The sequence below is a fragment of the Falco peregrinus genome, chromosome 6, assembly GCF_023634155.1.
Source record: "Falco peregrinus isolate bFalPer1 chromosome 6, bFalPer1.pri, whole genome shotgun sequence".
NCBI classification, from domain to species: Eukaryota; Metazoa; Chordata; class Aves; order Falconiformes; family Falconidae; genus Falco; species Falco peregrinus.
Window position 1 is genome coordinate 18,230,922 of NC_073726.1, and position 1,153,433 is coordinate 19,384,354.

Sequence of the window (1,153,433 nt, forward strand, 5' to 3'; positions counted from 1 at the left end):
GACTTTGGGCAATACCAGCTTCTTGTAACTGAGCAAATACACTTGCATGTACAACTGCACGCAACTACCGCTTTGAGTTTTCTCGGTGCTTGAGGGAGAAGTAACATCAGCATTATAAACCGGCTGCGGTTACTGCAGGCAGTCCTGCCCCCAAGAAGGGCCCTTCACGTGATCTTGAAATGCCTTTCAAGTCTGAGGTGCTGGAACAGCTTCCACGGGAGGTTATGCTGTGGGGGCTAAAAAGGAGGGCTAAATGCGAAGAGCGCGTTAAACTAAGGAGATGCCGTAGCTGAGGCAAGGCAGTGCAATGCACCGACTGGCCTCTGGGAACCCTCAGCATATTTTAAGCCTGTTAAGACAGTTGGAAAGTCTGCGAAGTGGTTAGCAGCAGTCTTAGTAACACCCAGAAACAGCCCGGCGTGCTCTGGTGTGACTTCTGGTCATTTCAATGCACGCACTGCATCAAAACACGGGTTTCTTGGGGGTTGGGCCATCAACTAGAGCTAGGAAGTACCATGGTATTGCAGCGCAGAAAACAGTATCCCCAAGCACCCTCCAGATCTGCACCAAATGCTGAACTTCATCACCTCTAAGACTGTACGTGGCAAAGGCTTAGTATTCGCCGTCTTAATACAGTGAGTAACTAAAATCTTGTCTGCCTGTGTGCTCAAATCTCACAGTCTGAACTGCTGAGGTAAAATGGTCTTTCCTTGAGGAGACGTAGCTGAAAACACCTTCTGTTTTGATCTATTAAGTTGTTGTTGCTGTAACGGTTGATTTCTTTAAACGCTCAACTCTTGCATCTGAAAATCCAGCATGTCTGTCTGAATTGCTTACTGTGGTGAAGCCAAGGCAAGAAATTAGTTTTGCATTTTGGCTTAAATCCTGCAAACAGTTACGTGGGTAACTTATGCGTGTAAACAGCCGTAGTGAGCTCAATGAGGCCATTCATCTGCAGGGTTAAGCATGCGTGTAAATGTTTGCAGTTGTGGGGCTCTCGGAAGGAGAGTGGTGAGCTCTGTCTTTGGCAGCGCGGCTGAGCTCCACGGGTTGCAGCTAGTGAGGTGGAAGTTGTCTTTCACCTCTACAATTCCCACTTTCATCCACAGAGTTACAGTCCTGAGCGTAAAAGATCACAGGCGTGTCAGAAAATTGATTTTTGGGGCAGGTAAGGCCGGAATCCCATGGAGAGCCTGACTGTCAAGTCAAATGAAGAGCTGGCCTGTATCCTGATGTTCAAACGTGGAATATCAAAGGCTGTGCTGAGCTCTTCTGCTTGCTGGCTCTGCTTGCTTCTCACCAGAAGATGTCTGGTGTGTGGTTCCATTGCAACATGTACTCCACCTGCAGCATCTCTGGCCTAATGTTTAAAGGACAAAAAACCCCACCCAGGTTCATGAATCTGAGTATTTTCAAATCTTTTGCTACATTTGTTCAAATTTTTATTTGCCCTCTTGCTGTTTTCTCTTTAAGCGGTTTATTCGTTGTTCAAGTGAGCCTGGAGAAGTTGGCAGGAGGAAGACACAAATCCCATGAGGAAAGTTGCGAGTTTTCTGGCGTCCGTTGATTTAGCTGCTCTGTTCTTGCTGCATCTCCAAAACAGTCCCATCATTCATGGTATATGGTTTATGCTGAATATTTAACTTTGTAGTATCACTTACACATTTGACTAGCACTGCCCAGTGCGCTTCTCTTTTTAGCATTTCACTCTTACGTGCACTGAACACAATTATTTTGCTGTAAGTGAAGGAAGGTTGGGTCTGGTACAGTCTAATTCCACATTTTACTCCAGTTTCTGAACACAGCCAAACCCACCAGCAAAAGGCTGGCAATTCTGTTAAAAATAGTAATGTAGTTTCTGATCTGCATTTCATTAGACAAAATTAAAATAGCCATCAAAGCTAAAATATCCATTGTGCAACCTGATCTAGGAGAATTTGCTTTAGCAGTGGGGTTGGACTAGGTGGTCTCCAGAGGTCCCTTCCAACCCCAACCATTCTGTGATCACCCTGTACTCCAGTAAGGAATCTAAGATTACGTTTCCTACGGATGTGAACAGTCGGTACCATCAGGCTTTTTTGAAAAAGCATTTGTATGTTGGTTTGTATAAAAGTTAATTAAAAAATTACTCATAACACAGGTCACGAGATCTGTGGGGAGTGATCTGTGAGCCCTCCAAAACTCGAGCAAGTTGCCTGGATAGAGAACCTGACCCACAACACGTTCATAAAATATCCTGGCCTCTGCTTTGGTATGTGTTAAGTGAGTGTGGCAGAGCTGGGGCGAACGAGGAGCACACAGCTCAGGAGGAGAGAGGTGGAAAGACGTGAACTGTAGCAGGTACAAGGAGGAAACTCTCCTTGCCTGTGGGTAATAAAAGGCTGAAGGGAACTTGTTGAGCAGGTTCGCAGATCTGTAAGATCCTCAGAAGGGCAGAAGAGGTGTGGCTGGGTAATAGGAATGCAGTACAAGGAAGACGCTTCTTTAAACAAATTGGTGGTGTGTGAGTTTCTAGAAAAAGCATAGTTGTGTACCAGCCTTTTTGGGTTTGCCTGATACAGCCTTGGGGAAGATTACTCCCCAGGGTGGGAGAAAAAATGGGGGCGGGCCCTAATAAGGGTAAACAGATCTTTGAAATGGCCTGTGGTGGGTGGGAGAGGTGGAGAAACGAAGAATGACAAATTGAGAAAGCGATTTGTTGTCATGTGTAGATTTTGAGACCTCAAAGTGACACCTGAACAGCAGCACTGTATACCTTGCCATTTAATGAATATGTATTTATCTAAATGTCTGTTGATACGTAATCCACTGATAAGAAGGAAGCAATGCAAGTATTTATTTCGATAATGTAAATCAACTTTTAGTGTACTTTACAGCTAGCGAGGCACCTAACAGTTCCAAAAAGTGTTGCTGAGCAGCTCTTTCCTCTTCAGTGTCCTCAGACAGCAGATCAATACCAGTTTGGTGATGCTGGAAAGAAGCTCAAGTGGATATTTTCATTTTTTTTTAAATCCACCCTCTTTGGAAATAAGTTTTGAAATTTCAACCCTACAAAAATATCTCTGTGGATAAATTGGTTCTTTACAGTTTGGATACAGTGTGGCAGTCAAAGTTGTCCTGCATTTATGTCTCCATCGTGTCTGCCCTTCATCTTTTCTGTTTAGAAAAACTGAACTCCTGCTCCGGCAGCTATTCCACAGCAGGGAGGGGACTCTGGGACTCCTTGGTTCATAAGACAAGGGGTTTCTACTCTATCATTAAAAAAATGAAAGAAGTCAGGCCTCTTCTGGACCTCAGGCACCTGCCAGCCTTCTCTAGGCAGCGAAGTCGGAATGGCTGCATAAGCCAAAATGGTCTTTCTCACAGATCTTGCGGACTGGTCCACACGATCCAGCTCAGTCCTGCCCGTGGGAGGGGGCTGGCTCCTAGAGAGACAGCTCTTCTCTCGGGCCTGTCTGCAGCCTCAGGACCACATGGGAAGTGTTTTGGAAGGGACCGGCTTTTGTCACTAAATTGAATGCTTTGTGTTTTGGCAACTCGGGGCTCCTCACCGCTTCTGGAGCATGTGATGTGCTCCAGGGATATCCTCGTAGCTCATAACATGTATAGGGACTTTTACAGACCACGTTATACGCCTATCTAAATTTATATTTGAAATAATGAAACAAACCCCCGCTTTGCTAGGGTCCGAAATATGCATAACGGTGAGATCCAGAGAGGACACCAGGGTCTGTGGCTTCTTGTGAACTGGCTGCACGCTTCAGTTAAATGGCTTAGAAGTCTGGCTGGAGTCAATTTTTATCTCAATAGTACAGTGTAGATGTATCAAGCAAGCACTTTTCAATGTCTCTTCTTCCAGTGACTAAGATCCATGTTATGAGTGAGGTATTTTTCCATCCCTTCCCCTCTCTCCCTCCCCTCCTCCTCCTCCTCCCTCCCCATTGTCTCCAAGCGTCAGAAGCGACCTGCGCAAGGGAGCTCACTCGAAGCAGCCTCTGGGCCAGCCCGTGGTGAGATGACAAATCCTCTCTACATGTTTACTGGAATTTGGAGCTATCCATCACATATGCTTAGCATTCCTGCATCTAAGCCAGGGCAAGCCCATACAAGTAACAACATATGGTACAACTGCAATTTTACATAAACGGGCTGGGAGGAGCCAGGACATCTCCCATGTTTGAGACAGTGATCCGAGGGTGATAGTGATGTGTTAGGTTTACATTAACACTATTCATTCCATTCTGAATGGATCCCAAAACTCCTAACTGCCATCCAATACATATATTTAAACATTTTGGGGTGACTTGTTTAAAGAAAATGGTTCTAATGAGAATTAAGTCCAGTATCTTCCACTTAAACCTCGCCTGCAGTCTCTGTGAGATGCTTTCCTAAACCCATGGTCTAGAAACTTCAGGTACAATTATCTTCCAGTCACGTTGATACATCTGAGATAATCTAAGGATGTTATGGCAAATGTATTTTTACTTGCGGCAGTTTGTCTTGAATTAACTGTTTACCAGAACCACCGAGGCCGCTGATCTGAAGAGCTGCTGCCTCTAATGCAGAATAAAATTTGCAAATAGACAGAAAGCTCTTTATTGTGGATTTTTCTATGTAGATGTTTTTTATATCTGTCAGAAGCTGAGGTGAGCAGTGAAAGATTAGCTGGTACTTATAAGTAGCCATTTATTTTTATATATATACACACAGATGCGTGCGCTTATGAATATAAACTGCTACTTTACAACTAAGTGCCACTGTCTAAGACACAAGACCTCAATTTCCTAGCACTAAATGTATTCCAAAAAACTGTCTCTAAAACAGCTTCTATTGTAAGCATCTAGGGATAGGGGAATAAAACAATCAGGAAACCCATTGGGATTTCAGTTTTTAAAAGAAACTACACCAACTTGCGTGGAAATACCTCACCTCTTCCGTTGCCAAAAGTGGCAGAAATGGAGGAAAGTAGCGTTTAAACCAGTTGTTTCAGGGAGTTGCCTTTATTCCCTTCTAGACACATGAGAATGTCTGGCCAGCTGTGTGTACTAGTCCCCTACTTCTATAGCCCTTCTGAAGGCAGAATGACCCGGTGACCGCACACAGGTCCTCTGTGTCCCTGTGGTTGAGAAGAAAGTCCATGCTCTGTGATTCAGTCCTCCTCTTCTGCCATTGATTTGAAATCTGGCAACAATAAGGGGTATGCGTAACTCACAGGAGCTGCTTGTTAAGGAATAAGTGTTCTTCTAGAGTTTAGTTTGGGAGAATCTATGACTTTCCTTTCATAGAATCATGGAATGGTTTGGGTTGGAAGGGACCTTAAAGCTCACCTAGTTCAAACCCCCCCCGCCATGGGTAGGGACACCCCCCACTGGACCAGGCTGCTCCAAGCCACATCCAACCTGTCCTTGAACACTTCCAGAGCTGGGGCATCCACAGTTTCTCTGGGCAACCTGTGCCAGTGCCTCACCACCCTCACAGTAAGAATTTCTTCTTTATATCTAAACCAAAATCTACCCTCTTTCAGTTTTAAACGATTACCCCTTGTCCTGTCACTGCACTCCCTGATGAAGAGCCCCTCCCCAGATTTCCTGTTGGCCCCTTTAGGTACTGAAGGCTGCTATAAGGTCTCCCCGGAGCCTTCTCTTCTCCAGGTTGAACAACCCCAATTCTCTCAGGCTGTCCTCACGTGTGAGGTGCTCCAGCCCTTTGTTCATCCTCGTGGCCCTCCTCTGGACCTGCTCAAGCAGGTCCATGTCTGTTTTATGCTGGGGGCCCCAGACCATAATTTTTTTCTTTCCTTTGTATTGTCATTAGAGTTGACTCATTTGAAATCATTATTTTTAAGTTTTTCCCTTCTGCAAGGCACCATTCTGTGGTATTGGTTGTTGCTTTGGAGGTATAGGTTGTTGTAAAGGTTTCATAAGCAGCAATTCTGCCACTAATACACTTTTATTTTTTTTTCCTGAAAGGATATTAAAGAACAGAGGTTTGGTTGTGATGCCTCTTTAGACACGATTCTTGTGTTATTAGTTACTGTCTTTTCTCTTGGGAAGATACCCTCATGAACTCCAGCCCTAGAGTCTTCTGAGCTGGAGAACATCTGGCTCCAAATCAGCACCTTCCCTTGGTCCAGCTCGGGCTCTTATTGCATTTCTGTTTGTACTGGGAACAGGGGATGAAGGTTGGAGACTCCCTGAAACTGAAAAGCGATGGAAATGCTGGGCTTGTTGGTGTCATATACCTACCTGTGCGTGGACACCACGTTCCAGCTCTAGAGAACAGTGCAGGGAGTTTGCCGCTGGTGTCTGTCCCTTGCTGCACCAGCCCTGTTAACGTCACTGGGGTTTATTCCTTCTGATCCCACAGATTTGAAACAGTCTTGTTTGGTTCTCCAACAAACATTATGCACAGTTCTAAATATGACCTCAACAGTACTGATAACTGCCATCTGTTTTCTGAACCTGTATTTAGTTTTAGCTTTTGTTGTTTCCAAAGCCGTAGCATCATGGATTAGGGATTACAGACACTCACCAAAGGATTCCTCCCCTGGATTGCATGGGTTGAAAGAATGTTGGATTTAACTTGGACAAAGACAGAGCTCTCAGGATGTTAATACTCTGATAACTTGCTCTGTGGACTTCAGATTACACTCGTGAAGCTTGCCTCATTGCAGTCATCTCCCTCAGTGCTACGTGTCCTAGACGGCAGCTGCCCTTTCCTGTTTGTTCACCTGGTTCACTCAGAGTTGTCTACATAATCTGAAAATTAATCATCCGTTGTCACCACCTGAAATAGTACTTTCTTCACTTTCTAACTTTTCTAAAATCTGCAGTGGAAAGCAAGGGATATTCTAGAATTTAGCCCAGGAACGCCCAGAAATCACTGTATAAATTTGACATTTTAAGTGAGTGTGTTGGTGGTTTTTTTTTGCGTTTACACTATGTAACACGCTACTTTTGTCATTTCCAAAGATCTACATGAGCAAGTTTGTGCTACAGTCTCCGTAAGACAAAATATTCAACATGTCTATATAGCATAGTTTAGCACACATCTGGTGCTTAACCTACTGGGTAGTGCTTCTGCATATAGGAAAAAAAATACTACAATGGCTGAAAAGAAAAAAAAAAAAAAGACACAAAGTGCCTTCATTTATTTAGATAAAATTGCCCATAGCTTTATTCCCAAGAGAAGCAACAACAGCAAAAGAAAAGCCTGAGATAAAGCATTAACATTCTGCAGTGGAAAAGCCTGATCAATTCAGCCCTAGAAAAGGGTTTGAAGGTTTTATGAGAGAGGGGAAGCTAAACAGAGTTCGTGACATGGATGATAGAGAAGGCAGCTGTATGCCAGAATTCTGGGCTTCTCTGTAAAATCTTTGCAAGCAAATAAGAGAAAGTTTCTTATGGTCTAGACATCTTGAATATAAAACTGCAGTTTCCTTTTACTTGCTGACAGCTGCTGGATTGTGCTTTATTTGCTTCGGGGTATACTGAACATATGAAAAGAAAAGATGTTCCTAAGCTTCATGGTACAGGCTCTCAGATGTAACTTGCTTTTCCTTAACACCATCAGAGGCAAAACAAGATGAAGGTGCAGTTTGCCTTAATCACACTATCATTTAAACAGGTTTATTGGGTGTTGTACATAACCAGACAGCAGTTGGATCAACTCTTACCTTTCTGTTTGTGCCACAGCGCACGAAAGTGCTTGAGGTTACGTGTAACCCCATGACCTCAGCTGCTGCAAAGACTCTGCTTCTGAATTTCATATGAGGTATAATCAAAGTACTTCCTCAGAATGGACAATGCATTTTGGAAAAATTCACATTACTGTACCTCTCATCTTCCAAAGAAATCATTATCCTTTTGCTCATCAGGCTCTACCTATGTATATGTTAGAGTTTCACAGATGGCTGAGGTTGGCAGGGACCTCTGGAGGTCAGCTGGTCCAAGCCCCTGCTCAACCAGGGCCACCTAGACCAGGCTGCCCAGGACCATGTCCACACGGCTTTTGAGTGTCTCCAAAGATGGAGACTCCACAGATTCCTTGGGTAATCTGTGCCAGTGCTTGGTCACTCTCACAGTGTGAGGGTGTTCAGAGGGAACCTCCTGTGTTTCAGCATCTGCCCGTTGCCTCTGGTCTTGTCACTGGGCACCACTGGAAAAAGCCTGGCTCCACCTCCTTTGCACCCTCCCTTTAGGTATTTTTATATATTTATGCATACATATATAAATATATATATGTTGATCAGATCCCCCCAAGCCTTCTCCTCTCCAGGCTAGACAGTTCCAGCTCTCTCAGCCTCCCCTCACAGGAGAGATGCTCAGATGCTCCAGACCCTTCATCATCTCTGCGGCCCTTTGTTGGACTCTCTCCAGTTTATCAAGTTTGTCAAGCATGACTTCCTCTTGGTGAATCCGTGCTGACTGCTCCTGATGACACAAACAGGTAGGGTTTGGCCAAGGTTGTTCTGTGGTGTCTGTGTTACAGCTGAACAAAGGACTTGGTTTACATACAAAAAAGGCAGTGTCTGCTATGAATTTTTTACACCTTCATTGCAGCTACAGTGGCCCTTGAAAACACAGGCCCAGTAAAACGATATTCCTTCACCTCCAAGTCACAGCCTGAACCCAGCTGGTTATCTCTGATAGGAGTATCTGCTTGCCTGCAACTTCAATCATTTTTCTTCTTGGTTCTCTAGTACATTCTAACACATACATACTTATAAATCAGCTCAGTTAAAGCATGAATTTTCCTCAGAGTAGCTATTCTCCTTATTGCTTTCCTCGCCAAATTTTAAATTCAGCTGAGCTGTAACAGAGGAGCAGTCAGAAATAGTAAGAAGGGGCAGGAAAATTAATATCCTATAGTATCCAATCAACTAATTTTATGAACCTGTAACTTTGTCACCCCAGTGTTTGTGAAGGGACTGCACTTTAGGAACAAAGAGCTGTTGAGGGTATATGACAAGAGAGACTGGTTAGGTGAGGATGTGTGTCCTATACTGTCTATTAATTTTATCCTTTACACGTGAAGACTTGAAAATCTACATCCACAGTTTAAAGAAGCCTAAGGAAGGGGTGGGTGCTTGTGCAGGCACGTGCAGCTGTTCGGTAACAGGGACTGTAACTGACTGTAGGCTGATTGGGAAGAGGCTGACTAAAATGTGATGTTCAACTTTTTAAAAAAGATCTTGTGAATACATCTTGATTTTAAAAAATATCTTGGTATTTTCACTGTGTCAGTAAAACAACAACTAATTCGATTGAAGGACGTGGTGCTATGAGGACATCTGGTAAAACTAGGATTACTGAATTATTCAGCATTGCTGCAAGAAAGGTTTTGTTAAAACTTAAACCAAGAAAGTCCTTAGTCAGAACCAAACGACACCCACAACCAGTTGTGAAGCCCCCAGATTCTCTTGTTATGAGACTCCTGCAGAATTTCCAAGCTGATATGAAAGAAAGGATGGGCTGATAGAGTTCAGGTTATTTGTTCCTGGAAGCGTGGCCACTGCAACCCCTTGCCATAGCTAATAGATACTGATTCCTGTGCCTGCTTAAGCAAAGGAGATGACTTGCAGGTCCTTCTCTCCATGACATTGGGGGTGGTCCGCAGCTGGAGCCCCAGCCAGAGGAAAAGATGGTGATTTCCAGGTGCAGCCCCGCAGAGCACTGCCTACAGAGAGGGCCCTTCTCCTGCCGCCTCCCGTGCTCGTCCAGGGCCAGTCCCAGCCTTGCTCTAGCAGCTGTGGTATATACACTGCAAGAAGCTGTAGGCTCTGGATTGTGTTTTTAAAGATGCAGATGGGGTATGGTCAATAAACCTTAGTGTGGTCAGACCCTGGAGGAAGTTCCGTGTAGGTAGCTATAATGGTAGTGGATTCTAAGGGAAAGGGGGGTGGGGTGGGGGTGGGGAGACTACTTGTGTAATTCTTTGTACAGATCTGTGCAGACTTGAACAGAAACTGGGTATCTCAAATGGTAGTGACGAGGGTGTTAACCTGTAAAAACTCCAGAGGCATGAATATTTACTGAAATAAGAAAATGAGCAAGACTTTTATCCACTCCTCCCCCTGCCCCTGCAATGAAATAAAGCTTTGCTTGACTTGCATCCTCTGGCTTCCATTCACAAATTTTAGTCATTAATTATGTTACTTTTGAACTGAAAAATCCTAAGTACCTTTCAAATAGTCTAAATGTTTTGCATGCTATGAAGACAACAGCAAAGCAAATTACATTTTTGACTGCAAGAAGACATAATTTGAAAATGTGTATATCAATACCTTCCAGGTTTGCTCCATTGCTGTGGTTATTATTACACTTAAAAAAAGAAATCTAGGAGGTAAGGCATTTCACATGTTAAACACAAGTGAAAAAAAAAGTTTATAAAGACTGAAGAGCTGTTACAACAGTAATATGTAGCTGTTTGAAAAAAAACATGAAATAAGAAACAATTTTTGTAGGTCTTCTCTGAAGTCTAAACTCCCTTTTGTGGTTTTTATGGATTCTACAAGGTGTTGGCAGATGAACAGAGTAATAAAAAACATTACTGTCCCCAGCTGTCTCCTCTGCCCCTCTTCCAAATGTCTAACACGCTACCCCTGAGCAGTTAGAAAAGAGACATCAGCTGCTGCTGTGAAAAAAAAAAAGGCATTTTAGCATAAACCTGGATTTGTCACCTGTTTAATCAAAGATGCTGGGCTGCACATTCACATTGCTTGGGTGTGGGGAGGGTGCCCTTTGCAAAGAGCAACGGAGGATGGAAATCCTTACCACCTGCAGGAAGGCTTGTCAGGCTGTCACCAGCTCCCAATTACAAACCAAGTTAGTCCCAACTGTCTCATTTAGTTCAATTGTTATATTTGGATATGCCACTGGTTGTTCTGAAAACTATGGAAAATGAGGCTTTTCTAAAATCACATTTTCATATGATGAAACTACTTTTGTAAGTATGCATATATGTACTTTTGTAAGTGCACATAAGGAGGCTACTTTTCACCTCCATTTCCAAAGGTGAATAAACGTACTTTTAATGAATTGTAAGAAAAAATGAATAGCGTTAAACATCACATTTAGCTGATTCTGAAGACAAAAACCAGCATAAAGATGTCTAAGTGTCATCAAATGTTTCCAATTTACTCTTGGCACAATTATTTTCATGCTTGAATTGGGAACTGAACAGATGCCAAACCAAGGAAGTAAGCGCATGGAAAGCAAACTGTTGAAACTATAAAGAGATTAAATAGCATTTCTGAAAATTGTATTTCTATTTGGAGACCTGAGTAAGGTTTTGGAGCATCACTTCGGTAGGCAGCTAAGAGCATAAAGCCAAAACAATGTAACTCAATCCATGTATAGCGCTTATATGCAGCTTTCTATTTTATAGGGGATGTCTGAAATTTTACGAAGTTTATTAGAGCATATACACTAACTAGTTTAGCTTCCTTAGCTACCAAAACAAAATAGGTATTTAAACAAATCTTTTGATTAATAACCAGTTATATCAGCATTTAATAATTATTCTAATTAAAATGATAACATGTTTGTAATAAGCAGGCCAAAACTCTAGTAAGCTTATCCTTAATGCATGTTGGATACCAGACCGATATGTGCCTGGCATTTTTACTGTTAGGTTTTGTCTCTTTTGGGTTTTCATGGTCTAGAAAATCTTCACAGATTTCTCTAAGTGCACATAAAATTTTAGAGAAAAGCACATTGATATAATTTCCATAACCAGTTTAAAGTCTTCTACTAAAACTACTAAATTGATATAATTTCTATAACCAGTTTAAAGTCTCCTACTAAAATATAAGCTTCTCTGGTCTCTGTGTTTATGGATTCTGTACCATGCTGCAGTACCCCACCAAGGACCGATCCCCTCAAAGGCTCTCTGACTTCATAAATCTCTGTGCAGTCACTGCAGGGGACTGGAGTTGTGACATGGGATGCTACTGACTGTGTTTCTCTATCATAGTTTGGGTTTGGGGGCAATCTTTGGGATAGTGTTTGTTGAGATTGCATCATTTTATTGTAAGCATATGTTTTCTGCTGTTTCCAATTAATATCAGAACAAATTTGTTATTCTACCTGTATTTTATACAAGGTATATGACTTGTATTTACCCCCTTTTTTCCAAAGACAGTTTTTATTCTGAAGCATTTTTGGTGTTTCTCATTTAGTCTGTATCTCACTCACAAGTGTCTGTGGTGTTTGCACCAGCATTCAGAGATTTAATTAAAGTAAAAAGAAGCGGAAAGGAAGACGCACTAAAATTTGGTTTAAATATTTTGGAGTGCATGCTCACCATAGGTACGGCACAGCACTTTTAACGCACCCATGTGATCTGTGACAAAAAAGTGACAGGGACAACACCTACTCCTCCAGCATGCCCGCCAGGCTGGCCACCGTGTGGCAGCAGGATTGTGGGATTTGAAACACAGAGATGGTTTATGAATTTCAAGCACCCTATCATTTTCCTTGGTAACAAATGGGTATGAGATAGCAGCAGAAGACCTCCAAACATTAATCACACTGCTTTCCAACAAGCAACAATTACACCTAACAGGTACTCTGTCACCTTGCTCCAGTTGAATTTTCTAAAGAATTCACTAATAAAAACTTGGTTTACTGCTTACAAGCACAATACGCTACAAAAAGCAAAGGAAACAACAGCTTGACTGAAGTTTAGTAGCTTATTATCATCTGTCTGTTAAAAGTTTGCTGCACATTTATTACTTTACATGTCAGCTCTTATATCTAGTTTTGGGCAATGACTCCCCCTCCCACCGATTTTATCTTCGTATCTATTTTCACATTAATATGTTGCATTATGATTCACTGCATATATTTTAGACATACAGCATGTCCAATAAGAAGTACAGAAATACAAAGTTCTGTCGTAATTATTAACCATATTAGTGTAAGTGCACATTTGAAGATATTCAGCTATTTATATAGCTATCTAGCCTAATCAGCCTAATAAACCTTGCTAAGCCTGCCACACGAAGAAAAGGGATGTTGTACTCCTAGGCAACTCTGGCATTTCAGAGGCTGTGGTCAGGTTTCTTGGACTGAAAGCACGCTCTAGCATTTACTCTAGTTAAAGATCAAAGCCCTTGGGAATCACTGCTGTTCTGTTTTTCAAAGCCCCCAACAGTGAGAGTATGAAAATATAGTTGTGGCCTATCTGAAGTATAAGTTCACTGAATGAACTTAATATACCATTGATTTGGTATCAATACCAGCATTGAAGTAAAATGAACTGGGCTGTAATGCCTGCGATGTTGAGACAGTGCCATGAGGTGCCTAAAATTTCTCATTCTAGAGGTGTTAAAATACATAGGTTTTTCTCACCTACTGACACAAGTAACAAATTTCTGAGGGAGCTGAAGATACTTCTGTACTCATAGGCCTATTCTGGTTACACCAGCCGACATACATATACGGGTAGATTTGCACCTGGATTTCAGTCTGGGATCGGATGTTAGCTGACTAGTGCTCAAATAATGTGCTGTGAAATGTTCTTCCTGTGGTTTGACGCAGATGCCATTTTCCTCATCATGCCCGGAATACAGTTTGAGGACACACTCTCACAGCAGCGAAACCTGAATCATCTGAGGAAGAACCCTTCAAGCAGAGTTGGCTGGTGTCACAGATGGAGTCACACACTTCACTCACAAGAGAGAAGAAACAACATACTTCGTTGGTATAAAACAGTGATTTAACAAAGTTCAATGGCAAATGTGACAGTGGTTTAACAAGATTTGATGGCAAGGTACACTTGCTTATATACTGCACAGATAAGGTCAGACAAACTGTCAGGGAGACCCTTCTGTTCAGGTTCTGAAAGGACCCCCTTACTTTCTAGACTACTTCCCGGAGAGGAGCCTAAGTGCAGCTGGATCCAGTCCTAGTCCCAGACTTGGTCAATGGTTTACGTCTAAAAGATTCTATGTGCACAATCAATCACTTAGGTGATTTCAAAGCTTAGAATGCTATTAATCACTTATCGAGGATCTGTTGCGGCATGGAATCTCTTGACCTTGAGGAATAACCTTGAGAGGCACCCCTAGTCAAGGGGAGATCCAGGCACACAGCCCGCTGCCATGCAGGAGAGCTCAGTACGCCCTGGGCTGTCCCCTATTTATACTTCTTGTTGTATCTGCACACCAGCAAGACCTCTGTGTCACTGTTCCAGACAGCCCTTGGCTACCATGTTGCCATCTGTCCCCCAAAGTCCAGAGCAAGCTGGACGCAGCCATCACAATCCCCTGCTGGGGGTTATGGCTTAGAGTGGTGGTGGGGGAGAGCACACCACCACAGCTGGGTAAAGAAAATTTATTCTTCACTGCTGTTGAGATGAACACTGAATCAAATACAGCCCGCTTTACAACTTGCAAAAGATGAAACAAAGGAGGAGATAGCCAGAGTGCTAGGAGCAAGCTTATTAAATAGAGGTCAATCTGTTTGCAGCTCAAATGAAAATAGCTTGTGAGGCAAAAAAATCTATCAAAACGTTGTTTGATGATGCATCATACAAAAAAATTCACAGAGCAATTTGATTTGGCAGAAGTCTGCCAGATAAAAGTTTAATGTGATAGCTGCTCCGCTCTTCCCACTGCAACAACGGAGACTTGCAGGTATGACTGAGTGGAGCAGGGGAGCTGCAACGCAAGCACTCTAGGAAACATGGGTGCTTGCCTTCTGTATTTCTGTGACTCCTTCCCACTCTCAGTAGGTCTCGGGAGAATTTCCGTCTGCACCTGAACAGTGGCTATGGCAGCTGTAAATGCCAAAAGGCATGGCTGGGGTGCTGGGGGGGAAGGCAGGCATTTGTGGCAATAAACTCCACGTTATAGGCCACGCTGCCTTTTGCTTTGCAGGAAGCAGCACGCAGTCCCTTTATCTGAAGCACAGTGGCCGGGTGCCAGTGATGTTGCTGATGCAACTGACATCCCACTATGCTGGTGGGGCACCATGTCCCACGGCAGCAAAACTTTGCAGCATTTGCCATCCATCAGGCCCACAAGAGCTTCCAGGCCTTAAGCTGGCTGACTCAGGTGATTTGGGAGAGGGCGGAAAACTCGGGTTCAACCAGAAACGCTGCCACGACCTCAGCCTTGTACACAAGGCGTGGAACTGAAGCAGCGTTCTCGGCTCCAGGACAGGCGGCTTATCCCCACTGCTGCGGCAGCCTCTGCTTAGGAGACCGGCTGCATCACCTCACGGGCTACTGCCAATGCAAGCTCCTGGGAAAGACCCTCTTCCAAACCTTCCGTATTTCCAAACAAAAGCCCTTCTCAGCCAACAGCCCGCGGAGCCACAGGGATCCCCGCAGCCATGCCCGCAGCGAGCAGCGCCAGGGGGGAAGCCCCAAACCTGAAGAATTAACGAAAACCAGCTCCCGGCTCGCCAGCGCCTCCAGGACCCGCCGTAAGGCGCCGCATCCCGACCACCCGCACCCCCCAGAAGCGGCTCCCGGGGGCGCGGCCCCTCAGGCCCGGGGCCTCCCCCGCCGGCTGCGGCCCGGCCCCGCCCGCCATCGCTCGGGTCGGCTGCCTACCCTGCCCCCGCCTGGCGGAGCAGGCCCAGCGCCAGGGGCAGGGCATAGGAGCCGCACCGGCTGAGCACCCTGTCCCCGTCCCCGTCCCCGTCCCCGTCCCCGGGCAGCTGCGCCCGCCCGGACAGCAGCCCGCACCCCCGCCTCGCCTCCGCTCTCCGACTGCGCACTCAGCCGAGCCCACCGCCCCCAATCCCCTGAGAACCCGCCCCCTCTTCGCCACGCGATTGGCCGCTCACGCTGTCTCTCCGGCGCCTCGCCTGCCCATTGGGCGAGGCGGGGGCACCCTCCGCCCCTCCCCGTTCTGTCGGTTGAGACGAGCCGTGAGTAAATAGAAGCAGGAGCTCAAAATGGCGGAGCCGTCGAGCCCGATTCGCGGTGCGGCGTCGCCCGAGCAGGAGCCGTTCAGCACCAGACCAGCCCCAGATGCGAAGGTGTCCCGTGGGTCCCAGCCAGCCGCTAAGAAGATGAAGGGAGCCGATGAGAGGAGCCTGAAGGGTACTAAGCGCGTCAACGGTGAAGGGGGCGGCGGCAACGGCGGGAGCGGCAAGCAGTCGCTGCCGCTGCCAGCGGTCGTGCCGAGCTACAGCAGCCCCGCGGCGTGGGGTTTCCCCGCGCTCCCTTCTGGCCCCTCCGGCAGCGCGGGGGGCTTCGCTTTCCCTTCTCCGCTGCCCCGGAAGCTGCTGTCGCCCGCCGTTTTGCTGCCGTCGTCCGCCTCCCCCTCCTCTTCCTACCAGCAGCACCAGCACCGCCACCACCGGCACCGCCTGGCCCTGGCCGGCGAGGCGGGAGGCTGCAGCGGCGGGGCGGCCGGCGCTAGCGGCGGGAGCGCCAAGGCGAAGAGGCCCAAGGAAAAGCGGGACAAGGAGAGGAGGAAGCACGGAGCCCTGCCCGTGGTCGCGGCGGTGGGAGATGGCGGCGGGGCCTTGAGTGCGGCAGGCCGGGAGGAGAACGGCGAGGTGAAGCTGCTGCTGCCGAAAGGTGAGGGGCGGGCGCTGTGCGCGGCCCGCGGGCGATCGCTCGGCGCCCGCAGCCTGAGGGGCGGGAAGGAAGGGCTGGGAGAAGGGGCGAAGGCCGGAGGGGGTTTGGCAGGGGCAGCGAGCCGCGGCCGGGCCGGCTGGGCTCGGGTGCTGTGCCTGAAGGTGCGGGCAGCTGCGGCAGCTGCCGTGGGGGAGCAGGAAATGGTTGTGATGCGGGGCTCGGGCCGTTAGAATGGCTGCCTGCCCCCGCCCCGCCTCAGCGCGCTGGCCCCGGGGCAGCGCCGCCGCACGGGGCCTTACCTGGCTGCCCCGCCGCCCTGCCCGCTGCAGGGTCGGGGACAGCCCGGGATAGCCGGGGGTAGCCCCTGGTAGGGGACCGCTGGCGTTGTGTAAGTTTGTGAAGAAGGCAGTGGCGGCTTAGTCTGCCGTCAGTCCTGTCAAAAAAGGGGGTGTGGAATTAGCGATGGCGTCAGCTAGAAGCTGCCAGAGGCCTTAGATTTTCTTACCTATTAGGGAAATCAGGGTGCCTGGTAATTTACTAGAGATCTGCCGAGAAAATCGAATTTCTGTTGTTAGGGGTGGGGGAACAGAGAAGACCACGTTACAAAAAACCCTTCCAGTTTTAAAATTAAATCCTGAGTAATCTTGTTTATTAGGCTGTTAATTTTTACAGGCTAAGTCATCAAGTATTAGGGAGCGTGCTGTTAAAATTCAGATACTTAGACTTACAAAATCTCATTTAGTAGCTGCTTCAGGTTTGCTGTCTTTCCTGAAGATCCCTGGGCTAAAATGTTCCAAGAAATGCTGGAGGCCTTCAGAAGAAGGGGAGGAGGGCTGGGTTAGTTATTTAATGGGGCTGGACAAAAATGGCCATACCGGGCAAGACAGGATATTAAAGTAGATTCTTGCTGACTGTGATCAGCAGTAGATGCTTAGTAAGTAAAAGATAATATATCAATACAATACAAGAATATATGCTTTTGTTTCCAGCGTATGCTTTCTCAGTCTCCAGTGACCTTAAACCAGATGTTGATGCTTTTGTGTTTACACTGAAATACGAAGAACTGGAAACATTCACCCCATCACCTAGTTCAAGCAAGTTTCCTTTCTTTCAAAGGAAAGATAAATTACAGCTGTTAATAGGCTTAGGTTACTTTGATTGCGGTCTGCACCTGTACTTGCAGGATGAGCCAAGCTTGTAAAGAAGACACATTAATATTAATTAGCCTTTTTGTCTATTGATCACGTTGTCTTTCTGCCTTACTGCATTTTCCACTAATTTCCACTAGTATCTTAGTCTTGGATTCATTTACCTGTGAGTATTTTCTTTAATTACTTGTTCTTTTTGGTCAGCATGTTGCATGTACCATTTTGTTCTTGGGATCTCAATTGCTGGTGTACAAGTGGGCTTTAAGTTTGTCATTTCAGTCCTTTTAAGTATTTATTTTTTTTTGTTCCTGTCCAAAAAATGACTTAAGAAAAGTCTGCAGAAATGATAACTTGGTGCATGTTTAATGTTGGTGAAGCTGCCATGTCTTCACGTATATCTGCTAAGAAACTCACCCTTTTCTTTCTAGCAAAGCCATGCAGATCGTAACTGTATTCATTCAGATTGTCATACTGTCCTACCACTGTTACGTAATCATGTTAATGAATCTTTGAGAGCAATATTACAATAACAGGGTGAAATGGTTTTTGCACATTGGTAATAGAAATGGTGCCAGCTGGATATAATTAATTGAACTCTCCTGGAAGCAGTGATTCATCTTTAAAAATTCTGCACCTTGTATCTTGAAAAGACATTTTCTTTGAACTTGTATACTGACAGGCACAAGTACTTGACTTTTTAGTTGCTGTTTGCTCAGAACAGATTTTTCTTAGCTTTCATTTAGTTCTTGAAATCCTGAGTACAGGCAACAACATTTTCCAGGGCAAATGATACCTGTGTGGCAGCTGGGTCTCCACGTTTCTGTTTAGAGGAAGTTGTTTCTGTAGCTAAAATTTTGTGGCGTAGTTTCCTTTATTGATGAGAAACTTTATATTCATTAAACTGTATTTATGCATCCTTCACTTTCTTACAGCCTTCTCTGTAAAGAGTCCTGCTGAGAGCAGCCAGCCTTTTTAAAGTGGTTCTGTATTTGCCTGTAGATCAAAGGGCAGATTTGTGCTGTTAATCTTGGGAATAATTTACTTTTCAGAGAGGAAAGGAGAAATACAGTAATGATGCAGGGAGAATGACTTGGGCGGGGCGGGGGGCGGGGGAAGGCATGCAGAGTCCTAAGTATGGAGGAAAACTAAGAATGATACATTAAGGGGAGGGGTGGAATAGGCAGAACTTGTGCATTGGGATTGCTGGGACTATGGCATAGACTAGAAGATGATACCGTAGGAACTCTCATTGCAGCAGTGAGGAATGAGTGAATTTCACATTGATATGAAAGAGGGAGGAAATAGAATGCAAAAGCTGCACAAGAGGGAGGAGATTCTGATCTTGTTTTGTGGCAGAAGACACATGTAGGTACTGTAGAAAAGGCAAGGAAGGTTAGAGGAAGGGTAGTATAAAAGGCAAGTGAAAAATGCAGGCAGCCTACAGATAAGACATCAGGCTGAATTTTGAGAATTTTGTATAATAAAAAAACCTGAGATGTTTGTACACACAGAATATATAGGGGGAAAGTAGGAATAAAATAAGCTTCTTCAGGTGTACTGAGTTGAGTTCACAGAAGCAGTCATATGTGCAGCTGGTAGTACTTCCTAAAAATCAGCCCAATGCAGGCAAGTGCAGTCTCCTTTTCCTGGAGTCTGCAGTTAGATAACCTTTTTGCTTTCGTGCTGTGGAAAATGAGCAGCTGCATGGAATTGACAATATTGACTGTTTTTCTCTCATAGCGTTCAGAACTGATACGCAATCAGTGTTGCACCTGCCAGAAAGGAAATTGTGCAGATGAATAGAGGTGCAGAAGCCTCTAAAAGAGGCAAAAGTCTCTAAAGACAAGCAGTTGGAATGGGTGTGATTTCCTTGACCACTTTCAGGATGGATAAACTCCATCCAGTGGAGATGCATTGCATGTGAGTGCATGGGATGGAGTGGAATTCCCAGTTGAACTTTGTACTGGTAAGGGTGCCAGTGTCCATGAATTGGGAGGAGTCATCTTTCTAATCAGTGAGCTGTGTGCATGCTCTGCTACAAATAGCAGTTATGACACTAGGATAAAAAGTAGTATGCTGGTGTGGGAGAGGGAGGGCCAGCACAGACCATAGTACTAGAGAAAATGAGGATTGAAGCTAGGGGGATTAGGGGGAAGAAAGGCAAAATTTGTCTCATGGGATTGCTGGGACTGTGATGTACACAAGATGATACAAGGAAACGGGGCATGCAGTGACAGAGTAATGGGAGAGCTGGACTTGGAAAACTGTCATCATAGGAGTTGGTATGGTACCAGTAGCATTTACCTAGTTCCAGTTTAATTGCTGTGGTGATGCTAAGGGATATTGACACTGAGGAGGAAACTGTGAGAAGATTTTTTTCAACCAGTCAGAAAAGCTGATTATAGGAGCTTCTGTTTGTCCTTTGTTTGCAATAGTGATTACTAGATAAGAGAGCCTAGTTTTGAAGCACCTTTCTTTCCGAAGTCATAGGAAGATGTTAAGTTTGCTTATAGCCAAGATGGATGATGTGTTTGTAGCTCAACAAAATCTTCCTATTTTCTTCCTTGGATAAGTCTTCATTTATAGATTTCTCTGGTTTTCTAATTCATTGGAAAGACCATTAACTTGCAGAGTCATAACCAGGCCTTACAGTTTGTGTTTCAATTAAATCAATGGAGTAAAGTCAACACTTCTGAGATAATGATCTAGCATGCAGAGAATGTAGAAGAACATTTTGCCACATGCGTGATTTATCCTGCAGATACGAGGCTTACGCTGTTGAAAATCTTAAATTTCACTTGTCAACATCATTCTGGTAGTGGGATTAGAAGATCTGTAACTATTTTTGTTTTAAACCACGGTGTGAGTCTGAGATTGCTGTTCCAGTTTATGACTATACTGATTCAGTTAGTCATTTAACTGGTACTCTGCTTTAGCAGTTGGTAGTTGAAATTGTTTTCTTAACAGTGCAAAGCTCAGCTCAGCCTCTCCCCACTTCATGAGATTCATCAGCATTTTTTGGTTTGGTCCATAGAGTTACTGTAAGGTGTGATCCAGATAGATGAACAATCTTTTCTGTTTTTCTTGGCATTTCTGTGTGCATTTCCCGTTCCCTCCATTTTTTTTTCCTTCAACGATCCATTTGCTGGTAAGATTACCAGAGTGTGCAAGCAATTACAAAACTGGTATTTTTAACTTGGAGATGGGGGTTTCCCTCATGAGCAAGAAAGCTGAACATGGTACTGTAGCTCTTGGTTTTACTTCTAGTTTTGGTTTTGTTTGTTGTGTTTTTTCTGTCCTTTCTCCTGCTGTCTTGGACAGATTAGATCAAATTTCAGGTGGGTGGTTGCCAGTGGTTCTTCTGATAACTTTGTTGCTTTGGGTTGCATGACACTTCTGGGTTTTAAGCTTCCAAGAAACTGCACTTTTCAGGCTGCTGAAGTTTGATTTGTTACCTGGGATGCTCATTTAGTAGTCTGACTTAGCAAAGTAAGTTAGAGAAAGTTTTGGATAATCTTTTCCCACTTCTTCACGGCTGGGACCATGTTTCTTGCTAGTTAGGTTGTCTTTTTTTTTCTTCGTGCTAAACATTCTTTTCTTCTGTTTATTTCTATTTCCTTTGCTTTTTTTTTTTCTGTGTGGCTTGACTCACTTCCGCCTCTCCCCCAGCCAAACTCCTTACATTCAGCAGTCATTTTCATGCTTGTGAGGCTCTTGATCACGGTCTTCTGAATTCCTATTTAGATACCCAACTGTAATCAATAATGTCTAGAAAGTGCTTTGATTTTCAAGTCTGGTACACAAGAGGAAGAAGGAGTTACCAAATGTCTTCGGATATTCAAGATTTATATGCAGTTTAGTTTGGAGAGCTGTTAGTGTAAGCATCAGATGTTGAGATTAATTTGGAGCAGTGGATCTTTCTCCTGAGGGACCCTCTCCCCTTTTTGTTTCCATGAAATAACCATGAAGCTCTGCTAGGCAGAACAAAATCTTTCACTTTCTAAGCTGGAGAACAAAGCAAGCCCCTCCTGTACCCGAGAATCCAGCTGTGTGAAATCTACACAGCAGAAAGTTACTCTGATTACAGAATAATAAATAAATTTTCTTAATTGAAACAAGATCAGTAGGCTGAAACACCAGATCTGAAACCTCTTGCAGAGGTCTTGTTTGCAGCTGTCACGTTCTCCTCTACCGATTTCTGATGCAACTCCCCAGTGCTCGAGCTTAAACTTGGCTCATTCAGTTCTGCACGTAGAAGGTCTCCTTTAGAAGTGCAACGCTTAGAGGAATTGTAAAGGTTAGATTTGAATTTCTTCTAAGTGTTTTGATTCTTAAAGGGGTCTGTCTTCCCTCCTGTTCACTGGAGGGGTTTGGGAAATGTTCTCGCCTGCCAAGGGGATTTCTTTTAATCATGTCTTGGATTTTAAACTTTAATTACTGAAAGGGATGTCAGCCAAATATTCCTCGTTATTGGAATGAAAAAGCTATTGTGAAACTTTTTTTGGGGTGTATGTGGGGGTGTGTGTGTTTGTATCAGAAATACTATATGGGTTTTTTGAATGTTCATTAAGTCACAAAGCCTGCTCTCCAGCATACCTTGTATGACTTAATAGAAGTGCCAGTGTGAAAACTGGTAACATACTGGTGTTAGACATGCTTTGTGTATCTGTGTAACCAGATAAACAGGGCTTCTTGAGGTTTTATTTTTATGGGTATTTGTACAAAGGGAGAAGAGTGGAAGGGAGGGTGACTGATATTCTTGTCCTCCCCTCCTCCTCCCCCTTCCCTTCAGTTACAATACTGTCGGTGTTGTCCCATAGCAGTAGTTTGTAAATATTTTGCCTGATGTGCAGTGACAGCCTTTAAATCAAAGGGAGGAGGGAGAGGCAGAATACTTTGAGCATAATCTGTGGCTGACTACTAATGTGTGTTACCATCTGGAAAACTGATGCAAAGCAGCTGCAGCTTTTGGCATCTGACAAGGTTGTAAACCTCTCCTCTTTCACTTCTGAAACAGACTTGCTTGACCTCCTGCATTGGTTTCAAGGTGTGAATTTCACAGTGTGACAGTGACCACGTTGCACATAATCCGCTACAGGGCATTTCACAATTCACTTGTACTCTGTGCACTCAGTTTACTTTTGTGTCTGTAAAAAGCTTGCAATAGAGGTGAAGATCATCTTAGATTTCTGAAATCTGAATGGTGTGGTCTGTAAACTTGTGTTTCTTTATGTGTTCCTTAGGAAATCACTGTAGTCATTATGAGAAGGTACCTACCTAGTTAGGGAATAAAAAAACCTTTTTCTATGGCTTTTAGCTGTAAATGGCTATTTGCCGTATACATACAGTATGTATTAAATTTCTTTTAATTATGTAATTAACTCAATATCCAGAAAAAGCAGAAGCTTTTGGATTTGAGGAGGAAGTACGCATATGACTCTGAATTAATTCAGTTAGTCATGTGGATTTACTGTAAAGTGAAAACATTCTTCAGATGCCATTTAAGAAGGTGAGGTTGAACACTTCTTCATAATTGGATTATTCCTGTCTGTATATAGCACTTGTTAAATATACTGCTGTTGCTGCGTTTCATTCATGGGTGAACTGTTCTGTGACATTAAAACCAAAGAATGTGGACTTTGTGGTGACGCTCATGTTGTGAACTTGAATGAGACATCTAGAAACCTTTTCATGTCTTGCGGGTTGTATTGTTTCCAAACAGGGATACTTACTCCTACAGAAGTCTGTATTTTAAATAGCATACACGTGGTATTTAGTAGAATTGTAGTGGGTTTGCGTGGCAAGGTTGTGGTGGTGGGGCCGGGGCGGCCGCTGTGCGCAGGTGCCCGCAGCCCCCCCTGCCCGCCAGCCCGTGCCAGCCGGCTCCAAGGCGGCCCCGCCGCTGGGCAAGGCCGAGCCCTCAGCCACGGCGGCGGCGCCCCCGGGGGGGACAGATCGCAGCGGGGGGGACCCCGGGCCGGGGCAGGGGGTGCCCGGAGGGGGCCGTGCCCCCGGGGGCGGGCAGCCCGCGCCGCGCCGCGCCGGAGCAGCTCCCGGCAGCGGGGAGCGGAGCCCCGGCCGGGGCCGGGCTGCGGGCAGGGCCGGTGCCCCCGGGGGCGGGGGGCCCGGGCTGGAGCAGCCTGTGCCTGAGGGGCTGCGCCCCGCGGGAGGGCCCCGCGCAGGAGCGGCCCGGGCAGAGCTGCAGCCCCCCCGCGGGAAGGGCTCCCGCTGGAGAAGGGCCTGGAGGAGCGTCTCCCGCGGGAGGGCCCGGGCTGGAGCCGGGCGGCGTGTGAGGAGCCTCCCCCGGAGGGCGCCGGGGCGGCAGAGAGACCTCAGCCCCCATTCCCAGGCCTCCTGCACTGCTCAGGGGGAGGAGGTGGAGAAAATTGGGAATAAACTTACGCCTGGGAAGAGGGGAGGGGTGGGGGCAGGTGTGTTAAGATTTTATTTTTGTTTCTCATTACCCTACTCTGATTTGATTGGTAATAAATTAAGCTAATGTTTTTACCTCAGTCAAGTCTGTTTTGCCTGTGATGGTAACTGGTGAGTGATCTTTCCCTGTACTTATCGTGACCCATGAGCTTTTCATCATATTTTCTCTCCCTTGCCCAGCTGAGGAGGGGAGTGACAGAGTGGCTTTGAGCACCCAGTGCCCAGCCAGGGCCAACCCACCACAAGAGTAAAAAATGATAGAGACTTCTTTTGCTCAGGCAGTAGAACTTGAAAGCTAAGGCGTGGGCCTGACTCTCCTGGACCTTCTATAGCTGATGCCTACTGTGCTTGGAATTTCTTATTTTTTTTTTTTTTTTTTAACCCTAGTAGGGAGTACTTACAAACTCAGTTTAGTCTGTGACTGGTTATTTCCTGAGCAGTGTGTTTCTCTGTCAGAAGCATATAGAGCAAAAGCACATTTTAATATGGGAAAAACTTCATTAAAAGATACAGAATTCTTCCATCTTTTCTCTGGGATACAAATTACTTCAAAATTTTGGTTTCTAGTGTATTTAGAGGTACATAAAGGAATAGGAAGTTTGTGTGAGCAGGAAGGTCACCTAGTACAATGAACAATTATGTGAGAAGACTCTAAAGGTTACTATGCTATAGTAATGTTTGTATGTATGAGAAATGTGTATGTAATTACTGTGTTTTAGTCATAGTTGTTCCCAATGTAGTTGTTAAGAAAACAGTGGGAAATATGGATTAATGTGGAGAGACCTAAATACATAATTTGCTCTTTAGAGCTAGTCCCTAAAACTCATCAAATGAACAGTAACATAATGTTTTGAGGAACAGTGACTTCTTTGGTGTTGTATGTCACAAGGAAGCTATTACAACAGTAGGAAACATTGGGTTAAGGAGAAATCGTAAATTGGCTGTCTCAGCGCAATATAGCGAGTAGAAACAGAGGCATCAGTCATCCAGCTGTGTTCTGAACAGTTTGAGAATTAGTGCATTTCTTTAGGTTTTAGATGATTTTAAGACTAAGGATTTTGGTATGAGTGATGTGCTGATAAACCAGAAAGTGTTAAATTAAGTTTATAGTAGAGGAACTTGTATTTTCCCAGAGAAGCTTGTTCTGTTGCTGTTTTTGTTTTTTTGTTTTTTTTTTTGTTTGTTTTTTTGGCATCTTACTGGGTATTCTTTTCTGTCACTTGAGAAGTGATTCGTGTCATGATTGACTTTTTCTCCCAGTGGAAGAATGGAAGAACTGCGGTATGAACTTTTAAGATTTGGTGGTTTCTCCCTTTTCAAAGTAGAGTAGGCATAACAGGAATTTTGTATCTGTTTTGATCCAATAATAAATAAAAATTAATCCCCTCTCCCCCAACCAGATGAAATGTTAGACATTAGTAATAGTAGTAACTAAAAGACAATCTTGTGATTATCCCTTACCAGAACAACTTTGTTAAAAGGGAGAGAGACAATAGATCAGCTTCAATAAAACTGAAGTTTGTTGTTTGGCTGCTATTTTTAAATATCTACTGAAATGGAAAAGTAGTTATTGGACTTAAATATATTTGGATGGCTTCACAGAAAAATATGGTATAATTTCGATAAACTTTAAAAGGGTTATTATAAATGTTTTTGTGATTTCCTGCAGAAGGTTTGTTGGGCCTATTAATCTTTTTTTAAATTAACCATTCATTTAGACTAGGACTCTTTTTTTTTTTTTTTTTTTTTTTTCCCCTCTTCCCTAAAAATCCACCAAAACTCCAAACACACGCAGTCCAAAACAAAATACCCTCACCCCTGGGGAAAAAGTTGGACCACAACTGTTTGAGAAGTTGTTCCTTTAACTTGTGCCTTTGTTTACCAAAAAAGAAAAAAAGTACTATGATTGTGGACTAGGAATGTCAGACTTTGGCTTTAGTCGCTAGTACATTGATACATGTTGGCTTTTTAGAAGAAGACCTTTTATTAAAAAAGTTGCCTTCCCTGTTTGAGTCAAACTGCCCCTTCACCTTACTTTGAACTCAGATTATCTTCTTATTAGCATATTAAACTTAAGTTTGTTAATTGCATTTCTGAAGCTTTAGTTTTTTTATAATTTTGAAAATTGAAACTATTTGAGTGGCAGTTGCAGTGCTGTGACATAAGGAGGTAATAGCTGTTGGTACTTAAAGGTCTCTTGTCCTGACAGTGGCCATTTAGGTTATGTTATTTCCCTGGGGACTCATTTCATCCTGTTGTCTCAGCAGCTCACACTTTTTTTTTTTTTTTTCCTCTTAATTTGTTAGGAGTAGTACTGGAGCAATCTAATTGCAGACTATTCTGTGGACATGGCAAGATTAGTATAAACATCCCTACTTTTTACTGCTTTGAAATGCTGTTGTCCTACAAATGAAGCAGACACCTAAGGTTTTGGATCAGTGGTAGCTGCTACTAGTAAACCTCAAAAAAGCAGTATAAGTGTTCCAAGTTTTCTTAACTTGTTCAACAGAACAAGTTTTATCTTGTTTTTTTTCTTGCCAGCCTCACTTGCTGGTTGTTTATTCTATGACACATAGATTGTAAATTGCTTAATGTTGGATGCATTCATTTTAAAGCAGTATTTTCATGAAGAATTTTCACGTTTGTTGGTTGAGAAAGTGGGATTTGGACTGTTATTATGTATGGCTGGAGGGGATTGATACCTTATGTTAGAGAAGATACTCAGAGGAATACTGATCTGTGACACAATGGAAGGTCCTGAAGAGCCCTAGTTTGTATTTATCTGTATGAGCTTTATTGTGCAGCATTATATGGTAGCAGCGGTTAGCATGGAGACTGTAGTTGGAGAATTGCACTTGCCCGCCCTTGTTAGGTATCTGTGCCATATGCATATTTTAATCATGTTTATTGACTACTGACTACTGGGTGCATCTAAATTTACTGACTTTGCAGAGCTAAGTTGCAATAGATTTAGTGGTAGACTAACTCTTAAAATAATTTGGTTGATTTTATCTTTGCATCCCGTTGAAAGCTGTGGAATATCTATCACTGAGGAGAGTAATTTCCCAAATGTTGTTTGAGAATTGTGTTTGGGTTCTGCCAATCCAGACTAGAAGATACTTATTTTCACTCAAAATGAAGACATCTGAACTGAGAATTAAGATCAGATGTTAATCTGTGGAATGACTCTCATTTCAACTTAATTTTATTTTTTATTATGTTCTGTCTTCATGTCAATATTTAATTATGCTTTTGTTAAGGAGAACTCTTACCATCTATTACTTATGTATTCTGTGGGCTTTGAGGGAGGAAGCCTGAGGATTTGTGCATTTAAACTGTGATTCTCAACTGTTCTTTACTTGCCTCAGGCAGTACGCTGGTTTTGTTACAGTACTGTGATTTCTAAAAGGAAGATAGTTAAGTTTAATTTATTTAAAACCTTCCTCAACTGCACTTACATTGTACTTGCAGTCCCTTCGGGGATATGATTTGCTTGTGGCTGTTGCTGGAGGAGGTCACTGGACACTTCCATTGTTACTTTTGTCTGGAACGTTACACCATTGACTCTGTTAATTGCTTTCTAGATGTGAAAATAAACTAGAGGCTCTTTAAAAGGTTTCGGCTTGTTCTCTGTCCTTACTGATGTGTTGCTTCTGACAAAACTGGGAGATTGATTGACCTGTGATGCTATTCATGAGCCTGCAGTAAAGGATTCTTTCAGTGTTTTCTCTCATCCTCTTTCAACAGGGCTTAGCATTTGTATATGCTCTTCAGTTTTTCTTTGATTTGTAAGTGATAGCAGAAGTCAAGTATGCCTCTTTACAGTATGCAAATGTTGAGATAAAATCTAGGTCTTCCCATGATAATTATAATCCTGGCTGAGTTGAACATTCAATGCAGGTTACAAATCAAGCCTGTTGTTACTGCCTACTTGCCTACCGAGCGTCTGTTACTTAAACTCACGTTGTATAATTTATTTCCTACTTCATACTCTTAAATTGCAGGGGACTTAGAATTTGGGGGTTTCTTTTGGGGGAGAAATAGGAGAGGAAAATTAATGTCTGCTTAACCTATTCTTAGAAAGTACAGGTTTCTGTTGCTTGGGAAAACTTGTCTGGATTCCATGGTCTGCTATAAAGATGAATCTGCTTTGTCATACCTTCTTACTAAACTGTTAGAAAGCTGTTCTTGGATGAGGTTCAGTCACTTAGAACTAAGACATCCAGACAATTTTAAGCACAGCTACCTGATTCCTTATAATTTTTTGTGCCAGCATAGTTTCTGTCCTCTCCCCACTGCTTATCTTGATCTGCAGATAGGCAACAGACATACCTCAATTGCTATCTTTTTTAGTTTTTATTTTCTTTCTTAGACTTTTCCCAAAATACTTTCTTCATCCTGACAACTGCTAGGGTTCAAGTTCTGTAGCCTTACCGGAAGACTCCTAAAAGTAAAGATATGAATGCTGTGGACTCATTGTTACAGAATTCATTTATGTGGATTACTGTCAACCCTTTTCACTTTTTTGTCTCTTAGCATGCTTCATAAATAGAGGACAGTATAGAGCGTCCCATAATCAAACTAGAATTGAAGGCTTTCTTTGGCTTGGTTCTGAGGAATATTTCTGATTTGTTAATAGTGAAGGTGCCCGCTGCTTCTATTTTATATGAATGCTTGAGGAAAAGTAATTGGATTCCTCTTTGCTTCCACGGGAGGTTTATAATGCAAGTACCGTAAATAAAACATCAGGATTGTCTCTCAGCTGTATTATTGAGAAAGCGTTCTGAAGCTTAACATTATGTAGAAGCTTGAAATCAGATTTTCTCTTTCCTTGTGGAGGTTAAAAAGCCCAGTAAACTCTTGGGGCAGGTACTTGGCCTCAGACCAAGAAACTAGTCCTATGAAGTGGTGGCTGCAGTGCATCTAAGCCTAGTAAAATCTGACTTGTCTAAATGCTTGGTCTCAAAAGTAAGTCTAAACTTGGCATGAAAAGATTACTCCATGAAATTATGAATTCCTTTGGGTCTAGTGTTTTTCATGTAGAAAGCATGCCTAAAGGTGCTGCTTTTGTATGACAATGATCTAAAAACCTGGAGTGACTTGACAAGAAAGTAAATGAAAAATGAGACTGCTCAGGTAAGCTGTTGCTGATTGTAGGTAAGCAAGGGAAGCACCAGTGCATTAGATCCGCTGTGCAAATACAGCGTTTCATGTGTTTCTAGTAAGTACGCGATTAATTGCTTTTAATGTGTTAGTGTAGCCTGTGAGCTTCATGTAAAAGATTTTGCAGCTGACAGATTGTCATCCTTCCAAGTTACTTGCAAAACCCTTTAAATTTTTAGCCTATGTGAAGGCAGTTGTTACATGAGGTTTCTGGTGTGTCTGTGCACCCAGGAAAATACAAACTGTGCTCCCCCCCTCCCCCATTTCTTATCTAATACATGTAACTTGAATTTCAAGAAATAAAAGCAGACTGCAGATGCAAAATAAGAGCAGACGGTAGTAGGATTAAGGAAAAATTAAGTGTATACAGTTAACATGTTGAGTTGTCGCATACAGTTCTAACATAATAGAAATGAAACTTGTCTGTGTCAAATAAGCTTATGTTGGATTATGCAACAGGTAAATATTAGCTTTTCATATTGTAAGTACTGGGATTTCCTTGTAACTCCTTCTTTTATCCTCTTAATAGAGCTTACATAAGAGTAATATGAAATGTGCATGCAACAATTAGTTTTCCGTTCCTACTTAATTGTAAAATATTTGCTTTTCAGCTCAAATCAAAGACAAAATTAAAGAAAGGGAAAAGAAGCAAAAAGAGAAGAAGAAGCACAAAATAATGAATGAAATCAAGAAAGAAAATGGAGAAGTCAAATTATTGCAAAAAGGTATGTTCAAACTATGTAGTAATATTTCATTTTGGTGTTTGAAAATTTTTGTTGTTAGTTATGATACGGGGTTTTAATACTGTGTTTTTAATTTAAATGCCATTTCCCCCAGTTAGTTGGTATGAGGGTTGTAAATTAAAATTTAGCTATAAATGTTAATTTTTTTGTCGACTGTGTTTGGTAGTGGAGGTAAAAAATACAGCTGTTACCACAATGTTGCTTATACAGTAGTAGTAAAGACTAATACTTTGAGTAATAATACTGGTGATACCTGTATCTTCCCTGCAGTTACTGAAGAAGGTTATAACTTTATGTATTGTGAAGAAGAAAAATGAATCCATGTCACATCTTATATCTGACATTAAATGTACAAAACCGAGTGAGTAAGGAGAATAATTCAGGAACTTTGTCAAATAGTGAAAAACTGTGCAACAGGCAGCCTTAATTCTGGCTGATTTCTTCAACTTCATTTACTGTAATGGGATGTAATTAAGATTGTGCTGTCACACTTGCTCGTACATCCACTGAATCTTGGAATTGCACAGTAGTTTAGGTTGGAAGGGAGCCTGACTGGCAAGCCCAGAACTTGATGTGATATTCTGGATGTCTCAGCAGTGGTGAGCAGCGGGGGAAGAATCATCTCCCTCAACCTGCTGGCAGTGCTCTTCCTAATCCTGTCCGGGAGGCTGCTGGCCTGCTTTACCAGGAAGGCACGCTGGTGGGCTTACGGTCAACCTGTCATCCACCAGGACCCCCAAGGCCACCTCTGTCAGGCTGCTGCCCAGCCAGCTGGGCCCCAGCCTGTGCTGGCACACAGGGCTGTTTCTCTTTGCGCGCCCCTGTGAAGACTTCATGCGTCCACAGAGTTGACCCATTCCTACAGCCTCCCGAGGTCACTCTCGCTGGCAGCACAACCCTGTGGTGCATCAACAGCTCCTTCTGGTTTTGCAACACCTGCAAAGTTGCTGAGGGTGTGCTCCGTCCCATGATGCTGGTCGTTAATGAAGATGATGAACAGCATTGGCACAAGGTATCAATATCTGAGTTACTGCAGTAGCATCTGTCCTCCAGCTGGACTTTGTGCTGCTGATCGCGACCCTTTCAGCAGAGCAGTTAACCCAAGTCTTGAACCACCTCACTCTTCACTTGAGCAGGTCATGCTGCATGGCTTTTTCTGTGAGGATGTCACTTACTTAAGTAGACCAACTATTTATTTTTTAAATGTTATTTTCAGACTCAATGCTTTTGAAGTTAGGAACAAATTCCTTATATGTTTTTCTGTTATCTTGTCTGCTGTAGGATTTAATTTACAAACAAAAACCTGAAACCCCCAAAACAAACCATTGTATTCAAAATACTTATAGGTCAGAGGCATGGAACCCTGTAATTACAGCGTCATGTATTATACTTTAAGCAGAGCTCTGAGTAACTGTATTAACAACTACAACAGCTTAAAACCTGTGGTGAACAATTGGCTTAGACAATGAGGAATGTGTAAGCTGCTGACTTCCTGTGAAAAGAACAGATGTGGCTTTTCTTTGCTGAGCATGAAAGGAAGTTGGTGGTTGTGATACTGGGCAACACACAACTGCCTCAACGGTGAGCTCTTCAGGTTTTGTTTGCCTGTGCCTGCCAGCCTTTTGGGGTTTTTTACACTGTGTCCTCTTTCTATTGTCATTCAGCTGATAAGGTGGAAGCTGCAAAGACAGCAAGTCTTGTTACACAGATCTAATATATGATACCTAATGGGGATATTTGGCCTCAAATGGTGCTTTATTTTCAATTAATATAAAAAAAGCCTATGTAGAGGGGCTCTGTTAGAACTCTTCTGGTGTTCTGAGCTAGTTGAGTAGCAGAATGGGTTCTTCTCACAGAACAGCGTTACAGCTTTGGGTGCCTTATTTCATAGATGTGATGTTATCAGCCAAGTATCATGTTTTAGGTGTTCTTTATGGTGTTGGTGGGAATTGTAGAGGCTATATTTGATTTGCCTGTATCCTGCAAAATTCGCTGCTATTTCAGGGAAAGAAGGGAGTGGTCAGGAGAGCAGTTGTTTAGAGCAGATGATACAAACCCAGTGGAGAGGATCCAATTCAGAACAGCAGCTCTGGATGTCTTCTGTGGGCCTCCAAAATCTGACTGATGTGCTTGTATGTGCTGTGAAGTTTGTGTAACGCTTCCTGATTCCTTCTGCTGATCTAGTTTTACATCCTGGAAGCTGAGGGCAAGGGAACAAAGGCAAAAGTGCTTTAAGATGAGACTTCTTGCATGTATTAGTGGTCAGTGCCTCTGACCTTCTAAAACGTTATTATTTCTTCATCTAATGTTATCTTCTTCCTGGGGAATAACAGTTCAACTCGAAGCCCTTTTATTCTGAGCTCAGAATTCCCTGTGTGGGCTTAGGAACAAAGGTTTCAAACTAATCTACTTTCCTCTTCTTTGGGTTTTAGGTTTTGTGGTTGTTTTTTTGTGCGTGTTAAGAGACTATACTGCTGGTCTCTACATACAGCTTGTTTCTTTGTAGGCATTAGATCTGTATCTTGTGAAATGTTACTCTTGACCATCTGCTGAATGCTTTTCTTCCTATGTTGTAAATCGTTAGTGTTTTGGGCTTTGTCTTTTTTTGGTGTGTGTTTTTTTTTTTTTTTTTTTTTTCCTGGTAGTGACTTTCATTGAGGAGGTGGAGGTAATAGCCTACTTGACTTCAGGCAGTTAAACTAGCTGTCCAAGATAAAAGGTGGCTGTTTATAGAAGATTAGGTCAGTACTGAGGGACTGATCCTTTTTGAGGAAGAGTTGGTGGATAGAACTGATTTTGGTGCCTTGAAATGAGTGTGGAAGATTTGACTTGCACTGGGAAGCCTAGGGATGTAAGCTGTTCATCAGCCCAAACTTGAATTGTGGTTCTATTGAAAGCAGTGATAAAACCTGCTCATGCTGGAGAAGGGCAACCCCCCAAAAAATGGGTATTTTTGCTGTTCCTGAGGCTGTTAAAGGAAATATTTGGCTCTGATGGCTTTTTTATACATGTAGAATAAAAAGAGTTTTTGTCATCCTTTTCTACTTGGAGCTGTGTTCTCTGTAGAATAAGGCTACATAATTGCTCCTTTTTCTCTTAGTTTATGTGGAAGGAAGAGCTCAGTTTTTGGAAAAAAGCTGCTTGGAACGTGCTTATTGTTAAATCACTTAGTTCCTGATTTTGTAAATTTACTTTTCAAAATCTGCATAATGAAAACATTATCTCTTTAAAAAATTGAAAGTTTCATTACAAAAATTCACAGCAGGACATGGCTGAGGGTTACTAGAGGTCCTGCAGAAAGAAAAAGGATTAATAGGCTTACCTGTATACAGTCCCATTTGTGTTTCCCCTTTAAAAAGAAAAAATGGTATTTTTCTCATTATTATATCAGAGCACAGTGATTTCTAAAAAAGCAGTAGGAGAAATGCCTAGTGTGTGTTTCGGCAAGATTGAATGCCTCGGTTTATGGAACGCCAAAATGCAGGGAAGAAGGGAGAACCAACATCTTTATTGTGCTGGTATGAATGTCTGTAAGTATGAATTGTTTTCTAAAGATTTTTTTTATCCTTCTGGGAGAAATTACACTTAATTGTACATTCTTAGGAACCTTTTAAATTTTTTTATAGGTGTGTTTTGCACAGAAGTAATTATAAAACCTGGTATATTTTAAGACGAGACCTACCTCTGAGTCATGCTGCATGCTTTTTTCTATCTGCTCTATTTTGTCTTTGTGTGCCTTTAGAGAAAACACTGAGGGATTTGTATGCAGTGTGTTTTAGTTGATGAGACATTGATAGGATGGGAAAGACTGGTGTAAGGGTGCAGGGGACACAACCCACAACACTGATTTGCCTGTAATACTGACTTTGCTTCACAGCCCTTCAGCAGCAAGTTATCAATTTTTACTAATAAAATACATGAGTAAAACACAGGCGGAATATGTGCTATGAGATCACTAAGAGCAGAGCTGTTCTAAATTCCAGTGGGCCTCCAACATTTGTTCAGGAAGAATGTATTAAATTTCTTTACCTTTTGTGTAGCTGGTGGATCGCTTTTCCACATTTTCTGGAGCTGTTTGCTCTTGGTTCCTTCCCATCCCTTTACACAACTGATTCATTTCTACCCCTGAAGCTACTGCAGCCTCCATTACTCCTTCAGTTCAGCTAGGCCTTTCAGTTGGCTCCATAAATCTTTGAAAGCTAAAATGAACCAGCAGTGTTGGACTTGAGCAGCCTCTGCTGTTGTCTGGGCAGGGTGAGACACTGTCAGTGCCAGCTGTGTTGGGATGGAGCAGGTGGTAGCTGGATGGAGAGCTGTGCTCTAATAGCTTTGAAGTGTGCATTGCTGGAGGTGGGGATCTGGAGCTTGTAGCAAGGACTTCTGGTACTGCAATGAAGAACAAAAGTCAAGTCTTTTTCTACCACTGCCTACAAAATCTATGCAGGTTAAAAGGTTTCCATATGTGTGACTGTTTGGTGTGTGTGTGGTTTTTTTAAGAATCTGAAATACTGATCTGAAGGCTGTGAGTATGAATTATGATAGCCTCTGTGTAGCGTATGCACATGTATTATTTGGTACTTCTCTTTATGGTGAAGACTGTGGAAATAATTGTAGTTTAATTACCTTACTTCAAAGACAAAGAATTAAAGACTCCAGAGAGAATTGCAGTGCTGTCACATTTATAGGAACTCTTTGTTTGAGAATAGTGTTTCTAACTCCAGCTTCTTGCTTAGTATAGGTAGCTAGGCTGGGTGCACAATAAATATTTTTTTTGTCCTGTGCTTGTGTTGTATATGTAAAGTGGGTTTCAGTTCTGACTTCGATGCCACAGATAAAATACTGTCAGTCATTTAAAAAAACCATCTGCTTCTAATGTGGGTTACTCAATAGTCTTTAAAGTTCTTCCATAGCAGGATGAAAAATGCTGGTCAAGGAATGCGTTTACTGCCTTTGCTGCTTGAAGTTGAAGGCTTCATTGAATTGAGATGATTAAGTTAGCATTTTTCACCCCATAGACTATTTTAAGATCCACACATGTGGAATTGCACAAAAAATTTTGCCCTGATTCACCTTATAGATTCTTATTGTTTTACGCAGACTTATTTTGAACAGAAATATGCTGTTACACCTTCCCCCTCCACCAAGTTTCTATCCTTGTTTTCAGTCTGGGTGGGTTTTCTGTTACGGTTTTTAATTTGAATCTTAACTTATTTGGAGAGTAGAGATTTAGCAGTGTGGAAGGAATAATAGTTTGCTGTTTTTTTGTGTACTTTGTAAAAGTATTTTAAAGAGTCAATCTGTAATTTTACATACATGTATTTAATGTGGTAACTCTGGTGACTGGACTCTAGAGACTGCAAAGTTTACAACAAACACTATGAAAGTATAGAATTAACTGAAAGTATTTTAAACTTTAGATTTTTTAATTAATCACTTTATAAATTTCTGCTTATCTTACGACATCCCATTGAAGCTTTCATAAGTGCAGTTGTTGGAAAGAGTATGGGGCAAAGCATATTAGGATTTTCCTGTGTGGCTCTGGGTAAGAGGCAGTTATGTTAATGAGCTAAACATGGTAGGAGTCAATGTGTATCCTTGTAGCAGCTTTTAGGACATCCTGTGTTCTTATGTCTATAGGTGCCACTTTCTGAAAATCATGAATTCTCCAGGTCATTGTGACTATTCAACTTCCAGGAGGGCAGAAACAACATAAAATAGGATTATTTGATGTATTTCAGGCTTGACTCTTCTGATGTTTTATAGTCAAGCTTTCAAGCCTATAAATAGAACAAGATAGCTGTCAGTTCTCGGTGGTACTCCTGCTGTTTGGTTTGTTTCCTGGGCTGTGTAGTGAGACACCTTGAAGTTATGTTTGTTTTCAGCACATGGTATATTATCTTTTCAACCTGTCGTCAGTTGATCTTGCTCATTCTCCTTATTTGCAGAGTGACTGCAGAATTCTGTGTGCATGTTTTAACTCTATTGTTAAAGGTTGTTCTAACCCTTTTGAAAATCACTGAAAAAATTTCATAATACATGATGATATGTTAAAATCAAAATGGAAAATTCTGTCTGTTAATTATCTGGCTGCTACCAGCTTGAGGGCTTTTTAGGATCTAAAGGGCTTCTTGTGGTTTTTCTTGTGCTGGGTGGCTTTTTTTCTTGGTGTGGGTTTTTTTTTCTTTTTTGCTACTGTAAGTGGCAGTGCCTCCAAGAACACTTGCGCTGTCTATGCATATTTTATTTACTGGTTGGTGGATGGTGTCTTGGCTGCTCGTATTCTAAGCTATTTTGTAGTTGTTTGTGGTTATGAACTTTAAACTCATTGGAAGATCCGGGGGGACACTTGTGGTTTGAACTGGGATTTCTGTGTTGGCTATTTAAAGACTTAGCCTGGAGAGCTGTAGCAAAGCTGGGTTGTCATAAATTTCTAATATGTCAGTAGCTTTAGTCTGAATTGCAGTGAGAAAACTAGAAAATGCTTGAGTCGCGTGTCTCACCTTGTGAGCCTATGGGAGGAAGGTGAAGATCATTAGTTGGAAGTTACTTTTTACCTATCCCCTTACTGGAGAGTACTAGGTAGAACTTCTTGTAGTACTACAGTAGGAGATAGTTGGTACAGGACCAAGCTAAAGATTTAAATAATGTCTTGTAGCTGGTGACAAGAATATTCAGGCTGATCTCTCACTGCAGAACAAGTAGGGTAGCTGCAGTTAGTTGATACTTCTGTGACTTTTTGTGTGCCATAGAATGAGTAAGATGCTATGCTCAGTTGAAAAATGTAGGAAATGTGGTCCTGCTTAGGGCTCCTCTGCACTGGTGTTCTTTCCTTTGTGCTCCTACAACCCCCCCCCACCCCACCCCCCGCAGCTGCTGCCCAGCTCTGTTAAACTTGGGTGACAGAGCCCTCCTAAAGTGAGGAAGTAAAAACTGACTGGTTACTGGCTGTGTTTTAAAAAAATGTATATCCCTTCTCCCTTCCTGCTACTAGCTGTTAGCTAGAAAACTGTGGGAACAGAACAATCTAGTGTTGTTGCTAATGTTGGGGTGTGGTGGTTTGTGTTTTAGTGTTTTTTTAAACTTCTAAAGTTCCTAACCATTTTGGGACTGTGACCTTGAAGTTGAGAAACACTGCTGTAGTTGAAACAACTGAAGCTTTGTGGCCCCTGCTTAAGTAAAAGTTCAGATCAAATGATCTCATGGACAAAACACAACATAAAATCAACTTCAGGTAATTTCTGAGTTTTCTTCTTATAAAAACGCACACTTGGAAGGAATCTTTCCAGGGTTTGGGCTGTCTAGCACCAATTTAAATTACAAGTACATACCATCTAGTAACAATGGAACATTGGCTTATTTGCATAAAATTAGAACAGTTCTGAGTCTCAGTCCTTAATGATGAGTCTTGCCCTGTGAGTGACAGGGATATTGTGGCACCACAAGAAATAAATTTACTGTGTCAACCTTGAAACATCTACCCATCATGTAGATGTGTGCAGCAGCAGAACTGTTTGTGGTATATAAGGCCTGACTTGCCTAGAAGGTGGTTAAAAATTGTTTTGAGGTAGTTCTGTTATTGCTGAGTGTGTGCATGCACGAACAGAATGAACACAGGTTTCTATTCTTACGTTTTACGTATAAATCTTGCACTGTATTTTTAACTTCATCTTTGTGCAGATATTGCTAGCCAAATAAAAGAATAAGCAAAATTTTATTTTGCTGTTCTTTGGGCTTTTACACTCGGTGAAGTGTGAGCTCAGTCTGCTTTTTAACATTGGATCAAGGGGAAAGTTCCTGTAGATGTCTATGGGTGCTGAGGGTTTTTCTACCCACCCCTGTTACTCCTCATTCTTGGAGTCCCAAAGCAGTTCTCTCACTCGCCCTAAATAAAAGACTTTTCTAATACAAGTGAAAATTCTTACTGCTCTTCTGTGTTTCTGAATCATGCAGCGAAATAAGGTTTTCATCTTGTTTATGGGTGTTTCCAGTAGCTGTGCTTGTCTAAATGCATCTGAGACACAGGATGTCGTGCATTGCAATATGGCTACTGTCTTGGCTGAAATTTAGATTCTAGCAGTTCTATGTGTGTGTATGTGTGCACCTTTATGATTGCTGGTGATGACTCTGAAACGCCTGTTTTGAAAGTTTTGGGTTGTGAGTGTGTGCCTGAATAGTAACAACTTAACAGGTGGAGCAAGTTATCTTGCATGAAATGCTGCGCTACTGCTGCCAAATCTTGCTTAAAACAAAGCTAGTTTGAGTATCTCAGTCTTTACAGTGTTTGGATTTTTATTTAGCCTTCTGGATTGCTTGCTTAAGTTTTCAACAAATTCTGTATGTCTGCTGGGAGGTAACTTGATTACTGTCCTAGGGAGAAATTGAAGGTGACATTGAAGGCAGCTGGTGTGTGTGGTTTTTTTTTTTTTGGTGTCTGTCAGCCAAGTGTCAAAGCAGCATTACTGGTTTTGGAAGAAGCAGCACATTTTGCTTTAAAGTATTTTGATATATGCAGCAGAGTGGTGACTGAATGAGTGTATTTCTGCTCCTCTCTACAGCTAATGCAAAAGAAGGAATAAGATGAAAGTACTTTATTGGGCATTGCTGATAGCAATCCCAGTATTTCCGCCAATTAATTCCTTTTGCTATTGAAGTCTTTGCAATTTCTGAGCAGCTTGAAACACCTGCTTAAGAGTGGATCTTTGAAATTCAGCAGAGCAGAACCCTTAGGTAGAGATGTGCAGGCATTCTGTGAAATTCTATTAAAGCTTTGCTGGTAAATACTACTAGAAATCAGTTTTCCATTTTGTGTTTGTATTTCTCAGGAAAACTTTGCTGTATGCAAAAATAATTGAACACAAATATTCTATGTTTGGGTATATGTTGATATCAAAGCAGTATTGGGAACAAGCATTGTACACCACCACCCACATGCTCACTGTAATAAGGAAAGAGGGAAGAAATTGCAGTCTGATCTGTATTACAGTTAAATGTACTGGAATGCTATCTTTAAAAAGGTAAATTGTGTAACTTTAACCTTAAATGTGAAAGTTCAAACTTTTGGGTTAGGAAGGTTTCTGTTAAGGTTTGATAGGAACTTGGTCCTACCTCATATACATGCTAAGTTAGTGTGGGGGGTGTGTGTATTTTTATTTTACCCATAAAAAATTCAGCCTTCAATGCTTGGGGTGGGCAGATGAAGGTGTAGTGGGGAATGCTGCTAAGTAGGTAACGGTTTGCTGCCGCTGTTGAGGGGTGGGTTCTGCTGTTCCTCATTGCCTGCTGTCGGTGCTCTCCCTTCTCTAGTTCCTGTCTGACAATACAGGGAACCAATTCTGGTCACTAATCTAGCAGCACGGTGAATAGTTGTCTGCTGAGCCATTAAGTCAGTTTACTGTGCAATCAGATGAGCATCAGTCAGTACCAGGAATGGTACAGGACTGTGTGCCAGGAGCACTGGCAGAGTGGGAAGTTGGACTTTTCCCATCTGTGGCACTGAGCTCTTAGATTGCTCAGCTGTATCATATAGCCACGTTTGAAGGCTGAACAAATAATTATGAGTTTTAACATTTTTCCAGTCTTCCAGTATTCAATTTAATATTGCAATCTAATTTCCTCTGCAATGTACAGCGCCTACAGTATCTAAAAATTTTTTCCTATGTACATCATTTACTGCCAGTGTGAAATGGAGTTCTTGACAGAACTTGTCCTGTGTAGGCAGTAGTGTAAGCTTGTGTAAATGTGAAAAAGTCTCAAAACTACTAATTGGTTTTTGAAGTCATCTTTCAATTTTTGCTTCAAGTGCTTTTAGGGAACTGTCTGACTCTTGTTGGTATATATATTTTTTTAAGTCTTTAATTCTAGTAATTTTTTAAAAGAATCCCATTTGAAATACCTTTTTTCCTGACTTCCATAGTTTAAGGCTTTTTTTCTCTCCAGCGGCATCAGTAACTCAGACCCTTGGAAGAAGAGATTACTTTGTCTCCTAAGGATATACACTCACCACTGGTTTTTCTCTCTTCCCAGTTGCAAGTAGTAGTTCAGGGGTTTCTGCTACTTCCCATCTTAGATCTGGTGATGTAGGTTTTGGGTTGTGTGTTTTTGTTGGTTTTTTTTTTGTTACACAGCCTTTTGTTCTTTCAGTGATTGCTCTCTGGTTTCCAGGTGCTTCAGATTAACAATGGCCTCAGTTCTATCCTTGTTGACATGCAGAGATCCAAAACTTCTGTGGAAAAGAACAGAACTGTGCTAAGAGATGAGAGGCTGCTAGCAGATATTTATTTGGTTCCAAATTGTTGCACTGTTTTTGCAAGTTCTTAGGATTTGGGAAAGTGTGTACTGATCAACTTCAATACTTGATATATGTGTAAATAGCATAACCCTTGTATTCTGTGGTCAAAAGTAAGAAGAGTCTATAGTATTAAAATGTTTTTACTTAAAGCTGAAAAAGAAAATTTCTTCTCAAGCTTGAAGGAGGACTGGGGTGGACACTGGAAAAATAATTTTTTTATCTTGTGGTTACGAGCATTTTTCCCTTTTGGAGGTTTCATGGAGGTGATATGAAAACACAAAATTATAAATGTTTTTCACTTCAAAAATGTCTTAGTGTAATTCCTCCTAAAATATATAATAAACATTTATAAAAAGTTTGTACTCAAAACCAGTTGTAATCATATGTTTTATGTGAACTTCAAATAGTTAGACACAGATTTAAACTCTGTCTGATTTTAATTTGATGTTATATTGGGTGGGTTGTGTTGTTGTTTCTGTCATAGAAGTGCTGCTGCTTTTGAGACCTTGGCTTTCCTCTTTTGAGTGCTGCTTATTGCTAAGCAGAATAAATAACTTTCAGCTGAAAAGTACCTACCACATCTAGTCCAACTGCTTGATCACTTCAAGGCTGACCAAAAGTTAAAGCATGTTAAGGGCATTGTTGAAATGGCTCTTAAATCACAGGTTTGGGGTATCGACCACCTCTCTAGGAAGCCTGTTTTGTAGTTTAGTAGTTTTGTAACCTTAAAAGGGTTTTGTTGTGTTTTTTCTTTTGTTTGTTTGTGGGTGGTTTGGTTTTGTTTTGCTATTTTTTTATTGGCGTAGCTGCATCTGTGAAATACATTAAATGATGGATTAAAAAAATCAGCCACCACATATTACCAGAGTTGTTGAATGAAATTGAATGTTAGTAAAACTTCTTGGAAGATACAATCAAAGGCAGGGAATGGGACAGATTGAAAGGGGAAATCGGATACTCTTCCTTCTTGTAATGTGGAAACAAAGTTGCAGTTTTTGAGGTAGTTTTGCACAGATACAGATTCATACCCATATTGTATTTAAGTACTTTACATTTCAACTAGTAATAATGGAATGTAATAGCTGGATGTTCAGCAAGGGCATATAGATGCTCATCTTCAGTCTCTTTAAGGTTTTCTTCAGTGATTATAGACGTGGTAAACTATGAGAGAACAATTTGGCTCTTGCCATAGCAAATAGCTTCTTGCTTAGAAGCTGTTGTATTTATTGCCAGTTACATTACTACTAATTGTACTCCAGTGAACATAAATCTGCAGCCTTTCCCAGCCATGCAAGAAGTCCCAGATCTGAGTGACCAGTCCCTACAAAAATCTGAACTCCATTTGAGAACAAGTCCAATGGGCTGACAGCCCCCCTGCTTCCCTCTGCCTCACCCTGCTGCAGCATTCAGTGCTATAATTCTGTATTTTCTATATTCAAACTGATAGAATATCTGAGATGTTTGACTTCTTTATGGTATCTATCACTGTAGCAACAAATTTTCATGTGTAGAGTGAAACAATTTTTAAAGGTAAAGCATTTTTAGGAGTTTGAAATGCCTTTAGACTCTTGGATGCTCTCTAGTTGTATGTTTCTGCAGTCAAGAGGTGGAAAGAAATGTCTCTGTATTTTGATGTTTGGGTTGGGATTTATAAGCCCGTAATGCTGAACTCCCTACCATTGTAAACCATTTCTTTGTTTTTGGAACTGGTGCCATAATGACATCATTAGAATACCCCAGAAAGGAAGCAGTAGGTGATTTTCTTTGTTTGTTTTTTATCAGGTGACAACATTGAGGGTGCCAGGGCACTTGAGTGCAATGAACTGTTTTCAGGACTCCTCTAAGGTTGAGGTGGCTGGTTTTGCACGTGTTGCTGCTTTTTCTGGCCTGCCTGTGCCCACTAGATTTAGAGACTCTTGGGGCAGAAGGAAGAGGTTAACCAAGTAGTGAATATTGCATATACCAGATGAAGCAGTCCAGTTGCAGAGGTCCATGCTGGTTTTACATTAAATTGAGCCTAATGAAAGGACGGATTCTCATGAGGATACTCTGCCTTTTGGCAGTTGAACTTGGTCAGCTAAAAGTGAAGTTGTGCTCATAGAGTATGCCAAGACACATCTACTTTAAAGTGAAGGGAGTCTTTGTAGCTCTTAACTGTGTGGATAAGGTTAAGAAATCTTAGAGCCCACTTCCTTGTTTGGGCTAAATAAGAATTGAGTGACCCCAGGGCACACAAACCACCTCTTCCCCCTGCAAGATGAGAAGGTAGAAGCTAGAGAGATAACTAGCTCGACTGCCTCAACTTTAGAAATCCCAGAGGTATGTAGTTGCTGTCGTGAACCTCAAGAGGCTCAGACACAAATGTCTTCGTTGCTTGCTCTGCTTTCTAGTACCTGCACCTTCCATATGTGAACCTCTTAATTATCACTAAGAATATGTGATTCTATGCACCAACAGTTGTGAGTGGTTTGTTTGTTGGTATTTTTTTTAGGACTCTTGTGAATTACTTGGGCTGAAGATTGCAACCTGAAATTGGTCTACTACAGCATAGTAGTAGAGACTGGCTAACTTTTGTGAATTTGTAATTGTGTTTCATTGCAAAACTTAACTTCTAAACAGCATCTGAACTTGCTGATCTTGAATTCCTTGTTGTGAATATAATTTTGCGCTGTAATGTGACCAGTAATTTGATTTATCAAATTGTGAAATTATCTCAACTGCTAGACTTCAGGGCAGTGTAGTGACAGAAGTTTTTCTGGCTACTGCATTTATTACTTGCAAAACAAAACAAAAACCCCCAACCAACCCAAAACCAAGGGAGAATGTTTGCCTTGGGAATTGCTTGAACATGTTACCCCCAAATGAGTACTTTTTGCCTTTAGGCTATTACAGTTTGTTTTCTGTTCAGCTTGTATATTATGTAAACTTGAAGCTGATATCTCTTTTGTGAGGTTTTGGTTTTTGGTGATGGGTTGTTTTTTGTGTGGCTTTGTTTTAAGTTGTTGTTTGGTTTTTGTGGTGTTTTTTTAGTATGGGGTCAGTTTTCAGATGTTTCCGCATACATCTTAAAGTTTATTTAGTTCTGGGAGAATGACCATGTAAAGCCATCTGACAAGGTAAGTTTTGGCAGTGGCATCTTGTGAACAGCTTGCTGATGATGGTTGATATTTGTTGACTGTAAACCCCTTGTTTGGCCACGTTTGACAGCTGTCACATAATGTGTCTCAACTTTCTGGCACAGTGATTGCTGATAATCAGTTAAAGGGTGTGATTAAGGATTGTGACTCATCATGAAAGCAGCCTTGGGAAACTTTTTTTTACACCCCCCCCCCCCCCCCCCCCCCCAGCTTATTTCTCTGGCATAATGTGAATGTGGCAGGTGTCTCTTACTACTCATTTTCAGTAAGATAAATGTTGTGACCCTTGATACTGGTCTCTGGTCTGTGTGCCACAGTGAGGGTATTGGTAACTTTGAATCCTGATCTTTAAGTATGTAGTTTGTATATAAAGATAGTTAGATCTTTTTTTTTTTCCTCTCAACAGGTGGGAAGGAGAAACCAAAAACCAGTGCAGAAGAGCTACAGATTAAAAAAGTTAAGAAGAAAAAGAAAAAGAAACATAAAGAGAATGAGAAGAGGAAGCGTCCAAAAATGTACAGCAAATCCATTCAGACCATCTGCTCAGGATTGGTTTCCGATATTGAGGATCAGGAAGCCAAAGGCATCATAGATGATCATCTTAAGGATTTCAGTGGGAAAAATATGGATCCCAAGAAGGACTGTGAGTCCAAGATACCAGAGAACAGTGAGTTTCCATTTGTCTCGTTAAAGGAGCCACGGGTTCAAAATAAACTCAAAAGGTTGGACACATTGGAGTTCAAACAGCTGATTCATATTGAGCACCAGCCTAACGGAGGTGCATCAGTTATCCATGCCTACAGTAATGAACTCTCCCACTTGTCTCCTGTGGAGATGGAGAGATTTGCAGAAGAGTTTGTGGGTCTGGTTTTTAGTGAAAATGAAAACTGTGCAGCTTACTATGTAATGGGTATTGTTCATGGGGCAGCTACTTATTTACCTGACTTTTTAGACTACTTTTCATTTAATTTTCCCAATTCACCAGTGAAAATGGAGATTTTGGGAAAGAAAGATATAGAGACAACGACTATGTCAAATTTTCATGCTCAGGTAAGAGGTTATACATTTTACTTTCAAACAACTGTGGGTTTTTTTCAGAATACAGTTACTATTAGCTGTGCTGTATGGATGTTGCAGAACACTAGAAACAAGGAAATTCTTGAAGTAATAAGTTCTGTAATATAAAAAGATAGGGACCCTATTAACTGAGATAAAAAATTGCATTTTATGGGGGAGGGGAAGTGTCTGCATGCGTGTGTGTGTAGGTTTCGCTGCATTTGTTTCTTGCAGCTGAAGCTTAACTGAGTTTTGGATGGTTAAAATGATTTAGCTGTGGCTATCTGGGTGTTTAAACTCTAGTTTATCTGTATGAACTTCTTCAGAAAACTGAAATGTTTTAATACATTAGAACTATGTTATCCATAAAGTCTCTGTGGGTCACAGTTAATGAGTTGTTGTATTTGTACCTTGAGGGTTCTAAATTCATCCTTGACCACCATTAAGTTCTCCTTTAATGTAGCTCCTAATTTGATCCTTACCCCTCCACATTTCCCCCAGTTAGTTGTATTCTCCTGACAGCTGTTATGTGGCAAAATGGCAGGCAGCTTTTGAATCTTTTTATTATTTTTGTTGGGTTTATTTTTTATTTACTGGAGAAATGACCGTATACTCTTTTAACAACAGCTGCTAATTAAACATATCTTCCACAGCAAGTTAATAGATAGCAGAAATTAACATTACTGTTTCATATAAATTAGTTCTATTTCAAGCCTTTTAAATTCAGGGGCAAAAAAAGTAGATTGCCACCTTGGTGATGAGGTTGTTGTGTAAAGCCCATACAGATATTCTGAAACCATTTACGAAGGAACTCAATCCTGTTTGGTTTTTTTTTTATTATATCAACTTTTCTCACAATTGTCTCTGTAACTCCCTAGTTGTAAATTTAGAGGTTGTATGAAGCACCTTTAAACTTCTAGTCTTTTAAGGTGATTATGAAGAGTTCAAGTGTAAGTTGTCATCTTTTTGATGAAAAACGTGTTTCTTTTCCTTCAGCTATGTAAACATTTGAATGGAATGCTATTGCATTATTGACAATTTTGAAGTGTGTGCTATCCACAAGGATATGCAGAACTGAAATGTTGCTGCAAGAGAGATCTGCAGTGGTGGTTAAAAATCCATCCATTGCCATGGAATATGAATATTCTGTGAAACATACTCACTTTTTTCTTATTGTTTTCAGTACGAGTCATTACATTAATATTAAATACCACAGAACTTACTATGGGCAGGTACCCAGAGCCACCCTGTCTTAGGTAATTTATATATAAACAGCTGTATCTGTTCTTGTATGTTGTCCAATCTGTTGTCTTGGGCAATATTAATGCAAGTATAGCTGTGTGCTAGTATCTGCCCTAAAAGAACAGTTTAGAAACCCCCAATTGTAATTTTGTGGATTACGGTGGATTTATTTTACAGAAAGGATGGATTAACTTGGTATTGCAATGGTATTGCTGTTATCTGTAGTTAAATCAGTCCTGTGGTCATTTGGGTTGAGATCATAATTTCCCATTTTTCTGTGAGTGATGGAGAAATGGTGGGAGAATGTAGTAGATAAAGAAGCCAAACTGTAGTGTTATGGCATTCAGCTGGTCACCTTCATCATCTGTTTTACAACCTGTATTTTACTTGGCTGGATGCTTAGTTCCTGTATCTTCTTTTCCTTTGTTTTCTTTCAGTTTTCCAGTTAGTTTTCGTAGCATTTTATCACCTGTCAGTTTGGTTGGTTGACAGAAAATGCTTGGCTGCTTGTATTTTTGCTAACGTAAAGTGTAATGTGTATAAATAATGTATGCAGATGTACACCAGACTTACTCTGGCGTAAGATCTTCCGTGCAGCATCACTGTTGCCTGAAATATTTAAGTCAGTATCTTGGTTGCCTAGCTGTTAATTCTGTTTTTCCTTATTTCATTATATTTTTGATTTAGGTGATCTGCTACAGTTGAAAGGCTTTGTTAGCTTAGTATCTCCATTCTGACTGGAGACAGTATCAAAGATGTCTAGGAAGGAGTATGGGAGTCTAATAGTCATAGTGATGCTGTGTCAGAATGCACATCCTCCAGGGATATGACAGGACCATTTCGAATCGGAGTTGTGAATTTTGTGGTTTTAACTTTTCAGCTGTATTTTTTGCCGTGTGTGTAAATTTGTGTCATTAGTATGAGTTACCTCTGTTTTCTGCCTCTACCTTCCTTTATGAAAGGTACTAAATGATTGCATAACTGTTATATTTTGTGCAGATGGACAGTATTCTGTCTCTGTGAGATTCTGCGTGAATCTTTTAAAAGGGATTCTAATGTGCTGTTGCAGGGCATTTCAGTGACATTTTAAATGTAGTTTTCTGTTCCTACATGGCAAAAGCTGTGCTCAGTGTTGTCTCGAGCTGCCTGAGCAATGTCTAGCAGTTGTTATATAGTCTCAGTTGAGATGTGAGTAATTTTCTAATGTCTAAATAGGAGCTCAGTTTTATCGAGTCTGCTTTGAGTATCTATCTCAACCTTCTTTAGCCTTAAGAAACCTGGATATTGCTTCGCTAATTTTAACTAAAACACTGAAATGAGGCTCCCTTCAGTACATGATGTTCTTTGGTTGTTTTTGAGAACTGATTGTAGCACATGTAATGTCTGACAAACATAAGCATTTAAAAAGTATTAAAAAAATAAAAAGGATAGATGAGCTAACCCTGAAATGAAGTATTATGTTTTATCAGGCTTTGTATTTTTCAAGGTGATTCTTTCAGTATTACTCAATCTTTCACCCAGTCTTGTGGCAGATGAGGTTTTTTTTTGGTTTTAAGTAACGCATATTTTCAAATCGGTGAGTTCTGGGATAAGAAGAAAATTCCACAGTGAATTCTATTGGCAAGATTAAACCTGTTGGGGTCCTCCTAAGTCTGCCTGGAAAGTCTGTATCTCTCAAGTAATTTACTTAGTTTTCACAATTGTGGAGTTGAAAATGAGCTCCTTTGAACTTCCTTCCCGATGTACCTGTGCCAGACAGAAGTAATGTAGTTTCACTTGTGAGGAGATCAAAAGTGGGCAGAAGCTTATGAGAATAGTTAACAGCTGGCACAGGAGAGAGGAGTTTGTGTTGGACCTGGTTCTGTCTCATCAGAATTAGCTTTTAAGTTGGGGCAGGGGGAGTGGAGTTTTGCATCACCTAGTTTGGGCCTATGTTTAAGTAGTCCTTAATTCTTTAAATTCTTTAGGTTAATGGAACAGTTCTGTTTCTGTGAACTGCCTACGGTAAGGCTTGGTCAGACTGTTTCAATAATAAGGCAAAATGGAATTGGTCTGAGTATCCTTGTAGCCAGTAGTCACTCTTTCAGGTGATGGAAAACTGTTTGCTCTAGGGACACCTCTGGGCTCCATCATTTTGTAGATGGTAATAGCTGCCTCAGTTACCTGATAGCTATGAATCTTACTTGCCAGTTTCTTACAAGGATTTCAAAGAACATAATCAGCTTTTGCCACCTGCTTGCAGCTTACATCAGTTCAGTTAAGCTAAGCTGTTTGGTGTTGAGGCAAATGCTTCTAATATCTTGAATCCATTACTGTGCCCTCATGCTGGCCAACTGTAAATTTTTATTGCCTCACTGAAACCTCAAAGCACACATTTCATATTTAACTGTAAGTGTGGAGTCGATTGGATTCACTGTGCTTCAGTCTTGTTCCAGAGGCAACTTTTTAGTATATGTGAACAAAAATGCCCAACAGACCCCAAAATTTCTGTGCTTCAAGACAAGATTTGACTATTTTAAAGCTGTATCTGACAAGTGCTTGTCTGACTTGTTTGCTGGAGATCTCTAGGTGGTTTCACACTTGCCAAAGAAATCTGTTGAAAAATCTTTTTTTTTCCTTTGTCCTCTTATCTTAATCCTCCTGCGAGTCTGTTTATTCTGATCTTTAGTGGATAAGGCAAACAGTTTATGCCTTTCTGTCCTGTTCTCTTTATTTGAAGATTGCTTAACAGCTGCCCCGTGCGCGCCGCCCCCCCCCCCCCCCCCCCCCCGCCAGTTTGAGTCATTTGAGTTATTTCAGTCTACCATTGTGTTATATCCTTATCAGTCTTACTGCTCTCCCCTTATGCTCTCTTCATTCAGCCTTATTTTTCTTAAAATGTGCTACTGAAAATGGACAGTGTCTGCCTGATATATTGTCAAGGAGTACGAGAAGATTGCTTCAAGTCTCTTGCAAATTATTGCTCTGTTATCTATTCCTGCCTTTTTCAGAGTGGTTGAGGATCTGCTGTAGCAGCAGATCCTGCTAAGCTGAATCACTCCCTTTTTTGTGTTTATGCAGTTCATTATATATTGCTGGGTGTAGTTCTTTGCTTTTATTCAAATTGAATTATATCTTATGTATTCAGAGCCCTTCTCCGTTTTATCTAAGGTCTTGTTAGTTTTGATCCATTCCTGTAGTGGTCTTGCAGCTTTGTGTTACCTGCAGGTTTCATAAGCATATGTTGTGTTCAAAGGTAAGATCCTTGCTGCGTGCCCCACCGTTGGCCCTCTCATATTGATAGTTACGTGAACACAGACAAATTAAAACTGCCAGGGGTTTGCTGTTACTAGACCATGTTTCTGTAGCAGTTCTGAAGACATAATGCAAATGTCAAATGACAAGGTGTGTACTGGTCTTTTGAAGAAGCCTATCCTGTCATAGAAAGAAAGGTTAGTTTGACTTGATTGGGATACTTTTTTGACATTTCCATACTTATTAGCTTTTACAGTCTTAATTTCTAGGGGGTTAGGATGGGAGTATCTAGCAAACTTTTTTTCTGGAACTTGAAACTAGGCTAAATGGTGTCTGTGTCTTGCTTCTCTTGATACCTGCTTCTTTAAGATGGTACGCTTATCCTCTTTCAGCTTTGAAGAATCTGTTCCGTGTTTTTGAGTTGTCATTGATTTATTAAAGCTTGCTTACTACCTTCGTACTCTGTGAGGATACTTGTCATTAAGCCTCTTCAGTTTAGGAAAAGTCACTTGTATTTTGCACTGCTCATTGTGCAGTTAGACAAATTGTCAGAGCCAGTCTAGCACCTGTTGCTGCTAAAAGAGAATGTCCTTGCTTCTTTCTACCCAGTTGCGTGTTCTTGTGCAAAGCTGTTGTGCTTCTCTAACTGGTGACCCAGTTTGTTTTGTGAATCCAGCAGAAAACTTAAAACCAGTCACTCAGGAGCAGGTTATTACTGAGTTAGAAAATTTTATTTACTATGCTAGAGGTAACTCAAGGATGAGTATGGGACTACACAATCCGCCCCATTCAGTAACAGCAGTTAATTTGTATCTTCAGAGAAACAATTTCTGTCGTTTGTTTCCTCGTCGGAAGTAATTTATTCCATGTTGCCTACGTTAACTGCGGTGAACACTGGATATTCAGATAGCATAAAGAATAAGTGTTTTGGAGGAAGAAATGCAATAGTAGTGATAGTGCATGTTTGTGTTGTGACTTTCAAATGAGTGGTTTTCCTCACTTCTTGAAGTTTGGGGGTAAAACTCTTTATCAGATAATTCATAAGACTATGTGTAAAAGACTTTATTGATAGATAACAGCAGCTTATTGTTTTCCAAGCAAAGAAAGTTTTCAGTTACTGGATACCATTCAACAAGGAATCAATTCACATGGAATGCCATTAGAAATCTACAACACATGCTCATTTGTTTTCCACTTGGAGAATAGTTATCTTTCTAGATTGCTTTTTGACAGTCTCAGCCACTAAATATGAAGTGATAGTTCTATGTTACTTTTTTGGTTGTATAGTTTGTATTAACAAAAAAACAAACCTGAAAAACCTCCTAGAGGTTTGTACTGGCAGCTTGGACAGGATCTGAGACTGAACCCTGTCCTGCTGAGTGAAAAGAGCATGATAGCTACTCCACTTTCACAAGATTATTTCCTGTGAAGGTATCTAATTGATGCTATTTTTTTTTTTAAATTCCTTATAGACTGCTTCACTGTTTGTGTGTCATCAGAATTCAGAATAATAGGTTATCTTGCTTTTAAAAATGTCTGTCCATCCACTGCATTACTCGAGCATTTCATCTGCAAGCTGAAATGTGAAGTGATAAACTACAGTCATAAAAGGGTACTGGTGGAACTATACTGCAGTAAAAACACTAGGGTTGTATTTCCAGAAACTTCCAATTGGGTAATTGTATATTTATTGAAATTGAAGCTTAAATGACAATGAATCACCTTGTCACCTTGTGATTAATGCTGTAACTTTAAAGGCATCTCACTTTGATATGAAAACCCTGACTTAAGCAAAAAAAGAGGAGGAGGGAAGTAGTATGAATTATATGTGGTTTAAAAGTAAATAGTAGCAAGTACATTTGCAAGTATTTTTAGACTCAGAGCCATTTTGATGAATATTTAAGTGAAATTTTGATGTTTCACTATCAGTTCCCATTTGGAACTGAAAATATATGTAAACATTTTAGGATTTGAAAAGAGTTGGCAAGGAACAGAAAACCATTTGGCACTTTTTTCAAAATGTTCCAGATAAGAAAATAATGCTACATTGCTTCTTCATGACTATAGCATTTGAGATACCAGATTTAGAGAAATAACAGTGAATGTGAAGCTGGATTTTTTTGGTTCTATGAAACATTGCTTGTGCACTTGCATAGTGAAATGAAACCTGCTATTTCCTCTGATCTCCCAGCATATTTTTATGGTGATTATGGTGATTTAATGGTTTTGTTTCTTTTGTTGGTCTTTGGGGCTTTCTTTGTGGGTTTCTTGATTTTTATTTTCCTTTCAGTGGGTTTGGATATTTTTTTGGGTTTTTCTGTTAGTTTGTTCTATGAAGGCTGCTTTTCCAGACCTCCTGGTTTTAAAGCTAAAAAACTGAAAGAAATTTAAATTTTAAAATTCTCACAAGAAAATGTTAGAACTTCAACTGAAAAAAACCCACCACCCTACTGTATTAAAAATAGGAATTCAGTTGTAACTTGCCCTAGTTCATGCGTGGGTTTTGGGGTTTTTTTTGGGTTTTTTTTCTGTGTGTGTGGGTTTTTTTTTGTTAAAAAAAAAAATCAGTCTACTGAAATGCTTGCTTTCTCTGGACACTTCCTTCCAGTTTGTTTCTCTTCCAAACAGAAAATGGAAACATCTTTAATATACAGTGTCTAAAATGTTTGCTATTTGTAGAATGATAATGCTAAAATATATTGTTGTCAATATTTTATGTGTATATATTCAGATTTAGTCTTCAGATTCTTTTAGGCACAAAGATGTTTATTGCAAAATATTTGCTTTTTAGCACTCCTTACTTAAAACTGAGCAAGTTCAGTTACACTAAAAAAATCCGTTGATGCAGTACTAGTTGTACAAGCAGGTAATTCTCAAGTTTTACTAATTCTAAATTCAGTGGTGGTTCTACTGTCATAATTTCCCGTTACCTTGATGCAAGAGAATGACAGTCTCCTTTTGTGTGCTTTTAGGTGACATACTTCAAATTTAAGCTATGCAAGAAGAAAGAAGTTAGGCTATGTTGTATTTATTTGGTTATATGTTTCTATTTTACTTGTCTGTTGTATTATACTGGATTTCATTCATGTTTTTTTTGCATATGTGTAGTGATTCTGTTCACAATGCCTGCATGCTAGAAGAACTGCATGCTGTTTATTTGAGCACATTTATAACATTCTAAAAACATAGGCATACAGTAATGTAAAACAACATTGAGGACTATTATTTATAGAAGTTGTATAATATTTGATTTTTGTGGTCAGCACATAATATATAGAATTCAGTGAACAAGTACTGGTTTTGGTACATCAGTATTGTTTTTGTGAGTTCAGAAAAATACAGAGGAAACTTCCCTTCCTATGAACAAAGCAGCCAAAGGATGCTGACAGTAAAAGGAAAGTGTTGCTGTTATCTGATATGCCATAGATTAGACTTAATTTGTTGTTGTCTTTAAGAGGATTAATTTTACTTGTCATGGTCAAACAGTGGAAGGTGTTCAGTGTTTTCACATTATTACTTAGTAGCAGTCTAATTTTTGAGTGAGTGAAAATTAATTTTGTTTGCTAGCTAGTTCTTCCCTCCACAAATGACCTTACCTTTTTATATGTTTTTCTAATTCTTTAAGATAGTGTCATCTAAACAGCAACTCCTGATCTGAGTCTAGAGTTTAGGGTGCTATATTCCATGGAAGATAAGAGATAGGAGTTACTTTTCATTGCCAACAGCTGCCTCCTCTTGCTCTCTCTGGCCAGGCATTAGTCTTTATCAGCTATGTCTTTATTTAATTCTTATTTACATAATGTTCTTAAATTCAAGTAATTGTGGGTTAAAGTCAGATCCATTCCCTAAGATGGCTCCCAGTCTACCTTTTGAAGACAGTGCTAGCAGGAAAGAAGGGAAAGAGAGGGAGCAGACCTTCCCTTTTTTCATCACCAGCATGGATTTATTGTCTGTTTGTACTAGGTCTGCATGGATTAAAATTAATTTTCTTCATAGTAGCCTATTAAGGGACTGTGTTTTGGATTGTGACTAAAACTGTTCATAATACATCGGTGTTTGAGCTATTGCAGAGCAGCACTTGCACAGCATCAAGGCTTTCTCTTTTTCCCCATTCTGGACCCCCTGGTGAGTAGGCTGGGGTGGACAAGAAGTTGGGACAGGACATGCCTGGTACAGCTGACACAAATGGGCTGCAGGAATATTCGATGCCATGTAACGTGCTAAGCAATAAATGGAGAGGGCCAGGGGGTGCATTTGGTTTGGAAAGTGGCTGTTGCTGGGAGACTGGCGGGATGTCAATCTGCTTGTGGGCAGTAGTGGGTGATGAAGAACACCACTTTGTGTTTTTCCTCTCTTATTCGCTTTCCTCTCTTGTTCACTTAGTAATCTGTCTTTATCTGGACCCATGCATTCCCTTGCTTTCCCTGTTGTCTCTCACTGTTGGGAGTGTTGAGTGAGCAAGGGGCTGTATGGTACTTTGCTGCTGCCTGGGGTTAACCCACCACAGAGTTCTTGAAACACTCAAACATTTTATTCTCTTTGCAATGATACAAATCTGAATATGGTCCCAGAAGAAACCATTTGTCCTGTAGCTCTGACATTCTTAGCATTATTTTTGGCATTTCACCTCTCCAAAGCTGGATCTTGAAAAGGAATCTGCTCTGCCTGTTGAATGAGGGGAACATAACTGGTCAGGAGAGCTAGGAGCGAATTGGGATGGACCAATAATGCTTAAAAAAAGTTGAGCTGATCTTTCAGTTTTAACTTTCACTGACATGGTGGGTTTGGGCCTATATAAGAAATTTCTTAATTGATTTACCTTAAGCAAGGATTATGTTGCACTTAAAAAACTCTGCTGATTTCATGCTTCACTGCCAACACCTAGTACATAGGCCAGATGGGTGAGTTGATCAGCTGAAAGCTGCGGAACCTCTCCTAACTTCAGTTCGTAATTTTGGGTGAAGTTGTAGAGTTTTCAGTTGGAGTAGTTCCACAGCTAATTTATCATACGCTGTGTGAATCCTAGAATCATTTAGGTTGGAAAAGATCTTTAAGATTGTAAGAGTCCAACTGTTAACCTAACACTGAAGTCCACCACCACACAAAGATCTACATGTCTTTTAAATACCTTCAGGGTTGGTGACTCAACTGCTTCCCTGGGCAGCCTGTTCTAATAATGCTTAAGAAACCCTGTCAGTGAAGAAACTTCCTAAGACCTGATCTAAACTTCCTCTGGCATAATATGAGGCAGTTTCCTTTTGTCCTGTCACTTGGTACTTGGGAGAATGGTAGTGGTAGCAGAAGAAAGCAACGGAAAAGATAGAAAAATGGTTCCCTCTAATCAGGAGCGTGGATGAAAACAGCAGCTTAACATCCTGGCCTGGAGTGGTGGAATACTTATGCCAGTAGAAGAAGCATCCTTTTGCATCTTAAATTTATCAGTAAACAGTTAACAGATTTATGACTATCTGTAGCTTTAGAAAGTGGGTTTTAGGGTACTTTGGAATTGGTCTATCCAGTAAGCCAATGATGTAATATAAGTCACACAAGTGAGTGTCCCTTCCTTGTCCCAGTGCTTTAGTTGTGTGACCTCCTGATGCTTTGCGCCAGTGCAGATAGAGCTGAGGACTGAGCTAGTGCAGATTTGGCAAAAGTGAATGCTTTCTGATGTTTAATCATAAAATCACCAGATGTCCATGCAAAAACGCTACAAGAATGTATGACTAAGGGTTTGGGGAATACAGGAGTACTGCTCTTTTCAGTATGTCTGTGCTGACTTGCCATTACACTAGCTCAGACATTTTGTGAAATCCTGCTTTTAGCCAGTCCTCACTTCCCTGGGTGTGTATGACAACTGAGATGATCTGAAGAAGAGTATTTAGTTCTGTGTATCTGGAATGAGTCAGGTTACCTCAGTCTAGCTTCTCAGCAGGGCACAGTATTGTTCCATGTTGTACGATTTAGTCCTGTTTTCAGAGGAAAGGATGCTTATTCTCCTCTGTCCTGCCATAATTACTAGGAATTTTAATGGTTTGTTTGGGTGAGGACCATAGCTAAACAGTACTTTGTTAACTGTTTTTCTTCTACCTTTTTTCTTGCTTTGAATGCAGAATGTCTTAGAGATGCAGTACAAGAGCCTTACTTGAGTTGTGCAATAAACTATTTTCTCTTCCCTCTGTTCTGATCTGGTCATGCTTCATCTAATACCACTGTGTCTTTCAGCCTATTAAATAGGAGATTGGAAGCTTAAAGGGAAGTGATCCTCATCAATCTCATGCCTAAGTATTTTGTTGATGTAACACAACAAGATCAGATTATTGAAAAAAAAACCAAAACAAAACCAAAAAACCTGACGAGATGTTTCTGTTTAAGTTAAAAAGAAAAGAGTTTTCATGAGGTGAATTTTATAGCTGTTAAAGTTCTAAGGGAGTGTGAGGTGTGTTAGCACAGCACAGCAAAAATGAAGGAATAAGTGTAATTCTTTTCCTATACTAACTTGTAATGAGCCTTGTTTCCACTGTAATAAATTAGCTCCAGTTAACGTGCTCACACAGAGGTCATACTGGAGAAGATGATTAACAGAGTAAAAGTTCAGATGCTAATTACTTGTAACTCAGGGCTCTGCGTAACTGTTACAGGAAAAAGGTAAAAATTCAGCCAGTAATCAATTCAGTTGAGTAATCCAGGTAAGAATCCTTATTTACTAGTCATTGAGCAGACCATATGTTAATACCTTTTCACAGTTTCTACTTCCAAATGTTATTTTTTTGAAAGGCTATAGTTACTCAATCTTACCTTCAGACTTCAAGTAAAATAGAAGTTGTCTTGTGTCTTTAAGAGGTTTTGTCTTCGGTGATGAACTCATATTAATTGACTTCATAATAATCGGAAGTACACAGAAGACTGTAGGACTAATATCAGTCAGAAAACACAAACATGGAGATTAAGAGTGTTTACTGAACGTAGACTTTGAACAGTAGTGGACTCGGTATAACTTTTGTTGTCATATTCTACTTGTAGGTAAAAAGAACATACTCTCATGGTACGTATAGAGCTGGCCCAATGAGACAGATCAGCCTGGTTGGAGCAGTTGATGAGGAAGTGGGGGATTACTTCCCTGAATTCCTTGATATGTTGGAAGAATCACCCTTCTTAAAAGTAAGGACAGAAGGGAATGGTTGGGAGAAGGGGGACAATATACTGCTGTTCTAATAAAACTGAGAGTATGTGATCTTGCTTAGATAATTGAGTGGTCTAATAAATGTTTCCATTGTGACAGATAGAGGCTGCTTTTAAAATCTTTTTAAAGTAACTCACTTCAAAATTGTGGCTTGTATTTCCCATTAGTGTACACTGCCATGGGGAACACTTTCTAGTTTAAAATTAGAGAGTCGTAAAGACAGTGATGATGGTCCCATTATGTGGGTACGTCCAGGAGAACAGATGATCCCTGTGGCTGACATGCCAAAGTCACCTTTCAAAAGGAAGAGGTATGTTGAATTATTTTGCTTAATAAATGTCTGGTTAGTATTCTTTCTCTAAAAACTAATTTTGTCCCAAACATTTTTACAGGTTGATACTGTATCTAAATATAAATTCCTGTAAATCTTCATCTCAACATATGCTTTTAAGTTACTTTCTTTTGTACGGATGTGGATTTTTTTGAAAATGTGTTTACTATCTAGCCAAGTAAGGTGCTGGATCTCTTTGGAGCTGTAGTAGGAATTTAAGGGGAAAACTGCAGGGAAATATGAACAGGCAAACAACTACTGATGCATGCCATGAGACTGGAATTAATACCCTGGTTCTTAAATGTGAGTGGATGTTTAAAGATCTTAAGGGACAAGGGCTTCTCTCTCATCTGAAAATTAACACCTCCAACATTAAATGACATCATTAAGCATTGCAGTGGTATGGGGTATAAGTACCAGCTTAGGAGTAGGGATGTTCTCTGCAGAGCTTGAATATTATGTCTTCAAAGTTCTCTTGTTCAAACTTCAAACGTAAAATAGGAGCATACAAGCAGTGGAAGCAGTCAAATGCTTCAGAAGAAGTATAGAGACGCTCCCCAGCCACGAAGGCAATACAGTTAAAGCCAAAGACCATCTGGTGCTGAATTTGGCAAGGGATGTGAAGGGCAGCAAGGACTTTTACAGGCATATAGACAGCAAAAGAAAGATTAGGGAAAGTGTAAAATGTCTGCTGAATGGGGCAAAGGGTCTGCAGGCACAAGGCAAAGAAAAGGCAAGATAACTCAATGATTTCTTTGCCCTTTACTCATGGGATATACCTTCAGGAATGCCAGGCCTTGGAGACATAGGAATATATGGGGCAAGGACTACTCGTCTTCAGTGGAGGAGAATCAGGTTAAGGAACATATGAGATGTACAATTTAGACAAAATCCCCATGGGACCTGATGAGATGTATCCACAAGTGCTGTGGGACTTGGCCAGTATCATTGCAAGGCTGCTCCTGATCATCTTTGAAAGGTCATGGCAATGGACAAAGGTTCGTGAGGACCTCAAGAAAGCAAATGTCACTCCAGTTGTTTAGAAGGATATGAAGCAGGATCTGGGGAACTGCAGGTCAGTCGGTCTCACCTTCATCTTCGGAAGGACGCCATTTCAAGCATGAGGGACAAGATGATCATTTGGAGGAACTGTTATTTATTTACAAAGGGGAAATCATACCTTATCCACCTGATAACATTCTACAACAAAATGACTAGTTTAGAGGATGAGTGCCAGGTGTGTGGTTTATCTTGAATTTAGCAAGGCTTTCCACACTGGACACCTATCTCCTGTAAATCGTAACAGACAAACGAATGAAGGACAAACTGGACTGGTGGACAGTGAAGTGGTTCAAGACTTGGGTTAACTGCTCTGCTGAAAGGGTTGCGATCAGCAGCACAAAGTCCAGCTGGAGGACAGATGCTACTGCAGTAACTCAGATATTGATACCTTGTGCCAATGCTGTTCATCATCTTCATTAACGACCAGCATCATGGGACGGAGCACACCCTCAGCAACTTTGCAGGTGTTGCAAAACCAGAAGGAGCTGTTGATGCACCACAGGGTTGTGCTGCCAGCGAGAGTGACCTCGGGAGGCTGTAGGAATGGGTCAACTCTGTGGACGCATGAAGTCTTCACAGGGGCGCGCAAAGAGGAACAGCCCTGTGTGCCAGCACAGGCTGGGGCCCAGCTGGCTGGGCAGCAGCCTGACAGAGGTGGCCTTGGGGGTCCTGGTGGATGACAGGTTGACCGTAAGCCCACCAGCGTGCCTTCCTGGTAAAGCAGGCCAGCAGCCTCCCGGACAGGATTAGGAAGAGCACTGCCAGCAGGTTGAGGGAGATGATTCTTCCCCCGCTGCTCACCACTGCTGAGACATCCAGAATATCACATCAAGTTCTGGGCTTGCCGGTCCAAGACAGACATGGGCATACTGGAGCAAGTCTGGTGGTGTTAAAGGTGGGCATGGGAGATCTGGGATTTACCCTTGAGAAAAGAAGGCTTGGTGGGATCGTATCCATGTTTATAAGCATTTGATGGGAGTTTGTAAGAAGGACTTTTCAGCAGTGCTCAGTGGTGTGACCAGAGGTGATGGGCACAAACTGAATTACAAGAAATTCCATTTAAAATGAGGAAGAAGAGAGTTTACTGTCTGGAAGGTTGAACACTATGACAGGTTGCCTAGAGAGCTTGTGGAGTCTCCATCTTTGGAGTTGCTCAAAACTGGACTGGGCACAGTCCTGAGCAACCCACTTGAGCTGAGTTGGGGCAGCTGGACATGTACCTTCCAATCTTGGCTGTTAGGATTATAAACAGCTCTGGGAAAAGTGTGGCAGACAATGTTGGCTCCAGGCGGCCAAGAAAATTGTCTTGTGGCTCTGTTCCTGCTCTGCAGTGTTTCCTTCACTTCCATTAAACCCTGAAGAAATAATCTTTTTGTGCTTCTCATGCCCCATTCTGTGACAGAATGAAATGCATTTCCCAGCAGCTTGATAGAAACACAAACGATGAAGAAGGACTTTAGGGACAGTAGAAATGTGTATCTAATAGTTGGGAAGTGGGAAATGTTGGCAGTTCCCAGCCAGGGGCTGATCACAGTAGGCCCCAGTTTCACAGTGCCTGGGGTGGGGCGCGGGCAGGTGGGGAAGGCCTGGGGCTGGGGGGCCAGGTTCAGCCCAGACTCCCACGTGTGGTGATGGGCATGTCTGAGTTCAGGCCAGGAAGCTGATCTGACAGTGAGGATCAGGTCCAGTGATTGCCCGGCAGATCCATCGTGACAAAGCTGTCTAGAGGTCAAACTGGGAAGCAAGTCTGTGGCCCAGCACACCTCTGGCTGAGGTCAAGACCAGCGTGGCTCAGGCCAGGACTGAAGGCCCAGGCCTGAGATAAAATGAGTCTCCTGGTCTCTGTGCCTGCATTTGTGGGTGGAGACTGTAGGTGAGGCTGCTCAGTCGTTAGGGCCTTCTAGTGCATTCAGGGCCCTGATGCTGTGCTCTTGTTGGTGTTGCTGGGGTTTTGTTGGTGTGTTTGGTTTTTTTGTTGTATAGGTGTTCTGATTTTTTGCATAGTTCATTAAATTTTTAATTTATACTAAGTGTTACTGCTCATCTCATTTCACTACATGTTCTCGCTGAACAGAGAAAAACCTATTGGCTATGGTGTGGAAATTAGGTAATAAAGAAAAAATTCTGTGTCACTAATACTGTTTTTTGTATACAGAACTACCAATGAAATAAAAAACTTGCAGTACCTACCTCGCACCAGTGAACCCCGTGAAATGCTATTTGAAGATCGGACACGAGCCCATGCAGATCACATCGGACAGGGCTTTGAACGACAGACTACAGCTGCTGTGGGAGTATTGAAGGCTGTGCGCTGTGGAGAGTGGTATGTGTTGATTGACTTACCTAGGTGTTTGAAAAAATTTGCCTGCATTTCATTTATAATAAGCAGAAGGAGCACAGAATAGGTTAATCTAGTATTGGAGGTTTAATGAAGACATAATAGATACTGGACTTTTTTTTTTCTCCTCTCTATCTCTGTGGACTAGATGTGTTTGCCCTCTGCTAGACTGCATACAGGTTTGTTTTGTGGCTGAAACTAGTAAGGTGTTTTGCAATGAGTGTAATAGCTGTAACTGAGTTGCTGTAACAGAGTGAGTTAGATGTAAAAACACTTCACACTTGTTTTGCTTTAAACATTGCAAATGAACTGACCTGAGTTTCTGACTCAGAGGTGCACATGAAGACCTTTTGGCACTTCTTTGTGTTATCTGGAGATGATCAGAGTTTTTATGCTTCTGCTTCAAAGTCATGGCTGTTATAACCCAGATATACTTATGGTGGATCACCTAGAAAGAATCCTGTTGGAGGTTGTGTGATGTTTTTTGGTGTCTGTGTTTGGAATTCTCATATGAGAGTTAGGAAATTAATGTGTCTCATGTGAAGCTTTTTGCATTGTAGCCAAATAAAAAAAGCCCCTAATTATATGGGCTTCCTGGTCCAAATCTAGGAAGTGGTGTTCAGGATGTTCTGACCTTGGTTTGGGGGAATGACCTTAGTTTTGGAGGTTAGTTTTACATATGTATACAGTAAAACCACTTTTTGCTCTTTGTCTAGAAATTAGAAGGGTGAATTCCCTTTGGATGAAATTATGCAAATTTGTGTTACAGTGCAGGAGTTCATTGAGATAGAAAACTGAGTAATTACCGTTGGGGAAGAACTTGATTGTTCACATATTAATGTGTGTGCATTTTGGGCTCTGAGGTTTTGCAGTTTACTTCCTCTTCAGGTTGATGAAATCTGGAGCCTTAAACTTCCTCCTTTTTCTGATTATGAGAAGCTGGAGTGAATTAAGACTGAGCAGTGGTGGCAGTGCAAGAGCCGAGATACTGGGGCGGTGGCAGGAGGGAGAGAGAGAGAGCATGTGCTTTATCAAAGGAAGTAAAAAAAAAAAAAAACCCAACCAAAAAAAACCAAACCCACAAACAAAAAAAAACCCCAACCAACAAACAAAACAACAAAAACAAACCACAAACAACCTACCAAAATAAAACAAAAAACCCCACCAAAACCAAACAACGAACAGACCAAACAAAATTCCACTCCCCAAACCTCTGTGCCACTGGAAATTAGTAAGAATTTAAATTAATAGCAATTTAAATGTCTGTGGGAAATTCCCATTCTCATCCTGTATGTTCATAACAAGATCCTGCTCCCTTGGAAGTCATTACCTGTTCATTTATGTTCTAAAAACAAGTTTCCTTATCAGATCTAAACCCTCATCTTTTCTTGTACATTGGGACTTCTGGAAAAGCGTGTCTCTTCAACTTCAGTTAAAACTCCTATTAAACTTGAAAAAAATGAATGAAATCAGTAAAAATAAAAATTGTGTAGATTAAAGTATGATCTGAAAATAGGCAAAGCTAGGCAAAACTGCCCAGTTGGGGGAGGGGTGGGGGGGAGAGTAACCGTCAGCATTTCACTTCAGTGTAAGGACTGAAAATGTAGCTTTTAATGCAGAATAAAAAATGCTGGACTGACGTATGTGGAAGAGGAAAATATATAACACAACACAATACAAATAGTATTTCAAGTTTGATTTTTCAAAAGTTATTTCACTGTACTTACATGAAGAGAGATTATGATAATGAAGCATTATTAATTAATGTTACACTGTAATAATTTCATTGCTTTACAGTGAAGTTAATGTAAGCTGTGGGTAGGTGTATTTTAAAGGAAACAACATGCATGGAAGTTTTGAAAAAACTGGGTGGTGTTCTAAAAATCTTTAGTCAAACAAAACTGGAAGCTGGAGATATTCCAGGGATGACTACAGCACTATGGCAGTAAAAATGCATATGCTTTAATGATGAGATCATATATAAAAACCATGTTTTCTGTAAGGAGATAAGAAATAAATTCCTAGACTTGCTGAACCGAGTTGCTTCTGTTTACTTAGTATAGAAATGAATTGGATGTGCAAAAAAAAAAGTTTTGTAATCAAGTTGCTGTACGTTTAAAGAAAATGGTATTTATTTAGTAGTTGAGCATAGGATGCTAATGTTAAATAGGATAACTGTTGTCTTTCAGAAATGACAGGAACAGAATTGCTGAAGGGCAAAACGCAATTTTTTGGGATAGAGGACAGACTTGGAAACAAAACATAGTTATTTGGAATAACAAAAAACCTAATTTTTGCATTCCAAATATGACAGGCCCCTGATTTGAGATGTTTTTTAAAATTACGGGTTTATGATCTTTATTTCTGTGAATAGTCACAAATGGTAGAAGAGCTCTGGCTGTTGATAGCAAATGTTTTAAAAGACTGCACTGCATTGAAGTCTGATAAACGCTAGTGTTGTGATTATGCTGATTAATTAGTACCATTTTTGTAGGTGTTACCAGGTGTACTTTAGAACTTAGGAAATGCCAGTGAAATTTTAAATTATGGAAACAGAAGAATTTTATGTGGGAAATTTGGGTGGGTTTTTACAGGGACAGCAAAAGATACTTTATGGCATTGTTGCTGGCAAAATTAAACCCCTCTGTCCTGTGCCTCAGCAAGCACCTTTCGAGTCTGTGTTCCAGAGTGTGAAGTTGTTAATGCTTCTCTATATGATCACAGGAGTTAGTTGTGTTGCCAGACTTTATACGTTAGGTCAGAAACACTTATGGTAAAACCTGTAGTCTTGAATCTGTTATGAAAAGCTAGAGCAAAAAAAGTGCAGTCCTTCTGAAGAATGAAGTTGGAGAAAAATTTTTTTGTCAAAAATAATTGTAGCAGTGCTTTAGTAGGGACTTACAGATTTTTCTGGAATTATCTTATAGTTCTGTTTGCATTTAATGGCCTTTTGGACATCTAACCAAACTATTGTGTTACTATTTTGCTGTGGTGTGTGTGTCTGTAAACTTCAGGTTTTACAAAATACGGTCTCAAAGTTGTGCTAAACATCAAATCTGTGAATGCAGAATGAAAAATTATCTGCCAATATTTTTTCTCTGGTGTGTTTGCAAACAATGCCATGTTTTTTGATAGCAGCACAGAGCTGGTAACGCATACTGTTGCACATATATAGGGACTGAGAAAAGGAACGATCCAGAAATCATCAACTATACTTTGTCCTGCATAATTATAAAATGTAGAGGAGACACTGCTGTGAAAACATTGCTTTGGATTGAATTAGTTTTAGGATGTAAATATTCCTTATATTTTGATTCTTAATTGAATTTAAACATATTGTTAACTCCAGATGCAGGTACGTATTTTTTAAAAAATAAAACAACATACCTGCATTATAAAAATATTAATGCAGCTAATCTTTTTTTATGCTACTGATGAGACGTTTCTGTAAGCTTTTTGCTTTCAGTGTTCAAATCCCTTTCAAGAGTATATAGATCATTACATAGGGAGACACTTTAATCTTTGTAAAATTGAGAGAAAAACATATGGTCTGCAGATTCCCCCCAGCATACTTTCAGTAGTTGAGCTGGGACACTTTTTTTTTTCTTCTCTCTCTCTGGAAATAGCCTCAGACTGGTTATTTTTTGCTTTATTGAGGTCGTGACCTAAATAAACTAAACATGTCTCCTCAGTTTAAAAAGCCCAATAAACAGTACATCATTGCCTGCTTTGTTAATAACACTATATATAAAAAACTGATCTTGCTTTTAAGAGCACGTGAACATCCATTACATAAATTCTGGCATGTACCAAAGCGTTTTGCTGTATCGGTTTCTCCCTTGGGCCCCCGTAGATCTGAACTTGCAGCCTGGTTTGATGCAGGGGTGGTCCAGGAGCCAGCTGGGCCGGGCGGGTGGGAGGCAGGCAGGAGGACACCCGCTTGTTCCTAAGTCCTTTCGGCAGCACTTGGACATGCAGCCTGTGGTGCTGTTACTGCACAGCAGCCAGCTGTGGGGGGTGGTGCGGCACTCCTGTCAGCCCTGGGAAAAGTGCAGAGGATGAAGGAAGAAAGTCATTAACCAGCTCTTCCTGGCTGATAGATTTGCCTTGCAAAACCACTTCAAAGTGAGCTTGATCCTATATAAATTAAACCTTCATATAACATCTTCACATCTTTAAAAAACCAAACATTATCAAAACCAAACACATGGAGCTTAATTTTATGTTTCCATCGAAGAACTGTGTTTGGCTTTTAGATCAGAAAGTAATAAAGGACTGTAGCTGGTTTTACCTTTTGTTAGCTAATTCTAGATGTCTCTAGAGGAATCATATAAATGATGTGCATTTCCTTATGGGAGATGTTGGGGGACAAGAGGTGAATTCTCCTCACACTTTGAATATGGAGGCAAATTAATTCAGATCTTGCTCTTCTGTAGGTCTCTAGTGAGCACAAATAAGGAATGTTTTGTGGAAGATGCCAGTGTTTGCTGCTTACTAGCATTGTGGCAGCTTAATGTCGATTCAGCTTTACTACTAACTGAACAAAGTGTTTGAGGCAAAGATACTAAGCGATATTTGCTATAATAGTAATCAGATTGCTGCATACTTTGAAGTACCTGATGGGCCGATCATGTTGACAGAGGAAGCCCGATGTATCTGGGGCATCTGTCTTTCAGTATCAAGGCAGGCAGAGGTCAAATAAAACTAAAAATTAAAATGGTGACCTTTTACTGCTTTTACTGCCACTTGCAAAGAAATTGTTAAACAGTTTAGTGAGGTTGTATTTGAGAATTAGTCATTTCAGTCAGCCTTTTTTCAAAAGGTAGGTAATGCTAGGATTGTTTTGTTGGCTTTTTTTGTCATTTGCTTTATCTTTACTTGCAGATTTTCTTTATTGTCTGTTGCATGTTAGTTTCAGCCTCTGACTGGGCAATTCTTACTGTTCTGTAGGTCTGAGCAGCCTCGTATAACCAAAGATGTAATTTGTTTTCATGCTGAAGACTTCTTAGAGGTAGTTCAACGAATGCAGTTAGATTTGCATGAACCTCCACTCTCACAGGTAAGCATGCTATGAACTGTTGATCAGGTGTTCTCTGAGCCCTAATTCAGATTTCTCACTCTTTTTCTTTTGCTTCCCTTTTTCCTCCAGTGTGTCCAGTGGGTTGATGATGCAAAACTTAATCAACTGCGAAGGGAAGGCATTCGGTATGCCAGAATTCAGTTATTTGATAATGACATATATTTTATCCCAAGGAATGTTGTACACCAGTTCAAAACAGTTTCAGCTGTGTGCAGTTTGGCTTGGCACATCCGGCTCAAGCTATATCATTCAGAGGAAGAACTTTCTCAAAATGCAAGTACTGTTGAAGCAGAGACTTCTGCAGACACCAAGTCTTCGGTTGTTGGACTTCAGACTGACAGCAGAATTTGTACGATGAGCAAAAATACCTCCGAAGACACCAAATTTTCAGACGCTCTGCAGACGAAGTATCTGCAGCAGGAATTTATGCCGATAAAACACGAACCTATCGCATCTCACAGAATAAAAGAGGAACCCATGAATGTTGATCTTGCTGAAAAGACAGTGGCACCTAAGGACGTCGGGGGCCAGAATGTTCAGACTAGATTGGATCATGTTGAATTGACGGCATTTAAGTTGGAAGTGGATTCTAAATGTGAACCTGGCAGCAAGGACTTACAAGGCAAGTTATGCTCTGGAGGTCACGTACATCCAGATGATGCAAGACAACATAGTGCATCATATCCAAAACTGCATGGACAAAGAGAGGATGATTTTTTGTGCTAAATTTGTATATATGGTTTTAAATTCCTTTTTAAACTTAATGATGTAATAATGTAAAGATTCATAAATTCTGTGAGGCAAGTTTGCGACTTGCCTTCGCATCTGTTACAGAAAATAGTTATGTAGCTTTGTAACATTCCTCAGTGCCTGTCCATAACTGTGAAGTATCAAAGCACTTAGGGCCAGATGCACTGTAAACACTGCAGGTTTAACATAAAGAAGTCTTTAAATAATTTTGAGTTGTAGGTTTTAGAGTAGAGCTGACATTTAACATATATATTTTTTGTAAGATGAGCCAGAATTCTTTTTGACAATTCCAGGCTTTTCCATAGAGCTTATTTATACCAATTTTTTCATTTTAAATGTGTCAGCACTGTAGTGTAAATATCTTTTTTAAAAATCTTTTTAGTGTGATTTATACTGAAATGTGAGCCGCTTAATAAAGGTTCATAATAACAGATCGGTTTTATTTTTGGGTCTGCAAAAAGTAATTCAGTTAAACTGCCTCTCTAAACGGTTATGTTTCTACCTGCACTAGTGCATAGGGTGCCCTTACGCCATTGTGGGGTGAGGAGCTGTAGCAAACTGAGATAGAGCTGAGGCATTCTTTGTAAATCGACTTTGTAAAGTCAGAATGCAAAATCAGTCCTCCTTTCGCAGGATTCCTTATAGCTGCTCATTAAAGGCACTCCCCAAACGCCTGCTGTCAGATGTTAATGTGGGACAGACATACAGACCTTCTTCCCCTGTTGCAGAGGGCCCTGGACACCCAGTGGGCTCCAGGAGTGCTACCAGTAACTGTGTGCATCTCTCTTGATGAGGGGGTGCAAAGAGCAAACTCCTTTCTGTTTGCCTCTTCCCTCAGCTCAAGCCACTATCATTTCACATGAAAAGAAAACCCAACGAAACAACCAACCAACCTCCCGCCTCACCTTAAATCACTTACCTGACTAAAATTAAAGCAAAGAATATTTCAATAGTTACTTAACAAATTATAAAGGCCTCAACTTCAGCAGTGACCTGTAATTCACAGAGACGCATCTGGATCTTGATAGCACCCTAGGGTGGTAGTGCTGGGCAATAAAAAGATACTTGCCAATGTGTCTGGTAGGAAGATTCCACATGAGTCCCAGTTTGAACACAAGAATTGTTTCATTAAGAAAAAAGTGGTGTCCAGGTTAACTGTTCTCCCCTCTCCCAACATACGGAATGCTTGAATTCCCTTAAGCTGTGTTCTGAGGGAAGAGGATTTCAAGGCTAGCTAGCATCTGATATGATAATGGCAAAAATTCTGTCATGTAACTTATTTAATTATTTGTGTAACATTACTGTATAGTTCAAACACCTCTGAATGGTATTTCTTTTTCAGGTAGCTACAAATAGCAGTAAACTGCCCTACAGCCAGTCCTTCAACCAAGTCTTTAAAACTCAAGATCCTAGGCCTGTTGTTATTTCCATAGCCCTCTGTATCTCTGTTTTTTCTATTTTTCCCTGCAACTTTCTGAAAGTTGTACGTCCTTACATACCCAGCTTATAATGTTTGATGCACTTAAGTGATCACTTTGGCTTCCTTTGTAGCAATAGAACAATGTGATTTCCAAGTGATGTCTAATTCAGCTACCTGAGGCCCTTCTGTTGCAAACATATTTTTTTTGGCTTATAGGTTGTTAAAATTCAGACTGTTCCTGTGTACTTATGCCTGGCACTAAAGTTAGCCATTTAACAGATGGATGCCGTGATCTGTTTAAAATGGGTCTGTCAAGGAGTTGCTAATTAAATCAATATTTTAACTGCTAAACATTACTCCTACATAGCCATAATTACATATTAGAGAAGCAATAGAAACACAAATCTCTTGAATGTGGCTAATATGTCCTCAAGTTTTACTGCTATTTTTTTTAATGCTGGCTAAGAGATTACTACCCGTTTTGCAGCCTCAGGGATCTTGCTTTCCCTTCCATGCCATGAGCAAATGATTCATGTATGACGTGGTAAGTTATTACTCTAGCAGATTCTGATTTGAAAAATTAGTTCGTTCGTGTAAGAATTTGAGCCTTTCTGATAGAAGTGTGGTCTCAGCTCCCTTTTGTTTTCTGGATTATCTGGAAACTTCCACCCATAATCTCTTCTGCTTTATGAACATCCATGCACAATCACATAGCCTTCCGTTCCCATTCTGTGCCAGCTGTTGGGAGAACAGGAGCAGAGAAGAGCTGCAGGTTGTTTGCACCAAGCGTGTGGCTTTTCAAGTGCATTAGCAGAAGGCTCCAGCTTTATCCAAGCCAGCCTTGCCAGATACTGCTTTTAAAAAACCAAACCCCAATGTATCTAGTTTTCTTAAAAATAAACACACATACACACATCCCCACCCCCAACAAACAAACAATTTTATTTGTGTGCTGGTGATCCATATGGTGATCGTTCAAGGATTATTTTTTTTAAACATCTATCAGATTTTACTAAAGTTTAGATCCTCCTTAATAGCAAACAGCTTTCTGCACCATAGGCCCTGTCCAAAGTGAAAAAATGGGTCTTTGAAAATGGCTTAGCAAACACAACTTTACATGTAAGAGTAAAACTTTATTTACTTTTGAAGACCTGCTCAGTGGTCTAGGCTGCTACAGCCTCAGGTTTCTGTTCAGGTATGTTTTGGTTCTGAAATTTTGCTTCTAAACTGCCTACACCTTAACCACCATCCCCCCCTTTTTTTTTTAGGTTAAAAAAAGTGGCAGTTTTTACATTTTTTTATGCACCCTTTATTTCTGATTTTTGACACAGACTAGATTCTCATTTTTAGATGGAATTCCTTGCAGATAATATGAACAGTACTGGGATTACCAATGACTATCAGAACTCTTGTATTCAAAGGTGTAAACAGTCTAGGTTGACTGGCTGTGTTAGTGCATGTATCTTATTTTGCTTTTTGCAACTACAAGATGCTTTTGTCTTCTCCCTATGGTGTACTCATTTTGATGCTGTTGCTTTTTAAGAGGGGAGTACCTTTTCTGAGAATTTCAGCTCCCAAATTGTTCTGTAGTCTGATAACGGTCTAGCTTTGGTTTCAAGTGGTCCTATGCGATGTTATATTCCTGCCGCATACAACTTCATATTCAGACTTCTGCTTTAGCAATAAATCTTTCATGCCTTCTGATGTACTGAAACCAGTCTTTGCTTATTGCTTCCTTCCCCCCCCCGCCCCCCTTTCATTTTTTATATATAAGTATTTCTGTTATTTTGGCTGAAATCTCCAGTGTTTTAGTTGTCTCTCTTGGCCCTTGTTCTTCTGCAGATTGGAAAAGTCTGCGTAAGGCCTGTTGCCTGTTCTGCAGTGGTATTGACATCTGTGCGTTTGCAGTGGTGTTCCAGTTAATGACATGCTGTGCAGAAATGTAGACACGTTTTCCTAGATACTGGTACCATATTTGTGGGTAGCAAAGAAATTGCATTGTTACTGTTACTACCAATAGCTTTCAAGCTGGTAGCTACTTTTTTTTTTCCTTTTTAAATTACTGGATCTTTTGCATTTCACTGGCAACTGACTTCATGTGTTACATACAAGTGTTACTCGGTGTTGTGTCATCCCCCAGCCCTTGAAATGCCTGCAAATTGAGTCTGAAACAGCATTTCATTACAGGTACTGCCGGCATGCAGATTTTCCCTTCCTTGTTACTATAGTGAATATTTCAATACTACTTTAACTGAAATATTAATTCTATCTAGTATTAGAAATAAAGATTATTTCAGAGGGTGATGATTTAAGTATTCATCTGTGAAAGAATTCCTTGGTGATAAATAAAATTGATTTTTAAGCAGTTATACATGTGCACAGTAAATAAGTTGGCATTGCGAATGATGTAGGAAATGGAAACAAAATAGCAGAATGCTGTGAAATGGATCTGAACGTTACAGATTTGGAAAATTGAATAAGTCTTCCAAGAAACACAGGACTGGTATTCATTGGTCAAAATGACTGTTTTCCAATATCTGCATGTGAATAAGGATGCTGAATTGATTGAAATAAATCCATGTCTCTTCTATGCTCATTGGCAAAGTAAACTGTTGTGAGATAGTCAACTGCCACGTGATCCTACTAAGATGAAAACTGTACTAGTTGTGCTCAAGAGGTAAAACAAATTTGGAGGCTTCTTGCGTGTAATTTTATTATTTTTTCCTAGTGGTCATATATGCAGAGAAACCTTGTCTTTAGGCAGACTAGCGCCTGTTACCACCTTACTGTGAATGTATAGAAGTTGGATAATGGCAAGGACAGATTTTCACTGATGTTTGCTTTGCTGTGAATGATGCTGTTGGATGTTTTCTTTGATTGTGAGTCACTGTGTTCAACTAATTTTTTTTATTACTTTCTCAAACAGATGAAATGCACTTTAAGAACTGTGTAATAGGCGATACTGATATTTTGTGCAGATCCCACTGAATCCACAGCATCCATGGGAAGATTTGGGAAACTGATTCCCATCTGTCACTCATTTCATTTTTTGTAGAAGTGCAAATTATTTGGTGTTCTGTTCAGAAGCAGTGATTAACTTCACAATATCTAGGTTGCTATTCCTTTTATGATCATCAGGGATACTGACTTTGAAAATTTAGTGTATGATATTCTAACCACTGTTTTTCTCTGTGCTATGACGCTAATATTTCCTCCGCTTTGGAGCCGTGCTGTACTTGAGTGCCAGCTAAACTTTGATCTTATGTTCTGGTCACGCTGATAATGAGCCTACTGATGAGGGCATTAGTCCTAAGTAGTCCTTTAATATTTGGTGTACAGTTATGGTAATCTGATACAAACATTGATTAAAACAGCAGTTTAAACTTCTATTTTTATCAAGTTTGATTTTTCAGTAGCTTTTTTTAGATTTTCTTCTGCCAATTAATTTCCAGTCCAGCTGAACGAAATTGCAGTGTTTGGTAGAGCTTAGGCCTGTGTTTTTAAGGACTGTCCTTCTTAAGGCAGTTTTTTAAACGCTGGTTGTATTGGGATGAAATAGGGCAGTTAGCAAGAAAGCTATTCCCTAAGTGTCTCAAGAAGAATAAGAACCTTAAGAATTATATCTGTGTCTGGATCTTGGGTACTTGTCTAACTGATGCAGTTGAGAGCTTTTGTTAATCTCAGAAATGAAATTTTTAGACTAAAAAACACCTTTGAGCAGTGATTTTTTTTTTTTATAAACTTCAGAGGGGACACAGAGATAAAAGCTAACACAGATAAACTAAGCTTGGGTTCTCTTCCCTGTTTCTTGCTCTTACACTCCTGTGCTGTATGAAGAATTTTCTTACATTTGCCTGCTTGTGACGTTGGTTTTGTTAGAAAAGGCAGAGTGAAGGAAACAGCGATAGAGAGTTGCAGGGTTTTTTTACTCTTCATCCAGCTTCAGTACAAGTAAAAAATGCTGAATTAATATTGAATGGTATCTAGTGGTCCAACTGCAGCGATTCCTTAAACTGCTGTAGTCCACAAAGCCTGAAGCTGCTCAGCGGCAAGTTGATGCTAAGGCTTCTTCAGGTCCTGAAGGCTCATACAGGAGACTACCTCTATCCAGACCTTAAAATAATAAAGGTACAATGAAAAAGGTACAAACACTCTTTTCTCCAACCCAGCATAGTTATTTTTACCTCAATCTTAATTAAATAATTTCTGTGCTAATAAATTCAAAGAAGTTATTTCTGAGCATGCAGTTATTCAGCAGCTTTGTTACTGAAAGGCAATTAGTTGTTCCCAAACCATAGTTTTGTTTCCAAAAAAGAGATAACACCTGATGTTAGAATTCTGAGTTTCTGGGAGTCTCATAAATTTCATCAATACTTTGTGTTACCTAACTTTTATACTGGGCAAATGTGAAAAATTCTGTGAGGTTACTTTTAAGATTATTGGGGTTTTTGTACTACTATGCATATTTGTCAGAAAAATACTGCTTTCATTTCTTAAATCATTGTTTAACTTAGTCCTGTGCTACCTTTTTTTTTAGTAGTCACCTATGCCTAGCAGCGCATTTTGGGTGCGTGTACACGTGCTTAGAACACTTGGGTTACTTTGCTGAAGGTGGGGATGTGTATGTTGCATAATGGTATTGTTCAAGTATAAAAAGAACAGAAAACTGGATGCTAGTCTGAAATGGTGACATACCAAGAAGGCAGTATCAATAGGTAATTGAAAATTTTAGTTTCATGACCTTTCACACTTGCGTGTTGAGGTGTTTTCCTTAATCAGACAGAAGTAGGTACTCATCTACAGTGCATGCTTAAGTGTTCAAGCTTGTATAAATGATTTGAAGAGAAATAATGATGTAGATTATGTATCTCCATATGCAGTATATATTAACTATATATAGCTCATCAATATATGATAAATATTTCCAGTTTCGTTTCAGAACAGCAAGCTTTTGATTTGCATTTTAAACCAAAGCTGGTGAAGGCAAAGCTCTCTGCTCCACATCCCCCATCAGCTTGGGCAGATAACGGAGGTGAGGGGCTCTCCCGTGCACTGGGTGCTTGCAGCGTCATTTCCTTCTCGGCATCAGCTTCCCTTTTTCCCTGCCAACTTCATCATAGCTGCTTTTCACTTCTTTTTGTTCTACGGAGTGAACATCAGTTGATCAGTCTAAACTTAAGAAAAAGTGTAAGGACAACTCATTCCATTTCAAAGCTGTGAGCAGGACTGCTGAGAACAGAGAACAGGCTCATTGCAAGTAGAGGTAGTTCCTGCAGCAGCTTCTGGAGGTCAGTGGGCTACAGCATAATTTGTATCGTAAATCCTTTTGAATGAAGTTCTGATACCACAAAAGAAGTAAGATTGCGTATACAAAGGTGTCAGTGCAGTTAGGTCAGTTAAATCTGATACAAACTATGAAGTCAAAAGGGATATTCTTCTTATCAAAGTATCTCTGTAAGGACTAGGAACTTGCAAACAAGGCTGAGAACTGACAAATGGCTGTGTCCTAGAAATATCTTGTGGTAAAGACAGTCAACTTGTGTGTGACTTCTGTAGGACACCAGAAAGAAACGTCTGCTTCAGCTTTAAAAATCACAGTTCTATATTCCAAGGTTAGTAAGCCCTTAAAAAAAAAAAGTGCCAGAATGCTGAAATTGTTGATCTTTTTCTATTGAATGGGAGGCAGCAATTAAAGGAGATTTGGAACAACTGTGTTTGATTCTAGTTAACGGGTGATGCCAAACTTTCAGATAATTGTTAGATCTGCGGAATGGAAGGGGTTTGTTAAGGGGGCAGTCACCATATGTGGCCCATCTTGCTAATAATACAGCAAGTCCTAATGAGGCTAGTTCTTTTTCCATCATTTGTTAAGTTATAATCTGTTAACATCATCATCTTGACTGAGGAAGGCTGCGGTGCTCTTCGGAGCAGTATAGGGGAAGGTTTTGGCATCAGCTGAACAAGGCTTTTATGCTTTTTATTCTGTGATAAGCATTGCATGGGCAAAGACTATAGGCACCCAGTTTTACATGTGGTGCTGTAACATACCAGAGGTGTGTATGTAAAATATATATGTGTGTATATATATCTGTCTTTTCCACAGTGCTTAAATGCACATTATGTATTTGCATCAGTTTAAGTGGTTCATGGAAGTTTACCTTCATTGGCGGTAGGTCTTCAGAAACTTTTTCCTTCATAAATTTTTTTAAAGCATCCACTAAGAATTCCACAAGGTCTAGCTTGCTTGCTGTGGGACACAGCTGGAACACTGCATCCCCTAGGAAGCTGAGTGACCCTAGTTTCCATGTGGCAGAACTGAAGAACTGCTTGAGACACCTAAATTGGATGTACAAATTAAGCATATTCTGTGCCATACATATATACGTATATGTGTACTTACATACAGCATGTAACTGTGCATGCTTACTCTTGCATTTTCTATATTCAGCAGGCCCAAGAGTGTGCATTGAGATGAACATTCTTTGCCCCTTCCCCACAGCTGACCCCAAGCACAAGCACCATTCTAACTTGAAAAAGCACAAAGACTGTGACAGAAGCCTGTTCTTCACAGGAACCTTGTAGGAGTGGGCAAAAAATTCTGTCAAACAGAGCAAGGTCCTTCCATTAAGGATTTTTCAGAACCAAGCGTATGGTATAGATAAACCTCCCAGAAAGAACTGTTCCATATAGGCACTGAAGGGAAAAAGGATCTCTAAATGGTAGTTTCAGCTCCCCATAAATTATGTGATGTATTTATAATATATTTAATTTATAGGATGTTTATAAACTGGGGCTTAGTATGTGGAATTGCTTATTAAGTTGATGTGTAAATTTTATTGTAATAAAGGGGTTATAAATATTCTGCCTTTTTTTAACAGGTATAGATCAGATATTTTTTTTGTCATTCCTTGCTTTCTTCTTCAGCAAGGCAGAAGTCAACCACAAGCATGACAAACTCTTTGTAAATATTGTTACCTGATGTTCTGAATAGAGAGCCCTTGCCTTAGAATGGAGCAGGTTTTCTTAGATAAAGCCTTTTCAGCAGTCTCTGACTGTATTTATGCCCATGTCTGTGACTGAACAGCAAGCATAAATCCAAACACTTCAGGAAGATTTTTTTTTCAGACAAGTACAGCTAAATGTACATAATTAAAATTTTCTTTGTGAGATGCTTTGATGTAGTCACCTCCTGTTACCTTACACTTTTTTTTCCCCGGGCTCTTGTCAGTCACTAGCCATTCTTTTGTACCTAGGAACTGTAAATGGATCAGTATCTCCAGCATGTTGGTTATGTCTTAGACAGCTTTTACATTTGAATTACTGTAGCTCCTGGAAGAGCATTTTCAGTCCAGAAAAGATGCTCATGGTTCCAGCTCTTTCTCTTTCCAGAAGTCCCATTCATTGAATTTTTCACTTGAAAAAGTTCATTTACTTGCATTTGAGTTTGCCAGTACTTCATAAAGCCACAGCTTCACCTCCAGAGATCTAATATACTGGAGCGTTAAAAACCATCATCTTTGTTATACTGCTTCCTGCAGGTACAAATGCATTACAGAGCTCATCCTGTAGCTTCTGTACTTGGAAAGGTCACCATCACTGTCCCCCCCTTTTCTGGATCCTAGACTGCTGGCACCGTTCAGCTAGTAACTTTTTCCCCCTAGGTAAACACATTGGTTAATATCTGTTTCAGCAGCTTAAAAACAGTGCTTATTTTTTCCAGTTCTTCAGACTGGAAGTGGATTCTCACTGTCAAAAGTCACTTTTTTCCTTTTTTGCTCTTATTTGGCAGCATCAGTTGTTGCTGATTCTTAAAGCACATTTAGCACCTTACCGAAATGACCATTAACTGGTTATTTCTTCAGTGACAGCTTAAGTAGTAGAAAACTTACATGCTCTTTCCAAGGATTGCCCCATATGCCAAATACTCTGGGGTAGAACATCTGTGGCTCCTTTCAGAAGAGCATCTACCTGCCTGTGAAGAGCCTGTATCTTGTTCCATGTAACATAATCGTATTAGAACAGCTTACATTGAACAAGTACTTTTATTTACAAGAGCATATGTGACAATTTTGAAATAAAAAAAATAGAACAAATCTACTTCAGTCTTCAGCCTGGTTTAGATAAGTCTCCATCTTGACTGCTTTCTTATTTGGCCTTCTAAATTAGAGATCAAGTTGGTAGCAAATTCCTGGATTATTACCATTTTGCCACAAATCTGTGTTGAAAACCATGTAGTATGGCTTAGTCTCTTCGTACGTAGAAGATATTATATCCAAGTTCAACCATACCCCCAATAAGCAAGGCCCACAAAGGGATAAATACATAGGCTAGTTTCATCGTAGTAAATCGTTGCAGTTTAGCACAGAGGGCAAGGCAGAAGGCTAATTTAAGTAGCATTGCAATGAGATACCAGGTTTTTTTCTTGATGTTTTGGGAGCCATTACGAGGGTCAAAGCCAGATTTACAGCGTCCAGCCATTTTTACAATTAGCATAACTAGAAGAATAGTATCAAATATCCAGACAGGAATAAAAATGAGGAACCAGTTCCATGGTGCTTTCTCATCCAACTTTAGCACCAGCATGATCAGGAAGAGTAACGTAAAAAGCCATGTCAGTAGTACTCTTTGTGCCAGGGACATTCTCATTTAAACAGCTTTGAGAAGAAGTCTTTCACTGTCAGCAACAACCTAACAAAACAAAAAGGGAGGAAAAGCATCAAAAGATGTCACTACACAATTATTAGGCATATTCCTTACAGGAGACGAATGTCTTGTTCTTGTTTTCCCACCCCTTCTAACCTCACCTACATAATGCTTCCCAGCATTCCTTTATTACTACCATTCCCAAAGCACTCTATAGTCAGCTGTGTAAACTGCCTTCATCTAAATTTTTTCTGTGAAACAAGTTGTGCTTTAATCCTAAACTGGCTGTCAAACTCATTTAGGGATTTTTTTATGCCAAGAATATGTTTAGATCAATTTTCCTCCAGCACTGAGGCACTCATAGTTGAACACTTGAAAATAAACCTAACAATTCTCTCTCTATAACAAAAAAGCCCAAACATAGTGAAGTGTGAACCAACCAACAAGCACAAGTATCAAACCATCTGAAAGATCCTGTACTCTACAGAGCTGCAGCTCAAGTGACCAGACCATAGGCACTACGGCTGCTCTCTGTCAAGCAGCAGTCTTAAAACTACTGAACACTACAGATGATGTTTGCTTTCTGGCAGGTATCTAAAGTATGCAGGCGCTAGCTGACAGGAATGCTATTTAGGTTTGTTGGCTTGGTAGTGTATTTAGATTTCTCTGTAGTCATGACAAAGGAAAAACAAGGATACGTGCATCTGCCACTACAGCCATAAAAGTTTTTATATTCCTAACAGAAAGGCTTTTACCACTGCCTGTGCCAGAAGATTTTCACTGGAAGTATAAAAGGTCACTGGAAGTATAAAAGGCAGGGGTGAGAAGAACTTTGATCTTCCTGAAGATTTCATGCCACAAAGCTAGATAATTAATATATACCAGCAGAACAGTGCTAGAATAGATTTCTTAATTGAGATTTTTATAAGTTTGGTATTTCCCTTTAGAGCACTTATATTCTTTAACTTGAAATAATAAACTGAGTTTTGATTTGTTCCAGATTACAAAAATATTTAAATTACTGAAAGTGAGATGATATGTTCTGAAGCATCTAATTCTCACCATCAGCCACCACAAGAGAAGGACAAGACTTGCTTCCCCTCTCCCCTCTGTGTCCCGGCCACAAAGCTGCTGCTTCTTCTACTCATGCTCACAAGATCACCCGATTAAGCCTGTTAAACTCACTGAACAAGCAGAACTCTATTAGCACCTTTTTCTTTTTAACCGAGTTAGTGGTTTTTTGCCAGGTTTAGCATGTTGAATCAACAGTGTGCTCAGATAAACATCAGAACCAGACAGGGAAGTAAAAGCTGTTGGCTTAACTAGTTAGGAGATGACCTGCTACATTGGAGCCAAGGGATAATAATTTTGTACACAACTAAAATTACCCTGCAATGTAATTCTTATCTTCTGATACACAGCTCAACAGACCTCCTTTTTTGTTCAGTCTGGGTTTGAAGTTTCAATGGATTTGATTTTGTGGATAGCAGTGGGATTTCTCTTAAGGAAGAGATGCAGTTTAGCCTAAAGTAATCTAAACTTGAGTTACTGTCAGCACATCCCCTCCCTTGTGACAGGGCTGACACCTGCATGACCGAGAGCAGGCCAATTACTTGAGCTGAACTTGCCAAAAAAAAGTTTAAAATAGGTTTTCTGTAGTTTGCTTTTTGCTGTCTCAGTTTGGCTCCGATCACCAAAGGGTCTGGTGAAAGCCTGTTGGTGAAACCAGAAGGGTGGAACCCAGGCCGCCTCCTTAGGGAAGGGGTGAAGCTTAGCAGTGATGCTCGATATGAGAGTTAATTACCAAGTAGAAAAAAAAAATATGGAGGAGGTTTAGATAGCATTGCTCTTTCTTTGTTATAAACATACCTAAACCAGCTGGTATGTGCAGAGGATTACAGAAAAATTACTATCACCTGCCTCAAGGATTTCCAGGATTTTGAAAACATTCCCAATATTCTCAAGTACAAGTCTGCAGCTAAAGTGAAGAGTAGTTATCTGAAACAACGTTTCAACATTCCTTTCATGAGAAAGTTTTTGAAAAGTAGTTCTAGAAATCAGTGCTACAGATACGCGATTCTCTTTCTTGTAGTACTGGCAAACTGGAGAAAGTGGAAACCAAAGAAACAGCCTGGGAACTTGGGCCTCAAAGGAAAAAAAAGGAATTCAACACTGTTAGAAGTATTACGTTAGCACCTTCTTTGAGTATCTGATATCAACTGTCTCTGGAAGACATAGAAAGCTACCAAAGACATATTAGATGTGGCTGCTCAATTTGAAGGTTGCTTACTTGATGAAAAAAGATTTTCAGTTTTCCTAAGTGTTCAGAACCACTTTGTAGCAATTTTAAAGAGCACAGGCAGAAAACTCAGCAGGGGACCTTATGCTGCCTTTCTCTGACCTGATTAAGAGCTGTAACTGCAAGACTGGGCAGGACTGGAAGGCTCCATTCAATTTTAGAGGCTTTTCTTCATGAAAACTCAAGAAAACCTAAGTGTACTTTTGAGATTTTATAGTCCACATAAAGGAAGCTAACAATTTTAAAGACTGGCAGCTGGGGATACAGCTGACAATGATGAACGATTTGATTACACAGAGCACTTGACAATGTCTCACTAGAAAAGAAAAGTGATTATGGGCAGATTCTCAGTTAGAGCCCAGCTATCACAACATGATGGTTAACACTGGAAAAAGGATGCATATATGGCACGAGTCTTGAGCTAGCTCTTCCATGAAAACACTTGAAGGAACATCAAATGCAGTGTAAAAATAAAAAAAAAGCACTCTCAATTCCTTATAGAACTCACACAATTAGTAGGAAGTGAAAATTTTCAGTAATGAGAAACGCTAAATAGCATTACTGACCTTGATGGGATGAACTACGTAATTAGAATATGATAGCTAATTATGTCCTTTTTAGGAAGAAAAAAATAAAGAGGACGGAAACTTACACATAACATTCAGCTCAATATTAATAACACAGATCTATACATTTAAATTTAAACCTTGAACATTGCCTAACAGAGTTCAGAAAACTCTATTATACAGAAACCAAATTAAACTCTCTCTTGATTAAATGACATTTTAAAGCTAGTTCAGGAGGTATGAGTAATTTATCACCTAGAAAGAAATATTCCAGAAGCCCCACTTTAAAACTACATTTAAACTAGTGCGATTCGAATACAGGTTAGGTATTCACAAGTTTTCCTTGCAATTGATGCATTCTCAGTTCAGGTTGCCTACGTAGATTTTAAAGTGTAAATAAAGTCAAACTACAACGTCCCCTTCACTTGAGCGGTTGTTTTACCGCTTTTCAGCGAAACGGACTCCCGAGTGCTGAATCTGGCTGAAAAAATACGTATTGGGAGACTCTTCAGAAGAACAGGCCGAGGAAACCGGCAATCCAGCCGAGAGAGCCGGGCTAAGCAAAGCCGCCACAGCGATCTAACAGCCCCCTCCCGTCCTCTGCAACAGCCGGGCGGTTTCCAGCACGGCCCGGGCAGGCCCCGGCCGCGATCCTCCGCCAGGCAGCCCGGGGATGGCCCAGTGCCTACTGCCCCGGGCGGCGACAGCGCCTCCGGGAGCCCGGGCCCAGCCCCGCGGGGCCACGGCTGGAGCGGCTGCCGAACAGCCGGTGCCCCACAGGCCGCCCAGGCCTCTCGCCCTTGCCCAGCCACCAGAGGCCGACCCCGGGCAGCCCGGCCTCCGCCACAGCCCCGCTCCCACCGGCCTCGCCGCCTCGCTCGGTTTCTCCCGTGGCCGAGCCGACCGGCTCCCCCCGGGAAGCCCCCCTTCCCCCACCGTGGCGGAGGCCTACTCGCCTGAGCAAGGCCGGGCGCGGTGCGGCAGCCTGAGGTAGAAGCCCCCTATCCCTTCCCTTCCCCACCCCCCCGCCGCCTACCGCACGGGCCCGGGCCGCCCTGCGCCACCGCCCTCCTCGCACGGACCCGCCGCCGCGTCCCCGCGCAGGGTCTCGGCGCATCCCCCTCCCGCCCTGCTACGCGGGGCCAGCGCGCAGGTGAGGGGGAGACCGGGCTCTGCCCGCTCCCTCTGCCGTAGGAAATCTACCGCCTCCCGCCCCACGGCCCCGCGCCTGGCTATTGGGCGGCGCGGACGCGCGTCCTACCGCGCCCTGCTGCCACTGGGTAGAGGCGACGTCGCTCAAATTCGTCCCCGCCTCCCCCCCTCAGCTACTCGGTCGTGAAGGCGTTCATCAAGGTAAGCCAGCCCCCTCGCGGCCGGCGGCTGTCAGCCTCGAGCCCCGCCCTCCCCGTTCTTTTCGCCGCCAATTCGTGCAGGAGGCTGCCTGTTACACCGGCCCCACCCCTGCCCGGGATCTGCCCGTTAAGCCAGCCCCACCTTCCTCGCTCTCTCATTGGGCAGCGCCGCCGCCAGTCACGCCTGGTTCCCCACCCTCGGGGCGGAACGGGCGCCGTTGGCCACCGGCCCGCTCGCAGCTCCGCCCCCGGCTCGGCGGCGCGCGCCCTCTCGGGTGGCGCGCTGTTGCTGCTGCTCTGGCGCTGCCGTCGCTCGGGCGCGCGCCTCCTCATCCTCCCCCTCCTCCCTCCCCCCCGCCCCCCCCCCTCAGCTGTTGCCTCGCGCGTGCCCGCCGCCTCTCCGCCGTCTCGCGCTCCCCTCGCTGCCGTTGTCTGCGGCGCGCGCTGGCCCGCTCCGCCGCCTCGCCGCGGCACCGGGCGACCGGTAAGGTCGGGATCCCCCTCGGTCAGCGCGGGAGGGGCGGGGGCTGGGGTGGTGCGGGGGCATCGCCGCCCCGGCGGGAGGGGAGAAGCGGGGCGCCGAGTTCCCCGCGCCGCTGGGGAAGGGGCCGACCGGCCCGGCGGGGGCGGGGGGGCGGGTGGCCGGGGCGGCTGCGGAGCCGCGGCCGGGGCGAGGCGGCGGTGCCCGCTGGGTGAGGGGTGACGGGGCGGGGGGCGGCGGTGCGCGCATCACCGAGGGGGCGCGGCGGGGCCGCCTGCCGCGGCTGACCCTGGCCCCGGAGCAGGTCCGCCGGCGGCCCGCCGCCCCCCGCGGGGGAGCCTGCCCGGGGAAAGGGCGGGAGGCCCGCGGCCTCTGCCGCGCCGAGGTTCCCCTCAGGCGGGAGGCGGCGCGGCGCCCCCCGGCCCTTCCCGCCGGGGGTCCGAGGGCGGCCGCGGGGCGGGCCCTTCCCGCCACGCCGTGTCACCGCATCAGGTGCGGGCCGCGCCAGCCGCTGGAGGGGCCGCGCCGCGCCGGGGAGCCGCCGGGAGCCGCCGGGAGCCGGGCGCGTTGGCCTCCGATGGCCAAGTTTACGGGGTGGTAGGCGCTCAGTTACGCCTCCCAGGCTTGAGCTGCCGGCCGTTTCCGTGCGGTTTGTTCCTGCTCGCTGGGTCTGACTCCAGCTAAAACGCACCTTTTCCTTGGGAAGTTCCTGTAATGCATCTTGAGCTGCTTTAATACCCGTGCCAGGTGATAGGACCTTTTTTCTCCTTTCCTTTGGAGGTCCTAAATTTCGGCATCTTCACCTTCATCCCGACCTCCTCTCCCGTTTTCTTGTTTTTCACATGCCACCACCTTCTTCTGGTTCGTTTTTTCTTATTCCTTATCCCATTTTTTTCCCTTTTCCACCCTAACCCAATGACAACCTGTCTACCACTTCTGTGTTGTCCTTGGTTTTCACTTCGGGAATCTAAATGTTAGGCTACTTCCTCTAAGTTAAAATTTCTTCTGTCGTATTCGTTTCTCTGCTGTTTTATCTGCTCTCTTTTCTATGAGAAACCGAGGAGAGGGCTTTGGGAGAAGATGATTATGCTGTAGCAGAACTGTCCAGGTGTTTGCTTCTTTTACTTTTGTTTTTCATACGTGCTTCCTGAGTGTGTGTGACTCAGGCGTATCAGATTCAGTGGTAGGTTTAGTCCACGTTCTCAAACTCTATGCTTTTGGTATTCATGCTTTCACATGTTATTGGTCGCTTGGTAAGTAATGCTGATGAGTCTTGCGTTTTGCTTCAAATTTGCCAGTGTCTTATCCATCAGTCATATAATTAACTGAAAAAAGTAATTAATTGGAAAACCTGACTTGTTGAAAATACTTTAATTAATGTTCTGAAATTCTTTGTGATGAAACATTCCTACAGAAAATACAGCTGGTTTTACAATTCTGACACACGAGTGCTCTAATAGGAATGAGACTAAATACAGTGTGTCATCAGTAATTTACCCGCTTATATCTTCCTGTTGATGCTGTTAAACAGATGGCGGTATCTGTTTTATCAGGGAGAAGCGCATCACTTGAAATAACCTGTTAATCCTAGTAAGTGAATCCTCGTATCTTTAGCTGCACTTAGAGTGGTCCCTAAGTGGCAGAAGGATATATTTCTGTTATATACATTAGCACTTGGCATGAGACGTTTTTGTTTTCCTGGGGTTAGAGGCTAAAAGTGTTGTGTGAATATATCTCTGAGTTATAAATAGCTGTATGTATTTGGCTGTTTCTGTAACTCTGAAGGTTTTGGTGATCATCTTTGACATGTCTCTTTATTTGTGACTCCCTGGAAAGGATAATCCTCTTCTCAGAAGTCTTATTTTGTTCCAATAAGGTGTTTATGAACTGAGGTATGTATGCACATCAGACTTCTGCCAGTTTTGACTTCACCCCCCCCATCTCAGAGCCCTACTTTACAATATTTGCAAGCAATTTTTATTTCTGAAGGTGAAGGTTGAGAGCAATACTTGGAACTGGTGTGTTTAAGATCCTGATCCTTGTTTGAAGTGGAATGTTTGTGCGGTTGAGTTTTCTGTTGCTATGTTTTGCTGCCAATGTATGTTTTTATTCTGGGTATAAATATTAGAAAGGATAAAATACGAGCCTGAGTCATCTGGAAAATAATTTGGAAACCTAGTTAGTTTAATTCAATGCTTGTAGTAGAATTTTTTTCCTCAAGTATTATGTGGAATGTGACATACAAATAAATTGTCAGTAATTGCTGGGAACTCCATGGAGTATTTCAAGTATTCTGGTAGTGCTGGATTTCTCCCAAAGCAGAGTTAGCTCAGCTTGTCTCGTAAAGTTGGTCCCAGCTGTATTCACCATAGCTCCTGAATATTGGTGTGAATTCTGGGAGAACTCAAAATCCTGTAGGCCTTGAAATAGGAAACAGTATTGATGCTTTATTGGAAGGGAAGCATAGGTGCATTAAAAAGGCTTCCAGTCAACTTTGTTTGAGGCAGTTAACCAGGCACCAAGGGTGGAGCAGCTCTTGGAGTTGAACAATGCTGTTCCTTTCACAGCTGGCAGGGGTCACTGGAAAGCAGTGGACATTTACTTCTTTCCCAGTTCTCCCCCAAAGTCACATATACCGTCTTCCCAGGCTTTTTCTAAATAATACAACTTCTACTTGTTTATAGTAGAAATTTTATTAAAGAAATAAAACCATCATTTTTTTTTCCTTTTCTGAGGACCCCTGTGAGTGAGAGTGATGACAGTCACAGGGTTTTGGTTTTTTTTGTTTTTGTTTTTTTTTTTTTTCTCTGAGGAAGTTCTTTTCATAATAAACAGCATGCTCTACAGATTGATCGCTGAGCAGTTTATGTGAATTTTCTTCCTAGGCTTACCAAGGGCACAAAGCTTGTACAGTTACTTTCTTTGTGTTCTCCCATTTGAGTAAATTTAGTCGGTCAGATCACGAAACCGAATATAACGGCAACTGAAAGACATTAAGTACCTACACATTGGCAGATTTTTATAAAACTTGTGACAGGTAGTGACCAAAGTTAATATTCCCACCTGAAGAAAAGCAGTTATAATTGAGTCCTTTCTTCAAAAAGAGAGCAAGGGCTGGCCAGTGTCTGTGCTAAGCTCTTTGAGCCATTGTGGTGTGGTACTGCTACTGGCCCAGCCAAATAGTTGGGGCAGTTGGTAACATGGGTGGGGGGCAGGAAAAAAATGCTGGGTGAGGTGGAAGAGGACAATAGGAAGCCATGGGACACTGGTAAAAGCAGACAGACTTAATTGCTTCTGCCCACGGAACAAGGTAGGCCTGTTTATTCTGTAATGTGTTTTTTTTTTTTTTGGTTTACTAAGGAAACAAAACAAAACTCCTTTAGGATACCTGGGTCAGAGGTACTGCCTCTGACTGTTCAAGGACCGTTGACCACTACTTACTCTAAGATATGTAGTGGTGTGAAAAATAAAAGACTTTGAAAGCTTTAGATACCATGTTTTCTCCCTTGAGTTTACTGTGCTGTTATTTATAAAGGTCCTTCTTGCTGGGTACAGAGGAAACTGTTAAGTACTTGAAGAAATTATATTCAAATTTGTAGGGAGAATACCAAGAGCTTAATAAATTGCCTATAGGGGAAGAAAGAGTTAATAGTAATTAGGGCTGTAATGTCTTACTGTGTAATGTTTGGGTATGCTTTGCATGTAATCATAGAATAATTCAGGTTGAAAAGGGTTGCTGAAAGTCATCTGTCTGGTCCAACCCCATCTCAAAGCAAGGCCAGCTTCAAAGTCAGAGCAAACACATATACAGTATGTAGAGATACCCATTATATTGTTAAGAAATGCAGAAATATAGCTTATGTTTGTGGTGTTGGTTTTTTTTTATTATTTGAGGGGAGCATATTATAGTTCACAGAGCTGTTCTCTTGTTTCTTAATTTACATGTGTAAAGGGGATTTTTTCCAAGTTCATTTCTGCTGGGAATAATCTTTAAGTGAGACATGTAGTGTTCAGTGTTTAATTCTTTGTTCATTTGAGGTGGTCTTGGTAGATGTGCTCCAGAGAGACTAGATGGCTTCCTGGAATGAGTCCAAGCATTGGATTGAACTCCTATTTGCGAATACATTTGTGGTTCTTGTTCTTAAAAAATAAAATACAATTGCAAAGTGGGAGAAGAAATTAAAGCAATATAGCATCAAATATGAAGTCACGCAAGCCCTGTAATTTGGAAGTTGGCCAGCGCCAGATGCTTTTGGGGGTTAGGTGGTTGGCAGATGCCAGCCTGGCAGCTAAATGCTCTTCGTGTTCGGCTGTCTTAAGGGACAGTTTGTTCTGTGCTTGCCGTGTTGCTCATATTCTTTCCTTGGTATTAGCTACTGGCCGTTGTGGGGTGGGGTTGGGTAGGGTATTTGGGTAGGGCCAAATACAGCCCGAATGTCTCTTTGGACATTTTCTTGCATTCTGTGTTATGAAGCTTAAGATTCCCTCAGCCGAGTGTTTATAATTTTTTTTTCTTCTTATTGTGTGTTTAAATAGCTGCTTTCTTTTTGAATCTGAGTAAAATCTTGGCTTCAGTGGCATCCTGTGGTACTGAGTTTAACAGTCTAATTATGTGTTGTAATATAATATTTCTCTGTTAAAAGCTTGGCTTTGCTATCCTCTAAGCGCAGTTATTGAATAAGGTTCGCTGTATTTTCGGAAGCTGTTGTTTTCTTGACTGTGTTTTCTGTATATTTATTAAAGCTGCATTTAATTTATAATTCATTATTTTTGTGTTCATTTGTGCCTGTCTCAACAGGCTCTGTGCTCTTCTGACTGTAGTATATTGAATGGAAGAGCTCACTGACCTGTCAGGTTTCCTGTTTTTAGAGCTTTGTGGGGTGCACACAGTTCACCAGGCCCCCAGTATCATTGAGATTATTGGTACTAAATTCTGTTTATGTTGCCTAGTTACTGTTAAAAGTGATTCAATTCACAGTTAAAGTTGATCCATGTTCTTAAACTTTGCTAATGTAGGATTAGTTGTTACCTGGAAATGTTCCTACTTCAGGTTTTCTTTTCTTCTGTGATATATGAAAGATGAATATAGTGTGCGCTGCTGGACCTATTTACAGAAGCTTGAAGTTTGGAATAATAGGGCAGGGCTCAGTTCACACCGTTTAAGGACTTAATTTAGGCAGTACTTCATAAAAACTCTTAAGATACTGGTCTAAATAGAGGGAGGAGGCAAGGGGACAACAGTGTTAATGGCATTTCAGAAAGCTTGCTGATGGAGATGCAGTGTTCAAGTTGGCTTCTGTCAGAGCTGCCTCACTATAGGTGGTGGCATTAGTACTGTGGCCCATAGATCTGTGGAGCTAATTCAGGTGAAACTGCCCATTTACTTAGTAATGGTAGTCAGTCAGGTGAAGCCGTCTCCTGTGTGATAGGCTCCAATTCTGGTAAAAAGAGCGATGGAAGCTGGTGACTGAGGAGGAGGAGGGTGGTCTGTAGTAATACTGGTTTAGAGTAGTTAAAACAGTTGCAAAGCCTTACTAGGCCACCCTGGTCTTGTCCGTCGACATTGTGTGTCTAGTGAGTGATTTCTGCTGGAAGCTCCCCCTTAAGAGCGCTGGGAACCAGGAGGAATGTGGGGCATCTCTGTTTGTAAGCTAGTGTTAGCTGTCAGCACCTGATGAAGCAGTGGCGTGATGAGTGTCTGTGTTCATCTTTCTCGTAGAGGTCTAATGTTAGTGCGCTTAGGAAGTTGGAAGTTGTAGTCCCAAGTGCTCTCATCCTGAGTAGCTTTAACGTCAAACCTCCAGAAAGAGCTAGCCACTAAGGCTTGTGTATGCTGAATGAGATCCTGAGTGTCGACCTCTGTCACTACAGGGTGGTCAGGTATGTGAAACCTAGTGGAACATAAAAGAGTGCAAATTAGGGAGAGTTGTTTCGAGTTTAGTTTTGGGACTAGGATGCTTCTGTATGCAGAACAGGGTTTTGTGGGCACTTTGCCTTGCACTGACACTGGGTGGAAGAGCTAGCAGGCCAGTGGTGTGCAGTCCAAGGAGCTTTGAGGCACCTGAGCAGACAATAAATAGGCTATTTTATTCAGATGGGATGCTGCTATTAACCCCTATTACCTGATGAGCCTGTTGCAATGAAAGATGTTGGCCTCAAATTTCTTTTTCAATATTCTGGCTGGTTTTTGATCTGTGGCAAGGTTTGCTTTTCACAAACAGCAGTCTATTTAGAAGTCTTTGACGTGTTTCCAAAGGCTTTTTGAAAGTCTGCGTCTTATCACTTGCTTTTGTTTATCAGTTTGATATGTTCAGAAGTATTGATAGACTAAGACGTGATCTTCCTTTGTAGAAACTGATTAGACACTATCAGATAGTCTTTCAGGTGTAATGGCATTCTTTTTTTAATGATTGTTTTGGGGATCTTGCCAGATACCCATGTAAGGCTGCAATTCCTTGCTTGATTCAGTCCAAGCAAGAGAGACTTTTTAAAAAATATAAGCTCAGCATTTGCTACTGTGTTCCCAGAACAGTGGCTGTTTAAAAAGAGACTGCAGCCTTTTCCTGACAGCTCAGCTACTTCATGCCTCAGCTGCTTCTAAAACTTGCTGGATAACTATTTGTAGAACATGATGCAAACTTGGTCATTTAGGAGTGGTTTTCAGCTTCCTGACTGTACTCATCGAGAAGCCACAACTCTGCTGTACATTGCCTGGTGGCAGATAAACACGTCTTCCTAAACACCAAGTCAGTATTTTCAGTGAGCAAGATTTATTGTTGCAGGAAATTACTGTTGTGTTTAGAATCACGAGGAGGAGAAAAGGAGCATAGCATTCTATTTCTAAGTGGCCACTATGTTTGGCATTGGGTTTTTTTATTTTTTTAAGGGTTTGTTAAGAAGAATGTGTATATATAAATGAAAAACATAGTATTTATAGAAATTCTGTTCCTTAATAAAGTTGTTATGGTTCTAAGAGCGGATGTATACATGCCATATTTCAGAGGTTTCTCATTAGAAGGTTGTATATATGTTTAATGAGGTATGTATGTGTGTAGTATTCAGTACAAAACCCCAGGAATTAAAAAGAGCAGAACTTGAGAGCAACCATATATTGTGTTTCCTCTAATTTTTTATTTTTTTTTTTTAAAGTGCAGCATTTTCGGAGGTGTCTTGGCTTGTAGATCTAGCATGCTAACAGCAATTACATTTGGATTGACGGGAATTTTGAAACCAACATCTCTTATAGAAGAGGATTATAGTCCCCTTTAAGGGCTTAAATTTTTTACACTTCATTAAACAGTAGAATATGTGTAAATATTAGGAGCTTTTTGCTAATTAATAAATACTGCAGCAGGCTCAGAAGTAAATTACGAGAGGTGTAGAATCCTGAACTTCTCAGTAGAGTCCTTCCACCCGCCCCCTTTATTTTTGCAAGTAAGGTATCTGTGAAATCGTGTCATGTCACTTCAAATGGAGCCATGAACAGAAACCAGTTATGTAACAAAATTAGGAAATTTGCACAGACCTTAAGGCTGAGGGCATAGATTCCAGAAATGGCTAAGAGCAGTTGCAACAACTGCACACAATGTTCTTTTCCCAGAACTTGAAATAAACCTCAGAAATCTTGGTGCTCAATATTTTGCTACTATTTCAGACAGTTGTGTAATTCACTGGCAAAGCAAGTATTCCTTGGGAGACAGTTATTTTCTGTGGTAGTTCCTTGCTAGTTTGTCCTTCAGATATTGGTGTTTTTACTGTGGAAGTTGAGGCGGTAAAGTCAAGCCTGCATCCCATCAGAACTTGAAAACTGATTCTTGCTGCATGCTCTATGCTGCAGCTGCAACTGTGAGGGCTTCCTGCTTGGGATGGTGAGTGATAAAGGGCATAAGCTTATAAGGAAGAATAAATACACAGCGGCAGAAATAGGATCAGATACCATGGTTTGTGGGCAGAATACAGAGGCCTGAGAAAGTATGTTTGTTATTCAGTAACTGACAGCTTACTGGAGGCAGAGGCAGGTATGGACGTGCTGCCAAATGTCTGTATTTGTCATGATATATCATGTTTGGTACATCTGTGTTTGTAAAGAACAGGGCTTGATACACAGCAGCCAGCATAGGGTCTGGTTTGTATTGTATTGTTGCAGTTGTCTGCCTGATGAACTCCTCAAACAAACAACAAAACTCCCCAAATGTTTATCTAGGGATGTTCAACGTTTTTTTTCCACCAGTTGTTTGAGGGTGATGGGTTTTGGGGTGTTTTTGTGCGTTTGGTTTGTTTGTTTGGGTTTTTTTTGAGATGAAGAACAAAGTTTGAAAATTCATTCTCTTTCATGAGCAGTGTCTTAGGAATGCTGGTATCCAATTTTAGCAGTTGTTGGTGTTCTTTGGGGAAAGCAAGTATGTTAATTCCATTTTATTTACAAATTATCATGCTGTTCCTTTGGGAAAGAAAATATGTTAATTCCTTTTTATTTACAAACTATCATGACCTTGCATTGTAAGGCAACAACTTGGGGGGGCCTTGGCTGGCATGGCAGCAAGAGTACTTCTGCTGGTTGCTGGATGTGATCCTTAGGTTTGCAAGTGTCTGGTTATGTTTTTCTTAAAAATTTATTTTTTTCCCCCTTTCCCTTTGGCTGCTTCAGATTTTCTTAAGGCTAGCTGAAAGGAACGAGATAAAATTTCCACTTAAAGGTGTGAACCTGGGAGTGACAACTTTCTCATTTGCTTGTATACAATTTGCAATTCTGAAATGCTGTTTTGAGAACAGCGATGCATAGATAAAGTACTTAAACAGAACACTGTGTGCATTATATAGTATTTGATGTTCCTCTAAAAAATGAAATGTAGGTTTAATGGTTTATTTGTAACGCACATGAAAAGAATGTGTCTTTTGAAACATTGCTTCAAGGGTTTAATCCTGTTCTTGGTGGCAGAGGAAGAATTCTCATGGATCTGAGCATAGGAAGGGTGACTCGTCTTAAGTTTTAGTGGTGTATCTGCATTACATTGATAGCTGTGTTGGTTTGTTTTGTCATGGCAGAAGCAGCTTTCTAGTCAATAGCAGATGCTTAATATGACTAAGTTGTTTATTTGGCTCATTTAAAATGAACTTAAAGTATCAAACAATATCAATGATTTGATGATAAAGTTAACTTCTATTTTGATCCTAGAAAGTGAGGGTTTTTTTCCTCATTAAAGTTACTTTCTAGCTATGCGTCAGCAGATACAATGTTTTACTTTTAAGTGAGTTTGTGCGATTACAGTTGTTGCTAGAAAATTATTAGTTTAGGCCATAGGCTTTACTCTCTTCTTACTCTTCGTATCAGGAAATCTTAGTGAAATTGTGCAACTGTAGTATGGATGATCTAATGTAATGGTAAAACAGTTCTGTTGTGGAAAGCAGTTGAAACCAAGTTCTAGGATTCTCACGACTTTACGCAGTAACTTTTTGAAAACTGCCTTTAATTTGCTGCTTCTTCTGAAGGTAATAAAAATCAATGGCGTTTTTAAAAACACGTTTGAGACAAACACCACAACTCTGCAATTTTACTCCTAATGGTGTCTAGCAAACATCTCAACTCATTATGATCATGGAGTGATGAAGTTGGCAAGGACGTTCAAGTCTTGACTCAACATCTGGATGGTATCCTGACCATTCAGGTTGGGATTGTTATAAAGGAAACAGGTTCCTTGAAATTCTTAGTGATTCACAGTGTTTACAGGCAAGGAAAGCAACTATCTGCCTATGTTTCCTTGCTTGTGTTGTATTTTTGATTATGCCCTTTTGCTAGTTGACACTGCTTACACTTGTATATTCTTCCAAAAATTGTAAATATTTTTGGCCTTTGTCACTATGAGGAGCACAGTTTTATTCTGAACTTCTGACAGAGTTCAGAATATATTTCATTTTCTGTAGAATGTCATTTGGAAATGTATGTGTTTGTCTTGGATCGCCAATACTCTGTGGAAATGAGTAAAATATTTTAAAATATACTTAGTCTGAATTTATTTAAATCTGTACTGTAGTATTTAATCCTATCTTATGCAATAAGCACTACATTGCTTAAATAAGCATTTAGCTACCTGAAGCCATCTAAATATAGATTTCTGTGGCTTTTGAAAAACTGCTTATTTGATTGCAAGGTGTAGCATGTACTTACTTAAAAAGGAATATGATTATGCTCTGAAATGGGAAAAAACAGCCAAGAAACACCACTTTGGAATAGGGATCACTGAAACTGGGTAGTCATCTATTTTCAGTTTTAAGGAATTAATGAAGTTTTGATCAAAAAATGTTGCTTGTTATTCATAGTATTAACTGTGAGTTTGGTGAAGATGTAGTGAATGGCTCTGTTGAATGTCAGAGATGTTGTGATCAAGCTTTTATATTTGGATGTTCTGTCTGATCTCTGAAGTTGGAAGTATTTTTTTGTGTTGCTTTTAAATCTCCACTAGTTAAGATTAAGTTAATCTTGCTGTGGTTATTCTGCGCAGGAGTGCAAAAGCTGGTGGCTGTCCCAGATGCAGGTGTTCGACACAGAACGTGAAACAAATGGCTAGCTCTGGGCAGGATGGGAGGAGAAACAGGCAGAATAGGCAGTGCTCGCTTATGCTTGTGGATGTGTATCAGCTGTTTTGATTTGTTCACTTTACCCGTTTGCCCTTAGAGCCCAACTTGTACAGTCTGACTTCAGGATCAATATCAATACAAATTGTCAGCTGAATAACATGTTAACTTATAATGAATATGCAGAGTTCTGAAATTGTTGCAATACTTAGTCTCCTGGCTAGGTATTCAGTGAGCTGTGGGCAGATACAGAGTCAGAGCCAGGGCTGCAGCTTAGGTGCCTTGAATTGTTACCATCCATTTCTCATCCAGGTAAGGTAGCTTCAGGCCAAGTGTATCAAATTCATTACGTTGTCTCAAGAAAAACCACCCCAGAAACCCAAAGCACCGACAAATCCCAGCCCCTGCAAGCAAAAAACTGTCCCAAAATAATTAAACCTTTTCCCCTCCTTCCATTTTAGTGCTGTCTTAGAAATTGTTGTGTCTCTTTTGAAGAAAGCATGTTGCTATTTCCTTGTAGAGGTATTTTTGCTTGGTGCACCAAACTCTGTAAAGTCTTTTGAGACATCCATCCTATGATTTTGTCGTAATTACTTTTGTAAGCATCGTCCTTGTATTCGTGTATGCAAACGTGCATGCAAATATACTTTAAACACCACCAAAGTAGACTCTGTGGAGGATTTAATGTAGAGAGTTTCTTAAAAATATGAAAACTCTGGGTAGTCTAAATAACAGGCTTATTGATAGAAATTAAATTAATTAATAATAAACCTACTTCATTATACTTACAGTCTAATTGTTTCTTGAGGCAAAGGGTTTCTGAGTGAATCTGAGAACTACTGCAAAAAAAAAAGTCTGCTGCCTTTAAAATGGCTTGTCCAATTTTAGCTGTATTTGACACAGTTGGAAGTCTTGGATTCATAAGTTAGTGCTGGTTTTCTGAAAAATCATTGACCTTGGGGAGAGAGGGATCAAGTTATTGTAGCTGTTGAGGCAAAGGTTTCTGTGCATGTTCAACAGTTAGTTCTTTACTACTAATGATGAGTTTCTCCAACCTTTTTCTTATCCTGTCATTATGGTGGTAGGGAGCAAGGTACGTTGTATGTGAGAATGGATGTTGGCTTAAGAGAAATAAGGAGTTAAAGATCCTCCAAGATGAGTTCACAAAGGAGAGGATGTTGAGGGGTGCAGGTGTGATCAAAACCTGTACGGCATCCTTCCTACATCGGCCCCGCTGCAAGCACTGGGCCTGCTTTTGTTGTGACTGTGTGATGTAGGTCATATTATGCGTGAAGGCTGTGTATGGCTAAGGGTTTTATGTTGCGTTGAGTCTATTGTCCATGTAGCAAATTATTTTAAATTTACTTAAACAGATTTTCAAATGAGAAAGCGAATGCTATTTTTAGCTTTGTATGGGTGAGAAAGAAGGGTAACCAGTCTGTGTAATATGCCAAGTTATATCAAAGTCTTTGTTGGGCTCCATGCTTTATATGATAGAAATATTTTTATATTTGTTGTGCCAGTGAATTCTTAGTAATTGATAGTTGCTCTTAGGAAAACTGCTACTATTATCAGAAACAAATAGGTCAGAAACAATTACAGATGTTGACACAGTCATGGCTGCTAGCTTTAAAGCTGATTTGGTGTGACTTACACAACGGTATTATCAACAGTGGAAAAATTGCAGTGTTCGTTTGCTCAGTTGTACCAAAAGTCAGTGTCCTAATATTTCTGAAATTTGTTAGTGATTGTCTAAGCTCTTTCAAAGACATTTTTTTCTATTGTGTAGTAGTCTCTGTTTTATCTGAAGTTGTATAAATGATATTGGAGTGACACTTAGAAATCTTAAATAGTATTTCCTTTTGGGTATTTAATTTCTCTTATTTTTTGAAAAAGCTTTTGGAAACATGAAAATGAATGGTATTACGTTTCTTAGAAATCCTCAGGAGCTGGTATAGAAGCAATCTATTTGCTAAATCAGTCTGTATTGCTACATACATATTTGTGTGTGTGATGCATATCCAGACATTAAATACAGTGTCTTTAAAATAATGCAACGCATAAAATATGAGTACATCCTTACACGAGTCAGGGAAGACTGAATAAACAGGTGTCAGTGCAGAACTGAGTCTTCTGGAAGGTCATCTTTTCTTTCCGAGAAATGTCTTGGAAGATGGCAGTGTTGATAAGGCTTTTGTAGAGGGAGTATTTGTGATTTTTGCAACAACAGCTGTTATGATCATGTAATCTAATATCTGCTTTTTTAAAAAAAATCTGAGATATTTGGTGATTAACAGTGTAAAAGTGTCACGAGTTATTCTAATGCTTAGGCATTTCATAAAGACACTTATTTTAATTTATTGTTGTTTCAGTTTCCATCCCATCTGTTGGATGTTGTATTTTTCTTTGCTATTCTTATCTGTGCAAATGCTGTAAACAAATGTCTTTTCTCTTTGTTTTGAAGACAAAGATCAGCTTTTATCTTTCACTATAAAACCTGCCTGCAGATTAATAATTCTTGTTTCCTTTCATGAAGAAATATAGGGTGCAGTATTGTTGTTGATACTGACAATGTTATGATGTGATAATTTTATCAGAAATATACCCCTTAATCATGTTTTTTTTCTGAGATCAGTCAGTCTTGGAAGTGTGCTTGATGCATGGCTTGGTGTTTGGGGGCTAAACTACCACTACTCCTCCTCACCACTGGTGAGGCCGTACCTGGGGTGCTGGGTCCAGTGCTGGGCTCCGCACTACAAGAGAGACACGGACATACTGGAGAGAGTCCACTGAAGGGCCATGAAGATGAAGGGGCTGGGATGTCTCTCCTGTGAGGGGAGGCTGAGAGAGCTGGGACTGTTCAGCCTGGAGAGGAGAAGGCTCATGGGGATCTGACCAATGTATGCAAATACCTGCAGGGAGGGTGCGGAGAGGACAGAGCCAGGCTCTTTCCAGTGGCGCCTGGTGACGGGACCAGAGGCAACGGGCACACGCTGAAACACAGGAGGTGCCATCTGCACATCAGGAAACACTTTCTTACCGTGGGGGTGACCGAGCACTGGTACAGGCTGCCCAGAGGGGCTGTGGAGTCTCCATCCTTGGAGACACTCAAAAGCCGTGTGGACATGGTCCTGGGCAGCCTGGTCTAGGTGGCCCTGGTTGAGCAGGGGGTTGGACCAGGCAACCTCCAGAGGTCCCTGCCAACCTTAGCCATCCGATTCTGTGAAACTGTGTTTACAAAGTTTTGTTTAAGAAGTCTTCTTGTATTGACTTTATCAATTATGCTTGATTCTGGAATTGTTCAGATAGTAAGTCTGGAAAACTTGTTTAATATTTTGAAGTCACTTGTACTCACTTTTTCAAAGCCTTTTGCATAATTTGTTAGGAATTTATAGCTTTAGAGAACAAAATAGGAATTTCCTTGCATGCTGAATATTTGGTGCAGTTATATAAAAATAACATTCTTAAACTTTTTGCAAAAACCCAGGAGGGATGCTGACTCGTAGGTAGAGCTGAAGACTTAAGCTTTTACCAACTGATGTTAAATGTGCACCATTGACTTTTTATTTTTTTTTAATTGGACTTAAGGATGGCATATTTATTTACATACGTATATTTTTAAAGGGAATCAATGACGCAAAAGACTATTAAACACAAAAGTATTCAGATTTTTTGGCAAAGATTTTAACAGGTTTTTTTCATTCTTTCTTTTCTTCCACTGGCTGTGTCCTGCCTTAATTAACTGTTTGAAATGTAGGTACTAAACTAATTTAAATGTTATTAATCAGTTAATAGCTGAAGTAATTTATTTATGAAATATTTGAGGTTTTTAAATGATAATACATTTATATCTGGAAAAACTTGCATATTATAATGAAATATCTGGAAAGGGTTCTGTAATTCTCACCTAAACTTTCCTTTGATTTTACAGAATGTCCAGCATGAGAGAATATACACAATTTTGTATAAAGACAATATTTCTAAATCTGAAGGCGTTTTTATATTTTTTTCTTTATTCTTACATTTTTTTTCCTGAACTAACTCTGTCTGAATGATTACACAAAAGAATACTTTTAAAATTCATTTTCATCATGGGAATGTTTTATGTAGGCTGAAAGGTTTTTCTTTAAATATTTTTTTCTTCCACATTGAAACTAATGATATTGACTTCAAAGATTAACTAGCACTGCTGCTATTTTTTACTGTTAAAATGAAAATACCACTTTTCCTTGGTTTTCCTCCTTTTGTCTTAGTTTTAGTCCATTGTTTTCGTGAGTATATTAACTTTATAAGTATTAGAGTTCTAGCACTGATTTTTTTTTTTTTTCCTCTTGAAATATATCTCATAGTCTGTATGACATTTTCTTGCATTTTATAACACAGTTATTCCAGGACTTCAGAATACTGCACTGTGGTAATAACTGTAGGTTGCTTAATTGTCAGGAAAAAAAAGGCAAGAAAAAAAAACCCTCTCATGTGGTTCTCATGAGACAGTAACAGATCATCTCTGTGGCACCTGTATTTTACTGGGAAGACTGGACAAAACTGAGGCTTCTGATTTCCTGTAGCAGCAGATTTGTAGGTTGTTTGGGTTTTTATTTTTTTATTTAGAGGAGAAAAACCAAACTTGTACTAAAAAAATAATGAGACAAGCTGTAAAGTAAATATAGCTGTTCAATGCTTTGCAGGTAATGGGAGTGTTTATACATTCCCTGTTTTGTCCTTCATAGGGAAAGTGGAAGTAAAGTTCTGTCTTTTTCTGTTAACAGCCTAAAATGACTCTGTGAATTCAGTGGAATAAATGGCGTCCAAAGTAACTGATGCTATAGTTTGGTACCAGAAGAAGGTAAGTTTTCTATTTGTTTTTATGGTGGCTTAAAAAAAAAAGTTGGCTTATTGTGCATTATGTGTGAAGTATGATAAATACTACTGCATTATTGGTTAGCATTGTATGAGAGTGAGTAGCTTGAAACTTTTCTTCCAAAAGTAAATAAATATTTAGTGACTGTATCTAATAAAATAGTTTTTTGTCTATGTTCTGTGTTGAACTCCTCGCTTCCTTGGCTACTTGTGCTGTGGGGAAAAAAAGAAAGAAAATTTCCGTTCTTAGTAGAACGTTAATTAACCTATAGGAGAATGTTGTTTCTATAGCACGTCAAAGAATCCTTGTATTTAAGTAGAAAGTAAGAGCTGAAACATCTTTTCTGTCAGTAACAAGGAACTGTGTAATTGGTATCCAAAAGAAATAGGCTAGGGCTTTTTAGGAGTTAATACAAATAAAAAAATGGGGTGGGAGGGGGGGAGGGGGCGCAGGACCACGGGAGGAACGGGAGAGGAAAAAGGTCTAATTTGGAGATACATAGTTATTATATTACCTGATACCGTATCTGTTGATGCATGTTTGCCCATAGAAGTGCCGATGGCTCGTTCTGATCTATTATTTACACCATTTCAAATCATAACTTCTTGATGTTAGTATGCCAGTTAGCTTATTCAGTTAAATTGCTTTTAAAAAGCTGAAAAATTAGCTAAATTTTGAGATGGATGTTCTTCTTTACTAAGATATAAATAAGGTGTCATGATTCCTCTTCCCCCCCCCCCCCCCCCCCTTCCCCTTGGATTTCCAAGATTCAGTAAATTTCTCTAACTTACTGTTTTCCTTGAGCCTATGGCAGTCTTTTTAAGAGGGTACATCTTGTCCTCAGGAGAATGATGGCAAAGGTCTTCAAAACAGAAATTCTGGTTAACTTCTAGCTAAGTAACAATTAATTTCTAGAAATAAGACAATACTGGTATGCTTTGCTGAGGCCTTTACAACTGTGAATTAAAGGTACAGTTGGAAAAGCAGAAAATGAATTTTGCTGACTTAATTTATACCAAACATTCAATTACATATTAGAAGATTGAAAATAATTCAGAATTTAATGAGGGTTTTTTTTTTTTTGTACTCTGTACTCTGCTTTCTCCTATCCAAGCTTTACAAAAAGTATTTTTGCAGAAGTATCAGTGGAATTACGCTGTGGTTTTGAACTGTGTCTTGTTTGAAGGTCCAATCCCATTTTTTAAAGATTTGGAGAATGACTTGTAGAAGAAAATTCAGCGTAGGATCTTATGGAAGGGGAAAGTGATGCTGATTTTACCTGCTTCCACTCATTCTGTTATAATTTCATTCTCTCACATGTTGTACTGATAATACTTGCAGACACCGAGTTGTGTGCATATTTGTGCTGGCCAGGACCTCTTTTGTGTAATGCAAGAGATGCTGGCTATCAGATCCTCACCACATCCCTGAGGCTTTCTCATTGAGGATGATGAGCTAGTCTTTGGACAGACCTTTTAAGGTATTCAGATTTATATATAAATGGTCCTTTGATGCAAGAGTCTGAAGTCTCCGTAAATCCTAAGTGTCTCAAGTGAAGTTCATGCTTGTTTCTGGGTTGATTTTTTTTGTTTGTTTTTTAAAACTACATGTCTGCTTTCCTGTCAGTCATACAGGAAAATGAATGTCATATGTGATATGCTCCAACTTTCCATCATCCAGATGTTACAGAGGCAGGAGCTTCTGCTGATGAGTCACTGTGCTGTGATCTTACAGAGGGCAGGCCTTCTGGTTTTGGTATAAACAACCCATTCCACGGTTGTACTTCTCTCAGGACACTGGTCCTAACAGGATTGCTCATAATCAGTACAGGTCATTCTTTTAACCCTTGTTCTGTTTTTTCCAGTGATTTCACATGTTTCCATTCATTTAATTCATAGCAACAATATTATTTCTGCTACGAGTCTTTCTGCAGGCTTTTACAGAGGTCTGCTCAGCCAGAGATTGCATGCTGCCTTAATGGCAAGGTGTTGTGATGAGGTGATCCCTGTTACTTCATGAAAGACTGCGCTGTCTTCAGGAAGGGTAAACCAGATCTTGCATAGACCAGTATTTTTCCATGGTGTGAACTAAATTTAATTCAAGTCGACCTGTGGACTGGGGTCTGCCAAATGAGCAGGTTTTGCTTCTTTCTGTATGAGGAAGCGGAGTCTTATTCTGGGACGAATGGCTGCACTGCAGAAATGTTGCATCTCCTGCAAATGTTCATGATAATTAGGTGGCTGTTTCTTAAGTTCCATTTATTTGAACGTTCTTCTGGATCAGGCTGATAACGTAAAGGGGTTTTTATCTTTGTATGACTGCAGTGTGTGATCCTTTCCTGGGAGCATCTAGGCTTTTTCATCCATGTCCTTGAGTTTGTTGCTTATTTATTTATTTATTTACTTATTTATTTATTTATTTAAATCTCTTACATGGCACAGTATTTTTTTCCCCATGAATGTGTCCTTTGCACCAAAGATTTCAATTTGGGGGACAGGAAGAGCTATCATAGTGGTTAGTGGGTATCAGACATTTTTTTGGTCCTTTCTGGACCAATACTATGGACTTGCTTATGATGGCAAAGTACTCTGAACTGGTAGTTGGTTTCAGTTTTAAATCTTTATTTCAGACCTGTCAAAGTTGTCCCACTTACCTTGCTTTTTGGATCTGCTGATTCCTCACAATAGTAACTGAAATTGAAAGTGGGGAGGGATCAAAACAGCACATTCTGGCAGTAAAACATTGTTTCTGGGGCAAGAGAGCCAGTGTCGCAGTCAGTGTTGATCAAATCAGTAAGGCTTGCCTATATGATAGAATGAGGAAAATAAAGTGTTATTTTGGGGCAGTATTTTCAGACTAATGAATTGGAGCATGAATGCCCTAAGAAAGAACATGAAGAACTCCTGATATTTCTAGTCATACATAAAGACGAAAAATAATTTGAGTAGGTGGAGGCTTTGTAAGAAATACTGAACAGATAACTTAGTCCTTGTGTTTCTTTGTTTTCAAATTTAATGTATTTTTTATGTGTTTATTTTGTCTCTACTGAGTTTCAAAGATCTGTTAGGTTTCTCAAAAGTAAGGCATTTTTATATTTCTTTAGTGGAAAGAGTTAAACGATGAAGCTCTTCCAACCCTACTTAGGCAAGTTTTCCAAACACAAGTTTACTCAAATGACTCATACTATTGTCTGAAATTGAGCTCCTCACATGAGGATGATTTAGTAATGCACTTAATAGTTTAAAAGGTCAGACTTTTTATTACGTAAACTTGTTTTTTGTTGTTGCATTAGATTTAATCTGCTTTTAGTGCATCTTGATTACTGTCATGTAAAACACAATAATCTATTCTTAGTTATTTTAAGTTGGATTGTAAGATATCAGGTAGTGTATTATACCAGCTTGAGATATAAGATTGCCTAGACATCAGCTTTACTGCTTCCAGGGATAGTTTGTGTTTCCCAGCTGGTACAAATACTTTTGCAAGGCATGAAATCTGAACAGATAAACCTGGCTAGATACAGGTTGGCTCTGTAGAAAGCAAAATAAATTAAACCTCTGCTGGGTTTCTGGATGCGCTGGGGAGTGCAGTGCTGTGGTATTTGTGTGTCAGATGGGGTTTGTCCAGCTTGTTTTCAACACTTTCAGCTGCACTGGTTCTTGCAATGGAAGGGTGTGGCGAGGGTGTCTGCATTGCTGTCTGGAGTGGCTCATTACTTTGGTCAGAGACAGCTACTGAGCTAATAGTCACATATATGCACTTTGTTAGTTAATATCCTTAGGAGTATGTGCATTTATGAGAATGTTGACCTTGCTTCAGTTTTGGAATTGATGAACTTTATGGAGAAACCAATCATAATGTTTCCTCTGAAGAAATCTGACACCTCCATAATTATTTTAAAAAATTTTGGTATCTGACGACATACCTTTGTGATGCTGATATTTTACACATACTTGAAGCATTGCTTCAGTAACAGTAACTGATGTGAAAAATAATGAAATTGTTGATAATCTAAAATAGTGCTTGAATTGCTTGTAACTTAAGCTTTTCACATTAATTTCTTAAAATACTTTCGAGTTTTACGGATAATAGTAGATGTGCAGTTTTTGGTTTCTAGTTTGGAGACTACATGTAAATTTACCGTAAGAACTTTGTGATTTTTCAGTCCTCACAGAAGCTGCTAAAATGGGGAACTTTATACAAATTTGTTGGTAATATTGCAGAAGAGGATTATGTTGTTCCTTCTCTTGGGAATGATTCTAGGGGAAGGCAGGATGGAACTTAATGAATTGAACCCGAGTCTTGCACCTAATTGCATATCGGTTAATTTTGCCAGTGCAGCATTCTGCTGTTTTGGGTGTCCCTCCGGTATGGCTGTTAAAGGGCACAGTAAAACAAATGAGATGTTTTCTCTCTCATGGCTTTAAAGGGCAACATTAGAGTTCTAATTGCATTGCTTTAAGATCTGTAATATTCAGTGTTTTACAGCTCATTAGTCTAAGATTATACTTGCCAAGTTAATAAAGGAGGAAATAAACCAAAAATCATGTAATACCCTGAAACCACCTGATTTCCTTGTTGGCACTGAATTCATGTGAAGCTTCGATGACCCTGGCATCAAAGCCAGTTTTTGCCAAATGGTCGGGCTGTATGGCTATATTACCTAAACCTTTAGATGCTGTAACTGCATCAGTTTAAAAAGGGTCCACCTTCAAGTGCCAGAACTTGACAAGTGTTGCATCTGGCTCTTTCTGAAAGCACTGAAGAAAAAAACCCTGTATATTTTGAAGAGTTTCCTTCCATATAGTGCTGGGATTTGGTACTCAAGTTGTCATCTGACCAAATAGTGGGGATTGCCTTCAGCACCTCGTTTTGGTGAGACAAAACTCAAGTTTCTGAATCTTGTATGTAAGATCTCTGAAAAATTGGTGCTGTGGCTGAACGAAGCAGGCTTGCGTTTTACTTGCCTGTTGTCTCCCATGCCTGCTTTGCCTTCCCACAGACTTTCATATACTTATCTGGTGAATTTGGTTAAGGGACTATGGTTGAAACTAAGACTGTGAATCTATAAGGAGCTGGTGGGGTAGGGAGAGAAGAGCTGAAATCCCTCTGTCTTGAGAGGGATTCTCTGAGTCTTTGTTTCATTATGCCTTTTGAAACTTTAACCTACCATTTTTTTTTCTCTTCCTAAGGAATCTGATAATCAGTCACCCAGACGAATGCACTGACGCAAGGGAAGTGTGCCATGGGAAGTGGAAAAGATCAGGGGTGCAAAGGCAGTGCTGTTTTAAAATCTTAGTTGCAGTGCTGGTAATTTTCAGTGCTGGATTTTCAATGGTCTTCAGGGAATTACACTAAATAATGGGGCTGTCAGAGTGGTTTTCTTTTCCTAGTTACATTTTGAGGCTGCTTTGTTTTGTGCAAGTACATAATATAAAAAAAAATAATCTGCAGAGGTCTTAAATCCTTAACACTTGGTGAGTAACTGGGCTGTGTTAGCAATAGTGTAGCCAGTGGATCAAGGGAAGGGACTGTTCCCTTCTGTTCAGCACATGCGAGACAGCATCTTGGGTGCTGTGTCCATCTTTGAGCTGTCTGGTATAAGAAAGGCATTGGCATTCCTGGGGAAGCCAAATGGAGGGCCACCAAGATGGTTGTGGGGCTGAAGCATGTGATAGAAAATGACTCTAGGAGATCACGGTTTGCTCAGTCTTGAGAGAGCTTATTGCTATCACGATTACTGCTTTGGAGGCTGTAGAGAGGATGGAGCCAGGCTTGTCTCAGAGGTGCACAAGGATTGCATGAGAGGCAGTAAACACAAGTTGAAATGTGGGAAATTCTGCTGAGATATAAGGATAAACATGTTTAACGTGAGGTCTGGCAAGCACTGAGATAGGACCCCAGAGAGGCTGTGAGATGTCCGGTCTTTGGATACATTTGGAACTCTACTGGATAAGTTCTTGAGCAATCTGCTGTAACTGGACATCCTTTGCACGGGATGTTGGGTTAGATGACCTCCAGAGGTTCCAACCTGTGCAGTTCTGTGATGACTTTAGTTTGAAATTTTAAGATGAGTGAACATTATCATAAGGGATTTTGCTGAATTGTGATTAATGACAGAGGTGGAATCTCATGCAGTTTGTGCTTCTTTTTAGGTTTTGCTCTGTAGTCCACTGAAGCCAAAGAAATGGTGCCTGACGTTATGCATAGTGTCCAGTTCATGTTACTAGGAAATGTCTTAGAGTAGGTGTTGGGTATTCCTGTACTTTCATTTACTTTAACCTGCAAACTGTTTCTAACTGTTCTTATGTATGTAATTTTCCTTTATATTTAATTGTGCAATGAAAAAATATTTTTTGTTTTTAGTAGATGCTAAAATTCATAAACCATTATTCAGGGTAATACGTAGGGCTGACTACTGTTACCAAGAATTAATCTGTAAAGAATGACACAAGAAAACTTAATACATAGTTGATTAATTATGTACTATTGTCCTCTGAAGGGGACGGTATCTTTGAAGTAAGCTTTGATAAAATTACTCTTCAGTGAAATGGCAGCAAGTCCAATGCTGTTGCATTTATTGTCAGAATTTAAGCAGGTCATTAGTTGGTCATTCAAACAGCTAACAATAAATAACTCTTGAAGTTTTGAATTGCTTCATTTTAATCTAAATAGTTTCAGCTCTCCCTTTGGTGCTGAACAGAAGGGAGGGGAATCCCAGAATGTTTTCGTAATCAGAGGTAACAATTCAGCAGTTACAAATCCAGAGCTCCGCACCTTAGGTTATGCAGCTTTTATCCCTTAATTGCCCTTCTCCATTTGAGTAAGTTACTGAACTCTCCACTGTTAGCAGACAGTGTACAACTCTTAGCTAATAAACCATAGACAGAAATCACTAAATAAGTTTTTCTTAGCTTAGCTTGTCTGGTCCACATATCCACCATAAACAAAACTGAAAAAAACCCCATCACCCTTGAAAATGAAAAACATCCTGAAAAAAAAATCAGCCTCCAACAGCGATAATTACACTGCTGATCTACTAGATTATTGCCTTTGCTGCAATAGGGATCAGTTCACGTGATAAATAAAACTGGATTTAAAATTCTTCATAATCCTGTTCTGAGTTTTGAGAAAATGAGAAATGATTTGTCTTAATACCTCAAACTGTATACTTAAACATGAACTAAATACGAAGAATTTTAAAAGATATTTTAAATTAATAATGTTACATGTGTAGAAATTACTTATATGTAATATTAAAATTGATACATAAAATCATACAGTTTTTTGAGGAATGTTGGACTGTAGGAGTTAATAAAGCATATTAGCTGATATTCTACCACTGAATATTTTAATAAGGTGTTACACTCTTAATTTCCTTGATAGGCAGTCCAAGGAAGCAAATTTGTTTTTCATTTACCAAACTCTGTATCTTGTATTATTTGGATTTGTAATACTAATGTGACGTTGCTTGTAAAAGTGTGTAGACGATTTAAAGAGCAAAGCCTAGAATGCAGGTTTCATTATTGATAAACATTAAAGTTTTAAGATCCAACAGGAAATACTATGTATTCTTAGGATTATAGTCTTTGCTAGTCTGCTTGGTCATAAATTATGAATGCCTCCTGAAATATTGATTGATTCCATTAGAATCAGAAGGCCTTGTATTGGGCTACAGGTTGATACCATCACTACATTAGCTTAAAGTGAATATCAGTGTCATTCACAAAGCTCAAATTCAATCTTGATGCACATATGGCTTGTTATGAGAAGACACTGGGAAGAAATATTGTGCAGGGCAGAAACCCTTCGTACTGGGCTTTATTTGAAGTAAAAATAACTGTGTTTCCAATAGCTTAACTTTTTACTTAGACTAATTGCTGTTAATGTTATAAAACCAAGTTGGACAGGTGCCAAACAAATTTTATATATAGAGAGATGTGATCAAATGCTTTCTGAGGTATCTGATTGTGAAGGAGTAAGTGCAATTATTTTAGGTAATTTCAAGGAAAAAAAATACTAGCTGCTTGAAGAATAGTTGTTAATTCTTCTGCAAATACATAAATGAGCAGAACTCCTTTCACCTTCTTTACTTGGTGTTTATTGAGGCATGATGTCTTTGAGAACTGAACATTTTAGAGGTAACTTGTTTGGATAGACTGGATAGAATCTTGGCATTGAGGAAGCCTGGGATGCATGATTTAAACTAAATGTATACAATAACATGCTGCTAGTTTATCTAGTTCCACTACAGGTAGGTTATACTGCAAATTTTTATATCTAACATATTACTGACAAGTTGCCTGCAACAGGGTTGGGTTGCCGTTGGTGCTTGGTGATGAAAGTTACATTTAAAAATGTTAAGATTGACTTGTTTTCTAACTTGAATTAACAAATAATTTAAGAAAGATCAAGGGAGATTTTTTTGTTATTTTCTGCCAAATCTTAATGAATAAATACGTGCTGTAGAATACAAATTTCAGATCTTGTGTGATTACTTTTCTAAATTAAATCAGAATAAATTTCTGTGATAAATGGGATTAAAATTGGGGCATTGTGTTGTATAGTTTGCTAAAAAAACAACTATTGCCAGTTGTAGACTGGACTGATGGATTGAAAGGATCAGTGACAAGCTATTAACCAGTCTTAGCACTAAGTCTCGAAGAGATTTTAAAAGCATTGCTTATTGTTGTGTGCTTAAAAATTGGACAATCTTTGGACACTTGTATCATGGACTTTAAATTGTCTTTGAGGAATACTGCAGAATTTACAGCTATATTGGATAACATTCCAGGTGGAGTTGGGGGGTTCAGAAATATATAGGTACTTGAGTTGACTGGGGCCTTCATGTTGGCCTGACAGTTGCAGGCACAGGAAGCTAGAACACCTGCAAAGGGGCCCTGGGGACAGTTGCATATTGAGGGAAAGCTTGCTTTGATCAAGTTTTGTGTATATTTAAATTCTTCGGATTGGAAGCATGAATGATCTTATCTCTAGAAGGTTATTCCTTCATTTTATTTGCCCTTAGAGCAATTTCTTTGGCATTGCTAGATGCTAGGCTTTTTTCAGTATCCTGCAGGTATGTACAGTTTTAAAGAATTGTATGAATAGCCAAAGGCTAGAGCCTACATGCAAACATTTGACAACTTAATATTTAGATTTAACATAAAACATAATTTAGATGCAAATACTTGTAAATCTTTGAAGATGGAATTGACTGGTGCTCTCAATAATTTAAAACTGGGAAGGTTTGCTAGTATTAACTTACGTTCTTGAATTCATTCAGTAATTACATTCTTGAATTTAATTCATACAGGTGTCTAGCATTTCTAGTAATAGTTATATGTTACAATTTAGCTTGTTGTCAATGAAAAATACCTTTCAATATATTCTGCAAGATACGTTTCACAAACTGTAAATATGTTTTCCTGACATAAGGTAGAGAAGAAAAAACCCCAATGCCTATGGTTTTTACTTGCCTTATTTCAGTAAGGCTCGTTCCACCTACTTTTGTTTAATTTGAGAAATGAAGCATGCCAATATGCTACTTTATAACGATGCCTTTGTTTTCATGTGTTTCCTTCACATTTGCAAGAGAAATGGAGAGGGAAGCTTATGGAAATTGAGTGAAGGGAAATTGAGTATCAGATCTAAATTGATGTGCTAAGCACATGTGCCTGCTCCATAAAGTGCTTCTAAAACTTTCTTAAAACACAAAGAGATGAAATTAGGTAGTTTAGAAAAAAATAATTAAAAATCATGAGAGATTGTAATGATACTTGCTGCCTGTAATTATCCCTTTAATTCTTTTCAGTTTGCAGTAGTATGCCTGTACTTAATAGCCCTGTGTTCAGATTTTAATAATTAAAGTTGATCAGAGGTGACTGGCCAGATCCAATAGTCTAATAAAACAGTTGTAAAAGACCATCTCCCTTAAAGTTGTTTTGGGTCTCTCATTTACCTCCTGCTGGAAGAATTGCTTTATGGGGCAATGTTAAAAGAAAAATGTGAATGGCAAATTCTGTACTTGTCTTTTTGTTGAGACAGAAGCTGCTACCAAGCCTTGAGGGAGAAGAAGTGTTTGTAGGAAAATGTAACTAAGTCAAATTTTGAATCGGTCAACTTCCTTGCCTCCCATGTCTTTTAAGATCTGTGTTTCCCAGAATTCCTTTAACAAACAGTCCGTTATTTGTCTAAAAGAAGGATGCTCTTTTAAAGTCTCTTTCAACTCTACACCAGTTCTGGCTATGAATGGAATTAGAAATACAAAGTTTGCTTTGCAGCTTTATTGGCACAAAGGCTTCCTTCCACACTTGTTTCTTGTGTGATTGAGAGGGAGACAGGCTTGCATCCCGTTTTCTGTCTTTGTAGAAAGAAATCTTTTTTGGAAGTGAGGAGGGGAGGACACAATATTATGCAGCACAAAAACATCGCTTGGGGCTCTTAGTAAATTTCATGAAAACCAGGAAGGCCTGAAATTTCATTTAAACATATTTAGAGAAAACCCCAGAACAATTAGATATAAAAGTCTGGGTGGAGTAGTTATTCAACATACTGACTTCTTAATTGCTGGCTGTTATCCAGGTAGAGTTAGCTCTTGAACTTTGCTTGGTTTAATTACTTTAATTATAGCAAGTGCTTAATTCTGCCCAGTACAGTGCCTGGCTTCCTAATTATTTTCCATAGTCTAATGTTTTGTTTTGTTTTGTTTTTACCAAGTGAGAGGTGCAAAGTATTTATTGTTATTACCAAAAAGCCAATAGATTATTTTATTTTATTTTTTCAGGGGTTTAAGGTAGCAAACTATAGAAATTATTTGGGTGCTTAGCTGTTGTGAATGGGAAATATTATTTAAATTTGAATTCACTGTTCTCATGTTCAGTGTTAGATATGCTTTGGACTTTACTGCTATAAATTAGAATTCCCCCCTGCCTTGATGGGTCAAGTTAAGAGGCACAGAAAATGCCCGTAGATTTTCTGTTCATGGATGTGCTTCCCTGGATATCTTTTTGCATTTATGTTGGCTCCTTGGTTAAAAGATCCTTTTTAACCAAGAAAGACCTTTTTTTTTTTTTTCCTTCTTCTTTTTCTTTTATAATGTCTTCTAATTTAACACTTAAGACTGAAATAGTAAAGGACAAATCAGAACAATGTTTTCCGGTTTCATGCTTGGGCCTGTTAAGTCTGTTGCAGTTTGTGAACTGGAATGAGAAGTCACACTCCCTGCAGTGAGATTGAATTTAGCGGATTCACTGAAATGATGGGGGTTTCTCTTGACTCTGTCTGGTGTCTGGTCTAAGCACCTTATATCACAGCTGGTAAAGGGACTCTGAATCTTGGGAAGTGCGTCTGTGTCTCCCTTGTGACCTAAAAGTGATCTTGCACTTAACTGCTCAGTTTGTGGTATGAATCAAACTCCAGATATCTAGCGGTGTGTGTACATGTCTAGGTAGAACTGATAGCATGGAAAAGTTTTAAAATTGACATAGTAAAAGGGATCATTGCTGAATATTGTATAGAAATACTATTTGTGCAGAATTCAAAGCAATCTGATGATCTTTGATAACTTTGTACAAAACCTTGATATATTGTCTCTTATATTGACTTGTTGTCACTATCTTACATGGAGTTTACTGAAGTTTGTTTGCCCTTCTTCAAAATATCTGACAGTCATAAAATGGCTTTCTTATATAAACAAGTACACAATAATTTCTTAAATTAACTGTAGCTACCCATATTGATGGCTATTTAAAATTACATAAATCATAAAAAATAGTCTTAGTGCTGGGATTTTAATAAGTGCTTGCAGGATCAACCTTTAGTCTTTCCGTGGTTCTGCTCTTATAAATAGACAAAGTTTTCTACAGTGTGGTGGTGAGGTTAGAGCCGGGGAGAAAACAATCCCCTTTTATTCCAATTTTTTAACTAAAAACTTGCTCACATTTAGACAAAACTAAGATCTTTAGAAGAGTTTCATGATTAAGTAGACTAGCAGCTTAATGAGAGTGAACGATTTGGGAATAGGTCTACTAGGAACATTTTTTCGTCAGTGCTTCAGTAGGGAAAGTGCCATTTCCCAATAATCTTTGCATTTTCCCTGGCCTGTAACCTAGCTGATTACCAGCCTGACCGTGTATGTTGCTGTGCATTCTGAAGAGAGAAAGCTAAAGACAATGTAACTGTAAAAGTTGGTGGAATGGAACAGGTAACACAGAGGGAGATCGTTTAAAAAAATAATACATTAATTGAAGGTATGGGTCCAACTAGATGTACGTGGTATTTTCTCTAAAGTTAACCCGAAGACTGTGTCAGTGTTGCTGCTGTAGGTCTGTGCTCTGTCTGTACAGAGACTGGAATCCTGACCTGAGATGGGAGGGAGCGTGGTCTTCCCAGTTCTGTGACTTGCACAAGTCGTGCGATGAGGCTGAGGCTATCTGCTTGCTCACCTCTCCCCTCTATCACAACTCGCTTAAAGATTAGCTAGACCCAGTCCGATCAAGATGGAATGGAGAAGATAAAAGATTTCTTTGTATAGAACTCTACCCAAGGAAATAACCTGCTGTCTTCCTGCTTGTCTTGTTGAAGATTCACTGATTTTGTTTGATCAATGTCTTTTAAAACCTAATGCAGATTTTCTTTTTGTGTTCTTTTTAGATTGGGGCATATGATCAACAAATATGGGAAAAATCAGTAGAGCAAAGAGAAATAAAGGTAATAATACAGCATTTCAACATGCGGGGGGTTTTGGCACTTGCTAGCAGTGCTGTCTGTGGTTGTGTGTGCTGATGTAATATACAGTGTGTGTGGTGGTATTTAATACTGCTAAAGTAAAACTAGACTTCTGGAGCATAACCAGATGTAACCGGCATACAATTCTCTTTTTATTTTACATAATTAATAACTCTGCAGCATTTAGTGTGCTGTATCTTTATGTATCTTAGTACATGTTTTTTCTTTTCAGTTATCTTAAGCCAGGGTTTAGTTGTTCTCCTACCTGTCTTTCACTTTTCTTTGTGATGAATTCTCACGTCAGTTATCTGAGCTCTCTTTACTTTCAGTTAGTTACCTTACACCTGCAGTTTACTTTTCCTCCTTTATGATGCTGTCATTGTTTTGTACAGTTTATTAGACTGGTAAGTACCTTCAGGCTTTGTTTCTCTGAACAAGCAGTTTAACAGTGTTCTTTGCATTTTGGTTTAACTAACGGTGCCATCAATGTCTGCCACATTGCTAAATTGTTCTGGAGAAAAAAAAAATAATCCTATATGTAATAGTTTTATGGATTGTACATTATGTCATACTCCATTATGTTAATTAAATTAAACATTTTCTTGCAATTAACCTTTTTTTCTTCAAATACTGCACACAAGGAGTACGCTAGTGCTGCATGAGTTTGAAGACATTGCTAATTCTTAACATTAGCAGAATGTACCTTGCTTCGGTTTCCTTGTGGGTGTGTTTTTTGGTTTGTTTTTTTTTTTTTCCTCCCCAGTGCTTAAATAGCTAAACAAAATGTGATGGTGGGGCGTGTTTTCATTGCATGGAGACTGTTACGGACCTGCACTACAGTGTTGCCCTATTGCTGTACAAAAATTTACACTTTTAAGTCAGAGCTGACAGTTTTTATGGAAGCGGTTCTGAACCTGATGCCTGAATCTTTGTGCTCCTGCGAATCCCCATCTGGCTGACAGTGCAGCAGGCCCCCCCAGCCGTGGGTGGCTGCCTGTCCCACTCCGCCGAGCCCTGGGTGGTGCAGTTGTGCCAGCCAGCTGGGGTTACTGGGAGATGCCTGGTGGGCCTTCAAGGGAGCACCCTTCCGAGCACGGCACTGGCGGGAGCCGGACGGGTGCTGTTAGTGCCAGCCCACATCTGTTGCGGGAAGATGGTGTCTTGCGGGGCTGTGTGGCTGAAGGTTCCGGCGAGCGCTTTCGGAAGTGTTCTTGACAATCTACAACTAACGTCAGTCTTAGACCCTAGTGTGTTATCCATGAAAACCAGGCGCTGTTACGGCAGAAGTTCTCGTAACTACTGTGTAGCAGGAGATGGTTGAAATAATTTATTGCAAATAATGCCTTGTGCTTATTTGAAATGCATCTCGTTTGGCTTAGGAGTCCAGTAACTAACAAATTAACAGTGGTGTCTATATGTGTTGACTGAGTTCAGTGTAACACTGAAACAGACTGCTAAGATCTAGTATTGCACATCAGTGCTTTAACCTTAAAGCCACTACAGTACTGAACTTTACTAAACATCGAAAAAGTTACTGTTTTTTAGTAAAGAATCATTCTGATACTATAAATTTATAATTTATTTAGAACTATAATAGAATCTATTGAGATTAATTTTAAAGTTTGTGCAAAAGAATTTTTACAATAATAGCAACTATTTTTAAGCATTTTTATTTAATTTTTATTTTTGCTATTAGCTGAAATGTTTGGTGATGAATAGAAATTAGATGAACTAACTGGATGGGCTTGAACAGTATAAAACACTATGAATCATTTTTTAAATTAACCTTAGTTTGAAACATTGCTCTTTTCCACATACAGTACAGATATTTGTGATGCATTAAGGGAGTGGAGAAACTGCATCTTAGTACATTGATTTCTTTCACTGCATGTGGCAAGAATCATTGTAGTCTGTGGACGCTGAAAGTGTTTGAGATTTAACCAATGGAATTTTTAAAGAATATGGCACCACTTCTTTTCCTATGAAAGATGCATCAAGTTATACTGTTGACTTTTTTTTTTCAGAATTCTTTCTTTAAAATGAAAATATTATTTTAGCCACAATGGTAATTTTTTCCTAGGATTGTGCATGTGTTTCCAGTGGATTATTGCTTCTAAGGAGCACATACATCTTTATTCAGACTTTCAAGAAAAATCTTGTGGCCCATTAGCAATAATACATTTGAAAATTATTGTATCATTCAGCATTTTATTTTTAAGCTTTAGATCTTTTTATGAAGTAGAGTGGCTCACTTATGCAAGATTTCACAAGAATCTGTAGCCGGTTCTAGAATTATAATAATTTCCAATTCTAATTATGGGCTTGTTTTCTCATTCCACATGCAATTACTGCAGTTTTAAGACTGCTGTTCTGTACAAATCTTGCACATTAAGCTCTTCACAGTGCTTAAGTCTACGATACAACTGGTTTTCTGTATTTGTTGTTCTCGGAGCACATTTTGTCCTATCTATGTTTCAGTTTTATGTATTTTGTTTCAATCAAACTCATTTTTCTAATAGACAAGTTAGGTGATGACTATATACCTAGTCCATTGTGAACAGTTTGATTGCTTTTTTAAATTTTTATTTCAGCGTGAAAAATAAATCCAGTTGAATTTACATGTGAGGGATATTTTGAGCTGCACTCTACATATTTGAACAATTTGTTTGATATTGTTCTTGTAAAAATGAACATTACCAGATTTCACTGATCTTTCATTGGTAATAATTTAATTTTTATGCTGAATTTAATGCTTCCATTTAAGTAATAAATGTTTTTACATGTGCATGAACTATGACAGTGGTGGAAATCTACAGTTCACCGTGAGTTCAACCGCTTTTTGAATGAAGCCAGTTAAATAATTTTTATCATAATTCCATTTGTACCTGAAATATTTTTTTAAATACTGTGGTTTACTCTTTATGAATCTGTGGAACTCTGTGTGAAATTCTGTGGAATCATCATTGGCTGATGTGACCAAGAGCCTAATCTAAAGGGATCAGAATAAACTCACTGCTGTCTCTGAGGCTTGAGAGTACAGCGTCACACTTTAGCATTAAAAACAAACTTGAAACTGTTGCAAGATAGCTTGGGTCTTCACTGAACGAAGATACTTTTTAAAAAAACAAAATAAGCTTGTTTCTTTCCCTGTTGTGTGGGGTTTTCCTCCCTTCCTTTTAGTAGGCTAATCTATTCACTGTTAAGAAAAATTCAGTACTTTTCTAGAATTTGGATTTTGACAGTGGAACTTCTGATTAGTGGCTCTTGCCTTACAACATGATTTGCTATCTAGGTTTGGAAATAAGGAGTTACAATGTAAGCATTTTGTGAATTTTAATTACACATCTAAGGAGAAAAGAGTTTCAGGAAAGTAATTTGTTCCCAAAGTTCTGAAAACCTAATATAAATATACTACTAATTCTTGCAAGTGTGTGCATATGTTGTGTGTGCAATCCCAAGCCATGGGAGATGAGTGCTCTAGTCCTTAACTATGTTTGAAAAATTACCTAATGGGTCAGTAATTGGCTGGGTTTTGTTTAGATAGTAAAATGTGTAAAAGGCATTTATTATGCCTTGTTCCTTGGAATGTTTACTTTATAGTACTTTAACTCTATGAAGTTGACGTATTTGTCTGAAGTAGTATTTTCAGTATGTATTTTCAGTAGCAGTATAGGTTAAATGCAGTTACTGACCACATCAATATTTTTTCTTTTGTAATGTCTGTTATCTGCATGACTGTATTTTGATAGTATTTGCCTATTGCAGGGTTTGAGAAACAAACCAAAGAAAACAGGACATGTGAAACCAGACCTCATAGATGTTGATCTTGTAAGAGGTAGGTCCTGAGCTAGAAAAAGCAGGATTTCTCAGTATAAAAATAATTGCCATCCTGTGTCTGGTTACAAGAATGTATTAGTAAGTTAAAAAACCCAAACAAACATAAACCCAACCCTACATAACTTTTCTCTAAAGAAGGTGGTCAGGAAATACTGTTAAAAGATATAACCTGTAGATTAAACTGAAGGCTTGATTTAAATTTTGTTCTATAGATTTAGCTTTTTAAAAAAAGAAACACATGGATTATTGTGGATCAGAGTTTTGGAGTTACTAGTTTGGAAGTCTCCTATTGCCATACATTCAGACTTCTTCCAAATCTTCTGACATCTAGAGGGAAGGTTGTGTTGAATTTTCTGGAGAGCAAAAATGGTATAGGTCTTGGAATATTTCTTGCCTGTTTTAAATAATAGAACAGTAACAGAAGGTCAGATGATATGACACTTTACAAAAAGTTTCTATTTAGTCTTAATTTATTTTTATCTTTCCCTCATGCCTCATGAAGGCTAGGGAAAATATTATTTAGCTCTTTTTTTCCATGAGCCCAGCAGCCAGCACAGTCTTCTGAATCCGTTCCAGGTAGTGCTCTTTGAATTCAGCCTTGAATTAACCGAAGCGCCCTGCTGTGCTCTCACCCTCACAGATACATACGCAGGCACCTTCACACCCAGAGCTGGTTAGAGACCCGCTCACCCCCTTGCACCCAGATCGCTTCACCCCTTCACCAGTTAGTCTGGTTTGATCTTCGTTAGCGCTCACGTGCTCACTTTGCACACCTGCTCAGGCTGCTGGCACCACCACTGCCACATAGCCCCTTGACTCATGCTCCAACATCTGACTCCTGCTGCTGGCACTCAGCCCCTGGTACGCATGCGTGCACACAGAGCAGACCGCCCCTTGCCCATGAGAGTGTTAGAGGAATTTAATAAGATAGTACAGACTGCACTGATCAGGAGCGTGGCATGGCCAGACAAGCAGCATACTGAGCAGCAGCTATTTACGCAGGATCAGTCCCTTTTCCGCCCTTCCCTCTCAATTTCCCCACACTAGTTCCTCCCCAAATCACCTAAACCCCTCCTTTCTCCCACCCTTGGTTTCTTCTCTAAATATCCCCTGGTAAGTCCTGTGCAATCTGAGCTTCTTTTCCCCTGCATCCAATAATGAGCCCCCCATTCCTGAGCAGCAATCACCTTTTGTGTGACGGGTGATCTGAAGAGCAGCTTCCCATGGCTTATGGTGATGGTTTCACACCTGGACAAGGGACCTGATGGCAGTGCATGGACAACCCTGGGAAGGGCCTGGTCAGCTTGTTCCTTCCATGATTTGGATTCCCACCTGCCCTTGTGCCTCTGTCCTGCTCTGGGCTTGTGGAGATGGGCCTTCAGTGGGCTGATGGCTCCAGTGAAGGGGCGAGAACAGGGGTCCTCACTCAAACTTTTTAACCAGGGGGCCGGCACGTGGATGCAGTGGCAGGCAGCCATCTGTGGCTGCTTGGTTCCGCGCCCCCCCCCCCCCCCCCCCCAGCCCCCAGCGGGGGGATCTGTAAATACCAGGGGCTGCATTGAGGACCCTGGGGGGCTGGATCCAGCCTGCGGGCCATAGTTTGAGGACCCCTGGTCTAGAAGAACCCTAGCAGGGCATTTTTGGGGCTTCCCCTCCTGCTACTGTGTCTTTGATCTCTGCAAGCGTGCAGATAAACTTTTATCACATCGCCTAACAATCCAACTTTCTAGAAATGAGAATGTGAGAGAATGAAACAAAATCAAATAACATTTGAACTTTAAAGAAACAGAACTGAAAACTAAATGATTGTAGGAATTAGGGAGCAGCGGTAGACCACTTCAATATAGTGTTATATATAAGTAGCATTTAAATGACTGCTCTGCATGGACGCCTAAGTTGGCATTAAAGTAGTTCCAATACAGACTGTTTTACCTGTGCTGGCACAGAGCTCGCTAATGCCAGTTCTGCTTGTAAACAGGATGGAGATGGTGTAGCAGCATGCAGTGGTTGCCCTTTCCAAGCACTAAACTTGCAATAATTTAAGTCACACCCCCGTTAAGTAAATGTTACACAATTTTCTAGCTGCCAGAGAAGTGGGAATTTGCAGGAAGGAAAAGGAAATGGAGAGGTATGAGAGAGAAAGGATATTTGAATGAATGAGGTGAAAAATTGTGTAGGAGGAGAGACAAAGATAAATTATTCTTTGGGTGGCTTCCCTGCTCCTGGAGCTAGTTCTCAGTTGCCAGATGCTCCTCTATACTTCTCAACCTTATTCCATTTTCCTGAATGACATGACTGGAGCAATTTATAGATGTTGATGTTTTAGACACTCTTGCTGTATTGGGAAAGGGCTCTGCCGTGCTTGCCCAGACATGTGGAGTTTTCATATGGCTTTCTGTTGCTTTCTGTCAAGGTTCAGATACCTCAGTGAAACAGAATAGGTTGTAATAACATTTAAAAATAATTTTGACATAGTGAAAAATGGCAATGTTTTGTTATTCACACATTCCAAAATCTAGTTATTTGCCATTTGTCAATGGCACCAACAACGTACACAAATTTTGGATTGAGGAGATAGTGAAATGGTGAAAGTGATTCAAATAATTGTTTAATAATTGCTCCTTTAAATAACTATATTAACTACTCTGCTCTTAAACAACTGAAATTATTAACCATTGCAATGAAATGTATTGGACTTTATTTATTTATTTATTTATTTATTTATTTTTTTTTAAAGGATCTGCTTTTGCTAAAGCAAAACCTGAAAGTCCTTGGACATCTCTGACCCGCAAAGGAATCGTGAGAGTTGTTTTCTTTCCGTTCTTCTACAGGTGGTGGCTACAAGTGACATCAAGGGTCATCTTTTTCTGGCTGCTTGTTCTTTACCTTCTTCAAGGTAGAGTTGGATTACAAGAACAGCTTCAAATGAATGCCTTATTTTAACCATATGGAAGCTGCCTTATGTTACTTGGTTCACTTTATGCTTTTAAGGTTCACTCCAATATTTTCAGAAACTATTGGAATGACACTGTCCCAAGGATGTGTCTTTTGGTTAACGTTTCTTTTTACTTAATAAAGGAGACATACTGAAAAATTAAGGATTTCCTCCCAGGCTTTCTTCAGCATTTAGCACGTGTTAGTTTCTCATGTCTATATATAATTTATGTTTTCAGGACTTTCTAATTTAGTTCAGGACTGAGCAATATCAAAGATGCTTTTGGCCTAGGCATTATGTTTTGTCTTGGGCTTTTGGTCTTTCTGGTACTTGTGCAGATCAAGAGCTCTGATCAAGAAGCAAGCAAAGCCAAACCTGCAAAGGTGTGTGCAGCTCGGTAGGATGATCTGTTTGACCAGTTTCCAGTTGTCCTTCCATGTGTTATTTTGTCACATCAGAGGCAGTGAACTTCTAGCTTATGCTTTAGTCAGACCTCAGCCATGCTCCTGAATGACTGGCAAATGGGAGGGCTACTGTCCTATGTGCCTCTACTATTTTTTCTGTTGCAGCGGGGAGACTATGGATCTTAATTTTATATTTTCTAGTTTATAGAAGGACTTTTGGGCAACTGTTAACAAACAGAAGGCAATTCACAGCTTTCAGGATGCTCAGTCTTGAGTTCTAGTAATCTGACTTTGTGCTTCTCTTAATGTAATATATTATTACATTATGTAATATTTTGTGCTTCTCTCAATTAATGTAATATATTATTACATTTCTTCTTAATATCTAATATATTAGAGGAAAATTAGAAAGGGAAGAATGTAATATACTGTGTCAGTATCTGACAGTTTGGAAGTCATCAAAAAATAAGTGTATTCAAAAGCATGTACAACAGAATGGAACAGAAAGTTAATGAAAGCTGAGAGCAGTTTGAGTACCCTGAAAATCTAAATGACTGATTAGGTTTTCCACTGAAATCCAATTAAAAAACAATATTACTTTTTAAATTTTGCCATCTGTCCTTTGTTGCTGATCACTGTATCCTTTGGAAATTGTATTTAAAGCAAGAAATTGAGTTTAAAAAGAAAAGACAGCAGTGCCTCTTGCGTGGTGGTGTTAGCAGCTATAAAATGAATTTCACGGTACCAGTGCCCTAAAGCTGGAAATGTTGACAAATGTTCACGTGGTGTCCTGTCAAAAACTTGTCCTTAACCACATTTCTGAGATACGTGCTTAAGAAGTATTGTTGCATATGTTAGCATTTGTATAAACTATGGTAAGCGATTCCATAGTGTTAATAATTTTAGTTTCATTTGTAGTAATATAGGTCATAAAATAGACAAGTTACAGTACATTTGTTACCATGTTCATAAGTGGCTTATTCTGCGACACACCATTATAATAATTTTTGATGTTCCCATTCTTTATTTAAAAAACATACCCACACTTCAATTGTGCAGCCTTCTTAAGACTTTAAAAGCAGCAAAATAGTAAGACAATGCGGGTTCTGAGTGCAAGTAGGTTTTTTAGGACATTCATTAGAGAGCTGTCTTGTAATTAACTTTTCCCCCCCTCAGGTTTCTTGTGATCTGTGATTTACTAAAGTTATGGTTGGAATGCATAATTTCCCTAATCTATATAGTATGTAATGTGACAAAATATTTCTGATACTTCTGAGGTTGTGAATTAACAAATAATGGAAAAGAATTAATAATATTCCATATTATACTACAATCCAAACACTTGTCATTTAAATTGTGCTGACTTAACTGCAGAGTTTTTGATGTTTTTTGAAATAAATTGAAAGACAACATACATGTATATGAAATTGACAACATTTTTTATTGGAAACTGTTTATAATAACCCCCCTTAGACCTTTTCCTTTAGCACTTCTACAGAAGTTTTGTTTATATTTTACTCAGAAGGTGTGTTCAGCTATTAATTTCATAGAAAAATGGTAAGGCAACACCAAGACATCAAGGATCTATTATGAAAACTTAACAAAATACTTTGATTCCTGTGGTGATATTTCTGCACTGAATCTGAATTTTGTATTGTAGCTGGGACTTCCTGTCATCATGACAGATTCTTCCTGACACAGTTGTATAATGTTCTGACTTTATTTTGTTTATATATGTTTAGTTAAATGATTTTATTTAATTATGAAAGTATTTTTTATAGCTTCATGAACTGCATTACTTGGAATTATTGCTTTGAAATTGATTAGCTTTAGCAGAATACTTGCTAGCATTTATGTAAGTCTGCAGAAAAGAGTTCTTCCCTTGGCTGTAGATTTAAATTCCAGATTTTATTTGCATTGGTTTCCTTTAGTACGTATGATTACCAAAACGTGTGATAAGAGAACTACAGAGAAATGTTTTTGTTCAAGGTCAAGGAACAGGCCAGTGAATTAAGGTAGAAGTAAACCCTTTTTCTTCTGTCTCCTTATCCATCTAGTTTATAGCATTGCCCCATTTTTACTTTTAAAAATGTTTCTATTCTCTAATAGGAAATTTATGTGTGATATTATAGTGTGTATCTCTATTGTGTATTTCTAAAGTATAAGACAAGAAACTTTAATAGTGATATAATTATTGTTTATTGCGGTGAGATACATATATGTGTATGTGTTTTTAATCTTGGTAATACAAGTATTTCAAAGCTTTAAATGCTATAAAAATAAATGATTGTTGGTCTTTGAAATGTACAGTTGCTTTCTTTGATACAGCTTTTTGCTCTGTGATATAATTTTATTTGTGTCTGTTTCACAAAATAAACCATTGTAATTTTAGAAAAATACAAGTCCAAATACTACAAATAAGTAAAGAAGTAATTAAAAGCAGTGTGAGAAATTATTTTCCAAGACCTAGCTGTTGGTAGGAGCATCTCTAGGATTATCTGAACACGTTGCATGTTGACAAACTTTGCAAAAAGTTCTTGGATTTCCCTTCCATCCTACTGAAAAGATCAGGAGATTGGTAACATTTTCTTAAATCTGTATGAAACTTCATGATGGGAATCTGCAATCTACAGATTTGTATCTTCTGGAAGAAGATGATTTCTTCTAGATCACGCTGCTTTGCTAAATGTTTTTGAAGTAGCAGAAGAAATCTTGTGGTGATGTTTGAAATTATTTTGTGGAGGCCTACTTGTGCAAATCATTTCACTGGATCTGTGGAGCTCTGTGTTCTCAGAAGTGTATGTTTATACAAATTGTATGATAGGAGTCAAAAGTGGCTACCTATTTACACTTTATACCTTATGAAGCTATTTGTATGTGTGAGAAACTCAGATAAGCTCATTTAGAAAGAGGTATTTTTACCTGTACCTTTTACTATCTGTACTTTTTTTGGTTTATTTTTTAAGAAGTTGTATTTCTAATGCAAATTGTCCTTCTGAGAGACCTCATATGGCAAAAAATTAGTCCATGTATAGTAATAAAAGATACCCTATGTGTTTTATGTAAGGCTTCTGTGCTTTAATTTAGGAAAAAGACTGATGGGAAATTAGAAATAGATTACCACATCCAAAAAGAATGCCATTGTTTTATGCATTCATTGTGTTTCTAATACTGGTTACCTTGCTAAGGATGATTACATGAAAAACGCATCTAACCTCTTTTCAGAGGAAAACGTCACATCCAGGTATCTGCTGTGTTAGGCCTGGCTTCATTTTAGCTGTTTGGATGTGGCACATAGATTTGCATGTGGCTGTGTTTTTTTCAATTAATTTCAGCAGAGAACTGCTGAAAGCTCTTGAACTTGTACCACGTATTTCTTGTGCCAGGAGTAGGTCTAAGTTATGGGAGTTTCACTTATTTGTGGCACAAGAATGAAACCAAGTTCTCATGGGATGTGCAAATGTTAGGCATGGAGACGACTTCCCCTGTTCTGTTTCTGAATTGTTTCTTGGAGTTTGTTTTGGTGGTTTTTTTTTTCTTGATATGTTCTCTCAGCTGAGTTAGATATCACAGCAATTCTAACCATAGAGGCAGAGCAACAAGAACATACAGTAAGCAGAGGAGACGGATTGCCTCTTCTGTCTGCTCCCATGCCTGTTGAATGTGTTTAGATTGTCCTGAAGCCTATAAAGACATTTCTGAGTTGTAGAAGTGGTCGGGCTCTGGGAACAGGAGCAAGAAGAGCTCCCTGGATGTTGGCTATATAGGAAAAGGTGGTTATAGGGTGAAAAAATGAACAGTTAACTATGGAATTGGAAGCTGCCCCTTTTCCAGCCACAACTGCTAGTTGGAGTCCTGGTCACTTCAGCTGGACTACCTTGTAATTTACATGGTTTGTCTTTGATCTTTTCTCAATGCTAGAAAACACACTTACAAATATATATTAAACGTCTACAAGATTGCACTTAATGCATGTCTGTCTAGCCGTATGGGCAATTTTGCCCTTTGACTGGAACACGGAGTTTAAAATACATTCTTCTAGAGAATATAGAGTTTCTAGTCTCAAGTCTGTTGGTCCTTGCAGAGAGAAATAGAACTATGGTTTCACAGAATCAGAGGCTACTTGAGGTTGGCAGGGACCTCTGGAGATTGTCTGGTCTGAACCCCTGCTCAAAGCAGGGTCAGCTAGAACAGGCTGCTCAGGGCTGCATCCAGTCAGGGTTTGAATACCTCCAAGGATGGAGAGACTTCAGTCTGGCTGGACAACCTGCGTCTAGTCTGGCTATGCTCACCTAACTTGTTGGATTGTACTGCTTCATTATAGGTGATACAGAATTAAATTTATTTGGGCTGCTTTAAGGATGACTTTTTTTTTTTTTTTTCCTGCTACTGAAGTTTCGCTTTAATTGAAAGTTGTTTCATGACAGATGTAGCTTTCCAAGTGCCTTCCTCCACCTCCCCTTACTTCATTCTGCCACCTTTTTTTGAGCAACAGCTATAAGATCACAAGTGTAAAAGAAGATATGGATATAAAGACAGTAGGCAACTGTTTAAATCTTTATTACTGCCTATTTTGTTACAGTTATGTAATGCCTTCCTTTGAATTACGTGGGTTGGTTTAAAATGCAGGTAAAGGACTATATCTGACTGTTGTTTTTTTAACAAAAGCCGTGTAACAAATTGGCCATTTCAGACATTTGAAACATTGAACTCAACTTCATTTCCCTTCTTTTCCAGTTGCTGCTGTAGTGTTATTCTATACAGCCCAAAGCCCACATAATATACCTCTGACTGAAGTAATTGGGCCAATATGGCTAATGTTGCTACTTGGAACTGTGCATTGTCAGATTGTTTCAACACGAACTCCTAAGCCACCTCCCAGCACAGGGGGTAAAAGAAGAAGGTATAGTCTATGTTAAAGTTTTTATCATTTAGGATTGTTAAACTATTCTGAAGAACACACATGAAAAAATGTAGGGGTTTACAGTCTCTGCTTTGTAAGAGATGAGGAATTTGGTGCTCTGTTTTTATCTGAAACTTCAAAACGGGTGCTTAATTTTATGCGTTGACTAATTTATGCATTGTTTTGTTTGAATTTTGATGCAACGCATCTGACATTTTGTCTCAAAAGTTTGTATCTGAATAGTGGTGGAGTGACAGTATGTATATTACTGCAAATTTAGTCAGTATCGCAGAGTTCTAAAACTATCTCTGTCAGTACCATGCGTTAAGGGGAGGCGCTACTGGAAGCGTAGAACTTAATTCTTCCAGCGCTTCACTGAGTATGGTTTGCCACAGTGAATTGTCCCGTTAAAATGGGAGAACCTGCAACAGTTAATTTTGCGGGTCTAAGCCTCTGATGATGAGATGAAACGTATTTTGGGTTTAAGTGTTATGATAATAAGTGTTATGCTTAGTTTTATCAATTTGAGTTTATTAAATTGACATGATAAAGCTTTAATAAAATATTTTGAAATCTTGCTTGGTTTTGCATGCTTTAATTGCTGAACACATTGTAGAACAAGTAGATTGCACTTATAAAGCTACCTTCCAATTTTAATCTCTTCTGATGAAGGAAATTAAGGAAAGCAGCACATTTGGAAGTACATAGGGAAGGAGATGGCTCTAGTACCACAGATAACACACAGGAGGGAACAGTGCAGAGCTACGGTACAAGCACCTCTTGCAGTATTGGCGCTGTCTTCAGAGATATCTGGCATGCTGCTTTCTTTTTATCAGGGTTTGTATTTATTCAAGGCTACGTATGTGTTTGAGATGCACTATCCCTTTTCTAAATAAGTAAACATTGATGTAATGATTAAGCTTTTGTTGATCTAGGTTTTTTTCTTAATAGTAAACTCATTTCAGTATTTGAACATGTACTAATGTGTTGTTTCTTGACTCTTGCAAATGCTGACGCAATATTTTTTTAATTATTTAAATATTTAATTAGATTTTAGCTAAACTATGTTTTGATGTAGGAGTACTCTGTGTGGGCTATCAGGAACTAACCAACTCAGTTTCTCAATTTTAATGCAGTGAGAAAATTTGACTCTTTAATTTTACTTTATTACATTTTCTGCTTATTACTCTGAGAGAATGCTTATTGAACTCTTATCACTGTCATGAAATCACACACTTTTTCTGAAGAAAAAGCCTTCAGGATTCAAATAGGCATAGCATTTAGTTTAAAAATAAGCATCAAAGATATATTTTCTAATGATTGGAAGAAACTCCTAACCCTGTTATATTCTAGAGCTATTTCGCAAACGTTCGCTCTGCTAATGCAGTACTCTGGGCAATTTAAAAGTGTTTTAAAAAAACAGTCTGTAGCAGTCTGTGTTCAAAATATGCTATACAGACAGCATTGTGAGTTCTATATATCAGCATCTATTAACAAGAGAAAATATGCTTATAAAATAGTATGAAATTAAGGAAAGGGATACTGCAAGTTATTACATTGATGCTTTGTTGTGCATGCTGCATCTTAAATATGGGTAACACTAACATGTCTGTCATACTTGTGGTATGTGCTCTTAACCACTGGTAAAGCTTAACCACTGGTAAAGCTTATCTTATTTATATTCTGGGAATATCTAGTTGAAATCCTGAATCAGTTTTAAAAATGTTTAAAGATATTGCAAGAGGAGAGCTCATTTGACTTTTTCTGCGTAGATTAAGCTACCTTTGACAAACTGTAAGACATAGCAGTAGATACCACTGCTGTTCTTTGCGTCTGTATGCATTACTTTCTGGTATGTTTGGTATGTAATCTTGTAAATTTTTGAATATTTTCCATTCATTGAAGGTACTGATCTGCAATAAGTAGTGTTGGAAGATCATTTTTTTTTCCTTCCCTTCCCTTGTATTGGGCTCAGGGTGTTTTCAGTTGAGAAGGGCTGTGCGGGACTTGCTCTAAGGACTTGTTTAAACCATTTAATGAGATAGTGTATATATATATATAGATGTTAAGCCTTATGATTACTGCTTAGTATATACAGTATCATCAAAGGATGAAGAGCACAGAGTGACTGAGAATGCTGTAAGTAGCCCTTAGTCATTTTGTTACGTCCTCAATTGCAGAGGCACAGTTGTTTGTATGTCTGGAGCTGTACAAACAATATCAGGAACTTGTCCAGCTGAAAAATAACCTTTTTATTCCCAGGAGATCATGCAGATCAGTTTCTTCATGTAATTTTTTTCATGGTAATGCAAACAGTTTTGTCAGCACAGTGGGATGGCAGAGTGGGGCTTGAAATGAGTAAGCAGGAGCACTGACTACTTTACTTAGTGGTGTTGCTGGAGAAAATCTTATGAAAACTCAGTGTGAGGAAGCTGTATGGTGACATCTGACCTGTCTTTTAAGACATATTTTGAAGCTCTTTAGATAAGTACATTAGAATGTCTTGTTAGTGTTTATTTACAGCAGTTTTCCCGCTTATATTAAGCTTTGAGATACCATTTTCTGGAGTCTTAAATACAGGTCTTAAATTCACGGTTTCAAAATTAACCTCAGAAATTATGTTCTTTGCTTCAGGGCAGGACCCTGTGTACCTAGACCATTTGCCTACGCTGGGGTCATTGGTAATCTGGAACTGTGTTTTCGATAAATATCCTTTTGAATGGAAGAACTCAGTCTGACTAATAAAATATAATTCTAAACTTTAATCCAGCACAGAGACAATTTTAAAAATACTAATTATTAATTTCACTGGAAAGGAGGGCAATATCCCAATAGGTAATTTATACAGAATTTAGTACTAATTTTGGACTTTGCTCTGTGTGTGTGTCCTTACTCCAATAATGGAAATCTCACAATTGTAACTTCTTTAAAAGTTTTGCAGTATGAAGAGGGAGAAGATTGTTTTGACCAACCCCAGTGAAAATACATGAGAATAGAATACTTGACAGTGAAAATATAGTCTTGCAGAAACTTGATTTAAATCTTCCTTAGTATTTTCCTTGGCTAATGCATGAATAAGATTGAACGTTATTCCTGACTTATCTTTTGCATTTGTTTGAGCTTTTTAAGACCTTGGATTTATTCATGGTGTTGTCCTGTCTTGCTCTTAAATAGTTCTAATTCTAAAGCATGAAACTTTAAAAGTGGATTAATTGTGTGTGTGTGTGTATATATATATATAGTGATTCTAGGAAACTATACATCTCTGTCATCTAGGGAAATGTTGTTCATGTTTATTCTTCTTTTTTCTTTTATCATGGTGTAGTACACGAAAGCCTAAATTTAAGCCCAAACTTACGCTCTTCTGGCTTGAGGCTTACATTTAAATTTTGGGATTCTTACAAAAAATAACTGATTTCTACATTAAAAACAAATGAAAGACCTCAGTTAAGTTACCTGTTTTCCAAAATGAGCCTTAATTGGTAATCGTACTAGTGTTTGTTTTGCAGTTTTTACACTTCAATATTGCTTCAGTAGTGAAGTCCTATCTGAACAAATTATACGTACATACATACATATGTTCTTTTTCTTCTCTTACCTGTTCCTACTCAAGTGTTTGAGGCTATTTCTTCCTAGTAGCTTGCAAGTTTCATGTGAAATGTGTAAAAGCTTCTCAAATCAAGGAAGAGTTGTCCTGTTGCTTCGCTCATAAAGCTTAGTAACTTGCAGAGTAAGTCTCTCTGACTAGATGTGTGTGTGTATATATGTGATGAGAACTGCATTCTCTTTTTCATTGTTAAAAAGAGATTTTTTAAAAGTGCCAACAGTATATTAAAGCATTAAAAATTGGCCTCTGTGGTTCCTGCTTATTGCAGATAATATTAGTACTAGTTCGTTAGTGCTCACAACTGAACTTACTGAAACTATTTTACAATGAGTTGCCACTGAAAGTTTAGTACTTGCTTTATTGCAGTAGTGAAATGGCAAAATAAGCTTTCTCTTTCTTCAGTTGTCTTATCTTCATTAACTTAGTTAAATAACAACATTATGGAATGGCACAGAAATGGAGGTCTGACAATTTTAGTGTTGATAGTTTGACGTTTTTGATGAAAGCCTCAGTAATGTTTTAATGATCTTCTTAATGGTCCTAGAAAACTAAAAAACTCTGTGATCTAGCATGTTGGTAATCTACAAACAGGGGGCTTACTAACTGCTTCACTGCAAAACAAGTGCTAAAGCATCTTGCTATCACTTTACCTTTGTAAGCTTATAATAAAAAATAATTAAGGCAAATACATAATAATTGCATAAAGTGTTTCTGCCAGTTTTGTGCTCATATAGAAATAAAGTCGGCTAAGAATTTTGGGAATAGGTCAGGGAATAGTAGTTGAGTTCTGTAGCTTCTTACAATTAGAGCAGCAGTTACTTTGTGGGTTTTGTTTTTTTGGTTTTTTTTTTTTTTTTTAAATGCTGTTAGCTTTTTTCCAGGAAGGACTGAGGGAAGGTGGAGTGAAAATAAAGATGGAAAAGGAGGATGAAAGAGTTTAGTAACATTGTCTCTTCTCTTCATTATTTTGTCTGCATTTCAACAGATGAATTGTTCCTTTTTGGATTTTTCCATTTCATGCAGCACAACCTAGCCATTTTTTGTGTTCAGGTCTCCACTATATATGTGGGATACCTTATCTTGGGAGGAATGTGAGGCGACTATTCCAATTCTCCTGATTTGTTCAATGTACATATTAAAGAGGAATTTAATCCTCTGCTGTGTAATCCAAGCTCTCACAGAATACCTTACTCCTTAAAGAGAAAGACAGTGCATATTCCCCCATTAGGAGCACAAGACCAGTTGAACAGATTCTTGATAGTTTTATGAAATATGTCCAGTGTTCTACTTTTATTAAAAATAAAAAAACAAACCTGGAAACTTGATTCATAACACTTACCCACCCTGCCCACCCACCCCCCCCCACCCCCCACCCCGCCAATGTTCTGGGAATCTTAATAAACAAAATATAAAAAACACAAGATATTCATTGCTTTTCTGATTTCCGCCCCCCCCCCCCCCATGTTATTTACTTTGAGAATACAGAAAACTTAAGTGTAGGCTTGAAGGAGCCTCTATGGATAAAGTAGCAAGCTGCCATTTCTTTTCATTCCTTCATCAATTGCACTTTCTAATTTGGAAGTGTAATCTTCCAAATGTTTGCTTTGAAAGAGCCTTTTTCTGGCATTAGATATTCTTGCTGCTACATCTATTGACTGGATAAGGGCCTTGACATCTAGAGACTGTTACAGAAGACTGTTCATCAATATTAAGTCTTAGTGATAATTAGTAATAATACTGAAGCTTCGTTCGTAAACTTATTTTGTGATTTGACGACCGGCTTAATTAGTGTATTTGTAAGGTAATTCAAAATATATTGCTGGGGTGCTATTGGATAATAAAGTAAATCACCTTCTATTTAGCAGAGTGGTCAATAAGCAGAGTGTATTTAAAATGACAACAAAAAAATATCAGTGTACAGCATACTAAACAGCATGTTTGCAGCTTCAGGAGGTGGCATACTTCCTTTGAATTAATAACACTTAAAGAAACTTCTGGCACACCTCTTTTTTTGTTACAGTAGAATACAGAAGTTTCTCATTTAAATTTGAGGCTTGTGTTTCTTCTATTGCCAAAGTAGCTGTAAAGTTTTAGTTTTAAAACATAGGTTTCCTTTTCTTTCAGTAGCTAAGGATGTAACTTTCTTCCAGACACTGTCAGTTTCTTTTGTAACAATTTTAGGAAAGGATAATGGGTGTTATTTAGAAGATGGAATAGTTACAAATACTGTATCAAATGAAAATATTCATAGTTTGTGGTCATCTTAGTAATAAAACTAAAACATGGATTGAGAGGGATAAGCAGGATTTAGACTGGGGGGGAAAATTTGAGAGGCTCATCAATTTAGTCCATATATTTGTTTCAAATACAGATCTAAGAAAGCAAAAAACTCAATAGATAAATCCACTGAGACTGATAATGGCTACGTGTCCCTTGATGGGAAAAAGACAGGTAAAAGCAGTGAAGAATGTGTGCAGGCCCAGGAACGTCGGTGTGAAGTGATTAAGCCAGAAGAGTCAGGGTGGAGCACTGCAACAGTGAGAGATGCCTTCAGCAATTACAGTCATCACAAAGTAAGTGTGCTTCCTTGCTTTCAGAGCAGGGTTGTTAATTTGATATGTGAGGTATAATTTTATGCTGCTTTTCAAGCATTCTTGCCTACCTAAAAATGTTTTTTAAATGAAGCTTTGGCTTGGGGTCCTGGGGCCAAAAATTATGTCAAGTCTTTTCATTTCATCCTCATATTCCTAGCCTTTCCTTTTTCTTGTAGGAGGATCCTTACTGACATCTAAACATTCTTTGCCATTTTGTATTTCAATGCACAAATTTGTGTGCTGTCTTGTATCTGTGGGGTTTTCCAGACAGCTAAACACACTGTACCTTTTCCCCTCTCAGTGATACTTTGGGCACAGGCTGTCTCTATGCTGAAATGGAACAAATTTTGGATTACTGACAGTGTAATTTTGAGGTCACTCTGAGCACTTCCCTGTGAATCATTTTCTTTTCCCTTTTTTTTGATTGGTCTCTGGAGAAGATGTAGAAGCACGATTTCCCTCTCAGCAAAGTAGGCAGGATTCTATAGTGAGGAATAAGGATGAGGTGGAAGCATAGGAAGTGTTCATGAAAGAAAGCAGAACTTTTAATTTGGCTGCGTCTGATTATCTCCTGGGTATTCTATTTTCATCTTATTGTTCTATGGAATAGCTTTTCCAAAATGTTTTTGCTGGCTCTTTTATCATTGGCTTTTGAACATATATTGACTGCTATTACAGCTCTTATACTTGATTCTGTCTCACTAGTATTTGCCATCAATAATCATAGAAAGGAATTTTCCATGATAGTATCAAAGGGAAGGGTTACTTACTGGAAGTCTGCAAGTATACATTTTTATAAAGGAAAGGTATCCTTTGTGGATTTTAGCTAAATTATTTAACAACCCCTTAAAGATCCATATGATTAAGTCAGAATGAAGGTGATGAGGGTTCATCTCAAGGCAAAATCTTAACTCTGTTGCTCTGCAGGAGGTGCTTTCTCAGCAGTGGTTCAGCTATCTTTAGCAATTCCAAGCATTTTGCATTCTTGATGAAAGCAACAAATCAAGCATTTTTAAGAAAAAGTAATTTTAAAGAGTTTTAAATGTCTTTGATAGAACGGATGAGGTTGTCTGTGTTTAGCTTGCTCGGTGAGTACACACCCACATTAAAGAGAAATTGGCAGAGGCTAGAATAGGCTCATCTCTTCCCCCAAAGGCGATCAATACATTTCAGTGCCACTGCAAAAGTCAGTAAATAAGACACCCCAAACTATTCTGCCTGTCCCTCTTTCTCTATGCAACTCAACTGTTGCAAAAGCGAAATGACCTGACCTTGAAGCACCTCAGAAAAGAGCTCAATTGTGGAAGGGAGAATGATGTCTGAGTTACAGAAGGGCAAAAGGTTTTGTTGTATTAACGGAAAACAGCTTTGCTATTTTTGTCCTTCTAGCATTTCATTGATGATAGAAAGACTCCAAAGGAAACATTACAGCATCCTGTCTGGTGATCTCATAACAAATGAGAATCTACAAAAAAAGTTTTTGACAGCTGAATGATCCTTTGCTGCGCTTTTTTCTTTCTGTTACTGTAAGGGCTACTTTAACTTTAGTTTAAAATCAGGGAAACGGAAAGCAGAATATATTAATGATCTCAGTATTCTACGTGCCATCTGCAGCACTTTATTGTTGGAGGACAAAGCAGTTGTACTGTATATGTTGATAATTCAATGCTATAGTGCCTGCTGTCTCAGTTTTGGTGGTGGCTTTTTTTTTGGTTCGTTTGATTTTGGGGTTTTGGGTTATTTTTTTCCCAAGTATTCTGGATATATTGCCTCTAAGACTTTCTTGGTAGGTTAGATTTAAACAAAATCACATTTAAGGTAAGAATGTCAGAACTGTTCTTTAGTGTAGTATGAATTAGCCCTTCATCATGTGAGAAATGTCTATTTTGATATTACAATATCTATTTTATGATCTGTGCTGTACCACTTGTTTTTGACAATTGGAAATGCGTTAATATCTGACTTAAATGAGCATAGATGATAATGTTGCAGCAAGAAATTTGATTTCAGTAGTTGAGAACAAGGCCTTGTAAGCATGAGTGCATGTCTTACTAATACTGTATTTCTTGCACTAGGATACTCACAGGACTGTGACAAATTTATCAGATGAAGTTTCTAGTGAGGAAGGGCCTGAAACTGGATATTCTTTACGTCGCAATGTAGAACGCACTTCCAGTGATTGTACACTTCGAAACAGGAAATCTCACCATTATAAGAAGCACTGTCCTCTGGAGGTATGTTCTTTTCCATTGCTGCTTTTCTGTAAATTGTTAAAACATCTTGGTTTCTTATTGAATAGATAAATTTTTCCTTAAACCCTTTTTCTCTTATAGTGGATTTTAGGAATCTGTTAATTGGAAGTCATGCTAGTGGGGACAGTGTTTGTTTTCTTAATGACAGCGTTTTGAAATTAAGAGTTTCTTATTTAGCTGGTTTGAGCTTCATCATACTTCTCAGTTTTTTGTAAGGAGCCTAAAATATTTTCCGTAGATGTTGCATCAGGTTATGGCCAACTCTGTGGCTGCCTTTTGACACCAGATATCTCCTTTGGTGTTTCTCTCCATTTAGTTAATATTTTGGATTCCCTAGCCTTCTTGTGGAGAAGTCTAATTGATGCTGCCTCTGAGTTTTCATTCTCTTATGTTTATTGAAACAATCCTTTAAAATATTTTCATGAAATCTCAACAGATTTGTTAATGCCTAAAAATACTGAAATCAAGAGACTTGATGATATCATAGCTTAGAAGATGGGAATTTATAGATTTCATGTTACCAGAGTCCTTAATCATCCCTCAGATATTGAAAGAGAAAGGGATACGTTATTGTGTTTTCATTAATTTATTTATCATTGTAAAGAAATTGTGCTGCTCTTTTGCTAATGATATGCAACTTAAAAAAAAAAAAAGTTCAATATATATATGTGTTAACGGCTGTATTGCCATTTTTTCACTAGCACTGAGAAAAGAGTGTAGAGTAATTTCAGTTCTGACAAAAGTCCACTTACAGATGAGTTTAATAATCAGAGCCTTGTGAGTAAACTTTCTACTTGATATAAGAAGCATCTCCTTAGAAGAGTTCTGATATTGCTTTCTCTGATTAACAATTGCAAAGACTTGAAGTTGATGCTTTTGCATAAGAACATTATTAGATAATCTTCTATTCCTTTATTTCTCACAGGCTTCGGTTAAAAAGATCCAGAAGGCTAACTGATTTGAGTGTTTAATGCCTTATGCATGTTTAGTTTAGGAGAAGTGAACAGGTCAATACTTGGAACCCTCTGCTTCATATTACAGAAGATGTCTTTTGACTTGTGCAGCTGGTAGTGCTTGACAAGAGGAAGCAGAAAGAGATGATTACAGTCAATTTTTTTTCAGCTTAAATACATCTTCTCTTGCATAGAATGCTTCAGAGCTAGGGAAGACTGTGTTTAGATAGCTTCAGAAACTGAAGAGACTAAATTTGCTCTGTGTGTAGCTTTGGCAGTAATATTTTACACTTGCTCCCCATTTGCTTATCTGACTGATGCCATGAAAGAGGAAGCCTTTCTTTGTTGTTACCAACTCGCCTCCCCCACATGATTACAAAGGAAATGAAACAATAGTTTTCAAATCTGTGAAAGCTTTCTTTGTATTTAAAACAAAAATAATAGTGAAGTCAGTGGATATACTCTCAACCTCTGTCGTACGTTTTCTTTTATCTTCACGTTTCCTTGTCAACTTAATTGTTGTTTGAGCAAGCTTTTTGAACATTCTTACTTTATTAACTTCAGGACTCAATGGTACCCAGTAGTGACTACCTTCTATAAATACTATTTATTTTTTTTAAGAAAAAAAAAAAATAGTTCAGACTCTTTCTGCATTGATATTATCCCTTACTTTGTAAAAGAAAGGGAAGGTGTTCAGACCAATTTTTTTCTAAATATTTCTTTACAAAATTGCTTACATGAAATACATTAGGCATGATTTTCAGGAAGAACAAAGAGTATGTCTTCAGATAATAATGCATTACAAATCATATTAAATTAGTAGGTCTCCTGAAGCATTGCTTGATTTTTATTTTTGGTTTTTTTAAGTGTAAAAAAAATGTGTATATTCTCAAGAGAAACTAGTAGAAAGAAAGAAATTTTGTGTGAAGAGGGAAAGAAATTGCCAGAGGATGGTGATGAGTAGGATGGTACTGCTTTTAAGACTACCTACCTATCTTGCAGGATTTGGATTCTGCTTACTGTAGAAAGTAGTTTAAAGCTCTGCATTCTTGTTCTGAAGATGTTAGATTGTTTCATATGTATGCATGGGGAGATTTGAATGTCCCAAACTTAATATCTATCTATCTTTCTAAGGTAACAGTAAAAATTGAACATAATAAGGCATGGTTGTTTCTCAAGTTTGTTGGAAATAATGAAAAATGTCATGAATGACTGTGTAGATTACACATACACTTAGCATTAGCTATGTATGCTCTTTGTTATTTTTCTTCTCAATGCCTGCTGCCTAACTCTTCAAACAGGTGGGTGCTCTCTTTGTCTTTGAGAGGGTATGTTAGTAGTAACAGTGGGGGGATGTGATTTGTAGGGGACTTTGAGATTCAGTTCCTCTTTTATTACAGGCTCTTACATTTAGAAATGTCCTGGAACACATCAAACTTTTTTTTCAAAACTAGTTAATTTGTGTCCACACTGCTTGCTTGAAAGGCTATTTGAGTGCTTCAGGTCTTGAATGACTAGAAATGTGTGTCCCTTCCTCCAGGGCCTTGCCCTTTCTAGAGGAAGAATTCCTGATTACATGGGGAAGTTAATAAGTAGCTAAAGTACTTCGGTTCAAACAGATAGAGACAGAAAATTAAAATGTTGAATTAAAATACTTTGTGAACGATGCTTTTTTTCACTCCGACACATTTCTGTATTACAATTTTAGTCCAGTGTATAGCCTTGCTTGTCTTTCATATTTTCACTGAGGTATTGAAGCTGTAAAGTGTTTCGAAAGATGCTTAACTTGTAGCTTATAAAATCAGAAGTTTGAGACACAGTTGGAGTCTGTGGCTTGATAATTGCCGTTAAAGTTCTTTGTGACCCTCTCCCTGACTAACCAGAGACCATGGCCATGGCCTATTAACTTGTTTATACTTTTAAAGTGTAACTTTGAACTTGTTTTGTCTAAAAACCTATGGCCTTTTAGACATTCCTTGATAAACATGTAGTTCTTTCAGATGAGAAATATAATGGATTGGAACATAAAAAGCAGATAAACAGGGATTCACTAATTTGAACTTTATATCCGTTCTGTCAAGAAACAATGTAGAATTAAAAAAGCTGCATTAATTCCAATGCATATTTTAATTTCAGGACACACCTAAATCAGGTACTAGCTGCAGTTCTCGATGTTCAAGCTCCAGACAAGATTCTGAGAGTGCAAGACCAGAATCAGAAACTGAAGATGTGCTGTGGGAGGACCTCTTACACCGTGCGGAGTGCCACTCTTCCTGTACCAGCGAGACAGATGTAGAAAGCCCTCAAGTGAATCCATGTGTGAAGAAAGAATACAGAGATGACCCATTTCATCAGGTTGGTATCCACCATTTTTGATTTTTTTTACACTACACACAAATTCAGTATTATCAGCTTTATCATATGTAAGAAGGCCTGGGAGAAAGAACCGTATATTAAATGAAAGTAACAAAGCCAAAGTGATTTGATAGAATTAAAACAAGTAAAATTTGATTTCTGCTACTCAGTCATTTGTCAAATGAAAAGGATATGACAATATACTGAAATAGCTTACAGAATAGCAGAAAGATAACATACATGGTATCTAATGTTATATATATGGATATGAATTGTTACATGTGTATTATATATGTCTAAATTTTATTTAGATATAATATTTTTGTTTTTACCTTAAAACTAATAATTTTATTTCACTACTTAATGCTATTCCGTAGCAACATATAGGCAGTAATTTCTGAAAATTTTAGTGTTTGTCGTGCAGCACTTCAGTTGCAGGCTGCCTTAGGTTGACATTGGACAGAATCCATTCATTGTTAATACTTTGATAAAATCCATTCAGATGTCACAGTGCCAGTTATATTTGTAGTACAAGTCTTATCTTTATATTGCATGTTAATTGCATTGTTAATTTGAACCATTTAAGTACACAGATTGAGAATGTGAAACATTCTTCTGGGTACACACGTCATATGTGTTGGTAGTGCACCATCAGTATGAGGAATGCCATTGAAGAGACGGTGTTAATACTAGCTGAGGAAAAGAATTTCAAAATTAGGTTTTTCATTCATAACCAGAATTGAAAATTATGTATTTGTTGATTTTAAAAAACACCCCCTTCTCCCAAAAATAAAAAACCAAACACAACAACAAACCCAAAAGTGATAGCAATTTGGATTTCACATGGTCTTTGCTTTTTTATTTTTATTTCTTCTTGCTTACATTCTATGTAAACACAGAAATGGAAGCCTTTCAATAGGGAGTTGAATTGCAGTATATGCACTGACTTTGTTTTTCTGTAGTTGAGTGTTTTTTCTGTTACAGATAGGTTATAGATTGTGAATTTTTGAGTTTCAGCTGCTGGTGTTGACACTCTCTCTAGAGGGAGACCTTGGAAATCTATGACTAAAAAAGTCCTGCAACTGATATTTGTGTTGTTTTAGTAATATAAATCGATGTTTTTCATCCAAGGGGGGGGAAGAAAAAATTGAATACTTAGCAAAACACATAGAATTCAGAAAAATACTGATAAGGTAAATAATAAAATAAAAAGCTTTAGTTTTAATCAGTGATAAATTAGATTTTAAAAATAATATTGTGCCCTACCCCCTGTGGTTTGATGCATGTAGTGCTAGGTGACCAGGCAGAGTTGAGAGCAATTTTAATCACCTGAATCAAAGAGGAGTGAGACAGGGATGGAGGAAGTCAAGAATTGGCCGCAGCAGAACCTGTCTCAGCATTTTTCCAGATCCTTCCGTTCTCACTTGGTGCTCTGTTTAGAGTAAAGGTGCCTCAGCCATAAGTGCATTCAGTAGATTAGGCTGGGATTGCTTGGCTTTTGGAGCAGCATCTATTGAGACTCCTACCACTCACTGAGTCTTGCCAGATACAGTTAGCATAGCGGGGGCTTTATCCATAACAAGGATTGTGAAGTACACAAATATCATTAAAAGCAAATAAAAAAAAATGTTGGCCTTAGGCTTAAGGTGAGAAGAGGACTTTTCAGAATGTTATGGAAAGAATAATAATATTCCGTTAAACATATGGTAAATTAAAGATGGCTTGTAAGTACTTTTTTGTTTTTGTGTATCACTCTTCTTTGATATGTTTGAGCAAAAAAGAAGCCAATTAATCCTCAACCACAATGTCGACACTTCTTAGAAAATGAAGTATGGGGAAGGAGAGATCTCTGTACTCACAGCTGTTCCTTGGAAAAGAATTGGATGATTTTGAGGAATGTGGTTAACATATAGTAGAAGTAAATGCTATATAACAATATTTGTGTTAGTCAAGTGTGGGTTTTTGTCAGCATATTGCTGAAATGGCAATAGATTTTTATCTCCAATGGAATGTATTCCTTGCCTTCCCCAGAGTCATTTGCCTTGGATCCACAGTTTGAATCCAGGACTAGAAAAAATAAGTGCAATTGTATGGGAGGGTAATGACTGCAAGAAAGCAGATATGTCTGTGCTCGAAATCAGTGGTATGATAATGAACAGAGTGAGTATTCTTTTTACTGTATGCAAATATTTTATTTAGGAGTCTAAGAACTACCAAAAATAAGCTTATTATATGTAGGGATTTGTATGTTAGTTTGGGGTTTGGGACTGCTTTTTTTGTTTGTTTTTTGGTGGTTTTTTTTTTAAAGCCTGTTACTGACATTGTTGGTCCATGGCTTACATCACTCTGATTTACTTGTTACTAATAGATAAAAGAGCTACCAGATCTTAAGTGTTGTGGCAATAAAATGTGTTTGCATTGTTAGGTACTTGCTAACATAGCCAACCTCTGTTTTATTGTTCCAAAGTGATGTATGCTGTGAATGTTCTTACTTATCTCCTTGATTTTGATGAACAACCAATGTGTTAGGTTAGGAATATACAGATCTGAGTATTTGAATCCTAATATTAAGACTGGAAAAGAAAGCTTTCCTATTTAGGAAACAAATATCTAAGACGATGAGTGGGATGTCTCACTAGTCCTCCCTTCTTTTTCCTAGTACTCCTCTTCAGGAAATGGTTGGAAAAGCATTTAATTGATGTAATACTTTTTTTCAATACCGACAACATAGGCATTTTGTAGAGTTGAACATAAAATCCTAGCATAGTTGAAGAAAACTATCACTAATTCTGACAAGTTGATACTTACTGTCTCCAACTTGTTAAAAAGCAGTGTATTCACGAACTTGGTTCAGGTCTCTGTACCTGACTCATGAGATGATACAGTTTTCGGTGCAATCCACAGCAGAAGTAAACTTGACAAAGCCATATCCAGGACAGTAGAACTCCAGTCCTGTCTGAACTGTGAATGCTTTGATTCCTTTAAAAAACATATAACCAAAAAGCAAAACACAAATAGGAGCAACATACAGGATGTGAGCAACACAGTCTGATTGATACACTTTGTTAATTCAGCGTTGAATGAATTTTTAATACAAGAACATGCACTGGAGTCTTTTAACTGCAGTATTATATTGTTGGGTTTTTAAATGTGATTTGTCATATTTAGTTCCTGTGCATTAAGTCCTTGTTGAGGAGTTCCTTTTCCTTAATAGTGAATTGTGAAGATGCTTAGTTCAAGTTTTCATATAACTTAGCAGGTTATAAAGTGTTCTTTGTGATGGTAAGACAGGAACATTAATAATTTATTGACTTAATTCAAAACTAATTCCAAAATTTAAAATATCCCTGGTTTTCTTTTGTTTTTAGGTGAACAGCTATATACCAGGAATTGGTTATCAGATTTTTGGAAACATCATATCTTTAATCTTGGGTTTAATGCCATTTGTCTTTCGACTTTCCCAAGCTAAAGACTTGGAACAACTAGCTACACATTCTGCCACTGAACTTTGTATGACTGCATTTGGATCAAATGGAGATATTCTGGTTCTCTCAATGGTGGTTATAAGTTTTGTGGTCCGTGTCTCTCTAGTGTGGATTTTCTTTTTTCTGCTGTGTGTAGCTGAGAGGACGTATAAACAGGTATGAACAGCAAACCAAGAGGTTTCATCCAAAGCAAAACAAGGTTTACTGTTTGTGGGTTTTTGACTTTGTGGCTATTTTAAACTTGTTTTCTTCAGCAGACTACGATTCATAGATCAATGATGACAAGTACTTCAAAGGGCTTACAGTTTAGGAGATGACTCAGTTGCAATGGACTGAAGTCTGTACAGTCTCTGTAGATAACCTCTTTTCTTGGAGAGCATTTCTGAGGGAAAACTTCAATATTTTCTTTCAGATTTCTGGCTCAGTGCATTAACCTGGCTCTTAGTCACATCCAAGAAGAAGTTGTTTCAATAAAAGAACTCTATAAATGTCTAATTTGTTCTATCAGTCTGTTTCATTCAAAACCTTCAATTTAATTCAAAACAGTTCAGTCCAGAGCCTAGCCAAGGGCCCTGCCTGCTTTGCTAGCAGATCGGTCCCATGGCTGGAGTCAGCCAGAGCTGCTATTGAAGTAAGATACTTGTTAATTTATTGTTTGTTATTGCAATTTAAACTTTTAAAAGAATATCAATATCCCTTACTATCAGCAGAGTATAGATACTTACTAGTCTACAAACCAAAAATTTTTAAACTTTCTTTTCTCAAATTGTAGCCAAACTAGGCAATTTAGTACAGTAGAATAGTATTAACCTGCTTCTAATAATCATTTCTGTTGGAATGACCTTCTGTGATACAGGCACTCTCTAATGCAAATGATTGGCAGGTTTGATTTTCTCCCACATTTTAAAAGCATAGTTGATCTGTTGTCTGAAATTTAAAGAAAGGAACTCAAAGTGTAGCTAAATTTTGTTTATCATTTGACTATGAAGACTTCTAAAACTTTTCAGTGTATCTCCTCTTTTCAGTAACATGCTACTCGTATTTCTGCACTGTATTAACATATTTCAGTTTTAAGTGAAGCCTTTTCTCGATTGTCTTTTTAGTGTCCTTGAAAATCAATTAACAGTTAAAGCATTTTTTTTTTCTCTACAGAGGCTACTTTTTGCCAAACTTTTTGGTCACCTAACATCTGCCAGAAGGGCAAGAAAATCCGAGGTTCCTCACTTCCGTTTGAAGAAAGTACAAAATATAAAAATGTGGCTTTCTCTCAGGTCCTATCTAAAGGTAAAATAATGTATATTTTTGCTAACACTTTAAAATACCTTATAGGCTCTTGATGGAAGGTTGGTATCCTAGTCTGAATTTTTCCTCCTGTGCACTTACTGCTGTTGGTGCACATGCCGTATATGCTTCATTTTAGTGACTCTGAGCCAGCAGTGTCTGCAGGCAGCCGGATTGTAAGAAAGTAAATGCTTAGTTTTTAGCTTGGAGTAAAGTATGAGTGTGTTTCAGAGTTGGAGTCTTATGTTACTAATGCTAGCAGAAAAGTCTCTCAGGTGAATATGTTGGGTAAAAATAGTGACTTTTAGTATAACACACATGATACCTTATTGTAAAATACCCACCGCTTAGTGTCATTAACACAGAAGGTATCTATAAAGCAAGACAGTTTATGTGCGTGTTTGTGCTGTGTTTATGTGCCAGTTGAAGCCAGAAATTATGCCCAAGTATTATCTGTAAGACATTCTGATCCCTCTATTGTATGTTCAGCTCACATTTGAGTAATCTCTTTATATCTCTCTAATGATCTTTTCAAGCCAGAGCATTTTGATGATTCTTTGTAAAGGGATACATGTTCTCTAACTCAGGTTTGGTGTTTTTTGTTTGTCCCCCCCCCCACCCCCCACCCCAAGTTTTAGTCCATTTTTCTCCCTACATTAGGTAATTCAACTCAGATGAAGCTAGGGTTTTCCCTGTTTGGTTTCTATAGCAGCAGTTTTTTGGTCAACAGCAACTAAGAATCTCTTGCTAGTGGTGGTAATCCCCTTATTTCCATCTATGCTTTCCAACAGCAATTAAGAAAGGTTAGATGAAATTTGCTATCAATAATTTTTAGAAGTAGGTAAAGGATTATGAAAACATAAAGCAGTTATGGTGTAGAAACTGGGGAACGTGGAAAGCAGGAACTATAAACAGGCAAAATTTTTAATGTAAAGCACAATACTAAATTTGAAAGTGCATCATTTTAAGAGGAATTGAGGCAATTAATTGACAACACCCCTTGTGTTATGGAAGTATCTGTTGGGGCGGCTGTGAAAAAGAGGTACCCTTTACATTTTACATTTGAGAGACTCCTTTTTCCTTGTAGTCTGTAATGTGTTGCTGGCTGGGAGGAAAGGAGGATAGCATCACTTGGACAATAGAATGTAGTTTTGATGCTTTAAAGACTGCATATGGTAGCATTGTTGCAGAGAGAGTGTTGCCTTCTTTTGTCACAACCACAGCTTATATATTCCACTCTTTCTTATGCCACCAGAAACACTTGTATAGTTATGTGACTAAGGAAAAAAGCAATCAGTGGTCAGAGGCAGGGGCGTAGAGAACTAACCCAACTGAAAAATACCAGTCAAGAACACTAACTTTCACCTCTATCTCTTGCTTTACTTGGTTCACTGGGCACATCTGTAATGCCTGTGCAAGCACAAGGAAAGGAATGGAGACAAGCAGCTAAGCAGCAGGGCTGCCTTCTTGCAGCGGTGCTGCTGGCATATACTGCCATAGCATCTGTCCAGAATACACTTGCATGTTACCTGTCTGTATATATGTCCACCTGTGAAGATGTGGGCTGGGGTATATACACATCTCAAGTCTAGCAGAGGCAAAACTCTCTGACTCAATATAGAAGTAGTACGTGTGTACCTGCAGTAGTAATTTGTACTTCTCCCCCATACCCCAACATTTAAACTTCCTGTCTCGTTCTCCAAATTTTAAGGTTATATCTTGCCTATGTACACCTCCCATTCTTGTCGCATTTGTATAGTTAGTCCTATGTTTAGAGAACAAAGTTGAGCAATGAATGTCTGTTACAACTTGTACATGCTTCAATGCAGCACAGGACATATAGTTCTTTAAAAATAAAGAGGGGAAAAAGCTCAGTGGGTAGAAATATTTCATTGTACCAGTAAGCAAGAAAAACATGTCTGAAAACAGTGTGGTTGTACCTTTCAAGACAAGCATGTTTTCCTCCTCCTCCTCCTGGGTGAGAGAATTATATTATTGCACCTACCACAATGGGACAGTGATTTACAGCTACAATTTTTATGTGTCAAAAAGAGGCAAATAATGGAAAATACCAACCATGTGAAATCATATTTTGACATCCTGTTGCAATCTGGTGTCCAAAACACACTTGTTAGTACTGGTTCAATACTTGGGGTTAAAGCCCAGTGCCATATCTGATTTTTTTACATCAGAGAATGCTGCTGAAAGTTGTGTCATATAATGAAGCAGCTGACTGAACGTGTGGTGAATATTTTCTTTCTCATAATTACCTTTAAATCCTTGCATCTGAATTAATCTTGCACGCCTTTAGGGGTATTAAAATGCAGTGATTTTATTAGGATCTAATATTGTGTTCGGAACTTAGATTGCCGAATCGTGAGCCGTGATGAAACATAGGTTCAAGGTGTGATTCTAACTGGATATGCTAAATATCACCGTTGATTGGGTAGGTTTTCACTCACATATATCCATACCCTTTATTTTCAGCGTCGAGGTCCTCAACGCTCAGTTGATGTAATAGTTTCATCTGCTTTCCTACTGACTATCTCAGTTGTGTTTATCTGTTGTGCACAGGTAAGGAAATCTTGTATAGATAAAGCTATTTAAGTCATGGCTGTAAAATAGTTTTGAGTGCCTTTTGCGTGGTGATTCCTATTGAGTTAAAAGACCACGGTGAAAAATCAGTAACAGCTGATACAGCTTTTCAGAAGATTAAGCTGCATTTTGTATTGTTCATTTTATCTACTTCAGAATATTGTTCTCTTAAGAGAGAAACTTATTGATAGCATAATTCCTAACATGATAAGATTTTTTTAAAATCTATGTCCTCTTTCATTTTTCATCGTGTATTTTGGAACACGGTGGGGGGTTCTAACTTTGCATCAAAACACATGTTTGAAAACTATTGACCTTGGTTGATGATTTTTGTGAGAAACAGGATTGCTGGCTATATTAGCTTGCCCTCTAGTGGAATATCTTTTTGTAAGCAAATCTACGTTTAAGGATTTTTACCACTTAGATTTTTCCTTGAGCTTCTGTTTCAGAATACAGGAAAGCTTCTGAATGGCTTCTGGTTGTATTTTCTTTCCACTTTCTTCCCTAGTTAACACTAATGTGTTTCCCTGGTAGCTAACTATAAATATTTTAATCAGAATGTAATGTATCGGTAACTCTGCTTGGATTAAATTTTCTATATAATTCAGTACATTTGAGGGTATGTTTTGGTTTTTTATCCTGTATAGTGTCTTTGCAAGTTTGAACATGGGTTTAAAATTGGCTTAGAGTGGATAGTTTTTTCTATTGCTTTGAAGAGATGAAAAAAAATGTGTCTAAATTCTGAGCCTTTCAAACTTCATATATTTGACACACTGCTGATTTTCAATTATGATTCAAAAATATTTAATGCCTAAAACCGATCCCTGTACTGATTACTGGGGTTTTTTTCTTTGAGTTGGGGAGATAGGTTATTTTCTTATGTCATAATGTAATTATTAGTTTGATTAATTTTTTTCTCTTTCGTTTTCAGCTGCTTCACATGCATGAGATCTTCCTTGAGTGTCACTACAATTGGGAACTCATAATTTGGTGCATTTCACTAACTCTTTTTCTCTTAAGATTTGTTACTCTTGGATCTGAAACCAGTAAAAAGTACAGCAATACCTCAATATTACTTACTGAGCAGGTGAGAATTTCTATAGACCTATATTTTTCTATCTAAAGTATTTGGTAGGTCTCAGGCATGCATTTGAGATGTATTAAAATAGTTTGGATTAGGGAGTTAATTAGGGCGTAGTGGAACAACACTTTACAACATGAAGTTCGGTTTCTGTGAGAAGTGTATGACACTGTTTAAAAGTTGTATGGAAGATTGAGATGGCCATATCTCAATTGAGTGAGTGGACTTGGAGATATCAGTATATGTCGGTTGATATAATTTAAAATCTAACAAACATAAAAAGTAGCTTTTAAATAGGAAAAAGACACCTGAACTCTCAAAGTGTGGGATGGGAGAATAAAAGATTTGAAAACAAACTTGCTCCCTACAAAGTGGGTCACTGTTTCCAGTCTAATAATTTTGACTGCTAGGTTGCATGAATTACATTTAGTCTCCTGTAGACTCCTTGGAGACTTCTTCTTTCAGCCGTCTGTCAAGCTTGGCTTTGGGTCTACCTACTTTTCTTCTCAGGAATGTTCTGGTTGGTGTTTGTACTGCAAATCTCCTTCTCTGCTCTGCCTGGCACTGATGATAGTTTTCCAAGCTAAGCATGTTCAGTTAGCATTAGGCAAGAAGCCATCTTTTCCTGCTCAGGGAGGTTTCACAATGGTGCAAGATACAGCATTCAGGGCAAGGTAAATAGGCCGTTCAAGAAACCTTTACACATTTCCTACAGGAAATATGTTCAAGTTGGAGAACAAAATCTTCCAAACTGTCTCCCAAAGTCAGGATGTGAAACTTAATGACAGATGGTATAAATGACTGCTTACCTATATTGCTCAGTGAGAATTCATTCTGTCTTTACTAAAGATGACACAGCTCGACACTGAGAAGACAGACTGCCTATTTACCTTGCCCTGAATGCTGTGTTTTGCACCAGTGTGATACCTCTCAAGAGTTCCCGAGCCTGGAGAGCTTTGCATTGTTTGGTTGATCCTCAGAGTCCTGGTGAAGTGTATGTCCTCTGTTTCTGGAATGAAAATGAAGGGAAATGTTTCTGATAAGGATTAGAAAAAAATTATGGAGAGCAAGGCGCGCATGAGAGAGAGAGAATGTCAGGCCTTTGTTTTGCTTTCATAGGTTTCTATACTACGGTCTTCATGAGAGTCAGTGTTTAAATATTTTAAGCCAGCATACCCATTGAAAGAAGCACACCCTCTGTGTCCCCATAACTTAAAAAAAAAACCAAACAAACAACAAAATACGCCCAAAAAGAAATGCGGAAAGTACTGTCATCAGACACCTAGCTTTGTATTGAATCTACCTTATCCTGTTACAAGTAATTTCCCTTAAAAATGCCTGAGAGCTTCATGAAGTGAAAACCGGAATAGAATTCACTATTGTTTCTCAGAAAATAAAAAGGATACACGTCACCCTGAGTAGAACTCATTTTGGACTGGTTTCACATACTAGCTGGATACCACAGCATATTTACAGTGTTCTTAGACACTCATGAAAGTCTTAATATTTTGGCCTTTCATGAGAGGTCAAACCCGAACAATTGACTGACACTCACTTGATCTAAAGGAAGCACATATGAACTGGTGTCCTTGAAAATCACATACTAATGTTATTAGGCTTACTGAGAAGAGAATGAAGCTTTAAAACAAAACAAAAAACTACAACAAAAACCCAGAAAGGACAAACAAGCCTCAACCTCCAGATTCAATATAAATGCTTCAGGGATAAGATGAAATTGCAAAATCTACTTTTTGTTAGCCAAGTTGCAGCCACATCTGTGTGCTTTATATTAATCTGTGAATTTCCCTGCCTGAGGACAGACATAAGCCCAGCCTTGGCTTATTGTGAAGGCTAGTGCATGGTAAGGGATGTAATCTAATCAAATTTGCCAGGCCTCCCCATATTTAAATTTCAGCCATTGTTCTCCATACCAGAGCGGCTTTAACGGCTTGGCTTTCTTGATTGTAGTACGTTTCACATTCATGGGTAACCTGTGCAATAGCATCCATGGTCAAGTTGACCTCTCAATGACAAGTGCATCTACATGTTGCATCTCTTCCTTGTTGGCCAGAGGTGTCACGGGCCCAAACAAACAAACAACTACAAGAAAAAACCCAAAAGGACAAACAAACCTCAGTCCCACATTCAATTTAAATGCTTCCCAGAAAAGATGAAATTGCAAAGTCTAGTTCCTGTAGCGAAGTTCCATCCGTTTCTGTGTTCAACCTATGAATTTCATGATTAGGAGTTATGATGGGAAACTAAAAGATCAATCATTTTACATCAAGGGATTTTTTGACTGCGTGCTGTTTGTCTCTACTTTTTCAAGTCCTTCTGAAAGTGTTTCTAATTTGTCTTGTAAATGAAGTGCCTCAGTGGTTCCTTGTTGAGTAAAATATGACGTATGGTCTGATCAAAGTGGTCTTGCCAGTTTTAAACTCTCAGAATGGGTATGGTAGGTGGCTGTGCATATATATACATTCAAACTTCCCTCCTGATTCAAAATTTGTTATTGACTGTTGGGTTTTTTTCATAAATTAATGACAACATAGTAGCTGTTAAGAGATTTGAACCCTCCTAGGGTTTATTGCCTAGCGTTTTTTCAGACTTTCTAAATAGAGCTGTGGTGGTTTGACCCTGGCTGGATGCCCAGTGCCCCCCCAGCCTCTCTGTCACTCCCCTCCTCAGCTGGGCAGGGGAGAAGAAACACAATGAAAGGCCCGTGGGGGGGTAAGGGCAGGGAGAGATCACCGTCACAGCAAAATGGACTAAACTTGGGGAAATCGGTTTATTACCATTCAAATCAGAGCAGAATAATGAGAAATAAAAATCAAAACTTACAAACACCTCCCCCCACGTCTCCCTTCTTTCTGGGTTCAACATCACTCCCAGTTTCTCCACTGCCTCCCCCTGAGCAGCGCAGGGGGACAGGGAATGGGGGTTACGGTCAGTTCATCACATACTGTTCCTGTTGCTCCTTCCTCCTCACACCCTTCCCCTGCTCCAGCCTGGGGCCCTCCCATGGGAGACAGTCCTCCGTGAACTTCTTCAGCATGAGTCTTTCCCACAGGTTGCAGTGCTTCGCAAACTGCTTCAGCGTGGGACCTTCCCGCAGGGTGCAGTCCTTCAGGCATGGACTGCTCCGGCGTGGGTCCCCCACAGGGCCACAGGTTCTGCCAGCCAACCTGCTCCAGCATGGGCTTCCCGCGGGTCACAGCCTCCCCGGGCTGTGGGGGCACAGCCCGCCCCGCCGGGGGCTGCTGGGGAGCCTCTGCCCCGGGGCCTGGAGCCCCCCCAGCCTCCTGCTGCCCAGCCCGGGGGGGCGTCTGCAGAGCTGTTGCTCTCACATACTCTCACTTCTCTCTTCTGCTGTGATCGTGCAGATTTTTTTCCCCCCTTCTTAAATATATTATCACAGATATATTTATCCGGGCTCGGCCTTGCCCCGTGGTGGGCCGCCTTGGGGCCAGCTGGCACGGGCTCTGTCAGACATGGGGGAGCCTCTAGCAGCTACTCAGAGAAGCTGCCCCTGCAGCCCCCCTACTACCAAAACCTTGCAATGCAAATCCAACACAAGAGCCTTTTTTTTTCTTAGTTTATTTCTGTTTATAAACACTTGAATTGTTGAAATCAGTAATTTTATATTAAAAACTGGAATCTCTTTGCCTCTAAAAGCATAATTTAAAATGAGTTTGGTAGTTCAGGAGCTTGATATGCCTTGGAATATATGAGGCATAGTTTTTTGGGTTTAACTTGTATAAGAAACAGTGACCATTTTAGGGAGTTACTTTGTTCAGATGTCCATGGCCCTTATTTCAATAACCATCTTAAACAAGGTGGTTAAATATATCATGGCATCATATAGCATCACTTCCTTTCTGCAACTTCACTTCTGTTGCTTGGTAAGAGTTTCTGTCATCTGAAGGATGCTTCAGCGTATTGCTGAATTGTTAATTTTTTTTGTTGATGAAGGTCATCATCCTAAAATAGTAAGTTCACAGCTTTTCAAGATATTTTTCCTTTGATTTGCTTTTGTTATGCATTACAAAAGAAAAACTAGCCTTCGCCTGGTCTAAGATATCAAAGATAGGTTATTTGAGAATGAAAGCTGATGTTTCAAAATTGCTGGAAGGGCAAAAGAGAGTTAATGTGTACTCTTAACTAAACTTTCTCAGAAACAATGACCTAAAAACATGTGGAACACAGAAGTGTTCAATGATGAATATACTGTTCTTCTACAGCAATGAAGAGTTTAATTAATTTTTCAGATATTTCAAGGCACTAGAAAGATTGATTTTTCTGCACTCAAAAGTGCTCATGAAGTACTCAATTACACTAAAATCTTTTAAAAGAAATTATACTTTAGCAGAATTTTGGTTTAGCATTTCAGTCTATTCAGTATCTTTTGGAGTTGTTAAGCCTTTAAAGTCTACATGCTAGTATAAAGACCTGGAAATGAATTGACAAATCTCGGGTAATTATTGAAGGAGGAAAAAGAAATTATGCAAACCTTAACATATGGGGTTGGTTTTCTTGCCTAATTTGTGGACTGCATTGAGCTTTTAAAGTTGTTGCTGTAGTAGTGTCAAATAGATTTTGTTGTATCATAAAACATTGTATTTTCCTATGGCACTGGACCAGTATTTGCTCTTAAATATTAAAAAGGAAGCAAAAAATTTGCTTCCTTGCAGAAACGTCATCACTGTTCTGTTATATGACTGCTGACTAATCATTTCATTTTATTGTTAAATATTTCCGAATTCCTTTAAATTCTGAGTAAGTGGTGATACTCTTACTTTATTTAAATCAGATAAACTTGTACTTGAAAATGGAGAAAAAGCCTAACAAGAAGGAGGAGCTGACACTAGTGAACAATGTTTTAAAACTTGCTACTAAGTTATTGAAGGTAAGAATTAAAGCACTATTACAATATTATATGTAACTAAGAAGCAGAATAGATTGCTTAATGGGTCGCTTGTGTTAATTTTTGCGGGCAACGCGGTATGTTTTGGTTTAAATCTGCTCTGTAACTCTTTCACAGCAATGCTACTTGTTCACACGCTACAGTCTTGTTATGTTGCTATCATTGTGGATTACAAATTATTACTATATACAATAAATTTTATTCTTTAAACTATATGAGCAGCCCGAGAGAAGGTACTTCAGGATGGACAGGATGATGAATGCTTGAGAAATAAATGATGCAATGTTGTTGGGTTTTTTGGAGTGTAAATATCTGGTTCTAGTAATAAGCTGCTGGGGGATTTGTGCTCTTCCACAAAAGTAATTCCTCTTAAAAACTGTCAGTGGTTACCATTTCAAATTAAAACTAGATTATCCTTGATGTCGTCTTTACTTACTGTGATAGATTAATCTTTTTGGAAGACAGAGAGAAACTGTTACGTAGGTCCATTTATAAGTGAACTAAAGGTACAGATTTCATTTAATGTAATTCAAATGTCAGCTGTGCCCTTGAACTATTTGGCAATTATTTTTTGCATGGAATTTTAGTAGAGAAGTTTTTCGCTTATGCAATAATATCCTGTTTGTCAGGGAACTATATTTGGTGAGTAGAAGGTACTTCTTCATGGTGAGAGAACATGAATTTTTTTATTACTTTCCGTTTCTAGAATTCTGCAGAAGAAAAATCATCTTTCTTTCACTCATCTGGAGCTAGAGCATGGACCTGCTTAGGGCTTTTATAGAACAACTTCTTGTTGTTAACAAAGCAGTGGTTGAGGTTCTCGGGAAGACATTTTTGATCCTAAATTGCCTCTGCTGAGTTTGTCTGTTCTTTCAGACTCACAGATCTGTCATAATTTGGGAAGCAAGTTGTTTTGTTCTTTCATTTGTCTGGGAGCTTAATTCTTGGCCCAGAAATGTCTCATTCTCCTTCAGACTAAACATTTCCTTAGTCCAAAACTTACTTAAGGGTTACTTGAATGCCAAATGAGAGTAATAAACGTAACACTTGAAAAACTTATTTTATTTTAGGTTTGGCTTTTATGAACAAATAAGATCAGTTAGATTTAGTATTCTTAATGTGTTTATACACTAAAATTAACAGTATATAACTTACAGTTGACTAAAGTAGGCTTTCAAAGAGGAAGCCAGTTCTGATACTACAAAAAACAAACTCATGACTTGCCTCCTCACCTCTCTCGGCATGGTGTTTCAGTGCTTAACCACTTTGGCTGTTGTGAAAGCTTCAGCTTTCAGCATTTGGATCTTGTTATACATTCTGCTGTCATGGTAAAGTTCTTAAAGAGGCGCTACTGATTTGTTACTCTTGGACTCAGAAGTGAGGTAACAACAGTATTGTGATTTCTCCTTCAGGGAATCAACTTCCTCCTTTAGTCCAAGATAGAGTGGTCCTGTAGAACAGTTCCCCAGGAATGACTGGCAAATACAGAAGTGTTTTCCTCCCCCTCAGATAAACTTCCTTCAGTTCACACACCCCTCCCACCATGTTCGAGTATAGCACGACTGATACTGATTCCATGTGCAGAGATCCCTGTAAGTAGAGGGAATGGCTGGATTATCGTGCAGTAAACCTGAACCATATCTTTCAATGCCTCCATACCTTTCCGCTGCAGTCTGGAAAATTCAAGCCTCTCAAGAGAAACAATTGGAGGGGTTTGCGTATGGTGGTGCTTTAAGACCTTGCTGCCTTATTCTACCGTATGTAGAATTCTAGCCACTTACCCCATTGATTCCTGTGCAAGAAGGAGCAGTTCTTAAAATGAAGTTTAAACTCTGTTTAAACTAGTCAGTTAGAGGCTGAGATGATGGGGTATTTCTGCTAGTGTGTGTGGTCTCATCTCAAAAAATATGCAGCACTTTCATGAGAGGGCTGACAGAGTCAGGAAGAGTTCAAAGCGGACAAAGCAACAGCTTAGGTTGAGAGTTATGCTATAACGATGTGGAGAGCCTGGCTAAGTCAGTTATGAACTGTTTCTTTTGGTATAAGAATAAGGAATGGCAAAGCTTTTACGACCTGGTTTTGGAACAAACAAAAGGAAGTGTTCTCTGTGTCAGGTAGCAGACTTGTGCAGCTGTTGGTCAAAGGACACTGGATGCAGAAAGGTTATCTGGATTCAAGGAGAGACTGAACAAGTAGACTAGACAGATTCAGGGTATCACATGTGTTGAAATGTTTGTGTGCTGTGAGAATGTAGGTAGGGTAAGAAGCAGCTGCTGTTGGCGGCAGGATGCTGATCAACCCTTGATCTGATTCACTTCAGTCTTTTTCATGCTTTTCTCAGTGTTTGCAAAAAAACTGTTCGTGTTTTACTCTTTTCAGAAATGTGTCAACTGACATGACCTTTCCAAAGGGGACTTGACTTTTGTGGCACAAATCCCAGACCCAGGCCACCACTTAGTTACTGTGAGAATGTGCCCAAAAGTGAGATGGATTTCCAAGCCATCTAGTATGAGCTTTCAATGAGTTTTTGGTAGCTAGTGATCAATGCAATTACGTATTTCATGCCCATTAGCTAAATGGAATTGGTTTTGTTTGTTTGTTTTTTTTTAATTTGGTTTTGGATGTTTTTGATCCTTAAGCTTTTACTGAAGACTATATTATGTTGAATAGTCTTACTGTTTTCTTACTCCCAAAATTGGTAAGATGAATCCAAAATCTAAAAACTTTTTTCTTAATGGATTTCTCTGCTGTTCTCAGAATCATGCCTTTTATAGCTTTTGTATTTGCAGCAGTTTTATACCATGTTACATCTAAATGAAAAGGTTGTTCATTCTTATGTAACCTCTCTTGAAGGAAGAGTCAGAGCTCTGACATTCTTCTTTATTAAAAAAGGGTTTATAAGGCGTTGTGCAAGGCACAGGATGTAGTGCAGGGGAGGGATGAAGATTAATTTAGAGCTAGAAAATATAAATGACCAAAGCAGTGATAGTTGTTATGCTTTATATAATCCACTCATATTTTAAAACTTTTTTTATTCCTTTATTTGACATATTTGTAGGCCAGAAATGTGTGGGTGACTTCATTAACACACCAGTAACTGAAAATTGGTGAAATAGCCGTTTTGTTCAAGTTTTGTTGCAGGTTAATTTTGGCTAATTTATTTGATCTTTCCAATAAAAAAAAAAAAGTAAATTATTAGCAGTTAAATGATTATTAGTACTTTTTCCCTTCATCTTCCTTTTCTGGCTGTGTTCATCAGTAATTATTCTCAAAATTAATGGAAAGGGAAATGCATTAGGAAAGACATTTTTGTTAATTTTCTATAGTAGTGAGGTAGCCTTCTGTCACTGTGGAAAATCTTTTCTTTTTTTTTTTTTTTTTCTGTTTTTTGTGGTTCTGCTGTCTGTCAGCTGTTTTAATACTGAAGGTGATTTCTGGAAAATTATAAGGAATTCTAAAATGATGGCACCTTAGGAAAACTAGTTCTCTATTTTCCTGGCTTCATGAGCAAATTGGTAGATGCTTTAGCTGGGTAGCCTCCAATTTTTTGAAGGGTTATTTAGACATCAGTAGTCAGTTAATGTGATGGGTATTTTCTTGCTCATTGTTTTTCCTGTGCAGAAGAATAGGAGGATGTTTTACTCAACTGTGACTTGAAGACTTCTTAAGCTATCGAATATCACTCAATACATATATGAACAAAAACATCTTTGTGTAATTTTTGCTTTTAATGTCATTGTTTTGCATTACTAGGAACTGGACAGTCCCTTCAGGTTGTATGGGCTTACAATGAATCCACTGCTTTATAATATCACCCAAGTTGTTATCTTGTCAGCTGTTTCTGGTGTCATCAGTGACTTGCTTGGATTTAATCTAAAGGTAACTACTTGTTAAGCATCCTTTTTTTTCACCATGGGGTTCAGAATATTATGATAGATGGATCATACGTTGCAGACTAATGTATTCTCAACTGTATTAACTAGAAGATCTATTGTTTGAAAATGGTTATGGCATTTAAGCTGTATCAGAATAGTGATGTATTTGTTCATATGCGCCAAGAGAAGAATCCAGGAAGACCTTATAGCAGCTTTCCAGTACCTAAAGGGGGCCTAAAAGAAAGCTGCAGAGGGACTTCTTACAAGGGCCTGTAGTGATAGGGCAAAGGGGAATGGCTTTAAACTGCAAGAGGGTAGAGTTAGATTAGATCTAAGGAAGAAATTCTTTACTGTGAGGGTGCTGAGGCACTGGCACAGGCTACCCAGAGAAGCTGTGGCTGCCCCATCTCTGGCAGTGTTTCAGGCCAGGCTGGATGGGGCTTGGAGCAGCCTGGTCCAGTGGAAGGTGTCCCTGCCCATGGCTGGGGGGCAGCTCTTTTAACTCTGGTTTTTTGTTTGTTTGGTTGTGGGGTTTTTTTGCATTTTTGTGGCTTTCTAACTTTATGTAGGACACATAATTACCAGGATTTCTTAGACATACAGACACATTCATACACATAAGTACTATACCTTATTTGACTTTTCTTTGTATCCCAGATCTGATTTCTGCCTTGAATTCCTCACTGTTGACTTTATAGCTCCTTAAGGAATGCAAAAAGATGCAAGCTATCCTTGTCTTGCGCTGCAGTGAAGTATTATGGTAGATAGAGTATTACTGTGACCAATATTACACAGTGTCGTGTCATCGTGGCTGAAGGGCTACCTTGTTAGGCCCTACTCTCTGCCCCGCTCTGAACTGCAAACTCTGGAAGCTATTTCAAGATTCAGGTTAAGAGGCACATTCGTTTTGACAAGCTTGTAGCACAGAGCCCTTAATTCGCCACTGAGTTTGCTTACATCTGTCCGTTTTTTTCCCTGTTAAACAAATGTAAAATTTATTTTGCGTATTATAGAATATGCAGCAAATGCAGTAGGAAAAAAGAAAGTGGTGGTATTGCAGTTCTGGTAAACGGAAGACTGAGTTGAAAAATAATACTGATTTACTGCTTGAACTTTTCCAGCTCTGGAAGATCAAATCTTGACAATACATAAAGAAGACGAGATAACACAGTGTTATAGAAAAGCTCATTGATTGACAAAACTGCCTCAAAGCAGCCACTGAAATCTGTATTTCAGATGCTACAACCTCTTCAAGGATGTCATTTGGAAAATTGAAGTGTTTACATCTGACTGTCTTGTGCAATCTTTGTATTTATTTCAACTTCTCACTGTTTATGTTCATTTTAGTTGACATTTATATTTTCTTTTCAAAATTACTTGTTTAGCTTTGGAAAGAGTCAGCTTTGAGAAGGGTCAAAAATTGTGTGTCTGAGAACTTCTGTTGTTAAAGTTGAAGCCAGTGCTGAACATTTTTAGTTACGGTAACACTATAAGGAAGTCATTTGATTGTTGATAATGTGGTAAAATTGCTTAGAATATTTCATTTGCACCAATCATTTATGAGGACAACATAACATCAATAGATGTTTGGTTGCAATAGAAAAGTGAGACATATACAAAAAATAAAGTACTGACAATACAGTATGACAGGTAGCATAAACATTTTATATTAATATTAGATGCAAATGGGAACTTTTAATATTTTGAGTAATTCCAGGATCTAAACTCGTATAGGCTGCAGTTTAAATATCCTGGGATATTAATCAAGGTATTATATAACAAGTCAACAAGTGCTCTTTGATAACACTTTTATTAGAGCAATAATTGTAAATGGTTACCATGCTGTATGATATTTTGATAAAATTAAATATTGTATTTATTTGAAATACTGGGCTGTTCTGCGCAGCTCTGACTGTGCATGCTCAATATGTGCACTTTTTATTGTTACTTTTAATGAGAAACTTTATATATATACATATAAATGTATATTAATTGGAATATATTATGGTGAACTATGGAGCAGTATATATTGTATGTTGAAGCTGAGTATTTAAAGAAGCCGAAGATTTACTGGTGAAAGGAGTGCTATGAATGACTGAGCATAAGATAGATAGATGCTCTCCTCTTGTACACTATAGTATATGCCATTCATACCACATTGAAGTTTAAGAACAGCTTAATACAGAAAAGTTCCTCTGGTGAGCAGCAGAGCTCATGAAGCCTGGTAGTCAGCAGATTTGTGTCTTCAGATAACCTGCTCTCCTCCTGTTCCTCCCCAGCAGGTGTCATTCCCCAGCGCTTTCCTGGCTGGGGTTTCCCAGCTCTCCCTCTGCCTTCTGTCCCCTGCCTCCCACACGGACCAGTCATATTGACTCATGGTTCTTCAGCGTGACAAAAATTGATGTTCACCCATGTAGACTTAAGTTACCTGGAACAAACTTCCCATCTACAAATTATGTGGGAGGATTAATATCGCCAGGTGCAAGTATTCTTACATTTTGTGGTTCCAAAATAGTGTCTTCATATTGAAAAATGACAAGTAAGTAGATGACAAGAGTCTGGACATTGCACTACGCTTGCTAATCTTCAGAATCTTGAAAGATTTGAAGTAATGTACCTTAAACTTATGTGGTATAAAAATATTTTTATATATAAAGCAACACAAACAAGCATTTTGTATTTTATTTGCCTCTGTACTAACGTTTAATAATGACCAAAGTGCATTCTGGTTTTTGAAAGAATGTATTACTGGAGCTTTAAGAACATACTGTATTTAGTTTCTCATATGAAAACTTCAGCTGCATCTGATCTGTTTCTTCTTTCTCTGTTGTTTGATGTTGGGATTGTTTTTAAAAACCAAGTACATTTTATATACAGTTTTTTCCAAATTATGGTATAGACATACACAGAACTTAATTTTGCACAAAATGTATTTTAAGAAAAAAAAAGTACAGCAGGAGTTCTATGGGTGATAAAAGATAAAGCTATTGCTTTTTACAGCTTGTCACTATTACAGAACCATTCTTTGCTCTAGAATGGAATTACTTTTAGAAATGTAAAATGCTGAATATATGGCTTTTGTTACCTGAAAAAAAAAAAAAAAAAAAGAAGAAAAAAAAAAAGAGGGGGGAGGGAAAACATTGCGGTTTTGGTCAGAGGTGAAATTAGTTTAACCACGTATACCTCAGCAACTAGCACTGTGCTGGATTGTTGCACTAACAAGTGGCAGCTTGGGGAGAGTAAAAGAGTCACAAAATGAAATTAAAAATAATAAACCCCAGTATTTCCTACTATTAGGTATATTCATTATGTTAAAAATGGAAGAGGTTTATTTTCCATCCCTCAGGGTGGAAAACCCAGTATGAGAATAGAGGCAAGTAGAAATATGGCAGATCTTGTGTGTTAACTGTAATTTTTTGCCACCTGTTTTGTAACTGAAAGTGTGATCAGGCTTGGAATAAAGCTTTCTATGGTTGATGGTAAAAAAGAAGAAAAAACAATGGGTCAGATATGTCTTTTAGTAATATCCAGCATATTTCTGAGTCTGCCTGTTTTGATTTAAATCCATATATTCGATTTAGATTAAATTAAAGCATATTTGGTAGACAAATCCTGCACATGGAATGCAAATGATGGTTGTCAAAATTGCACTTCATTGCAAGAACACAAACTTTCAGACACATTTAGTTATGCAAAGTAGTTTAATCTTATTGACTACTGAACATGTGGCTTCTAAATAACTGTTTCTATTGGAAAAATATTGAAACGGAATTTAGTTCTATTTTACCAGGATTTAAGGGATTAATTTCAATCATCATTTTGGCTGTTTCTGTTTTGTTATGTCACAAGAAATACTTCCGTGTAAAAATCAAAATACAAGCAAACTAAAGTACATATTGAAATTAAAGTTAAATGCTTCAATAACATGTTACGGAATATTTGGACAGAATTAATGTGTGATAACATGTATTAGCTATTTGTTTACTGATTAGTGAAATAGTTTCTAACAGAAAACTGTTCCATTAATGGCTTTCAAACACCCTTTTTTATTAGCTTCATTTTGGCTTTCCCACAGCGTATTCTTTGGACTTTATAAACAGGTTTGGCCAGTGTTATCCCCAGGACTGACTTGGCAGTAGGTTACACTCCACACTTGCGTTCATTTGCTCACTTCCTAAACTTACTCTAAATGTAGGCTATTTACAGTTTAAAATTTGTTTTGATGGTCATGGAAGACACTACATGTATTAAGAAATTAATAGCTCCTGAGAGCCATCCATCTCTAGGTGATACCTCAGTGTGCCAGAATTCTTAGACGTTGCCAGAAAATGTTATGCACAGTGCAAGTTTCTGCAGTCCATACCCCATCTGTGTCTGAGTACCTGCCGAAATAGTTATGGAGCTGAAGATGATGGGATCTGACCGATGTGTGGCTGCTTGCTGGCTTGCTTCAGATCATGGGCCATTTTTTCCAGTCCTGATAGTCTCAAACCCATCCCGTCCAACAGAAAAGCGTACCTGGAACTGAAGCGGCTGTGGGTGATCAGGCATGAATTCAGCACGTGCTGAATGTGGCCTCTGTCTTACACCGATGGTTGTGATTGGGAAATCTTGGTACCTCCTACAGAGAGTTGTATTTCTACAGCTCATAGCATGGAGCTAAATTTACATGTATCCTCCCGAGTGCCACGTTTGGAATCTGAAGGGGTGCAAGACCTTTCAGGAAACCGAAGAAGTGAATTTTAAGAGGTTTTGTCGGTGTGCTGCTTGCTTGATATATGATTGCAAACCTATTTGTAAACCTGCTATCTCTGGTAGGCTCCAGTGAGCCATCCAATGTGTAGATTACGTGTATTGAAAAAAAAATAACTTACAGCTCTTTTCATGTTATCTTCTGTGGATAGGATATTTAAAACCCTTTGGGTGGATATAAAATTTAGTAACTTCCAAAAGCTTCCGTGGATTGCGAGCACATTTCATTCTAGGTAGTGCTTATTACTGGTTCAGATTTCAGAGATCGATCTTTGGCATCCAGCAGTATGTACTAGAGAGACATTTTTTCTCTCTTTCTAAAGATGGTGACGGTGGGCTGATGCTGCTGTCTACTGGATACTTCAAGCCCAAAGGCATCCAGCTTACCTGTTGGAGGGGAAGGGAGGAAGGCGGCTGTTGGTAGTGCTGGTATACCCGCTGCTGCCTCCCTAAGTTGACTTTCGTTACCAGTTTCTCAAGCAGTGAATTTGCTGCAACATGAGAGAGAACTGAAGGAAAAGGAATACATGATACTTTTTTCTTGGTCCACAGAGCAATCTCTTTTTTTTTTTATTGCATGACTGCACAAAATATATCTGTATTGGTACAGGAGATGGGAAGCAAATCTTTTAGTCATAAATAGCAACTGACAAACTCTATGGGGAAGGCAGTCTTCTTCCAATGCCATTACTTGCAAGATAGCAGAGGAAATAGTCTTCGGAAGGTACCCATGTTGTTTGGGTGGGTTTTTTGGTTTTTTTGTATTTTGTTTGGTGTGTTTGCGTGTGTGTGTGTGTGTTGTTGGTTTTGGGTGGGTTTTTTTTTTAAAACAACAAAAACCAAAACAGCAATACACAAAGAACCTAAAACAGTCTTCACTTGGTCTTTGCCTTTCTTGTCAAATGCTGTCTTCTTACCTCGTCAGTCTTAAAAAAACTAATCAGGCCTTGCTGGGGTGTTTGGATCCTGCTTTGCTGACACTCTTCCTGAAAATCACCACCTTCTAGTCATCTGTGGTGGATGGAGCCTGGAGATGTCCTCTGAAGTTCCTGTATGAGGTATGCTCAGCCAGGGGGTGATTTTGGCAATTCTGCTGGGCCTTGGGGAATGTCTGGCCCAGGAGTCAAAAAGAGTGCTGCAAAACATCTGGAAGATTTCTGTACCACCCATATTCATGGCTTGGTTGATAGAGGTGTTTGTGGTAATACCTGTCAGCTCCACTCACCGTATCTGCTCGTATTGCCTTGCTAGTTGAGCAGGTAGACCCCACCGGTGACAGCACCCAAACAATTTTTCTGGGAAGGGGGAAATGTCCAAGGCTGCAATGGGGCAGTTTGTGAGGAGGATAACAGGAAAGGAAGGGAGTGTGATTTCTCCGTTATCTGGACCTACTGCACCCTGCCCCACTTCTGGTGACAAGTCTGCTGTCAGAGTTGGATATCTGCATTATGAAATATAAGCTGTGAGCCCAGCATTGCCTGGGGCTTGGCAGGGAGGATTTCCTCCTTATTGCCTCAAGCAGCCAGTCACTGCTAACCTTGAATTTGGCATGTGGTGCGTGTTCTCTAGATGTACAGGCAGCTTTGAGAAGGGCCTTCTCTGTTAGGGACTCCAGGATCTTCCTCGTAGTTTGTTGCTAGTTCTCTTGATTAGGATTGAGGCAGAACTTGCAGTGAGTGGCAATGGGCAGTTCAGTGGCAGTAACACAAAACTACAGAAATCACCGAGGAGGCTGCAGCTGTCGGTCTGATCCTTGTCATTTAGTCTTACTGTGGATTCAAGATGGTTATCTTGCAGGCTGAAGACGCTTGTCAACCTGTGGCTGTGGATCCTGTGGCTTACCCAAGAGGCTGAAGACGCTTGTCAACCTGTGGCTGTGGATCCTGTGGCTTACCCAAGTCATCTTGGGGAGGATAAATCGTGTGGAAAGATCTGTTGTAGTGGTAGAAGATCCCCATGGCCTGCAACCAGTCTCAAAGCTGGTCAGCTACTGCCACCGAGTGTTTGTCCTCTTGGTCATTTTGATCCTCACAAATACTGTACCCCACGGACTTCAATAGGTATGGGCAACTACAGTAGTCTTGAGGATGCTGTAGTCTATTCCTTGGTACAGGGGATGTTCCGGTGAAGGAAAACTTCTCACCCATCTTCTGGCTGTATCAGTAGTTGAATCTGCTTCTCCAGCCTGAGGCCAGCGCCCTGCAGAGAGCTCTGCCTGGGGCCGGTGGGGGAGCACACTGCTACCTCCACAGCAGCCTGGACGCGTGGCCGGCTGTTCTGCGCTTCAGCTGATGCTCCATCAGGTTTAAGGCAGACAGGGCTTTCTGGCCCCTACGGTCTTGCTTAAGGTCTGGCCCTAAGGTCTGGCAGGTCTTGCTTTAGTGCTATCGTACCAAAGATGCGACGGAATTTTATCTAAGCAGGTATGTAAGACCATGGATTTTAATTGTTATATATTAATGTAAAAGCTTGGGTGAGAATCTAAGTCCCATCTTGGTTTCACCAGGTGAAAACTTGCAGCATGGCAACAGGATTAAATGGGAAAGGGCAAAGACAACCATGTGGCTGATGCCGGCTGCATTAACTGTCAGGTTGCCAGTATGAGCTCATCATATCACCTTGAGAACTTCCCACTGTTAACTTTGGTACACGTCCTTACGGAATGGTGTAATTATTGAAGGACAAAATATATGTATAGAGTTAGTTTAGGTTAAATGTTGAAGAGTAAATATGTTACACCAACATGTTAAAAATAACTCTCCCAAAGCATTACTATGAAATAATACAAAATTAATTTTAAAAAAATTATATTGTTACCTTTTTCTTCCCTGTTCTTTTTCACTTTTTAAGCATTTTATGTTTGAGCTGACACTTGCCATCTTTAAACAAAATTTCAGAAATCTGAAATTGCCGCAGATTGGGTTTCATGTTAAAAAGTCAATTCTCTGGGCTGTAAGCAATGCCACGTCTGCTATCAGTAATGGGATTCTCCGGAGAGAGAAATCGTCATTTTCTTTTCGTTTCTAGCTCTTGAGCGAGGAAGCTACAACCTTCAGTATGGACACAAGCACCACTGATAAAATAAACAGCAGTGATTGCTGGGGAGATTCAATTTTTCCAGTACAAGTTTGTCTAAGTTTATTATCTGGAGTAAGAGATGAGGTCATGCTGCAGAAAGATGTATTCTTTTTACTTTTGTTTTGTCCTATGTTTGACTAATGCATTCGAGCAAAAGAAAGCACATGCCGATTAGGGACAGGCTTCCAAAATTATTGCATTTGTTACTCATTTCATTTATTACTTTAGTCTTTATGTTTAAAAATTACAGTACTTCATGTTTAGGCATGCTCGTGTTCTTGAACGCTCACCCACCTGACTTTTTGCTTCTAGCCCTTACTTACAAACAGCTCCTGCCCCCTGAGTATGGTCTTACTGGTAATTAAATTTATCAGGGATTAGGTGGCTGCCTCCTGACCATATCACGATCCAAGCCCAAGCTTCTAGACGTGTGGTTGTAAGTTAAATCTTTTGCTTTTGCTCTATCTCATGCATGTGAATGAATGGGAAGTGAATTACTTGGCTAATTAAAAAATGTCGTTAAACACATGGAACCTAAGTGGTAGATGGCATTAAAACAGTGAATTTTGGGGAAACAGTAGTTTTCCTTTAGCATATTAAGGAGTGCTCTAATATTTCATTAACCCATCTCTACAGTAGTGTTGATTGGGGTCAAAGACCACTAAACCAGCTTAGGGATTAGGGTTTGACCCTGGTGAGGTGGTTCTCCAACAGCTCTGCATGCCCTGCTCACCACACCTGTGGCCATGGTCATATGCTTTGCATAGGGTCCGTTGGTCCGAGCTTCATCTGTCTGTAAGTTAGATGCTGAATTGACCCAGGGCTTCCTTTGCAGTCACTAGAAACACACATTTACCTTCAGAGGAGGGTTCATTCAGCTGATCGTTGACACTAATTTTAGTGATCCTTTGGCATATTTCTCTTGAGTGTAAAAGGGAAATAGTGTGGATAATTCTGAATCAGATGGGAAACTTTTAGCCAACTAAATTAAGGCAGATTAATTGTACTTGGCTGTTTGTTCTGCAGTGAGGCCTTCAGTGTTTGCAGCTGTGTAATTTGTTCAGCTGCCACTTTTTTTTTTATTATTATTTTATTGGTTTGTTCTTAGATAAAAAGATGACCAAACGTGAATTCCAAAATCCTACACCAGCGGTCAGAGCTGCGGTGCTGGGGGTGGTGAGCTGCCCACCTCTGCCCAGCCCCTGCTCCACAGCCTGGAGACAGCACAGCGTGGGCATAGGAACAGCACCAAGCAGACACAGCCAGCACTGGGATAGCACACAGGTGACCCAAAGAGATCTGTTTCTTTATTACTAAAATGCGTAATGTGAAGGTTGGGTAAGATCAGCTCTAAGCTTGACCCACTCATGGGGAAACACTGCTCCAGTTTGCAGGGAGCTGTAGGGGTGACGCTGCTTTCATTCTTGGCCTGTTACACTGAAAATCCTTTATGGCAATGCTGCTGCCAGATGTATAGATGGGATGTCATCGAGCTCTGAAACCTATCCAGAAACACAGAGCCCTCCCTGCTTGGCAAAGCTCCTCTGTGCAGAGCAGACACTGTGATGTGCATCCTCCGAGCAGCTGGAATCGAGGGTACCCTGTGCTCAGAGGAGCAGAGGTGGCAGAGACAAGGCTTTCCGTATGTCTCCTGTGTTATCTTCGGGCTGTAGTTTTTCAGCTAAGTCAAAGATACTCCTAGCAGGCCTCCACTGGCTGGCCAAATGATGTTTGCAGGGCAGATAAAAATAGTACAAAAAAATCTCCAGCTTGCAGAGGGGGAACCACTGACATTTCACCCCTGTACTCCAGCAAGGTGTTCTGGTTCCAGTCTTTTGTAAACCCATGATGTGAAGCTGGGCTGCTTCTAAGTGTATTTGGGAAGTTCTGGCCTATGTGGATGGCAGAAATAACTGCAATGGCCACCGGAGGCTGGCACTGGGGCCCTGTTTCTGCACCAGGCTGTGGCCCTGGCACTTGGTGCTGTTGCTGTGCAGGCACACACACAGCGGGAAGAGCAAAGTACAGTCTTTAACCTGCATTTCTCGCCTCTCCTTTGCTCATCGTCTTTTAGAGTAATAGCTCTTGATAGCAGATATCTGGCACTGAATATAATGAGGTGAACCTATCCCTAGTCTTACGAATGTGATTGCTACCGTGGGGCGAGGTCTCTGGTTGTCTTTTGACTTCTGTGCTGTTGTGGGGTCTGGCGGTTCATGGCTCTTGCTAGTTTGTGCTGTGACTTGTTTTCTCTGCTGATGAAGCTGGCTTAAGCAATCCCTGCCTTCCCTGAGTGCAGCTGCATGTTTTTGCTGCCATGCTGTTTGCTGCTGCAACCCAGTTGTGGTTTTCTTGTAACGTGATTTATTTCAGTGGCGGTTATACCACAAGCGTTGGTACCGATACAGCGGCATGAGCAATGCACTGCGGTAAGGGGGTGGAAACTTGAAGCTGGCTTTTTGGCTGAAGAAAGCTATTGTGTAGCTACAAACAATAGCGATTACTGCCGTCAACCTTGGAATAAATAGGAGCCACTGAAGCTGTTGAAATGGGATTAAATCCCATTGTGTATAGAGTGGAATTAATACAGTGAATGCAAATAAAGTAGATGGCCAACAATTTTGGCCTTGAGGTGACATAATGCTGCAGTTAAAGGCCGCCAGTATTTCCTATTCTTCTTTTCCTGCACATGGGCATATTGTGCATTTCAATTGCACCACAAATCCTGGCTTTCTGGATAAAAAATTAGAAATTCAAATTACACAAAAGAACGATTGTGAAATGATTGTTATAACTTGGAGGAAGCAACAGATGTTTCACTTGTTGCTGGAACTCTCTGAAGAACAACTAATTTTCCAAGCATATCGGGTACAGCTACTGTACATGCTAATCAGAAACATTTTTCTCTGTGCGGCAGTGTAATGGTATTCCTCAAAATGTTCTTTGTGTTAGCTTAATAATGCACAGCCAAAGGATGCACTACTGGGACCAGCATAGCAGGTTTTGCCACTACCTTTATATTTTATTTCTTTCAAATTCTAGTCACTGGGCCAGTAACCTTTCTTGAAATAAAAGGCAAAACAGTTTATTAATGCTTGAAAATAACATTAAAAAACCCCAAGACCTGGCTGTTAAAAAAAAAATAAATTCAAAAATCTATGGTTTTACTGAAGATAAGGTCGATGCCTTGTTAAAGTTACTACTGATAACACAGATGTAACACCAGGAGCTCACAGGTGGGGAATATACTGAGAACCACAATGCTTTTTTCTCCAGATCTGATCTTTTGGACCAACTCCTTCTAACAACATCTGTGACTTTCACTCATCAAGATACCAGCCCTGCTCTACAAAACTAATAGCTATCATTGCAGTACAAGCAAATGATGTAGATTAGATAGCTTGGATTGTAGTTGTGGTACTGAACATTTAAAAATTTCTACTGACCTTAGATGTGGACAGACTGGAGAGGATCCAAAGGAGGGCCAGAAAGATGATCAAACCACTATCTGAACCTGCCCTATGAGGAAAGACTAAAGGAGTTAGGTCTCCTCTCCCTGGAGAAGAGAAGGCTCCAGAGGACCTCATCACAGTATGCCAGTACTTAAATGGCAGCTACGAAGGCGATGGATATTCTCTCTTCACCACGAGCCACATGGAGAAGACAAGGGGTAATGGGTACCAATTGCCTCTTTCAGCCACAGAAGATTTCCTTGCATACACAGATCTATGTTCTAAAAATGCAGACTTTCATTGTATCAGAATACAAAGTAAACCAAACGACAGTTGGGCGGAAAGGGACCTAATGAAGTTACGCAAAGGCAAGTGCAGGGTCCTGCGCCTGGGGAGGAATAACCCCGTGCCACAGGGCTAGAGGCTGACCTGCTGGGAGGCAGCTCTGTGGAGAAGGACCTGGGAGCCCTGGTGGGCAACAAGCTGCCATGAGCCAGCAGTGTGCCCTGGTGGCCAAGGAGGCCAATGGGTCCTGGGGGGCATCAGGAGGAGCGTGGCCAGCAGGGCGAGGGAGGGGATCCTGCCCCTCTGCTCTGCCCTGGTGAGGCTGCACCTGGAGTGCTGTGTCCGGTGCTGGGATCCCCAGTTACAGAGAGACAGGGAGCTGCTGGGGAGGGGCCAGCACAGGGCTGTGAAGAGGACAAAGGGGCTGGAGCATCTCCCTGATGAGGAAAGGCTGAGGGAGCTGGGACTGTTTCGCCTGGAGAAGAGAAGACTGAGAGGGGATCTTATCCATGCATACAAATGCCTTAATGGAGAGTGCCAAGAGGACGGGGCCAGGCTTTTTTCAGCGGTGCCCTGTGACAGGACAAGGGGCAACGGACACAAACTGCAGCACAGGGAGTTCCATGTGAATGTGAGGAAAAGCATCTTTACTGTGACAGAGCACTGGCACAGGCCGCTCAGAGAGGCTGTGGGTCTTCTTCTCTGGAGACATTCAAAACCCACCTGGATGTGACTGTGCAGCCTGCTCTGGGAGGAGCTGCTTTAGCAGGGGCTGGACTAGATGATCTCCAGAGGCCCCTTCCAACCCTGACCATTCTGTGATTCTGTGATAAAAAACAAGTAAGACTACAGGACTGTTAATTCCCTGTGATGATCCTTATCAAATGCAATTATTATTTGAGAAAATATTTCCAGAGCCTTTGGGATGTAGTTGTGAGCATAAGCCCAGACAAGACGCTGCTCTGACTGGGACTGCTACTGGCTGTGTGCAAGGCATTCCGAGGTTATTCAGAGTCTACAGAGTTATCATCCGGGAGCACCATTTCTTCTCATTGTTTAGGATTGTTCTGTGCTGTACTAATATACTTTATTTAATACCAGCAGCAAGATTATCTGGTGAACATGCCTGTGATACCACTGTTTTCTGTTGACGTGGCAGAGGAAAAAATCTTAGAATTACAATCAGGCTGAAGCATTTATAGAAAATTTTTGCTTGAATGTACATTGGAGTCCTGCCTTTTTCACTTAAGATGTCAGTTAGATTTAAGCAGCAGTAAGTTACTGAATCTTTGACTACAGGCAACTACTGTGTCTCTAAACTTTAGTGGCTATGATTTTGCAAATAGTTTAAAAGAGCTTCAATATGATCAAACTGAAAAGATCAGAGATACCCTGTGTGCAAGTGTCCACAGCCTGATTTACATCAGGATGCCCTAATGTTTGACAGCTGTTCAGGTGAGTGTTGTATCAGACAGTGGTAAATATACAAGATTGTACAGGCTATTTAGATGTGCCACTCATTAATATGTGGATTTTTTCCAATATATTTAGAAATTTTGAGAATCCACACTCTCCTTTGAATTAACCATCATCAGCTGACAATTTTCTTTTAAGATTTGCAGGAGATGCTGGCTTTGTGATGGATGTGATGGTATCTTGTTTATGTGTGAATGGACTTGGGAGCAAAGAGAGAGGAATTGTGACCTGGTTGGGAGGAGCAATCAGATTGCTGAGACATGGGGAAGGAGAGCAGTGTGTGCTAGGTGCACAGAGGGAGAGGAAAGACTTGGGACAAGACCAAGCATGACCAGCTAGGATCTTGAGGAGAACATGTTTTCCCTAGAGAAAGATGGCATTGCCTTTTAGTTCAAGGCCGAGTACATGGAAAACTGATGGGTTTTACATGCATGTAGTTTCTGCGTGGTGTAGGGAGGCATAGGAGAGAAAAGATGTCAAGCTGAATGGAGCACAGGTGGTTTCCTTTGAGTCCTGGTGCCCAGGATTTCTTCCTGTGTTTCACAGGTGGTAGGAGGAGAGGGGGATGTCTCTCCCTCAGTCTTTTCTCCATGCAAGGCTGAGGTGGCTGCCGTGCACTCCTGGGCCTGGGTGATAGGAAATCGTAGAACCAGAGAATATCTCAAGTTGGAAGGGACCCATGTGGGTCATCAAATCCGACTCCCTGCTCCTTGCAGCACGATCTAAAACTAAACAATATGACTTCGAGCATTGTCCAGATGCTCCTTGAACTCTGACTTGCTTGGTGCCATGACCGCTTTCCTGGGGAGCCTGTTCCAGTGACCAACCACCCTCTCAGTGAAGAACCTTTTCCTGTTGTCCAAACTGAACTTCCACTGACGCAGCTTCATTCCGTTTCCCTGTGTCCTACCACTGCTCACCAGGGAGAGGACATCAGCACCTCCTCCTCCCCTGCCCGCCTTGAGGAAGGTGCAGACTGCCATGAGGGCACCCCTCAGCCTTCTCTTCTCCGAGCTGAACAGACCAAGTGACCTCAGTCGCCCCTCCTGAGTCTGGCCCTCGAGACCTTTCACCTGGTCGCCCTCCTCTGGACATGCTCTAATAGTTTGATGTCCTTATACTGACACTGGGTGCCCAAAACTGCACCCAGTACTCGAGGCGGGGCCACACCAGTGCAGCAGAGTGGGACAGTCACCCTTGACCAGCCGGCTGTGCTGTGCTTGATGCCGCCCAGGACACAGCTGGCCCTTTTGGCTGCCAGGGCACGCTGCTGACTCATAGTCAACTTGCCACCCACCCAGACCCCTGCATCGCTTTCCCTGGTCCCAGGGCTCTAGCAGTCAGGGAGAGCTCACGTGGCTACAAGCACAGAGAAGGTACCAAGTAGACAGCTGGTATTTGTTTTAAAAACAACCCTGGAATGCTCCGCCCTCTCGTTAGTGTATTAGAGAGATATGGGCAGCATTTCTTGCTTTTTTCTATTTGCAGCGTTAGCAGTAGTACATCTCCGGGTACTTGTGCCATGTACTAAAACATATGGCAAATTACTTGCCCATATGGGTTCGAAGAGCTATGTGTGTTCGGCAAGATTACACCCCAGAACAATCAGAAGACGAGCTTTGCATTCCAAGCTGGAGAGCACAGCAATCATCTCACATTGTCTAGACTTTCCTCTCTCTGTCATTTTTACATATTTTGCAGCGATTACATTCATTTCCTTTGGCTTCCTTTCTGCCAAGATCCATCTGCAACTTAGAATAGGTTAAGATAGCTTTTCATATTCATGGTATTAGTCACTGAGCATATTTGGAGCAAGCACTTCTGATGCTCCCATCCATTTTTGTTATACTAAATTACTCCCATTCTGGGAGGGTAAAGGAAACTGTTGTTTGGGGTTTTTTTATTTTTGGGGGGGTTTATTTATCGATGCAGATATAAATGAAATGAAAAAAAAATCATAAAGCCAATGTTTTAAAATGATTAATCTCATTTTTTCTTAGAAGATATATTATCAGACAGATATGATAGAGAAAACTCATTACTTTGGCTGTAAAAATGTATTAATTAAAGGACTGTGACACAACAAAAAATGAAGACAAACTTATTACAGAGTAATTTTCATTAGAAATTAATGAAAGTGCAGTTCTTAACTAGGGGCTAATATTCCCCATTCTAGTTTGCTGATGTTGATGGGATTTTAAATGGCTTGTGACAAGTTTGAATAATATTGCATACATTAGCAAGCTGTCCATCACCATGCGAGGAAGAGTGCTTAGGTAACGGTGAGACCTCCAAACATGAGGAAAGGCTGGAAGGTAGACCTTAATCAAAACCTCCAGGTTCCTTGTGTTTTCTCAGCTAAAGGGAATATTCTCTTACCTGAATTGAGTTGTACTTTCCTTTAGCCTTGGGCTGAAGCTAAAAACCTTGCTCTCAGTCACTGCTTCCCAAAGTAGGCAGCAAGGAAAATTTGCCTTTAAGGTATTACTGCCTTAGGGTTTGGGTCCCAATTTATCAAGCAGACGGTTTTTGGTGTAGGCAGGAGCTTGGTGGTTATCCATGTTCGAGGGAGCAGTAAGCCACTGCACAGGTGCTACGGAGCATGCAGCTCACCTGTGTGCACCCCTCTCCCCAAATTCTTCATGTGTGTAGCCCTCTCCTTGAGCTGGGAATCTGGAATTCATCTGGTTTTGCTCATGCAGTTAACATAAGTAGCTTTCTGTGCAGGTAGTTTGCTTTCTTCTTTCAGCTGTTGTGAAATTCCAGTCTGGCATGAGACTTGGGAAGCTGCTGTGGTTTGAGGGGTGCTTGGGGTCACCAGAGCACTTGCTGCAGTCCCCCAGTTTCTGCAGGGCTTTGCACTGCCCTTCTCTGTGTCCCTGATGCTGCCCCAAAGTATTACGCACTGCCACCCTCGTGCCTGCTCTGTCCCGTGAACACAAATGTGATACCCATCTGTGTATAGCTTTTTCCTCCTTAATTTTAGAATTACTGTTTTCTGCTATTTTACCAGAATAGGTGTCTATGCATATTGCAAACCTATACTTATGCCCCAGCCTGACTCTGGCAGAACTACAGAATAACTATTTTCTCATTTATAGCCACGTAAGGATGCCAGACCCCTAAAGCGTTGGCTGTTTCAATTGTGATTAAGCGATGAATAGTAGATAAGATTTTTCTCTGCAGATCACTGCCGTAATTTGCACGCAGGGATGGTCTTCATCCTGTACTGTAGTGCCAGGGCTTTGCCCTAGCTCAGCCCAGTGTCCCTCAGCCCAGCTGGGGTGCTGAACTGCTCTGCTCCATCCTGCCTGCAGATGGGGACTGAAAACTACATTTTGAAGGCACAGATACTCTGAGTGCTGCAGCTCGCTTCCAGAAGGCAATTACTCATCCCCTGCAAGCCAGGCTCTGCCTCCTCCTGAGACTTGCATTTCTTGAAGAGGGGTGCACAGTATTTAAAGCGCAGCAGTCCTTCCCCTTCAGTTGACTTCCCAGGTCCCCTGCTGAAAAACAGAAGGAACCTGAAGAACCAACAATGGATATAATTTATCAGTGCAGATGGCCGTAAGAAATTGGTTCAAACCTCTGTGACTGCATACAAATATACACGCACATATATGCATTTAGTATGCCCTCTTTTACAGACAATGCTAAATAGAAATTTTTCAAATAGAAGATGGTAGATAAACAAAACCATGGCCGAAGTGTCTCTCATGTTACCTATGCTGGGGCGCAAAGCAGCAGGGAAAGGCAGCTTGGCAAGCCTGCATTTGATTCTCTGGGAATGGGTTATTTGGACTGCAGATGATCCAGCTTGCCTTTGTTACACTGATAATCAGGAATGGGTGCTGTGCATCGCTCTGCTTAGCTGAGGCATAGTGCTGTGTGACTGTGGTTACACATATTCCCAGACCAGTTTAGCTTTGGGGATAATGTGGCAATGCATGGCCCAGCACCTCGGTGGCTCTGCCTGGAGGTGTCCTGGTTCCACTGTGGCAGGCCAGAGCAGTCCTGAAGCACCCAGCACTCCTGCAGTGCTTGTTTCGCTTTGGATGGAGCAAATCTAGACATTTGCATTCCAGAACATGCTGAAATCTTCCATGATATGTAAGAATTACTTGTCATTTTGGAGAGAACTGAACCAGGGGACTCAGCACCAGCTCTCTGGCTTTTATGTTCCTTGTAAAAGGCTTGAAGTGCTCGAGTAGCCCAGTACTCTGCTGGGGGTGCTTCCCCCTGTGCTAGAATAAACTGGGCATAACAGACAATTTATCTTCCAGGTGTTATATGAAATTCTGTCTACTCTGAAATCAGAGGTGTATGTTTGATTTCAGTGGAGCCAAGCTTTCATTTTTATTTCATGGGGAGTTTGCTCTGATTTATATGATTAAAAGTTTTGTAAAACTTATTATTCTTGTAAGGATACAATTTTTGCCCCTTTAGAAGCTTCCTAAGCATGGAGGGACAGGCATACTCACAAATTGTATCTCTAAGGTGAAGGTGGTTTTGTGGCTGTAAGCAGTATATTGATAAACAGGGAGAAAACCATGACAGGCTGGTGTTGTGTATCGGGTCTGGCTGAGCCCCACAGCAGCCCCCGCAGCGCCGTGCTCTGTACTGGTAGCTGGAACAGTGGTGCTAAAACTCCAGGGTTCTGGCTGCTGCTGAGCAGGGCTCGCACAGCACCGAGGCTGCCTCTCCAGCCTTCCCCCCCTCGGCAGCAGGATGGGGGTGGGAAAGATCTTGGGAGGGGACACAGCCAGGACAGATGGCCCAGAGTGACCACCGGGATATTCCATACCATATAACGTCTGCTTAGATATGAAAGCTAAGAGAAAGGAGGCGGGGGGGCACTCGTTATTTATGATGTTTGTCTTCCAGAGCAACCGCTACGTGTACTGAAGCCCTGCTTCCCGGGAAGTGGCCGAATACAACCTGTTGATGGGAGGTAGGGAAGTAGAAAAATCTTCTGTTTTCCCTTGCTCCCACACGTGCAACTTTTGCTATTGCTTCGTTAAACTGGCTTCATCTTACCCACCAGGTTTTTTTCATCTTAGTTTTGGAGCCGGCTGGCACGTGCTGGCGGGCAGGGGGGGCTGCAGGCACCTGTGCACAACGGCCACACCTGGCCCCCATACCCAAACCTGCTGCACCAACTCAGTACAGTAATTGAATAAAAAATATAAATATATTTATATAAATATAAAATATAAAATCAGATGCATACAAGCCTTTTTTGTGTTCATGCTATAGACAACCCCAGAAGGAGCAATGAACCTTTGCTTCAGCTTCCACAAAGCTGCTGCTGGATGGTGTCGTCAGGGTGCTGCAGCTGCCCTGAGGTTCCTTACGAGCATGGAAACCCCATGTTCATCATCGGTTCTCTAAGGTTTGTGACTCCTGGCTTTATGATACACCGCATGTACTTGTATTGCAGGATGTAGGTCTCTGAACTCTGGTGGTGTCAATAGTTCTTGTTCCAGAGGAATAACATTACGGCAGAGCCCTGCAGGGACACAGAGTGCCACCGCTCATCCCACAGGATGGTGCTCATGAATGTCGATCTTGTGACTCGCCCCAGATTCTCTTCCTTCCCTTTCTGTCTCTTTGGTGTCTGAGTTCCCACCTGCATCACCTGTGCTGGGCTGCACAAGCTTTACAATGTATTTTGTTAAATATTAAAACCTTTTCCATCACTTTGTTAGCTTTGACAGGTTCCTGAGAGACTGAATTTCCAAAGCATTTTTTGTTGAACAGCCCAAACTTTCAGTCCCAGCAGTCCCTCCAATTTGTAGTCTCACTCCACCAGCAGTTACAGCCTTTGATCGTCAAAATTTCTATTATGCTACTTGATTAAAGGTATTCAGAACTCAAGGTGAGAGCAGACAGAGATTTATATTTGAAGTGATTTATTAACCCGCTGTAATTTAAGGTCATGCTAGTTTCAGAATATTGTTAGTCCTTAACTTCTGTCTTTCTTTGTGCTATCCACTAATAGACAACTAACGTTAGTTTAATTCAAAGGGGTTTTGCTTCCTCGGAGGAAATATTAGAAGGAAATAAAAATTCTAGTTCGTAAAAGGGATTAGAAAAAAAAGGTCCTTTTGAATTCCTGTTCTCAAAATCCCTAGGCTACAAACACAACTGATTAAGATACCACCTAGGTAAGAAATAAAAAATTACCTCTGGTGTGTCCCAACTCGTACACCACCCTTCGTGTCACCTGCTTAGTAGCAACAGTTTCAAACTGATCCATGAATGGTGCAAATATATTGTAGCTACAGTCATTGCTTGGTAGTGCTACCATCTCCTTTTTCGTACGATTTGAATAGTCCTGGATGGGTTAATTCTAGAATAGACAAACATAGTTCAGCTACAGTGCTCAGCATATACTGACTGTAATATCCCACTCTTCCAGCAGCGCCACTGTATGGTGCAGGAGAGAGGGAAGTTTTAATTACTTTGTCTGTTAACCATCCCTCAGTCATCCTTCAGAAAACTGAGGAGTATCTTGGGATTCAGGCATGGTACAGACAGTGCTCACTAAGCACTCTCACTTCATTGTTTTCATATGGGTCACCTTTTATTTCCTTGAGAATGGAATAACCGTGTGATATGCATAAATACAAGTACATGATTAACCTAAGAAAAATAGTCGAATGCAAAATTCAGGTTTCATGATGGAAAACCAAAATGATCCCAGTACAAGAGAGCTTCAGGCCTGAATATACCTACGGACTTTACTGGTAAAACTCTCGACTGAGCAGAGCTGCTGGTGCAACTGTTGGGATGTGGTTTTGTGAGTGTGCATGCATGCAAAGACCCTCTTTGTCATCTTCTGTTTGGGCAGGAAAGTTTTGCTTCATTTTCTGTTCCTCACCAATCATACCACATGAGCAATGAGGTAGAAATAATTTCTGCTTCTGCGTCCCAAAAGGAAAAAAGGGAGTACCCTGGTACTGATTTCCTCCATATCCTGCAAGGACCTGGTCCTATTTATTTGAGAGGCCTGGGCTTATATTTTTAGAATATCTGGTATTCTTTTAAAACAGGAAAAAAATTAATAGGGACTTTTTTTTTTTTGGGGGGGGTGGGGGGAGGGAATGCAGACCAACAAATGCAATAATTCAAGACATTTGCAAAAAGGAAAGGTAAACATGTCGGGGGTAGTTAGAGTTGGGACAGTGGACTATGTGTCAGCAACAGACCCATCGACAGGTTCTAGGCAGAAGCACCTGAGAGAAAGGACCTGTGATGACCCGCACGGGAATTGCACTCGGAGGAAATGGTGTGTGTGCTCTGTTGGAAACATGCATTTTTACATCTAACAGCTGTACACCGAACCCTGAACTGCTGTCTCTAGACACTTGAATGCACATCACGGTGCAAAGCAGTGTCATCTTGTTGGGAAAAGGACATGGGGTATGCGATGCAAATGTGAACTTTTGGAAGAGACACTTTAAGTTACCAACATGACACCTTTGCAAACACATTAGTAATTACTTGCTAGTTAGATGCACTGTGAAGTATTTGTTCTTATAAACCTGTGACATCTGCAGTTACTCATTTTTGTGTTACTTTCTGAGCATTGCATGTGTGTTCTGGGGCAGCAGCAGGCAGCGGCTGCACAGGCAGCGCGAGGAGTGCAATAACAGACACTGGGAGTCTCAGCTTCAGCAAGACTATCTGGGTAGGAAGCTCCTGATTGTCAGAAAAGCCTGGTCACCTTCCTGCCTTAGTACCGGTGGCAATAACTGAGATTGCCCTGGATCAGTAGAGCTGCAGCTCAGCTACCTCCACTAACCGCCCATGGGGCTGAGTCGCTTCATAGCTGTGGGCACCTGCGTGGAGACGTTGCACACAGGTAGTATAGCTCAGGCTGAACCCTCAGGGTTTCCCTGCTTATCTCCTTTGTGTAGCCTGATCCTATCGATACACTCAGAATGCGTCTGAAATTGAAGGCACGCGGGAACATCTTAGCAGGGATATATCTATCCTGACTTCAGAAATTGAGACTTCAGACATGGCTCAGAAGTAGTAACCCTACATGTTCTTTCTGTGGAAAGATTTAGATGCTTCTGCAGGACAATTAATTTCATCCTAAAAATGTCAGACAAATCTCTTTGTAAAGGTGCCTATTGGTCTCCTTTGTAAAAAGCCTAGCATGAGTAAGAGTTATATAGATATCTAAACTTGGATGAGATGAATCCTGCGCTACATTTGTATTCCATCAGTCTCTGGAGCAGGGACTGAACTTGAAACACTAACATTCACCTTCCTAACCATTGGGCTATGGAGTACTCTGTCTCACTTGCTTTATATTGTATAAATGTTTACAATGAGTTAGGCAAGCTTTTAATCCATAATGACTAGTTATGCATCTGAGCACTGCAGCATCACTGAGTCATGGCGGAAAGCTGGAGCAGAAAGGACATGTGCACACACATACATTGCTCTTAAAATCCTGATTTCCTTTACCTGGTGACATAGTAAAAGATATCCTTGTACAGATGACTGCTGAGCTGCAGTGGCAGAATGTGGCAGATGGGAAATCTATCAGCAGAGCTCTTTGTCTGCTGGAGGTGATGGAGGAACTGCTGCAGATATGCAACAATGCTGATCATGTGTTCCTCCCAGCTTTTGAGGTCACATTCTTTTTTGGCCCACTAATTGGTAATTTGTGCTTTGTGTTCATGACCTTGGGAGCCCAGTGTCATCCTGCTCCTGTAATGCATCTTTTGAGGAATTCCTCTGCTGCCATCCTACGTTTATGCTTTCAGAGCTCCTTGCTATATAAGAGCAATTAGGAGCTATATTAGTGATTCCCAATATTTATTAAGGCTTGAGTTCTTGACTGTGACCCACTATGCAATGGTTGTCATGCTGGAAGAAACAGGAAAAGTCAAAAAAGTCTGTTTCAGAGTGGTAAACTGATTAAAAAGACATTGTATAATGAACACACAGAGAAGAAATTAGAGATTTTCTTGGCTGAAAAGCCTTATTCTTGTAAAGCTGACCCCAGGTGATGTTAGGCTGACCAGCACCAGGGAGACACCAGCCTGGGGGAGGATATTTCCTCTCTGCCAAAGAGTTGGAGTTTGACTCTTTTTTTTTTTTTTTTTAAAAAAAAAACAAAACAAACAAACCAAAAAAATCCAACAACAACACAAAACAAAAAAAAAACACCCTTGAATTTTTCATACCATCTTTACAAGTTTATGTAGTTGTAATTTTCTTTACTGTTTATGGATGATATCCATTTGGTTACTTAAGCTATAGGTCAGTCTATGTAACTGTGTTGCTGTGATTTGAGTTCTTATGACTTGGTAGTTTCTTCTGTGTCACTTTTATTCCATGTTTTCATGCCCTGATTCTGTTAGACAGCATAAAATATCTGGTAGTTCCCCTAAGGCTACATACTTACAAGATAATTTACAATATTTTTTTAAATGGTGCAATACTAGCTAATTATAAGAATTCTATGACTATGTATGTTATTTATGATTTAAAGGACAAAATTGTTTCCTCCCAAAGTAGTATGTTTTTTATTATGCTGGTGAATCACTTTTCTACTGAAGGACCATAGTAGAAAGTACGATGTTTGCGTTTTCTACTAATGCTTACTGCTGAAGTTCAGAAGATCAGCGCTGGGTTATAGAGTCTATTTTCTCTTGCCTATAAATACTGCACATAGAGTAGAAGACCTTTAGCAGGGCCATGCCAGTATGGCTGGCATACCCTGTATGCCAGTGGCATGGTCCCAAGCAACCCAGTAGCAAACCTGCTGTGGGCTGGAGTGCCATGAAGGTCACATGTCCGAGTTGTCCTTCCCCAGTTGTGAGGCTGCAAGGAAGAGTCGGCACGAGCAACAGAGCTGCCTGCTTCTCTCCGCTTTGGACCCACGTGTGTGAATGTGCACATGTGCTGTGTTCACAGGCCCAGAGCAATGCCAGCAGCAGTCTGTTTTGCCTGACTTTTCCCCTCTTCCCCATAGAGCGGCTCCCACCGTTTCTGTATCCTACGGAGGCTGGCCATGGGTGGCTCTTTGACATACAAAAACTATCTCTAGCTGCAAAAAAATACACTGTCCTGCTACCGGCTGGGATGGAGTTAATTTCCTCCTTAGCAGCTGGTGCAGCGCTGTGCTTTGGATGTGGTGTGAGGACACCGTTGGTGGCACACGGATGGTTTGGTTGTTGCTGGGTGGTGTCTGTACCAAGCCAAGGACTTTTCAGTTTCTGGGGCCCGGCCAGCGAGAGGGCTGGGGGGGCACGGGACACTGGGAGGGGACACAGCCAGGACAGCTGCCCGAACCAGCCAAAGGGATGTTCCATACCATAGCACGTCATGCTCAGTGTATTAACTGGGGGGAGCTGCTCAGGACCTGGGGGTCACTGCCTGGGGACTGGCTGGGCATCGGTCAGCGTGTGGTGAGCAGGTGTATTGTGCATCACTTGTTTGATTTTTTCTTTCATTCGGATTTTATTCCTGTATTCCTCCTTTTTATTACAGCTTTTGTTGTTGTTATATTTTATTTCAATTATTAAACTGTTCTTACCTCAGCCCACAAGTTTTACCTTTTTTGAGATTCTCCTCCCTGTCCTGGTGAGGCAGGTGGAGGAGTGAGCGAGCAGCTGCATGGTACTTACATACTGGCTGGGGTTAAACTATGACAGGGAGTAAGAGATGCCATTAAAATGAGTGGGTCAATTCATACTTCATATTTCACATGCTGCAACTGCCTCTTGGCCTTTTTATCTATTACTTCAATACAATCTTTTATAAAAAAGATGTAAAAGTACCTCACTGTCCCCCAGGCTATGCTGGCCAAGGTTCCTGCACTCGGTAGCTTGATGTGAAAGTAATTGCTGCTGTTGTATAGCGACAGCTTATACCACCCTGCTTTGACTCGTGGGGCCCATTTATTCCATCTGAGCTTGCGATGTTTACGTGGCCAGTCCTGGATCAGAGGTCCCCAACCACTTTTCTATGTTGGACAGGCCACCAGGAGGCAATCCAGACCTGGATGGTGAAAATCAGCATCTGATTTTCCAGGGTGGTTTGCCCCAGGCAAGCCTGCTCTTAGGTTGATGGTGGCAGAGCTGCATGCTGCTGTGCATGTTATTTACTGTGTCCTCCTGGTGTGAGGAAAATGCTTCAAATGAATGGTGAAATCAGGGGGGATTTGTCACTAGGTTGGTCCATCTTTTACTCCAGCTGGACTTCAGCAGCAGCATAAGCCATGGGGAGTGACAGATCCTGCAGAGCAGAGCATGGACACCTAAGTGGGAAGGTCTGACAAGGAGCAGAGAGCTCTGGTGGCATCCACACCCAATGCACTTGGCCTCTTGTCACCTCCAGTCCCATTGCTGGAGTGCTTGCTGGCATTTTGCTGTAGGTAATGAAGCTTAGGGATGCTAGTGCTTATAAGTAGGGATGAAATATGAACAATTTCTACGTAACTTGCAAAACACTTCAACAATCGGCCTTAAAAACATTAGCTATCAAACCTGAATTTATTTCAAAGCCATTTAGTCTGGGAAGGAGCTGCTAATCAAAGAACATAATGGACCTATAAAACTGTGAAGTAGAGACCTATTTGTTAACCTCAGGGGACCTAAGGTATGGAGGGGATCAGTTCAGGCTGCATTTGCATTTGTATGCCAGCATGAAAAACATTCAACATGAAGAGAACAGGATGAGAGAGAAGAGCCGGGAGCTGGGCAGAGGCTGCTTGAGGAGTCTTCCTACAAAGGGTGAGGTTGTTGATCCTCCAGAGATGCTTTATGAGCCCAGCCTGGGGCTGGGCTTTTTCAGCTTTGTTAAATGTGAAGCCTGTCTTGTATTTGGATGTGAAGTCAGGGCAGAAGCATCGCTGAAGCTGCCCTTTCTCAGGAAGAGTGTCTTGCTATAATTCAATATGGCAAATGACTAAGCAGCCAGGTTAAGGAGGCTGTACGCCCCAAAACAGGGTCTCAGGACATTATCTCAGGATAAACTGTTGCAGTTAGGGAAAGAGCTTTTGCTCCTTGACACAGGGCTGGTCTGGGGGCTTGTGCTGCTGGGTGCTAGTTGTTGGCAGGTGTCGCAATGTAGGACTTAGTGCCGTATGCCCAGGGGTGCAGAGCTGTCCGTGCAGCCCCATGGCCCAGGACTGTGACTCCCCTCTCAGCGAGGTGCCACGCAGGGCAGCTTTCTGTGCTCCTGGGTGTCAGGGGGTGGGGTGGGGGATGCTGCAGTGCTGGTGTGGCAGTTGGGTGGGAAGGTGCCTCCAAAGAGCAGTGTGACCTGCTGCAGCTGCCACGGCACTCAGGGCATGTCTCTAGCCACAGCCACCCTGAAAAGCTGTGCAGTGCCAGGGACACCGGAGACAGGAGTCATTCGGGAGGAGGCACATGCTTGCATTCATCTTCCCTGGGGTGATACAAAAGCGTAGTCAATCAGTATTGTTTGTGATGTTCGAGGTTTGAGAGGTACTCTGAGATATTCTGTACTGACACATGACAGTGCTCTGTATTGCCTGCTGGGCTTGTTTTTTAAAACCTTCTGGAGTGAGTGAAGTGCTAATTAGAATAGGTGTTTTGCACATGGTGAGCTTTGTGGACTGTGCAGGGAAAGGTCTGATTTTCTTCCTGAATTAAATAGGTACCTAAATGTAGCTCCTTGTGCTTGCTGGTTTAGAGACAGGGTGAACAATTCTCTAGTTTATGGACTGCAATTCTTTAAGTACTTTAGTTAAAGCTCTTGGCGTAGTTTTAAATCACCTTGCGGAAGTACAAACACTAAAATTCATTACTGTCATACATATATATGAATAGAAACTTCAGAGCCATGGGCAGCCCTGATGCCTGGTGATGGCAGGAGGGGGTGTTTTGGGCTGGTTTGGTTGCCTGTTGCTTTTCACTACTTTTGAGCAAAGGGCAATCCAGGAAGCAAAACCTACATTTTTTGTGCAGTGTTAGAAAAGCAGTGTAAAAATTCAGGTGCCTTCAGTGACAGCAACATCCCAACTTACTGGGTGGGGAAGGACAGGAGCATGCCAGTGCCCTGGTCTCACCCCGGCTGGGTCTCCTGCTGTAGCTGTGGCTCTGCAGTTGCTCAGAGCCTTTCTTCCAACTTAGAGCCACAGCAGGGCTCTCACTGTAAGTCTGGATTTGGCTTTCATGTTTTAGTTACTCCTTCCACTGCTTTCCATACCTACAGCATCTTTGGGTGGGCCACAAGGCTGTTGCTTGATGGTACACAGCAGCCCTGGGGCACAAAGGTAGAGAGGCATCATAGGGGTTGGATTCCCAGCCTTCTTACATTACAGGGAAGTAGCTGCTGCTGCGGGCCTGTTACTGCAATGCCAGCATGCTGCTGAGGCTGCCCAACACGGCTGCAACCTTTGGAGAAACTGGGGGATTAGGCTGTGTTGGAAGAGCCCATCGGCACCCCGGAGTTGCCCCTGCATGGCAGAGGACAGTGTGCATTCCTCCTCTCTGGCACCCTCCCTCTCCTTGTGTTTGACCAGGCCTTTTACCTAAACAAATTATTTTTTTTTCAGACATGTAATCACTAAATATCCTTTCTTGCTATCCCTCAAATTTGCAGTGCTTTGTTGCAGCATTTGTCATGCTTGATAGGTCACCTTTTTTCATTTTTAAGCTTGAAGAAGTTGAAAATAGAGCAGGTCAGCAAGTGGTCACATCACGGAAAGCCCAGTCACTCCTTCTCTTTTTCCCTGCACCCTGTCCAGCCAATTTTTTCAGTTTAAATATCTTCTAACTTGAAAACACTTACAGCAGTTCATCTGTGGAAGAATGATAGGTTTCTGGATCAGTTTGCATGCTTGTTGTTTTTTTCCGAGAGGGACAGCCACCCATCTCAGGCATGGACAGTTGGGAATCTCCTGGGTGCTCCATGCCCCTGCATGTGCAAGTGGGAGTGGGTATTCGTGCACTGGTGTTCCCCCAGCAGTTTAAAAGAGATATATTTGTACCTTGTAAGCAAAACTCTCCTTATCAATTAATTGAACTGGCAAGAGTGACTTACTGCCGTAGAGGCAATAAAAGCAGGAAAGGACTGAACGTTATTTTTAGATTGGCTATAATTCAGAGATATGGCTTATGTTACTGTGTCTTGACAATATATTTTTAAAAAATTTGCTCTAAGCTTAGGTGCCAGCTATGAAGATAGGTGTACAATTATGTCATTGCTGTTATAAATACCGGGAAAATATTCTGGGGACCCTGAAGGCTGGACCGAGCATGCCTGTGCTGGCTCTGGGATAGTGATGTTCTATGCAGAGCCTACGGATACTTATTTGGTGGTAGGGAGGGGCTGTTGCCCCAAGAGAGAGGCCGGTTTTGGGTGCTGAGCAGGGGACCTGTGGGCTGTCCAGCGAGGGGCTTGGGGCACTGGTGATCTTTGAGTCCTGGCCCTTCCTGAAGCACGGCTCTTTCTCTCCAGATGGTGCACTAGATTTTCCTTTGGGAGAAATGGCTAATTAAAAAGGCTCACTGTTTTGATGACAGCTGGGAAGGTAAAGGTGGTGTTTGGCTCTGACGTGATAGATGGAGAAAGAGCCTTGGGGAGCCCTCTAGTCTAATAGACATGGAGGTGGGAGCTCTGCGTGACACAGCCATGGAGATTTTCTTCAAGTCCTCTATTAGTCATGAGAGTAGGCAGCCTGCCTTGCCTGTGCAGCCTTTTTAGCAACAATTACAGAGAATATCCTAGGTGTCGAGGGGACAAAAGAGGGAAAGGACTCTTTTGGAGACTTACAGAAGTGAACTCTGAAGTAAATCCCTAACGAGATCAGTCATTTCTGGACAAGTCCAAAGCCTTCTCTAACTTTGAGCTCCATGGCAGTGTACCAAGAAACTCTTCCCCTTCACAGCAAAGCGTCCCTTCAAGCAAGGAGAAACATGGGGGGTGACATCCTCATTAGCTGAGGTGTGCTCTTCTGCTTACGCCTCTGCAGTTCTGGCCCCAGGTTTGTGCTACAGCAGCGGTATACAAAAAGAGTGTAGCATCTAAGACAGAAATGTGCCTTCAGCTTTGCCTGCCCTTGCCTTTGTAAAATGAATTTGGAGGCTTCCAGTAAAGATCATAGCATCTTGCAGCCACAAAACCTGGCCTGAATGCTTGAATCATTATCAGTACAGACATTTAGCTATAATAGCATTGAAGAAAAAACAGTATTAGTACTTGCAAAGGGAGTTACTGGCTGCATGTAGAGTTAGTATGTCTAATCAGTAACCACTGCCAGCTTCTGAAGGCCAAGGCAGAGGATTTGGGCTGGACTTCAACACAAGGTGTTGGGTATGTCTGTACATTTATATGACACCCAGGAGAATGTTAATGGCTTGTCCAGTCTGAGTAACTGGTCACGATGACTGTCATCAGAGGTGTCTAACGTGGAGCTGCTGAGACATGTAAGGTAGAGATGGAGAGTAGCAAATGATGTCACCTGGTGAGAGGAGGCCAGCAGGAAAGAGCAAAAAAGAGAGAGAGAAAATTCTGAGGGATAGAAATGGAAAACGGAGAATGGAAGATTCAATCCACTGCAAGACAGCAGCACTTAGTGGTAGGACTAAGAACAAGGGCAGTAGGGAGCTGTGAAGGAGAAGAAGAGATTCAGGATAGCTCTGGTGGTGCTGAGGGCACTTGGGCTGTAGAGGAGGCTAAATATGAGATGCTCATATTCAGCAGAGACAGTGCAAATCAGGCTGAAGCTGAACTTTGATGGAGATGAGAAATTCTTGGCCATTCTTGGTGGTTGGCTGCACATTCAGACGGGAGAAAAAACGTATCGGGAAAGAAGTGGGGTTGTGCTTGAACTTCTGCATCAATTCCTAGCAAACAGCTATCCACACTGGCAGTCTTAAGCCACAGAATAGGTAGATATACGGGCTGCAAACGTCCCTCTTGTTTATGGTGGGGTAGTGTAGCAAAACTAGTGCAGCCTGTGCTCTGTTGTACCTAAATGAAGAGTGCTGCTGTCCAGCAGCTTTCTGGGAGAAAGGATGTCATCTTTGGTGAGACCTTGTGGGAGCTGATAAATTTTCCGGCTTTTTATTTAAACTTATTTGAAGATCTGCTCTTCCAGGCTCTGCAGTTTGTGTGGACTTCCTAAAGCTACTGAGCAGAGAAATACCTGGAGAAAGAGAGAGTGAGATTCAGAGCCAGCATTTGCCCCTGATTAAGAAAAGGGCTGCACCAACATCTGCCTGCAAGGTTTTACCATGACTCCTCCCGAAACGTGCATTGCTGGTCACAGGCAGGCAAGTTTATTTACACTGATGCACTGGAGCTTGGAGCAGAGAATCTGCATCAAAATAAACATCCAGATTCCTGTGTTAAGGCATAGGTATGAAAAAGTAGATAACAAGTGGTCATAACAATGGCAATGCATTGCAAATACTGTACTGCTATGTTGAAAAGAGAAAGGACATGTTATTAACAGAAAAAGTTAGATTGGGTAAGGCTATATGGCTTCGGCATGCTTCCCTGGGATACCTCTGGGTCTGAATCAGGCCCATACTCAGATTTCCAACCATGAAAATGTTGGCTATTTAAAAAGCAGCCAATATTTTTTGACTATTAAAGACAATTCAAATTTGTTGTGTGTTTATTGTAATGAAAAATGATGTTATTAGTTCAGCTGGTTGTAATTTTTTATGTGGAAGGTTAATCTTCTGAAAAACAAGGCTTTGCAGAAACTGACTCAGGGTGTATAAAGGCAAATTATTGTACTTTGAAGAAAATGATATTTTAAGGGAAAAGGAAATAGTTACTAAAAAAATCAACATATTTGTGTGAAAAATATAGGTAGTTTTCCAGGCAGCACATCTTACAGTGCCTACAGTTTGTAAACTGGTGATATATTTTGCCTAACCGAAGGTAAGGAGCATTTTTCTGCTTTGTTCAACATGGGATGGATCAGGCCCCAGAAAAGACTGACAGGTTACCATTATTTTTACACCCTTTTGATGTTTTCTGAGACATTGTTTCTGTAAAGTGAACTGGAAATCAAATTATGGCCCCTTCACTAAGCTTGTAAACAAACCTTTCTAGGGCAAGTTGGGCTGCCCAGTTCCTTCTGTATACGTTGTGTGTGCTCAGAAGTTCTCCCTCGGTGCCGGGACATTGGCCATCCTGATCCCGTGTCTCCTGGGATTGGAAGTTCATGCTTCTCTGCCAAGGGAGAGATTTCCCTGAATCTGTGTAGCCTCATACACCTTAACTTGCCTATATTGGTCACCTACATGTATAATCATAAACTGAACCCCTCTTTGGAGTAAGAGGGAAAAACGGAGCACTCCCTTTTTTATAACACAGTAGTTAATTATATATAAGAATATAATTATATATTCTACTTATATGCATGTCAGTGATTAATTCTCAGTGTAAAACTGAAGCCTATGATTCAAAATTAACACAGACTATGTACAATTGGAAAAAAAAAGATTTTTGGATATATATTTTATTTGACAGTGGTTTAGAATATCATACAGTAAACAAGATTTCTGTAAAAGTTAATTTATCCATAGTGGTGCGTTTCATAAAAATAGTTGCTCACTTACAGCCTTTCTGTGACTATTAATACATGGAATTATATTTATAGAGATAGAGCTGTACAGGGTAAATTCACAGCTAACACTACACAGAAATATTATTTGGAATGGGGTTTAGATGATGTGCTGTCTTCACAGGTTATCGATTATAGCTGCATAAAGCAATTACTGCACAAGGAGTAGCTGTGATCTGTGCAAATTAGAGTTTATGCAAGCATAATCTCAACTGTTTTTCAGATTTCATTGTTTGCTTTCTTTATACATAAAAATAAGATACTGGGACATGCATCTACACTACAGAAGCATTGTCCAAAATCAGATTCAAATAAATTAATGGCAAATTATATTGGATTCTAGTTCAGGGGATAAAGATTTTTTTTTTCCCATTAAATAAGTTTTATAAACAGCTACATGGACTTGTGCTTTTTTAGAAATTATAAATGGGGTTTTCTTTCTAAAAAAAATTGTTTGAAAGCTGCAAAATCCTTGACTTGAGGCTTTTCAAATAATTGGACAGGAAGAAACATGCCTATAAATTTCTCAGTCCAGTGCAATGTTTAAGACATACAGTAATGTGCTAATTTCTTGGAAGAAAGCCAATCTCAATCTAATTTTTCAGCAGAGCATGTGAGGAACTAAGATTGTTAGAGAATAATAATTTTTTAAGTACAAATTTTTGACAGTACTTAGCTTTATGATTTTTTTTTAATTACCAATGTATTATTGCCCAGGATTTTGTTTTGATTTTGACAGACAAATAAGCATATGCACACTTACACAGACACACACACATCTTTTTGAAACAAGAAAATGACTGATTGACTGAACTTGGAGTTATTTCCTGTGAAGGCAGACTGGAATGTTTACCTGGCACTTAAGGCTTGAAATTCAAAACAGACAAGCAAGAAAGATAAAACTAAGACAAAAAAAAAAAAAAAAATGGAGGTAGGGAAGAAATGATAAAATGGAAACCATTTAACCATTTAAAAAATGGAAAGATATCGAATTTACTGAATGAGAACACCGACAAGTGTATTTCAGAAACCAGTCTAATTATTGTTAACACGTGCCTGGAAGGCACCTGCTCTGCCAGACTGAAGGGATGAAAGGTGAGAGTGTCCTAACTAAATGCAGATGGGCGTGAAACATAGCACTGTTGATAAGTGAAGCTATCATCTTCTGCAGGAAGGAAAGGCCTTTCCTTAAGGAAACTGCAGCTTTTTCTCTGTAGCACTCTTCCTTTCATTGCAAGGGCCTTGCAGACATCTGGGGTTTGAGCCTGACCAATTGGTTTGTGTGCTACCTCGCAGGATTTGGGGAACCTGTAATAAATCGCTTTTGAGAATAATTTGCAAATACAACTCCACCCTAACTCCTTTCCAATGTACAGAAACATGGTTTGTTCACAAAAATGGCAGTAGAAGTGGTATCGCAGAAACTAATCCACTGGATTCCCCACTCCTCCCGTGTCGCCCAGTGAACTATGCTACAGGGGACCACGTGGACTATCCCAAAGCATTAACAGTGGAGATGTGTCATGGGTGTACAGTTCCAAACGATGCTTCAAAGAAACCCTTTAACCCCTGTCTAGATATGTCGAGAACAATTTATTTACAACATTTTTAGCTCCATGAAACGATGCTTTCTCGGTTTCAGCTTGCTCCGTGCAGTTTTATTTAAGGCGATGTTCCAGTTTGTGATTGCTCTAACTTGTTCCAGTTTCTTGATAGAAAGTTTGAATGAAATCCAGGTCCTTCATGCAGTGGGAAAAAAATGCTAAAGCTACACTGCACTATCCTTCTCTGATGTACTGTCCTTCATATTGTTTTGGTTTCTTCCATAGCTGCCAAAGTCCCTAAAATGGATCTGGGACTTTAGGGTCAATTTTAAATCTCCGTGTTGACTATATGCTTTTGAACTTATTAGATACTGTGCACATTGTCATGGAATTACACACGAATGTTTTCATTCCTCAATGCTTTGTGTATATGTGTGATAGTTAAAATAAATTAAAACAAACCAATGTGAGACAAAAACTAAGAAGAATGTTCTGCGTCAGTTTGAGACAGTTAGAGGGCAACAGTCCCTTGCTTATCTGCTCATGGCAGAAGTACCAGACTTCAGTACGCTAGGTAGCTTATCCGAGCCAGGGATTTTCCACGGCCCTGGGGAGACCGTTGCCTTTCGAACTGTGGTGTTGGTGCTGCGAGTGCTAATGGAGTGGAGATGTCCCTTCCTGGGGAACTCGCTGGGTTTCCCGTCAGGGTCCCTCTGGCTGTGGTCCATATCACTTCCAGGTGAGCTGCAGCGGTTGCTACTGTATGTCTTGGTAGCACCTGTATCGAGCTTGACATGGTCGGGTGCTGCAGCTGACTTCTTCTCACTGGTATTTGCAGATTTGTGATCTTCTCTTTTGCTAAGAGATCCTCCTCTCTTGCTTTCTGGCTTCCTCAGCCTCCCAAACTGTTCATCACTGGTTCCAGCACACACATGCTCTCTTGCACCAGCCTCGATTGTGGGAACACTGTGTCCCACCACTTTGCTTTCTGAGGTGGGCCTGCCACCGTCAGTGGTCTTATTTTTACCTTCTGAATATCCTTTCCAAGAAGCTTCTTCATGCTTTGACCTGTCTACCTTTTTAGGACTTGCCGACCTTTCTCTTTGTTCTCCTAACCTTTTCTTTTTGTGACCATTCACTGAAAGCTCCTTTGGTTTCCTTACATCGTGTTCCCTCTTGATATCCCATGTTGGCTCTGGGCTTATCTGGTGAGAAGGGTCAGAGGGTGGGGCTATGTGTGATGAAGATAATGGTGAGATTATGTCGTCGAGGGAAAGAGCTACTTCCGACAGACCTGGGGAGGTGGCAGAGGGAGCACTCCAGGAGTTTGGTTCGTCTGTTGTAACAACAAAGAGAAGAGAGTTAGGGGTGTATTCAGCAGCACAGGGCGCGCATCACACAGGCATCTGTATTCCGAGCAACGCCAATACCCAAACCACGTATCAGGCTTCAACTCCTCCATCTTAGGTGGGGTGAAACTCCCAGTGGAGTCAAAGGGGAAGAAAACAAAACCAACCAACCACCTCCCTGCCAAAAGAAACCCAAACAAACCAAAAAACACCCGAGTTCAGAGGAAGCAAGAACCGCAGGACTGGTAACCACAAACGCTAGAAACCCCGGTATTTTTTCATACAGATTCTGCTTTCCTCTGCTTGCATTAAATTATTCTTAAAATAATAAAGGCACGTGCTCATGAAATCAAATTGCCTCTTTTGTAGCTGTATAATGTATTTCTGGGCTAGGCAATATCAGCACTGTCTCTGAGGACAAATGAGAAGGACTTTCTGCCATCTATTAAACATGTCCCTACAAGCATATAATAATTGACAAGAATCTGTAGCTCAGATAAGTTCATCATTGAATTTTGTCTCATATTTTTCTAAACAGATATAATATTGCAGTGTTTATGGCCCCACAATTCTTACAGGATACTTAGAAAGCTCTGCCTTTATATCATAGCATCAGCTGCTGAGGAGCTTGGCTGTGCATTTTGAATTTTTCTCCTGGTTACTTGGCCTCAACACAATACGGTTGGATGGTGTAGATCCTGTTTAATTTAGCTAAACAGACATCTCTTTTGCTGAATCATGATGATTTTCCTAATCCATTGGTACAAACCAGAATATTCTGAGATGCCTTTCTCTTGCATACACGATCCTCATTTTTTTTGATTAACGTTCCGGCAGACAATGAATCCATCATGACTAATGACAGCCTGACTCCTATTTTTACCCGTCTGCATTGAGGTTAGAGAAATCACTGAACTTGGCTAATGTCATTCCCTATTTAGCACCACTGCCTGGCTCTGAACGGTATGAGCAATAATCCGTCAGAGATGAAGGACTATCTCAGGAATCCATGGAAACGAGGTGGAACTCATGGTAAGAGCTGCATATTTCATGGGGGAGAAAATGTAACCTCCTAGCTGAAAAACAAGCATGGACTTCTGCAGGTCAGGACCAGTATCTCAGCGACAGCAACTGTCTTTTAAAAGATACATTTATTTTTCTTAGTGCTCTGGCTGCTTTCAAATTATCATGAAGATGTACATCATCTCGAAAAATGGAATGGCTTTTACTGCCCAGCCCGGGATCTGCAGCTTGGTTCACTGAGACGGCACTTTTAAGTTAATAGCTTGATTGAGTGATTGCCGTCTTGCAGATAAAAATAGGGGAGACAATAGTGAGGTGGGTGACGTAAAGGGAGGGAGCAACGTGCTTGGTTGAGGAGCTATTTATTTTCCCAGATGGTGTTTGTCATATGCTTTTGCATAATGAGCATATGTGTGGAGAGGATTAGCATTTGAGAGGGGTAGAAAGTACAAGTTCTGTGTAAGACAAATAAACTTTGAGCTGAGGATCTAAATGGGCTGAGGGTCTCAACTGAATTTATTTTTTTTTTTTAAATCACACTTTCTTACCCTCCAGTTAAGGCTGAGTAATGTACCATCTGCTCCCTGCTTGGCACTTGAGGAAGAAAAAATAAAAGAAAGCCTCATGCATGTAGAGTGATCAGCTTTTAAGAACTTGCCTCCAAAAAGCATCTGCTTCGATGGGCTTGTTCCTTACTTCTGCTCTTCAGTGCCGCCCCCCCAGTACAGGGCCACGGGCTGATGGGGGAGGCTCTTTTGAGATCTGAAATCCAGGGGATCCTATTTTGGTTAACACTTGAATCGGGGACGTTGCATGGGGTCCAAGTCACTTTGTTTCTCTGAAACTGTCCTGGGACTCTGCTGGGCAGCGTGGAGCTGCTTGTGTGCACCAGCAAGGTGCCTGAGCTCACACTAAACAAGCCACCTCGGGCCTTAGAGAATTAAGTTTGTGCTTTCTGCAGCGTTGTTACACCTCCCCAGGACAGGGGTGGTGCTGAGTGTTAGCCTGACCGACTATTTGCCTTAATTATGGTCGTCTTCCCCAGTTGTTCATGAGATGATTGTGTTTCACTGAGTGGCAGTGAGGAGCAGCGGGCCATTACCAGAGCTCTGAGGGCACCTGAAGTTACAGAAATAGCTTGGGAAGTATCAGCTGGACACCAGTGGAAACATCAAATGGCCTGGAGCGGCAAGATGCTTTCCGCTAACAAGATTGCCTCTGTGCAAAATGTGCCACTATGCCCACATCAGCTGTTTCTCCTGCAGGAGGACAAGCCAGGTGGCCACCATTCAACACCAGGGTGACAAACACCTCTTGCGGTTCCTCTGAGGCACTAAGGGCGATATTGTACCGGTTATTTGTGAGACACTCAGGGGAGGACACCTGACGGTGAGTGGCCTGCTGTTTGATTCCCTAGAGAGAACTGATTTGTTAATGGACTGTTCCCCTAGATGATTTTTTTTTTCTTTTTCTATTTTCTTTCTTGGCGGGGAGGGAAAAATCACCAAACGTTGCCATGAGAAATCGTAGTGTGTTAGAATCTACTTCATCAAAAGTGAACCAATGTATTTGTTACATGTGATTATATATAGATATCTGTAAACTAGGACGTGCAATATTATATGCATTACCAGATTTCTGCCTCTCCCCCAGAAAACCCTCAGGAAAAGACAACTTGGCCAACTAAGCCAGAGGACTTGTAGCCATAGCTTAAAGGGAAGGTTGGCTTGGGAGAAGCCCAGCTGGGCTGCAGTTTGCTTGATATGCAGTGCCTGGCTGCCCGGCTGGGGAGGCACCTATATAGGCTGTGTTTCCAGTGGCTGGGGGAAAAAGCTGCCCTGCAATGAAACTGTGTCATTGATATTCTGTGGCCATATAGTACTTGCAAGTAAGAACTTGACAAAATTACTTTCTATAAAGTTTAAGTACCATCAATTTGAGATACCCAAAACCCAACCTAAACCACTTTTGCCTTCAGATGAAATGAGTCATCCTCAGCCTTGGTAGATGTTAATGTCAACAAGCCCTTGCTGCAGTATGTCACCGGCTAGTGAGGAGAATACTGATCTGAGGGCATTGGAACTGACTTTCTTCTAATGTTTGAACATTATGGGAAAAATACCAAAATTACTGGAGTACAGCAAAGTGCAGTAATGTATGTAATTTGTTGCTCAAAAGAAAAACCTTTTAAAGAGCTGTGTTCAAGCCATAAGGGTTCATTTGGACTTGATCAACCAGCAGTAAAATGATTGCTTTTCCATAACAAATATAAACAGGAGGAAAATGCAAAATTTTATTCTGTAGAGCAACTAAACTAATGATTTCTCTTTTTGCTTATTCCGAGCTTGTAGCTGCATTTTGGAGAGAGTTATTAATACTTTCAAATACATTTTTTTCTGTCATTTCTAAGCTTTACATAAAACCTATGTGTTAATTGTGAACATAACCTGCTTTTACTGTCTGTTATTTCAAAGTATCTCAAAACATTTTGCAAACGTACTAAACCAGGCAGAGCATGATTTTACTTTTTTCTCCCCCCACCTCTGGGATGAACGGAAGACAGCATTTGTTTAATAGAGTGTGAACTACTAATGCCCAAACAATTTACAAGCAGAAGTGAAGGACACTGCATTCAGCTGAAACTGCTGGAGACATTTAGTGATGTAGTTTTAAATTTTTTTCTGACTTCATCACTATGGATATCCTTACAGTGGGAGAAATTGTTTTCCAAAGGTATACATCTCACTGAAGGCTACTAGATGCCTTCCTCCCTTCTTTGAAGGGAGAAAATTTCCCTTGACCTACTAATTTAGACAAGATAAATGAGCTGGGAGCAGCACTATAATCTATCACTGTGGTGGCATTTGATTTGTGTAATTTAGTAGGTGTTTTCTGGGTGGCTTTTAGTTTCCACAAGCTACTGTCATGCAGGTTGGCGGCACTTCTCCATGGAATGTGTAAGAGTGACTCACCTACAACCTGTTTTGCATAACTCCCAGGCAAGGAGCAAATTGCTAACTGAGTAAGAGACACCACAGACACTTGAGTGTGTAGGAGGACAAGTAGGAGATGAAAGCCATTTTGGAGGACGAGTGACAAGGGGAAAACATCAGGAGCAGAAGTCCTCTGTCTAAATGTTTTTTTGTTTGAGGTAGAACTGCCATTTACGTGAATTGTTGGCTTTGCTACATCAGCTTACACACGTTCAATGGAGTGGAAATGAGGGTACTACTCTCATGTGTCTACTTGCTCTTACAAAGCCCAGTCTTCCACCTGGATCCAGTGCTTGCTGATGGCTGACACCTGAACCACCAGCAAATGAAACCTGGCTTTACTGCTAATGGAGAAGAAGGATCTGCCTGTCTTTCTGAGCACTGCCTAGGTACTAAGTCAGGGGAAAGAGCTTAGCCTACTGATACATTTAATTTCCTGCAACGCTCGTGTTTTCTTTACAGGTTGCCCTTGTAAGGGTCTGTCAAGTCTAGTCTCGCTGTGCTTATCTGCTCTGCCAAGATCTCAGGTCATGAGAGGTTAGACCTTGGATTTGTGACTAGGTTCTCCTTTCGCATCCAAACATTTTAAATAATAATGTGGGATTTTTCATCAGATAAAATTAACCATAAAGTACTAATATTAACTTAGTTTATATTTAGTAGTAATGTGAAGAGTAAAAAAGGCTTCACATTTTATTACTTAAGTACAATAAAATCTCAATGCCTTTTTAATTTACAAATTATGTGAAAAATGAACATTATATTAAAGCTTTGAGCACTTTCAGTAGTCTGAATTAAACATTTCCTGAAACGTCTAAGCAGCTGTTTTCATATCTTCCGAGAACTATTATCCTAGGGAATCAAAGAGTTTTTGATTAAATAAAAAATATGGTGCTTTATTTCCCCCCCCTACTTTTTTCTGAAATTACGTATTGCCAGAAGGTGGCAAACAGTTCTTACAGATGCTGCTAATAACAAAAATGGGACAAATTGTCCCCTGGTGAGTATTCACTAATGTTGGCAGTGTTACACCAGGAATGCATTTGGCTCTTTCTCATTATAGCTTGACATGTCTGTGATGTTCCTGATTGCATTGGTCTCCTGCAGCTTGTCTTTAATGCTCTCTAAGGAGGGATATTTCAGAATATTTAAAGAATCTTTAATCTTTCATCCTGGAGCCTCCACAACCCAGGCATGCAGCACCCTTTGTCTCCTGAAATAAATGATTCTCTGAGGTTTTGATGGTTAGAAAAGCTCTTGGTACCTTCTGTCCAGCTGTCAGCCTCATGCAAACGTGACATGCTATTGTCACCCTTTTCCCCAGCCTCTCCTGGAAAGTGAGTGGCAAGGGGCTCTGCCTCCACCTTACAGGCTCCTTCTACTTCTGGCTATAAACTTGCACTTCTTGTTAAGTATTCAACAGTGCCATGCAAATACTTTCTCACAAATTACACTTTCTTGGCACAAAATTGCACTTTGATTGGCTCCCCTTCCACTGCATTTATCCACGTTCAGATCCCTAGACACCAACAGCTCTGGAAATAAACGTCAATGGATTTAGGCTCCTTCTGCTGTGATGTGGCCCTTTCTTTGCTCAGTCACCACGGCCACATGCAGGTGGGATAGCCTTTTCATCGTTAGCACTGCCCTTATGATTTTTTTTTTAAGCTATGATAGCAGTGTGCTATAGGTGAAAAATGTTGACCCTGTGTATAGAAATGATATACATGCCATATACATTTACAAAAATAAATCCAGGCTATACTCAGACATTTTGGCATCTGAACTACTTTTCCATTCTTACTCATGCAGTTAAGTGATCTGTTTGGTACTGTGAAGTCTTTTTTCCGATGCAATGAAAAACTAATCTAATTTCTTGCTATCTTAATTTACCCACATTCATTATACTGCTTGCCTGTTTGTACTTGGTATTGTCACGGTGACTCTGACTGTTTAGAGTAGCCTGTAAATGTAACTTTGCTTAAGAGTGGAATTTTCCTGCTTTCTAGTATAATTTGGTTTTTTGGCTTTGCACATTTGTTTTCGCAAAGGTTGAGGATGGTTGGTCAGGGTAACCAGAGTGAGTTAGCAAAGTCATGAAACATTACAGGAAAACAAACACGCATCTGAGAGTCCCTGCATCTTTTACTTCTGAATTTGGTACTTCGCATTTTCAGAAAAGTAGAATGATTAGTTAAGAAGGACTGATGTTTGGAGTGTGAAACAATGGCAAGCCTAGTCTCTCTGTCACCAAAGTCATTGTGCATTTCTATTTTTGTCACTGGTCTAATATTGGAAAAGGGGAGCACTACTGGGAGCTATTGGTGGCAGGCCTTCTGCATGTATCTGCAAGAACTGAAGAGATGTGACTGTAAAGGAGGGTAAGTGAGGAACTTCTCTGTAAACTTCAAACATTTAATTTTCATCCAGAAAATTCAGTCATTGACCTATTCCAATGACCAGGAAGCACAGCTCTGCTTCCTATTTTATTCAGTTCCCAGTGCCATCGATACTCTGATGCTCTCAGAGTACTCTTTTCATGTTACTAATCATTACTGATGAGCTACAATTTAGTTCCTTTGGGTTCATTATATCCATCTTCCATTGCATACTTAACCTAGATATTATGGAAGACTCCTGAAATACTTTTACAGCAGAGATGGTGTCATAGAGTCCTTGCAAGGGCCGTCTGATGAGACTTTGAATGATCTTATGTCAGGTAATGTTCACTTTCATCACCATTTCTCTATTCTGTATGGAGGTTTGTTAGAAAAAGTGCTTTCATGTCCAGAGATCTAATTTGAGAATTATTGAAATGCACTTCAGAAAGAGCAGATTGTTAGTTACGCTTGGAAGACCAAATCTGCAGAAGCGCAGGAGATGATATCGCTTGGTTTTGGAGTTAAGGGAACAGAGAGAAAGGGAAAATTTAAACTTGGGGCAGAGAGGGCAAAACTGTATATTGCAAGGCAAAAAATTAAAAAACCCTTTAGAAAAATGCTGAACGCTTTCTTGAAACAAGAGATTCACACACATTGATTTGTGTTGGCTTTAATCTGTAGAAAGTACTATGGATGAAAGCACTTTTCAATTTTTGATGTAATGTATTCTTTAAAAATGGTTAACAAAGAGACATGGGAAGTGACTGATCTGACTTGAAGAGTTCCTATTCTTATTCTGCATTGTTCCTGATCCTATGCTATACCCAGTGCATCCTCGTAAATCCCTTCCCCTCAGTTAGCTGTTTAATTATGGCACTGCTTCACCACTATTTTACTGTCCTAATCACTTGAGATAATAATTTAATAGCCTTACAGAGTCAGAGAGAGGTGTCTCAGAAGACCTCTGGAAATACATGTCTGCTCTTCTGTTGAATGTGTGCACGACCAGTGCTGGGGACCTCCTTCCAGAAGCCCTTTTGGAGGCTGGGTATCAAAGCTGAACGGGTGGACACAGAGATCTACACTCACCGCCCCACAGCAGGCCCATTTTAGCAAGCACAGGTCACTGCAAGTAGCCTGAGACCTTTCAGGTTAATACGGGAGATAACTAATGAATGCAGAAGCAGTCCGAGTTTCTGCCCTGGAGAGCAGGTGAACTGGATTGTCTCCAGGACTTGGATGTTCTTGGGGTGCTGCTTTAGTCCTCTCCTGGTTACCCTGCCATTGTTCACCCCTTAAATATGAATCACTGGCATAAGCTATTCACTAGGATTTTGTAATAATGCCTAAGCTCTGCATCATTTGGCACTCTCCAGCGTCAGTCACACCTTACAACAGGACTGACAAAATTTTAACACTGCCCTTAAAAGAGCAAGAATAAAAAAGGGTAATTTTTCTATGCAGCAAAAAACTACTTAAAGTCCAGAACGGGAGAGGGGAAAAATAACCAAAATCCACACTTAAAACAGGTTATATTTCAGACCTGGAAAAGGTAAATTGATTTAGTAAATCAGTTTACTAATTTACTGTAATAGTCCTCTGGCTATCTTAAGGTCAGATGATTATGAGTACAAATTTATCACTCATTTTAGCTTATTCAGTAGATATGCATCTAGTAAACAGTCTTATCCATAATATTTAAACCAATTATCATGATCACTAATCTAAGTGAACGTGGTAAATTTGATTTTTCCTTGAATCAAGTTAATGTATCTGCATAAATGTTACAGGATTACTTACTAATAATGTAAACATCTGAAATGTACAGTGCTTTTATCCTCCACAGCGAGCTCCTCACTGCTGCCTCAGTGCTAAGTGTACGGACACCCTAAGCACTGGTCTTGAGTGATGTTGCTCTAACCACACATGAGCTTTCACCAGCTCCTCCAGGCAGTTTGGTACCCTTTTTGAAGTGTTGAGCACCTCGCATTATCTATCAGATCAGAGCTACTTAGGCAAAAGGACCTTCAGTAAAGAAGGTTTTATTTTTCCTGTGTGGTCAGACAGTAAAGTAGAAGCTGCAGAAACCTCAGTTCTCTTCCAGAGCCATGCTGGAGCTGGAAAATCTACACTGCAACTTACTGTATAATGAAAAAAGATAATGACTTTAAAATTAGTTTTTATTAATAGAATTAAACCACATTAAGTCATAAAAGGTGTTCATAAATATGTTAATAGAATGTGTGGTATTAATGAAAAACATTCTGCAGAGACTGAATAATTTAAGAGTTGGATATTACACACTTAATTAAACTTAAATATTAAAATTATTAATTGTCACAGCTAAAATGGGCATTAACAGTCAGCATCACATCCTGTCTGATCAATAAATAGCTGTCATTATTAAAGGTATGTAGATAATATATAAAATGTATTTAATAAGTGAGGAATTCAGAGCATTTTGGCTGCATATGAAATTCCCCTAGAAAGTTGTTTCTGGCAGGCGCCAAGTGTTGGCGGTTCTCACTTAAGATCTCAGCAGGATCTTAAGCAAAACACATAACTTGGTTGGAATGCATCCTTATTTACAAAGCTCATGAATAAGTAATCCCATCCTGCTTAGGGTAGAAGCTGTAGAATTAGTTTAGTCTCTCTTTAGCAAACTCTTTTCAGACTGGAGGCTGCTGGGCACTGAAGGTGCAGCACTGACCCTGGGACCACGCTTACTGTGGGGGATGTTGTGGGTACCCAGTATCTTTTGGCTGCTGAGACAATTTTCTCTAAAATCTGTATAATGAGAAGTGCACGAATGAATGAATGTCACATTGTAATATTCAGCTCCTAATGAGTAAACACAAACTACATGTTGTTAGAAAACCCAGATGTTTAAAATTCAGGGTTGCATATGTGTTGCTGTAGCTCAACAAAATACAACATGCTCTAAGGTCATGTTTGTTAAGCGTTGCCTGGAGAGTGACAGTTACATCATATTGTCAAAGTGAAAAAAATGCATTTCATTTTCTGAGGGATTTTTTTTTTCCAAGCAAGGAGTAACAAGCTGTAAGAAATCTGACAGGGGCCGTGAGCTCTGCTAACCTCTCCCTGTGGTCGGGTCACAAAGCAGCAGCTGGGAATTGCACCAAGGGATGGCAGAGCGAGAAGAGCAGAGGCGGGATCAACTGCAAGTCCCTCTACGGACAACGCTTGCCTTCTCCTCTCTAACGGTTAGAATAACAGCTTTTTTATGTCATTCTCTATGTGATCATTTAGACTTATCGAATTTCTGATGCCAACGATGAGGGTCATAAAAGGCCCTGTTAGTTTAATTTAGTCTTGGGTATCATAGCTCAGGCTGCTGGAAGACTTTTCTGATACAACTTGATTGCTTCTTGTTGTACTTTTGCATCATTTTTTTGTACTTTCATGGCTGTGCTTTTGTCCCTAAAAGAGCTGATGCCTGTTTATGGATTCTTCTAAGCAAGCTAAAAAGCCAGAATTTTTACACCTGAATAATCACAGATCAATTAAAAGATCACATACATAAGTTCAAAGCCATGATATCCGAAGTTCAGCTGATATTCTTGGAGATGGAGCCTTTGCTTGTAGGTGTGCAGATAAAATATTCTTGTTCATGTCACGCCAGAGGAGGACACACAATAGTTTCCACGTCCTTCTAAAGGGTATGAAGCGTGACCTCAAATCACAATTTACTTAGAAATATAAAAGAGTGGCTCTGCTCTCCTATGGAGAAATGCACGCCATTGCAGAAAACCGACTGTGCTGAAGAGATTGTCAAGCACTGGAACAGGCTGCCAAGGGAAGTGGTGGAGTCACTGTCCCTGGAACTATTTAAAAGATGTGTAGATGTGGTGTTTAGGGACATGGTTCAGTGATGGACTTGGCAGTGATAGGTTAATGGTTGGACCGGATGATCTTAAAGATCTTTTTCCAACCTAAATTATTCTACGATTCTACGTGGAACTGGTTTTAGATCCCTTAGAGCCTAGCCATTGAAGCGGTTATTGCACAGCCTTCGTGGTGAGAATTACTGGGACAGGCTACAGGAATAATGGTTTGTGCCTTCATACTGTTCCCTTTGATCTGTAGGTCTATACTGCACGGATACCACCATCACAGATGTGTAGGGAAGCTAACGCTGTTTAAGAACAAGTTGGAGCGATGCAGTCTTGCCATCAACTGGGGAACCATTGCAAATTTGCAGATGAGAAGGACTGCAAAATGAGCGGCAGGAGAGGGATTTTATGGGCCGGTACACTGCAACAGCAGGAGACTGTGCTTAATCCTATGGTTACTGAACTCCCAGATTTCCTATTTATCCGGATTGTATGAAGAAATGAAAAACTGATGCTGTGGAGACAGAGGGATGGCTGCGTTCTTTCAGGCCCTGTCTTTTGGGTGCTCGTCTTCTAATATTGTCAAGTGGATGGAAATACAGGAAGCCACAAAAAAAAGTTAGAAAAAGTTTTGTGGGTGGAACTTTCCCTCCTTGGGCTGGTAAGTCTGCTTGCTGGTTTACGTGAACAAAACCAGGGACAATGTTTGTTCATCTGTTTTATTCACTGTAGTTTAGCTGTAATTATCTACACTTTACACCATATTAGTAAATCTACTCGAGAATATTATATTATGATAATTAAGCCTTAGTAATAAGAGAACTTGCTCAACAGCCTTATTACTAAATATTTGCTCAGATGTGGGAGGACACTGCCAATTTTGGTGTGGATTAGAATGCGTGCGGATTAGTAAGGTTCTGCTTTAATAATAACATTGAGTAGTCGACTAGGAATTTTAATCTTTAAAGTGCTTTTCAAGCATTAAATAATTAATCCCCATAACACTCCCATGAGATATGTAAGTAAATATTACTATCCCTGTTATACAGATGGGGAAAGTGTGGGTTAGGGAATTCAGCTGGACTGGCCAAGGCCACTGGGAGTGTAATTGCCAAGGCAATGTTTAGGACTATGGAAAGGACTCAGTATTTTTGCATTTAAAAAGTAAGGAAAAGGTCTCACTTCCCTGGAAGCTCAAAAACATTGCCACAAACCTGAAAAAGTCTTCTCCTGTGTCCCTCTTTCTTTCAAAACTGCGTTTTCTATTGCTATATCAAAGGATACCTATGTAAAAGGTCTACATATCTTTTAAAATAGAAATTTGCTGTAAGACAGAAATAACTATACATACCCACATATACATACACTTAGACTGTTATTTAACAGAAGGATGTTCTACTTTCCTGCCAGCTGCTACATATTTATTAAATACTAAAGACATGTTTGTAAAACAAATTTTAATATTCAATTTTGTCCTTGAATAGTTTTTACCCATAGCAATAAAACAGCTAGAACCTTTGGGAGCCCATATTCAAATTGCCTGATGGTTTTAGACCAATTTTATTAACCACTATATTGATTCATTTTATCAGGTTTTTTTGTCTGTCTTTTTTTTTTTTTTTTTTTTTTTTTACACACCACAGGTTCCTGAAATTAAGTCGGTATTGCTAGAAATAAGAAAGTGGTGTTAGATATGCAGCAGGAATATGAATGAATGTTTGCTATTCCACCAAGGTGGTCACAAAAAGAAAGGGCACTTTTCCAAAATGACTATTGATTTTTGCACTCACAGCAGATGAATGATACATGGGGTGGTTCAAGTTTCAAATAACACCCAACCTCAGCTCTAGAGAGTTATAAAATAAGCATTAAAAATAGGATGAATTGGATTATCTGATCAGTAGTCTGAACAGGTAGGAGTATCTAGCTTAAATGTACAGGCCAAGATGCTTTAGACATTTATTAGACACACATAAGAACTTCAGACATAGTAACAGAGTTACGAAAAAAGTTTCTGAAGGGTTTAACTGTATTCAGTCAATAAAACCACAGTAAAAGCTCCCAATTTTTCATCTATTACTACAAATATAAATGCAGCGGTCACTAGTAAGGGCTACCAAACCCACGGTGCAAGGAAGCACAGGCACGTATCTCTTGATCTGGATGTACTTTCTAAACCACCTTCTAGCATCTGCACCTCTGTCTATCTTCAAGTTAGCCTGCTGATCATCTTCTGTAAGTGATTATTTATACAAAATGGAACAATTCCTGTGGGAGAAATGCAGACTCATAACAGACTGCACTACAACGCTCTGGTAGGGGTCTCTCCTAAGGCATGCTAGAATGGTCAATATACCTGTTCTACATCAGGAAATTTGACTTATATCCTTGGTTAGTGCTCTAATGAATGGTAGCACAGCCACAATTTTGGTGGGGAAAAGCCCCATTGCAAAAACCGGCTTTTTAGGAAAATCCTTCCCCTCAAAACTCTTTCATTAAAACCACCTGAAATGGAAACGTTGTATAACACATATATTTTCATTTGATGTGATGCTATTTTTTTATCAATCAGGTATTTCAGTTTTGGTGTTGACCCAAACTAAATTGCTTTTGATTTTCTGGATATATTTCACTGGGAAAAAAAAATCTGTCCTAACACTTCCTGCCAAGTAAATAATCAGAACCATTCACAGCTGAGTGACTGTGCAAAACTAACTGTTGCTGTATTTATAGAGAATTTATTTTTCTACTTATTTCAGGAAAAAAGGCTTATTTCCTTTGTCCATTATGCTATAGGAGGGGAAATGAAGATGATGCATAGAAAGCTGTGGTTATAAATATACTAACACTTGTAGTGGAACTGCAGTTCACTGAACTTCCTATGCTTGACAATTGGGACTTCAAAATGGCCCTAATGTCAGCCTGGATTTTTAACCTCATGATCTCTCTGGACTACTATAAGTGAAGAACAAAGCAGAAGAAAGGTGAGAATACAAGGAATGATCAATTCAGATTTCTAGACAATGCAGGAACTCCTTTGTTGCTAGGAGGTCTCCAATGATGACATAAATGCTTGAACCGCACAGGTACTGTTTTTAGCACAGTACTGTTTTTAGCCTCTAGATGGGTCCAGCTCTGCACTTGCAATGTATAGGGACAGGCCTGTGTTCAAAAAGTTCTTATTTATAGACACAAATTGGAAATGAGCTGTAACTGGAAACACATGCAAGCAATTGATTAAACTACCCAGATTTGCACGCAGAAGACTGATAAGTTAAGCATAGCTTAGTGCCTGGGTGCTGGAGGCAGGAATTCTGTGGGCGTCACACTGGAGGAGCTGCTCAAAGCTCAAAGGCTAGCAGGATACCTTTGGGTATAAACTCCCTATTTCCAATTTGTGTACTTCAATAGTGTGAGACTGGCCTTATAATTTTAGCAAATAAACTACATTGTGCAAAGTCAACAGCAGACAGGCTGAATGCATCTGAACGCTTCTTCATTTTCTGTGATGACAGCAATCAATAAAAAAATAGGAAAAATAAGCTTTTCTTTTCCTTTGCTTTCCAGGTATCATTTCTGAGCCATGAATCTGTATTACAAATTTGATGTATCTGAACAATCTGTGCAGTTGGATCTGATTTATGTAGAAAATAGCACTTTGCACTTGATTTCAAGCTATGTGTAAATTCAGGGTAACCGCTGGGTTTAAAAAACGATTATTGCCTTACAGCATGTTCCAAAAAGTCTTCAATTTTACATTAGTTATTTCTTCAAGAGGCTGCATATAAATACTCTTTAAAATCAGCACCTAACTTCCACCTTCACATTACTAATATTTTTGCAAGACAAGTGCCGTAAGAAGGTGGGAAAATACAGCTTTGATTCTCAAAATTTTAAGGTTTTCTAACAGAAAAGTCATATTAAGGGGGTAAACTTTTGTCACGAGGAAAAGCAGATATATAGCAGACCTATGGCTGCGTTTCTTGCACTAGCAGCAGTGTAACATGAAGAACCAGTTATCTGGGATATTAAAAGAGATTTGTAAAATGCATAGCTGCTTTGACAGATATCTAAGACCATCAGTTATGAGAGAAAAGCTGAATACTGCAGAAACTATTAAGTGAGCTAGCATGTAAGAAAAAAAGTTGGAAAAGACTATTAACAGTTGTAAGAAATGAAAGCGTATTAGAAAGATAAACATGCAGAGTTTACAAACCGTGTCTTTAGGGTGGCCCAATAAGTAGAAATATGGGGACCCATGCTTGTCACTTTTCATGCACATGGAGAGACTGGAAGGTACCATTCCTAAAGGAAGGGGAGGAACAGCCTAGGACCAATCATTAGAATTAACAGAACCAGTGACATACAAATATTTTACTATTGTTAGAGCAGAGAATTCTTAGTAAGTTTAGAACAACTGAGTAAAAAGCTTATATGTAAACAGGAAAGAAGTATTTCTGTAAAGCTAAGACAAGTAAGCATGCTGTAAGTCTAAATATTAGTGGATGACTGAAACTACTGGGCATATATATTCAGAACATAGATTCATCTGGACTATGGATGTGGAGTACATCTTGAGGTGCTTTCTGAAGGAGTCATAACAAATCAAAAGCAAAAGGTTTAATGCATTTCAGAACTGTTCTGATTTATTTGTTTGAAAAATCCTTGCATTGGTATCAACTCTGACATTTTCTGGTTTTGTTGGTAAGGTAGTGCTGAAACATGAGCAGAGAGTTTCTTCCAGGCTCTTCAAAAATACCTTACTGCTAAATAACTTGCAGCTTTTATTTGTTAACCAGCAATTATTTTGTGCATACTGAAAGCTTATCTTTTGCATAAAGAACTCTTCCTCCCTTAAATATCAAAAACTGAATCTAAAGTCTCGTTCTGTAACACCACCTGAATGTCATGAACCCACAGGGTGAGTTTTGTATGTAATTTAGCATCATGTGAAGCAACAGAAATTCCAGAAATGCAAAATGCAACCCCAGGACATGTCTTTTAATGAAGTCAAGCAAGATGGGGAAGGGAAGGAAAGATCCACCATTGTGTAAATCCATAAAGCACCAACCAGCCCTGTAACACAGCGTCCTTATTCATCAGACCTCACTGATTCTGGTTCTCATGGCTCTGTGTGTGTTAGCACCACACCGTGACCTAGCACGCTCAGGGCCAGACCCAGGTTTCCAAGACAGGGCAATGGAAAAGTTTTCCATAATCTCAGGACGCATGGGCTGTAGTATCTAAAACTTACAACATTCTACAGGAGCTCTTTAGCAACTTAAAGCTAAGTGAAAGCACTGGAACAGGCTGCCCATGAAGGTGGTGGAATCACCACCCCTGGAGGTGTTTAAAAAACATGTAGATGCGGTGCTTAGGGACATGGTTTAGTGGTGGAGTTGGCAGTGCTGGGTTAACAGTTGGACTTGATGATCTCAGGGATCTTTTCCAACCTGAATGATTCTATGAAAAATTACCGAACTTGATAAAAATGATGATTCTGAAGTCCTGCTGTGGAAGCAGGAAGGGAAACATGTTAGCTTTCTTCTAGATGTTCCTCACAGGTGAAATCCAGTGTTTCCACTCCCTTTGCAGTGCCAGATGGAAAGCATCTGGGGCAGGAGGCTGTGCCTTGCTGGTGGGATGGAGACCATCCACAAGTGTTAACTGTGCCTCTGCCTCCTCCACCTTTATGCCCTCTTTGCAATTATTTGGTTATAAGACCCAGTGCTCTCAGGTCCTTCGAGGAACATACATATTTTAAGGTAGCTTTGAGTAACAGAAGCTCCTGTTGGGAAAGGCTAAGAGTAGTACGCCAGAAGCAAGCCGACAGGACTACTGGGACTGCAAACGGAACATCCCAGGCTTTCCTAGGGACCTTCTTCCACAAATAATTGCAGAAAACTGTGGTTGTTCTCAGAGAAAACTGTAGCTTCCTGGGGCTGATCCATCATTAGAATTTACTTGCCTCATGCAAAACTCCTTGCTAGATGGAGAGGCTGTGATTTGTTAGGTTTACTTCATCTTTAATGTTACTATTTTGCAATTTTGTGAACAGTTTCCCTGTGTTTTGCCTATAGGGATGCTGCTTCATTCCAACGTTCGGCTGTGCAATGTACATGTCTTTCTGGTGGTGTTTATACAGCTATGGCTAAGCCTGAAATACATAAGCATCTGTAATGAGGTTCCCACAGTGTGAGCGACAGATCTTCTGAAGTGCTGTGCACCCAGTAGCTCCTGCTGAAGTCAATAACCTTTTAGGCAGACGCAGCCACTGCAAGAAAAATCTTGGTCTGTCATCTTATTCAAATTGTATTTTATGCCGGTCTGAGGAGTGCTCAGTGCTACAGCGATGACGTGAGTTTTGTGTCCTGTGGCATGTACGGAACCACACAGTCCCCCCAGCCAGGCTCCCCATGCATTAAGTGCACTTCAGGAGCAGGATTCCCAGCAGTACTTCTAGTCTTTTTTGCGCAGTAATATGATTTCTTACTCTGACTTGGTTCTTTGGAGAATGTGGTTGGCAGACTGTTTCCTATGAAACATCACACTGATGTTCTTCGGGTTTGGATGCGCTGTGATAATTCACCTTCAGTGGAAGCACAGCTCCTCTGGCTAGTCTTATCCTCAGCAAACACGTTCTGAGATGCTGAGTGATAGAACTTCTGTTTTCTAAGCTTCTTTTGCTGCACCCTTCCGGGAAATCAGCTATCGTTTTGGAGCATTAATCATATCCATGTGCCTTCCCACGAATTCTGATGCTACCATGCATGCTACAAGGGGATTTCTCCCTATGATGTGCTCTGGGATCTTTGGCATTTGTTTTCAAGCAAAATCAGCAGCTGGAGTTGAGGTAAATGATGCATTTGCAACACACTTCATTTTTTCCCCTCGGTTTGAATAGTGCTTCAGCCCAGCCAGAATTTTCTTAGATGTGCTTGCAGGGACAGATTTCCAGGGAGCATAAACTGACATAACTCATTCATGAGATTTACATCCTCCTAAGGAGCTTGTTCTTTGCTTCTTCATTGAGTGCTTTCTTCTTTTCAATACCCATTCTTTTCTTTTGCAGATCACTTTCTTACCATTGATGGTTTTTCCTTAACACTGCTTTTACTGGTGTCAATCACATCACCATTCAAACACTGATAGTTCTTGCACTTAAATGTACACCACCATATTTTGTACTAACAGAAACATGGCTCTGGAATTTAAAAAGCATTGATTATATTGCACAAGGGAAATAAAAAAGTTGAAGACTGAAAGATGCTGTGTGACAGATTTTGGCTGGTTGGTTGAGTTGTTCTAGGTAATCTTCCTTCTTTTTAACACTATGAGTCTGAATGCCACTGCTGTTGGAAAGGTCTTTTAACACAGCGTTACTACAACTCACTTGGGAAGTCCCTGACCATTTTTCTTGACAGAGAATGAGAGAGAATATCCAGGAGAGGACCCTGGTACACTTGCTCTGTTTTTATATTTCTCCCTAGGCTTCTGCTGCACACCACCGTTGCAATCCAGATACCAGCTCAGTCCTCCAGCCTTGCATTTTTACACTCGACTAAGTCTTACTTCCCACTGATGGTCTCCAGAGCTGAGCCCTGGTGAGAATAAGAAATATTTCTGACAGGTACTTGCAAAAAGAAAAAAAAAAGAGAGAAAAAAAGGCTGATTATTTCAGTAAAAAAAGCTCCAATTACTCTTGCTACATCTCAACTGTGCAATTCTGGTGGGAAGAAGAAGGAACTACTAAATATTGACTAGTTTATCTGCTGTCCTCAGGATCTCTTTGTCCTCAAGCTTACTGTCACAATCTTCTCTGTGTTCAGTTTTCCATTATTCGCAATGGATATTCTTTCTGGCTTCTCTGTTAATACTCTGACCGACGTTCTTTGTGGCACAATGACTTACCCTTGAGATGTGGCCTTCTCAAGACTTGCCCTCTGGTTTTAATAATTTCTGTTAATTTCTGTTTTTAACTTCCTAAGCAGGCTGCTGTTGCTTTTTATGTGCACCTTATATTTGTTCTTAGAGTATTTCTTATTGCTTTGGGAAATGACCTATGAAGGACTTTAATATCTCAGCTAATTTCAACAGGCATCTTACTTTGCTTCCATTCTGCCCACAGACTGGATTCAGCACTAACATTTCTCTGCCTGCATAATGCACATATTAAGAATTGCAGAAATGTGGATGATATCCTTCGCTGTGATGCTTTCTATAGGTTGTGTGTACATTCCAAAGTAACTCCCGAACAGTTTTTCTGCTTTTTCAGTGCAGTAGGATAACACAGCTTTTTCAAGCACAGCTACTTAGTCCTCCTCCTGTACAGAGCAGTAAAGTGGTGATGCAGCTAGAAAAATGATCTGATTAACCAGCACTTCTTTGTAGTAACTTCTATTTTGCAGTAATCTGCATTTTTACAGATCTAATGTAAGCATTTCAAATGCTTCTCCAAATGGTGAGCATGGCTTTAAAGTGTCCTGTGAAGTTGTCTTGTTTCTTTCTGTTAGCACTATAGACTATGTCTGTCTTTTTGGTTGTTTATGTGTATTTTTTACCTATGTTCTTCTTGGGAAGGGGATGCCTGTGCACATTTACACCTTTAAGGAGACTTCCCCCCACCCCCAAAAAATGCTATTTACACTGAACATGTTTTTGCAGCTATTTACATTTTCTTATGATTCTGGAATAAGGTACAGATTTATAGGATTACATAAATATAGAAATCCATTCTGGATCTCCTGTAAACCTAGGTTTAAATGCCACCCAGAACTAGGATCTTAAGAAAGTCAGATTTGGAATGGGTCTGAACTGCAATCGATTCTTTGCTTATAGCAGCCTCCTGTGACCCTCCTGAGATTAAACTGTTTCCTGAAGAACCAGAGAACTGCTGGTATACAATTCTGCTGTTTGAGAGGTATTACTACCACTATACCAGTCCTGGTTGTTTGTTTGTTCTTTCCTTAAAATTGATTCATTTCCTCCTACAAAATAATTTTGGAGCTGATCTGAATCTCTATTGGAGGTCTCTCTGAAAGGATGATACACTGGTTCAAATTGATATTAAATGTCTTGGTACCGATTCATCATAATCCCTGAAAGCCATTTTGGCTTTGTTCCTACTCACCAAAAGACAACTCACTAACTTTATCACCAGATGAGTGGACTATGGCCCATCCTTGCTGCCCTTATTCAGAAGCTCTTGAAAGCTGGAAAAAAAAGCAGCATACGCTATCCCGAGTATTGCCTCAGCCACAGAACTGGCTCCAGTTTAGAGAAGAAAATGGTGCAATTACCATGCATACTGACAGCTGGCAAAGTTCTGACTTTCACTAGAGCTGAAATTTAATGTCTCAAAGAGAGGTAATGAATTTATGTTGCTAACAAAGATTGACCTGAACCTACAGTTAAGACTAAGTCTTACTTCGAATTTTCATAAGCTACAGCAATTTCTGATTCTAATGGGAAATGTTGCTGGAACTTCAAAAGTATCATTACAAAAGTTTAATAGAGTTTTGGACCTCCTAGCATAAAGAAGTCAAGATATTTTCATTAAAAAGAACCCCTTTCCTGTGAGATTTCAGGCCCAGCTGTGCATATCATAGAACTTATGTAAATATATGACATTGTCACATCATACTTTAGAGTAAGCCCTGGTTTCAATTTTCAAAAAGAGCTTTTTGTCTTTGAAATTACCTTTGGATAATTTATTTTAACTTCTTGTCATTTCAGTAGTGAAATAAGGTTTCTATATTGTCTAAATGACTCACACTTTTTGAAATACTTAAAACAGTCTCAGAAGTCCTTCTGAAACAAAACATGTGAAGAATGGATCCTGCTTTCTCACGGCAATGAGCAAAGTCTCCTTTTTTATTCAGAGTGGCTTCTACTTGATCATCCGTGTGTATTGTCAGAGATAATATAAAGGGTGAGGTTGTCAAAGAAAGAAGTACATTGTTGTTAATGCTTTGAGTTTAAACCTGGGCCATTGCATTGCATGGCAACAAGATCATCTGCTGTGATTGAAAATGTGCAGAGAAGTACCAATCGAGGAAGAAAAGGACAGTTTATGGACAAATCAGCAACTCCCAGCACACTCAGAGATGTCCCCTAAAGGGTTCAAAGTGCTTCCTCCAGTGCACATCTTATAAGCCATTGCCTGTGTTGGGAGGGCAGCAGATGACAGTGATGTACACACATATATCGTCTCAAGCCAAGGAAACAAACATGAATAAGTCCACCTCTACTCAGGTAAGCACTTACGCCCATACTTGACATGCCCCAGGACATCACAATATATAAATATCTGCAATTGCTACTTAACTCAAAAGCAATATAATTAATTTATATAGGCTCATGCACATAGAAAAACGTAAAGATGAAAACCCACCATATTCTGGGACCTGGCCTGTTCCACGTTTCAACAACAGTCGCACTCTCCTGCCACCAGACTTGATTAGCTCTATTGCTCTGGCATGTGTCATGTCCCTTGTGCTTTCTCCATTGATTTCAATTATTTGATCTCCTACCTGTCAGGTAAGAAGAATATTGAGTCAGACAGAATTGCAGTAAAATGAGCGTTTCAGAAAGAGACATATTCAATGGATCACAGGTTACTTGAATGACAGACAGACACATCAAGGTAAATTTGTTCCTGTCTGTCTCAGGGATATTACTGGCAGATTAAATAACCTCCAAAGTGGATTCTGCCTGTGGTGTATCAAATGTTGCTCGTCTTCTGCTGAAATCGGTGTAATGCGTTTGGAACTTGCCTCACATCTTCTACACGTAAGAAGTTGATTTTTTAATTGCTTGATATGTTGGAATCACTGGAAACATTGTGCTACACCTTAACTTGTGGTCTTGTGTAGGTGCCAGAAGACCTTTGCTGCTTTTAACTTGCTATTTTCATAGAGAAAAGAGAGGTTTGAAGCACAAATACAAAGACCCAACATTTGCATATCTAAACCTTGGTAGTAAAGTTTCACACCAAATTAAGAGTTGTTATGAAACAATACATTAAACCAAGAAAGGTTAGTGCTATGGCACGGGCCATGTGTGTTTGCTGGAGTTCTTACAAGAGCATGCTTTGCACTATTTATCCACAGAAGGTTTTTTGGTCAGAGTAAGCAGAGCCCCTGGCTGCGCTGTCTAGTTAGAGCAGCCGACCTCACGGCTCTGGTTACAGATTGCTGCCACTCGCCTCCTGGCTGGCTTTCCAGTCAGAGTTAGCTTCATTATGATTTTTTTCTGCCTCTATTTCTACAGCGGTAAAGTGGGGCACTGATATCTGTGTCTCCCACTCACCCCAGCCTCCCTCCCAGCTTTGCCTCCCACTGGGATGCTTTGGTTTTGCTCTTCTCTCCATGGGGAGAGATGGCTTTTGATGCTGGAAACCTTCTCCATGACCAGGGGAGCAGCTGCTTTCTGCTGTGCCCGCTCGGCATGGCATACGGCACGTGTAGGAAGCAGCAGCTGTACAGCTTGGTTGGTGCTGCGATACCGCAGCCGCTCACTTCTTTTGGGAGCGGGCTGAATGAGCAACAGGGTGAGGTGACATGTGAGCCTCATACCAGTGGCACCACAGCCTCTGGAGCTCATGTCTTGCAGGTGCGTCGCAGTAGCCTCCCAGCCCCGTCGGAGGGGTGTCCCAGGTGGAGCCCAGCAGGAGGGTTGATCTCCTGGTGCTGGTAGAAGTGTGGGGCCAGGTGATGGGCAGCCAGGAGGGGTGCACGAGGGTCTCAGTGCAGTGGCTCCAGCAAACTCATTTATCAGTGCTAGAGGAGCACATCTGCACAAAAGGATCACAACTGCCTCAGTCTGCATCGACGGTTTCTTCACTGTGTGTATCCACTGCGCTAAAATAACAATGCCTATACATCCTAGAGAGGCTTTTAAGGGGACTGTACAGATTCCATGATGACGGGCAAATCCTTTTCCTCACACAAGCCTGTCTTGACAAAACCAGCTCTTAGCTGGCCTTGGACATTGAAATGTTTTCTGTTTTGTATGTTTTCTTTGCTACTATTGTATTTCTGTCAACTAAAAGTGTAATCCTTCAGAGGCTTTCCTTCCTTCCTGAGTTTGAAATATAGTATTTAACAAATAAATGTGCATAATATGAAATGTCAACAAGACTCCTAGCATCAAAGAAAGCTGGAAGGGACGTCAAGAAGTTATCTAGTCCCTACTTTTGTTCAGAGACAGAATGCTACTAAAAGGGCTATGGCAGTGCTTGTCAATAAGAATTCATATTCTGGCAATAGGAGCTGCAGTGTATTTTAAGAATTCTCCCAGGATCCTGTATGCAACCTATGCCAGTACTTAACTTAAAAGCCATTGATCCGAATAAAACCTCTCAGTCTTGCTATAGCACTTTGTAAATGCGGCAGACTGAGCAGGGGGGGCAAAAGAACAGCATTACTTTGTGCAAAAAGGCCTTATTTTTGAAGTAAATTTCCCCCTTAGTGGATTTTCTCTGTTAGGAAGAACGCATTTGGTCGTACCATGCAGTACACATTTTTAGACATTTCTGATGACCTGTAGGCCACAGTGACACACAGCGCAGGTGCTCTCTGGGCTGTGGAGAGATGCCCCCAGGTTTGGCCGTGCAAGGCTGTTTGCATCACTCTGACTTTTGGTAGTATGTAGTGGCTGCACACACTCGGAACAAAAATAGAAAATCTCTCTTACCACTTCCGTAACACAGACAGAAGATGGATTTGTAGCATCCCCACAAGGATACTTAGTCAGTCAAACAGACAAAATTCAACCAGTTTGGGAAAACGTGTTTCTAAATGTCATGAAACAATTAAACCCTGGTAGAAATGCTATAAAAGCAAACTCAGAGTTTCCAAAGGCTTAATGACAGTTCTTTCTTGTGTTATGTTGCCTGGATAGAACATGTTTTGCAGAAGGTATTTAAAATGATCTTGTTAGCATGTTTTGAGAGAAGTGCCAGATTAGATCAAATGAAGGAGGTGTTTTTAACACTCCTTGATAAATAGCCTTTAAAATGAGTACGATGAAAGCTGTGCAGAGCATGTACAGTCCTTCAAATAAAATCCTTTGCGCTCCAGAGCAGAAAGACAGGAAGAGATTTTAATACAGTTTAATATGTAAAAAGGTTAAGTTAATGTCACATTTTCCCCTTGCTGTTTGCCTTTCTTCTGTTCTCATTGGTCAACATGCAGGAATTCTCTTGTATTAATGTAACCTTTTCTGTATTTCAGTGGATTAAAATTTTTTTCCTCTAAAGGAAGCACGTAGCTGATTTGATAGTTCCTTTTATTATAAAATCCTATGTGCAAATAAACTGGAACAGCTTAAAAAAGGCCAGCATCTTTGTTATGCGACCAAAGGAAGGGAAAGAAACAAGCCTGCAAAAATTAGGTGTTCTGAAATTTACATCAGAGAGTGTGAGACCAGAGGTAAAACAAATAGTTGCAGGAGCAGTGGGTTAATTGTATTCCATGCATGTGTGTCTTGTGGCTGACTGATGTATAACTGAATTATACTGCCTTTGCAGCCCAAGACCAGCTCTGATTAGATAAGAAAAACAACAAGGAAAAGAAATATTGCTAACACTTTTATCCTGAGAAAAGCTTCATTAGACTTTACACTCGTATCTCGGGAATTCATACAAAAGAGAAAACTTTGTCTGAGGAGTGGTTCCCCATGTGCCTAATAAGGTAAAAATTCCTATTCTTATTTTGTCTGCAGTTAAACATTTATAACCTCCCCTTCTTTCCCCTTGCCAATGTAGATTCTGTTATGTCTGATATGGGAGAAAACCACGCTGTACGCACTGTCTCTGTCCAGGAACTCAAATGTGCTTCCTCTCCCATGTTTGCTATTGTGAAACAGATTTTTAGGTATCGTGAGGCTATTTCTGTCTCTTTTAAATCCAGTGATTGTATAAGAGCAGCTTAAATATACCCACATATTGAAGATACACCAAGGTGAGGCCAAAGGTCATGGTAAGCACAGAAACAGGTCTGAAAAGAAGCCAGTGCTTGTTATATGAAATCATCATTACTCTCTTTTCAGGATCAAAAGTTGATTCCTGCAGTTTTATACCACACATGACATTTCTCTATACTTGTGTTCTGGATCCTTCCAAGTCTGTCCACAGTCTCTAAACTGGAGATATTACTACAAGGTGCGGAGTAGGCAGAACGGATCAAAATGATAACATTCTTCCCATGTGGGAGAAACACTTATTAATAATCTTTCCAGAATGAGACCTTCGACTTTTTTTAACACACGAATAGCTTGGATTCCAAGATTATCCCCAGCAGTATTGTCTAGACTGTTATCCCTCATTCTACATTGTACGCATTGTGATTTCTCTGTCCTAAACCGAGCCTAGTGCACCTCAGTGAATTTTATCAGATTGACTGCTTTAGTATGAAATTTTCATTTTGAAATCTAAGTCAGTTCCTCAAAGTCCTTTTAAATCCTTTAAGAATAGAGACATCTTGGCATCAGCAAATTTTATTTTATTATTTATCAATAGGTCTCCAATTATTAATGAAATCATTGAATTGAGCTGTTTTCATCCTAGACCTCTCAAAACCACACTTGTAATTACTGTTCAGAAAATCATTGAGAGCAGCCTTTAAGAGGCTACATTTTCAGTAACCACATTACAGTGATTCCACGTAGAGTCTGTTTCCTCTTCTTCTGCAAATTTCATACAAGGTAGTATTGAGAGGTGAAAAGAAGATGCCTTATACATTCTACTTCCCCTTTTCCCACAAAAATATAAAAATGTAAGCCCAAAATAAGAAATGAAAATTAGATGGGTATGACAAGGTTTGCTTTCCTAAATTTACATGTTGGTGGACTTTTTCAATTTATTGATAACCTGTCACAGATTATTTCTGGGAATGAAAGTTTAAGGAACTTTTCTCTATTATTTGACTTCAAAAAGAGGGAATATGTTTTCCTTTCTCTAGTCTGCTGCTAACCTTCTTGTCCTTGAATTCTTGGACATAATTACTAATAGTCTAGAAATTACTTTCTCATATTCATTGAGCATACATGAACATCAGCACGTTCAGCAGACCTGAATCCAAGTACACTTTAAGCATTTTTTTCCTTGTTCTGATTTATACTAATTTGTCTTTGTTGAAGTTGATGTAAGTTTATGGTCCTTCTGAACATCTCAGTGAAGACTGATACAAAGAAAGCATTGAATATTTCAGCCTTCTCCACATTCTCAGCAAGCAACGGACCTCTTTTTTCCTGTTCTTCATATTTATTTTAATATATTTGTTACCTTTTCTTGTTACCTTTTATACTTGCAGACTGCTTGGATATCATCCTTACACATTTAATCTTCCCTCTGCATCTAGCAGGACACCAGGCACCTAACAGGTGTTGCAGCATCAAGCTTTGAGTCCCCTTATCTTTTATTGGGTATGACCCTGTGGCATTAGCTCCTGTCATGGACAGTGAGACATTTGAATATCAGACCATTATTTTTGAGGCATTTCGGCAAAGCTGCCTTCTATGGAGATATACAGCTTTTCAGATGAAATACCAGAGTATTGTAACAGATAAACTTCAATATAGCAACATCGTTGTTTTGCATGGCATTTAGGTCCTCTGCTATGTTACATTTTACGGATTTCATTTTTTTCAAGAAATTGACAGAAAAAAGTTCCCCAGATCTGGAGAGCTACCCATCCCTAAAATAACACCTTCAGCTCCCATGCCATTCAGGCACAGTTTTCGCATGACAGCCTGAGAGGATGCATGCATCCTAATCACCAAGTTTTAAATCCACAAACGGCAGGGAAAGCGTTGGAGAGCACAGCCCTTGAAATCCAATATTTTAATCTCACAAAGCCAAAGATTGCCTTCGGCTTTTTGGAATCAACTTTAATTTCAAGGTGTCATTCCGCAGGATCCGTGCACGGGGCTGCAATGAACGCAGCCCTTTGCAAGCCTGGCAGCTGTTTTGGTGGCCAGGCATGCGGAACAAATGGATGGACCCCTTCCCGCTCCCAACAGGCAGGCTCTGCATTGTGGGACACCCCCGAGACTGGCATCACCTCTGATTTGTAACCTTCCTGGCAGTCTTCAGCAAAGACTACAAAGCTGGAGGGATAGACCTCCACACCCTCCAGACGTTCTCACTGGCTTAAGGTTGAAGCGTGTTGGCAAGCCAGCCTGGGAAGCTTGCACGGCTGCTGCCTGAGCTGTATCTGTTTCTGAAGAAACGTGCTCTTCACAGCTATGAATCCGGCAATTTTACACACATTGATTTTGCATTGTGTTTCTTTCTTTCTGCAGAACGTGGCCCTGGCTGAATTTCCATGCTGTTTGGGACAAACGCCTACCCACACCCACTGCTTCTCCTTCTGACCTAGTGGCATGTGGTAAACAGAATGCTCCTCTATTTTATCCTTACAATGTGCAAGCACAAAGTAAACACTGAATGCTTCCCCCCTTCAATGTTTTTAAATTTACATATTAGTGATTTAAGTGTAATTATAAAAAGTAGTTTGTGTGTATGGCAAATGTCTCTGAAAAAGATCTGCTTCAGTTCAAGTTAATTCAGATGCTCCATTCATGCATAAGAACAACTGAGCTATAAAATTGGGCAGCATGTTTTCTGGCAATAATGAGAAGATAATATTCCTAAAGAATGTTTAAGTGACATCACTATTGATAGGTTAATTAGAAATAAAATTGTAAAGCTTCTCCGAAACATTAGAATAAAGTGCCTCTAATAAATGTGAGTTTATCTGCAGAGCCTTTGTTCTGGCTATATTTTATAGTAATTATTACCTGTCTCATTACAAAAACCCAACATACATATAAACAGAATTTCAGAAAAAGGCTAGATCAGAAGGAAATACATATAGCTTTAATGTAGTAAAGAGGCTTTTCCTTTCTCAAATGTACTTTTAAATTACTGATGATAGTCCTGTGTACATTTGCCTCTGACAGCACGTGAGGAACGGTGTCTAAGCAGGTGTCTAGTTCCCAGTTACACAAAATGAAAGTAATTGTGTATGCACATTTTAATTCTATGCTAAATGAGGAAATGTAATGATAAAAGCAGCCTCAAATCATTTGTGCAGAGGGCATTGCTGTCTGTCAGTTTAGAAATGCATTTTATAATTAAACCTCAGGAAAAAGACTAATTACGCTTAATTCCTTTTATATGGGCATCCTATTTTTATAACTGAAACATTTCTTGCATATTATTTGTTGCTGTTTTTATTGCTAATGAGTCCAAAAGGCTGGGAGATTGTCTGTACTTGGAGACTGAATAGCAACTCCAGAATATCTATTTTGGTGAATTTCCAAGTACTGTCAAGTCCTAATATCTTTGCCTGGAGTCAGGCACAGGCTGGATATCTGCTGTGCAAATTTCCTCACAGCAGAGAATCTGTACTGTCTGGGAATCCCAGGTGTAATGCATATCCTGAGCAAAGCCAGGGCATATTTTTAGTCTAAACCAGCTGTTTAAGCAGCTGTGGCTTCTTACCCCTGGCCACCCTGGGCCCTTTGCTCCCACAGAGAGCTGCTCTCGCCCCCTGCCTGAGAGGGGAGGGTGGGCTGCAGGGAAGAGGGGACCCACAGGACATGGGCTGAGGTGGTGCAGAGCAAAAAATGCCTTTCACACCACTCCTCAGCAGGTGCTCTACCTTTTTTTAAAATTTTTTTTCACCTTTTCCTGAAGGAGGGAGAAACATTATAAGTGCTATTACAGAAAGAGAGCTTGGTAAGTAGAAAATGTGTATGACCGAGTGTCTGTAGAGAATGGGGGGTGAAGGAGAAAGAAACGGAGTTTGCAGCGGTGGGTGGCTAACAAGACAGCAAAGCCGACTTCTGGTACTACAGTAGACTTTTTTTTTTTTTTCCCACTGCTGCAAAATATTCTATGTATATATGAATTAAAAGTGTCAAAGATAACGGAAAATTCATTATCTTATTGCAGTTAATTGATGCACCATTACTTTTTTAAAATAGAGATATGATGACTCAGTGCAGCATCATGTAATATTAATAGCATGTCCTTCATCCCTACAATCATGAATGAAAATGAGTAAAGGCTGCTAAAAAGGAAGAAGAAAATTTTCTGGTATCTTCTTGGTGGACTCGGGCAGTTCTCATTAGGCAAAACCAAAGCAAATTCCAGATTTTACAAGCTGATTTTATAGACCCTACATAGAAGCCTGGGCATGCAGACTGCTTCACTCAAAGCTGCATCCAAACAACAAAACAGAAAAGAACATGAACTCTGACAAATTAAAGGTAAAATGACAAAAAGTTTTTGAGGAGGAAAAATGCTAAAATATAAGACCTAAGAATATACTTTCAAAGATACCAGAGGTGTGGAGCCTGTCAGAGAACGAAGATCTCAAAAGATAGTTTGGGAGCAAGGTAGAAAAGACCACAGAAAATAGATTAATTCTTTGCTTCAATGCTCACTAAAGAGGAGGGCAGCAAAACTCCTGCAGAGGGTCTGCTCACCACAGGGTGCGTCTCAGGAGATGGCTCCAGCTGCAGGGTCAGTGGCAAAGATTTTATAACAAACTGATGAAATGGATAGTAAGAAACCATCAGAAGTAGACAGCTTTCATCCTCAGCTCTAAAGGAATTCAGATATGAAGCTGCTGAACTAGTAGCTACAGGATGTAATCTACTGCCTCAATCAGTAAATTGCTGAACAGCAGCAGAATGGGAAGCGGCAAGTGTGACACCAGTCTGTAAGAATGGGGCTGGAAAGTAAGCAAGTGAGCCTCATGTACAGCTGAGCAGATGGAAGGAAGCAAAAAGGATGGTGAGTGTTAGCTGGCACATAGATAGTGACGTATAGCAGGGAAGGGTCAGCGTGGCTATTGTAAAGGGAAGCCATTCCTCACAAATTTACTGCAGGTCACTGGAGCTCCTGATGACTATATAGACAAATGCAAGCTGGTCAGTATACTTATGTTTTCAGAGAGCTTTTAACAGTAAAGGCTTCAGTAAAGGCTCTGCTGTGGGATGAGAAAGAATAGGGTCTTCTAGGTAAGAGATTAAAATCTAGGGAAAACATGCTTTAAATAAGTGCTCAATTTTCACAATCGAAAGACCTTACCGTAGTGACTATTCTGTTCAGCATATTTGTAAATGGCATGGTGAAGAGGTTGAAGGTTGGGGTGATAAGATTTGCAGGCAACACAATAGATTGTCAAATAGATTGTCAAAGCTAAACTTAGAGTTAAAAGCTGTAAAAAAGACAGCACAATACCGTGTGTAAAAGCAGCAGGTGAAATTCAGTGGTGCTAAGTGCTAGGTACGGTACATGTGGCAAATTAAATGCACAATCACTCTAAATTAACCATTACCTTGAAGAGACAGATCTCATAGCCCTTGTGGTTAGTTTGCTGACAATGGCCGCCCAGTCCAAAAAACAAACAGAATGTGAACTGAGAAACCATCATTATGGCATTTAAGAGCACCAATATCTTGAACATTGCAGATAGTTCGGGTGCTTCCACCTCCAAATGAACGTGGTAGATTGAGAAATGGTTCAGAGGAGGTCAGTGAGGCTGGGTGGGGTAAAGGAAAGCTCCCTTATGAAGCAAGATGAAATAGACTGGTAAGCGTCAGTGGGAACAAGGTGGACACGATATAGGTCAATAGAATAAGGAACAACATGGAGAACGAGGAAGAAATCATAAGATTATTATGTTGTAGCTACAAACAAAAAATGAAGCTTTTTTCAAACAATACAAGCATTTAGCTTTGGAATCCATTGACATAATATATCAAGGGTGTCAAAAGCATAAGCATATTCAAATAAATGGTTAAAAAACAGTCCTAGATACAAACTATGAAAATTCTAGCATTAAAAAAAAAAAATAATCTGTAAACTGCTGATTGCCAGGGGCTTGGATGTTGTTATATCCAGTGAAGAATCATTTCGTACTTGTCCTATATTCCTTTCCTAAGCATCCTCTATTTGTCCTTGTTGGAGTGAGGATACTGAGCTGAGTGGGCCATAGGAATGGGTTTAATATCTGTGTTCTTTTACCTTCACAGGTGATCTCTCCCAGTTTCTACTTGTTGCAGTTTGGGAAAACACAGAACAGAGCCTGCCTCTGTCGTTTCTATTGCAGGACAAAGTGTTTCAATTATCCAAGCAGCATCATTTGGTGTGTTTAAAAAAAAAAAAATATTCTAACACTCTTGATTCTTCATTTTTTAAGTTAGGGCTAATTACTTTTTTAGACCTGAAAACTGCTATAAATCTTCCATAAAATACAGGTTTAAATACGGTGTTTGCCTGCCAACTAAGTATTTTAGTCTTAAAATTTCATACTAACGCGTTTTTAGCAAGATTATTAACTCGTTCTTTTTCACAGCTGTCTTGAATAATTTTGCTATTAGGCACAGAGTTACAAAGATGCTTTGAATGTGTCAGATTGAGTACATTTTTGCAAGAATGATGCTAATTACATGTGTGAGGGGAATATTTTTTTCCCCTTACCTTTCTGCAAACAAATTCTAAAAAACACACAGACCTGTTTGGAGAAATGCTGAATAATAGTTCACCTACAGTTAATTCACTCTTGATTTATTAAGCTTTCATACTGTCAAAATACATTCAGGATCCCTGAGGACCTCGGTTTGCAATTCTTTGTTGTGCAGACACAAGAATGTTGATCAGCTTTATGTCTGCATGTGAATATATTCTTCCTTGAGTTCTGCCAATTACACTAACCTGGCATTGAGCTCCTCTTGCCACAGGCTGGCATACAGCTCACACGCTCGAGTATCTCAGCGGAATTCCCAGAGTTCAGATCAATCACACCTAGTCTCACTACAAGTTAGGTTGGACAGTGATGTATGTAGTAGGGAATTGGCGTGTGAATGGGATTAGCCCACTGGGACGTGCAATTGGGTGGGAAAGCATAGATAACATCTTCCCCTACTGTTCAGATGGATCACAAATCACAGAATAAATGGATGGCACTAAGAATATCTTCGGGTTTGTGCCCCACTGTAATGGCAGTGTCGACATTCACTGAATGCTACTATGAAGGTAAGATTTATATTACTGCATAAAGTAAGCCAGGCATGCCGCAGGTTTTAAGAGTAAGTGCTACTTATGTAGAAAAGATTGGCTGCTTAACGGACATGAATCACTCTGTAGGCATTTGTCTTTTAGGTGTGCGCACAAGACCTGAGTCAAACAGAGGCTGGTGGAGCACTGTATGCTCCTGAAGTATACTTCTGTCCCTTATGTATGGGTGTAACATCAATATTTTATATCTAAATATTGACAAGTGTTCAGTGGGGTTTCTGACAGCCTTCTCAAGCCCTCACTCCTGTCAAGTGCTCAGCGGCTGACTCCCTGCTGCTCCCATCTGGAGAAGACCTTTTTGGCTCTTAGGACCTACCACTGCTCCTTGCACCTTTATGTTTGCTGTGACTAGAATAAACTTGCAAGAGGGTTTCCAACAGCAATATCCACTTTTCTCCTATATTCTCAACATAGGTTTCACTGCCTTTTAAGACCTGGAGATTTGCATAAATCATTCAGCAGTATATCTCAAAGTCTTCAGCTTTCTTTCTGATCCAAAATAGGAGTCCAATGTTTGCTGTGGCAAAAAAATAAGTATTATGCTGGTCAATCCTTGGTTTATTTTTGGATACAGTGATTGCCCTAAATGTTTGTAAGAAGGTCATGACTGATCAAGCCATTCTTGCCGCCTTCTCATTGCCTTGCTGCAGCTTTCTTATTGGAAATGTCTGTGTCTGTCATCTACTACCTCTACTGTGTGACAGCTGCTTGCCTCTTATTTTTAATACTTTTTGCTCTAATCACCATCAAGTGGAGATGAACTACTTTTTTTACTGTACTTACTGATTAGAACCTCAGGTGTATTCCACTGAAGACTGTAGGAAAGAACCCTTTAACATTGGGCTAATCAACAATGGAGCACCCCAAACATGCTCCGTTCCTCATTAACAAGAAATCTAGCAGAGGCTCTACACCAGCGAGGAGGCAGTGCAAATTGTGGGGGCTGCATGGCAACATGCTCTTAAACATTTCAATTTACTGTAGAGTAAGTAATCATACATTCTTCCTTTTGAGCTTTTATTGGACGGTCTCTAACAGTAAATCATCAGTCCTGTTGATGATCAGTGCTTTTTCATATTTACACCTTTCCTTTGGCAATAGGTCTACAAAAAGCTGAGAGAACCCTGCAAAGACTCTGTTCTGGAGGGATTGAATATAGTAGTAATGTGTGGAGAGCAGAAACACAAAAATTTGGAGAATGTATCTGTGTGCGAAGCTACAGGAGCTGCATGTGACTTCTGGTCCAAAATTTGGCCATAGAATGGGAATCTCACAAAGAGTATATGTGGCAGTCCAGCCATTTCTGTGTGGATTTTGTCTTCTCTGAGATGCAAGACAACAGCTACTAAAAGTACATTTAAAAAAGAATCCTGATTACACGTGGTGATATGGACTTAAAAGAAGTGCTTGTGGAAGCTATATTATGTTCAAACCTCAGACAGGGAATGATTCCTCAGTTGGTGGAGACAGATGACTTTGATCTTTTAAAAACCTAGAAATCAAGGTCTGCTAAAAACAGATATAGTGATAAAGTGACTAGATGAACACCCAGCTAAACGTGTGCAACAACAAGCAATCAAGAAAGCAGAAATGGAAAAAACCCACGATGAACACAAAAGCCAAAGACTTCTGCTTTGCGTGGTATAAAAGCCTTTCCAAATGCTGTAGGGACATAATTAACTAAAGCTGCTGTAAACTTTGCCTACTCTTCAGCTCTGCCTATCTACCCATTGAAGCCAGAATAGCTCAAGTGATTTCTTGGTGCCTGACTTGAGATATTTGGGAGCGTCCTTCTCCGGGGAGATCGGTTTATATTCCCTTGTTAAACTCCACTGTTTTACAGCATCTACAGAGCCCAAATAGGTAGCTGTCTACACACTGCCTGTTCCTTTGAGAATCCTGAAGAGTTAGTCTTGATCCTAATTAATTTCTTCTGGGAGACACAGTTAGTAAGCCAGCTATTATATGACTGTTCAGAAACCTAGCCTCTATGCTTTCAAAGGGGACTTAGAATTATGTCTCCTATGGCTCAAAAGTGGGATTTAGTATCAGGGTATGAGTTTCACAGGTGCTGTCCCTCTTACTGCAAACATGAATGCACACATATTGTCAGAAGGAAAAAACCAGAAGAAGTTGCCTGACCTTGTGTTTAGGACAGTTAGAAAGAGGGAAATGTCATTTTTGAATGCTGTTGAGTGCTCATACATGGGTTTTGGACAGCAGTTTCAAGAGTATGCTTATGCCTTCCATGATTTGAAACTTCAGTTCTGTTTCCTTCCAGAGACAGACTCCTTTTGTCTGCCTGCCTTTTTTGACCCTTGGCTCTTAAATACTGAATTCTCTCTTTTTTAGCTAGAAATAGTTACTGCTGTAGGTGGATGAAGTTTCCTGAATAACCACAAATAAAGTCGGTGCAAACTGTTATCATGGGAAAGGACAAAATATGCAAATTGTGTGAGTTTGCAGAATGCCGTGAACCTGTCCACAGCATAGGTTGGTTACTGCTGTAGAACTCATCACTCTGCTGCTCACTCCACAAGCTAAAACAGATAAAGCAAGGCCGCACAGATTCCTATGCAACAACACAGGAGCTCATAACTGACCCTGTAGGAGCTTCATGTCCTGTGTGCCTGTTTTTATCTCCAGGTGTGAAACAGAGAGGGGCACAGACCGCAGGAAAAGCAACAGGGAAAAGGACTGAAGAGTCAAAGGAGGACTGCAAAGCATGAAAGATATAAAATTCTGCAGTGCCTGTATTTCAGATGTCTGTTCTGCAAATATGTAAGAAAAAATATACAAGCAAATGAGAAAAAGCATGCAGTATTAAGAGATACGAGGGAGCTAGAGGGAGGACTAACTGGTGTACATGGACTGAGAAAAACACATTGACAAGATAATAAAACTAGAAATGTCAGGGATGAGAAGTATGACCTTCGTGGAAGATGTGAAAAAAGGATGGAACTCACAAAGTGACAAAATGACACAGATGCACATTGTGTATAAAAACGCACATTTCACCCTCATTCTTCATGAGTTTCACATTCACTAAACCCATTTGCACAAGATACTCTGTATCTTTGCAGCCTGCAGCCACAGGCTCTTTGTTTGATGATGGTTTCAATAAACATGCTGGCTACAGGAGATATCATTCAAGGCCGTAAGAAATCTGTTGATCACATCTCACACGTCTTGCAAACCCTACGACCATCCTTAACAATTCTGAGAGCAGTCAGTAGTTCCCCATCTTTAAGACGGGAAGGGATAGAGATCTGCAGGCAGAGCTCTGCTGATCATTGTCCTCAACTTGAGACAAGAATAAAACATGAGTTATCATCAGCCTTATCTAAATAGATCTATAAAATTTTTGCCAGTAGGGTTTGAATCTTCAAAGGCTGTGGGGACTGTGCTCCACATTGACTGTGTTAAGTCCCTCATCTCAGGTGACTGATTTAACTTGGTACTACCATCATGGATAGTGTGTGCACCGTATCCTTGCCCTACTCTGAGACTAGGCCTTGTAGCTGTATTTTTCAATATTGCCATCCCCAACTAGTCTCATCCCCGCCCCCCCCCCCCCCCCCCCCCGATATTAGGATTGCTTGAGAAATGGAGTCCTGATATGCTCAGACCTCTGGCCTGGTTGGGATAAGTTATCAAAGGCATGAATAATTCTCCAAACTTTTCTTGTGGTTCTTCTAACACCTCCTAGTCTTACACAGCACAGGCATGGTCCTATTCAGCCCTTTTTTGCCATGGTGTGGACAGAGTCTTGTATTTCTGGTACTCCCTCATCCTGAGGAAGAAAGAAGGGTGGAGATAAATTTCTAGAACTCAGAGCTCTCAGTGAGTCTGTCTGCCTTTTAGTCTTGTTTTCCCTTGTAGTCTTTTCCTTAGACCTAATGAAACTTTTGTTACTCCCAGTTTGTAAGATGTCTTGCTCTTTGTGAAAATTCATTTAGTTTAAGTATTGAGTCAAACGTTTCAAGTTCTGTAAACCTCTGTGGTGGTAGGCTTTTCAGAATTAATTGTTGCAGCTTGCTCTCTGCTCAAATGTCCAAATTAGGAGGGATCTATATTTACTTCCAGTGTAGCGATGAGGTTCCCCCCTAGAGAAGTCTTCTGTGAGGCATGTCCGTTATGTCTTATCCATGAATTAACAGTAAAATTCTGCTGAAGTTATTTGTGGTATATGACCTGACATATGGTTTTGTATGAAGTTACACACTTAAGGCTGTGGCTACCCAACACTGGTTGAGAACAATTTATCAACCATGCAGGCAGTGGACACATGAGAAGAAACACTTCTTCCTGTAGACTTCTGGGTCCTTTGATGGACATCTCCTTCCCATGTCTAGTGACAAGAATCCAAGTTAAACTAGGATGTATGCTTTGGCTTTCTGCATAGTCTATGAGCCCAAAGAAAATTCTCAATGCATGTAAAAGTGCCACAACTGAGAACAGAGTAATAAGCCTGTGAAAGCTTTAAGGGAAGAAGTTGTTGAACCTGAAGACATAACGCAGTGTCTATATAGGCTGGCAGAAAGGGATCCTTGAGTAGAAAAGCAATATGCTGGTGAGACTGATGAACTCTGTATGACATCAGCTCACTTCTCTTCCACCTTTCTGGTTGCCAGAACAATTCCACAGAAAATCAAAGTAAAAAGCTCCAGCAGTCATGAAGGGCAATTAAAGACTATCTTAGATCTCTTAATCCTGAAATGGAGTGTTCCTCAGTGGATTTGTTTCCAATAAAAACACAAAGTGCCTAGCATGCCATTCCCAGTGGGAAGGAAGATCAGGACTTCTGATTGGAAATGGTGGCGTGGCAACAAACTTCGTGAAAGCTTATTCTCCCTTCCATCAATCTTTTCAAGTTCAGATGTTCTGGCAGAGCCAGTACTTCCAGTATTTGTCTATGAATCTGTTCGCTCATCTGCTCCCAAGCTTCACTGGAGTTCATAAAAGGCTGAAACTCAAACTGAAAGTTTCATATGGATGCCCCAATTTTGGTGTCACTTTCTTCATGTTGTTTCACCATTGCCTTTTTCTAACTTTCTCTTTGCTCCTGCTGTCGGTATATTGTATTCCTTTCACACTTACCTTCCTCAGTAATGGATCTACTCTGCTTTCTTTTACGAGAGAAATTCCATACCGGTTCCTTATTTACATCTGATTTCCTATAATCTTATCTTTTACTTCTTTAAATGTATACTCTGCGTCTGTAATGCATAACACTTCTGCATGTATTTAGATCTCAGAATCTTTTGAACGTGTGCTGATAGACTTTCAGATATTTTAACGTGTATCCAAGTGGAATATAGCTGCTGGGCTCAACCTATCACTACGGTTCTGCAGTGCCCACTAACAGAGTACAACATGCAGACTTCTACTTGCCTGGAGCTGTTTTCAGTTAGAGATTGCATTGCTTCAATTACACAAATTTATAAACTCACTAGCATAGATGTAGCTCTATTACTTTAAAGTACTTTCTATCTTTTTTTATTACTATTTCTGTAAAGTAGGGAGATTTATATCAATGTGAATTTGCATTTAGCAGGGCTTTTGCTGGCTACAACTGCACTGACAGCAAAAACGTTATTTGTGGAATACGTTTACTTATTACATCTAAATGCCTTACAGGTAACATGTTTCATTATATGATCTACTTTTAAAATCTTAACTGCTTTAATTTTTCTCTTCTTGGCTTGGTGAGTGGGATTAATGGTGGAGTTATGTGCATTATTTCTTTCTATAAGCATGATCTGCACATTGTGTTACCTGTTTCATGTTTTCCTGTAAGGCTCCAGTTAAAGAAGGCTGTTCAAGAATGAAGAAACAGGAAGCAAAACAATAACAGAGATAAGCAGATCGTGAGAAGAACTATTAGCTGCAGGTGCTCCTGTTAAGATCCTACCATGGTTTACAATCCCCAGTGCTGAAAGCCTAGGATCAGATAATCTGATCTTTAAAGACCATGTGAAGTGAGAAGCCTTTAACAGATTTTTGCATATTTTGCTATAGAGATGCATCTGTGAAACAGAGATACAGAACTGCAGCAAGCAGACTGGTAGTGCCAGCCAATAAATAGGAATAAACCTGTATTATTAGCAGCAGATCTAAATTTAGGACAGGAGATAGGTGTACAGAGCTCTGCTTCCTTCCCTAGTCTTCCTATATACTCTATTCCTTTCAGCAATTATTATTTTTTATTTTGTTTTTCTATTTTTCTTTTGAAGAAGCTCTTTCTTGGGCTTCTGCTGTCCATCAGTTACAGGTCACTGGAGATAGAAGTCTTGCAAGTTCCAAATCCATCTGTGACTGACAGATTAAAATGGCTGTTAAACCGAATACAATACAAGACTCAGTGACAAGGCTGGAGGGTAAAACTGATTCCAAAGAACACCACTTTTAAAGGGGAGAAAAAACCTAGTTACAACTATCTGGTCAGAATAACACTTGGCTATGTATTGTGGCTACATCAACAAAAAAGTTTTAAAATAAGTTCTTTTGGAAATATTAACATCTTTCATTGTAAAATTTGTAAAAAAAAAAATTTGCACACTTTTTATATTTAGACTATTTACAGAGTGGATAGTGCAACTTTATTTTGTGGTTTAATAGGTTAGTTTTCTGCCTAATACAGGTTATTATTGGAAAAGAACCCTCTCCAAAGGCATTGTTCTTCTGTTGTTCTGTATTCTTAGCCATGTGTTTCCAAATACAAGATTCCAGAGCTTACTGAAAGCACAACTTTTTCTCCAGCTTTAATCACATTACGGTTGCTAATGTACATCTTGCTGACTGTGACAGTGCAGTAATAGAGGAAGGTATGAAACCATTAACTGGAGAAGACATTCTTCAGTTAAAGTTCTAGCTGCAGCATGAATTAATCTCTATTTCAAACAACAAATACTCTGGGAGTATTTCTCAGTTACCAGTTGCCTGTCTGCTTGCCAACCTGGCTACCTGGTCCCAGGGACTGTTTATGCCGTGGCTCCCTTACTCCAGCTCCCAGTGCCAGGGGCTTGCGCTCCATGGTATGCCTGAGGACTAATGGAATGCTACAGCTCTACAAAGCGAGCAAGTTACGAGTGACCTGAAGCAGTCTCTGACTGTATATTTAGATGGGTGGCAATGCTTTTCTGTATTAAGTCAAACTTGATGAGACTCTTAAGATCTTGAAATGGAACCTGAGTAACAACCATGACATTTGCAAGATCTGCCATTACTCCTGTACAGAACACATTTTCTGTTGCCCATCTTTATAATTAAATATTGGTTCAACAAGGCTGCACTGATTAGATACATAAACAATTTTTTATGTTGACTCTTGGCAGTCTCACCTATGTTCTCTCCTTCCTTTTGTGTACTCCGTATTCTGCAAGCTATCACAACCCTTGATGAGTTTTTACCTCCTTTTTAGCACAACTGGAGATATTAAACCCACCTATTTTTTATTAGTTTTTTTTCTACACAGAACACATTTTTTTAATCATGGAATTTCTAAAGTGAATGCTTTTAGATTTAGTATTTGAACATAGTGTTATTATGACTTCTACCAATACAGGACTCAAATGCACTAAGACCTATGCAGACAAATAGTGACAACTGATCCCTACAAACAAGGCTGAATAAATAAAATTAGGAAACAACATGAAGGTAATTTGATTAAATTAGTAAAATAACACAGACCAAGTCTTAGGTTTCATAGTAGTCCAATAAATGTCATATAGCTATCCCTTTGCTTTTGTGATTAGAGACGTAACTGTTAATTATGCTGATGTTATTATCAAAGAAACATCAAAATTTTTGTCAGAGATTTTTAAGTTGCTTAGATATGAGTGAAAGAATAAGGAGAAAAAATGTATAATACAGTAAAAGCTGTTATCAACAAGAAGTAATATATTTATTCTGCAACAAAACTACACAGACCTACTGCTACGTGTTTCGACTACTTGAACTCCTACAGAACAAGTATATATAAAGAGGTATGTGGCATTGGTTCCTTAAAACCTGATTAGAGATGAAAACACTACTTTCCCTTTGACTCCATCACCAAACATATCTGCGAATGTTTAAAAAAATTGTTGCAATGCGTTTTACTTACCCTCATCCTTCCATTTCTTATTGCTGGTCCATCTTCTGCTAACCTCAGCACATACAAATCCATTTTGTACTCCCTTCCTCCTCGAATACTAAACCCAAAACCTTTGGCTCCTTTCTCCAAATCAACGGTGAAATAATCAAAGTCCTGTATAGACAAATACAAAATGAAAGACAATTAACCATATGAATGTCATGGTATAGATTCCAAAAAAATTCATCTGTCCAATTGATATAAGCAATGGGACCTTCAAAGTGCACTTCTGCACTGACAGACTTTGGCAGTTTCTGAAAAGTGACTTTAGCAAAATGTAAATGCCTAAGTCCAAAACCACCCTGGAAAGGGCAACTTCCAGCAGCTGCCTGACACCAAAAGCTCTCTAGATGGTTTCCATATTCACCCTCAATACTTTCACGGCACCCGAGTATAAGTGCTTATGTCTACGCAGAAGTGCTGATTTGGCAAGTGAGGTGACAGGCAGTTCCTGTATAAACATCATCACGATTAAAAATTAGTAAGAGGCACACTTCCTAAATTGCCAGCAGAACTTGATGTGATCAGCATGCTGGACTGCATGGACTCACAAAGTACAGCGACTCTTTTCACTCTGGTTAAAACATGTGCCTTGAGGAGGAGGGAAGAAGTAGATTTGTTTCACCCTTTCTGTGTCCTGCAGAGACTTAGATTTGTCTTTACCATTTTCCCTTGGTGGACCCTAACTGCCACCCCGTAGAGGGGTCTGGGTGGAAACTTGCTCTATTACTTCTGATCCGTTGGCAGCCACGAGCGCAAGAGCCATGCGACCAGGAGAAAAACAAGAGCAAGCCTGGGCTGTGTAGACCAGTGGTTAGAGAATTAAACTGGAGATGGTGAGAAACAAGCAGTCTAAGCATCTCTCCAGATGCTAAAAAGCATCTTATAGGGTATGCACATGGGGATAGGGATTTGCTAGTTAGATGCTAAAATGCATAACATTTTCAGGGTTCTCTGGATCCCACTTAAGAATTTGGATATTTTCATTGATATGGTTTGTGTGTCTGGCTTCAAAAATATGGACATAGAGACCATCTATATATGGTTCCATCATATAGTGTTCAGAATTTTACAGTCTCTTATTTAATATATTTTTGACCTATGTTTTTTTCTGCCTTTATGTAAGGAGAAAGGAAGATTTTTGAAAGTCTGAACTTCGGGCTAATTCTTCAAACCTTCAGAGCTGTCAGTAAATATTTGTCATCAGCCGAGTCTTGTCCAACTTAACGTAACTCTTCATCTGCTGTTTATTTCTTTGAATTTGTAAGATCATGCCTGATGTCAAAGAAACTTGTTGCACAAGCTAGTTTCTCTTCATCCAGGCTATTACCAACAGAAATGTGATTTTATCGGTAAGGATTCACAGTTATTTATCTATTTATTCAGATGAGCTAAAATCTTTGTTTTCAGCTATGCTGTAGAAATGCAGTCTGACTTAAGCACATACAACTGTTTGATGACTGTAATGTGTTCCTAGGAACAAAAAAATTCCTCTGGTGATGCAAAGACAGCTTATTTTAGAACTTTTATTTTAACTCTCTATTTAACTCTATCTCTCTATTGAGAGAGATAGTAACTCAGAGTAAAAAACAAGAAAGGTGCCTTTTTCTTCTATAATGTAGTATTTTTTACTGATATACATGATCTCTCCCTATGGATCCTAACACTTTCTTTTTATGCTCTAAGTATTTCAGTTTGTACCTGGGGCTGCCGGTACTCTGACAGAGGGTACTGCCTAGTGTCAGGTGAATGCTGCCTGTAATCCATCAAGGGCGGCTGCCTGTAGTCCAGAGGAGGTGGCTGCTGGTAGTCCATCACCGGAGGATGCCGGTAGTCCAGCGGAGGCTGTCGGTAGTCTGTTGAGGACTGCCTGTAGTCTGTAAATGGAGGTTGCCGGATATCAGGTTTCACATCCTGCCTGGCTTTTACTTCTGACCTATAACTGAGAAAGGCAAAATGATGTCGTTTCAGAAAGTGGCAGAACATAAAGAATATGTGTTACACACCGTATCGAGGAGTTAAAGCAAACTGCCTGACTACAAAATCGCATAAACCAAATTTTCACAGAGAAGCAAAAACTTTCAAGGGTAAATAGTTGAGGCATCCAAAAACAGTGAGTGCTTTTGAAACCATGAACGTAAGCCATTTTCCCGCAGGTCATACGGTGCAATTTTCCAGGTTGTATCAGTGAGATCAGGATTAGGCTCAAAGGAACAGGAAAAGCATCTTGATTCCCACTTATCTTGCCTACTTGGAATACAAATGTGCATGTGAGAACACCCAAAATACTCGCTATGAAATAATGCGCTGAGTTTATAAAGTGCTTTTTTTCCAGAACTGAGATTGCTAGAGAGTAAATAAAACATCAGTGCAGACATTTAAAGCCCCTCCGTTTCATTGACAAACTATTCTTGTGAACTACTTAAGGTTAAAAAAGGATACATTCTTTGTACTAGTTATCAAAGAAAACCTTTCATTAAAATATCACATCTGTTAATAAAACAAATCCAAAAAAATAACTCCATCTCAGCCAAAATGAGCACAAGAACTGATAACAAGAAAAATATTGCTTTAATTGGTAACTGGTTACAGGAAGATAAGGCCTAATATTTCAAAGAAAAAGTGACTTTCTGTGACACAGTGACTACTTAACTAATTCACTTAGATGGGAATGAGTAGCTTCCTTACCACTAATCAGTGTGTAATGTCATTTCACACTTCAGGGTGAAGTAAGGACTATTTCTTACTGCAAACCTCTGTACCTCAGCTGTGTAACCTGCTGAATGGGCACGAAGGAAGTCCTGAAGCTTTTTAGCAAGGTGATTCTATAATAGTGGTTTGAGTTAGATTTAACAAAAGTTTTCACTTAGCGGACATTTTTACATTCTTGCCTAGGTGCCAAAGGAAATGTTTTTTTCCTATACAGGAAATACACATTTCAAACTCCGCTTTAATAATTGTCTGAAAGTTTTCAGTCGATCAAGTGACCATGTACATGTACATATGCAGGTACACGGACACATACAGACTATGAAAGGGGTTTTGAAATGTACTTTGTATTAAAAAAAATACATTCTGAAAAAAATTAGAGCATTGTTTTTGATCATGCTAATTTATTTTATGAAAAGATAATCTAAACATTTCAAAATATTTCAGACAGGTTTCAAAAATTCATTACTTTATTAGTGCAGTTACAGTAACACTATGGCAAATCTTCCTACACACTAGCTTTAATTAGCTGAATGTCTAACCAGACACAAAAATATCAGAACTATTTCCATTTGACTCTTCTGAGAAAACAGCCTGCTGCCACATGTTCTTTTAAAACCTCTACATGACATCTATAATAAGACCTGCATGTATACATGCAATCCTCTTTCTTTACTCAGTATCATGGTGCTATTAAAAGAAGATGGAGAACAAACAGGCTTACCGTGATACTGAGCCTTATTCATATTTGAAGTAAAAATACTAGCTAGTATGCCTAAGGGTTGTAGATATCTAATAGCATTTTGATTCAGAAACAATGTACATGGCTATATAAACAAGCTGTAATCTGACATAAAATCTATTGAATAATGATACTATATGAACTAGCAATAACGGACCTTTTTCTGGCATAAAAGTCATCCTTAGGCAGGTTCCCAATACACCACCACAGCAGTATCTCAGAAGATGCTTTTATTTACACGTGGAGGCACTATAATTTTTGCTAAATATGTAAGTGGTGACATGACCAATTATAGCTTATGCTTTTCAGTACAACTATTCCAGAATTTCTTTTTGGAACTTTAATTAGTAGTTTACTGGTCCTCTCTGAAAGTTCCCAATTCAACAGACATTTAATACTGACTTACAGCTGCACAGAGAGATTTTTGTCAAAGCTTTGCATTGGATTTTGTCAGAAACATATGTCTTCTAGGAGATGACGACTTTTGGAAAATTTACTCGATGAAATACAAGGCAAAAAAATTTGCCAAGTGTGACTAATTGAGAGAAAATGATTTCGGGCAAGTAGAAGTGGTACATCTGTTAAGCAAGGAGAATTAGAGGGCATAGTGTCTACATCACAACTGAACTCACGTTTATCTCCAGAAGCAAAAAGTTACAATCCTGTAAGGAGCATCTATTATTTGGGGAAAATGTTCTTGATTAAGTATGTTGGTTATTCAAGGTTAGCATAAAGACAGTCAGCGTAATCAGCCTCATTTAACATGCCCAAAATTAATGCAAATACTAAATAGTGTGGATTGGAGATCGCAGAAAGTTGTATCATCCCACAGCCTGAGCATGCTTTTTATATATACAGCTTTTAATACCAGCTGGTCAGATTTCTATCCCCCTACCATTTAATTTCCATTACTGATAAATTTATCAATGCATATGCATAAATTGCATATGAGAAATTGGCTGGGAAATGAGAAAATGACAGACTATAGACAAAACCTTTAATAAAAATATCTTCCTGACCTCAGAACTCTAAAAGGAAAAAAAAAAAAGTAGTAAGATAATGAAAACAAAGGCTATCTCACAATCAGGTACTGATATACCTGTATTTTGTAAGTTGTAGTGATATATGAAAGTAGTATGTTCGCAACGAAACTTAGCAAGGAATACTGCCGTATTTAGTTCCTTGGCAAGCATCCCGATGGATGTTTGAGAAAGGTTGGCTAGACTCTTGTCATAACAACGTGTTTCATACCTGAACAAGACTTGCAGATCACCCTGGCACACACAACTCATGCCCTGCAAGTGTAATCATGGGACCGTGGCCTCTCAAAGCCCCGCAAGTGATGGCTCACAGCTGCCAGAAACAGCATAAAGACCCAGCACAAGGGTGTCCTGTGGTCCTTACAGGAGGCAGAAGCTGGAGGAGCTGCTCTTACCTGTTTTCATGCCCCTGCAGCTGGAGGGGCTGCGGAGGTGGTGGCTGGGTGACGGGGCTGTGCTGGGCGACGGGGCTCTGCTGTGCCAGGGGGCTCTGCTGGGCCAGGGGGCTGTGCTGCTGGGCCATGGGGCTCTGCTTCTCCGAGCTGGGGGCTGAGGCTGGGCTGTTCAGCTCTGTGTAAGGGGAAGCTGGAGATTAAAGACCTGTCACAGCACGGCATTTAATAAAGGGCAAAGGTAGACAATAATAATTTCTGGTCACATACTACCTCTGAATATTTATGCTTTGTCGCTTTTACTCTCTTGGGTTATAATTAGATTTTAAGACATATGAACCTAATGTGCACCTTTTGATAGTCCGTGGTATCTGCAATCTTGGTCACTTCTATAACTCTGGTTGACACCTCCATTATTTAAAACCCAATTGAACAAGGCAAATTGCTTCCATGTTTAATGTTTTCTTTTAAAGCTTAGAAATACTGATCATAGAATAGTTTGGGGTGGAAGGAACCTTTAAAGGTCATCTAGTCAACCCCCTACAGTGAGCAGGGACACTTTCAGCTAGATCAGGTTGCTCAGAGCCCCATCCAGCCTGACCTCAAATGTTTCCAGGGATGGGGCATCTACCACCTCTCTGGGCAACTTGTTCCAGTGTTTCACCACTCTCATTGTAAAACATGTCTTCCTTATATCTAGCATGAATCTACCCTCTTTTCGTTTAAAACCATTACCCCTTGCCCTATCACAACAGGCCCCCCTGAAAAGTTTGTCCCTGTCTTTCTTACAAGCCCCCTTTAAGTACTGAAAGGCTGCAACAAGGTCTCCCTGGAGCCTTCTCTTCTCCAATGCACTCAATCCCACTGACTGTCATTGACGACGGTATTATGTTGCAGCACTCTCAAAGCTAGCCAGCTGCAACAAGGCTTTTACCACCCCATACCAGGTTAACTTCAATAAATAGTTCCCGTGCCTTGCCTCAGCACGGCCACCCATCCCCCACAAGGTTTGAAAAGTTCATCTACTGTCTGTGCTGTTTCTTCAGCCTCTTCAAGCCAGTCCACTCTGCTTCTTGTCTCTCCTACACCCAGGGCACTCTCTCTCCTCCCTCTGCTTCTCCCAGTGCACTCTTCATCCCACACTCCTCTTCCATACCCCTTAGAGCTATTTAACCACTTAGCAGGAACCAGCCACAGCTGCACATTATCCACCTCAGCCAACCCACCGCCCCTGAAGCCAGCCCACAGCTGTATATTATCAATGTGAATTAACCCGCCTTCATTCCTCTGTAATTCCTCTACAGTATCAAACAGCACGGGTCCCAGTATGGACCCCTGCGGGACACCACTTGTCACTGATCTTCATCTGGACACTGAGCTGCTGTCCACTATCTGCTGGATCAACCAATTCCTCATCCACTGAACAGTTCACCCATTAAATTTGTATCTCTCCAATTTACAGGGAAGAATGCTGTGGGGGACTGTGTCAAAGGCCTTACAGTAGTCCAGATATGTGACATCCATAGGTCTTCCCTTGTCTACTGATGTATTCACTCTACCATAGAAGGCCACTAGGTTGGGCTGGCAGGACTTCCTCTTGATGAAGCCATACCGGCTGTCTCAAATCACCTCCCTGTCCTCCATGTGTCTTAGCATAACTTCTAGATACTTGAAATACTTTTCATTTTGAAAAAAAATATTTAAAAAAATTAATATAATTTTTATTGTTTTCACCACTGTTATGGGATGACAGACTGTCATCACAAAAGTTAAAACACTGGTGTGCTTGTGTTAGCTCCTGCTCTCTTGGAGTTCAGCAAGAGTTTCCTATCTTTTTTAAATCTTTGGCAACTGTGAACAGTAAAGCCAATCGCAATAAATTCTGACTAACCAGCTAAACCGATGTTTTATTTCACTGTATTGTGCCAAATGACGAGGGTTTCATATTGAAACACTGCAGAAAACCAGAATCCTTCTTTCCAAACAGCATAAAATTAAAAAAGACAGAGAAGCTGGGGTAGGAAATGTGGCCTTGTTACAAATAAAGGATGCCAATCTTCCTTCAGGCTTCCCACTGCACTTGGGGGAAGACACATTTGGCACTGGGCTCATATTGAATATATTTCTCCTGACACACTGGCAGTTATGTTGCTCATCATTTACCTGTTAGGAAGCGTAAATGAGAAAGACCCACCCACAAGAAGACAGAGCACTGCAGAAGTAATTGCTCACACATTATCAACAGCAAAGGTACACATTATATTTTTTTATTCCTGCTTGCAACAGAATGAGTGAGGCCAGTGTGGCATAGTGCAAAGCATCCAGAATGGACAGGCATATGGCTGAGCATCCCTAACAGCAACAGCGATGTGTGATCCAGATCTTGCCTAGTTTAATATTTGAATCTAGTTTGGATTTTGAATTATTTTATTTTTTAACATGTGAGTTTGTCCCCTATGACTGCACATTTCTAATGGCTCTCTACTTATTTAATTTATGCTCATAATAATTTTAAAAAAATTTGGTTACTTTATTAAAAATCTTTTCAAATTAGGCTTAATTGTCAAAAAACCTTGTATATTTGCACTCAAACCATTCCTCATGTAGACATAAGCAATACTTGTCTGTGTAATTACTATACTTAAGGCTTTAATTGCCCATTTTGCATCTGTGAGTCTCTTTTGTATTGCAAAGTTTCAGAGATGAAGACTGGGAATGTTGTCCCTCATTTCTACATTACTCTCATAACTATGGATGAAATAGTCAAATCCTAAGCTCTTCTAAAACTGCTTTGCATTTATATGGTATTTTTCACCTGAAAGTACATTACAGAGGTATTAGATTTTTTCCTCTAATTTTATAAGCTGGGAACCTAATATCAGAAGGCAAATGAGGTGTCCAGTGTCACATAGTCATGCAGGGAAGCCATGCCTTGGGCACAAATCGTTTCCCACCACTAGCACCCAAGAACATCTTGTAGCACTGCATCTCAACTGCACCTCTGCTTTCCTTGTAACTTAATGTATTCCTCTCTAACACTGAACTACTAGCAATTTGCTAATGAGTTAATCCAGGTTCCAAGGAGACAGAAACAAGCCGCACGGACTGCATGCAGCATCACACTTTGTAGATGCTTGCAAAATGGGCCTCCAGAGATTATAGAGCAGCCAGCTCTTTAGTGTGAATCCTGAACTTGTGTATGCTTGTGTTTTTGCCTTCACTGAATTCATTTAACGGAGTAGTTAAGTTCCCCCAGTGGCAGTCCCTGGCCAGTGTCAGGCTATTTCCTTGTCCTGTCGCTTCCTTGTCCTGTTGCTAGATGCAGCAGCAGCAGGTGAAGGTCATCTAACTGGAGCATGGATCATTAAGTAATTACATTACTTGCTGTGTGACATTCCTAGCTCTATCAGTATTTGTTGCTGAGATATAAAGCCACAGCCTCATTAATATGGCACAATTCATACACCAGCATGGCACATCGCTAACCTAAAAATAAGTCCTGAAATCAACCCTGAAACCCATGAAACCAACATCAAAGGATATTCACTGATTGTCTGTGGAGTAATGATCAGAATAACGAGTCTGTCCCCTTATCCTCACCCTACAAATGAGATAATTTAGCGTTCAGTTCTTTCCTGCCTTGTGCATTTACGGTGATACACGTGGAGGAAATTACCAAATTTGAACTATTCTTTCACATCACTTTTTGTCACAGTTAGCTGGTAGCTCAATGTGCCTGGTGACAGCCTTTGCAGTCTCTCCTTGCAAAACTTTTGGTTGGTTTATAGCAGGATATAAGGGAACAAACTCAACCTGGCTCTCTTGTCAGGTGCTTTTCCATGTAGAAGGCAGTTCTTACAAAAGACATTAACACTGACTCCAGTACTCAGCTTTCTCCGGGTTTGCTTTAAATACCCTTTTCATAACTAGAAACCTTTTCAAGAATTCAGACGTTATTTGAGCTGGTTCTAAGGCTGTAATTTTGGTGTGCTGTACATTACAGCTGAGAAAGCGAAACAAAAGATGTTCTTTCAAGCAGTGACATAATTCAAGCTAATTGGAGGCTACTTAAAATTTTCTTCCTGTTTTTAAGGGCCATTGACTTACCCTCCTGAGGAATGATGCGAAGAGTTACACTGAGACCCGCATCTTTAATTAGCTTCACAATATCTGCATGAGGCATGTTAATAATAGACTGACCATTCACAGCTAAGATCCGGTCTCCAACTTTAAGTTTTGCACAGCGATCCGCAGGACTTCCATCAATTATCCGCCCTATTTTATGGGGTACGGCTAGACAAGGAACAATAGTCACAGTTAACATATGCTGAAACAAGTTGTGATGTTCAAGCAAAAGAAAATGTTTTCATTTTGAAGAAAGTTCTACATGAATTAAAAACAAGTTTGTGTATAAATATAGAAGAAAATAAATTCTTATACAATGTCATTTGCATTAACATAGTACAGATTTCACTAAAAAATTCAGAATCCAGATGTGCATATATACGTGGCATATACATATGAAGTCCAAAATCAGTTTATACTTCAGCTAGTTTGCAAACCTGGCACGTAACTAGATAATAAACAGATCAGGAGAACAATAAGGCATCAAAAGAGTGAAGGGGATAAATTTGCACATGAAGTAGTAGTCATAAATTGTCTCCCACCTCCTGGTTTACAAAATTTCTTTATTTGTATGTTGCAATAGAGGCGCTAGAAACACCATTTATTTTATATACAAATAGGTGTTGTTACTGAAAATGCCCAGGGTTCACTAAATTGTCCTCCTACTCCATTCAGATATGTTAATTGATAAGTAGAAATCATACTGAAGATTTATTGAGATGCTCAGCTTTCTAATTAGATACATACCAGCATGAATTTACAGTTAATTTTGAGTGCATAGACGCATTTATTACATCAAATAGACACACACTCCCTTCTTTACACATTACAGATCAACTTTGCTTCCCCTTTTGCTCTTGTCCGTGGTTCTCCACCTCATCCATTCTCTTGCTCTGTCTTTTCACTCATCTTCCATTGAATTTTCTCAATATTACTTGATCTTTCTCCCAGTGTTTCTTCCCTGTTCTCCTCTGGTTTTTAACTAAATGCATATACCATAGCTAACTCTTCTTTTCTCTGTATCTAGGGTCCCCCAAAAAGCATGTTATTTTTCTTCCTCCTACTCATAAATATGCTTGTCATAATTAAATTTTACTATATATTCTATTAATATCCTAATGGTAGAGTATCCCTCGCCAATCCCACACTTCAGTCTTGGTAAACTTAGCACAAAGCAGCTCAGCCTCACTATCTACCTGCAACTAGTGTTTAACAACAGTTGTGTGTGGGGGGTTTTTTTTGAAAAATAACATATCCTTAAAATTCTAATATCTAAAAAGAACTCAGAAAAGGTGAAAGAAAAGATTAATCAAACTTTTTTTGGCTAAAAAATATGCTATCAATGCTGAAATAAAACAAAGCTCTACTAGGAGATGTGCTCAGAATACATCACTGCAGAACAAAATTCTCAGCCCTCTGGTAAACATTCACTGAAGGTGATGGTGGCAAACACAGATTGCACATCTCAAGCAAAGTCACAATACACATACCTCAAAGTGACTTCTGTTTCTAGTATGGACGCAAGTGTTGTTTACAGTGTTAAAAATTATTTTTTTTAGAACTAAAAATATAAGTAAGTACTCTGAAGAACAAGCCATAATCAAACTGCATGTTTCTTTACCACCATAGTTCAGACAAGAATATGAATTAAATTGTGGCTTTAGTAATACAGACAGAAGGAGCGTACTTCAGAGATGTCTTGCTGCTTAGGAAAAAAGCACCTAATTTATGTCACAATGCCTAAACCTTTCTATGTTTTAAAATACACTAAATATGAATAGCCACACTTTGCACAAAACCTGCATTTATTTTGCCCTCAATGCAGATATATAATTGCTGTGCATGCATTTCAATAAGTAAAGTAAAAGAATAGCTCAACACTGAAACAGTTTACATTCACATAGCGCCCTTCGCATTGAATCAATTCTTAAAGCACCACCAAGAATCATTTATGCTAAGACTAAAACTTGCCTGTTTCTGGTATATGTAATAAAAGATCTGTCTGAAATTACCGTGTCTGTACTACACATCAATGGAGATCTGAAAATGAGACTGTCTTATATGAAAAAGCAAGAAATTTAGTAGGAAGAAAGAAGGGGAAGCATGATGGCCGAGATGCCATAGTTAAAATTCTCATGCTTGCCATTTCTAACTCTAAAGAAGATGTTTTTACTAGCCTAAACAATTAAGTAGAGGCATCCTTTCAGTAGTGAGGGGCGTGGGTGGATGGGTGGGAAATCCTATTAATTTGCCAGAACAATTTTTGTTAGACTTCTTGCACCTGACAAGTGAATACAGCAGATGTCTGCATGTTTGAGATATCTACTAACATCAAAGCTGGAGGTGGGAGAGAGTCTGATTCTGCTCCAAACCCTGAGAAAAGGGAAGGGAGGGAGAAAGAGGAGGAACTCTGTATTTATTTTTCCTTCCATTTAAGCCTAATGGCCTTTACCTTCCTGACAAAGGTATCTAGTCTAAATGTTTTGGTATCACTGCACTCCCTTCATGCTGCCAAGCTAGAAAGGATCAACACTAGGTGACCTTCAGAGCAAACGTTGTGTCTGTCAAGGTACCTACCTTTTCTACCACACTTTGGTTTTCACGGATTTAGTGCTCCTCTTCTGAGGCTCTATTGGTGCAATGTGTTGTCATATGGTCTTGCTGCAGAGTGGGGTGTGGAAAGCTTTTGCAGAAGGAACCTGACTGCAAAGGAGACCACTGGTATGCTGTATCAGGATTTTACGGGCAAGTCCAGTGAGTTGGTAATGGAACTCAGAGCTGTTCAGCAGTAATATCCCAAAGAGTTTATGGTCTCTGCTTGCTTTTCCCAGTGGAGTTCTGCCTGAGTCTCCTCCTAAGCCACAATATCCTGGCCACTGTGGTCCCTGCTGCTGCCTTGGGAGGGGAGGATATATTTAAGGATTTATTTACAAGCATGAGTGCTTCTAAGGGATGCGGGTTATTTGATGTGCGGGTTGTTCACAAAAATATGAACATGTTAGAAAACTTACAATTTATAAGAGCCTTTGGAGGTGAAATACTTACTGTGAAGGGATAAGAAGGAGCTACTCTCATAGGGGATTCATTAGGTAAAAGCTAAGGAACAAGGGTAGGAATGAACTGTGAATTTCTGTAATGGAGAATTTTCATCATTCAGAACGGTCACATCTAAAACTGGTGTGGCAGAGCTGCAAAACTGTCAGTACTGAGTGGGCTGAGTGAAGTGGCAGACAAGACACCATGAAAAGAAATGCAAGATGATGCGCATGGGGAAAAAATAACCCTGCCTAAGCTTAAGCAGAGATAAGCCCTAAATGAATTATTACCGCTCAAGAGATCTTGAAAAATATTAACTCAGTAAAACAGTAAATAGAATTTTAAGAGTTAGAATAAGAACAGCAAATGAAACAAACCGTTGCTAGTTACTATGTGAACCTAAAGTCTGAGTATTGCTGATAGCTTCAGCATTCTCATCTCAAAAATCATAGCGCTGAACAAGCAAAGATTCAGTGAAAGACGGCACGGCAGTCAGAAGCAGAAATCAGCCTCTGCTCCAAGGAGCAGCCCATCAACTTGCTCTTTGCAGCCTGGAAAAGAGAAGGTGGGGCAACGTTCTGGAGGGCCAGAAAAATTAAAGGATTAAAAAAGGGATTAGACAAATTCACAGGGATGGATCCACTGTTGATTAAATCAGAAAGCTGTGGTAGTGAAAGCTGAGGCGATGCCTGGGGAAGGTCCCTGTCTGCTGTAGGTGCCACCAGTCACGGCCACAGACAGCGCGGAGCTGTGTGGCTCTGATCTCTCCCAGCTTCACAGGTCTCTTCTTGGGAAGAAACCTCCTATGTTTGGCATTTAATTAGGGCTTTATTAACACATCACATTTTTTTCTTAAATTGCATCCTCAGTGCTTTATTTTTATCTGAGCAGGTAATTTAATAATGTAAACTTTTAAAGGAAGTCCCACATCACTTGATTGATGGTAAACGATTCCACTCACCCTTAAAAATTTTTACTAATCTGTTCACACCTCTTTTAAGAATTCAGTACAAGCTGTTCTCCAAACATATGTACGTTTTGAACAGTGGCAGCACGTGCCTGCATTAGACTGCAGAGAATTTGATCCATTTATTTGAAAACACTGAGTTACCTGAGCAGCATTAAATATTAGCAAGTATACACAAAGACTTGGATTTTTGGTTTTTTTGTTTGTTTTTTTTTTTTTCAAGAATACTATTATTAATGCTAAGAGTGAGCACAGAAACCAGACTGCCCCTTTGCAGGACAATTCATTTCTCAGTTCCCTCAGACTACACAATGGATGAGACTGTAAGGGAAAAATATTATGGTAAAGAGGGATTTATAAAGATTTTTTTAACTGTTAAAAATATGAGAAATCAGTAAAATACAGTTTCTATATATATAAAACATAGAGTCATAGAATAATAGAATATCTCAAGTTGGAAGGGACCCATAAGGATCACGTCTAGCTCCCTGCTCCTTGCAAGACTACCTAAAACTAAACCATACAGTCCCTCAAAATAGCTATATAGGATTTTTCCCTCTAATACTATCAAGTTATCTAAAAGATGGTACTCGAGAGTGATATATATGAATAGCTGCTTTAAGAAAAAATAAATCTTTCCAGTCTAGCAGAGAACAGCAATGCTGCAGAAGCATTTCCTAATAACAGATCTTATGAGGGGATCTAAATTTTCTGCAGTGTGGTTTGCAAAAAAATCCTGACTTCAGGAAGACTTGAATCCTGAGAGCACCAAAGCTTCTAAGATACTTGAAGCCATCAACATGTCCCTCTAAATCTCTCAGATATTTACAGCATTTGTGTCAGGAACACAAACTGACCTAGCACTGGCACCTAGCAGCTGATGCTTTCCCAGAAGGTAGTTAATTGTGCAATGATCAGCTGTAAGCTCATTATCCAAAGAGAACTTATATTAAATTAAATTAGAAAAAAATGATTCAAATGAAATCTTTGCATTTAGAAAGTGGATAAGGTCTGCTTTCAGAAACTTGCCGATAACATCAAATTCACATTTTTCTCTGTATTATTATTTTTTCTTGATAAAATCATCCACTTTTGCTCTCCATGATCCAAATTAACACACTTCCCATACCTTCATGTCATAGAAAAGAGAGACTAAATCCTGTGGCGTTACATCTGAGGGTTCATATGCTTGGGTCAGCTGTACACAAAGCCAGAGCAGTTACTGAATACAGATACTGCTTTTAATACTGTATAGATCTATCAGCCTCTTGCTTTTTGGAAATAAAAATGATTTCTCCTCACTTGGGAGACCTATATGCTAGAAATAGCTGATTCTAAGAAGATGTTACCAACAAATAATGTTTTTCTGTTTGACATCAAGATTTTTTTTACATCTATTCAGTACTTTTAGACATTAAGTGTTGAGGCTGTATGTTGTAGAAAGCAACTTTCCTGTTTTTTCCCCTTTATAGTAGCTAAATGTCAAAAATGATCAGTTTAGGGAAAAAAACTGAACCTCTACTTTACCTATTAAACCCTCTGGCAGACAAATTCTTGCAATCTTTTCTAATGTTAACGGATATTGGTAGTAAAACAAGCAAATGAACCTTCCTGAGCCAGCTGTCCTTTTCAGTTATACAGCTGATCACATGAATATTTATCATATCCTCAATTCTCAAAATGTACAAGTGCTTTCATTCAACCAGAAGGCTCCAGCATATCAGATTTTAATTGGGAGAATATATTAGATGTAAACATCCGTAATTTCATTGCTACTGAATAATCCAAAATTTGGGAAGCTTGAGCGTGGTGGACTGTCTATCAGGGCTAATATTAGAATCAAGATAAAATATTTTCCTGAAATTGATGGGCAATTTTATGTGACACTCATTTAGAGAATGGAAATCTGTGGCATGCTGCATACTTGCAGATGACAATAATCCCTTTTGTTTATAAGGCTGATGACCCTATGAATTGAAACATCCCACTGTGTGCTGATACAGAGCATACTTACACGAATAACACAGGCATAAGAAGCTAGGTGGGAAGGAGGGCACACACCTTAGAAATCTGAAGATCTAAGAAAAGAATAATGGAATTTAGGCACTTTAATTCGGGATTCTCATGAAAGCAAAATGGGCCTCGTGGAATCATTAGCAAAACCTTGATTCTCTTCCCAGGTTTGTGCTAAGAAAACTCACAGAATCTATCTTTTGAAAACTCAAGAGCAGCACCACTAGGTTAAATGACGTATTCAGGAACGTCTGGAGGGTAGAAGTCATCTAGAGAGGGGAGTGATGTGGTTAAGATGCTCCATGCTCTATTTTCCAAGAAATATCAAGTAGCCAATTGAGTATTTCATGCCTGCAATCTGCAGCTATGTGTTTTCAGTGATATTAAAAATCCCTTCCACTTGTTAAAGTTAGTTCACAATTATTAGTTTGCCTATATTGATTTGAAAAACTAAATCATGTAACAATTTCTTTGAGCTCCAAATTACCCTGTCAGTTAAACAAGGTTAGAAAGTGTGTTTTTGTAGCTGAACAGGCATAAGAACAGCTCAAACCTGAATATCAAAGCTAAGTAGAAATGAGAAACCAGACTCTTTGCCCACAAGTTGCAAGTACCTTCCACAGGGGACTCAGGCTACAGGTGGCTTTTCACTGCTCTGTTCCCAAGATCTCCAAGGTGGGGCAGACAGACATACTCATTTCCTAAGCTCTGTTTTCTTTAGAATTTGCAGATTGGTCACAGAAAATTGTGTCCCCAGGCACCATCTTACCCAGGAAGAAGCACGGGTGAAATCGCAGCACAAATAACTGTCTCAGATCATACAGTTATCATTGATCAATAAGCTGTTTTTTATCTCTAAACTGCAAGGCGTTCAAAGAAACTCTGCGGCTGAATGGGACTTATTTCAGAAAGCTGTTTTCTGCAGTCAGCAGAGGCTTATCAAGGATTTCTGGGTTTTATTTAAGACTGCACATTTTGAGGAATGAGAGAAACTTCTTTCATTAGACTCCCTTTTATCACGTTTCAAATATCCAGTAGTCATTAGTATATGCAGTGCAGGGGCAAATTAAATCTACAACTCCTCCTTAGATAAACAGGAGGAAGATCATAACAAGTACGTACAATCACCTGCCTTTAATTTTTTTTTAAAAAATGTTTATTTATTATGCTTGTATTTTCAGTTTGTTTACACTTCATAACTGTGCTAATTGACAGTACCTGCTACAGTAAAATTGATGGAAATATTGCCACTTTTCCAATTTCACTGGAAGTTGCCAGTTAATGAGATCTGTTTGCAACACATGGTTTCTTTCTACAGAAATTAGGGTGTTAAGAGATTTACAGGGGATCACAAGTTCTTCTAGACGAAGCTACGTCCCAAACACATGAAGTAAAAGCAGCAGGAAGATATAAAGTAGGCAGGAACAAGTATAGTCCATAAACATCTGGGACAAATGCACCCAGCAATCTCCTTTTGGAAATTTCCAGCTGCCTCCAAGTGCTTTTCCATGGGATGCAGATAGTGAACTTATCTTGATACCCTAAAAAGCTCCACAAGAATGGGGTTTTTACCGCAGAGGACACACACTATTGAGTATTATCCTAAATGTAACGTGAAGAGTAGGTTAATTAATTCAGTTTCAGTATTTTGGCTGCAATGTGCACAGTACTGTTGTGTGAGGCAATGCCACCCCGGGCACAGCTGTACTTCCATAGCCTCGCGTGCTGCTGCAGGATGCTGGGGACTCGGAGGGGACAGTCCCAGGAGGAGCCCTTCCTTGCAGAACCACACATGCTGCAAGTATTTTTATTGGGGGAAGCATGAAGGTATTCCTCATGACAGGAGTTCAGAAATGGGCTGCAGTTTGCTCATTTTCATTACTTGACTCTGCAACTGAACCAGGGCGTCTAAAAAGTGTTTGTAATTTGGTGGGCAAAGGCAGTTGCCTGAGAAGATGTCCACAGAGCTGTGAGGTTAAATCAGTCCAGATCCACCCCAAGCTAAAAGTGCAAAACCAGAGTTAGCTTCCAAGCATTCAGCTGGGAACACGACACTGAGTCCTCTGAAGAAATCCCACTGGAGAGGACAAAATTTTGATAAACTATGTGTGGCCTGCATAGAAAAAGAAAGCATGGAGTAAGATCAAATTTAGGTGGCCTTTCTGGAGAAGGGATGAGAGCCAAAGCACCCTTTAATGTTGGGACAGGGTCTGGGGGAAAGTATGATAATATGCTCTAGGGGCAGTGGAAGTTAATCCTTTCATTAGGAACAGGTCAGGAGCCTGGCCAGGTGTTCTCAATCTCTTCGCACTCCAAGTTCCTCTGCACTCTGCACCAGCCAAAATGACTTGCTCCTGGATGTACGACCTCAAACAGTTTTTTATTTATTCACTTTATCTTTTTTTACTGGAACAATTTTGAAGCATGTCTGACCTTGTCTTTGCCCCTGCTTTGCCCTGTGAAATCTCTTCATTCAATCCTTGTCATTCATTTTCCATTCCAGATCTGCCCCACATCTGAACGGTAGTTTGGTGCAAGATAATCCCCTGTGCTGCATTAGAGAACATTCCAAGCAATGCTTTGACAAAGGGGAGACAAAATTTCTACCATTATAGAGCAGAGGAAAAGAAAAGTGTCACAAGAATTGGATGTTTAAGCAAGTACCAGCAAGGAAAAATTGCATCCAGATCTAAAGGCTGGCTCCAAACTACTTAACAGCAATTTATTAAAATGACAGCTACTACAGTGCTGCCTGTATTTCAGAAAATGTGAAAAAAATAGTCTGCCCCCTAATCACGTCTGTAGTCTGCCCTCACTCTGTGCCTGTATCAAGGCTAAAAAAATACACAGTATTTTGAAATTTTCTGCAAGGCAAAGGCTGGTCTGTAAATCAACAGTAACAACAAATTCCTTGCAAAAGCATGTCTACAGAAAAGTTGACCAAGACCTTAAGCCTCTTGATACAGGAATGACATCCTTAATTTTGGGAGTTCCTGAGTCTTTCGTGGCTCTTTTCCCAGTCAGAGGGAGCATGAAGCACTTGTAATAGGCTACGTAGGAGCAGCGCAGCACATCCCCCCTCCAAGTTTGGGAATGGGATACGAGACTCAGCTAGAGCACTGCTACTCTGACTGCATGGGGTGGCCCTACAGCTTCCCAGCCAGAGCAAGTGTGAACTCTCCTGGCAAAACAGAGGGTGTGCTTTTGTGCACCCCCTTGAGCTTTAGACCAACTGCAAAGCAGCAAACCCATGAACCTGTGGCTCTGAGGCTAGCAGCAACTGTTGGAATGATTGCCTCGATTTTAACAGTGCGTGAAGCACAAGTACCCAGTGACACAAGGTTCCTGCTCCTGTACTCAGCAAGAGCAGTTGTAATTTGTTGGATTATAAACCACTGTTTATAAGTGTGATTTCAAGAACAAGGGAAATACTTTCAGCGCTCAATTAATTGCCTTCTTGAATAAAAGCGATGATGATACTTACACTTCTAAGACTTCAAACCTTTTGCTTTTACAAGAAAGTAGAGAAGGGAATAGAATTATCAAAATAAACGTTCTTAAATCAAAGGAACTCTTCTTTGCTTTGCCCTGAGGATACTCCCAGTGAGCTGACTTCTTAGGGTATGCTATTCCTAGTAGTGTCTGGCACTACAAGATATTTCCTTTTCTGTCCTATTTTGCCCATTTTGATTCTTTCAGAATTGCTTTACAATTACAACATCAACATTTAACTATGTATGTTTAGCACAGGTCTGCGCGGCATCATGCTGTGCCACATAGGGATATATGAGCTGGCACCAAGCGCACAGTCTCCAAAACCAGAAACACTGGAACTATAGTACATTTCACCCAATTAACATACTGCTGCTATGAGTGACTACCAAGGTGCTTGACATGGTGCCTTGCAGATCTGTATTTCGATACCGATGTAAGCTAGATTTTGGACATTACACGTCCTACATCCAGTTGATGCTTTCCTACTGTTAATATGCTTTCTACCCCGACTGTGGATTTTAATCAAAATATTTCAGTTTTTTTCAAGATGGAAGGGACCTGAGGAGGTCTCAGTGCCTGCTGCTAAAGTTTTTCTGGTCTGTCTTCTACCAAAGGGCCCCAAACTTGGATGCTGTTTTCAGGTCCTAATGAGTGCTGAGTAAAGTGAGATAATAATTTCCCCTCAATCTACATGCTATGCTCCTGTTAATGCAGACCAAATTACTTCACTCAAATAAATATTAAGTAAAGAAAATGAACCTTCCTTAATCTACAAATAGTCAAGGATTTTTAGACTGTTTTTATTACTGATGACAGATTATGTGACTTTCAGCTTATTTTTTCTACTACAGTTTTGAAACAGAATTCACATACAAAGGGTATTTTCTTCTCCGTTCTGCCACTGTTTAAAGCAAGTGTAATTTTTTTTGGTTCATTGCTGTTCTTCTAAACTTAGGATTTGGGTGCTCTTTGGGATCACTGAAATTCATTGCAGTTATTATTTGAATAAATTCGCTTGTCACTTCCACAGTAGACTGTCATTTTCCTTTACTATTGGAGATGTTCAGCTGAGGTTTAACAGTGGCTACCTGTGTAGTTGCCTGGGGAGAAAGAGAAGTCCCACAAGAACAGGCTGGGGGGGGGGAGGAGACAGAGCAGAATCTTTAACCTGGGTCTGTTGTCTCCATCAGAATACTCCAGTTGCAGAACATTTGGTTGCTTGGGCATTTTGTCTTTCTCTTCCTCTCCTCTTTCCTTCTCTGACTCCCCTAAGCACAAACCCTATCTGTGAAATAATTTTCTTGAAAAATTCATGACTGACTTAACCAATTAATATGTATGTATCCTGATGTCCTCTATGCATTATTTTTTCCCCTGTCTGATCTTTTGCAAAGAACTTCCAGTTGGCTATTACATTCAATAAAGTGAAAACTCACGAGTTCCAAGAGACTAATTATCCATGAGTTTGTTACAATTTTAAATCTGGCAATAATCGAATTTTACAATTCAGCTGAGGTGATATGAAAAGCAACTCTTAATAACTGCATGATCATGAAATACTGCAAAAAGTTTCTGGAGTTGATTTGGTATTGTGATCTATGGCTTTGACAGTACTCTCTTGGTTGCTCTTCTGTTACGAATTTAGAAGTGTGAAGTTTGGCCCTAAAGGTTGAAATTGTGGTTTTATTTCCTCAGGAACCAGTTTTAAGTAAAAGAACAGTTCCATTTAAACATGTTTTGAATGCAGGGAAAGGACTGCATTAGGTTGCAACTTGCAAAATGACGAACGTTCTTGCTTATCTTGGTTTTTCAGCAGTGGTTAGCATTCACAATTGCAGATGGGCTTGGTGGAAGATGTGAATGTCTCACAACATAAAGCCTTTTATGCTTCCTCCTTCCAATGGGCTCAGCTCTCAGCTGGTTAAATGCCATTTGAAACATCCAAGGGTGCCCCTGTGCCTGCAGCTGCCACTACCAAAGGGTCTGAGTCTCCTGTGGGTCCCATGTCACATCTGCCTGACCTCTCCCCAGACAGGACATCTCAAATGGCACCAGATGTCTATATTAAAGCAATAAAGTTGAACCCCAGGAAACATTAGTTTTCTGGACAGAAAGTGAGCTATAATTAAGGGCAGATCCTGCCACTATATACGGCATCTCCCTGTACTCAGTTGCAACTTTTATACTATCTATACTCCAGCCAGTTAAAAAAGATCAACCTCTCTGCACCAGCATTTAATCAGTTTTCCCATTTTCCAGTTGCTCTGCAGTGCCCTACCTGGACAGCTGCTGTCATGGGGTTTGCTGTGATCCAAGTTTTTATTTCAACTTCCTGAACTCCATCTTGATTAAAGTATAATTCAGTTGTGTGTGGGGGAATCATTTATTCATGTAACCCTATTGGTTACCTGCAGAGTGTCTCTTCGGGACACAGGAAAAGAGAAAATCTACTTTATAGGTGAATCCTGTTGTACTCTGACAGCCAAATGAGCATGAAGCACAGAGCCTCAGAGGCCAGAATAACCTTTGGTTTTGTCCAAGACACAACAGACATACAAATAGTGCCCCTGGAAGCAACCTTGAGAGTCTCTTCAATTTTAATCTCTGCAGCAGATGAAATTTTATTAGCAGATGTCATGGTTTAATTAATTAATAATTTTAAAAAATTTGGGGCAAACTTGGAAAAATATAAACCAAAAAATGTGTTTTACTTACTTATGGTGGACCCAGATTCGGGCCTGTTCAGTGAGCTGATGATAACAAAGCCAAAGCCTTCGTTCTCCTTGCGGTGGATCACCACGTCATTGGTTTGCAGGCTGTGAGAAGTGAAGCCCTCGGGGGGTGTAGCATTGCTACTAGATGCAGCGTGATTACTGTTAGCATAAGTAGCATAGTCACTTCTTGGAGAACTGTGGTGCGTAGACACCGAGCCTGGGCTTCTGCCATTCTCTGGGCATGGTTCTCCTACAACATAAATCACACTGGTATTACAGTCTGCCTTGCCCAGTGGCTCTGTGACTTACAGTACATTTGCTAATGCAACATGAATACAGTTGACTGTCCATAGCCCAGACTACTGCAAGTATTCAACTAGGAGCTGTAATAGATGCAGAGAGACAGAAATCTACACAATTATGCAAAACATTCAAGGGCAATCAGATAAAGCGAGCAAGAACACTCACTGCTAAGCTATCTTAGCTTAGAGGAAAGGAAAGTAAGAAACAGTGACTATCTGGATTGCAAAAACATTAGCAAGCGCTATTCCCTTGTCTGCTGGTTGATCTGTCATCAAGAGGAAAATGTGACCGTCTAATCCAATATGAAATTATTTGTGTCTGGATTAAAAGAATTCAAGCAGGCAGCTAACATACAGCAATTAGGATTAGCTGCATAATGTTCTTCTTACAAGTTGATTAGCACACTCAAAAGCTGTTCATGGAACAGAGCAGTGATACAATGAAAAATAATAATCACAAATAGTTCTTCTGTGGGTGTCGTGACAAAAGCAGTGGTCGTTTAAAGGTTTTGAAGATGCTCTTGTATGGTGAGTTTGAAAGGGCAGAAGTGAGAATGGAGTCCATCTACACTTCAGTATCGCTTTGGAATAACAAGAACAGGGAGTAAGTTAAATCCTGTGGGATCACACACTTTTTTAGGAGAATCATTTTGGCAACTGAAAACAGTAAAGTTATTCTTCCAGATGGAAAAAAAAAAAATTATATTCTTCACAGATCTAAGTTATTTACACAAATCAGCATTTATTGATAGTTTTAATACAGAACTTTCTGATGAATGTCAGTAATATGCTTTCTGTTCAGAGCAATGAGAGTGGCAGGGTCATTCTACTGAACATGTGAAGAGTTTATGCATACACACATACATCCTAGGAAGAGAGCTTGCAAATTAGACCTTCAGTGTGTATATATTAATAAAATAAACATCATCCAAGGACAAGCTGTTGTTTTCTCAGTCAGGTGTGTCCTTTAGCAGTCCTTCTGCAACTATGAAATAAAGTGATTAGAGAGAATAAAGAGGAAGAAAAACAATTATTATATTCCTGCATTAGAATTGAAAATCTCCAAGAGTTATTGAACCAAATCTGCAACTAAATGCCATAGTCAGTGACAAGAGAGATCTCATTTTCTGGCTGTCATGTTTCAGAAAGCTGAATAGTGTTTATGTCAGTGTGGCTGCAACAGAAAGGAAATTATCTTACCCTGCAGAATGACCAAGAGCTGGCTTGGCCACAAAAGAAAGCAACTGGATGCTATTAAGTGTAGGAAAAGAAAGATAAAGGAGGGAAAGTTTAAATGGCTATTCAATTGTCAGCTGTGAAATAGGTATTTATCAGGAAAATTCCATTTGGCTTCTGCCTGTGAAAAAATGGCATTTTAATCCTCATTGTTCTGAATACCACATTTTCCTAATCAAATTGTTTTCCAGAGCATGTGAACAGTGATTTTCTGTTCCAGATCTGGGTAAACATCTGTGCAGAAAGGTGATTCCAGGCAAGGGCTAAGATAGGTACAACGGCTGTCAGGCAGGTAAGGAACGCCCCAGATCCCCCTGTTGTATACATTCGCGCTAGCGAGAAATTCATATGAAATCAATTGGCCTGATGTGTTAGTACAACATTTTTCAGTCGTGCCCAACGCCAGAGATTTTAAAATCTTTTTAAGCTTATGTCGTAACATGCTAAATTAAAATCCCGTTCAGCTCCTGAAATGCTTAAACATTAACGAGTTACACACTATACTCTCCGGTGCGGCACTCTCAAGGCCCAAGAATAACTCCAGGTGTTTTACCAGCTTGCCTCATCTTCTGTGCCAGGAGACCAGACTCTCTAATAGACCCTTTTATTTAATATTCAACAAGCAGCAGTGAAGGCTGGCATCCACTCTGTGCTAACCCTCTTGCTAATTTTGCCTGCAGTCTGTACAGCCACCTGACCCGGGAAAGGTGCTAACCGCAAGCACTCGGCGGATTACCTTGGTTATTGGCCATTTTCCTAGTGCTGGGGGAGCTGCGAGGGGGCGTCGCGCCGGACGGAGGGGGACCTTTCTGGCTGGAGGACTCTGGAGTCAGTAACAGAAGAAAGTCAGTCCCGCGAGAGTGCGGCTGGCAGGGAGCTGCGGCGCCGCAGTGGGAGGGGGACTGCGAAGACGAAGGTGAGTGGGAGGGCGGCTTTTTGGCAGGGGAGCGAAGGGGAACGGTGCAGGCAACGACAGCGGATCTAGGGCACGGGGAGGCAGGAGACAGGACAGGCTGGGAACGTGGGGCTTTTTTGCTCATTTCTGGTGCCTCAGTGAAGTGTACTCGCCACAAACATTTTAGAAGTTCTTAAATAAACTTCTTGCCTCGAGTAAGCCAAGGTTGCAACAGAACGGCAGCAAATTCTCCCAGTAAAGCCTCAGTAGATGCTGCCACACGTTTTACCGGGTTCCAGTGTTTTTTGATAATTGAGACCGAGCTAGTTTAAAGGTTTAATTTACTTCAAATTCTTCATATTGTTTTAGGTTTATTTTCTGAATGTAGCTGCTTGAAGGGAGGACCCGGCCCTGCTCCTAGGAGCCACCTGTGCCATACGAAAGGTTTTCAGCTAGCTTGTGCTGCTCTTGGAGGGGGAAACTCCAGGTGACATCAGTGAGACCAGAAATGGGCTTTGAACACATACGAGAGTGAAATGAGGTCCTGCCCTAAACAGTTAACAATCTTTTCAGCCTTTCTCTGATTGCTTATTGACACACTGAGCTTTAACAGCTTTAACTTAGGTGAATGCTTTGTCCCAAAAGAGAACAAGAGGAGAACAAGCACAGACCAAGACAGCATGGAACAAATCCGGAGCACTCATGAACACCACACTGGCATTGGCAGTATTGTTTCCACTTCCAAAGGAAACAACAGTCATCTATAGTGTTTTTGTCACAGAAACAAGGCACACACATACAATTATTCTTGCTTCAGAACAACACAAACATTCACTTTGATTTTAATTTTCTCTATTTTTTTAAAAAGAGCACCTCTTTGTGCTGCCAGCAGCGAGATCTGATTTTCCTTTCACCTTTCCCAGCCTTCACTCACCTGTGGGTAGCACCTTTCTCCTCACAGTAAGATTCACTTGCCCGTTTCGGGCAGCATTATGCATAAGATCAATCACATATCGGTGGGTTTTGCCAGCCACTGGAATCCCATCTACATACACCAGCTCATCACCAGGATGGAGACGCCCATCTCGGTCTGCTGAGCCCATGGCAATTACTGCTCCGATGAGAATCTAGGCAGCAAAGAAACAAAATCCTGTCATATATACACGAAGCTTCCAACTTAGTGCCGTGGATATTGCCATGATTTTCCCTTTCTTTGGAAATTAAGCTAGTGATTCAGTGCAGGTGAAGAGATCTGTGTGTGTCTGAAAGCTGTGCTCCTCCTCTGTAGGCATGGTGGAAGATGCTTCCTTGCCTTTTGTAAGAAGGCGTTTCCTACCTGTGTAGAGCAATACACCTGAGAATCCTGACCTAAGCATGATCTACCTGATACCTTCAAATCAAGACAATCGGTCTATAAAGAGTGTTGAATTTATATAGACTATGCTATGCAGGAGATCAAAACAGATTAATTCCACCTAAGGGTCCTTTTGACTTAAAATTAGTCAGTCTGCATATTTCTTATCAAAGGTTCTTCGCTGCTGTGTGATTTAAGCACCTGGACTAATACACTTGAGGTCAGTAGTGGAAGTGACTGAACTACACAGAGTTTACTTTGGGACTCTTTAGGGGAAAAGAAATACTCTATTAAATGCTGTTACTCATAATTAATAATTGCTCAGGTAGTGGTTGATTAACAATATGGAAAAAGAGGGAAAATGTCAGCTTACTCTGGGCAGATGTTGTTTTCCCAAATCAACATTTAAATGTGATTTGTATGGGACATAAGGTGGTAAAAAAATCTGTTCAAAACCTTTTAATGACTTTCTCCACTTTCTATGCACATAAATTCACATAATTTATTGGAAGAAGACATATATATTTTCCCTGTGGAATAACTGGTAGAAGAGTTGAGATTGATTCAAACAAAACCTGCTTTCTTTGAAAGAATATTAAAGCATTCACAAAGCATGTTCCAAATTTTCCTTTCTCTTGTTCAGAGTGAGAATGAGCACAGAATGATGGATATGACACACCATGTGACAATCTGCTTTAAATAATAAAAGATAAAAGCTATCAAGTATTTCTTTTCATGAGGATCTGCAAAGGCTAGATGTAGTAGTCATGCAGGTGGTCTGGTGGTTTTTTGTGGTCTTAGCTGCAGAGCTGCAAGTATCCCAGCAGCGCGTTTAAATGAAACCCCATGTGAAGCCTGGAGAATTTTGCGCAGTTTCTAGCCTCCCTTTGGCTCACGATTGCTTTCAAAACTTTGCAAAGAGAGAACACGATGCGGTGTTTTCCTGCTTCCTGGTGTTCCTGGGATCCTGTTAAGCAGTGTCAGGCTGAGTTGCCAGAGAGACTTTCAGGTTCTCCATTCTATTCATCAAATAGTGAAAGAATATACCTCAAAGCAAGCTTTGGAAAATACTTTGTGCAAAATCCAACTATGAAATATGTATTTATGCTTCTTTACTGAGCAGGAAAAAAGCTGTCCAAAGCTACATTTAGCTAGAATTGCAAAAGTATTCTCAAAACTTTTACATTTGGGCATCTCATGAGGAAGAATTTTTTCCTAGAAGAGGTGGGTGACAGCCCTCTGCAGCTTGGAAGGTCGTAGGGACTGCCTTCCTCCTTTGGTTTTATTGAGCATTTGAAGTTTCTTGATAACTGGCTGCCAAAGAATTGAACAATTTGTGCATCCTTAACCTTTGGAGAAACACAAATACAGATCACAGCCTGGCAGGTCATCAGTATCTACCGCAAAGTGAAAAAACTCTTTCCAGTTTTGACTAATTAAGTAATTATTGCTGGTACTTCACATGTCCACAGCAGAGTGTGATTGCATTACTCATCTCAGTGGTGGAACTGACTCCTAAAAGAAGCAGCAGAGTCCTACTTCAAACACTTCAGGTAGGTGTCTTTGTCAAGATAATGGCCACCATATCTCTTATTTGGTATATTTGATAGCAAGAATAACTTAATTTTCCTTCTTTTTAATTTTCTCTGTCTGAACTTGTTTCTCATCCTGTATCTGTTCTCATTTTATGGCTGAGTAGTTTCCATCATAGTTATAAATTCTACAAGCAAAACACAATTTGGAAAAATATTTACCAGAATTATATTACCTCTGTAATGGAGTTTCATACTGGCATGAGATTGCTTTGAATGTGTGAGGAAACGGTGACATGGAGCAATATAGACTGTGTTGTAGAGAAAAGGGAAGGTTTCACCTACTGTTTGAGATTAAACATGAGAAATGTTTGGATTAGGAATATTGTGACAGAGGACAATCTGAAGTTGAAGCCTGAGTCTACTAGCTCATACATGTTAATTTGTTCTAATACTGAGTTTCTTTGTGCTTCTTGGTAATTGTTTGACCTTGTGTTTCAGTTTCTCTGGAACTGTTCTCAGTGGCTTCACAGGCACATAGTAAAATTTAAATAATACACATAAAAGGTGTGACTCATCTCACCTAATTTTAAGTGCCTGTGATGTCTAAACCCAGGGCAATCATCTGAACTCTAATCTCTGCTAAAAATAGGAGTTCCTAAGGTGTGGTCTGCATTATCCTGACATTTTGTTCTATGGACATCTCTTATGTCTTAGAAATGTCTGTTTTTTGGCACCAGTCATAAAAGGAATATAGACATACATCTTGCAGGCATTTTTGAGGAGAATCCCAGTCAATCTATGTTGAAAAGGTGAAACTCTTAGTGTAATTATGCATATGTTCCTGTGATTTTGAGTTTGAGCTGCAAAAATGTATCCAAAATACTTCTCTGCTTTGGGACAGCAATTTGCAACTTCAGTAAAGTTCCAATTTACATATATTTGCAACCTTTCAGTGATATTATAATTCACTGTAGTAGCATCAGATTCTCTTTAACTCCTCAAGTTACTGGGAGATGTGATAAATACCTGTGGTGGTATGATCTCATGAGATTTGAGAGGTGATTGGAATTGGCACAACCCATAGTCTTGATATTTGAGATTTCTCAATAAATTTAAGTCTTTCCTTTGGAAAGCATCCTTATGCTTACAAATACGGAAAGTGGAGTAGTCCAGCAGCACTTTCCCCATCTAAGGTGCCAGGTAGCTGATATAACTGGAAAAGGACTAAGCTGCAGTCCCCCTATGGTATTACCCTTCCAAAAAATCTTTGGTCGGATTCCACTTCTTTGCAAAACTCATCGCCTTATGCTGAAGAATCCATACTCCTTTTTAGAAATGAAACCACAAAGACAAAAGGCAAAGAAAGCTTCCTTTTGTTGTGCATTACCTGACTGCACAGCAGGAGAGCTGAAACAAACATTTCAAAGCACCTCAGTTCTTGCTTGATAGGGAATGCAGGGGTTTGGAGGACAGGCAGAGACTGCCTCTCCTTTTCTGGAGGTGAAAGGAATGGGAAGCTGCAGGTGGGCTGTCCATGGGGGAGCAGGGAAGCAGTGGAGAGAAAACAGAATTAAGAAATCTTGCATTTTGAATACAAAACAGATGGAAACTAAAAAAGTGGAGTACATCTGTCATCTTTATCGCTGATGAATTTGACCAATTAAATCAAGTAGATGGGCAACAAAGAGGGACTGAGACTTGAAAAGTTCAGCAACACCTGCTCTAAGGAGGTACCTTTTTGCCTTGTAGGCTCCTCAGCCTCAAGCTAGGATCTTATTAATTCCTGAGGACTTTGAGATGTGGTTTGTGGGGTGACATAAAACCTGTTAGATTGAGATGTCTGGGGGAAAAACGCTTTTGTAGTTGCAAGTCCTGAAATAGATATAGCAACCTTGAGGCTGAGTGCAGGCTGAGAACAATTGTTCAGCAGGACAGTGAAGTGCCTTAGAAGGTGGTTCAGAGGAGGTAGCATTTTTGGTCCTGCTCTCCAAAAATAGCAAGGTGCTTATCTCTGCACTTGGTATCCAGCGATGACTCTTTGACTCTGGACAGCAAAGCCAGGTCAGTCCTTTGCTAAAAAGAAACTAGAAAAAGCTTCTTTTTTTATAACAGCTCAGTGCATAATGCATGTAGCTGGGAGGCAAAAGATGCATTTCCAAATTCCCACTCTACCGGATTGTTAAGCAGAGACATAAATTCAGGTCTCCCACAACTCCAGCATATATTCTTAACCATCAGAATATCAGATATTCTAAACCAGTTTTCTCACAGTCCTTTAGGTTGAAATAATTCCATTTTTTATAAATAATAATCTTTTAGATGAGGCACTTGAGTTGTACTTTGCCCCATGAGAATGTTGTAAACCTCCAAACCGCAGTGCCAATCAGACACTCAGTCTGTGTCTACTTAATTATCCATTTGTAATGAAAAAAGCACTAAAGGAGACACCAAGACAGACTTTCCCAGAATACTGAGCAGCCTTGTAGCCAGGGACACTTTCCTGGGAGGTGGCAAATGCCACTAGACGCTACTATCTGAAGCAGGTAGAGGGATGTTTCCAAATCTTCCACTAGTGCCAATTCTTTGCAGGTTAAAATGATAAAATGGGACATTTCCTCTAGCTCCTAACAGATTTCCTTTTTGGCTTCACCCAGTAGGTGAGCTTTGAGAACCTATACTGGCTGGGTGATCCAGAAAGGACAGGAAAAATGCTTAGTTGGAAAATGTGCAGATGATGGTTCAGTGGCTTCTTTTCACATGTGCTGGGGCATGCTCTGTGGAAGACAGTTAGGTGCCAGAGGCGTTTCAGGCACACTGAAACTGTAGATGATGAAACAGTGTTGTTTTGGACTCCTTCTGTGCAGCTATTTCTTATTTAGCTTTGAAAATCTATTCCAGAACACCCTGAAACAGGGTCTCTGCATTTCAATCAGCACTTCAAGCACCGTTTTTAGAATACAGTGCATTTGTTTGTTTTTGCAGGAGGCATCAATAAACTATTAATATTTATCAGTACTTCAACAGATGTTGACAGTTTTAAAATAGAGGACTCTGTTTCTCAGAGCCATGCATTGGTTAATGTTAATGCTTGAATGACAACTACACTGTTCTGTATAAATCTGAGTATGGAATGTACAAATCTATCAACTAGATATACATTATCTCAGGACTCAAACTCAGATTATGCATAAGGTTGTGATTATAAAATGTTATCATTATTGACTTGGGATTAGTCCTCACTGATAAATCATAGTTAGTTACATCATTAGAGTTATTCTGAAGGTGTACTAGTTCTGACTGCTGTCTCAAAAATTATAGTATTTATATAGATCACTAATTTACAATTACTATTTTTTATAAAATGTGTACGTTTCCTTTAAAAATTGTGTATGTGTTTTATTTTATATTTTATTTCACCTGCAATGTATCTACATTGGTTTTGTTACCTGTTACTTGATTACAGGAATGCCTCCATCCTAATGGTATAAAGCTACCTTCTTTGTGCCTGATGCATCACATGATGTTGTCTTCTAACCTGGAACATGGACTACAGTTCCCTGGTGGGGCCTTCTGTGTTTCTGGAAATACACTGCATTGCCAATGGTATCTTTTAACCTTATGCATATATATAGATATAGATATGGTCTACCTACATTGAACACAGTTATACAGCCTTACATAATCTGGTTTTTAAAATCTGCTATAACTCGGTTTTGAAAAGTCAAGATTAAGAGATGCTAGGTCACACTCTGCAGTAAAGGGCTGAGTGATGCACTGTTTCTAACTTAATTCCTTCTGATTCTCACTTAATGTACTGCAACATCTTTTAGTTGCAGATAACCTGGGAGTTCTGTCTTTTTCTATGGATGAATAAAAAAGACATTTTACTTACAGGCTTAATACGGTGTTCGTTTGGGTCCAGCTAGGTAGCAATATTTATCTGACTTTTACACACATTTTAGAGTTATAAAAAGGAAAGTCAGGAAGAAATAACTCACAGGCTGCCCAGGCTCATCTCCTCCCAGGATCCTGAAGCCAAAACCAGACTCCATTCTCCGAAGGTGAACATCCAGCTCCTTGTAATCGGGACCTGGTTTAAAGAGAAATCCCGCTGAGCAAAGCATTTTGCGTTTGTCTCAAGAGTTTTCACCGTCTTCCCTCCCACCTAATGGCATCCTGGTTAGAGCTGGTGAAAACAAATGGGACAAAATGTGTTGTACACAGACAAGGAGACTTGAAAATGTAGGTATCTCTTGGAGGATGGTTATGTTCAGCAGAACACACTAAACCAAGCTAGAACACATTCACAGGAGAAGAGTACTGGAAAAGTCAGTCCAAAAATAGAGGTTATAAAGGCATCTTCTTCCTACAACTGACTGCTTAATATACTGCTGTTCATCCACCGCTGGTATTTAATTTGTTTCCTTGCAGTTCATTAAAACCTAAAAAGAATGAACTGAAATGGGAGATAGAGACACATAGAAAAATTATCAGTCCAACTTACAAAAGATGAATAATCATTACAGGCCATTTTAGTCCCACATACAGATAGAAAGCAGTATGTCTTTTTTATGTAATGTAGCTTTTAATTACTCCACTTTCAGGTAATACTCTCAATAGTTTTGACGAAAGCTATCATTATAAGCCTCTGAGTCTTAGGGTTTAAATTGAAAGCTAACATCATTAACTTGAACTCCTTAATGCTACTCAATTAAAGTCTCAACAGCTTTGTGAATCATTAAGATTGTGCTTCCATATGCCTGTGTAACTTGCCTCTAAACATATATTCTGCCCTGAAATTTATCAGCTGAGGAACGTAGTGTTTTTTAAAAGTCAGTTTCTTATGAAGGTGTTTTTAGCTTCATTTGAAAATGTCCATTGTTTTGGGTCTCGATGCCATCAAAATACAAAAAAGAAATTTTGAATAAAATTTCAAATAGTATAAAGTGAAACCACAAGCAGTTAGAGGACTAAGAAGTTGCCTGTTTTGACTTTCGCTTTGTCTGATGTTCAGAGCTGCTTTAGGCTCATCACCTATAGCAGGACAGTGATTCACAGGAATGATCTTTTGTACAGATCGCACTCTGGTCTATAAACTGTGACAGCTTTTGGCCCATGTCAGCTTGTTGCCAACCCCATCAGACAAAAAGGGATGAGCAGGTTTCTTTTGGCAAACTGTTCCCAGTGTCTCCAGTTATGCCTCGTTTCCTCAGGAGGGGAGGGACTACAGATGGCTGAAACACAGCACTTCAGTGACTGTCACTTAGAGATTCCCTCCCCAGAGCCAACAGTGGACACCTCACAAACTGCTGAGTGGGGCAGATCCCAGCTTTAGTCCGGGATTAAAGCTGATTCGGTTTCAGTCAGGTTTTGCGAGGGCAGAGACACAGGATGCAGTGGCTCTATACTACGCCTGTGCAATAAACCCCCTCTCTAGACAGCAGCATGGTACATTATTCCAGCAAGGTATGTTGGTATGAGTGAGTCTGAATCACAAATACTTAAATGAGTAAAATAAAAGTATTACCTTTCCCTACCAGCTTGCTTCTCGTATATTTAGAAGTCAAACCCAAACAGATCCTAACAGCTCATTATCCTGACTTTTTTCAAGACATTTGATAAGTGCCTCAACAGTGAATAAAAGAACAAATGAAGTTTGCACAGGTACAGTGTGTTAACTTAAGGCAAAGGTTGTTTCAAAGCTGCGAGAGGCAAAGGAATTTGAAGATGAAAGCAATACCTTATCTTTACCTGATCTGCTGTGCCTAAGTGTAACGAGGATGGGGCTTAGTACTAGGGAGAGGGCTTTGTAGACAGACACAGTAGGATCATCATTTACAGCCCAGGTCTAGCCCTCAAAGGCACTGTTTCCAGCAGTCTGTCCTGAACCAGGCACCACCTTTATTTGCGCACACATGAATGAATATGCACAGTTGGGAATACATTAAGGAAGTGTAAGAATGTCAGGTTGTGAAGAACACATGCTCTGGCACACTGAGATGAAAACGTCCCTCTAACACATACATTGACAAAGCTCATCCAAACTGATTTCGGCATCAGACTCCAAAATAAGAGGTACTATTTTATTTTATTTTTAAGAGGCTGTTTTACTACCCATTTAGAATGGAATAGGCAAGACAGGTTGACCATGAAAAGGTTTAGGCTAAAAATACTGTATATGGGCATACTTTTCTATGAATTCTAACACAGTTTGGAAGCCTTTGGATTAACTGACGATGCCATCACACTTGCTCAGAAGATCCTTCTTTCCTAGATAGCTGGAAGCCCACAGAGCCCATTCTCTGTCAACGTTACCAGGCCCACTGAAAACTGCTTTTCAAAAATAATATTCTTTCCTGTCCCACCAAGCAAACAAAACACGGGACTGGGAAGGATCCCTGGGTCATTCAGTCCAGCTCCCTGTTATCAGAAGACTCTGCAAGCAAACGGCACACAGACCTTGCCAGTAAAGACAGGCAAAGAAGACACTGGTACCTGAGCTTCTTTGTGGCCTTTGTCACTAGGTCACCTGCCTCATTCAGAACTTTCACTGATTGAATGCACCCTGTGATTTTACTTTTTCACAGTAATATCATACTATCTCCAGTAACTGAGCAGTATGCTTTTCTTCCGCTGCTGTTGCTGGTTGTTTCAGCTTTCATGCTTGGTATGATACGCCTCCGTTGGCTGCACTGACCAGCTCCCCATTGCTCTGGGGACAACTGCACCACAGACAGCCGAAGTTACATGTCTGAATGTGGACCTGGCTTCCACCCTTAGTTATTGTGCTGAGGTCATTTATGAAAATAACACAGAAGGCTTATGCAAGGCTCTCCACTGATATTACCCTTCCAGTCCGGAAGCTGTTCTTTTAGTAGAATTGCTTCCCTGCTTTCTAGCCATTCCTTTTTGCATTGTGTGCTAAGTACTGTATTCTGCAGGCTAACGTGAAAGTGCTTCAATTGTAATTGTCATTTTGTACAATGTCTAGTTGAAGTCTATATAGAATTAAGCATGCATCACTTGTTTGGTGTAAAAAATCAGCTACCAGGTGAATCTGACACAATCAGCTGCTGGCAAACTTCACATTAGGTCTCAGTTTACCTCCATATTGGCAGTTAGTCTTAAACTAAAAATACGTTGTAAAGTTTTGCTGCTGCGATCCTTTTTTTCCTGTTTCTGAAAGACTGATAAGTTGTTCACAACTATGTGGGTTTTTTTTTTTTACTGCAGGAGCTCAAGCTCGTTAGATTTACTGAAAGCTCCTACTATTTTGTGGCAGCAGTTTCAATATCCCTGAATGTACATTGATCAAGTATTCTTAACCACATAAGTGATTACATTTCATCTGGTTTTTCTTCAGTGCTTGCTTCTCTAGGATTCTGGTACTCTTTTTTCCTTATGAAGGATTGTTAGATAAACTAAATTTTGCCTTTTCTTTCTAGAGCAGATTTTGAGTTGATCAGACAAAGAAAATTACTTATATTTACAGAAAAATGACACTCCTGTGCCTTGCAATGTATTGCAAACTGTTGGTTAATATAACTTCATTATGGAAAATGTGCCTTTTTTTCTCCTTTGGTAAGCTAGATTACTACCTTTTGGTTTAAGCCATGTGAGAAGAAATGAATTGGTCTGCAGACACGGGAGTTAAGCCAAGACTGAATTAGTGTAGTCTTTTATAGTTTGCTTATCCTGAATGCTGATACACCTGAATGTCCCATCTCCTACCAATTTCACTTAGAGTTCCAGCTTAAAGCCAATATTTCTGACTGTGTAAAATGGGTATCCTGTGCAAGAATGACCATGTTTCCTGTGGTCCCTAGCCTCTCTGTGAATTTATATTAGAAAAAGAACTTTAGATTTTCTTGCTAGTAACTTCATTGTCTTTCTTTTTTTTTTTTTTTTTTTTTAAGTTATACCATTTTGTTTCTTCTTTTTGTGTAAAGGAAAACTTAACTGATAATTTGGCCTAGGAAAGGAAAAAAATAATATTCATGCTAGGTTATAAAACCAGCTTGCTCCCCCATGAATTTGAGAATGGTATTGGACAAGCTGTGATCTGATCATTGCTGCACAGCGAGGACAGTAAAGAGCATTGGGAAATTCTGTTTTCTGGTTCCTGGATGACCAGGAATTTGCTTTAAATGTAAAGGTACTGAAATAAATCGTTACTGAACAATAGTGAGATATCATAGGTGAAGATGTGATTATCAGCTCTCAGCTACATTTCTGTACTGTATTCATTTGAATTGCTAGGTGATTTACACATTGATAGGCGTACATGCAATTGTTTCTTAAGACTATGTAGAGAAAATATATCCTTGAAAATGATTAATTCACCTTCTGTATGAGTCAGGTTGCATAAGTGCTATGTAATTTTTATAGTGATAAACCTGGTATTTGGGATGATGCTGTAAATGTTGAGATGGAATTTTTTTTAATTAAATCTCTTCCATATTGCAATTAAAACAAGGACAAAGAGCTTTGTTGTAATAATTTTACAGTCTTTCTGGGTGTATTCAACTTTCCTGCTAAATATAAAATATAATTTGGATTCCTTTGCTGAAGATGGTGAAGATTTTTGTTCCATATAAATCATTACTATGAATTATGAATGGTGATTGACACAAATCTACAATAACTTTTTATCTGAGTTTCAGATGCTTTTGAAATAGGTGAAAAACTTGAAAACAGTCATGGGTCTGCTGATCTCCAACATGAGTAGCTTTTTAAAACACATACATATTTCTTCTTGATATTTATAGAGAGGAAAAGCTGATAAATAAAGACTGCAGTATAAAAATCAGCAAAGCAAAAAAAAAAAAAAGAATTGGTGTGCTAACAGAATTATTCAATGTATAAACCCTACTGGGGTATGCAAAACTAGTCCAATATCATATTTAATTTACGATGTCTGTCCAACCTGTGTAGGATTAGAACATAATTTAATAGGATTGTCAAAGCAGCCTTTTTTTGTATGGGATGCCTGTTTTAACTGTTCACTTAACATGATCACATTGGGAAACCGAATATTGCTGAGTTTTAAACAAGTCCATTGCCACTTTACAAGACCAATGTTGTTTCAAACACCCAGAAAAGCTTCTATTTTTCAAAAGTTTTTGCTTTTAGATTTCTATGGAACAAAACGTATGTATGGGAGCAAGGAATGGATGCGTCTACATAATACATCAGTTCTAGTCTTTTGCTGATGAAGACAGAATTGATTTCAGTTCTATCCAAAATATTGCTTAAGCTTAAATTTGGCCGTGAGCTACAGGGATACATTCTAAAGTTAAAGAGTGAGCACTGATGTATGAAAGTACACATAAAACATTGTAAAACATACACAAAGACTAGCTGAGGAAAAAGAAATACTTGTCCTAGCTCAAAATGCAAATCTACTATAAAAAGTTTTAGAGTTAGCAGTCTACAGCCCCACAAAAGCTCATACAAAAAAAAAAAAATGGTGACTGGGCAGTCGTGACTGGCCATTATCTAGAGAAATGATTAACAAAAGAAGAATAACTAAAACATAAAATGAATGACAACTAGTTTACAGAATAATGAATGCTGAAGAATACTTGCCAGAGGAATCCGCTCGAAAACCAGTCCTGGGCAGCACTTGTTCTGAATAGGAAAATGGGGAATTAAAGATGAAATACATTTCTCAAGTTACTCAAAGATGCAGCATCAACTTCTCTGATGTGTTTTGAATTACTCAAGTGCAATTTTTACTTTTTACTGCAGTTTGTTTTTTGTTCCTCCCCTGCTTCCTGACCTCTTAGGTAATACATGTACATATTCCTGCTAGACGTAGACCTCCCTGTCCATTTCTATGCCAAGTGAAACAGATGGTAAGATGATAATGTTCCTTTAACATCACATAGGTTATGATGAAGATAAAATTGTTTAAAATTGTGAAAGTTAGTGACAGTATTTGTGCTTATTCAATACAGCAATAAAAGGGAAAGTTTAATGGCTGTGTTTAGATGACTTGACCACTGCTTTAATTCAACCCAATTGTAAAATGTCTTTTATCATAAGAAGAGCAAGATTTTGCTAGATGGATGTATATTGCCAATAACAGCAACTGGTTGTACATGAAAGCAATTGAAGGCAAACTGATTTAATGTACTTTTCATGCAGGTAGTTTCAAATTATTTGCATTTCACTAGGTGAAATGCAGCAAATAACTTGATTTTTTTTCATATACAGCTACTTTGCCAGCATTAGAGGGAACTGGACAAGCCCATAGCTGAATTCACTGTCACACTTCCTTTACTGATTTTGAAATGTTCTGACTGAGAATTTATGTTTTATTATCTCTGCAGCATCCAGAGTGAATTGCAAAACATTCTAAACCAGAGGTGATTTCTAACGGCCTACCAACACAAAAAGGTAAATAAAGCAACAACACATTCATGAGACTCTAAATTAGAATATCGTACCAAGCATATGTCGTGGTATAAATGGGGTAAGGTCTGTCACATCAGCATCTGTAGGGCAGTGATGCAACATATGAATATGTATTATCTTCCTGAGCCAGAAGGAAGACAGAAGTGGATTTAATACTGTAAGTAGGTAGTTTCAGGCAGAAAGAAGGCAGAGAATGCACTGGAGGCCAGTAATTTTGGCTAATCCATCTGAAAATATGTGGATGTGGTGAGAGAAGTGAGAAGACTATTTCCTCTATGAGCAGCTCCTTACCACTTTGGAAGAGTTTGGACTAAAGCTACCTGCCTTCTGGTGGACTCTTCCTAGAGGCAGCATGGACTGTAATGGTAGCAGCTGAGTAATTAGCAGTTCACTTGAGTCAATACTGAACTAATGCTCTAGGGCAAAGATGTTTTCCCAAAAATGGAGATGGAGGCCACTGAGTGACTTATGAATTTTTTTTTGGTAAGAGTATTTATGTAACAGTCATGACCTGCTCAAATTCAGGTGACTGCTACCCTGCTTACCTAAAATACATTCTAGAGATTCCACTGGATGGGACCAGCCCTTTGGATTTGGTGTTCTTCTATTTGTGCTCACCGGCTGTGCTAAGCGTTGTGTCATGTGGGCTATGGTGTTTTATTTACAGGTGGCTGCACATCTTTGGTGGTTAAAGGAGGTAATACAACTTCAGATTTTGTACGGTGATTTGGGATCCTTCAAGATAAGAGGTGCTATCTAAATGTAAATTATTCTGCCGGCACAACTCCTGAAAAACAAAACCTTTGAAACTGATGCTGCTGCACTGCAAACTTGGAGAAATTATTTTTTTGCTCCCATCCTTTCAAGATTTTAATGGAATTCTTAAAAGAGACAGAATGATCTTAATGTACAGAAAGCAATTTCAACTTCATGGTCTCAATAAGATTTTAGGTTTAAAAGGACACAAGGCTTTTCTCTTGGTCATCCAGCCAGAATTACTCTTTGGAGCTGCTGTAAGATTGGTTCATTCTGTGTTTCCATTTCTGTTTGCAGTCACCCAGAACTGGCCTCAAGCAGCAAAATGAAAGAAGCACAACCATGCTCAATCTGTGACAAATTAGGGAGCAACTTGCAATGTTAAGATAGCCATATATTTTAAGTCAGTTAGCAGTATCTTTTTTGTAAACTATTGTTTGTGGTCAAGCAAAAGTGTCTGTCAATGAAGTAGTTTCCTTCAAAGCTAATCTCATTAAGTCTGATCAGAGTTTTGTTCCTGAATGGGTTTCTTTTCTTTGCCTCAAAGAACTTCACATAGAGTCTCATGGTGTTAATTATCATCTTGTAATCAACCATTCCGCATCTAGCATTTGTTTTCTTTGTAGTTTAGGAATTCACATGCATGAAACTTGGAACTGTGCTGTGCTGAAGGTCTTGAGTCACACCTTAAAGTTCTTAAACGGATGATCACCAGGAAGATAAACCCAAGTGCAGACTTGCATTTTTGGTAACTAGAACAAGCAATATTCATTTTAGGAAGAACACTGTCAGCATTCTGGGTCTGTGTGCAGTACAGGGTATTTTTAATTATGTCACTGGCACATTGGAAAATAGAATATAACTTCTAAATATGGGTGCTCATGTGACAGGCAAACTGTTAGCAACTAGTAGAAAACTTCAAAAGAGGAAAGATCTGTGAAGAACATTTAATGTATAAGAACGGACTTTATTAGCAATGTCTCCCTATGTCAAATGCAATGATATCAGTAGTTTTTTTCAAAGCTCACGTAGTTCTGGGCTCAAAGACCCTACAGAACACCAGCTTCCAAGTGAAGATGAAGGAATGCTGGGACTGGTCCTCAGCCAAGCAGAATGCATGTCATTCATGCACATCCTGGTGCCTTGTATCTGCTAAGAACAAACTGATCGAACTGGTAATTAATGAAAAAGAAACAACCGAGAGACTCTAGCAAGATTTGTTTTATCAAATTGTTGATTCATTTTTACTAACCTGTATTCAAATTGCACAAGGCAATTTGAAACTTTCCATTTGCTTACTATTAAATTAATTTTGACATTTTCTAGACTTTTTTTACATAAAACGTCCTGCGTCCACCTCTTAGGAAATGAGGCAGCAGAAGGCATGTTTGGAGAGACCAGGACAAAGAGACCAGACTACGCAACACTGCCACCATGAACAGGCATTCAAAGTGCAGAAAGTTTTGAAAAGTTGACATAAGGTTTCTCTGTTCTCCACATGAAGTCTTTTTGGTTGAACTTCTGCAGCTGCATTGCCATGAGCAGTTGTAGTCTTCTACACAAAATAGGAATGAAATAATTATAAAGTAGAACTTGAATGAATAATCAAATACTTGGCAAATTTGCTGCATTGATTTTTTTAGTTCTGTTAGCCTGTCCTAGAAACAAGAATCGGGAAGGTAAAACTACGAATCCTTCTTCTGAACTACTACTTGTATGTAACTGTCATGGAAATAAATCTCCACAATGGGGATTACTCCATGTGCTCTGCAGAATGAGAATGCGGCTGTGCATTTTGAAGAGTCTTGCCATACATCAAAATTCCTTCGATATCAGATGAACAGAAAGCCAAAGTTAATTTTGCTGTTAGAAGATAGAATAGTAAGAAGCTTGCACATCCAGCTTCATGTTTAATCTAAAATAAATGACATTGATTTGAGTGTTTTGAAACTGAAAGCTGCAAAATACTTGTGAAAACAGATAAATAAAGATCTGGGACACAATCCTGACTTTAACTGAAACCAATGCTGAAAGCACCAGACTTCTTTGCTGTCAAGATACAGCCCTAGGAGCACAGTTCACCTACAACATGACACAACATTATTCTCATTTGCACCGGTGGAGCCACTGGTATTTTCTAGAGGAACAACTATGCTAATGAAAGATAGGAAAGATAATATTTATTGTCCATACCACATTATTTTCTAGATCGTACTTTGTGGAATGCTAAATACATGGAACAAAACTAGGAAACATATTTCAGCATCTCAATCCTAGCCATGCTTTAGGTAGATTGGATTTTTTCAAATGGGCAAAGATCATGCTGCAATGTCCCTTCCAAAGCTGGGCAAGCAGCAGTTTGAAACAGCACATAGGCAATGCAGTTGCCATCAGTCTCATGCACTTGTGACCAATTTCCCAATGCTTACAAGTCAGTTTTCTTAAATTATTACTTTGACTTCTTAAGTACCTCTACCACTTTGCAGATGAAAATCTATTTGTATACCTTTTAGTAAAGTGTAAATCATTCAAGGGGAAGGAACACTGCATCTTTAATATCACCATCAGTTGTAAAACTGACACTTTATATTAGCATAGGTCATTTGGGACCTACTTTGCAATCCAGCAATCAAAATCACTTTACATCCATAGTACTGTGATGACGATATTCTCATAATTCCATTTGAAAATGCTTTTGGTTTCACTGTCAGTTCTTATAACCAACAAATCCATTTTGTCATGGTGAGTAACTCTTTCTGCAGCGATGAACAATACAAAATTATTTGACTTTGGACTGCTAAATTTCCTCTTCTTTTGTTATGTATTGTCTCTTATTAAAAAAAAAAGGGTTACATTCATTTAGTAATATAAGTTCTTAAACTTCTCTATGCTGTTGCTTGGGGTAGCAGTAGACGCAAGGAAAGCAACAACCTGCAATCTTTGGAAATTACTTCGAGAAATTACCGTCCTATAACTTAGTTGCTCATACTCTAGCTCAAAGAATAGTTCGATGATAATACATAATTAGTAATTTCCCAATACTCTTTTATTTACTAATTGAAGGCAGTCTTACTGATATAAGGGGCAGTAACTGGTCAACAGAAATACTGAAAGATATGCCAAACTGAGTTCAAGGAAGACTTGAAACTAGAACATAATTTTCTGTATTTATAGTACCAAACCCTTTGCCCCTACCACCCCCCCCTTTATATTTATATAATACTTCAGAATACTACGTATTTCATGCTATCATAGTGCTGCTTATATATGCATATGCTCACATATGTATCTATCTTTTTAAACTACCATAACAAAAATGTGAATTTTCTTAGACTAGAGATGAGCAAAAATGGGAAAAATTGTTACAGGGTAAATTTTTGTCAGGAAAATGCTGCCTGAAAAAATTGCAATAACAATTATATGAAAAAAATCCTTCAGTTTTTAAGACTGCAACTATGTAGGTCTTCAGCCAACAAGCACTGACAAGAAAATTCTGCTTAGCTGTAGACTGTGCCGTAGACCCCCGCAGGTGATAATAATTCAATTCTGTACACCTAATATTTTTTTTTAATGTTCCATGAGTATTGAATTTAGGAAATCCGGATGGCCTTAGTGTTTTTCTGCAAGAATGACAGTTTCAAAGTTACACATTATGAGTTCGTATAACGCTGTCCGACAAATCTTTCCTGTTGCTGATACTTAACACATATCTGTGCTGAATTCCTGTGGTGACATTCCAGAGGAAATGTAGCCTCTGCATATGTATTTAAATGCTTGCCTGTGACCCTTAGAGAAAGGCATTCATAAGTCTGCATAAGGAAACATCCTTATTTTATGAAGGCTAATAATGCATTATGCTAATACATTTTCTATTTACATATTTCACAGCTGTTGGTGGACTTTACTTTTTGGTTCTTTTCCAATTTGTCTAATTCTCTGTCAGCCAAAAAAAAAATGACAGTGCAAAAGACAGCTGATGGATTTGAAAGGAACTTGGGAAAATCATGATACTGTGGTCAAGGAGAAAATAACATAGGACATTTTGAAGGAAGGAACCTTTGTCCTTCCAATAAAAGGTGGAACTGTAATTGTTCAGTATTCAGTTTTAATGAGAGCTTATCACGAGCTTATCTCATTCTTCCTACTGGCATTTCTGTGTCACATCACCAGCCTTGGACGACCACACTAAGTGAAGGACAAACGTAACCCTAATTGCTGTAAAAAAAAAATGTTTTATTTTACTGCTTTCTTTAGAGCAATATAAAACCAAACTTCTATTATACGTTTTATAACTAGAGAAATATTATAGCATTTTGATTCCCAACAGCTTTTTGTGTTCTGCTTGACTAATGTCTGCCTTACGTAGGCCTCTGGATAAAGTTTGTGATAAACTATTTACAATAAACAGAGTTCAATATAAAATGTTAGAGAATTGATAAAGGCAAAAATGTTAAATTCAGGAGAATGAGTTCTCCCACTGACAGCTGCGGAGCTCTGGTTACAGCTGTAATGACTGGTGCATATCAAGTATTATAATTTTCTTCATTAATAGGAAATTCTTGATCTGATGTTCCATTTCCTAGCTTCTGTACATAACTTCCAAGGTTATCAGCAGAGTCATGCTGTCACTTACACTCCAAGATTTTTCATAAGGAGAAAGGAGTTAAAGGACATGGCTGAAATTAATAGTTGGATGGAAAAATGAAAAAGTATCCAGTTATCTGAGCAGCTCTTCTCCATTTCTGAGTTCTGCTAACAGCAGAAAGCTAGGCAGGTTCTCTTCACTAGGGAGAAGAAATAAGAGGGGTGTGTGTGTGGGTGTGCAGGTGTGGGTGTGTGTGGGTGTGGGTGTGTGTAGGGGAGGAGAAAAAATAGACAGAGAGATGTAGCTTCAGAAAGGAAAGAAAAAGAAAGAAGAAAACAATCTCCCTTCTTTTGCTTTTAGGCAGCTTTTTGGATGATGTGGTGATCTCCATCAGTCTTTGGAAACACTTGCTGCTCCTTTTTGGCTACTCTGAGCTGTCGAGCTCAGTTGATAGGTGACAGCAGAGGCAGCGACAGCTAACAGGTAAGAGCTGACAGGTAACAGCTAACTCATGACAAGCGACTTTCCAAGGAGCTATGCCTTACAAAATCGAGTTGTACTCTGCTTTTGTACTCATGCATCATTTGATTTGCCTCCAAGCCGTATTGGTATAACTGCCTCTATGAAATTGTTCCCAGTGTGGAAGCAGCTGTCCTTTGTAATTTGCATGTGATCGTTAAAAACTGAGATCCCACTATCACACAGCTCATGCAGGTCCTTCACGTTCCTAAGGTTGGGAAAACATTCCTGTATAATGAAAATCATGCTTTTTCATGGAGACTTCCTTCCTGAAGCCCCTTTCTTGCTATCATTAAGTAGGGATAAGCATACCTAACAGCTGGAGCAGAAGCTTGTGAATCAGGCTCCTTGGGTGTAGTTTTTGCTTTGCTTCGAGTCATGTCACTTGTGCTCCTCACAGAACTACGCTGTGATGCATAACTTGCTCAGCTTCCTGGTAGGGAAGCAGGAGGCTTTGATGAGGTCCTGGTGAGTGCTGACTGTGGTAAGATCCTCTGATAAAAGGATCTGTAGAAATTCAGAGCTATAGCGGCACAAAAATGAACTGTTTAGTAACAGAGTCTCGCTGAGAAAGAAACAGAAATCTAGCACTATCTCTTTCTTTTCTGAGTTTTCCAGGTCATGATTGTTCGCTGCTTTGCACTATTTTTAGAAGACGAGTCTCCTTCTTTTGTGGTCTTCCCAGGAGATAAGACAAACTTGCTTTGAGATAGGAAGGACTTAACGAAACCCAAAGTAGCTGAACTTTTCCTGTGCACTTTAAGGGTATGTCTTTACCAAAGATAACCAGCGTGACACAGCCATATGGTAGGAAACTGTGTACCTTGAAACTCTCGTTTCTATATACTCAGACGACAATTTCCTGACCCAGTAATGGATTTCCTGCCTGTTCCTTCTCCCTTCAGGAAACTAGCATGAAGTAGAGAATAAAAGCAATCAAAGAGTTGACAAATTGAATTTGCTAAAATGTGTGCTTATGGCATTCATGAAACAAAAATGTCAGGGAGAACAGAGATGTTTGGAGGAAGTTATTTATGACCAAGGAATATGCATGAATGCAGAAGAAAGACGGTTGGGGAACTGTGGAATCAAGGCTCAGAGGATATATTCAAAGGATACCAGCATCAGAGGAGGAGAAATTAAAGCTTTCAGGATTAGCTGGAAGATCAGGACACTGCTGGAAAACTGGGATGGGTGGTTACTGCAGTCTTGCTTTTCATACCTCACTTTCTTGGTTTGGTACAAGCAGCTTCATGATTTTTAATTCTTATTTTGTCCAGGTAGCTGGCTGAAAAAGGCTTGTATAAAATTTCCAGTTGCCTTTTGGACAGAACTCAAATACAATGAAACCATTTAAACACAGGCTTTAGCGTAACTCTAGCCTACTAATTATCAGCTCTTCCCCTGGTGTAGCATATGCTCTTGAACACAGTAGATTATATCAGTAAAAGACTGGAGTCTGTGTTGGTCAAGAAAGTATGCAGAAAACTCCTAGAAGGCATCCATGAATAACAATGAATCACTTTGTTCTTTTATTGAATGGAGTAATATCTCTTCTGGTGTTAATCTATCATCTTTTGGGGTGCAAGCCAATCTTGGTAGTTGACAACAGATTTATATTCCCACAGTTTTATGAAGGGCAAACATGTATTGAGCCTATTTGCTTTCATTATTATTTAGAGCAATTCTGTAAATATAGAACTCTTCATACTGGGGATCAAGATGAAAGAAGATGCCATATAAATGTGTATCCCATATATGCATATGACATATGTAACTTTTTCTTAATTGCCTTACAAAGATATTTGTTTCAATGCAGGAAGCCTGCACTTACCCTCCCTCTTGGCTTGATGGCTTTAGGCACAGAGGATGGTTCTGACAGCTGAATGGAAAGTGCAGATTTTTTCTAAAATACTTCACCTATAGAAACTACTCATATGGGAAGCAATTATTTGCAAAGAGTTTCCCTTTCCTTAAAGCAGTACATGAAGTCAAGAGTGTTTTCAGTAGAGGTGCTGAACTAGGTAAACTCTTTGTTAACAATGGAATTGTTTCCTTTAATTTCCCTTTATAGTCTCAAATCCCAGCACTTTGGGGAACAACATTTCAGCTCTGGCAAAACTTTTTATTTATTTCTCACTCTAGCTCTTATAGCACAAGGGAAAGAGAAAGAGATAGAGGGAAGTTGTCTGAAAATTATTTCCAAGCTTTGCTCAAAACTAGTCCTACTTCTCTCAAACCTTTTTGCCCTACTCCACACTGTATCCTGATCCATATTTCAAGAGTTCTAAAATTTCAAAAATTATAGCCTCTGTTTGCACATTGTCTTGAGTACCCTGTCCAATCAAGAATAACAACTGGAACAGAGGAAGATGCTACATTAGTAAATAATATTTATTATATTAAAATACCAGCCAGCATGGGCTACATGGTGTTTGTAAATACATTGGAAAGCTTAGTTCCTAGGCCTAAGAGTTTATAATTAAAGATCAAATACTTTTTATAGGGGGTCTAAACTATGTTCTTAAGTCTGTATTTAGGATGAATAAAATACTTGGTACTGTTAAAAATGCCAGCAATTTATTTATGTACTTAGATTTAAACTTGGGATCTGAATTTCAGGCACCTATTAAATAAATAATAATTAAAAAAAAACCCCAAGAAACAACAAAACCAACAAAAACCTCCCCAAAAGATCTGGAACTATTGAAAGTGAGTTTTATGGTGACAATCTCTGCTGAAAGGTGTTCCACTAAATGGACCAGGGTGGCAGAAGACAGTGGCACTGGTCACAGTGGCAAAGAATTGAGGAATCTGAGATGCAGTTTAGAGACAAGATTTCAGTTAACTTAAGAGCTGATGTAAAACAAACCCTGGTGTTCCTCCAGCATATCCATGCTGCTGGGGACTGAAAATAGCAAAGCCACCCAGGAGATGCTGATGCTGTAACTAAATTGTAAGGGCCAAAGCACGTAAGGGCGGCGCCAACCCAGACAGTGTTTGGGACAATAATGTGTTTCCTTTAGACTATCCCTTTGCATGCTGGTGAAATTTATACATTCCCGATCATGGATTGTGATAGTTTAGGTTTATCTCTATGTCTCTGGGCCCAACTAATCTTAATGGGCTAGTCTGGATCTGAAGCAGTGCAATATTTATGTGTAATTTATGAAGAAACTTGATCTATAGTCTAAAGTAATGAGTTGAAAGGTGGCATGTGCAAATAATAACTGCTATGAAAAAGCTTTCAGTAAAAAAATAAACTGTTTTGAATATTTGATCTTAGCAAATGCAAGAGCTCTGGACAATTTAGAATAATATTTTTGGCTAAAATGTTCTTTATAATAAGGAGTAAATAAGTTTGACCCTTATACCCTTGTGAAAAACATGTAGTATATTCCCCCAAAACACAAGAAACAAAATCAAGATGGGAATCCAGATGTCTCGGTACTGTCTTGTACAGCTCTTCAAACAGCACTTAATGCGACGGATTTCTTTCTAACTACCAAGGACAATGTGAAAACTTGTCATTTTTGTAAAAACAAATAAATTTTAAATTTCCTTAATAAATTTCACTTTAAAGTGAAAGTAAGTGAAATTATTTTTTATTGAGAAATTCACATCCTCCTATTAGTTAACTATGAAGCAAAATAGCACAGGAAAATGCAGTGGCACATATACTGTTCTACACTAAGGATTTAACGGTCAAAATGAGGAGAGCAAAAATATCAGGAAAAAATCCATGAAAGTCAAATTTCAGAATCTATGGAAAATCTAGGAGAACATTTAAGTGTAGGATTTTTGAATAATTTATAATGCCCTCTATTAACTGGGATTACAGTTACTTTCTTTAAATTACAAAAGATAATTATGGAAAAATATGTCAGCAATGACACATTCATAGGTAAAAGCTTAAAATATTAACCGGTCATCAGGGTGAACAGGACTTTCACTTACGCCTACTTTCATAAATAGCTCTTGATTTCTCATACAGCTCGTATGGGTCAGGTTTTCGTGGATCAAAGGCCTCTGTTGAATCAGGAAATGAACTCCTGTGGAGAGTGGGTGGATAGGGAATATTCTGTGGCATAGCTGGAGCAGACAGGCTTGTTTGAGGGCTGCCTTGATTCTCCCATCGTTCCATCATCTGGAATAAAAACATACAGAGAATAAAGATGACAATTTCCAAAAACTGTGACTTTCACAATGAGACCAAAGAAAGTGATTTCAGCTGAAGATCTGTTTTGCAAATTCAGCAACCCCCTTTGCTGCCTTTTGAGATGAAAGGTGTGTGTTGTGCTGTTTATAAAATGACTTGCTTGAATTTACTTGTTAGTTTGCTGTTTATGGGAAGATGTGATCTTTCTCACCTAATACAATCTCACATGGATTAGGGACCAGTGTTACCTCTGAAGCATGCTGAGTGCCTTGCACAGAATGTGCTGAGCTATTGGAAGTTATTCTGCTAAAGGTGGAATCTGTGGGTCCATGAAGATACAATTATCAGATTCATCAAAATACATAATCAAACGCAGCACTTAACAAAGAAGCGGCCAGACTGGGTAGCAATTCAGTGATCTTAATGCTGTATCTTTTGAGAATGCATGAAAATAGCTAGTTTCCCAGGGAGAAGCAGATTACTAGAACTGTAAGCAGAATTTACAGCTTCAATTGAAGAAAAAAACCCTCACAAAACAAAGGGAAAATTATTACAGCAGGTATTTGAGTATCTGGTGATAGTCGAATGTTCAATGATAAAATACAGAAAATGGTGAAAGAAAAGTGGGCATTAGTCTGACAGACTCTTTTTCATTCCTTACTGTTTCTTTCTTACATAAAAAAATACATTGGCATCATCCAACCAAACTCCCAAGCACAGGATAAGCTTTTCAGCTCTTCCAGATCACTTACAGGGAAGAAGTACAGAGCAGTGTATTTACTATGCATGAAAGCCACCTCAGTCCATGTTTTCTCCAAGGCTGCCTTTGCTCTCACATCAAGCCAGAAAGTTGATAATATGATAGACCGTGCAAAAGAAGACTTGGAAATCGGCATTTTATTTTTTGAAGGAGTTGGCTACTAATTAAGTTGCATTAGCAGATCTACTTGAAGAAGCGAAGTTAAACAAAACCCAAATGTTTATCCCAGGAAACAAATATTTGGCTTTTCCTGTGACCCCTGAAGCAAAGGGTGGTAAGGGCTCCAGAACAGTGCGTCCTCACACATAACCCAACAATCAGTTAATTACATAAAAAATGACTCTTGGAAACAAACTGCATTGTAATTAAATGCCACTGACTTCTAGTGGTGTACCAGCAGTGCCTTATCAAAGATGATTTCAGGCTCGCTCTACAAATTCTGTGATTATAATTTGCCTTTACTTCCTTGGTTTCAGAAGGTGTTTGGCTCAGCAGGCAGGCTTTGCGCTCTGTTCTGATGATTAACAACATCAGGCTTTTTCCACACTCAGTATGTGGACTACAGGTATTTTAGAGTCCTCCTGGTGAACACGCTAAGTAACTCTCACTCTGCACATCCCAGGTGATCTGACATCCTTAGCTTCATACTTCCAAATAAACAGAATATGGATATTGACCATTTTAAGTTGTTGAGGACCTCATTCTTTGTATAAGTGGTTATAATTCAAGCTGCGCTTCTGTCAGAGTTTCAGCAGCAAGTAGGGCTGGTTCATTAGAATCAATGAAGAAAAGAAAGATCTAGGTCAGGCACAGGTTGACTCTCATGCACTAGTATGCATCGGGTATCATATTTAAGTCGAGAAAGGAAAGTATTAATGCTGTGAAATGCCGATGATGAGGATGTGAAATGCTGTATTGGACATTCACCAATGTTCAAAAAAGAGACATATATTTTGGGTCAGATAAAAAAGACGGCAAAGAGGATGTGACATAAGAAGGCACTATAGGTAGGTAGATCTGCAATACAGTGACATATGGAGATACCTGGGTTGTTCTCAAAATAGCTTAGGTACTGGAAACTATGTAGGGTAGCTTCAGGTACCCTTTATACCAAGACAAATTTATCCTCTGTTTTGGGCAAATTAGCCTACGCGGCAAGTCACATGAAAGTCATAATAATTCATCTGATAGCTCTTTTAGCTCTAAAGGAATAACCTCAGATATATATGAAGTGTATCACTGTATCATGGGAGTGTAAATTCAAAGGTTTCCAGAAACAAATCTGACTATGACCCCTGTGTCTAAATAGGAAAGGAGAACTAGGCTCAATACAAACTCCTTATGATCAAGGAAAGTAATGGAGAATTATGCTTAGGTTTTACTTTCAGTGAGGAATCTAAAAAAGAATACGAGTCAGTGAAAACAAACAATCTGTCTTATCACTATGAAGCAGAAATACATGGGGAGCTCTGTCCATCTAGAAGTGAAAGTTTCCTGATCTCTTGGACAGTGCCAGAGAAACAGAACACTTAACTCTTTCAAAATGCGAAACTGAATAAAATTAAAATATTTATAGAAGGCTTTAAAAAGAGAAAGGAAAATATAATTATCTTTAATGAGCAAATTTCTCCATTGAGAAAGGACAAGAAACTGGAGATCAATTGGCAAAACCCTTACTGGGTGCCATATGTCTACTTCTTGCTTGCTGGTTAGCCCTAAATCTTCAAGTGTGAAGTTAAAACCTGAGCAAAACATTCTTATTGTGGGCAATACGGCGAACATAAATAGCTACATAAACAGATAAAGACAAGGGGAATTATGTCTCCCAAATTCATATCAATTAGTTAAATAGTCACATAGTGGTTTGCTTGTGAGTTACCACAATGCTAGCTCACAGATTAAGGCACTTTTGGAAATGAGTGAGCATAGTATGAGTGCAGTGCATCAAATCTAAGTTGGGATAATGGTTTGGTGACATTGCTAAAGTTCATTTTGCACTAATCAAATTGTATTACGTACAATATATATAATGTATGCACTATATACATAAAAATCAGAAATATCTGTCAGCCCAGGTTACCCTGGGATGTTGAGCACACTGAGATGCAGTGCATGGCATCCCTAAGCCTCTGCCTCAGGGAGAGGAGCTGGTCTCTTCCCTTCCAGCAATGGCCAGCGGTTCCCTTTTTCCTTTAAAGGGTGGTGGGTGCTTCTCCCCTGTGCGGCCAGAGGGGTGAGGGGGCAGCAGTAGTCACCCAAACAGAAAAGAAACATGAGTTTGGGCCATCAACAGTTTTTCTTTCCTGTTAAAAACCTACAGAGCTGTGCTGTGGTGTTGGGAAGGCTTTCTTATTGCTTCAGACTGCCTGCAGACACTCGGCGCTTCAGGGCCACTTGGCTTCAATCTTATCTTCACGTCTTGAGCACTAGAAATTTATGTCTAATTATTACTCTAGTTAAAGTGGTGACAGAATGTACCTTAACCTGGTTGATCATTTGTAAATTCTCTTGCTGGGACTACCCTAACACAGAGTAGCTGTGACAGGTTCGCCTGTACAGTACCTGCCCACAGTGGTGTTACACTCCTCTGTGAGCCCTGGTTTCCTCAAGACTATTGCATGGAAAACTGCATCACTCAGGTTGTTTCTCTATGTTCTAATTATTGGCAAGTGCTACTTGAACACAAACTGCTATACTGTTTATATAACAAAACTGTGCAGGCAATCATCAATAATATGGTGGTATTTATATATTTGGTATGTAAGTTCAGAGGGTGAGCGCTGGCAATGGGAGGTCTTTGAATGTGGATCTTTAACAAGTAAGTTCCGAGTTTTCTATTTCATCCCTTTTTACCTGAGATTAAAAGCAGATTGCCCCAGTCAGACAGAAACCTTAAACTGGGGATAACAAGCTAGCCCTTAATAGACAGATTTATTTTCACAAATGTCCTGCTACTTAGATGAATAAACCATAAACTTATGCAATACTTCATCCAATGAATTGCATCCGTCCTCTAGCCTTTTACATCAAAAACACCCACAAGCTGATGCAGTCTGATGGAGTTGCATCAGCTAATTAATTAATTGCTATTTGTACTTGACAGGCTACAAAAATTATATTGGTATGCATTAAACATGCCAAGATCCAGTATAAGAGGATGTGAAGCTGTCCAGATTCAAGATACAGCCCGTCCGCCCCCCCACCAAAAAAAAAAAAAAAAAAAAAGCTACAAGTCCTTTAAAAAATATCGCTAATTTTATTTCTTTTGCTCTTAGAATCCTTCAGGCAGAGTCAGGGCTTTTTTTTCCTCTACTCACCTTTGATGAGCCATAAGCACTACTTTAAGGTCTTTACAATCTAAATAAAAAAGCCAAATTAAAAAAAAAAAAACAACCTAACAAACAAACCCAAAACAAACCAGACCACCAAAACCAGTAGCCTATAATTTCTTTATATACTGTCAATTCTGTCACAACTTCAAAAAATTATGTAGTGTGGTATCAACAGAATAAATACAGTCATTGCTTACAGTCTTGCAGCAGGAAAGGTCTTCATACCTTGATATTTAATATCAAAATCATAGAAACACAGAAATGTTGGTTAGAAGACACCTCAGTAAGTTATTTAGTCCAAATTCTCACTTGATGTGTGACTATTTCCAGCTCTGCTAGATCTACTAATGCAAGGATGAATAACAATCGCTTTAAGGATGTGAAGCTCAAGCCATTTGTAAACCAGAAAAAGTGCATGTTATCTATTTATTTCAAAGAGATTGCCAGCTAGAAGGCCAACTAGGCTGATCTCTTTGTTGGGATCTTCTGCTGTCTTCTCCTCCAGACCCCTCAGTTTTGAGCTACTGCATTTCTCGTTCTTGACACCTGTCTTAACATTGAGATGTTCGCTTCTCCGGAGTGCTGCTGGCAGACTCCAAGTCAACAGATCTGCATAGCTTATCATTGAGGCCACCCCTGATGCGGTCTCACCTGGCTGGGGCACTGCTGAGAGGTGTCTCATGAGGTGGGAACAGGAGGGTTAGATGCAAATCTATAGAAACTTGCTTTCAGCGATACTCATTAACTCAATGTATATAAATTTGAAAGGGAACTTACAGGCTTTGGAGTTTTCCATGGAGAAAAGAAACCTGAAATAAACAAAAAATAACATTAGCAGGTTTTTCTGATGCGTAAAGAGTGGAGGCTAAGTGGTGTCTACGCTCCCGTTTTCATTCAGGTCTGCAGGTAATACTGATATATATGAAACTTTTCTACACAGAAGGGGTGAAAACACAAACCACAGGGGATAATTTCTAAGAAAAAATATATGCAAAGATATATATATATATATATATGCACATATATCTATCTATCTATATATATATATATATATGCAAGTGGAGCTATTGAGATCATTGCCATACTTTACAAACAGCATGGGATTAGGTTGAAATTAAAAGAACTGAGCAAAAGGACTTCCAAATGTCCTTGTGGACATTGGGAAAGACACCAAATGACCTGGTATTGATATGTCAAATACAGTCGCACCTTTAAGAAGAAGCAATTCAGAACATCCCATCAACAAAACCTAATAATACAAGAGACTTTTTTAGAAGAAAAGCCTGGAGAAAAATAACTGTTTCATCAGTTTAGGGAAGGTAGTCAGGTTTTGGGAGGGTTGCTTGTTTTGAGACTGTCTTTTTTTTTTTGACACAGGTAGCAAGTGGTAGACATGACTACCTATTCTATGCAACTAGTTATTTCCTTTTCCTTGCTCATTGACTGACAGATACCTTGGTTTACTGACGCATGAATTTCAAGTAACGTAGCTTACAAATTTTTAAACCTCCAGATATGTCCTGTTCATAAAAGGAGATAATTTGAAACACCCATTGTAAACACTGTTCATATCTTACGCAGCACAAGGTTAAAAACCTTACAAAATATTAAATAACAAGAAGCATTTCAAAGGATAGAGAGAAACATTTGTTAAAATACCTGCTTTCAGCATAGCTTTCATTAAAAAACTCATTCTCAGTTTAATAGCAGGTAAAAAAAAAGTCTGTGGACCTTCCTCAGTAAGATTAAAAGCTAATAACAAAGAGTTAATTTGTTTTATCAGAAACAGAAATGGGGCTTAAATTGAGACATCTAATAGGAAGGCTGTTCTTTCATTTGAAAAAGGAATTAAGCTGTAAGAGTAGTACTGACTTTATTATATATTTTTCTAAGGTGAGTCTAGAAAAAAATTTAAACCACGAGAACACTAGGGAAAGTACCTTTCTACAGACAAGTCACAGCAGGAATTATATTTGTACATAGCATTTAAGGTTCCTAGAATTCTATGATAATGAGGTTATTTTTTTCTGCCATGGTATCTAATTCATTTAGACTGAAAAAAACTTGAAGTGAAAAAGCTCTTGAGCCATTTCCAGAGAAACACTGGCTGTTTTGTAATGCTGCTATATAAGCTGATAGTGCTTTTAAACAAAAAGTACATGGGGAAAAGTAATCCTCGAAAGGTTTATGTTTACTGACTCCACAGTCTCTGGATAAAAACAACTACATTAACAAGGAGTTTTCTTTCCATCTGCAAATTCAAGCTGAGATTACAGGCATCCTGTCTGGCTTGTACATCACATTCAGTATTAAAAATTCCATAATATAAACGTATTTAATAACTTAGATGGCATATGGCTACCTTTTTATTACCTGCTATTGTTCTGTACAGCTAACAAGAGTGAAAGTTAAAAAGTATTTTTCCCCTCAGAGCTGAAGGTAGGACTTGAAACTTGCAAGGAGGTTTGCTGAAAGGTATCTCAAATCAACTTACTACCCTGATTTAGTGTTCACAAAATATTGGTAGAAGTAACACTCCCTCCCCATAACTTACTGTCAGCAAAAATTACTACAGGTCAAACTGATTGGTAATTTTTTCTTATTTATTTGCTGTCTCCACCTAAAAATATGTTTTGTTGGAGTTATCAGAAAATTTTATCATCAATTAAAAATATAAGTATAGATAAAATCAATACTGACATATACAACAAGTGAGGTTTTAAAAAAACGTATGTGAATTAAAAAAATTCAATTACTTGCCCAAACAAGGAGAACATGGACTTATACTTAGCTTGGAGGCTATGTGCACAGACTGCGACATACAAATGACAACAGCTACACTTAAAACAAATAAAAGGCAGTATTTATTCACACAGTATGAAATTATGTTTAGAAAACTAATGGATATAGGATGCCATGGAAGTAAAAGATCCAAAGCAAGATTTTTAAAAACTATTGGGATATCCATACGTGTACAAAAGCATGTTAGAAGCAAAAATCTCTATAGGTGACAAACATTGGAACTAATATTAAAATCCATTCTTCAGATTTAAATTCAGCTATTAGACCAAGACCTTTTGTAAGATGAGATGGTCTCTCACATATCGAAGTCTAGGTGTTAGACTACAAAGATGTAGTTCCATAAAACAAATCCTATCTTATACCTTTCATGTATTTTATGGCATTTTTGTTGCCTTACATAACATATGTATTCTCAGCTGAACTAAACATCCTTTTTCCCAATCTAAACAAAACTGACCTTTAGAGAATGTACGGTGTTATCAGTTATTCAACATGAGACTGATTATGGATAGTTGTCGTGAACCAAACATCCAGAATTATCACTGGTATTTAAATACACAAAACAATTGCTGTAAATTCAAGAATACAGGAGTATGTGTTTATAGCATATTGTAAGTGTAAAAAAACTTCACATGAAAAAGCACAGAAGCCAAATGCACTTTCCTGTGTATTCTGCATGCTCCCTTCTAACTTCCACCTTTAAATATTGTTCTGCATAAGTACAGGACCAAATCCTATACCCGTATAAATTTGAGGCTCAGAAGCTCACCTGAAGAATATATCTTAATAATGTGTATTTAGTGCATACCCCACAGTATTGGCCTCCTGCATCCATGTCTACAGCTGGCAACGAGAAGCAATGGCCTGTCAATTAGTTTGACCTCACTTCACAACGCCACATTTTCCTTTGAAAATTTTCTTTGACTTTCTGGCACTGGTTCATTACATGCTGTGAGTATTCCCCACCAGAGACAGTGGGACCCCCACCTGGGTAGCAGCTGCCGGCAGACTGGCAGTTCAGTACGATTTAGTCGCAAGGGTGAAATTTGTTCTCCAAATAGTGCAGCTTTCAGCTTTGCTTGAGTATTAATGCAGTACTGACATCGCTCAACCTTCTAATCAACTCACATCTAACTAGGCACACATACCAGATAAACTCTTACAACCTCCTTATCCCACTTCCAGATTTCCAGTTCTCCCTCCCCAAACTCCCAACCCCCTACTGTTCAACTTGTGATGTCTTCTATACAAACCTGAGTAGCTGAGAACAATGCATACATGTAAACACCCCTCAAACCCCATATTCACATACATTTTTAAAATCTGAAATAATACAAGCCAACTCAGAACCACCTAAACATACTTCATGCAGCCTCTTCTTCCCATGAGTGGCTTTCTGCTCACCCATGGGCCTGATAGCCATCCCTTCTTGTGATAGCTTCACCAGATAAGCTGTGGCTCACTTTCTGAAGACTCCCGTATCTTTCTGTTAGTTTTAAATAAGTCTTTATTAACACTCCTCGCAAAGGCAGCAGTACAGGTCTGAATTAATTTCAGAAAGGAGAGCGGGGTTACTGGCTTGTCTCAAAGAGCAACCACCACCACGCACACAGGCATTAGCAGGAAAATGCTACGGTCACCGCCTAGTGTAATGTAATGTAACATGTAAGCATAACAGGATTAAAAACATAACCTCATATGCTTCTCCAAAGCTAGTTTTGAGAATGTAATGATCTGTTTTTCAAAGTTGGCCATTCAACTGTAAAAAGTACAGCAGCAGATGGCCAACACCTTTATTGAAATTGTAATTGATTTATTTTAAATAAATAAGCTGAGGTACAGTAACAACTATATGCTTTTGAAAAATCAGAATTACATTTTCTCATAAATCAGTGTTAGAAAGATTATTTTTGACATTGCTTTTTAAATTATATTTACCACCTTCCAAAATGAGCTTCCCTGGAAATCAGTGTTGTGATGGTTTCTATGTTGTAACTTTACTAAAACACACCAGTAACAGAAAACAGATTTTGGATTCAAATATATTTGTGGGAAACTTTTTTTTCTTTTTTCAGATCAAGGCAAATTCCAGCTTCAGTTTACTGTACTTCCACTTTTCGATGAAGATATCCTACAACAAAAGACAAATCATATCACACTCATTGCAACTATTCCTTCTTATACACAAGTTTAAGTACGCTTTCATCATAAAATATGCTTACAGATTTCACATGCCTTACACTTCAGCCAGTATTTATTGTTGGAAAGTTTAGTTTTCTAAAAGCAGCTTATCAGACGGAACTTAGAGCATTTGCAAGATAGAGTCCTGATTTGGTTTTTTTTGTTTGGGTTTTTTTTTGTTTTGGTTTTTTTTTTTTTCCATAAAAATGCTGAATTTGGCATGCTCTGTAAAGTCAGTAATACAAAACCAGCCTTTGGTTATTAGTCTGTTGCCATGTAGATGCTTCTTGCTGCATTTCCATCTCTATTATTCTCCCTATTTTGTATTGATCCTGGAAAAGTTCTTAAGACCTGCTAAAATCACAAGTAACTAAAGTAGGTATTGCTAAACCACAGGAACTGTAATGATGTTCACCTCTGTGCCAGATGTGTATGTATAATTAAACTGAAACCCGGGAACAGTCTGATTTCTGCAGTGACGATGTGTAGTACTGCTGCAGGGAGGAACTCAACAGGATCAAAGATAAAGCCTTTGAATCCAAAACAATGTTCAGGGCAAGTCAACTTCCCTCCACGTCACTTGTCACATTGATGATACAGCAAGAGTTTTGCTTTTGCTGGGCTTCTTGTTGGTTTGGGTTTTTGGGGTTTTTTTTTTGGTGCTGTAAAAGCCTTGTTGCATATGGCTTCCTGAGCAAAGCTGTCCCAAGCACTGTGCAGAACTTTCTCACGTAGATGCTTGTAAGTCAATGAACAGATGGCTGATGAGCACTCCCAGAGTATGAAATGACTCCATGGGTATCTTATCAATGTCCATGTGACAACATTTCACATCAGCAAAAGTTTTCCTTTCTAGAAAGTCACTGTATATGTTTACTGTAACTAGATTCTGCCCCCCCCCCCCCCCCGCCCCGTGCTTTTCTTTCTCTTACTGGAATCCCTCAGATGTCTAGTAGTTGCCTACACCAGGGCCTCAGTTCCAGAGGCATCAAATACCCCTTAACTTCAAATGGATGTGACAATGGAGAACTTCTCTGAGAGTTCAGTCTCATGTTGCACACCATCAGCAGGATGCAGGGAACTGCTTCTTACCATTCGTGTTACACCTGGATTCTGCTTTTGTATGTTTACCTTTTGCTGAGCTACGCTAGGTGTGGTTGGATCAGGTGCACAGAACACAGGCCACAACTGGGCTCACTCATTAAGATGCAAAACATCCTCCAGTTAAAATTCCAGTAATTTGGTGGGAGAAATCTCTCCCAGAAATGGTGGGAGATATAACAGGTATTTTTTGGAATAGATAGAACAAATATATAACAATTATTCAATTATTCTTCAGATATTTTCCCTTTTTCAGGAAAACAAACTGCATCAATGAGAACAAGTAAATTCAATTCATTTATACACTATACTAAAAAAAACTAAAAGGAAACAATGAATTAAAATAGATGGAAATAATACTTACAAAAACAAGCAAGTGATAAAAATTTGAATTGGTCATGTCATATTTACAATATCAGATGATGTACAGGGAATGACAATTAGTTCTAATAAAACCAATCATTACCATGTAGTAGTATTTTTTCAAAGGTCCATCTTTTTCAAACAGCTTTAAGTATTGAGCTCTTACTCTAGCAACAACAAAAAGTTGAATTACCTTGAAACAAAGAGTAGGTGTGAGAAGACTGGGAGCTCTAGCTCTTCAAGCATAGTTAGCTAGTCCTGTTGTCAGCTTTCCCTCAGAGTGATGGTGCTATGCTGTAGAGGATCCATTTGGTCTTTGGTTGGGATAGCACCTGACACAATGGGTCAAAAATCACTGCATCCCACATCAGAGCAAGATGAATGACCCATCATGTTTGGCCAGGCCCACACCATTACATATGGTTAGACTCAGTGTCTTTTCCCTCGCAGCATGGCCAGTAACTGGTGTAGCACGGTGCTGCACTGAGATGAAGGCTGGTTACAGTCATCAGTTATATCAAATGCAGGTTCAGATAAAAGCCCTATGAAATAGTTCTGTCTTCTTTAGGGCTATATTAAACAGTTTTGCCTGGAAGAGACTCGCAACAGCACAAACCAATCCCCAGCAGTTACTTGTGGTGGCATTTTGTTTTGTGCTCCACTACTCCATTGCTCCTGATCTCAGCCCAAGTGAGGCTGCTACGGCAGCAGTACTCCAGTCCGAATCAGCACTATTTCTCACTTTCTTTGGCCTACCACACCCGTGAAAAATGACTCCAAGGAACAAGCACATTCCTGCCCACAGACCGTCACTCTGTGAAGGTGCAAGGCAAAGAGCAGGCACAGTTCACAGGAAGGCCAGCTGGATCTTTAGATCCCATTGTGGTAGCACCTTCCATGGCTCATCTTTTCTCCAGGTGACTTGGGGGCATCGTGAGTCCAAATCTGTATTTCTTCCCTTCAAACTTTCAGATTTCTTGATGAGTAGCAGAAAGTGCAAGCTGCAGAGGTTTATCAGAAATGATGTGGAAGTAGAGGAGTACCTTGGGAAATTAAACCTGATCTTATCTCACCGAAGTCTATAGAAGTGATGAAGAACCATAATTGACTGTGAGATCAGGTACTAAATAAATATTCAGCTTTTTATACACAGGAGCACTTTTTGTGCAGCTCATGAAGTTTCACTGACCTAGCCTTCTTAAGTAACAATTTCTTGATATTCAGATCTTCACAAATAATTAGAAAAAGGATAGCTATTCAAAGCCATGCATGATAGAAGTACTTGCTGCTCAAGCTGGGACCCTCACTGGCTACCTGTGTCTATGAGAATTTCCTCCAAAATACACCAGGGAATCTCAAGCTACCATTAAGTTTTCACTTTCATGAATAGCAGAGTCTTTGTTAGCAAGAATACAGCTATCAGAAAAGGTCAGAAGCTGGCATAGTAATAAGTTAATTTACATTCTAATGGATATACAGCTATTTATTTTGCTTGGCTGCTACAGCTCTGTGAATTGCTTATCAGTCAGAGGTTTAAAATAATTTATGAAACTAGAAAAAAACAACAAACTAAATGCCATCTCCTCCTGAATAATCTGGATGTGAGGCAGAGAATTTCTGGATCATGGCTAAAATAGTGCACAGGCAAATGCAACACTCTCATGGACAGTTTTGGATGCTTAAAGGTATTAGAGTTGGGAAAAATAATAAAAATCTACACAACAGCTTCTGGAAATGAGAAATACATTTTTGGAAGAAGTAGCTTTGTAGTAAAAAAAAAAAAAAAAAAAAAGGTTATTTTCCACTGGCAAAGTTTGATACTAAACACCTATGGAATGTCTCATTGCGTGACACTTTTATAGGAAGTTTTCTGGCACCTATTACCAGAACAGTGTTACATTACTACAGATTTATTTCCTTGTTGATAGCAAACCACACTAACTGAAGGACAGCCATGTCTCAGAATAGAGAAAACGCTGGTACAGTACAATTCAGAATAGATTTTACCAGGAAAACTTGACCTAAAGAGGAAAAAGATATCTTATGAAACGGAGGAAGACCCTTGTCTCTTGCCTTTTATTAAAAGTTCAAATTTCTTAGGTCCAAATCCTGGTTTATGATTTGCAACACAAATAGTACTGAATGAACTGTTATTTTCTTCACTGAGTCTATAACATATGTATTTTAAGTAAATACTAACCCAATTAGCAGAAATCTGCATGCCCAAGTACTAACACATGGTGAGTGGAGAAAGGGATCTCAGAAGTTTGCTCACAGCTTGTAGACTACCAACACCTTGAAAAGGTCAAAGTTATTCTTCTGTACAGACAAAAAAAAAAAAAAAAAAAAAAAAGAAGAACCTTTTGTCTGGCAGAAGGAAATTTTCCTTGAAGAACCTCCAGTTTTGCTCATGCGTGTTATCCAGTGCTGCTAAAATCAGAGCTGCTGGTTCATGTGTCCAGGCGACAGATTACGCTCTCTACTACACTACTCTAATATTGCAAGAGCTAGTAACGCATGTAAGGCACCATCTTGGGTAAACATACTGTTGCACCTAACTCCCCCTGAGCAGAGCAGACACAGCAAGGTGAAAAGACTGGTATGTGTCACACACACTGAATCAGCAACATAATTTAGAATATAAAGTGAGTCTTCATAGCCCTGACAGCTCGTGACTTGCTTCTGGAAGGGCCTGTGAGTGTTGCCATGCCCATAAAGACTGTGTGCTTGCTAAGAACATGTCTGACAACTCAGCCTGGCTTTACTGAAAGCTAATTTAAGCTTCAAAATTAACTTTTCAGGAATACTGCATTGTATTTTTGGAGCTCTCTGACAGCCAGAAACTCTAACTATGCCAGTGTCTCTGCTCTTTCACGTTTTTAGATTCTGCTTCCATTTAAGCTTTTACACTTTCTAAGCACATTAGAGGAATCTCAGTTTACATTATGGCGTGTCACTTTGATGAATATCAAGGCATGTTCCCAATATTTTCTGTTAAAATGTAGATGGAGCATAAGTTGTTTGTACACAGTGTCCTAAAGTCCTTTTCATGAAAATGCATTCGCAGAAAGTCTTCAGCAAGTGAGTGTGTGTGTGTAAATATTCAAAAATAAATTCAAACCTTTGCTTATATGTAAGCTTCATATTAAGTCATTGATGAAAAGGAGTTACCAGATATTTACTGTTGACATCTATCCTGCTAGTTCCTCCTTTTCCAAATTCATTGATTGCATCCATGTTTTCTCTTTGCTGCCCCCTTCTCTAGAGGCCTGTCCCCAAACTCTCACAGACTTCTCCTTGTCCCCAGGATTTCCCTCTCTGTGTCCTGATCCTGATTTGAAAAACAGCTAATCCTTTCTCTGCAACAATGACCAGAAAAATCTCTAATAAAAGAATAAAAATAGGGAAATGTAGGGAAATGCCCTTTGTGTCTATGACTATTTCTGAGTGGGAGACCTGGCAATGCAATGCTACACTAACGTGGGAGACAGAAAACCAGCACATCACAAGCCATGGTGCCACTGAGGCAGAACAGCTGAAACTGAGTCTGGAAAGATTTCAGCTTAACCAAACAGAGATGGCAACCTCACAGTGCCCTGAAACACTGTCTAGGCTCGGTTCTTTGTACTGAATCTTTTCCAGATATCAGCCCAGTTGCATCACCACCTAGTGTCTTTTGGGCTGGAATATGTATCCTCATGGTGTTGCCAGCTGTGGCAAAGGACCTGTAAGTGGGAGGTGAGGTGGGATACCCAAGGGCATCTCAATCAGTACAGGATGCCTACATTTACGCAGATTACTGAAGCCCCCATCGATTATAATGGACATACAGACACCTGCACCAAATTTAGAAATTGCTATTCAGACAACAAAATTTTGATGTCATAGTCTGTGAATTAGGAACTTAACGCAAATGCAGAACCATAGGTATGATACCAAGGGTGCCACACCTTATGTTAGTTGGAATCTGTGCTGGATTGGCAGCACAGATTGCCTGGATGACACAGAATCTATGGGAGACCTCAGAGCTTCAGCTGTCATCCTGGACAAACTTGAGTTTCTCACTGACTCTGCCATTCCAGTGAAGATTTCTTGATATCCCAGTGCATCTCAGGTGGTCCTGGATGCCTGTTAGTGAGCTCAGGGTCTCACTCCTTCAATTTCCTGCCCCCTTCCTGCTCCAGCACCAGCTTGACAGACCAGTTTATTTTTTGTTATAGGGATTCAGGTAGAACAGAAAGACTGACCAACAGTGGGAGACTGCAAGAAAAGACTAACTAAGGAGAAAAAACCTTATCACAAGATTCAGGTTTTACATGGTTGAGCCTTAGCTGTGAAACTACACCATTTTGTAGGAAAGTGGAATATCTGGCAAGGGATAAGTTAGTGGAAGGCCAGTGTCCAAGGAGTAACAACACTGTGAAGACAGTGAATTTATAAACTCTCGGTTCTCTGGTTGAACCTCCAGGTAATTCACTTCGAGCTGCTGAAGATCTGATACTGTCTACACTGACATGTACCTAGTAGAGATAAACTTCCTTGCTTTGATGTTCACCCAATCACGAGGTAATTATCAATATTCAACTTAATTATCAAGAAGAACAAAGCTGAATTAGTAAAAGCTTTGCAGAGATCTAAATCATAATGGTTAAAATGACATGAAGTTCTGATTTAGTGTAAGACCACAGGAGCCTGAAAGAAAAAAAAATGAGCAAGAAATAATGATTGATGGGCCTGATACTATTGCGGTACAGAACACTAAAGAGTACAATGCATGACAAATCCATCAAGATGACCTGGCTTGCAAAAAGGGTTGAAAAAAGTCACATTGCCCTGAATTCCTGAAGGTTTGGAGATGAGCAATTAACATAAAGAAGACCTGTACCCTGAAGTCTAATGAGAGAGGAACAGTATTGATGTGAATTTTATGATGTTTAGACTGTGTGCTGGTCACACGTAGTCCTGTGCAGTACTTTCAAAGTTAATGAACAGAACACTAAAAAATGATGCTGATAAAGGATCCTGACAAGATAGTTGGGAAGTGAAAAGTATTAAATGAATGTGTTACAAGGAAAAGCAAGAAAAACTGTGAATAGGTAATTTTTTCCCCCTGTGACTGTGCTCTGTCTCTCAGAGGAACATAAATTTATTTCAGACTGTTGAGATTTAGACATGTCTAACATAATGGAAATAACCCCTCAATACTGAGAAAATTGGAACAGTAGATAAACATGACAAGTTAAACAGAGAAGATTATGGTGCTGACAACCGTGAAGCACCTCGTGGACCTCACAGCTGGCCTAAGCTAAAAAATTAGCATTTTTAGAAAGACTTATTAGGGTACCTAGCATGTATGCCCCTCTTTTTTTAAAATCAGAACTTACTGCATAAGACAGCACACTTGGATCTGTAAAATGTCTTCTTCTTCCTCAGTATACCCACACACCTCAGTATGCCTGTATGATCACAGAACAAAACCTACGGATTTGAAGACGATAGCTGGCTGAAGGAAGCTGGATGAACAGGAACAGTACAATTAATCATTGATGGTCATCAAATTGGATGTGATATATGCTTTTTCCTTGGGCTTTCCTGAAGAATAGGTAGTTCAAAAGGCACTAAATGTAGATCTGCATGCTCTTTACCAAGTCACCATACAGTTTTGCTGGTGTAAAATCCTGACCAGCTAGGATAGGAAATAGTTTGCAGTGGAATATGCCCCTGGCTTTTTTTTTCTGTCTGTTTGGGGTTTTTTGCTTGTGGGTTTTTTTAATTGTTTTTAACCCTTATGAGCTAATTTTAAATGTATGATTCATGTCACAGGGATCAACAACAGACTGTCTACTTCAGGGGAAGGGGAAGGAAAAGGTTGATTCAAATTAGAGCTTGTTAGTGCTCTTCTGACAAAGGGAGTGTTCATCGGTGAATGGTGATTCACTAAAGCCATTCTTGTGCATAAAGCTGCATTTCCAAAATGTATTGAACATTTATTCAATTGTACATTGGTAAAAAATAAGTAAGTCAGATGGCAGGTGAAATTTCTAGTTAAGTTATAGAAAAAAATACCTCCTGACTATCTAATATTTAGCAGGACCATCTAATATTTAGTGAGCACTAAATAGTAGATGTTCTCGACATCATGGGGCCTGAAGTAATTTATCCTGTTCTAAGCAGGCCTTTGCTTTTCATGCTGTAAAGTTATTGATCTATCAGGCAACTGATAGTCCTAAACTAAGTTGCTATATTTCTCAGTGGATGTTCTCTTTGGTAAAAAAAAATTAAATATCTAGGACTCAGTCCTGGTGGGAGCTTTTTTAAACTTAATATTTCATAGATGAGGGAAGACCAATTACAATACCATTCTAGTTTCAACAAAATTATATACCGTTATATATAATCAGAAATTATTGTTGCAATTTGAAATGTATAGAACCGAAATCAAACAAAAATATATTCAGATCCTCCACTGAACACAGTTTTTCCATGAACAATGTTCTGAAAGTTGTGTTCTGCTATAGAAAGACCTTACATGGAAGATGTGATGAACATCTACAGTTCTCCTTAAACTGGTAAAGATTATTTACTGGCAATGAGAACTGAGAAAAACAGTGTGCAAGTAGCTATCCCATATTAATGAATAAAAATGGATACTTCCATGCACAAACACAAGTCATAAATTTTTATCCATCCCTTTCCTAGTATGAATGAGTTAGAAATGCAACTCAATGGCAACTACTACACCAGCACTCTGCAATAGATGCATCTTGATTTAATGACATAAACATGTATCTTGTTACGCTGCAGTTCTTTAACTATCAGACAAATTAGGGGAGGGTAAAAAAAAAAAAGCTTTTGAATACTTCAGAATTAATACTCACTCTCTAATTGCTAGGTTTGATCCTCCACCTGGAAAATTTCACAGGCATTAATTTTTCTTTCCTTAATTTGTTTGCTTTAATTTGCAATGTTATTTCCAATACAGAAAATGGATGTTTTCTTACTTATTATATTGCATGCTAAACCACTATTATTTATTTTTATTTCTATTATTCTTTGGCATCTGTGTGTATTTCCAGTTATAATGTTTGTAGTTTTAAATAGCAAAAGGGAAAGTAGTAGCAGTATATTTCCATTTGGGGCTCTTTTTCTGATTTCATAATTACAATGATGCACATTATCTTTGTGTTTTATCACCCCAAATTGTAAAGCTGGTGTAATAGGACTTTTCCCTTTCGTAAAAATCTCTGAAATCCATAGGATTTCTGTGTTAATTTGTTTCTTCATTACTAACTCGCATTTAATAGCCATAGATACTATGTCGGAGTTACAGCTCAGGAGGAGAAGCATCATCAGTCTTCAGTTCCAGCACTCAAGCCTTTGATCTGCAACGTGCAGAATATGTCAGCCTGGGATGCTGGTGAAGAAATTACTTTTTGTTTTGTGGCAATGTAGCTGGTTTTGATTTGGTGCTTTCTTCCCACCTGAGGTGTTATTCTAGGTTAGCCAAAGTTTTAAGCTACATCTACCTAGATTCTTTCTTATAGACAGCTCCAAAGGCTTTCTTATATATATGTGTGTGTATAGATATATCTAAAAAACCTCACCAAGCCCCAAACCACCAGGCTTTATTATAAGTACAATACATAAGTTTTCGTATAGTGAAAATGTAAAATGATTACCTGGAGAATATAGAAGCAAAAGGGGTTTCTGAACAGCCTGCCCCGCTCACTGTCCCTATGTTACAGGTGCTTGATTCCAGTGAAAACAATGGCTTACTGAGTTACTCCCTGCCAGCCCCCAATTTTCATCCCATTCCCTCTGAGGCTCATGTGTCTGCTCCTTGCTCGTCTCAGGAGGTTCCTGGATTAGGCTGCAGATCTTCAGCTCTCTGCCTTGATCCCACAGCCATTGGAAATGTCTCTCCATGAGGAGGACCTCAGGGAGAGGTGATCTGTCTCCACTGCAGGAGGACCTGCCTGACCCCCAGGTGCTTCTCCAAGGAAGGATGGTAGCACACACGTTTGGAAGAAACCAAACAGATGCTCTCCGTCAGACTGCTATTATCTATTTGACACTGAGGATGGCTGTAGCTGTTTTAAGTAAATCAATTCTCATATTACCCATAAATGTCTTTCAAGCACTTTTATAGCTGGTAGACTCTGGTACCCAGAGCGTTGTATATCAGGGACTGTGCTTCCTCTGCTGAAAACAAGGATCATCCCACAACATGATTCCTTAGAGAACTGTTTACATGGACTAAAACATATTTTCTGAATCTCTAATTCTTCAGTACCTGGTTTCAGAGCTTTCAGCTCTGTTTTAGACCACTCTCCCCAAGCCAGGTCCTATTTTTTCCCATTTCTACAAGCTTTTAATGAACAAGTGCTTGCAAGTTCCTCACAGGAAATAAATTCTGAAACAATATGCTTAATTGCTTGTACAAGAAATGAGATAATTTATAGGAGCTGGGTATTAAAGAAACATCTTTCTATCTACCTTGCACATGGACAATTGAATCAGTCATTACTTTTGCTAATGAATAACTGTATGGAAAATCCTAGAGAAATCCTCCATTTCAGGTCATTACTAACAGTAAGAGAAACTTGAGTTAAGACTCCTGCAAGAGGCTTGGCCTTTGCATAGTATATGGAAGTGTCATGTTGTAACTTTGAAGTGCATGTGTAAAAAGCAAAAAAAGATGGGAAAATATGAATTTAAGAAGCAGAGGGAAAACAATCTAGAACAGGATCTCATCGATTTTGTTAAAATTCCTAATAAATGCAATAAAATATCAATGACATCTTACTAAGAAAATCATATAAACCCTAAGTTTTATTTTAAGAAATTGTCCTGATTTTGCCTTTTTCATTGTGATGCTATGCTTAGCTGATTATCCATAATGATTCAAAAGCACTTTGGCAAGTGTGGGCTGCATTCTTTGCTCTGTGTTTCAGGAAACACTTTCACATCAACTGTGTAAAAATGCTTCCTATTTGCTGATGCTTAATTTATTAAGTATTCCACACTGCTCTTTATCAGTAATGTGTCATCTGCCCAATGACGTGGACCAATCTCTCTGCTATCTGCAAACTTTATCAGTATTGCTTTTATGTTTTCTACAGGATCTTCATAAAAAGTGAAATACAGTCAAAAGCCAAGAATTTATCCTAGAGGAAGCTCATTAAATATAAAATCCCTCACTGATTTCCTACTTATAATTATGTTAAAAGATCAATCAGTTAACCAATTCTTCAATTCAAATAAGCCATACTAATTTTACTTGTTTCCATTTTTAAATCGGGATTGAGGATGTTGCATGTAAGGCCTTACAAAAGTCCATTATATAAAACCAACTACATTTTATAACCAAACTTGTAATATTAATAGAGATATTAATATATATTTAATCTGAAACAATCTATTTTCTGCAAGCCCACATTTATCACTTTCCTTTTATAAAGAAACCCGTATTTCATTCTATGGTAGCATAAATGGGATCCCAGATTTAGCTATAGTGCATGAGACAGATTCCAACTTTTGTGATAATACAGTTGGGGTTTTTAATACCTTCAATTCTTCTATGCTTGCCTCTGGTGTGTGGGCTGGACTCATCTCACTCAGCCTTGTCTTGCTGGCTGGTTAACTAAACTATGGTCCTCGGCCAGACTTCTCTGTCACCAGTGGCGCATGATGGGTAAACTCAGAGAACAAGCTGCTTAAGCAATGACTGAACAAAATTACTTAAGTCATCATCTAAAAAAGCTGCCTATTTTCTGCCACTGACTGCAGGGGTAACTCTTTTGACTAATGTCGACTAGAAATCTAACTTTTTTACAGTTAAATTGGGATTCATCTGACCAAATGTGAGTAGAAATTTAAATATGAAACTTCGGTAGGAGAGTTTTTAAAAACATTAATAATCAACAGGGAAGAATAGGCTTTTTTAGAATATTCATTTCAGCTACTTTAGATGTTTACAGTAACTGAATGGCACCACAGAAGTAAGTGCCTGTTCTCCTCACCGTGCAGGGAGCCCTGCTCGCTGCCCAGCTCAGTGAGGAAGGATGCCCTGTAGCTGTCTACACAGGATGCCTGGCAGCAAAAGCTGAGGTGAACGTGGCTGTATGTGTTGCAAGGCAAACCTGGGAAGATAGGCTGAAGTTATGTAGCATGTAAAACAATTCCAGCTTCTTTGCCTTTAGGGACCTCTAAAAATTTACATTCACAATTAATTATCCTGAGATGCCTGTTTAAAAAGGGCCATTTTGACCAAAACTCTATATAGCTGGTTTGTCTTTTAGTACAATGCATCCTAATGTGCTTCTATTACAAGAAAGAACTTGATAAAGTTCAAAGTCTGGTATACAGTGAGTAAGTTGCAAGATAACCTCTTGCTTAATTAAGATTAACCTTGGCAGAAATAATCATTGTAGTTGATGTCCTTGTAGTGAACATTATTAGTTGGATCATACTATCTAGGTGTTCTTTTACAGCCAACCCAACAAGCCACTGACATCTCTCAGGAATGCTACATAATAAACAAATAAACACTGCATTATTTTTCAATTATAGTGTGAAAATAATTTGCTGTGTATATAATCTCAATGAACACATCTGGCAAGCTGAAATCAAACAGCACGTCTTCATTCTTTCTGTTTGCACCAATTTCTAAAGAACTCTCATATATAAAGAAATATATATAGGTTTAATATAAATATATATTTAATATGGTGTAATAAGGAGACAAGATTAAACAACTCCCTTTCTCTCTCTGAGAAGTACTGTGGAAGAAGTTTAAAATTATCCTGATGGTGATTTACTACATTTAGTCACAGACACTCTCTTTTGGAACCTCGGGCCCCCAAACATGAGAAAGATGGAGAAGCATAGAATAATTAAGTGTTTGGATTGGAAGGGACTCATTTAGTCCAACCTCCTGCTCAAACCAAGGCCAAGTTCAATTACTGGGCTGACATTCAAGAACGACAGCTTCTCTGAATTGCTTACATGAAGGAAAATGGAGCTGGAATGACAAACAATAAACATACAGACTGAGGAAGGACCTGGGTAAAGCATGGAAAAAGCTGGTGAAAATGGGCAGAAATTGGATGGAGATGACTGTCTTTGGCTCTGCCACATTTGTGGGCTCTCACTGTCCACAGATGAAAGCCCTGTGGACTTTTCCCCAGACTTCCCTCTGGAATGCTCTAGGACCTCCCATTGATGTAATCATCCTTCATTTTGGTTACACAGTTGAACTACTCTGCCAGAGTCTTTCCATCTTCTTTTAGTAATCCCTGATACTTATTCCTGAGAACGTTACACGTGAAATAGCGTGAGGTTTAAGAGCTATGCAAAAGAGCAGCTGAGTCTTCTGATACACTACCCCACTAGGATCACTTTTATACAACAAAAAGGAACAAGTTTCTCTACTGGCCATTACCTTTTTTTTCCTTAAGGAACAGATTAAAGCATCTTCTGTGCTACTTCAGAGCTATGATAGTGTTTAAACTGCAGTAGAGAGGTACTGCTTGGCCCCAGATGCCTAAAATAATCACATTTATTGAGATCCAATAGTTTAAAATACAGAAATTATTTCACATGGATAGTAAGAAAAAGGTGCTGACTTTGAAATGAAAAATGCATTCAGCTATTAAAATATATGCAGCGAATACTGCAATATTTTCCATAATCAGCAAAACTTTTCTACGATGCTAACTAATCCCTGAAGTATCACTTAATGATTTTTTTTATTCTTTAAGAAAAACTGCATTATTAGTAGTGCTATCATCATCGTCATCATCATTTATCCTTTTAAAATACTAGCAAACTTTCTGCTAGAGAAAAAAACTTAACTCATTGTCAAAATGGAAAATAACTGATAAAATTAATTTAAAGATCTCTAAAGTATTTTCTTATTCAAAGGTTCTGAGTCTGTGTTTTTATTCAGGCATATAGAGTCTTCTTCTAATTATCATAGGATCTTTAGAAGTTCTCTATCTAAAACACAAGAAATGTAATAAAAATGCTTACATTAGAGAAAAATGTTCTAAAAAGTCCATTAAATATCATTTGCACCTAACTGAATTAGATACTAAAAATAAGGTGACCCTAGGAATGTGTGCACAGAAAGCTTGCCTTGTTTTAGCTCCTGGTAATAAAGGTACAAAATAAATAAAAGTCAAGATTTTTCTCATTTACCAAACAGGAAAACTGCACAGTATGTTTCTTATACACTGAAATACTCTTCCAAGTTATGACAAATCTGGCTTTGGAAAGCAATTTATTTCTTTTAGAAATCTGTTTTGACACACTTGGGAGTCAATTTTCAGAGCTTGTGCCTGACAGCTTTGGCTTCCATGTCCTTTTTTATACTGTAATCTGAAGGTCACACAGCAAAAGTGCATGTATCCTGGTGTTGGGTTTTGATTGTGTTTGAATTATGAGTTACCCAAAGGCTCCCTGAGAAGGGCAGTGTTGTATTTAATAAATGTATGCTCCTGGTTTATAAAATAATAATAATAAAAAAGAGCATTACACATAGAGGGCAAGCGTAGCCATTGTTAAAGCCTTCCCTCCCTTTTCAAGAATGTAAAAGGAAATTGCTTAAATAATTGCACAGGGATAAATACCTCATCTAGAAGACTGATTTGGTTTCTGCATTTTTACTGGACAGGCAAACCATAAGAGCCAAGAGAGTTTTGTGGCTCTTGTAAGTGGTTTAGGAAGTGCCTGGAAATCACGCCTTCCCGTCTCCCCAGTGCTGTGCCTCATGTCTGTAGCGCAATAGATAATGTACTCACTGGTTTCATAGTATATTAGCTTACTTTATTGCTACAAATATTGCACTATTATTACAAATCACCACATCACAACGTCTACACAATGTACTTTGACAACAGATTTGGAAACCCAACAGATGTTTAATAGGACATTACATTATACTGAACCAACAGAGACATTGTTCAACACATTTAGACTAAACTTTAGACAGGCCTCGGTACACAAGCACAGGTTGTACGGTACTTTTTCAGAGTCCAGCTCTGTAGTTCTCTTTCCTTAGGCTGAGATCTCCCAGATCTCCTCTGGGGAAGGCTAGATTCACTCAGAGCCTAGACTAGGGGCAATTAAGAAAAAAACCAAATTTCTTAATGCCCTAGTATTGCAGTAGGTTCTCCCATGTGCCATGCTTGGGAGGTATCTGGCTTTAAAAGATGCCATTTTTCACTGACATACACAGTCCAAGATAACCTGGCTGGTTTTCTGATAATACTGCTTGGAAGAACAGAGGAGAAACTTCTCTGGCCTGGCCAGATTCCAACCAAGCAAGCCAAAAAATCTGTTTTCTCAAACAAATTTTTCTTCAATTAGTATTAATCCACTCACTAATACCAGTAAGACTGGAATCAGCCTGCAGTGCTGCCAACAGAGCTCCTGGGCTCTAGCAGTGACGTGGGCTGCAGCCACCAGGCACAAACGTGCCCTGCACTCCTCAGCAGAGAGTTGCCTGTCCTGAAGGCAGAGTTCCTGCAGCCCTGCACCAAGCCTAGGTGCATGGCAAGTCTCTGGGTAGACCTAGTAACAATAATGTCTGACTGCTTACTGTAAGTAGTCTCATTTTGGGCATAAGAAATTAATGGTAAAATAGACATTGGAGCAATGGTAGTTACCTCTTTATGACATGCAATGGTAAGAATCTATGACTACACACTTGTATTTCTTTTTGCTAAAAGGTATTCTAAAGGGGCCTATTTCTCCAGTGTGCAAACTAACTCCTTTTAATATCAACAAGTTAGGCACACGTGTCCCTAGGAGAAGCGTCCCCATCATTTTTGAGAGAAGCACTGTTCAAATTTAATACAGACCATATAAGCCTACATTAGAAAACAGTTTCACCAATAATAAAAGGACTTTTGAAACAAAATGCTTGCAAACAGTCATTAAAAAACTTCTATGCAATATATGTAAAAAAGATTTATCTAATGCTTTGCAAAATTATACACAAATGTACCACACAGTGCACAAACATTAATAAGAAAGAAGCAGCAAAACCATAACACTACCACTTTGAAACACAATGCAATTAATACTACTTCCATTAATACAGTGTAATAGCTACTAACTATTATTGATGTCTGTTTTTTCAGGAATCCATATTCATTAAGGAGGTCTATGGTTTCTTTTTCTTTTATTCAGAAATATGGAAGCAATTGCACACTGTTTCACTGCTAATCAGTTATACAAGAAAAGATATGAAAGTCTCATTAGTGTGAATTTCAGGATAACTGGTCTCCTGCCATGACTCCCTCTGTTCAAATTTGTCATTCCCTCTGCTACTGAGAGGTTACCACTGCTCTTACTAACAAGATTTAGATTGAATCCCTTAATAAACAAGTCTTTATATGTAAGATATTTTTTAGTTTACCTGCTATAACATGTAAAATATTTATTAAAATAGATCTGATACCAGACGATTATAACAAGATACTTAAAAAATGATTTCAAGTCAATCCAAAGTATAAAACAGTCTCAATGGGTAGGACAAAAAGGATGTAAATAATTTGAAGGTTACTAGGAGAGTACATATCTCACGGCTAAAAATACGATACTCTGTAAGGTGAGACATGCTTTGTAAAAATGAATCTGGAATGCAGCGCTTCCAGGAGTTATGCTAATATAACAGCAATATTTCTTGCATGGTAACAGTATTTTCTAAAATACCTTTCAGAGGTTTTATTTCTGCAATTAAGACAACTGCCCCTCTCACAAGGCTGTTATGAAAATATCTTGCACAAAATATTGATTTCTATGTAGGGAAGGTAGGAAGGGAGAAGCGACCAAGGCTGGGGGTGGGGGAAAGGGCAACATGACATCTAACAGCAAAGTCAATGCGGTGGACGATGCAGCATGACTCACAATATTTTTGATCATTAAATATTTCTGGCATTACTAGCTAAGAACAGGAACAAAAATGAGCAAAAAATGAAAACAACCCAAAAGCCAGCTTAATATATTTACAGATAACTCATGCTGAGGAAACTGTTGTATTTATGATGTCATATAAAAGCTCATAATTTTGACATGGAAAGGAAAAAGGTCAGCTACGAACCTTTGTTTTCCATCAGTTTTAAAGCAGACAGGCCCAGGAACAACAGAGCAGTTTAGAGAGATGACAAGGCAAAATGGTGTGGTAAATTGTAAAGAGAAAACTAAAAGAGGGTATTTTAGCAGCATGTTGAACAGAAGAAGTTAATGTCATTGACTCCTAGGTATCAATGGTTCACATGATTCGCTTCAAAAGGGCCAGTGGTTCACAACTAGGTTCGCGTGCACCTTCCCTTTGTAGAATCAAGTGTCCCTTAAACTCACAGATGATAGATATATACGTGCCTTTTAAGAATACAGCAGGGCTAAAAATGCAGATGTTTCCAAATGGATGCAAGTTCCTCTCAACATTAGAATACTCCCAAGAAACAGGAGAAAAGGGATCAGGAGCAAATGTACAGCTGGAGTAGCTGTCTGGAGAGGAGAAAGTATGGCAGAAGCAGGAGAGCTATCAGACCTTGTATCTCCCAACATCTCTTGTCAGAGACAACAAAAAGCATATCTTCACGAACAAATTAATCATGAACAGACCGCTATTAATTCAGAGTACCCATAAGAAGCCATTAAAGCAAGACTGGGGTCCTTTATGAAGCTCCTGGGAGGAAAAACCCCACCACTGACTCAGGGATGTAAAAGAGTAGAGACAGTAGGATGACAGCAAACTTCCCTAAGCCTGAAATCAAAAATCCACACCATCCTCCTAACAACTTCATTACTTCAAACCCTCAGTACTGTTGACTAGGAAGTCCTGAATTGGGGATGAGCAAGACATGAGATACAGGGTCTCCAGTTTGCACCAGGTACTTTTTTTGTATTTTGAAGAACAGCAGAAGCAGAGTCAAAGCTGTAGAGACCTCGGTGCTGGGCTGAGATCGTGGAAGCAGGAGATCAGAGCTGCCTGGGCCAGACTCGTGTTAGCAGGGTGATGGTGCTGCCCACAGCTTTATCTTGTGCGGCTTTCCCAAGAGAGAGGACAACTCGGAGAAAAGGGAGTATGAGCTTTCCTGACTAGAGGAACTGAAAGACACCCTACAGCAAGCTTGGACCAACAAAAAACCCACCAAATCAACCCAACCCAACCCAACCCAACCAAACCAAACTAAACCAATCATCTCTCTGGTAGACAGGTAAATCTGAGGTCAGTCCCTGGAAAGGGCACTGAGGGTATAGTATTCCTTCTATTGAAGTCCACCAATTTTGAGGGGGTAGGCTTATTCACTAGATTATGCAGAGATGTTTTTAGTGAAATTTCTGGCTGTTTTGGAAATTGCTGATGCTTCATGCGATGTGCTGATATCTGTTAAATGTCTTAAGGAGTTATAAACTTCTACTAGGGTTTATACAAAATCTAAGATACTTGGCCTTCCTTTTATTGTCACTGTTTACATCTACATAGTTAAATTCTGCCCCCTCACCCCGACTGTGCATTGTGTGTGCCCCGTGCTATCTCCCACATCGTGTCAGGGTGAAACTGGCTGCTGGCTTATTCTAGTCCCATGCCAGGAATGGGCTAACCATTCACCAGCCAGTATGGACAGTGAGTCAGTACTCTGGCTCCGTTCCATACCAACAGTCTCGGCTTCTCTGAGCCTGTTTGGATTCCACCATTATAAAATAGCCGTCTGATGTAGGAACTCTGTCAGGTTCCCACTTTTTCAGTTTAGTTTTAATGTTTCACTCACAGCACTTGTTTGGGAGTTGCCATAGCTTCATGAATCAGTCCTGGGTTGTCTTCAGATTTCCTTAACAACAATATTTCAGACACAGTCTTGATGGATCTGCATTTGAATGTGTCAGTTCTCTTTTTGACAGGAACACTTCTGGGGCCGGGCTGCCGACTACAGGTTCATATATTTCAAAGATACTTTCCAAAAGAGATGGCATATATCACATACTTGGATAGCTCATTTAGTAGAACATGCCAAACCCAATTTTTGATGTCCTAATGGGTGAATATTTTGCTCTACATAAATTTGGTGCATACTGCTTCAACCACTTAGTGCTGTTTTCCAGTAGTTCTGGGCTAATGCAGAATTTCTGCTCTACCCACCTTCAGAAAGGCTGATTTTTTAGAGTTCTTACACGTTATCTCAGCAGCCTATACTCAGTGCAGGCTGCTGCAGAAGCTGAGGATGAAGTATGAAGGCTGGAAAGGGGTAAATCTGTTTGGGTAACAAACAACAAACACTCCCATACCTTTTTTGTCCTTTCTTTTTTTCTATTCCCTTTTCCTTTTTTTTTTTTTTTTTTTTTTTTTTAGCAACACTTTTCCACTATCTTTTTTTTTTCATTTTATTTTTTTTTTCAGTATGAACTCTTCTGACATATTACAGTAATCAATGGAAACTATATGGCTGGTGAGCAAAAACCAGTGCAAAGAAATCAAACTAAGCAGCACATCTGTGTTTACCAAAGAACCTGACTAAAAAACAGAAAGAAGATTGTAAGATCTCTAGCCATAGACTATCATAGTTGTCACCCAGAAAAGTGCTGCATAGTATTTTCTTAGATGTGCAATGATATTATGTCCACTTAAAAATTTTTTTAGCAACCAGCTAAATTACTACTTCTGCTTTAGAAATTTTAAAATGAGTATGCTACAAATTCAGTGGGACTTCCTCCAGTTAGATGGTACCCCATGACAAGTCTCTGGTGTTGGTTCAGACAGTATTCTTTAGTGGCCTTTTTACATTTGAGTACTGCTACCACCTCCATCTTTTTGAAACATGCAGACCTTTCCTTGCATGTTTCCTTGCACATACTCTGGCTGTTCACCTCCTAAGCTTGAGGGACAATGGCTTCTCAAATGCTGCAGCATGCATACTATATGCATACGAGAGCATTTTGTCCTGTATAAGGAAGTGAGAATGTATCTCAGCCAATCTCGATCTGTTTCTTGTCTGCAATGTAGATAAGATGGCTGGATGAGAAAGAGAAATTAAATCACTTACAAAAATGGATTTGCCACAGTGAACTATACAGTCAGGCCATATTCATAGCAGAGGCAGAATACATCACAAAGCAACACAGAACCTTATGCAAAACAAAGCCTTCCTCTTCCACAGGCAGGAATAGTACTTTGGTCTTAAACTTAAAAACGAGGTTTTAAAGACAGAATGCATAGGGTAATGATGGAACAGGATAGTATCATTCAAGTGTCATTACACATTAGAGATAATAAAATAAGAATTGGATCCATGAGTTACGCAAGAGTATGCCTTGCTTCACCAGTGCCACAGACTAAATATTTTAGAATCATAGCAGGTTTCTTTGAGTACCAGGATTTTGGTTTGTATTCAGATTATCTCACACAACTAAATCTTATAATCTGCTTTTTATTCATAACATATGGGACAGATACGTACATCTGAACCAGTCAACCTTGACTCCCTTTATAGTCAGTCAAGCAGAATATATACTTTTAGGGTACACCTGAGTTATTTGAAACATCTACATTGGAATGACATGAATTGCACCCTAGAAAGGCCTATTTCTGCCCAGGGACTATAAAAGGAGACATGTCGACTAGCACAGATCTACGTGCATTATAGATAGATATTTGGTCACATGGATTCCTTTTCCTGTGAAATCATGAAAAAAAACCCCAGGCTGCCACCTTAACACAGCTCTCCTATTTCTGTTAAGCTATGATTTAGCCATCTCTCATACACTCTATTTTTTCACTTCTTTTGAATCACTCAAATAAGCCTTTTCTTCAGTTTCAAAGTCTAATAGCCTAGCATTAGGGTATACTCCTTACATCTGATGTACAGAAATTTCTGACAGTAAACTTCCATTTGCTCTGTATCATCCCATTAAGTTTAATCGCTCTGTAGTACTTCCAAACCATTGTTTTAGTCTTAGCCATTGTTTTACCATGAACGAAACATGCTCTCTTTCTCTTGTGTTCTCTAAAGCAATCAACCACCCCCTGCCCCAGAACAGAGGGTTAAGGCTCAAGAACACGTTACTGCATTCGGACATAGCATTCTGTCAGCTGAGCCAGGGCAACTATCGGTAGCTCAGTGTTCGACCTGACAAAAGACAAGACTGTGTAAATTTATACTGCTCTTACTGAGCGTTGAGATCAGCACGGTATCTCCTATCTGCCACAGTGATGTGTAGAAAATAACTATAGCTCAGTTAATGCGCCAGAACTTGTTAAACTATCGTGTTGACCAACTTGTTTGGATCATGAATCGATGCTCTAAGAAGGAATTCTCTTGAGAGACAGGAATTATCCTCATGGGCTTGAGTATGTTGCTGCTTCAGGGTTTTTTTGCTACTGTCCTGCACTGATTGCTGAAATATCAATTTTGCTGTCTATTATTACTCAGGCTTGTTCAGCATACTGAATTTCACACTCCACTTCTCTCTGAAGATTGGTGTTCCGAATTGTTTTCCTCTAGAGGGGGATTAGCTTGTGTTTTTCAAAATAAAATCCCATCTTTCGGGGTTACATTAACCCTTCTAATCGCCTTTATACTCTTTTTTTTTCCTATGCAATTCTCCCTAATTTGCCAGCATTTTCAGAAAAAAAATGTTGCTTACTCCACTGTTCCAGATTCTTAATGGATGTTAAATAAAACCATATTTAATAACAATTAATACAGCATCTCTGCAACAATTAACTTTCTCCAAGTTCATATCCTAGAGTGACACCAGTTGGTGTTTACTTATCACTCTTAATTTGGTTTCCTTCCAAAGAAATGTCAGATCTATCTCTTAGAAATTATTCTTTCAAATATAGACATGAAAATACTTTATTGACTGTGAATCTACAGATATTTAAATCACCTTATGTTTATTATTTCCACAATTTCAGAAAATGATATATTGCTTGTTCTAAGGATCTGCAGGTTTTCCGATGACATACATTTGGCATATGCAAACACTAAAGCTTCACTTCCCAACCTCTACTCTTTAGAAGGAAAGTAATTAGTATTTTTGTATAGAACCTTTTTTTTGTTTTCTTTTGAAGCACAGAGTAACGTACATTCAGTGACATATGAATCTCTTTAGAGGAACAAAGATCTTTTAATTAAAGACTTAAATTGTAATTCACTTCAGGTAATAATAAATTGTGATGGATGCTCATTTCAAACCATCAATGAATATTTGTTTGCTCAAATACTAAAAGCTATGAAATTACTTATCACTGTCAAGGTATTAAGACTTCGGTTGGTATCACTTCCTTACAGATGTCTTGAGTCTCCCCTTCCAGTGGTGGACATGCAAGCTTACTGCGTCAGGCTGGTCAGAAAAACTATGTTGCTAGAAGCTGGCTTTTTTTAAAACAGAGAAAAATATACTATGGAACTTTTTTGTCAAGAAAGAAACAAAACAACTGTTGTACAATACTTTTACAATGAAGGAAAAGGAGGCAAAATGGCTCAGCAAAACCAGTAACCTTGTAAAGGGCTAATCGATTGCTCTGATTTTCATCTACCTTAATGAGTAGATACTCAAGGATACACAATTATATCTAAAGCTTGCAGCACTGCTCTGGGACTATAAGAGTTTGCTGCAGACACCATACAAATTATTACAGGGTGAAAGGTCTGGAACTGCTCTAGTTTGACCCTTACAGAGAGGTGGGACCATTGACACTCAGAACACAAAAAGGAATGTACAACAAACTGTTAAATTTGCCTAGGATACTTAACTGCAGACACATTTTTCCAGAACCAATTAGTGTTACCTCCCGCAACATGGAAACTAATTTCCAACCTAGCACACAAGGATGTAGTGAGTATATGTATGTCTTATGGTTTAGAACCTTTTACACACATTTTGGTAATTGTACAGACTTTCCAAACTTACCTCCTCTATGGATAATCAAAGAAGTTTCACTTCCAACAGGACATTCTTTAAGTATATCCACTACTTCTGCATGGCTCAGGTTCTGTACATTCTGCTGGTTGATCTCAACAATGAGGTCACCTTCACACAAACCAGGACATCCCTGAATGTCTAGAATTTGCTTCACCCTCTGTCCTGTAGGACTGTCTGCTATAGTGAAGCCAAAGCCCTGGGCCCCTTTCACAATGGTTAAGGTCATGAGTTCAGCTTGGGTGGCCCCAGAAGAAGCCATTGATACATTATCATCATGGGCAGGTGGTGGGAATGTGCTATCAAGCTGACTATCTGCTGGAATGGAGTGCAAGGAGTGTGGTGGTCGATCTGTTACGTCTGGAACAGACTGAGAAGTCCTAGAAATGTATTCCAAATAAGTTTCATAGTTATGTCTTCCATTTACCACTACCGGAGGCCTCTCCATTACTGCAAGGGGTGGCACCATGCTGTTGGCAGGATCTTCAGGATCAAAGGGCAAAGGGTATCCACGACATAGCACCAAGTTGACACTCTGACCAATAGGAACAGACTGGAAGAGTTTGACTACATCTGCGTGCGTATGTCCAAGGACACAAACTTCATTAATATAGACAATGACATCACCTGGAAAGAGAAGAAAAAGTAGTGAGACTATGAGGCAACTTCAGTTACTATACATGCAGTGCAATTTTTTTTTTTTTAATGAGACACAAGTCTACTACAAAATAAAATAAATTAGATCAACATACTGACTTACATAGTGAAGAAAAAAAAGTAAATTTTCTCTGCCATCAAATGTAATACAAATAGATAGTAACAGTACTATTTCTTTTCTGTGGAAGCTCACAGCTGGAAAATTAAGTTGGACCCAGACATACAACTTTTCTTAACATTTCATCCCTATTTTTTCAACTGCTTTCAGTGCAGTCCACAGATTATTTTTCAGAAGATACAGTGGAAGTTTATTTGGAGGGTTGGTTGTCAAGAAACACCATTGTTTTGTGAAGAGTAAAAGTAAAAAAAAAAGGAAATAGTCAGCACTCATGGACTTAATCAATGGATAGGAATGCAAGACTGCATGCTTGTGCATGAGGAAATACTTTCTGCATTGATCATGATACTGACAGTTTCCTATTAAATGTCATTACTTGCCAACAGACATCCAGAACTACTACAGTAATTTCCTATTCTAGGCATGAATTAAACTGCATCTTGCATATTGTAGAGATGTTTAGTGGCATTTTGTCATGGCCATGATGGTTCAAGGACAAAGACAGGACAAATTTTGTAAGTAGTTATAACAGATTTTTATTTGAAAAAATCTAGGCAAATGTCTGAAAATCAGTTTAATATTTCCAGCTAAACCAGCTGGTCAAATAAAAATAAAGATACCATGTTTACCTCCAAATCTTGTCTCATGTATACTACAGAGCTACCAGTCAGAGTATATATGAAAGCAGAATACTTTGTCAACAGGGTATTTGTGGGTCTCCATATCATTCATGCACCAACCAGCTACTGTTACTGAAAAGTTCAGAAATAAGTTCCAGTTCCTTCTTGTTGTTAGAATGGATCTATATATTTAAATTAATGATTTTTTTATGGCACTGTTAAGGTGCATATTAAAATAAAAATGAGTAATCAGTACAAGCGATATTCAGAACAGTTTGATGAACCACCATCAGTTTCCATTTTAATAAAACAATTCTAACAAACGAGAAGGATGTTTTGTTAAGAGAACTGCACAAGTTAAAGTATTTGTCTAAGTGAAGATCATCTTATTATCCTACCATTAATTAGGAACAAGAAATAATTTACACAGACAACACTGAAGTGTCTACAAGGTACACAGTTCAATAACTGACCTATCATCACATAACGTTTTTTAACGGCACTTGAAAATTCAGCAATAAAATGAGAATGATTTAGGGAGGATCAGGTGGTTTGTGTGGAATTGCTTCAAGTGTATCTATAAAATTATGTCTTTCAAGTACTTCAGTCAAAAGATCTAATCAAGCAAACATCACGTCAGTGGAGGGGCTGTTTCTATGCAACAACAAAATGCAAAGGCTATTTCTATGTGAAAACGAAATGGTCAATTCCTACATGATTAGCTTGTCTAAAAGCCTGACAGTAATTAATTGCACATGTACATTGTGATTCAGAGAAAGATTTCTTCAGAGAGTGTCTGAGGAAAAAACATTAAGAGACTTTGTTTAAATATTTGTGAATATTATTCACAGAAACCTTAGGAGCTACAAATACTGTCTTAAATGTGCATCATAAATAGATTTAAAACCATAAGCAAAAGCAGTAAGGTCACTTCACAGGCAGTGCTGAAAGAACTCCAGTGCTCTATCTCAAGCAGATGAGAGTAAAATAATTTTCCAAAGTCAAGATTTAAAAGACAGAAAGAATGTACTATACTAAATTACTGTGGTGATGGCTGCAATTCATTGTGATTTGCTCATGCCCTGGTATAGAAAGCTCTTACCTGATTTCTCATCCCTGGCTTCCACATCAGCAGTTAGGCTGACATTGCTCATAACAGGACTGGTGCTGTTGAGCTGAGTCCTCTTCAATGCATACTCCTGTTTCAACAGCTTATGCCTTAATAGTTCCCTTGCAACTTTTAAATCCATACAGTATTTATTTCCCTGACTGCTGGCAATGCAGATATGTGGTGGGAGGAGACCAATCTGTTCATTCTCTCTTGCACTACTTAAGCAGGGTGCAAAAAGAATAATGCATTTATTGTGTTGGGCAAGTAAATCACTGCCTGCTTTCACTCCCTCACCTTATGCATTTGTACAGGATTAGCTATGATATAAAACTTACAACAATACGTTTTCATAAATCAGAAAATCAGATAAACTAGTTGATTACATAGGTCTCCAGTGAAATTAGTTTGTGCACAAGGAGTGCAGTCAGGAAATACATAAGCCAAGTAGCCCCTTTCCTGAGTCCCTAAACAGGCAAAACTGAACATCAGAAGACCTTGGGTAAGAACCCCTTCAAATAACAGCCCTGTGTTATCCCCCACAAGACAGCAGAAAATTCTCCAGCATTTTCCTGAATCAACATTTTCAAAGGTCTTTGTGATTTCTGAGGCATAACATGAATAGCATGTCTAGGCACACTCTGAAGTTGTAACTCACTCAAAGATGAACCATTTGGGGCCCATAATGCTGTACTGTCATCTGGAGAACATATGGATGAAGGTTAAGAGGGATGGGGGAAAGAGTATGAGTTACTAAGTTCAACTCAAAGAAACAGCTACAGTGGTGTTAAACTGGGAAAAAAAGAGTTTCAGGTCATGAGACATGAACGAGGAATGAAAGGGTTAAATTTCAGAAATCCTTTAAATAAATCTCTCTCCCAATCCAACTCATTTTCCAGGCTGAGAGTCCCTCACTGCTGACACAGAGAGAAGTACCCGGCATTTGGTGGGAAAATGGAGGTGAGTTAAGAGCATTACAGAGCCAGTGCCATTCTAATGCAAACTTCAAAACCCCTCTACTTTAGGAAAACTCCCTGAAACGTTCCTGTAGCATATTTCTGCCTGTTCTCTCCTGCTGCTGCTAATAATAATGAGTGCATATGGACAAGCATAATAGCGATCCCCTTTATAATTACTGCCTGATTTTCTGAGCAAGCCATAGTCTGCCTCCAGAAATCACAGCTTCACAGTGAGTGGGTATCTCTGAAGTTATGCAGAACATTTATATTAAGCATCAAACTTTGCTTGGTTTTTAGAATTAAACCTACTAAAATGACTGGAGCTTGCTTACAGAATGACTGAGGTTGACAGGGACCTCTGGAGGTCATCTTCTCCAAACCCCTGCTCAAGGAGGGTCACCGAGAGCATGTTGCTCAGGATCACGTCCAGGTGGCTTTTGAGTATTTCCAAGGATGGAGACTCCACAACCTCTCTGAGCAACTTGTTCCAGTGCTCAGTAACCCTCACAGTAAGAAAATATTCTGTGATGTTCAGATGGCACCTCCTGTGTTTCAGTTGGGGCCTGCTGACTTGGTCCTGTCACTGGGCACCACTGGAAAGAGCCTGGCTCCTTCGTCTTTGCATCTTCCCTTCAGGTATAAACACACATTGGTAAGATCCCCCCAAGCCTTCTCTTCCCCAGGATGAACATCTCTGTACTTCAGGACAGTGGGATGCTAAGGTACAGAGATGTTCAGCCTGGAGAAAAGAAGGTGCTCTCCCCAGTTTTGCCTTCCTAAACAGCTTGCACAAACCCTACACACACCCTACCGACTGTATCTTACTTGAGATTGTTCAGGGATGAAGAAGGCTAGACGACGGAGCCACCATCTGAATAAGACTGTTGAGAGATGCCCAGCACAGCAGACAATAAATTATCCTGTCCTACATCTCAAACATCTACACCGTCATAAGAACAGATTCTGCTGTCCAGCAGCCAACGTCCAAATTCAGCAGAGTCAAAGAATGTTAGAGAAAACTGACAGCAACCAAATTTGTCAAACTGTCTTACAATTACTGCTGCTTTACTTAAGGCTTTTGCACTTCACTGACAAATTTAGGAACACAGGTCTGGAGGGGACTTCCTGGATGGCTGAACCTAGTCCCCTGTTGTCCAGGTACAACACCGTATGTTACACTTGATGAAATCTGATGACTTCTTCATAGAAATACCCATGAAGCCCCAGAATATTTCACTTCTTTAACTAGTTTGCTTTGCTGATTAAAGTTTGCTGACCATTATTTATTCTGTCATGTAATGTTAATGGACTCAATGTGTGAATACTTGGTTAAAGGTTACATTTTGTTATCTACATATTTCAAAGCAAAAACTAGATATAAATAATCATTATCTTTTGTTGGTTTAGTGACTAGTGAAGAAATTTTTGAGCTTCAACATCCTCTAATGACAGATTCTTACTTACATTCCTCTTTACAATAATGTTGCAGAGTTAAATCTGACACCCTGGGGATTTTCTGCAAGCATTAATTTTGCAAAAATAACTTTTTTCACGCTTGAAGTGCTCAATCCAAACAGAATCTGTTTTATTGACATAACTCATTTCATCACAAATTATCCTGATGTTTCATGCAATGCTACCAGCTCCATTTCCCTCCCTTCTAAAGAACCTGTATTATTCAGGGACTCCAGTTATTGTTTCTGCTATGTTTTTATTACCTCTAGAATGTCTGTGTACACATCTTGTACTAGGTAAGTAAAGTTCCTCCATTTTCTTACCCATTTTCCCACCATTTCTATACAAACACTTTGCTTATTTCTTATTATTGTTCCCTGTGCACTTGGCTTCCTGGGTGGAATTTTTTATGGTACCTCAGTGAACTGAATTGCCTACTGGATTGTTGTTCTTATTATTTAGCATTCTTTAAACTCTGGACTCTGAACACAGAGGAAAAAATGTAAATCATATCTTAGTTGTTAATTTACAATCACATTCGAAGTTTACTAGAAATGTCTCCATTTTTTCTGAGGGGTTTTGGATCAAATTGTTAGTATGTGTGTCCGTGTGCTTAAAATATGACAGAACACTGGGATGTGGTGGGGGTCAGAAACAGCTTTATTACGCCCCTGCAGCCCGCACAAGCCAACAGCAATGGAGCTAAAAGCAGCCCATGGTTTGGCAAACACCACCTCTGCATGACTCAGGCTGCATTTGTCTTTTTTTTTTTTTTTCCCTTCTTCTGCATTTATAGCCCAGGTAAACTCTACTAACTTCTCCAGCATTATTTAATCCCACTTGCATTTCTCAACCATATACTCTAAATTCTGCACATGCACACTTTGCATGAGCTTCAGAACTAGCAGTACATGATTACTTTATTGTTGAAGCTTTCCCTTCACCTGCCCACCCACATTATCTACTGTCATTACCAGCTCTTTCTGTCACATCTCAGCAGTGACCTTGTTTTCTCTTTCTGCAAAGTGCTGCAAGATTGCTGGTACTGTAGCCTATTAATAATAAATTCAGAGGCATTAGCGTGTTTCCAGTACTGAGATATGAAACATGGGGGTAATTTTAATAAAAATGGCATGTGATTGATGGTCGTGAAAGAGGTGAAGATTTGTTAGAAATAAGCCAGTTTTACATACGCACATACAGTTTCTAGTAGCAGTACAGAGAACCAGTGCATGAGGGATCATTGAGTTAAACAGTAGCAGCCAAATTATATTCTGAAACTTTGAATCTCAACTTCCTTCCATTTGCCACAGGTATTATTCCAGTGTGTGAATAAATATCTTTTTGTTATAAATGAATAGAGGCATTTCTTTGGATGTAAAAGATTTTTAAAGGTTCTGCATAAACAAAAATGCTCTGTTTACTTGTAGTCTGAACTGCCACAGAACCTTATAAAACCAATTTGGCTCTAGCTGCTAACATCTGCACAACATAACTTTTATAGACAAAAATAAAACCTATGATCCTGCAGTTCATGGTAGCCCAATTTATCTTTTTTGAAAAATTCTGCTGTACTTTTTGTTAACAGTAATTACATAATTACCCTTATTTTAAAAATAAAAATTACTTAATTATAACTACTTCTTAAAGGAGACTGCAGTATAAGATGAATATTGCATATTAATACTGAAATGCTTAAAACACCTGCCAAGAAAATTCTAACTTATTTCTTTTAAAAAGTAACATTAAATTAACTGCTAAAACGTATAAAGAATGTAACCTGGGGAGAAGTACATGTATATAGTAACCACAACTACTGACTTGAAGAGCTAAATTTAAAATTGACCACTTCATTATTAGCTTTATGACAACTTTATGTGATAGATAGTACTGTGGCAACCACAGTGAAATGAAAAAAGCTTCTGGGAGACATAATGCTGAACTGCCTCTGCACTCAGAAATAATTTGGGGACCACTTGCTGGTATGTAAAAAGACTGAACAGCCCATTAAAATATCTCTGTTCATACAGGCATGGAAGAACTGGCTCCCACTCTTCACCTGGTACAGAAGGTTTTACCCATGTGCTGACAAACTGCAAAACTGACAGGTAACCATGACCCACAGATCCTCCTTTCACTCACTGGACTCTGGGAACTGAGGTTTAGGGGAAAGAATCAGGGTAACAGAAATTATTATTTACTACATTTGACAAAAAGTGAAATCCCAATGTATTTCTAGGCATTCAGGCATTCAAACTTGCATTAGATAGGCCTAAATATTCCTCTTAATGAAACCTGAGCAACAGATGTAAATCAGCCGCTTGGCACATTTGTAATTCTACAAAGCATCGTTCTAGAAGTGGTTAAGTAGGGGTAAATCTGTTCCCATCACTGGAAGGACTGAGCACGCTGACTTGGATTCCAACTTGGCTTCCTCTACCAGGGCCAACAGAAGGATGTGACACAAAGATTTGTCTGCAACTTTACCCAAGATTCAAATCTGTCAAGTAAGCAGGTGCCATTTTTATACAATCAGTTTTTTAGAACCCATTTTAATTCTACTGTGACCCAATGCACATGCCTAATTAAAAAACTGTCTATTCAAAATTTTGTGCTTAACCAGCATGTATCGTGTAATTACACCCAGGCAGATGTGGATTAGTGTAAGAAACTATTTACATTTTATTTGTATTTTGCATATAGTGGTAAAAGCTATTTAAATAGAGGCATTTAACTTCTTTTTGGGAGAGGAATAAAATACATTTCAAAAAAATCTAAAGACCTTGATTATTTGCTGATCCAGTAAACATGAAACATTGCAGACTAAAAATGTAAGTAAAGCAATAGCAAAAGATTACTTAAATGAATGCTGCTCATAAAGCGCTAAAGAACAGGCAAATTCTTTCCCAGCCAGACAGTTTTTCACTTCTTCAAGCATCTGAAAGCATAGCATGGATGTTATAAATGCCACTTTACAAAAACGTCATTATTTAAAAGATGATAAGTCATTTGAAGGCAAGACCGCATAAAAGAAAAAGGTCCAATATTCAAGGCAGCCTTCTATTTACAAATTATTTAAGCCTGTTCTCTCTAGGTTTTGCTTGCAGGAACTACTTGCACATCCTGAAATGCCTGGTGTGAATGAACCGCGTGACAAAACATCAGTAGATCTGAAGAGCAAGATAAAAAATGTATGTCATGTTTGCATAGCTATTTGGGATCACTTTGAAAGGTGTCACTGTGTGCAGAGGCTCATGTAGAAATGAAATCTTTTTTTTTTTTTTTCCTTCAGAAAAAGGAGGTCAAAATTTACAACACATTTGCTTTTGTACGCATAACATTTCATTTCTGTACGCAGAGCATCACATTTATCTAGGCAATGGCTCCCAGGAGGGGGAAAGTAGCCCAGCCAGCCTCCCAGCAGCCTAAAGGCATAAGGGTATGGCAAAGCATGATGTAAATACCAAGCAGCCCCTGTCCCCGCCTGGGAATCCTGGCAACGTGCCACCTGTCCCCGGTGGAGGACATTTGCAGCAGCATTGTTGACTGCACACCATTGCCACTGCTAATTCTTGACATAAACTGCCGGAAATGAAAGAGGAAGATGAATGAGGCGAGGAACTAGAAGGAGCATTTACAAAGAGGCTGCAGCACAAGGACAAATGTCTTTATATGTTGAAATATATATGGAACTGGGAATTTTTAGTAATAGGCAGTCATGTTTTACTTGTGAACACTGTGAAATGGTTAAAGCTTTTTTCTTTCTTTGAGTAATGCTAGCAACATGAGTATGAGCAATGACTAGTCACATACCAAAGTAGTACTTAGCAAAAATAACAGTTGTTGGACACAAAGAATATGCGCAAGGACAGATGAGTAGAATTAGTCTCCATTTAAAATGTATAGAGGTATAACTTGAAAGTTGATTTTGATTTTAGAGATATTATGGTTTCTGAGGACTTTCCTTATGACTGAAGTGGACATAACTGCCAGAACTGGGGCGGGTTTATAACCCTGTTGTCTATTTACTAAGACCATGATTTCCATCATTGTTTTTCTTGCTCCGCTCACAAAGAGTGCTCATCCAGGTGCCTAACTTTAGCAGCTGACTCTCTTGAGATCCGTGCAAATCTGATTTCATTATTGGTCAGGTTTTAAAGAATTTAAGGTTTTTAAATTAACTTACATGTAAAGTTAGAGATTAAAAGCTTTGATTTGTGGAATTTTTGTGCATTCATTGCTCAGGTCCACGTTCTGCTGACCAAGCTCAATGGAGCTGCCAGCCCTCAGCACCTCTGAACATCATTGTGCTTATTTCAGAGCTAAACCATGGATGGGGAGCCAAACACCAGGCACCAAATCTGAAGGTGTTACTATGATGTATTGTTTAGCAAGTTCAATCTATTACAATAACATGCATCCAAATGCTTCCCATAGGAGATGTTTACAATTACTGTCACCCCAGATGCCGCTGTTAGCATTATAAATTCACTCTCAAACTTTATGCTGAAGAATCTGATTTTGGCTAAATATTTTGAGTCCTTAATCCTGCCAGTTGTAACAAACTTTGTGCTCATTCACTGCTTCATCCTAGTTCTTAGAGCTTCTACTGTCTTGCCAAACCAGAAATTCAGAATATCTATGTGTGCGTTCATATTTGTACATATACAAAAATCCTCAAACCTTGCTGTATCTTCAAAGCAGTCAACTGGATTTACAAGGTCAGCACCTTGTCAGCACCAGAGATAGAAACAGATACTTTGAAAGAAGTCTGGTTTACTACAGGTTAATGGTTTTATGCAAAATTAAAGACGGGAAGCATTAGATTTTTATCAAGTAGAATTTAAACGTATCAAAACAGTGACATGACTTCCAGTTAAATAAGTGGATTTTTACTAATAGTCTACCGTGTATAAATACCTCAGTGCATTTAAAAGGGAGTCATCTTTGATTACCAGTTTATTAACAAATATCACAAACAAATGAATGGCTAGTGTATGAGTAATTCTCTACTTAAGAGTTTTATGAAGGTCACCCAACCTTTAGGTTGATACATGCTTATCTTACGTATTATCTCTATTTTATCTTTTTTGATAGTAAAATCCTCAACACAAAAGCTACCTCTACTTCACAGAGCTTCTCACATAATTTCTATACTAAAAGATCTACTCAACAGCTTTTCAGGCCTGTATAAATACATTACTTGCTTTAAAATTGTATGGCAAAGAGAAAAGTGGAGCTCCTTTTGGTTCTCTCAGGTTTTGCTGTATTTTTCCAGGTTAATAGAGGGTAATGTATTATCAAACTGACCTTCCTTTCCAAGCAAATGTTATCTTAATATCTCTAGAGCCTCTTTCATTGCCAAGCACTTATTTTCAAGGACAATATATTTTTATTCTTTGCAAAAAATTTTAACACCTTCACCACTGATTAATTTAGGCTTTCTTTTCCAGCCTTTTCCTCAATACTACACTGAGTCCAAACTACAAAATTCAGCTTGCATAGTATTTTTTTTGTGAGATGAAGGAGGCAAAACCATTAACAGAAGTCCCACAAAGCCCCATTTTTGAGGCTGTTTTGTAACACAGAGAAAACTCTAGCCTTATAATGGTCAGGAAAAGGTCACTTTTCACCCTTATAGCTGCATGGCTAAGAACCACATTCTCCTTTTATGAGGAATATCCAATCTCCCACTCGCTATTCTGCCTCCCCGTATGTCTCATTCACCTTCTCTATTTTCTGTTCTGGTCTGTAAGCTTTCTGAGAGAGAGAGGAGAATTTGCAGTACAGTTTATAGCACTGAGGAGTCACAATTTCGTTATGACTTCATCTCCACTGCAGTAAATATTTGAACCATAATAACACCACTGCAGGGTAAATACTCTACCATTTTCCAGTGCAATGTAGGGGTCCAGCTTAATGCTTGGATCCTGACACTTGCCACAAACTAAGCTGCATTATGGATACACCAATTACTGCTCAGTAGTCAAACTTCAAATTTCATATATAAAGGGGCATTAATCCTTTGTTGTGTATGAGAACGCACCATATCTTCCCTTTAGAAAATAATTAATTTTCTGGATGCTTAAATTCATTAATTTGTTAATTAGCTAATGCACAAAAGTAAATTAAAATGGGTTATTATGAATGACTGTGATACTGTATCAGACTATTTGTTCAGACCGAAGAAGCAGTTTGCTTGCCATCTCCTAATGTGCTCACTGTGAATCATCCCATGGGTGGCCTGTAGTTAAAAAGCCCCTCCCCAAATGATCACTGTATCTGATTTTTCCTCAGAAGGCTACCATTTATTGTCATTTTCTTCCATACAATATTTCTATCCCGCTCCTGGCAAAGCAGGTGGTACTATCTCTCCTGAGAGCGTATCGCTTCCCTGTCCATCAAAAATTGAGAGTAAGTTGTAGTCTCCTATCCGGTTGGGCATAGTAGCCAGTGACAGAAGGCAATCCATGGAAAATTACTCTCAAGCATATTTTATGCACAACTTACCCTGATTCGGTAAGCCTGTGAAAATGGTGGGCAATGGGACAGTCATTTCACAGGCTGCCTTCTGAGAGCCATCTGCTGCACGAGAAGTGCACAAAGAAGGGTGAAAATACGCAGGGATGCTGCCATCCGAGAGAGGAGATAACTAAGCACGAGCAACGGATGAGCATGCGTGCTGTGGGATACAGGAATGGAAGGAGCAGGAGGAATCTGGGATGTGAATGCCAGCAGCAGAGTGCTAGAGAAAGCGGAAAGGAAACTGCTGTGCACTGGGTGCTTTGTTCTTCCCTGTCTTTAAAAATATCCTAACTGGCTGCGTGCCTGAGAATCCTGTCTTGCTTCAGGCAGGCACAAAAACCCTAGAGTATATTGGTGAATCCTGCTACAAAAATTAATGCTTTAAAAATGGATGGCAATTTGTATTGGAACTGCTTTTGTTCTTTTTGCTTCTTATGACAGCTCCAGTACGAAATTATTAATTTTTCAGGCTTGCGTGCACACAATGCTCACATAAATGCCCCGCCAGAAAGCAATTTCCAGACAAAACCCACAGTAAGGTGTCAACTGTATATATGAGTGTTTTTTAGAAATACAGTGAAATGACAGCCATTCATTCCAATGGGGATTACAATCAGAAGAATTGTACCTAAGGTTAAACTAAAAAACCCAACAACTTTAGGTAGAAAAACGAAAGCAAGGCTCCTTGTCTATTTTAATTCTTTCTGCGTTTACTATAATCAAGAAGATACAAGTTCATTAAAAGAAACCAAAAATTTTCTTTATGAATCACTCAAACCAAATCTGGGGCTGCTGACACTAAAAAGAGAGACATCACTACAAATAATATTGTCCTACCAGCAAAGTTCAGCATGGCTGGGTGAATGAGTTTGGTGTTTGTTTGACTTGGTGTGTTTTGATTTCATGGATTTTACAACAGATATAGCAGGGAGAATGTGCACCTGTTCACAGGACTATAATTTGTAAAGTAGGACAAGCTTTTACAGTAACGGAAAACAATGTACTAAATGTTACAATTACAAAATATATTTATAATATTTTCCCCTAATTATACACTAATGAAATGTATATATTATGTTCCCAGCTAATATTTAGAGAATGAATCACAGCATTTTCAAACTGGCAGCTTTTCTCAGTAAGGAATCCCAAAATTGACAGATTTTACATACATAAAGATGAACCAATCAATCGATATATTTAATGTCTAGTGAACCTGGAATACTGTAAACTACTACTGAAACATTGTCCAGACTGGATCTTCAGGGTTAATAGATAAGCAGAATTATAGTTAAACACTGTAAAGAATCCATTTCTGAAAAGTTCTACCCTTATATTTTCATTGAGAATGAAACTATCCAGTCTTTTCACTATGACTCCAAAAATATGTATACTACTATCCCAGTGAAGGAACAGCACTACTAGCATTCCCATGGCAAGGAGTATTCCGATTGACTGGGGACAGTGAAGGAGGTTCACACAATGCAAAAGTCTGATACCGTGCTGTTAATGTCACTATAGCACAATTAGTAACACCTTTTCTATGAACGATTTAATATGCTAGGGATAACTAATATGACTGTTTCTCAATGTACTTATTTTTCATCCGATGAAGACCATAAAAAGAGAGGAATTTGGTATTTGCACTGATGACATCCATTTTCTTTCTCAGACTTCCAGGATTTATTGCAACGACCTGTGGATTAGAAGCTGAATATCACGAAGCACCTCTAGCAGAACTCATCTAACAGGTACTTTTGGAAAACAGAGGTATGCATATTTTCACACTTATCCATATAGCTTCAGCTAGCTTCAAAGACAGTACTGATTTAGAAAGTGAATCAGTGGTCCCTGTAGTCTGAACACTGAAGAGTGTTTTGGATTCTGAGGCAATCCTGAGTTTATGTAACAGCAAGCACAGATGATTGTCTGATGCAGTGTTGCTGATAACCAGAGGTGGCACATTTTCTTCCAGCTGTGTTCACTTGGGCTTGAAGGCACAGGACAGCTTTTACGCTGATGGAGCTCACACCATCTGCCTCTATGTCCAGCTTTAGGCTGTTGCTATCAGAAAGAGCTCCATAGCACCAGAAACCCCTCGAAGCCAGCCTAATGCAAGAGGGCTGGGAATAGTGGAACTGATAATGTCATTTAAGTGATGTGTAAAAAGAGGAAAAAGCAAATACTAGCAGCAATGGAAGGAGAAACATAATGGTGTGGAGAAAATGTAGGATAAATCCCTCTGGTATCGGTGCCTACTGTTCCACATGCTGGACAAGAAAGCTGAAAGGAATTTCTGTATTTGCACAGTCCTTGCATGTGAGTAGATAATCTTACAAAAAGCATGTTCCCCAAACCTATTAGTGTCTCTGTCCTGGCATGCAAAAAAGTGATACCATCATTAAAATGAGTAATGTCAAAGATGAGGTTTAGTCTTCTGCACCCACTGGGAAGAACTGTTTGCACATAGTAAACCTCCTCTGGAGTCCAGTCAGGTTCCACTTTGGATTATAACTGAATATCTTCCCAAGTTGGTTCTTACCCACTCTCTACATTTCTTCTACTGAAGCATTCTCCCCCTCTCCCCAACCATGAAAAGAAGTAGAACGAGTACTTGTCTGTATAGTTATTTTCATGTCGTTAAAGGGAATGTGCAAAAGCAAGACTGTTTAAGATGACTGATAATATATTCTTCTTCTTCACTTGCACAAACAGAATCCATTTGGGAAGGATGCTCTCGAGGCATAACAAAGATTTTGAATACCTAAGTAAGACCCAGATGTGCTCTGATACCAACAAGACGTGAAAGAGATTAAAAGCTGTTGCCATTAAAAGAAATTAGTTACGTGAGCATTCTGCAATTGCCTCAAATCCCTCACTCTCCTAAATTAAAAACCAGACGCGCTGCCTAATTCAAACAGAAAAATACGAGGTGTGCCTTCATCTAATGGCAAATTAATACTGTTGCATCAAGTTGACTGAAATATAAAGAGGTGAAAGAAAAAGGAATAAAAATTACATGAGCTTAATGTGATTTCTGTCTTTTCCAGCTAAATCGGGATTTAAAAGAACATCTAATTCCATCAGTGATAGCAATATAATAGTAAGGCTACAGTGCATGAGAAATTTAAATTACTCTGAAGGAATTGGTTTGATGTATAGCCTATCCCTAAAAACTGCGATTGCAAGGTGCAAACAGAGGTGACAAAAACGTCATGGTAGCCCATGTTATTTCTAAGATTTAGAAGAACTTGCTGCCATTGCAAGAAAAGAGTAAAAATCTTGCTGAAGGCTGTTGAAACAGATGCATGTTATACTGTACAAGGTTATTATGCATCACTGCTTGCCCACTGGACAGGGCTGCTCTCAGCCACGGGAAGGCTATCAGGCACTGTCTAAATACGCTGACTTTCCCCTTCCAGTCTTGACTCAAAGAGGGATTGTTTCAAGTCTCTTTTATGTTATCTATTATATACCCCGAGAGAAAACTTTCAAATTCAGGATATGACAGATTAAAGGTCTCCTATGTGCATTCAATGTGTTTGCATTGTGCAAACAGATTTTGATACAGTCTTTACTGAGATTACACTTTATATTTTATCCTTTGCTTTAGGGCCCTTGTTCCAGTCCCTCGTTTTTCCTGTACTTGGTCTGGCTCTTCCCCTCAGCTGCATTCCAGCTATGTGTGTGTATGAGAGAGAGAGAGGGGACCTGATGTTGATTTCTATCACCACTGTCACTCCTGCACTTAACTGGCAGAAGACCTAAATCAGGGAAAGCCTGGCTTTTCCGTCAACCCAAGAGCATGTTCAATACAAAATTCATAGTGGAAGAAAACTAGCTCCTAATTCTAACACACACATGCAAAGTGAAGTTAACATCTATATGTGGATATTTTTCTATGTGAGAAAGTCAAAATCCGTATCCCTGGGATCAGGCTGATCACTGTAAAAGTGACTGCTCCATGGCATGGAGCCCCTCAGTGATATACCTGTAAGAATATTTGATATGATGAAATAATATAATATTTCATCTACCTCCCCTAGTTCCTAGAAAGAACTGCATTTGTTTTCTGAAATGGACTGAATTTTATGGGTTATATATATATAAAAACGTATATATAGTGACACCCACACATATGTATTTTTACACAGAGATACACCTTCAGCACACCTACCCACAGACATACACATAGCAAACCGCTTCATCATCCACATTCAACATCTGCTATTCATATTATAACCAATGTTATATTACCATCTATTTAACAGTTTTAGATACATCCAGATACCTGCACGACATATAATATGCATATCTTTGTTTTATAATGGATTATCTCTAAAGATTGTGCTTAGAAAAAGTATTATATATTTGTAAGTGTGACACAGAACTGGATGACTTGGGTCAAACCCTGGGCTTTGGAAATTGTTGTAAAAAGACCTGGGGTGCTGTCACCTTGGGGAGTGCTGCTGCTACCGGTGTCACTGCTGGAGCACCAGTAACGCTGCACCACTATGTCTATGCCTCTACATACACTACAAACATGCATGTTGCTTTACAAGCTTTAAGAAAATTCTTATCACTAGGAGCTTTGGTAAATGGAAAGATAAGACACACCTGGTAAAAAAGAGGTTACACAAAGAATGTGTTTTCTGAGAATTTTTTTCTAGGTTGGGGTTGTCCAAGAAGAAATTACCAGTCTGTGGCAATTTGGCTCAAATAGTTAAATAAAAAACCCTCTAAAAAATAGAAACATTATGGTACAGTTTTTCACTGAATTTTCCTAAGCTCATATTCTTTTCAGTTTTGAACTTTTTTTATTTAAAAAAAAATGCCCACATTTTTTGAAAAATATTACTTCCAGTTGACTTTAAATTGCATATATTATGCTTAGGCAAAGCAGAATTCATTATTCTTGTAGCAAATGAAATGTTTAAAGTATCACAATCCTGCATTCAGAATGGACCAGACTATCGAAGGATAGTATTTACAACACTGTACAGTCTAAAATAAAAATCCATCAGCTCGGCACCTTGCATGGAGTAGCATTTCTGGCATGCACAATCGCTCAAGTGCAATTCTTATGATTAGCCCTATTTCCCAAAACAGTTCAGAACTGTTTTTTTCAATAAGTAGGAACTGCACTAGAAACACTTGAATCTCTTATATAATAGTGAACTGCATTTCCTTTTGATGCAATCAAGTTTGGCCTAAAAAATACACTCTGTCTGATATACAGAAAATAATTGGAATAAGACAAACTAAACAGATTGCTATAAACAATCTACCAAAAACCCAGAAAGCTTTTTTGAACTCCTCAGTAATGATGCTGCTCTTCTAACCTGTCTGGAAAACAACCAGAGGTAGAATGATAGTATTTTTAACTTCACCTGTCTATGTTAGAACGACGCCCCCCCCCAAATAAAGCAACCTCCTAAAACGATATAAAAAGTATACATGCAGAAATGTAGTAAAACTTTTGGTACCATGTGTAGCACAGCAGCATTGCATGAACTTCATGTGGATTTTTAGAGGAATCTATGCCCAAACCCACCTACTAATTAAACAAGGTTAAATACGTGGTTGATTTGTGGTGCCAGTGATGAGGTCTGATGGGAGGCAGTGTCTGTGCTGTGGCTGGATGCTTTCCTCACCAGTTGCCTGAGGACAACCTGCCTGAGCCCACCAGGCTGCCTTGTGGCACATGGAATTTTCTAGAGGTTGCTGTGGAAGAAAAGTCAGCCAGGTTCCAGTGAACAAGATGGGTCCTGAGAGCCCTGGCTGAGGCTCTGGCCAGTATCAGGGCAATAATTCTAGCAACATGATAAGAGACAGTGGTATGATTAATGCTGCCCTGCACATCTAGTACGTCTTCCATTCCCATACAATTGCAATGATGTTTCTATAAAACTATAACCTGTATCTCTCCATCACAAGACTTGAAAGCATTGTCAGGTTCCTATTACTACCTCAATTTCCTCTTTTTCCAGTTTCCCACCTCTTTCTGCTGCCTGCTTTCTCTGAATCACCCCAGCACGAAACCACCATTTTTTCCTGTGCTCTTTCAGTCCTTCACAGTGTTACAGGCACCCCCAGCTCAGCCCTGCCAGCTTCTGCAGAGCTGATGGGTTCACAGGATTCAAAGGGGTGATTTCAGGCCAGTAACCATCAGCCGCTGATAGCCCTTGCTTATTGAGACGTGTTATTTTGTGTACGTACAGGTGGAATAGAAAAGATCACGCATAACAGAGCAGCAGCATAACCCAGCATGTTTCATGACTCACTATTAGCTTATAAATAAATTTTCAAGGAACACACCTATCAAGGAAAGAAGTGTCCAATATTATCTGGCTTTTCCTCAGCAGTACCACAAGTGATGCTCAGTATGGCAAAGAAAGTTTCAGTAAATACTGCGTACAATGATGCTGATTTAAATGCAGAAGAAATTAGTTGAATATAAAGAAATTTAATTTACTTTCATTAGGAGCTGAAGAAGAAAGCAATACATCAAAAGGAGTGAAAGTGCCAGTGTTTAAAAGATCTATACTCACATCCCTGCTCTCAGACCTTTCTCGCAGAGCTCCTTTTCTTCTCTTCTTTAGTACCTTGCCCTCCCCTCTCCTGCCTCCTTCTACACACACACAACGCACATAAACACCCACTCTCCAGCCATCTCTGAGCGTAGCGTTACTGCATTTTCTCCTTCCCTCCCTGCAGAAGAAAAACAAATTGTCTCATCTTCAGCTACAGCAAATCCCAGTCCAGTCAGTTTTCTCCCAGTCCTGCATCCACCCTCTGGTGATGGGACCCTCCTCTCCCACCACCCCCGACCTGGTCACCCCCTGAGATGGATAGATGAGACCTGGCAAAACTCCTGAGCTTCAGTCACCAAGAATTTCTGCAGGTCCTGTACACGGCACTGCTCCCCTGTGGTACCTACTGAACAAGGAGATGAGCAGAAGCAAGTGGGTGCTGCCCAGGCAGCTGCTGCAGCATGCACGGCGCATAGGGTAGCAGCATTGCATCTCGAGCTCCACCTCTGTTCGCTGCCTCAGAACCAGTATGGCACTTGGGTGACTGCTGGAGAGGAGAAGACTTTTGTGGAGCAGAGAGAGAGAAGGCTGGATGAAACTTTCCAGGGGCTTCTCACATCGCATCAGAGTTAACTTCATGCCTGCCTACTGGTTTGCAAAGCACTCCTTATGTTATTGAGAAAATTTCATTATAGGTTTTTAAACAAACAAGCAATTTTTTAAAATGTCAGAATCATCAATTACGAAGAGGCTGCCGCATCAGTGCTGGGATAAACCTTGCTCTTCTTACAAAGGCTATGTGAACAGCTAAACAGGGTCATATGAGAGGTGATCTGTGCTAACATCCAGATTCTGGCAACAGGCAGTGAAAGATGCTTTAGAAGTGAACTGATAAGAAAATTGCCTGAAATGCCTCTGTAACCCCCATTAGTTAAAAGTTCACAAAGCTCCTGGAATATGATTTATATGCCTGGAAATGTTTCTTCACCTATAATGTAATTCTGGATTTTTTCACTTTATGCCATACATCAAATGAGAAACTCAGAGCCCTGACAAAAAAAAATGATGTACATGGGATTGAGCACAGATTTCTGTTTAAAAGTATATTGCACAATTGGACATACACAGTATTCGACCTAAATATCTTAAGCTGAGCTCCATTAAGCTTCTCTTAACTAACATTTGCAATTGTTATGATAGGAGTTGCTAAGGATAATAATTATTGGACTTCACAAAGTTCTAAAATGACTGTTTCTGGTTTTGGATGAGGAATTTCAGGTACAGAGATGTTAAATAATTTGTTCCAGTAAAATATTTGCTAACTGTCAAGAAAGTATTCCCATTCTAAATATACAACAGAAACTGTATCTTAAAAGCCATGACTTAATTTATTCTTAAATTTTCAAAGGGTTTAAAATTCACTTTAAATTTTAGCTTTAAAATTTGTTCTTAAATAATAGCTAAAGGCAAATCAAGAGTTGAATTTCTGAGCTATCAGATTTTAATACAGATACAGATTGCATTTGGTAGCACAAATGTGGAGGCAGAGGTGATTATGCATTTCTTAATCTATATGATTTTGAATAGAAAATGAAAAAATATTTGAAATTCAGCTAAATGTTTACTTTTTGTTTTGATAATCAAATGGTATAAAAAAGACCTATATGCCAAAACAACAAAATTAGAAGAAAATCAAAGGTGGCATGGCTAATGATATTAAAAAGTGCAGTTCTAGATTATTAATTTCATTAGTGCAATATGAAGTTCTCACTTCCCCTGTCATTGCTTTATATAGAAAGAAGCTCCCCCCCCTCCCAGATCATTCTTGTTAAGAAACAAGATGTCATTCTTTATGGAATGAAACAGTACATGAGAAGATGATGACTATTATTTCCAATGTATATTTTTGTCTGTTCATACAAATAGCCAAATCATGCGAGACAGATGTTAATTACATTTGATAGGAAAAAAGTTATTTCTGCAACTGCAGCATTTTTGGCAGACACTGAGTTCATAGCACACTGCTTACTCAACTGGCGATTTGCAAAACTTACAAAAGTTGTCCTAATAAATGTGAAGATTACGACAATATATTTATCATCTCCTGGCCTATTTTAAATATCCTAATAGCAGAATGTGCAGATTTTGTGTGACAGAGTTCAGGTTAAAGAATGAATTTATGGGCTTCCAAGACTTGTCATACACACTTTTTTTGTGTATGACAATATGAACAATAAAACGGGATAAATGTATTAGTATCTGATAGTAGAGAGAAAAAAATCATGTAACATTTCTTCTGCCTTTGTATTTTGCATAGTGCAATATGTATGACTATGTTTTAGTTATAGTATCCGTGTCTATGCCTTTGGCTTCTGTGGCCATATTTTCCATGGAGTCAGGCCTTGGATTAATAGCAATGTGAGGCTGCACATACCTGAATAGTTCATGTTCCAATTACTCTCTCTGCTTTTTCACCTTTACTCATATTTTACTTTTCTGTGTTTCTTGATTTCTCTATGATCTTATTCTCTGCTAAAGACACGGCACATCTGAGCACCAGATCTCCCATTTACTCTTGCTACAGAGAGCTAGACCGGTGGCTTAGGTTCTACAGAGCGTGTATGTCTTGTGTATATGGTTTGTGTTGCATTTGTCCATATGAGACAGGATTGTTTATATTATCATAGATTGCATCTGCATTACGCCCTCTCTTTCCAATTTCTTCACCTTTGGTTTCTGGGTTAAATAAAAACATAACTGCAGCGAAAATCTTGTCAAAGGTGAAACAGTCGGATAAAAAGACAGTAAGTGCTGTACATGTGGAATCTGGCATGGTTGGACACGCTCAGTCCTCAGCCATCTCTAATCAAACATGTTCAACTTTCTACAGCTGCTGCTGGAAGAGTTGTTTTAATGGCTTAACCTTTAGAATCAACTTACTAAATATAAGCAGACCTGCTTATATACTCTCGCTTGCTGAAGACTATGTGGCACACTTACATAACCCAGCACTTCACCTACTTACATGTTCAGTATTTTACTGTTTCAAGTAGGAACCACATATTATCATTCTTAGGACTGAGAAACATAGATCAAAATATAGTGTCAACAAATGTGAATTTCTTTCAAAATTAAATAAGTGCCATAAACCATGCATACCATGAGTTGTCTCCTGTGTGTAAATATGGATTTATCAAAGCAAAATGAAAGATTGCTGTTCTTTCCAGATTCCTGCTGCATTTCTGTGTATTATTTGGACTTAGAAAAAAGTCTTTTGAAGAACAGTCACTATCAGAAAGAAAACAAGTTACACATATTCAGTCCTAATATTGGAATGTACTTTATGGGCACCAATAACATCTGAATCAAAATACTATAAGCACTGGAGACAAAAATGAATTTATAATCACCAGTATATGGCTGAACTTAATCATCAGGCTTCCTATAATGTTGTTTGAATGGTTAAATGAGAGAAAATTAAGCTTATTAAGTTTAAAAAGGTTTTTGCCATTTCTTGTAAGTGTTCACAAAACCACAAGTGTGAGCTCTGAATTAGGCTAGGGAAAAAAAATATCCTTAACACTATCAGAAAAGATTTATTTTTACAGTAATGAATCAATCACTGCTTCCTGCAATAGATGACACAGAACAACGAAGAAGTCTATTTACACACTCCTCTTAAGGCACAGAAGGAGGAATGTTGTTGTTTAAGGCCTCTAATGTAATTTTGAACAGCCTCGGGCATTTGAGATGTTCATAAGGTATCACAGAGGACATACAAGAGACTGCTGCCTGGAAGGGCAGGGGGAGTCTATGTGGGATCTCTGGCATTTTTAATGCCACCAGACACCTAAGTTTATGCAACTGAATCGCACCCCAAATGCTGGCAGTCTCAGCTGTCTGCAGGAGGCAACCTCTTCCTCCCTACAGACACCACACTTGGGGATCTGTGTTCCTTAAAGTGATGTTTTGAACTGCCTTGAATTAAGGTACTAAGCCTAAAGCTTCAGACAGAAGGTTCCTAAAATTTCTAAATGATGGCAAACTTTAGGGCTAAAAACCAGGATATGGAGTCAGAGACCACTGAGTCCTGTTTGGATGAGTAACCAGAATCATCTCATGGAGTGAGACAGCATGTGAGGTGAAGACAGGAAGTTCCTACAAATTTTTTTCTAATTATTCCTGTGATTTAAAGAACATATATTTTCAGAGCATTTTTAAATCCAAGTTAGATGCTCTGCTGTAATTGCTCTTGCTGTTTGTAGAAATAATTTTAATTGAAGACTTCAAGGGAATAGCCCAATGACAGGGCTAAAAAGAATCAATAACTCGCTTCATACCTCCAGGAATGTTTATGCAAAGTGGAATGGTTTTAATAGGAAAGATTTGTATGCAGTTCTTGATGAATGCTCAGTAGCTTCATGGATAGGCAACATGGACTCAAGCTCTAATGCCGTATCAGGCAGAACAGATAGTGACATATGGATTTTCTGCACCTCAGGGAGAACATAAGGCTATTGAACATCACACCAGCCAACCAAAGAAATCTGACAAGATGCACACAAAGACCTCAGATGCAGACAGTAACAGCATGTGGTATACAAAATATAGAGACATTTTTTTCAGTGTAGGCTCATATCTGTGCTGGTTATCATTCAATGAGGATCTAATAATCCAGCAAGTACCAAAAGAATAAAAATATGAGGAAAACACTAGAGCAGGAACCTCACGGAGATTAGAATTCAGTAACTTTGTGACAGAAGCGGACACTCTTCTCAGGTCTTTGGTTGACATAAGAAATTTATAAATGTTACTGTGACTACTGTAGCGAGTTCATTTTATACGAAAGCAAGAAAAACACAAAATATAATGGAAAACTAATGTTAGAAAAAAATAGCATGAGTACTAAAAATTTCTAGCAACCTAAGTACTATCTTCCGGTCTATTTACATGCAGAGTTCAATGAATTATCTACTTTAAAATATGAAAGAAAGGGGGATTGAAAGAGAATATCTTTCTGCTACAAGTTCTTCATTGCTATTAATACTCTTAAAATGCAAATATTATTTTTACTGTCACCATCACGCACTCAAAACCACAAGTCACATCCCTTCCCCCAGCTAAAGTGAGCCTCAATACATGATATCAAATAAATAGTGAAACTGGCATTTTTTTTCTTTGCTTTCTGTTTGAAACATTTTAAATATAATATTGGTTGTACTTCAGAGCTTTCCTCTGCAACTAAGGCAATAGAAACTTTTACTTGTCAAATTTAAACTAAGACTCACATTTAGTCACCTTTAAAAAAAATAAAGAGTTGCACTTTAAAGAATTACAGTTACATAGAGATTCAGGATAAAACTGTGAGGACGAGCACAGGACTGCATCAGTCTACCTTGGGAAGATTCTCAAAAGTCAAGGTTAATTTTATCCATGCATCTCTTGAAGAGTTTTGGCATTAGTTATATGACATATGCAAGCTTTTATAGTGAGAAATATAAAGTGGATTGAATAGAGTAGGGTGCTGTGTACTGCACAAATGAAAAAAAAATGACGTGCAGCCCCTGGATGTCCATTTGTCTCAGCTATGAACTAGCAGGGCATCTGTTAGCTCCATCCTGATGCAGAGTGTTAAAGACCACAGCATTAACATTGCAGTTCCAGTCTCAATGCTCTCTGTCTCTTCTCCTTGAAAAGCCAAATTGTGAAACGTGGGCATACTGGCTTTAGAAAACCAGGATGAGGTTTTACTGAACAGTTACTCCTGGTTTGGCTCACGAAAATGTAACCACTATCACTGGTGAAAGGAACTCTAGGTGTTGTGGCTGAACAGAGAACACAATGATTTCAGTTGTACACGATGCAAATACACTGTTTCTGCTGCATTTTGCACCGTTACTGTGCAGCTGCCTCTGCTGGAGGATTTTCCTTCTCTTAACTCCATGGGATTAATAGCAACATCTGAAGACAGAGATACTTAGCTAGCCTTAGCTAGACTGAAACGGGGAGAAAAAGGCCACTGCTGGTTCAGATGAAACATCCTAGCTTCCAAACAAAGCCAAGGTGCAAAGGGAAGCTGATAACACAGGCTGGTTTTATGTATGCTGCTCTGCTCTCACAGACCTGCCACAAGCTTGCAGCTACAAGACTGACACTTGATGAGGTCTTTGTAGATATGAGAAGAGTGTTTTAGCCTGGAGATGCATAAGGATAATGAAAAGATACTCCTTCTTCAGCAGTCCAGTGAGTAGCACAATGTCTCATGTTCCTAATGCCATGCCTTAATTGTGGGAGGCCAGTCTTCCTGGTGCCACGGGATGAGGCGGTGTCAAGCAGGTGAGCTAACTACATTTCAGCCAGCTGCTGGTATTGTGGAAATGAAGTCCTGCACATGTGTGTGGCAAGCTCTTCACTGAGCTCCTGGTCAGTGAGCCTCTTGAGATGACAACTGTGGTAAACAGTTGGCTACCAGGGGGAGGGAATATTGTCAAGGCGAATATTGTCAGATAGATCTTGACATTCCCAGATGACTGCCAAAACATTTTTTAATTTTTTAATGTATTTACTTCTCTGAATTGAAGGCATCCTTTGTGCATATATAGTTCACCTTTTCTGGTGTTGCTGAAACTGGACAGCTTGCATCTCATCTGATCTGACATTAGGTGAGATCTGAACTGACAACGGACAAACAGGGAACAGAACTAAGGATCTGTTTGAACTTGTAAAAATGCATCCTTTTGCATATGTCCCCAATTCCTTCTACCTTAAGTCCTCTACTTTTTAAAGTTGCTGTGAGATATTAGCCTTCATGTGCAAAAATATGCATGAATAGTGGCTAGATAATTATTCCCCAAGCTTCATGTCACTGTAGGGCAAACCACCTGATAATGGCTTTAGTTTTGCTCTTATTCAAGTGAATAACAAAATTTATAACTTTGTAGATCAACAAGTGTGCAGTCCCTCCAATTTGCTTACATTTAGAGTAACCTCAGCTTCTTGAAAAATTCATCAGGTATAGAAGATTGTTATGGGCATTGATGCTATGCCCACAAATAGCAGCAATGCCACATGTCGGTACTTCCAGGATTTCTAACAGCTGGCTTGGACTGTTTGGAGATCTCTCAGGGGCAGTAGAAATTCTGAGTGGTAGATGTGGGACTGATCTCTAGCCTCTAAATCTCTAGTATTTAGGCTTCATCCTGAAACAGTCATCTAAAAGTGGTAGATGTCTAGTCATATGGTAGGTGTAGACATCTGCCTTGTAGACACCTATACCTGTTAGCTGAACCTTACCTTACATTTATAATTTTTTATCTCTAAAATAGATTTAACTATTAAAGTGAAGCTTCTGTTCCTGAGAGAACAGCATCTAAAAAAGGCCAACTCTGCATTGTTTACAGGTGATCTGGCACCTTGGAGCTGGCCAAATGTATGCTTGGCTGATGAAATCAAAGAACATATTTCCCATTTCTTGATTCACACTGTTGAGATATGACAATTCATCACAGATGTACATACGTTTCGGGAAAATTCAACCTGCAATGATTCTAGCTATTCATCAGTCAGAAGGGTCATCAATAGATGCAATTAACCACTTATGCACTGTGTCTTTGAGCTGTTTCCTGGAAAATTTCACCAAAGGAACTGCAACTTGCCAAAATGCGCAGGTGAGAATCTTTCTCGAGCTTGATTACGTGGGAATGTTTCAGTTTATCTAGTCCACTGAATAACCTTGAAAATTGTAGGGAAATTTTTGTCTTTGCAGCTTGAGCTTTTATCTGACTCAGCCGCAGGCTTAAATCTTTGTTTGCCTTACAACAGCAGTCATTCAGAATCACTCGCTGTATAAAAATCTTTTCATGTAGATGTAGTCTTTTACCAGTGATGTTCACTCAGCATTTTAATGGGATACAGGGGCCTCTTAAACGGAGACAGTTTTCCGTTGGCAGAGTGAGGTTTCAGACAAGACAGAGCAATGTAACTTCTCAGGAAAGAATGTGGTATCAGCTCCTAGGCTGTCCTGAGGTAGGCAGAGACTGCTATGGAGTGTAATGTTCATATCCAGCAGCTTGATTGAGCTCCAAATGCTGAAACATGTCCTAGAAAGGCATTTGCAGTATTATTAACAGCCATTAGCTCACAGACGCTAGATTTACGTGAGGGCATAATAACCCTTAGGAATTCTGAAACATCTGGCAAATGGGATCAGGAATGTAACTTTGGCTGTTTTTGACTCATTCAATGAGATGTGGGTCCTCTGAGTCTGCTTGTGAGGTTTGTTGTGGGTCTGGGACAATTACAGCTATCTCTTAGTGCCCAGCACTGGGCACTGAGCGGTGGTGTTGGATCACCAGGACCTCAGATATCTCTTGTTGCATCTCAGTGCACTCAGTTTGCCTCACTGCTTCAATTGCTTCATAGTATCACAGCAATGCCAAGTCATTGTCAGGAAGCTGCTTTCATGTTCCAGGGGATGAAATCCAAAATTGTTTCATTCTGAAACTGGCTTGTAAAATCACTGTAGTGTGATCGTGTCAAAGGGTGACAACAACATCTTACACAGATTCACTCTTCTCTTGGAATACCATTTGTATCTGACCCCTACATGAGATTTTAGGTGGAGAAGTAAACCAAAATTACAGTATTAGTTTTCTATGAGCTTGTTTCTTTAACAATTAGGATAAAGTACAGTATTGGCGTTTTCAGCCTGTGGCCAGGATCAGCTAAGATTAAATAGATGGAGCCTTTTCTTCCTTTTTTCCCCATATCTGATGCACGTCTGAAACACTAGGACTTTGTTTACCACTTGGCCAAAAACAAGTATCGGCCTTGCAAGGGAAAGGCTCCAGAGATGTATTACAGCTGGGAGCACCAGCACCTGTGGTTATTCCTTACACCCAAGTTACCTCAGTTATAGCACCATTGTCCTCAAGGTTTCTACTGTGATGCCCTACTGCCACAATATGATATTCTGGTAATTTATCAAAGCCTTCTATAACTGTGATCATAGCTACAGTGCACATAAATTGTACAGTAACATGACATGACATGCAGTTCATGTCAAAAGAACAAATAAAATTATTTTCAAATCTCTATTCATCATCCAGTAATGCCTACCTAACAAACAAAGGTACATATCTAATTCCAAACAGTTTTAAAACATAAGTTTAAAAGTTTTATGAACAAAATCTTATTGATGGAACCTGGGAGGTTTTCATATCTCCAGCTGATAAGACTGTAAAATGGCTGAATAGGGAGAGAAAATTCTACTTCAGGAAGTGTAAAAAGGATTGGATATCAGGAAATACAAGCACTTTGTGGAACAGTGCTTTTATAAATACTCTGACCTTAAATATCTTCTTTCAGTTTACCATTATCATATTTAGAAAATCACTTCAAATATTCATAGAAACCATGTTAGACGCCACAATCATTAGCCTGAGATCCTCCAATTACTTTACATCAGAACTCTGTCGCTCTTCTCGAAAATGAAGACATTTGAGGCCAGAATTTATTCTGAGATGTAATTTTGTATATATCAGGCTCACATAATTATAGAGTGATTATATATTTGAATGTACATTTCTGTCTTGCATTCTTAATATAGTTGAATTAATTACCTCAGAAAAAAATCAATGTTATTTCTATGCATTTTAAAGCACCTTTTTCCTATATATTCTCATCAAAATCCATGACTAAAATAATCACCATCAATAGTATTCAATTTCAACATCGAAATTTTATTAAGTTGCAGGACACTCTTTTCTAGAGAAAAGAACTCCAAATGAACAAGTTCACTAGCACCCAGCCCATGCTTCAGATGGATAAGCAAGTAACCATTTTGAGTCCTGGATCTGAGAATGCTAAACAATGACAAACAATGAAAATCTCTCATGCCGTGTATTAGGTAATATGAAAATACTGGGGAAAATGAAGTTCATGTTACTAGAATATCCTGAACTTCAGGCAGCCTGTTGTATCCTTCATTCGCTTAATCAGCTAATTTAATTTTGCCTTTGGGAACCAAACTGCATTAAGTTAAAATGGCAACAAGAATTGAGAATTAAAAAGCTGTTAGACTAATTTTTTTATAAAACCAATGCCAACAATCTATATTCTATTTATTTCTTACATTTTGCTTCTTTATATAAATCACCTTTTATCTATTTGGCATCAGAAACATCGTGCCACCTGTAATGTAAGGCTTGAGGCAAACTGAGTGTTTTTTTAAATAACCTTCATACTTCCTTCTTGCAAAGTCCTGGAGAGTCCTACAGAATAAACTAAAGATCAGGGTGATTTATCCCAACAGATGATAGTCCAGATCATTCCTTTATTACAACAAAAGAAGGATGAAAGGGAATTTCCAGAAGAATCACCTGGGACTGTTCCATCCACATTATTTGTGCCTGTGTGTGTTTATGTGTCTGCCCCCTGTACTGTAACACACTAAAAGGATCCTGCTCTGCTGCTGTGGTCCATCTGCAGAGATCTGTCACAGGCTAGGAAATTCTCTTTATCCTCACAATGACTCTGGACACCGTGAACTCAGTTTTCTGCAGAGGCAACATAAATCCCAAACTAGTATTTCTTTTATAAAGTCTTGGTAAGAAATGGAAGAAATATCATGCACATGTCCCAGTACCCATGTGCAGCCTGACTATTCTCTGAGGAACAAGGACTGCGGGGGAAGGACAGTACACAGCGATGGGGCTGCACCAACAGGACTACAGTCACTGGTTACCAGTTGCACCGGTGGAAATCCCAACTTGATCTAAAGAACAAAAATTTTCACAGTGACAGTGGTTAAGTATTGGGACAGGAGCTGACAGAAGCTGTGGGTTCTCCATCCTATAAAATCTTCTGTAGCCCCATGGATGAAGCTCTGAGAAAACTGATCCAGCCACAAATTTAGCCCTGCATTGAGCAGGAGGTTAGTGACTGGAGATTGCTGCCAACTTAAATGGTTTGATTGTTCTCTGCTTGTCTTCTCCTACAGGAGATGACAGCTGGCTTGGAAACTGAGTTCATCTTTCTCCAAAAATATTTCATCCATACATAGACCTGACATGACCCTGCAAACCCTTAAGACAGTGGTTTGCAATCTTTATCAGTCTGTGGATATGAAAATATTTCCAGTGACAGTCCAGATCATGGAAGCAGCTTTAAATCTCTTCAGAGGAAGTTTGTTTTATTTAGTTAGTTTTCACAGATGCCTATGGTCCATATGCCACACTGAAAATTTTTGCTTTGATGGTTCCAATGAGAACAATGTTGGATCAGATTTGGCTTTGATTATTCTGCAAAAACATCCTTTCTAAAGAAATAAATTTGCACTTAGTAATCTGTGCACTCTCTGCCTGTCTCTTGTCTTTCCATGCACAGACCGCCCTTGAGTAAACTGCCTGTAAACCAAGGAACACCAGATCCCATCTTTATGGAAAGAATGCAGAGATCTTTTCTTTCTTAAAATATTGTGAAATGGGAAAAATTAGCTACTTGGCATTATTAGTAAGGAAAATTAGAAGCAAGTTTTATCTCAGAAGCTTATATTTTCTTACAGAGCAGCTGTTTACACATTAACACAGAAAGTTGTATGGAACAATATACACATTCACAGAAAGAGTGAGACTCAGAAATCTATGTCTCACTCTACATCTCAGATAAAAAGACAGAGGAATCATCTTAATTACCTGTTTCCATTTTCCCATCTTGTGCTGCAGGCCCATCAGGAATTACACTCTTCACCTGAAGAAACTCATCCGGCTCATCCCCACCAATGATGGTAAATCCAAAACCCATGTTGCTTTTCTTAAGAGTTGTGCTGAGGAAAGTCCCCTTCAGCTGTGATGCATCACGGGTGAAGAGTGGTTTTTCTACATCAGTCAACACAAACAAGAAAGACAAAAGTTCTGATCTAGTCACCACACAGGGGGGACAGCAGATAAGGTTACTGGCTGACAGCAGGTGACAGCATATGAAAACCAAGGAAATAAAGAGTGCAGGCATTCCAGGAAAAAAAATATTTGTGAGTCCTTGTATTAATACAAAGCTTAAAATGTATTTCTTATCTATGGCAGATCAGCCGTAAGTACACAGTTATAAATATTCTTTCATATTAGAAATACATTTAGAAGTGGATCTCGTGTATCTAAAATAATTACAACCGTAAAATGATCTGTGAGGTAATTTTAAAACTTCTTTCCTAACCTTTAAATCCAGCTTTGATTGCCAAGTAATACATTCTCCGTAATTTCCCTCGCAATTGCAATAAGGAAAATATCCCTGGAATATCTTATTCCATTTGTTAACAAGCAGTCTAAATATTAGGTGAGTTTTTCTCTCCAAACACGTGGGGTTTTGGCATCCAACAAGTGACACACACAACCGCTGTGCAAGCACCGTGTCCCCTCTCCGCGTGCCTGGGTGTGCAGTGTGCGTGGTGGGGGCTCCCCATGCCTCTCGTCCATGCTGTGCTTGGTGAGGAAGGGTGGGAGGAAGGTGCGAAGGTTGTGACTCCGACTGCTCTTGCTACGCCCGCAGCGGCGGGGCTGGGCTGGCCGGCAGCGCAGGACATACCGTGCAGCCTGCGCGTCCCGGCGAGGTCGCACTGGCACTGGGACAGGTCATTCGCGCTGCGGGACCTCTTGGGAGCAGGGTGCAGGTGGGCAAATTTAGGCCTAGGTAAGGTTGATGAGGAGCTTTCTACTGTTACAAAGGAGAACAAGCCTCATTCTCTGGGTATAACCTTATGTTAAAGTTTATTTGTCTCTACCAATACTGTTTGCTGCTTATACAGCTCAGTTTAAGCGCATTAATTTTTACGTTACCAAGAGGCTGCATTCTTGTGAACTCCTATAACACAGTGCTTGAGGCTTTTAACTTAATTGATGCTTGCTAGATGAGCTAGCTTAGAAACATACCAAACATCCGTTAACGGTAATTTAGAGAAAGTACAATTAATTATTTCAGTGTTGCCAACCTCGGGTGCTCAAAAGAGAGTTGTACATTCCCAAAAATAGAATTTATGATTTTATTTAGAAAATTACTTTGGGGCTCTTATTGCGCTTACTGTTTCTCAGCTTTTAGGAAACACTAGGGTCAACTTTTCTGTCTCTTCTCTGTGCCTCTGAAGGTTAAAGTATTTTAGGTGGCTCACGAGTCCCGCAACTCTGGGAACTCACATATTTAGGGGAGAAAAATGCTAGGAGACAGGTGATAACACTGTGAGCATTGGCAACACCACTCTTTAATCAGACTACGACAAAATCATCGTCACATCAACAGGAGAGCAGGATCTTTCATCTTAACTAAGATAGGTGACACGGTACTGTACCTCGGAAACCTTGGGCCTGCATAGGCTTTGTTCCAAGTTCTGCGTTGGGCATGTTATGCTGCTGTAGCTTCCTTTTTGCTTCTAGGACAGGGTTTTCAAATTGTGTTCTTCTATTTATGTGGCTGGAAAAAATTTGGTTTTGATTAAAAACTGGGTTCAGTTGGGGAAAATGATCATTTTCACAGTAGGATGCTGTATGTGACTTAGGTGTGTGTGGTTAGAGAGTGAAACCGTTATGAATCCCCAATGAGCCTGAGCGTGTCCCTTACACACCACCCAATTCTGTTGGGGCTGGGAAATGCACAATCCAGCGCACTGCATAATGAACAGCGCTGAAAAGTGTTCTGTCATTTCAATATGCTGAACTCTGCTACAGACAAATGGTTTTGATCTACGGGACTACATATTAAACAGCAGTACTGCTGAAGCATCTATAATTACAGTTTTTCATTTTTTTTGCACAAGCATTGTTCTGTGCATGATTCAAAGGATCTGAACCAGTTTTGTGCATTATTATCGATTAGTTGTAAGTGAAATTACTTCATCACTTACAGAAAAGGTAAACCCTAGAATACAGAGTGCTTTTATGATCACAGCTTAGAAATAAATGTAACACAGGAAATAAACTGAAGATGATTTTTTTTAATTCTATGGTATGTATCTGCTCAGCTATACAGAAAAATTGGATGTTGCAGAAACTAAGTCTGATGGTAGATCAGAACTGCGTAGATAAATATATGAAATATAAGAAAAGTTAATGTACACTTTTTTCCATGATGTTTTACATTTCCCACAACAGGTCAGTAAGCACATCTCCATCATGACACCACTAATTTTCTGTATTGTGTTTAGAACAACGATCTTAACTACACACTCTTATCATATCCTTGAATTTAATTCTTTACTTTAAGGCATACATTTTATCAATCAATGAGTAATCCTACAATCCTGTCCTGTGAGATGTTTCACATATTTTCTGAAGAAGGCAAAACAATTTAGTAGGCTGTATTAAACAACTCCACAAGCTAGGATCACAGTAGGATCACAAGGGAGAAAAAAGGCTTGTGCTGCAAGCATTGTTCTGGGGAAATAAATACGTATGTACAGAAGAGCAGGTTTTTAGACATGTCATTCGTTATTTGTTCTCACTGAGCTACTACATATTGAGTTCTGAAAATCCAATCCCAATCTTAGGCTTTAAGTCCATGAACAGGTGACCTGGGAACTTCTGGAACTATGAGATCCTAAAAAGGGTCGAACACCTTCAGTTTATATTTAAATGACGTTTTATGCCACATTAAGCACTTTTCAGGTCCCTTGGGATTCAGATTCTACCACTGGTTCAAAGTAAGTAAGTGGAATTGCCATTAAGAAGTGAGGTAGAGGAAAGGCAGCAAGTCCTATAGGAGTGCAATATACCAGGAAAACCAGGATTTAGCAGCCAGAGCTAATGAAAGTAAAAGATTTCCAGTCATGTGAAAGAGTATTTGATTTAATGAAATGAAGTAAATGTGATAGATCCTGGAGCTGCTACTTTGTTAATATGGCTATAACTCATTCAAGTGGCTGCTAACTTGCTCTTGTACTCCAAAATTTTGATTAATAGTTTTCTTGTAAATTTTAATCTATGTTGCAGACAAAGAAAGTCCCTTTTGTTTCTTTCCTTCTTTAAGACAGGCTGTTTAAGATTGTAGGCTTTCCTTTCCTAGACTTTTGCTTTCTAGTTAGACCATGCTGTAGTTGTCAGAGTCTTCAGCACCTTAGTATACTGCAACCCTGGAAACCTATGATGGAACCACAGAATCACAGAGTGGTTTGGGTTGGAAGGGACCTTAAAGCTCATCTAGTTCCAACCCCCCTGCCACTAGACCAGGTTGCTCAAAGCCACATGCAACCTGTCCTTGAACGCTTCCAGGGATGGGGCATCCACAGCTTCTCTGGGCAACCCGTTGCCAGTGCCTCACCACCCTCACAGTAAAGAATGTCTTCCTTGTATCTAATCTAAATCTATGGTTTTTTCAGTTTAAAACCATTACCCCTTCTCCTATCACTACAGGCCCTAAAAAGCCTGTCCTCATCTTATAAGCCCTCTTCAGGTACTGAAAGGTTGCTATGAGGTCACCCCAGAACCTTCTCCAGGCTGAAGAACCCCAACTCTCTCAGCCTGTCTCCATAGGAGAGGTGCTTCAGCCCTCTGATCATATTTATGGTCCTCCTCTGGACTCATTCCAACAGGTCCATGACGGAAGGGAGACAAACTTCACCAGTTAAAAATGGAGAAAGACAAGACTTACATGCATTATGAACTACTAACATAAGCATGAAAAAGGTAATTTTCATGCTACCAGCTGTCATGTCATGTATTTCAATAGTGTAAAGGAAATACTACTTTTGCCATTACACAAGGCAGATGAAACATCATGTGAAATACTACATAAAGTTCTGATCACACATGACCAAATAAAATGAATCCATAGAAAAGGTTTTACAGGAAGATGGGTGAAAGAAAGAGTCTTCTATGATAGAAGACCAAAGGAGTGTTAGCTTTTTATTCAAGCAGAATTAATTCTGATATTTAATTGCATTCTTTGAATACATTTGAAAATAAATGCTAGAAAGTATTAAAGACACCAGGATTTCAGACTTGATATCTGTAGGCTTCTTACAAGCAGAAGTGTGAAATTATGAAACAGCTTTCAAAAGCAGATATGCTGTAAAATATCTAACTTGTTTTATGTTAGTATTTGATAATGTTAAAAACAGGGTTGCTACACAGTGGGTTGGGTTAGTTGCTTCAAAATAGGAATCATGTCTTATTTTAGAGGCTCTGAAGTATCGTGCCCTGGTCTCCAGCTGCCCTTCCAGAAGGGCATGGGTTTCCCATAGCTTTTGTGCCATATTACACAGATGTAACGGATTCCAGGATCACACATTTAGGACCTTGAACTACGCTCAGTGTCATGCTGTAATTGCAGGGCACATCTGAGTGCTGCAGCAGACCTCTTGCAGACCTAAGTTACAACTTATACGTGGTTCTGTGATATAAAAAAAGATGGGATTTTAGCTAATATAGGATGTGTCCATGGCTTAAGGAACATCAGTTCCTGGGTTATTGACATCACATCTAGAATCAGTTATCCACCGTCTCTCTGCAGTTTCTAGGCAGTTGAAGTTGTGGTTTAGTCCATTTACACAGAAATGTCTTCAGTAATGGTTATCTTGAAAATTACCTTTTTCTCCTAGCAGATCAGACAGAAAGACTAGCAGAGATACTTGAAGCACCTCAAGTTGTTGCTGCAACCTTAAAAATTCTTAGCTCAAATTTATTCCCATATTCTGAATGTTTTAAGGTAGTGTGCAGTCTCAAAAGCACAATGTGAGAATTCCAACAAATTCAAACTGCATTAAATACTGTGTTCAAGTGGAGTCAAAGAAAAGAGAATTATACTGATAATCAGTCATTTTTATCAGTCAGTAACACTGGATTTATATTCCTAGACTGATGAGACATGAAACACCTCCCTTTCATGCAGTTTTAAGTCCTATGCAGCTTCATGGCTAAATCAGAAAAATTGCTACTGGTGAGTTTACCTGAGAAAGAAGTTATTAAGCTAAGTAGTTCCCTTGAAAGGACATTCTAGCCTTTCATCTAGCTACTTCAACTGCATACAAAATAGATATTACTGACCTAAGTCTTAATAAGACAAGCCAAATGCGAGTTTTAGAGATGGTTACAAATAAGTGCTTTGGCGGTTAAAATAGATTTTGGATGTGATCCAAAAATGTATTGCTCATTGGACATAGTATCTAATTCAGTGAGCATTTCTATCTTCACTTTTCTTCCTTTATTTTATACAATACATATTAAATTCAAAAACCTAGTCCAAAGAGGAAAATCCAAATAATTTCTCCTAGTGTCATTGTGGCTGTACAGAAAAATCACACTGCCTTTTGTTTGCTTTATAGTCCTATGAACCTGAATTTCCCTCTGCAGAGAAGAAAGGGTAGTTGGTGCTTGTTGCTGTCCCGTGAGCTCACTGTATGCTACCTGGGGACAACCCCTCAGTGGTAGGATTTGATTTGGGGCTGCATTTAGCTGTGAAGTTGAAATACTGACTCTTGTGTTATGAGCAGGTACTGTCACCAACAGCCAGCCTATGAAACAGAGGCACCATTCTGCCATCTCACCAGTGAACAGGGGCCAGGCTAAGGTGTTTCTGTGACGGAGTTTCATGTTAGATGTGCTTAAGACAACCAAAACTCATTCTTCACAGATTTATGGGTAGTAAAACCTAGTATGCAAATTTTAGTTGATAGCCAAGATACCGAGCCCTGCCAAAAGGGTAGCACGTCTAAGTATGTGCATCAGAAGAAGGAGTTTACCCTATCTCCTTTTCTTAGCTACTTTAACATATAGGGTTTTCTGGTAGTTTGTGACCCTAACTTTTGAAATTGTTGCCTATAACCCAACAAAGTAACTCTGAGGATCAGGATGCCTATAAGACAGACATTCTGACGCATAATTGTTAGTGCCTAACTCCTGTTTACATTCACATTTTTCAGTTACTAAATCTTTATAATGACAAAAAGACCTGAAATAAGTTTTTCTATTCGAGTAGTAACAGAGCGTTGTCAGAAATTGTAAGTCAAGGAGGTATATTTCTTCCAGAATACATACCTGTATGGCTAATTTAGCTGTTCTATTAAGGAGACCATGTCTGGAAATTAGAGCTCTGTGTTGTAGTTAATCATCCTTAAAAGGGGAAATAATCTTTTGGCAATTAGAATGCTGCAAGACCCAGTGCACTCTAACAACCACATTCTTTCCATAGCCCTGCACAGCTAAGTGCTGCTGGTTCTCAGTTTATAAATTAAGAGAAAATTGCATAACACTTAACCCACTTATAGCAAACACTTCTCATTTATGTCAAATGTCTACACCTTACATATAAAGCCTAGACCTGCATAACAACACAAATGAAAATTTTAATAATGTCTCACACCTACATTCATGCATGAATAAGAGAGGAAGTTTTACTGGAGACCTTATTTTTTATCAGAATTTGCAAATATGTGAATAGTCTTTAGTAACTTTGCCAGTAAGGCCTTTGAGGTTTTTCTTTGGGTTTTTTTTTTTTAGCTTTGCCTCTGGTCTCAGATTACATGGCTGGTCCTTGTAAGGTAAACTACAGTTTGCTCATCCTTACAAACTTCCCATGGGGTACAAATATTTCACTGAGCAGAGCAACAGCCCTTCTTTCATTGGCAGTTTTAAAGGTCTGCATGTAAAGTTGGACTGGAACGCATGAAAGTTCATAACCTAACTTTTCATGATTTACTCACATTTATGACATAATTAAGAGAGTTTATTGTAATCTGATCTTAACTAGTTAAAATTGAACTCATCTCTTGAATACTGGTAATAAAGGAGGCATGACTGCCACATTTTAGCATGAAAAATGGAACACAATTTTTGTTTCAAACTTATTGAGTTCAGACAGCAAATTAAAGTACAGCTACATTTTACTGAACATGAAACTCATGAACTTAGCACGGCTGCAGTTTTAATGCCATCCTGTTTACATCCATTCCACTTCTAAAAACCTCTGAGCCTGCAGTAGGTTTGATATATCTTTCCACAAATCTTATCTGTGGTAGGATTAATAAATTTGGCACTAACTGCCTTAAAGTATGTAATTGTATAATAACATCTGGGCCTGGTGCCTTGCGTCTGTTTACCTGCGTTGGACATGAAATGGAGATAAATACTCGTCCTGTTTCTGCCTCCGCAGCGAAGTGTGAGCCTCACTGGTGCCAGAACACCTTGGGCTGCGCTAACAACCAAGCAGGGTCTCAGTAAGAGATTAATGCACAGAAATTGCACAACACCTGTTACTCACCAAAATACTCTTAAAAACCACTGGGGCATAATTGCTTGTGTACACATACTCAGGGAGGATTAAGTAAAGAGAGATACAAGGACTCCAGCCCCTCGCTACTTGGGGACATCATAAAAGAACTCAGGCATAAAGAGAGAGGGCAATTTAATGTCATTACATAGAGACTTCAAAAACTTATCTTTTTGCTGGAATCTGGACTGACTAAGCTGATTTGGGCTGAGAGGAAAAGCAGATGGGGCTGCCGGCTCTTTCAGCTGAGGTCAGGGAACAAGCCGGGGACAAGGAAGCAGAGCTGGTGCTCCTGCATTTGGAGAATGCGACAGAAGGAGTCAGCAGGGCTATGGCCAAACACTGTTTTCATTTGTTTGTTTGCTTTGTAGGAGGGCTAGAGAAGGTGCACGGGCATCCACAAGCTGCTTCTGCTGTTATAAGCAGTAAAGAAAGGGGCATCTTCCATCTTCTAACCCTCCAGAAATGAGGTTGTTTTTTGATCCCCCTGTCCAGCTCTACCCTGTGCACGTTAGCCACAGCACATCCTGAGGTCTGGAAAAGCGGCAGCCTCAGCATCTGCCTAGCGTGACCCTGCAGTCAACGTGCTGGTATGGATTTGAGACACCAAGGGACAAACAAAAAATTTTCTGGTTTGTATGAAACAACTAGAATAAAGTTGTTTCTGCTTAAGTGCCAGGATTTGAAGCAGAGATTTTAGGTAAGGAGCCACCTTCTCTAAAGATCTCTCTTATTTAATAAAAGAAACTAGTAGGTAGATCTTTCTGAACCTTTCAAGCACTGTCTGCACAGTGATGGGGAGAGGCTTTCCGCCTCCTCTGCTATATACTTTGTGTACACAGCCACAATCAGAACTGACCACTCCAAAGAGGTATCACAATGTTGAATTTAGATTCACTTTGCCTAAGTCTCATTCACTGTATTGAGCTAAAAACCAGGTAACATTCTCTGTGATTTACTTATTTTATGCAGGAACTGGCCAGAACAGGTTCTACCTATTACTTCAAATGAAAACTTTCTGTTGCCCTTTGCACAGAGGAACAAGAAGTTTTTTCTTGTTTCATGAACTAAAATAAAATCTGAAAAAATGAAAGCAAGGATTGTGCTACGAAAATAGAAATTTATATTCTTTTATTTTCAGCTGCACTTTTAAGTACAAAATAAAACACGACGTTGCTGAAATTTTATATGCATCATATAAATAACCTCCCTTCTGGTACAAACAGTATAAACATCTGATTTGCAGCAGGAAGGACTACTCAGAAAAGGATCTTAACAGAGCTAAAATGATTATGTTTTTCCCTATTCATTGATTATCAGGATCTCTACCTTGTGGATATCCAAAGCTTACATAAAAAATACAACATTTATTTAATGAATATGATCTTTGTACAAGTATCAGCTGGAATGATACCTTGAAATCAGATCCTGAAGGAAGAGAATGACTGAATGCCTGAGTCACTGGTCTGAGACCCATTGAATGTATTTGGACACATTAGCTGTATTGATGACTGAGAATTCCTGGTATACCCTCAGTTTAACATGTCAAGTAATTGTACCCATGCCTTGCCAGGCTAAGCACTGCAGAGGATATTAATATTAGGTTATGACATATTAACAGCAACTTAATATTGAACTTGGGAACTTACTCAACATAATAAGTGCCATAAATGGGATCATCAATTTTCTCCCAGCCATATGGAAGCTCTGAAAAACAAAGAGTTGTCTCTCTCAGTAAATACAGTACAGAACACTAAGACTTCTAATAACAAAATTGTGGCTCTTTGCTGGTGTTGAGGGAAATTAACTTGACAGTGAAATTAGATACAGTGATCAAAGCAAATGCCAAATCTTGAACACACCCCATGGAAGCCACAAGTAGTATTAACGTGAAAACTGCATGCAAACACAGATCTCAGTTTCTAGAAAAACACATTTTCATTGAACTACTCTATTGTTCCAACAGCTGTACCAGCCAACAACTGCAGCACATCTTGTATGACATCACCACCGGAGGAAGTGAGAGCATTCTGTTTTCCCAAATAGGTACACACACACAAAAAAAGTAATTTGCTTTTTGAGCTTCTTTCTTTGCTAGGAATGCTGGAAAAGTTGTTCTAGACGGAACAAAAAGAGTTTGCTTTCTGCCATGTAAGTACAGTAAGTATACCTAAATGCTCCTGAGAAGTTTGTACTATTCATCTTACTATGATGGCAATTCCACAGCCTCCAAAGGCATCCTGTTCCAAAGCTTAGTTAGACATCAGGGACATCAAAGTACAAAGTAGTACATGGCAGTACAAACCAAAATAAGATATTACAGCATCTTCTGGCCATAAAACTAATTATATTTTGCAGAAATAGAGATCCCTAAAACATTCTGCTATTAACAATTAAAATTTTAACTGGATTAATTTAATGCACTCAGAAATCAATCTTTCATGTACAACCAAACTGTCATATATATATTCATATACATCCATACATATTTTATTATCACTCACAGTGAATGCTTAAAAAATTTTTATACTGCCAACAGAACTTCATCTTGTATTTAAAAGGCACCAGACAGATGTGACAAGTATCTCAGTCAACACGAAGAGAGTAAAAACCTTAGTGCCAGATGTGATGACTTTGATGGAGGAGACTCACAAAAGGATGGGCATTCCCATCACACACAGATACTGATTTCTGTGCCGTTAGACTATGGCACAATATATGGAGAGTGGTATTGAGATGCTGTAAGGAAATTTGATTCTGGAATTCCGTATCTCAGATTTTTTGTCCTTTTTAAACTCAGTTGCACTTTTCAAGTAACTTTTGGGAGACAATGAGTACCAAACTAGACAGAGCAGAACTGATGTAGTGCATACTGAACACAGTCATTAAACTGGCCATAAAGAAGTACTCCTGGATACTCCTGGATGATTTGAGCTTTTTTTTTTTTTTTTTTCTTTCAGTGACAATGTGAATAGACAGTTATTGATGTGCTCTAAAAGGCAAATAGGAAAGTAAAGCCTGACTGGAAATAGGGAGATTAAAGACTTAAAAAAAAATCTTAAGAAATAGAAATTGTTTTATCTCTGCCTTAAGACTGCTGTGGTCTTCATGTAACATTGACCTCAAAGAATGTTCCTGCTCAGCCTATTCCAATACTGCAATGGAAGATACAACCCTCTGCCAGAGACTGGCAGATGAGGAGCTCCCCGTTACTTTTTTTGTAACAAAAAGCTCAAGGACTTCCTTAATGTTGATACTCAATTCTTCCTCTTATTCTTAAAATATTGTTAGCATTGAAATCTTCACAGGTCCAGACTCCAAACTGCTTTTGTCAGGGCTATTTTGTTATTGTCACTTCGTAGCAATAAATGCAGCATAAGGTATTTAAGCAGGTCACAGAATCACAGAATGGTTGAGGTTAGAAGGAACTTTTGGAGATTATCTCACCCAACCCCTCTGCTCAAAGCTGGGTCACCTAGACCAGGCTGCTCAGGAACATCTCCAGCCAGCTTTTTAATGTCTCCAAGGATGGAGACTCCACAACCACAACTCCACAACCTCTCTGGGCAACTTCTTCAAGTGTTTGATCACTTACAAGTGAAGAAGGGTTTTTTTTTCAGAATTTCCCGTATTTCAGTTTGTACCCTTTACCTCTTGTCCTGTCACTGGACACCACTGCAAAGAGCCTGTTTCCATCTTCCTTGCACCTCCCTTCATGTATGTATTTAGACTGATAAAATCTCCTTTGAGGATTCTCTTCTCCAGGCCAAAGAGTCCCAGTTCTCTCAGCCTTTCCTTATAGGAGAGATGCTCCAGTCCCTTAATCATCGTAGTGGCCCTTCGCTGAACTCTCTCCTGTATGCACATGTCTCTCTTGTACTTGGTAGCCCAGAACTGGATCCAGAACTCCAGCTGTGTCTCACCAGTGCTGAGTAGAGGAGATGGATCATCTCCCTTGATCTGCTGGCAATACTTGCCAGCTGCAGCCCAGGAGGCTACTGGCCTGCTTTGTGCAATGGCAGTTGTCACTGGCTCATTGTCAAGTCACCAAGCATTACGAAGCTCTGGTGTTGCTCTTTTCAGACCTGCTCAGAACTTGGGTAAAATCTGTGGGTAACTGACCCTGCAACGGTTCCCATAAAGTCCTGTATATCCTGAGACAAGACTATGTAATGTAATCCATAAATATTCAAAAAGAAAGCAACTGATACGCAAATTCTGTACTGCCCCTACAGTAAGTTTCATTCCCAATGCATGCAAGATAAAGGCAGTCATTTGCTATCAGAAAACTATGTTTTTACTTAACCCTATGACACAGAATGAATACAAAGTACCAATTTAAATACTATAGATACAACTTATTTTCATGTAACCTTACAAGGTTTTCTTCCCCTAATTAACTTACTGTTGCTTTCGTATCTGGCCATCTAAAATTACATTTCCTTAGAGAAAAGTGAGGCAAGTACTGGTCCAATCTGTACATAAAAATACTCACAAACACACATGCATGCATACGCCACACAGAGAGATATATGCGTAGATCCCTTTCCCAAAGTGTATTAGTAGATGGAGTTTTTTACAACTATGAAATAAAAAAAAAGAAAGTAGAGCTTTTGCCCAAAGTTAGAAGTTGGTATTTTTCTACAAATATATACACTTTAAAATATATAGGTGCAGAGGACATTTTTTATTTCATGTATTTATGAAAATCTGAAATAATCTGAGGATTTACTATTACCCTATTGGCCTACTTTTCCTAAAGTAATCACATATAACTGTATTTATGAACTGGCAAACTATTGAGAAGGTAAATGGCAAATCCCACTTTGTAGTGTAAAAGTCTGTAAACACTTAGTTAATTTCACATATTATGGAGAACTCATTTTTAAATGCATGGATTGAACCTCTGATTATCTAACACCATAAAACAGTCATGTGTTCAGAAGAAAGGAAATAAAAAATTACCTTCCTGTACCATAATAGATATAAACTCTATGTAAGGCAATGCTCTAATTTCATTTTCCCATTTGAGATGCAGCCTGTAAGCTATGTTTAATTAAAATTCTGTGTTGACCAGTAAAATGGAATTGCCAGAGCACAAAGTCAAGCCCCTCGCCCACCAACTATGGCAGATAAGGTTAGTGGAGCGTAGTTTACTACAGAGCTTCTGTTAGAAGAATCTTGTGCTACATTTGCTTTCAGGAGCACTGTGATTATTTTTCATTACACTAAATATCTATTCCATTTTGCACTATTGAAATGAAAGATTACAGGACAGAAATACTTTAGTGCTTCATAAAACAGGAAGCTAAGCATTTACCAAATTAGGGGTGAGGGCATTACAGCTTCTCTTTTTCATTTCATTGTACCCAGGGATGATCATTAGGGATGAGAGTGAACCGTAAACATTTATAAAAGAGAATTGTTATAAAACACTTGTGAAGATTACTGTTGGACACCTTGATTTGAAATGGGAAAGGGCTATAAATTATAGCGTTCTCTGATATTCATTTGGTAGCACTAGCATGCTAGTTCATGTCTAATTTCTGCAACCAATTGTTTCATGGGTACTATGCTATATGAAGTCTTCATTTTCATGAGCTCAACACTGCTATCATTCATGCCTTTCATTCTGTTGACTCCAGGAGGCTTTCTCTATAGAAAGAAATCCTTCTTTCTACAGAAGGAAAACCCCCATAAATCTACAATTTATTTTCAGTCTCCAAAATCTTACACTGCATTCCCACAGATCTCCTTTCATCCAGTGGAGGGCCTGTTCAGGAACATTTGTAAAATCACCATTTAAAAATCAGCAATAGTTTGCGCAGCAGCTGGCAATGCTGATAGCATGAGTGGACGGAAAGGTGCTGAAAGATCTGCATAGTATGTTTATACGCTCCGGTTTTCACATCATGCTTTATTCCTTACCACAGAAGCAGCATCTAGGTAACACTGCAGCAGTCATGCAAAATAAAAAAAAGATCAAAAAGGAACAGCTGATACTAAGACACTTTGCTCAGCATGAATCTGGGTAAGATTTCAGATGCAGAAGGAGCTGCATTTCTAAAAATTAAATGACCAATGGTAACAAAAGCCTTTATATTTTCAAAGAAATAAAGAAGGAAAGAAAGAATGAAAAAAAGACAGACTAATATGAATTCAAGCAGGTCACTTCAACAATCAGTGGTAGTGCTTCCCCATCACAGCCTGCTTATGCTAATCATCCAGATGCTCTTCTTCTGCCTTCTGAAAGCTGTTGTGTTTCACAATGATTTTTGATGGTGCCACTTAACCTTCTCTGGGGATGGAGGAAAAGAGTATGTTTTGGATCTCAATGTTCCAAGATGAAAAAGCATATTACCAATACTGAAGATTACTTTTTCTAAAGTTTATGAAGTACTAAATGTGTTAAAGAGAGTCATAAAAACCTCCGAAGGTTTCAGGACAACTAGCATTGTGTCATTACCCTACTGACAGACTGGAAAGACAGACGAGGGCACATTTTTTTAATTGGCTGCAATCAAAATCTTTGTATAGTACAAAAGAATATAGTATGAGAGAGAAAAAGAAAATACAGTGCCTGCTGAAGATGTTGTCAATAAGGATGTGGAAGCTGTGGAAGTCACTGTGAGTTTGGTTCACCTGCCTTGTTAACACCCAGCTACAGGTCAGGAAGCCTTTTCTAACCTATATATGAGACTTTTTCCAAAAACTATTGTATCTTTCCACTCAACAACCTGTGTTTTATCTCTTGCTTTCTCTCTCCCCTTACTCCCTGTTTCAAATCCAGTTTTACCTTTTCAAGTCAGTTACTTACTACAGAGGGTAGGTATCAAAAGAGCTGGGTTAAAAGTTACAAAATACCATGCAGCTCCACAGTCCAATGCAGCTGCACACTCCAGTTTCTTTCAGAGACACGGTCTTTGCAAACATTTAACTGTAAGTCTAAAGCAGTGTTCTTCATTGCATAGTTTACAAAAAAAACTTGCCTGCAATACCCTAAGGCACAGCACACAGATTACCGGGGAGCGGATGCTGCTCAAGGCATGCTATGCTGCTCCCGCAGGAGCAGGGGGCTGGAGATGTCCAGTTTCAATGGTTTCGTTAGTGCACATCCACATTGCCCAGCTGATGATACATGAAAGAGATATAGTAGTTGTGTTGCTGCTCCTGAATCCTTCTGTTACAGCGTGCCATAAGGAAAGAGAGGATAATATTGCTCACCGAAAATCAGTATTTAACCTACTATCTCCATATCTGTGTGAATTCTGCTAGGTCACCTATCTGCACACCATCTGGGAGTTCCAAAAAACAACAACAAAAAATCAACATGTATATGCTATGGTAAAATCCTTCATACTACCTCAACATGTTCTTCCATTGAGCCATGTTTAAAATGTCACTGCCTGAGCTGGAAAATGCAAGTACTAACATGGACTTCTCTATGCAAGTGTACAAATCAAAAGCTGTGGGAGAAAATAAATTAGATAAAAACCATGGAAGTTGAACTCAGTGAAATAACAACAAAGGCAGGGCGGACAACTCCACCTCCACAGCAAAAACAAATTCACTCTTCCTGTCATGGAAGACCTGGAAAACTTACGGAACATACCAACTCAAGCCAAGTCACCTAAGCTCAATTTCAGTTACACTCATGTTCTCCAACTGCCATTCTCATACCAGCAAAATTCACAAAGACATGACTGTTTATATTCTTTCTATAATGACACACCATTCATGTGTAATTTATTCCCATGAATAAAATGACATTATGCATAATTTCTTCTTGCACAATGGAAACAAATGTCTAAGTAACATTCACATCTGATAAACGCGTCTTCTTCCTTCTGTGCAGCCTATTGTGACATGCTACATCCTTAATTGTGCAGAATGCAGATTACTATGTATTACTATCAATTCAATAATATTTTCTCCCAGCACTGTTACCAAGTGAAATATTGCCAACAGTAGGGATATTCTTAACATTAAGTAGAGTTGATCCCTCTGACATGCAGAACTGTGTAATGTCTAATCAAGAATTGCATTAATACAGTGAAAAAGTACCAACTGAAGTAGTGAGTTTAAACTAGCAAAACCAAGTTCATAAGGGGCTTGTCAGCTATTCAAATAAAAACAAAAGAAATGCAATTGAAAAGAAATTAGGGGAAAAAAAGACCTTATATGTTAATAATTTAGTTAGGTTATTGTAGACAGTACCTGAGATGGTTTCCTTAATAAAGCCTTGGTAAAGAATTCAATTCTTAAGTTTAGTGGACAATAGCTTAAGATGGTCAGACTACTCTCCATGGACCTTTCAGAGAGAAACCTTAGGGTTTCTGTTAAAAGATTCTAAACAAACTAAAAACTTCTGTTTTCCACATTTAGAAATAATAGATCGAAGGAAAGCAGTAAGTCACTGAAAAATATTTATTATTAAAACTTTAGATTTTTTCATCAGACCATGTTATCCCTTTGTCTTGTTCTCTGTCCTTACTCCTGAGTTATTTGTGCTGGGTACTTGGTTTGTATTACAGAATATTTGTGGAGAGAGAAGCTTAAATCAGCTCCTTGTTGATCTCACAATTCCCAGCAAAGTGACTAGCGTTTTGCTGGGGAAATAGAGGCTACTAAGAAACAGTGAAAAATCTCCTTTTTTAGCTGTAAGTTCTTGCCCAGGAGACTGGATATGAATGTATCCAGGCTTCCATGGAATTATTAAACAGCTCTGCGCCTTAACTTCCAAGAATAGTTTGGGATAATTTCTGAATGCTGTGTTAATTACATGTTATCTCAGTTTTAATACAACAACGGGTACATCTCAACAGAGTCACTGAAACTCTTATCCTCACAGCTCCCAGCTTTAAACTAGCTAATGCGGGCGCTGCTAGGAGTAAAGTCACTTCAGGACAAATCTCGGTGCAGAGAACTCAGCTCAACCCCAGCCGTTACTCACACGCATGCCGAGGAGCTGCGATGGCACTGCTGGTTCAGAGATCAGCCATGCACACAAAAGGGACTGTCACTAGCACACCCATTTTACCAGCAGAAAAGGAGCCCCAAGTACATCAACTGCGTGCTGCATTATCAATTTGTATTCTGGAAGTTCAGCAGATCAGCTGCACTCCACGTACAACTCTAATGGGGAAGATTCTGCCTTTGAAACTGATTTTATTAACACAGTTTTTTTATGCTATATTCTTTAGACTTTGAAGAAAACAGACTGAAAAGAAGCATTCTTTTTGATCTTTTGGATGTTCAAATCTTTCAGTGCTTGTACCTCATTACTGACTGTATCAATTCAGCCTCGTTACAAACCAGTGTTTTCTATCTAATAACTGCCTGATCTCAGGCAGTCAGGCTTTTCTTCCTCTATTTGCTTTTCAGTCTCTTCATTTATTTATATTATTTCTTTTGCTGTTAAATGTTTAACAACCTACCCTGAGAATTTATGTAGTTATTGAATTTGCTGTTATTATATAACCTAAACCCTTCAGTTTGGCTACTGACCTAAAAAGACCCATAGAAGTATTTAGTTAATAATAGTGCAGGCTAGACCTTATGGGGGGCAGCTAGGTATTCTGTTACTAGCACCTCAAATTCATATATAAGCTTCAACATAAGCTAGCTATTCACCTCTTAACCTCTGGTATAACAAAGGGGAAAAAAGCTTATTTTTCTGTAAGAAACCTAAATGACATATTTTAATGTTATTTTCAGTGCCAAACTTTAATAAAGAGGATCTTGGTGGCTGTCTGCTGAATTCAATCCCCTGTATCAAACTGGATGCGGTATTGCAGACGCGCTCTAACGAGTCAGTTCCCAACCTGTACGGTTGCAAAATTCTCTTCCTGCCCAGGTGCAGGACTTTGCATTTGTCCTTGTTGAATTTTGCAAGGTTTCTGCTGGCCTGTTCCTGCAGCCTGGCTCAGTCCCTCAGTGGCAGCCCTCCCCTTGACCATCTTGACTGGTCCCCTGGGGTCACCTGCGAAGTTGGCTTTGTTACCTCCTTCAGACTGTACGTAAAGATGTCAAACAGGACAGACTCATCTATAAACTGCTGCAGTACTCCTCTTGATAGGCATTCAGGTACAGTATGGTCATTAACCACTACCTTCTGAGCCTCACCACCCAACCAGTTATTTACCTGTACAGCTCTCTATCCATCCTTATTTTTAATGCCCTAAATGTGATACACAAATACTGTATGAGACAAAAAATCTCGCAAAAGTCAAGGTAAATGACATCCACTACTTCTGCTTCATGCACAAACCCAGTCATTTCAGCATAGCAATCAAGTTGGTCAGGCATGATTTGCACTTGGTAAATCCACATTGGCTGTTCCCAGTGTACCAGGTCTGGGTGAGATGTAGTTCACTTTTTCCACAGCAGCCCCCACAGCGCTGTGCTCTGTACTGGTAGCTGGAACAGCGGTGCTAACACACCAGGGTTCTGGCTGCTGCTGAGCAGGGCTCGCACAGCACCAAGGCTGCCTCTCCAGCCTTCCCCCCCTCAGCAGCAGGATGGGGGTGGGAAAGATCTTGGGAGGGGACACAGCCAGGACAGATGGCCCAGAGTGACCACCGGGGTATTCCATACCATATGACATTTGCTCAGATACAAAAGATAAGAGAAAGGAGGACAAAGGGGAATGATATTATTTATGATGTTCGTCTTCCGGAACAACCACTATGTATACTTAAGTCCTTCCTGGGAAATGGCCAGACATTGCCTACTGATGGGAAGTACAGAATAATGGCTTTTGTATTCCTTTGCTTCCACATGTAACCTTTGCTTTTTCTTTATTAAACTGCCTTTATTTTGACTCAGAGGCTTTTTTCCATCTTATTTTCTCCACCTCATCCTGGTGGGGAGGAGAATGATAGAGCAGCCTAAGTGTGCAGCTGGTATCTGCTCAGGGTCAACCCACCACACCCAGTCACCACCCTCTCCTTTCAGTGTCCAGAAATGTGTTCTCAGAGGACTCACTTTCTAATTTCATCAGGCACCTTGTTAGGGCCTGACAGCTGCCAGCATCCTGAGCTCCTCTGCCACAGCATCCTGAACTTCACTGTTCCATGGTCGTTATACCTAAAGCTGCCATTGACTATCACATCTCCTACTAGTTGTTGCTGCTAGTTCATAGCAGGTCCAGCTGTGCATCACCCCTCATTGGCTCATCTGGTACCTGTATCATGAAGTTATTCCTGAAAACTGCCAGATATCTTGTTGACTGCTTGTCTTCTACCTTGTTGCCCATTTAGCAGAAGTCAGGGATGTTAAAGTCTCCCATAAAAGCCAGAATCTGTGATTAGAGACTTCCTTGAGTTGTTTAAAGAAGGCTTCCTTGCCCTGATGAGGGGGTCTGCAACAACCCACCATGGTCTCCATTACTGACCTCTCCTCTGATCCTGATCCACAGTTTATCCACCAGCCAGCTGTCTGGAGAGCTCCATACATCCAAGCTGTTCCTCTGCACAGAGGACAGCCCCTTTTCCTCATCTTTCCTGGTCAGACCGGTTATTTTACTTTGTTTCTGACTGATTTTTAAAATAACAACACTAAGCTTTAATTAAAATTTCAATCAACATTAGAAAACATTTGTTCCATGACTTCATTTGTCTCAAGTCAACGTTTCAAAATAATGCACACAGCATAAGTTTTCTGTTTTTCTGCCTTGTTATTACACCAAATGGCAATTACCTGATTTTATGTGACAGGCCAGTGAGGCAAATGGATAGACATATTATGAAAAGAAATTGGAAAATGTAGCATCTATAGTGATAATGAAAAAAAATCCAGCCAAGAGCTACTTTGTATGCTTGCAATGAACTGATTGTCTGTGGGTGGTCCACAAATAAAAAGCTATCCTGCCCAGACTGTACAATTGCATAGGTACTTTACTTATTTGTGATAGGCTGCAACGGCCTCAGAAGCATCAGATACGGCATGGGATAGACATCTGAGAGCAGATTAGATAAACTAGTGCTCTGATCAAGTACAAGACATCTTACATTTCTATATTTTATTTCCAAGTGGCCAATGAAGTTGTATGCAATCAGATAGAAGAATCCTCCTCAAGGTACTTCCTACATGATCTGTTTCCATGACTACCATGCTTTTTAATAATATGTTTTCGTTGTTCTGAACAGTAGATGGATATACGTAATGGAGATACATTAGCTGTTTAAATACTACTTGATGAAATAGATAAATCAATAGAATTGATGAAGGAGATTACATTGCACTGTGGAAAATTCACATTAACACTGCAGGTGCTGAGGCAGCAATTCTTGATTTATACTGGTGAAATATGATTAGAATCTGGTTTTGTCTCCTCAGTGGCTTAATTGCCTTTCAAGAGTGAGAACTTTACAAGTCCCATCTTTTAATACTTTTTGGCTTGTTGCACAATAGGTAAAAAGCTGCTTTAGTTGTATGCAACTGCTTTCTGAAACTTCTTGTTGTAACTTGTTCATCATTATGCATTAGTTATATTTATGAGGACACTCAAACTGAGTCACTCTGTACTTTAAACATTATGTTAAAAAATCCCTTGGCATTTGAATGACAAGGAAATATGTATGAATTCCGAAGCTTATTTTTCTTTATTTGAATTGTAATGCCATCTGCCAAAACTTTCACTATAGTTCTGTGACAGCATCAGAAAGGAGCTTTGCACGAGAAACAGGTGTGTGGTCCTTTGTTAATCTACCAGACACACTTTGCATTCATAAGGGCACTTTGTAAATGTAGTGTCCAATTATTACACGGATTTGTGACAATGACAAAATAATCAGGTTTCTAAGTCACTTTTCCTTCAAGAGTTTTAACTCTGTGGGATAATAAGACAATTAAGATCTACCCATGTTTTCTTCATGTTTTAATGTTCATTAATGTTGACATGTGCTAACATGTTACAAGAAGGAAGAAAAAAAGGAAGGCAAAGTAGTACTTTCATGTTCATAATCACTAGTTTTTATTTTTATGCACTGCCATGTCATGGAAAGTGACAATACACGTATTTTCCAGTCCCCTTTTCCCTCCTCTCTTCCTTCTTAGTGTAAAACCTTCATAAGGGTGAATAGAGTAGCAACTCAAACACTAAAGAGGGGACTAAGAGGGTGCTGTGTTAGAGGAATAGGATGGAGATGGAGATGGGACAGGGAGATGGAAAAAACCAAAGAGCTGGCTGTGGTTCTTTGTGTGTCTTATTATTAAGCATCTCCCAAAGCCCTTCAGGTTCTTTTCCCAAAGAAAAGAGCCCTTTCTTCCAAGAAGACCCAGATATCCTTCAAAGACAAGCTGCAGTCTGTTCCTACTTCCCCTCTAACCTAGTGGGTTTTTATCAAAATAATTTGTTCCTCCCCCTGCCTCCTCCTTGAGATTCCTTCCTTACAGCCCCACTGGTGATGCAGCCCCCTGAATACTGCTGGGCAGGAGCAACTGCTGCTGTACATAAACCCGAATATTTCCATTCCCAGAACTTCTGAGGAGAATAAGTTTATAAGGATAACTAAAAGACTGCTGTGGCTACCTCAGAAAAAGCATACCTACAACAGTTAATAGGAGAAGAGAGTGTCTGCTCACTTTTTTTCATTCATTTTAGCAATAGCCTGTTCGTGTAAGCCAGGGACCTTGCAGGTTACTCAGTCATATGGCAGCCTTTATCATAAGCATCAACCCAGACAAATGAGGAATCTGACTTTCATGATACTGCTAAATATAATTTTGGAACCAGCAACTGATCTGCTTGAATTATTCCAACAGAAAGTAACTTTTTCCTCAGTGTATGCCCTTGCACAGGTATTATATTAATTATTTAAATTAAATTAATTACTTCTCATTGGTTGAAGGTAGGTCTCCAAACTGAAGCTGTACCAATCCAGCGGCATAATACACAAATCTTCCATTTCAACTCCTCTTTTTCTGTTAATTTCTGCTCTTTACTATTCTCCAGTGTCTTCAGCTCCTTAAATATCAATCAAGGTCACTACAAGTTCTTAAAATAAAAGAGACCCTTCAAACTGCTTCCCTACAATGTATGTCAAAAGATGCATAGTCTACCACAAAGTTACTACAGAACAGACCCTACAGGAACACCAAACACAAAGACTGAACAGATCTCTCACTGCAGTAGCTCATTTCAGCCCAGCTTTGCCTGAGTCTATTTTATACCTTTCTAATTCCTCCCTAAACCAGCTTAGAAGTAATCAGATATAGGCATAGAAAGGCATGCCTTTTACAGACTGACCTAGTGATACTTGACAGAAGTTTTTGAGGATTTCTCCCTCTGGCCCAAGAGAACAATTCAGACTGAACGCTTAGGCTGGGTCACCTCAACATCGGCACACCTTATTCAGAAGGTTCAGTAAGAAGAGCAGCAGCACGACTTCACTGACTGGAGCCTCAGTTACTTCAAAAAATACATGTACTCCAGCCTAAAAGAAATTATAAAAACTACTATTCAGACAAAGCTGTCCCTAAATCAGTAGAAAGGAGTCTGAGGATATCAGACAAGTAAACTGCAGAAACTGCAAGCAGAGAAAGTGAGAAATTAGGCTGAAATGTTTTTTTAAGTCTGGTTTTGTTGTCATTGTCTGTAACTATGCATAGTTGTAATATAAACAGGGAAGAACAAATAAGCACAGTACAGAACAACTTTTTGTGGCTGGTTATATTTCTTTTCATTCATTTGCAGTCTTCATAAAACTTTATAAACTGTAGTGGCCATCTGCAGGCAGAACTCGGAGGATGAGAAATTTATTTGGACTTCTTTACTGGACAGGTGTAGAGACTATATTATCTTAAAGTCAAGCAGAGCTGGAAGGGATGTGATTTTACATCTCTCTTGATAGGCACTCCTGACATTGTAACTGTAATGTTTGGTACATAGTGCTGTAAAATGTGATGTTGGAATTACCATCCATAACTTTCAGATGCAGCCAAATTAAGTTTGTGATTTATGATACATTTGCGGTGTGCAGTAATAGCTAGTTATGTTTTTCCTTGGTGATCTTTAATTATTTTGAGGAAGATGTTATATGCCTACAAAATATGTGTGCTCAATTCCTAAGTTTATCTTTTGTGCTGAGCTACATTCAGGATTTGTAGATTTGAACTACTGCCTATTTTCTTCCTTGATATGTAATTAGGTGCCTGCATTTCACAGGCTTGGTTCACATCTGGTTCACTGGTCTGTTCTCACAGAGAAAGAATATTTCTGTGTCATGGGAAAAAATAAGCCTCCAGTCTTTTATAAAAAGGCTTACAAATGAGAGAACTGAATGTTACATGCATTTTAGGTGCATATTTTTCTCTGCTCCACTGACAAAGTCAGTTGTGCAACTGCCATGTTTGTAAAACAGTTGGGTCTCAGCACTTGCAACACCTGTGGCAGAGGCAGCCTTTGCCAGCCTTTTAGTACAGTGAAATGATAAAAATTTATTAGTTTTCCACTTTGCACTTGCAGTCCTAATTACACAATGCAGCTGGTGCTGAAGGAAAATCCGTGTTGTTCAGCAGTAAAGGAATTTAAGTGGAAGGAGTGAAGATGGTGTTGCTTTGCAACTGTCTCTTTTCTTTTATCTCTTTTTTTCCTTCTACCATTTAAAAAGGACTAGATGATGAGAAAGGACAAAGGGACAAGGAGAGTACAAGAGACAGGTGGAAACAACTGAGAGAAAGCATGAGCGTTACAGTGAGGGGAGGAAGATACATTGCTACGATTGGCACAATGGCTGGGCAAGTATTGCTTGGACTGGCCCTGAATTGCTCGTTTCCCTCCATATACTAATACCTCCTTTATTTGTCAATCTCGTCTCTTTTGCCAGTTCTATTTCCTACATTTTTCCCTTTTTTTTGAAATTTCATTTTTAGATTCCTCCCCCCCCCCTTTTTAAAAAAAAAAAAAAAAAAAAAAAACCACAAACAAAAACCCAAACCACCCTGACCAGTAACAAACAGGATAGCTTTTGGTTTCTTAAAAGTAATGGAAGACAATGGTATCTCCTGAAAGTTAAATAGGAACAAATGGACATGCAGTTTGTACCATACAGCCTAAAGAAGGGAGAATATTTGTGTTCACAATTTCAGAGTTTGCAGAAGCAGAATCTGGATATCTGCACTGAGTCTAAAAGAGAATGGGGATTGTATAATATGGTTCAAAGATCATGAGCTGGTTGCTCCTTTAAAACACAAAGAATTCTATGATACGAATACAGAATCATAGAAGCACAGGATGGTTTGGGTTGGAAGGGACCTTAAATGCCATTAGTTCCACCCCCCCGCCATGGGCAGGGACACCTTTCAGCAGACCAGGTTGTTCCAAGCCCTGTCCAACCTGCCCTTGAACACTGCCAGGGATGGGGCATTCACAGCTGCTCTGGGCAGCCTGTGCCAGTGCCTCACCACCCTCATAGTAAAGAATTTCATCTTTATATCCAGGATGAATCTACCCTCTTTCAGCTTAAAGCCATTCCCTCTTGCTGTATCACTACATGCCCTTGTAAAAAGTCCCTCTCCAGCTTTCCAGTTTTTAACTCACTAGTGAGGGCTTAACACGACAAGGATTTTATAAAATTAAAACTCGTTTCGATGTCAGTCTAAGGTTCTCCTGAGAATATTAGTTTCCTTGTCTTCCTTTAATAAAGGATAATTAATACCACCCAGTTGTTTTAGGACCACAACTGCAAACAGGGTAAGTATGGGCTGTATCACGTCTGTCAATTTTACATTTTTCTAAAGTCTAAAGTTGTTAATCATTATGTGGTGGGTTGGCCCTGGCTGGACACCCAGTGCCCACCAAAGCTGCTGTCCCTGTCCTCCTCAGCCGGGCAGGGGAGCCACCCCCAGCCAGGCCCGCGGGGGCCCGGGCAGGGAGATCGCTCTGGGGGCCGGGGCCGGGGCTGCGGCCGGTCCCTCCCCCGCCGCCTCCGCCGCCCCGGCCCCCTCCGGGGGAGGCTCCTCACACGCCGCCCGGCTCCAGCCCGGGCCCTCCCGCGGGAGACGCTCCTCCAGGCCCTTCTCCAGCGGGAGCCCTTCCCGCGGGGGGGCTGCAGCTCTGCCCGGGCCGCTCCTGCGCGGGGCCCTCCCGCGGGGCGCAGCCCCTCAGGCACAGGCTGCTCCAGCCCGGGCCCCCCGCCCCCGGGGGCACCGGCCCTGCCCGCAGCCCGGCCCCGGCCGGGGCTCCGCTCCCCGCTGCCGGGAGCTGCTCCGGCGCGGCGCGGGTCTCTCCCAGGCTGCGGGGGGGGGGGGAATCTGCTCCCCCGCGCCCCCCCAGGCTGAGGGCACAGCCCGCCCCGCCGGGGCTGCACCGGGGGCTGCCGGGGAGCCTCTGCCCCGGTGCCTGGAGCCCCCCCCCCCCGCCCCCGACCTCCTCCTGCCCAGCCCGGGGGGCTGCAGGGCCGCCGCTACCGCACAGCCGCTCTGCTCTTTTCTCCTGCTGTTGTGCAGCAGGTTTCTTTGCTTTCTTAAACATGTCAGTCCTGAGGCACTACTGCCATCAGTGATGGTCTCGGCCTTGCCCAGTGGCGGGACCACCTTGGAGCCGGCTGGCATGGGCTCTTGTTGGACATGGGGAGCTTCTAGAACCTTCTCACAGAAGCTGCCTCCTCAGCCCTCTGCTACCAAAACCTTGCAATGCAAACCTAATACACATGATTTGCTCAGATTTCCAATACCCTGCACTCTTATTATGACAGTCTCTGCGTGCCTCAAAAAAACCAGGGACCTCCTGAGCATCGGGCGATCTACAAACATCAAGGCCCTTCTCATGGTCCTTCAGAACAGGCCTGTTAAAAGCAATTTGTGTCAGATGGTATCTCGGAGCTAAACTCTGCCCAGTGTTCGATTTGCAGGTCAAACATCTGCTGTTCAGGTGTTAGCAAAGTCCAGAAATAATTTAGTAAAGTGAACCGAGACACTGTCTATTCATAACAATCTATCACCAGCATCCTTGTCCATACTCCGTTACAACAGTGAGCAGAAAAACAATGAAACAGCCAAGGAAATAATGAAGAATCCTGTATTAGTATTAAAGTCCCAGTAATCCTTGATCCTCAATCCTGTCTGTTCACACAACAAAAATCTGGAGTTTGGGGGCCTAAAAATGACAGGCAACAGCACCCTTTGGTGTAGCAAAAGTAATTCACTGCAACCAGACAACAATTAACACCGTTTCACAGCTCCAACTATCCTTGAAGGATGGGAGCTTGTATTCAGGCCTGCTTATGTTTCTGCTCTATTCTCTTGTATTATTCTTACAAAAGTTTTGCCATCTCCTTTCAGGATCTTCCTTTCAGGATCTTCCTTTCAATGTTTACAGAGGTTTATTTATTTTATTCCAACAGGAAAAAAAATCTTTAGAAGACTGGAAATTTTGCTCTATCCATGACTGTGCTATTCTGTGTAATCACACTTGTCCCTCAGGAGGAGAAGCTCTCAATAAAGGGCTCAAACTGTGATGCAGAGTGTTCGACTTCAGTACGGACGCTTAGGTTTCCTGCGTCAAGGTTACAGCACTAAGCCAAAGCCTTTCATGACACTATGCAAACCTGAGGTGATCTGGGTAATTCTGCAGGAATGAAAGAGAAGGGCTATTCAGCAGGGCAGAAGGACTGAGGAAATACAGACGCACATCATGTCGAAGTCACCACACTAGAATGACTTTCGCTCCCGGACACAGGCATTTGCATCTCCCGCTTGCAATAGCTTTCTGGCCCTAGGGGTCTTTGTGCCCGTGGGCTGCCCAGCCCTGGTGGGATTCAGCTCCGCAGTGGCAGCAGGGCAGCCTCTGCCATGCAGCACAGTTTGCTTCTCTCTCAAAGAACCTGGCCAGTTTTGCTACTTCAGGGGAAGCAGCACAGTTTAACCCATGGTGATTGACCATTATCTTCTCATATGACATGATCATATGTCTTAGAAAACAAGAACCCTTTTGACAGAAGGATTTTCCTGTCTTATTTTTGCTAACCTAACGGTCAGAAGGAGATGAATCCTTAAGAGAAAATATTGCTATTACCTCAGAGGTAGGCTTACCCACTTGTATTTTTAACTTTTGATAAATTGATAAGCATTTCTGTTATTAAGGACAATTAAACACTGTGACAATAAAAGGAAAAAATATAATAAAACCCAAAACCAAGGACATCAGCACTCGATCTTGTGAGAATAAAATACTGGATTAAAGAAAGGGAAATTCATTCAATTACTGCAATATGAATGGTCTTGAGATGCCAAATATGAATACAAAATTCAATTTTTCATCTATCTAATAGTGTATGTCTGCAGTCTTTGATTTAGACTTGTGTCTAATGCAAATTTATCAAGTAGAAGAAAATGTTTGGAAGAAAAGAGAACACAATAACATGTATAACCTCCTCTCTTCTTCCCCAGAATAAATCCTTGATCTATTATGAACAGCACACAGAGGCCCTTAATATTTTCCCTAGATCAAATTTTGCCTTGGTATCACTTTTTTTTTTTTTTTAATATCTTAATGGATATTTATGACAACCTTTGAGTTTTCTAGAGGCCAGAAAATAGGAATCTCTGCTGAAGGTTCTACTTCCAGCATTTCAAGTTCCCTTTCAAAGAGATAGAAGCTAATAAAATGAACAATAGAAATGAATCAAATGTGCATAAGCAGACTTTGAAAACAACAGTGTCATTTTCAGTTAGGACAGTCTCTTTTCTGTTGTCCATTCCAAACCATACAGTAGAGTGACAACATCAACAGATTATTTTTCATGTTTGCCAAAGAAAATACCTTGTAACTCCATTTTTATGCAGTTGATGCAAGATGAAAATGATCAAAATAACAAAACCAGACAGTGTTGCCATATGTTCCAGTACAGAAGCGAATTATAGTGCATTAACACCCCATCACTATCATATAAAAAGGCTGCAAAGATAAATGTTTCCTGAAAATATATCTCCTAAAGAATTAAAAGATGGGTGAGGTAATACAAAAAAATACAAAATAAAAAATAAAAAAATACAAAATATTATTTTTTCCCCTTTTTCATTCAATTTTTCTCTTTTTTTTCACTCTTCCTATTATTACAGATTAAGTCATCAGTTCCTTTTACTGTTAGAGATCTTGATGTTATCTTTGACTAGTAGCTCTGAATTTATTTTTCTTACAATTAAGTCTTCCAGAAGCTATAGTTTGAATAGCTCAAGAATATGCAAGCTTTATATATCTGATATATCAAAAAATCCTTGCCCACACATTAGTGGTCCTCAGAGACTCATACTGTAGTGTTATATACGCTGGTCTGTCAAAATGTCTTTTTTTTTTTTTTTATGTCAATAGGAAACATGGAATTTGTATAATTTAGTGTTTTACTAGAAGTCTAGATTTTCTCATTTCTGCCCCATTTCTTTTTACCATCAGATTTCTTCTTGAAAGAAATCTGAGACTAAGGTACGCTGTGCTTTGCTTTTCTATAGTTCTTTCTATGCATGGCTACTATTCTGGAATAAGAGTATCTTTTACTAGGTGAATCTTAGCTGAATACTGAACACTTCACAGAAGGATGGAATGTTAAAAATCAGCTAGAAATACAAAAAGGCTTAGAAGTCCCTGCATTCAAGGTTCTGCTTCCAAGGTATATAGATCCACTGGATCCTTCAGTTTCCCTTTTATCTTCAGAAGAAGGAAGATTAATTACCTATATACTAATAATTACATTACAAACTCCAATGGAATTGGAGGAAGGAGGGCTTTGAGCAACGTGGTCTGGTGAAAGATGTCCGTGCCCACGGAGGGTTGGACTAGATGATCTTTAAAGGTCCCTTCCAAACCAAAATGTTCTATGATCCTATGATTCTAAGAGTAACTGGTAACGTGAATGGTTATAGAATGTAGGTATGTGGACAACTTGTCTCCAGGAATTCCAGTTTTTCTACAGGTGGGATACTTCCCTTCTTTTATTGATCCCCAAGCCCCCTCATTTCTCTCTGCAGTTTCCAACCAGTCGCTGTTAAGAGATACTTTTTCCAGATTCCCAGTTCCATTCTCATACATCTTCCCACAAATGTGCTCCCTCTTTCTTTATAAAAATTATTTATATGCTATAATTTGGATCGATTCACCCAAATTAGTGTGTGAATTGGCATGGGAAATTATCAGAAACCTTAAGAGGTGCTGTGATTTCCACAAAATTTGTCAAAAGGAGGTTTTTCTCAGGACCACTGGTTCTTGATGATGGTGTAGGTGGGCTTTTCAGAGATGCAATTGAGATGCAATTGTCAATACTTTTTTGAAGCAGACATAAGACAAATAATATATTAGTTAGTTGTATAGCATTCCAATTTCCATCAAAGTAATGATGTTAGAGCACCCTGAAGGTCTGTGAACTGATCTAGTGTACAGTATGCAAAACCTGATTGGCCTGACAACAACCGGTTTTCTAGTCAGGAAAGGAGGGCTATTTACAGGCTCCTTAGGAAGGACGGGCTGGGAATACAAGGAGGTAGAGTTGCCCTTTATGTGAGAGCATAGCTTGGATGCACAGACCTCTACCTGGGAATGGATGCGGAGCCAACTGAAAGCTTATGGGTGAGGATTAAAGAGAAAACAGGTAAGGGTGACATTGTAGTCAGTGTCTGCTATAGGCTGCCTGAACAGGAAAAACAAGTAGATGAGATTCTCTACAGAAAGATAAAGAGCAGCCTCACATTTGCAGGGTCTGCTCCTCATAGGGGGCAATCCAACCACTCCGATGTCTGCTGGAGGGACAATACAGCAGAGGTTCCTGGAGTGCATCAGCAACTTTCTCACCCAAGTGATAGTGGAGCCAAAGAGGAGAGGTGGTCTGCTGGATGTCATACCAACAAGGAAGGACATGTTGAGATGTGAAGGTCAAAGGCAGCCTTGGCTGCGGTGACCATGAAATGGTGGAGTTCAGAGGTCCCTTCAACATCAACCGTTCTGTGATTCTGTTAGGGCAGAAGGTACTGGCAGTATCCTTAAGCAGTCTAGATACTTGGATTATGATTCATCAAAAGTATGAAAATAATATGCTTAACGAATTTTACAGAAACAGACACAAGAAAGACAATGGAAGTGTACAAAAAAAGTAAAATACATACACATACAAAAAGTTGAAATAAATTTAGCCTCCTTTTGTCCATTTCAGCTTCAGCCTTTGATCCTGGTTCCAAGATGTGTTTCAAACACACAGCCTCCTCAGGAGGCCCATACCTCCTGAAAACACTTATGCGTTGTTGACTGCCTGCTTTTACTGTCTAGATCTTTTTAATCTACTTACTTCTTACTGAAATTTGTTGCATATTAAAAAGAAATTTTCTTTCCTGTTTCACAAAAATATTTCCTTAATCCTTAATTGTACATGCTATCTCATTCAAATCTAAACTATAGGATTCTTAATGACACTCAAATACTGTTAGGTTCTCTCTAATCATGCAGGTAACATTTTATTGACCTGTTTCAGTTCCAGCTCATTAAACACAGCTGTTTAGATGTTTAAGAGAAGAGCAGAATGTAAAAAACAAATTAAGTTTAAAAGTGTAAAATTAAGACAAGCAAAATGGCCAATTTAAATCCTCTCATCTAACTTCTCTTCTCAGGTCCACCCAAGCCCTCTGTTTTTTCTCATATGAACTGAGGTGCATTTGCAGAATTTCCATTGAACAAATAGGACTAAATATTGCCCGCAGTCTGTAGCGTGTAAGCCCTAAGGTTTGCAGACACATTTACACTACTGGTGTGAATGAGAGAACTTAGGTCCCAGAAACAGTCTGGCCATAGACTTGGCAGCACAAAGCTGCACATGCAAACTAAAATTTATCCTGCTACTTCTGATGCAGAGTAAGACCTTTAAGAGCTATCCAGGCATCCCCTAAACATGTTTTGAAAACCGATTTTATGCTGTTGACTGCATTGGAGTTGTCAAGACATGTCTTAGATGGCAAGTTCTTCTGGGAAGAGATCAGCTAACACTTGTTAGTTTGGTAACTACAAAAAAAGGCTTTCTTTTATTCTCTGTGACAGTAAAAACTGATAATCATACAGCTATAGTAAAAATGGGCAATAGTAACAAAATATTCTGATTGCTAAAAACCCAGAGTAATTGAAAATTATTTATTCTGGAAAACTTGTAAGCAAACACAATAAAGAAACACAGGAAGGATGTTGTAGAAGTTTTTACCTGAGAAATATAATGAAAAGAGTTTCAGCTATGACAAACAGCAAACCAGAAAACAATTCTATATTCTTATCAGCAGGTTGGGATGGAAGCAGATGGAAAAAATGATAAAAAATGGGATGGGTGGCATTTTAGCTTCTGAGCCATACTGCTGAACATTTTTGCTTTTCTGAGATTTCTAGGACATGCAGATTTGTTTCTATTCAATTAAGGCCGAATTTGCCTCTAGTTACAACTCAGCTTTTATTGAATTGCAAGGATCCTTATATTCAAGGTATTATGTGCTGACTTCAGGTAAATCGTACTTTTCTACAGCGCCATCCTCACTACTGAGGTATTTTATGTTTGTTCTTTAAATTACTTGCTCAAAGCAATACTTGTTTTTCAAATGTGTAGTTGAATAACTAATTTCTCCAACAGGTTTGCAGAATATTTTCCATATGAAGTGCCAAAACTGGTTACTGTGCTCAGCTCTCCTCTTCCACATTGTTACTGAGATGTGTTTATAGATTACTCCAAAACATCTACAAAACACAGTAACATTATGTTAAGGAGTATTTAGATATGGTAGCCTAAACTGTGCTTTTGATTCATGATGTTAAAACCAACAGATTAACTGATTAAATCTGAAAGAATAACTGCACCTGCTTTTGAATGTGGAGATGTTATTACTGGTGGCATCATTAAAGTTGCTTTGAGATTGGTAGCTACAGCTTGTACTGAATCCCTTGGATCTTGGCCAACTCACAGTAAAGTCAATGGAAAGGAGATTTGCTTGCACTGAAATTCATCAGAGATGAGCACATGACATTCAGAGCTGGCAAAATTGTATGTATTGGCTACTTAGTTTTCTAAAAGCATGGATGCTTTACCTACAGAAGCAATGATTATCTGACCAACTCTTGGAATGCGAAAATAGGAATACTTTCAAAGGCACAAATGGCATTCATATCCCTTGCTCCTATTAAAATTCTCTTTAAATATTCCTTTTAATAACATGTTTTGCTCATATAGGGGGGCAGCCATGCTCAACCAAAAAAATGGAAATTTTCCCCATTTTATTTAATGGGAAAAGCAGGAGCTTTATAATGCCTTTTCTTCAGAACCCATCAATGTTTTAAAATCTCAAATAAAGTAATAAAATATTATTATGCTTATTTTTGCAGATTGGGATCCTGAAGTGCAAAAAGATGCAATTTCTCATAGTCACATACTAAATCACTCGCACACTAAATCACTGGTAATGCATGGGATGGAGTCCAGGACTCCTGACTCTGTGAACCACAAGACTACACTGTGTCTCAGCATGATTTACAGAGCCACCCTCAGCCTCAGAAGACAGCTTTGTAAAATATAATTTTGCAAAAGATTCTCGGCAGGGTTTCAGATGCAGTAGTTGTGACTTCTGTTTTTTACATTCATCCCATTTCCCAGGTTTTTGACTTAGCATTATGCTCTGGGATTAGCTCTTGAGAACCTTGAGTTTCAGCCAAACATGGATTATGGATCAGATAACGCTAATTACAATTAATAATGTGGACAACAGTATTGTAAATTGAGAACTTACCAGGGAATTTATTTTGTCACTGAAAGTTGGAATGATGCTATAAAAACACAAAATCCATAACCAGGGACCAAAACATGAAAAAGATAGGATTTAAGCTTAACAATATTTGTTCTGAATGAAGTTGGATGAAAAGTAAATTTGCTTAAAGATCATAAATTGGTCACTTGATAACTATTCAGAAATAGAGAATAAGATTCAGGATAGATTTGGCTGCTCACATTTTTTCTTGATGAGATTTACAAGGGATAATATTTGTTTGATTTAAATGCAGAGTGCAAGTACTCCCCATCAATATATGGCTTTTATGTTCAGAGAAGATTTGAAGCAAATTTCCCACCTTCCAGACGTATAGCCTTACCAGTGTGCGCAATCAAAACCCATAGATTTTCATTTGGTTTTGCTCTTCCATTTCGTATTAGTATTTCTTTAACAGAGTAGAACCTGAAGTTTAGTATTTTTCTATAAGGGCAACATTCTCCGTACTAGGCTAAAAAATTACACTTACTGTATATTTCTACTGGTTGACTATGTACAAAATGGCAGAGATTAAGCACAGGAGAGATTTAGAAATCAACTATGTACAAGGGCCTGGCGTTTAAACCTGCAACTGAGTAAACCTCTGCTCACACAAAGACTCTGATGATTGTGACGGACATGATATGACATGATGGACTAAACATAAACCATATTTGGTTTATATTTAGTATCTTACAATACAACATTCAGGCTACATAACAGGTGGATATGTAAATATGTGCCATTTCTATGTTCACATCAGCTTTTTCTTTGCTTTTCCCAGTGTAGGATTTAGCAGTCAGGAACTTCTATGTGAATGATAAGGTTGAATTCGACTGTATAGTGAAAGGTAATTATGACAATTTAGCAATTTGCTGCACTGTTCCTGAAAGTTATTCTTTCCAATCAGAGAGTAGAAAATTTATGTGTAAAATTCTGGAAGATGGGTAAATATTTATTTGATGTCAAAATTTCAAAATTGACCCCTGAAACAGAATGTCAAAACAAACATTCTCGCAGAAAGAATGAGTTTCTAAGTGCTTAACCACAATATTTTAAAAAGTTTTTTTTGGCATATTTAATTTCATGAAAAATTATAAACTGCTTATAGCCATTGTACAAGCAGAAAAGTGTAACTTCTAAATAAGGTGTTCAATTATTTTCTCCAGTATCATTAGATATCCAATGATGATACACTAATATTTTCTCAGCCCTGATTACTGTTGTTTGAAATCATTACTCTTTTGTCCGTATGAAAATTAAAAGCATATGATGAAACCAGAAGTGACCACAATGATACTATTTATAACAGACCTTTCAAACAGTAAGACATATATTGTGCTGATTCTGTCATTAAAAAAGGTGAAAACTTTCAATGTTTATAGACAGACACTTCAGAAAGACAAATTCTGATCTGTATTTTTGAAACAGAAAATGGCAGATAAAATGATTACTGTAGAAATGTTTCAACCAAGCTTTACACTTGGTCACATTTCTTTGACTTTCTTTCTTCATCCTTTCCCCAGCCCATCATGGCAATTATGTTACATTATAAAAATCCCTGTAAAACATAATATGATTCACTTTTTATCATTTACTGTGAAATACTGACTTGCTTATAAATCTTTTATTGATACTATTACATATTTACTGCAGCTGTACTAGAGTGCTTGGTGGAAATAAAACCATTGCATGTGTGCTAGCTATAAAAATTGTAAATTTGAACAAGGGTATCCAGCGTGTTTAATAAAATCTTGCACATCAATATCTGAAAACACTGAATGAGGCAAGAGACTGCAATGCCTTTGTGGCAAAATTTTTAGTTAATCTGGAATCCTTAACTATCAAAATGTTTTATTCCTGGTGCACAAGCATTGTCTGCACATAGTATCACAGAATGCTTAAAATTAGCAGTCCCTGGTGGATGCTTTGAAAGTATAGTATAAATACAGTATTTCACTTCTTTTCGGTATCAGATAGACATAATGAAGCCCTAGTCAAAAAACAGTGGAGAGTTTGGAGAATGGCAGGTGAAATGAAAACTATGAAAACAGTATTACAATAAATTCACCTCTTCAAGGGCTTCTGAAACTGTACTGGCACTTGAATTGTTAGTGTAGCATGCAAAATATGGAAAAAAACTATAACTATTTTCAAACCAAAGTTATGGGGTGTTACGCTGTGCTTACTGCCCCTGTTAATGCAGTTACACACCTCCAGGAGCACAGCTGACTGAAGAGCAGCCAGACAAGTCTGAGCAGAGAAGGCATCCAAATATATATGCATCCGATTTTGTGGATCTAAAGGCACGCATTGCTTTGCAGGTCTCAGTCTTGAACCTTTAGACATATGAGGCCTGATTTCATAACGCAATGGGTCTTTTCACAGTATTACCTCTTATACACTTACATAATTTTCTCCTGTTACTTGCAGAAATACCAAGCTAGCAGCGAACTGCTCTAAAACAAATGGAAAACCAAACTAAAATTAAAAAAAAGAAATCTCAGTAAGGCTGTGACTGAGTGTACTATCTTACTGTAGAATATATTAAAGTTACAACGCAGCACTACCATCTTTAAAATCTTAAATAACCTCAGCTAGGCACTTTGGTTTTTTGCAGTCAGTTTTTTATGCAAAGCTATGCTGGAAAACAACCTTATTTAAAGAGTTTTAACTCAGTAGCTTTAAACTTCTTTGATACAAGAACACAGCATAAGTCAACAAAAGAAATAAAATCCTGTCATGGTATCTGATGCTAACATCTCCATAATAACATTTCTTAGAAGACAGAAATCTACCTGGTTTGTCTCTTTAAACTAAAGTCAAAAGGATTTCCTCAAGTATATCTAAGGCTTGAAGCGTGACTTGCTTCAATTTAGGATCTAGAGGGAAAGGAGAAATAATTGGTCTTGATAACAAAAAAAAAAAGAAAAAAAAGATCAGCATAGGAAAAAGAAACTGCAATGCAGAAAATTATCAGTAATAAAATAGGAGTTTCAACCACTGATACTCTGGAGCGGAGGCAGAGTAAGCATAACATGAATGAAAGCAGGGATGGTTCCTTCTGCTTGCAGCTGGGTCAGGCAGATCTCTCCAGCTCTAACTAACTCCTATGGCATCACTCTCTGATCAAGCAATGGAAAAGAGAAACTTTTCAGGAAACCTGTTGCACAAAGAGATATGTCCATCCTGTCAGGGCCATATTCACCCTCAAACAGATCACAACTGTACTTTAAAGCAACTAGCCCATGATGCTGTGTCAATTGTGATGATTAAAATGTCGGTCATGACCTGGGTGGTTCTCCTGGCAGTGCTGCAGGGTAGGACATCAGCCTGGAAGACAGGTTGCCCATGGAGCTGCTTTGTAGTGGTTTGGGGGCAGTACCCTTATATTATAGGCAGCACTGGTCACACTTACTGCCTGTCACCAGGCTACCAGAAAACTCCCATAATAACCTTCCTTCTACTTGCTTGGAACTTCTGATAGAAAACTGAAATCAAAACCGTCCAGCCATTTCCTAGAAGGAGGTCAGAGAAAAATACTTGGGACAATGATAGAAAAATCAATATATCTTGACTTTGAAATGCTGTAAGAAAGTATCTGTTTAGGACAGAACTTAAACCTATGAAGAGAATGTCTTTGTGTCAAGTAGGGTCTTTTGTAGCCTCAAAAAAAAAAAAATCACTAAACTTTTCAAAACCTGCACTTTGCACACGGCCATTGTCCTGGCCAGGTAAAATTCCTGCAGATTCTGTCCTTGCTGAGCGCATATATATCTGGCATCTGATGAGGTAGCAACGTGAGTCTTATTACCACAGCACAGCCTAACTGTGATACATGTGCACTGTCCCTCAGGCGCGGGGTAACAGAGGGACAAGTGACAAAATCAGACTCTGTAAGTACTTGTTCCTTCCAAGATAACAGAATCCAAGATACTAGAATTTTACCATTCCTTGACTGCTGGGAGCATATGTGTACTGTAGCTATCCTGCCCCCTGCTAACAGAAGCCCCTATAAAGTAGCCTACAATTTACAGCCACAAGTGTTCCATTGTGCTATCTACTCACTTGAAAAAATCTGTTATTGAAGCCACTCCTTGCAAATCTGCAGATGAACCTTGAGGATAGAAATATTTCTATTTTTTTTCCTTTCTTAGCTTTCAATAAAACATACAGAAAGTTATATTAAAATCTTACTATAAAACCTGAAAATTTAAGATGGGTTCCAGAGCCTTGACCTCACCACCCAAACAATGAACGCCAACAAATTGCAGTGTTGGAATGTGGGTCTTCAGAGCTTAACTAGAGCAAGATAAATCAAGGATTAAACTGCCCCGCTTTGCTTTTCTTCCTGCAATTCCTTGCATTAAGCACTTCGCAAAAGAACCAAAAGCGTCCCACAGCCACAAGTCTGATCTTCTACAGAGATGTGACTCACACCAGAGTACACCAAGGCTTGTCCTTTGTACTCAGTGAAATTAAAGTCTAAATGAAAAATACTTACACCCATGTAACAAAGATAGTATCACATCTATATAAATAAAAGACCTAAACTGAAATTGCACAAGGAACCCAAATTTTAACGTGTTCAGATTTTCAGGAGTATGTTTATTCCATCTTAATGGCATTATTTTGACAGTATAGTTTTTTGGTGTGCGTGCGCTGATGTGTTTAATTATATTATCTAGGCCAAAGTTGTGTCCTGTCTCCATGTGTACAATAAGTTTCAGGAAGATAATTATCACATGGCAATTTCTTCATACCTGAAATTTCTCTCAATATACATTTCACATGGATATGCTCACAGAAAAGTCAACCTACTTCTAGAAATCCTGTTTTTCCTAAAAGCTCAAATGGGAGTGAGGTTAACATTGTGGTTTCAATTTTTGATTATTTGGTGGCATAACATTACTAAAATAAATTAATTAATATATACAGCGACATGGAAATAATGTTACCCTGAGGAAGGACACAAATCTTTAAGGTGCTTAGAAGACAGAGCACACACCTCTGAAGGCACCAGAATACAGCTGTGAAAGCTGGAAGAGGCAAGTAATAGCTGTATATTTATGTGCACAGCGACAGAAAAGGGAACTGGACAACCAGACCTCTTGGATATGTAGATTAAAATCAGCAACTGAGTTTTAAACAGGTTTTAACCCATTTAAGACTCCACACCACTACAGAGTAGTTGAAGCAGGTAAATAAAAGTAAAAAGCAGGTAGTGGATTACAACTCTTTAGAGATTCCATATAAAGTTCTACTGATTCTATTACTGGAGTTCCACATAATGTGATCTGACCTCTGAATAGAAATACTGTTAATGAATCTCATTCTGCAACATGCTTAGCAAGTAAGTAGTATCAAGCAACCAACAATATCACATTACAATATAAGTATCCCCAGTCATTAATTATTTTAATGCTTTGTACCATCCCAGCTTCTTTTTTGATAGTGAAGAAATATGTATAGGCTGAAATAGTGATTTCACAGTACAGTTAAGTAATAAAATCGTCTTCTTGATATTGGACATTTACTTCTCAGCTGAACAGGTGTAAAGGTACACAGCTGCTACAGCAATTTCACTAGCACTAATGAGACAGTTTCCCTTGAGCAGCTGCAATAATATGAGTGGTTAATTTGGGTTTAGAACTTTATAGCAATAGTTTTAGCTTATGTCTTTGCAAAGTTTAGGAAAAATCTCTAGAAATAAAATCCTACACCAAATGCTTTGGACAATGAAATGCTTTTTCCTGCCATCTTATCTAGGCACATGGAAATAAGCTACCCCCCCTAGTGCAACAGAACTTGTAGTCATTGGCATATTTACTTGCTTTGGAAGTTGGTCAGAATTTCAGTGAAAGCCTCATAGGATTTTTCTGTAACAAAAACTACTAGGATTATGCAAGATAAAATATTCTGAAACCACACCAGTTGTACTGACAATGTAGTGTAAGAGCATGCTTAAGGCAAGGTTTAAGATTGAATTCACCAGCTACCCATCATTTTGCCTTCAGGAATGTTCTAGATGACTGCTCTGATGCAGCTCAGGTGTTACTGTTCTAAGTAGGAGCTTAAGATGCGTCTTGTGGTTTTGAGTATTGCTGATGTTATAATGCTTATGAACAAGACTTAAGGACAGTCCAGAAGGTTTGTGACTGCTCAGCAGCCTCCAGTCATGCCATTGGCCTGTGAAGTAAAACTAGCTAATTTGAGTAGGCTAGACTGCATATTATCTATCCTAGGAAGACGCTGGCATCACCTGTCACCGGGATGCATACAGCAAAGTCTTCCTCCTTTCATTCCATTACTCCTGCCCTTCTTCTGCACATACGTGAGGGGAGCCCAGCACCATGTCATCCGCTACTGAATTTCATCTGGGAATAAGCTCTCCTGGGAACCACTCACTGCCAGTCGGCTGCTATGTGGCACATTAAGCTACTGCTCATCAGCTATCACAAGTGCAGTTACGCTGGAGGAAGCATCACTGCTGCAGATGCCCGCTTCCAACATTTCTCCCATCAGCACCATTTCCTCCTATCTCCTCCTGTGAGCTTTGGAAATATTTCTAGGAATATCCTGAGAAGCTGGACTGGGATCCACTCTTGGAGTCCTGCCTCTGAAAAACCCAAGCCCGTCAGCAAGGGCTAGATCTGCTGCAAAACCAGCTGGCAGGTAAAGGAGAGAAAAAGCTTTCATAGCTGTCTCTTCCAACTTCTGTGTGCTGAAGGAGATTACACAGGCAAACACTTCTGCCTGCACAATGCAGTGGGTGTAGAGATAGCTTGGGGGACTGCTTGTGGTCCAGAGCTACCTGTGATGCAGGCCACATGTAGACAGGGTCACTGATCCTCAGCATCACACTGGGGAATGTGATTAGTATTACATAAAAAGGTAGAGGCAAATTCATCCTATACAAAGGAAGGTTGAAAAGATTGGAACTGTTTTAAATAGGGGCTGTTTTACAAATGGAAATACAGAAAATTAATTTAATGCGGTTACCTTCCTTCTGCCCATTTAAATAGGAAATTTAAAGGCAGTACATTTAAAAGTGACAGAAATAAATTCTTTTTATAAGACCTGGGGAACTCCCCACCACAGAGTGTCACTGAGACTTAACAGGACTGAAAACAGATTTAGCAATTTATAAGTATAATGAATATTTGTGAAAATAACTGAAGGAAAAACGTCCTTCAGATTGAGGTTGTATCACAAGCTAATGAAGGTTAAGAGGAAGCTTCCTTTAATTCAAATTAATCTTTAATTGCCACTCCTGGGTTTCCTGTGCTTTTCTCTGAAGCATCTGACATTGCTAGTGTTGATCAGCAAGAAGAGTGCCTACGCTCACAGCATAACATTCGGTAAAGCAAGACCACTAACGTAACACCCCCCACCCCCTAAAATTTCTATAAAAATGCCCTAGTTTCTGTTGTAAGAAATCACCAGTAAGAAAACTGCATATGTGTGTGTGTTTTAACTCTGATTTGGCAGCACGTTGTGGATTGTCTATGTCAGTCTTTCACTGATGGACTCTACCTTCTCCAGGCTGCAAAAAGAATATTCACTAGTAACACTCTACCAGTCACAGCAAAATGTGAAACACAGGAAAGGCAGCATGCAGGGATGCAAGATGCAGAGAAAAAAAAAAAAGACCGTATTGTGGGCGTGAGTTTTCTTTGATATGCTTTTGTCAGGCTGTCCCAAATGATTGTTTTTAACAGCAACAGGGCAATGGAAAACATCTCTTCATTTTTAGAATAAATTACATACAAACCAGGACATGCAGTTTGAAGTGTTCTGAGTATTTGTTGCATATTCAGTTTTTAAATAATCATGTTGAAGTTGCTCTGTGATGACTGTCCTTCGTGAGTTACAGAAATTATATTCCAGAATCTTTTTCTTCAAACAAAATTTATATATTGTATTTCAACCAGTGTAGCTTGGCTACTTGTATTCTTATGACAATGTGGATTGTGGATGTTATGACAACTGGATGTGGGTTATTCAGTGAAATTCCTATCTTGGTAAAGGGAAAACAAACCGTCACCCCAAGTTTCTCCTGATTAGCAATATTCTTTTCACTTCCTGTTCTAAAATCTTTCTTTATTAACATTATTTTTCACTAAAATGTTCTAATGTACATCTAGGGGAACTTTCCCTTACAATATTATCCCAGACTGAAAATCTATTCTGTTTTGTTAATCACTAAGAGAATATATAAACCACTCAGATTCCTGGAGAAATGGTAGAACAAACCTACAAAAATAATATTATTAGTACCAGTCAAATGCTTCCAAAGCTACTTTACAGTTATGACAACTAACAAATTCACAGACCATTTACATCAAGAAAACAAATTTGTGTGTGTCCATTTATTTTCTCCTTTACAACGCTTTTCCAAACCCACATTTTTAAAGATTAAAACCACTTCTCCTAAGGACAACTGAAAATTTAAGAAACCCCACTGTAAGTGGGTGTTCATGATTTTTGAAACAGCTCACCAGAAGCTTACATTAGTGGTTCCAGGATGTCATAGTCGGGTTTTTTTTGTTTGGTTGGGTTTTTTTTTTTTTTTGGTTTGGTGTTGGTTTTTTTTTCCTTACTGACAATTTTGCTTCCTAAGAACTAAATAAATTTTATTACTTAAATAAGCGTATTTTGGTTTACTGCAAAACATATATCACATATTGACTTTCACCTAAAAGTTCAAAAAGAACATCACATTGTTGGGAAAGCAGGTCTCATGCATCTTAGGATACTTTTAGCCAAACATTTTACAAGCAAGCCCCCTGAGTTTGATGTATTACATACTGAACTGCTTTATAGGATTTGACTGGAAACTACAGAGACAGCCACGAATCTATTAGTGTACACACACACACACCTTCTCCCACAAACTTTTACACAATCAGGCCAGGCTATAAATTTAAATGTAAGTGCTCATTATCTTAGCTACACAAATCTTTAGTTAATTTTCATATACTATTATGGAATATGGGTCAACCTCATTATTTCCTGTCTAGCGAGGATAATTCCTCCTTCCTGTTCATAAAAGCTGGATGTCATAACCTATGAATTAAAATACTTGCCTTGTATTCTAGCTATTATTATTATTATTACTATGCAGGTTCCTCTAGAAACAGGACTTTTTGTTCTGTGCCTACAAGTTCAAAGCCCAAGGTGAAACTTCACACTAAAAATTATATGTGATTAAACTGGAACCTGGCAGAGACACTAACCCAACACGAAGAGTTCATCTCATTAAAAAAACATCAGGCAGGCAGGTGCTCGGCAGTTTTGGTGTGACCGAGTCACGCAGCAGATGGGGGTGAATACTAAGGGGCAGATCTTAGCTGGTGCATATTGTCCAAGCTCCACTGGCTTCAGCAGAGCTGTCACAGTATACATCAGCAGAGATATGCCCTTGAATACTGAACAGAAAAAAGCAGCTACCCATGTATGTGACTTAGAAGCCATGGTAAGAGGTATAATACTGTAACATGAGTCACAAAACTCCACCTTCAAATCTGAATATGTCACGAGGAAAAGTGTGAACTCAAATTCCAGATTTCTTTTTAATTTCTGCATTTTTCTTTTTTTATGTGTAGATTTTAAATAGTAACCGTCTCTTCTTATTTGAATGTTAAAAGTAAAGACTTTAGCATACAAACTGATTAAAACCATTATAAATCCTCCACTATTAACAAAGTTGTTTTTTATTATTATTATTATTATTAATAATAATAATAATAAACAACTGTGGTGTTTTCTAAACAAAGATGAGCAAGACTGCTTCAAGCTCTGGTGTTTTTTAATGAGGTGTACAGTTGTCTACAGACATTTACAAAATGACCCTCTGAACCCTTTTAAAAAGTAAGACCTAAATTTAAAAGCTTATTTTCTGCAGTTTTAGGTCCAAATTCTTATTTCAAAGAATTTTCCTCCATTTTCATAGAGGTCTGTCAGCTATAATGATCCTATATACCCTCTGAGAGGGCTATTAATTTAAAGCTTTTGCCATCCTGGTAAGAGCATGTATGCTTCATCTTCCCAAAGTCCAAATGCTTGGGATTACAAGTGTCAAATCCTGTGAATTGCCTAGGCTCCTGACATGAGGAACAGCTGGGGGACCTGGGGCTGTTCAGCCTGGAGAGGAGGGGGCTCAGGGGGGACCTTACTGCTCTCTGCAGCTCCCTGACAGGAGGCTGTAGGCAGGTGGGGGTCGGTCTCTTCTCCCAGATAATCGACAGGACAAGAGGAAACGGCCTCAGGCTGTGCCAGGGGAGGTTTAGATCGGATATTAGGAAACGTTTCTTCATGGAAAGGGTGGCCAAGCCCTGGAACAGGCTGCCCAGGGAAGCAGTTGTGTCACCATCCCTGGAGGTGTTTAAAAGACGTGTAGATGTAGCACTTAAGGACATGGTTTAGTGGTAGGCTTGGCAGTCCTGGGTTGACGGTTGGACTTGATGATCTTAAAGGTCTGTTCCAACCTAAATGATTCTATGATTCTACAGCAGGGCATGTGGGTACACAAATACTGTGCATATGAGAGGCATGTCATGTAAAGGGAATGGGATGCAGTTGTAGCTGGTCATCAAGATGTTGCCAAGGAGGATTCATTGCAGCACTGGACTGTGTATGACTGTGAACCCCTGGCTGCAGTGTATCTCCACAGTCTTTCCCTGTGCTGGGATCTTGTCTATCCCAGATCCAGCAGCCAGATCCTACATGGACATCATGAGGCTGTGCTGAGAAAGAAGCTGTGGGGCAATGGGAGGTGAGAGCTAGTAAACATATTGCAAGAACATGTGAGACTCAGCACATCTAAACTGGTTACCAGAGGAGAAATTCATGCTCCATCCCGGGCTGTGCTGTACTAATTGGAGTCGCAGGGTGCCTGACAGCTAGAGCCTCCTGCAGCCAATGGAACTTGTGGCTGAAATGTGACGATTCAACTGTAAAATTTCATCACTGCATATGATCTTGCAACATACCAGTCCAAATGAAAAACTCTGGAAAGCTGGAAAGCGAGTAAAAGTCTTGGAATATGCCAACTTTTCTTCTCAACAGGGTAAATTGGCACTGCTCCTGATCACAGTAAGTCAGCGCTCTGGTCAGTATTATCTAAAAGCAGATACAGCTCCTGGTCACATAATGAGCCTGTGGCTACCGTCAGATTGAACAGACCTGCAGCAATTTTTATTTGTGCAATGATCCTGTCCTACAAATTCTTAATATTACAAGGATGAACACATACCCGATCTAATTGTGAGCACAGTGTTATGCAGGATTGGGCCCACTGTTTGTGCTAACAGAACCTCTTCACACTGACTTACTGTGCTTCTTAATTAACATGACCTTGTAGGTCATCGTTTTCATTTAAGGGAAATGCTTAATGAGCACTCTACTTAGTTGTTCAAAAATAATTGCAGCCACTTAAAAGCACAAGAGTCCTTACAGAAGTACCTGCCCTGCCGTGCCCCCACATGCCTGAGACACTAATACCTTTTTTGCTGGAGCAGGGAGTTTTTTTGCCTCTTACCAGAAAAAGAAAATACTTTCAAGCTTCAGCTATTATCTGAGGGGGCTAATTCCTTCCAGTCCCCCCTCCAACATTAGGGAAGCATCGCTAAATCAGAGAGAGGCTGAGAGATCCAAAGCATCTCTGCCCACTCACCCCACCTTTCCCATGACTTTGCTGGAGTCAGTTTAGGTTATTTTGTTGATGAAGAGCAGAACCGTGATGCCACTAAGTCCAACCCAAGACAGCCTTTGGCATCCTGGTATCCGCAGGCAGTGAGTTTTATTTCACCTACCAAACCTGAGAAAAAGCCACACCAGCCACCCGGGCATGGGGTCTGCGGTGGGGCTGGCCTGACACTGCGGCTGACAACCTGTGATTTCTGGAACTTCAATGGCAACGTCACTCTTCATGCCCAGCTTGATTTACCCATCGTGACTTATGGACTATCTCAGAAATTCTCAGTCTGTATATCTTTGGCTCCATACAGCCTCCAGCCGCTGGCCCTGATTATTGCCCTTCCTGGGAACTGTTGCCCTGATGGGAAAAAGCCCAAACAATTATTAAGAGGGATGCTGCTATGCCTCTCCAATGAATGGAAAGGGTGTGAGGTATCCCAAGGCCAGAAGGTGGTCTACCCCGACTGACTTCTTCCTTGGGAGCTCTTCAAGTCAGGGAGCAGGCCACAAGTGTGTGCAGCCACAGGCAATGCACGCTGCGTACGCAGTAAGGCCAGGTGTGGGGTATGCCCAGCAGGAAAGGCAGCACGGTTTTACACTGTGCAAATTCAGTAGCAGTTAGATAAATCTCATCTTTTCATTCATAAGCACCTTTTTTGTCTATAACGTGCAACCTCATACGGAAGTTCATGTCTCTTTTCTCACCTTTAACCTCAGCAAGTGCCTGTGCATGCACAAGCATGAACACTTGACGTCCCTTCATCACAGCGCAGAGCTGCGAGCACAGCCAGGAGAGCCCTGCTCTGACCGAGGTGGACTTCACATCTTCCCTTTTTCCTGCCCAAGCAGTTTTTTCTGTCACCAAATACACTGTATTCTTTAGGTCCCCCACCAAATCCATCCCATGGTTGTTCCCATTGCTTTGCTTCTGCTACTCCTGCTACTCTTGAGACCAGGGGCCTTACCTTAAACTGTGCCTCACAAGGGAGCAAAGGGGAGGAAAAGACGATACTTGTCAGTCAGTGAGGAACTTTCCCCTTCCCAAAAATGTTCCTGATCAGACAGCCCAACTCAATGGCAAGACCTTTAAATTTCCCAGCCTGCAACAGGGAAACCTGCTGACATCCACCACCACCTCTACCACCACCCCCCTCCTCCACACGCCCATGTTGAACACTCATCTCAGCTACAAGATTTGGACAATGTGTTTTGATCCCTCTTGATTACAGCATCCTACCATAGCCGAGAGATCATGATGTTTCTTTCCGTACATAATGCATTCATTCTTCATATCCCCATGAATCAGAGACAATGTCATGCTAATGGTCTGTGTTACAACTCTTAAGACTGAAATCAGACTGCTGTGGGAGGAAAGGTTGCAGGATCAAGTATATTACTCTCAAATGATTCCAAAATGGCTCCACCAGGTCAATTATTGCAAGCTATTATGGTATCTGTCTCCTGTGTTCATACAGACCAAGTGCAAAGCCTCATCTATATTACAGATTCGAACAGCAGTTACAACCTCTGCATAGAATTAATGACATACCACAATGCTTAAGTATGTGAGTTATTTTACATTTATTTATAAAGAGAAAAGAAGTAAGTTATCACCTAAGAATGAAGGTACTTGGTACTCTTAGCAAACAGATACTCCTTTTCTGGATGTTACATTAGTACGTGCTTTTACCAGTTGAAAACTGGATGGTACACACCAACACTTCAAATTAATTTGAATCCTTAATGAACCTATATTGCAGCCAACCTAACAAAATGAAACAAAACTGATAATTGCTTCCTGATAGTCTGTTAAAAGATAAACAGAAGATTGTAAAGGAACTGTCTGGTACAGCATAAACAACAGCTCTGACCAATTAAAAATGTATATCACTGAGACACAGACTTTCATGTTATGGAATAACTTTAGTGGGTTTCTATCAAAGGCTGTCTCAGTGGAGACCTGATGAGAGGGACAGATCTGATGAAGCTAGACAGATAGATATCATGAACATCCAGTGCCAAGGTAGATGTTATTAACATCAAGAACAACAAATACTATTTAGATGTCCATAATGAAGTTTCAGCATTTCTGCAGCCTTATATTGGTTGAACTCCAATACTGTACATGTCAAATTGCATTTCTCACATCAACTTATTTTTCACTTTCACTCTTCTGATGACATGCCTACCTTCCAAGCATGGTGATTTTCCCCTAATTTCCTTTCCAGCTAGTCAGCGAGGAAGACATCAGATCAGAGAATTTGGGAGATATATTTTAAGGCAGCTGTTGAATTCGCTCTGTGGCTCAGCATTTCCCATCAGTTGACATCTTTCTCTTAAAAAATATTACGAACTTAAATAATTAAAAAAAACCCCAAAAACAAACCATGGCAAAAGAACTAGTTTTGATCTTGTCTTCAGCTTGCCCTTGAGTTCAGGGCAAGGTATCCAGGCTGTCCCTCCCCTCCATGCCCTCCAGCCTCACTCCACCGAGCACCCTGCTCTTGCTGGCAGTATTGCTTTCCTCTGTATTCTTGGCAAGCAATCAGACATGATTCTGCTTTCCTTCCTCACTCAGACACGCTCTCAGAAATGACACAAGCCTCCTGCAGGGTACTGGGTTTCTAGATGGCAGACAATTATTGATGTTTCACTGAGATCTGGGTGTGGAAGGCTACTAATGTGTTAGAGGAGTGATGCGAGGATGCCTGAAGGACAGAGATGAGATCAAACTTTATTGCTATAAAGGGTTACAGACTGTGGAAGAATTTTCCCTTTTCAGGGGTAATTAGAACCACACATTCACTAGCATTACTTTCAAAGCAAACCAGTCCCTTGCTTTTGTTATAAACTAAGGCAAATCTACAATTTTTTAGAGCAATAATGTAACTTTCCCTTAAAATCTAACAGCTCCATGGGATGAACTATGGACCATAGCTAATACATAGCTAATAAATATAGGTTTCCAAATCTGGAATAAAAATACCTGATAGAGAGATTGCTTCCAGTTATACTGGATTCATGGACACAGGTGATAGGTTCTGTAACCAGAAAGAATCTAATTGGTGAGCTTGGAGAGCATGGAAATGGAACAAAGGCTCCCCAAGGGATAGGGGCAGTGAGATAGTGTGGGATATTCCCAAGGGATCTGACGCTTTGATGATAAACCTTTTTCTAACTCTTTCTGCATATGTATAGCACCACCAAAAAAAAAAATATATATATATATATAAAAATAATCAAATAAGTTCCTCTGTCATTTTGGAAGTTTCCTGAGTTTTTGTGGGCTATCTAACCTCAATAGATAAAAGGTTGCATAACTAATTCACTTTCCCTATTTCAGTATCTGGTGTGTTTTACATTAGTGCTTCTGATATGGCTTTGTTAAAGCTGTAAATATGGAGGTGGAAGCACGCTTTCTCAAGCTATATTTATGAAATCTCAACTGACACTTTCTCAAAGGATCAAATGCAACTCTACAGCTTTGGAGACTCGACCCTGCCAGAGCTGGAAGTCAGCAGAGAGACTTGCTGGGGGAAGTCCCAGGTGCACCCAATTAAAATTCATCCACCTCTCTGAAGGGAAAGCTGACATGAACTTATCTCTGAAGGGAATTATCCTCTCTTGGGATCCTGCATCCTCAGTTCTAGGGCTTCTAGGCTGAAGAAATAAATGTTTCCTTCCCAAGAGATTTGCTAAGCACTTTGCAAATGTTTCTAATTTTGCCTTATCAAAATCAGCACTTCAGAATATCATGCCAGTTGTCTACCTGACATCAGTTAAGACTATCAATGATTAATGACAGCCTGGAGGAGAAAAACCTGAAAATTAAGGACCTAACATCACCTGATGATTTTCTTCCATTCTCTTCCAGTTTTAAAATTGACATTGACTCCAAAAGGACAAGGAAAAAAATCCCCTAAACCCAAGCAGAACTGATTGCATTTTATAATTGCATATTTATAGATTAGGTTTTTGTTTTACTCACTTGCAAAATACATTCTCACCTAGGATATTTCGCCTGCTGCCTTATATCACCATTTCTTCCTATGAAAGACTGACAATGGAAGCAATTGGCACACAACGAGAAAATACTAATAAAGCTTCCTCAGTTCTATCACAAACCATAGTAAAGTCTTTTGGAAAACATCATGCCTCCGAATGGCACCAGAAAGAGATGGGACACACAACAGTACCTGAGAAACAGCACCTCAATTGCTAGAACACAATTTTAGTTAGTCGCTGACAGGCTGACTAGAAATTTAAAGAATTTAGTATTATCTTTCAACAAAATTGCAGTCTTGTTAAATGCTAAAGAAAAAATACTTTCCTTTGACCATAACTGAGCTGTCAATTAACTCAAAGTTGATGATCTTTCTTTCAAAATACCTTGCAATATTTAGCCACTGCTCTTCACATTGAGCATTTTTCCTTGTCATTAAAATAAGTGAAACTTGCTAGCACTTTAGAGAAAATGGTAAAACTGTTAGAAACGTCATTTTCTTTCAAAGAACTTGGACATATTAAAATACACTGTCCTGGTACCGGCTGGGATGGAGTTAATTTCCTCCTTAGCAGCTGGTGCAGCGCTGTGCTTTGGATGTGGTGTGAGGACACCGTTGGTGGCACACGGATGGTTTGGTTGTTGCTGGGTGGTGTCTGTACCAAGCCAAGGACTTTTCAGTTTCTGGGGCCCGGCCAGCGAGAGGGCTGGGGGGGCACGGGACACTGGGAGGGGACACAGCCAGGACAGCTGCCCGAACCAGCCGAAGGGATGTTCCATACCATAGCATGTCATGCTCAGTATATAGAAGCTGGTGGAAGAAGAAGGAAGGGGGGAACATTTGACATTATGGCGTTTGGCTTCCCAAGTTACATGTGACAGAGCCCGACTTCCCTGCGGATGGCTGAACCTGCCTGCCCATGGGCAGTGGTGAATGAATTCCTTGCTTTGCTTTGCTTGTGAGCGTGGCTTTTGCTTTACCTATTACACTGTCTTTATCTCAGCCCACGAGTTTTCTCACTTTTACTCTTCTGACCGTCTCCCCATCCCACTGTGGGGCAGTGAGCGAGCGGCTGCCTGGGGCTGGGTTGCCGGTGGGGGTTAAACCATGACATACACATGTAAGGATGTAAAATAATCATTATATTTTAGTGTCGTTTAACATGGCAAATCTCAACTTCAGTGATCAGGTTAAGCTAGCAAGACCGAAACTTGAAGGAAGACCAAGGGTAAAGAGGTGGGATGAACAGATGATAGCACAAAGAAAAGCACAGCTATTGATGGCTTAAGATGGTGAATGCCTTCCATATTAAAATAATCTTTAATTACTTAAAGATTTTGTAAATCTTTAGCCATTTAACCTAACATTTTATATGCTGGGTGTCTGCCATACTAAGTGAGACCAGAATTTCTTTCTAATAAAAACATGCAATTAACACATATCTCAATTCACACAAAAGGGACTGGACTGCAGTTGGTAATGCATCCTGTTCTGGTGTTTCCTCACCCTTGGGTGTTTAATGTTGAAAACCCCATTATTAATTTAATGCATTTATCTATCTCGGACACAGTTTTAAATTTAAGAGCTGCATAAGTTTAGTAAGAGCTTTGAGAGACACATCTTCTCAATAATGTTACAAGGAACTGAAAACTAATACTGGGATCGCTGGTGTGCAGAACCCACACTGGGATTTCCCTGCGAAAAGACAGCACAGGGACCAGGGTGCTGCCTGGAGAACAGAATGAGGCTTAGGGACACATTTAGTTTTGCCAAGGGGTAGAGTCCATTAATTTAAAGAAAACAGACTTATGAAAACTGGCTTCCCACCACAGCAGAGCTTCCCAAGGAGTGCGTGGGGCTGCAGCACACCGCCAGCTGCCTGCCTCCTGCCTGCCTGGGAGCTTCTGGCTCCTCAGCTCTGATGCCCTGATCCTGGGACTGCTCCCAGATCCTTAGGAATAAACAACATGTTCCGTCAATATGAAACTGAAACTGAAATATTTTTCTAAAATTAAAACTTTTGAAAATAGATTCTTAGCCATTTTTTTGAAGGCTTCTAATTTTCTTTAAACTCACCATAAATAATGGACCCACACACAGAGTTGTAGATTATAGGAAAATACAGCACTGTAAGAAGCCCCCAAACATCTGATAATTACAAGGCATGTAAAAAATAAAAAGTACAAAGCATGTAATCTTGCTGAAAAAAGAGTGGAAGGTAAAATAGTGAACGTCCCAAAGCTTCAGCCCTTAAATAATCTCCATTTCTAAACCCTGGCACATGCCATAGACGGTTTTACTGGCCTCAAGGGGCATATGAGAAAGGTCTAAACACACTGAGAATAATTTATGGAAATCTTGGCTCTCTTGTAAAAGCACAAATTTTACATTACTCTCTAACACCTACAGACTGTTTTCCTCCTGGTTTTTGGGTTTACAAAAGTTATTTCTCATTGCTCATACAGGTACAGTTGTACAAAAGGGAAGTTCATCTGGTAAGGAAGATGCAGTTCATACCACAGGTGAGCAGATGCTCAAATTGCATCAGCTGTTTCAAAAAAAAAGAAGAAAAAAAAAAGAGCTTTTTTTTTTAAAAAAAAAGCACACTGTTACAGAGTACCTGGGAACTTGTGCTGACCTTCTACACCTGTGATTCTGTCTTTTGGAAGATGGAAATGGATTTTCTTTTTTAAAACCTATGGAGTACTAGAGTGCTGTTTGTTCTATAGCTTGTAAATTTACTAGAGCAAAAGAAATGAGAGCTTTAGTCAAATGTGAAGGCAGGCGTCCCTCATGAGATTACAGAATCAATCAGCTCTTGTTTACTGTGCATTGACAGAGTCTCCTGCTGTGGCTAAGTTGCAGAGACTGTTAAAACACTAAACAACATTACTAAAAACCTTATCTAGTTGGCTGAGTGAATTCAGTTGTCCCCTGACACACAAGTAGCTTTCTCATTGGCATATAGTTGAGCCAACAATATTTCAGCCTGTGGTGAGAAAGGCGTATAGGGGAGGATGGGAAGGGGTCCAGAAAGGCAAACGTGGATCCTTATGGTAGAGCACTGCTTTCCTCAAGTGCTTCACATTAACTTCTTGGAGTCTGGAGGACTGAGGACCAAGAACAGACAAGGAGCTAGTGGCATCCCTACATCAGGTATCCCACTCTCTTTGCGGAGAGTCCTGAAGAAATCCCGATTGTCAGTGAGGAACTGGAGTACTGAAGACATTATAAGAGATGGAGCTCTTTCACGCTTAGCACTTCAGCCTGTGTGCTGGAACTGATGGGACTGGAGTACACTGGTGTGCCTTTTTCTTTACCATAAATGCTATGGGACTCCTAAGGGCCAGTCTCATGTCTCTGGCAATTTCAGCAGAAAGTATCCCTATTATTAAGCTGTGCAGTTGGGTCAGGAGTGCCTGAAAAAACATGTTCCCTCTAACAAATCATCAGGACCACTTTCTGCACCAAGATTAGCAATCCTCTACTGACTTTACCTATACAGCAAGAGTGGAGACCCCAGCCTGGCATGTAACAGGTTCCTAAGGTTGCACAGACAAACAGCTTTACACCACCTTGATTCAAGGTGTGTGCATTTCATAATATACTTTTATTTTTTACTTCAAATTTGACTAAAAATTCCACAGTGCATTTTTTTTGTTTGTTTAATTTTCACTGTTTGAAAAACTAAATCAGTAATATGTCCTCAAAGGTGAGAGTTAGATGATGCTTCTATGGTCATAGATGTCCACCTAGATTTAAGATTTTTCTATGAAAAGATGGATTTTGTTGCTGTACTTAGTCACTGGATTAACTAATAATGCAGCAACTTTGGCATATATGACTCAGTGTAAATTGTAATTTTTTTTGCTCTCTCATCTGTGGTTTTAATCACCTAAATAACAAGTTCAGACAACATATTACGATTATCCTTTGTGGAGCGTATTAATAAAGACAGCAGGACACGATACAGCAAATTCACTAAAGCAGAAAAGCAAGTTGCTTGTAATGCACTTGCTTAAATGTTGGGGTTTTTTCTCTACTATTGACAGCATGGCATACCACCTATTGTTAACAATAACAGTGAAGAACTACACAGGATTTGTTTTCCATTTCCACTTATTTATTTCTCAAGAAAGATTATACCTCCAGTGTTTCTAACAAATACACAGTTTTCTTAAATATGCGTGTGCTTTAAAATCTATTACTTCAGGCTTATCCAAAGCAAAAGTACAGATGCAACACTTTCTGGTTTTGATGTCTGCATACAACAGAGCTGTTATTAATGCTAGACACAAATGCCAAATGTATTTTGTTTTGTGGTGATGGATAACTAACCTAGCAGCATTGGTTATTAAATGTCCCATATGCCTAGGCATGGGGAGCTAGGTCCACAAAGCAGAATTTAAGAAAACATGTAGTTCAGGGCTACATTATCTAGTATTGCATGTATGGTGCTTGGAGTGGAATGCACAATGTGGTTTAAACACCTGGTATGATCAGTATCTTCTTACTCAGTGTTCACTGAAATTTCCAAGGTGCTCTGCTCCAGAAAGAAAACCCAACCAGCAAGAGCTACAGGCTATCTATCTGCTTTCTCTGTACCGCTCAGGACAGTAGAACTATTATAATAACTGACAAACTGAATTTCCATACAGAATTAGATCAGCTCACCATGAAAGAATTTATTATGCCACTTCCAATTGAACATAAAAATGTTAGAATCAATACTTTCCAATCCCCCAGCAAAAGGCAAATAATGCATTTTGAATAAAATCAGCATTTTTAATGATAAAATCAGGAACAAAAACTAAGCTGATCAGTGTATAGCCTTGGTTTTGCAAACCTAAAATAACGATTTTTAAACTTTTATAACATCCTGAAAAAAACTCAGAAAATGTTTTTTCTGCTTTCTTATCCAAACTAAAACTTCTGCACTCTGCTCTCTTATCCAAACTAAAACTTCTGCACAAATGGACATACAGGTTTATCTTTTGCTTGGTACACATAAACACAAATGTTCTGCACCTGTTTCTGTATGATTTTTAAAGCATTTTTTTCCTTTTACTGCGTTGAAGTTCTTTGCATTGTTGAATTTAAAACAAACCAAAACAAAACCTCAGTGGATTAAAAAAGGCCCAATCAAATTAGTTGTTGAATTACTAGTAATTTCTTGTCATTATATAGAGATATTTTTTTTCTTCTACATCAAACCAATTCTGTAGAAGATGAATATGTTAAGCTGCTAAAAATCCTGAGCATTCATTGTTCAGCCATCAATGCTTGTAGTCCTTTAAAGTCTGAATCACTACATTCTTGAACTGATCTACAGAAAAATTATAAAGTGATTTCTTCTACTTTGCACACTGTGCAGATTTCAAATGTCAAAAACCAGAATGAACACTGCAAGAATCATACTGGAAAGTCTACTTAAATTTTTTTGAACTGAAGTAAGTCCTTCAATGTTTTTGTTCTAAATTTTCCTTTAGAAAGTATTAATGGTTAATACAAAAAAACCACAACCACAAGGCGGCTTTTTAACTAATGAACTGTCGTCTATACAATTCCTATCCATCATCTTTCTTAACACTACTGGATCCTGGCCCTTCCCCTAGGACTCTAGCAACTTGATTAGATTTGGGGTTCTGAGACTGCAGAGGAGAAGTACATGTATCACCTCAGACAGCATGGACAACATGTCTTTTAATGTTAACAAAACTGAAAATGGAAATGCTATCCATAGTTTATGTCTAACAGCAGCTACACAGAGGAATGGATTAATACTTTAGATAGAAGAAACAGAAAAAGCAGTAAACCATAGAAAACTAATTTGAAGAATAATGCTACTTTCCTTATTTTAAAAGTATTGACTGTACTAGCATTTAGAAACACTTTTTGTAATTTTTCGATATAGTCTTTTATTAAGAACTGCATTTTGTTTCACCCAAGTGAAAGAATTCAGAGGAAACCATGAAGGGGTACTTTATCAAGGCTTCCTTGATGAAGACGAAATCTAAAGGAGGAATATAAGAAGCTATGATTCTAAATATTAGAAGTCTTCAAAGAAGCCTAAGGATTACTTAAAAGTTCTGGGAAGTCAAGCGGAAGGAATATGAATACATAATGCATGACTGTAATTTTGTCCTAAATCTAGTAGCAAGAAACTGTATTTACCACATGTAATCATTACGGTGAATGTCTTGACCATTATTAGTTATAGTTTTATAGGGGTGAATGAGACATAAACCATATTCTTCTAATGCCTGTGTTCCTATGGGAAAGGAGATTGTTTCAATCAAATGTGTGTTTCATACAGTGGCAAAAGCTAGTGGAAGCAACCTAGAGCCATTCCAAGTGTGGGGTGACTATGCATTATGAAGTATTTATCGGTCAAGAGGTCATTTAGAACAAGTTGGTGTATATTGACACGACCTTGCCAGATCAAGTGTCTTTGAATAACTCTCAAGAATCAGAGGAAGAAGGTACACATCTCCCTTGAAAAGCCAGCTTTGGTTTGTTCGTACTATTCAGCAGCAGCTGATGGAGGCTAACTCCCTGTAGGGTGCTAGCGGCAGGGTTAGGGGCAAATAGGTGTAGTAACTTTAACAGGTATGTTTTTTTGTGGAGTAGATTGCATATGCATATTAAACAGCCTCATGACATATTCCATACACAAAGTGAGCATTTGGGTATATTGGGGCATTGCTTAAAGAGGACCGAGTTAAAATATATGGCCATGATTTCTTTTCCCAGTTGTTTGGAGATTTGGGGTGAGAGGTACCTCAGCTGAGTTATAAGCCTATTTTTTGTCATTAAAATTCCTAGCATTCATCTGCCACTAAACATCCAGCATTTTACAAGTCATCATAACAACAGCAGCAGCGGAAGGTTCCTTGTCAACAGGTCTTTAAGGGAAAGTTTCATGCCTCCTTGTTTATAGCTGTGTGTCATGGTTTAACCCCAGCTGGTAATTAAGTTCCACACAGCCGCTTGCTCACTCTGCCCTCACCCCGAGGGATGGGGAGGAGAGTTAGAAAGGAATGTAAAACTCAAGGGTTGAGATAAGAGTAATTGAATAATTGAAATAGAATAAAAATGACTATTTAGAATAAATAGATATATTTATATTATGTTTAGATAGGTAGATAATAGATAAATAGAATAAAACCACTGATGACAATAACAGTTGTAATGAAAAGGGGAAGGGAAAGAATAACATCCAGAGGGAAAGGAAGAAAGGAACACGTGGTGCACAACGCAGCTGCCCACCACCCGCCGACTGATGCCCAGCAGTCCTGAGCAATGATCTGCCCGCCCCGGCCAGGCCCCCAGGGTATATACCAGGCATGACATCCCATGGTATGGAATACCTCTTTGGCTAGTTCGGGGCAGCTGACCTGGCTGTGTCCCCTCCCAGTTCCTTGTGCCCCTCCAGCCATTTTGCTAGCCAGGCCTGAGGAACTGAAAAGTCTCACATCAAAGCCAAAACACAGCACCGCACTAGCTCCTAAGAAGATAATTAACTCCATCCCAGCTGAAACCAGGACAATGTGGCTATTTCCCAGACCAAGGCCACAGCTCCCACTACTGCGCTCTGCCTCTCTGGATTCCCTTCCTTCCTTTGGACAGGCCACTCTATGTTTGTTGAGCTATCTCTTCATCCCATTTACCTCCATCCAATTTTCCTTAACAGTAAGGTGAAATTACGTGTTCAAGCGTACTAGAAAATATATGTTAGCTTAGATTTATTCAGTATCAGTTATTTCAGCTGTATTTACCATCGGGATTCCTTGGTGTTTACTGCTGTAAGACCAGGGAGACAAACCTACCATATTACTGATCTTAGGACTTCCTTTGCAGTCCACATACAGAAAGCAGGCAGGATGCATTTAGATTGCCAGAAACTCTCTGGATGCTGTTTCCCATGTAAATGCAACATGTCAATCAACAACAAATACAAGTTCATGGAAGAGAGCAGAGAGATGGGCTTATGCACATCCATCTGGTCCGGCTAGGGTGAAGAGCGAGGTTCATAGCTGCTCTGTCTGCTGCTGACTTAAAATTGCTTTACTAGAGATACTGTGGGTGCCATACAATGGGTGAGGTATATGCTGAGTCTTTTAGACCATTTGGGGCATGCTGTAAGCGTCCAAGGAAAGGACTTATAGACATGTTCTTTCTTGAGAAGTATTAAATTTGCTGGCAATAAATCTATGATACTAATTCCACCTTTTCCCACTAGGAGGAATAGCAAAAGTCTAGCATTAAGGAGAAATGGGTTCTAAATGCAGCTTAGTGAAGCTCATTTTTGTGGCTCATGGGGGAAGAAAATGGATAGAAGGTAAAGGAATATGCTGCATTTGTGGTAAGCAAAAATCTACACCTGAATAAACTCCAGCTGAAGTACACAGGACTTCTGCTGATGATTTCAGCAGGAGCAGAGCAACTTTTTCTCTGGAATGCTGCTAGACCCTAGAAAATATCTGGTGTCTGAAAAAATCCAACAAGGTGAAGGGCAACAGTTCCTAGAGCACAGTTACAGAATCAGAACTAAGTGGGAACAGTCCCCATCTGTGTCACTGAAAGGAATAACCACATTTCAGCAGAAACTTCCTTGCTAGCCTTTGTTCAAAGAATAAAAGCTGTCAGCGCTATGGCATACCAGTAACAGAAAAAAAAAGACAGAAGAATCACAAAGTTGACAGAAATGGTACGTCTATGGTTTCTGCAGACAGCACTTGCCTCTATTTTCAATGAGAACATTGAAGTTTCCATTTCAGTTAGAAAAAGGTCAAAATCATATAAAACAGATAAGAAAGTTCTATTAATCAATGAAACAGGTCTTCCTCCCCAGCATAAGCTTCAGTCCATCTACTCTTCAATGAGCTTGTAACAGAAACCTACTGAATCAGGCTTTTACGTATCTTCCTGGGAATTCCCCCTGCGACCCAGCCACCTCTTGTGTGGGTGTCTGCGTAACTGCCTTCCTCTCATGGATGCCCCTCTCTTGCAGCTGCAGCTTGTGGGGCCTCTCCAGCCGCCAGTGATGGGGAGAGCCTGGCCTTTAGGTTCATAACGTGTCCCCGGATTGCTCATATCTGACCTTTACACCAGGCTGCTTCTGTCGGGGATTTGGGAAAGCAGAGTCACGGGACTATGGAGAGCTGCGATATGTAATTATGAATGCATTTATGTATTGCATTCCAATTTCAATGTCTGGTTCTAGGTTAAACAAAATAGCTGGTTTCATCTTGTTACCAAAATCTCGGAATGAAGAACTTATCAACACCAATGTGATGCAGATAAGCAGACACTTCTCTATTAACGGCCGGGTGCGTCAGTGAGTCCTCTCACGATCAACGCACACCAAGCTTCAGAATCATACACCATCTATAGAACTTATTCATACATATTCACTAAATATTCATGCATAATCATAGTATTTCCCAAAAATCACTAACATACTCTCCTCCCATATCTGATTCTGCAGAGTAAAGGTTAGAAAAGTCTAGAAATGGGTCTGGGGTATGATTTGGGTAGGTGGTATATGAGTCGGTGGTTGCGATCTCCCCCTGCCAGAATTACCTTTTACTAAAGTTCATGGTTTCTTGGCAGGTAACTACAAGTTGTTCCAGTCGACTCTCCCCAGTTCCCATTAATTCTATATTCTGACATTTCAATACACTTTTCTACATACAGAAGACTAGTCAAATACAAAGAAATCTGTAAAATCCCAAATTTGTTACCTGAGTTTTAAACAATGATTCTAGCCCATTCTTCTGGCCTTGGTACAAGTCTGTACAAAGGATTTCATAGCAGTTTTTACTGTACAACTACAAGTTTCATTAAGATATATTTCTTATCCCTCTATATTTCTATTAAAAATTATCTTATAAAATCAAATAAAGTCAATTATTTCTAACTTATTAGCAAATCTGTAACAATCTTGCACATAGCTTATTTTTTACTATCTTAAAAGACCTCTAGACTCTCACTGATTATTTTCCTTTCACTTTGTATAAATGGGAGTGGGTAGAATAATGCCGCATGGCTTTTACTTTCCTGTATTTGAAATGTACAAGTCCTGCCTGACTTAGACTAAATTAAGTGAAAGGCCATGGCACGCATGTTGATGATTTCTGTCATCAGGATTGCCTGTGATTGGCACAGTATAAATGTGCATCAAGGCAATACTAATGACTATTGAGATATAAAAACTCGATTGCTTTTCTTCATTCTAATCCCAAAGGCAAATTGTTCATAAATAATATTTGAGGTTAACACAGCTATGTGAATACCTATACAAATATTTAATCAACCACCAATTCAACTACTGGATAGCGGTAGTTTAACTACCACTTCTTAGGCACTATTGGAGGTTTTCCCTTGGAAGTCATATTTTCATTAGACTTTAATACAGAGATATAATTAATGGATAGCTGTCACAGCTGCTCTATCCGGTAATTCACTAAAAGATGCCTGAAAAATAAAATGTATTGCAAAAGTGCCAGCTGCAAGTGGCAAATTGGAAAAATGACATGTTAAATTATTAAATGAAAAATGATTGACTATGCATTGTAATACGCATTCGGATGAACACTAAGTTATGAATGAGTGTTCATTGTGATGAAGAAGCTGGTACAAAAGACCTGGTCTTCAAAACCCTCTGTACTTCCCTGTCACAAGTTTTAAGGACAGGTCTATACTGCAGGTCTAAGTCAGAGCAGACAAAACATCCACTGCCTTGTCCACTTAATAAAATCCTTCACTTATGCCAGGATACCTTTTTCGATTACCTGATTAAGTCCTTTCTCTCGGGAAGGTGAAACTCCGCCCAACTCAGGGTCTGAGCTGTATTTTTAGATACTCTGTAGGGAATAAAGCACTGGGTACTCCTGGTGAGCTAAGCAGAAACTCAAGGCATAGTCAGATCTTTGCCTGTGCACCAGCTCCAGACAAGATTCTGCTGGGTGATAGCTTCCCCCGTTGAGGTGCAAGGTTTACCAACTTAACTATCATCATCCTTACCAGGGAATAGGACTGATTATGCTGTCAGGAATAGGTGAATAACAACTCAGAAAGCTGTTTATCTCTACCATTCATCCAGTTAAGTAGAATAATGTGGTAGAGACAGAAAAATGGCTGTGCAAGCACTCAAGGTCAAATTTCAGTGCCAAAATATAAAACTAACCTGTCTTTATCTTCAATAAAACTTGCAGATAGCTTTCTCCTCTCAGCAGAGAGGAGGTTACTACAAGCTGATCATTTAAGAAGTGACCCAAGCCTAAGTGACAATTACAAAATGGAAATTGCTAAATAGTGCTATCTGTAGTGCCACAGAGATTCTGGAGCCGCTTTCTACTGCTAAGCCAATCCAAAGTCTATGTCTGACACTAGCCACAAGACTTGTGTGACAATTGCAACTGCAGAAAATTATGTGGGCTAAGGGTTGCGAGGATGTTCATGTAAGAGACTTTTAAACTGCTGATACAAATGAGCTTATGTTAGGACTAGATGGCTAGGACTAGCTAGAGGTTAGAGCTAAATAGCAAAATAAACCTGCCTGGTAAGAGGTGATGGTGCTTACAGATGAAATTGATGCAAAATACAAAGTTTACAAACAAAAGTATCATACTGTAACAACAAATAAAAAATCAACTTTTTTTTTTCTCTTGGACTACACAGCAAACATTCACAAAGATTATGGTATTCATTACCAACAACACAGTAACAGAAAATGTCTACATGAACAGCTTAAGAGCTTTGGACATGTCATTACATAACAGCCAAACAAGTGACTCTTTCGCCAATTGCCAAGCTATACATTTAAATTTATATTATTAATTTTATATAATAATACCTGCTCTGCAGTGGATAGATTTTATTTTGGCCTTCAGTGCCTGAACAGTATTCAGATTCCTGAATTGGTATTTAAAACTTCTAAACTGATCTATGCCTTTTTTATAATTATGATTTTGAACAGGCATTTTAAACAAATAAAAGGAGCTGGGAAGGATTATATTCATGTGCTAGTGCACCAACATATCTCTTGACAGAACAAGAGCAAAAATAGACTGTTGGTTTTCTTTTCTTGGAGAGTGACAATACTGAAATTAGAGCAGTTATCTTGATAAACAATGGTAATGTTTTTGTTAGTTTTAGATAATTTAAACCAAAACAATTTTCTGGAAATGACTGAATCGGAAGCCAGCAGAGATAAAATCACCCTTCAGGTTTTCCTTTGGTCCATTGAGTGGAAGTCAGCTCTACATGCCCAACACTGTAAGCATGCAGCCTCCTCCTTTAGAGAAGGTCTTTATAGCTGCCTGGTAAAGACATCCTGTATCTGAGGAACCGGGTAAGAAAAACAACAAGATCTAGGGGAAAAAGTAATCACTGAGAGAACAGAACTGTTCTTTTGTCTGGATGAGTTAACATCCAGACAAAAGTACAAAAGTCAGCCTAATGACATCCCCAATACCTTGTACCTCACTGGGTACAAGGTCTGTGCCTGGGCAGAGGCACCTGCCTGCAGAAACCAAGGGCAGGCTACAGAATTAGGGGCTTAGATGTCAGATAAACTCCAAAGAAAGAGTGACAATGGGCAAACACCTAAGTAAAAGCCACACTGACAAAAAAGGGGAATTTAATAAATAAAAGAAAAATCAAGAAAGCAAATAGGCAGAAGTTATTAGAAAGGAAAATGCAGGAGAAAATAGGCAGGGTTTCTGATACACAGCCAAATAAAAATATGTAAAGGTTAAGCTGCTAGAAAAAGAGGGGATTAGGGCAGAATTTAATAAATCATGCAAAAAAAAAAAAAAATGTGCACTGTTTCTTTCCCTTCTCATTCTGTCTAGAATTTTTCTAGTTAGCTCAGCATTGGATGCCTTTAGTTTTGCATTTTTAGTGATACACTTATAGTGGGTTTATTAGGGGTAGTATGCTGTACAAATACTAAATAAGCATGATTATAAGTGGTTAACAGTCCAAATGCCAGCAAACAGGGAGCCTCTGACACAATGACATTATGCAGATTAGCATATACCTGTTACATACTAATTCATCATCAGTGGTCAATCTACAAATACTTCAGCCGCCACCATTGAGGAAGATAAAGAACAGGTTGTATAGATTTTCCTTCTCTAAATAGGGGCCTGGGTAAAGTCCGTGACAGATAATCTGTGATCTAGGACTGACACTGCTTACTCCTGAATTACCAACATCTTTAAAGTCTGATAGAGAGCCTGTATCTGCTGAGCTATCAGTCTGATGTCTTGAGCATTTGCTAAGATCACTTAAAGGATGGGGAGGGGAAGAGAGATGGAAAAGGAAATATGATGAATAAAAACGAGGTAAAGGAAGGTTATGAGTCTGATAAACAGTTTAACAGTTCAAGCCACCCTCTAGTCAAGAAGAAGGAAAGTTAGGCTTTTTATGCATGTTAAATTACCTCAAAAACTACAGGTTTAAACCCCATTTCTGAAGATATATCTAGTAAGACTTAAAGAGAAAAAATATCCTAGTAAAACCATGACTAAGAGTGTCTGTAGGCGCATAAAACTGTTAAAGCTGCAAAATCCTATTAGAACAGCCCAAACCCAGATGCATTAATAGCATGATGCAGTGCCCTCGTGGTTCCTGCAACCTTATGATTGCAGTGACATTGCCAGAGCATAAGCAAGGGCAGCTGCAAACTTCTCCATGTTGAATAAGTTTTATGTTCTCAGTTACTATGGGGATTTCCTAGCCTGAAACCTACAGGATACAGGTGACCTGGTTTTTAGAACAGGGCAGCTGAGCCTGCCGAGCTCTGCATGGCTGTGCTGGCAGAACTCAAACCTGGCTGTTCAGAGCTGGGCACAGCATCTCCCTCTTGCACTGCAGTGAGTGTCTAAAATGATAGATGACTCCAGGGAAACCTGGGTCCTTCTCAAGCCAGGCAGCCCACATCTACCATCCCAGCAGGAGCTCCGCTCCTCCATCTCCTCAATACTGGTGTAGTGAAGGTTACAGAAACTGCAGTTTAGACTAATCCTGGTGAAAAGACCCACTGAAAAAGAATTAAGAGGAGAGAGAAAAAGGATGGCTGGGATTAATCAGGAGGTACTTGTCGAAAGACAGCCAGAATGAAATGGGAGCTGTCCCTCATACAGCTCAAGTGGGAATGGAGACCTACTTTTAAGTAAAAAAAATAAATACATAGGTGAGCTATGTCCTTTAGACTTTGAGAACACCAGCCAGTCTGAAACATGGAACATCTATTGCTCTTTCCTATTTTAACTACACCTTCTCTTCAGCAGTCAGTACTTCTGCCTTGGAAGAGCACCAGCACCTCTATGCCAGCTTTCAGTCTGGTATATATTAACCCAATGGCGATAGGCATCTCCAGGAAATTGATTTTATAATGAAAGTAGTGCAGCGCTAACTGTAGTGGAACTCCAGAATGGCATTCCGATTGATAATAAATAACTCAATTTTCAGCCCAGAGGTGATGAAGTATTTAACACTAACAATTCCAGTACCAGAAGAGACTAAATTCTTTGTTTTGCTTTGGCTTGCCAGGTGAGGGAGTGGAAATCAGAGAGTACTTCTTGTCCTCAGAATCCAGTTTAAGGGCAAAAAGGGTAGTACCAGCCAATACATGTGGGATCCAGGAGGAAAACAAAACAGGCAAAGGCTCCTTAAGCAGCAGCCACTGCAGCAGTTCTCTGTAGAATAAATAGCATTTACTAAAAGAGGTGTTGCAGAACAATTTGCCAATCTCATTTTCCACAAAAGGGAAGTATGAAAAGTGCTTTGTGTTTCTCAGGACAGTAAGTTTGAAGCTCCTGTGAAAGTATATTCTCAAAAGGCTTTATTGAGCCTTGGCCCTCTGTGCTAACTAGTAACTTGAGAAATGAACTTGAGGATTTCAGTGAAGGTTTTGGTACCAGAATGCGCTACTCATGGCTAGCAGATATATGTTCTCTTAAAGGGTTAAATGGCCAAGAGTCACAATGCTAAATGAAAGCTGTCTTCTCATCACAGGCTTAGCAATTTAAGTATAATAATTAAAAATGACAGCCTATGAAATTACTATACTGTTGCCTTTGCTACAAATATCTGTGCTCCTGTAATGGTCCAAAATCTGTAGGTCAGATTAAATTTTGTAAAAAGAGATCGGTTTTGTCCTTTCATTTTGGCTTAGTTAACCTACACAACATACAAAGGAAAAAGACAAAAAAGAATAAAATGCTTCATTCAGCCTGTAAATATTGTACATTGCTTTTATGAAATACTGTATATTATTTTAGCTTTCTCCATTAACTTGTAAACAAGCTGACATACTGATGATGCACACCTCTGTACATATATGTGCAATGGACCGTTTCACATTTAAGGTCAGGGAATTTTCTAATATTTATTCCTTTATAAAGGTATTACCTAGCTAAACTCAATAGATGATAAGAACATTCCAATACACATTTCATGTTCATATTACATTCTTAGCAGAGTGAATTTAAATAGGGTAACAGTAGGTCTTTGAATTTGTATAACTAAAGATTCTACTTTGTCCTTCTCAGTGTCTCTCAAAGGGTACTATCAGTTTGAAAAGCATATTTTTATAAAATGTCTTTACATGAAAAGAAACAAAAGCATTGGCTGAATGTACACTATAGTTTTCTGGTTATTTTTAAAATTTAAGAACATCATTACTTTATGTTAGTATAAAATATTAGAGAATTGTGATGCAGCCCTCTACTTTCAAATTCTCATGTGATAGAAATGTGAATATTCCAGCATTATTCATGTACTTTAGTAGAATACTTTTCTTGCTTTACTGCACTACAGAAATGTACCTAAATATGTCAAAGAAATATGTCTGTTGCTCTGAACTGCTACAGAATTTTTTGTTGCTTTTGCATTGTATTTGAATTAGCACACTTCAGATCTGTTAGTGAAAATAAAAACCTTCTGTTTTATTTCCTTCAAACCAGAAGACTTGATTTAAGGTCAACATCACAAGATAATGCATCCTTTAGGAAGTTCCCCACTGCAATGCAGAGTTTTAGTAAGATCAGACAGGCTGTGCCCTTGGCCGTTCGGGAATCCCCAACTGGTAATTTAGCTTACAAGCCATTCTATTCATGCCTCTAATCAATGGCCTCTTTTTTTTCCAGGCCAATGACAACTTTATGAAGCAGTATCTCTCTCATGTCTGTAAGAAAAAAAACAATTAGCCATAGCTACAAAAGACATTGACACAGATGTATCATCAAATTGCTTTTGTGGGCTTAAACTGCGGATCCAAAAGGTGTTGTAAATGACTTCATTGTTAAACCATTCAGATGTTAGATTTTACTAGGAGACAGGCTAGTAAAAGGAGTTATAATGTTTAGAGTAGGACTTGATCCTGAGAGATGCCGACCAGCTGTGGCATCCATTGACTCTGCTGAAAATTCCGCAGGTCTGTCCCTCTTTCTCAGTTCTGCACATCATGGCTCTGTAGTCCTAGTCAGCATTGTGCAGAGTGGGCACAAATGGCACTTTAAATATACCTGCCTCATAAAAGCATCAATCTAATACTTAACAGAGCTGTACATTTTCCCTTAGCAAATGTGTTTCCCCAGCCTCTCCTGGACCTTGTTTTTGAAGCATCTATTTTTACTGAGACTGTAATAAAGCCTTCTGGGAAACTCAACCCAAAAGCTTCTGTTGGTCAGTTAAATGAGTTTGGTTTAGATTCTGAGCAAATAAAAGACTCTATAAATGTTTCATAAAGCTGATATAGAAAAATAAGTACACCTAGTACTCATTTCATACTGTATATATTTGTATGTCCATGTTGTATAAATAGATGTGTGTATGTAGACATGCATTTCTCTTGTAACGCTAGCAAACTTTGTAAATAATGAACTTTCACAGATTTCACACTAATCAAATTACTTCTTGCTAATAGGTATCCATGGAGGCTGCTCCCCAGGTACTATAATTTTGCTCATTATGTTCTGTAATTTTTCCAGAGAGACAACTCAAGCAACTATTTGATATAGAATGGCTGTACCCAGCTGGCTTTCACTCGAGCAGTTGCTTTGATACAGCATCACATGATGATACTCATTACTTCAGATAAATTATTCAGAAACTCCCAGATGCAGTGTCCTGCAGTTTACTAAGCTATAGGAGAGTTTTGCTGAAGTGTGATGCTTTTATATCACAAACAAATCAGAATTTGTGAGTATTACATACTCCTAATAAGCCAAAAGAAACCATGTACTGGGTCACCAAGTTGCAATTAAATATTAGCATTATTTCTCAAAAAGTTCCTTTAATAGAAATTTTTTTTTTTAACCTTTTCTGAGTGCTGTCTAGGTTTACTTGGGAGATATAACACAGTAGGAAAAATTTACAGATCTACAAGTTTTATTTCCTGTAATTCTTAAAATTTTTAAATCTTGAAGAACTGTTTAACATTTTCAAAATTATAACAGTATTCGTGCTTCACATTTCAAAACTTAGCAGAGGATGAAGTTAGCTTAAATTTAACCCCAGATTTGTATGTTTTCATCAAAAGTTCTTCGAAGTTCTTACATGAGCAGATAATATCTGGAAAATTTGTTTTAAGAATGAGAAATTTTATATATCTATATATCTGTCTCACAAAATTTCCCCTTGACCTGCAGTGCTTACAATCGTCAAACACAGTACTGAATCCAGAGCTCTATCCCAGCATAACTGTATTGCCCTGAGGAACAAAACACCCAACAGATTCTAAAAAATATTCTCAAAGTAACAAAGTGAAGCCAGAAGCTTTTTCCCTAACAAATCTGCCTGTTGGCCACCTCCTACAGAGCTCCTCAGTAGCACAGCATCAACAGGAGGTTGCAGGGGAGTGGAGATAAAGACAAGTGTAAAAGGCTTGTCGTGTCCCCTGTAAGAAAAGGAAGGTCATGGCTGTTGCTGCTGTGTCAGGACAATTTTGTGGGAGACCCCACTCTAAACCAGTTTCTCTGGTAATCCTCCACCCCGGTTAGATACTTCAGGACCTTAATGGGAAGGCTTTCCCTGCAGCTTGCCAAGACTGAAGTGGGAAGCATCTCACTTCAAAGACACCTCAGGGTCAATCCCCATTGACTCCCTTTACAGCCGCCTAGGAGGACAGGGGTGTCAGAAGGAAAATCTATTTGATTTAGCATAAAAGGTAAGGGTGAGATGAAACACCCTTTGGAGGTGCCTACAACTACAAAGAACCCATGGTGTCCAGCTCTGGATTTCAACATCCCACTTTTCCATTGCTAAATTGGGCCAGCTGGTTTCATTTCTGTGGAGTAATTAAATTCAGCTAATTAAATTGAGCTGCTGTTACCATGCATTCCTAAAGCCTCTGTTTCAGAAACAAGACGACTGTATTTACTCTCTTTCTGGCTTTTTTTAGCATGGTTTTAGTCCATTTCACTGGTGGATAAAAGTATGCAAATAGTCATCTTAAAGGATCAAACAAAACAAAGGTAAATAAAATTGCCACACATTCCTTCTCAGGATCTTGTGATTCTGAAGTCACCTTCCTGATTCTGAGATATTGATTAAAGACTCTGAAAGCTTATTCTGGATAATCAAATTAAAGCTGCCTGAAGAACAATCTCATAATACTGAGTGATAAAATGACAGATGAATCTTAATCTCCATAAATGCAAAGAAATACACAAAGGGAAAAACAACCCCAACTATGCATGCACATACATTAGTAATGATGGGCTCGAACGTAGTTATTACCACTCAGGAAAAAGATCTTTAAGACACCAGCTTAATCCCAGGGGTATTCAAAAAGCGAACAGAATGTTAGCAATCTCAGGAAAGGAATTGAGGCTAAAACAGAAAACCCTATTATGCCATCAGTAGTGCAATCACATCCCAAGTACTGCATCTAGTTCTGGTCATTCCACATGAAAAGCATGTAGCAGAATGAGCAGGGGTATAGAGGGGAACAGCCACTGTCAACAGAGTTTGGAAGACCTTGTTTGCAAATAGGAGATTTAGCAGACTAGGATTCTCCTGCTGGACAGATATCACGTAAAGGGGTGTGATAATGGTATATGAAATTAGTAATGATATGAATAAAGTGCAAAGAGAATTATTATGTAGCACTTTTCAAAATACACATCCCCATGATTACCTAGTGAAAATATCAGCAAGCAGGTACCCAAGAAATAAAAGGGGTGGTTTTTTTGTTTTGTGTTGTGTTGTTTTTCTCTCCCCAACCTCCCTGCCCCAAGAACTCATAACTGACCTGTGGATATCATTGCCCCAGGAGGCCAGGAGAGAGAAAAGTTTAAATGGCCCTATAAGGGAATTAGACACATTCATCAGGCACAATTCAGCACAGTGATCCACAGGCAACCTCCAGCTCAGAGATTCTTTAAGATACTGAGAGACAGGACACAGGAACACGTGAGAGGGAGAAGATTATGCCTACTTTGTTTCTTGTAGTCTTTTCCCAACATTTTGCTCCAAGTGGTACTTAAAGATAGGACACAGGATAGGCAGAAAGCTATTCTGAGCCAGTAAAGCAGACCTTATGTTCTTACTATGTTTTCCTCACTATGAGTAAATTAGGCATTTACCTTTATTCAGCAGAAGATCCACCTTTCTTTCAGCTATGGAATCACAATAAAATGCCCAGAATTCTAATTCTACCATTCTAATGTAAGCAAACAAATCTGAATCACTTAATAATGTATTATTTTTTAAAACAATGTGGGTAGTTGCTAAAATAGAAAGAAAACCATGTTTCATTTGTCCAGGAATAAAAGCAGCTTTCAGACTATGGATATCTCTAGCTTTTCTGGTCAATATCACGCGTAAGTTTAGACCAAAAAGATACTGCAGCTTGTCGTCCACCTATGTAATAAAACATGTTGTAGGACTATACTTTCCCAGTTCTCACTGAAGTTCATAAAAACTATGAGCACTGAATATGCCTGAAAGAACTGAATGTATAGACTTGCTTTTATACAACCCTAGTGCATTATTCTGGTGCTGAAGGTTCAAGCAAGTCATCTTTCTTTATCTTCCAGGAAAAGATTATTTATAGCAAAGCACTTTACAAAGAAAAATACAACTTCAAACTAGGATAAAGCCCATCACGCAAGCAGCATTCTGTAAAATCCAAGCTGAGCCAAGCATTCCATATTCATTCCAATTGATTGTTAGCCATACATGATTTTAATTTTAACAGCAGCAAGGAATTTCCCATCTCTTGTCAGAGACTCTCATCACAACATGACAAAAACCCACCTTGTATGAGCTATGCAGCCTAGGAACACCTGATCACAGTTATCCTTTTGGTTCAACTCCTTTGATGAGCAATTTCCAAAGGCAATGTTTAAAGTTTGTGAAGAAAATATATCTCTGGCATTAAACTCAAAAATTTACAGTGATAGGAATGCATTACATAGAAGGAGAAGCCCCACATAGACATCCACAATTCTTTCAACCAGTTTAAAGCTTATCTTGCTTTGCTTGGTGTTGCAAAATTCCGTGTGCATGAATATATGCAAAGCTGAACTAGCGTTTGGGTACACATAACGTTTAAAAAATAAGAGCTGGGACTCAGTCCTCCTCAGAAGGATCAATTCCATGGTGGCTCTATTTCAACCCCAAATTCAGTAAAATTTCAGCTGATGGGCACTGACGCATCGGAAAGGCAATGTACAACAGCAGAAGCTGAAGGGCAGTATTCCCAGTTCAAACATCTCCTCTCAGTTGCACATGATAGTAATGAATGTCGATATTCTGCTTTTCTTACATAGCTCCCTGCAGTAACATCAGTGGGAGATCTGCTGCATACATAAGAAGAGCAGAATAGCAAAACAGAGAACCAGCGGCTCAGATGTTACGGTGATTAGAATGGTAGAAACAGCTAGATCAGGTCAACAGGACATGAGATGAGCATGCCTTCGCTATTGCCTGAAGTATAAGCATTAAATTGACCACACTAATAACTGTGAATGCACTCTGAAATACATGCAAATTCATTATCTCTGTATCACATTGTGCACGCAACAGGAACATAAAGCACAATTAACTTTTTAATGCAAGTCGTGTTCTGGGGAACACAGGTATTTGTTTGCAAAGCAGGACATTACGTAAGTATCAGCTCCACCTTTCCCCCTAGACAAATATGTACAAAGTTTTCCGATTGATTTTTCAAAGCCTTCTGTATTTGTAATAACAATGCCTAACTTAATTACTATGGCAATAATGGGGCACATTTGCTGTCCCAGGAAAGGAATAAGAATCTGCCATTATGTCTTTTTCACAGATTAAGAGCTAAGCAACAAAAAATATTCTGAACACCCTAAACATTCTAGCTGAGCTTTTTATTAATCTGGTCATTACTAAAAAAACATTCCAAGGGGAGAAAAAGTTCTTAGAGTTTTGTGAATCTCAAGAACAAATGAAGGAAACGTGAGCAGATTAACTCAGAGATGATGGCTGACAGAGAAATGTATGTGCGGGGGTTGGTTTTGGTTTTTCAAGTGTCCTGGTAACCATGGGAAGAAAGCCAGCACCCATGCAATTTGCCCATCAGCCATTAATTGTCAGTGACCACTGCCACAGTCATTCAAAACCCATTAGAAATGAAAGAAGGAAAACTCATCACAAAGGCACACACAATCCAGAATAAACACTGCTGGCACGCAAATTTTAAATGTAGATTGCTCTGCCACCAGAATACACATTGTTCTCTCCGGAAAGAATATTCATGAAGATGTAATTAAAATATTTGGTGTTGCAAAAACAAAATCTCAAAATGCACACTCCTCATCTGAATAGTGAACCCTTCACGTGAATCAATAATGGGAGCCTACGCTGAGAGAAAGGCAAAACCTCCTCCTTACAGATGACATATCTTTCCTAAGCCAATGCTCTTCAGTGGATTTCAACAGAAGCTATTCAGTGGGGTTTGAAGCAGTCCCCTGACACCTTTCACTAATTGAGAGTTTATTTGGGATTTTAAAAAAATAAAATAGTAAAACTGTATGGTTCTTTCAACATCCTAAAAAAAAATCAGCAACTACAGGATTTGCCAATGTCATCTTTTGTACTAGTGTCACTTATAATCATACTGGTGCTTAGGAGATGAAAGCATGTTTATTACCTTCATTTATCCGTAACAATTCATTCTAATTTTGCTTTTGCCAACCTAGTGATAGTGCAGATAGAATCAGTTCTTTACTAATGCAAACATTCCTTAAAAGTAACAATTTTATTTCTTGCAGGATTAAGATTAGGGGGAAAAGGTTATTTGTTTTTACTTTCTGCTAGACCAAATTCTACTCCCTTTAACCATGTTAAGATTCCATTTCAGTCAGCAAAACAGCAGAGAATTCAAGCTAGGCATAATGAAATTTTAATGCAATACCATTTACTGAAACAGGTAACTAAGACTACATTTTTCTACCTAATATCACGTGTTCAGTTTATTTATAAAAAATTACCTGTTAATAGGTATATTACAGCTACAATCACGATTTTTTTAAACAACAAAAAAAAAAAAGATGTACGAATTCCAGCAGTGTAGCAAGCAGCAAGTAGGCATTATTGTTCTACTCATCATGATCATTTTACTAGGCCAACGAAAGTCCCAAACCACAATTTAACGTCTCAAAAATTAACCCCCACATTTAATGACTAATCTGAAGTACTCAGTGGATGTCAAATATGGCACTATGAGACCAGATATCAAAGCATGAGAACAGAAGGATGGAGAGAAGAAACTAAAGGTGATAAAATCCTTCAAGAATCTGGAAAAGAAAGACATGAAGGGAATAAAACACAGAAAGTTCAAACCAATTTGAAAGTCCCCTTTGACATGAACAGGTAATATATATCATGCCTAATCAGTTGGGAAGCCATACAATTTATGGTCTTTCCATACCATTTTTCAATATTCATCAGAGCAACACTGTACAACCTTGTATATTAATGTACAGCTTGCAAATACTCTTTGAGTTGTGAAGAGACAAAGTAAGTCAAATAGTGGTGGGGACAGAATGCCCAGTCAGAAATATCATGGCAGAGAACGTGCCCACAGAGAACTGAGGCATAGTAAAGAACATGGAACATCTGACTCTGAACTAAGTGAACCACCAGAAAAAAAATGGCAGTTTTAATGCACACTAATGGTGGCTACAACTTGCAATAGCCGAATAACCTTGAAACCTACTGAAAGACTGGTGAGACTGAAAAGCCTACAAACATGCCTGCCCCCAAACCCACCAGTGATAGCAGAGCTTTCCCACTTCCACACCTGAACCAGAAAGAAGTGAAATGATTCTTCCAGTCCAATGGAAGAAACCTGGGAATCAATTCCAGACAGAAACCCTTGAAAGAGGAATGTCTGAGTATACAAAATATACCAGTCCCAAAATAGCTAAAGTCGACTGTATTCACCCAGTTTTTAATGCTGAAAATTTCTAAAAACCTGACATAAATTGAAGATAAATTGGTGGTCAAGCAAAAGGCATATGAAAAGCATGAGCTCCATCTTGTGAGAGCAGTGGCAGATGCTTTCAGATTCAGCAGCTGCACATGACCATGATATATCTATCAGGGGTTGCTGTAGTATCTCTAAAAGTGTTTAATTATGAAAGTGATATACAATTGTTCTGGATCCTTTTTGGATGGAAGGAACAGGACATTCAGATACGGATAGAATGTTTCTATTTTTGTAACAGGAAAATTGGGATCACTGAAGTTTTCTTAAAGGAGTAAAAAAGTGCAGACTTGTGTTTTTCTGCAAGGGAAAACCTTGCTACCACAGGTAAGTGTTCTATTATAAAGAAGGTAAACTATAATCATAAATTCAATATGCAAAAAATTTTCTTGTCCAAAGGTAAATCATGGACTAAAGAGAAAATAGGTAAGAGAAATCCAGCTGGGAGTGAAAGAGGAAAAAGCTATCTGTTTGTTTAAAAAAAAACATAAATCCAACCCTCCCTTACCCCTTTGCTCCTTTGCTCCCTTCCCCCCAAAATAGTGAAATTTCTGGACAGAGCAACTCATGTCTTTTGTGGTAGTGTCAAATCTGAAAGATGAAATCAAAATTTCTAAAACTAAAACAATTCTCACATTTTCAAAGTCCATTTGAGCAAAAATGCACCGAAGCAAAGTCCAATGTCCAGTACATTTAACTATGAAGACAAAAGAAGCTGTGGCTTGCCAGTTATCTCCAGTCAAGCAGTGCAAACAGTGTTATCGCTGCAGAGCCAGTACGGGAAAGGTTAGGTTATCAACAGTGAGATGTTATCTAGACTAAATAATTTCTCAGACAAAATTGCTAGTTTACACTATTGTTAATAGTTTTGACAGTAAGATATGATTTTTCCCCCCCTCCTTCATGCACCAGAAGGAAGAGGATCCAATGGAAGACCTGGACGTTACTGCTCACTGGGCAGCCTCTTGGCCTCAGGAGTTACCAGAACCTGGCCTGCACAGCTACAGAAATACGCATGGATGTAGATATGTAAGTAAGGCTCCTCTGTGTGTGTTTATGGCAGGGGACTACATTTATCTGGAATCCCTCTGCATTTCTTTTATACAGTTGCATAGACAACAAAGATCCAATGCTTCACCAGCATGTGCAATCAGAAATTACTATTTTGATGAAAAGTTAGACTATATTCTGACGAATTTAATTAGATATAAAGATTTGACATGTCAAAGAAAGAAATTCTAACGTTTCCCATCTGGATTCCAGAATCCTCCCTGTTTGCCTCACCAAGTCCTTTGTTCCTATCTTTACCAGGTGCAGGGCTTTCTCACATTCAGAGAGCTTTTTCCCCCATTATCTTTCTATGCCGAAATAATTCCATTGTTTTAAGGCATCACAAATCCAAATCTGTTCTCACATAGCCTGCAACACGTTCTCCACATCTCTGCTTTTTATACTTCCCACCTTTCATAGCCACTTATTGTATTCCAAAGCCTTCTACTATGAATTCTGAGAATGCAGTTCTTCCCAACTGTTCTGCAATAGCCACCACATACTAAATGCCTGTGCATTCCTCCCACTCACGCAAATACACTTCTCAAAAAGCTTGAAATGTTACCACATTTTTTTTTTTCCCTCTCCTACAGACAGCACTTATCTTCCACTGGGTCCTCAAGAGTATTAGTCATGAAAGACAGTGGCTTTTTAAAGTGGTGTGTTATCTGTCAAATCTTAAATACAGGACATCTGTGCTCAGACAGGATTTTCCAGCTCTATTTACCAGGGACTCCAACACCCACTTTGAGGAGTTTAGGCTAGAACCAAAGCCCAGGTCTCACAAAAAGAAAATTACTGAAACCTTTTTTAAAGCATATTACAAAAAAAGGAAGTCGGGAAGCCATAAGTATAAGGAATTCAGTTAATATTAAGGAGCAACCCCGAGGTAACTGTATTTGTGAAGCTCAGCTGCTAAAGGTGCAGAAAAGTTTGGATTCACCTTCACTTATCTATAAATTTGTTGCATTATAAACAAAGACCAATCGAAGAATGTTAAAAAAAAAATAATCTGCCTTTAAAAGTATCTGAAAAATAATGAGCGTTACTAGAGATTTCAGCAAGTCATTATATTCCTTATCCAGTAGCAATGTGCTTTGAACTGATTGCCAGGAAATACCCAACAGGTCTGCACAACAAGGCAAACTTCCATCAAAGAACACCAAATTGTTTTTAACTTCTAAATTCAATGAAATTGCTGACCTTCTGGATGAAATTTAAAATGAGGCCATTATGAAGATTAATTTTTAAAAAGGAGAAGATTGCCATTCCTTTTCATTAATTATCTCTGTCAAAAACAAGAGCTTTCATAAAAAAGCCGAGAGAGGAGGAATAATAAAAACGAAGGTAGCTGGACATACTGTAATGAATATAATCCCACAAGCCCCTCTTTGTTAAATCTATCATGCTTCATTGCCATTTAGAAGTTCCGGATTGAAGGATTTAGACTATAGAGAGAATAGGATTAAAAATCATGTACTCTGATTTCTTCTTATGATTAAATAATATTTCAGGAGGAGTTTCAACCTTTTGTTCTTTATTAGCATCAAGGCCTTGACTATGAACTTTCCTAAATACAGTGTGAATTCTTTTCTCCATGGAAAGATTTTTCTTTCAGAATTTCCCACATTGGAGCATTCCTTTCAATGGTCCTTGTAGGAACATTTCAGGCCACCTCTAGGCTCATACCACACAATGCTTGCATTTTAATGGCAAAAATCAACCTCATGCAGTCAGTGAGAATTTTGCTCGCTTCAGTGGCGAGTGGAATCCAATTTACAGCTCATTAAAGATGTGAATTGTTAAAACTGCGGCCCTGTTTCTTCTGATGAGTTTAAAAAAATTTCTCTCCCTCCCTTTCTAAATTTCATTACACATTCCAGCTGAAAACTACTTAAGCTTAGCCAGTAAACTTGGCAGCAAAATGAAAAAGGGATGCTATCAGAAACTGGATGTGAGGAACTCCACCAGCACCAGCAGAAAATCAAGCTACCATACCCATTTTGTGGTGGTCATGTAGCTTTGGACCATCTTTTAGTTGCAGTGTAGTTTAAACTGTGCTATCATGTTAGCTCCAGTTTACTGGCTCTGTTTTGGGGTACATCACTGCTGAATATATTTATTTTATTCTAAAATCAGATTATAATTTGAAAAAGTTTTACAAAATAACAGTTGAACTTTATTGCCATTTTAAAATGTATTATTTGTTACCTCTTACATTGCTGATGAACACGCTGCATTCCTTACAGTGGGCATTTATGATACATGTTACAATAAAGACTTAAACTGTAAAGGGCCAGATATAAAAAATAATACTCCGTATCTCTCTGATCTTTTTCTTCTGAGAATCTCAGGGCATTTTACAAGCAAATAAGTTTCACAGCCAAATGAAAGGTGTGTTTACATGACCCCCTTTCATAACACACTGAAACTTGGTTTTTTTTCATAACATCATGAACTAATTAGAATGAAAGCCTGTGATCTTTCTCATCAGGGACCATGGGACAAGTTAGTAGCTTCTTCAGCCTGCATTTAGCAACCTTTAAAACCAGCAGGTTGCTGGAAGAGTTACTATGGGGCTGACAACACCTGTAGGGACAGGGATCCTCGCAGCCTGTGCGGTGTCAGCACGCAGCCCCAGGATGCCCCCGGGTCCCTGACATCTCCCCATTTAAACCCAATCTGGGTGAGCAGCAAGAGCAGTGAGCGCAGGACAGCCAAGTGCTAGCTGAACAATCGAGGAAAATAGACATTTTTTTCTGTACTTTCTCATTCATTCTTGCCCTTGCAATTACCAACTCTATTTAAGATTAAGGTTAGTACTCTACAGGGATTTGTATGTCTGAGACTGTGAGAAACCGTAATGGTTCTGAAAGCAAAGTAATACTAATAGTCCATTACAGCTTAAAGGACTTATCTGTCAGGCTGGTAAGTGTGCTTCAAGGAAGCCTCCCTGCACCCCTGAGTTCCCCCAGGGAGATACAGGCAGGTTGCCCAGGGCTGGCCCCAAGGCACAGACAGCCAAGGTATGTACATGTGGACAGCTATTTTGTCCTAAATCTTATCCAAGGATGAAGAAGAATTACTCTTATAAACTGTGTCAAGGTTATCCAGAGAAGGGTCTTCTGAACTCCCAGAAAGAAACACTACTTGAGGTATGCCCTTTCTTATTTTTATGATCATTATTGTGACTTTGGCATTGAAGATTTTTTTTTGTGAATTAATGCCCAGCTGGTGTTGCCAGCACAAAATGCCCTTCCAAGGGTCATGACGGTTCAAGAGATTTTGTTATTGTTTAATTAACCCAAAATTGGAAATGCAAGCTGAAAAAAGCATGTTCAATATGTACTTAAAATGACAGAAACAATTAATTGTGATCAATATTATTACAAGCAATGCCAGCTCCATTACAAAACTGATGGCATTAAATGCTATTTACAAGTGGGGTTAATAATGTGCAAGAGAGAGTTCTAAGTAAAAACTCTGAGGTTTAAAGGTGCAGTATTCTTATCATCTAGAAACACCTGGATTTAGGTCAAAACTGGAAATGAATTTGGTAGTCTGTCAATCCGTTTCCTAATTCCTAGTCATTTGTTCGTATCACAAAGCCACCAGGCAGGAGTGTGTGATGGGCAGTCCCTACTCAGAAATGACTCAGGCCTGGAACAGGAAGGGTTTTGATGTCTGAATTGAAAAGCGTTTGCAGAGCAGTATCAAAAGTTTGCAGCAAAATTACTCATGTGTGCCTGGCGCTCTCAGCTGAACTCTGTAAGCATTGCTTACTTGCCCTTGGGAAAAAACCAAACCAACAGTCCTTGGCACAGCAGCTCAAACCATCCCAGAGGAGATGGTTTAAAATGTCTAGGGACAATACCATGCTCTACATTGCGCTCATATTTTCTCTCTGGACTGATTAATCTACATTATATTCTGCACCCCACCTGGCAGAGGAGCTTACTCAACATGTTTTTCTCAGTTGCAGAATAGTATCTTTTCCAGGCTGTAACAGAGAAACTTGTTGTGTTTTAAAATAAAAGAAATGGGTCCCCACATGCTATTTCAGAAACAGTGTAAGCCATGTCCTCAAGAGAGGATGCAGAGGAGGCCAGAGTCTGGCTCTTAGATGGATGTGCTACTTCAGAGCCTTGGATATTTTGCTAAGCTCTGGAGAGCATCAAGATTCAAGATGCAAGCATGCTGATTAACCTTCCCTCTTTTCAGTTCTCAGCTATCTCCCTCTTCACTGCACAGCTTTCTGCCTTGTCGATTTGTACTGAATTCCCCAGCCACAAACAAATTCCCAACGCGGGATCTGGATTCCCTTTCAGGCACTGGATCACCACCTATCAGATGCTGCAGCAAGTACCTGGTAGGTGCCCACATCAGCTACAATAGGGAATTCTTTGCTTTTCCCTTCACAGAGAGAGCACCTCCTTGGCTATCCCTATCCATCGTGATTGTGCCTGATGCTTCCTCTCCCATTTGTAATCACTTAGCACATCCATATCGACACATAATGGTTCTGTGTTTTTCATGGAAAATATTAACTAGCATTTACAGTCCAGCCTCCAAATGGCTTCAGTGAAGAAGAATAAAACCCACTTTAAGTATTTCTGAAATTTCATGGGAGATGGACAGGTGGATAGACAAAGTTTTTTCAATGTGGTTGGCAGCTGTTTATTATTAACTGAGGCCAACAGGAATAATGGAAGATAACATAGGCTAGCAGAATTTTTATGTCTTGCATTGCTGCTGTGGACCACGGATTGAAATCTGTATTACAGACAGACACTTCTGTGGCCTTTATTTAACTATGATTTAGTCATATGTCATAAATTAACATTAAGCTAAAATTCTCCAAGACAGCTTTCCTGAAAAAATGCCCATATGAAAGGCTAATAAAATAAGCAAAGGTCTCTTTGTATATAGTCAGGTCCCTATACAGAAGCATTATTTTATATGGTGACCTATTTAATAACCAACAACATTCCAGCATTTGAAGAAAAGAATTAAGAAAGAATTAAACTATGCTGATACAAAATCTAAAAAAAAAATTCTCCTCAATGTATTTCCAACAGCAAATATAGTTCCCTGGAAACAAGGTTTAAAATAGTAATGCTAGTAGACCCTTGACTATAGTGGAACAAATGGTACCTTTTAACACACAGTGTAACTACCACTTAGCATTAGATATCAATCATGACTTGTATAACTCTAGGAGTACATGTTTTGATCAAGAAAAAGCCTACTTTTCTGAAGATGATATCTCTTACTGCTTTGGTTTCCCAGGGAAATAAATTTTATGGGTTCATACTGCCCGTCTCTTCATCCTTTCCCTCTGTTAAAATTTGAACTTCTTGTTACTTTTCAACTAAATTTAGCTGAGACACAGGTATCTCAAAGATAAACACATTGCCCCTGCATCAGATAATGTTACACCCCGAGCTCAGCAGGTACTTGTCTGACCTGCACAAGCCAATCTGGTTTGCAGACAACTTGAAAAGGGAAGAAAAAAAACCAAAACATTTCCATGCCACTGAGAGAAAAATTTGTATGAAGCGATGAACAGAATACCATGTTGAGAGACACAGTGCTTGGGGTCACACAGCACTAGACACAACCCAAAAGCCAGCCTTCTTTCCCAGTTCATATTGGGATCCGTTCATTCAGCAGAAACAGGGGTTAGATGTTGAGTTGCAAGATGTCCTGTAAGTGCTTTGTCCACTCAACAGCGTAGGGCTCTTCCTCATCATTCCATGTCCTCCTCTATCCCTGTACGGCACTACTCCATCCAAGTTTCACATGTAAATCTCTGACAAAAATTAACCCAATCAGCCAGAAAGCCGCACACCCCTTTGTACCCTAGACTGCTGAAAGATTTGGTTTCAAACTCTAGGCTACTACTACTTCAATCAAATGTAAACCTATTTTATATGCTACCAGTTGCCACTAGTAGGCATTGACACTCATAAACGGTATCCATATAAGATACAAGTTCACTGCTTGGTTTCCAGGGAAAATACCTGTAAAGGAACTGGGAAGTAATGCTTTACCCATCAAACCAGCATGCCTATGCCCAAATGCATCTACAGAACAGAAATATGAAGGGTTAACATGTCTTACTGCAGCATAGTGAAGAATCAGGTAAATAATGAATTTTTTTTCCTTATTCTGTTTGTGATTTACCTTAAGTTGCAACGTTGGATAGAGTTATGCAAATGTTTAACTATAGAGCAGCTCGCATTTGCTGAAAGGAAGGTGTATACAGAAAGGCATTCCACAGTTTGATCATGACAGAAATGCTCAAAAAATCTCTGTAAATAAAAGTGTGGCTAAAAGTACTGAAAAAACTGCTCATGTCATAAAGCAGTCTGAGTCACATCTATTCTTTTGAGGAAAAAATAATATTGATAGGTATTCAGTATGAATTAAAACAAGAAATCAAGTGGTCCAGTTTTGAGACCATATTTTTATCAATTTATATGTTCAGTTGCATCTTTAGAAGTGAAAGAAAAAAATTTTTAGAAATAAAATTTTTAAATAATAATAAAAAAAATATAAATAATCCAAAACCACTTCAAACACAAACAGATTTTTAAGATGCTCATCATGAAACAGGGATTATGGAAATTAATGACAATGCCAATTATTTATTCTTTCTTTTCATTATTTATTTTTATTCTGCATAAACAATCTTCTCAAAGGAAGAAGGAAAGTATCATTTAGCAAATACAAAAAAGAACAATTAATTTTAGATCTTGTTTTTACGCAGTAGAGTGGGTTGAATTTCATGCTTAATAATAATAATATTACCTCATAAATCTACAGAATCTTTCTTTGTGTAGGATTTATTTGCTGGAAGCTGAAGTTAAAGTGGTTATATGCAATGGTTCATTATGTGGTTTGAACTCTTAATAAGAAACTCAAAATGTATTAAAATGTTAGCAAGATGAGAAAGACAGTCCTACATTTTATTTCTTTCATGCCAACAGACAAATGAAAGGTATTATGAAAAGTTACTAATTTTAACAAAGTCTGGTAAAATCTGAGCAAAAGGTTGGCTTGGATTCCTGTTTACATTTGTGGAAATACGAAAGTAGAGGCACCCATATAAACATTCCTCTGCCGTTGGAAGTCTAACTTCTACCAGTTAGATGGTTTAGAGAGGGGGAATATCTACTGGAGACAAGCAAAATAGTCCAGACTGCAGACTAATTGCCGGGCTCCAGTCCTTTCTAGAGTTAATATAGGAGCATGTAAAAATGGTGAAGCGATAGCTTAGACTAGGAACATGGAGAGTGACTGTATGTTAAATGGTGAGGTTTTGAGAAAGAAGCATTTTTCAGCATTAAAGCGCTCATAAAATGTAAAGCAAAATGGTTTGAGAATATTTTTTTCTTAAATCTCAGCACCACTTAAAGAGGTTTCCAAACTGAAAACACAGTGAACAAAGGTGCTGCTGTGTCTCACAAGAGATGTATCCAGCTACAAATACTCTACATGAAGTTTCAGAAAAACAGTAAGGAAAAGTGGGCCTATTTACTCCCGTGAAAGTTATTGGTTTGCTGGGATAGTTACACCCTTGAGATTACAGCTAGCCTAATCAGTGATTGCCCTTATGATTCTGAATTTAACATTTATCTTCTGTTTTGCTTTTTTGTTTGTTTGTTTGTTTTTTTCTGGCAAGAATCAAACATATAAATACACATGTTTAAAAATTCAGTTATAGCAATAAAACTACAGCTTTTTTTTTTTCCAGACGTTCAGAAATTCTGAAATGTTTAGAGACGATTGATGAAGATGATGATGGAGTTCTGAAAGAAGGGAGCTCAGTTCCTGACTTTGTGACTGCATGCGCACACTGCATGTGCTATGACACATGGCACGTGCCAAGCAAAGCCCTGAGAGGGAGCTCTGCTGTCTGGGTGAAAAAGTAAAAGGCAGAAGTCCCATATGCCATGAAATGGCAGGGCAAGGATCTCTGGAGGTGGAAAGTACTGCTATTAGCAAAAGGGAATTTGCTTGGAGGACTCGGGATGGGAGATGTCCAATGGGAGGCATCATATGTAGCATGAAACAAGGGGTCAGTCAGGAGAGAAAGACGAAGAGGACAAGGGTAGATGTGTGTGTCAATGGCATGAAGAAGAGCACTGAAGCTGTGCGTGGCAGCGAGCTCACCAAAAGGTATCGCCTGTGACTACAGGAATGGCAGAAAGGATAACCCAACAAGAAGTGACAGGACAGTGGGGCTCAGTTCAAGATGAAGACACTTAAATGTAGTATTCTGTCTACATACAGGTGTTTACATTTGAACCAGATATCTGTGCCCTCTAACTGTCAAACTTGAGCTGACATTCACAGTCAATGAGGTTTAAAGGCAACTCAGCTCACCCGAAATAAACATCTACATTTTGCAGTCAAGTTGGTGGGTGTAGAGGAGATGGAAAGACAGATGACGAGATGAATGCTAGGTGAAATCAAAGCTTTATTTATAGCCTTAAGCCTACTTGTATTTGGAAACTAAGAGATAGGAGAAAGGAGGTTGACATAAAAAGAAATGGAGGGTTAAGAGTGATGGAGACTACTGATTGGGATGGGTTAGTAATGAAATAAGTGAAATTTGTATTAATGAAATAAGTGAAATTTGACATATCTAATCCCAGGAAATTTCAACAGCTGTTTAATCTCCAAATTGGATAAAGAAGTAAATGCTCACTTTTCTCCAGAATGGAAAGTTCCCTAAAGTGAATTAAAAAATTTGAAAAATTTAATTACTACGTTTCGTAACCAAAAATGAACTTTCTAAAGCCTGAGCTATTTCATGTCATTAAGGCTGAACTGCCTTTCAATATTAAACTACATTTTTTACTGCCTGATGGGACTTGTCATTCTTTTCCATATTCTCTCCCGAAGAACAGACTCTGTTCATAGACCATTCACACAATGTACTTGCAATCATGCAAATCCTGTGAGTCTGCTATGTAATATGAGTTTACAGAGAATGTAGGAACCAGGGAATCTAGCTCAGAGAAACAAAAGGGGCAGAAGTATAACTTCTGTTGTACTCTACAGATAAAGATTGGTTAACCGATTTTGATGTGGGGGAAAAAAAAAGAAAAAGAAAAGGAATAATTTAAAAGATGTATTCTAATTCAGAAAACCCAAATATTTAATTCATATTTTCAGGAAAGAAAATACAATTATTTCTAACAAAGTCAAGATTTTCTGGAAATCCATAAAAAATTCTAGCTCTTACTGAAGAATTGCCATCTATTTTACTTACTGCTATTATGAAACTCAGATATGCACTATACAAACAGAGAGTAAAAGGCAATTCTTGCTTCAAAGACCTGCCATCTAAGTAGATCTGACAGAGGAAAAGTCAAAGTAATTTGCTGAAACTCGCACAGAAGTTCCATGACAGAGCAGAAATAAATATCAGCTCTTAAAACCTCCTGACCTGCAAAGGGGTTCAGAGCAGTGGGTGTCATTACAGGAAAATAGAAAGAGTCAACAGCACGGAGGCAAGGAAAGCTTGACTTGGTAGAGCTTTTCAATCCTTTGGCAAAGGCATGTGAAAATTTTTCAAGAGGAGGTATGTGCTGGAAGGTTGGTTTGGATTTTGCAAAGAAAAATGAGCAAGCACTGGGATCTGCAGATACAGAAGCCAGAGAAAATGAAGAAATCTTATTTGGCAAAGGAGTATTGAAGAGCTGAAAGTGGAAGAGAGGAAGTGCCTGGAGTGGAGGGGGCCCTCAACATCACTAGCCCAGAACATCAGGACTCAAACACTGTACGCTGCTTGGACATTGTCTGGTGTGGAAACTGCATGCTGGTGGCAGAATGAAGAAGACTGATTTGGCAGGATTTGCACTGAAAGGAGAACACAAAAGTTGGGTTGTTCAGAATGAAAACCTGATAGCAGAATCTGATAGGTGATAAAGACATCATAATGTATCTCAGAGAATCAATGCAAGTTTCAGATGTGACAAAATGAATGTCAATGAAAAATACAAGTTATGCTGATAGCGATAAAGAAGCAAGGTAAGTATCATTTCCTATCTAAAATCTGATGTCTTTCTAAAATTTTGCATCTCCGATTAAAATGTACCAGAATAAATCATAAAGTGCAACAGAAAAAAAAATATTTGGCATTAAAAACCATCTACCAAGCCATAGCTGAAACACATGCGAAATTAATCCTCGATCTGACATTAAATCTAAAAAAAAATAAATTCCAGATCCCCATGTGCTGTAACAAAGTCCCTGGTGTTGGACCTCAATGACAAGGTACAGTCATTTGAAGGCATATTACTGATTTTTAAGAACATTTTCTTCTGCAAGTATTGGATTAAAAAAAAACCAAACCACACTTTTGAGCAACCGAAGAACCTTAGGAAAAGAGAGGATGTTGCAAGAACAATCTCTGTAAGAATAGAAAATCTCTCCCTAAAGTCTTTTATGCTTCAAGTACTTTGCATTAATGAGCTGAGCAACGCTTAAAAGAAGAACATGACCCAGCATACTATAGTAATTCAATAATCCAGCAGTCAAATAACTACAAAATAATGCTGTTTCTTGAATCCACCAATCCGAATTTTTTTCAGATACTTTGGTATTTTTTTTTTTAATATTTCAGTGCTTGCTGTGATTTCTGTATACAACAGCTAACAGGAAAAGAAAAAAAAAAAAAAAGCAACACATATTTATTCCAAGTAACTCTGTGATATGTTACTCCACAGATATCGGTGTATTTTTCTTCTGCTTTTTCCACTAGTATTCCTTAAGGAACAGGCAAAGACAAAGCTTCGTAGAAGTAATGTGAGATATTTAGAATGCAAAACTCCTGTGCCCTTGTTTTGTTTCAGCAACACACTTCTGTTGTATTCACTGTAGAATTTACTCCGGGAGCTAGTGTTGTCAGTACTAGAATAAGCATCACAAAGTCATTCAGACATGTAATTTCTGATGTCAGAAGAGAACGTCAGAATTACTGCCGAAATAAGGAAGGGATATTTGGAATACAGCAATCTTTCAAAATGTAGCCATTTACAAAAAACCCAGGAAAATTCTCTACCAAACCATTGACCCTGCATTTCATAGAGCCAGCAACTCCTCAGTGACCTCTTTATCAGCCCCAAACGGCACTGAGTTTTCTTTCGGTTAATAGTTTGTACATTAACCAGATGAATGTATTTTGGAAAATTTGAAATAAATCAGATACAGTACATGAAAAACTATTAATATATTTAAAGAATTTACAAATGCTTTGAGTTAATGCACATAGCATGCATGCATTTAATCCTCTGTATCTCACAATAATAAAATGAGTAGCAGTCTTTAGAAATCATTACTTAACTGGCTAATTGAACTGACACTGAACTATAAAACACTGGAAAAAACCCTCCTCAGAAAAAGATCTATTACAATGCCTTTTTACTTTGGCTATATTAAATCATTTTGATTCCTGAAACTTTACCAGAGAAAAAACCAGACGTTATACTGAATGCTTATAAGATACTTTGATATGATCTGTATTATTTCATATCTCTGAATCTGTCAACATAGTCGTCTCTCCTGCACAACTACAGCTCCTGTAAGCATCCTCAACAGTATTTAAGCTTTTAAATTTCAAACCATTAACAATGCAGTACCCCCCGAATCCAGCCTTGAACTCTGACAGACACTGATCTGTTTCCTCCCTCCCACACCCTGTTTTATCAGGCACTATTTTGTTTAAATTGGCTACTAAATAGCATAGCACTGTACCTTTAAAAACAAATCAAACAATATTCATATTCCCACGGTGCTGCTAGTTTCCCTTATGCATTGAATCGCCTGTAGATTAAAAGCTCAGAATCTGAAAAGGGATTCTGTTCTGCCGACCAAAGTTCTCTGTAGGAGATGAGGGAGAGGGTCAGTCCCAGAGTCACACACACAACAGGCAGAAAACACACTTGTGATCCTCAGCTTTGGATAGCATCAGAAAGGGGAATAAAAAGCAGAAACACATGGCACACTGAGAACTGGTATCACTTATGGCTTCTAACCAAAGCAGCAATTAAACACCTTTCATCATTCCCCCAAATGCCTGATTTTTGTAAGAACTGAGACACACACACACACACAAAGGCAAATCCCCTCTGAGCAGCAACGAAAACTTAATAACCTACCATTTTCTTTGCACTCTTCTGGAGGTTTAGCCTTTTTCGCAAGTCGTGGATCCAGCCATGATGTTGTCTTTGTGTTATGGCTGAAAAGAAAAGAGATCACTCTGAGCAGACACATACTGAAAGGAATCAAGTTTATTCCTTAAGAAAAAAGGGTTAGTCCAACAAAATTGCAATCGATACACTTAATTTGCTTACTGGTTCTAAGTAGCCCTGAAGGAGGTGTAAGAGTAATTGTGCAAGGCAGCTGTAAATTTGGCAACCTCAGCTCCCTGTCCTCAAAGCAGCTATTTTTATTAAAATCAACTAGAATGTTGCCAAGTTAACCTCATTGAAAATGCAGAACTCATCCAGAGCAAAAGGAATTTATTACAAATACAGTGTTCTCCCGTTGAATGAGTGCAGGCGACAGGATTCTGTACCATTCTCACAGTTTTCAGATAGAATTATTTTCATCTTAAACCTGTCCTTTTCATAAATACAGGTTTGTTATTTCTCACCAGCAGTACTGGCAAGGCATAGCAAAAGTGATGCAAATTACAGCATGCTCCTGCAAAGTCTACATTTCCGGACAGAGTGATTAATGACACTTTGTTTAACAAACCTTTATCTCTCCATATATAATCCTTCCATCGAGATAAAATAGATATGCACAAGCTGAATGAATCATGTGGCTCCTATCTATACTCTGAATAAATCTTTGAGGAATCAGCCATCAAATAGCGTTGAACTGGCACAAACTGTTTTCTGGGAGAATATTATGCCAGATGAATGGATACTTAGCACAGCTAATGAGACTTAAAACCAGATCTTTTCTACTTATACCTTTCCCATAAGCATTTGAATTTGGAGCCAAATATTTAACATATATTAAGAAAGGAAGACTATAAACCAGAAAAGGATGTGATCATTAGTCCTCTATTTTTTTGAGATGCCTTTCCTACAGTACCATCATTCAGAGACACTCCTAACCCATGTTTTATTTATCTGATACATCCTAGGAGGATGCTTGTTCCATACAGTACTGAATTTTTTAGTTTATTATTAATTTGCTGTGTCATTTTAAAGTGTACTTAAGACTTCTTCCATAAACATTAGTATAAAGTGTACAAAATAGGGGACCTGGCAAAAAAAAAATGGATTAGCATGCAATTAGTAGTTGATGAGTTACTGAATAACTGATACAGTCCATGTGGTCCAAACACCACTGTTTCCCCAGGGGAAAAATAAATGCACAGAGCCAGTGCCCTCTCCCACCTTGACTCCCTGTTGAGTCCATGGCAGAGAACTTTTTCTCTGCCTCGATTTCTCTCTCTCTCTAAAACTGGAGGGATGCTACCTACTTCTCAGCATTATTGTCACCATGCTAAAACTTCCTCCACGTTTTGGATGGGAGAAAAGGTAGATGAGAGTTATGTAAGCATAAACTGGCAACTGAAATGAAAATTGAGGCATTTAAATTCCTATTTTAAGCATGCCCTAGTCTAGAACACCATTCACGACAGGTGACGAGGATAAACAAAACCTTCCCTTACTTTTAGAGCAGAGCTGTATTTGCAGAGTATGAAGAATGATAAGCCAAAGGTACGGTAAATTTGAAATCATGCCAGCAGCCCCTGCTAGATTGCAAATGTAACTAAGATGCTTCTCTGAAGCTCTGCCTGCCTGTGGTCTCCTGTAGGATGTATTTTTATACTGCAGTCACAGCCTAACTGCAGCTTGTGCAGACATCGTTGAGGTAGCTTTAAATTAACTAGGGGAGATACTGGCAGCAATGCCACTGCAGCAGCACCCACCCCAGGGTGGGCTCGTCACCCCAGCACCTGCCCAGCTACTTGGGTGCAGCCAACAGCACATGCTGAGCTCCACGCCACCACGGGTGCCCCCTTAGCAGTGCCAGAGCTCAGCGTGAGCTTGGACATACCTGTGTAAGCTTGCAGTCGCATCTCTGGAGCGTGGGCATGTCTGAACGACTGCCACCCTCTCCCAGCTACTAATTCCGAATGATTTTAGGGACCTCCACTGGTTGTAGGGGACTAAGTCAGATTCACAGATAGTTTCCTATGGCTTTAAAAGAGTAATATCTATGACTACTAGTAGTAATGTTTGCTGTGGTATAAAGCAGATCTCAAAGCACTTTACAAAGGAAATAAAAATCAACACCCCTGATTTCAAGGTGGGAAAATGGAGTCACAGAGTCCAGTGACTGCCCACAGCCACCAAACAAACCAGTGGTGGTTGGTACTGGACTCCACGCAACAGGACAGACCAATGCACCAGCTCTAAAAACATCCCTATGGCATTTCTGGAATAGACCCGAGAAACAAGTTTTCAGGCATCTGTAAAGACAGGTGCCAAGCTGAAAATAAGCCCAATTCAGTATTAGTGTTTTAAAAATGTGAATTAGTTGAATTACAGCCTCCAAGGCTTTTGTTGAAACATAACAACAACAACCAAACTGTTATGCTTCCCTTCAGCATAAATGTGGCTTCCATAAACCCAGAAGGACTGATATCTTCCAGTTTTGTGCACTGTGGCCATTCTAAACAAAACCACAAATTAAAAAATAAACAGCTCCTCCAAAAGAAGAGTGATCCTTCAGTCTGCAGCCAAATTTCAGGGAATTAAGATGGTATCTCATCTAGATCAGCTCTTACAACATTCAGTCTCCTCTTCCAGCTACTGTCTCTCAAATCCGTTCATCTACTTAGTAAAAGCAAGACTCATCTACAAGGACTTTATAACAAATGACTGAAGGATCAAAGTACCTTTTGAAAATCATCCCTCTCCTCCTTACCCATCTCCACACCTTCTCCCTTGCCTTGCCTCCCCACCTTATCTTCTGTACTAAACACGCACGTTACCTCTTGCAATGGGACTTTAAATGCTTCTAGACAGGTGCTCCAGTGGGTAAAAAAATCTTTTCCTGCTCTGCAGACAGATCCTACTTGAAAGAAGGCATCATCAACCCCAGCTGCCTTCTAACAAACACCACTGCAGTACCATCAACGTCCTCTTCAGCGGTACATAGTGCTGGCTGCTTGGACCATCTTAGCAACCAGGTACACAGCACACACACACTCCTGCAAGGAGGACAGACATGACTACGTTTGTGCTGCCCTCAATAAAAGAGGGGAAACAAGTAGCCATGGATTACAGCATAGTCTGTTTTATGCACGTCTACTGCTGTCCTGCACAGGAGGTTTATTTGGCAGGGTACTCATCTAGACTCCCTCAGGCCAGCTTTCAAGTTGTGGGTTTTGGAACGATGCTACTTCTGCCATAGTGGATGCAATGCTAGCAGTATCGGCGCTGTTCAGAGTAACTTGTCTTCCAGCAAGGACTAGAACTGGAGTCAGCCAACCGCAGAAACAATAGAGAAGCAGCTTATTCCACACACAGGTAGGACACTTTGGGAACGAGAGGAAGAACCAAAGCCCAGTGATGATGGCATGCTGAATGTCCCAAGGCAGGCTGCAGGGACATCTCGGGAAAGATGCCACATCCCCTGTGTCCCAGGGCTCTACCTATTCCCCCGTAAGCTCTCCAATGGACTAGAATCTGTAAAAGCTAAAGGGAAACAGTATTTCTCTCCTAAACAGTTTTTAATATAATTTGAAAGAAGCCTTGATAGGAAAGCTTTAATTATAGGAAAGAAGACAGAAGGAACAGTAAAATGGCCAAATTAACACCAATGGCAAAAGTAACATCAACACATATCTGCTGCATGAGCTGTGCACGTTAACACTTTTTGAGGACTAAAAACCTTGTAAAATGTACTGTGTATAACCTGCCTGCTTACAAGTACACTAATCACATGCGTCCATTTGGGAAGTCTTATAGACAGACCAGAAGGAAAAGGGGCTGGGGACTTACAGATTAGTTATGAATGAATTGCAGATGAATAGCTGTGGCAGTTGTGGAATAAATGCACAAACAGGGAGTTGGAGCAGTTGTCACTGACTGAATGAGAGTGAAGTGATGCAACAAAAGCATCCTGTGAGAAATACAGCTGTGGCTCCACCAGCATTTTCCACTGGCCACTGCTTCTTCATTACTCAGCAATAACTGTACCTCATCATTAAACTGCAGGTTTAGAAAGTCCATCCTTACACAATTTCAACGACCTTTATTACTAGCTAGGATGATTGAGCTAAGAGACAAGTCGTGGCAAATCAACTATGCATGTCTTAGAAACTGTCTTAAAATCAAGAGCAACTTCTTAATTTTAGAAACTTTGAAATCAGTCAACAAAGGTTCCCCTTGGTTTTGCTTCAAGCAGGTAGAGTGTGGGAATAGCACAACATTTTAAAATTCACCAAATTTGTTACCTCTGCTATATAAAATCTAAACTGCTTATAGGCCTGAAGTGTATTGCAAATTTTAAAAATAATTTTTAAAAAGTCACTCAGTTAAGCAGTGGAGCTTAATATTGTAGCCAAAAGTCAATATAATAATTACTGCTGAGCTAACTTAAATACTCCCTTTTTGCCAAGTATTTTGACCCGGCAGAAATAGTTTATTATACTCAGAGTCCTCTGCTATCAGTTATTGACAATTTTAAACATACGTGGAAAAAATATTCTTCAGCTGGTTTAAACAGAGTGAAAGAAAGCTCAGAATACTTCCCAGAAGCCCTGACTCAACCTCCTGCTCTTCTACAGATTTTCTTTGTAGGCCTGCTTTTAGGACTTCAGAGACTGTTTATGCCCCAGTTCCCTGTTACCACCACTAGAGCTAGATACCAGCATCAGAGCCACTCCAGGAATCTCACCGGATACTCCTCCACACTTTTAGAAGTAAAAAGTGTTAGGAACGTGGCTTTTCTTATTTAACAAGGTACTATCTTTTTATTATAATTATTTTTTAGTGTATTATTTTAATTAAGATGAGTCGAATGGATTTGTGTTAGCAATCTGTCAGTTTAAAGCACTTTGACAGGTAAAGTTTTTGTACTGACAAAGCCCTCAGACGATCTCTTGAAACATTTTTTAAGAGAATATAGAAAGTAGTTACTGACAGTTATAGCCTTAATGCCTTTTGAAAACACTGCAAACCTATTCTAAACTGTGACTCTCGCAAGGCAGGAAATTTGTACATTACTGTGAAAGGCATTTCAGAATGGGTATTTACCAATGTGCTGCTTCAGTGTATTTGGGGACAGCACATATGGGCCTGTTTGGGTTTTTATTGTGAATCCATTAGATTCAAGATGGTCCTCAATATAACAGCTTGAGCAAAAGGGAGTATACGAGACAGAGAAAACCAAAGTGCACTGTAGACTTGCAAATGCTTACTCCTCCCTTCTTTTTGTGTGCCTGAGACGTGTAGATCTGCACAGCTTTTCAGCTAGCAGAATAATGCTTTTCAAGTAATTTGCGTGTAGGGGGACAGTGACAGGAAAACAGAGCATTAAACCAGCGGTTTTGCAATTCATCCTTTGTGGGGTGCTGCCCAAACTTCTTGCACACACGTAGGACAGACACAAAAGGGAGTCGCTCTCCAGCCATGGTTTGAATGGCAGCAGCTGTGACAGCTAGCTTGCACTGCATTTCGTGCTGTCAGTCTGTTAGATGTGCTCAGAGTATGTACGTGGTCCTTAACAGACGACAGGCTCGGGGGTGCCCATCCTATGAACTGCAGATGGCCTTGGGCAGCAGATAAGCAAGGCAGTGGTGGTGCCTTGCAGGAGGCAGGAGCGTAAGATGCTTATGTAAGATTTTTAAAAAAATACATAAACGCCTAAAGTCTCCTATGGTAATTTCTGCCGTTTAAGTCATTTTCTTAGACTTAGGCAGTTAATTTCTGACAAGAATGGGCTTCATCTCATATGACTTCAGCCACCTAGAAATTACACAGCTAATTGTGTAGGATTCCTCTCTATTGAAGGGAGAGGCACCTATACAGAAAAATTGATCTTTCCTATCTTCCAGTTGGTCTGGGGACCTAACCATATGCTCTTAGTGACACACTAGGCTCTACAGCATCTCCCAAAGGCCTATGGCTCCCACTCCAGAAGGGCGCTGGTTTTCACAGGTTCTGTGCCATGTTCACGGAGATGTGTTGGGCTATTAGTATGTGTCTACAGTAGTGCTTTGGCTCAGATCAGGAGGTCACTTTTCAAGTGAATCTCTCAGTTACCTTCTTTTACACACTGAGCATTCTCCCAGCTTGTAAGCTGTTTTCACTTAAATTTAAACCTGATGGTACGCAGCAAGAGCCCACTTAATGCACTACAAGCTATTCACAGGCAGGCAGCCTACGGCCCCTGAAAAGACCTAGTGGCTGTGGATGCTGGGTCATCAGCACCAAGTGCTTCACTCTGCAGTCTACTGATATTGCTGATTTAGATATGGACATGGATTGGATCAGAAGGAATTCAGACTGGTTTTAACTCAGTCTTGTGGACTGAGCTCAGGGGTTCAGGGGTGGAGAGAATTAGAATTAAGTGCACTCCTAGAGATCAGCTTCTTAGAGATAAACTTTCTTTTTAGTTTCATCTGAAAGGAATCCAGTTCATGCACTCTGAAATGTGAACCAAATCACAGTGTGGTGCATGGAGGCAACCAGAAAACTTGCCTCAAAAGTGTTCTTCTGACACAAATTATATGCTACTGCAGACGCACCTTTGGATATCTGAGGGCACCTTTACTGGTAGAAGCACCTACATTTAGGCAAATTAATTCTGCCCTTATCTTTGGACAGGAAGAATCAGCCTCTGGAGGTAATTATCTCTCTCCATTGACCACAGAAGGAGTCTTGGCAACTGGTTTATACTGGATACCTAATGCTACATGGCAAACCAGGTGAGCTGAAGGAGAAAAATTACAAACCCATTGCAAATATCAGAGGAAAGGTTTTGGAAGAGCAAGCCTGCAGAGCAGAGCAGCAGAGACCTTTGGGGGAAAGACAAGAAATAAGAAGGTGAGGAAAGACAACAGGATTTGAGCTGGCAGTTTGACCTGGATGTCAGCATAGATAAAACCAGCAAGTGAGAGCAAGGGACAATACACCACTAGTACAGACTGAGAATGTCTTTATAACACCAAAAGACAAGAGATGAAAGAAATTCAGCATTCCCCAAATTCTTTCAAGTTCTGCCATCTCCCCATTCCTAATTATTTTGTCATGAGGGAAGGAAGCTGTCTCAGGAGAAAGAAACCAAGAGAGATCTTTTCTGTTGCCTGTCCCGCTGTATGTCATGTTGAAGTCCAAAGAGCATTAGAGATCTGATCAGTGTTATGCTGAACAAAACTAATGAAGTCAGTACAACACGTAACCAAGGAAAAAGAATTACAGAAATCTATGATCATATAAGAGACCTGATGATTTAGAACTGTCCACACAATAAAGTCATACTGACACAAAATGGCTTGTTTCCCAAAGATGAAGAATCACATCAGAAGTGAATATTAAAACAGCATATGAAAAAAATTCCTTCATCTTAATTACTATTTAATTAAAGTAGCAGACAACTTCTCTTTAATGTCTTTGTTGGCAACATGGGCAGTGGAATTGAGTGCACCCTTATCACAGCGCTCTCCAAACTAGCCAGCTGCAACAAGGTCTTTTACCATCACATACCAGCATACTCTTCACGCCAGTCCCTCTGCTGCCTTCTCCTTGTCTCTCCTCATCCAGGGCACGCTCTCTCTTCCTCGGCTGCTCTCTCTTCATTAGCTTTCAACCACTTAACAGAACCAGCCACAGCTGCACCTTATCTACATTGGCCAACCCACCACCCCTGAAGCCAGCCCACATCTGTATGTTATCAATATTAATTAACCTGCCTTTATTTCTCTACACACCCTGAGCAAGGCTGCTGATGACACCAAGCTGTGTGGTGCAGCTCCCATGCTGGAGGGAAGGGATGCTATCCAGAAGGACCTTGACAGGCTTGAGAAGTAGGCCTACCTGAACCTCATGAAACCCCATAAGGCCAAGTGCAAGGTCCAGCACCTGGGTAGGGGCAATCCCAAGCACAAATACAGGCTGGGCAGAGAATGGACTCAGATTAGCTCTGAGGAGAAGGACTTGGGAGTGTTCATTGACAAGAACCTCAACATGAGCTGGCAATGTGTGCTCGCAGTCCAGAAAGCCAACTGTACCCTGAGCTGCATCACAAGAAGCATGGCCACCAGGTCAAGGGAGGTGGTTCTGCCCTTCTGCTCCACCCGTGTGAGAGCCCACCTGTGTTCAGCTCTGGGCTCCCCAAAATAAGAAGAGCATGGACATATTGGAGTGAGTCCAGAGGAGGGTCACAAAGATGATCAGAGGCCTGGAGCACCTCCCCTATGAGAGAGTTGGGGTTGTTCAGCCTGGAGGAGAGAAGGCTCCAGGGAGACCTTATAGCAGCCTTCAGTACCTAAAGGGGCCAACAGCAGAGCTGGAGAGGGACTTTTTAAAAGGGCCTGTAGTGATAGGACAAGGGGGAATGGCTTTAATCTAAGAGAGGGTAGAATCAGACTAGATCTAAGGAAGAAATTTTTACGGTGAGGGTGGTGAGGCACTGGCACAGGTTGCCCAGAGAAACTGTGGATGCTCCATCCCTGGCAGTGTTCCAGGCCAGGCTGGATGGGACTTTGAGCAACCTGGTCTAGTCCCTGCCCATGGCTGGGGGGGTGGAACTAGATGAGCTTTAAGGTCCCTTCCAACCCAAACCATTCTATGATTCTATGAAATAACCATACAGCCAAAATGTGGTGAATTTCAGTATTATACAGTGATACACTAATGATGTAACATGCAGAAGTGCCAAGCTGGCTTATAAGAGATCAGGTAATTCCTGCAGAATATGGAAGCGATCTTGAGTGGGTAGGAGGGTGTACTTCCACCTCAGTACTTTTAGTATCTTCTAGTACAAAAGATAAAGTTATCAAATGTAATGGTGTAGCCAGGCTTAACTCATGTATCCTGTTTTCTCGTGGTGAACTGATGTAGCAACCAAGAACAGCTATCATGATTCTTCAGGTAAGCAAGATGTTAGGGTAAACACATTATCCCTGCAAACAAAAGACTTTCCTACATTAAAAACTACTAAGGAGAAACACTGATCCTATCGAAGGCTGTAGCAATATTCTCTAGAAACAAACTAGGTCAGAATTTTACTTTTCTAATTTGTAGCTGCACTTCTTTTCAGGTAACACGTGAAATAGTACCAGCTGTATTTGAAAACTTAGTGGCTGTTTTTTTACTGTGAAGAGTCCTTTGCAGAGGCCTATTTTATAGCTGTTTTGTAGTCTTTTATGGTCCTCATAAAAAAAGCAGCTTTAACAACTAGAAAAGTTATTACAACAGGTCCAAAAAAGCAAAGCTGACTATGCTGCTTGGAGAAGCAGGTGTTGAAGTACAAAGAGACTGAATGTTTGTGAGATGTACTGGAAAGTGGTTCGTTAAACCCCATGTGGCCAAATTCTCCTAAAAATCATCACCACAAGTCAAAGAAGATGATAATTTAAAGATGTGTTACAGAGGTTTCAGTTTATTCTAGACTCTTCTCCACTAACAAAACAATTATTAATATAGTATAAGCAAAGAAAACCATATATGCTTTTGAACATATAAATAGCTTTAGTTATGGGCTCGATAATATCCTTGAGACTACTCGTTAAGGCTTAGTTGTAGCTCAGCTTAATGAACTGCAGATCTTCCTGGTTTAATGTCTTAATCTCCTGCACCCCTTCCAGAGAGCTCTGCTGCCTATAGGTGGAGAAAGGGCGGGAGAGAGAGGCAAAATCAATTCTGACTTTTATAAATAAGTATCACAATGTGTAACCGACTCTACAGAACACTCTGTAATGTAATTGTGCATGTGATGGAGTTGGAGAGTTGGGTGAGGGCCACATTTAAGGCTGACTGCACACGATAGCAGATGCACTGAGAATCTTGGTCCTTTTGTATTCCCTTCAACACTCTACTGGACCAACACAGCAAACATCGATTGCTTGGGATCCAACACAGCCAACGTATGGGGTTTGAAAGCAGTTGGCAAGGTGAGGTCTGAAGGCTATGGGGAATTGCAGCCTTTCCTTAGCCCTGTGAAAGGGAAAAACTAAAAATCAGTGATGCCTACAATTTATTTAAGCACGCTGAAATAGGTCACACTCGTCAGCTGTATTTAAAGTAGGAAAGAAGGAGCAGAACTGGAGGTTTTTTGGTGGTATTTCAATTTATATACGCTGTTTTAATTATTGCATGTTCTCATTAGCATATGTTCTCAATGAAAGCAAATGTATGAGATGGACTCCTGTCTGTGTGGTGTGTGCCTGTATTTGAAAATTCAGAGTCATATGTAAGGGAGACTGGAGACAGCCCAAGAAATGGACTTAAGTAGCTTTTCCTGGAAAACAGTGGTAAGCATTATGCAGTAAGAAGGGATGCTCTTCCTGTTCTGTCTATGAATGCTAATATAGGTAAATATAAGGTCATGCACCTATGTAAAAAAGGGAAAGAAAGGAAGAAGCAGACCAAGCCACGCTCTAAAATACAACCAACACCTGAATCATCTAGTGAATCTAGTATATTTATTTTTTTTCATTTTAGTCCTTGAGGCAGAGGAAATTCCTTCCACTGTGCTTTACAAAATGCTCACTGGGCCATTAATGATGAGCAAATAAATAATACTGTCTACAGACAGTTATCTTTCTTCTTACGAAGTCACTCCCTCTCTCACTGTAAATCCGCCACGTTACTTCTGATGGCAGTTTCGATAACTGAGCTTAGATACAAATTTTAGAGGTTAGTTTGAGGTGAACAAATTAAAATGCGATGATGAAATCTAAGACCTTTGGGTATACCTGGGACAACCTGGAACTTGAGATCACTTGCTGCTTGGAGTCCTTAGGGTTTAAAGGCGCAATTCATATGAGCCTCAAATAAAGCAATAAAAGATGTTGCCTAGTATGACTTTTTTCCCACCCATTGTGATGTACATTTTAAAAATGTTTGGTTTTCATCTATTATTTAATAATCTAGTACAATCTTTACTACTGTTCGGGGAGATGTTGTTAGACAAATAGGTTTTTGTTGTCTTTTTATCTTTCCGTTTTTTGTGAAAGCAAATGGAGTCTCTTCATGCCATTAACCAAAGTGACTTGTAAACAAAGAGGCAATTTAACAGCATCCCCACAGCATTACATTCCTACTTAACCCTGTGAAGACTCTGCAATGTGAAAACTCAAACGATCAAAGAGTTGTTCCTTTGCTAGATTCTAGTAAATAATCTGGTATTTTTACAGATGTGTAATTGCACTTTTTTGCAATTACATTATTCAAGAATATAATCCCAAAGGCAAGGAGCCCTTACAACAGTCTGTCTATCCAGTCTGCACCTCTGATTGATTTCTCTGCTTTACATAACATTCATTTAGTGGAAGTGAATGATGAGCATTGTCAGAACTGCAGTGTAAACCAGAGCATTTCCAGGAAAGGAAGTAAGCTGTAACATCAAAGGGATTTGTGGAGTGGAATGGTTGCTCTGCAGAGCGGCAGGGCTATTTGCATTCACTGTATTTATTACAAAATAGACATTTATTTTCTATTAAATTGCCTGTTGCAGTATTTACCCATGTCACAGTTTCGTGTGTTAGTGGCCTACCCATCATCCTGTCCCCCACCCCCGAAACATATCACAGGTTTTTGTTAGAAGTGATATAAAAGTGCCACATAATTCAGTCTGCTCTCTGTCAGAGCATTAAATATGTGCAGAAAAATTATATTTGGAAGTGAGGTAAAAGGGAAACAAGGGCTTGATCTAGCCTGGAAGTTATTGTAGTTTTTCTCTGCTTGCTTGGGCTAAGTTACTATAATTACTCTTTTTCTACAATGAATATATTTTTGCTCTTTTCAGCAAAGACACTTTTGTTTTCATACTTACTGCTCTTTTCAGCATTGTATGTACCAAAAGCTATGGTTGATCATACCAGTGTTCATGACAAATCACGCGCACAAACTTTATTCTTATAATTTGTTTACATTTCATGTGATAGTAATAAATATTGCATAGAATAAGGGACTTAAAGTAGGAGTGACACCTTCAGATGTTATTTTTACCTACTAATAATTCAAATAATGGCTAACACTCCAAATTGAGGCAGTTCCTTCAAGAAAACATAAATGCCACTGCTGCCTCTGCAGGAATGTTCTGCTCATGGAGGTTTCTGGGTTTTTTTGTGGAACATGATGTTGTAAACTCACTGATTTGCTGTGCTCTTATTCCGGTAATGTGTATTAATGACAGCATGCAGAGATGAAAGAACTTTTATATCCATTTGGTCAATGAGTGGGCTAATTAGCAACACGTATGTACAGTCTACCAAGAGGAAAAGATTTCTACACATAATAAATTCTCCTTATTGTCCACTCATTTGTTTTATTATTTCTAAATATAGCATACCCTCCACCTACTGTTTACTAGCTAGTTTTTAGCCTTCCTATCTTTCTTCCCTTAAACTGGCAAAAAGTCCAAACCTCTCCACCCCTGTCCACAAAAGGAAGAACCCAGCGACTGTACCACATTCCTGAAAGCACCAGAACAGCAGAAAAATCATGCTTTCAGCAGAAGAAACAACAGCTTTAATTGCTTTCATTGAAGTGTTAAGCAGTGCAGTTACCTATCTTGAAAAAGAGCATGCTTCCTCGTAAATCAGTGATGCAGGGATTGCCACCAGCTCTGGGGAGTCTTGACAGCCACAACATTCCTGCTGTTATAATGAGGAGTGCAATGCTCCCCTCCACCACACAAACCATTTCCCCGCCCAGTTAAATATGATACAGCTATTAGAAAGAGAAGAAATAAGACTCACTCAATAAAGTAGACTTCCCCCTTTTCTGTATAAGCCATTTCCCAGTTATCAGGCAGTGGGCCCAAGTCATCATTGTCTTCAGGTTTAGTCTGCTTTGTTACATCCATATCCTCCTTTGCCTCTTCAGGCTGTGTATATCCTGGTGCAGAACAAGGCTGGGTGGAAGACACCTCGCCTGAGACACCTGTACTCTTCTCTTCATGTTCACTTGATTCTGGAAGAGAAGAAAAAATACAGGCTTTGGATATCCAAGTTAATGTTGGAGAATTTACCAGGTGCAAGTCTCCAAGGGATACTCTATGAACTGCAAGTCTTGACATAAAAAGGAAAACTCTGTTTGGTTTACACAAGGGCCCCTCTGATGAAGCATTTTATCTGGAACACAATAAAATAAAGCAATAAAACCAAACTGAAACAAGAAACTAATAAAGAGCCAAAGAGTTCTGGCTCATTGTGTCCCAGGAATCCTTCCAGGCCAGCAGTATGCATCGAGCAGAAGGCAGCTTCACATCCAGCAGCACTACTTTCTTCTGCCTTAACTTTTCAAACTATATGCTATAAAGTAACTACCCTGCTGTTTTACTGCAGACAACAGATCTTTTTCAATTAAAAAAGTATATACACGGATTGCTTTACCTATATCCATACATCAAAGAAATCAATGTGACATCCATCAACTCATAGCAATGTATTAACTCTATAAGAATTGGTTGTTATTTCGTTACTCATTAAAATCTGTGGGAGGCTTAGTTTCCCACAGCCAATGCCAAATGCTTCCTATACCCAGTGTGGTTGTGTCTCACTGTGGCTAAGAACATATTCAGGAAGGATCCCTCCTTTCCCATGTCCTTTTCAGTACTTGATCTTTCATTTTTATTCATTTTACTTTCCACAAAGTCAGATATTAGAAAATGTGGTGTCCAACAGTATCTCTACCACCATCAGTTCCCACCGTCCAGTCTTTTAGCTAAGCAAGTGTGGTAGAACTTAGCGATACTTGGTAAAACATCCACTGAACACAAACATAACACAGAATCACAATGATACCTTAAAAAAATCAGCTAAATGGGGATCAGCTGTGCAACATTAGGATTCTAAGTGTGCCTTACCCACATTGTTGAATACTTATATCCAGGCTTAAGAGTCTACATGTTCACCTGCATGAATGACTGTGACAGAGCAGGGCTTCCTTGCACAGAACTATTGATAGTGGAGGAAACATAATCTTTTCTTGACTATTAATCGTAGTCAAAGTAGTCAAACACAGGACGGTTAAGAGAACTTGTCCTATTAAAGAAAGAGATTCCTTCATCCTTGGAGGTGAATAAATTTGTTTGACTGGTCTACTAGGTATGTAAGCTGTGCTTTATCATATGGTCTGCCTAGGAATTATTTCTTGAAAAAATGTGGCAGGAACCTGTTGCCCCAGTTGAAGAAGCTGTCATCCTTGGATTCTTTTTTCTGTTGCACTTAAACGAAGACCGATCTCATTGAAAAAGTAGACAGACCTCTACTTTTGTCCAGATGAACTGCAACTAAAATAAATGCATGATTTTAATGTATTGACTGAATCTCAACTATGATGGGATCCTAGTCAGATAGCTGAGATGACCCTACATATTAAGTTAGGTAAACCAAATTCAGTCCTGCTTAGGCTAGTTGCTCTGTTTCTAGACAGTTAAAATGGGGCGAGATGAATCTGAGACCTAGTAAGCATGGCTTTACATTAAGTTATGTGAAGGCTAATGACATAAGCTCCCCAACAGACATAAATCATAGGGACACAGACAATGAATATCAGAGAAGAACTGAGAACAAACTGTTAACTTGTACACCAGTATTTAATCAAAACGATACATATTTGGTGTAACAGAGACTAGACTGAGACTACTATAGCTTGTTCATAAACATATGTAAGGAATGAAGGAAGTTGTATGGTTTTGATTCATCAAAAATGTATGTATGCTTGCTCTGAGTAATATTATATGGACTATATTGAAACCTGTGGATAATTATATAAAAAAGAAAGAGTAAAATACGTTTTTAAAACAAGTCAACCATGTAGTTTACAATGAAGTTCAAGAAGATGACAATTTCTCTCATGAACTAACAGTACATCCAGAGCATGGAACTGTGCAGATACTTTTGTGAAACATGTAGGAGTGGAAGACAGCTTGGGTGAAACAATCTGATCTGTAGTGCTCGGGACAGTAAAAAAGAAGAGCAACAAAAAATTAACAATGGTCTTAAAATACCCAGTTTTTAGTAGACTCACAGAATTAAAACATTTGATGCTATGGCAAGCCATAGTAATGGAAAAGGAGTTCAGGAGAACTGGTAAAGATTAAATAAAAAATACTAAGGATACAAGCATGAATTATTCTAATGAAAAACCAAAATAGTAAGTATATATAATCAGAGATCATTTTGACTAAGCCATGATTTTTCAACAGTCTGCTACTTGAGATAGAATTGTACAAAAGGTGAAAACTAGATTAAATTGTTAAGGTTGAAGACAGAAAAAGCAACATAGGCATCTAATAGCAAAGCACAACAGTCAGTCTAGAAAATGGGATACAGTCAGGGATATTAGAGGTGACAAGAAAACTTTCTGTAAGTGCATTAAGAAGACCAAAAGCAGAGTCATTCTAGTACGTGGGAAGGAAGGAAAGCTAATACTGTATGACACACAAAACCCCCAGCACTATTTTTCCCTCAGTCACTACTGCAAAAAGATTACCTGTGATTAAATGACTAACGTAATCAATGTCAGCAGTAGGGCTCAAGAACATGGACTAGAGTGGGCAGAGAACAGGTCAGGTAAAACTTAGATGAAGCTGCCATTCTTAGTTGGCAGAGCCTGATGGAATGAAACCTAGGCTGCGGAGGGAACCACTAAAGCAGTCTCATGGCTAGTAATGGCTACACCACTGAGACTTCATGAAGAAAAGAAACTTAGAAAGGAGACAAAGTCCTGGTTTCAGCAAAGTATCTACGATTTAGGCTTTTACACAGCTTTATATTCCTAATTTCTGACCACCTAAATTCCTGATGAAATAATTTGCTTAATTAGGCCAATATGTCTTCTTGTAAAAAAGGAGGAAGACCCATGAAACTGTAACTGCACATCTTTCTGGTTTGAATTCCTCAAAGTACGTTGGGATCAGCAATCAAACCACCTACATGTAAGCTCTTCAAAGGTGATAAATAATTGTCAAGATTTTTCAGGAAGAAATTGTGCCAAACTAATCTTATTTCTTTTCATGACAGAGTAACAGGTGCTGCTCCTTAGGGAGAAATGGTAGACATAGCTTTCATGATCTTATAAAAAGACTTTTGACACTGACACATGTAAAAAAAAAGAAAAAGATTGGTCTTGAACAGGGTGATGGTCTATAGGTCTACAGCCATATGCTACATCTCAATTCATACTTTAACAACATTGTATTATACTAATTTTATGCTATTTGGAAGTATGAATCTGTCTGTGGGAAGAAACTAGTTAGCAAGAGACTCAGACACAAGTTTTGCTTGGTTGTAACCCACAGCAGAGCAGCAGGGTGCCTCCTGTCTACCAGTCGTAAATCCCTCTCCCCTGCCTTGCCTTTCCAAAATATGTGGTGCTTGTCTGGCGCAAAATGCCACAATCAGCTGTAAAAATACATGGGGGGGGGGGGGGGGGGGGGGTGGCGGGGGGGGCAAATGCCTCGGCAGAATTTCTACTGACAATACAATGGAGGTATGGGGATGTGTGACGGATGTCTAGCCACTATCTTCAGTCAGTAATGATACTATGGCAAAGAGAAACAAGCATCATAATCGGCAGGAAAAGTAAGCATGTGCAATACAGGTCCTTCCACCTTCAGCTACAGTAAGGTTTAATTAGGAGTATTGTGCCCAGTTTCAAAAATTTCACGTCAAGGAAAATGGGAAAGAGTCCAGAGGACAGAAAACAAGAGGAAGAAGAAAAAAAGAAAAAAAGGAAAAAAAAAAAAAAAAAAGGAACAGGAAAAGATTGGAAGTATGGCAAGACTGAAAAACAGGTGTGTCTAGTCTTGAGGAGAAAAAAACTGATGGATGGGGGAAGCATTTTAAAATATGTAAGTTTCCTGCAAAGCAGAGAGAATAATATGTTCTCCACTTCCCCTGAGAATAGGGCAATGTAATTTCTGATAAACTCTTTGTTGTTTTTTTTTCTTATCTCTGCAAAACAAAAGTAAGTTCTCATCTGTGTCAAGCATCATTGACACACCTGTGAGCTCTATTCCTGAGGCTACCTGCAGTCTTGACCACATTTCTACTACAGGAAGGATGCCATACAGACTATAGACGGAAAACAAGACATAAAGCCACGTGGTACATATGACCACAGCAGAAAAATTAAATTTGGAGCACAGGTACATTGCACACAATGGCTAATGATCAACCGGTTGGTCTGATAGAGCACAGATGTGGCCACATTGCTGTGTCTTGGGATTTTACCACGATATCTGCAACAGGCGTTCTTCCTCAAGATCTTACTTTCAACAGGCCTGAAAAGGTCAGATTCTTTATTTTCAACAACATTATCAACAAATACCAGCCATTGTGATGGCAGGAAAAATGCAAAAATTAAGCCTTGAGGATTAGAAGAAATATTCTGAGCTTGTCTAAGACAGAGATTGCTATCAAAATTTAGATGGGAAAAAAAGAAACCTGATGCTTATTTAACAACTTAAAATTATAATTATTTTAAAGCCAATCTCATGAATTATTAATTCCTGGATTGTTATCTTTTAATAGCTTACTTTGATAATGGAGAAGGCATCATGATGACTAAAACCCAGTCAATTAAGGTAGAATTGCCTAATGCCATTTAATAACATTGTTTTACACAATGGACATCCTAGTCACACTTATCTGGAATACTTACGGTGTCATCTTATCTTTTGTTATATTTATCTGTCATTCACATATGCCAGGTAAGGTAGATATTCACCTTTCTGGCTTTCTTTCTGCTAATATATATTCATAGATAATGTTGGATTTAATAAAAACCAGGAGTTCTTGTTAAAAGCTAGCAGTGTCTAAGTGTACAAATAAGGTTTAAAATACTACCATAACACACTGCGAGCACAAATATTTCTCTTCAGACAGTATAAGACATAAAAAAAGATCCTAAAATTGTACCATAATATGAGTCCAAAAGTATTTTTGTCACTAAAAAAACAATCAATTGACTTTACATCAAGTGAAATAGCCTACTAGAGCTGCTGTCTTGCTACAAAACAGATTACATGGTCCAGTTTTCAAAAGCAGTTTAGCGCAGTATCTCAAAAGTGAGTGTCCTGGGAAGTGACAGAATAAACACCAGTAAAGCACCAGCAAGTTATTACGTATGTCGAATACAAAGAACTTTGAGAACAAGATAACGTGTATGTTAAAAATACCAACTTATCATTAAGTAATGTAAGTTCATCTCTGTAGAATTTCAACTCCAAATAACAACAGATAAAATATTACTGGCTGATATAACATATTCTCTATACAGCTCCTCTTAAACAAGATGGTGAACATTTTTTAAAAAGCAACTGGTAATTATGTTGTGATAGACTCAGAATCTGAGCCTTCATCAATTCTGCTGCCTGCATGTTAAATTGTTTGTATTATTTACAGTCGAACTTGAAATCTGCCATCTAAACACGTAAGAAAACATCGCCATTTTATTCCTTTATTTTAATGCTGCGGATTATTCATGCAGTAATTTTTAAAAACTTATTCTTCCAAAAGAAACAACTCAGATGACCTAAGCGATACCAGCAGAGAACAAATTAAAGGAAATATTATTGAATAGTAATTTATGGAGTGGTTTTAGCAGCTCTTAAAGAAAATACTGCAACTCTTTATATCATTATTGTATCTCACTGACTAATTTGTTAAATTCTGCACAGGAACCAATCCATTGACTTGAAGTAACTGTTGGATATAAGAGTAGTTTAACTCCTGTTTGCTGAGCAATGTGCACCTATTTTCTTACAAAATTATCACTGCATCCTTGGAGCTGCTCCCTTTCCCACAGAGCTGTAGCCATCTTTGTGTTTTGGTTCTTTGCATGAAGGCACTGTTCCCCCTGACTACTGACACAGGCACTAGGAGCTGATGGGGAGGAAGCAAAACAGCAGACGTGGAGACTGGGTGAGCATAGGGCATTCTGTAGGTCTGTGACCTAGCTATGATAAATTGACTTTAAAGAACACACCTACAACAGAAATATCAATGGAGACCGACTTATGTATTTTTTAAAATCTCATGGCTCTTGGATGCCGTGTGTGTTCTTTTCATGCATCTGACAGTTTCTGCTGTGTAATAATAGAAGAATGAACTCAACCTGTTTCCTGGGTCTGCTGCACCTTGCATGGTGATTGATGGCATTGGGACCCTAGCCTTTTGCTTCATTATCAACCTAAGGCATGGAATGATAATTCTGAAACTTTATGTCCTATCTGATCCCTCAAATACTTGGAGCCTGCCAGAACTTTCATCTCTGGGTGCAACTTACTGTTGTTCAAGTAATGTCAGAATGACGCACATACATAAGAATTCTTTCAATATTAGAGTGGTTCTTCTGGAGTTTGGATGATAAACAATCAGTCAAAAGTGTGAAGCAAATGTGACATGGCCAACACAGTGTCAAATCATGATCCTGGTGGTGAAGGAGACTGACTTATTTCTCTGCAGACACAAACAGCAACAGCAGTGAGAACTGAATGCCTGGCAAGCAGGTTGTAATTTGACCAAAACACTTTTAACTCTTTTGCCAACGCATCAGTTTTGCAGAAATCGTTCATTTCAATGCAGTGTCTATCAGGAAAGGCTTCTCAGAAGCAAGATGTCTCACCCAACAGAGACACAACCCAGAGCAGCCAGAAGTCCATTAATGTAAGCAATTGCACTAGGTGTGAGAAACCCAATGCTAATTCTAGACTGTGCCATATTAACAGCTAATCTATAGATGGTCTCTCATATACTGCTTGGCAAATAGTAGGATTCTTCATTTAAATATAGCTGTCTAGGCTCCTGTATATCTATAGGCTGATTTAAGCATTCCAGATTGTAAAGGTGATCCCCTAAAATGGGTATCTAAACCAGCTGTATTTTCTTACTCTTTGGAATTGCTTCTTTCTCCTTACTGTAAAAAGAACAGAGACAAGTAGCTCAAACAAAAAGTAAAGCATTTAGGCATATAATTTACTAAAGTTGGATGAGATAAATCCCATATCCCAATTAATACTCTTTCGCCTGAGAGAACTTGATCCAGGATGAGGCACTGAGAGTGCCCTATTCTAAAATGGCCAAAAGCCTCATCCTGAAGAATTGAGAAGGATTCCTGTTGGGTTCTGGGCTGAGAGCTGGTGACAAAAGTCAGAAAGAATAAACACACTGGACAGCACAAATTAACAAGAAGATGGTTACAGATCATGGTTGAAGATCTCCAGCCTGCCAATATACAACTGTCTGAGGGAAATCTGATGGCATATGAAGCAAGGTATGTGGAAGTGAATTAATGAAAAACTCATTCCTACTAACAAAGCTCAACAGATATATGGTTTATCTTAACAGACACTGAAAAGTAATCTGAAAAATCAGACCAAAAGTACAAAGATCTCTGCAACTATAGATGTCACTTATTGGTCTGATAAAGATGTGTTTATTTTCTTCAGATCCATCTTAGATCTGCTACTATTTCGACCTAGCAGTCCTAGGTGTTATAGCAGTCCTCTGAGTTGCCAGACTGATACCTTTGGCAGTTAATAAGCCATTAAGTTGCTGAGCATCTATAAAAATGTATCAATGTTTTAGATGTCCCAGGAGTCCTATGTTTAATAAAATACTCCCGTTAGAAGTGAAGCATTTAAAATAAGAATGCACTTTCTAGAAGAACTGGAAATAACAAATCTTCTACCTATGTTGCTTCTTTATAAAAATTAGATTTCTCCCTCTACCAAGAGTTTAAAACCCCCACAATTCAACATTTCTGGTTTTCCTGACTGTTCAAAGACACAAACCACAAACGTACACACATTTTAGAGGTAGCCAAAGACTCTGTCAGCTCACAGAGAAAATGACTGCAGTAACAGGCTCCGTGGGAGCTACGCTGCCCAACAAAGGCAACACAGCATGTATGTACAGAGCTGCTTTGCTACAATCCCCAAAGTCCTCAATCAGTGTAACTGAACAACAAAACCCTGCTTATGAAACCATGAGAGCCAACACAGGCACTGCTTGTTCTGCTGGCCACACCTACAGGAATTACTTTGTGAGGGGCGAGGAGGGGGGAGGCGGGGGGCTCTTTTACACCGATGCTCATGTAGTTCATTTTGTAACACAGCACATGCCAGTGCTTGTTTCTTGGGTGCTGCCTAGTCATCGTTCACATAGAATTTGCTTGGGAGAAGCAAATTATAGGTGTACGACGTGAGGAGAAAAGCTGGTAAACATTGATCCAGTTCGAGCTGAAACATATTGCTCTGGAAATTGCTCCTCAGCAATGGTCCGTTATGCGACAGATTTCGAATAACTGCAAAGAATGATCTTTTTAATGATTTCTACAATACACATCAAAGACCAAATCCTGCCTTTGCCTCTTTCACTGTGGAAGTATCCTGGCAACGGAGCCAGTGCTGATGTTTTATGTAAGGATTTCTGGGATTCATCCTTCTCTGCTTAGCTGTGTAGGAGAGGCACTAAGCATCAGAGCACTGCTGAAATATGCAGTGTTGTGCGGAACGGATGAGCAAGGCTCGTACAGCATGTGATGACAATGGCCAGGGAGTAATGCCGAGAGGGGAAAACGAGATCCACTCTCACCCCACCACCCCCTGCCATCCCCCTTGCACGCGGGGATAGATTCTGCCCAGGGATTTGCCCTTACATTAATGTTATGTAGCAACAACATAAACACATGTGGCAAATACATCCCTGATGGGAAGATACTCAATTCGATATATTTTCTAATGCAGTAGGAGGAAAAAAATATTATATATAGAATCTGCAGTATGAAAATCCTTCTACAGTGCTTAGATGATTAGGTAATGGATATTTTGTTTCACATTAACATATACATTTAGAGAACTTGCAATATTCCATTTTAGCTTCTCATGCATACGATTGTCACTGTAGGCTTCTACTTCAATAATTTGTTTCTGAATTTCTAGGTTCACCAAAAAGGATTCACAGGGTTATTTGTCAGAGAGGTATAAAAGTCTGAATCCTTTAATTTCCTACCTCAACAACAATGACAAATCATTTCTTTAATGGTATTTCAGAATAAAAATGATTAAGTACTGTAAAATGATGGCTTACTGCAATGTTGAAGGGGAATCTGATTACCTGCTTGGGAAAAGGCTGGAGTGTTTCCACTCAGGATACCAGTCAGTATCTTAAGCCCCTTTTTTTCTGGAGAACTATGATCCAAGGGGTAAAATAAGAGCTGCCTTTCAGGACTAGATGTCTGAAACTTTTATCAACTTTATGCAGGCTCTGGAACATCACTGAAAAGGGTTCTTCCTGATAGCTTTGCCAGCTAAGTTTCGTTGGCACTGCCACAAACTCTTTTATACGATAACTTTACTCTTGCACAATATTGCTAAGATTTCATAACAATTTACAAAACTTCAGTTCATAATGTAGTGAGCAGTCTTGTGAGTATCACTATTTGAGAACAAGGAGACCTGAAATAGAGAGACTAGGTTCATTTGACCAAATTACAGTTCTCCAGACTCCCTCTATATTCAGGGGACAGACAGAGGCACTTGTGACTGATTTCCTAACCTAGAAATCTAAACCAGGTCACATGAACTGTATTCAGAGAGCAGGTATTTTTCTTTTTGGTCTATGGAGAGGGTTCAGAGGGACTAGTTCAGAGACAGGTGTCTTTACAGTAGCTGAGGTGAGATGACTCCCCAAAATGGAGGTTAAAGTGATTTGGTTTAGGCTTCAGAGAAATCCTTTTCTTCAGAGAAGAAAAAATTTCCTTCAGAGAAATGATTCAGGATTCCTGGCTGTCAGTCTTGCCAGAACATCCTTACCTGAACGTGCACATTCTCCCTGCAGAAGGAGGTAAGGGAGGACTCTGTGAATAACAGAAAGGCATGGCAAAGTAAGAAGGAATGACAGACCTGGTGTTACTGTCACATCATTTCCATTCACCACAGGTCTTTCTTCCTCTTCTTCCTCTGGTGGCTCGATACCCGTCTTCTCCATATTGCTCACAGACTTATTCCTTTTACGTTTGCCTTCAGCCCCGGGAGTGGCACCTGGGAGAATCTGATCTGTTACATTTAACAGCAATGGAGCCGGTTCTGCTGGAGGCTTCGGAGTGCCGTAATAGTTGTCTGGGAAGAAAAGAAAAGAAAGAACACATAAATCTGCAGAAATACATATGCTGCTGCTGCTTCTTTTGTTGGGATTATGTGAGGTAGGATCTGGTTCATCAGCTAATATTAAGATTAGTTCTCAATGTTTCCTGTGAAGTTAAATATTCACCTTTCATGAAATGGTAACTAATTTTCTTGGTGATAGCACCAGTGATCAAATGATGTTCACAAGTATATACCACATGAACACTTCCTGAAATGTAACATTCCTGTCATCCAAATACCTGCAAAATAGGCAGCATACCAGAGCTGTTTTCTTATTTCAAACTGTTACTTAGGATAAATCAGTTTTGCAACATTTATGCCAAAAGACAAGAGATCTGAAGGATCAAAAGGACTGTAAAAGTGCTGGCTCTTCACCATGTTATGTCATTTCCACCCCTCCAAACTCTCACATGCTAAGAAAGTAAATTATCAACCAGTGATTCAGAGATCTGCAGTTTTCAGTAATGCTTGCACTATCTAATTTTTCGTATTTGTCAAAATTTTGCTATTCATGAGCCCCACATTTGTAATATTTAATGCTAATGTATTTTCAAAGAAAGTTGAAAACTTATGCTTTAGGGCTTAAAATTATCTCAAAGTACTAAGGTGTTCTGAGAAGACTTAAGGTGGCTGACAGATTACCCTCTATTTGTCTCATGAAATTTCTGGCAGCTTCCTCTGAATCATCTACTGCTGTCAGAAGGATTATTAGATTAGATGGACTATGGTCTCATCTTATCTATCAATATCTGTATGTTTGAATTTCTTGCACAGCTGGACTGAAAATTGGTTTATTACTGATGCCTCAAATTTGTCTTCAAATATATGGTTAAAAATAAAATATTAAAACAATTAAAATAAAAGAACATTAAAAAATAGCAAGTCCTTTCTAGAAGCAAACACAAAGAGTAGTATAAGACATAAAGATAAAAAAATGCTCTTTATGCATGCCTTTTTTTTTCATGTGCAAATTGCATTGAAGGGCAGTGACCAAAATGCTGCACAAGTAGATCTTCAGCAGTTAGTATGGGAAACTAAAAATAATGTCCAGCTCTGAGACAGTTTTCCAAAGAAAAAAGCACCTACGTAAGAATACGTTGAAGATATTTTAGACTGTATGACCATTTTTTAATTCTTATCCCACAATTTAGGGCTTCTATGAGATTATGTAACAGTACGAACTGGCAAACATTATTTTAACCACATATGAGTGTGAAATAAATAAATATGTTACATATGCACAGTAAACCATCATAAGATGCATTTTGCAGGCAGAGTAAAAATTATTACTACTACTATTCTTGGGTGTTTCCCATGAATTACAACGTTCAGACACACAAACACCTCAATACAGCTAAGTAATTGAGCAGCCTTGCAACTACTGAATACTCTATGAATTTTTCACAGTGGTTTAGCAAAATTATATTAATAACAGATGCTTTTGTAATTGTAACACACTAGAAAAATGTCCTGTGTTAAATGGCCCTCATACTGATAGCAGGATCCTCATTGCAGGATTTGGGGTCTAAGGGAGTAAGAGAAATCTGTATTAATCCACTCGCAAAACTGTACCTCCAAAATTTGTCAAAATCAGATTTGTCACAGTCAAAGTTCTACGCTCTGGCAATGAAGGATATTTTGAGAGTACTGGAAAACCAACAGCCTTGAAGGCAGTGCTCAGCTGGAAGTCTACTTTTGTATTTCCTTAGGAGCACGTTACCTTTATTGGTGAGATTGCATGTCTGAAACACTACATATTTTGAAAAAAAGATTCCCCAGTCTAGAAAATTCCTCTCTGACTTAAGCCATTTTACCACTCTGAAAGTTAATCAGTGCCACAGACACCTTTAGCTTCAAAAAACTTGTTAGGTATGCACTAATTTCCACTGATTTCATAAATACCAGCACACAAATCCCAGGGTCACAGGACCAGTGTGATACAAACTGTGAAACTAAAAGTGTAGTACCTTGGCTTTTTTTCCTTTGTTCTTAGTTTTGCCACTGTCATACAAAAGTGAGTGCAGTAGTAATTAGCAGTAATATTCTGAATGGTAGATAAGATGTTTTAAATGAAAGACATGCTCATTCCATTTTTGGATATTAAACAATTTTTCACTTTAACTGATGTATGTATATTGGGAAACAGAGAGAAAAGTCCTAACAAAAAATTTCTATGAATATAACATATATAAAAATACAAGAAACAAAAATGCCCATTCAAGATTAGGAGACAAAGAAGATTGAACTCTTTCCGTTTCAAACTGAACATGCAGTACAATTTCCAACTTCTGTCCTCTAACATAACAAGTTATGTGCCTTATGATCTAGTAACCATTGACTTGATAGTTTTGCATTATTAGTTGCTACCTACCTACCTATCTATCCAAAATCCAAATATATGTATAAGCAGTGCAAATAAAACCAAGAAACTGTTCCACAGATATTGATATAATGACTGCGTTATAAAGGTGTTCCAAAGGAAAAAATATATAGGATGCGATACCCAGCCATGTCAAAGAGGGTGCAATGCTCAATTAAAGAAAAAGCAGAACCAGTGTAAACTGTATCTTCTATCAAAAACTATTTCTCAGTGTCTTGAAATTCCTTGCCTAAGCCTTAGAGCATTAGAGCTAATGGAGAGACTCTAAATAGAGAGACTGTCTCATAAAACCTCAGCAATTGCTGTATCTGGGTATAATGCAGAGACTAAATGTTTTAAACACCACAACTTTTGTTGCAATCGTGTTTGGAAAATCTCTGATAAAACCAGCTTTTTTTCATCTGGCATGAGCAAAGGACAGGGCTGGTTCTAGATGTTGCTGTTGAAACACTAATCATTAGGTACAGAAATTCAACTTTCTGTAGGTACAAAAAGCACACCAAATAAATAATTTAAATTGTGTGCAATTAAAAAAAAAAGGAATAAATAAAACAAAGAAAGATTACTAAAAGAAAATATAAATCCCATGCTCACTTGCAGTCAAAACCCCCAGCAGTTAGGAGCATTATAAAAAGGAACGGAGCACAAAACAGAAAACACCTTTATAGCAGTACACAAAACCACATAGTACCCTCCCTTTTGTATACTGCCTGCTGTTCTGGTACTTGCCTCTCAAAAATTACATGGGGGAACTAAAGAAGGGCAATTAAAGCTTGGAACTGCTTAAATTGATTTGGAGTTTTCAGCTTGGAAATGGGACAACTGAAGGGGGATATGGCAGATATGTATAAAATCAGGAGAACCCTGGGAAAGTGCCTAGAAAACAAATGAATGGATGCTTGGCTTCTCACTACATGAGAACAAGAGGATGGCCAATGAAATTAGCAGGTTTAAAACAAGCAAAAGAAGTGGGTTCTTTTCACACAGCATAAGAGAATAGTGGCATTCACTAGCAGATGCTGCCAGTATCATAAATACAGTCAAAAAGCAATTATACAAAGTCATAGAACAAAAAAAACCAACAAAAAAACCCAACACGAAAGCCACTAAATGTAAAGGTACAAATTCTGACTCAAGAGTTCCATAAAATACAGAACAGTGGAGCACAGAATGTATCTCTGCATGCCTTCCCCGCTCTTATATCTTTTGCCTTAACATCTGCCAAGGGGCAGTAGTAGAGACAGAGTACAGGGCTACAGTTTCCCTTGGTCTGACTCAGTGCAGCTGCTCTCTTGCTCGGGTGCCTCCTCGCTGTACTTCAAAAAGTGTGCATACTCTTCCGCCACCCCAGCACAAAGTCAAGAGGTCAGTTTAAGCCAGCAGAGCTTAAGCTAAGCTCTTTGCACTGGACCTGACTAAAAGCCTTCACGCAGACAGGCAGTGCAGAATAAGTATTTAATTGCAGAAAACCCACCGCGGCTTAATCCATCTTGCTGCTGTGCCTGATTGCCACAGTGCTCCCAGCCTGTTTCCAAGTGCAGCTGAACACCGAAGATGGTCTAACCTAACCTCTTTGACTTTGCTGCCGAAATGGCTTGGAAGCCACGGCACAGTTACAATTACCGAGCGTTCCTTGCTACCCCTAAGCTGCACAAAAAGGTCTGCCTGATTCTGCGGGGAGGGAAGTCAGATAAAATTACTGGGGATGTTCACCCTGACGACAGAGACCAGATCAGGGAGTCAGAAAGTCAGAAGCAGCAGAAAGAGGAGAAAATGAGGAGGACAAAGCAGCTGTTTTTTTTCTTAACCTGAGCTCACCTATGTCAGGAAGTAGTAAGACTTATTTTATCGATAAAGTGTTTGATGATGAAGCAATAGATCCTAACTTGCTTCCTAAGAAAAGGTAAGCCCTTACAGAAGAAAATAAGAGAAAATGTTTGGGTGGTAGTAAAGAAGCATTAGAATCATCATGATGAAATGGTAACAAGACTCAAATCTATTGACAGTCACTACACCGATGTGCTCAACACCCAGTGATCCCAGTCACTGGACACAGTTTTAAATGTGTCTCCCACAACGTGTCCCATTTTGTGCTACATTGAAGAGACTGACCTACACGCACTTTCCTTTGCCTGGCTTTGCCAAGCACCTTCACCACCAGCCCCCCGAGCCCCTCTCCCCTTCTGTGAGGAAAGAACCCGACACGCAGCACAGAAGCACAGAGCAGCAGGAGGGTCCCTGGCTCCTGAAGCTCCACTGTTCTCATCTAAGAAATGTAAAAGTCGAGCGTGAAAATGTAAGTATTGTGAAAAATAAAGTGTGGTGGTGAGGAATTAAGAAATTATAGTAAGAATGAACAATCAGACAGAAAACAAGGTGTGTCAGAGCCAAAAGCTTTTAATACGAATGCTTCCAACTATGGTGTGACTCAGATTCTGAGCCCAGAATAAGATACACATTCCTTTTCACGCTTATTTTTAGAGTGGGATGAAACAATACCCAGCTACAAATACACCCCTGCTTCTGCTTATTCAGCACCCTCATTTAGATTGATCTGTCTGTACTGTTTATGCAGCTTGGAATTGCTGAAGTATCAGTCAAAATTGTGTGAGTCAGCCACAACTCTAGGAAATGAAAGGCAAACCTTATTTTTCAAGTTATTAGAACAATAACTGCAGGTGTTACGCTGAATGTTAAATTTCTACATATTGCTTTTGTGGTCACTCGCTAGTGATAATAAATTAATGGCAAAGTACTCTGAAATTAATTGCTGTCTGGATATGAGAGTTACATTTGATATTTTAACAGCTCTCAAATACATATGGGGAAAAATGGATTGCAATGGTATGCAGAGTTTTAGGTAGGCAGAAATTAGCTTATTTTTAAATTAAAATAATAACGTAAATTAATTTGAATATTTTATTATTTGATGCAAAGATGATAGCTGCAATAGGCCTGACTAGAAGCCTATCGCATATATCAAGAAGCCTCTGTTTATAATCTATGTCTGCTTATAATCAATGTCCAGACGACAATCAGGGACAAGTGGTGTCCCTCAGGGGTCCGTACTGGGACCGGTGCCGTTTAATACCCTCAATCAATGACAGTCAATGGGATCGAGTGCACCCTCAGCCAGTTTGCAGATGACACCGAGCTGAGTGGTGCAGCTGACGCTTCTGAGGGACATGATGCCATCCAGAGGGACCTGGACAAGCTCACGAAGTAGGCCCGCGTGAACCTCATGGGGTTCAACAAGGCCACGTGCAAGGTCCTGCACCAGGGCCAGGGCAACCCCTGGTGTCAACACAGGCTGGGGGATGAAGGGATTGAGAGCAGCCCCAGGGAGAAGGACTTGGGGGCACCGGTGGATGAAAAGCCGGACGTGAGCTGGCAGTGTGCGCTCACAGCCCAGAAAGCCAGTCATATCCTGGGCTGCATCACAAGAAGCGCGGCCAGCAGGTCGAGGGAGGTGACTGTGCCCCTCTGCTCTGCTCTGGTGAGAGCCCCCCTGCAGTGCTGCGTCCAGCTCTGGGGCCCCGGGCACAGGAAAGACACGGACCTGTTGGAGCGGGTCCAGAGGAGGCCTCAAAAACGATCAGAGGGATGGAACAGGTCTCCTATGAGGACAGGCGGAGAGAGTTGGGGTTGTTCAGCCTGGAGAAGAGAAGGCTCCGGGGAGACCTTGTAGCAGCCTTCAGTACCTAAAGGGGGCTTACAAGAAAGATGGGGGCAAACTTTTCAGTGGGGCCTGTTGTGATGGGACAAGGGGTAATGGTTTTAAACTAAAAGAGGGTAGATTCAGACTAGATATAAAGAAGACATTTTTTACAATGAGGGTGGTGAAACACTGGAACAGGTTGCCCATATACCGTGCTAGATGTCCCGTCCCTGGAAACATTCAAGGTCAGGTTGGACAGGGCTCTGAGCAACCTGATCTAGCTGAGGATGGCCCTGCTCACTGCAGGGGAGGTTGGACCAGATAACTTTTAAAGGTCCTTTCCAACCCAAACTATTCTATGGTTCTATTCTATAATGAAGGTGTCAGAATATCACCTAAATGATAGTAAAAAAAAAAAAAATAACACAAACCCCCAGATTTTGGAAGCAACAATGAAAGAAGATCTAAAACCAGTATCTCCATCCGCAGTAGCCACAGTCTGCAAGCCCTGTGACATCAAGCTCAAGTCTGCTGCATTCTGGAGTCCACACATTGAGCATTCTTTGGATATACGTTTACGTGCAGGTTTCTGGCAACCTCCAGAAGACAGCAGGAAAGAAAGCCTGTGTTTTTGGTATTGCTTAGATCAGGCCCAACACACTGGTAGTATAACCAGGAGGGTAAGATCATACATGGTTGGCAGTCTCTCAAACTTTGCATTAAATTTTCATGGCCAACAAAGCCCAGGTGAATGGGTCACAGACACCTTTCAAGGATTTGGTGTCGTGTGCAATGGATGTTGAAGATAGGAAGGATTCCTAAATGCAGGCTCCATGGAGCTCCTAATCGCTGTGTAGACCTTCAGGAGCCAGCCATGGGTGCTCTCACTTCACTGTGCTGTCAGATCCACAAACATCACTTTGTCCGTGGAAGTATGTCCAGTCAATTGGCATGTTCATACAAAATTGTTTTACTGTAACATTTCTGGTCACCTGAACATGTATTTTAGAACATTCTTTTTTATGTCATAAAATGTGTTCTGCAGTACAAATACATAAATATAAAATATTTTAAAATTGAAAAAGCCCCCTCTCAAAATTCTCGCAACCATCTTTTAAAATTCCCAAAGAGGAAAACAGTCCATAGACATTGTTAAAGTAGAATTAGTTATGTATTTTAACAAAGTTCAAGACAATTACCACCTCCTTAAGGAAGCCTAGAAAACTTCTATTCACCCACTCACCCTGAGTAATTTATTTTGACGGGTGACTATACTATAATTAGGGCTTTTCTAATTATTGCTGTAAGGTTGCGTGAGTAGGTTTTGGGTTTGGGTTCATACATTTTCATGATGGTTTCGCAATGCTGCTTGATGGATCAAAGTTGCAGAACTCTTAGTGTGGTGCCAAAATAAGTGGAATTAAAAAATTAAGCTTTCTAAAGCCTTTAGATTTTAGATTTTCGTTGGTATTAGTTTTACTCATGATCTTGTGTCATTAAGATGGCGAAGAGGCTGGGAAAGGCTGTAGTTCAGATCTTAGGATTTAGGGGGAAAAAAGCTATTAGATATAGATTTGTGATTTTACTTCTTAACAACAGTGATTAACTTCTGTTGCGTTCTCTGAAATATTCACAAGCAAAGTTATACTTTGAGATCTTTGCTGCTACTTTTAGTTTCTCTGCTTTCAGCCAGAGACTGAAGATTCTAGAGAAGTCTTTGCTCTTCTTTTTCTAAGCCTTTGATTCCAGATTGCTTAGTTCTCTGAGCCTTGTTGCTACATTAAAGTCTGAATTAAAAATACAAATATATTTACTTTGGGAGTGCTGTCAGAATGAGTTACACATAATATACAGAACCAATTCCATACTTTTGGGATACAGAGATCCTCAGGGCTACGTGTTACAGTCTGATTTTCACCCTTGCTGTTTTCAAACTCTATTGGGCTTTAGCTATGGCTAAAGCCACTCAAAAGGAGTATTTTCCAGAGATCTCACGCTCTGCTAGAACAGAGGGGCCAGAGTTATTGCTCACGCATTCCCAACAAACACTTTGAACATTTTCTGGCGAGAGCTGTCCAGCTGTTTCCCAGAGGCAGGGAGATTTATGATGCCTTGTGCTGCTGCAACTTTCCCCAGGCAGAATTCTCATTTGGGTTGGTCTCTGCAGCTTCTGCTAACAGACATTAAGCAGATACACTAACTTCTGTGTCAACTAATGACATTTTAATAACCGGCTTCAGGATTTTCTATTCATCTACCTTAAAATTAAAACACTAATTATAGCTGTGGATTTTTGCCCAAGAGTGTTCGGGCCCCCAGTGAATGCAACAGCAGAGGAAGTTTCTAAACTCACAAATAGAGGAATGGAGACAGACAGGCTGTTAAACCTTCCAGCACGACAGAGCTGCTCTTCTCTTATTATAAGACCCCAACTGCCCTAGTAAGAATCCGTCTTTTCCAGACAGATTGGGAAAGACTGTAAAAGTAAGGATATATGAGTTTATTTCAATTTCTTATCTGGTATTTTTCAAAAGAAACAGTAGCAGCAAATCAATTTTTGTAACTTTAAGGTTCTGACAGAGTATATCAGATCTGCATAGGGGATGGCCTAAAAAAAAGTCTGATTTTCAGAGATTTTGAAAACCCCAAAATTAAGGCATACAAAGTTAATTCACATTTTAAAAAATGTATTTTCCTCAGAAACATCTGTTCATGGTTTAATGTATTTCAGAGTTCAGACTCCTAAGTTTTCTTTATTTCTGTTTCCATAGTTCCATTTTAGATACCTGTTTTTTCTTTAAAGTATCCTCTTTTTTTCCTTCTTTCTTTTTTTATATACCAGAGTGGTTTTATCCTATAAATATTCTGCACTCCTTAGATTTTGTAAATTAATCTTTTAGCTATTTGCAGTAGCCTATCTACAAATTTAGGCATATATGCAAGACTAATCCCCAAAAATTCTGTGTAAGAGTACAAACAAGAAGTAAGTAGAAAGAACAATTCCACCTTTGAAGAATCAGATACTGCCTGAACTGTTTTCATCATCCCTTTAATTCCTACCAAGACCAAAACATGTGAACAGATACAACTCTCTGGGGCACTAAAATCTTGTATAGTTCAGAAATAATGGTTTGTCCTGGTTTCGGCTGGGATGGAGTTAATTTCCTCCTTAGCAGCTGGTGCAGCGCTGTGCTTTGGATGTGGTGTGAGGACACCGTTGGTGGCACACGGATGGTTTGGCTGTTGCTGGGTGGTGTCTGTACCAAGCCAAGGACTTTTCAGTTTCTGGGGCCCAGCCAGCGAGAGGGCTGGGGGGGCACGGGACACTGGGAGGGGACACAGCCAGGACAGCTGCCCGAACCAGCCAAAGGGATGTTCCATACCGCAGCACGTCATGCTCAGTGTATTAACTGGGGGGGTTCCCTGGGGCTGGCCCATCGCTGCTTGGGGTCTGGCTGGGTGTTGCTCAGCGGGTGGTGATCAACCATATTGTGCATCACTTGTTTTCTTTCCTCCCTTCCCTTTGGATTTCATTCCTCTCCTCCTCTCCCTCCTTTTCATTATAACTGTTATTATTGTTGTTATTATTATTATTATTACTTTTTTACTTTATTTCAATTATTAAATTGTTCTTATCTCAACTCTAGAGTTTTACATTCCTTTCTGATTCTCCTCCCCATCCCTCTGGGTGAGGGGGGAGTGAGTGAGTGGCTGCGTGGAACTTAATTATCAGCTGGGGTTAAACCACGACATGGTTCTCCTGTCAGACCTGGAATCCCCTTGGTTGAAGCTGTAAATACTTTTTACACAATGTAACTATAAACCATCCTGTGTTAAGTCTGGGTGGAGCTGGCTATGGAGAAGGAACTTCCTTGGTTTAAGATTCCTCAAAGATTAATGTCCTGACCTTATTTCTCCCAAATATTCTTCAAGTTGGTATTCCTCTCCAAGAAGCAGAACAAATCAATTTTAGATAATGGCCTAGAAAAGAGATGACTGCTTATCAGATGCAGCAGTGCGCTGCATGCACTGCGCATCATCACAGGTCTCCTCACAACCAACTAATATGAAGTGACCTTTAACTTCCATGTTTTGATCTTACACTGAGCACAGCATACCAGAAGTGAAAAAATGCAGATAGAGCTCTTTAAAGGCTACTCTTACTTATTTAAGGAAAATCATGGACAAAGAGACAGGAATTAATAATACAAAAGGGTATTTCGACTTTGCAAGCAAGAATCACAGAGGTATGAATGCAGGATCTTGGAACAAGTCTGTGCAATAATATAGCTTTATAAATATATTAGTAACTATTTTATAGTATTTTGAAGTTTTTAAAGCAATTATGTCATCTGACTTAATCTTCTAAAGAACAATACTACAATCTGAAACCTCTGCTTTCCAATAAAAAAGTCATGGTTCAATTCCTGAACAGCATATTCTTTACTGCAGCTAAGCAGAGAGAGAGGCTTCTTTCCATAGCACATACATCTCTTTTGTTGTGAACTGGCTCTTGTTTGGATTGAGCCTTTGAGTAGTCGCTTGTCATTGTGTCTCATCCCTAAATTATATGAGACTAGGTTTCTAAATCATTTCACTTTTGCTGCATAGAAGTTAGGTGGTATTTTAAAGTAACCAGCTCTCTCTACCCACCTGACCTGGGTAGTGATCTCAGGTGGGATGAACTGACCTCTGGAAGTGTACATGGTTTTGGTTGCTGACCTTACAAGAAGGTCCAGACACCTTTTAGATGGCTAAGAATAGATGACGTGATTAAGACCTTTAACAACCAAGGTTCCAACGCACTGAATCACGCTACTGCTTTCTGGAATTATTTACATATTTAGGCTTAACAAACTAGAGATTGCCCACTTCCCTTGAACTCTGATTTTGTGTAATTTATACATTATTGCTAAGGTTCTTGTAGAAGTGAAAGTCCTTCGCCATATTAGAGAACAGCTTGCGACAGAGTCCCTCCCTTTTGACAGTATGCCTACATGGTTTTACATCCTTACAAATGATTTGGAAAGGAAATATGAGAAAAGACTAAGAGCATTTCTAGACAATATTTTATCTAGTTTAGCCTGGGCCACAGAACTGAATGTTTCTGAAGCTTCAGAAGGACTAAAAATAATAACTAACTAACTAACTAACTAACTAACTAACTAACTAAATAAATAAATAAATAAATAAATAAATAAATAGTGTATGGGAAGGCATCACATTAAATGGAATTTATTATTGATAAATGCAAATCAGGGAGTCACAGGGTTGTAAAATGACGATCCTTTCTAGAGAGATACTGGCATTACTGTAGACATCTCACTGTACAGTCACAGCTTCCTTCTGCTAAATAATAAGCAAAGATAGATCCATAAACTGGAAGGCAGCTTATGGAAGGAATGGAATTATGTATAATGCATATGTTCAATAATGTGTTTAAAAAATTTATTGCGCATAGTGTTGGCCCAGACTTCTCTAAAGAAAAAAAATAGAAATAAAAGATGTTTTGAGAAAAGCAAAGAAAATTATAAACGTCCTATAATAAAATTAAAATGTATTTCAGTTGTACAAATCAAATGTATTTATGTAATAAGATGGTGAAAAGGAAGGGATCTGATAAAAGTAAATAAATACAAAACTTACATAAAATTAAACACGAGAAATTGAAGGTCAGTGAGAGAAGCACCTGCACTCAAAATTAATTAAACTGTAGAAATTTCGGAAGTTTTTCAGATCAAGTTTTGAATCAAAAATTGGAACGAATTTCTGGAACGTAGTTCCTACACCAGAAATTACCTGCATGTTAAAACCATCCATAGTTGCTACAGATCTATCTGAAAATGCTATGTATACGAGGGGAACAGGACCAGGTGAAGTTTACTCAAAAATGTGTATTGTAGAGGTCTTAAAGTCCTGAGAATTGTCTGATCTGTCTTTTGCCTGAGACAAGGTGCTGGATTAATGCCCCACTCCTGATCTGATCAGTACTGTGTTGTCTTTTTTTCATAGAAATTTAGGCTTATTTTAAAAGCTGCATTTATAGACACCTTATACAATTTCACAGTGGCATTTTCTCTGGGTTATAGTTGGAAGCCTGTCATCTCCAACTTCCCTGACAACCTGAAGAAGGCACTCTGGACTGCTAATTTCATCTGACATTTTATTGAAACTTGTTTTCTGAGAAGAGATCCCTGTAGTCAATCAGGTTTTGCATTCATTTATTCAAGTTGCTACCAGAGAAAGTAATTTTGCCAGTTGGAGAGGTGTGTGGGGAATCCTTGCCTTATGTGCCTAAAAAGGCATCTACAAATTGTCCTGGATAGTCATCTTGCGCAACATGAATAAATCAGATGTTCCCTATTGGTTCTTCACTTAAGGAGTTGTCAGAATAAATAAAAATACTTCTCAGAGATTCCCAGTAATTCCAGATAAAGTAAATAAAAAAACTTCCAAAAAACCCCAGAGAAAAAACTGTATAAATTCTGTTTTTATCAAAAAAAGATTATTCTTTTGCCACATTAATGCAAATCATCAGGGTTTTTTTTTTTAAGGTAAATTGTTATTATAAATCCTAAGTACTAAGCAATAACTGAACATTTAAGGGAGACCCCGTGTTCCCATTTTCCCTTAAAGCCGATAAGATATCTCTTTCTAACATGGTATTTTTTTACTCAATTTGCTGTCTACCCCCTTGGTCCTGATACGACAGAGATATAAAGCTTTTTCTCATGAGAGTTTTAATCCACAACTCTACTACCAATGAGTTCTTTGCTATAACAAGGCAATTTAGGTCTTTCAGAGCTCATTTACTACATAAAGACGCATGGTGAGACAATCTCCAGTCCTAAAATCTGTCTTAACACCCCCACAACCTACCTATGTTGTAATACAACTTTCAGCCAGGAGGAAAAAAGATTTAAAAACTAATTATTTTTTAGTCATTCAGAAAGAAACAGATTAGAAACAAACTAATAGATATTGGGGAATGATGTAATTGATATTTCCTGGGGTGCATTTATCACATGACAGTGGAATAGAGTAGGGAAGGAGACAGTCCTAGAGTCTCTAACAAATAAACGTGGCCACACTTGATGAGTCTTCTTGCTCCTAAACTATATAATAGGCCATTTCTGGCTTGCTCTTCTTCGTGCCCCACAAATTATAGGCTTCACAGTGTCACTCTTCCAAAAGGAGGACTGGAGGGTCACCTTCGTCCAGTAGCTAGGGCACTTTCTGGGAGTGCAAGGTGGGACTTTAAATAAATCCTGACCTTCCACCACCTCTTTTCTTTGGCACGAGGCTACCAGGAAAGTGGCCACGAGGCTATCAAGAAAGTGTCCTCACCACCGTGACAGGCTGGTCATTTTGCCATGCATCCAATTCATATTACACATTCTCTGAGCATGGATAGACTGCTGTGGAAATGTGTGGGATCATTTCTCGACTATCACATATTTTAGGCACAAAAAGACACTTTGGTCCCAAGGCCATGGAAGTCTTTGCATGCACAGAACTGGAGAAATGCAGCAGCTGTCAGTGCTGACTGAATTAGGCGTTATTGGAGCTGATGGCCCAAATTTGGCCCTTAATTTACGCTGGAAGGATACAACACAAATGGAATTTACACCGGTGAAACCTGTATGTTTAGCTGATCAACAGCTGAAATGGTTGTTAGAAGATGGAGAGAGCTTTCACCTTGACTCCCTAAGATGACGCCTAATAATTGCCTGAAGGCAGTTAGGCAAATAACCAGAAACAGAGGTAGAGTAAATGAACTGTTATTCACCAGGTTGACTGTTTAAATAATTTCAACTTACAAAAAAAAAAAGAAGAGCAGTAATAGCTGAAAAATCTGGGCTTTTTTTTTCCTCTGTCAAGGACAGCCAAATGTTTTTGATGTGTGGTCTGCACAGTCATTACAGATTGAAGCCAACATGCACAACTGTCCAAGTGTCTTATCTCTCTCTTTCTCATTGACACACTGTGTTGCTCCAGGCTACTTTTTGTTGGCTGTCCTTGTTTTGCCTTCCTGCTTAATTTCTGATCCTAAAATCCTGTTCTGGGGTAAAGGACTTTTCTACTTTGTCATGGGTACCTCTTGACTCTGCCCTGCAAGCCAGTGGAAGCAAGAGATGGAATTAAATGCACGAACATCTGTCTCCATGTGACTATTCTTTGAGCGCTGCACCTGATAAAAAATTCCCTGGTAATACTAAATGCTGGCCATGTCCTAAGGAAAAGCTAGAGGTTTAGTCCCCAGTCAACACTGTTCTAAGGGGAAAGAAAACAAAATAAAATATCAGTTCAGCATATGTAAATTCTTTAAGTAAAACAGGCATCTCTGAATGCAGGAATCTTCCAGTCTCCAATAATACTGTGCTTTAAACACTGGTACAATATTATGTTCCTCCTGTGAAATAAAGCAGTCATAACCTCAAATTCTAAGTCTTATCAAGTGACACGATGTTTTAATTCTAGTAAAACTTTTACAGAAGAACCTGTATTTTCCAGGACTTTTATTCCAACATGAAACTACCCTCTCACAGCCACAGATATCAAAGATCTGATTCTCTGTTCTCATCAGCATAAATCAGACACTTCCAGTGAAGTTAATAGATTTACTGTGTTATAAAGGGAATGCAAAGTTCAAGCATTTAAAAAGTGCAATTCTGTGAAACAAAGGGGCTTTTCTGGTAATCCTTGAGTGATTACTTATGACAGGATTCACCATATTTACTCTTGTAAATGGCAAATCATTTGTATTTAATTTTCATTCATGAAAGAAAATGGTGGGGAAAAGTCAGAAATTAATAACAACCTTGAACACTTATGCAACACTTCACATTTCAAATTGCTTCAGAAATATAAACCAATTAATCTGTCATTATGATTTATGCTAAGGGAGACAGGAGATACACAAACAAAGTCAAACAGAGATGCAGGGCTCCAAACTACAGTTCTGTGAATTACAAATCACAGAAACAGCTTAGGGACCTAGAGCTGGGCTAACGCTGGAAACTGGAAGATAAACCCACGGAGCAGCAGGCTGAGTAAGGGCTAATACAATTTTACCTAGTTACTGGTGAATGGTCACTTCTTTCCATATGCAACACAGAACACTTAAGTAAACCACTTGGCTAAATAAGCATTATCAGTTGTACTGTTCATCACTGCAAACATCTATCGTTCATTAGCTCATTAATGACTTTCTTGAGATATCTGATTTACAATGCAATTGCCCCTAGTAGATCTGTCTAAATTGATAACCAAAGGGCTACTAAAATCAGTACCCACACCAGACCATTGGATGATTTAAGGAGGAATATCTATGCTACTGGTTCCTTTAAAAGTACATTGTTAACATTAGGAGCATAAATGTTAATTAGAGTAATGACTTCATTCAGCAATTTCTTTTCTACAAGGCCATTTGGAATCTAGCTCCTCTGTTTGAAAGGGCAAGTTCTTTTTAATTAGGACAGCTACTCCACTGGCACTAGAAATAAATGAGAGAAGAGATGAAGGTCTCACCCACCAGGATTTTTCCATTTTTTGTTTCTGTGTAGCATTCAGTGTTTCAGAAAAAAACCCCAGCTTTATTTAGAAAAAAACCAAACAAACAAACAAAAAAAAACCCCAAACAAAAAAATCCTCATTCTTTCAACGTTAATGTACATCTTTTACAAACACTTATTTGCAGCCCAGATATTCTCATATGGTCGTTTTTGAGATAAATTCTCCTCCCCGCATGCTTGAATGGGCATAGCAGTAGCTTTCGGTCATTGCTATTCCACTGGATCATCCCCCTAAGGCAGGGGTCTGTGCCAGGGTGAGACTAGTTAAGAAAAAGCTTCAAAGACTATTTAATTTCAAGCCTTCTCTGTTTTTGTGCATCTCTCACCCTTCAATCACGCTCTGACCCTGTCAACACACAAGCATGCAACTGGGAGAGGACAGGCTGCTCTTAGCAACAGTAATGCCCAATGCCTTGCCTGACCTGAGCTTCAAAGCAAAGGGGTTCTGATCTGAACCTGGAGAAATCAGAGCAAGGACAGAAGTAGCAAAAAATGTGTGGGCTGAGGCAAAAGAGCAAGGAACACACAGCTGCACTGGAAAGGCAGGAAACCTTTTTCCTCATCATTCTTGCCTAGGCTGGAAAAGCCTCATGAACTTTCAAAAGGCTACTGCCACTTTTCCCTCTTAAAAGTTGGGATACAATATTACAGAGGAGGTTGGATTCTTACCAACTCAGTTCCTAGCAATAGTTCTTAATTCTGTCCTTTTAGCTGCTGGGCATCTGTATGCACTGGGCATATGCAGTTGCAGGTATCAGTGCCAAAGGATGGTCCTGAGTCATCGGTAAGACCAAGGCGTCAGACAAGCCGTGGTGGGACAAGAAAGGATGTACCCGCCAAGGCATACCAGGAGTTGCCTATAAAGGTACTGCTTTTACTTCACACCCGTGATTCTGGGGTAAAAGGCAAAGATGACCCTACATTTCATTACAGAGGGCAATGACGAGGGGGCAGTTACACACTTACTCCCCATGCCAGAGCAGCAGGGTGCAAAGGGTGATAACTCTCAGAGGCTCTGAAGTACCATGCTGCTGCAGGTTCTGAGACCCACGGGTCACAGTCCTGTCCCTGAAAAAGCGAAGGATGAGAAGGACTAGACATGACTGGGACTAAACATGAGAGTCAGTCCAGCTAGTTCACAGGTACAAATTCCTTCTGGACTCTCGTGGCGGTCTGTGAGCTTGTGGGCAAATTATGTGTCCAAAAGCATGATGCATAGTCCTCTACAGAAAGTAATACAAGGTAAGAATACTCTATGGAGCAACCTACGTCTCCTCTTAGCATCAGAAAGGATGGCAACTTATGCAGCCAGATGTGTACATGTATATCTATATATCTATCTATCTATGTTTACACACACACATACGGTAGTAATGTCATGCTCAGGCAATATTTCAACAACATGATCTTCAACAATCTTCAATAAGATTGCAAGAAAACGAGAGTTTGGAAAGCACTTCTTAGTTTGTCCCTAACTTGGTCACCATGAGCTGCCACTGGGAGTATGCAGAGGCCCTTAAAGAACTATTTGTTTGGGCAATACTGACAACCCCTTCCTAAGATGAAACACAGCAAGGAACTCTCTGACATAGATCCAGAACAGCATTGCTGAAATCAACGTCTTTGACCCTATAAATGACAATAAAGCTGAGATCCTTATTTCTAAAACGAGTATATTCCTTGTTCATGCCTACAGCCAGTTAACACTTGATCTGACTTGTTTGTACTAAATACAATTATGGCAGGCCAAGATTGCAAAATTAATCATTTAATATGAAGTGTGCCAAATTCTGCTCAGTTCTAAAGAGCTTTCATGGTATTGTGGCCAGTTATTACAGCTGAACTTGACTCAGGATGTCTAAACAGCAAAGTCTACAGAACTACAGATTTACCAGGTTGAAACTACTACAAGCATCAGTGTAATGATGCACTGTAAGTGATGCAGACATTGCCACTGCTAGGGCACTACCTATATTCTAAGGAAAATGTACAGCAAATCAAAGGAATAAGTAGTTACTTCTATGAAATAAGATGATGGTTCCCATGGTTTAACCCCGGCAATGGTGTAAGCCCTGCTATTAATGTTTCACGGCGTCAGAAGATCAAAGGTGGCATAGCCATGGAGAATGCACAAGAATGAGATCCTCAGACAGAAGGCAAGATCAGATGATTACTGAGCAGGCTGCATGGAAAAACTTACAGAGCTACTGTCAGTTCTGATTTTTAAGCTGGATGTCCCATATTAAAAGTGGCATTCAGAATGATCCTAAAAGTTGCTGCTGTGTGCCATTGGTTAAAGTGCTGTGTTAGCATATACTTCATCAGTGCCTCCCTGCTACGAAGTTTTGTGTTTTCTTTGGAAATGCTGAATTTTCTATGCACATTTTCTTTCCTCAAGAGCTAAATTTACTGCTTTTACAGATGTCGCTGTCACTATATTCACTAACCTTGCTGAGCAAGACCTATTTTTGTGTAAAGTTCTCAAAATAGCTTTTGGACTCCAGCAGTGTTGCAAGTTTGGAATAAATCCAAGGTTAGTGGAAATTGTACCTGACCCCCATTCCTCATCATTGCCCCGTCAGGGGATCATCATCTTTACTGATAGTTCAGATGAGTGCTCCTAGCTGGTTTTGTCTGAAGCAGACCAGAAGGCTGTCAAGTACAAACTGCTCTGCTGGCAGATAAATGGAAATTGGGAAAGAGAGGGGTGGGAGAAAGTGACAGTGAGCAGCCAAGGTGGCCGGTTGTCCACGCGGGCAGCTGGTGCTGGGGAGGATGTCTGTCAATGCCCAAACACAGGAGTGAAATCCAGCTGTCATACTGCTGTAATTAATTCAACTCAAACACAGCACAATAAAGGACCCAAATGCCTTTTAACCCATTAGTTATTTTTTGGCTCTAGCACTACCCTAACTTCCAACTCTTTTGTTTACTATCTCTAAATCTCCTTTAGCTTCTTAAAAGCCTGGATTTTCAGGTTAGCAGTCAAAAAAAGGTTTTCTAAATGCAGAACTAAATGTCCTTCAGATGACTGTAAAACCAAGAATGTTGTATTCTGAGTGTATCGGAGAAAATACTAACTGGAAATCCAGAAACCTGAGTGGTAGTAAGTGTATGTGAAGTTGTATTGGGTAGATGAGAAAGCAAAAAACCAGGACTGCTTGATTTTGCCAGTACCTCCTGTAATTAAGAATGAGGTCTGGGACAGGTAAGTTGATCGCTTGTATGTCAGTCTGTCTGTTCACTAAACAGCAAGACTACTTATGGGAGAAAACCCTTTAAAACAGAATTAGCTGGTGAAACAGTGGTTAGAGACCCTTGGACAAAATCCATTCAGAGATTTTATTCATGGATTGCCATGAATATGGATATTTTTCTTACCCAAGTGGCCCGTTTAATAAATTGCCATGCTGATTAATGACTTGACTGTATTTTTTAGGAAAAATGAAGATATCTAATTCCTTTAAAAGATATGTTTTCTTGCATTTACTTTGTTTGCATAAGAACTTTCTTCACGAAGCTTTTGAGCTCAACGTAAATTATCTACTGTCAATGTAGATGTCAGTCACCAGGTGAAATAGCAGACTAAACCCACTAATAGCCACATGTTATTCTTCTTTTCCTTACCTCCCCAGACGTAACATTTCATCAGATGAAACTGAAAAGTTAACATCCAGGACTATCTTCTGTGAGGAAAGCTAGAAGGTATTTGTCACTCAACTGATTACATTTTAATTTAAGTAAGAACTGTTGAACTGAACACTTTCTTTTTGAAGGACTAGAAAAATAGTCAAATGTGAATTGTTTTAGCAAAACTATCCCTAAGATTTCACATACTTGCATCCTGATATTTTGCCTTTCTAACTTGGATTACAGCTTCTTAGCAAAAGTATTCTAAAAGAAGACATTTAGGAATAAGAACCATATTTTTAAAGAACCGTTTTGCCTACGCGTGCTTTGGAACTTACAGTTGTTTCCTACACTGCAAATCTTTATTTTTAAAAACATCGGTACTTATTTAAGCAAACTGAAAATGAAGCAATTTCCTGGCCAATGATGCTCTCTACAGAGTGGAATGGGGCAGGGAGTGCAGGAGGAAAACCAGAGGGAGCTTTTCGCTGGATGAAGAGGTCAATGCATTGGGCAGCTACAGTCTGTCGGACACCTCTGGCACCGCTGCTATGTTGGGAAAGTCCTGCACTGGCAATGCCAAACACCTCTGGCATTATAAAAGCCGAGAGCGCCCCAGTGTTCTTTAGGATCTACTGTGCAGAATTTAAATGGACAGTTTACACTTCTAGACTAAACAGACGGCATGTCCTTCTGGGACAGCCCTATTATGCAGTTGCTAAGCAGCCAAAATCTCACATGCATGTGGCCCATGTGCTGTGCGATACCCAAGCAGAGCGCCTGCATCAGACCCAGGTGTAAACGCACCTGTGCAGGCTCCTGGCACACAGCAGTGCCCCCAAAAAACTGGCTGTGGTGTGGTGGGACATGCCTGCACCTCACAGAGTGCCTTCTGGCAATGCCCATGAACCATACTAGCCCCTAACCATACTCAGCGTAGCTCTTCATGCACAAAACTGCCTGCCCCATAGAGTTACACCGACGGCAGTACACTGGGAATGCCAAAACTATTAGATGGCCCCATCTGCTGTGAATGCAGAGGATGCCAGAAATAGATTCCCTTGTGATGCTATACAACAGCACTGCACCGGGCTAGTCGCAACTTCTGACCTGCTCTGGGAGAGAAAAAGGACTCCTGCCACAGGGTGACTCCAGCTCTGACCTCATCCAGGCTGTTGGCATTTGTCACTGCTGTGTGTGCGTGTACCAACACTACGAAATATTCCTTGTAGCAGGGTTCTGCAGGAGCTAGTGTGATTCCAAAGAAGTCACCTCTCTTCTTCTCTATAGGAATCTTATTAATTGGTAAGAGAGGATCATATCCAGGTTCTCAGACTGTAAAATAGCATGGTACCTTTGTGGACACATCCTTTGGTAAACTCCCCTCAATTAATTGTCATTTGAATTGTTGGCTGCTTTTTTTTGAAAATAATCCAATCTTGGTTTTAAAAATTTAATACACGGTAACCCTGGGTATCTTATTAATTGCCTGCGTTGATAGAAACATGTGCTTTACGTCTGATCTGAACAGGTTCAAGTTACAGCCAGGCGATCGCATTATTCTTTGGCTGTGAGACTTAAGAACTATTACCTGGTATCTGTTTCTACAGACACTGCAGAAGTGCTTGCAAAGTGTGACAAAGTCACCCCTTCAGCTTTGTTTTGCTAAGCCAAACAGATTCACGTCTGAGTATCCCACACAAATCATGTTTTCCAGTCTTTTAATATTTCTCATGAACTCTTCTCCAGCTTGTCATCTTCCTGCTTGGACAGAGACAGGCAGGAGAGCTTCAAGCAGCTTCATCCACAAGGGTGAGGTAACCTCCCAGGTCCTGCTGGCCTTGTCCTTCATTCCACAGTCACATTCTTTGCCCTAACACCAGAATGGGAGCTCACACTCAGTTAATGTGGCTTGCTGTGCTCTTAGACCTTTTAAATGTCAACAATTAAGAGAAAAAAAAAAGTCAGGACCTGTATAAATTTGCCCCAGACTAACCGTTCCTTCATAAAAACCCTTCACGTTTACAGCTCATTAACTTTTACTTAAGATCATCTAATATCTAATGCAGGTGTCTCTGAATCAGTCATCTGTCATTTAGCACCCACCCCTCCACTCCATAAAACATCTGTTCACAGATGTTTGGATTTCAGTTTCTAAGACTGTGTAGTGTATGATTCAGCTAAACACATGTTAAAATCACATTGAAAGCACTGAAAGTTATGGCCTTTGCCTATCAGAAAACCACAATTTTTATGTACTGTTTTATACCTACTGATGCATAAGAAAGATGTCTGTGGGACTGCATTGCACAGAAGGAGTTGTGACAATAAAATCACTTAAGCTTAACAGTGACAAGCTAACACAGACAGAGAAATACCTTTTTGAAATATTTTGCTTCCTAACAAGTCATTATCACCAATAAACCTTCAGAAGGCTGGGTGTACAAAAGTTCAAATAACAAGAAGACCTGTGTCAAAGCCTTAGAAAACAATGAAATGTATAGATATATAAAAGCATGGATTCCACACTGTTATTGACAGCAACTGCATGACAAACTACTGGAGCAAAAATGATACATGAAATGATATTAGCTACCTCTACAGTATTGTGACTGAAGAATAAATGATATACAATATACTGAATGCATCACAGCCACTGGAACACTGTAACTTTGACCATGCAAGCACAAAGTCAAATTTCAATTAATCTGACTTTTAACTGATGTAAATGTAATTCTTTACACTCACTTTAATAACCTATTTTCAAGTGCTCAAGCAAAAGGTATACTATTATCAAGGCTTTCATGAACATTCCACATTACAGAAACTCCCTAGATATCTTGGCTCCTGGTTAGGTACCAAAATAATTAGCTGTTTATCATCCATGATTTACTTAAACAAATAGTTATTTAAACAAAAATTTATAGATTTATAAATTATATAGTAAATTATGCCCAGCATATATATCCAGTTTTGACTCACCTAGTTGTACATCCATCCAGGCCATAACATACTTGGACATTTGGTTATAGCTATAGCAAGTGCTGTACTGGAAGAAAGATTGGTATCACTTCTAATCCTCTTGACCTGCTGCAAGCTACGCTGAGGTACACTTGGTATCTGTTTAATGTGACTTACTAATGAAGGCACCGTCACAGATTATCCTGAGAACACGCTGTGGCAATGACACATTAATAAATGTAGCTGAAAAACTAAATTTTTCACAAAATGACTGAAAAAGCCTTAGCATGTACATTTGTTTCAGACTGTAACCCGAATCTGATACTTGTTCATGAAAAACTGGCTTCCACTTCTCATGTTTATCTTTAGCGGACAACAGAAAGAAGAAATGTAAGAAGAGAAAACCAATGTGAAGACAGCAAACTTTGATGTTAGGAACCTGTTTGGTTTTATTTAGGAATAACTGCAATTCACACACTTTAAAATATTTTATGCTTTTTAGTGTTCCAAAGGATTGCTCAAAAATTATTATTTATTTAGTACCGTGCATCTTCCAGATGCTTTAATGACTAGAACATCACAAATAAGAGAGAGAAAAAACCCAAAGTATTACCTAGTTCAGTCCCTAGCAGCACAAAGTTTTTTTCTTCCACTGCACTTATAGTGCTTTCCTCAGTCTATTTTAAATATAACTATAGTATAAAATCAATCTTAAGTCATCCTTTTTTGCAATCAATTCCCCCAAAAGAAAGAAAATTATATACTTAAGATAAATTGTGCTGAGAAATAAGAAATCAGAATCTAACCAATATCCTAATTTGAAAAGAGCACTTTACACATTATTTATCCAGCCACTGGCCGAATACTCTGTTTCCTCATAGTGAGAGGTAGGGGGATGTTGCAACTTGGAAGTATTACACTGGAAGTGATAAAACCATTCAGGCTGCTTTGCTGCAGTGGTTCTCTGTTGTCACTATTTCCTCCCCTTGAAGAATGAGGAAAAAATATTACTTTTAAAATTAATTTACTGATGCTTCAACTTCCTTTTATGTACAGTTTAATTCTCAAGGAGATCTGATCCAAACAAGAATGGCAAATGAGCTTTAAATGACATAAGGCAATCCAGTGGTGAAATCTCTCATGTGCCATATAGCTTTAGATTTGGATTTGCATTTGTTCTGGTTTTGATTTCTAAACTCATTATTATTGCCCTTCAAAAAATACATATAAAGGTTTTCTTAAGAAATGTGGTGTATAAAGGGCTTTAAAGGACAGAATGGTTGAAGACTGATAAGATTAAGTCAGAAAACCCTTCCAAGCATGCAAGGGTACCAGTGAGGTTGTACAGATATTTCTGAGCAGAAGAGGACAGTTCTAGAGAGAGTGAAATATTCCTTGTCATTCCAGCCAGATCTCCATTCTGCTTAAATGGTGATGCACCACAGCGATGCATGTACAGAAAAAGGCATGGGAGATTATCTAAGACATGTCTGGAGAGACCTACAAGTCTCTCATATCTGTCATCTTTAACATTCCCTTCAAAATTCTAGTCAGAATAAAAATAAATAAATAAATAAAAATCACAGGCCTTTCAGGCTGCTTTTGAAGCACCTTGTACAATTCTTTATCTATTTACAAGGGAAGTTTATGATTTCATTAATTCTGTTTTTCAGCCCTGATACCTTCCTCCAATGCTGTCCTTCTGCAAGTCAGACTCAAAGTGACCCCAGTGTCCCATGCACTGAAATAAAAAGAAAGTGGTTTCCCTAGCAACAATATCGACACAAAAGCTCATGATTTTCCTTCTCGCTCCTGTGTCTTCTTAATGGCTTCAATAATCCAAATAGCAGAGAAAAGCAACATGCATCTGATCTTAATGAACTATAATGGCTAGAGACAGCATGAAAGCAAGCAAAGGTAGATACTGTGCTATTTATAAACTAGTGGATCAGATGACTCAGATTCACCAGCATTTGGAATTATTCATATCATTATCAGTGAGTCATTTAGGGAGATACTTTACTGTGTCAGGCTGTGTGCAAAATATTCTTACACTTCGTTTTTACCGGCAGTTTGATCTGATAGCTGTAATATACAGGAGATTAAGAGAAGCAGGGGTCATACCTTCAATACCATCAAGAGATGGGGAAAAAAACCAGCAGTTAATTAATTAATGGACTGTAGAATGGAGTGGCCATTTGGATCTGATGCTCTGAAGAAGGCTCAGACCAGTTTTTGGTTGGTTGGCCTTCAGCTGAATTCTCCCCAGACCTGTTACCCAGGCATCAGTTTCGACTGTTTTGCATTTCTCTTAACACTTCAGCTCTCCTACCAATAGGCATTCTGTCAGCAGATGGATTTTCCCCATGGCTATGGATGTTGCACAAAATATAAGGGAAACAAAATGAGAAAAACAAATTGTAATTGTTTGGATGGAGCTGTTATCAGTCTGTTTTTGTCATTTAGCCTTCACACCATCTTTTCAGCCTTTACAGGCAAAAATTAGTGTCAGCTTTTATAAGACAGCTCATGCTGTACCGATATACGCATCTTTGATGTAAGTATAGGTGATCAGGACTGATATTACTGTGGGAACACATAACATACAGGGGATGCTAATGGTAGATGTTGTCTTCACAGCTACTTTTACACCAACCTGTTTTTCATAATTGTTTCTGAGAACATCTATGTAAAGAAAAAAGTAATACTATAATTTGTGTAAAGGAAACCTTCTCAGCCTGCAGTCATGACTAACGACCAAAGTTCACTCCAAAGTCTGGCTACTAGGTGCTGGATAAAAAGACAAAAAGATCGCAAGGTTACCAACTATAGAAACTTGAAACATTGGTCTACAATAAAGCAGAAAACAGAGCACTCCCAAATCTTCCGTAGTTTAATTCTACAAGTGCAAGCTAGAGGCATTTGACACACAGCCAAATACTTGTCTGAGATTTTATGTGATAAGCAATGTGTAATTAACAAAATTCTTTGCTGGTTCTGGGACTCAGAGAACATCTAACTATCATTAGCATTCACTGGATGCCAAGACCAAATGTATAAATATTACATTACTCAGACATGAATATAAATGAAAAATGAGGTATGTGAAACTAGAGCATGAAGTGAACAGAAACAATTGGGAATGTCAGAAATGGGGGTGGGGGTGGGGTGGGGAAGGATTCAGTTGCTGCAACAGAAAGTGCATTGTTAACAATAGCAGAGGTTGACACTGAATTTTGTAGCTTCAACCTATTTCATTGGATGGGCTTGGGCAACCAATAACATCTGAACTTAAGTGTCTACCTTTAGTGTATAAACTCCCAGGATACACAGCGGAGATCAGTATTACAACCCAGCTAAGTGCAAGTGCCCTCTGCAGCTTTGGACTCAGAAAGATACCTGGGACCTTCACAGAGGACTGGAAGATTTGTAGCAGCACCTACCGGAGATGTGCCCTCCTGGAACAGCGCTGAAAGATCAGTGGGATACACAAGGTCTGCACACATTAGCGTTTGGGTTTGGATCAGAAGCGCACATATGATGCTACCCCCATTGCTCCATTCACCATGCGTTGCTGTGCATGTGAAGCCATCTCAGAACACACAAATTGTAGCCCTTTCTGATGAAACTAACATTGAAGATGTCCTTTGGCCACTAAAGTGTGTTCAGCCTGCAGGACGAGAATGGATTATGACCCACAGGATGTAGGCACTGGGACCAGAGCACATGGGTGTTTCTCTTTACAGACCTGCTTCTATATTGCTGTACTGCCTACTAGGGCAAAGACTGTCTATGTTTTTCCAAATTATACTAAGAACCTTTGTTGAAGGAACTGAAAGCCCCTGTCCTGACAACTCTCTGTGGAGATGAGGAAATGATTTGATTCAGCCTAAAGTTGACATCTAGTGGCTGATCAGCTGAATCCCTCTCCAGGCTCCCCTTGGCTAATTAACTGGATCTCATTAACTGACAGCAGCGAGACATCAAACTCCTAGACACAAGTGTCTTAGCACTGAACTGACTCCCACTCTTTGTGTCAGCATCACAAAATTTTGTTGGGGCGACAGTTTTGTTACATGCCCAGCAATGATAATGAGAAGCTACAGTCTTCCCAGACACATGCTGTGTTGGCAGCGGTTGAAATAGTGTGGGTGATCTTGGATGTCCACTAGGTAAGTAATCAGAGCCCTTTGATGTTCTTGTCTATACATGCAATAACCTTCAAAAGCTCTACACTGGATATAGGAAGAAAACCGAGACAAAACATCAAGTACTACTGAAATATTTAATTAAGAGAACAAATTGCAGGTAACATACAAACAAGAGACATAGGGGCAGGTTAGTGCCTATGAAAATCAGATATGTGTTATTTGTAGTCGAATGTTAGTTTCCACTGTGATTTTTCATTTTAGCTCAAGACAAAAATTTTCATTCATAACACTAATCAAAAGCTGCTCAAAACTTGTGTAAAATGTAAATACTTATTCACCATATGACACTAAGATGAGTCTTGTAAAATAAACATAAAATCAGCATTTTTAATCAAAATTACAATGGAAAAGATTTATTTTGTTCTTAAAGCTGTGTTCCAGAGACACCTAGGATAAAAATTTCTCAAAATTATTTTCTCAATCTGTGCTTTAGTTTACTTTTGATTTCCTAAATGAGAAATTTTCTGCTGCTGCTTTTCAAAATCATTCTACACTCCAAAGGGTTTTGCTGTCAGAAATTAACCCTAAGAGCTAGATGTCCTTCCTTTTTAAATTCAATCTGGCTTTTCTACTAATATCCTAAGTAACCTCTCTTCCTTGTTGACATTTACACATTTCAAATATTTGAGAGTCTGCTTTGTAATCACATTTTTATCATAGATATATAGACAATTTAATCTTTTCATTATGCTGGACTGTCCGGACTCAATTAAAAATTAAACTGAATAAATACATAAACACTATGAGTCATCAGGCAAAATTCCCAATCTACTTTATCCACACTGCTTTCAGCTTACTCCTTTCTCTGCATTTGTTTCCCAAATAATATTGTAAACCTTAACTTGAACGCAAACTTTAAACAGCGTTCCACAGAAAATCTTTTAACTCACCTTGGCACTTCTTTTTGCCACATTATTTTCAATCATCTTTAGTGCTGGTCATTTTTAACCTAAAGTAACTGGATTCAAAAGTCAGGATAAATCTTCAGAAATTGTATCATTGATTTAGTCAACACTGAGATAACTGTTAACAAAACTGCTTAACACTAGAGATGTGACTCCCAGTACAGGATCCTGAGTTTTGACAGGCTCCTGTAATCATAAAAAACTCTGACAATATGAAAATGTATGAGGAAAATTTATGAGCCCCATTAAGTGTTTGCTGTAGACAGTAAAGACTTTCTGCTAAGCAGTTGTGGAAAGATTTTTTTCACATTTAACTACTTTCTTAGCCTTATGATAGCCATTTCCTACTGGCAATAAGATGCTTCTAGTCATATATTTTTCACATTATTTCATGCAGACTGCATTCAGGTTTATTTCTCAAAACTATAAGAAGTTATCTTATATGATACAAATTTTACACTTATAGTGTCATCACGCATTCACCAAATAGATACTCCATGATCTGATTTCTAAACACTCAATCCATTCCTTGTTGGAATGTGGCATCTTAAGTGTAGGGCACTGTGAAAATGCTAAGTTTTGAATTTGGAATTAATATTTTAAACACATATAGAATAAATTTGAATTATCTCATGATTCTTTTAACTTTTTTTTTTTTTTAATAGAATGCATTGGCTAAATGATGTGTGACAACTTTGCCCCAGCAATAAGATGACTAGAGAAAGACACTTTCCATTAATGACTGTAGCTGCTCCAGTATGAGACACGCTTGGGATGCCTTATTATACTGGCAATGCAATTGCAACTTATGGCTCAAACATTAAACTATGGATATGAATCTCCTGAATGACATTCCTGTGAATCTCCTGAGAACCAAATCCTGCTTGCCCACTCAGTTGTCCAGTTGTGTTCAGTAACACAAGTTAATTTTCTTTGCAGACTTATAAAATGCATTGTTTTTCTAAAAAAGCCTTTGGTTATTTAAATATGGTGTAAGTAATTAATTAGCTAGAACTTTAACAAGTTTATTGGATTAAGAAACAGTGACTATGAAAGGTGATACACATATTTTTCTAGCTTTAGATGTTGTGCTCTAGATTATAAAATATTCAAGAACTATTCTTCTTAATTATCCAAAACACAGCAGATGCTCCTATACCCTCCACAGAACAGGCAGAGTAAGATCACCTAGATTTCTCAGGTTTTTCCTTAATTGTGAAATGACTGAGGACTAATCAGAATTTTTGTCACAGTAACTTGGAGTGTGAAAAAATATCCCTCACAGCCCCCTCAACTAACATGACTGCATTGGCAAAAAGCTGCAGACTGGACATATTTGGACTAGCAAAGAATGCCTTTTGTTGGGATAGCTTATCTTATTCAAGGAAGCAGTGGGAGTTCTGTCCTTATAAAATCTCTCTTGCTAACATAAGGTACATCTTCTCAAGAACATTTTGCTGATTTGAATATATCAGCAAATACATTTTAGTGTGAGGAGTCTTTAATTCAATGAACAATTAATACAATTCAAGCCTTAATGTTTTTACTGTATGAATTAATTACAATTAACTTACAGCACAATTATTATTGTTAGCAAAATATTACAACATATTCAACCAGAGTTCTAATCAAGATCCTGACAGTTTCAGAAGTATTGCACGTATCTCAGAATAGGTTTGTGTCCTTCACATACATTATTTTTTACCTTGTTTCTCCTATATGAAACTTTTTCTAATATTGAAAGCCCCCTCTAGACTTTGTTTGAACCTTCCAGGTTATATATGCACTTCCCTTCTTTATCTTTCCTTTCTTTACTCCCTTATTTGCCTTTCATTCTACTGTTGTCATTTTAGCTATTTAATGAATTGTGCTGTTTGGGTGAAAAAAGGAACCATATTTTTGTACTAGGGCAAGTTTAATTTGCCTGGAACTGAAATGAATTGCCTTGGGTAGCTGGAGACAAAGTGCTCAGATACAGTTCCTTTTCACACATGTGTCTGAAATCTTGTTTTATTGCTGTGCTTCAGAAGCAATATTATCTCAGCCTCATTGGTGTGTGTTTTACTGAACTTATTGCTAGCTTAGTTCATTGCAATTGCAATCCTTGTTCTCCAATTATAGGTAAAAGATACTAATTTTCTCATTGTTCATGTGGGACCGTTCAGGAATGTATCCATTATATAAAAATGTATCTTAAACACAGATATTCAAAAAAGCTCAGAAGTTTTCAAGAGGAAAAGGTAGTGCAAAGTGTACCACACAAGAACTTCAACAGAAAATTGCAGTCTAGAAAGTACAAATAATAACAAAAGCAAGAGAAAATGTGTCTTATTCAAAAGTATGAAATAATCAATAAACTGGTGAAAACTGGAATATTTGGTGAAGGTGACGATGAGCTATTGATTGCATTTATTAAGATATGGTTTCCATGAAAACAAAACCATTAATTTTGGGGAAATAAGTTCTTTGGGTATCTAACATACTTAGTCCTTATGGTTCTTCATAATGCACCATTGAAACCATCTAGCTGGTATAAGGCTGGGGAAGCTTAAAAGTTGCAAAGATAACTTTGTACCATCAAGCATCACACCTGAGGAACTAACACAATAAACAGGTAGAAAAGGTCCTCCAGGAATGATTTCTATTTGCTGCAATGAAAACAAGAACAAGAATGTGTCAAAGAAGGAGCGACAAGTCAATGAAGGTATGCAGGAAAAAGACAGCATCAGCAAAGGACAAATGAACTAATTCCAGCCAAGAGAGAGAAAGGACATATGCTGTACTTGATCTGACTTGCAAATACAATATATCAAGGGAGAATTGCTGGCATAAAGCAAAGTTATTAATAAGTAATGATAGCTGGTATCCAAGCCCCACTGGAGGTACAAGAAGGGCCTGGAGCTGAGTATGAAGCTTCCAGCCTGGCGCTGCGGGCAGGGTGTCCTTTCTCCAGCCTTTTTGGAGGGGAGGACAGGTGGTGTGGCTGCAAGGCCCCACTCCTCTGAGCAGCAGGTCTGGGTAAGGAGGACAGGGGGACCCAAGCAGCATTAATTCCATCTCTCCCTGTGTCACAGAACACAAGGCTTTTCTAAATTAATTCTAATGAAAAAAAAAAAAATAAAGCACAAAGATGTGCTAGCTTTCTGTGCATTTGTTTTCTGGGGAGGAAATCCAAGTTATTTGCTGCTGCAATAAGAACAGTCCAGATTCACTTTTGTCTATCTTATATTTTCCAGTCATCCATAAATTTGCTGTACCTCCAAGTTTTGGCTTCTTCCAGACTAAACACCCTGCAATTTCCCATCACTCCCAAAGGATATTTAATTTTAGTACCACCTTTCTCCCTCTAATTTAATCTGTAAATATTTTTATTTTTTTCAGTCCTTCCATTTATTTTTTCAGCTGGGTTCCTCTGCTCCCTTCCTGTGATGCTTTGCGGTGAAGTCTCAGGTGACATACGGCAAACCCGGCCACATGCTAGCGAGGAGAGTGTTAAAGCAGTGAAGCTGGTGGAGAAAAGACAGCGAGCACTGACTGGAAGAGCTGCAGTGAAGTGACATATTGATAATTTACACCTCGGGTCCAAAATTGGAAGCATCTCGGTGCCAAAAACAAGCACAAAAAAACTCCCAACCCCAACCCCCAAAACTCCAAGCATACTAGGAAAGAATAACTTCAGAATACATGCACTAATTCTAGGAATACTTAGAAAGTATTTAGGAATAGTTTAGCAATAGACTGAACAAAATACAAGTCAGAATGCAGGGTGGGAGAAGTCAGGGAGGAATATATTCATTGCCTCTTTTAGGAAGCTTAAACCTAGATTAAGAAGAAAAATCATTGAAGATGGCCTCAGTGGATACAAATAGAAACAGCGGATTGACACTGTGCAAAAGGGTATCTCCAGCCAAGTATCAGGAAGCATTTTCTCACTGTTAGGATGTTAGATTACAGAGCTGTCTCCCAAGGGAGGTGGTACAAGGAGCTTCACTGCATGAGTCATTTAAAATTAGACTGAAACAAAGCACCTGCATATACCGCAGGCAACATAGCTTCGATGGCAGGCAGACAACCTCAATGACCTGACAAGTCTTAACCAGCTCTCCTTTCTATCATTTGATTTAATTTTAGGAATTTTAGTCTGTTTGTATTAAGGAAAACGAGAAAAAATAGCATTCTGTGAAACACTCATGTATATGTTTCCTCAAGGAACTGATTGCAAACGAAAAATATGTAAATTACCGGAAGTATTCACACATCTGATAGGTAAAACTAGTGATTAACTGAACTATTCTCTGGTTTGTGTTATTATTTAGGATTTTCAAAGCATTCCCCCTCTCTCCCTACTGAAATGATGAATTTTCCCTGCCAGAAGGTGAGCCAGCCAGGGGTAATCAAATACATAAACAAGATTTAGTTATACCTGGAATGACTATGGTTAGAGCATTTATTTCTGGACTCCTACTGCTTGAAATATCTGCCTTTGCAGACACTCCTTGAGCAATGCCAAAGCAAAAATGGTAGCAGCAGAAAGGAAGATAGTGTTGGTAGAAACCATTCATGTCTAAGCAGCAAGACGTCCTAAATTTGCTCCCCTGAGTATTTCAGCTTGTATTTCAGAGGAATAAATACCTCATTTTATTTTCCTTCAATTCCAGCCGTCATGGTCTCAACAGAGGATGGAGAAGATTTAGCATGAAGTTTTGGGGGAGTTTACAGGAAAAGAACAGAGGGACCGAGTTGATAATTGATTCTTAATCCACTTCTGCTATTGAAATTCACTATTCTCTTTATTGTTCTTCACAGTTTTTTCCATGACTCAAAAGGAATTAATGTATCTGTAATTATATGTTGGAGAGTGGGGGGGGGGCAAAAAAGTAGAATGGCAAAGAAGAGTTCAGTGTTCTCAAAACAGGGATAACAGATGACCTCCATTGCAAAAAAAAACAGTACATGACCTCTCGGACTAACAGTGAGAATATTTAATGCATTTATCAAATTACATATTTGAAGAAGAGTAAATAAAATAATCAAGATTAAGGAGAGAGGGGAAAATAGCCAAGAACGCACAGACCCATTATTCTGACCTCAAAACTATGCAGGGCTTTAAAACACACTTCGAAGAAGAAACTTGGTGACTTGATCTCTCTTCAGTATGAGAGTTTTACTTTACATTTGTAAGGCGTTATATAAAAGAAATGAAAAATGAACTGGTACTTAAACATCATTTTTAATGCCACTTCAGACATTGTAGGTGATCTTGTGTAGCCTCTAGAAACTGTTTCAGAAAAGTACAAATCTTACAGGTTATGTGTAATACATGCCAGTCCCACATTGGAACTATGCTGGATAACATTCATACCCAAAGGTATCTCACAAATGCAAAAGACAATTAAGTTTAGGCACCTGATATGCTACCAAAGCAAAGTCATGTAAAAGAAATCCAGTACTGACATAAAACTGAATTACGTAGGCTGATAAGGAACAAAGGCCAGAAATTAGAGACAATTTTCTATGTAGGAGTGATATTCTAGAGCAGTACTTCTGTAGGGGATAAGGAGAAGGTATTTTATGATTGGGAGATAGATCTTGATAACTTTACAACAGCAGAAGTCCAGAATCCATTTCTTACTAAGACCCTAATGATGTAGAATGAGGGAGGAGGCTCTTGGGGCCAAAGCATGCAAGCAGAAGCATGCAATGTGTAGGTGGATGTTCCTCAACAAACAAGACAGCAAGTGGCGGATGGGATAGGCAAGCTAAGAGCCAGGGGAGATAGGAACAGTAGGGACATGGCAATCAACAAAACGATGCTGAAGTGGAATCACTTTAGGCATAGGTGTATAAAGAAGGAACTTCCTGTGGAACAGTTTTGTGGGAAAGGCTTTTGAAACTGTTCTAGTGGATAAGCATGCCTGCCTGGGTGCCTCTCTGAAATACTTTGACACTAATGGACACAGCATGGGGAACCAATAGGAGGAATTAGATGTCTGTGTGCAGTTGCAGTCATTGAGCTAATGTAGACATGATGGGACAATTCACACAACTTGATTTCTGCAATGGTTAGATACAGGCTCTTTTGGAAACACAGGCTGGGAAGGCGAGGGCAGCATGTTGACATTTTTGAGAGAGTACAGCTGGAATGCCTGGAGCTCTGCCTGGGGACAATGTTCTGGTGAATTGGGTTATCCTTCCCCGGTGCAAGGCTTTGCATTTCCTTCTTCTGAACTTCATGAGTTTCCTCTCAGCCTAATTCTCCAGAACGGTAGCGCAACCCTCTGGTGTATCAGTCGCTCCCGATTTTGTATCATCTGTGAACTTGCTGAGGGTTGTCTAGATCATTAATGAAGATGTTTGAGGAGCAGTATTGGCCCTGGGATACACCACTAGTGGCTCACCTCTGATTTGGCTTTGTACTGCTGATCACAGCCCTCCAGACCTGGCTGTTCAGCCAGTTTTCAATCCACCATACTGTCCACTTACCTAATCCATACCTTGTCAGCTTGTCTATGAGGGTGGTGTTGGACACAGTGTCAAAACTCTTACTAGAGCCCAGGTAGAAAACATTTACTACCCTGTCCTCATTCACAAAGCTATTCACCAGATGATGTGAAGAGGCCCTTTCCAACTGAAATAACTCTGCGAGCCTGTGATCTTGAGAATGACTGTTTAATAGTCTGTACCAGACAAGGACAGTAGAAAGACCGTGACAACCTGTCTGTCAGATAGCAGATAGCTACTATAATGTCAAAGTGGTCGGCACTGGATAATATCAGGTTTACTGATACGAGTAAACCTGAAACCTGACCCTTACCTGTCAGGGAATTTTAGAGCTGACTTCCTCTAAATGTGTGCTCGTCAGGGCTGCTGCTGAAAATGGTACCATGTCTCTGTATCTGTGTCCAGTAGACTAAAACACGGATGCATTTCCCTGTCCTCTGATCATCAGCCCTGGAGCACAGTCCCTGTTCTGCTAAGGGCCTCTTCTGGGACCTTAAAAAAGTCTGTAGCTGTGTAAGTGTTGCACGTGCCCTGTAATTTAGTGCACCCAAAGTTAAGAACTGAAATTCGCAATACAGAATATAGAGAACAGAGAGAGTCGAATGCCTCTAGGAGGTGATTAAGAGCATTAAGCTAAACACTTAATGTTACATAGTGTGAATAACCTCTCAATCACATGCTGTTTTTCCTGGTGAATTCCTAATTCCTTCACACAATGAAAATATACAGAAAGAAGTTGTTCAGTAAGAAAGATATGTATTCAATATTTATTTTTGTCTGACTGCTGTATGTCTTCAAAACACGTATCATGCAAACTCTTGCAGTTGATGAAGCAGTGGTGCTGTGAAGAATTTTTTCATTGCTTAATCAAAAAAAACAAAGAAAGCATTGAAAGCAGCTGGTTTGTTTTACCTTCTTTTGCTTTAATGACTTACGTGGAAGGGCACTTATGAAAGTAAATGCTATCTCACAAACCAATGTGTTACTGAGCACTCTCAGAATGAGGAGTGGAAAGAATGAGACAATGCAGCAAAGAAAAGTAATTATTCCATAAATTGCAGTTCAGCTGCATGAAGACCACTATAAAAATATATCACTACACTTTGCCCAACCCTTTCTTACAAATAAAGATTATACTGACAAGCTGAAAAGTTATGGCAGTGCTGAAAACAGTGGAAACTGCAACCCATAATTAAACCAACAAAACAAAATCCCACCCCAGTTTTTATATACATTAACAGCATTCTGTAAGAACAATGCATTTCTAAGGGGAAAAAACAGTCTCAAAAATTTTACTGTCTCTGTAATGTAGGTTTCTCCCTGAATCTGGCTTATCTAATCAGACTACCACATTTCAAGAAAAAGGTCTGTTGAATCATACTAGCTGTCACCACTGGAAGACACTAGATAAAAATTAAGACTTTGTACAAGCCATGTGCCATTAAGGTAAACACTCCAAACACTCTATACAGAAGATGAGGAGCTGATGAAACGTTCAGAAACCAGGGTGGTTTTCCTAAGACATCATCCTTTAATCTTATGCCTGGAGTGACTTACTTTTTTCCCCTGTGTGACTTTCACTGACAAAATCACTAGTACCAAGAGTCAAAAACAGTTTAGGACACATTAAACTACTCATAATTGATAAAAACAAAAAACCCATACAGAATGTAGGTAGAGGCTGCTTAAAGCCCAGTAGGTCACAGATGCAGGATCTGTTCCATCTGGTTCAATCTAAGTCTCAATGTAAAAGATAACGCCAACCTTTCACCTCACAGCCCCTAAAAAAAATATTTCTCCTTGCTTCTCTGGGTTTGCACTAAAGAGTGGAGGCAAGAGGGTTACCAAGCTGTAATCAGCTTAGCCTTCTCGTGACACAAAGCACCTCCTGTTGGCTGTGTTCCTGTTAGAGGTTCCTACCTTACCCTTCAGTATAGTGTCAGTAAGGAAAAGGCAACAGCCTCATCCCACCTATGGATGGCAAAGCAGTATCTTTACCCTAATCAGACAAGCGTAGTCTCTTCATCGCTAGGTTCTTCCATTAGCTAGAAGAACCCACCCTGACACTGACTGTAACTCTTCGATGTGGGGGCTGCAATGAGGCAGCAAAGGCTGGGGGTTGATACTGCAAAGGCGCTGCCAGGTGAGGTTATGAGAGAAATTTGTTAAATAGTGTTACAGGGAGTATTCGGTTCTATCACTTCAATTTGCTTCCTTTCTCTTTCCAGCTAAGCATATAATCATGCACATCTTCATACATCTGCCTCCTTTCATATTTTTTATAGCTGAATCAGTCAGAGTTTTCATTTGAATTTTCATTGATCTCAGGTTTTTTATCCTGTCTCAGACAGAGAAGTAAAGGTTTTCCAAAAATAATAACTATTCCAGCAGCCTACAGGAGATTTTGTTTCTGTTTCTTTTAGCTGCAGAGTTTTGATGCTCGGCAGACCAGCATCCAAATACAGCTGGGAAAAATATGACAGTGGAAGGTGTGCTAGGGATTACCAACAAACACAACTACTTGCAACCGAAATCTCCACAGGGAGATCAGGCAGAATTTTTCTAAACAGACTCTCAATTATGAAGTTACAACAGCCATGGGCTTTGACTAGGTATAACTCGTACAGAAAACTTCTGACTGACATATCCTAAGTGTCAGCTTGGTGAAGGAGGATACTGCTCCCCTTGGCACGTTCTTTGTCTACCCGTAGCTAGTGAAGAGCTCCTCACAACAGTGCTCGTGCAGGGTCTTCTCCACAGCCCGCGTCCTCTGCAGCAGGGTCTAACAGGACTTGCACATAGTGGCCAAGGGAGGAGGAAATACTCGCACCTTCCCCCTTGCCTCTGTATAAAAGTCTTTCAAAACCTTGTCGTAGAAAACTGTTAATGGGATATTTCGTGATAGCATGCAGACTGTGCAGCCTACTGTAATATAGAAAAGGTAAACTAGGTTGCTTTAGAATAATTATTTTGGAGTTATTATGAACCAGGCTGACTATAATTCTTTTCAACGGGATTTGTTAAAAATGCTGACAATAACATTGTTCCATACCAGAAGCTGTGCTTTAAAGTTTTTTAGGTGGGAATTACCTCTCCCAGTGAAGCTTTAAGCTGTGAAACCGTTCAGCTTCTATGTTAAATGGTTAAACTAATCTATTTCTTGTAAGATGGCAAGAAGGCAGCTGTGAGCTACACCATCCCCAGTGATGGGACATTCCACCTCCTTAGAGTAAGAGGACACTGCACTCCTAGTCACAAGAGCCATTCAGTCATCACTGTATTTGCCTACCCTTTAAACATTCATTCTGCCACTTTTGGCTAATTTTGACACCCTTCTATTCATCACAGCACCCACCTCTTCTCTCTTCTTCACTTATTTTCTATGCTAGCTCCACCTTCTCAGCTGCATAACTCCTCACTCAACTCAGTATTTGCTTTCACCGTTCTTGTTACCACCACCTCTTACAAAATCTCTTTGTATCTCCCCCTTGCTCCTGACATTATATCCACACTGATGTCACCAACTTTATGATTTCAAAGAATGACAGAACACCTGAAATTGGAAGGGATCTCCAGAGGTCATCTCATCCAACCTCTCTGCTCAAGGAGGGTCACCTGGAGCACGTTGCCCAGGACCATGTCCACACAGCTTTTGAATATATCCAAAGATGGAGACTCTACAATCTCTCTGGGCAACCTGTTGCAGCTGCTTGGTCACTCTCACAGTAAAGACGTGTTTTCCGATATTCAGATGGTACCCATGTTTCTGTTTGTGCCCACTGGCTCTTCAATACTTCTCTTTCCCCGTTTCACACATCTTAAATCTCTCTCTCTAAGTGTTCCTATGTACAGCTGTGACAGCAATCAAATCACTGGTCTGTGGAGACCCATTGCTTGACATTTAGCTGCTTTCCCTACTGCCTGCTTTCATCTATTGTCCTTCATCTCATGCTGCAATTGTAAATTCCTGAGGGAAAGGGTTCTCTTTTTTACTCTGCTGCTGCAGCACCTAGCCAGTGTTTCCTGGTCTATGCCTGGGGCTCTCTGACACCACGTAAATACAAAGAGGAACAAGAAATAAAATCAGTTTGGTTCTTACATTTCAAGCTCCTGTAACCTCTGTGATTATTAGGGGAGATCATTCACATGCACAGAACAGACAAAAAACATGTACCATTCCCCTACAAGCAACCTTAATGTCTGTGGAGGACCCTGTAAATGTGTCTATCCATGGACAGAAAGGGTATTTGATTCTCAATCACCAGTCTTAAGGTTCATTATTCATATCAGGCACATCGCTGTGCAACTCATAAGGACTTAAAGATTTTTATTTTTATTGTAGATTTTTCTCCTGGAGTCCTGAATTCAGTGATAGAGAATGTAACATAATTTGGGGGTGAACTAAGATCAAAGCAAGATTTTTGTCTTTGCATTCCTCTGATCTTCAGCAGCCTTGAGGATGCTCTAAACTAGGTCAGATATCAACAAGCTGTGGTCATGGCTAAGTCGCATCCTATCTCTTCCTGGTGATGACTGAGGCAGCTTAGACTTACACTTAAACGAATCTAGGAAAGATAAATTTAAATCCTGAAAAGTCACCCAGTTTGCAGATGCTGTGGCACCTCTCCTGCATCACTTTCAGTGCCAGTGCACTGAATATATTGCATTTTCCTTATGCTAGAGTAGGTTTTTTCTGCATCAGTAGGATCTTCTAAAGCTTATTCTATGTCATTGGCTATTTTTTTCCTGTACGCGTGACATAAAATAACTGTAGGTCATCAACCGGGCTACAATATTCCACTCTGTAGCAACATATTTGACCTTGATTTCTGATTGTTTCTCCACTGCTTTTACTGGAAATACAAGGGGAACATTCCATTGGCCAAAAAAACCCTGTAGATCTATTTATTCTTTCATTTATACAAGGTAAAACATAGAGTAATTATTTTTGAAAACGGTGTAAACCCAATATACGGATTTCCCTACACTTGAAAGGTTTTGTTTGTTTGTTTTTAATATCTTTAGGGTTTTTTGCTTTGTTTTGTTTTTAATCAGAAACTGCTTTGCTTTGAAACACAAACACTTCTCTTAGTGCTTGGATTTTGTTGGTCTTTTATCTTGTTTTAATTAGCTCACTGGGGAAGTAATGTAACTCTATTGCAGAACAAGCTGTATCACTAGCTGATTCCATCTTTTCAATTAACCATATGAATCCAGGCCCTCTTCCCACACTTACACTGCATTATTCCATACTTGGCACAACCTACTTCTCTCAATGTCTTTCATTATCCTGAAGGTCACCTTGACAAGAAGCAGCCCGTTCCCTTGTTTCATGCCAGCAGGCAGCAGGATGCACACTTAGTCACATGTCTGGAGCCCACCACAGCAGCCATGACCTGGGTTGCATGAAGCACTGCGAAGTCCTAGAATACTTTGCTATTGAAGCAGAGTAACCCAAGCGAGATTTCAAAAAAACCCCTCAACTCATCCCAAGGCCATAAAAAGGAATTTTTTAACGTCTGGCTGCAAAACAATTTCTGCTGCAAGAACTGGAATACAGAAACAACCCACTCCTTGCTAGTATAGAGAAGCCTTGTTCTGGTTTTATGGAACATTGTGCAAACAAGGGAAGACTCAAAGGCTCAGTTTTGCTCCCAGGGAACTCCTCGCTATAGGTCTGTCAGGAAGGCAGAAGTATGGACAGGCAACCAAGGAGAAACAGAGATGTGTTTCCTGCATACACAGGGCAGAATTAGGAAGGCCAAAGAAAAGCTAGAGTTGAAATTGCTGAAGGACATCAAGGGCAACAGGAAGGGCTTCCACAGCAGCAGCAAAAGGAAGACGCTGGGCCTGCTGCCCGATGGAGTAGTTGGCCAATTGACAGACAGCATGGAGAAGGATAACTTGGTGAAGGACTTGATGTCCTCACTCCCTCAGCCTTTACTGGCAAAGTCAGCTGCTCACTCCCAGGCCTTTCAGGTCTTTGCTTAGTAGTAAAGACAGGCAGAGACAGGTACTACCTACATGGTACAGAACGATCAAGTGAGGTACTACTAATTAGATCAGCTGGACATGTGAAAGTCCATAGAACTGGATAGGATGCACCTGAATGCTGGGAAGCTGGCTTCATGTTATTTTGGGACCATTCTGTATCACATTTGGAAAGCTGTGGTGATTAGGGAGCAAAGACTAGAGAAGGCAGTTTTGTTAAAACTATCTTCAAAAAAGGCAAGGAGGACCTAAGGAACATACTCATAAATGAAAAATCCTTTGATTCATAGGAAAATGTTAACAGGAAGGTATTATGGAAGCTTCAGTATACCTTGTCTTTAGAAAATAAAACTTCAATATTTTTAGAAATTTCTTAAGTGGGCAAAGTGAAAGGACTTGTAGCAATGGGGATTTTCTGCATGTGTCTTAAGAAGAACCTCCCAAACACTTTTTGCACTGCAGTTTATGGTATTTAGCAGAATACTCTTTGCTGCCAGAAGGAAGGTTCAGTTCTCATCTGAAGCCAAATAATAAGGAATATCACAAATATGCATGTGTAGTATCCAAGAGATATAAAATCCAGAGGAGCTTCATAAAGACATAATAATAACTGCATGTAAACTGGATATAACAAATACTGTGTTTTTCCAGCAATGCATTAAAAAGCGGAGATTTCTAACTGAGCAATGTAGCTAAGCGTTTCTCCAGAGCAATGACACATTATTGTGATTTGCAATTTAAGATGTTAAATTCTTTAACAACTTTTGTAATAACTACAGATAAACGTGCCTTATCAGTGTGATAGCCTGATAGCTTGGGCTGTACAGAGTTTGACAGTGTATGTCTAATACAGTCTGCATTTAAACTAAAACAGCGCAACACATACTGCAGTTCAGTTAGAAAATGTATCCAAAATGTGCACATTAACCAGTTGTGATCTGTTTTATAAAAAAAGCCCACAGTCAAAACCTAATGTGTCACATAGACAGCATTAATAAATACTATACTGAAGCAGACAGTACTATACTACAGCCTTTAATTACTCCCTCTACTAGTGCAAGAGTATTTCTACTAATAACAACTTTTAAACTTTATAAGAGATAAAACTTGGATCTCCACCTCTGGAGGTGATTCTAACACTTAAATCACATCAGTATGAGGAAATTTGTTCTCAATATTAAATCCAAATGTTCATCTTTTCCAGATTCATCGCATTAGCCCTGGTTACTTATTTGCCAAACTTTGAATTATCTTTATTCATCCACTGGGTTCACACATTTTAAATTCTCCGAGCTTCTCAATCATTACTCAACAAAGCCCTGTCTGAGGAGTTCTCTAAATTTATTCCCTATGGCTCTCCTGGTAATTTGCATTACTTTTGTCTGGACACTTCAGTTTGTTAATACCTTTCTGGTAGTGACTGCACAGAATTGTAAAGAATAGGGCAGGTTTATGTAGGTCTGGGCTAAGCTGACACACAAGCAACGCAGCTAAGAAAAAAGCATGAAGGCAAAGGCTATTTCTTGATTTTTCTGCAGCTAAGATCCTCTTGGTGGTGATCTAGTTTTGATACAAAAGAAAGTACTCTGGCAGTTGTTTCAGTGAGCCTGTTTGAGCAGAAAGGGTTTCTGGAGCATGCAGACCCATAAAATGTGTGGTCTGTGGCACCTGGACCTGCTCTACATTCTGGGTATGAGCAAAGAAAAGCGTTGTGTGCCTGGGGAACGTAGATCCATCTGATTTCCAATGGAAAATTACCAGCTGATGGAATTTAAAGCAACTTTGAGCTGACAGTAAGTTGCTGCTTGTGGTTGCCACAGAATCTCAACAGAACACAAATCAGATTAATTGAATGTCCATGCACACTTCTGCTGAGGTACGCAGCACAAGTCAGCAGAGTTACGGTTTCCACCAAGCCATATGTGACAGTAGCTAGTCTCTGACCTTATGTCTGACACAACTGGTTGAAAGAAGCACTGCATATTGACAGGGAGCGCACTAGCCAGCCCACTGGGGTAGCCAGAAACACTGCTCTGGCCACCCAGCACCCTCTACTTAGGCAGCAGAGCTGTCTGACAGGACAGTCTGGGAGCTCAGTCTAGCAGCTGACTGCATCACAGCTCAGTCAAGTGCATCCCACTCACAGCCTACTGAACCCACGTACAGGTCTAGTCTATCCATGGCCACCATTGGTACAACCATCCACTGGGCAGGGGATGGAGCAGAAAGAGGTTCCTGGAGACAGAGACAATTGCAGTGGCTGTTGGTTTTCTTTCAGCTGAACTCTGTGAGAAGCCAAGGGGAAGCCAGTGATCTCTTCGATTTCACTGGAAGAGCACAGGATGGAAAAGCCATCACATATTTGCATCAGGGTGCTGTCTGTTTAAAGGCAGAATGGTCTCACCCTTCTGATTTCATGCATAAAACTTGAGTCACATAAGCTTCTATTTCCTGGAAGCCTGTGAGCATGGGTTTGACCTGTACTGACACACATGGCCCAGGTGCCACTTTTTCATGCTACACTATGATGAACATCTGGATGTCATATTTTCTTACTGCTTGCGTCCTTGCAGTAGGCCAAAACTGACCATATCTTCAATAGTATTCGCCTGTCGACATGGCCTGCAGCCTCAGGTATCTGTAAGCTTTCCCCAACCACCAGCTTGGTTGAGTGTCCCCAGTCTGCTGTGGAGAGTGGTGACCTGCTGCAGAACCCACATGGGGCAGGGAAGACTCCGACCATAAGCCTTGTTGCAGAAAAGGGAGAAACGCCCAAGCTGTAGGAAGGACAGGACCACAGCAGTTTGTGTTTTGATGTTACCCATGTCCCTGTCTCTGGATGCTAGCTAACACAGAAGCCTGATTCGTAAGATAGAAGCAACCACACACCAGGAATACCAATTTTTTAAATAATGAGCATGTATGCAGCCTCCAATTCAGAACACAGAGGAAGGCTAAATGTAGCACTAATCCTACATTTCAGGAAGCTTAAAAAGGCACTGTAGAAGTTATGAAAGTCACTTTTTATATTGAAACAGTATAATTTTAAAAAGCAGCTGTTTTTCATACAAAAATGAAATAATATTTGTTAGGTTCTGATTCATTCCTTATTACTTCCCTAAGAAAATGACAAAAAAACCACCTATAAAAAAGAAGTAAATGTGGTATTTCATGCCTTAAAATGCACTAACAAATGTAGACAGGATTCCTTATGTATGTTGATATATCCACTGGCATTACATTTTTGAGCTTCTGAGCATTTACATTTTTTGCATTTCATATTTAATGATGAGACTCAACATCCTCCTCTGCCCCAAGGGTAAGGGAGGGAACACAACAAAGCCCTTATTACAAAACAAACAAAACTTACCAATATAGAACAAGTACAAGAATTCAAAAAGACCATCAAGTCACTGCCTGTATTTAAGGTTTCTTCTCCTGTTTTTTGACCTAAGTGTCAGTATATCCACTTTTACATGCTCTCTGAATAGTGGAGAAGTGGACATCATATTGGTATGGGATCTACCACTTCAAGAGGCACTTTCAACAGGAATGTGATCTTTACTATAAAGTATCTCATTTCATTTGTCTATGCCCTTGAAAACACTTTCCACTGTTAAAAGACATGGCTTTTGAAGGACTACTTTTATTTTTATCTGTATGTACCCACCATCATGATTCCTTTGTTAGCCATTTTAACCCAGAATATGTCATTAACTACTGTCTTAGGAGGGTAGTATTTTATTATCTTTATTTTGATTCATTTCCTTTGTATCCCTCTGCTGTAGAGTGCTCAGGATGTCCTGCTCATAAGGGAATGCTGCATACAGCAAGTGGGTGGAATTTTCAATTCCTTAACAGTTTTTACATGGAAGAATTGAATCAAAACTACAGGAATCAAACACCACCTCTTTATAAAACCATTATCACCACAATCCAGTAATTAAAAACTCCATTGCCTACATGGAGCAGTCCTTAACTCATATTTTAAATTTACAGATAGTAAAATGAAATGTTAATTGAAAACGCATTTGCTGAACAGAAGGGTTGAGATCGTTTAGAAGGTTTTAGGCTAAATTTAGCTTAAGAGATGGAATGAAAGCCTATGTAAAACTTAACGTCTTCTTGGGTATGAGGACTCTCGCCAGATGAATGGAATCAGATCCCCTCCTGGTGTTGCTTACATGCCAGTGTGTGGTAAGAGTCACAGGCAAGTCCTCAGCTCCAGCCCACATCCACTTTCCCATGGGAGCTCATCATAGTGGTGACTCAACTGAGCACATGTAAGCTGACCCCTTAAAACTGTTCCTAAAACAACTGTAAATTTCGTGTCCTCAAATAAACAAGTAATAACACTAAGGTTCTGCCAATGGGATGTATTCAGCCTTTTTTTTTTTTTTTTTTTTTTTAAAGAAAAGAATAATGAAAGAGTTCTGGAATATTAAGGGAATTCCAGCTAATATTCAGCCTTCTGCCAAATAATACTCCATCAGTAAAAAAATACAGGGGTGAAATTCTGTCTGTATTTAAGCCAGCTGGAATTTTACCATGGAGTTCAGCGGGGCTAAGGGAAGTCCATGATCACATAAGTGGTTAAATAGCTTCAGTGAGCTTTGAATTTTTACCAGTGAATAAATTTGAAAGGTAATTCCCAATAATCAAACATACTGTAAAAAGTGGCTTTGGAACAAAATTAATAGCACAATAACGAAAGTAATTGTTTTTTCACGGGATAGATTAAGGACTGTTCTTATATCAATAGAAAATAAGATGTATTCTACAAAACAACTGTTTTGCTGCTCTTCAGAGGTGAACAAATTTTGACAGAAAAAAGAGAGTTCTTCTTACTACATTATTCATAGGTATACCGGCTGAATTAATTTATTTTCATAATTTTGCCACATCTTTAACAGTTGTGAACAAGCTTTTTTTATGTCTGCATTTCTCATAGATTTCCACACTGCTAAAATCCTTCTTGCTTTTCTGTATTTGAAATACATCTATGTCCTTGCAGATCATCAACAAACATGCCTCTTTTTCTTACAGCATTTATACACTGAACAATTCCTGTTATTTCTGGTACCGCTACTACATATGTTACTTTTTAAAGGGCAATTCTGCCCATAGCATGCATTACTCTTACATTAATACTTGATAATGATGTCTATCTTACCATAACCTTCAATTGTGCGCCCTAACATATCTGGGTTTTGGAAATCATATCGAAGCTGCTACATTTCTGCTTATAAGCATTGGCATTCTTAAACAATATACTTTTCAAATACACTTTCGGTCTACTGATATGCTGCACTGGCTAAGAAATTTTGCTGATCTAATAAAGGGATGGGAACAGCCTTTGAATTCAGTGATCCATGAAGTCTCCATACAAGTTTTGACATATCGGAGAGATGACAGTATACCGAGCCAACTCTCCTATTGGAGAAGTTATAAAAGACAGCACACACATATACACAGTTTGTCTGTTCATCACAGCTTGGTTATTCTGCATTTTATAGATTTGTGCATACTGTGCCAATTCAAGGACCACCTATGAACTTCATTCCAGAAACTGGAAAAGCGATGTGTATTATTTTGCTGGGGCACATCCTCCTGTGCTACATGAATCTGCAGAACAGTGGCAGGTGGCTTTCACTCTGCACAGGAACACGTCCTCCTCTGGTGCAGAAGTATGGGTTTATTTTACCTTACCCCAATATCTGTGTTGGAAACAAGTGTTATTGCCAAAGAAGTTATCATTCTGGGCCAAATCAGAATTTCTTTATTCAGTACAGTAAATTGGGATTCTGCTAAAAAGAAACAAAACAAAACCTTTAGTATTTGGCTGCACTATTATACAAAGAACTCCAAATAAATGAGTTTGGTGTGCTTCAGGCAAATACTCCTTGCCTCAAATAGCAATGAGTTGGTGGAATTCACTGAAATTCTATTAGAAATTCAGAACTCACTGACAATTGCACTGAAGTTAACGTGATTTACTGTTAATCTGAGTGAGAGTGGAATTGAGCCCTGTATTCTTCTTTCTCTCATTCTGCATTGAATAGTGCCACCTAGATTGCCATTGACCTTTACCATAGGCAAGATGCAAAAAGTGCATCAACTGCTCATGTATCATTATGTATGTTTAAAATAATTCACATCTATAAACATGGCTTGGTCTTTCCAGCAGTTGCTCAAAAAGGCAGAAATGGAAAAGGTCAAAATACTAACAGATTTGGTCCTACTGAAACCAAATATTTTCATATTTGCAAAACTGGTAAAAAAAAGATTTGTTGAGTTTGTACCATGATCATACTGTTGCTTTTCTAAAGCACTTGGGAATACTATAGTCATTCACAGTTGTCGTAAAAGTGGTAGACAAAGGCAGGAGTATTCAAAACCTAAGCAGTAAGAAGGTCACAGATCCTATTTTTAATTCTCAAGCTTTTATAACTTACAAATCTATTTTAAAACTCAGGAAACAATGTGTGATTTAAAATAAAAGAACTATAGAACTCTACTTTTCTAAGAATATATATACTGGTTTCCCTTTTAGATTATAACCTGTCCAGGTTGGAATCACATCGGTTATTTGCTTGCACCAGAACAAAAAGTTTCTGATTGTTTACACTGGTTTTCTCATCACTGTGAGAAAATCTCTCCCCTTCCAACAATACTGAGTACTTTAATGAACAATACAAAGACTCAGTGTCAGGTAAATCTCCACTTGGCCTCCTCCTCCTGTGGTTTACCTAGATGTTTCTGATTCTCTTTGGAATTGATACAGTAGAAAGTAAATTGACTGAATCAAACTTTCTAGCCAAGAAGTGGTGAAAAACAACACGCATACACAGTCTGTCTTTTTATCTCAACTAAATGAGAAATCCCTTCTTCAAAACATTTTTCTCACAGAGACAAACTGGCAGATAGTGGCTGTCAGCACAGACCAACTCAGCTCAGCTACAGAAACTTAACTAAATACAGAACTATTTTTTCAAGACAAAAAAAGAAAAAAAATAATCTGCAAACCAATCTATTAACATTGAGATTCATTAAAAGAAGGCTGATTTGTTTCAGAGGCCTGAAAACCAGTGTTGATAAGGAGAGAAAATTAATCTCCCAGAACATGCATGCTCACGTAAGGTGCTTGATCTATGAAAGAATTCAAAAATCAACTTCTCTTAGTGGAGGGAATTGAAAATTTCTTTTCTCTGGTTGGTATAATTGTCACCAGTAAACTTAATTACTGCAGACTTAATGTGCTTAGGAAAACTTGTGCTGGAATGATTAGCAAAATCCTTCCCTGAGGAAGGTCCACAGTCATGAGGAATTAATCAGGAAACTGTGGGGGGTGGGGGGGTGGGGTGGGGGGGTGGAGTGTAACTTTGCAAGATTGTGTCCAAAAGTCTTTTTATGAGAACAGGAGAAAAAGTGTGTGTGAACTAGGTATATTTTCTAATGCTTTACCTAGTATTTGCCATAATACACAGACAGATTATATACTACCTATTATGGGTTGGAATGCACATCTGGTGATGAGGAAACCTGGGAATCAAAGTGAGGATTTATACAGAAATTGGTCAGTTGAGGCTATATTGTTTTGCGTTTAGTTTCTGATTTCTTGGTTTAAGTGAACTTGTCATATGCGATCAGCGAAAGACATAACAGACATTGCCTAGTCACGACTTTGGACCTCTCTTCAGCTAGGTCCTCAGCCAGTTTAAGAAGTTACGCAGACTCCTCCAACCAATATTTCACCTTGCTGTCCACTCAGCTCTGGTAGTTGGTGTTACAAGACACCTCTCAGTATCCCTCAAGGGACAGAAGAGCACTGTGAATTAATTTAACCTAGCAGTTCAACCTCTACAAACTTGCTACAAACTAATGAAATTATATGGTCAAGCAATGACAGACTCGCGCTACGCTTAAGCTCCTTTAATGTTAGTTTCAAACACCTAAGGTAACAAAAAGGTACTTCAAGAAAGGCTTGTTATTTAACGAATCTGTGATAAATGTAAAATTGTGGTGGTGTAGTAATGTTTAGGTAACCTCTACCATTAGGTGTCTGACAGTGGGGAAAAAAGTAGAAAAGGAAAAGACAACACATTTTCCTTTATTTGACCTCCTTTAATGGAAATATTTGTTACAAGTTCTGTATTGGTATAACTCTTAATGAAAATTTATTTACTTTCCAATGGGTACTTTGTGCTGATTAGGTGAGAAAGGATTACCTTCTTTCCTGCTATTTATAACACAGCTAATGATTTTCTTTGGGGTGAATAGCTTCTTATTTATCTTCAGATGCTTTCCCTGACAGGGACAAAGTCAGGACAAAAAGGTCTTCATTGCTTCTTTTGCTACAAGGTAAAAATATGGGGCTGCTCCTGTAAATTGTTCTACTCACCCAGGTATTCTCATATGTATGGGTCATATTTTTCATGTAAAGGGTTCCCTGTCATTTTGAAGATCACAGTAAAAAGACCTATCCGTTACTCTTAACTACTAATGTGTCTCTGAGTAGCATCTGGTTTATAGTATACCATTATTATGGTTTTATTAAAATGCTCTGCTACATAACTGCCCTTCCATTTATAGTAGTTTCACTTTCAGGATGGCTGTGTTTTGGAAAAGGTTTAAAATCAGATGAATCATCAGTTCTCCTGGAAAGCACTGTTCTGCATTAAGCTTCTGGCTCTTTGCCCCATATACAGACATTTTCTAATACAGTCATTAGGATAGTTCCTATCCCTCTGTCATACTACAAAATTAATGAGTTCTTTTCAATAACTTCACAAAGCCCATAAGACATGATATAGCAAATTCTTCCTGTTTTACTTAAACAGTGAGGTTTCAACCTCTGATATAGATTGGTAGTTGCAGGATCACACATGCAAAGGAGAAGTGTCAGCCTTACAGCTCATTTCTCTTTTATAGTTTGTTTGTCCTATGTTAGAAAAGCAGTCCTCAAATATTTGGCATAAAGAACTGTTTCTTTCCTGTAAGCGTAGCGTTTTATCCTGTTTCTCTTAACCAGCATTATATACTAAAATTACAATGAACCCATCTGCATTTTGCTTTTACATACAAAAAAAAAAATAATTCATAATTGCCATGTGGCTCTTCACAAATCTCTGGTAACAGTAGCAATGACACATTTGTATTGGGATGTCCCACTGCAATTCCAACAAATTAGAAAAAGGCATAATGGAAACATGAGAGCCATTAGGAGTAAAAGCATGCTTACCTTCATATGTTCCACTTTCTAAGAGAGCACCACTTTTCTCCAATTCCATAAAATCTTCAACAGTGATGAAAATATAGTCCACACCAGGGACTTCCCCCTCCTTATGTGGCCTTGTGGTGCCTATTAATAAGAGAAAAGACACACCATCAAGCACATGACCTAAATGTAGAAGGATCTTTTTGAAACTTTTGGAGACTTTACGAAGTAAACCATTTATACAACATATTCTATAGTACATCCTCCTAATGAGCGGGTCTTTCAAAACCACGTGGCTACATCTGAAACTGACGGAGGTATACAAGATACATGTTTAAGATCATGCCAGATGTTCTTTGGATCCATATTATTTATTCTCACTAATGAAAATGTATCATACTGCTGCTACTCTTTTTCTGTTACTAGAAAGACCCTCAGTGACACCAGGCACATGATATTCAGAGGTAACACAAATCTTCAGTGTGTGTTTTCTATGGCTTTAGACAAAGTCTTGTTCTACAATTGGTCTGCTTCGTGATCTTTTAAACATTTATTTAGCGTATAAAAGAATAAATCTGTAAGTAAATCTGTAAGGGTTATATTCACATTGCTTGTTTCACGGCTATAAGTGGACTTAATAAATGGTTAGGCTTAAGGGACTGAGTGATTCAAATCACCCGCTAACCGTGCTGTCAAACTGCAAAAATGCTTATATTTAGTTATTGCCTCTACTGTCATCTCTGGATGGCGGAACTCCATAAACACCGACAGACAGTATTTCATACATGCTGAGAAGTGACTCGGCTTAGCTAGCAGAAGTTGAGATGTTAGCAGGGAAGCATCTGAATTTGACCTAATTTCTTAATGGTCCAGTTTACTGTAGTCAGGCTATCCCTACTTCGACTGAAACCAGTCAGTCAGTCTCAAAAGTCCATTTGGAAATGGAAGAGTTTTAGGACCTCCTCAGTCTCAGTGTTTGAAACATCCCATGCTGGCCAGTGCTCAGCTTTGCCAAAGCACTGGATGACCTTCAGGGTTGTCCAAACTCCTTGCTGTCAGTGGAGATAAGAGACATAATGGTGTCTTAGGTTATCCAGCCCGCTTGTCACAGACACCTTTCCCTCCACACAGGCTGCCTGAATGTCTATGGCATAGACTGAATGAGCCTGAGAAGCTAATATTTAAGTAGCTAACATCCGGAATAAGTTTTGATAAATCTGTAAGAGATTTTTCCTCGTTTGTCTGATTCCAATTCACTTTTCATCTCAACATTTAAAACAAAAAACTCATCTTATTTGGCTGTTTATTTCTGGGAATTTAATATTTCCATAAACGGGTTTCTTTGGATTATTACTACCGTGTTTCAAGAATGGCATAACACTTGGATGTTGAATTTACTCCCCATGGAATATCTGACTCCTGAGGATGCAGCAGCATTGTCAAAGAACTCCAGCCCTTTGCGAGAACTGTGCAGAAGCATAGGGATTCTGGCAAGCCCTGGAGCTCCTGTGAGCTCTGCTAACAGCACAGGCATCAGATGTTTGATCTGCATGCTCTCTCCTGAGAAATTTTTCACTCCCAAAGTCTATTGATAGGAACTGTATCTTCCTCATAAAACACCTGGGCAAATCAAGGCTATGTAATTCCTACACGTGGCACAGAGAAGAAGCCAGCATATTAGATTAGTACCTCTAGTTTACTGTTGAGTCAGTGTTTTTTTATGTAGCCAAATTAGGATTACCAGAAGTTTATCATTCAAACAAAAATACAAGTTACATAAAATGTGGCAGTAAACCCTGCTTTGAGAGGGAAGTTGGACCAGACAATCCCCCAATGAGCCCCCTCCCAATCTAAATTTTAAATGATTTTATGATATTAAGTATTAATACATGCGTACATTCACCAGTCGTTAACAATCAGGGATGACTGCAACGTCTCACAGGAGGTCCAACACTTTGTTGGAGGTCCAACATTCAGTTATCCCTGTGTTTTCCTACTTTGGTCACAGCCTTTAGCCAAATTGCTTAGAAAAGTGCAATGGACTAAATTTTGGATTCTGAATTCCTATTTTAAAGTGAAAGCTAAAGACCTGATCTTTCTGCCCTTATGTGACCTAGTCACATTCTTTAGGATATAGTACATATATGATAATGTTTGCATATGCCCTGCACTATGAATTGAATATTCTGTCTAATCTGCTTCCCCTATTTCCAATTACACACACGGTCCAATTAGAGACTAATCCTGTATCCTTAACACACAGCTTAACTCTAGCGTGTCTGTTCTCCAGTTGAATTGCCCATCACTTACCCCCACATGTAAGGTAGCCACGAGAGCCCTGTATTCAGAGCTGCAGATGTCATCACTATCTTGTTCTGTAACACTCTGAGATTTCAAATAGTTCCTATTTTGCTTCAAGATGAAACTAATGGATTTTTGTGGCAAAACCAAAATATCCAGAACTCCACTTTAAAATTGCCAGTGTGCTACTGTACACAGCAGCTTCTTATTTTAGTCTGCCTGAACGTCGTTTTCCCACTGATTTTCCTAGGTGACTAAACAGCTACTGGTAATTCTACAGTATGTTTTCCTTTCTCCATTTCTCTTGCAACCCATGGCTCCACTAAGATATTCCAGCATGGAGAAGAGGAATCCTTTGTCCTGAAAGTTGAACTGAAATGGGCAAATTACACAAATGAACATTTCTAAGGAGAAGCAGATTTTGTAGAAATTTTTTTCCCATTTCTGCTTGTAATTGCTGTCTCTGTCCTACAACGCCAGGAGATGGAACTGTCACTGAGATGGTAACACAGAACATTCCACCTTCTTTTCTTATAATCACTCCAAGAGCTCTGCATTGTATTATATATGGAGGGTTTCCTATAAGATGTCAACTACTCACTTCCACTTCCTTCACAAAAAGGAGAAAAGAGCAAATCATGATCACTAGTTGCATGTGTTCAGGGTGACTTTTACCCCAGGTACAGCAGTTTCCACCCCCACCAGAACTTCATTACTCTTGATAAAATCTTACTGAGTCCCATTTCCCTCCTGCATCTGTTCTCAATCCCTCAGCCCAGAGGACCTGAGATCTTGCAAATGGTTAAAGCAATTCCCTGGCTAATGGAATAATCAATAGTTATTGCTTCTTTTACTCCTTCACCCTGGAGAAACGGAGTTGCTGCTATTAATACTCCTGCCATCCTTTATACCTTTCTGTAAGCACCATAGGGTTTGCAATGTGCAGATTTGCAGACTGGGAGGCAGTTAGTGGAGAATCTTAAACACCCATCAAGGGTCTGAACATTGAGGTCTATATATAGGAATCTTGTAGACCAAAGGCATTTTTTTCTTTTTCCTTGCATTTAAATTAATGTAGAGTTACTGTTCTTAAGATATTTTGTCTTTAACTATATTCATATAGACAGATAAGCAGGTCTAAAAGCTATGGTGATTCAAGACTTAAAGGATTAATTCCAAGCCTCATATTTTTACAGAAACACAACACCTTTTGTTATACAGCATCAAGGCTTAATAGGACACACTTGCTACTGCTTATAATATTTAGCTTTTTATTAATGTAAAATGAAAATAGGAACCCAGTTACCATTTTGTTACCATGGTAACATGTGAAAAAATAATCTTTGAATTCCATAATGAAAGAACATGATACTTTTAGATCTTGCAGGATCAAAACCAGCAAGGGATATCTGCACTATGCATATTTATAAGAAACGCAATCTATTGTTACTGTGGAACAGAAGACACAAAAGGAGTAGCTTGCAAGTAAACATGACCAGTCCATAAAAGCGAGTGCTGTCACATAATGTTAGGTACCTTAGAAATTACAGGAGCTTGGTCTACAAAACCTGGGCTGATAGTTACCTTTGATTTCCTGAGCACCGTTTGCATTGTTCATCAATTTGCTCTCAAAAGCAGTATTAAGGTCATTCACTGAGCAACTACTTTGTCTGGATTTACAACTTCAAGATTGATAGTTGCTACAGTTTAGAGATATTTAAGCTATATGGCAGATCTTTAAAAAGAAGAGCCTTTGCCTTTGCAGCTTTTTTCTTCTTCTCTTGTACAGGGGAAACCTGGTGGTTCACCATACCTCATTGCAGGCTTTCCATACTCAATGTTATGTTATATGATGGTGCTACATTTCTGGAGAGGAACTAGGTGCTGTTTACATAAATAGCCTTAAAACACCATTTTTCTTTTAACTGAGTATAAGGCACCTGAGGGTATAAATTTAGACACCTAAGAAATCTTTACAATGAATAAGACCAGGAGTGTGTTAATTTAATAGCAAAAACCTATTTTTGAAATACTGTTTATATGAGCTTGGGGAACAACAAATAACATTTAACATAGAAGCTTTATGATGACTGCTAGTGCAGATTGAAAAAAATGGTCAGTTTATGTAGTGTTCAGTTCAGATTCCCACTATTACTAAAAAACTATAGAACTATTAACTCTGGAAGAACTCCAGGGTTGGAAAGCTCCACACCAGTTTGTACAGGTAGGAGAAAACTAGGAATTGATATATCTCCCTTTAAATCTTAGCATTCAAGTACATAATTAAAATATTATTAGTGCTCACTTGGGAACAAGGTGCTTAGTTTGACTTTGAAAATATTTCTACTTCTTAGAAGCACTGAGTCTTCATAGTCTCTGTCCAGCTCTGCTACTTTCAAAAGTAGGAAAGGTGCTTTCTCAGTATTCCTTTTATTGCTAACTCCATGTATTTACGCATGGTAGGAAAAGAGGGAAATTTATTTACGTGCCAGCATAGGAATAAGAATGTTAGTTAAAAATCCAAAAACTCTGACAGGAAAGACTCAGAAAGGATGTTCTGTGCTTAGTACGATAGACACATTTCCAAGAACACTTCATCTTTGCACAGTAAATAATCTGTATTTTACAGTCTTTGGCAGCATTACAAGAACAATATTGCATGAGTAGTGTTCCTGTAGAGTCTATGTGATAATCAGGAGAGTAGAAGTAAAGGCCTTAGTCTCTCCATGGTCCAATACCTTCTTACAGATTTTGCACACAGGTTTCAATGCTCCAAGCTTATAGGTGTATTATAAGTATTTATATTATACATTTTTTAATTGCAAGTTAAGGGCAAACATGGCACACCACTATCCAAACAACTTCACAGTTATTTACCTGATTTGCATTTGGATTCACAGATTGGTTCCTATTGCACGAGGTATATACAAAAGCAAAGGTGTGTCTTTGCCACAAAGATTTAGTGTAAATGAAAGGCACAGTAATAGCCAAGCCCTTTTTGCGTAACAGTCTACTCCTAGATTTATTTTCTAAAGGTATGGAAGTAAGTAGGGTCTTAGTCTGCTTATTCGTACCAAATATAACAAACATAATGAGAAAAAAAAAATCTTTAATATGTAAAGTCCTTTCATTAGGCATTCTACTGAAAATTTGTTCTGTAATTCTGCTCTGTACAACAGCTTGTTGTGGAAAGCAGTACGCCAGGCTGTCATACATTACAGTAGCTGGAGGGATCCCTCCTGCAGAAACAGACTGCTAATCTTTAATAAACTTCAGCTGAGCCCTTGGTACGACCTTGTATACGCTTTGCCTTAGAAAAATTCAGCAATGTTTAATTAGCTCTTTTGTTTTTTTGCCAAATTACTCTGGGATACTATTACTGTGAGGAACTGAAATGTATGGGAAATTATACCTGTCTTGTCAAATTACTAACTGCATTAAACAGGAAAACACCAAAATTTGTCTTGATCTACTGAATTCCCAGCTGAAGAGAGTAATAATCATGATTTTCAAGTACAGTGATTTTAGATGTACTACAAAGCAGGAAGCTTCTAGTGTTTATGATACTTCCCATAACAACAACATAAACCGCAAGTGCACAAGCCCCTTCTTGCCAAGGGTCATGAAGAGGAAAAGATTTTTCTTTCTAAGTATGCAATACCAGCAATTTCTCTGATGCATCCCTATAAAAATAACTGCAGAAGCAGAAGAATGAATTCTAGATTCCTGAAAATATTTATCAGGGGTAATAGCTTCAAACTGCATTAATAAGCAGGCTGTTGGCAAATGTGATCCTGAAAAAGACCTCCAGGTTAATCAACTCAAACACCACTAGCAAAGGTGCTAAATGATCTACAGTGAGGCAAAGCCAGGGATTTAGCAGTTGCTGAGTTTTGAGACTGCAGCATTATTTGCAATGTTACCCATACACAGAGAGAAAAACCAGACACTATTTGGAAGAAACAGTGTGCTTTTAAGATCTCCAGGATTTTCTGACCAAATTTTAATAGAAAGGGAAAAGCATTAACCCATACTTCATCACAGAATTGATAGTTTCATTTCTGGGTGTTTAATTCATGTGAATTAAAAGGAAGTTTTCCAGTCCCTGTGCATCATCAGTATCCACTGGTATTAGCAGAAATAATGGATTAACTACATGGCTTAATCCAGTGTCCACTGAAATTTGGGTTATATCAAAAGAAACCCTTAAAAAAAAAAACAACAAAAACCAAAAAGCCTGACTCATATTTTTAACAGTTTCTAATATACCTTGGGATTAATGACACTGTTTGTTACATTTTTATTTTTCCTGAAGAAGTAAAATGTAAGATTGTGAAAAGCAGTCTTAAGGGACTGTGTACTAGGTGGCAGTTCCCACGTTCTATAATACCACGATTCTCATGATAATACATTTTATATTTTATAGTGTAAAACAGAGGCAGTGACTTCCCCGACTTGAGATCTACAATGCACATAGTAACAGATAAGCATGTCCTTTATGGAAAGAATATGCATTCAGCCTGTGGTTCTTTAGATTTTCACTTTTTCAGAACTTGAGACATACAAACTAGATAAGCTAGATAAGCTCCTGTCTGGTGCTTAGCAGCATTATTACACTCCAGATGCCTATATCATTTCAAATACTTTTTTTTAGATTCAATATGCATTCAGTAGCTTCTGATTACACACAGCCTGGGTATATTCTATTTGTTCTCTTGCTTTTGTGCAATGTGACCGACACTGTACAATGTGCATAAAAACAGCCCAAAGATAATTTATGCATTTTAAAAATTAAGTCACATTGAAGCTGAACAGCAAAGTAAAATCAGGAGATGGGAATGACAGTAATTCTAGCTGAGGACTGCTGGTAGGAAGGTTATTTGTTTATTTATTTGGTTAATTATGAGAGGACCACTGGAACCAGCAAGACACCCAGAGAAGAAATGCAGCACAAGAGCTTTAGGCTGAGACAGATAGTTGAAGACATTTATTTAAAATAAACTGTGACATATCCAGAGCTACCCAGTATACCATGCAAGGATTTTTCCATGGCACTTTTATGCTGTGACAGGCACTGATACACTGGGTGTTCCCCCCACAGAGGTAAGGGACTCACTGCCTGGTAAGCCCAGCACGAATTGGATCACTTTCCTGCTGCTGGTGAATAAAGTCTGCAGAGTACTTTCTTTTAAGAACAACTCTGACCCAGCATTAAGCCCAGCTATGCAAGTTTCATTGCCAACATGGCATCTGAGCAAATAAAATGTCTTTTTTTCATTACCTTTGCCAAGAGTATCTTTTAACAACAGACTTCAGAGATAAAAGCTAGTAATACAGAAGTGTGAATACTTTGTGTCAAGTTGGGCATGGAATATTGCAGAATATACTTGTAAAAACAATCAGAAAAGCTGTTGCTAATACAGATATCATGAACACTTAAAATATATTCTACATAATTCCTGGAAAATACAAAATTGGGAAATTATGAATATTCTGGCATTTGGAAGCGTAGATAGTACAGGGGTTAGCCAAGTACTGAAGGAATCTGATTTCCAGTGCTCAAAAACTGAGAAGATGAAGAGAAGGAAAACCAGTTATGAAGTTATGAATCATTCTGGATTCCACATTATTGTCTCAAAAGTAAGTTTGTTTGTTTGTTTGTGTGGGTTTTTTTTTCCAATTAAGAATTAGAACCAGCCATGAAGCTCTGAAAGACACTGAGATTTTCTTCATAAAACATGTTAATGTCCTAGCAAACACCCCTGCAGTATATCCCAATATCTTTCATGTTTATTATAAAACTAAAACACTATATCAGCTTTCCAAACATTTAGGAAAGTAAGCAGTAAACTGCTCTAAAGAAACATTTGAGAATGGAAATTTGAAAATCTGGTGATAAATGGATGGTAGGTTGTAGTGGTAGGAAGTAGGGGGTTTGGGGGGGTTAATTAGGAACTTGTAAAGCTAATAAGTAACTAATAAGGTCCAAGATTATTTTCTATACATGCTGTAGACAACCAGTGTTGCTCTTCCATGGATTTCCACTCTTTCAGGTAGAGATATAAAATAAAATATGATAACAAATCTTTACCTCTTTTGGAAGCTTAGACTTTGATTCCCATTGCACGAAGTTGTTTACACTCCCCTAAACCTTTATTCTAACTAGAAACAACAGGTTTTTACCCAAAAGTGAATATATTTGCAGAAGAGAACTTTCTGAAGAATTAGCACATACATTAGGGCATTTTGATGAGATACTCATGTATGAATGAGCATTTATGTTTCCACACATTCTTTCAGATTTATAAAAGTCTTCTGCTAATGAGATCTAGACTTTTGATCTTACTAATAAAATACACCTAATTACAGGCAAAATGTTTTCTACTACTAGAAAAGCTTAACTGGAACATAGTTTCTTAAGGTCCTTGAAAGAAAAAGCCTCTTCTGGGAAATGTCTGATTTTCTGCAGCTCTTCAAGAGGATAGAGAGCTAAAGAACTACTTGCATAGTAGTCTGTTGGCGTGTGTAGGTCTGCCAAACAGTCCGGTATTACAGCTGCATTTCTCCCCAGTGTTACCAATTCTATCATTCCTACTGATGGTCCAACTGATTGGAGTATCAATGGAAATATTAAGTGAGATCTGGGATAGTTTGTTCAGCTGTGATGTCCCAAACCCCTATTTATAATGTACATCATTCAAATGTACCTTCAGAAATCCTGGAAACACATCACATCTGGAATAAGGGAAAACACTTCTGCTATCAGAAACAGAACCTGCTTTTATACCAGTTGATTTTACTAACATTATGGATAAACCATTGTGGATGACTTTTATTAGGCGCCTTGTACATACTACCACAGAGAACTGAAGAACCTGCTTAATTCATACACAGACCCCGGTGTATCTTGAATGACTCTGAAATGCCTGCGATAACAACTTTTAAACTGAAATAATACTAATATTCTCTATATATTTTACTCAAACTTAAGAAGCCAGTCACCCCATATAATGTCTGTTTAATAGTACATTTTAAAAGGATTTGTGAAGTTGTTAGCTGTTGCTACTAAATCTCTGAAAATGTTTATAAATGGATTTTCTAAATCTACAGTCTTACTTTGAAAGGCATTAAAAGCGGGACTGTGGAATAGGCTGCCATAGAAACCATCCAGAGATGTATTCCTAACCAAACTCACTTCAGCTGTTAATGAATCAACAGTATGAAACAATAACAGGATTTTAAGGGTTAGTTACTGATTTGGGCAGATGACATACAGAAAAATGAGAGGAGTTTACGCTTAAAATAGGAAACCTAGTTAATATGTGTGAATTAAAAAATAATAATCTGTAGTTAAAACAGGGCAGTATCTCTCCATAGTATCCACAGTTGTATTCTGCTGTACCTCTGAACAACAGCTATCCGACAAGGCATGGGAGCAAGCGCCAATCCAGAGCACATCACTTCTGAATCAAAAAGTACTTTGGAAAACTACAATGGATGGCGTCTAATTGGTAGAAGAGATTTACAAGTTACTTGGTTTTCTTTGTCTTCCAGTCCATAATTTGAGGGTTTTATTCCTTGGCTTTCACCCCACAAGTTATATACTGCCCAAACTCCACACCATTCACTGGACAGCTGGACCAGACCTTAGTCTGGTGACAAAAAATGCTGGTATGTAACAGCAGATACTGTTACACTCATTTTAATGAGCAGAGTTGAAAGAAACACACGAGTGTCTGTGCAGTACTGTGTGCGACACCTCCAGCAGATTCACAGCTGAAATCCCTGGTGGCCAACTGCTATCCGGGCAGCAGAGCAAATGTTGAACTGAGACACAGGGAACTGTATTCCCACAGTAGGGATTTCATCAGTGCTAGACAGGATTTCTTGTGGGATGCCACCACATGCTGCAGGAAAGCTTTGAGCAAAAGGAGAAGTCATGCTGTGAAACTGCTTCCCACGGCAGCGCTGCTCTGTCCATGTGGAAGTGCATTTCTCATGTGAAGGTTCCAGGCCGTCGATTGCTGTACCTCTCTGGCACACTGGCATAGCAAACACATGTTTTCTTAACTGCTTCTAGAGTGAGAGAAAGTCTCCTGTTCTCTCTTTCCTCCTCTTACTTTTCACTAAAACCAACAGAAGTAGTATATACACAATAATGATATGGACTTCCTGGGGGAAAAAAAAATTTCTATTATTCTTCATCCACTGTTTCTCACAGGGAATAAAGTTTTGATTGAACTATGAATTTATGCAGTAAATTCCAAGGAAACACAGTGTTTCATTTTTCTGTTCCAAAAAGTACAGTTTAAAACAGTGGGAGACAAAATGTATTCTTTCAGAAAAAAATAATGCATCATGGAACAGTTCTATTTTGTTATTCAGAAATGTATTATTTTGAAATCACCTTAGTTTTTATATTACATTATTTTCTGTAAAAACATGACACCCCATAAAAACACAACTATTTGAAACAGATTTATTTCCATCTGTTTTTAGAAAAAAAACCCTATTTGCAGCTTAACTCGTATTGATAATAATGAAAAAAATCATTCCTCAGTAACAAGTTGAATAAATTATTTATACAGGAGTCATTATTTTATTGAATACTCACGAACTTAAAAGTGCATGCTGCAGATTTAGATATTGTCACTATCTTCAAGTTTTTAAAAGAAATTTTAAATGCTTTGTTCATTCTTCTTTTGAAGATAGAAAAAAAGAAAGCTTAGATTTAACTTCAAAGGAGTCAAATACAGTGAAGGTGAGGAAATAAATGTCATTCTGAATATGGGGAAGCCCACTGCTATTCTTATCTCCTACAGGAATTATTTCCGAGGTGTAACTACAGCACTGGTGAAGGTCATTTCATGGGCACTACACACTCCAACTAATGGACAATTTCCTTACTCCAGAAGAACATCTAAAGTTATGTCTGAATAAAGAAAGGCTTGGAACAACCCAAAAGATTTCAGTCCCACGTATGACCTTGATGCTCTTCGTGTATTCAGCAGGGCTGAAGGAAAAGTTGTTGGTGAATAGCAAGTGTTATTCTGGTTGGCTAATTAAAATTGCTGCTTTTCCCATACAGTGAGGCTTCCTTTTCTGATATGATGAGTTGTAATAATCAACCTTTCAACACTTAATTCAGTAGTCACTAGAGATGAGTTAATTCCACTTATTTTAGCTCCAAATGGATAGCAAGAACTGGCATCTGTTGCTACTGATGATAACAGAGCAAATTAAAAGTACCTATATCAAATTGAGATACATCTAATTATACTACTTTTATTTTTATGGATGTAATTAATTGCTAGTTAAGATTTTGTAGATCTAATAATTAGTATCAGAAGAATGAATTCCCTGAAGAGGGTGGGTCAATGATTCCAGCTCGCCAGCTACCAGAGATTGTGAATAGTCCTCATTGTATAATTATGCTCTTTCTTTCCTTTTAAGCATCTTAGTATTTCTGCTTTTTCAAAGTTCATTCCACGAGCTCCATACAGCTCCGTACAGTATTTGACTCGAATCATCTCTCTGATCCTAATCCTACAGCGATGGGCTTTTTTCTGGCAACAGACACCATTAATACAGTGGTCCTTTCATCCCAATATGTAGACGTGGCACTGCATGCAATAGCAGTAAGATCTGAGATGAATTTGTAACTTGTCAATTTACTGAAAGTGGTGTACATGGCATGCACACATTGCCTGATAAATAGCTCATTCTGTTAACTTAAATATGTGCTTGTCATGAAGTATGGCTCATGTTCAGACACTATAGTTCTAGTGGCACTTCATGCCAGCCTAGGAAGAAGCGGTCAGTCTCTCTAGCAGAACAGTTGCTCTCAAAAATAAAATAACTTCATAAATAAACACAGCATAATTGTATTTTTACCATATGTTCTTATTCCCACTATATCTAGTAGCCCTAGGAGACTAAATCACTGTTTTGGAGGTATTATCCTTTTAGTCTCATCCCTTCTCTTGTGATCTCTAAAGACAGTTGGCAGATGCTCAGTTTCTCAGGGTAAGGGAATAACAAACAATTATAATAACTAGCCGTAGGTGTTTAAATTCACCTTTGGTTAAACAAAGTTTCTGACAACTGTTAAAGGTAGTCCCCAGTGCCTTGGCTAACAAAACCATATGTTCTTATGCCCACTCATGACAGAATTTGAATTCTGGTTATATGATGTAATTGTGGCATTATTGTCTAACACAGTGTCATGGAATTTCAGGGGATATTGATATTTACAGTTTGGGAAACCCCCTATTAATTCAACATACACATGTATGTATGACCCTACTTTACACAACTGATTCAGATGAAGCATCATTTGAAAACCAAACACACTGATTTTCTTCCGTGAATTGCCTAAAGCAAAAAAATGGTTTAATTTTCAGTGGTAATGTTTCAGAAGTACTATAGATCCCACATGTCAGAGTGAAAATCCACATTTAGAAGCACAAAAAGGCTAGCAGAGAATCTGGGAGAAGTGTTTATTCCTACAGCCTTGTAAACTGATTCCATAACTTTCAATTAAACTTGTCTGCTTATCTCATTATGTGTACTTTCATCAATGGACTGACAGTAACGTTAGGAAAACTTTCCTTTGTTACTTGCCCTTGAGTTTCTCTAACCATTCTCCCAGCTGCCTTGTACAAGGTCTCTCTCTTTTTCTCTTTTTTTTTTTTTTGTCCAAAAAAGAAGAGGAAAACCTCCAAGAAATAAAGGAAAGAAACAGAAGTTCCATTTTTCCAGTTTTTTTGTGATTTTTCTTTACTGACACAATACTGTTATGCTGCTCCATCCTAATTTTAAACTCCTAAAAGGAACGGCTAACTCCCACCGGTGGCTTCACTAGTGTGCTGATACAATCCCGTGCAGGCCTGTACTATCCAGCCAAACCTCTGAGGCTTCCTATGCGTTCAGCAGAGGGTGATTTTAGTTAGACTGACACTTCTAGCTTCTCCACTGGCTTCAGAAGAAATCTAGGATCAGTAGCCTCCTCTTATTAGCCTCCAATATGTGCTTAAAGTCAGGTGAGGGGAACCCACACTGAAGTGTTTTTCCACTAGGACCCAGCTAAGGAACTTTCACTAGATAAATCCAGCCCAGGCCCTCAAGGGCTGTGGTGTTCTCTCCCAACAGATGACTAATAAGCCCACCAAGAAAACTCTCAAATTATCCAAACGTCACTTTTCTGGAAAGCACTTATCTGAAATACAGGCCCTGCTACTAGGAGGGGACAGTTCATACTTCTGAGCAGTTTAGCTGTTGATGAGTTGGAGTCAAGTGCACCAATGCAGCAGCGAGTCCACTGGCTTAGGAACAGCAACTTCAGTCAGTCATCCTTGTTTCAAATGATCTCTGGAGCTACAAGAAGTGAGAAAGCCTCCCCTGTTCTCCTCTGAAAACCATACCGCCAACAGGCCTGGCAAATTTCCAGCCAGTGCCCAATCCAACAAGTAGACCTTGTTGTCAGGACGCTCAAATAGTAACAGCTCACTACATGTTTTGTCTCTAAACAGAACGTGAATATGAATCAAGGCGTATAAAGACAGGTAGCCAACAATAAGCCACAAGAACATAATTTAGCTTCTAAAATCTGAAAGTATATTCTAACCAGGATAAGAATTGACACAATAAACCAACACGTCCTCAGCAAACATCTCTTTCAAAGTTTACCCGCAAGAAGGGATGCACACTGCCCGTTTGGCCTTGGGTAGAACATAGGACTCTTTTCTCAGTGATACTTCAAGAGCTCTATGTTGGTACATGGTCAATGTTATCGGGTGGGTGCTAAGTCAGCAAAGTGCACCTGAGAAGTTTTAAAGACCAAGAGGACATCAGCTGAATCTGACCACGTATGTGTTCCCAGTGTTCTAGCAGAAAGATTAAAATTCAGCTTAAATAAATTAATAATCAGACTAACTGCATTTCAAACTGCACTAAAAAGGTTGTTATAGAAAATTGAGAGGTGATTTCAGAAGCTGTTCCCTACTGCCTCTTCTCTGTTGCTTTATTCTTATCCACCAAACTGTGGTTTTGCCTCTATAACACATAAGGCATTAGCGACAATATTTCGCAATTGGTAATCTGATAATTTGGAACTGACTTCCCTAAAGTCAACAAGTGAAATAATAATAGGTCTCTCCTTTCTACTCCTGCAGTCAGTAGCAAAACTGCAATTCACTGAAATGAGAGCATGATTTGGCCCAAACATTAATAAATGAGAGCTACATCATAAGCATCAACACAGAATACTGTATCTACCAAATCATGAGCTCTCTGTCATGAAGAGTAAGTCATATAGGCGCGTGTCATTTACATAACAACTCAGCATTTCCTCTCTCCAGTGAAACTGAAGCAGAAACCTTATTTCAGCGTTCATGAAAGTAAGACAGTATGCCTTGAAGATACATCTCCACCAAAACTCAAGGAATGCTTACCCATTACTTAGAAATAAAAGGTTTAGTTTCGGCTGATATCAGTGAAAAATCAAAATTGGGAAATTAAACACATCTCAAATCACTTAAGCCCAAAGATTAATAATGTCCAGACATACAGCATGAATGTAGTAGAAACATTTGCACTCAAAAAAATAACGATGAAAATCCAGCAGAACAAAAGATAAAATTAAAGAAATGTTTTTATCTTGAAGAGTTTTTAGAAGAGAGTTGTCTCCTTTGGGATAACTTTCCAGCATTGTGATCCTTTCTAGGAAAAGGTGATGCCCTTACACTTACACTGCAGAGTTGACTTGCTGCCACTGCTGGTGGTGTGATGGAGAACACGAAGACAGGCAGTTTATTTTAGCTCAGGCTCCTTCCTTTTGTGGCACACATTTGTCACTAAGCTGTTTAAACATGAATACTGCTGTGCTTACTCAGTACAAGTCAGGATATACTGCTGTATGCAAACTTGCCAAACCTCAGCTAATACTGCCGCTACAATTATGTCTCCAGGGTAGAACAACAATGAGCTCTGGAAGCATGAGGCATTGCTACAGTCTGTACTGGAACAGCGAGACATCAACACTACAAGCATCGGCTCTTGGGCCACCATACTCAGCAGAAGCTAGGAGTCATCTACACCTTGAGAAGTGACTTCTCAGTTACCAACAAGCATCAAGGCTTCCATGCAGTAGGCCTTCTTTTATACAGCCGCTGAACCAGCTCACATGGAATGACACTCAAATCCTGTGCCTTCTCTGCCAGGTTACCAGATTAAATTTCAGCTTTAACTCCCTCCAACTCTGTAGTACTTGTTTACCACAGACAGGCCTGGAACTCTAGAAATCCTCCAGATAAAACTATCGACCCATGGACAACACAGGTGTACCACTGTTGGATCATCTTTGTCAATTGTTTAACAAAAATAGCGTATCTTCAATGATTAAGCAACTAGACATCAGTCTGTGACTTCAATGCCTAATCTGCATAGTTTAACATTAAGTTCACTGATTTATTACCTGTGTTTCTTGTTTTTAAGAAGTTAGCTTGGTTTTGTTTATTTGAATTCCAGTACAAAAAGCTCCTTGAATAAAGAAACATTAAATTTAATAACACTTCTTTTTAGGTTTTGAAAACATAGGCAAGAACTAGTTGCTGAATCAGTTGACTTTGAGGAAGATAAATTACTAGAAACAAGGCCTTTGTTGCTTTAGCTATAGCAAATGGCTTCCTTAAAGTAGAATGTAAAACAAAGCTTTGTGTTGACTGAACTTCACATGAAGAAAGTATGAAGAAGCAGAGCTTTCAATACACTGGGTTTGCTTAAGGCATGAAGCTGTCAAAGGCAGAAGCATATTTTTATCAAAGTAGTAGATGCGTGTGTGTATGTAAATTATGCTGGTTGGTTGAATTACATCTAATAAAGATAATAATTATAAATGAAGTTATACTATAATTACTACATAAACCCACCTCTTATATATCAACAGAATCTAATTTTTGCAAATGTATTGCTAGTGCATCATTCGTATAAGGAACATGGAATTTTAATGACACTTTAGGAAGATTTAAGGATGTAAGAATTAAAGCGATAATTAGTCTATTTATTGTTTAACTCACAGTTGCTCTTTTTGTGAATTTATTTTTATCTTATAGAGAAGATTAATCCACCACTGGTATTTTCTGTGATTCAGAGAATCTTCACAGAGAATGGAACTAATGATTGTGATATATGTCCAGAAATCTTGCATTCAAGTACATCTAACAAAACATTTCAACTTCTTGAAATATTACTCAAAATGTGTATTGTGCACCATGTACCACCGGAATGTAAAAGACTGCTTCCAAGTTTTACCAGTCAACAACAAATTCAATGAGTCATTTTATAATATTATGAAGATTTTGGAAATTACCTGCTCATCACTAGAGGGAGTATGTTATAATTGTATCTGAAATGATCTATTAACAACCTAAATTCTGTTTCACTTTCACAATCTTCTGTGATTCATCCAAATTTTAAAATAAATACACACCCATCTCATCTTTTCAAAGGAGTCCCAAACTGTCACTATTTAAGAAGGTAAAGGCCTGTTGGATTTTTGATCAACTACAAGTAAAAAATGACCAAGTTAAATGGGCTTAGCTGTTGCAATTCTCCTATGGGAACCACTTCTATAGTTCTGACTTTCTGAAGGGTGTCTGTGTGGCTTTTCTTCTGAAATAGCTGAAGGAAAGGATACAGCTATGAAGAAACTGAAACTATGTAATCATATCTGCAAGTAGCATAAATAAAAGCATTTTTCTTGATCTATACCAGCCAAGAAGTTAACCTGTGGCTTTAAAAATTTTCAAGTAATTGAAATCAAGCTCATAAATCATGCAGTACAATTTCCTTGTACTTTAATATTCATTTCAGACTAAAATTGTACAATAAATAACACTATCTTAGTGGTACTTTATCTATCTTATAATCTAATAAAGTCAAGGAATTCATTGCAGATGAATTAGTTCACTAATATCACAAAGAACCACTATATCACTTGTTAAACCTTCATGGATTCTTGTATAGAGTTTTGGGTTTTGTTTTTGGTGGGGGTTTTTTTGGTGGGTTTTTTGTTTTTTTTTGGGGGGGGGGGGTGTCTTTCTGTTTTTAAAAAAATCTGTGAACCGTACGAGATCCATAAATGTGCCCTTTACCTGAAATGTAGACAAATCCAAGTGTTTGGCAGAAGCAGCAGACTTCACAGAGAAAATGTTAGGAAGATAGAGCAATTAGTATTGCAAAAGGAATTGGTTTTGTATGGTAGTCATCTCAACAAGAAATACATTTTGCTGAATGAAATAAACCACGCTTCTCCTGAGAGAAAAAAGTAAAAAAATTAATAATAACCTAAGGTAAAGCATAATGGGTCCTAAACTCTTTCAAAAGTGTCCTCAGTATGAAGAAACAAGAATAGAGAACAAATGTACAAGACAACACTGAATTATCCGCCATCACCCCACGCAGCACCACCCCTGAAGGCCCTGTTTTATAGTAATGTGGATGTATCTTCATTCTCTGGTCCTTGGATGTCACTGACTACATAGATGTGTTAATTTTTGATAACAGTTTCACCTGACTTTATACCGTTAGACAACTTAACAGTAATTATAACTGTCCTTCTAACAGAGAAAAACTGAACGGTGCCATAAATGTTCTCTTACTGTTGATCTTTCTTAAAAAAAGTTGAAAGTCAAAACGTTACAAAGGCTGAAACATATCTCCATCTTACTTATATTCACTAACTCTTTTCATAATGGAAATGACAACACAGGCACAGGAAAACCCGATGCATAGTTATACACTACAAAGGAATGCACTACCCATCAGAAAACAGAAGGAAAAATACAAGAATCATATGCTCATTCTTTATCCAGATGATCTCAGAGTCCCTAAAGATGTTGTGCTATTATAAGAACACATTTAAACACATGTAAAGTAAACGAACTCATAATATATTGACTCTGCGACAGCAAGTAGTGTATAAAGAGATTAACAGGAAGATAGGAGACAGATGAGTAAAGATAAGTATAAGGGAAATCAGCTGCAGGTGCAGGGCATGAACGTTCTAAGATCTCACAATGGAAAGATTTAATTATTTCAAATTTTACATTATGGAAAAGTGACTAATGTCTCCTATTATAAAATATTTTTAAAGCAAACATTCACTTTAATGAATAATTATGTGCCTCATAAAATGTCTAGTATCATGATCTATCATCTAGCAGCTAGAAACTGCACATTCACGCACTCTGACAAAAAAAAAGGTGCACATTTTTAATACAGAGGCTAATTAGCTATTTGAATTTTTATCATGTAGTAGAGTCTCTGTATCTTTAAGGTTATTTTCATAGGAATTGGTCTTAATTGTTAAAAATGGTTGAAGGAATCTACTCTTTATGTAACACAGGAGGTCAGACAAGGTGAACATAACAATCCCCTCTGGCTGTAGAACTTCTGACTATGAATTCCGCATGTAGTTAGTGACGTATTTAGCTACAGAAGTATTGGCACACTCATTTTTGTGTAGTCTACCCCTACTCTTCCTCAAATTGCCTCTCAGCAAAGGCAGGTAAATGGTGAGACTGACACAGAAGCAGCAGCTTCCAGTCATACGAATAGCTTACCTCCATCCGCCCATGGAAAAATTATAGTCTACAGAAGATATACGACACTTATCTTGCATACTTACAGTTAGGGTTTTGAAGCCCCAGAGATTAAAACCTTCTCAGTGCTGCTCCAGAATTGGTGACCATTCTCAAATATTTTATTCAAGCAGACTCCTAACTGTCACTCTCTGGTCAGTCTTTTTCTCCATCTAATAAAAATATCTACTGCTTCCAACTGTAAACTGGATCTGCCAATACAGTGGTATTGCCAGAGACATCCAAGAATGACAGAAGAACTGACTTCCTCTGCCTAAAATCTCCCCTAATCATGCCAAATATACAGGGGAAAAAATAGCTGACACTATCAATAAAGATGTTAGAGAGGGGGTTAAAAAAATGACATGGACTGAATACCCTTGTAGGTGCTCAAACTCAGCTTGACAAAGCTTGAGCAACACAATCTACCATCCAAGGTGGATGTAACTTTGACGTTGTTCCTGCTGTGAGTGAAGTGTTGGACCAAATGACCTCCAGAGGTTCTTTCCAGACTAATTATTTGATGAACCTATGATAATGAAGTTTATCAATGCAACAAGTGGCTGCAGCTAGTCAATTACAAATTCCCAGCAGGGTGCTACCTTTCTGCAAGTGAAGTTTAAATGCATCAGCAGCACCAGGGTTTGCTTGACATTTGTTTTCTGCTTTTGAATCTAGAATTAAAACTTGCATTTAGGAGTGACCATTCCTATTCCCTTCCAGTTAGATACTAGAGTGTCTCAAGCAACTTCCAAAACATGTCGCAGACTTCTCACTAACTACACCATGTACACTTAAGCCCATCCTGAATGCTCATTTACACCTACACTTTCTTGCCCCCAGCTGGCTAGCAAACAGGGTGACAGTTAAGAAAATGTTATCTGATGTAAAAATGGAGCCAAGGAATATTTTATAATTTGGTTACAGGGAGCCAATCACTAGGAATGAAAAATAGGAAATTAAATTTATAGAGACTGATCTATTTATGAAAAAAATGCCATTTGCTTTCTGCTGACAGAACATAGTGCTGTAATAAAAAGTGAAATTTGTTACATAAAAGTAACTATAGTAATGTTTATTGAACAAAGAAACCCAAGATCTTTACCACTCCACTTTTCTAAAGCCCTGCAGCAGCCCTGCAGAAACTCATCCTTGTTGATTGGTATTAACAGAAGAGGTATTACCAACGGAACAGGTTGTACACAATTGTATAGGTGTATGTTTTCTGAGGCATGGTCATGTCATGTGACACTCATAAATAGGAACAAGACACAGATGAATCTAAAATCTCAACCTGTAAAGACATATCCCTTGTGCTGTGACATAATGATTCAGTATTGTTGATCAGGGAATACAGAACTAACACAAACAGGTTTACTGGAATACTAGTCTCTCTCTTTATATATATATTTATTTTTTTATATATAAAATTATTTTATGCTGTCAAAGAAAACTAGTGACTGAATTGGCATTTACCTCATATGGCTCCACAACACATTAGCATGAAAAGGCCCTAGAGGACACATAATTCCTCCATTTTCTTTAAGCTGCATGTTGTAAAACCATGATGGTACAGCTGTGAAGGAAACATACATTTTCCCACCAGCACCACAGTTTCTTACTTTTCTTTAATTAACGGGTTGGAAAATAACTTTTCATTCTCCCTGGACTTCTTGATTCTGCAGCTTATTTAACAAGATATTTTGATGCTGAACTTAAGAAGATTTGTAAAATATCATTATGGAGAAGTCTGCATTTCTGTTAAAAATATTTTCAGTGAGCTACCCATTATGATGTTGGTTGTAACACGTTTCTAAAAAGTAGCAGTTTTGGTGTAAAAATGTATCCAATATACAAAGAGATACTTGTCAAGGGCACTTTTGCATTTTTTTTTTTTTTTTACTTTGCTTTTTTATGAAATGCTTATACATGGCAATTTTATTTTGGAAGAGGTAATATTTTTGCTGACATTTTGTATCAAAGTAAAATAAATATAATGTGGCTGATCCTGTAAAACTTACCATCATGTCATATTTATTTATTGAGTGATTTCTACAGATTGGCTACTAGCAAGAGTACTATTTCTCTCCTGCTTGGAAATTAGGTCCTACTTAGAAAAAGGAGCATCTGCTTGTAATTTCATCCTTCTTCCCATTTCATTTACTACACTTTTCAGCTGCATTCCCCAAGGTGCTCCAGAATTATTTTACCTCACATTGTTTTGTCACACAAACATAAACAGTAAGAAAAAATGTAATTAATCATAAGATAGGCTGATGTTTCACCAAAGCTTAGATTAAGATTCTTAATTGTTTCATATAGGCCCTATTTTTAACTGTTGCTGTTAAAACCAGTCATCAGAGAAAAGAAACAATGCAAAGTACACAGCATAAAAATACATAGCATAAATATGACAGAAAGCAGAAAATGGCTTAAAGTTGACAACAGAAGTCCCAGTGCAGACAATAGTTCATATAAAATATGGACAATACAATTAATGTAACTGTATTTAATGTAAGAATGAAGTTATTTTGTTGCCCAAAACATTTAAACTCTAAAGCTCAGAGGAAGTTAAAGTATAAGAAGCTTTTTTAGTCTTGAAAGGGGAAGAAGAAAGCATCACCTTATGTCTGAAGTGCAAACATTTCCTGTACTGTGTTAGAGGTACAAGTGATTACCACCACGGTGTCCTTCTTTGATATACTGGGCTTTTTCGTATCAAGAATTTTTTTTCCCACATCCATTCCTTCAGAAACAAAACCGCTATTCATTGTATGAATTTTCTACACCAGCTGCAATATGACCTTCTGTATTTGGCTCACAGTATGAAGGGAAATCATTTCAACCTCATGTAATAAAATGTACTATTTCACCATTTTATGTTGTGTCATCAGAAATATTCCAGACTTTAGACTGGTTAGCAAGGTACCAAAAGAGGCAAAAATGAAAACCAGCTTGTTAATCTAATTTATTTTAAGAACATTAAGCGCAAAATGAAAACTGAAATTTCACTTTGTCAATTTATTAATATTTTTTTATATTTTTACAATACTTTACCACTATAGTGGTAAAATACCCAGTAAAAATATTGGGATAGCACAAATGCCTTCAGTTAAGTGTTCATAAAAGTATTCGTAGAAATCCATCCTGCAGCGCAGTTTGACATACCAAATCTGGCCTGCAATAAATGCAAGGCAGGGCAGGGATGGACATACCACAACTGTTATGAAACCACTCTCTTTTCTTACAGAACTCCCTTCTTGCAACTCTGCGGATAAGCCTGTTCTGAAAACTTCAAACACAACACTCTTCTACATGTAAGAGAACAACAAAGCTAAGGTGGCAGAAGAAAAATGTCTTGTGACTTCTGCTCACATGCGCCATTGAAAGGACCGACTGACTCTTCACAGATGAAGAGCACGCCATCTCTTCTCACTAACTTCTTGGTGTGCCCTTCCAAATGTGATGTTCTGTGGCCATCTAACAGATAATGGAATGAGGTCACCCATGTATATCCAACCCACGCTCACTGTGTCTCATTCACTCATCAGCCTGAACCACTGACCTGTAGGTGACATCCTCTTAGGACATTTGCATAAGTAAAACAGCTAGAATGTGCCACCTAGAGCCACCACTGCAGATTTCAGCTGGGTTTGAGGAACAGGACAAAAAGTCTGAAACAAAATTGTCAGCAATTCTGATTTTTGTATTTTAAAGTTTTATTTTGAAAATAAATGCTACTAGTCAGCAACAGTTACTGATTCAGGGACTTAATATGTAAATAGAGGGCAAATATAGAAAAACTTCAAGTTTTCCTCAGATCTTGCCCCACACTCTCAATGCATGAAGCTCACAGTTACGTTTTCACTTAAGTTTTAGGCCACAGCCACCCTCACATCTGAAAAAATCATCTGAAAGTCTGTTCTGTTCTGTTCTATTCTATTCTGTTCAAGTTTTGTTCATCAATATACTATGTCACTAACAGTGGCAAAATTACTAAGTATGTACTTATTTCCACAGAATGAAAACGCTAGAATGGATGGAAAAATTATTCAAGCTAAAAATTAATAACAGAAAAGCATGTATTCTTGATACCTTCAGGTTATCCTGCAGTGTTATGGAAACAATGGGTGAGAGGTAGTGAATGCAGTAGCTGATGTTTCGTTATGAGGAAGATCACTGAAAATACCATTTCAACCCCAGAAATATTTTTAACATGATTATATACACTGTGTTGTCCCGCCTGCACCCACCATTTAAGAAATGCATTTTACGTGTGACAGATCAATCAAGGAAGTACAACCTACTGTCTTAACTGTGCAAATAGTCTGGGGCTGACACACTTTTGTTCAGATTATTTTCACCAAGAATATCTGTTGGGAGAGAAAATGAGCTTAGAATCTAGCTAACCATGAGGTTTGAGAGCAGAGAAAAAGACGTATACTGAAGACAAATGCAACATCCACAAAACAGGTTAACAATTCCCTAAATAAAGTGCTACGAGGTAGAAAGGGTGCAACTGTTCTTGTTGGAAAGACTTTTGCAAAACAACCAGAAGAAAACTCCAGGTCATTTTTAGTAAACCTCAACACTTGCACTATTAATTTCATCCCAAGATAGCTCAGCACTGTCTGCTAACTCCATAGCAGCACATTAATTCATTATGGATAATTTAAAGTGAAAGTCTGGAAGAACATTGTCGCTTTTATCACCCTTTGCAAAGATGCATACAGATTTTTTCATTCATTATCATCTGGCTGAACATCCCAAGGGCTGGTGAAATAGCTATTTTTGCATATTACATATTATTGCTGATTTTTATATGACAGATTTGTCTGCAATATAGATATGCACACACACATATATAATAATGTATGTTACAAAAATATGCCTGTAACACGTAATTCCCTTTCCTTATTCTTGATTTGGTTTAGAACACACATCGTGCTGTCCTTTCATGAATTCTTCCACTGTGTACATGATTGTCTGCTTTTATCAGGTTGGATTTAAAATATGGAATCAACTGGAACATACGTAAATCCCCCTTAAGGCAATTCCACTTAAGGACTCTGCATTGGCCATGTAGAAATATTTCTCCTGAGACTTTAAAAGACTTTGATGCTCTGAAAATAATTCCACCTACTCAGAAAGAGAAGGAGGACTAATTTCAGATTCTGTGTCTATGGCCAGCTAGAGGAGCTATAAATACGCCAATTTATAGGCATGAATAACTCACACTCCTGAGGATGGAGGTCTTGAGCCAGTGTAAGGAGGAAGAGGTTTTCTCTCCTGTAGAGCCATTTTGCAGACATTTACTATCACTGCTGTAATTTTTAAAGCAGTGCTACACCACCCTCTACCCATGACCCCTTTCTTCTGAAGGGATCATGTATCTACATGCTTGTACATTCTCCAGCCCACAGAAATGAGAAATTTAAAACACTGACATTTTCGTCTTCTGCTGAAAATGTGCTGAGTCCAAAATCAGAAACATTTCAAGCTATACATGGTAGATGAGCATGATATAGTAAAAATAATAGCAAGACTGGCTGCATGTATTTACAGGGTTCTCATTTTCTGTTATCACTCAGATCACTGACTGACTTCTAGCTAGGAAACTGCTCCAAAGGTGCAACTTTAGCAAAACCCTGACTGATACTACTTTCATCCTGTTTGTTTGCATAAAATAACCTCTAAGATCTTCAGAAGTCTGCATATGTCCATAGACTATTACGATTCCCTTGCTTCTAAATATTTGTGTTACCTGCTCAATATACTTTTGCAAACCTCACTAAAGAAATGGCAAAATACAAAATTTCTCTGTAAATACTGATGGAAAATTAAGTCCCTGCAGATTATGTTGTCTGTTTCAGCAACTCTGACTCATTCAAAACCACAGCTCTTTGCTACTGCTTACCCCATTTCTTCCCAATTCCCCTTCCCTCCTCTTCTTTATTATTTAATTCTTATGGCTTTATTATTTTAAAATATAAAGCATCTAGAGAAAAAGAAAGATTATCAACAACTTTGTTTTAGTTTACCTATGTAAGCACAGTTCTTTTTATAAAAAGTGTACTCTCATTTTAAAACACCCGTCCTGTAATTCTACCTGTACACAGAAACATAACAGTTCATAAACAGTCTTCAGGGGATGAATAATTACAAAACATTGACAAATTACTGTAGAGTAACCACACAGTAAACACCAATATGATACTGCTAAGAGAAATACTTAGAACATTTTACATCAACAAAATTAACTGAGCAGGCACATATTCAACTGCATCATTTCCATCATTGCCTCATCTCCCTTGACAGAGCCTCTAAGAGGTACAAATAGCACCCACACTGGTTCAGATTTCTTGGTAAGCATCAGTTACATCGGCAGTCTTAGTGCCATTTCAGAGACTGGCAGAAGTTCAGATGTTTATCTGTTTTCCTGCCTTCTGATGCTATTTCCATTTATTTATTATTGACTGGGAGAAATTTACAGATCTATTTAATCTATTTGCTGAAAAGAAGAAAACAATGATAATGCCATTCCCCACCAGAAACCAACAGTCAGACATTTTTCTAGTTGTACTAAAGTGCTGACTCGTGCCTCCATATGTTGGCCTTATCCTATATACCAGACTTCAGTTTTTTATTTCCTGCAGAGGCAGGAAATCAAATGCACAGTCTGGCATGGAAGAGATAACTCATTTTATGGGAACCTATTGCTTTGCAAGAAGAATCCAAGAGCTTTGACAGCTCCTAAATGATAACACATAAAGGGCCAAATCAACTCCTAATGTAAATCCATTGGGTTCAAAACAGCAAAAACTATTTAGTCCATGAATCCCGTTTCCCTTAAATATAAATTACATTTCATATTTCAAACAACTGCAGCAAGTCCTTCCTCCTGTGGGTTCTGCTCAGTGCTTTCAAAAGCATGTGCCTCTCACTGAGATTCAGGGCAGGCCTGATTTTCACAGATGGAGATGTATGGTTGCGAACACCTGACAAGATTATGTTATATTAATTACAGACTGCATTTATAGACATACAAGTCAATAAGAAGCTTCAAAACCACTTCTTCTTCCCAAACAGGTGCATGCACATCTTTAGGTTTTACTTTCAAGGAAGTCTAGGGTTCTTCCGTTCAGAAAACCTCACGTATACACCACTGCAGAAGGGGGATATACCAGTAGCACAGATCTGGCCACATACAAGGTGCAAGCTGAGTGTTAAAGAACGGCAGAAAGTAGAAAGCCTCCAGGGAAAGTCTGACTTCTCCTCCATCCTCCATGCACAACTCCTGCCCTAGCCACTGTGGTGACCCAGCCTAGATTCTGTGGTTATGTGGTCTCAAAGGGTTTTACTATCATTGAAAAGGTTTCTGAAAGAGTAAGTACTTTAGTTTGAGCTACGGGGTGACAGCCAATGTTGGAATCACTGTAACTTTCTTAATCGGGTACTTTCACCTTCTCCATTGTCTTAATCAGAAATGTATATTTGGTATTGTTCACTGTGGATCAGCTCCCTGAGGTGCAGACCAGGGAGCATACAAAAAAAAAGCAGGCAGGAGGACTTCCTTCCAGCATGAAACAAACGCCCTTTTGTACCTCAGCACACAGAGTTGTGCCCCAAATGCTGGGACATACATGTTTGTTTCCATGCAGGAAAACTTAAGACCACAACAGTTAAGAAAATTAATGGAGGTGTAAACACCGCCCCACACACACAGACACACCTTTCTTCCCTGTTCTATATTTCTTCTCTTTATCCTACACACTTAAGACACCTTACAGCATCTAGGTGTAACAGCTGGAATGCAGGCAGGAAGAAACATCTCTTGTGCAAAAGAAGATCACTCAACAGCTTGGTGAGACCGCACTGTGAATGAGGACTCCAGACTCTGGGAATGTTGGCTTAGCCCCTGCTAGAGTTTATGGGACTTTTTTACATCTGTTACCTATAGCTAGATTTTTGTTGCTATACTTGTGATTTTCAAAGCTGGCTATATCTGGTCACGATGAAGCTTCTTTTACATATGTATTACAAGTCCTAGCTCTAAATACCTTCTCTATCAGCAATTTTGCAGTTTCCATTGGCAGAATATTCCATTGTGCAATTGTATTCTGTAAATATTATTTCTGCTGTTTAAACTTAAGATCGTATGAAGACTAAGCCCATTACTCCTAGTTGTGTGTTTATTAAGAAAACTAATGGTCACTCATCTCTTTATGGTCTCTTTTATACATTGGTAGATAATTTTGGTGCTTCTTCTCTGTATTTTCTTCTGATGAACATGGCTAGATCTATAACCATCTTTGTTAGTGCCTACTTTTCAAATTTATTCTCTTTATCTAACTGTTTTTTTAATTTATTCTTTAATTCTTCACCCTTTTATTTCTCCTTTATCCCATACAGACTGAAGTCAATGACAAAGTTCCCATGACTTCAGCAGTTCAGGATAAAGACATAGTTCCCAATACTCAGGAGAGTAATTTAAAATAAAATTTGCCATTGCTGATTGCATCATAGGTAACTTATTTTTAATGCACAACTTCTAACATGTCCTTGACATCAGAGAGCTCAGCAACACAAATGTGCAGTTTGTGCACACATTTCTCTTTGATTTAAGACATAATCTACCTTTTGTCCAAAAGCATGTAACAGCAGTTGACATTTTCTACGTATTTGGCTCTTTCTAAAGCAAACAGTAGGACATTTCTATTACTAAATTTTGTATTTTTGGAAGCAAACAACATCATACTATACCACCTGCATACCAGACCATGTTACAAACCATCAAGCACCAAAGACTTTTATTTCAAGTATATGTTAAAAAAAAAAAAAAATCAAATACTATTAGTCAAAGTAGTACTGAAAACAGTTCTACACAAAGTATTATATTATTTTGAACAGGTTACATTATTTTGAACAGCCTACAGAATAAATACCTCTCCATGTTATGTCATGGTCTTCCTTAAATCATCTACTAGGATAGTATTTTCAAAAGTTATCTGCTCCACATGTGTATGTATTTTTACAAATTCTGCAACAAACAGCACAGTCAGAGCTATGTCTAGAGCTCATCAACACCAAAATTGAACCCTTCCTAAAATAAGCAAGAAGAAATAGAGATATTTTGTACAATCATAAAGTAACCTGGCAAAACCAAAGACTTAACTTTTGTTTGGTTTTTAAAGTTTGCAACATACTGGGTGTCCTAAGTGAGCAGACAGGACTCTACTATCCATGCAAGTCTACTGATTTCAGACAAAAGGGGAATTTGAACTCAGGATGCACAAAGACAACTCAAATTATCTCATCTGACCAGATGGGATGTTAGACCATGGCTCAGTCTAGATTACTCAGAGATTCAGACAAAATTCTGAATGTTATTTATTTATCTGGGTTTTGTTAATTATTGTTGCATGATTGAAATACAGGGTCACCCCCCCACTCCTGAGATAACAAGACAACAAAATCCATATACTGTATTACTTGAGCTGCAATGGAGAATTGGCATCAATTCTCTCTCTAAAGAGTAAGGTGTGTTTGCCAAAAACTTGTTTGCCACTAAGAATTCAAGAGATTAAACACATGAGTGTACAATTGTACTGGTACGATTTACTCTTCACTACCCACTTGTAGAGAAAATTGCACAGGTAACACAATATAAACAGGAGAAGCTTGTAAGAAATCTTTACAGACATGCAGAGAGCCCCTGGTATTAACAGTAACAGATTCCTCAAAGACAATTGTACAATGTAGCAGCTAGTTTCAGTTTCTGTAAGATCTTGCACTTGGTATGAACATGTCTTAGGATCAGACTGTAATTAATTTCCCCTCTTTTTTATCTGTTTATGTCTAAATCCCATTTAGACTTGATCATTATTCATAGTAATGTTAAAATAGACCTCAAAATTGTTTCTGTGAGTAGATGGCAAAGAGAAAGAGACTCAAGACCATTCAATTGTAGATGCAGATTCCCTGACTATATGTAAAGTACATACAGGAGGACCTATAATATGGACAAATATATTATTACATAACTATATATGATTACTGCTGAGTATCCATAACATTCAGTACAAGATATGCTCATACTGCATACCTCATTCACAAATCTCCGAGATGGGTTAAGAACTACTCCTATTCACAGAGCTGCTATATAAAGACACAGATGAAATGAGCTGCCCAGTGTTATTCATTATCTGAGTAGCTAGAAATAGTCCGAAGCCTGTGGCAGAAATAAAAAGAGGAGAATTTGTGCTTCTTGATGAGCAGGTTTTGCACCAGACTGAAAGGACAGACTTCAACAGAGATTTCTCAAATACGATGAGCAGGAGGGGAAAGGCAGGAGGTAACAGTTTCTTTGTTGGTGGGTCAAGTCTCCAAGCTAATTTAGAAAATATTGCCATTTGTTGTAGTGGAATATTTCTGAATGCCCTGAACTGGCTGATTTTTTTGAGAGGAAACGTTTCTTACAGCAGGAGGACAAGGCAGGCTCTAATGCATTAGTGAACTCAGCGTGACACGTAAGCCAATTAAAATCACATCACATATTCCTCTTACTCAAACCATGAGCACACAGCCGTAACAAATCTAATTACAATGTGATGATGTAATAGGCAAAGGCTATTGTTTATATAGGAGGCCAGAGTATCTCTTTCTTTTTTTCTTTTACTTTTTTTTTTTTTTTCCTCAATTTCACATAGGCAACTTTCATTTTGATAGCCTTGTTAATAAAACAGAATCTGACTATTTCACCCTGTGGTCTCTTCTCACACAGCATATTTCTTTTGTGGAAGCAAAAATATAATATGAATACAAGAATCTCTTAATTTGTAAGATAGCTCACGCATCTTCCTAGTATGCTCTCCGATAAACTGGTTAGTCTTCTAAAAGCCAAATGATGGTCCTTCAAACAAAACTTCCAATGATGTACATCAAATTTCCCACAAAGGACGAAGATAGCACTGGGACACAGCACTGGCTCTTAATATTGCAGAAAATCATATTCTAATCTCCTTTGTGAGTTTTTTTCAAGAATACCAGAAAGTGAAAAGAATATGTTAGCATTACCTCTTGAATTTTCATTCAGTGAACAAAGAATACGAAATGAGATAAACCAGTGAAGTAACAAGATTTGGTTTCTTCAGTTTAAACAGTGGTAGAGAATTTAATCTGTTTTCAGTATTTCTATTTCTCTGCCATCTAAAAAATATTATTAGACAAGGAACACGGATAAATTTTAAGTCAGGATTTTGCAGTTCACAAATTTTCACAGCTATATCAACCAGCACGTGACTGGCAACTTGCTTTACAGTCAGATGACTGAATAAAGTATAAAAAGGATTTAAGTTGAAGATTGAAGTTTTCTTTAAAAAATACAACCACAAACCAAAATGCCACCAGTCTCACCTTTCTCACCTGCTCCCATAATATTTATGGAAGGATGTCGATAAGGTAAGAACAGTTTCTTGTGTTGTTTTGTGGTTTTGGTTTTTTTGTGGGTTTTTGTTGCTGGTTTTTTTTTTTTATAAGAGACATTAAGATGTGTTCCTGACTACATTAGAGTTACTTATCCCAAGTTATATTTGACAGAAAAACCTTTTTGAAAGAACTGATGATTTTTTTTTGTGTTGAAAAGAAACACTTTGAAAGAATAAGCCATTCTCTAGATACTTTAACTGGAAAACTAAGAGAATCTTAATTACTACAGTAGAAGATTCTTCAACTGGAAAGACAGCTTCATTAAAATCAAAGTACATTGTCAGAACACGTCAATTTAAAAAGTTGTAACAAATGTGTGGAAATAAGGCATTAGGATGTTACTCTTTCGTCCTTATTAATTTTGACTTATGCATTATAGTATTATCTTATTTATTTAATACTGTATATTTACTATTGAAATATTCCCAAATAAAACCTAAAAACCCATCAACTTTTGATGTTTCAGTCCAACTGGAATGAATGAAAATATCAAAACCCTTAGGTCTGCATATGAAAACTTCTGTGACTTGCTGTAATAGATAGCAAATAATTAGCTTTCAATTTTAAGGAATAAGTTTTCATCTCCAACTTTTACACAGTTATGTAAAGTCATGATCCATTGATTTGTTTAATTCATTAAAATGAACACAGAACCCCCTGCAGGTTGCTACCACCAGATGGGGTGCTGCTTTCTGTATGTTTGATGTTTCTTCAAATTTTATTTCAGGCCACTGCTTTGAGTCCAGCTGGACTTCGAGACCTGCTCAGGCTTCCTAAAGCATTTTCAGTTCATTATCGAAGAACCTCTGAGAAGAAAGCAATAAAATACATGACAACAAAGTGGAAACACCATGTCCTGGAAGGAAGCTTTCTGTTGTCTGAATATATGAACTACCATTTCTTTAAAAATTAATAAGGTGCTGAGCACTGTGAAAACTTCTGGCATGGCTTTGGAAGGGTTTATGAAATAAATCTCATTTTTTACATAAAATGTTTTGCTCAGTAGAACTTCTTTACTTTTTCACGTTGTTCTTTATGTACAATTTTGCATTGTGCCCTTATATCACTTAGTCTATAGTACACATAACAATTGCTTTATGATAATAAACATTGTCTAATCTTTCTGTGTCTTCCTCTCCAGGGCTATTTTTCTACATTGTCATCCATCACCGGATACTTGCTTTGATATGTCTAAGATTAATGAAGCATTTATATTCAGTTTAGACGCTACAGAAGTTAACATTGTCTCTCCTGTTATGGAACAACAATAAGCTAACTAGTGACCTTCAGGTTTTGGATTAAAAATATGGGGTTAGGTTTTTGGGGGTTAGGTTTTTGGGTTTTTTTTTGTAATTGGAAACATAACAAAGCCAGCAAAAAAAAAGTTTAACAATAAATTGGCATATAAAAACCTTGTAGCATATTTCTCTGGGAGGAAGGAAAGGAAAGATGGGAAGCAGAGAAAGGAAGTACAGACAGTCAGATTCTGATTACAGCCACACAAAGAATTGACTATTTATGGATGAATTGGAAAAATATACGTAAAAAATCTGTTTTTACATTGTGTGGATCAAGTACTTTTTGATAATCAAAGTGAAATATGTCATAGGCTTATAACAGGTTTAAAAAAAACCACCCTGATTAAAATCTGATATATGTTATTTTCAAATGTAAGCATGATCTTGAAATAGAATCATTCCAATATTTCAGTTAATACTTTTGGATTTTTTCTTCTTTTTAGGCTAAAAGCTTTCCATGTGATTTCATAAATGGCTATGGTTTCAAAGTAAAATTAATGTTTCTATTAATTACTAAGCCACAGCACAGTTAAAAACAAACAAACAAAAAACAGAGAAAGAGAATGAAGGAAAGGAGAGAAGAAGGGATGGAAGAAAAAGAAGAAAAAGGGGAAAGAGGAGGAAAGCAAGGAAGGTAGGAAGGGAAAAAGAAAAATCCATTCCAACCTTTTTTCCAAAGTTCTCTGCACATTTATTCTCCGTGCATGCTAATGTGTGTGAGAACTGCCAAAGTAAGACTTGCAAAGTCCAAAGCAGCTTCAGAAGCAATACTAAAGAATGTGTTTGTTTTCTTTTATATGCGGAATTGTCTATGAGTAAATTTGATGAAATATTGCAGATTTTAAAAAGCTAATTACTGTGTGGTTTTCCATGTTTCTGTGAGTATGCTAACAGCTTTTCCAAGGAGAGCATTCTCCTCCTTTTAGTTACATTGGTTTTTTAGTATGCTTAAAAAATAACTTTTCTTTTTTGTTATATTTGTTTCTAACCAGTTACTTGAAAAAACATTTTTATGTTTTATAAAGTCCCATTTGAAAGAAGTTTTGAATACAAGTTGATTGAAAGTTGCACAGCTCCTATGTGCACTGCAGGGATGAATAATTTCATAACCAACAAGCCAAAGCACAAATCATCATCAAGTATTACTGAGACTAATTGGTTTAGCTTAGATATCTATCTTAGCTGTAGCACTATGCTATCCTGACTTAGCCAGGCTGAAAAACACAGGAAGCAGACACTAAAATCTTCACACCACAAGAATCATAGACTGAAAACAGTGAAACTGTTTGCAAAAGGAAAATTACAGAAGAATCTCTACTGGACCTATTCCCTTCTTACAGTGTCTTGTTCCACTTTATTTTGTGGGCTTTTGGTTCTTTCATTAGTTTGCTCTGGGTGAGGTTGGAGGGGAGCAGGGCTGAAGAAGGGAAGTAGCTGAATTTTTGCTCAACCTGCAGATGTGGGTGTTACTGCCATCTGAAACAGCATCACTCCAGCAGTCTCTTCTGTGGTCACTGAGCAGCCTCAGGGACCACAAGCCAGGCAAATATGCAGTTCTAGTGTGGGAAAAAAGCTCAAAAGAAAAGCTTGAAAGCTCAATCAAGTCCTAAGAAATGGCAACTGCCTAGGCAGGACCAGTCCAGCCTGTGCAGAAAATCAGATTACATATCCCTCACACCCTGCAGGCTTATGAGGTCTTGCTTCAGGACTTCAACTAATAACCGAGAGCTTCATTCAAAGATTTATCCCCTTTATATTGATTTTAGCATACTTGAATGAAAATTTAGTCTGGTATTGCAGGAAAAGAGTCAGCCAGCCTCACCTAACTAATTTCTACATTTTCAATAGGAACAGCTCTTTTCAACATTGCTTCACTAATGGCATTTTGGTGACAAATTTGCTTGGTATATTTATTATAACTGAAATTGGCCAAAATCAGTAAATGTGCAGCATCTGTATAAATGTACTTCAAGGGTGAAGAGTCAAGAAAGCAGGGCAGAGAGCACAAGTTCTGTGTTGGAGGTTTTCCCACTTAGGAAGCCTTTAAAATGAAAGCAGGGTGTAATACAGAAGCTGTAAGGTTCAAGCAAGAACTGTGTCTGTTTGTGAAAGTCTGGGGTTTGTAAGGCACTCAGTTGCAACAGATAATTAAAATCACCACTTCTAGTTTGCGAATCAGTGAAGGGTGGGTCTATGAACATTTGTAGCAAATGGACTTGATCACATGAAAAGATCCAACGGTGGATCCAACAAGTACCGATGACAAGCCATGCTGATGCCTGTCTGAAATGACTTAAGTATCAGATAGGCCAAATATTTCAGATTTTTTAAAAAAACCAAACAACAACATTCTCACCACTTTTCTATGCTTTCAGATTTTTTCCTATTTTCTGGCATTGTTAAGCACTTTTGTTATTTCTGAGCATGTTGAGGCAAAGCAAAAGATAGATCCATTACAAGTTTCAGCAACTGGTTGAGCTCCTTAGTTTTAAAACTGAGTTGATGTTACATGCTCACTTCTGTAACTTATTTCCAAAACACAAGCTTTTCTCCTTGAGTAACAAGGTTACAAACATATACTTGTGTGCAATTTATCAAACAGGTTACGCTTTGATGATTTCAAGCAATGGAGTTAGCTCATCTTAAGAAATCAACAGCTTTCAGCTGAAAACTGCCAGAGCTTGGATGACATGCAATAGCTGAACACGTGTATGTTCCCAGTCTGTTGCAATGCCAAGAAAACGGCTTAGCTTAAGCCATCGTTATTCTCAGTACTGATGAGCGACATCTATTTCTTCCTCTAGAATTCTCAATCATACTCCTGCATCATGATTAAATTCTAATATTAATGCATTTCATTCCCACGAATATGCTTTAAACTAACTTTAATATCCCAGTTCTCTATTATCGCACCAAAGTACAATCTCCTTTCAAGCTAGGCCTGAGAATAATTTTCTGCTTAAAGGTCAACGATTCTAAGTAGTCTAAAACCTGCAAAATTATTAAACTTCATTGTGATTTGGAGAAGGGAGAAAGGGGCAGAATTACTGATCCAGATGCAGTATAATTTAAGAAAGTCAAACTGAACGAATACACTCTAAGAACTGTTGCTCTTATGCCCATCTTCAGTCTGACCTTAGACAGTAAAATAAGAGTTTATATGGGGAAGGAATATCAAAAGTTTTATTAAAAGAAGAGAGAGCTTTTCTGAATTGCTGCAGGAAATGCCCTCCCCACCCCCCAGAAAATGTGTACATGCATTTCCAAAAAAGCTGATTTCATTTAACCTTTGGGAAACTAGGACCTTAAACCTCTGTTACATCCAGTCACACACCAAGTTTGAACGTCAGTCCTGGCAGGTGTCAGAGAAAGCTCTGTGCAGGGGACACAGAAGATAATCCCACTAGGAGGTGTGGAAAGAAAAAGAGATCTACTCTATAGACTTCAACTGAGTTGGTCATTTCAGATGTCAGAATAGCCACATAAATTGGGAGATTGCATAAATAAGAGTGAAATTAGATACATATTTTCATTTCTTGACCTTGCTTAGAAGTTTCTTTCCATATAACCAGCGATTAAAGAGCACTATGCAACTAAGAAAGCAAGTAAAGTAGAAAGTAGGAATCCTAATACAACATTCAGACGAATGTCTCCTCTCTCAAGAGCTATTGAAAGCAACCTGAACAATTATTTCAATTATCCCAGATTGCTTTATTTTTCAAAGAGAGAACATAATAGTTTTGTCTACGTGTGCTATAAATGAATTCTGAAGGTAAAAAATAGAAAGAAATAAAGAGTAAAGAAACTGATTAACAGCAGCGTTTAAAAGCCCACTGTAAGGCTAATCTTCTGTTCTGAACTGCTCACCAGTCGCTCTCAGGGAAGTTTAACTGCAAATAAATCATGTGTGGTCTAAAATAGTCACTTACATCCTTGATGGCAAATATGAATCCATACTCCCATGTATTCCACACTGAAAGACTCACAAAGGTATAAAGGCAAACCTTCCCACTTTTTAAGGATTTAAAATGCATTTATGAGTTCTGCAGAGTGACTAACTCTTGTGACCTACTCTCAGGCACAGTACTCTCTCCCAGGAGCATCAATAACCAGATCAGTCTGTAAGGCGAGGCGTTTGCACACAGAAAGAAAGAACTTTGCTTATCTGGGGACCTGATGCAATAAGATGCTATTTTACCTCTCCTCAGGCTCCACCAATCCCAACTAACAAACCAGTTAAGAGTTCACAAACCATGAAAATGTTTTTTAAAAATGAGATTTTAAAATAAATCCACAGTCTTTCTGCTTGCCTTTTGGACTTTGAAACTTCAAAATCTTCATTTTTGTTATGTAAGGAGAATTAGCAATCTTGACTCATAATCTGTAATTATGAATAGTAATGATCAATAGGATTCATTCATATTTCCCTGACTCACAGGAGCCAGGATTCTGGGGAAGTGTTATTTGGCATATTCATTGACTTTAAGTTTGGAGGAAATATGTATTTGAGCATGGGTTTAATCCTGGAAAGATTCATGTGAAAGAACAGAGTAAAATCCATTTTTCACTGGAGTTCGTGAAATTAATGCTGCAGCATTTTCATAATGATCAGCTTGTATAGATTAGTGGTTTTCTCCAGCCCATCTTTTCAGAAGAACCAGATTCTACATCACTTTTAATTCTTTTGCTGCTGATCATACATCATTCCCCATTTTGAAATTATCCCTTTCTATGTTTAGAACCTGGAAATGATCCAGTATCACTTGTGGATTAACAGAAGAATTCAGGACGCAAAACTCAAAACCAGACAAAGTGTTAGTACTTAATATTCCATTTTTACTGGATAACAACCTTTTATTGAAATACGTTAGGATAGTCTTCTAACACCCATAACCAGAAGAACACCAACTTCCGAAAGCAGCTAGAACAGAAACATTGCTTCAGAAGATGCTACCCAGGCATGGGCCAGCTTCCAAATTAATATCCTCTGGTGTAAATTTCAAGTAGCCCCATTGACTTCTGCTAACTCCACTGGAGTTCCTGCTGGAGCGAAACCAGGGTGAAGTCAGCACCTGGCAGCTCACTATTGAATGCTGTCCATGTCACATGCTGACTGCTTTCTAAAAGTAATCCTACCGTAAGGTTAGCTGTGCTTAGTCCAAAATACACACTGTCTGTCTACTATGGGCTTTGTGATGGAGGTGGTTGGTAACTTCATACCTAAAATTTGAACTGAGGCTTAAAGGTGCTTTTGAACATTTGCCACCCAGAATAGTAATCCCAAATATGCACTGCAACCTTCATTTCTCTCTCCAGCCCCCAAGCAATTACGAAATACGTTCCCAAGCCTTTTTTTTTTTAAATACTCTGTGTGATGTCTCATTATTTTTCACTGCAAAGCAGCTCTCCACCTTCACCTGCCTATTACTAGAACAAGATCAGATTACATGACCAGGGCAAGCTGGTTCACAAAACGTCTATTTGCTCTCATGATTTATAGACTGACTGAAAACCAAACTGACCTTAGTGTAAAGCAATGTAGTTTAAAAGAATAACTTAACATCAATTAATTTCATAGGAATACAGGGATTGTTCTGCTGTTTAGGGACTGCCAGCTGCTCTATTTTGCCCTGTGCCAAATCCCCACAGGAGTCTTCTTTAAAACTGGTAACTGAGGGAAAGAAGTAGCAGAAGGGAAGGAAGCATAAAAAGATTTACACCTGACATTTCTATCCTACATAATAGATTCTTTTTTTTGCTGCAGAAGTGTTATTAAGGGTGATCTCCAGGCCAGGGCTAGCCAATGAGCTTAGAAAACAAAGTCATTTGTGTTGCAATTGCCTTGCAATTGCATTGCAAGCCACTGCAAGAACTCAGACCATTGTAAAAGGCTCAGTTTTTCAGTTAATACTAATAATTGAAAATGAGTGCTAAACACTGTCTCTGCACTGTTAGAAGTCAATACCTTTTCTTGAAAAAAAACCACAATAGAAACAAAGTCTGCTTTCTCCCTTGGAGCACTCCAAAGAATGACAGGATGCACACTACCCAGTGTGTGAGTAACACTTTATAGTGTTTATTTCCTCTTCATCTGATTCTCTGCCTTTGAGAGTGAAGATGCATACACCCTTTTATTGTTTCTTTTGATACAAAGGGTTAAGTTCAAACAATCACCTGGTTGTGCCTTACTGTTACATATGGTCTATATATGACAGAAACTGATTCAGAGGCAAGACTTGCTCCTACAGCAGACATACTAATCCACTTACTCTGTTCTCTAGTAGGCTTTATCAGTCTCCACTGTTTCCAATTCAAGTGTGTTTTCCACAGAAAAGACAACAAAAAAAAAATCCCACCAAGCCTAAATGGACTGTTGGAGGGGGACTATGAACAAGGCTGCAGGGCACAAGCATGACATCTTACGTACAAAACGCAATGACCCGTTTATGGGGAGGGAGGTGCAGGAATTTTTGGCAACGCTGAAACATTCTAATAATGATCCTAACATAATAATTAAGCAAGACCTGTGAGTGACAAAGGAATTTTCAAAGTAGCCAGTTTTTCTAATACTGCAATACTATCTGTACAAGGTCAACAGATGGACCTCTAAAGCCAATGTGATGGCTCTTTCTGCACTTCATTGCCCAGTTTCTGCCCAGATCAAATTCACACCGTTCTGGCACAGTTCCTACTACCAACGCTTGATAGAGACTGATAGAGGAAGAATAATGAATACTGACTAAACAATAAGTCTTGTATTGATCTGTAATTACCCACAAGTTCTTTTAATATTCTATAGATGGACGGTTCAGTGAATATACTTTCACATGCATATACGTACACAGGTACAAGCACTCTGAAAAGCCGCAGATGTGTTAAATGTGAAATTTTGATTCCACGCAGCATACAAAGTTTGACATTTTCCACTGAATCTTTGCACAAAAGGTAACAATTCCATACATATTCATTAATTTGGAAGCATCAAAAGTGTATCTATTTAGAAACTGTGATTTCAATACAAATACTTCAACAGATTGTATTTTATGTATATATCTTTTTATGACATAAGGAACTACATTCAAATGTGGAAAAATTCTGCGCTGGGTAATTTGCATCCTTATGTCCTATTATAGATTTTCCTATTTGGATTTCCATCTGGTCTTCAATATCCTTCTCAGTTTATTACTTTAATGAGATCATCTTGGGTTTACATACCTATAATTTTATTACTATTTGGAATTAGCATTACCTGCTTACCTATCCATAAACCCTTTGGTCTTACCTTCTCAGCATAACAATGAACAATGCTTGGGTAATGCTGCTAAAAATGAACAAAAGGACTAGAGGTGAAATAATCTTATTCTCAAGAACCTCTAATTAGGAAAAGAGAGTTCACGCCAACCTTTTTCTTAACCATTTGCATGCTGTTCTTGAAAAAAAACCCACAAAAAGTAGTTTAGGGTTTATAAACAAAGATCAAGGTCTGATGAGCCTCTATTTTAAACTTTGCCAGTGGCTTGTAATATACCCTTGAACAAGCGAATGTGTTTGTCTTCGGGAAACAAAAAACAATATATGCTCACTTAAAGGGATGTCAGAATGCCAGCCTTAATACAACACTGTGAATACTTAAGCGTTATATAGCTACTATGCATAAACATTGGTAGAAATAATGTAATGCTTCTGCTTTGTGAAGTTCATAGAAATCTGGGATAAAAACCCTGGCAAGGCATACAATCAAGACACATGATGTTTATTTGCATTTATGGTGCAATATAATGCAAGAGAGGTGACTGGAAGAGTTACCGAATTCAGTCCACTCTTCCTGTAGAGACAGGTCCTATTTTCCCTCTCATAATGCTACCAGCTTCACCTAAAACTAAGGTCTTACCCTTATGCTTGCATCTGAAAGACTAGTCTAGCACCTCTGAGTAATAAGGCACATCTTACAATTTCCAGCCAACATCTGTTCATGGCCAATTTATTCCCATTTACTCTTGTGCCAAAATTGCTCTTCTGGTAAAGTATCTTTTTTACCACTTTAGTGTTTACACCTTGGAACATAGCGGTCATTTATCAATACCCATTTTAACTTGTATCAAGCTCTTGCTCTTTCCTGTCATAAAATAGTCCCTCAATACAACTGGTAGAATGACATCTTTCTCTGTTCCTAACACAATTCCAATTTGTCATCTTAAATATTAATTACTAGCACCGTGCATAAAATTGCAGGCATGGTCACACCAGTTTAATTAGTCCATGCTGGTTTATCTCCATCAACATTTTATGTTGATGAGTCTCCAAACTGTAGCAGAAATATTCTCTGCAAAGGTATGTGATATTTTTGTTGGATAATCCCAGGTTTCATTTTATTTGTACTCTTTTATGATATTCCATTCATCCTTTGTACTGAAAATTCATCTTTCTTCTGCATTTTACATTAACACCATTAAAGAAATCATTAGATACAATTTGTCCTAATAACGATTCTTGTTAATTCTATTAATAAAATCCCTTTCAGACCAATAGTGCCCTTTTAGCAAAGCCTGCTATTGTTAGCTAGATCCCTTTATGGTCCACTGCCCTATAATTCTTTTATTAATCCTCATTTTCTGAGGTTTACCTAACAATTTTGTATGTGACACCATATTAAATGCTTTAGTGAAATCCTGACAGATTAAATTTAGCTTTGTTTGTAGAAAGCTATTTATTTCTCTTTTTTTTTACAGAAAATCAGTTATCTTATAAAGAGAGAGACAACCTTAGCATGCTCAGCCTTAGTAAACCCATGATGCATTTCTCATTTATCTACAATATCCCTAACTATTCTTCTTTTCAAAATTTGTTCATAGATTTTGCATGCACTCTAGGTCAGCTTCCTTTACATTCCAGTTCTTGTCTATATTAAAATCCTCTAGCTCTTCATTCCAGTTGACTTCACTAATTAGTTTTCTTAATCTTTCAGTCTTCCCTTTTCAAAATTAAGTGTTTAATTACAGATCTATTTTTGTTTATTCCTCTAATTTACTCATGAACATTCACTTTGTTTTCTATAACAACTTGTATAATATTTTGATGAAAATAAGTTCAAAAGATGATCACCTCTTCTTGGTCTGTTGACTATCTGGTGAAAAAGGAGTTTAACTGGAACTTACTGCAATTAGTAAGGCTAGGCCACAGCTGGATGTTTACAAAATTCCATTGTGAACAAATTTACACAGTTTTTATACCCCCTGTTATATGGCAGAGTTTCTGCTCTGTGTTCCAGTCAGACCAGAAAAGCCTACAGAAGAGTCATAATATAATCCAAACAGGGCCTCTTATCATACTTCCAGTAACAGTTTTTAACAGAATCATATTCTCATATCCTAGTTTTTATCGTTTCTCTGACATATCATCCACAACCCTTGTTCTTTTATGTCTACTGATCTCATTCAGTGTCAGCAATTTCTATTTCCTCATCTTCTGGTATTACTTTTATGCATTAATGCCATTTCTTACATATTACATTAAAATCAGCCCTGAAAATTACATGTTGGGTTTTTTTTCAAACTTATTTTGTGGTATGAAGCAACAAATTCCGATCCCTCCATTTATTTTCATATGCTTATAATGCTTTCAACCTTCTTCCCCAGGAACTTGAGGGATTTAACAGACTCGGAGGGGGGGGGGGGGGGGGGGGGGCGGGGAGGAAAAGTGGTTTCCATTGCTGTTTTTCTAACCCCAGCATGCTAAAGTTGTTTTCTTGTAGTGCAATTACATTGTTACATCATTTATATAGAGACAAATCAGGTACCAGAGAAAATAGCATGATAAAACTAAAGTGTCTATTTGTTAGATTCACAGATCCATTTCTTATTGAACAGTCACGCTTTTATCATCCATTTGTGCCCTTTTGTATCAAAAGTATTGATTTCTTGCAGAATGAGGTGTTCCTTAAATTAAGGCATAGTTAGTAGCTGGCGCTGAAAGATGTCCAACTTAAAAGTTACTCCCTAGGCACAAAGAAGAATCTTGGTAAACAGGAATTATAGCTCATCTCCACAACAGATATTTTTCATCAATAATATAGATAAATACATGGCACAATACGTGGTGTTTATGTCATATGTCTATTATCCTCTACTTAGGATGGAGCTAACTTTGTTTTTTTCTTAGTTTTTGTCTACCTGACTGTGATCACTTTGTCTCCTAAAACAAGGTAGGAATTTTCTCCTCAAATATATGTACCTTTCAGGGAAATTACTATCAATATTATAATACTCTGATATGCGTTGGCATCTCTACACAATACTGACATAGGAAGAAACTATTTCTGAAAGAGATGTATTTTTCAAAGAATATTGTAAAGAAATAAATATTAAATAAATGGTGCAGATTTGACTACAAAGTACCATGGGCTTCACATGAAACCTGACTTTTCTCAAAAAACCCGATTTCTTATTGAACTGCCATTGAAGTCAGTGAAGGCTGCTGTTTGATAAGGGTAACTTCTCCTTGCTGATAACTTCATTTGAACTGAAGGAGTAAGCATGTGACACTTAGACTTTGATCTTATTTTTATTGATAGTGTAGTGTAATTTCACTAGATTCTTCTACAAAATACATTAACATGTGGACTGTTATAACTGGGTGTACTAAATCACTGTTTTGAATCAGTCTTACTCAACCACTTCACTTTCAATTAACGTATTTTTGAAAAAAATAGATAGCCATACAAATCAGCTGCTTGTGTTATCCTCAGAAAGCCTTTGCCTTAAATTTTCAGCAGTCGCACTGACCCATGATGCATCCCACAGTATATCAGCCTGAAAGGGTGCCACCCAGCCAACGTGACCCCAAGATGTCCTTGGTTTCAACAAAAAGCTATCCTGACTCTCTGCAGATGCCCTTCACAGATATTTCAGAAGTTGTTTCTTAACAAAGAAAAACTTGCCTGCATTGGATAGGACTTATTATAGAGTACAGCGAAAAACAAACGCGAGATTATTCTTGTAGTGCTGCTGAACATTACAACTGTACAGAATCTTAAAACTATATTTAACCTTTGGCAGGTGAATAGCTGAGAAAGGAGTTCATGGAGGAGGGAAAGGTGCTTGTGTTTGTACCTCCCTGCCAGCTGGGCTGCTTACATGCTCTAGCAGCAGCAGCTAGTCTCCCCCAGAATAGCCATGAAACATTATATTTCATCTCTGCTCTCCTGACAGGCCCTCAGCATCACCCCCGTGATGGTGGCCGTCTGCAAGGGCACTGGGGTGCGATGTCTGCCCCCCAGTGCAGTGCCAGCGGCAGCCCAGGGAAGGGGCACTGCCAGCTGTGCCCTCCAGCTCCACCTGCGGAGCATCAGGGAGCACCTCCTGAAGGCAGGCAGTGGTCCGCTGCAGCAGCTTGGTGCCATGGATCAGGGTGCTTTTTGGAAAAATGCTTCACAAAAGCTACCCAGGAGGAGGTGCCATTTCAGGCTTTCTCCTAGGGCAACCTGACTGGGAGCCTAGCGCCCTCAGTGCTGTAACCCCCAAGGACCTGTCGTCCTGCCCACCAGCCCAGAGCCACGGAGAATGTTCCAAAATCTACCCTGGCAAATCCTACGGCTTTACTGATCCACAGTGTAGATAAATGAAGGGGAACCTGCAAGGAAGGGGAGGGTCCTGGACAATAATGTGCCTGAACATTTAGTCCATTACTTCTAAATTTTCTCGGAAGAGGTAATACTCCCATACAGGCTTTCACTCCAGTCCTCAACTGCATTAGGAAGATCGTCAGAGATGAAGCTTCCTGTTCCCATTTTTCCCACCTTCAAGAAAGGGCCCAGGGCAGACTTGCACCAGTGCCCATTACTGTATTTAGTACTTCTGCTTTTCCAGAGAGGCTTGGGTACAGTTCCCCAGTTCAACATGCAGTGGGTTTTGTTTTTTATTATTATTATTATTATTATTGATTAAAATAAATTCTAATAGAATATAAATAAAATAATAAAATCAAATAATGAAAATAATAAGCAAAGTACAGAATCTAAATTTCAAGGATGGTAAGGAAGTCCGAGCAATGGCAGGTTTTCGGGAACATTTCCTGAGGCAGCTAAGGTTTATTTTGGGGGACTGTCATACAGCAAACACAGTCATAATGTCTTGCATTGTTTCAGACGGTGCAAACACAGTGTTCTATAGGTTCACATCATTCAGCTTTGGAATGTGACTTGCAAATAGTATGTTATTTGTTACCAGGCACAGGACCAATTAACTGTGTGGACCTGGCAAGGATCTAAAACAGGCATAATACCTACTTTAAACAGACTTCAGAAGGCCTTACTGCATAACATTTAAGAAACAAATCCAAAAACAGCTGAAAAGTACTGCATTAGGATCGCTGCTTTAGAGTGTGTTACAAAGCTGATAACAAATCCTTAGCATGATCTATTTAAATATCTTTGAAAAGTATACCGCTATTATTAAAAACACCAAAGATTTAAAATGCAATATACCTTACAAATAAAAAGTAAATTTATTTTCATCTAGATATGCAACATGGAAGTGCTCAAACATTTCTTCAGAAGGTGCCTACTTACTGAATACAGCTTGCCTTTGAGCAATCTTCTGGAATATTGATAAAAAGCAAATCCTCTTGGTAAAGAGCTGAATGCTAAACTAAGGGGAAAACAATACACAAAACAGTAACCGAAGTAACAGAGTAGTAGATAGCAGAACTGAGCAGAGCACAGTATGAAAACTTGTATAAGTGAGATAAACTTTCATGTATCTACCAAAATGCTGCAATTTAAGATAATTAGATTATTGAAAGTGCAAATTAGTGTTGATAAAGTAGCTAGATACAGGTTAAAGACCTTGTAAAATTTTTCTGAGAATTTACTAAAAACCTGAAACAAGGTCTGAGATACTACTTACACCAAATAAAATACACAGTTGGTATTACCTGGCATATGATAATCTTTATATTTGTACAGAATGTTACTCTTGTCCTGCGTGTACTCCTTTAGACTTTGTAAATGTCACCAAGGACATGAGATTATTCTTACGAGGAAAGCCGGTACTGGTAAGTAATTGATTACTAGTATAACAGTTTCGTAATTGCTAAGCCATTTATCTAAGCAATCAAAACAGATCAGCAAACAATATGCTTCCCCAAGTGGAGTTATTTTATTTTTCCCTGAAAAAAGTTTCCACTCAATTATTACAGCAACTTTGTTTAATCTGTTTTTTGTTGTTTGTGTGTTATCCCAACAAAATTAAGAATTATAAACCATGACTTGAAAACAATTTATAAATTCTCATTTAAGTAAATTAATTTCAGTCTTTTCTTTAGTGATTCATCCTCAGCAGAGGAAAAAGAGGTCAGTAATACAGTAGTCCTGCATTTGAAACCTGCTGCTAACATTATTTCTTTATATCAGGAAAAGAAATATTTTCTATTAAAAAAAAAACAAAAACAAACCAGAAATATCCCCCAGGTAGGTTATTGGTATATTATAACTTCCTCTACACTCCCCCACCCATCCACTCTTTTCCCCTCAAAATCCCAAACACCTAAACCACAACCAAAAAAAACCACCATAATTCAACATTTTGGCTACTTAAAGAATACGTCACTCCCTGCATGACAACTAGGTAAGAATGAGAGCCTCGGGGCAGATTTTGATCTTACTAACACCAGTATAAATGAAGTGATGAAGTGTCACTTTCTTGACCTCAACAGATTTACAGTTAACTAAGATCAGAATAAGATCAGATAATAAGAATAAGAATAAGAATAAGAATAAGAATAAGAATAAGAATAAGAATAAGAATAAGAATAAGAATAAGAATAAGAATAAGAATAAGAATAAGAATAAGAATAAACCACTTCCGGTTTGGGGTGGGATGACAACCAGATGCTGCAATTCTCCACGCAGACAATGTTTGAGCACTGGCACAGGTTTGCCCAGAGAGGTGAGGAGTCTCCATCCTTAGAGATATTCAAAGCCATCTGGACATGGTCCTGGGCAACCTGTGCGACCTTGTTTGAGCAGGGCGGTTGGTCCAGCTGACCTTCAGAGACGCCTTCCAAACCCAACCACTCTGTGATTCTGTAATGACTGCTTATGGATTTTCCACTCGGTATTACCCTGTGATTACAGACAGACATAAAAAGATTCCACCTCTTAGGCCAAATAACTATGGGAATACTACAAAGTGAAAGCCTCATATTGGTTTCCCATCCCCGGGAAAGGAAAGAGATCTCTTCTGCTACCATTCCCATCAAGTCTTTCTTGAGTCACTATTTTAGCTGGCAATGCTGACTCACCAGTCAAAATATGTGCTTCTCCCTTCCAAAGGCAGAAACCCCCACAGGCAAACACTCTGCTTCCGTGTTTCTCTGCTGTAGGGCTGCTGCCTGTGGACGCAAGGTGTTTAGCCTGGTTTCCTAAGGAAGTGAGGCTTGTGCCACCTGCCCGCTATCCCCTCCGCATGCAACAAACAGCTTTTAAAGCTGTTTCTAATTTTAACAATGTTGAATTGAGATAATTAGATGTCAAAACTAATGCTTGTACACTGGCAGCTGTGCAGCGAGACCAAACAGGTAAGGGCTAAAGTGAGAGCTCAACATCTGCAATCCCTTTGGCCTGCTTGCTGGTCCATCAGCTCCGTTCACTGGCGCACAGCTGCCCCCAGACAGCCCCAGCACCAGGCATTCTTCATCCATGGATCTGAGCGACTCCCATCTGGGAGTCACATCCAGGGGTCTGGAAGAACTAATGGCACTGAAAGAGTAAATGTGGAATAAGGAGGAAAAAGGTGACTATGTCTGGGGTAGATAGAGTGGGAATGCAGGACAAACATCCAAAGCAAATCCGACTTTTTATACTCTGTTGCTCAATGGATCAACTTGTTTACTTCTTATCTCCCTGGCAGCCCAGACAGGTACTGATCCATTCTAATTCTCCATAAGGAGCTAATATTTTCTGAATGCTGTGCCTCGAAATGAAGGATAGCTCTTAATGGCAGTCCCAATTAGCCAACAGCCCAGTATAGACTGCTGTATTGAACCAACTGAAGAAAAAGGGAGGCTTTAGAGATCATTCATTCCCTTAACATTTGCTTTCCCTTGCTTACATCGTGCCCTTTAGCCCAGAAACTCTTTGCTGCAGATCAGGTACATTGAAGCATTATGATGAGTTGAGACATTGGGAGTGATGGGAAAAGGTCGAGCAAATCCAGTCCCCCTCCTTCAACATGCAACTCAAATGTGACGTTAGTCACTATTGTCCTTTATCATGGGACCATTATATGATGAAATGTCCAGCTTATGTGGGGGGAGAATGGCAGGAACTAGGGATCTAAACACTATGCTTTTATGTGGTTATGGTATGTTCATAGGTGGATAAAGCAAGATAATACTCAAAAATGTAAATATAAATCCCCGGAAAAAAGACACATGCCAGAAAAGGTTTTAAAAATGCTTTGTCTCCCATACTGAAATGACAGGAAAAGGAGCAATACCTAAGTATTAAAGTTCCCAAGACATATCTGACCCCCACCCCCCACTCCCACTTCCTTTGGTCCAATTCAAATAGCTGTGCAGAGGAGAAAAGAATAACAAAAGAGAATTAATCAGAGAAACTCAGAAAAGTGAGAACATTCCCATCAGCTTCTGCTTTTATCCCTAGAGACACCCTCTCACCCATTCACCAAACCAAGTGTTAAAAGAATTTGCTTTAATTCTTTGTTATCACAATCAGCTTTTCCATCATAACTTTTTTTTTCCTGTTGTTTTCTCAGTGCTAAGCCACAGCAAGGTTTATGCTTAGTTTACAATTGACCTACCCTCTTTGAACATGCCCAGACAACAGGAAACTGGTTTCTCTGGAAACAGGAGCTACATGAAATCTTTTAGTACTCGTATTCATTTAAGGCTGTTCACACACATACAACAATAAAGCACCAGACCTTCAGCACGTGACTCAACTTTACCAGGCGGTAATGAAGGGGATCACTGCCAGTGACACACCAGGCTGGTAAAATGAATTGGTACCATTTAAACATGAACAAAAGAAAAATTCCAGCATCTAAACCACTTAGTCTATGTATAAAATCTCTTCGTGTTCACAATAATTAAGAAAGCAGAAACAGTCTCGGAGATAATTATGCTGTGCATCATGGAGATGTAATGTCATCTTTTTGATGATATGGAGACAGCATGGCCACATATACAGAAAGATCCTTTATGTAGAACAATACATTAGCTCCTGCTAGGACTAATAAAACTAGTTAAAAATATTCAAGACAAACCAAAGGCTTCCTCATTTCCCATTAACTCATTTTTTCAATTTTAAAGAGTGCAGTTGGCGACTGTCTTGGATACAGCAGACATGGGTGAAGGTGACACCAACACTTGCAGTCTACTTTGTGCTCTCAAGGCAGTTAGCAGTCCCAAAATAGGCATGTCCGAAGTAAAACATATACTAGTTTCTCAGGCACTGCCATTCATAGGGTGGTATTAACATAAACCTTCAGGTGCTTTAGGACAAAGCACAGGACTGTGAATAGCAGCGGCTGAGGAATCAGCACGGGAATATTGCTCTTGCAGCCATTGCTCTTGGGACAATAACCTTTAACAAAGTTGTGGGCAGAAAGTGAAGATGGTGACATCTTAATTTATGTCTGCTAAATTGAAAAAATCAAACAACCCACAACAAAACAACCTGTCAGAGCTCAGTTTCCTCACTTCCTCAGCATTTTTCAGCGGACAGCAAGTTTCCTGACTTTACTGACATTCCCCATAGAATTTTAGGTACGTTTGGATGTGCTTAAATCTCATTGTTCCTAAATTGTCTATGATCAAGAATGTTTACAGATCTTTATGGTGCCTTCACACTTAAATTAGAACAGCAGGATAGTGCATGGCAGGGAAGAAAGAGGTAATGAAGCCATCCTTCCCCACACTTTGCCCACAGAGAGATTCCAGGAGGGAAGGAAAGTTACAGATTTTGAGTAGCCCATGCAGAAATAATTGTATTTCAATCAGTGAAGACAAAACTGAAGTATTTAGTAATGAGACATTTTAATTCTGGTGACAGAACTGGATTTTATGTTTTGAGGAGGAAGCAAAGATTAGTTAGGAGCTGGATACAAGGGTGGAGGAAGATGACAACTAAGGACAAAAGAAGAAAACAATCAGAAGTCTATCATCTGACAGAGACATAGAAGAAAACCATATTATTCACACACGCACATGATACCAACACACACGCACACATTCATTCAGATATTTACATATGAAATGGTAAATAAATATGGTTCCGAAGTCTCAGGTGAACACTGCTTAAGAAGAAAGATCTTTTTCTAGTAATAATGGCTGGGTTTATATTTCAGGGGGGAAACTATTACAACAGGACCATGAAAACTTCAGACAAATAGATCCATGTTAAGGGACACCAAAAGCACAATGTCTGTAAGAGGAAACAGCCAGTCATCCCAACTTTTGCAGAATCAATCTGAGAAGACAGAACAGTATGCACTCAATTTAGTTTCGTTTGCCAGATCCTATAAACATATTAACAACATCCCTCGATGAATTCAGTTGAATCCTGCTGATAGACCTAAGAGCATGTATATTTGTCCTTAGTAGATATAAGAACATGAATCAGTCTTAACTAAAATATTTTCCAAAGGTTCTCGGGTTTTTGGGGTAAAAGTAAGGCAATTACCTTACTTAAGTAGAAAAAGATTAGCAATAGGATAGCTGTTGGCAAGACTGCTAGTTTAGAGTGATATTTTCTTGAGCCAAGGCCAGATTATAGACTGTTTTAGCATTGCTAGTAGATTGCCAGCACTGAGGGAGGTGTTGACAATCACAGCTGATTGGAGTTTCAGTTACTTTTCACCATTTTTTCACTAAGGAAGCTGTGTAATTACTAGTGGTTTCTCCAGTTTTCAGGGCATATGTTTGCAAGATGGCCTCAATATAGTCAAAGCACAGGTGCAACTCTGAAATGATGTAGTGGCTTGGGAACTCAAAAAAGCCAGTGTCAGTTTTTCTTCCATCCTGTGGGCAGGAAAGTCATGTGGGCTTCCCAGGTATGTCCACCAAAAAAATGTGCTGCTCTGCAAAACCGCCTGAGTTCTCACATGAGCTATTGTAGTAGCAGCTACGACAGAGCAGACAGCCCTGCCGCTCTGCTTGGCTGTTCTGAGAGTTTACTTGTTCGTCCCGAAATCCTTTCTTACTAGGACAAACGGCAGCGCATGGAATTCTACAGAAAAATGTCTTTGCCACTGCAGAACACTAAAAATCTTACTACCACAAAGGCGAGAAGTAGGAAAGATTTTGAGGTGCCCAAACCCAGTCATGGTACATGTTTGAGAGAGAGGTAAACCACAGTCACTAACGGGGCTCCTTGATGGTTTGGTGACAGAAATGTAACTGCAGGTGGGATGCAGGATTTTTATACTGAAATGTGCCTTTAGCCTGAGGCTTTATGTTGCCAGTGTGACTACATCTAGGGAGGCTTTCTTAGGCAGCCACAGGGAAAAGGATCCTAACAGCATTGTTTTTCTGGATCTTCCCTGATGCAAGGACTCCAGAGTTTGTTCAGCAGAAAAGGATCTTCAGGCAGACTACCAGAAAAGAAAGAAGACTAGGAGGAATTGCTTAGCTCCTCAAATCCAGTTGCCTCCTGCTGGAGTTCACCACGTCAAATAACCCTAAACATCAATGGATTAAGCCTTCAGATGGAAGCTAGCAAGTTCTTGACCCTTATATTGGAAGTTCATTTCAGATCCTCATTCTCTGAATAATTACAAAAATCCTTCTGATCTTTCTAATCGTCTGACTAAATAAGCGTCTGCAGCAATTCCTGCTCAGTCCTTAGATTAGCCAAGAATTCAAGGAGTATGATGCCTTCTAACACAATTACCTGGAAAAAAACTCTCAATGAGAGCAAAGCTGTATTATTTCCTTGCTTTAAAGACATACTCATTAGTTTGGGATAACCTATGCTGTAAGTGTTTACAGAATAATATTTTATACTATGTATCTAATTCCCTTTAGAATTTAGGTCCATTCTCTGCCACTTCTAAGACCTATCTTCCCTAAATCACTCAGTCTACTCCTTTATGGCCTGTTAGTCATGGAATCATAGAATAGTTTTGGTTGGAAAGGACCTTTAAAGGTCATCTGGTCCAACCTCCCCTGCAATGAGCAGGGGAATTTTCAAGCAGATCAGGTTGCTCAGAGCCCCATCCAACCTGACCTTGAATGTTTCCAGGGATGGGGCACCCACCACCTCTCTGGACAACCTGTACCAGTGTCTCACCACCCTCATCGTAAAAAATGCCTTCCTTATACCTAGTCTGAATCTACCATCTTTTAGCTTAACACTGTTACTCCTTGTCCTATTGCAACAGGCCCTGTTAAAATGTTTGTCCTCATCTTACTTACAAGCCCTCATTAAGTACTGAAGGCTGCTATAAGGCTTCCCTGGAGCCTTCTCTTCTCCAGGCTGAACTACCTCAACTCTCTCAGCGCGATTCGTAGGAAAGGTGCTCCAGCCCTCTGATTATCTCCACAGCTCTCCTCTGCACTTGTTCCAACAGATCCATATCCTTTTTATGTTGGGAGCTGAAAGCATGACTTTTTAAATATACTCCTGTCAATGAACACAGAAGTTGACTTGTCTTTGAATAACGGTTACTTGACATTAATAACATTATGTACTCTTTTGTTTTGGTTTGGTTTTTTTTTTGTTGTTGTTGGTGGTGGGGTTTTTTTGTTGCTGTTGTTGTTGGTTTTTTGTTTGTTTTTTTTTCCTGATGGCACCATAGTTTACCATCATGGTCCAGGCAATTCTGAAGATTATGCCTTGCACACCTATTATTAACAAATTCTCACTTTCTCAGCAGAATTTAGGAGCTAAATCCAGGGAGACAAGTAACCTGAGACAAAGCCAAAGAAGGGCAGGGGAAGAAAAGCTCACAATTGCCTAGCTGCTTTCATGGGAGAAGCATATGGCAAAGGTGATCAGGATCTTGAATTATGGTGGACTACAATCAGTAGAAGATCACTGTCATTGTTCAAGACAAACAATGATAAGATAATAAAGGGAACTGAAAAGATCTTGATTGAGTTACATTTACAAAGAAATGTAATCTTTAAGTTTTCAACCTCTGGGTGACTTTATCCACATTAAATCAAATAAAAAAAATCTTCAAAAACTAATGAAGAAGAAGAAATAATTAGTTTTTAATAATGCATTCAGCAGTTAAATAAGGTGTGATGGCAATACCTCTTGTGTAAAAGTCTACATCACAGCATGGAGACATTCTGCTCATCCAAGAAGTTTTATGAATAGAACTTAAAAAAAAGGTCACTGGTAAAATCATAGAGCTCTGAAGAAAGCAGAATATAAAATTTGCTTTATTGAATATTGTTTAAATTTTCTGAAATAAAAATATGCATGCGTGTCCAAAGAGATATGGAACTGGATTATTTGATTTCTCTTAAAGCATCATCCTTGAGTTTGTTCTGTAAAAAGAAACACACAAGGGTGTTTTTTTTTGTTTAATTGATCTGGTACATATCATATTCTTCTAAGACTATATTTTTCTATGTTATATGATAAATCTGTAGAGTAGACAGACTGAAATTCTTTAGTGGAATTGGCATCATTAAAAATATGTGTCCTTAAAACGTCATCAGGAGATGGAAATGGAGTATTTTAAAAAGTATTACGTTGCTTCTCATGAAAATTAAGACTGAATTAGTTCTGCAGTACAAACTACGCCTGGTGTTTCCAGTCCTATTTGTTCTCAGCTTACTGAATTTGTGAGATTTTAATAAAACACAAGAGAGATGTTTCTACTGGACACACCAAGAACTCCACATGCAAAACAAAATAACTACAAAATAAGACTTTTTAAAAAATTACAACCAGAGTGAGACTTGCCATATCCTAGTTTTCATGATAAAATTTTGATAAGAAGTTTGTATGTATTCTGAGAAATGCAGCTGTGCTTTGGAACAGAGGTCTGCCACCTCATGGAGTGACTGTGACAGATCAGAGACAAGCACTGTGGCTACCTTAGAAATAAGACTGAGTGTTTTAATGGCCACAGATAATATGTATGGCTCAATGCATTTAGGTGTGCCATGAAGCTCTTGTTGGAAGGTGAGAAGTGATCAGTGAAGAAAAACCATTATTCCTGTACTCATATTCCAGTTCTGTCAAAACATAGGCAGTATTTATGGCATGTCTTACCATTTGGCATCTCCCAGGCTTGCCGTGCAGTTGTACAGCCCCCCTCCTGTTATGAGATCCCACCAGCCTGCTGATGAGCTGTGCAGGGAAGTGAGGCCCACAGAGGCAGGCAAAGCTAGAGGACTGCACTGCCAGCAGAGGCTGCCCGGCAGCATGACCTGCTCTCCAAAACAAGCCCCACTGAAAAGCATGCCATCACAGAGCACAACATGTACTACATTTTGTCCTTCATTATGCAACTCAATTTACAGTGGTTTTTCAAGCAGCCAGGTCAAGAAAATTTAGAGACTGGCTAAATGTCAAAGGCTCTCACATGCTTACTGCATTGTCCTATGCCTAATCCTGACACAAATGCTTAATTCTGCAGCCCTTGCATAGACTCAGTACCTTAATGGTGTATGCAGAATCAAGCTCATGGATGGATCCTTGTGGGATTGCAGATTTTTGCGCTATTGATATTTCATCTGAAACATGGGAGATGCTAATTGCCAGCTTTGCGGTTTTCCCCTGGTGGCCATACTAAAAAATATGTTGCATATTGAAACTCACAATGTAGCTATGGCAAAAAAACCTTACAGCAAACAATCCCAGCAAGGAATCAAAATTCCAGTTCTCTGCAGCAAACATTTTCTAACAGCTCTATAAATTTTAGTCTATGCAACAGAAAAATCTTCCGTTTATTAATTCTCTACAATACAGTAAAACACACTCATGCTTGCTTTCTTTTCCTTTTCCCTCATTTGCCAGTATATATCAGAACTCCCTGGAAAGCTTAAAAGCAAACAATGTGGCTTTCTTAATCAAGAGAAATGCTATAAAACAGCCATTCACAGACAGAAATGTAAGTAGAAATTAATCAGATCTTAAAAAAAAAAAAAAGAAAAAGTTTTCATAACCATCTAAAATAGCGAAATCAGACATTTAAGATTCAGAATAAATTATAATATAGTGTAAATATGGCATAATAGAGAACAGGTCCGAATTCTTTCTATTATTACTAATTTCCTTTTTTTAAGTTATCTGCCTCAGCTGACTTTTGATCAGAAGCCCATGTTAGCACCTCATCGGCAATTCGAGCAGAAGATCCAGTCGAGGTCTGGGCAGGTCACCTGGAGTCATCCAGTTTAAAGTTTTTTGGTATGTACAGCAAACCCACACAAAGCTCAGACTGTATCTTGGAGGCCAGAAAGCTAAACGCTCTTGCTGCCAGGCTGACTTCCAGTGGAGAACAGCACTGGTCCCATTTTTGTAATTCTCCCCCTAACCTCACAGCACTGACGTGGCTGCACAGCGCTACCTCCCTGAAGTGAACGAGCACCATTCCTGGTAATTATGCAGCCCTTCAATCCACTTACTCTTAACTTTTATTTCCACTGTGCTATATTTGACACAAAATGTTTAATCAGGTTCATTTATCATGACTGGAACAGCCTGACTCATTTCCCATTTATAATTAGAAAGGATTTCATCTAATAAATGCTGAGCACTCTCAGCTCCCAGAGTCAGTGAATGAAGAGTTTGCTCAGCTCCATGCAAGGCCAAGGGCACCTAAACCTGTTTTACATGGAATTAGCAGAATACCAGATTTCTTCAGAAAACTTTCAAAATTTAAGGCAGTTAAATGTTACTTAGGTCCTCTGTATGAGGCCCCAGCCTGGAAATATGGAGGCAGCAGGGAAATCATGCACCTTTCTGCTTTGACCACTGTGTACATAAAACGGTGGCAGTGAGGGTTTTCTTCCTTTGTTAAGTACATCCAGGGAAGCCTAACTACTCATTTTCTATCTGTAGAATATTAAAAAGTTATTTCCTAAGCAGCTAATATCCCAAGCTTGTAAGAAGAAAATCATCATCATAAATTTAATGAAAACAACCTACAAAGAACATGTTAAAAAACCCCAAACCTATGGTCCAAAGGTCAAAATAAAACAATGAGAGATTTAAATGTTGGAGGATATCAGAGTGGAGACACAGAAAGCGACTCTTCAGTCTAAGGCCACCCTGCATTTTTCTTATTTTCCAGTGATGATGCTGTGTTTGCCCTAACCCTGAGCCGTGCAGCTTGCTTTAACCCAAGTCAGAAAAGGCAGGTCATTAACCACTGCCAATCAACTGAAACACTGCATGGTCAGCCCTGAAAAAAAACATGCCATGATTCCCTAAAACCGAGTCTTCATCAGTTCCTATTTTAAAATGAGATAAAGATAACTAGAAGGAAAAAGAAAAGCATAAAAGAATAACACAAGCAACAATGGGTGAATAATAATGAATGAAATGTCACCACTGCTGTATTCTCTGCCTGAAGGCCTTTACTGGGGAAGGCAAGAAATTGAATTGCGTGTGCTAAATTTTGAAGTTGTGTAAATTGGAATTTGGCAGCTGATAATGGCTAAATTAGCTGGATATCTTCTATGCTGGTAGTCATTTAACATAGATGGGGCTATAGCTTTAGCAACAAATCTTACAAAGTAGGAAACACTCCATAATAATTCATATAATGAAAAGACAAGTTTATATAGTATGAATACCTATGAAGACAATAAAAATGAAGTATATATGCTAGGAGTGTGAATTCTTCCTGGTAAGACTTTTATTTCTCAGATACTTTTAAGGAGTTTAGGCACTTCCTGGAAGATGATTGCTTTATTAAATACCAATTAATTACCTAACTTTGGTATTTGATCTAACTTCATGCATCAGTCTAGTGCTTAAAGCCAGGTAGGGTGAATATAGGATATACTATTTCATTTGTAGACTCCGAAGGAGATGAAGTTAAAAAATAAATAGCTTGTTATAAAGAGACCCTTGATTTTCATAGTATCATAGAATAGTTTGGGTTGGAAAGGACCTTTAAAGGTCATCTGGTCCAACCTCCCCTGCAATGAGCAGGGGCATTTTCAAGCAGATCAGGTTGCTCAGAGCCCCATCCAGCCTGACCTTGAATGTTTCCAGGGACGGGGCACCCACCACCTCTCTGGGCAACCTGTTCCAGTGTTTCACCACTCTTACTGTAAAAAATGTCTTCCTCATATGTAGTCTGAATCTACCATCTTTTAGATTATCACCGTTACTCCTTGTCCTATCAGAACAGGCCCTGCTAAAATGTTTGTCCTAATCTTTCTTATAATCCCCTCATTAAGTACCAAAAGGCTGCTATAAGGTCTGCCTGGACTCCTTTCTTCTCCAGGCTGAACAACCCCAACTCTCTCAGCCTGTCCTCATAGGAGACCTGTTCCATCCCTCTGATCATTTTTGAGGCCTCCTCTGGACCCGCTCCAACAGGTCCGTGTCTTTCCTGTGCCCGGGGCCCCAGAGCTGGACGCAGCACTGCAGGGGGGCTCTCACCAGAGCAGAGCAGAGGGGCACAGTCACCTCCCTCGACCTGCTGGCCGCGCTTCTTGTGATGCAGCCCAGGATATGGTTTGCAAACTTGGAAGGGTTAACTCAATCCCACTGTCTATGTTACTGATGAAGACATTAAACAGTACTGGTCCCAATATGGAACCCTGAGGGACACCACTTGTCACCAATCTCCATCTGGACATTGAGCCATTGACAACTACTCTCTGGATGCAACCATCCAACCAGCTCCTTATCCACCAAACAGTCCATGCATGCAATCTGTATCTCTCCAATTTACAGAGAAGGATGTTGTGGGGGACCAGGTCAAAGACCTCACAGAAGTCCAGGTAGATGACATCCATAGCTCTTCCCTTGTCCACAGATGTAGTCAATTTGAAAATATTCTTTGTTAAGTCTGCTATTCAACTTGTTTATTTTATAAATTAAATGCAGTTTTATATAGTTATTTTCACTGACCGACATTCTGACAAGGCAATTATACCCTGCCTTTAAGTCATTACAGTTATGTCCCCTTCTTTAACTGACTCTGACCGTAGTAACTTTTTCCCCACCTATGGCTTCTTACAAATTCCTGATCTTCACTTCAAAAGATCAGTGTTTCATTATTGCCTCCCCCCAGGACGATTATTCATCCATTTCTGTCTTCATTTCTCCCACTTTATCTTCCCTTTGCTTTTTTCCAACTATTATGCATCGAACACATTTCCTGCCCTCCCTCACTGCTGGCCCCTTGCCTCACCAAAGTCAGACAGATCTCTCTTTCCTAATTCTCAGTACAAATCTTTCATGTCTATTGCATTGACTTCAGGAGGTAAAGCACAGAATTAAAATCCAGCAGCTAGACAGGTTAAGATGTCTGCCAACCATTGTGCTACTTCCCGGCTCAGTGCTGCCCTGTGTTTGAACAGCAACTTCCATAAGTGACACCACCCTGAAGAACCAACTTAATCTAACTCATCCCATCCTAGGGAATGCAATCCTGTTCTCCCGCTCTGCACTGCTGCTCTGCCTTGCCCCCACGGTCAGTAAAACTGGGGACCATGAAGGCTGCTTTCTGCAATCCTAAATCTCTCACATGGAGTAAAACACAACAAAAGCTTGCCTCTGTATAGTACATACGCTTGCTGCAAAGCAAATTATTCAAAAGAAGTATAGAATGGTTTTCATTTTAGTAGAGTAAAAAAAACCTCATGCAATTCATAATTAATATAACAAATATGAATTATATACTGTAGGTCGTTCCAGTTGACAAAGAAGATTTTAAATAATTTAAGATAACAAGTCTATGTATAGCCATTAGAAACACACAAATTAGTCCTTCATTTGAATGCATTGCTCAGCCTTATAAAGCTGTACAAAACGTTTGTAAAGAAATGGAAATATAAAACCTTGTAGATTTTCCCTTGCAATGAGCACTAAACAAGCAGAGACTTGAATTATAAGTGAGAGCGGTGACATATGCTAATGGATTTGTCATCAGGAGATAATGCAATGCCATTAACTCATCTCATTTCAGATTCTAGCAACTGCATGTCATGGTAGGTAACACAAGCTGCCTCAAGATCCCAGAAAAGGAATCCAGGAGAACAAGAATTTGCAAGACTATGGCTCATGGGTATATCTCACCTACAGTCAGAAATGTCTCTTTTAACTTGGTTGGATTTCATGTGTAATGAGTATCGTATTCAAGAATGAGTAACTTGACTCACTATGTCCTCCTAACTCTGTTGAGAATGAATGATCAGTTGAATGCCATTATTTTTGTATAATAAATATGCACAGGGAGGAAACAAGGCTAATTTCTAAGTGTAGAAACTCAAAATTGTCAGAATCACAGCAAAATCAGAGATAAAAATTGCTTTTCATACGGCCTACGCAAGTTCTCCTTTAGGTTGCATCTGAACTCCCGTTCTGAGCAAAAATTTAAGGAAAAGAATCATTGAATTCATATATATTCTTAGTAAAATAGTGTTAAGCACAGATAGAATTGCTCTTCACATAATAAAATCAAAGATAATTTCCTCTTTATTATATACCTTAATAGCATTATTGTTCATTTAATGTAAATAGTAGAACAGTCTAGACCATAAATACATGCATAATATTGATTAAAACTTAAGCTACTATAAATGTACTCCAAATGAATCTGTAACAATTTACAGCAGCTGAAGATCTTCTTCACCGATACCTCTACTATATGTTTATCTCCATCTCTTAAATATGTAATTATATACTTATCCAGTGGACTGGAATGACTTGCAACAATTCTAGACTATTGGATAAATAGGAGTTTAGTTTAATATAAGATAAACACTGCTTCTATAAAATTCATTACTTACTGTGTAAATGTGTTTACATCAGCTATCAGAAATAGAAGTCGATGGCATTAAAAGAAGTGGGGAAAAAAGCAGGTATCAGTGTCTTTGTCTGGGCTTTCAAATAGAAAACTCCCATGTGTATGGTTCTCAACTCCCAGATGTGGTTCAGTGATAAAGTAAATGCAGCTTTAGGTTTCCTCGTACCAGATCAGAAATGTCATCACCATAAGACACAAAACACTGATCCTGTATTAACAAACATTGTCATTTCAAATGTGTCCAAATTTTTTTGGGTGGCTTATATCCTAATGGAGGGGTTTTCTTCCCCAAGATGGCACTGGCTGGCCAGGTATCTTTCTGCAAGTCTAACGTGTCTTAAAACCAGCATGAACTCAGTAGTGCTTGCTCTTGCTAGATCAGCAGAAATGCAGTTGTGTACCTGCTCTGGATCAAACATCAGCTGCTGGATGACCTGGGAATGCACAAGTCTGACAGGAGGGAGCAAACAACCCTTCCTTGAAACCCCTCTTGGACAAGCTTCAACATTGCACTTGCGCCATCCCGCTGATCTTCACGGAGCTACTGACAGTAGTACCAGCAGCGTCAGGTCTCACTGCATATACCATGGCCAGCCTTAAAAGAATCCCATAAAGAGAAAGTATTTTTCAATAATTACCTTAAGCCATCATTTTTAAAAATTGTTACTAATTCTGCATGATTGGCAAAACACGGGAGTTGCAAGCTTTATCAGCTTGTAACAGATTTGGCCGTACTTAAACGTAAACCTACTTTTTTAGATACCTCAACCTGCATGTGGGAATATTAATCTGGGCCCTGATTTCAGGTGTGTTTATCACTGCTCAAACTCAGTTTTTGCAATGTCTGAAAATGTTGGTACTAGTGGTTTCCAAATAATAAAACAAAGTTCATTAGAATGAAGAAGTCTTAAGAGCTCCTATACCCATTTCAGATTCTACTTATTTAGTAACTATATTAAGGAGAATATTGCCAAAAGTCAATATGAATAATCACTTCAGTTTTAAGTGATTAATACTTGGTTAAACATGGATAGCTGAAGGCACAAATATAGATCTTTAAGTTTGCTGCTAATTATTGGAGTCAGTTACTAGTGAAAACAGATGTGTGGAAAACTTTTCATCATAAGTTTTCAATGGCAATTTTCCTATTTTCATTTGTAAATGTCTTTTTTTCAATTCAGTATGAAGAATAGAAACTTGACACCAACGTCCAATAACAGCATGGCAAAGAATTATCTCCTTACTGTTCTTCACATTTAATGCCAATCTTCCAAGAGCTTATCTGGGCTACAGAAACTAGATGTTCAACTTTGGAAGTGGTCTATCAGGGCTGGCATACAGAACAATGTATTACAACCCAGAACCACTCAAAGCCAGGGTGTACCTAAAATCTGGATGAGGATGTAATTCTTAACTGTGCACATCAACACAGATGCAGAAAGGCGAGCAGGTTACCTTGGCTTCCTCAGTATACTGGTACACTTTGTTCCAATAATATCAGATACCTGCTCTTTTCATGTATGTCTTAGAGCACACCATGGCTCTAAGCTGGAAGGAGGCTGGAAAATTGGTGTGCCGGATCCAAAGAGAAATGGAGAGGGAGGTGGTCCTACAGGTCATGATTAGAACTGCTGACGAGAAAGCAGTTGTGGGCTAAAAGTAAAGGAGTTGAACTTTTCAGTCCAACACAGGCAGCTAACAAGAAAGAAAATGCCAAAGTCTTCCTGCATAGACACCTGAAAAATAAGTGGAGCCTGGAGTATGCAGTGGGGATGTGGGAAAGGGTTTCTGCTGGAAAGCTGAAGGGCAACTGGTAAAAGTGCACAGAGAAAGCTTATGTCACTGTTGGTTTGAAGAGCCCTGTCTTTTGCATGAACTTACATGAATCTTCCTTTATTCTATTCCATGCAATTGATACAAAAAGTGTCCGTGAGCCCCAAACCCTACCTGCCTACCATTTAGTCAGATATTTTTACATGGAAATAATATTGGTGGTACATGGAACCTCTTTCATACCTTTTATATGAGGCTTTTTGAAGTCACTTGATGCATGAAAACAAACTGTTTCAACTGAAGCAGGGAAAGGAAAAAGTTCTGTTATTTTAAATAGTTGAGGCTATATTACTTTCTCCAATATGTAAGTCAGAATATCTTAAATGTTAAGCTTTAGTATAGGAGTTAAGGCGTAATCCAGCCTGTATTTTTTTCATAATACCACATGGAATTCTTTGTGTAGTCAGAAGATTTGGTTGCCTGCTCACAATTTAGGCGCTTTCTATAATAAAAGTCCAAGTTCCCTAAATAACCCCTGAGGAGCTCCTTACCCTAACAGTAATAAGGAGGCATAAGCAGTAGGTCTCCAAGTACATCTTTTCAAACCTGGGCAGACAATAACCAGCAAAACTGAGTCCTTTAATGTTACTAAAGTGCTTACATAGGTCGTTAAAATTTCCATATCTTACAGGTTATGGAGGAAAAGCTTCTAATGTCACAAGGACTCAACAACTGCTGCAGTATTGTTTTCTAATTTACCTTGAATTTGTATTTTAACAGAGCTATAAATACAATATGTATGTTAAAAATTGCTGGGAAAATGCAAAGTTGATCATATTTTGATGGTCAGGTCAACCGTAGGTAATATTCTAGAAAAAAACAGCTTACTAAAAATAGGGAATGTGGGGTAGATAATATACCAAAACAATTACAAATAAGAATTGTGTGCAGCAAAACAAAGATGATCTCCTCAGCTGTGTCTTCAACTCTTGAGTGCCACAAATGTATAATGTATACAGTATTAAAATTCTCAGTTTGCTAAAGTGAATACAATATTTTATAAAAGAAGTGCTTGGTGGAATGACCTTGTTCATTTAAGTCCTTGGTTTGTTCAACAAGGCCCTGGTTCCACAGCTGCCCACAAATGGACAGGCTTCTGAATCTGTGAGGACTTCTCAGGTCTTTAAATAGGGATCTGATTAGGTGTAAGTGTCCTTCCAAATACCTGTCACTTGGCGGAATGGGGCCCAAATGGGAACAAAACAGGATCAATGAAAACAGTGTGAAATGTCACAATGTTGTAACATTAGTCCACCCAAACTTGCGTTGCTGTTACACAAAAATACACTTTAAAAATGAAGGTGCTATTTTATCACATAGCTCCCTCAGTCACAGGCTTAATGAGACTAATACAGATGACTTGATGCTATAGGCACCTGAGCACTAACAGACTGATAGAACTCATTAAATAATCAGTAGATACATTGCATAGAAATAAGCAACCAAAATCAATTGGGATTGATTAGACCTTAAGATTACACAGAGATTGTTCACTTGTCTCACATAAGATACTGAACATCTGTGTGGCATTATTAAATGTGTGATTGCATATTATAAGTGTATAACCACTTTTCGTCATTAGCTTCTACTGGCCTGCTTGTGAAGTGTTGACCTAAATGACAAATTATCTCTCAGTTTGTCTTCATAAAAGTTATCAGGTTCCTTGATTAACCAGTATTTTCATTTAAATAATGCTGTGTTGTAACAAATAGATTCCCCTTTAAGAACCAAAGTTATCGAAAAATAAACTGGAAATTATGAGAATGGGTCAGCAGACCTGTGGGTATGTTCAGTGCTTCATAACATATTTCACTAATTACACAGTTTCTTCAAGGAACTTCATAATAATTATTCTAAATAAAACACAGGACACCATAGGAATGTAATAAGCAGAAATTACATAAAAGCTATCAAACAATTCAGACTTGCTAATGACAGCACCTTAGAAGACCCTAATGGGTCGCACTTAATTATGAATTAGTTCAATAATGAAAGCATACAATTTAAATAATTTCAGAGAAAATCAAAGAGAATCTAGTTTTAAAGCACACATCACCTACAGTGGAGCAAAACAGAAACACTGCTGAAGAAAAAGTTGAATGAAGACAAACAACTTTTAATACAGCTTATCCTTTTGCAGCTGAACTGAATGTCTTAACAAATCTTTCAAAATCCACTCAAATGTTTTTCCTACAAAAAGGAATGATGCATCATCAATCTCTTCAACATATCCTTCAGAACGAGAAGTAACAAAAGTCTTATTTATGACAGCTATGGTGAGCATTTTTTCTTGAGACACTCTACCATTAGAAAGCTGTTAAGTGTTCCTGTGCTTTCAAAACCATTCTATTTCGAGAAAACAATGTCTCTGAGTCATTTTCTCTGTGTACCTCTGCTTCTCACATTATTGGGGACATTTTATCTCTAGGAATATTGAGTGAAAACAGGTTTAATTTCAGAGTGTCCTTCCCTCCGGTAGCTTGCCTGTAGTTCATCTGCCATCTGATAATACTCTCTTTCTGAAGGTAATACTAAATCCTGTTCTACATAATGTGATGGTTTAAATACTGCTATGAAAAAAGGTGAGGAGGAAGATTTATACTCAGAAACATTATCATTAGACAGAAAAGGAGATCCTGAGAAAGAAAGATAATACTGGTAGTTTTTTTCCCGGTTCCCCAAAAGGTAAGGAACATATTTTGTCAGTATTTGTACAGAGTTTTGACCCTACAGCTGGGGACCCAGCCCACAAGGAGACACATCAGCTGTTAAGATCAGACACACAACACATGCAGATACACTCAACAGCTCTTTGCTCACCTTTTTTCTCAAAGCGCTACCTATTCTGCTGTTAACGGCCTCCCATGACTCTCAAGTCCGTGGTATCAAACAATTCAGACTTGCTAATGACAGTATGACTTTGTTGATAAGAGTTCTTTTAATCCTGCTCAGTCATGTCTACTTCACGGTCTTTTGTGGTAGACATGGACTTAAGCACAAGGAACAGCATTTCCACTTTTAAGAGACTGCAATCTCAAGGAGCACCATTCACTTTTCACCCTCTTCACAGTGGATCAGTCAGAAAGGTATAACAAGCTGTCAAGTTGGAAAGGAAACTATTTTTTAGCAAGGCACTTTCCAAGTTTTCCACATGGTGTCAGTGGCTCCTCTCACTTTTTTTCAAAACAAGAAGTCAGATTAAGACATTTGCAAACTCATCTATGTTGTCACATTTCCATTGTACATTGAGTCTGCAAGCACTACTCAGATCATACTTTTATCACTGATGCCCTGCACCTTAAAAAAATGTTGCTTGCACTTTAAATGAAGAATTCATTGTTAGTCATCCTCTTTAAAAAACACATTTGAGTAAACACTTATCTTTAGTGCCAAGCTTCTCCCTCTTAACCAGATCTGCTTGTTTCTTAAGATAGGCAAACAGGCACAATAAAGAATATCCTTCTTTAATACAACTTGATTAGCCCTGAGCAAACCCTACATCCAACACACAACCCATTGACAAAGTGCTACCCTTTTCACATGCTCAAGAAGTCCAGAATAGATGTTTTATTTTAATTGCACTAAATCAATAGACTGTCCTACAGAACATTCTTATTGATTTATGACTCATGACACACATTAAAGCCATGGCTATTTTTAGTGTCTTACTAAAAACAAAGTATGACTGTGTTCAGAACACAGGCAGCCCAATAACATGTGCATCGCAAAGGTTAAAATTGAATTTTAGATTTACTTCTTCTTAAAAATAAATTGCAGTAGGCTTCTTTATATTAAAATAATTGCAAGCTGCCTTTTTAAAACAGCATTTAAAATGGCATTCAGTGGATATACCTTGTGACTTCAACACCTGAGCTTTCAAGAACTCGTATGAAGAGGAGGACAAGAGGATTGCAATGTCATTTACTGCTACACCTGCACATGGTGCTGTGCTCGGGCAGCACACTCAGCCACCTAAACGTTGTCCTGATGCCACTTTTCCTGCTGGTGATGCCCAAACACATTTTCTTCTAAAGATAGTGTGTACCTGCATCAAGGGCCTAGCTGGCCATCTGTATGGACAGCATAACCTGTCTTAACTGTCGTCTTAAGATGCCCTTCTGCCCTTCAAAAGATAGTTTAGATACACTGACTGTTACCTACATGTTAAAAGCCCACATTTCCCTCCATAATCACTATATAATCCTTACTAGTATAGAAAGTAGTAATATTACTGTAACGCTCTTTATTCCTGCCTTTAGCCATAGACAGTAGTGAGCTAAGAACAATGGTCACCAGTGAGCAGAGGAGGGAGAACCTCCTTTCCCACAGATAAAATCTTACCTTTGTAAGGCTCCAGAGAATCCTGTGCAGAAAGATTACAGGTATGCTTGCTAATTTTTTTTTCCCTTATCTCATTTTTTTCTGTTCTAAGCTAGCTTCCAGTGAAATCTGACAAACCAAATACGGATGGAGACACTTTCCTAGATTTAGAAGAAACACCTTTTTCTTAGCCATAAAGCCCTTCAGTCTGGAATGCCCTGCTCAGTCAGTCATCGCTACCAAAGCACACGAAATCCTTCTCCTCTCAGGCATCCTCAGATTCCTCATTAAGATTACAGAGCACAGAAAATCTGGCCGCTCTATGGCAAGACATAAGAGTCAAGCTGGCACCCTGCCAGCTGCTCCTCCTAAATCTTGAAGTTCTGCTTTCCAGGAATAGTCTCCACTGGCCACGAGGGACAGGCACTCATTCCTACATGCAATATACTCATGTCATACTGCTTCTGGTCCCTTTGGGCAACCAAATATTTCTCAAACTGACCGTCACACATGCATACATACTTCTTCTTCGAGCATGCCTGGTGGTAACACCTAGTTCCAACAGACATGGTCAGCTCCAGCTGCACCAAAATATTAATAAACTGCAGACTGATGCTGTACCATCAGAGAAGACTTCAGGAGAATCAGATATTTCAGAACTCTGTAGTACCACTAATTTTGATTTTTAAAAGGCTAATGCACTCTGATTAGAGTCTCCTTGTGTGCATAATATGTTTAAAATAAAACACATACCTTTGCAATTTCTGTAGCTAGAAATTATAATAGGAATCATTAGTACCACTTTCAGTGTACAGAAAGTCCTATTATGAAGTATAAACTACACCTTTCGTTCTGTATGCAGTACATCACTTCTTAAAACTTTTTTTAAATTGACTATCAGTCACTTTGCAAGAACTGAGAGACGTAGATATATGAACTGATAACAGATTACAGACTGTTTTTCTTCTAGGTTAGTGTTGGAAAATCACTTCTATTCATAGCCTGCATGCAAGGAATTAGTGACCTCAATAAGTTACTGAAAAATCCATCCCGTGCTGAAAAGCCACTATTGCATTTATTATTATAATTAGTCTTACCATTACAACTTACTGTCAGGCTGCAGACAAAAAGAAATGTAGGGCTTGATCTAAAGCTGGTATAGGAAATAGAGTGATAGTGGTATGTTTTCTGTACCATACCTGTAACCAATATTTGTACTTGGTGGCCACATTTTTCAAAAGCAAGCACTTAAAGGAAGGCACCTTAGTCTGTTTCTACATTTTTCTAAAATTCTGAGCATTTCCCAACTCCAGAATCTAAAGAAATTTACTAAATACAAATATCAAGGGTTCATTCAGGAAGGAGTACTGACTGATGCTTAATTTGAAATCTCTGTTATTGAATAGTCAGAAAGTTTCACTATGTTTTACTTAGATTTTTTTTTTAAATAAGGAAATCTCTGGGGAAGAAAAAGAGACAAAAGAGAGTGTAAGTTAACATCTGCAATAATGCAGAACCATGGAAAGCGAGCTGTCCCTCACTGCTGTATCCCATAGCAGTGTTACCTACTTTGTTTATCAATCTGAGCCTTAACGCTGCTCAGTTTCTCCAGGATATAGCTTGACTTATATTTTCTAACCAAAAAGAATTACAAAGCAAAATCCAAAAGTTACAGATACTCCCAAAGGTTCCTGATGAAAAGAATAACCCTGTGAAAACAGAGCTGATGTTGTAGTGTTACAATCTTTAAATCCATAACAGAGATCGATTGGTCAAAAGGTGGATACCACTACTACTAGAAGAGCTTTCCAAGGAAACTGCTGCATTCAGAGAGTGAAATGTAAAATGAATGTATAATGATAAATTACCTGTGTGAAGTACAAAATTAGTCTCTCATGAACCTTCTGTACAACTACATATATCTCATCATGTATATGACGATTATAACATACAAGATTTGTATCAAGGCATGGCTAAGAAAAATAAAGAAGTTGTTGCCTTGGAGCGCTATCACTTATGAACCCTGAATGACTACAGAGTAAGGAATAGGACAACTTGAGGGGGAAGAAAGTGGGAGATTACTACTACTCAGAGGAAACCACAGACATTCAACGTGCAAGGTGGGAACTCCTGACACTGGTGTTGACACCAGGGAGTAAAAGTTGGAAAGGGTACATCACACAGCTCAGAGCTCCAGGAGAGAGCAAGCAAAAACATATGGTCAACACTGTTACCAGTTTGCTCTGTGTAGCAAGAATGGAGCAACTGGAGAAATTCCTGCTTCCAGGAATTAGAAATGGCTGTGTGATTACAATGTACAATATGCAGATCATCCCTTGTAACCAAAAATTTCCATGTAAAGAAAATCTAAAGCTTTTTATAGGCCACTGGAGTATTTCTACATTTTTGTATTTTCTGAGGGTGAATGTATGAAAACTCATTTGAATTAAAATAAAATGATGCATAACTTTTTCAGCTCATTACATAATCACAACCTTAAGTACACTAGCATAATGAAGAAGAAACCTAATATTTTTTTATTTTGTGTGTGTGTGTAGCTTTGTACACTCACTGTGTACAGCAGGAAAAACATTATCCTTGAGTGCATCCTAAACCAGCATCAATTTAGAATGGCGCATACATGGGATGTATAATTTTACATCCCTCCCATGTTTGCAAATGGGAGCAAAAGAAACACACCAAGGGACAAAATGTGATTCACTAAAACCAGATCCTGCCTTAAAGAGCTCACAACATACATAGTTCTTGCGGGCAGTGAAGGCTATAACCTACCTCAGGACCTTGGGAAGGGAATAAAATCAAGGTCTGTGGAGTTTCACGTCTTTGGAATGTATTTTCCAATTTTAATAGGCGCAGCTCAGATTCACTGCAGAAAATATACCAGGGCAGCACAAGTTTTCACACACAGTGAAAATACGAGCAAAATAGAAAAACTAGTTTCCTACATTATTGACATAGTTCAGTCTGCATTCAAAAACAGTTTCTCCAAAGCAAGGAAAAAAAAAAGGAAAAGTTATGTTTCAGTTCATTTGTGCTATAAAAGAGACTACTCGGGAGCTAATAATACAACGTGCCACTGCAGATTTTACAGTCAGATTATGACTCCCCCTTACGCATGGCTGAGCCGTTTCGCTCACAAGTAGTTCTCCACAAACAAAGATGGATGACTTGGAAAGGCACTGGGCTTCGTGTTTGTCTCGGATGAGTGTAAATCAGGAAAAACTACAGTGAAGCCAACGGGATTACTGTACTATAAAATGGATGGGAGAGCAGGACACAGCTTCCCGCATGCAGCGTACAAAGCGGCATTTTAAAGCCACACTTTTACTTCACCGATTTCTTTTGCTAATCTGGAACTATTTAATGATGATTTTCCTCCCCAAAGCATGACGGTGTGTCACCTTACTTCTTTTCTTTACATGCCCCAAAGCCTAATTTAGCATCAGCGAGGCTTGGTTAGCTCATCATCTGCCACTAAGCAAACCTTTGCAGGCGAGGTGCCCCCAGCCCGGCCCCAGGGGCCGCCCGCTCCCGCTGGCACTCCAGATGTGCCCTAACTCAGCATCAGCAGCGCAGAAACATGTTTCTGTGTCCGGTCCCCCGCACAGCAGCAAGGCCAGAGAGGGGCAGAGGAGCCTGTCCTTACCTGACTATATCTCCCCTGTTGTGGTGGGTTTACAGGGGCTGTGGGAAGCTGTGCAGGAGGAATGACAGAGGCATTTTAGTGAAGTGCATGGAGTGGCAGGAGGGCTGTGACACAACAGGCATTTTGAGGGCAACGAACAAAGAAAAAATGCATTTTCATATCAATCACACTTTAGAGAAAGGAAACAGGCAAGAGAGACAAAGAAAAGAGGGCATATTTCTGCCTGCTTTTGAGCTTCCAGAAGAGGCTCCTCCATGTAAGATGTGGTGCATAAGAGAAAGCACCATCGCATTTTCTGCTAATTATCCTACAGTGTGCACTGCGCTGCTGCTGCCTGCTCGCCTGGAGCGGTGTGATGGGCTGGCACTGGGGAAGCAAGCCTCATCTTTAAATCGTCTTTAAATTGAGATGCAAAGTATTTCATAAAGATATGCACAAATTCTACCAGAGGTTCTTAGGCCTAATAATGTTTCCTAATACAGTGAGGAAAAAATAATTCCCTCTGCTTTAAGGATTATCAGGTGAAATTCTGTGCTTAAAGATATGCATAAAGTTGGACTACTTGATCAGAATGGTCCTTCCTAGCTTCGGATATCGACACAGCTATCTCTGATCATCTACCTAGAGTATATAGACCAAATAATGTGTTTTCCTAATCTAAGATTAATTTCTAGAACTTTTCAAACAGAAATCATTTAGTCTTTGAAAAATAACACATATATTGGGAAGTATCTGGTTTTAAAATCAGTAGGACAAGGGATACTGCAGAGGCTTGGCTTAAAGTTCTCGAAGAGAAGAAATTTAAAAATACATCATAGCTACACAGAACAATATGTAGACTGTAATTTAGATATTAGATATTTAGATAGTAAATTATTTAGCCGGCATTGTAAGTTATTTACATGTTAACATGCACCAGTATGTATTCTTATATTTTCTATAATATGTTTTGCAGGGATTTAGAGGCACTTCATGGAAGTGATATGGCTACTACTATGCCTGTCTTCACCTCCTCTCACTTTGTAACCAGAAGTGCACTTACACAGAGGATGGGCAGGTAGTCTGAACTTAGATCCCAGGCTCTGAGCTGGAACCGCCGAATGACTCCATCACTGCAAATCCAATTTTGGCAGTCATGGCACGGGCTTTCCAAGGGATTTAGATGAGAACTTTAAAGCATTTGTACCTTCCACAGTGCTAAAGACCATGTCATGCCTACTGATAGCAAACTGTGCGTTGAGATACAGTCATCTGAAAAGGAAGGACAGCCTTGACATTAGAATGGGTAGAACTGGATAGGATAGGATAGGAACAGATAGGAAATGCTCCCAATTTGTGCCTATTCCTGTAACATGGTTGCAGAGCACTTGCAGGAGATTCAACAGTATCATCATCCCAATTTTAAAACTAAAAAGCTGAAGATCGAAACTTATTACTGGTCAGGCAGAAAATCTGGGCAATGCTGAAGACTGAGCCTAGCCTAAGTTCTGCACCTGAATCCTTAGCATCAGTAGGTTGATTTCCAGAAGTACGTTGCAGTGGAGCAATCTTCTATGCTAAATATAATTTCGAATTTTGCATGAGACTTCAGAAATCATAGTGTTTCTGCTTAAGTCTTGTGGTAGCATGGTATTATGGACTTTTTTGAAAGGTATATGTATTCAGGGGCTTTGTGGATTCTTTCTGGCCTCATGGGAAAGTATATGTGTCTCTTTGCAAAAGAATGAACAATAAAATCTCAGATGTACAAAGCAGTGGAGAGGAATAATACTGCACTTCTCCCTAGGGAAGGACTACATGCTTTTTCTTTCTTTCTTTCTCTCTTTCTTTCTTTCTCTAATTTCTACAGGTTTGCAAATGCCTGTAAGCTCCATGAGTTCCTACTACTGCCTCTCTCAGCAACTGGCTTACCACTGAAGGAATCTGTGGCAGGAAGCGTTAGCAGAGTTGTAATGAATCCCCAAAGGCACAAATGACATATGCCACCCTTTTCAGCATGTTTTTGGGTTTTTTTTTTACACTGGGGAGAAAACAGTTGTCACAAGCACTTCTGAAAAGTAATTCGCCATCTGAGATTCCTGGGTTACAGGTAGCTGGGTAGCTGGTCACAATAGTTTACAGGTAAAAAAAAAAAAAAAATAAATTCTTTGCATGAGACGCACTCTCTCTGCCTGTTTCCTGAGACTTGAAGACGCACTCTCTGCCTGTTTCCTGAGACTTGTCACCAGTTTACTGAATTCCCTGCAGACAAAGTATTAACAAAACTATCATGGCATTTCTCATATTAGCTGATGCTAGCGATATATGGTCCCTAAAGCTCAGTGCATGGCAGACTCTAAGTTTATTTTCAGCTATTGGGTTATTCCAGACCATGGGTCACTTTGCCTTCCCCCTTAACCATTACCATAACTTTTTTACACTTTGCACGTGAACTATGCCCTGGGACCTCACGACGTGTGGGAACACGCAGCGGTCGCTGCCTGTAATGATCACACCTCCCTGCTTCCCCTTCCCTGTGATACAGGCAATGGCCCACATGGCGTGGCGCCCAGGGAGCTGCACGTGTGTGGGGGCTGCCACGCTTGCCGAGCCCCAATGCCTGTTTGCAAGGAGAGCGGCAGAGCCAGCCAGCGCGCCTGGGTCGGTGGGCAGAGGTGGGCACAGCCACAGGGGGAACAACCACCGGTGGGAAACTTGGCTGTGTTACTGGGAAGGAGCATGTGAGAAGTGTGCGGGAGCTGTGTTATAAAAAAAGGTTTGTTTGTGTTAAGATGAAAACATATGGCTTGGTAATTGCCTTCAAATCAACTCTTGACTTGGCAGAGTTTAGCTAAACCAAATCAGTCTTTTGGAGGTTAGGCCAAGAGCTGCTTAAATTTCACAGGCCATGTTGCATTTCATATGATACCTATTTATAAAATCCTAGCTAGGTTTGTAAAGTTAGCACAGAAACAAAACTTCTGGAGAACAACCAACTTTACAGGAACCATCTGTGTCCTTCCCCCCTTTAAACTCAGTCCACAATTTCAGCAAGTTTCTTAGTTCAATACGAACCCAAAATAAAACTCCAAAGTTGAAGGCCTCCAAACTTTCGTTGGTGCTGCTTCACATCAAGGCTGACATTTGCCACATTTTGTCTAATGAGAGAAGCCAAATACTGACATTTTTACCAACAAGATGTAGGATTTCGGAAACGATGCTATTTCATGTTAGTCTATTGGCCTGCAGAATTTGGGCTATAATTATTTGATTCAAACTTGTTCTTGTGTACAAGATAAGTACAAGAAAATCTGTGTATAAAACAGATAAACACTTATTTATTCATTCATTCAAACCTGTTCTGATCTACAGGCTAGAAGTTGTGTGCAGAGATTAACGCTGTTACCAGAGACACCTCGCTGAAGTCATTGCTCTTGAAAGATCTGACTGAGCTGTTGTTTTAGACCAGGGTTTATGTACACATCACACACTTCCCAGCAATATTTGCCTGCTCTGTTTTCTTATGATAGTGGTAAGGTGAAAGGTATAAGCATCTTGCCTTTGTGAGTACTTCACAGAACAAGAGAGTAGGATTTTTGTATACTCCACTTAGATGTCTGCCTGCAGTAACAAAAGCACAGGGCAGTGAGGGGGGAAAACTGCTTATGTGCATATACTTGCTGTCATTAAAAAAGTTGAGCAATGGTTTCCTGTCATAACTAGAACTTGAAAAAAAAAACAAATAAACCATAAATCTGCCTAAAATCAGCTCTGCAAGCTCACGCTTTTTCTGCAAACTGCTTGTTAGATCCCTGATGAACCCACTGAACAGCTTTTGGATTTGATGTGCTGCAGCCCCTCTTCTAGGAAAAGGCAATTGAGGCGACTCTTTATGGCTCATCAGATGGCTGTGTGATTTTCTATTAACTAGACACAATGCCCAGCCCAGCTTCAGCATGTCACCTCTATGATGACATCAGCATCTGCATCTGATCTTTTTGAAGTCTATATGAGTTTTATTACTCAAATTCTCTGCTGAAAGGATTGGTTCTCTCAAGAACGAGAGACTAGAAGAGGTAATAGATTGCCTTCCCTATTTGCCATCAAAACCAGGAAATTATTAGCTTCTGACAGCTTTGAACAGTTCAGTAACTAGGCTGACTTGTTATTACTGCTGCTAGTCCTCCAAAAAGAGCACTTTGCATCTCTTACCTTTTCCCTTTTCTTTCAATAGTTGAGTAAGCAAGCAAATGTGGAACGTAAGCCGTAAGTATGAATGCCTGATATTCAGTGTCAATAGTACTGGTAGCACATATTTATCTACTACATTGTGTTGGCATTTATCCATTAGAGAGCATTAAGGAAGAGAACTATGCAAGCCCAGGGAACACTAACTCCGCAGGCAGCCAGACCTGCTCAGCCACGAGACCGGCACTGGCAATTACAGACACGCCTCCGGTGAGGCGCGCTCGTCTAAGTGAGCGCCCAGTGCCTCGTGTGCTGCTTCACACAGACCTCCGGACATTTAGCATCTCTTCGTCATACTCATGCAGCTGGCAGGTGTTACAACAAGGATGCAATGGCCTTTCTTTCCGGGACCTTTGGGGGAAAGGTCTGAAACGTAAAGCTAAGCTAATCATGGTACCTCCAAAGCAGCCGTTGTGCTGTCAGCTGATGTTCAGTGGAAGGACTGCCTCCGTATCTCCAGCAGAGAGGGAATGGATGTGAGCACAATGCAAATAATACCAAAGAATTTCTGAGGTTTTGCAGCCTCAGGAATGTGTCCCCCACTAAACAGTCATATTCTCAGCTGCAGAGCTTACACAAACCCTCAGCCACTCCGGTTAATGTAAATTTCCTCTAGCCCAGCGCCCTTCCTCCCCGATAAATCTCAATGCCTATGAATAGCTAATGCATTCCACAGGAGCAGCCACAGGAAAATAAATTAATTTAAACACTAGCAAGGATTCCAAAGAAAGAAATAGAGCCAACAAGGTAGCGATTCAGAGCTCAGTCTTCTGTTCTCCAGCATTGCATGCTCACCCCTGAGTTTACTTCACCATCCTACAGGCACCTCACGAGGCCAGAAGGGCCAGGACTTCTTTCAGCTCTCCTTTTTTTCGAACAGTATGAATTGTTTTTACTCCCCTCCTCCCCACTGGAACATTGCTCTGGCATAATTCTGTGATATAAAAATCTATATCTTACTATTTAAAGTTTTCACTTAGGGAACAGTGTGTGGAAATATTCACTACTACGCCAGAATCACAATTCTTAAGTCAGTATTTCATTACGGGTTAGGAGAAAAGGGTGCCTTTAAAAATCATTTCGCATTTTCCAATCTTGCCGACTTGCTGAGTTTTCCAGCCTGAGATCTGATGAATCAATATTACATTATTATTACTAGCACCTACAAAAACATAATTAGAGTGCTAAATATTATTTCAATGCTTTGAAAATCTCATATCAGTTTCAATCATCTGCCAGATGATGAGAAGGAGGTGGTGACTTATGGGGAGAGCAGAAAAAGCAGCACATTTCTCAGAGTAGCTCAGAATGATTCACAGGAGAGCAATAGTGGGAATTACAGGGCTCACAAACACTGATCAATAGACAATCTTGAGAGTGAAGTTCTTTGTGCAGCCACAAGATATCTACATCAGCTGTGGAAGCACTCTGTGTGTGAGGCCACGAAGCAGAGTATGAAGATTGGATCAGAGGCTGAAAATGGTGTGAAGCCCGCTGGATGGATCCTGTGGACAAACTGTACCAGTAAGCAGCAAGGGCAGGCTGTGTGGAGCTTGCTTGGTGTTGCTAGATAGGTAGGCTAGATTTGAGCCACACATGGCCCAGCGTGCTTTTGCAGCTGTGTCTGGCCAGCCTGCAGAAGGTGAGCTCCCGAAGAGTTTTAAAAAATATTGCTGAAAGCTGTTACAAGGGCTACAGACCCATTTGTCTCTTTTCAATGTTTGACTTCCTATAAAAATACTACCATTTAGTGCTGATACGAGATTCGCTGCAGTCTGTCGGAGCCACTGCAGCCAATGTGTTGTAGGTTGTGTTTGCGTTGGGTATCGTCATCTCTGACTTGCACACATGAAACAGTGTGAGGTATTTGTGAGTTTAATTTCCCCCACTGTTTCCACATGCCTGCAGATGAGTGGGATGGTGGCCTCCTTTCCACATTGCCGGAAAGGAGATGGTAATCCTTTTTCCCTTGGCTGAATGTCAGCTGCATGAAAAGCCTCCCCTCCAGCACGAAGCATCCCTCAGTGCATTAAATTAAGAGACTGGCCCCAAACAGGCAGGGTTGACCTTTCTATGCCCTCATACTGTCCTGCCTTTAAGGAACATGCCTTTTCCCTTTTCACTACCTTTTTTTCCTAATCTTTGCAGGTTTTTTTTTCCTCCCTAAGCAGCTTTTTACAGGTGGGTTGTGGCGTTACTGTCTACTCCAGATCCAGCTTCTCTGAGTCAGGCACAGGGGCTTCAGGCAATGATTCAGCATCCTACAAAGAATGTATATTCTAGGAGAAATGCTGCATTAGGAATTGTGGACTTTCTCTTTTCTAAAGTTGATGGTTAATACAGAAATTGGTTTTTTCCCAGCTAGGCTTTGGAGAGAAAATTCCTGGGGAAGGTTTGGGTTTGGGGCCTGAATTTTCCTAATCCTACACCACAGGTCCTCAAATATGTTGTCAGGCTTAAATATCAATTTGACATAACAGCCAAATGTGGCAGGGCCTCATGTGGATCCCTGAGCACGGGACTATCTGACTTAGCAGACTTTACAGAGAGGAAAGAACTACCCTAACGACGAAGACCAGACCAGCACCGTGGATTGGAGCTGCCTTGCATGCAGCCAGCTGCAGGACAGAAAAGTTTACTAGAAGTAGTATATACACGTTACAAGAAGAGAGCTGGGCCAAAAATTATTCACTATTTATGAAAGCTGAAGGAAATTTCCATACCTGAACTACAGACCTCAAAGTCAGCCTAGGAGTTTTGGGGAGCATCAAGGAGGGAAGGCTGAGCACCCGTGTGTCCCTGCTGCAGCCTATGTAGTAGAGCATGGTGATCAGCAGGGGTTGATCCCACTCCAGCAGCCTTGCTCTGCCCATGAGCCAGCAAGGGCAGGCTTCGTGTGCCAGCATACTCAAACTATAATTTTTGTGCATGTTTGGTTAGTGGTGACGCTGAAGTGACACACTGATTTATCTCTGCAGTGCGGATGTATTCTAAATTACTACCTAACTTGAAGAAGCAACCCTAGAAATGAAGGGACGCTCTGGCTCATGAACAATGCTTTGAGGGATCTCCTGCTTGCTACAATTTTAAAATGTCTTTGAAATATTGGATATCACTGTAATATTTTTAAAGAGGAAAAAAACGTAGGGTCGGTTTGTTTGCTTTTAGGAAAGTTCAGATTTCTGCTCTGTCAGGCTTGCAAGAGTCCCCTTAATAAACTCAAGACATCATTATCTATACAGGGCTTTTGCACAGGACGGGTAGAAGATAAACAAGCATTTCCAGGGCTCCTCCAGAACTGCTGTTTCTATAGGCTGTAATTGTTATTTTAATAAGTGTCTTACCATGACATTCTCTTTTTAAAACGGACCTTTTCCTTCTCTTAACAAATAGGCTCCTGTCGAACACCAATCCAAGCATTTTTGAGAACTGAGATGGTGGCGGTTATTAGTGACTAGACACTTCTGACTGCATCCTAGTGCTTTGTTCCTCATAGGATCTCTTCCCAAGCTGTAAAATGCAATGCCTGATTTAGTTTCCAAAGCTAGAAGAATAACACTAATAGACAGTAAATGGGTGTGAGTTGTCACATACACCAGCATTACAGAGTATGTGTTATGTCTCAATTAGCAGCAGGCTTGAAAATCAGTGGGAACAGACAGCATTTTTCCTGGTTTCTGTTGCAGTTCTTGAGCTGCACAGAAACTAAAAGAAATCCAGTTTATCTTTACTGGTGAGGACAGAAATGTGGGACTGTAGTGCAGCCATATCCCTGACCTGCCTGCTTGGTGTTTCTGGATACTTCTACACCTCAGTCTATTCCCATGCACGCAGCTGAATGCTAACACTTAGGTACCTCACGGAGGCAAAGCTTAAATCAGGAAAAGCCAATGTGATTCTCTGGACAACAGATGTTAGGTATGTGCAAAGCACCACTGCTTCTGGGTATTGCTAAAATTAACTGACAGTCCAGCAGAACCTGTTTTGCATGTGTAGGAGTATGTAAGCCCCAACGCTACAGAAATCAGCTGGAGTTTTACCACTGATTTCCAGTGGGACAGAATTACATTTTCTCAGTTGTGACCTGTTTTCCAAAGTACACAATGATCTCATTTGCCTGCTAAGACAATGCAACAGCTACCAGAGGTTACAGGGAAAGTGAAATGAAGTCAACAGTTCATCAGTTTACCCTTGTACTGTTACTTTGGCAAAAAAGACCTTCAGAAGGGGGCAATGCTCTAATTCATGGGGTGTTGTTCCCTTAAAGTACATGAAACACATTTTCATATGGTTTAAACTGCTAGACATAAAGATGACATAACCTGCTCCGTAACTGAATCAACTGAGGTAATTTTAATATATCAGTCAGTAAAGTCATCAGGTACTAAGAAAATATGTATCTCCTTTGAGAACAATATTTAAATATGCTTCTATTGAATCAGGGTTCATAGATATCTTTAAACATTTCATTAATTAATTACTTTTAATCACTGCACCATACTTCAAAAAATTCTATCACCTGCATAGTATTTCCATTGACTAATTTCCAAATATATCAGAAAGGGAATTAACAGTCACTCTGCATAATACATTTCACAATTTCAACATTTCCCTTTTATTCCCTGAAATGTTGAGTAAGCCACAGACCAAAATGCATTTCCTTTGAGAATGTCACTGGCATGTCACCGGCAAAGCTGATAAAAGATCCTCTAACAGATGAAAAATTCACCTGCACCATTCAAGAAGAAAAGCCAAATGCTAGAAGTTAACAGTGGTGCAAATAAAGTTAATCCCCCAAAATATATTTAATTATGTCATATTTAGTTCTGCTTATGTTTATTTGACCCTTATCTGAGATACTGCTCATCACATTCATCAGAACGTGAAGCAATGAGCTAAACAGGGAGATGCTATGTGTTGTCTGTACACATTTATCCTCTTTTATACACTTTTAAATGCATTGACAAACCCAAAGGTAAGCAGAGTAAGCGCTAGCGTACCTCTTTCATATCTGACATCCTAGCAATATGATCCCAAAATCAAGAGAAGCAGTTAAATTAACAGAAATCAGGTTCATCGACTAGTGAGCTGTGGTTAAGTGGAACAGTCACTCTGAAGTCTAACAGTCTGGGTTTGTCCTCACTTAACCCAATTCTAATTAAGCATACTAGATATAACTGTCCAAATTATTCTTAAGCTTATCCACTTTACAGCTTGTGTAAAAGCTGATACCAACACCAAGTCAAAAAATAGCATATTTTCAGCTTTTTGGTGCTAAACTGAGAGCAGAACAGATCTCACAAAAAAATTCTTTTAGCAGGGAAGGCTTCATCCACAATTGAAAACATCAAACGAAAGGTGCCCAGAGCCTTTGCTATATTCTTTGTATGCTGCCTTTGCTACCCATATCTACAAGACCACCGTAAATATACAGCGTACTGGTAGCATCAGCTGAGGCTAAGGAGTAATACGACATTTGTGTTTGGTGGACATATGTTATACCTGAGGCTGGGAAGGGGGTGCAAAACCATCCACAGTGGCTTTTCACAACCGCTTTCATTTACCAGCTCAGACACATAAATGCACCAGCCATCTCCCAGCGCAGCACTGAGCCTGACCTCACTGGGAACTGGGCATCACTATATGCCCGTTTCAGTGCAAAGCCATAAGCCCCACAGGATCCTGCTCTGATGCTGCACCCAGCCACAGGGGCATCACTGCCCAGAAATCACCAAACTCCTGGTCATGCCAAGGTGGGGCAGAGGCACTGCACTGGGCCGGGGGGGGACCCACCTAGCTATTAGCCCAGCTATTAGCCAGTGCTGTTCCAAAAGTAGTCCAGCTCTGCACTGGCCCTGGGAAGAGGTTCACTGGATTCATGCCGCGCTGTAGCTAATGTAAATCGCGATCTGTCTCTATAAAGAACTACCCCGGTATCTCTTTCGCTGTCACACAGTTAATCTACAGGCAGATAATTCAGCCTTGCTTAAAATTTGACCATACAAACAAATTAAAAAAGTAGCAGGAAATAACATTTTCCACCTATTTTAGCACATGATGTATAATTTATCCTTGCTGAACTTTTTCAACGGGTATCAATATCGTTACAATGTCACTCCAGTTGGTAAATACACAGGTCAGTTAAAAGTCCGGCTGGGACATATACATACCTCTCCACTTACCATCCTAAAGACCTGTGCTTTATTGCTGTTTGGAAAAACTGAATTATATTTTAGAGGAAAATAAAATGGTTACATTTCCCCCAATTTTCTTTGTAACTATCTCTCATTGTATTATCGCCTCTTTTTACAACCTTTTTGTGTCAGCTTGCACAGCGTGAAGAAAGCAAATGAGTACTGCTAATAAAATACACCAGCTTATCTGGTGTAGCCCTATATCTTCCTCAGCTTGCAAGAAGTTCATCTTCCAGCTCATAAGGAAAAAGGAAAATAACTCACTTATCATACAAGAGGCCCAAAGTATGTTCTTTCCTTAGACTGAGAAATCACAAACCCACTACTATCTTATGGCTTCTTACTGTTGGTGTCTGTACTCCTAGGCCACTGAAACATAAAATTATACCTTTGCCCTTGGTAAGATTCAGCTGCATTAACAGCACCCTAATAGTTACAGAGAAAACAGAACATTCATATGCAACATCAAAAGTAACATTAAGTTAGAGATTTGGGGTTTAAAGAGACTGGAAAGTTAGGAACACTAGTACTTCACATTTCTGTCTGTAATAATAAACGAATTTTAGAAAAATAACCCTAAATGAACCATCACTATCCACAGTATTACTGATAGACAAAAATGTCCAGTAACTTTCTCCAGTGTCATGGAACAAGTTAATTGGAGCCAAGGAAAGATTGTTAGAGAATTCTGATCCACTAATCCAGCACACAGTTTGAACTCTTCAGACACTTTGAAAAGCAATCAGTACAGTTGAGATACCGGATTTTGTTATTTTGATTTAATTTTTTGAGGGCAGTATCTTGAAAGAAGAAAGATGCTGCAAGGAAATTAACACCTTGGTACAATGCTTTACAGACATATGTTAGGTAATTCCTTGCTTTGAATATGAATTTAGATACATCAATTAGATTTAAGTTCTCTTCTGGGTATTTTCAACACATTGAGTTTAGGCATAATTGGATTTTTTTACCCCTGAACACTTAATCATGCCTAAATCAAAGAAAAAAATCCCTTTCAGAAAAATCCTGTAAAATACAAAGAGACTTCTCTATTTGCAAAAAATCTGCCAGCTTTATTAAGTTTCCTTCATTTAGAGACTTGCTTGTTTTTTCTTTTATCCAATTAATGCATTACATCACTTTGATGTGTTGCTTTTTAAATACATGGTATCTGTGCTTATATAAAGTACTAGATACATCAGCACCATTCATTATCCCAAACTGAGATAACACTGTACTCATCTCAACCAGAGAGATGATTTTAAGGCGAGCTGATTATTCTCCCATTGTTTAAACAAACCTTTCATCAGTTTTAGAATTACATCGCTGAAGTTTTTTCTTCCCTATAGAGTGATGATTTCTATCATCAAGTTAGTAGGAGTCAAAGAGACCTCGAGTGAAAATGAATGGAGAGCAAGTCTTGTAAGGTGAGCATATATGAGAAGTGTAATCCTTTTCTTCCATCTTACACATCTTTCCCAATAACTTCCAATGCAGAAAAAGCCAACATATGTGAATCTTGTTAGAAATAAGCTCTCTTCTCCCTACCCTTGCACACCCAAAGGTGGATATTTATGGAACTTGTTATGCACCTGACAGAAGTGGCAGCATTTTCATGAAAACTGCAGACAAAAATAAGATTTGACTAGAATATTCAGCAACAAGCACTTAAAAATGAGCTAATCACTCTTTATGTAAGACAGCCAACAAATCTTACCTACGAAAAACTATAATTCTTATTAGTGCTAATAAAAATCTGGTTACTGTGGGAAAATGCATATTTGCATATTTCATCGGTCATTTTTAAGCATGTTGCACAGAAGGACTGGCATCATCATCAATGTCTGTTTCATAGGCAAAAGATCAAAAGCATCACAAACTTAAGTGTGATTATTGACTAGACCAGTATCAAGAAGAGATCCAAACAAAACTCATCCCAACCCCAGCCCAATCTTAGTGCTGTCTTTGCCTCTAAAAAGTCAAGGCACAGCTTGCACAGCCCAACAGAGCACAGCCAAGTCACATCTCTGAGGGAGACAATACAAAGGACTTCCTTCAGAAAAATAGCTTTGCCGCAAACATTAACCTCTGCATCTGTATTGGCATATCTGAGTTAAGTATAATAACGTAACCTATTTGTATGGAAAGCTGATGAGTTTTGTTATACAGAGCCTATGTAAATACATAAGTCGGGTTTTTACTGATATAACTACATAGGACGGACACACACAGACTCATCCTTACCAAACGGTTATAAATAGTCAAAAATCAGACGTGCTGCTCAACCTGTGTGTATCACCTTTTGGGAGCTGCTGTTCAGTCGAGGTGGAGAAACTGTTGTATCTCATTGCCATGGCAACATGGGATGCGGCTTCCAGGCATGACGCAATCTGATAGTCCAACTGCTCCATGAACTCCTGTTCTGCCTGGAACTAAAAGCCATGCTGAGAAGGATTAGTACTTTCATTTCTTCAACTGCATGGTTGAAGAAATGAAATGGGAAAAGCTGGGACAGCCTTAATACTTCATGAGAGGCTTTAGCCTTAAGTAAAACCTCTAGCTAAGGTTATATGAAAGGTTCGAGAAGGAATACTGGAAGTTTCCCAACGAATCTGAAAAAGATGTATCTCTAGAGTTATACAACTTCTGTCACAGGCTATGGGTAAGTCTTTAAGAAAAAAAATATATATGAAAACCAGCATCCTTTTTAGGCTAATAACATGTATTTTGAACTCTTTTTCTGCCTGAGATATGCTTCTTCATTTGCGCATTCTGTACTTGATATATTTGAAAAATAAACTTGCTTTATGAGTGGCACTCAGCTTGTGTCAGCACTTTCGCAACGTAAACACAAAGTTTTACATTAATGTAGATTACAGTTGAAATGTCTTTCTCAAACTCCCAAGTATGCCTTTTTTCATTAACTATATGGATCTTAATGAGTGCAGAATCACTATGTAAAACAATAAGGATGAGCTGAGACATCCCAGTGACTCCCATTGCTTCCCATCCTCTTTCTGGATTGAGTCTTGTTTCACTTGACACAGTCTTACAGTTGAGCAACCCAAATATACTGCCCCATTAAGGGCTTGGCAATTACTCAACATTAGCATAGTGTAAAGCACCAGCCACTGGACGCCCCCCTTGTAATTTCTAAATTACTGAGTTTCTTTGTAGGGATTTTTGTGATTTCAGCTTGTTTAGAAATGCCTGTCAACAGCAGGAGTAGTTTATACTTGTTCCTTCAGTTGCTTATTGACCTTTGCAGATTTTGTTTCTACAATAACATTTTCTTTTCAGATTTGGTTTCTGTACTAACACGATCATCAGGTTAATGGGAAAAAATAATAATATCCTTCCTTTAGCAATTACACAGCTTCCTACTATGTCAATCTCTTTGTCATTTTCTAAACAAATGCACAACATTTTTCTTCATTATTTCCACATTTGCCACAAGCTGTGTCACAGGTCCTAACGCTTTTCTTGGAGTGATTTGCAACTTCTTTCATTTCTGTTAAAGTTGAATGAGCACTCATAGATGTAGGTGTACAATCCTTGTACAGTTCTCTTTTGGTTTCTTGTCATTTCATCACATTTCTTTACTGTGACTTGTTCTGAACCAAAATTAGTAAGTCATTCATTCCTGGGATGTCAATGTTGTGACACGAACCCATCCAGAGCCCCCTTAACGCCCACCTTTGCCAGTATAAGACAGTTCAGCCGAACCCTGGAGGGTGCAATGTGCTACCGGGAGAACGAATCCTGCCCAGGGCTGGGCACAACTTTTTTTACGTGATCGGGGCAGAGGCATAAGCCTCTGAGATGTCAAAATGCTGGTCTGCGGGACAGTAAGCTACATGGAATAAGAAGCATGGTACACCTCCTACTTCATGTTACATGTATGAATAGTATTTATACGTATTTTAAAATTTATATTTCTAATGTCAGGTACAGAAATCTCCCAGTAATTTCTTCTGAGTGTTTACCAAAATGGAAGCTTTTGCAGAGCTTATCAAGATACACCCTGTTCCAAACTTCTTATGTGAAAATGTATTTCTCATTAAGAATTCACTGGTCAATGTGGTACTTCTTATATCCCCCTGTCACCTCCTCACAAGTCATACAACAGTTCTTGCAGGAAAAAAAAAGTGAGTGTTTTGGGAAGCTAAATACCTTCTCCAACCAAATGTGGAATAAATGGATTTTCACTTTGATTGTCTTCATTGCTGTGGCCATAAAAGCTTGGCAGCAGCTTTTATATATAGAAGTTCTAAATCAGTCACCTCTTTCATCAAAGGCTAGAGCACCCAGTTGTCCATATGTGGCGTCCATTTCTTGCTTCTTTTGTATCTGATTTTAGCCCACTCTCCCTTCTGTCACCCTCCCCTCCTCACTTCAAAAGCAGCATCTCAAACAAAGCATTTGGGAATGTGGCTTTTTCTCAAGTGACATCTCAGAGTTGAGAGACACTTGTGAATATAGCTAGAAGTTACCACTTCACTACCGAGTTCAGTCTTTAATTTCTCTGCAGGCGATGCTGCCTGTAACCCAACAAGTGGTTTGAATTCTCCTTGACAGAAGGGTCTAGAGATGGGACAGCATCTCTTGATGGCCAAAGTAACACCATTTTAAAGGACTAGATAAAGCAATCATTCAAGAAACAAGAGCTATCTCACCTACATGGCATAGTTTGTTTACATTATACAATTTCTGACACAACCTGCAATCCCAACAACAGGGGATACTATTTATTTTGCCACAGGATTGTGTTAGCACAGTACCTGCACTGCTGTTAGAAATGTAGCTTTTGTTTTTCTGCCTGTCTGGATCTTTAACTGGGCAAGTCCCACACTGATGTAAAACATGCTTTTGCAATTATCTCTCTCCTTTTTCTTAAGAAATAAACCCTGAAAATTACCAATTTGCTTCCTATCTTGTCAGCTCCAGGAAGAGATCAAAGGATGATTTTTAATACGGAGAGTTGGGTGCTCTGTAAACCAAAATTCTTTCTTCATTGCTGTTTTCCAATACTCAAGAGACTATTCTAATAGTCTCATGAAACATTCATTTTAGTTGTCAGCTACGGACTTCTTGAGATCCCTACAACAAAACAGTGTAGAAGGAATGGCCTGCATTAATATTATAAGAAAATCCTTTAATGAAAGTCTGGATCAACCAAGGTTACAGGAAGATTAATTTAAGATAATTTTGAAATGTGGAAGCAAAAAAAAAAAAAAAAAGAATAAATATAATGTGATCAAAGGGTTGTGACATAACTCCTTTTAAGTTAAAATCATGTGAGACTTAATGAAGAACACAGTGAACATCACAGTTAAAGGAGCTACACCTAATGAAACGTCATACATGCAGAACTGAGACTGCAGTAAGTACTACAATCATGTTTATACATAAGGGTTGTTTTACTGATCCATCGGCACCACAGATACAACCAAGAGTTCAGAAGAATATCCGACATAATGGCAGTCTCACCGTCAAGCACTTTTAACAGCTTAAGAATGTACTTCTTCTTCTGTGGTACATGCTTGATTCGAGCACCAAGACGATGTTTGTTTGCATTACCAAATTAGATTTTTTTGACACAAACTGGGTGTGTGCTTGGGCAATTAAAGCTAAACCAACCTCTACTGTGAACACAATTCCTAAATTAGATTTATTTTTTAAACATAAATTATAAATTATTCTCCCTCGTATTGACTGACCCATCTAAAAATTACCCATTTACTTAATATATTATGACTATGATTTTAAAACAACAAATGAAAAGGAAAAGAATCAGTAGAGAGAAAATATGATCACGATGCAGCTAGACAGGTGGAAGAGTACAAAGCCGCAAATCTGGCTGCTGGGAGAGAGATTATTCTGCAAAGTGTCTGTATTCACATCAGTGAAGGTGATATGCCTAGTTAATTGGTGAATAAAGCACAGCACTGAAATCAATGAAAAACATTTCTAACAGATGAGAACATAGTTGGCGCTCTACGGATTTAGTGTAGCAAAACTGATAGGTTTATGCAAGAGATTATATGATACAGTTGCTCGTGATTGTAGGGAGACTGAACTCAATGGCCCAGAGGTCTCTCCCAGTTCTACACTTCTGAAAAACTGGTACAGCTATTTTAATTAAAAAGAAGAGACATAATCTGTGATACAGTGTTAGGACTCTGGTCATTTCAATGGGTGGTCACTATTTGGCATCTCATTAATAGGAAATTACCAAATATTCTAACATTTTGTCTCTAGTATGCAGAAAATCTTCAGGTTTGATTGCTTACTATTAAAAAAAAAAAAAAAAAGAGCAGAAAACTATAACCTTGTATATCAACCTCAGTGCCTGTCTCCATTACGGATGGGTATGTTCTTTTAAATGCTTTAGTACTGCATGGCTTATACTTCTTTAAAATCACCCTTGAACAATCTGCTTTTATGTTAAGAATCCTGAATTCCTGGAAGAGTAGAAACCATTTGTACAGGTAGAGAATGTGTCAAATGTAGAACTGCATGTTCACAACCCCTTTAAGGTAGACACTGAATTTCTCTTTATGAACATGTAAAAATGATAATGATCAAGATCTGTAGGACCTATTGCATTATAGATAATGAATAATAAGTTAATAGTCATCTTGATGAGGGGGAAAATGAATTATCAGGGAAGGACTAGTAAACAGGGAGCAACTTTCATTATAAATAGCATTATATTAATGTAAAAAAAACAAGAATGATGAGAGGATTAGGACTAATGGTCCTAGAAATGAACTCTTGTAATTATTTCCTGGAATATCCTCTCAGTTTGACACCACCACCTGGGATGCAGAAGGATAGTGTCTAAGCAAATAAAATTATTCACCTCTCATGCATATTTAGTCTTTGCCTCTTGCAAGGCCACCTGCATCTGTGAGATGTGGTCAGGTCGCCACCTCAATGTTACTGAGAGCTGTACTAACAGCCTGCTGACACACGGGCTCCTTTTCACTCGTCTTGCCCTAAAGTCTTACTTGCTGCCACCTTAAAAGTTCACTTTGATATAAACTCCAACACTGACTCCTCATTAACCACCATCTATACCTCTCCTCTGATAAACCCTGCAATTTAGTCATTACCCCGAAATGCCAAAAAACCTTGTGCAGCCCTGAACGTTACTGCATCTCTGTGAAAACTGAGAAAAATTGGTAGCCACATTACAGAGATAACTAGCTCTGCGTGTTTTTAATATGCATTTCCATGTGTTGGGAGACACTCCTCAACACAGAATGTTAAAGTAAAATAAAAGGGTGAGTTTTATCTAAAGTAAGTTTTCTGCAGTGTAACAGGAGGTTGAAAACATAATGATTTAACTTAATTTAGTATAATTGCAAAAGGAAGGTGATGCTTAATTCTAATCACCCAAATGAAAGTAAGTGCCAGCACTATGTCAGGGGAAGTTTACAGTGCCAACAAAATAGAACGAATTCATCCCTCTGGCTTGGGAGGAAGGGGTGAACCTGCTCTCTTCCACCACCAGGATAATACCACTGATTTTGGGTAATAACAGATTTACACCACCATGCCTGAGATCAGAATATAGCTGGTAATAAAGCTTCAACGTGTTTCAGGAGTGAAGACACTTTTTCTTCAGGGACTTTAAGATTAAGCACACATTATAGAGCTTTATTCAGGCAGGTTTCGTTCAGGCTGAGTTTCAAAGAACCTGAATGACAAAGTGCTAGAAGGTGACTTTCTATCAAAAAGCACACTGTTATCTCTTACTCTCATATAATAATATGCCATGAAGCAGCAGGGATTATGGACCATTTCTCTCACACTGTTTTCTTTCTGCCTTTTCTCATGAGCAGGGATGCTGGGTAGAGGCTACAAAGATTGAGCTTCTCCATCTCCATCCTCCCACCCTCTCCCACCTTGACAGCTCGTGGTTCACCAGGACGCTGAGAACCTGCAGAAGATCTTTTGCCACAGCAAGTGCTCTGACACTCTGATCCTGCCCAAAACAGCCCTGAGGGAGAGGAGTCTGGTACAACACGCCGGCCCCAGGGTCTCCTCCGGAGAGGGGAAATCATGCTTGTGGGACATGGACATCTGAGAGGGGAACAGCATGAGCACCAAGAGCAAGGAGCAGCGCCTGGGGCAGAAAGGAAGGACCCACCGCCCTGAAAACCTCTCCCACCTGGGGAAGTTTAACACTGGTTTAACTCTCTTGGTGCAGACCAAAGTACACAATACAGCTCACAACTACTTTTTCTTTTAAAGACATTTTTCTCCCTGCCCCCCAGCTCCCATAAAGAAAAACCATCCATTTTTGTTAAGGTAGCATCGTGGCATCTGGATGTCAGCTTTCTGCCACCTGAGTTAAACAGTAACCATAATGAAGGGCTTGTGAGAGACACTAACTGTTCCTGATGTCAAGCCTTCCCACAATGGGGAACTGCTTTTAAATCATTTCTCTGAAGAATAAAATAGAATAGTTTAATGATAATTGTTTTATTTCCATGGAGAAGTGAAGGAAAAGCTGTGGGGCTCCTATTCTTCACCATGACAGATTGAGGATTCGCATGAGGATTCTTGTTTCTGCTTTCACTCATTTCAATTTTTCTTTCTCAGTTCTCTTAATTTTGTTTTTGTTGCCCTCCCTGTTCTTCTATAAATTCTTGGATTTCTTTTCCTTCTTGAAGCTTTACTCCAAGCTCTCTGCTCTCAACTCCTCTCCATGCTCTGTCTTCCATGTTGCCCACTCACAGCTTGTTAAATGTGCTCTCTCCTATTGACCTCTCTGGTGCAGCGATAGCTGGTCACAACCCTTTGGAGACAACGGCCAATCCTCTCTTTCAGTGTGAAGGGTTCAAGCCAAAACTCAAGGACAGTAATTTTCAGAGAGGGTCAGTAATTCTAAGGAAAAACAGAAGCTGTGTCTTACAGACAACTGTACTGCACTCAAAAACAAAAAAGCATTTGTTCATCACTGTCTGTCTATTTTGATCCAATCTCCCCTCATGCCTTTTGAGGAGGGTGGGAGAACCCTAACAAGGATAAGCAAATCATCAAACCAAAATCATATGCACACTGTCAAGATGAACTGGCATTTGAAAGGCGTGCCTGCAAAAAGGAAGGATAAATGTTCCTGCAACAGAGAAAAGGTGATTTGCAGGAGGACTACTATGATCCCAGCAGAAAAGGCACATTCTGTGTCAAACACTTTAATAGATTTTTTCAGTAACTTCCCCAAAAAAGGTTTCTTCTGATTCTTTTTGTTTGGATTACAGTACTTCGCCTTTGTCGGGCATGACTCATATGCACAAAAATGTGTTTATCACAAATGAAACACATTTTCAGATTTATATGCTGAGGTAGCCAAAACTCAAAGCTTTTGACTTTTGAAGTTTTAAAGTATTTCTAATGATGACAGGAAGGTCTGATGTGCTTGAAGATATGGGGCTCATCACCAAGGCGGCAGTAAGCTCAAGTGAAGGCACAACAAACCAATTTTCCTCCATGACTGGGTCACCCTGTACCGAGGTGCAGAGGTCTGGTTACATGCACACCAGTGAGCATGTACCCATAGGTCCAACGCTGGAAATGACATTTCTTCTGCATTGTGTGGCCACATGACATCAATTCATGCTTTAAAAGTTGAATGTCATATCAATCTGAAAACATCACAGCATCTTGGCAACTTACACTGGAAATTGAGAGGTATAAAAGGAAAGTATTACCCTATACTGCCCTGGTGCTTCTACTTTTCCCAGTGTCCGCTACTGGCCAGTATGAAAAGCAGGATGTTGGGCCAAATAGCCTGCTGTTACCCCAGCTGAGGAAGCAAATTTCATATCAAACATTTAAGATATCTTAGCAATAATTCTTGTATTTGCTGTTCATGTGGAGTCTAGGCTGCCTGAGCATATATTCTTTTCACAGTAGGTAATTCAAACGTACTAAACTTTAAACACAGAAGTGATTATCAAATACAGAGTACAATAAAAATTAATGTGTGGTAGGAAGGTAAGAATGTGTCCTCTACCTTCAAGAGCTACCACACCTGAATTGGTGGGTCTGGCGCACCAGCATTTTTAGCAATAATCACTCACAGCCTCATTCCCTTGATGTGAGCAGGGAGAAACTGGGAACAAACTGAGAGACAAACTGAGACCCTCGGTACTCCTAAAAGCCATGGTCAGTCCCATGAGACAGCGTGGGGGCACGTGAGACCTTCCTATTCAAATGAAAGTGGAAAGAAGAAACAAACAGGACAAGAAATCATGTTCAAGAGCTGATCACTGTGCACTGTGCCCCTGCCAAGGACAGTCTGCACGTTATCTCCTGGAGGTACGTAGTGACAAAACCGTTCTGGTTTTAAGGTAGCTACAGGCAGCACAGCGTCTTATGCTGTGGACCGCTGTGGCTGTCCCCAAGACTCTTGGTAAAGGAAGCACCCTGGTATCAAGTACTGTAACGCTGAACTGAGATTATACCAAAGCAGCTAAGTTTTCTTGTGCTGTCTCTCCTATTACTTATTTCTTTCCTGCTTGTTATCACAACTATGCCGTAGAGAGTTTTCTTTGGAACATTCTTCTAAACACAATGGACAGCATACATTCTTTATCCTAATGGAAAAGTGCACGAGGTACCCACCGTATCTCACTTCCTCTGAATAATTTCAGGAGAGAACAGAGTGAGATAAAACCAGGCTACATTTTTTTATTCAGAAAGTGGTGAAACCTCATGAAGGCAATGCTCACATGAATAAGGCCGCAAAAGTAGGAGCTGCAGGACCTAAACCCTCCAACTTTTGTTTTCTCCTGTGCTACTGAGTCATGGTGGGAACTGGGTCCAGGTACTTAAAGACCAATCCACATAAAAATTCAAAAGCAATGGGCAATTAAGGCAACTTGTTAGGAAGGGCTGTAAGATCCTGACTATCTCTACAGAGATGGCATAAAGTTTTGTCTATATAAAAATGGTCGTGTACTTTCTATGTCTCAGCCTCACAGTTTATTTTCACACTTATGAACACCTGAACCCCTAAGACTTTTTAGTAAAAGGAACTACACAAATGTAAAATACTAGTTGTGGAAGCGAACTGTCTGCACTGGGAATTTGACTTCTTTACATATCAGCAACAAGGTATTTTTATACAGGTTCCACCATATAAGGGGAAGAGAGCATTTACTACCATAAAACAGCACCATTATGTTGTTGGCACGAAAGCAGCAGCAAACATGCTTTCTCAGTTTAGTTTTGAATCCCAAGCAGAGCACACAGTATTTCACACAGTAATAGGCAGTAACTTCCACAGACAGCGAACATAATTACAGTGTCCTAGCTCCCAATGGCTGAAGGTTGTAAAGGATAATATATAGCACCTGCTGAATCTGCAGAAGAAAAAAAAAAAAAAAACAACCCACAATAAAGAGCTCCCTATCAGCACACTCCTTTTTCAGAAGGACTTTCCAATAAGCATACAGGCAGGTGTTTTAGGATGGTTACGTCACTGCAGCTGGTTTGACAACAGTATTTGACAGCTGCAATGAGAGAGTGGGAGGTGATGGGAACAAACTATGTCAGGTTTTAAAATCCAGCAATGCAAAAGGTAGGGAAGTTTTGAGTTACCCCTTCCTTTTGTGCAGCACAGTCCTCTTACTGCTATCTAAGGGACAGCTACCACCCATCCTATAAAGATTTCTGAGTTCTGGGGTGCAGAACTTTAAAAAGCAAATGACACAAAGACACCCACACTTCCACAAACTCCTTACTTCTGCTTCCCAGAACCTCTTTCTATTGCATCTTCTGAACAAGAAACAAGACGACTTCCATCATTCAGGAGCTGCAGAGCTGTGAAGAGAGGCACACATGCTTCCAATTGCCCCAGTCACAGACAATGAACAGCTATGAACTGACCAGGCTCTAATTCAGCCTTCCACAAACCTCCTCAGATATTCTAGATTTGTAGAGTACTCCAGAAAGCTGGCTTCACATTTAAGCTTTGCTTTTAGATGCACTTGATCCCAACCATGTGGATGGGGACCCTTAAGTAGCCAGAAAGGCACTGTTCCTCACTCCTTTTTAGGTTATGTGCTAGATTACAGCATTGTTGAAATACAAAATGCTGGATTGTACCTGACTGCGTAATATTACAGGGTGATGCCAAGTTATTTTTTGGAGCTTCTGTCAAGAAGGTGAGTCTGAAGGTGAAAAATCATTAGACAAAAGGGAACTCTGCCCTGAAGGTCCTGTCCCTGCAGAAGATCTGCCAACCAACATTTTACTATGATCGCTTCACCTTCTGGACTCATCATGGCTTCTGTCATCACGGTTCACAGAGATGGGTACAATCACTTCAACAACTTCAGCCAACCTCATGAGCCTTCCTGAAGATTTAAGCCAGGACCCTGGGAGCAAAGTCAGATGGAGAGCACATGCAACACAGGAGTACCATGGCTCTGTGTTCCCATCAGTGAAGGTTTCTCAGCAGATGACCAAGTCAGGAATGAAGCAAGCCATATCCAGTGAGTATGCTTGAATCAGTCCAGACCCCGAGTTCTTAAATCTTTACTAACTTGCAGCAATCTTTACTTTCTATTACCTGGGACAGGCTTTTATAACTTATGTCATCTCTGTCATCAGAAAAGCACTCTAGCTGCAATAATTTTTCACACTGTACATCACTGCAATTTATTTATTTGACGGGAAAGGAAAGGATAACTCAGAAAGAGAGCTTTTATTGTGATGTGGTCTCTATTGCAATGCTTCCCACATCCATGCCCATTTGTATTCCATCACCTCTGGGTTATGAGCATTCCTGTCAATGGGGATTGTCATGGCTGTAAAGACAACTCCTAAAACCTTCAGATTAAAGAATTTTTCCCCGGCACTTTTTTGGTTCACATTTTTATAAGGCGTAACAGTTAGAGGGTTTAGAGGTTCACTGATCACCCACTGTCAATCCTATTTGCTGTTTTCTTTGCCAGGAAGGTGGTAAAACGCATTTAACCTGAGCCCCTCTACAAGATCAGCTTTCTTTCCTCCACTAAAGGTTCTCGTCTCACCTCTAGAGTGAAATTTGGCACTAATTTCATCAGAGGCAGAGCTGAACCCTAAATCCCACCCTCCTTCAGGATCACTTCTATGATGCTACAGGTATTCAGGACACAGATTCAGATGATCAAAGTGTCCCGAGAAAGCTATCAGCTGTCACCGCTTCCTTCGGCAGTTTTAACCACGGGAATATTGGCTAAGTTCTTTATGGTAGATTTGACTAATGTAGGGATAAAAAATAATTTATTTTATGTAACAGGGAGACTGAAGAGATGGAGAGTATCTCAGTCCACTGGCATCTGGAAATGCACCTCTGTACAACCTACTTCCCTAGCATCAAAATCTGACTTCACCTGGACCAAAGAAAGGCCACCTGGCAGAAAGTATTTCTCACCGTGCCAGAACATGGAGCTGGGGCAGGAGGGGAAAGACATAGATGCTTGGCAAGGTCCAATCAAAGAAGATTTACACAAAGAAAGAAGTTTGTGGAGGGCCAGGAAAAAAATGTGAAAGGAGAAAACCAAAGAAATTAGAAGGGTACACAGGGAAAAGACAGTAAGGTCAGATTAGACATATCTTGCAACTTTCCAGATGAGAGTGGTTTTCTTTCTTCAGCTGAAAAGTCAACCTAACCTTCCATGCTCAGGGAAAAAGCAAACCCAATCAGTACAGCTTTCAGCTGACCCTAGTGTTGATGCTACATTTCCGACAAAATAACGGACAGTCACTAATACATGGTATGCTCTGTATATAAACACCAAAGTCACACCCGGAATGAGCTGCTTCTTTATCCTACAGTGTAATATAGTCAGAAAACTGTTGCAACAGTGACAAGAGAAAGATCTGTCTCTGAAATTTTTATCTGGTGCTAGAAACAAAGACACATGGGTCTGGATCGTGCTATATACATGTGGAAGCAATGACAGAGGAATAGCTGGGATATTCTAATTTTTCAAAAGAAGTAAATTCTGCTGACCATATTCTTTTCTTGACTCTGTGGGCTACAATCAGCTCTGTTATGGTGGTATCATTTACAACAAACTTGATTTAAACTGGTTGCATTAGGGCAACCAGGAATCTACATGGGTTTCAAAGTTCTTAAGCTTATTTTGCAGTGAGAGCGTGATGGTTTCTGCATAGGCATTTGCTGCTGAAATGGGAAATAGGTGGGCTGTTTGCTGAGTCTGTCAGCTGGAACACTGACAATCGCTACTTGGATTGCTTCAATGTAAATATAATTTTCTCAGACTTCAGTACTCTGGGTCTGAGTCTTTTAACGTTAGTATACATTACACCATTTAATTCTTGTTTTTTATTTACATCACAAGAAGACAATCCTGACCTTTATGTTTAACGATAGGATATATTTATGCAGCTTGTAGGAAGTGATGGTAAGAAATTTTTTAAGCAGCACCATTTTATGTCTATATTTCTTCCCCCGCCCCCCCGCCTTTACAGAGGTCCAATGTGTCAGTGCTGTGCCCTGAAGAAAATGCATATTTGCAAGCAAAGCCTCTGGGCAGTTTTCATTTCATAGTAAGAGTAAATGTCAAAAGTCTTGCTTCCTTTCTTAAACCAGAATTTCACTGTTAAAGCCCACTTTGGAAAATGTTGCACTTAATAATCACTTAATCGATAGACAATGCTACTAGTTGGGGTGTGTGTTTTTCATTTGGGCTAAGTTTGCTCATTTCATTTCTTCTAGAAACTTTTCTGCCTGTGGTGAATCTTCAATCCAGCTTCTCTAAACGTGTCCACTAAACTTCTGAAATCTAATTTGTTCCTGCTCAGTATTAGACTCCCATTCTTTCTGATTATGTTCATATACATCTGGAAATCAGCCTGATATGGTTTAGCTTCTAAAACTGCAGCTGCACTCCCTCATTTTATAGCTACGGTCAATGCGAATTAGGCACCTGGAATCCTTCTGTCACTCAAAGCATTTTAACTGTATTTATTTTGAACATCTCTCATTGGCATTTCTGCTCGTCTGATGGTTTGCAAGATGTTAGTTTCCTTTTTCACATTCCCTCGGTGCAATTGTGTCATTTTCCATGAAGCAAACTGTTTACTTCTGTCAGATTATCTACCTGTACAAAAGCAGTAATGGGATCTGCATGCGGTGCTAAAGTTCCATCTTCGCGCCTCTCCAGTGGCAGCGGAATTTCATACCGTAACTCCAAGCATTCAAGTCTATGAAAATTAATCTAAAAAGACTGTAACAAGTCTGGCAAGTAACATTTGGGGGGTTTATAAGTGCTGCACGCAACATGCTTTCTAAGGTCTGATTGAAATGTAATGCCTCCTGCAATGGGTAAATGCCATAATATTTATACCATTCGCTTTTTGTGAGGGAAGCTTTTAAGGTTATTCTTTCCCTGTTGAAATCACATTTGTAATACAGAGAAACTATTACCTGAAATTGGAGAGAAAGTACAGGAGTCCAGTAAATACACTGATTTTCCAAAAGCCTCCGCAGGCACGATTAAGCAGTCACAAAAATAACACCGGCCGCATTTTCTGGAGAGGATCCATACTACTCACAACTTCCCACAGCCACCCTTCTGCCTCCTACTTGTCCTACTTCTGCACTGTGGAGCAGCCACCTTATCCCAGGGAACATTTCCAGAAGCAGTTTCCACCGGAGCGAACCTGGCAGCCCTTCCCCTCCGCCCCACCGCGGGGATCCACGGACCCCTGCCCGGGGGCTGCCCCCAGCCCAGGAGGGCGCAGGCAGAGCGGTGGTGTCACGCTGAATGGCCATGCCACACTGGCTCTGTCCCCCAAGCACACCTGGGGGACCACTAAAGGAGCACCTTCCTCCCTCCTCCCCGCCCTGACTCCGTCCTGTAGGATTTGAACGTGAACAACTCCCTTGGACAAACACACACCTGTACCGATAGGCATACTTCTGGCCTTTAAGGAATTTATTCTGGTGCCTTTTTTTTTAGGATTTTCAGTTTTACCTGTCAGTTGCATTCACTACTGGCTGGCTTTTCTTTCTCACCTGCATCATGGGCGGCACATTTTCTATGAAGACACATGTTTTTCAACCCACTTACCTAATTCCATCAGTACAGGCAGAAGCTGCCTTATTAGTAATATTCATATAACTCAGTTGTAATAATTTTTTTTTTTTTTTTTGCTTGGTAAGCAGTAGTATTGGCATGAGGTTCTGATTTCAGGTGAAACAATCACTGCCCACTACAGCCCCTCAGCTAGTCAAACAGTCAAAGCAAGGAAAGCAAAACAAGCCAGTCAGACATTATCAGAGAGAATGGTGATTAGAACAAACAACAATACAGGGGAAAAATGCATGGCTATTCAGAAACCGTCTTTTGGGGACTGAAGAAGAGATGTGGAGCCATTTTTCACTAGGTTCAGGAGAAAATGTCAGCACGCAGATGCTACTGTACTGTCAGATTGCATCTTAATTTGGCCAAAGGGGACCCAGGCAGTCACCCCTCACAGACAAATTTTAAAGGCCCATTACAAATCTGATTTATTGCTTGCTAAGAATCTCCCTTCTACGGTCTGCAGATTTTACATGACACAGAGCTGAAATCCAGCTACAGATAAATGTAGCCTTCTCTATATGATTTAAATCCATCTGAATTCTGTACTTCTTGGACACTGGTCAAGCCTCCCCCCGTCTGCCCACCCCCCTTCCTCCATATACCTTGAGGCAGTTTACTTCGGAATGAAGCAGAGCATTAACCGGTACAAAATTGCTAATTTGTATATAACTCTCCTGCTGTCATTAAAAAAAAAAAAGCAAAACAAGCAAATGCCTTTTGTTCTAAAAAGGCAGGGAAAATTTCTAGGAACAAAAGAAATGCATCTGCCCAGCAAGAGAAATGAAAAATTGCTGGGATTTGTTTCAGATGTTTAGGCATGCCGGTGTTAACAACAACCATTCAAATAAAAACGTTAATTTGCTTCTGTCTTTGAATCTTCAAAAATATTCTGTTGGCTTTTTCCTCAAAAAAACCAAACCCCCACCACATTCCTTGCCTTCAGTGAAAAGCCAAAGATCGTAAGAGCAAAATACATTTGGAATTGCAGAAGAAACACCATTCAAACTTGCTGTACTTGAACTGCCCATTGTTACCACGTACAACAACCACAGCTCAACTTCTAACCGTGCCCGCATCACAAGAAATTCAAAGTCAACAGCTCCTTTTATTTCCATAAACATCATAACCAAAGCCTTCATTTGCAGTTTCCCTGGCAAAATCCTAACAGCATTGGAACAGTCATCTGACAATTTGTGAAAGAAGCATGCAGCTCGCCTTAAAGCATGGTGTTTCGTACAGGAACTACTCTAAACAAAGACAACATCAAAAGCAACACAAGAACCGCGCAAAGCAAGTCTGACAGCCCAAGTTTGGATCCAACATCTGGCTGAACACAGTAGTGCCTCCAAATTTGATTTTGCTTTGTGGGATTAAAACCCATCTAATCTCTTTAACTGACCCCATCTCAGGTCCCAGCTATACTGCTTTACAAACCAAGAGAGAGAGAAAGCGAAAGGGGTGGGGGGGTGGGGGGGTAGGGGGCAAGAAGGAGAGGCAGAGTCTCATCCCACCTTTCCATGGCTCTCAGCCCGTCTGTCTTCGCGTGATCTGCAAACCACCTGTACTGATCCAGCCCATTCTGGGGGCAGAAAATACCTTCCCGGTAGATGTAGCCTCAGCTGTGCTTTGATTTTTCGGCACGAATGTCTAGAATCTTCTGCTTAAGCCAGACACAGCAACACAAAACTGCAGCTGAGCTCTTTTGTTTTCCCTCCTCCCCGGGCTGGAGCAGCAGCACCGCCGGCGCCCCCGCTCCCACCCCCGGCGGCCGCCCCAGCGCTGGCTCCGCCGCCGCCCCCCCCGCCCGGCAGCCACCGCCCCCAGCCCTCCCAGCGCCCTCCCAGCGCCTTCAGGAAAAGGGGCAGCTTTAGGTGGCGGTCAGGTGATCTTCCCGTTACAAACAGAAAGGATGCTCGGGGATGGAGCGCAGGGATGCGTGGTGGGTTTCAAACTAGCCATTTACATTACAAAGCAGGGGGAAAATACAGCTCGGAGGAGACCGGCAGGCGTTCTGCTTCCCGGCGCTCCTCTGGCCATCCGCAGGAGCAGGCACAGTGGAAGGATGCGTAATTAAACTTTTCAGTGGCCATAACCACACATAGCTTGTATACCCTGACACTTATAAATATATTTAAAAGTCGGGGCTTATGCATAAATAAACATAATTATTTTTCATATTTCCAGAGATGGCTCTGTAAGTCCCTTTACAAATGTACTTTTTTTTTTTTACAAAGATCTTTTAAGTATTTCTGCTGAAGGCACATTTATTATCTCAACAGCAAATGGACCATACCCAACCAAAAACAATTCTTTGTTTTTTATTCACATTATTACATTGTAATTCAAAATATTTTTGACATAAGGGCCATTATGTGCAAACCCGACTTTCTGAATTGTAGCTTATCCAATGTCCCCATTCCCTGGGATTACCCTGATTAAAGCTACCATACTGTGCAGGGCTTTGGAGCTTAGACTCTGAAAGACTGAAAGAATGAAACTGTAGCCCCAGATCCTGTGAGAGTCCTAGTTATTGCCAAGTTTTCAGAAATACCCAAATAATGTTGCAAAAGTTAGATTGACTTGCAAACAACATATTGCAAGCAAATCTTCTAAGGAACAAGGACTGCAAGTCTTGACAAAATACTGATTTTTTTAACCCCAGTTATCATTAAAATTTTTCTATCAGGTTTAATAAGACCAGAATTTCATCTGACACATCTCCTTTGCATTCATGACAAAATGTTAGCAAACAGGAAACATTTGCAAAACTAGGCATAAAGGGTAAAGTAGCCATCCATGTTCAATCAATATTTCTGAGAAACTTCAAATGTGTAGATGTATATATCGCCTATTCCAGAACAAATCCAAGCCCACCCTCCTATGATCATATTCGTAAAGTCTCAAGTGAAAGACAGAAATCCCACTCATCCATCCATTGTCCAGCGCAGGCACTTCTAATGCTTCCTGATGTTTCCAACAATATCACAAATAACCATTTATCCATCTCATATTAACTGCAGATCTCTCCAGAGACCATGCTTCAGTCCCTCTGGCACCACACACCGACACAGACTTCCGCTTTTTGCTTTCCATATTATCACTGTTAGGATGTTAGGTAATTCTTTTGGATAAACACACCAAGGTTTAACCTGAATTTGGTTTAGGATACCAAAGAAAAAGAGCTATATGAGATACCATGGATGATCTGCACCATATTACAAAGCGATCTCTACAAGATTCATACTACCAACACTCTTTATCTTGCTCCGACTTTCAGAGACTTAAGGCTTTTAACTCTGACACGTCTTTACTAGTGATGCTGTAGGAGGAGTGCTTCACATCATTTCTGTCGTAGCTAAAGTTTCTGCCATAGTTCATGAGCTCTCGGGAGAAGCCAATACTGGCTCCAAGAGGCTGGTGAAATTCCCGTAACTATAATATAGGAATTTCTTTCAAAGCAGTCTTCATAGGGAGAAAAAAAAAAAAATAAATTTACTGCAGTTTTGCTTGTGCTAGATTTCATTTAATTGCATGTTGAAAAAATTGCAGAATTGGGACTCTTGTCACACCAAGGTAAGCATATCCTTGTAGAAAAATATTTAGTGCCTTGCACGCTTGAACACCTTTATGCTAATCCCAACAATGAAGGCCACAGGAACCAACAGAGGCCAGAAAACCCATACAATTCCACCACGATCATCTAAGTTTCTGGATGTGCGTGGAATCCTGCAGGTTTTTTCAGACTGTATATTCACATGTAGTTACTCCATTAATATTTTTTCCCTTCACCTTCCTGAAGCAACTATAGTGAAAGAAAGGTAATGACATATATTGGCTAGAATTGGTCAAACGACAGTCAGTTGAGAAAATCATCTGAAGAGGCTAGCATGGACAGTCAAATTATATTTCTTACCCTGATTGCTTCAGAACTCATAACACAGAATTGTATACATATTACTGTTTTCTAACTTTGATATCAGCAACAGTCTTTTATTGCTATAAAGTCAACATAAAACTTGTTTTTAGAAAGGAAACAGGCTTAACCTATTATTGCTGAAAAGGCAAATAGACACCATTATCCTGCCAGCCTGCAGTTACAATACGTGTAAATCATGGGGCTGCTCAACAAAATTTCCACCTAAAGTCAACTACTAACATGCAGTTGTGTCACTCTGTGCACAGAACTTCCACTGACAGTGATGAGTTTCTTGATGAGCAAGAGAACCATATATTATGCATACTTATTACAGCCACCAAAAATGTTCAGTTTAGCAAAGCAAAGTACACTACAGATTTTCAACAATGAAATGCTGTGGTCACCCATCTAGTGTCATTTAATCTCTAAGAATAAAGCAATGATTTTAGACTTTCCATAAAGCCTTTTATAACATCTGGGCTGCCACACAAATTCACAGGAACAAGAAACACCGAATTTACGTGTTGATGCAGTAATAAGTACAGGCCTCATGCACTGGAAGAAACTGGATTATTACCTTCCATCTAAAGGCTGTATGTATACGTACATATAGTTACACAGACATACAGTCATGTATACATAATTAACCAAACCCATATAATAAATATGGATGAAAACCTGTCTCAACCATGCAGATAACAATTTTGTTTTGGAAACTGTGTGCAGTAATACTTATCAAAATCTGAACAAACTGATATTGTACTCAAGAAGTAAATCGAGCGTTTTTTAATCATGAAGTTTATCACCTGTAATCCTTTGAGAAGAATTTGAAAGTTTCCCAGCTGAGTCACTATTTTAAAGTTATACTCTTTTAAAAATTAGAACTTTAATTTGAACAATAACACATACATAATCAAATTACTGAGGCATGACGAAAATAAATTAATGGTCGACTTTGTTATAGAAACAGTCTCAATATTTGCAATGTTAATTTCAAAACAGTAAAACCATGCATATATCAACATAAAATAACAATAAAAATTCCTCTTTTACTTATAATACAGATCAGCCTTACGGCTGGATTTATTCCTAAATGAAGCTATAGAACTAGGTTGCATATTTTTACAGTTTATTTATATGCAAGTTAAAAAGGTATATGCTTAAAAATGAAACTATGTCCAATCAGTAAGAAAAGGATATGTCATGTAACTGTATTTGTGAAGTCTTTTTGAATTTGTGCGGCAAACAGGCATGAATGCTTTCCTTTTCCATTACTCTTTAGACACAGAATTTGCAAGTCTGTCTTTCAAAAGTAATGCTAAAGGAGATAAAACACTATTAACTTCAGATCACTTACATCACTATTGCTGACGAGTGAAAATATCCAAGTGCACACAAGTTACGCATGTAATTCATACAATGAAGAATCCACTACAGCAGTAGCACTGACAGGATATTAAGTATCTTGCACCTTCAGAAACACTGTAAGTTCTAATCAGTAAGGTTAACAATTTTGGGCTAAGTTTGGTTTGGTTTTTGAATGCACCTACAGTCCTTTGTGCTCATAGGAGAAAGATGACCAAGAGGAAGGGGAAAGAATGGAGGCTGAGGTAGAGATGGAGTCCTACTCCAGTGACATTATAAATAAGCCATTTGACATGTGGGGGCTGTGACCCGTGCTAGCGAAAGCATTTAGTGGAGGCCACTCTGTGGAATGTATTAGTCATTATCTTTGACTTTAAAACAAACATAAAGAACTGAGGGATGATGAGCAAGGTTAATACAAACATCCTTTGGAGCTCCTGGCATTTTCTTGTCAAATTACGGGAAATCAGAGGAAGAAATTACGGAATAATTCCCTTACACAAAAACTTGATGAACAATAAAAACAGAAGAAACAAAATTCCTTTTGAGAGTGAGAAGAAAATTCACTATTTAGCCTGGTAGAATGTCCATGCTGTTTTTTCTTTATGGGAGCGATGCAGGAGTGACATCAGCTCTTGCACACTACTAAAGAAACTGCTTGGGCAAAAGGGGAGTTGAATGGAGAGATACTATTCAGCACTGATGACAGCAGCAGCCCCTCGGTTGCTGCTTTAGAAGACTGGGCTACAGGAAACCTCTCAACACTACAAAAATGAGGTTTTGGACTATGTGTAGCCATTGAAGTATCTCATACCTCTTTACCCATACCTCTCAATACCCATATCCTGGCTAGAATCTAGAGCTAGGGTAAACATTTTGCTGACCTGGACTGAAGAAAGAAAGATTTCATTCTTCACTTTGCCATATATACACGTGTGTACACATGTGCATGGTGATGATTGCTCTGGGTGACCCCTATCAAACTCAAGAAAGGAAAATGGTACTGCGGTGGTTTAACCCCGGCGGTGTCCGTGCCCCCCAGGCGGGCAGGGGAGCCACCCCCAGCCAGGCCCGCGGGGGTCCGGGCAGGGAGATCGCTCTGGGGGCCGGGGCCGGGGCTGCGGCCGGTCCCTCCCCCGCCGCCTCCGCCGCCCCGGCCCCCTCCGGGGGAGGCTCCTCACACGCCGCCCGGCTCCAGCCCGGGCCCTCCCGCGGGAGACGCTCCTCCAGGCCCTTCTCCAGCGGGAGCCCTTCCCGCGGGGGGGCTGCAGCTCTGCCCGGGCCGCTCCTGCGCGGGGCCCTCCCGCGGGGCGCAGCCCCTCAGGCACAGGCTGCTCCAGCCCGGGCCCCCCGCCCCCGGGGGCACCGGCCCTGCCCGCAGCCCGGCCCCGGCCGGGGCTCCGCTCCCCGCTGCCGGGAGCTGCTCCGGCGCGGCGCGGCGCGGGCTGCCCGCCCCCGGGGGCACGGCCCCCTCCGGGCACCCCCTGCCCCGGCCCGGGGTCCCCCCCGCTGCGATCTGTCCCCCCGGGGGCGCCGCCGCCGTGGCTGAGGGCTCGGCCTTGCCCAGCGGCGGGGCCGCCTTGGAGCCGGCTGGCACGGGCTGGCGGGCAGGGGGGGCTGCGGGCACCTGCGCACAGCGGCCGCCCCGCCGCCGCCGCACACGCCTGGCGCACCAACACGGTAAATGTACCTGTCCCTCAGAGTAACACAATACCATCTTAAAAAGTTATACAAATAACTGACTTTAGTATCTAAATGGTCTTCAGCGATGCTGTTAACCTCTACACAGGCATGGCCTTCCATCCATGAAATGGCAAAGTCATTCCCTCGTGCAAAGTTTGTAGAGGGTTCAATTTGTAGAGCATTTGGGGAATGGAATGTGTAACTTTCAGCCAAACTTTAAGAAAAATTCTTGCCAGCTCATTTGCCAGCCAGTTTTGAGGTGTGTGTTTCAGAGAAGACTGAATGTCTTCATCTCACTGTTAAGCACAGTAATCTTAACAACTTTGGCAGAAACAGGTGGGTAGTGATGGAAATAAACCCCATAAAAATGTCTCGTTATTTTCTGGAGGATATCAATTTAACTTTCTTGGGACAGTTCGGCTGCTTCTCCCTGAGACTCTACTAATGCCTGTACAGGCCCATGATGAGAAGGAGAAGATAATTATAGTCCTCTCCAGACAGTGTGTTCATTAAGCATGCTATCTGGGATAAGTAAGTTTTTAATTGGTTTCCAGTGCCTGTAAGTAGGATGGCCTATAGTAGTATGGCAGTGAGGATCTGCACCCCTACTGCTTTCCCCGTTGGAACTCAATAAAGTTTAATTGGATTACAATGGGGGTAGCCACAAGATGTCAATTACTGGTTTATTCACAGTGTGGACCACTTCTTCCAGTGGCGCTTGATTGACTCACTCTGCACACTTCTCTTATTACAGGACCTCTTCCCCTTCTTCCCAGAGAATAAGTATTGTACAAAGATGCCATACTCTTTATTAAACAGCAGCATTATCACACAACTCCTGTGGCACTGCCTGCAAAAAATAAAGCTCTACCTGCTCTGAGTTTACAGCATGTGACCTACTTTATTTAAAGCCAGTTCTGGAATGTCCTTCTGCATCTCTGACTTTGCCCGTGTGCTGACTCCCTCCCTAGAACTGGGAAAAGATACCATTTTATGAATTAGGCAAAGTGATCCTTTGTCCAAGGGCTAAAAAATACATGCATTTTTGTTTGTTTGTATGAGAAAAGTTTGAAAAAATCTCCATAGATTTCACCTGTTTAAGTATGTTAAATAATAACAGTCCCTTAACCTAGTCTGACTGCTTCCTAGTCCTCTTTCATCCAGTTTAAGATCTGAATCCACAGACACCAAATGCTTTTGTTAAAAGCACTTAGTATGTTGCAAAATTAAATTCATTTAAAACTGGCCAAAGACTTTGCCAGTTCTCCTTTTACATAAATGATGTTGTTCTTTCCTCTGTTAAATAGTCAAGCATAATGAGTTTTGATTTGTAAAACTTTTTCATGGAGAAAAATAATTTTGTGACCTGTAAAGGACAACTAAGGTGTAAATTTGAAAAATCACTGTGGTTGTATCAACATTAATAATGACTGACTGTGGCTTTACTCCAACATTATTTCACTCTGATTTATAAATAGCTGAATTACATGATGGACAACATTCTTTAATCCTGTGCACAATACTGATCTGACCACTAGCAGGAATGACTCTTGATTGAGCCTTCTTACATACTTCTTATTACTGCACTGTGCTTCCAAGTTATTACATTTTTATTCATCTATATGTTTGCTCAGCACTCACTACTGCCTATGTATGATACAAAACCCATTTAAAACAGTTCTCAAAATTCTAATTACAAATTTTGGATTCATATCATACTAATACTAAATAAAAAATCAACTTGTTAAGCAGAAAGTATATTAATTTATAATATTTCCATTCAACATTATTATGCAAAATGCTAGTTATCCATTTTGGTGTTCTATTTGTATATACTTTATTAATGTACTTCGTTTAAAATGGATTATGTTTATATGGGGATGCTATAGTATGTTTGCAAAATAAAATGGAAGCCCTATACTAGGGGTCCTCAAACTACGGCCCGCAGGCTGGATACGGCCCCCCAGGGTCCTCAATCCGGCCCCCGGTATTTACAGAACCCACCCACCCCCCGCCAGGGGTTGGGGGGAGGGGGGGGAACCAAGCAGCCGCAGATGGCTGCCTGCCACTTCATCCGCGTGCCGGCCCCCTGGTTAAAAAGTTTGAGGACACCTGCCCTGTACTATTTGCACAAATAGTGCAGCTCCACAGTTTGCTAGTTACAGAATGGTAGCACATTCACTATTGTAAACTAAAGACTATAATTTTCTACTGAAGCCAACAAACATTTCACTGATGAGTGGCTGATTTTAGATTTCAAATCTGAAGAGACCAAACAACTAGAAATCATTATGCTTTTTTTTCTTCTTCTTCTTTTCCCCCCCAGGTTATATGGCAAAAAGGAGATAATAATTTTCCATACTATTATTCTACCACTCTAAAAATCTTAATGTGGGGAACTCATTGGGACCTCTACAGGCTAGGAGTTTAAACTGAAGTTTGGATTTTTCCTTTGTTTGACTCAATAGCTCCTACTAACAAAACCCCCATAATGAAATTACTCAAAATATATTAAAAATATTATATGTATTTATTATTATGGGATACGATAGACACTGTGTGGATCAGATACTATTTTAATTATTTTACTTCACCTGTCTTATATTTTCAGCATTTTTACTATGTGTGGTAATATTTTCTAGTTAATAAAAATGTGCTATTATTATTATTAATTGTATCCATCTTTGTATTCATATGCTGTTTTAAAATACATGTCCTTGCATGTTATGTGCATTTTAAAACAGTCTGAAGAATTAGATAAGTTATTTCCTATAGGCACACATAAAACTGACGCTTATAGTTTTGTAGTTAAATAAATTATTGGATAGTTGTATAAAAGACCTTCAGACTTTCCTGGTACCATTTTGATGTTTTCTTTCTAGAAGAATTTGCCTTAAAAAAAAGCCCTTATATTCATAGTGTACATAGTAATATTCAATCTAGTCATTAATAGTCAAACACACACACAATGGCACATCTGACATAGGCAGCTGAGTTGGGAATTGAAACCATAATAATTAACAATAGATTTCCTGATCTCACCATGACAAGTAAATGAAACACTCTGCAGTGTGCTTGCCCACTGGAAGAGGGAATTAACTCAGTATGAAAAGCAGAATGGAAGCATATCACTGACTAGATCTAATGCACAAGGAATGCAACAATGGGAAGCCTGTGTCAGCAGAACACATCAAACTGTTTTCTAAATATTGTGCATGAGCACGCAAAAACGCAGACATACATATTCCCTATAAGAACCATCGCGAAACAGCACAAGAACGCAATCCCAACTCCAATAAATAAATAAATAAATAAACGTAGTCTATGTTCTTACTTCCTATAAACAATGTAAGCTACTGTTGACATTTCTTCAGCAGCGGTAATTTTATTCTCGTTCAGTCCCGGTTTCCTCCCCAAACGGCTCCTCCCTGCCACCCCCCGGTGCAGCTGGCGGCGCGTCCCTGTTCAGCACCTCGGAGAGCGGCCGCCGTGCCCGCCGCCCCGCCGCACGCGGCCCTCGCGCTGCGCAAACCACCGCATCGCGCTTTCATTCCCCATAAAATACCGGGCCCTCTTCTGCATGTCTGCTATGACTGCTCCATCTTTCCTTTCCTCGTCCTCAAATTGCCTTTTTCTTTTATAGCGACATTTACTGTTGTAGCAACTTTCCTATTTGCCTGAAACAATACATCCTCACGGTCGCTCTTTAAACTCACCATTTCTTGGGTTTGGTTTGGTTTGGTTTTGTTTTTTTTAAAGGCTGCTTATATTTAATGCTGACAATCTCATCACAGGACATGCAACAGAAGTATTGTATCAAGCATTACAGTTTTGTTCTTTAAATATATATGTGGTCACATATACTGCATTCTTTTACACTGGTACAAGACTTACTTTATAATAGCTCTGAATCAGGAATGATTGTGATTGTACCTATATAAATCAATTCACTATAGCCATAACAGTACAGTTGCAGTTACTAATCTTCCTTCACATATTAAACACATTTGAATTATCCAGATTCTCTTCAAAGCTTGAAAGACCAGTTGAAGTTTGAAATTATAACTAAAAAACCTGATTCTGCAAAAACTTACAAGGGTGAATAATCCCAGTCAGTTGACTGGAACTGCTCACCTGTACAAAGCCACATGATACATCCTTGCAGGGTCTGTACCTAAATGATTTCATTAAGGCTCAGAGTTTAATTAACTCTCAGATCTAAATCAAGAATGATTCCCAAAAGTCAGTACAGATTCACTGGTGTAACAGTGACATATTTTTTTGTGCTGGTTTCTTAAGGAAAATTAGGTTCCTGTGATTGCAGAAAGGGAAGCAAGAAGGTAGGAGAGGAGGATGTGGGCATGAGATGTTCACATACATACATTTGTCTGTCTGTCCTTCAGGCTCCCCTACTAAGCTTGAGCACATTGGTGAATTTCAAATTATTTTTACAGTGAAACTGACATCTTTAAGCTACCAAACTTTTACAAGTTTTGTGAAGATACAGAGGGGCAGGGGAAATAAGGAAAGGCTGAATAAAGAGCTCATTCTGGAACTCAACCACAAGATTCATAACAGACCAGTTTTGTGGATTTGCAAACACGGAGGCATTCTTACTTGTTAAAATCTGGGAGAGTTCTGAAAATCCACATCGCTCTTAATATTGTGGGTTTTGTATGTTTACTCTGCTCAATGGAATTCAGAGTGCATCCTCAGCCATTGTCTCCCCATCAGAATGAGAATCAGAAGTAGCCTCTCTTTCTGGACAACAAACAAAACACCTATTCAGTGTGCTTCAGAAGATTCAGACACAAAAATATCCTCAAATGAAAATGGTCAGACTGTGGAAATGTTCTGAAGAACTGCTTATATTGGCTCTGAGGAAACTTCTACCAGAAATCCACTTCCATTCATAGCACTTCTCAATACCCAGTAGGAAAATCAGGCATTATAAAGTGGAAGGTCTGAAGGGTAAAGCCCACATATCTTAAAAAAAAAAAAGAACATGTATCCTTTAGACAAGGAGGAAGTCAAAGTCACATACAAATGCAGCCACATTCAAACACCATCAACAAATTATAGCCATAATCTGGATTAGTCAGAATTAAATTTGGGCTAACACATAGGTCACTATATATCCTGACAACTGTGGATGAAGTACAGTCCATCTGCCTCAGTCAGTCCCTGAAGACAAACTTCATGGGTCTGAGGTGAATGCCAGGGTCTACAAAGCATATTGGTCTGAAGAAGCAGCTCTTTCTTGAGGACATCTCACAGTGGCACAAAATCATACATCCTACTTCCATATACAGTGAAAGAGGAAGGCAAGCCATCCCATTACAAGGCCAGTAGCTCTTCACTGTGCCATTATTTATTATTACTAAGATCCCATGCCTTCAAATCCAAAAGCAGACCAAATAATGCATTCACTTTATAGGCACTGAAAGTGAACGTCATGTGGAAACCAAATCTGATGCAGTAAGCTACTAATTAATAATATTTTATCTCTAATGGCCTTTGTTTTTTCCTAGCACAAATAAAAATGTTTTCTCTATAAGCATCTTTGATGACTTGACTATGATAGAGATCGCAACTTTTCCAGAACTCACCAGAAGTTTTATTTTTCAATAGGATTCTAGAATTCAGCAACCCCACATTTGGCAAAAGAAACTTGACAAGTAAAGATTTTAAAGGAAATCTGTGAATTAAGATGTGTTCATGTTTAACTACAACTCAAGATACAAAGGCCTTCTGTAAATAATATCCACTAGTGGGGTTTTTTTTTGCTTTTGTGGTTTTTTTTGTTTGTTTTTATATTAAAATAAATAGTAACAACTTATCTGTTTTTCTGTTAATCTGAGCTGAAAGTTATGACTGGTAATGGGTAGTGAATGGTACCAATAAGAAGACCTAATGTAGAACTACAATTAACATTTCCTAGGTCTTACATTCTTTGCAATGAGAACATTAGAAACAGTTAAAACACAGATGAAGTGTTGCAGTTCCTATATGTAAAACCCAGTAATAATACTAAAACCTCAATCTTTAATGATACTTTAGGTGGAAATTTTATTATTTACAATTATATGCCAATTATGAATTGGCATCCCAAGCACACAGCTCAGTCTCCTCAGAAAGTAGATAGGTACAGTTCCTAATTTTGCAGAGTCAGGCCTTTATCCAGTTGTCAGACTCAACACTAAGCGCCTAATCTTGCCCTTTCTTCTACTTTATTTTTCTTTACTCTGTGGAATACCTTTACACATGAAGAGAAACCCACTTTTGACATACATGTCAAGATTTTTATGTCACAGTTTACCTCACTGCACCTGTTCTCCACTGACAAGAAAAATTCTTGCGAACAAAGGTTACATATACCAAAATTCAGTCCATATTCATTCAGCCCTTCCAGTATTGGATGCTAGCTTACTTTCTGATATCAAATTTCATAAAATATTTTTTGAGCACCAACATTTGAGTATTGTTGCTAAAACTCTTCATAGCCTAGCAAGCACAAAATACAAATAGAACATTACTTTGCAAATCTTTCTGCCTTGCTACTCTATTAAAATATGATACAGAAGGACTTTTCATTGTAACAAAAGAGCAGGACAAAAGTAAGTTATCTATGACTACCCTTAAATGAGAGGTGAAACTTTGGCTATATTATAGATATTGACTGCTCATCTCATGTTCCCTAATGGATTCATAAAGGGAGTTGTGGATTTTTGCCTTGCAAATAAGTTTCATCTGCCTCCAGTGATGGTACAGACAGCAGTTTTCATACACAGAATATTAAGTGTATTTTTCACTGTGAATAAAGAACAACAGTTACTCCTCTGTACTAGGATGTACTGCAGATGCTACATGGAGCTTTTGGCATTCTTTCCCTGCTACTAGTCAACTTTTTCTTGTCATAGCAAAACACTCTTATTTTTACAGATAGTCTTAGATAAGTAAGAGTTGCTTAATCAATACAATGATCTTATTGCCTGTAGAGTAGCCTATTGAATAGTATTGGCATTTCATCACAACAGGGAAAAAAGATGACTGAAATGCGAAGAACTCATTTCTTTAAAACCAGTCTACAGTCAGATAAAGTGTATTCTGAATTGAAAATTAGGTAATGAATGGCTGGATTGCTTCTGTCCTCTCTTTCAGAAGGTCAAGCAGGATATATTGGGAGGAACTTCTTTCTTATTTAGGGCATGGCTAAAACTGTCATCTATGTGGCTCATTTCATGAGATAAGTACCCCATAGGGAAGGAAGAGAATCGTTAGAGATGAGTGATGAGCTAGACCATCACTTCAAGCAGTAGTGACTGAAAGCAGGCAATGACTCCTCTTTGAAAACTGTGGATCTGTGTGGAGAAGATTTGTGCCTGCCTCATGATTCTGTGGCTACAGGTTTCAAAGAATCCCTATATCCCACCAAACTGCAATGGAAAACCCATGAGATAATTCATAAGAAACAAGCTCTTCAGCTGCCTACTAAGAGTATAAAACCACGTTATATAGTTCTTGTTCATATTCTGGATGGGTTCTTTTCACTTCCCTTCTTCAGAACCGTATTTTCTTTCAAATCTGATCACAATGCATACTTCTATTGTAAAATATATTGATATGAATAATTTAACCATAGCTGAGCTGCACAAGCATTTCAGGGGCAGATGCTATTTTAGTAGATTTAAAAATGAAAAAATAAAAGAAGCATGATATGATGCAGTAAAAAGGCCTTGCTACTTTAGGACCTTCATATTATAACCAGTAACACTGTGGAATCGTTATTCCGTGAGGGAGAAAAAAAAATAAAAAAGGAAAAAATCATTCCTTAGGCTTCGTCACAATTTCCACCACAGCTCATTTGGCATAATTGCTCTTTTTTGTTTTAATTTCCTGACCTTAAAGTCCAGCTTTCTCTTTTTCTGGTTATTACCAATGGATTAACAACTCTGAAAGTCAACGAAGCTCACACTGGTTGTCGTACAGTAGACTTTGGTCTTTCCTTAGAACACCAAGTTGTTCAGTTAGTTAAAGTTATTTGAAAGGTGATGAGATAACCTAATTAACTGTCCCTGGGTATAGTTTCTTATATCAATAACGCCTCTGGAAAGTTAAGAGAAATAAAAAATTATTCCCGTCAGAAATACAGGAAATTCTCGTGTCAGAAAATAGTTAAAAATCTGCACACACACACACACAATCTATCAGGTAAAATGACTGTATCTTTAGATACCCACATCTCAAAGCAGAACATTTAAGCCTCAACTCCCCAACAGCTGAAGTACCAGCAGCATGCAAAAGAGGAACATTCCCCCAACAAGAAATAAATTCAGATGCTGAGATTACAGTCTCTATCCTAAAATTAAACAAACATAAAATAAAATAGATATTTGGACCTTGGTTAAGAATTGCACAGCAGAACAAACAGAATTAAGTATGCCTGGAAGTAACATAGCTGACATAATTACAGTAGAAAAAAAAATCAAAGAAATAAAAAACGTTCATGTACCATGAAACTTGTGCTTCAGCAAATATGAGATCGATGGATTATATGGCTTTTGAAGGCTTTCATTTACAGCTAAATCCAAACTGAAACACCAAAGCATTAAAGTCAGAAAAATCTGAATGTCAGCGTTTTTTTCAATGAACCAAGTATTAAAAGTACTCCCTAAGCGAGCACTTCTTTTGTTATATAAATCCCTGTGCACTGAACCGATTTCCTGTTAGTAGACTGAACCATGGATTAGGTACATTTGATTTGAAGAATGTCACTAATGAAACAAATCATCAGGAAAGGGAAGAGAATTTTAAAGTGTGCTTAGTGCACTGCAGGGTCATAGGACAAGGTTTTGTAGAACAGGGTAGAAGCTCAATCGAAAAAGATAAGGGAAAAATATGAATGTATATATATTATGATGTGGCTTTGGAAAGCTGAAAAAGGCACTTGGAACCGAAGTAGTTGATGAAATATAAATGTCAACAACCATTATAGCTTAATGCAAGTGAAACATTTGTAATACAAAGTTGTAAAGAAGTGTGGCTGTAGCTGAAGTCAGTCTGGGTTAATGGAGGCCATATGTTCTCACAATTCAGACCAAACAATTGGTAGTCAGAGCCCCTGGTTTCTATTGCTAATGTCATTACACTGGTGTAATTTTAAACAAGTCATGACTGCAATGCCTCAGTTTACCTATTCACGAAACTGGAATGCCATTTAACTGTGCTGCAGGGCTTAATTATGCTCATAAAGTACATGGGATAATTGTAGGAAACATTATATGCATGTGAATTTTTATGAGCATAACATCTGTATCAACAGTTCTTTGAATAATAAAAGACATGAAATCTGCAGGATTGCAGGTGTAATGAAGAAGGGATTTTTTTCCATCATTGTATAGTAAATTACACATAATTAGAAAAAGCAAAACTGCGATAAAATGGGACAAATTCGTAATTGTGCCAAGAATCTAACACTCATCATCCCAAACATAATAATCTGTAGCCTTAGGACATTTTTCTAGTATTTGTCTGGAATATAATCGAGGTTATGCCCCAAAATCTAAAAGTCCATTGTTTATACTGGTACAGATGACTTTGCTTACCACTGTGTGGCACAGACACAAACCATGATTGGCTCTTTGTTTCTATGCCAAATGATTGCTTTAATTATGACATTTGCATTATCATCAGGACAAAATAGTTCAGCAAATTATTTTACCACTTAATGTGAAACCCTCTATATATTTCAAAACACTGTTACATATATTCTCCTCTGGAGACAGTCATGGTGAAGAGGAAGGTGTATCCTCAGGAACTTTCTAAAGTGTCATTCTTGCTGCCTTCACATAGTGAGATATTTGTATATGTGGTGCCTTTGACTCACCCAACAGTCCCAATTCAGTTTTAGTCTCTTCCTTTTTTTGTGGTTTGTATTAGTTTGGGTAATTTTGTGGGTATGGTGCATTTGGGGGAGATTTTTTTTCTTTGATCCTTTGTTGTTGTTGTGGGAGGATCCTGTGTTTCATTTAGGTTTTCAATCTTACAGACAATATCACTGCATGGCAGAAATCAGATATAAATTTATATCCTCCTACATTAAGAAATCACATTCTCTGTCAAAAAACCATTGTCAACGCACATTTAAGACCATCACTAATAACTTTTACAGAGCATCACTTCAGAAAAATTAAACCTTCTGAAAAGCATAAAATAAAGAATTACAGTACATGACAGCTCAGTCTAACTCACTCCAATTCTACTTCTGCAAAAGCCACTGGGAATATCTGTGACAGCCTATCTCCAAAAGCAGTGCATGACAGAGTAGAGTGGTAAGAAGATACAGTGAGTAAAGGCGGGGCCGGTGGGGGAGTAAATATAGTGTTTCTGTGGAGTAGCTGAAGTGCTTTTTCCATAATTCTTGTATATTATCTGCAAAAACAGAATGCAAAATATATATGGCAGGCCACTGATAAGCAAGGGCAGAGCTACGGTTAATTTTATATTTCCTCATTTCCCACAGTTTGAATTTAACAGGTCAAGACACTGGTGTTTAGCTTCTGGAAGATGCTACAGACGGAAATTTATAGATCCGCAGGTAACTTGTATATATGTCAATTCATTTGTTGGACTACTTTCCATAAAATGAAATAAAATTTCATTTTTGCGAGCTTTTGTGGGTGCTAAAATGTAAGAGCAAAAACATTTTTATACCAGACTTGAAGTTGATTTAGGTAGCTACAGCTATTGCGAAAGTTGAAAGCTGAGATGCTGCTGCAATTAGGCAAACAGGGAAGTTTCTTTCCACACCTGACCACACTGCTACAGTGGAAGAGTGTCCATCATTCCCATCATTGGATGCTGGAGTTACTAAGATACTAAGAGAGAGAGACCATTAGTTTTTCTCAAATCTAAACAATGTCCGTCTCTGCAGGTTACACTACATCCACGTACAAAAAAGAAGGCAGATGTCTTACAGATCTCTACTTTTGGAAGAATATGTACAGGACTAATATTTCCCGGCTACAGGCTCCTTCCAGGGGTTTTTTAATGATCAGCAGTGAGCCTGGCTGGTGGAGCGTGCTGAGTTGCTGGTTCTTTGTGAAAGAATGTGCTCAGTCCCTGAACAGTGAAATGCTTATTAGTTAAGTTGTAATCTGTTACAGAGCAGCACAATATATAAATCCTACTTGATTTTTCCCCCTTATGTTTATGACTGAAATGCTTGACTACATTTTACACTGTTTTACATGCCTTCCCCTACCCCCTCTGCCCCAAATCATTGCAGTTACTTTTTTAATTGAAACAACCAAACAAACAAAAAAATCATCAGACATAATATAGACAGAGGTTGGATGAGAGAGTGCTGGACAAAATTAAAAATAAATCAGCAAAATGTATAGTGTTTAAGTAGCAGACAATTCCTATTTTTATGAAAGCTATCTAAAAAGGCTTCATCCTGTAAGTTTTCTTAGAGACAGATAGCACAGAAGTACTGTAGTCTTGAAAGCAGAGAAAAGAACTACAGAAAAATGTGTTGGGGGAACAGAGCAAAAGCTGTGTTCTCTATTGCAATTTTTTGCTATCAGATGAAAGGACGTGTGGCAGACTTGGGAGGAGATAGTTTTTTTCTAAAAAAAAAAGGCAATTTTCAAAATTGGTTTTGTCATAATAACAACTTGCCAAGTGTTAGTCTTTTAGAAAGTCAGCTCCAAGTTCATTTTTTCTGACTTCTGCTGGATTTTGGTGAAAGATTATTTAGAATAAATAACATCCTGCAAATTGAAACACACTATCTGGCCATAAACCATATTCAACTTAAGGTGGAAAACTGAAAATCATTGTGGGCTTCCTAAATTATAGACAAATTTAGATAAGTCTATACATACTCAAGAGATATGCATACTGTTAGAAGTACCCAGTCCACAGGAATTTTAGAAGAAGAAATGAAATCATTTGAGTTTATCTAAAGAGGTCTTCAAGCACAGTATTTGGGTTACTATATTCAGCAAACTGCAAGTTGATTTGAAATGGAAATATGTATCTTTAGAGTAAAAGGAATGTGCAGATGGTCTTGGATGACTGAGAAACAAAATGAGTACTAGCACAAAATGAGCACAAACTGTTCATTTTATGAGTTGTCATGGAGAGAATTATGAATGGAAAATATTCTTACGTGCTAACGAAGGCAGGAGAGCCCTGAAAACTGCATTAATTATACTGTAACTGCATTACTCCAGTATGGACAATTTGTTGTACTATATTTCTTATTTTAAGTGCTGACAAACTACCTTGTAAAATTTGATGCAAACACATATAGTTTCCTGAAGAGCAAACCAAAACATTTAGATTGGAAGGAAGAAACTAGCTATTTGAAAAAAGTTTGCTCATTCATCGAAAACTACTTCAGCAAAAGTGAACATACCAAACCTGAGGAAAGGTCAGAAAGGACAGGAGTGCTGCATTTCATTTTCATTCCAAGGCAGGAGACTAAAGCAGAAGCAGAAATGACTGTGTTGACTTCTGTAAACCCAGAGTTGAACAGGTGATGCAGAGTATATTAACAAAGTACTGGTAAGAAAGACCAACTGATCATAGTTGGGGAGGTATGTTGAACCAACAGTCCAGGTGTGGTATCAGTATGATATTACTGACTGATGAGAAATCAGTGACTGAATAAGTTGCTAAAGTTACCATAAATTCATTCATTTAACAGTTAATCTGATAGGAAGGAAGATTGTGAAAGCAATATAGCGTGTCCCATTTCCAAATGTATCGCTAGAGGACTTGCAGTGCCCATGAAGAGAGAAAGCCAATGCCATCAACGTTGGGAATAGGATTTTCAGAAGTACCTCCACAACTGGGAAGGAAAATGCCACAGGAAGCCAACATTTGGGGTGCTCTGTTACCCACCCACCCCAACAAAGACTGAATGAACAATTACCTATTTAAGTACTTAAGTACATGAGATTCCATTTTAAATCAGGCATGTTCAGTATCCATTACAAACAGTAGGAAATTATGATGTAAAACTGAATATAGCAGCTTATGTTTGAGAAGGTGCTAAAATTAAGGAAAAAACCCCAAACCGCATTGCATTCTAGTCATCAGCTGAAAGCACCAAAACCTCACTTTTGACGGTCATGTAAATTTGAAGAAGTTCTTCAACTTTCGTGACTGTGCTGGCAGGACAGTAGAAGCAGAAGCAAAAAAAAATCTGATTCTCACTTGATAGTTAAAATACACCAGTTCGGAAGCAGCATAATGCTGGTTCCCGAGCTGGTTCCCCCATGTAAAGTGGTTTTACAGACTTTGAGATCAACTCAATTTAAGGCAAATTCCCTTCAGAGTGTCACAGCTTATAGTCATAATTTTTTGAGTGCATTGATGGATACACAAATTAAAAAGCAGCATCCATTTTAGTTGATGAACTTGTGATGCCATCAGTAGTGGTGTGCGAACAGATGTGTATACCAGGGACATGGCCTTTTTCTTTAACAGAATCAATTCACTAGAAGGTTAGGTGCTTCAAGACCATGTAATACAAAATCATTTCTGAATAAGGGGAAATGATTGATCTTCTTATTCTTCAAACACCTCCAGAGGCAGTTTATTTCTCTAGCTAATCTCTACCAAATTCACATATATAATAAAATTAACATTCATGCCCAATGCTTGCCTCTTTCTGCATCATTTTCTTTGGCTATTTTATTCAGCCTGAAGATTCAGTATTTGCTTTCTTCCTCACCCTGTGTATAAAAGGTTTGTTATTTTCAGAGTTTGCATCAAAAGAGAGGTGAGAGGTGTTAGATGCGTACATGTGGCACACAGACAATACGGCATGAATTTAGTCTCACTATTTGTAGAACATTCCTTGTTCACAAAAGAAAACTTCTTTTTCTTTTCTTTTGGCAGCCCCTAGTTTTCACAGCAAGTAGCCAGCCAGCAACGAGTAGTGGGTGTTACTAGATAAACCCATCAGGACCACCTCCCTTATCTATGTTTACATTTGCAGTAAATCCCTGTTCTGTATTATAAAAACATTGAAAATTCTTTTCCTTTTGTTTCTAGTTAATGTAAGAGGTTTAAAATAATTGTATACTCAAATACAGAAATGTAAATATTAGTGAGATAACTAAACTATTGGTTCTTCAAGGTCTTCTTTATTATATTTCACAGAACAAACTTATTTCTCTTTTGTGTAATTTTTTTTTCATGAATTCTTTGTAGGATTTTACATATAATTTTCAATATTTTCTTATAACATGCTTTAAAACCTGTCTGCTTATACTTAACTCCGAGTATGTATATGTCACCTTGGATTTACGGTTCATTGGGGCAAGAAGGCAGGTGTTTTTGTTTGATGTTTATTTTTGGTTAGTTTGTTTGTTTTTAATCAGGAGATCTACTAATAAGGTTCTCACCTACCACATGACTAAGGTCTCTTTAGCTGGTTTTTGAAGTGTTGAGCTGTGGTGCTTTCCACTGACCTTAGCTGGAACTTTGGATGCTCAATTTGGTTTAAAAATACAGACTTACTGTTTTGTAAAACAAAATTACACATTCAATGTTTTGGGTTTTTTGGGGGGTTTTGCAAATGTGTCTATTAGTGCATACCACCACAAAATAATTAAAACCCAATGGATTTGCATGGTTCTTCACATAGATCCCCCAGACTGGCTCCTATCTGGTAGGAGATGACCACTTGATGTAAGCAGAAAGGCACCTCAGTTTCCATGCCAATTCTATAAAGTTCACACTCTCTGCATATTACCAATCTACATTGGTGTCAATGACTGTGAATTATCTTACATGATTTCATTTTAAGAGTATTAGCAGAGAATAAGGAAATAAGATCCAATTTTTGCTTTAAAATCTTTGTTAACAACTGTAGAAATTGCCCTTTTAAGCAACACTTGCTAGAAAAATAAATGGACAATGTTTACAGACCAACATTCTTCAAAGAAAAATCATTACAGTAATAATAATACATTAAAATATGATGACTTTATTCATGTTAGGCTTCCAATTTTTTAAGGGACCTATATGTTACTGAAATAATTCCAGCTACATAACTCAAAAGAAAGACCAATTCCAGAATACAAATGAATGCTTAACAACACGATCTTGCTACTTAAATCTGGGAGGAATATTTCATGTAGAAATGCCTGCACTGCAGCCTTAGCTTTCAAATGGAACGGGCTACATGACAATGGCAAAGGCAGGTAAATGCTGGAAGCTGTTTCTGCATTAGCATGAATAATTCTTACTTTTGTTGATGCTTAATCCAGTTCTATGTTCCTTTTCATCCCCGTAACATTCCCATCACGCCTGAGGTCCCCTCCAAAACAAAATATTTATTCTCCAGTGTATTTAACTACCTAAAAACCTCACTTTTACACAAAAGTTTCTAAATGTCATACTTTGGAGCAGAAAAGCTGCAATCGTAGAATCACAGAATCTTAGAATTATTTAGGTTGTAAAAAACCCTTGAGATAATCAAGTCCAACTGTTAAGCCATCACTGCCAAGTACATCACTAGATCGTGTCCCTAAGTGCCGCATCTATGCATTTTCTAAACACTTCCAGGGATGGTGAAATATTTAGTTGTATTTAATTTCAAAAACCTTAAACTTCAAAAAGGTGAAGTAGATATTTCCCTTCCCTCTTTATAATTCATCTATGAGGTTAAAGCAAAGTTCTCATGTAGTTTGACACCTAAACTGCATTTTTCAGGAAACATATTATTCCTCACAAAATGTCACCAATAGCCAAGCCTATTACTAACACTGCCTTAACGCTGCCTTGTTTTAGTTGGGTACACATTTAGGGGGTTGGGGGGGTGGGGGGGTGGGGAGGGGTGGGAATTTTGTGCTGTTACAGTTTTATTCCTATACTTAAAAAATATATATATTTTTAACACACATTACAAATTGTAAAAATATATATATTTGAAAAGCTGAAACTTCTAAATTATCAAAACTGCAAGCAAAAGTAGCTGCTCTGAATTGCTCTCCTCCATCAAAGATTTGTTTCATTTTGTTCACAAAATCCATTGTTTCTGAGAAGTGTTCTAATTAACAGCTTAGCTACAGTTTTAAAATATTTTCCATGTGACTTACTTTTCTCTGGTACAAGACAGATAAGGAAATAAATAGATTTGCTGTCCCAGAATTGCAGTTAACCCTTTTAAGTCAGCTGATTCATTCCAAAGCAATTTTCCTTAATATACTTAGCACTTTATCCAACAAAAGGAAAAGAAACCAGCCTCACCTGAACATTAATAAATGTTTTCCTTCTAGCTACCATTCTAATTAATTACACAATCAATAACGGAATATTTCTAACCTCATGTGTAACACAATATAGATCTAGTTACTTCAAAGAGACTATTTCTCATCTCAGTAAAATTTACAACATATATGCATAAAGTCAATCTAATGGGAACATTTCAAAGCAGTCCCATTTCCATGTGAGAAGTATGACTCTGCCTAAACTGCTATTCCTTTCGACATTATTGTACGGTGTCAAGTGATTTATACAGTGAAAGGTAATCAGTCTATAAATAAATGAAAGGTAATTGAGGATATATTTGCAGCAGGAAAAAAAAATAATCTTATGATTTGCAGTGGAATAGTTGTGCCCGCATACCAGGTTTGTTCCTAAAATCTGGTGCTTTGATTTATACCTACAGTCTCACACTAAGAGAGGTACAGCAGTTTAAGTCAATGCAGAGCACATTTTCCATGGCTTCACCCTCTCTCACTTCCTCCATTAATTATGCTGGTTCAAGATGCTGACCTGGCCCAAAGCTAACCAAAAGTACTTTTACAGGAATAATTCTGGGGCAGATCCACTTCCTAAACTTGCTTACAAGTCACACAATCCCCATGCCAGCACAAAGGTATAGACACTCCTTAAGATATGACTACCTTAAACTTACAACATAGTCTAATTTACCCATATACAAGTGTGGTATAAATTTCACAGCATCCTGCTAAGTAAGATGCTTTTGCTGCTTCATTATTACACATTACAGATTTAACTCAAAGGCTGGACTTTGAGCAGCTTATTACAACCCTTTGAGCCATCAGTTCAACCAGTTTTCAGTCCATCTCACAGTCCATTTATCTAGCCCATACTTCATCAGTTAGTCCGTGAAGATATTATGGGAGACAGTGTTGAAAACCTTGCTAAAGTCAGGATAAACATAATCTCCTGCCCTCCTCTTGTCCACCAAGCTAGTTATTTCATTGTACAAAGGCATGATTAGGCATGATTTCTGCTTCATAAATCCACCCTGACTATTCCAAATCACCTTCTTGTCCTTAATACATTCAGTAATGGCTTCCAAGATTATTCGCTCCATCACCTTCCCAAGGACTGAGGTGAGGCTGACAAGCCTGCATTTCCCTGGAGCCACCTTCTCACCCTTTTAACAGATAGGAGTAACATTTGATTTCTTCCAGTCCTCAGGAACATCTCCTTTCAAATATAACCAGGAGTGGCCTTGCAGTGGCTGGCCAGCTCCCTCAGCACTTGTGGGTGCATCCCACCAGGTCCCATGGACTTCTGTATGTCCTGCCTCATCCCACCTGTTTAAACGTTCCCTTACCTGATCTTTCTTCACTGAGGATAAATCTTCCTTTCTGCAGACTTTCCGACTTTCAGGAACCTGGAATTGCTGAAGGCCGGTCTTACCAGCAAAGACCAAAGCAAAGAAGGCACCAAGTACCTCATACTTTTTCCCATCTTTCATCACAGGTACTCTGCACCATCCGGCAGCAGGAACACATTTTCCCTAGTTTTGTTTTTGCTAATGACGTACCTGTAGGAGCCTTCTTGTTGCCCTTCATGTCTGCCACCAGATTCAACTCCAGGTGGACTTTGCCATTTCTAACCCTGTTTCTGCACGTTTGGACAGTGTCTCTATATTCCTCCTAGGTCACATGCCATTGCTTTCATCGGTAAATACAATGCTTTCAATGCATATTTAGCTTACTTGCAGAGCTACAGTTATGTTTGGTGTGTATTTATAATTTAATTCCATTTAGCAATTTAGAGTTTAGTACAATTTTTTCTGATGTTGAAAACACCGTTGTTTTGAAATCCACCCTCTTGGACAGTTACATATTTCTACAAAATATAAATTGCAAAATTCATAACTCATTATAATTACCAAGTTAATTCTAACTACAAAGCAAAACGCCTCATTGCCAAATCACGGTTTTCCTTCATCCAATATAATCATTTCATTAGACATATTTCCCTAATGATTTTAATTTTTTCCTCTGGAGATTGAATTTTTAGTCTTGTTTTTCAGATGAATGTCGTAGCTCATAAAGAATCAACTTACTTCTAGCTTGTTCACAGATACTGATAATAAAATGGGGGAAACATCAAGGATGATTTATTATACCACATCAAGCAGTGAAGGAAAAAAAAAAACCAACCTTGTCAGTTGTGCTCACTTCTTTTTATTTAAATGAATGTGATAATGTTCTCCATCTTTTCCAAAGTAATGTTTATTTGCAGCTGATTTCTCAAAACACTGCAACATACAAAGGAATGAAATGGCATTTCTGAATGCAGAGTTAGTGGACTGAATATGTACTGGTGTTTACAACATTTTGAACTGGTCTTGAAACACCTGCATGCTATATTTCTAGATACCATTGTTAGTCCTCTTTAAGCACATTTTAAAATGTGATGTAAGCTATTAGAAGGTAAATTTTTGGGGATTGATAGGCAGCAATGGTATGCATCAGCGGGAGAGATGCAACTCCACAGGGAGCAGTGCACCACAGCACATCTCCCTCTATCTGGTGTGCTGCTTTGGGCACCAACATCTGTGATTCTCCATGGATTTCAGAGCAAACGTGTTCAGGATTTCCACTGACTCCAGTGGGCAGTGACTGCATCCATGCTTTGCCCCACGTGTGTGCAATCCTTTGCTGGACTGACCAAGGCTTCGCTGGCTCATGGTCTAGTTGCTGCACAAGAAGGAAACAGGATGCAGCTGCCTTTCTCACATCAGCAACATCTCTGTAGGTTTTGGAATATTTTTTAGAAAATCCAAAACAACCTTCCAAAATGAACATCTTTTTTCTTACTACGTTCAGCCAATATGAATTAGAAGTAGCTTTAAAAACAGTTTCCTAATAGATTTATTCTTCACGAACAGAATGCATTTATTTCTGTTGCTACACATTATAGTAAAAAGAAATAAAATTCTGGGTAAACAACTTTTTATCTATACCTTTTCCCAGAAAAGTAGATTTCCAGTGACATATGGGATCCGTATCTATTTTTGATGGCTTGCAAGATACTGCAGTGACCTCTAAGACCAAAGCAAACCCACCAGCTGTTTAGCCGAAGCCTTGTCTCTCAGAATCTGAAGATGGCCCTCCCTGTGCTGTCATCCAGAAATATCCGTCTTGGAAGGAAACTGGTTGTGCTAGCCCTTGGAAATTCCCTTACAAAGATTAATGGTAGAGGGGAGAAAAGGGGACATCTGTGATGGTTATAGCTCTGTCCCTTAAAGCATTGCCAGATTTGCTGCCACGCAGCATGGTGGTGGCTTTGAATACTGCTCATATTTCTAGATGAGCCACATTCATTCTTTCTCATGCTTCTAACAGACTTCTGGGGAATTAATAGGAAGAAAGAAAGGAGACTGTAGCCTTTGCCAAGCTTGGAAGCTCTCTTTGCCTGAATTGTCATCGGTGTAAGAGGACATCAGAAGCCTACAATGAAGATGACAGACTATTGTCTGTTTTTAGAGACAAAGTGGTAGAAACAGCCAAGAGTGAATCCCTTGTGTGCCTGTGTGCATAAGGTGAGAAAAAGGAGCCTGGAAGAAAAGCTTTATTTAGAAGCAGTATGTACGCTGCTTGCAGGCTTATTGCTACTGGGATCTTTTGTACTGAGAGATTTTAAAAGTAAAGTTAATACTTTTTTTTTTTTTTTAAGTTAATTTTCTTCCACATTCTCAAGCCCGACAGTACTTTAGGAATGAAGACAATGACCTGCATGCTTCCCAGCAGAGGGCACATTGCTTTGTTGTGGATTTAGGGAACAACACAAGCTCAGAAACAATATAACTGATTAACTAGATACAGGACTGAATAGCAGAATTTCAGAATAAATTTAAGAGGACATAGATAAATTTCTATCTTTAGCATTCTTTAAGTAGTACATGGTAAAGGTTTTTCAGCTCAACTTTCACACAGAACTGGCACTGTTTATCTATCAACAAGAAAGATAGATACTTCAGAGACTCTGAGATGTGATGAATGTCATATTAGACTGGTCAAGGCAAATAGTTCTCAATTAATGCAACTTTCACTGCAAACGATGGGAAATCAGACGGGAAAATGCTTGCAAGATCAGGATCAATCTCTGGGCTCTAAATCAGATTAAGGAAGATTTGAGGTTGGTTTAGGCTCTGAAAAGATAAGGATTCTGAACGTACTCTTAAGTAGTCATTTTTGAATACCGGCCCTAATTTTTTGAGTTTTAAATATGAGGAAAAAAATATCTTGATGAACTTCATATAAAAAAGAAGAGACAATTTAAAGGAACGTTAAGGGGTAGATCTTGCCTGTTCTACATTGAGGAACACTTTACTTCACATGGAATCCAACAGAAATGTTTATGTCAATTTGCAGACCAGATGAAGGATTTATTTTGTCTAATTTTAGTGACGGAAACGCTAGATGTCAAATCTAAGCTAATCACCTGTACTGTCTTACAAAAAGAGACAGGAACATCCATAGGGCAATGTATTTCAGTCACCTTTAATACATACCTTAGGGTAGTTGAATTAGACTCTGGCAGCACCTCTCTCTTTCTGTCGACTGTTGGGAAAGCCGAGGTAACTATCTCAGGTTTATAGGCTTAGTTGATTGTTTCACCTTATTTCTGAAGTATTTTTAATGCAGCTCAGGAAAGAAAGATGTCTCCAGTTAGCTGACTAAGAAATCTGAAGCTTTATTTATTTGTTTATTATTTATTTGTTGATATACTTATTTGCAAGGAATCAGAGAGGAATTTGGTACTTAGAGCTTCAGTGTGTCCTCAAAATGAGCACATCACTGAGAATGAAAAGGCGTCTCTGATACTTATAATTACAGAAGCACAACAAAGTTCTCTCACTCTACTTCTAAATTATACATGGGCTTGCAAAGATATGCATACACATAAGTCACTTGAAAATGCTTAGCCACTTAACATAATAACTAACTTTAGAAAGCAAGGGGGTCTATTCTGAACCTCATGACTTAAGGGGAGGGTCTCCCTTACCCTTTAAGTCTTTGATCCCTGTGTAAAATACTGAAGCTCAATTCTGACTCAATTTTAATTTGATTTTTCTTTTCGTGTTCTATTCATGCAATAAGTAATTGAGAACCTTACCATCGAACTTTGTGAAGTCACTTTTCCACAAATACATATGAAAACTATTTTGCTCACACCTTCAATGGTGATCCTCTAAGTGACCTAACCTAAACCACTCGCTTCTTGACAAACACTCAAGGTTTTCAGACATGAAACCCTGTTAGGTATTTACATTTTACTGGGTGCTCAAATACCCTTTTAAAGACATTTGAAAATCTGTACTGTTCAAAAGTCATGGACTGCACAGCCATCTAAATCTGTTGTATGTGTTTATCCTCTAGCACCAAAGTAATTGAATGATTCATGAAAGTTAACAGTAAGTTCTGACATCACTGGAACTAATAAAACATGATTTCTTATAGAAGTGTCTTCTGACTGATTGACCTTGATGTCCAACTGAAAAATTTATAAATCTGTGGAAATCTAATTATTTAATTAATTAGAGTCCTCTACTTCTGTCACACTCATTTAAAATATCCCAAGTTCAAAAGTTTCTAGAGAAAACACTCTCTAAAACACTCTCTAACACAGACACACACAGGCAGTGGGCATCTGTGATCCTTACCTCCCATGCAACTGATGTTACACAGAAAAAGCTCTGCTATGCTTGCAGAGACTTTGAGGTATTCAACCTAAAGCTCTAACCGATCATCACAACTAAAACAAAGAGGATGCAGTAAATACATCTAAAACAGGTCTTTTCACTTTCCTTTGCACTCTGGAGGTAAAGGTTATAACAGAAAAGAGTAGAGCTCCAGGCAAATGTCAGGGGATACAAATGGAAATGCAAGAGCAAAAATAAGACCACAGCTGCAGAAGTGGTCTGCTCTGGACTCCTACAAATAATGGCATTACTTACCCCGCCTCTAGCAGTTATGTCAAGTTAACCAACAGTAAAAGAAGAAATTCACCAGAAGGCAAAGAAATGTAAACACACAGGTTAAAAAAAATAATAAATTATCCTATTGGGTATTTTTCAGTCTTTTTACACACAAAGTCAAAATAGACTCTTCCAAGTATAAAGACAGTTTAAATGACAAATTTATTTACTCTCTTATATCTACAGAATTACTGCTTGCCCATATAAACTGAAGAAAGGTGACGTCAAGTTCAAGTGAATTGAGAAACGGCTGACAAAAGGGGTGTCAAAATCCCCTGTCAGAAGCATTCCTGCGGGAGGACCTCTAAGGAAGGCTTCATAGCCGTGTATGGGTAACTGAGTACATGAGAAGTATCCTCGGTCAGCCTCCCTGAATAGGGCATTTTTAGGTACTAAAGCGATCACTGAGGTACACAGCATCATAACCATGTAGCCTACTCCATCCTACTACATCCATAACATGTAGCCTAAAGCAGTGGCAAACCTTCCACCAGCAGGTCTTAAACCAACAAAGCTTTTCTCAGCCTTTCGCAGGTCGAGCACTAAAACCAGCCACTGGTGATTCATGGGGTATCATTCTGTGTCTTTTTCAAATAGACATAACAGAAAATACCTAGCCAGAAAAATCCCTGAAGTAGAATTGTGTGAGTAACTGATGTAGAAGTGATGGACAGCCACCAAGCTGTATGGGAAAGCTCCTCAGTATCCACTGTGTCTGGAGGTTATTGTTGTAACCGGGGCCTATAGATCTACCTTAATTGCAGTCTCAGCTGTAGCAAGCTCATAAAGTGTTACCTAATGGGCAGGATGGAATTCTGATAGAAAGGGCACGAGAAGGCAACAAACCTCCGGATGAATGCAGGCATGAAGGACAGATGATGAAATCAAAGGACTGTTAGGATCTTCACCAACAAAACAGAATAAACAATATCAGAAATCTGTGCACTGAAAGAAGGATATCAGAAATGAGGCTTAAGGATGAATAAAATAAATTCCAGTCTCTCTTCCCTCCACTCCCCCCGTTTAGCTTTTCTTTAAAAAAAAAAAAAAAAACCAAAACAAAAAAACCAAAAAACCCCCAAACTTAAGGATTCCTGGGCTAATCCTTTGGCAAAGGCCAGTGAGTCTCTATTGTGGTCTAGAAATTCTGCCCTTTGCTAGTGAGCCCTGATCACTACGGTATCTAGACAAGCACAGCCACAAGGATTTCTGATTTGCACCAGGGCACCAGCAAAATCCTGTCTGACATGCATGAGATTTTGCTCCATTTTCCATTTTCCCTTCCATCCTCCTGACTACCTTCTTACTTTTTCCTCTCTTTACCCATCTCGCTTTCAATTTCACAGTGACCCTGAGCCTCACTACACATCACTGGCAAAACAGGCTGTGTCAGCTCCTGCAGAGAAGGAAAGAAACTTGCCTGATGATGTCTCAAGCCATGAAATAATTGAAACTAAAGAGAGGTGTTTGTAGAGGACAGATTGTAGTAGCTGTTGACTATAGCTGTGGGTACGACATTATAGTGCCTGTTTGTGGCTGTCATAGCCGTTTATACTGAGAATATCTTCTGCTCTTTCTACTATGGTTTGCTTTGACAATTTTGGAAAAAAACAGCCATTATTCACACCAGTCCACTCAAAATTCAGTGACAGGACTATTCTATTCCGACTTACATTTGTGCATGGGTAAAAAAAGCAATTCTAACCAATGTTTTCAGCCTGAAACAAGTATTTTAAAAATGTTTGAAGGAATTTATTTTTATTTTGCTTATGCATTCTGATTTCAATTTTTTCCCCTTTCACTCTATATTGGCATCTATATTATAATTTTACATATTTATTCTAGCTTTCATATGGGACTAAATTGGCTAAGGTCTCTGTAGTCAAATTCAGAAGCTATTTATATGTTGAATTTTGTATGTAGTAGGGTCAAGTTCTTTGCTGCCATATTTCTATTATCTTGGGTAGAGTTATATTACAGATATGGTCAATTTGGTCTAAATGAAATACATTACTATCGTATTGCCCTGCTTCTGTATTCAAATAAATTCAACCATCAGCTAGGAAACTGGTCAATATTATACACATGAAAAATACGCCCACCCAACTTTCAGGAGTTATTCAGTGCAATGCTCTTCAAAAATAAAATACAGTATGTGTTTATATAGCTCCAGTGTATCCCTTAATCATCAGACAAGTTTTATTTTTTACTAACGTTCATGCTATAACTGATGACTTTCATGCTAGCTTGTGGGGTGTAAATGATAGCAAAGTAGGATAACAAGAGTTCAAAAAAGTGCAGAAAGTGAAGGATCAAATTATCTAGTAGCAAATCCCTACTCGACTCCATGGACTTTACTGCCAGACAGCTTTGCTGCGTGGAGTTTGAAATATAACCCCGTAGGAAATGGGATCAGCATAAAATCAAATTAAAGATAGATGCTGGTGGATACCTCTCCTATAATCAGGTAACATCAGAATGGGCTATTAGGCCAAAAGTATACGAAATCACAAATACATGCCCATGAACACATTTCAGAACATTTTGTTTCTCTATCTTTTATGACTCCAGGTGGAGTATGCAGAATAAATAGAAACTGGGTGAAAAAGAGATGGCCTCACTGTTTAAATACAAGAGCTAATTAATGAAAACAACTACTGATCATTCAAATCTCCAGCTGAAAAGTCTGCACAACTATTTGCAGAAAGAACAAACTAAATACAAGATTACTGCCTTATCTTCTGTTCTCTCAAAGCTCTAGGTAGGTTTTTACACTTCCTTTAAATAATATGACACCAAGCACACTTTTGAATGAAATTTCCTGTAGTTCAAGATAATACTTACTGAACAAGATGTCTGATCACTACAACTGAAAGAAACACAGGTTTAAAAGAGAGACTGAAACCAGCTGGTTTTCCCAATTTATAAAAAGCACAAGTGGAGATTAACTTTGGTAAGTGCTCACAGCAAGATTTGTTTTGGCTGTTTAACTAAATTAGATTTAAAATATCATTCAGTTTTTCATTTAAAAGTCGGGAATGCTAACTAAACTATACCAACCACTTTTTAGAGATCTTTAATTGTACTCCAAATGGTCAAATAATTAAGGACTTAATGTTGTAATACAGTTTATTCTCAACTTAAACCGTGAACCTATTATCTGTTCACTCAGAAAGAAAATGGAACAGACGAAAGCACTCCACCAGCTCTGCTATACATTAGAAACTGCAGCGCTTACATTAGTTTTGTATCTTAATTACCAAAGATATCATTAGCTTTGTAGACTGGGACACTTCTCTTTTATTGCTGCTGTAATTTTATTTGTCAGGCAGTGGCTTTCATTGCAGAATAAACTGCTGTGTATTTTAAAATTTTGCCTTTAGTAACTTGCTTTGTTGAATCTCTCTTTTTCCTACTTATAAAATTAAAAGCAGCTAAAGCTCGCATCACTGTGTGATGGGACTGTGGAGGTCTGTCACAGCTGTGGCATAGAAAAGTGGGTGCAGAAGCTGTCTCAGAGTGGTGGGTTTTAGCAAGACTAAGACATTTCCCTCAGGCTCATTTTTAGGATACTAACTATGGAGCTCACCAGGTAAGATTAAGTAAAGTGCTCCTTTCTGTCTCTGTCTGGAAGAAAACCATAGGGCCAATTATACTGGTATGCTAATTGCCCACTGGAAATGAAATTGTTTAAATAATATACTCCCTCTATCATCTAGGAACACTGAAAAAGAGAAATAATGGAAAAAACTAGAGTAAGTAAGAACTATTGAAACTCTGCGAAAGATGCCAATTCACCTTTATAGCCATCTCCAAAAACAGTCTCTGAAGTAGAGTCCCAGGAGACAGATGTTTCAAGTCAGTTTGTCTTTTCTTGTGGCCAGATTACATGTGGACAAACCTTGTTAATATGATTTCCTCCATGTTTCAGATAGGGACATTTTCTTTACGATCAGAAGCCAAATCAATCTTGCCTCTATATTCATCTTATGGGAAGAAGGCTGCCTACAGTGAATAAATCCCATCCATCCACATAAAAAAGGTACTTTCTTCCAGGATGAGATTTATTCATCTAATTTCTTTAAGCCCTTGAAAAGATTAGCTCCTCAGCTTACAGCTCCACAATGGTGCCTCAGCTTTGATTGTTTGATAATGATGGCTTTAGCATTCAGTATGTTCATGTTTAATATAAGCAGAGAAAACTGCTGGCAGTTTACTGACTTATCCTATTGGCTTCAATCTCCTTAAATATATATCTAGATATATAAATCTAAACTCATACATGTGAATAATCGAAGAAAGTAAAAGAGTTATGAATCAAACAATTCCTATTAGATTTTTATCCTAATAGATAAAAATCTATTACATTATGGACATGGCCAAATTTCAGACACTAAAAAAAGATACTAATATACATAGAATACATGTAATAGTTCAAAGCTTACACAGACGGAAAAAAAAAAAGAGAAAAATAATGATGACTGAGCCCTTCCTCTACTCAAGCCTCTTTTTTTCATCCTGGGTAACTGGTGCAGCTGCAACGACATCCCCTTTGACTCCTCAGCACTACCTCCAGGTCTGAGTTTCAGTCATGGATCAACTCTTCCATTTACCACTCTCTCAAACCTGTCATCATCTGCTTTGTTTCTTTAACTGTGTCTCATTGGATGCATTTGGTCTCCTTCAGAATCATTTATCTTCTCCACGTTTATCTGCTCAGTACCTTGTAAGCCCACGATCTGTCAGTGTCCATTACTTCTTTACTACTTCCAAATTAATTTTTTCCCATTTTCTCCTTTAGCAGCTTGAGTTTCTTTGTCCATCTAATACAACACAACCTTTACTCCATTATCCCCTACTACAACCTTTCTTCCACATTCAAATTGCCTCTCTTGAGCCTTCTAAAACTAAAACACTGCTAAAACTCTTGTAATCTCGTGAAGCAAGCCCACAAACAAAACAAAAAATAACATTTTAGGCCATTTTTGTTGCAGGTAATTGAAGAATGATGTTCAAATGCTTTGCACGCACACATTAGTTAAGCCTAAAAACTCAGATTATGGAGAGATACATTGGAAGCAGGTATACTCTCCAGCCTCCTTATCCAGTCCATGCAGGTGTTGTGTGACTGAGGCATTTAATCATTGAGAAGGATTTTTTCTTTTAGAAAATGCCTAATAAAGAGAGAACACAAAACTGCATAGCCTGAAGGCTGTATTACTGGTAAGCCTGCACTTGTCCAGGGTTACTCATTCCTGTCTGCCACATGAAACTCTTTACTTCATGTTTTGGTCCGTAGTGTAAAGCATCATTCATGCAGTGTGAATCAGTCAATCTTAATATTGGCATTTGTAACCCAGAATAACAAAAAATACAGAATCTGGCATTTACCATAATTGTACCTTTTCCTAAAATGGCAAGAAATATGTTGTTACCTTCAAACAAAAAAAATAACCACATTGACACAAATGCACTTTCTCCCACTACCACCACATTAACATTTGCAAGATTAAATACAGTTCATTTGTTTAGGATTAATCTAAATCTTGTCACATTAAGACTTTCTTATCTCAGTGCATTCTAGAGCAGCATTCTGTTACACGTCAAACAATTTCTATTTGCGAATGCAAACTTTTTTAACGTTTACATATGGATCTCAACTTGCATGACTTAGACAAAATGGGTGTACAGAATTATCTGTAAAATAGGTATGCAATTCAGTCCATGCGTGAAATGTAGTCTCGAGCTCTCCAATGGGTCTTATCTGATGTTTGCACCACCTCTGCACTAGGACAAGCAGAGGAGTCTGTGGAACTACTACACGTCATATTCATTCGTACAAAAAGTAGAGGCTCATCTGGCTGCTGCATGGGGCAGGCTGTGACACTAACCTGTGGACACAGTACATTCCCTTAAGTAGTGCATCTTTGCATTGCAATCTTCTCTTCCATGAATATGTGCCAGGCACAGCTGGTCACCCATGTGAGATCGGCCAACCAGCTGCTTCTCACACCTGGGACCACAAAATGAGAAAAGGCTGGAGTGCTGAACTATAAATGCATGAGAAAGGACTTAATTATTGAACTGTGGAAATCAGTTGTTCACTCAGTGCTTGACATTTGAATATGCCACTTTCAACTGCATGAGCTGAGCAGCCTCACATACCATTGCAATTCTTGTCAGAGCTTCCCAGAAAAATCCAGGCACTAGTGGAAGAATATGGGCAAGCCAGTGGGAGGATTGCTTCCTAGCAATTATCTGACTAGGCCTGGGATGTCAGATAATATGAAAAATAAAGGCATTGACAAATGAGTGCTTTAAGCAAGCCCACGATAAGTCTAAAAAAAAAGTCATCTTGACTCCTGGCTAAAGCACTGTCCTTTCCTCTCCAAAATACCTGTCTGTAGAGAGGTACTGGTATATTCTGTATATATCAGTACATGTATTTCTCCTTGGAACTGGCTGTACTTTGGGTACAGGAAAATTATTCCAGAGAAGCTACATCTTAAGCCAGGCAAAGCAGCACTCCATGCTCTTTCTAAGCTCTACATCTTCTTGCTTAGAGGACTCATTACTATTTTATGCTTTGTAGGTACACTATCTAGATAAAGATATAACATAACAAAGAACTAAGCCAAGTGCTAGGATAACAAAAAATAGCAGACATTACATTCTCAGACTTAGGCTATTCATTCTGTATGAGAGAATTCATCTAATGTATTTCTGATTTCACTGGTTGCCCAATAAGGACTGTTACTGGCTACCTGATGAACAAAATACTGATTCAGTGGTCCCTATCTGACAGCCTGGAAGACTTCTACGGTCTAGATGAGGTTTCAGGATGCTCCAGGTGCCCCCGTGGCCCCAAGAAGCATAGGGTTGGAAGGGCCGTTGTACAGCAATCTATAGAAATGCACACAAGAAATTTACGACTTGCTCAAGATCTCTCTACGTGTCTGGCATTAGAGATTAGGAACTAAGTGCTGCTCTAAATGCTACTGCTGTAAATCCAGGGTGGTCAAGACCATTTGACCTCATATTGCTAAACTTTCACTCCTCTCCTTTTGCCACTTGACAAGCAGTCTATCCAAAAAAATAAAAAATAAAAAATTGTTTCTCTGTTTTTTTCCACAACAGGGTTTTACTAACAGAATTATACTGGGATTTTGATAAGTGGTCTAAAGTAGGTAATCACCTCCTTTCGAAAGCTAATTCTACAGGAGTGCATAGCTCCCTGATGCTAGATCCGCACAATATTAGCCACTACAGAAAATATGAGAGATACATTGCTCTGACAATAAATGAATCTTGGCATTTTCCTTTTTTATCCATATAGCCTTTTTCCTCCCAGAAACATTGTCTCTTTTTTGGTCTCTGAGTTTCCCTTCATCTTGCGATCAGCATTTTGTCCTTCCAGTGATCACAGCTGTCCGAAACAGTGCAAAAACCAGACACAAAAAAGCAACAGAACATGGATGAAAAACAGAATGTTCTCTGTGTCCTGATGTACTTGTTAGGCAGTAGAGATTGCACAGAAGAAAAGTTTATTGTTGCATTCGTTAAATATAACCCAGGGCTGTTCATGCATATTCCCCTTGAAAGCCAAAAGCAAGCCAAGAAGGAAGGAAAGGACTCTTCTTTCTCTCAAGCACCCTTCAGAATTAAAAGGGCTGCTCCTGCCATTTCTCTAATGAACTGACAGATCTGGTAATCATGTAGATGTTGAACGGTAGCTACATCTATTTTTTATATTCAAATGTCTCTAACCAGTCTTAGTGGCTGACACACTCACTACGGGATGTTTGTTCCGCAAGGATAAGTACATACAGCAGAATATGGTATCACACACATATATTTAACTGGGCAATTATAAACTGGCTCAGATATCAAAATGAAGATCACCATACCTACTGGTGCATTTTGCCTGGGTGAACAAGACTTGCAGCATAGCCGAGTGTATTAGTACAGGCAAAAGGCCACGCTCAGACAGCTTTAGACCTTTTCCAGTACGTAAATTAGCACAACTGTTTCTACAATGAAGAGCATTTTGGCACAATTTCCAGAAATCCTCGCTTCAGGATCATTTAGGTGTAGTAGAAATGCCTGCAAGAATTAGCCTCCCGCCAAAAAAAAAGACTCACCCCACTATACAATTACCTTCATCTTCAGCAAAATGTATGAGCTTGATTTTCTTCCCCCTTACTTTGATTTTATACTATATTATTTAAACTGTCATAAGGAATCAGACCAATTATCCATCTAATCCACTATCCTATCTTTGACAGAGGCCACCACCCCACACTTCAAATGAAGGTGAAAGTAACTCTTTGGTTGACAATTATGAAGCAAGCAGCCCATAGGCAAAAAAATGCCATTAAAGTTTGCCCTAAACTCAGAAATCTATGGGTTTGTATCCTTTCTAAAAATGACATGCTTTAGCTGATATGACTATGGGTATTCTTCATAGTCACATGTATATCTTGGTGTGTTTTTTTAAATACTTTCAAACACTGAGTCGCAATTTATTCACAAATAGAATATTATGCAAAGGAAAGGGCAATCAAAAATAATTAAGCATGCTGTCACTCAATATTAGTCACTATTTTCAATTTTAGTGACTATTCCTTTTGTTTGGTATAAAGATAAAATATACAATTGGGGCAATGATTACATTACCAGTATTTCTTACTTATGTAAATAAGTATTACATCTTACTATTACATCTTACTTGTCTTGTATACAAGTTAGCTTCAGACCTCTCAAGCTCACTTCATGCCTTTCAAAGTCTATTCTGCTCCTATCTATTTTGGTCTCCAAATTCTTTCATTTTTTCTTAAATGAGGGGATTAAAATTCAGAACATTAAATTTCAACTTATAAGATGATATTGAATATTCTCCCTATTAATTTCTACTACATTTTTGATCTCTTTAACATCACTGTCTACTTGAACGCTCCTCTGCACTTAAACATTATTCAAAAATTCCCTGAAATGGAACCTTGTTCGTCAACAGGAACAATTCCAGTATCTTTAGGTCCAGTGAGGTATATGGATAATTCAAGTATATATTTTAATATTCCTTCTTTTGCATTTGCCATCTTCAAATTTCTTCTGCTATTATGCTAATTATATAATGAAGGTTCTCAGGAGCTAAGTATGCCTAACCCTTAACTACTGTGATTTAATTTGTAAACCCCTTTACTCTGCTGCTGTTCACCTTTCCTGGAGAGTTTTGAAAAAATGCTGCTCAAAGAGTATGCCAGACATTGTCAAATCAAACAAAAGAATTCTCAAATCAAACAAAATCACTGCTTCTATAACCTCCTGATCCAGAAGCTGTGTGGTTTTGAGACAGGTGTATAACCTCAGGCTCAGCACCCTACCATTGCTGCCTGCCAAGTGGACCACAGCTGAAGAGTGGTCAGGATCATGGCTGGAGCAAACAGATTATTTACTGTGTCTACTCATGCAAAGATACCCAAATCAGTGTGATTTTAGTGGTTTTCTCATTTAGACTATACCGATGTAAGTATCAGGGTCAGTGCCTAGTAGAATTTAAGCACCTGTTTGTATGCTTGTACTTTCTGATTGAAAAAATAATAACATATATTAGTTTGAATCAGATTTCTGTCAGAAAATGTCTTTTGGCTTGGAAGTCCTCACAGAAAGGAGAAACTGAAGGCTCATGAAAACTGCAAGTTACATGAAAGCAGTAACACACTTCTGGATATATATTGTGATTTCAGGAGCATGGGGCTGATGCAAAATTCACTGATGTTGTGAACAGTCTGCCTGTGACTCCTCTGAGTTTTACACCAACTTGCAGGCATGTATCTTTCCAGGCACATTACATTTCTCATCTTTTGTCATACTTTTGCAACACTGAACATACATTACTGTCTGTATTTATTTCCAGACAGGTATGTTTACATTTTCTCAGCAGAATGTAAGGATGCAGGTACATTCTACCACCCTTTAAGACCGATACATTAACTTCAAAAACCTTTCAATATCAGAAATTCACATTATGACTACTTAAATTTACCATAGAAAAAAAAGGAGAAACAAACCAGAAAAATATATCACTTTTGAGTTGCCAGCTCCAGTGTGACTTAGGGTTTTCAGAAGAGTTTCTGCTGTAATTCCTAAGCAGTAAGGTCTATTGAAATCTAAAGGCAGAGAACTTCTAGGAGAAGGGTAAAGCTTTCTTTTTCTTGAAAAGACAGCTGGCACAGAAATTCAGAGAGCAGTTAGGAAATACTGAACAAACATTACTTTCTTATAATGGCCAAAATGTATTTTCATTTCCACTTCATTTTGTATATTTAATACAGTATGATTTTCAATCTACTGTTCATGCGTTCTAATCATGTCAGATGTGTGGGCGTCCTGTAATTCTTTATGAATAATAAGGAATGCAAATAGTGCTGTCTTCACACTCACAGTTGACTGCACTCTGTTGGCTCCCCATCAGCACCTAATTTATCAGCTACTAATTTTCAGAGATAATGTTTAATGCTAGAGGAATATCTTTGTGCACATAACACTACATGGCTGAGGGAGGATGTTAGAAGCCTCTGACCAATTACATGTGCTCCAAGACAGCCTTGTTTAGTGGAGTTAATTTTCTAAATTTCACTCACTCTATTTATTAAAACTGTTTATTATTATAGTCAACTGGAACTACTAATTTCTGCAGTCTCACAAAATATTCAGTTATCTCTCCGTTAATACAGAAATTCCTTCGTTGAAGCAATTATACATTGAAGTGTGAATGGCAACAGACCACTGTAAATGAATATTACAGAAATAAATGGTTAATATAATCAGAAATTTTTATTAACCTATGAGTAAATCTCATATGAAAAGAATTCCTAAAACTGCTAGTAGCATCATCAAGCAATGTTAGATGATGGAGAGGTATTGCATGTCTCACTATTTTCCATTTCTTCCTCCCCTACATCTCACAGACATTTCTGCAGAGTTAAATTGGAATCTATGTTTAATTTGATTGAGAAAATTGATTTATAACTTTTGGTGCAATAAAAAAATGCTTATATTTGCAGGTTTTTTAGATTTCAGAATGGATAAAGAGTAACATAATTAAATATAAGTTTGATATTGTCAATAAGTTTCCACCTTTGTTCGTAAGAATTTTACCATCTTACTTGTTTCATACATAAATAGCATTTCCTCACAGAAAATAAATTTTGAAATAACTTGGGGAGTTACACAACCTAATCATTCAGCTTGCATTAGCAAGTTTCCATGTTCATAGATGAGGGTACTAGAGGAAATCTGATACACAACTCAGCTCTACATTTATTTGTTTGGATGTCATATTCTAAGTCACTACTTTCATTTTATTGTATGTCTTATTTGAAATTAGCTTTTCAGGTTAGGAATTCTCTAGGCTTGGATAGTAAACAGCAAAACAGATCTTTAAATCTTACTGGAACTTTGAAAAAAAATATCACTCTTCAAATGTCCAGTTATTAACACTTCTGCTGCCACTACCTGCATTATCAAAAATAAAACCTAAAATCTGTCAGTCCATGAAGCATAGAAAGCCTTGTCTAATGTTTAGATTCTTTTAAACTTCTAGCAGAGGCACATGCAAACTATTTTATCCTTGACCTTAGAACATCTAAGCCTTTCAAATGATGTGGTAAAAATCTTCACTTCTAATAAAAAAAAAAGCATGAGACCTCTGCAAAGTCATACATTGCATTGAAAATTTTTTTCCCATATGCACAGGAAATCCTACATGTAATTAATTTAAAATCACTTTTAGGGCGCAAGGGGTTTTAAATTATGAGCAAAACGCCTGGTCTATTCCTAAGTCTTCCACTACCTTTCAATGGGATATCAGCAACTTTATGTGACTTATTATCAGGTTCACATCTGCACAAAGACATCCTGATTTACAGCTTTTCACAGTATTTTGATTTCTGCAGAAGAAAACATTCTATAAATACTAAAAAAATATTATTTACACCTTATCTGTAGAGATGATAAAACAATTGGGTAAAAGTAAAAACTTTCTGATACTAAGAATGGCTACCAATTTTTGCTATTTTTGTTCCCATAGCAGTTTGGTGTTTTGTATTTTCAATAGAACAGTAGTTTTTAGGGAACTGAAACATACTGGAAGGAAACAGGACCTCAGAAATAATAAACAATAAGTATATCACATTATTTGAAGATTCATTCTAGCCTTCTTATGAATAGATAGCAAAAGAAAAATGAATTAAACGGTATTCAGGCAAAACATACAATAGTATTCTGTGATGTGATGTATTTTTCCCATTATTGAAAACACTGCAGTGATGCTTTGCACTCTAGCAAAAATTGTTGGTTACTACTTTGTTCTGACGTAAGAATCTTTTATCAAACCAAACTTGTTCATCATGGCATCTTTTCTATTACCGTCAAAGAGAGGATGATATTTCCCATATCCTCTTTGATATCAGTACTCAGTTATGCAGTTGTCTAAACTCTGCCTGAATGCTGCCAATCCATGGACCCTTGGTCTTGAGGGTTTTGCAAGAGTTACATACTATATGAAGCCCATCCTTCACGTAATTTATCTGCAGAGCAATTATGCAATGCTTATAGTACCTTTTTCCTAAGCTTTTCCTGAGTAAAGCGTGCCATTTCTGTCCAGTCTGCAATGGTTTCGTTACATAAACCAAGTCACTGACAAAAGTTGTTGTCAAACTCTATTGACTAGGGATGGTTTATAGCCAAAAGATCAGAATGACTTTCAACCAGTTTTGTCAGGACTGAGTGTCTGGCCTCCCTTACAGAGTTATGCTGGGTTCACTACCACTTTTGCATGTTATTATCATTCCAAAAGACTTGCCATAGAGATTTCTTTCCAAAAAGTATGAACAGCACTGGCGTTTTAATGTCATTCTTCATACTACAAACATAAACAGATATTTTAATATGGGACCCACTAACAACAAATTTATATTGCTCCACATTTCAGTTCATTTCAAATGATACACCTGCAAGTATTTTTAATTCTGTATTTAGTCATGATAGAAAGCCAGAAATTGGGGTTTTTTTCTAACTTCAAGTTTGTACTTCATAGTACTGAAGTGATGTTGCATCAATTTACATCATTTCTTGTTAATTTGTAACATCCTCTTATGCCAAGGAATACATTACAGAATAATTAAATTATAAGAGAAACTGAAGAGAGAGGTTTTGGGGAGTATTTTCTCTTTGCATACCTTGTCTGTGGAACACGCTAATTAAACAGATCAAACCACTGGGTTGAACGTCATTAATCATTGAAAAAAAGATAATGTTTACTCCCCACTGAGAAACAGGGATATAAGAAAACGCAAACAGTAAAAACTCTACCGTTACAATTTAATCTTGTGTACAAATATTTTTAAAACATCATTGTTTTGGCTTCTCAGCTCCACTTCTTTGTTTACCTGGTTTTGCTTCAGTAGAAGACACTGAATAATTATTCAAGTATTAGAGATACAAATTCATCACTTCAGGGATGAATAGAAATTGTAAATTTCAATGGATCAACTTGGGCTTTTTTTAAAGTGCAATTTTCTTGGTATTTTTAAATGTGTACTCAAGCTTCAGTAACTAAAAAGTCTTTTTCCTTGTAACTCTGGAGGAAAAAGATTTTGATTGTATACAACAGGTCTTGGACTATTTTAAAGTCCATTGTTTTCTTCTCACATGTACATTTTTAGAGTGCCACCTTAATCCGAAAGTTACTTTAAAAAGTTGTCTCTCCTTCTACACCAAGTGATATTACCCAGGCATACTGGGGATTTGTCTGTGAACAGCTGATTTAATTAAAGAAGATACAGATGAATGGTGCTCGACCAATAGAATTTTCAACTAAGCAAAAACTAGTGTGATGAGGCTGCAAGTATACAGAGTGGATAGTTATGACTATATATTTATATAAAAAAAGCTACAAATTTAGATTGGATCTTTACGTTATATATAAGTCATCCCAAGCTTCCATCTTTATAATTACCTTAAAAATGTATATGCTACTTTAATTTCTTAGATCACTAGGTGGTATGAAATTTGGTTATCTAGAAAAATAAATGAATTACAGTTTAGACAGAAGTGGAATAGTTAGAAGGCCAGTGGCAGATCTACTTCAGAAGAGATTTTCAGTGAGCAGTTACCAGCCAATTTTCATTTTGCTATTATTTCACATGGCCATGGCTCCACAGAGCAAACTCCTGCAGACAGATCTCCTCGGCCACTAACACAGGTAGAGATGCTGGTGTTTGGTCAGTGGTTTTTCTCTCCTCCAGTTTTTGTTACTCAGTATGGCATAGCTCAGCATCAGAAACGATACTGATTTCAGTGACATCTCCCAAACCCACAGCTAACACTTTCATCAAGTTCTGGTGTCACATTAATGAATGGAAAAGTAATTTCACTCAGCTGGCTTTTTAGGGAGCACAGGCATACATCTGCATACGCAAATATAAATATATGGAAATATCGGCACAAACAGCCCCACGGAGTCTAATCCTTCAAGGAAAATTATGACTTTTGAATACAGTTAATCTTATATATATTATAGTTTTAAAAGACTTACAGGAGTAGAAGTTACACTTACATGAACTTTTCTAGTCTTTATTGAAAGAAAAACTGAGTTATGAATACGCAGGTCTAATGGAATGTACTCATCCATTTTAAAGTGTTTCAAAAATTTATTCTAAAATGTCGGAATTACCTAATGAAAAAGTTATGGGAAATAGATGGTTCCTTCCTGTTTGGTTCCATATTTGAATCTACACTTCTTCACAACCTAATTAATTAGTAATGATGATGATAAATTACATTTCTTATTGACTCCCAATTCAGTTCCTAAATTTTCTTCAGCAGTAATTTTCTGCTCGGAAAATGTACTGCTTTCTGTGTATCTTGGCTAGCAAGAGACCTTGAATTTTAGCAAAGAACAGAGTTTATATCCTTTATTAATACTAAGAAATATGGAAATATATAACCTTATATCATATAAGTGGGAAATCTATTTTCATTTCTCTTCATATTGCAACTATTGTCATTCTGGGAGATATAAAAATGTAAGTTTTCATACTCTTGTTCACTTAGAAATGTGTATGTCAGAAAATGGAAAACACTTTCAGGCCAAGTACTTGCATATCCTAACAATGGAGCATAATTCTTATAGCACAACTATGTCTGACTCAAAAACTGCTGAAATCCAAGGGATAGGCTTCTGATGACTTCAAAAGTTTTCAAAGGTTTTTGAACAGGCCCCCTAGTGTCTTATCCACTCTAATTTTTAACACCCCAAGCAATAAAACTCCCTCTGGTCGTCTTTAATTAGCTCACACTGTAATTTTGTGAATTATTTTAAATACAGAATCTATTTTACATCCTTGCTGATTATACAGTTACTTGCATAGGGCTCTCCTGTTAGCGCATTCTCAGAGAATTTAAGCTTTTTTCGAATCAATTCAGAACGCCTTTTCTTCCAGATGTAATCTCAATTTCCACGATCACAAGGATAGCTCTTTTGTAACTTAGGAAACCCTTTGATGCATGTTTGTGTGACTGTGTGATACCAGTAGACATCTAGACCATTAATATTTAATTTTACTTGGATATATTATACCTTAAAGCATCTTGGAAATATTTTTTCTCCCTCTTTTTCCAGCAGAGCTAATAGTTTGCAGTAGATTTTTCCAGTGCTTCTATTCAAAACAAACCAAAACAAACCAATACAAAAACCCCTGCAACATACCTCAATTGTCAAAACACAGTTTGCTGGAGTTTTGATTACTTTTGATTTATACTCTATATATATATACACACACTGTTAACATATCATTGCTTGTTATGTATGTAGTGTACACAACTTGTCCTTCTATGAAATACTGTAAATATTGACAATATATTTTCATTGATATTCCAGCAATAAAAGACATTACCCAAAGCTTATATTCGGCCATTTGGTCTCCCTACAGTGTAATTTGCATTATCTTTGAACTCATATTCAGAGGTACTGATTAAAACAGTATATTGCCAACATCTTAACCTCTCTACTGCCTTGCACTATTGGTAACGGTATCCTGCTTTTATATTGAGTCCTATAAATATGTCAAATTGTCCAAAAATAATTTCTCAGTACAAAATCAGATATGATAAACTCATTTCATTATTTTCCTAGCTGCAATACCAAGTATGTTAATCAAAACATTGCAAAGGCATTTTTCCCTCTTACACTGATATGAAAGGTACCTCTTTTGTAGCCATGCAATGACAATGCCTTTACTGTAGTCAATCACAAATCCAACACCAACCCAACTGAACGGACAATCTGGCTTTAAAGATTACTAGAGGCTTCCTGACAACGAATGACAATTATTCCTGTGCAAGTAAGCAATATTGCTTTAACATCCACATTCAAAGCTATTGTTCAGCGTGATGGAGAAAAAAATGCTAGGAAGTGTTCTGCCTCGCATAGTCTCACACCCTTAGTAGACCAATACAAAGGGTGGCTCACAGAGGCACATCTTTTCATGTTTGGTGTGTTCAATCCTTCACTCGTATCATGAGCTAAGATTTTAGACACATGACACCTATCACATGTAATATCATGCCAAGATCTAGGCTTCCATGGTGTAGCTGTTAGTGTTCCAAGACTCAGTTTTCTTATTGTAATATCTGACTTTCAGAGCCACATTTGATTTGTTTAAAAAGCATGGGCATGACTTAAAATCTTCAATGGTGTCTATTCAGGAACAAAATTATAATCTCAATATGCAAAATAAGTTAGAAATCACAGGATATTTTTTTCCTAGATGTCCTTAAGACTAATAAACAATAGTTTGACATTATAGGGGAAAATATTATTATCCTTTTTGTATCTTGGGTTTTAAAACAATGATTTATTTATTAAGAACATTTAAAAAACCTCCAAAACTTAATAGGCTGTCTCAAACTGTTATTTGATTTGAACAGATCTAAATGGGTAAAGTTTTCATGGCCTTAGTGGCATCTTCTTCTCAAACACACCGATGTATTTCTAAAAAGGATCTTCAACCCTCTTCTCCATCTTCTATGACTGAAATGCAATTGAGATAGCTTCTTCATCTTCCAATAGCTCTGGTAAAGTTAAACATCTGTATCATGCAATATACATAAGAATACTCTACCCTGAATTTCAAATTTTTCTATTGACACTCCTTTCCTCACTCAAATAAGTTGCTAAGACTGCTCAAACTCCCGTCAAGTCCGGAGGAAGCTTGTAGTGATTCAAGCAAAATCCTTTCACTTGATGAACAAAAATACCACATTTTTGTTTCTCATCATTAAAATACATGGAAATACCTGATATAAACTCACTGCTTAGAAAGAAAGAAATCACAGTTGCTTTCACCATGGAATATAGAAGCTAGAATACATGTTATATATAACTGATGGTGACTTGCAGAAAAAAATCCACTTTTTAGCCATCAAAACTTCTCAAGAAACTTTCTGACTGCCGCTTTTTTGACACTATTAACTTTTCCCCAGATGACTGACACACAAAGTTCAATGAGAGGCTGAGAAGATACACTCTTAAACAGTGCTCTTAATGACTGCAGAAAACAGGTTGCTCATGTGTTCTTTATTAACACATCTCTTCTGTGAGATGTGCCATTTACATATCTATTTTAAATACAGGTCAGGTTCAACTTCAAAAGAAAACATCTGAAATCATGTTTAAACCAAAAATGTTAAAAACATTAGTTCAAAACCAGCTGTAATATCAGGTGTTCTACACCAGCTATGACTGCCTTCAGAGTAAACCCGTCCATATACTATTGTACTGTTCTCTGATAAGTAACTGTGAATTCTTCTTAGGGTTTGGTTGCTGTTTGTTTGGGGTTGTTTGGGGTTTTTTTTGTTGGTTTTTTTTTTTTTTTTTTTACTGGTAGGACAGAGAAGTAGCCATTCCTCATCTCCTACCCTCACCTAAAACAGAAATGGGGAATCTGACCTGGCTTGGACAAATTCACAGACATATATCACCCTTTGAAATCAGCCTCTTGATCTTTGATACTTACTGCTTTCACTGCACCAACTTGTTGTTTAGCTTGTGCCAGTACACACACACTGGAACTCCCTGCCTCCACACCAGCCACTCACGATTCCCGTTACCTTTGGAGATTCCTGTGTATATGGCACAGCAGTTTCACCCATCAGTCTGGTTCTCAACACAGCTCATGTAAATCCGGTGCTCTTCTTACACCGGGTCTGGTGCAAGAGGCCAGCAGGTCCCAGGATACTTGAAAATTATGAACGTTTCCCCAAGAAGATGGCTTACCTCACGACCTAGCCTGCTTCGGGAAAGTTTAACCTGCTTTGGAAAAGGTAAGAGCCTTACTTTGGTGGTGGTGTTTTGATAAGGAAGAGACTTGGAGTCTGGGGACCCCAAATAAACATGATGGCTTACCTAGAAGCAAACCTTTTGAGAAGCGATGTTCTGCAAGAAACACGGCTTGTGAGGCTATAGCTAAACATGATGTGGCTGCCAATCCACCGCCCAGCGTTTTACGGAGAGCCATGTAGCTAGCGAGTTACCCCTACTGACACTCGGCTTGCAAACCACAATCTCAAAACTACAGCGCAGTCACCTGTACTCAGTCAAATGTTATCATGCTATTTCTTGTCCTTGACAGCTTTAACATCACGATGATACACTACAGTAGCTCTGCTAAGAGTGGCTATTTTTAACGCCCTTCTAGTAAAAAGTAAAATAAAAACCTGAAGAATAAAAAAGCAAACAGTCTACTTAGCAGGAATCTGTGATTTCAAAATAGTACAAAATGAGATTAATATCCTAAGACCAACTGATGAGATGCAAATGACAAAAGCAGGTCTTTAATTTCTACAGAACCACAACTGTATATGACGCGCACTGCATCTTACTGGCAGTCTGTAACAAGGCCATTTGCCACACGGGAAGAGATCTGCTCAGCCGGAACCCCAAATATTTACTTAAAGCAACTGGGCTGATGATAATAAGCATTTCACAATAGCAAGCTCCAAACATTTGAAGGAAAATAGGTAATTGTGTATATTTTATGGAAATACCGTATTTTGATCCATGTACAAGAACTCTCCCACATAACACCAGGAAAATGTCCAGAAGATGAGCACACCACCACCTATAGCGTGGTACTGTGCGAAGTACATAACTTGGAAATGGATACGAAAGCTTTTGGGAACTGCAGCTAACATACTCAAAACCAGTCATCTGGTGAAAGCAAAGAATATGTAATCTGTAGTCATTTATCCAAATAAGCTGCATTCCTATGTGCCATTCTACGTTTTCATTTTTTTCTTCTATTTTTATAAATTTTTCAAAAACATCTGAAGAGTTTTTATTTGTTACAAAATTCATACTGGAAGATATAAAAAAGATATTTTTAACTTTACTATGCTATTCAGTGGAGTATATAAAATATGGAAACATATAGCCTCCACAAAATATTCCTGTACTTCAAAAATAATACCTCATATTAAGAATCTTCATAAACTTCTGCTAATTAGCCTTTGAAACATAGACCATCAAGAGGTGTAGAGAACAGCGAGAAAACAAAGGCAGAACAAAGAAGATGACTTGAATTACTCCACGTCTGAATTACTATCAGGCAACAACTCGTGTCTTCTGAAAAAAATGAAAACACTACTTGTTGGCAGAACAGTGTTTTGCACTTTGGCCCTTCTTCACATACCAAAGGATGAAACTGATTTGCCATAATTCAGGGGTTCAAAAGTTAAATCTGTTACTCTGAGCCAGTCACTGTAGGTTCTCTTCACTGTTGTCAAAGAGAAACAAGCACCTCCAGAAGATAATACGTTTCATCCTAAAATAGCTTCTAAAGTAGGCCAGATTATTTATCTTTCAGCTATGCCTATTTATTCCATTTACTGGAAAGGCAGCCTGTGTGACTAGCATGAAATTAGACAACTCACTTTAAGAGGACTAAAGTTACATAAAATTCAACCTGTTCAAATGATCTGTCTTTCATTTAAGGATTGGCATCCTTATGCCAATGGGAATACATGTATTTAATACTGTATGTGGTTTTATATATGTAAGGATTTTTAGACAGTTAAACATTAATGCAATACCTCATTGCACCGTACACAATAATGTGCAGATTCCTTACCTGCGTTAAATACATTAAGTTAATGCTGAACCTGCACACAAGGTCTATTAAAAGAACTTTTCATTGGATCAAAGTCCATTACTTTCAATTAAATATTAATTCCCCAACATACCGGTTATTCACCTACTCTAAGTTTTTCCTCATCTCTCAGCAAGGAAAATTTTGAAGTCTCTCCACTAAAAGCTTTAAGAGTGCTCTACAGCCTTTATTTCTCCAGGGCCTATGGGAAGAGAGATCAAATTCTGTCTAACGAAAAATCCATGGCACAGTAATTGACTCTGGGCTACCAGGTGAATATTGTCTTCATAGCATGGCTCCACAAAAGCGGTCATAAAACCCAAATACATTGACAGATGTCAGGTACCGTACTTTCCTGTGCTATGTCAAACAATTTATTCAATAGTTTTTTTAAGCTAATATTTCTATATTGATTTCAGCAAACCCCAAACTCTCTTCATTATTTTTCTCCATCTATCTCTTCATTCTTTCTGTAATTTCTCCTTAAATTTTTCTTCTTTCTTTTACGTTTAATCACATTTTTTTCTGGAATTGTCTTCAGACTTTCTGCTTGTTCTCTTTGCCCAGTCTTTTCTAACAGTGGGTCATCCCCATATTTCTTTACACAGTATATAACCTATTCACCACCTAAGACAACAGCACCGGGCAGAAGCCAGTCATACATTAAAAGCCACAGCTTTTCAGGCCCTGGAGGTTACCTACAATGCCCTTCCCAGCTCGCCTCTTCTCTCCTTTTTCATAATTAACTCTTACCTTATATTAATAGACTAACTATCCTGTGCCTGGGAGATTTCCACACCATAACCGTACTTAGTGACTACTTAAGCTGTGTATCAAAAGTCTATTCAGGCACACATCATCTTTGGTACAACCCAATGGCAGGGTGTAATTTCAGAGGATTTATTCTGGTGATATTTTCTGCAGCAGCTAGCAGTGCAGCAAAAGCACAGAAACAGGCCCAGGAAGCATTTATACGGCTTGACAATTTCCAAAGGACAACCAAATACACATCTAAAGCAGCTTCCAACCATCTGAGCTTGGCCAGTCATACGGGATTTTCATCTCTCTCCATTTCCACCCACGATTAAGTTTTTTATGGGCAGAATAATTTCTACAATGAATGGATGTATTTAACTGATTTTCATCTGATGTTCCTGTTTTCCAGCCAGATAGGGTCTCCTGCCTCTCATGTAAAAAATGTAAACCCACTCAGACTGGAAGAAAACGGCACAGGCAGTTGGATTTCACTTGTTCAAACTGTACAATGCACTCTGGGTATTTGTGGAGGCAAAAAAACTTTCTGATGCTCAAAATAATTTTCATTTATGGTCAAATAAAGAAAACTGCTTTAGGCAAGAAGTGATTTCATTCAACCTGGCTTTGAAAAGGGCAAACCCCTTTAGTTTTCTAAGTTTTTCTGCAGGAGAAAAAAAAGCTGCTTTTGTAAGATTCTGTTGTGCAACATTTCAAGGGGAGATGATGTTTATCGTATTTGTATTAATCATTTAAGGGCAACTGTACCTTCAAAATGTACAGCACAAGGCTAGACTGACAACTAAATGAAAACATAGATCACTGGTCTTGCAGCAAGACAATTCCTCTGGTGAATGGGTTAAACTGTCGCTGTCAGTTTGAATACAATTAGTACAACTGATATGCAAAGAATTGCTCTGTCAGGAAATGTCACTGTCATTGAGCACTGTTCCCAGGCTGCCTTCAATTTTCTGTCTGGCTCAGAAAATTTTAATAACAGGTCAGAATTCAAATGCAAAAATTTAACCAAAGTGCGTAGCTTCTCCCCACCTTCTACTTCAATTTTCATTTTCTGCTCTGTACATAACATAATTTTTTGGTTACCAGGAAACCATTCTTAACTACCCATTTTCTGATTTCCTTCACTCATCCTTTCTTGTTCTCATTAACTGAAACTAACAGTTTTTATTGACATTCCTTACACAACTTTTTCTTTTCATTATTTTTTAAATTAACCCTCTGAACCCGCCCCAGACAACAGAAGTACAGAGGCAGAAATAATTAGTGTTTGTAGAACAACACCAAGTATCTATTCACTGTAACGCCCACCCACACCCTGCAATCATGTCTCTTCCTACCCTTTATTTACTGCAGTTCCCCAAAGGTTGCGTTTGGTGCTAATCTTTTTTTTCCCCTCTACATTTTCCTGTTCAGCACATGATGCATTTTAGGATCTGGTACCTCTGTGCTAACCCCTCCAGATTTTCTTTTCTATTTCAAAGGAAGTTTTCACCTTTTCAGCTCCCTCCTGGTACTTCCCAACAGGTCCCAGATTCCTGCTGGCCCTGTGCATGCACAACGCTCTGTGCAAAACCTGTGAGTGAGTCTGTACACTTGCAAAGAATACGCAACTAAGCAAATGCTTGAGATTAGCTCTGCAAGGCTGGTGGTCAGGGAATAACACTCTGGGAAGCTAAAGTGCTCTCAGGCAACTGGGGTGGCAATGGGTCAAAGGGAAGTGCCTGTTCCTAGAGTCAGGCTCTTCTGTGATCTACGAAGGCGAAGGCGGCAGGGAGAAGTGCTGTTGTGATGGCAGGTAAATACCTGTTGGGGTAAGGAAATGGGTGATCAACACAGCCTTGCAGCTTGAGGGATTTGGGAACTGCCGGCTGGCTGAAGTGCCGCTGAGTGATTCACGGATGGCAGTGCAGAGGGCAAGCCTAAAGCTTCTTTGAGACCCTTTCTCCGCTAACCAGCCCTTGCTAAAAAGCATCTTTTCTATCCCCCCAGGAGGCTCAGAAAGCATCTGACTTGCAGCTTTTCCAGTGTTGGCCACTCAGCTGCCCTTGCAGATGGGCAGAGCAATGGCCACCTTCCCTGTCAGCCCCGTGGGAGGTTTGCTGACCTGCCTGGGCTGAGAACGCAGCTGAGATGCCTGTCACCCTTGATGCTGCCTTATATAACCACTGAGAAACCTGAACTTGTCACTTCCCATCCCCTCCCTCTTCCCATCACTGTGAGCAAAGACATTTCCTCCTACGCGACTCAAGCACACAAGTTTACCAGTGTATTTAAACCCATACTGTCATCAGGTTGTTGCTAAATTACAGACTGACCCTTCACCCAGAATCCCGCTTCAGGTATGGGCTAAATTCCCTCTTTCTAGGGAATAACATCACAGTGCAATGAATAACCCTACTTTAACTCACCTCCTGGTATGCGGAGGCAAGCACGTTTAGCTAAAGATAAATTACCTTTCTTACATTCAACTTCAGTCATTCTTGTAATAATCAATGGCATTTTTTAACACTGACTTCTACCAAGAAAGTGACAACAACTAAATTTATTTTAGTGCATACCCCTGCATACAACAATACTGAGGACCATCCCTTTTCTATCTTCAGTCGTCAAATCTCTCATCATTCTCATCTGCTCAAATCTCTTCAATCTTTTCTTTACTCATGAAGTTTAAGGTTCACTTAACGTTCACTGTGTTTTTTATTTGAGAGCCCCTTATGTCCAAGTAAACCACACAGTGAGCTACGGGAGCAGTAATTGCCATCTAATTAAAAACCATGCTGCAAAGCAAGGTCTAAAATTTCAACTTTAATGAATTTAAATTTCAACTTTAATTTAATTATGTATCTCCAGATCTTTTCTCTGTGAAGGTAAACTAAATATGTGAACACAATGTCTTCCTAAAAGCGCCAGCTTTGTGAAACAGAAGGACTCGGGGGCAAGCAAACCATCCCAACCATCTCAGTGAAAACTTAGTTCAAAACTGATACTTTTACTTCCACTATTACTAACTGTAGCACATACATCACTGTAGTGGAACGATGCAATTGATTCCTTCTAAGTGGATGTAATGGCAGATAATGGGGCACAACCTAGGAAAACCAGCTGCCGTCAAAATCCTCAGAAGCTGGGGAATGAGATAATCCTTCTCCCCAGAATAAAGAAAATTGTTTCCACTTCCTCAAGATGGGATAGAAAACTCATCCTTTCCTCAAATATTAAATGCTTCAGTAACCTCTAGACGTGTGAAATAGACATCCTTCATGCCAAAAGTCCCAGCTGTCTACTAATCCCTTCCAATATCTCTTTTTTACATACGCCATCATACTCATATGGAAAGTGCTATAAAGTACTGTATAATATGATACATACATAAAACATATAATTATGTGCTGCAGGCTAACTTATAATGAAACAACTGAAGGCTCACCTGTCTTCCTTTTCTTTATTACCATTTTTTCTATATTTCACTAGATGAGTGAAATTTGAGCTAAATCAGATAACTAACTACGCTAAATGCTAAATACATATAAGCGAGTCATTCCTATATAATATTTAATCCAAATATTTTTATTCATTAAATACTGACTACAAGAAGAGGGTGACATTTTCAAATTCCATTTTCTGGTCCAGATAAAGGACTCCAAAGTAATTGTCAACAGAGAAAAGAGCACCACAATTAATTTTTTAAAAGTATGATTTTTTACTCAGCTTTGAGTGTAGTGTTTTATAAGGAAACCTTGGAGTTCTACCCTATTCATCATTCATTCAGTCAGTGGCAGGTAAGTAAATTAAGAGCAAAGTCATACCTGTAAACTGATTTTCTCACTAAATTATAGGCCTTGATGCCTTTTCAGCATGTGAGTCCTTGAAGTAAGTAAAAAATGTTAATTTTATTGCATGAATTAGTTGTGAAACAATTATGCTTACAAATATTGAAGATTATATACTAAAAAGTCAGTCAGTTTATGGAAGTCATATCTCCAGTTTTCAAATAACTTCAGTAATTAACATAATTAATTCTGCATGTTCTGAATTTTTTCTTATTTTTGTATAATCCATTTTTATATATTAAGGTGCCCAGGGGCTTTTGCTAGTGGACTGAATCAAACCGTCTTATTAACAATGTTCTTGTTTCCAGGATCATCACTTAAGATCATAAACAATTTTTTCTTTCTTTCTAAGGAAGAATATAATTACCCCATAAATGAATTCTCAATCTTTTTGATAGACAGGTTTTGTATGCTAATTTTCTGGTAGATAATTCAAAACCTGCAGATCGATTTGTTTAAAGTGCAACAACCACTCTAGCCTATGACAAAGAAAATATGATTGCTTTAAATCTCATATATGCAGCTTCCCATGGGAGTGGAATACAGATGAGCTGCAAATGAAACACCCTCATCACCACACTGCCCAAAGCAATTTTCCAGTGTGCCCCCTCCCCTCAGGACATATTTTACTCCACCTTTACTACGTTTATAACATGATTTACATGTTAATGAGAAGTGACAGGGACTAAGTAATTAGGAAGCAAGACTGTAGCTTGTCATGCATTTTAAATACTGTACACTGCAATTCTGGAATAAATATTCAGCCTCTTTCCTAATTTTCTCCTTAATTAGAAAACACAATCAATTTAGTCTTTATAACTCCAATACACCTTCCATAGGTAACTAATACAAAATAAATGCATTGCTACAATAAGCATGGTTCATCAGCCCTAGTTCTCTTATATTTGGTCAATCTTACTACGTTTTGTTTACTAAGTTTGGACAATACAGTGAGAGCAACGTAAGACCTAAAGAAGAAGCAGTCCTTTCACTGAGGATGTGACCATGACTATGCAAAGCAACAATGGTTTGCACTGGATGGATCTGCTACATGCATGTGTGTCTTCCTTGGATAATTTTGTGAATTAGTACTCTGTCTTGTGACTGTGGAGAACATCCCTACCGTGGGGCTATCAAGGCCCTATAAGGTCTGAAGGCATCTGCATTTGAGCGGAATGATGTTCAGATGATTATTAGGAAGAAAAGTGAAGAAATGCCGGATTGCCAGCTAGCCCTGTGCAGAAAACGCAAGGAGTAGGAACTGCCCAAGACTACAGACATGTCCATGGTAGGGGTGTAAGTGGTGCCGAGCAACCACAATCTCTTTCACCTCCTCCATCTCCTTCCACATCCCTCCTCTGCATGCAGTGTTTTTTCTTTCCAAGTTTTCCTCACATGGTTCTCTTTGTAAAGATCAGGACCTCAGTAAATAATGCTTACCATTTCAATACTAATTGTCTATGGTGCCGAGTGAATTAAGTTTCAGAATACACTTCTGAAGTACAAACACATTACCATTCTAATTATTCAGGTCAGAAAAAACTCAGAGCGAAAAAGTAACTTGCTTCAAAAAAAAAATTAATTCTCCTCACAGAACTTCACAGTTCTTTGTGCCAAATATATAACAAAGTTTAAAGACCGCTGCAGCTGTATCTGTTGGGTTTACATTACCATTCTACACATTTTGTATTTTGCTTTCAAATATTAAATGTTTGCAGTATGTCATAGCTACGCGGTGCTTTTTCAGTAAGACATGCAGAAGTAAACAGGATGCATATTTACTGAGCCTTATTTCATTCCTGAAACCAATTGTGATGGTGCACAGATAACGGAGATTTCTGGGTAAAGAAGTGGCCATAATGGAGCTGGCAACTATTAGTTATGCGGTGATAGGTATAGCACCCCTTCTCTGAGCAAGAAATACTATCAGTCCCTTTTGCAGTTTGTGACTGCCTGGGAAACTGTTCATCCTGAAAGACTTCCAGATTTTCAGATGCTTACACAGTATTAAGAAATCTAAGCATTCTCCAGGGGCACATTATGCTATAATTGCTATACATGCGAGGTCTTTACAACCATTACCATGAAAAGGACCTTGTTGATACAGGATTTGAGAACTAATCATGCATATACTATAAAGATTGAAGTGTAAGTAGACTTTACCCAAGTTGAAGTGCTGAGACTACAGTGATATATGCAAACCAAAAAAAAAAAAAAGTGTAAAAGTTTACTTACACCTATTTTTTCAAAGAAATATGTTCATGTTTTCTCTTAGTAAGACAACCTATACTTTAGTTATCATCATACATTTGAATGTCCAATCATAAAATATATATAAATGAACATTAATGTCAATCTGAGAGCTACCAAAAGGCAAACATAACATGGCAGTGATTAATTGTTTTTTTGTTCGCAATTTTCACGGGAATACAATCTAAAAATTTCAGCTTGAGATACTTGTCTCCCTTGTTTATAAAATATGCAAAATAACTAATTAGAAAGGGACAGCCAAGCTATTTCCAGTTCCATATTACATACACCAAACATACATGGAAATAGTGAGCCAGAACCTAAAAGTGAAAGGTAACTGGCTAGCACAGAATTTTCTTGTTATTCCCTCCGGTTTCAGCTAGCCAGATAAGAATAGATTGCAGTCTGTCTAGCCATTGAATATGGGAAGATAAAAGATGAATTATTCCTTTGAACTCATCTTTGACAGGTAAAGTGCTGGCAGTATTGTGAGACAGACTTTCTCATCTTATTAAAAAAAATATTAATAAGCTGACTTGACCATCTTTTTACGTATTGTATTGCTGCTACTGTATCTGAAGGAGTTTGAACACTTGATAGAAAAATGTCCCTCATTATAATCTGTTTAGAAAGTTAGTTTTCTACAAATGAAGAAAGAAGAATAATTTGAAATGTAGGGCTTCTAATGGGGCAAAATAAGATAGTTCTGGAAGTTGAAGCAAGTATACTCCACAAAGAAAGGTGGATTTACACAGCGCTAGCGAAGGAGCATTTCTATAAATTAACCCAAGGCCTATGTCTCATAATTCACTTGACAGTTTATCAGCCCTGAAAATGAATTCAGGCAATTTAGATGAAGGATGGAGGCAGTGGCTTCAAAGCACTATGAGGCAGCTCAGAAATATTCTTTGAGTTTAAGCTTTTCGTGTTCTAAAGGTTAATGGTCCCCAATCATGCCTTCCACTGGGTTTTATTAGTGTAAAAACCAGCCTGCAAGATAATCTGGGTGCAGCACAAGAAAGGTAAAAAGCATGAAAGATAGTTGTTTTTAAATCAAGTTAACTTGTTATGTTTGGCTAAGGGAGGATGGGTTTATGAGTCTTCAAAGCCACCCTGAGGAATGACCAGGACTATGGGAAGAATCATACATTGTAGCTGAGCTTTTACTACTGTTTGCCAGGTCCTGTCAGTATCCAAACAAGATTATATTTAGAACAAGACTTTTCAAAATTGCAGTATATACAAATGTGTCTTCTAACCCCTCCCTAATACTATATGAAATCCCATGTATGGTCATTTAAAATCAGTTAAAAGTATTTTCAGATATGCTTTTCATATTTCAGATATCATTTCAGATAGGTCTGATCCGCTCTGCAGACATTTGCAGTTTTGGAGTCAGTGTCCACAAACTTACCTTTTGCAAGCTGTGCAGCTACATGCACAAAGAACTCTTTTTGTCGGCAATGTAGTTTTTCATATACAGAAAAACTCAGAAAGGATTCTTTAATTCATATCTCCCCAGAATTAAAGGGACAGATGTCACTTTTTTGAGATAAAATTCCGTCAGTAAAAGATAGGTTTACTAACTGAGCTGATGGAACATTTCTGTTATCTCTTTTTCTTTCATTTCCATCGCATTACAAGCTGTCTCAAACAGGAAACACAGACTGAATACCCTGATACACATGAAAATGATAGTAAGCAACACGAGTTTGGTTGATACGTAAAATTCTTAAATATTTACTGTAATGACATGGATTTTCCTCTTCTATTTTAATTTTTATTTCTGACTATCATGAAGTGGTGGTCTTTTCTGCATAAGGTTCTACTCTACAGCAAAATTCTGTTTAGAATTTTACATGATTAGGGTAGCCTTTATCCCTGTTCCAAATGGCTTTATAGTATTTCTACGCCCTAGTAAACTGCCTTATGTCCTACTGCGAGAGCACATGAAATGATTCCTGGGTGTGCTGTGGGTTAAAAGATCTAACACTGCCATCATATTCCATTGTGAGTGTCACTGCATGGTTCTGTCATATGAGTCATAAAAGTTACTGCGTTTAATCTGTTTAGTTATTCTTCCTGGCCTAATAGTTCTGCTCAACTATGGGGAAAAGTTCCCCATCTTCACTGATGTGCACAAAACTGTAGTGGAGGGAGCTGTTGCAAGCATCAAAGATGATCGCTCATTGCCTTGGTCTTCTAGCTCCAGTGAGTTCATTAGGAAGAAACTCAGTCAGAGTCAGGTTGGACTGAGATCCCTGAAAGGGAAGATTTGCCTGTCCTGGGCTTGCAAGAACCTGTGCTGAAGGACTGGTGGGGCAAGAGCAAACCTAAAGACATTTCAATAAGTTGCAGTTATGCCTTGAGTCACCACTACTTTTTTGTACTGCAGTAAAATGATTTACAGGGTCCTAGATTTCTTTTACCTTTCTTCAGAAGGGCAGCGGTAGTACTGCCAATACCATTAAAAGCTCTTAGCTTTCCGTTGAGCTTCACATGTTTTCTGTTGTATAAAACACAAAGAATGCCAAAGAAACCGCAGGGTTTCTGCGTATTTTAGACAGCTGAAAAAGTTACGTACTTTAACCTTTTTAAAACGTACACAGACCTAGTACCGCTGTAATGGGGGGAAGTGTTGACAACTTTGGTTTTAATCACGGCATCTATTTTAAACCAACACTCCTAGAAGCTTCTTGATAACAAAATGGACCAATAAAACCAACACTGAAGTAGCGTTTAAAATATATATATATATCCATCTCCCTTCTTGTAAAGTTAAACTGCTGGCCTTGGCCCTTGAGCATGCACATCTACTCAGAGAGGAGGGTTGAACACTTCTTCAGCTAAGTAATAGGCCTCCCAGTTCAAAATTCTTAATCCAGTGAAATTTACATCATCCTTTGATAATCTCTGTAATGTCTTGTGATAAGAATTTTGACTATATTTTTCAGACTTCGTACACTAAATAAATACTAGCAATTTCACAGTAGTCAACAGAGGTTATTGCTTGAGGATGTTTTTCTTCCTGTTGTAAAAACATGTTATGCAAATGATTAGAGAGCATTACAATTGTTCTATTTTCTTTATAAATGAGAATGAACATACTGAAGTAACACAAAACTGATGAAATGATTCACTCACTCTCCAAAAACACGATAAACAAAATTCAAAGAAATTAATACATATTATATGTATAAGTGAAATAACAGCTGCAATTTCTCTAACTTTATTAGAAATAAAAAAAACATGCAATACTTCCCCAGTCCTAAAATAGACCTTATCTTTTCACTTCTTCACAGAAACTGCTACTAGTTATTTAGTCATAGACTTTTGTGTGGCCCAAGGGAACCACTGTGATCAGCTAGTCTGTCTGACCTCCTCTATAATCTTTTCAACAAATTTTCCATCCTAGGAAATGTGCACAGAGAATTGCACAGAACAGAATATAATTTTTTTTTTTTTGACTTTCCTTTCCTACCAAAGGTATTTCAAAGCACTTTACATAGCAATAAATCAAAAGCTGATCAAGCAAGCAGTTAGCAGAAAAAATCCACCACTGTTCCAACAGACTACCAACCTTTGGTGCTTCATTGGAAGTGATTAAATGTCAGAGACAGAGATGATTCAGAACTTTAAAAAGAAGAGAGGTGAACTTCTTAATGAACTAAAATTTAGCATTCATTCACCCTCTGACATATTTTAAAGCCTTGCAGAAAACATATTTAATACATATTTTTCCCTAATTTGACCTTTCAGAATAATCCGTAATTTTTACAGAACACAATACATTTTATTTTAGTGACTGAAAGGGAAGAAATCTCAATTTTTCAACACAGCAAAGAATGTAAGTGGACACTGGGATGACCAAAGAGGAATAACAATTGAAACTGAAAATTCAAAAATTTTGAGATTTGCTTCACATCAGCTAGAATAAAAGAATATTGTGTTTAATCCAGAGATCGTGAAAATGGCATAGGACTGCATTAAAGTGAAAGAATATGCAGCATTATTTCTAAAGTACTATGGAATGGAATATTTAGGTATGTAAATCTGCGATTACTTGGTATATTGAAACGAACCAATGCATTGCATTTTTCACATAGAACTTCAACATTTTTATAGTGCAAAAATATATGAATACAATGGTTTCTTTATTATTTTTTATTTTAATACTTTTTTATCCTTCTTAAAAAAAGATGTTTTTCTAGTTAAAACAGTACATATGAATTATAAGGTATGTATTTCACACCAAAGTCTCTTAATAACTCTTCATTTGTCTTAATTTAGAAGTATCCTAGATGCTAGCCCCTAACATGGAAGCAAACTTGAACACTCCTGATGGGCTTACAGGCTCTTAATGTTGACTTGGCCCCCATCATTCACATGTGAATTCACAATGTGAACGGGACACCAGAGCAGCATATGGCTTTTACACATTCTCACTTGATGCGTCGGTACTCAGGAGCTCCAGGTAGTCCTGAAAGTTGCCCAGTACATTCTCAGTCCTGCGGACACAAGCACACCCTGCCTCCACGCTCACTTGGAGCCATCTGAATCAAGTGCAAGGCTCAGTATTTATCTGCAGGGTAAACCATGACTTCCATTTCTTTAACTTAAGTGCAAAAAATGTATGGTTGTTAGCAAAAACACCCAGACATACACAGAACAACCTGAAAGCTCAGCTGATATATTAGACAAAGTGTCAAGAAAATCTTTTATTATTCCTACTACTGACGTAGGCACGGCTACTGATTAATAAAAGCTCCAGGCTGTAAGGAAATACATGCCTTTCACCCGACGGTATGACAGATTAATCTGACCTTTTCAATAGCATGGCCCATACAGGATTTCATACAGTAAATCCTGTATCAATCGTATGTCTCCTTGACTTAGAGAACTTTCCTTAGAAAAACATGAAGGGAACCATTTGCTTTGAGATTTTTAAACCTGAACACAGGTGTCTACACTTAAGCCAGCTATTTTAATTACTGTTACATTCATCAGAAATCGATTCAACGCAATAAAAGACTTCTACAGTCTTAACAAGCAACTGAACAATCTACTGCTGCCCTTCCTCAGAGTGAGCTGCAGAGCTATCTACTCTCCTTTGTTTTCCTTTGGATCTGCCTACCTCTGGACTCCAGCTACAGCTTTTGTTCTGTCTTTGTCTTTTGAAGTTAAAAAGCTTCTGCTCTCAGAAACCACTGTTTCCCTGAATACTTCTTCCTTAAGTACTTGCATGATCAAGTCATCTCTTCTTTTCTCTTTTGCTATACCATATATGTCCAGATTCTTTTGGGTTTATGGCAGGTTTTCTAGAATTAGAATCAGCCTTACTGTTATTTTCTGAATACTTCATAAATATGCAGGTTTTACTGAACGGAATATAACTTCTACTTCTGTCACAAAACTTCTTTTCTCATAGACTATTGAACACTCTAAATGATGCTTTCCAAGTAACTCCAGCTGAGAACTATCATAGGCTTTAAAAATGCAGCGGCATAAAAACACACAGTTAAATCTGTTTTGTTTCAGTAGCTTACAAACCTCACTAAATTGATTTTCCTTTTCATATGAAAGGCATAGACTGAGAAAGCAAAAGTTCATCTTTAACTTTATGCATATAGTCAATTTCAATGATTTCAAAAGGACCACTCATGCCCTAACCTCAGCAGTACACAAACCTAGTGTAAGGATGTAGTTTAAGAACCATCACAGCAAAATTAAATCAAAACTCAACTGCATTCTCAGTATTTAGTATCTCATTGCTTACATATACGTTTAGGAGTGTTGGGTCTATCCTAAAACCCTCTGGCACTGGAAATTTAGGCTAAAAAATTCCAATTAGCCCTGTCGATAAAAGATAGGGGCTTTATATTCCCCAAATAATCACCAGTCAAGTACAAACCGGACGGACTGCTGCTCAGATTGAGTGAACTAGGTCAGATGGGTGATTGCTCTGCTGGCAGGTTTCTCACCACTACTGAATTTTCACGAAGAAACAAGGCAGGATAAAAAGAAGGACAGAAAAAAAGGGAGATAGAAGAGAGATTTTCATTGATAGAACTTAAGATGTAAAAATTAGAGAGTTTCACTGCTGAAATGGGAAAAAAAAAAACCCCTCTCAAATATCTAATGGAATTATTTAGTTAGTATGGAAAAGAAATAATTCATGCAGTCTGTTCATTTGGCTCAAACACAAAAGCATGAAAGGTAATAAATTCTAGCAGTTGAAGAGGTTACCAAGAGAAACAATATTAACTCAAGTTAGGTCAAAATAGTACAAATCTTATAAATCATGCTTTTTGTAAATGTCACTAGTATTTCAAAGAAAGCTCTTTTACGTTCTTGAGAGTTGGTTGATTTTTTCTTTTTTCTTAGAAGAAGAAATGCAAAATTCATGATTGGAAATAATGCTATACTGCGTAAACGTTGCATTTCTGTTTTCTTGCAATTTTCAATCCCAGACTTTGCAACTGAAAACTAAAAGGCACCAAGTTATAAACAACTTGTAAATACATACTTCCTTTTAAGAAAAGCCTCAATTAATGGAATATCTATGCTATTTCTGCTTAGGATATGGTGAAATGTTCTGCCAAGAATATTACCACTTTCTAAATGAAGCCATCAAAAATAATATTGCAGCAGCAGTTCAGAAAACTATATGGTACGTATATTCTCACTGGCCTAGTTATAACACATCAGTTTAATAACTACATGCCTCACGTTATCTACACATGAACATAGAATTTAGTTGGTGACACTCTTCTGATACAGAGTAGGTCAGCCAAAACAGACGTAAACAATTTGTAACATATTGGAACCAAATGTATTTCCTATGAGTGTACCAATAAGGACATGCTACGTAGATGCTGAAAACAAATCCCCTCTTAAACTATGAAAGTCAAAAACCAGAAAGCTGAGAAAACCCAAACATCCACATGAATGGATGCTGGCTCTCAAGAAACGAAGAATGTTGCTGCGGGCACTTTCATCCTCCTCGTCTGTCAAATTCACCAAGTATGCCTAATCAGATCTCTCTGCTTTCTGATGGTAGAGTGGCTATATAATGTTTGATTAAATGTATGTCATTGAGATGTCCTGACTAGTATTTTTGTCTAAGTTGAACAGAGATATTTTGCTCATGGGACTTCTATCATCTGGCCACATAAAGTATTGCTATCGTATTATCCTATCAGGTCAGTGGGCACAGGTAATTTGACAGCTCTAATGAGTTATATACACACAGTCCTGAAAATTCAGTAGAATTTCCATTCTAATTCATTCGAATAAAAGGTCAGTTTACATATTCTGTCACATTGTTGTGCAAGAAGTGTATAGTATGTAATGACTAAAGGCCAGTTCCTTCAGTCATTAAACATATAGCACCTGTGGCATTATAAATTCCACAGTCAAAAAAAAATTTATTTATGGACATTTTTCTATGGCATTTATTTCCTAAGAACCACCTTGTCAATAGAAACACTGAAAAATTTTCCTCTAAGTGCTTATTATTGAAAGTTAATAGGCCTTGCTTTGATAGAAACAGATTTTGTGTTCACTAGGGCAGTAGTATAATTCCTGGAGAGCTGAAGGCACAGAATTCTGAGGGACAGAGAATATACTGATATCCAGAAAAAAAAAACATATCCCAATATATTTTATCATTCTATAAATCTATACTTTCACAAAAGAGCAGTATTTCTTCTTTAGTATTCAGAAAACTTATTTGAAGAACCATAATTTTTGTCATAAAATATGTCAGAGAAAAAGCAATGGCATTTTCTCAGTTTGAAAACACGAAAAAAAGGTTGGTTACTTATTTTCGCGCATAAATGGCCCTTTATCCCCCAAAAGTAAATTACTCTATGGCATCACTGACAGAAGCTCTGACTGTGTTAGCAAGTATTGATGCATGTTACTGGACAATTTCTAATTAATTTGGCGTGTCTCAAACCGTAACACAACGGAGTGACAGATGGAAATGACCCAGTAGTAGGATGGGGAAAAAAATAATGTTTGCACATACAGCCCCAAGCACAGCTGATCAGGAGCAAATACTGCACAACAACACAGGTACGCGGGGAGGCTTTCGCAGGAGCTATTTCAGTGTATTTGGATCTATGTCAGTAATCATAGTACCCTAGCCCTCCGTTTTCTAAATATTCTGTTCTTGTATCAAAAACTCCCAAGCCACGAAATATTTTTGCCGTTAACATTGCGCAAAGAAGATATTCAGAACTGAGTTATATGAAAAGAACTTTCTAGTAAATGGTTTCAAAACAGAAGATGACTGTGAAAAACAAGTGTTCTAAAACACAGTAAGAAAAGCCTTGGTTTTAAATCCACAATGGCTTATCATGTAAACCTGTATTCAGTGTCCTCTCCACAGGTTTTTGAAAAGGGAAAATGTCACTGTAAACTGACCTTTTCCTGAAGCATTTGCTAAAACTTTACAAATGTCAAAACAGCAGTTCGAAATGAAGACAGCATCATCAGAAAGGAAAACTCCAAGGGTAGCTGTGTAATTTAACAAAGTAACTGATGGCATAAACTCTGTTTTTACTTCCATCTGTAAGATCCCCTTCACACTAATGATTTTCTAGCTATATATGAGAGTAAAATGTAGCAAATATATTTTTCCACCTTGCAACATTCAACAGCTTTCCTAGCACTAAATGCTTTTCAAAAAAAATAATGAGAAAAGCAAACTAGTAAGATTTAATTGCCAGTGAGTAACATGCAGTACCAAATAACATGATGAAATTTCAGAGCAATCAGACAACAGTATACATTGTCCAAGTTTTTTTCTCCTTTTTCATCTTTTATTGTAAAACTTTTTGCCTTTTGTATCAGCCAGCATTAATACATTTCTCTGTCACCACAGTAAATGAATCCTCATTTTGTTTTTGAATGAGTATTCGCCACACATCAGGAAGACCTGTCAATTGAAGTGGAAAGCTGAGAGAAACAAAAATGTGTAGAAGTACTACCTATTTTTTATCCAATCTTGTTTTCTCAAAATTGCATGACCCTAGGATGATGGCTAAGATTATAGGTTTCTTCTATTTAACTATCAAAATATCAGAGATCTAGAATGAAGAGCAATATAACTGTGTTGGAACCTAACAAAAATGTCATTACCTTTGGGATTACTAGGTAACTTTGAAAAAGAACTCTCATGAGAGATTCTTACAAACATCTTTGATTGAATGAATCAAACAAAACCCCTCAGTGTTAATCCTAACCTCATTCTTTTGGATACTTGTCCATCTCCTGCCTTTCATATTTGCTGTTATATGCATGAGCCTCACGAGACATTACAAACCCCATGTTCTTCCAAGTTACTGCAGAAAATAAACCCATCCGACCACACTCATGAAAGCCTCTAAAATCACTGAGGTTTATCAATTCACTTAAGATGCAGGAATAAGCAACATGAATGAAAGCCAAGCCACCAGAAAGTTCCAGTGACTGAAGCTTGCAGGGCAGCAGGTAGCACAGTAGTCTCAGAATTAATAGCTCCAATATTAGTAAGTAGAAGCACATACATGCAAATATTTCTGTGCAATGACTTTGAAGAAGATACTACTTTAAAGTATTTATCCTAATATAATTCCAAAATACTAATTTACTACAGAGATGTAACGAGTAAAGTAAAATACCAAATACCTAGAATTGCCATGATCCTTATGGGTCCCTTCCAGCTTGAGATATTCTATGAGATCCTAATTTATCAGTACAGATTTTTGAGGACCACTGGAGGTAAAATTATGTATACATGGGATATCAGGTATATGAAGATTCTGTGACTGGTGGATGCACAGGTTTGCTGAGTCTTTTTCTAATCATTCAAATAAAGAAAATACTTACTGCAGAACGTTTATACACCCTGTAATTTTCATCACGATGCCTTTTACCTGGGCCTAACATTTTAGACCAAATCACTGTCCTGCAGCCCAACTTCCTGAAGTTGCTGGGTTGAAAAAGTGTTGGAGAAAACCAAATATGACCTCTAACTTAAGAGGGATCATGAAATAAAATAATTTCTTGTTAGGGAAACTTAAAGGGTAGGTTGATGAAATACAGACTGATGGGGACTGATAAATCCTCACAGTATAACATAAAGATATCCAAGCTGGTAAATGAATGCATTCTATTAGAAATATATCTTATACAAAAGTGTGAGGCACTGGAAATCTGTAGAGAATCAGATTGAGTTGGATAATCAAGAAACACTAGATGTTATATCCTGTTTGAAGAATTATGCCTGCTGCACAGCTTTATGGCTGTCTAGAAGCCATTAAAGTGCATTTAGCTGGAAGTGAAACAATATTTTTCAGTGTTCAAATGTGGCAGTTTTGAGTGTGAGACAGAAGACAATTTAGGAACCTCTGAAACACTCGTTGGCATAATAGCAGTGATCTATCCTCCCTAAAGCAGCAACTGATGTTTTAGTTTTCTCCTCCATTTAACTAGCAAAGTGCTCAGATGAGCTTTTGGTAAGCCCTGGTTTTGCAGTGGCTGAGCTTGCAGGTCTTGACTCCCAGGATGTTTTGAAGGCTCACCTGTTCTTTACAAAGCTTTGTCCCCTTAATTCATGCATTATAAGGCATTTCCTCTGCCTTGTAAACAAAGTGGGAGTTCGTTTCCATAGAAACAACAAAAAACCTGGAGCTGTTCCTGTTTCCACTAGTGTGAGGCCAGTTTGTCTCCTTAGGGAAAGTGTAAGGATCCCACACCATGCCCTCCACGGAGGGGATGCAACACCAGTACTTGCCCAGATCAGGTCTAATTCTCTTAACTTTTATTTGAATCATAAACTGATCTTCCTACTCCTATGTTTAGTGGGATGTAAGCTACAAATTTTATATTTCATAATTACACTCTTATTACCCCATCACCATATTACAGCTTTTGGCTCCAACAAAAGTTTTAATATCATTGCACTTTAATCAGAACTGGGCCCTTTCACATTATTTCTTTGGCCAAGTAATAAAATTATTCAATAATGCCAACATTCAGCACAAAAAAAACAAGTGTCAAAACAATCAGGTTACCATATCATATAGAAGCTGACCTAAATAGAAGGAAGTCATTTTTATATCACGGTTTACTTTTCCTTTGCTTTTTCCTTTCTCTGCCCATACTATACACATGAAATATTAATTTCTGTTTGCTGCATCTTCACTAGTATTGCAGCACAGCAAACTCTGAACACTTTAACTCCTTTGAATCCTCAACACTTGTTTCACGTAGTGATTTCTAAGACTACAGGACTGACTCAAGTCCTTAATTCAAGTCCCTGATAACTATGGTATTTAGAAATTAGTAAAACTTTATTTTTTTTTAATGGCCATATATTTACACTATCAACTCCTTATTTAGCTGCTTCTACCCGAGCCCAAAGCTCTAGATTCTGCCCTGCCCTTATATGCATTCAACATGTGTGCATCTTGTTTCATAACACAGACATAAATTATTTGCACAACTATACCATAATCCGACAGTAACATTCATTAGAAACACAGGTACTCTGTGTCTTCATCAGCAAGTGATGTGAAACAGTACAAAGAAAAGATGTAAGGTCTTTAAATATGGAATATTACAGTGCAGTTTTCAAATTCCATATTTTTCCTTTGATTTTCATAAAATAGCTGTTTTGATAATGAGACCTAACCTTTTTCTCAAAATGTGCTAATGGATCATCATTCCTGATCACATACTTTTCCATCTTAACTCTTCTGCTGGTTTTAGTATCATTCTCCCTTTAGTTTTTATGTGTATTGCTTGCAATCCATACTCATTCATTCCTACTCACTGGCACTATAACTTACCTGAATTCATTATAATGTCTGTCCTGTTAGGATCTGTTTTTCTGAAAGTTTACACTATTATTCAGCTGACTGGTTTAATTGACTTCAAAGGGCAAAGAGAGAGTACTAGTGATTAATAAGTACTCAACACAAACCCCAGGTGCAGAAAATCACTCCACTTATCTCTATTTTCTGCCTTGTCCCCTTTTATGCATTTTTAAAAATTCCTGAACTTATGAGCTGTCTTTGTGACGCTCTTTACAGAGCAGGGAGGACAGTCTGAAATAAAAAACAGCAGGTCATATCTCAACAATTCTAAGCCTCAGAATCTGTACTGAGACACAGGGATGGAAATGGGATGCAGGAAAGGAATTCTGCTCTTTTTAGGGCTCAAATGAATGAAAAGGATACTCGAATCAAAATCTCTAAATCGATTCACATGTTCTTCAAGTCCCTGTACAAGACTAGCCTTGACTATGCTGCAAATCTTGGCAAACCAGAGGCTTCTCAGAGATATTCTCGATCACATGATTCATCACCTTAGTTGACTTAAGGGCCCTTATGGAATACGATAAAATCTCCTGTCTCAAGACTTCACACATCATTTATAGAACTACAAAAAGAAAGTTGGCATCACCTTCAGCAGATTCCCTAACTAGACAGAAGCATGAAAAAAATAAATCTACCTGCCTATCGTGGTTACATAGCTTTTAACTTCAAACAACACGACACACACACAAAAAAAAAAAAAAAAAACCAAACCAAACCAAAAACCGCAAACCTTCTACTCCAGAAAGCAGAAAACACTCTGTGTGCTACAGATTCTACTCTTACTGGATAAATTAGGATAATCTTCTCTATAGTATATAAAGCTCTACTTCTTTCAAAATTACATCAGGAATACAGGTCCAGTTGTCAACTGCTCCATCACAATGCTTGAATTACAGAGAAAGACTTGAGCTTGTGACATCTAAGAAATTTATAGTAAAGAGAACACAGTTAGAATTCATATTGTGTATAACATCCATAACGAATCACAGGGCGGTTGTGGTTGGAAGGGACCTCTGGAGATCACCTAGTCCAACCCCTGCTAAAGCAGGTTCTCCCAGAGCAGGTTGCACAGTCACGTCCAGGTGGGTTTTGAGTATCTCCAGAGAAGGAGACCCCACAGCCTCTCTGAGCAGCCTGTGCCAGTGCTCCATCAAACTCAGGGTAAAAAAAGTTTCTCCCCATACTCAGATGGAACTTCCCATGCTGCCGCTTGTGCCTGTTGCCCCTTGTCCTGTCACTGAGCACCCCTGAAAAGAGCCTGGCCCCATCCTCTGGGCATTTGCCTTTAAGGTCTTTGTAGACATTGCTATGATCCACTCCAGGCTTTCCCTTCTCCAGGTGAAACAGTCCCAGCTCCCTCACCCTTTCCTCAGCAGGGAGGTGCTCCAGTCCCCTCATCATCTTTGCAAAGTGGACACAAATGCTTCCTCATAGCAGCTACTGTTCTCAGGAATAAAGAATGTGACCAAGTCACAAACAGCAGCATCACCAATAAAATACTGGGGAAAAAAAAAATCATAGCAAGAGTTTCCTGTTCTTTTTTTCTTTTTCTCTATCTTGGAAATGTCAGATAGTGGGCATTTTTTCCAAATATCTGGTTTCTCAGTTGTCTTCACCTGAGCTGTCTTAAATGAATTCCTCATGGTTACAAAAGCTTGCACTATTTGTCAATGAGACCATGTCAACGTTCGCTTTTGAGATAATCCTCCAATCTCCACTGACAGTCAATGGAATAATTATCTCTACAATAGATTTTTAATAAGCAGAGCCTAAAGTGACTAGTGCTTGTGTTCGTGGCCACATCACAGGTGCTGGAAGTTCAATGAGATGAATTTCACTCTATAATGTAGATCTGTACTGTGACAGGTATTAAGATCATTAGGTAAGAATGTAATTGATGTCATGGATGGACAGGGCACTTCAGTGTTTAGGATGCAGACCCAGGAATGGGAAGACACCACTTCAACTTCCCGTTTTGCTCTGGTTTGGTCTTGGCCAAGTTATCTAATTGCTTTGAGAGAGATCTGGCTTAATTAATCATCTTCTCCATAGACATCTCAGCTAGTTATCCAGACTCCCTGTGTGATTAATAGGCCGAGAAGACTCATGCCCTCAACACCCATTTCTCTGAGGGCTACAACAGGAGTCTAGCAACTAGTTCAAATGTAAAACTTGCATTATAAATGTAACAAGGTAGGTGAGAGGTATCTCATTCTCTGTTACAGATCTGGCTAGACCAGACATACCGGATATAAAAGAGCTTCTATTCTATCTGAATTTGAAAGCAAAACTTAAAAGTCACTTCAAAACATACAGAAAACTGAAAAAAAAATCCAAAAAACTCTGAAACATGCTAGACCCACTATTATTTCCTTAACCATTTCCTAATGGTGTGCCTAAGTTCCTAGTTGAATAATGGACCAAATTACATTTTCTTTCTTGCAAAGGTGCTGTAAATCTATACAATAAAAATAGTGAAGTACCCAGATAATGTGATAATGGGACCATATAAGTACCTGGGAGAGCTTTTGTATACAGCACTACCTGTATATGATCTTGTAAAGGTGCTGAATGGCCTTAAAATTGAATGAAATAAATAACTTGTATTATGTCATTATGCTAAGGCTGAACATAATAAAAAGCTATGGTCAGAAATGAGAATTTTAAATCCTTTATATTCATATTTTTGCTTTCTGCCAAGGCATGAGTGTCCCCAATATGGTTTGCACATACATTATTTAGAAAATTCACTATTTGTGATTTTTCACCAAGCAAACATTTGGGGAACAAGCAGACTGGCAAACAGATAAAGTGAATGGAATAATAGCTATTTTTACAAATGCTTTTGTGACCTTCACAATTCATTCATCAAATGCTGATTTTCTTCTTCCTATTTTATATATAGGAAATTTGTACACCTCTTCATTCTGCTTGGTTAAATCAGTTAGCAGAGGTTAAGGATTACTGAATTCTTTCTTGTCTGCTATTCAAAAGAGCAATCCTATTTCACATGGGAAAAAAGAAATATTACACTAATGGTTAAAGAAATACACTTAACTGAAGCTTCTAGAACATCATGCATTCCCCATCAGTGGTACTTGCAAGAGCCTTAGACCCACTGATCCATGGGGCTATGGTGGCTCTATCAGTTTTATTTATTTAAGGGTTTGTAGGAAACAGATATGCATTCTGGATTTTTGTACTTGAGCAGGTACATTGCTTAAGGCATAATAAGCACTACAAAATTATCTTGTGGTTTGAGTGCATCTTACTGGCTCAGATTGCAGAGGGCAGTATTCACAGAAGGAAGTGAAGATTAAGCATGGCTGGGAATGGACGCCAAATGCCAAGAGCTGCTTCTGAGCTACTGCTTGGAACATCCAGTCTAAACTCTCTATGTGAGGTCAGCAAATGACAGGCCAAACTGTTACTTAATCAGGAAATTACCTCAGTCACATTTCTGTACCACAGTCACCAAGGTTTATATGCCATGCCAGACAAGCGCTTGGGTTTTATCTTATTTTGCACTTCAGAAAGACAAGAATTGCAGACCTCCTATTTGTTCAGCATGTCAGTTACCTTCTGATGCAGAACATTCAATAAATATTATGTTACAAATATAAATGTAGAAGACAAACCCCCTTCGAGTTAGTAATCATGTATTTAATATAAAACTATAATGTTGTTTAATACATTGGATTTAGTCTCAGCTTCAGTGACAAATCAAATCACTTGCTAAGAGCAGTAGCTTTAAAAAAGCCTGTTGCATATTTTCCAGTAAAACAGATTCAGCCATGCCACCGTCTGTATCATTGGCATCAGCTGTGTATAGGGTATAGTGTAATCTATTAATTAGTAACATTTCAAGCAACTCAAGATAGTAATAGTTTTAAAAACATCTCCATGTTTTCTTCAAATATAGCAATATTGATGTACTGACAAAATTCATTAAGGAAATCTATCATTCCTGAGATCCAATGCTAGTACCGTATATCACAGAAGGCATAACCAAAAAAAAAAAAATAATCTATTATTTCAGTGTTTGTCCTTTTACATCTGTCCTATTGAACGCATTTTCATTGGAAACATAAATACTAACGCTCATTTCAACATGCAGAATATAAAATGCTCCATATACAAGAGAGACTCTGCAAGCTTGCTGAACTGTAAGCAACCATGTGAAATCTTTAATACAAATCCATAAATCAATGTACAGAGCTTCACCTGGTTGCTTATCATTAGTTCCTATTTAAATGGAAATGTGCTTTAAATAATTTAACAGAGATCAGATTACCTTCCTTGTGTACATGTGGCCCTCTACACATTTCCTTTAATATTGTATGATGTGCCCTGCATTTACTTTAGGAAATTATTATCCATTCCATCACTTAGAGTAACACAGTAACAATCCAAATCAATTTCTAACATGGTAAATGGGAAATAATTTCAGATCCTAGCAGTAGCAGGAATACTAGAACGTAAACTGGCAATCTATCTGCACAGATTGACCATGCACTGCATCTACAGAAAAGGGTTTACCACAGAAAAAGTAAAGGCTTCCTACGCAATTGGTAGAAGGCAATGAAAGGGAAATGTTCTCTAGAAAATGCAAGTGCCACACAAGCAATCTTGAATCATTACAGCACTCCTCCTACAAAGAACAATCCATTTATGAACAATTCATGAAAATAAGTCCTTACACATTTTCCTATCTCCCCCCCCCCCCCCCCCCCCCCCCCCCGTCATCCTGCTCACTATATACTGCGTTCTTATCTCTGTCAATACCAATTAGAATTGACACCTTGGAGGAGACACTGAATTCAATACTAGATGAAGTACTTTTCTTGCAGAACAAACCTGCTTATTTGATCAAAAAGATGCTATGGGAACGTTTGGTGCTCATTAATTGCCTCTAGACATAGATCAGAAAGCAACAAGCGAAAAAAAATCAGCAAAAATTATCCTGAATCAAACAACAAAAGTACATACACACAAGACGTGGTATGTCAAGGCTCTACAACTATTGTCATTTAGCATTCGTACTTCAGCAGCTAGAGATATCTGTCAAGCCTGGTGCTTTCAAATTATTTAGGTGGATAAATATGCATATACAGTTTCCTATTTCTGAAATTGTTTTTTCTAAATAAAGCAAGCTATCCTGCTTTGCCATCCTGAATGGCCAGCGAATAGAAAACCCAGCCTGAGAGTAACATTATCACAGCACAAGTCTGCTGAAGAAGGGTCATATGCTGACTGTCCACTTTATGCCTAACACATAAAATGAAATATCTGGCATTAATGTAATCATTCAGGGAGCCTAAGTGATGTTTTTGAGACTGACACCACTGCAGCACTCTCACCAACAAGTCCAACCTCGCTGAGGCATCTATTTCTCCCTCTTGATCGTAGACACATTTAAAAGAGGATTTAAGGCATTTAATACATTTATTGCAGGATGTATCTAATAGAAGGATGCTCCACAGGAAGCTAATACAAAACATTAAGCACAGGGAACTTATCAACAGGCATGCAGTCTGGTGCCCCTGGGATATCCTTTTCTGGTTACAATTCAGAATAGCAGGGCACTTAACAGGAATGGTTAACAACATGGTTATTACTACCACAGTAATACTGCGGATCTCACTTCTGTATCTGGAAATCAACGCATATTCTGAGTGCCCATGAAGTAAAGGGTAAACATGAAGTTCATTCCTCCTTATTTTTGGCAGTTTTAGCTACAGCGTTCTCAGGACATCCTGAATTGACCTCTGGAATGCATGACTTCATTTTCTCCTAGGTTTTGTGCTACATCATAGAACTAGCATTTTAGACTAATTCCTAGTGAAGCAGGATCTGCTTCATCCGAACTCAGTACATTATTTGAGTACAGAGAAAGACGACATTTCTATACCTTATTTGGTTCAAATGTTCTTCAGAAGTTCTACTCCACTGCAATTACAAAGTATTTTTAGTAAAAATGACATGAATACCTGCACCTTTTTGCCTCTTGGTTCTGCAGATGCTAAAGAACAGCTTTGCATTGACTTTAATGGCATTAAAGATCAGACTTTACATAAGGATGCAACCAAAATAAACCCAGTTCCCTGAAACTTCCTTTATTAACAACAATTTCTAGACGACCCATAATGACTTCTTTTCCAAAAAAGTTACTACCTAATTAGAATGGAAAGCTAAGCTGAGTTTCATCTGAAAAAAACCAACAAACAGTACTTCATCGCACTTCACGAAAAAGGAGGATTAGCTAGCTACTATGCCAATCCTTCTGCAACTTTAATTCCAGAAATGCATAGAAGCAGAGCAGAGGGAACTGTATTGTGCTTCAGCAGGCATGGCTGAGGCACTTGCCACGTCCACAGTGGATGCTGGGTTTGACTTGTGCTGTTTCACAGCTGTGTAAGGGGTCTGAAATGCTGCTACTGGAAATATTAACACATCATATGTGCAGGGATATTTGTCCTTTCTGTGAGAATAAATACTCCTTAAAACCATTTTACTCAACCAATTCTCATGTGAGATCCTCATACTGAATGCCTCAACCTATGTGCGCATATTTTGAAAAGAAAAAAAAATATCTTCAGTGATGTCAGTGAGTTTTGCATTTTTAAAATGTTTCTTTATCTTTTATAGAAGCCCACAGAATACCTCAATGGGTAGAAAAACCAAATTGTCTCAATGTAGTGTAGGAGGAGAAGTAAGGCTATTTGATGAAGACAGGCCTGGGAAGGATCTGAAGTTCAGGTTGCAACAGAGAAATGTTGAAATGTTACATCTATTTCATGCACTTGCTGACTTTTGACAGTTCAGAAGAAACAAGAATTTTTTTTCTCTAAGAAACCTATTTAGTGATCAAACCGCATGGTGACATTTTATCCCTAAAGGAAAAAAAAAAAAAAAAAAAAAAAGCAGTAAATGACAGAATGGTGACTGAGTGCAAGGCATCAAGCCTTAAAAACAACGAAACGGTGATACACTAACTGAAAGTATATTCAGGTGACTAAAGGTCAAAAAGGAAGAAGGAAAAAGGAAAAAAGGAAAAAGAAGAAATAGGGAAAAAAAAAAAGGAAAAGGAAAAAAGAAAAGGAAAAAAAGAAAAAAAAAAAAAAAGAAAAAAGTGAGTTCCTTTTGGGGACCTTCCATAAAAGGCATCTTCATATAATGCTGGGGGTTTTGATGACTACTATGTCTTACAGTTGTAAACTGTTCCTCTCGCCTCCAAAGGACATGTGCCAGTCATTCTAAGAGAGACTACTATCTGCCATTATGTCACATAACTGTGACATCTTACAAAATAATAATAATAAAAAAATCACAAAATTCTAACTTTTTATTCTGGCCAAATGTCAACTAAATGGAATACGATCTGTAATACTTATGAACTATTAAAACTGTTTTACCGTCATTGGCAATCCCTTCCTTAAATTTGGCAAATGTATGTAAACTGTTACCACAGGATGCAAGGAAAGCAAAAGGAAAGGAAATAAGCCAGCAGGTATAAAATCACTAAATAATACATGGGACATATGAGGTAGATACTTTGCTTTACACACGATATATGACATGAATACGTTTTACACTTTGTCTTGTCTTTGTGATGTTACTCTATTCTGCAGCCCCGGGTCACCTGCCATGTACTGTATTAGAGTTCCCTCTACTGGCTGAGTTACTGAAGCTGTTCCTTGAGAATTTCCAAAGTTTTACTGTACTTTTACTCACTGTGTTTACTGACTTGAACTTCTTACACTGAAACATTAAAACCTTCCCTTGATGACATACTGAACCAGAAGACCAACCCACATATAGACAGCAGCAGATTTTCCCGGTCATTTTTCTTAGAAGGAATATATTGTTCGGTTCACCAATAATGTGGTGTTCAATGTAAGTACTGACCGGGGAATGTATTTATTCCACAACGGAAGCTTAGGAAAATTCCATAATCTGAATGCCTCAGGAAGGTGTGAGGATTTGAAATGGAAATAGTATCTCCAGTGTCAATGATATACGGGTTGAATATGCAGATACTTGCTTAGTCAACAATTTAGAAAGTTATATTGGTTTTAGTCATTGCACAAGAACTCATTGGGGTGAAGGAGGATCCAAAAATCTGACTTCCTTAAAGAACTCTGCAATTCTAACTAGGCCTAATCCAGACTTTTACTGCATTCTAATAAAAGCAGCAATTTCTTGGCCGTGGTACTTCACAGCTACTGTTTAAAGTTTCAGGTCCTCTGCTACCACTCACCTCTTTCATCTTTAGTAGCAATTTGACACTTCCAGAACATATTTTGTGCCAATTGTTTTTCTGGAACTCAAAATAAAGAGTAAGCCAGGTGCCACTCACAAGCTTTGCAGGTTTCATCACTTACTCAGTCACAGCTGACTACGCCTGAGGATGGTGGATGAGTTACTAAAATTGTTGGAATTTCACCTGGTACCTGAATGTTCACAGCACAGAAATACACGAACATGCTTACAATATTCAAAGGCATATGGGGACCACTGCCACACCAGCAGGAAAAATCCACTTACTAAACTGTGACAAAGGAAATATCCTGCTTAGAATATTAACTATTGGAAAACTGTAAAACGCCAAGCAGTCGTAAGGTTCTTTCTAATTTCATTCTGTTGCTAACTTATCATACAGCATTGAAATCCACAATGAAGTCTAACCCAGGCTCAACTTCTATCTCATATACCAGTTGAGATCTACTGCCTTGTCTTTGGGAGCTTGAATATCATTGCTTAATTTTAGAGCTTTATGTACTTTCATGTCCAAATCCTCTGTACGAGGACATTCACACAGTTTGAATGTCAAGTATCTATGTGGAGGAGCGGAGGTGAGAAGGAACTGCATACAAATTACAGATCAGCTAGGAAAGAGTTGCACAGCATTAATGAGGCTGTGTGCTTCCTACAGTCTTAATGAAGAAAGGATAGATTACTAGAGTTGCACATATTCAGATTTTGCCCCAGAATGAATTTGCTTTTAAAAGAAACACCTCATGTTTAAAGTTTTAGCAAAGATAAAGTATTAACTGGATTTTATAAAGTTAAATTACATGCTGCAACAGATTCCCAAATCCACTGTCATATGTTCAAACAGTGCCAATGTAAGACACTATACTGACACCTGCAACTGAGTCATTCTCTCCTGTCATGTCACGGGGAATGTCCCTATCCTAAGAATAATTAATGAAGATACTATGTAGGGCTTTGCATTTTTAAGATCTTAAATTCAATCCTTGTTGATAGCGTGGTGGCTGTATACCTTACACATGACCAGACATTTTTTTACAAGATAATTCTCTTAAAATTTTATCCTTGAAAACCATTTAAGAATATTCTCCAGGTACCTGTATGTGGTTTCACTGATGTTAATAGGACAACTCACAGATTTAAACTAAATTGTCATTCAACTGCTTCTGGTACATCAGGGTCTTAACTGTTTTTTTAAGGACTGATGTATTTTGATGGTGTCAGTTCAGTAAACTTGCCAAAGGTTAAATCATACTTAAAAGTAAGCAGGCAGTTTCATGTATTATCTGTTTTTAAATAGCTGCAAAGACAAACAGACTATTCACTGTCACCACACGCATTAAAATAAGGCTGACTGGCCTGTGTTATGAGCATGTGGTCCTTCATGAGCTGAGGTGACAGAACATAGAGATAGCTAGATGGAGTGTTTGAAACCTATCATGGAATAGAGGTAAGAAAGAATACAGCAAAAAGAAAATAAGAGGTTGGAAGGATAGGAGCCAGGCCAGGGCCCAGTTTAGCAAATCCATCTACAAAGCACTCATTCTGCATACAAGATGACACCAAATGAACCAGATAGTCCGTAAAGAAAATGCATAGCCTAGAAGAATGGAATGGCCTACATGTTAGTTAAACTTCTTGTTTTCGCCTCAAAAACTGAAGTAATTGAGATTTTCTGGTAATTAAAAAAAAATTAAAAAATGTGTAGAATAACTTGCTTGCCCCTCTTAAACTCACTTGTATTTCAGGTAGTTCCTGAAGCAGGTTTAAAGATAACAGAATATTTTTGCCATTAGGAGGTCAGCGTACCTTCTCACACAATAGAATTCTGCACCCTTGGATTCCTGCTCCTTGTCAACTGTGAATGTAAAAAATGCAAGGGTTTAGCTAGACAAGCAGAAACAGTGGAAAGACAGGCAGCCAGATGACAGCATCAAACAACTCTCTGTGCTGTGAAACTGCTGACCTGGGCCTCCAATAACAGGACAGTGGTAAAAACAAAAAGGGGCTACATGCTTTGTACCATTAAGGATAGTGGTAGGAAGACCATACACAAAAGCATGCAGAATGAAGGGCAGAAAAGCTTTTACAGTAGTACTAAAAAAAGACAAGAAGTCTGGTTTTGGTTGACCTTAACGTTAGTACAGCATGATATGAATTAAACAACTCAATGTTAATCATATCTGCTGAATTAATTTTGTTCAGATATGCCTTTCCTTCCAGGTGGATTTAAATTCACACAGCCCTCTAAGGAAACGATCTTTTTAACATTAAAACAAAAATGTCTTATGCCTAATTCATCTTGAAGCTTAGGTTTCTCAAATGAAACTATTGCCTAAAGCTAATGTTTGCTTTATGTGATAATGGCAAGAAAAGGAGCAGAGGAAAAGAAGAGGCACGTGTAAGCTGAGTTTTCATATATGTGGGTTCAGATATGTTAGTTTAAACATTTAAGTAGTGGAAAAGTGGAAGAAATTTGAAACTGAATGGCTGCACCAAACACCCACCTTCATTGCAGTTGCTCCTGACCTGCAGTGAAGACAGCCCCAAAATATTTGGCATCCTGTTTTTTGATGCCAATGGCTGTGGGAGAAGGGATCTGTTTTGAAATCCCTCTCTCTCCTGGCATATCTACATTGAATATAACCACAATAAGTAAAAATAATTTAATGGAATTCTTAGCTTTGTATGAAACGTGAATTATTTTTGAGATCCATTCAAAACAGGTGGAGATATATGGCTTTCTGCGGTAACAGCATGACTTTCCACCTCCTAAATTAAAAATAATACTTCACAGTCCTCAGAAAAGTATTATTTTCAATATGCATTTCTAGAGAGGCATTATGATGCATCATCTACTGGGTTTCAATTAGACAGAGATATGCTAATGAAGTGCTGTGTCATAATTTCATAGAATCAGGTTTTGCTAATTTGTTTCACACCAAACTTCCTAGCTTTCATTAGCAAGAAGAAAATACCCATTCAGCCTGATTAAAGATCCCCAGGTACACTCACGTCCATCTGAGGAGGTTCTTGTGAAGATTATGATAATGAGTAATTATCTTTGGATAAAAGCTGGTTTTATTCCATTGTTTGGAATGAAGAACTTGAACTGGTTTCTCTCAAGAAAGAAAAAAAGAATGAAATATTACGTTACATTCAATTTCTGGTTGGATAGTAAAATTTACCTCTGCATTTTCTCTCTACTGTTTTTTTTTAAAGAACTTTTTCCATGACTTATGCTCATACCCTGCATATTGTGGATGGTAGAACCTCTCTCCTGCTGAAGACTGATAGAGATAGTCTCCCCGGATGTATTCACATGCTCTGTAATGGTTTCCTTTTCCTTTCTACTTTTTTTCTTTTTCTTTTCCATGTTGCACCTCTTTGACAAATACTGACATTTTTTACCTAGATCTAAAAGGAAAGAAACCACAACTGCTCCTTTCACTGCTTAGGAAACACAAATACTTTTTTCACATGTTAATTTTAGTGGTACTGAGCTCTCTTGCCAAGTCAGATGCTTGATTTAAGGTTTCATACAACCTAGAAGTACAGTCATAAAACGCCATTTTCTGCTGACCTTATTTTTTCTCAGATAACTTTTAATCCCACATTACTAAGCTCAAGAAGATGAAAGAAGCCCTCACAGAAGCAAGGGTAAACTGGAAGACGACTTGCCATCTAACACATCCCATGGAGGAAAGCGCAGGTTGGGAAGCAGGCAGATTGCCTACACACAGGTAGAAAGCTAGATGCACACCATCGTCAGCCCTGGTGTCTTGGTGTCTCCAGACTGGAGATCACCAGTTCCTTTCTAGGTTAAGCTCTTGGGTCTCCTTTCCACAAAAAAATAGAAGTAAAAATAACAAAAAACCCGAACCTCCTCAAAAGCCCCAAACAAGTTGGGGGAGGGATAAGTGCTTGCCTGGGCCCTACCCTATTGTGGCATTTTGACGTGACTAGGTTCCTATCTGCATTTAGGAATGCCGCAATTGACACCAGTCCGCTCGTCCAGACAAAATCTGAGTGCCACTCATAAACTTATTTTTGTTTTTAAAAGGGAATAATCTCCTTCATCTTCTTGGTAGTGGTGGCGGGATGCTGAATGAGTGTGAGAGTGTGCATGTGTCTGTGTGTGTGCGTGTAACCAGAGAGAAAGAGCAGACAAAAGGTATTATCCAAAGCCCCCTTCTCATGACATTCACTCTGCTGGGACAAAGAGTTACTCCCCAGCTCTTGCACGCCTTGTTTGGACTGATCTCACAACTCATTCCATGATTTCTTATTACCATAGAAAAATGGACTGGGATTCATCCTTAAGGAGAATATGTAACAAGTGCTCTAAGAAAAAACAAGATCTGTGGACAATATTTCCCTATTAATTTTTAATTATTTTTGCATACCACGCTAATTGAAATTATGCTTGGATGCACAGCATGCGTTAGGTAGGATAGCGGTGGAGAAAGAGTTGGATGAGAGGAAGTGGGGAGAGAGTTGGTCCTTTAAACTACCTGCTTCCAAGTACTTCAACTCTTTGAAACTGTAAAACATATCTAAAGTGGTTAAGGACTGATTAAAGATATATACCCTCTGTTACAGCGTGCAAGCACTATGCACATTAGCATATTTTTAACCAATCTGTTATCCATGGGACAGGTGGAAACAAAGTTCGTACGCACAGATCCACCCTCTCTTTGTATTGGTTCTGCATTTACTTCTGCTTTAAAGGCCAAGCTTGTATTTCAGTGTTATCGGGTCACTATCAATGTCACCTAGCTTTGCATCAGGATAAAAAATGTTCATTACTGAAACTGCTGTTGCTCCAAATGAAAAGACCCGCCTGTAGAGATACCCTGCTGTGACTAGTTTTCTTGAAAGCAGAGAGGATGCTGAAAAGGCTGTTCTACCCACAAAGGCACTTTCTGAGCATTGAGAGCCAAACTCCTGCTCGTGGTGCTGAGTTGTTTGGTGACAAGTGCGTGCCCATGACAACCCTGCGGTAGGGTTCAGAATGGCTGTGAGACTCAACACCAACAGCCTTCCATGGAAGGGAATTTTTAATGAGCTGTTATTACTACAGGATTTTCATTTTCCTGAGGTGGAATGCTGGTGCATCAGCTTCAATGAAGCTGACATCTGTGGTTATTCTGACTCATCTGCAGTAGACTCACGGCTGTGTGTGCCAAAATCCACAGCTGTTTTACACAAAGTAAAACCTCCTGTGGAAGACTGGCATTTGCAGGTTGAGTTATTCAGTCAAGTGGAGTTTGGCCTTTTCAAAGTCTTTCAGGCAGATTCCTATAAACACAGAAACGCAAAAAGCAATACTGTCACCGACACTGTGAAAGCTAACTTAGAGCACAACAAACACATCCATGGAATCACGCTCTCTACCCCAAAAGAATCTTGTGCTGATTGGTTTTCTTCTGATGTAAACGCCTCCCACTGTGTGCTGCTATTTCTTATCAATCAAACACTTTCCAAATAAAAATAATCCAATGCAAGCTCTGGACACACAGATAAACCCATTTCTTTCAAAGAAACAGTTTTCTCACCTAAGGTGGTAAAGAAGGAAGGTAAAAGCCCTGAGTAAAGACATTACATCAAAGGCAGTATACCCAAAGAACTATGCAAGAAGCCCCAGTTTATTTTCTAAAGTGACCTTCACTGCCTGCCTGTACCGGAGTATGACAAACCAGCATCTCACTTGGGAAGAAGAAGTGGCAATTGCCATGGCAATAAGCTCCTTGCCATCACACTGAGGAACTATAAGATACCTTGCAAGTTCCTGGCTCCCAGGAAGGGCTCCTCTCCAGCAGGAGAAGTCATTTGTAGCTGTTGCATTTTAAGGCTTTTTTAAAAACTTTATCCCTAAATGCCTCATCTACGTACAATTACAGCAGTTCCCTGGTCAGAAAATGGTGGTAGTTTCATGAAGTCACTTCCCTTCAATTCACTGGAGGTAATTAGCAATCTGTCGAGATAAACTGGGTACCTGCCATATAACATGGAATGGGAAGCTCTTTTAAAAGTTTCTTGTAAAATAAGCAGTCTAGTAATAGCCATTGAGCAAAGACAATAGGAAAATCCAAACCCAGTGCCTCAGGTAATTACCCAGACCCTTTTCACAATCTCCTTGCTCCTGTGGTTTTGAAGCTCTTTGGATTAGGGATTTTTACTGTACAGACTAGGCACATGTACAGAAAAAAAAAAAACCCACACACAAAAAAAAAAAAAACCCAAGAAAAATAAAAAACCCAACACCCAAAAAAAGCCCAGCTTGATCTGTTTCTATGGTATTATTACTTTGACTGAAATATAGCTGTAGAAGAGGGGGTTTGGTTTGTTTGGTTTTGGCTTCTTTCCGTTTTGGGTTTTGGTTTGGTTCCTTTTGTTGTTGTTTTGTTAGAATTGGGGTTTTTCTACTTTTTTACAGGAATACTGAACCCTTCCTTAGGTCTTAGCAATTTTCTAAAAATGGCCAGTATGGAAAGTTGTTCTAGATGCAAGAGAAGAGATGGAGAAGATCAGAAAGCCTATAGCTACCCTGAGAAGACCATTAGTGGTTATTAGGTGGTTCTGCATAAACTTCATGGGTCAGGTAGCAAATTGGCTTTGAGTGCAGCTTGGGTGATGCAGGTCACTTCGAAGTAAAATTTCTGTGATTCAGCAATCTCAGCTGGCATCTCAAATGGCCAATGTATTAGCTTGTACAAGAAAACAATTAGACACCACTAAGAAATTTTTAGAATACTTCATTCGGTACACACAATGAAAAGCAAAAGGAAAGGAATGATGAATGCAATAAGTACTCGGAGACACTATCCCACATTATTTTTTCAGCAAATATTTTTAAATCATACTAAAAATAACATTGTTCTTTACTCTTCTGCATTAATAAAGATAAATGACAAGCACTCTTTGTGAATGAATTATCAGAAGGTACTGTGGTAGTCATGAAGTAATGTGTTCTGCAGGAAACAAGTAGTTCTAAGGATGTCCAGATACAGTAGGCCAATTGGGTATGCAAAAAACTTAATTAAAATTAGCAATAATTCCTTAGGCCATTTCCTCTTAAGTAAATATTCTACATCTTTCAAATTCCTACATGATCTACTCTGACGGTTTTGGAAGGGTTGCTCTTTTTAACAGACTGCAGTCTAACCCCAAAATAAACATTTAATAAGAGAACATTTTTAATGGAACAGTTCATTTAATCTTCTAGTGGAGCCTATTAAAAACACATTCAGTTTAAAAACAAATAAAAGCAACATTATTGAAGGCTTCAGTTCAGGAATTAAGAATATCCATTAATTTTTCATTCAAAAAAGCTTCGTATTTATTCCATTGGCTTTAATGAAGGCATTGTTGGTATAAATCTGTTTGGTTTGGGTTTTTTTCCCAATTGGTCATAAGTTTTATTCTTCTCTTTACCACTTGTTTTTCTCTGCTTTACTTTATGCACAGTGGTTACAGTAGTATTGGATCTCGTGTTTTCCTAAAAATGGTAGGCACCAGCCTGCATAACTTACTTTAATATTTGGGTACAAAAAGCCGGAGACGTGCAAACTGTCTGCTGGCACCAGTATTCTGTCATGTTTCAGCTAGAAAAGGGCAAGGCACTGCTATTCACTTTAACTATGGAGCAACTGTTCATCTCACATCTCTCTAGTTAAGTCTGACCCAGGTAAAAAGGGAGCACTCCTGCAACTGAAACCTTTAACTCAAGAGACATTTAAAAAGGAAAAATATAAGAAGTGTTACATTGTATAATTCCATACTCTACTCCAGAAATTTCTAGAAAATAGTGGCTTTAAATATAATTTTAATAAAAATAATGTTGGAATAAATGATGATTGTATGCACTTTTAGGTTTTGTTATGCAGGCTATTTTAGAATTACTGAGAAGAGCCAGTTGCCACACAGGTAATTGCACCTCTGAATAGGGCTTTCTCAGAGACAGCTGAAAGCAGAATTCAAGCTGTTAAAAGGTCTCTAGAAATGTCATAGGTACAACAAAAAAAAGAAAAAGTGTTCCCTGAGGGGTACCATGTTTTTCTGTGGGGAAAAAGTATCTAATATTGCAGGAGTTCACCTGGAGAGGACACAAAGGCTGCAACCTCCCTTCATGGTAGGGCTGAGGGCACACCAAAAAGTGGGTCCCTGTATTTTTGGAAAGAATCCCTACCTAGAACACCACAGGCTGCCCATATCCACTGCTCCTGATTTTCTTCTCCCCTGATAATATCACTGCTTCTGGGACTTCATTTCCTTTAAATAAAGCTTCATGCTATTTTTGATGAAGGAGAAGATTCCCTTTAGTAATCAGCATACAGCTTGGTAATACTTGTGAGCTGAGGAAGACAAAAAGGATCAGGAAGCCTTGAAAAGATGGTAAAATTCCATGCCCCACTACTGAAAACACGGGGAATTACAAATAAAAGGCTTCACCATACATTTTGTTCAAGTAGGCTATAACTTCACAACAGTGCAAGAATAAAACATGATGTCAACATGTCAGATGACATTTTAACATCTCAAAATTGTCAACCATGTTGTTCAATATTTTTCTAAGGGCAGCAATTCAAAATTATAAATGACAGTATAGCGATGTTTAGAGCTTATTTAAGTTCCCTCAAATTAAGAAAAAGTAAAAAAAGCCACCACCCAAAACAATGTCTTCCCTTCCACATGGGTGTATTTGGTTTTGCCTTCCTGACTGTTTAGGATGTTCACTTGTGACATCTCTATCACTACGATTAACTAAACTCTAAGCTGAGTTCTCATTTCTAGCATATTTTTTAATTCTTCCACCATTTCTTTGGCATCCCTGTTTTTAAAAATGAGGTGACAGAAAGGAAGTTTTCCTTGTGATTCATCATAAAGAGAAGTTAATTATTTTATGGATACTATTCCTGACACTCAGTTGTTGTTATTTAATAGGCCAAGGCCTGCAATTTCATTAGGGCTAAGTCAATACTAACTTTTTTTGCCGGTGTACTCTGGCAATCAGGTGTTCTAAGTCACTTAAGGCATGACAGAATTGCTTTTTTACCTTGGGACTGCTCTGACACAGAGAACTGAAACCGTCCATGATTCAGCTCCATCACCTTTCTGCTGCCCTGCACCATGGCACCCTCGATACCCTCCCCCTGATTAGCTTGCAACTGGGGTACTAGGTACCACTTACCCTGCTGATTTGGGATTTTTACACACATAGGCACAGCTACATAGGCATCCGCACTAAGTTTTATTTATTTACAACTAAAAGCCTCTTAGCTTAGTACTGCTCTTTGAAAATTTCATCTGTTCCTGCTGTTCACTCTGTAGTCAAAGGATATGTCAGACCCGCAGGCTGCTCACTACACCCAGTGCAGGAACGCTCTTTTCCATCGTGTGCTCATTTCCAGTGCACCCATTTTAGCTCACATCCTTTGTTTCAAGCCTTGGTGACACACTAATGGAAAGCCAGGAAAAGATGTACCACTGTATCGCGAGGACTGCGAGAACAGTTTGACATGCAGTTATCTCAGATAATGGCAAAATCACACTTCTACATAGCTTTCTCTCTCAAGTAGATTAACTTAATTTTGCATGCTAGCTGCCTTTTCTTCAGCTTTTACCTACCCTCTCATTGCTTTTACTGAGCATGCATTCAAACTGTCCTGCTGCCCATCCAGTTCATATTTATTTTTCACTTCCCTGGTGACAAGATTATCCTTCTTACGTGTCTAGTAGACATCTTTCTCTGACCTGGAAAAGCCACATTTGTTCTCAAAATCCAGCTCCTCCTTCAAGTAATTGCCAATTTCCTCCACCAGGAGCTCTTCCATTTCAGCGAAGGCTCAAAGCAGAAAGTAAATACTACTTTTCTTGCAATTACTTTCGAGGTCAGTAATGGGGTCACCTGCAATTAGCATCTAGAACGTTTCTAACCATTTCTGGTTTTATAAAAACAGGGAAATCTGACATCCTTCTGCTTGGGGTGGATTACATGTTCTTACATATTAAAACTCAGAAGACACCTACTACTTCTAAACTAGGTGGCTATCATCAACTTTTGCTTTTAGAATGAAAGCTGCTGCTTACTGCCTTTCACTCTTCCAGTGTCCTGAAAAGACATTAACCAGGTAGCACATCTCATTTCTGACTGATGGTAACATTTTAAAGTTGCAATTAAAAATAGAAAACTGAGTCAACTATAATAGTACTTATTTATTTTGTGAGAACTAATTCAAATAATGAAAAATTGCAACCTTCTTTAAATTTTTGATATTTTTTTTTTTTGCTATAAGCACTTTGTTTATAGCAATAAAACAATTAATACCTTACCACTACTTAAACCATGGCAATACTTAAATATCTGGTCATTATTGTTCTGTTCTGAACTTCATGACATGAAATGATGAATTAAATTTACAGATTTGGTTAGCTGGCAATGCCTTCATCTGTTTTTCGAACATGAATGAAAAATAAAGTAGAAGAGTACTAAAATGCAGTTGTATTTCTGAAACTCAAGCCACTCTTGCTGATGAGTGTTAGGTATCTCACATTTTTGGCACAGTATTAGGCCAGAACAGTTAATCTCATCATATTGACAAACCTATACAATGCAGCCCCAGCAAATAATTCAATTTAAAGAAAAAAGAACTATTGTTTCCAATTACAAAATTAAAAATAATTTTATAACTGAAGAAATTAAAATTCTTTCCAGCTTATGTGGATGGCTAGCTTGACAAGGAGAAGCACAGAGGAACAACCCCACACACCAATACATGCCGGGGGACGCCCAGCCAGAAGGCAGCTTGGCAGAAAAGGACATGGAGGTCCTGATGCACACCAAGTTGAACATGTGCAATGTGCTCTTGTTGCGAAAAAGGTGAACGGTGTCCTGCACTGCGCTAGGCAAAGTACTGCCGGCAGGTCGAGGGAGGTGAGCCTTCCCCGCTACTCAGCCCTGGTGAGGCCTTACCTGGAGAACCGTGTCCAGTGCTGTGCTCACCAGTACAAGAGAGACACGGACATACTGGAGAGAGTCCACTGAAGGGCCATGAAGATGAGGGGGCTGGGATGTCTCTCCTGTGAGGGGAGGCTGAGAGAGCTGGGACTGTTCAGCCTGGAGAGGAGAAGGCTCATGGGGATCTGACCAATGTATGCAAATACCTGCAGGGAGGGTGCGGAGAGGACAGAGCCAGGCTCTTTCCAGTGGCGCCTGGTGACGGGACCAGAGGCAACGGGCACACGCTGAAACACAGGAGGTGCCATCTGCACATCAGGAAACACTTTCTTACCGTGGGGGTGACCGAGCACTGGTACAGGCTGCCCAGAGGGGCTGTGGAGTCTCCATCCTTCAAGATATTAAAAAAAAATAAAAATCATCTAGACGTGGTCCTGGGCAATTGGTTCTAGGTGGGGCCCTGACTGAGCAGGGGCTTTGGACCGAGCAACCTCTGCAGGTCACTTCTAACCTCCACCATTCTGTGATTCTGCAATAACTGACTGAAAATAAAGATTAATTTCTCATTTTCTCTGATCCGTTGTTCCAAAAACAAATTTTCAGTGGCAAACTGCCCTCATTTTTAGGAGGTAGCATTTTATTTCCAATCTGAATATTTCAAATTTCTGTTTCCAGCAGTTGGATCTTGAACTATTTTTTGCCACAGACACAAAGATAGGCTACTCAGGTTTCTCTCCAGGAAAAGAGAAAATGAATTAGTGTTATTACTGATTCTGAAATGCTCGTATAATAAATCTGTTCTCTAACTCTATTCAGTGGCACACAGATGCCAGCCACCACACTGAACAGATGAATGACCAATCATCTTTTTATTTTCTTCCTTGGAAATGGTAAAAATGACCGAGGAAAGTGATTGTTGTTTTTTCCAAAGAGATTATTTTGAAATTACTCCTAAATTGAAATCATAAGCAGAAGTAATTTGAGATGGCTTTAGTTCTGCTATAGAAGATTCCAAACAGGGGTAATTTTACATCTTTCAGGTTCAGAGATCTAAAGAATGGGCATCCCAGTGTGGTGACATTTTCCACAAGCTATATGAAGACTGGGCGTAACAATGGAGTGATTCCTTCCTCACCGTTATTACACTGCAACTTGTCAAGCAATTATCTCTGACAAATGCACAAAGCAGAAAGATCACACCCTTCCATACTCCTAGTACTGAGGTTATGATGAAAAACAAAACCTAAAATACACAGAGACAAGACAGAAACAATATGACACCAGGTTGTAATTCACTCGTGAACATTTTTTAGCTGGCTCTAACTCACATTTTTTAAGACCTGCTGAAACATTGTTGAATTAAAAGCTTTCTCAATAGATTCCTTTGCCATGACAACAGCTTGGAGGAGGCTTCAGAACCATTTTATGATACAATTTTTGTGCTATGCCATATTATTTTCATGCAAATGTGGAGCATGCTGTAAGGAAAATATTCAAGTGCCTGCATCTTTATGGTATAGTTTGTGGCAATAACAATCATCCCTTTTTGTGCTGGTCTCTGCTGCATGCTAGAAGTGACCTTGATTCTGCTCTATAGTCTTTGATTTCAGATGTGTAATCTGCATCACGGCCAGTTAGCCAGTAGTAAAAAGTTCCTAGCTGACCCAGTTGCCTAAATGCCCTCAAAACCAAATGGTTTCTTTTCTAGAAAACAATACTGTATTCAAATGCAAGTTGACTAAAAGTCCCAAAGGCATGGAACTTCTCACCTGTGAAAAGTATGAACAATTTTCATATGCGGCAACAGAAGCAACTGGACCACTGTATTTTTTTTCTGTATTTCAAGGGACAAACGATACATACGTTTGTCTCGTGTCTCTACAACAATTCTTCTTTAACTAAAGTTTTTGAAGAAATCACGTAAACTTACTTGCCGCAAATTCTGTGGGCATCCTGCCTCGCACTCATGCAAGAGGAGGGGGTGTTCCACACACCTCAGAAAGTGATCTATAACTCAGTGACCTAGACTTTGGGTGCTTTGTGCATTTAATAATTACATGATCCAGTTCATACCAGGATGCCATTTTAAATCATTGAAAATATTAGGAAAAGTAAGGAGAGTTAGTTGTTGTCTAAACAAATAAGCACCGTGAGATAAAGCTGTACTTTGTTTTTCTGTTCTCTGAAGTCTTCTTTTGCACGTGCACATTTGATAAATGGATGAGGTATCAGATAACTTACTCCTTAGTCCAAGAGAAGTTTTGCATACTACCCAAACCTTTTTTTACTACCGACCCTACCCAGTGAGACAGATTAACGGGGTATCACCATGTTTGACAGTCAGGGAAAAATTACATTCTTTATTTTTTATTATGAGAGTATTTCATCAGTATTTTATTTGTGGCTCACACCAAACTAATTCTGAGTTACAGTACGTGCTCTTTTAAAATTATCAGAAATACTATGAAGCTGTCAAGCTTCAGTGTCTTGATTTGAGGGAAGTGTTAACTCATTATTTTAACTATACTGTCAGTATAGAGCTCTTGTTGTATGGGACCCACACACAAAAAAAAAAAAAAAAAGAAAAAGAAAAAATCAGACTGCAAGAGTCCATAAAACTAAGACATCAATACTTTAAAACTGCATGTTTAAAAATAGCAGCAGCTGCTGCGACACACCATTTTTAAGACTTCCTACAAAAAATTTGCAAATCGTATGTATGTTTCTGGCTTGCATCCAAAATCAAAAAGATGAACCAAGTACATGAAATGCAAAGGATTGGGAAACCACATAGAAATTAACTCTGGTTCTCTTCAAAATTAGAACCCAAATATTGAAATGCCAAAGGTTTTCTTGTCCACCAAGGGTCAGTTTCCAAATTTATTCAGACCACTTAGAATCTGTCCCATTCCCTACACAGCACCTGTCCCCTGTAAATATATAGGGGAACAAATAGGCATCTGTGGGGGCCTTTCACGGCCAACCCTTGACAAAATGGCCTGGGTAACCAGGGCTGTTAAGAACATCTGAGCAGATGTCTTCCAAAAATTAAGAGAAGACGATCATTAGCTGGATTAAACAGTAATGGGGACTTATAAGGAGACTTTCAAAACAAAGAAGGCATCAGCTGTAAAGAAGTCTAAAAGAAACATGGAAACTTGTAACACTGGGGAGAGACCTGGGAGCGGGGACAGCAGCAGCCAAAATTGGGTCCATCACTGCCAACGGTTGCCCCACAGCATCATGAACTGCCTTCCCAAGTCATGCTGGGGCAAACAAGCACCCCACTAGAGAAGTGACTGGGGGGCAGCACCTGGGGACCCATGCCAGGACTGGCGTGCCTGGGACCTCGTGGGGGTGGCCACTGCTTGATCCTGCACAGTTTGCTGACTGACAGAAAATTGCATGCTGCTAAAAAATAAACTGCTTTGATCCTGACTTGGTTTGAACTACGTGAACTGACAAAGTTTTCCTTGTGACAGGCATGTATGGGATCTCATCTGCCTCTCAACTTTGTCTAAATTGTAAGCACTTAGTGAACCAGGTTTCTCAAGTACCTTATTGAGCTATGTAGTGAATAGAAAGAGGCAGACACCTTTAAAGGTCTTCCCGGCTAATTTAGGGGCAGGTAATCAAATGGATATGATTCTCTGAGGGTCTTCAAAGATACGCGCAACATAAGTTTAACTATATGAGATACCTTTGTCTTATGGCTTGACTAGGTACCCATATGACTGAGATTCAAGTTAGGTCCCCATGAAAGCAGACTGAGTTTTCACCTAAGCTTAAGTGAGATGAATGAAGGTCTTAATGCAGAAAACTATAACCTCTAAAATAGCCAATTCTACAATTTTATCCAGCTGGAAGTTGCCTCATACCTTCAACAGCTACTGATTTCAGTGTCACAGAAGGCTTGAATCTTACATGAAGACTTTATTTTTGAGGTATTTGCTTCCAGTGAGCAACTGATAAGACATCAAAAAATGGAACTGACAAATATAAAACCTGTATGTATAGGTTGCTGACGAACACCTTCATAGATGAAGACAAGTGTGTAACAGTTGATGCAGTACCTGCTCTCTCATCTCTTACATTTCAGTCTGTATGTCAGAATTTTACAAGGATGTTGTTAAATCCCCAGACACTGGAGATATTTTTCAGAAAACCTGACAGCCCCTTAATTATACATGTCCTAGAGGACACTGGTACAATACCCATTTTGTTTCCTTGGTAACTCACTCATGTAATCATAATGTATATATTCTACCACAGCATTATTATGACATGCCAAAGAAAGCATGTCATTATTCAGTCTGGCAAACACTTAATAAAAAGCAGCTGTACATTACTTTAGATTTCTTTAAATTATATCAGGTGTTCTCCTTTCATTTGACTTAAAGAAAATGGCAGCAGTAAGTCAGAGAATGCACATGAACTAAATTAAGATTATATCAATTACATTTTTCACCAGTGTTATTTTTATAATCAGCTGTATACAGTGGTATTTCTGAAGCACTGAGAGGTCTCAGTGTTCAGTCACAAGTCCTGTATGGACACAAAAAAGATTCAGTTGGCCAGAAGTAGTTTGATAGAACCCTGACCTCTTCACTAGGAAAAGAAAAAATGTCTTAGTCGTAACAAAAATATTTGCAATCTCAAGCTCTCATTAGCATACAATACAATATTTCATTTACCTCAGCTTTTCCCCCTGTTCTTTTCTACCTCCTGGTAAATAGATGAAAACTGTTTTTTACTCTCATATGACACATAGATTTTGGCAATGTCTGTTTAGCTATAGGGTGTTTTCTGAGATCCAAAACGGATGCCTGCAAAGAGCACACCTCAGAAACGGCAGACTTACAGGGCAAGTTTACACTGTGTTTCATAGCTTTGTAACTTTACCACATTTTGGGAGCTATGAAGAAACGTAAAATAAGTTAAGGGGATAAGTACGATCCACAGAGTTTGAACAGATGTGCATCACAGCAAATAAACTCCATTAATTCCTACTGCAGAAAGAATTTCACTTCCTATGGAATAAGAGTCAATGAAAACAGCACTACTGATGATAGCATTTTCCAGGTTTTTGGGGGGCAGGGGGGTGTTGGTGAGTAGTTCACCTGCTGAGGAGTCAGCCACAAAACAGCTCCATCTGCTCTCTGGCTGCTTTTGGCAGTACTGAATGCAGTTCAGTACTTGTTCAATTTTTAAAATAAGTTCTGTGCATTTTCCAAAGGTTTTACATTATCCTCCTTTGGAATTAACTTAGAACCGGTTGAAGATCACTTACATAATATATACAAATGATTTTCTATAAATATCGGATGCAAAAACCACTACAAGGGAGGCATTGCTGGGAACCCATTGCTGCAGGGTTTCTTTTCCATGTCCAAGCTCACCTTAGAGAAAAAAGTCCTGAAGAAGAATCAATTGTAACGCAGCTTCCTTCATCTATACTTCAAAGTGAATTAAGTTTTCTTGAAAATCTGGTGTATAAAAGATTTTGGCTATTGAAAAAAACTATCTTTGTCAAAGGGCTTTTTGACAGCCAAAGAATTTAAAATACCTGCTGAAGGAAAAGATGAAAAATTTACTAAGCAAAAGCGAAATGAGCATCATGAATACAAGGGGGAAATTAACAGACTAGTGACACGATGGGGAATTCATCCCCTTGAACTTCATTGTACCTAGACATCCGTGTCTAAGACGCTTACTTAGCCTATGTGTATAGTTGTTGAAAAGAAATGAGCACTTTTTCCCAAGGCAGATGTCAGAACAGATCAGATGCATTGCTTGGAATATGCTCAGAAACCAAACCAAACCAAACCACCACTGTACAGTGGTGCAGCCTTGTTGCCTCAGTTGAGACCAAGGCAACATTAGTGTTTCCATAACTCCTTAATGGGATGTGACGAAAGAAATATTTTGGTACTGAAGGAAGAAGTGTTCACTGATCAATTTGGAATACCAAAATGATGTTTTGGGGAAAGGATTATGGCAGTAGTAAGCAAAATATAAAAACATTCCTAGAAGTTGCTGATATTTAAAGCTATTGGCACTAAGACGACAGGCTGTGAAAATGGCGTTTTTTCATGCCAAGTTCAAAGCTGGTAATAAATAAACTTCACATATATGAACATATACATAGAAGAGAGATTCTTGTAAGGAAATCTGCTTATTAGATGTCTGCATCATTTTAGTTGGGGGGTCTGGAACAAAATTTTTATCACCTAAAAAGACTAGCTCCTCAGGTGAGGTGTAGCCATCAGATCAATGTGGCATGCTTGTACTAGGTGGAAAATACAACAGCTTTTAGCTCTGCCTGCACCGAGATGATTACACCATGGCTTAGACTGGATGCTCCTCAAAGTGATGAAGGGATGACTTTGGGCTCCTCCAGGAGTGAGGGGAGGCCTCTGAGGGAGAGGGAGAAGAGCATAAGGCAAATAAAAAGATAACAGTATGTAGGTTCCAGCTTGAAAACTGAGAAGGGAAACTACACTTCTCTTTCTGTGAAAAAATGTAGATCTGCAATGATAGCAACTGTCACTACCATTGATGGGTGGTAACAGAGCCAACTAGACTGGAAATTCCTCCTAACTCATTGAGTAGATTTCTGAATCTATATGAAAGACACACAGTTTAAAGCCCATTAAAAGGCTCCCTGAAGAGCTTTTAAAGTATTTTTGAATGTTTCCCTTTGAAAGACTTTCATAAATCAAGACATTATTTTTATTATTGAGAATGTTCTGTAATCACTGAGCAATTCTCAAGTCAGACAAACACATAAGAAGCCAGTCAATAAGAAAGTTAAAATGAGGATAAATGTATAAATAGATATGGCATTGCTGATTTTCTAGACTGATTTTCCTAGTAAAAATCCACGATGCAATGGAATAATTATATCATATTTTAAAAACTTACTATTCAAAGATACAGAAATTTAGCAGAAGGGTTTAATGTCCACAACTGAAACTCACAAGCAATGCTGCCACCCTGCCATAAGAGAGAATGTCAAATTTCCTGTGAACAGATTCTGCAGTCAAGCCCCTTTCTTCGTGGGGCTGCTTTTTTGCACTTGACGGGGGGTGGGGGGGTTGTGTGTGTGTGTGCAGTTAACAACCACTTTATGTCAATGTAAGGTCTTCCCAAAAGTACTAATGACAAATTAGTGTGTTTGATGGCCGAAGCGTATATAAATACAGTCAAAACCGTAACTGATAAATAATTGTTTTATAGATATAATAAGCAAGGTTTCTAATTTTCAATAACAAAACCAGAGTGATACAGATGGAAATGAACAAGTTTTACTAGCAACCATTCCCTGGAGTCAACAAAAGTAATTATGTTGGATTATACACACTCCACGGATGACTGCTGCTCAATGAGCTAAAGAGCCTTAAAATAAGGCTATCACCTGGGCTAGTCACCCTATCAGTAACTCCTAAAGAGAATCACTACTATAAATTCTATGTTGAGACTTTTGTATCTGGAACTCTAGAAGTAAATACCTAAATTACTATTGCCAGTGAAATATTCTTTATTTTTCTTGAGTTCTGGGTAAAAAGATTGCTATTCAAAATAACAAAAGCTTTGTGCTATTACCTATCAGGGCACTTATCTCTTTCTGGATCATTAAATTGATATATTTTTCTTTGTTTTTGGCAATGACAGTCTGTGCAAACAACCTTTTGGAGGTCTGAGCATATTTATGCAATTTCTTTGATGACTGCAGCCATATTCCTTCTACTGTACATGATTTGTTTTAATGGAATCTGTATTTGAAGCTACTTCTATTTTACAAAAATGCCTTTTTCCTCCAGGAGACTTGGTGCATTGTGTGGGTGACCATCTGCACTTCTGTACTGATGAGATAACATTAAAGAGTAGAAGTGTTGTGTTTTACCTGCTTTCTCAAGCTCATTTCTAATAAAAAGTTATTTAATTAACAATTAACTTGTACAATTTTTAATTTGTACAGTTAAGTTTTAATTGATTTACACACACACACACACACACGAGGGAATGGGAAGGGAATAGGATAAAAATATTCCTCTGGTATCAGGGAAAGTTTAACATACCAGTCTTTTTTTTTTTTTCTTCTTTGTACGAAACTGTACTATACAAACTACCCTTCAATTTTGGATTGACACATTTTAATCTTCATCTTTAAAGGCCCTTCTTCACTAGACACAGCTGATGGGGGAAATAAAAGGTGGTTTTGCTTATGAATACTCCCTCAATCTGCCTTACACTCCACTCACTATATTTATAACATTTTTATTTAAGATACTTTAATAACAACTGTCTTTAACTGGTTGCATGGCACTTTGTACATTAGATCCTTTATGCTATGATTAAATAAACAAATAAAAATCTAATACAAAAAAGAAGTCACCATGTTCTGAAATGTGTTAAGTGGAATGAACGAAATTAGCTGCCATTATAACATTTTTTAAGTTGTTGCCTTACCTGCAAGACATTATAACTTTTTTCCCTAGCTTTCGTCTAGCTTCAGTGAAAACAAAGTCACATTTATCCTTTTCCTTCTCACTACACCAGTATCCCACCAATTATCCCAATCTGAAGAGGTACCTGGTTTTAATAGAAGCTGCCAAAACATAAACACATGTACATCTGTCTATTGCTTCCTCTGTTTCTCACGTATGGCACATACACACAAAATTACAGTAGTGACTACATTTCAAATAATTGACCGTAATTCTCTATACATACCATCTCAGCATATAAACAGCCAAGTTAGAGAGCAGCTTACGCTTCTGATATGTTAATAATGGCTTCAGATAATGGATTAACATAAGCACTGTTGTGTTGTCTGGTACGAACAGATGACAATCACAAAACTGTGAATCAGATCTGAGGAAAAGCTTTTTTTGAAGGGCTGAGATACTGTCCCTCAGAGGCTGTATAGGTAAAGTCCTATCTTTACAGGGTTAAAATATCAATGGAATGGTCTATATCCAGGTTTAAACAAAAGAATGACGTATTTCCTTTCTTTAAGTATTTCTGACACAAAAATATATGTTTTAGTAATTAAATTCAATTAACTCATTACTTCCCTGGGACTTAAAACATACACTGAAGTCTTTTGCTGATCTGGACTAAAACTCCTATCAAGAAGAATCCCAGTCCTGTCAATGGGGCTATGGCGCACACACACATAATTGAAGATAAATGGCTGTACCACATGTGGTATAGGAACACAGAGCTAGAAAGAAATTCCTCCTGTCATCAAGTTCAGTCTACAGTTACAGGGAAAATATAAAGTAGCCTCTCATAAATTTAAAATTAGTTTCTTTTTGCTCCCTTTAAACCAAAACCCATCAGACATTGAAAAGTGCCATTAATATACAGCCTTAATAGATTTATATTCAGCTTTTACCTATTTCTTTAACCTCTTCTGTCTTTTTTTTTTTTTTCACTTTTGTATTCATTCCTGAACCTACGTATAGAAGGTGAACAAAACCCCTCTTACATAGTGATCTTTACTTTACTAAAGCAATTAAGCTATTTCAGTAAGACAGGTACTTTGCTGAACAGCTTCATATGTCTTCTGAGCACTTCTGCCAATTTACATCTTTTTTGAGCACAAGCACACAAAATATTAAAAAGAATTTCAGATGAGGTTTCACCAGTCTCCTGTATAGAAGCTTTACTCCTCATCTCTCCATACTGACATGACAACAAATTGCAAGCGGATTAATTCCATAGTGCACTTCCTCAGCTGATAAAAATCAATAATTCCATCAAAGAACAGTCAGATTAGTCTTGACATTTTAACCCTTTAAGAAAGTTGTGTATTTTATCTCATTTTCCATTCATCTCTATGACTACTTTGTCAACACTTCGAAATTATTTTAAAGTTTTACTTTCTATAGATTTGAATAAATAAATACATAGTTTCCTAAAAGGTGTTTTTCTCCTAAAATGAGTTATATTTGCTATTCGTAGTATTACTTGTGATGCTATAAATGTGCTAAACATCCCAGATGTCAAACTTTTAATTTCATATTTAAGCTCTTCAGTTACTCTGACATGTAGGCAATCTGCTCCACTACATCCCAGTGCTCCCCTACATCCCAAGTCAAGTACTTGGGTTTGCTTCTCTCTCAGACGAAATAAATTGCTTACCAAAAAAAAAAAAAAAAAAAAAAAAGAGAGAGAGAGAGAGAAAGAAAAAAGAAAAAAGAAAAAAATCTCCAAACCACCCAAACCCCATAAATTTACACCCTTCCTCATTAGTCATTCTTCCTCCACATCTAGTTTCTGAATGATACTTACCGAACATTTTTTTTTTTTGTCTGGACTATATCAAATGCTTGCCTCCCCCTGCTAATGAAACCCCTGTCTTTCCTTATTCAATTTCTATTTATGTGGTCAAAGAATTTACTGTTTTGTTTAGTTCTCTGGAAGGTCTAATTAATCTTTATTTTTCTCAACCTTACTTTCCAACCTCTAGAACAGAGCCTACCTTCTTGGCTGATAAATGTCTTCTCTGTTCTTTGTATACTCTTCACTTCTATAAATGTTTTAGGGTAGTTAAAGATTAAATCTTTCTCTGATTTGCTTTTGCCTGAAGAAAAATTTGGATGGTTTTACATACTCATCTTACAGAAGCTCCAACCAACCCCCTGGCCATGAAATTTCCCGAATGAACTCAAAGTACAGCTCCTTAATTTCCAGAAAGAACATCTTTGAAGAAAATGTATAAATAATTAGAGTATACACTTTAATATGTGAACATACATGTACTTGTTTTCATGCTTATTTGTCAAAGTACCCTTCAACCTGGTTTTGCTTTATTGATGTTCAGCTGAGTCATACACTCTAGTCTTTTACTACCATAGGATAAAATAAATTGGAAAAAGTGAAAGACAGACTTTCTTTGTGTTAGTGAATGACATTTTTCTTACCTCATTGATCAAAACATAGAGTGTTTACTCAGTGGAAAGTTATGATGCATCATCCATCAATGGAAGTTTGGAGCTTAATTCACACGTATGTGGTACATCATTGAAATGATACATCATATTTTTCTTAGTTGTTACTTTCTCCTATAAAAATGTCTATGGTATAAATGTGTAATTGAGGGCCTTCATAATCTAAGTCACTGTGTTAGCTATAAAGCTTTCTGTGCAATAGTCCAACTGGAGATGTTTTTATCTATAGAATAAGCATTATTTTTTAACATGGATTACAAAAAAGAAACAGGACTGATTCTTGTCCACAGAAGCTGTGTTTCAATGTGCAAGTGGCAATAACTGTATACTTAATGAAACAGTTCTCAGGGTGATGAACAAAACAGGTCATAGCACTTCTAACAGCTTTATCAACCTCTACTTAAATATTTAGAATTATGAATATGAAATTTAGTGAACAAAAATCAGAGATACTCTTAACTGTAGCAGAAATGTGCTAAAGACCTATAATGAACTCACAATCAGCAAATTTAATTGCAAATCTTTAACTCAGAATTGAGTAAGAGCTAAGAACTGGACTTTACCTCAGTCAAAGGTAGTGCAGAGTTCCCATTTAACTGAAATTCTATTAGCTTAAACAAATATTGAGCTATAGATCATTCCTGCACTTAGATCCATCTTTAAAGTCTGATATTTGGAGAGCAAGTCTAAAATTTTTGATTTATTTTTCTTTTCTCTTTTTTCATCATACTTAGATGAAAAATAATCAAAATCGATGCACTAGTAAAGGCCTAAAGTACCTTTTCCTCTATGACTAAGTCTAAGCCTTCACGACTTAAGGGTACCATGAAGTTAAAGAGATTACTCACCTGAAGAATGTTTTAGCATTTTTCTCAGTAAACATTCTCCCTCTTGAAAGGTATGAAATCACTTGTTTAATAACCATAACCATGAAAATAAAAAACATGTTCTTGGATGAAAAAGAAAAAAAAAAAAAATCCAGTCCTTCCACAATACTAAAAAGTCTTAGAAATTTAGGTTTTAACAAAAACACCCTGCTCAATGATTCCAATGCATACCTATTGTGACTTATACTAAAACACATGATGAGGAATTATTAAAGAGAAAGGGTGGAAACAAAACATAAAAGGACTGCGTGTAGCAGCATGTCATTATCTGAAATATACCTGGGGAATTTTTTTCCTGGTCTGAGTTATTTTTTAGTTTGATTTTGACATTACTAACTAAATACATTTAATTTGATGGCATGTTCCACTTTACATTACATTTGGTGATACAAAACCATGTTATGAATCTTCATTAATCTGTGTTTATAAGAAACCTACAAAGGGTATTATTTGTCTTGCTTTGTATATGAATAAAATGAATTTGCAGCACAAGTTTAGTGACCTTATTAAGGTCACAAAGGAAGCAAGAGACCTCCTAAAATGAACTAAAACTTTTTTTCACCCTAAATAACTTTCACCTCTAACCAGAGGTTGGTGTTAATTTCTTACAGCACATACAGCCAGATCCAGCATAAAATCCTGTGAAGCCTTGTCAGGTTTGTATTTCATATTGGGTATTTGAGAGCAACATATCTCAGTCTGTTCCTGTTTTAACTATCGTTCTTGCAAGTAAACTGATGTCTGCATCTTGCCCGTAACAGAAACCATCAGATTCATGATCACTTATTCAAACATGTTTAAATTAAATATGGTTAAATCTTTTCACTACCCATTAATGTGCATACCCTTGGTACAGTAGGGCTATTCTATGACTAAAATGCACATAAAAATACCTTTTAAAAAACATTCTTCTATTGGGCCTTCTGACATGTGACAGATCAAAAATTCCTCATTGAAAAGAAATTCTCAATAATTAACCAAGAAACTATTCACAGGTACACACTTTTATTTTGCTCAGATGCTAATATATTGCGGCAAGAAAAATACAGACACACAGAATAAAGTCAAAGGTGAATGCTGAGTAATAAGATTCAACACTGATATTTTTTGTAAATATTCAGCTACTCTAGAAAGCTTTAACTCTCCAAAGATAAAATAAACTAAATACGGACTTTTTCTCTGTAGCAATAGTGTGTAAGTTTCACCTTTACTGCAAAAGTTTGGTCAAAACCATCTCATCTCTCATAAGGAACATCTTATTTCCCACTCCATTCCCTCCTGCAGACCTTGGAGTCGTTCCTGATTCCTCACAAGAGGTGTATGGGACCAGGACATGTCTGAGCACCTCTGATGGTGAGACAGTCCATGGACATTTCTTGATAAGGAACACCTCGTAGTACCACTGTGTGGAGAAAACTCCTTGAAAGCTCAGCTCACACTACCATTTAGACAAAAACATTTCTCAACTCAACCTGCATAACATTGCAATGTATTTCTGAGCTTCCCCAGAACCCACAATGCATTTCAAGTGCTCCTGATTTTACCAGAAATCCTGGAGAAATGTTTGAGATTAAAAGAGCATAATCCACATTAACCGACAACAAAAAAATATTAATTATTGTTCTTTTCCTTTACCATAGCTTCATTGTACTTTTCTCAAGATGCTGCTGGCTTCCCCAGCTGGTATATGAATGCCTGCTTGGCACAAAGATCATGAACTAGTTCTCTCAGATTTTATTATTTCATGGCTCACAAAAGCTTTACACAACTACTGTAAACAAACGACATAATCTCTGTTTTATGAACACTGGGCTAGACATGCTCTAAGCAAGCTTCTAATTTTTCAGAATCTATCTTTGTTTTCTGTATCACTCCAGACTGTTAGCTGCAATTGCCAACACATATTTTTATATTGCTCTTTCCTCCAACAATGCCAGAATGATTACATAAAATTAATTAGACATATAAAAAGAGTATAAATCTATGTGTAGAAAGTCTCCCTGATAAGGCCAACTAAAATCTTTCTTTTAATATTTCAAGTGATATTGGGTCTTCTACTAAGAAATTGTTTCAACATTTACATTTACTGAGAGCTGTAGTTACTTTACATTAAAATGAGTTTTAAAATATTTTCTTTCCAGAGCACTGTTTAGTGTTGCGAGTACTATAAGGAGGAACAAAGACAAAAATCTAAAATTTCTTTCCCTCCTCTCCCAAAATGCTGTTGTTTCCTCTAAGAAAAAAAAAAAAAAAAGAATGACTATCTCTACTCTGTAACTTATAACACAAGAACATTATTACACTTGTAAACTATAGCACTGAAAAATTAGAAAATATCATAGTATAGCAGTTGTCTTCATTAATCTCCTTTTGGACTTCTATTATATCACAATCTTTAATGATCCTGTGCACAGGGTTTTCCCCTCAGGCTTGTCACTTCATTCAGTCTTGTGAAATTTATACCTTTTTTTTCCCCATTTACCTTAGAGAACCTCACGCCCACCTCCTCCATCTGCCCTCCTGCCGCCTCTGAACCCCTGGTCACAAGACCCCGCAGCCTCCTCTCGCTCTCTTATGATTCATCATTCTCCTGCAGAACATCAACGCAAATGAGCATGAGCGAACACAAGCTCAACCTGCCAGCAGTCTGGGTGGGAATCTGGAGAGCAATGTTAGTTCGAGGCACCATACCACACACCAGCTGAGGGCTGTACTACCCCTGGCTGATGCCTACGCTAGTGCTGCATCCCCCCAGACCATCCCACTAGCTCACAATCAGCCAGTACTTCCTGAGGATGCTCATGTCTTATCAACACACCTGCACGTCCAGCACCGTTTGGGCAGCTGCCACCTCTCAACAAGGCTCCTAAGTTTCCTACAATGCCTATCCTGAATTGGTCCAAGCTGCGGATGTCTGTCACCTTCTCCTCTCTTTCTGTTTTGAAGCCTTTCTCCTGTAGCTGCCCTACTCCTTCAGACTGTTCAATGTTATCACTTCCGCCTATTTGTTTATTGCTGCCACCTACAGCCAAGCCATAAACCAACTCCATTAGCCACCCTCCTGGACTGCTCCTCTCGCTTCTCCTTTCTGTGCTTCTCAACCAGTCACATTCATCCTGCTGACTGCAACAGCCACGCTACAACATATTTTCTCTCTCTCATGTCCTTTTTCATCTAAAAGGTATAATTCAACCTTTCCACATTTACATGGCTTCTGACTTTCCAGAAGCAGGTCAGACCTCAACGGTTGCATCTCTTCTCCATCACCTCTCCATCCTCATTCATCACTGCCAACTTTCTATTTCTTTCATTCTTTTCCCCTCCCGCCTCTGTCCCTGATTACATCTTCTTTACTGAACTTTGTCCTGGATCACTCTCACCTGTTCCTTTAGACAGTGCTTGTCCTGTGGTGAAAATCCCTGAAACAGCTCTGATTTCTTCTCTGCAAAAGTCAGTCTTAGTCCAAGAATCATCACTGAAGTAATTGAATCCTGTGACTTAAACCAAGAGGTTTTGAGGGGAAAATGTATTACCAATTTATTCAGCAGAATGGTCAAGATAAAACAGGAACCTTTCTCTTGTCATAAAAATATCCTGTCTCCCTCCAACATCTCCTGTTCTTTCTTTCAAGGAACAACGTTTTGCCTATATGAACAGCCCTAGCCCATGGCCTTACCACTCTGCCTCTGTTCACAGAGGCACACGTGTGCTAAAATAGCCCCAATCAAAATAGTATCTATGAAAATATGGCCACAGAGAATTGCAGTTTTTCGTAATGCCTTTAACTGAGATCAGTGCACCTGGGTTTAGCAGCGAAGCCTGCACCAATTTTGTAAAAGGAAGAGTAGGTAGAACCTCAATTACACATCCATTCAGGCATGCTATTGCTTATAACAGTGTCTGAGAGAAACAGGACATTTATTTTCAGAGGTCAAGATTAAGGAAGAAAATGAGGGGAAGTAACAGAAACTACCTTATCAAAGGTATCCCTTCCCAGGCAGCAATTATGGCAATCAGACTTCACTGTGCTGCAAAATTACCCTTTAAAAGTGAATTCTTTAAAAAAAAAACAACCAAACAAAAAACCCAACCAAAAGGCCCCACCCTGTTTTCTTAATTTGAACTTGAGGGTGAGTTTTTTTCTTTTTCTTTGTGGATTTTTTTAACTATTGAATTGACAATAACAGCATTATTTAAAGAAAACAATAAAGCCCATGTTTTTCACGTTTGCAATCTTTTACAGTTCTATAATTATACTTTTACCCAATTTCTTTTGTAATTCTGGAGAACAAAGCAATTTACAAGTCTCTGTAGAAAAATGCTGCAAAACTACCAATTTAATTATTTTAATATTTCAGGAACATATTCAGCTCAGCAGTGATCTCAACTATTTGTGCCAATCTATATCAGTAAAATCAAGAGAGCTGTTAGCATTCAGTAACGATTTGGAAATTGAACTTGATGTTTCCCAGCTATCATAACAAGGTTAAAGCCTGAGACAGTGTTAAACTCCCAAACTCCCCAACAGTAATGAAGTTATACTGATTGACATCGGCGGGGAATTGTTTGCTGCTATACGTTCACACTAACGGAAACTCTTAGAGAATACAAACTTAAAATTCATAGTACAGAATAAGTTCTAAAAGAGGATGAGAAGAATTCAAGCTGCACAACTAATTCAGCTATTAAATCAGTAAGGTACAGCTTTTGACACGCTCCAAGTCCCCTGTTCCACCAAAGTCCTTGTGAGTACTTTAGACCTTGACCTCATAGGATGCTGTGTGAGGCTCACCAAGGACGTATGGATCCCTTCACATCTACAGTCCACGTAGGCATTGCATTCTTTCTACACATATGAATACTGCAGGCAGTATGAATAGGCAAACAACATATAATCATCATTAATAAAACATTTACATAGATTCAGACACCAGTGGATAAATAGAGAATTCAGCCTTTTTAGAATGAAATAGAATTGGGACGCATGCTTTAGTTGTCATGCATTGGATTTTCATTTGAATAATACAACAAAGAAGAAAAAAATGAAACAGAAAAGAAAATTAAGAAGTGGCTTATTTGGTTGCCAACTCCTTTTCATTGCATTTATGTAAAACAGGCTGTTTCCTCAAATCACCAAACAACTCTAATAGTAATTTTTATTTTCATGGCCTTCCTTATCTGAGAGATCTTGCAGATTCCTGACCCATTCAAGTGTTCTGTATGAACAATACACAATAGCAGCATTATATCAAATCAACAGCTTTATTGCAGCACTACTGTACTCATGGATAGAGAAATACAGAATCAAATCCTTGCCTCTGTGGATGGCAAACAAGCCCAAATTCTTAACAGTGATAGTGGTGCTCACGCCACCTGCAGAGACTGAACAGACAAATTCTGCTCATTTATTGATGCACTGATGTATCGATGGCTTAGTGAGTGAACCCATGTAGTTACACTGGACTCTGATTATCTATACTCATCTCTTCTCTGTGCTATCGCAGAACTCACTTGTGGAGATGGAGAGCGATGGCAAGGTGAGGTTAAATTCTCCTTAGTGCTAGTCTCTCCCATGCTATAGGACTGTGGCTGGTTTTTCCTCTGCTCAAGCTTTTTAGTAGCACAGAAAGAGTAGTACATAGGCCAGATTTAACAAAGCAGCTGGCCAGAATCATGAATCTAACCAAGGACAATGGCAGCATAACCCAAACTCTGCCTCCCAATCTGTTAAATAATCCTACACAGAACAAGAAAACAAAAACAAAAACAAACTAAAAAAAACCCCTAGATGTGTGCTAAGGGATACATTTTATAAGTTCTATAGTTGCTTTGATGTAATAGCTGCAGAATAATATTTGCCAAGATGATGTGATATTCTTCAGCTCCCAGAAGTGAAAATTGGGCTGTATCATTCATAATCAGTTTTCTCATCTCAAACTTGGCAGCACGTGTCATTGGAAAATAAGCTTGGAAGTACACTTCAGTGAGAGATTCACGGAGCAGTGGAGACAAATCTAATGGAATGTTTAATTATGTCATATGTTTTTACAAGTGGAGGTGAAGGGAAAGAAATCCCCATCCATCTGCAGGGTCACTATTTTCCATTCATCTCAATGTGGTGTTCCTAGCACCAAACACAGCCATCACCTTGAACAGGCTGGAACTGTGTGTTGTTGCCACCCCATAACTGGCCAAGGAAATTGTTCTTTAAATGCTCCCATGTTTTCTGTGGTCCGTCTTTGGGGTACAAAAGGAGAACAGGTGTATGACGGGAGACTGAAGTGCTGCAAAGAGTCCTGTACAGAGACATGTTCCTCTACCTGCTACACACTGCACTTCTGTGCAATACTGTCTACACGGAGACAGTACACAGCCTGGGGAGAACAGAGCAGCTCTGCACAACGACCTACATACGTGGTATGAACAAAACCACAGATCAACCCATTTCAAACCTTCCTCTCTCTCCAGCAAATCCCCATTTTCACCTCCTTCTGTGTTGTTACGCCACTAAATTAAAAGCAGTTTCTATCAGGGATTATTTAACACCTCTGATGGAGCACCTCACAGGAATAAAACACATTTTCAACCTTGTGCCATGATCCTGCACCAGAAGTGGACTGGAAGAATGCAGTAGCAGAGCACTGCAGAGCCTCCTGTGCATGACTTCTGGAATAAACAGGCTGAGAGTCTAGTTTCTGTAATTACTCATGGTTTTCTTCTTTCCATGTAACCTACACCGTTACTAATCCTTCTGGCCAGCAGCGTGCTTTGTACTTTGAATTTAATGGACCTGATGATATCAATCTGTTTAAGCTTTAACTTGGAAGGATGGTTAGTGGGGTGCAGATCACATCTTTATAGGTGCTATATGGAATCACATAATGAAAGAAAATTCAGCTCCTATAAACATCACTGTATTGTCTGGGGATGCAGTGCATTATTTTACAAGATGCAGAAAGTTAATGCCTGCAGTAATTTAACAAAATTCTACCAGGGACATAGACAACTAAATTAATTCTCACTTCAACTGAATGAAAGTTTGTGATGATACTTCACTTGAGCAGTAAAAATTGCACTCCAACTTTGAAACTGTACAGAGACACAGTAATATCTAACTTTGCTTACGCTCTTATCTAGTAGGTTAAAGTCATACCTCAAATGACTTATGGGCTTTTTTCCAGTGCCTAAGCCAGGCTAAGGTGGTAGTGTTCTTCCTCCTCTTAAGATCAGTCACAGCAGAAATGGGGAAATAAAGAGTAATCACTTCAGAAAAGGCTTCAAGAAATGAAACACAGTGTTCTGCCTTATTTTTTTAACTGTATTTAAGGTGATTTTCAGTCTAAAACAATGGTGTGGTTTCAGACTGAGTTTCTAAAAAATTCAGAAAACTGTAGAAAAATTTAAATGTGTCACAGAATACTTTATAAATTTATCTTCTGAAGTCGCCCATGCATTCCCTCCACCACCCAAACAGCTTCACAGAAAACTGCCACATGGTCTAATTCTGTGTCACTGCCCTGGTTTCAGCTGGGATGGAGTTAATTCTCTCCTCAGTAGCTGGTGCAGCGCTGTGCTTTGGATGTGGGGCACATCCGTTGGTGGCACACGGTGGTTTGGTTGTTGCTGGGTGGTGTCTGTACCAAGCCAAGGACTTTTCAGTTTCTGGGGCCCGGCCAGCGAGAGGGCTGGGGGGGCACGGGACACTGGGAGGGGACACAGCCAGGACAGCTGCCCGAACCAGCCAAAGGGATGTTCCATACCATAGCACGTCATGCTCAATATGTAAACTGGGGGAAGAAGGAGGAAGGGGGGACATTCAGCATTATGGCGTTTGTCTTCCTGAGTAACTGTTACATGTGACGGAGCCTGGCTTCCCTGGAGGTGGCTCAACACCCACCTGCCCATGGGCAGTGGTGAATGAATTCCTTGTTTTGCTTTGTCTGTGTGCAGCTTTTGCTTTACCTATTAAACTGTCTTTATCTCAGCCCACGAGTTTTCCCATTTTTACTCTTCCAACCCTCTTCCCATCCCACTGTGGGGCAGTGAGCAAGCGGCTGCCTGGGGCTTGGATGCTGGTCAGGGTCGAACCATGACAGCCATGTACCCTGAGACCTGGGACATCACTCCGTGGGAGTGTAAGAGGTACATTTTTTTGCTCAGGGTTTGCTGTCTCTCCAAAACCATAATTATCCTCTTAAAATTCAGCTTTCATCTAAGTCTTTGGTAACTGTTTGTGAGCACAGACATTTCCAAAGCAGAGCAAAAAAACAGTTACCGTACTTTACATTGTAGACCATGCTATAACGCATCTTCAATGATAACAGCAATGCTGTGAGCCTCAGAAAGCACTCAGAAAGTCAGAAAAACTTCTGCCCTTCTACAAGAGCATGATCTGGCCTCTGGCCGTAATGTATTTAAACACACCCTCAGCAGCCCCTCCACGTTTCCAAACTCAGTGAAATTTACCATTAGGAAGTTGTAGTGACTAATGAGCTGTACGGAATTTATAAGGGGAGTTTTGCTTTTTGAAAATGAAAGTGATATACATAGCACATAAGTGTTTAATGTCTTTTTACTATGCTTTCCCCATGACCTTGAAGGCAACTCTATAAGGGTTGCTCCTTCAGTACAAAACATTACAACCTTATTTCTAGAATTTCAGTTAGAATATCTAAATTTTGAAGTCATCATTAGGTTCACTTGACCTAAGGTTACAAAAATAAATATATCATTGCCACAGTATTATGGAAAAATCGGTATACAGGCAAGCTGCTCACTGCATGAAACCCTTACTGAAAAATGACAACATCACTTCCAAGGTCTGTACTGAGTTAAAGGACAAAGCTGCACTTGAGTTTCCTCCACAATGTATCTGCGCATTTCAGGCCATTCCACTGTCTGATGGACAAAAAATACCAGGTACAAGAAGCATTTTGTTTTTATAACAAACCCTTCTACTTTATCTTTTCTATTTTCCTTTATGCTTATCTCCTTTAAAGGTTCCTTCTTTTGTAGAAGGGAGAACTTCAATCTGTAACAGGGTTTTTTTTTAAAAAAAAAAACTTTAATCTTTATTCAGAATTCTCTTTTATGATGCTAATGGAGGATTACACAATAACTAACATTTTCTTATGTTTATTATTGTTGCCAAAGTCTTCTACGTTTAATAAAAGAGGGACAAAGAGAGACAGTATAATTGCATCTTGCAGAAGCCTTCTCTTTTCTTTTAGACTATATGGCTTTTTCAGATCTTCTAAAAGAATTTTAATAAAATAGGAACTACTTAACAGAAATAAATTCTTTAAAGTGTAGAGCTTGTATATCTTCCTCAACTTACTAGGCAAAAAAGCTCTTAGCAACACAGTGCCTCACGGACTTCAAATATTTTTGGGAAAAAACAGAAGCTGGTGGAAGCATGGTCACCACTGAATCCCTCAGATATCCTGGCCTTTCTTCCACTTCTTTTCTGCGGTTCAGAATGAACAGCTCTGATCCAGGCCATAAATAATCTTGCACCTTACTCAGAAGAGTCTAAGAATTAAAAATCTCTACAAAAGCTGACCAGACATATCAGAGTTAGGAGATGCAAATTGAAGATAATGACAGGAAAGAACAGGAGTAATTAAACGCACTCTTCTTGTGAAGATGATGAAAGGAAGGACTTTCTCCAAAATTCATCTCTCTTTTCCAGAACATAAAGTACAAAACCAGAACGACAGCTATTCTCCAACAGCTTTAAAATCCAGACCAGTTAAATTGTTTCTGGCTCAAATTGCCATGTTTCTGAGTCAGTACAATTTTAACTGTGTATTTAAATAGTAGTGAGTTGGTGCACAAACCTTGATGAAGGTACAGATGCATTTGCATCATAGATAAAACTGAGCGAGGATCTCATGGCAAGTTTTGAAGCACTATAGGAAATTGAATTTATTTTTGAAGGACACAAAGATACAAATTAGCGAACATATAGCTATCCCCTTTCTATATGATGAACAAGGGAAAAAAAACCCTGCCCCATAGCTTTTGGTAATCAATATGGAACTCTACATTATTTGACATATTCCTTGAATTAAACCCTGAATAGTAAAATGACTCAGCTGTACGTTTCACCATCTCCTTACAGGACTTAGAAGGAAAGAAGAGAAAGAGAGAGATATGAAACCAGCCTGATTTTTATCCTATCCTTGAGAAGGTAGCTGTACTAGATTATCTACAGGACATAAACCTTGAGGTGTATTTGGGAAAGAGCCTTGGTACTTGTATGGACTAGACTTACAGAAGTTCCATCACCTGGGCATTAGCTTTAGTGCAAACCACCTTCTCTCACCTATGTAACACCTTCAACCTCCAGTCATAAGCATCTTTTCCCTGCCTAGTTGCTGAAGTCTTGGAGTCAGACACCAAACCACCAGCTTGCTGAGCAGGGAGTCAGCCAGGGTTTTAGTAATATTGAGTCAACAAGATAGGGTGTTTCTCTCTTCCCTCCACCAGCATTTTTTTCAAACAAAATTAATTACTACTTCTGTGCTTTGTACGGTTCCTGCTTTATTTTACATGAACATTTAGAAAACATGCTCCTTGGGGGACCTGAATGTTTGCCTTAATAGAATCAATCCTGACATGAGCTAGGACATTCACGTGACTCTGCAGATCAGTGTTATGTGTGCTTAAGTACTTGTACTGATGAAAACTTAAGCAACTAAGAATTTCATTTCTCTGTAAGACTAGATGACAAAAGCACATGGATTTTGATGACCACAGATACAGACAAGACCCACAAGCCTACCTAAACCTACCTATATCTGTCTGTGGTTCCAACCCAGAGGTCCGTTACATTTCTATGGAAATATAAAGTAAATGGAGTATGAATAAGAATGATGGCTTCAGGCAACTATGGCAGTTTTTGACGTACAATCAAATACATCCTTATTTCATTCTGTTCAGACACATGGAAACATTGAACTGTAAGCTGTATATACTACCAAGATGTTGTTTTAGCTGCAACAATACCAGCTTCTTCACAGCAGGATTCTGGTAGTGTTGGCCACTAAGTGCATGTGATAGGCCAATTCAGACACAATTGAAGAATCTGAATGCTTTTAACCTATTTTTAATATACCCTAGCACCTCCCAAATTTTAGTACTGTATTAGCATCATCTTCTTTAATTAAAGATTCTCTTTGTTGCCTCTACTTCAATTTTTTTTTAATTTTCATCTGAAAAATGCAATTGCAACCCATATTATTCTGTGTTATTCTGATTAGATAACAGTACAAGACGGAATTAACATGCAGAGTATTATCTTCTGCTTTACGCTTCTTATATCAGAGGTATTCATAAGAAAATAAGAATGGTCAGGTACTGATGTTGGCAATATATAGGTACATGGGCTTAATGATGAATGATAAAATGTGCACTCCACAGATATGGTATAACCAAGTATTTCTATTAGTGCAAGATTAATTCCTTGCAAAAAGCTGTAAAACAACTGGAAGAGCCTCAGTCTGCCCATGATGCTTTAGATTACCTGCACTCATGCACATGGAATGATTTTGCCATCTTTCGCACATAGTTTCTATTCAGACATGAAGAATAGAAAGAGTATGCAGTTAGCTGGGCCTCATGAGTGCAGTTGAGCAAAGCACGGAGCAATCAGGAGAAGCAGCACAATGACTGAGGGGCTTTGCACCAAGTTGTGCTAACTTGTGTATATTGCAACTATTAACTGAAAACGTCAACAACTGTGTAATAGCACTGTACAGAGATGCGTTCCCAATATCCTCTTTTTCCCAATTGCTCCCTCCGGCAGGGCAAAAAAGGGAAAGCCTTTTTATTATATGAGACTGCACAGAACAGAACAGCTACAGGGAGGTTTTGCATAAGTAGAATGAAAAGGTAGTAGCCCAGCTCTTCATGCATGTGGTACCCAAAACTGTGGAGGGAAAAGAGCTGCTACACCAGCAATGCAAGCCCCGTCAGCAAATGTAGGTAGTGCTGATAACGCCACAAGCAAACAGAACCTGCAGAGGCTCAGAATCACTCAACTTGTTAGTGTAAGACAATGCAGAACATCTCCAAACTAACAAGATTTTTTTTTCTTGTTTTCTTTTTTTTTCCCTTTTTTTTTAACAGATGCTGCTGCTGCTACTTCTACCAGGAAATCTTATGTAAAAACAGCTTCTGAAAGGAAATCTTGCCAAATCACCATTTTGAATGCTACCATAGTTTACACGTTCCAAAAATTCTAGGTCACAGGATGACTGGCTATTCTCCGGATTCTAAGAGCTTTTCAAGAAGGAGTGCACCATGTATTTGCCAATTGAATTTTTCTGTGAAATGAGGGAATTATAGCAGGACAGAGCTTTACTGCATGACTCCTGACACACCTGTGATCAAACTTTCCGTGAAGTGCTCCACAAATTCATCAGAGAATAAAAAATAAAAAAATTCTATTTTTGCAAGAAAGGCTAGTGTATTTTCAATTTAAAGCTTGTGGGGGCCTGGGGGAACCCTAACATTTCTATTTTTCTCTAAGATTAACAAATGCCAAACAGAATGACAGGTCAAGCATCCAGTCAAGTCGGTACCAATACAAGTTGAAGAACTCGCATCGTATCAAGATGAGTTGAAAAAGAAAGCTTATTAGTCTGTCAAAACCAAAAATGGTAATCAGAAAATACAAATGACTTGAAATGAGTGGTGGTGTGCGTTCTGTCATTAGCTAAAGACCACTAGAACGCACGTAGTGCCTGCACCGTCAGCAGCCTGCAGCGAATTTCATTCTTGCCTACATAGAAAACGATCCACCCTTCTTGTGAACAATGTGAAAGTATCTTAGCAACACATCGCATGTATTACTGATTATTTTCAACAGAGATACAAAGGAAATACATTGATAAAATAATGGCACATATAATTTATTACTGTGAAATCTGATACTAATCTCTTAACTGGGAAGCATGTTGTTGTCTCCCAGGCCCTTTTATATATGGTCCATGCCAACCTTTTAAAATTCAAACCCAAGAATTTTAAAACTGAAATTACAACAGTGTTCTGCATTTAAATCCAGATCACTGCTTTCATTTGAAATACAATCTGGAACTTCTGCATTATTATAACTATTTTTTTAAACCAAAATATATTTCTGCTGTCTCCACAGTAACAACATTTGCCTATTCAGAATAATTGAAATAAATTTGACAGAATGATTGGAACAATCCATATTAGATTGATAGCTAGTCAAGAGGTTGATGTTTTAATAACAGTAATAAATTGAGAAAAGAAAAGTTCATTGGGTAGAATCAAAACCTCGAGATACAGGAGTATTATAAAGTTGTGACAAACTGTCATGGGACATAAACAGGGCATCAGTACCCACAAGATGAAGGGAAATAAAAAGGAAAGGACTTGCAGAAAAGAGTTGTCCTCAAAACAGTTTCCCACCAGTAAATTATAATTTAATCTCACCCCTAAGTGGTGAAACCAAAGTTTTATTCACTATCAGATGTTAAAAAGCACATCTTTAATCTTCATTCTCTATTTTACTTTTTTCCTCAAAAGTATGTATTATAGCCAGGCTACTTTTGAATCTAAAACCACGGTGCCACCAGAGGCACTAGTCCTTTGACCTTGGTCTAACATGCACAGAAGTTTTGAAATTCTTTTTTCATAAGACACAGAAGATATGAACAAGGGGTACCTTGTTCTCTAAAGGTAGGGGCATGACAAAAATCTCAAAGCCTGAAAAAACCTTTACAGTAGCCTCAGTTGTGTAATTGTGGCATAGAGCATGGAGTCCAAACAAATCAGCAAAGACCTGGGCTCCAGTCGGTGTAAGGAGGCTACTGAATGGCAGGCACACTTCAGAGACACAGATGTGAGCAAGCTGGTCATTTGGTGAACCCAAACTTGGCCAACTGCTTAACAATCCACATGCATTGCTCATTATGCACCGGATGATCTATTCACCAGGAAGCCCATCCTCACTATCGCTGATTTTCTTTTGTGTGATTGTAGATGAAAGCCCCAGAAGAGAAAAACAAAAGAACACCCTGCCAAAATTCATGCTGGACCTTTTTATTCAATGATGCAAATATGGATTTAGTAGCTTAATTTGGTGACCCAGTTCTGAATATTGACTGTTTTACTTAACTCCTGTTCTTCTAGTCCTGTTCTTTTAGTTTTGTTGCTATTGTTCTGAATTTCTAGGATCAGCTGTTGGTGCTCCATGTTCACTGTCCCATTGTTCTTCAGATGAAAGTCACCAAGTAAAGATTACCTGTTTGTCTGACAGTTTGTCTTCTATAGAATGAGACTGAGAGAAGACAATGAGGATCAAGGAAAAAAAAAAAAAGCTTTACATGATACTAAGAAAGGCAATAAATCCAAAGGTCATCCAAAGACATGAAAAGTTCCAAAATGAAGAAGCTTTTTGAGGCAACTTCAGTCTAAGCAGTTCTAATGTTCCCAGGTGAATTGCATTATCCATGCTTTATCATAAAACTTGTACAATCTGGCATGAGCTTCTGCCTTTATGTAAAGTACCTCAGCTTCCCTCAAGAAAAAAAAATAATCAATTTTTTGACCTATTTGACTGCAGATGGAAGCTAAATTTATCTACAGGATATATTTTAAAATCTTTTAATATCAAGAAGACAGTTCAGAAAGATCATGTAGTAAATAAAAAATGGTTTAGAAATCATAGAAATACTTACATTCAATAATGCTGGACCTTCTGTTAATCATATCTGTAAGTATCATAATTTCAAAGATAATTTTGTTATTTCATGAAAAAGGTCAATCTAAGGTCATTTAAGACCTTGAGGCTGGAAAAGCCTACTGTCATAGGGTGATCTAGTCCCTACCCAGACTTAGAGCTGCTTTAGGCGAGTCCAGAGCTATGACTTGTACTTGTAAAATAAGGTAATTGTGGCCTCCTCTATTATTTGCTGTTCTTGTTCTGCAGAGACAAGGTACTTTATCAGATTTATGCTACTGGCCCTCCAGTTTCCTGCTAGTTCTCAAGTAATCAATAAGATTAGTGCTATCATCAAAATTCATTTACAACTGCCACTATCCTTTAGTTATGTGAATTAGAGAACTCATTTTGCAATACTAGAAAGCCTCCTCAAAGTTTAAAGAAAATGGATCGATTCTTGGGGGCAATTATCACTAATATCACAACTGAACTTCTCATCTGGCATTATGCATGTGTTATATCACACATAAATAATTACAGATAGATATGATTAGCAACCGAAGCTTCTTACCAGACATTATTTTTTACATCACATGCCAGTTAACTTCAGACATGTGATATACTTTTGTAGAAAAACTGCTTTAAAAAGGTCAAATTTGCAATGCCGTAACTTTTTCCTGCCTTATCTCCCAGCCACCGCTCCCCCCCTGTAAAAACTTCAAAACTTCTGGTGACTTTAGTGGTATTATATCAATGTTCCCTCTGGCAGCGCATCAGATTACCTGTTACAGAATAACTTATATTGGTGCTGCAGTATATATATATATAAAAAAATTACTGATGTACTGATTTTGGATGATTTGATTTTGAAAATGGGAGAGAAAAGCACAGTGTTTAAGGGAACAGAAAGGAGGGAATGAAAGAGTGGGAAGAATGGGAGTTGGGGACAGAATTAGCAGTCTCAGTTTCTTACAGATGTGATTTGGGTGCAAGAATCTCAGAGAAACACAAGCTGTTCTAACTGTATAGCCAATGAAGATATCCTAATGTCTTCATACAACTTTTATGGGACATTCAAGCTGTAATATCTTAAGTGGCACACAACTCCTGCTCTTCGTTTTGTTATGTCTTCTCACTTCATACTGCAATTACACCACATCAGACACATTCCATCTCCCCTTTGCCTTGAACGGTATTTATTTTCTTTGGATACCTTTTATTTTAAAGTATTTAAACCAGATATATTAGTCACAGAATAGCTGAGAGTCGATGTCCTCAGTATGTAGAGCTGAGAAATTTCTGAGAAAAGGTGGCAGAAATTAAATGTTTTCTCTCTCAGGACTAACAGTACTGTATTTTCTAGGAGCATTGCTATTTATAGTTCAGGCATCTGTTTATCCTAGATCTTAATTAAATATCATAATTCACGTTGATAAATAAATAAATACCCCAAACCTGTTTTGTTTTCTTTGGTTTTCTCTTCATCCGCTGCTTCCCACCGATGGCAGTGCAGTGCCCGCAGCCCACACACGCTCTGACCCTCAGCAATACTTTGTGCCCCCGACTGAGGGACAGCACAGTACCGACTGTAACCTTTACCACCTTGCTCTGAAACAGATAAAAAGCCCCATAAAACCACAACAGAAAGTCAATACAAAGACACATAAGCCAATCTCTTTTAACCAGACATTCCCCGTGTCTGCACAGAAACAGAGCAGTGTACGGTGTACACTTCTAGGAGGTAATTAGGAATCCTAAATGTAGTGAAGAAGAAACCAAGGTCTGTGGGCACCAGGTGAATCACTACATCTCATGCAAGTCAACCCAGGCACTGCCTGTGCAGTGGGTTTATTTGTCAACTGTTCTTTGCCTCTTATTTAGGCTGTCAGTTATTTGAAGCAGTGACCTCATCATCATCTTCTGGTACACGTGGATGTGCTGCATATAGCACAGCAGGGCCCTCATCTCATGTAATTACCTGATTTTGTTTAATTTTGCTTGAGGTACAAAAAAGGCTGAATATGCATGCCAATGTTTCCATTTTAAATACATCTTGAAGGTGTGCTCCGTTAGATACACAACAACAAGAACATTTCCCCAGAGCTCTGCATTGTTCTATTCTGAGCCATCAAAGACAAGTCTAAGCAATAACTAAGACTGTCTGAAAGAATAAAGTAGTCATTAAAGTTAGGTACTGTTATTTCCAGTGATGTAGACATTTCTTGACAGTATGGTGTGCTAAGCACAGGTTGTTTTATCCTAACATTAGTACCATATGATGTCAAACTGGCAGATCTTTTAATTGACAATATCTGGACTTCCTGATTTGCTTTATTTTAAGAACAACGCTGTGCGCTGAATTTCCACCCTTTAAAGAAACTTTTGACACTGAAGAAACTTATAAGAAAAATATATGAAACCACTGGCAAGTCTCTTTCACACATTTCCCTTTGAATGCTCTTGGCTATATACTTTTTAGAGGAGGAAGGAAGTATTTTACAAACAAAACTTGAAAGGCCTCATATTTGTCCACTCATAGATCAGTCAAATATATCTTGCATCCTTATTCAGAGTGGCAGAACTACACACACAGAGAGTTGGGTGCACCCTCACCAATACACAGTTATTGCCCACTTCTGCAAGTCTTTCCTCAGCTTGAAACTCAGAAACCTGAGATGAAAATCTGGGTATGTAACTGTGATATCCTTCAGTGTTTACTCATCATTGTCACTCTCTTGTTATGGTGACCAATATGAAAGGTATTAGAACTAACGCAAGCTATGATACACCTACTAGCTCTAACCCCAGGGAGGAAAGCTTCATCAAACCACAATACACGCACCCAGAAGTTTCTTACTTCTGATTAGTACCCATGAAGATGACCACGAATGACTGTGGTTCCCTAATATAATACATTTCTCTGCCAGAGGGAAAGACCTTGCTCCTTTTGTAGATGGAAATTTCTCCAGGGCTGAAAGTGTGGAGTGAATTCTCTAAGTGTCTCGCCACCCCGCCACACTTTATACTTCAAGTAGAAACACATTTTATCAACTTCATTATCTCACTATGGTATGGAACTAGCTTTGCCATACATGACAAACAAAAGTCCAGAAAAAAAATAATAACCACTGCATATACTTTCTCTTCTGGCAAGAGAACTAGACAATAAAAAGAAGCATGCTGTAACATAGAACACTTCAACAACACACAGACAATACTGCAGCATGTAGGTTAAATTTGTTTATACATAGATCCGATTATACTAAAACAGAACAGAACAAAACCATATTTGAAAATGAGGCTCTTAAAGTCACTCTGAATGACCCCAAAGTCTAATTATTCATGGAAGATGAATAAAAATAAGAAGTCACAGCAGAAAGGAAGGATATTAATTGTTCAAAGGTTTCATATTTCCAGTTCAGTGCGTTAACTATATTCACCTAACACAGAGGAATCATAACGTCAATAGGCAAACTAAGCAAAAGAAGTAATTATTATCACTGTTTGGTACGTGGGGAACTGCAGCACAGAATGACTGCATTTCTTGCCTGTGGTCACTCACGTATAGCACAGGCTGAGTCACAAACAGAACCTTTTTTTCCTACATTGCTGACAAATGTCTCAAATAAACCATCCCTCCTCCAAGACTTCTGTGTTAATAGTAATACTCCATTATCCACTGCAGTAAGCCTCAGCCACACACCCAGTTCTCTCCATTCTTTCACCGTTATTTTTATCTGAACACAAAGACTAGGAAAGAAACTTCCTCATCCCCATAACTTTTTTACCCACCCACCCACCCTTTTTTTTTTTTGTTTTAATTCTTTCACATTATCACTGTGGAGGATGCATTTCAGGGCTACATCCTCCACTGGAGTAAATCGGTGTAGTGGAATAGAGTCATTCACCTCAGCTACTGTCAATCTGAGGTTATATCCCAGAGGATCTCTTCAGATTAATAGATGATGTTTTACTTTTCTGAATCAGCTTGTCATTGTGATTAAACAGCACTGTAAGAAGTCAATGTCTTCCACTATCATTTCATATTCCCGGTCTCAAAGGAAGCATACAGACTCTATTTTCAACCACAGCTCCACTATTTTGCCAGCTCTTAAAGAAATGTAATTTGCAATTGCTTGGAAGGACGTATCAAAGGAGACAGGTCTGACCATGACTGTCACTACCAAAACTGCTTTCCTGTCATGTACTCCCCTAAAGCTTTATTCCTGCAATGACACAAAGTTATTGCTATCCCTCCTCACGTCAGTGAAGAATGGAAAGCTGGTTGTCCACATGGCAACTGCAGTTCGCCAAGAGCATTACCAAGTAGAAGGTGCAGCATGACTAAGTTGTTGTCTGCCTCTGGCATTCAGAGTCTTACATATGTTTCTTGGCCTTTCTCCAGATCCCTGGACTTGGACAGAGGGTGTCAGATACTGCTTACCTGTGTTTAACAACTGCCACTTCTTATGGCTGTATTTCTGTACTGTTGGAGAACTTCAATGGTCAGTGCTCCTAGATAACTTCAGGAATAAGTTTTAAGGTGCGCAAACTATGCTAAAAACCCACACAACAGAAAACAGGGAAGAAAATGCATGAGACAAACTTCAGTCAGGTCTTCTGAACCCGGAAAACTGTGCACCTTTCTTTCCCTCTTTTGTAATTTTTCATTTTCCCCTGAGATGCTCAGCATATTTCTCATCTGTGTTACTTTTTGGTTTCCCAACACTTGAAGTCCAGTCCTCCTGCTTGCTTTAAAGCAAGAGCTGTGCCCTGACAGAAAACCACTGTCCAGCCTTCCTTCTTAAGTGCACATTTTCTTTTATATTATTTCTATCTATATTATATTATATACTGTATCTTCAAAAAACTTCCATTTTCTTGACCTTGTCTGCTGGAAGCTTTATTGCTTTTCTAACTCAGTTTCAAATTAACTGAACTTTTTCTTCATTTTCTTGTTTATGTATCAGTTTCATTACTGCTGGCACACAGCTCTAGGGACAGAGCTAGTTAACGGTTGCATCCCGACTGCTGCAAATACAATCGCACATTCAGCCCTGGGATATATGCGTGTAATTTCTATTGACAATGCAAGGAAAATCAATTTCATATGGCACCGAGAACTGCAACCGCTTATGGAAGGTAGCATTTGACTTTTAGGGTTACATGGTCATTTCTAATTTGGTAGAAAGTGGCACTGCATTAGTAAAAATAGAGAAATGTAAGGATCAAAACCCCAACTGATTCATCCCATCCACACTGGCCACAATTTCCAAGGGCAGAATTGATCCATTATCCTCATTTCATGTGTTTTTGGCTCTTCCATTCTTTGTTGCATGCAGGGACGTACACTGGTATCAAGTACAATCCAAATTCTTATCCAGTAAAGCACTGGTTTCCCTGTCCTAACTACATTTGGCTTATTCTGATTTGAAACAGGTGTGAATTTAGTTCTCTGCTTCCTAGTTTCACAGAGGATACTCACTCATTTAATGTAAGTGAAAGATGTCTTAGTCTAACCAAGAAGGCTGAGAAACCAGTAGCTATGCCCACTGTGCTGCTAGGGCCAGTGCTGTCAGCCTGAACAAAACGCAAAGGACAGTAAAAACTCAAGGTCAAAGACTTTTTTATAAAGGTTCTCTTAGTTTCACTTGCAATTATACTTCTGTAACTGAAGAAAAATTGTAGGTGCATTTTTAAAGAGAAAAGTTTGCCACCAAGTTTTCAGATTCTTTTCCTCTTTATGTGTCCTGGTTTCGGCTGGGATGGAGTTAATTTCCTCCTTAGCAGCCGGTGCAGCGCTGTGCTTTGGATGTGGTGTGAGGACACCGTTGGTGGCACACGGATGGTTTGGTTGTTGCTGGGTGGTGTCTGTACCAAGCCAAGGACTTTTCAGTTTCTGGGGCCCGGCCAGCGAGAGGGCTGGGGGGGCACGGGACACTGGGAGGGGACACAGCCAGGACAGCTGCCCGAACCAGCCAAAGGGATGTTCCATACCATAGCACGTCATGCTCAATATGTAAACTGGGGGAAGAAGGAGGAAGGGGGGACATTCAGCATTACGGCGTTTGTCTTCCTGAGTAACTGTTACATGTGACGGAGCCCGGCTTCCCTGGAGGTGGCTCAACACCCACCTGCCCATGGGCAGTGGTGAATGAATTCCTTGTTTTGCTTTGTCTGTGTGCAGCTTTTGCTTTACCTATTAAACTGTCTTTATCTCAGCCCACGAGTTTTCCCATTTTTACTCTTCCAACCCTCTTCCCATCCCACTGTGGGGCAGTGAGCGAGCGGCTGCCTGGGGCTTGGTTGCCGGTGGGGGTTAAACCACGACATTGTGTTACAACCTTGTCACTGGAAATAAAATACGTTGCCTGCAGTTGGCTTTCTCTATATATTTTTCTGCACAAGAATTTGAGCAAATAGAGCGCTGCTTTTGCTCTTATGGCATCTGTTGCAAGATTTGTAATAAGCACATGGTTAGTCTGTACTCATTATGTGAGTTTGTGGGCAAGGGCTATAGTCAGTTAAATATTACTGCTGCATACTAAAGAAATCTCTCTACCTGTTGTAAAGTATAGTGTTTTGATGGCTAACCATTGCAACAATTACTCTTAGCGTACAGACAGAACTTAAATTAAAAAAATAAGGACCATACAAAGTAGGAAATTGAATACCAGCACCCTTGAAAAGTTCACGATTGAAAAACTAGTTAAGTTATATGAAAAAAAGAACACATTGAGAACATTTTCCCTCCTAAACATGAATGATGGAGATGGAATAAAATTTCATTAGAAAATATTAACTGCCGTTACGATTGAGGGGATATCTGGGTGGCAATATATCCAACAGTGTCCTTTTCATTCACATGATTATGGAAACTTCTTTAGCTAGCCACATATCACCCTCTCTGCATTTCTTAGTTTCTTTATTTTAAATAAGTTAACTCCCACATTTCAGAAGGGCTACTTTCACAGGATTTTCAAGAAAATTTCAAAGAAAATATACCACATGGGCACTATATTTTTTTCTTTTTTTTCTACCACCACTATTGAAGAGTCTTCTACTTTATCCAAGAATATGCCTGCTTACCCAGCAATTCAGCTGCTGTCATATGCACTACTACGCTATTTTTTAAAATCTGGTTCTCACTTAAAGATGCTCAATATGTAATATGATAACAACCTAAGAATCTAACCATGTAAAGTGACACAGAAGATGGATAAGTTAAAGCAGTGTTTATATGTTCCAAATTGGGATCTTCATGGTTGCAGTGCTACTTTTTGAACAATAAATTTGCTTCTTTAAGTCCTGTGTTTTACTTGACAAATGAAAACAGTTTATTATTGCCTTGATTAAAAACAAAACAAACCCCAAAAATATGCATCATGCCCATACTGCCAATAAACAGTATCTGTTACATTGTGCAGCAGTCGTAATACTGTTGGGTTTTCCTTCTTTTCAGTCTAGATCTCTGTCATGAACAAGTGTATGCTGGGGCTATAGTAAGTATACTCCTATGCTAACGACTCTCTCAGACATCCTAAGAAGTGGGATTTAATCTCAAAAGCATATTTGCACTTGCATTTGCACTTCAGCTGTGATTGTTTCTCAGCACTTTCAGACAAACCTAATCCATCATAAATCTCACATAAACGTAACGGTTTTGATTTCTGCATACAGGTAATATTTTTTAAATGTTTTTCTCCACCTTCCTTTCTAATCAAGGGATTAATGTAACTTGTGAAATTAAAGACTATTTATCTTCACCTTCCAAAGGAAAAGGGAAATGCCTGAGCATCGTTTTTTGGTGGAGCTGTTCAAAGCTTCATTCTTTAAAGTAATGAAAGAAAAAATGTACACCAGCACTCACAACACCACAGCTTTCACTCACTATCATGTAAGTAGCACAATCATTTACTCAGTGTACCTTCCTCTGCCCATCATTCCAGCGTCAAGCCTGCAAGTTCAAAGGTGCACTCTTTTTTTGCCTAATCTAGAAGGTCCACTTTTTGTCTACCAAGTGATTATTTCATAAGGGAAGAATAATGGAACTTACCCACTTTAAATGATATATTGTCTGTCAACCAAGTAGATCTGCTCTGAAAGACACAGCCCTGACAGTCAGACAAGGCTTACGTTACTCTGCTTAATTCCACGTCTACTGCAGAAATAGGTGGCTAATGTCAATAGCTATAAAAATTATTTTAGAAGTTTCAGAACATTTCAGATACAGACACCATTGACTTATGTAACAACAAAAGAACATGTGTGCAAGGCAATATGAACTTCGATTGCCATGCCTGCTGCACCTAAACAACAAAATTTCCTAGTTTACATGTTTCCTCTGTTGCCCTACTGTATTCTAAACCCCAAAGCATTATTATGTAAGGTATAAAACTGTTAAACACAAGGCAGATCAAACTCTCTGTCTGACATCAATTTAACCAGCCCATAAACCTCAGGGTTTCTTTTCCTTCAAATGTGTGCTTTCTGAAACTGCAGAATTAAAAATGTTATTACTCTAGAGCCACAGCTTGTAAGACTGCAACTTCAGAAACACCATGCATTTTCAGAAATTAATTCAGCATTACACAGTTCAGTTTCTCAGCAACAACGCAGAACACATGAACCAAGCCACAGACCTATTTACAGGAGGACTGCTTCATCTAGAGTCCACCTCTTCACACATTACAAATGACCTCAGCAGCATTAATTCAAATAATCTGTTGCCACTAAGAAAATAGATTTGTTCATCCCCACCCTACTCACATGGCACTGTGCGGAGGTAGAGATTGTCTCTTATGATCTGCTGGAGCTCATGGTCTACCGAACCCTTCTGGAACCGTAAATTGAGGTAGTGACGAAGGTCCTTATCAACAATGCCTCCTGTCAAGGAAAAGACAAATGAAAGCATGATTTTAAAATATATTGCTTTGACGGAAGCAATGAATCACTTGTAAAGTCTCAGTGGCTCATTTTCCTTCATGTTTCTGTCACAATGGATGACAGAAGCACAAAGAGCTTTCTGGTTAAGGCATGCAGTAGGTATAATGTTATTTAATATTGGTAACTGTAAAGGTTAAAAACAGTTAATGACAACTAAGTGGCCAAATCTGTACAGTTCAGAAAATACATACAGGATTATAGTCAGTAGGATCAATTTTTTTTCTGTACAAAACTGGAACATGTCGTTATTATACCTACACATATATCCAAATAATACATTATTACATATTATGTTCCCCATGACCTTGTACCGATTTCCCACAGGCTTATTAAAACAAAAAATATTGGTTCAAAATGTCTTTGAAACATTCGGTGTTTTCAGTCCAAGTGTAACCAGAATGAAATGTAGCTGTACTTGATGATCATAAAATCATAAAATACGACATAATCTTTTGTGTTATTTATTTCTAATAGTACTCATATCTGAAAAAGGTACTATAGCAAGCAAGGGTACACATCTTATTTCTACTACTGAAAAGAGTCATTATTAATATAACACCTTAGCATAACACTGCAAAAATGGGGGGAAAACAGTTTAAAATCCTCTATTTGCCACTTTCATTACAAGTTTAGGATGAAACATCTTAAAATATTATTTAGCCACTGCCCATTGTCCCAGGTTCCACTATTAAAGGCAGGCCTATCAATCTAATCCAACATGATTAATAAAAATGTCCTGATATAGTTCCTCTCCATTTCTTTAAACTTTTACATTTCTTTTAACCTTGAGTATGGATCATTTTTATAATTATGGAAAGAAGTCTATAAATAACTCAATTTCTTCATTCTCTGAAATTCTGACATAAGGAAAAAATATAGAAAATCATTACTACACTGAGTTTGGGCATATATTCTCAGCAAGAAAAATTGCAGGCAGATAGATCCCTAACTTGTTGCTTCACACATTCGACCTTAAAACATTTTTTCAAACGGCTTTTGCTATTGAAACCTTTGCAAGAAGCCTTATTGACACACTGCATAAAGATTTTCCTGTAAAAAGGCACAAATAACATCCCTACCTAATTATTTGAAAATCACCGCAGAGCATAAATAGCTGTAAATTAAAACATTTCTCCTTACAGCTATTCCTATCAATCTGCCAATTACAAGTCCATAATCTTATTATTGCTGCTTTTTGTCAATAACTTCAAAACCTTTTGTTCCAGGTTTTTAAAAAGCTCATAAATAATTATTCTCATGTTTAGCTAAAGGCAAAAACACAGCACACTCTCATAATCAAAAGAAGAAAAAAAAAAAAAAAAGCCCCAACTCATAACAGACACAAAGAAATACCTGTGTACCCAGTTCCCAGAGGCTGAGAACTTCCATGCAGATCTCCAGTCTTCCAGGATCCCAGCTAAGCCACTTAGTCTACTACTTTGGTACCACTAACATTGTTTCTAGCAACGGGCTCTGTTTGCAGACCAGAACGTCCTCACTCCTGCCAATTTCTTATGAGATTTCAGAGGAGGTGAGGGCTAGAGGGCTAGAGGAGGCTGCAGAGAGATGCTCTGCTCCTGAACAGGATCAGCTGTCCTTTCTGACTGGCTGCAGAGAGTAAAGGTCCTGCAGCTCTTGCTCTTCTCACTCTGATATACAGGACATGCCCAGTGATGCAGATGCTTTCTGGCAGCCTCAGAAAATGCCAGCTCGAGAACAACAGCTGTAGCCTGCCCGCTGACAAAAACCTGAATCATTCAACTCACGACACAAGTAAGTTTAGGAACCTACACAGATTTCTGACCCTCAAAGTGCATTTTTTATTTACAGCTTTTTGCTTCCAGCACAGCCATTTACTTCACCATGTGTTAATGAATGCACTAAAACCTCCTAAGCACTTAATAAAAAGAGTAACCTGATATTTTTTGCAAATTGCATATTCCGAACTAGAGCATAAAATATATATATTTACAAGAAGAGATACCTATAGCCTTCTATTTGTTACATACAGATCCAAAAGCAAAAGTTTGTAACAGAAATAAAACCTGTACACAGTGCAGAGGAAAAAAACTTACCAGCTTCCAAGCAAAAGGGAAACATTATTTTTTTCTTAATATCTGAGTATATACTGCAACATTAGCAAAGCTAGTTTAAAGAGCAGTCAGATGAACTACAGACAGCACATGTACTATTACCAAATATTCTTCTTTGAGTCATTCTGACCCGTTTTTCAAACCTTAGGGCATAAGCAGCCTTTTTTTTTTTAGAATCTGGTAAAGCAATGAATTTTACATCCTGGCAAGTGTAAAAAATGAAGTAGTTTGAGAATCCTGAAGAGCAAATAGAATCTTTTTAATTCATCCTTCTAATTGTCATTCTTCTGCTTTTCATCCCTAAAAAGCTCTGTTGTTTTACCTGATGCTTGTCAAAAGTATACTTCACTCCAAATGTGTTTTCCAGGTATCTGTAGTACCTGAGCTTTTCAGCAGCCTGATCCTTTTAAATTACAAGCGTAACAACATCTTGACTGCTAGTATGGGGCCATAAGACTTTCTGCAAGAATCTATAGTGAGTCGCAAGTATGTAAACCAGCCTTGATTTAGCAGCACTGAATTAGATCTTGTATTATAGACTATATAAATCAGGAATAGCATGAGTAATAACAACAGGACTGTGTCTTCCAAAAGGCAGAAATAACAGGCAGAAAATGTTATCATTTGATTTACTCTGGAGGGAAAAAAGAAACTTAGTGACACTGTCAATAAGTTCATAGAAAAAGAGGCAGAAATGAACTGTTTTTACAGGCAGTAACAATACTCCACTATTTAGTGGTCCAATCCAATCCAGTAGACATGTGACTGACTTGGTTTCTATAAAATTCAACTTTCCTTTATTTTGCTTTTTTGCATTACACTGAAAACCATTTACATGCTGGAAAATCCCTGACATGAACCTAAGCCCTTGGTTTTCTATTACTCCCAGCCAGCACACAGTGAGGAGCTCAACGATGCTGAGGGGCTGCCAGCACCTGTCACTTGGTACCACCAACCCCACCACAGCCGCGCAGCAGCTCACGAAGAGGAGCTCAGGGAGAACCAGCTCACGAAGACCACATCCTGCTCGCTGTGCACGGCATGAAAAGGAAGAGCTGTTGTGTGTCTGAGGTATTATACAGCACAAGCTTTAGAAACCCAAACCCAGAGACCATAATTTAAAACGTTTGTTGGCCGCTGCCATGGGAGGAGGCTGACAACTGCACCATAGAGTATACCCTGGCTTGTAGCCATGCAGGGCTTTTTTCTTTTTTTTTTTTCTTCCCCCTGGCTTGAGGCCTATACTCCGTTTCAGTTTCATTTCACTCCAATGAATCCCATTGCTTTGATAGCTTGGAAATATAGGATGTGAATTAAATACTTCCAGTAATAATCTCTTGCATAATGTATGCCTGGTTTAGGTACAGCTACCAATCATGATGGCAAACTCATAACCGTGACTGAATTTGATTCCAGAGGTTATAAAATTAGATACACTTGGATGAACTAAAAAATGCTCTGTTTGCATGTTATACTTAAGAATTTAATGAGCAAAGTATATCTTTTTACAGTGTTTTAATGTATTTCTATCAAGTTTCCTTCCCTTTATAAAATGAAGTAGCAAAGTCCAGTCAGAAAAGAAAGAACACACATACAAAACGGTATTGAATAGTGTGTAGCTCGTTAAAAGATTCAAAACTGAAGAAGATAATTGCCATTTCCGAGAAAATGACAGGGATAAAGGTTTATAATTTTCTCTAGTCCTAAACATTGTAACTGCTTTTCTGTAACTTTCTATTCAGTAACTCGCTGATGCTGCACCTGGAGCCCACTCTTGTATTTCATTTTTCAGTGAAAGACTACTTGCAAACACAAATGTCCCTCTTGTTCTTACCATGTTAGCTCTAAATAATTTATTTCCTACCCTTAACACAATTTTTGCGGTTATAACTTCTCAACAAACATTTCTGAGTATTCACTGATTACTATTTTCTCATCTTGTATCATAACCTTTCAGCAAATTGACTTTCCAAAACCTGATGTGGTAAATTATTTGTTTTTCAACAGTATAATCAATTGCATCTCAGCCAAGAATAATTTGCCTTAGATATTTTATTTGCTGGGATTAAAATTTAAAAGATTCCTGTTTCCCTGGGTTCTATAAATATTCCTGATTAGAAATATCTATAAGTAAGACTCACATCTAGATTTGCATCTGTACACAACCTGTGTCTGAGGAAAATAAAGGAAATATCTCAGGACCTGTACCCTATGAAAAGACAAGCTTATAAACTTTTAGTACAAGCTGCCTCCCTTCTTCTGTTGCCCTGCTTGCATCACCCTGTCTCCCCTTGTTTTCACCAAGCTCCCACTCCTGACTGTAACAATAAGACATGTATTTGGCAAACTCAAATGCCTTGGTGGACCAGGTTTTCACCAGCTTCAGTAGGACTATTGTACTGGAGAGTCTCACCCCAAATATTTACTGAGGTGCTACCTGAAACTTTGCCTTAATACTGTGGTATGCCTCCGTGGGCATATGACAATATCTCAGGTTTCTTCTGCACCAGTAGAAGATACATAGTTCAGTGCATGCTAGACTAACTTATCTTTCATCATTCACAGATGATCTAACTGACCACCTGAATTATTTAAACCAGATATTAGGAATATCTGCTCTATTAGTTCTTTTCTCTAGTGATAATATAAGAAAGGCTTTTTCCCATGAAAGTGGATGTAAGAAAAAATTTTTGGGTGACTCTGTCCAGGATATAGCAAGAAGATCATAGCCATCGTAAATAAAAAGCTGCGTACATGGTTTAATTGATCATTTCCGAATATTTTTTTAAATGGCTCCCTAAGAATTCAGAATATCTGTAATTATCATATACAACCCCTTTCAGTCATCCCCATCAATTCAGTGACATCATGGCCACTTATCCATAAAAAGCTCCATGAATTTTCATTCTGGTATATACAACCTAACCCGAGGTGACCTGTAATTCCCCTCCTCCAGCCTTGTTCTCCAGACCCACACAGCTCTAGGCTGGTGTGTGCACAAAAATCAGCAATGCAGGCTTAAGCAGCAGCGAGGGTCTGGCACTAGCCAGCTGTGAGAGAGCCTGTGCCAGCCAGGGCTCCACAACACACTGGCCAATACACATTTCTCACTGTGAGCTTCCTAAAAGTAACTGAAAAGATTTTAAACATAAAAAAATACTAACTGCCACATCCTCTCTTCTCTCAAAGTTTCTCCACATGGTTCTCTCAGGAGAAGAACATCAGACTTCTTTTCTTCCATAGGTCCAGTGATATTTTATTGCATTAACTTCAAAAAAAAAACCTTAAGAAAGCATTCATTAATGATGGATTGATGATTATCATTACTCATATGAATTGCAAGTGTTTGTAGCACAAACAATACTTTTAAAATAAATTAAGTATGTCTTATCTTAGTACTGGATCAATAAAGATGTCATACATTTAACATTTCTGAACCAGTAGGAGATGGTCTGCTTTAATAATTTCTTCAACTGGCAAAAGTAACCAGAAAAATCACTTTTAAGTAAGAATATGAAAATTCCAGTATCAAAAATCTCAGTTGGATTTTCTAAGCGTTTGTTATTAAAATACAGCCTGCAGCTAAGCCTATTATTTAAGGGAAATTATTCTCAACAAACCTATCCAGTTCTCAGAGGAGTATAAAGGTGAGTGTTAGCATTTCACTAACCATCGTACATTGGGCATATTCAACCCTGGAATTTCCTTCAGGTTTCCATGTAAAATATGAAAGCACTGTAACAGCAACCTGAAAGCAGTACTAAAAAGGTTTAGTAAATTATAAGGAACATGTGTTACATTCCAGTCATTAGCTGACGACTACACATTTTATTTTTAAAGCCTTCCTATCCCTAAATTAAAGTGTGTGGGTCTTTTTGAACTTCTGCCTTCCTTCCACCACTACCTTCAGCCAAGTCTGCCATCAGACTTATCTGCAAAGTCTCAAACCATCAGGGTTGAGCTATCATCATTGTGGAACGTGTGGCAAGATGAAGTGTGATGGAAAACCAAGAGGGAATTATGCAAGAAAATTAAGACTCCTCAAGAAGAAAATTAATTTCTTTCTTACTTGGGACTACTCCAATAAATTCTATTTCATGATCTTTTACTGAAGATCTAAACAAATTGCAAGAGCAAAGGCTTTGGAAAAATGTACATCTTTGAGTTCTTATACGTGCCTTATATGGCGAAAAACGATTTAAGATACAGTATACTGACGGGGAAATGGCCTTCTCTTTTATAGCCTATTTTTTTTTCTTTGTTCATGGATTATATTACTAGCCTCTTTGCTTATTGATCTTTTATATCATGTATCATATACATGTGTATTATATTTATCGCACATTTACACTTTGATCCTTAGATATACCCTTTGATTTCTCCCTCCTACCATTTTAAATTCAAAGTTTTCAAATACAGGAGTGTAGTGCTTACAGGATAAATTCCATAGGGATGGTACTATATACAGACTATAGATTGTATTAAAAAAGCCCAGCAAAATCTAGCCAAACAATGAATAATTTTCTCCATGATGAGAATTCATTTTTGGATGTATGTCTCTGTACAAATATGTAATTCCCTAATCTCTACGGGCAATGTATTTCACCAGCTCTCCTCAGACATGGAGACAGGCTGAAGTTTGCATACTCTTTGATCTTCACAGTGGAAAAAGTTTCCATTTTCTCTTTTGCTGGGAAGGGAGGAACCCTCACTGCCTAAGGACAACCTGGGTTCAGTTCACCGTTGGGTTACACTTGTCCCTGCAGTACCTTCTACCCTGGCAGTCTGAGTAAGGATCAGATCAACAGGACACCCTGAAGCGGCGATGAGACCAGCAACGCCAGGCGTAGACTGATCTTTGGAATACTGTGAAAGCATATCATGCCCTGGATTTATTTTCTTGGATTGGGGCTAACCTTAAACCTCTGTTTGAAATACGAGACCCAAGTGTGCACCATGCCAGAAGCAAAAATGTGGTTTGTAATGATACAGGAAGACTATATCAGCAGCTGAGCCAAACACATCTGCGCTCTGTACCGTATCTCAGACTACTGAACTTCAGTTCTTATGGCAATAGTAGATCTCCAGTCCTTGCGGCTGGAAAAACAGCCTTCCATTGTGACGCCAGTTGCAGCATCTTCCAGAGCCTGCTGGCAGCATGCAACATTGACTTTGAGATAGGCACTCCCAAGTCAACCTCAAAAAACTGCCATTTAACTAGTAAAAGCATTGCGTAGCTTTGCTATTTAGAGGTACTTGGTTTTGTTCTCACCCAGCACAGCTCTTGGCTGGAGTTTCTGGGAAATACCGTGACTGGTAAAAAGAGGAAAGTTTGGGGCTCTTTGCTTTGAGAATACTTATTTTTTATTTGGTGTTCTAGTTAGTGAGTGCATAAATGAAATAAAAAATTATGTTTGAATACTGCCTGCTTCTCTACAAAGCCTGTCTGATAATGAACTGCCTTTTACTCTGGTTTTGAAATTTACTAAAGCTAATTATGAAACAGCTGTTTGTAGGTGCCTCTGGTATAATACTGATTTGATTGATAATTTACACACAAACATTAATGATTGCTACTGAGATATTCAAAAGGCTGTGACTGCTCCTATAAGTCTTACCTTTACAGATGTTTTTGACAAACACTAAATTGTAAGGGATTATACATTTACTTCCAAAGTGAGAATGTAAAAAATGACACTCAACCTGCGCAGTCACATATAGCCCAGCCAGTCTGCAAGGACAGACTTCTGCTCTTGAAATGTGAATGTATTTACAGAAGTCTCACTTCAAATACTACCTGGCATTCACATGTTCCCACTCACAGAAATCTCCTTTGATTTGGTCAAAGGGTACCACAACAGAGCTTGAAACTTGTTAAGGCCCATGTTTGTCATGACAGAAAGGTCCCAACTGACTTCAGCAAGAACGGTTGGAAATGGAAATAAAGCAGCTTATTGGTATTCTTCTAAAGGCAAAACCTCTTTGAAAATTGATGGCACAAAGACGAAAACCCATAGAATAAGGTTAGTAAGAGAACAACTGTAGCATACTGAAAACATTTGAACAGAACTAATAAGGCTGGATTTGGCTTCAGAAAAACATTTATATTGTTATTTACATTGCATAAATTGCCAGGAAGCTGTTTTGAATTTTAGGAAAATCCACATCACCCACAAATGTCCAATAGCCAAGTTGACTTAAGGGGGGAAAAAGGCATAAAGATGTAAGGTTCTATTTTTTAACTGAACTGCAGTAAATATTTTTGTGTGTATATACTTGGAAAAAAATACCCCACGCTTCTATTCTGTGTGCTGCGTACCGGCATGCTCATTAGAAAAAAACACAATTACAAATCAACTTCTCTGAAAAAGCTCAAATGCAACATTAATCTCTGATACATAATAACGGTGATAATGTGGGGCTCATTCATTCTGCCTGGGTACAAATTAAGCATCAATCACTGTGTCAGTTTAATTCTCTGTGCTGCAAGGGTGAGTCACCTAACACTGAAACCCTGCAACCTCTCTTGGGGTCATCTGGTGGAACAGCAACTTTAACGCCCAGAACACCTACAAGAAGGGCATGTTCAGACAGTGTACGTCAGGAACCAACCACACACATCTCACCTGTACCCAAAGCCAGCCCTGCTTTCCACATCCAGAGCCTCTAGAGCCCTCTCTGTGCTCGCCTCTGAGCTGCCTGCTCCTGAAACTCTGTGTCAAGAGCTACACAGAAAGATTGTTGGTCTTCAGGAAGAATCTGTTGCAGGTTTTATTATTCAACCAAAAGTAGAACTTACAAGAGTATGTTCAAAATTGTCTTACTGTGAACAAACACTCTCCTGTCATTGCTTTGCAATGGGCAAAACAAACTCCTAAAAGTAGACAGCAATTGCTCCTCACCTTTAATGGAAAAGTTACTGTTCTGTTTCATACTCTTTTTCTATGAATACAGCAAGACAATTGCTCATCTTCTAGGGACGGAAATGATATTTTTCTCTAATACTCTTAATTTTATCTTCTTTGTGGAAGACAACTGTGATAGAACTTTGAGTTTGAGATGTATTTGAATAAAATATGAAAGACTGGATTGGAATAGTAGCACAGTTTTACCAGACTTGAATTATTTCAAAGGTATTTTACTGAAATCATAGCTGCACAATTTTAATTGCTTGAGACAGAGACTTACTTTCCTTACTTCTGGAAAAACTATTGCCATATTAATAGGCTGTGAATTGTGTGCTGACATTTTGCAAAAAGAGAAAGATTAATCTGGGTAAAATAATCCCAGTAACACACAATTTATGAGGGAAGCAAGCTGACAGAAGCTACCATTGTGTAAGTTCTAATAATAGTTACAAAATATGATTTAGGTTGGTATCTGAATCATGGGAGCCCAGTTTTTTAGTCTTTGCAGCATCTCAGTCTGAACCCATAATGTACCGTGAAAAATCACTACCATAATACATTACTTTCTGGCTTTCCTAATAGCTTGCTGCATAAATAGCAGAACACCATTTTGCAGACTTTATACTCACAAAACTTCTCAGCAAACTCGACTAGCAATATATAAACTGAACTTTGAAAGCAGAGTTCACAAAGTTATTACTAATCTCTGAGACTGAATTGCATATACATTATCAAACGTATAACCTTCACCCAAAAACTGTTTTCCTGATTCAAGTGTCATGGCATTCATATGAAGTTAAAGCAAAAGGAAAATGCTGAGAAAAATTAAATCGGGAGGTACTTAACAGCTATTTTTCAGTAATGGAAAATTAAGACAACACAAAACATGCAAATAAGCCTGAGGTCAAAAAGGTGTTCTCTGGCTTGATACACAACACAGTACTAGCATAAATAAGTGGCATGGTCTTCTCTGTTTCATCCCTGCATGATATTACTTTCAGCCTGAAGACCACAGTGATACCACCTTACACATGTCACTCAAGTTAACCAGGGTTGTGCCCAGCCACTAACAGAACAGAAAAATTCTTAGCACATGAACCTAAATGAAAGTCATGCTAGAAACTGAGCAAGTGATGCTCTTTCTAAGCCAAGTGTGGGCAAACGCCTCCGCATGTGGGGCTCACAGGACCAGTGGATGCACTATTCAGTTCTTGTAGGCTAGTGTTGAAGTGTTGATACATGCTACATGCTAAGAAACCTGCATTTCAGTCAAGACAGAAGAGCAGATTAAATCAGTGGAGTATTTGGAAATTTCTGGAATGGCAGTTACAGTACTAACTGAACAGGTCATTATTAGACTTACATCAATCAGAAAGTAAGTAGACTAGCAGTGGACATAATTAGAGCTTTACAAGAAGACTGCACTGTTAATCCCATTGAAAGTATAGCAGGCACATTTCTAAGGCTATATATTATCTAGGTTTTCATTTTGATCTGGCTTGGAAATTAGAGCCTTTAGTTAAAAAGTTTTCTTTCCAGCCTGGGGCAGGGGGTGCATTCTCTCTAAGGCATCCAAGATGGCTAAATATTATATAGGTGACTGTTAGAAAAAAAAAAAATCTGTTAAAATGTATATAAAAGTCAGAAATAATACACAAATTCACTATAAAACTATTTTCTTAAAAAAGCTAACTATACCTAGAAAAATCTCTATAAAAAAGGATTTACTGTTTAAAATGACTGCGTAACAACGCATAAGTAATCCTATTTTCTTTTTTAAAGACATCCAAAACTTCATCATCCTCAGTTTGTGCAGTCTTATAGAGCAATTAATAATCTTACAGTAATAATTAATAATTAGTAATTAACATTAAGAAGTAAAAGACTGGTATAAAGAATAAATTTTAGTTTGGGAAAGAAAAATGAAGGTATGAATAAGGCAAGGGGGTTGCTTGGTTTTGACGTAAGGTTGAAAGAAGCATTAATTTGTCAGTGAAACACCTTATATCGTGACAAACCTGTCGTAGCGCAACAGAATGACAGATAATAACTGTTACCTTAATATAAAATCCATTCAGAGTATTTTCTGGCACCATCCATCACTCTAGGCAAGCTTTGAAGATGTACAGTAAAAATACAATCAAAGCAGTCTAAATTTTGGTAAAAGATTGAGTCGTATTTTTCAATATGAAAAATGAAGATGAAGTTGTTGAGGCCTCAATAGCCCTGTGCAGAACCACACATTGGGTTTGCTACAGAACATCTCCAGAACAACTTTGATGTTTTGCCCCTACTTATGCAAATCTACCAATTAAATCCAGCAATGTTTGTCATAAAATCACTCAGCTACAGGTATCAGGACATTTCAGATCAGAACTGCTGCTGTGGGTCAAAGCTCTGGGCCATTACACTTAGTAGTCTGTCTCTGGTAAGCATTTTGCTAAGGCAAAGGAAGAACAAGAACCAAAGTGCCCATCAGAGCCCGGATGCTCCAGCTGCTGCAATGTGGCAGGGCAGCCATCCTCTCCAATTCTGCCTCTGGACCACTCTCACTGAGGGTACAGTTCCTACAGTCCCTCTTTTTTCCACATATGAAAACCTTCCTACTTTTTTCAATGAGAAATCAGCAGGATAAAATTCAAGCAAACAAGTAACTAAATACCAAATACAACAGAGATCTGTAGGTGACCAAGAAAATTACTTCCACGTACTTGGTGCTGACAGTGTTTTCTATGCAGCAACAATATGGTTTTTCACTTCTAGGCAGGGACACAGACTGTATGAACTCACATCTCTGTATCAGTCACCCGTAACACATCCCCAGCACACAAAGATAGGTAGTATCAAATAAGCTTGCTCTCAGAAACAGGTTTGATTTTTTAAATAAAAGAAAGAAATTCTTTATAATATCACTCAATAAGCACTTTCAAATTACCGTGCGTTGCTACATCCAGCCAATAAAACAATGTCTTTAGGCAATCAAAGGTACCTTTTGTGTAGTACAGTACTTGAGCATGAAAGGCAGCACTTGGTCATGGAGCACCGAACCAGCTGCTCAGAGCACGAAGAAGCTGTTATATTCTGGGACAGTCTCATCTGGTTAGCTGAGTCCCCTTGTGTTGATTTAATTAGCACTGCTGGAAAATGTAAATGACCGAAAGAGACACTGTGTGTTGTGCAAAAATTACACTGTACAAAACATGTGTGCTTACATAATTCGTTTCAACAAAGAAATAAAATGGTCTTGTTCCCAGGAGCTCTGGGCAGGCAGATGGTGGGTACTCCAGCAAGATCATGCACTTCGCCTGCAGAGATGTGATGCCCTCAACCTCTGGGGAAGAGACTGCTGCTGCACTTCTGTAATACCCTGGTTTGCTGATCCACAGAACAAAACGCAGGATTACAGCTGCACTACAATTGCTCACTCTGTATTCCCAGAAGCAGGAAGGTGTCACAACAGGGGACAAAAATGAGATGACAGAGTTCTAGGTTCACTTTGTTACCCTCCAGGCACATTGCCCCCATGGCTATGATCTACTGGACTGAAATCAATATAGTCTGGAGCTCAGAAGTATGCTTAGTTGTTTCATACAGAATTTATTACATTTTCACAGTTGTTACTTAATTAAAAGAGAAAACTAGTGGGCTAAAACCATGGGACAATAAAGAATTTGGCAAGCCACTGAGGTGTGGATTAATAGCTACACATTTCCAGCTTTATCTGTGCATGTTGAGGTCAGTATCAGTGGGCATATGGCACAAAGCCATTAAAAGTGCCTCAGATACAAATATTGTCAAGGAGGATGTGCCTGTAATTTCACCTGCCTTTCTCTGTTGATACTTTGATACACATCTCACAAAATACTAGATTCGTACTTTCCCAATGCCATTTCCTTCTTCTAGTGCTACAGACCCAATATACAAGTAAGCTTTACACCATATAAGAAATGCCAGCAGCTCCCTGCCCCTCCTTCACCCCCTCCCCAGCTTGATATTAATCTAGCATGCAAAGATAATGGAGAGATTTATGTTTTCAAATCAGAAAGCTATCTTTCTATAAGACTGCAATAAAAAAAACAAAATTAAAACAATAAAGGGCCAGATTCTTGGATCCTTATGCAGCTATGGTAAAGAAAAAACTTCTATTCATCTCATGGATTCTATTCTATACACGACTGAAAGGAAACACGAACTTCAGCAGCTGGCTTTAATTATTTTACCTATACCTGTTTTAAAACACTGCTGTGAGGCCTTCTAGGACATATACTGATGGACTGGGTCTCATATGCAGAACACTACTAGTGTGCAAGCTGAGTTGTTTACTCACCCTATACTAATAAGCTCAAATAATGCTTATGCCAGAATGGGTCCGCATTCAGATTTTGGGGTATAAGATGTCAAAGCAGAGAAAACAGAGATGCACCCAGAAGGTTATATTTAGGCAATCTGCAAGCCTCTTGGTTGCTTTAGGAAGACAGACAAAGGATGATAACGCAGGAAGAAAAAAATTACTTCTCTATGCATATTTCATGCAATAAATAAACCGTATCATTCCCCATACATTAGGAAGGAATGCTTTTGTTCCAGGAGTTCCTTCAGACCAAAATGTGGTAAGCATTTGATTTCAATGTTGAGGTTGCTTTCTGAAGGCTCCTTGAACTGCCAAATGATCCCCCAAAATCATGTTAGTTTATAGGACAAAAGAACTGAAAGACTGCATCAGACTTAGTCTATTTAAAGTTCTCAAAAACTGCAAGGGTATCTGAAAAAATGATGTGGCTTGGGGATCACTGGATGTCCTACCTGTTGACCTTCCATATATTAGCAGTTCTGATAAGGAGTTATGCTTGGCCTGAAACACATTGGACATATTAATACATGAAGAATTTTGCACAAAAATTTGCATCGACACTACTATTAATTAGCTCAGTGAGCTAGCTAGAGTAATTTAAATATTTGAGACTTCAGTTCACAAAAATGCAGCTCACTGCTTAAGGGAATGAAATGTGTAACAAGACCCTGCCTAGAACGGCTTTCTTTTTCTTCCTTTTGCTCTTTAACCTTTCCCTTTACCTTGAACTCTTGTTTCCTTCTAGTCTCTTCTTCTTCCCTTTTTCTTCCCATTACACTCTCATTTTGCCTTCCCCACATGTCCTCCCTGGTTTTGGTGCTCACCGTACCTGTTGGCTTTCTAGCATGACAGGACAGGCCTGCCACAAGGTGGTGAGTGCTGGCACGAGCACCAGTCATGCCAGTCATACTGAGTCACCTCTGAAGGGCCAACGCTCTTGATGTCCCAAACAAGCAAGCATGTGCAAGTATTAGAAAGGTCTGTATATATCTGCATGAATCCAATGCATCTACATCCTTATACCTGTTTCATGCAATAGATGTCAGAGCTCAAGAAATACCTTATAAAAAAGGAAAGATCTATATGTGTCTGTATCAGTATAGTACAAGCCAACAGGCTTAAGGATATTCAGATTGTATCATCGACGTGAAAAAAAATGCTTTACCTTGCAATTCAATAACATTATAAATGAAATATCATTTAGAGCCTCTGTTGACGATCACATTTTTTTTGCAGAAATACCTACAGCAAGTTGCAATAGCGTTAGCATGCCAGTTTAACTCTGATACAGTACTAGCTTTCTGCATCAAAACAGTCAACTCCTGAGAGGGAATACTTCGAGCTGAGGAACTCTTATTTTAACTGAGAAGGTGAGGGAAGCAAAAATCATGTTTTCCCCAGCAAAAAAGAAAAAACTCAAAACATATCAAGAAGTATTTAAATGTGTAATGTTGGTTGAAGCTTGGAGCAAATCATTAGAAAGACTGGCTGGCTGTTTCAAGACAGACTTCAGTTGAAGCTATGCTCTTACTCATGAGGTAAATTCACAGGTATTCCACAAAGGCTTCTGATTTTTGGTGTTTTGATTAAACAAATGGAGGAGAGACAGCTCAAACAAAACTGAGTAGAGCACTCTCTCCTGTACTGCAGTCTACAGACATCCTTCCAATCAGCAAAAGACCAAAGACACCGGGAAAAAAGGATCTGGTTTTTGTTCTGAAGGAACAGATAAAAGATGTACTAATTCACCGGTTGTCAAGGAAGAGCTAGCAGATGCCCTAATTCAGAAAGGGAATTGTCAGTGTATGGAGTTATCAGTTTTTTCGGTTGGAGATATTTCAACAATAAAGGCAATGCTGTACATCAAGGAAAACCAAGAGGAAAGTTAACAACCAAGGACACTACCAGCACTGTAGCATCTCCTAAAAATAATCAATACTGCATGCTTTTGTGAATGGCCAAAGAGAGGATGTATCTATATCCCTTGAAGTGTTTAAAAAAAGTGTAGTTCCAGCGCTTAAGGGACATAGTTTAGTGGTGGACTCGGCAGTCCTGGGTTAACGGTTGTACTTAATGATCTGAAAGGTCTTTTCCAACCTAAGTGATTCTATGATTCCCGAATAGTGCAGTTCAGTGGCAGCAGACTGGTAGAGCAACTTGGTTGACGACCTAATGTCCAGACTTTATGTGCTTTAGGGGGGTTACTTAGTACTTGTTCTAGTCTAATCTCTTGGACTCAGTGACCACTCATAGCTCGTCACTTCCTGGTTTATCTTCAACCAAAACGAACCCAGTCAGTATCCTGTGAGACTGATCTGCAGGATGAAACACAACAAAGTAGGGACCGGCAGGATATTTAGTTCCAAAGAACATTCCTCATCCAAACGGAAATGCAAATGCATATGCAGCCACACTTGCTTTCTTGCTTATTGCAAGTACACTGAGCTTTGAAGAACAATGCAATGACTTTAGATTTCATCTCTCCATCTGGCACCTGTGGAGATGTAGAACACACACATTCCACTGAGTGTTTGAACAAAAGCAGTGACCAAAGCAGGTTTTGATTATATTATAACCTTTTTCAGTAACAGTTCAGAGTAATTTAGATTATGATCATTATATACATTTGATAAATTTGTGCTGGAAATAAATGACTATCCGTTACTAAATTAGAACTGTTCTGGTAATAATATAAAAATAATTTCTCATTGCAAGTAGATTTCTCCTGCTACAAACTCTTTCTTTTCATGCTATACAAACTTACGCAATGCCTCTTGTTTTTCCTTCTATTCTACAGGCAACACATAAAGCTTATCTGTTGCCCTAACAAGTACCTGAAGAGATACTCAATACTATTGCTACTGTCTGTCGTTGTTGTTGTTAGTAGTAGCAATAACAACAAGCCATGTATTAATTTGTGCCCAAAATAGAATACCGCAAGGTGAAGAAGGTTCTATTTTGGGATGGCAGCCAACTACTATACTACATATAAGAAAATCTTACTGAGAAATACTGGGTATTGTAAATGATTTATTCAGAGTTTCAGATTCAAAGTAGCCAGGCTGCCAAAGGCTACTGAAACAGCAAGTGCAGTAAAAAAAGTCACAGAGTAATTTGTATGTCTGTAAATATAGAACTAAGCACAAGACGAGCTCAGTATTACTTTTTCTTTTAAAAAAATATGTTTTAAGGCAAATCAAATTTTCTGTAATTTCTGCATCACATGTGGAGAAACCAAAAGTGTCACACAGAGACGTTAGATCAATCATTTGATGGTTGCAGATTTGGAAGGATCAAAAACTGCTCCAAAGATGGGCAAAGGCATGTGGTGATATTTCAAGATTACACATATTAATGCTTGATGTTCAAGGTCAGAAAAAAAACCATTAGTCTGACCTTCCACATGCTGCAGGAAGTGCTATTTCAGCCAGTGACCCCTGTATTAAGCCTATTAATTTATGCTGTTATAGTACTTTCCAGAAAGGTTTGCAGGCTTGAACATAAGAGAAGATGGAGATCCTCCCCACTTTCATTAGTAGTTTTGTTGACCTTACTCTTAAAAACACATGCCTTAATTTTATTTTAAACATCTCTGATTTCTATTTCCAGTCCTTGGCTAGAGTACCTCTCCTTCCCTGCAACAATTAAATACCTGGAGCTGCTTCATGAAAAAAAAAAAAGTTTTAAATAAAACCACTTTTCTTTGTTTCGTTTTTTCTTTTTTCTCCCTGTTATTGTTGAGCTGAACAAACCAAGGGACTGAATTTCTTTCATTTTACATCTCTTTGATGTTTTTCCCAGCAGCTGATTTCTAATTTGTCTACATCACACCTGAAGAAAAGAGCAGAGCTGCACACACTGACCCACCAAGAGCTGCAGAGCACCCATGACTGTGTCACCACTGAAACTGCAGGGAGTTTAATGCCTCTTTATAGGGGCCAACTGAAATGAACTTAGCTCTTCTAACAAGCCACCTGTTTTTCCACACTGCCTTAGAATGCTGTATATTTAAGTGTATTTCAGTATCAGAAAGCTCTTTATGGTAATGCTCTTCCAACTGGCAGTTACAGGACTCGGAAAAAGAGAAGGTGCAAAGCAACTATTTAGGGAAGGTAAAATGTTGGAAAGTTAAAATACAAGGTTGGAAATATTTTACTAACACCGTCAATCATGCTGTTCAATAGCACAGGTGACCAGTAAGAAACATGCCCTAAGGCATTATTTGAAAAGAAAAAGATATTCACTGGGATTTCAAAGTCAGGCACTAAAATAGGAGGTGGATCTCTATACTATTTTTTTCTGATCTGAGCCTAGGAAACTTCAGCATGACAAGATAAAAAGGAGGGAGAAAAGGTGGACTAAGTTAAAACAAGAATGGTTGCAGGAAGAAAGAATAAAGTCTTAAAATGTTATTTCCTCTACGAAATCTAGACTTGCACATTTCTGCACGATTATACCTAAAAACTCTAGTTTCCATTTACTCACATAATTCCATAATTTTCAAGTTGCTTATGATGCAAAACAAACTCTGTATTTTACAGCGCAAAGATACTATGGTGGAATCACATTTCTCATTATTCTTGAGAAAGTATTTATTTAAATCTTTTAAAGCTAAAAAATAATAAGAAACCACCATTTGATGAGAAAAATTGGTGTTTTGGGATGCGCTAATCACTGAGATCCCCCACCCCTTGGTTTCTCTTCTAGCAGATATTCGCACAAATTTAAAAATATTTTAAATCTTACTCACTTAAATTGTACACATAGTGGGAAGGCCAATAGAAAATCAGCTCCTTTTCATTTTTAATAGTTCTGCTATTATTAGCCATATGTTACATTAGAGACAGATCTGAGGCCACAGAAGAAAAATATGTGACTTTATACAATATTAAGTGATAAACTGTAAGCAATCACATCATTAAGGAATATCAGAATATATATGCGCACAAGGGACAGAGTTAACTATTCATTCAACCTTAACTAGCATTTCACTGCTTCTGAAGGCTTAATTGTCTAACGTTAACATCCTTCTCACACTCTAGGGATGTCCTTTTTTGCTAGGGCAAACGTTACTGCAGCTAGGATGGTTCCCCCCACACCATTCTGTAGATTAGTTCAATAGCTGCTACAGTTACAGAGGAGTATATGCGTTGCTGATGAATAGAAGAAAATAATGAGACAATTATTCTAACAAACACAAGCTACATCTTGAAATGTACAAGCTCATTTCGGCACACCACAGAAGACAGGACACCACTTTGCTTAACAAGATTACATTAAACATTCTACTTAACACGTGATTCTTCTAAATAATGTATGATTTCATCTTCATATCTGCTTTTTCTCAAGATCTATGTCCTGAAAAAAGGAAGGTATAGCAGTCAGCATCCCAAGCACCAGATCATTGATTACCCAATACCATAATTCTTAGGTTTTAATAAATTTCTCTCAGCCTACAGTAAGAAATTTTTTTTATTTGCTTTTCTTAGACCATACTCTAAATTACGGCACATGCCTATAATGATGGGTATGGTCCAGCACTCCCACCTTTTCTGTAACCAAGACCTTTTCCATAACCAAGCTTTTCTAGGAGCAATGGTCCTCCAGTGCCTTCCCGCACCTGAAAGACTGCTGTCTTGGTCAACTGAAGTGCTGTTTTTCTGAATTGCTCCTATGGCATAACAGGTCACATAAAATTAATGATACTCCAGCCTCGGCAGATTTTTGCTATAACTATGTTTTTTATCTTGTTTGTAAGCACTGCAATTAAAAGTTTTCATCACTCAAGGCATTAAGATGCCTTCCTTCAGCATCCAGAAGTCTCACTGCTTTTAAAATTAATTGATTTTGCCTTGGCCTCCATAAACAGGTAGGATCCTTTCTGACGGGTATGCTCATTTTTACGTTCCAAACCAGTTAAGACACCAAATGCTCTTTGCTGCAAATAATTTTCTGCATTTTAAATAAAGGCACTTTGGTTGGTTCTTTCTCCAATAAATATGACCTATCGTTCCCTTAGGAAAATGGTATCAGAGAGAGAGGCTTTTTGACTTTTAAGCCTGTTTCACAACCAGGATTTTTTCTTTGTTTGTTTCCAATGCTGGTATGATTAAGAAAGGAAGCACCAAATTTAATTTCCACCTGTTTTATTTAAAAATCTTAAGAAGGAAAGCAGTAAATATGGCTTGCTTGCTTTAATTACTTAAAGTTTTTACAGGTTTTATTTTAAAAGCAATCTAAGTTTGGACATAAATGGTATTATTTTTCAGTAACAATCTTCCATTGATTACAATTTAACACATTCCTTAAAAAAATATTTTGGAAGACGTTTTTCTTGACACAAAACATTCCTTTACACCATATTTTCATTACAAGATATAGAGCATCAGTGAAATGTGTAACCAGATTCTTAAAAATAGGATTTCACACACTGCAGTGCTGTAGCTGGTGACAGGCTTTGAAAACAATTGTTTAAACAGGAATTCCTGGAAAGGAGCCAGATTTGTTACAGGCACCATGTCCACCGCTGGTGAATGCATTAGAGGTAGAAGAGACATGCTGAAAAATCAGTGGACGTCTCCTTACCTCAGAGTAGTACGGATGACCTTTCTCTGCAAGAATGAACAACTAACAAGTGATAAAAGCCTATAAAAAGACCAATATAGCTATTTATTTGATATTACGGCTACCTTAAAAATGTTAGATGCACGAGAAAGCTGAAGTATCCAGCAAAGTATTTACTCTTTTGAAAAAAAATCTTGTTCTCTTTCTGTTGTATATTAGGTGGGTCAAAAAACTACTTGCATTTATGTGCCGAAGGTCAATTAGAATGATGCTGTCCTCCCGTCCATGGAATGGAATCAGTTTAAGTATGCACCTCCTGGGCTGTCTAATAAGTTCCTGCTGAGGTGCTCTCTGAGAAGATCATTCACCAGCTTCTGCATTTGAAACCACTATTTAAAACCAATTTGTAAAAACAGCATGTTTACAAAGTTGCATTCTGGACAAGGCAACGTCTAAATTTACTGTGTTTGGAAATTCTAATTCTACACATACCTACAGAAAATGAGCAAGATCAAGTTTCACAGATAATCTGCTGCTCTGCTTAATAACATGTGATTTGCACATGACCATCTTTCAGAAAGATATCTCAATGGTGTTTTCACATCCGTAGGTTTCAGCTGTAGCATGCTACACTTTAACAAAAAGAAAATTGTTGCATTGTTAACAGAAATACTTTGACGAGTCTCAGAAAAGTCCTGAGAATTCCTCCCAATAGGATTTTTACCATACCTACAGAAATACTATCTTTAGTTTTCTTCAAAGCAAGCACTCTACAATCTCACAGATTCAACTGTACAGAAGTAGAGGTATTAGGCTGCTAGCACTTATTCTCCTCAATTGGTTTGCTTCTCCACATACTCTTTTCTCCCAACGTAAAACAGCATTGTAGCTCTTACACTGAGTAATCCTGAATAAAAATACCGCATTTATAAAACAGGGGAATGACAGTTACAGAGAAAAGGTATTACATGACTAAACTGAATTATTTTTATTCTACTTGTTATCCATTTGGGTTTGTCCCCACTTCTGAATTTCTCATCTTCCACTTCTGTATTTATAGCAAAAAAAACCCCCAGAACTCTATGTGGCTTGTTATCTGTGAGGGTATATATTTCAGATGCCCCTCAAAATCCCTTTAGAACAGTTAGTCACAAAACTGAAGGCACATATTTTTTTGATGCAAAAGAAGATACCCATGTCTAATCTTCTGAAGTTATAAACTCCAAACAGGCCACAGAGGCCTGATGGCTGATGCCTGGCTGCTCTCCGGGACCACAGGGCATCACCCGGGCTACCTGCAATTCTTGCAGAGGTCCTTGTTCCTCATCCTGTTTTCCCTGTTGTATACTACTTGCTTTCAGCCTCTTTCAGCTTTTAATTTCTTAAAGGCCTCCCTGATGTAGTTTTGAATCATCAGGGAATTAATGCTACAGATATTGGAAAAGGAAAATTAAAACTGAAAACAACTCAAACCACTGAAGCTGAAGGATTCATGACTCTCACAGCCCCACTCATCTTCCATTCTTTGCTTACTGGGGATAAATGAAATAGTAACATAGAACAAATATGATTCATCTTTAAGCTATCTAAAAGTCAGCCATCCAGTCTGACCTAGTCATTTTCTCTCCCTCTGTAGTTAACGCAGCGAGATGGGTACCATCACCCCAATACTGAAATAGAGGATGACTGTTTTGGACAGACCGTGTCTTTCCAATGCCAGTGGAGGGTCTGAGATTTATATGCCCAACTTTTACATGCTTAAACAGAGAGGAGATACCCCACGCAGCACCTCAGCAGTGCACAAGGAGACCAGTGCTCAATGCAGCTGCAGCAGCACGAAGTTGCGCCCACGTTGCAAATCCTGCTTCCCAGCAAGGCTGATCTGCTCAGGCACTACACAGTGCCGTGACAGTGACGGATTACTTCCACTGCCTGGGCTAAGCTATGCAGGGTGAGTTACAAGGCCTGGCTTTAAGACACGCCTTTCAACAGGATAAAAGCAAAGTGGGATTAGCAACGAGAAAGAGCAAAGATTTTATCCTAGGCTAATGCAGGAAAATGTGACACTAGCATTCAGAAATCAAAGCGTCTCATAAAACTGCCCACAATGAATTTTTTGTTCTCCCCACTACCAACAGCCTCCCTAACCCTTCAAACACACCTCTTCCCACCCCCAGCACTTCAGCATCATTCCTAATTAAACTGCATTGTGGGACAGTCAGTTTCCTTGCCAAACTATCCATCAAAAAATTTCCAAAGTGTCCATCAAGCTTCATTTTCAATTTCTTATTAGAATACCGTATGGGAAGTGTTGAAAGTTTTTCTTGTGTTTTACTGAGAATATCACCTTGATTCCTTACCTGACAGGACACAACAGGGATGAAGTGACATAGAAACTGGGAACTTTTCATTCATTCTTTTCAGGCATCTATAGAAATGTTAAACCTGCTTACACCACACTACACAACAGTGTGACTAATATCTGAATTTGGTCCTAAATCTGTACGGATTACTCATCCAAGAGGTTTAATTGAAGAAACTGAAATCAAAACAGTATTGGTGTCAACAGAAGTGCTATTTTCCAGAGAGCATTATGAACATTCAATAAGGCAGACATATGGATGCACTTTACCCTACCAAAAAGTAATGTTAAAAATCGCCTCTAGAGTAGAGACCCAAGGGTGACTTGAGAATCCATTAGAAGCTCTTTTGGAGGGGTGGAAAGTGAGGTATTAAAACAAATAAAATATGTATGAGTTCTACAAAGTCATCTTTCCAGTTCCTTACCTTCTAACCTCTTCTGAAAACCTTAAACTCTGTTATTTTTCTACAGAAGTTTCTGGCAGAAAGACTGACTTTCAAATCAAGGTGTTCTGCACTGCAACCATCAGTTGGTAATGCTTTTTTGAAATGCTTCTGTAGTGACCCACATATGACTTAACCATCATTCTTTGTCTTTTACTGCAAAACGTATTTTTGTAGTGTGCTTCTGGCAGGAGTATGGTGATTTAGATGACACAGTACAAGTTAATATTATAAACTTCAGTTCATGGTCCGTTGCACCAGGAAGACCTATTAAGATAACTGTACAGATCAGCACAGAGAAAATAACTTTTAGTAAGACGACTGACTAAAACCCTTGGCTGATTTGTTATTTTCTACTTTCTGAATAGTCAAATGCTCGCAACAGCCTTATCCTTCGATTTGAACCATTTATGGCCACACAGCATGACCTGTCCAGTACTTTAAAAACATTACAATCCTTACTTTTCGCATTACCATGGGAAACATCTTAAACTGAATGCCTCATAAAAAAATCTTGATTTCTAAAGCACAAGCACAACACAAAATACTGATAAAAGGAACACCTCCCTCAAATTGCCCCAAAAGGAGTTACTACATGCAAAGAATTTCCAAGTCAGACAGAAATATGTGAGAGGAAGCATTAATGCACAAAACACAAGCTCTTGTGGATGAAGTTAAAACATATCAATTCCACATCTGACCGATTCATGTTAACATCATTTGACCTTTCTCCTGGTGTCCCTTTTTTCTAATTGGCGGTACCAGAAGGAGACCATATCTATCTGATGCTATTGAAGAACTATGATAAACTGTTTAGAGGTCCTTTTTTGCTTTGTAACTGCATGTTATGTGCTTTGAGCCCAACAAAAAGAAAAAGATTTAACATAACTCACTGTGTTGTACTTTACATACAAAAAAAAAAACCCAAATGAGAATCCCACAGCAAAGCAGCATTTGCTTCATGGTTTGAAAATTCCTCAGGCACAAACACTTGGTTCACAACCTCTGTGGCTATGGCTGAGCAGAAGGAGCGGAGACCTAAACAAACTGCATCTGGATCTAGAAATTAGATGAGAATAAAAATCCCTTCCTTAGGTGTACTGAATATACTCCTTCTTTCACATTTTGAACATTAAAATTATGGCTGCTTGAAGTAGTTCTCCCTCCTTCTACTTCACGGAGACAATCTGGTTGCTCAACTCTGTCTTTAGATTCCCCTCTTGGGATTACGGGCTTAAAATGTGACAACTACTGTTCTTAACCTGCAAGTACTGAAATCCTTTAATGAATCTGATTCTAAACAAGTCTAGTCAAACTTCATCTTGCAAGAGGAAGAGTCTACTGAGATTTTTTTGGTAACTTCTCATGTTATGTCTGTAAGTCCTTCTACTTACAGGTAACTTTAAAGCTGAGATTTCTAATCATGATTTCTAATCACCAGATGAGTCGCCATCTAAAAGTAGGAATTTGCCACGTTTTTTCTTCTGAATTGGGTATTTTTAATGACAACGCTGAAACACAGAGAGTAGTCCGATCTAGGCATTTTTTCAACAATTTAAATAACTTTTGTAACTAAAAAGCAAAATTACCTATTTGCAAAATGTTAGAATAAAAATATTCGTTCACCTTGTGCATGAATAAGAGTGTACCTAGAGGGAGCATGTAGAATTCAAAACCAGGTGCTATTAAAATGCTATTAAGAAACCATAATTATATATTAATCAGAGACACAAAGAGAAGGGATAGCTTAGTACCTCAGCTGTGGAATAGCTACTGAGGATAAATGTACTGAACAAACGAACAGAGCTTCCACCTTACAACACACTGAAGCCACAGCCTCTTGTACATAATTACCAAAGATCTACGCAGCTGCTCAGAAAAGCTAAACAGCTAATACTGGCTGAGCAGTTTACTCACAGTTCTGGAAGGCAGTCCTTTAGCTTTTCTCAAGAGATGGTTTCAGTTTTATCTGCATATCTGAGTCAAAAGACTTCTGAGGTGGGTGTAAGAGCCAATTCTCTATTAGAGAGCTCTTTACTAGAGCTAATAAACTGGAGTCAATTTGGAAGTTGCAAAGACCAACTCATTTCTCCTTCTTCCCCAGCATCTGCCAGGGGCCATGCCTCTCACTCTAGGGCACTGCCTGCCCTGTGCACCCTGCACAGGCACAAAACCTGTGACAGAGAGGAAGAAATTGCGGAAGAAGAGGTTTGACCCACAGGAACAGCTCTTTGCTGTCTTCCTAGAAACAAACAGGATTTGCATCTGGATCTATACTAGGAACAACCACAATCAAATGGTGAAGTAACATTCCATATGCCACCAATTGCAGTTGCTCCCAGTGCAAAACTGTGTTCCACCTATTTCAAAAATTCTCTATTGTTGGGTTTTGGTTTTGTTGTGTTATGGCTTGGGTTTTTTTCAAATTTATTGGCTTGGTTTCAGGAATCATAAGAACATTCATGCAAGATTTTGCTGTATCTGAGCTATTTTGAAGTTCCAAGAGATATTTTATAGAGGCATACTTCCCTGAGAAAAAGGATATACTCACTTTGAAATGTCTGAATACCACTACATACACATCTGCTAGTAAGTGGGTCCACCAAAACTGAGAAACATGTTTGTGTATTTATGTACATGAACAAACTCTCATAATTCTCAACAGGAATATTAATACTTTCCACATTATACAACTACATGCTTGCCTAAGAATCTGGTAATTTCTTCTTTACTCATAGATTAATTTAGAAAACAGCAGTGTCTCTTGCCAAGAAAGAAGTTCAGGTAAAGACCAAAACACTATTATGGGAACTAATGTTATAATAATATAGTATAGCAGCTTATATTTTCCCTGTTTTCTAAATAAAGTTTTGACCTAATTCTCTGACGTCCAATGTGAAATAATTATTACCACTTTAACAAGTCTGCTAACAAAAATGATAAATTTGGTTTGACAACTGGATATTCTCATGGCATGCTGTTGACACGTGTCCCCTCACCGGAGTCACAGGCCAACATTTTTTCATTGTTCTTTAGACAGAAAAAAAATATTTGCACACAGCAAACGTTCAGGTCTTAACTATATATATATATATATGTTATTTAGAGTTAAATTTAATCAGCTTCATATTTTCTAAATTGCAATTGGAATAGAGTATGTTTAGTGTGAAAAAGAGTCATTTTTCTTCAGTGCAGAAGTGGGAGTCTTAGAAAGTACTTTTCCAGAAGGCAATAAAGCTTACCATAGTTCAAACCCACTGGACAGCCAGTGGTGTCTCTCAGTATGGCTCAGTAACTTATATGGTTTGTGTTATGAATACTAAAATGTTTGCACTAATAGGTCCCAGAGCAGTAAGAAAAATTGCCTTTTTTTCTGTACAGCTTCATAACAGTCACTAGCAAAACATGATGGTTTGTTGTAAACTATGCTTACAAGGATCTGTGCAGCCTGAAATTAGTGCCGACTAACGAAGACCTATTTTTCCGTGCTCTTATCACACAGAGCAAGATGCTTGAGCTTCAGGAAGATAAAGCCCTGCACGTGCTGTGTGCTGATGTTGCGTGGCAAAGTTGGGAAGCCTCATGCTGAAGGCAGAACAGCCCTTGCAGAGCCACCAGCGCACACAGTGGGGAGCATGCAGCTTTCCCACACACGCCATTCAGACCTACCTACTGCTGAGACCTGTGGGTCTGGTTTGGCCTTTGGTTATTTAACAGGAAACCAGTAAAGATGCTTTCTTGGGACAAAGCACACCTTATGACCAATTTAACAAGAAATAAAAAAGTTGATACATTGAGATGTTACAAATGACTACATAACTACAACGATTTCTGAGAAAAAAGGAGATAATCACAAACGACAAATGCTTCTAGGCAGAAGCTGCCTTTTTTTTTTTTTTTTTTTTTTGGTATGGAGGCTACATAGCAACCATATAGAAGCTCCACCAAGGCACTCTAAAAAATGCTATTTTTCTTCTTATGGTGTATATATTATTGCAGCTCATATTTAACAAAAATAAAAGATGGGGTTGCTTTTAGGGTCCACTTAGTTCAATGAACTGGGTGTAGCTAATCTCGACGCTTTGAAGAAAAGTACAATAAAGGCAGCATAGATATTATGAGATTACCTGACTTTATGTCTGTCTGAATTGCAAAGTTGCATCCTAACTGGTAATTGCATACTTCACATGCTGAACTATGATAGGTTGCAATTACTTTTGAAAATACATAAAAATTAGCAGGATAATGCTGCATGTTTAACCAAAAAGAAACTTGTTAATTTAAAAAAAATACACAGCTCAGAGCTTACATTATTCAATTACTGATGAAACTGAAAGCTCTAACTTCATCTTCAGTGCTACCCTTGATCCTACCTGGGTTCCCTTACTATTGTTTGGTTCATTCCACCCTTAAATGAAAGTATCTAATTTAACACTTGTGTGACAATAACATGCACATTTTTATTATGATAAATATTAGCAATAAAAAATTCAATGGTAATGTCTGCTTATGAAAGTACATTTACATGGCAAACTGGCTAATAAAAAAAGAACACTGACAGCATTTAAATCTGATGAGCTACTTCATTAATCCATTCATTCAGATTAAATAAGAGGTTGTAAATCAGCAAGAAGTAATAAGCAAGGCACTGTTTCCAGTGTCTGGCAACATTCTGGTTTTGGTCAGGCGATTCCTACTCTCGTCCTGTTCTCCTGTGTAGCATCAATCACTGTTGCTCAGCTGCTTGTTCTCAGGTGGCACACGAACTCGTTGTTTCTTCACAGAGCACAAAAATAAAAAGTTCTATGTAATTGTAAGATCTTATTGCCAAGCATATTCTAGACTGAATTCAGTAAAATGATGCTATTCTTTGGTCAAGGTGCCTTGGAAGTGCCTGGGTTTATTTTTGATTTTTTTTTCAAGATACAGCATCAGCACTATTGTACAAAATATACTGCCCTTTCTCATTTACTTTGAGGGTAGACTATATCCCTGAGAGATGAATCGGATCACACACGGGTAGCAAAGCAAGCAATGAAAAGAATACAAGGAAGGAGCAGATGCTAAACTGTCTTTTGCTTCTTGAAAAAATAATTTGCACATCTGTATATTCTATTTCCATTTATTTTAATAACCTTCAGACTTTCAACTGAGATTGAAGCACTTCCCTGAGCTGACAGAAGGTATGTGCTCTGTGGTTCAAGAGGTCTGGTCATATAGGAAAAGGCTGGAAGAGTTCAGCACTAAAGGAATGAAGGAACACACAGCTTTCTCTCTTCTACCACTTAGAATCTACAGTACCAAGTGAGGTTGATGGTATGGACAATGCTGAGAAGAGTCAGATGCTACAAAAGAAAGAGGAATTTGCAACAGATATGCTGCGCGTGAAATTACATAAGGTAAGGAATAGGAAACCCCAATCTCAAACTCCACCCGTGCTCTGCAATGTACAGGAACCTTGTCCAGGCACGGAGGCACCTGGCCCAACCTTTGCAGTTACATAGGAGCCCCATCTTTCAGGAGCCATGCAGAAATGAATTCTGTCCTTCAAAACATGGCTGAAGGAAACTATGACTGCTGTTCCAGTGGTACTTCTCAGCCTTTCATTTTTTAAGAAATGTGCTCAGAAATGTGTTAGGAGGCCTGCGTTCAACTCCCTCTTCTGCAGAAAGTGATTCAAACACACTCAGGTTCAGCCCAACTAACATGGTTTGCCAAGCGCAAGCCCGTATGGTATTCCTGGGGGGGAGCTGCAGGCAACTTTAAATCATTCCTGGTTTCCATTTTGCATAACTATTTGCTGGATAAAAGACAGATTCCACACAAGGCTTAGTTTTAGGGCATTTATATGTGATGGTAGTTCTGGGTTCCACCCTTGCTGTACCTATTCATTCAGCATTTCCTGAAACCAGAACTTGTGCTTCTCACTGGTACAGCTAATTAACTATGACAACCACATTCTTCTCCTTTTTTATGTTAACATTCATTAATGTTCTTTCTTTTTAGCTAGTGGATCTTAATCATTTAGGCCAAGTCAAGCAGCCCTTACGAAAGGAATTCAGAATAAATCCCTCATCACAGAATTGTTGATGGCCTAATTATTCTCCTACACAGAAAACGGAGACATTTACTTATGAGGTAGTTATACAGACTTCCCTTACAGTAAATGGGGAGAAATGAGCATTTTTAAACATAAGTCATCGCCATCCTAAGGCAGCTGCTTAGTATATGCCACACAAACCACGCTCTACAAATGCCTGCAGATATCTAAAATTAGGTGAACCTAATCACACCATAATTACCATAAACTGCCTCTACAGTCAACAAAAGAAATAAGAATTTCATCAGGAAAGTCAATGAGGTCTGAATTTTCATCTGGAATTGTCCCTCTCTGTTTGCACTGCCGTAGTGGGGAGCTAATGCTCTTCCGAAACACCCGTCAGCGGGTGCAATCAAAGGAGCTGTGAGCCTTCAAGGGTAGGAAGCCTCAAAAGTCAGTTTTCTGCCCAGGCCTGTCAAGCAGACAATAAGTGGACCTTAACTGTCTCCCTCCTTCGCCAATGTAGTTCCCAACATGTGAGCAAAGGTAAAGTGGCAACTTCAAAATGCAAAAAGCTGACAATTTCATTTTTTTCTTTCCTAGAGGACAACAATACACTAGTATTATTTCCTAGTATAATACAAAGCACATGAGGCATTTTACAATGCAACTTAAAAACAGAACACCCACTGATACCACTGCTGAGGAACTTAACATCAAGAGTAATAAAGTCTTCAAAATACTCATGGCCATTGCTACATTTCACGTTGAGCTACTAAACAAAAAATTTCAGCTCATTTCTAATGAGATCCTTTGGAATTGTAAGGCTCCAGAACAGCAAGATTAATTCCTTGGAGATGAATCAGGAAGCCTGAAACTAAAATTATCCAACTGAACAAATCTCTTCTTAAGAACAGGGGACACAAACCTGTAGATGCTGAAAACTGCTCACAGACTGATAAGTTTTGGTTTGGACACAGCAGTGAGCCACTGACTGATGTGAGCTATCAAAACCAGAAGGAAATTCAAGGTTGTTTCTGCATGAAATTCTAGTTGGCTCTGTATCTTGCTCCTACAGTAACAGGTGCTTCAGAAAAAGATGCAAGAATCCCCTATCATACATATGTGTGGTAATCTACTCTATGTTTGATCAATATCTATTTCTAACAGTTGAGATTAATATAAACCCTGAGATGTGTACCTTCACAGCCTTTAAAAAATGTTGAAATTAATTATGATTCAATATTCTGAAGACCAATACATAATTTTTTACATTATTAGGTCATCAATTCCAACATACATTTTCATAATTAATTCCCATTGTAAAAAAAAAAAAGTAAAAAAAAAAATACCTCAAGAGTTTTTCATGCTTTTTAAATATAAGAATTTCCTCCTCAAGGTCTCTGATCATCTACATTACTTTTCTATGAAATCCCTCTTGTTTAGTTGCACTCTTTTTGAGAGGAGGTGATCAGCACCGAGTCAATTTTCTTAGACTGTTATCCATTTTTTGTTTGATCTGATTTTGTTTGGTTTGCTGTCAGTTGTAGGTGATGCAGAGGTCTTTACTTGCCTATGAACGACGCCATTTTGGGGTGGATTTGGGGTAGATGATATAAACCCATGCAAATTATATTAAATGCAGAAGTATTTCGAGAGTAGACCTAGCAGAAGATGCTGCAACTCATACTTCAATTAAAAACAAAAGAGAAAGAAAACAAGAAAATGTTATTTTTAGTTTGTATTCTTCTGTTGCTTTTCTAAGTAGACCTTTTCTACACATTTATCATTACATACTCTTTTTGCCTTTGCAAAGAAGCATGATAATTGTTTTGTTATCAAATTACATATTCCAAATATATTTCTGATACTGCAATTGTGGCAAAGTATCAATTTGTTTAACAATTTGTTTTACTTCTAAAGAAACAGTTAATTTTTTTTAATAAAAAAGTATTTCTGAGGTGTAAAGGAAGTGGATTGTTTCACTGTCATTTCCTTAAGTTTTTTTTTCATTAGAAAAATTATCTTACTCTTGTTACTACAGAAAAGTAAGTGAAATATTTTCTTGCTGCATTTCTTAATTAGTGAGGATATGGAATATTGCTTATCATAGTTACAGTGTTCTGTCTTGCTCAATAAATTTTTTCATCATATTCAGTACAAATTGTCTGAGCACAGCCATAAAAACTTTTAATAATGCAGTTTGGAGGACCTGAACTGCTTTATTATTATAGCTGTGACCACAGAAATAAAGACAAATTCACAACGTGGCTTTTTAACAGAGGACTTTGGCTGTTCCTTTAGCTCAGTTCAGCTCCATTATTTTGATATTTTATATTGTCCACACGCATTTAAACTGGGGTTTATGTATGTACTCTGAAACACAACTGTGAAAAAGCAAAGCTGACATATCTGGGATTAAAGAACACTGCAAGATCTATAAAGAAGTCACTGTTCAACAAACTACTGGGTACTACATGGTGTAATTTTTGTCCCTAAGAGTAACTGGCTTTAGCCTGAGGTTTGCTGGACTGGATCTGCTTTGTCAGGGTAATTGTGTTTTGCTCTTTCTCAGTGCTTTGGCAATTTGGTCAGTAACAACCTGCACATCCTCTTGAGCTGGGGCTGACAACAAGGGTTATCAGGTAACATCTGTAAACAAACGGGATCTATAAACCCGCAGATACCCTTGCTGACCTTTGTTAAAGCCTGCCACCTATTCAAGCTGGAAAGCTTTCCAGCTGTGTAACAGCCTAACCAGCCCTTGCTGCTCTTGACCAAAGGCTCCTGCTGCACTGTCCAAGCAGCGTTACAATGAACAGCGGCAGCAGCACAAGTATGCATCTATTTTCAAATTCAAAGAGGTCAACAGCAAAACTGTTGTGTTTATTGTTCAGATCCAACAATTTCCCATACACCACGCTGCACCCACGCCTGAACAAGAGACCGCACACCCTGACCTACCTGATCTGGGTGGGAGGGGGTCCTGCTAAACTACTGTATTTGAAATTAGATACAGTGCTTCGCAACAGCAAGAATATCAAGTCTTTTAAGATTTTATATATTTAATTAATGAGGCAGAGCGATACCTCAACAAAGTTTGGCTTCCTCTTTACATCTCTACATTGGGATTAAGATTTAAATTATTTTTCTCTCAAAATAATCTTAAATCTTTCTTTTTCATTATCCTGCAGCAACTCTGCTTTAACAAATTCTTTTTGTATTATCTCTCTCCCTGCCTTACAATTTCACAGGTGTCTGTGTTGCACAACTTTCCATGGGAACCAACACAGCTGTTTGAAAGATTTAAGGTTTTTTCTACTTGATTGTATTGTTTATGTTTTTCAGAAGTGACTGCCTAATTTTGCTGTGGGACAAGAAACAAACTCTCTTTTAGACAGAAAATGAAAATTATGCATAACAGTTGTAAGGACTGTAAGAGTCCTAGTGAGTAACATGACCAACAAGAAAATTAAATATGGTTTTGAACAAAAGGAGCTGTAAGTGGCAATATTCTGCTCATGGATTTTTATTTCTTCATCACGAATACAAAATCTTAAAAGTATATTTATTAATATAAAACAAATCAAAAGAGAAATTCCTTTATCTGTTTGAAGGGTGGTTTCTTGATTTTATTCTGGTTGGCCATTTGGTAAGTGACTGGTGACTTAAACGCAAATTATAATCGAGCAAGATCTCTGCTATTTTTCCTTCCAATAAAACACTGTTAGATTTTCCAAATTTCATTAAGGCATCCTTACATGCTTCCTGCTGCTGGCATATCTCCTATAGTAAAGATATCAACCTACTTGTCAAACATCCATCAGCTTTCACATCTTTGGAGCCCTTTACACAGATGAGTAAGGTTAGACTCCAAGAAGCCCTAAGACCATGCAGCAGGTATGTTTTGAAGGACAAATAATATTACACAGGTGAAAGGATTTTGAAAGATCCTTTTTGAAAGATTTGAAGGGTTTTCTTTCATAGCGTGCGTTCAGCAGACTACACAAAACGCTGGTGTTATTTGCCTAGGTGTGAAGGCAGAAGGCGCCACATCCTGCAAGTACACTGCCAGCGCCTGTTAGCAGCATTCAGGGAGCACTCGAAGTGACACCGGGCTAACCGCATCCTCAGATAACACTGCCAGAAAGGAACATATTTCTGAGGCTCAGCCAGGCTGATTGTGAAATCCTGGCATGCTGAACTCAACAGGGACTTTAACATCAGCTGAACGCATCTGAGAATTACCTTACACTTTCTATTTTTAATTATATTTATATAAAAATATAATTCATGGTATAATATGTGATGAATGTATGTAAAGATATTATTTTAGTCTTAAATTACATTTTGGCTTAAACATAATAGTGCTGTTTATACATACTGAAAATTTATACATAAAATACAGTATGCCTAAGGAACCGCTTTTATTTTTACCCATTTAAACAGTACCTTGAGTCATCTCAGTGAAAGCTACAGTCTACCTAATAAAAATTATTTGCACAGATGATCATTTATATAAAAGAAATTCCAAATACCAAAAGACAGTCTTTAAAGAATAGGAAAACCTGACATCTGCCTTTTCGTATAGCTTTTATAAAGCATGCCATGGAATCAGAAAAGCAGTTTTATTATAAATCTAGCACCTGAGGTCTCTCAATGTATTTCATACTGGATGTCACCTCCTAAACTATTGAGAATTAAAGGATATGTCACACACAATTTAAAAGTAATTCTTTAATAAAGTCTAGAATTTGACCTAAAACCTTAATGCAATACTCATTTAGGCATTTGCAGAATACTTGCTTCCTGGACGGATACCTTGGCTGCTATTTACCTAAGGAAATAAATGCAATGAAAACATAAAAAAACCCCTACTATTCTAAGTCATTTTCAAAACATGCATAAAATTTAAATGATACAGAAATACAGCTAATGCATTATAGATCAATGCAAATAAACACAAATCAAGCAATAGTTTATTCAGACTTCAGTATTGGATTGACTAAGGGAAAACATCTTGCTGTGGTTCAGTGCTGAAGCCATGACTGACTCATGTTTTTTCCTACAACTGACCTATTCAAAATACACTGTCCAAAATTCACCGAGGTATAAGTATGAAACTTAAGAAGCCTATCTCCCATACTAGACACCAGTTACTTGAGGGTAGTTTTTGCAGTACTTCAGGAATGCTTATTTGGAATTTACTGGATAAGAAGAACACCAAGTGCACTTAACAGTCAGACATTGCTGCCTTCTGAAATTAATAATAAATAATAATAAAAATTCAGAAATGTTTAGATTTTGCTTGTGACCACTGTCTTAGAAGAGCTCAAATTTCACTTGCATATAAACCAGAATCCCCTTGTCATTTTTTATAAATTTTACTGACAACAAGAAAGTTCAAATGGCTAAGAGCAAGGCAAGAAACAGATTCCAGAAGACAGCTTTAAATGTTAGTCAGGTATAAGAGATTGCTTATGTACTTTAAGAACTGATTGCTGCCCCTTTCATGAAAACTGTTTGTCACCAAACCACACCACAACCAGAGAAATAAGAATTTTAGCTGTACAGTTATTATTTTAAGGTGACTAAAGCCTTATTTATATAAATGTGCAGTTTTAAAAATCAGTCATGCTGGACAACTGGAAAGAAAACATAACCTGGTAGAACAGTTTCAAGTTTTAGACATCTATTTGACAAGTTGTAAAGGAACAGACTTTATTTCATTATGCTGCACGTGGCACATCAAATACTGGAATATTGCCCTGCTGTTTTGTACCATGAGCTGAGATGTATTACAGTAATGACAAACAGGGACTTAATCACTCTTTTGGTGAAAATACTTTTGCATTTCAGTAAATGAACTTCCACATTTTCCCATTTATTATCACTGCACATAATTGTCAGTATTTATCAGTGCCAAGCAATTTCATTTGTTTTACAGGTAACTTCTCTCAAAGCCTTTTTCCCATACAAGTGCTAGGTGGGGCTGGATAGCACTTGTCCCTCCTGCCATGCCAGGCAGCAGTCTTGTCTCTGCTAGCAAGCTTTTAATCTTGACAGTAAAGGTTATGCAAGAGAAGAATCAGACATTTTTGCTTCTGTGGCAACTGATATATCAGGCGCACTGAACACCAATGGCAAGAACATGGATAAAATTGTTCCACAGAGAGACTACTCCATAACAATTAACAGTGAAGAATTCAGCCCTGGGTCTTCTACACAGAAAATACTAAGGATTCCTCCTCACATTGCAGGATCCTTAGGGCAAAAGACTGTTAAATTAGTATGGCTCCAATCCTAAAAGTTTTTGAGACCTCTTCAGTAGGATCTTTTAAATAGGCAAATCATGTGCAAAGCTGTAGAAGAGCTTAAACGGGGGAGACAGTAGCTCTTTCTGCACTACATGTGACTTTCCCATGGGCACTGGTGAGGCTACAGCTGGAGCCCTGCAGTACATGCTGGCTTGGCTCCCCAGCATGAGACTGACATCCATATATTGGAACAGGTCCAGCGAGGGACACCAAAGTGATCTGAGAGCTGGAGCACACAAGGGGTGCAATCAAGAACTGTGACAAAGCATAGCACATCTGACATTTTCCTTCTCCCTTCCCAATGGCATATAATAGATGTTGTTCATTATTAGCTACTCAGGTGCATTTCCCTGAAACACATACTATCTTGATGCTATTTTTAAAATATGACTAACAATAGATCTTTCTTTTGTTACACTACCTTCTCTTTGTGGATTATCCTTTAGAAGTACTGTTTTCCAGCACCCTATGAGATACCAAAGTATTCATTATTATCCATAACTTTCAGAGAAGGAAATTAGAGTTTAAGTGAGTGACTTGCTCAGGGGCAGTGGATAAGCTGTTAGAGAGTGAGAGAAGACAGAACACAGGTCTTGTTATTTTAACCCATAGCCAATCTTCCAGTATAAAAAAAAGCCCTGTTACACTGAAACAGGACCTCATGTTAACAGTCCACTGATTTTTTTTTTCTTTAATAATAATGTACTGCTGTGCTTGTAGCAAGAACCAACCAATTGATAACAAAGAACAGAGGCTACCAAACCCACACAGCAAAAAGGACATAAGCACAGAGAAAATCATATTTGTATTTAATGACTTTCCATGAAGATTACATAGGACACCAGAGCTGACCTCCCTTGGTGGCAGAGAATAACACGGGAAAGATTTTGAAAAAAATGGGTCTGATCTGTTTGATCTGCTTGGAGTATGTACTCCAAAGTTTCGGAGCACACCTAATTAGATTATCCATTACTTAGAATATAAAGATTAATTGAAAAAAACATTTCAATGTTTGTTTATGTCAGGCTTCAAACTCAACAGTCATGGGTAGACAGACTGTGAATAACACTCTAATAGTCACAGAAAAATCAAACTTTACCCAGTGCTTGGAGATGTACCCCACAACCTTTCTGCATAGATGTAAAAATATGACAAAACAAAATAAAACTGTCTTCAAAAAGTAAATTTGAGCATTCCAGTCCAAAGGATAAGGCACTGGACTGTTACATGTAGCAGAACGTGAAGAATTGATACTCGGGAAGTGGGCTACCTAGACCATAATCCATCTTCTCCAAAAGGCAATGTTGTTCTTTGCTGCTGCTGACGTCGTATCAGGCCAATTATTACATTTATCACATTGTGCTTTTTGTACAATACCATATACATCATCACGAGATACAGAGCAAAATAGGGTTTCTGCTCTATTCTAGAATAAGAAAAAAACAGTGCTGGAAATCGTTAAAACTTGATTCTGGTGAACCTCCTAACTCATCTGAATAGGGGTAAGAGGAAGAACTGGAAGAGACAGGGAAAAAAAAGCTACTGCAGTTGCTTCAGTGTAGTGGTATTCCTCTTATTTGAAACAATTTTCGGATCATTTCCTTTCTGTGATAACCAGTAAGAGCAGTAAGCGGTGAAGATACTTTGCCCACGGGATCCATTAAGAAATGCTGTAACATTATACCAAGTGACAGAAGATACTCACTGTATTGTAATCCTTCATTTTCAAGACACCTTTCTTTTTTTATTCCCAGAGTTATTGATTGCTACTTTCACACTGTTGTGCTACAGAAGGATGAGACTTAAAGCCAACACCTTTGAAAAGCAGCACAATAGACGTAATATTCTCTGATCTTTTCAAATTTCATTCTGATCTTCTTATAAGCCTCATTAAATACAGTAAAAGACAGGGGACTTCCATGGAAGATAAGAGGATTTAAGATACTGGAAAGAGGACTAAAAACATCAAGATTCAAACATCAAAGGTGGCGCAAACCACTCCAATCTCTACGTGATTGAGGATGTAGGCAAATGATCAAACAAGGTCAAGTCACAGTAGGGAATAAAATCATCTCTGAGCAGCCAAGGACTGTCATCAGTTGCAAGGACTCTCCCTGCCTTTCCAGTGAAGGGTGATGAAGCAAATGAATATAACCTCATGACTGAGCAGTCTAAAAATACATGCATTGTTCTACAGCTGCTCAGCATTTATTTGTTATACAACTGTAACTCACTTGCTTTCAAACATCAATCCTCATGTCTGAGTTGCCACCACCAACTTTTTCTTGTCTCACCCATCCAGACTGCAAGGTCTTCTGCAAGAACTGTCTCCCACCATGCACTTTTGAAATGCATGGGAAAATATCGTGCCTGCTTAATTTGCAGAATTCTAGCTGATGGTGAAACAAAAAATAAACAAACAAACAAAAGTAGAATACTGCTTCATATTTACTATTTTTCCTGCCTGCATTTTTCACACATATTCTATTGTGTTTTCACGGGGTGGCAAAAAAACTTCATCTCAAAGAAGGCTTTCATGTTTGCAAATATCACTCTTGGATTCACATTTTCTGGTTAGTCCATAAAAGCAAACATCTATTTTGCATAGGACTCATCCCTATCCATCATTTGTATAGGTGCAAGTGACAGCATTCAGACAGAAAAAATAACTCTAATGCAGTTGTATCTGTAGCTCCGGTGAATTCTGTATTCACGGCACATCTCTACTATAGTTCATTGCTTGTAAAACACTTTGAGCTACAGTACATGAAAACCACTAAATAATCCGTAACAGAATACAAACTGAACAATCTGGTACTTAAAAATTAATGTTTCTTCCAGCTGAATAACTGTCATACGGAACTATCTCTGTTCCTGTGCAGCGGCTGTGTTTAGATTGTGCAAATTAAAAATAGAGACAAAAGGGTAGTATGGTATATGGCAACATTTTGCTTTGGAACTATTTACCTGCATCACACATGCTCAACAGGGAAGTAATGCGTGAATTTTAAAAGTCCTTAATTTCACTATCCTCTAATAGAACTAGTTGTAATTTTTACATTAATTTTTTCTCCAACTGCTTAACATTTCTTTAGCTTATTACAAATTTTCATACTAGACTTCTCACACCTTACTATCTCAAGAAGGGCCTTGTAGGTTTGCCTACACAGTGAAATAAAACTGTAATGTTAAAAGCAAGTCTGGGATAAGACAGCCTGGGAGGCACAGAGAAGCACATTCACTTCCACCATCCCTATAAAAAGCTCAGGCAGTTTTATGAGAATTTGTAATTACATGAATGACAATTGCTGAAACACTGTCCCAACTCCCCCATTGAAATTGCAAAAAATACCAGACGTAGGAAAAAGAATTTCTACTTTTGCCACCAGAATATCAACACAGATGAGACCACCTCGTCTGCTGTTTTACTCTTCAGTATCGAAGAAACATTAAATCACAATAACCTTGTAAATCATTACACCTTGTAATTGGCAGCCATCATGTGTTGATATACAATAAAGGCTGATGGCAGAGACAGGAGCTTCTAGGTTTTGAAAGAAGGAAGCTCAAAATGTCACCATCCAGTACAAACGCGGAATAAGTGCACCATCAGCATCCCCAACTCTCCCCAATTTCATTGGCAACAACAGGAAGAACACATCCTGAGGTTAAATCAAAGAGATGCACATTCTACAATGCATTCTACAAACCAGCTCCTGTTTGAGGTGCACATCTATTCCCTTGAAATCTTTCATTCTATGTGAACGTCCACAAATGTGCAAAAGGATTGCTATTCTAATCACACACACACACAAATTGGTGCCCAGGAATATTAAGAGCTATTTAATAAACGTTGCCTAGCAGCCTGAAATTATCAATGGAATCACAGAGGAAAAATGCAAACAAACATATGCCACACCGTTCTTAATATCAGCAGTGATTTCAGGCTTTGTTATGAACTCAAATTGAATTAAGAGTGAGTACTGTCTTTCCAATTTCCAAATAAGAAAATATTTTGGGTTTTATATTAAGCTCCAAATGCACTGAATAGGCAGATGCAACCTGCATTATTATTCTCTACTACTGCAGTACCAACAACTGTAGCAAGTGTACAGTTTTATGCTATGTACTGTAGGATGCCTGCATCAGAAAAAAGATTTAGCTCTGAAAAGCTGCGAACCTTGCCAAAACTGCAAGGAGGACAGAAAAATGGTGAAATGAGCAACACAGAACCTTAAATTTGAAAGAAGAATCTGTCCAAAGATGTGACCATGGGACAGCAGTACTGATATTTACAAGCCATGCCCTGACTTCGGACAGCATCACATATTTGGACAGTCAACGTGGATTCACCAAAAGGAATTCATGCCTCAACAATCTAGTAGTCTTTTACGATGGAATGACTGGCTGGGTAGATGACAGGAGAGTGGTAGATGCTGCCTCCCTCAGCCTCAGCAAGGCTTTTGACACTGTCTCCCGCAAGACCCTCGGAGGGGAGCTCAGGCAGTGCGGGTTGGACGAGTGGGCGGTGAGATGGGTTGAGAACTGGCTGAACGGCAGAGCTCAGGGGGCTGAGATCAACGTGCAGAGTCTGGCTGCAGGCCTGTAGCTCATGATGTTCCCCGGGGGTCAGTGCTGGGTCCAGTCCTGTTCAACTTGCTCATCAGTGACCTGGGTGAAGGGACAGAGGCACCCTCAGCGAGTTTTCTGGTGATACCAAACTGGGAGGAGCGGCTGATGCACCAGAGGCTGCGCTGCCATTCAGCCAGACTTTCATTGTATCAGAATACAAAGTAAACCAAACGACAGTTGGGCGGAAAGGGACCTAATGAAGTTACGCAAAGGCAAGTGCAGGGTCCTGCGCCTGGGGAGGAATAACCCTGTGCCACAGGGCTAGAGGCTGACCTGCTGGGAGGCAGCTCTGTGGAGAAGGACCTGGGAGCCCCGGTGGGCAACAAGTTGCCATGAGCCAGCAGTGTGCCCTGGTGGCCAAGGAGGCCAATGGGTCCTGGGGGGCATCAGGAGGAGCGTGGCCAGCAGGGCGAGGGAGGGGATCCTGCCCCTCTGCTCTGCCCTGGTGAGGCTGCACCTGGAGTGCTGTGTCCGGTGCTGGGCTCCCCAGTTACAGAGAGACAGGGAGCTACTGGGGAGGGGCCAGCACAGGGCTGTGAAGAGGACAAAGGGGCTGGAGCATCTCCCTGATGAGGAAAGGCTGAGGGAGCTGGGCCTGTTTAGCCTGGAGAAGAGAAGACTGAGAGGGGATCTTATCCATGCATACAAATGCCTTAATGGCGAGTGCCAAGAGGACGGGGCCAGGCTCTTTTCGGTGATGCCCAGTGACAGGACAAGGGGCAATGGGCACAAACTGCAGCACAGAGAGTTCCACCTGAACAGAAGGAAAAACTTTACCCTGAGGGTGACAGAACACTGGCACAGGCTGCCCAGAGAGGCTGTAGAATCACTTTCTCTGGAGACATTCAAAACTTGCCTGGAAGCAACTCTGTGCAGCCTGCTCTGGGAGAACCTGCTTTAGCAGGGGTTGGACTAGATGATCTCCAGAGGTCCCTTCCAACCCTGACCATTCTGTGATAGTTCACTGTTGAATGTCTATTAGCAACTGTTTTCACTTTTAGTCATGAGGAATTCTCACTATGACCTATACAGATGCAGAAAATTCATTACATTCAGACCTTTCACTCAGATGCTGCTGCTCTAAGTGCCTATGAATGATTTTAATGTATTTTGTGGTAGAGGAATTTAAAGCAAGACATTTACCAAGATCTGCATTTGTCCTATACACATTGCACTACAAGTGGAATTGATCTATGGTAGCATTCAGACTCAGAAACCATGGCTTAACATTTCTATGTTATTAAGGACTTCGCCTTTGGCTGTCCGACCTTAAAAATCAATTCACTACTTTAAACTTTATGCTGCTGATGTCATTTTTTATTGTTGAACTCAACAAACTGAAAACTTCAGAGAACAAGACTGTGAAAAATTGCTTCCCATTTACCGCAATTTAAAGCAAAAGGTGACCAGGGTTTTCAAGTCTTTGGTTTATCTTTGTACTTGTACAGTCTAATGTCTTGTAAGGATCTCAACTTTGTGATGAGTAGAACCACATTTTAATCTCCATATAAGGGGTTTGGCTCTCACACGGTCTGTTCATACCCTTTCCACATTAACAAACTCCTAATAACTCTCTATATTTTCTGTTTTACGGCTAAGTTTTATAGATCAATTTCTGCTCTCAGCTATGCTTACTACTGAAGTTAGTGGTTTATAGCGATATAATCAAGATCAGATTTTACTTCAATGCCTATGAAGCAATTTTCCTAAACAAAAAAAAAAAAAAAAAAAAAACAACCAAACAAAAAAACTGTACTTCCGCATCTATGGTTCCTAAACAATTCTTGGCAACACTTTGATACTGGATCTGATTTTCTTAATGTCTCAGTCTCCTTTGTGTCTCAGAACCAAGATGCAGATTGCATATACCTACCTGAAATGTTAAACATGTAATGAAAAATCATTCATCTTTACCTGGGATCCACTGCTTCCTTTTCCTTATTCCTTCAGCAGAGGGGATAACTTAGCTGCATCGTCCAGCGATACCAGTAAGCCGCAAAATTAAGTTTTCCCCTCCATTTTCCAGACCCCAGGCTCACACTGCTCCCCTCAGAGCCTACCAAGCCATGGTTGGAGCTCCACTCATGAGCCCCTCCAAGCCAAACACAGGGGTTTCTTACTTGCATACGCCTTTTCCAATCAGTAGGACTGCCCTCTCTCACCCTAATGCTGCCAGGCAATTAAAGGACGTATTATCACTGTTTTTGTTTGAGAGGATAGAGAACAATTTTAGCTAATTGGCAGTGTTTTCACCATTTGTTGACAATCAGCAGACTGGATCTGGCCTGAAGTCCTCAATGCTGAAAATGCCTGGCATATACTTTTCATTCCTCACGGTGCTAAAATTAAATGAGTGCATATTATAAACAGATACTTGGTGAGAACCTCTCCATTACTCATTTAAGTTTTCTTCTTTAGGCAGGCTTTTAAGTTTCCTTCCATTAGCAAACATTATCTTCCCCCCCCACACCTGTATTTATGCAATAGATGGTTTTGTATTTATCTAAATGCTTTCTGTCATTCTAAATTGATTGCCTCGATGACTGTGCCATTTGCTGTCTGAAATTAAAGCTCTGAAAATGTCTGTGTGTAAGCTACAATATCTTAGCTTTACTTATACCAGTCCATAGCATCTCTCCTCAGATTCTTTTCTTCAGTGTGTTTGAAAGGAACTATAAAACAAGGCTTCTGCAAGATCTAGTAGGTCAACGAATGGTTATTGCTTCAGTGGGAGCAATGATACATTATCACAGAATCTGTCAGATGGACAATGTTAATTCTTTGGTGTTTGGCTGGTAATTACAAAGCACAGGAAAATACCTCTTAACCTACAAGCAGAAACGCAAAGGGCAGTAACTACAATCATTGATACACTATAATAGCAACTCGCTGGTACCCTGACCAAGTTGACAGTGAGATTAGTGTTCCCAAATTCAACAACTGGCAGCAGTTATTGAAGCATGTGTTGCAAGATCTTGTGGAAAGACAGAATAAGGAGTAGCTGCTTTCATTCAGATACCATGGCTGCATTTATTGAATTGCAACTCCTCTTTCTCCTGTTCATGGAGGCACAAAACACTTTTTTCCTCTGTGCAGGCTCTGTAGCCGTAATGGTTCTGCAACGCTGATCCGGAAGGATCCATTTCAGAACTCCCAATTGTGGTTTTGCATTCAACAGGACTTTTTGATTGACAAATTCTCCTGTTTCTACCACAGTTCCTAAGCTGGGGAGGAGAGGCAGAAGCAACCACTCTTTTGCGGATGTGGAAGCGTTTCACCCGTTTAATCACACACTGATTTAGGTTGGAAGGGACCTTTAAAGATGTAGTCCAACCCCCAGGACATGATTTCAGATCCTCTCAGCCAAGTTCTCTACCCCTTTCAAGTGTAAGGCTTCGAAAGATGAGCCAAATTTCTGCCTGTCCAATTGTTTCAACAAACAATTGCAGAAGACACACCTGGGAGAATGGGATCAGCAATACCAGTGCCTGGGCTCATGGGACAGCTTTGGGGCAAGCCAAAGGCAAGAGCCAGTGGGCTCTGGTTGGGACCACTGCACACACACATAGTCAATTCAGCAGCCAGTGCTATTCTCAGTGTGAAGCTGTTATATATATTGCAAACACATATGCTTTTTTTCTTATTTTTCTCAGTAATACCCCTTTTCCTCCCCACTCTCAGCAACTACACCACCAAGAAGTTTATCCATGTCCTGAACAGCTTTAAGGACAGTGTTATTTGATAAGATGCTTTTAAAGCACATCTGATTATAATCTGCAGCAAAGTGAGAAGCTACTAGAAATGTGTCATGTAATTGCAGTGTCATATACAATTGTTTCAATCATAATGCTACTGCTTTTGTGATAGTGCTGGAAAGTTTATTTTAAACTAGCACGACAGAAAATGTTTCTCACATTAGTACCAGCTGCTCTGGAAACTTTTGAACTTTACTTAAAATAAAACTCAAAATGAAATATTTTTGTTTTCCATTCTGTCATATTGCTGAAATTGGTTGAAGAGTAAAAGAAATGGATGGTTGATATTGTGACTAAAAACTGGACAAAACCAGCAAGAAGGAACATCACTTTCTGACTGGTCTTGGATAGTAGGTAAGAATTCCCAGCACATACTGGAGTCAGATTTTTTTAAAAAATCCTCCCCTTTTGAGATTTATACAGTAAGTTTTTTTAGATAAATTCAGCAGTAAGGATGCTTGATCTTCAGCATCCCAATAGAAACAGCTGGCCTAACAAAGGCATAAGAAGCTTTACATCTCTAAGCCCCTGACCGAGTTAGGCAATGATCACAGACTTACCATATGGCTGATGTTAAAAAGAAATATTGAGTAGTTACTGATTCAGTGATCACCACTTATTCCATGCTCTGACTGAGACAAGAATTTTGTGGAGAAAACAAGGGTTTGGAGGGGTACTGAGGAAGAAATGAGGAGGCAGCAAACTGTAAGCAATTTTCTGTATTAAAAAAAAATGAAAAGAACATTTCTAACGGTGCTATTCTGGGACATGACTCAGACTAAAATAGTTTCCTCATGCAGAAAGCAGTGGCTGGCAGTAAGAGGACGTTCTTTCTATGTGGACTTTCTACTCAGAGAGGAACGCTGAGCCAATTAAGGGCAGAGACAAAACAAGCAGATCTCCACAGTGGCAGACTGTCCTAGTAAGAGGTGTCCATGCTGCCAGCTCTCCTCAACGGCATGGTCCTGAGGCGATGGCTTTGCTATTACTGCCATCAACATGGCCTGAGTGTGTGGGAGAGGATGGTGGAAACAGATGGAGGTGTTCCCACTCCTGCCTCACACCACAGCAGCCAGAGCGCACAATTTTTTTTTTCTTTTACGTAGGGAAAAAATACTCTGTTTTGTGTAAACCCCCAAGCAGCACCGAGCTGGTTCTGATGATGCACATTTTTCATTACAAAGCAGTGCTGGGAAATAACAGATACAGCCTTCAGGGCTGGCAGCGAGCCTGCCCTATCAGTGGTGCAGAATTTTGCCGTACCATCCCTGGCTTTTCCTTGCCCCCTGCATCCCTTACTCCAAGTTTGTGAGTCTTCCAGCCTTACTCCAGTTTCACTTCAGCAGTTACTCTGTTTTGGCTCCTGCTTTTCTTTTCCACCTCTGCTGAAACTTTCCTTTCATCCTGTCTTGCAGAAGTTCTTCCATTTTCCATTGGATCTTCTGCCGCATCTGCTCCTGCTTTCACTGCTGTACACCTAACCCTGACTACACTTTCCCCACAGACTCAGAGCTCCCAAACGGTTCAAGTCTGAAAATATTAAGGTTCAGCAACAAAAAGCAGTTCTGCAATAGGCAATACTAGGCCAAACCAGACCCATATGCACCTGAACCCAAAGCAAAGTCAACTAATATTTCACAGCTTCTTACTCAGTTTCTAAGGTAATTAAAAATTAGGTATTGTCTAAACTTCTCTCCATGTCAAATAGTCCCATTACTCCCCTTTACTCAACAGAGCTTGTTGAATAAGTATCTCATATGCTTATTTGAGCCTCTAGACAATCTTCTGAACTTTCACCAATACTTGCAGGATCATGTAACAAATGACGTAACAGTGACTTAAAGTTTTTGAGAATACTTTCTTAAAATACACTGTGGGAGGGAGAATATCACTGGGTTTCCATTCTTGCACAATAGACATACTTGCGGCTGCTGCTTTAAGTTTTCTTGATAATCAATTATTGTTCAACTTAAAATTCTGAGGTTTTTTTATATAAGCTAGATATCAAAAGCTGCAGCTCGAATCATGAATGTGACAGAAATCACATTCTTTTCTGTGTGCCAAAACTATCTCTCAGAAATATCCTGTGAATAAGCCTAACAGATTTTTTTTTTTTCTAGTGGGCAAAAGTCAGACTTTATTACAAACAAAAAAAGAAATTGTTGTTAAAACTAATGGCTACTTTTCATGCTTACTGCCAACTCATAAATTCTATTAATGATAATGAGTTGCATGCATTTATTAAAAAGGGAATTATCTACCTCTATAAATAGATATACATAATGGGTCTGTGCTTTGGCTTTAAGTACTTTGCTGGAATGGAGCCAAAGTCATAAACCCTATCACCTTCTCTAGCACAATACCAAATTCCAGCATGTCATTCTCACCTTGAAGACCTCACTGACCGCTACAACTCCTTGTATGTTTGTTCCCACTGTTGCCTTCTTATGCCATTCATTTATAACCGGAAAACCAGACCACGCCCAACAACAGTTCCTGCACCAAGCTTATTTGGTTTAACTATTTGGGGTCTTCACACAGTAGAACATACTCAGAGATGAAGGGTATTCATAAAAAAATATTAGATGCAGCTCATGCTGACATTTAGAAAAACATGCACAGCTCTAATCCTTAAATAGCAGGCTAACATCTTGGGAACAAAGTGGATTACAAAGTAAACCAGAATGGAAATTTAACTGAAAATTCTCACAGGGAATTGTATAAACCGCTCTTAAAGCTGCCCGCAAACATAATACTTAGAAGGTGTAGATGACCAACTTGAAAATCTTTGAAGCCTCAAAATAAGGATGTAATTTATAAAAAACATCTCTAAAGTGAAGAGATTTTTTCAGTGGACAAAGTGTAAGGGATAGGATAATCAAGTTTCCAGAAGTACAGCTACCACCACTGTCGGACTGGAAGGTTATAGCAATAGGGATGTGAGCGAGACCATGCCACCTGCTCCAGGGGCCAGAGAACAGACTTAACTTTATGTTATTATGTAGAATAGAAATAGTCTTTGAGCTTCACCCTCTAAATGTCATGTAGGATTTCTTCAACTTGTAATCCATTAATCAATTGGAATTGTTTCTATTCTACTGAGAAGAACACAGTTCAATGCTATTAGGGACACGGCTTTGCCAAAGAACTTGATTAACAGCAAAGGAGGTTTCTACAGCTTTAGCCCTGGATGTCATTATTGTAGATACAATCCAAATATGCCCCATAAAATCAATAATTTACTCTTAAGGTAGGGAGTATTAGGATGTCCCGTGGATTACATTTAATACTAGCTTCTCCTTTCTTTAATCCTCACAGCTAAGCAGTATCAGATATTTTTTATAAAGCGGTAGAAGTATTGAAAAGAAGTAATCTCAGTACAATCAAATCACCTGATGTTTCTAATTCTTTCACTTCAGTCTCAACTTGGCAGTGACTCAGTTGCTTTTCTGACAAAATTTTGCACAGTACAAAATATCTGCACAAAACATACAAAGACACTGCAAAGAAACATCAAAATATGTCATTTAGACCCAATGATGCTATCTGATCTAACAAAAAATATGAATAGTTTATGTTAAATTCCTGATTTTATTAGGTAATTAGATACTGTCTAGCAGTAGGAAAGATGACTGATCCCAAGGAGTTCCATGGAGTGCACATATCAGCGCTATCACATCTTTAAAATGGATTCAAGTGGATTACAGAACTCACAAAAGAAAAGAAGCTGGTGGATTTTTCACTTCTGTAAATTATTCAGTACTGAACAGCTTGTCTTAATGGGAGAGATGAAATTGTGGTGTGTACTTCTGTTGTGCTGAATAACTGCAGCGAAATACAACTTCTGATTACAAATGGGTTTTATGTGATTCATCTTTTCTGATTCCAAAGTTTAAATTGAAATAGCCAAGAGGCAACAAGGCCATAAATTCCTGCATATCCTTTCTCACTGCCAATGGAACCCCAAGCCCATTAAAATCTAACGGACTCTCACCATTTTCTTCAGTAGCAGTGGATCACATCCTTAACAGAATGAAATTATTATTTTTCAGAATTAACAGAGACACTGAATAGACAATAACATGTAATTACAGGTTTGAAAGACATGTATCTTGTATTTCTCTCAAAGCGTTTAGACTGTGTCTTGAAAAAAGCGAACCCCTCATTTTTAAATATAGCTTTGGGTTTCTTCCATATGTAACAAATGCGATAGCCACATCAACTGTGACTGAATTCAGCATAGCCACAGAAAAGACCTGTAACATAAGGCAAAGGTGAGCTCCTACAAAGGGAAAGAACATGCTGTACATTTGTATTCACAGGAAACATGGTTGGGGTTTTTTTCTGTTTCCAAAGGCAGTGATTTCAGTCATATGAAAGCGTTAACAAAAATATGTTGCATACTATTCTAAACAGTAGCACCTTTATTCTGAAGATTAGTCCATCAGTAACAATCTTGATGTGCATAAATCTTTGCCTAGCACATCAATGTGTCAATTTTCTCAAAGATAATTTATTCATCTAATAAAAAACATTAAGGGATTTTAATCTAGTCTAATCCTGCTATATTTTTTTCCCCTTAAAAAGTAATCTGTAAAATAGATCTGCTGCCTTTTTTTCAAAAAAATATTTTTGCTACTTAATGATTCGATTCACTTTTCCCAAAATTTTCCTCCAAACATACCCATTATCTCTACCTCTGCCCTCACAAGCCCCATAAGACCTCTACAAAAGGTAAGGTGAAACAAACTGTCAATCTCGACCAGTGCATCCTAATCCTGTTCCTTTAGGGATTCATTTTGCAGACATTTTTTACTTGCATTCAATCTCCAGATCTTTCCACTAAGCACCCATGGTCTCTAAAATTCCTAATACTTTTAACTCTTTATTGCCATTGTTGTTTAAAGAAAAATATAAAATGTGTATTACATATAACAGTTGCCTAACCCCATCTTCTCTCCTGGAGACTTGGACAACAGGAAGGCAGGAATTATTTTTATGAGAAAGGATTATCTTATCTTCCACAATTTGTGCCATCCCTATTTACAAGAAATCTTCAAGGGAGCAGGGGCAAAAGAAAATTGTAAGTGGGTGGAGTGGTAGATTCATAGTAAAAAACTCTTCCTCAGTTCAGCAATCCGTTTTTTAATTTATTTTGTGAAATTAACTTGAAAAAATGTCAGAGCGCAGTTAGTATCTCAGTTGAGGAACTCCAACTATTAGATCTACTGAAGGTGTAGAGGAACTGCTTTAGTGAAAAAGATGTCAGGCATAGTTTTAAAATTAAAAACTATTTTTGCTCAGAATGCTCTGAAGCACTTCCTAGCCACAAAATATGCATGTGATTTTTTTTCCCCCATGAATATTTGAGTACTTATGCTCACAGATCACATCATCTTTGTCCTTCAGGTTCCCAGGTAGCAATAACAAATCCTATCAAAGTATTGGCAGTTTCCCTCTCTTGTTGATTGGGAAGGTTTTCTACAGTAGAAGTGATGAACCCTCAGGAAATCAGAACAACATCAATTCATGTTTGGAAGATTATCTTTATAGCAATAAATATGTAGTAATTTATTTCTGAAGCTTCAAATCACTCAAGGCAATCTTTACACTTGAAAGTGCAAACAATTCCTAAGCCACAGCAATTCGAATAGGGCATAAAAATCCCTGAATGAGGATATTCTACAAGCTTCAATAACCAAATTAATCTCAGGACCTTTTGAATTCAACGTTTAAATTTAATGGATTTCAACAGGGGTTTTTTGTCTATTTCTGACAGATACAAAATGGCCACAAAAAACTAGGCATTTTGTCTGAAGGCTAATGATGTTTCATTACGGAAATATCTCTGCCCTCCAGAGACAGAACATTCCTATAGCCATTATTAATTCTGGGAAACGATACCTTGCCCGACTGCAAAGGCAGTGGTGATGCTTGGTGCCACTGGCATGGGGATGGGGCTCAGCGTTCAGCTGGATCACTGCAGCCCTGGAGCTAACAGCTCTTAGGCATTTGCCACTGCTACACAGCTCCTTAATGCCAGTGTCAAAGCTCTCCCCATTTCCATAGGAAGAGTTTTATGGACAGATCTATTAACTACTGGCCAAAGAAGTTTTTGAATTTACTACATTAATTCAGTCATGCCTGCCCGGGTCATTTTCTGACACCAATCACTGCACTTAACTCTCTGAGCTGAGCTCACAAGGAGCCTACACTGAAAGAGCTTGTGTGTGTGTGTGTGTGTATGTGGTTCAAACACAATCTCCAATAAGCAGGAAGATGGAAGAGCATGTGATAACATGTAGGACATCTAGGTATTAAAACCACCCCCCGATATTTTACACCAGTCTGACAGACCTGAGGAAAACCTGGATATTAAAATAATAATTGAGCAAACCTTAAGATGGGCAGATAACCTTAAAAGAAATTTCCCTTTTCTTCTCTGATGCAGGTACATGCTGTGACAAAGCACTAGTAAGCATTTTCTATTTCACCTGCAAGTTGGCAGGTGGCTGCAACAAATACCTGCAGGTATGCACATCTGTGTTTTGACCTGCAGAACTCTCTGGAATGTGTACTATAAGATACCTTCATTATTATAAAAAGATACTCAAACTCTTCATACTCGCAAAACAGTATCTTTTAAACAAACTGCTGTAATCCCCACTCCAGGGAAATACTGTTGAGTGCCAAGAGGATGCATGCATTCACAAACCACCACTGTCTTTCTCTACTTCATATGAAAAATATTAATATGGCACTTCTACCATCAAAAGCCTGCAGTAAACCCCACACACTTCTTTCTAGAACAACTTTCAATCTGTCCTGAGCTGCTGTTTGAACAAATCTCTACCACTGTGATTTTATTTCAGCACATAAATGGAATCAATTACACTTCACCGAGTTCCTATTTTCTCCGTCTCTTTTTTTTATTATTATTATTTTTTTAGATAATGTAACTGTCTTAAATTAATAGGCTGGTTTCAATAGCTTATGAATTCCATCTACCCTTTAAATACAGAAGCACATTCTTTGCAGTTTAAACTTGTTTGCCCATAGTGTATATATGCTTCCAAAAACTCATACAAATAGAAATAGTACACTTCTATTCCAAACAGCACTTAAAGTTAATGGCCTTTTGCTACTGCACCCATTTACAATGTCAAATACAATACTCCCAATCTGATTAACAAACTGTGCTTCCAGCGCTCCACTTGGATGTTCAATATAACTTCTATTCTTATTAAACCTAGCAGCATTTGCTCTTCATTCCAGTTCATCCACAGTCAATGCAAATGAAAGAAAAAGTTAAAATTTAATTAAGATAATGTGATTTAGGTTTGCGTAAGAATAGCAAGAGGGGGTCACAGTCCATTTGTTTTCTACATTCTTGATGGCTACAGACTAAAACATTCATGATTTAATATTATATGTAAAAGCATCCGCATTTAATAACATGATGATGAAGCTTTATCACAGATTATGTGGAAAAAACGTTCAAGAGATTGTTCCAAGGAGAAAGTCATACAGAGATGTGGTGGGTTGGCCCCGGCGGTGTCCGTGCCCCCCAGCCAGGCCCGCGGGGGTCCGGGCAAGGAGATCGCTCTGGGGGCCGGGGCCGGGGCTGCGGCCGGTCCCTCCCCCGCCGCCTCCGCCGCCCCGGCCCCCTCCGGGGGAGGCTCCTCACACGCCGCCCGGCTCCAGCCCGGGCCCTCCCGCGGGAGACGCTCCTCCAGGCCCTTCTCCAGCGGGAGCCCTTCCCGCGGGGGGGCTGCAGCTCTGCCCGGGCCGCTCCTGCGCGGGGCCCTCCCGCGGGGCGCAGCCCCTCAGGCACAGGCTGCTCCAGCCCGGGCCCCCCGCCCCCGGGGGCACCGGCCCTGCCCGCAGCCCGGCCCCGGCCGGGGCTCCGCTCCCCGCTGCCGGGAGCTGCTCCGGCGCGGCGCGGCGCGGGCTGCCCGCCCCCGGGGGCACGGCCCCCTCCGGGCACCCCCTGCCCCGGCCCGGGGTCCCCCCCGCTGCGATCTGTCCCCCCGGGGGCGCCGCCGCCGTGGCTGAGGGCTCGGCCTTGCCCAGCGGCGGGGCCGCCTTGGAGCCGGCTGGCACGGGCTGGCGGGCAGGGGGGGCTGCGGGCACCTGCGCACAGCGGCCGCCCCGCCGCCGCCGCACACGCCTGGCGCACCAACGACGTACAAACCAAAATTAAATATTTAAGATAAATAAACAATTATTATATATAAAATATACATTTAACCGAAACATTCATCTGGGTGGTAAAGCCAAGTGCAATGAAATCACATCATACAGGACCATTAAATCCTGAGCTGTGTTGTAGGCAATAACGCATGGTTATGCCACCAGATAGGCACACAGATGTGCTAAGCACAAGTGCTAACCTAGACCATGCCTACAACATTGAGCTGCCACGCACAGGAACCAGAGGTGCCAAGGCATGACACAACAGAGCTTTTTCAGGTTGCAAGTCCTTGCAGTAACCTGGCAATAGCTCCAAATGTTAAGTGCATATACAGCGATTCAGCTATAAAAGAACCAGAGCTAACTGTGCAAAAAGAAGTAGGCACCATCATTTTCCTTTAAAACAAACTTTCCCTCAAGGTGCATCTCGAGCGAGCAAGCACAGATTCCTAAGAACATCTGTGGACATCAGCTAGGTACATCCCTAAGTTTCATACATACAAGCATGACTAAGAGCAAGCAGAACAGAAGATTACATTGTAATTAATGCAAACCCACCATCACAAAGCCCCGTGACAACACAAGCCAAAATCACAGCCTCCTTGACACGGAAGCAACAAGAAAGCAGGTCAAATATCGGCAGGGCCCTACACATCACACACAGTGGTGACACGGGGAGCTGTTAGGTGATTTCTTGCAGTACATCTTGTGAAGTTATCTACATAAAGGTAACTATATGTGTAAAAAAAAAATAATCCTTGGTTGTTGCAGTATTACAAGAAGCATTAAAGTGCTCTAAGAGTTCCTCCAAGTGCCTAGCACACTTTTGGGGGCCGTAAAAATTATTAATAATTATACTGGTAAGAGCAGGTAAGACATTGCTCATTTCTCGCTGCCGCTAACCTACCACTAAACACATCTGTGTTTACAAGACAACACCTAATGACAGTGACCAACCGTATGACCAATGGGTAAAATAAGGAGAAAAAAAGATTCATGCATGCCTCATCAGAAAATTATTTGCTGTATAAACTGCATTGCCAAAGGTCATCCTTCGACTCTTCCCCATTCTCCCTCTCCATCCCCCTTCAGGGCAGGGGAGTGAGCAAGCAGTTGCATAGTACTCTGTTACCAGCTACATCATTAAATGCTAAAATACACACCTCACAGGCATTTCCCTTCCTTACAGAAATGCAAAATTCATGTATTTCACCAGAAACATATAACCTGCATGTTAGAACTGTACAGGGCCTGTATCATTTCAATCACATGCCCTACATATAGTAGGATGTCTATATATACTTTGTGAAACTAGGAATATCTTGTTCATATGCCTATTGAGCTCCTCCAGTTTCCAGGAATCAGGAATCTGAAAGATTCTATTCTTTCAAATGCAGTGGCTTATGAAATCCCATTTACCTTACGTAGCTTCTCTTTCACCTACAGCAACCTCACCCACCTAACAGTCACCTCTGTGGGTGAAACACAAAACAAAAAAAATATCCTATTTTCCAGGAGTCAGATGTCAACCTTGGTAGAAAATAAGCACGATCATTTGTTTTGCTTGAGTATTTGCTCTTTTTTTTTTCTTTATTTAGTTATCTAAAAAAAAAAAGTAAAGACTGTAATTTGAAATCCAGCAAACCGTAGTAACGTGTGCCATATGGGTTAGGATAGGAACGTTTAATGTAACTTGCTGAAATTTCAGCAATGGATGTCTATGCAATTTGCTGAAAACTAAAAACATCACCTTGCTTTGATTACTAGTTGCAGAAGTAGGAAAGAAAGAAATGGCTGTGTTTACACTTTCTTTAACTGAACAAGGAAGTCTTGTGGACAGGTACCACAGTCATACACCAGCTATGAATACCCATCCACATATTGGCAAACGAGAAAGAAGGGATATGATTTAGACTCAGATACGGGTCCCACAGCATGAGCTTGACTGCTTCATCAGCTCCCATCAGCTTAGAGAGATGCTAGAGGAACAAGGTCTGCTGAGAAATCTCGGAGCGGTCTTTACTCATGCATGTTGAAGCACTAACTTGCTACCACAGTTTATTTGAACACTAAAAATCTGCAGGACTTTCTCTTGAGATTTATGTTACTAATGTAGTAAGGAAAGATCTTTTGTGCCTTATTTGGGTGAAGTATGTATTTATGAATTAATAAAAGCACAATGTCTTTTGTGGACTATCTTTGCAGGTCATCAGCAGATTTTCTGCCTCTGAAGATGACCACAGAATTGGCAGAATATTCAACTGAAGCAGGAAAAGATCCCTGGTGTGTGTATCGGAAGGCAGATGTTCAGCTCTTGTCTTGCTCCATAAAGTATGCATTTGTATCTGCCCTCCATTAATATGTCTACGTGAAAGCAGCCTGTAGTAACCTAACACTTGCCTAGACTGAGGTATGATGTGATGTTTAAGGATTAAAGCACATGCAGTATAAAGTTATGCATCAGGTTTTTGATGTAAACACACAATCATAATGTACTGTATTGACTGAAAATGCAATTATGCATTCGAATAATTTCAGACAGACATTGTCTATGACTAATCTGTAACAGCTATAAGCAGTTTGCTTAGTTACCACTTTGAAAAATCATTCAAATTTGTAACGAATATTAGAAATGATCTTACCTCAGGAAAAACACTGCAAAATATGTCATTAATTGTGTGCTTTGCAGCTCAAGACACTATAGGTGTAGCAGAACATATATAACTCCATAAGCAGATGCCTATGAAGGCAGTCTGAGGGACCAGGATTTTTTAGCTCAGAGAGAAGGCTTCAGGGGTAGCTACTGCAGTCTGCCAATACCTAACAAAAGGATTACTAAGAGTAAGACCCAGGCTTTCTACTGGAGCGCAGAAAAAAAGAGAGACGATGTGCATAACTTGAATCAGAGGTATCCTACTGGGTATAAGAAAAAATAATAAAATCACTGTGAGGATAATTAAGCACTGGAACAGGTTTCCCCAGAAGCTGTGGGATCTCCATCCTTAGAGGTTTCCAAGGCCCATTTGGACAAAGCCCTGTGCTGTGTTCAACAATTCAGTGTTGCTCCTGCTTTGAGCAGATGGCCTCCTGAGATCCCTCCCACCTGGGTGAATATGCTGCTATAATTACCTCATGAAGTTAAAAGTTTTCAGTTAAGAACTGTAAGCTGGTCAAAGGCTAACCGAAAGAATACTCTTACGTGAGAAGAGTGCAGGTAAAGTTTTTTCTCTCGTGCCTTTAACAAAAGTAAAATAAAATTACATGTATTTTCTTATGTATAAAAAAGTAATGTGGTATAAAGACTTTTCCCCTCAGAGACATTATTTTTTTTTAAAGAAACAAGGCAAGGATTTAGACAAATGGCTGAAAAAAGAGAGATGCACAACAAAGTAGTTCAGAATAAAGATTGGCATTCAGTCCCTGGGAGGTTTTGTTCATTGCAATCACATTACAGAAAAACAGCTGTCATGAACGACTGTGTCCCTATCATCACATGATGCATTACAGATCTATATGCAAGATGAAAATAGCTGCTTTCCAATGTTTTCTTATAATAAATATATTTCAAGTCCAATAACTAGTTAAAGCTAAAGCTTTGGTAGCAACAAGAAACATTTGCTTCGGTCTAAACAGTACAATTCTCAAGGCAAGCCTGGTTAAATTAAGCTTTTTCAGTTTGCTTTTCCAGTGACAGGATGTTTTTGTATTGGACTCGGGTCTGCTTCCATTTAAGTCACTGAGAAAAGTTTTGTAGACTTAATGGGAACAGATTGGGTCCTCATGACTGAACCATTTGTCATGAATCTTGAAATATGTGGAGAAGAGACACATCTATTAAATTAAATGTATATTTCAGGAGCTGTAGCCCTGGAGATCACCAAGCATCTCAAGTAGTGCAGAAGCCATGAAGCAGCAGCTCTGCTCAGCACATTAGGTTTGTTGACTCATCTTTAGGTCTTGAATTCAAGGACACTACACTGGACAGTAGTTGCTGGAGGTTTGGCTCTGATTACAAGGTCCGAGATCATGACATAGTTGGCTAAATTTGACGTAAAATCAGTCTTCCAGGTGCTACCAGTCCATGCCTGCAGTCTCAAGCTCATAGTACTCCAGTGTTCACCCAGGTCCTTTTCTGGATAAAAATAATGCCAGTGACTGAAATGGTCTGGGACAAAGAAAGCGTGCTCATCATTTGGCTCATGCACTTAGGTGCTGATACATTTGCCTGCCCAGCCCTGGAAAGCTGGTTCAAAAAGGGAGGATATGATTTTCAGGGCATTATCTGTGAAGATTTGTTTCATATGCTTTGAGCAGTTCTGCTAATTTTCAACACAATTATGAATTGTTTTGTGTCATACAAGTATTCTTGTATCTTTCACTGGGCCAGAGAGCAAGAAAATGAATCATTTCAGATATTTAAGGTAAAGCACACTGCTTCATTACATTAATTTTTTTGGCATGATCCATCATTATTTTTTTCCCCAGAAGCCCAAGACTACACAGCTTGATCACCAGGGTCCTAGTCACAGCATCAACACCAGAAGCCTCTGTTCATTTCAGTCCTGGCCTGATCGAGTCTGCTATCCATTCCGTGGGAAAAGGAGCTGCAACCTCACTTCCACAGTGGGTTTGAGCCAGGAATGGATACATTCAGTTGTGACAGGACTTCAGTCTGCTTAACTAGAAGCAGAGTCAGGAAGTCCTCAGTCCTGTTCTTTCCACAGTTCCTTGCCTCCCAAGCCTCCTGTAGAGATAAAAGAGATTTGCCAGAGGGAGGGAGAGGTCTTAGGAGGCCAGAGCTTATGAAGAAAAAATTAACAGGCTAGCTTCCAAGCCCGATGTAATTTGGAACTAGCATTGGTTTAGAAAAATTGTACAAAAGCACTCTTGCTGCAAAACCCACTGGTCTCCCTTGTCAAGGCTTCTTTTGAGAAATGAGCAAGCCAAGTCAGATCCAAGCCGGCTCAGAATTTAAACGTCATCACATCCATAGCTTGAAAGTTTTGCTTTATGTTAAAAGTGTTCAGTGACATATTATGGATGTGGATTTGTTTGAAAATGTTATAAACTAACAGTATTGGTTCCCATCTACCCTGCAAATACTTTTAATGAAAATATTATCCTTTCTGTTCTTCCCCCTACCTCAAAATTTTAAAGATTCTTATTCCCATTATGTTCCCCTTTTATCTTTCCATAATGGTAATAACATACTTACTGCTTGAGATGGCTTTTGTAGCTCCAGCTACGCTTCAGCATTTAATCAACTATAAAAGCCATTTATTGCTTCATAGACTCAATCTCCAGGAACATATTCACTTAACTATATGGTTACCCAAAGGAACAAAAGGAAAGCTGTCCATATAATATGTGCCCCATTCATCTTTTTCTGTAGTTCTAGTATCCAAGAATAAAATGATGGCTATTCTATATCCTTAGTAATGTAACTTAAAAAAAAAAAAAAAAAAAAACAAAAAAAAACAGTGAAAGGAAATGCACCTACTATGCTCATACTAAAACTATTTTTAGGGAAAACCACCAGCTAGTAACTTCAGCTCCCAAATTATTTTTTAAAAAAGAAAAAAAAGAAGAAAAACAAAGCATCCCAGATGTTTTACAAGGCATAGAAACCACAGCAATGCCATCCTAGTGCTCACTGCTGAACCAAGTGGGGAATGTTTCTCATTATTTGCATAATTTTTCATTTTTCTATACTGAACATCCTGTCATCTGCCATTGGAGCCCCAGTTACTCCGTGTGGTTCTTCAAGTTGGCCTTTGTGTCTTTGCTATATAGACTAAATTACTATCATCAGCAAGTTTTACCACCATCTTCCAGATGATTCATGACCAGGTTGAAAAACAGAAATTCTTTTAAAACTCTATCAATTAATACCCTCATTCTTATCCTGTTTCCTGACTCTTTTAACCAATGCAAACATGTTCTCTCTAATCTTATTATTCTCTTATCTTACTCTTCTATAACCTTGCCTACTGCCACCTTGACTTGAGGCAGATTCTCTACTTCTGTAAAGAACAGTTCCAGCATTAACAACCTCCCTAGGCTCCTTCCAAGTGAAGGCGGCTATAAAATAAAAAAGAATTCCCTTAACTACCTCATTAGTCTTACCATCCTTGACTACCCCTTTAACTTTTACAGAATAAGGCCTCTAGAATACAAAGGCTGTATCCTGCACCTCCTCCCCATTTACATTTTCTCTGAAGACCTTGGAAGTTCATTTTAATGGCATGTTCCAAATACCCTTGCACAAGACAAGCATAGGCTTTGCACTTCTCTTCCCTGTGTACTTTTTCTTCCTCATGTATACTACGAGTCATAAGCCTTTTTATACTAATGAAATAACCTGACTTGTACTAAATAATTAACTAGTTGATCCTTTTGTGACCTCTTAAGTCTTAATGTAAAATTTCATTTTTCTTGAATGTTAAAAAAAAAGTTTCTGTCTAAAAAAATCAAAAGGAAGTCCTGCAGCACTCTTCGGCTTACCAAAACCTGATTGTATTCCTGCTAGTAACTTTCCAGAAGCTCTTAGGTAAAGCTTTCACTAATCACCCACTGAATCTTGGTAATCCAAAAGAAAGCTCTTCAGCTTTTCACAAGAGTGAAGGAGGTCTAAACCATCCACTTGACATGTGACACCCTCACATCGTGTTTGGTCTTTTCTCTAGAAAATTCACCTTTTTTTTTTTCCTAAAGCTGATTAAATGCAATGCAGTCCTGATCCTCTGTGAAAAATCATGAGTAGTTTATAAATCAAATTACTTATTTTTATCATTTACAATTCCATAAATATTAGGATTTGTAATAACATTTTTCAGAGTAATCACCCCTCAGATCAAAACAAGTCAGATGAAGAAACACAAAGTCAACATATTTCATTCATAGTTACCCACAGCAGTAGTGTAGTTTGGTTGGTTGGTGGTGGTTTTTTGATGGGGTTTTGGGGGGTTTGTTTTGGTTTTGTGGTTTGGTGGGGTTTTTTGTTTGTTTGTTTGTTTTTACAGTATTTGTACAGTATTTCAGTCCTGCTCCTTCCACAACTTCACTAAAACTGAAGGGAATCACTCTGCCTATTACTGAAATTCACAGTGATAAAAGGCAACAGATGCTGAATAACACATATCAGCAGCTGAGGATTAAAAAAAAAAAAAAAGTAGAATTCATTTACAAAGGCACCCCAGGACACGGGATATTTGTATATCTATACCAGTAAAGCCTCTGAATTCAATGGACATGCTACCCGGCACCTAAACAATACTGTATCAACCAGAAGTGCAAAGCTTGCTCATGTGCATTAAACTGTTCATCTCCAAGAGAACAGAGACTCCTATTAAGAAGCTAGAAAAAACATTTTCACAAGCATCAGAAGAAGTCAGACTCCCTTTCCTTGTCGCTGTACTCAGCCAGTGTCACTTCTCTGTTGAGAAGGCTGATCACAGAAGTGTGAGGAGGAAAAGGCAATGGCTCAGCACGTTTCAGCTACATGCTCCACTTCTATCTGCTCCTGACTGCCAGAACATGGGACAGGATCCAGTCTCACCTGAAAGACCCTGTTGCTTTCCTATGTCAATTTATTTCAACGTAAGCGCAAATTTGATAAACTCAGCATACCCTTCCTCAACTATGGCAGAGCACTCTCTGTACCAACTGACTATCTCAGTTCAACACCACCATCCTTCTTTCAAGTAAGGTACAGTTTTAGCACGACCCCCAAAAAATAACTCTCCTTCAAAACTGGAGAAGACCAGACTCAACATAGTACAGCAAAGCAAGAAATCAGCAAAAAGCCTAAGACACATATAAGCGTGTTAAATAGTCACTTATGTCTATGAACTCATAGAGTGTAAGAGGCAACAACTACTTCAGCACCAGGCAAAGTCACATTTCCAAGCTGTGGGAGCAGGCTGGAAGATCCTTAGTTGAAGCTCTTGATGGGGCCGCTCCACATAAACCTGTAACTAGTGTGCTGTACATAAAAAAAGAATACTACTCCTAGTACTGAAAGTCAGATTTTCAGGCAACTTAATGGATTAAGCTCAGAAGACCTATGTTCTTTTAGTGTCTTTAGGAACTTACACAGTCTACAGCTAGTTAACAAAGGCAACAATAACAACATACATGATGCAACTCCTACCATAAAGATAATGGGAATTTTTCATAGGTTTTATGGATCCAGGTTTGAAACAGGACTAATGCAGGTTTCTTACTGCAAACTTTAGTCTTCAGCTTCCTGCAATGATTTACAGCATATTTGATCAATGAGAAGGAAGTGACAAAAAATGGATTTCCACATTGATAGTAGGTATTAACTAGCTCAAACTGTTCTGATCATACTACACCAAAGCCAGGCAGAAACAGCTGTAGCAGAGAAAAAGCAATCTGACATATACGTAGGGCTGGGCAACTGAAAGACATATGCATCATCAAAGCAAGGGGAAGACTGGAGCATGAGCAAGGTTAGTGTATATTCTGGGTCTAGGATAAGGAGATTTAAGAGGGAATAGATAAGGGGATGTGGAGAGATAACAACTTGCATGAAAGCAGGAATGATAATGAAGAACGCAAAGCTGACTTGGGCACAGAAAAAAATGTAGAGCTGAAATGTGAAAATGAGGACTGTGAAACATTTCAGGGGATTAAAGAGCTAAGGGAGGTGCAATATAATGATAAAAATAATGTTGAAAGAGAAAGAAAGGGAGAAACTGAGACTTTGGGCACTTAATTTGTGCATATAATTAATTTGGAATTAATTTCAAGGTAAGCAGGCAAGAATTTTGCTCTGTTTTCTGCAGTCCTTTTCCACAGCCAGAAGCACTGATATCCGACTATGTCATGAAGAATAGCAAAGATTTTTAAAAAAAAATTTACAGAATGTATCAGCTGATTTACTTAGTATTTAAAGATAACAGATTAACCATGTCCACAATCAATCAGCTCCACTAACATGTCTGCAAACCCTAAGAATTTTGCTGAATGCTCAATAAGCAGCAAAATCTTCAGCAGGAGCTAGAAAAGACAATATTCTTATAATGCATCTTGATGCACCTATACAAGTGATGCCAAATACAGATTTTGTCTACGATTTCTATGTCCCTTACAGTTTACATGCAAACAAGAGTAAGTGTGGAAGTCCCTGTTTAAGTTCCATGTTGGGAACATGCTTCAAACCTGATGAATCATGGGCTGCTCCTGGCATGTAACTCAGTGCAGGTTAACTAGCGAGGTTCACATCTTCTGCATTAGATTAGGTAATAGAATTAGTAACGAGAGTCCAGGCTAGGTAATTTTCCTGGAGAATTAATAATTCTAAAGACTGGAACTGGAGTGAAGGCACATCTCATGTTTAACTTCTGCACAGGAACATTTATGTGGTAACCTCACAATAAAGGCATGGCTGAGGTCAAATAACATGCTCTACCTTCATTTCAGCAAATTTCTGTGAATATTCTCTTTGCATTTTTCCCAACACTTTTATGAATAGAAGGAAACTTGTAGATAGCTGTAGATAAAATCCTGTGGATAGATGCCAACTTTCTAGTATTACAACTGCAATGTTAAAAAAAAAAAAAAAGCTAGCTACTGCAAATGCTTAATACTACTTTCTCAACCAAACAGAAATCACAAAATACTAGACTTAAAAGGTGCTTGACTAAAGTACTGAATGAAGTAAGTCTAAGTGTGTGTGTGGGGAAAAAGCTAACTGTCAGCATTAGGGCACATGCACCCGTTTTGCATGAAACTGTCTTTATAATTTTAATCTGTTATGCAAAAAGGTCTCTGAAAAAAAATAAGGTTCTCAAAAGCTATGACAATCCTCTACAACTTTCTGGGCAGAAGGACTGTGACAATATCTTCACAGAAAGTGCAACTGCATCACAGGAACAAACTCCAGAATATATAGCCTAATTTAATCTCTCTCACAGATGAGAAAATATTTACTTGTGTAATTCCCAATTCTCAATAATTGAGCAGCATCAGATAGCTCATGCAAATAGATTTAATCATCTTCTATATGAGATATAAAGGGAAGGAAATTTAAGGGATAATAAAAACTGACTTTAAGACCACACTATTAGTTTTATTAGAGAATATATTTTAATTTCCATTACATTTCTCTGTGTTTACTGCAAGACCTTTTGAGTTCTAGAGTTCATCAAAAACACATCTGGGAATTTCCATTGCTAACACTGAAAACCGAAATCTTTACTGAAGCTTTAAGTCATTTTTCAGATCGTGAAGATGACGAGAAATCTTTGGTGGATAAAGACTTGGCAGCGAACCAGGGATTGCACTTCAGACTCTCCCACAGGCTTCAAGATTAACCAAGCTATTGTCTGTCAGCTCAAGCCACCACACGTGTTTATAGCCAACCATGAATGGGAGGTTTCACTAAAGTTTAATCTAACATACTGTATCTTCCTTTAGCCATGAAAACAGATTAGCTAATGTGTCTTACTACTTACTTCCAGGTGACAAGAGTACATGCAGAACAGTTTCTCAGGTGAGGCGTTCTCAGATGAGGGAGAAGGTACCTTCATCATTGTCATTTTATGAACATACTCTTATTATACGTATACAGAGCCTCAAATAACATTCTTCTCACCCGATCCTCTGAACAATATTTTTTCTCCTTTCTGCCACTCTATTCCTTTATAAAATGAGAACTGCCTTCTCTCAAGGGGATTAGAGCTGACATGCACTGAAACAGCTGCAATGATGAGTTGCATAGTTCTGCCTAAAAATAATGAAATTGCATAGTTCTGCCTAAAAATAATGAAAAATAAGTTGTACGTGATGTTTTCAACCTTATTTGAACTTCCTACAAATTAACAAATGAGTATTTTAACTTCTAATATTTCAACAGCTGCATAGGGATCTCCTTCGCACTGTGAGAACATCCTGGCACCCTGCAAGGAGTAAGTGCCAATATTTGTTACATTCCCATCCAGAATCCCCAGGACTTTCCAAATTAGTTCAAAAAGTACAGTTAAAATAATTCTGCATATCTGTCTCCTCTGTGTTTGCAACCTTTTCCCATCCACACAAAACAGTTCTGCCACCCAGATACTACACACTATCTGTTGGCACCAAACTAGACACAAGCATTTCCATGACTTCTTTCTAGTATAAAAGACAGAAAATTGACATCATGCAGTGCAGTTTTCATGACATTCATTCCTCATCTAGACCCTGAATAAGAGTACTGGATTATTTTTTGGGGGGGTTATTGTTCAACCAAAACTGTTGAAATGTATGTACTTAAGCCTGTTTGAGAAGATTTCATCTGACAGAGATTGGAATGAAACACAGCATAGCTCCTTTAAACTCTAAATACAGCTTATGCCACAGTAATCCTCTGCATTCAATGAGCTCAAGATGAGTTTGGCTCTCCCAGTATCGCGGCACCACCAGCTGCTGCTGCGCACCACTACGTTTGATGTGCTGAACGCACCTGCAAAAAGCGGCACCACCACCTCTGCAGGAAGGCTGTGGGTACAAGAGTCAAGGTGGGGATTTAAGAGTCCGTATCTAGGTTCCTAAAACTTTTATAATTGATAGATAAACATACATAAAACTAGCCGAAACGTCACATGTTCCACAAGTATTCCCTTCTAAATAGCTTCCAGAGGGTCAGTACTTTTGCAGAAAAAAAAAAAGAAAAAAAAACCAAAAACCCACACCCAAAACAAAAACCACCACACACCAAACAAAACCCCACCAAACAGGCAAACAAAACTCACCCAAAAAGGGGTAGTATGATGCAGGCGTAATGAGATGGAATAAAGACAGCAAAACATCTGAGATCCACCTCTCTCTGCAAGACTGTTGTGCTAACTTAGGGTGCAGAGGCCTATCGTGCCTTCCAAAAAGATGACATCTGGGGCTCTTTTAGGTGGTTCTTGGACACCTGGCCACCAAGCTACCCATCCAGAACAGCACAGGTCTCCATTAGCACCTGTGCCACATCAATGTACTCTTTGCAGATGCCTCATATAGCTCAGAACTTCTGAAGTGCCATCAGGTGTCCACATTCAGGCAATGGAGTCCTACCTCAGATGTTACATCCTGGCTATTTACTGATCTCTTAGTTTGCAGAATTATTCAGGTTAACTCCTCTCCCCAAATATCCATCTATCTCAACGTAAGCTACTCCTGTGTGTCATTTCCTTCAAACAAATAAACTCCTTTTATAATTGCAGAAATCTGTCTCAACTCTGAAATAAAATAACTGGCATCTTAGCGCACATCTACTTCTGAAAAGCAACAACACTGAGTCAGACTGAACAGTGGGTTTATAAAACACAACTATTGTAGTAGAGAGTAAGAAAAGACAACATATTGTATGCAAGACAATACAATAAGACTTTTTTGTATTTTTTTGTAAGTTATTTATTCCCACTCAGCTTATTGCAGTTCCGTTTTAACAGTATTTCCATATGTGTAAATCCCCTTGAAAACCTAAAACAATAAAATGTGAACAAGTCCATACAGGTAAAAAATTCCCAAGATTTTATTTAGACCAATGCTGGTTTTAATATAATAAGACACTTCTCAGAAGAAAAACCCCTCTGATAGAAGTAAAATATGAAGTAAAGAAGGGACTAAACCAATGAAAGCAACACCTCTGGAAAAGCAGTATTATGGTTTTGACCAGTTAGGAAATCGTATCAAAACAATAAAATGGAAGACTGAGGTTAATTTGAGAAATGTACAGTCGAGTTACTACTCCACAGGGATCTACCCTAGTATTAAATTCCATTGCAGCTCTAGATTACATTTCTGCTCCTTGAGAACAAGAAAGGCAGAATAAACTCAGACAATACTTTATCTGCACTGCAACTCGCTCCAAGTCAAGCCCTTTTTTATGCTCAAATGAGCAATGGACAGGCTATCGCTGCTCTGACAGCACTCCCCCAGGCTGGTCTAATAATTAAAAATAACTCCAGCAGTACCATGACAGTATTTACAGAACATTAGTCACTGAGAATGCTTTGGTGACCATCGTCTTTACTTTTAATATTACATTTTAAAATGCATGCTTGTGACTTCTGAGGAATCCTATCAAGGAGGAAAAAAAACATAATTAAGACATTGCAGGAAACAGCTGTCTGCAGAATCATCCAGAGTACAGTGCTGGCAAACAGTGGTACTAGGGATGTATTTGAAGGCCAAGAAAACACAGCCAGCTCCAAATCTGTAGGTACTAAACTCAGACAAAGACTGGCTTTTTCTTTTGTTCTCAGGGCATATTCTCTCCTCTGAACTTTCCTACAACATTCATTTTCACCAGTCCTTGACTACCTACCAATGCCTGAGATCCATCACCTACAAAGTAGGACTCCTAAGCCTACAGGGAGATTTAATGGTACTTTTTGCAGCATTAAATAAGGCGTTGTAAAAAAAAAAAAAAAAAAAAAAAAAGGTTTGATCTGAGATTGAAGCAATGCTTATTTCATTAATGTCTCTCTTCCCCTGTGGTTCCTTCACTGTTTCTTGGTCATACTCTTTCCCTCTTGATCATCACAAGGGTCAAAGCAATTTTTTTTTGAGGAACTCTGGAGGTCAGATGAAAAATAACATTCATTCAAAACACAGAGCATACAAAGTTATCTAAGACCTCTGAGTTTCTTTCTTCTGGGACCCTTCATCTTCAGTTTTACTCTGCGTCGTAAGAACAAGCACACAGGAAGGTTTGGGTTGGTATTGTTAACACAATATTTTACCTCACAATGATTTCCTTTAGGCTTATTTCAGGTGTTCCAATTCATTAAAACTGAGCTATTTTCAGACTAAAACAAACATAGGGAACTGTGAATAGCTAAAATTTAAACATCATTTTCAACATAAACAAAACCACTGATATCAGCAAACCTAACGGACTCATTTCTTGACTTGTTTTCTGTTTTCAAATTAACAACATAACTCCACAGAGCTTGAATTTTTCTCCCAGGGTTGGTGTTTAAACATTTCCTTTTAAGGTTAATTATCCTTCACCTACTTTCCTCTCTTTACTATCTAATTTCTTTGTTCTTCTATCTCAGGACCAGAGCTAATGAGAGCAGGCTAACCTGGCTGCCCAGGGAGGCAGCAGATTTGCCCCCTCTCCTACACCTTTCTCCTGCAGAACACTGACACACCATTGCAGGCGCCCCAGGGGGTCACTCACTGGCAATTCTCTCCTGCCTTCTCTTCTCCTAGCAAGCAACAACAATGTAGGCACTTCTGTGGCTCTACAGATGAAGACAACACACGTAAACACTTTCATATCATCTCATGGCAGACCTACCCATCTCGCAAATTAGAAACTTCCACTTCCAGTAGAAGATTTTAATGTAAATAAGAGGCTCACAGTGATACTAATCAGGTATTTAAGACAGAAATCTGGATGAAGAAGTAAGGACAACTACACAAACAGAGGGTTTCTATCACTATCACATTCCCCACAAAGTTATGGAGAGGTGTATATTCTTCATTCAGCATTTCTCCTCTTCCTTATTTAAAACCAGCAGTCATCGAAAGCAGCAAGGACCTGAGTAGCAGAACAAAGTAAATTTTCAGAAGGTACCAAGCTAGAAGGAACCACCAGTACTCTTAAGAACATGATTAAATCTTGACAACTTGGAAATACACTTAAAATAAATGCTGCTACTCAAGTGGATCAGAGGGGACAGGGGACTAAGCAGAAAAATGAACTGTAAGAAGGATCAGAGTTCCTTATATATTTTCTCAGGGATAAGAAACAACCAGCTCAATAGTAGTAGAAAAGGACCAATGGATTCCAATGGTACCACCATCCACTGGTCAAAAACCATCTCAGGCTGTTGTAGAACGGGCAAACATGCTACTAGGAAGAGAGCATCAGGCATCTTTCCTTTCAGTCCATTCAACCCAGGTAAACTGTCACAACTGTGCTGTAGTTCAGCATTAGTCAGTATCCCACACAGTATGTTAACTCCTTAGGTACTGAGAAGAGTGGCTTTTCCTCCCTACCAAACACACACGTGCGTCTCGTGGGCCAAGCTCTGATTTCCAGCTTAAAGACTTGAAAAGCTTCACAGTTAAGACGACTCAGATAAGGAGCAGCCTTTAGGAAAGCCCTGTTTTGAAAAATCTGCATCCATTTCAAAACTGCAACTCCAAATTGTTGTAGCAGTCTCTGCTGGCTGGCAGAAAGTATGACTATGTCCATACATCAAGGCAGATGTTAACCACTGGACAGAGTCCACATGGCAGCAATAAGAATAAACAGAAGGGGGCAGGGAGTGAACCCCAAACCAACAATCAATCAGGATAGTTTAGTCTACAAGTAAAATAACTAATGAAGAGACAGATTGTGAAGTCTCCAATTACTCAAAAGGCTGCTACCAAGAGTAAGAAAGTAGTGTTTACTAGAGATTATTAGCAAGTGATAGACCTACCATCTAAGAATAATTATTAAGAAATGAGATTACTAAAGAGCTCACTTGAAAATTTCCTCTGACGCAAGCCGAACAGCATGGTGTAACTGTTTCTGATTTGGTTTTGTTCCCCTCTGCCAGACACTCTTTGAATGTTCAACAGGATTGTTTTGTTTGGTTGGTTTTTAGTTATTACTTTTGGTATTGTTTCATGACTATGGAAACTCTCACACAACAGCACTAAGACTGCAAAAGCAATGTAAGAACTTCACATGTTGACTTTCAGGAACGTCCAGTTAAGACTACCAAAAATTCAGTCATTACTTTTCCACTGTTTGGTAAAAGCTGTATTTTATTTCTTAGTTGAAATGTCACAACATTTATAAAACAAACGGAGTACAAAAAAGCATGCCTATTTCCTTTATATCTTTGACAGATTTCTACCATGATTCATGTTTTATTTGTGCTCAGGACTTTCAAATGACATTTGAAGTCAAAAATCCTTATAACGGAAGGAAGATTATCAAATGAAATATTTAAAGAGAATTTTTACAGTATTACAGACATTAGAAAAAAAATCTTCTTTAGGCAAATCAGACAGCAGGAGAAGGAGATCATCTTTTAAACAGATACTGTACTATGGGGTTTTTTAGTACTTTATTAATTTGTTGAGACTATTAGGGAAAAATCTAATTTAAAACAAGTGTTAATTTTTATATTTAAATAAACATTTCATACAGCTTTTACTGGATTTGCATAACTGTTGGGTTTTTTCAAACCGACTACGATAAGAAGACCTGAGTGGGGAATCACAGAATGGCTGGTGTTGGCAGGGACCTCTAGATATCCACCCTTCCAACCCCCTGCTCAAAGCAGGGTCACCTAGGGCACCTTGCTCTGGTCCAGCTTTTGAGTATCTCCAAGAATGGTGATTCCACAAGCTCTCCCAGCTACTTGTGTCAAGCGTTCATCCGCTCCAACAGTTTAAACAATAACAAATAAAGTTATTTCTTATGTATGAATGGATTTTCCTACATTTTAGTTCATATCTATTGCCTCTTGCCCTGTCGCTGAGTCGAGTCTGACTCTGCCTTCTTTAGTCCCCCATCAAATATTCATATATACAGATAACATCCAGCTGATCCTCCTCTCAGTGAATTTCTACTAAGAATAGGATACAAATTCCTGCTTTCAAGAGAGATGTTATAGAAATCAATTCGCGTCAATGCATGAGGTCAGAGACAGCACTTAGCCTGTTCCATCTATGCTAAAGAATCAAAGTACAAGTTGCACACTACAGTAAAAATAAAGCCCTTTTTAGGCCCCAGAACATGAGAAAAATACAACTGGTACAAACTTGCGGTTCATTGAGTCTGACAGGCACAGGTACACATCACACAACGTACAAGCTGGCAATCAGAGGTGGCTGATGCACTGCTGCAGTGCTGTAGATGAGCGCACAGGAAATCCAGTAAGGATGCTTCTGCTAGTCTCAAATGCTAGTCTTAGTGGAAATTGGTGGAAAAAGTCCCACTAACATCACATTTGACTTAAGCCAGGCAGCTAGGAATAATGAAAAGTATGAGGGAAAGAGTTCAGATGTTGTAAGAGTCTGGATCGCTGAGTAATGTCCCGCTGTTTGTACGCCTCTGTTCTAAAGGAGTCAGCCCTGCTGAATCCACTGGACGGTGGACTGGTACCAATCTGCTTTCTCCTCTTTCTTTAATGTCAGCACATTCATAGATTTGCCCTCCAAAATCCTACAGACCACATCCCTTCCTTCACTTTGCAAGACTCCTCACCTCTGTCGGCAGTGTATCAGCCTCCCGCAATACCTGCACACGAGGGAGCGGGATTCCCTTTTGAAGACTAATGAAAGGGGTGAATTTCAGTTTAACGTCCGCAAAGCCTGTCTGGGGTGCACATCCAGCCTGCTCTTTCAGGGCAATGGATTTGACATTTAATAGGTTTCCAGAGGTTTAATAAAAATGCTGTTTCTAATATCCCAAATTACCTGGAGGCACTGAGGCTGATAAACTGAGCTGAGGTTGCAATTATGAGACTTCATCTTGATTTGCTAACATCGTTTGCCCGTGGTCAAGCTGTTAATTCTGACCATCCTGTCTCATAACTGAAAGCTACCCCTAAAAAACCACGTCATTACACTTGGAGTCAGAAAACTGAGGAACGCTCTGAAATGTTATTTTAAAACTGTTATTAAAGACAAAGCAGATTGTCTCAGGTTACCTGCTGCAGAGGTTTTAAACTGAAGCTCTTTGCTGCCCTCTGTAGATACAAGCAGAAACTGAAAATTCGGGACACTGCCAGTTCAACCGCATTTCCGAAGTTTTACACCCCGACTTACTCAAGGGCATGCAATATTATTTAACATACTGAAAACAATTCCTCTCAAGCACTGTATTTCACCCTCCCCTCCCCAAAAGACACATTTACCTAAGTCTGTTTAAGAGTGATACTGAAGTCAGAAGAACATCAAATCTGTGTGGGCATTGAGCTGTAGAAGGTGGGAAGTCCATGAACAAATCCAAACTTGAGCTCTCTTGGTTCTGTTCTAGTGCTCAGCATTTCAGTAGTTTTGGAAAAGGCAAAGGAAAAAAGAGGAGCTGGCGTGAAATAAAGGACAGTTGTAAAGCTTTCCTGAAAATATTCTTCTCCATACATACCCTTCTCCTTTTTACTTTAATCCTAGTGCTGACAGTGACTCCCTTCATTGCCTTGGGCAAATAAAATACTTACTGTATCATGGGGGTGTTGTGGAATTATCATTTGTAAGGCACTTTGAAGCTGCAAAGTGCTAAGTATTATTATTGTTACAGATGAAAGGACTGTTGAAGCAAATATGCAAAACTATTCTTATCTTAAAACTTAACATGGAAGTCTGAAACCCTGTAGGAATAAGCACTTTATAGACAGCCTTTCATTGCAACTGTTCTAGTCTTTGTGAAAACTGCCAAGGAAACAGCCGCTCTTCTACAACTCAAACTGGATGTAAATAACTATTGAAGGGATCAAATGGCAACTTAAAACACTTTTTCCTTCCTTTTTCCTAAGTCTCAGACAGTTCCTGGACAGAAGAAAACATTTCCCATACTTCTAAGTACACCTGCCATTTCCATTTCAAGTACTGTCATAGTATTGGTGAGTATTTGACTGTACCAGAGAGATTTATTGCCATGCAGAACCAACGACCAAGTGGACACAGAAGGCCTATGGAAAGTTTCTGTCAGACTGTTTGCTAGGCTAAATCCTCTACATGGTGAAAACCAGTATTATGTGAGGGACAGCACATGATCCGATTTCTCTTCCCAACTCAGGCATAACCAGCCTTGACCATGTTACCTCAGGATCTGTAATTCTGCCTCCCACTGCTAGTAGGAGACAGCAACAGCAGAATACTTCTAGAGATGCTACACAGCGTACAGAAGAACAACAGGGCGCACCTGGACACCCGCTGATGGAGCTGGGGGCAAGGACAACCCCCAACAGGAACAAAATCACTGCTTTGCTGTACTGACAAGTAAGGTACTGTTGTTACTTGTAGATTCCGTGATTTAATTCATAGCTTATTTTCTTTAGCTGAAAGAGGAGTTTTAACTTTTTTATGAGTATTTGCAGCGGTGCTCCTTTTGTTAACCTGAAGCTAGGCAGGGTAGCACCTGAAACTTGAACACTGCAGCCCAGTATTATAACAAAGGACCTTAATGGGAGAAGTGATCAAGAACTCACAATACTATTGATCTTCTCAAGGTTTTTGTTGGGTTTTTGGTTTGGGGTTTGTTGTTGTTTTTTTTTTTTAATGATTCTACTGCAGTTGTAACAAAAATAAAGCACAGCACTAAGACACACAAAGCCCTTTTATCTTTAAGGGGCAAATTAAGGAGAATAAGCACCTATACATAAAAAGCTCTCTATTGTGTTGCAACAGAGTGAATTTCCCATTTTTATGAGATGTATGAATTGTTACTGGGCAGCAACTATCCCAATAAAATCCTAAAATTTCATTCCTGTTTTGGAAAAGTTAGGGTATACACTTGATCACACACTGACTCAGTAGAGGGCCTAGAATCCCTGAGAGAATATGAGGAAACAGGAAAGTAATTTTCCATTACTACAACATTCAAACACTGTCATAGGAGTGAAAATTTTATTTGAAAATACAGAAAAGGTCTTTCTGAAGCTGCACTTTTCAATAAGGCTGAAAAGATTGTCTATGTTTTGTAACACAGATGAATTGTTATTATAAGATAGCCTACCACAATTATTATTTTTGCCACAACACCACCTTACTCAAGCTCACTCAAAGCCCATTTGATTTATTTTTTCTTCCAAGAAAAACATTTAAACCTCAACAAGCAAGGATGCTCTATTTCCCCTTTAAATATCAAACATACTCATACAAAACACTTCACTATCTCAAAACAATTTTACAGTATAGAATATCTCCTACAGAAGTTCTGGTCAGATTTAACAATAAGAAGAATGAAAATGTGGCACAATAAAAAACTGAGAATTTCTTATAACAGAGTAAAAGCGGCAGCTAACAGAACTGTCTGCCGTTATTACCTACAGCTACTTAAACAGTAGTCGCTAGTACCTTCATTTGTGTTAAAACAAGGAAAGATTTCTAAAGAAAAATTAATCCAAGATGTTCACCACCCTTACAGGAATCAGCAGTGGCTTATTGTTACCTGCTTCTGTCAAAACACAGCCTCCTGCAGTCATCGTTTTTGTCGGGGTTTTTGTTTGTTCGTTTTTTCGTTTGGTGGGGTTTTTTGTTTGTGGGGTTTTGTTTTGGTTTGGGGGTTTTGTTTGTTTGGGTTTTGATTTTGTTTTTTACCAGGTCTGTAAAAGAACATGCTTTTCAAGCAGAAAGTTTTTTTTAACAGAAGGGAGTATGGAAGAGAAAAACATGACCAAGAAAAGACCTTAAGTAGACAATTCACTATCACATTCAGTATGCTCCTCCTAGCCAGGGAAGATGACACCCAAACATGCTATTTTCCAGCTGCTTTTTGTTTAGTTGTAGATTTTGTATTTAATTCACACAATAAATTCTTCTTGATTTCTGGCTTTTACAAGTCATTGCCAAGTCTTATCACCAACATTCAAAACTGTGACTTTTGGATTATGTTATGTACTGTGTAAATCACAATCTTAAAAATTACAATTTATTTATTTACCTAAAGTCAATGGTTTAGGATGGAAAATGTGAATTCCTTCCTTCATAAGGGTATTAACAATGGTAGAAATACACGAGTAAACAATACAGTACTAGGCAGTTAGCTGTTTGTTTTCAGTATAGAATAAGACAGGATGAGCATCTCAGCCTTGCTCCCACCTCTGCTGTCATCCAATAGGGACCCAACTAAAAAAAAAAAATGCTGTGGTCAATGGACATAAGCAAACACCCTCAGGGGTTCTAATTCACATGACATTTAAACTGTCTGTGGCTGTAACATCTCTTTTTAAGGCTCCAAGTATTGCTAATACAGTAAAGTTTCAGTCATAGGAAACTATGCTTTTCTAATACAGAGCAGGCCACTGGGCTAAATGTTATCAATCAACTATTTCACTTGCACAAATTCAGTGTGGTGGCACTGACAAATAGAACAAACTGAATTTGGACATGCTCTTACCCAGTCAGCTGGGTGTTCCTCTGACAAAAGCGCTTTTAATGATAATTAACTGCTTTCTGTATGTCACCCACTGCTCCCCAGTCATCACTTAATAACCCAAGACCAGATGAAGGAGGAGGAAGGAGGAACTGTCTGAATGTAGGGCATGTGCACTCTGAAGGTGGTGAGAACAAATGGCTATTAAATCTATTTCTAGAACAATAGTGCTTTTTCAAGAAAAACTCAGGCTCTTGTAGCCTTCTGCAGTAACACTAGGAAAGTGGTGCCTATAGCCACAAAGTGCAAACGCACAGAGCGCTGGAATTTTTCATAGGGCCTGCATGCCCTCAGTGCAATGAGCAATGCTGGCAGGAAGCCTCTTTGACTACACGTCCATCTGAAAGAGAAAACATGGAGTAACATATCTCCTGCCACACAGGTGTTAAAATGGTTTAGTGCTTTGCTGAGTGATGGTACTGATCTTGGGGCAGGGCTGACTTATTACTTGACACTTGGATTTTTCTTTGGTTTCTGAGGGACAGAATTTCTCAATTCTTAACCTCACACAAGTCTATCGATATGAAACAGCCTCTTAAAACTTAATCCAATGCATGAGACTGAATCCTGCAGGATTCAGCGGACTTTTCTTCAGGCTGCCTTTCCTCTGAACCACGTTGCTCCTGGCAGTTGTACAGGAAAACACAAAGAGCTTTCTGCCCCTCTCACCAGTGGGCTAATTACTCACTGCACATACCACAGGGCTCCGTCCTTTTTACAAACCCATCTCAAATAGAGTACTTAAACAATCCCTCTATTATGAATATTTCAAGAGGATAAATTTACACATTAAACGTAGAAAAAATACCTTATAAAAGGCATTTTTATTAAGAAATATTATTGATACCATGGAGGCAGGGTAGCCATAGCGCTAATAAACACAATTTACTCACTGCTGCCTGCAAGATTAAAATATCAAACACTCCTGCCAAAGACTTAACACAGACTCAAGGCACAATAGCTCTTCTAAACTTCTGGAATATCACCGAACAAGAAAGTTAAACTTGAAGGAAAACTACAATTAGAGCTTTCTAAAACTGTATCCTAAGAGCACCACACTGTTCTCTGGTGCCTCATCCTCACTGCCTTTCCATAAAAAAAACACTAAGAAATAAGTACAGCTTTTTAAAAAATTATTTCTCCCTACCTGCAGGGTGAGCTGTACTAGCTTATCGGATGCTTTTCAGTACTGAGTTTGATTTTATTTTGAAGCCAACACAAGAGTGCTTGTATCCTCATTCTGAAACTGTATACTCACGGAGGCACACAAAGAAATCTAATTTGTAAAATTTGTTTGGGAATCAGATAAACCAGTCCGAGTTGAAAATACAGTCTTTCAGACTCATTTTCTATTAATTTTAAGCTTTTCAAGGCTGATTACTCAAACAAGAAAAGGAAATGGAAGTGGTTTTTCTTGCTTTAATTTTATAGTGTTTCCAGGGGTAAATACTCAATTCTCCCACCATTTTTTTAAACACATCTTTTAGAAAATAATAACTGTAATAATATAGAGCTCCCTCTGAAAAAAAAACAACTCAGGAAAGATGGTGTTCAAATCCTTAGCACATGCCTAGCACAGCCACCGAATACATTATGAGGTAAGATTAAACAGGACACACTGAAACTCCTTATCACAATGATAAGCATCCGTGAAAAGATTTTGTGAAGGGAGATTACTAGCCATCAATGCAAAGTTTAACAGACCATCTGAAGTACAGGGAAATTTCAGTCACCAGATGCCAGTTACCAAGGATGCAGCCCATTAAAAAAAGGCTGCTGGACTTGCCTCTCGGGTGGCACTTCTCCACTCTAACACAGCTACAGCAGGCTGTGCTCGGGGAGGCTGTTACACCACCATCTCCATTGATCTGGGGTCATTCTTACTCCAGACTTACTTCCAGGCTACACAGTGCTCACAGTGATGGCTGGAGACTTAGGTACCACCCTTCACCAGGGGAGCTTTTCCAGAGCGGAGGCAGCCAGCTCAGCACCGAGACAGCACTGCTCGGTTTCTACTCCCAATACTCATGTAAATCTGGATCTCGTGTCTGGGTCTCTTTCAGCACAGTTCTCTGCCGTGTTTGAAGCTGTCCCTCCTCTTCCTGCTGGACTCCACTGGCTGCAGGGATGTTTTATTTGCCTGACCCTTGGCTCTGCACAGCTCACCTTCAGCAAGCCTTGCTGATACCTGCTACATCCTTATCCTCGGTACGCGCCCAAAGCCTAAAGCTCAGGTTTAACTGTAAATAGCCCAATCATTTGGGTTTGGCTGGCTAAGAGTACTTGGTTCAAAAAGCCTTCAGTATTATAGCAAGAGCATTAATAAGCACAGTCTGTAAAGAATTTTGATAGAATTAAATCCAGCTTGATGCAACGGGGTATTTTTTTTTTTACTTAGTAAATACTAGCAAGGTTACGATTGCTTGGAGAGACAAGAACTATGAAACATTTCTCTAGAAACAGACTTGGCGTCTAAGAAGTGCTGGCTTTAAAGGAACTGACCTTTGAAATGTTCCTTCCAAACAGAAGTTTCAGTAGGGAACAGCCAGAACAGCAGTTTCCTGTCTATTTTTCAAAAAAATAGCCCTGCTTGTTTTAGGACTACATGACAATGGGGTAGTTTTAGATCTGAAGGAATCCCAATGGTTTAGAAACTTCCTGGTCTTTCGCTGGCAGCTATAAGAATAGGAAAAATTATCTCCTTTTTGTACGTGTCATGTAATTCACACAGAGGAATACAACATTCCCTAAGCACTTCCTAAGCCTTATTACTTGTCCTCTCAATGTTATTTTCTATGTTTCCCTGGAGAGAATTAAAGAAGAAAATTTTAGACTATTTTGGACCTGATTCTCTGAATTTTGAGCCTAACATAGCCATTGAATCCCACTTCTTACATCTGCTCCCACTGGCACAAGTGATTACAGAAGGTTCACACTGCCACGATGTAAAACCTACTTCTTAGACATTTATTTCCTTGAACTGTCTTCTCAAGCCAGTGAAGTCATTAAGATCTGAAATTTCAGTGCAGTACTCTAACAAGCAAAATCCTACAGATGCTTTCAAAAATTAATTTTTAAAGCAACTATTCCTTTTAAAAATAACTCGAAACCAAGACTTCATCTAAAAAGTGCACGCTGAGCATCACATACCTACTGCATGCACTCCCTAGGGCTGTGTTAATAGTTCTAGAGCTAACTACAGAACCTCTCTCTAAAGCAAACTTGGAACATAAATCTCCATTACAGTCTCCACTTCTCAAAGACCAAAAGGCATCAGCAGAGTAGCCTTAACAAAATTGTTGTTTGGAGGGTCAGTATCAGCTAGAACCCCTTAATACTTGCATTTGCCAGTGCAGGTGGCTTTAGGCTAGGAATTCTTCAAAGCTGTCAGTGTTACTACAAATGTAAATTAAGCTATGCATCTGTGTACAAACATCAGAAAAATAGGTGTCAGGTATTAGGTATAGACTTCAAAACTGATCAGAGCAAATGCTCAAAAAAGTAGCATTATGGCATTGACTTCTATGAGGGAATCAATAGAGTATTTTGTACAGTTAAATATCTTCTCCAATTTAAATTTTATGTTGCAGCTTCAAAACCAATTAGGCTATGTTACAGTCTGATGATTTGCCAAATTATCCTTTTGAAAACAAAAGTAGGTTTTGACCAACAGATGCAAAGGAGAACTGCAACTGCAGCATTTATTTTCATTTTTATAGTGTAGTATACCTAAGGCTGCACTGCAGTAAAGCCATTTAAGCATATTTGTAAACTCATAGACATGAGAAGCCCCTACCAAATCACTATTTTAACACAGTTGCTTTTCCATTGACTTATATTAGACTGGAAAGTAATTTAATGGGTGTACTTGTGTGTGACAAGTAACATATATGCTCAAGTTTGTCACCCTGATACAAAACTCCCTGAGTTAAAACAAAGATAGGCTTGTAATTCCCAGGGCGGGGGCAAGAACGGCAGTGCATATAGTGGAAACAAGCCAACAGAGGTCAGCAGTACATAACAGAAAGATCTTTTTAACAGCAACCATGTCAACCACACTTATCCACAGTCATCAAAAAAAAAAAATCTTAACGGATATTTGGCACAGTTTTTTCTGCAAAAATTAAGCATTTTATATAATGAAAATTATTTTCCTATTTTGAAAACCATCAGTATTTTATCACTTTACAATACACATAGCGCAGCTTCAAGGTTTGCTAACTGTAATTTGCAAAGCTTTTGTATTGTGATACTCCTTGGATACTGGCTATATAAGGGTTAAATAAGTAGTTGCATATCTGAGACATTCACAGCAAGAGGGCTTGGACTGGAATAGTTAGTAACTCAGACACCCCAGACTTCCATCTCCTTTTCTTTAGGAAGTTATGTTTTCAGACCAGAGATTTGGTTTTTTACTTCTTTGGTAAAGGTATGTATTTATCTATATTTTAACAATAATATTTTAATCTTGATCATACCAGTATCATAAATTAGATTATTTTTTAAAAATTAAAATTCAACACACCTTTATTCTTCATCTCAATTTCCATCAGGTGTGACTGTTTCTTATGGATAAGACCTTGGATATGCACCTGAACTCTGACACATATTTAAGGAATTTTTTTAATTTTTAAATATCTCTGAAGAAAAATATAGTTTTAAAATAAACTGAGATTGTTATGAACAGCAAGCATTCTCCTTTAGCTCAACTCTAATGTCTATTTTTGTCTTATGAAGAACAAAATTTGGACAGACAAATCCCTTTTAATGGATATCTACTTGAGAAACACCACATTGCAGTTGTCCAAACAAGTGGCTGCCTGCAGTCTGGCAATCATGGACTACAGTTAACTAAAGTAGTATTAAGTTTGGAAAGTAACAAAGGCAGCATAAAAAGCAACTGCTTAAAACAAAACCTTTAAAAGAAGGCATAGAACTAATTACTTTTTCAGCAGGCAAGATTGTTAAAGACTAATTTGCCACCTGCTGTCACAGAACAAGTGTTGATCATCTTAGTACAGAAGTAGTCAGGTATTTGACTGTACAAGTTGGAGCATATTTTAACTTGGTGAGGGATAAGACTGCACAATGAAGCAACTGCAGAAGAAAAGCTTACCACTTCGTAGTTTATTAAATACACATTCCTTGTACCTATTAATGTTCTGGAAATAAGGCAGGACATTAATGTTTATTTGTGTGTGTATCTATGATAAGCATGTTAATTTTAAAAGCATGATCAAAGAGGTACTGCACTTTTAACTTTTTTTTTCCTTTAAAAACAATGAATTTTGTTAGTCTTTCCTCTGTATATCAGCTTACACGTAACTTTAGAATGCTGAAATCTTTCAGGTTTCAACAGATGTACTTACATGCATTACACCCACTGCTCTGCTGAATGAGCACCAGCTCCCACAGAAACCCTGGCTGATGTTTCTAAATTGGCCCAGGGAATCAACAGAATTTCATCCATTAATTTTCAGCCTACATGCTTTAGGGGGCTTTGCACTCTGGAAGTTAGAGATAAATGTTTAAATTTCAAAGACATAGCTGGAAAAATTATCGTGATGCTGTGTGTGCATTCTTCTTCTCCAAGGATTTAATTCACTAATAGAACAGCTGTGCAGCTGGTGGCCTAAGCTAAGCTGTAGACCTGACAGCGGACTATGAATCAAGATCAAAGTGACATTAGGCCTTGATCATGAATGCTTTCCTTTCATTTTTGCATAAAATGTACCACCACAGCTGAGTCATGAGAAGGATCATTTCTAGGTTATCCCCAGCTCAGAGATGGTAGGACAAGCTTTGTGCTCCCATATTTTACATACCTGCAACTTCACTGACTCATGCCTAATTTACCCTATCTTCAGACTGGAATCAGAGGCACGTACAGTCTTTCCATAATGGAGCTATAATGACAGTCATTTTAGAATACATTAATGAGTATGAACTGAAACCTACAGCCCGTATCCAGATGAAAACTTGCACTAACTTTGGTGATAGATTTCACTAGTAGTTTTAACTAAGCAAAGATTGCAAGTTTGGGTGTTATAGAACTAAACTTTTCATTTTAAAATTGTACATAAAACATTGAGCTGTACATAAAAATATCCAAAATTTTTCAGAAACAAACATCCCTGGCTTATTTGTAGGACTCCTGGTTCTCCATGCTCACAGTTGTAAGTACTATAGCCATTTAATCTAGGCTTTATTAATTGAAATAGGTGCTAAAAATAATTACATTCAGTTATAACACTGAATTTGAACTACACACCTATTCTCTAGCTCTAGCATTTAAAGTTTATTACACTTCATTTCTTTCTGATGTGGAGAATAACTTCATTTTCAGGGGTGGAAAGTAATTTTTTAAAAAAAGATTATAATGTCCCATGGTAACCAGCAGAATAAAGGGGGTTTTGGGGTTTTGCTGTTTCATTGGTTTATTTTTCCCCAGAAAAATCTTTCCCTGTCTGCTGTTAAGTTTTGTCAGCCTATCAATAGGGAAGCAACATTTAAAATTCTATTTTTCCCCAGAGCATTTACTTTATGTAATTGTTTTATTAAATATGAAAATATTATTGAGGTACTGGCTTCTTATTTATAAGGTATGGTCTCCTGTCAAAAACTTTATTACATGTCTAAACTGTTTATAAATGAAAGTATGGAAGTTGTTCTGGGAGAAACGCAACTGTTTAAGGCAGTTAGACTGCTGAAGCTGAGCACATGATTATTAAAAGAATCTGAATCGGTCTTTTATATAAAAGATGCAGCAATATGTACTGGATTTTGACCAAGGTATTTCAGTTCAGCTTTCCAGATGATTTTGCAATCATGAAGGTATATCTACTGACTCAAACATCTGAAAAGCAGAAATAGAGCATAAGTTGGATTCGTATGAGCTCAGCCCCATGTCTGTTTCCTAAAAAAAAAAAATTACACTTTCATGAATGTTACAGTGCTTCACTACAACATTTTTCCATGTGGAATCTGTATCCAAACAGGTCATCCAGGCATAAATACAGCATCAACTGGCTTTGTTCAAAATAACCCTTATGAAGAAACATCTTTTGAAAATACTCTCATAAGCAGTTAGAACATATATAGCCAGTTATCAACAAACCAACAAGTTTTTTTATCACATTGGTTTTATACCTGGAACTATTTTTGGTTTTATTAATATTTAAAAAAAAATATTGCTATGAACTGCAAGCATCTTACTTCATAATAGAAAAATGCAACAGAACATTCCAAGTCATTCTTTGGTTACAAATTATATCATGTAAACTCTACTTCTCATTGTCTGCATTTTCTCCATTCTAACATAGTCAAAGAAAGTGATTCAACACTGAGAACAAAAATAATAATGGAAGTTTGGTATCAGTATTCTTTGTGAAACTATAAGGGAGAGGAAAATTTTACAACTTGACAAAAGCTGTTGGGAACTTAGACAGCTTGGTTTGCAATCAGTTTTCTGTAACTGTCCTTAAAGCCTGCATCAAAAGCATTTTTAAAATTTGAATCTAAACCTTAATGTTTCACAGTTAAAGCATATCATAAACATGATAGCATATGCTCCTTACCTCACAGGCCTTCAATAAAATGTTTTTCTTTTTTTTTTACTAGATGTCACTGTCAAATAATCATGTGAAGTGTTTATGTATATCTATCTCCACAAATCATGGTGTTTCTGTAATACGTTCTCATATTCACTGATGAATGACAGGAAAGAAACTCTGGTTTAAATTTGCCAAAAAGATGTATTTCCTAGACAAGCTGCGACCTGCTTCAAAACTACTTTAAATGTTTATTTTGGATGTTTCATGGAAGAAGTCTCCTACAATCAATATAGGTCTTCTTCCATTTTAACAGGTTCAATGAAAGCCAGTGTTTTCCAAAATACACAAAAAGCTAGGGTTTTCAATATGAAAATTAGCAAAACCGCCCAAATAACTAACTTAGTTTTCCAAATTGCCAGGATCTCATGCTTTCAAAAAAACCCAAGCCCATACCAAAAAAAAAAAAAGCCACCCCACAAAAACCTAAACACCTGCCTTACTCTGTTTTTCAGTGGTCTAATTTAGGAACCTTAATTACACTAAAATTTCTGCCAAGGGAATCTGTGAACTGGAGTTACACACACCAAACAAAAAAAAAAAAAAAGAGAATGAAAATATGTACAGCACAAACAAAGCATTTAAAAAAAAGGCTCAAACAAGAAAAGAACCTTAGGAAGACCCAGTAAGAACAGCTTCATTATAAACTTTCTCAGCCTATAAAAGTTTGCTTCTCCTGTGATAAATTTTTACATCCAAACACATTCAGGTAACTTTCAGCCCCGTTTCTGCCTCGCTCTATGATCACACACTGCAAGCTGTAGTTACAAAGCCTTCTGATTTCTTGCACGTAGGTCAGCCACTTTCTTTCAGTTATCCCTTATTTCTCCCTCAATCATCCATCCCTGCTTAGCCACCAGGACCCCTGACAGGCTGAATTAATTCAAAAGCTCATCAGCAGGATCGCAGAGAGCTAAGGGTCTGCATCACAAACTAACCTGAGAGTACTCTTGATTTCAGTCTAAGGAAGAACCAGTTGGAACTTTAAGAAAACACGCTATCAAGGCACAAGGTGCTGTGGTCTGAAAATGTAGAACAGGATGCTCTGTTTGATGCCGGTGAAGATACAGGTCAAGGGGTTGCCTGGATCTGGCAAAAGACAGATTGGGTCCTATCAGCCATGGTCTACTGGAACAACTAGTCTGACCTGGTGGAAGAGACTGCTGCTGGAAAGGCAACAGCATCTGCACGACAGTGTGCCCCCAGCCGCTTGGTTTTTGCATTGTGGAATTCCCAAAGAAATAAGAGTTTTCAAAGGAACATTTTTAATGTCTTTCCTGAAGAAAGATTCAACTTTGTCTCATGAATAACCCAAAATGAAATGAGAACAGATATGCCACTAATTGGCTACTTTCACCTCTTCTGATGTGCTGCTTATTTTCGCTGCCTTTTATCCTACAAAATCAAAGGTCTGTTACATTTGCTGGTACTGCCCAAGTATTTTGGTCACCTTAACTGCAACCAGCACAGAACCTAAGCTGAAAAGATCACAGAACCAAGAGTCTGTAACACCAAAGGCGTCCTTAAAATTACTTCTTATACATCTGGATCTTTGTGGAGTGGGTTACTTTAGAGATTTAGGTTTTTAGGATTAATTTCAAAAATACATACATGCAACAAAGGCAGTCAGAAGACGTAGACTAACACATCTTTACTGGGGAAGCATCTTTTATCTGACAGTGGCAATTACGAACAGGGTGAGTATAAAGCCATACTGCCATGATGTACCTTCCAGAGTGTGGCAACTCACTGCTTCGAGACTTTGTAAACTGGAAATTGCATTTGAGAGATGGCAATAGGTCTCTTTTAGTTACTTTTAGTGAACCTGTCCAATCACATTGCAGCTTATTTCTACTCAACATGTAGAACATCCCATGGTAGCAAGTTCTACAGTTCTACAGAACTTAATATTGAAGTTCTACATGAAGTATTTCATGCAGTACTTTGTTTTCTTTTAATAAATACCTGAAAATTTTAAACTGTGACTCTGTAGGAATTTTTATGAGGCAGTCATTTTCCTCTCTAGCCATTTATTCTTCTGTAAAACTCTACCGTACCTTACCTGTTTAATCATCTCTTTGTTAAACTGTAGGCAAGAAAAGACTCCTCTACAAATCAGAGCAGTATGGCTCTCAAAGATCTTCATGTTCTGCCCGAGAATCTTTTTTGCTTAGGATACTGTTAGAGCTTCCTTCCAGAAAAGCCTCTGCCATCACTGACTGCCTTTCCTCTTCAGTTTAGACCACAGAATTAGTGGGCAATTTCAGACTATTCAGGAAGAGTTCCCCCAAAAAGTTATCAGAGCTTGATACAGAGGACTCTCTACCACTGCTCTGGAAAACCTCTTCTGGAATGCATATTTTGTTTTATTTGCATTACCTACAATATATTAACTCTCTTCATGTCTCCCCCAAAGGCAGTTTTGATTAATGCTTAATTTCACTTCTAAATACAAGTGAAAACTGTACTTTGCATTCTGTCTTCATTTACACAGACAGTTAGGAGCGCCCTCCTCGCACTTAATTCTTTTTTCCAGGTTAAAATGCAGGCATAAACAGGAAGCTCTAAAATCCTCGGCACATAACGCACTTTTGATGCATGTCCACTCCAGTCAATGAGATTAAGTAAAAGGTTTTTCTTATCCTCTGTTTTAAAATCAAAGGCTTCTGGCTATGACCCACTCAAAAGATGTCAAAAACTTGTATCAAGAAGTAGGAATTGAGCAATTTCTTTCTTAAAGCTTCAGATTTTCCTTTCCCAAGCTTCTGTTCCAAGAGAGGTATTCCTGATGCCTTGGTTTGCTACAACAAGGTGGTCTCAGGGCACCTTTGTGGTTGCTCCCTGCAAGGGCAGGTATACCTCTATGGCACAGGGATCCAGCTGTCAGCACAGTGACAAGCAGAGATGGAGAAAAAAATGGAACTGAAAACAGGCTGAAAACACTAAAGGCAGAAAGATGAAACCAGGGTGGTTTTTTGAGAATGTTTACAGAGAATCAAAGAGCTAGAAGGTATTTCTACCCATAAATGTGCAGATATAGTGAAATACATCACACTTGTCGTCAAGGTGGTCTCAAGATACTACATTTGAGACAAGAGCCAAGTTTTCAGGGAGAGGTAATATCTGTTCCTAGACTGTTGGTAAAGTTGTGGGCCAAAAAGCACATATATTACCTCTTGACTATGTAAGTTGCTCTTGATTCACAAAGTGCTCCCAGATGAACATTAATATCCTCTGTTGAGAAGTCCCTCCGACACATTCAGAGCCACAGGGACATTGTGGCGGTGACTTGTATTCCTTTCCCACACCCCAAGCCCTTTCCAGCCATGGCCGTTCACCCCTCCAGTTCTTCTAGCCTGATAGCACTTGTCTGCAAACACTTCTTTTCCAAAAGCAAGCAGTGAGCTCTTCATTTACTCCGTTTCCTCAGAAGGGTGTTCATACTGGAGATCCCCGTACCTAACAGCCCTTCCTGCGGCAGTAGGAAAAAACAACATGGAAATAGAACCCAGGCAAAGTTTAGCAGGCACATAAAAAATGTTCCCAATCAGATTTTCCTGGAGATGTGGTATTTTTGTCTCAAATCACAACTCTGACAGCTTTGTTTAAATACTTTTATGGCTCACCCTTAAATGGAGTCCTAGTTTTTAATCTAAATACCAGACCTTTTTGATATGAAAACTTGATAAAGGTAGTAAAGTTTGGGATATGATGAACTGCACAGACTCCAAATTCTTACAAACATTCAGGATAAGGTTGGACAGGGCTCAGAGCAACCTGACCTGGTTGAAGATGTCTCAGCTCATTGCAGCAGGCTGGACTAGATGACCCTTAAAGGACCCTTCCGACACAAACTATTCATGACTCTTCAGACACTACTCACAGACACAATTACAAGTTTGTCAAGTTCAGGCCTTCTCCCCACTGTTCTGTGGGGTTGCTGGTATTTGCAGCTAAGCAATTAACTGCTTAGTTAACTTTGCAATTTAGAAGATATAGCTTCCTTATTAACATCCATTAATACCAGCTAAAATCCAAGATTTATTAAACAGAGGTCATTTCTTATAATGTAGTCCACAGCACACAGGACTACTTTTTTTGACTTAACAGCTACAGAATAATTGTTATTAGTTTGCTACAAACACCTCTATAGAAGCACAAAGACTTCAAGACATCAAGTATGACACAAAATAATACTTGGAAACATCAAATATGTTACAAATTCTGGAATAAATGCGTGGTAGTGAAGAGATGAGAGGTGGATGAGGGAGATTTAGGGGGAACTGGACTCCAGCTGTCATACCAGTGGGCCACGGGCAAAAGTCTTCACACCAAAGCTACAAAAACTAGACTCTAAACCCATTTACGCAGCATGAACTTTTCGCAACTCAGTACTTCCAAGCCCACAACCTGCTGAGAAGGATTATAACCCTCTTCCAGCCCTGACTACGAGGATCCCTCTTCTAGTAGCAAAGCCCTGCAACATGAGCCCAGGTCACGAGCTGGGCCACACAGCACCGCTGGAGTGGACAACCCACCATCACCTTACAGAGGCAAGTGCAGGGTTTGAATTGCCGAGACACATATATGTCGCGTTTATATGGCTTGGGTCTCTGCAAAACAGATGCTCACAGAGCACAGTAAATACAAGGCCTAAGAAACAGCGTTTGTCTCCTCTTCCTACTCCCCTACAAGTAAATAACAAGTAATAAAAATCAATATTGATTTTGCTTAGATTTCTTCCTCTCCCCCTGCACCTCCACAGTGCTGTTTTTCAGACACCTACGTAAGGGTATATCCACATTTGGATTTTAGGGAATCCCATAATCTGAAAGGTGAATGAATCCTAATCAAGTAGAAAGATCTACATGATCCTTGCTTGCAGGGCAGCATAATTTATAAGACAGAAAATTTCTATTTTAATTTTTTTCTTAACATGTCATAGTCTTAACTTCAACTTTCTTGAATTCAGAGGGTTTTTGTTTTGTTTTTACCATAACTACTGATTTTAACTTCATCTAGTTTTTTTTCTTAATGTTTACTCCAGTATGTCATGCTCTGTTTGAGAGGAATAATTGGTTCATTCCCTTAGGGGAAAAGCAAAACACAAGCAAATACAATATTTGTAGATAACGTGCACACATATTTTTGATCTAAAACAAAAGTTAACAGTCTTTATATCCTCTAATATTAAAACCACAAAGTCTTTGCCCTGGTGAATATACTGTTAATTGTTTAAAATTTATGGCATTATTACACCATAGTTTAATAGCGTTTCTTACCAACTGAGGGAGAAAGCTGAGCTACGCTAAGTCAATAATACTAACTACTGCAAGGAAAGAAAATGCTGTTCCCGTTAAGGCAGTGGACTAAGATTAATAAGGTCTTAAGTTCCAAATTCTGTCACAGTCTTTCTGTGTGACATTGGAAAAGATGTATCTTCATGCCCTGCCTTTAACTCCCTTCTATAAAACAGAAAAATAAAACTATAAGACTATTTGGCAGAACAACATTTTGGGTTTGTGCTGAATCACTGCCTAGTATAATGGGGTGATAATTTTGGTTAGGGCTTATCTGCCATACTACAACAATTAATACACAATAGTAATCTATCTTCATGAATAAAAATACCTGGATGAAGACCAAAGGGCTCCACTGCATTATTTAAGAAACCAAGTTAAAAGGGTGTCACGTTAATACTGAGAAATGCAAGAAGCACGAGTACCAGCCCAAGGACGAGAGAAGGCAGTGCTAAGAACTACCAACCACAAATGCTGAGAATTTTGGTCAGGTCACTAAGATATCTCTCACTATCTATATAAGAGACATCAGTGTCTTCCCACTATCGTTGCCAGCAGAGAGGCAGGGTCTCGCCATGCAATGAAGGAGTGACTGTACTGCTGAGGAGCGTACGCACTCGATTAACCATCACCCTGTCCACACAAAACCCTGTGGCCCCACCACCACCACTGGGGCAGCAGCAACAATTCAGATCGGTGCTTCTGCACAGGCTGATGCAGCCTTGAACCACAACCTGCACCACTGGTTGGTGCTTCTTCCATTTCCTACGCCATTTTTAAGTGGTTGCTACTAAAACCAAATACCCTTGTTTCTCAAAGGTGCACTTGAAAGAATGAAATGTTATTTTCAAATGCACTGATCATTTGTAGCCTATGGGCACTGTGAAGAATCTGCGTGTGGCACGGTTGGTTTTGGGTTTAATGTAAAGGAGGTAAATCTAATCAAATAAAATTAGTCTTGTACAAAATCCTGGGCATGTTTTGCACTCATTTTACTCTCCATAAAGTGGTAGATAAATCACTGCACATGTTCTCAATGTTTGCTTATGGATTTAAATTCCCAGGTAAAACTGTACGCAACCGCCACCACATACAAAATACCACATCTGCTGTGGAGAAAAAAAAAAGACTGATAGCCATTTTATTTTCTTTCCTATGTGGCTTAGTAGTCTCACACAATCTGTAATGGATTTGACTGCCATAGATTATATTTGTTCTGTATTTTTTTCAGAAGTGCTTAAATACAGGAGTTCATAAAAGCTTCAGAAAAAGATAATAACACTCCAAAGTGTTAAAAGGAGCAAGACAGCTAGAAGTGGAACATATACAGAGCAATTAATTGCTCTCCACTTATTTTTGCTGTTCTTTCTAGCAGAATCTCCAACAGTAGCCAGGATGAGTACAGTAATTAATCTTTTTTATCATCTGAGATCAGCATGATTACTGGGCACACCTTTTAAATGGAAATCTAGTCTGACATCCTGCTCTTAATTATTAAGAGCCATGATTAAATTTTATGACAAAACCAGAAAAAAAGAATACTCGCACAATACAGACTTGCAAAATTCCACTCACTAAAGGGACAAAACCCAAAGACCATCGGCAAGACTTCAGTCACAACATCTTCTGCATAAAGTCAGCCAAAAGCAGGAGGGAAGTAAAAGATCTGCAAGTATTCAAGGCACTACTGAGGAAACAAGACTCATCAGATGTTGCTTCTAGCCACGCGGAAGGTAGCAACCATCTCTCTTACACGTTGCAGAAACAGAGGGACTGAAATGAAAACATGTGGGAATGCAGTTCACTGAAGTACCTTTGACATAACTCATTTATTTGGATGATTGTATCATTTATTTTGACAGCTGTAAATTAATTTTCAATATGAATGTAAGGAAAGGTATCATATAGAATGCTTAACAATGTATTTTCTAAGACTAGCATAGCTGTGTCATCGCAGCCTTGACTATCACATTTTTGCTAGTGTGATTTGCTAGTGTGTGTACTCCACGCTTAAAGGAGTGGAGTCTAATGAAACGTCAAAGTTCTCCAATTTAAAACCAGTAACTTCTGAAAAGCCATTCACTACTCAACAACTGTTCAATACCTCCCACAGCCCTCAGTTTTCTTCTAGGCATACAAACATTATTTTATGCTAAGTAGTAAGCAAGCCAGATGTATGCAAAACACCAGAAATACAAGCAACATAAGACAACCCTAAGAGGTGTTGCCTTAGATATTCTGATTTACTTGTCACAGTATACAGCTTATAACTTAAAGCAATAAAGGTGAAACAGAAAACTCAGAGATGCACTGCGCAAGTTATACATGTGATTTAAATGGAATTATTTGCAGGAATCAGCATGTGGAAAAGCTTTCCAAGCCTGGGTAAGCTCACTTGGTAAAGACTCAACTTTATGATGATACACAGAGATTGGTCAATGGCAGAACTGTACATGTGCTCAAACTTATTTCTTACCAGAAACTGACAGTCAAGAGACTAAATTTCCAAATAACTATCTTCGTAATATGGGTCTGAATTGGAATACAGCAGATTGTCAGCACAGGGTGGGCAATTTACCCACTCTTGAACTGCTGTGCTCATTTCCATCATTTAAATATAGTAATAATATAATAGTTGGGACATGATAGGATTTTTCTAGAGTTCTTCACAATTCCCTAAGGAAACTAAAGAACACAAAACAAGCCAAATCTAGACACAAACCACAACCGTACCTCCTGAAAAATGCGTTAACAAGAATTAATGAAAACTACAGTTCATGCATACCAAGCCCAAATTAGAACTTACTATTCTGACCAAGTAGTAACACAAACTTAGTTTTCCAGACAAGCTCAGATGATTTGTGCAATACGAGGCAAAGAAAGTAAGATCAGAAGAATAGGCTAGTTTTCTTAAAAGCCATGAATACAAAATTATACATTTGGCTTCTCATAACACCATCTTTTGATTAAGTATTAATAACAATGTCAGACACTACACCATACAAGTCCTAACAAAAAAAATTTGATTGTAGGTGAAACTAAGGGTAAAGAATGGATCTTTTTAGCTATTAGGAAACATTTTCAGGAAACCATTTTTAACAGTGCTATTAAGTGGTGCTCTGGTATGGTACAGCGATACACTTTCCCACCCATCTAGAATATGTATGGGAGCATTTGTACTTCAGCATTGCAGAGATGCCCTACTTAGAATTGAAAAGCCACTGCAACAGGTAATAAGTGTATGAAGTAAAAGATGTTAGGCTAGTAAGATGTGCATTTTGTTCCAAATCAGCTCTCTAACCCTGTATTAAAAGACAAGACAGGGAAAAGCAGAACCTGCCCTGCCCCCAAAAAAATACTTAGTTCTGCAATTAACCCTTCCACAGTGCACTGCAGTTATGCCAAATAGACGGTTTTAAAAAAAATCAGGGTACCATGACCCTGTAATTTAATTTAGGGGGCATGAATGTGTCAAATGAAGTGGTAACAGGTTGACAGAGGGAACCAAAAAAAATAAAAATGTAGCAACCCCATGCAAAAGCCAAGAACATACATGAGTAGGAAAACACTTCATGTTGACCATCTGTTGGTTCTGTGACAGAGTAAGTACAAGGACAATTTACCTGTCTCTCTGAAGTTATCAGCCATTCTCCCTTGCTCTCCAATGGCTACTTGGCCTGTAGTTCATGGTCCTTGTTTTAATTCAAACAGCTGGCTTCGCAGAATCGATAGAATAAATCAGAGTGCACCTTCATCCATCTATGAAGACAGTTCACTCTGTTTTCTCTACTCGGACCAATGTTTAGACAACTGTGTAAGAAGTTAAGTGAATTGTTTACAGCGGCACTGGGCACACGCAGCCAATGCTGATTTGTAATGGGGTTAGATCTAATAAGCTGAGGCTGTGACAGACGTGTGTCCCCAGCATACTTAATTGAGTCACTGTTGTTCTTTCTAGTTGCTCAGGCAGTTGCTCTAAGTACACTGCTCATTAGGGAGACGGGTGTCTTTTACATTTTCTGGGGAAATAACAGAATAAAGAAAGTTGCAAGTGAAGTGCTGCGTCTAAGATGCATTTAGATTAAATCCTTTTTATCACCGTGTTGAAAAATTCTTATCTATTCACGTAGATATATAAATTTCCTCATTTTAAAAGTTGACATTTTTCCAAAGAATTTCATCTTAATTATTTATTGAGCTCAGTTAAACTCACAGATGATTTCCATTTCCACAAAAATCAATTTAGGAAAAAAATAATTGCATTTCCCAAACAAGATGAAAAACATCACACATTTTCAAATGGCATTTCCTCATCTATCAAAACTGTATCAGTAGTCACTGTTGGAAGTTGATCCATTATGCTTTATGAAAACCTTTCGAAACTAAGATGCTGGATTGGTTTATGTGGCTCACCCTTAAGTTTGCCTTTCTTTTGACTGATAACCGATTTCTAAGCTTCACTTATCATCAGAACCTAAGTCAATGTTTTCCATTTTCATTACAGAGGTATCAAACACCTGATATGAAATATCAAAGCCTAAATCTGCTAATACAGATTTCAGTGAAAACACAGAATGAGTATTCAGGCCCCAATTTGTGCTCTATGTTCTTTTATCCAGCCGTTAGAGAAATTGAGAGGCCAGCAGTTTCTTTGAGACTTTATCAGGCATTCATACACTTCACCAAGTCAACTACTACAGCTACATTTCTGCAGATTTGTTAACACTTTGACATAACATTGTTTCCTGAAATAAAAAAAGACATGAACCTATTGTTTTACGCAATTTTATGTGGAATCAGTTATTTTTCTGCTTAGGGCAGTGAATGTTTTGAGCATGGAGAAGCAGTTCAGTGTCAGGGTGTCCCTCCTGCCTGCCAGCACATAGCCTGGGAAGAAGCTGCAGAGACCAGCCAGGCACAAAAGCCACTCTACGGTGAGCCTTCAGACACCTAAAAAAACTTCCTCAGTCTTCCCAAGACTTTCTCCACAGTGAACTACTGCTCTCTTTCCATTTCCCTGTTCCCTCAGTGGCTTCATCTGCTTCTCCTTACCTGGATTGCCCTGGTTCCCCAGGCAGGCACAACATGGGGAAGGGGCAACTGCCAGCCACTGTCATCTCCAGCCACAGCAAACCCCATCCCTGCCAAACACCCACTCAGTATTTGCTCTTGGTTTTAGGCCTAAGAACCAAGCCAAGCAGCCCTGTACCATTCAAAAGGTTTCAAAGTGAAGAAGCAGAAAGAGGTGAGGATTTGGATAGTTGGGTTCTCAGAAGAAATAGGGGAAGACGAAGTAGAGAAGTAGGGAAGGATCATTCAATTAGTGGTTTAGCTTTCCAAGAGTACTGTTTTCATGCAATAATCAAGCAAATGAGAGGATATTTTATCTATGTAGCCAAACATGACCATACAAGGTTATAAACATGTCTGGGCTAAGAAATTCTCTGATTAGTCTACACAATAAAAAGGAGAAAGACTAATCTATGCAAATTAAAACACGCAGCGAAGCCTTTGTAATATCCAAAGCTGCTTAGTCAGGCTTCAGAAAGACAACACACAATTTAAGGTTGACACACAAAGCAGCACTGTTGGGCAGTTAAAGTACCAAATCCTACAGGTAGCACTTAGCTCCCCACAGCCAGCTCCTGACACCTGGTGCAAAGCCTTAACAGCACATTCTGGCAATACACTTGGCTGCTGCCAGCAGTCCTAGCAAAGGCATGTTAGGAGTCTTTGTTAAGTAAACTGAATATTTGTTCTCTCCTGGTTTTAGAAGACATAGCTGCAACCAAGGCAGTATTTTGACCCTTAAAAGCTGAAGATATAAGTAGTACCACTGAACTTACTAATTTTAAAGGCATCACTGAATAAGATACAATTCATTTTGAAGAATGACTAAACACTGAAAAGTGTAGAAAATCTGGCAAATGTTATTAAATACTCCACTGTGGCTAAACTACTGCCCTAGTCAAGGAACTCAAATACTCTTAACATCTATTCAGGCACATACGATTAATTAATGGATTTTATTTTAAAAGCTTTGCTGAAGTTTTCTTAGGTTATTAAACTTGTGTAACCAATCTTGTCATTATGTGTTCCTAGGATTATTGCTAATGGTAAAAAAGTAACTGGCAGAGTCTGAGGGATTAGGGATGCTCAGATTCTAACAGAAGAAAGCAAAAGTGTTAAACAAAACCACCTGGATTTTACAGAAAGGATTACCAGAATAGTTTGAGCGACAAAGGATCCTGACCTGCTAGACCCTAAGGCTTTGTGACACACAAGTATGGGCTGTCTTCACCAAAATGAAACCCTGGAATTTTTTTTTTTATTATTTAAAACTTACGAAGCATTCTTTTTCAGGTTAAGTTGCTTTTGAGTACCTTAGGGAAAAAGAAAACAAAGAAACAAAAAACTCCCTAACCACAAAACATTTAAGCTTACAAAAAAATAGACCTTGAGTGAAGATGTAATATTATCTACATTGTTTTCCCATGATAACGAAACTTTCAGTGATACAGCTGCTATACGTGACGACAGATCCTTCTTAAATTGTCAACTAAGTCAATACACTACACTTTGCATACTCCAAGTTAGCACAGAGTGTGGCTTCCTTTAGGATATAGTGATGGGGTCTTTACCAATCTATAAATCATTTTTTTGGCCAAATATAACCCAAGTTATCCAAAATTTTATAGATAAACACAGGCTCTACAATAAGTTATTAAAGCAGGTTGCAGATGAATGGTTCTTTTTGGAAACAACAGGCCTTCTTCTGACCCTGAAAGTAAACAATGAAATGTTCAATGATTAAACAGTACAATAACTGTAAAAGTAAAAAAAAAAAGTTTTAAATGGTTATTTTACTGCAGTAGAAATAATCTTCCTGCTCATCCTTTAGAAAAGTAACCTACATAAAAAAAATGTCTGGGCTAGAAGCATTCAGTTGCTTTTTGTGAATGGGAAACAAGTCTATGAAAGTTTCCGATTCCAGTGAAACCGATTGTTTCTTTTTGAAACCATTCCTCCCATTTCACAACACCCATTTGGTGAGCAAGCTGTAACCAGCGGAGCTCCTTGTAATGTTGCCTTGAAAAGCACGTTTGTGACCATTTCATTAATAAAGAAAACAAACGCTGCAGGATGTGAGCACTAATTTAATACTAGGGGGATGCATCTTAAATGACAGAATATTCTAAGAGGTGCATTGCCACAGTTGTTCAACGACCTGTACCTAGTGCCTGAAAGCGGGGAAAAAAGTTGAGTAAACACCGTGACATAAAATGTTGTTAAATGATGCATTAGTTGTATCTTTCAAGTGGTTTTAAAGGATCAAATTTAAGCTATTTACTACACCTATAACAGTTTACTCTAAAAATATCAGGGACTAGGCAACAGATTTACAGACAATCTATAAACTATCAGTTCAGATGAAGTAGCTTGTTAGAAATACTTGCTATTCCTTGTAATGTAACTATTGCTATCATAGAAGAAAAAGCCTCTGCATCTGCAGCCTCTGACCTCCTAAAACAATACCTCAGCAAAGCCATATCATAAAAACTGATGTCACTGTTGGCTCAGCGAAAGGTGGAGGAAAAACCATGGCTGACCGATCTGCTGTCACCCTGGCTGCCATTTCCCCATTCCCCTCTACCTCTGCCAGTAAGCTTGCAGCATCTGCATCTTCTCTGCTTTCTGATATTAATACCTCTCCTGCTAATTGCCTTTGCAGTATCTCCTCTCATCTTTGCTGTGTCTTGTTTAGGCAGATAATTTCTTTGGTGGGCAGGCAGAATAGCCTGTCAGTGATAAGAGAAGGTAAAAGTGGTATCTCAGAGCTGTCAATGTTTAGCCACAGGCTTGAGTCAAATTCGCATGATGCTTCAGGATGTCTGTTCAAGACAGAGATGTTAATTTTATTTTCTCTTGCATATTTACAGCTAGAACAGCAAAAAAAAAAAAGAGAAAGGAAGAAACCACACATAACCAATAAACCAAACCAAGCCACAGGGGCAAGTTCTATCCGGATGAGAGAATGAAATTACAGCAATTATGGCAGTGGAGAATATAAACTATTACACAGAGTAAAGACAAAGGCCAACTTGATATGTTGTAGAATTTCAAGACGTTAAGTAGTAAGACAGGCAAAATCAAATATAAATGAAAGTGAAGTGACACGTGAGAAAAAATAATAATGTATGCTGTGGCTGGCTCTGAAATAGTTATCGCCACTGAGGAATGAGATCTCAAGGTTAGAGTTTCAAAGAAAACACATACACACACATCAACTGTTAAGTAGTACTGAGGAAACTTAATACCAAACCCATTAGGTACAGTAACTCAAACTGAAATGATGCAGAACAGCAAATACTACAGAACAGGACACAGACTGTACACACTGGGACTCCTGAACCTAGAAAAGATGAAACTGGAATGGGACAGGAAAGAAATCTAACAAATCTGGAACAATGAATGAAGTTAATGCTTGTTCACTGCCTTCCTATACAAGGATTAAGGGGCATTAGAAGATGGTATCATATGGCAGGTTCGAACAGAAGCTACTTCTCCACACATCTTGCTGTTAAGCTATGTTATTCCCTCCCAAATGACTTCTAACGCTAACCTCAGTTCACAAAATGACTGCACAAGTTCATGGAAGAAAAAAAAAAAAAAAAATCTATTGACAGCTATTGAATACCAACTCATCTCCAATAATTTATGGAATCTGTGAGTTGCAATGTGCTGCAAGCCATCAAAGCATCCTGGAGAAGTATCACAACATGACTATCCTGTCCTCAGAGGCCTTCTTAAACACCTGTGGCAGCCACTGCAGAGGACAGGGACGGATCTTAGAACTGGGCTTAGTACAGCCAAAGCCAGGTTACTCAGGTAGGAATGACCTACTGGTGATCCTTGTTCAAGAGATGTGGTCTAAAAAGAGACTGAATTACCACAACAAGACTGGAGCAGGACTTGCATGGAAAAGAACAAGGAGCATTTCTGCAGCTGGAATACTGAAGAACTGGAATTAGGGGAGACTGGCATGGTGATACAAACCAAAACCAAAAATCACCATGGGAAGCCATGCAACACTGTCCAGTGCAGGACTCTTGACAAGGTACAAAAATCCTACTGAATAAAATTGAATGCCTGCAGTAGCTAAGGTTTAAGTCATTGCACTGTTCTCAGTAGAATATTCAATAGCTGTCCACAACTGAGGATTGCTGTCCAACAGTCCCCATTTATTTATGGTGAATTGATTTCAACTACCTGCCAACTTCTTTTCCACGGATGAAGACTGCAGCATCTTACTTGGATACACATGGCGGACATGCCTGTGATTAAACGGTAACAGTTCAGCATGGCAAACTGCATCTAGCTTGGGACACGGAGGAAATCTCAGACCTTTAACTGTATGAGATGCAGGTCACAAAAAAATAAAAATTGAAAATTCTAATTTACTTTGATGCTTGATCCGCCCTTGCCTTCTGCTTCGTTCCTGCCTCTTTGGGCCCTCCCTACCCCTATGCTCTAGCCTGGAAGCAGGGGGCTGAGGAGCTGCTGGATCCCAGGGGATCAGGGCTCTGGGACCCACATGTCCTCCCCTCTGCAGTCTGCCAGGGCCCTGTGCGCAACCAGCTCCAGGGCTTGCTGACACCGCTGCCTGAGCATATTCCATGTGGGAATGTTTAAAACATCCACTGGCAGGCTGCAACGCCACCACTGCTCACGTCCAAGCTAGTGGAAGCACTGGAACAGTGCAGGGCTTGCTACGAAAGCCTGCCAGCCCATCCATCTGGCTGGAAGTGTTGCAGATGTATGTGGATAAATCTGCAGACTGTCTTCCATCTCGGCAGTGCTGCCATAAAGGAGCATCCAAGCATGTATCTGGGGGAGTGGGGGTTAAAAAATTAAAAGGAATTTTTACCAGCAGTTACTTAATAGAGCATTTCTATTAATTTCTTTTAGTCTTTTATTTATTAAAACTTGAAATTGCTGGGGTTGTCCATGAAGTTACTTGCATGGTGCCTTCCCCAAAAGCAATACTTCCATTGTGCCAGAGACTAGAAAACAAAACAAAAAACTCACAACCCCACAAACAAAAAATCCCCAGATCAGATCACACATTGATTAGCCATGCTTAATTCTGACCTTTGCATTAAATATCACAAGTTAGAGACAACACAGATAAAGATATAACAGTAATTCTTTCTATTGCAGTAATACGCTGTGGCATCCACATAAAAACAAGGCTCTCAATTTTGTGTAGTGTGGAAGAAAGGAGAAAAAACTGCGGAGAGGTCAAAAGAACCACAGGAGAGCCACAAGATGACATGGGAAGTGAAATAAATAGCTGAACAGATCGGTTTAAATACATGCACAAAATTCAGCTAAATAACAGCTCATGAAGGGACTTGTAAAGCAACTCTTTCAGTATTGCCTTTTGTCCCTTATAAAACTGTTTCCATTAGCCCACGGATGTGCAATTAGCTGAGTAAAAGACAAAGACTGAAGCTGAGCTCAGAAGTTATCTTCAAAACTTTCTTAAACTGTGAAATAATTGCTTGAGGGAAGTTGTGGGAACTCTACCAGTTCTGAGAGATTTAAAAACTACAGAGGACATAATACTAGAAACAGCATTTTAAGAGGAATTTTTACCAGCAACTACTTAACAGAGCATTTCTATTAATTTCTTTTAGCCTTTCATTTATTAAAACTCAAAATAGCTAGGGTTGTCCAGGAAGTTACTTTCATGGTGCCTTCCCCAAAAGCAACAATTTTTACGAGGTTAGGTGATATTAGTGCCACCAGATTAACACTATATTTGAGAAAACCTACATACAGTGTTCAGCATTTCTTCAGCATTCACCAATAAAGAAACTAGTTTACTGCAACTCGGGATTTTATTTTCTTATTGCTTTAATTTCCCATTAAGCCTCTTAAAGCTCAATTTCCTCTTCTTTCAAACCTTACATGTTGTTTTTTTCCTTCTCCTTTCTATTGCTTTTTTATTCCAGTTTTTCTGTTGTTCCCTTAATCTCTATTACTTTCTCTTTTCTTGTCCTCTCCTGCACATACTGCTCTGGTTTTTTCCATCATCATCGTCTTACATGCCCTACCAGAACCCATCTTTTAGATTCTCTGCTGTGTTTCCACCCCCCCCCCCCATCTACCCTTTTATTTTTCAGTTTTTCTCCAGTCTGCATGGCTCCCTTTAGCATTTTTCTTTAGAGACAATGTTGACATTTGGTTGTGTAACGCAAAGCGATATCGTAACTCAAATAATTTCACACACACACACTTCTCCTTATGGCTGTCCTTTCTTGTAGCTTCTGTTCAGCTGGTATACACATTTTATTCAATTTTGTTTAAATGCCACAAGGACATGAGCAGAATAGCTTTCTCATTTTAAGGTTCCAAGAAAGCAAATTGAACGGGAATAAAACATTTCAGTAGGAAATAAGATGGCTTTTTAACTGTCGCCTGTCAAAGAGAATAAAAATGAATAAAAATAGAGTAAAAATAGGCTTAGAGGTCAGTTACCAAGGATATTTTTTAAAAAAATGGTTATCTTTTTACTTCTAGCAGATAAGTTATGAACAGAAGTTTCCCTTCACCCATTCCATCTTTCCACCACACGCATTTTTTATTTTTATATAAACTTGGGAAGTACTCATAGAAAAACTCATGCTTCTTCAAAACACAGGTTTTTTCCTCTAAAAATTTTGCCATTAATCATTCATAAACACAGAATCCAGAAGTATCGCACATTTTTCTCACCTACTCAGCTGTTCAACATTATCTCTTAATCCACCAGATGTTTTGTTGTCTCGCAATCATTGCGGGTACCTGAGAATGTAGTACAGATGACAAGCAAAAAACAGTCCAATTTTTTGGAGGTTTTTTCTCCCCCAGAATAGTATCAACACATTTCTGGCACCTTTTGAGCATTAAAAAAAATTTAAAAATTAAAAATAAAATAAAAAAGTGCTTGCAACAGCAGGAGGTTAGAACATCAACAGAACACAAAATCATTTAATCTCTCCCTGGCACATGGAGCCACTCCTCCTATTTTAAGAGCCTTAGTTGTATCTGTACAGAGAGATGCAGAGAAGCTTGGTTGGCCCTGGCTGGATGCAACAGGCAACCAAGAGTTGGACCGAGTGTGCCACAGGGCTGTCCTTCAACATCTGCACACTTGATCCCTACTTTAAATTAATTTATATCTAATTTCCCTGCTTAGGATAAAGGCAATGAAAGGAGAAGCTGCTGGTTCCTCTTTCTTTCAAATGCTCAACCAGAAAAACTCAACAGCCCATCTTGTATCAGCCAGAATAGCATAAATGTTACAACTTTTAAAATTATAGCACATTATGCATATTTGACATTTCTAATACATATGCAGGTAGCTAAAATAATAGCATCCTAATAGAAAAAGTATAATAAGAGGAGGAAAGAACAAAGACTAGTTTGTTTCTCTTCAAAAGAGAACTGAGGAAAACAAGAATCCCATATAACACTGATTTCAGTCTCATCTCTATGCCATTCTCCAATGAGAAACAGGGACAGGTGTACTTCAAACACAGCTAGGTACATTTCCTTAGCTGCTGTGCTTTAGAGTGCTCTTCATTTAAGTAAGAAACTAGCCTCAGGCAAGTGCCTCACAAGAAATACTAATAGATGCTCAGCCCTGCATCTTTGCTCTTAAAATTAAGTAGCTGTCGAAACAAATTAACCAACTGTCATGCAGAAAAGAAATACAAACACAGTGGCACTGCAAAGACAAATTACTAAACAAATTTGATGCCTAGATAACCCTCTAGTTTTAATTCAATTATTTATACAGTTCAGTGCCTTTATCTAAATGGCAAATACCAGGTTCTACTTTCTTAACACTAGCTGCAAATAAGAAATGAAAAACATTTGGCATAAAACCCATCTTCTCCAGCAAAGCCAAAGGTAGAAGATACAGAATGGGTATGTTGCAAAGAAAAACACTGTAAGCGTTTAAAATGTCTGGAATAAAACCAGACAACAACTATTACAGATTACTTAAAAGCATCTTTGTACAAGATCCAAGCACTTATACCAGACCTGAGTTTTTACTGTTGTCCTTGCCCATTGTACCTAACAAGCAGCAACAATTACACTATGGCAGAAATAGTAAAACATTTTCCTGCTGTAAACCCAGGGACTAAGCGGTCTTGAGCTGTGACACAAGTGGTGGTACGCTTACATGTGGGAGAAGGGAATTGTTCATTCACTACTTTCTGTATGCTACAGTATTGTGTGATAATCACATCTTGCACCATTCTTGATGGATTTGCACGCCACACCTGAATTACATCGGTTTGTTTGTTGTAACCAGAACAGTGGAAGAAGAAATCTTGCTCATGTTCAGCGAAGCTAGGAACTTAGTATGTAACATTTTTGCAGATATAATTACATCAAAACTGGGTAAAAATAGGAACTAAAGCCTTTAAATAGAGCTCCTAAGGCTCTAAAAGGCCTGTAAATTATTTGCTTAGTTTTTTTAAAAAACAAGTTCTTCAAAAAGCAGTGTTCAGGAAAATCTAAAAATACAACATGTCTTTCAAAGGAATAGATTTTTTTTGAATGATTAGTTTCAAAACTAGACTACAATGACTTTTGCCATAAGGCAACATACTTCTGGAATCATAAGGCAGACACCATCACCACCGCCTCTCTCGCAGATCTTTATGAAATTTTGATTCCTTCCTCCAAATCTGTGCCCCAAGTAATGCCTTTCTGTCTTTTATGCAATGAAGAGTCACCGATTCATCTTACATCCAGCAGGTGTCATGACCTTTTCTTCTAAATTCCTTGTAAATTTGAAGCAGCCAAGTGATGCTGGAGCTGGAAGTACCATCGATTTTAACCTCAGAAATGCACTGAAAGTGAAAGTGAAGCTGGTAGAGACTGTACTGCTTCCTGCATGGACTTAACTAGCCTCATATGTTATCAATGAAATATATGCTACAAAAGTTACCTTGTTTAATACCTTTAGTGTCATTAGCATGAGTATTGTGATGGATTCTGAAAATACGTTCCAGCTTGAGGTCAGCAGCAGTCCCAGAAGAACAAATATTTTTGTTGCCCATTGTCAAACTTGGTCTAATGAAACAAAAATCAATATTGAAATCCAATAAAACTACTCTAGGTAGCAATATATGACTGGCTAGCTCTACGCTTATTTGCCTATATATCTGAGCTGCGTCTGTGTTTAAAGACTAGAGACAGAACTGGTAAAGGCTCTTTTTTTTGTGTGCGTCCTGCTGAACTACTGAAATCACTCAAGGTTAATACACTAGATGATGGATAAAGTTCTTGATGGATGAGACTGCAGTGACACTGAAAAAAGCAGTGCTCATTCTATTAAGAGATATTTCTGCATCCAACACAAATTAAGGGAGGTACAGATATGAATATGGTAGTAGCTGCAAGAAGAAGAAATGGTTTCATACATTCGTAAGCCACTACAAAAGACATCTGAATTGAGACAAATACCGGTAGAGGGATCATCTTTTTTCTTATGATGAAGAAGGTGAACTCAAGGGACAGCATTCACAGACTATGTCAGAGCTGTGAAATCCAGGAATGTTCCTGTGGTGGAATTTGCCTGTGAATTTCTTCCCTGTTGAAGGGAACTGAGAGGCATGGAGGACGGGGCAGTGCTGTCTGTGGGGACCAGGGTATACTGTGGAATGAACCTACTGGCAGGCTGGAACAAGACTCCCAAGATGCTGCAGACATACCTTTTTAAGAACTTTTAAAGATAACATGAAAGTAAAAGGTGCTTTCTCACATGCATTGATTACACAAGCTAGAAGTCAAATAAGAGTTTTTAAAAATAAGTTTTCATATTTTTCCCTTAAAAAAAAAATCTACAGACAATAGGATTAATATTTACAAACTTCAAAAGTAATATTTGAAACAGAGTTATGCTCCAAAAGAACACCACACCGCTCGCAGCTCTATTGCTGGCTCCCTATGCACATGTGAATCTTCCTAGAACCAGACCAGACACAGAAACAAGACAGGAGAAGTTGATGAGATTGGTTTGACCTGTATTTGCTAACCTTTTCTTTGCAAAGATTAGAACAGGAAAAGTGTTAGTGTATGCACCAATCCAGCATGGGGCATTTACACCATTTCTTTCCCAAGTGAATTCTCCATGTCTAATGTCATTGCGTCCAAACTAAAACTGTCTATCCTGCAAAATCAGTCACAGGAAACTCATCTTTCTGTCAAACCTGGCTTAAGTTGGACAACCACTTTTGAAGTTATCACCTCGCCTGCATCCCGCTACCTGTGTTCAGAGACAGCAGCATGACTGCAGAAGTCTCATTTTGTCAGGGGAGATGAATGGAAATGAGCTACTATTGCTCATTAACATTTTAGCACAAAAAATGCCAAATTTTCAGAAAACCTCTCATGCCCTGCAGGGAAAGCATACTTTTTTCCTCATGCAAATTACTTTGGCAAATCCACAGCATTACATACTTTCTGCTTGGAAGTCTGTCAGCAGTTGTAACTTTACAAAACAACAGAGTAAGACTCCTACCCTACCACAGCTGTAAACTACATACACTTTTACTGGTTTTACGCCCTTTAGTAATGTTTGCAGATCCATTTAAATGGATGGCAGCTTTCCATCACAACAATAATTGTCACATTCTCCTGCTAATATCAAACATCCCTAGAAGTTAATCCACTGATACAACTTGTACAGCCATAACTCCACTCTGCTTTCCTAAATTAGAGGAGTTATGCCTACTTGGTGTTTTTCTCCTTAGCGTCTCATCACAGATCACAGGCATAACAGGTCTCCAGTTTAATACAATGACAACTTCTGATAGAAAATTACATTTATAAACTGGGAAATACTCTGTTGACCAAGCAAACTTTGTTTTTATCTATCAAGAAAAGAAAAAGATAATTTTAAATAACTAGAGTTTGGTTATTCTTTATCATAATGATACAAGAAAAGTTATCAAAAGAGGATTTTCATGGCATCATCAACTTTAGTATGTTAAATACAATTACTCTTTAAATATGGACAGCTCAGAATTAAGGATTATTTACCTCTGGCCTTTGAAAAAAAAAAAAAAGACACCTGCTCAAATTTGTCACCAAGTGACCGTTATAAATAATCTGGCAAATGCACATATTAATGTTTACAGTCACCGTGGTATTTTAACAAACAGATCTCATTATAGAACATATGATTTCCCCACTTTCCTTTAAGTGTACTGATGATCTTAATGTTTATGCTTGAAAGGAAAAATAATTATTTATCACATTCAGTGAGGAAATTTGCGGTTACAGCTATTAGGAGGACTTTTCCAAAGTGCAAGTATCATTCTGGGTCTCATCCAAGAAGGCTTCCAACACTACAAGTAATCATAATAATCAATGCTTTACTTCAGGACCAAAAAAAGTATGCATCAACTATAAATCCATATAGGTAACACTGCCAGAAGGGTTTCCAATGGGATACACTAACCTCTTCAGCAGATTCTCTTCCCTCAGTAGGCTAAACATACATCTATTTAAAGAGACCATGTTGATAATGTGTAAAAAAAAAAAAATGCATTTAATGCAGCAATACAACCAAGACATCCAAGTACTAAGATACTAGACACAATATGTTCACATTACTGCTTAGACTCCAACAGGAAAATAAGATGGGTTTGTTAGCTTCACTATAAAGTTCATTAAAGTGACGATAGTTTCATGCAGCTATCTATTTTGAATTGCTATGAACTGAGAGCTGAATTTGATAACTTAAAACTCCCTAATGAAGAAAGAAGGATGCTGGAAATCCTACTCTCATCCTAATCAGCACTGCAAGCCAGAGCCTTTTCAGCAAAAAGGCATGGGTATTACTGCTGCTGCATTCTTCCCGTATTTTTCCTGGCTCTGGAGAGCTATGTGAAGATATATAGCAGCAAACTTTCCAGTCTGTGAGACACCATTTATCACCTGTTCAGATGAGTTCCGACACTTGAAGAGACCACAAGGTGTTTTATAACTGGTACCAGTACATTTAAAAAAAAAAAAAAAAAAAGAAAGAGGACATCAAGTTATCAAGTTGACTTACAATGCACGAGGATATTCTGGGGACAGGCTTTTCTCTACGCTATTGGACCTGTAAGCCTTGGTGTGAGTTTTCTCCTTGGTACTACTACCTAGTCCAAGAAAGATGCAGACTTTTTTTTCAGCTGCAATGGGCTATTACATATCTTCCAACTTCTTCATGCAAAGCCTGCCAGGCACACTGGCTGTCATAGCAGGAACAAAACAGTTACTCATGACAGATGACAATGGCCTTTTGAGGTTCAGGGGATATTACACCTTCTCCATTAGATACCCAGTTCCCAAATTATTTCATTTCACTACTCCAGTAACACATGGTTAAGGATCATTTTTCAGCTAAATAGGTGAATCTCTGAAAACAGATGAAATTTAGGATCTTGACTTCTGCCAGTAGGGTAATACAATGCAGTAAGGAGGAATTACTGGAGAGGATTAACATGAATACCAGTTCACTGAAGCATATTTGTAAATGAAATTATGATTCCCAGACTGCTTCCCTAAGAGCTGTAGTTTTGTTTCTGACACAGACAGATCTTTAATGACTATCTTCAATTAACATCCTTCCAAGATCAGCTTCCACAAAAACAGGCTGCATATTCCATCCAGGCTTCCCTAGGATAGCCCTTACCACACTAGGTCCGGTTTTTATCACAAATAATGATATTGCATAAGAACATATTGTTATTTTTCTGGCTCTGGAGGGAACAATGATCAGCAGAACATGTTTCCATCTTCTGGGTTTTTAAACACTGATTTTAATACTTCTATAACTTGATGAGACTTTTGCCTATTCAGAAATATTTTTTCTGTGTAAATGAAAATCATTTACATTGGGCAAAGAAAAGCCAACGCCCTAAACTAATAACATCACATGCGTACTGCAGGACATATGGACAGTGAGTGAGCATTTAACAGCAGCACACTCAAAGATCCTACGTCCTTATGATCCAATGTCCACGTTGCATGGCTTCTACTCCACTGGCATATTTGTAGGAAGATTATTGTATAGTTCCACAAGTTTCCACCTCTGAACAGTGCTCGATTCCCTCCTTTTGGCTGAAGCTATCGTCAGCTGCCTGTTCCCAGACTGAAAGTTCCTGACTAGCTGCAAGGATCATCTCCAGGAAGGGTGGGTTGGGAGCCATACAACTTGCTCTGAAGTCTGGAGTTATTCCAGATACTGCTTGCAAAGTGATACTCCCTCTTAGATTGCTTTGGGGACTGCCTCAGACTTGCCACTCAACACACATTCCCTTCTGTGGATTCTGACAAAAGGGGCAGAGCGAGGGCTCGCAGACATGACTGATTCTGGTTAACCTCATGCTTTCTGCGAAATGTTCTGCTCCAGCACTAAGCTGAGATTTGCCAGAGCATCTAATTTCAGTGCCTATATATCACATTCAAAAATAAACCTCTGCAATGGAAGAGGGGATGTGGGAGACTATTCACAACACACTGACACAGCTGCATCTCACCTTTAGTAAAGTGGTTTTGGTTTTTATTTAGAACTAGTAGAAATAAGTTGAGTGGTACTCACTTGTGAAAGCAAGGGGACAATGTTACATGACATTTCAGGCTTTTATCTTCATTGGTATTAGGCTGATGCCAAACATTTTGTTTAGAGGTTTGTTGAGGTTTTGTTGGTTGTTTTTTTTCAAGTGTACAGATATGGAAGCTGAAGTTTATCTTTGATTTGCAGTCTGGGAAGGGTTAAGATGCAAAAGGACAAACACCTCCAAGTTAAAAACAAGGAAGAAACCCTTTTCAGATAGCCATCTACATCATGAGTACAGATACTAGGACTGATAAGTTCCAAAGCCTCACAAAATATAGGGAAGACTGTGTGTGTTTGGGAGATACAGCAGAGAGGAGGTTAGGCTAGTAAATATGTTGTAAGCAAGACTACACTATTCCTGTATCAGGTCTTCTCCCTTTAGTCACAGGACAAGAACAGCAGAAATAAAAAAACTAATCTGCAGCAGCTGTGCTACTGATACAGGTATAAAGGCACAGAAACTCACAGTGGCACTGGTACTTTGTGGAAACAGCTAGATACTAATTTAGTTTTTCATGAGTGGCAAGAAAGCCTTTTTCCTTCAGTTCCAGCTTCCCAAGCAACCTGAAAAACAGAAGTGGCTATAGCTTTTCTGGGGCAGCTATACTCATAGTCCTTTTAAGTATATATTCATAGTCTTGAAATTCCACCCAGAAGAATAACTACCTCATAAATGCTGCTATTTAATCTCCCAATTCAGACAGGTGGCTTTTCTCCATGAGGAAGTAAAAAAACCACCAAACCAAAAAACCAAACCACACATCCCTGAGTACATACCTCTCAGGTAATCAGCTTAGATCTACGCCTTGTTCTTTCTCCTTCAGTCTCCATCATTCATTGGGAGGGCAGAATGGGAACTGAAAAAGATTAGCCCTCCCTACAGGAATGCAAAGGTAAGGAAAAAACGTGCCAAGGTATAATCTTTCAGAGCATATGCCCTCTTTATATACTTTGGGGAATATGTCCCTATGATTCTCTTGTGGAAAAATGAGCAAAACTCCACTCATTTCTAGGAGTCTACAGGTGTCTCAGCTTTCCAACAAACAGGACTCCTTTCATTTTCCTCTGAACAACCTATGATACACCTGAAGGTCAGGAAATCGTTCAAAATCAAGACCCAAACCCTCTGATCAGCATTGCCTCTGAGGAACTGAGATATTAGGACAGATCTCCTGAGAAGCCTGGCATGGAGCAGGAAGGCCACCCTGAACTGTGGCTGCATGCTCAAAAAGTTGAGTTTTTCAACAAGATGAATAACTCTCAAGACAGCTGTCAGGACATGGGTGTCTCTTCACTGCCCCACTGGCAGTAATCAGTATAGTGAAAGGAAGCAGGGAACCTTTCACACTTGGACCAACAGCTACATCACTGTGTACTTCCTCTCCTGACCAAAGCAACTCTATGTGGCATGAAAAGCTACTCAGCAACACAAGTAAGAATGACTGGAGTAGGCAGGTATCTCTGTTTTTTCTTCTGGCTTTCTCTTCCATTCAAAACCACTGCTGCCAGCATCAAGTGAGAAAGACTCTGCAAAAAGCAAGAGCTAGACTTGGGTGACTGTTCTAAATTATTAGTCAAAAGTTGTTAAGTGAGAAGCTTTTGGAGCTGATCCAGTGCGCGTTTAAAAAGCACGGGGAAAGCCTTCATCAACACTTTCATAATGGTAGCGATCGATGGTCCCGATCCGTCTTTCTTCTTTGCTGTCACTGCTCACGCTGTATCACTCCAACCATGATGTCAAATCATAACTTTTAAACAGACTGTAAACTTTTGTCCACCAAAGAACAGCACATGTTACTTAAGATTACAAGTTTTATATATTACGCAAAATATACACCATATGCATCAAGCTGCGCTGAAAGAAACCACTGCATTCAATTACAGTAATTATCTCTCCAATGGCTCTGAGGCCAAAAGGTCCCCTGCTTCTGTATTACTTGAACACCCTCTAAGCTTCCACAAGCACTATACTATTCACCTTTAACGAATTCAGGTATCATAAGAAAGAATTCTCACTTCACTGCAAGATTATTTTATTGAAAACTTTAACATATTCAGAATTGGGAATATCATTTTGCCTATTGCATACCTCTTCTCTGAATATCATAAATACGTAACTTAAAGTGCTCTGGCTCAGGACAGTCATTCTCACAAAGGTCTGTCTAGCCCGAGATCCTGTCTCCAACAGGCAGCAAAACTGGATACAGAAACAGTGTGAAAATCGTGTAACACTATACCTGTCTAGCATACTCTGTTTCAAAATAGTTTGCAGCTGAGGGAATTCCTGACCCACAGGTCATAACCCTTTTAACCCTTGCAAATTAATACCCACGGCATCCTGTCATAAGTAAATCTCTTAGTAAATAGGAGTCAATTCACAGAAGACTTCTATCAGGCTTTCTGGAGCACCACAAATGCTTTGTCATTACGTTCCTCAGTATTCCTCATCTTTGTAAGGCAAAAGACATGAACAGCATATTACTACCTAGCATAATTATATCAACATGTTAAATTTTTAAAGAGATCTTGCACATATCACATTTCCAGAGCCAAAACAAAAATAGGTAAGATCGATGCAATTTTATCTACCAACTCATAAAAAGAAAACCAGAATAACAAATTTTACATTACCCAAGCTTGGAACAAATAACTTATCTCTTTCCCAAGAGCTGCCATGTGTTACAACAACGAAGGCTGATAAAACTAGAGCGATGAAAAAAACAGAAGAGCGTTGTGTGCACAAATTAAGATCCATTCACTGCCATGCTGGAAACCCTCATCCTAATATCAGCACCAAAGACTGGAGGTGTAAGAGTTTATCAACCTGCTCATGGTACACACTCCTCTGGAAAAAGCACTGCCCATAGCTCCCATAATGGCCATGTCACACAGCTTCTACATGGCTCTACTCTTGGGCAACAAAGCCGATTGTGGTCTCAGTACAGCAGAAGAAAACCCATCCTGAGGGCTGACAGAGATGCTGCAGGGGCAAAAAGCCCTTGGAAAAAGAAGCAGACTAGTCAGAGCAAGCAGATTAATGCTACCTTCCCCTCATCCCACCATCTAACCTCTTCATGGGTTTTTATAATCTGATATGGTTTCCTTTAAGAACAGAAAAATTAACTGAATGATGTCTGAACACACACGAGACTGAAGGAATTTGTAACCAGCAGGACAGCCCCCCTGTTCAGAGCTACCAGTGCAAGAGGGCTGCACAGGGCCAGATCCTATACTGACAGCCCTTCTGTAATTAGAATATTTTAGCCAAACAGTGCAGTTCTTTAACTCCATTCCCAGTGGATTCAAAAGGAGATCATGCCAATCAGTTCAGTGTGCCAGCAAGGAGGTAATGAGGAATAAATCAAGAGCCAAACTTTACTATTACACACACAGTTTAGGGCCACAATACAGTGGAGTGAGATGGGATAAAGGAATAAATAGATCAAAGGGGACACATCGTAGAGTGACACCCAGAATAATCTGGAGAACACTGAATGAAGATGAAATTCTTCTCATCACTGGAGAGATCTGCAACAAGAGAACAACAACAACAAAGGTATTCTCTTTGCAAACCAAACCAGTGATGAAATGTATTTGAAATACACTTCAAACTGGAAAGGTCAGTTTTGATATCTTTTTAAACCAGCTGTTGACATTATTGTATTAGAACTTAGATTAAAAAAATAGCAAGTTATGTAGTCTAATAGATTTTCACTACTCATTTTACATTTTGCATAATGATGTGTTTTACGGACTTTTTGTTAGACTACCTGAGATACAAAAAGCAGACTGCCAGTAAAAGCAAGGATGTCTCTGCTCTTCAGAGCACACCCTCTCTGATCAAACTCCCCCAGCCACTTCCTGCCTTTGAAGCCACTGAGGCCAGTCAACTCTTCAGATACTTTGTTTTCGTGTTGCTCAGGAAGAAGCATAGAGTGTCTCTGATGTCCTTTCTGTGTGATAAAGGCTGGACGAGACACCATTCTACTTAAGCACAGTAATATTATGGAAGAGAACAACCAGGGCTTTTCATAATACAAGCTCTTTGAGTTTGAGATTAATCACAGAGTTCAATAAAGTGCGACAGAACACCTCCAATAATTCCCTGTCTTCAGTTTTAGGAGACTACGGAGCTCATAATAGGAACAGGTACTAATTTAAAATGGCTAGATTAAGGTTTTTTACTCTCCCCCATTGCTTTAGTCACTGTTTCTATGTTTAGAAATTAGTCATGTGTACAGACTAAAATGATGCTATTAAGACAAATACACAGTTTAAGGAACTAGCAGAAATGATCACGAAGTTGCAATTAAGCCTTTTGAAATAAACATTCATACTTGGGAAAAGACCATAACACATTCTTCAACTTGCAATACAAACTGAAGTGAATAGACTTAGCACTCAGCTCCGAGACAGCAGGAGCACATACACCACTTCTATCCAAACTCAGCACAGCTGGAATCCAGCTGCATGCTCTGTTATTCGAGGAACAAAAAAAAAAAAAAAAAAATATCCCTAGTCCATCTAGAGCACAGCTGTTGCCAGAGCCACCAAAGGGACTACAGCCATATATCTAAGTGAGCCATCCTGTGTAGATGTCTTCTAAAGCCTGCTTTTCTCTGAAACATTACTGTACAACATTATCAGAGTCTATAATTGTTTCAGAGAAGAGAGACAGTCACAAGACTGCTTATTTGTAAGCCAATGGGCACATTTACTGTCAATAATTTCCATAACAGATAAAATGATGTTGCACAGAGTTGGCCTCAGTTCCTAAAACTCCTCTTAAGCTTTTGCGGTGCACGGCTAATGGCTCTGTTTTTTCCAGCGGTAAAACTGCCCGTTATGTTAATTTCTGCCAGTGCTAACAGAAATGCAAGATGTCTGTTTGCAAACCTAGCACCTGAGTGCCCCCAGGGGCCTTAAAGGCCCCAATATCCCTGCTTGCCCCAAGGGCTGCCCCACCATGCCCGTGGCACTGGACCCCATTCCAGCCCCCGGGCCATCAGTGCCTGCCCCAGTGAGGCTGCACAACATCATCTCCAGCCATGCCAGACCACGGGCCCCACCAAGCCAGGCACCCCCTGTGCTGGCTGGCCCACCCCTCTCCCCACAGCCTTGCCCATGCACCCTGGGCTGGATCTGACCCCAGACTCCCTCACTGGCTTGATTCTGACCCCTACCCACAGCTCCCAGACCCCTGGCCACAAGGAACCCCCCCTGACAGCAAATGCTGCAGTTTTTCCATATACTACATTTTGAAAGCACATAACTAATCTACACGTGAAGAACATCATGTTTGAACACAGGAGCCCAGAACCACAAGCCCACATCTAAACCAGAGACTATCTGATTCTTCTCTTCTTCAGTTCCCCCATGGGCAAAAAAGAAACGGCAACAGCTTCCTACCAGCCAAAAAAAGCATGGGCAATGGCCTGACCTGCCTCCAAACACTTCTATTTGCCAGCAAGCGAGAATACACCAAACCATCTGCCAAATTTAACAGTTGTATCTTGTAGATAAGACACTGACTGATTATTTGACCTTTCCTCTGGTCACTTCACCAATAAGCAATCCCCATGCTACCTGTATTTTACTGTTTTAGTATAGCATTCTACTAGGGAAGGGGGGTGGGGGAGAGTGGAATCCAGAAGCTGATTATTTTTCATCAATACATTTAAAAAAATAAATCTTGCAACATGTACTAAAACATGTACTAAAAACAACGTTCATGAGAGCTCACCAGTGAAACACAAACTGCCCAGACTCTTTATCAAGATGCCTTCAGAAACAGCTACTCGTAAAAGAAAGGTTTTAAATGAAGAGGTAGTTGATATCATAGAATGACAAGTCTTACCGAGTAATTTAAATCCTAAAGGTGTTTTAATCATATTTGAATAAAATGTTTTCCAGACTAAAACAATTATGCTGGAATATCACCACCTCCTTTTACACACCATGCAAGCAGTTACGGTGGGAACAGCTCCGCTGTCATTCTGGTGGTGAAGAGTGAGGAAATCAGGAGTCTAAGAAAAGATAACACGCTGCACTTCACTCTTTGCATTTAGTGTTCCAAAATGAGGTGTCCAAAACAGGGCCGGGGCATAGGTTAAAACAAAAAATAAAAATCACTGACATGGACACAATGAAAGAGAGTGAAAGATCTGAACAGGAGTCCTCAAATAGTGCTCAAGGGAATATCCCTGCAATGCAAAGGTCATTGCTGTTTTGTGGCAGGGACCCTGCTGACTGGGCATCGCTAAAAGCCACCCAGTAGAAGGCTGGTCATCCGAGGAAAAAAGCACCTTCAAAAAACACCAGGCCCACTGAGCACATTTTCTCTTGATAAGTTTGGGATTTAACTCAGTTCTCATAAATGAAGCATATTGGGAGTCTGTTCTACTTTCTCTCTTCTCCACCCCATCCCCCCAGATTTTTTTTGCAGTTGGGAAGGCGGGGGGGGGGGGGGGGGGGGGGGGGGGGGGGGGCGGGGGAGGGAAATCAATGCTCATGAAAGCTACAGGATAAGGACTTTGGAGAATAAAGGCCTCTAATTACCTAGGAAAGCACAAAAATCTATCCTCCTCCATTTAACCCCAGGAACGCCTCAACCCCTCTTTGCAAGGATCACCTCCCTAGGAAAGGAAAAAAATTTGAAAGGAACAGTTTGAACTTGAACTTTCTGCTAAGCCTCTCCCAGAGATGCTAATTACTGCCAAACCTGGCAAACCTTCTCATGGCAATGTCACCTCACTGCTAGAAAGCACACTAAAAGCCAAGTCCACAGGAAAAGCGGTCACTGCAACAAACAGCTCATTCACCATGGGTCTGTACAATATAGTCTAAAATCACTTTGCTCTGAACTAAAACCAACAAAAAAATATTTTAAAGTTTAGATTGATCTTTTTCTTCCCCTGCCCCATAAGCACAAATGTTTCTATGGGTTGAGAAAGTAAAAAATGTGTAACAAAAAGCAAGAAAAGCATTCTAGAACAAAAGACTCCCCAAATCAAAAGTCCAGAAATGTTATCAAGTTTTATCCTCTGGTGGGATCTGAAACTCAAATGCAGAGCCTTAAAAATACATACTGGATATATTAAAATTAAACACCAAACCTAGACATTTTGATTTAAAATTATTCCACTCAAGTTAGACCAGAATAGAATAATTTGAGAAAGCTACATTGAACACACACATGCATCTGCTTCAGCTGCTAACTCAATTCCGAAGTTTTAAATATGCATATCTACTATAATAACTTAAAATTGACAGTTTCCAGGAATTTCTCACACTTCAGACAAATGCTTGCTATTCAAAAGGTGTAGCCAGACACAGTCACCAAGACTGCTAAGAAACTGTCATAGCACAGGGGGAGAAGGGAGGTAAAATTTACAGTATTGTTATTTAGATGAGCTGGATCCAGAATAGATTTCTACCAGTGTTCCAATCTAATAAAGCTATAATTTAGATGCACAGACTGATGCCAAACTCATACATTACTGCAATATACTTGGTTAGCGTACCTGTTGGCAAAGTACTGTCAACATCAAAAAAAAAGACTGTGTGTTTCCAGTTCTACCCATCTGGCTTACACGGTGTTACAAAAATCAAGAGCAGAAGTTTGCACTGAAACGTACTGAAAGGCAAGTCTGGTAATATGGCACGGCAGGAGGCTTTTCATTACCAGCAAGGAGTGGTTAAATCCTAAACCACTAAGCAATTCAAAACGTTTAAAAAAAATAAAAGTGTAAACCTGAACTTTGCTCAGAGGCAAAGCAGTACTATTAGCTTAACAGCTAGCGAGTTGCACCTTCAGCTATACTACTTATTTAACAGTACTTCACTGAAGACTTTAACCTGGATTCATGCTACAGTTTTAACCTTCACAGAGGCTTCTCCTCCTCCTGACCCATCCAGCTTTAGAGATGTTATCAAATCGTTGAGTCATGTCAGAAATCACTTTTCAGTTCAATCAAGGCTGGGAGCCATTCACCTTGAAGGAAAGATACTGGCACAAATCACTAGCGTTCAGTTGTCTGTACAATACCCATCCTAAAATTCCTCTCATCTCCCCAAGGACAGACAAGTACTCCTGCAGCACACGGTAGGATTAACAGTGAAGTATTAACACACACAAAAAATCACCACCACCCCACATGCACAAAAAAAAAAATCTCCAACAACAAAAAACCAACCAAAAAACCCAAACCCAAAAAACACCCATCAAAAAGCAACCAAAGCAGAAGCCCATCCCTGCACCACACAGATCAGTGCTGTGCCTTTGCACCACCACAGCTTCACAACAGTGCTGCTGCATTAATCTAATGCCAAACAAACAACAGCTAAGGCTAACAACGTTCAAACAAACCCATAAATGTCCAGCACAGATAAAGCTTTTGTTGCCATGTACACTAAAGCATACACAACAAAGATAAATCCAGTAGTTTCAATCTGCATTACCAAGTCCTAAGCGGGAATCAATCAGTCTATGAAAAACCTTGAAAAGCAGCAGGAAGATAACACAACTCCTATTCAGATTTTACATGCAGGTAAAAATGTAATTTTTCAATATTTCAAAATATTTCAATATTTAAGCAGTGTAGACCTTGGATGGGCTGACCAAATTCACAGTTGAGAACTGTCTATGCAGTGATTTGTACTCCTGGCACAGACTCAACTATCTCTGATCATCAGTTACATGGGTAAGAAAAACATATCTAGAATAAGAATATATATAATTTAAATTTTTGTTAGGTTTGTTTTGAGTAATTTGAAAGCACAATTTCACAGTCTATATACATTGATATGTACTGATTCACTCTTGAATCATCAGTTTAACAGAACACTGTTTGGAGCAGAGCTGCAACATAGAACACATACAGACTAAATGGTATGGGCTGTAAAAGGAAGAGGCAGAATACATTTAAAAAAGCACAGTAGCAACTTCAGCTATATCTTAATACACACTCAAAAAACTTATATAGTGTCATAATGAAATGATAGCTTTCCATGTGTACGCACTAGGCTGTCATTCTTAACTATATATATAGTTAAGAATTATATATATGTATATAGTTAGTATTCTTAATTATATACATATAGACCATATACAAACAGGTCTTCTGCAAGACCTTTTCCATTTTAATGTAAGACATGGATGGCAACACTTATTCAATGAACAGATACTTAAATTTGGCTCCTCAGTGTTCACTGTGACCATATGCTTCAGTTTAGCATGTTCCATTCAAACATGCCCTGCAGACAGAATGATTAATTTGCTAGTGGAATTTTTCTAGTGTTCTTCATACAGTATCTAACAGTCATAAGTACTAGTTCATTTTCACAGACTCCTTATAGGATGGGAATTATGTTATCTGCACTTTTTATATGAAGAAATGCAAGACAGGAAGAACTTAAAATAGCATATATTTAGTGATTTGGTGACCAGTTAAGTAAGGAAAATAGATATTTTTCCTAGAACTCTTCATGTTACTTGGGCTTTATGTATCCAAAGCATTCAAATTCTGTCAGTTTTGAACGCTCAGCAGGCCTATAACAGATTCCAGCTCCTCCTTTCTGTGAAAATTCAGATTTAAATAAGTTAATACAATATAGGAGTTCTGTGACAGTCATTGCGATAATCCAGCAGGTGTCCTCAAACTTTTTAACCAGGGGGGCCGGTGCGTGGATGCAATGGCAGGCAGCCATCTGCAGCTGCTTGGTTCCCCCCGCCCCCCCCCCAAACCCCGGCAAGGGAGTCTGTAAATACCAGGGGCCGGATTGAGGACCCTGGGGGGCCGTAGTTGAGGACCCCTGATCCAGCCCTTCAGAGCAGCACTGAACTTATTAAAACACAGGACAGTCCCTTCACTTCCTACCTTCTTGCTCAATTCACTCAGTATCTTCTAGTTTCTGCATCAAATGAAGCAGAGTTATAGATGTCATCCACAGTGAATCACAGGAACCCTGAATCTCATTGTTCTCTATTTCAAAAAAGTTCTCCAACAATATTGCACTTCCTGGGCTGTAACTGTCCTGTTCCCCAGTTTCCTTCTCTCCCTGTATGCAGGAACCCTTCTGCCTAAATCCCCCTACCCTGTTCACTGATGCATCTACTGGTGTCAGAGCAACAGCAAGTGGGCAAACTCACTTGTCAGGCAGGAGGAGAAGATTATTCCTTCCTGCATACATTAAAAGTAAGCAGACTATCACAAAGGTTTTGTCGCAAGTGTACCAACATCTACATATACCCTGGCTTCTGCTGGTAGGCAAGCACAGCTCAATGTGTCACCACCACCACCTTGACACCAGGTCACCCTGCAGCCAGGAACCCCAGATTCACACCCCCATGAAACAACACAAGACCACCGGGATGCAGCCTGATGGCCAGCAGCACCGAAGGGGCTTTACTCACTGCTCCAAAGCAGAGGCGGTGTTGGTAATCACCTGGCTGTATAATATGACATGCATAATGAAGTCCTGGGATACTTCAGGACATGTGCCCCCTTCCCCACCCAAAATGCCATGACCTCACACCCTGAGCTGCATACTGCATAGCAGCCAGCTTCAACAGACAGCTGGAGATAGGAGTGATGCTTCTCGCCTAGGACAAGGTAACAGATGGCTCTGCAGTCTGAAACACTGGTTTGAATCCCTTTATGCGGGGAAGTTTTGATCATAAAACAGCTTGCAAACAGTGAAGGATACCAGTACCTCACACTCATCCATACCATTTCTAACCATGTTCATCATGTCTGCCTCAAGGAGTGGATCTGGAGCTCTGCAGCCTGCAGTGATCTCCTGAAATCCACTTTGAGACTGGCTGGAATTTCAAACCCTCCCTCAGGCCTGGGAGCCAGCTAACACAAAATACCAAGTGTTTCCTTAGCTCTGGTCACAGCTTTCCAGATCAGCAACCACAGCCTGCTTCATTCTCCCCCAGGATCACCAAGGAAGCCTGGGAAACAGCCCACATTTGGGATTCTGCTTTACTGGGGAGCTGTCCTGAATTTCAGTGACATATGAACTATGGGAGGCCCAAGTTTTGTTTTTTTGTTTGCCCCTGGCTCCCCAAGTCAAGCAAAGTATTTAAGGTCCTCCTAAAATAAACCTGATGCATCACCTGTGTGTTTCTATATGGTACATTTTTTTTTCATTAGTGATGTTTAATGTCCTGTTGAGTTTTACAGACAAGCTTCCAGCAGCACGAAGAAACAGGACTGGAACTTTGAATTTATATTTCAACCTGGCTGCTGACAGAACGGTCACCTCCGTGACCTTGAACTTTATTAATATGACTAAGATTTAATTTAATGTAATCTAAAAAGTTACACAAGTATACCGGAAGGGAACCACAGCTTTATGCTCCGGAGCATGGTTCTGCCCAGGAGATGGACCTGGAAGCAAGCTTCCTATTGAAAGTAATGGGTGGGTGAAACTCTACCACAGCTGAAGTAATCAATTTCAACAATCATTTCAACAAAACCAGGGCGTAGCCTTAAAAGTAGAAAAAAAACACCCAACCCAGACCATAATGAATGAGATTAGATCTCCAGCTGGAGAGCCCTCCAAGTTCTCATCACACAGGCAGACAAAAATATTCTGTGCTTGCCTCCATCACTGCTTCAAGCTCACTTGAACACCACAAGCAGTTGAATTTCTTAAATTCCTAAAGTGTTTTCTTATGCTAAGAGATTTTATTCTTTATAGTAGTTGGTTTTTTCCTTAAAAACTTGAATTATTTCTATTGCAGCCATCCTTTTGATCTCTGTGTTATTTTTGCTGCTGCTGTTCAAACTACTCCAACATTTATCTGCTTTCTTAGAAGCCAAAGAGGGAAATTTGTTCCTGCCAAGTAAAAAAAAAAGCAGCATTCCTCACAGTCATGTTTTAGTATGGGATTTCAACACTAACATTAATTGAACAACACCTGTTTGTACAAGCTGAAGAACTGATCCCATTAGATTTAAAAGCTAAAGAAAAACAGGATAAAGTTAAAGACAAACTCCAGTCCCAAAATAGCTGAATTACACATATCCGGCCCTGGCTTCCTTCTCTGAACAATCACAGGGTTTGAGGGATTTAAAACAGCCTAAACTGCTTCCAAACACTCTCTCAGCTGTTTCCAATTTTTGTTATTGATAAGAACTCAAACACTATAAAGTAATCCAATCTCCCCATCATATTTTTCTTCAGTTTGATATTAAGGAACGGAATTATTTGACTTCTCTTTTCTAATGCTCGTTTCCACCACCCTGCTTGCATCTTTCTGTCACCTTTATTTTGCCAACAGTAGATGGCACCAGTAATTTCTATATTCATTATAATACCAAGGGGGTTTGTTGTTGCTTTCACGTCCATGGTTATATCTTCCTGACTACATTCTATGGCTCTCTTTAATATATCACCATTACAAAATTCTGCTTGTGAAGTCTCTTAATGAATTACTTAAATGAAGCACATGCCGATAAATTAAGTTATTCATGCGTTTGGGATAATATTTCCTAGAACTATAGCTCAATAAAGCACCAAAATAGTAATATTCTGCTTTAACTTTAATTACTTCACTGAAATTGCATTAATTCAATACCCGCAACTTGGATTCCTGCTAGCAATATTCTTGTTTTCAGAGAAAAAAAAATATTTTCACTACATAATTTAAAATGATTCACAACCATCTTAGCTCAGGATGTATTTAAAACACAGAAACTATTTGTCTACAGTAGTAGCTCTGCCGGCATTTAGGCCAATGCTTTATTTTACCCTTATACTTATCTATAGGTTCGTACTTTTTGTGCTATTTGCATATAAGCTTAATTATACAACCACAGTTGCAGCAGATTTTTAATATGTGTGCATATATATATATATGAGCACACACAAAAATACACACATGCACACACTTCTGCACAAGAATACAATTGCACCAAGAATTAAGTTCTGATTGCCAGTGTAGGGACACATTCTCTTGTTTCTCAAATTCAACCCCCACCACTACTACCCCCCCCCAAAAGACACCCAAAAACAAACCAACCTTAAAGTCTCCATTGCAGATACATGTATTTAGCTGATCACTACATGTTCCCTTCATATTCTGTGGGGATATGCAAACACTTTTAGGATGCATTTTAGTTTACTACATTTGGTCAGATTAATTCCACCTTTTATTTCATACTATTAAAAATAAATTTATTATTAATTTTGCAAATACTTTAATTTTACCGGAAACAAAATTGTAACTTGGGTTACTACATACATATATACGTTCCAACATAAATTGCAAGTGACCCCAAGGTAATGGCCATAAACAGAAAAGGTTGAAAGGATACGATTCTTCAGAATCACTATGATAAAATATTCCAGTGCATTGGGTAAAAGCATCACTAATCTAAAAGGGAAGACTGTCTCTCATGACCTACACTCCGTATAGATTGCTCACCTATTGAGTTAGTGATCAATCTGCTTCCTGCATCTCAAGGATGCATACCACAGGCACTTACAGCGCTCGGATCAATGGGGTTCCTTTCCCTACGATCCACACCACCAGACACGCATACAAAGTTAATGTTCATCCTCACTCCCACCCCGAACTAACGATCCCCAAGTTCCTGTTCCCGCAAGAATGATCCAGGTCCAGGTCTTCATGTAAAAATCCTGCCACCCCCCCAGAGAAGAGAAAAAGGATGTTTGCAAACAGTCATAGCCACTGAGATACCACAAAAATAACTATGATAAGGAAACAGATAAAAGGAAGCTGAATGCCACAGCTCTGAAGCTTGTGAGGGTTTCAAAGTTGGCATAGAACAGAAGTTACAGATGTTTTATACTTGTTACTGGCCTATGCCTTCTGGGCAAAGGAAGCCATAGAAAAATAATTGATGTTTTATTTTAGAACATTAAGAATAAGGGCAGTGCAGGGACACCATGTAACAAGTTATTGGATCTTACTGATGAGTATCTCTGAATTTGTATTTCATTCCACTCTGACATGCTGACCTTAAAGTCAGGAGAACCCACTGAAGTCACACGTGTCTGTACTGCTCTTAGAAATAAATTAATAGAAATCCATCTTACATTTGGGAAAAGACTTTTTTAAACATTGAGAGATTAGTAGTGACTCAAAAAAAAAAAAAAACCACCACACCACAAAACCCAGAGGCATTACTGTATAGACTATATGTTACTGGTGTTACAGGTGTTGACTGGGCAAGAGGGATGGATGGCTTTGGGTGACAGCAATCTGCCCCAGCCAGGCTGTCAGAACAGGCTGAGCACATCCTGTACTGCCCACCGGAGGGTGGCACGGGCAACCCCCTGCCCCCTCACCCCCTCTTTTCTGTTCAGATCACGGCTACTCCTAGCCCTGCATTTGGTAGATCACAAATGTGTTGGCATTTTTACATTTCCCATTTGGAACAGGCTAGTGTGTTTTTTTTGTTGTTGTTGTTGTTTTGGGTTTGTTTTTAATATAAACAGACTTTCAAGCTAATCAAGTCTCTATTGTTAAAACCCCTCCTGGGATACTCTGCAAAACAGTCTTGTCCGAGATCTTTCTGCTTCCATCTTACACCTTATCTGTAGTCCCTTATTTCAATAATATAAGTTTTTAGGATCATTCTGCTTTTGTTCCCAGACAGAAACAAAAAGAAAACAAAACCAATCAAGAAGCCAAGCACAAATGCAAATTTGATGCATTCAATGTAATTCAGTACATCTAACACCAAGCTGAAATTTCCTCTCAATTTAAAAAAAGGGAACATGAAATTTTCCTGCTTTTAGAACTCCAACATTACAAAAAGAAATCAAGATCAGTGAAAGCTGGAAAGGTCTAATACTTGCAAGTCATTACAAATTGATTTTAATGTTTGCTGCAATCTTTAAATCAAATCCCCTTCAATCTCTTAACAGGTTCCTTATAATTCTATATGTACACCAAAAAGATTTCCCATATCTCACACTTTCTATAAAAATATCACCCAAATACAGAACATTGCAATCTGTATTTTGTTTTAATGTTACCATACATGAAACTTAGAACAAGTGTATAATGTGTACTTGGAGTAGTACAGCAATGCCATGTTATAGAACGGCACAATCACAACCTTTACATGGTTAAAAGCTCTTAATATTCTAGACATTTTCTGTTCTTCTGATTCTGGCATGACAATCAGTGACATCACAAGTATCTGCTATAAGCAGCTATAATTAAGAGCTTTAATTAAAGTACTTCAAATCTCTCTCACCCTAAGTGTTGATATATCCCCTAAACTACACTTTCTAGATTTCAGTATAATCCTGGGTTAAACATTAAGTGAAGAATGAACAGCATTTAACCAACAGAAGTAACTTTAAATGAAGCTGCTGCTACAAATAATAATAATAATAATAAAATCTCTTATCCTCTTGTACAAAGTGACCTTGAACTGCAGTAATGCAGACTCAGGTTAGAGCTGGAAAAAACACCCGGTTTTGGTATAAGAGAGGCACCAGAAAGGACTGCCTGGCTACAAAGACTGTGGCTTTTCCACTACTGCAAAATCTTTAAGAAAGAGCCTGACAGATGTTTATCTGGAAGTACCTAGGTATAGTTGATCCTGCCTCCAGATAGGAGGGGAGCTAGATGAACTCTAAAGTTCCCAGACAATGCTCTCCTTACTCTAGGCAACAAAAGACATCTTTAAGTTTTTATTAAGTACTGCAACGCTAGTGTAAACTCTTTCCCATTTCTAGTTATTTTAGCAGAAACACCTGGTATGCTCTCACTGAAGAATTGAAATGTCACCAAATTTTTCTTTGCCCCCCCCCCCCCCAAAGAAAAGAAGACCTCAAAACCCCAATAAACTTCTAATTAGTTTTTCTACAATATTTTTTCAGTTAACTTTTTAAGTCATAAATACTATTTTTAGAAGATATCTACTTAATTTTGGCTTGTATTATAGCAGTTAAAATAAAATATGATTGATTTGATCTTTGACATTGACATAACAGTTGTCTTGAATGGCAAAAAGCTAGCAAGAGATCTCATTTTACAGTTAATTTTACCTAACAGACCAGAGCTTTGTAGCTTGAATGATCTAATATTCATCAGAGAACAGCATTGTCTATTTCTTTGCCAAAAACATACATGTGCACATGCGCTCATACAACTACATGGTTTAGAGTTTCACTCCTAACAGAGATGCTGCTATTTACTAAGTATTAGTCCTTGCGCTGACTTTTTTTGTGGGGGTACACACATTGCTGGTTTCTCCCTAGTGCTCTTTACCTTATCACCAATTTGAATAGAAATAGAGCATCTGCATTTGACATTACAGTGCATTAGGAAGTTTAGGCCTCTGAAAAGCCCCATTAAGTAAATACTGCTTGTGTTCACAGAAGTTAGGAATACACACAAGAGTCCTGGTGGATCACAACCTCCATGAGGTATGCCTGAGAGCTTATCAGTATCTTCTTCCTCTGTCTACAGCAAAACTGTAAGGAATGAAATTCTTCAATTATTTACACATTTAAACTATTTAATCTTTGGTCACCTGGCGCTACCCTAGGCCTTCATCACCCTCCCTCTGCAGGAGTAAACAGTATCACTTTATTAACACATTTCCTTTTTATCATACAGCTGTCATCTGCAGCTATGTAGACAAATCTGCCATTCCTACTCCCAATATATAATTTAGAGCATTGTCAAAAACATCACCCAAGAACAAAAGACATTTACTGATGTGGAATGTCTGTAGGGCTTGTGGATTTGGACTCTGCCCAACATTCCTCCCTGCCCCCCCTTCTCTGATTTTAAGTAGTTTTGGTTTGGTTGGTTTGGGTTTTTTTAAGCAAAACATTTACACCCTATTTCCCAAACCACACAGTTGTGATAACTTTAAAATCTTTATTCCCCTTCCCCTCCTCTAAAAAAGGAGAAAGAGCCACAGCTGTGCCAGATTTCAGAGGAATTTGGAGACTTCTAAAAAAAAAATCAAATTTCACAGAAATGTTTACATTCATCTGTCCAAGCCAGGTGTATATTGGAGCCAATCACCAAAACTGCTTAGATGCAGTCAGATTACCATTCCACAGCCAAAAATCTTTTCTTTAATGGGGGGAGAGGGGGATTAGTCTCCTCACCAGTTAATCCTCTAATTTCCCTTTTACCTCAAGGGACATGGTTTCTTGTTTCAGTTTAATATGACACATGGAAGCAAGCTTGTGAAGTGTACTCTTCTACTTTTCTTGCAAACTGAATATGGCATAAGAGATGTGTAGTAGCAAGTTACCCTAGAGCTGGAGAAGGCACTTCTGCTTCCAGTTTCCTCCTCTTCAAGACCTGAGATCTTCTAAGAATTGTCCTTCTAGACCTGGCCCTTTCAGCAAAGGTTTTACTTTAACTACCTGACCCCAGCTAATTCTTCCCAGCTCTCACCCACAACTGAATTCATACAGTCCGGCTGAAGCTTTTTCTGCCTTACACAAACGATCTAGAGAAACTGGCTGAAGCTATGATGGCAACAGCAGCAGCAGCGGTTCTTCTCATCCTTTTGTAACACATGTTACATGCAGCGTTAGTCCTGACACAGAATTAATTCTTCAGTGAAATTACTAAAACTTAACAGAACTCAAAAACACCACCCACTGCGCATCCCATCAATTACTACAGCTCTAAAGTATTCTTAAATTATTTACTACACCACCTTTGCTCACAAGATAAAAGCATACCTTAAGTCAAAGCTACTCCAACTGAGGAATCTGTTTCAGGTCTTTAATGGGTATTATATTTAAAATAAACTTCCAGGTGACAAGCTTACTATAACAAGTACTTATGAAAACTTAAAAGGTTTTACATAAGAATTTTAATTAGGCTCTAGTGTTTTTGTCATCACAGTACAAGTAATGCAACCCTGAAATATCTTCAATATGCTGTCATATTTTTGCCAAATTTCAGGGAAATCTTTGCAGTGAGAGGCTGTAGCTGTATTTGACATCAGTGAAGATGCTCATTTCATCATTCTCAGCAATTTTCATTGCATCCAGCCGCCACTCATTCATTCATTGTGGTTCTGCAGGCTTGTAGAAAGGAATAAACCAGCTTACAAACCTTCTGCTTTGCATAAGTCACTTTTTAATTTCCAGATCAACACATGGGATCTCTCAGTTATGAACATTACATGTTCTGACTAACCTGTCTGCCATGTCAGCCAGACGAGCCTCCCACTGTGTAACAGGTTCAGAGCATGCTGCCACCCATGCTGGGTGCAGTTGGGATCCGTGCTTATGACAGTCCACCACTGCGTCTTCCCATGAGCCACATAAAATGCTTGGCATGCTAAATATACTTCCCTGGCTCCAGCCTGGCTTCCTTGGGATGACAACCCAAAAGAAAATGATAAAACAAAATAAGGCATGTATATGTGAAGGATTTGGGGAATATGGAGAAGAACCTGAAAAAGCTCAAACTCAGTTTTCACAGAGCTTTACTCCATCCCCACCCATAGGATTTTTGTGCAACTACAAAGGAAGCAAAACTAGAGCCAAAACTTGAAGAGCTGATGCTGCTTAACAGAGATTGATGTTTTCCTAAGTATTCTAGCATGAAAGCAGATAATACTGCTTTTGCTTCCCTGAAGCGTGACAGATTCAGCTGGTTCAGTCCTACAACTTTTACTCAGGAATGATTTCCCGTCACATCTGTGGGAGCCATGTCTGATTTGGACTCCAGGATTTTAACAATACGTTTGTATTCAGTGTGCAAAGAGAATCTGGAATCAATTAAATCTGTAAAACAAAAATGGACCAACACTGAGGAAGATCCAACAGCTCAGTCATGCCTGGCAGTCTCCCCTTCCAGAAGCATGTGACCTAATTACAATTCTAATAAAATGAAACACGAATATTCCATTATGAAGCACTTCAATAACAAAAAAAAAACCACAAACCAAAAAGCACACACATTCTTCCTGAAAGCAGTTGTGCTCCTCCAGCCTGCCTTGTTTTATATTTAATGTCTCCCAACCAAACCTACTTGAGGAAGGTCAAGATTGCAACTGCAGAGACAGTAACACTGTCAGACCGACACCTTCATTTCATTACGAAGCTCACAGGCAGATTTTCATTTTGGAAAGCAGTCTGGGCCTTTTAAAACTTATTATAAGCAAATATACGAGTCACAATCAAGAGTTCACAGGATTCAGTGCTCGCTTTCTTTGAAGTACTGGGCAGTCAGATAATGAACTATTTTACTAACTTTAAAAAGCATTAGCACGAAGTAGGAAACATGCCACCCCCCAAATGTGCTTATTTATGCTTCTCTCAGCAAGCAAAATGTAAACTGTTAACTAATATTACAACTTCACAGTTATCCCCATAGAACTGGTTTATTCTTCATCATTTCTTGTTAGACATGGCAACTATAAAGCAATCCCTCATTTGGAACAGAGCACTTTCAAATTTTCCACGAAGAAGTATTTTTAAAAGAAATTCATTCTATGTATATATGCAGACTTCTTCGAAACAGCTTGGGGTTATATATTAGTAGACCTTAACTCATGCAAAAAGAAGAGCTCAGCAGCACCATTGCAGCTTTTGCTGAACCAGACACAGGGCTGAGGGGAAGAACCAGCCTGCTGAACATCAGTGCCCCAGCCACGGGTGCAGCCCCGCTCCAGAGGGCTCTGCTACGTGGGGCCAAGCTCGCTGCCTTGGCGGAGTCCAGGAGCTACGGAGACTGGAACAACAACATCAAAGATGTTCAGTGCTTCACATCTTGCCCATAATATCCTGTACGTGTGTTTCAGTGGGAACAGCTGAGCACACATCCAGCGGATTAGGGCCAGCACTAGCAATCAGCAAGCAGACAAGCGTGGGAAGCAAAAGAGCAGCAGCTCTCTGCCTGACTGGGACACCTGGAAATGTCAGATAGAGACCTCTGTCAACACATTGTACTCCTATACTCACTCCAGCCAAGAGAGAGGATGAGACAAGGGCAAAGCAGTACAATTCTGACAGACCTAACAAATCGGCAGCCAGGTACTTGGATACGCATGCCCCGATGTGCTCAGACAGCAAGGATCAGGGGAAACCGCCCTGCAAAGCCAACACAAATGCCAGGGAAGGATCAACAGCTCCACGCAAGTGCAAAGTGGATTTTGGAAAAGCCAAAACTATTGGCTTGATCCAGTGTGGCACAGAAGAGACTGCAGTACGGAGCGATAGACTGTAGGAGTTTGATGCTATTTGTTCTTCATTCAGTAAGATGTTCCCCAAAACAGAGGAAGGGAAAAAAAAAAAAGTGTCTGAACAACAATATTTTGGTTTAGAGCTATGCAAGTGTGGGGGACTTTTCCTTTTATAGGAAAAGTCTTACAGGATCCAGAAATATACCATAAGTCCTATAAATATATATTTCCCTAACTATGTTTTATTAAAAGCAAAGAAATAAAATTTCAATGAAGTATTAAAAAGCTTTTGCCGCTCTTCTCTTCCTTCTGCTTGTCTGATGTGTGCGTCTATTAAAGCTTCAGTGACAACTATTCCAACCCAGTTATAGAATAGTACAGAAACAGGCCTAGCAATAAATCCAGCCTTTACAGATAAGGGCTCACTGAAGTGACAGTTTCTTACAAATCTGACATTTTCCCATTGTTATTGGGGTAGTCAGCTTACACCCACCATCAATGGATAGAAGTAACAGTGATTCTAATGTCCTGTACCATGAGGTATTAGTCAGTAAGCAAGTAAAAAAAAAAAATAATTTGCTTTTCCTTTTGGAAAAAGGAAAAAGCAAGACAGATGAAACAAAATTGCACTGTCAAGAATTACAGAGTTTAAAAATCAATCCATCACCTTCAGGAACACTCCAGAAAGTATTTGTTACTACAGAAGCGGGTTTGGTTTTGTTTTTCTCTCTTCTCTCCTGCTGTGCATTTAATGCCGTAATGTTTCCTGCATTTGTCTTGTCAAATGGGACATCCTTAAACTAAATATACTAGAATTGTATCTGTACGGCATATGTGCGTGTTGACACAAATGTGCACCAAAATAAGGCTTTTTCTATATGACATCACATGTCCTAGAAAAGGCCCTATTCCAGGCACTTCAGCAGGACAATGTACGTTGACAGCTACAGCCCAAGTTCTGCAGCAGTCTCCTGCTGTGAGAATGGGAGGGTTGGCATAGAGACCCAAATGCCGTGCACACCTGCAGAAGTCTGCCTCAGACATGTAATTCAGTGACCTCCGATTGTTCTTTCTCTGTCCTGAAGCCCAACTGCATGAATCTGGCATCCTCTCTTCACAAGTCTGGAAGCAAGTTGGCTTTTTCTTAACACACACAAACACGTTCTCCTCAGGTAATGATTTACTTGCTGGTGAGCTCAAAATCTATTCTTTGGACAAGTCTTGGTACCTTTATCCTGGGAAAGCTCATCTTGGTAAAAGTGAAAATAGCTAAAGAGGTTGCAAGGTACACTTTACCCTTTCCTCATTGCTAATTTTTCTTCTAGATTAAAAATCTGCAATATTGTTACAGCTTCCTACAGGGTACGTACAAATTAAGGAGTACTATTCAGTTATACATTTTGTGTAGCAGGCTCAGCAGATGCACTTAAAAATAGCCTTGATTATCACCCTCATCATAAATAACACCATTTGTAGCATCTCTGTCATGCACCATGCAGCCAAACAAAATCACAGATTACTTATTTCTGTTTCTGCAGTAGTTCACTTAAATCCTAGTCCTGTTTAAGGGGTGTCTTTAGAGCCAACTTCACTCGTTGTCTGCTATTGTAACAGTGCTCCAAATCCACAGTTTCATCACACTCCAGTGTACCTTAGGAAGTGGAAAGATGCTTATTTGATCTCTTGGTCTAATGTTACACCTAGTTTAAAGTCTCTTCAAACAACTCATTGGAATTGGGCAAACATTACCATGAGCTATCAGCAGAGAGCAAAGCCCAGAAAAGCCCTGAAGGATCAGGGCTCTATCTGTTGTACTCCTTTTCTAATCCATTCTTCGGGAACAGAGGATGGTAAAATCATCTCCGAGTCCCCAGTTACCTACACCATGAAGAAAATCACAGTGAAAACATATTTTGCATTTCATAACTTGGTGACTCTTCCTCTCCTCACTGACTTTACAGAATCTCCTAGTCAAGTTACAGTACGCAGAGGTCTGATTCCCATCCCTCTCCTCCATCTCTTGCATTTTGTTTCTTCAACTTGAATGGTCTACCAGTGGTAACAGAAGGCATCATCACTTTCTCTATTACATTCTTAACTTCAAATTCTGTTAAAATTCTGGCCTCTGAATGTCTTGTGTCAGAAAAGCTGGAGATTTGTAGTTTTTTGGCTTTGTCCCTGGTGCAAATACTCAAGGAATACTCACCATAAAGTAACATTTCCACAAAGCACCCTCCATACACTGCTAAACACAAAACTGACTCACAGCCCAAAATTTAAGTCTCTGGAAAGGACACCTCAAAGACAATGATTAATAAATGCTATTAAAAAAACAGTGGGGAGCCAAAAAGATCTATCAGGAGTCTTATTTAAAAATATTTATCAAAATACTAAAATTGGGTACTTGATGAAAATATTCTAATTCAAGCTATCTAGGGTTTGCTGAGAACAAACTAAAAATCTCACTGACCTTCCTCAAGGTTAACAACCCTCCTTTGTTTACATTTGCTGCACATCCCTTTTATATCATTATGTTGTTCCTTCTTTTATAATAAAAAAAAGAAAGAACCAAGGGGAACCCTGCCCCACCCAAAAAAACCTGAACACACAACACACAGCAAAGAGCAATGGGCTCTTAATCTATTCATTGAAGTGCAACACATGCAAACTTCAAATCATCAACTTCAAATCCATGGTTGGACTCTATGATCTTAAAGGTCTTCTCAAACCCAAGTGATTTTGTGTACTTAGTACATGCTAAATAGCCATTTCTAATACTGCTAAGCTTAAATTATCATTACTCCCTGTACAAGAGGAGCAGATCAAGTATTCCCCTACCTACTATCCTACAGATGATTTATACATATTTGAAGGAAAATGATACCACAACCATCCAATCTCCTTCCATGGCTGTAAAATGACTGCACGAAGTTCAAGGTGGAAAAGTACCAGTTCCTTTGGGATCAAAAGGTTCACAAACCCACCTTATAAGGTCATCCACAAAGTTTTTCTCTTCCGGATGATTTTACTTGAATAACAGCATGACAGCAGACTCAATCTGGATAAATGCTTCCAAAATAAAGGCAACATGAAAGCACTAATTCCATGGGTAATTCATAAATGACAAATCTCTTTTTACTTCACTACAAGGCTGTAAAATTGCATAATAAGGAAATTATTTTCTATGTCTTTTCTCCCTCCTATGCCATTCTTGATAACTAGATTTGATGCCAGACTTCACAGGACAGGACCAGGAAAACTGGTGGAGGTTACTCATTTTTCCATTTGTCTGCATGTGTTTATTGCCTGGGATTAAGAGCAACGGTTTTCTCCTTGAATTTACTATGGAGAAAGTAGGTAAAAATCTAAGATAAAGGGAGTGGTAGGAGAAGGGACTCACTGTCTCAGTTTTGGAAAAATAGAGTATATTAGTTATTAAATGGGCTCAACACTGGACATGACACTTTTCATAGTCCTTCCCAGACACCTCTACCAGCAGAGCAGAAGCCCCAGATAATATATTCTGTGCATTGAGTTCCCTCTCACCTATGGGCTGGCCTCACCAGCCCGTGAGGAAGCTACTACTGACACCAGTGCACATTCTGAAGTTTCCATTATTCTTCAGAATCCACCCAAAGCCTTTCCCTAAAACAGCACAAATAACAGTGGCACCTCAGGAGAGGGGCTGCCACACAACCTTCACCATCTCTCAAAACTTGTAACTGGTCCAGCCCCACGTGGATCCATCCTCCAGGGTCTGGTAAGGGTATGACCTTCCTGGGACTATGACACTTCCATCCATTCTGCCATCAGATGAACAACACTCTCTTCACTGAGCTCAATACCAACACATGTACAGGACAACAAATTTAAAGGCCTATAAACTGAACTGTTTCACATAAGCTACCATCAGTCATATCTAACACTTTTTCTCTGGTCATGTCTTTTTTTTTTTTTTTTTTTTTTTTAAGGACTTCAGGAGAACAACTCACATTAATCATTTCTTCTGCATCATTCCCTCTCAATTACTATTTCTGCCTATGCTTTTTGCATCCTTCTATACCTGGAATTGTCCCTTTCCTCATGTACTCCACTTTCTCCGGCCTTCCTCTCTACTCACCCTCTTGCAGTGGAACCCCTTCCAAAATTAAGGTCTCTCACAAAGCTGAAAATAGGCACTATTTTATAATTGCTTCTCATCTTCCGCTTCCCTTCATCTCTACATCACCTCAAACCTGCATCACATCTAAACATGGGAGCTCTCCATGATCACTTCTGGTTATCCACACTATGCTTAAGAGGTTATCCTCTGTCCCACCCCATCTTCAATCCCCACAACCATTTGCATTTACCACAGAATCTTACAAAGTGCAACAGCAGATTTTTAAAAGAAAGTGCAACCTATTTGTTGACAACTAGAATATGATCAGCAGCATCCCTCCGTTCCTCCTATACGGGCAGCTAGTAGCCCGCACCACGGAACATAAGGGTTTGAAATCTTTAAAAAAAAACACCAAACTAAAAAAGCAAACAAAAAAATATTTCCAACTAGTTTTCACAACTGTTTATTTTGGCCGAGGTCTCAACATGATGAAGAATATCCAACTCACACTCTAATACTCAGATGACAGCCACATCATTATCATTTTGTGGAATGGAATAGAATTGATAGATAGTTCAGGGGAAGAAAAGAAAAAGTAATAAACATTTTAGCCTTGCATGTTTATTCTCTAGACAAATTTACATAGGCATTACCCACGGGGGTGAAAAAAATCCACATCCCAGAGGAGTTTCATAAAAATGTTATCAGTGAACTACTGAAATCGAACTTCCATGGAAGGTTTCAGGATTGCACCGATTGTGGCAGAACAGGAGCGAGCCTAAGTTCTGCCCTTAAGAGGTCACATAAATACAATGAACAGCTGTCAGAGTGTACTAGCTGTAAATACTGTGTTTAAACCACAAATTCCTGGACAGCTGATAGTTCTTCTGTAAATGAGTGAAAGACCTCACCATGCAGTACTCTGAATTCCTGATTGCTTTAAAGTGAATTTTAACATTTACCATTCTGGAAGAAGAGAACAAAATTCACTCTTTAGCTGAAGATCATTTTAGCTGCCATGTTTTACAGACTAAAAAACCCTGCAAGTAAGAAATAAAGGCGGCTCAAAAGAAAAAACCTCAGAACCATCTGAATCCATGCACAGACTGGCCCGTCATCCTTAAAACAAGACATTTGCTGGAGTTTGGCAGGCGAACAAAACAAACACAAGTCTGGCAGAAGCAACCCACTTGGGAGAATAAGGAATAAAATATGATTGCTCATTCTGGTAGAGGTGGGGAGAGGCGGGTTTATAGCATGTGAATTTTGTAACTGACCCACAGAGTAGGGTAAAAATGAAAACATTTGCAGACATGAAATGAAATAAATTAAAATAAGTAGGAGAAAGATATGCTCAAGTCAAATTGGATTCTGTTAAGTGAGAAAGTTACCCCCATCTGGCCCAATGATGGGAAGTTTTTTATGCATTTAAGAATCACAGTTCAGAATAATCAAGAAAGAGTCGAGTGATTGAGCTATGCATCACTAAGTCCTTTTCCTCAATTTAATCTGTTTAAAAAGGAATGGAATAAAGCATCTACCTGGTAGCGTACATAGCATAAACGTATGCATATTTTGAAACCTAAGAGAGGTCAAAATTAAACCTAAAATTTTAAAACATCTGAATTTGCTGAAGATTAATATTATTAGATTCTTTGAAAATCTATGCTGGATATTCTACCAATACTGACTCCATCACATTGTTTTAAGAAAAAAATAGGTACAGAACAAAAATTCCATTTCAGCAAGGTGTCTGAGCACATCATTAAGCAAAAGTCACAATTTCTCCTTTGACGGAAGGATAGGCAGAAAATACAATTAATGTAACCTACATGTATCTAAAACCCTCAGATTTTCTCTCCTTAGCCTAATCAGCATTTCTTTTTTCCCCACTGTCAGCACACGAGTAGATGACTGTGGGTAGGATAAGCTACAAAACTATCATTCATGAACTTTCTATATACCCATCTATTTGTACAATTATTATTTGCTTCAGTTCTGGAAAGACTGAAGGATATTCTGTATTCTCTAGGTTCAATGTGACTTAGGAAGATGCTATTGATTACTCTTGCATAGCAGCCTAAAGGCCAAAGGCTGCTTAATTTGGAAAAAATACCTACACTTCAGTAATAATGCAATAATGGGAAGGGGCTACAGGAATGTCCACAAGATGTAACACAGGTGCCTTTACAGCCATGAGCTGTACTAGATTCTATAGTACATACTAGACCTTTAACCTGCAATAAAGAGCGCTTGTTCATCAACTTGTATTTTTCACTTAAACAATTTATTATTTCTTCAGTAAATGGAAACCATCACCCAAATTTAAAATAAGCTGTAAAAGAATGATCACTAATTTTGAGAAACTAGGTAAGAAAATAATTTTCATAAGTATAAAACTATTTAAATCACGTTATTCCTTAAGAAAGCTCTCTCTGGTCATGTTTCTAATGGAAAAAGAATTTAAGTAGAATTTTTGCTTGGGAAGAAATTTAATTGCTCAGTTTACATAAGATTTTGGATACCATCTCACAAGATATTTATACTTTTACAAAGTACATATTCTCAACTTTAAATATTCCAGCTAATTGATTCTGTTATGCCTCTTTTTTTTTAATTCAGGCTACTTTAAATGGAACAATATGAAACAAAGAAAAAACTTTTAATATGTTGCTTTGAAACCCACTCCCAAAGGAAAAAAAAAATATTAGAAATAGAAACAAATCTTTAATGCTACATACATGGAACAGGGTAGCAAGTGCAATATTTCATCAGTGGAAAAGGGTTATTTTTAATTGAAAGAAAGCAGCAACCACTTGGCATGACACAAAAGAGCATCAGAAAAGACAATCAAAAGGAGACACTAAAAGTGACTGACCAAAGCGTTAACAAAGCCACGCAGCACTGCTCTGTGGCCATACAAATAATCTGGAATATCTGGCATATATAAGCACAAGAAGTGCTGACCTGGACAGATGAAGCTAATAACACGATGAAAGAAAAGGCTTTTCCCCTAGGTCTCCTGTGTGCCTTGTTTTGTCACAGAAGTGGCAGGGGTATTATAGCAAATATTGGTTTAGTTACTATATTTAAAAAAGAACACCACACACAAAACCAAACCACGACACAATCAAAAAAACCCACCCCAAAATCCCAGTGTTCCTTCTAGACCATCAGGGCCTGGAAGAAAACAGGTCTTCAGATAACTGAAGGGGAAAAAAAAAACACCTAAGAAAAGTCTTTTTCTTAGAAGGCTTCTGCTCTTACTGACTCCCCATTCGCTAACTTGTTTCAGGAAAAAGTGTGCATGTTCCCACTATTATTTTTTTTTAATTACTTCATGCCCATAGCAGTTAGTAGAAATACTACTAATAATGTTGTTTGCTGTGATTAGAATGATACATAACTGTACTAATTTAATGTTGCTTCCTACAGAGAGTTTTCATATTTTGTATTTAATGGAAACATCAATGCTAAATTATTTTAGCTCCTTTTATACTCTATACTGCAGCAAAATCACTGCATGTGAACATTCGTTCTCTGTTCTGGAACCATTAGATATAAACCCTTGCAAGGGAAACAAAGTCAGAAAGTCAGTCTAGACTCTGGTCTATGATTATCTGGAAGCTAAAGTAACGTACATTTTGGCTTGGAAGAATAAACTGCTCGGAAATGAAGCATTAGGATAGCTGATGATAAGCAGGTTTACTGGCGTTGTTTTGTAAAGAAACGCGTGTTCTGCATAAGCAATAAGGGTGGTATTCGCTAATGCATATCGTTAAGAGTGAGCAAATGAAATCAGAAATTACACATCTCTGAAGTAAAATTTGGAGTTGAACAACACTCAAGTGACTAATTTGTAAATGCATATATGTAAGTATTTAAGCTCATGCAAACTGCTAGGAAAATTAGGGACACAAAACATTTGGTGACAGGGCCAAGAAATGCTCCCTTTCACCCTGCCAATGGAGGCACCAGTAAATGCTCAAACAGAAAAAAGGCAGCAGCTGTCTCCTCTCATGACTAAAGCCCTGGCAGATCCTTTACTGGTTTGGACTGATGCTAAACTAGCCATTTTGCAGTCTGCATCTCTTATCCTTCTATGCCCAACCTTCAAGTACTTTGTGGGATATCAGACAAGGTCCTGGTGTGGCACCAACTGAGATCTGGACAGAACTGATTAAGCTCCCACAGTGTTAGACCTTCATAAAGGCAGATGAGTAGCTATAGAGCTGGAAATGGTCACAATATAAAACAGCTAGGTCACAAGCATTTCTGAAACCTCATAATAAGAAAGCACTACACTAGAACACAGCCCACTTCCACATCCTTATTTATATTCTATCCTCCTTTCAAAAATTTTCTTTGCATAAAGGAAGATAGGTCAACTCCTTTGAAAAGTCATGATACACAAAGGCATTCAAGAAACCTGGGTGTATGGTGATACTATCACAGGTTCCCACTAGAGAACACATTTTGTTTGCCCTAAGAAAGTATATGAGCATTGGGCGATAGAATGAGTAGATTTTTTATAGTTTTTTGGTGTAGTTTTATTTTTCTTTTAATTACTAGCTCATTAGCTTGTAGGTCTAGATTAAAGTATATCAATGTCAACATTTAAACCCTTTAATGCTAAAGGTCATCTTTGAGTTTATATAAACATTTGACAACAAAAGAGCACACAAGTGTTTACCAAAAGCACATGTGAGCAGGCCCCCAAGATGTGAAGTCCTCACAACACCCCTTTCTGGGTGCACAGGACGGCCAACACACGGCCAGTCTCCTAGGGCATCTGCAGTTTCCTCTAATAGACAAAGTTTTTCTGATCCCAAGCAACAAAAACCAGTTCTGACACGTTAACTCTTATTCCGAAGCTTTTTAGAATCAATATTCCAATAGTCTCCTTCGAACATTTAGGAGGAGATTTAAACCTCTGTGGCAAAACTAAAGTTTTAGAAGTACTTTGCTTCATGGCTAGTTAATTGCACACTCTAAACAATAATGCTCTACTATATTTTCATTTGAAAAGCAAGTTTTAAAGTACACTTATGGGAACACTATTTTAAAATAATGTCTTTGTGAAATTATCTGTTTTCTTTGGTATTTAAAAGATGACACTCGAACAATTTTAAGAGACTTGTATTCTACCTCACTTCAGAGCCACCTCAGCACTGAAATCAGAAGAGAAATGCAAATTTTCTATCATTTTAGCACTTCAAAATACTATGCCTGCATATTCTAAAATATGAATGAAGTGGCACAAAAAGTAAAATTTGAAGTAGATTTCAGATCTGTTTTAAGAAATAAGAACCAATCTCTCCTGATTTTCTAATCAATGCTGTATTTCCACTGCTACATACATGGCAATAAAATTGTCAAAATACCGTCTAGGAATGATTTAGCTAACTTTTTAATGTGTTTGCAGATTTTCTTAATTATAGAAATGCAAAATACAGCCCTTAAAAGAAAAATAATCCAGAAAAATACTAATCTTCAAGAAACCAAAGAAAACATGTAAGCATCAGAAAGGCATTACCTCAAATACAGCATCATCCAGATACATAGAATCCGTCTCCAAACAAGCCACCTCTAGGCTTGAATTATAAAAGCCACTCCGGTGAGAGCCTGCATACATTTACGCTGGGGCATATGGGAATACACATCTGAAGTCAGGAATTTTTATTCCAGTTATCTCAAATTCCCAATTTACTCTAACACGTCAGGAGGAAAGCTGGGCTGGCTGAGTCTAGCAAGGTCCATGTGTCTTTCCTGGGGGTGGGCTAGCAGGGGCAGAACAAGAAGCTAACCTTCCCAACAGTTTGTAGGCAACTTATTTACTGTTGTTAGGTGTCCTGCAAAGCAAGCCACGTCCAGAGCTCAGATGGGTCCACCAGCATAAATTAGTTCTGTCACAGCCCAGCATTGCCACCACTACTTTTTCTCCAGCTTTGGAGCTACTGTCCCTGCGCTGCACTGTGCTGTAGCATTTAGGTGCATCACTCATGGAAAAAGCAAAGAGACAGTACTAGCACAGTAAAATGACAGTACTTTCTCCTACTAGGAGGAAAGTTCTGCTCCACTTCCTCCAGAAAATGCCTGATACCAAGGTTTCATAAGTACCTTCTTGGGACCTTTTGTAGCACCATTTCAACTGCAAGTGAAACAGCTATTTGATAGCACACTTTCCATACCCACATATATTTTTCCCCTTAACTCTCACTTTTTCTGGAACATAGTTGTGTGCATTAAAACTAAGGAATGCATCTCCTCTTTGAACTTTTGTGTTTCTAGCTCCTCATCCACAAAAAAATTCAAGCGGGCAATAAACTTTTTCTCCCTCCATGCCATTACTCGTAATGGTAATCTGTTCGAGAAATTGCTACTGCTGAAGTCACACTAACCGGCTCATTTGCAGCAAGGCAGTCATATTTAAACATAAAATGCAGTAGAATGCAACCTCTTGAGACAGTACCATATTAAAGCTATAATAAAGGCCTCGAGTTTTTCCATTAGAAGTACAGTGACTCTCTCCACTCAATTCAATGCAATCTGGACTGGATCTAAGCTACTCTTTTTAAACACAAGGTCAAACTTTCATCACGTGCCCAGGGAGAAGACTAGTAATTCTACCCTGAGTCTCCTTTCCGCTGCACATTAACCAGTTTTTACACTCTGTTCATCTTGAAAGATTACAGCTGTACAGTTATAAGAAACCGCTTTTCTTAAGAAAAATAAAGAACACATTCTAATCAGAAAAAAACTAAGCCTATAGAAAGCTGTATAGTTTTGAATGTTTACTTTATTTACTTATCCTGGTCAAGATAAAGTAAATCAAAACCTGTACGCAAGTTAAGCAAGTTATGGCTCTTTCTCACCCCTTTGCTTTGAAGCAAATAAAAGAATGCCATTAGAAGGGGGGGTGGGGAGGAGGACACGGGATGACCACAAACCCCAAACAAAACCCAAACCAACCACAATTCACTATCGTAGTTTTTGCTACAGTGCTGTAATGGCATCTTATTTTTCTTTAGAAAGTTTCTGTTGAAGCCTAGGAGCCATTGCTTAGTGCGGAAATCAGGCATTGCTGTACTTCTGCTATTCTGCCTTCCAGAACGGTATTGTTCAGCTGACATTCATAAGGAATGTAAGTCAAAAGACAGACGTTTCTTGCTTCAGACCTGAACTTCTATGCAAGGTACAGGTGAACCTGAACAGAACAGCAGGGAAAGGAAGGTAACTTCTGCCTCGAGCTAGAGAAGCTACCTAATGACTGGTGACCTACTCAGCTGTTCATGGGCCAAAGTACAATGATGTTGATGCACGAAGGGAAAAGCATACTTCCTAAAGTCACAAAAAGCTTTATTTCCTAAGCTAACAGATGAGTCACAAAGGAGCTGTATGTTAAATGCTCACTTGGCTTCCCTATGTTTTCACTTCAAACAACCACGACAAGCTGTGTCAATCAGCTCTGACCCAGTGGGTCAGGGCACGGAAGTTAATTTCAGCAGGTTCAGGTTCCACTGACACACCATCTGATTTTCACTTTTGCCGGAGAACTACCTTTTCCTTTACGCAAAGGATATTTGCAAGAAGAGAACAAATAAAAGGCCAATTCATGTCCTGTCTAGATTATATTAAAAAGAAAAATGTCATCAACTTATTAAGGTCTATGAAGGTGTTTCTAAATCACAGCAAGCCAAAATGTTTGCATACAGGAACAGATGTAGAGTATGAAGACGTAGGGCAGTAATGACACGGGGGAGGGGGGGGGAGGAGGGAAATCACAGGAATAACCCATGTACTTTCAGACAGACAAAAAAAAAAAGGCGGGGGGGAGGGAGATTACAATTTGTCCTCGCTAGGTGACTATGGAAGGAATGCTAAATTTATGTGAAAGTAGTTCTTGTCTTATAGAGGATACCAGGCCAAGAAAGCACTGAGCAACTGCAGCAGCGTTCCAAATAAAGTCTGGAGATACTGGAGGTTCCCATACCTTGGGCTGCAGGCAAAATAAGGCAGGCAGATGCATAGCATCCACTTACAGTATGCATAATGCTGGACCTCCTAAGAGAACAGAGTAGACACACAACTCCTCTCTTCTTTTTCAGACCTTGGAAACTCATAAATTTGGTTGCAAAAAGCTCCAAGTTTCTCCACTGACACCAACGACAACCTGCTAGCTCCTCTCTAATTGCAGCTGGTAAGGTCAGTTAGAAGTTATAGAAAAACAATTTCAGGAAAGCATTTTAATAGATCTTGGTTTAATCAATGCAAGTATTTTCCACGGTGCAAAACAAATGGGAAGGTGGTCTAGCCCAAAACTAATAGAAGCTATCACAAGAATCTTGGCTTTCAGGGGTATCCAACATAACCAAACGACTGAGAAGCTCTGCCTCAGCATATGCAAATATTGCTGAGGGACACTGGACGCATCTATATTAGCAATTTTAATGCACTGAAGGCATTCATTTTACAGGAAAAAAAGTTTGTCTTGCATCTATATCCTGTGTCACGTGGTTTGTACTCAAGCACCCTTGACATACTTTATCTCCTCATAGAACTCAGGCTGAAGTCACATAGGAGACTGCATCCAGAACACCCAGGCTGTCTCTCTCCTTTACCACATCAAGGCCATCCCACCCAGTCTCTCTACCCTCTCATGTTTTTCTCCAGCTGCAGTATAGTCTCCTCATGCAATCCAGCTCCTCACTGGATTTCACTTCATCATGGCCTTCCTTCAAGACCACCAGTTCAGCCCCCATCCTTTGCTCACCCAGAACTTCCTTCTACGATCCTCATCTAATCTCAGCCCTGCTCCCACTCTTGGTTATCCATGCAGACAAACACAACTTACCACTTAAACAGCTCTCACCCACCTGCCCAATTCCTCTCTTCTGAAGCTTAATCCTCAATATTTAATTCACATTGATGTACTAACTGATCTTAACAGGATGCTCACTACAAAACAGGACAGGCAAATCCCTTGATCTCCGTTCGTCTGGTTGTACTGGCCTGACCTGTCCAACTCAGCAGCAATTTCAAGGAAAGTCCTATTCTGAAGGAGGCAAACATCCAGTACATACGTAATCTTTTGGAAATGTAGCTGCTAGAACATCTAGTAAGACTTGACCAAGACTGTGTGAAACGCAATTTTTCAAATGTTTATAACTTTGCCAAATGTGGGTGGATTTTTGCAGACATAGTAAAGAAGCATATCCATGCTGTAAACTTCATGTCCCTCCAGAAAGAATTCCGATACTGCAAAGATATTCACTGAAAGTTTGCCAGTTCCACCCAAACTGTAAACTGACAATATAAGAGTTGCAAGTATTAATATAAAAATAAGCTCCAAACCCAGAGTAAGACACATTTACAACCCTTCACCATAAACATGAAACTCTCTATTCAAGGTACTGTAAAAGGCTTTGCAATTTCTTTTACCTCTGAAGAAGCAAAATTACAATACGTCTTAATGCCAAACAGGAACCTCACCAGGTCCATCACATCATCCGGTAGCCTAAAAGTTACACAGCTGGATTTAAGAGAGGCCTAGGATTTTAGCTCCTATATTTCACCCGTTAGTGTACATTATTGTCACATTATCAAGTGTTTTCCCCACCATTGTGAGGACTAACAACTTCTACATCACACCTGAAGTTCTCCCAGTACACAACTGTTTCATAGAACTGGGGCTTTAATTAAAAAATACTCATAACACATGAAACAAAACAAAGGTGGTTGCTCCATACTATCTTGTGAGGGTGCTCTGGTGGGCCAAAAATATATATAACTTGAAGGTACTTATTTACCCCCATATAGTGAATACTAAGATTTGGAGACTGAATAAAAGCTGTAGAGCAAATGAAGTTCAAGAGGGAAAGCAATAACATCATAACAAGGCCTTCAGGATAGATTACAATAGTTGGATGTTTTGGAATGCCTTGCTAGACACTAAAAGAAGGTGTTTTAAAGCTTCCCCACATGATCCATGACACAGGTATGTTAGTTCAGAGGACCAAAGGAAATTTAAGACACAGCACAGCCACAGTGTGGCACGAATACTGTAGTATCAAATAACTTTGCCAAAATATACAGTATGTAAAACAAAACTAAAGAAGTGAAAGAGTAGTCATAGACATTTGATGAGACAGGCAATACAGCCGCAATAAGGTATGACTTCAGCATTTCATGCTTAAAAGCAGCCACAAGCGCTACAGCGAGAGCACAGTCTCCTTTGGATGACAGTGGTCACAAAGGCTGTGCGCCCTCCTTGGCTGGGTAACCCCATATACAACTACCACATTAATATTTCTGTAAGTTGTCCTTCTAAAAGCTACTGCTACTTATTAATGAATCCTACTGAAATTCATCGTTTGGAGAAGAAACAGGCTCTAGAAGAAGAATGGAATTCTTTAAAGCATCAAGACTTGCTGATGTGTAAGTGACAGATCCAAGTCTTTGCTGTGTAGTGGCCCCATTAATAAAAGAAATGTCTACCATAAAGGACAACTCCTTATATGAGTTCCATCTCTTTAGCACGAGTGGTGTTGTGTAGCACAATCCCTGGATCAAAAGAACAAGCTCAAGTACAATAATGGAACAAGGTGCCATTTGGACAATAATGCAGACACACCAATCATGTTAAAGATCAAACAGGCCCACTGTATAAATAAGACTATCTTGTTGGTTTTATTGTTTCTAATTGGACAATCCAAATGATTTATACCTTCCTGTTAAAGAAATCTTTACTGAGCAAACTGCTTGTACAGATGCAAAGCAAGCCTATAACTTTGCAAGCAGCAGGCATCCTTCCTGAGCATCACCCCTCACTGAAGCTCCTCTTTCCTGTAAGGTAGGACAGCCAAAAATCCACATCACTCCATTTTTCATATATGCAGTTTCTACAACTACTAGCCAAGACCACAGCCATTTGTTTTCAATTTTTTCCTAGCTATTGAGAGCATAAATTCCATCTTGGTCATTATTGTACTTCCAAAGGCCCCTCCGGGTTGAATTGTCTTTTTTTCTTAAAAAAAAAAAACATATTCCATAAGCTTGAAAAACTTTATCTGATCTTTAATACTTCCCAGGTAAAAGCAGCAGATCTGAAAAATGTTTCTGGAAAAAGGACAAGCAAGGTTTATAGAATTAATTTGGACACGCTCAGGTCTCTGCAGAGTAACATTAAGTTAAAGATATGCCAAACTTAGAGAGACCAGTGAGCATAATTGTTAGTAAACCACTGTTTGAGCTTTGACGGCAAAAGATTTATTATGATCAATTACAGTGAAAACTGGAGGCATTTATACCAAGGTTTATAACTGTAACAGCAGCAGCTAGGTAGGGAGCAGTAGTTAAGTAGGGGTAAACCCAGGGCAATTGCTCTCTCTAGTGCTGCCTTCTGTACAGCGTTGAACAAATTTAATGCACAAAGCCAACTTCTCCGTTTACGGATTAAGAGTCCTGTCTTCGCCAGTCTTTCGCTCCATGTGCTGCTAATCTTATATTCACCACTACTGATGCAGCCTGCGCACAGAGGATATCTGGCTGCATTCCTAGTACATTGTACCAATAAATATTAATTCCTCTACTCCCACAAAAGAGCTCTGCATTTTATATATATAATTTAATGTATTAACCTGTTTATGATCGGCATTTATGAGAAATCAGGCTTTATTCTATAAAGTCCTGATACCAGACTAGAAAAATTAAGATGAAGTGCCACTGTGCCAGTTAATTTCATTTGAAGTAAACTCTCAGCATTTTTTTTTATTTTTTTTTTTGGTCCAGAGCTACAAGATTACTGTGATGGCAGGTATATTTTCTGGCATTAACTGTTTTGACATATTTGATTATATCTAGCTACAGAACTACGTTGTTAGATAACAAAATAGGCAAGCCTTAATCTTCATCTGTCTACAAAATGATCTTTGCTCCCTTTAAGAGGTTTTTTTTGGTAGGCTAGATTTCTCTCAGAGCACTTTTACACAAGTTATTTGAAGTAAATCCTTTGCCTGACCTAGAACATGAAAAGAATTTAAAATAATTATTAACACACATCACCAGTTAGCCCTGAGATTGAAATCAGAGTATTAGGAGCAAAGTGCCTTTTGGTCAGCTGACAGGCACAAACAAGTGACTAGGTCACTGAAGAGGGAAATGTATTTTCCTAGTCACTTGCCAAAGGAACAAAGGTTATAGCTTCAACATAAACCTACTCTTTAGAGTTGCTTTTGGGCAACTGGTGCTCAAGCAACCCCTCTGAGCCACAGGATAGAGTGTGTGAGATTTTGCAGAGGCTGGGCACAGCTCACTTGGGGTGAAAGGCAGTCCAAGTTTGTAATTCTGTGTATTGATTTGTCATTCCCAGAGCCAACAGTGAAAGCCAAGTCATGAAATAACATGATTAATTTATAACTAAACATTCTGTTCTGATGATGGAAACAAGAGGTGGAACAGAAGATTGTGAGATGAACAAAGTTGCTACTACCAAGCATTTATCAACAAAGTTCTTCCTTAGCTATTTTGCAGTCTCTGAGAGTTTAGAAGGCACAGTAAGACCTCCACCAAGAACTCCTTTCCCTTGGAGCTTACCTTGAGTGCACATCCACCCTGCCTCGGACACCAGAGATGGCTGCTGGGCCTCTCAAAGCAGTTCCTCCAAGCAAATTCTTTCTTTTATTGAAGGACCTCTTTGCATGCCTCTTATCAGAGCTTTTATTATCATCCTCTGCAATGACATTTTGGGAAATTTATTGGAGGAGACTGCAGGAGCAGCTATGTTTAACCCCAAAGAGGCTGGAAATGCTACACTAGACTTCTACATCCTCATGCATTGTGGCTGGGAACTGCCTGGGGGGAAGGGCCTGGGGGGGCTGGGTGACAGCCCTGGGCAGGAGCCAGCCGTGTGCCCGGGGGCCAGAAGGCCAGCAGCGTCCTGGCTGGCATCCAAAACAGTGTGGCCAGCAGGGCCAGGGCAGTGACCGTCCCCCCGCACTGGGCACTGGTGAGGCCGCACCTCGAACACGGGGTTCAGCTTTGGGCCCCTCACTTCAGGAGGGACGTTGAGGGGCTGGAGCGTGTCCCGAGAGGGGCAACGCAGCTGGTGAAGGGTCTGGGGCACAAGTCTGGTGAGGAGCAGCTGGGGGACCTGGGGCTGTTCAGCCTGGAGAGGAGGGGGCTCAGGGGGGACCTTACTGCTCTCAGCAGCTCCCTGACAGGAGGCTGTAGGCAGGGGAGGGTTGGTCTCTTCTCCCAGATAACAAGAAATCGGACAAGAGGCAATGGCCTCAAGTTGCACTACAGGAGATTTAGATTGGATATTAGGAAAAATTTCTTCACTGAAAAGTGTTGTCAAGCATTGGAACAGGCTTGAACCCAAGGAAGCACTTGAGTCACCATCCCTGGAGGTTTTTAAGAACCATGTAGATGCGGTTGCTTAGGGACATGGCTTAGTGGTGGACTTGGCAGTCCTGGGTTAATGGTTGGACTCTATGATCTTAAAGGTCTTTTCCAACCTAAACGATTCTATGATTTTGCTCCACACATCCCCCCTTCTTTTATCTACAGTTAGTCTACCCGAATGCCACAAAGCAGAATCTGCTCCTTTCTGCAACTGTTTCTAAGAATGTTTGGTAACCGACCCATGAAGTACATCACAATGTAAAAAAGAAAAAACACATAAAACTCCATTATACTGATTACCAAGAACAAACAGATTTTTATCTTACAGTGGTGTCCTAGAAGTCTCAGAGCATTACAGTGATAATCTCAATAGGGCAAAGCAATAAACATCACCTGATAAATCAAACGCCAGTCAAGCCTACAAGAAAAGCAAGCATTACTTCGTAAGGATGCAAAGACAATACCATCATAAATCCAGGAGAATTTTGTCGATCAAACCCTTCCAAGAAAACCACTTGTTACTATTAGCTATATAACACAAGGTCATCCACCAGAAACACTGGCCAATTCCTTATCCTCTAGTTAAATTAGGAGTAAGATGTACAATTATTATTACCTGACCCAGAAGCTATAAAAAAGTCAAAAAGTAGGAAAAGTATCAACAAAAAAATTATATGGCCTAAAGCACATTCAGAATGATGGTATTCAACAATACTATTAGACAGCCATTGATTGTTCTGGCCAGCCACGTCCTGAAAAGCAGAAGTTAATAGTTCAATTAATTTTATTCAAACAAGCATAATGCAGGGTTCACACAAGACCTTGAAAATGTTAAAAATACTATGACTTGTACAAGTAAAGAGACCATTTGCTTACCGTGAGACATTTAACCAAAATGGGTTCCTTTTAGCAACAAAGGATGAGATCTATCTTTTTCAACTTTAGAAAGCAAAATTCAGGTATGTAAATTGAAGGTGGTCTCTCTGAGTTCACCTACTCATCAGTGGAGATATTCAGGCACTTCTGAAGGGTTAATCTATTAGGTCTGCATTAACTTCTTACCTTAGCATGTTCAGGGGCTGAGGAGGGGGATAAAAAACCCACACAAAAAAGCCCAAAGAAAACAGGTTGATCTGGGAGGCACCTAATTCAGTTTGTATTAACAGGGAGAGGATAGAGGTGTACCTTTTGTATTACTCTTCAGAAAGCCTCAGGCACTTTCTGCTATACTCAGGTTAATACATCAGCACCTGCTCTAAAACCAGACACTCAGTCTCCCTTCTTGGAAGTCCAGGAGTCATAATTTCATTTTAAGTTATAGCCAGTTGCCCCAGCAAACTTTTATCCAGCAGCTTCTCAGAGCATTATGTGGACAAATACTACAGCTAACTTCAAATGTAGTAACTTACTCACTTCAAGGGACCCAAATCCCTCTTTTACAGGCATTCCCCAAGTCTTGTGGTATACAGAAGCCTGGTCCAGGAACTCCCTCAGTTGCAAGTGCTCCTTCAGAGCCCACATGCTTTGAACCGCTGAACCAAGAAGAAAGCAGCAAGCTTAGGCATGAGTCCATGGCCATAGGATACTTGGATGAAAATGGGAAAGTTGGGTTTGCAGTCTCCTTAAGGGCTGTTTGATGCACCAGTAACTAAAAATCAAAAGTAGGAAACAGAACTGGACTCTAAGACTCTCCAGTCACATATGACTAACATATCTGCTCTCTTAATTGCTCTTTTTCTGTTTCACTTTGATTTTTCCACAAGTCTGACAAGTTAATCCCATTGAACAAAATACAGTAGAAGTGTCCCTCCACCTTCTTAACCCACTGTCTACTTTACAATCAAGTAGGTATTTGAATTGCCTCCACCTGAAATACGAGTACCAAAGTGTTCTGATCCTTGAATCACTACATGAAAATGAGAGGTAAGAGGATCAGCTGTGTTATAAAACAAAGCCATACTCTCCACATACCCTTCAGTCAAAACCAATTTGGTGGAGATCTCCAAGAGCCTATATTGAACAAGGGCTGTCAGATAACATGTTTGTTACTCGGGATTCATGACCATTCCTAATGGGAAGTTGAGGCACCTCTCCTGTGAACAGCAATGGAAGAAGCGTGAAGATTCAGATCTTTGTAGTTACAGAAATGTAATTGTCACATTCCTATATAGGTATCTTTACACATCATTCATGTAGCTGTTTTGTTCCCTTGCTCTGGAATGGCTGTATCTGTAGAGTTTCATCAGCTGTTGGTTGCATCCTTATATGAAATCTGACAGTTTAGTATTATAGCAGTTTTAAAGAGAAACCATTTCAGCTACTATCTAGACTAGATCTTTACATGTATCTGGACTGGCTTTTAAATACAACATTCTACTATTAAAGAGACAACAGCAAAACAAGAAGGTATCTCCTGCTTAAATACAGTCAAATGTGTATTGCTGTAGATTAACAGGTATTGAAAACTGAGGTTATATAATAACCAGCCAGGCACTAAATAATTCTTGTAGTAAAAATATTTAGAAACTAAACCTGATACCTAGTTAGCACTGCTCCACAACATTTCTGCAAAACAAGTTATAATAAACTTTTATTACATTCTTCAGAAAAAGGCCTGTTGTCATTGAAGATAACTATTGACTATTCTTTGTTGAATCAGATCCCAACAAACAAGGAACAGTCTTGCAAAATTTGTGTCAGAGGGTGAAGCTCAGGACGCTAGTTGTGAAGATATCAAGGTCATAGGTATCCCAGTACTTCCCAGCACCTTGGATAGCAAATGCCTTGTGAGCACAGGGCTTCAAGGTTACACTGAAATTCTGAGTGCAGAGCCAGTCAAATCCAGAAATCTTCACTGACCCAGGACTAAAAAAAGTGCTCCTCTTTCTTTTCATTAGTTCACAGATTTTAATAGTGATCCATCTACACAGATATTTCATACAATGAAAGCCTCCTAGGGACACTGCACAGAAGTTTTCCAACTTTAATTAGAACTCAAAGCAAATTAACACTCAGCCAAGGAGCTCCCACCCTTCCCTCTACCACCTGGTGCTGTGCCCATCATGTACTCTGCTTCACAGCACCAGTGGTTCACACCAATGGCCAGGGCTTACCACGCAAGCATTGTGTCATTTTCAAGAGGAGAAAACACAAGTTAGGTTACATGTAGCTTTCAGTACCTTTTAGGTTAACTGAGGAATGAAAAAAAAAAAAAATAAAAAATCAGAGTTTGTCTAGCACTAATTTATTGGAATTAACAAGTGTCACAGGTGTACAGCCTGCCACAAGCCTCTGAGAAGTCCTGCACCATGACTAATGCTAAGGGACATAAACCTGAACATCCAAGTCTCTGCAATATCATGAAAATTTTTAGAGAACAAAGCAAACAAAACTCATCTAAAAAGAGGTAAATAATTTCAATTAACATGCTTCCATCTTTTCCTATTTAATTCCATCGTAACAATAGCATTTTAAGCTTTTTGAAGGCTCAGTGACAGCCCCAGCTCTACTACCATGTCAGTTTAGGACTTGGTCCAAAGGCAGCTTTGAGAAGAATCCTTTCCAAGTGCACTGAAGTGTTCGTCTCAGTGAAACAGATTTTCTCCTCTGGTCTCCCAAAGACTCACGTTTTTGATCATGAGTATTCTCTTCATAACAAAAGTACCATGATACTTGTGAGATGAAAAACATACGCATCTCAATCCTTTGTGAAATGGAGGCTGACTACAAATCCTCTCAGGCTTCCCAGAACTCGAATAACATGAAATCAGACCCACAGATTTCAATTTTGTGCATTTCCATTGGGTAACTAAAAAAAAAAAAAAGGGCAAGAAGGCAAAAGCAGAAATCAGGGGGAACACTACTCCCAAATAAAATAATAATTAAACCCACCCAAAAACAGTGGCTCAAAAAAATCTGTTCAACCAGCAGGAGCAGAGACAACCTCGGAGAGCTGACAGGTTGCAAAGCAGATTGCCGGCACTGTGTTTTGACTTGACAGAGGCTAGGACTGACAATTATGACAACAGTCTCCCTGCAAATACTGCAAGCAAGGGTAAGGGACTTTAAAGCAGACTTTAGCAAATCTTTGGGCGTAGCTGAGTCAGGCAGCAAGGCAGGGGTACGCTCAATATATTCTGAAGTCTCAAGCCTCTAAAAATAGTTTTATTTTTAAAAAGGCATAGAGAAAGCTTCCCCCAGATACACAGAGAGGTGGGCTTCTTTCTAAGGTTGCCTGCCTGTCAGTCTGACAGAGCAGTAATTTATCTGAAAGTTTCAGTTGCAAAGAACTTCATTTCAGCCTCTCTATTCCTCTCTTTCCCTCCAATTACCCAAAGTATACAACATTTCAAATCATAAAAATCACCTGAATATTACCCAATTGTGACAACACAATAAAGCAACTGGAATTAAGCTGCTGCAGCATGTGCACTTCTTAATAACATGCTCGGACCTCATTTAAAGACCATGTTAATGAACAAAAGCAAAAATTTCTTTATGTCCACTTAATCAACCCACATATGTAAAGCAGCTGCGGGAGTGTACAGGCTGTCACGTTACTGCAGTTTGAGTCAGCCAAGTGCGATGGTTTCAAAGCACGTTCATTAAAGTACGTACACAGCAAGTACATGGAATGGGAGGAGGGGGCACCCCACACTTCCAAATGAAGCTTTACAACAATGCAAGCCACCACGCCTTCGTGATCCATAGGCTCTCTTATCACAGCGACTCTAAAGCTCTGCACACCTGGCCTGAGCTCTTAGGTCTGCTCCCAGTTTGTTCTCCATGCCTCAAGTGCTGGTCTTCACCCCGCTCAGGGAACTACTTTTATTGCAGAACCACCCAGCCTCACAGCACCACCGATACATCTCCCTCACCCTGAAAAGGTATCCCTCCAACCCCTTTCAGTCTAGAATATTCTCACATTCAGATACAAGTTACCCATCTTAATCAGGATTGATTATGACAAAAACATTAAGTAAAAGCTGGTAGAAAAGTAACCTCATTGTAGTGTTTAAACTATTTCTACAGGCAACTCAGGATTGTTTCCAGGATGAAGTGAAAGACAAATTTGTTACTATCCTAGAATACTTTCATTTTCTACATTAAGAATAAAACCAAATTTAGAAACGGAGTGGGGAAAGAATCCAGTGAATAGAAAGTGACAAACAGACGTTAATGAAAAATCCCACAAGTCCTTAAATTCATACACAAAGCATGGGGCAAAAATACATTTTATTATGTTAGTTTATGCACATGAATTTATGTACTCCTTGTCACCATGATCTGTGAAATATTTACATCCAAGCTAAAGTTGCAGGACCACAGCATTTTCAAAGAAGAATCAAAAGCGACGTTACAATATCCACAGCCCTCCCCCCTCTCCCCGCTCCCCCCCCAGGTAAATCAAATAATTGAAGTTCGGTGAACATTCTTGAAGCCTCTCAAATAAAAGCAGATCTTCTACAACATACACAAATGCAACTTGGAAAGCAAATTAAGATATACAAACACAGAGAAAGAGACAACAAAAAGCAAGAACAGATAATGCTCTCTGCCAATTGCCAAAGGTGACAAAGCAGAAGTTAGATGGTAATCCTTTCCCAGACGCAAATATTAAGACCCTTAAAAGGAACAGCAATTCCTCAAGAAGAAAACCATGATTGTACATGCATATTTCAGTGAGAAGAAAAAAAGGCAAGCAAAACAAGATGAGCTCAGAAAACAAGAAGCATATCCAACAACAATCAAACTGCCTCTCAATGGATACTGCATGCTAATACTAGTAGCAGTATCACAGCCGATAGCATGAAAGCGCTGACAAGGGAACACAGCCGCAGATTTTTACTGTAGAAATCACCTAGCTGAGCACTGTGAACATACAACATGCTTGTGACCCTCATGACCTCAGGAGAAAGCCTGTGGCCAGCTTACAGAGAAGAAAGAAAAAAAAATGCTGTTTTTCTTTTCTCAGCCTGTCTGGAAAAGTAAATACTTTCCATAATGGTGAAGACTGAATTCAAATTGGAAGAATACTTGAAAGGACAGCTTTGCAAGAGAAATATTAAGGAGAAAGACCTGCATGGGGTACAGCACCGAGTTAACACCCTGAGAGCAGCAATGACAGCGCCGAGGAAGGCAATGCTTAGCCACACAACGTGCAATATTTCTTTAGAAAAGTTCTGGGAGATGCAAGTGAACCAATTGGCTTCACAACAGGCTTTTCAGGAGAAAGCAGCTTTTCAGTAACGCATGCAAAAAAAGACTTTTTTCTTATAGACAATAATGCATAAGTGTATCACAGAGAGCTAAGCACAATTATTGAAGTATAGCTGTGGAGAACAGATAAACCATTTCACATGGGATAGGGCAACTCCACACATGAGAGCAAGTCCAACCAAGAAAATTAACAATTTAAGATTGAAGACAATGTATAGAAAGTATAAGTACTAATGTCTAGATTATTTTGAGTAAAGTTACAGTACAGAGATTTATTTGATAATACAATCTGTGCATAGTTTCAATGCTGCCTATTAGGGTCTATTATTGATCAATTTTAGAGACTTTCTTTGAAGTCTGATAAGTTTGGTTTCTTCAGAGTGTTGATCTGTCACATCCATAATGAAGTGATTTTAAACGGGAATTTTATTGACCCAATTACTATTGAAAGTCTTAGGGCTGAAATATACATGGTACTTTATAAACAACATGTGTTCCAGTCTAATGGTACCAAAAGAGATAAATATATTTAGAAGACTTAAAGTTGAATTATTTATTAGATATATATAGCAATGTTTGCGTGGAAGATTCAGTCAGTCTTTTCCAGTTATAAGATCATTGCTTCAGTACAAAGATCCACAAGGACTGCGAAGTTTCTGGTAGCCATACATGCAGTCTATTTTCTTAACATTTCTATAAACTTTCTGTTGGGGGGGGGGGGGGGGCGGAAATGAAGAATGTATTCAAACTGATTTGTGAGCAGACTAACCCAATTACTTCCACAGCATAAATTCCATTCCTATTTGTTTGCATTTCTCTTTTCCAGTTCTTCATTTAAAGGATCATGGACAAGTTTGTTATTCCTAAAGGACTGGAGTAAATTCAGTTTGACATATTCCACAGAAGCCTTTTATTTATCCTTAAAAGTCTCATTTGCTGTAGTGTTATGAGCACTACACGGCAGTGTTGTTTGTCATCTGGCACAACTTAAAACAGAATAATAAGATGGCATTCCTTAGCAGCAATAGAACGTTATTTACCTTTCCACAATTATAATAATATACGATACATGTATTCAGTGAATACAAACAAACCCCAAACCAGTGGGGGGGTGTAGATATTTTAATTAAAAATTGTAACCCTTTACCAGCATGTTCTATACAAAAGTAAAAATAAATTAGAAATAGCCAGTATGACCTGGTTGCTGTAGCTCTCAGATTCACAAGAAGCTTCTGCAGTTATCGCTAAAACACGCAATGAAAGAGTTCACGAGACGAACTCGGTTCCCAGAATGAACAATACTCATGCCTCTGAAGGAAGTATGTTTCTCAAATAGACCAGCTTCATTTAAAATCAGTATTTCAGAGTCAACAGCTGGGCTATTTTACACACTCAAACACTGAGATGTAAGGAAGATCTGCACTTCCTTGAAAATTTTAAATCAGTACTTTCTGGCTTATAAAATATTCACAATAGAAATAAACCAGCTGAATGCTCCGTGATCAAACATTCAATTTCTGTTTGTCAGCTGCATATGCTACTCCACATTACACACAGCAGCAACTCCCAGGAGCCAATAGTTTTGGCTTAGAAAGAGACTTAAGTTTGACTCAAGAACCACAGAGACAGCACAGAAAGGAGAGGGGTTCATGGAAGAAGACTATGAAACCATTAATCTTTGCCTCTTTCTGGCACTATTCTGTTGGCTGATGGAGTATAAACATAGCAGGTTTCAAAGGAAGTCTCCTCAGATCCCGTATTATGGGATGCACGGTATACAACAGCTCAATTCCAGAACATTCCTGCCACCTACCAAAAATGTAGCTTCCTGTAAGTGCTTTGTGCACATTAAGTATGTGCTACTTACCATAAGGTGACCAAATAACTAAAATAATCAATAACTACCTTTCTGGCAACAAGGACATTGATTCCAGGATACTGGTAGCAGCACCAGGACACACATGCGAAATCCAGCTGCCAATTCCAGTGGATAAACACTGGGCAAGTAGAACTTACAGATTTACATCATTGCAATTGAAAGGTAAAATAACTACTTGCAGCTGACTGTGTGTGTGCTTTACATAGACATAGTCCACAGCTTAAAGTCTCAGAGCCAGACCTGCCACACTGCCACTACAGCAGCAGCCGCCTGGTGCTGGCGAGAACACTGGTAACAACACTGAGGAATCCTGCCACACAATTTAATTGCAGCCCCTAGCCACATTCTTCACTTTGACTAGTGCTGAAAAAAAAAAAACCCGAAACAAACATTCCTCTAGAATTTCAAGATTATACTACTGGACAAATGTTCTTGGAGCTCTACCAAAGATGTCAAAATAATCAGAAGAACCTGCATTGGACAATCATCTTCTGTGTACGCAAGTTACACCAATTTGTTTCTGCAAGATAAAAGGACTATGAAAGAAGCATTGCAGCCAATGCAAGCACTCCAAACTTTTGTGAACAGTTTACCTTCAGGCTTTGAGAAGGCCTCTATTTAACACAAATTATGTTTATACGGGTATGATGCAGTCAGTCAGAAATACTATTGCTTTCTTAATATTTAAGAACTTCTATCTTTTCATATGCATGCTTATTCAATAACTGATTTATTAGTTTCAGCTTTTCAGTAGGCTTCTCCAAGCGCAGTTGAATTTTATCTTATTTACATTCAGTAACTTGAGAATATATGTATTGCTTTATATTCAAAAATATCCATCAATAAAGGCTCAAAATAAGTCAAAAGTATTCTGCTTATAATGTATTTTGGTCATCTTCACCATTTTTAAGTATCTGTTTCAGTAGTTTGTATTATTGATTCTGAACTCTATTTCTAATTTAAAGATCTTAACAAACATTGCGTGTCAGAAGATGGAGAATGTAGAAGAAGCACAGCAGCAGCAAGGGATGCAACTGTGGCTTGAGAAACACCAAAATCTCCAACTGCAGTAGAACAAAATTTCAAACATTAGAAATTTTTCTTTAATCATGCTGTATTCTATGTAAACTGTACTGAAGTAAGCAAAAGCACTGGATTAAACTGCCACATGATATTTAGCAATATCGAAGTTTATGCTGCTCTTCAAGTGCTGATGTATTGTGGGAAGAAAATAAACAGTATTTCATAATCTAAGTTTCTCAGCCAAGGAGTATTATATATTCAACGAGGACAGCAATAATTTATAAGATGTACCCAAGAACATACTCCATTCTTTATGAGATGTCACACAACAACAGATTTAAGAGTGAACAGGTACTTTACTGAACAGGTTTTGCAGGAAAAGCAATGCAATTAAGAATCTTTTTTCTTTATTTGTGGCATGATACTGTCCTTAGGAAGATCAGGACACAAAGTACAAGACTTTCTTACAAGGTAATTTCCTGCTCTGAAGAATTTTTATTCAAACTGAACAAAGATTGATAAGAACATTTAAGGACAGTGATTAAAGGAAAAATTTCTGTGTTCCTTAAGCACAACAAATTTGTCAGTACACATTACAAGAAAAACCCATGAAACGAGATGGATTCCACCATATGTACCGCAGTAGCAGAACTATCTTCTGCATCTGTAAGCGAAGTTGCAGGTAAATTAAAAATACAATGTCTCAAAGAAAGAAAAAAGGGGGGAGAAAAAATAAAAGAGACACCAACACTTAAGTCTCAACAAAAAGGGAATTAGTAAAATATAGATTCATTTCAGAAGCCTGATTCTCCTGGCATTGACTTTAGCAGGACAATTTCCTTTCCATTCAGAGTTCTAGTATAGAGAGATGGGTGTTTGAATGTGAAGGAGTCTGTGGAGTAAATCAATCTGTCAGGCAGTATCAAAGTACATATTTAAGAATTCATGGGCTTTTCATGGTCGGCATTATATAACACAGAATACATTTCAACTGCTCAAGTGGCTTGAATGTGACTCGAGCTTTAACTAGCTGTAGAGTTTTCTAGCCCATCCTTCAACACACAAAAGGAATGATTTAGAAGCCTTTTCACCAATCAAGTCTTCACAACACACTCAGAAGTTTATTAAACAAAGAAACAGCAACCTCAAAAAAAAGTATAAGAAGATATAAATGCTTAGTTCTTTCAAATGCTTTTAATTAAATTCCAGTTCTTGAAGTACAGGCTGAACACAGGGAAAAAAAAAAAAACCAACCAAACTTAAACTAATGACAACTATCTAATCCTCTCCTTGGAAACTGAGTGATGCACAGGGTTTGAATATTACAGATGCATAATCACATTTGTCTCCAAGTTGATAGCAGCGCTTCCAAGTGAGATACCAAAAGGTACTTGCACCTTCTGCTGCTTCCCCACCACAGACCAGATCAGACAAAGTACTCTTTGAATATTCTTCTGACACTAAGCACCTCCAAGATGTACACGCTCTATATAATTAAGAACCAAATTTACTTATTTGAAGATTGGCAGAGACCTGTCTCCTTCCCTTATGTTCTAGGACTGCTACTGCAACTCAGAGAGAGGCAGGCATTTCCCTGGCTGTGATGCATCAAGAGAATCATGAGAGTGATCAGAACCACTCCTGCGGAGTTACCTGGTAAAGAAGAGTCCAAACTAAGCCAACAGTATATGTATTATGATCTTAGGTGAATAATTAAAAAGCAGCTTGCAGCAGGTAGGTATAAAAGAAACATAAGCAGAAAAACCCTCAGAACAGAGCTTTTCATAAGTATACCATTCCTGAATGGGATCTAATTAAACACCATGTAACCTATAAATCAAAGTCATGACCCTTTGACTACAGTCAGACCTTTACTTGCTTCTGTAACTAGTCTCTACAAACATCGTTTCCAAAATGAGATACTGAGTGAAGAATTTGAGGTACTGACTCTAGTTGAGCCTGTAACATTAATACGCACATCTACAGATCAAACCCTCTCATTACTTTATTATTAGAGGAGAAATGTTCTGCCTCTCAGACAGAAGAGAGGTAATGACCACAACACTTACGCCTCAGTATTGACTTTGTACATTTTGTTAAAAACAGAAGATTAATTTACTTGCAATCATGCCCTTAAAACAATTAAACTTGGATTTATTCATAGTTCAACTAGGAATAACTGACTTACAAACTACTCAAGGCTTAATTTCTTCTTGATATAGACTGCATGTCTCCAAAACAACAAGCCCCTCTACTACCATGGAAAAAAGAACAAAACTTTCTCTTCATGAAAGACAACAGTAACTTAGAAGAGGATATTCCTTTTTTGACTAAGCTTCAACATGTTTCCGATTTTTTTGTTTCAATATTTATGATATTTTTAACTCAGCAAAGACAACTTTTATGACCTTACCCATTCCAATTAATACGCCCCTAAACAGAGCAACGCTCAGACACTCTTGGCAACTTTTACATGCATTTCTTCAAATATAGCTGGGTAGCTACTTGAGCATTTGATTCTACCCCACAAGCAACGTAAATGTAATTGCACTGTCGTTAAGTGCCAGCAACCTCATCTGCCAGTAGCCTAAAACAAAAAATATTTTTTTTTTTTTCAATTTGCATGAAGTTACATATCTTTCCAAAACACTGTGCCTCCTGGCACAAGTTTTGCATCGCCTTTCTCCCTCCACCCAAAAATACAAGTTAATTGGTTCCACACACTACAGCCTTAAGTTCCTCCTGGAGCTCCACTACTCCAAATTAACTCCACCACTATCAGCCCCACAAAAATGCACTCCACAGCCTCTGCTCCTTCACAGAGACACCCACCCCCACATGCCCCAGGACAGACCCTCTTTACCTAAAAAATTTAAAAACGCACTTTACCTTCTCCAGCTTCAACACAGGCCAGGAGAGATGGAGGATCAGAAAGACTAGCCAGCAATAAAGCAGATAAAGGAATGAGCTATTTAGCCTCTAACACAGGGTGGAGTAATTACTTATCTATTTACACCTTTGTGCATATTGACGGCCTCCCGCCCTGCAAGCATGGTAATAGAAAGGCCAGCCATCAGCCAGGTGCTTTACGACCCAATTAAAGTGTTAAAGAAGGTAGGTAGGCTGCAAACGCTATCAATATCTTACCCCAAATTTGCTTTCAACTATCTTTTGGCCTCCCTATATGCCAAGTTCAGAAGGCCAGATTTAAACTTACACTGCTATTTGTAAAAATCTATTTGGGAAAACCAAGCAGGGGTTTTCATTTGAGCAAGGAGATGAGCCTATAAAGTGTACTTGAATTTCTAGATAGTGATCCACTGCTTTCCAGAAACACCTGAATTCATTAGGTAATTCCCCAGTTAGTCTGAAAATTCCTTGTGTGCTTAAATTTAATCACCCAAGTGTGTGATGATTTGATGATACCGGCGTTTCTGTATCTGCAAACTGGTACAGCATTTTATGCTGCCACGTATTCCCCGAGTAGCTGCTCCTGGTCCACCCTGAGGGAGCGGTGAAGCCGGGCAGCTGCCCCAGGCAGCCCGAGGTGAGCGATGCAGCCCTCGGGGAAAGCACCCGGGAAGGAGCCTGGCTTTAGCCCCGTGAGAAGGGGGAGACAGATCCACGCTTTGCTTCTTGGACCAGCTTGAGGTTTTCATACAACAATAACGTAACGTAAAACACGCTTAAGTTCTGGGGTGCGATGACTATGACCTTAATTCGCACAGAAGTGCGACGCTCTGCACTGTGGTTTTAAGATTACTGACAATTAGCTGTCTTTTCCTTGTTACTTTTCACGGGTTCCTTACAAGCCCATAGATCCCCATGGTTTGAAAAGCATCCTTGTTAAAATGCACAAGATGGTTTCTGGCACTCTGCTAGCCGCTGCTGAAAAGGGCTGGGCAGACTGGGTGCCAAATGCATTTCTCTAACGTGTGCTGTTGTTTCCCTCTATTTTCAGCGAAGGTGGCTGGCACTTAATCTGATTGAATAAGTCTCTCAAGGTGCTGAAAAACCCCATGCAGTCAAAGGAGAGTAATAAGTATTTAAATGAGGCAGGCTGGATCCTGTAGATCTTCAGAAGTACCTCTGTTGAATGCACAGGGGAAAAAACACAGTGATGGTAGGCAGGCTGAACTGCTCCCTACAACAAGCGTTTCTGCTCCTTGGGAAGCAGCTGGTTATTTAAAATCGCAGACTGGATTCTGAATTGCATTAGGGAACGAACAGGTTCAGCAATGACTCATTTAAAAGAACAAAGCTTCCAGATGAAAATAAATTCCAATTATTTTGAATTATCTCTTAAGGTAAGCAAGTATCAAAATGTAAAAAATATGAAGTGACTTACTATAATAAAAGATAGTATTGACATCAGATTTGTCAGGCTCTTTTGGCAAGCGAGATACCCAAGATGAAACCATTATACAGGAAAAGCAAATCATTGCATCTGCTAACTGACGAAAATCATTCAAACATTGCATAAATTAGTCATTACTTTAGTGGTGAAGGTGGTTTTCTTTTTAATGCATCACAGGAACAGGGTTTTACTGATTAATTGTCAGAGAAGACAGAAAACGTTTCCTGCCTGAGACAATCAAGAAAAAAAATGGAAGTCATTTTATCAAGACCTCTGTATTAATGAAACAGGAAAAGGTATATGCATGTGACAAACAAAAAATCCCCTTCTGGTCTAGGGGGGGAAAAAAGTCTAAAGGACAGATTAGATGCTATGATGCCTGGGTTAAAAAGAAATTTCTTCTCTAAGGCTTGTAGTTGTATAACTTGCATACTGAGGGAACGTAACATGTTTTCGTTAAGCATTTGGAAGGGGTTGTTGCAAAATGTTGACTGAGATGAATGGCTGAGCTGATGCACTGTGGCAGCGCTTGTCGATCCTGGAGCTGTGTCAGGCGGTTTCAGCCACTGTCCTGCCTCCAAAATGCTAAACAGGAGGGAGGTCTGGTTACCAAAAGGTTTAGTGTACACGTGTGTGAAGAGAGAGGGAAGGATGAAGAGGTATTCTGATAGGTAAGAGTGGAAAATCATTATACTAATGATAAAGAAATCCGCTGATTTTATCAGCTTCCGATTCTGCCCAGTTGCCTGGATAGTTTGTCATTACTGCTGGCCTCATTTACTTCAGGCATCCTAGGACAGACCAGCTGAGAAGGGAGCAGAGCAGGGAAAAACGGTCCAAGGGCCCTGAAGGTCTGCAGGGGAGGGCGTGCTGTGCCATGTGCCCCTATGGGAACAGCAATTGCTTGGTACAAGGCACCTGTAAGTCTTTTCCCTTAGTAAGCAAAGCACCTGTTCAGTCTGACCTCGCTGGCAGAATGGACCAGGTGGGTGGGCGAGTCAGACTGACAAGGAGCTCTCTGTAAGGTGAATGTAGCAGCTTTCCATCGGCTAGCAGTGCTTTCACAAGTTTTCTAGGTACCTCGTGGAAGATGACATACACAGGAGTCCAGGTGCTACAAAATGAATTTTATAAGCACACAAAAAAACCCCTAACAGTTTATTCATGAGTATTTCTATTCCTCCTCTCCTTTTAATTTAAGGCTTTGTGCATACTTTGGTCCTTTGGGCACAGCAGTTTCTCTCTGCAGGCAGTTCCTTCAGCTGCTCACCGGGCTCTCCAAGGGCAGGAGCACCTCAAACCAGCCCACCCCGACTTTTGCTCTGCCCTGGAGAGATGGAACCAGCTGATTTGAAGATAATGCAACACCTACTGAGAGCGGTCTCTGCAGTGCTGGTATGTAATGCAGATGTATGGGGGCAGGCCCCATGGTAGTTCCATGCAGCCCACCGTGAGACATGGTTATAGCCCTGCAGCTCCCCACAGCCCACTGCAGCCTGCACCCCACCAGGGCGATGGCAACGCTGCCTTCCGCAAGTGAATGATCCAACCCTGGCACAGCGAGAGAGAAAAGGGGGGAAAACATCTCAGAAATAGGAAAACTAGCAAGGGGATTATTAGCAGGTGTTGTATTGTCCTTCCAACTCTGTTTTTAAAATGGATTCATTTCCAACTGATGATGTTCCTGTAAACCAGATTGGCAAAGCAGACCACCAGCTGTGAGAAAAGAACTTAGAAGTAAAAAACATCTAAAATATTTATAATGATATTTTTGTATTTAAGGACCGACAAAATAATACGTCTAAAATGTAAATGGTATGTGAATCCAGTAATTCAGCTGTTGTCATATGCTGCTCTAACATAAGGGCGGTGTATGTTTTTTGGTGTAAAAATTGTAAAACACCATTTACCTCTTATTTAGTAGTATGAATTACTCACAGAAGCTACTAAATAATGACAGGATTTCAAGTATGGGTCAGATCCAGAAAGGGGTAAAGACAAGAGCTGCGATCCAGACTGGTTTGCTCCATCCCTAGCTGCCGCTCCCTCTGCAAGTCCCTGCTGGGCTGCGCCCTGCCCTCGCCCAGAGCCACCTGGTTGACCTGACGTGCGGAATTAGACTCTATAACTCAAAAGTTATAAAGTAGGTATGTTTATTGCGCGCAGATGCACTGGGGATCGCTCCTCCACAAGCGTGCATGCCCGAAGTGACGAACCATCTCACATTTATACAATAAAACAAATGAATATTCAGTTAACGCCTATACATATTCGTTACCTAAACCCCGCTTCGTATGTTAATTAGCTTATCAGTCCTTTGCCTGGAATGTGGTGGTCTTGCAGGTTTGTAGGTGATTCATGTTCTTGTGACCATCCGATCTTCTTCAGCAAGGAAAGGTGATTCATGTCCTTGTGACCATCCGATCTTCTCCAGCAAGGAGACTTAGCACTCCCTCCCTCTAGATAGCATTGGAATATCTCTCATCCTTTTCTCATTCTGTTTTAAATAGCCCCTTTGTTAGTGGAAGAAGGGCAGGCGTCTCCCCATCTCCCCTTTGTTAGAGGAGGAGGGGCAGGCGTCTCCTCAAAACTGTAATTGTCTCCTCAGAGCTGTGTGCCTATGTGACCAGACACCGCACACATGACTAGTCACCATACCCACATTCCTGAGTAGACACATACAATCACAGTCGGTGTCCATTGTCCCCATCTCACACTATTTCTCCATATCAGACCTGGCAGATGCTCTTCCCCTCACACCACACCGGATTCTGAGCTGAACAGGGATGCTGAAGTTCCCTGTAAGACCTCTGCAAGAACACTCTTCAGTGCTGGATTCAGGCAATGTAAGAAATCTCCCAAATCACAGAGCATCACAATCTCTGTCAGGGGTCACAAGTCTGGAAATGGACACGAAAATTATTTCCCCAGCTGAGAAAAAAACCCTGGTACCTCTGGTCTACGCAAGAGAACCCTCTCCTGGGAAAAAAAGATGACTTTGGACTGTACTGCCTCCTTAGCCTGAGGCGAATGGAAGTCACGTTTGCCAAGACAGGGTGTGAACTGGCAGGCTGCAGGGCAGCCTAGGTGGAGAAACATCCTTGTGGATGCGGAAACAGAGGCATTGCATTGGCAGGAGCCAGGTGCTGTGGGGAGACAGGAAGGTAAGGAATGGAGGAAGAGGGAAATCACCTAGAAAGGAGTAGTCTTGGTCCATGGTGCCAGGTCTCAGGATAGTTTCTGTATTTTAACCCTCAGTTGTTTCACATAAATAAATATCTGGAAGAAGTTGAACTCCAGACTCTGCTCTCTCCGTGGCTGGAGGCATACCACTGCCGGATCAAATGACAGAGATTAGCTCTTGCCATGGGGTAGGAGTGCAGATACTCTTCTTGTACAGTCTCTGACAGCTAATTTGTGGTGACTTCTCACTCAGCCTCAGGTTTTCCAGTTGCCTTTTTGAGCTTCCCGTTTTCCCCAGTCTGTTTCCTGGAGCTTAAGCAGCCAGTTCTCACTGCAGCATTTTTAGTGGGACATTACGTCCATAGCAGCCACCGACACGCTACCTTGTGGATGTGTCTCTTATAAGCCTTAGCTCTAACTCTGTTCAGTAACAACTTTCAGAAACATATAATGTTTTCATCAAATTGTTTTAATGTGGTTATGCCCTTCACGTAAATAAAATACTTTTCTATTCCTTTCCTCTATGGAACAAATTAGATTTTTTATCATCTCATTACAACATCTGTTCAACAAAGTGCAATACAGTACTGAGGTCAGTTCCTGCAGCCTGAGAAAACAGAAAATGTTATTATCCTAATTTAGCAGTGATAAAACGCTGAGGGCAGCAATTCATGTTCAGAATTCCCTGACATGCTCAAAATTCTTTGATTTTGGATAGTTCCAGAGCCAAAGAACAATGTCATTCTGTAGAGGGGAATTCAAACAGGGCAGAAATAATTTGGTTTTGGAGGACTCATGCTAACACAAAGGCACCTGAGGGATTTAGTGAAGGATCAGTTTCATCTACAACCTTAAGACGTCATTTAGGCTCAAGTTTTGCAAATAATTATATATGTGCTGAACTTTAATTATGGAACTGTTAAAGAAGACACATAATATGCTGGAAGCCTGGTAACATTCAGAACCAAAACACTGTTACCGATGTGAGAACAAAGCTACGCCATCATGAGCACCATCTACTGGCATATTCGCTATTAGCTCACAATTTCCTTGTAAACAGACCTCACACTATCACAGAAGGGTTGTGGTTGAAAGGGACCTCTGGAGGCTCAAGCAGTGGCTCAAGCAGGGTCACCTACAGCACATTGCCCAGGACTATGTCCAGATGGCTTTTCAATATCTCCAAGGATGAGAGAGATCTCAAAAGATATTTTGAGAGGATCTCTCAAAAGATTATGTGCACATATCAATGCACCACGTGGGATTATTCATTTGTTTACAGTTAAATATATATATACACACATACATTTCAAGTAGGGTATATGGTTAGAAGACGCTATTATGTTATTTTGCGTAGTTCCTTTATGCTAAATGAATAAAGGCATGAGGTGGAGATTCAGATACAGGGTAAGAATCTAGATTTATGTATCTGCATATAACCTGGGCCCTGAGTTTAATTGTCTAAAGGATTTCCAGCAACACTTGGATGTTTTGGGTATCCTTCCCGTACATCACCCTGTGTTCTACCATCCTACTCTTCTGGATGTTCTGTGCCACAGACTACACTACATCTTGCATGGTGCTAGGATAATGCATGTAGGCAAATTTTTGAGTACTCAAGATAGAATTTCAAGACATAAAGAAGAATTTCTCCTTAATAAGATCAGAAATGGGAGAAGCACTAACTGTAACTTTCAAAAGCATCTCCACAGGCCAGTACGTTCCTGCCTCAGAAAAAAACCCCCAGTAATAAACAACAATAAAAGTAAGTTTTCAAGGTGAAACCAATGTACAGCAAAAAAATGGATACATTAAAGCCAACGGAAAAATTTCCTTTGAGTTAAACAACACTAGGTGGGGTTTTTTTGTCAGTGTTTAAAGTCCCACATTACAAAGGTACATTGAGATTTTACGCCATATTGAGGTATATGTCCTATGAAACTGGCCTAAGTCTACCTAGAAAACATCATTTTGAAGTCCTAACACTCTGAAAATAATGCAGTTCTTTGTGTTTGAATGCTGAAGGGTGTCAGCACATACATTTATAACTTTGACCATTCAGCAGTATGCCCAGGGAAGCAGCTGTGCTTTGGAACAGTGCCACCTTCACTTACCACAGGCAGAGTAACTCCACTGACCCCACGGAAGTTATGCTGAAACAGCCACGGGCACTTTTTGGTATAGGTAGCTGTCGAGAACATTTTCTTTCCTGTGTTTGTAAGAGCTAATGTATCAACAAAATCAAACAGAGCTATGCTCTGCTGAAAATACAGGGCTAACATATATTAACAATTTCTTGCCTTTCTAGGTATAATTTTAAGATGTTACAATTCCTACAACTTGTGTGATTTCACCAAACTACAGCATGGGTGTCACTCAAGTATTCAGAGATCATGTTTATCGTATATCCAAATACCTACCAATTTGAACTAGAATACTAGTGTGTACTCACCAAGTTTTGTACTGTTTTACTTGGAACTTCATTACTGCATTAAAAGTCTGGTTAATTCATCCACATTTTAATAAATCCTTTAATCAAATAAATTAATAGTGCATAATAAATTACACCATTGCAATCTAATTTCTGGTCCAAATTCTCTATAATGTACAAATCAAATAAGGCCAAAGTGCTTACAAGTTACGAGCAACTTATGGAAAGACATTGATCCATCTCTCAAGTCTTCAGTTTTGTACAATTTTTTTATGAATTGTATTTTCAGTGCCTTGTGTTCTACTTAACAAATGACAGAGAAAGTTGAGGACAATCTAAAGATGACTATGGACTTTCTTCTGTGTTTGAAAACTCTTTATGGAAAGGCAAATTATCCTTTCCTGGAAATCTGCTATTAGTTTGCCCAAAAGCAGAACGTTAATTTAAAATAATATCCTGCCAAGAAGAAAACACCTCTCAGAAAAAATAGGCTTGCAAGTTTAAATAATGCATGATTATACTGTCTTCTTAAAAAGTCAAGATTAAGCATGTAGCTGAGGCTTTTTGTGCAAACAGATATTAGAAACTTATCATCATAATTTTTTATGCATATGCAAACTGTCTTCAACAAAAGTTTCACTTTATTGTTTCTATGTGGGAAACCATGAGGGCTTTTTTGTTTGTTTCTTTGGTTTAAATCTGTAGTGGCAGCTATATTATTTCCAAGTGCACCACCTCATAACCGGACAAGGCATTGTTCTTCCCCTAAGACCATATGCACCATAATGGATGTGATACTGCATGAGCAAGCATGGAAAAGCCTGATGGCCCTTCTTATCTAGAAGTCAAGAAACTGAACAAAGATTAAGTTTCCAGAGAAAAGAGCCGTTCATCATTTTCAGCCAGCTTTAAGCTTTGATTCCTATATTTATACAGTTCATTACTTTTTCACAAGAAGCAAAATGTTCTTGTTCCATAGCTGAACCAAGCTTTTGAGAGTTTAGAAGTATATGTATTAATCATGGCATTCTCTTCATTTTTTAAAAGAGAATATGTAATATGAAGGAAGACAACAAGTTTTATTCGCCGAGAAAAAGCAACAGCTCAGCTTCACAACATTAACTTTGACAAATATTCATGAAACCATAACTTACTGGGTCCAAAAAAGGAAATAGCTCATATTTAAATGAGTTCATTTTCACAACTATTCTCATTAATCTCTTCTCATGTAGGCTCATATTTTAAACATAAAAGAATTCCTTGCTTCCATTTCCTATGCTATTTTAGCTTCATGGTTTCTTAGAAAAGCTGTGGCCAACTTCATATTTATGCAAACATTTTCTTCACACTATTTTCCAGCTACTCTTCCATTAGTTTACAGGTGTTGTTAGATGTAGAAAGCACACTTTTCGAAAGCAGTAGTGAGAGCCAGGATCTTGGTTGTCATTGAATTTTAATCGTAGATGTGATTTCACCGTCTTAGATCCCTTCAAAACCAGTTGTTTTACAGAACAAGAGCAAACCTGTTCGCCTCTACAATGTCACTTGATCTGCAAGTTATTAATTTTATCTTCTGATGGATTTAATATAATCATCCTTAGTACATTTCCTTATTATGAAACATTATATAACACAATATATATTACAATTAATGCAATGGAACCTTATGTCAGAGTCTAGAAATTAGACCATCTAGATAGGATTCTATTTCTGTCTATGCCACTGCTTTGCTGCACTCTTTCCTTATACCCCCTATGGCTCAGTTTACTCAATTGTAAAATAAATATTAAAAAATTAATTACAAACCCCCCCATTTTTTAAAAGGTTTTGGATATATTTGCACAAAATTTTGAATAAATACTCAGACAGAATAATGCAGGTTATCATTCTGCAGATGTTTAACCTGAACTAAGGTTACACAGCCTTTTATGAGCACCTCTCTTTTCCAAATTGAACTCTTGGGTGTTTTCTGCCCTTTGAAAAGTATTTTCTTCTTTACAAATATTTTATGATGCTCCAGAACCACTTAGCCTATGGAAAAACATGGACATTCTTCTTTGCACAAAATCTATAGATCTGACCATGAAAAAGGTGATTCTCCTAGCAGTACATGCAAATCTGAAAGATCTATAAAATCATTCTTGCCTTGCAGAAACTGAAGAAATCTGAGCTCCTAGAAAGCATATTATGACAATAAGAATACTGTCCAGTGTGACAGAATCACACAATCAGAGCACGGATAAGGTTGGCACACACCTCTGGAGACCATCTCCTCAAGCCCCTGCTCAGAGGTGAGTACCCCGGTGGGTTTTGTGTATCTCCAGGGATGGGTACTCCACAGCCTCCCTGGGCAACCTGTCCTGCTATTTGTCTACCTGACCATCAAACGGGCTTTTTCCGATGTTTAAATGGAATTTCCTGTGTTTCAGCGTGTGCCTACTGCTTCTTGACCTGTCACTGGGCTCCACTGGGAAGAGCCTGGCTCTGTCTTCTCCACACCTCCCCTTCATGCATTGCTGAGGTCCACCTGGCCCTTCTCCTCTCCAGGTGGCACAGCCCCAGCTCCCTCAGCCTCTCCTCACAGAAGAGATCCTCCCAGCCCACCTGTGTTTCAGTGGCCCTTCCCTAGACCTGCTGTAGCCAGTTTGTGTCCTTGTACCAGGCAGCCCAGCTATGGACACAGCACGTGCCACTGTCACATATTTGTTCCCAAAAGGCAGATCCTCTTCAGCGGTTCAAAATAGTACAGTTACACCTTCATTTATCCTCTTCAAATGAATTTTCATTAAAAGCTTTATCTTTTACCACCCTTTTACAGATTAAACACCTTGTAAAAATCAATGAGTGTTTAAGGTGCAGATCAATGGTATAATATGGCATTTAGTCTTTATGTGAGAACAAACGGCCCTAATTGGCTACTCATTTAGTCTTAGGATCTCTTCCTGGCAGACTTGGTTAATGCACACTCTCTGTCCTTCAGATTTGTACATTATATTCTTTGACTTTTGGAACAGTTTTTTTCTCAGCTGCTTCTTCAGCTTTGCTCTTTGCCTTTAACTCAACAACACTTAGAGGCAATAATGAAAAATACTATTGTGGATTTAATATTTAAAGCCTTATCTTTAAATTGTTCTATATGGAAAATTCAGATGGAGGTAAGGGGTACTGTGGGATCAGACTGACAGCAGCCTATTTAACTTTGTGGTAAGGAAAATATTGGTAGGAAAGGATTTAGGTAAGAAAGAAACCGCAAGCTAAAAAATATTTCACCCCAAATGTAAGAAAGAATGCACAATAAAAACAAAAGGCCCTCTAAAAATCCCTAACCTCATTCTCAACAATGATGGTTAATGCAGTAGAGAAAGCAACACAAGTTTCAGCTTAGCCTAAACATTTCTTACATTAACTTTCATTGTGCTCTATGCCCCTCAGACATAATACCAAGCTGGTTCCACAGACAATTAACTGGTAAATATTTTTTTGCATGCAAACATTCTTCTTTCTAAATAAAGCTCCATTTCTCTACAAATTTAGTAGTGAAAACACCGATATTAAGAACAGTTTTCATTTCTTTGAAGAATCTTAGGAGTATCATACACATTTAAAAAATGCGAACTGAAAAACAAAGGGCAGATTTTTTTATCTACTGGTACAGAAGGGATAGTGAGGCCATAAAACCAGCAGAGGATCCTAAATAAAACTAGAGAGACAGCAAGTCCCAATTGCACAAGTCCATGGGAATTCTTCAGGCAGACAACAACCTGTGTGTCATCTCAAGGCAGAGAAAAATCGTGAGTTTAGTTGCACAGAGGCTGCTCTCTTATCTAAAGTGTATCTATCTCCTGCGTAGCCTGAGGGGACGGATAGGTAAGTATTTGCCATGAATGAAATCAGCAGCTCTCCAATGGAACTGATTAAACCCTATTGCAGCAAGCTGGAAATTTATTAAAAGTTATTTACTTCAATTATGGATGCACCACCTATACATATGAAATACTGTAGACTCATATAGGAAAAAACATTAAAAACCATGATTTTACAACCGTATTAACTATGTAATAGGAAATAATTAATGGAAACCACAAAACCTTGTGGAAAGAGTACAGCAGGAGAAAGTTACGACAAGCTTCGTAAGCAGCTAATAGATGCTAGCAGCTGCTTAGCTCTGTGGATGCGCGGCAGCGTGCCGGGAAATACCGAGAAGGATTTGAATGGGGACAACACAGCAGCTAGGCAGACGTTAGTCAAGGAAACAGTGCTTTCAGTAAAAGTTGCTCCGTTTATTTCTTTTCTTCCCTCAGGCAGTGAAGTTTTGGGTGTGAAGCAAAGGGATCCTTAATAGGTCTCTGATTGAATCAGCAACGTTTTCTTTAACTAAGAACAGGTGCCACATGTTACCTTCTGTGAAGTGTGCCAGAGTATTGGACAAACACTGGGCATATGTTTCATAAATAAGCAATAGGCATATAGCAAATATATTTGCAATATGCTGTAGTCACCAAGTACTGAGGATATCATGAGATTTCATGATAAAAATGTTTTGACAGGGCAGGAAAATAAAAGTATTAAAATTTTAAGCTTGAAAATAAAATTAAATCAGATATGACATAACAGAAAATTTTATATGGTTTGGGAATTGATGTAGCACAGAGTAGAAAATTCTGTAAAAAAGACCTCTCCAAATTCAGGATACCAAACGATGCAGTTATAAACAACAGCAAGTTTGTTTGAATTTAGGTTGCAAATGCTAGCAGACACCCAGTACCACTATCAAGGCAGAAAATTCAAAATAATTATGAGCATCCAAGAGTTGGGCTGTTTACTTTTGTTTACCTTAAAAGTCCTCCAGTTATGATTTATATCTGTTTACAGAAAGACAGCTACAGCAGGCTATGAAACAGTTGGATAGATTCTTCTTCAGCTCAGTGCTCAACACCAAGCATCTTTTTTGAAAGCCTGTGTAGGCAACACTGACAAGATTTACCTCATTTCTCCAGAAAACACGGATGTGTACAGAGATGAACTATGAAAAAGACCTTATTTTTAATATCCTTTCTAGTTCCTACTTCTGGAAATCAGTCTAGCTGGAGATTGCAGTAGAAAGATACATGAAATCATATAACATTTGGAAATCTACTTTTTAAACGAGGATTAAGACAGGAAAATCCAGAAAATATGCAATGGGTTTGTGATGCACAGCAGGTCATACAACATGATTAAATGGTCCACATTAGCTCCGAACCTCTTATCGCTGTTAGTATAAATATCATTCTCAACTTCTCTCAAGCATTTTTCCTAAGATGCAAAGCATCCAACCATTTGGACAATGTGTCTTCTCTTAAATCTCCTAGGGAAGTTTTCTATGCCTTTTCAAGCAAAATCTGACCCTGTCCACACTTTTCCTTCTGTAACCAGCAAGGTGGCTGAGCTAGAGCACCGGGACCGCCTCTTATGATGGCCTGTTGACCCACACAGAGATGAGATGACACATCAGCAGTCAGAGAATGACAAGCAAAGCAGGAAACCGTTAACAGCAAGAGGTATGCATCCACATCCAACCACCAAGTATAGAGTGAACGGCAAAGTGAACAGTCTGAACTTCGATGGGACATGGTCATAAAAAGTGTTCCAGGTGTTGAATGCTCCTGGAGCAGGAATGGAAAATAACTGAATAGGATAGGCAAGCAACCAGGCTGTGCCATCAGATAGGCTCTAAGGATCAGGAACAAGTAACATAAGCTGAATCAACCAGCAGGTCCGATCCAGGAGAAGCAGGAGTATGTGTAAGAATGGCAGGGATGGATCAGTGGGTGTCCATTCCACCAAATGAAAGATGTGTTGGGCAGAAGCAAAAAGCGGCGTGCACTAGGAAAAACCACAAAGGACTATTAGGCCACCAACCTGAAAGACCTCATTCCTAGAGCAGGCTATTTATGATGGTCACACAGAACCAGCTTATTTTCTCAAACAGCACAATAACTAAAATGATTGCTAACTGGAAAGAAGTAGTAACCTGTGTGAAAGCTGACAGAGGAAACAGGTTAAGAAAGCAGAAGAGCTATGAAAAGGCACTATAAAGTCCCAGTTTCTTACCAAATGAAAACAATGTTAGTGGAAACTGCAGCCTCTCTGTAAGTAGCATCACTTACCTAAACACAGTTTGCCCTTGCAGACACAGAAAGTGCTCATGTTGCCACCCAGCACACTCACAGGGAACACCTTACACAGCCAACCTACAACTTCCTTGGGTTTAAAAAAGACAAACAAAACTCCATCAATAGCATTTTTTTTTTCTGCATAGTAAATGGCATATAGGAAGGCAAACTCAGTAGTAACATTATGTCAAAGAAAACACTGTACTTCCCAATCATATCCTTATTTGTGTTAAGGTTGAAATACTACCTTCAATTAAAATGGTTAAAACCTCAGATCAGAGTTGTGGTGTTACATAAATGAACATCACAATCACAGTTATTAGAGAGTTGCCAACATTTAAATGTATCAGAAGTCTGACGATCTTTTTTTTATCCTTGAGAGAGAATTAATCTACTACACTGCACACAGCTAAAAACCAAAGCAGTCAGAGAGTAGCACATCCTTAAAAACTATTACAACAGACCTCAATATTTAAATTATCACTTGCAGTGTTGAGCAATTAAAACTGTCACTTATTTCTATTTCAGCTGCCTGTGAGTCAAAAGAACACCATCACATGGCACACTGCGTCTGCCAAAATGAATTCAAATCTTTATTCACGCTGGGTACGTCTCCACCAGAGTCTCCACTAGACGTTAACACGAGGAGGATTTCCTCACCTATACCTGCCCGTGCTCCTAAAGTCTCTGCAGTATTTTTCAGATACTTTCTTATTACCCAATACCATTCCATTACCCAGCTCAGAGTTATCAACACCACTGCAGTCTCACTGCAGTGCTCTCCATACATTGGTACAGACAGATATTAGCTTTGCACCTGACTTGCAGGGGAATTTATGAGATCCAGGCATCAATGCTGTTTAGAGAACTCCAAATGACTCAGCCGAAGGCAGGATTTTAACTAAGGCATCTAAATGGCTCCCAATGTATGAAGTTCTTATAGTTAAGAAAATGATCTGGATGAAATATCATTGTATATCCTTAAATAAGTCACTGAGAACAATCATGTTTACTATTTATACAGGTACCATTAAGAGCTGCAAGCTGCTCCAGAGCTGCATGAACTAATTGATACTTCCAATGCCTTTGTGAGGGAGATTGTTACCCCCATTCATTTCAGCACTGAAAAAAGAGAAGTATAATCTAAGTGACAGCTAGTAATGATGAAGAATGAGCCAAAGACAACTTTGTGGACAGGCAGGTCTATAAGAATAGATTTACAAACCATTCCTTAATTTTTTAGATTTTAGAGACAAGGTCAGGGGAAAAAAAATCCTTTTGGACTTAAGTTTCCAATGGTAGCTCAGATGCACAAATACAAAATCAAAGTGTCTCTGAAATGTATTGTCCTCTGAAGAACCACACCAGTGGTTATTAAGCAGCACCATGAGAGAGTTTACACGCACCAGACAGGGACTCCATTCTCTTATTTGTGTCTACAGCTTCATGCAGACACTTGACAGAACATCAAAACCTTCTCAGTGAAGTGGTTAAGGTTTATAATATCCTTGTGATCTCAAATACTATTAAAACCACAGAAATTCAAAAGGTCACATTAAAAACTTGGTATTTGTTACCAAACTATAAGAGGATTTTCTGGAGAAAAAAAATAATCTTCAGCATAATGTTCAGAGGAAATGTTTGATAAAGTTTTGTATACCATATGAGGAGAAATAAGTTGTAGTTATGCTGTGGAGCTGGGGCATTCAGCTTCTCTGACGTTTGTTTGCAACCAAAGCGGTTTGTGCTGACTTTCTCACCTGTGACAGAGGTGCCCTTTCATTCACTGAAGGGAAGGCACTCGTCCTGGATGAAGAAGAGCAGGCATAAATATTCTTAGTCACAGTTACTATTACAGAAAATATTTCTAGCAGCACAACTAACATTAGTCAGTTATTTAATTACCTTTTAAAGAAAAATGCAACATAAAATACATGGTATTTAAAAAACAGTTCTCTGTTTCAGTGAGATGCACGGTAGGGGCTGAATTCAGCTCACAGAACACATCTAAACTGAGACATCTACATGTGAACTAAGGCCATAGTTTACACGTAGGTGTCTGGTGTCACTTACATGTTCAAAAATAAGTCCACCTGGCCTTCAGCTACCACTCTGGAAGGCATGGGCCATATCCGTGAGCCCACGCAGGTATCCTGGATGTCTCAGATACCCTAAGGCAAACTCAATGGCTCTAGCTACCTATGTGTGGTCAAATGAATCAAGTTCTATGTGGTTACAGTGCTGTCATAGTCAAGTGATCTAATCAGAATAGTCAATGGAGAGCTAGACGGACTCTTCCTAGCGAGCTGAGTAGTCTGTAGGCTTCACTGGATGGGACTTGGTTGCTTAAGCGTCAGCTCTAAATGCTTTTAAAGACATCCTGCCTGGCAGATGTGACCGAGGGACTATGGGGTGCTTGCATGCTTCTGGGTAGCAACTGGAAGCCATACACTATATTCTATGTAATTTTCAGCTGCGTTGTCCACTTAGATGTAGGCATCTGAATCAAGCCTTACTGACCAGACCTCCAATTGCTATAATGGGAGGCAATGCATACAGTTCATGCAACACGTAGAGTCACCTGTTTTAACCTCCAGACAGAACCCCACCACAAGATAAACACAGATATTTCATGCCATCTTCCTGGATAGTCTTCCTACCTCCAGCTTTCAGCCTAAAAAGACTCCTGAAGATCTTGGATGATGTCTGTCAGCCCTGAGAAACCACTGTGGATACCCTCCAGCATCTCTAATAACATTAGGCCTTCACTGCTAGGCATATGGGTCATTCACCGTGCTTCTAACACTAGAGAAATGATGTTGTTTTATTTAATGACTCCAATTTTCAAGTTTCACTTCCAAGATGTGAGTGGGAAAAAAAATACCCTTAATGTTGTTACCAGACAAGCAGTTAGTATCGGAACTGTATTTTGCCAACTTTGGTAATGCACCAACTTGCTACAAAATAACTTATTTGTCTATAAGAAATCATATGTTGCACTGGAGGGTTGGTAAATACGTTCTATGTTAATGATTATAAAGTTCTGTTCCACAGGTGGTTTTCCATAAATCGATGCAGGATGTGGGGACCCAAACTGCTGCCTGAGGTGAAGAATGCTTTGATTAGCACAACGATGGCAGCAGGCTCCTAAGAGATTCTGTTTGGGCCTCTGATTTCTAAACTGTGCTCTCCCAACCACCAACAGCCCCCAGTTCTGCGATAAGAGGATTGCAGCTGAGCCGTGCAATTGTATTTCCTAATGCTGAGAGTACAGATGGAGAAGTTAAGAGGGTTGACAACACTCTGTAAGCCCCAAAATTTGGAGTCATTGATCACGCTGGTAAGTTCCATAGAACAAGTCTGCATTAATAACGGTACCACTGGTTTAAGTTAGATGGCATCATTTCCCTTACTGGTCATTTCTGTGATATACAAACTGGCAGGAGTAATGACAGGGTAAGTTCTCTGCTTGTGGTGTAATTCCATCGAAATAATTGCATTAGGCCCAATATATTATTTTAGGATTTATCATAACCATTTCTAAGATCTGGTGAAATATTTGTTTCATTGCATACTAACTTCTGAAAAATCAGGAGCGGTAATAGAATGCAGAAAATTCTGCTATTAGTAAATGAAAATATGTGATTTTAATATATAAGCCATCTTTGTGGACTTAGAGTAAACCTTTCATAGTGGAAAAGAAGCGGAGCTCTCAAAACCATGCCTGGAAGGTACTAAAGTGCCACCGAACAAATGAAATAAGCCACAGCCATGTCTTCCTCAGAGATCACTCTTTTTTTGCCACTGCAGTGTATGCTTTATGCTTCATGAAATATTTTAACCATAAAAGAAATGTAGAGGGGCGTTGTATGTTTGTTTTAGCACAATTTTAAAAAATTACTCCCAACACCTTAGTTACAGAATATCATTCAGTCAGGGGATGTTCTCTCCTGTCTAGGCTCTGGTTCAACTCTGACAAGACAAACATTCAAGCTTTAAAATTTATTAATTTTATTTTCTATTGCTCTGAAGAAAGAAAAAGCGAGGAATGTAAGAAGACAAAAAATAACAGCGCAGTGTATGATGCAACACAATAACTAGTGTTAAATGTCATTTAGCATTCTGGAAATATTTGTGGCCTTTCACACTCATAAAAAAGTGACTCTACATAAGCAGTATTTCCTCTTGCGAACAATACCAACAGCCTTTGATTTAGCAGGGGAATGGTCACAAATGTGACATTACACTGGAATTAACTTCTTCTTGATCAAGATTCATGTCCAAAACTCATAGTTCAACAACACAAACATATTCCTCCCTTACACAACGAATGATACAATTTTCTGATGATTCCAGTGAAAACTGTTACCGACCAGAAAGTTTATTCCACAGTTTCAAAGCATGCCTGAAGGTCATCCAGTTGTTCACTGCCATACCTTTAAAAAAATCAGCTCAAATATCATTAACAGCAAGCCAGGCACACAGTCAGAGCAACAGAGCACAACAGATGAACCGTGAACTATTGGAGAACCAATACAAAAGGAATTTACAATGCAAAGCAAAGGTAAAGAGCAGGATTACCCCGGGGGACAGCAAGAATCTAGTAAATGAAGGAATGAATAGTGTTTATTGGCAAAGGTGCAAGTCTGAAGATCTTAAGCAAAAAGTGATTATTCAGAAACAACTAAGAAAATAGGAGATGGTGTAAATCTTTCATTAATAGGGGATTTTGTTTTGTGGCAGGAGATAACATGTAAAAAGCAGAGTGATAAAAACAGCTAAGAAGCATCTGGTACAGTCACAGGAGCTAACAAATAAACCAAAGGAAAGAATATGATAAGGGAATAGTGAGGGTCATAAGTGACACAGTAGGCACGAGGAGAGAACGGAAAGAAATGAGTAGAAATAGAAGCAAGAGAAGCCAATAAATATTTTAATAAAACTCAGGAAGTATATTAGAAATTTTTTGCCCTGAAGATCTTTTCCCAGAATACAAGGTTTCATTTTCATTAGATTTTTCAATGAAAAATATTGACTTTTTGTCACAGAAAACAGAGCTTTCCCTTAAACAGCATTTCCCCAGAATTTTCTGATGGTCCTTACAGAAAACTGTTGCCATCCTCATGATATATGTATTCTACTACCTTGCCTATGAAGATGTACACCTATAAACTTTACGTCAGCTTAGGTACCAGTAACAGCTGTGGGACCGTGCGATTCAGTGCAAACTATTAAACCCATCTGAAATACTGTGTGTCATGGTGGCCCCACGCATCAAGGTTTGCATTGCCAGAAATATCCATACTAATTTAGGATTTACTTCTGTAGGACAGGTGAGGCTCTACACTGTGACTACATTTTGGTTTGCAGTTAGACTTCAGTGATTTGCTCCAGATTTCTAAGAGCTTGAAAAGCTGTACCATTTCTTTGCATCCTGCTGACTGACCTAAACTCCTTCTTAGCAGCCTTCGTCAGGAGGACTGGAGCCTTTAGGACCAGCAGGAGAACTGAGTAAGAAGCGCTTAGTGAAACAAGAAAAGTTTGAGCTATGAGATTTTTCAGATGTGAGAAAGCAAAAGGACAAACCAGTGGATAAGAGTCCACCAGAGTGAAATCAAGGACCAGGAGGATACAAGGTGGGGACAGTGGCTTTAGGGAAACAAAGCTATAGAGCAGGGATGGAGAGAATGGAAGGCTCTTTCCAGATCTTGCAAATATCACCTTTAAAGAAGATGCTCCTAAGAAATCCTTTTCAGATGGATAACAAATGTTCAGATCAACTAGGGATTTATCGGGAGTATTAAACTACTTTTACCTAAAACATAAAATAATCAGTAGATTGGAACAGTTTGATGCCAAGCTCCTCTACTGGAACAGCTAATGAATAACCTGCTGTGCAGCAAATCTCTCATCCTCCACAATGTTTTACATCAGGAATCACTGCTAATAAAGTGGGAAGAAATAACATCTATTTTCAGAGAAGCTATTATCAGAGTGGAATTACTCAGTATAATTTAAATACCAAAAAAAAAAAAACCCCAGCAAAAAAAACCAACCAAAAAACAAACCCAAAAAAACCAAAACCCAACAGTAAAAGGACTTTAAAATAAGGGAATCTGAGCCAAATGTCTCCAACCTGAGACAACAATTAATCTCAAGAGAATATGTACTGTCAGTCTCTTCAGTTCTTCCCCAGTCTGCTTTCACTCTGCACTGAGTAGCGTAAAAAGAAGGAAATTGAAACCTCTGCCTTCTGGGATCAGTAGATCTAGAGAAAATACATTGCTTCCGAAAGCATTAAGTAACTTCAACATTCAATAAGCACATCAGTGAAATAACACAAATGAAAAAGCCCGACCAATTACAGTAGAAAGAGGACTAAGTCTTCATGCTTGGCTCTGGCAGCTTTTAGTTGACACAGAGATGTAAATACAAAACTCCCTAATAATCCCACGATGATTCTCCAGACCCCATAAATCATTAGCTATTATTATTATTTGCTTAGTATTTTGGGATAGCAACTGAGATCAAGTAAGGATCTCATGTGGGAAGGTGGAACCTTCATAGTCTCCATGCAGTGACTATGGAATGATACCTCAATACCAAGAAACCTACCTAGCAACTATAGCTAATTTGAAACAGTCATTAGTGTCGGTACCTTGCTAGTAGAGGATCAAGAGCGTGGAGAACTGAAGATTAAGCCCAGAACTGAGAATCAAGCCCCAAAAGTCAAGCACTGCTATTGTGACCTTTCTGCATCCAAAGAAATTCCCACAATAAGCCTGTGTAATGCTGGCTACACCTCTAGTAACTAAATCTGGAGAACGTTTTCAGGTATTAGCAGTACTGCCTGAGGTCATTCATATGATCTAGAGGACTCCTTTGGAATTAGAAATCTAGCAGCCAGGTTTGTTTAGCAATTCAAACAGTGTGAAATAGCCAGAAGGTGTGATTTCTTTAGATTAATAAAGAATAACCCAAAGGACTCTGAAGTCAAAGCACAACTAAAGAACCAGTCAAAGCTTCAGCACTTCATCGCATCAGAGTTTTGACAGTATGTCCTGGGAGAGACTATTTTATCTTCAAAGTGACACAGACTCTTTAAGTTTTGTTCACTGAACCAGGAATCTGGTGCGGAACCAAGTGCAGTCACATTACCAATACTGAAATTCATTTTAAATACTGACCCTCAAAGGGCACAATATCTTTCAAGTTCTGCGGTTTGGTTTGTTGGGTTTTTTTTGCTTTCTGTCGAAGAGACATTTCTGTCTAACTAAACCTCTATGTGCCAAAGCTCTTTTGTAACTACTGTGACTTAAATAAGCTCTGACTAGTTATAGACCTGAGAGTTACTTCTCTCCCATACACAGTTTATTTACAAGTACAGATAAAACAATGTTAAGGGAGCTTTTTTGCCGAAGAAAATAAAATCCAACTAAGAAAATCGTGTCATGTCCCACTTCTACAACTTTGTTTTACTCTCCCATCAGTCTGGGAATGCTTTCTCCCTCATTTTATAGCCTATACCTCCCTCTCAACATTGTGGTTGTAAGACAGCCTTGTGTCCTAGTGACGGCGGAGAATGCTGCCAGAGAAAAATGCCCCAAATCTTCATTTCCTCCTTGGCTGGTACATAGTGGAATCATGGCAAAACAAAGCATGTTCCACTTCCGGTACAAATGCTTTTATCCCCTGCTTGCCAGTAAATAAAAGTACAAACTAACAATGGGTAGTGACTGATGCCATAATAAGTGATTTACAAATTTTAATTGAACATTACAGCATCCCCAAGAACTCAATTCAAGATTATTTTTTTTAACAACTCTGGCCTTAATTCAGCAATGTAATTAAACAAATTAAAGCTTTAAAGCTTAAAAGTTTAAGCTGAAATCAATAAAAGTATCACATAATTATACACACACACATAAAACTATGCACATGCATAAGTAACTTGCTGAACTACAGTCTTTGCAAAGGAGAAATAAAAGCCTTTGCTAAAAGTTGCAGATGCCCTACACTTCAGAAAATATATGTATTATTCAAAATTCAGCATTCAGCAGCATCATTCACTACTTGTAGAGCACAAACCTGAAATATTTCTGTGAAAATTATGCATTTATCACTCTCAACTGGGGTACACGATTAATCACAATTAAACTGAATATCCTGCTTTCTTAAATTTTGGACAGTACACAGAGTGCTGACTTCCATCACTCATTACAGTTATTTGTCTGAGAGATGCTTAGTATGAGAGATGGAATGGCCGCCTTTAGCGAGTTTCTAAAATGTCTGTTGTAGGGATATTCAAGTACAAAACAGAGACATCAGAACAACATCAGTAACTGTACAAAATACATCTTCAGCTCTTTCACTTTATCATTTCAACTTCCTTTAATAATTTGTTTATTAATATTTTTTTGCTACTCATTCTTTTCACATCACAATCATCATCATCATAAATAAGCCAGCTTATTTTATCAGAAGATTTGTCCAAAAGGCATGTCCTCTGTCCTTGCCAACTCAGAGTCACCTGGATTTCTTCCCCTGGGGAAACCAGCATCACCTCCTGCACTCTGCCCTTCATCCAAGGACAATGAGAAATGCCATTCCAGGACGACCTCTGGCTACCGCCTTGGTGCTGAGGTGGAGCGAGTAGCAGTCAGCATCTGCATGCTGAGGACATGGCTCTCAGCTTGTGTTCTGTCACAAGCTCATTCTACGTAACACTTAATTTCTCACTGTAAAACAGGGCTTCTCCTTTTCTTAAGACCTGTTCGTGCCTTTTGTTTTAGGCAAGCTGCTCTTCTATCCCAGGAAACTCAAGTCTTTGTTTCCAGTCAGCAGAAAAGAGAACAAGGGATGAGGAATAAAGCAGCACATCACACTACCCTGAAAACACCGTATAGATTGTCTCCTTTAATGAATAATGAATCACAAGCACACATCTATTTGGAATTTCTCCAGCAGGTCATTCCCGTAGCCTCAATGACAATACTACTGGGATAAGAAGTTACAGCCAACAATGTCATGGAGATCAAAACAGCCTTAAATAATGTTGACTTCTGTATTTTCAGCTCAGACATCAGCTTCTGGATACAATGAATTGGCACTGAGCAAGAAATAGACCTGTTTCAGGACACCGCATCTTTCATGGTCCAACAACTTCTTCAATAAAAAAACCTCAAATAACACCACTTAGCCAAATTCTGCACAAAATACCTCAAAACTATGAGACCGTTACAAAAATCATAACCCTATAAATGAACCGCCTTTCTTCTTATAATCCGTGAAATTACAACGCGTATACCTCATACAAGATGTTTCATACAGGACAACCAATCAAACAAAAAGTTAGCAACAATTTTAGGGAAGCATTTACATTTATGTAATCGTGCCAAGTATTATCATAAGATGTGGCTGACCTGATATTTGCCCGCTTGTATAATTCTTCTACAAGAGTCTTCAAAGAAATTGTACCTCCTCTAGGCTTCAGTAAACAGCATCCCCCTGCAATCCTCCTTTTTCTCACCTGGTATCCAAAGACTTTCTTGTCCTGTGCCAATCGACTTGAACCATCAGTACACGTTTTTCTGCAACGACTTATGTGGATAAGACTATCAGTATATCACTCCAAGTAATGAGAAATTGGGAACACTTTGAAAACCGTTTCCTGTGCATCAAACACAAGGTGTTTTGTACAATGTCCATTCAGACCCTCTCCACCACATCACCCAGCATGGGCTGGGAGGTCTGAGCTCTCAGGGTCTGTAGGATGACTGCAGGGATTGCAGCCCTAGGAATGGATAAAGACTGAATCACTGATTGTCTGGTGTTGGTGTGACATCCACTGAACAGTTCCTTGGACTGCTCGTTTTTTAAAAGGTGGTTTTGTTTAGGATATGTAACACTACCTTTTTCTATCTAGATTATCTGCCTTTGACTTGCTTGTATTTCTGACACACGTATTAGACTACTGTGAATAAGGAATACAGGAATTTAAATGAAGTAGGCTGAAAATATTGCTGGCAAAATAATAACAGTAGGAATTTAAATTACAAAGTTGTTCCCTTTATATGTCATCTCAACATCCCATGACCAATGTCAGGTTTCTCCACTTCAAATTAATGGCCTTAAATATCTTCTTTTAACATAAAAAAACCTTAAAGTTTGTGGGCTTTTTCTCCCTTCACTTTCAGAGGTTAGATAGTAAATAGAGATCTAAATAAGCCATCCCTGTCCTATAGCTTTTTAACACTTGTGTGGCATAAAGAACACTGGCGCTGGAGCTGCATTATATTAAATCATCCACTGACGACATGCAGAATGCATTTAAAGATAATGAATCCTATCTTATGATCCTACCGAGTAGCTGTGCTTTCACAGCCTTTCCTATTTAGACAATATCGTTCCATGCCATCAAAATAAATAAATATACTCACGTACATGAATTATGTATTAAACTTCTTAGACTGATTTGCACATAAAGAAAGAAAATTACGGTTGAAGCCAACAGTATAAATTGCCTTTTTTGAGGTTTTATGCTAAGCTCTAGAGATATATCACTTGAAAAGTGGCTCTTTTGGTCATATTTATTGACCTTAAACTAGAAAAAATACATTTATTTTGGAGAGGTTTTGCCTTTTAGTGATTTGAGCAGCCACATAAAATGGCAAAGTTTCTTGTCTTTGCCCTCATTTTGTGTAATGTTAGCTGCCTTTGTCTTGTACTGCCGTGAGGTAAGGAAATATTTCTCTCTTCTGATTATCCACTGGTGAATAGAAGTTCAAATCTGGTGCTGGAAATGTGCTTTATCAATGATCTGCATATTTTACAATCTATACAGCTCATGTAAGCATGCTTGGAAGGGAGAAGGAATAATTTCCACCTGTATTTGAAGGATTCTCCATGTATAGTGTCACTGCACAGAGAAAATGCAGTTGTCTCTGCGGTCCTGTGCTCCTTTCTCACACCACCGAGAGAGACCACATCAAGGTCACAGAAAAGTGAAAGATGGAAACACGGACTTGGAAGATAATTCTTCTTCTGGTCTAAAACTTCCTAAAAACCCCATAAAAATGTGCAAACTGTTATATGTGCAAATCTTTTTGCAGCCTTGGAGTCACAGCTCCTGTATTTTAAATGGCATGAATATGGAAATAAACTGAAGCCCAACACTGACCATGTGGCACAGGCAGCTGTGGTGCATGATCCATGGTGAAACACCTCTGGATCTTGAATAATTTTCCCATCTGCAGAGGCAAGAGCAATACAGCCTCTTAGGAACAATTTGAAGAAAACCTACTGACAAAACCTCTCCTTCCTCTCCCTTGCTCCATCACCATTTCCACTGTTTCTCACCCTTCTCGTCTCTCCACTGATACTTAATCACACAAAGACAACTGGGGCTACGTTGTACCAGGACTTCATTATTTTATTTGAATTCTCGACAGTATGCTTTCTGGTGCTATCAGCTGACCTTGCATTGTCCCAACTAATTATTCACCTTATTCTTTGTCATTATTGACATTATTATTAAAGTCATTATTCTTTGTCAGTTTATTGGCCATACGTTATGCTACTCAGTCACGCAAGGTGGTAATTGCTCTGGGAGGACCACACCAAAGCTGAAGTCCATGTTCAGCTTTCAGCATCCAGACAATCTTAGCAAGTCTCAGGCTGGATTTGTGTAAAATCTGGCGTTTCACAATTTCTCCCAGTCACTGGGTAAACTCTTGGGTTACATTTTTTTGAGTTTTGATAAAAAGGACAATTTCTTCACAATGTGCTCATAAACCAGAAAGTTCTGCTTTCCATTGAGTTATCCTTATTCAGATGCACTTCTGGGGCACAATTTATTGACTTCTTTTTGGATATCGGCCTAGGTCTCTGGTTGTTTCTGCATCCCTTTATGCAGACTGTTGCAAAGATGTAACTCAGCCATCTGAACATTTCATTCTTCCATCTATGTGGTACATTATTTTTACAAATACCGGACAGTTGCAATGCATGAACTTCAGAGGTTTTCTGGAGTCCTTATGGATTCACAAAGCAAATTAAGAGAGACTGCAAGGTGCTAGATATTAAAATCCAACTTAAGGAATGAAAGAGTTTATTCCAAAAAGCTTTTACCCTTCAAGGATGAATATTATGCATTAGCTTTTCAAAACATAGACAAACTATAAATTAAACAGATTTATCAGTGTTATTATTTCTCCCTTTTTTCTTCCAATTTTAACACCAAAAAACAGAAGTGTGAAAATTCCTTACTTTGAATAGAGGTCATGGAGCTGAAAAGGTTGAGATTTAGAATACAAGATGAGACAGGCACAATCTAGTTGGCCACATTCCATTGCTACATTCTGATGATCCTGTGTTTTTTCATACAGATTTAAATTATGTGTAAAATTTCTAATGGCAACAATTTCATAAGGTGTTCAATCCAAAATTCCTTCAAGTCAACAAAGGTCTTTGAGATTACAAATCAAAACATCTATTATCAAATTAGAAAATAATGTACATATTGAAACAGCCTTTAAAAATCCTTTTTAGGACTGCAAATTGTTTTCATTCTTGAGTTTCATAAAATAAAAGATGAAAACAAACATAATTTAAAGGTTTTTAATCATAAACAATTTCTACCTTTTTCACAAACAGGCTGTGCTACTTTGTTTTCAAATTTCATTTTCCAAAGAAACTATTATCAGTTGTTCAAAATGCAAAATGGAACCAATTTTAATTGTATATGTCATATCATGTACATAACAAGATACTATGTCAGGTCAGCTTAAATCCCATAATGTAAGGTAAGCATCAAAAATTAAAAAGACTTATGTCACCTATGGTTGTTTGCATTTATATTCTGCCAGGTGCTCTATTTTCTAAGTGTTCCAGATAGTCATTCCCAGCAAAATTTAAGAGTATATTTGTATTTCTCTGCACAAATCCCACAAAATCAAGGCAGGAGTCTACCACTTCATTTCTTAAGTACATCAAACATGATTAGCAAAGTATAAACGGTGAAAACTCCTGAAGTTCAGTACACTCTTGTGGTTTTTCAGTGTCACAGTAGGAAAGCATCAGAACTACAGGCAAGACTTCTCACGGGGCTTTGAGAGATCAAAGTGTCAAAAAAAGATATTACAAGGATTTTATATACTTTAAGTACACAGGACCAGATTTCCATTAATGTAAACCCATACCAGCAGTTTAGCAACCGAAAACCTCATGCAACTTAAAAACGAGAATAGTAAATTCTGGATTGAAGAAAACCACTGTTAAAGATAAATAAAACAAGGAGTCAATGAGGGGATAAATTTTGCTGTAAATGAGGGCAAATCTGGAAGAGGCATTTTTGGAATTTGTTTTTTTTTTTTACACGGGAGCAAATTAGAAGCAGGATATTAAATGGCAAAGGGACCACAAAGCATACATCCTATCCATATGGTTTTTTGGATTGTAAAAAATTTCTGTGCATGTGTATTCTCCCCACTGCTGTGCACTGTGCTGTAATACAACCACTGATTTTTCTTTATCCTTGTGAGCCTTACATTTCTACACTTCTAAAGCTCTGTGGCTTGTGAAGTACTTTGAGTTGCAATGTATTACACTAATGCAGTCATCATTCTTACAACGATGGACATTCTCAATACAGAAGGACAAGGATCTTGGGATCCGGGAGTGTACTGAGGTTACAAAAGCAAAGATGATGGTATTTATGATACCAGCCTGAGTCCAGATCTGGTGTACAACTGACCTGCTGAACGATTCTGTTCTTACAAACTGTGGATGAGACTCAAGCAATAACTAACAGGAAAAGTAAGCAACTATGCTACAGGGGGAAAAGAGAATAATACATGCCTAAGCTCGTATGAAAAGAATGCTATTAATCTGACATTAATAGGTTTTAGACTAATTATATAAAACTGATGTGCTTTATTTACATAAAGCAAGAAAACTTCCATAGGGATGTGTGCCAATTAATACTTGCCTATGTACACTTCATAGTCTGAACTCAAGGCTGAAATGTGGTTAGATATTGCTTAGTAGCTTTCTGTTAAAAAAAATATTTTAAAAGCTGAAAAAAGTGCCTCTCAGCCTTATAAAATAAGACTAAAATTAAAAAGACAAGCCAAGAAAAATACTTGAAAGAAAACCTGATGTATGAAGGCTGCAAAACCAATTCCAGACCCTCAGTTCCTAATCCCGAAACAGGAGGAGCTCTGTACCAACTGGCATCTGACTCAAGTGCTGTTATTGTTGAACTGTTTGAACAACACAGGGAACAATTCCTGCAGGTTACTGGTGAGGAAGCGAGTGCCCTGTTACCTGGAGGGCTTTTGTCAGAGCTTAATGAATTGTAAATGTAGGGAAAAAGCGAAAAAGTTAATTCCTTTCTTTTTGTCCTACTTTCTATCATTTTCACTGTTAAACTCTTACAATCTCATTTTCTTGAGGAATTTAACCGTGTTTTCTATCTTAACTGTTTTATTTATGTCTTCGGTTTCTTCTAGCATTTACAGAAAGGCTCTGCCGAGGCCCAGGTCCAAAGGAGAACATCACTCTGAGTGCCTTCATATCCTAACCCAGGCTGGTTGTCTTCACCCACTATTCCCTTAGGTAAGTAATACGCCTGAAAAAAATAAAGGTGAAAACGAGAAAAAGCAGAGTTCTGAGACAGCTTACTTTATTTGCATCCAATAGCTAATACTGAGGTTTTTTCTCATCTATCTTCTCTCATCTCAGATCTGTGATCCATTTTCAGATCTCACAAGTGGGGTAGATGTTCACTGGCAACAGCTGAACTTCATAAAAACAGTGAGGATGTGGAGGGTACTTTGCCTGTGTGTGTTCACTGTGGGTTCTGATGTCTCCTTTTGAATTTTCCAGATGAATTTCCCAAGAGGAAAGAAAACCGCAACTAAACCCTGCCTCTTTTGGTACTATTCCACTGTCTCTGTATCTCTCTGTTGAGCCTAGGAAGAAAGGCTGATGAATGAAGCATCAGAGCTGAGACTAGACACGTAACACCACAGCTGAGGTCTGCAAAGGGTGGTGGGAATGGGATAAGATGCTGTTCAGGCACCGCACGTGCTGCTTTGGAGATAAGCCATCAATGACAGATGACTGCACTGGGAAGATCCACAGCATCTTTGTGTCTGTGTGGTACCTTTGTTCAGCGCTGCTGCTGCGGTGACACCGTGGCTACTGCAGCAACTGCTGTGGTGACAGCAGAGGAGAGAACGGCAGTCCCTGGCCAGAAGAAAAGTCACTAAACTGTTTCTAGAAAATTTCTGTAGCTACTGGGTTTGTAATAACAGGGTTGTATTATAAGGCACATTGTGAACTGCCAATGGCATAGTGGTGACAGCGAAATTTTGTCTTGGTAGACAAAGCTTCAGAAGCAAGACGCCAGATTCATGATCATCACACAGACCAGATGCTGGAAAAGGTGTAAAGAGTCCCTGCTGGTCTGAGGAGTTCTGGGGAAAGGTGTAAAAGGTAAGGAGCCCCAACCTGCAGAGTCTGGAGGGCAGGACAGACTTTTGGAGTTTCATGTTCACTGAGAGAATTTTGATGAAGACAAAGCGCAGCCTTCAGAGCAACAGCCTGAACTGTGAGCTGCTATTGCAAGGACTTTGCTTTCAATCCTGACAATAAAGCAAACCGAAAAGTTTCCCCTAGTCTTGGAGGAAGAGAAACCGCTTGCTCTGTCAAGGCTGGTTGCTTGTTGTTGTTTTCCAAGTTTTTAAGTTTTCCTTTGCCACTGCAGAAGTCCCAAAGGCATATAAACTCCCAGGAGACTCAGCTGCAGGATTAGGTTAGTTTTTAATACCTGGTGAAGGCACATCTGGTGCAGATGACAAGAAATGTCAAGAACAACTGGTTCTGATGCAAAGAGCTAAGTCCATGTCACCACTTTTTTATAACTAGCATGATTTCTGCCATAGGCTTTTTAACAACAAAACCACAAAGTATGTGAGGAAACACTACCAGTAGTTGCTGCTCTTTTCTAGTGTGTGAAAAGGCAGGAGACTCAATATCTCAGAAATGGCATTCCTCAGTATGTGAAATACAGTCCCCTTTCCAGTTCTGCCAACATGAGAAGCAATAGGTGCAATGCATCTCGTATTGACATATTTTATGATTTATACATTTCAAATTAATTATGGAAGTAGACATAATCAGATAATTTTCCTGTCCACTCACATAAATACTTGTCTCATGGGGGAAAGCATGGACTAAATACATAAGCCACCCTATATCCTCTTATTTTTCTTTAAAAATATATTCCTTTTTTCCTTGAGTTTTACACTCCAGTTTCTACATGCCTTATAGCACTTACTAGTGGTAGGCATCCTCTTAAAATATAGCTTCACTAAGGTTCAGATAGGTTAGATGGTATAATTTATCACTGTTGAGCATGCAGAATTTTGGACATATGATCTCCAATGTAATCTCCACTTTTACATGATTCTACTTTTAATAAGAATTTATAATCTATTTGCCCATAAAAAACCACCTCAACAAACTTACGTCAGAGATTACTCTGCTATGTGGCTCAGCAGTGCTTTTGAAGAGAGAAATTGCTTTGCCTGTTGCAGAAACAGTTCTAACTCCTTAGGAACTGATGGAAAATCCACGGAACCAATCCAAAAAACAGGCGTTCCTTCTTAAAGCCCCTGCCTATGCCTATACAGCTGCAAACAAGCAGTCACAAAGGGTGGCTCCTGCCTGTTAACTCCTGAATGTCTTGGAAGGAACCATTACCGACCTTGTGCTTCAAGCCCATCTGGCCACATGCTCTGTTACCCACCTGGCAGGCAGGAGCCTGAGATGCTCTGACACACAGAGCTGGCACAGGCTGCTATAGATGCCTGCGTTTACATCTAAGTGAAAAGCTTGACTCGCCCAAATGCTAACCTGCATCTTCAGTGATGAAGCCGGTACATAAACGATGAACACTATTATAAAGCAATATGACTTCCACAAGAGGAAAAAAAAAATCCTATTGTTTTGGGCTGTACATGTATATGTACTGTCAAACACATAGAGGAGTATAATTATGTTAAAAATGTGTATCCTGTTCCTGAATTCAGATGGGCTTTGTGACCTCTTCTGGGATGGAGTTCCAAAGCCTGAGATCTATTGCAGAAGATATCCTAGCCCTCCTCCTACCCCATCTCGACTGATTCAACCCCACTATAACACAATTTCTCTCTCCAAGTACCTGCAGCACATTCATAATAATGGGTTTGAGCTACAATGGCAGTTTTTTACTGGTGTGACTGAAGGTGTGGGCATATGTAATTCATCTGCCATTTCTATTACAGGGCTGATCGTACCTTAAAGTGCAGCAGCTATTTGCTACATAATCATGAGTCAGTGCTCATTGACTCGGTGAGTACAGATCATTGTTTTCTCAGAAAGAAATCGTCTTCTTTCAACAGCTCCAGAATTCTCACAGTAGCTTCTGACCTAAAAAGGTCTATTTGTCCCAGTGCGCATGACAGTGATGAACAGGATATATACTTCTTCCCAACACACTTTTCAAACTACCATAATTAGTATCCATAAAAAGGAATGAAACAGCAATTAAACTAAATAATGCATGTTGTTCATAAAAAAAATATAAGTTTTCTAAAAGTGACTCAAATTAAAGCCCTTGTCACCACTTCCCATCATCCTACAGGTTACTCATCCATCAAGCAAGAAACCATCGTGTACTACCCCAGATACATAACTTTCCCATTGAGAGTTAGAGCACTGTCTTATACGGTGATATCTGACCACTGAAACACTGCTCACTTTTACTCTGCTAAATGGTTTATGGGTTGTCTTGATTAATTCATGCCAGGTCAACCCAGTTAATTCAGTGCTTTCGATTCCATTAAAGTTCCTGGAAGCTAAGGGTGCTCAGCACCTTGAGAACACTGCTCAGCTAGATCAAACCTTTCTAATTTTATACTACAGTAAAAATAAAGAGTCTGGATCCCTGGCTGGTTTTGTTAACAATGCATGTATGTGCCACCAGACTCAAAGCTGGAGTCACTGAGTTTTATTAAGAACATTTGGAAGCAGACTGATGAAAGCAGGATCTTCTTCTCCATCTCTTGTAGGAGATACATATATGAAAACACTCTTACGTTAAATATAAATTAAAAGGCTTTATGTTGCTAATTTACAGATGGGATATTTTTAATTAATATGGGCACTACAGATGAAGCACAACTCCTAGTGCTGAATTGCAGAGGCACCGTAGCCTATTTCCAGGAACTGGTTCAATGCTTATAGTCATGCCAACAATTGAATACTCAATACTACAGGAGATGAAGTACTAGGATAACAAAATTCAGCTGAATTATGAGGGGATTGTGGTATGTTGTACGCAGGGATTAATCATCAAGAACAATACTGCCAACAACAAACAGGAAAAGACGCTTGGCACAGAGCTCTTTTGGAAGCTTCATCACACGATGAACCCTGTGGGCAAAGGGTGTGGTGCATTACGGGCTGAGAGCTACAGGGAATACGGTATTGACCCCACTGGTTTGTTCATGCTCTGATTTTGCACGGATGCTAAAGGATACTGCTAAATAACAGCAGAAAGGCAAAAACGGCTCTGCCCCACATTGCCCCCTCCACCAACAGGATAATTCAAACCCAAAGGATCAATACCTGTACCTGAATGTCGATCCCAACTCCGGCAATGCTGTCTGTCCTCATTTCACATCTGGTGAAACCGCCTCCATGAACAGCAGCACGGAGAGCGAGGGAGTCCCTTGGTGGCTAGTATCACTCCACCAAGAGCTATATTTAGGGACATACTAGAAGAAATGCCGATCTATCATGGCATCAGCCTTGATAAGGTCCTCACCCTCACATGTCACAGGAACTGAGTGTTTTGAGTGCTGTTTAGGGAGCATGGAGAGATGCACAGGCATTCAGCCTGAAACAGTCATTTAAATTCTTGACTGTCTGGGGCTGCTCTAGGGACCCAGCTGTGGTATAAATGATTCCCTCCTTAAATCCAATTGCAAATATAGTCTGGGCAGGAGGTGAGTGCTTATCTCCGCATAACAGGAATCCAGAAAGCTTTCAGGCTAGGAAAGGAGATGCTTACCAGGCTGTGCAGTCCTGGAAAGTAAATTTGCTGGATTGCTGTCTGGGTTGGTGGGTTTTTAGCCTCTAAGGATTTTAGTGCACTGGATTTTACTTTGGGTCCCAGCATCTCAACCCCAGCCAGTTCTTTTAAGGTTGAGGAAATCAAATCCCCTGACAGAGGGAAAGGATGACCTCAATCAAATTAACATTTAGTGAACCTAAGATGAGTTTTTCAATTTAACCTTGCAGTTCAGACAACTCCATTTGTGTTTATTAATTCTAATTTAATTTCTAGGCCAGAAAAGGTCTAGCTGATCACACCCAGAACACACACACAAAAAAGTATTTCTGACAGTATTATACTGTTTCATATTCTGCAATTCTTATACTGTACCAATCCATAGTTCTGTATTATTATTCTAAGGACAGAAATAAGCCTTCCAGCAAATCTTTCCAATTTCATATAGCAATCTGTTCTCCTGTTACAAAATAATTACATTTACAACTTCTCCCACTGAACAAGAAAAGTTCCAGCATTATAAATACATCAAGTTCTACTGCTCAGAGAAAAAAAAAAAAAAAAAAAAAAAAGAAAAAGATCTTTGTGCAGGGAGTTTTACACAGCTATGAGTTAAAGAGCTGTGCCCTTTATATAATAAGCTTAATTCTGCTCCTTTATATATAAAAGAATAAAGGAACATATACCAGAACGTAAGAGATTTGGTAACTGAAAAGCAATCACACATCATGTGCACAACAAGGCACTGCCTCCATATGGAAAGGCATTAAAGGCTTCCTGAAAGGCTGTCTTCATTTAACTCTGAAAGGCCATGAAATACATGCACTAATGCATGTAACATTCTTGTTTAAGTTCAAGGCACATGAAAACACTGTATATAGATGTCCACACTTAACCAATAAAAGTATGATCGTGCCAGTTACAGTCCAGATGTACTTCTTGTTTCCAGTAACAGGATTTGTAATGGGTTAAAAAAAGAAAACATCTCAAAATTCAACAAAAATACATTTAGTGCTGGCTCTGTGATTATATAAATGCACAGGTATACTCAGCAAAGAACATACTGCAGGGGGAAAAAAAGAAGACACCATTTATCTTTTTCAGCACACTCTCCCTTGAGAAAAAATCTCAGTACTTGCCTAGTATTTGTTTAAAGTTACTGAATTAGTAATAGGAACTGCCATACTAACTGATCAGCCTTTTGAAGAGGAAAATACTTTAGAAACCTTGACCAGATCAGTGCAAGGAACGTTGACTCAACACCGTGAGCAGCCCCCCTAGCCCCCTTTCTGGGCACCGGTACTATGAATTCTCTTCTTTGGGAGAAGAAGAGATGGGAGGAGGAGTTTCCAGTCTCCAAGAGAGAGCTAGCACCAGTGACTCAGCTGCAAGCTAGAAAATGTTAAGCACGGAAAGAAACAGAAAGCCATAATTATGAGTATGACCTCTCAAAAGGAAATACCAGAGAAGCTCTAAAGCTTTTCCTACCCTGTAAGCAAAGCAAAAGCTCTGTCAGCCTCTATCACAAGCATTTCCAGGACACCTTGCCAGTCTTTTGGCACCAACATAAGCACCCATCCCACTGCGTATATAGTGACGGCATGAATGTACAAATACTGAAGACCAAAGGCCTGACCTTGAGAGGTGTAAGTCTTTTCCCACTGACAGCAAAGGCATTTGAAGGTACTCAGCACCTGACAGCATCAGGGTCATGGAGAACTGAGATGGAAGTTTTGTCTCTGAGTGTACCCTAGGTAAGATCTCCTGCAGAGCCTCCCTTTTGTACAGCTTTTCCTTTTTAGCACAAATGAAGGATCTTCTATAGCACTCTTTATGGATGTGTTTTAAAAGTAACCCAGCACCTGAGGCAGCTCCTATTTCATGCTGTGCCTTGAGGCTGTCCGAGGTGGGTTTAGTTGGGGCATCTAAAAGAAGGGAAAATCTTTCTCACTTTTAAGCAATCTGATTTACAGAGTCTGATTAAGATTCTATTATAGTTCATAAACTTCTCACAGACTAGAGGTATAAACCCCTTGCTCCCTAATTCCTCATGGCTGCAGCTGAACTACCTTGTACGTAAATTTCCAGACACAGAATATCTGCCTAGCAAATTATCAGAACTGTTGAGGTAAATTTTTCTGAACCATATTTAGGTACTTTCCAAAAGGTACCTACAAACCCAGGGAAAAACAGTAGATCCAGACCACTGTATTACTGAGTACAATGAGACTGTAGGAATTGTAACCTGCAAGTTATTATTCGGTTTGCATGTGCCAGCGTCCAGGACTGGGTTTTGTCCCTGTTTTTCCCCTTCTGAGTCTAGATTTCAATTAGAAAAATGAGCTGTAAAAAAAAGTCATTAAAAACCAGTCACTAGCTCTGTAAAATATCACTATCACTATGTTTAGGCCCAAGATTTCTTGGTATTTTCATAGTAATTATCCTGGACAAATTTGGCTAGAATTTTTTCCTTCTCTTCTGAAAAAAAGAAACCAACAATTGGTCTGATATTACAGCCACACTACACAAGTTTTCCAAAGTTGGCCTGCTACCAATGTTTTCTGTAACAACATTTTTATAATCATCTATAAAACCCAGCAAGTATTGGGACACTCTTACATTTAAGAAAAAAATCAATAAGGAAGGCTTTACTTAAACACTCAACAGTTATAAACTCCTCAAAACTCCCTTTGTCAAGTACAGGAGTCCTACTACCCACTCTACAGATAGGCGATTTAATAAATCCAAGAAAACAAGACACGGAAACCCTACTTAATTGCACAGCCTCCTGAGATCTCACAGGCATCTTACTTTACACCAGGAAACCAAAACAGCACCTAGAGGTCTCTAGACTGCACACATCTGAAGTCGCCACCATGCTGCCTCAGGAGAATTAGCCACTGCCTGTGCTGGTGGTAATTCAGACACACGTGCTTGCATCCCCCTGGGGGTGTAATTTGCTAGCTTGCTCCAAGGTTACCTGCTATGCCCCAAAAGTAGCATGTTCAGTCCAGCTGAAAGGACAGAGTCCCTTTCTTCCCAAGGAAGAAAAGACTTGGCCACTACCCATCTTTAATGCATAGGCAAGTATGAAATATTGAACGTAAAGTAACGTTTAAGGCATTCAACCAGAAACTGGAAGAGCAGGGACTAATTGAACACCTTGAGAACATTAAGCAGACAGCCCCCACACCATCCTGGCTGAAGCTCTTTGGGCTCATGATTATTCTCAAAACTTACAAAACTCAGGACTGTAAACTGTCACTTTGTCTTAAGTAATTTGACACAGAAAAGGTAACGAAACCTACGATCTACCCAATTCTCTAAAATTTCCAACACCCTTACTAAACCTGAGTTTAACTAAAGAGTCCAATCAAACACCAGGGTGAACTGCCTGGGCCTGCACTGGCAGGTACAACCTCTCAGGGACTTTCAGGGAGAGCTGCAGGTTACACCGGCCCACTTGTGTCTACATCACTGACCTTGCATTCTGCTTCTCAGTGTGACACCAAAGAGGGGAGACTTCCAGGAACCGCAGATACTGCACAGTGCAGCGTGCTCCACCCAGCTCTCTTGGCACCTGCCTGTTTCACAGGTAACCACGTTATCCACCACGAAAGGCTTGGTTTGTCCGTGCCCTCCTGCCTCCACGCTTGCTGCACTACCATGCTATGACAGGTTCTTGTCTTGCTGGTAGTACTTGCAAGGTTCAGTAAAAGCAGGAGGGAGCTAAAGGCTCCACGAAGGGCCGGGCAAACAGAAGAGTGCAATCATCAGTGTTGCAGTGACAGGCACTGGGTTTATTTTAAGGGGTTCCAAACTCTTACATTGTCAGCAGACCTGTCAGGCTTTTGTACAGGCCATTGCTGTACTGATTGTGACTCCCTGTTGAAGATGTGCAAAGACAAGAGAAGCAGTAATGAGCAAGGGTCCAAATGTGATATATTTCCCCCTTCAAAGCTACTGGAGGAAATATATGATCATTATGATGATAAGAGACATAAACCCATCACACAGCCTTCAGAAATCTCCATGATGATGTACAAACTCCACTGGTAAAACCATGTACTTCTCACACATGTTCAGAGTTCCAGCAGGTACTTTCTGGGACACACTGGTTCCTTGTTCCCATCACAGAACAGAAACTGCCACCAGGTGAGAGTGGAAGTACTCGTTTTCATCGCTGGCAAAGCTACCTATTCTCTAATGCCACCAGCAGAACGTATGATCCTTTCCAGTGACCACAGTGCCCAGGAGTTCCAACCATTCATCAGCTTCTGCTGAATGGCATTGCCTGAGAGCTGGTCTTGGGGCAAATATTTGCAAGACAATGTGAAGCCCTTAAAAATCCTGCTGGGGCTGTCTCAGGGTGAGGTACTAGACATAGTCCTGGTAGCGCAGCACCTGCAAGCAAGGGTGATCTGCAAAGACTCCTGTCCACCACCAAGACCCCCCTATGCTAGCATGGTGCACCAGCTTTATTTTGCAGCTTCAGGCTCACCTGTTTTTTCCAATCCTTTCAAACTCTTGTTTTGGTCTTTTGAACAGTTCTTGCCCTGTTTTCTTCACATTTCTTTTTCTGGTACAGCCAGATACAGACTATCACTGTCTCAAGAAGACCTGGAGACAACAGACTGTTCTTCCTCTAACTGCCATGAAAATGGACACGAGCTTTGTTAAATGTTAACCAATGTCAGTTGCCTACGTCTGTGCATCCAAAGCATTTTTTTTTAAAGTAGGAAAATTCTTGTTTGAACTCTGTAGCCACAACTTAGGGAAGCTTGATCTATCCCAGGGGCTGTGGGAAACTACAGAATTGCTCAGCAATCAACATAAGGAGCAGCAGCAAATGTCCCAGCTGCCTGCCAAGTCCACAGATTTGCCCAGAAAATACCAGTCACACGTTCGCCAACATTCACTTCTTTCCTCAGTAACAGCAGCTTTACTGAGGCATCAGGTCCCCTCAGCAAATGCCAAATTCCTCATTTGTCTCTAAGAAACTAAGAGTTCATCCCAAAACTGTCCACCAACCCTGGGACAAGTGGCATTTAAAGTCATAAAGCTAAGAGTCTTCCCAAAAGACACGGAATACAGAGAACACTCACATACTGTACAGTGCAAATCCCCCCACTTTATCACATTTGTTTTCCTGTTTGACAAGTGCAAGGCAACTGTATCAACCTTATATAGAAGAGCTGCTGGCAAGGAGCAGACCTGAAAGCCAACCACTAGTTAACTCTGTGGATTACCTACCACAATGGGACACTGATAAGCAAAAAAGAGAAGACATTTCTGACTGGGACAGCTGCTCTCGCTGAAGCCAGTACACTTAGAGTCCACAAGAATTGCCCCACACATACATTTTCATACAGGCTACCTTTGTTCACTAGGGCCTTAAGTTCAGACAAATTATGTGCACCAAGGGGCTCTCTTTGGGCTTTATCCCTCTGGCTGATGACAAAGAGAACAAAAACATTCCATATTCTTAAGGGTAATCTGACAAAAACATATACCTATAGCACCAGCATATGTCTGTTGAAATGCACTCAAAATATGAAGATTTCTAGTCTTCTCTGCCCTATAATAATGGTCTATGAGTCTGTCCACTTCCTCGGTAGTTTAGAACGTCTCCAACTTTAATTAGAAATACCAGTCTGTGACAGGGTATCTCCTCCAAACGCCATGTTGCCAAAAGGCAACGACGACGACAACACTTAAAAAAGCAAATACTGTGACCTTCAGTCCCATGGCTATGAACATTCCACTACCGGCATCAATGAGTTTGTAGGTGTCCCCTCCAGAGCTGTATCACCCATCCACACAGCTATTTGAGTTGACTTCCTAGACTTGAGAATACGAAAGCTCACCAGTGAGCCAGCAGACCGGGCACCATAAACACTTTCTCTGCTTGGAAATGGTGTGGGATGCCTGGCTGTTTCTACATGATAGGTGGTTATTGAGTTTCCCAGGAAACTGAGAGTCAAGCTCTCATATCTGGAGTGAGAAGTGCCAGGAACTCCTCATGCCCCACCAGGTTCTTCTACCTCAAGGGCTCCCAGCTGCAGCAATCCTCCACTCTGCATGGTCCTGCTGCAGCTATGCTTCCTGCTTATCGACCCTCCTGGCAAACTTTGTTATGGCCTGGTGGCAATCTTACAGGTTTACTGGAGCTGAGAGATCTGGTGTGTTACATGGTTGGTGTGCCCTCTGCAGCCTGGACTTCTGCTGGAGAGGGAGTGGGATGCAGGAAAAGCCATCACACTGAGCCACTTTGCCTGATGGCTCTGAAGAAAGCTGTCACTCCTGACTGACTGTTCTGACCAGAGATGAGTCAGACTCTTGCACAAGCAGTAGCTGAGCAGGTACATTTTTCTTCTAGACACCCTGAACAACCTGCTGTTCCTCTGAGAAGAAAAATTTGTATGGTGCTAGGTCCAGATCATGAAGAAGACGCAGTTCTCTGAGCCCAGCTTGTCCTTGTCCCTGCCTTGCTTGATGTGCCTACAGCCCCTGAGCTGCTCCCTTTAACATTACCTAAAGGTACTTATCAACTTATCCCCCCTCTCCCAAACACGAGACAACTCACCAATGTCCAAATCCTGCTTTTGTCCAGTAGAAGGAAGGAAGAACTTTCTTCTGCAGGATCTGGGCTGGGTGCCTGGAACAAGCCCTCCTCCACATCAGCTGGCAGATGTATATGATTCAGTCAGAGGGCTCATAGCCAACTGTCAGGTGGTGATGGCCTGAAGATGAACAGTTGAGTCCTGCCTGTGAGCTGGGGCCTGCTGGCAGAAGGAGGAAGAGGAGGGCTGGCTGTCCCAACGCAAACGCTACAGGTTGGAGTGTCTCAGGCATAAGTGGTGCCTGTTTCAGGGTGAGGATCATGCCAAGGAAGATCTGACAATGCTTCTGGAGAAAGCATGAACTGAATGGCAAAACTAGTGAGCTCTATAAAACCTTACACTGAGTGCAGAAGCAGGTATCATCCATGAGCAAGGGCAGCTGTACTTCACCATTCTGTAACCTCCTCCGGCTTTTCTGCCCTAATGTAGCACTGGTGACCAATCTGCTGGAATACTCCCAGGCAATGGGTTCATTACACAAGTGAGGCTTTGGCAAAGCTGTTGTGACAGGTGCATTCTTCCCATGTGAAGAACAGACACAGGTGTCCTCTGGGACCAGTTGGCACTGGGTCACCTGTGCCAAGCGAGCTCTTGGAGAAGACCAACAAGAGAATGTAAAGACATGGAAGGGAGTGTGATGGCATCGGCCTTTCTGCCTCATAGAAATCAAGCTCTTCCAAGGCAAAAAAGCAAACCTCCTCCTTGGTCCTTAGGGATCACTTGTGGCACTCCAGCTGAGGCTTCTAATGGCTCAGAGAGTATGGATAATCAGAGGTTTGGGGTCTTACAGACAACTCTGCAGCTTTCTTGCAGAACAGGGTAGACACAGCCATTGCTCTACATTCTGTACAAACCCACGCCATGCCCCATCCCTGCAGTGCTTGCACACCTTTTGAATTCTGGTACACAAGTGCCAGAATCTTTGTGAACTTCTGCTTCTACTTCTAAATTTTTTTTTAATGGCTTATCGCAGCTGTCTTTGTTGCTGTATGAACATTTACTGCCTCGTTGTAGCCTTTAGAAATAGATTTATCATGCAAATGCTGGTAGAATATTAAGTATAGCTGAAAGAATGGGTAGTACTGTAGTAGCCTTCCCTAAGAGGTATTGTGCCATAGCTGCTCACAACAATCCAAAAATAGAATGGTTGTTCTCAGAATCAGCAGCACACCCAATACGCATTGTTCATCTCTCATCACAAGGGACACTTCTGTTTTGTACAGCTGGATTCTTTCTTGTCTAGATTTGACTGGTCACATGCTACGTTAAGTTAGTGTATTTTGGGGAAATGTTTTTGTTTGCTTCATTGTGTCATTCATTTTGTCATATATTTCCACTACTTATATTTACCTATGAATAAAACACCTATCATATCAAGTTATATCAATTGCCTGTATCACTTGGAATCCTGCTTTCAGTAGTAACCAAAGGGGATTTTTAGAGGAAAGCAATTTAAAAATGTATGTCTAGGTACCACTGCAATGCAGGTGCAGAGAGAGCAGTGGGAATTCTGTCCAGGCGCCATCCACACTGTCAGCTTACACAGTAACTAATGGGCTGCTCTTCCATTACCTTGAACTGCTAAGTATTTTCCTCATATTTTACACCATATAAACCCCTGTTTCTTGAAATGCAAGCACAACGCCTTTTTGGGTGACTTCATACTGCGATGAGTTAGTTTCACTATATGGGACTGAAAGCTGCCAAGCCTTACACAGCTCTGAGAAGCCAAGAACTATCAGGACCCTCTGGGATGTGAATCTCAGACAGAAAGGGGTGGGCATTTTTCTTCACGCACTGGCTTCCTTTCCTTTTAGTGAGCATGAGGTTCTTGTTGCACATGATGACAGAAAGAAGAAACTGAAAAGTTCAACATATACAGTCAGACTTCACTATTTTACTTGCAATGCTCAAAAAGATTAAAAAATGCAAAAAGAAACCAGACCTGAGGAAGAATCTGTGTGCCCAAAGCATGGCTAACAAACTTTCTATTTTTGTGTTGGTATAGCAGTTTTCTGACAATCTCTCCCCTAAAAAATCCTGCCTCTTGTATAATCACAAACTACAATTCTACTACTACAAAAGGTAGTTTTTTTCCTTTTATAGAAAAAGTGTCTGCCAATTTTTTCACCATTAGTGCCTCCTTCCCCTCAGAGGCACCAGTACAATGCTGCCCATTAATTTTTTGGTAATCTGAATTATTTCTTGACATATCAAATTTATCCATTAAGTCTACCAATGTATTTCAATTTTTTAACCTGGCAGATGGAAAAACATAACTAACGTTCAGAAGAATTTAAAAATGCGAGTGGTGTGGGTTTTGGGTTGGTTATTTTTTGTGATTACTGTTTCTAAAGTTTGTTTGCTACTCTCCAAAACAAACAAACAAACAAAAAAATCAACTATCAACTAAAAGCTAGGAACAGCCTGTGCCTGAAGTTAGGTGAGTGACTCCTCTTCATTTTGATGGGACCAGGAAAGATCCCTACAGATAAGAAAAGTGAGAATAATTTTTTATCTGGACCAAATTTCCCACATTGCCCCAAAACTAGATACCACTTGCCAGTGACCCAGAGGTGAGAGATACCTGCTATAGAGCAGAACGTTAATACAACTTTTTACTCCGTGTAGGTGAACTGTGCAGCTGTGACTGTTTGAACATGGATTAAAAAATGTGAGACATCGATTGAAAGAGAAACCACAGAGGGTGCCTAAGTAGAAACAGATTAACTTCATCTGCCTCACTATTTTTGTATCTAAAACAACATCAACAGATTTAAAAGAATACAGTCCTCATTACTTTTCAATTATTTTCAATATATTAGACTAAGATAAGGATTGTACACGAATAAGTTGCCATGTGTTGAAAACCAAACATCAGTGAACTTTCACAGAAATGCAGTCTACCCAAAAATGAAGCTTTGGATATAAAAGCTGCTAATTAAGGGCCAGTTCTCAAATATTATATGTACCCTTCACTCCTGTGACTTTCCTAAAATGCTGGGTGTTCAGATTAGGAGTATGTTCTTTTGATTCACTGACATAACAAATTTAAATTTGATAGGCATTTTCAGCTGGAGACAGCCTTCATGAGAAGATTTATTTTTTCTTTCAAGAGGAATGCTTTGAAGTGCTGCTAATAAATTAGCCATTTAGAAAACTGCATTTTAGAAATAGCGTAGATAATTAGCCATCCCTTTTAGCATCCTACCACTGTTATCATCTCTGTAACTTCTGATATATAGTCAAGAATAAACTACTGAATTACAAACTGTAATTAAACAGTTATATTAACTTTGCAAAATGAATATATGTTATGAAATGAAGATTCAATCACAGGAAAAAAAGCCTAAAGCAACCAGGGCTAAAGCAACCAGGTGCATGCCAGTTGAAAATGAAATAAATGGGGACACTCCACACTCGCACAGGGCAGAATCTGAGCTCATTTTTAAAAACTTCACAGTTCTACGTATAGAAGAATTCCAGTAAAAAGTATTTTATGGTGTCATGGAAGGAAAGAGTTTTACCAAGCAGTCCCACTACTCAGACATCACTATGCACTGGACCACACTGCTTGCACAAAAACTCCCCGAGATCAAGGCGCCGTAATGATAGCTGCTGTGTGAAAAAAAGCCTGCATCTTAAGGAGCTTACCATCTAAGCAGACAGACTATAATCAGTATGGTGTCAACTCACTCTGTACAGTATTTAAGCCCAAGTTTGTTTTTTTTTAAAAAAAAGCTACATTACCCACAAAAAAGATGTGGGCATGAAACTGGACCTGAATCTCAGCATCCAGTCATTTATTCACATGCTTCTTTCAGTTTGCAGTACACACTATAAAACATTACTTTTGCCCTGCAAGCCTTATTTTTCCTGAAATTGTAAGTTCCTTCTAAGCTACTTCCTTCCTGCAGTGAAAGACACTATATTCCAAAATCTGACCTAATGCAAGCCTGTGCACTAAGCAGTACAGGGCAGACTTACAAAAGAACTCGCAGCTGCTGAAAATTAAGAAAAATCAGAAGTGCTCATATCCATAATTCTTTGTGCCACATGGGAGTAATTTGGTGCTTAAACAGTCATTGCAACTTTGGAGTAAGAACTTAATTACTTGCTATAACTTTACTATTTATATAAGCATGGCATACCTGGTAAACTGTGAGACTGCGTGCTGAAATACAGTAGTGATTTCCCCACCCCTATGGAGAGTGGCTTTTGTGCCACTTCCAGAGCTTTGTTTACATAAAAACCCAACCATGGCAAATGTACAGCATGCTCAGCACACTTACTGTAAATCTTAATCCAGGTAAGGAATGCTAATAGGACTCATGTGCTGGCCCCAGGCTGATTATTTACCAAATTCAGGAGATAACAGTTCTCGGTAATTCAGATAATAAAAGCTCAGATCAAGACTAATTCACCACTCTGGCCAGTTCCCTAGCGCTCCTATCAGACCACATCAGACGTCAAAAGACTGAGGTTCATCATAGCTTCTTTCAGTAACGACTCTCCATGTAAAAGCAGAGGAATTTGAAAGATCACTAATACAACTGGCCACCAGTGACCAAGGTTCTGCATAACTCTTCATCTGACCTTCAAATCAGAGAGCAAGTCACCGCAGCGAAAAGTGGAGCGACCTCAGTTCACATGATAGTCACAGAAGAAGAGGAACGGAGCCAACTAATTCTGACATTTCTCAAAAGAAAAAGGGTTGTTGAATGTTTTCACTGCAATTGAAAAAGGGCTGTTGCATGTTTTAACTGCAGTGGCGTAAGGCAAAAAATATTCACTCATCAGAATTACATTTTGCAATCCTTGCTAACACTAAAAAAGGCTTCATCTTAAACATACTACAGCAAGATACTTCACTGGTGATATGCTAAAACATATTAATAAAATAGAGACAGGAACCGCAGGTTTAGGTTTCCCGTAGATACTATGTTAATTCTGTCTGCATAAGCCATGACAAATTAGGTTCAGCAAATTCTGACCCATCCCCAGATCTCAAAAGAGCAACCACCTACCACGCACAATTCAGTAAAATACTCTTCTTATGTTGATCTATATATAGAACAGTGGGTTGGATGGTCTTAAGCATTTTTTAGGCTTTTGATAAGTTCATACACCGAACAAATTATTTAACTGCCTGAAAAGAATGATTCAGAATTAAAAGGGCTCAACTGGGATGACGCCTCCATTGTATGTGATAAACAACTGTAGGAGACAATTTTAACTCCAAAGACTTCACTCTTTAAAGGCAAAATTAAACAAAAAGTACACAATGAGAAAGCAGACCAGCCTATATTCAGTTCTTCACAGTCATATAATTTCAGAAGTCCTGTGGAGAGCGTTTTCTCCCCCTATAAGTGAGCCTGGCATCTGGGGTGAGGGCATCTGCCTAGAAGGTAGCAAATGAGGTTTTAGATCTCATCAGGGAGAACAGCACTTGCAACTTGAGCCTCCCTTCTTCCCGGGCAAGGGATCTAGTCATTAGGCTATTAGATATAAATAATGCAGGCTAGCCTATATATGCATACACAAACACATACATATATATGTAAATGCCACCCTTCTTGAGGTAGCTTTTAAAAAAGAGTGTACCACCTGTATCCCAAACAGCTACGCAAAGAAGTGACTCCTGCCTCGTGATGGTCCCCTTGCATCATCCCTCCAGGAGAGGGTATGCAGGAGGACACACTGAGGGTAACAGAGGCATCTCCCACCCTGCACCACACAGGGTGTTGTGGATCCTTCTCTCAGGTTCGTAAGTGTCCCTTCACAATGCCGATGGTAAATTTAAGGCTGTGAACACCATTCTCAAGGACTGGCAGACCCCAGACAACAAAACAGAATGCTGCCACACTCCTTGCAGAAGGAGAAATAGGGAAATAAGAACCATCAGCCACTTTCCAGCAGGGCTATGCTGAGGCAACTTTGCATCTTATCAAAAAGGGGGGTGGGGGGGGAAACCCACACTACCCGAAGCCCTAGTTATTCACAGTTTATGTTTCCTCTTTGCTCAGTAGAATAAATGTGCAGAGTACTACAGTGATAAGATATAAAAACACTACTTGTTACACTGACATGCGCTGTAGTAAAAACTTTAAAAATGGAAATAATGCTGCTGAATTTCTCTCATTTATGATTCTAAGCCACTGTATTCCTATCTGCCATATCATTCTTCTTGCCCTGAGCACCTTCTTGACAGTCTGCTTCTTAAATTGCTTTTTATAGATTAAATATCTTTCCTTAGCAAATCACACCCTTTCGGTATGTCAGCCATGAAAATGAAGCCAGAGGGGAGTGGTGTGCATATCAAATGAAGGAGCAGGTCATCAGCTATTCCAGTTTAGCAACACTGACGTTCCCGCTCCCATCTCCTGCCACTACACCCTTTATCTGATCAACCCCCTTCCCACCTCTCTCTCTGGGATACCCTCTGCAAATCCCTGCTATCCTTAACATCTCTCTCCACACCACCCAGTCTCCCTCCTGTATTCTTCAGAGTACTACTCTCATTTAACCACATTTTCTCTTCTTCTTCTCTTCAGTCCTACCTTAATGCCTCTTGCCTGCCCATTCTTACTCCCCATGAGTGGCAGACCCACTGAAGTCCTATCCTCCCTCGTGCCTCCTGTATTATTTGATCTTGATGTGCTTGGCCATGGGAAGGTAATCTGGACCTCCTCTCTGCATGGCTGACCACTGAGCTGGCCAGCCAGAAGGTGTATCTATGCCAAGCTATCAGATCAGATCTCACATACTGTCTCCCAGGTTAGCTAAAAAACCTGCCATGTCCTTGTACATTGTGCAAAGCTGCCCTAAGTGATTGGACATGAGCTATTGATGTATCTTAGGGAATAGGGCAGCTCAAAGCATCCTACACTTTCCAGCTAAGATCAAGCTTCAGCTGCTGAGGCTGAAGTCCAAGACATCACCAGCCTAATCCAAGAATTACAGTATGGATTTCCAAAGTGGTCTGACAGCTGTATTGCCTTCGCTTGGATGAGTGGTTATGGCCAGACCAACCCTGTCCGCTTGGGAAGAAGATGGACTTCTCCTTTTTTTTTTTTTTTTTTTTTTTTTTTTTCCCCAATATCTCTCTACAAGTCATGGCATTTGAGTGGAATATGGCAAACTAACTGCTTCACTACCCTCTCAAAACCTGGACAGGGAAACTGTAATTAGAAGCCTAAGCTCACTGACTCATCAATTACTTTCCCTCCTAACATAATTTTGTCTTCTTTTCGTACCATAACTCACAAAAATGCCTATGCCTAAGAGCGGCTTAAGTCACCACTAATGACTGGGTTACTAATAAAGGGCATCACTTCATAATGATGTAATTCTGTTTTCTAAGTTTTTGGATGGGGACAGATGCCTGTTAGTAAGGGATTTTTTTTTTTTGGTCTGCTAAGAAATGTTAGATATTTGACCTCCACTTTTTTTCCCACTGCAATGGTCAGAATGGTTACTTTTACATGCCATACTTCCAACTGTAAAAGTAACTATGCATGATAAACATACACATTCTGGAGCATGCAAGTAAGGGGACAAGGTGTGGTTTCACAATTCACAGCTCCATTCAGGCAGATTTATTGCCTAATTGGGCATAAATCCTATCGTTCTTTGTGTCTTAGAATAAGAAGCTGTATAGTTATATTAAATGGTGGATAAGAAACAGTGATCCAGTGTGAAGATCATCACTGAATGGATAACAAGGTGAATATTCAAACAGTGCTCAGAACTGTCATTAGCATCACATTCTGGCTTCATAAGATCATTAGTGGAATACTGGGCTCAACTGTGGTGTCTGTATTCTAAGCAGATGTTGAAAAATTAGAGTTCAAAAAGAGATACATAAACAACTTGAGATCTGGAAAATGGATATTCCTGACTAAAGTTCAGGTGTGTAGTTTGTACATAGGAGGTTAAGAAGCAATTTAGTTGTCCTCTCCAGATGTTAGTATGAGGGTATTTTTGGTACTAGACAGTTCTTTTCCTTAATTTTCCTTCAAATGCCTAACAAAGTTCAACAACTGGAAGCTGAAGCTAGAAATATACACTAGACATAAGGAAGGTTTTTTAAGAGTTTGAATAATTAACTGTGGAACACTTCGCTTATCATGAATTTCTCATCCCTTCAAATCAAGATGGTACATATTTCTAAAAGATAAGCTTGAGCTAAAAAAAAAAAAAAACACCACCACGCAAAGCCCCCCAAACTCACAACCTTCATGGGAAAAAACCCATCTATTAAAATTACATGGTAAGTATGAAGTGGAGTCAATGGTGTGACTGTAATAGACCTGCCTAAGCTAAAAAGCTATGAATCCCAACATGAGACATGCTACAAGATGTAACCCAAGAAAGGCCAGACTCAGCCGAACTTCACACTGATAAACCCCCACGTGCAGAATCAATGCCTCTGCGGCTCTGGGAGTGGTATTGCACCATCACGTAACACGTTACCGAGCAGAAGGAACCTTCACACAAAAATGAGTATTGTTATAGTACCTACTATACAGTTCTGGAAAAAAAAAGGCAAAGAAAACAAGGAAGTCATTTAAATGTAGCTCTAAAGTTATATAATTTGTCAGAAAAATAAAAGCTGTTTCTGTTAAAGGTGGACCATACATTTTTGTACTTCTTTTTTTTTTGAGGGGGTGGGTGTGTGGGAAGGGAGAATCCCCCACTCTTGTAGTTTCTTCATCCCAGACTCAAGCAAATATTTTCGTGACTTCCACAGCAATCAAGAGCAGTTGGCTAGAACTGAACAAGCAGGTTTTGCAGCCAGCTGCCTTAAGAGCATGGGCTGCAATGACACCTCTGCCAATTAATGTTACTTTGCAGCCTTAGGTTCCCACCAAACTGATCACTGTAACAGTGACATCCAGGCAGCTCTGACTGTGAGAATATTTGTCTCAATCTGCTGCCTGACATAATGCCATACCCCATTCCACACAGTATGCAGAAGGTCATAATTATCTCCCTTTCCTTGACTAGACATTCCCGTAAAACACACCACGACCACAGTGAAGGCTCATACTTCGATATGATGCTCAGGATGTCTGACTGTATCTGCAGACTGCACCTGCCTGCCACTGGCGAGGGGAGAGGTTTGGTCCAAGAGATGAAGTCTTGCAGAAGCTGGGAGTGGATCACCAACACAAACCAGAACGACTGCTGACGTTACCGTACGCTGAACCGAAGGTAAACCCAAGTCCTTTGTTTTAGCTTTACACAATAACCCCTTAACATGCCTCAGAAAACCCCACAAAAGTATCAGCAGGTTTCAAAAGTAGAGAGCAAGTGGCTGAGTATTGCCGCTCTTTCCCGTATTTATGGGGGAGACATTCAGGTAGTAACCAAAAACCTTCAACTCCTTCTCTTCCAAGTACAAAGGATTCTCTTTTGAGCCACCCTGCTCTAACATAAATGTACAGCAACATGTATATAGCTTAAAAGAAACCCAAACCAACAACCAAAACCAAACACAAAAGTCTTACAAAAATACAGCGCTGCAGGCATGATTCTTCCCTGGGGAGAAGATGAAAGAGCAACATGTGACAGATGTTTGTCATGGCGTCTTATATACGATTCAAATCCACTCAGAAACAATAGTGATGAGAATGATATACAGAGCTAAACAGAGCAGACTGAAACAAAGTGTTATGAAAATCACACTTGAATAAGAACAAAAGGAATTAAATATAGAAAGACCAAGAAAGTGTTTTGAGGAACCTTTGTTGATTTTTTTATGTCAATTTAAAAAAATAAAAAAGAATAAAGTCTCTTTTAAGGACTCTCTCAAATCCCAAATCTGTCTCCATTATCTGCTGACTCAGAGACTTCACAAGACACTGTGGCTGGGAAACTGCAGGGGTTGCTTCCGACATAATATAGTATTGATGTACCACTGAAGGATGTAACAACACCATGAAACAGAGCATCCTCTTAGCCTGCAGGGTTTCTAGCTATTCTCTTATGCTCTGTATTTCCTCCCTGCAGCCAAAACCTCATTTTCCCTTATGTAAAACTCCTTTCTATACTAGTTTTATAAACAAGCAGATAAAAAGAATAAATAAATTATCCTCTGGGAAAGTGGCTGAGCAGTGAAATGTCAGAGTGTAATGGATACCTGATCATATAGGCATAAATTTCAACTATGAAGTGTAAAGAGAAGCAAGACAGTCTAATAATTCATTCACTCATATAAATATGTATGAAGGCAACTTAAAAAATTGTTCACCCAGTTTGGGCAGTATGCTTTGATTTTTCAGGCTGCTGCTATTCACTAAGACAGTGAAAGCATCATTCTTCAGTCTGAACTGGTTATTGGTATTCCATTCTAGACCTGAGATGCTGAAATCATTTTTCAAACATAAGCTGTTAAGCAGTCTAAGCAAAGAAAAATCCCGTGTAGCTTTTCTTATTTGTGTTCAGGTATTTGGATTCTGCAATAATTAGATTAGGAGGTATCTCCAAACAGTTCCAGATACTTCTACCACAAATGATAAGAAAACAAAACTAAAATGCAGTTTACCTGTAGATGCTAGAAAAAAAACCCAACTACCTGCCACCATAAAACTTTCTTCCTTACAGAGGCTCAATAGCCGTGAAACTCCACTCTCATCAGTAGCCTGTGCTTTTGATCTCAGCATAAGAATTATTCTACACAACTTGTTCCCAAGCTTAAGAATGTACTTCCACCCATTTCCTCATTTCTGCAAAAGTAACAAAAGTTTTCCAGTGTAAGTAAACCCCTCATCAGTCATCATTAGGGGGTAGTGCTGTTCCAACCAACTCATCAAAAAGCTGGAAGCCAGCTGGGTAACAACTTTTTCCTCTCTTCTGCATCCATACATCCTCAGCAAACAAGTTGAAGAAAGGACACCCAGTCAAACCACTGAAGAAGAGATGCCCTCTGCTTTTCAAAAAGGAGCTCCACTCCACTTTTCTTTAATTCATTTAGGAATTAGAACTGGTTGATCCACATTCTTACATATTTAGGTTAGAATAAAATAAAGGCTTCCCATTCGTAATCCCATATTAACACACACTGGGGTATGTCTGGAAAAGTCTGTGAGTACATAAAGATGCAGCTGGCAAGTGAAGTTTTCCAAAGTGCCTAAACCACCTGAAAATCCCACTAGCTGCTTTTACACCTTTCAGCGCCAATCTTGAAAAATAGGGCTGATGGTCCTTGGTCAAGTAATCAAGGGTTGCAAGATCATACCCTGATTTTGGAGTACTTCCTTAAGCTCCAAGAGGATTATCTGTTCCAGTTGCTACCCAAAGTGATTAAGTCACATGGTTCTGAGCACATCACAAATAAGAGCCCAAATCTGCTTTTCCTCCGTGCAAAACATTTTCACAACATGTGAATCAATACCACATGTAAATGAGGTACACTTTATCCTCAGTGGTCAGACAGGAGTATACAGAAGGGGCGATTAATTTATTCTTTTACCACCACTGTTGGTTTTTTTAAAAAAACAACAAAAAAACCATCAAAACCAAGACATAAATTCAGTCTCTGCCTCTGTGTTCTCTTAATTGCAACTCACTGGAACTACACTTTCTAAAAAATGCCCTTTAAAATGGATTTAGATTTTTTAAACTCAAGTAATTTTAAGATTGTCAAAGTTAAAGAGAACTCTTCTGGGTAACAACTCTGCAGATGAAGTTTGAATTTCTTGCAAAATTAAACCAAGGAGTTATAAATGTAGATAATAATTTGGACTCTGACAGGCCTTTGGCAATAGTTCCCTATTTTATTCTTATGCATTAAAATCTGGCTGTTTGTTTATTGCAGTTAACAGGGTAATTTTACTTTTCTCCTCCACTACTAATGCATCTAAAGCTCATGCGGAGTCATCTATGACCAAACAAAAGAAAGAATCTTAGAGCCTGAATCACGCCAATAAAATAAAACAGTATTGAACAACACGGAGACACCAATCCATTGGGTCATCTTATTATGCTACTGAAGGATCTAAATTTTGGTCTTCCTCCCCCAAATATTTATTAAAAACAGATTTATCTAATTTAAATTCATCTCTTTTTTTCCCCTCCTAGAAAAGGATGCAGACACTGAAACGCAAAACTACTATTTGGGTTGTGATGGCAACTTTTACATATTTCATTTTCACAGACTATTCCTGGTCATTCCAGAAATATAATCTAGATCTTTTAATTTCTTTAAAAAAAACAACTTATCTTTGCATATCAGGTGGTCAAATATATCCTAGAGTGGCAGTGAGTACAAGATACTGGAAATGGCAGTAAAATTAGATAACAACTGCCATCGATACCTCCCAACTCCACCATATTTACCAGTAATCTGCTCTTGTACAAGGGAACCACAAAGTTTTTTAATTCTTATGGTTACTGGGACATGCAGAAATTTTATATTAATGGCTGCAGGAGACAGACAGAACAACCTGACCATAACGTGTTCCAAAAGCTACTAAGAGTCACTCTAGGGCATACCAGATACACCTCAGCAACACCATTCTCTCCATGCATACTCAGCACCTGCAGCCCAGGTCTCCTCAGACCTGCCACCCTGGGCACTCTGCACATCTGACATACCTACCCATAGTAATACACATAGTTATTTTATATATATTATAGGTAGTAACCTATGTGAAAATTATTTTTCTGTTTCATTCCAAATGCCCACAAAGCAGCATTCACACTGCAAAAGCCACCAGGTGACCTTCTCAGCCAGAGGTGAGGTGCTCTGTTCATGGTAGAAGAAATATGCTCTGCTGCTCCATAAGTGCAGCATGACAGGTACTGTCCAACACTTCTCAAGTGCATTTCCCCACAGAAAAATCATTGTGCTTTACCAAGAGCAAAAAGACTTGAATACACCATGGTCACTCAATTATTTATGGTGAATGTATGACACTCATATTAAAAAAAAAAGCCACACATTCTCACTTCCTCTTCACATTATCCAGTTGTCTCTTCCACAAAGATAAAAAGCAATCTGTTAGCGTCCTCAAGATGTATGGCCACTTCCTTTTCCCCTTCTGTAAACACTGATTCTTGTTTTGTATGTGTATACAACGAAGAAATAAGATCAAATGTTTCCTCCCCCTGAATCAGGTACTCTGCAGAAACGAAGACCCATATATTACTGAGTAGAATTACACAGCACCAAATGCAATGAACTGGTAAAAAGGTCAAATGACTCTTGTAAATTAATAAATTGGTGAAGTAAATCAGGCACTATGGTGAAAATCAGAATTGCTAATAACCCTACCATTTTTAGATCGCGTACTGGAACCCTGGAGAACAAGAGACAGTTGTGATGTCGACTGAGCTCAAGTTGCATTTATTGTCAATACGTGACAAGCTTTGGCCTCAGCCCCTAGCGATCACCACTGCTTGACAATCCCACAGCTCTCCCAGGGTCCCCCAGTTCATAAAAGCATTTGAGGAAACCAACACTGTGCTAACCAAGCACTGAAACCTTCATCTCTCCACAGAAGTTTCAAAAGGACTACTGTATTCCAGCGATTCCCTGTTCCCTCCTGTCCTTTTGAAATCCCCGTCTGGGCATGCCTTTCTCTAGATCTACACACTGTAGTACCCCAATAGTGAATATTCTACGTCAAAACCTATGATTTTCCAATGTCCTAAGGTCTGAGCTGCCCAAAAATGTAATATGGTTTTAAAAAAAACATTAGATGTCCGTATTTCCTGGTGAGATTAATGACGATTCAGAGAAGCTATGAAACCAGCTCCATTTCACCTCAACTTCAGCACTCCCTTTAACAAATGGATTTAGATGTTTGACAACAGAGCTTACTATCCAAAAACATCAAGCACCCATAAACCTAGCATCAATAAAAGCTAGAACTGCTCAACATTTAATAAAAACAAATGATTAAACCAATTTTTTAAAGAATCCAAAATACTCCCAATTTCTCAGGTGAATCTTAGGTAGGATTGTCCAAAAAGATTTTAAGTTTTGAGTGGCCTTTGATAAATTTGATTAGATTAAAGTCTTACTTTTCACATACTTTACTCTTTCATTTATTATATATAGAAAAATTTTGTATTTCATTCTAGGTAAACCTGATACTAATTTTAACTACCCTACGAATTAACCTGTAGTAGAGCTTCTTATTGCTGCTAAACTTCAGGGTTTATATTAGAACACTGGAAATCTCTCATCTGAGAAATTTGTAATTAAATTATAAAAATGCTCTCAAGACACATACAGTTGCTTGGCAAAATCTGCTTATTTACTTGCATGGCAGTGGATGGGGGATTCCTAAAACCCAAATTCTGAGAAGAGTTTGAATTTTGCTCAGAATGCAAAAAAATGGCACATTACTGCTTTGTTCCCAGATAATGTGATCATTATATCAACCTTAAGCAAATGCTTCACCTACAAACTGCTTTTTCAGCCACTGTGATGCAGCCACCTAACTTTATTTCCAGTTCTTCAGTCAGCTGTGGTGCTGTACAGATCCCTTCTGAACACAGGTTTGCCACAGTAATTTACCGTATAGTGTTAAAAAAAAATAATACTTTTCTATAATTTATGTGTTGGATAAGAGCTTGAGCTGAGGAAGTGCAACTGGACTTCACAGCGTCGTTCATCTCAATTGCTTTGTGGGCACCAGATTACACAAAACTAAGGATAATGAAAACTTACAATACTGGCTCTTGGTTTGTATGTGAATGACATGAATATTTAATAGGTTAAGACATTTCTAATTGTGTAGAAAGATGGAATCAAAGATCACTCCAAGCCAGAGTTCAGCTTTCCATGCTCCAGAAGAATCAAATCTTTCTCCCAGAACTCCTCATACTGAACATTATGATAAATAAAAACCCAGAAATACAAAGCAGAAAGATGGAGTGCCTGAAAATTAATATTCTGGTGGATGATAGTTTGCTGTCCATCAAAGCCAAACATTTTGGTTCTTTTTACTCAATATAGGGAATTCAACCTAACTTATGGGGATAAATAAAAATCTCAGAAAAAAATCTAGAAAACACCTGTCTTCACTCAACTCAGATATTGCTCCTGTAAAAGAAGTAATGAGAGCCTCTAGTACCTTAAATTATAAAGAACATAGTGTTATTGTGTTATAATAGATAAATATAATAGATATGAACAAAGAAAATTTGTTTATATATTATATATGTAATATACATACTATCATATATATTGTGTATATATAGTGTGTATATATATACACTAATAATATATGTGTTATAAGTTTCATTCATGAATCCAGAGCAATTCCACAGCAGACTTAATCAGGGTTTACAGTGTCTTAGCTGACAAGAGATTTTATCCCCAAACTGTAAGTAAAAATCTCCAAATAGAAATAATCTATTTCAGCCTTTTTACATCTCATATTTGTTCAGGGAGATGGACTAGTTTCCTTTAAAAGAATTGTTCTTTCAAGACTATCCAAATAAACTAACCATAGTTTTGTAAAATCACTTTGAGGCAAAAGGAAAGAAGATGATATCCTGTCTCACCTGACATCTGAGAACAATAAACCACTTCAGCTCTGGAATCCAGAATACTTAACAAGCTACTTAACAAATGCAAACAGTTTGAAAATGCATAAAAGAATCAGTATCATCAGAAAAATGAAAATTCAATCTCTTTAACATAAAACACAAAAATCAAAGGAGTAACTTATAGTTTTTTTCTTTTCAAAACTACCTTCATTTGGAATCAAGTTTAAAACTTGGCTGTGAAGTGGGGTCTTGTCTTTTTCTTGCCTTTATACACTCAGTGCTCCTGAATTTTACTGAAATATTGCAATCAGCCTGTAGGATTGGGGCAATTAAAATCCAGCAAACATGGATCAAAAGCTAAATCTAGTTACTTTTAGCACTGACTCTGAGATGATGATTTCTATAACACTCTTCACTTTCAGTGATGCCTCTACAACAAACAGAAGAATGTCCACAAGTATGAATTCAGATGAAGTGTAAAAGCTCAAAAAAGTAAAGAAATACAATGCAGAAAGTAGATTACTTATATAAAGGAATAAAACAGACAAATCACAGAATGATAAAAATGTAGAAGAAGCGTAACAAAGCAACACAGAAATGTATTTTTGGTCAGATAACTTCCAAAGTGTTTGCATACCCTCTGGAGAAAAATCTAGTGCAAAGATAATAATCACAAACAACATTAACTTCTAATACTACAGTTCTGTTGGGAAGTAAGGAATTAAATTGTCTGGAACTGCCCCAGAGTCCAAACATTTGGCCATAGGTATCAAATAAATGTTTAAATAAAACCTTCAGCACACATGTTACCCTGGTGAAAGGAGAAGGGTAATGCATTCAGTGAGCATCCTCCACACCTCTCCCTGCTAGCACAGAAAAACTAACCCTCTGGAAAAGTAATAACAGCAGAAATGACACTTCTCAGCTAAGGGAAAAGCCCATAGTTGCCGTGCAGCTAAATAAAATAATAATAATAATAATAGTAACACACAGTAAAAAAAGATCACTGACTTGATCAGAGTGTTGTCTCAAAACTGATACAGGAAACATCTTGAGCCAGTGCATTATATGTAGAAAAAATGAACAAAGACAGATACACCCTGAAACTGAAAAAAACATTATCATTTATCTCGTATTTACATAAGATCTGGTTCAGCTTTCAGAGTACAGTTTTCAAGGATCAGGTCAATATTGCATAATTCGCAATTACACGTCTCTAAGTCATATTAAATATGCTACCCTTACTATTATTGCAGGCAAATGCACCACAATTATTAATTGAGTTACCCTCAGAACATCTTTCTGAGCAACAAACCTATTATTAGTTTAATACTCTATATGATTTTATTATCATTTGGGAACTAAGACAGAGAGACTGAGCAATTTAGTTAAGGTTTCTAGAGAGCCAGAGCGAGCCCAGATAGCCTGACTGCTTGCCCATCGCCTAATCTATTTGAATACCTTGAACTCTACCCCACCACACATTTCAAAAACCTCATTGAAAACACTGAAACCACCCATAGATTTGTCACTTTAAGACAGGTAACCACCACAATACCGACATTATCATATCTTAGCACTGTATTGAATGAGATACATCATAAAGCGCTGTTCTTTTGTCATGTCTATAACACACAGAACCCTTGACATATGCAGCTGCATATAAATAACTACAAAAGTGAGCTTTCAGAAAGTCCTAGTACAAGAGGGAGTGGTTATGCAGCCTACCTCCAAGCCTTCCCCCACTCGCCCAGCCACCACCACCACCGCCACCACCGAAGCCCCCAGCCGCATGGGCACTGCCCTCCCTCAGCAGAGGCACCCTGGGTCCCTCCACCTTCACCCTTCACACGGCTGATGAGCTGCAGCAGAAACATCCCCTGCTGCAATTTAAATACTGCCATCAGGTTTTTAAAGCATCACATCACCTGCAATGGATTAATCATGGGTTTAAATTATGGAGTCTCCCAACCCTCGTCTGAATGCTGTACGTTTTTATTTTCACCTTCTGTTTGTCCTTTTTTCTCATTGGTTTTCTTGCTCGTGGGTGGCTTTTTTTGTTTTGGGGTTTTTTTTGGAGGGCTGTGTTTACATCTTTACTCCTGGAGACAGTATCTTTATCAACACTGAGCTCTTCAGGAGCTACAGTCGTTAAACACCATGGATAGCAACAACACAATACTTCATATATTGAGTGTTCTGGCAGTTGAGCTATAGAATAAACATTATTTAAAACATGGGCCAGAAGTGTGAAAAGAGCCAAGAGCTCCAACATCTTTGAAACACAGTGAGATTATGCACACAATTCCTTTCAAATCACAGGACCAAAAATGGTGATGCAGAAGTGTTTATCTGGTTGATGCTGAACATACTCCAACGTGCCAGTAAGGACCCAAAAACACAGCACTGGGGGGTTGCTCTGGGCCCATTTCGACTTAGTACAGAAAAACTGAACCTCTTCCACTGATAAAGTGAAGAAAGCATGCCCTACATCTGAAAACAATCACAGTGGAGATTTTACATGGATAACATGCTTAACAAAATTTGGATGAAAAGACAAATTTTGGGTTTTATTTGGAAATTCTTGATTCTGTTGGTTTAAGTCAAATTCTTAATGTTACTTTAACTTAACAACTTATGCATTAAACAGAGTTTCTCTAAAAGTTTTTGTTACACAGATTTGTAGAGGAATTGTAAAGGAATTACAGAGGAAAGAAGGCAGGTTAATTAACACTGATAATACACAGCTGTGGGCTGGCTTCAGGGGCGGTGGGTTGGCTGAGGTGGATAATGTGCAGCCGTGGCTGGTTCCTGCTAAGTGGTTAAATAGCTCTAAGGGGTACGGAAGAGGAGCATGGGATGAAGAGTGCCCTGGGAGAAGCAGAGGGAGAAGAGAGAGTGCCCTGGATGTAGGAGAGGCCCTGGGAGAAGAAGGGGGCCTGGATGAGGAGAGGCTGGCTGGAAGAGGTGCCGGGACATGGAAGGAATCCAGGCACAGCAGAGGCAAGAAGCAGGGTGGGCTGGCCTGAAGAGGCTGGAGAAACAGCACGGACAGTAGATGAACTGTGGAAGCCTTGTGGGGGATGGGTGGCTGTGCTGGGGCAAGGTGCGGGAGCTACTTATTGAAGTTAACCTGGTATGGGGTGGTAAAAGCCTTGTTGCAGGGGGCTAGTTTGGAGAGTGCTGTGACACAGGTTCACAAAACTCAGGAGGCACATAAAATTTTTTTAGACCAGGCTGAATTATATAGCATGATGAAGGACAACACACAGCTTTAACAAGCTGTTAAGATGAGCCTCTTCCATTAATACCTGGGTGTCAACTTTTGCTCCCAAGGTGCCACGGAGGAGCCTGCCAAGAGCACTGGCTTCTGCCGTGCTGCCCAAGTCCCTGGGACACGCTGCCTGGTAGGGGCAGGCACAGCCAGGAGCCCGGCGGTGGGCGAGCCCTCGGGGTCAGCAAGGTGGCTGGCTCCAAGCAAAGCCAAAGCCTTGGAGCCAGGCTCCGACGCCGGGTGGGTGCAGGCGGCACAGCCAGGGCAGGGCAGCACTTCTTGGCAATGCAGCATGAAGCCTGTGGCAGATTCTCCCCCTCTAGGTGCCAATCCTGCTGAAAGGGATGTTGGAGGAAAGGGGAGAGGGGAGGGAAGCAAAGTTCCTCTCTGGAGATGAGCAGCAAGAATGGTGGGGAGGCAGCTGTCCCAGGGCTAAGAGCACAACTCCCCTCCATCTCCCAAGGTTTGCATGAGCACAAGCGGCTGGAATTGTCTCCCTGGGGAGAGCCGCCTCCCTCCCTTCTCCCCTCCTGTACCCAACGCTAGGGCAGCAGCTCCAGGTCTCTCCCATTTCTTGGGCTGGGCTGTAGCACCAGCTCTTCCCGTGCATTGGAGCCAGGGCTCTGAAGGCAGGACATCTCCGGTTCCCACTGAGAATTCACAGCTCTTACATTAGATACTGTCCTTTTTTTTTAAAAAAAAAAAAGACAAAAAACCCCAAAAAAAACCCCAAAAACACCCTGAAGAGTCCTGTGCTGGGGTATGTAATCTGAAAAGATGGAAATTCTCAGGCAGTAGCACTAGCACTGCAGGCCAACAAATCTCTGTAGCCTGTTAAGCAACTGGATGGAATTATTTAGCACTGTCTTCCACCCCCACCTCTTTTTTTCCCTCTTTCCTTACTTTTCTTTGCCGGCCAGATTATTTCTTTGCATTTATAATAAGCAATTACAGAAATAGTTTGCAAACCTTTCTGAAAAAAACCCAAGACAATTCAAAATTTCCTTGTTTCCTAAACAGTTCTAAGACAAAAACAAATTACAGGCATTGCTTTCAGACAGGCATTGCTTTAGTAAGCAAAACTCAATTATAAACCTTTAAAACATAGCTCTAAAACATGGAAATGCAAGATCTACAAACAGTTGATTGGCAATCCTCCTACAAGAGAATGGCAATTCTCCTACAAGAGAAACACAAAATATTCCACGCTGTACTGTGAACTTGATAATACTGATAGAAAATTGCCCCAAGTAGTTGATATTGGCACATGAAAATAAAGCAAAGCTCAGCAAGACGTGAAATTCATGTATTTCCAATGTAATTCCAACCTGTACAGCGTAAGTCAGCATGGGCATGTAATTCTTGGCTGTCTTGTTTGACATAAGCGAAGCAAAAATTATGTGTTGTTGCAGGTGTTTTGCAAGCAAACATGACACCCAGCTGATAGTTCACAGACAAACTTTTTTTCAAAGGAAAATAAGCCGAAGGAACAGTCAGAAGATACTGTGTTATGTTAGGATGGCACTGGAAGCAGGCTGCTCCGAGGGGAACTAGGAGCAGGCTCCAGCAGGCTCGTGAAGCATTTCTGGGGATGACAGCCGCTTCCAGCTGGGCCAGCTGCTGGGCTGCTCAGCACTGGCAGCTCCAGTTGGCTCAGACGTACAAAAATGTCTCACCCTGAAAGCTACAGAACACCTGCAATTTATGCTCTCTGAGAAATCTGCAGTTTCTAGCCCCTCAAAGCCAAATTCTCAAGTTATCCGACCTATAATATTGTTAATCAAATTATATTAATAATTGTTAATCAAATTTATTATTTCATTTTCCAAATGTAGGGGGTTCTTTGCTGCTTATACAAAGCCCCAAATGTGTGAAACACCTTCAGGTCCTAAAGATGGAGCCTCTCTGCTACAGGTCCCTTTTCCTTTTGAAGATATGTTTTACATAAAATTCAAAATGTTCCAAACAGTGAAACAGCCCTTGCAGTGCACAGGTTAGAGCCGCAAGGGGGGAAAAAAGTGTGAGAAAAAAGTCTGATACTTGTAAGATCACTTATTCTTTATAATAAGATGTAGCCATTTGATTTAGAAAAGAATTATTGCAAATTTAACAGATATACTCTTCACAACAGAAAAATATGAAAAAAAAAACAAAACAAAACAAAAAACCTGGAATCTAAAATGTAAAGAGGGACTCCTGACTTGCAGATCTGGGTGAATCAACTCAGTTGGGGTTTTTTTCCCTCTCTTTTCTGCTGCCCCTCTGAACAACTCCTGTGCAAAACACACATTGCAGGTCCACCCTGCCTAACTGCAGGCTGTTTTCAGGAGACAGCAGTATCTGTGACTGCCAGCCTAAGGGGACAAAAAAAAAAAATATTAAGAAATGCTATAGAGACACAGAGGCTAGGCTGTCCCTGGATTTGATCAGAACTTGCCTCTCAGCAGTAACACACAACACTGTTTTCAAGCAAAACATGAATAAACATGTGCATAAACTTTTGACTCTGTGCAATGCTGCACTAGTTCTGTGATCCATCTGATCTTAGAAGATAAACATGATGTGATGTAGTTGGCTCCTGCTAGGAAGGCTTCCAAATAAGAACTTAAAAGCTGCAACTAGTTGGTGATGGAGTAGATGGCACTCCTTTGCATAGCCTGTGTCCAAGCAATTTGGCAGGGAGCACTTGCTCTCGAGTTAAGACAGATACAACCGAGCTGAGAAAGACTGGTCAGAAAACAAGGATTCTGCTTAAAAAAAGAAAAAAAACAAACAAAAACCCTTAAGGTTGGTATTTGGTTTCATTTTCTGCTTTTAAAAAATAAAACTGGATAAAGAAGGAAATTTTTCAAATATTAGTTGAGGAATTCCTACCCAAGCATAGGTCCCACACTGAGGGTCACTGGAGATTACAGACCTGTTCCACGGGACGGCCTCCAAGCCTGATGAGGAGCCCATTCAGGTTACCTGCTTGCAAGGCATCTTCAAGGACACCTTTGTGGTGCCCCATATGACATTCACAGACTGAAAGCTCAGGTCCCCTAACACCCAGATAACTATCCATTACTCACTCATCTGTTTTGGGATGTGGCTGGGTCCAGCACTCTGTGCAGGTTCAGCTATGCCATCCTTCTGATGACAGTGGGAGACACACACATGCAGAAGAAAAAACTCAAGTGTTCTCCAGTGCAGGGTGACCCCAGCACCCTTCAAACAGAGGTATTTTCCTCTCCTGATATGAGGACACTCGGCATGCCTGAACACCCCATCATTGGCTGAATTCAGGACACTGAAGAGCTGGTCATGGTCCTGGAAGAAGAATGATCTCAGCGCTATTCCATGAAGTACAGCTTGGACCTTTTCTTTGCAGGAGTATGGACTGTTAACTTTGGTACCCCAGCCAAAATCCAGCTCATCTCACCTACCCCCTGGTGATACTGGCTGCACTGAATATCACACACATCTGCAGCAAATTGTTGCACGGTATCGCCAGGCACTGCAAACCAGCTGCCCTTTTCCTGGCCAGAGAGGTCAGCTTTTCAAGGTTTCCTTCATCCTTAGCCCTATAAATGACTTCACCTGTAAAACACCTTGAAAAATTAATAATGCAAATGCAGCGCAACCGTGTGCTTATGGTCAACTTCAGGACCAAAGTCCTATCAGGCTAACTACACAATGAAGGGTGCTGTGCGGCAAACACATGACTTTTTTTCACCAGCTCAGGTGTCCATAATGTGCTGCACTGGCTTGTGCCAGTTTTATTTAAAGGACTTAGATGTTCTGTGGTACTTAAAAAGGGAGTAAAAATAGGGTTGCAGAACCTCAGCTGGATGTCATCCTTCATGTTACACAGCACCTTTCTCCTGAAAAAGGAGGGTGGATTTGGCAACATCTAAGACTTATTGCTTGTACAAGGCAAAATCCAACTCTGACCCCTCACTGGTCATCTCTTTAACTCTGCACAAGCCCTAGGCACTGGAAGAGGAGGGCACAAAGACCTTCTAGGGGGTCCTCACAGTGAAACGTACTCCAGCAGCTCAGGCAGACATTCCTCACACTGGGTAAGTGCTAGGGAGTCTCCCCACTTTCCTTTCTGCCAGCCTCTCCAAGGGGAGCGGGAGGGAAGAATTTCCAGTGAGAAATGAGAAATCGATGCCAAAGAGAAGGATGCAGAAGCACAGAAAGGGACCAACAGCTCTCCGCAGAGGGACAAAAACACAGAACCAGAAAGTGTAACCCTTGGTGTCACTGCGATTCAAACAGCCTCCACAGAGCCCTGCCTAGGAGTGCCAGATATCCTCATAACATCAGGGCAGCCTCACTTCTCCACGATTCCTCACTGATTTGGAGAGATGTCACCTGACAACTCTGAAACCTAGCCCTGACTTTTTGCAAGTTGGGCTAAATCTAGGATTCTGCCAACAGCCCCACTCAGTCTGGGTAAAAACCCGGCACCATCAGGAATCTGAAAGAAGCCACCACCCGGAGAAGCTGAGCTAACTCCCTCAGCACTGTGAGATGCTCCTACTGTTTTTTTCATTACTATTTTGTATGTGTCACTTGGCAAACCAAACTTGGCCTGCGGTAACATTTTTTAGGACTTCTCATATTTCCAAAACAAATGAGGAAGTTTTTTAAAACACAAAGAAAAGGGGGGAGGGGGGGTGCATGGAATAAACACCCCAGAAACTCCCCAAAAAAATTATTTATGATTTGCCACTCATCAGGCAGTGGCTTTAACAGGCCAGAAGAATTTTAATGTCTCATACAGTGTGGTTGATGTACCTACATGTTCAATTAGCACTGCAAACAAACATAAATATCACATTAAGATATATAAATGCATGTTACTTTGGTTTCCTACACTTTACCGCTTCCAATATATCTCTGAAACGCATTTTATGTAAGGAGACAACACTCCATCACTCACTCTCCTCTGTACAGACCTTGGCATGCTTGTGCTTCTTTGTTATTGACAAAGCTTCTGCTTTACACAGGATTTGTCATGTGATTTAAAATAAATACCTATAAAAATATTTTACTCAAGCAATCAATAGAAACCCTCATTGAACAGGAGAGGGGGTTTTTTTGCAGTTTGTGTGCCTGTACTTGGACGCAGTACTGCTTGCACAGACTTTTAAATTACATTGCAGGGTTCTTCACCTGTTATTGACTGATCTGAGATTTTTGGCAAGTCATTTCACCACTGTGCGGTTCTGTCTCTTCCTACCCATCCACTGTCTCTAATTAGCCTTTATAAACCCTCTGGGGCAGTGACTGTTTCTCACTGCCAGCTTGTAGTACCTGTCTCCATGGGATCTGATTTTAGTTGTCATGACAGACTAATAATAACATACATGTTTTAAGAGCTTAATTTTTTAAAGAATAAAAAGTAGAAACTAAGCAATCACATTAGAGAAATACAGTGCCAGTTCTATTGGTAAACCATCCATATTTTGACAGATCCCCTCTAAAAAGCTAGAAAGGCTTCAAATAACTTAAAAAAACACAAAACAAAAAAAACCCAACAACATAAAAAGACAGCACACATGATGAAAATACATTGCACAGTGAAAATTTCACTGCAATTGTGAAACTGCAATTTCCCAAGAGTTTTTAAGAACAGGATCTCATAGCCTAGATCAAGACACCAGAGATGTGAGGAAGTTTTTGCACAGCCTCAGTTTCCCTCCTCATACTGAAATTCACAAAGGTTAGTGAGGACACCAAAGGTAATACCCTGTTGGAGAAGTCTGAACAAGCTGTTTTTGTAAAGGATTTTTACAATCTGGAAGCTATTCAGATAGTTTAATAACAACAGTAATATTAATGTCTAGAGGGATACCTGTGAAGACTTCTGTTTTAATGTCTCAGCTGCAAATCTCTTTCCCAGCAGCATCCTGCAGATACGGAGGGAGGAATTCTGCAGCTGACTGCAACCAATTCCTGCAGCAATCAGTGAGAAAGTTTCTTACTGCTTACTGGAAATCTACTTAACATTGACCTGAAAGAACACTATTGGATCCCAACTGGACCTGCTAAATTTCCTAAGAGGTACTTTCTCAGGTATGCAAAAAAAAATCTTCAGTTTCCCCAACTTTTACATTCAGAAGCATTAATTTTACTACCCTTAAAACACATACACTGACATTAATCTTTATCAAGGCAAAGCAGCTGTTATACTTCTGCAAGTCAGATTAGCTGTACACAAAACCCTACAATATTTCACACATATTTAAGGGAGACATTTTTAAATTTTATGGGTTCATCTGTTCTGAAGAGTATTTCAGTACATAAGTACCACAGGCATGACATCAAAACAGCATAAATATGAATCCAGACCTTTTAATTAATATCTCAGTGACTTTTAATTTTAATTAAGAAAACCCAACATCTTGATTTTACTTTATTTTCCCAACAAAACCTCCAGTCCTGTGATGCATCCTTTTCCTGAAATCTTTTATGCTATTTTTACTGGAAAATTACCAAATAAGAGTGACTGTTGAAAAAAACTCTTTTTACTGGCTTATCAGAAATTCCAGTAATTCTTCTAGAAGTTTATAGGGGGAAAATGTTCTTCCACAAGTAAATGGAGCAGATGAGAATAAATTTCCCAAGTAATTTAGTTTTTCTTTTCTGTAGATGGAATAGCTAAGGATTTCTGAACAGGCTTCTCTGACAGTAGCTGTAATGGAAAGACCACGAGAGAACAGACCAGGGCTAGCAACACCAGAAGCTCCACGTTCATCGTAACTAGGTAGTTTCTCTTAAATCATCTTGCTCAACTTGTATCCACTTTACAGCTCTATCACCAAGACTGAAATATTGTCAATTTGAGTTACAGATCCTATGCTATGATACACAATACTTTCAATAACTATTACCAAGAAAGTCATTACGGCTAACTCTGAACTTAATGTGAATACTTCCTTACGTTGCCATAGAAAACAAAGACTCCCAATTGTCATGCTAGTTGCTATAACAAGAAGGCAGTTTCTCTCACCAAAAGGTTTCAGACTTTATGCATCAGACAACAGGCAGACCTAAGAAACCCACATGGAAAGAGAAATCAGACATACCAGCAAAAACAATCACTGTCAATATAATGAGCTCACCACCCAGTACTGTCAAGTGCAGAGCAGGCATCTCAGCGGATCTGAGCTGCAAGGAGAGTTTTACCGAAGAATGGCATAGTGGCTGTGCAGGTAGTTTGAGGGGATAATTACACTTTACCTAACCAAAGTGCACTATAGTTTAAATTGAAGTGTTCACCTCCTGCCTCAATCTGCTACAAGAGCTGAGCTGCCTTTCTCACTCCCCCCGGACAGCACTTCAGTGCTGGGAGCACCTTATGTTTGCAACAGCCTTCTACAACTATTTTAAATATAAAATGCTGTTCTTATAAAAATGCAAGGGCAGAGAATTAAAATATAATGGGATCAATCCTTGTTTATACTAACATACCATTCTGGAAGCGTAAGAAAGGCTTACGTGACATTTATTAATGCAGGTTTAGCACAAAGAAGGACTTAGCAAGTAAACAACAGAAACTAAACCAGCCATTTCATTTCATACCAGTTAAAGAACAAGCCACTGTGAATGCAACACATTAGAAACTAAGCAGTGTAACTCATACACTGTAAAAATAGTACCATCCCTCAGTTTTCAATCTGAGTTTAAAACCAAGCAAACAAAAAATGTGTGTGTTGTAAGATCTTACATGTGAAATGGATGTCCTGGAATGACACTGATGCCCTAATTTTGTTTCCTTTCAGCTTCTGTAGCACGAGTTAGGTGTAGTTTTATGAAATAAATATATTTTAGCAGAAACATGCAGATTAATTAATGATTGCCATGAAGAAAACAAAGCTGGAAGAATATTTTTATTAAAAAAAACCACCATAAAATGTGCAATTTAACAAATCATATGCCACATTTCATTCTGATAAAGGCAAGGACAATGTGAGATTTGAAGATAACAAGATCAAATAGATAAGTAATAAAAGGCAACTGTTACCTGTTTCCAGGAAGGATTTCCACTCTGGAATAATGATGTTACATTAACACAGCTAGACAATTTACTTGCTAGTATACACTGTAGAAAATTTTTCTCATTATGTTCCTACTATTATTTTCCAGTTGGTTCTGCTATTTATAGCGAATCTATCAGCACTACTATAACTGTAAAAAATACTTTGATTTTTTTCCTTCTTTTCTGCATACCGAGGACGGAGTATTTAATCTAATCTGAGTTTTTTTTAAAAAAACAAACACGCTATAACTCTGCAGAGTGAGTGACCTCAATTTTTTCCTCCGAGCCTGACCTAACAGACTTCCAAAGTAAAATCCTGGCCCCCAGTGTAATAATCTGGGGACTCTGTGAACAATTCAATAATTCTGGATATTCAATGAAATGACTGCCATCACTGGCTATAGAGTCTACCATATGTTGTCAAGGCTGTGTCACATATCTCCCAGACCAGGGACAATGGGAGATTGTTATACCAGGCTTGCTCCCATCAGAACAGGAATGATCTGGAATCATGGAATGCCAAAATTCTGGGCCAAAACAAGTTTCTGCACACTTTCTGAAGTAAATTCAAGCATAGAGGTAAAAGTACCTCACTGGCAGAATAAACTAGTTGGTACTAATGTCAGACCTGAAAGATGCACTACTTGAAAGGGTCAAGGTGAATTTCATGGTCATGGGAAGCCCTGAACAAAGATGCTCAAATAGCAGAAAAGCTGCAGATCAGGTGAGAAAGGACACTGGCAGCAGGTAGGGCTCCATGGTCTGTAAGGAAGAAAAGGTACAGGGGGAACTCCGCCAAGTACACTGATCTGAACCAAGGATGAGTCAGGAGAGTCAGAAAAAAATGTGATACAGAAATGTAAAAAGGCATTATTTCACCTATGGATTTTTCCTGGTAGTGGACATAGCCATCCTGTTTTGTCTGCAAACCATAAAACACATGCGTGCTCGGTTTTTAATTCCATTTTCACATGGTCTTGAACACCTGAACTGTAACCCTTGTTTCCCAAGATCAGAGGTCGGAAAGGAAAGGCACAGAAGTTACATGGCATTTGTAGGCCAACACTACTTCCGAGGGTCAGTGACACCACAGCTGTTTTGGTACCAGAGAACGAGGGTGCAGAAAGGGAGCCAGGGAGGACAAGGTGCCTCCTCAGCAGCAAGGGACCCTGAATGCAGTTCTGGGGTGATGGTAACTAAACACTACCTGGTAAATCTCCACTTCTCTAGGATTGTCACACACGTACGGAAGTCATCCTACACAAACAGGTGTCAGCCAACACAAATATGTGTTTCTCCCCCACTTCTCAGGGGGCACCATTATTTCGCCCTACTTTGATGATAACTTGGGATAGAAACACAGATACATTAAGAACAACTTACGATTTCAGCTAAAGAAGAAATTCTGGTTTCTTCATGGCAGTAAGTCAACTGTGGGTATTGTGGAGAGCCAGCTGCAGCCCAGCATTCTCCTGGAGAATCTGGCTGCTCATGGCTCAGGCGGGTGCACTGTGTGCTGGGTCAGAAGCTGGCTGGATGGCCGAGCCCAGAGCGGTGGGGAACGGGGTTACATCCTGCTGGCGGCCGGTCACAGGTGCTGCTCAGGGCTCCGTGCTGGGGCCAGCCCTGTTTAATGTCTTCATCAACGATCTGGACGAGGGGACCGAGTGCACCCTCAGTCGGTTTGCAGGTGACACCGAGCTGGGGGCAGTGCTGACCTGCGGGAGGGCAGGGGGCTCTGCAGAGGGGGCTGGGCAGGCCGGGCCGATGGGCCGAGGCCACTTGTAGGAGGTTCAACAGGGCTCAGTGCCGGGTCCTGCCCCTGGGTCACACCAGCCCCGCGCAGCGCGACGGGCTGGGGCAGGGGGCTGGGAACTGCCTGGTGGGAAGGGCCTGGGGGGCTGGGTGACAGCCCTGGGCAGGAGCCAGCCGTGTGCCCGGGGGGCCAGAAGGCCAGCAGCGTCCTGGCTGGCATCTGAAACAGTGTGGCCAGCAGGGCCAGGGCAGTGACCGTCCCCCCGCACTGGGCACTGGTGAGGCCGCACCTCGAACACGGGGTTCAGCTTTGGGCCCCTCACTTCAGGAGGGACGTTGAGGGGCTGCAGCGTGTCCCGAGAGGGGCAACGCAGCTGGTGAAGGGTCTGGGGCACAAGTCTGGTGAGGAGCAGCTGGGGGACCTGGGGCTGTTCAGCCTGGAGAGGAGGGGGCTCAGGGGGGACCTTACTGCTCTCTGCAGCTCCCTGACAGGAGGCTGTAGGCAGCTGGGGGTCGGTCTCTTCTCCCAGGTGACAAGAAATTGGACAAGAGGCAATGGCCTCAAGTTGCACCAGGGGAGGTAAAGATTGGATATCAAGAAAAATTTCTTCCCTGAAAGGGCTGTCAACCATTGCAACAGACTGCCCAGGGAGGTGGTTGTCACCATCCCTGGAGGTGTTTAAAAGACATGTAGATGTGGCACTTCAGGACATGGTTTAGTGGTAGGCTTGGCAGTCCTGGGTTAACGGTTGGACTTGATGATCTTAAAGGTCTTTTCCAACCTAAATGATTCTATGATTTCTACATATTTTGAGGAACTAAGACAGACCTAAGAAATGCACATTCCCTGTGCTGACTTTTGGCTGCACTGGAGAATCTCCCCCAGGGCTGTACAGTCTCTCTTGAATATGACACAACATGTGATTACTAAAATTGGTAATATTTTAGTTTATTAATGATTTTGTTTATTAATGTCTGATTTTTTTTCCTGGGGCTTTCTTTCCCACATTTTACTATCTCTGTTTTGTTCCTTGTCTTACTTTCCTTTTTCTGGACTTCCTGCATTGTGGAAATAATCAAAGACGTGCAGGAGAAACGTCTGAAGCTGATAAGCAGAGTGAAACAGCATTATTCATATATCGCTAATCATAACAATATATGAATGAGAAGACACCTGGAAGTGCTGTGTTGACAGCAACATACCTTTTGATTAAACTCTCTGGATCCTAGCACTCTGTATGCGCTGACCGAGAGTTCAGAAATAATGCGTTTGTGGTTCATTTACACACTGTAAAAAGGGTAAATACAGGGCAGATACACACAAACAACAGCCTTTCGTCAACTGAGATTCTAGTGAGGTTTCCAAATTATGGATAGGTTTCAATAAATAAGACATTTTAGGCTAATGTTAAAAGAACATTCAAATCGTAAGTACTGTTTTAGAGATTATCAATTACCAATAAGGATTTCTGTCCAGTTTAGGAACACTAAATAATATTCATTTTTAGTAAAGACTTTCACTCCCTTTCTTTTCTCTTCCTTCTATCTGCCATCCTATTTTCCATTATGGTAGCTTCAGCCTACAGTCAGAAAGCTATAGAAATGGCCAGCAAAACTATTACTCCTTTTTACTGGATAGATTTCCATAAGGCTGAAAGAAAGCTGGTTTGTAACAAATTAGGTGTGCTGAAGAGAGGCTGTCGGGATCACAGCCCCCCTGATTTTAGAAAATTCAGTTAAAGCCAGCATTGCAATGACATTCAGCAACAAAAGAAATCAATACCTTCAAACTCTGCGCTACAGACTACGCCTGCTTGGGCAGGCAAACATTCTAAAGTTTACCATCATTTTACTTCCCGCTGCAGAATACTGTGCCATACTGCACATTGCTTGGCCACCAGAGTGAAAAGGTTCATCGTAACTATCAGATACATATACATAGGCTTCAAAACTCGTATGAAAAATATTCTAGGTTAGTACTGTAGCCCATACATATCACTATATATTATTGCATAGCAATATTACACAGTCTTACACACTCTCAACGTAAAAAGTCCTACACATAACTCAAAAAAAAATAGATGTCTATGTATACTCATATATTCATAAAGATGTATTGTATGTATGGAAGAAAAAAAAAAAATACTTCCAGAACATTAACATACTCAAGCAATAGCACTATGTCCTTTGACCCTTGGCTTGATGCTCTCCAGCAAAAAGTTTCCCTTTTTTTGTTTATACCACTATGATGAGAAGAACAAGAAACATCTGCTTCTACAACTACTGCAGCACTTTCCTCTCCATCACCCTTTCTAAATCACAGTTATGACCACCTCCTCACATAAATCCCTTCTGAAGGAGCACATTTTCCATGCATACACCACTTCTTGTACACAAAAAAATGTAGATGAATAATTTATCAATTCTTTCATGTCATAAAAGGAGCTTCTCATCTATAAGGAGCAAGGAGAAGATCAGGAACACTGAAAGCAAAAGCTCAGAATCCATGTATTTCATGAAATGCTGAATTAATGCAGGTGAGGTTACAAGATGCATACAGTAAGTCAGACGCAGTTTCACCCCCTCATACCAGTACCTTCCTTTGATGTCAACAGTATCAACAGATGGGCAAGTGTTAGTGTGAGATGAACTTTACCATATGCAATTCAACAGAACTAAGCAGAGCACTCAATTATTTCATTTCTTCAAGGAAATGATGCACTAACAAAGTCATGGCCCCGTCCTTTAATGGCACATTTGTAATTCCCAGAGAAGGAATAAGACTGATTAATATAATTCTACTGCCAGTGAACACACAGAGTTCCTGACGTGAAACATCACAATCTCTCTGGAAGAGCTGAAGAATAAATCACTAGCTACATGAGTCAGAAGTCAGCTTCAATGGTCTTTAAATTAAGATGGACAAGCATATGAATGACATAAAGTAATGGCAAAAAAGAGAACTCTGAATTTAATTTCTAGAGTTGGTAAGATTCTAAGGAGCACAAGTTAGGAAAAAGGAGTAGGTCTGAAGTACAATTGATTGTCAAAGACCATCTTTTCATTACATACCACAAGTGCAACCATGCAGGTTTTCATAATTCTTTGGGTTTGGTTTTTGCAAGACCCTTGTGATATTTTTTTTGTTCAGGAAAATCATGCAGCTTCCTACTGTAAAATATTGTTCTTTATATTGGTGAAGAAAATTTTATCCAACATCCACATCTTAGAAGATAGTATATAATGATACCCAGGAAGAAAAACCACAAAAAGACATCTGTGCACAGTGTATTTCAATGAACGTAGAAGAGAATTATTGATGAACTTAAATAACCAAAGAAATTTCTTAAAATATAACTATCATAAGAATATGTGTATGAAAAAGTCCGTATGAAAATGGTAACATTTTAACTAGCTGACATGGTATTTACGTGTGCAGGGAAAAACTGTGGAAAACCAACACATTCCTGTACTTCTCTGTTGAAAGGCTTGTCACAGATTTTTAAAGAAAAAAAGTTAACTGCAAGCTAGGTTTTAATTGCAAAACTCATGGATGAACTCATTAAGGAAAAAAAAACAACCAACAACAAACCCACTAGAAGGCTACTAAAACCCTGAGCCACAAATCACTGGGTGCCAGGACAGGCCTGTCCTGCCCTTTTACTCTTGGCTGGGAAACCACTGTCTCCACTACCAGGAATAGGATGCAGAGGATGCAGGCCTGCAGTCTGCCCATACTTGGTGACTCTTGTATCCATCCTAACAAGGGTCCAAATCTTCTCCTGACTGGGAAAGCACTTGCAGATATGCCCAAGTCCATCTATAGTCGGCAAAACACTATAGCGTATGCTTACTGTCCACTAAATGATTAGACTCAGAAAGTAAATCTGGTTTTAAGTCTCTCCTTACATTACTGTACTAATTGCCTTTTTGCATAAGGAACTAAAGCATCGTGGGTTGAAGTTCAAAGTCAGATGACTTAAGAGTCCAATCAGTGACATTAGAAAGTGTCAATATAAAGTATCAATGTTATTCATATTTCATATGGTCATACCACTAAATACTTCCAAAAGTAAATTAAATTGCTCAGTTAGTCAGATGACCTGGTTACTTAGTATGTCCAAATCATTTTCCTGGAGGAAGAAGTGTGTCAGGCAGCAGGACAAAATCCGCTGCAGCGCTCCCGAGTTCTGAAATCCATGTTTTCATACTGTTCATTGGGATTCTGCAGAGGGCATCCGTGGAAGTTTATAACTCTATGAAAAGAATAAAGATCCTGGTTTATGCAGTATGACTGAGTGGGATGTTCCTGCAACCCTTCAAACTAAAAGCAAAGCTGTACTGGAGTCTGTGCACATCATGGCCCTGCACATCATCACCTACTGATGGGAATTACTGCAGAAAGATAGTGTGGATCTGAGACAGCAGTGATGAACAGAGAGTGGAACTGCAGACAACATTGCTCCTCACATGACTCTTCCCCGTGTGACTGCTTATCCAAATTAGGATGCCTTTCCTTAACACATCGCTACTTTTTACAACTACGCATCTGTGCATCTGTGGGAAGATGATAGTACTTAATCTAAACTGTTCTGCATGTAAAAACAATCACATGTGAAATTCAGAAGTATTTCTCTCAGAAACAGTCAGGCTTCTTTCTTCACCAGAGTGAAGGTCACAATGCATAACATTTACAAATATGCCCAAGTACTTTGACTGCTTTACAAAGTTCTCCCATGGAAAGGGTATATATTCAAAAAAGCATAGGACTTTACAGAGGAAATCCTGCCTTCTTCATTTGACATCAAGGCCAGCTTTGCCATTGACTTCATCTGGGCCAAGATTTCACCCTATGTGTTTCAAGAGAATCTCTCGGATTCTGCCAACAGTAGCACAGTTAAGTGGCTCACCAAAAAAAAAAAAAAAAAAACAAACAACAACAAAACTAACAAAAAAACCCCAAACAGGAAACAGTCTCCATTCTCTGTGAACTCTTACAATTCAGATCAACATAATAATAGTAGTAGTAGTAATAATAATAGCTTCTTACAATCTTTTCTCCCCATGCAAAACCAGGCAATAATTTCCTGCATGAAATCCTCATTTATTGGGTGTCATACTTAGGACAGTTCTACGTCAGATCATATTGTGGAACTGCTAATTAGATTCTCATGATTACTCCTCCTGATAATATACAGCAACTCCCACATTGTATGATTTTTTTTTTCCAAAGTTAGTATTTTTAGCTTAAGACGTTCAGCTTACATAAAACAGCAATATTCCATTGGACTTTTTAAAAATAAATATTTTACCTTGCAACATGATAAAAGATGAAGTATTTCATTATTGCAAAGAGGAGGGTGTTTAATCAAGCACAATGTAACGGAAAATCATGAAAGCACCTTTATTTTCTGTACTTCAAAAAAGCTAAGCTAATTCCTGTAAACTGAATCAGCCATTCCCTGATTTAATCTACAAGTGAATTTTCACTGCTGAGTTATCAAAACTTTCAAACAAGAGAAATACTCAGAGTCTCTTCAGCATCGAATTATAAATAGTCGTGTCCTACCTCCACAATTCTCTCTGACTTCATTCCTAGGCAGCACTGAAGAAGCAACTACAGTCACATGGTGCATTCAAGGTCATGCTATTCTAATTTACAGAGTTATCATTGATAAATTATGCGGAAACAATGATAATGGAGTCATTAACCTTGTTCCAGCCCACTAAAGGTGTTTTACAATTAAAAAGAGAACAAAAGTTACAAAAACATAGAAAGATTTTATTGCCCAGCTTTTTCTCTCCTACACACTGCTGCAAAGTACTGTTAGGGAATAGTAATCTGTTACTGTAACGTAGATGCCTGCTGTCTGTGCTTTGTAACCAAGGGGTGCAGAGATTAGACTGAATTACACTGAAGGATTAGTCAGGTGATAAAATACACAAACCATTGACTTTTTTGTAAAAAAAGGAAATTGGATGCAGGTGGCCTCTCCCTTTGGAGAAGTAAAGGATGCCACAGCACAAGAAAGATCATTCCAGCCAGGAAGACTCTCTGAGTCCAAGAATCTATGCAGAACTGTCCCTTCCAAAAAAGCAGTCATCTGACCAGTGCTTTGAGGATCTTTTGAGCATCAAAAGTGTAGTGTGTTAACATACTGAAGTGAAACTCCTCAGAGAGATATAAACTAGGCAGAATTTAGAATTCATCCTCTCTGTCTCATTCAAGAAACCTGCAGTAATCCACAGACTAAAAGCCTGACTAATGTCCCTAATTCACACATGACAGATATCCTTATTAAGGGTGCACACATTAATGAATCACCGGTGATTGCTTTGACTTAAAGAGATACAGTAGAAAAACATTGTCGAGGTGGGACAGAGACTGTCTCACATAGTAAATGAACATAACCTGAAACTGGCATTACTGTAAAGCATCTATAGGATTTCTGGGGGGAAAAAATAAATAAAAATTTAAATAGCTTAACAAACAACGTACCCTTATCTTCTTGACGCTTCCACTGCTGCTTCTTTTTGAATCCTGTCACAGTAAGACCACTCACACTAGAATTATGAATAAAAATAAAGAAACTACAGAGCAGGTTTCCTGGAGTTTGGCTGCCCAGAGATGACACTATACTGCAAGACAGAATCCATTACACTCCTTTCTAATCTTCACTTATCACAAAGTATTGTGTCTCCCTGCATTGCCTGGCTATCCAGATTCAATCTACAACGTATTGCACAACTTACCCAAAAGGACAAATAGAAAAATCCCCGATCAAATCAGCATTTCGAGGTTTGACCTCATGTAGATAACTGACAGCATCGTAAAGTACATTCTGAAGGCCTGTGTGAAAGTCAAACTCTGTCTACTGATTCTCGCGTGTCAGGACAAACTAACAACTGGCAATACCCTTCGAGCATCCAGAAGTAGCACGAATGACACTTGAAACAGTAAGCCGCCAGTTACAATCAGGCAGGTCAATTACAGAATTATACCAAATGCCAGAGGAACTCTCCTCCGTGCCCTCTGAGCTGCCGGCTGTAGTTCCAGAGCAGAAGCACCGCTGATGCACGGCACCTAACACCCTCACCGGGCAGAAATGCCCAGGTTTCCCGGGGCCGATGCTGCCCGGCGGGGAGCCGTGCTTCAGCCCTGGGCGCCCGGCACCTCCGTGCCCGAGGGGCACCCGGGGCCCGGCTCCCCGGCGCAGCCCACCGCTCCTCGCTTCAGAAAGGCGGGGGGGGGGGGGGGGGGGGGGGGGGGGGTTGGGTAGCAGAAAGCCTTTCTGCTGCAGGCAGCCCAGCTCAGCAGTTTACAGAGGACACAGACAGACATGTAAACGGCATCCGTGGCGTCTCCGCTGGCTTTCCTGGAAACGCACTGTACCTATTACGGTGCTGGAAAAACAAACGAGGAACAGAGGAGAGGCAAAAGTAGCCCGTCCTCTCCCAAAAGTTTCTTCCTGCCTCTCCCTCCCGCTTCTCCTCAGCTCCCCGTTTCCCTAGGATTAGCGATCGTTGTCAGCAGGGATCAAATGAATGACTTTTCCGCTAATGACACTTACGCACTGCTACAGCCGCCCTCACCGCCCGCGGGGGCCGGGCGCGCAGCGGCAAGCCCCCGTCCCCAAGCCGCGGCGCCCGGAGCGAAGCACAACCAAGGGCAAGCCCCGCTCCGCAGCCGTGCCCGGCCGCCCCCCCGGTCCCCCGGCAGCGACAGCAGCAGCCGCCGGAGAGGCGGCCGGGGTCGGCGCGGCGGGAGGCGGCCGGGGGGTGCCGGGGGTGCCGGGGGTGCTGCCCGGCGGCGCGGCCCCCCCCGCCCCTCCCGCCGCATGGCGAAGCGCTGTCACTGACGCACATTTAATTCGCCCGGCTGCGGGTACCGCGCAGCGCCGCTCGCATCCTTCCCCCGCCGGCGGGCAGGGGGCGGCTCCGGCGGGGAGGGGGGGAAAGTCAAACTGCAGCAACAAAGTTGCTGCCCCCCACTCCCCCAACACAGGCCCCAGCCCCCTGGGGGGGGGGGGGGGGCGGAGGGGGGCGCCCGTCCCCGCCTTACCTTGCTTGACGCACTTGAGCCGGATGGGGTCCTTGCAGTGCTTGATCACGGCCAGCACATCCCTGATGGTAAGCCCGGCCACGGGGGTCTCGTTCACCTCCAGCAGGAGCTCCTCCGGCACTAACTTGCTGCCGCCCTCATAGGCCACCTTGCCGGGCTTCACCTCCCCCAGGTAGGGGAACTGCCCGTTCTCGGCGCCCCCCTTCAGCTCGAAGCCCAGCTGCCCCTCCGGGTTCCTCACGATCACAATCTCGTGGACTCGGCTCGTCCAGTGGCTTTTCTTCTTCAAGCCCTTGGACATTGCCGTGGGGATGCTCTGCCCGACTCCCTCCCTGTACGCCGTGCTTCTTCCCTCCCTCCCTCTCTTCCCCCCCCTCCCCGGGGCAGCCGGGCTCCTCCGGGGCAGGCTGGGGGCGGGCGGGGAGCGGCGGCGGCTGCTGCCGGCCGGCGGGAGGGAGGGCGCGGCGGCCCCGCGGGGCTCGGCAGCTGGGTCGGGGAGCGCCTCTCTGCCCTCTCCGGCCGGCTTTAGCTGATATCCATGGCAGCCGCAGCGGCCGGGACCCTGCCTGTGCCTGGATGTACTAGTTGTAGAGAAACTGGCAGCGGGGAGGGCGGGCGGGAGGGAGGGACGGCCGCGGCGGGGGGAGGAGGGGGAGGAGGAGGATGGCGAGGAGGAGGAGGAGGGCTGTCGCTGTCGGTGCCGGAGCGAGGCGGGCGCTGCCTCGCCGCTCCCGCCTCGCCTGACCCGGTAGTGAAGGCCGAGAGAGAGGCTGCCTGGCACGGCCGGCAGAAGGCGGAGAGCGGCCCGGGCCGGGGCGGTGGAGGCGCCCGGCGGGCAGCCGAGGACACCCGCGACCCCCGTCCCGGCCCCAGCCGAGAGGGGGCGCCTGGGGGCAAGATGGCGCGGGCAGCCCCGGCCGTCCGACGCCGGCTCCCCGGCCTCCCCCTGCTCCGGGCCGCTGAGCCCCCTGCCCCACCGCAGCCCCCGGGCGCACGCCGGCTGCAGCCCTCGGTGTCCTGCTGCTGGAGCTCCGCAGGCCGGCCGAGGTGAAGAGGAGGGGGGATGCGGTGGCCCAGTAGTTCTGCCCACGGCAGGGAAGGCCCCAGCGGCTGGCGAGCTTCGAGTTGCGGCCAGGAGAACAAGCGACAGCCGCTGATTGCGAGGGAGGATCTCCGCGTGATGGGCGCTGGCAGCGCGGTGCCCCGTTCGGAGGTCGCCCGCTGCAGTTCATTGCGCGGGGCAGGGGCGCAGCTCTCCGTGCTGGTTGCTGCAGCCACCTCGGGCAGATGGCTCAGGCGGGCGCTGCACCTGAGGGGGGTGTAACAGGGCGGGGCTGGCAGGTTTTTCTAGAAAACCTACTTACCATCACCTGCCAGATGCTCACTCGGTTGCTGGCTGCTCCTTGGCCTTAAACCCCAAGTGACTGTCATGGCCAAAGCGCAATGCCTGCAGGCCCCGGTGCCCCGCGCGGGCCGGGCTGTGGGGTCCCTGGCTCCGCGGGTGACACTGTGACCTGCCCCTCCTGGGGGCCAGCCCTGTGATTCCTCCTGTTGTGTGCCTAACGTGTGTGAGCAGCGGAGTGTAGCAGTTGGCATGCCTTCCTCAGAAGCCTGCCTTGCCTAAAAAAATAGTTTCCGTCTGAAGGGGAGCTTGACAAAATGCAGGCAGAGCAACCTCCGGACTTCAAGAGGCATCGCTTTTGTGCCTGTGGGATATGGGGGAGTGGGCTGTGCGAAGGCCAGGGTCTGCAGACAGGGTGCTGGATGGGGGAAGGCGGGAGAGATTTCGTGTGTGTTACAGCACGTGATTTAAAGCTGCTCAGATATTTTTAAAATTTCAATAAAAGTGACTCTGCAATGAAATTTTTCACAAATTGTATTGCTGTTTTCCCTCTAGGTTCCTATGGAAACAGGCCTTTATGTGATCATGCTTGGCTGTGTCTCCTTTACTTCTCCAATAACTTTTGAAGCTGTTGGGCAGTTTCACCCAAATCTATCTCAAATATAATTAAGCTATTTCACGAAAATAGGCAGCTGGTAGGGCTGAGAGATCCTGTAAATGTCCCAAAGGCTGTAACATGAACTTGCCTCTTATTAAATGGTGATTCACATGGTTGAGAGACCATATAAATGTCTTGGTAATGAGAAAAGTTTCAATTACAGCTCATTATCAGCCTCAGTATAAGTCTGTGGGAAACCAAAGTTCTTCAGTTCATGTCCTCCCAGAATTACTTGTTTAACATCTCCGTGGGCTCAGAGGTGCAATAGACACATGCAGGGAGGGAGAAAGCAATGAGAAATTTACTGAAGTCTGTATCCTGCAAGTCATTTCACCTGCTACTCTATGTGGGCCTGGCCAGTGCTGCAAAGCTTTGTAAGTGAGGGGCTTCTCAGAGGTGGGATTGAACAATAAAAAAACCACTAAACCAATACCCCACAAAACTGGAAATAAGAGATCCACAAGCACAGATGCCTGAAGATGGCAGAGGAATTGGAAACCTACTTTGGAAGGTACTAAGAAGTTTTCACTGGTGGGGCAAGAATTACAGTAACAGTCTCCTTTTCCATAGACCATCAGCAGTAGTGTCCTGCTGCCACTAGCAGCAGGGTCTCTGGTCTGGGCAGAAATGGGCTAAGACACTTGGAAAGACAGCAAGAGAGTTTTGCTTTTTAGTTCAGAAGTGGGGTAGGAAGCGAATAACTAAACCCAGGAATTGCAAGGCACAACATCTTGTTACCCTTCAGTTTCCCAAACGTTTCCACGGTTGCCTCTTTGCTGAGCTCTCTGTTCTACTACAGCCCATTCTAGTAGCGTGGTCGTCATTTCTTAATTTAGAGTTTATAGTCATGCTTCTAGTATAGTATTGCAGTTGTTGATTCCTCTGATAATTAAAAGTAAATTTCTAAATAACTCCCATGTTCACGAGAATATCTGTACAGCACTAGGGCATCTGCCAAAAACACAGCTTTTAAGAAGCATGTCAGGAAATATCTGAAATATTTCTAGGAGATGGGAGAATGGAATCCTGTGGGTGTTATTTACCTATTTCTTAGGAGTCTCCGATAATTTATTGATTCGCATTTTTGAAGTGCTCATTACCATTTCAAGTCATATGACATTATCACTAGGTAATACATAGATGCCTTGCTAAATAAGTGGTGGTGCAGACTCCCATTTTAAAGGGCCTACAGTCAAAGCATTTCTGATTTAACATGCGTTGTGAACAAATCAAGCTGAATGAACTCTTAATTTCTAACTGTTTTAGATAGTTGTATTCATCTAAAATAATACCATGTGGGGCTGGTGGAAGTGGTGTTAACTTTGCTTTCTGAAGGTGGGCAGCAGTGTGAGCCAGACCCCAGCGCAGGCATCCGCAATTTGGCAGAGAGGTGGGGGGTAGATGGAAGGAGCCTTAGCAGTTTTCCCAGAACAGAGCTGCATGTTAGTTGATCTTTGTACTAGGAAAGTATGGCAATTTTCAGGTTTAGAGATGAACAAAAGTTGGTGAGCAGAACGGCAGGTCATACCTGTTAAGATCAGGATAGAGTAAAGGACGTTGTAATAAAAGGGTGGCTGAGGGATACAGTTTTTCTCTGCAACGTTCTCTTACAGGGGGCATAAGTTTTTAGAGTTTTGGGTTGGCTGTGTATGGATAAAGTCTTGCCATTGTATTGGCACTGGTTTATCTTCTTGGGTTCTAGAGCAGTAATGCCACGAATGGAAATGCATAGTTTGCTTTGGTGTTCTATTTGAAAATATATCTTGAGGAAATTAAACCTCATCTAAGGTCCTTTTGCAGCAGCTACACTCTTTCAGATTAACTGTGTTTGTTTATACAGTAATAGAGGGATAACTGTAAAATAAGATTATCCTTGTCTCTGACCGAGCAAGTGTCCCAGCATGTCGCTGGGGGGTGGGGTGGGGGGTGGCGAGTCTGCAGTTTCTGCCTGACCCCTGAAGAGCCTGAAAAGGACTTTGTGACTTGCCAAGATCTTTCTGTTAGTCCCTTCTGTTGGGTTTCATCCCAGGAGGGCATGAACTGATCCTCAGTGTGAATGTAAGGGTATCTAACACAAGGGATTTCCTGTGCGTAGAAGTAACAACAGCACATAATGAAACACGTTTAACAAATACAACACAAATGTCTTTTCTTATTCCTTTAAATCTGAGCCTGTAAACAGAGGAACCATTGAGTCACTGTGCTTTTGGGAGTAAAGTTGAGCACATGAGTAAGATGAAGTCTGAGACTTCAGTAAATAAATGTATTTTGTTGCTGGAAAGTAATTCTTCCTACTGTAACACTACAGATTCAGTAAAAAAGTAACTGAGTTCCATTTGTGTTTTCAGTATGGCACTTTTTTGGATAAGTGAATTCGTCAAATAGAAACTGATGTATCACTTGCGTCAAAGGGGAAAAATACACCCATTACCTGCAATTATTTATGCAGGAATTGAGTTCTTTACCTTGTAATTGTGTTTGTAACATTGGACTTGAACTCAGGAGACATTAAATTTCCTCCTTCTTTGGCACATGCATCCTATGTGACTAGATGCTAACTACATGACAATGCCATCTCTTTATTTTTTCCATTTTAGTATGGGCATAATTTCCATTTTCTCTCATAGTTTTCTATTTAGCAGGTCAGCTACCCGAAAGTCTTAACTCCTGCATGAGGCTTCTCAACACTACAGCCTCGCTGCACCACAGGACGTATGCTCATCTAGGACTTGGGCAGAATTCAGATGTTTAAATCCAAATTCACAAATATTTTGCCTATGCCCTCAGTTGCCTGAGAAGGTTGTAATAGCTAATCTTCTCACCAGTGGTGCTCCAGATTGTCTTAGCTGATTTCACTGCCTTCTACTTGGAGTTTTAAATGCTTTCCTTGGAATTCTGAGAAGATTCTAAGTCCTTTCTTCCTTTGGATAAAAATTGCAAATTCCTAGCCTTTGCAGTTGCATATTTCACCAAAAGGTCACTAAAAGTTTGTTAGAACATTCACTGCTGCCACTCATGACTTCTATGAGTCTAGTTTTACCAGTATGAACCTAGTGTTATTACTAATATAATCTTTTCCAATTTCCTGGCTTCAGATTTTGAGAACTTTTGCTTCAGAAAGGCTTAAACCTCAGGCTATTTATCTAAAATGTCTTTTCCAAAGTCCTCCACATTCTGAAAGTTTTAATAAAAAAATATATGTTTTATTGTACTACAAAGCCAAAGAAGAATTTTTGTGTGGTTTTTCTTTTTTTTTTTTTTTTAAAGTCTTAGACCAAAACCTTCCATCGTTTTGGCCATCAGTGCTTCAAAATAATCTTTTATTTAATTGTAGACTTCAAAACTTTGAAAAATGTATGTCTAGTTAGAATGGAAAGTAATGGGAAATACTGAGCTTTCTCAACCCATTAGAGGATTTCTGTTGTGGCAATAGCTCTTGCAGAGGGCAAATCTGATCACTTCTGTATGTGAAGAAAATAGTCTTCATGCCTATACAGAAAAACAAACACAGTCTTTGGGAGTGAAGGAAAAATTAAAGAGAGGAATTAATCTAAATACTATCTTTTACAATGAGTTTGTAAGATTGCAGGACACATTTTGTTTTCTCCTGATCATCTCTGTATTGGTGTTTGATTTAAATGTAATCTTTTCCAGTTTCCTTTCTCTCTTATCTTATCAAAGCTCGGTATTATATACTTCCTGTGCTGCTCTTGCTGGCTGCTCACGAATTGATTAAGGTGAGATATAGGAAACTTGTTGGAGGTCAAAAACTTCCCCAGGGACAAAGTTCTGGGAGACGGGCTGTCAAAATAAATTTGGTAAGAGCCATTAAAATAAACAAATTATGGCCTCTTTCCACAGAAATGGAAGTTTAAATTGCGCCCCAGTAAATACCCATACTAGGAGACGGAATAAGACAGAAACAAAACTGCGCAGAATACCCTATTGGAAAATAATCCTTTACATTTGGCCTGACACTAGAAAGATAGCAAACCTACAAATATCTGTTACTGCAAATGGAAAGAGAAGTGTGAGGCTTGCACAGTGAATTACTGCTGCTGAGGTCCTCGCAGCACACGGGGCCGTGGTGGCTGGGATTCTGAAAAACATTAAATGAAGCAGCCAGATAGCTGCCTGGGTTTGCAGTGATGACTTCTCCACTGCATTGGCACTGGTTTGTGCACTCACTACCTGAAATTATCCGGTAAGCCTCACTGGATAGCACTGGGATATCACTGCACTGTAGTATCTTTCATTGGATTTAAATATCTAGTATCTTCATTTCCCATTATATTTAGTATTCAGTGATTTATCTCACCATCAAGATATCTATAAAAATTTAGGTACTGCTCTTATATGATGATACCTTAGATTAACAAACTACAAAAGATGCATTCTCTCAATTCTTTTTTCCTTGTTGCATTTTAATTTCCTTTGGATTAGACTGAAATAAGACTTTCCTCTTTCATGTCTATAATCAGTTTCATTTTATGTGTCATACGAACTAACAGTGCCGCTGACATTGATCTCAAAGCATAGCAGGGAAAGAAGATTAATATTTTATGAACTTATAAAAGATAAAATGAAATCATATTATTCTAGGGATGTATTGTTCATGTTCCACATACAATTGTGACAGCATGTCCATTCAGAACCTTATTTGCACACCTCTCTCATCTCTTTGAGAGGAACCACCTTTCCATGTCAAAATTCTTGCCCTTAATGTGATTGGAAAGACTTTTTTGCCATGAAAATTAACAAATACCCCTGAAGTTAGAGGTAGCGTATTTTCACGCAGACATCACCATGGAAATTTATAAAAGGTTACATGTTTTGTAGATACATTTCCATAAATATTAAAGCATGGTGCAGTGACAAGATTAGAGAAAATGGCTCTAACATAAAACCTGCACAAGCTCACGCAGTACTTGTCACTGCCTAGAGGCCAAGCATGAGCAAAAATTGTACGAAAGACTTACACCTCAGTTTAGCGCTTCAGTGCGAGTGGTGCCAAAGCACTGAAGTGGCCAAATTCTCAACTTTCTTACCTTAGTAAGCCTGAAGCTTTAAAGAACTTAGTTGGGTGAGGCTGATGTCTTATTTCCATTGCTCTACCAAGTTTTTAAATTCCGCAGAGTTGCTGACTTGTGCTGCCCCATGACAGCTGGAGGGACAGGGCCTGGTCAGAGGGTGCTGAGGACCAGGATCCAGCTAGTCTGGACTCCCTGCTGTGGATGCTTTTCACAACTCCAAAAACATCCAGAATGCTTCCAAAAGCTGGTCGTATTCGAAGATTACCTAGTGACAGATGAATGTTTAAGTAAAAATATCACCATGCTGAGGGTAGTGGCAAGTGTTTTTGAATTACCAGGGCTTCATTCCAGAGTGATACATAAATACACCAAAAACTTGTATACTAGGATAAACTTAGAGGCTAGTAACCTCTTCTGCTCTACACCCAGTGTGTGTGCTCCAGATGATGTGACATAAAGGTGTTTATGCCACCATGCATATGCATAGCATCTTTATAAAACCTCATCACTGACATTTTATTAAATTTTGTTTATGGAATTGCTGCACGCATGCTTAAAAGCAGGTAACGAGCTTTGCTTTGGAATTAGGATGGTAAACAAAAGTGCATTCAAGGATGATGAATTATGTTATTGTGCAATTTTGGCATTATTGTCAGAATATGGCTTCATGCTCAGTCATGCTGATGGTTGTACATGAGGCTCGGTAAGAACATTTCTGCACAGGTGCCTCCATCAAGCTCACAGAATAGGACTGCACTGTATTGCCAGGTCACCAATGCTGAAGGTCTGTTCTCGGATGACTTTTCCAGAAAAGAGAAGCTTCAGCTGATACAATGACCTAAAGCTAATGATTTGAAGACAGAAGATTAATCAAGATTTCAAATAAAGTTTTTTGCTCCTGTAAATTATAGGTCAAGTCCAGTCTCCAGGATCATTTGAGGCTCAATCACAGAACCCCAGCTTATTCTGGGGAAAATTCTCAAGATAGGCACTCACACTGAATTTGAAGAAAGAAGTGTGCCCCAGCCTCACGAAGCAAGATAGGCGCAATTTAGTTCTTACTACATTCAACTGAGAGATTTGTGTTGAACATATACAATATGAAAATAGATCTTACAAGTTTGAAAAGTCAAGCATTCTGATTTTGTCTTTGGAAATGTATTTGCTTGTGCTGGGAGGAAAAGATACTTTTGCCTTGTTTTATGATAGGTGGAAATGAAAGAAATACTGTGTTTGTTAGACTGGCATAGGTGTTGAATTTTTTATCACTATTCAAAGAGAAAAAGGTTCTTACTAACTGTGTAGTTGAAGCACACATAAAAAAGAAACACTGCATGAACAATTAGATTATTTTGGAATTTTTCTGCAGATTACTTAATTAAGCTGAGATACTTCAATCGAGGACAAGCATGTTGCTTGCTTTCTACCTAAGTAATGTTGGAGCTTTTATAACCTTCATACCATGATGGTATTTTGTTCTCATAAGGATTCTTTATTTGCCAGTCTTGTTCTTTCTTGTCATAGCCAAGGTCTGGGTTGCTGTATCAGAAGACAGTAACACTTGTTCTTTTGTCCCTTTCAACTAATGATGTATGAATTGGTGCCTCCAATCCACAGTTCTGCTGCTGCAACACAATGTCCTTCCCTCAACCGTTTTTCACCCCAAAATTAATAATGAGGTAGCGGAATAAGCATGAACATATCATCAGGTAAATAAAAAGACTAACACGTACGCTGAGATTTTAAAATTAGTTTTTTAATAGGGTCGAGAGGAATAGGGAAATAACTACTGTCATTAGAAAGAAGTTTAAAAAGAATCAAATTACTTCCCTAAGTCATTGTGATGTAGATTGATTTAGGATGAGTCTTGTTTTCGCTTTAGCCTTCAAATTGAATGATCTAGGCAGATACTGTTACTTGCATTTATCAAAGGACTCCTACTATCACCATGGGCTTTGTGCTATGCAATTATATCTTAAGAGATGATTTATGCTCTGAACAGGTTATAATCCAGATGTCATAAGTAATATGGGTAAAAGCAGGCAGGATCACAGCTCCAGGATTACTTTCTAGGCATACAACAGGTGTTGAGGGTGTATGAACACTAAAACAGGTTGTGCAGAGAGGCAGTGAAGTCTCCATCTTTGCAAGTACTTAAAACCCGACAGGACTCAGCCCTGAACCACCTGCTCTACTTGACCCTGCTCTGAGCATGGACTAGATGATCTCCGGAGGTTTTGTCCAACCAACCTCAGCAATTCAGTGATTCTGTGTGATAATGTTAGGGGCAGAGTCAACCAGACCCAAGTCTCTTATGGCATAACAGTTCATTGAACCACATCATCTTAGCCATAAAGTTGTACAAAACCAATATTGTTATGGATGGAGATGGGTTCTGTGGTTATTAGATTGAGTAGTACTTCTTTATACCAACTGTCCCATTGACTTGGGTATTAAATTGACCTCTGAGCACCTCTTGACCTGAAGGTTAAGCTGTTAACATGCAATTCAATTTAAAAATTAATTGGCACTATTAAGACACTTCTTCCAAACCCAGATTAATTCCCTCTTAATTTTCAGACCTAGGAGCCCTGAATGAATTAATAAATATATTAACTGGGTTCATATATTGGCATTCCTAGAGTAATAAATGGGTGCAACTGGTCTCAGCTGGTCTCAGATTGCAACTGATCTTTCCCAGTGACGAGAGGAATGGTAATTCATGTGACAGGATTTTCTGTCTTGTGGGATACACTTCTTAAAGGAGTACTGGAAATAGACTAAAATGTTGCATCATCCTACACAGATTAATGAATTAATTTTTTACTTCCTTACAGCAGGTCTCAGTAGGTGAAACCAGATTTTCAGTGGGACCCACATACTGCTCCATTTAATGTCTGACTTAAATGTCCTGTATGCATTTTTACATGTCAGTGGAAAAAAAATCTACTGCCGTTGCTGCTTGCACTTGGAAAATGGGTGCTGTACTGGCAGCTGTTTTCCTGCACTACTGGTATGAGAAAAAGTGTGACCTACTCAATAAACAATACTGTTTTCTCAAGTACTTCAGTGTCTTCCTGATATTGCTCCTTGATTTTTGGTATTTAGTAACCTCAGGATGCTCTTCTTTCAGAAAACACACAGGTTTTGACCTGCAGGTTTTGTGTATCCACTGATCTTTCTAAAGCAGACCTGAACACTGTTGTACCTTGGCTCCCACTAAGGTCCATCAGTCGTAACATTGTCTTAAAAATAAGTAAAGTTAGTCAGATGGTTTTTTTAAATCCTTTTTGTGTATTAAAAAATATGGAAAGTTACTGGTTTTGGATTGTACTACTGCAAAATTTGAAATACTTTAATTTTTAAACTAATATCTTCTGAAGTTAGCCAGTTAATTTTTAATAAAAAAATCCAAAGCAAACAAAGAATTAGACTAGATTTTTCATGGTGTTTCTATTGCAGAAAGACTTCCCGAAGAACACATTTTCAGTCATTGCAAAAGAATAAGAAGTCACCATGTTTCTTAGACAGCAGCAACCAAAGTGATAAGAAATAGGTCAAAGTTAGACCCTTTCAAGTTTGGTTTGGGTTTTATACGTTCAAGAAAAATATATAAATGTTGTGATTTGGAATCAGCAAGTCTATTCTAGCCATAAAGAGCAAGTAAAGTCATTTACACTCCTCCTTCTTGGTCTAAACATGATGGTATTTAACTCCATTGAATTGATTTATATAGCATGTATGTTATAATTAATTATCAAAACAAAGTCTGTGTTAATATTAACAGATTCACTTTAATCATAGTGGGGAAAAGAGTTTAAGATTAAACTTGAATTTCTAATTTTAATGATTTATTCTGAACTTCAGTTTTATACTATATTTGCATACCTCCCTCCGTTTACCTTTAGTTTGACATTTATGTGTTGTCTGAGTAGTTAGTTATGAGATTAGTTTGTCACTTGAAAAGTGGGTGATTTTGTTGGATAATTGCTGGAGATGTAGAAGGCAACGAATTTTTTACTTTCATCTGACAAAAAATGTAACTGCTTACATTTTTATTTTTTATTCTGAATGGCAGATTTTTTCTTTAAGGTTCTAGAATTTATGATTCAAGCAGCAATTTTAAGTGTTATGAGTGCTTACTCTTTATGAGCTCACTCCTTCTTGCAAAACCATGGCACTTGACAGTATTTGCTACTACCAGCACTTGGCTTTCTGCAGCGATCAGAGGACGGCAGTAGGCAGGTGTTACGCTGTGACTACTACTTACCAGGAAAAACTTGCTCCTTATCCTAGCCCTTATTCCTCCATCTGCTTACTTCACTCAGTTGTGTCTGGCTATAATCCAGATTTGTAAACTCTTTTGGGGACTTGGATTCTTTTCTATTCTATGCTTCTAGATGACTTAACATAAAGAGTGCAATAAAATTATCTGTGCCTTTAAGACTAAAGGGCAAATATTGTACTCTGCAGTCTTGCCTTCCGACCATCAAAATTTAACAAACTATAGGACTGTATTGTGCCTCATCCCTGACCATGCAGCTCACTTCTCTTGTAATAGGAATAAACCTCCTTAAGTGTCCTTTTTAGGTTACCAAATAAAAATTTAAAAAAGGCATTGGTGTATCTAATACACCAGAATAAATTAGTAAAGAAATTTAGCCATTTATCATCACTATATCTTGGTGTTGGCAAATTTAATTTAATTGAGCCTTTTTAGTTAAAAGAAGAGCCTTGCAACTATTAACAGTTAACTTAAACTTCTCAATTAATCAATGAGCTATTCTTCAGGTAAAAAAAAAAAAAAAAAAGGTGTAGTCAATACTCTTGAAAACAACCTGCATTTTTTCCAAGTATGTTTCATTGTTTCTCATTTGGGTTTTGGATGTTTTTTCCCCAAAGATTTAACAGTTACTTCAGCCTGTTGTAAAAGTGTCATTTATGGCAATGTAAAACAATACAAATGGTTTTAGACTCAGAATGCACGCATCTTTAGATGTGCACTGAACTCTAAACAAGCGGTTTCTTTACTTAGGGGGGTAACTCATTAAAGAAGTACAGAATTCCTGCAGGTGTTTCGAAGATTGGTGCCCTAAATACTTACATTGATATAGAAAATGATGTTGATATGGCCTTTAAGAAGCCAAAGGGGAGAGAATTTGAAATTATGTTTCAAGTGTACAAAATGAATTAAAAGATACTTTATCTACAGAGTTCACAAACCTTTCTTAGGCTTTCCTTCATTTTCTTCAGATGAACTCTAAAATAATTGTTACTTTTTCTAGCATTATTCTTGGGCTCACTTTACCTCACAAATTTTACAAGTACATATGAATTTTCAACTAGTACAGTGCCTTATGAATCCATTATTCCATTTTATTAGCACAGTAATGAACGTCCGATGCCAAAGTGTTTAAACTTAAACAAATGAAATATTTCTGAACCTACAGGCCACACACTTGGGAAAGAATCAGCTAAACAGAATGCTGTCCCCATGCACCGCCCTTTGCAAAATACCATCCTCTATTACGTTTGTTTATTATCCTTTTAATACGTTTTTGCACTCAGCCAGGATGTTTATGTAACAGGACAGAAAAATAATTTGTGGAGTAGTAAACAGAAGCTAAAACACACTGCTCCCTCTGTTAGACAGTATTTAGTTAGAAACCTAACAGAAAGGTCATGGAAAGTGTAATTTTCCCTGTTTTTCTCCTTGTCCTAATATCTTCTGTTTCTTCTCTGTACATGGGGTATTTAATCAGATCCATCAGCCTGAAGATACCTGCATCTTTAGATATCCCTTGTTTGAAGAAATTAACGTAAACCTAGCCAAGCCTTGATTTGAGCAGGGAATTACTTTAAAATTGGCTTTGAATGACAGTCATGTTTGACTTTTTTCTTACTTAGAATATTAATATACCTGTCATACTAAAAATATTTTGATAGTAAATTAGAAATTATCCTGTTTCTTAAGGGGAGGCACTTTAGTTACCTATATACACAAATAACAATGTACTTATTATTTAGAAAAAAAAATTTACTACTGTGTCCAAATACAAGTTAGTATAATACTTCAATCATCTATGATTATTTCCAAAACCTGTTAACATGGAAACATGATCAAATCTGTACTGTGACATACGGTGCAATGTTTTTTAATGCAACATGATAACTAGGTGACTGAAAGAGATGCCTATTGATACGTGATAATATTATTAGGAAGTGGACTTGTTTTCCTTACTGTGTGCCTCCTCTCTTCTCTAAAGTGTTGGATGTAAGATTCAGGACCGTGTCTGTAAAGTGCTGGTGTCCTTTCTTCCTGCTTAAATGAGTAGGTATTAAATTCAGTTTTGGTGTCTGAAGCTTTCTTTGATAACCAACTAAAAACCTGCACCTACTCAGCAAAGTCCACCCTATCCAGACTCCTTTCAAGCACCTTTGGCAAGGCTCAGAGAAATAACAGCTGTCAACAGAAAAAAGGTGGGTGGAATCACTTGGCTATAGGGTTTTAAGTCCCTTCTGAACATGTGGTGTTGCATCAGAGAGGTGAGGTCTTCCCCTGCTCAGTAGGTCTCAAACTGGGTGGTCCTACCAGCACCCTCAATCACACAGCTCAGCCAAGGCTGTCTCAGGACCACTGTGGGGAAGCAGAAACTCTCCGGTCTGCAGGAGCTGGATGGAGACCTGCAGTGGGAAAAGGGAAAAGGGTGTCCGCTCGGGGAACAACTACAGCAATGCAAGAGCTCCCAGGAGCGATATGGAAAGAGCAACAGTGAGTCAGGGCTCAGCCAGGTTTCATTAGAAGTTGTAAAATGCTTTGAAAATTAAACTTCCTAGATATTATTCCTTTGTTACTGTGCTATATTCCTGCATAGATAGATATATGCGGGTCAAGTATGGGTATATATTTGTCTCCTTGTTTGTGTGGGAAATCAGAACCTTAAAATTGATGTCTGTAACAGGTTATGTTCAGAGAAATTAGCATTAGTAACTGCAAGAAGCATATACATAACTCTTTATAAATATAAATTCTACTTTTCTTAATACCCATAACACTCTGCTGTACTGTGGGCAAGATTCCAAATGCTGTATTTCTGTAGAGCAGCTACTGAAATCAACTATTGTTCATTTAAAGTACATTTGGAAACCTGGTTTTCATGGAATTATGAAAACTTACTTGGGAAAAAATATTTAATTCCATATACTTCGTAAAATATTGTAATGAATCCAGATCCTGCAGATAGCAGATAACATGGCTGTGGTGATACTTTCCAAGAAGGACTAAACAGGTGGGGTCCAAAGTCCCCAGTCAGGATTATAAATAATCACCTTGATTTCTAAAAAATCCTGCAGAAGAGAATAATTGACTGATGGGTACTAGACCTGGGTAGCATCTTTCAAAGATACATTACACTTATTTCAGATGCAGGACTCCAGAAGGACTTGAGTCTTGCAGCATTATAGTGTTGCAGAAGTCAACTACAAGCAGTCAGGGGACTCTTGGAGCTATATGTCCAGAGATGTATAAATTATACATTATTAATTGGATGTCTGTGTGGTATATAAGAAGAATTAGGTGCCCAAGAAATAGATTAGCTAATGTCTTCGGCATGAACATTAAAATTGTTTTGACATTCTTATGCCCATATACTGTTAAAATTGTAAGAAAGGATGTTTATCTGCACAAGCCATCTTCTGCATTTCATTTTTCCAACACCTAATGGTTAGTCTTCATTCAGTAAGTGGGATCAACTCCCTTTGACGGCCTGATGACATGGTATATGCCTTTCTCAATTTCTCATGATGCAGCTTTTTTCTTTCACAAAGAGTAAATAACTATTAGCATTCAAGGGAGAGGAGGCATGACATTTTGCCCCCCCAGTTAGAGTCCTAGCTCTGGGCAGAGAGCACGCATTAAGTTTTGTATTGTCTGTATTAAACAGTACTTGGAGCAAGGGCTGAAATTTATGTACTTGCCAGCAGGTACTGATCGCCTGTATGTTTGTAAAGTATATATCATATCACACATAACCTCTGTCTTTGGTTTCGTCAAGCAGCTATTTCTGTATGTCATGCACAGTGGAACAGTTTGAAGGACTGAGAAGTTCCAATAACCTGGTGTTTAAAAGCATTAATGTGGAAACCTTGTGGCAGGTTCAAAGCTCCATGAACAGAAAAAAAAGACTTTTTTCTTGTTCATCACACTAACACTCTACTAGCTGCTAGGTAAGAGGGAGCAGTTTCTATCAGCTCTTACTTCTGGGGATGGAAAGGTGATTATGCTTTGCTATTAAAGCTCCTTGTAGGAAAAAGGTGATGGAAAACCTAGTATAGAACTTTCAGCAAGGGTTAGACATGGTGCTGGATAGGGGACCGCAAGAAGGAAGGAGTATACCCTGCCTAAAGTTGTTCATAGTTAGGCTAGCAGTTGAGATCTAATCAAGTTTAGCAGTAGCTGCAAGTCCTTTCGAGCTAGTTTCACATAGCACGTACACAGGCAGACAGATCAGGGCACTGTTTGAAGGAAGACCTGGAGGAGGGCTAAAGGCGTAGGAATGGAAAAAAAAGAAATCCTCACTGAACAAAACTGGTGTGGGTGGCTATGAGTGGGGAGGGGAAGTTATGTACATTTTTCAACCTTGTTTTGCAACTAGACAGAAAAGTCCATATTTTTTTTTTTTTTAAGAACACAGTCTAATTTTCACTCATGATAGGAGGACATGCGTGAAATCATTTTAATGAGCAGCTGCTTAAAGGAAACAATCAGGGAGATTAGGGTTTTCTGTACTTTTTCTGCTTTTTACGTCTGTATCTACATGTACGAGAATTTTCAAGAATTAATCGTTTAGTTTAAAAATGCTTTAGGCTTTTCAAGTAATTCTTTTTTAAAGCATTGATGTAGCCACATATTTTTCTGTTCATGGTTCAGAAAGAGGATTTGCTTCCCTGTTTTTTTATCTGTGAAAGTCAGTAGGAATCATAAGGTATTTATGACATAGTAACCAACTTACTGCTTTGCAAAACACAGTGCTGAAACTGTGAGTGTAAAATGTTCAGCTGTTTCATGACAGCCTAGAGCTCTCTGCAAGGAACACATCCACATAGTATTTGGAGATCTTTAGCTCTCTATCTCTATTTACCTCAATACAGAAATATTTAAGCAAAAGTTATTAATTTACCGAACCACTGTCTCCAAGTCTAATGATTATTTAGGCCGTTGTTACAGTGACTGACTGAGCTGAAAGGAGACTACAGTACCATTTTGAAGGATTGAACACCAACCTAGAGCATCCTAATCAGCCAAGAAATGCAGTGGAAGAACAGGTTTTTGCTCGTACAGTAGTGAAATTAGTATTTGGAATATGTCAGAATTTTCCCCATGTTTTTGTTATTGCCATCAATTGCTTCAGCCTAGCCAAAGCAGCCATTCCTCATAAAGAACAAAGGCATACAGTAAATTCCTGACCAAGAACACAAACATCTGCTACTCAGTTGCAAGCATAGTGGGCTGACATGGAGGAGAAAATGCTGGGAATAACAGGGAATAAGGGTCCAGAACCTGCCGTTATGAACAAAGATAATTAAAAGACTATATGAAACCATGGTGGACAAGAGGTTATACTGGAAATTAAGAAGAAAGCCTAGTGCAAAATACTTCATAAAATTCCCCAGGAAGTGTCAAAACCAGTTATTTTAGCTAGGTTTTACTCTTTCTGCTTTTATCCTTTTTTCATTTTATTGGGGGGGTGGGGGGGGGTGGGGGTGGGGGGTGTGTGTGGGTATGCGGTGCGGAAGCCTTTAAAAAGTACTGATAGCAGCAAAGTCGAAGTTCATGCTTGGAGATGAGGGCAAGTGGAGGAGCGCCCGCCGTCAGCGCTGCGAAGGGCGCTCAGAAAATGTCGCCCATGCGTGTGCGTGTGGATGCGGCACCAACGCACGGCATCTCCCGGGGCAGGGCCGCGAGCAGCCTTTCTGAAAGCAGTCGGGAAACTCTTGCTGCTGTGGGAGTCGCCAGCCCTCTCCCAAGCTAATGAAAAACCCCAAGTCGGGATTCAGCGCGCAAGGGAAGCGTCTGCTCGTTGATCGCCGTTACGTACGGAGCAGGAGGGCAGCCGCGGCTCCCCGCTGCGGGCCCGAGCATCTCCCAGCCACAGCGCCCCGCCTCCGGCCTTCCCGAGGGGAACGGCCGGCCCGGGGTCCCCAGCGCTGACAACTCGCTGCTTATTCCCTTCACTCGTGCCTTGATTTTCCTTCCCGTTCCTGCTGGGGCGGCTCGCTGGGGTTCGCGCACCAGCTCGCGGACGGTGCCGCTGCGAGGCGCCCAGCGCGGGAGGGGGGGCAGGACCCCCGCCCCGCTGGCAGCACGGGGAGCGACAGGGACCCGCCGAGGGGGCGCCGCGGCCCCCAGCCCCCTGCCCGGCGGCACGACCAGCCGCTCAGCGCCCAGCCCTGCCGGCTCTGGAGCGCCCTCTGCTGGCAGGCGCAGGGCGTGCGGCCGGCGCGCTGCGGGCGGGGGCTGGGCGAGCACCGTGACCGCGGGCCCGAGCGGCGATGCCCGGTCCTTCCCTTTGCCCGGAGCAGCTTTACAAACCCCAGCTCACGCAAGCGTTGTAAGCACTGCAAGCCTGCACTTCTACCAGACGTTTCTGTTCGACACAACCCGTTTACAAACAGTACTGTTTCTCCCGCTTTGTTCCTAGCTCAGGATTAAAGGGATTCAATCTATATTTCCTTTCCATTTCTATGGAAACAGCTAACCCTCTTCTAATGCAGCTGTTCCATAACATCTGGACCCGATTCCCCTCTCATGAAGGCCGTTTGTAAGCCAGCACGGAGCTGTCAGTCCTACCTGCGCTCCCTGAAGCGGACGATGATCATGGGGGAGCATTGGGATCTGCTGCTCTCCCAGCACATGGCAAGGAAAGGCACCAACATGCATAATGTAAGCAGGTATTGGAAAACACCTCTTACTGTCCATCATTCAGTTCTGATAGCCCCATGTCATGGTTTAACCCTGCCCAGCAACCAAACACCACACAGCCTCTTGCTCATTCCCCCTCACCCAGAGGGATGGGGAGTAGAATCAGAAAGGAATGATCTTATCTCAACCCTTGAGTTCTACAATTTAATAGGCAAAGCAAGGAATTCATTCACCACTGCCCATGGGCAGGCAGGTGTTCAACCATCCCCAGGGAAGCCGGGCTCCATCACTGGTAACAGTTACTTGGGAAGACAAATGCTATAATGTCAAATGTCCCCCCCGTCACAGCACTTTCCAAACTACCCCCCCTACAACAAGGCTTTTACCACCCCATACCAGGTTAACTTCAATAAGTGGCTCCCACACCTTGCCCCAGCACAGCCACCCATCCCCCACAAGGCTTCCACAGTTCATCTACTGTCTGTGCTGTTTCTCCAGCCTCTTCAGGCCAGCCCACCCTGCTTCTTGCCTCTGCTGTGCCTGGATTCCTTCCATGTCCCAGCTCCTCTTCCAGCCAGCCTCTCCTCATCCAGGCCCCCTTCTTCTCCCAGGGCCTCTCCTACACCCAGGGCACTCTCTCTCCTCCCTCTGCTTCTCCCAGTGCACTCTTCATCCCATGCTCCTCTTCCATACCCCTTAGAGCTATTTAACCACTTAGCAGGAACCAGCCACGGCTGCACATTATCCACCTCAGCCAACCCACCGCCCCTGAAGCCAGCCCACAGCTGTGTATTATCAGTGTTAATTAACCTGCCTTCATTCCTCTGTAATTCCTCTACACCCCCATTCCTTCTTCTTCCCCCAGTTTATATACTCAACATGATGTCATATGGTATAGAATATCTCTTTGGCTACTTTGGGTCACCTGTCCTGGCTGTGTCCCCTCCCAACTGCCCATGCTCCTCCAGCCTTCTGGCTGGGAGGACCCAAGGAACTGAGAAGTGCTTGACTGGGTGTTGCAGCACAATCAAACTAGTAGACTGCAACAAGGCTTTACCATTGATCAGATTCTACTGTCTGTGCTGTATCTCCTTCCTCCATAAGTCACATCACACTACTACTCCTCCATCAGAGCCACACTCCTCAGAGCTATTTAACCACTTAGCAAGAACAAGCTACACCTGCACATCATCCATGTCAATCAACCCACTGCCTCTGAGGCAAGGCCACAGCTGCATATTATCAATGCCAATCAACCCACTGCCTTCATTCCTCTACAACTGGGTATAAACATCACCCAGCATGAACTAAAAACATCAGTATCCTATCAGCATTGTTCTCACATCACAGCCAAAACACAGCTCTCTACTAAGAAGAAAATTAACTCTATCCCAGCTGAAACCAGGACACCGTGGTTCTAACTCCAGAGCTAGAACAGCTACACATTCCTGTTACATTGTTCACACTGACCTGCCAGCCGTGAAGAATCAGCTTTTCTGTATTAATTAGGAATATGGAATTAAGAGTTGATTTTCCTCCAAAAGCTTCAGAATACTTTTAATTCAGGATCAGAATTGCGTTTGGGTTTCTTTCCCATCTGCTTTAAAACACATAATGCTATGTGTTTCAGAATTAAAAGATGTTCATGATTCTTCACCCTCTTATGTGCTGGCTTGGAACAGAAGCAGGAGAGGGCATTGGAATTTGTTCTTTGGTTTAATGCTATGTGCCTTCCTCAGAAAAATGCAGTGGTTTCTCTTGGGGTTTTCCATCTTCATTACATTTGATGCTGAAATGAGACTGGTATCAAATGGGTTTGAGCCTCACATCAGGTATTTGTGGCCCCCACAGAAATCATGGATGATGCCCGGAGAGCTGGCTGGTTATATTATGATTACACCTTTTATATTTCTAATGAGTGAAACTGTGTGAAAATTTAGGCAAAAGGTAAGTACTTCCCTAAAATGGATTTTCTATATTATTTGGTCATTCGGAGACTGGATAGAAAGCTATCCCCCACAGCTCTGTAATAGTCAGAGCAGGAGTGACTAGTAGCTCTGTAGGCTTCTTGCAGATCATGCTCATCATCTCGTGATCTCCCTGGTTGGGAGGACTTGCGATCACTTCTCCAGAGCTGGCAACAGCAAGGTGGGGCTGCATGCATTTAGCTCCTGGAAACACTCTTGTTCCTCTTGCTGTGGCTGTGAAAAGAGCTGAAATGTGCACACGTGAGGTGGGTTCTCTATTTCACTGTGGCTGTCACCATGGGGCAAATTGTCTTTGAGTCTTATTTGTGCAGTTACCTAATCGGTTAAGTACAGACTTTGGTTTGTGTTGATTCTTGTTCTCCTGAATTGAATCAACCCATGGGCCAATTCTTCTCTGTGCTACTTTAATTTTATGGTAGTAAATATATTTGCTAATTTACCTTAAAGTCACAGTGCCTTAAAACCAGACCAATATTATGGAAAATATGTTCTTGACCTGTAGCTTATAATATTTTGTCTGAAGACCTAAAATATACATAACACTAAAAAAGAGACTGGTTATATCCTAAATAGATCAAAGGGGAAAATAAGAACAAAATATTTAAACATCTACTGAAGCATGTGAAATATATATAATTTCACATTTTCAGCTATATTATACCATAGACATACTGACAAATCCATTGCTACATGGGAAAAGTTGGGGTTGTGGTAATATGAGCAAAGAAGAAAATATGGCAGGTGGCAACCTATGCCTGATGCAGCTTGGGGAAGGGAGGGTGTTTAATTTTATTGTTGTTTCAGGGCTTTTTTTGTTTATTTAATTTATTTATTAATTCATTTTTATTTACTTATTTATTATATTGTCCCTAGAGTACTGTCATATTCAGTTCTTCTTTGTGGATATATCTGCGGAGAGACCTGACAAGGTTGATATTTGCACTGGACAGCTTTGAAACTCTCAGCATAAAACCACTTCTTAATGAAACAAATGTGCCTGGTGTTACTCTCTGTTGTTGTTCACATGGAGGTTTTGGGTCTGAATGAGCTCATCTTCCTAGCTGGGGGGTACTCTTTTAACAGGCATTTGCCTGGGAAAATACGCAGAGGCGCATTCAGACCATCTGCTTTTCTCATTAAACCGACATGGGAGATTCATGTCGTGGGCCAGGTAGCAGGCACACAATTTACATATTGCGATATATCCAGCTCCTATGAGGCAACGACGGGAGGAGGAAAAGAGTTGCTGTGCATGGACCTTAGTAGAAAATCGCATTCAGGTGGACTCCTGTGAATGCAGGACCCTGGTCAGGCTGTCTCAGTCCCAGCCACCGCCCAGGGATGCAGACTGTCCTGCTTTACTTCTCCATGCTTATTCATACAGCATAAATATCAGATGCTGGCTTGGTGGGTGGCTCATGGTGTCAGTGTCAGGCATGCATCATGGTGATGTTCTGTGAGGCGCAGTATGGAAGTTATCAGTCGTAAATTAGGTTACTGATTAAGTTAATCTCATCACCGTTTTAATATCGTAGCGGCATGCCCTAGTACCACTGCAGTTTTTGGGCTTTGCAAAGTGGGCAAGCTTTTCCTTGGTGGGGAAAAAAACATCCAGGCACTTGGGTGATACTGAGTTTCTCTTGCAAAGGCTGGGTCAAACACACACATCAGGCATGAATCCATGACCATATATATCCAAAGTCCACTTGCGTTGGTGCTGCGACGATAAAATATGAAAGCGGCACAAGACAGCTTCCCATAAAAGGTTATCACTGTAATTCAGAAAAATCGTGTTTAGAGATTTAGAAATCCATTTCTAAGGTCTGTAAGTCTTTCTGCCTTGAGCCTATCTTTTCTATTTTATTTCAGCCTCTTAATTGTAGTTCAGGTTTACTGCTAAGATGTTAACAGTACTTGGAGGGACCAGTAAAATCTCTTGTGGTACTGACCATTCATTGTTTTTAAGCTGTGTAAGCCTGTTATTATTTAAATGCCTGTCCTTTGTTTTTACTTTGCAGAAAAGAGGAAGAACTCTTTCTCTTTAGGGTAGCGTAAATATAGGTCATATGACATTTAGTGCCAGCAGTTTTCTGGACATTGCAGGGGCCCACTCCATAGGTGAGAGTGTCAATATCTCCTGTCATTGCACATGGCAATTTTTTTTAGTGTTTTTTTTGTTCCTTAAAGTGAAAGGTCTTAAGTCAAATACAGTGGAGTGTTTAGTGCATAGTGGTACAAAAGATAGAGGGGACACCCTTATGCACCCTTCTGGCCTTAGTGACAAGACGCTTTCCTGAGATTATGCAGGACTGGACTCAGTGACCCATGTCATCTCTTCCAGTGTTAGTTAAGCTGCCATATAATTTCAGGAACTGAAGTGTAATTTAGTACAGTGCTTGCCGAGCTGTGATGTGTGAACCACTTGCACCTGCGAGGCAAAGAAAATGCTCAGTAATATGGAGAGTTGGAACTGGGCATGGTCCTTTGCTTTGGATGGTCTGGGAGTCCATGGCCAACTGGCAGGGAACCTCGGATAAATACAAAAGCTGCGTATGATTCTTTAGGCCAGATCCTGAGATCTCATAAATTGCCAACATCCTCAGGATGTGACCCTTTGTCATCTGTATAAATAATGTGAAATATATGGAAGATATATCCATAGTGGGTCTAAATCTGCCTACATCTTAAATAACCTAATAATTGCCTAGTGTTTATGCATCACACAGCTTCAGAAATCAAATGATCAGCAGTCACGAAACAGACATGCTCTTCCTATAGAGCCTTTCTGTGTAGCATTATAAATAATTGCTTACCATCATTTACTATCTAATTTAATGCAAAATGGAACTTCTTATGCACACTGGCGTAAAGCAATGTTCAGGTGTCTCTGTAATTTCACTGGTTTGTAGAAGTAAAGGCATGACTTCAGCTTGCTCAGATAACAAAAGGTGATGTAGCTCAGTTATAATGGTAAAAGACTATAGCTCAGGAGAGGCTGCACCCTCTAAGCACCAGAGCCTGGATCTGCAGTAAGGAGTTGGTCTGATGCATGACATTTCAAGGAGATACACAGCTCATCTGGAAATATCTGATTTTCAGAGAGAGCTTTCCAAATGACTTCCTCTTTTTCTTCCAAATATGTCCAGACTTTGGTAACTCTCAGACTACGGTCTTCATTGTGTCACTGCGGATCCATGTTAGGAATGTGTTTCTTATGTCTGCTTTCTTCCTTTCATACATTGCCAATTATTTTTTTTTCCTCTTCATAATTTGAACAAGAAAGACAGACCATTATGCAAAAGCTTACTTGGAAAAACAAAATGCCTTGAACTAGTACAGCTGCTTTCCTATAAATAAAGTTAAATTTACTGGGGTTTAAACCTAACTGTTTCATTAAGTTAGATTTGGAAATAGTCTCACTAGATACAAGCCCAGTGCATAATATTCCTGAAGAACTTATGTTTTCTACATATTTCAGTTCTTGTAAGCAGAAGAATGCAGGAACAGTTCGTTATGAACTGTTATTTATAAATTACAACTTCAGGTACACAAGAGAGGCACTCCATTAATACAAGCAGTGTGAACACTGAGAAAAACGGAGATGGACCTGCAGTAGTGTTACTTTTGAATACCCCAGACATCTGAGAGATTGTGATCTGCTTAGATCTAAAATCTTGAGGGACTGTGTGATATGAAACAATAACTACTTTTTACGTTTTAGTCACTTTTCAATAATAAATGCTTTTGATACATGATTTTTTCTTCTTTGTTCAGAACATATGAAATAATTTTGCATAAATAATAATTTTGCATAACTGAGATGTCTGGCATTTTGAAATGGATTCTGATTCCTGCCAAAGCAGGAAATCGTGAGTAAAACAATCAATAAACGCCATTCCTCACTTTCTAGCACAATAAAAGGAAAACAAGTTAAGACAAACTGTATAAGCTTTTAAATGCATATATCTGTGTGGCAAAATGTTGCATAAAGATCCTATTTGTTCTGTCTGCAGTGTTTTAACTAAATGAAAAACATCAACTTTTCTTTAGAAAAATAAGTCCAGATTGCGCAAAAATAAGATGAAAATAGATAGCTTCATCTGTAGAGTTTTTGGCTTCTTGATTTAAAGAGTGATGACAAGGATGACAGGAGGCAATGAAAGCTTGTTGGAGATTTTAACTTAAGCTTGGACACTCTAAGACTGACTCACAGTTTGAAGTTTGTCCAGCACTTATAGCTGACCCACTCCTGTCTGGTGCACGAGGTGAAATTCAAAGGTTCCAACATTTGGGGACTGGGAGACTTGGAGGGGTGTGAGAAGATTTAGATCTAGTGCAGAGCTGTTGAGCTTGATCGCACATCCAGTCAGAACTATTCCTCAAAATTCAAGAGAGCAGATGTTGCCCATGGGAGTATGACCTTTACCCTGATGTTCAGGTTTTCTCTCTTTGCACCAGGGATAAGCTAAAATAAATATATTTACTTCGGATTGCCTGGGGCCCAAATGGTCTAAAAATACTGAAGCTCACTGCAGCATCTCAGCAGTGAGTTTATTTGAACAGAATCAGCATTATTTTTGTAGAACACAAAAATATTTTACATACTTCTGAGTAACAGAGTTTGTTATTAAAAAGCCTTCCTCAGCTCTCCTTCAAACTACATAGCCTCATGCATAGAGAAACAATTATCAACTCAAACCTTTAAACAGTTTCTTTACAGCTTTTAAAACACTCTTTGAAAAGCTCCGAGCAATGTCAAAAAATAAAAATCCAGTTACTAGCCAAGCATGGAGCAAATATTTTAGTTTGAGTATCAGTGACATACACTGTCAAGTAGTCCCTGAGCTCTCGTCATCGGGTATCTGGTACGGCAGAGACATCCCCACTCAATACTACATAATTCTAGACCTGACCAAGCCCTTAAGAAAGTATAAGACCTTGAAGGCTCTCAGCACCTTTGCCTCTTGGACTCCAGGCATAGGGCATCAGTTCCTGTAGAAGTCAGTCTTTCGTTAGCAGGAGGCTGACAGGGTGCTGTCCAACTTTCTTATCCATTCTCCAGAATATGTCCAATCATCTCCTTGTTATTTTTCTTTCATTGCTTGTTCCTTCTGGAGCCTAAAGGCATGACATTTAGACAGCGCTTTTCTTTATATCCCTGCTTACAGTCCTGGTGGCTGCCTTCCCTACCTGCTGGTGAGGGCCTGGTACAGCTTTCAAGGACATTGCGTGTGTCAGCAGCGTGTTTTTCTTTGGTTTTCTTACTCATTTCGGATTGGTACAGATGGAAGAAGAAAAAATCCTGTAAGAAAGGGAAAAAAAAGTATTGTGTTGAAACACAGGGTAATTAGGATGGTCAGTGTAGGAGGTCCTTAGGCAAATTCCTGATGCTCTGAATGCCCTTCAAGTTCATGTACTCATTTTGGAGGTGTCCAACTTGAGAAATCATGGACATGGTGTCCAAGGAGGCCATATGCTGTTTTCTTTAGCTGAAAGAGATAGAAGATTCAGACACACAACACTTTTTGATGAAGTAACAGGTAAATTAAATTGCACAAGTTTTATTACATTCACATTAGAGGAGCAATTTTGACTTGACCTCTCTGTACCTGAATTTTCCAATCAAAAAGGGAGAGATGATAGTTTCTTCTCTATCCTGCACAAGTGGACTAAGGCTGAATGTGCTTATTTGTGTGAAATGGGGCTCATCTGCACTGAGTTTGAAGCGCCATGGAAAGACCTGTGCCTACAGAAAATAAATGCATTTCTAAGCAGCTGCTAGTCAGGGAGAGCATTTTCACTTCCCTGTGCCAACCCTTTGATAACTTTGGAAATATGAAAAAAGGGCTGAGGTCTACTTGTGTGGTATTGTTACGCATTTTGTTCATGTTGCACTTCAAGCAACATTGAACATAAACATTTTTTACATATTTTTGTCAGTAATTTTTCCTTGTGGTAAATTCTTAGACTCTGACATATTTTAGGCTTGCCTTCAGCAATCCATACACATGTTCCTTATTAGGATCTCCCTTGTTACATCATTTATTATAGCACTGTTTTGCCAAATGTTTGAATTAGGAAAGGCATGCCATTCTGATGTTATTCAGGGATGCATGCAGGGAAGTAAGGTAAGATATGCATGATACTCTGTTTTGACCCCATAAGCACAGACTTTTCTGATTAGGGTTTTCAGCAGCTTATAAAACCAAATGGGATTTGATAGAAGCTAGCTATAAAGGAAGTTTTGCAAAACTTCTTAGAAAGATTTGAATCCTTAATTTGTATGTATTCCCAGCTGAAGTTTCATTGTGTAGGGAAATGAATATGGGGGGCTGTTGCATAACCAGCAAACTCCAATTCTGATTTCAGAGAAACATAATAAAGTGAAAATAAATTACATGGTAATAATTGCTTTGGACTGCAGGGTTAGTGCAACTTCCAGGGAGAAAAACAAAAGCTCTGATTCACCATGGTATTACTCCATTTTTATACTGATTTATCTATATTGCATTCAAGGAAAAACACTGGCAAAAAAATTAGAATAAGGGCAAAGATGACTCAGGTCCCCACAGTGGTGGTTTATTTCTTATTATACCAAACCACATACAAAGAACCTATAAAAAAATGAGTGTACCTCATTCGCTTGACATTTTCCAGTGATAAAGTCACCATCCATCTGAACATATTTTCTTTTTAATATATGGTAGGTTGTTCAATTGTACCCATCAGCACAATATCTGGATAACAGTCTCCCACAGTGAGGCAGAAAAATATTACTACTTCATTGCAGACTGAGGCAGAGAAAGACTTAAGAGACTTATTCAAATTCAGGCAGGAGTAAGGCAGAGACAGGAAAGGAAACCACATCTACTATTTCCCAATCTAGTGCCTTACTACAGAGTTTGCCTTGTTTCTTGAAGATGGCATTCCTCCATACTTACGGCACCAATGGACCACTGGTTCTCCCTGTTCATCCAACCACATCACATTTATTCATTCATTTTAATGTATATGTCTTCCATGAGCCGCATGCTAGTTCATTGCAGAGCCCACCATGAAAAATGACCCACGTTAAGAAGTATAACCTTAATTTCAGGGTCGCTTATTCTGTGCTATGCTATAAGCAACAGTCAGAACAGATGAATAAATATGAGAGGCATTGAAAAGCCTCCTTGGTTTGCTTGCTTTATGCACTGCCAGGGTTTTCTCAGCCATTATCCTTCCCATCCTGCTAGTCAGGCTCAGTGACTGCCCAAGGACTGGGAGCAGAGTAGGATCCCTCCCTTCAAGCTGTATTGCTTGAAGCTGCATTTTGTAAAAAATCTAAACCTATTATTTTGTTAATCATGGCACTATTCATGGAACAATTAGCACAGACAAGTTTTTATTACTGCGTCTATGTTCCAGCTTCCACATGCTTTATTTCCCTTTCCAAACAGGAGGTATTCAGCTCCACCTGGCTCTGCATGCCCATTATATACTTTCCAATGCCAGTTGCTAACGGCCAGTCACATACAGGTGTTACCACCCGACAGAGCAAATCCAGCTCTCCTAGCCTGAGGCAGACCTCTCAGCTGGACCCACTTCCGTCCCTCCCTCTGCAGGTTTCCAGGGAAGTCTACTAAGGGCAGTATCCCAGTATAGCAGCAGGGACACCCAGCAATGTGCTAATTAGCTCTGGGAAACTGTACCCACAGCAACTCCTCAAAAGGAGAATATTTTAGAGGAAGGGCAGTGTGAAATGTCAGATAAGGAAAGAAATACATAAGCTGATCACTGGAAGAAATGACTTCGATATCTCTCTCTTGTGACTCATCTTGCCGATTAAAGACGTTGTCCTCTTGTTGTGCCTTCTCTTTATGGACAGTCCAATATTGGTACTGAAGATTAAACCAGTGCTGGTTTTGCAAAGCTCACATTTTCAATCTGCTCATCTGACACTAATATTCATTTGCTGTGCTGAGAAAGAATATTGACAAGAGAGACCTCTATTTTCATACCTGTGTACAGATGACGTCCCCAAAACTTTGCTATATTATCAGATTCCAGAACAGAGAATCCTAGAATCATTTAGGTTGGAAAAGACCTTTGAGATCATCATGTCCAACTGTTAATGCATACTTTACTTTGTCTGTTTCTGTCCAGAGGATCACTTTGCAGTTACAGGCTGTCACCGTACTAGAAATACATTGACTTTTACCATTACTGCCATGAAGATGAATACAACAATATCATTAATAAGAAAGAATTTAAAAAGTCAGTTTCCCAGAAGTTTGTGTCTAATCTGGTCCAGCCATTGTCAAAACCTGTATGTTACATGATATTGAGTGCTTTGTCAAATTATAAAAAAAAAATTCCTAGGAGGTGTCTAGGGGACCATGGAGGCTGTCCCCAGGGGAATCCAATGGAAGGTCTTCCTTTGTGCCAGGGAGGCGGAGAGCCCCCACCAACTTCTCAGCCGCAAAACTGCTGTTCTTTCTCTTCACGGCAAAGTTAATGAGGGAATTGGTTTCTCTGACCAGCTGCCATGTCCAGGGATCTGCTGGTTTGACGTAAAATTTGCACTGATTTGCTGCCTCATTTGATTCAAAACAAAACATTTTTGGAAAAATAAGTCTGCAAACTGGAAACTTAATTTTTACCCAGAATTACTCTGTTTTTAAAAAAAAAAAAAAATCAGGCTTTTTTGTCCTTAAGTAGGATGAAAATTATGCAATACCATAGGTAGCCAAATATGAAAACATAACTGTATATATAATAAATTTCTACAGTTTACAAGAAAAGCCAGTACCACAAATCTACAAATAGGCTACATGTCAAAAAACTGGGTATTAAAAATAATGATAGTTTGGGGGATTTCAGAGTCTCTTTTCTGGGCCCATACATTTCCAAACTTTCCAGTAACATTGTAAGGATTAGGAAATTTCCATTAAAAAAAAAAGAAAAAAAGAAAACCCCCTCAACATTTCCTGAGGATTTAGGAAAAATGCCAAATGTTGTGATGTTTACAAACGCATGGGTGTTAGCAACATCAAGCGCAAGAACAACTTTCTGCATGCATTACAGACACTGCTGTTCTGACAAAAGCAATGGGATGTATCTTGAGGAACAGCTTCCTTTATTATGCACACACGCTGCACTGGCATTTCTAGAATTCTCTAATTTGCATGGTGCTCACCGTTTTTACACACTACTTGTTTTGTCCCTCATTGTTTTCAATTATGCAAAGTAAAATCATCCACATTCAAAGTAAAATTTAACTATATGGTCTAAACAAATGCTAGATCATGTTGCTTACTGTATAAGTAGAAATCGCATTAGCACTTTATAAACTGGCAGGTGTGGTAAAATACAAGTAAATAATGACGGTGTACTGTGACTGGCAGGTGTGGTAAAATACAAGTAAATAATGACAGTGTACTGCGTGTTTTTCAGGTACTGGTGATCAGATGGAGAAAATGAACAACGGCTGAAGATGTCTTACACCCAACCCAGGCTTTGCCATCTGTATTTTACAATACTAATGCTTAAAACGGTCATTCCTAATTTTTGTTGCATGCAGAAATATGGCACGTTACCCAATAGCATGGGCCTGCTCCCAGCTCTGCCGACTTTTATCGCTGCAGATCTGGTGCCTGCGTGTGGATGAGCTGTGCGCTTTGGCCGTGGTGTCCGAGCCTGGGCAGGTCCTTGTCCTAGAACCTGTCTCACTGTACGGCGTTGGTGCGCCAGGCGTGCGCGGCGGCGGCGGGGCGGCCGCTGTGCGCAGGTGCCCGCAGCCCCCCCTGCCCGCCAGCCCGTGCCAGCCGGCTCCAAGGCGGCCCCGCCGCTGGGCAAGGCCGAGCCCTCAGCCACGGCGGCGGCGCCCCCGGGGGGACAGATCGCAGCGGGGGGGACCCCGGGCCGGGGCAGGGGGTGCCCGGAGGGGGCCGTGCCCCCGGGGGCGGGCAGCCCGCGCCGCGCCGCGCCGGAGCAGCTCCCGGCAGCGGGGAGCGGAGCCCCGGCCGGGGCCGGGCTGCGGGCAGGGCCGGTGCCCCCGGGGGCGGGGGGCCCGGGCTGGAGCAGCCTGTGCCTGAGGGGCTGCGCCCCGCGGGAGGGCCCCGCGCAGGAGCGGCCCGGGCAGAGCTGCAGCCCCCCCGCGGGAAGGGCTCCCGCTGGAGAAGGGCCTGGAGGAGCGTCTCCCGCGGGAGGGCCCGGGCTGGAGCCGGGCGGCGTGTGAGGAGCCTCCCCCGGAGGGGGCCGGGGCGGCGGAGGCGGCGGGGGAGGGACCGGCCGCAGCCCCGGCCCCGGCCCTGCACCGCCCCCGCAGGGGGGAGGCTTCGGCCCGGGGAGAAGGGAGGGCTGGCGGGAGGTGTTGTAAGATTTGGGTTTTTTTTTCTTTATCCTACTCATTCTGTTGGTAATAAAACACTTTCCCCGAGTGAGGCCCGCCCTCCCGTGTGGTAACTGCTGAGCGATCTCCCTGCCCTTACCCCGCCACGGGCCTTTCGTTGTGTTTCCTCTCCCCTGCCCTGCTGAGGAGGGGAGTGACAGAGCGGCTGTGGTGGGGCACCTGATGCGTAGCCAGGGTCAACCCACCATAATTAGCCAGAAGGAAAATAATCGTCAGAAAAAGGTCCCGTATACAGGCCCAGGACATAGTGTGGTACTTCAGGGCTCTTCCGTTGTCTTCTCCAGCCTTGTCACTACAGAGTGAACCGACAAGTGAAAGTATTCTGGAATATCATCCATGGTTTAATTTGTTTTGAAGCAATTTAGCATTGCAAACATTATTCCGAAAGAGGAAGGTCTGGAAATGTATGTTCGCATAGAGAAGCTACTCTACAATAGTTGTCACAGAGCAGCTTATTTCACTGTAATAGCTATGGCAGTTGGCATCCCTGGTCAGAAAAGATTCAGCCTGTGAGAAACTGTTACCTCAACTTTCTTGGTGAGTCATATAGCAGCCAGACACTTCTTGACTGGGTACCTCACTCCGCCAGTCCCTTAAGAAATTGTTTATTGGAATAGCCCACAACTTGTTGCTTCTTATTTTTTGTTGGGAAGAGGAACCTAATTCTCATTTGGATGCCCTTTTTTGGCTTCTGTGAACAATTCAGACAACACTGAATTGTATTTATGTGTCTACAGTTGGAGCCTGCACTTGGTCTTCAATGCAGCTCAGGAAGCTGTATATTGTATAAGTAGTAATAAGACATTTCCTAAACAAAATTGTAAGTCGAGCTCTGTTAGGTGGATCCCAGAATTCTATAGCTTTTTATTTACCTAGAAAGCTAAACATGAAATGCATTGCTGTATGTTGCAGAACTATCTATAAAACTATTAATGCAACAGTCTACTTACATTTCCCATGTTCCAAATATAAACTCCTTCAGCGCTGAACTTGGCTCATATACCGAAATAAGAATCTTCATGGAAGCAGCCTAATCCTTTACAATCCAGCCTCATGGGAAAAGCTCAGCTGAAGTCAGTGGGAAGGACTCAGCCTGTTGGCATCGGTTGGAAGTATGTGGATCCATCTCAAGGATACGAGATGAATTCTAATTCTAACCAGGCACATAAGATTATGAAAGTAAACTTTTGGTTAAAGAAATGTGGGCGCTCTCAATTGCAGTACTAAAAGGTGAAATTTAGTTTAGTAAATACAATTTGTATTTTATATCTGAAGATTTGCTTCATTACTTGGCCATTTTAATGTTGCATTTGATGCTAAGGACCATAATAGTGTGGACAATGAAGGGAATAAAATCCTTAGACTTCCTTTGAAAATGTGTCATACTTTCAAATGTTTTTTACATCCTTTGCAAAAAAACATTACTTGTGAAATTCATCCATTGAAAATGAGAACACAGTTGAGCATTTCTTTGCTGAAATGTTAGTATTCTTCAGCAGCTAGGCAACTGGCGTATCTTGGATCTCTCCAAATAGGAATTTGTTTATTTTTTTTTAGCAAGTAATATAGTCATTAACAACAATCTTGGATCTGCAATTGGCAGCAACTTGTGTCTTCTGCTACCTTATTAATGCACATTATTATTCACAGCCTCCTGCAGATCTAAAATACTACTGGTTTCTGAAAACTTAAAACCTATGGGAGAAATGTTAATGCACAGACTAAGAAATGAACACTGAGGTCTGAGGACGTAAGATTCTGCATTGTCCTGTATTTTGCATCAGTGTCATCTTATACAGTGTGTATAACACGTGTTGAGATTCAGCAACATTTCACAAGTATTCTGAATTTACTTTTTAGAAACCTTCATGGTAAATCCAAGTGCAAGTAGAAATCAGACCCTTCAAAGTTCTGTTATAGAACCAAAGGACAACTTACACACCCAGTGAGAAAATATGGTGCACTAGGACGGTATGGATGCAATTATGATTATGAAGATGGAATTAATTTAACGCTACTTTAAAAAATATATATACTTACTTATAGATGGTTTAAAATAGCTTGATAAAAATCTGTGTCTGCACAGATGACTAGCAAAACACATGTTTTGCCACTCAAGACTTTTCTCAATTAGGAGGAGAAAATGAACTTTTATTTGCTGCTTTCATAGGTGAGCGGTTTGTCTGTTAGACTAATAAATAAATGGGGATGTGGAGAAAGGTGAAAAGGTATTGGCAATTTGTGGCATTTTTCTTTTTCTTTTGAAGAGGACAACCTGCTGTTGTGTGTTGGTGTGGCCTGAGAAGATTTTTGTGTTCAAATTTCCCAGGGAATAAAACAAAGAAGCTCCTATCTTTCAGTCACAGTGTGATATGCTGGAAGCCACGTGCTGAGGTGCTCAGCACACTAGTGGTAGTTCAAAATAAGCCCAAAGTAAACCAGTGTCTAGAGAAACATTGAATAATGTAGAATAATGAGGCAAGCCGGAAATGTAGGTGTCTCCTGGACTGCATTCAGCTCTTCTGTTGCTTTCAAATTTACATTGTTTTCCATTCAATACCTGCATTTTGCCTTTGCTGGGCTGAGGTGGCCAAGCCCTTCACTGGCTCTACACCTTGGTTCCTTTTCCCTCCTAATAGCACATGGTGACCTCTCAATAACAAAAAGTGCCTGTGGTTCACCTGATTTTTATGCCTCATTCTAGTTGGCTGCAAATCTTTTGTGGTGCATAGCAACCCTCTCAACCCGGTTAGGAGCCATCTAGTCAACTTCAGAAACTTAACAATTAGCTGTTGGTTCTAAACTACCTGTGGAAAGCGATAGGTGCCTTGAAGGACTAGTTTGTACCTTTCAGACAATGGAGGATGACATGAATGATGACTTTTCTCTACATACAAAATGAATCTAGATGATCAGCTTAGGCTGGATACCTAACTTTAGATGACTAAACATACTGTTTGGGAATCTTATTCCTTGAAGACAATATTTCTAATGGCTTGAGTCAGTTCTCTTCAAACTCAAGAGAGAAAGATAATTCATCAGGATTATCCATTTTTCCTAGGTGCTTTTACTTTTCTCTAAAGGTAGCTCTGGCTTAGGGTTTTAGCTACATGCTGTCATAAAGCTCGATGTCTGCAAATTATAATATTATTTGAATTCTCTAAAGCTTTAGCCAAAGCAGTGGGTTTACATGGCTTGTTATTCTGGTTTTCAGGTGCTTTCCAGAATTCCTCTGAAAAAAAGATCTTACCAGATTTTGGATGATTTTTTTATCCTCCATGTATGAGCAAGTTATAATGACTCTAAATCCTACATGATAATTGGAAGTACCAGCAAATGAACAAACCCTGGGTGTCTATAGCATATGATATTTAGAAAACATAGCTGACTATAGAAAGTGAAATAATTTGTCATTTTATAGTTTCAGAAATCTTTAGATACCATTATGAGCCATTTTCAATTTACTAAGAGACTGAAGTTGTATTCTCCACATACAATTGGTAACAACTGCGACAGTGATAGTGGATTTTCTTCTCCTTCTTCTCCCATCTGTCTGTTTCCATCTAACCCCATAGTGAACCAACTTGCCATTCAAATTTGCAGCCAAGTAGAGGAGGAGTGAATTACTACCTTCTCCTATGGGAAAGGCAAATATGCCCACAAGTTGGTTGATCAGCATGCATGGCTGTCAATCTGTGTGTCCCAAACTCAGAGGCAGACAACGTGTGTGCTACCACCTACCCTGAAAAGTCATTAGGGATGCTGCCTGGGAACTTGCAATACAATGTACTTGTTCAGAAACAAAGGGGCATGTGACATACCTACAAGAACAAGCCCTCTATGGCTCACATATTGTTCCTCTCTTGCTAGTGAATATGAGAAATAGAGCAGCCAGAAATAACAAACTGTTGGTTCTTATGTGCTTGAAGTTGTGATGGAGGGTGTGCATGAGTACATGATATCATACAACTGAGAACCAGGAATCAGAGGTGAAAATATGTATTACATACTAAAGGGCAATGTATCGTATTAAGTAGAGAAGTGAGCTGAGAATTTTTATTTGAGAAGTCTCTATTCTGTTTATCTTTACCATTTTCAAGGGAATCAGAATGTGGAACTAAATTGCTATGGCAGCAGAGTATAAATAAAAGTAGATAACATTATGCTACAGGCATGATCAAGAGTTCAGCTGCAGAAGGCAGAAAAGACTGGCTTGCCTCTGCCATGTATTTTAGTTTTATAGAAGACAGGTTAAGAGCTCTCAAACCTCATGTTTGACTGGTTATTCCTTTTGTATCAAAGGAACCTCATCACTGAGAGCCATGACATCTTATTTGCCACAGCTTCAGATATGGGTCCGATTTTGTATTCCTGGAGAGGATAAGTGCCTATATAGTTATTCAACAATAAGACAAAATGATACGCACAATCATATGTGCAGTTCCTATTCTGGACAGTAGCCAGGTTAGCTGAAATACTTCATATGATTCTATGCTGGAGCCATAGGCTTTGATGGGAAACTGTCAGGAGATACTATGGTCTTCCGGGTGGCACAAGATCTCTGGCATGGATGCTGTCCTGAAGATACACTATGCTGTGTTGTGCTTTGCCATCTTCTTTCTAGAACAAAAGCTTGCAAGTTTCTCAAGGTCAATCCCTTGTTCTTTTAAGTCCCTGACTGTTGAAGTGGCTGCAGACTTAAAAAGTGAAGGAATCTTCAGAGGTACCTCTCTGAATCAGTTTGTCTTATAACTAGAATACAGATTTGGGAAAGAAACTAGAAGAAACTCTTTGAACTAAAATACTTCTAGCATCTGTGACCTTAACATTCCTAGACACTAAATTTATGGCTGCTGGCCTCAGTCTGGACACCCATGGATTTTTCATTGTCCTAGGGTTGAATGTCCTCTTCTGCCAATGGAAAATACTGCTGTATTCCTTCACCTCAAGGGCCTCAATTTAGAGGAAGACTACAATTTCAGTATTTTTTTCCACAAGTCATAATATCACAAAACACATTATTCTATCAATTCTGTATGTTAGTGTTTATTAGGATGAACGTATCCATGGCAATAAATACTGAAGTGCAAGGCAAATTGGACTTCATTGACAGTATGATTTCCACAGTGATCATGCCCTGACAAGATCTATAGAGATAAATATCAGAGACTCCATTGTTTTGTTTACTGTGTTTTTTCTTAAATGAAGCCCAGACAGAGGAAATGAGGGAAGGAATAGAGACTTGAAAACTTAAATACAAATAATCTGTTCTAATCAATATATATTCTGACTAATAAATGTTTTCACAGAATGACTGATAGGTCTGCAAAACTGTCTTCCAAATGTTACTCTAACTGATTCTGTCACTGCAAGTTTTGAATGCTTGTGAGGTGTGTTTTCTTTTTGTCTTTGTCCACCATGAATCACAAGATATTAAAATGAACAGAAAAAAATTACAATAATCTGCTTCATCTCAAGTCACATCAGGATTGTTTCTTGCAATGCTTTAATTCATATTTTTCCCAGTGTGTTTATACCTATTCCTAGAAATGTGGTTTCTATTATTTCCCTTTAAAGACTGTTCCACAGTCCAATAGACCTTATCATTATTATGACTTTTTTTTTCTCATATTCAGCTTGAACTGCTCTCTGTGTATCTTCTTATTACTTTGTGACACATCTCCCTCCTTGATATTTATACACCTCAGCTGTTTAGAAATAGTTACAATGTCTTCTCCTCTTAGTTTTCATTTAACACACATATGAATGTGATATATATTGTGCAAAGAGTGTATCATAAAAGAACAGGTTTTATACGGATGAGGAATCGTCTTAGCTCAGCTACAGCTAAGAGACCTTTGGTGCTTGTAGTGGAAGATAATTTAGCTCTTTAAAGTAATTAATGTGATGTTATTAGTGCTTTTAGCCAATGCAGCTACATTATTATGTAGTGGTGTATACATAAACAATATTTAATCTTATTATTTTTCTTGCATAGCACTTTCTTGTGAAAGGAACAGCTTTGCTCAAAGGATTTTCTCTGAAGATTTATACACTTATAAACATTTTAGACTCAATACTCAAAATGTTTTTGCTGTAATTGTTCTTCATGATGAATCTTTCAGTATTTATGCATTGTTCTTTTTCAAACATCTTTGCACAATTTATTTGTCTTAATATACTAAGCCTGAAAACATTTTACTGCATGAGAATTTTTAAATTATTAGATTGGCAGCTTCCACTGATAGAAAAGGGAAGGGCACAGGGGGAGAAAATTATTTCCTCATAGGCACACATTGAATTTGTGCTATTTGGCAAATCGAGTGAGACAAATTTAGGATGGGAGCATAAAATGCTTAGATTAATGTCCATGTCTATGTTCACATATATGAGAGAGAAGTTAACAATGGGAACTCTGTCTTTAATTTTTGAAACTACATCTGAAATCACTTTCCTCATTCTTTTTAACACGAACTGTAGAAACTTTATAGGTACTTACCACAGATTTTTGCATAGTGAAAAATGGTCTTCCTGGCACACTTCCAGAGTCCCAAACATTTCAGTTGTAATTCCACATTTACCTACAATGCCCATTTGTGTAATTTCTCTCTTTGGGCCAGAGTAAAATCACGGGATGTCAGGTGCCCCAGGTGGCAGGTGTGCTGTCTGGCTAGGACAAAGCTGAGCAGACACTCACATTCAAGGCAGAATCTGCCCATCACGCAGCCTTCCTCTGAGTGAGACTTTCAGGCTCAGTGAGAAAGAACCCTCCAGAAATGCAGCGGGGCATGTTTAAATTAACACTTTGCCCTTGCAAGCAGTGTGGACACAACTAGTTTCACTCATGTGTCAAAGAAAAGTTGGGAACACTGCTGGGTTTGGCTGGCAAAGACTACTGTCTAGATAAGACTGCTGTGCTTAGATGCTTCTCTAAATCACAATGAGTAGGTACTTCTCAGCATCTTAAGGGGCTCAATTAACTACCTAAACCCACCCCTATGTGCAGTTCTTCCCTTATGGTACTGTAAAAGCATAGCTTATTGCCTGTGGACACTACCTGAAGATGGCCTGTGGAAATGACAAACATCAGCAGGGCACAAGAGTACCTTATAACATCAGAATCTTATGGATTCAAAACTGGGTAAGCAGTTCCCACTGTGAGAAACCTCCACAGATATAATTTCAGAATCATATTCTGACCGCAACCTACTATGTACAGTGGAGAGCTAATTAACTTGCTAATAGTAACAATAATTATTATTATGGAAATGTAATGTTAAGCAAGAATCTGTTTGCTTTGTTGTCAGGGAGGTTATACCCCTAGCATTATTAATGCAGAGCCTTTCCATCTTATTATTTGCCTTTCATTCCTGGCTCACAGTATGACATGCTCACCTCAGTGTTTCTAATGCACCAGGAGCACTCAGAATATTCAGTCCTTTGGCCTCTTGTTTCACTCCTCAGTCCCAGCCCCAGAGGTTGTATTACCCCATGAGGTATTGCCAGGAGTGTCTTACCACTCAATATTAGTATAAAGCACAATGTTAAATCATGTTCTAAATAATTCTGAAAAATAGCTGTTATCAACAGACTCAGGTTAAGTAGTTAATGTGTTATGTTCATGCCAGATGGGATACAAAAACCTGTTGGGTGACAGTACTTGATTAAGTACGAGAGAAAAGATGCACTGTGTGTAAACAGGATTGGGTCTGAAGGCATTGCGAGGCTTCACAGAATGTATGTAGGTGGGATTTTTGATCAGGGGTACAATGATGTCAAGTGAAAGATAATTAAAATGAATCTTTCCAAATGATAGTGACAGAAAGAACAGATATATTTAGCTAAGTACACTCGAACACTACAGGAATGGGAAGGGGGAGAGAAAGACTGTCCAGAAAATTTAAAATGTGTGGATTAAAGAGGAATTGGGTCTCACCTGAAGTCAGTGCTGCTACTCTTGTGATGGACTTCCAGGGTTTGAATGCGTGGGTTAAATATCAGTTCCAGGAGCTTGGTCTCCATTTGATCTGATTACAATAACATCCATTTCTGGTATGAATTCATGCCCTACATTCTCCACCTCAGCTCGTCTGGGGGATGGAGGAGCTGGTGGTTCTGGGGGATATGGAACAATCTTTTTGTTTCCTTCAGGCTTCAAAACTGCACAAGCACTGCTCTGTGGTGTGGGAATTTCCTCCTATACTCTCATCCTTGCTTCCCAGACTCAGGTACTAGCACAATTCTGGACATACAGGTTGGTTGGCTACCATTAACATACTTGTTACATACATCAGCATACACTAACATACTAACTCCTTGTCAATTCTGGTGCATTGGGAAGGGCTGAGAGAAAAAAAATTTTGCTGGCAATGCATAGTGCGTAGCTTCCTTATTTCAAGCTATTCCTCACCTCACAGAGAGTTCATATTAGAAATTTTAATATGGCCATTTTAATTGCTTTGCAGGTTGAATGGGAAAGAGCTCAATCTATTAGACTATAATCCTTGCTCCACTAAGAAGCCATTAGAAAACAGATCTTAAAACTTTGTGAAAGTGCGGATATGAAAACCGAAGTAAAAGGCTTGTGAAGGAAAAAAAAGAAAAAGATAAAGAATCACATCTGCTTTCCTGGGACTAGTCACTGCTTTCATTATATGATGTTGCACATTGGTCTCACTTGTCTTACAATCCACATGCTGGAGGTAATGGCAAAATGGCATGCAGAAAAATACGCCAAAAGGAGCAAGCACAAATAGTGTTAGAATAATACCAAACCCCTCTCAAAGACCAGGGCCCTATTTTATTGTCCTCATACAAACTGAAGTCAGCTAAGGGTGTGAGACTGCATGTCTGGAGCAGTTGCAGCTAACTTCACACACCTCACTCAGGAGCCTCCATGAGACGTACGGTGGTTGTAGCATCCTTCTTCATCCAGAGGAGAAGGATGGACACCTCTGAGGAGCACTCAGCCTACCCAAGCTGTGAATAGCTTATGGGAATTGCTTGTCTTTCTCCATTGCTTTTACAGGAACTGACAACAAGTGCTTTCACTTACATTAGGTGTATAAAAATAGGTGAGATGAATTGAGCTGAAGAGTCAAATGGGCAACGCAAATCATCTGGAATGATGAGGTAGCAAAATGATCAGAACTAGTGGAAATACATATCAGTGTCTCTTTGCAGCCTGAGGTGATCTGTAGGTTTTTTGAAAGGCTTGCTGAAGAGTGCTGGACAATATGCTGGGGAGTGGGTGTGCTCAGGGAGTCTGTGGAGTCCAACGAATAGGAGTAAGATGTCATGAATTCAAGGACAGAATGCATATTCTGTATTTAGGAAGTGATTTTCCTGTGGCAAATATTTGAACCAAACAAGCACAAAAGAATTACAGTACCGTGAAACAAAGAGTTCTTCTCTGCTGATTAGTTAGCATTTATCCCATTCTCTTTTTGAGTCACTGTGTTAATGGTCTCATAAGTGCTGAAATGGAAATATTTTTTGTTTTGTTCTAACTACCTGTAAGGCTTGAGAACCAGAGTGAGTCTATCATTTGCATGAAAAGCCAGTCCAGGGAGAACTGTGGCATGATGGTAGTTCACAGAAAATGAAACTCAGTTTGGAACTGTCTTGAGAAACACACCACCAGGTTCCTGAGTTGCTAACACAATTGGAGTCAATGGACTCGCGGAGTTCACCCCAATTAATTCAGATGTATTTTGGTAGGAGATCAAACCCAGGTCTCATGGATCTGACAGAAATAAAATGTTTCCACTTAGCTCGGTATCATTGTGAATCATTAACTCTGAGATGACCTAATGATACCACTCTTAACTCTTTCATTTTACATTGTTTTAAAGTGAAACTAAACTGTTCTTGGATGGACTGGCAAGTGATGAGTGAGTACCAGATGTGGTTAGAAAAAATATGACTGCTAAAGTAATAATGCTTGAAGTTCCATTTAAAACCATTTCAAGACATAGCTGCCCAAAGGGGTGAAAAGATTCCTTTTGCGATATAAGTTACTCATTCTTTCTTCCCTGGAGTATCATAGGAGTGATGGAGAACATAATATAGCAATTAGGTTCTGCAGCTAAATTTCTCAGCAGAGATGTGTATTGTAGCAGGCAAAAAAATAAGTGTTTGCTATAGTTACAAAAAATATATAGAAACCTACTGACAAAAGCTTGTATAGAATCTGGATGATCCCTGTGGTGTTTTATACAACAAATAGTGGAAGGAATGCATATAAAGCCAAACAGAATCACCTGCCAATTTCTGCTTACCTAGAAGATCCTTCAGTATTTTACCTCAGCTTAGGGGATCTTGACCTGTGTTAGTCTGGAGAGCCGTCACTTCAGGGTAATGTATTTCTAAAGCTTTTTAAAAATCATTGTCAGTTGTTTCTCAAGTTATGCAGGTGGCAAGAAGAATTACATGTAATTATGTAAATCAAATGTTGCAATTTGGTTGATAAGGGAAGTATCTGATATACCAACTGCTTTGAGAGTCTTACCTAATTGTTGTGTCACTCTGACTTGTTTGTTGAGGCAGGTGACTTTATCCCACTAAGACATTCTGTATCTGTTTTCAATTGCCAATTTCTCAGCTGTATCTCATGGGGGAAAAAAGCCCTTTTAAAAACACGAACCACATTCTGTATGTGAGTTGATTAATTCAGATGAATGGCATTACGGAAAGTTAAGAAAAAATGAGCTCTGACTGACAAAACTTAATAAGATTACTACTTCAACATACTATCATTCTTCATTTCTTTCTGATTTCTATTTCCTTTTGGAAGAAGACTAAAAGAAAAAATGAAAAATATCAAAGGCAAGCAAACCCAGATTTGTCACAATGGATTATTTTGCTTTTATATGGAACTTTAAAAATTATAGATTTGTGACATAAAGTTCTGATTTTCCTTTCACCTGACCGTGTCAAGGTTACAGTGTAACATTTTCGGAATATCATGAAATAATAGCCAAGATTCTGTGAAGCAGTTAGCACAAAGTAAAGTGAGAGAGGCATTGAAACAATGAATCCTTCATTTTGAAGTAGCTGATTTGTGAATATTCTTGACAGGATTTAGTTAAGATGTAGTAAAAGTGTCTCTGGGCGTCTGGGCTTCTAGTTAAAGCTTAAAGCATAACAAAATAGGACTTTGATCAGTCTTTCTTGTTTTCATTAAATCCTGTATTTCCTATGTAGGCATTGCTTCCTCAACAGAGTTTGCTTTTAGAAATGAGCTGCTGTTATGTCCTCTCTTCTTTAAACTGTTGGCAGGTTTCTGTAAAATACAGTGGCCATAAAATACGTGCTCTGCTGCTACAGGAATACTCTGCATCACTCCAATATAATGGTAAAAATACTGGTAACTTTACTAGTATTGATTCCAATAAAGAGGTTTGATCCCAATAAACTCTCTAGTAGTATTTCTTTAGACTAGCGCTACACTTTATCTTTTCATGCATTCATAGAAATAACAGAAGTCACAAAATATTAAAGTCATCCTCCTTTTTGGAGATCTCAAAAAGCATTGTTTCCATAAAAAAGGACATGATATGTTAGTAACTTTAAACTTGTCATGCATTAAAATGCTGTAAAAACATTTGTCTTTAGAGCAATATACTGTGGGTTTTTTCTATCTAAATGAAGTTATGGTCTTAACCCAGTTTTCAGAAGGAAGGCACTAATCTTCCTTGCTTTTTGACCAAATTGACCTGTACATTTGTGTCCTTAAAAATGGCTTTTTTGTAACAGACAGTCAGTGAACCTAACAGTAGAGAATACCAGCTAAACTGATGGTGTGTGACCAGGGAAGGGTGCTGCAGAGAAAAGAAATGAAAAGAAGACAACATCTGAAAGTTACATATTTCAGTTCAATAGTTTGCTTTTATTAGCGTTGTATTTTAATATGTTCTTGACTAGCCAGGCATTTATTTTCTCATAGAAAGCTCACGTAAGGACAGAAATGGATGAAAGATTAGAGCTGATCTTCAAAGAAACTGGCACAATATTAACATATGAATGGAAATCTAATCCATATTTTAGATCAGTGAAGAAAACAAGTAAATGTGAAGTGCTTGAATGATAATGGCTCCAAAAAATACATTCATGTGGCCCAGGAAGAAACTGGAAATGGACAACAAATGTTTAGGCTTTAAAGATGTTGAAAAACAAAAAGTGATGTTTTAATTCCCAGAAGCATGAAATATATATATTCAAATTTCCATCTGCTGCTAGGAAGTCACGCTTAGGACAAGTCCAAACCAAAATCCTGATTCTTCTGGTTCTACTTTAGACGTCGGAAGAACATGATGAGAACAAAATTTAACCAATTTAGGACACCAGAGATCTTACAACGTAAGCCTGCAGAATTTGACCATCATCAAAGCCAAACCTATATAACTCAGGTCTAAACTTTGAAGCCTCATCTGCAACTTAAATCTGATCTGTACAAAATCACTGCCCATCTATCTATAATAAATATAATGAAAACAGACGGGAAACCTTTCTCCCACACAAGCTGTCCATACAGTTCAGCAGTGACCTATTACCACTGCAGCACAACAGAAATATCTAATAGGATTAAAGTCGACATCATTGGCACTGAGAAAAGGTCATCTAGAACCTGAAAATAGCCGATAAGGACTCCAGCCTGTCCATTTACGTGTTTTGTAACGTTGCCAGTTGCTCTGATGTCTGACAAATGCCTGGGAAAACAGATTGGTACTAAAACAAAACCTATCATGGAGATGTTAAGTTTCTGGATTTTGCCTACTTCACTGTATAAATAATTTTTTGTGCAGTTGGATTTGGGGCAATTTAGGAAAGGGAAGGTTATAACTTCCTTTTAAGTATTTTTCTGTGGAAAAAAAAATATTGTAGTAGTTTTAAGAAGCATTGTCTTTTGATTGTCAGATTCTGGTTTTATCCAAGCCCAGCTGAGGACTTCTTTCCTAGCTAAAGAATGCTCCAGTGTGCTTCCTAAGCCATTTTTCCTTAGAGAAATGGTGAAATATTCATTTCTCTGCTCGCCGGCACATTACGTAAAGAATAAATTAGCAATTGGTCAATGGCTGGAAAATATTAGATTTTAGGTTGTTTAGTATTTATTTTTTCAAAGCATACTTGTTTAACTGAGAGCAAAACTAAGGTCTAAAATATAACTTCATTCTGTGAAAAAGGAATTAACTGGCAATTCTTCCAGTGTGACTGAAAGGACTATTTTTTCTGAGTTATTTCATTTGCAAGTCAGATGTAATGTTACAGGAGTCAGTGAAGATATTCTAGATTTAAAACAGCAAAAAAGTTGAGGAAAAACCTGGCCCCAGAGGACCAGGCTTATATCAACACTTCCAGACTAAAAAGGAACTTCCAGGTCTTACTACTGACATAGGAGGCACAATTAAGGTCTAAGAATCACAGTCTGTTCCTGGAGTATTTTTCCCAGGCTGAATCACGCCAGGCTGTGTGCAGAAGGGGCCCTGTGCCACAGGGAGATGCTCAGTGAGGATGGGGTACTCCTGTGGGGGAGAAGGTGGCATATCCCTTATATATAACTCTCTAGTTAATCGTAGTTATGAATTATTAATCCCTACACAAAGATGAAGTGCTAATACACTCTCAGATTTCCTTTTTCACATTTAAACAAAATACCTTATTCGTTGGAAGAATGAGGCTGAAATGTTTATCCCTGAAACTATAAGAGAGAGAAGCTGATGGAAGGATTTTAAATGGCATTTGAGGATTTATCCTGGCTAGAGGCAGAAATGTTAGCTTTACAAAGACTAACCCCATACAAGGTGCTGATTAAAAAAAAAAAAAGGGTTCAGCATCCAGAGGTCACCACTCTGCTTAGTTGCGGGGCTTTACCTGCTGTAAGACTGGAGTAGCAGTGGAGAACAAAGCTCTATGGAGGGGAATTGCAGCATTACAATGAAGGGAATACCTGCTTAGTTTTGCAGTTTAAGCAATGATAAAAATCAAAAGAAAGGAAACAGCCTAAAAATATAATTGGAAGAAGTGAGGGGCACTCAACCCTGGTTCTTGACTGACACCTGAGTGGCCAGTGCCTATGTGGAACTGCAGCAGCTTCTGCTGTGGTTGGGGGTCATCTTGAAGGAAACTCAGGATAAGGATGAGGCCTGGGGAAAAACACAAATGCAGATACATCATTTTAAGCATATAGATATACCTATTAAAGAAATAAGTAAAAACCTTGTAAGCTTGATTCAATGGCATTGCTTATATATTGAAGCTACTCATGTGCTTAAATGACTTCCCTGTACTGTGTGAACCTGACACATAATGAGGGAGTGAAATTTGTTACTCTCTCGAGACAGCTTTGTGATCCGTAAGAACAAAGCTTAATAGGATCAGAGAAGTTTACAGTGGACAGGTACCCTTTTCAGAAAGTTACCAACACATTTAGCCTCCTTCACAGTTGGAAGAGACCTCTGGAAGTCACCTGGACCAACAGTCCTGCTCTAGTGGGGCTACCCTGCGGAAAGCCACATCACACTGTCCAAAACCTGAGCAGGAATGTCTGTTGGGGTAGTTCTTTTAGGTCACGGCAGAAAGGCATTTATGGGGCTGTGCATTAAAAGCTGCTTTATGGCATTTTTCATTTTTATGGGTGTAGAAAAAATTTGCAGATTTATCATTTTCCCCAAAGACTAAATTCAATTAAAGGAACAAAATCAGCAACAAATAATTAAAGACCAGTATTTAATCCTTAAATTTGTGTTGTCTGTAATAAGAGGAATCACACTCTTAGTTTTCTCTACAGTTTTCTTAAACTTTTTATAAAGCAATCTGGGCATACTCATAAGAATTGACCATCAGGCTCATTCTCTTGTGCATGTTATTGCTAGTTTATTTTCCGTCTTGAAAATGTTCAGAAATGTCAGTTTTCAATAAAATCTTCTTGAGTGGAAATTGGAATTCAGTTATGGCGTACACTTCTAAGTCAAAAAGTGAACCAACCAATTTTCAGTGCACTATCTCTCCATGCAGTCACAGTCTTACAATTTTGGGGTTTAGCAGAAAAAAAAAAAAAAAAAAAAGAAAAAGAAAAAAAGAGGGCTGTGAATAAGGAATAAAAGACCTTTGCCTGCTGTTCATCTTCTAAATTATCTGAAAAATTTAACAACAAAATTGCTTTTATCCCCTTCCTTTAGTAAAACATTGTTTGAGATTCAGTCACCTGAATACCTGATTTGTCTGTATTTTCTGTTTGACTTTTTTGTCTATGAATACTGGATAGGATTTTCATCTTATAATGGTTTGAACTTTAGAGAAACAGTGATATATAAACAAATCTTCTGATTATTTTTCACAGTTTCCAGCAGCATGAGAATTGAAATGTAAATGAGTGGCTCTCCCAGCTGAAAGAAGAGAACATTTACCACTGTGCTGCCTCTTAGAACAGACCTGTGGGAACTTCCTTGTAGGAATTAAAAAAGACAATTCACATATATTAAAGCAGAACAAATGAGAGAGACAAGAAAGACAAGGTTCAGGGAGATAAGAATAACAATCCTGCTAACCGTAGGTGATTTGCATTTAAATATCAGAAGCTAGAGTGAGCAAATAAAAAAAAAAAATCCTCACTTTTTTTCCCCACGGTTAGTGCCAAACAGTGTAAAAATAAATGGTGAGATGGATTCTTAGTATTGTACGTACACAGGAGAAAATGCAGCAGTACAAAAATATATTTGAAAATTCCTTTAACTGATGTTGGTTCATGCACTTTGATGTATAAGTTGTGAACTCCCCTTAGTCAGGAGTCTGTTAATTGGAATTTTTTCCATAGCTCTTATTCCAAATAAATTGTACAGAGAAGTAATGGATTAATGAAAACACACACACATACACACACACTTACTTTCTTAATGCAAGGTTGAATACTACCATGTGTTGTTCAAGCTATATGTATGTGAAAAATTAGAAGAATTGGCATTGTGTCGTATTAGGCCTACATAACAGCTCATAAAATTCTTAGATAAAGTATGTACACAGAGCTTTTTGAATGTATATTTCCAATTCTTAGAATGGGATTTCCCACCCTAATGTTCTCACTTGCCCTATTTATCCTTCCGTCCTTACGTTATTCATCCTTGTGCCTGTACAAAATGCAGAGCTTTCAGTCCATGCACTAAAGTTAATCAGGTCAGGATTTTCTGCAGATTGTTTGCTCCTCAAGCATAAGTTATGTGTAGGATCATTTGGCCACTCTCTTAGAGCCTGATGCTTAACGTGTTACAATCAGTTTTTGCTGAATTATCCATTTAACATGTTTAATCCATCAAATAAGGACATGTTAATGACTGCTTCTCACAGTGGAATTGTGTTGTTCACTTTGATCTCATAACAGTAACTAAACAAGCAGCTGCTTTAGTGCTGTTCTGACTTAAAATGAAATTTTGTTTTGCCTTCTAATTCTGACCTTGAGTGAGTTAAACTCAATGTATACTGAAGTCTTTTACTGGACACCTTATAATTTCAGAGATTATTTTTTAACCTTTACCTTAAACAGTTTGGTGTGTAAATATTCCATCTATTAGACTGGAAATCATGTTGATGTGGTTCCTGCCCTGCCTTCTGATATGCTGAGTGACTGCGAGCCACTCAGGTGCTAAACTGTATCTCTCATTGCTGATTTGAATGTTGGTTCACCACACAATAAATCCTACTAAGTCCAAAAATGCCACAGCTGGGGAATAATAAACCCCTACAGAGACTACACATGCAGATAATTCAGATGCTTGACATATAAATGCTAGTATCTCACTTAGGTCAACTTTAACATTTTCTGACTAACTGCAAAGCAAATGCAATAATGGATTAGGTATGAAAATTGAATTTTTATTGGTTAGTGAATTCTTTGAAACTGTTACTATTCTTTTTTTGTGAATTAAAAAGAAATGGAAGATCTTTGCTTAAAAGATTTCTTTTATCTAATTCCATTTTCAGCTATTCTCACGTATGTTCATATATTCTTATAAAAGCTCATAACAGGAAATTTCCAACATTTCAGATGATCCCCAAATAAGGCCGAGATGGGTTACCCAGCTCACTGGTATAAGATAGAAATTGGATTGTCTCTGTGGCTTTACCAAAACTGGGATGAAAAGTCATAGTCAGAGCATGTGAATCTGGAAGAGTAACCTCTGCAGCTGAGGCAAGCACTCAGCTTTTCTTTCCATGTTGTCCTTGTTACAGACTGAAACCTTTCCTGGCACGTTTTAGAACAGACAGTTTACTTTAAAGAACATAATGGAAAATGGGCTCTGGGCTGGCTGACTGTACCTTTCCATCTTTATTCTCACCTATAACAAAGATTTCCCTCTGTCATGAGCATCCTTTATTTGCCTAGCCGAGAGAATGGGGATCTGAGCAACAGATTTCCGTACAAGTGGTATTAGGTGCATCCTTGTGATCTTGTGAAGAACATCAGGATTTATTGTTGGTCTAGGAGTATATTGACCTTGTCATCTCCTCAGTTAATATTTAACTCCTGGGTCAATAGATCTGGATATTCACTTACTCAGAAGTCACTATCAACTTAATTGTTATTGGCAGGAGATACCGTAAAAGCCTTTGGAGGCTGATAATTGAGTATTTGTTACTACATGTTATGATGAATGTCATAGTAAAAACCTGATGCAGTGATGAAAAAAATTATGTCATAGTCATAACATTTTTTTATATGGAGCCACTGGTTGTGTTTGGGTAGAAAAAATGATAAAAAGTAGACACCAACCGCAGTACATGTTTGGGGTTGGTTCTTTTCTTTCTTATATTTGTTTAGATCAGTAGTAGCAGAAATTATTTCAGTGAATTAGGAACAAAACCAAATTTCTAATTCCAATTAAAAATTATTATATGGTAATTAAATGAGTACATAACCAGTATTTCAAGGGAGGACAAGTACTTCATTTGCCTATCTGCTTGGAAATCTGTTAAGCATATGCACATTCTGAGAGGGTTTTGGTTTGGTTTTAATCTTTGCATATTCATCACATACCAGGCAAACTAAGGGCATTGATCCACATCTGTAGATACCACAGTAAGGCATCTGCTAATAACAGTATCTTCTTCTCCTGGTGTGGCATGATCTAGCTACAGAGAAAGAAGTGGGATCTGAGCTGACAGCTCTCACTATTCCTATGCTTGTAACCAGGAACTATGATCTCCTGGCTCATGAAGTGCACTTCAGCTGTGCTGAATTTCTATGAGATGGCTATAGCAAGTCACCTGCCCAGCTACCTTCAGAAGTGGAGGAACACTGGATTGTAATACAGAGATAATTCTTCACACCCAGCATTTCATTTTCTCCTTCAGAACCATTTTTGCATTTTCTTCCTCCTCTTTGACACTGAGGCTCTCCGTGGGAATGATGGAGACACCTTTGTAACTAATTACTTGAATAAAAGGGATGTATTATATACTTTCCAATTTCTGCTAATCAATGGAAATTCATTTAAACTTCTGCTTCTTGGAGATGTCTCTCAGTTAGGCTGCTTTTAACATGCTGTAAACATAGCCATGCCCACTGTGAGATTGGTGGAGGCTTGGGTACATCGCTGTGACCAGCAAGACCCCAGTGAGGTCTGCTTGGTTCTTCTGGAGGGCTGCTCTGTGTGGCACTGACAGACTCATCTCTAATGAAAAACAGAACCCCACACTCCCATTGGGAGTAACAGGAACATCATTTGCCCTGTACAGAAACAGAGGATGGCAATGACTGCATCTGTTTGCATCTGGGCACACGCATGTTTCCTGCTGTTTGGCACTCTTTCTTTCAACCCCTTTCTTATGTAGTCCTGTGATGGACAGGGAACAAAAATGCAGAAGGAATGATCTTTCTGGAGCCTGTGTGATGGTCAGATACCTGACACATTACTACATATTAGTAACTTCTACACAGTAGAAAAACATTAGTCCTTTTATGGCTTTTGCACCAGCTTCATGAGTTAGCAGAGTATGAAGATAAAAACAGCTAAACAGGTGGCAACAGGCAGGTTCAAGAAGAAACAAAGATTTTGTTATATATAGATAAGCTAATACATGTGTTAAGACACATAAATGTTGCTTTTATAAATAGAAATCAATTAGTCTTCTGAGATGTCTAGCTTAGTTAATTAGTATGATGGACATATGTGTATGCATGCATGCAAAAATACTTTTGAGATATATGGCATTTCTGAGTTCACACTGTGTTGATGCCAAACATATAATGATACTGGCCAAGTCGAGCTCTATCAGCACGGTGACCCTAATGATGTTGTTAGTGTTGAAGTGATGTAAATGCAAGGTCTAACAAATAAAATAGGGTATTTCAGGGATCATGCCAAAATACACAGGTAGTAAGAGTTCACAAGTGAAAATGTACTTACTATGGCTGTGGGGCTAAAGGAGCATGACCGAGGGACAGGTTTTCCTGCAGTTCTTTTTTTCAAAGATAAATTCGTTGGTATCTGTTTTTCCTATCCAGTCAACAGGACTTTGAGTATAAAGGAAATAATCTTTATAATGTTTTTTCTCCTTTAAACCTTAGATTTAATGAAATTTACCATACTTAAATAATGGCTAAATTTAGATTAAGGAGATGTAAAATCCCTGAAAGAGTCAACAGCAACCTAGTCCATCTATTCTCCAAGAATATTGCCCCTGTAGGTGCTCATAATCATAACATGCTCTTCTGTTTAGCCAAGATGTTCCCTGAATGCCTAAGTGTAGTTCAGTTGCATGGAGTAGTAGGAGTGAGGTGAGCTCCCATACCCTGCCTGAGGGCACTTTGTAGCCAGATAGGCACCCATCTCTAGAAAATTCCCAGACAATGCGCCAACGTTAAAATGGGCAGTACTGCAACTAGTAATGACCCCCCCCCCTCCCCCTGCCTTATTATTTTTTTGCAATAATTTAGTAATTAAAAGTTGTATGCCAAGAGCTTGGGTTCTGTGCCCATGCTTCATGGACCCTTGAACTTACATTACAGGGTATCTCACGTTTCATTTCTGTTGTGCAAAAATACAGTATTCTTATAATAACTCTGACAGCTTTCTGTGACTGTTTGCTGGGATTAATTTAATCAAAGAATGGGTGCTTACCTGGCTTATCGTTAATAGTCAACAGATGTAAAAGGCTTTTCCAGCATGGTAAAGAAAAAGAAAGGTGACTGCTTTGAAGGATAGGGAGGACAAGTTTCCTTTATCGACCTCTAAATAGTTCAATAAATGTAGTGTGTGAGGATCCAGCAGACATTTTAAGGTGAGGTAGAGCAACAAGCGATGGCTAAAATGGCATCAGTCAGCTGATGGAGTTTAAAAAAAAAGCACTGAACGCGTTACATTTACCAGATGTGGTGGCACTTAATGAAATTGCCCTTGCGCATCTGAGGCCGTGTGTCTAGTGCCTGATGCGTAACACCTGGGATCACAATGCTTCTGCTCTTCTCCCTCTCATTACACTCACATGCTTAGTAACGGTGGTGAGCAGAAACTTTCCGTACCTGGCTGGCACGGTATTCTTGCAGGTGGATGTAATTACATCTGCTCATTTTGGACAAGATTCCTAACAACGCTATGACTATATCTGTTTACATTTTAATTTTAGGAGAGGAAAGCATTCTTGCACTCCAACTGGCAGCATGGTGTGTCCAGGGCATTTCTTCAGCTGGCTGACATGGGAACGGTGTGCTCTGCTAGTGCTGACACCAGAGCAAGCCTGTCTGCAGCAGTCGGGAAGCTCACAGTTACTTGTGAGCTGAACAACTCACGCAGCATTAGATCTGCCGCAGAGTTGTCATTTATGATACAAGACTTCCATTATACTTATGGGGCTGAGTTCAGATTTTGTTGTATAAACAGAATTCCTGTACAGAAAAAGCAGCTACCCAGTTGCCTAGTCTCCTTCTAGTCATTTAGGTCCTGCTTTCTTGACTGGCAGTGGTTTGGCTTCAGCAGGAGGGGGATAAATGGAGCTGATGCAAGAGACTACCTGTGCTCCAGGAATAATATTCAGTGCTGTGGATACAGGATTTTCACTTTTTTTGGGTCACTGCTTTAATTACTGGACTAAAGTGCAAAGGACTCAGAGCAGCAGTCCTGATCAATTAGGTTCTTGTCCTTAGATAAAGGCTGAGTAGTCTGGTTAACAAGTGGATGAACAACTTTTTGGTATTTCTTACTGATTTCTTGTACTCTGCTAGGGCACTCCACTTTAGGCCAAATTACTTCCCCTCTGCTGGTTTTCAGCAGCTCTAGTTAGGGCACAGAAATCTGAGGCAGATATTTTAGGCATCATGGGCTTCCCCCAGAGCCAAGTGTTTATCATTTTGGTAAGATAATGCTTATCTTAGGAACTTCTGTGAGCAAACAGGATTCTGCTTGGAAGAGATGTGACCAGCAAGCTCATACGTATGTGTACATCCCAGGAAGCAAAGAGGACATCCCCTTATGGGACCCTGATGATGAGACAGTCATGTAGCCACCAAATTGGATCTCTGTGTTTCTCCCCTGATAGCACAGAAAGCAGATAGGACTCGGGAAGTGGCATCTCCCAGTCCTCAAAATCACCTCCTCTGCTGAAGCTTGCTGAGAAGAGCACTTGTGCAGGAGTGGCTGGATACTGCTGGGATATTTCTGTTTAACACAACAGTGTTAATATTCTGCTCCGGTTTGCATATAGCAGTCACCACTCTACTACTAAAGCCTTTTTAAAGAGATGTAAACAACATGATGATGTACCATCATGTGCAGTTCTTTTTTCCCCCCAACTTTGCACATGTCTTTGAAGGTTATTTAATAGATACTATGCATACTGTGCAATCTGTGCTTGGAAACAATGCTAGAGGTATGTTTAGAAGAAAAAAAAACGAGCAGAGTTTCTGATAGTGTCATTGAATGGTGGTGCAGTGGTCTGAGCTTGCCTCTGGATGTCCTGCCTTCCCATTCCCAAGCAGTAAGCATGTACTGGGCAGCTCCCATCAGTGTCCCCAGCAGCAGGGCTATATGGCACAGTCCCTCCCAAAGTCTGGAACGTGCTAGGACTAGGCAGCTCTTCGAACGCCAGGCTAGTTTTGGTAAGTTGACTACATTTGGAATGGCTTCAACAGAAGCTAAAAACTTTGAATATATTTCTAAACAAGATTCTCTCTCTAGTTTTAGGTATGGAAGATGCCTGCATTCTGGAAACAGCCTTTCACAGGGTGGTCTGTCAGGAATAATAATGCCTGTTGAAAGCTGAACTTCCCAAGGAGCAAAATGGCAGGTTTAACAACAGAGGAAGTGTTGAAATAACACAGTGTTTCAACACCTTCTGTGTTACCACCCTGAGTACCTGGCATGAGAGGATAACAGCTGTTTCTGAGGCATTTGTGAAGATCTTTGGTTGTAGTCTTCCTTTATGGAGGAGTGAGAAGAGTGTGATAGTGGCAGCTTTAAAATTTGTAGTGAAATCTGTTCTTGTGAAAAGCACCTGATCAGCAGAACAGGAGATGAACATCTCTTTTAGGAAGATTGTAAGGTTTTGTTGCTGAGGCAACAGTGGTACATGGGAAATGTAGATTCAACTTTTGACTCCATTGCAGATTTTCTGTGTATCCTTAGGATCAGTTAGGCATTGACTTGATTTCCTGATGGTGTGATTGATAGTATGTGTTTAAAGACTTGGTCAAACAAAGACCTTTTTTCCGCCCACTTACTTTGTCTATTTTACTTGTAAGCCATGTAAGCTCCTCAGGACTGGAACTGCCTCTCACTGTGTGTTTGTGAAAATACCTAAAACAGAACAGGTCGGTGGTCAGGTAGGTCCTGGGAAGCTAGCATGGCACACAAATTAACAGTGGCAGTAAACCCACATAAAACTCATTCAAGGTAATGGAAAAACTGCTTTGACCTTTTAGGTGTTTGGGTTTTCCTTTGCAAAGCCAAATTCCATGATGAACTCTCCACTGAATATAAGTTCAAACAAGATTTAATGCCTAGATCATCAGCAGACCCATTGGATCAGGCCCTCCTGCTGCCAGGGCTTCACCTGTCATGGCTTGGAGCAGTCATGTGCTTGAGGGACTTAGAAGTTGTGTTTCCATGGTTATGTAGCTCCCCACTTTCTTTTGAATAAGCCAGACGAGATTTGTTAATATTCACTACTGATAATGGGAAATTATAGAAAAAAATATCTCCCGTGGGCTTTGGATTTTGTTCTGCACTGTGCAAAGAAGAAACGTCAGGTGAAAAAAATAGCACTAATTCATCCACACAACCTAGAAGCTGCTCAAAACCAGCAAAATGTAGCTCTTACTCCATTGCTTGCGTACAGCTCAAAAGTCAAAGCACAGCACATCTGCTGCTGTTGTAAATGAAATCCGTCCCAGTCTATTTACCCTTGGTGGCAAATTTGTGAAGAGCATCATGATATAGGAAGTGTTACTGTTGTAGTCAATGGTCCATTCTTTGTCTGCGATTGCATCATATTCCAGGGATCATCATAAAAATAGACACTTTACCTATGAATAATATGTTGAGAGAGGCTTTTTATGAATCTTCTGCATGAGGCTGTATTAAGATCCTTATTTTCTGTAGTCTGTAGAACACTAATTGATGTTAATGATCAGAACATGAAGTTACCAATATGGGGGTTTTATGGCTTTTAAATGCAGTGCTGAAGGGTGAGTGATTTAATGTTAATATCAGTTATCTTTTCTATGCTAAAAGGGTAGTTACCAAGGAAATAAACTGATAAATTGATAAAAAAAAATCTGATTCCATGTCAGAAATATTCTTGGATGGGAAGCCTTAAACAGCATGAAACTATATTCTGAAAAAAATAACATGAAAAAAATGAATGCAGTACTTACCAAAGTTCATGACAGCTGATGGCAGAAATGGAGTTGGGAAGATCTGGTTTGTACTATCAATGCCATTACATTTCCTGAGTTTCAGGATGTCACTTTAGTGAAAATGTTCACACTTTTCACCTTGATTTTTCAGAGGCATTGAAAAGGGTATAACTTAATCTAGGGTTGTTCAGCAACCTGGAGAAACAAACCTCACCCTTACATGGAGTTAGAAATAGCATTTGAAAACTATACTTCATGCATCTAATTTCAGACAGACACATTTGATCTTATAACCTATATGACTGGATTTTCTCCAATAATGATAAGTAACAATGGGCAATAATGGATCATTTTTAAGTGTAAATTTGTTTTTATGCAGTGCACTGCAGTGTTTGTATACAAGGAATTACTGAAGTGCAAAATAGTATTTGATATCATAATTGTTTCAAATTATGTTCTCATAATATTAAAGGAATTCAGGAAATACAGATCCAGCTACTTTTTTAGGATTCAGTTTTATTAAACACTTGAGGAAGAGCTTAATTTATAGCCTATAAGCTGTATCATTAAAACTATTGGTTTTAATGACAGTCTTAAGTATTAGTGGCCATCCATAGCAATTAGAGGACTGATGCAAGTACTTGAATGAAGGTTTTGGCTTGTGAAGAATGTACCGTGCTAAAACCATATTTTAGTGGTGATATAAAGTGATCATTATCAGAGCCTGGGTTTAAAGTTTCTGAAACTATTTTCAGTAGCATTGGAAATATATTAATTATGTTGAGCAGATTAAAGGAGGTAGATCTTCAAATGCTAATTCATAGATAGCTACTTGTGGCTCATAATCTTGCCTTAAAGCTTTTAGAAGTAAGACTATCCTTTCACTGAAAGAGAAACCACAGTTAACAGTGTTCATGTGTGATCATTGAAAATGTTTAGAAACTTTCTTAGAATCATTGCAGTTTATTAGTGTTCAGTGCAAAAAGGAAATCAATATTCTTATCCAAGTGGTACACATGTAATGTGTAAATATCTCATTAATCATTTTAATACGTGCTACTTCCAGACCTATATGCCATCTGACTCTGTACAAAATTTAAATACAATGTCTCAGGGTAGGACTTGTTCTACTTTTTTTATTATCCAAGGATGCCAAATCGATAATTGTGTACTTAAAAGTCACATTTTAATCAATATATCAGCTGTACAGTTATGAAACCTTAAATATACTACAACATTTTTTCCCCAAATGGCAAAGTTCTGCTTGAGGGGAATTTTGAATTTGTAAAGTTTCTGTTTCTGATTGTGTTTACTGGCTTTAAGAATGCTAAAATGATCATCTGAAATGAAGAAATGGTTACGTGCCATGTTACATGGCAAGGATGCTACCAAATGTCACATCTTCTGAAGATAGGATGGGTCAACATTTAAGGAAAGGAATAAGGGGATCTATAGGCTGCAGCTTCAGATAGATAAATAGATACATTCAGAAAAGTAATTGGTTTTGAGTCCAACCACTAATGTCCATTCCTTCCAGAAGAAAAGACAAAATTTACTTCTGGGGCAGATGCATAGCTAGATGATACACATGGAGGTTTAAGACTTTATTGCAGTCTGAGACCCTGAAAGGATTACCCTACAAAGTGAAGGTGGGGTTGAAGAAGCATGAGAGCAGCAGAGAAGGGTACTGAAGAGGAGACACTTGAGCTGATGTGTGGGTCTCCCATCAATCCTTTACTAATGTGCTCCTGCTGAATGGAATTCACTGATGTGATAGATTTCATCCTGGGAGAAACCTGCCCTTTCCTTGTCTCTGAAAGTCAAAATAGAGTTGGTAAATCTCACTTACTGTTTCAACAGGTAGAGCAGAATTTGTTCCTCGCCTCAGACTAATTGCAGTCTTGAATTCTGGTCGTTCTCATAAGAGACAGGGCTTGCAGATGTGAGTCCTCTCATGGTGTGAATGGAACTGGTCCTGGCTCTTATCCAGTCATAAACCCACATATCCGAAATAGAATCTTTATTTTTCCTGGGTTATCTCCTAGTTGCAGGGCTCAGTGCACACAACTGAATGTTTTCCCAGGCACAAGGTTGCAGAAGGAACATGTGGCTGTGGTGGGGGGAAGAGTGGCACGGCCCTGTTCAGAAGGGCAAAACATGGGAAGCCACTTCTGCCCTTCGTGCTTTAAAAGAAGGAGGAATGGCTGTACCAGCTCAGCTCACGTGGCCCAGTGCAGTGTGTGCAGCACCGGACAGTTCTTAATTTCTTGGATATGCATCAGAACTAGGACAGCACATGCTCTCTCAAGTGTAGGGATTTTTGTTTTGGGTGTTTCATCGACTCTGTGCTAAAGGGGACTGCTGGCACGTGTCTGTTACTCTAAGTAGAGAGTAGCACAGGTAGGAGCTGAGTTAGCTATCCAAGTAAGGAACGCGTAAGGTACACTAGGGACAGATGGGATTTATGAGATACCCCTATCTCCTGTGGGTCCTATTATGTTTTGCTGGCTCTGTGCTGACATAATTCTTATTGTTGGCACCACTTTGAATTTCTCAGAGGGTAAGGAGCCAAAGAACATAAACATTAGGACATTACAGTGCTCAGTGCTACAGTGACTGTTTTATTTTATTTTCCCTTGGAACAAGCTGTACCCCTAATGAAACATCTTAAACCTGATAATAAATATCCTGTTTCATGACATAGGCATTAATTACGTTTTCAAATGAGCAGGTTTTGAAGTCCAAGGACTAAGATCTAGTTCCAAATCACAAGGTAACACTCACCTCTTCAAAGGGGACCAGAAGCAGATTAATGAGTGACGAGGACATAATTTACTTGAGGGAGAAGTATTGTGTGAGGTGCTGTGAGAGAAGAAACATTCTCTAAGGCCAGATTCACTCAGGCTTTTAAGTACTGATCAACACTGAAGAATTGTGTTCAACGAGACACTTCACATGTTTAAACTGAGATTTTTTTTAATTACCAAGTTGAGCTGGAGTCAAGAATACTTTGCAATCAATAACATAATGAAGCATAAGAAATATTTTCTACTAGTCAAGGAGGATTTGAACAGCAGATACAAAAGCCAAAGTCCTGAAATCCAAAGAGAAAATGGTGCAAATTAGTCTGGAAGGAATTATATGAACTTGACAAAGAAATTTATTTATTTTTAATTGAGGCAAATTTACGGATATTTCAGAACCAATAAACATCAATTTGTAAAATAATGATTTACTCATCTCAGTCACAATAGACTTAATCAAGCTGTTCAGAGAGCTCATACAGTTCATAAAGCTCTGTTCTTTCTCTCCTGAAAAAGCTAATTCTGGGATGTTTACCAGAGAGAAGGTATTTAAAAATGTCACGAATATTTATTGTAGAAATATAATAAAATAGAGGATACACAATTTCACAATTTTTTTTAATCTTAAAAAATGACAAAAATGATTTCTCTAAATAATTGAAAAACTCTGGCTCAACAGAAAATAAAGCAAAATTTTCTAATTTTGTTAGTCTTTATTTTATAAAAAGATGGAAATCTGAAGTTCATTAGAAACCACAGTTTTTACTGATGATGTTTTACCTGTTGAAAATGCTGCTGGTATAACAAGAGGTTATTCCATATCAAAGCAATTTAAGCGTCTTCCCCTTCCCAGATATGTAAAACCTTTAATAACCCTTACATCTCTAAATCACGTCCCTGTTTCAGCTATGCAACATGATTTCTTTCATGGGACAGTGATCTCCCCTCATTCTGAGAGACCACAACTTTCCATGGCCCCTGTGGTGTTGCATAGGTAATATCAAACTGAGAGCTGTCTGTGATAGAAAATAAAGCTGGATAGAAATCTTGAATTAGTCATTGTTAGCTGTTTAATTGCTTAATATATGCATGCTGATTTGAAAGCTGATTATGTGGGTTTATAGATGTCTCCAATATTTGTGCCTCCAGGTCTGATCTTTGTCACTTGTGGTTGTTTAACATATGCAAAAACTAACTGAATTATTTTGGTTTATGTTATGGTTAGTCTCTCATTTAAAAGAGATACAATGACATTATTTCACAAATAACATAACTAAATTGCATAAATCTTGACTTCATCCTTTTGCTGGAGCAGCTGGGACTGCTAAATCTTCTTAGCTCTTTTTGGAAGCCAGAGCATCGTCTTTGGCTGCAGTTCCATTGGCAGCAGTTGATTTAAGCAGTACCCATCTCTGCTTGCCCTGTTCTTGTACCACCATTCGTTATGGCAGCTTAACTTTTGTGGAGCATGTGGTAGACCAGACCAGGACCTGATAACCAGGAACAAACAAGTGGTTTTGGTTAGGTGATTGCTGGTTTTCTTTCAGAGTTATTTTGACCATGGCTCTAGTTCATCACCAATGGTTCACAGAGTAGTTGCTGTTCACAAACTGGTAAACAAGTGCAACTGAGGAGGAGGTGGTACACAAAATTTTGTTTATGGGCAAAGAGGAAGAAGACTACATATTTGTAAAGCCACAAATTTATTTTTAGTGTAATGGAAATCTTAACAGTCTAATTCAAGTATCATATTTACTCTGGATCTATTTATTACATTAAAAAGTGAGTAATAATGCAATTAGACTACGTCTATACAGGAAAAGTCTCAAGAATAGTAATAATACAATTCAAATGTCAACACACAGTTCTTAATTTTCTGTGCTTTTCTTGGGGAATGCTCACCCTTGCATTTCTCCTCTGAACTGATAGTCAGAGGCTTTGTACTGCTGGAGAGGATGAGGCCATAAGCCATCAGCCTCTGGACTCCTTCACTGGGAACAATCCAGTGTTGGTGTTCCTGGTTTCTTCCTCTTTACTCTACCCATTTTTATACATTTACTATCACACATTGGCACCTTTCTCTTTGTTCATTGTTCTGCGCTCCGTGTTACATCCCACTATCCACGGTGCTCTTTATGTTAGATACTACTGTTTTCTTTTTGTTACTGTTAAAACCAGCTTTGTTCAGGTTTGCATTGCTTTGCCTGCTGGTGAGCATTAATAGCTGTGGGCACGCCAGTGCCGCCTGTGCCCCATCTCTTATCAGCCCAGATTTACACTCCTCTGTGCCGTATCCCACCTCTCTGCTTCTCAAGGTCTCTGCTGTTGTAGCAGGCTTGTATTTCTTTACATGACGTCATTGTGTTAGAGTTGCAAATATCTCATTCTACACAGAATAACTGCTCATTACAGCTCTCTGTATAAAACCGTGATTGTACCACACAAAGATAAACAAAAGTAGAATGAATTAGCCATAGACACCTTAGATCTGCAGGCAGATCAAGAAAAGTTCAGGCAGAGCAGACCTGGCAAGCCTCAGTCCTTGTGGCCTCTAATTTGGTGATGGCAATACGGTCTTGCAGGGCTACGGGGCGCACTGTGGTGAGGAGGGAGTGAATGGAGAAGCTGCTGGGTTAGGGGCTGATGGAGCCAGATCTGTGTAAGAGAAAATTTCCCTGGCAGTTTGGTTTTAAATCTAAGACTATAAAAACCACCTTGCTTTTATATCTATCCGTTATAAAACCTACTAGATGCTCTGTAATAATGCAGGTGTTAGTGAACCTGAATCAACTCATACAGACTGAATATGTCCTAATTTCTAGTAGCAAAACATTTAATACACATGGAAAAGGTATGAATTCACTGGCCAGGCAGCTCGAGCAGCTTCACTCAAAGCTCTTTTTGAGATGCATGTTCCCACTTTCTCTTGTGACAGCACTGGCAGTTGCCCAGCCAACAACAGCAGGGACCTAATCCAGCTGATGCCACCAAGGTGAGGGACTCAATTGAATCGAGTCCTTAACCTTTTTTCCAGCTTGGTTACAAAAGTTTGGGTGATCACAGACGAAGCAGTTGGAATAATTCACCAGGGTCAGGGGCAATGGTGAGACTGCTTGTTCTGACAGGTTCTTAAACTGCTGTGACACTCCACCTAAAGCTTAACAAGAAGCTATCAAGGATGTTTTTTTGGCTACCACACTATCTAACTGGCAGCTTATGGGCATTTTTAGCTGAGTTCCTTTACCCTGTATGTGTTGTGCAGATATAAATACACAGCTCTGTCTCCTTTCCACTGTTTCTCTCCTCTTTTTGTCAGGACATGACATATTAAAGCTGGCTCGAGGCCTGTTAGCAGCAGATGAAAATACAGTAGCTAGATGAGGGAATAACTAATCTTGTCTCAAAATAGCATGTCAGTTCAAAAATGCTAAAAAAATATTGTTGGATGAACTTTGCATTAACTAGGGTTTCTCCACAGCACAAATCAAAGACAAATGCAATATGAAATGTGGGCATTAAAAAATGCTCTGGGCTGTATGCTAAAAATAAATCATCTTGTAAGAGTAATTGTATATAGATGCTATTTTGAACCACAGTGTAAGTGCTATGGGAATATTACTCAAAACTCATGCTGCCATGTAGAGAATCAAATATTCTTTAAATGGCTCTAGCGGTCTAGGCAAAGGACTAATGTGTGAGGAAGGCACATCTCCGAGCAAGGTGATTCTGAGTCAGCAGCTCACTGAGCCCTAAACACTAAGAAAAACACAGTCCCGTTCTCCCTCCATGATGACTGCTGGGTGTAATGTACAGCTCGTGGGAGAGGCTGAACTTCAAAAAGAAGAGTGCCATTAAGACTGTGTATTATTTCCTTTAGAGACTGGAAATGTGAAGTATTGCTATTAGCAAATGTAATGTGGGACTGTGGTTTGCATCAAAGCTGCTCTGTGGTAAAAGCACTCCAGCTCTCTTTCATTAACAAATACAAGGAGCACGTTTCAAATATACTGTGTTAAAAAACCCCTACTGTCTTAACAACCTTGGCAATGAAGGGTCAATATACCAGTATTGCCCTCTTCTGTCTGGTATCCTGCTTTATGAGCTGGTTACATGAGATACACGCTTCGGTGGTGAAGCTGGCTTTGAAAGTTCCCATTCGCCTCAGTCAAAGCCAGATTTGACTATTTATCATGCTGTCCTGGCACAATCAGCTGTGTTTTGTGTTGTGCCAATTTAACTATTTGTGGTGGTGTACCGTAGACAGGTGCATGGAAATTGGGCTTAAAGAAACCCCAACAAGCCTTTTATTTTTAAAGTGCTGTCTTTGACCACATCCCTTTCAGGAGCTTGGGCCGGTTGCCCTGGCACAGTTGTGCTACACTGTTCTGAAAATGGACTAACCAATGGTAGGATTTCAATCATATTCAGCAAATGCTTCTTCCTTTCCTTTTAATTATTTCAGAAATAACATATTTTGCTTCTGCTAGGGATAGTGTATGCTTATTTTACCAGTACATTTGGTGTGGTGAAAGGATTTTTAATAAAATCAAAAGCAACAATGAAATAAAGCCAGTGGCAAAATACTGGTGGATTAAATGAGCTTGGGCTTCCACTCAGAATAGATGTTAGCTCCGTATTATTATTATCATCATCACCATCATCCATTCTAAACTCTTGAATAATACATGCCATAACGCTTACCTGAATAAATTTTCTTGAATTAATTATTCCTTTTATAAAAGAAATTAAAAGAAGCAAACAAAACCCAACAACCTAACAGTATACCTGACAATAATCTTGTTAGGTTATCTCAGTGGCTAATTATCCCTTTTCTTAAAATTTTCACCTTCTTTTATTTCTGTACCTGAACTTTCCTTGCTTCAATTTGCAGCCACTGATTCTTCTTTTATCTTTATCTACAACGTTGATGAGCCAGCTACAATCAGATTGTTACCCAAATTAGAATTTACAGCCCATAATCAAATCACCATTTCTTTTAAGCTAAATGGATTCAGGCCTTTGAAGATTTCATTGCAGGCAATATTTCCCAATCTTTCAATCATCTTGAACCCCCTCCATTCTTTAGTTCTTCAATCCTATATGGCAGGAATAGACATAATATTCTAGTAACAGCAGTACGGCTGCTAGACAACTGATATAATGCCTCTACACAAACCCAGTATTTTCTCCTTTTATATCAGAGAATCACATTAGTCTTTTCACTCGGTGCACCCTTAAGGGTGATCAGATAGTCAGTTAACAATGATTGCTCCTGTCTAACTTGCTGTTACTTGTAGGGCCAGAAAGATGCAATATTTTCTGCCCCTGCAACACGTTCTTTGCCTTCTCTGAGAGCGCAACAGCACCCCGTGAACCACGTCCAAACTGGAGAATTCCTGAAGAGCCAGCCCACCCTATACAAGTGCTATTATCTTTAAAACTTTGTTTCAAAGTGTGGTATCTGGAAGAAGAGAAAAAAGGGGAGAGAAATTAGAGAAAGGAGGAGAGAAGGGAGAAAGAAATCAAGGCAGTTGGACAGGAGTTCTATATGTGCCACTTCATAGACTCACACAGAGAGATTATACACCTTCCCTTTGATCCCTTTATGCACTGCAGACTGCAGGTTGCCTAAGACATTCCAGGCAACAGTAAGCATGACTATCTCTAGACTTCATTTCTACACTTCTCTTGACTATTTGAAAAACAAGAGATGAATATAAATCTTTATCTTCTCAAATGTCTCACATAGGGTAGCAACAGGAGTTACTACCTGTTATATTCCCTTCCACTCTTCCAGGCCAATGTGGAATAAATAGACCTCAACACTCAAATGCAGAGTAGGAGTAACATATTTTGTAATTATCTGAAATCCATTAGCATTTCTATTTTCTGGGCCTAAAACTGCTGTGTTGAAATCCGGACAGATTGCTTTGGTATGCCCTTCTGCTTTGGGGACAAGTCAGTTTTTAATGCCATGGCATATGACTATCCAGCCATGGCATATGACTGGGATCAGGTACTAGCTGCTTCATTCTGGTGCCTTCCACTGCTAATGAGCTTGGCCTTGGGTTTGAAATAAAAGGACAGGCAGATACATCTGAAGAGGCTATAGAAGGCTTGCATTTTCCATTTTAAAGATAGGGGGTTTTGCTTCATTTTGGCTCATGGTGCTGTATTATATGTTATCTAGTGCAATCATTCTGGATTTCCCAATATAAGTTATTTCAGACCTGACCTAGGATCTACTGCTTGGACTGTTCATGCTTGACATCACACATTCACTGGATTAAAAATTAGAGAAGGTCTGTGGAGTGGATTCATAGGTTTCCACCTTTCCAGGTGAAAGCCCTAGCTATCATTCATAAAGAAAGCCTTCTCTACATTTATTCCTAGCTGTGCAACATCCTAATTTCAACAGAACAGGGTATCCTGGCTCAGTGTAAGCAGCCTGGTGAGGTACATAGAGATTTAAATTTTGGTAAAATTTTATTTCGCCTACCAGAGTAATTTTTTAATGCTTATGTTAGCCCGGGTAACTTGGTCAGATTTCAGTGGTTTGTGCAAAATACAACAGAACCATGCCCTGTTTCTGCAGTTTTTTAACTTGAAGTTAAATTATTTCTCTCTGCCAAAAGAAAGTCCAACAAAGGATTCTTCTACAGAGGGGATGTAACGAGCTCTGGATTAGGAAATGGCCATCTGTAATAGAGATTCCAAGGGTGTGCACCCATCAATTGAGATGCAGTGTGCTGTGATAATCTGGCCTTTTTATCTGTATGTTGTTGGAGAAAGTCATCTTCTCCTTTTTAGTATAGAGATCGCAAACAGAGACCAGTAGGTATTACCAGTCTTGTGCTCCACCTGGTGTACTGGCACATATTCGTGTCCTGGTTTCGGCTGGGATGGAGTTAATTTCCTCCTTAGCAGCTGGTGCAGCGCTGTGCTTTGGATGTGGTGTGAGGACACCGTTGGTGGCACACGGATGGTTTGGCTGTTGCTGGGTGGTGTCTGTACCAAGCCAAGGACTTTTCAGTTTCTGGGGCCCGGCCAGCGAGAGGGCTGGGGGGGCACGGGACACTGGGAGGGGACACAGCCAGGACAGCTGCCCGAACCAGCCAAAGGGATGTTCCATACCGCAGCACGTCATGCTCAATATGTAAACTGAGGGAAGAAGAAGGAAGGGGAAGGCATTTGACATTGTGGCATTTGTCTTCCTAAGTAACCATTACCAGTGACGGAGCCCGGCTTCCCTGGGGATGGCTGAACCTGCCTGCCCATGGGCAGTGGTGAATGAATTCCTTGCTTTGCTTTGCTTGTGTGCGTGTCTTTTGCTTTACCTATTAAATTGTCTTTATCTCAGCCCACGAGTTTTCTCACTTTTACTCTTCCAACCCTCTCTCCATCCCACTGTGGGGCAGTAAGTGAGCAGCTGCCTGGGGCTGGGTTGCCGGCAGGGGGTAAACCATGACAATTAGGCAGTGAAGAAGTCAAATTAGTCAAGAAAAATGTCATCCTGGGAATGAGCAGTGGCAGAGCATAATATGCTTGAAAACTTAAAAATTAAAACCTTAATGCATTATGGAGCTTTGACCATTGCAGAGTCAGGCAGCATTTAAGTGCAGAATTCTTAAAACCAGGGATTTGAAGCTGTGCTCTTAAATCCTATCTAAATCCATGTTCAGCACCCACATCTGTTGTGGGGGGCAAGACTCTGGCTGCTAGAGCTTCACAGAAAATTACTGGGTCTTTGGTATAAGTCAAATGGGATTTTGGTCCCCAGCCCTAAAAGCACAGATCATCTTTGAAAACAGGATCTATTACTTTCTGAGACTGCTGCTTTGAAAACAAACAATAACATAATTATTATACCTATATTTACAAAGCAATATTATTTCAACTTTTCAATAAATTTCTGTTAAAAATATGCAAGGGGATTAAAAATCTGTCTAGTTCTGACAGCAATGACAAATATATGCTATCAGTGCTGTAGAATTACATGCAAAAATGACTAGTGGTATGCTGTATTATAGTTAGGCATTAGAATTAGAAGTACAACCCATGATCTAATATGCATGGAGACGCAAGTAATAGTAAATCAGGCACATCAGTAACTGAAAATTTCTACTTTCTGTATTCAGTGGAATAAAATTTGTGCATGTTTAAACAAGATGCTGGGAATGATAGAAAAAGTTAATTCTAGGATTGCAGGGCTCAAGCAGCAGAGGACAATGTATTGCACAATCAGCATGATTTTTCTTGAAGAAAAACTTCTTCCAAGATGTTAACAGAAGTTTTAGAAGAGACAATACTCTCAATATTATGTATGAACCACATTTTGGCAGGAAATCTTCCATAAGTTGTATTTTAAATGAAGGAAGGAAAAATACTTTGGAAATGTTAAAACGGATACGAGTGCAGTAACGTATCTTATGAATGAAGATGATTCAGAGAGAGGAAAGAAGAAGGACAAACGCATGAAAAAACACACAGGCTGTGTTGTCCATGAGTGCTGATCAGATGAACATCACCTAGAATAGGTGCTAAGTGGGTACATCTTGGAGTGGAGACTAACCCAAGAAGGAGGATGGGTACAAATGAAACCCAGAAACATGGTACAGATGAAGAAAGAAAAAAATAGAAGTGAAGAATTTTCATGAATCAAGGAGAGACCGGGATCAGACAGAGCTGAAGAAGCGAAGAAAAAAAGTACTACAAGAAGGGAAAGTAAATAACAGAAAACAAAAATAAAAGCACTGTTCTTGAGTTCTGTGAGGAATATAAACAGTGAAAAGTTGTTTATCTAGCTACCAGACTGGACACGTACAGAGAAAAGACCCTGACACACACTAATGCAATGCAACAAAACAGAACAGTACTGGTGAATGAAGTGAAATGAGATAATACAGGGGTGTCAGAAATATACCAGAAAAGAAGTTTGACTAAGAAACAGGGAAAGAACTGTTTGGGAAAGGCAGGAATAAAGATACACATGATAGGTTGTTTTGCACATTAATCATAAAACAAACTGGAAGGATAAGTGATAACACAGGTGAAACAGAATTTCTCTGGTTCACATTGTTTTGGGGACAGCAAAACTAAGGGTCTGCAGTAGGTCTCCAGGACAGGATCCACTAAGATAAAATTTCTGTAGAAGAGAGAGGAATACCAGGTGTAGGTCTGGCTTTAGCTAACTGTGACTGTTACTGTAGTAACTTATGGCAACCTATAAGATCAGCGAAGGATTGTTTCTCATATGGGAATTGTTTCTCAGATATGGGAAACTGGACTCAAATGGATAGCAATGAGAGGCCAGATTAATCAAAGCAGTCAAAGTGTTAACAATCTGAGCATACTCATAGATGCTTAGTTGCAGGTGGAGCTAGAGGCACAGCTTCCAGCTGTACTTCATCTTTCGGGGGAGCTGCATGTCAGCGGTTGTTCAGCCTGCAAGAAGCCATTGACGTGGTTCTTGACAAACTGGTTGAATAAAAGGAAACCTGGTTATCGCTCAGCGTGGGCTGAGCTCAATGTCTGGAGGAGTTAGAGAACAGGCTGGTAGGAGAAGCATGGTCTGGAAGGGAAGGTTGGCACCAGCATCCGTCATCTCCCCTGTAGTTTTTAGAAAATGAGTGATGAATGTGCCTGTCCATTTTAGGTAGAAGCAAAGTTCCTGTGCTCAGTCTGGAGGGAAAGAGTAATGGGCATTGCTTAATACTGGAAAGAACTAGTACATAAAGTTTCGAAGTCAGCAGAAGAAATTTTATTGACTATGTCAAACTGGGGACAGTACAGCAGTGAGAACAGAATTACAGTAATGATATCCGAGAGAAGGAAAAATGTAATCTTGAAAACTAGAGATCTGCCAGTTTGACCTTAGTATAATGAAAAGCTTTTGAACAAATTTGGAAGAGAAGAATAATTAAGACATGGGGAGAAATGGAAAATGGGATTAAATGCAATATTGGTTTATGAAGTCAGATCAGTCCAAACTAATTTGCCATACATCATCTGAGAGGTGCCTGATTTTCTAGAAAGGAAAAATATAGTGTATCTCATCTGCTGGGATTTCAGCAGAATGTTTGAAATCTCTAAGCCAGTTAAACAGCATATTACATGCCCAGCCTCCTTTTTAAATACGCATTTCTGAGTAGAATGAAACCCAAATCAGACTTGTTTGGGACTATGCATAATATTTTTAGAGCTGACTGTAGGTAAAAGCCAATCTGAAATCCAATGTTTAACCAATTATTCACTCATCTTGGAACTATTACTTCTTATTTCGTTACATTAAGGAATATCAGGCTGGATAACTTCAGAAACCTTATTAAAATCAAGCTATATCACATATTTTTCTTTTCTTCTTATCTAATAAACTATTTAATGAAACTAGAGTGGTTTCATATTAATTTTCTTGACAAAATCACGTTGATTGTTGTTTATCATCTAATTATCTTTTGGACACCCACAAATTGAACCTTTAATAAGTTTTCCAGTATATTTCAAGATCTGAAACTAGGCTGATTAGATTTGTATTTCACTGAGTCCTCTTTTCTCTCCATTAGTTTGGAGGCAGAGAATTTGGTAGTCGTTTTCCAGCCCTCAAGATGTTGTAACTCTGTCACGAGTTCTTAAAGATAGTAATCAGAGCTTATTTTGTCTATTTCCTTCATTGTCCAAGGGTGAACTGAATACATCTATGTCAGCTAAATATTCTGTAGTGTTTTTCTTAGTCTGACTTGTATTCTGATTTCCTTGAAAAAATATTTTCATTATGTCTGTTAAAAATTAATTATTTTTTTATAAGAGCCAGAGCAGAGAAACCATGGAAGTTTTACTCTTCTTTGAATCATCTACATTCTTCTAATTTTATGTGTTATTCCAATGTAATGTGCAATTTTGTATATAATTTGCCGTACATATCCTTCATGATCTAGCTTTAAAAGCAACTGCTATGCTCTCCTGTGGCTCTCAAAAGGTTATAACAAATCGTGTCCTCTGAAAAGCTAACCTTAGATGTGACCATTCTTTTTTATATCCTCAAATTAGTCTGTTCTACAGTTATGCTACCTGCCAAGTATGATGTGGGTATTTGCGTTTGAATTTAAGTATTTCAGAAAAAAATATTTTCCCTGTGACAAATACGAACAGGCAGGGGGAAATTATTTGGCTTGTGTTTGTTGCTTTGTTAGTGGCATATCTTCTTTGGATTTCCTTGGCAGGTAGTGCAGCATTTTTGATTGCTACATTAGTCTCCCTCACTCCAGCATCCTCTGATGCAGCATAAACTGGCTGCTTACTCTGTACAAATTTGCATTTCACTATTGTAGCCAGCTCCACAAGTACTGATTACTGAGGCTAAGGTAAATTAGATCTACAGAGGTTTTCTAAATACAATTCTTTCAATAAATCAATGCCAACTCCATTTTTTATAGGCTTTATATCGTGAACTTTCCTGCTTTATTTTCTGAATTTTCAAGTGTATTATTTCTTCATGTAAATGCCTTTTAGAAATTAGCCTTGGCTTTCTCCCATGTGTTAAAATTCAGCATCGTAGATCTTGATTTATCGTAGGTGACAATCATGAAGAGTTTGGAAGCACTGCACAGTCATGTGAAGCGTTAAGTTTCTCCAGCTGAGCATTGTAGTTCAGTAGTTCATCATTTTCCACCATTTTACATCCTGTAGCCATACTATGAAACCTCTCTTTTCACATTATTTGCAAATCACACTGGCACTTGCAAATGTTAAAAAATGCAGATGTACTCACTGCTGTGTGTGTCTCCTATCTAGATGCCATAGCCACATCTATGACAACTGTGGAAATACTGTTTGTACTCAGATTTCTTAACAAAGATCTTTCACCAGCAGATTAAGCTGGCAATGCTTGTAATTTACATTAATTTAGAAGAGACATCTCCAAAATGCAGAAGACAGAATAATATCAGACTTTAAATGTAAATCTTCAACAGCTAACAATGGAACTGCAGTAGATTTCAAGCTTTTCCAAATGAGATGTCATTTCCTGCATATAAAAACAGAGCATATACGCAATATATGCACCTAGATGCATGATTTAAATTGTGATGATTTTAAGTATCATTTAGATCAACAAGCATTGATTTAAATATTTATACTTTTTCCTAAGCTATTCTGCAAAATAAAGTCTAATTAACTGATATAATTTGATAAATTTAATGAAGCTATTTGCTCAGTGAAAGATGCATGTCTGCTACATATTTGTCTAAGTTGTTATAAAACTACATGCATTCATTGTGTTTCTTGGTACTTACAGTTTTATTAAACTGGAAATCAATGAATAAAGAATTGTTTATTTAGTGGATAATTTATCATTTTAATTTTTGTTTAAGGTTACATTTGAATGGAAATTCAGTTTAATCGACACTCATGTAAAAATGAATCAAACCAGTATTTTTATACTGTTTATTGGGGAAATAAAACTATAAAAATTGTGAAAAAAGGCTCCTCAAACGAAGCTTTAATGCAGAATTAATTAACATATTAAATAAAGAAAGTGTTAGCCATCATTATTCAATTGATTATTTTGGGCTACCATGTTCTTCAAGTTTTTCAAATGGGTAAGTATCATCATTTCACACCTCATCATTACTTACAAACTGAAACTGGAAAACAAGCATTCCTCCTTTTTCAGTGTACTCTGGATCTGACAGATTTACTTCAGCTCAGTATTAAACTAAATTAATCAAACTAAGTTGAAAAATACTTTTGTGCATCTTCATGAAAAAAAACTGTTGTCAAAAATTAGCTTAGCAACTTCAGTAGACTATGGCTTTGGTTTTTTAACCAATTAATCCTAGCTCTTCATGCTCTGATTTTGTTTAAACTGTGATGGACAACTTGCAGTGCTCAACTGAATGTAAATGATGTTAAAGGGCCATTCAAGAGTCAGAATGTAAATTATGTTTTCTTTTAAAGGAAAAAATATTTCATTTACATTTGAGAATATGTATCCTATAGAATGACTCCTTATCTGTAGTGATCTAATATACAAACACGGGTATATACTGTGTGTATATGTACCTGTGTAAATAATCACTGGTATTTATGCTTTTATGGTACAATTTCAAAGTTATTCTATTCCAAAGCTACTATGTTCCTTGAAAAGCAGCTTTTTCACTGGATTTACATAACCAGCTGACAATATTTTAGGAATTTTGCCAGAATGCCAGACAATCGAAGAAAACCTGTGATGCTCATTTTATGCTGTATAGCCTGCCTTGTCCCACAGAAGCCATTGGAAAGGGAATGTGAGACCTTGCTGTAAAGAAGATCTAAGGTGACTGATGGGACATGAAGACACAGGAGTAGCACCTTATCTAGGCATGGAAAGCAAGGGAGGAGACCAGTTGTAAAGGAGCTGGTGAGACAGCTACTTATTCATGGACGGGTGGGCAGTCACGGGGGATAGAGCTGTAGTTAGGAAAATAAATAGAAATACACAAAGGGAACAAAAGGAACAGCAATGGGAAGTAGTAGAAAGGGAACATGTACATAGGGGGTTAGAAGAATGAAAGGAGATGGCTTAGAAGGGTTAGAAGGGGGTTAGAAGGATGAAAGACAGTGGGCTTCATCTGTGGAATCAATCAAGTATGTGAGAGTCCTGCAAAATTATAGGTATGTTCACATGAGGAAATAGTTCTTCTGTTCAACATGTGGTCACCTGTGGTAGGAGATATCTCACCTAAATTTGAGATGACTACAATGTAGCTTTCTGTATCTCAAATAACTCTCTAAACTCCTTCTATGGTCACTGGAAGCAACCAGGCATTTTGATTACAACCCATCTTGTACATGTCTACAACGATCATCCGTGTAGCATGGTGAAAATATTTTTCTGTTGACTGCAAAAGAAGTCCAGACAACTAACTCGGTATAGACACACTGTAAATATCTGAAATTAACCAAAATGTATCTCATATCCTGTTGATAAGACTTCCAGCTGGCCCAGGATTGATTCCAAAATCTATTTGGCCAAAGTGTCCAATCCCTTGTATCGTTGTTTAAACCTCTGTGGCACATATGAAGTACTATTGTACTGAAGGGTGTCTTCAATGCCTGCTGAATTCTGAGGTGCTTAATTTCAGTTACACAACTTTAAAAACATCTTCTCACTGGTTGCCCCCTTGCTACAACACAGGTCCAAGTGTGTTGCTTTTGGATTCTAGAATCCCACTATATTCTTTGCACAGAGCCATCTTATCTTTCCACCTTAACTTGACTTCTTTTTTTTTTGTACTTGGAATAATAATTTATTTACTCACTGACAAATAGAATGACCTTGTCTCCAGGCGTTGCAGGTAGTTGTGTAATGTTTTGCAATCTAGAAGTGCAGACTGTTAACATGGAAGCAGGTTTTTGTGGAACTGTATATATTTCTTATACAGTTTATGGAATGTTCTAGATAAATACTTGCAATTGGACCAAACAGCTTTATTCTGTCATGGATGGTGTTGGGATCTCATTGATAACAAAGTAGGCACTGTCTTTGGCAAACCATAAGCTCATAAGAACATAGGTCCTATCACTTCTGTCCTGGACAAATGGTCCTTCTAAAGCATTGATTCCAACAGTGGCCGTAAAGAAACCTCTGGGGAAAAGTAAGGAAAGAATCAGCTGTATAAGGACAAGGTTCTTCCTAATGCTTTCCTCTCAGTGGACAGACTGAGCCTGTTAAAGTTGTTCTGTTTGCTAACCCTGCATGGGATGTCTCTTCCAGAATTTCATCCAGTCTCCCCTTGGACATCTAAACATTCTGCATGCAGAACAGCCTTTGGCAAGTAGTAATACAGCTCCACTGTCCATTTTGTAAAGAACCACCTCCTCTTGTTTTTAAAATGCCTCTAACTTCATTTTATGACCTCTAGATCTGTTATTGATGTTGAGCATTGATGAAGACTGAATATTTTTTGTTGATTGAATTATTGTTGAGCAGTCCCTCCCTCTCCTTCTTCTCCAATGTCAACATGATTTCTATCATATCACTCATATCATATATCTTTCAAACCAAAGGGCACAGCATGGTGAATTGTGAATTGATACAGCAATAAAGAAGTGCTTTTCTTGTTTGCTGATGCTTGTCCAACATGTTCCTAACATGCACTTAATTGGTTTTTAATTTTTTTTTAACCCCTGCTGAGTACATAGCTGGTATCTTTGTAAAACTGTCTGTCAAACCCCAAGTTCTCACTCCTAAGAAGTAAAAGCCAGCTCAGAATTTGTCTTTTGTCTGAAGCTACAACTTGGTTTCCATGTGGGTATCACTTTATATTTCATCTGACATTTTACTGCCCAGTCAGTCTTGTTAGTTCTGCTGCAACACTTCACAGCTGGCTCTCATCTTACTACCTTTAATAACTTTGTATCATCAGCAAACCTTATCACTGATTACTCTTTTTTTCTAGGCCATTTACAAATATATTAATCAGCATAAGAACAGGTCCTTACAGTATCCACTACTGACACCCCTGATCTGTAACAACTATTTATTTACTCTTATTCTCAGTTTTCTGTATTTTATTGAATATTTTATACATGCCGGGACCTTCTCTCTTAACCCATTGCTTCTCATTTTCCTTTAAAAACTCTTTGGAAATCAGGATAGATTAAATCAGTCAAATAATTACTATTCACATAATTGTTGACCCCTTCAGAACCCTCTAAGACACTTGTAAAGTAGGACTTCCCCTCAAAGAAGCAACATTGACTTTTTAATCAGACAGTATTTATCCACAGTTCCACTAATACATCTTTTATGTGTGGTCATACCACAGTATTTTCCACTGTTATTTTGGTTTCAAGCAGATTCTCTGTGGACATCCTTGCCCCAAGAAAAGACTTTCATGCATGAATGCCCCAGTTCTTCTAAAGTGAATGCTCATGCCAAGCATTCATCTGCCTTCTTCAATGGACTCTTCTTCCCTGAGCTCTCCTTTATACTTGGGACCCAGCAGGTTTCTTCTTTAAGTATCATCCCAAACAATGGAACTCCCCTACCATTATATTTTAAAAGTTCCCTCACAACCTTCTTGATTTTAAATGCCAGCTGGTTTGTTCCCTTATGGTTCATCTCTCCTGTTCAGACTGCCTAACTTCACAATGGACCTGGAGTAATTTCCTCTTTCTGTCATCATCTCACCAAGCATTTTCCTCCCCTTTGCCTTGTCCTGTTGGGGTTGTAGGTGATTCAGGTTCATTATGATGTCTACCACATTTGTGATGAGCAAAAAGACAGCCAGTATATAATCATCTACGAGGTAGCAAACACATCTATCTTTTTTCCTGATGATTACATCTTTTACTCCTTCCAAACTTTCCCCTCCTTCCAGTTTGGATTCTTGATTTCAGAGGTGTATCCTTAGTGCTGGATGCTAGATTGATGTTATCTAATGGAGAAAACCTGCCACTGAGATGTTCTATCACTTTTTCCAGCTTCTCTGGTGTTCCTGAACCTCTCCTTAATGAACAGCTCCACCTCTCAGTATGCCTTTTAAGTAGGACTTATGCATGTGTGAAGATTAGATGGCTCCAACACGTCCCTGAAAGTGCTGTTGATGAATTTTCCTGTCTCTCCCAGCTCCTCTAATTCAACCTTCCAAGTCTCATGGGCTTGAATTCTCACACTGAAGCTATCACATTGCAGATAACCGTTGCTGTGTGCCACTTTCCCACAGGGAAGGTGCTCATCATTTGACATGTCATAGGGTAAACTGGGAAACTGTTTCCCTTTTGGCTTAGCTTCCCCTTCATTTCTTCTCCCTATGAATGCAAAGGTGACTTCCAAAGCTGTTCTGTATGTCCACATGATCTAATTCACCCCACTTGCTACTGAATTTCCTTAATACAAAAGCTACAAAGCATGAACAAATATTGTAACAGTAACTGCTGTAGTAAATATATGAGGTTTATGTTTATAAAGTATCAACTGTGAAAATTTATTTGGCTTGATACGCTTTTCTTTAATGATTAAAATGATATTTAGGCCCTTTTGGGGATGGGAAAAAAAATTCACATCTTACATCATCTGAATTTTAAAAGATGTCCTTAAAATCAATTTCTGGAAAAAACCCCAAAATATTTTAGAAGGGCAACTTCTCATCTCAGATAAATTCTTAAAATTCCAAGAAAATTCAATGTCTCATAAGAACTTTCCATATGTATTCCCCCCCAAAAGAAAGATTTTAAAAAATGTTCTAGTCAGTCTGTATGCAAAAAATAGAATGAGGCTGTTCTGTATGTCATTCTCTGGGAGTAACATTAAACATAAATTCCTTCAGTGTTTCTCAACTTGTAACAATTGACAAAATACCAAAGGAAGATAAGAGTATCTTGAAAACTCTGCATTTGCAGATTGTCCTTCCTAAGACAGTGAATGGGAATATTAAAATATACTACCAAGGGTACAAGATGGTGTTCAATACTGAAACTACAGCACTTCTAGAAGGTACAAAACATCATCAGTGTAAGGTGGTCTAAATGGTCCAACTGCAGAGTTGCAGGACTGTAGGCTAAAGTTGTAAGATGAGGACTAAATCACAAGTGAGTCTCGGTGCTTCTATTTGCAAAATAATTGAAATTGTAAAAACAATGTTCATCAAGGTGCCTTCCTTGGCATTCAGATCTTATTTTTTAATTTGGCAGATCTTGATTTTGAAGTCTAAGCCAAGCTGAAATATGGACAAATATCCAAAACATTGTGAGGTATACATTTTTTAAATGTTTCATGTGAAGAGTCAATTTAGGTTAAATGTATAATATTTGGAAAAAAAAAAAAGAAAAAGTTATCTGTTTTTTGTGCAGTTTCAGCACCTTGAAAATACTACCCTGCTCTGTGCTGACATCACATGATTTTTTTATTGCACATGATTTTTTTCTTGACTGGGTAATTTGCAAACAACTCTGTGGTTTCCTACAACTGTTTATGAGCAGACTGCATTAAGAGTAACTCCAACATCTGCTATGTAAAAATCATCTTAATAAAAATGAAAGCTGCCGTTATGCAGTAACATGGATAGCTCTCTTGCATCTGAAACTGTACGGTGGAAATTGGTGCCTTGCTGTGAAGCAGCTACTGAAGGGAGCCACAAATAGAAATGGACATATGACATTCCAATTACTTCATATGACAGAGATTAAATCTACAGCTCTGGTTTTACCTGGGTACATGAACAAGAATCTCTAATAGCAGCAGCAGCAGCGATACCCTTCTGCACTGCAGATTTAAAGATTGTTCCCCACGTTGTTGTTGCAGGTGCAGGTACAAATGCATCAACCCCATCTCCTGTGAGCAGCCTTTCTGACAGCTGGTGTGTGGAACTTTTCACAGACTCACAGAATGGCTGAGGTTGGAAGGGGCCTCTGGGAGTCATCTTGTCCAAACCCCTGCTCCAGCAGGGCCACCTAGAGCCAGCTGCCCAGGACCTTGTCCAGACAGCTTTTGAATATCTCTGAGGGGGGAGACTCCACAATCTCTCTAGGTGACCTGTTCTACCTGGAGTAACTACCTGGAGTTTTCTGCCTAGAGTTGTTTCTTGATATAAATTTATTTTCATTTTTTTTGTAAGCAAAGCATATCTGTTGAGGTGTCAGCATATTACTGTTAACGATGGGAATGAAAATGAAAGAGAGAAGGGGTCCTAGCCACTGCCCTTCATGCCCTACACTGATTAGATGGCTTGCAGACCAGAACTACCTTGTACTAGCCTGTCTTTAGGCAGGTACGCAACTCGGCGTCTGCGCTACTCTGCCTTTAGCTCATCACGTATTGTTGAGTAACTGCAGTGGCAACTGGAAGAAAAGAGCACAAGGCAAATGAGGACACCACTTAACTGCATGAGTATTAGGCAATATATGACAACACATCCCACAGAGCACGCGGGCTTTCTGGAATAACCTGACATCTGTAGCAAGAACTGTCTGATTTCCAAACAGTACTGATGAAAAATTTTAGTTTTCATCTCTTCATTAAAGTGCTTTACTGTCGGCCAGGCCACAGAGGACTAATACGGAATTAGGAGGCAGCTATACAAATTTGTACTGCTGTCCTTTGGGAAGCGGCAAAGTGCTTGTCTACGTGAGAGAGGGTCCGACACAGTGGCACAGACGTCCCTGCATGCCTGTTGGCAGGGAAGGTTTGTACAGAAAGACCTGTTTTCCAGAATGCATGGTAGTTGCCAAAAGCTCTGTTAGAAGAATGCTTCACTGAACAAATTGGGTTTAAAACGTGTGTGTGATTTGTCAAAATTATAAACTGTGGGGGTGATGCTCAGCTGACTCTGTATAGCTGCCTATTGTAGAAGGCTATATTTGATCTAGTCACTCCTGCCTCCCTTTGTAGCCAATAAAGATAAATAGGCACGTTTAGATCATAACTGACCTATGCTTAAAGTAGATGCCATTTATGCCCTAATACAGAAATGCCTGTAATTAGCTACAAGAAAAGTTGCTTTTGTCTGCCTTAGATGTAGACACATAAAGTGAGGTGAAATAAATCCCACCCTGAGGCACTGTTGTTCCAGCATGGCTCTTCCCACAGTAGTCACAAATAGGAGATGCGTAATTCAACAGAGAAAATGTGTGATTGATATTTCCTCTATTAGTGCAAAGCTACAGATGTTAGGAAGCATGTGTCATTTGTTAGAGGAGGTCAGTTAATGACTAACCAGCAAGAAACAAATAGCCAAGGAAAGATCTGTAAGAGTACACTGAATATATAATTTGATGGAAATCAGGCTGGGTAATGTGCATTATTTTTACATGACAGTCCACTGCAACGCAGCAATACTAATAGAGCTGAATTTCTCTTACTTTGAGTTTTATTCTGCTGTTATAGCACTCTTACACACATGTAACTGCGTGGTTTTCAGTGAAATTACTCCTGGTTTAGGCAGTGTATATGACAGTGACATTAGTCTTCTACTGGAGTTTGCTTCTATTCTGTTTGTTCTTAGTAAAAAAGATTTTCTGTCAGTTCCTGCAATGCAGCTTTGTGCTGTGTTTTATGAGGTGATTTTTGTGCTAGTATTTCCAATGAAACCTTGTCACTAATACTTTGTTTTATTACTAAAAATTTACATTCCCCTTTTGATCTCCTAAATATCTTCTAAAATTAAAAATCCCATGCTTTTGCTCTTGAATCTTCATCTGCTTTTTTTTTCTGCTGTTCTCCAGGCTGTGCTCTGCAGATTGACATGACTGACTCAGCTGCCTTGATGCTATGGAGATTCAGATATTATGGTAATGAGCATGATAGGTACATTAGACTCCAAGAAGGACTTCAGGGTCATCACAGATAATTACCTTAACACGAGCTGTCTGCAGTGACTAAAAGGAATAATGTGAACTTCAGAATTACATTGAGGGGAAGATCTATCAAGCAGAGGTAGGAAAACATTCTGAGGTTTGTGTGTGTGCATCTTCGCCTGAAGCATTGCTTGTGGGGCACAGCTAGAGGCAGATCATCAGCACAGCTCTGTCAGTGCTTTAGCAAGTTTTGGGGAATCCATGTCCTTAGATGTGCTGTGAGTGTAAAGCAATCACACATTCATGATCAAGGTGATTATCAGAGTTTGGAAGAACATGTTCCCTTGGGTTGGACAGGTTAGTTTGGGCTGTGGCTTGGAATATTTTTTTTCTTTTTCTCTCCCCCCCTCCCCCCTTTTTTTTTTAATTCCTAAATTTGGCTTTTGCAGTGTGAGGTAAGGGATATTCAGTTGTATTTCTTCTGCTCAGTGTCCTGACTCTAAAGAGCTCTCTGACTCTGATGGTACGTCGCTCTTTTCTTCTCCCCTTGTTCTTATTTGCAGGACTGGGGGGCTGGGATCTTACAACCCAACACATAGTGTCTGTATAAAGCTGAGTTTCAAGTGACAATAGGCAGTCAGCCTCATGGCCTCATTGTTTCTTCTTGTCTTCATGGATGTGGCCATGCTGAAGGCCGGTGTGCTCTGCATCATGTCCCATAGCTTTAGTCCCCATGTGGTGGTTACCAGCGTAAACATTTTCCTCAGTTTTCTTTGGAAGCAAACCTGTTAGGTAGGCAGAAAGGCAGCGTGCATTTTGATAGATTGTCTATATAGGTAACCTGGGAAGAAGGGCTGTGCAGCAGGCACTCAGCTAGTTTCTAGGGAAGATTTACATTTAGCCTGCTACCTATAGTCTGTAAACCACTTGAGTAACTCCTAGGAGAGGATCCATAAGAGCCTGACCTGTTTGTGTAAGAGTGTGACAAGTAAAATGATGTCCCCAAGCAGTCCTACAGAAAATTCTTTACTTTCTTCCACTAATATATGTTCTCATCAAAAAGCCTAATATGATGCCTGTAATTCTGAATACTGACAGCACCAGCAGAAGCCTAGGAGTTCAGGAAACCATGTCTGAATTTATGTTGCAATGTTGATGATTCACATTCACCCAACGGTACTCTAGCTAAACTCTCAGCTGGAAAACAGTTCTGCACTCTTGTTGTTTTTAATTGAATGCCCACTATTTGCCCCTTTAGTACAGAGAGGGTCAGTATAGTATTCATTTTGGAGAACACAGCTCTGATTTAATGAGACCCATGAAATCAATCAAAACCTTTCCCTAAGTTTCCCAAAATTACCAGTCAGGGACAGAGAGAACCAGAAGCAGCATTCCTAGCTCCCAGTTTAAAAGCTTTTGGAAATTGTGTATTTCTTTGAACTTATGTCTGAGCTTCCTTGGAAGTAGTTTAACGACAGAGGAAAGTATTTATATTAAGCTTGCAAATATGGGCTAGAAAGGGAATCTGCCTAGTACGTGACCTCAAAGATTAACACTATAGCATTATCACGGGATCACAGGGTAGGAAAAAATTGGGTAACTGTTTTAAATGGCAAGTCATGTCAGACTAACACCAAGGACTTTAACAAATGAAACTTTCTTGTTAAGAAACTGACATTATTGTATTTAAAGGTCAGCTGACAAAAGGGTATGACTCCCAGGCAATCTCTCACAGGCTGTGAGCAGCATCTCCCTGGGGAGACACTGACCTTTTCCATGGGAGGAGCTATCAAGGCTGATAAAAGTTAGTAATTTCCAAAAGAAATATAACAATAGTTATGCACTGAACTAGGACTGGACCTCTAATTGCTGTGAGGATATTCTAGGGCAGAAGAGACACTATGGAGTCCATTGGTTCCCTTCCTCTGCACGCTTTGCATGGTGGCTGCATGTTGATGGGTGCACTGATGGTATGGAAGCAGCTTGCAGCTCACATGAGAAATGCTCTTGCCACAGAAGCTTTCAATAAGCCCCTTCCAGGTAGCATTGCGTTGCAGGAGTTTTTGAAGATGACTTTTTCCCCCTCTGGTTACAATGGATTTTCTTGCAACTTCCTTGACTTTAGTAAATTAAACCAATTTTGCATCAGCTGAGGACTAAGACTCATTGCCTTGAATAACATGAAGATGAAGTGTCTTCTGCAGCCTCCATTTGAGCCAATCTGTTAATAAGAGTGTTAGCTGAATTGTTGCAAGCTCCTTGCACCAAGCTAATAGTTTCTCAGATGCCACACTAACCCTGACACAGCTAAAGGAAGAAATACTGAACACCCACAGAAAACTGCCTCTGATTTCCCTTGTGTGTTCAAATATTCCTGTACCTAGATGCGCAGCAATCACGAGTCCAGAGTAACTATATCTGACAAAGAGTGAGACAGAGCAGAAGCTAAAGAAGGGATCAGTCACATAGACTGTTCATTACAAATACAGCCTCACTTCAGAAGTGCATTTGTGGCCGGCTACGCGTTAGGTCTCGTATTTGTCAGAGGTGATACTTGCACAAATAGTCAAATAATATCTCCTGTAGCAGAGCTCAGTGAATAGTGTAACAATGTAATTGCTTTTGAAAAACAAGTTCAGTCTAACTATATTCAAAATAAGATGTGGAAGAATGCTGAAACACAAACTCCAAAGATTTTAAAAAGAAAAAAAACCCCAAAGTTTTTAAAAGTCTGAGGTTATTTGCATTTTCTCAATGCTTTTCTAGCAAGGGAGCTGCTGTACAGCATTATGGAGCACACTGGGCTACACTGCATCATCATTATGGAAAACTCCCATCATTCTCAGGGTATGTACTCTAGTTCAGCTGTAAATTATTGGATTTGACACTGGAATTACTTGTGGGAAATTCTGTAACCTGAACTATGCAGGAAGGCATAAATGATAATAATAATAATCTTTTTTTGGCCTTCAAATTCATGAATCTATGTTCATTGTGGACTGCTTTTTCCCTGCCAGGGATACGTCTTTTACTCTGAGACTGTAATTCTGCAGGGGAAAGCAGCACTGCAGTGAGATTTTATCCTGCTTTTTGCCTACCGTAGTCCAATTCTTCCTGCAGTTAAATGAAAACAGGGTTGAAATCCACTGATCTACCTATGAAAAAAAATAATCACAGTGGTAATAAAATGAGGTCCTCAGTATTTAAAAGAGCCAGTAATTTGACCATTTAAATTATCAAATTAACATGTACACTGAGACACAGAAGCTCAAGAGCGGTTCTCCCTGTACGGCTACCAGGGACTCGTCACCTATATTTGTTATGCTGCACAGAGACTGAGGAGACACCCTCAAATTTCCTGCATGAGCAACTGGTGAGGTTCCGTTCTCCCTGATAAATGATACTACCTGTGTTTAGGGACTCTGGTTGAGACTGTTTGGGCATTTAGACTCGTGGAACAACTTTGGTGACAAATGTGTGGCTGGAGGCCCTTGTATTAGTCTGGAGTCTCTGGGCAACTGAGCAGCACTAACAGCCACTGAGCAGGCAGCTGCACTCCGACGTTCTTAGTTGAGCCAGATGTATGTCTCTGATGGGGGAGGATCGCTGCACATTTTATTCTAGTGTTGTCAGCTATATGTTGAAGCCTATTGCCTGCCTGAGTCTGCTGATCATCCTACTATGAACACCATGGCATTATCCATGAGTGCTGTTTCCTGATACCTCCTCTGCTGAAACGTTCATCTTAGCGCATCCATCACAGCCCTCATCTCGTCGAGATTCACCTTGCTGACCCAAGCTTATTTAAAGCACTTCTTGCTCCTCTCATGCTGTACTAGAAATAGAGGCTATATCATCCACCTCATTAGTCATTGCCAGTGACTTCACATGCAATTCAGGAATCTGGTGCAAATTACTCGAAGATCTAGCTATCAGTAAAGCAAACCATCCTAAACCCCTACCAAATTCAAAAGGAGTGAAAGTGTCCAGCAGCTACTAAAATGTAATAACTCTTGATTTCAAAGGCAAGCTTACTTCTTAGGTCTATTTCTCCACTGTCTTCACCGTTTTTCCTATCATTACCCAACTTTTCTAGGCAATTCCATTTTCCTAACTCTTGAGCAGGACCCTTCCTCTGTGGTATGCCTACCACATGAGAAAGACCTCCTTGTTTTTTAATTTCATGGATTTGTTGCAAATATTCTACTTCAGCATGACTTTTCTGTTTGAGTTTGTAACTGCTTTGTGCACACTCTAGAACATCTTGGAGATCCTGTTTGTGTCAATGACAATATTAATCTGAAAATTATGTTAAGTAGGGGGCTTACTATGCAAGATATAAGATCTACTTATGAAAAATGTCACAAGATATTTACAAGTTGTACAGGTTATAGGCAAACATTGGTACACTTGCACAGCTCATTCCTATGCTATGTCATGTGAAGTGGTCTGTCATCCCCTCTGCTGCTAAAGAACAGAGCACTGGCTGTAAGTGAGGCTGCATTTATTCTCATCCTTGTTAACGCAGAGGTTTTTATATAAAGGTATCTGCAACATCATTATTCAGTGTTCTTGCTGCATAACATCAGTTGTATGACTATTCTCAATATCCGACTGAGTTCTCACATTCACAGTTCCCATGTTTTGGGTGAGCAATGGAAGATCAAGTAATTCTGCCTCTTGTACTCACCTCCTTAGAAGCAAATTTGCCTAGGGTGTACTGCAGAAGGTGTAACACTTCCTCCTTTTTGCAGAATATCAGTGAATCATAATTGTCTTCCAAACCTGCATGACTCCGGTGAGGCAGATTGAGGAGAGAACTGCAGGCAAAAATAAGTGCATGGGCTTGCGCCACTAAAGTGAATACAAGTTTTACCATTGACTTCAGTAGATACAGAAATTCATCCTAGATTCTTTTCGTATCTTTTAACAGTACTGGCTCATGACTCTCTTTTTGTGCATTGCAGCTGTATCAGTGGTGCTTCAAATATCACAAACAGTTTTAAACAAATAGTATGTACTAATTGCTCCAAATATTGGTATGCTTCATATTTGGTAACCGGGAGTTACTACTAATGTTGATGGCTTCACAACCTATGGCAAACCCCTGACGCGTATATACCTACTTTTTGATACACAAGGACAAAATTAGTCCATCATCCATATATTCTTTTCAGCAGTCTAGAAAGCCTGTATGGAATCGCATGTTTAAAAATCAGTAACTTTTCAAGTTGTTGCTACCCTTTTTTCATATATCTCAGTAAAAGCTACAGAAAAGCCAAGACTTAAACTTTACGTTCAAGGTTTTTTTTTCTTACTGTGGAGACCATTCTACTGAATTACATCAGCAAGCTGTGCCTACATATTCAAAATGTTTATAGTAAGCTCAACCAATTTTGCTTGAGGGTCTAAAAACACTTCTCTTCAGGTTGAGAGCAAATTAGGGCACAGTTTCAGAAAATGGGATTTTTCAACATATAATTGTGAGCACTTAAAAATATGGATGATTCACAAAACAAGAGACCTTTCATACTTAGCTATAATCATTGCTATTACTTTCTTTAGAAACGTATATTCATTTTCTCTAGCTGTTGAAAACATAAAGCTGTATGTGTAGAAAGAATTCCCCCTGCCTGGGAAAAGAGATCTTTTCAGTTGAATTCCTAATTGGCTTCATTTGTGCAACCTGAATATTCTGACAAGGGCATGTGCTCTTTCTGTTCTGTTCCACTCTGCTCTATTCTGTTCTACCCTACCCTGCCCTGCTCTACTATACTCTGTCCCCACCACCATCATTTGTGAATGCCTTAATCTGGAAATGATTAAATGCTAAAATAAGAAACAAAAGATTATTTTTTCTTTTCTTTTCCCCTAAGTGTTTCCTCTGCTAGACTGTTGAGCTTGGTTTTCTCTTGAACAGATGGCTCCAGAATAACTGGAAATTGTTCGGTGGCCATAATTTATCCATTTAAAATGTAAATGTTACTGCAGATCATTTGAGAATTTCAGGTCCTCCTATGATGGAAAATGCAGTAATCAATATTATTGATATAAGAGTATCAGAATACAATTTAATTTCTTACCTTGGTGTCCATTTGGACGGTTAAGGTTGAGTGAATCTGGTGAGAAATGGATCCACTTGGATTAGGAACCTGCCCTGATATGAGCTCTGTCCTTAATAGGTACTTCGAAAGAGCAAGGAGATGTATCAGTAACACTTTTCCTCTTTCTGATTAGCCACTGTAAATCACCAGTACTGCTGAGCTCTTGTCAGGCTTAGCGAAAATATATTAGCTGTTCCTAAATCTGAGAGACAAGTTGTCTGTAATGTGTATAAAGGTGAGGCTCATCCAGACTATACTTTTCTCCCAAATCTGATTAAGTTGGCACACAGCTCTTTTTTGAATACATAAGTCTTTAATTACTTCAGCTACTAGGCTGCAGTTGAATGTTCTTGCTTATTACAGCATGCAGTGCTTTCTTGCAAGGTTGTATTGGTTTTACAATTTAAGCAAGGGCAGGTGCAGGATTGCTTTAGATTACTTGAGGTTAGGAAGACACTGATTTGCATAGCTTCGGGGCTGTTGGGATCCTTTGGGAAGTGAAAGCAATTTTCTTTTATTTACTCTCAGTTCTAAGGTTCCTTCTGCCACTTATTCTCAATGGGTCAGCCTTTCCCTTTTCTAATGTTTATGTCAGAACGTTGCACCAGAACTACACAGATAGATTTCACCCAGGGTCATGAAAGGACAGCATCAATTTTTTCCAAATTCAAAATTTTGCCTCTTCTGTCAGAAAGAAGTCAACAAATCTCCTTCTGTTTCTTCAGAAGAAAAAAAAATATCTAAATTTTTATGTTCTGTCAGCATTTTCTATCTATTCTTGTCCCTTTTTGCCTCACTATTCTTCCCATTTAGCTCCCTTATGCCTTCCAACATAAAACTGCCCCTAGTTTCTTCTTCCCTGTTGCTCCCACTTTTGCTGCATCTGTACCCATATGGAGTATTTTGATAGTTACCCAGGTAATGAGGTCACAACCTTACATAGTATTACTCTGTTTCTTGAGCAGTGGTGGTCTTGCGAGTCTCTGCTTCCTACAGGTCCCCCTTATTCCCCCACCAATTATCTGTGAAGTCTGTTCGTTTCTCACATACCTCCTCCTTATCCCTTTTAAAATTTCAGATATTCCTCAAAGTGCTGTTACTTTTGTCATCTTCTCACATCCTGATTTGTTAAAACCCAGTGTTTTTCTTATGTCTTGCCCAGCAGTTTCTCACACCCTGTTCAGTTCACTTAACCTCATGCCAGCACCTAGCCTGCATCCCAGTCGCCTGCCTGCGACCCTAACGCTCCCCTGCCTGCAGGTCATGCCCCAGGGAGATGCCCCCCTCCATCTCTGTGCCACTGAGCCCAAGCTGCAAGGCAACTTCTCACCGTTGCCAGCACCAACACGACCCTTCAGAGGCAAAACAGCATGTACGCAGGGGGGTACGTCCGCTCCGTAACGCTCCTGTCGGAGTACCAGTGTGTGCACCTGTTTGTTCCTCTGGCTTCGCTTCACGTCTCAAGTGAAGTGACCTTTGCTTGGATCCCATGGACTGAACACCCACTAGATGGGTATTGCTCACTTTGAAAATGTTCTTGTGTGCTCTGAGAGCCTCTGTGAAGCAAACCCCAGAACAGTAAATGAGAGTGATGAGATTAGCTAAAGTGCACTCCTGATCTGAACTAAATGCTAATGCAGACACACTAGCACCATAAAAACAAATAAGCTTAATAACCTGTCTCTGTACCTGGTCTTTCTTGAATATGGGCGATGAGAACTAGATACAGGATTTCACTTAATGTCTTTTGTACCTTACAATGGCACAAGGGTTTTGTTATTTTACCCCAAGAGACAGCATTTATGTCCCAAGACTGGGACCACTCTTGTGGTCACAAAGCAGAGTGTTCCCAAAATTGGTTGGACTAGCCGGATCCTTCTCTTCATCGTATTAGACACAACTGAATACCCACATCAGATGTTAAGATGTAAAGACAGACAGGTGAGGCAGTGCAAATGATTATGTCAATATCCACAAGGAAGCTGTACAGACAGTGATAAAATTAATGTACCAAGTGCCAGGAGGAGTTAGGAGGAACAGGTTACCAGTAACTAAACTAGGGTGCTTAGGCTTGAGCTTTTGCAAACTATGTGTGTAGTAATCAGAAGAGATACATGTTGGAAACCTTAGGGCATGACAAAGGCATGAGAGAGCTGCATACCCAAGGCACTGGTATGTAATTCTGTGCCATAGCTGGTATCTCAAATTCAACAGGAGCCAGTATTCTGTGTCCTAGGGCCTTCTGCAGCCTCTGAGTTGAGTTCCTCCAGCTGCTTGGCCAGTGATGTGCCAGTGTGAGGCTTTTTGCTAGACTTCCTAAAAAAAGGAAAACCAAGTGTCAGTTCCGAGTATGACTTATGAACTAAGAGGACAGAATCATTGTCTGACAGAGGATGGGGGGGTGGGGTGGAGTGGGGGTGGGGAAGGGGAAAGAGGGGTGGGAGAATCTGTTTTTGTCATCTACAAGGCTGATGTTCTCTATCTCGTTCTTTACTAATTGACAGCAAACATTTATGCTTATTGTCCCTAAATGCATTGTGCTGTATGTTGTACTCTTGAATTTCATCCTGTTTCTACTATTCATGCACCATGTCTGTCTTGCTCTTCCCGTATGATATTCCAGTCCTTCTCTGTGCTGACCATGTCCCAGTTCAGCAGCATGCCACTATCCTTAGTGTTAGGTTGTCGAAAAACATTTTGAAAGATCAATGGTAAAGAATGGTAACCTCAAACCAGATTGGTATTTCCCCCTCAAGTGTGACCACTGTCATTTTCCATAAGACATTTCCTTTTCCCATCAGAATTCATTTGCTAATTCCCACACACTCAGGCTTTACCAACTGTTTTCCATAAAGCACCATATTTGAAGACCAGATAGAAAAAACCCTACTATACTTAAATTTACCTATAAAAATAGTTTCTTACTGAGATATCAGGCAAGCCTGGGACAACCTGTTATTTGGTTAATGCACATTATATTTTGTCTGATTTTTGATTTATCTGCATGTTTTCAATTATTTTTTTCCTCCAAAGTTTGTTTTAAATTCTTGCATAATATTAAGGTCAGAAAAAGTGATTTTCTAGCTATTGATGTCTCTTTTTTCCTGTGTCATATGGTTTCTATTTTCAGTATTCATAAAGGTGAACTTCTGGCATTTATATTTCCTAAAAAATACTTACACTTTATCATTAATTTTGCCCTGATTGTATTTATTTATTGTCCAGTGAAGGTTGCACAGTCCTCCTTAAATGCTAAACTTTTTTACTTCCACCTCAGATGAAAAATTTGCCATCCTGCTCTTACTTAGATTTTTGATAAATTTCAGCATTTATTTGATGGATCTGTTCTAGTTCAGTATTATTTTAAAAATCGATTTCTTTCTCTTGCACTACACCCTATTTCTTATTTCCTCTGTCTCTTTATGTTTATATGGATAAAACCAATTCTGTTTTTTCTGCTAGTTCGTATTTCCCACAATCCTTTTCAAGATTTCACTGAACATTCCCTTAGACAAATCTCACTTTATCGCAGTATCACTTTATTTCTAACACCTTAAATATAGAACCACAGCACTGAAGGGGACCCCGAGAGGTCATTTAGTTCATCTTCCTGTCCCAAACCACCACTGTGACAGGTTTGTCTAACCTGTTCTTAAAGATCTCCAGTTACAGAGGTGATCCTGCTTCCTCAAATCCAGTATTTCACTATCATTTCTATCAAAATATTTTCTGCTGTTTAATTGTAACGATTCTTGTTTGAATTTAAGCTGATTACTCCTTGCATTTTTTCGCCTGTATCATGAAGAATAGATTGTTTCCTTCCTCTTTGCAGCAACCTTTCACAATTTTTAGCAATTATTGAAGTGCCACTCAGCTGTCTCTTCCTCTGGCCAGCCAGTCTCATTTTACCCCAGGGTGAACTTGTGTGCGTGACTACAAATTTGCCTCATTATTCTTCTCCAGACTTTGTCTAGCTGATTCTTACTATGCTTGAGCCCAAGAACACCCACCAGCTGAGGTTTCTAGGATGTTGCTTCAGGTACTTTGGAAACTCTGTTCCTGCTTGCAGGTCCTAAATGGTATTTGGCTTTTTTTGAATGATGCTTGATTGATCCAGGTTGGTTGTAATCCTCTTTAAGCCATATACCCCTGCAGAACTACTCCCTGATCAGTTGTCCTCTTTCTGTATTTTTGTAGCTGATTACTCCTGCCCTGTATTCAGTACCTTGCTCTTGTTCCTGTTTTGTAGGACATCCTTATGCTGTCTTCTTCAAGTAATCTCTTGAATTATCAAGACTGTCTGAATTCTGGGTGAACGTACTTGCTGTTCCATCCAGGATGGTGTCATTAATGAATGTAAGAAATATGCTTACTGCCATCATTCAAGCCATTCTTGAAAATATCAATTAGTATCGATCCACGATAGACTTTTTTAGAACCCCATGCAACAAACCCTTTCATTTTCAGAGTGAACCATTGAAAACTACTCTGTCAATCATTTGTTTCAATAACATGTTTTTCTATTTTTGTAGGCTCTGTTAGATGTGAATCCTTTCCTACAGAATTACTCCCTTGGATAGTCTTAGCACTTCTGACTTTGAGCCATTCCAGGCTGAATGATCTGAATTCATTCTTTCTGACTAGTTTTTTGGTTTTATTTATTCTTTTTTTTTTTTTTTTCATTTAACTTTGACATCAAAACATTTTTTTTTTCTGGAACTACAATTGCTTACACTTTACTCTGTTTTCCACTACAGAGTTAGCTAAGAGTCTTTTTTCACAGCATCACAGGATCCGTTGATTCAAGTAAAACAAAGAGTCATACTTGGGAGAACCCCTGAAAAAGAGTAAACACCACCTTAAAGCTGAGAGCACACAGCAGATAAAGCAAAGCATATAGGTCATCCATTGCCTTACAGACTAGTTAATATAAGCTGATTATTATGTGTGCAAATCTATATTTGCAAAAATTACTTGCTGTCATCTGCATCCTGTGAAGATTTTTTCTTGCATTTTTTGATGCTACCTAGCACCACTGATGATTTCTAGAAAACGTAGTGATGAATGGAAAATATGATTTCTTTTACTATTAATTTTTTTTAATACCTTGATCAGCTGTACATTCATTTCCAGTCTCCCTCCTTTTGCTTTGCCTGACATTTTTGAAGTGATTGCCTTTCAGCTATAGGCTCATTTGTGTAGCAATTTTCTCACAGGGAAGTTTAGTGTGATTTTAAAGCACAACACGGTAGTAGAACTGTCACTGTCTCAAATGACCTATTAATGCTGAAGTCAAGTTTAGGCATTGTACTTACATTGCTAGACCTTTGCACCCCTTTTGAGGGTCTGTATTCCAGGTTTTGCCCAACCTTTTTGGGATCATTTGTTTCTAAAGCACCATGCTGAATCAAGGCCTTTTGTATATTACAGGAAATTTCTGTTTGCATACATCCAACCAAATGCAGTAAGTTTTATAGCTATGCTTCAGTATATAATTGCACTCCATGGAAGTAATTTGGATCCTTAAGTCCAATGCACTTCTTTTTCCAATTTGTCCCTTTGTTTTTACAGTGCAGCATCTTTTCAGTTAATTCAGGTGATGTAAAGATTTGGTATTAACTGACTCTTCTTCTGCATCACTCCAGCTGGATTTGCACAGTTCATTCCAGATTGGCCATATGACCAGCTCTGAATTAATTTGTAGTAAGTCTGTATTACATTTTTACATGATGCCTACTAGGAAATATTTCTGCACACAAATTTAGAGTAGATTCTACAACATCTCTCTTACGACCCCGAATTATGACCTTTAGATTTAATGGTTCCTCTCTGTGCCATCATTAATTCAGTCTTTGCCACCTCAAAAGTAATCATAGGCTGATACCTGAACACTTCATGGTTTCAAATTTACCAGATTTGTCTACTGAATTCCACTATTTTAGTACATTTCCCCATTATTTTGTTCAAATTTCTCTCAAGTCAATTTTTGAATAATTTTGTTGTTAGTTTTCAAGCTGAAGTGAAAATCCATGTCAATGCTTCTTGTCCCATTTATCTTTCATGACACTGTAATTTATTTTTCTTTTTTTATTGTCATCACACTGGCAATTAATTTCAAGGGACCTTTTGACTTTTGCTTGATCATGTATTTTCAGTTTTTCCACTTTCTTTCCAGCAAGTAGTGAAAATCCTGATGTTCAACAAAGGATAGGGGAGTTACTTATTTTAAGCGAAACACAAATAATTGTTTCTGGAGAAAGAAGGAAGTAGTATTTTCCAGAAGGAAATCCAAACCTAAAACATATTTGCTTTATGAATTTTTGCCTTGCTTTAGCCCACATATTTATTTTAATTTCTCTGAAGCATACCTTTGGGGTACACTCACAGATTCTTATATTTCATGTACAGATTACACCATAATGATCATGTAGTCTGATTTCTTCTGTTACACACAAGGCACAAAATTTATCATAGTAATTCTTAGCAGAAGCCCAGTAACTTGTGCTTGAAAGGCCCTTTACATGGATCTGTCAACCAATTGATTTGATCAGTACAATCAGTACAATCCTTTGGGACTCCCGGAAAAATGTTTAAAGGCAATTTGACCCTAATACACATCTCACAGCCTTTGAAAAGATCATCCTTCCACCTCCTGCTGTATGAGACAAGGGGCAAAATTTCTTCAGGCTAAGTCATAGTAAAGAAGCTGGCATATAAAAGCATATATACAAGGCATATAGAGTAAACATATTTTCCCTGGAGGCTGTATATTGTTTTGTCTTTTAAGTTTGTTGGGATTCTGAGTGCCATTAGAGAGATTGAAAAGACTGAACTACATTGTCTGATTAATGTGATAGAAAATGCTCGTTCAAAGTAGGGAATATACAGCAAATAGTGGTATAAACCCTGAAGGAAGAAGTCCTTTTTTCTTTATAACCTAATGGAAGACAATTCTATGATATCTATTAAATACAAAAATCCATCAGATGTTCACAGATCTACTTTTAAGTGGCAAAATGGAAGCATTTGTAAGTATCTTTTTCGCATGATCATAAGGTTTCTTCTAGTGGTGACTGATACGTATGAATTAATATAAAAGACTTTTCCATTTTAAATTTGAATACTATTTTAAAATAACTTAAAATTATGAACTAGAATAATGTTATTTTTCACATATATGCAGTTTTATTGCTAACTATGCTGTATTGGCAAGATGAAGCTAACTTCTCTCTTGGCCATGGAATTGGCTTTATTTGTCTGGGATGGGTGGTTGGTAGGTTTCACCATTTGCATACATGAACACAAGTCCCACCATTGCTTAATATACTAGACAAAATATCTTTTCTTTTCCCCTAACTCTGGCTGCCACCTCTGGAGAGTGCTTTGTGTTCAGTTTATGTCCACCTCTGAGAATCTCTCCAATGCTGAGCTGTCTGTGACAATTTAATCCACTGGCAACATCATAGTGTTTCTGCTCCACTTTGGACCTGAATCTCTCATTATTTTTATTTTTTTTTAAAGGTGAGAATCCCATGAATAGTAGCAGTAAACAATCACACATGATCTCTCCCTGGGCCTCTCTAAGTATTAGAAAGTGGTTTATTGAAAGTTCCTTCAATACAAGGCATGACAATAAGACTGAATCAATAAGCTGTCCCTTCCCTTATCAGGAGATCATTTCTCCCTGCAGGTTATTCTGGACAGAACTAATTCAATCTAAGAACGCAAATATTTTCATCCTCATACCCTTAATTTTCCAATTAATCATATTACTTTTAGGATCAGGCACTGTATGTTTGAACATACAGTCCAAAGAGCCACTGTCCTCAGAGTGATATGAGAACTTTTCATTCCCTGTGAAAAATCCAAGGGACTGGTGATCTGCAAATCAGCTGACGGCAAAACTCTCAACTCATGAGTGACACTGTCCATAGAAACTTTGCGGTTTGATCTGCTTCTTTTCTCTGTCAAATTTGTCTTTATTTTTAAAGCTCAGTAGACATTTAAATGTTAGTAGACAATTTTAAATGGTGACCCACCGGCAGATTTTTTTTAACCCACTCTGAATTTAAATCCATTATATTGCTTTTAAGACATTAATGAGACCAGAAGCAACAGCAGCACACAAGTGTCCATTAGCACAAATTCATGACGGCAGGATGTAGGGTGCCATTGTAAGCAATGGATAACAAGGTGATCTGGTCCTATGGTCAAGTCTGGTCACCACTGTAGAGGGTAGGTTGACATGCTTGTTAAGACAAAATAAGCAGTTATAGGCAAATCTTTTGTATTATTTTGTTTTGAGTTGGGGTTTTATCTTTTTTATTATTATTACCTTGCAGGATGTAGTATGCAAGAGTCTTTTCCAGGTTTTTTTGCGGTAATGCCATGTTTTAATGAAGGATGAGGTAGTTTAAGCTGTGTGTCTCCTGGAAGGGCTTGACCTTGGCAGTAGAATCAACAGCTTCTTGATGTTGGATATGTCTAATTTTAAGGACCTTTATTAAATATTTAGTTTGCAGCAGAGTTACAAAAATTATAAGAAATCTATGTTATTTTTGAGGGCAATACCGATGGATGAATGCTTTACTTTCCATGCCATAAGAGAAACAAAATCTTTTTCTAAGCACGGCATGCCAACACGTCACCAGAGCTGCAGGTATCTGTAAACCAAAACATTTTCAGATGTTAAGACCATAGATGGAGATGCCAAGACACTACTTACAAATCCATGACAATAACCAGCAATCCTACTAAAACTGTAATAGAAATTAGAAATATTTGTTTTTTGGTAGTTGAACAGTTTTGTTCTGGCCATCTGGAACACTCCGCTTTCAACATTTAGACATCAAATAAAGTTTTATCTTCCAAGTATTATTAAAGGGAATTTAAGTGAGACAAAAATAAGTCTCACCATTGCTAATGATAGCATTTGATAAGGAAACTCATTATTATCCAGAGTAGTAATTAAAGTAACATTAGAACTATCAAAACCAAACTCATAAAGGGATTAGTTCTGTTTGGTCTAAGAAAGAGATATAAAGGAGAAATCATAATAATGGTATTGTGGTTTGTCAGAGGTTATAATAGAAGAGAATAAGCTATTTTTGTAGGTGCCTATAGTAAGTAGGAAAGTGAATTAACTTTTGGCATGGAAGATTTTACATTAAATATTAGGAAACACTTTGTAATCATTGTGAAAGTGATCTATTTAAAGTCATAGAAGAAGGCTGCAAAATCTCTTTACAGGTTTTTAAAAACATATCAAACAAAGACTCATTCATGAGCACCACAAGGTACTGCATTAGGTCATCTCCAGTGGCTCTTTTTACATTTTCTCTCTAAACCTTCATTTCCAGATTATTCTTTAGAAGAGTCTTTCCTTCACTGTGAGTGTAGCAGTTGTGATCAGTGAATATACTGTTCACAAGTGAATTCTTTAAGAAATTTACCATTTTCCTGTGTTGGCTGTTAAGAGTTGTATGCATCTAGTACGTTCCAAACTGTGAAACGTGAGGGGGCTGGCTATATTATATCTTTAGGCTGCTGCTGACAATGGATTTGTAATGAGGACCGAGTGTTACAGTGTCTTGCAAAGAAGAGTATTTAAGGGCACGGAGAGGAATGAGCTCCCTGTTCACAAGTGGTCAGTAAAATCTCCTTTTTCCCAGTCTTCCTTTCACCTTGCCTCTTTGTACTCTTTTTAGATGCACATAAGAATGATTGACAATATTTATGTAAGTAGATGATTTTTCTGCCATCCTTTCCCACCTCTGCTTCTGAAAATATGAATTACACACCTTTGGTTTTCTTCTGGTGTTTTGAGCCTAGAAATACAGAACAATTTTGACTTCTTTTTCTCTTCATGAAAACACACATATGTAGTACAATGTTTGTGAGCAAGATTCCCAGCAAAAGGCAAAATAAGACTGTCTTCTGTCTCAGTCATTCTAGCATAATCAAGAGTTAATTAATATTGATAGGAAAAAATGTCCAAAAATAGATGTATTTTTTGAATTACTGTATGTTAATAATCCATGATGAGAGCATGAGAATCTCAAGTATTCTTCAAAAATCAATATGATAGGAAGCATTTGCCAGGAGAGGTTTTACAAAAAGATCCAAATGAACTGTAGTATAACCTCATAAAAGTGGTTCATATTTTAGCGTAGCAATGTACTGCAACATTGCTCCCAGAAAATGTCCCCTTCCAAATACCAAAACATTAGGCCATTGAATCAAGAACTATTTTATGACTCGTATACAGTTTACTGCATATGCAAGCTACAATGTGAAAAGCAGGAGGTTTTGTTGCAATTTATTTTTTAAGGAATTCACGGGTATAGAATTACATTATGGAACACAGCAACACACAGGTTTCTTCTACTTTTTTTTCTGCTTGTAGTCTACATTGTCTTTTTAAGATCTTACACTCTTCAGGAAATGCATACAGTGCAAATATAGGTAAAACAATCTGTGAGAGAAATGTATGCCTGTTTATCACCCTCAAATAAGTTTTGAATATTAGGCTATATTAATTTTTTATTATTTTGTGATTACAGCAACCAGCATCTCAGTTCTCTTGAGATATGCATATTATTTTACCCAAAGCACCAAAAATAGTTCTTGCTTTGTGAGACTTTTCCATATGCAAAGTTGGAGACACAGAGAAGTATTCACACTGTCAAAATGAAGACACACATCTGAGCAAATACATAAACGTATTAAACAATAACCCTTTGGGGCTACTATGCAGTGGATGCAGAGTCCCTGCACAATGTCAGACCCGTTGGACGTTGTGACTTGTACCAGAGGATTAGTGACCCAGATGATTTCCACAAAACACATTTTGCTCATAACACTACATATGAGCTGTGGACATGTGTGGATTTCCAGATACATGGTAGTCCTTGATGAAATATCTGGCACCTGAGCACGCTGGCCCCTGGTGATGTTTCTTCAAGCAATGTTAGGCCATTTATGAAGAATAAGGAAGACCTGTGGCTGGAAACATGGGATCCTCTAAATCCATTTGGACCTAGGGAAAGCCTGCTAGGTAATTATATCAATTCTGTAATTTCTGTTATCCCATGGGACTGTACTAATTGCTGTGTTACAGTTATGTTCCTTGTGCCTCCAACTATAGCCAAATGTTTTGAATTGCTTGATGAACAGCATCATCAGGAAGAGTGGGGAACACTCCCAGCCCTGAGTGCAGACCCTGGTACTCCATTTCCAAAACAGAGCTCTAAAGGCAAATGCCTCTTCCAGGTCTGTTTTAAAGGGAAGCATCTGGAGGTACAATTTTAGAGATACAAAGTCTTTGTAGAGTCCCATGGGGAACTTGGGTAATGCTCCATTGAGCCTCCAGTCCTGCTCCCAGATGGGTGTGAGGTTGGCACCTGGATTCTGGCACTGATTTGACCATGGACATGCATAAAACCAGAAATTCAGGTGTCTGGGAACCTTCAGAGTAAGATGGACACTTACGTGTTAAGTGCCTCCATAGTGGGTGGTCAACATGGAAGATTTCCTACAACCAGAGGTTTTGATTTAGACATTTCCATCCTGCCCAGCTTTGAGTGAATTCTCCAGTCCAGGAACTCAAGATCTTGCATGTGTTTTTACAACCACAGTTGGCCCCGAGTGAAAATAAGGATGCTGTACTTACAGAATGGCATGCATGAATAAATGGTACAATCTCCTTTGCTGCTTCTGTGATAGGAATGTCCCAAACCAAGAGACCGGGTTTTTTAAAGAAGTGCTTTGTACTGCTCATTTTATCAGTTTAGAAACTACTGAATCCCAGAACAACCTAATTTCAGTTAGAAAGTTGGGATTTATCTCAAAAAAATACTGTACAGTAAATATAGGAAAACCGCTTACATTCGCCTCAATAAAAGGTTCCTATTATCTCTCCCATTTAACTTTGTGTGCAGTCTTAGTTTTTCATTCATTTCAGGTTTTGAATGATTCAGTGAATATTGTCCTTGTCTTCTCTCCCTCTCTTTCCATCTCTCCGATAAGTATTTTCAGCTGTTGCTTTTTAGGTTATTAGAAATGTCCTGATAGAGATTCAAAATGATCATCTGCCAGATCAATAGTTGTGCTGTGTGCTGTGATACCAGTTATTTTTCCCTCTCCAGATAACTTGCCTTCTCATAAGCTGGTCTATGCATCTTGTATCTGTGTCAATGGGAAAAGGGTGACTGAAAGCCGAGTTGCTGAATACTGAACTAATGAGCAGAACTTCTGCTGTTAAAATTAGATATTAGCCAAGCTGGTTTGCAAATATGTTCACAAAATTTCAGCTGAACACAGAGCTCTAGCACTTAGCTTTAGTACTTTAGATTTAGATATATATTCTCAGATGATTATCTCTGTACTTGCTGGTATATGCGTCAAGGTCATCTAAACCCACTTTTGCAGTTGCTCCAGACAGAGGTCTGCCTGGAGCTAGTGAATTTTTAGAGCAAAAGATTAACCTATGCCATCTGTACATGACCAGTTTCTTGTTATAGAATGCACTGCTGTAACCTCTTTGGGTACAAGAGGATATAGCATGTAGCAAATAGTACCTAAAAGGCTTGGGTTTTTTCCTCCCATTTGGAAAGCAACAGTCTTGCACAATATTCACTAGTGGGCACTTTCAGAAAGTCTACTTATATTAACTCTACTGACCTGTCAAATCTGGAGTTTTATTAATTTTGCCAATTTAAGATTCCAATTGCAGCTCCACCTAGTACGTTTCATTTCCTCTAATAGAACATTGTTTAGAATTGATTCATGCTGTGAAAAAAAGTCATATTTCACTCCAAAGTAATTTCTTTAAGGGGAAAGTGAATCTTTTACTGTTTTTGGCCAGTGAAGTGCCCTGAAGTCATTTTGAAGCTTAAGCATTAGGAGCTCAGGACCAGATCCAAATGTGGAGGTGTAAGAGGAGCACTTGAGCTAGATAGTGTTAACGCTGGCAGGAGGTTACTGTCCCCAGGTCTCAGGGACAGTAACTGTGCATGCTTCCAGTTCAAAGCAGCATAAGTCTCCACTGATGGCCTGTTGATCCTGAGCAATAGTTGGACTTTATTGCTTATTTACATGGATATATTTTCCTGTAGAAACAAACTGTTCCAGTAGAACTGATGAAACCTAGTTTTCCATGGCTTTGTAGCCTAGCATACTCTGTCGACCAAACGTCTCTAGTTCCTTCCTGCCCCCAGACCTCTGCTTCCTACAGGCCTTCCCAATAACTCCAGTTTCCTCTTCAGTTCATTACTCTTGGCCTTCCTGAGAAGCACTTGAGATAAGCTGTGGCATCATCATTTGCATCTGCAGTACTGGAATAGAACAGCTTTTTGTGTGTCTTAAAAATTAAGCAGTAGAACTGGCTTCCAGGCTAATAGTAAGAGTTGTAAAATGCAAACAATTAAATTTAAAATTAAAATTAGCATGACTAAAGGATTTCATTTGCAGAACAGGATTTGAGCTGTAATTTGGCATTTGACTCTAAGCGAAGACAACAGGTTACAGACTTGAGAATAATAAAAACTGCCTCTGGAATTAATTTTCTTTTACATCTTGTGGCAACACATTAGACACATACATTATTTATCATTGCATGGATCTCAACAAACTCCAAAGTGTTGACCCAGTCACATTCTCTACTCTGATTAGGCTGCAGCAGGAGATAATTATTCCAGGAACATCTCTGTGGTGGGGTTTCACAGATATTGCAATCTGCTAGAACAACTGAGTTAACATAAACATTGACAATAAATAAAACCAAGGGATCTCCATGTTTTACCATTTCTTGCCAGCAGATACTCCAGAGAACTGAGCAAAGGCAAGCACTGAGACCACAGACTACTTCTTTCTCCGAGACTGCTTTTGTATCTGCACACAAATGCAACCAAACTGACTCTAGTGTGGAATGAGACGTAAGGAGATTTCTGAGATCCCCTCGGGAAGAAATGCATCCTGCTTCCAGACCTTGTCTGTGCCAGCAACAAAATTGCATTCTGTTTAAACCCAGTTATACACCACTTGACCACTGCCTAGTGGGAGCAGGACTATTACAGGTGCTGACATAAAATGGTCTGAATGCCCAGAAAAGGTTGCCACTGTCACAGTTTGCAAAAACGGCTCTGGACTCTCTCCACTAATGCTGGGAGAGGATCGTGATCCTGGGACCCCTTCCCAGCAAGCATCAAACATGAAAGGTAGAGCGCACTTCTGCAACTGAAACATAACAGTTCACTATTCAATTTCAGCTTAACTTTGGTTAGGAAAAAAACAAGCAGGAGAAAGAATAATAATGCAGTCATATTGTAAACCCATCTCATTCCTAGCAAATATAAACTTCTTACAGGAATACAGAAGAAATGTGTATTTTTTTATTAAAAGAGACAGTATGTGGACGATGAGAAGAGGTTTTCTCTTCATTCTGTTACATCAGTTTTGCTCTGGAGTAACTCCATGGACTCAGTGGTATCAAGCTGACAGCTGAGAATCAGGCTTCACATTAATGAGCTCTCATGGGCTTGCCTGGTGAGACAGTAATTTTTGGAACAAGAATATGAGGTATCTGAATACATGCAATATTCTCTCAATTCGGCTGTTCAACTTGGACCTGGGTCTAATGCACACAAGGTGAGAGCTAGGAAAACTTTGTAAAGAGGCTTCAGAACATGACTACCAGGGAAGTCAAGTGACTTATCTGGTTGAAAACTAATCACAGAATGAGAGAACAATTTATTTTTACCTGCTGAACTACAGTTATCCCTATTCCTGGCAGAGCTCACATAATAAGTGATATTCCAGAAAGAAATCTTATTTTATTTTTTAAAGTGAATTTGCTGAATTCCTGACTGAATCCAAGATGACACTTTTTACCCTTTTTCCTGGATTTTAAGGGTGAGGATTTGTCTTGTTTCTAACAATATAATCTCTTTCATCAAATGTTAAGGATTCACCGTATAAATAGGAATCTATTACACACCAAGGAACAGATGGAATTTGATGTTTTGGTGATAGGTAAACAGTTTGGTGACAAAGAATATCCTCCCTTACTTTCTCCCTAGTATCTTCTGGATCACTCCCCATGCTGTGAGGAAGAGAAAAAAAGAATTGCAAGAGAAGAATGCCTGTGAGGAGATAGGACAGGATAGGGTAGGATAAGAATAGGAATAGGAATAGGAATAGGAATAGGAATAGGAATAATAATGGAAATGGTAATAAAGTAGAATGGAATAGAATGGAATAGAATAGAATAGAACAGAACAGAACTAGAATAGAACAGAACAGAACAAAACAGAATGGAACAGAACAGAACAGAACAGAACCGAATAGAATAGAATAACTATTTCAGTTGGGAGAGACCTATAGTGATCATCCAGTTAACTCCCTGACCACTTCAGGGCCGACCAAAAGTTAAAGCATTTTGCTAAGAGCATTGTCTAAATATTAAATGCTGACAGGCTTGGGGCATCGTCCACTTCTCTAGGAAACCTGTTCCTGTGTTTGACCACTCTCTCTGTAAAGAAATACTTCCCAATGTCAAGTTTAACACCCCCCACCCACCACCCCCCCGGCAGCTTTGGACCATTCCTATGCATCCCGTCGCTGGATCCCAGGGAGAACAGATCAGCACCTCCCTCCCCACTTCCCCTCCTCAGGAAGCTGCAGAGAGCAATGAGGTGCATCGTTCCCCTGGCACTGGCCTTGCTGGTGTGGACCAGGCTGCCCACACAGTTCTTTTCTTGGTTTCCATCACTTAATGCATGAGGAATAGGAGCCTGCCGCCATCTCCCTCTCACTTCCTCAGGACCCAGCCCTGCTCCTTTTAAAGCCAGTGGCAAAAGGCACACATCTCATTTGCTCTCAAAGACACTTTATGCAGTTCTGTACATGTAAAGGGCCTGAGTGCCCCTGACATTTAGGTACAAGTATCTTTTGCAGTCACCAGCTCTGTGTTATGTCTCAATAAAGTTTCTAAGAGTCCCTTATAAAGCAGTGTATGGGTGGACAACATTGACACATATCTTTAATTAAAGACTAGGAATTTCCCAATGGGGAAAAAAAAAAAAAGATTGTGCCAGTATTTTCCATCTAGCAAGAATTTCACTGAGCTGAAACACACAATGTTTTTAAGAGAAGAAGCTTCCTTTGACATTCTGTGTGTAAAGAAGCTTCTTTACTAAAGTGTCGTAAAACTGTCCCAAATGGAGGATTACAAGACACTGGCTTGTAAAATAACCCATTAATTGCCTCTAAAAATTTCCCTTTTAATAGCTTAAATTTGGCTATTATAGACTCTTTTGATGTTTAGCTCTGTAAAATAGCCTAAAAGAACTGTTCTTTTTAATCTTTCAAATATGAGAAAAACTTAAAGTTGGAAATTGTTAGTCACCATGAAACTTGTTATCAATTCTGAAGATTTGGTCTGCTGGATGGGATCCAGAATTTTAATGTCAATAAGCATTTTCTCACCAATTTCACCAGCTTCTGAATCTGAACATTTGTAGACTCCATGCATGGTTTCTGCTGTTGCTAATCATGAAAATAGTTTTCTAGCTCTTTTTTTTTTTTACAAATGCGTCTGCTCAGTGCTGAATTTTTAAGAATAAATAGATGATGAAGTCAATGCAACCTCAGAAAACATTGACTCAAAAATCTGATGTTCTGTGGAATGTCATTATACACAATCCAAGGTCCAAAATTACACTAGCTTAATCTAAGCTGTAGAATTAAATGGGGAACCCTGAAATCTGTATGTGAGCAAGTATTCCAGTCCAATACTGATTTTATTTCTTTTTGGTATAAATTGATTCAGAATATTTAAACTAGATTAAATTAATCCCAAACAATAATTTTCACACAAAAAGATCACACTTATTTAATTAAATTGGATAAACAGATCAGATTTTGTTAGCTATACTGGTTAAAGAAAAGGAAAAGGAAGGAGGAAGAAAATCTCAAGTTCTCTTCAGGTAATGGAACCACTGTTATGGATGCAAGACAGTTAGGATCACACCCCAGCGGGGTATCAGCAGAGCCTCTACCTCAGGAAATATTGAAATGATCGACGCAATTTTTTGCATTCCAGAAAATTTAAAGATATTTTGAAAGTAATGTGCATACCTATTCTAGTCCAAGTCAGGTTTTTAAACCAGAGTAACTTGCCACTGGCAAGCTGTGTTCTGTTGGAAAAGGGCTGTGAATGTTTGCTGCCTCAAACATCTTCATGCATCCCCTGCCAAACACGTGTGAATGTTGACACAAAAGCATGAAATACATCCAAAAGCCATATGGCCAAGATATTAATTCCCGAACTCCAAATCTGCTGTTTTCCTACCTACTGTTAGAATCAACAGGGCTACACAGGCAAGGTTTGTGCTGATAGTATCTCATGAATTGCCAGGAAAGAAAAATAACAAATATGATTTTTCCCCCTCAACATTGCTCATCAGCTGATTTTTACCTGCTTGTCCTTTTTTTTTTTTTCTATCAGGGAATGGAGTACTGCTGGTACAAGTGGTGATCTATCTGCCTCAGTTCTCTTAAATATAAAAATATCACATTTCTTCCAAGATATCTCTGAATTTCAAATAGTGGGAAGGTGGAAAAATATTCTGGGAAAATCATTATGTGCTTATGCCTCTCCCATATGCCCAGGGCTTTTGTTTTGGCTACCATCAGCCACAGGATACCAGGCTGGGTGGACTTTTGTTCTTATCTTATAGCACACATATATGTCCTTATATAGGACATATCCACTTGCCATTATGATTTTACTGGGGTTCTTCTGCAAGCTTTCTGCTGGTGGACATTTTCCTTACTCAAAGCATACAGCAAAGCTAACAACAGGCATTTTCAAGTTGCTTTGTGTTGTAAAAATAGAATTAATGCAAATATTGTGTGGGTTGGAGCATCTGAGTTTCTGTGTGCATTTGTGTATTTGTTCTCAGACTTGACTATGGTCTTCAGATTGAAGTCAAAGTGAAGTTTCCAGTTGGGCAGGTCAAATGTATTTATGAATACTTCAGTTTTCCAATGTGTAAGGACTGTCTTCAGTAAAAATCACACACACATACAAAATAGAAAAAATTTAATGTATAGCATTATGAACAGTTTTTCTGAACTGTTTGACCAAATAGTGATTGAATGACTTGGAAATTTAATTCTATGAACCTTTTCCTATGCAGCTTTCAAGCAAGTACCATGACCAAGACTTTTCAGTGGTTTTCAAGGAAAAGGTTAAAGTAACATGTAAAAGAAAATTATGTTCATTGTAATTTCTTTCCCTCATTGTAATTTCATCTCAGATATCCAAGCTTCAGAGAACTTACTTATGTGAAAGTTTTCTAATAGATTATTTGGGCCACACATCCTCCCTCTCTTCACATTCTCAAATTCATAAATTCTGAGTTTTACATGTATTCTGAACTTGATGAAATGGATAGCCTTGCTGTGTCATACCAGGCTAACTGAAAGTAGGACTTAGACATGTGTTGGCCCTGAATCTGCATTAATGAGGTAGTCAGAACATTTTTGTTCAGTCTTTTATTCCAAGAATAAGATATTGATACAAAATAAGACACAAAAGGGAAAGAGTTTTTTAGTTTGTTGTTGGGGTTTTTTTCCCTAATAACAACAACATCAGGCACCAACCCTGGCTTATCAGAGTTGAATGAAATAGAACAAATACACCTGGAACAAGAAGCAAAATTGCATTAACAACAAATATGTACAAGCTGTCCTTCTTCCTTATGTATAATTAAATACAGTAACCAAAAAATACCAAAAAAAAATATCTATTTCTATGCTTGTGTCAATATGATGGAAATATAGTAAACGAATTTGCTAATTTGAATCCCAGCTGGAGACTTCCACGAAATGACTGAGATACGTACCAGTGACAGCAAAAGACTCCCAGGACTTTATTACTCCCTTATCTCATGAAAGTTAGGAATTAGGCTCACTGTCATCATCACTTTCCAACACAGAATTAAAAATACTAGGTGATTGTCTGAAACTCCAGCCACCTTGAAAATTAAGTTTTTTATTTATCGTTGCAAGAGCTTTCCAGGTGGGAATTTCAGATATCCCTGGAGATTCCACTGGGCTGCTCCTGCTCTGTCCAGTCCAATTTATTTCCTTAAATCTATTGATTGGTGTCGTGGAGTGTCACAGAGATTCTTGCTGCAGGATCAGTGAAATTGTATGTGGAAAAAATGTGTAAATAGACAACAGAAAATGTTCCTACAGATGCAGAAATGGTCACATAGGGAAGCTGTTTGGTAAGGTATTTCAGAGATGTTTTGTATATAGTTGAGACAGTCGATAACGACTTATTACACATGTGCTGAAGTGGTCGCATACAACCACAGGCCAGCTAGATTATGTGAAATGAGCAGGACAGCATATCAGGGAGTCTCGCTCTACCCAGCCGAAGATGTTGCTGTGAGCACCCTTGCAACAGAGACTCCTCTTGCCACCAGAGAGCCGCAATCCCCTGTGCCCTGTGCATGAACCTGTGCCGCAATCTGAACAAATTAATTTCTACACGAAGAATTCTGTCTCTGAGTGTCTGCGCAACACCAATACCAGGTGATGTAACTTGACAAGAAAGAAAATAGACAATTTTCATAATAAGTCAGTAGTAAAGAAAAGCAGGACTCTGTCTGAGTAGTCTTCAGGACATTGAGACTGAGATTCACAAGAACAGTCCAGTGCTAGATCAGGCTTCCCAGAGAGGTTGCACAGTCTCCTTCCTTGAAGGTTTTTAAGATGTATCTGGTTAAAGCTCTGGGCAGCCTGATCTGACTACTGAGATGACCCTGCTTTGAGAAGAAGGTTGAGCTAGAGTCCTCCTGATGTCCTCCCATCTAAGTTTTCATACGGTCCTGTGATATGATAGAATATGGCAGAAACACAAGATGAGGTTTACATCTGTATCAGAGGTGAAAGCTCCACACAGAAGAAAAATAGAGACTCCTCAGAATAAAGATGTTCTGAACTATGTTGCTCAGTGACAGTATGTAGAAGGGAAAGAGCAGCAGACAATGACTGGACCCTCTGGGACACCTGTAGGCACCTGAATGACCAACAAAAGGCCAAATCCTAAAAGCTGAAAGAAAGCAACAGTCCAAAAATAGAAGAAGACAGTCCTCACCAAGGAGTGGGGGAGATGGAATACTTGCTTTTTGTGGAAGCGTCAGACAATTTGATATGAGCTTTTTTATTAGGTGTCCATAGGCAGATGTCTTTGAAAAGGGTTTCTGCCTGCAGAAGGAAATACAGTAAATGATGCATATTAAGTATTTAGAACTGTAAAGGAGTAAAAGGAGTAAGTTTTTGGGGAGGCAGGAATGGGGAAGAGGCTCAGGTCACCTTTAAAGGAAGATTCTGTGTAGATGGAAAGGAGTAAGAGAGGGATAAAGGGATGAAATGGGGCAAGTAAAAAAGAAAAAGAGGAAACATTTTACCTCACCAGAGTGCCTAGGCATCTATTCAAGGTTATTTCACAGGAATAAGAGTCTAATATCTTTGTAGAACATCATAAAAGTCCTTTGACTTCATAGAGACTTTTCATTCACATTAAGAAAGCTGATTATATTTAGGTATTGACTTAAAATACAAAAGAGTTCCCAGTAGTGCCTGGGATAAATTTCAAGTCTCTTTTATAGCCTTAGCTGTACTAAAGCCAAAAGAGGATATTAGAAAAGAACTAATTATAATTATTACTCTGAGAGACAATGATAATATCAAAGGCATTTCAATGTTCATCCATTTCAGAGGACCTCATAAAGTTCAGGAAAAAATCTGACTCGGTTTATAATGGGAAACCTTTGCAAAAGTACCAAAATGGTTTTGAAGCCTGAGTGACTTAGGTCCCCTGTACACCCAGAAGAATTGGCTGAAAGGACACGAGTCATCCTTCTAGAGCATGGATGGGTGCATTAGGAACATCAGAATAAACATTTGCTATTATTTTACAGAGTATTAATATTTTTTCTACTCCTCACCTATTTCTGTGAACAGTATTTTAGCTAGACACAGAATTAATTTGTCCTGGACTACAGCAATTTATTTTTGTAAGGAATACCATACCACTCTCAACAAAACAGAGGCTGTGACACAGTTCAGTGGTCTGCAAGTAGGAAATACATTGGATCTATGATTCAGGAGGTCTAGGGTCCTGGGTTTAGTCCCTGAGCAGCATGACCCAAGATACACTGATTTTCAAAGTCTTTTCCTGTGCTCCCCTTTCTCTTCCCATGCTTTTCCACAGGCATCTTTGAAGTCTACGCCTCCTTCAGTGGGGGAAGGAGGTGGGATAGTAGTGGTCGATTTTTTGGGAGCATGCAAAAAAAGCTTACTCCTTCTGCCAAATCCTCTGCTCTGTTCCCAGCTTTCCCCCATGATATTTTTCACCTTCCCCTGAGGAAAGGGAAGGAGGGAGGATGGGGACCCTGTGCTTTTGGGAACCTGGTGAACTGGAGACTTATTACATTGATGCACACATCCATGAGTCACCAAGACATGTGTATTCCACTCTGGTATATCTAGACTGCCATGGGAAATAGAATATTTTCTGCTCGGGGCCACCTGTGCAATAGATTTCTAGAGATCAGTGTGTGCTGCAGACAAGTTTAAAAGCCTTCAGTAAAGTCTTTTTTTCAGAAGAGATACTGATAACAGCAACATTGCCTAGGATTGCACTGGTCTGTCCTGGGTAGATAAAGAAGCAAGAAGAATCTAAGAACCAACGTAACGATTTGTCCTATGTGCTATTTAACATGAAATGCTTGAATGCAATGGCGATAGGAGCAACACTAAATCATCACAGTCTGAAGTCAAACAAACAGGTAACACAGAGGGAGTCCTGAGTCAAATCTTATTTGCATCACTTTTTTTAGCAGTGAATTATTTTCAGCTTCAGTGGATTTTGTTCTGATTTACAGAATGAAAATTTTAAAAAAGGGCATTAACCTTTTCTTCTTCATTCTTATTTCTGAATTCATTTCAGCCTTTCAGTCAAATACAGCTGTGATTTTTGTGGAGCAAAAGTCACAAAGTCTCTTAAGTATTTGTTTTTCTGGATAAAGCATTTTAAACTGTTCTCCACAAGCTATTTTCCACCTTGAAGGGGCACTGATCAAAGTAATGGAATCGACACCAAAGCAAGAATTACTGTGACTAGTTCCATTAAGTGGTTTACATATATTACCTGTTTAGAAATCGTTTGTTTTTTGTTTTTTTTTTTAAACACTGAGGGTTGAAAAATATACCTTTCTAAGTAGCATTTACTGTGTATAAAATTTCTTCTCTGGTGCTTGCTAATGCAAAGATAAACATTCTTCCATACCAGCCGCATAGCAACTAGCAAGGTAGTATGTGGGATATAGGATAGCTTCAGAACATATTGCAGTGCGTCTGACAGAAGACAGACTTAGGCTGATGGTCCTGTCAGTCTAATTTTGGACATCTTTTAATTAAGATGATGAGTATGACTACCTTTCCAGAGACATTACCAGACAAGTAAAGATACTGAAATTGTATATTAAGTTCTCACGAGAGATCTTGAGCAGTTTTACTGGCAGTGTGTGTTTCAGTAATCCAAGCCTGTTAGAATACCAGCTCAAACATTCATTTCCTGCTTTTCATTTGACTTTTCCAAGTGGGTTACATCCAAAGTAGACATGTTGGATTTTAGGAAGTTCACACACAGAATGTTATTCAAAAGCACTGTAATGGGTTGCTGGCATGCACGAATGCATGTGCGTGCACACGTGCTTGTACATGTGGCTGTGTGTGCATACCACTGCTGTCTGCAGGGTGGCATCAAAACTGCCTACATTTAAATCAAAGATCAAGCAAATAATCATTTTCCTTTAGCATGAAAAGAAAGAGCTTGAGGTTCTACATTTTCCTGGTATGAAGTGTCTATCCAACACATATAAGTGGTTTCTGTGCCAGCAGCTTTAAAGACTCTGGAAGATATTTGAGCCAGAAAAGTTCTCCTGTGACTTGTTGAGCAAATATGGTTGTATCTGTTGAGGAAGATCTTATTTACGAGTTTCAAGTAGGTGAACCAAATCCACTTCATGTGCGCAAATTTTGTTGCAAACCAAACTCTGCAAGGCTAATGCGATCTTGCATAAAATAATTTCCTTCTCTAGTCCTAAAATAAACTGTTCCTTTCCACAAATACAGCAGCATTAGTTGTGTGATGGACAAGATACTCAGCTTCTCTGAATCTGCATGTCTCTGCGGAGTTTAACAAGATGCAACCATGTATAAAAGCTGAGAATCTGTTCTGTGAATTGCAGTCTGGCAGAAATCTGTATTTGTATCTTCTTATCTTCTTAGCACAGCCTGAATGAGGGAAAATTAAAAAACTCATGAAACGAGTTATACTTTGTGGTGACTGGATTGGTTGGGAACACTGTTGGAGTTTTATAGGCTTTTATAATTCTAGAGATCATTTAAGACATACCAGTTCAGCTGGATGGAGTCGTCACAGCCCCCTGCCTAAAGCACAAGTTACTTTCCAAACCCCCTATCTTCCTTTCAATTACTTTTATTTTTAATTAAATCAAAAAGGCCCTAAGAAGGGACTTCAGGCTTAGCCTTCACTGTCTTGAGAGGTGATGCCCTTATCTCTGTAATATCAAGAGTGAATCAAGAGAATTTCTCTGTTACCCTCTGTTGGGCTGTTCCTGCTTAGAAGCATACTTTTGATTTACCATTTGAGGTGAAGAACATAGTTCTTTTTATGTATATCCGATCAGTTCTGTGATAAATGGCACTTAAGATTTTATTATTTACCAGTTAGTGACCTGATGTGTGTTTATTTTTAAGTCCTTTAGGCTTCATGACCATTATTTTTTATTTAGACACATTTTCCCTTGTCCCTTTGTTTCACCTGCCTTTAATAGACTGCTATCATTAGCTTTAAATGGATGTCAGATGTGCTCCTCTCCACAGGAAAAGTGCTTTTAATCTTCATTGCACATTGCAACCTCCAGCTCTTTCTTATCCATCCTTCAAAGAAAACAATACTGAATGACTACAAGGCTCACATCTCTTTTAAGGGCACTGATGGTCGCTGTACTCTGCTAGAATGCTTTTTCATGCTTGTATCATCCCTTCTAGCTGAAAAATTGACAAATTGACAAGATAAGAACTTACAAGAACTGTGATGTTTTAACAGGCCCTTTATCTCTTATACTCTATAATCCTTATGCAGTTTCAGAAAAGCACGCCTAGGCAGAAACTGAATAACCAAATGTTCTGAGTTCTGTTCTGACATCCACTAAGTAAAACTGTGCATCTTTTCATCCAAATGAAATGGAAGTTTTTGACTGAAAGCTGGTTGGTATTCTCTTGATCTGTGGAACTGCACAAATATCACAGAATGTGAAGGGTTCTGACCTTTGAGTCCACTTCACAAGCACTTACTAAGCTAGGAGGTGCAACTGTGTCCAGAAATCCAGTAAGTGTTAAAGGATATGACCCGTAAGAAACACTGTGTTCCCTTTCAGTGTTACAATGCTTTACAGATTCAGGCTAAACAATGGGATTAAATATAGGATTATTGCAGAATTAATCCCTTGTCACAGTTTCACTCCAGCAGGCATCTCAGCCACAGACAAGCCACTTGCTCACTCGCCCACAGTGGGATGAGGGAAAGAATCAAAGGGCAGAAGTGACAAAACTCGTGGGTTGAAATAGACAGTTAATAGGCAAAGCAAAAACTGCATGTGCAAGCCAGGTAAAATAAAGAATTCATTCACCCCTTCCCATGGGCAGGCAAGTGTTTGGTCATTTCCAGGAGAGCAGGGCTTTATCACGTGTAATGGCTAGTTGGGAAAATAAATGCCATAACTCTGAATGCCTCCCCGCTTTCTCCTTCTTTCCCCAGCTTTTATGGTATGGGACATTGCTCTAGTCAGTTGTGGTCAGCTGTCCTGGCCGTGCCTCCTCCCCAGCTACTGTGCCCCCCCAGCCTCCTCGCTGGTGGGGTGAGAGCAGAAAAGGCCCTGATGCTGTGTAAGCGCTGCTCAGCGGTAACTAAAACATCCCTGTGTTTATCAACACTGTTTTCATTACAAATTCAGAACATAGAACCGTACAAGCTACTATGAAGAAAATTAACTGTATCCTAGCCAAAACCACTGCACTTCAGAATCGCTTGGGGTTCCTCTGATGCTGAATGCATTCAGAGCAGCAGGGATGCCCAAAGGCGCTGGTCAGGTGCTGTGCGGGCTGTGCTGGCTGGCCAGCAGTGCCAAAAAGGCCATACAAGTGTGCTTTGTGGGGGTGGCAACGTGTGGCATCTGGCTGCCGGAAAGCAGAGACGGGATGCGTGGGTGCTGCTCTGTGCCAGGCAACCTCTCTAATTCCACCTTCATAACTAAGAAGGTGAGGTGGACCCTGTCTATGGAAGAGCCTGTGTCTGTAGTCTTTTCCTAGTCCTCGGTTCTTTCTACCCGTCACTTTTATGTCAGACTAGTAGGTTAGTAAGTGAGAAGGCTAAATGCTCTGCTGGCTTTGGGGACATTTGTCCAATACACTGTTGCACCTTCACCCTTCCTCTGTGCTTTGGTATCAATTTGATATCAATCTTGTCATGTGGGAAGGCTGGACAGGAAAACAGACACACACAGTCATTGCTCTTCAAAATACCGATTTCCTTAACCCGGTGATGTAGCCTGAGATAACACTTTACTGAGCTGCCCTGACAGAATGTGGCAAATCAAACAGCAGAGCTCCTGCTCTGCTGGACGTGACAGAGGAACCACTGCAGGTTTGCAGCAGCACTGATCAGGTGCAGCACCTTTATTCAAGCAAGGCAGGGCTGCAGCACTTCATCTGTTTCTGTGCTTACCCTGATATCATCTGGCAGGAGGCATGAGTGGTTTATATCATCCCGTTACCACCTTTGTTTCTTCACCCAGTATGGGATGTATTTCCTCTTGGAAATATGTTCTGCATTCTCTTTGCTATGCTCTAAAAATGGTTCCATCCAAACCCCTCAGGAAACATTTCTTTAGGGACCAGAGGCCAACCACCTGCCTATCATTTCTGTTTATATCCTGAGTGTCCCTGGTATCACCCTGTTCCTGTGCTCTCCAGGATCTCTGTGGTCATCCTGCACTTGCACTCTCATGGGTCTTTGCTGGGGTCTGATGGGCTGCAGCAGCGCTGAGCTCGGTGTGAGAACGTGCGGCTGTGGGATGCACAATGGTGGAACTCAGGTCTTCACACAGGTGTAGGACCTCATGCTAGGAAATCCAGAACATCTAATGTGGTAACGTGCCCTAGGATTTCCCCTCCAGCATAGGTGCTATGACAAATTCTGGAATCTACCAAGTTTCCTTCAAAACCATGGCACAATTAGATGACCAAGGAATCTGGCCTGAAAACTGGAGCACAAATTGCTCTTTAGCGCAGTGCCAAGCAGTCAGGAAGAACATAACTGCACTAGTATAAGAAATATACACAGCAGAGCAGCAAATAGGTGACATAATGAAGGCATGATCCAACCTTATGCCCCTGGGAGTCACACCTATCCCGGTGTTCACCACCAAAACTATGCTGAAGAAGTCAAACCACAGAAAGAAGCAATTGTCCTGCAGCCTTTCCTCTGATTTCATAACATTTCCAGCCACGTTACTCGTTCCCTGTTCTACATTTCCCAAGGGTTTCAAAACTCTGACATCTCCTTTGCAGAAAGAAATTTTAAAAATTAAATACCTGGTCTTACAATCACTGTAAATGAACTTTTCAGCTTGTTTTTACTTTAAAAGTACAATCTGCATTGGCAAGAGATGACTTAGTAGTTTTAACCCAAGCTCTCAAAGGCACAAATTAATGTGGAAAAACATAAATTCTTTAATTCTTTCAGTCTGGAAATCTGCTCAGCCTGTGTTTTTCTGACTGATTTTCCCTGGATGATGAGTTGATAACACGATTATGTTATGGTTTGGCAAATAATGAGTGTTGAGAAAGGGATTTAATTCAGGTGGAAAATGGAAACTCAGGGATTCACTGGGAGGCAGGAGTTTCTTGGAGAACAGGTTTATTGAAGACATGGGAGGTGAAACCTGTCTTCTGAAAGAGGTTTGTCTCTTCAAAAAGAATTAGATTAGATTTGCCATTCCTGGAGATTTAACAGAGCCACAGGACTGCTGAGATCTGCACTTCCATTTTCATTTCACTTTGTGGCTTAGTTCACAAGAATACATCATGCTCACAAACATGATTCTTGATTCTCTCCCCACAAACATTTTTACTATCTTTTCAGATATTATTTTTTTTTCTGTGTCCTTATTAATGAGAGTGAGGTTTCTTTTGAGCCTGTGAGTGAGCTTCAGTACCAGGTGTTTTCTGTGCTGCTTAGTCAGCAGTGAGACAGTACACAAGCCTTAATGCTCTGCTGGGTGTCCTCCAAAATGGCACTATGATTACTTTTTTTATTTTCTGGTAGGTGCTGGAGAACATATCGTTATCCTCCTATAGTGGTGCCTTGCTGATTCTGTCCTTGTGATTCCCATTGTTCCTATAACAAGCTGTATTTTAACTGAGTGAGGAAAAGGAAGAAAGAAGCAGAAAATGATGAAAGAAGCTAAAAGAAGATAAGCCAGATATAATATTATCATCTTTCCGTTGTGAAGGACAGTCTGCGACCATTTCAACTTGAAGTTGACTTGGAGGCAGAATACAACTGGAAAACTCATGATTTCACTTCAGAATTAAAATTCTGTCTACAGAAGTACATGATGATTTTTCCATGGGATCAGTTGTCTTCCCCATTCTTAGGGAAGGGAGCAAACTATGTCGAGCCTCCCAATTGCAGTCTGGGTCCTGTGATGTACAAATACCTCAGTACTTCTGATACATATGGGATATGCTACAAAGGTACTGCCTCCATGCATTGCAGCTGATTTTAGTGCATATCTGGAGTTGCTGAGGAACCTGCTTTGCTATTCTTGTGGCTTGAAAGTTTTTTCTTAATATTCCACCTGGATGACCATTTGTTGGTCACGTGGTCAAAAAGACCATTTGTTGCAAGTTAAGCTGATTTGTTCTTGGCATCTTCCCAGTGGCCAAAGAGAACAGATGATGGATCACCTCTCAGTTTCTAACCTCTGCTGTGTACTGTAAAGCTGTTACCATCTCTCCTTTCAGTCTTTCCTTTCCAGGTGCTTTTCAGCCTTTTTCAGTTTACAGCTCCTGAAGATTTTTCCAGTGAATGTACTGACCCTTGAATGCTTGAACTCTACCTTGAACACTGATTTTGTCAGGTTATATTTTTCTAAGCTGCCTTTTGACCTGTGAGAACGTGTACACAAACCCTTGCACATCTGAGGACCACAAACTGTGAAGCAAACTTTCTTGGACCCTAAATCAACCCTTTTATGCAGAACGTTTTCACTATCATTTTATCTGCATACAATATTTTTTATATTCTATAAATATTTTATTTGTTGCCTTCTTCTAGTCTTTCTCCAAATGATTAATATTTTTCTTAAAATGTAGGTGATGAGCTAGATGCAGAATCCAAACTGCACTCATCAGTGCAAAACACAACAATATGTATTCCTGATCAATTATTACAAAGTGTGAGATGTCCTTTTGTAAGTAGATCTGATTGCTAACTTGTATTTTATTGTGTTTCCAGTAAAACCCTCGGGTCCTTTTATAGCATATTGTTATTTAGATGGGTAGTTATAATTTCATATTTTAACCTTTTTCAGATAGGACAACTCTTTGGGGGCAGGGATAAAGCCTATGTTTTGCTTTGTTTTTTCATGGCAGGACAATGAGCCTTCCTGGTGTTTCTCATGTAAAGCTGCCAGCATGCAGCCCTTGAAACAGGCTCACTCAAACTGAGGGTATTAAATGAGAGAAAAGGCTCAGGCACATGGTAATGCAAAACATTTCTGTGTTGAAATTCTAGCCAGTAACAACATTGTTTGAGACTTAATTTTATGGTTTTAAAAGCCACAAAATCTCTCATGTGAGTATGGATAGGTATGACACAATTGTTAATTTTATTTATGTTTACTTAACCAAACAAAGGATGACCTTGTTGGTTTACAAGAAAAACAGATTTGAGCACATGAAAACACTGGGGATATGTGGCTGTAGGATTTAAAAGATACCATTTGAGTTTTTGCTTTCTTGAAGTGTCTGGCTTTGGGAGACTTTTCAATCAGTAAGTATGCTGGGATCTTAAAAAGTCAATCAGTACTTTGAGGAATACTTAATTAACAGGTTCTTCCTCACATCTCACTTATCTTTCCTACCAGGGCTTAAAACTGTAAGGGAAGAAATGTAACTCAGAATTTACTTTATTTTCAAAGAAAATTTTGCTGCTTAACACTAATGATTTAGGACCAATGGAAAATCACACTCTTTTTATTTTTTTTCCTAAAACCAGACAGAGTAAATGACTGAAATATATATCAAAACCTAAGCTAGACAAGCTGTATGCAAGAATATAAATTTTGTCCTAAACCAGCAGAATCAAATTAAATATCGTACATTTAGCACTTCTGTAAAGATACACGCTCTCAGATTTACAGTGCAATATAAATGTTCATAAAGAAGATTATTCATCCAATTTTGAAACCCAGAAATAAAAAATTAAAATTAAATGAACTTAAAATGAACATTGATTACAGTATTTTTTCTACCCCACATAATTTACTCTGGTAAACCTAGAGTTCTGAAGACAGGACTGTTATTTCAGGGAGGAAAGTTGCCTCTTCTGTGCTACTTTTTAAGTGGTATGAAACCCATGGTTCTGGAGGGCAAAGAGGGGGGTTCTTCAGTGCTAAGAGCTGTGCAGGGTGAACAGGGCCCCAAGAATGTTTTTGCACACCTTGAAGTACTGGGTGCACTGGTGAAGGGGTTGTGTAGCTGTAATCTTTTCTCATGGTGGCTTCATGTTCTAATAGGACATCGCTCTGCAGTCCGAAGGTGTCACAGCCAGTCAGGTAGACCTACAGGAATTACTTTTAATCACCTTTGGTGTTAATGGTGGTATATCTCCAGCGATGTAGAGCTAAGCTGGTCAGTAATGACCCAGGGTCCAGGACGTGGCAGGCACCCTGAGCCCTATTCTGTAGCTACATTATTCACCTGAACGTACTAAGTGAAACACAGCTCAGGCGTGTGCAGTACAAAGATTCTGCAAATTATGGGTGTTTACGTGTACAGAGAAAGAAAGGATTTGACCTGTATCTCATGTGTTAGATTAAATATCATCTATGGATTCTTTTCTTAAAAAAAAAAAAGAAAAAGAAGAAAAACACATACCAGCCTCCTCATTGTCAGGTACTAATGTTCAGTTAACTGAATTGCTCTCCAAGGAGCAATGATTCCTTTTAAGTTTCCATTTTGTAATGAAGAGAAGAAACTTCTGGCTTGTTAAGAAAAACTTTTTTTGCCCTTAAAGTTTACCTAACATTCTAAAGTGAATGCATCATTACGTTTGTGCTAAATATTGGAGAGAATTTGGGAATCCTTGGGTATCACTTCCTATCACAATGGAAAAGACAACTGTCAAATGAAGAGAGAGGATATAAAGCTTTTCTTGATATGCATGATTCTGCACGTTTCAGGCAAGTGTTCAGAAGTGGGAAGATGGTGGCAAATTCCATATCAGCACAACATGGTAAAAAGAACTCCAGCCATGTCTTTGGTGGCAGTTCAGATGTCCCTTTAGAGATGCAGAACACAGTCTTACCATTAAATTACAAAAGTGTGTGGCCCTGGTGCCTTGAGCTTTTGTTTTATCAATTATTTGAGTGGAAATCACTACTATTTTAATTTAAGACTATCTTACATCCACTTTGTATGTCCTGCAAATCACTAAAAAATAATGGTAATGCAGCGTTAGACCCAGGGATTTTATTTTATTTTTTCACTGCACTACTTTTGTGACAATTATTTGGATGAATTAAAACAGAGCTTTTCCAAAGACAATGAAATGCTCAATGTGGCTGCCTGACAAGGTCATGCATACAGTAATAATTTGCATGAAGCTGGAAGGAGTACATGCCTTTCTAGGGCATAAACAAGCTTTGAGGATGCCAGAAATTATACAAGCAAAGTAATTATAACTTGAATCAAATCAGCTCGCTTCTTTTAACCTTACCACAAATTCAGCTAATTTATTAAACTCTGGGCATTGAAGTCAGGGCTCCAAAGAGCTTTTTTGTTCCATTTTGCTGCACTCTACTGCATGAACGATCAGGGAATATAGCAGTGCTCTTGATACAGATATTTACAAATCACAGACCTGTAGTATTTGACTATCTTATCAGCACACATGATGTGGATAGGAACCTGTACACAGCCATGGTAGCACAGAGAGACATTGCCTGAATTACATTACTTGAAAAATTGCAGGGCTGTCTTTCAAAAGCCATGAGGTATTCCTTTTTTAAAAAAAACCAGCATATCCACCTTATCAAGCCTTTTAACATAAAGTTAGTAATACTTCTGATTGTAAAAGTACATTATTATTCTTAACATGAGAAAGTAAACAGAAACCAAACAGTTAAAGGCACCGAAAATATTTCATCTGAGCCTGGCTTGATACTGCAGCAAGTATTATTTTTGGGTGGCAAAAAAATATTGCTCTATTTTCTGGTAGAATATCATAATGAATTACATGATAATGTGGTTGATGAACGTAGGCCTAATGTTAACTCTACCCTATGATATATTCGATGAGATGTGGGTTTTGTTTTTGGTTTGGTGTTGTTTTTGTGGGGTTTTTTTATTTGTTTATTTGTTTGTTTTTTGTTTGTTTGTTTGTTTTTTAATTTAGTTACACATTTGAAAAATCAGATTTTATATTATGTTTGTAAAATCCGTGCCACGATTGTAGCTGATAATATTATAGGTATATTCTTCACAGATAGTCCTGCCTGATTTACCTTATACATCAACCTCATGAAATGTTGGCCAAATTTGTAATGAAGGTGGTGTCTATGAACTGGCATGGTGGACAGGACTTACTGGAACATGTTTCTGTGCCAGTGAAATCACATGTGTCTTGGATAATTTGCTGCATATACAATCTCTTTGGTCTGGGAGGGTAGTGAACCACTGTATGACCCAGCTCTACGCTGACATTGAGAGACTGTGATGTCTGGGAGAAGGATTAACTTCGGGTCCCTATTTGCTTCTGAACGCCTGATGTGATATACATACAGCTGTTGAAAACGTTGACAGCCTAGATCAGATAGCTGTCAGAATAATGCCTCTAACCCTCTGTCACGTAGATAAAACCTGGCGAATCTCTAACAAGGTCTTGTACCAAGTAATCATACCTTAGATTAGGACTGGTGGATGGGCAAACTATTGAAACTATGTCTTGGCATCACAGAAAATATGTGACAGTGCTCGAAGAAATGCAGAATTCTAGACCTGAGCACCAGCTTTACAGAGCTTTGTGTTTATTATTAATAAATGTATTTCCTTAAAAATTTTAAAGTTGTTCCATTAAACTTACAGAGAAAATATTCTGTGTACACGTGCAGGCAGGAGAGAAAAATTATGGAAAAGAGAGCACGATTACCTCTGCTACCCAGCAGAGCCAAAGGCTGAAGCATTCACCCATTAAAATAGTTCTGTGGTATAAAGGAGATTAGCTTGAAATCTCTTGTCAATAGACATATACATGTAGGAAAGCAATTTAATGTGTCCTCATTTGCTAGCCTATTGAATTAGACAGAGAATTTTGGCATTCACTGAGAGCGAGTACTTTTCATGGCCTGATGAGACTAGCTTATTGATCAGTTAGACACATTTTCCTATAAAACAATGGTCCCAATCCTTTTGGTGAGAGAGATGAATTTAACGTGACCATGCAAAGTCAAGTCAGAAATGTGACGCTCTGTCAACTTGATGGTGAGTTCTTTTCAGTTCAGGCTTTGTTTGGCAAAGCAAGATATGTAGGGCAGCCAAAGAAAGAAAAAAGTACAGATCCCTGGCATATGAAAAGTCATCAAGGGTATGCTTGCCTTTGTTCTGCTAGGGAGCACAGAGAGATCTGTGAAACACTATGGTAGCACTTTGCTCCAGAGCTGGCTGCAGAGCAGTGATTAAAATCCCTGTTATGAGTCAAATCATGATGTTCGATTCTTTGAGACTTAGAAATATCGCAGTCATTGACTGCAAACAAATACACATATGGCCAATGTTTTTTCCTAGGAGCATTTATGGATCTGAAAACATCAAGAATTTTACCTCAAATTTCTTTTGAAAGTTCCCATCAGAAAAATGTTATTTATAATCTGATACTATTTTTTATCTCATTATTTTAAGTATTCTTTTTCAGAGAGAGAGAGAGAGAGAGATTGGCATGAAGTAAGAATGACTTTTCACATTCAGCTTCCTTGCCTAAAGATTGATTGATACCTTTCCAACCTATTACTTTAAATCTCCACAAGGAAATATTTCCCTGTGCACAGTACAAATATACTGTACATGCATAGATCTGAATTTTCTGGACATCCACATCTTTGCTAAAACTCCTGCCACATTCTAGGCAGCATTTGTGTGAGCAATTACCAAGCTTGTACTGTATGCTTAAAAGACAATCTGACTTCATATGCAAATATCTCATGGAGATTTTTGTCCTATCTAAATGTATATATATTTATATACTTTCAAGAATCCATTTCTCTCTCTCTCTCTCTCTCTCTCTCTCTCTCCATATATATATATATATATATATATATATATATATATATATACACACACATATATTCCTGGAAGTCAGCATGAGTATGTAGGCTTCTGTGCATGCATCACTTTGATAAGCTGAACATACTGTATGGAGAACATAACTCTCCAGGTAGAGACACAGTAATTGTAATAGAAAGTACTGTAGGTCAGTGCAAGATTTAACATTTTGTGCTGCTCTCCAAATAAAGGAGAACTTCTAACTGTTCTGTCCTATTAGCAGTCTGGGAGAACCCCTGTTACCCTTTTGCTCGGCAAGTTGTTGAATCTCCTGAAAGACTGTGATTTACTCCTCTCTGGCTGCTGGCTTGTTGCTCACGGATGCCAGGATCCCACCCATCCTCTCTGCACGCTGTTGTGCTGGGGCTGAGGGGCAGAAGCTCCCAGGCAGGAGCAGAGCAGGCTGGGGGGCACCAGGGCAGCCCCAGTCCTGGGCATCGGGCATCTGGGCACGGGGATGGACGTTAGCTATGGGTTGCCCTGACTCAGCATAACCCAGGGCTGTGGCAGGGCTGGGGACAGCATCCTACAGCCTCTCTGGGGCAGGCACTGGTGGCCCCAGGGGCTGGAATGGGATCCTGGGCTGTGGGCAGGGTGGGGGGAGCTCCGAGAGCAGGCAGGGGCCTAAGTGCCCATGTGTGGACTCTGTCACTGACAGAAAATGTGGCAACGATTTTGGGGCAGTATCTGCTGCTTGTTTGCTGTGGAAATCCTAAACTGCACGGGAACACAAAGGAAGTTTCTCAATTTCTTACACGACCTTTAATAAGAAGCTTGTTCTAGCAAGAACATCACTGCAGTTGGAGCAAAACCAGTGGGAAATGAATGCATTGCTGTTTCTCCTATATAGCTGATTGAAAAGCAATCATACCCCCAAAATCTATTGGTCCTCTGTTACCAGGATCTTCCTGAGTTTTCCCTGTTCCTTACTTGAAGGTGACTCTCCTAAAATGTGCATCAAAATTTATTGACTTGATCGTACGATTCTTCAGCAGACAAAGCTCTGGATAAGTTCAGCTACTGTTACTTATTATTGTCTGCTAAAACGAGCCTCATCTGATACTCTAGCTGCATGTTCAATATATGCATATGAGAAATAGTCAAGAGGTTGTTAATGTCATGTTTTACAAACACTTCTGTCCACTTACCACAGCTTCCCACTTTGGAAAATCTGAATTTTCAGTGAGTCAGACTCAGGATTTTTTTGTGTGAGGACTCTCACGGCCATTAATCCAAATTAAAAATACAAGCTTAAAGGAGATGAATGGTATTGAATACTTGATTGGGCATCCTTGTTCAGAATTCAGGTGGGCACCATTTGTTTTCACTTGTTTCAGTTTGAAAGTGAGTTAAACAACTCACATGGGTTTAATGTCGTTTAACTAACCAATGTTCAACCCGAATTCACATTAACTTTTAGAGTGTCTGCGTGTCAACAAACTGCGGCTTAAAGGTAATATTTTTCATAGGTACAAGATGACTTTACTATATGCAGTGAAAGACCTTCTTAGTTGAATTTTTGGTGCTTCAATCATAAGAGAAATGTACATTTAGTTCTTGGAAACAATATGTTTCCAGTAAGATTGATTTACTAACAGAATGCCCAAGTGAAAGAACATCTATGGGATTTTCCAAATAAAAGAAAGGAAATTCCAAGTCATATATATATATTTAGAAACTCCTGTTCCAACCCCTGTCCTTCCATTCCTTTTGTTTTAGCCTGATTTTGTGTATCTTAAGCTTTTTATCTTGTTTCACTCCCCATAATGTCACACAAGCAGACAGGAAGAAAGGGTACCTGCTAAATCCCTGCAATTTAAAATGAGCTAGCCTCTGAGAAGCTCTGTGCAGTTCTTTGCCCTTTCTAATGGCTATTCCTATTTAAAGGATACAATAACTCAGGCATTACACGTTTATGTCTATAAATTTCACTCTTTTTCCTTAGCATGATGCATTTCTCTGTATGGCAAACGATATGATGTTGCCCTTAGAAACTCTGTGAAATTCAGCACAGACAGATTTCATATAATTTTAGTGTACCAAAAGTGTACATGGGGGGGTTGTTTTCTGCTGAAGCAGACAAGAAAGCTGAAATGAACTTGAAAGTGATATGGGCTCTTGGCTTCATGAAAGAAATTGAAATGAGATGTTTAGATTGCTCCCTCCTGAATTGCTGGGTGTCATGCTTGGGTCAATACAGCTAACAGCCTGAGTTCTTTACAGCAGTCATGAATTTATGATTAGGTCAGCAATGAGGTAGAGAGATTTTGTGGGTCTGAGCAAAAGGGTGTTCAGTTTCAGATCCCTTCAACTATCCACCCCTCTAAGCCCTGGAAAGAGACAGACCATGACTTGAATTGCACTCTGTGACCTGATACTTTAATGAGAGGGGGACTTCCCCTGGTTCTATTTTGGTCATTTCTTGGTTTGATATGGGTGGCATGGATTTCAATTCCACTTAAGAAACTGGCAAGAGCAAAAAGTGTTACAGAATCAGCTCTTGCAAAGCTGTAATTATGTTCTCTCTATTTTAGCTGGATTTCTCAGAGAAAATATTTTATGATCTCTGTAGCTTATGAAAAAAAGATCTATAATATGCTTACCTATAAGCAGTTTCAGGTGCTTTCTCATGGATGAACCTGCCTGTGTCTTATCTGTCCATAGTGCCTCATTAGGAGCACAGGACTTGAGAGTGATTCTAACCCTGGAATGCATAGTCAGGATGATGCTTGGGATGGGCTCAGATGCAAGCTTAACTGAGCATGTAGACACATTGTGGACTCAGCTCAGGATTGTAACTTGCACACCAGCGACCAAACTCTCTTTGCCTCTGTAGAAGCTGGCATGGTGGGAGTTCACTGGGAAAAGCATACAGAAAAAATAATGGGTTTTGGCATGACCTTCAGCTCAAACTTTTGGAGGATCATTACTCCTTGATAACAATATAGTCATGTAAACTATCTGACATATAACCCAAAAATGTAATAGATTAACAGCCATGATTAAGACTGAGATTTTCACAGATCTTACCAGCAAATAGGTGTTAGGTCCTATTTGAACATCAAAAGAATCCACACGCTTAACCTGTTCAGCCACCTCAGCCAAGCATCTGAAAAAAGAGGTAGGGTGAGGCTAAGTTAATTTCAATTTGTTAAAAAAAGTTCAGTGAAATATACAGTTCAAATACACCTCCTGTACTTGAGTGATAGCACATTATAAGGTAAGAATTTTTACAGCATGGGACTTAATAACCTAAAGACAAAGTGAGACCAAGTGGTGAAGTGACTGTCCTACCGTAACAGACTAATAACAGCAACAGGCAGGATTTAACCAGGTGGCTTAACTCCATCAGCAGCTGGCACCTGCTACTCCACAGCTGTAAGGATGGTACCTCACACATCACCAGTGTATTAGTGTAGCTTCTTTCTTACTCCTTTGTGCAAAAGAAATAGGTACTTCTGGACTAAAGACCTGTGCCACAGGTTTGCTTCTGCCACACGAATGAATGGGCACCAGGTGCTTCAGCGTGTCTCTTCTGCTCTTTGTTGTGGGGCAGTGTGGTCAGCTTGGACAGAGACCCAGGAGTAGAATCCCAGTTTTCTTCCTGTTTTTACTTCCTCTGATAAGCTATGTGGGGATCTCTCACAGAGTTTTTGATTTGTAGGATAGGGAGATTTTATCCCCTGCCTATTGGAGTTAGTATTGCTTACAATAGGGAAAGAAAAGATCAAAACATCAGTGAATAGTGTGTTGCTGTGATCAAGATTCAAGGCACAAATAATGATATATCACAAGCCTAATTACTAGTTTTTAATTACAGCACAAAAGAAATATTTGCCCTAAATAAACTGATTCCTAGAGCTTTACCTTGCTTCAAGGCTGAACTTTGTGACAGTGCCAAGAAAAACAATTTGCCAAAGATCAATCTGATTTTGAATTGTAGTCTATCCTGCTGAAATTGCATCATCTGTACACATATTATGGTACTCAAAAAATACATCATTTATGTTTCCAGAAGCAGAACAGAACAAGCTTTGAAATCGTGGAATTATGGAATGGTTTGGGTTGGAAAGGACCTTTAAAAACCATCTAATCCAATCCCCCTGCCATGGGCAGGGATATCTTTTACTGGACCAGGTTGCTCCAAGCCCTGTCCAACCTGGCCTTGAACACTTCTAGGGACTGGGCAACCACAGCTGCTCTGGGAAACCTGTTCTAATATCTCACCACCCTCAGTGTAAAATATGTTTTCCTTACATCCAATCTAAATCCAACTTTTTCAGTTTAAAACGATTCCCCCTTGTCCTGTCACTACAGGCCTTGGTGAAAGTCTCTCTCCATCTTTCTTATAAGCCCCCTTTTATACATTGAAAGACTGCAATAAAGTGTCCCCAGAGCCTTCCCTTCAACATGGGTGTTCCCTAGGCTGAACAACCCCAACTCTCTGAGAGGTGTTCCAGCCCTCTGATTATATTTGTGGTCCTCTTCTGAACCCATTCCAACAGGTCCATGTCTCTCCTGTTCTGAGGACCCCAGAGCTGGCTGCAATACAGCAGGTGGGGTCTCACCAGGTAGAGCAGAGGGGCAGAACCACCTCGCTTGACCTGCTGGCCACACTTCTTTTTACACAGCCCAGGATATGGTTGGCTTTCTGGGCTGTGAGTGCACATTGCTGGCTTGTATCCAGTTTTTCATACACCAGTATTCCCAAGTCCTTCTCTACAGGGTGTCTCTCAATCTGTTCATCACCCAGTGTGTGTTGATATTGAAGATTGCCCTGACACACAATGCAGGACCTTGCACTTGGCCTTGTTGAACTTCATGCGGTTCGTATGGAGCCACTCCTCAAGCCTGCCAAAGTCCCTCTAGGTGGCATTCCTTCCCTGAAGCAAATCACTCAGCTGGGTGTCGTCTGCAAACATCTGAGGGTGCACCTGATCCCACAGTGTCATTGATGAAGATAGTAAACAGATTTGGTCCCACTGCAGACTCTCGAGTGACACCACTCATTATTGGTTTCCACTTGGACATTGAGCCAATGACTCTTTGGACACGACCATCCAGCTAATTCCTTATCCATCTGACAGTCCACCTGTGAAACTCATATCTCTCCAATTTAGTAGCAAGAATGTTGTGGGAGAGCCATATCAAAGTCCTTAGAGAAGGCCAGGCAGAAGACAACCATAGCTCATCCCTTGTCCACTGACGCCGTCAGTCCATTGTACACATCCACTAGATATGCTGATATCTATTTACTTCTTCAGTTGTTCTACCCCTAACTTGCTACTTTAGGAAAGTGGTGTTTTAGAAAGGAAAGTGGAGGAGAATATCCCCTTCAGGGAATCCGTTTTTACAACACAGAGAAACAAGAGAGGTGGTGAGGTGACAGAGGGTTAGACTGATTTTCCTGCCCAGTTCCTCTCTACAACCGATGGGAGTTGAGTGTCTTAGTATGTGTTTGAAAATACCAGTATTAGAGAACAGCTATCACTGAAAGTTACTTCTGTCTGATGGAAGTTCATTACTCTGTAGGAGAATGGTTCCGATTGACTTTCTAGATGTTCACTTCTTTTGCCCATCAGAATGCTTCCATGGGAAATCAGTGTGAAAGGGAGTGGTCTGCGGTACCTGTGTATAAAGCCTTACCATTATGACAACAGAGCAGAAGGTATAATATTTAAAACATCACTATTCCGGTGAAAGAGTTAGCGTAGACATTCTTACACTACCATAAGGTGTTTTTAGCAGTAGCGTTTCATCTAAGGATAAAAGGCTATACTTTTGTTTTGGTATAACTATCTAAACTGGAAGCCAGTTTTACTTTTTTAAATACATCAGAAAAATTCAACCCCCCCAAATGTTATTAATCAGACCTATAGAGCAAGTGAGGGCAGAAATACCTCTGAACATGTTTTCTTAGGTGTGTGGCTTTCTACCTGATGGAGAGGTTTGGACAGTTATAAACTTCATTGCTTGTGTTCTGAGTTGTCTGAGTTGTCAAGCAGTCTCCATTCTTGAAGCCAAAGAGCTATATTAGCGTGTCAGTATCCCAAGATACCTTCCTCTTTCACCATGGCTAAATGCCTTCTATATCAGAGCTGATTTGCATCTAGGCACGAGCAAAGCTTTCCCTGTATGAGCCCCTTGCAAACATCCCAGCATCATTCATTAAAGTGTATCCACCCCGGAGCTGAAGTATCACCACCCCTTCATCTCTGCTTGACAGACTGGTTTTGACCATGGTCACACAGAGGGTGTACAGAAGTACACCCCTCGCCCATCCCTCCTCCCAGAGGTTCTCACACAACAATAAAACACAGCTGCGCTGCTTTGCAAGGCTGTGTAGGAAAATGCACCCGTGCTGTACCTGCCCTGAGTATTGGCAGACTATCCCACAAAGCCAGGCTGCCATCCTGCATAAGTTCAAGAAATATGGCAGAAATTTCACTTAAAAATATTACAAGAAATCCATGTGGTCTACATAACTGCTAATGAGAGTCATTCCAGTGCTGGTGACAGAGCTTTTTGTATGTGACAAGGAAAAAATGGCTAAAGATATGTGACAGCTGCTTGCAAACTCATTCAAACTGACAAAGCTCTTGAAGTAACTGCCTGCGTACACAGTGGTGAAGAGATTCACTGCAAAAGCAATCACTTTTAATTGTAAGAATTTCAGTGGCTCATGATTTTGTTTTGCACTGAGTCAGATTTTCTTAAATCAAGGGCACATTACAGTTTAGGCTGCAAAGGTGTTTCAGGTCTATCCCAGTTTTTCAGCCAGAACATTTCCTGGCAAAATTCTTTGTCCAATTGAAGTATTCTTCTAAAATGTGAGCAAAAATATGTAAACAAACTGTAAATTATTTTATCTTTCTGACCTATCCTTTATACTCAGTCCATCTGCATAAACTTTGATACTGGAATTTTTACATGTATCTAAGGTGGCCAGATGCACATCATGGAATTTTAATGGAAATGTGATGCCTAAGAGTATTTCTACATTGCTTCCCCTTTACATGACATTTTTTAAAATTTGCTCTCTCCAGGACAGAGAGGAATGTTTTTGCCTCGTTATGTCACTCAGCAATGTCTGCCTGCTTTACCCAAGATACCAGGTGAATTTTGCAGTTTGAACTCCGTGCTCCCATGGTATGTGACCTACCTGAGTTTGCTAGAGTTCATCTACAGGGTCAGTAGTCCTATCTTTAACTGCAGTACCCATAATGATAAGGTCTTTAAGACTTGTTTCAGAAGCTTGGATGTGGGCTTAATTATTGCTAATAGACTGTGAAGTCTTCTTGGGGAAATTCAGGAACTTTGAACATGGAATCTCTGGAACAAAAGCATGAAATAATGTTGCTTTCGGCTCTTATCATTCAGATTAGCACAGAGTTGAATTATCTATAAATCAGGTGCAGAAAGGGACACTCTGCAGAGTTACTGATACTTTGCATTTATTTTTGTGATTAATTGCAGCAAAAGTACTAGTGATTTTAGGAAATACACAGGTGTACACATACAAACTACTAGGTGGAAGGAGTCTTGGGAACAGTAGAGACTGGTGTGTGCCAATCAATACATAAAACATGATAAGTAGCAATAAAAAAGAAGTTAAATGCAATGGTGAGATGTAACAGATCATAGAAGTACTAGTGGTTGTTCAAGATGCTGGAGAAAAACCATCTAAAATATTACAGATTTTTCTGGTTATTTTTTTAAAAAAGTTGAATCAAAATCCAGATCAGAAACATAACAGCTACTGGGATGATCAGTAGAATGGAGAGCCTTTTTATAAAATGTCACTAAAAAAAGCTTTGCTTGTTTAGTCTGTCAGATGAAGTCTCAGAGAGGATATGACTGCTCTATAAAGATCCTTGATGGGTAAGCATCAGGAAGGGAAAAACTATTTATGGTAAAGGACAGTGCTGACACAAGAATAAATGCATATAAACTAGCTATGAATGCAATTAGGCTGGATATGAGGAGATTTTTAACCATGAGAGAAACAAAATTCTGGAACAGACTTCCAATTAGAAGAGTAAGGCTATAAAACCTAATCGACTTTAAGATAGAACCATATTGCTTTACGAAAAGAATAATACAATGTATGTTATTAACAACTGGACTTCAGGAGCCAGGCTTATGTTGCCTTATTGTTATGCATAGGCATATGTGTGGTTTACAAACTGTGTAGAACACCGATATTTCTTTCTATATTTTATAAATTTTAAAGTTGTTATCCACATGTAATTTTAATCCATTACTACTATGCCTGCATGGTACCTTTCAAACTGAGTAGGATTCATTTTGACACAGTAAAAGTGATTAGTCATCAAAATAGTTTTATGAAATAACTAACCAAATGGGATGATGTGACTAGCACATTATCACCTCCCATTTGAAATTCAAAGCTCACCTGTCACAACAGAGGAAAATGCGAAACACAGAGACAGGAAAATATGAGCTATAGAAACCACAATCTGATCAATGTTATGGTGAAAGACTAGATACTCATATTTAATCAACATGTAACATCCCTTTTCCCTCCACTGAAAATATTTGGGATGCTAAAAGTTTAGAGCACAGCAATCCCTCGTAGAATCAATGATAACTTTCTGAATCTGATACGCATCAGGACAAATAAATCCGTACTTTTTCCTGAAATCTGTGATAATTAGGTTCATGGTTGAGGAGGCATGAAGGGTGAGACTACATTTAATAAACAACCTGATGTGCTTTTCCATCAACAAGGGCATCCACTATAATGTGCAACTTCGGCCTTGTAGAAATAGGTTTTCATATTCCTGTTTATTACGTATGTGCTGAAATCTAAGATTAATCAAGAATTCCATCTTTGAAGCTTTTAATTAATCTCTGATTTTTGTAAAAGAAACCCCCACACACCTTCAGCACTGCTATCTGCATTGTTCCTCTGATTCTCACCCCAGTACTCCCACTTCATTACAGAAAGTAAAAAAAAAGATCTGTTATTGGAACTTTGGATTTCACACCTAACTGTAGTTAAGAAAATTACATAGACTTGCAGGTTTTTAAAACTTAAATTACAATAAAAATATCAATACAAACCCTCTATGGACTTTAATTTAATAGACATGTAGTTGCATGTTATTTACACAGACTCAAACAAAAAACCCTCAAGTATAAGTAAAGGCTTCAGTCATGCAGCCAAGCAACAGGAGAAACTCTGCTTTGCCTCTCCTTATGACCCAAACGGTAAGCTTTCCCCAGAGCTGTCAGATCAATAACTTCTGTATGCATGAGAAGATCTCATAGCAGCTCTGCAACAGTGGTTCTGCGCTTCATGGAAAATGCCATTCTGATGATGCCCTTTCCCTTAAAAGAAAAGGCGATCAGTTTGATCAGTCAGGCAGCTAATATCACCCCTGTAAGTACATCCAAAGGAAGTGAAGTGATCTTCAGACAGGTGTGTTCTGTGCTGTCAGGAAATGCTTGGCACTCAGCTGCCTCCCTTGAAAACAGCTGGAAGACCATGAGGCAGCTAGCATGGGCTGGACTCTCTTTGTAAGCCTCAATGCAGATTTTACAGCATCATGGTATTGTGGTGGAGCCTTGTGTTTTGGTAGTCTGATTTGAAGGTGTCCTTGGCTGAGATAAAGATAGCAAGGTCACATCTAAAACGAGCACTTGCCCGTTACCTGTGTCAAAATAGCCAAATGGACTCCACCCAGATGAACGAACAGCATGTGCCTAGGGACAGCGTCCAAAGCTACCCTTGGTATGCATCCTCCTTTGCCTAAGAAGGGCCACAAGCTTTAAGTCAAAGAGGCTGGGGTTGCACCACCATTTTCTCTGCTTCTCCAATATACGCAGCTGAGTTTGAGCCAGCTCTTTCATTCCTGCCCACTTCTTGCATAGACGTTGGCTGAGGCCTGACCCACATCAAGGAAATGGAACAGAACATACAATTTTATTGAATGTAGACTTCATAGAGATGCTGCATCCTAGGCCTGCTGTATGGCCCCCGTAGCCATGATAAATAAATGAGCAGCTGGGCTACCCTACCTTCGCTTTCCCTTGGGTGGTGAGACTATTGTTTGAAATCTCAGTGCACTCGCAAGCCTGTTGAGATCAAGAGTGATGCTGCGATTAGGAGTTTTTACAGAAACTGGTTTCAAAACTCTTCACTGCTCTGTATTCATGATCTAATTCTCTGTACTCTGTTTCTCAATTACCTTTTTTTCCCCTGTAAATTATCTGATAAAACTGAAGGAGCGCTGGTAACAAATTCCATTGTATGAAAGCCTAAAATGCTTTAATTGTTGTCTTAGCTAAGGATTCAGCAGCACCGGCTTCCATTAATAGGATCTGTACCTGGTGTCATCTCACATAGTTTTGGTGTCTAAATGTGTTTCTGTTTTTAATCAAGATAGACTTATGATTGGTGCTAATTTATTGATGAAATTAAGACTCAAAAAGCACTGTAGAGATAGATACAATAAATTAAAGCTGATTTTAAAGATGATTTAATCAAATGGGTTCAGTTTTAAGATTGTGTTAGCTTTGCACAGTTGAAAGCTTCACTGATTGCATTAAAATGGTTTTAGACATGTGGTGTCAGATCAGACGGAGTCACAAATAAACTGGATTTCTCCATCAGAAAACACATTTCATGAAATTTTCAGGACATCGCTCATTATACATTTCCTTTTGGTGCCTTCTTGAAACGTTCCTCTTCAGATACTGAAAACACAATCAAGATCACATACTCTTGGAAGTATTTTCTTCCTAAATGTACTGTCCCTGATTGTGCTCCAGATCATGAGCATATTACTTTTACTTACTGATGTGGTCCTAAGCTGTTTAAGTAAAATTATAAATGATGCTGAAAATGGCTGACATAAGGGAAGGTAGAAATCCATTGCTATTCTACAAATCCCAGATTCTGAACCTTTAAGTTGTCTTGCTCTGCTCTAGACTGCATACATTTTATAACTCCAGTCTCGAGGGATTTAGTGGGTTGAAGAAAAGTAACTGTTTTTGTAAAACATTAGAAGCTGTGGCTGAAATCATCGGAAGAGTTTTTCTTCCTGTTGCGTACAAATGCCACGTTTCTACCTCCCTGAAGAAGACATTGCTCATGCATCAACATGGCCAACATTTTATAGCCTGGACTTTCTTCCAACACACTGTGCAGGTAAATCAAAAGCAGATGAAATTCTAAATGCTTCTGGCTGCCTTAGATTAAACATTATTTCCCATTTCTCAGGACTGTGTAGGATCAAGAACACAGAGCATCAGAGCTGACTGTCATGAACAGTCAGAAATGGCCATAATGTAAGACACCGTGGAAGGTTTTCCTGTCTCAAGACTCTTCTGGAATCTGCAGTCCTTTGGATCTTCTATAGCAGTGTGAGATTGAATCATGAGTTGCTTTTGCTGCATGTCAAGGACTTCTGGTCTTGTTGTTATTAAGGCCTGTAGCTTGCTGATCTCCAGTATGTAATAGATAAACATGTCCCTCTCCTCTTGAAAAACAACATCAGTTATAGTATTGATTTTCATCTAGCACTGTTGTATTGATAAAGCACAATGCTTCCAAACAAGCTCTGCTGTGCTCTAATTGGTGTATGGAACCAAAATCTTTGGATTAGAGTTCATTAAAGCCAGTCAGTTTTTTCTGAACCGCAACAATGAAAGTTTATTTTTTAAAAGACTATGCTCATTCTCATACTCAGTAAGGCAATAATCTCATATATGTTGCAGCCTCCACATATTGAGCACAAGATTAATAGTAATGACTTTATTCTAGCACCAGATTATCTCTGTTAATACTAAGAAGTCTTCTGAATTACAGTTCATGCTGTACCACAACAGAGAGGCTTCATTGCTGTTCTAAATAAAGATCATCCTCTTCATAGATTTCAGCATGTCAGACTGAAGATATTAGCACATTGCCATACCTTACCTGGTATGGTATGATTTTGGTTGTGTATCTATAAACTAACCATAGACACTCCTTTCCTTTAGAAGTGGTTGTTAAACAGCAGGCTGTCGGGTTTTGGTTGTTTTGTTGTGAGTTTTGGTTGTTGGGTTTTTTAATATTCTTAAAAGCCTATGTTGCTTTGGCATCAAAATTGTTACCAAGTAATAAAAGACCCTTAGGGAATAGTGTTATATGACAATGATCATAGTGTCACTTGTGCCAATCAAAACCGTATAAATGAAATTCAGCTCTAAACCAAGACATTTAAATCTAAGCATTTATATGTAGGTGTCTATATGACAGCTACGGCATCTAAGATTCCTTATGTAAATAACTATTAGAGACCGACTCAGTTCTGGGAACAGAACTCATACAGCAGTTCATCTTCCATGGACAGTGGTACCTAAGGCTTGATTCTGTTGTCCAAATACAGGCAGAAGGGTGCTGGGTTCCTCTGTAATGTCTGCCACCGCTGTGTGAGTGTCTCAGATACCCCAGGGTATCTCATCCTCAGACGCTTATGTTTAGGTCAAGACCACTGACAGTGGCTAGTCTGCTTTTATAACCTTCCCAGTCACCAGTGTTATCATGGGCATAGAAGCTGTCCAGGTGAAACTGTTCAGAGCTGGAGTCTTTAAACATCTCATAGAGAACATCTATGAAAAGCTATTACTGACCTAGATCAGAACGTACCATATTATTCAGCAGAAATGTGCTTTGGAAAACAAAAGATACCCTTGTATCTCCTTAAGGGCAGTAGGCTACTTATCTTCTTATGTAAGGATTAAGGTGGGAGAAATGGGAGGAGGAGGGGGAGAGAGAGAATGGAGGAGGTGGAGTGAGAAGGAAGGATTGAAAGGAAAACAGACTGGAAGCAAAAGTGACTAAAAATTGCTCAAATGACTCTACAGGAAAATGAAGCTGCTTTTCCTCTTGTTATGCTTTTTAGATGGGTTGTGATTGTTGTTCGTTAATTATTTTAGGTAGATGGATTCTGCTAGAGACTGTTCCTGTTCTTTCAGCTCTAACTTGGAGTTACAAATAATACTAGGAGCCATAAGAAAATTTGCAAATGGTCACATACGCAATGCTTGTGGTGAACCACTTATTTTGTTGTATACACAAAAGCTAAGCTCTAAGGAGAGAACCTGGCCTTAAATGCAATATCCTGATGCCACTGCAAACAGTTGTGAATCTCCTCTGGATTTAACCTGGAACAAGATTTGACCTTGAGAAAATAGCTTTGTGTAAAAAAAAAATATGTCCATCACTGAATACAGTGTTCTGGGGCATTTTATTAAAAAAAAAATGTGCTGTATTCATACCCTCCCCCCACCCCACCCCACCCCCCCAAAAAAAAAAAAAAAAGAAAAAGAAAAGAAAAGAAAAGAGTTTCTGCTTGCCATAGTGTTTCAAATGCATATCCACATGGGAAAAAACACCTAGGAGCTGTAAATCACGTTTTGAATCAAATAAAAGCCTTGAAAAGGTGGGGGAAGGCTGAGCCTTCCTGGACCTGCTGCTAGCAGTTCTCATATTTCTGTAAAGTGTAATCGGTTGTGGCACCAGCAGCACGAGAGCCGGATGTCAGTGCTAGCAAAGGAGCTCCTGTTGTGCCTCACAACTGGCTAAGCATCTGAAGGGCAAAAGGAATCCTTCTGCTTTAAATATCAAACATTTATTTTAATCTTTAAACGTGGAAGCTGTTCTTCTGAGGAAGGTATTAAAACTGGTAGACGCATGGCTTATAGTGTGTCACTGGGGAACTATGTTACTCTCCTATAGCAGGGTATGTTCAGGATAAATAAGAATGCTTTGCTATTTCAGTTCTTTGTGAAGCAATATTTTAGGGCTATCAATTACCTTGGTGGTATTTTGTTTGTGCTGTCTGTAGGAAAAAGGGTACCGTGGCATGAAACACTGGACGGCCAAAGGTGAACCACAAAAGGAAATCAAGGGGCTGGAAGGGGGATTTGAAGAAGGATTTAGAAAGGAAAATCTGTGTATTTAACTTAAGAGGTGATGAAACATTAATCTAATTTATAAAATCTTTGATGAGTGGACTTTTGTGGTAAAGGAGTGTTCACAACAGTGCTCCGCAAAACAGCTGAAAACAGAGCTGTGCAGAGAAGGGGTGTGAGAAAACACAAAAAAGGAAAACTCCCTTGAGAAGTATCAGCCTATAGAATAGTCTCCAATGACAGTGATAGAGATATTACTATTCTGAACTCATTATTAACATTTCTTTACATTACAGTAGTAAGCAGACTTTCATGGGATCAAAATCTTTTACGTTGAATGACAGCTGAGAACAAAATATGTCATAGACATAATCCCTGCCTTGGAGATCAGATGAGATTGATAAGGCAGATAAAAAATGAGAAGAAAAGTAAAGGCAACAGAACTTTCTGAAGGTTACAACCTAAGTCAGTGATTGATTGATTGATTTATTACTAATTTATCTAATGAGATAAAACCACAACACATGGGCTTTAAAATTATAGCTGTGCACTAAAGGGAGATGAACTGGACAACCCTTTCACCTGAAAACCTCCCCCATTTGCTATCATCACCTCACATGAACAAGCAGAGTAACGCTGTGGCATTTGGAGTGCATTGTAGGTTATTAGCATTTACCTTGTAATCAGGTGGTGTCAGACAACTCTGAGTATCCTAAGCTCCTCTTACAACTTACAGCTGATAAATAAATTTCCCTCATTGTTTCCTACTGCTGAAAAATGCATGAAATCTGACTTAAAAGTCCCTCTAGCAAGGATTGCACCACTCTAGTGAAAGCACTGCAATAACCTCTGATTTCATGCAGATTATCATGCCTTTAATAAGCATATACTTATCTGGGAAGATCTTATGATGCTTTAAAATTTTTAGGGAGCCTGGGAAGCTTTAGTAGTCCTACAGATCCCTGTGGTTGCAGAAATAAAGGCTCTGTCTGGCAGGAGTGCCATGTTTGGCAATCAGAAATACCAGAAAACAGCAGATTTACATGCTGACTCTGGGCTGTTAGAAACAGTATTTATGTCAACAAATGTATTTTACCACATATCAGCAACTGCTACAGACATTCCTAGTTTTCTTTTAATGACAAAACACTGGTTCACAGCCTCAGCAGTACCCAATAAATTATACAAATACAGTTTTTACATGCTGGAAGAAGATGCATTAAGTAATACACCTCACATTTTGCTAAATTTTTGCACTCGCTACTGAGATAAGGTAAAATAATTTTTAAGAAAATATTTGCACAGAAGAGAAAGTGTTAGCAGGCTTATATAGCCCTCTGGCAGAATAGTGCAATAGCAAGATATATTTTATGCACAAAAATATTGTGCAATTTATTTTGTAAAATTACTGTTTCTCAGAAAAAAATGATTACTCATATGCTTCCCTGTATGTAGGTAAATAGGGCTTGTGGGGCTTGGTCTTCCTTTCCTTTCCTTTACATTTTACCCCCTTTTTCTCTTTTTTCTGTGTCTAAATTTCTGTTTGTCCTTTTTTTCTGTCCTTTCTCAGAGTATTTGTTCCCTGCACATTCCTTCTGCCTTACATGGCTTGCCTCCGTATGGTTCTTCCCAGTAACCGGGAAAGAAAATCAGCACAACAGAGAATCAATGAGTTTTAAATGAAACAGAGTGCTGGTGTGGCATTTATCACACATTTACATGCCTATAATACACTTTTTTTTAAAAAAATAAACCTAAAAATCTGTGTTTGTTAAATTCCTTTTCAAGTTTCAAGAGAGCTGAAGATGCCCAACAAACATATTGGAAAAACAAACCCCTTAAATACAAATAAATCATCATTCAGTATGATTGTCTTGAGTTTCTTGGATACATGAACAAAATATGCTTTCTGTTTTCCTTATCTTACTGTGTTTCCCTTCTTTTCTTTGACTGCAGGTCCTGAAATACGCTAAGCATTGTGCATAGAGAGGCACAGATTCTGCTGAAACACATGTGCAGTCTAAACAGATGAGAGAGAGAAGTGACACTCCAGGCAAACCCTTGTCGATATTTCCTTCCTTCTCCCAAAGGCTTTCTCCTGACTGTTCCTTCTCTCCAAGGGCAAAATGTCCCTGGACAGATGTTTACAGGTATTTTGCTTTCCTTCACCTCAGATCACCATCTGTTCGGCACAACTCAGTGAGAGAGGAAAGTCAGATGGAAACTGGCACACTGATGGTTCTGCCTAAAAGGCAGGGACTTACCCACCCTTTTCTGCACTCCTCCCTCATGGTTTCCTATTCTTGTGACCACGTTCATCCACTGCTTACATCCATCCACGTCTCAGGGTGCCTGCTGATTTGCTGTTTTCCCTTTTGCTCCTTTTTTTAGCTTTCACATCTGACATGAAACCATTTGCCTCCACTTTTTATTACATTTTGTTTCCTCCTTTCTCTAGTTGCAGGCTCCTGTGGTGCTGGTGAATCCTACAGCACCTCTTCTCAGAGGAGACCAGGATTCAGCATGAGAAGGCATGGACATCCCTGCAGTTTAGCAGCTGACAGCAACCACAGCATGTGCTGTCTGCCTAAGTTGTCTCCAGTTCTGGTCTGGACTACATTTAGCATTGATCGACTTAGAGCTAATTCCCTCTCTCCGTGCTATAGTCGCACTCCAGCTGAAAGAAGTCATCCATCAGAAGATGCTCGCTATGTCACATGAATCTTCAGTGGACTACTCAAAATGCCACTCGCTGTTCTACCAGACACCTGCTCCTCCTCACTGACCAGAACTAGGATCCGTTGGCCTCAGGGGGGCCCTTCTCCCCCTGTCTTTAGGATGGAAATCCCACCTGGCTGTTGTACGCTTCATGGGGCAGCGGCGTGCAGCCCTCTGAGAGAAGTCCATGTGGGAGCACAGGCGGCAGCTCCATCCTCTGCATTGCAGCTGCACAGAAACTGTCCTTTCTGTGTCGTTCACCAAAATGCAGAAAACTTGTAAAATATGCAGCTGTCTCAAGATTATTTATGTGCAAACTCAGGAGGAATGCAATGAGCTCTATTGGGAAAGAGTAAAACTAGGTAAACAGGCAACACCACTGGAGATGAAATTGAACTTTGACAAGTGCAATATAATGCGCATTGAAAGGAGTGATTTAAGTTATAAGTACACACAGATGGTCCCTGAATTAGCTGCAGTCTCATGTAATAAAGTATGGGATTTTGTGGCAAACAGCTCCCAGTCTGCTCAGAGAATGGGAAAGAAAAAGCATTTAGGTGCTTTTAGGAAGAAAGAAAATGTGTTCAAAATCAGTGGTTGTACATACATGTAGACATATGGCAATGATTTCCAAAGTGTTTAAATAACTTAGATCCATAATCAGACTAGTTTTTCACATCAACTAAAGTGAGATTAGAAAATCTGTATGCAATTAATTTCATGGGAATAAGGGAGAGCTGTTACTTGTTACTGATCTGTAAGCACCAGCGTGCTTGCTTTCAGCCCTCATCAGCTGAAAACGCGCTGAAGACCAGATCGCCCTTTATGGGTAAGCATTGCTACCTCTGTCTCTCACATTTGGAGAAAACCAATTTAAATTAATGGTCTGGCATTATAAGCCTGAACTTTGGGTTGCCCTGTGCAGGGCTGCGTCTGGGTATGATTCAGACCGTTGCCTTCCTGGGCTCCCTTTTGCACTGGTTCTAGGCAGCTCCCTGATGAATGTGTGGGAAGCTGAACTGCCCTGTTAGGAAAGACAAGCTTTATATAGCCAGAGAGATGTGTGCCATCTGAAAGCTTCTGGGAATTTCCTTCTGAGAAGTAGCTCCTCATGTTTGGGTAGGGATCCTGAGTATTTAAGGTAGATGCAATGAATCAGTCTTTTGGACCAAATACTTGTCGCTTATACATCTGTAGACAGTAATTTGAACATTATGGAGTTCATGTGCTACTGAATTAGCAACAGGTATGTGGCTTAGTATCCCCGAAGATCTGAACCTGGCAAAACACCTAAGTCATGAGTTTTAACTAAGATTTTTTTTTAAGACTGGAGTGTTCCTCAAGAAAACACATTTCAAATGATGAGAGCTACTGTGAAATCAGAAAAGTTGTGACCAGTGAACAGCTGCAGCAACTTAAGTCCTGGATATACTTGGAATATTAACAGAAGACCATTGTGGCACAAGAACAAATGACAAATATGACTCATTACAACTGAGACCTCAGCTTTAAGGAAAAATCTATTCAAATCAATATCCAGAAATAAAACCAGAGCAGAGAATGTATGAAAATAATTTCTACCATGCAGCACATGCATAACTGAAGGTGTGTGCTCCCTTTCTGAAACCACAGGTTTATTTTTATAAGTGCTTCAAATCCATGTGGTTAATCTCTAGCAAAGTATGACTAATGGCCTTCAAACAGGAGTAATTATACAAAATAATAATAAGTTGCAACATGGGTCATTATTTGAAAAATAATTTAAACCCCCACCACATCTAAATTCCCTCGCTAGTCCATTTGCCACCCAGTAATTCTCAAGTAAGCTGAGTTAATGTTCCAATAAAACATGCAGGCACAGTGAAGCTGAAAAGCATACACAGCACAAAGCATCTTTTAAATAGTCCAGAATGGTATTGCATATAATTAAAAATGGAAGATGTAATTTAACTGCACATAGAGATATGGTATCTGTAGCAGAAACCTGTATCTGTACGGGTGAAGTCCAGGAAGGCCAAACCCCACCAATAATACCATTTGGCATGGTAGCGCCACACCATTCTGCTTGGAAAGGAGCTTCACTGGCAAAGTGATGTGGTGATTTTTCTGTGCATTTTGATTGGAATCACAATGTTACTTCTCAGGAGCCTCAATGGACTTGCTTTTATATTTTAATGAGATTATATATTGGAAAGCTATCTGCTTACCTAGAAATAACTATCTATGCTGCTTTCTGCCCATCACAGTAGTGCCTTCATTCCTTTACATTTGCAGTAAAACTTCTTTCCAATGTAATCTCAAGGAACAGTGATTTTATATTAACTTAAATGGGGCCTGCTAAATATATATGAATACTCTTCTGCCTCCCCAGGACTGTGTGTTAATGGCAGCATGACTGCAAATATATCTCAAGAAATAAAAATATAAATTTGTACGTTATAAAATGGATGGAAAGAAAAATGTTACTATCCTTTACTCATGTGCTTCATGCTGTATGTCAGCTGGCAAAACTTGCATAAACCAGATAGTTGAAAATAATATGAACATAAAGATTTCATTGGATTTTATTTAATTCACATACTTATATAAAAAAACAAGATATTGCTAAAACCACAGAAAAATGAATACCAAAACATAGCAAAAGTTCAGCTCAATGTACTCTCTTACCGGTAAGCTCAGCAATTCAGGAGCTCAAATAAATACACTGTTGCTTCCTACATTTCCTATCCTTCTAATTTCCTACACTTCCTTCCCCTATTAAAAAAAGTCTTGGGATAGAAAATGAGGCTTGCAGCCCTGAGGTCATCAGGGCCAGGGTGAGAAGGAGAGAGGCAAGGGAATTGCTGGGTGGTGGGGCTCCTACAGGGAATATCCAAGCAGCCACTTCTCACCCATGCCAGGGAAAAGATAAACACAGGGTAGGCTTCTGTTACTAATGCAAAAAGGCACCGTCTTGCGCATAAAAGCAGGTCTTGAATAGTTGCAAGTTGACTTTGGAAACAGAATGTTTGAGCAAAGGGGTTCTGATGGGCTTTGTAAGAAAACTAGGTGAGCAGAAACCTCTTTTGCAAGCCCTGTTCTTGGGAGTGTTTTGCCTCTATAGCATGTGAGCACATAGTCACCATCTTGGGGTGTTATATGGGGTGGACTATATCCCAGTGCAATGTTGTTAGTATGAAACTGTAACTAATAAAGCAGCAGAGAAACACAGCCCATGTGTCTGGGCACTCTCACATGCCTGGCTTGTCATGGCCAAGTACCAACAGGCAGCTCTTAATTTTTCCTGTGCTTAGAGCCAGGTGCCTACAGGTAGGCATGGCGGTGGTCTGGTGGCTATGGGCTGCATGGGTGTCAAACCATGTGTCTGAATGGTTTCTGGAACAGAAGCTGGTTTGTGCTGCCCTTGGTGGTGAATTTAAATGTAGAGGAATTACAGAGGAAAGAAGGCAGGTTAATTAACACTGATAATACACAGCTGTGGGCTGGCTTCAGGGGCGGTGGGTTGGCTGACGTGGATAAGGTGCAGCCGTGGCTGGTTCCTGCTAAGTGGTTAAATAGCTCTAAGGGGTATGGAAGAGGAGCATGGGATGAAGAGTGCACTGGGAGAAGCAGAGGGAGGAGAGAGAGTGCCCTGGGTGTAGGAGAGGCCCTGGGAGAAGAAGGGGGCCTGGATGAGGAGAGGCTGGCTGGAAGAGGAGCCGGGACATGGAAGGAATCCAGGCACAGCAGAGGCAAGAAGCAGGGTGGGCTGGCCTGAAGAGGCTGGAGAAACAGCACGGACAGTAGATGAACTGTGGAAACCTTGTGGGGGATGGGTGGCTGTGCTGGGGCAAGGTGTGGGAGCCACTTATTGAAGTTAACCTGGTATGGGGTGGTAAAAGCCTTGTTGCAGGGGGCTAGTTTGGAGAGTGCTGTGACATTCAAACACTATCATGGTACCATCAGTAGCTGCCTCAGTTTCTCACTTCTTTTCTACCAGCACAGATGTAAGAAGGCCGTGGTGTGGTCCCTTCTGAGCCTTGGTCACCAAATGTGCTGTCATCTGAAGTTAGTTTTTCCTGGTTCATGCCTTGCCATATTGCTTTTATGGCTACCTTCATCCCTCCTGGTGAGAAGAGGGAGTCAGCAGCAATCCCACTTGCTACCTTTAAAACAGCAGAGAGTCATCCCCTAAGTTCTCTAGCATTCCTAGGCTAGGGCCACGCGCAGTCCCACTCCAGGGGCTAATTCTGTTTGTTAAATGAAGTGCTACAAAGAAGCAAAATATATTGTCTGACATGGCAAAAAATAAAGTAGGCCTTTCTAGAGTTAAATGATGTAAACTGGGAGCTATAGGCATTCAATACACAGATGGATCTATGAGGAACTGCAGGACAGGGAGTTGTGGCAAGCTGTATGCTTTCATCTAGGAATCAGAATGTGTGGCTGAATATAGCTGGCTGAGCATAAAGCCTCAGCACCTGCAGCGCTTGCAGTGGTACTTAAAGGAAAAGTATTATATCTGAATGAGAAAACCGCCCTAAAATAGAATTACCTGTATAAACTAGAACATGACGCTGTGGGGGGATTGAAAACACAAACCAACTCAACACAATGCCAGTGTAAATACAATTTAGCCCATGTTTAGAGGAATAAATTCAATGATCTATAAATTGGTCTTTTGATAGGAAACATCATTTAGAAGAAAGAAATAACGTTACAGTAAAATAGGTCTCTAACCTTTAAAATCACATAACAATGAATAAACACCAGATAATATGGAATATGCTAAATTTAACCTTCAGTGAGTGTGAGGAAGCTATATCAAGGTTGATGTGAGAAGAAGAGATTGGGATTCCTGTTTGGTGTGATTGGTTTACACGATTACTAGTTGTGGTTTTGTTCTGGATTAACTTTGAGGATGGAAAGGTTTTTCTGAATCCCATGGCATGAAAATGCTGTGCACAGTTTGGAGCTGCCCACTGGTATGTTGCCAAGATAGATACCTTTACCTGTTTCTTTAACTCCATCCTTAGAGATAGGCACCGCCAAGACTCTTCTGTTTACCACCTTTCAACAGGGCTGTGCAAGTCCTCGTAAAAATGTTTGTAATGTTAAGGAAGCCATCTTCAGCTATGTGGTGTGGGTTAAAAAAAAATAAAAATTCTGCTTCTGTTGGTAACCCTGGATTTTGTTCTCCGGATGCTTCCAGATTATTGCCTTTAGTACTGATGTTATTTAATACATGCAGGCTGCCAGCAGATCTTGGGTCTTTACATGCTGAGTCAAATAAATTCAGCTCCTATGCCCCAAAGATAAAACTGCTTGTACATGTGTCATCAAATAGTACTTCTGGGATTCATTAGTATGGAGTGCGATTCTCTTCTCCATTAATACCGAAAGGCTTATTAGAAATTGAACTCATACAGTAGCAGACACCATACTTCTCCTTTGGAAAAGAAAGTTTATTATTAAGACCTTCACATGACATGCTAAAGGCATTTATAATATACTTTGGTCTTACTCTCTTATAAAGTTTTCCTGAAATGCTGACACAGAACACAACCCAGAAATGCAACTTAGCTAATCAAGAAATAAAATAGCATTCCCTCTCTTTTTTTATAGAAGATGAGTTCTAATTGCTGATCAGTTTTGGATTTCATTTTTCACCTGGTATTATTTATGGTTTGAATTTTGTTACGTTTTTGTAAAGTTGTTAGGGTGGGGGGGGTTTCCTGCTTTAGTTCTACTAATTGTGAATTGGCATGTGAACTACTTAGAGACAAATATTTGCTTTGGTTTTGAAATGTTTCTCAAGGAGAAAAAATGTTGTATAGATTAGCAGAGAAAAGATTATTGAAAAAATGTAAGAAAATATGACATTATATTAAGTATGAGTATTGTGTTAAAGAGATGACTATCATAATTTCAGGATTTATTTCTGATGCTAAAAATTGAGCAAAATATACAAAGCACTGGCTTCAGGATAGATTGTAACACATGTTATTTTTTAAATTTAATCAAGAAGTTTCTGTACATAAAAAATGGGAAGTAAACTTCAGGTTTTTACAGGCCGTTCATCAAAATGCAGACAAAGAGTCCTGACACTATTGTATGTGACATACTATAAAGACAGTTGAAGCAGAACAGTTGGTATGCACTCATAAAAATGAGAGGACTTTTAACAAAGGTTATGGAAGTTTCACAAAGATGAGAGAATGAACTTGAATAATAGCAATGATGACACATTCCCAGCAAATCTAGGATGGTAATCGAATAGAGCAGTGGCTTTTAAAGGTAATACCATTTATAAGTTTAGCTGGATGGCCTGAAGTTGAATATATGGTGTTGCTGATATTCGTTGAATTCAGCTTCTTGTGGAATTTTCCCAGATCTGAGTGGTAGGTGTAGGAAAAACAGTATTTATCATGTGAAATAAAACTAACAAGGTGATTGACTTGAACAGATGAGTTCTGCTGCAAGGTTCAAGGAAATGTTCCATGTAGAAATGTAATGACTCTGGGACTCCATTTGACTAGACGCTGAGATGCTGTGGTTCTTTACAAGGTACTAGTTTAGAAGGGACCAATGGACTTTGTAGCAACTGTGAGTAGCCTTTTAGTAGCTCTGTGAAGTTCTGATTTCTTAGTGAAACCGGTGAGAAGCCCCTTATATAGCACCTTCCATGCACTCAAACAATACTTTTGTCATCAAAGTCAGTGAGTTAGAGTCCCTATGTGTAATGTTGCACAGTTTCATTTCCCTTGTTCTTTCTTGAATTATTAGTATTTTTACAATACACTTTCAGGGCAGGCAGCTAGTATTGTAAATATTCCATATATATGTCCACACTCTTGCTTTTTTACAAAGTCTTTATATTGTTCACGTTATTTACTTTCTTATGTTTTGCAAAAGGATTATTTATATGATCAGACTATTGGTATCAAAATATACAACGTTTACAGGAGAAAAATATGTTCCCATGTATGGATGTGTTTTGGATAAGTTGCCCCTGGGCCAGCAGTGTGCCCTTGGGGCCAAGGAGGCCCCTGGGACCCTGGGGGGCATCAGGAGGAGCGTGGCCAGCAGGGCGAGGGAGGGGATCTCCCCCTCTGCTCTGCCCTGGTGAGGCTGCACCTGGAGTGCTGTGTCCAGTGCTGGGCATCCCAGTTCCAGAGAGACAGGGAGCTGCTGGAGAGGGGCCAGCAGAGGCTACAGAGGTGATGAGGGGACTGAAGCATCTCCCTGATGAGGAAAGGCTGAGGGAGCTGGGCCTGTTTAGCCTGGAGAAGAGAAGACTGAGAGGCAAATTTATCAATGTCTACAAACATCTTAAGGGTGAGTGCCAAGAGGACAGGGAGAGGCTCTTTTCAGGGGTGCCCAGCAACAGGACAAGGGGCAACGGGCACAAACTGCAATGCAGCGAGTTCCACCTGAATATGAGGAAGAACTTTACTTTGAGGGTGACAGAGCATGGGAACAGCCTGTCCAGAGATGCGGTGGGGTCTCCCTCTTGGGGGACATTCAAAACCCACCTGAATGTCACTCTGTGCAACCTGCTCTGGGAGAGGCTGCTTTAGCAGTGGTTGGACTAGGTGATCTCCAGAGGTCCCTTCCAACCCTCACTATTCTGTGATTCTGTATATCAAAAATATATATGTAAGCTCTGAGATCCTGCACAGATAAATAGATGTACTTACAGGGATTCTTTAAATGGTACTAAAGGCAATTGCCATAGCAGGGAACCTTTATAGACAAGTTTGCTGTGAAGATGAGGCAGATGCAGTTTTGTGTGAGCAGGCAGTGAAATCGGACACGATACAAGTTAAAATGACATTGGGGTCCTTGAACAAAAAAGAGGTCTGTTGGGGAAGGAAATCCTTGAGACTGAGACTGTCTGTCCATTCCCCACATTGTGAAAGCATCATTAAACTCAGAGCATTACTGTTCAGAGCAGATTATGTAAAAAGGAAGATGAGCTCATAGGTAGCTCTCTTTAGAAAATGATGGTATAGGCAAAACTGCAAACTGTTCAAGTGCAGAGGATGACAAGCAGAGAGACTGTTGCGGCTGGAGCAAGAGCTGGCAATATGGGAAGGATGTCTAGAGATGGGCAAATTAACCTAAGTTACCAGGGGCAGGTCAGTAGAGATAAGCATCTGTGAATAGCAGCAGGAAGCACAAAAAAGTACAGAATGAGGTGTGGCTTACAAGGGGCATTAAGATGGACAAAAAAACATTCTTAAGTGCCTTAAAGAGATGAAGAACCCAGGGAAGTGTTGGTTGGCTACTGAGTGGGGAAGGTAAGCACATCACTGTATCTAGGTGGCACAAGTGTTGTGTTGTAACTGCAGTCTTCACAACAAAGTCAGCTGTGTCAGACAGCTGACAAAATTAGGGCAGAAAAAATACAAACTCAAGCTCTAAAAAAACCCCAAACAAACCACAATTTAAAGAGTACTTACACTTAATAGATATTTGAAATTGTTGAGTATTTGAACATATATATATAGAAAAGGGAGGCATCACAATCGATAAGGTTTCACAGGCTAAATCTTAGCTCTTCTCTCTCAAACACAGCAAAAGAAAACCCGAAGTACCACCTAACCGTTATTTTAACTTCAGCACTTGGAAAAATAGAGGATCATATAAAGAAACTATAGATCTTCTGTAGAATATGGCAAGGCAAGTAGCAGCCAAGCTTGACTTTATGAAGAAAAATCACATCCAGCCGTGAATGCTTTGTGAACTCCTGGTCAGTCCATCTCAGAGAAGATTTAACAGAACAAAGCTGATCAAAAGTTCAAACAACTTCTATAAAAGAAGGTGATTAATAGAGCAGAACAATTAGATTGGAAAAGAGATGATTTAGGCAGTTTAGATAAAAGTCTATAAATTCCTGAAGAAAGTGAATAGGAATTGATTATTCACTGTTTCTCATGATCCAACAACAGCAGGGCAGCCAAGAAAATAAGGTGTAATAGGTTTAAAACAATAAAAGGAAAGCCTTTTTTGAGAGAACATCACTGAACTGTGGAACATATCGACATAATGCACTGTGGAGACCAAATGGGATCGGTTAAATTCATGGAGGGTTTACCTATCAGTGACTACTAAACATAACAAATAGTAAGGAAAGTTGTAGAGAGTCTAGAGGGGACCAGGGATCTTGGAAAGCTGGCCTAAGAAGAAAAATTGGAGAAATTATTGTTGTTCATGCTGCTTGCTGTTCTTATTATTATGGACTACAGAAGAAATGCCTGGTAAGAGATCTGATTATCTTAGAAAACCCTCTTTAATATGGCATTTTTCAAATAGTTTGTGTCCTTGTTCTAGTTCACTGATAAGTACAATACTGGAGTCAATACAGAGTCATGATGGACTTTGCTATGAATTTTTTTATTTCTACTATTTATCTTATTATTATCCAGTTCTTCATCCATGAAAAAATCTTTGCCTTTTATTCCAAAGACATTTTTCTGATGATTTAAGTACATTATCTTGGTGACTCCTCTTTATTTAGCACTTTAGTCACTTGTCATTAATTTGTTCCTCATTAAAAAATACTAGTATTATCTTTTTGTAGCATTCATATAGTTTATCAGCTTCTTTTAACATGTGAGTAAGAAGAACTTATAAGATACACTGCAAGTTCTTAACTCTTGGTGTCTGCTACAGAAAGTAGCAAAAGAGTGAGAGGAACAGATAGAAATGTAAGCAATCATAGATCCAAGACACATAACCTGCAAGGATATGCTGAATAAAGTAGAACTGTTTAGCATAATAAAGATGTAATGGAGATGTAGTAAAAAAGTGAGAGATTCTGGTAACACTCTTTAAATACACGAAAAGCTGCTGCAAAGAGGAAAGCCGTTCTCCACGTCCCTGGAGGGTAAGAAGGCTGTGTGGGTTGGGTGCTAGGGGAAGGGTTTTCATGGCAATATAGCAAAAGTAAGGAATACGCTGCTTGCAGAAGTTCACACTTTTCTGCCATTGGCAATGCATTTGGGAGCAGGTTGGACTCACTGCTGCTGTGAAAGGGGCACAGAGTCACTCTTGAGGATCTGTCTGGAGTTCAATATGCAAAACTCATTAAAGCTTCCCAGCAGCCTTCCCTCATTAAGCCCTGAGGGGAGTACTGTGAATTCTTTTACTCTTTAGGAAAAAAAAATAATAATCTTTTTGCTCACCTTCTGGCTGTTCTCTCTTTTAGAGGAAAGAGGAAGCGCTGCTAAGTGATCACATGGGTCATGACCCGCTTTCTATAAAAGTTAATGGGATTTTTGTTTCTTCAGAGGGAGTTGGACCAGAAGCTGAGGTAGCAAGTTTTGAACTTACAGCCACAATGAACAGTGAACACTATCTAAAAGAAAAGCTGGAACGAATGTGAAGGTCAAGTGGACAGATTAAAATCAAATGCATTCCCCTTGATCTTTTTGTTTCTGGCCCTACAATATGTTCTACAGTTTCTTTTGTTGCGCTGCCTCAGCTTTCTTGAAAAATAGGGAAGATTAGGGTTCAGTGGTACCTTTGGCAGCAGGACAGGTACTTTCCAGCCAAACCAACCTGGGAGCCTGGGTGGCAGCCCCTGGATTAAGAGAGCAGTATATGCTGTTGGCCAGCGTGCTGTGCTTTGCATTAGACATAGGAAGTTTAAAGCTTTATCTATTGATTATGGAAATGGTTCAAAAGAAGAACTCATTAATCATAAACATTCTTTGTTTTTTATGACTCTAATTTGTAAAATGCTTTTAATAATGTGCCATGAATTAATCAGTGTCCAATCCTATTTATTATTAATAACCAAGAGGATTATTTTTGTAACAGCAGGCTCATTATCATGTTACTTGATATAAATTTCCAATGTAGTCTTGTCAGAAGCAGCAAGCAGTCCTGAAGATCTTTCCCTAAGTCATGGTTGTGAAGACACATTTCAGTTAAAATTATATTGTTTAAACAAGTACCATTCTTCTAATGACTAAAGTAGGCAATGACTGCAGCTGGTGTTCTGACAAGATTTTGAGTAAAAGTGACTGAATCGCCTTTCAGTCTCATTTCCAGATTAAAATTCAAAATGCATAGCCTGAAAAGTCCAGAAAACATAGGATATTTTTTAGCATTCTTAATTTTTTCTTTTGAACGTGCAGAAGTGTTAACTACTTAACTTCTGGAGCATCCCAAGGTACTGCAAAGAAGACTTTTGCAAATTTTTCAGGTGAGACCTGATTCTGTTGTTGCTGCAACAAACACTCAGACAGTTCAGAATGGAAATTTTTGAAGTTGCCATTCTAAAAAGTCACACAGTATAATATTTCACAGTGACGTAGAGCATTTGCTAAGGAAGGAACAGTAGATTTGCTTTGCTGCAGCAGATACGCAAACTACTGTGTAAACTTCGTGTAGATGTATATTTTAAGCTGCAGTCAGCATTTAATTCCAAAGTTGTTATTTGTTGGCAGTTGAGTGAATGCCTCCAGTGTCTTGGAAATCCACATTCTTGTAATACAGGAGATTACATGCAAAAGTATTTCTACTTAGACAAAGCTGTTAAATTGGTCATCCTTAAAGAGATATATCCCCTTTCATGTAGGCATCTGCAATATCAGTGTTCACAGACACCTACTCACCTAGGTTTCCTTTACAGATGGTGGAGAGAAACAGGCCAACTTGCCAGTTGGGTCTTTGGACCTAAGCAGGATCATCTATGTCACATTAATCCAGTCTGTCCTCAGGAACTGGCAGCAATGGAGCTTCCACAACCTCCTCAGCTGCTGCTTCACCTGTTTTAACGTTAAATATTGTAATTACACCTAGCATTCATACCTCATGCTTCAGTTTAAGCACATAAATTCATTTCAGACATAACTTCTTTGGGGGCTAAAGACTGACAGTCTATAACACAAACCTATAGGCATAAATAGAAGTGGGGACTGCATCGAAGAGCAAGTGCAGAGTGCCAGCTGTACCCAAAGGTCTGTGTTGCGATGTAGAAATTTCCAACCTGCTTCTAGTATATGCGCATATATACATGTAAGTGCCATGACCTTAATTCTGCAAGGTTTTGCAAAGAATACCAAAAATACCCAAGGTTTTTGTTCAAGACTAATTCAGAGGCAGATTGCAAGCTGGGCTAAGTGCTTAGAACTATTCTCTGCAATATGAGCTCTGTGCCCACTCCCTGCATATGCAGCTCACCTGGAGGAAAGGGACTGGGCAGAGGTGATCAAAGAAGTTTATAAATATGTGGATTTGTGCTATAGAGCTCGGTCTGGTGATGACGTACTTAGTGATGTGTAACTGTCCTACTCATGCTGCTCAGTTCCTGTTAACACAAGATCAGTACCTCTCTCTTCTATGTCTCTCCTTCTCCTCTACTTTTAACTTGTATTTGCATGCGTTGTTTTGATTTCTGCACTCTTCAGATATAAATGAATGCTTTAATGGCTATAATAAATCACAATCACATGAGCAGTCTTATGGGAACAGACTATTAAAATAAAACAGCATTATTAAGAAAACATGGGGACATTAATAATAGGAAATACTCATTATCTGCAATATATTTACTAAGTGTGGATCGGAAAGTTTTGGTAAATCAATTGCTCAAGCCATAAGATGTGGTGTTTTTCACCAGTTTTCATAGTTTCCATAATATTTGTATCTCCAACAATAGCATTTATTAATAAGCAGTAAAAATATTATCTTTGAAAAGTATGCTGAATGACTGTCAGGTAAGACATACCTAATGGCTCTCTCCCTGCCTCAGCAAGCTCAAACTCAAGGCCTTTGACAATACCGTCAGGCTTTCCCTTCGCTTCACCAGATACTGGAAGAGTTGGACACAAATAAATGCTTCTGCATCCTTTGAGTCAGCCTCAGACTAGATGCACTGGTATTGGAGAGCTGTCTGCCAAAATAATGGTTGCAACAACAGCAAAGACAGTTGAACTGAAATCCTGAAACTCTGAAATCCTGTCTTGAAACATAAACCACTAAAAAAAAAAAAGTCTTAAAAGAAACTACTAGCAACAGTTTCTGAATATCTGGGCTTTTTTTTTTTTTGATATCGTACATTATGTCATCTGGTGCAACACAGAAGGTGAGGAAAGAAGTGAGAATTCTCAGGAGTGAACAGGGCTCAGCAACTGATCCAAGACAACCTAAAGAAATAGCAAAGAGATGAAATGAAAAGTTGACTTACGTATTGGTCTCACTCTTCCAAGCTCTGCAGGTTTTCCAATCTATTTAATAAATGTGAGGTTGCAACCATGCACTGCTGCCCGGACCTCTGCTGCCTGTGTCCTTCCCAGGGATGCGAGGGAGCAAAGCCTTCCAAAATGCTGTACAGTGTCGGCAGTAAACCAGAGGCAAGGTGGCAATTGTGCTGTTAACCAGCTCCAGAGTGCTTGTTTGACACTGCTTCCCTGTTCTTTGCTGAATAACCTGCTGAAGGGCTAAAAGGAGCTGAAATAGCTGTTTCAAACTCTGCACAGTGTACCTGTCTTCACATCTTCAATGCTGATGAATATGCATGATAAATATTGCTTCCCAGAAGTATGCCTACATAAGCTTAGATCTGAATGGATGTATATAGCACAGAATACCTTCTAGTTACTAAGAGAGTGAGTACACAACAGAAGCACATCTGCAGTGAAGCCAGCAAGCATCATGTTGCATTCCTGCGGTGATGTTAGTTGGAGCCCAGAGGACAAAGTGGAGCCATTTGTGGTTGCATGAGTCAAACAGTGGGCACGCTGAACCTGAGGCCACGCAGTGTGCAGTGACAACAGGACAGTTCTGCAGCTGGTACCCACTAACGTGACATCAGTTGACTTCAGTGGAGGTAGGCCAGGTCACATCAGCTAAGGATTTAGCTAAGACGTGGTTTTCTGCATCACTCTTTATTTCAGCAACTGATACCAGCCATGGTTTTATTTCTGCTCTGTCTCTGAACAATTTCATTGCACACATGGCAGCAATATGACCACTTCACTCTCACCTCTAGGTACGGATGAGGTATGACGACTGATGGCTGTTCGTACCTTTTATCATTGCTCCAGCTGTCTAAGCTAGGAGCAGTAGCTGACCATAACCCAGTGTGGAACACTGCAACTATCAGCTCTGAAGGAGAGTTTAGGTTGGCAAGAAGCCATCACCTAAGCTTGGAAGTAGGTTCAAGACTCTGCAGATAGGATTTTATATTTTCTTTGGGGAATACATTTTATTCTTCATCTCTTCCAGCTATTTGGTGGGAATAAGAAAAGATGTCAAGTCAGTAATAAAAGAAAAATAAGGTATTACTGAACACATGCTTATTCCTCGTAATATTGTGCAGTTTATTTTAAAAACCAGGGGACTCATTTATAGTTGGTTTAAATTAGTGGAACCACAGGGCTGAGTCAGCCCTCATTAAAATGAAGGGGAGTCTTTCTCTGAACTTCACTGGAGGCTGGAGCAGCCTATTAGGTGGTATATGTGGTCCTTTTGAAAGAATCAGAAAGAAAATGGTTCAAATTCCTTTCATTGCATGTACTTAAACAATTTGCCTATTACTTTAATGCAATAGGTCAATGTATCTGAGGAAAGTATTTTTCTGAAAGCGTGAACAATTTGAATTTAAGGATTGCAGTGTATTAGATGAATTAAGTGGAAAATTACTGCAGTAATCATAGTGGTCTGAAATCAAACCTGCTAAGACTCACATGCTATTTCTCATTTCTAATGTAGACTCATTCTTCAATGTTGGTAAAGCTGTTCCTTATCTCCATTACATTAGCTGGGATGCACTGACAGTGGTAGCTAATAATTTAGTTCAGAGATATATAGTTTAAAGTTTGCAGGTTATGAAGATTTGTGAGAGGATATTTCATCCTATGACAACGATACTTTACTTAGCCATGCTGATTTATTCCATCAGTCCTTAGCACATAGGTTCTGGACCAAGGTCAGAAAAGTCAATGGTGCACAAGACTGCCTTTCTACCTTTGTGCCACTTGCATTGCTCACCCATTTCCAGGCTTCTGGTGTTGCTCACAATTACTCTAAATGATTGGGTTTTTCCTCTTTATACTTTTTCACAGGCTATTCCTTCTTGGGACTGAAACTAGGAGTCACGTGTCAATGTCGTATGCCATCAGGAGTCAAAAATCTTGCTTAAAAGATCCTTATCTCAAGAGATTTACAGTTGAGGAGGCTCAAGAAAAATAAATATTTCTAGGGCATGATTCATCCCTTCCTAAAATAGTTGTCCAAGACAGATGTTCAAAGTGCCTGTTTCTCTCCATTGACTGGAGAGGTGAGGCTGGCTAGTTCAGATTTAAGTATTGCAGAAGTCTGAAGTTAAGTAAAATGAAGCTACACCTTTCTGCACCTGTCTCTTTTCAAGACATCCTTGCTGAATCTATAAGCTATATGAATGTTAAGTTCCCTCTTTAAATCAAAAGCTAATTGTTCAAGCAAGGGGAAGCTTCATTATCACTGAGTGAGCTGAAAGAGACGTTTGCCCTCAGAACTATGTGTTTGTTTATGCCTCAACAGTTGTCACTTATGCTTTGTACGTAACAGCTGATGCCTCATTTGGAGTTACTTAAGACTGCATTTTGCTCATTGTGCACCTTTCATGTATTTTTTTTTTTTTTTAATAGCTGAGACACTTTTGATGATCCCCAGAGACCGGTGCAGCTGCTAATACCAGAAATATAGCTGTTTTCTCCTTTTCTATTTTTATTGTTAAATTTAGATCAGCAAATTGGCTTATTGTCCAAAGTATATTAAAACCCCTCATCCTATGAGTTAATAGAACCAAAGAGACTTGAAAGGAGGTAATATTGACACGTGGTTTTGGAACTGTGTCAGAGTCTGTCACAGCTAAGTTCAGACAAATAATTTTCTCTTCTTTGTTCATTGCACTAGTAATTATAGAAAAAGTCATTCTTATATCATTCAGGTGTGCCTTCCTGCACTGATTTTTGGCAGCCATTCTGACATATTCTCATACCTGTGCACGTACACATGCTCACACTCACACCATGCATGTAAGAAACTGCTGGCACCAGCATCAGCTGCCTCCTGTGCTGCAGTCGCTGAACCAACAGAGAGCTCAGGGACGTGCCTTTCTTTCCCTCTGCCTTATTGCGCTTCTCAATTACAACACTTTGTAACAGCTCAGATCTTTTTGTCTCATAGCCTTCTGCTGCAGGAAGCTGTGATTCCTTGATGGTTAGGGCTTTTAGGATGTGTTAGTGCTTAGTTTCCTGAGCTCTATGTTGCAGCTGCAAAAACCCAACCACATAAACCCCCCTAAAAATAATTTTTAAAGAAATAATCAATAAGAAATAATAAGGTTTGGAAAGTGTAATTCTGAGAATTGAACCATTTGTTTTAGGTATTGCAGATATGTGATATAGTTTGATTAAATCTGGCCTTTGGGACAGTAAAGGCTAAGAAAAAAACAAGCAGAGCTGTGTCAGAGAAAGCAAGTACATGTCCAGACACATAATTAAAGAAAAGTTGTATCAAAGTACTATATCACTCTCTATGAATCTTTGTTACTTACGTTCTCCTCTATTAAGCCAGGCTTTTTATGTCGCTATAAACGAATAAGGTCCAATAAATCCAAATTAGCTAATCTATATATATTTTATTTTCTGCAGGGTGTTCTATTATTATTTTTCTTTGTTCTACACCAGCAAAACATGCTGGAACAGCAGACAAGAATTCAGTTGTTCATCAAAATTCCTTTTGATTTCTGCTTCTTTCTGAATTTCTTTTGGAAAAGGCAGCAAATAGGCTTTCCATCAAAAAGCTGCATTTCATTGCAGCCAGGCTACAACATGAGATATTTCTCATGAACAGGTATCTCCTTTATGATAATATTTAAAATTTCATTAAAGTCACATGCAACACACATCCTTCAATGGATCTGAAATCCTTTGGTTGGGTTTAAGATACTTTGATTTCTAGTTCCAGCTCTGTCACTAACCTTGACAAAGCCATTTGACTGCTTTGCACCTGTATTTATCAGCCCATTCACTGTCTTGTCTGCTTACATTGCAAGCTCTTCATGATAAAGACAGTTTTTAACTCTCTATTTTATTAAGTTGCCCTACAGAGCCTGCATATGTTCCTTTTTGATAAGCAATATAACCTCTGTGGTGATTGTACCCCTATTTCTTCTTGCCCTAGTTTGACATAGGCTCTAGCTACGTAAATTAAAAGAGATTTCAGCAGTTCTATGGGTGTTGCTTATGCTGGTGGCTACTGGTGTGGAATGACATAGGTATTCTTCCTCAGGGATCATACCACACTGATTCCTCATCAGAGACCATCCTCGTTCCAAGTGGTTTCTCGGACTTTTGGGTATTATAAATCCGTGTGAAGTGATGCCGTGAAAATATACCTTAATATACACATAGATAAGCAAAGGCTCAATTCAGATTTTGTAGGAGTTATCAAAAATCTTTTCACTGAGTCTAGTGGGGTTTAGGAAAGAAGCATTGAGAGAAAAGTCAGAAATGTGGTAAGTTTCTTATATAAGTTAATCATCTAAGTTCTGTGGAAATGGTGGGAGTGTGTCTAATAATGAAGCTTGATTTTACTTCTTTGCCACAGCTTTTCACTTCCAGTATTAATTTCAAGAAAATTGTTAGTTTCACATTGCAATCATCCACATTGATTTGAAACTTAATGGCCTATTTCTCCATAGTAAAAACTCCATGGTGATTATTTTAAGCATTCATTTACTGAGCATATCACAGAGAAACAGAACAAGAAATTAAAATTCTCAGGAATAAATAGTTAGATGATCAATTACTGTTTGTTGATGGGGAATGGGAGAGAATCAGAACATTGTGTGAAAGTCTTTTCAGTGCATCAGAGAGAAAGATGTTTTCTTTATTTTCATGTGCCTTTCCCATGAGTACTGAATATATTTTCCAGAGGTGATAAAAATTAAAAAAAGAAATAAGATAGGCTCTGAGAGGGAAAGAATTTTAAATCACAAACATGAGTATTGGTTATGGATGCCTGAGACCACCTAGTTCTTTATTTGACCTCTCAGTCCTATGTCTTCTGGAACAACATATTAAAACTGATTGACTTACCTAATTTTCTCCACAATGGGATTTTGACTCCTAAATCATATCTATGTTTTTAGAAAATCTATCCTATATTCTCACCTATTTTAGCTTCTTAATATACTTTTTGTCTTTAAAGAAAAAAAAAAAGAAAATCCATTGACTTGCATGGTTTGTTTACCTACATTACTAACATTGCTTTTTGTATAGCTAACAGACTAGAGGGACACACAAAAGAAAAAGGGGAAAATTTCCATTCTCAGTTTGCTGTCAAGAGATAACAAGCATGACTTCTACTGCATATTTCAACTTTCTGTCCTCATGAACTCCAGCTCATTTCATGGGCCACGCAGACAGCTGGTTTGCTCTAGCAGCTCTCCTTCCTGTTGGAAAAGCCTGTTTCCAGGGTCTTAGTCCCTAGAACTTTTATGGAAATCTTGGAATTTTGAGTGATTTATACATGATTACATTTGACATCTACTTAAGAACTGATAAGAGGAAAATTAGGGAATACAAAATGAAATGATAAGTCTGCAGGAGGATAAGAACTGTGACCATAAAAACAATAATCCAAACAATCCAGAATCCACTGACCTCAGCAGCTGCCCAATATTATCTGCCTTATCTGCTCTTTCTAGCAGTCCATGATACATTTGTAGCCTGAAGTTAGAGAATTCCTCTCAATTTGAAAGCAAAGTTATTGTAGCTGAAATGATGAAACAGACAGTGAGGTCTTAATTCCCCAGGGAACTGACCTTTCCCATTCTAAAATATAGGAGTCTAGCTGCCTCGCTAAAATGGTCAGTAATGATGTACCAAATTTAAACATTTCCCATTATTTTAAGAGATACCTTGTCCATTACTGCACAAATCTGAGACTGCACAAATGTTCTGAGTTTGACTTGCCAGGATATTCTGTTCCGGTAATTTTATGTGCATAACACACAACAGGTTTTTTTGACAGAAGATGCACCTTTGACTGTGTTTGTGTAGCCCAAAGAAATAGGAATCTTGAGTGAAACGTCCAGCTAGTCAGTAGTGCTATAACATTCTATAGCTATAACAGCACAAGGCATTTTGAGAATTATGTTAATGGGTTAAATTTCTTCTTTAAAGATGTTACCCACTGCTACTTATGAGGTATTTAATAATACCTACCCAAGCTATAGTTCTGCCCTCCAAAATTTTTAGTTTTGTGTAGGACAGAGGGTGAGGGAAAGGGATGAAAAAACAATTCCCTTAATTTCCTCTGATCTGTCTGGATGAAACCAACGTCTTTGAAGGTGCTTCACAGGCAAAATAAAACAAAACAGCCTAGAAGCCCAGTAAGAGTGTCTGACACCCATCCACAGTGGAGCAGCAGGAAGGAGGACTGCCGCTCATGGATCACCATAGCCGCCTCGGGTCTGTCAGGTTTCAGGTTCCTGACTTCCCCTTCCCTGCTGTGGAGACGAGGCTTTGCACCACAAAAGTATTGTAGGGTAAGGCTCTTTTTTTCCTGTGTGTGATAAAGAGTTCCAGGGTGAAATCCAATAACTCTTCCCTGTGAAAGCTGTGCAGAAGTCACAATGTTGCTTTGCAAAGCGTTTTGGAAAATCCGGACCAGCTCGATATTACAGGCACATTCTACAATTGATGTTCGTGGACTGGCAATTCTGTTAAAAGATGTATTGAATGCAAAGAATATGTTTTCCCCATTCCACCATATTCTGCTCATGTAATAGAGAGCACAATTTAGACCAACTCTTATCAATTTTGATTTTACCAAATTAGTTCACAATAGATCAGGTGGGTGAAGGACCTACCTCGGAATTACATAAAGGTATAGCAAACCCAAATAATAGATGGAACAGCTAATCAGTCACACAGTGCATGGGAAACGTGTTTAAATCAGAAACTAAACTGCAAAAGTGTTACAATCTTTTATTAAAAACTGCAGCGGAGCATAAATACTATTCCAAATGAAAGAGAAAATTAACATATCTTAAATAATTGATATCTTAATAATCTTCAGGGAGTAACAAATAGTTCTTTACCATATACATCTATCACACACCATTATGTAACAAATGTAGAATTCTCTTTAGGGCTGACCTCTGAACCACGAGGGTATGTAACTGCTGACTACATTGGCTGCTCTTAATATGTCCAATTCCTTGAAATAATTGCTATTTTGGAGACTTCAGTGGAGTTGATCAGCTTTCAAATGCTTTATAGGCATAATGGGGCAAATTTTTTTCTCCTATTACTTCAGTCAATTTGTCTTACTTGGATATATAATTATTACTGTTGATAAATTGCAATATTACCAATGCAGAATATAAAGTAGAATTTATAATTCCAGTGCCTTCAATAGCTGTAGAGATTAATTTATCTACATAGTAGGTTGTGGGTGGGTTTTTATTAAATACTTAGATGAAAGGTAGATCTGTTACGTACAAAACTTATGGACAAACAGAAAAATATAATCCATAAGTAAAGTTTGAAATGTACTTTCAATTAAGTCATTCTAAAAGAAATCTAATGCCATTTACAATACTGAAAATTAAAATGTTAGTTTCATAAATAAACATATATATGTATATAATTATATATATAAAATTATATAAAGGGATTATTATTATTTCCATCAGTTCAAACTTTAGGAGTATTATGGTTCAAAGGAGACAGAGCTCATTACTGATTTTTTAAATAAAAGATTTCAGAGTATATCATTCTGCTTTCTCCTACTATTTTAGCTTGCTCTAATCTTAAAAAAACAAATCACCACATGTTGAAATAGAAATGTTTCTGTGGAATTAAGATTCTCTTCTCTGATTAGGTATCAGTTTTGAACTGTTGGTAAATTTTCTCATCACTTTAGGGGGTTCTGTGAAAATTGAGATCATCATACACTCCTCCATTGTTAAATTACAGATTTATTTCTCATTTCTTGTATGTGACTATTATAGAATTCTTACAGTTCAGAAATTATCAAGCTCCTCCTTGACTACTGTAGGCCACTTGGTATATGTAGCTGCTGAGGAAATTCTATCTCTTTCCCTTAAAGCTGACTTTCAAAAGTGTCACTGGGAAACTTAACAGAAAAGGAAGAAAAAAAAAAAAAGCATTGAGGATTTTCTCAAGTATATTTCCACAATAGTTTTGGAATTTTCTATCGTAGAAAATGTTATTCTGTGAAGGTATTCCTAACGAGGCCTCATTTACAGCACATTTAAATCTTGGTATGTAAACTTATGTTAAGTTCAAGTTCGTATTGCAGTTCATTTTGCAGTTCATTTTGTGGTTGGTGTGTTTATAAAATGTAGTGTTTGGGGTATCTCAAGTAGGGGTGATCTCACATTGCACTTCACATAATTTATATACTTTGCATACAGTCTGTCCACTCTATTTTCATAAAACTTAGTGTCTGTGAGGATTTTCATTTTTTTTATCATCAGGTGAAGTTGCCAGGAGTTACCAAAAGCCTTCAGGCAGTCCAGACAGCAGGCGACAACCATGTATTCAGAGCGTTATGGCTGTGTTCTGTAGGAAACTGGGATATCAACCAGCCAAATGGGCCTTTCTCTGCAGAATGGTGATTCTGCATTCCTCCCCTAATTTTCTTCAGGAGCTTTTACATCTAAATTATTCCACAAACTCTAAATCAATGGCAGCATCCCACCTGACAGCCCTGGGAATAGGGCAGAGGTGGGATCTGTGTCAGCAGATCACAGCCTCTTACCCTATTCTCTTCCTTCTCCCAGTCCTGTAATCATAACAGGTTATTTTTTTGTGATTTCAAGTCGGCTGCCCTGCCTGGTGTATCAAGAAACAATTTTTCATTCACATGTTTGGGAGAAAGTTAGCGTCATTTTATCTGTTACTGTCTTCAGAGAATCATCACTGCATGCTTCATTGGACCTCGTCCTGATTCTGTAGCTGTCTCCCATTAAGGACAGCTATAGTATGGTCCATAGCAGTTAGTGAGATTCAGAGTGCATTGTAGATTGATCTGGCTTTGGAAGATTTTTTTTCCCCCTTGAGCTGTCTGTTCTATTAACTACAGTACTAACAGAGAGAAAAATCAATTTATATTAATCACATCTTCCCAAATATTCACTACATGAACCCTTTTTGTTAAGGTGTTTGCTTTCACTGCTCATTCTGTGTGTCATTTCCACCGTCAGATATTCTGTCACTTGACTATCAGAATAGAAATTATCCATTAGTTCCTTTGAATCTAGAATGCATGCATTTCTTTGATCCCTAATACTGTGAATGTGAAAAGGCAGTAGCCATCTGCATGTCTTTCTAACTATGTATCTCAGTGAAAAATACTCTATGGCAACCTGTGATGGATAAGGTAACAACAAACTTTTCAGCCTAGAATGAGTAGGGAGCCCTTTCTTGCAATTATTAACTTTTTTGTCCTTCTTTCATACTTGACAGCTCTATTTCATATATTTTCTTATTAGGGAGTACATCAATGCTGCACATAAATAATTAATATGTAATTTTAATAATTCAATATAGAAAATTCAATATAAATATTTAGAATTAATGCAGCTGTTTTTCAATGCAACACACACTTGTGTATTGCAGAATGTTAGGAAAGCTTAATATTCTGGTGTTTAATTTAGGAAGGACTTTTGGTATTTTATTATCTGTTAAAGCTGAAAAAATAAGATAGAAAAATTTAAGATGCTGTAATTGTTGTAGCAAACTAATCCTAATGTTATCATGTTCCACCACAGGAGTTTCAGAAGCACTTCATTAAGTATAATTAGCAAATGGAAGATGCACTTAAATCAGAAGAGCGTAAAAAAAAGGTGTTAGTAAACTGTGATTACGGAGAGAATGCTGACCCTGGGTTTTCATCTGGAAGTCTGGTTAGATTCAGCTGCAGGAATGAGAATGGAAACATCCTCCAGGTGACTCACTGGGATGGTTTGCAGCTTTAGGGTAGGTTTTTATATTGCAACTACTGTGATGTGGATGCCAGGAAGGGTCTATATTTAGTTTATATTAGCCTGGGAGCTTGGCCATTGGTAAGCAGCCAGGAAAGCTGACGTGCTCCCCTTTGACTTATTTCACCATAAATAATAGAGTACATGAGCCCAGTACATGCTCAGCAACAGCCTTGGGGTCGGGAAGGAATTCTGGCAAGGCCAGGCAGGCTGGTGGGCAAGGGTCAGGCTTTCATTCTGGGGACACAGGCTGCTAGAACAACCTCTTTGAAAAGTGCAAGGGACTGGGATTCTACGTACACAAGTTTCCCTGCCCCCCAGTGCCCCCACCCCCCCCCCCAGCCCCCCTTTTTTTGTCTCCAAGAATCTAAAATGGACCAATCCAAATTAGTATTGCCTGAATGTAATACACAGTGTTTCTCAACACCCATGCATTAGACACAGGAATTAGACCTCAGCATAAATATGTGATTAAGAATAAGGTGTGTGATTATGAGTAAAGTAGCCTGAAGATCAGTTGAACATCAGTATCGATGTCAGCCTTTGCCAGTGTGCCCAACTTCCAATCTGTCTATAATATTTTATATGCATTTGGAAAAGACACGGAATGTGGTCATTTGCAATAATAATAATAATAATATTAAAGCCTCGCTTCATCCATTACAAAAATTTGGATTAATGAAACCTAAATGTTAATAGGTAGAGGGATACTTCAAATCTGTAATGACCAGAGCAATTGAATGGGACTTAATTGTCTACTTTAATTGTATTACCTCTCAGGCAGCAAGCCTGCAGATACTAGGAATAACAAATGGAACTGTGAAAATCATAAACATTTTACTATGATTTTTTTTCCACATCTAGCTTGCTTCAAAATTCAAGATCTCACACTTCTTGTATCTATATAAAACACAGCTTTATTTGTTACTTTTTAAGACTGCAGCACAATTTCTTTAGCTGTGATATTTCAGTGCTTCCTAGTTATTACGTGTTTGTGCTGTCCCCAGACAGGCCATACCACTATGATATAGCATTTCAGTAATTAGGAGAATAGCATTTTCCCCTTTTAGATGGCACTGATAATAAACCATTACATAGTGCATGGTAGTAGTAGAAGTATCACATTTTAGATTTGTTACAAACTGTAAATCTTGGGTTTATGATTACTAAGGAGACAAAACTCTTTCACGGGTTGAAAAACTCTGAGCTCAACTTCTGGATTTGTGATTCAGCCTAGGTCCATCTGCTAGGCTTCTCGCTTTTTTGTCTTCATTTACTTCAACAAGTAATATGGGGTCTTTTCTTGTTTCTTGGATCTTCTTTCTCAATACATTTTCAATTGCCCTCACCCGAGTTATTTCCTACTCACTGTCTGAACCCTACTTGTCTTTCAGTATCAACAGTGATCAGAACTTTGCCCATTAACAGAGAAAATAAAAAGAATAAGCAAAATCCTGACAGATTTTAGAGGTAACTTAAGGCAGGAAGCAGGTTTTTCAGAAGTCTGAGCTTTGCAGAATATATGATTTTGGCTATCTTACAGCCTGAGGAATGTGAGGCCATGTATAACAAAAAAAAAAAAAAACCCCAACAAAAAAACCAACCAACCAACCTAACAAACAAAAAAACCCCCAAAAAAGCAATCAACTAATAATCAGAACTCTGCAGGAAATTGTGTAGACATCAACTATATTTTGCTGTGAGTGCCAGTACTAAAGCAATTAAAAGGAGGAAGTCAGCATGTTTTGAACATGTAGTCAGATATGAAGGAAGCTGAAGAAGCCAATTATTTAGGCACATGTGGGAGAAGAGAGCACACTTAGTAGAACATGGAGAAAGGGCACAGAAGAGTGAATGAAATTGGAGATTTAGGATTCAGTTTAGAAGGTTGAAAATGAGCAGCTGTGGAGATGAATCCACTCTTGAGTCGAGTGTGCAATCTGCATATTAATTGCTAAGTACAAGTTCAGAAGTGTTGAAATTTCCTATCATTTCTTTTTTAACCTGATGTAGTTTTTTTCCTATCTGTTCAAAAAATGCCAGAAAAATAGATAAAAAATAGATAAAAAGCAAGCACCATAATATATGCCCTTGTTTTATGTCTTTTATAATGACAAAGCACTCTGGTATTGTGCCTTCAGCTTTGACAAATATTTTTATTGCAATAAAGCTTACATGAAAATTCAAATAGATGTTATGGGAACTTCATCTTCAGTTTCATCCCACCATATCAAATATCTTTGCAAAGTCAATGAAGGAGAAAATGATTTCTCAACAGAAAGATTTTGAAAATCCTGTTGGATGGAAGATGTTATGTGCTTCTGTGATATATTAAAACACTTCTTTAAATGACCATTTTCTAATCTTTTTGTCCTTCAGTTTTCTTTTCAGGCACAAAGATATGTGAAGCTGGACTAGAGTTATTTGATAGTCATGACCTCACCATGTGTTCAGAGTAAATCATGGGAACACTGCTTGGAATGCAAATGTTGTCCAGCTGGCCAGGCATCTCACCCAGCCTTCCTTTATGGTTTAATTCTTTGCTAAGCTTTGCTTTCATGTTCATTTCTTTCACCACATTTTGTGCAAACAGACATCCTTCTAATGCTGTTGCTTTCCTGGACAGGAAACCAAAATTGTCACTTATTAGTAGTGTTACTGCTGCTGTTATTAACGACATTGTAATTTTTATTTAATGATACAGGTAATTAATTCACACGTAATCAAGGCATGCACAACACTTCAAATACCTGTGGACAATAACGTTTTATATGTCAGAAAAGCTTGTAAAATTCCCAGCAGCCTGGAACTTTAGAGTCTTGGAGGCATTCTTTAGATAAGGAAAAAACCCAAACTGTTGCCGTAACAATATTTTTTCTCTCCTAGACCTGCAAAGAATGATTACCTGGCTGCTTACAGCATACAGAAGGGTTCAGCAAAGGCTCCTTGTTTTGCCATACAGCACATGTGGAGGCTTATTGATCCTTTTCAGAAGCTATATACAATTTTACAGTGGTGGGATTGTGAGCTCTATTCCTCCCCCATGTCACTGTTATGATGCCAATTGCCATTACCTACTAGAAAGGGAAAAACAATTTTCCCTCTGTCAAACCAGGGAGCTAGGAGTTTTCTTATGTTTCATCTCAGCCACCCAGTGATCCCACTGAGTAGCTGAGTGTATAGAATGTGTTGGTGCTGTTGTACATTCATCACACAGATTTTTCAGTCAGTAAGGGATTTCTTCAGCTCACAATAAACCAGAACTGGTATCAACACTAGGAGAATATACTACTTGAAGGATGTAGGGAATAAAGTTTGTGCACCTGTATAGCTAATGCAGCTGCTGCATAGATCTTTTTCCTCATGTCCTCAGCGTCATGAGGAGCACAGAAGAGGTTTGAATAGGGACACCGCAAGGAGATAAAACGTTTAGATTGATGAAACTTGGTCTCTCTGAATGCATTCCTCCCGATAAAAAATCAAAACAAAAAGAGAGAATGAACTCAAGAGCTGGACCCTTCATCATCTAGCTTGTTAGCTTAATCCCCAGTTGGTTTATAACATTTAACTCCATGAGATCATCTTTGTAGAAGAACTGGATATTTTGACTATTTCCTGGTAAGTCTGAAATACAATTATGTTCTCCATTTCCAGTTCTTCTCCATGCAGGGCAGCTGAAACATAAATATATATATAAAACATGCAGGGCAGCTGATGCATTGCATGGAAATTTCAGCAACATCTTCCTGTGTGGCTGCAGTTACATCACAAAATTTTGAGTTCTTTTTCCTTCTGTCCAGGAAGCTCTATCACCTAGGCTAAAACAGATGTAGAGGTTTGCATTGCTATTCTCCTATTCCTGAGATTGAGAAATATTAAGGTATAACGGAGTATGAGTTGGTTTTTGATTGAATTTAACAAGCACTTTTTATAAAGAACTGATACAAGCAACACTGGCATATTCAGAAAAGAATGCTTTACTTTTTGAGAAGATTCAAGCCGAGAAGAGTCCATGTAATCAGCATGAAGAGGGCCTAGTGATTAATTAAGCATAGAATTTTTTGGAATTAACATTTAAGATAAGTATCTCACCCCTCATACGCTAGCCTGGACTATACAAAATGTAAAACAGCATTGCCCCCCTCAGAAAATCCTGACAGTATTAAAACTCTCAAAGAAATAGGGAGTCGTTAAAGTAATTTTTGAAAACAGTTGCTACTAAATGCTAGCAGCCACGCACTGAGAAAATGGCATATCATGCCATGAATCAGAAATGACAGGATGTGTATATAATATGTCACCTGCGTGTATGGTCCAATGCTGCCAGGGTACAAAGGTGTAGGAATTTCTGCGAAATTCATATAAAGGATTGATAATGACACTAATTCCTTTTTCTTGAGCTTCCAGTTCATCTAATGTTTGTAGTTAATCTTTGCTTTCCTTGCTAAGTTCCTTTAATCAGCCTCATTCACCCCTTTGCTGAAGTTCTGTGGAATGAGAAGAGCAAGTAGCCCTACATTTCTGCCACTGTATTAAGAGGGATTCCACAGAAGGCACTTTCCAATAGTTAAGACCACCTTTTCTAGTTCATATTTATTTTTCCTTACTGGTCATTGTCTGTGTTATGAGCTAAATTGTCAATCTAGATAAACTCCATTCATTTCAGCTCGGCTACGATAATTACATCTGTCTTGGTTTCAGTTGTGATGGAGTTAATTTTATTTTTAGTAGCTGGTGCAGTGCTGTGTTTTGGATTTGGTGTGAGAATAATGTTCATAACAGATGTTTTTCGTTGTTGCTTGGTAATTGAAATTGAGAGGGAATACAGACAGGAATCATAGAATTGTTTAGGTTGGAAAAGACCTTTAAGATCATCCAGTCCAACTGCTAACCCAGGACTGCCAAGTCGCCACTAGACCATGTTCCTAAGCACCACATCTACACATCTTTTAAACACCTGCAGGGATGGTGACACAACTACCTCCCTGGGCAGCCTGTTCCAGGGCTTGACCACCCTTTCAGGGAAGAAACTTTTCCTAACATCCAACTTAAACCTCCCCCTGGCACAACTTGAGGCCATTTTCTCTCGTCCAATTTCTTGTCACCTGGGAGAAGAGACCGACCCCCAGCTGCCTACAGCCTCCTGTCGGGGAGCTGCAGAGAGCAGTAAGGTCCCCCCTGAGCCCTCTCCTCTCCAGGCTGAACAGCCCCAGGTCCCCCAGCTGCTCCTCACCAGACTTGTGCCCCAGACCCTTCACCAGCTGCGTTGCCCCTCTCGGGACACGCTCCAGCACCTCAACATCCCTCCTGAAGTGAGGGGCCCAAAGCTGAACCCCGTGTTCGAGGTGCGGCCTCACCAGTGCCCAGTGCAGGGGGACGGTCACTGCCCTGGCCCTGCTGGCCACACTGTTTCAGATACCAGCCAGGACGCTGCTGGCCTTCTGCCCCCCCGGGCACACGGCTGGCTCCTGCCCAGGGCTGTCACCCAGCCCCCCCAGGCCCTTCCCCCCAGGCAGTTCCCAGCCCCCTGCCCCAGCCCGTCGCGCTGCGCGGGGCTGGTGTGACCCAGGGGCAGGACCCGGCACTGAGCCCTGTTGAACCTCCTACAAGTGGCCTCGGCCCATCGGCCCGGCCTGCCCAGCCCCCTCTGCAGAGCCCCCTGCCCTCCCGCAGGTCAGCACTGCCCCCAGCTCGGTGTCGCCTGCAAACCGACCGAGGGTGCACTCGGTCCCCTCGTCCAGATCGTTGGTAAAGATATTAAAGAGAACTGGCCCCAGATCTGAGCCCCGGGGAACAGCACCTGTGACCGGCCACCAGACAGATTTAATTCCATTCACTACTGCTCTTTGGCCTCAGCCATCCAGCCAGCTTTTTACCCAGCACAGAGTACACCTGTCCAAGCCATGAGCAGCCAGTTTCTCCAGGAGAATGTGGTGGGAAATGTTTTTTTAGAAGCATCAAAGGCTTTACTAAGGTCCAGGTAGGCAAGGGACCCAAGCTAGCCAAAGGGATATTCCGTACTGTAGAACATCATGCGGTGTATAAATGGGACAGCTGGCTGGGGCCTGCTGATCACCGCTCAGGGACTGGCTGGGCATTGGTCAGCGGGTCATGACCAATTTGATTGTTCATCACATGGTTTTATTCCCCTCTTCCCTTCAGATTTTATTCCTCTCCCATTCTCCCTCTTTTTTCTTTGAAATTATTATTATTATTATTGTTGCTGCTGCTGTTGTTGTTTTCATTTTATTTTATTTCAGTTATTAACTTGTTCTTATCTCAGCCCTCAAGGTTTGTGTTCCTTACTGATTCTCCTACCCGTCCACTGGGGACGCGGGTGTGTGTGTGTGTGTGAGTCAGTGCCTCTGTGGTACTTAGTTACCGGCTGGGGTTAAACCATGACAACATCCTCTACCGAGCTGCGCCTAGGCTAGCATTTACCAACCTGGTGCAAAACCTCTTTCTTGTGATATGAGTCTGTTACTTTGATTTTCTTTGCTTCTAGAGTTCTCTTGTTCAGTATTGATTGCTGGTCATCCATTATAGTTTGTTGTTGTCCAAACATGTCATGGAATCATAGAATTGTAGAGTAGTTTTGGCTGGAGGGGACATTTAAAGGTCATCTAGTCCAAGCCCCCTGCAGTGAGGAGTGGCATCTTCAGCTAGATCAGGTTGCTGAGAGCCCCACCCATCCCGACCTTGAATGTTTCCAGGGATGGGGCATCTACTGTCTGTCTGGGCAACCTGTTCCAGTGTTTCATCACCCTCACTGCAAAAATTGCCTTCCTCATGTCTAGGAAGTGAATCTACCCTCTTTTAATTTAAAACCGTTACCCCTTGTCCTATTGCAACAGGCCCTGCTGAAAAGTTTGTCCCCATCTTTCTTATAAGCCCCCTTTAAGTACTGAAAGGCTGCAGTAAGGTCTCCTCTTATATAACATGTCTGTTATGGTAGATATGATACATGATTACTCTGCTTTGTTTTTTCCAGGCACTGATCTCATTATGAAGATGACAAGCTACTGCTTCATGATGACATTATTAAATGAGAACATAATGGCAAGAGTAGTTAGTCATGTCACACTGTAAAGAAAGAACTAGAGGAAAAGTTGTGCTTAGCAGTGACAATGAATGATTAAATATTTACCTTATTGTGAGCAAGAACACAATATTTCTGGTGCTGGGACTTACTGCTTAAAGTAAAAGAAAATTTTGGTACAGCAAAAAATATTGTCCTGCCAAAGCAGGAAAATCTTATTGCTCTATTTGTTAAATAAATGTAACATTTTAAATTATATCATAATGGAGCATAAAGAAAAAATAATCTTGCTTCAATCACAAGAATAATTACAATACCAAGAAAAAAAAATTCTCTTTTCAAGCACTATATTTATTCTATGATACATTACAGTGTCATTGGAGCCAGCACTTCCTCTGTTCTAATCTGGTCAGAAATACATTGATTTGAAAAGGATCATCCTTATCGTTGAGAAGAAAAATGCCAAGAATTCAAGTAATAGTGAATTGATGTAACTTGAGCCAAAATGTCACAGCAATGTTGGTTTGAAAGTACATAAAAAAATCATGAAAATAGGTTTAACTTTAGATGGCAAATAAGACAAATGTAAGTATGAGGTCCATGAAAAATGAAATATGCATGCATTGCACCATTTTTAATATTTTTTAAAGCTTTCCAGAAACAAATAGGTTGATTGTTAAAAGGGATTAAAGTACATTTAAAGTGGTTATCTACCAAAGCAGACTAGGGCACACCTCTTAACTATATCCTTTAAGCCCACTTATATCTATACCAAGAACAAAAGACACTGCATTGCTACAGAGACCTCTGAAAACATAAAATATGAACTGATCTTGTTGAACAGCTTTTAGCACTCCTGAATAGGCAACTTCTCTTGATATATCCAATACAAATGACCTTTTCCCTCACAGGTTTTTTAGGTTTGAACCAGGATCTGCTGCACAGAAAGAAAATGTGCTAATCAGAGTGGCTTTACTGTGCCTCAGGCAGCGGATAACATGCAGACACGCATGATCTGTGTCAGTAAATACTCAGGGTAATTCAAACACCTACAACATCCTTCTGCTAGGATGGTATGTTCACGGCCTACCCCATAAAACCAAATGTCAACAGGAGCTTGAGAAAAAAAATCAGAAAAGTTTTCCAGCTCTGTGCTGCCTGACCCATATGCTGCAATAAGGCACTTCACAACACAGAGGTGTTAAGTACAGAGCATCTCTGTTGCAACACAGTCAACTGCATTTCTCCCTGTTGTGATGACCCTCATTCCTGCAGCCAGGGTCCCGCAGCACCATGCAGCCCTTGCTGGATGACGCGGTGGAAGATGCAGCAGACAAGGCAGAGCTGGAATCATCAGTGAAGCAAAGCTGGAAGGAAGCTCAGCAGCCCAGCCAGACTCCTCCGCACAGAAGGCAGGGCCAATTAACCTACCCTTTCCCTACATCCCTTAGATAGCTGGCTGGAATATTTTTCAAAACTTTGAACTTCAAGTAACAATGATCCAACAATACTGATAAGAATCCTGCTGTGCTAAACCGTTCTCACTATTCCATTTTTTTTCCTAGATTATTAATTTAAATCTCCCTTGTTCTCATTTAAACCTGTTACTTCTTGACCTTCTGGCAGCAGATATTTAGGATAGGTTTTTTCCTTCCCCTTTAAGGTCAGGTTTATGTATTTGAAGATTCCTAGTGTATAGATATACAATACGATATGACTTTTGCTCTAGATTAAATAATACAGGTTCAGCCACTATTCATGAGGAGTCTTATGAGGCGCAGCTGAGGGAACCAGGGTTGTTTCGCCTAGAGAAAAAAGGAGGCTCAGAGGAGACTTTATCACTCTCTACAACTACCTGAAGGGAGGTTGTAGTGAGGCTGTTATCCCGTAGGCAGGTTCATTACCTGGTGCACAGCACCAATTGACACACCAGGTCGAGGTTTTTCTTTTCCTTCATTCTAGTCTGCGCAAAGTAGAGAGTTAGGTGGTAACCCACAAGTGCCTTGCTCTCCCACTGTCAAAACTGTACAGTATTTATACAGTTCAGCAAACAAGGACATCAGCCCTCATTGCTTACAAATTACATAGTTCTTTCATTACTTACTTTTCTATTTTTCAGCAATTCTTGCACTTCTTATGTTAATTAATCCACATGCTCCGTTTCTGCTTCTCTTTGGCTTGGGGCAGGGGTGTGTGTCTTGAGTTGGTGGTCAATGAATCAGTGGTCATTATCTTCCTCTGCTGGAATTACCTTTCCCCTAGTTAGTGCTTCTTATGGTAAACTTCCAGTCAGCTCATTCATCTTGTGGTGGTACTTTCCTCGGTTATACAAAGAACTTGCTGATGCGTAATGAAGTGCTTAGCAAGGCATTCAAAAATGCTTGTAACCTGAATTAACCATTAACGACTCATTTGTTCTAATTGTCTTAAAATCCAGTTACTAACAATACATTCAATTCTACCAATCATTTGATATCAAGGTGGGTGTCAGTCTCTTCTCCCAAGTAATAGCAACAAGACAAGAGGAAACGGCCTCAAGTTACACAAGGAGAGGTTTAGACTGGATAGTAGGAAAAATTTCTTCCCTGAAAGGGTGGTGAAGCGTTGGGACAGGCTGCCCAGGAAGGTGGTAGAATCATCATCCCTAGTGGTGTTTAAAAAACGGGTAGAAGTGGTGCTTAGGGACATGGTTTAGTGGTGGACTTGGCAGTGTTAGGTTTATGTCTGGGCTCAATGATCTTAAGGGTCTTTTCTACCCCAAATGATTCTATGATTTGTCTGTGGGTTATATATTCAAGAGCTGTAAACATTCACCTTGTTTTCCTTTAATCTTTATGCAAGCAGTCTACATTTGAACTGTATGCCCTAAATTAAGCACAGGACTCCAGCTAAAGAAAGCAAGAAAATCACTCCATGTGACAGTTCTGTTCCAGATTCAAGTATATTGTTTGATTTCTTTTGCAAGAGCAAATTTATTAGATTTCTCTCCAATTTTGGATCCGCTATTACACCTCAACCTCATACTGCAGTAATTCTACCTTTGTTAATAATTTCACATTCTCTATTCTTGCTGTTGCTTTTTCTTGTCAAAGGATAGAACTTTGTTATTGAATTGCATGCTGGTTTTCCAAAATATGTCTTCAATTTGTCAGTCTTTTGAACTGCCTTACAACACACTTACAGTCACTCTAAACTGGATAACGTTTAAAAACTTTGTAAAGTCACACTTTGTTCCATCATCCAAGTCATTAATGAAAATATTGAATAGTATTGGACCTATAACAGGGCTGTGAGGAGTGTCATTTGTTACATTTTCCATTTTGTCAGCACACTAATTATTATTTATCCAGTACTGTTATCTGACCCATTTGCACTGACCTTGTGTTAGCTTCCTCTAGTCAACACCTTCCTATCTTGCTTAAGTGACAATATGTGATAAGATCTCTGACAACTTCTGCCTTTGCTTTAAGCAGACTGAAAAAAAAATATTTATGACTGTAACAGGCAGTCTTCTTGGGACAGGTGTTTTCTTGCTTTACTGAGGAAGATACAGAAGCCTCATGAGCTATGCCTTGGTATGGAAACTAAGTTACAAGACTCCTCTGTATCTTGGGCTGTGACACAGGCTTAAGGTAGCAGTGTTATTGAAGGGTTAAAGAAAGCAGAGACATGTTACATACGTTTTCAAAATCACTGTTACAAAGTCATCTGACGCAGCATGTGGAAGGAGATGTCAAGCGTACCACTAGTCTTGTGCACTCTAAAATGTTCATCAGCCATGAACAACTTGCATTTTTTGAACATGTTGCACACTGGAGGAATCTATTCCTCTACACAGAGACCTAAAAATGGCTATTGCCATTAGATCAGGCAGATGTCTCTCACTGACTCAGTTAAGACCTACCTATTCCTCTCATCCAGCGTTTATCTATTATTGTCAGTAAAATGATGAAAAATCAGTGCAACATGCATAAGCACGTAAGTGCAAGAGGGAAAAAAGCCTATATATTCACATGCAGATCAATTCAAATGGTATTTCTGTAGACAATATTGTTTTCTTGATTTTTAATTTTTGCACTGGTGTGTTTGCGATAGTGAGGTAGCATTAAGAATTTTTTCCTTCTGCAATGCCAGATGTTTCAAAGAAATAAGTAAGTTTTTAAAAGTAATGAATAAAAGGAAATGAGCAAAGAAAAAAAAAATAAAGAAAATGAAATAATGGATCCCATAAGACCTTGTTGTAACTCTGCGTAGAGAAACCTGAATAATAGCCTTGCTTTTTGTGATGCTGTTTGTGCCATATTTAGATCAGATGGACTATTTTACAAATGAATTCTGTTCAGAGTTCCAAGTTATAAAACTAACAGCAGAAATTCAGGTCATCCATCATGCAGTGCACATGTATGACCACCCGAATAAAAATATAAGTGACAGTTGTTGTAGGATGTCAAAACAATAATCTGAACCTTTCCTGCAGTAAAAATACCACTAGACAAACATACATACTTCTGATTTAAAAGTTGAAAGACAGTAGTACTGGATACTTTAGTTTTTCTCAATAGAGCTTTAGAAATGTGATTGCCCAACAGTGCACACGATTCCCTTGGCATAAACAAAGCGACAGAACATAAGAAGGTTTATTCTTAAAGACTACAAAACATTTTTTTCAACTCCTCTCAGTTAAGGTGGGAATGGAGCCAAACACAAGTTTAGCACATTACTTGCCAGAATTCTCCAACAGGTGAACAGGACTGGGAAAAGAGGAAAAATGTGGATAGATTAACAAAGGAGAGATTAGCATGGGATTTTCTCCTAGGTATAATTTTGCACTTATTATTGTAATGACCAGTGTCGACACAGTGATAGTGACTTGCAATATGAATTACGTTAAACTTGAAGCAAGATAACCTGCATCCAGTAACTTTAAGAGAGGTGGCCAAGTAGCTTTCTGGCTCCTTCACACTGATTTTCATCCAGCCTTGGAACACCACAGGTCTAGAGCACAGGAAGGAGGCAGACGCTACAGCATTGTAAACAGGGCATTAGAGGCGTCATCTCAGCTCTCAGTCCTAAATTCAATAACACTATAACTGTGAAAACGCAATTAAAAACTATTTAAAAGGGGATGATGTACAATTGATTAAAATTAATTTGTTACTTCTTTTTAAGTTAGGGTTAACAAAAGGAACCGTTTGAAAACTTAGACTTCTGTGAAGTATTCAAACTGAGCTTGATAACCATTTTCACTAAGAACTCGGAATCTATGCAGAACAGTTTAAAAGCAAGGCAACTGTGATATCTCAACATGCCATGGTAAGCTGGGTCTTTGTCAGGGTCTTTTAGAGACTGGTTCTAGGCTTCTTGTATTCTACACTGTATTGCTGACCTGGAAGAAAATCTAAAATTGCTACTGACTTTTTTGTCATGTGAATGGTAAGTAAGGGTGAAGATATGTTACAGAAAGAAACCAATCACAATCATTACTTGATAAATCAGGCTGCAAGCCATTAATTTGGCCTTCAATAAAATCAGCTGTGAAATTACCCATTTAGGGTGAAAGAATAATACAGAACCTGATTACTGCATGGGAAGCTCTACCCACATAAAAATGGGTTTGAAAAAAACTTACTGAAGCCACAGTGAATAATCAGCTGGATGTTGGCTCCAGTACAATTCTTTGGCCAAAGGGCTAATGAAATCTTGTTGAGTCTGTAGGAGTTTATCAAAAAGAAAATTACAAGCAGGGATCTAATTGCCTTTTTAAATATCTACATGTGGAAGAGAAATCTGATAACAAAGGAGGCGCCTCTGTTCCACAGAGACATGTGTGAAAAGATACAAATGCTTGAAAGTAAACCTAAAGGTTAGTCAATAAGTAGAGCACACACTATTAACAGCAAAGGTCATTAATCATTAGTACAGTTTAACAGGAGTTGTGGTAAATAGCTTTCCCCTCGCTGGAAATTTAAAAATCACTGGCTACTCCTTTCATTTCTGCTGTAAGTAGAAGTTAATCAGGAAAATGAAATTATTTCTTTTATAGGGGTGTGCATTTTATAGTGGTCTCCTCTGTCATTGCCGTGAAGATTACTTTGCAGTTATGAAGTTGTATTATCTTCACCTCTAGGCCTTCATTTTAATACCAGACTTTGAGACCTCTGTACTCTGCCATACAAAAAGGAAACCTTTTTTTTTGTATTCAGCTCATGCAGGTGAAGAGTACAGAAAAAGATTTTACTTTGAATTTTGTCTTGTTTTGATGTTCTGTTGATGTGATGCAAACATGACTGCGAGTAAAGTATGGGAAAATATATCTTGCTACTGAAGTACTAGAGAGTTCAGTTATGGCCTTGCTCTTAAATTTATAGATAAATGTGCAGGTATGACACAAAATATTTATAATGAGCCTTTGGCAACATACATACGGATGTTTTAGTCAGAGCTGTGAACAAAAGCATCGTTCTTTCAAGGTTTTTTACATACAAAATTAGCACCTGGTAAAAATTTCAGTGTATTGGCTTTCTTTTGCAAACATCTGGGATCTTTCTTGTTAATAATATTAATGCTGTATTAAACTAGACTGTCTATTCAGAATATGTTCCTGTGGTCAGCTAGCTAGTTGTCTATGATGTTAATCTATAGTAAGTGATACTAGAGCTGTATTCCATCTGAGGCAATAATAAATGTTGGGATAAACTAATGAGAAGAATTGCACTGCATGCAGCAGCACCCACTCATAAGCATATATTTGGCAACTTTATACAAATCATCTTTGTTCTCTCAGAGAGTTTTCATGTAGGGTAGACTGGTTCCTAACTTGTGCTGCTGGTGATTGCTATTATGGCTAAGAGATATTTTACTCTTTCTATGGTATTAATATGTCTTTCCTAAGTAAGACAAGTTACTAATGCGATGCCATGAGAAGAAGAGGACCCATATAATTAACCTTTCAGAAAAGGAATGAGTGACCCAATCCTTAGGAGTTTTCTTTTAAGGTCCATAATGCCAGCAACTTCTATGGAAAAATCCTTTCAAGTACAAACAAGTTGCATCATTCAGTAATAGCCTTATGCTAGTTCTAGCTCAAGCCTCAAAGAAAGCAAAAGAGGTAGCAAAACTTTATTACGTTGCCCCTGAATGCGTTACAAATACAGACTGCTATCATCCAGAATCCATATCACACAAATATAACCCAGAGTATACCACCCGCTTTCATCAAGTTACTTTTGTTATCATTTGAAACATGCAGCTTATTCTAGGTAGTAGGAGGTATTTTAGAGTCTAACAGCAAATAATTGCTAGGAGATGTTTTTTAGTAAATTGAAAATTTATAAGAGTTTTTAATTACAGAAGAAAAAAAGACAGCTACCATACTAACAGATAAATACAGCCAGAAGCTGCCTGAATATATGCAAATGTATGATAATTAGCCAGTGTTCATGGTACAACATTTTCAAGAGTTAGTAAGGCATTTTTTCATCTGATTAAGCAGTGAATATGCAATAGTAAAAGGTCAACTCAATGCGAGTCTGTCACATGATGTTCTAATAGCATCATGCCGATTTAAGTGGGTAGGCATCATTTAAAGTAGAAACTCATTTTCTCGGTCATCATTTTCTGTAATGTCTCACAACACGAGAGACCCATTCAGGAAGCAGAAAGAAATGTAAGGTGACTTCAAGGCATTTTTTTATTGCAGACATAGTGAAATACCGAGAAAAGTATGATAAGACACTTTCAATCTCTGTGCTGGCAGCCTGAGTGACCTTGGAATAGTACAGGATGAAGTGTACATAACAAAGGGCTATTTGGTGAGAAGTACCTGCCTTTGAGTTTGTCTTTTGAAATCAAATATTATTACTTTTATTTTGGAGGTGTGGAAGCTTAGGCAAGCAAATGACATGGCTACATTCACCCAATGCTTTAACCAGGCTAAAAAAAAATGAAAAATCTTGACTTCCAAATATCTGCCTAAGGCTCCATTTTCCTGATCTCTCAGTATCACCTGTCCTTTATCTGCAGTTTGCATAGAAAGTGGTTTTATTCTCCCTAAAAGGGGTATCCTCCATTGTGTGGCTGTTATATAGCAAACAGCTGTAGTTTAAAACCAAGGGTTGGATGAATGAGCCACATATATTAACCTCTTCTCTCTTTCTTTACGAGGCTGGTGCTGATCCCAGTGACCAAGATTTACATCTTGCTCCTTTATTTTCAACTAGTGTTACACAACGTTTCACTTCTTGCTCTACTTTCTGTTTCCTTCTCCATCCCGTTTTCCCCTTACCACTGCTCACCCTCTTTCTGTTCCTATTTGCCAGGGCAATTATTGAAAATGGTTCTGAGACTGTCTGTGAGCATCAGGAGGTCCTTTCAGTCTTCTCTACCAGTAGATACATTTCCCAGAGATGCCTTCCAGGAACTTCCAGGCCTACCTGTGCTACTGTACCCCTATCGCTGTAGGTTTAGCTCCTTCAGAGTCTGTTCTTGCTATTGAAATTCTCACCAGATAGTTCCCATAGTGACATATTGTTGCCTGATATTGGAAAGTCGTTGTTCATAGCAGCAGCTCTCACAGGGATGTGATTAAACATGTGATTTCTGTCTTCTGGAATCAGGGTGTTAATAAAAATTAAGGACATTTTACACATCATGCTCAAACTGGGTATGAGAGTTACAGTAAGTGCTATGTTGTTGGCTACACTATTAAGCTGAGCTCTGTGTATATGTGCAATGCAGTAGTGCAGTTTTAATGAGAAACTCCCTGAAAGTTATTACTGAGAAGCAAAGCATTGCTATGCAGTTTTATTGCCAGATCATAGAATTCATCTTCTCTCCCTTGGCCTGAGCTAAGCACACAGCAGAAGCAGCCAAAAAAACCCCTTCTCATTCCAGCAGTGTCTTTGAAGTGGCTTTCTTATCTTGAAGGTTTGCTGCTTTAAGTCTTTTGATCTATTTCTACACCTGTCTGATTTAGGGTGTCCACATGCATGTATCCATCCCACCTGCATGGGATTTTTTCCTCCTGTACCTCCCCCAGCACAGCACATACTGGCAGGTTGCCAGCTGGTCACTGCAGAATGCGATTTGCATTGGCAGATCTGCGGTATGAAGACATTTTTAAGAGCAGAACAGCAGCACTCCGATAACTACATCCGATAACATGGCTGTTGCTACAATAGTTTAGAGTTAGCCACCCAGGTTTTGTTTCTTAAGATGTTGTCACACAATGGAAATCAGTATCTTTGTCTGCAGTTGCAACTGACAGGCAATGAGGGGGAAGCTGGCAGGAGATGCAGCTGATGAAGAGCCCAGAATGAAGAAAGAAAAATATGGCAAAATTGATAGGGAAGAAAGGATGCAGATGCTGCCGTTTTGATTAATGAAGTAGAAGCCATTAAAGATGCTCTAGTTAAAGATTGCTAAACAATCTCCAATAAATTACATCCTCAGCAACCTAGTAGCTCTAGTGTGGGTGTGACAGGCACAGCTCCTCTTATGTAGGCCTGCAGAAAAGGAATTGCAGAGTAAAGGGCAACAAATAGCCAGTTTTCCTCTGCTCGGATAACTGATCGCTGACATCACTCTTTACCTGTGTTGTTGTTTAACCCTGGCCAGCAACCAAGCACCATGCAGCCACTTGCTCACTCCCCCTCACTCAGAGGGATGGAGAGGAGAATCAGAAAAGGAATGTAAAAGTCAAGGGTTGAGATAAGAACAATTTAATAATTTAAACAGAAGAAAGAGGTAAGAACAACAATAACAATAATACTAACAATAATAATAATAGAAAAATGGAAAGGTGGGGAAAAAGGGTAAAGCAAAAGCCACGCATACAAGCAAAGCAGAGCAAGGAATTCATTCAGCACTTCCCACGGGCAGGCAGGTGTCAGACTATCCCCAGGGAAGCAGGGCTCCATCACGCCTAACAGTTACTCGGGAAGACAGACGCCATCAGGCCAAATGTCCCCCCCTTCCTCCTTCTTCCCCCAGTTTATATACTCAGCATGATGTCATATGGTATGGAATACCTCTTTGGCTAGCTTGGGTCACCTGTCCTGGCTGTGTCCCCTTCTGATTTTCTGTGCCCCTCCAGCCCGCTGGCTGGCCAGGCCCAAGGAACTGAAAAGTCCTTGATTTAGTATAAGCATCACACAGCAACAACTAAAAACATTGGTGTGCTATCAACATTGTTCTCACATCATAGCCAAAATACAGCACTGTGCTAACTACTAAGAAGAAAATTAACTCCATCCCAGCTGAAATCAGGACAACCTGATTTCTTCACCTTGGGATATGGCTTGGGGGACTCTCAGTGTCTACATGTTTAGCAGGGTTGGTGCCGTGTCCTCCTAAGGACTATGCACAGATACTCTGAATTCCTGCCCTCCTGACTCATTCTGTGTTCTGGAGCAAGAAATGCAATTTCAGTGTTTCAGTCTCCCCCACATCATTATCATTACCGTTTTTTTATTGGAATGTACGCATCATTCATAGAGGTACTGTGGCAAATCATTAATTAATATTTGAACAGAACTCTAGTAATAGCCAGTGTTATCTAAATATTAAACATTTATTTGACATTCCAGCAGAAATAAGAGGAACAAACAACATAAGGAATTCTCTGTGGCAAGAGTCTCCTTCATGAACTAAGTGTCCCTTTTCATAAGCACTGCAGCTGTGGCCAGATAATCAACAACTGTAATTAAGTACATGGTGATTTATACCAGGAAATAATCTGGCCTAAATCTATTTCTTTTGAGGATAATTTGCTATGAAAACATTGATCTCATATGCAACATTTAGTTTGCTCCATGTTCCTTAAAACCCTTATGGTATCTATGCTTTCCCAATATGTTCTGTAAAGTAGTCTCAGCTTCTGCCCATGATCTCTTTTTACCAGCTGTCAGACTTGAAGCTACAGATGTGTTGACTGATGAGCTGATGTAGATGTCTGTAACCGTACCAAATAATCCAGATTTTCCATTGTAGAGGTGCTGGTTTGGGTTTTCCTCCTCTGTAAAGTGACTATTTCCAAAGAAGTTTATGGGAATGTAGTACTTTTGGGACATAGTTCCCAAAGTCAAATCTGATTGAAATTGGCCAATTGGTTCAAAATTTCTCAGGAATTGACAGATGCATTGGCAAGATACAGAAAGACAAGTGGTTTCAGGAACATCAATTTTATTTCCTGATATATCATGGAAAAGGAATGAGAATTCTCATTTTTCTGAAAGCTAATTTTTATCAAGAGCGCTGTTAAAGTTTTGTTTCTATATATTTTTAATAAAACAAAGAATCTGACTAAAGCCCCTTCCCACCTTAGACAATGAAATCTGAATTAGAGGTTTCTTATATATCCAGTAGTTCTCTGATAAATTTCAGTGCTTTTCTGCAACACAGGGAAGTGCACTTAACATATACAATGGGGAAAATAATTTAACAGAAATTCTGGTCTTTCTCTATTCATCACATAAGAACACAGAAGAATCTAACATTTTCTTCTTTTTATAGGTCACCTTTACATTTGCATACATAAATTAAAAAAATGCTGTGATACAGCCAATAATCCTTGGGGGATTCATGCACTGCTGGAGATTTTTCTTCACAAAAATCAGTCCTTGCAATGATAAATACTTTTGTTAATGAGATATAAAGAAAAAGTAAATTATTTCTTCTGTATCTGTACAATTAGGTTAGCTGAGCTGCCTCTATTAGATCCATGTAGCAGTTAGCACAAGGCCCAAAAGACAATAAAAAGGGGCAAATGTCCATAAACTAAGGAACTACAGCAGCTTAAACTTCTTCCAAAACAGGATGCTCAGTGAGCAATGGTAGATAAACTAAGGGGCTGATCCTGTGATGTACTGAATATTTCAAAGTGCTAGCATGCTGAGGACTCTCAAGGAAATATTGTTGACTCTATGGTTGGCTATGAAAAATGACATTACTGTGGATTCTCTGCTTGCAAATAAATTACGGTCTCACTAATCAGACAGGTCAGAAAACCCTTTTCCAGTACAGAAATACAGGCTTATTCAGCTGCTCTCTGCTGAAGGAAAGGACCCTCACAGCTGCTGTTGAGCTAATAAATGTACTTTCAGCAAATGACTGAGTTTTTAAAGCAAGCTCTCTTTCAGCAACTAATAACAGATCATCTTTGACTTGTATGGTATGGGCATGTTTTTACAAATGATGATTCTGCTTCCACTGCTACAAGTTGTGTACACACAGCTTAGCTACCTTGCAAAAATGCAACAATTCCACAGGCTGGGCAGCCAGTGAAGAGGGAGCAGCCAAGGAAGAGAGAGGAGGAGGAGAAGGAGGCACATGCGCATGCCCTGGATGAGGAGAGACTATGAGAAGGCAGCAGAGGGACTGGCATGAAGAGTATGCTGGTATGTGATGGTAAAAGACCTTGTGGCAGCTTGATAGTTTGGAGAGTGCTGCAATACCATATCACTCTAGTCTGCCCAGCACCTAACAACATGTAGCCCCAGTTTATACTGCAAAACCATGTGGCAACTTTGGCAGCACCAACACTATGTTGAGATCTTTGAAATGAAACCCACACCCAGTTAGGGCCTCAGTGTCACTAAGTGGTGCTCAGTGCAGCCCTGGCCAAGCAAGGTGACACAGCTAGTGTGTCTAGGAGGGACCAGCCTGGAGCAGTGCAGATGTGAGCAGCTCTGTGTTACTTGATCAAGATCAACTTCTAGGTGAAAATACATTTAGCAGTACACAAAGCACAGCTTTCCTTATGTGGAGTACAGCTTCACTGCCTTTAGGGTAAAGCCTGATCATGGGTGTAAGAAGAGGTTGCTGGATCATCAGGGTGTGACGAGTTATGTGATGCTTGAGGCCAGAGTTATCACAAACCATGTCAGTGCAGCTAAATGTAGTTTCAGAGGAGGAGGAGGTTCTCTTAGCATAGTCAAGATCTTGTGTAAAGCTTGTGTAAGGCCAAGAATGAGTTCCTCAGCACCCTGTTGCCACCCAGTACCAAGGACAGCTGTGAAGCAGAAGGAAGCCCAGAGCCTTTTGCTGTGCATGGCAGGAGGCTGAAGCTTGTGTTGGAGATGTGAGTAGTTCCCTGATGCTCCTCCTCTGCTCTGTCAAGATAAAATTCACTCAGGCAGAGAGCTTCATCTTGTAGCCATGACATTCTTCTGATCCTGAAATTTGCTGCTTGTCTGAAACTTGTACTGTAGCCAAAGGAAGTTTTAGTACATGGAAAAGCTGCAGAATATGGGCCCAAGGCTACATATACATATTTATTATCCATCCAAGATGTATAATTGAAGTGGACATTCTGGCAACGTGATAATGATCTGATTAGATTTTTTATCACTGTTTCTCAGAGTATCCAAAAGGCCCCAAAATGTAAAATTTATCTCCTCCCTCCACATTCCACTGCAAAGCCTGCCAAGGCATGTAAGCCCCTGCATGCCATTTCTGAGGGCTTGTTGTGGTAAGCTTCTTTGTTATCTCTGCCTTATGCTTGGGCCAAGAGATCTCCTGGCTATTGGCCTAAAACAGACTCAGTGAATGGCAAATTTCTCTAGGCTTGCCAGGTACCCATTTAATGCCTGGTGCAGCCTTGTAACCTATCAAGACTTGCCTAAGGCATCTGCTGCAGTTAAGGTTTTTGTCTGGGAAAAATGAAAGGACAACATTTTAACCATATGTTGTAGGTTTTGAATGTGTTCAAGTTGATGAGACCAAGAGTAAAAGCGAATTAAATGGGGAAAACTTGTAAAAATAGTTTGCATTAGAGCAAGAAGACTATGAACATAAGTTTCTACATCTACTATGAATATAAGTTAATTCTACGTTGACTGTATTACTATTTTATAGCTTGGATTGGTTAATGTATAATTTCACCTGACACCAAATCTCCATTTTTAATAGAAAATGTAAATTGGATTCCTCAAAGTGTTATTTAATTCTTTTCAAGTTTGTCTGTTTGAAGTATCTGGAAATAGCAGGATTTTATTGCACTTTGTTTTACAGTTCTCATTAAATAAAATAAATGCATTTATTTTTCCATCTCCAAAAAGGGCAAATAGAGGCAAAAAAGCATTCAAATGAGCTGAAAAAAATTATTACAAGATCTTGGAACACACTCAGAAATCTTCTGATTTTGGACGCAACACTTTTAATCACAAAGTCAGCTTTTTATAAATGTAAAATTACATTTTTCTTGCTTATCTCATAAAGAAAACTCAAATATATGGGGGAAGGGAACTGTTATTTGACATAGAATTGGAATTCTGTACTTTTTTTTATCAGCACATTGCCAGAGGGAACCCAAAATACCTGATAATCCATTTCCTCTTACAGTGATTTTTTTATGACAGTCACATTTTCATCTTTCTGTATACAGGTGATCAGATTTTCCTGTTATCTGTCTTATATTTTAATGGGAGGTTATAGTACTCTGTGGGACAGGGATGCAGAAATTCCAGATTGGGCTTCCTCACTAGCTCTGCTTGTGGCTTACTGTGAAGGACAGGGACATCAGCCCTGGATTCAGCAGCGTTGAGTAGTACAGAGAGGGCTTAAATCTGTACAGCAAGCCTTGCTCAGTATTGCTCCTCAGCTTTGCCTTAGCTAAACCCTGCCAACAGCTACACATAAATGAACTCTATTAATTTCAAATCCAAGCTGGCATATTTGCACGGAATTGTACACTCTTCTGGTTACTAGCTCAGACCTGTGCTATCTTAAATCTCTGTACACTGCTCCACAGCATGAAATAGATTTGGCCTCAGTGATTGTGATTGATAAACTTCATTTGATGTGTCTCAGGTCATTTGCCTCTGGAACGGGGATTAGACAGATTTGCTTTGCAGGTATGAGTCAAAGCGCAAATGTCCATAAAATCAGGAGTTTCAAAGGGAGGCTGCAGCAAAGCTGTACTTGCTGTATTAATACCCTGCATTCACACACCTGCAAATTCTTTATCTACTTGTGTGCTGAAATTTTCCATCCCTGAGATCACCTCTTGAAAATCAGTATTTTGGAAAGTCTGAGGAAAACAAAATTTACATTCCAAAAATTAATTTCTGGAAATGAGATGGCTTTTTGGAAAACAGTAGTAGCACTGTGCCTCAGCAATGTGTGAGTTGGAACATCCAGTACATAATTATGTGTCTTTTTGACTGTCAGAAATGAGGCTCCAGATTTAGACACCAAATTTAGGTGTTACAGAGTTGGTGCCTATGTGTGTGATAGGTATAGACAATTATAGACAATAGGAATCTAATAAACATAGTGAATCCAGAGAGCTTTTCAACTTCCCAAGGTAGGTGTCTGTTCTCAGAGAAGAAGAATGACACTCTAGTGGCAATATTCAGCTGCCAAGTCATTGTCTAGTGTCAGATGCTGTGGGCTAACGTGCGCATCCTCCTGCTGCTGCTGCAGCAAGGACCTGGTCTTCCTCCACGATGGAGTCATAATAGTCCAGTCCCGTGTAGATGTACGACACCCTCCGGGGCATCTCAAATGGCATTAGATATCCATGTTTAGGTGGCTGAATCTTGTCGCATTGACTGCATTGAATAAAACTTCATTAGCTGTACTGAGGGTTGCTGATAAATCTGAATGGTCTGTAGACACATACTGTAGACACTTAAAAAATTTAGGTGGAGCTCGTTAACACTCTGATTTCATATGTACTCATGAGTGTATCATTTGTAGTCAAAACAGCACAGCAATCTTATTGGGTCTGACAGCTGCCCAGCAATAGTGAGTGATGCTGGCTGGGAGTTTGTGCTGGAACACCATGACTGAATCATTCATCTTTATCTTCACTAAGTTGAATGGAGGCCACAGAATGTGCATGATATTTCATCAGATTTCTCTAATACTGTCTACAAAAGCAGTGAGTTGGGTTTTTTTTCAAGACTTGTTGTTTTCCTGTGGGTTTAAGACAGCACGGCCGAGGGCTGTGTCACTTCTCAGCAAGACTGATTAGTCTGCATGAAGCACTGCCCTGAGACAGACACGCTGCTTCCAGTTCTGAATGATAACTCAGGCATGCCTTACTGGGTAGACAGCCCTACATGTCTATGCATCCAAAGACTATATTAGCCACTACATCACACTAAGAACATACACCTTACTGATAATCAAAATGTTTTTCTGATTCACTGCCTTCTAAAATTCAATCCTTCCTCCTGCAAGTGCAATTGAAATGTGAATTTGCAGGTGAACACGTCTTAGGAATTATCTTATTTTGCTTTACAGAACTAACCTGACATTATTCAGGTTCCCATATAGTGCCATTAAGGGCATTGCTGGACTGAGGTCTAAAATACTAACATCACTTCCAGAAGCAGAGGGGTTTTTGTTGGAATTCTGACGCCCATTTCTCTAGCAAGCATGACTCTGCTCAACTTACAAAAGCTGACAGCGGCTCTGAGTTGGGAAGACTGATTCTTGCTTCTTTATTCTTTAACTAACCCATTCTCTGCTGCACTGTCTAGTCAATATTAATGTGTCCTCCTTGAACACGTTGCTGCTTACCCATCACACTATCACAGAATCATAGAATATCGGGTTGGAAGGCACCTCAAAGGTCATCTGGGCCTTACTTTATTGGCAAAAGCATGGTCTAGACAAGATGGCCCAGCACCCTGTCCAGCTGAATCTTATAGTATCCAGTGCTGGGGAATCCCTGGGGAGATTATTTCAATGGCTGATTGCTCTCTTTGTGAAAATGTGTCCTCTTCTGTCCAGCTGGAATATGCCCAGGAGTAACTTGTACCAATTACCTCTCATCCTTTCCATGTGACTACTAATAAAAATAAAGTCTCTATCTTTTTTGTAGCCATCCTTTAAATACTGGAACATGGTGATAAGGTTTTCCCTAAGTCTTATTTTCTCAAGACCGAACAAACCCATGCATCTCAGCTTTTCCTCATACGGCACACTTCTCAGTATTTTCATCATTTTTGTGCTCTGTCTCTGGACTCTCTCCAGCCTGTCCACATCTTCATTGCACAGCAGGAACCAAAACTGAACACGGTATTCCAGGTGTGGCCTGACAAGTGCTGAGTACAGTGGGATAATGACTTTTTTATCACTGCTGGTGATGCCCTTCTTGATGCAATCCAGCACCCTGTTGGTTTTCTTTGCTGCAGTAGCACACTGTTCACGCATATTGACTGATGGGCCTGTGATTTCCTGGATCATCCTAGAAGCCCTTCTTGTAGATGGGGCTGGCATTAGTTTTCTTCCAGTCTTCAGTGACGTCCCCTGGACTCCATGGCTTCTCAAAGGTTATGGAGAGGGGCATTGCAATGATGTCAGCTAGCTCTCTTAACACCCTCAGGTGAGTAGCGTCAGGGCCTATTGATTTGTAAGGGTCAAGCTCCTCTAGCAGTTCACACACTGACTCTTCTTTCACTGACAGTGGGTCTGTGTTTCCATCAACCTGGATTATTCTTCCACCTGCTGGCTCCTGGCAGGGCTCTCCGCTCTCTGCTCTTCCTTGGTCTTCCCCAGTTGTGGGACTCCCTGGTACACCTCCATCGGGCGCTCTGCCACAGGACTTACCACTGCCACGTGCCTCACCACTGATTGATCTGTGCGATTGCCGACCAGGTGATAGTCCATTGCCAAACAATTAAAATACCCCTTTCTCTTTTCTTGCTTTTAATTAACTTACTACATTTTATGAGATGGCAGTATTTTATTTTACAAAATCAAATTATTCAAATTCATTAATGTTGTGAAAGTGAGCAAATATTTGGAATACAGAAAGTGTCTCTGCAGTTGTTCACACAGAAAACCCAAATATTTGCTTAGCTCTAAAATGAATTATTAGCAATTGGATAGTTTGCCTTCTGCTACTTATGCTAAACGTTTCTGACAGATGAGTGAAAATTGGAAAAATCATACGCTTTATTTTAAAATGTTAGTTCATGGAAAAGCAGCCAACTCCATCAAAATTCTCATCTGAGTCAATTTTTTTCTAAACTTTTTTCTAAAAAATCCTGGAAAAGGTATCCTCAACATTTTCCGTTTACATTGAGTGTTTTACCAAAACTGGATAGGTATTTTAAAAATACAGGAAATTCAGAAAGAATAAAGAATCTATTTCCGTCCACATAAAATGAAAACTTTGAATTATTTTTTTTCTATATCCAAACAGACTGTTTTTTTCATTTATGCCTAAATATTTATTAGTTCTACCTTGCTTTTGTAGTGCACTACACTTAAAAGGTTAAGTGTTTTATCATTGTAAATAAATTTAAAATCCAAATATTTCTTGTAACTGAATACATTTGACAATCTACCTAGAAAGACTGCAAAATCTTTTAAACTATCAAAATGAAATTAATTTTAAATGCTCAGATGCATAAAAATTCAAAAAGAATAAACCGAATGTTCTAAAACTTCTCTGTATATGACACGTTAGCAAAATTATTCTTATCCTTAACCACATGCTCCAATCACACTAAATAAATGAAAGTGACCATGAAAGTGAAGCTGAATTTATTAGCGTTTTTGTGGAGTAATGTTTTTGTTTAATGGCTATTGAGTTTATGACAATTTTATGCCTTGTAAATAAAAAAATCAATGTAAAAGTTTTAGTTCTGTGAAACTAGATATTAAAGCAATACATGAATTACATGCAAATCTAAGTATATCGCTGGCTTTAGGCAACAGAGCATAGGCACAGCACAAGGCAAAAACTAGTAGGGTCCAACAAGTTTATTAGCTGTCTTAGAGCTGCCGTTCCATGTCTGTCAGCTGAAGAAATCACTGCCAGTCTGCACAGTGCAGGCACTGTAGTGCTGGCAGTCTGAAAGGACATGTATGTATATAATAGCACATTCAATATCAGCTATTATTGTAATGTCAGACAATGCACTGTCTTCAGGCACTTGCCACTTGCAAAAGTACTCTACCTGAGCACTAAGCCTTGGGGAATAACTGAATAACTTGTTCTTACTGTATTGTGTTAGACACACCGATGACAACCATTTGCAGGAATTAAATGAAGTTCAGCTAGTGATGGCTCTGGTTTTAGTCCCAGCGTATAAAAAATCTAGTTGCTTTATGACAGAGATGCAATGGAAAGGTGATATCAGAACTTTACATTTCGTTTACTGATAAGCAGAAGCTGAGGTGGAAGCGGAGACCTACCCACACCAACACTAGGTCACTGAATAAATGACAGGTAAATCTTACACTCCATTCATTTGGAACCTGATTGATTGGGAAATAGAATTCTCCCTTTTGCAGTAGTTCATTTTTGGTTTTGCCATCTCAGCATCCTGAGCTGTATTATGCTTTGTGCATCTTCACAAAGTCGGTGGAGTTCTCTAGGGATTCATCAGATCATCTGTGACCATGAGACTGAGGAAGAGAAATGAAATACAAAATATGAATTATGAAACACGAAATATGAAATGTGAAATATGACTTTTCCAATTTATTTTTCTATTAATAGAATCAAGCTCCTGGTTTATGATATACTTCAATAATAACCGGGTGAGTTGATTTCTACCTATGATACTCAGTAATCGTCTGTAATCCTGTCATGAAAGGCAGTATCTTTTGCCTCCAGTCTGGTGGACATCTGTATTCAGCTTGGCTATACTTTTCCACTTGCTCATTATTAATTATCAGCACACTGTAGTCCATTAAAGATATGTGAGACTTCAATACACAGCTTTGGTCTCATATTCTATTATAGCATTGGACAGGTTGTACCTTACAGGGCAAAGAAAGTAAGTGCCTGGTTTACAGATAATTGAACTGCTTATCATCATCATGACTGATTCATCTAAGTGTCTGCAGAAAGCAATTAAAAAGTGCTGTAATATGAAAGGTGTGATGTTGGATGAACTGTTAATTCTAATTGGAAATGTCTTATAATCTAAATGAAGTTCTGGGGTTAGCTGTGCCTTCCCACTTCCATTCTGAAGTCACTCTTTCCAAGTGACAGACTCACCCCTAGATGCCTTTGGGGTCTGTCATCTATCTCACATTCAAACATCCAGATCACAGGGCTTTTCTCCACTATTTGAGATTTCACAACAGGCACCGTCTGACTTGGCTCCTTGACATTCATGTAATGGTCAGGATAAAGGCCAACCTTTTGGATTAAGGTATAACTCATGTATTTATATCACAGAAAGGAAAAAATAATGAAGATAGAAGACAATCTCTGCACAGCTAAATTTCATCCTTCCCTTGGAAATCTTGGAAATCTCCTCTTTGACCCACTTGTTCCCCTGGGACCTGGGGCAGAGCACAGGAGACATTCTTCAAGCTCTCAGTCTAATTCTCAGATGCTGACCATGCACTGTCTGGTGTAATCTTGGTTGCACACCCTTTCTCAGGCTAGACAAATTATATTGAGGATATTGGAAAGCCACTGGCTTCTTGAGATCTGAATCTGGAATATGTAATAATATGAAATAGTTTAGTACAATCTTAATGTTCACTACCTGACATTGTTTCAAAAGGGGACTTACTTGTGCCAAGGTGATTAATATATTTACATACACAACCAGAGACTTCAGCACTTTCCAGAGCTGTCTAATTACAATCCAAAGACAGACAAAAGGCAGAGACACGTAGAACTGAGAGTCAACTTATTCATAGCCTTAAACAGACCAGCAGGCTCATATACCAGATGTTTCCATCAATCCAATCAAGCAGGCTGATTGAATTGCTCAAATTTAATAGGTGAAATACTGTAATAGATGTATTTTCCCAAAGCATATATATATATATATATACTCTGAAGCATACTATTGTTCTTTAACAGTTTACTGTGAAAGTCACTAAATAGCTATTTTAAATTTGATTTACTTAAATCAGTAACACTGTTTTAAAGGTTGTCATTGTGAAAGCTGTTTTCTCTTTACAATTTGCTGATAAGAAACAAGAGAGCAAACTGACTGAAAACTCAGATACCTGTGAAATATTTTTATACAGGATATCTTCTACTCCTTCGAACTATTTCTGCCTATTTTAATGATATGTAAGCTTTTTCATGTCCTGTCTGGAAACTTTGGGAAGAGACTCTTGCAAGTCATAAAAAATGACACCTCAAGCAAATCGCCATTATCAAAAGATTTGTTTGTTTGGAAGGAAGTCAGCACAGAGAAGAAAAAGGAGAAAAAACATCAGTTTTCAGTGAATCCTGTATCTCTAAGTATTTCACAACTACCATGAAAGACATTTGTTGTCTCTATGAAGTATAATCACATACATTTTTCAGTGTTGCCTTGAACCTAGTGAAATCTGTTCATCTTCTTTCTTGTGATTTGTTTTTAAAACTTTTGAAAATATTTGGAAAGGCTGTGTAATTGTATTGTTCCAATCTGTTGAAAACTGGCTTAAAAAATATCATCCGATTGTGCAAAACCCATTGCCAAATCAGAGTCTAGATCCCAAAACAGTGTTTGCTAGTTTGGATCGCACTTCTTTTTAGACATGAAGTATTACCTCAGACCACGATAAATTTACCGAATGCAAAATGAAGGTATAGTCACTGATGGCCATGAGGCGTACCACAGGATAAGGCTATATTTTTTCTTGTAATCTCAAGACAGCTGGTAAATGTTCACCTATACTTATTTGTATCCACAGGTCAGCATTTGCCTAGAACTGGGTAGATGGCATACAGATCTATCCACCAGCTATCTACCAACCAAAGTGTATCGCTTTTCAACATAAGGTCACAGGTATCATTTGCACTAAACACTGTTCTTTGCAACTCAAGTACCCATCCAGAAATTGTGTTGAAATTACCTACATGCAAAGCTTTGCAGCTCGCACCTGATTCCTTCTCCACTGTCATTGGAGATGTCTACAATTAGTGTTTTTCACTTGTAGCAGATAAGTGATTCTGGTAGGTTTTGTTTTAAAGACTGAAATGTTGCATCACAGCCAACCATATTGATTTGCTTCTTTTAGATATGACCTGGTAGAGCTTGGGAATGCAATCTTTTTTTAGCTCTCTCTTTTTGAAGAGACATTTTGTGAGCAGACTTACAAGACAAAAATGTAAGAGGAAGTTGCAGTGAGTAGTGACTATGCTGAAGTTCTGTTTATGAAGGCATTCGAAACCAATCTAACCAACACAATTGTACAACTTTTTTAATGAAAAATATCCATATTACACTTCTCTCATATGTTCTCCATAGGGACCTGGTTAGGATAAATAGGGCAAATAAACCCCAAAATTTTGCTTTTGCTTTGCAGCCTAGGGAGACTTCAAGTTCAGGTTATGAAAGTAAGAGGGAATATTGAGATCTGCACTGAGACACTGTTCTGAATCATAGCAAACTAGTTTAACTACTAAGTTCAGTGGCTCATCCTCCAAGAATTTCAAGAAAATTCTGAAGAAGAGATATAGAGGTAAAAGGGAGGTTATCTGTGATCAAATGAAAAATAAATGTTTTAATGACAACAGTTTTTGAGACTCAATAGTGGAAATAAACAGGGACAAACTTGAAGCTAGTCTAAACTGGATTCAAATCAGTGGTCCATAACCATGTATGACAGTGAGATATTTCAAAGCAAGACACAAAAGTTCCCAAATCTCATTTTGAAATAACATATATAACTAGAAGACCTCTTCCTGACCCACTAATTTTGGAAGATGTTAGTCTGTGACTTTCTCCATAATGTTCGTAAATTGATGGAAGAAACCAGGACCTGGTCATCACATTTCTGCCTGGGATTTCCTGGACTGTGATACACACACACATTGCACAAATGCCTACTGCATGAGAACGAGCCATATGTGCTCCAGACCTGTTGAACACACAGTGAAAAATCAGATCAGTTGTAAATTCTGTACAAATGGCCCAGTTCTTGTTCATTTACTTAAAGAACATTTCCATCGGACTGTTGTAGAGGCTGTTGCGCCTGCTAGTCCAATCCAGGAGTCAGGACTTCACTTGACCATTACTTCCTTCCAGATCTGCTCTGGCAAGATAATTGTTCTGCATCTGCTCTGAGACAGACTGGTACCTAGCTCTCTAACTGTGATCAAACAGAGCGTGGAGTAAAGAGTTCCTTAACTGTTCCTTTCGTAGACATGCTGGCAATGTGGCAGGTCTTTGAGGATTACACCTACACAATGAATGAGGCAGGAATACCTGCCCACAGTTCAGCAGCTTACACATTTTGATTCCTCTGTAAAAGTGCTTAATCTGGACTTCAATGATTAGACTGTATTTTAGTACCAGAATCCTCATATTTCTTGCATTTTACTTTCTGAAGCAAAAATCACCAGGGATGACATTTTTATTTTTTTCTTTCAATGGCTTAATCACTTAAAATCCTTTGAAAGACTTCGTCAAAGCAGAGTCCACAAAATCATTTGAAGAGAGCTTAATAAGAAACTAAATGGAAACTATGGCATACAATTGTATTGTTCACAAAAAGATAACATCAAATACCCGTTTTACACAAAGCAACCAGGAAATGATCAGCTAGATTCTGATACTTTTACTGCAATAGTGATACCTAATCTGGTAAGTAGCTACTTCGAAAGAAATAAAAATAAGCTCAAAGTTTTCACTTTAAAAATAAGTGACAATATTTGAAATTAATTAATGTATTTTTTTGAGAATATCAATCAATAAATGAAAATTATGATTTTCTTATAAATCATTGTTTAATCAGTCTTTTGGCTCTTTGAATAAAAGTAGATCAATCCCAAGATCAACGTGAAAGAAAAACATTACAGTTTAAGCAAGTAGGGGAATATATTGGTCATTTAAAACCTATCCTGATGAAATTAATGATTTATAACGAACTGTAAAAATCTCTGTTTAGAATATTAACTAAAGGAATATGGCTTTACTTTATGTATCATTCTAGAACCTGCTCTAACCAAAAATATACCAGTAATCTGTCAGATGTCACAACTATGTCTTCAGCATTACTAGGGAGATTACACAGGAGTCAGTATAGACTTTGGATATTATTACCCTTTCTTGATTTGGGATATTTTGTGGGGGTAAAGCTAAGGAATATTGTCTATATCCAAGGCTGAGACCTCCAAATACCTCTCGTGAACCTGTTTGATAGCTGAAAGATTATACATGGCTATTGACAGAGTTTGGATTTAAGAATCAGATTTAGGTAGACTCAGTTGTCTTTTGGGGGATAGCTATGTTTTAATTCTGACTTTACAGAAAATTGGGCTTCCAACTTTATCTTCTCTGGATTTCACCTGAGGCAGGTGCCTGAACTGATGTTAACTTCCCTCCCCAAGTGACACAATTCTGCATAAGAAGTTAGTGGCACCTTTTTAGCTGCAGATATGACTAAAATGCCCTATTTTCCCTTAGCCATTCTGCCTGATTTTTGCGTGTCACATTGTCATTATATTCTGGATTTGTTGTCTAGGTTATGACACACAGTTATAACAAAATTCTTTGCTGGCAGCTTATCTTGTAATAATGAGGCACTTTCACATTAATTGCAGAACGTAGCACTGGAGATGTTCAAGAGGGGTCAAAAGGATTTGAGACAACTGGAGATTCTGTACATAATTTTCAGACTTGATTGTTCAAATTTAAGTTCTTCAATCCCTGTATAGGAACTGTAATAAAAATGGCTTTATTTTCAAAGGAATTTATACTACCTCAGAATCTCCTTTGAGGAGTCTACCCATGCTTATATGTGAGATTTAGGTGTGTATCTCTGACAACTGGAATGAAAGCATATTGTGGCAGACTAACTTTGACCATAAAGATGCCTGCCTTAAGTTAGAAGAACGGTATCGGATCTAACAAGCTTCATGTCAAAACAGCAAAAGCCTTCCTCTTCCTACAATGACACTAACAATAAATAACACATCCTCACTTCTTCCATGTCTCAACACAAACTGTGAATGTGGGACTTTGCTTCCCACTGATCAATGAGAAGGGAAGAAACTGTGAATAATTCACCTGCCTATGTTCCCTGGCACTTCCCAACCATATAGTGTGCAACTGAAAATGAAGGCGATTGGTGTAGCATAGCTATGGTATACCTAGTGGCTCTATTTCAGCTACGGTGGCTCTGTTTCTCCTCAGAACCCAAAGGAATTGCTGTGACATAAATTGCTATGTACAACACTGAGGAACTTCTCCACACTGATCAATCTAACTGCAATTTATGTGCAAGAACCATGAAATGATGCTAAGTTATTCTGGCACCTAATAAGTGAATAAGATGACATTTTTCTCTGATTGAAAGCCCACAACTCTTTAATTATAGAGCACTGGGCCAAACCCATCTTCATTTCATGCATTTAGGTTGACCATAATGGGTTTTCTTCTTATTATTTGGATCAAATTTTCAGCTTACTTCTTCATTCTGAGCCCCTTGCAAAGACTTTAACAATGGATCTTCCAGCACAGACATCACTCTTGGTTACCTCTCCAAAATCATGGCAGAAAACAGTCTAACATCCTTCTGATCAGCTGGGAGGGCTGATATTAATAACCAAAAGGGAGAGTAAATTACTTAAATTATTTGTTATATTGTCTCAGTTTCTAAATTTTGGATGCTAGCTGTAGGTGATATGCTAACATGCACTGATGTCAGTATTTGTATTGCTGCTTTTCTTCTCAAAAAACGTTCTCAGAGGCAGAGAATAGTTTGTGTCTTCAGAGACAGGTCATAAATTATTCAGGTAATTTATTATTCTGACAATTACCTTGGCATTTCCAGCAGTTCTTGCAAAAATTGGTAAGTAAAAAGACCCAAAAAATTAGTTTTTGCACTACTCATGACAACACCGTTCAATGAACTTCCTTGCTTATTGTGTCTGCAGAACACCATAGAATCATAGAATCCTTCAGGTTGGAAAAGACCTTTAAGATCATCCAGTCCAACTGCTAACCCAGGACTGCCAAGTCGCCGCTAGACCATGTTCCTAAGCACCACATCTACACATCTTTTAAACACCTGCAGGGATGGTGACACAACTGCCTCCCTGGGCAGCCTGTTCCAGGGCTTGACCACCCTTTCAGGGAAGAAACTTTTCCTAACATCCAACTTAAACCTCCCCCTGGCACAACTTGAGGCCATTTTCTCTTGTCCAATTTCTTGTCGCCTGGGAGAAGAGACCGACCCCCAGCTGCCTACAGCCTCCTGTCAGGGAGCTGCAGAGAGCAGTAAGGTCCCCCCTGAGCCCTCTCCTCTCCAGGCTGAACAGCCCCAGGTCCCCCAGCTGCTCCTCACCAGACTTGTGCCCCAGACCCTTCACCAGCTGCGTTGCCTCTCTCGGGACACGCTCCAGCACCTCAACGTCCCTCTTGTAGTGAGGGGCCCAAACCAGAACCCAGTATTTGAGGTGCGTCCTCACCAGTGCCCAGTGCAGGGGGAAAATCACTCCCCTAGTCCTGCTGGCCACACTGTTTCAGATATAAGCCAGGATGCTGGTGGCCTTCTTGGCCACCTGGGCACACTGCTGGCTTATGTTCAGCTGGCTGTCAGCCCTCCAGCAGATCAGCGCTCCCTCCCGACTTGGTGGCATCTGCAAAGTTACTGAGGGTGTACTTGATCCCCTCATCCAGATTGTTGATAAAGATATTAAAGAGAACCGGCCCCAATACTGAGCCCTGGGGAACACCACTTGTGACCGGCCACCAGCTGGATTTAATTCCATTCACTATTGCTCTTTGGGATTGGCCATGCAGTCAGCTTTTTTACATACATAAACTATACCCATCCAAGCCATGAGCAGCCAGTTTCTCCAGGAGAATGCTGTGGGAAATGTTGTCAAAAGCTTTGTGAAGGTCCAGGTAGACAACATCTACAGCCTTTCCCTCAGGCACTACGTGGGTCTTCTTGTTGTAAAAGGAGATCCGATTCATCAAACAGGATCTGCCTTTTGTAAACCCATGCTGGCTGGACCTGATCCCCTGGTTGTCCTGCACATGTCATGTGAGATAGCACTCGGGATGTTCTGCTCCATAACTTTCCTGGCGCTGAGGTCAGGCTGGCAGGCCTGTAGTTCCCTGGATCCTCCTTCCTGCCCCTCCTGTAGATGGGTGTCACACTGGCTAACCTCCAGTCTGCTGGGACCTCCCCAGTTAGCTGGGACTGTTGGTAAATGATGGAGAGCAGCTTGGAGAGCCCCTCCCCCAGCTCCCTCAGTGCCCTCGGGTGGATCCCGTCCGGCCCCATAGACTTGTGCGTGTCCAAGTGGAGCAGCAGGTCACTGACTGTTCCCTCCTGGGCTGTGGGGACTTCATTCTGCTCCTCGTCATCCCTGTCTTCCAGCTCAGGGGGCTGAGTACCCAGAGGGTAACTAGTCTTGCTATTAAAGACTGAGGCAAAGAAAGCATCGAGTACCTCAGCCTTTTCCTCATCCCTTGTGGCTGATGTCTCTCCCTGACAAGCCATCAGTAATCACACCAGCCATTTCACCGTGTTGACAGCCTGTTTCCGATGCACAATGAGGGACACTGAATGAATCAGAACAATGGGGAAATGTGACAATGACATCACTCTGTCAAGAAGATACAGTTTGGAGGGCATAACGGCAGTGATATGTTTTAGTCGTCAAGGTAGCAATGTGTTTGTTGACAAGAATGTTTTATATTAGCCATAAAAACATATTCTTTATTGCAGGTCAGTTACACCGAAGTGTGAAATGGTGCAAATTAAAGATGGAGCACTCATTGTTAATAATTAGTATCCTATTTTTAAAGCAGAAGTTTGCTATAGTTCTAAGAGAATTTTCACTTCCTTTTTTCTTCTTTTCCCTTTTTTTCATCGAAGTGTGCTTTTATAGTTCTTATTATTATTGGAAAGTACCTGTTTTCTTATGAGCAATATTGACTCATTTTTTTATTTCCTTAGGAAAGGGCTACCATTTAATCCAGAAACAGTTTACAAAGGAAGTAAATCTTCCATTGGATTTTTGGATGGGTTTACTTACACAATTACAAATAAATGAAAACGTTCAGAGTCCAATTTGAAGTCTGCTCTCCATAAAATGCACAGAGACCCATGCTGGCAATTTCTATTAATACTAATGGAAGTTGTTAGGTATGTCTTCCCCAGGCATTGATGAGAGAATTTCCTGCTCATTTGCAAAGTGGGTGAAAGTGAATGATCCTCCTGTGATATAGCTTCTGGAAATGTGCATTAGGTATGTCTAAGAACATGATGAAGGAAAATGAAACAGGCTGTTTCTAGAGGATGCTGTGTAAAGGTGGTAGAAGTTAGAAAATCAATGGATGTGGCAGTGTACCAGATCAAAATATGACCTTGGCTGATATTTGTGTTGCAGTGAGTGTTGTCTTTGATAATTGACTCTTGTAAATCAGACAGAACGCTGTACCATCCCATCTGAGATAAAAAAGTTTAAGTGCTCCTGATGAACTTTATAAATGCCAGCTAGCAGATGCCCTGGGGGCTATTAACATTCGTACACTTTATTATACAAATGAAACATAGAAAATAAATTGGTAGAACTTCTGATGCCCAGAGAGGAGCACCAGTCACCACTGGCTGCTGAAGGAAGACATATGCCTGATACATCATTAAGAGCAGGCTTAAATAAATTGCACATAAATTGGCAGAGGAATTTTGAAAATAATTTTGTGCATTGTCTCTTAGAGATGGGTGAATGATTTGTGTGCAGCTATTCAGCAAGTCTTGTTCTCCATGTTCTTACAGGTTACAGGCACTCAATTTGCTTTTTAGCAATTTATTCATGCACAGGTTTATTCATTTTACCAAAACAGAAGTGCGTACATCCTGCGTTGTATTGCTCCTGAGAACAGATTTCCCAGCTGATTCAGGTTGTATTGTGTCTCTGTCCTGGCTAGCTCCATATTGCTGTGGGATAGAATAGCAAGCAATCTGGGCATTTCCTTCTTCACAGATCAGTTCATGTTTTCAGAATGTGATAAATCAGAATTATGTTTAAAATCTTTCTTAAAGAAGAATTATAGATTTGACTATGGCCAAAATATCACTGCTAGAAAATATATATGTCTGTTTATATTAATGTTATGTAAAATGGTGGAGCAATATTTTAAATTTTCCGTTGTTCACTGGTGAGTTTTACACTTGCTCTGTATTAACACTATAGCTGAACTCTTCCGGACTGATTGTCTGCAATGTACTAAAAAGGATAAAAAATTAAGATCATACTTATCCATAAAGTCCTATAAGTTAATTGGCAAATTCAGAGCTGCTTTTAGTTGTGCTCATCCAGAAAGAAGTAGCTTGTAGGGAAAGTAAAGGACAATTTGGTAAGTTTTTAATGGACATAAAAGGAAACTTCTATCTTAAGGAGGAACTAGAATCTTTTGAATGGAAATAACTTCATAAATCAGGATTTCAAAGCATCTAGGGTACTGTGGAACAAACATGGCTGGTGTAATTGTTTAGGCATGTGTGGACAGTGTTCTGCTGTTCTGCAGCTTTGAGGTATGAAGACAACTAAAACATCAAATTATTTTAAAATCACTTTATTACTAATTGTCCCAGCAGGAGACAGCATGTGTATGATATTCATTCTCCTGAGAGGTTTCACAGAAGCAGTTTGCCTTGATACTTTCTATAACAACCTCTCCTCACCTTGTTGGAAATATTTCATCTCTTGAACATTTTGTGTTTTTACAATGGGTATTTATATTACTTAATAAATATGGAAAGCAGTGTCTATTTTTCAGAAGATCTTACTCTTTTTACTCATGCCTTACAGACTGCCCTGCTTGTATGCAAACTGGAACAGCACTGAAAATGTCCATTCATATTACAGACATTGTGTACAGACTTTCTTTGTGGAAAAACTCTTAAAACAAAATTCTGATTTGGAAAGCTTTCAGGATTTTCCATTCCAGAGTCATAAAGAGCCTTCACTTCCCACCTAGGCAGCAGCAAAGCAATAAAAGATTTAGAAGAACAGGGAAATAATAGAGCACGCTGAGAGCTTAAAGCTCTGTTTATCAAGAGCTGCTTCTGCTTTTCACATAGTTTTACTGAATCTTACATTTTTTTGAATCTCATTTCAAGTTCATGTTTATAAAATAGGATGTGTAACAGATGTACACAGTGACGGTATCACAACATGTGGGTGTCATGGTTAAGGATTTCTGTTGGGAAAACTTGAGGATGTACTAGGATCATACAGCTGGCAGAGAGATGAAGAAACACAAATTACTTAAGAAGATGAAACTTCAAGTTAGGCCATACTGCTTGGGTTTTGGTCATATTTGAAAGATTTTGTTTTCATTAAGGAACATAAGCCATACACCGAGTCTGAAGTATATTGCATGGGTAACTCAAGCACAAATCAATATATCAGAGTAAACCTATTCATAATTTCCTGGGCGCTGATGGAAATGCTGGCTGTGCAGTCAAACTAGATGAGAATGTATCGGAGACTTTTACATGTAATGCATGAGGCAAATGCATATCTTTAGTTAAGCATGGATACAAAACCCCAAATTGAAAAGTCTTGTGCTAGGGCACAGAAAAGTTCATGCAATTATTTCTCTCGTTTTCTGCTTATATGTTCATCTTGTCAAATTTTGTTTTGAATTTCAAGCTCTAACAATCCCTTCACCTCAATACCTGAAATTCACTTGAATCTCATTAGTTTCACAAGGGGTTTATGTCATCATAAATCCATCCTGCTTTTGTTACAAGGACTGAAAGCACTAGTCTATGTTCCAAGTAGGCAGTGAGACCCCCAGGTGTTGGTTAGCTGGTACCTGACATATCCTTTGTGTCATGTCTTAACTTCAACAATATTTTCCTTATGGTCTTCTAGAAACAAAGTATGGCTCAGCACGATAAATCAAACTAAATCAGGAGATACAGCTCATCTTCATTGGATCACAATGCCAATGAAAACTAAAATGCTGCAGTGAAACAATACTACTGTGTGTGAATGGAGCACTGCAAAGCAAATAAACATGATTTGGATATTTTTCTGTTATGAATACTGTAATACGTACTTGTCTGGCCTGGGACCCTTTCACTGACACTGAAAAGCAGCAGTCAAAAAATGTATATGGACAGGGCAACTAACTCTCAGCCTCTAGTAATCCGTACCTCAGGAATTTCCAGGTGCCTTTGTATTGAATAGGTCTCAGTGGGTTTCTTCTTTACCTTTGTCTAATGGTTTCCTAAACACGTGAAAATATTTGGTAGCCAACAAGATACAGATGAAAAAAATTAACGTGTTCATTACATGAAGAAAAAAGCAGCAATGTAATACAGCAGTAGCAGAACTACTGCACTCATGAATAACACTGTTTGCTAACTCTGGGCTAGGCGAACATGGGTATCTCCTTTGGGGTCTTGCAGCTGTGCCCACTTTCTAAGTCTCAAGCAGAAAATTCAAGGTGAATCCTTTCGCTACTATGAAGAATAAAAAGAGAAAATAAAAGAGAAGGCAGAGCCTAGTTTACACTCGATACGCTGAATCCCTGCTGTGGCCATATACACTTGCAGTTGAAGCAAACAGCTTGATATGATCTTCTGTTTGATCTGAATCCACTTCCTTCATGTAACTGGGAAGTTTCCTTACTACTGGACTACAAAAATCATGTTTCCTCTTGGCAATGTTGTAGTCTGTACAAAACACCATCAACATTCAGCTAAAGCAGGCTCTGCATTTCAGGTGTGTCCAGTGAGGGGTATAAATGGGGGACTAGAATATGTTTCTTAATTTTCCTGTCTTGCCCAAGAGTTGGAAAGCAAACAACACACAGCAACCACAGAGCATTAACAAATGCTTCCATTAACTGATGTAGGGCACCCTGGGTTAGCCCACAGACAGACATCACAGCTAAAGAAGAAAGCAACACAGCTGACAGCAGCAATTTCAGCAATTGGTTTGTTGCTGGAACAATGAATAGAGACAAATAGGTAAGATATGCAATGTAAAATTAAGCAAATTAAAGCTTTAGGAAACTTTGTTGAGATGGCTGATTAGTGGGAGTTTTTATTCTGCACTCCACAGCTGCCAAGGGCTCCTACCAGAGCATAGATTGGCCTCTGGGAAGAACCACCAGGCAGAGCTGGACACGGCACAGCTCGGGGTGGAGCTGGCAGGGGCACTGCCAGGCATGCCACTGGTGATGCTGGGCATGCACAGCACCGCAGGAGCTCCGGCCCCTGCACACACAGTGGCCGTGGCTGCCATGCCCTACCGCCTCATTCCCAAGATGTTTTGGCATTGCTTGGTGATTGGCTGGTTGCCGGTTTTGAAAGCAAACAGGTTGGCTCCCTGTTTCCTTTTTGCTAGGAAGTGATTGTATGTAAAACCATATGATTTTACATATACACATACAAGTTTCTCCTTCCATATATAAATATACTTATATACATATTATGTTACCTATAAAGCTCTATATAAAAGAATGTACAAATATGCATATTTTATTTATATATATACAGCTGCATATTACATATCTATATGAACAATTAACACCTACATTTGAACATACATAAACTAAATATAGATATCCTTAAAAATGTAGGTAAGTTACGAAAAACTACTTTAATAACAGCAAAGTAAATGAGTAATTAAAATTGAATGTTAATAGGGAGTAATTAAACAAAATCAAAAGGCAGGTGCAGGGCCCCCAACTCCAAAGGCTTCTGGAGAAGCCCTCAAGTTTCTGGTGTGGGGGAAGGTGACAACAGTGGGGAGGTGTCAGATGGAGGAGTGGTGATGGACACAGACATGATGAAAAATGACCTAGGTCTATGGACCTGTCCCAGAAGGCCACCAAGAGGCCCTGCACAACTCCAGGCCAGGGCAGTGCAGAGCCCAGCTCTGACAGGCCTCTGATGGCCCCTGTCCCACAGGATCCTGTGGTGCCTCTGGGCAGCCTTGGGTCTCTGCTTGGGGCTGCCCAGCTCAGGCCATGTGGCCTGCCGAAATGGAAATCCAGGACAAAATGACAACAGTAGAAGAATGTGTGCATGGACAGTAAGGAAAAGCCAAGAGGATGCCCAGAAGAGACTTTGTGAACCTGAAGAAATGCTTGATGGATCCATGGATCAGAAACTGCACTTCCAGGGAAGTTTCACACAGAGGGCGAGTGGTGGAATCCCTCTGCCTATGGCTGGGAGACCTTACAGCACCTGTGAGACCTTCATGGGGTGCCGCCTGTTTGCCAATGATGATCTTGCAGAGAGCTTCAAAACTCTGGGGCAGGCTGGCAGAACAGGGAGAAGATGACCTGTGCCATTAGAGAAGCTGGTGAAGGCTGTCATGGGGCAGCAGAGGTCAGAATGCCTCCCCAACCTGTTGGGGCTTTGCTGGTCTCTGTCTGCCCTACTGCATGCCCTGCTTCTGCTGAAATGCCCTCCTGTGTTGGGGAGGATCAGAGGACACATTTTTGAGCCCCTCCCCACACCTACCAGGAGCTTGCTTCTTCTTAGGAGCTTGCTGCTTTTGGTTATGTCTCATTGTATCCATTCAGGAGCTGATGGTGACTACATCTTTCTGCTGTGTCCCACTGTTGTGAGTTATTACTGTTTAGGCACTGTCTCTGCTTCATACCTGTTCAGAGAAATTGCAGGTAGATGTGCACTAGGATTTGGTATCCTGCTACAGAAGGCCTCAGCGACACATGTAATTTTTATAGCCCTTCTCCTGCTGGTATTTTGCATCCATGTGTTCACATCCTCTCTCCACCCATATTGACATAAACATGTTTCCTACAGTTTTTCACAGCCCTAGAAGATTTCCAGGCTTCTATTTCCTAATACATTGTAGGCACTTCAGTACCTGCTGGCAAAAATTGACAGCTACCTCTAATGATTCCAAAGTTTTCTCCTCAAAAGTCACCAGACCTGTGGTGTTGCCACATTTTGTCTATAAACTCTATCTGATCCTGTCTTCATAATTATCTGTTTTATTGGATACTCATGAGCTTCACAGTGTTCCTGCTTTCTCATTGTACATTACTCACATCATCCCTTCTTGTCCAAGAAAAACTGGAAAAAGGTTTGAGAGGAAGAGACACTTGCCATTGACAGACCAGACAGAAAGAAATCTGTTGAGTAATGGAAAAAAATATTTCTTTCACTTTTCAACAATATTCTAAATAATCTTTCCCTGAGTTATGATTTTACCTATGCTTTTGCTACATATTATCAAGGGCTACCTTGCTGGCTAATCAGAAATGTATTGGTATAATAGAGACATCATTTGACATCAGATGTAGATGTTGATCCAGGTTCAAATGCCACATTTACAGTTGGAAGCAGCAACTGATGCTTTCCTGATATTAGCAGCATAGTATTCAATGACAGATGGCTAATATGAAACTCAATTGCACAAATTTGTTGTTATCAGAAAGCTGAGGAAAACTGACCTGAGCAAGAATCAGGGAGACATTCTTAGTGAGTTCACATTAGCGAGAAGAAACTTCTTTTCTGCCCATGATTCCACCCCGGAGCTTGTCTCATGCAATGTTAAACATTGAAACATGGCTTTAAAAGCTACACAGTGTTTGTATCTTCACTCTCATGTTCTGTTAGTAACAGCTGGAGAAATAATATTTCATAATATGAAAAAAGAAACTGTTCTAATACTTTATCGTCAGACTAATTAAATAACTTGGAAAGCTGCTTCAGAGTCATTAGAACGATCATGAGAATCTGCTAATAAAAGTGTGTTCAAAGACAGATTCTTTCACTAAAGAGCAACCTGTGCAGGCCTTTGTATCAGTAAGGGTTGTTGTCATTCATAACAGCCCTGATGTGGCATCCAGCTTCAGACACTAGAGTTTGCTCAAAGGTAAAATAAAGAAACAATTAAAATGTGTTCCATATGTCTCTGCATGTCCCTGCTACATCTCTTGCACCCTGACAGACTGGAAGAAAGCTTGAAAGCAGTGATACCTGCCAGACCAATAAGAAAAATTCTGTTTTGCAGGATTGTGGCACCTCAGTACAATTTTACAAATCAGGTACACAGATAAAGGAAAATACTGTCCCGAGGCACTAATGTGACACAACTAGTGCAAAGTTTATTTCCTTACTGACCTCACACATGTTTTGCTGTTGGCATTTTGTCCTGGATTTCCACGTTGACAGGCCTGTGTTGCCTGTGCAAGGCAGCCCCGAGCTGAGCCCTGAGGCTGCCCCAGCACCACTGTGGGGTCCTGTTTATGCTCCCCTGCCTCCTCATACATATATACTATAGTGCACATATACAAGAATATATGTATAAGGTGTTCCTGTGTACAAATTAAATGCATATTTGTGGATATCTGTACACTTTTTTCCTGTATATATTTAGAAATGCAAACAAATACGTATGTCTAAAGCAACATATCTTTAGACAGGAGAAATTCCCAATGCAAAGGGAAGGGGCAGCCAGCCAGAGGGTGCTTTTAGATCACGTGAGTGTGTCTGTTCCAAAAAAATAGCAACCAGCCCATCACAGAGCAGTGCCAGAAGCCATAGGTTATCGAGTCATAAATGGCGCCCCTGAGCTTATGGCGGGTGGGGCTTCCCACCCTGAGGTACCGCCAGGCATAGTGGGTGGGGCATCCGGTGCTGCCAGCCAATCACAGACCGGCCCGAGAGCAGGCAGGAAGGGAAACATTACAAAATGGTGCCTGGGCCAGGAGGAGGTGGGTGGGCAGACAGAGCGGTGGGACTTATGGGGGCTGCAGGCAGGGGACTTCTGGAAGTTGGGGCATGGCAGCCACGCTGCTTGATGCTCTGGGGCCAGAGCACCCTGTCCTGCTGCAGCCGCCACACGGGAGAGGGCAGGTCGGCACCCAGAGAGTGATAAGACCTTGAGGGAGAGAAAGGGGTGGCAGAAGCCGCTCTGGGGCACCACGTCTGGATTCAGGCACCCCTAGCCCATGGGCCAGCTTAGCCCTCCTCACCCGCTTGCTCTGTGGCCTGGGCCCTCCTCAGTCCCCATGCCTCTCCTCAATAGGACTCTGCTCCGTGTAACAGCACCCTTCTGGAGGCTTATGCCCCTCCAGCCATGGTAAGCAGCAGTAAGAAGCAGCCCAGCTCCCTGTGGCACAGCCCTGGCCTCCCTTCTGCACACTGGGCCCCAAGGCCTCCCGAGGCCCTCGTGCAGCCAGGTGTTCTCCTCCGCAGCCAAGAGGAGGAAGCTGTCCTCCAGGCAGCAAGCACTACCAACAGCTCTTTTGAGTCACCACGCATAAATAAAATTATTTTTTGACTCCTTTTCACTCAAAATGTAAAATATCAGCGATCAAATTATTTCCAAGAAGATTCTCTGTAACTAAATTTTCTTCTTCAGCAATTTCTGTTTAAAATAATTTCCTGTAATGGGCTTAAACACAGACTTTGTTCTTTCCTGAAAAAAAAAAAACCAAACTAAATTTTGACAATTCTTTTCATTGCCAAGTGCAGTGTCCTCCCTGCTGCCTTCATGATTCCAACTCTGTCCTTGCACTGAGAGGAAAACACCCCTGTCCCATAGCTGCAAGAACCCAACTTCCTCTTTTCCAGTGGAGCACAAGGTATGCTAGCTGGTACTAGGTGACCCAGGCGTGTTCTCTCCTGTCACAGTTGTTGGAGGTTTTTCAAGTCTTCTCAGCTATTTGCTTTCCATTTACTGCACAAATGGCTTTACGCCTGGTAAAGACAGGAGAAGGTACATTCCACATCCCTGTATGCATGAACTGGAAGGGAAGAATCTAATTTCTCACATTCAGAACCATCAGCTGGAAATTCTTTACATCCAGTCCCCTCAAGTTGCCAGACAACACAAGATGATTTTCTTAAAAAGTCAAAGATGTTTCTTGATTAAGAAACCGAGTTTAGAGCTTCCTACCTCTCGTGGTCCTTGAGGGTGGTGTTAGGAAGTCATTTAGGTGCTCTTTAACTTAGTTCTGTTTTTATAATTTGAAAGTACAGCTTTCCCTTGATCATTAAGATTTTCAGCTTAAGAGATTGGGATCTCTTACTAGGGGACTATAAAATATCCTGTAGAATGAAAGTTCATAATCGATTGGGATTTTTCAATGCTGCAACAGGTATAAAGAAGAATAGCAGTACATTGTACTCCGGCATCAAATTGTATAAAAGATAAGAATTCCAGCACAATGCCTCTGCTGTAGCAGTTCACATCCGTCCATGCTCTGAAAGCAGAGAAAACTGTCATTGTTTGAGATGTGCAGTCACCTATGTTTTCTTTGTTCAAAAGGAAAAGTAAATCCCACACAGATGAGGATACACTGATAATTAGTTAGCTGAACCCAATTTCTGACCAAAACAGAAAGATGGTAATATGTCTCTTGCAATGGTGCTTGGAGGAAGTGTCAGTGGGTTGTGTAGAAACGTGCCCCAGAATAGCTAAAAATGGAGATGGGCTATAAGAGAGAATTTCTGTAATGGGAGAACAGCAGTAACTGGGAATCAGGAAGGGAGAATAACTCTTTTCCTTAGCAAGAAATGTGTGTTAGCTAACAAGTTTTCATCCTAGTATAGACACAAAAATTTGTTGTGTCTACATACAGCCACTCACAAGCTTAACACTGGGGCAGAGCCTAAGGTTTATCCTCCCCTCACATCAGTTGAATAGCAGCATAACCAAAAAGTACTGTTACTAAGATAAAAATATACAACTTCCTCAAAGTAGATGTGGCTTAAAAGTGTGATGATGTGAGGTGTCCACCATCCCTGACATAAAGTCGAATACAACATTTCTGTGGCTTAGGAGACTGGGCTCTGTGCATCTTTTAAAACTTCTGTAATCTGCACTAGGTTAGATAATGAAGTTATCCAGACTGTGGAACTCCTCAGCACTTTTTTTTTCCTCTCTCTCTCCCCTCCACGCCCCCCCCCCCCCCCCCCCCGAATAGGAAGAATGAGAGCTGCTGGGGATCAGCTGTGAATGTACTATTGATTTCTCTCCTACTGTTATCATGAATGAGAAATGTCTTGTAAAGCATTCTCATTTAGTTGGAAACCAGGGCTTTTCCAGCAAAGTGCAACAGCACCACCACAATGTTTCCAGCATGAGGGAGGGTATGTTCTGCCAGAGATTGTTTTTGGTCAACTGCACCAGTGAACTGATACAGAGCTATGTACTTTTCAGCCTTACCTAGACTAAATCCCTGGATTTGTAGTCAGTAATATTAATCATGCTATAGGAATGTCACCATAGGTGTGGAGCCAAGCCACAGATGCATAGCATTTGTTTGCAGCAGCACGTGGTAGTCATCCACACCAGTCTTCTCACTTGGCAGTGTCAGGCAGCATCAGACAGGCTGCATTTGCTTGGGAATTCCCATGAGGCAGCAAAGCAGATGGGGGATAGTTAAACCATGCAGCACTTAAGTTTGAGCTGTGCCTGTTATCAAGAAAGCATCTTGGAGTATTTCCAATTTGAAGTACTCTTTTGGGAGGTTTAGGGGAGGATAGGGTTGTGTTTTCCCTAAGTAGTCAAAGAGTTCATGGGGAATTAACAGCTTAGTTTATGACCTCTGTTACCTTTTCAGCCTCTTAACAAACAAAGGTATTCCTGTCCAGAGTTCTGGATGCTGCTTCAAGCAATTTTACCATTTCAAAGGGAATATGCTGAAATAGGAAATAATATGAGTCTTGTACTATTCCAGTATGTTTCAATATCAGAAACGCAACATGCTTTTAGCTTTAAAAACAGAGCTCTATATCAAATTTGTATGACTGCTGGACTACATCTGTTGAGCTTTAGCATAATGTTTCCTCAGTACTCACTTTAATATAGCATATGATGCTTTTGGCAGTGTAATTATACTAGAATGCTTAAAAAATCATTCCTTTTGTGCTTTTACCTGTACCAGATCAAAGAAGGGCAATAACTAACCGGTTGTTGCTGCATATATTTGTGTCTGTTTGTGAATCTGTTTACTTCAGTCTATTTCAAAGAAACACTAAGTAAAACAGTGTCATTGTGAAAACAGGGAAATGGGAATAATACAGCACTGTATTTTTATTGTTAAGAGATTTAAATAAGTAACTGTGAGCAAATCTACTTTAAAAATATGAAGTCTGTGACTGAACAACAAATTGTTTCTAACTCTCATCCTCTTCCAAAAAAAGCACATCAAAATTTATTCTCTGTACTACTGCTTCTTGTATACTCAGCTGTAATATTAGGTTAGTGTTTAATAGCATGCAGAGCTATGAAAGTGTTTCCAACTCCCATTTGAATGAATTAAAGAAATCTAAAGGTTACAGTACAGTGCCCTAGGCCTCACTGTGCTTTAAAAAGTAACAGTAAAAGGGGTTTAGATTTTACAGCGGAAATTATTCAATAATCCCATTTTTGTTGTGTTTCTTAAATTACAGATTAAAAACCATTACCGTTAAAGGGTAGCATTTTCAATAAAATGTAAAGGATATGAAATTCTGTGTAATTACACACACATGAATAGGAAGACAGTTTGCCTCCTTTGACTGCAATTCTAACAGAATTCAAGGTGTCAGGGATTATTTCCATAAAATGATGGTCAGAAGTAGCAGCTTTTGAATGAAACCCTGTCTATTTACAGAAATTCCAGGCAAAGCCCTATTTCTGCCAACATAACAGGAACAAACCCAAGAAGCCTGTCCCCTCCATTTGGTTCCTGCGCTCTTTCCAGGCAGTGCCAAGGATGCTCTCTTCACTGTCCCCATGCCAGAAATGCCTATACAGTAGTATCATAACTTTCCAGATTTGTTGTGTTTTGATTTTATAATTTTATGGCTGGTTTTGTGCCTCTGCCTCTAACAGAAACACACAGCCACAACCTGATCAGCCCCATATCTCCATTAGCACAAACCATGGGGACACTTAATTAACCCCTTCCTTCAAATTGAACTAAAAAATGTTTCAGCAAAACAGTAGGTTGGTATTCCTGTGTAAATCGTGCCACAATTTTGTTCCTCACATTTCTGGTGGTTTTAAATGAATCGGCCCCTAACATTTTGCTCTTCCTGGGTACTGCAGCCCCATCTTCAGAGCTAGAAGAAAAGTCTTCATTGTTGTCACCATCCTGGGGAACCTCAACACTGAGCCTTATAGAAAGCAGGTTTTGTTCTACCTGACTTTAACTGGGACCATACTTAACATGTTGTCATCTGTGCTCTTCAAAGCACACCTGAAATCTGAATGACCCTCTGGAAGTGTCTTTTACTTCTTCCAAGAGGTGGAAAATTGGACAACAGCTTTCCTAGTGTGGGTCTCCCAGGTCATTGCTTGAAACAGAGAGGAATGACTCCAAGCTGGCATCAGATGAATCCAAGACGGTATCTACAATTGGAAATCTTGTATTGCTTACTTAACTCTTACTTCTGGGATTCTGGAGGTCCATCACTTTTTTTGTTTATGTAATTTTAAGTTTCAAGGAAATAAATATAAATTGTTCTTTCTAGGCAAAAGTGGGTTGTACATTTAAATTACATTTAAATTAAGCTGATGCAGCTTTTTAGAATTGGGCAGGGGATGGATTTGGGGAATGATGGAGTTTCAGGTTAATCTCCCATGTTTATCTTACTGTAAAAAGGTCACCTTGAGCCACTTCCTGGAATTAAAAGTCCCTGTTTGAAATGCCTGGCATCGGTAATTAAAAACTGATATTATGAAACAACTGTATAGAAGGTATCTCCTTTCCTACAGATAAAATGGGATCTAACTGCTACAGCTTTATAATTTTTACAGTTCACTGTAGCAAGTAGGAACTCTTCACTTCTGCCCTCAAAAGTCTGAAAGTGTAACATTTCTTCCTATGAGAATGATTTGGCAGCCTGAACAACTGGAAAAATACATTTAAAGAACTTCCTAAGGAAATTTATTTTCCCCGTTACATCAAAAAATAACTTTACTAAGAAAAATTCTGCAGTGTAAAAGAATGTGGGAGAATCTGAGTGTGAAAAAAATCCTCCACCAGAAAGGAATGAATTAACAGAATTGACCAGAAGGGTTTTGTTTTATTAATCTTTTTTTTTTTTTTCCCAGTGGTATTTATTTGTCAAAACTGAGACTTTTATAAATTCATAGTAAGTTTAAACCAGAACACATCTTGCTTTCACAATTTCACAGAATTAATGATTTCAGCAATACTTCAAAGATGACAAAAATGCCCATTTTAAGATTTGTAGATTTATTTTCTGTGTGGTGGAGTGAAAAAAAAAATCAAAATTATCAAAACCTAAATATTTAGAAACCAATCTAATATTTTAACTGCTCTGCTGCAGTCAATTTTCAGAAACCATGAGCGTTTGGCTACTACAAATGTATATTTTTTTTTCATCCCTTTTTGCAATAACTAATTTTTAACATCTTCAGAACTTTTATTAATGGAAAATCTGTTTCACACTTACATCTGCTAATCAACTCAATTATTCTTACTGCTTGGAAATGAGAGATTGTCTCATATATGTCAACTGTGTTATGTATGCCAGAGACAGTCAACTAATCCATGAGCCTAAAAGAGGGAAAGAACATTAGAATATATTAAAATTAATTTATCATTAAATTTTTATTATAAAAAATGTGCTTTTATGCAGTCTGATTCTCTGTTGTATTGCATAGTACTAACTTGATATCAGATAAAATACTTTGCTGTAATAAAGCTAATTCCCTGTTTCCAAGAGGGATGCTGGGGTTTCTGGAGTTAATTTCTCTTTGCTAAACCAGACATACTGCCAAACCTGAAATATTTCTCGGTACAAAGAACATTTAAACCTGTTCTTTTTCCTAAACGTGTTTTTGCTAATCTGTTTTATATATATATATATATATATATATATATATATATACACACACACACATATATATTCATACACACATATATATATATGTAGTGTTAATCTATATTCCAGTCTATGTTGGAATTCACATGTGTGCAATCCTGTTGCAAAAAGCAAGCTTTGCTAATGAGTGCAGAAATTTTCCCTTTTGAAATATAATGTATCTTAAAAATTACAATGCCAGAATCGTGCTAAATGCACATGTTCTACCACCTCTTGTGAGTCACTTTTGAGTGGTTCATTGCAGAAATATATGTATAATTTTCAGGAGATGGAAATACCACTGCCATGTTACATAAATTCAAAATATTTCAGAATTTAGATTTGAGTAGGACACGCTGGCTTCCCATCCATTTACTGATAGAATTTATGTTTTCCTGTAGAGCATATTGGAGTAATCAGTGAAGAGCTCTAAAAGTATTAGGTATTCCTCATCCAAAACTATGTAAAGGAAGTACTGGTGTAGAACAATAAAAAAGTCTTCAATCACAGGGTAGCAATATAAAGGTTGCTTATATTAATATTGTAGCCTTTTGTAAGTTTTCCAGATAGTTTCCATTTATGTCATGGAACTAATAAGATACAGTATTTCTATGTTTACCTTATTGTAATGGAAATTCTTCATCAAAGTTTATTCTGCTTAAATTCAGCTCTTTTTCTAAAGTATTTTTCATGGGAAGTTTTACTACTTTTGTCAAAAACTTATTTTTTTGAGAGAACATACAGAGTAAAACTTTCAGCACAAAATTTTTATTCTGGGAATGTGGAGAAATAAATCTCTTTAATTTTCTGATTATTGTTACAAGTAAAAAATGGAAGTAAAGTAACCATGTAATTATAAATATTCGTTTGATTGAGCCAAACTACATTCCTGTACTCTAGTTCTTACACAATTTAGTATCTTTTCACATATTTCCATACATTACAACTTTATTTTCTTAATTACTAAAAGTAATTTTTTGCCAAGTAAAGGGGAAAAATGTTAGACAATAACAAGCTTAGGAGAATAATTGTGTGTTTTCCACACGCACACTTAAATACACATACCTGCTTAGTCTCTTCAACACCAATAGAATAACTGATTTATATTGTCCGATTTATATTGTCTTAACTGTAAATACGTTAAATAATTCATAGGCTTAAGTATATGCAGGACTGGGCCATAATATGTTAAATGACATGAGTCTTTAGATACCTGGGGATTTTTGTTCTTTGAATTTGATATGTAATGTCCATAAGTACAACTCCCATGTTTCTGTAGTATCTTCTGGCACAGAGTTTTACCAGAATGTCTCTTTTCATTTTTCATCGTGTAATTCATATTAAATTGCACTGAATAATGCAAACATATAGACTTCCGTTGCAAACTGACTAAAAGTCTATCAAATTCTGAACTGTCTAATGTAATCAAAATTTCCTTGCTAAATCTGATTCCTTCCCAAAGCTATTTATACATTTGCTAATGTTTTACTTTGTGTTACACTAGATAAGTCACATTGCATTATGGTTGTGTAGTGTAACATGTCATAAAAAAGCATAAGCAGGTGTGACAGTGGAAAGCAGTGACTGCAATGTGATATGTTAAAAAGTTTTCCTAAAACACTATGCAAGAAAATTTCTACCTTTGTTTTTTATTCAGTACGTATATATATTTCACGTACAGTACTTAAAGAATCTGTTGAAAATTAATGAAGCCCACTTTTTGATTGCTGATATGAAGATCATCAGATGCAAGATGCATTTCAGGCCTGGCTTACAGGGTGAAAGTCAGAAAACAATGTCAGTTCATGTGCGATATATTAGTCCACCTATGTTATTTTTACTGCTATAGCCTGCTAGTATATGTGTTGGATCTTACACTGATTTAGCTTATTTCACATCACACACTGCAAGACATGTACCTGTATAAACCCTTGTATACCTGTGTAACAGTATTCCTTCTTACATGTATCTTAACTATCAGCACAACAAAATTTCCTGTCACAGACAAGTTTTATTTGAATGTGATCTTTTGTGTATATGTCACGTTACATGGCAATGAAGCCCTCATAGATTTCTTTACGTAATCATTGGCATTGTCACAGAGTTGTAGATGAATTTTCATTTACAATTACTGTGATTCCTTTAATTAAAATTAATTAATCTGAAAAAAATTCTGAAACTCATGGTACATCCTGAAGCGATCAGTTCCCCACACTGATGATACTGGGGCACCTCAACCCCAGCAGGAAGATGTCTGCATGAAATACACATCTCTGTAGTCCTTGACTCCCTGACCCTCCTGCAGAGCTTGCCAAGGATAGAATGCCACACTGTTGTGATCATGTCCTTTATGAGCAGGGTAGCTTTCACTAGGAAAACAGATGGAGATTATTAGGTAAGGAACATCCTGGGTTTAGTAATAATTACTTTCAGACACTACTAATTTAGATAACATTCAGAATAAAGACCTCCATTTTTACAAGATATTTCTGAAAGGAAGGGTTTTCATAGTTGTATAAAATTAAGTAGCATTGCTTTAAATGTATGTTCTTACTGAATGGGACCATAAAAGACATTTTAAAAGGGTAAAAGGGAATTGTGCACTGTCTTGTGAAATGCAGTTGTTGTTCATATCTCAAAACTGAATACCTAAAATATGTGTCTATGTTAGAATAAAAAAGCAACTTAATTATTTCATGTGGAAGATGTTCTGAACGTGCCAAAACATGTCCCCATGTGCCAAAAGACAAGCCAGTGGGGGAGAAGATCGGCTGAGCAGAGCGCTTCAGCTGGAACTCAGGGAAAAAAAGGAGAGCTAACTACCTTTGGAAGAAGGGGCAGGCAGCTCTGGAGGACTATAAGGATGTCAGGAGGTTATGCAGGATGAAGACTGGAGAAGTAAAAGTCCAGCTAGAACTCAGGCTGGCCGCTGCCATGAAAGATAACAAAAAAAGTCTTTATAAACACATTAGAAACAAACGAGGGTCAAGGATAATCTGCATCCTTCATTGGATGCAAAGAAGAACATTGCCACAAAGGATGAGGAAAAGGCTGAGGTACTCGATGCTTTCTTTGCCTCAGTCTTTAATAGCAAGACTAGTTACCCTCTGGGTACTCAGCCCCCTGAGCTGGAAGACAGGGATGACGAGGAGCAGAATGAAGTCCCCACAGCCCAGGAGGGAACAGTCAGTGACCTGCTGCTCCACTTGGACACGCACAAGTCTATGGGGCCGGATGGGATCCACCCGAGGGCACTGAAGGAGCTGGGGGAGGGGCTCTCCAAGCTGCTCTCCATCATTTACCAACAGTCCCAGCTAACGGGAGGTCCCAGCAGACTGGAGGTTAGCCAGTGTGACACCCATCTACAGGAGGGGCAGGAAGGAGGATCCAGGGAACTACAACTTTTAATATCCAGTTGTGAAGGTATCTGATATTTTTTTCATTTAGAAATGTTTGAGCAGCAGGAAATTTTAATGAACTATAGGATTTAAGACTTGCTTAAGATTAAGAGTTGTTTAAAATAAGATGGTGTCATGTGACGATCGAGTACTTCTCTTGGTACCGCATTTTCCCTCAATAAACATTTTAGCCCTCTGGAGTGAAAGAAAGGAAGAGAAAGGAAAAGAGACACAAAAGATATGTCGCTGCCTGGAAGATACTGTTAATATAGATAAAACATCATTAAACAGGCTACATGAAATATGCAATGCTCTTTTCCTGCAGATAAAATAGCTGCTATATTTATCAGCATTCTCTAGTGTTTTAAGATTTCTTAGTTAAGTCAGTGCTTATAAAAGGTGCAAGACTGACAGCACAAGAATATGAAGTCCTTTGTTTCCTGGAAAAGTACTGAGTAGGCAGCAAAGTCCTGCTTCTCTTTTCCTTTAAAATGATTTGTCATTTGTGTCAGTGTTAAATTTGCTGCGTGGTTTGCCTTTGATTGACAAAAATAATTCAAGGAGTACCTGCCTCTATGCACTGTAGTACCATTATATATCAAATGAGCATGGAAGGCAACATTAAAAAAAGTGTCTGGTTTCTGTAGCTATTCTGTGTCTTCCAGCACTGGACCACAGAAAGAACCTGATGTTCCAGGGAGCACACTGAGCAAGCATATATCGGTTCCCCATCCCATAGGTTGTGAGGGGATGCTGGCACTTGAGTGTGATACAGGACCATCAATGCACAGGGGTGCTGCGGCTGGGGTCTCTGGACAGGCAGCAGGGAAGGCTGGCTGCTGGATGTCTGGAAATTCAGCAAAATGCTTACCAAAATGGAGCTGAAGGGCTGGTGGCAGTACAGTAGTTAGAGGTGCCATGCAGTCCTTGGAGTCTATCCAGATACTTCCTTTGGGTGTTACTGCACCCACAGTTTTGTCATGTGGACGTTTTTCTCCAAGGAAATGGACTGAAACTGCAAAGGAATCCCATAGAGCAGAAAGAGATAACAGTCCCCATTGCCTATGCCAAAAGCTCAATAGGCATCTTAAATATTTCTATGATAGATGCTGATATCCCACCAGCTGGTGCACAGAGTGCAGTGTGTGCCAGCTGGGCTGGGTGCAACAGACAGTTACATACCAGCATATATATTTCCTACCCACTTCATGGCATTTTGTCTCAATTGCCAGCATTTCTGGAGTAGAGGATTCATCTGCCAGCATCCCTGCTCTTCTGTGTGGTGTGAAGAAAAGATTCAAACTCTTGTTAATATTCTAATTTCACACTCCAGAAGCACATTCTTGTCACTAGTGATGCCCAAAAGGTTAAAAGCAGTTGTGAGGAGGTGTGGATGTTTTGTTACAAACCTGTAGAGGATAATGCCAAATTTGGGAAAGGGGGAGTCACAAGCATGGGGCTGTGAATTAGCCAATTCCAGAAGTGATGGGCTGCAGTTGTCAACCAAACCCTATAGATATTTAGAGTGAAGCAGATGGCAAATTTCAATACATTCTGCATTATGAGGAATGTGCTTTTTTTTTAATGAGTTGCTAAAATCTGCAGTGAAAAATCTCAATAAGCAAATAAATCATCTGCCTGGATTGTCTGTCACCAAAGCAGTAGGAACGATTTGGCTGCACACTGAAGCAGCCCAGTAGTTGTTGCAAACCTGTTGATCTTTTTTAAAGAGTTCAGAATGGACCATGTCTTAAAAGTTCAACTAAGCTTGAATGAAATCCCAAGAAGTAAACTACACTTAGGCAGCATTTTCTTGCCTGAGGGACTCTTCAGCATGCTGATTGCTCCTACAGCCTCTGACACTGTTCCATCTGCTCCATCTGTTGTTGTCCAGTTAACACTGAGGGAGTTTAAAGCTGTGCTCTAGTCTGGTAAAAGTGCTTTTCTAACCTGATTGTAAGACCATTCATAGAGTTACATGCAACAGAATGGTCCTTCCATAATATAAGCAACAGAAAAGCAATCCTTCCTCTTTTTTCTTTTTTTTTCTTTTTTTTTTTTTTTTTTAATAGTTGCTCTGTGAACCATTCTGCCTGTCAAGTGAAGATCAGAATACGGTCTGAAAGCATATAGCTTTCTCTTAATGTTGGGAGTAACATCAGCTGAGGTCGCAACCACTAAATTTTTTTGATTCTTCAGCATAACCCAGATAACTCTCTAGTATGCTGCTTATTCCTTAGGAAGGGGGCATGGAAAGGAAAAGTTTTACTCTGGTTTCTCCTTTATAATGTTCCATTCAGGTTTGAACTCAAGACAGGTGATTCAGATTCAGGGTTGAATTGATTTGGAGGCAGAGTTAAGGCAGTGGCACCCTGGCCCTCTCTGTTTGGTCTGGAGTGTGATCATGACTGAATCACACTGGAGTATGATCATTGCTGAATGACTCCTGCAGGACTTACTTCCTTAGGACACTGGTTTAGCCTGTGAGAAGACTGTCCAAAACTAGTGCAAAATAGTGCAAAAACAAACAAACAGCTTTGGACCTGCTGTTTCTTCTCTCACTTAATCAGCAGTATCCTTTCCACCTGGCAACTTTAATTTTAGCTGCCAAAGAAAAAAAACACAAAAAAACCCAAAAAACCCTTTGGTTTTGGCTCCTATATATGTCCTAACCTGCTTTTAAAGGCTCTGAAGGCAGTGAAGGGATGAGTGAGTGGGGAAAAAGAATTAATTGAAGGGTGGAGTTTTAGAGCCAAATTTTGATCTTACAGCAAAGCCACTGGTTTAGTTGCCCCTTATCCTGCATGAAAACATACTTGAGTCTCTTCTTAATGCCATTGCAAAAAATTAACTACAAATAGGAAAACAGCTTGTTATTACTCTGGAGTGGCATGAGTGTGATTACAGTGAATTGGAACATATGTGAGAAAGGAAATTTTTCTTCCATGCAAAATCTTACCTTGAAGAAATTTAATGAGTAACTGAAGGTTCATGCAAAGATGCATTCAGGACTTTTGCATGAGTCTGCAGTCTTGGGAGCAGAGAGCTGAGAGGGAGTAATCACAGATATGAGTACATATTAAGACTAACTTCATGATGCCAAAAGTTTAAGTGAGATTAGAATCAGTCCCTTTAGCTTCAAAGCAGAGACTAGCATTTTGCTAGAGAAGTTTTCGATCAGGCCATATAGACTTACACCTTAATAAAAATCCACATATGTTATCTAACTCTTCAGGAGGAAGCATAGATATGTGATAAAACCAGAGCTACAGTATTACAGACTGCTAAATGCATTCCCTAAGTCTGGAGGAGTTTAGTTCACAAGAAAAAGTCTTTGCTTTCCAAGTAAATGAGATCCTGCAGCTCTGTAGGGAATGGCTTTAATTAAAGAGTCCCATTCCTTGCCTCTCATGTAAATAAATCATGGTACTTGAATTTTGTCATGGCTTTTGTCTAGCTTGAGGCCGACACCAGTCCAAGGTAATGCTGTGAAGGTTAGAAATAACACAGTGGAGGCAACTGTCACGTCAGTACATTCTGTAACACTGTAGGTAAGACAGCAGTACCTCAAGCTGGGACTGGGGTTTTACTTTGTGCCTAGCTGATCTGGATTGACATACATGTGTGTTTATGGGTGCTTGAAACAAGAGCTAGTGCCCTGTATCAAAGCGAGCCATTTAAAAAGCTGATGGAAGCCATAGCAGATTGCTACGATATACCCGAATGTTGTAACAGTGGTAAAGTGGCCTAAAAGAACTCAAGCACATTATCTTAAAAACATAATAATATAGGAAAAAATAAATGCAATGGTAATGCTGTGTTTGATTGGGAGTAAATTTTCAGTAGGATATAGCAAGCTAGAAGAAGAATAAACCTTAGCTAAACTAAATATGTGTTAAGGCAGTGCTTATTATTTCTTATTGAATTGCATTTTAAAGTGCAGTCACTTAAAATAACACCACCTGCCCTCAATGAAGGTAATGGTGATGTTTCTGCTGTCATCAGTATTTTCTCACCCCATTAAAAAAAAAAGCCTGTAACTCTGCAATCATTTAAGAAAACAAGGATTAATGTATTAAAATTATCATTGTACAAGGAAAAAATATTATTTACTGCTTGCATTACATTGGGTTCCACAGTGTCTTAGGTGCTGTGCAAAGGCAGCAAACAGTACATTCCCAATATGAAAAAGAAAAAAAATCCTCACAGTTTAAGCAGCAAAGTAGGAAGCAGGATAGATATATTTTTTTAAATTATTCTCTGAAAACATGGGAAAAGGTATCTAAACTCCCACAGAAACTCACTTTCATCTTTACAGTGGTTTTTCTATTTGTGCTGTAGATGTGTCCTTGGTGATACCATGGGGAAATATACGATTTTTCCATGTCTCCAATCCCAAAATATCCTCGATACTTTAGGGGAAGTTATTAATAAAGTTGTACTTTGAAGCTTCTGTATTATATTTATAAGAGGGAGTCAGTTAATCTACTGTGTCAGACTAGTTTATACATTGGAAAATGCCATGCTTTTCATAGTCAGAGTTTACTATTTGTCTTTAAATCTTCATGGATATATATTTACTTAAGTGTTTTACTTAAAGAAGTACTTACAGAAGTTTATGTTACTTTTCCCAAGAGCATGAACTATCCTATCAAATCATGATTCATTTCACTTAGCTTTAGAAAATTGAGGCATGTAGCCTAAATCAGTGCTCTGATCTTCCTTTATAGCCAACAGACTGAGGCTGGTTCAAGCAAGTTTATCCACTAGTTATAGAGTATTTTAGATGAACTGCTCACACTGGCACATGACTTTCACATATCTGAATATAAATGAGTATCACCCCCAGTTACTAGTGTAACTGAAAAGTCCTGCATTTGGTTGAAGAGCATGAAGCCTTCTGCTGTAAGATGACAGCAGCCACAGGGAACTAGTTCAAATAGCAAACTTACCCTAAGAAACCTAAGAAACACAACTGTCTGAATTTCTGGAATCAGAAATTATTTCCCTGAGGAACTCTCAATAAGCAGCATTTCCCCATTCACAAGCACTGAGTCTATGCGTGAAAGAACAAGAACTTTATTATGGACATTAGAAAAACTACATGAGTGATAACTAAAACGAACTCCATGGTAACTTTGTCAGCAGCCCGTAACTGCAGTTTCTTTCCATTCTGGTGATCATGTAACAGGCAAGTACCCTTAACTGTGTAATTTATTTCTTTTTTGGGTTTGTTGACACTATCACATAATTTAGTTCCCAAGTTCACTGCGGGCACTGGATCTTGTGCCCTTACTGTCTGCATTGCTTGGGTGTTAGTTTGCTTTTGGGATTGCTTTCACAGTAAACCAACCAGAACTACTGACACAAAACTTGTGCAGCCTGTGTCAGGGACCACCTACAAGTCTGCATCTCTACCCTCACCAGTCTTTAGTGATAGAAAGTCCTACACGCTCCAGGACTTGCAATGCCTACCCTCAGTTCCAGACTATAAAAAATTCAGGAAAGTGGCCTGCAACACAACCAAATCCATGTCTGAACTGATTTTCACTTAAAAAAACTCACAGAAAAAAATTAAATCAGCATGTCTCAAGGCGACAAAGTTACTACCTAGACAAAGCTACTTCCAAGCCTACTTAAAAGGGGCTAGCCCTGATCAGCAAAAATATTTTTCACTCTTTGCCAGTTTGCTTAGGGCTATGCTTAATTCCTTGGGTTGGATGCATTTAGCAGTAGGGATGCAACCTGAGCATATTAAACCCTGCACGCAGTTTGTGGGTAGTGTATACCCAGCGTCTTGAGGTGCAGGCAGGCAGAGCTGTCTTCAATTCTTTACAGTGTGCTTCTCACTGGCATTGCTTTGACTGCGTAAAAGTCTTTTATGCTTTTGACTGCATAAAAAGGCTGCAGAATTCAAGAAGTGATGCTGCTCATTTTCCATCAAAGGCTCATTCTGACAGTCAAAATCCTCTGCGGATGTAAATCAATAGCATACAGGACTTTTAGGTGGAGGCAATGAGGAAGTACTGCTTCTCAAAAGCAAAAATAATATTCTTTTTCTCTTATTTCAATTATGCTGCCTAATCAGTTCTGAATTTCTCACTATTTAAAATAATTCCCAAAGTGTCTTGGAAATAATCTGCGAGAAAACTCCTCAAAATAAGCTCCTTCTGAAAGCTATTCAAAGTCTCTCACCCATACTGGGATACTATCTGGAGTTTTAAGAGGAGCTCATGATGAACAAGGGTTTTTTTACTGGAAAATGCTGTTTCAAAAAACCTGGGGTGTTTTGAATAAAACATTTAATTTCAGTGAAATTTTCAAGAGTTTTAAATAGTGTTTAATTTTCTTTATTTTTGTTTCATTCTGTTTTTAGTTTGCTTTCTTTTCAACATTAAGTTTTAATCTCACTGAAACTTCAATTATTTAACTTTTTTTAAATATTGATTTTAAACTGTATCATTGCATGTTACATTTACAGTGACAGCATGAACCAACTTGACACCAACAAAATAAAGCGTTCTGGTGCATTGTAGAATTTTCTAAAATGAAATGTTTTTGAATTCTTCTTCTTCATAAATTTAGTAATGGATGTACTCCACTGGGATTTAGGAGAAATATGAAAATGTCAGGCTTTCACTGGAAGAAAAATTGTTAACAATGATCTTAATAGGCAGAGAAAGCAGTTCGGCATCTGTCTACCCACTGGTGGGAGCCCGTTACCTTGCAGAGGGCACTGCATCCCTTAGGCAGAGCAGAATTGAGTTGCCTTGCTGAAATCAGGGTTGTCCAACACACCAGTGTCCCATTGCACATTCTTGTCACCCACTGTGTATCTGTAACCAGAAGGAGGTTTAATATAGTGTAACTAAAGCGTACAGCATCTCCTTTGGCAACAAGCCAGAAGAGGAAGACTGAAGGGAGGTGGCATTCCTATGTAAGCTATGAGCAAGAATCTCTCCCTTTAGCCACAGGAATAGGAAGCATTTTGGAAACATACTCAAAACAGTTAAATGCTAGAGAGTTTTTGGAGGGTATTCAGCCCTGTGCTGAGGTACCTCATTATGCTTGAAATTGTCCCCTAGGTTTTACAATCATATAGACAACACAAAAAAGGGTAGCCATGGGGAAGTACTTTTGAAATGGGAGTCTGAGGCACAGGGAGATGGAAGTTATATATGAGGCTTCTTGCAGTAATAGGAACTGTCATGACTCATTTCAGAGGGAGCTGAGGGGAACAGACAGCCTTATGGCCCCAAGAACCGTGGCACGGAACGACCCTCATTGCGGCAGGTAGGTACACATCTGGGCAGGAGTGCTGTCCCTGTGCTCAAGGGCGGTGTAACTGCAAGTCATTTAGTCTGTTGTATAGACCGATGAGGCATCAGGAATGCTGCACTACAGCTTCTCTTAACCAGTTTTAGGCAGAGACGGTATTTCTTAGTTTCTGTGGTAATGCTTCATACATTGCTACTATGTGCAGGAAAGTGCCTGCTGGGCTCCACCCCAGAGGAGGTGGCAATTCAGACAAGTGGTCCCTGTGGCATACTAAATCTGATGGCTTGTAAAGTGCTTTAGAATCCCTTCAGGGGAGAAAGTGGGTATTTAAATGGAAAATGGTTGTTATTTCTCCCATCTTTCCTGTTCCATCTCATGCAAGCCTTTTGAAACAAAAATAATTTCATAAATCTTGATTATAATAACATCTAAGCTTCTTCTAAAATGTTTCTCCTGCTAGTTGGTCACTTTAAGCAAGAAAAAAAAAAGTTATATTCTCTCAAAAGAAAGTGTCCTCTCTTCACGATTCTTACTGTCCCTGCCTGAGAAAGTCCTACTAATTTTAAAATAAAGCACATTGGGGATCCATAAAACTTCATGGTACATAATATATTTCAGAAATACAGTTCATAAGCTCTGTTTTTTTGAAAAGTAATATTTGTAGCACAAGATCATTCTGTCCATACGCATCACTCTTAACTCCCTCTAGCACTCACAACAAAATTCAAGGGAAGAATCCAAAAATCTGGGCAAAGGACAAGCATCAGTCTAGCACTGAACTCTGCCATGAGCCAGCAGCACAGACATATTGCAGTTCCTTTTCTTTCTATTCCTGCAGCTCAGTGGTCCAATTCATGTCACGTATTTTAAGACTACCAGCAGAAGGAAGTTTTTCTTTTGATTTTGGTGAAAAATCAAAGCAAAATACAGCAACAACTGTGTAGGTACAAGCCATTGTTATGCTGTAAAAGTGTGTGGAGTAGAAATAAGACTCAGTTGTGTTTACTGGTTCTGTTATGGGGAAAGGCTGGCAAACTGAAAACATTTCATTGCAAGGCTGGTCTGCAGAAATATTCCTTCACTGAGAAGTGATGCTTCTCCTGTACTTTGAGGTCCACGGTAGATAAAGACCCTCTGTAAGTATGAAGCCACTTCTACTGCGTTCGTTTTTAAATAAAACCCTGAAAATGATTTCTGCCCCATTTGATGTGCTACTGGAGAATGTGCTAAAGAGGTTCAGGAGGAGGGCAGTCCTCGCTCGAGTTCAGTGCTAAGCTTTTATTCTTTTCTGCTTTGGTCCTTTGAAATGTGACATGTTGTGGCATGGCCTGAGGAAGCTACAGCCTGGGCTCTTGCTGATCCTCTTTGTGAACCTGTATGGGTGGGAACTGATGCTGAGAAAATTTTGCTTTCATGGGGAAGTTTCATAGAAACAAAGAGAGAATAGAGATCTCTAGCTGGAGCTGTCAGACCACACTTCTGAATTCTGCAGCAGGAGCACTCTGGCAAGTGTGGGACTACTATTAGCCATCAAAGGACACAGCTGCCTCTGAAGCAGAGTAAGAGTACCTAACTCTGCAGCCCCCATCACCATCAGTGCCACAGGTTTCAGACTGTGACAGCACATGCAATCTCTGAACTGCAGAACATTAAGCATCAATTAGTAAACTATGTTGTCTACTTAAGGACTCAATACTTTTCCTATTAAATTGCCGGACTCCCTCTGAATCCAGTGCTGAGTTTTGAACTGTGATGGAAATAACCATTACAGAAAAAGTAGTCATTTCTTCCTGGAAGTTTAATCAGCTCAGTCATAATTATGG

The 1,153,433-nt window shown here is 39.3% G+C and overlaps 4 protein-coding genes and 1 pseudogene across 21 annotated transcripts; 2 read left to right on the forward strand and 3 right to left on the reverse strand.

The window, feature by feature from the left end:
* The first annotated feature begins 15,821 nt into the window (after positions 1 to 15,821).
* Positions 15,822 to 69,450, forward strand: RSBN1L (round spermatid basic protein 1 like). Of its 2 annotated transcripts, XM_055807305.1 has the most exons (9): positions 15,822 to 16,542; positions 29,897 to 30,010; positions 43,860 to 44,120; positions 44,439 to 44,503; positions 56,006 to 56,143; positions 56,333 to 56,475; positions 59,714 to 59,881; positions 64,847 to 64,955; positions 65,046 to 69,450. In XM_055807305.1, the coding sequence occupies exons 1-9, from the start codon at positions 15,912 to 15,914 to the stop codon at positions 65,700 to 65,702; spliced, it is 2,286 nt and encodes a 761-aa protein (XP_055663280.1). In that variant the 5' UTR covers positions 15,822 to 15,911; the 3' UTR covers positions 65,703 to 69,450. The 2 variants fall into 2 exon arrangements, with proteins under 2 accessions (XP_055663280.1, XP_055663279.1); XM_055807304.1 differs by having other exon boundaries at positions 43,860 to 44,503.
* A 5,719-nt stretch (positions 69,451 to 75,169) lies between these two features.
* On the reverse strand, positions 75,170 to 79,853 carry TMEM60 (transmembrane protein 60). 3 transcript variants are annotated; one of them, XM_055807306.1, is made up of 2 exons: positions 79,691 to 79,853; positions 75,170 to 75,834 (listed from the first exon to the last, which is right to left on the reverse strand). In XM_055807306.1, exon 2 carries the CDS (start codon positions 75,790 to 75,792, stop codon positions 75,388 to 75,390), a length of 405 nt encoding a protein of 134 aa, XP_055663281.1. In that variant the 5' UTR covers positions 75,793 to 75,834; positions 79,691 to 79,853; the 3' UTR covers positions 75,170 to 75,387. The 3 variants fall into 3 exon arrangements, with proteins under 3 accessions (XP_055663281.1, XP_055663283.1, XP_005243528.1); XM_055807308.1 differs by having other exon boundaries at positions 79,737 to 79,850; XM_005243471.4 differs by lacking the exon at positions 79,691 to 79,853 and adding an exon at positions 76,852 to 77,960.
* Positions 79,854 to 80,349: 496 nt separating this feature from the next.
* On the forward strand, positions 80,350 to 153,547 carry PHTF2 (putative homeodomain transcription factor 2). Of its 4 annotated transcripts, none has more exons than XM_055808163.1 (18): positions 80,350 to 80,490; positions 95,829 to 95,905; positions 108,575 to 108,631; positions 112,415 to 112,484; positions 115,224 to 115,382; positions 120,563 to 120,728; positions 121,401 to 121,565; positions 126,707 to 126,908; positions 129,005 to 129,163; positions 132,271 to 132,489; positions 134,521 to 134,649; positions 135,858 to 136,130; positions 137,127 to 137,258; positions 139,743 to 139,829; positions 140,782 to 140,937; positions 145,742 to 145,837; positions 149,609 to 149,734; positions 150,852 to 153,547. In XM_055808163.1, exons 2-18 carry the CDS (start codon positions 95,861 to 95,863, stop codon positions 150,870 to 150,872), a joined length of 2,262 nt encoding a protein of 753 aa, XP_055664138.1. In that variant the 5' UTR covers positions 80,350 to 80,490; positions 95,829 to 95,860; the 3' UTR covers positions 150,873 to 153,547. The 4 variants fall into 4 exon arrangements, with proteins under 4 accessions (XP_055664138.1, XP_055664140.1, XP_055664139.1 ...); XM_055808164.1 differs by having other exon boundaries at positions 80,374 to 80,495; XM_027795402.2 differs by lacking the exon at positions 80,350 to 80,490 and adding an exon at positions 88,470 to 88,505.
* Positions 153,548 to 180,238: 26,691 nt separating this feature from the next.
* MAGI2 (membrane associated guanylate kinase, WW and PDZ domain containing 2) lies at positions 180,239 to 935,996 on the reverse strand. 12 transcript variants are annotated; one of them, XM_055808485.1, is made up of 24 exons: positions 935,402 to 935,996; positions 705,584 to 705,700; positions 487,831 to 487,950; positions 438,535 to 438,750; positions 428,378 to 428,591; positions 415,578 to 415,657; positions 340,065 to 340,122; positions 332,507 to 332,628; positions 331,750 to 331,875; positions 330,864 to 331,046; positions 301,190 to 301,825; positions 274,592 to 274,623; positions 269,521 to 269,710; positions 258,873 to 258,914; positions 253,283 to 253,374; positions 247,330 to 247,522; positions 246,237 to 246,323; positions 243,964 to 244,212; positions 231,720 to 231,905; positions 227,616 to 227,790; positions 224,431 to 224,671; positions 222,700 to 222,843; positions 203,889 to 204,027; positions 180,239 to 183,231 (listed from the first exon to the last, which is right to left on the reverse strand). In XM_055808485.1, the coding sequence occupies exons 1-24, from the start codon at positions 935,700 to 935,702 to the stop codon at positions 182,429 to 182,431; spliced, it is 4,746 nt and encodes a 1,581-aa protein (XP_055664460.1). In that variant the 5' UTR covers positions 935,703 to 935,996; the 3' UTR covers positions 180,239 to 182,428. The 12 variants fall into 12 exon arrangements, with proteins under 12 accessions (XP_055664460.1, XP_055664461.1, XP_027651230.1 ...); XM_055808486.1 differs by lacking the exon at positions 331,750 to 331,875; XM_027795435.2 differs by lacking the exons at positions 258,873 to 258,914; positions 331,750 to 331,875 and adding an exon at positions 197,712 to 197,800 and having other exon boundaries at positions 183,051 to 183,231; positions 227,616 to 227,805.
* Positions 935,997 to 1,125,115: 189,119 nt separating this feature from the next.
* On the reverse strand, positions 1,125,116 to 1,126,738 carry LOC129784710 (uncharacterized; annotated as a pseudogene).
* Positions 1,126,739 to 1,153,433: the final 26,695 nt, after the last annotated feature.

Bases quoted from the DNA above. Each gene is read 5' to 3' on its own strand.
- TMEM60 (XM_055807306.1), bottom strand. From the start codon at position 75,792: ATGAGAATGTCCCTGGCACAAAGAGTACTACTGACATGGCTTTTTACG.
- PHTF2 (XM_055808163.1), top strand. From the start codon at position 95,861: ATGGCGTCCAAAGTAACTGATGCTATAGTTTGGTACCAGAAGAAG. The intron at 126,909-129,004 runs GTAAGTGTGCTT...TTCTTGCACTAG, and splicing joins GCAATTACAGTCATCACAAA to GATACTCACAGGACTGTGAC. The intron at 149,735-150,851 runs GTAACTACTTGT...GAACTTTTCCAG, and splicing joins TGCTTGGATTTAATCTAAAG to CTCTGGAAGATCAAATCTTG.
- RSBN1L (XM_055807304.1), top strand. From the start codon at position 15,912: ATGGCGGAGCCGTCGAGCCCGATTCGCGGTGCGGCGTCGCCCGAGCAG. The intron at 16,543-29,896 runs GTGAGGGGCGGG...TTTGCTTTTCAG, and splicing joins GAAGCTGCTGCTGCCGAAAG to CTCAAATCAAAGACAAAATT. The intron at 64,956-65,045 runs GTAAGCATGCTA...TTTTTCCTCCAG, and splicing joins ATGAACCTCCACTCTCACAG to TGTGTCCAGTGGGTTGATGA.
- MAGI2 (XM_055808485.1), bottom strand. From the start codon at position 935,702: ATGTCCAAGGGCTTGAAGAAGAAAAGCCACTGGACGAGCCGAGTCCAC. The intron at 705,701-935,401 runs GTAAGGCGGGGA...TTTCCTTGACAG, and splicing joins GCTCAAGTGCGTCAAGCAAG to GAGGCATTGTTGATAAGGAC. The intron at 415,658-428,377 runs GTGAGTCTTATT...TTTTCTTTTCAG, and splicing joins GGGGAAGTCTACTTTATTGA to CCATAACACAAAGACAACAT.